The sequence below is a fragment of the Rhinolophus sinicus genome, linkage group LG06, assembly GCF_036562045.2.
Source record: "Rhinolophus sinicus isolate RSC01 linkage group LG06, ASM3656204v1, whole genome shotgun sequence".
NCBI lineage: Eukaryota > Metazoa > Chordata > Mammalia > Chiroptera > Rhinolophidae > Rhinolophus > Rhinolophus sinicus.
The window spans coordinates 15880234-16981513 of NC_133756.1; the positions used below are offsets into that span (position 1 = coordinate 15880234).

General features: G+C 43.7%; 23 protein-coding genes, 5 long non-coding RNA genes, 9 other non-coding genes and 10 pseudogenes across 78 annotated transcripts; 24 read left to right on the top strand and 23 right to left on the bottom strand.

The window, feature by feature from the left end:
* Window positions 1-9021: 9021 nt before the first annotated feature.
* LOC109457855 (metaxin-3) lies at window positions 9022-17209 on the bottom strand (annotated as a pseudogene).
* Window positions 17210-18849: 1640 nt separating this feature from the next.
* Window positions 18850-20824, bottom strand: LOC109457858 (transcription initiation factor TFIID subunit 9; annotated as a pseudogene).
* A 3857-nt stretch (window positions 20825-24681) lies between these two features.
* On the top strand, window positions 24682-33767 carry DMAP1 (DNA methyltransferase 1 associated protein 1). The gene is made up of 11 exons (XM_019751170.2): window positions 24682-24768; window positions 24947-25092; window positions 25617-25708; window positions 25968-26163; window positions 31468-31626; window positions 31767-31934; window positions 32232-32417; window positions 32573-32644; window positions 32939-33011; window positions 33143-33438; window positions 33653-33767. The coding sequence occupies exons 2-11, from the start codon at window positions 24988-24990 to the stop codon at window positions 33710-33712; spliced, it is 1407 nt and encodes a 468-aa protein (XP_019606729.1). The 5' UTR covers window positions 24682-24768; window positions 24947-24987; the 3' UTR covers window positions 33713-33767.
* Window positions 33768-34190: 423 nt separating this feature from the next.
* On the bottom strand, window positions 34191-156746 carry ERI3 (ERI1 exoribonuclease family member 3). 8 transcript variants are annotated; one of them, XM_019751163.2, is made up of 9 exons: window positions 156726-156744; window positions 154306-154381; window positions 143437-143714; window positions 125561-125677; window positions 119146-119205; window positions 114564-114655; window positions 91648-91720; window positions 58923-59022; window positions 34191-34721 (listed from the first exon to the last, which is right to left on the bottom strand). In XM_019751163.2, the coding sequence occupies exons 3-9, from the start codon at window positions 143689-143691 to the stop codon at window positions 34639-34641; spliced, it is 780 nt and encodes a 259-aa protein (XP_019606722.1). In that variant the 5' UTR covers window positions 143692-143714; window positions 154306-154381; window positions 156726-156744; the 3' UTR covers window positions 34191-34638. The 8 variants fall into 8 exon arrangements, with proteins under 8 accessions (XP_019606722.1, XP_074190705.1, XP_019606715.1 ...); XM_074334604.1 differs by lacking the exon at window positions 156726-156744 and adding an exon at window positions 156358-156719 and having other exon boundaries at window positions 143437-143708; XM_019751156.2 differs by lacking the exon at window positions 156726-156744 and adding an exon at window positions 156358-156719.
* Window positions 156747-156896: 150 nt separating this feature from the next.
* LOC109457897 (uncharacterized) lies at window positions 156897-173833 on the top strand. Its single transcript, XR_012497202.1, has 4 exons — window positions 156897-157074; window positions 157730-157748; window positions 159232-159344; window positions 171036-173833. It is a non-coding gene; the product is annotated as an uncharacterized LOC109457897 (long non-coding RNA).
* Window positions 173834-198648: 24815 nt separating this feature from the next.
* Window positions 198649-412066, top strand: RNF220 (ring finger protein 220). Of its 3 annotated transcripts, none has more exons than XM_074334607.1 (15): window positions 198649-198873; window positions 205233-205974; window positions 376685-376817; window positions 384616-384661; window positions 388073-388174; window positions 393547-393589; window positions 396707-396828; window positions 397189-397321; window positions 405184-405280; window positions 405468-405554; window positions 405688-405743; window positions 405869-405947; window positions 410010-410118; window positions 410261-410335; window positions 411067-412066. In XM_074334607.1, the coding sequence occupies exons 2-15, from the start codon at window positions 205350-205352 to the stop codon at window positions 411136-411138; spliced, it is 1779 nt and encodes a 592-aa protein (XP_074190708.1). In that variant the 5' UTR covers window positions 198649-198873; window positions 205233-205349; the 3' UTR covers window positions 411139-412066. The 3 variants fall into 3 exon arrangements, with proteins under 3 accessions (XP_074190708.1, XP_074190709.1, XP_074190710.1); XM_074334608.1 differs by having other exon boundaries at window positions 198727-198873; window positions 396707-396750; XM_074334609.1 differs by lacking the exons at window positions 198649-198873; window positions 205233-205974; window positions 376685-376817; window positions 384616-384661; window positions 388073-388174 and adding an exon at window positions 393161-393414.
* Window positions 378110-379720, bottom strand: LOC141572365 (uncharacterized). Its single transcript, XR_012497723.1, has 3 exons — window positions 379595-379720; window positions 379110-379200; window positions 378110-378555 (listed from the first exon to the last, which is right to left on the bottom strand). It is a non-coding gene; the product is annotated as an uncharacterized LOC141572365 (long non-coding RNA).
* LOC141572088 (uncharacterized) lies at window positions 397320-405907 on the bottom strand. Its single transcript, XR_012497203.1, has 3 exons — window positions 405821-405907; window positions 404861-404944; window positions 397320-397611 (listed from the first exon to the last, which is right to left on the bottom strand). It is a non-coding gene; the product is annotated as an uncharacterized LOC141572088 (long non-coding RNA).
* Window positions 412067-414397: 2331 nt separating the features above from the next.
* On the bottom strand, window positions 414398-431429 carry TMEM53 (transmembrane protein 53). The gene is made up of 3 exons (XM_019751139.2): window positions 431295-431429; window positions 419207-419322; window positions 414398-415114 (listed from the first exon to the last, which is right to left on the bottom strand). The coding sequence occupies exons 1-3, from the start codon at window positions 431353-431355 to the stop codon at window positions 414461-414463; spliced, it is 831 nt and encodes a 276-aa protein (XP_019606698.1). The 5' UTR covers window positions 431356-431429; the 3' UTR covers window positions 414398-414460.
* A 97-nt stretch (window positions 431430-431526) lies between these two features.
* ARMH1 (armadillo like helical domain containing 1) lies at window positions 431527-488878 on the top strand. 4 transcript variants are annotated; one of them, XM_074334611.1, is made up of 15 exons: window positions 431527-431661; window positions 444182-444305; window positions 445364-445591; window positions 450721-450789; window positions 451655-451821; window positions 452811-453007; window positions 455522-455606; window positions 476802-476924; window positions 477004-477076; window positions 477185-477314; window positions 477392-477469; window positions 477741-477822; window positions 477901-481728; window positions 482186-482305; window positions 482868-488878. In XM_074334611.1, the coding sequence occupies exons 3-13, from the start codon at window positions 445386-445388 to the stop codon at window positions 478014-478016; spliced, it is 1326 nt and encodes a 441-aa protein (XP_074190712.1). In that variant the 5' UTR covers window positions 431527-431661; window positions 444182-444305; window positions 445364-445385; the 3' UTR covers window positions 478017-481728; window positions 482186-482305; window positions 482868-488878. The 4 variants fall into 4 exon arrangements, with proteins under 4 accessions (XP_074190712.1, XP_019606697.2, XP_074190713.1 ...); XM_019751138.2 differs by having other exon boundaries at window positions 482186-488878; XM_074334610.1 differs by lacking the exon at window positions 431527-431661 and adding an exon at window positions 431676-432341 and having other exon boundaries at window positions 482186-488878.
* LOC141572481 (large ribosomal subunit protein uL11-like) lies at window positions 459185-460854 on the bottom strand (annotated as a pseudogene).
* Window positions 481007-481125, bottom strand: LOC141572626 (U5 spliceosomal RNA). Its single transcript, XR_012497934.1, has one exon. It is a non-coding gene; the product is annotated as a U5 spliceosomal RNA (small nuclear RNA).
* Window positions 482833-488878, top strand: LOC141572316 (large ribosomal subunit protein eL33 pseudogene; annotated as a pseudogene).
* LOC141572614 (small nucleolar RNA U3) lies at window positions 484821-485038 on the top strand. The gene has a single exon (XR_012497927.1). It is a non-coding gene; the product is annotated as a small nucleolar RNA U3 (small nucleolar RNA).
* Window positions 488879-496216: 7338 nt separating the features above from the next.
* Window positions 496217-513895, top strand: KIF2C (kinesin family member 2C). 4 transcript variants are annotated; one of them, XM_074334613.1, is made up of 21 exons: window positions 496217-496411; window positions 497276-497370; window positions 500079-500180; window positions 500346-500394; window positions 502594-502716; window positions 503780-503902; window positions 504453-504553; window positions 505177-505272; window positions 505746-505800; window positions 505887-506049; window positions 507261-507351; window positions 507617-507680; window positions 507759-507850; window positions 508663-508805; window positions 509597-509801; window positions 509883-509993; window positions 510787-510854; window positions 511185-511290; window positions 511383-511496; window positions 512983-513106; window positions 513236-513895. In XM_074334613.1, exons 1-21 carry the CDS (start codon window positions 496348-496350, stop codon window positions 513313-513315), a joined length of 2169 nt encoding a protein of 722 aa, XP_074190714.1. In that variant the 5' UTR covers window positions 496217-496347; the 3' UTR covers window positions 513316-513895. The 4 variants fall into 4 exon arrangements, with proteins under 4 accessions (XP_074190714.1, XP_074190715.1, XP_074190716.1 ...); XM_074334614.1 differs by lacking the exon at window positions 503780-503902; XM_074334615.1 differs by lacking the exon at window positions 497276-497370 and having other exon boundaries at window positions 496280-496411; window positions 513236-513355.
* A 9902-nt stretch (window positions 513896-523797) lies between these two features.
* On the top strand, window positions 523798-526453 carry RPS8 (ribosomal protein S8). The gene is made up of 6 exons (XM_019716565.2): window positions 523798-523892; window positions 524284-524390; window positions 524848-524947; window positions 525306-525481; window positions 525721-525850; window positions 526290-526453. Exons 1-6 carry the CDS (start codon window positions 523889-523891, stop codon window positions 526397-526399), a joined length of 627 nt encoding a protein of 208 aa, XP_019572124.1. The 5' UTR covers window positions 523798-523888; the 3' UTR covers window positions 526400-526453.
* LOC141572545 (small nucleolar RNA SNORD55/SNORD39) lies at window positions 524117-524196 on the top strand. Its single transcript, XR_012497870.1, has one exon. It is a non-coding gene; the product is annotated as a small nucleolar RNA SNORD55/SNORD39 (small nucleolar RNA).
* LOC141572552 (small nucleolar RNA SNORD46) lies at window positions 524666-524768 on the top strand. The gene has a single exon (XR_012497877.1). It is a non-coding gene; the product is annotated as a small nucleolar RNA SNORD46 (small nucleolar RNA).
* LOC141572551 (small nucleolar RNA SNORD38) lies at window positions 525544-525613 on the top strand. Its single transcript, XR_012497876.1, has one exon. It is a non-coding gene; the product is annotated as a small nucleolar RNA SNORD38 (small nucleolar RNA).
* Window positions 526108-526176, top strand: LOC141572550 (small nucleolar RNA SNORD38). The gene has a single exon (XR_012497875.1). It is a non-coding gene; the product is annotated as a small nucleolar RNA SNORD38 (small nucleolar RNA).
* Window positions 526454-529573: 3120 nt separating the features above from the next.
* On the bottom strand, window positions 529574-533186 carry BEST4 (bestrophin 4). The gene is given in 9 exon segments (XM_074337052.1): window positions 529574-530438; window positions 530441-530480; window positions 530640-530794; window positions 531231-531308; window positions 531784-531938; window positions 532056-532150; window positions 532152-532288; window positions 532861-532948; window positions 533035-533186. Coding segments are annotated over 9 exon segments (1131 nt in total). The 3' UTR covers window positions 529574-530207.
* A 7606-nt stretch (window positions 533187-540792) lies between these two features.
* On the top strand, window positions 540793-545617 carry PLK3 (polo like kinase 3). Its single transcript, XM_019716556.2, has 15 exons — window positions 540793-541163; window positions 541324-541431; window positions 541525-541641; window positions 541770-541899; window positions 541981-542068; window positions 542696-542791; window positions 542881-543079; window positions 543187-543313; window positions 543524-543615; window positions 543854-543947; window positions 544085-544168; window positions 544262-544424; window positions 544574-544703; window positions 544865-544978; window positions 545085-545617. The coding sequence occupies exons 1-15, from the start codon at window positions 540954-540956 to the stop codon at window positions 545274-545276; spliced, it is 1944 nt and encodes a 647-aa protein (XP_019572115.1). The 5' UTR covers window positions 540793-540953; the 3' UTR covers window positions 545277-545617.
* Window positions 545530-546891, bottom strand: DYNLT4 (dynein light chain Tctex-type 4). Its single transcript, XM_019716563.2, has 3 exons — window positions 546755-546891; window positions 546407-546478; window positions 545530-546301 (listed from the first exon to the last, which is right to left on the bottom strand). The coding sequence occupies exon 3, from the start codon at window positions 546288-546290 to the stop codon at window positions 545631-545633; it is 660 nt and encodes a 219-aa protein (XP_019572122.2). The 5' UTR covers window positions 546291-546301; window positions 546407-546478; window positions 546755-546891; the 3' UTR covers window positions 545530-545630.
* Window positions 546892-548307: 1416 nt separating this feature from the next.
* Window positions 548308-554107, top strand: BTBD19 (BTB domain containing 19). 2 transcript variants are annotated; one of them, XM_019716562.2, is made up of 8 exons: window positions 548308-548442; window positions 549692-549905; window positions 549990-550043; window positions 551457-551516; window positions 551593-551661; window positions 551737-551868; window positions 551992-552117; window positions 552248-554107. In XM_019716562.2, the coding sequence occupies exons 1-8, from the start codon at window positions 548357-548359 to the stop codon at window positions 552380-552382; spliced, it is 876 nt and encodes a 291-aa protein (XP_019572121.2). In that variant the 5' UTR covers window positions 548308-548356; the 3' UTR covers window positions 552383-554107. The 2 variants fall into 2 exon arrangements, with proteins under 2 accessions (XP_019572121.2, XP_074190719.1); XM_074334618.1 differs by having other exon boundaries at window positions 551593-551868; window positions 552248-552516.
* A 2152-nt stretch (window positions 554108-556259) lies between these two features.
* Window positions 556260-556377, bottom strand: LOC141572625 (U5 spliceosomal RNA). The gene has a single exon (XR_012497933.1). It is a non-coding gene; the product is annotated as a U5 spliceosomal RNA (small nuclear RNA).
* A 2305-nt stretch (window positions 556378-558682) lies between these two features.
* On the bottom strand, window positions 558683-574407 carry PTCH2 (patched 2). 8 transcript variants are annotated; one of them, XM_074334620.1, is made up of 22 exons: window positions 573823-574399; window positions 573167-573308; window positions 567080-567269; window positions 566905-566974; window positions 566628-566719; window positions 565787-565982; window positions 564875-564996; window positions 564619-564766; window positions 564406-564537; window positions 564154-564309; window positions 563977-564069; window positions 563527-563652; window positions 563315-563433; window positions 562848-563196; window positions 562395-562707; window positions 562156-562298; window positions 561890-562070; window positions 561480-561760; window positions 561235-561372; window positions 560056-560198; window positions 559872-559971; window positions 558683-559464 (listed from the first exon to the last, which is right to left on the bottom strand). In XM_074334620.1, the coding sequence occupies exons 1-22, from the start codon at window positions 573892-573894 to the stop codon at window positions 559198-559200; spliced, it is 3573 nt and encodes a 1190-aa protein (XP_074190721.1). In that variant the 5' UTR covers window positions 573895-574399; the 3' UTR covers window positions 558683-559197. The 8 variants fall into 8 exon arrangements, 6 of the variants coding, with proteins under 6 accessions (XP_074190721.1, XP_074190720.1, XP_019572106.2 ...); XM_074334619.1 differs by having other exon boundaries at window positions 564445-564537; window positions 573167-573359; XM_019716547.2 differs by having other exon boundaries at window positions 573167-573359.
* Window positions 574408-579848: 5441 nt separating this feature from the next.
* On the bottom strand, window positions 579849-690996 carry EIF2B3 (eukaryotic translation initiation factor 2B subunit gamma). Of its 2 annotated transcripts, XM_019716550.2 has the most exons (12): window positions 690881-690996; window positions 688043-688199; window positions 683921-684066; window positions 649771-649930; window positions 640633-640744; window positions 614347-614436; window positions 604783-604910; window positions 603500-603690; window positions 601385-601462; window positions 600726-600874; window positions 587185-587288; window positions 579849-580008 (listed from the first exon to the last, which is right to left on the bottom strand). In XM_019716550.2, the coding sequence occupies exons 2-12, from the start codon at window positions 688188-688190 to the stop codon at window positions 579956-579958; spliced, it is 1359 nt and encodes a 452-aa protein (XP_019572109.1). In that variant the 5' UTR covers window positions 688191-688199; window positions 690881-690996; the 3' UTR covers window positions 579849-579955. The 2 variants fall into 2 exon arrangements, with proteins under 2 accessions (XP_019572109.1, XP_019572110.1); XM_019716551.2 differs by lacking the exon at window positions 614347-614436.
* Window positions 625166-625918, bottom strand: LOC109437360 (PEST proteolytic signal-containing nuclear protein; annotated as a pseudogene).
* An 8323-nt stretch (window positions 690997-699319) lies between the features above and the next one.
* HECTD3 (HECT domain E3 ubiquitin protein ligase 3) lies at window positions 699320-707817 on the bottom strand. Its single transcript, XM_019716564.2, has 21 exons — window positions 707372-707817; window positions 707022-707182; window positions 706644-706736; window positions 706429-706564; window positions 706028-706143; window positions 705830-705943; window positions 705630-705712; window positions 705022-705187; window positions 704716-704797; window positions 703892-704074; window positions 703694-703746; window positions 703474-703538; window positions 703212-703315; window positions 702828-702947; window positions 702622-702711; window positions 701498-701704; window positions 701097-701226; window positions 700925-700999; window positions 700718-700799; window positions 700519-700590; window positions 699320-700350 (listed from the first exon to the last, which is right to left on the bottom strand). The coding sequence occupies exons 1-21, from the start codon at window positions 707738-707740 to the stop codon at window positions 700266-700268; spliced, it is 2586 nt and encodes an 861-aa protein (XP_019572123.1). The 5' UTR covers window positions 707741-707817; the 3' UTR covers window positions 699320-700265.
* Window positions 707818-709874: 2057 nt separating this feature from the next.
* On the top strand, window positions 709875-713335 carry UROD (uroporphyrinogen decarboxylase). 3 transcript variants are annotated; one of them, XM_019716555.2, is made up of 10 exons: window positions 709875-710030; window positions 710680-710792; window positions 710913-710992; window positions 711069-711131; window positions 711346-711543; window positions 711669-711830; window positions 712217-712354; window positions 712484-712610; window positions 712691-712757; window positions 713102-713335. In XM_019716555.2, exons 1-9 carry the CDS (start codon window positions 710011-710013, stop codon window positions 712711-712713), a joined length of 924 nt encoding a protein of 307 aa, XP_019572114.2. In that variant the 5' UTR covers window positions 709875-710010; the 3' UTR covers window positions 712714-712757; window positions 713102-713335. The 3 variants fall into 3 exon arrangements, with proteins under 3 accessions (XP_019572114.2, XP_019572112.2, XP_019572113.2); XM_019716553.2 differs by having other exon boundaries at window positions 712510-712610; XM_019716554.2 differs by lacking the exon at window positions 711069-711131 and having other exon boundaries at window positions 712510-712610.
* Window positions 713336-714139: 804 nt separating this feature from the next.
* ZSWIM5 (zinc finger SWIM-type containing 5) lies at window positions 714140-851508 on the bottom strand. Of its 4 annotated transcripts, XM_074334627.1 has the most exons (15): window positions 845806-845823; window positions 845337-845398; window positions 771088-771444; window positions 761107-761255; window positions 758991-759141; window positions 752175-752354; window positions 747106-747282; window positions 743458-743604; window positions 742812-742949; window positions 741125-741382; window positions 740777-740912; window positions 739771-739928; window positions 718281-718444; window positions 717723-717804; window positions 714140-716989 (listed from the first exon to the last, which is right to left on the bottom strand). In XM_074334627.1, exons 3-15 carry the CDS (start codon window positions 771389-771391, stop codon window positions 716127-716129), a joined length of 2907 nt encoding a protein of 968 aa, XP_074190728.1. In that variant the 5' UTR covers window positions 771392-771444; window positions 845337-845398; window positions 845806-845823; the 3' UTR covers window positions 714140-716126. The 4 variants fall into 4 exon arrangements, with proteins under 4 accessions (XP_074190728.1, XP_019572111.2, XP_074190726.1 ...); XM_019716552.2 differs by lacking the exons at window positions 845337-845398; window positions 845806-845823 and adding an exon at window positions 850781-851508; XM_074334625.1 differs by lacking the exons at window positions 747106-747282; window positions 845337-845398; window positions 845806-845823 and adding an exon at window positions 850781-851508.
* LOC109437364 (large ribosomal subunit protein eL33) lies at window positions 788959-789378 on the bottom strand (annotated as a pseudogene).
* LOC109437363 (small ribosomal subunit protein uS13) lies at window positions 825123-825571 on the top strand (annotated as a pseudogene).
* Window positions 851509-856394: 4886 nt separating the features above from the next.
* LOC109437355 (dimethyladenosine transferase) lies at window positions 856395-861571 on the top strand (annotated as a pseudogene).
* On the top strand, window positions 856564-856670 carry LOC141572503 (U6 spliceosomal RNA). The gene has a single exon (XR_012497833.1). It is a non-coding gene; the product is annotated as a U6 spliceosomal RNA (small nuclear RNA).
* Window positions 861572-891745: 30174 nt separating the features above from the next.
* Window positions 891746-892118, top strand: LOC109456859 (small ribosomal subunit protein uS8; annotated as a pseudogene).
* A 21774-nt stretch (window positions 892119-913892) lies between these two features.
* HPDL (4-hydroxyphenylpyruvate dioxygenase like) lies at window positions 913893-915698 on the top strand. The gene has a single exon (XM_019749344.2). The coding sequence runs from the start codon at window positions 914290-914292 to the stop codon at window positions 915508-915510; it is 1221 nt and encodes a 406-aa protein (XP_019604903.2). The 5' UTR covers window positions 913893-914289; the 3' UTR covers window positions 915511-915698.
* Window positions 915699-916232: 534 nt separating this feature from the next.
* On the bottom strand, window positions 916233-923795 carry MUTYH (mutY DNA glycosylase). 8 transcript variants are annotated; one of them, XM_074334633.1, is made up of 17 exons: window positions 923523-923651; window positions 920726-920844; window positions 920556-920633; window positions 920283-920403; window positions 919575-919723; window positions 919446-919485; window positions 919251-919324; window positions 919071-919112; window positions 918728-918988; window positions 918550-918647; window positions 918323-918467; window positions 918179-918242; window positions 917834-918025; window positions 917593-917729; window positions 917359-917508; window positions 917135-917176; window positions 916233-916425 (listed from the first exon to the last, which is right to left on the bottom strand). In XM_074334633.1, exons 3-17 carry the CDS (start codon window positions 920556-920558, stop codon window positions 916294-916296), a joined length of 1650 nt encoding a protein of 549 aa, XP_074190734.1. In that variant the 5' UTR covers window positions 920559-920633; window positions 920726-920844; window positions 923523-923651; the 3' UTR covers window positions 916233-916293. The 8 variants fall into 8 exon arrangements, with proteins under 8 accessions (XP_074190734.1, XP_019604933.2, XP_074190735.1 ...); XM_019749374.2 differs by lacking the exons at window positions 920556-920633; window positions 920726-920844 and having other exon boundaries at window positions 918728-918841; window positions 918917-918988; window positions 923523-923795; XM_074334634.1 differs by lacking the exons at window positions 920556-920633; window positions 920726-920844 and adding an exon at window positions 922600-922749 and having other exon boundaries at window positions 923523-923653.
* TOE1 (target of EGR1, exonuclease) lies at window positions 923712-927295 on the top strand. 2 transcript variants are annotated; one of them, XM_019749379.2, is made up of 8 exons: window positions 923712-923845; window positions 924600-924748; window positions 924836-924876; window positions 925024-925120; window positions 925250-925408; window positions 925675-925934; window positions 926132-926291; window positions 926373-927295. In XM_019749379.2, the coding sequence occupies exons 1-8, from the start codon at window positions 923794-923796 to the stop codon at window positions 926988-926990; spliced, it is 1536 nt and encodes a 511-aa protein (XP_019604938.2). In that variant the 5' UTR covers window positions 923712-923793; the 3' UTR covers window positions 926991-927295. The 2 variants fall into 2 exon arrangements, with proteins under 2 accessions (XP_019604938.2, XP_019604940.2); XM_019749381.2 differs by lacking the exons at window positions 924600-924748; window positions 925024-925120 and having other exon boundaries at window positions 923720-923845.
* On the bottom strand, window positions 927200-1053604 carry TESK2 (testis associated actin remodelling kinase 2). Of its 5 annotated transcripts, XM_074334636.1 has the most exons (16): window positions 1053072-1053604; window positions 1052953-1052986; window positions 1052559-1052743; window positions 1052367-1052448; window positions 1052018-1052205; window positions 1051778-1051914; window positions 1026038-1026348; window positions 997120-997241; window positions 973981-974029; window positions 940133-940279; window positions 930945-931027; window positions 930640-930724; window positions 930306-930389; window positions 930005-930091; window positions 929175-929292; window positions 927200-928877 (listed from the first exon to the last, which is right to left on the bottom strand). In XM_074334636.1, the coding sequence occupies exons 7-16, from the start codon at window positions 1026257-1026259 to the stop codon at window positions 928156-928158; spliced, it is 1719 nt and encodes a 572-aa protein (XP_074190737.1). In that variant the 5' UTR covers window positions 1026260-1026348; window positions 1051778-1051914; window positions 1052018-1052205; window positions 1052367-1052448; window positions 1052559-1052743; window positions 1052953-1052986; window positions 1053072-1053604; the 3' UTR covers window positions 927200-928155. The 5 variants fall into 5 exon arrangements, with proteins under 5 accessions (XP_074190737.1, XP_019604936.2, XP_074190736.1 ...); XM_019749377.2 differs by lacking the exons at window positions 1051778-1051914; window positions 1052018-1052205; window positions 1052367-1052448; ... (1 more) ...; window positions 1052953-1052986; window positions 1053072-1053604 and adding an exon at window positions 1046100-1046444; XM_074334635.1 differs by lacking the exons at window positions 1051778-1051914; window positions 1052018-1052205; window positions 1052367-1052448; ... (1 more) ...; window positions 1052953-1052986; window positions 1053072-1053604 and adding an exon at window positions 1045510-1046444.
* On the bottom strand, window positions 988877-992185 carry LOC109456875 (putative elongation factor 1-alpha-like 3; annotated as a pseudogene).
* LOC141572594 (U6atac minor spliceosomal RNA) lies at window positions 1009030-1009153 on the bottom strand. The gene has a single exon (XR_012497916.1). It is a non-coding gene; the product is annotated as a U6atac minor spliceosomal RNA (small nuclear RNA).
* LOC109456876 (large ribosomal subunit protein eL43) lies at window positions 1018528-1018909 on the top strand. The gene is made up of 2 exons (XM_019749384.2): window positions 1018528-1018662; window positions 1018799-1018909. Exons 1-2 carry the CDS (start codon window positions 1018528-1018530, stop codon window positions 1018907-1018909), a joined length of 246 nt encoding a protein of 81 aa, XP_019604943.1.
* Window positions 1053605-1053772: 168 nt separating the features above from the next.
* On the top strand, window positions 1053773-1060382 carry MMACHC (metabolism of cobalamin associated C). Its single transcript, XM_019749397.2, has 4 exons — window positions 1053773-1053930; window positions 1055948-1056142; window positions 1057000-1057152; window positions 1057616-1060382. Exons 1-4 carry the CDS (start codon window positions 1053850-1053852, stop codon window positions 1058033-1058035), a joined length of 849 nt encoding a protein of 282 aa, XP_019604956.2. The 5' UTR covers window positions 1053773-1053849; the 3' UTR covers window positions 1058036-1060382.
* Window positions 1059208-1071117, bottom strand: PRDX1 (peroxiredoxin 1). The gene is made up of 6 exons (XM_019749398.2): window positions 1071036-1071117; window positions 1068802-1068918; window positions 1066391-1066544; window positions 1065901-1066023; window positions 1065426-1065556; window positions 1059208-1059527 (listed from the first exon to the last, which is right to left on the bottom strand). Exons 2-6 carry the CDS (start codon window positions 1068905-1068907, stop codon window positions 1059442-1059444), a joined length of 600 nt encoding a protein of 199 aa, XP_019604957.1. The 5' UTR covers window positions 1068908-1068918; window positions 1071036-1071117; the 3' UTR covers window positions 1059208-1059441.
* Window positions 1071118-1073396: 2279 nt separating this feature from the next.
* On the bottom strand, window positions 1073397-1079529 carry LOC141572089 (uncharacterized). Its single transcript, XR_012497206.1, has 3 exons — window positions 1079276-1079529; window positions 1078438-1078644; window positions 1073397-1074150 (listed from the first exon to the last, which is right to left on the bottom strand). It is a non-coding gene; the product is annotated as an uncharacterized LOC141572089 (long non-coding RNA).
* On the top strand, window positions 1073564-1078445 carry LOC141572090 (uncharacterized). Its single transcript, XR_012497207.1, has 3 exons — window positions 1073564-1073623; window positions 1075086-1075272; window positions 1077987-1078445. It is a non-coding gene; the product is annotated as an uncharacterized LOC141572090 (long non-coding RNA).
* Window positions 1079530-1101280: the final 21751 nt, after the last annotated feature.

Here is a 1101280-nt window from a genome sequence, read left to right on the forward strand (position 1 = left end):
TCTTTTGCTTGCTGTAAATTTAATCAAATTACTTCTAGGCTGAAATCCTAAGGATTTGATCCGGTCATCTAGAAATGGTAATGGTATTTTTTAATGCCCATCTCCCCTTCCCCAACCACAAAGACTGTTTCAACCCAGCAGGGTGACACACGCCTGGGGGCCTGTGAGTGACATCTGACACCCTTCCAACTTTGCTCTGGGTTTCGGTTGGATTCCCATCACCTATGGCCCATCCATCACCAACAAGCCTTGGAATTTTAGCGATTCATAAAAAGAACCAGTCCCCTTCAGGGCCATCTGCCAGCCTTTGGTCTCTAAAATTTTGAACGCTAGCCACCCACGTCCCTTTGCTTCTGGCCCAGGGTGGGATGAGAGGTGAGGCGAGTGGGTTCTAGGAGCCTGATGGCCCCGGGCGTCCCAGACCCTGGCTTCTGCTCTCGACTCCTGGAAGGCCTGTCCTTGTCGGATCTCCAGTTGCCTCCTTCTCCCCTCACTCAGAGGCAGCTGCTATCATGGGGAGAATATATAATCCAGACTGTTTTCTCACTCCCAGCCCTCCATCCCCAAGCAACTACTGATCTATTTTCTTTCACTATTGCATTTGTGTAAATGACAAAGTAAAGTGTTTTTATGTGATTTAAAATTCATGTAAATGGCATTATTCTGAAATTTGCCTTTTTTAACTGGATCTGTTCATGTGGATAGAGAATTAGTATACTCCTTTAACTGCTGTTTTTTCCCTTTATGTGAGTAGAGAGAGGGGCCATCCAAGAGGACTCTGGGTCCCAGGAGAGACTGGCTTTTCAGATTATAAAACAGGGCAAATACAGAAACATTTGATGTGAGCACACCAGCAGGGCAAAGGAAAGCTGGTTCTTTTTCTGGTTACCTTTGATTAACTTAAGAAATTACCTTTGAATAAGGCAGACCTGTGCACTTTCTTGCAGGTGTAGAAAATAAAGGGTGTAAAGTAAGCCTCTCAAATTCAATGTTGCTGACTTAATTTACATTGATCCGTTAAACAAATGCAGTAAATCTATTGAAGAAGTTAGTATTTAGTAGTCTGAATCTTATGGTAGTTTTCTATTTGAAAAGAAGTGCCCACCAAGTGAAAAAAAAATTAAATTGGACTAGAATGAGTTCTAAAACTTTAGTTAAAAGGCAAACATTACACTCTAATAAAAATTTAGAACTTCGTATAAATAACTATATAAACAACTAAGTTACTGGCAAAATTTTAAATAGTATTCCTCTAATACAATTCCTTTGCCTAAAGAGTTTGGTAAGAAAGAGAAGCTACCTTTGTCTGTTGGCTCTAGTAGTATCCCCACTGAGTCGAAGGTAAAGAATGAAAACATGCAAGTTGACATCAAGTCAACAATTAATGCTCATAAAAAAGGTTTTAAGAAATTACTTTGTACTAAGACTTTTAACGGAGATTTAGAAAGTAAACTAAATCAAAAATTAAAATGTCATCAAAATTAATTTAATACACCTAATCAAGGTAAACCTTTTAATAAATTAAATTGTTGGGGGAGTCTGGGGCTTAATGATTTCTTGATTTTACCATTGTGAGAAACAAACATGGAAATATTTCACTTTAATTTATGTAAGGCTCTGGATTTGGTTTAAATGAAAAAACTAAATTGAAAGAATCACCTAAGTTCCTTAAAATGGCTTTGTGAGTCATACCGTTTATTATTATTTACATTAATATTTAAGAATTCTAAGTGTAAATATGGGTAAGTCATTAAGTTGAACCAGAATTTAAATAACTGATATCTTTACATTGTCCCTGTAAGTCTCAAAAAAAAAAAAAAAAATTATGTGAGCCTATGCTAACTGGGTAAAGTTTTAAGAGGTCATATTTTTCTGTCAAATTCTTCTTATTAACAGTGATTATATTATTCTTTCATGATAATTTAATTATGTTACCTAAAATTGCTAGCTTACTTTAGGATCTTGGACTAATATGATATTGAGATAATTAGTAGCCATCGTTTACCTGGAAGCCTCCAAAAAAATTAAAATTCAGAGATGGAGAGAAAATAAAGTTCTTAATTGCCATTCAATCTTCAAATGAATTTTTAACCAATGTATTCTTGATTATACATTTGTTCTTCAGAATGTTCAAATTAAGATGTAAAGTCAACCCATGTCTTAAAAATCATTGTCCTAACATAGTGCATCTTTGCATTAGCTTTAGTGTTTGTAACAATCACATTATTAAAATACAGATTTCTGGGCCCCACCTCTGGGGATTCTGATTCTGCAGGTCTGGAGTAGGACGGGAGTATTTGAACCTAACAAGCTCTGAGGTGATGCAGCTCCTGCAGACCAATAGATTATTCTGTGTAACTGGCCCAGAACGAGACTGGTTAGATTAATTTTGTTTTAAAAACATTTTAAAGCTTTACATGATATTATCATTTAAACATATTGTTTGATGTGACTTTATAAATATGTATTGCTGTATATACTTAACTATCAATGTATGATAAAGTTAGTAAATAAAAGACATGTATAAAAAAGACTGGTAGGTCAGAGGGAAAAAAACAAAAACAAACCTGGGCTCTGGGTACATAATCTGCGCTCAACACTAGGTAGAAAAATGTGGGTTTTTTTTCCCTTTTGTCTCTTCTGCCTAGGTGGCCTCACCCAAGCATGAATCCTGTCCTCAAGAGTCTGTTAACATTTGGACTGACTTGCATTACATTTTTGGATAGTTCAACTTGAGACATTTGTGAAACAATAGGGCTTCTCACTCTTGAAGGAGTAGAAATTTCTAATGATCCTATGTTACTTTCTGTCAGGATGGAATAAAATATTGTTAGCGATTAATAACATAGTCAAGGGTGTAGCCCTTTCTCATTCTCAGTCACCTTCGCTCTTACCTTTGTGAACAGACCAGTTTTTTTTTTTTTTCTGGTGACTTTTTCTGATCTTGACTTTCTTTATGATCAAGAGCGCTCTTGCACCCATGTTATTTTTGCCTGTTCCCCTGCCCAGATAGTCACTGACTGTCAGCAAAGATTTGCTCCCCATCTTGCTTGGGTATCCTAAGACAGTGCACCCTCAAAGGAATTTTAGAAAAAAAGTTGCTATGCTCCTAATTTTTCCAGAGTTGTTCAACAGTGTAGTAAAAACCGCCTTGTCATGCCCACGATGTGGGGGAAAACTGTCAAGGCAAAGAGAAACACTTCAAGGGTGCCATAAGGTTGTTTCTAGAAGAGGAGTAAGTCATATTCATATCATGTATCCCTAATAGGGCACTTCACCTTTGTAGTATTTCCTCCCAAAATACGTAATTCCAATTTAATCATGAGAAAACTTTAGAAAAACCTTAACTGAGGAACATTCTACAAAATGCCTGACCAGTACTCTTCAAAAATGTCCAGATCATGAAAAACAAGGCAATACAGAAGAAACTATCATAGATTGGAGGAGACTAAGGAAACATGACAATTAAGGAAATGTGGTGTCCTGGACTGGATTCTAAAAAAGAAAAAGAAAAAAAAGAAAAAGAAAAGAAAGGGATAGTGGTGGAAAAACTGTTGAAGTTCAAATGTCTTCTTAATCAATCCAGCTAAAAGTTTGTTCATTTTGTTAATCTTTTAGAAGAACCAACTCTTGGTTGCTTTGATTTTCTCTCTTCCTTTTCTCTATTGCATTTATCTCTGGTCTAATCTTTATTATTACCTCCCTCCTGCTAGTTTTGGGTTTAATTTGTTCTTCTTTTCTAACTCCTTAATGTGTAAAGTTAGTTAGGTTGTTGATTTAAGATCTTTCTTCTTTACTTACATAAACATTTGCTGCTTTAAATTTTCCCCTTAGCGCTGCTTTTACTGCACAAGTTTTGATATTTTCATTGTGCGTTTATATTACTGTGCATATGAAAACAGTGCATTTTCCTTTTCAGTCACCTCTAAGTATTTTCTACTTTCCCTTATGATTTTCTTTTTGACCCATTGATTGTTTAAGCATGTTGTCTACTTTCCACAAATTTCAGAATTTTCCAATTTCCCTCCTGTTATTGGTTTCTAACTTCACCCTGTGTGGTCAAAGAAAACACTTTGCATGCTATCGATTTTTAAAAAAAATATCTGTTGAGAATTGATTTGTGGTCTAATATATGGCCTAAATTGGAAAATGTCCCATGTTCACTTGAGAAGAATGTGTATTCTGTTGTTGGGTAGAATGTCCTATAGTTAGAACTAGTTGGGTTTTTTCTGTTGTTCAAGTCCTCTGTCTATTACTGAGAGTGGAATATTGAAGTCTCCAACTATTTTTATTGTAGAACTGTCTATTTCTCCCTTCAATTCTGTCAGGTTTTGCTTTATATATTTTGATGGTTTGTTATTACACTTGTAAATGTTTGTAACTGTTATATTTTCTTGTTTTGAAACTTTTAAAAATATAGAATATCCTGCTCTGTCTCTTGTAACCATTTTTTTTAAAATTTAAAGTCTGTTTTGTCTGGTATCACTATAGCAAGCAATTTCCACTCTATTGGCTACTATTTGCATGGAATATCTTTTTCCATTCTTTAACTTTCAACCTACTGTGTCTTTGGATCTAAAGTGAGTCTCTGTAAACAGCATATAAATGGATCGTGGTTTTTAATGCATTCTACCAATATCTGCCTTTGATTGGAGAGTTTAATCATTTGCATTTAAAATAATTACTGACGAGGAGGGATTTAATTCTACCATTTTGCTATTTGTTTTCTTGTTTTCTATATGGCTTATAGCATTGTTTTGGTCCTTCATTTCCTGTATTACTGTCTTCGTTAGTACTTCATTGATTTTTTTTTTGGTAAGTTTAACTTCTTTCTTGTTTCCTTTCATATAAATTCTATAGCTATTTTCTTTGTGGTTACCATGGGGACTATGTTAACGTCTTAAAGTTTTAACACTCTAGTTTGAAGTTATGCCAGCTTAACTTCAATAGCATACAAAAACTGCTTCTATGCAGCTCCATCCCCACCGCCTTTCAGGAAGAACTAATGGAAACAATATTCCCTGACTTCTGGCATGTCTAAAGTTGCTTTCCTACAGACTTGATATTACAGGTTAACTGTCCCACAATTTTTTTCCCCCTGTGTAGATGTTATCCCACTGTTTTCTTGTTTTGAGTGTTTATGTCAGTAACATAATACCAAACTGATTTTCCCCTTGTTAAATGACTTAGTTTTTCTGCTTGGAGTACCTATGAATGTTTTTATCTTTAAAGTCTAATAATTCCATCAGGATATGTCTCAGAGTTGATTTTACTGAATCAATTTATCCAGGTAAATGTGGTGCCTTTTAAATATCCTATTTAATTTCAAAATGTTTGCTTGAGTTAGAATTTAAAAAATTAGTTCCTTTCCACTGCTTTGATTTTCTTTTTCAGAGATTCCAATTATACATCTGTTGAATCTTCCTTGCCTGTTTTCTATAGCTATCACTTTCTTTTTGATCTATTTCAAAACTTTATTGACTTTCAGTCATTTTCTTGGTCCTTTTCATTTCTATTGTCTGTGTCCTTTACTGTATTTTCAGTTTAACTGTGGGTAAGGCACCTAACCAGGCTTGGTTCTTTTCCTTTCTATTGACTATATATATCCTTTATTGTATTTGCACCATAACTGAGCATAAGGCACCTAACCAGGCTTGGGCAGTGGTACTACCAAAGACAGGGTGAGCAGTAGAAACAAATCCAAATTAGAAAATGAGTGTCTATTCCAGTGGGAATCAAATCACTATCACTTTATGATGTGATCATGTTACAAGTGATCCTTAGCTCCTAGTGCAAGGGGCTAAGGATTAGTTACTGTTGCTAGCAAATTGGGCATCAGTAATAGCAATAAGCATGTCAACCTTGATAAAGGGAAGTTCATACCATTGAGTCCATTTAACTTATGAATCCATTGAGGAAGTACTGGAATGCCTAGGGAGGGAAGCTGACTGACACCCACGGAACAGGTCATCTTGTCTACCAGATTATGGAGAGTCTCTTCTATTTTGAGCATTCACAAGGTGCATAAATATTCTCATAGTTGGGACCCATTTTAAGAGTGTCTTAAATCCATGTATATACCTCTTCTCCAATCTTCCTTGTCATCAATTTTCTTATCTTGACCCTTCCAACTCCCTGAGCAGACAGCCTAACAATGTACCATGTTTTACGTATCTCCATAGGACCTTACCTCAGGACATCTTCCTTACTAGGGAACGTGGACTACAAGCTGTGCTACTTGAAGTTCAACGCACTAGAAGGATTTCCTTTCTCTGCTGTTCTTTGGGGACACTTGGAACATAAGATAAAACACTCTGTTGTGTGTTCTGTAAAAAGGCTAACAGTTGTCCCTCTTTGCTCACTTATCATAGGAAACTCTCTGTGAAGTCATAGTTATAGCTGAGGGATGGATGACATATGATAGGAGTAGACTACTCTGAATGTAAGCAGCCAGCTCATGCAACTTACTTGTATATGCAGACTTAGGCCTGGACTTGTAGGTACCACTCCCAGTTGATGAGCGGAGTGCTTTCTATTTTATGGTTTGGGATCAGTTTGGTTTGCATAGTTACCAAGTATTTCATGGTTAAGGGTTTTTATACTCTCCTGGAGTTCAGGAGAAAGCCAGGTGCTAATTCTTAAAAGACAGCCATTTGCTGAAGAGGACATTCTTTCTATATGATACTCTATTTATTAGGGTAAAGTTAGCTGCACTTAGCAATTTCAAATGATTGTCCTTATAGCCTTAATGTTCTTATGTTTCTATCAAACCAAAGTATCACAAACCAAAGGCTATCAGCCCTCATCTATATTTTGCTCTAGTCAAATAAGAGGTTACTTCATGCCTCAATTTTCCCCCATTTGCCCCATTGATTAAAAACAACAACAACAAAAGAAAAAAGAAAGGAAGAAGGAAGGGTGGAATGTTAGAGAGCCTTTTGAGAAATTTTCCTGTTTTGGGCTCATAAAACTGCCATATAACTGTTTATCCTTCTCATGGGAAACATGGGATTAACAGACTATGACAGTGGTCTTTTCTTTTTCCTTAATATTTTAACTTCCATCTGCTAAAAAGCTTTCAAGACCAAAGAAAGCAACTTAAAGAAAGTAATTTACATTATACAATTTTTATTCGATCTAACACTTGATCTTTCTCTCTTTTTTCTTTTTTTTTCTAAAGTGGGGAAAGAGTAGTTTATTAGAAGAGATAGTACACTTCAAAGAAATCCAGGGTCTTGGCATCTCGAGCAAAGAATTGAATGAGACACAGAAATGAAGTGGTGAAGGAGTAGTTTATTAGAAGACAAAGTACACTTCAAAGAAATAGAAGCGGACCCGAGCAGTAGAGAATGGCTCAAGGGCCCAACGTGACATTATTAGGAGAAAAAGTATACTCCTAAGAGTTTGGAGTGGGCCCAGCAAAAGAAGAGGCTCAAAAGGCCAATCTTTCTCTTTTGAGTTCAATGGCTTTACCTGGGGAGACATGTGAGTGAGGGAATTTATACCTTTTTTATTATGGAAAATTCCAGACATACATAAAATAGAGAGAGTGCTACAATAAGCCTCCATTCAGCTTCAACAATTACTAACATTATGTTGCCCTTATGTATACTCTATCTTCCCCACCACTACTTTTTTTTTTGCTAAAGTATTTTAAAACAATCCAAGACATCGTATCATTCACTGGTAAATTCTTCAGTAAAAAAACATACAGACTAATATTATAATCATACAACAGTTTCATTATCATGCCCAGCAAAATTGATAATATAATAATTTCTTAATATCATCTAATAATCAGTTCATGTGCAGTTTTCCCCAATTGTCTCAAAATGTCTTTTTATGGTTGGTTTATTTAAATCAGGATCTACATATTTTATTTTGTTGGTAGGTTTCTTAAGTCTCTCTCTCTCTCCTTCCCTCTCTCTTCTCTCTCTCCCCAAAGTTAAATACAGGCTTTTCTATTGAAGTAACTTATATTTTTCCTAGCTGCTAAAATAGGCATCAGGTTTATAAACAGAAGAAAAAAGCCTTAACCAAAGAGCCATGTAGTAGATTTTCATACTGGTCTACGAAAACCAATAAATTGAATAAATTAACTTGAATAAATTAAGAGTGCATCTTCAGTACAGAATTGTAGCTTTTGGTCAGAAATGTGTGAACCAAAGGCAAAAATCTGCTAAGATTGAGGCAGGTTTTTTTTCTTTTCAAAAAATATATACAGCACAATGTGTTTTCTTTTTTCCTCTCTCCAAGTTCACTTAGCATTCATCTCAATATTAACCACACTGCCAAGCTAGAATACAAGCTTCCTAATTAAAAAAGAAAACAAAACAAAAGATGGCATAAAAAGTTTCTTTTGTTTTAGAGTCTTCCTTATACCTATCAATGGTATTTTATTTTTGCCTTTACTTAGTGTAAGAGATTATTGCAACAATCATATGACTCAAAGGCAAAAGCTTGGGCACAAAGCATGACAACTGTCAGGGTGATGAGCCCTGTAAGGAATTACTTTCTCCCTTTGTCAGAGTCAACTTGAGTGTTGGCAGTTTCCAAGTATTGGTTCAAAACCTGGGGAATTCCTTGGAAGAAATTTGAAAGCCCCACCCCTTACCTCCCACAGAGTGCTAGGAGAGATGGAAGAGAGAGGCATACAATCCAGATCGGTAGGTAACAGTTTTAATAAGCAAGGGAACTTACATACTAAGCTTGTCTTGGGTGGCTGAAAGACAAGTAAATCTCTGCATTTGCCTGCCAGAATTTACAGTTTATATAGAACCCTTAATGGGGTTCAGTCACAAATCCAGTCCAGATGGTTTCAACACATAACTCTCTCAAGGCTGCGTCTTTGAAAAGGCTTCTAGTGTGAGAATAGAGGGCAGAGCGTATATTCCAAGGACAGGGGAGGGGTTGAGGAGCCTACGATCGCTGGGGTCCAGCTCACAGGTCAACCCGCAGTCATGTCCTCTCAATGAACTCCTCCAAAACTGAGGAAGATGTTGAGGGCTTTGGGGAAGATTGTCATCCATTTCTAAGACTAAGCCTCAAGTAAGTGTTTACATCATCACAAAACACACAGGTTAGAGAGCTGTTTCAAATGTTCATGTAATTGAACTTTAGGAAAGTGTAATTTATAAAGAGGTGCAAGAAAACCAAACACATAGGCAGCCAAGGTAAAAGATGTATCTCCAAGGCAAAATGGAGCTGTTCTGAATGAGTCTGACAGAAGCTTTCGGCACTCCTTGGCATGTCTGTATATCTGTGCTTCCACTTTTCAGAGGTAGTAGAGGGGAGGCTCCCTTTTGGTCAGGAGAATCTTATTTAGTGCTCCCTTAGACATTCTTCCAGGAAGGATCAAACCCAAGAAAAAAGGAATTCATGAAGCAAACCAAAACCATGGCTTTGTCACGGTAAAGAATTGTCACTCAATCGAGAATGTGGAAGCACTACAGGAAGCAGCTTTGTTTCAAGGAGGAGGATGTAAGCCAGCGTATCTGCCCCTTGTCTTGCTGAGCGTTCATAATCAGCATTACATTTCTGTTTTCTTTAAAAAATTTAGTATTTTTGCTGGCTGAGAAACAATGTTGTCCGTTGTCCAAATTGGTACATCTCCTCTTGAACCTCTCCATGTGTTATCAGTGACATTGAGCTGACATCTTGCTGGGGCCACACTTTGCTACTCTTTTAATCAGTAGAATGACCCCTCTTTTTTGATACTGGTTTCATTTTGGGTTAGTTTTATGTCATTTATTGGTTGAAGAAACTGGGTAATTTGTCATGTAGGATTTCCCACATTCTGGATTTGGATTTGTAACCTTGTGATGTCATTTAACTTATTTTTTTATGCTCCATATTCTCTATAAACCGATACCTACATCTAGAGGCTTGATGATTTTTTCTTTTTGTCAAGAATACTTCTGAAGTAATGCTCTACATGTCCTATTACATCACATCAGGAGGCACATGATGTTGTCCACCTTTTAGTGATGTTGAGATTGATCAGTGGGTTCATGCCTTTCCAGTCTGGTTTAAAGTTTGCCACCAACTTTTCACCCAATCTTTTTAGTAGTGATTGATGGCTGTTGTGTAGGTTCATAAGGGATTACAAAATAGTGAATTTTCTATTCCCATTATTTCTTTTGCATTATTAGATGTAGTTTTTATTACTATATAAACAACTTTTTCTCATCATTGATTTGGATAGCATACAAAACCTGCAGAAAAGGCAGCTGGATCAGTCACTTTTTTTTAAAATTAAAGTTTATTGGGTTGACATGGATCAGTCATTTTAAGAAAAACAATCATCTTTTAGAGTAATGAGATGAATATCCCTTATTTTCGGTTTTGAAATAAATATCCAGAGGTGACCAATGAGTTTTATGAGAGTTTTTAAAAATTAGTTTTAGGTGTTTTTTGTTTTTGAGGTTTTTGTTTTTTCAAAACCAGTCTTTTGGGATAGCTTCTTATGGCATGAGTCACAAAAGATCAGCATGTAGCAATGAGGGTTGAGAAAACTGTTATCATCATGAACTCATGGATGTTTATAGATTCCATGTGTTATCATTCATTGTAGTCATAATTTTTCTTGATGCCGAAATTGTTACATATTTGGCCAATGAGAGCCTCTTCCAGTTGACGCCTGTCATTTTAACATGGGCCAGTGTCTTTGATAGCTGTTTTACTTTCAGGTACAAGATATCCTAGACTCTTCTGTATATTTCCCACTCCAGCATTGGAATTGTCTATTTCTTCAAGGAGCACTGGCTCCTTTTAGAAGAAAATGGCATTTTAGAGACCACAATCTGACCATTAGAGGTACTTACCACTACTAGATTGCCATTGCTTCTAGGGCTTTTCAGTTAACATAGAAAGGAAATATTTGTTTTTTAGAGAGAATAAACAATCAAGAGTTCATACTGATATTTTCATTTCACAGTTTTATTCAAGATATATAGTTTTAAATTCAAGATTATATAGTTTTTACTTAACTTCTTTGATTTTATACATACATACATTTTTTTTCTCATACTGAAAATCTTGGTTTCTAATGAGATTTGCTTTATATTAAATACAGTAGCTTTGAAATACAATACTAATATTATATTAACAGTAAGTCTATTGAGTACTGTTTAAGATTTCTTTGTATTTGTTTCAGATCTAACTCACTATACACTGTACAGATAACATACTGTGTTACAAAGTCACTTGAGATTTCTTTTTTGTAGGATTATGACAAAACTTGATAGACAGGTTTATTTTTATTTAGTTTGTTTGAATAATGATTGCTTTTTTCTCTTGCAGTTAAATTTGCTTTTAAAATTGTGTGTCTTTTATTATATCAAAATTATAAAACAAGGTATATAGGCAGAGAGATACTGCTTCCATTCCTATTCTTTTTCTGATAAATGATTATTTTTATTAGTTTTTGTTTTACACACTTTTAAATTTTGAAAATAATAGAAGCAAATATGTATACTTTAATTTTCATTTTATTCTTACACAAAAGGTATACTATACACGCTTTCCTGCATATTGCTTCTTTTTCACCTTTATTCTGGAGATTAACCTTTAGCGATATATAGAGATACTCTTCATTCTTTTTACAGCTGAATAACTTTCCAGTGAATGTATGGACCATTGTTTATTCACCTGTCCTGTGTAGATAGCTACGTAGGCTGTTTACAGTTTTTTATTATTACAAAATGTGCTGCCATAAGTAGCTTTGAGCATTCATCAATTCAAGTTTGTGCCCTTTTATTTTGGTATATGTACCTAGGAGGGAGGTTGCTTGGGCAAAGGGCAAATGCACATGTAATTTTGCCAAATACTTTAAATTCTCCTCCATGGTTGTATCATTTTTCATCCCCGTCAGCAATATATGAAAGTACCTATCTCTCCAAAGTCTCACCAACTCAGTGTGTTGTCAAGGTTGGATTTTTTGCAAATCTGATAGACGAGTAATGACATCTCAGTTTAGTTTAATATGCATTCTCTTATTATGAACAAGGTTGAGCATCTTTTCATATAGCTAAGAGCTATTTGCATTTAGTTTTCTATAATTCCCCCCCCCCTTTTTTTTTACAGAGTTGTTAGACTAGGATTTGAATTCTTTTAACTATTTAGAAAAATTTTAAATATTAAGGGTATTGGCCCTTTGTGATATTAGTTGCAATTTTGTCTCAGTTATTTATTTAACTTTTGACATTGCTTATGGTATTTTGAGCATGCAATGTTTTAAAATTATAGGTAGACAAATTTATCCAGTTTTTTCTTTATTGAATCTAGATATGGAATTATATTCAAGACAATCCTCATTTCCTCTAGTATTAGTATGACTTTATTTTTTTACGTTTAGATAGTTGCCCTATTTGGAATTTATCCTAGTATAAGGTGTGAGAAATGGATCCAATTTTATTTTTATCCACATGGCTATTTATCACTTGTTCTAGCACCATTTATTTATCAAACACTAAATTTCCACATACTTTTGTATCTATCTTTGGATTTAATATCCTATTCCATTAGCCATCTGTCTATTTGTGCAGCAATACTATAATATTTTAATTAGATGGGCTTTATAAATGTTTTAATGTGGGGTAATCCCCCTTTGCTCTTCTTTTTTAGGACATTCCTGGCTAGTCTTGTATTTATTTTCCAAAATAACTTTATAATCAACTTGTCTGGCTCCAGGAAAAAAAAAATAACCTGAAGATATCTGTATCGGGATCACATTAAGTTTACAAATTTCAACTTGGAAAGAATTGATATCTTTCTGATATTGATTCTTCTGATTAATAATATGGTACGTTTTTCCATTTGTTCAAGAATAGTTTTTGTCCTGTAAGAACGTTTTATAATTTTCCTCATGCAGATTTTATACAGTTCTCATCAAGTTTGTGCCTGTATTTTGTTTTGTTTTACTTTTGCTATTATAAATGGAATCTAGGATCTCTTCTATTATTTCTTCCAAGTGGTTACTGTTTTTCCCAGTGGTTATGAAGACTTCATTATTTCTGTGTGTTAATTTTACATCTTGCTATTTTATAAAATACTTTTACTGTAGGAGGTTTTCCATTTATTGTAAGTTTCCTAGAAATATATCATCTGCACATGGATGTAATTTTATCCCTTCTTTTTTAATTCTTATGCCTCTAATTGCTTTCTCTTATATTAAAATAGTGGGCATCCTGTCTTGTTTCTGATCTTTGCAGTGAGTTCCAACACCAATTGTCTGATACCAACTGGGTGTCCTACAATTCAGTTCAATTCTGATGCGAACTACCTCCGCAGTTAGCAAAGACCCAACAAATTAAGGCTCTGGATCCACACACTGGCCCCACGTCAGACATTGTCGAAAGTCCTGTATGTTCCCAAGCCACCAGTACTTCTGCCTGTCTGGCTACAAATTTGGGGCTTCCCACAGCTCCATTTGGTTGATAATTCACTAGAACCAGTCACAGAACTCAGTAAAGTACTATATTTACAATTACCATTTTATTATAAAGGGTACAAATGATCAGCCAGATGAAGAGATTCATAGGGCAAGGTCTTGCGGGGAAGAAGTTGGGCCACAGAGTTTCCATGCCCTCCCCTTGTAAATCTGAGCCTCTACACTCCCAGCTTATTAGGTGTTCACCAAACAGGGACTCTCCCGTAACCTCATGGCCCAGGGTTATTAAATCATTGGCTTCATCATTGAGCTCAATCTCCAGTCCCTCTCCCAGTTCCCCAAGGTTTGGGGTGGAAGTGGGGGAGAGAGTTACAACCCTCTAATCACGCAGTTGGTTCCTCTGGCCCCAGCCCCCATCCTGAAGCTACCAACCCCCTCGCCCCATGAATCATGGCTGTGAATCACCTCATTAACAAACTCAAGTAATGAGTTTATAAAGTATTGAGTTTATAAGTTCTACTGTCAAGGGGCTCGTTGTGAATAACAAGACATTCTTATCACTCAGTAAATTTCAAGGGTTTTTAAAGCTCTGTGCCAGGAGCCTGGGACAAAACCAAAAAAAAACAACAAAAAAACCCCCCAATTTATTATATCACAAGCAGGAAAGCCCCTACTGTTTGCCCATTAATTAAGATGCTAAATTTGGGATTAAGATACGTAAGGGAAATATCCTTCAATTCCTGTTTTTTTTAAGTCTTTAACATGAATGAGCTTTGAATTTTGTCAAATGCCTTTTCAGGATCTATGGAGATTATCAGTTCATTTTCTCCTTAGGTATGTAAATTTGGTACGTTATAGTAAGAGATTTCCTAATATTAATTATCTTTGTATTCCTGAAATAAACCCCATTTAGTTATGTGTATTTGTTTAGCGTGTCATTTAGTTATATTTGCTAATATTTTACCTCTTTTATTAATTTACTATCAATGTTACACTTACTTCACAAAAAGAAATTGGAAGTGTTTCTTCATCTTCTATGCTATAGTAATGTTTAAGTAACCTTCAGATTATCTTTTCTTTAAAGATTTAGTATAAATCCCCTGTGAAGCCATCTGGGTCTGATACTTTTTTTGTTGGGTTTCTGTTGTACAAATTTGTATTTCTACAGAATTCTCCCTCTTTGGTCTTCATATCTCTACTGGGGTCAATTTTGGTAAATTATATTTTCCTAGATAATTGTCTGTTTCATCAAAAGTTTTAATGCATAAGGTTGTACAAATTAGGCGGCTCTGTTTTGATGGCTATATCTTTCTTGTCATTTACTTTATATATTTGTACTTTCTCTCTTTAAAAAAAAAAGTCATCTAATATTATAGTTTGTGTACATTGTTAATGTTTTCAAATAATAATAAGTCTTTTTATTGTATTATTTTTACTGTTGCTGGTTTTTAAATTCACTAATTTTCCCTCTTATATTATTCTTTCCTTAAGCTTTCCTTTGGTTTTCTTTGAACTTTTTCAGTCTTTGTGACATCAATATTTTCTTTATTTACTTTCATTTTCATTGATATAAGTATTTAACAGTATGAAATTTTCTCTCATAACTTTTTTGTTGTAGATAATTTATTCAGGTGTGATGTTTTCATGATTAGAAGTATTATTTACAAGAATTCTAAATTTTTTCCCTTTCATTGCAGGAATCATTAAAAAGTATGTGCATTTAAAAAAATTTCCAAGTGTAAGAAACTTTATTATTATTATTATCTACTTCTAGCATTGTAGTCAGAGAGGACTGTTTTGTTATTTGCATTCTGTTGCAGTTTTTCTTTATGGCATAAGGTACCCATTTTTTTTTTTTTTTAGAAGTTAGAAAGTTTATTTAAGAAGAAAGGCTCTGGCAGAGAAGCTGGGAGCCAAGATACCCATTTTTATGAACATTCCATCTACACATCAAAAGGAAGTATATTTTCTAATATTAGGATTCAGAATTTGATATATATTTGTAAGTTACCGTATTGATTATGTTATTTAGGTCAGTGCTACTAAAAGTAGCCAGTCCACCAAGGAGACTATTTAGTTCAGCTGATTTTTCTGGGGGTAGACTTTCCATTGAAAGAATTGGTACATTGATTTATATTCTGAGCAAGCTTCTTATCTCATTGCATCTGGTAACCACAGTCCATGAACTGGCACCAGTCTGTAATGACATTTTCAGTAGCACTGGATTAGGTTTCCTAAATCTGTATTCATTTTTTGCCCACTTGATTTATCTTGGAGTGAGAGTAATGTGTGAAACTTTTCTTTTGTTAATGTGTTGTTGTTTTTTATTTTTTTAAAAAAATTTATTGGGGTGACAATTGTTAGTAAAATCACATAGATTTCAGGTGTACAATTCTGTATTACATCATCTATAAATCCCATTGTGTGTTCACCACCCAGAGTCAGTTCGTTTCTTTTTTTTTTAAATTAAAGTTTATTGGGGTGACAATTGTTAGTAAAGTTACATAGATTTCAGGTGTACAATTCTGTATCACATCACCTATAAATCCCTTTGTGTGTTCACCACCCAGTCAGTTCTCCTTCCATCACCATATATTGTTAATGTGTTTCTATTACGTCCTTATTTCCTGTAGTTTTTATTTTATGAAAGTTGATTGCTGTGTTGAGTATATATATATATATATATATATATATATATATATATATATATATATATATATATATATATCCACTGTTAATTTAGCTATTAACATTATAAAAAGTTCTCCTTTTTCTTTTTAATGCTTTTTGGTCAGAATTCTACCTTGACAGATATCAACATCATAACCCTTGCTTTTTTGTGTGTTTCATATTCTGTCCAGTGTATATTTGTCTATTCTTTTACTTTTAAACTTTCTTAATTTCTCTGTTTTAGGCATGTCTTATATGTAACATAGGGTTAAACTTTGCTTTGCTTGACGGTTTGAAAATACTTTCATTTAATATGTGAGTTAGCCTCACTTATTGATAAAATAAATTATCAATAGTTTATTAATAAAAACCTTTTTTAATTATAAAATATTTTACTACATGGTTATCTGTTTTCTTGTCTCTCTCTTATTCTCTAGCTCTTTAAAAAACATTTCTCTTGTAATTTAGGAAGTTTCATATTTGTTCTAATTGTTACCTTTATAATATATTTGCAAAATACCATTATTTATTTATCTAGTGCTCTCTGTCTCTCTCTCTCTCTCTCTCTCTCTCTCTCTCTCATAGTCCAAATTCTTCTTTTGACTAATAGAATAATGTTAATAATAGAAAGGCCCAGACCTGCTTTTCCCTTTCCCTCCACAGGTGTTGGCACCAAAAGTACTTTCTAAACAGATCCGAGTATCTGTTTCAAAGTATGCTTCCCAAAGACCTCACCACAGTACTCTGTTTTCATGAGGTGGTATGGGGAGATTCAAAACAACCCCCATCTCAGCTCCAACTTACTCTGGGCTTTTGCTGTAAAGGAATGTACGTGGGCATCTTCCTAGAGATGGGACTCAAACATGTACCGTCAGTAACTCCCTGCTTAAAAGCCCTCCCCACCTCAACTTGTTTAGAACCCATCTTGGTGGGTTTTTTTCCTTACAAAAAAAAATAAAAAAGGAATAAACCTAGCTCTCAGTATCCAAAACAAGGTAAGAATTGTGATAGGATATCAAATGTCCCTACAATTTGAGAGCATGAGGAAAGTGATAAAAGGTATTAGAACCCCATTTCCGTTGGTGTGACAACCATTTGCACCCTTAGATGCTTAGCTGTATTTCAGGCACTTCTGTCCTCAGCCCCCATTGCCCCATGGCCAAAACCAGCTCAAGGTCTCAGGACTGTTAGGCTAATTAAAAAGTCTTTCCTTCAAGCACAGGACAAAACAATATGAATAGTATCTGGATAGTGTTTGGCAATGGCTTTGATAGAGTGAAAAGAAATTAAGACCCTTTTGATAAATCTCTGTCTCTGGCTGAGATTTAAATTACCATCTTATTGTATAATATAAAATTGAAGTCATCTTGTCTACTATTTTGGCGGACTCTGGAATGGGTTCTGCTAAAGAAGTTGTCACTCCCATTTTCAAATGCTCCATTTCATTTTTACACAAAACAATTTTGAGGGATAGTGATGGTCCCTGCCTTGCTCCTGACTTCAATGGCAGTGCGTTTAATATTTAGCCATTTGATATGATGTTTGCTCTTAGTTTCTCTGAAAAAGAAAACAAACCAACTCTTTATCATAGTTAGAAAATGTCCTTTGCTTCTTGTTTTACTTAAAGTTGTTACTTAAAGATTCTTGAATTTTCTCAGCTGCTACATAATTGTATAGTTTTCAGTTTGATTTTATCGTTGTGATTAATTAGATTGATGGATTTCCTAATTTTGAACTATCCGTAAAAGCCCAAAATAAATTCTGTTTTTAGGTTTATTCTTAGGTGGTTAATACTTTTGGTTCCTATTGTGAATTGAATCTTATTTTCTATTACATTTTCTAATTGGTTATTGCTGGTATATAGGGAAGCTATTGATTTTTGTAGATTGATCTTGTATGTGGTCACCTTGCTGAATTCCCTTATTAGTTCTAATAGTTTGTCAATTGATTTTCTTTGGTTTTCCTATGTAAGCAATAGTGTCATCTGCAAATAACCACAATTTGCCTTTTCTTTTCTAATGTTTATACATTTTATTGCTTTCTTTCTCTTCTTGAATTAGAAAAGAACATCTGATACCAGTTTGAATAGTAGTGATGATAAAGGTCATTTTCGTCTTGTTTCTGACTTCAGTGGGAATGTGTGTATTGTTTCACCATGAAGTATGGCTTCTGCTGTAGTTTGTATTATTGTTTTATTAAAAACGAACTGTATCAAATTAAAGCTGTTCTTTTCCTACTTTGCTAGGGGATTTTTGTCTTTTATATCATTAATGGATGTTGAATTTTAGACAATAATACTTTTTATCTTTAATTTATTAATGTAATAAGTTAAATTGATATATAGTCCAACACTGAACCATCTTAGCAATGTTGAGATAAATCCTCTTTGGACTTGATGAATTATTCTTTAAATACACTGTTGGATTTAATTTGTTAACATTTTACTTAGAATTTTTGCTTCATTGTTTATATGTGGGATCATGTTTTCTCTTATTGGTCTCATCTGGCTTTGGTTTCAGGATATGTTGGGTGACTTTCCATCTTTTCTTTTTTTTCATGAAAGAAAACTTTATTTTTTTACACTTAAAGTCTAATGAAAAATTACTAATCCTATTAAAGAAAATCCAACATCTGAATTGAAAAGTATGGTAACAATATTTATTCATTAAATACCATTTACATTTTCTAAAACAACATAAAAACATCCAATATGCATGTTTAATGTCAGTACAGCGGACTCAAGACCAAGTATACGTGTTACATACATCAAGGCTAGATTACAAATAATCTTAGTTATCATCATCGTCATCACCATCTTTATGTTTTCTTTTAATGTGTTTGATGATTCACTGGCAGTATTTTGTGATGACACTATGTTAATGGTTATGAGAATGTTTTTGGACCCCATTAACGATGGATTAATCAGAACATTCTGAACTGCTGATGTTGCAGGAATTGATGTTTTTACAGCTCGGGACTATGAAGTGGGCATCTGTACTGTAAACCATTGCCCTGTGAGGGACATTGAAGTCCCTGCCTTAGTTGAAACAAACATGGTTTGTGGGGTTGGTATGCCTAGAGTGGGAGTATTTGGCCTGCTAGTAACTGAACCAACACTTAACCATGGAACTGTTATTCTTCCTGCAGAACTACATGCCTTTTTTATTTTTTATTTTAATAAAGACTTAAGTCTATAGTTTGGAGCAGTCAAGCAATATCCATCAAATGGCAATCTATGGACTGAATATAGCACAATCAATGGCAGAGTGGTTTGATTTCTTTGCCTTGCAAAATCTAATTTTAAAAATCTCTTGGAGGAGGAGAGGTACAAAGCTGGTCAGCGCAGCACTGGATTGCCAATTGCACATGACCTGCACCAACAGTAGCTTTCATAGCATGGTTTGAAAAAATTCTTGTATCATTTAGAATTGTGGTCACAAATCGGGAGGCAAACTCCAACATCTGATTTATAACTCTTGCCTCATACCCTGTAATCTCCATATTCTTCTGAATTTGTGTCACCATCTGTGCACCTTTCACATGCTCTTGGGAGAAGCCATCTTGACAGACTCCATGATATCCGGTGATCAGACTTCTGGAGCTAAATCACCCACACGAATGTATTTCTGTTCTGGTATTGATGCAAGTTCTTTGCCTGGAGTGGCTTTCCCAACCCCTGATGCACCTTGCCTGTCTGGCCCCCTAGGCCCATCCCGCCATGCACCCTGACCCATGAGCAGGTTCCAGTCTTCTCTTATTTTCCTTAGTTTGTATAAGACGAAAATTATGTATTCTTCAAAGGCATTTCTCTCTTTATTAGGCTCTAATATTGTGCTACTTTCATGAGTTGAATTTAGAAGATTTTCAACGTCTTATATGCTCGATAGTCAACTGGAATAAATGAGGAATGATCTGTTTCTTGAAGGTCAACTACAACTCACCTATTTATAATTTTCAGCCTGTTACCTTTTAAAATTGTAGCTCAATAACAGCAATTTTAGTTTTTTCTATGGTTATAGGTCAATTTGGTTTTCGTATTCTTCTTGGAACAATTTTCACTACTTGTTTTTATGAGAAAACGTAACTAAGAAATATGCGCTTTAACTGATAAAGAAATTGGCATCAGAACAGGCATTAATTTATTTTTGGGCTCTGAAAATCCAGCTAATATCAAAGGCAGCCCTTGGCCTTCTGCTAATAGATTATCACCTGAAATCAGTTATTGCCTGAATGAAAGATGCATTGAAGGCAAAGCTTTGGGGAACCAAATGGCCTTTGCCCCAGAACAGTATGGAGGGCAGAAGGAATTTACAAACTGCAATGAAGAGGGATTTCTTCCTGGACAGAGTAAAGAAAAAGAATGTCAAATTCAAACCCCTAAAATGTTGGCTCAAGATAAGTCCTAAACAATCAACTTTCTATGTCTATGACAAAAACAATTTATCTCTTGCAGTCATGGGGCTGATTGTAACTGAAAATCAAATCCATAGTGTGATACTGAGATACTATAGTACAATATCAGTTACAGTCACAGCCTTGCCAGGTCTCTTATGTGAATGTTGGAGCACTGACCAGAAAAGAAAGCACTCAGATGACTCAGAGCACCCAAAATCCTAGCCCCTGTGAACATCCCTTGCCTGCAGAAGGGGCACCTCCTCCTCTGCTGAAGCTAATGAGTGGCTTCTGACAATCCTTGTCAACAGGCGGAAATAGTGACAGAGATCTGCGAAAGCCTTCTGTTGACACCTTTTGGTAAATCAACAATGTTCCAGGATCAAAGCATCTTAGATTCCATCAAATAAGGTAAACCCCATGAAAATATATCTCAGTGATGTTTCTGAAAATCCAGTGTCCTAGGGAGTGTCACAATGTCCTCTCCTAAGTACAAGTTGCTTTACCTTATACTCTCCTATCATATAAAGAGGCAGAATACCCTATTTTATTGATTCACATTTAAAAAAATAATTTGAGGTAAAATTCGCACAACAAAATTAACCATCATAAAGTGAACAATTCAGTGGCATTTAGTATGTTTTTCCCCACTTCATTTTAAAATCTCTGAAATGGGAAGTCATCTTATAATCAATGGTATGTTACATTTATGTTGATATTGCTTTATAAAATTCTTCATAGTAGAATATAAATGAAGGTGAATCTTTCATTTGATGATAAGATTAGTTGAAATATGGTACTTGGTGGTCTTTTGGATTGCCTATTTCATCCATATTCTTGTCAAGAATAGATATCACAATTATTTTAAAGTTTTATCTATCTGATAGGCAAAAAATGGTATCTCATTATAGTTTTCCATTTCTTTGAATACCAGTGAAGCTGAATGCTTACCTATAGATTTCTCAGTTGTTGCTCTTCTTCTAACTTTCCCAATCATGTTCTTTGCCCATTTTAAAAAGTGAGAAATCTGTCCTTATTAGTTGGAAAATGTTCTTTATAATTAACCTGAGCAAGACCAGGTCAGATTGAGATGTCTGGATTGCAATCACACCATGTACAGACTGACTCCCCTTTCCCACAGTTTGTAATGAGCCACTGACAATAGGGCACATCACAAGCTGGGAGAGCTCAGAGGGTGAGGATACCCACTGCCCCTCTGAAGGAGTGCATAGTCTTGGTGAGGAGAAGGGAGGAGGCTGAGAAGGCAGAGGGATGGGAGAGAAGGGAGAGGAGGAAAGGAAGGAGAGAAGCCAGGCCAGGCACTTGGGAGTTCCAGTCTACTAATTTTGGGTCCAGCTGTGAACAGCCATACTGAGGAGAAATGGGCTTCTGGGACTCTTATTCTGCTGTCTACAGCCACATCCAATCGGTTCCTAGTTCCAGTGGACTCAATCACTGCCACTTACCTGGTTCTGCTGCTTCCGGCTCCACCTTCCCCCCTGGCAGGCCACCAACGATCTTTCTAAAAGATGAATCTGACTGTTTTCAGCCTTCTTCCCAACTCTCCTGCCATCCCCAGCCCCATATGCCCTTCAGTGGCTTCATATTGTTCTCAAGTAAAAACTCCTTTAAAGTTGGCTCTGGAAGCCCAGAGTGCTCCAGCATGAAGTCCCTTTCCCAGGCCTCTTAATAGGACGCTGCAGTGTAAGAGTCTCTTCAGAAGTGACTGCTGGGTTCCCAGAGTGGACCAGCTGGGTGAGCACTGCAAAGCAAGCTCCACCTGGGATTGGCTGTGGTACCTGGTGCCACCTGCAGTCTGGTAGAGGAAGTACAGGCAGTGGTTCCCCAGGGAGGTCAAGACAGGGGCATCCTTCTTTCACCCTCTTTTTCTCAATCCCTGGACTCAGTTTCTCCAAGGGATGAGAAGCTCTCGATGAGTCATTCTGTGGGATTTCCAATGATAGCAGCTAAGGTGGTACTCCAAGGGTAGGGATAGAATCCAGACCACGGCCAAGACAGGATGACATACAATTGCCCTTAGGGTAAAAACAAACTCCTGACCATGGCCCCAAATGCTTACCCCAGATCTCAAGTCTTCCTATTCTGCCCCCCTCACCCAACACACACCACACTGCCCTTTTCGTTTTTTGTCCCTTCAACATATAGAGTTCTTTCCATTTTAGGTACTTTGCCGTTTTTCCTCCTGTATGAAAATTCCTTCTCCAGGTATTCTGTGGCTGTTTCCATCATTTAAACCTAAGCTCAGATTTCAGCTCCTCTGAGAAAGCTTCCCTGACCACACTACATAAAGTAGTCCCCCATCCTGTTACCTTATTTTATTTTTCATAGCTCTTGTCACCACCAAAAGTTACATTATCTATTTTATTGTTTATATACAGTGTTTCTCTTCCTCCACTAGATATAAGCCCTACCAGGAGATGTTTGTTTCTCATTCACCCACTGCATCCTCAGAGCCTAGAACAATTCCTGGCAATACATACATTTATGTACCATGATCCCTATCCTCATAAAAATGAATGTATTAAGGGAGATATATATTAAACAAATAATTACACAATGAATTATCAATAAGTAGAGTCGAGTGTTTGAGGCAGAAATGGAGGACCCTCTCCCACTGCTCTGTCCACTCTGGCTCCAAGGACCATTTCCATCCCCTGTGTGCAATTTCTGCTGCAAGGCCCTGGCTTCCCCAGGACACTGTTTAGAGATCAGAGGATTCATCCAGGAATCAGGCCTCAGAAATAGGGCAAGGTTTATACCTCCAGGCCCAGTTCTCCAATGTTTTGGGGTCTAGCTAGGTTTTGTGGCTGCAGCTGCTGTATCTCTGCCCCCCCACCCCACCCCTCCCCAAGCCAGAACAGTTTACAACATTGATAGCCCACTTGCGAGGGCTGCCTGCTCCTCCAGTCCTGCTTGGATCTTCAGCAGGCCTTGGCTTGGGGGCTAATCTCCTTAATGCCTTAACAAGCCCCAATCTATCCCCCTTGCTCAATGCCCATGTGTCCTCCATGTTCACAGGCTGGTTTGCAGAAGATGAAGTTGGGAGCTGCTTCCACTGTCCCTTCTGCCGTTCTTCAGGACCTCCTGTTGTCGTGCGGGGGAACCTGCTTGCTGCGCCATTTATCGTGCGGGGCAGCCTGTGGGGTGGCCTGCAGGGTCTCTGCTCCCGCTCCCCACATAAGAACGCAGGACACAGTGAGGCCAAAAAGGAACACCCACGGAGCCATAAGTAGGGGAGTCATATCACTATATTCTCTCTGGCGTCATCCGCCTCTCTGCAATCCGCTCCTGCTCGCTCAGCCACCATCTTCTTGCTAGCCCCCATTTTTTGCTCACGTAGTCACAGCAGTTATATTAGTGGCCAATGGCTCACTGGTTACAGCTGACGGCCAACTAGCCATAGCTGATGGCCATCCAATCACAGTTGATGGCCATTTACTACCTGAGCCAGCACCTGTCTATGTGAGGCCGAGAGCCTGGAAACTACTTTCTGGGGCTCTGTCCCCACACCTGTTCTAGAAATTTCCCTCTCCAGGGAGATCAGCAAATTTCTTCCCTCTAGACATACTTTTCCAGCCGCTCCCTGCTTGAGACTGTGTTCTTGGTCCTCTTTGTAATGCACACTAGTGCAGTTAGCTCCTGGAATAGTGAAGGTTCAGGCAGCTGGGGTCCAGGAAAGACCCATGAGGCCCCGGCCCACAGACTTCTCCATCAAATGTGCTGCAACTGAGAGTCCAGACCTCATTCTATCTTGGCAGCCACGTGGGTAGCTCTGCCTTGTGTAGTTTGTCTCTTCATCTCCAATGCTTAGCACAATGCCTAACACATACATAATGAACAGGGGAAACTAATACCACTAAATCATGTGAGAAAAAAATTAAATGTACCGGCTACTGTGAATGTGTTACGTGCATTATCGTACTTCATTTAAGCAGGTACCAATACAATTTCCATTTTACAAATGAAGAAACGGGTTCAGAGAAATTAAGCAACTTCCAAAGTCACAAAGCTCTGAGCCCTCTTTTCACCGCCCAAAATACAAGGGAGAAACGTAGAGAGAAAACACCAGAAAGCAGGTAGCACACGAAGACCGACGGGCTCGTCGGAGTCAAGAAATGTGACAGGTTCCGCGCGGTCGGTAGCTGTCACACTAGTTTGTCCAACAGCTCAATTTCCGCTAAGCACAGAGCGGAAGTGCTCTTGTCGGACGCGTTTCTGATGCGCACAACCGGAAGTTTCTGTCCGCGGCTTTGCTGGGATGGGGGAGCGGCGGTAGCCGCTGCAGAGGATTCCAGGTGCGGAGGCTCTGGGGCTTAGAGGCAGATGGGGCCGTTAGGGAGACCCAAGCGGCGGGACACAGGCAGAACCCTGACCTGACCTGGGCCACTCTCCTCCTCGCGGCCCGCCTCTTCATCCCGCCCCACTTGGGCTGAAGTGGCTCTGCCTCTTGATCTGAGCCTGGTCCCTCCTCAGGCACTGACCCTTGACCTCGGGGCGCACCCCCATCAGGCGCGATGGCTACGGGCGCGGATGTGCGGGACATTCTAGAACTTGGGGGTCCAGAGGGGGATGCAGCCTCCGGGACCATCAGCAAGAAGGACATTATCAACCCGGACAAGGTAGCAGGGCCGCCGGAGAGCGTTGGGTAGCGGGAGTGAAGTGGTGGGGACGAGTGACCGCGGGAGAGAGATGATGGGGTGCTCCATGTCTAGGGAGATGGGCGGTAGAAGGTGTGACATAACGGGACAGAATATGTGTCAACCTATTCTGGGATAACCATGGGAAATGATGAGAGATGAGAGGACCAAGATAGTGTGACACTTGTGGAGTGTTGGGGTGGGGTTACCAAGTCGGTGTGATATTCTGAGAGACGGTGGGAAAGTATCTTCCACTCTTGACAGGTCAGGGCTCTACCCAGCTGAGGTGGGAGTAGGGAGGAGAATGACCGGCTCAGACTAGGGGTGCCCCTGTGAGTGGGTTTCTGCACCTTCATACTGTCGTTCTGTGTCTTTGTTCTTTGTCATAGTGTGTATGTGTTACTGTACCTGTAAGTATTGGTTTGTTCAGGGATTGAGCTGGGATAAAGAATTTTCAGGGAAGGGAGCCTAGCCTGTGGTTGCTCTCCTGTGGTTTCCCTCCTCAGAAAAAGTCCAAGAAGTCCTCCGAGACACTGACATTCAAGAGGCCTGAGGGCATGCACCGGGAGGTCTATGCACTGCTTTACTCAGACAAGAAGCAAGTATTAGAATCCCAAGTCCCCTGGCTCTGGTCTCTGACCCACCTGCAGTCCCAAACTTCTTGTTTTCTTTGCCAATTCTCTCCTGCCTCCCCTTCCCAGCTGGTGCTCCTGCTTGCTTTGTAGGAGGCGGGAGGAGCTCAGATCTCCCACCAGAACCAGACTTCCTTGCTCTGGGGTAGATCAGCAGCAACCTGGGCTCAAAGGCTCTCTCGCCTTCTGACTCTAACCTCTCACCTCCCTAAACCTTGCTGCCAGGGATGCGCCCCCACTGCTACCCAGTGACACTGGTCAAGGCTACCGCACAGTGAAGGCCAAGTTGGGTTCCAAGAAGGTGCGGCCCTGGAAATGGATGCCATTCACCAACCCAGCCCGCAAGGATGGTGCTATGTTCTTCCACTGGCGACGGGCAGCTGAGGAGGGCAAAGACTACCCTTTTGCCAGATTCAATAAGGTGAGCCACCATCATTTGGACATAGGCCAAGGTTGCTCACTCACTCTGAGCCACTCTGAGCTCTGCAGTCTCCTGTGGTTGGCTCGAGAGGCACGCTCAAGCCTTTGTTTCAACCATGGTTACCTACTCAGTCCTCGAGGCAAATACCTGTAGGGTGGGACTCTCTAGGTCTTTTCTGCCCATGGGATCCTGTCCTTTTCCTGGACCTGCTCTAGTGTTTAGTGGCTTCTCTTGGCCCTTCAAAGGCCGTTATTCCTTACAGCTGTGTCCTAGGTGCTCTACTCTTCTCACTCTACTTTCTCCTTAGTGTGTCTCATTTATCTTGTGGCTTCACTTCCCTTCTGTATGTCATTGGCTCCAACTTAGTATCTCCAGTCCAAAGCAACAGTTCCCACATATCCAATCATTGACTTAATGTCCCTTCCTGAACGCCTCACAAGTGCTTCAGACCGAGCAGGTTCCCTCTGTTCCCTACCCCCAAACCTGTTCCTCATATCAGTGAGTGGTACCACTATCCATGCAGTTGCCTAAACCAGAAACCTGGGAGTCATCCTTGACTTAGCCTCTTTTTTAGTTCTCACATTATTTCAATCCACGATGAGACAAAGAAGGCAAGGGAAGACAGATCAGAAACATGGAAGCAAATAAACTGGATTCTTTCAGATAAGAAGCATCAGTGAAACCAGGATATTAATGGGATATGACATGAGATAAAGCGTGAACTTGCAGGTGGAGGGGTGGCCTCGTTTAGACAGGGTGGTTAGGAAGGGCCTCTCTGAGATGACATTTGCGTTACACCTCAGTGATAATCAGAGTCCTACTGATTTGACTTCCATAATAAATCACGTCTTCCTGTTTTTCATCTTCTATGCCAGTTCCCTAGTCCCAGCTGAATTCTCTCTGGTCTAGATTACTGAGGCTCAGACGGAGCAGAGCCTTATCCAGACTCACCCTGCCAGTGAAAGGCAGAGCTGGGCTGGGCTAGGATTTCCTAGGCCACTGTTTAAGCCACTATACAATATGGTTTCACATTCCCTGCAGCCTGGAGCAGCCTAGACTTTGAGCCTGAAAGCACTAGGGCCTTGAACCCAGGACTCCCAAGTCCTGACTTCTTTCCCCTCAGCCGTATATCCCACAGCACCTGGAAGACCTCCCACTGAGGGCTCATAGGCTTCTCACACTCAGCACATTCAGGTGTGACCCAACATTCTCCCCCGTTCCCCAAACCAAACCTGGTTTTCTACACCTCACCACCATCCTTAGGCCACTCAGGTCCAGTGGAGGGAGAGGCTGGAGGTGTCAGATTGAGAAGCGACAACCACGAGGTGAGGCATTTGAGGCAATGGGAGGGAAGGTTGAATGAGACAATTTGAGGTGAAGACAAAAGAATATTCATTTTGCATTTAGTAAATGCCGTTCCATGCCAAGCCAAAGCCTACGCATCAAGGACACAAAAATGAATCAGACACAATAGCTGCCCTTGAGAAACTTTCCATACTGTTGGTGAGGAAGGAGTGGGAGGCACAGGCAATTACAGTTTGTGAGGATACATGCTATACTGGGAGGACCTGAAGGTCATGGAAGCTTCCTGGAGGTTAGAGCTTGAGTTGAGTCTTGGAGGATGTCACCAGATGTTATCAGGAAAGGAGTATAATGATGTTTTTCAGGCAGAGGGGACAGCATGAGCAAAGGCACAAATTGAAAAGCAGTCACAGGTATGGGATGCTGTTGATGAAGCCTAAAGCCCAGGGCAGAATGTGGTGGGAGGTGAGGCCTGAGGTCAGCAGGGGCCAAGTCAGGCAGCGCTTCCACCTAGGCTCAGCGATTTGGGCTTTGCCCTGATGTCTCGGTAGCCGCTGACTGCCTGAGTAGTGTCAGGATCACGTGTCAGTTTTAGGGGACTGTGGGGACTGTGGGTGGAGAATGAAGTTGCAGTTAAGTGAACTCATGGTCTTCTCTCCAATACTTCTCATTCCTGGGGTCCCAACCTGAATCCATGGCTCCCCAGCTGCTCTCTTGCTCAAATCAGAAACACGGGAGTCACCTTCCCTCACCCCTCACATTCAGTCGCCAAGTCCTATGGTTTTTAATCTAAAGCACTCAAATCTGTACCCTTTCTCTACCTTCCACTCGTGCTCCTTTAGTTCAGGCCTCTTCACTTCTCACCTGTATCATTTCTAAAACCTGCCAGCTGGTCTCCCAGTCTGTCACCCATGTGTCCTCACTGCTGCCGGGGTGGTCTTTGCAAAAGAGAGTCATGACCAATTTCTCCTCTCTTTAACCGTTGGCTCCAGTCACCCTCCAGACTCCTCAGTGGGGCACACAAGACACCTGTCTCGCCCTTTACTTGTTTCCCTCACGTGTCCCTAACTGCCAAGCCCGCACACATTAGGCTGCTTCTCTCTCACTCTTTGTGTTGCTCCCTCTGCCTAGGATTCTCTCCACCATCTTCCCTCATCAGTTTATTTCTGCCTGACCTTAAGACTGAACCAGGCCTTCTTTATCTCTACCCTGATCAACCCTGTCCCCAGGCTGGATTAGGTGTCACTCATTGTATCCTAGGCATATCGGTCATGGAACTCGCCACACTGTACTAAATTGTTTTTTTAGCTCTGGGAAGGTAAGGCTCCTGTCCATCTTATACCTCACCATGTCTCCAGCATACCGTTTCCCCAAAAATAAGACCAAACTAGGCAATCAGCTGTAATGCGTCTTTTGGAGCAAAAATTAATATAAGACCCGGTCTTATATTATTATATATTACATCATATTAATTATATTATACTATACTATAGTGTAACATAATATAGTATAATATATATACTATACATATATTATATATCTATAATTATATATAATAATTATATACATTATACCCTGTCTTATATTAAAATAAGACTGGGTCTTATGTTAATTTTTGCTCCAAAAGACGCATTAGAGCTGATTGTCCAGCGAGGTCTTATTTTTGGGGAAACGGTATGTCTGGCAGGCCCGTGATAAATATTTGTTGAATGAATGAATGGCTCCCTCACTTGACTGTGAGCTCCTTGAGAACAGGACTGGTTCCACAGTTCCTGAGTTTTTTAAAAATTAAATGGATTTGAAATGCATAGGAGGGATACTTAACCAAGCCTGGGCAACCGGAGACTTCCCAGAGGAGATGATACCTGAATGATAACAAGAGGATGAGAAGTTATCTAGGTAGGAGGAATGTGGAAGCGGGACGGCGTTTCAGGCAAGAAGAAAATGAGGGGGAGAGTCTGGTATGTTCCAGAAACTGCTAGTTATTTGGCTAGAACTTAAAAGTCCATGAGGGAAAATGGCTGCAGAGAGAGAGGTCTTTCACCTGTGTTCATTGATTGATTCAGTAAATATATATTGATACCTATAGAGTTCCTTACCCGTGTTGAACCTTGAAGGTAGGAAATGAACCAGACAACCCTTGCTCTTGAGGACCATGCAAATTATCTAGAAGGCACTGTTACAGTAGTGGGGAGCCTTTGAGCTTAAAAGAGGCCTGGCTGGCTGACATGATTGGATATACTTTCTAGAACAGTGCTTCTCAAATATCTGTGGTGAAGGACATTTTTAAAAAAAATTTACGATCCATCAGATTGATAAAGAGTAAAATTACAAGACAAAATACAAGTCTGTGTTTCTTCGTATTAGATTCAGCAGTGTGAGTGCTGTAAAATTGTCATAAAGGCTATTCTAAATTTCCATACTTACCATACACCATAACAGTTTGCAAACAGCACTGGTTTGTAGGCTGTCCTTTAAGTAGCCTGTTCAGAGAGATCCCATCTTAGCTGCAGAGAATTGCTTGGGGGGTGGTGGTGGTGTTAAATGGAGGCAGAGATACCCTGGGAAGCTGTTTCTCTGATCCAGGCAAACGGTGGTGTGATCTGGACTGGGATGTGGAAGTGGAGAGAGAGGTTCCAGAGGTAAAAACCACAGATTTGTGGAAGGGGAGGGGTCAAGGGTAAAGGTGGGAATTAATGATGCCTGCCTTCTGGCTTGGGCACCTGTGTTGGGTGATGGAGACACTGACTGAGATCTGGACTGGAGGAGACGTAACTCTCAGGAAGGGTGATAAGCTCAGTACTGAACATACTAAGTTTGTTTTTTAATTGAGGTATAATTGACATAACATTATTAATTTAAGGTGTATAACATGATTCAATATTTGTACATATTGCAAAATGACCACAATAAGTCTAATTAACACCTGTCACCTGAATATATTCAGTTTGAGGTGTATGTTGGATCTCCAGCAGGAGATGTCCAAGAGGCGGCTGGAATTCAGGGTCTTGAGAGCAGGCTCAGCCGCTGTGGGCTTTGATAGAGGAAACTTCCCTGGTCCAGCCTAGCACTGACTCTTCTGGGGTCTCTGACTGACAGGCCTAGCTGGTAGTGGTGCTGTCTGTCCCTGAGGGAGGTCTGGGGGACAGAGTGTGGGAGAGGGGAGGCAGGGGCATGGGCAGGGGAGCATATGTTGGGAGAAGGATTCAGGCTCCTTTTCTGTATCTCTGTATATGTACCGTGTTTCCCCGAAAAGACCTGGTCGGACAATCAGCTCTAATGCGTCTTTTGGAGCAAAAAAAACCCGGGTCTTATAGTAAAATAAGACCAGGTCTTAGATCATTAATATAATATAATATAATATAATATAATATAATATAATATAATATAATATAAATAATATATAATATATATAATATATATAATAAATATAAGATATAAAACTGGGTCTTACATTAATTTTTGCTCCAAAAGACGCACGAGAGCTGATTGTCCTGCCAGGTCTTTTTGGGGAAACACGGTGTGTGATCTTGGCCAGCTCTGTGGATGCTGCGAGTCTCACTGTCACCACAAGGTGGCAGAAGTGCTTCAGACAAGTGTTCCATAGACCTGGGGAGCCTGGGCCTTTCTCCGGAATTTAGCCATCTGCCCCACTCCAGAGCTGACCTTTGGACCCCACAGAAGCACTTACATGTGGGCCCCTCACCTTAAGTGTGGGGGCAGAAACACGTGTGCGGGTACCTGGGCTCGCAGGGGAAGTATTCCTGGAGTGCATGCAGAGGCGGGCTGCAGTCCTAGAGCCTGCCGGGGCCTCTGGTCAAGCAGTTTCTTTCCTCACTCTGGAAACACCATGTCCTCGCTGCCCTGTGCAGGGCCTCAGGCAAAAGATTTGCTTTTGTCCAGCCCAGGGATTAGCATTAAACAGGAGGGGCTGTGGTCACAGGGCGCTGGAGCCCACTGGACATGACATCACATGCCCCCACTGTCCCTCTGTGCCAGTAGACTGTGCAGGTGCCCGTGTATTCAGAGCAGGAGTACCAGCTCTATCTTCACGATGATGCTTGGACTAAGGCAGAAACTGACCACCTCTTTGACCTCAGCCGCCGCTTTGACCTTCGTTTTGTGGTTATCCATGACCGGTATGACCACCAGCAGTTCAAGGTGAGCTGGTGTTGTGCATATGCCTGACCCCCGGGCCTGACAGGCCCACTACCTTCATGCCATCCCTTCCACATGCCTGAGTGTTCATCCCCCTCCTTCCCCGCCCCCCACATACACACTCCCTGTGTCCTTATCCTCAGAAGCGTTCTGTGGAGGATTTGAAGGAACGGTACTACCACATCTGTGCCAAGCTTGCCAATGTGCGGGCCGTGCCAGGCACAGACCTCAAGATACCAGTATTCGATGCTGGGCATGAGCGACGGCGGAAGGAACAGCTGGAGCGTCTCTACAACCGGACCCCAGAGCAGGTCAGCCCCGACTCGCAAACTCCTCCGTACCGCCAAGCCCAGTGCCTCCATTTTCCATGCCTTCAACTGTCTTACCCTCGGGACGCCGTATTTCCCACTGGTTGGTACCTGTGTGCCTCCCTTCTCCCCCCGCCCATCTTACCTTTCACTGGCCACCTTCCCTGCTCTTCATAATCCTTCATCTCCCTCCTGATCTTACTTCTCAGATTCCCGCACAGACAACCCAGTGTCCCTTCAGCTCCCTGTCTAACCTCACTCCTGTGTGTCTACATACTTCCTAGCCTCTCTCTCGCCCAGGTGGCCGAGGAGGAGTACCTGCTACAGGAGCTGCGCAAGATTGAGGCCCGGAAGAAGGAGCGGGAGAAGCGCAGTCAGGACCTGCAGAAGCTGATAACAGCGGCAGACACCACTGCAGAGCAGCGGCGCACCGAACGCAAGGCCCCTAAGAAGAAGCTTCCCCAGAAAAAGGAGGCTGAGAAGCCGGTGTGGAGACTAAGTCAGCCCAGCTCAGGGTGGAGGGGCTGCCTGGCACAGCGGACCCCTGGTGGAGGGCTCTGAGAGCACCCAGAGCTGGCAGGGTGCCGGGACTAATACTGGGCCCTCTCTGTGACACCTCAGTTTCCATAATTCCTCCCCAGGCCGTTCCTGAGACTGCAGGCATCAAGTTTCCAGACTTCAAGTCTGCAGGTGTCACGCTGCGAAGCCAACGGGTATGTTTGTCACCTCCTTCAACGTTTTTGGGCCCTGGGTGCTCTGCGGCCTGAATGTAGGCCACAGGCCTGGAGCTGTAGGAGAGGTTGTGTCATGTGCCTCAGCTAGAGGTGGCCTCGGGGAGGGGGCCAGGTTGAGGTCACAACTTGACTATGTTCCACTTGCTGGCTATTTCCTTTTCTGACTCAGAGATGTCTCCAGGGGTTAACTTCTCTTCCAGTCCCCCACTGCCTTTAGTCCCCTTCATCCTAAGTTGTTGTGGGGGATAGGTCTTAGCTGCTGGGTCATTGCAGATGAAGCTGCCAAGCTCTGTGGGACAGAAGAAGATCAAGGCCCTGGAACAGATGCTGCTGGAGCTGGGTGTGGGTGAGTGTGGAGGCTGGGCCCCACAGGATGTACCCCCCCCCGACCCCCGCCGAGGCTGTGGATAAAGGCTGGGGGAGGGCAATTCTTCCATCACACCTCTGCTGTCCCTGCCTTCTGCCGACCCACCTTAGAGCTGAGCCCCACGCCCACGGAGGAACTGGTGCACATGTTCAACGAGCTGCGGAGTGACCTGGTGCTGCTCTATGAGCTCAAGCAGGCCTGTGCCAACTGCGAGTACGAGCTACAGATGCTGCGGCACCGTCACGAGGCCCTGGCCCGGGCTGGCGTGCTGGGAGGCCCGGCCACGCCCGCTTCCGGCCCGGCCCCGGCCTCTGCTGAGTCAGCAGTACCTGAACCCGGTCTCGGCCCTGATTCCACTAAGGACACCATCATTGACGTGGTGGGCGCACCTCTCACGCCCAACTCGGTAAGAGCCTGGACAGCCTGGGAGAGTGCGAACTGGCCCTGCGTGTGAGCAGCGCACATGCGTGTACAGGCATCCCTCTATTGTCTGCAGTGGAAATTGTCACTCTGACAGGTTCCGAGACAGGGTGGGATTGGGTGGCCCGTGGGTATCATATCACCTTCCCTGAACCAGGGCTCAGGGGCCATTGACCGCAATACCTTCTGTGTCTCCTCAGAGGAAGCGACGGGAATCGGCCTCCAGCTCCTCTTCTGTGAAGAAAGCCAAGAAGCCGTGAGGGGCCACATGGGGCATGGGTGCTGCTGCTGTGTAAATAGAGCTGCTTAGTTGCACTGGGTTGCTTCCTTTTCCTTCCTACCACTTCTGATGCCCCTGGCTGGGGTGGGTGGGGGTGGGTGTCACCACACCCACTGCTACGGGAGCCCATAGCAGCCCTCTGACCACTAACCACTGCCAGTGCTGCCCAAGCACCCGTGCCTAGGAACACCCGTGGTTCTACACTCCAGATGGTTCTCACACAGCAGTGGCCTCAGATACCAGCAGCTTCAAACAGCCTCGTGCTCAGTTAGTTCCGCAGGCCCTGTGCATATTCATGGAGGCTATAGCACAGGTGCTCCACTGCCCACCAGCTGCACTGGTGGACTTGCGCAGAGAGCAGCCTGGAACATACTCTAAGCCCTACACTTCCGGACGGCGTCAGGCACAGCATACCTGGTTCACGTGCATGCGCCCGTGTGCACACACACACACAGGGCCTCATTTCCCCGACTTTATTCAGTGGCACGTTCACAGCGGGGATGGGATAGACACAGGGTGGGGCCTGATCTGTCCTGGAGCCCTGGGGGCACCGCACACCATGCACTACGGATGGGAGGGGGCACAGGGGGGCTTAGTGGCCCCAGCAGAAGCCTGTGTACCAGGGAAGAGGTGGTGAGAACCTGGGTCCCCCTAGCCCAGGCCCACAGTGGGAGGGGCTAATAACTGGGCTGAGGTTGAGGGGTAGGGGTGGGGGGCACAAAGTGTCTGCTCCAGAGAGGCCAAGTGGCCAAGCCCTTAGCTAGGGCACAAGCCCACAGGGCAGGCTGGGGGACACTCTGGACTCAGAGCTGTGCCACTCTCCCTTTTCCTCTCTGGTGAGGGAGAGGAGGGTTCTGGGCTGGGCCAAGCAGCTACCCTGTCCTGTCCCATCCCGTCCTCGGCCAATCAGAATGGCTTTGATGTCTGCTTGAAGATGAAGCCTCGATACGCAAGTGTCTTCATGATGTTGGCAATGTTCTTGCAGTCATCTAAAAAGAGGAAGAGAAAACATTTAGATGGGCCTAGGTCCTTCCCCTCCATGCCCATGGGTGCTCTTACATGGGAGGGGGTGGGAAGGAGGGTCAGATTCGGGGGCCATAGACTAAACCAAGGGGTCCCATCCCCTGGTGGCAGCATCTCCAGTTTTAGGTTGGGCTGGGTGATGCTGGCCCGGCAGGAAGCCTGGTCTCAATGCTTCCCAGTCCCATAATTCATGCTGGAAATTGGCCGGCGTGTCCCGCCCCGGCCCCAGTGGTGATATATGGGCGCCGTCGCAGTAAGAAAAAGGCAGAGTAAATGTGTAATTTCTCCCTTGACGGCCCCCGGCCGCTGGGCGATCCTTCTTGTTGCTGCCGCATGGGGACGGCCCGTCCGCCACACTCCGTCTTCCCGCCACCCGCCTTGATGTCTCCATTTCATTACTGTGCAGCCATTCATCATGCCCATGGCCAGGGTGACTTTGCCGGCACTTGTGTGTGTGTGTGAGATGTGGCCCAGGCCATAATCACTGGTGATGAGGCACAAACCTTGGCACTTTTGGGCCAGGGCCCTGGGAAACACCTGCCCTGTATCCCAGGCTTACGTGCTCAAACCACCACCTGCCTGGGTACCTGCTCCTGTGCAGCCCCAGACCAGTAGAGAGGGTCCAAGTTTGTGGTCCCTGAATGTCCTGGCCAGCAGCCTTCTGCTGGATACGCCTCAGCCCAAGCCCTGCCTCTCCCATCTGAGTAGTCTCAAAGCTAGTGCTGGTCAGGCTTTAGCCCTGTCTGGCCAAATCTCAGGTTAAATATGTCTGTCTGCCAGACCCTGTCATAGCAGGTTCACTGGTACTGGCCCCCATGAGAAACTCCATGCTCAAAACTGTCCTAGAACCCTGGTGGCCGCAGAAACAGGTACTCGGGTCTCAGAATCATGCATGTGGGCCAGAACTTGTTCTGTCACCACCAGCAGGAGGGACAGCTGCTCAGAGCTTGTCCCACTATCAAGCCTAGGACAGAAATGGCCCAAGTACTGGGTTTTTCTGTTCCACCATCTAAAGCAGCCACAACTCCCCATCCCTTCACCTGCCTCTCCTCCCATACCTCTCCCACCTCCCATAGATGGCCCTCAGCCACCACCAGCCCTCATGGGATCGATGCTGGGATGGCAAAAGTATTGTACATCGATGTCATAATCAGGTGTGTGTGGGGGAGTGGTAAGGTCAAGGTGGGGTCAGGAGGCCTCTGCCGTTGTCAAGGACCAACCCCTCTCACTGAGTTCCCCAGCTCGCCCTTGCCAGGACCTTAGACTAGGAAAGGGGACCCACCAGAGCTAGAACAGGGCTGCAGGAGCAGCCATCGTCTGGTCAGTCCAGGGCCTGTATCATTAGCCAGACACTAGCTCTGCAGCCGCTGCTTAGGCCAGACCAGTCATCCAGGGTCATCTCACAGAGCTCAACATGAACGTACTCAACATGAACGTACCCACAATGGATGTGGGCATGGAGGTGACCCAGGACACCTTGTTCCTCCAGGGACTCAGGAAGTCATGAGGTCTGGTCTGAGGCAGAACAGAGGGAAGACAGATGGGTGGGCAGTGGCGGCCATGGCAACTCCAGACGTGACCCATCCCCGTGGTTTATGGGCCGGACACGCGCCCCGCTCAGCTGAGGCCCCATCATTTGTCTCCCTTAGTGTGTATGCCTGTGCCGTGGGGGTAGAGGGTGGAGGGAGGAGGCTGCGACAGGAGGAGCAAGGCAGCTGACAGGGAAGGGAATGGGGCAGGAAGAGGTGTGCAGGAGGGGTGGGTGTGGGAATCGGGCAGGAAGGGCCCCGGAATGCGGAGGGTTTGACAGGGCCCAGGTGCTATGATGGCACGGTCAGAGGGACTCTCACAGGGTGATTTTCTTCCCAAGTGTCTGGCCTTGTCAGGGTACCTCCAATTCTTCCTGTCTTTTGCACTCTGGGGACCATGGCCGCTCTGCATATTAAGAATAAGTCCCCTCGTTATCTGCAATTACCCAGCAGCCACACACCTCATTTCTTCCAGCAGAAAAGAAAATTAGTTTTCTATTGACTTCATCTGGCTCCTCCCTCATTGCTGGATAAATCGCTCAATCTGCCTCCCCTGGCCCTAGTGGAAGTGCCCAGCCCCTCCCCCTAGGCCACCAGCCGTCCAGTGGGCGAGCACTGGCCTCCCCCCTGTGCCTGGCCCTGAGCTGGGAGAAGGTCCATGTGCCCTAGTCTCTCCTTGACCTCTCCCCACTCTACACACGATATGGCTTCATCCACCTCTGGAGCTGCGGCTACCCCTGAAGTTCACCGACTCCAGCATGGACCTCTCCTGAGCTCCAGACCACAGATCCTCTGGAACCAAATCTCTTTCTAGATAGCCATACAAACTCAAAATGTCCAGTAATGAACTAATTTTCTTCCCCAAGCTTCTTTACTCCCCTGTGTTCTCCATCCCAATGAATGGTATCCCCAAATGCACAAACAAGAAACCTGAGAGTCAGGGCTTTTCTCCCTCACTCCCCAAATCTAATCAAGCGTTAAGTACAGATTTTATCTTATCTCCTGTCTAAGCATCTACATCCTTTCATCTAGCAGCCACCCCCTGGCCAGACCCCACCATCTCTTGCTTTTATAGTAATATCCCCTTTCTTTCCCCTCTAATCCATTCTCTTGCAGCCAAAGTGAGCTTTCTTATACAAATCTGATCGCATCCTTTCCTCTTTAAAGTCCCTTAAGTAGTTCCCCTTGCCCTCAGTTTCAAATCTACACTCTTTAATATGACTTAAAGGCCCTGCAACAACGGATCCCTGCTGTGTCGTCTCACCTCTGCCACTCTCTGCTCTCAACCCCTCATCTCTCAGAACCACTTACTATTTTCCAAAAATGACAAAGTGGGTTTTGGAGTCAGGCCGGTTTCTAGTCTTAACTTCGCCCCCGGGTTGTGTGTCTGGTAGCAAGTGCTTAGTTTCTCGGAACTGCAGGTGCCTCACTCGCGGTGCTACTGGATGCTGCCTCTGTTACTGTGAGGGCTGGACAGGTGATGCACCCACACCACTGGCTACATGCTCTCTGTTTGGAATGCCTCCTCTCTTCTTGAAGGGAAAGCAAGGGTGCTAGTTTCCTGGAGGATCAGCCATGAGAAAGTGTATACTGTATAATCTACGGCAAAGACCACACAGGGGCCGGCACACTTGATAAAACCAATTGTCCTTCACTCCACCAATTCTGACTGACTATGGGGCCTGTTTACTGGGGCTTATGGAGTCTAACTTGTTGCAGCTGGTCCACTGCAATGAAGAAAAGAGAGACCCAGATTGGGGGAGACACTTGCTCTAGTTCAGCCAGCAAGTCAGTGGGATAGCAGCTATGGGTTTTCAGCACAGGCTCTTTTTCCAGCTCTTGAAGTCTTCCAATAGTCAGTGCAACCTACTGATCAGGTTAAACAGTCAATGGCAGTTACAAAAGGAGAAAACTGGGCAGAGGCACAGCGACAGACCTGGGTCTTTCCTTTTCTCTCCTAAGTACATTCCTAATCTTGATTAGTTGTTTTCCCAGATCTATAAACTCCTTTCTCAAGGGTCCTATGATGGGTTATGATGGAACCATTTAAAAGTTCTCTATATTACTTCCTTTTTTAAAAAAATTAAAGTTTATTGGGTGGGTGACAACTGTTAGTAAAGTTACATAGATTTCAGGTGTACAATTCTGTAATACATTATCTGTATCTCACATTGTGTGTTGATCTGGGTCTTTCAATAGGCCATAAGTTCAGAGAGAGACAGCAGCAAGGTGAGCGTGGTGACATGGCCTCTCAGAGTCCTCTGCTTGAAGCCCTGGGGCCACCTGGGTCAGCAGCCCTAACTTCTGGCACCTCTCACTGAGCTAATGAGACGAGCCTGAAGCTGTTATGGGGTGCGGGATGGGAGGGGGTGGGCCACAGCCTTGTGCTCACATTGGAGGTTTCCAAGAGTGCAACCACCTGAGGCTGCCACGTCCAGTTAGCTGCACTTGTTTGGAAATTGAATGGTAGAAGACAGAAGCAGAGCTTGAGCCGGGGCCACCCTCAGGAGGGAAGGAGCCCATGGAAACTTGGAGGGCCATTCATTCATGTGCTCATTCATTCAGCAAACACACACTGACCCCTTCTGTGTGCCGGCACCTCGTTCAGTCCGAGGATCAGGAAACTGTCCCTGGGAGGACGAAGTTAAGCAGTGTCTGAGGGGCATGTGGGAGGGGGCTAGCCAGCGAGTTAGGGTTGGAGTGGGGGTGATATCCTCAGCACAGTGAACAGCACAGACACATTCTGGAGGAGAAATGTGGAGTGTCCAAAAATAATGAAGTTCACCAGGTGGTGGTGGTGATGAAGCCTCAGATGCAGGGGAATGGCAAGAGATGAAGCTGGTGAGGAAACCCTGAAAAGCCCTGAATACTAAGGTAAGGAGACTAAGATTTTATTATTCTGGGAATGATGGGGAGACAATCACATGTTTAAGGAGGGGCATGACAGGACCAAATCTGTGTTTCAAAATGATCATTTGAGGATCAGAGGGGTGAACCCTAAGGCAGAGACACCAATTAGCAGAGGGTACTATTGTCCAGGCCAGAAATGGTGGCCCAGAAAGAGGCCAGTGGTAGTGGAGGGGGAGACACTGGTGGTGTGCAGAGTGGATGGAGGAAAGAGAGTTTTTAGGAAAGAGAATGAGCAAGCCGTACCAGGGGATCGGGAGGACGAGAAGAGGGAGGAGTCTAGGAGCTTAGTGCCGCTCACTGATATAAGGCAAACCAAGAGGAGGTGCAGGTTTCGGGCAGTGATGAACTTGGCTCTGCAGGGGTTAAGTATGAGCTTCCTATGGGACATCTAACTGCATCAGGCATTTCCTTTATGGCTTTGTGTCTTGCTTAAAAAGGCTTTCCCTACCCCAGTGTTACTAGAAAACTATCATATATTATTCTAATACTTTCAGTTTTTATATTTAACTTTTTAAACTATCTGGAATTTATTTTTGTATATGGTAAGAAATAGAGGATCTAACTATTTTTTCCCTAGTGGATAACCAGGTGCCCTATCACCACTGATTGAACTGTCCACACTTTCCCCACCTTTTTGAAATGGCGCCTCTATCATATTTGTACTTACCATACACGGGTCTGTTGGAGCCAGGAAAGAGAATGAATGTGAAATGATCAAAGAGGCAAACTGGATTGGGGGGACATCAGGGGCAGTAGGGTGACAAGCTGCTGACCTTATGAGGCTATGAGGCAGTGTGGCCCAAAGAAAGATTCGGACACAACCGGAGGCCTCCTGCCTAAGAAGCTCAGCCTGGTAACACACCTGCTTAGTGATCTCCAGGAGCTGGGAAGGAATGAGGCCAGGACCCATGGAGCACGGATGCAAAGATGGGTTGGAGAGAACAGTGCAAGGAGCGGGAACCATGGGAAGGATGAGAGAGAGCAAGAAGCCTGGGTGTGTCGACACTCTAGAAGCTTGTTTTGTCGCCACATTTTTCTGTTTGTCTTTTGGACATCTTGGCAGCAGCACGCCTCCGAGCAGAGGGCCAGTAAGTCAATCCTAGTCTGCTTAACATAGGATTACCAGATTAAATGTCTCCAGCCCCCCATGGGACACACTTATACTAAAAAATTATTTGTTGTTTATCTCAAATTTGAATTTAACTGGTGTCTTATATTTTTATTTGCTAAATCAGCAACTCTGTGCTGGGGTAAAGCATCTCAAGCTACAGCGGGGTGCAGTTCAGGATATAATAGCACATGGTAGCCCAGAGGGAAAATGGAAGGGGTCAAGGCAGTGAATTCAGGACTGAACCAGCAGAGGGCCCCTGTATATCCTTACATTCTGGGTTCGAATCCAAACTCTACCATTTAATTGAACTTGAGCAAGTTACTGTACTTTATTTAACCTTAACCTTTCTGTGTTTTGATTTCTTCTCTAAAATGGGAATAAAAATGATAATCAGCAATTACTTCCCTCAAAAGGTTGTTAAAAAGATGAAGTGAGTTTTTATTTGTAAAATGCTTAAAACAATGGCTGGGTTAGTCATTACTATTACTGTTATCCCAATAACACCCAATAATACTAGTTATTCCAGTAGTAACACCCTGATATTCCCCAACCCCTTGTTTCTTGTCCCAGACCTGGCCCACAGTCCCCTGGGCCGCCGGACAGCGCCATCCACCCGACACGACCCCCTCAGACATAGACTACATCTCTCCACAGACACCACTCCCATAGCTCTCTTCCCCTCCCCCAAGACAGGGCCCTTATAGCCTCAACTCCAAAGTGACCCCTTCTTCAGAGCCCCCCCTCACTCCCCTCCATCCCACCGAGGTGCCTGGAGGTGCCACAGGGCTGATGGTGAAGGATGACGGTGGTTCTACAATAAGGGGAAAAGGCAATTTCATCTTGATTAGCAGGCGATTTCTCTCTCCATAATAAGCGCGCTCCAAATAATTAGCGTGTTTTACGTAATAATGAAATTACAGAAATGCAGTCCACTTATTCAAACAACTCACCATTACCATATTTTTAAATATTAGACTTAATTAGAGTTTATCACTTCAGAGAAGTATGCGGACCGAAGATGTTTTTAAAAAAATCCTCATAAAGTGTTTATTAAGCGCTGGTAAAGCTGGGATAATGATGTGTTTGGAAATTAAGGCAATCAAACACTTACCGCTGCTCCTGGAGGCCGGGCATGGAAATGAGGCCATTACACGCCCATTACCCGCCAGCTCACAGCCACTTGGGGGGCGGGGAAAGGATGCTCCTGGCCGAGAGGGCAGGGTGCCAGGAACTGCCTGTGCCAACATCCCACAACAGCCTGACCAGTGAGTGCAGCATCAAAGCCCTCAGGTCACTTGTATCACATTTGGCCACCAGGAGCCCAACTCAGACTTGGCCTGACAAATGACTAGATTGGTCCCAAACGCCAAAGAAGACACCCAAGATCAAGCCTGATCCAGACTCCCAGGCCTGGCAGGATATGCCAACTCCATTCAAACCCCAGTACAGAGTGGGACAGAAGCTACGTTGGGCAGCCAGACGTCAGTGAGAAGAGGTGGAGGCTGAGCAAGCTGTAGACCCGGAGCAGGTGACCACTCCTCACTCTGGGCCACACAGCAAGGGCGGCTGGAGTGGCAGGGAAGGGGCCAGGAGGAAGCTGGGGAACTGAGCCGGGGGCCAAAGATGCCACGGAGATAGGGGCCAAGCTCAGAACACACCTGGGGACAGACGTGGATCGGGAAAGCAGGCAAGAGGGTGGCAGGAGAGGGGCTGGTGGCTCCAGGCCCCATTTATCCCAGTGAATAACTAATTCCAGAATTTATAGTGCCGGGTTTTTGTTCTGTGGCCATTTATATCTGCAAGGGGAGGAAATGAAGAGGCAGCGCGGACGCCACATCTTTCTGTGTTATTGCTTGTCTGCCATTTGCAAATCATTATTAATTGTGGGCCCTGGTGGCGGCCCGGGCGGGGGCCGGGCTGGGTACATCCACATAGCTCTTCATCAAGGACCCCAGCCGCTGCCCCAGAGAGCCAATTACCCCGCCCTGATTGGGATCAGATAAAGAGGGAATTTTTACAAATTAGGGAATAAATAGAATTTCCACACAGGGCGCGGGCAGGACCTGAGAGGCTGTAATGAAAAACCATCCGTCACCATCAGCGGCCTGGGCACGAAGCCCCGGTGGCTCCCTCCCCTTGTGGGCCCGCCCTAATGCTCAGGGGCCTGGGCGGACAGGTCTGAGGATACCCTCAACCTCACCAAGGCCCAGAAGCAGGGAGAAGAGTTCCCTGGTGGGGGGCATGTACCCTTTGGGCTGAAGAGGCCTAGGCCCCTGCTTGGCACTCTCCTGAGTGCTGTCTCTCCCTGTCCCTGTCTGCCTCTCCCTCAGGGTCTTGACAAGGAAGAGAATGAGGCAGTCCTGAGAAAGGCCAGAGTTGGGGACCACAGGGCCAAGACTACATCCCTGCCCCTCCAGCTATGGCAGCCCTAGGGCAGAGCCCCAGCCCCGTGGACCACTCACTCTGGGCTCCCATTAGCGCTCCTCCCCTTGGATCATTAAATATGTATATCTTATTACACGCCTTGTTAGAGTATCGAGCTCTATTGACTGATGATAAATCCTGAGCCTCGTCCTGGCCATAAATTTATCTGGAGATGATGAAGACTCAATAATCTAGTCAGGCAGATAATATCATCGGGCCTTAAAAAAGATCATTACATTATATGTCAGAATTAAAAGTGAAATACGCCGTAGTAACAGGGCGGCTGCTCTGGCTATTACAACGGGTGCCATCTCTCCTACTCGTTCCTCCTAGCTAAAGCCCTATTCAGGTAGAGGGGCCAAGAAGCCTCCTCCTCCTCCTGGCTCTGGGGATACCACAGCTGGAAGTGCCAGAGGAGAGCCAGATAACGTAAGGCCACCAGAAGGAGCGGGGTGCGGGGGGAAGGTGGCTACTGAGACCAGCTGGTCTCATTTCCTCATCTGCCATACCTGGTAGCCACCTCTGCCCCAACCAAACTTCTACCTTAACCTGTCCCTAAGGAATCTCCTGAGGGACTGTCTTCTGGAGGTCCTGGAGTGGCTCCAACAGGAAGGTGACAGGGCCTTACCTGCTCCTGAATGGCCTGACCGACCAGAGCATATTCTTTCCAAAACGGGGACACTGGGGTACAGAGCTTAGGCTCCTTGCCTGTGCTGCCCCAGGCACCTGTGACCCATGTGCCAGCAGCCTAGCTGGAGCCTCTCTCGTGAGCATGTGCTATCAGTCTAGGGCCTTTCCTTCCCGGGAGACCTGCCTGTCACGGCCTCTGCATCCCGTCCTTTGAGAACCTTGCTGCCAGTCCCTTGGGTCTTTGACCTCGGCACTAATGACCTTGCCCGTTGTTCCTTATTTCCACCATTTCTACAGTCATACCCTCAACCTTTTTAATACCCTCCACTTCTCTTCCTTTGAAATGTTCAATTCAAATATTCCTAGTTTCTGACGATAATATACTTTCATCTCACTTCCCCTTTTTCCCTGTCCCCTTTGGACTGCTTACCCAGCAGCCCTTCCCCTGCTGCCAAGCTCATGTGACCAGGGTGAATGCTCCGTGGTCTGAGCCATTCCTGGTGACCCTATCCTCTTGTGAGTCATTGAGTTAGGGGTAGCCACGTGCTCTAGTTACTGGATAGGAGGGTAAGTTGGCTAAAAGACCTTTAGGGAAAATTTCTTCACCCTTAAGAAGAGAAGCACAAGGGGAAACAGCCCTTTATATTCTGCTAGATATTTTCATATCTGCACATAAAAGAACAACAACAACAACAACAAAAGGAAAAATTCTGAGTCCTTGATGTCACTGCAGAGATTCTGAATCAACTGTAGGATGAACTTACCTCCCAACTTTTGTGAGGTAATAAATCCTCTCACTATTTAAGATATTTTAAATTGGGTGTTCTTTTTCTGGTAGCCAAAAGCACACTAACTGATACTGAATGTAGAGGCAGAAAAGAGGAGGACATAACAAATGAACCCTACAAGTAAACCTGGCTGAATGGAGGAGGTCGGGCAAAGGCCAATGAGGACACTGCTATTTCTGGCTGGGAAAATGGTAATCCTTACTATGTTCTCTGTACATTTGACCAAATTGTTTCCTGCTATATCTCAGGATACATGCCATGTTACTAAAAAGGCTAAAAGAATGGAGTTTAGATGGGAACCCATGTGAAAGCAGAGAAGGGAGAAAATACAACTTCCCTAAGAAAGGCTTTCTATGTCCGTGGCTTGCAATCCAAGCCCCACAGCTCCACAAAGTCATGAGAGATGTGGGCTGCTTCTTTCTGCCCTGCCCTTCTCAGCATGTTGTTTTTAATTTGCAAGTTATCTCATGGTCTAAACTGGCTGCTGGAGCTCCAACCATCACATCCACATTTTACAAGAGCAAAATGGAAAAAGCAAGAATAATGTACTGTCCGGCTGAGTCACTTCAAGTATTGTTCCTGGAGGTCCCACATGACACTTCCTGTCATCTCACTGGACAGAACTCAGAGACATAACCATATCTAACTAGATGAGAAACTACAAAAAACCAGTCTTTGAACTGGGTACACGCTGTTGTCCCTAATTACACAGGGGCTCCCATTTAGTGAGGAAGAAGGACAATGGACATTGGGTGTGGACCACGCAGTTTCTGTCCTAGCAACGTAACTGATCCACCTTACTTCAAAGCTTGGATTCCATGGTCCATCGTTTCAACTCTTTCTTGCCAATATTCTCAACTCTCTTGCTCCCATTTCCTTCTATCACCCTTGCCTGGAAAAGCCCAAACTCTGCCTTCTCTATGCCTGCATCTGGGTTGAGTGTGATTAGAGAAAAATCACAACCATACAGATTCATGCCATTCACAAAACCATAGTCATCAACCTCAACTAGGGGTGTACAACTACCCAATCGGTCAGTACGCACGCTCTCTCTCCCCCCAGTGACAATCTCAGATTTTCTTCATCTCCCACGATCTCAGATCCCCAACCCTGAACGTCACCCTGACCTCGTCACCCACACACTCGTCTCCTACTTCACAGGAAATACAGAAGCCACCCTCCTGCATCTGCTCTAGTTCTCTCTTAGCCTGTTACAAGAGAGGACCCATCTTGATGTCACTTCTAAGACTCATTCCTCTACTCCATCTGGGTTCTGGAGTCCAACCCTACTGCCTTTTCAGGGGGCCTTACATTGTAAGTAACCCCTTTCAGTCTGATGCAGCTTCAATTGTTCCTTCTGCACTGGTTCCTTCACATTAGCATGTAAACATATTAGATCTCTCCCATCTTGAAAAACAACTTCCCTTTAACTCCCCTTTCCATGTGGCTGGTACCCAATCTCTCTCCCTTTCACAGCCAAATTTCAGAGCTGTTAACACTCATGGTCTCATTTCATCACCCACCCTGCAGTCTGAATTCCCTTGCCATCGCTTTACCAAACTGCTTTATCTAATGATCCCTATGACCTCACAGGGGTGAAGACCAGTGGAAGCTTCTCAGGTTCAGGTGGACCCAGTGGACTTACACCTTGAAACAGTCTTCCACTGGCCTCAGGTACACCCCGTTTGCTGTCCATCCAATCCTCCTCCAGCTCCTCTGCATGTGCCTTTGCTTCTGACCACCCCTAAGATGTGGGTGTTGCTCACAGCTGTCATTGGCCTTCTTCCCTTCTCACTTTCTACTCTTTCCATGGACAAACTTATCCACCCCTGAAGTTTTAACTACTATATATTTCCCAATCATTTCGAAACGTGTATTCCCACTATTACCCTCACAGTCCAGGGTACCATCCTCTTTCATATAGGTGACAGCAGTGCCCCCACAATCTCCTCCATGGTATCTGTCTAATCCACACATCTGGTCATTTTATTTCCTGTCTTAAAACCCTTCAGTGACCCTGGAAGGACATTAGTAGAAGCACTGGTGAAATTCAATAAGGCCTTTAGTTTAGTTACTAGTATAGCATCCACGTTCATTTCCTGGTGCTGATAATTGCAATGTGATATGTAAGACGTTAACACTAAGGAAAGCTGGGTAACAGATATAGAATCTTTTCTGTAAGTGTAAAATTAGTTCAAAGTAAAAAGAGTTAATAATTCAAACAACACACAACCACCACTACCTCTAACAGTGCTTCACTGCTCTCAGGACAGTGTCCAGCTGCCTTTGGGAAGTCCCGGGGACCTGTCCAGGTTCCCCTCTGGGGCCCCATCTGCCCCATTCTCCTGTTGGATGGGGTTGGTTCTGGTTCTCTAGCCTCTAAGCTTTTTCACGTGTTCCTCCTTCTGCCTGGAAATTCTCCCCTACTTCTCAGCTGGCACGCCCCTTCATCCCTCAGGACCTGGGCTTGCCACTGTTTCCTGGGGTGCCTTATCTGGGCCCCCATGTTTGTGTTAGGAACCCCTTCTATGTGTACCCCACTGTGATTGTCTCTGTCACCCTGCTAGACCACAAATCCCTCGAGGACACTAGTGTCAGAGGCCCTCAGTCAATATGTATTAAGTGGAAGAAAGGAAGACGGAGGGAAGGGTGGAGGCACATGATCACAGGTGAACCTACTCCAGCCCTGACATTTGCCACCCGAAGCCTAGATATGCCCAGACCCTGAAAAATCAGTCATGGTCCTAATCCCCACCTTCCAAAGTGCTGGGAGCTCCAGACCCTTCCCCACCACCATTCACTCTTCCTTAGTTCCTTGGTTTCCCTAAAACCTGCCGTGCCAGGAGGCTGGCAGGTACCTGAGCTTTCAGCAGTCTGAGCAGCCTGTCCTGCAAACCAAGGCAGCTGAGGGTGGCAGCAATGGTGCTGGGCTCCAGTCCTGCCAATGCTGCGCTGGTGAAGGACCTGGCTACGCCTGCGGACGTGAGGGAGGCTGCCCTCCCTAAGCCCAGTCCTACCTGGTAAATATTTCATCCTCAAGCTGCTCAGCTAATCCCTATTAATTTCAATACCGCCGCCTTGCCTGGCTCAGCTCCCAATGCATTATTTATCCCCTTTGTTTGTTTGTCGCTAACAGGTGGGCCCCAGCGGAGGCGCCGACTGGGGACAAGCCCACTCCATCACAGTGTGGCTGTGAATTAATCATGAGGACTAATGGGAACCACCTCAGCTCCAGGCACTTCCCTCTCCGCCTCCCCCTGCCCTGGCACCCAGGGGTGGGCCAGGGCCATCTCAACTCAATTTAACTCAATTCAAAACAATACATTTTATTTACTATCTGCCTACACGAGTCAGATGCTATGTTATGCTTTGGAGATACAAGCTGAACAAAACAGATACAAGTTCCTGCCCTCAGGGAACTTACAATCTATTGGGGGAGAGAAGCATTAAACACCTCATTTCCTAATTACGACTGTGACAGTGTATAAAGGGCGTGCAGAGTGCTATGGAGGAGTGCACCGGAGTCAGGGGAGGCGCCCCTGGGGAAGCAAAATCTGAGCTGTGCTCTGAAGGATGAGTGGGTATTAATTAGGCCGAGGGGTGGGAATGGGGGCTCCCAAAGGAAAAAAGCCACATGGGAAGGCCCTAAGGTGAGAGAAGGCATGGCAGGCTCTGGCGGGCATTGTGTTGGAGTGCAGGCAGCACGAGCAGAGTGGCTTGAGAAGGGGCAGGAAGGAGACTGCCCCTCCGCCAACAAGGCCTCGCTGGGGCCACTCTTCTCCCTAAGCAACCAGCATCTGTCCCAGTGGATTACCACGGAATCATCCTGAACACCTCGATACACACACACACTCACGCCACCCCTGATGACTTGAGCAACATCCTATTTCTTGACCTTGTGGCTCCTGAGAGACGGTCAAGAGCATTACCCTCAACTGCACAGACAGGAAACTCGGGGGCATTTGGCCTGGGGGCTTGTGAGGGGCCTGTGTGGGCCTCTCAGCACCCTGAGGCTCAGCTGTGCCCATCGCAGGACAGCGCAGAATCTGGCCCAATGACCCCACGGGGAGACCAGGCACGGGCTGGGAACACTGACTTGCTTCAGCCACAGGTGCTCACACCATCCCAGGAAGGGACTTCCCTCATCTCTGAAAACCCAGTACTGGACTGGGCACCCAGAAGACCTCGGCAAACATGCATCTTCTGAATGAATGACTGCACAAGAGCGAAAGCCCCAGGAGAGTCTTTTTCCAGACACTCCCCTCAAAACTCTCAGAGATTTAAGTAGACAACCAAGCTAACTCATACTCAGGGTTTTACAGCACTTCCAAATCCTCAGAGCAAGCCTGGAGAGGTTGGAGCGCTCATCAGCCCTACTTCAAAAGGGAAGAACCAGCGGCCCAGCATGATGTGACGTACCCAGGGCCCCACTTGGAAGTGACGAGCCTTCACCAGGAGGTCAGCCCACCCTGGGCCCCTGCATATCCAGCATAGTCACAGACCCGACCCCTCTGGGGCTTTCCCCAGGGATCACCCTCGGTGACTCCAGGGACCTCAGCTCCCAAGAATTGTCTAAAAAGCACCTGGCTTACGAACCAAGTGCAGCTCTGCCAGGGCAGAGGCCTCACTGTGCACATGGTCAGGGTTTGTACTTCTATTCAAAGTGGCCACTTTGAAAATCTATATGTCTGCAGGCTCCCCGTCCATCATGGTGTCAAGTCCTGGAGCAGAGGCATCCATCAGTGGCCCCCAACCCCATGGTCTATGTGCCCACATGCCTGATCCCAGCCACGTGCCTTCCTTGGCTCCCGGCTCTCGCTCTCGGGCGGCACTCCCCAGCCGGCACGAAGGCTCCCGCGGGCCACCCACTCGCCCAGCCTTAGCCCTGCCTCCACACTGGTGGAGCTGCTGAGGCCCCAGCGCTGCCCCAAATGCCGCCCCTGCCCCACTGGGCCTCTGCTCTCTTGGAGCTAGGCAGCCAGCACGGAGGCAGCCTCGATAACTCGCTAACGTGCTGCCCATGCTGTTCTTAAAAATTTATGACTGTGCAACATGAAAAATCCGGCTGAGGAGCCGTCATTAGCGGCGCTGCACCCTCCCCCACCAGAGCCACCCTCGTAAATTGAGATTTATGGCTGCGGCAGGCGGGTCGGGGTGTGTGCAGGCCGTGAGGATGCTGTCGGGGAGACAGGGAGACCAATGAGGCAGCGGCGGGGCCAGGGGCTCCCCCCTGCGGCAGCTCCCGTTCATCACAGCCTGCTGTGATACCTGCTGAGACAAGGCCTGGTCTGGGTGTCAGCATGGCACGGATGCTGGATTCTGCTAGTGAGGCTGCAGGGGAGGGGCCCATCCTGTGCCAATCATGGGTTCCTTTAGGTGTAGGACCAGATCCTGCGGTCCAGGTGCTAAGCATGTCCTCTTAGAAGGATGATTTGGGGAGGGGGAAGGCTGGACCTGGGGAGGAAGCATCCTCCTTGCTGGGGTCACAGGCCTGGGCCCCCAGAGGCAGCTTCTCCAACCAGAAGCATCTAAATTGGGCTGTGATTGTGGTATCCCAACCAGAGAGTTAAGGGTAGATAAGGATGCCAGGAACCTTCCCTTCCCTGTCCTTTCTCTCGGAAGAAGGGCCAGTGGAGAGGCTAGTACAGGCTGAGTGCAAGTACTGGACCCAGTCACACGGCCTCCCCTACAGAGGCCAGGCTGGGGCTAAAGAGAAGAGGAGGTGATCCCACAAGCCTGCCCTCCCCCTCTGGAGGCCCTTCCTATTACCTCCCCTCCCCTCCTCCCCTGCTCACTTAGCCCTGTCAGCCAGGCCATTATGAAATTGGGGTTTCATTTACAGACTAATTAAACATTACAGCTTGTTCACAATTACAACGCGGGGATGAGGGAGTAACTAATTACGGAAGAAATGAGCTAACATTTATCTCTGCTCCCACCCTCCCTCTCCCCACTGCCCCCCCAGTCTGGCTTCCTCCCACTCTCTGGTCAGTACCAGATTGCTAGGCTTATTTCCTAGGATGGGGGACTGGCAGGGACAGGTCCCCACCCACCGTGGACACAAGATCTGACTGCAGTTCCCAGCTACTGGAGGGGAGGGGCTTAGCTCCCAGGGGACAGACTGCCTAAGGGACAGTCAGGGCTTTTGCACAAGCCCGTGTGAGTGTGACCAGAGTAGGAAGGACCCTGTGACAGTAGTTGGGCTATGCCATCTGGGTGGGGATGGGGGGGACACTGCTTTGGTGAGTACGACAGCACTGCTGGGTTCTATGTACCTACCTTGTGGGGTGAAGTTTTGGTGTGACTGCTACAGACAACTCTGTGTGCGATGGGTTATGAGCATGAATGAACCATGCTCTACCCCCCCACCCCGCCCCCGGTCCCCGACCCCGGGACAGAATGGAAAAGGACTAGGTGGCTGCAGGAAGTGCTAGTCAAAGCAGGCCTGGGATGTGGCCCTGGCAGCCCTGGGCCCAAATCCGCAGCCCCATTCACTCCTGCCTCAGAAGCAAGAGAGGCAGCAGGGTTAACCTGCCCTGGGTCTCTGCCTGTCCCTGCCCTCGGGCTGGCCTTGGCTTTTGGCCAGGTGTCTCCCGGGGTCCAAGGAGCCTGGTGGGGGGGCCTGGAGTGCCTCCTGTGGGCAGGAGTCCTGGGGTCTGGCTGGCCTGCCACAGTTTAATAATAGTAACAGTGAGAGTAAGCGTTTCCATCCTTCCTGCCTTTGGGCAGAAGAAGAAAGGAAAGAGGAGGGAGAGGAGGGAGTGGAGGGAGCGGGCTGAAGGGAGGCTTTGAGGCCTCAGAACTCACATCAAACAGCCGGATCTGGGCCTAATTGTCTGACCCCTGCCCCTGCCTTCAATCAGCTCTGTGGCTCCCCGCCCGCCCCTCGCCTAACTAGCAGCCATGTTCTCCTCATTAGGACCAGCTCCCCTTGCACACGTGTCCCCGGACATGTCCCCAACACTCCAAGCTCCCACCCTTGCCTGGTGGGTGGGTACAGCTGGGACCCAGTTTTGGAGGAGCCCCTGGGACAGCTGTACCCTCAGCCATCCCAGCTGGCTGGCCCGAGCTGCTTAGCCCCTCTTCCTGGATGCCACTTGCTGTGACATAGCCCTGGGCAGGTTCAGCTGCTGGGTGCAGTCTGTCCTCTGTGTGTCCTTCTTGCTATAGCCCAATTGTCTGAGACACACAGCTCCTGAGGGCGGGATGTGTTTGAATCCTGTCCCCTTTGGTCTGGTTCCGCCTGGTGGGGGATCTGGCCTGGCTCAGGGTTTGTGTTCAGAGGCTACAAGCTGAAGGAAGTTGTCTGCCTACTGTACGAGGATGGTCCCTGTAAATGGATCCCAGTGCTGATGTGTGAGTGTCTGGGGCTGGCGGCACGGCAGTGAGGCGGTAGAGCTTGCTGATTACGAGCTCCGACCCTAGAGAGACGTTGTGTCAATTCTGACTCTCCCACTTCCTTGCTTTGCAACCTTGAGCGAATGACAACCTTCCTGAGCCTCAGTGTCCTCACATACACTAGAGGTGACAGCCCCGACTTCAGAGGATTTGGGAATTCAAGGAGACAACTGTACTGTATCTGACACTCAGCAAACATACTGGAACGATACTGGTGTAGGCGGGGATTCAGACCAGACCCAACAAACTCCCCTCCATAGGCCACAGGCCCCACGTTGCCCAGCGGGGGGGGGGGGGGTGTCAGCTCTGGTCCATAGTGTCAAGGACGGGAGGAGCTGTTGAGGAAGGGTCTAGAGTCTTGTAGAAGAGGGAGGCCAGCTCCCAGGGGCACAGTTAATACTAGGGGCAGAAGCACCTATGCTGGAGCCTCAACTTGGAGGCAGAGATGGCACCCAGCAGCGACAGGTGGGAGGGGCAGGGCCCAGCTTAAGGGCTGCCAGGGGGCATTAGGTTAGATGAGGTAGGTCAGTCGGGTTGGTCCATGAGGTATGGACCATCTGTGAGTACTGTGGGCAAGGCGGGAGGGGTGCTGTGAACACCATTGGAGTGCAGGCTGTCTGGGTTGCGCTAGGAATTTATTCTCAGAGTACCAGGCCTGTAAGGGATTGGGGGAAGGGCTGGCCTGGTCTGGGCGCTGACATTGTCTCTCACCTTAAACCAGTGGTAATGACTTGCAAATATTGATGAAAACGCAAACTAGAGAGATTGTGTTTTTCGGGGAGTGAAGGTGGGGAGAGGGGATAAGAAGGAAAATAAACTGAAATGAAGTCCGGTTATCTCCCATCTGTGGCTGTTCCTAATCCCCCAGCCCAAAGGAATCCAATGCAGCCCCTTATCTGCCCTGTCAATCACTCCATCACCGCCCATTGCTTGGTGGACACCGCACGCCCTCACATACACTCAAGCACATGCTCACACATGCACACACACGCACACACTCACTCCACCGACTCTTGCTCCAATACTCCCGCCCACCCCCAGCCCATTACTCCTCTGAGTAGGAGCAGCAAGCACGCAGGTCCTGCCAGATGGATGCAATTTGCATAATATCAGCAGCGGAGGCTGCAAGATCACCAGGGGTCAGGGCGCTGACATCCCCGCACAGTCTATCTGCAAGTGCTAATTTGGCCGGCATTGATCTGTCTTTCTGATTTCTTTGTCATTTACGTCTGCGATGGTTTGACAGGAGATACAGAGAGAGACAAGGGGAGGCCGGGCTGGGGCTTGGGGCTAGGAAGGTAGGGAAACAAAGATTGTACTTCCCAGTGTATCACACACACAGAACACATACATGCATACACCAGAACCTTCCTCCATCCGTCCGTCAGTCCACTCATCCGTGGGTCTATCCATTTTCTATTTGTGTTTGCTACAAATGTCCCTGGGGGCTCTAAGGGTGCCAGGGGAGGAAGGTGCACGTCCCGCTGCCTGAGCACTCTCCAAGCAGGATGCCTGGAGAGTTTTCTCTTCTCATGGTTATCCATCCTCCTCACTTTGTATGGGCTACACCACTAAGAAGGACAGGAGTGAGGGCAGCGCTGGGGAAGCATGCACTGGGGCTGTCTCTGTCCCCTCTCCCAAGGCAGCTTTGCTGACTCCTCCCCTTAGCCCTGAAGATGGCTGAGGCAACGGGGAGGTGGGGAGGCACCTCTCTGCCCCTCTAGGACAGCCAAAGAGAGGACTCTCAGGTCTGCAGGGGCCTCACGAATACTTCACCACCTTCAGGTCATCTGAAGCCGACAATGGGCTCTGGCTAATTCTGAAGTCCTAGCTGAGCCAGAACGTCCTCTACCAGACCATATCTAAATGCCACACCCTGTGGAACCCGGGCCAGAGTCCTCACATTCTTCCCTGCCCTGGGAGGAGGGTTCATCATAGGGATGCAGACCCTGCTGGGATGGGAGATGTCACAGGGAAAGGGGAGGGGCAGAGAAGATGGAAACTGGGAAGTGAGAGCCCAAGGCAGAGAAGTGGACTCGGTCATGCTGTCAAGGGAGGCAGAGGGCTTGAGCCTTGCAAGGTGGAAAGGCCCCTCCCCCTGGCCACAGTGGCTGTCTTGGCCCCACCTCCTTTCCCTTGCCTCGCCGTGGTAGCAGAAGCAGGGTGATCAGAAGGAACTCCCTGCTGGGCAAGAGGGGGGCTGGTGTTTGGTGTGTGCTAATCCTGGGCCTGAGGTCTTCAGAGGGACCTGGGGAACTTCAAGGAGGGGAAAGCAAAGCTGCACTGTAGACGAGCTCATTAGCCAGCACCCCCACACCCCCATGAGGAGGAGGAGGGCGGGCAGCCCAGGGAGCTGGCGGCAGAGGCAGCAGAGAAAAGGCTGTCACTGTCCTTTCTTCCTTTTGGTACAAGCATCTCCCTGAGCCGACGATTCTCCCGCAGTGACACCTCTCACGGGCGCTAATGAGATCCATGTCACAGAGCTAATGCGCTCTGACTGGACTCTTGATAGACACCCCATTCCTTCAGGGGAGACCACAGGCCAGTACTGCCCTCCTGGGGCCAGACCCCCGCCCTGCCACCTGCTAGCCCGGCTCTCCTGCCAAACTGTGCTGGGCAACAAGCTCTGAGACTCCACCTGGTGTCTGGCCCTCTTCTCCATGAGCCCTAGAGGGACCTTCCCCCCTGAGCAGAGGGCATGAGCGACCAGGGTGGGACCACCCAGCTGGGTTATTCTCCGAGCCAGCTGAAACCAGTGGCCGATGGGGCCTCCATGTCCCAACAACAGGTGAGAACCCTTTTAACTGACATTTCTGTGCAGATTTCCATAAAAAGCAGCAACAAAGGAGGCCTGGGTCTTGTCCTTAGAGAGGTCAAGTATGTGGGGCCTGACCATTACCAAATTACAATCGGGGCCCAAGGGTGTATTCTGTACAGCCAAACTGGGAAGGCCAGGCAAGATTCCCAGAGGCGGCGGCCCTGGGAAGATGGGCAGGTTTTCCTGAGCCGAGAGGTGCAGAGTAAACCCACCTTACAGAGTAAGAACTGGTGGGGTCAGGAGGCGGTCAGAAGCCAGTGGTTGCAGGGTCCTGGCTCTGAGCACAACTGCAGCAGGAGTAGAGGCCTAGCAATGCCTCCTTTCCTTTCTTCCTCAGTTGTTGCTATTGAAGCTTTGTCCAGGCCTGTATGTTTTACATGCCACTGAAGGAAATGAGGGAAGTAAGCTTGTTTTCTCCCTCATCGTCTTGGTTGGTAGCACGAAGCCTGACATCAAAAAGGTACTTCCAGTTCAGCACAGTGGTAAGAACACAGGCTTTGCATTCAGATGGACCTGGGTTTGAATCCAGACTCCTCAATTCAAGTGTCTGTGTGACCTGAGGCAAGTCACTTAGTAATTAAGCCTCGGTTTCCTAACCTATAAAATGGAAACACTGATGCCTACCTTCCTAAGACTGCTGTGAAAATTACATTAGTCAACATAAAGTGTCCCCAAATAATGTGTCTTGCTCACCCTTGGCTGAAATGAAGGAGGGACCACGCAGCTCCACAGGACTCAGCAGTCCCGGGTGGAGGCTGCCCCGCCGAGAGGCTTTGGCCCGAGCCAAGGAAGCTAACAGAGCCCACAAAACAGACAGCCATGGACGTCGGCAGCTCTGCACACAGCCAGTCCTTCCTCACCTACAACCCGCCCCGCTCACCAGGCGCACAAGGCCCGATCCACTCCCCCAGGAGGAGGTGCCCTCCCTGGACTGAGAGGCCATGCTGACAGCCCCACAAGCACACCGTTTCCTCCCAGAGCTTCACTGCCTCCATCCTTGAGCCTCACTTCTCTCTCCCTTCGCCCCCAGGGCCAAGCCATCATGCCACCCTGAAGACTGGACAGCCACTGTGTCTGTCATCTCACCAATACTTTCCTAGCACCTACCACAGTTCCTGACACACAGCAGTTGTAGGGTGAACGTTCACTGACCTGGTCCCGACTCCATTCCCATAGCCACTACCGGCTCTGAATTAACCATCACCTCTACGTGCCTTACTGCAACTTCCCTTCTGCAGTTTCTCCTTACTCGTCCGCCTGTACACACTCTCAGCCTGCTTTGACTGAAGCCCAAATCTGACCAGGTCACTCTTCTGCCCGAACATTCCCTCACTGCCCCTCAAACAGCTCAGCCACCCACATCCATCCCAGTGGCCCTTTCCCTTCTACAGCTGGCTCTCCCTGCCCTCCCCCCATCAGCCTACCCCCTAGTCTGCCTGCTCCCTTGCTCTCTCAGCACCTCCACCACCCCGTGATCAGCAGGAGTCTCCGCCAAGGAGGCCCCACAGCCTCCTCCTGCCACACATACCTTATACAGAGGCCGGAGATCCCTCAAGGACCTAGGGTCATCGGTGATTGTGCACACTGAGCCACAGCCACATGGCACTGTGGGAGAAGCAAGCAGGCCCTGGAGCTGGCTAAGCTGTGGGGTCTGCAGAACCCTTGCCCAGCATCACCAACGCCGCCTCATCTCACCTCCCCCGCCCCCAACCAATATACATACCACTCCCCACTTGAGGCTGGCAGCTCCTCACACAGTTAATTAGCACCATGTCACTGAGGACCAGCCTGAGTGGCCAGTGACAGGAGCTGACCCATGACCCCAGGGCTAGGAAATAGTCCACATCAAACTCTTACAGCGCGACCCTTTTAGCACGCACAGTAACTCGGGGCACCGCCAGCTGAAGCTCATTAAAGCTGTCTCTTTGGTGCGAGGACCATTAACCTCACTGCTCAAAACCCACACCTCCCCTCCCTGCCTCTCCCAGCCCAATTAATGCCCTGCATCCTCCCTCCCTTCCAAGCACCCTCACCCACACCTCAGAGCCAGCCAGGAGCTGGCAGTGCAGCCCCCTTCAAAGATACAAAGACCAAGCGCCAGGAACCACCAGTGCCCTGGAAAGCCTCCTTGAGCACCCACTGTGTGCCAAGCACTGCACCAGCTCTTCACACCGCTGACTTTCCTGAACCTTCCCAAGAGGGGCAGTAGCACTGTCCCTTGTCTAAGGTCACAGGGCTCTGGGTGGCAGAGCTAGAGCTTCGTCTGGCTCCAAAGCCCTCACTGTTGTCACTCCTAGCCTTGGGCTGTCCCCTGGAGCCCACCCAGGTAGGAAGGAACACCTCAGGGTTCCTCACCTAGAATCAACATGGGTGGACAGACAAGAGGGCATCACTGAGTCCCAAGAGGCAGTGAAGAGTGGGCACAAGGAAGCCCTTCCCCACACAAACACACCCTGGGCAGATGCACAGAACCCAGCCCGAGGCCGCGCAGGGAGAGTTAACCCAGTCAGTCCCACTGGCCCCGCCTCCACAGGCCAGACTCCATTACTGGCGGTTCCTCCTCCCCTGAGCCAGGGCAAGTGCTCTCATGTCCTCATTCTCTGGTCCCCTCCCTTTCCCACCGCTCTTTCATTGATTCATCGACTCATTCACTCCTTCATTCATCCACCCATCCGACAGCATTTAGAGCACCAACTAAGAACTAGTTTGTGCAGCACAAACTGCCTCAGTGATTCTGAATCAGAGCTCTGATCGCGTCGTTCTCTCACTCACAAACTCCCTCTGTCTCATCAAAACCTCAAGCGATATCCAACCCCTTTAACCTGGCATTCAAGGCCCACTTATTCCCCATTGATTTTTCTAGCCATTCCCTAACCGGAAATAGTTTCCACTCCAGTCACTGGAAACTACTGGTAGATGTGTGACCGTGTCCTCTCAGTATGCCACAATTCCTCATGCCCTCGGGCTTTGCAACCCACACTTCCCCCTAAGTAGAAAGCCCTTCCCTCATTTTTCTGCCTAACAAACTCCTACTCATCCTTCAAAGATTCCCTGACTTAAGTGTCTTCTTCTCTAGAAAACTTACTGCTGAGCTCCCAGGCTTATCACCTGGCTAGGTTTGTGGTCCCTGATTGTCTGGAATAGCTACTATGGGAGGGAACAGCAGTTGCTGTGAGGTACCCCCAATTCCCCAGGTCCAGCGACGGCTTCCTCTTTCCAGCCAACAAGAATGATAAAAGGCATCCCAGAAGTCAGTGAGATGGAAACGGAGTCGAAGCCACCTTGGCAGCTGAGGACAGGGGAAACCGCCCTTAGGCCAGCCCAGGTGTTTCCATCATAGCCCTCAGTGTCCTGGATGGCGCCTGCCCAGGTCAGTCTGTCTCCTCCCAGGATGTGAGCTCCCTGAGGACAGGAACTTCCACTCAGCATGCCTAGCACCCACGTGGCACCAGTGATGTTTGTGGAAGAGAGGAAGGGCTTATCTGTAGCAGGCAACTGGGTCCTTTTGGTGTATCTTGCCAGTCCCCTCCCCCCACACCCAATACCTCCGTAAAGGTACACAGGGTACGATAACGTCGTAGTACCACCCAGGAATACCACCGTTTCTCCCTAGTTGGAACAAAGCCTATGCCTGTCAAGTACTCTGCTTGAAAGCATTTGTATGCACATGTGTGAGCAAGCACACACAATAAGATACACAGAAACGAACAGACATACTTTCTGATGGATACATACACGGGCTGATGGTTGCTTCCATACACAGACACACGCACACAGAAAAATATACACAGATATACTGTTACACACACACATCCCTCAGATATATGTATACTTGGACACATACATACTCTTAGATGGACAGAGAGACCCGCAGCTGAAGGTGTCAGAAACACACACACACACACTCACAGAAAGACATGTATCCATGATAGATCGGAGGCTAGCAAAGTCTCCACTGCCTAGAACCAAAGCCATTCCAGCCCCCTCCCAAGCAGGAATCCCCAAGGGTGTCCCCCCACCTGGAACCCCAAGTGGCCCCTCCCAACGCAGGCACCGCTCAATGGAGGCTGCTGCTCCTGCGGGGAGTCAATACCCTGTGGATGGAGCCATCGGTCAGAAGGACCCTGACTAATTAAAAGCTGGTGAGGTTTAAATAATTCATCTCCTTAACTCCCATTGATCGCCCAGTTTAGTGGCCACAGACTTGAAACAATATTAAACAGCCTCCCCCAGCTCCACGGGGGGTGGGTAAGCTGACATGTGTCCACTCCTCTGAGGACATCACCCACCAGAGATGCAGCCAGGGGCAGGGGTACCTCGGCTTGAATCCAAGGCCACCTGTGACCCACCCAAAGCTCAGACCCCAGCCTCCTCCTAAACATTGTTTTGCGAGACCATTTGCAATGGTCTGGTTCCACTTTCCCCTCACTCTGCTTCCCTTTCCCGCTCCACCCAGCCATGGAGAGTACCCTGTAGGAGCAATGAACTGTGTGCCAGGGGACTGGGGCATGTGGGCAGGGGACTGACCGAGCTGCCAGGGGGACAGTGGAGGGACTGACCAATGCCGCTGTGGGGCCGGCCTATGTGCTGCAGGCTGAGGCCCTTGTTCATGTCTAGAAGTCCATTCTTGGGCCAGCAGCCCATGGCGAAGCTGTAAGCCTGGAAGACAGGAGGCAAGAATGGTTACCAGAGGTCCTGACCCCTGAACCAACCCCATCACTCACCTTCCACCCACCAAATCTTCCCCGCGAGGGTTTCCTCTCATCATCGTGCCACTTCCTCAGGGTGCCCTCACTGGGTCCTCTTTCCACCGGAAAACCCCTTCCTCCTCCAGAGCTCCCTTTCTCTTGGGCATCTCCCCAACGAAGGTCCCCAGTCCTCACTGGATGCCCCCTCCCCAGCTCCACTGGAGAGCTCCCATTGACTAAGACCCCCCTTGTCAGGACCTGTCCTCTCATTAGGGCACCCCCTTCACCAAGCACCCCTCCTTCGATTCCCGCCGCTCCAGAGTCCCTAGCACTCTGCTGGGTCCCCCTCCCCACAGTATTACTGGTTACAGAGACGTGACGAGAAGGACTTGGAGACAAATACATTCAAACCTCATTCCACAGATAGGAAAACCAAAGCAAGAGGGGGCCAGCCACCTGCCAGGTGGTCAAGCTGCCTTTAACCCAGAGATAGGTGAGGCTAGAGAAGGCTGAGTGCTCCAAGGAAGCTCAACTGAGGGCGAGGAAGGTCCTGCCTGAAGCAAGCAGCTGTGAGGGGAGCACATGAAGGGTGTATGACTCTGTGTGTGTGTGTGTGTGTGTGTGTTAGGGGAAGCAGATCTCTGCTGAAGGTCAAGTGCTCACTTATGCATATTCAAAGCGGCCACCCATCGATCTATACTTAATTGTTTTCCTGGGGTTGGGGAAGGAAGTGCTGGGGGCATCGATCTGCACGGCCCCCAGCACTTCATTGCCCCCCTCCACCCCCTACTCAGGCCACCTGGCCACCACCAACCTCCATGGGTGGGGGCACATGGCAGGACCTTCTCTTACAGTCCCTTACAGGCATGAAGACCTGATGTCACAGATGAGGAAACTGAGGCCCAGAAAGAAGGGACATGCAAGGGTCAGAACACTATTAAGTGGCCCAACAGGGATTTAATTCCTGCTTAGCCTGCTAGCAAAGTCCTGAGCTTCTAGCAGTGGGCTTGTGTAGCTGGCTGACCCTTCAAACACGACCCACCCCGTTGCCGTGAAGTCCCCAAACACCAGGCTGCCCTTCTCCTCATGGCGGGAAGCATGTGGGACAGTGGTCAGTAGGAATGAAGCTTGGGTGAAGTCCTCAGAAACCAGATGGTGAGTCCACTGACGAAACTACAGCGAATGCAGCCATGGTGGCTTTGGCACCCACTGCAGTGCCCAGCCCCGCTCATCGCTGGGCCCAGGACGTCCCCATCCCACTTCACACTCCTTCCCAGGGGAGTGCATCTAGCACAGGTTCAGAAACAAAAGGCATACAGAGTCTGTGCCAGGGCCAAGGAGCCGAGCAGAGGGCTGGTACCCTTCGTTCCCAGTTGTAAGAACTAAGCCTCAGCCCCTCGGGCACTGAAAGGCTCGGACCCAGTGTGCTCCAACCTCAGCACCTCCAAAGCCATTTTCCTTGACCACAGCGGTACCAGCTACAGCTCAACTTGCCAGCCAACCCTCCCACCCTTCCCTGAGTCACAGCTGTACCCACAAATCAGGGGCCGGGTGTAAGGCTCAAGGACAGGGGAGAGCACGCGGGCTTTGAGCCAGGACAGAGCTGGGGAACGCAGGCAGCGAGGGGAAGCAGCCAGTGGGTGGTGCACAGCTGGAGAAGCTGCTGAGCGTGGTCAGGGCCACGGCTGGAGCACAGTGGGCCAGAGAGCAGTGGCGGGCCGGCTTTCAAGTACTTTAAAATCACTTACAAAGGCCGGATTAAACGATCAGAAATTCCATTTAATAGGACAAATAAAGAAATAACAATCTACTCTATCAGCCTGGAGAAGGCGAGCTGGATGGGTTTTTTTCCCCTCTAAAAAGGAAAAAGGGAAGGAAGGGGAAAAAAGAAGGATAATGTGTGTTTACTCAAGCAAAGAAAAAAATATTTAAGTGATGTCGGGGAGAAGATTGCAGTAACTAGTGAAGAATAACATCGTCTACTTTGCTGTCAAATCACACCCGAATTTCAGTAATAGATTCTCGGCTGACACTCAATTCAATTCGAAGGTGATCCTGCTTTATCCCAGCCCATCAAATATTAAACACTTGCATTAGCAGGTGCTGCCGCTTCCCGGCTTAAAGCGACGGGCGGGCGGGCGGGCGGGCGCAGGGCTGCTGAGGCCCCTCTGCTCTGCTCTGCTCATGGCTCGGGGGACAGGGCAGCACAGTGTTATCTGCACGTCATCCTGAGTCTTATCGCCGCTAAGCGGGAAGACCACTTCAGATAACATGAGACGCTTGCTCCAACGCATCACCATGATTAGATTATTATTATAATTATGACTCCCCAAGATCTTCCCCAGATTGGGACATGTGGTGGTGGTGGTGGGGAGGGCAGCAGAGCCCCGGAAGGCCAGGCTGGACCAGGGCAAGCCAGAATCAATGGCAGGAAAGCAGGGTAACAGGCAAGCGGCCACCCCCGTCCCGCCTGACGGATGCCTTTCAGGAAGGGCAGCCTAGCTTGTCAGAGTGAGGGTGAGATGAATTGGCGTCTCCACCGCGGCCGCGGGTGTCATGCCGCACAGTTTCATATTCCCAGATAAGGCGTGATAACCAATTGCTGCCATGACATGGCCTCATCCAGCACTTCCTCAGGGGGGCATGGGTGGGGGCAGGTGGAGGGGGATGGCACGTGCACATGGGTCTGCCAAGCTCCTAATAAGAGGGATTTAATTTTTACAAATGCTGCTTCCAGCGGGGCCTTCACATACCAGCCAAAGTCCAAAATGATATTAAAAACTGTTAATTAAAACTGCTCTCCTTCAGCCTGGGCTCTTCCCCTGCTGCCTCTGCTAAGAACCCTGGCATGTCTCCCTCGGTACTGCCACACACCCCTGCAGACCTGAACCTTCACATGTGACCACCAGCCTTACAGAAACACCCTTGGCACAGCACCAGGGCTCAGCACCTCAAGCTCCCCTCAATTCCTGCCACCGTGGGTACGCTGGGCACAGCAGTGGATACAGAGAGCCACACAGAGAACACAGAGTCCATAGCAACCTGTGCTCCTACCAATGTGTCCTCTGGATCCTTACACCTGCTGCCTCTGCACCTGTACCACATGCGCACCACCCCCAGCACTCACTTCTAAAGCCCCTCTTCTCCCCCTGATATATACACACCCACACAGGCATGGCCTTCCTTCCATTCTGCACTCCCTCCAGACGTCCTCCCTAAGAGATTACACCCATCCGTGATTCCCAGCACAGACTTCCCAGGAGTCCAGCTCAGGGCAAGAAGATGCAGACTGTCTCAGATGCTGGCTGAGCAGTCAAGGCTGGGACCCAGGGAACCATCTGAGCAGGAGGATTCAAGGAGGCTGTCCCCTGTGGGTTGTTCACAGGAGCAGCGGAAACAAATAGTCCCACATAGTGTTGGAAGTAGCTAGCAATGCTTCCTGGAGGGAGTGGTACTGGAGGGCACCAGGCAGAAGACACAGCAAGGGCGAAGGAGAGTGGCAGGAGTGAGCGTGGCGAGTGTACAGGCAAGGGCTGGGGCAGCCAACATGGACAGAAAGAAAGAGCCGTATCTTGAGGTGCTGCTGCCTCTCTGGGCAATCGAGGGGCACTCATTATCCTCTTCCCCCTTTTCCAGCCTGCTTCCTATCCCCTCTCCCTCTCCTGCCAGCCTGTGGGGCGTGGGGGTAAGGGACCCAGAAGCTTTCTGACCTTGATCAGTGTAGGGCAGGAATCTGTTAGAAGGGCTCTTGCCAAGAGCCTGTGCCTGAGCCCCTTTCCCACGCTGGTTCTAAATTCTCTGGGTGCCACTTTTCCAGCCGTACTTCTCCCAGCCATCAGGGCCCACCTGATGGGCTCCTGACAGAGGCTGGGGCAGATGGAAGGATGACTGAGGAGCCCGGGTCCTATCCAGGGCAGGTGGAGTTGGGGTGAGAGATGCCGGTCTACCAAACTGTGCCATCCCGGCGCTGTGCCAGGCAGGCACGCACACTTCCCTTCCCCTGGGCTGCCGTAATTTCCATGCGCGGGGAAGCAGGTGCCGAGCTGCTCCCGGCTGGCTCTCCCCTCTCGCGCCTCTGCCCGCCTTGGCTGCTGCCCCATTAGCTTAGTGGCCAGCCATCTGCGACGGGCCTCCGCACAGCCCTGCTGTAGGCGCGGCGGGTGGCCCCCTGTGTAACAGGGAGCTTTGCCATTAGTGCCTTTAATATTCTGACACCTCAGCACAGCCTGCTATTACATGCAAACGCTGATCGCCCTGTGAAATTACATTGCTGGGCCCGCGAAATGGAATCGTGTATAATCAGCCTCCTCCATGCACTGTCAGTCCCATCACAAACACGGCGCCCGGCGGCTTACGGGGGCTTAGCAGCTGCGACAAGTGTATTGGGTTTAATAGATGAAGTAGCCCTCATCGGCAGCAGCAGCAGATCCTTCAAAGAGGAAAGAAGAGGCATCGACAGCTGCTCGATGTCTCTGCCCACCCATTCACTACCTACCATGGCTTTGAGAGTGGGGTGGACAGAATGGGCAGGGCAGTGGCTGAGGCTAGAACCCAGCCCAGACTGCAGACAGAAGCACAAACTGCCCTGCAACTTCCAGAAAACCCAGAGCTTCTAAACCAGCACATCTGACATCCAGCCTCCCCATGAGGTGGGGAGAAGCAGGCCTTTCACCAGACCTGTGGGTGACTGTCACCCTGTGGGCCTAAGGCTGATAGGCCATTTCACAAGACAAGGAACCAGATTCAAACCAACCTCCATTCCCATAATCACCCAACAGAGGAAGCTGTAAAGGCGGTACCCTGGAGTAGGGGGGCGATAACGTGTGAGAGACACAACTGCGGCCTAACCTGTTATCTAACTGGCCAACACTTCTATAGCTGGTGAACCAAGTACTGAGGCCACAGGTAAACATGAGGATGGCATGCCCAACAGCCCAGTCTCACAGAAGGGCGCGTCTGCAGACTCAGGAGTCAGACAAAGCGGGATGTGGTGCCCAGCTCTGCCAGTTATTGGCACTATGATTTTGGATGAGTTATTCAACTCCGGTGAGCCTCAGTTTCCAGTACTACAAAATGGGATGGTAGTTCTTTCCTCCAGATATACCTGAGATCACTCAGGAACACCTGTCCCACTGCCATCTCCAAATATTCTTGGAGCCATCACCCAAAATGCACACTACCTTTGAGAATGTTGTTCCCTGACCCTTTTCCGGGTTCAGTCTAACCCACCAACAGTGGCAAACTGCATTTTTCCAGTGATGGCTGTCACGTTATTTCCCATCTCACATTCTTACAATGTGACTGACATGCCGGCCATCAAGAGGGGGCGTCTATGTCCCTCCCTTTGAAACAGGGCAGGCTTTTTGTTACTATTTCAACCAACAGAGTAACGTGGAAGTAATGTAAGTTCAAGGCTATTTCAGAAACGCTAAGGCAGCTTCCTCCTCATTTGCTGGAACACTTGCTCTGGAGCCCTGAGCTGCCCTGAAGTAGTGAGACTGCTCTGAGGCAGCCATGTTGTGAGGAAGCCCAAATAAGCCCATGTGGAGAGACCACCTAGAGAAGCATGAGACTAGATGAAGAGAGTGAGACGCCTAGCCGGCCTCCAGCTGCTTCCACCACACAGTGTGCCAGCTCTCGTCCCTGACGACAAACGTGTGAGAGCACCTGAGCCAAACCACCTCCCTGAGCCCCTGACTGACAGAAACCGCCAGAGAGAAAACAGCTGATGTCTTAAGTCACGAAGTTTGGGGTGATGAGCTACGCAGCGATACTAAACTGGAGAACCGACATAAATCCCAAAGAGTTGGTGTGAAGATTGAATTATTGTATGGAAAGTGCTTAGACAATGCCTGGCTCTGAAAGCGAGGGTTCGATTACTGTTGTGTAAGTCCTCCATTTACTCTACATCCCCATCCAGCTGCTGCCTGCTCTGTTCGCAACCAAACTTCTCAGGTTGTCTCCACTCACCCCCACGTACGCCCCCGTCACTCCTTAACCCCTGACACTGGTTTCCAGCCCGCCCTAACAGGCCACTTAGCTCCTGCTAAAGCCAACAGCCCTCACCATGCTGCCCAAGCTATGGACAGTTTCAGGTTCTTGCTGCCTTCACCACTGAGCAGCCCGCTTCATCTTTAAAACCCATCTCCTTCGGTTTTCTATAGTCTTTGAGTTTTCTTATGTCTTTGACATTTTCCTGTCAATCTCCTGTATGGTTTCCTCTGCACCTGGGCACCCTACCCGTGCGCTCATGAGCTCTCTCCTCCTGTTTCTGTCCCACTCTCCCCCCTCCCTGCGTGATTTCTTCAACCTCCTTGTCATCGGCCTCTCCAACCTCCAAATCAGTATTTCCTTCCTCTACTTGAGTGTCAAACATATATATTCTGTTCCCTACCTGGCATTTCCACCTGGATTTCATTTAGACACTTCATTCTCAATATGTTTAAAGACCCATTTCAACATCTCCTCTCCAAAGAGCCCCTTCTGGGTTCCCCAATCCCGGGCAAAGCCATGACCACCTACCTGGTCTATCAGAAAAGTGGGGGCCAACCTTGCTTCCTTCTTCCTGACCATCCACTAAGTCCTGGGATTGTTGTTTCACGCCTCCAAGACTTGATTCAACCCACCGAGAATGCCCTCTGCCTTCTCCCACTTTTTGTCCTAATTAAACACATATTCCTCTTTGAACACTCAACTCAAAAGGACCTTCCTTTACCAAGACTTTCCAGACTCATCCCTTCTTTAAACCCACCCATACTCTGAACAGTACCTGTAACATTAGATTTGCTTACAAATCCGCTCCCTCATGATGCTGGGAGATTCTTAGGGCAGGGGCTGTAACTGCTGTCTGTGTAAATGGTCTCCACTGAGAGAAAGGAGAGAAAGACAGCTCTCTGGGCATAATCCTGCCAAGCAGGAAGCCCTGGTTTTCAGAGCTGCTACTGCTGCCAGCCCTCCCCAGTCTCCTTCAGGAGCCACAGTTGTTCCTCTACAGCACAACAGCAATCCCGACAGCCGTCTTTAGAACTGGGGGCTCAGCGGCCTGTGTCAGGAAAGAGACTTCCTGATGCCTTCTCCTATCCGAACTCCATGGCCTTATGGGTCGCCCCCATTCCACGGCTTAGGCCCAGCAAAGGCCTGGCCAGCACAGCCAGAGCAGCACAAGAATGGACACTTGATCAGCTGACACAAACCCATCCTCTCTACTCCCAGCTGGTAGTTCCCAGGCTGCCCCAGAGCTGCTGCTGCCTCTGTCCAACTGCAGAACCCGAGTAGGCTAATTACTATCTCTGTATACTTGACCTTCCTGCTCACTGCCCTTCATGGACTGGACCACCACCACAGACAGGCAGGGGCCGCACCACAGGCCCAGGCTCCACAGCATTTGGAGGACAGCTGCCAGCTCAGTTTGATCTCATGAGGGTCCTGAATCTATTTTCAGGTGGAGTGATCTCCCTCATGTTTCCAAGCTTTGTTACCGAGTCAGAGGGGACTTGGGGACACTGAGGTTTGTGGGGTGAGAACCAGCTAAGGAGCTCCTCAGCCATGCTGCCTCAGCCCCTAGAGAAGAGGCTGGCCGGTCTGGGGCTCCATAAGCACTGTCACAGAGGTGAAGGGGGCAGGTCAGTCTGAGCCAACTGCCCAGGGTGAGAGTTACATTGTGAGTTTTCTTTGTTTTCATTACAATTTTCTCTCCCATTGCTTTTTTTTAGCCAGCCCTTTCCTCCCCAGGGTGCTGGGGATTGAATGAAACACCACCCCCGGCTCCAATAAGTGTATTTCAATTACATCTGTCACTGCATAACGATATAATGATATATCATGTGATATTAAATCCATGGTAATCATATCAGGGATTTTTTTTAATCGTGCACTAATCGCATTATTACATCTCTATAATTAACAACAGGAGGTATGGAAATCCAGTTAAGGCAGAAGGCTCAATGTACTCCCCCCACCCCACCCCTGCCCTAGCTCCCCCAGATTAGGGCCCGATTAGGAGATGGGGACTGCAGGGCACTAGCAAGATGGGCCAAATTTCCCACCTCCCAGTGCCTCAGCCATGGGCAGAGCTTTTAGCATCCAGGGCTAGCAGAGACAGGCCAGACCAAGACCGAGGTGCTGCCTGTCTTGTGGCTGCTCAGGAAAGAGCCTGGGCAGAGGCCACACAGAGAGGCCCAATGATGAGGCTCAGCTGGGCCTTCCAGACCTTCTACCATTGCAGCACCAAATCTGCTCGATGGGGAGGGGTGTTACCTTTCCTCCAAACCAGCAAGGCCCTCAAAGGTACAAGGCACGTTCCTGCCTCCTGGCCTCCTGGATGAGGATTCCTCCTGCTACTGCCCTACACAGCCCCTCCCGCTGATCTAGCCCTCTGTGGTGGCAGCTCTTAACATCACCAGATCCAGCAGTTGTGATCTCTGCCGCTTGGTCCTAGCCCCTCTGAACGGTAGAAACCCAATTCTTCCTGGGGCCAATCCTCCCCAATTCTCTCTCTGAAGTCTGGCCCTTCGTACTGCATGACAAGTGGGTTTTGATAATCACTGGGGTGATTCCCCTACCCCCCAAATGGTCCACATTCTTATGTCCTCCTACCCAGGCCTGTATGGAGAGGGGACGGGCTTGGGACTGGAGCTTGAACTATGTCAAATGATCCTGCCTCTCCCACCCCCTTCCTGACACTGAGCTATTGGGCTAATCCCCTGAGGGGTGTCAGAACCAGTCTGCAAAGCAAAATTCTGTGTTTCAAGTCCAAAGCTTTGAACTTGGCATGTAACTAGTCCTCAGTAAGGGGCAGGCATTTTGCTAAGTTTGACTCTCAGAAGTTGGACAGGCCTGAAGATAAAAGAGAAAAACCATGTCCTTTTTCCTAATAAAAAGGAGACACTAATAGCAGTCAGCACTTAGGCAAAGCACTTTAAGTTTCTAAAGTGCTTCCCAAATTAAAATATAATCCTTTACTGACCATGTGGCACCACCACTGCTGCCCACCGCTCAAACACGAAGGCATGTGCGTGCTTGTACATAACACATACACCGTCACCTTCTTTCTCCCTGGAAAAAGGAAAAGGATGTTCAAAACCTTCATCCCAGACCCCTCTCCCTCTTCCTTGGCTTGCTCATATAACACACTTACTGAGCACCTACCATGCACCAAGCTCTGTGTTAGGTGCTAGAGACACACAGAACAAGCAGACTAGGCCACTGCCTCTAGGGGGCTTCCAAGCTAGAAGAAACACGTAAACACGCATGTAAACTCACATGAAGTGAGGGGCCGAGGTCCTGCAAGAGCCGAAACCCTAACCAGGCGGGGAGGAAAGTCACCAAGAAGGACCACGATGGCCTTCAGTGTCACATCCAAGGGGGGCCGCCTATGGAAGGCCAGGCGCTCAGGTCAGTGGTCGGAGCTGAGACGAGAGTTCTAAGAAAGTATATGGGTGATGCATGGAACTGTGAGAGTGGATAAGATCACCCAGGAAGGGAATAAAAGCCTTTAAGGTCAGACAAGGCCCTTCTCTTCGTTGATGTTTGGAGGGAAAAAAGGAAGGTTGAGAGATGGAAAGACTGAACACTAGCGCCTTCAGAGCTAAGGCACAAAGAACCCAATATCCCGGCCCTCGGACGTCCCTTTGTTACCTCTACTTTCACTCCACCCTGGTATGATATGATGGAAGAGTGCAGACTTTGGAATCACGCTGACTCATTCATGGCAGACATTTACTGAGCGCCTGTTATACAGCAGGCCTAGCATTCACAGAAGGCTCGCCAGACCTTGGCAACTCAGCTCAACCACATGCAGACCCTGCCCTCAAAGAACCTACCGTCCTTTGAGGAGAAACAGACAGACACCAACAAGTGCCCAATCACTGCAATAGAGAGTGATCAGAGAGAACTGCAGAGGAATAGAGGAGGAAAGCGGTCAGGTCCAGAGGCATCTGAAGCCCAGAATGAGGTGGGCTGCTTCCTGGTCGTCCCCTCACAACACAAGCAGCAGACAGCTGGCTGGGACAGCACTTGCCACACAGAGTGTGAGAAGGACCCTAAGCCAAGGCTCCTGGGAAAGGGCTGGAGACCAAGCAGCAGTGAACCTAAACCAGGATAGGAGCTTCTGGTTACAAAGATTAAGGTTGAGAGGCTGTGAGCAAAACAACAGAGGACAGAAGAGGGAAAGGCTCACTGTATTGTTCTAGGATGATAGAAGGGGCACCTTTAGAACAAGCAGCAAGACTTGAATAGAGAATCATTTTAGGAAATGGCAATTCTAGTCCACAGGCCTGTTTCCTCATTAGAAAGTGAGGGGCTTAATTACTTGATTCCTTAGGTCCCTTCTTGATCTGAAATTCACCAGATCTGAGGCTCTTCAACCTCCCACAAGAGTCAGGCTTATTTCTGTCCTCACATCTTCACATTCCCACCTGGAACACTTGCCTTCTTCTACCCTCTCTAAATGACTACCTATCTGCCAGGACACCACCTTCAGGAAGCCCTTCCTGATTTCACTTCTTATCCCTCTTCCATGTCCCTTCCTGACCTCCACAGTTCACACGACAGTTCTCCCAACAGCACTTGGCTTAATTGCATATTACTTATGGTCTAGTACTCTAACGTGACTGGTGTAGGGACTGTCTTATCACTCCCTGACCTGACCTCCATGTCAGGGGCAGGAGGGAAGCTCTACTCTCCCAGGCCCTAGAAGCAGGCAGAAGTCTGGGTCTCTGCTCCCTCTGCCCACAACCCTTTGAGAACTCAACAGGCCTCCACTTGAAAGGGGTGCTGAAAGCAATGATGTCTCCAAGTACGATGGGAGATATTTGTGTCTGCTTTACCCTTGGCTTTTTGCTCCGGTTCAGGTAGGAGCGGGGTGGGCCGGCTGGCAGATCTGAGAGCGCGGCACGCCCCAGCGGGCAGGGCGCACAGCGCGGAGGAAGGCGCGAGTCAGTCTGGAGTGCTCCCCATTTATCAAGCTCACGCAGGCCGCCAGCCGAGCGAGTCTTTCTATCATTACACCTCTCAAAATCCGATTCATACCACTAATCCTGCCTTCATTCTCCCAGATTAATAACATCTCTTTCAACCTTCACAGTGTGATAAATAGACAAAGAGAGAACAAAAGGAGAGACAGAAGAGAGAGAAAGAGCTGGAGCAAGTCCCCATAATAGAGAGAGCTGAGAAAGAGGAGAGGGAAAAAAGGAGAGAGAGCAAGAGCAGGCAGCGGCCAGAGACTACAGCTACCTTAGAGAGCCACTGAGGAGAGCAGGCGCTGCGCCCCGCTATGCGCTCCGCTCTGTCCCTGAAGAGAAAGAAAGGCTCATTAACAGCTCCTTCCTGCCTGCACTTTTGTTCAAATTCTTTTCTTCCCTTCCAATCCTGCTTTAGGTCAAATTCCAGTGAAAATGAGTCTTCTGGCTTCCCGGTCTCTTCCTAGGCTCCCCGCCAGGCGCAGGGAACCAACCTGGCCCTGGCAGCAGGGCTGGGAATGGGTTTAGTAAGGGTGGAGCAAGCTGGCCTAAAGCTCCGCCAGAGCTGTTTCCTTAGACTGATCCTCTGCCCCCTTTCCTGCTCTTTAGGCAGAATGGGAGAAGGAACAGAACTGAGGGAGGGCTTGGGGTTCACTCCCCAAGGCTCTGTTCTGCACACCTTTCCAACCTAAGGCTCCAGCTCGTCCAATCCAAGGCACGTAGCCCTAGCATCCTAGGTAGATAGCAGACGTAGGCACCCGTCAGCCTTGCTAAAGCAGAGGGGTGGCCCACACCTCTGAATGGTGATGAAGGGCGCTGGAGAACGTAAGCCCCAGCAGGCCCCAGCCCAGCCCGACTCATCTGTGACACTTCTTGCTCTCTTTGCCCAGACGCACCCCCCCATACTTGTCTCCACAGCACACTCGCATCCTTCTCACAGACTCAGTTTAGCGGCCTCCCCTTCTGGATGCCTGTCTGAGCTCTTCCAGGGGAATTCAGGCACTCCCTTCTTCTGGGCTCTGGAAGGCAACCCCAATGATATCATCCTGTAGTGAGTGTCTCCCTCACGCCACTGGAAGTCTGTCTTCTGAGTTCTCTACTTCCAGTCCCCGCCGCCTGTGGCACTTCCGTTCCTTCTTGACTTTGCCCAAACTAGCCCTCGCAGAACATTAAGCCACACATGGCTCGACCCTCCCTCTGGCCTGCCAAGTGTTCTTCAGCAGCTGGCAAGCCTACGTCAGGGGCAGAGGCAAAAGCACGCCACACTGGGAAGCGGAGTTGGCCCTGTGCACCCAGCTCCCTTCAGGGCAGCAGTGGGTGGCACATGTGCCTGCCTTGCCCAATCCAGCCTAGTAGGAGGAGCTTTCCAGGAAAGTCAAGGCTTCTCCAAGGACAGTCTGATGGACAGGAAAGACCTGAAGCAGCCCCTCAGTAGAAAGCTGGGGGCTTGGTGGTCTGTTTAGAGGCATGTCGTATCTAGGGCATATCTTGCAGACACTTGAGATCCCTTCCTCCAGAAAGCCTCCCTCCACCCTGCCACAAAACACGGCCCTCCTTTTGGGTCAAAACAGCTGTTGCCGACTCCGACTCCCACCATTTATTCCTGGCGATGCCACACTTGCAGCCCCAACTCTCAGCTTAGCCTAGTTACATCTCTACTTGGGGAAATAACTTGAAAGTTTGGAGAAAAGGAGGCTTCCCAGAGCCAAGTAAAAGACCAAAGTGGGTTGAAGGTGATCCTTGGGATCATATCCCTTTCACAAAAGATCCAGAAGTCCCACGAACCTTCCCTCAGCCCCATATCAGGCCTCTCCATACTTTGACCTGCTCTACCAGGCCTCCAGGATCAGACACCTGCCATAGGGAGGGTAGAAGGATGACAGTGGCTGCTGTCGGTCCATGGGTCCAAGTGACCCAACGAGGTGGGGGGCTATGGCAGGAGGGCAAGAAGGAGAGAAAGTTATAGTCTCAGGAAGGAGAATGGTCTTCCCTGCAGCCAGCCCAGCTCACTGGTGTCCTGGCGTCCAGGGCAGGCTAGGTCCACCTGGCCACACAGGCCCACACTGCCTCCGAGTCCAAGGCCACAGGAGAGTCCCAAAAGCATGGCTCCCAGGCCCTTGCTTCCATAAGAGCCTGTATTGCTGACAGATCAGACAGCCTCAGCCAGTCAACCTGCAGCCCTCTAGTCACAGGCAGCCAGCAGGCCCCAGATAACCCTAAACGTATTCTAATTGTCTTTCACAGTCTAAACTCCCAGGCAACTTCCTGGCCAGCTTCCCAGGGGCTCAGACAGATGCTCCAGCCCTTGCACCCCTGGCCCTGACAGGAGGACAGTCCCAGGCTCTGAGAGGAGAAGTCATGGTGGCCTCTCTATCCCCTGCTTCTATCGGCAATCCTTACCCACTACATGTCTCAGCACCTCCCTGGAGGTGAGTCTCCACCAGGTCATCCAACTGAGGGATACACCCTGTCCCCTCTGGGGACCTGGAGAGACATCCTAGACTCCAGTAAGGGACCTGTCTGGGGATCATACAGAAGAGTGTCAGCCAGACACATCAGGGTTTCTGGCAGGTCAAGAAGCCACACCCGAGTGATGCTTGCCCCCACAACCAGACTTTGAAAGCTCACTCCCTGAGCACCTGTTCTAGAGCCCACTCCTCCAGGCATCCAGCGGCATAGAACAGGGAAGAAGTTGGGTCCTAATGTGTAAAAAGCTCCAGCAATGCAAAATCATTTACTCTTCGGTGCAACTGCTCAGCAGAGCTAATAAATCTTGCATGAGCAGGGCCAATTCTAATTTCCTAATATGAAAAGGCATTTGGATTGAGAGAGAGGGGGAGATAAAAGTGATTGAATCTCCAATAGCCCAGGTTACTGACAAGAAACATCCTGCTCAGCCCTGAGAGAAGGATGGCAGCGCCTGCCCGCCCGCACACACCCATCCGTTCTGCCCGCCTCTTGGCGCGATACATCTCAGTCTCTTCTATTGACAGGACGTGGCTTTAAACACAGTTACACAAGTTATCATTTCTGCCTTCTGATCAATCTGAATTTTCAGGACAATTACCCTCTTAATCAATGATTGCTATCAGCAGCCCCGCGCCTGGACGGATTTCTCAGCAAGGTAATCATGCCGCAGGCTGGACGGCACGTGCATAGGCAATGAAGCTCCGGGTGGGGCCTCCTCCCTCCCTCCCGAGTCCCCATACCCCAGCGCTGCTGCCAGTATCGAGGACAAGGACGGCAAAGTGTGAAGGCCACTTCAAGGAGTGATGGGAGTAGAAGGAAGGGAGGGGAGGGGGCCCAGCCTTCCAGACCTGATTATGGAACAAACCTATTAAAACCCTAGATTTACTGCCCACAACCCTGATGCATCTCCACATGCCCTCGTGCCATCATTCCTACCTCCTAATTAGCCTAAGAAAGCCCAATTCTAATTATGGGCTCAAACTATTAGGGTGACTAAGTACAAAAGAAAGAGAAATATTGGTTTTACTAATCTCTCAGAGGCTACTGGTTCTAGAAATTCCTTTTCTTCTAGAGACCCGGTTCATATAGGCTACTGACTGGAATGGCAGGGGCAGCCTCTTCTCCTCCCCCAAATGCCCAGGTATCTGGAACTGTCAAAAAGCCGGACTGTGACAGCCTTTTGGCTGGAGGCCACCCAGCCCAACACTCCTTCCAGGGTTCTCCCACAGGTTTACCCCTCCTTGTATAAAATAAACCAGGCTCCTCAGGAGAAGAGGGAAGGAGAGGGGAGGACAGAGTCAGTTTCTTCCTCAGTGTCCAGTTAGCTAGACAGAGGCTGTATCTGTCATCGTGGGAACAACTAAGGAAAATTTCTCCGATCAGCTGTTGTTGGGCAATGAGTTACACCAGAGAGGCCAACAGTGGAACGAAAAGGACATGGCCCAGGACACAGAGACATGAACTTATGCTTCAGCATGGATGGTGGATATATATATATATATATCTGCAGTTATACCCAGGGCAGAGGGGGTTATGGGATTAAAACAGGTCCCCACAAGTTGCTATTACATCCGAGGGGGAAAGAGAATTGGAAAACATGCATGTATTCATTCGCTGACATTTACTGAGTGTTAACCATGGACTAAGTGGTGGGGATACAGCACTAAACAATACAGAAGTGACCCCTACTCTCAGGAACTCACAATCTACTAGGAAAGACAGTCATGTGTTAAAAAAAAAAATGAAGTGAACTTGTATGGTCATAATAACAGCCAAAAAAGTGGAAACAATCCAAATGTCCATCAACTGATGAGTGGATAAATGTGGTATATCCATATAATGGAATATTATTCAATAATAAACAGAAGTGAAGTAATGTTCCATGGTACAGCATGGGTGAATCTTGAAAATTATGCTAAGTGAAAGAAGCTAGTTACAAAACACCACATATAAGAAATTCCCAGAATTGCAAGAATAGGCAAATTTATAAAGACAGAAATTAGATGGTTGCTTAGGGCTCAGGTGTTTAGGGGGAAATGGAAAGTGATTGCTAATGGAGTTTCGTTTAGGGAGGACAAAAATGTTCTAAACTTAGATGGTGATGATGCTTGCACAACCCTGAAAATATACTAAGAAACACTGAATTGTACACTTTAAATAGGCAAATTGTGTGGTATGTGAATTATATCTCAATACAACTTTTTAAGTACACTTCAACAGAAGAAGTTCAAGGAGCCTATAGCAGCCTCACCAACAGTGAGCAAAGCCAGGGAAGGTCCCTAGGCATGCCACAGGCACTCAACATAGATGTCTGAAGAGGGAAGACGTTCCCAGTGGAAACTGGAAAAGTCTTCCCAGAGGACATAAAGGAGTTAGGTCTTGAAGGATAAGTAGTTTAGTAGGAAGAAATACAGCAAAGGGCATTTCAGGCAAATGGAACAAATATAAATAAGGCCTGGAAGTGGACCATCCAGGCAACGGTCCTGTTGGAAAGGTACTCTGGGATAGGATAGGCTAAAGAGCTTATACTGCATTCAGTAGACATCAAGATTTTTCAGGTAGGGAGGTGAGACAGATGATTGGTACAGGATAGCTTGGGGTTTGATGGGTGAGGAATGGGAAACAACATGTCATAGTTGAAAGGGCATGGTTTTGGGAGTTAGATATCCAGGATTTAAATCTTCTAATCCTTCTCGAATGACCAGCAAGGGCTGGGATGTTTTGTCTCTTTGGTTAACTATTTTACCTCCAGTGCTTTGACAAAGTGTCTGACACAGTAGGTGCTCAATAGCCATTTACTGCATGGGAATGAATGAATGAATGAATGAATGAATATGTTGAATTCGCTCCCATTTGACAAACATTTATTCAACACTTACTGTGAAGCTGGCACTCTGATTACAAAGTGTGAGCTCGTCAGGGGTAGGGCCTCTGTCTGACCTCTGATCTCTGCCTCAGCGCCTTACATAGGTTCTGTTTGGCACAGGGCAGGTGCTCCCATTGTATTCATTCCCGTCCCTCTCCTGGTCAAAGAGGTTTCCTTAAGACTCAGTGAATTCCTGGACAGGTGTGGCCTGAACACATCTCTGGCTGACAAGATGACGGAAGCTGAAGCTGTAAGGGTGGAAGGCTTCAGGAGCAGGGGGTGGTGCCCACAGTATTTGTCCCAAAGCAAGCCATAGAGCTCTAGGAGGCCAGTAGGCCACCTGAGTCTTTAAAGCCAGTAAAGAACTAAGTAGCAATGAAAGACCATCCCCACAGCCCATTCTCAGAACCCTCTGCAGACTACCTACCCTGTACCCAAGGCAGCAAGCCTACATGTAGGGCGGAGGCTAATGAGCTCTAGGACTCGCAGGTGGATGAGGAGGGGAAGACCTGGGCCTTATTTTCTGAGCACCCTGTCCTGACCCCCGAGATCCGCCATTTCCGTGTCTCCCCCCTGGTCAGGCGAGCCCTTCAGCTCATGGCTGACCACAGTATGAAGGGGGCTCCTTCAATTCCTGTAGGGCCTCCCCACCCCTCCTTCTCCTTCCCTCCCTCTCCTTCCTGCAGAGCTTCCCTCGAGCCATAAAAATAAAATAAAACACAAACACCCACAGTCCAGGAGGAGGGCGTCAGACAGATAATGGGCATTTTATATCTTTTTATGACACTCCCCATAGGCAGCTCGGCAATCACAGTGCAATAAAGGCAGGCATGCAGCTTGCATAGTTAAACAACTGCCGGGTAATTAGGCACAGCAAACACACCACTGGGGAGGCCTCATGGCTGCCCTGGGATGTGCCTACAGCCTGCCCTCCTGCTTGCGGATAAGTAGGTGCCAGGCCCAGGCCAGCACCTAGGACCTGGTCCTGGTGCTGAGGACAGACCACTGGCTGCTGCCATACGCACACTTGGGCTCATGCACACCTTCCCACAGCCACACACAAGCAGTTCCTAAGTAGCTAGCCGGTCCCTCATCTCCCCAGGAGGGCCACTCCTCTTTTCCAAGGAGGGTGGCCTTGGGTCTCGAGGCCCCTCCTTTAAGGCGCTTGCAGAAGTCACAGGCCTGGCTGCAGCAAGGGCTAGCTCATCCAGGTAACTCTGAGCTTATCAAATCGCACAGGCAGAGGACATATGAGCACAGGGACATGCTTACATGGACTCTCTCTCTCTTGTAAATTCCAGCTCAGTATAGAGCTGAATTTAAAATAAATTATTTGTAAAAACCACAGCCACCCCATACACATACGTATTCCCATCACTGCATGTACTCCCTCTATTGTATTTTCCCCCAGCTGCCTTGACCCACCCCTCTTCCCTGCTAGACTGGGAGCTCTGTACACATGGAAACCAGACCTGATTCATCTCTAACTGCCCTGACACACAGGGCTTCGGTGAGTGACTGGTGGCTGGATGTTAATTCAGATGTCCTGGCCCCGGCACAGCACAGGTCACTTGCTACCTGAGGCTTAGGTCCAGGCTGATCTAAGCCCAACCAACAGAGAAAGGCCCTCATCAGCACTGAGGGCGCTGCGCTACTCCTTCTCTAGCGACCTAGTCAGATACAGAACTTTCAGGGAACTGATGGCTAATTAATGGGATACAATAGACAAAACCCTACTACTTGTCTTTCTCAGTTCCACTTGAAGACGGAGAGAGACAAAGGTTCCCTCTCTAGGAACCATCCAGATCAGTCCTGAGGAGTCAGCCAGAGAAAATTAAGGCACCTAACCCTACACCACACTTCCCCCAATAGAGCTGAGCGCAGGCCAGCTGAGCTCACACAGAAACCCTAGGCTGAGCTCACACAGTCCCCAGTGAATGTGAACACACGTCCAGCTGCTTTTTCCGTCTACCTGGCCACCATGTGCATCTGCCAAGACAACCAACAAAGGGGATCAAAGGCCAGAGGAAGGGCCTGGCTGCACCCTGTCTTAAGAAACTTCCTTCTACCTCCCAAAGAAGCAGGGAGACAATAAGCTTCTCCTCACCCCATTTGTTCATGGGGAAGCCCAAAGCCTTACGGCATTCCGCTCCAGTCCTGGCCACCCCAAACGATGACAGACGCCAGCTGTCCAAATGTCTCCCCAACACCTGAGCCCCCAGTTCACCTAACCTGACGCCAGGAATGCCCTGCCTTCCCAGGACCCTCAACTTTCCGCAGTGGGAGAGGAGAGTAGTCCCAAGGCTAGAGATCAAAGTAGGCAGGGTAAGAGGGATTTCTCTCACCTTCCTTGCATCTGTCTCATTTTTTGCTGGGAATAAAAAGAGGAAACCTAAGGTACCACGAATGATCTCAGAATGTCAAAGGTAAAAGAGATCAGAAGAAGAGATCACTTCATCCAGCTGCCTTATGTATTAGATGAGGAAACTGAGGCCTCAGAAAGGGCAAGTGACCCAGCACTAGAGCCCATGTCTCGATCTTCCAGCTTCAAGTTCTCCAGGTTCTTTGGATTGCCGTCCTCTGGAGACTTCCAGAGGACATCTGCTCACCTCCAGGGGCCTGGAGTCAGACCACAGATCCCACACCTACACCCTCACCCATATTCCCATGTGTGGGCATGTGCACACACCAGCGTATACACAGACATAAACATCCCCACATGGAGATACACTTCTTTAAACACGTATGTGCACACAGGTACTTCCTCTTCCCCACATAGACAGATCCTCATAAACTAGGTGTCACTCCCAAGAGACCTGGAGTATGAGGCCAATTCCCAACCCTCCCCAGTCACTGACTTACTGACCACACAACTAGCAATGGCTAGTGTTTGCCCAGGCCTCCAGCTTAAACCAGGCCAGACAGAGGAACTGCCTTCAGCTGGTATCTGCTATGGAACAAGTGGCAAGAAAGAAGCCATGGAAGGAGAGAACTTGGATTTACATCTTGGTCATGCGGCCTTGGGACAGCTTTTTAATCGCTCCATGTCTATTTTAGCGCCCGTAAAACAGGGACAACAGCCCCTTCGTTGCTGAGTAGCTGTGAGACTTAACTGTAGCAACGTGTGTAAAGCACCTAGCAGAGGCGAGCCCTCATAGCTGCTGCTCTGTTATTGCTCCCGACAGATGTGATCAAACCTGCCTTTCCAGAGCGGTCCACAGGGCAACGTGGAAGAGGGGAGGCAGGGCTGTGCCTCTTGCCTTCAAGGAAGTCTCCTTGCCCTTTTCTCTCCTGTGTAACTCCTCCCAGTTTCCAGGGTCCAGAGTAGCAACAACAACAAAAATAATAACAACAACAAAAACAGAAAACGTGGGAGAAGGTTTTTAAGGGTTTCCTTAGCTCTCTCAGACGTAATTCTGAGCACCGATGAGTCCACCTCTCTCCCGTGCCGCCTCGCCCTGCCTCACCTCTGCCAAAATGCCTCAGCTCTTTCACAGCATCTGCCTCTACGAGCCTCCTGAGGTCCTCTGCTTGCCTAGCTCTGTGGATTCAGAGAAGCCGCAGACCTAGGCCCTTTCCTTGAGTGGCTCACGGTGCTGCACAGGGACATCAGGCCATATGCAATCACCAAGAGGCATGGACCTGGGGTGCTGGGGGCCCCAGCAACTGTCCCGAGGGTTAAGAGTATGGGCTCTGTAGGCAGGAGGCCTAGGTTTAAATCCAGGCCACAAACAGATCCAAGAGAGCTCCCCTGTCTCCATTGCTCCAGAGCGAGCTCAGAATTCACTTCCTCAAGGACACAAGAGAAGGATGGAGGAGACTCACAGTAAGACCAGGATGAAGAGGTTGACAGGGCATCTGACAGGGCACAGACTCTGAGCAGCAACCAGTGAGAGGCAGCCATACCACAGGAGGGCCTTGTTGTTGAGACCTGCCACAGAGGGCGCCGCGAGCAACTCCAGGGTAAAGGTCCATTTGTAGCAGCTGCAGGGAACCTCAGGAAGGAAGGAAGGAATCCCAGCTGCCTCGAGCTGATTCCCTCCCCTGCTCCTTCCCCCTTGTGATCACACTCACCTGGGTGCAGAACAAAGCAGGCCAGCTCAGCTCCCTACCAACACACCAAGCACCAGCACTTGAAGAGTTTTACAATCATCATCTGTTGAATTCCTCACACTGTAATTTCCCACATTTTGCCATAAGGATATCGAGGTCTTCTGGCATGGTCGTCTCAGTCTACCGACAGCCAGCAATGCTATAAGACACGGTGACCTCTTTTCCTTCCTGCTACCCCGGGCCCATTGGCTTTTTCCCCTCATATGAGCATAAACAAGGATGTTTTCTGGAGCTACTGCCCCATTCTTAGAAGGCCCCTTAGGCTGGCTCTACTCCGGGCACTGGGCAATGGGTCCTTATTGCTCTTGCTTGCTCTGCTTTTCTTCTGGTGAAAGGCATACATACGGCTGGCCACATCTGTCAATAGCCTAAAAAACCTGAAAACTACTGTTTGTATTAATAGTTCCCCAATCCAGCAAGCTGTTTCACCACTCCAGGTTGTTGTTCACTGCTCCCTGTCTGGGACCTTGTCTCCTAAAAATTTCCTCATCTTTCAAGGCTTAACTCAAGTGTTTCCTCAATGAAACCTTTGTAGATATTCTCTCCCGTACCCCAGGTGAAAACGACTCCTTCCTCCTTTGCACTGGAGCCAAGAGAGCAAACAAGTTCAGAGCCATGGTCTCTGGAGTCTACTGCCTAGATTCATGTACCTCCTCCGCCACTCACTAGCTGTGGAAACTTGTGGAAAGTACTTAACCTCCTATGCCTGCTCCTCATCTGTAAGATGGCTGGTAAGAGTACTTATAGAGTTGTTTGAGGATTAAGTGAGTTCATTCATGTAAGGCATTTAGAGCAGCATCTTAAATAGATATTATTACTCTCTATTAGGATTATTTACCGCACATACAAATGAGGAAACCAAGGTTCTGAGAAGGAAAGTAACGTGTCCAACGTCATAACACAGGCAGGTGACAGAGCCAGGAAGTGTCCAAAGCTGAATGTGACTATACGCCATTGGACAGACAGGCGTGCTGATGGCAGCTGGAATCAAGGACAATGAGATGGTCAACTCTTCCTCAGGGTGAGCTGAGGCTCAGTTAGTTCAAGGATGGAATTAGGCTCCTCCTCCCTGGTGCTCCCCTGAATTCTGCTGGGGAGCCTTTTTCCTAGCTCCTGCCCACAAAGGCTTATCTATCTCCCTGGAGCTCCTGTCTCCTTCACCCCTGTAGCCCAGTCACCTCATCTACAGAGCTCAGTGTGAGGACCAGGGAGGCGCAGAAGCAGTGCTGTGGTTTCAGGGCCAGGACAACTCTAGGAGCGGGTATTGTTTTTCCTGTTTTACAGAAGACGATACCAAGGCTGACAGAAGTGAAAGCCACAACTAGTAAGTCCAGAATTAAGATTCTAAATCAAGCCTCCTGGACTCCAGAGCTTAAGTTCTGTGTGTCAGATAATGTCATCTTTTATAGGTCCAGAGAGGTTAAGGAACTGGCTCCAGAGCACACAGCTAATTGGCAGCGATATTAGAAGTTTAAGCCAGATTCATCTGGCTCCAAAGCTCTTTCTCTTGCACCAATGGTCTCGGCCTGTGAGCCATACCCCCAGGGGCCAGTGTACACACCAAGTGTCACCTGAGGACTAAGTGAAGGTAAGTGTCACATAGCCACACTATCTGTCCAGGCTTATGGACAAATAGTATTGTAATTAACAAAATACAAATCCACTTAAAAGCCAACTAAATTCACTGTAGTTTTTTTCATTATGTACTTCCTTAATCACTATATACCCAAAATATAAGTTCCACCGAGTGCTCAAGGGGAGAAGGGGCAGCTGTGAAGTTTTCGGACATCTCTAAGAGCGCCATGTACTCTGCTGCCTACTTCCCTAAAAGCTCTCCAAAACCACACTTAGGTACCTTTCTCAAGGTACTTTCCTGATCCTTGGTTGCAAACTCCTGATGGAGAAGCGTCTTTTGTGTGCAGTAACTGTCCAACGGTCCTTAGCAGCCACAGGAGGCACCATCCCTCCCAGGGCTTGAATCCCATGACTCTTAGGAGCCAGTGCAGCCTCCAGCCAAGAGGACTCAAGTTCTGAGCTATGGAAGGAAGGAGTCAGGCGACTGAGTTTCTCTCTTTCCTATCCTGTCCTCCAACTCCTTGCCTGCTCGCCTGCCTAAGATAGGTGGTCTGGGGAAAAGAACACACCTATCTGGGTTCAAATCCTAGCTTTACCTCTTCCTGGCTATACGCCCTTAGGCAAGTTATTTAACTTCTCTATCTGTCTGAGAAATCTGGCAGGGGAATAGGCACCTGGACCCTGGATCTCATTAGCCCAACCCTATATTCAGTGTGGGTCAAATTAATGCTTGTTGATCTCTTGAGCGTCCCAGACCTATTGCTGAGAACTGGAAATATAGAAATAGGTGGTACGTAGACCTCAAGTGGCTCACAGTCTCGTAGGAAACATAAACATGTAAGCAGACAATTACAAGAGCATGTGAGACACTCATTACAAAGTTCTCAAGTCGTATAAAGAAGGAGGTGATTAACTATGTCTACCAGAGGTGGGAGAACTTTAGAGAAGGAGGCTTCACAGAAGAGGTTTTGAAGGATGAATAGGAGTTTTTCCAGCACACTAAAAGGAGAAAGGCAATGTAAGCAAAGGGAATAGAATGAGCAAAGGGAAGTAAAACAGCCATGTGTATTGGAAGAGGAGCAGGAAGTTTCATACGGCTGGAGTGTTAGAGGTACAGGAGATATGACGACAGGGACGCTGCAGGGCATCCAGGGCCTGCGGCATCTCGCTCCAGGGAAAGGATGGGCCACTGCCTGTCATACCTGCCCTCTTGGCTCTGGTGTTCTTCCTGTCAAAACCTGCACACCACAATCACACCCTTCCCCGGGCCTTTGATTTAAGAGTTCCTCTCGTGGCCCTGACAGTAAGGCATTTCTGTCCCACAGATTATAACTCACTCTGGGCTATTATTCAGCTCCCCAGCCCTGGCCCTGCTGCAGTTAGTCCAAACATAATATCCTTCATGCATATATTATCTGTCTCCCTATTATCTGGAATCATTTCGGAATTAAATTTCAGTCCTGCAATATTGGCTTCAGGAGCGGCGCGCTTTATGGGCTAGTCAAAGGTTAGAATACCAATCAAAATAACAGTGCCGATGCAGCGAGACATTTTAATATTCCAAAACCCGGTAATTGTAAAAGGACATAATATTTTTTCCCTGATTACCCCAAAGGCAACACATGTTAACAAGGCGAGGGAAGGAGTGAAAGAAATTTCAGAGTTCAGACAGCTGTAAGACATATTTAAAGGAAAAGCCTAGGCAGGGCACCACACCATGGGGGCAGGGAGATGAGAAGAAAGGAGACGTTCTCTCTAGCTCCATCTGTCCCTGACTCCAAACACAGCACGGTTCCCTCTGCTACCTCTGGACTACATCCCAAGAGCTCTTCCCCAAGGGCAGATGTTGCAGAGGGTGGGATGAAAAGAGAAGGAGCTCAGGATGTGCAGTCCTGAGGCCTGGGTTCTACTTTCAGCTCTACAATCCAGTAGCCCCCAGTCCCCCAGACCGATCCCTGCCAAGGCTTCAGCATCAAGCCCAGCAGCAAGCTCCGGCCTGGCCGCCTACTCACCCTCTCCTTGTGCTGCGCCTGTGCCCCTTCTCCCCCCACGTATACCTGGGGCCTATGTCTTGTCCTCTGTGCACATATTTCTGCCCAAAGGCAGCTACAGTCCCTAATCCACTCGGCCTCAGAGCTGGCTCCCACCAGGACAGCGGCCTACAATTGCCTACTGCCCCACAGACAGCACTCTGTACTTCAGATACTGCCAAAGACCTGGCCCACTGCCCCAGTCTGGTTCCCACCACCGAATGGTCCCCCCCCAAAATAAAACAAACACCTTGCAGGGACCCTAGATCTTCATGCCTCTTTTGGTTTTGTTCGTTTTTTTCTAAATTAGTTTCTGAATAGCTCCATGAGGGGCTCTGCAGCTCATGCCACCGCCATTCTATAAAGCGTTCCAGCCTCGGTCAGGCTGCTTTATCCCCACAGCACAAAAAAAGTGACCGAAACAACAGAGTTTCAGCTCCTTCCACTTCTGGTGGCTTCCCAGCTAGCTTAGCCCACTCGCTGGAGCCTCCAATCTGCATCATCCCGACCTGCTGACCTGCCTATGGCCCCCAGCAAAGAACTTCATTAAGGCCTAGAATTTATTCCTCCATAAGCCCTTAATTTATTACTGCGCTGATTGGGACTCTGAATGCTCCAAGGTCAGGAAAAGTCGTGCTCAATTGTAGACACCAACCTTCCCTTTAGCAGTTTCTCCTGCTGTCTACTCCCAGGGGAGGGGGAGGCAGAAATGCTTCTTAGAGGGGCCCCAAGAAGGCCTCATCCTCTTTACTCTGTCACAGCTGGTCCCAACCCCACTCCCTTCAGAGCACCCGGAAATTGCAGCAGGGCACATAGCACAGATGGTCAGGGGAAAGTGGAAGAGCAATCTTCACACCCTGGTACAGCAAGGTCTGTTAAATTCCACGTGACCCCCATCTCTACGTCTAAGCATGACTGGCTGAGCCCCGTCGGCCAGGATAGACTCAGAAGCCTAACGCTGCATGCCTGCTTCCCCAAAAGCCTCTCTACACAGGCCCAGGCATCACAGGGAAGGCCAGACCATCCACAGGGAAGACACGTGCATGGCTTAGACTGAATGTACACGGATTGTATATTGCAGGCATACATTTATACATACAGTTAGACCTCTGCATCTGTGCATATGCAGGGTGTATATATCCACATATTCACATCCTTACGGAAGTCTCACTTGACCTATCCATTTCTTGACCTCTGATTTACAATAACCCTCTCCTCCACCCAACCTGAGCTACCATGGGCACACCTTGGAACCTGCCAACACCTAGAACGGCCCCTGCTCTGAAATCACTAATTCAGGTATCCTACTGTTTAACCATAATTTCTTATCTTTCCATCTGGCATGCTCATCTATAGGCGTATACCTGTTCCTTACCATACGAGGATCTGTCTATAATACTTTCCCCACATCCATCAGGCCCCCTGCTGTCTTCCCTTCCCTCAATATCCAGCTTGGGTCTCATAGTCAGTCCATCTTGGCAACCACTCTCTTGACAATATCTTCAAGCCCTTTGTTCTTTTCATCTCACTTCTTGGCAAAAGCCCCACCCTGGATGAATCTAAATGTCTGCCTTCCACATGCCCACAGCCAGGCAGCTGAGCTCTGTTGAATAAAAGTCATGCAAGTAAACAGAGTGCTTCACTAGGAATCAGTTATCAGCCTCAGCTGGACCCTCAAGAGGGCCTAGAAATCTTACTATACTTCTCAAGTCAGCTCCCACTTCTATTCTTTACTAAAACACTAGCAATCCTTTTCCACTTTCTGCAAACCTTCCCAGCCCTCCCCTATTAGTTATCAGCAAATGACTCATCTCCTACTTCACAGAGAAAAATGAAAGCCATCCGATGGGAACTACTTTAACTTGCCATCACCAAATCCACAAGCCTACCTGCCTCTGCATACATCCATCTTCTCCTTCCCCCACCACAATGGAAGAGGGACCTTCCCCCTGAAGAGAGCCACTTTCAAGAACCTGGGTTTCCATCCCGTCTCCTCTTACTTTCTCAGAGACCTCTCTCACGCCTATATTTTCAACCTCTCCTTCTCTAATAGGGCCTACAAACAAGCACATTATGTTTAAAACACAAAACCTGCCTCAACCCAAAACTTGCCCCACCACTGATCTCGTCCTTTCTCCTTCAAAGACACATTTCTGAAAAAGCTAACATTTCTCTATCTCCTCATTTACTCCCCAATTCACTCGTGTGGCCCCTGTCCCTATCATGCCATCAAGAGTTTTGACCAAGGCCACTGAAGTCCTTGTGCCTAGGTCTGCTGCCCCTATTTCAGTTTTTACATCACGTGGCTCTCTCTGAGCTGACCAGTCCTCTCCGTCTGAAGACTCTTTCTTTCCTTGGTTCCTGTGACACCACACTCTCAATCTGCCGACCTCTTCGTCTACCACTCCTTACTCGCCTCCTCTTTTTTATTCTGCTTTGCTCTTTGGCATGAAGAGTCAAGCAAAACTAAACTTAAGTTCTAGCTCTGCCATGTACCAGTGTGAGACACTGAGCAAGTTCCATCATCACTCTGTGCCTGTTTTCTCAACCTGAGAATGCGAAACATCACAGTAACTACAGTCCAGGGTTGTTGTGAGGATTTGGTAACGTAGGTACATGAGCCGAGTGGCTAGGTTACCACAGTGCTGTCCAATACAAACCTAATGTCAGCCACATGAGTCATTTATGAATTGAATGTCCAGTTCAAGGAAAAAGAAACAGATAAAATTAATTTTAATAATATATTTTATTTAATTTAGCATAGCCAAATATTTTTTCAGTATGATATAAAAATTATTGATGAAGCATTCTGTATTTTTTCATACTAAGTGTGTAATTTTCACTTACAACACAGCTCAACTCAGATGCTAAACCTTCATCAGAAATACTTAGATTTTATACAGTTAACAGTTGAAAATGTAGATCCACCAACCTAGGTTGTTCTAAAAATACTGAAAAGTTCTGCAAGAAGAGTTTTTATTTACATTTAAATTAATTAAAATTAAATAAAATTAAAATTTTGTTCCTCAGTCATACCTGCTACATTTCAAGTCCTTTACTGCCACAAGTGGTTAGCGGTATCTACCCCAGGTATGTACCCCAATTTTTTTAATGTTCACTTTACTCCACCTTTCTGAAAGACCTACAGGAGTACCTGTTTTCGCTAACTGAAAGAAATCCAAAGAGGATTTTCGCTTTTACAAAAATAATGAAAAGCAAAACTAGTGTCCAGCATTTGTTTTGCGGCATGCTTTTACTACATGTTAGTGCTGTTTTAGGTTTTACGTGTTATTTGGTATGATTTAGTAGGTTATTTTTTGGGTCTGGAAACGCTCAAAAAATTTTCCATATAAATTAATGGTAACTGCTTCTTTGCTTTATGCCATTTTGGCTTATGAAAGGAATCACAGGCATGCTCTACTTTCAGATAGTGGGGGAAACGTGTATACTGGGCAACACAGGTCTAGCACACAACGTACAATCAATCAATAAAAACTATTTATTATTACTACTATCAGTGACCACTCCTTCTTCTCCATTTCTGGCAAATGTTGGTATTTCTCAATGTTCTGTCCCAGGTTCGATTTTCTTCTCACCCTATACATTCCACTCCTATGGCTTCGATTATCATTCATACACCAATAACTCCCCCAAATCTGTATCTCTTATCCAGAGCCTACCCCTGAGCCACAGATCTGTAAGTTCAACTACCTCAATAGCTTCATAAAAATGCTTCAAAGGCATGCAGACCCAAAATGTTCTACACTGAGTTCCTCTTCTCTTCCAACCCCAACACTTCTCCTTCATCCATTATCTCAGTAAATTCATTCCAATTTCTCCAGTTGCTCAAATCATAAACCTTGGAGACATCATGGTCTCCTCCTTCAACCCTCACAGCCAATCAATCGCCATCTCCTGTCTACTGCACTGTCAGTTCTGTTATACACTCGTTTGAAAAGAGCAAATTTGTTCCAATGCAATTGATGTATTAGGGAACAATTTTGCATTTGTTTATATGTGATTTTGTCTATAAGCAATACTAGATATACACAGGAAACTATACCCCACTGAACAGAGCTGTGTAAGAATATACAAAATGCACACATGCACACACCTCAAACATATACCAGCTACCCAGATCACCCCATGTGTCACAAGCCACACCCATCTGGTTACAACTTTCCATCCAATTTCAGAGAACTCTCCTTCCACCACTTCACAAAAACTCAAGCTGCAATCCTTCTCATGCCCATTTCCATAAGCAAACTTCAGGCAGAGTACCATATTTATTGTATTACATATGTGTTTCTTAACCATTTAACATGTAAAATTATGCTACAATTTTTATTAGATTCCTATCTTTTTTAATGTGTCACTGATGAAGTTTGAGTATTGTGCTCCTAACCCCATTTTTATTACAACTTTCCATAGCATGGTGACTTTTAGAAACATATATATTACATTACAGCAGAACTGACTGTACCGTTTAACATCCTAGAATCAGTTCATTTCTGTGCATTTCTAATGTTATCAGTTGAATCCCAGTAACTCATCTTTCACCAGGATTACAGCAATGGTCTAATTCCGTGGTTCTCAATCAGGGACAGTACCTTTCCACTCCCACTCATCTAGGCCCTTGGAAAGGTATGGGTGTATGGGGGGGGACATTTTTGGTTGTCACAATGACTTGGAGAGGAACACTATAGGCATTCAATGAACAGGAGCCAGGGATGCCAAGTTCAGCAATGTTTCCCACGCGATTTTTGTCCCACCCCAACATGCCAACTGCAGCACAATTAAGAAAAACCAGTACTGGTCCCCTACATCTATTCTTGGCTCTCTCTACCTTGCCAGAGAAAGCTTTTTCAAAATGTAAATCAGATGATGCCGCTCTTATGTTTAGTACCTTTCAACAGCTTCCCCTTCCCCTAAGGATAAAGATCAAAATCTAAAGTGTGGCCTATACGCTCCTGCCTCCCCCTCCAGTTTCCATCCCATGCCCCTCTCCTCTCTTCCCCACAACCACTATGTTTCAGGCAGTCATCCATTCAACAAATAATGATTAAACATGTACTGTGTGCTAGGAACTATTCAAAGATGGGGATAGAACAATGAACAAAAGAGACAAAAACTCTCTGCTCTCATGGAACTTACATTCTAGTTCCACGAAGCTGCCAGGCTTCTCCTCACCTCAGGGTCTTGCCACATGCTTAGCCAATTCCTACTCATTCTTTAGATCTCAGCTTAGCCACCCTTCCTCAGGGAACCATTCTTCGACCCCACCCCACTAGGTCGGGTCCCCCCATGAAACAATCCTAAGACTCTGAACTTTTTAGTGCTACAACACAACTGAAATTATTTAATATCCATCTTTTTGTTATATCTCCAGGGCCTACCATCGACCTGGAACACAGAAGGCACTCATGAAGATGTGTGTTTATATGCATGAATGTGTCTTTACATTTTATGACTGTTATGTTGTCTGTGTGTATTTCCATATATTTCTGCAGATGATTATGTGAATATGCATGTATACACATATGCATGTATAGATACCTACATACAATTTTAGGTATGCCCACTTAGGTTTATTCACTCATATGACTACACATGTGCATATTTATGTGTGTGTGTGAGAGTGTGCACACACGTGCATATGTGTATTCTTCTGGCCCCTCAGTGACAGCTCTGACCTCCTGGAGGGAACTGGGAGCAGGGCCCCAAGTCCTCTCTAAGCTGACAGTTCAATAAGAGTATAAGATCATTCAATGACACTCCAAATGTCAGCAAACATTGGCTTGCTCCACTCTGCTACAGGGGAAGTAGGTGGAGGCGGGAGATGTGGAACCCTGGTCACTGAAAAGCTGCTCTTCGCTGATGTAACCACACCATTACTGGACAGGAGAGGGCAGCTGAAAGACAACATTTAGCCTCTTCTCAGATTAGAGGCCTTAGGAAATGAAGATGGTGAATTGAGTCCCAGTTGCTCACTTACTAGGCAGGTCTCGGTGGCCAAACAGACCAGGACCCTCCCCACTTTTCTTCATGGGGCAAAGCTCTGTAGAAGAGTTGAGGAGGAGAGGAGAAGGAAGGGAAGGAGGAGGACTAAGTAAGATCAAGGACAGGAGAGGGCCCTGTAGATAACCAAGGGGTGGGTCACACACGGGCAAAGAAGGCAAGGAGTAAGACTTTTGCATAATACTCCCACAACCTTGGCAATGACCTCTCTCGCTTTGCTTTCCTTGTTACTCTTTTTAAGGGAGCAGGAATCGTTGTGCAGCCTGCACTAAGTCATGCAGTATAAAGGTCAAAAGATCACCATGCCCCTAGACCTCCAGGGCCCTGCAGCCTCCCTGATTTGAATGGTTGCTGGCAAGGACTGGACCAAAGTCTGGAATTAAGACATCTCTCCTGCTGGGCGCTCAAACACAGCTGGAACATGATGTGGCTGGAGAGCAGAAAGGAAGGGCTGGACCCCTTATTATTCTTAGACCTGCTCAGTTTCCCTCCAGGAGGCAATCACAAGGCCAACTGGGTAGAGAATCCTCAGTTTACTCTGGTGCCTGTTCCCCCTCTATGGCTCAGCAGGCTGGCAGAGAACCAAACTGAACAGGCTCAGGACAACGCCTGTACCCCCAGCAGCACCAAGGTAGCCCTGAGTGGCAATGTTACCACATGGGTCGGCTGCTTTCCTGCCTTTCTGCCAAGGAACCTAGAGGCAGGGAGCTATCCATACACCAAAAACTCTAGTGAACTTCACAGAGCAATTGTTCATGGTCAGTGCCTGCCTCGCCTGGCCGGGCCTTCACATTGCATTTGCCAAGGCCAGTAAGCAGCCTCAGATGCACTCTGACAGCTGGCATGCCGTCTTCCAGGAGCGCAGGACTAGCCACACCCGCACACGCAGCTCTGCCAAGTCCCGCATGAGAGGGCCTCTATGGAGCCAGCTCTCAAACACCAGCCAGCCAGCCAGCAGTCATGCACTGAGTACATAGGCTGGACCTCGCCCTGCTCTGGCCACCGGGGACACGAAAGGAACCGGACTCAGTCTCTGTGGTCCAGATGGACATGGCTGTAAGGAAACACCCAGGGACTCAGTTTCAACACTAAGATCCAAAGTGCCAAGGAGCCTCAAGGCAAGAGACTGACTGCTAAGCTTCTCAGCAGAAGTGATACCTGAGCTGAATTTTTAAGGAGAGGGAATATGCCCGATGGAAATGACCAGGAGGCACTTCTGAGAGAGGTGAGGCCACAGGCCAAGGCCCGAACGTAGGGCAGAGCCTGGCCTCCTAAGCATGGCAGGGCGTAAGCAGCTGCTGTTCAGGGGCACAGGCGATGGCGAGGAGAGGGAGGTCGGAGTCAGGACAAACACGCCGGAGCGCAGAGGGCCTGCAGACCCGGGGAAAGCAGAGGAGTTCCCAAACGCTGCCACAAAGAATGGCTGCCCCGAGACACAGTCCCAGGTCCTTCTCTCCCACTGTTCCTCCGCATGCTCGCGGACTCCGGCCCCCCACGCACCAAAAGCACACTGCTCCTCCTGTCTAGAAAGCCTCCTCTCCTCCTCACATCCGTACCTTGCCTCCCCTGAATATGCCCAGTTCAAGATGCAAATCCTTACAGTCCTAGCCTGACCCTCAATAACTTCTCTCCGCTCTGTGCCCCTGGGAGCCACGACTCTGACCGCTGGTGTGCTCTCCCTTTCCTGAGCTCCCTGGGAGTCACTGCTGACTGGTGCTATGGAGTTCCTGAAGCTGCCTGCCCAGAGCTGCTGCTCTTACGTCAGAAGGATTTATGGGGATGAGCCTCCCTAGGGGCCTGGGCCTCCTGGAGCAAGGATCCCGCCAGAGCAGAGATTTGGGGAGTCTATTTCTACATCTCCTTTCTTCTGCTTATGTAGAAAGTGCAGCACACACTAGGAAAGGACAGTTTTCTGGGTGATTCCTTCTCTGCCAGAGTCCCTTCCAGCCCACAGCCTCAGCCCGCTCCCCAGGTGCTTGGGGCTGCAGCAGTGCTAGTGTCCTCCCTTACGCTCAGAGGGAACTGGACTCTAGTTTCCATGGCCCTTCTCACGCGAGCAAAGCTCTGCTGTGGCTGGGCAGGACCAAAGCCAGCCTGAACCAACTCTGCCTCCCAAGCAGAGGGCGATACTAGAGCCAGTCAGGAGGGTCAGAGGCCACACTCATGATCACATCAAAGAAGGAAACTTTCCCAGAGGCTCAGGGAGCAAACATCTCTCCTGGGGGTAATGCAGCTCAGCCCAGAGATCCAGGAAGAACCTGGAAAATCCCCTTAATTGGGACCTCTCTGCACATCTGGGCGACGCAAAATAGGGAAATGTCCTACTCCACCCAGCAGCCTAGTCCCCAAGCAGCTCCCCACTCCCAGAAATCTCCACAACCTTCCAGTGCATATTCACTAGGGAAGAGGGAAAGAGGGATGTTGAGAAAAGAGCAGAACAAAAAGAAAAGGAAAGAGATGAGAATAACAAAAAGAAAAGACAGAAATGAGAAAAGAAAGCAAAGGAGGAGAGAGCTGAGGCACAGGAGAACCAGAGGAAGTACCCACGGGGGGCTCAGACACAGTACCTTTTTCAGATTAATCCACTGCTTGAAGTAATCTGCCACTGGCAGGCCCAAGTACTGGCACTGGCCTGGGAGCCTACAAGAAAGGGAAGAGAGAACAAGTTGGCCACACCCATGTCCCAGGTATGGAGCCTTAAGCTAGGAAATCCAGCAGTCTATAGGGCAAATAGACCTCAAAAGGCCAACCCATCAGCTGTGGGTCCCACTCCACCCAAGAAAGGCACCCCACCTCCAGCATCCTGGACACTGGGCTCCATCCAGCCCTCAGATCCGAATGTGAGAACCTGGAGACTCTATTCAAAACAATATCAGCAGCTACTATTTTCTGATTGCCTACAACATGTTACATACCTTACTTACATGTTCATATTGTTCTTCAGAACGATACTGTGAGGCAGGTACCGTGGCCTACATTTTACAGATGAGAAAATAAGACTCAGAGGGGTTACCTAAGGTCCCACAGCTAAAATATGATAGTGCCACGAACTGAACTCCTGTCTGTCTCACTCCAGAGCCTACGTTCTTTCCAATGCACTAGTTTGTTGTTTTGTTATAGCAGAGAGGCAGAGATACAGACAGGAGGAGAGCGAGAGCACGTGAGTTAGAGATAGCTGGGCAGGGGCTTCAGTTCACATTTAAGTCTCTAGCAATTGGCTTTCTGCAAATAGAGAAGAGACCATGCAGAAGAATAACAAGAGGTCAGAATTTAAACCAAGAGTCTGTTCTTATTTTTTCTTTAAATTAGAATTTATAAACTATCTCTCCTTCTAGCTGATGATGCCATTTTATCCACACAAATCCATTCACCCAAATATGTACTGATGTTTATTTAATAAGAGTAAGGCACTTAGAACTCAAAAGGCTAAGACTTAACTCCTGCCCATAAAGGGCTTCCAGTTTGTTCACTAGAATGGACTATAAAAGAAATAGACAGAATAGCCTTAACTTAGAGCATTGGGGTACATGGAAGGACGGAGGAAGATACCAGAAATATCATCTGGGGCAGAACATCGAGTTTTCTTGCTAGGAGAACAGCCTGGCCACAGGCAATAGAGAGCCTCTGAAGAGTTGTGAACAATTTACAGATTGCTCCGAGGCAACAAAACCAAAGCACTGAAAAACGCTGGTAGTAGCCAGGAGACTATAGACAGTAGCTGTAGTGACAGTGAGCACGTAAAGGAGATGTAAAGGAGAGCTTGGTGACTGAAGGGGATGTGGAGCCCAAAGGTTTGTGGCTTGGCTTAGTTTGGCTTCACGCTGCTCACTAAGACAGGTACAAAGAAGGAGGCAGGGGCAGAGGCAGGGCACATGTGACATCCAGAGCAGACCGACTTTCAGTCAATTTTATTATTGTTTTTAAATTCTCTGCATACAGTATATCCTGTTTCTGCCCAAACCACTACCTGGCCCCTGGAAGGAGGCACGAGTCTGGGAATACAGTTTTAGAGAGATGCCTGCCACATGGTAAGCACTCAATATCTGTTGAGTGTGAGGTGCTTAGGAGATATTTGGCAGCGGGATAGTTATCTCAGAGGCAGCTGGATGTCCAGTTTTGAAGCAAGGTCTGGACTGGAGATATAAAATGCTGAATCATTCATGCAATTTTAGTAAAGTTAAAGCCTTGATAATGGATAAGATCACCTGAGAAGAGCATGGAATGAGAGGAGCAGAGGACCCACGTCTCCTAAGTTTTACTGAGCTAAAATGAATCCAGGCCACCTCTTCCAGACCATTGCCACACACAGGGAAGTCACTTCTTCACGCAGCAGCCAAATCTAATTTTGGACTCCTTCAATTCTTAGAACATCCTTCCTTAATACTAAACTATAACCTGTCTCCTTGTAACTTCCACCCACGAGTCTGAAGTATGTCTTTAGAAACTATAGAGAATGAGACCCCTTGCAGAACCCTCCCAAGATCTGAAAGCCCAGGAAACTTCCCCCCCGAGTTCCCTTCTCTAGGTCATATACCCTCAACTCCTTCAAGAATTCCACAGGAGATAATGCATGAGTCAGGACTCACCCGACTCCCTCCCATTCCCAGAGGGAAGGACTCCAGGACCTTTTTCAGGGTATCGGTAACCCAAGGTCACACATGCTCTTTTGACCCCATTTCACATCACAAACTATGGTGAAAGCAAACTTCCCCTTTGTGGACCCCTATATATAAAAGTGATTTTTTTAGCTTAAAATGCAGGTCATTAGTCAAATGCCATACAGTGGTCAAGCAAGATGAGAGCTGTGAAAAACCCAATAAATCTGGTGTCAGTAGGCTGGTGGGAGCAAAGGCAGCCTGCAACGTGTTTAAGAGTGAGAAGAGATAAGAAAGTGGAGACCACAGTGAAACTCCTGTTTTACAAAGCGTGGCAATGAGAATCCAGCTGAGATGACTGACTCCACCCCAGAAAGTTCCAGTTTTCCCTCCATTACTCTTCAGTTATTTGACAGACACTAAAAGGAAGTTGATCCCCTTGTTTCAAGCACTATAGTAAGGATTCCCTTTTCTAAGACCTGAGATATCTTACCTGAAGGGAAGGTTCCTCTCAAACATCTAAGTGGCACAGTGACATTAACTACAACCAGTCAATACCCTGGAAGGGAAATGCTGGCTGAGGCCAAGGTGGTGAAGGGGTATCCAGGTAGGATGTGCCCATGTGGGAACCAAGGACGAAGACTAAGAAAATCAGGCAAGGTTTTGAAGGACGAAAGGCAGCCTTAGCAGCTAGCACGTGGCTGCCTAAGCAGCAGAACTATAATGTCTGGATAATTTTACTATTTCCTTCAATTTTTCTTTCATGGTCCTTATCCTTGGTATTTGTGAAGATGCTTATTGAGCTCACCTATTGTTGAAAAATCACATTAAGACCTGTGAGTGAAGGGGGCACTAGAAGCAGCAGACTCTACAAAGGAACAGGTCAGGGGGACTGGCCCACAAAAGGCAGGGGAGGGGTCCTGGGGCACCTGTTATATTCTCCCTTAGCCAACCCCAGTGCCCCAATTCTTTCAGGTGATACAGGCCAGGAGTCCTGTTGGCTGTGGCTAGCCCTGGGGGAGAGGGAGGCTCCCTCTTCAGCAAGATTTCCAAGGTAGCCATCGGCTGTAGACATTTCTACCCAGGTAGGAAGGGTCTAGTTCAGTAGAATCCCGCTTTTTCTTCTTGGAGGTTGACCTATACCAGAGGGGCCACATCGAGAACAGACTAGACAGACAGATAGTCAGGTTGGACACTAAGCCTCAGATGACTCAGCAGCAATCGTGAGTGCAGTCGGTACCTAGTGAGTGGCTGCCTGAAGCAGAGGAGAATGGGACTACCATTCTCACCCGGGGCTCCAGTCACCTACAGGTACACATATAGTTTGCAGACTCACAGGCCTTCTGGTTGCTGAGTCCTCTAGCCTGTGGGTGGTCCTAGCCTGTGACTCCAAGACACAAGTAGTACAGATGCAGCAGGGCCCAGGCCCATCTTCACAAGACACAGAGCAAATGCTAGAACTTGAACTCCCAGGTGCCTCAGGGGAGGACAGCTACACATTTCTACCAAACAACCCGTCCCAGCTTAGAGAGCACCAAGAGAATAACCCTGCGAGGAAGGTGGGTTAGAGCCGTCATCATCCCTTACACAGAAGAGGAAACAGGCCCACAGAAGAAAATGGATTGGCTTGAACATAAAACAAGCCAAGGACAGAACCAGAAACGGAATCTTCATCTTCTGATTGCATAAGGCACCAGTCATGCAGATGCACTCAGAGATCTTTACAGTCTCCAGGACGGCAAGGTCAAGGGCTTTAGAGAAATAGGTAGCACGGTGCACTCAGAGATCTTTACAGTCTCCAGGACGGCAAGGTCAAGGGCTTTAGAGAAATAGGTAGCACGGTGCACTGCTCAAGGTCACAGTGGGTCCAAGGTTCTTAGGGTCCTACGGCTAGGGTCAGCAGGTACCAGTGGGTACATGGTTCTACCAATTTGGAAAGGAAAAGGGCCCAAAGGGTGTGAATGCTGTGAGTTCCTACCAGATACTGATCCCAAGAAAAGAGCCACTGGCAGTGGGCCCTGGACTAGCCTGCGGGCATGAACGTGCACGCAGGTTTATGGTGCCCAGGTCTCTGTGCAGCTGGAATCACCGGGCACAAAGCTCCTCAACTGCCCAAACATCATCTGGCCATACTTATTACTGTTGCCCAATGAAATTTTATGCACCGAGTCCACAGGTGTGATTTCCCCTTCTTTATGAGGGTCGGAATGACATCACTGATAGCCAATAGAAAAGAGCCAATTATGTCCAGGCCATAAAAAGGAATGGGTTTTTTTCAACCAAATCAAAACTTCCTTCAGCTTCATGAATGCAAGGGGCCCCCTTTAAGGAAGGGCCCCCCATTCCTGCCTGTGGGCTCTAAACTGAGTGATATGATCGCTTTCCAAATACTGTGGGGCCTACAGCCAGGAAGGGGCTCCACTTTTGGCACTTACCATATGGCCCCCTGCTCTTATCACACTGGCCCCCTGGGGTCATCAGAATAGAACATCAAACCCTACTCTCGGACACCTGACTGGCTCCTCGCTACTCCATCCAGGGGGAAGTCAGAAAAGATGGGGTGCCCCTCAAGTTCCCTTATTACTTCTTTTAAATATAAAAAAGAAAGCAGAGCCCTCCCTGCCTAGAAAAAAAAAGAGAATAGTATGGAAGGAACAGGGGTGTGAGAAACTGCCCCTCACCATAGGCATAGAGCACAAAGCAAAAGGAGCCCAGCCTTCCCCACCCACCCCTCATCCAGCCCCACCACCTGCAGCCCAGCACTCGGGCTGGGCCCAGACAGCCCTGATGGCAAACAGGTGTGACTAGCTGGGCGCCAGCCAAGGCAGGGGACCAGCTCATTAAGGGAACGCCACCCTGGCTAATGGGTATGGGCAGGATGAAGCCATTGTGAGCAGGAGCTCAGCTTTGAAGATTAGGTGAAGCAGAGCTGGGGGGCTCTGCTAGAACTGCTAGTCATGAGTCAAGGAGGCCGGCAGCATCCATGGAGGTCTGACAGACAGACTGGCGGACACCGGAGATAGCCAGGACCAGCAGGAACGAGTAGGCGCCATGCTAGGAAAGGTCACGGACAACACTATTCCTTCTGTGCTTTGCTCTCTGCAAGTCTTAGGGGCAACCCCAAATCAGGAAGATGCATGCCACTCTCACTTTTAGCAGACTCGAGCCCTTAAAGAGAAGATCAGCTGAGTATGGAGCCGTATTTGACCCCTTTCTGCCTCTTGGAAAGGCTGTGGGACAAGGACCCTGGAGTGACGTAGGCTGTCAGTTCTGGTGTCCAAAAGCTCCAGGATATGCATATACTCATCCCACCTGATATGCAGAAAAAGAGGAGTGTTGAGGAGCAACGGTGAAGAGCAGAGAGGCAGGCTCTGTCTCCTTCAGCGTCAGAGCTGGACCATGGAGGCACGGAACACCTAGCCTGGGGAAGGAGTTGGCCGGCAGACCCAGCCAACCAGCCAGATGGAAGCTCCTGACAAGGGGACCCCTATGAGGGGTAGGTGGGGCTTGTTTCCATGCAGGGTCTCTCCACTTGCTCATTCCAATACAAACATTGCCACAGAATGTTGTTGCTGGCTGTCCTGCACCGCAGCACGGCCACACTTCCTAGGCTTCTCCCCAAGAGCTGAGGCTGAGCACCAGGCAGGGCTCCATGCCCACTGGGTCGCAGGCCGGGAGTCCTACCTAGTCAGGGCCTCCACAGCGGCAGGATACGAGTCTGCAGCCAGCATGGGCAGGCTACCCCAGCCGAGGCCGCACTGAGCTGGGGGACACAGCTCTTTGTCTCTCCTGTTTCCGTTCCCCGACCCAGAGGAGATAAACAGACCCGGGTGATAAACGGCCCGCCTTTCACGATCACTTTTCCTCAAGTTGAGGAGAGTAGCTGGTGATGGATGGGCTGGAATTTGGTTATCAGGAAGGGCTGTCAGCCAGAGGTGCCTATCTCCTCCCCCACAACGCAGGGCATCATTACACTGTGGCATCGAGGTAAAATATGAGCAAGGGGAGGGAAGGGAGAAAGAGCGCAGGCTGGGCTTCCACACGGAGCAAATTGAGCAACAATGAGAGCAGGCACGAGGCTGGGACGTTAGTTATCTGTCCGTGACACCTTTTATCTCTGCACAAATTGGTCCTTCCTCCCCCACTGAAGCCTCTTATACAAACAGGCAGGCACAATGTGTCACCACTGCAATAGCGTAGCAATTTAACCCGAATTAGTGAGGGGGTCAAGCCAGGAAATAGGGGTTTCTCATTTCAACAGGTTCCTTAGTCTCTGCTCTGAACCAGCACATTGGGGGGAGGAGGGTAGAGAGAAAGCAGACTCATAATTGAATTCACTCACTTGGCCGCTGCTGATGTATAAAAAATTAATGCTTGAGCTTCCTACTTATCAAAGACAGTTAGTTTCCATCTCACCTGTGAGATGCACCAATGCAGAAGACAGACCCTCAGCAGGCTGGGCACCCAGTGCTTTCAGCCATTGGAGGATCGGCAAAAACAGGAAAGGAGAGAAAGGCACTGCCCAGAGACAGCAGCCCCAGGCCAGCAACCCCGTTCTAGAAGCCTATAGGACAGAGATCATGGCAGGGGATAGGAGAGGGGCAAAGGGTGGTATAGGAAGCGATCACTAATATTAAAGACAATCCTAAACAGTTCAAGAATACACTTGAGTCTACAGGCAGAAAAGGCATCCTGGCTCCACCCTCCACTGGAGATGTCCAGGGTGTTTTTACCAGTGACCCCTTTCTGCCCTCAGACACACGCACACCCCCCCGCCCACACACACTACTACGCAGAAACTGAGGAAGCCAATGGCAGCACTGATGGTACTGACAAGGCTGAAAGAGCAGGGAGTGGAAGAGCCTGGTCTACTCCCCAGTGACGTCCCCCACTGCAGAGCCATGATGGGGGGCAGGGTGGGGGAGGGAGAGTGCAGTACAACCCCCACCTAGCACATGGCTCTGCCACACTCAGGCAACTTAGTCAAGTGACCATGTGTCCTTAGGCAGGTTATGTCACCTCCATGCCCTGCTCTGTGCAGGTTAAGGGGGCCAGCCAAGGGAAACATACTGTAAAAGAAAGTGCTCATAGAGGGATTCTGGCTTTCGGCAGGTCAGCTGAGACTAAACCTGCAACAGTCTTTGCAGATGCTTCCAGGACATCTGCCTTGGGAAGACAGTGCCTTAATCAGAGGAAGGACACTGGAGAAACTTTTCTGAGGATGACAGCCAAAGGGCAAGTTCCAAAACCACTCAACAGTTGCAAAAATGAATTCCAAGAAGCTTGGGGTTGAGGGGAAGCGTTGTGGATGAAGGAGGCACCTTGGGACTCATTCTCCAAATCCAAAGAATCAGCAGGCAAATGCCAGGGAACAAAAGCCAAGGCCCCAGTCTAGACACAAAATGGGAGAACTTTCTACCTCAATTGCCACCACATATCTACAGGTATCACTGAGACCCAGGACCCTCAAGGGCAGAGGCCAATCAAGCCTGATTCCCACACTCAGGTAGCTTCCAGGCCCACCCAGAAGATAACCACAGCACGAAACATAATGATCACTCCAGGAGAGACGACTGAGAAAGGCCATCTCATTTCTGGTGGTGGAAGGGCAAAGTTGGGGCACTTACAAGACTCAATCCTCTTTGCCTGAACTAACACTCCCCACCCTCCCCCACCATTCTTCTCGGCCTGCCCACAGCCCTAGGAGAATGGACTGCCGACTTCTCAGCCCACTTTGCCCCACATTTGCTCCCATCCTCTGGGATGGCTGCAGGTTACAATTCCAACCACAGGCTTCAGAAAGATGATACACTTGCTGGAGCCTGCAAAGGGTCAGGAGAGAGTACTGTTTGAAATACCAGCGTGACAGCTGGCTCCTTGTCTGTCTCTTCCTCCCCCACCCCCTCCCCAAACTTGTCATGGTACAAGAAGTCTATAAGCAGCCCATCAGCTTTAAATATCAGTGTGCGTGAAGCAGGAGCACGAGAGCGAGGGAGCGGGAAGCAGACAGCGAGCGCCTCTGTCGCCACTGCCTGTCAGGGAACACTAATGAATTTCACCACCAGCAACCACGCTTCAGATGGGGGGGGGGCGGTGAGGTGGGGGGTAGTTTTCTAGGGAGAACTCGCGCAGTATTAAAACATCTCTTCCCAAAGCCCTGTTAATAAATGTCACTGCAGAGGACCCACCACTAGGACTTCAAGGAAAGCAAGGGGTTGGGATGAGCCCTGAGGTCCTGCCAAACAGGAAGAGCAGTGCAAGTGTGAGGCTGGAGGGAACCAGATGAGGCCCACAGGAGGGTGACCACCATCACCCATACTCCTTCCTAACGGTCTGTGATGCCTGGCTGAGAGGATTAGGACAAGAAGGAAAGGCCTCAGGCAGGGAGCGATTACCAGCTGTGCCGACCTGGCCAGACTTGCTTCCCATCCATTTCAGCCAAGTCACTTCACAGACAGGCAGGGGACTCCAGACCATCCTTCCAGACCTAGGCGAGGTGGGGTGAGGAAACTCTGGCACCAATCCCAACAGGAAGCTACTTCCTGACAGATGTCAGGGGCCAGAGCTTATTATAATCTCCATTTTACAGATGAGGACATTGAGGTTGAGAGTAGTAATGTGACTTTCCCAAGATCATACAACTAGTAAGTAGCAGAGCCAGGACTCAAACCCAGATCTCTTAATTTTTAATAAAGGCCCTGCTCTTTCCACAATATCATGTAGCTTCTCTGAAGAAGGGCTGTTCACCTCACTGTCTCCTGTATGTCCTCTACAGCCAGGCCCTGTCCTTCCCTTCCACTCTCTCCCACTGGTACACATGCACCTCTGGCCTGGCATGGGCCACAGCTGCCATGTAGCCCGGAGCTGGGCTCCAGGCCAGGGTGAACCCAGACTGGCAGAAAAAGGCCTGGGAGCGAGCCAGGCCATCACCTGGGAGTCTCCACAGCTCAGAGGGCATGGCTGCAGGCATAAGCCTTCCCTTGGGTGCCCTCTGTGCAGCTCTGATCAGCAGCGTCTGATCTGGCAGCGACCTGCTATGCAGGGGGCAAATGACATTTAATTTCCTCTTGGTTTCCCTATGGTATAGACGAAAGGCCGTCACCTGCGTCTGGGTCTGGCAGCACAGCTGGAAGTGTTCCCAGACATGCTGCTCTGGAGAGTTCCCAAACAGAAACCAGAACACAGGCGGGTGCAGAGGGACACCCCATAGGCCAGGCTGCCAATCCTCCCAGAGAAAATCAACCTCAAATCTGCATTGCCCAGCAGTTGCTCGAAGCCTCCAAAGGCACTGTGTGTATATACAGAGGGTGCCAAAAAAACGTATACACATTTTAAGGGAAAAACTATTAAAATTGTAATACTCTATGTATACCGATAACAAAAGATGAATACAAGTCATGTGTATACATTTTTTGGGCACCACCAGTGCACAGAGCCATTTTGCGCCACTGCTTTCTGGCCCATTGCCAACTATCTCTACTCCCATCCCCCCACATGGAGCCCATGTAAACGACTACATGAAGCACACAGTGCCACAAACACCCCGTGGAACAGTAAAACATGCACCTTCCCAGTGCCACAGACCCCCCATGAAACCAAGTAACCTGTATCTCCCCCAGCTCCTCTCATAAAATAAGACAAGCGCCTCTCTAGGGTCCCTCCCAGGGCAATTCTTGCAGCGAAAGGGCACAGTGCCCCACCTGTTGTGACTGTGGGACGTGCTGGAGCTGCCTCCAGGACCTGGACAGAGCTCTTTCCCAGACAGAAGGGCAGAGGCCCCCAGCAGGCAGCAGGGAGTGGGACGGGGGAGGAGCAGTAGACGGAAGGTTTCCAGGGCACTTAGGTTATCTCAGCGGATGAGCTGCTCTCTTCCTGGCCAGGAAAACTGGAAGCTCCTTAGCACTCTGAGACCTCACTCATCCCCTCCTACAGTCTCCACCTGGCCTGTGGCCATCTTGACCCTTCGCCTGGGCTGCCTTTGTGTGGCCTACAATGCCCTCTGGAGGCTCCGTGGAGACGCATCCTGCAAGCGGTCAGGATCGGATGCAGTCTGACCTCTGCTCCAATACACTCAAGGGCACACCTGTTCCCCTTGCCCGCTGGCAGGTCTCCTGTGCCCTGATCCAAGCTCCCTTCAATCCTTTAAGACGTGTGGGCACTTGGCCTACACTTCTGGGTGGGGATTAGAACAAGGTAGTGGTTTCTAAACTGTGCTCCATGAAGCTTGAGGCTTCTCGTAGGGACTCCAGGCTACTTTGTAGACTGGGGGAGAAGGAAGAGCAGGCTGGGCCTGCTCCCAGCTTCGGCCAGAACAGCTCAACTGTTGTATATTTTGTAATACTGGGCTTTAATTTTTTTTTTAAGTTTACTGTTAAAAAAATACTATCCATTCAGTCTCTCTACTATGCTCCTGTGGGTTCTCACAGCTTTTGTTTTGTATCTTCTTTGTAGCATTCTCATATTCTACCTCACTTAGCTTACGCTAAGCTCTTAGAATTATACGCATGTGCTCTTTCTGTCCTGATCACCTGGCAGTCAGTAGTTACTGGGCCCAGAGCAGCTCCCAACAGGGGCTAACTTTAGGTTACTGCTGGAATGCCAGTGCTTCCAAGACGTGCACCTTCAATGGCAATTTCCAACAGCATTCCTTGGAAGGGAAGAGCTATAGTGGAGGGTCACTGACATTTACAAGAAGGTCCTAGTGAAGACATGTGGCACCATGCACTCTTAAATCAACAAATGGGACACACCCACTACCATCATCCATCACCTAAATCAACCTCCAGGGGACGAAAGAGAATTTTGCATCTGGTCCGTCTTTGGGCAAAATTCGTCATATTCCAATAGGAAATATCACTCATTAGAAGTTTCTAAACCCTAAATGTGGGACCATGGGAACATAGGATGATGCTCCTCAGCTGAGTACTCGAGGGTCTGTCCCGTTAGAGGGGTCATGAGGACTGGAAGTGGACGAAGCCCCTTGGCCCCATCAACCAAACCTACTGTCGACCTCCTCCGGCCAGCTTTGGGGCGAGGGGTGGGGGGGCAGGGGACTGTGCTCCTCCTAGCTAAGCCACTTGTTAATAGGCCCTAGATTCCCTTATCCCTGGGGAAAGGAAGGCAGCCAGGAGCCCTCCCCCTTCCCCCCATACACACATGCCTCCCAGCAGGGCCAGCGAGGACAGCCATTAGTGTGTGCCTCAGCAGACAATGGGGAGGAGAAGTCTCCAGAGCAAAGGACAACTGCAGCAATTAGAATGCAGGGAGGTTCAGAAGCTATTTAACTGGGTGACCCCTGAGGTCGCTGCATCTGACTCCCATCCCTGGATAAATATTGTATGAGAGGGGAGGGGGGCGAGCGAGGGAGCCATCCGAGTGCTGCTCCTCCTTCCACTCCCTTCCCCATCCCACACGGCTGCCTCCAGCCACACACGCCAGGAACATTATTTACAGCCCTGACAGTCAGAGCAATCACTCTGCTAACCAAGAGGGAATGGACAAAGTCGACTTACCAAAAATTGACTATGGCAATTGAAGAAGAAACCAGTGCTGGTGGGGGAAGGGAGCTCAGCCAACACAGATGCGAGGCTTCTCTCACATTCTGGAACACACACTCTGCCACCCCAAAAACATTCACTGGCAGGTGAAGCTGGTCCCAACTGGCAGACAGTAAATCAGAAATGGAGCATGCTTCCACCTTTGGGGGGCCTATAATGGAAAAACTCCTGGATCTTATCACTACCCAGGTGTTCCTTAGTAAAGATGGGAGTCCTAGCTACCTTCCCAGAGGAAGCGAGACTAGCCACATACAACACTTATCCAGCTGGTCTCTTAGCTGACCTAGTGGGGAAAAGCAGGCAAATCAGACACAGCAGAAAGGGGTCAGGGTGGGGGATGAAGTGGAGAGTGTCTGAGTGCGGACTGCGCCTCAGCCCCCCCACTGCCGCTCCTCCAGTCCTGCTCTAATGCACCCTGACATGCCTCTGAAGACAGAGAGCTGTTTGCAGTCAGCACCGTGATTTGTTAGTAATTATTTCCATGGTGTCACATTGCTGTCACTCTGTTAACAAAGAGACAGGCTGCCTCGGGCTGCCTGCAAGAAAGAATCGCAGAGAAAAAGGCCTGTCAGGCTCCCGGGATTCTCTGGGCTGGCTGGCTTTCTTCCCCAAACCAACATCCTTGCAGGCTTTGGAAGAAACAGTTTTACAGAACTAACAAGTCTGAGTCGTGTCACCCTTTAGCCAGGGACACTGAGAATCGATCCCACCCACTCATAGGCACCCTCCCCAAAGCCCTACAACTGAGCCCCAGAGTCCACAGATCACTGAGCCCAGGGCCACTAGGCAGCCAAGCATTGAGTTCCCTGGCCTTCATCTCGCGAGACCCCTGCTCCCTGACTTCTTCCTCACGGGGCTGATCGCAGCCTCTCATGGGCTCTTAGGAGTCTGACAAAAGAAACCTATTGCAGACCACACTGAAGTAGCCGCCCCACTGGCACAGACGGTGGTTAGGGAGAATATGATGGCAGGGCACCCTCCTTCCTTGAATCTGCCAACCACAGTTCAGGACCAAAGCTGCTCAGGTGCCAACACCTCTGTAGCCCCCAGCTGCCTGCACACCTGCGAGGAGATCCCCACAGAGCCGCCCTGTCGTTCCCAGTGCAGCACCCATACTCGGAGAACTGCTGCTTTGCTTTAGTGCAAAGTAATGTCTCCATTACCCTGGCTGGGAATTAGAGGACGGATCGGCAAGCGCTGACAAAACAGAGGTCACTCACCTTACAGGCATGGAAAGTTGGAGATTAATTCTCTCCCCTCTCAGAGGGAATCAGACTCTGGGATAGTGGAAGGGAAGTACTGATATTGAGAAACCCTTTCATTGCCAAGCAGCAGCAGCAGCAGCAGAAAAGGGAGACCAATGCCCACAAGCCCTAGAGAGGCCCTGTCAAGGTGGCAAGGGCCACTGCCACCTAGCTCCTGTAGAATCCCACAGGACAGAGGAGCCTGAACAAGACTAAGATGCTTCTGGCGTCGGGGTCCAAAAGGCAGAGGGCAGTGCTAGCTGCATGCACCGGAATGGAAGCTCCATGAAGGGAGGCTGTTTTGGAAGTTTTAGCTCTTTGATCACTGCTATATCCTCAATACCCAGAACAGTGCAAGGTGTAGAATGGATGTTCAATGAACATCTGCTGAAAGAGTAAATAACGAGTCAGTATGGCTCAAAGGCTACTTCCACAGGCCTGGGGCCAGCCTCTCCTTATCACAGCAGTTCAGAGAAGAGGGAGGCAGTGCAGATTCTGGAAGACACAGGGACAAACATGTGTCCAAGGGACTGGAATTAGGTTTTAACAGATGAGCGGGATCGGGAACGCTGACGGGCCTAGGGAGACTCTCACATCAGATTGAACATTCACATACTCATTCAGCAAATACGTACTGAAAGGCTAAAGAAGGTAGGAGAATAAACTGCAGTACAGTGACACAATGAAATACTACACAGCAATAAAAAGGCTGCACTGATACATAAAACAACATGGATGAATCTCTTGTATGTTATTTTGAGCAAAAAACGCCAGACACAAAAGAGTACATCTTATATGATTCCATTTTTATGAATGTCAAGAACAAGCAAAACGAAGCAGAAGTAGTGGAAGTCGGAACAGCGGTTACCGGGCGGGGAGAGGGTCTTACCCACCAGGAAGAAGCACAAGGGAGCTTTCTGTGATGATGGAAAAGGTTCTTTAAAATGATCTGAATGGTGGTTACACGTGTGTACACCTCTATGAAAATATAACGAGCTGCACACTTCATTTGTATCCTTTATGCACCTTACTATTTCATACTTTGATTTCTAAAAGATTTTAAAAAAAGTTGGGTCTTGAGAGTCATACAAAGGGTTTCTAAAAAACAAAAAACTATCTCACACAAAGGAAAAAAATTTCCAGGAGCAACAGGCTCAAGAAGGAGCCTTCTTGAGTTCAGGGCACAAGCCCTTCAACCTTTACTCTCTATCTACCAGAGTACAGGGGCCCAAGCAAGTGGCTAAGGCCTCGGAAGATCCCAAAATGGTCAAAACACAAGGGAGTGTCTGTCACCCGAGTCCTAGGTGGCATGCCATGGAGGGAGGCCCCATGCAGCCTCCATTCCAGACCAGACAAGCTCTAGGGAAGCAGAGATGGATCAGATGGTCAACCCATACCCCCAGCTGTTCTGAGGCTCTCTGAAGGAGCCTGTCTGTCAAATTCTGCCACAGAACATAGACCCAGATTTCCACAGACTGAAGACCAACCTGTCTTCCTGACAAGCTGGGCAAGGACTGGCTGAGCTGCCCCGACTCTGGTAGCTACGGCGAAGGTGTCAGTGCCTACAGCCCCTCCTGCCAGCAAGGTGGAGGCGATAAGAACCTCACAGGTGGTGCAGGGGAGCTCCATATGTAAGTCCAGGGACCAGAATCTCGGCAGCAACACTTGCCTCGGGACCAGTTAAGCAGTAAAGAGCCAGCCAGCCAGCAGCTCTGTGGCAGACCAAAGCATGAGTCTCCTACTGCCAAAACATCTCAAAGCCTGATTAGTTACTACGCAAAGATTTTTATCTTTTATCAGCATTTTTACTGACCGAAACTGCCATTCCAGGGGTTCCTCTCATCACTAGAGTGATTTAGACCCTATGACACCTTCCCAGGGGGTGTGATGAGGCTGCCACTGGAGGCCCACCCTTCAGCCTAGAAGTGCCCAGGCAGTGAAACACTAGAGGCTCTGTCTGCCAGGAGACAGCGAGTATTTCTCCCAGTGTCCCTCTAGGCCCAAAGTCCTTCCAGAGCAGACCAACTTCTGCAAACTCAGGCTCAGAGGGAAAGATGCAGAGTGAGCTGCCTGTTGACCTGCAGCTCCAAGACCACATGGAGAAGAGTGGGAAGGGAGCACAGGCGAGGAACAAGGAGCCTGCTCAGTCTCCAGAGAAACCTGCTCTTGCCCTAGGGCCTGCCTATGGGAAATGAACAGTCCTCAACGAGGCTCACAATCAGGAGCCCTTTTCCCCAGTTCTAGGCCCCAGGACAGTGCAGGAAGAGTCTCTCCTGTGCTTGTTAGGATGCTGGCCCCAGAGACACGGTGAGCTCTCAGGTGGAGGCGGGGCGCCCCTCGCTCCACCAAGCCCTAGAACTCTCGGCCCAAGGAGCTGTCAGGCTAACGAGGCTACCCCACCACCACTCCATCTGAGCGCGACAGGCTGCACCGCACGACTGGCTTCAGGTGGCTCTTCTTTAATTAATGGCATTCCAGGCTCTGCAGGGAGCTTCACCCTACAATGAATGGCCCTCTCTCATTAGAAGCAGGCCTGCCATGATGTATTCAGGGCGAGGGCCAGGATTCATTTCCCTGTCTGTGGGTTGGGGTTGGGAGGGAGGGGAGAGGCAGCAGGGACAGATTTATATCGAGTGACTTGGATTAGCTGCAGCTGAAACATGACCCCATCAACTCAAGCTGCCTTCTTGGGGCTAACCTGATGTACCTCTGCTGACGAGAGGGCTCTAGGGAAGCTGTAGGGAGGGCAGAAGGTCTGGTTCTTCTTCTCTCTGGGCTTCGGCTGCAGCTTGAAAGCCCAGAATTCCCATACAACCTCCAGAACCCCCTCCCCACCCCGACATACACTTTGTGTGCACTGGGAGCCTGGCCTGCCTGAGCCTCTTCATGGCCAGGAAGCTGACCCACTAGCCTCAGAGCTATTGGTCTAAGGTCTTTACCATGGCTCTGAGCTGGCTCTCCTGCTTTCTGTAGAAAATACCCTCGGGCAGGCTGGTGGCCCAGGTGGTTGGAGCGCTGCGCTCCTAACACCGAGGTCGCCGGTTCGATTCCCACATGGGCCAGTGAACTGCGCCCTCTACAGCTAAGATCGTGAACAATGGCTCTCCCTGGAGCTGGGCTGGAGCAGCCGTGGGTTGGTGTGCTTCCATGAGCGGCCGATGGACAGCGTGAGTGGCCAGCAGCCGGCAAAAGCTTCTGGGAGCTCTGCTGTGACGACCGGCGACCGACTACCTCAGCCTGGGGGAGCGCAAGGCTCATAATACCAGCATGGGCCAGGGAGCTGTGTCCTACACAACTAGACTGAGAAACAACAGCTTGAACCGGAGTGTGTGTGGGGGGGGCAGGGGGTGACTTAAGGGGAAAAAAGAAAATACCCTCACTCCCTACCTCAGAGAAGGAGTACACAATGTGGTGATGCCCCCATAGCTGCTGTCTGGACAGGACCCAAGCATGTTTTGCCATGGGGCATCTCAGACCTCAGGCCACCCTGCCCTAGGGCAAAGGCAGGCATCATCAGTCTGACATGAAAACATGCTGTCAGCCATCACCTCACTATGGTGATCCATTAGGCTGAACCGCACCTCCGGGGTGGGGAGATTCTAGGCAATACTACTCTCCTTCTCTCCATCTCCCCCTGGCAACACCTCATAGAGATCACGAGACAGCAGAGTTGCTGGAGTCTTCTAGGAAAAAAGGAAAACTTGCGCCTTCAGCTGCCTACGTTTCCAATGTACTTCTCAGAGCCTTAGAAAGAAGACCAGACCACCTGTACTCTGCTAGCTTTAGGCCTAGGTAGGTTCAGGCTGGTAGCAAACCGCACACAGCCCTACTAACTCCCCCTGCAAACCCCCCTAAATATTTGATATTCAGTTTTGCTTGTGCTCGGGAGAAAAATCATACTTCAGAGCCTGCCGTCTATACCTCCTCAGCCCTTTTCGAATGCCCAATTCACTAAGAGAGCCGGAGGGTAGGCCCCACCTGCCCCTGCCAGCCAATCAGAAGCTTGCTTTGCAGGCCTGCTGTGTCCCTAGGAGGGCCAGGGCAGAATGACTATCATCTGTACACACACCTATTCCATGCCATCCACTCTCCTCCCGGGCCCTCGTGGGGGAGCATTCATATACCCTTCCTTCCCTACTCAGAAAGAGATGTAGCTCAGTTCCGCTTTGCTAAGCCCTATTTGGCAATGTGTCTAAACACATGCAAACTTAATTAGTTCAAGAGGAAAGCCCAAGCGCTTGCAGTGACAGATAAAAGTATCGGGAAATGAGACAAGTCAAGACTGCCAGGGAGTTCTTACTCAAGCCCCTTCCCCCAGCAAGCTGCTAATCAAAGGTGACGCAGCTCAGTGCTGGGACCCACTGGCATACCCATAGGTCCGAGGCAAGGTTCTCATGTGACATGGTGAGATGCCTCACATGCTTTCAAACATACTACGGGACAGAGGTGCCCAAAGTAATACTGGCAGTGGTTTCCTTAAGACAGATCTGAGGATTCATTCCCTTGAAGGTCTTCAAGGAGGCTCTCAGGCAGCCCCCAATCACCCTGGCCCCCACACACACCTCCTGGCCAACCATGCCCCCACACCAAGAGGAACATAATAGTCCAGACTTCCACCAACACCAGACCAGGCAGCAGCAGCCAAGATGTCAGAGAACTTCCCAAGGCTCTGCCTCCCCGTGCAAACTGAGGAGAGGAAGAAGGGCATCACAAAGCCATGGGCTGCAAAGGAAGACAGAAGCAGATGGTCGGATGGCACAGTGGTTCAACACATGGTTCTAGAATCAGAATGCCGAGGTTAATATCCCTGTCTTGCCACAACCTAGTTGTGTGCTCTTGACAAATTACTGACCTTTCTGGGCCCCCGTTTCCTCATTTGTTTAAAAAAAGTTAATAAAAAAAACTTATGTTACAGGATTGTGGTAAGGATTAAATGAGATAATGTGTAACTAGCACAGGAGGACTCCTGGTATGTAAGAAGCAATAAATGCTGGCTATCTTTACTATCTGATGTAAACTTCTCCAGTGCAGTCCCAGAGGCACAACTATCTCAGAGAAAGCCCTTCACACTGCTCTTCAGACCAAACTCTTCCTCCATGGCCCAGGCCTACGGGCCATCTCATCAAATACTTACCACGGAGGTGACAACATGCAATGCTGACAGTGAGAAAATCCAAGCACTTCCTGGTATTAGCAGCATGGTTCTCTAACCCCTCACACTCCAGCTGGTGCAGGAAAGCCCGAGATTTCTTCTTCTGTTCCACTCTCCCTGAATCTACCCACTATCTACCCTTTGCCAGGGATTCCAGAGGCCCACTCCATTACTCACTTGTCATTTATTCAAGAAATATTTACTGAACAACTACTACATGTCCAGCATTGTCCTAGGGTTACAATGACGCTCACAAGCTAGTGAAAGAGACAGACGAGTAGAAGCAGCTACAATACAATTTCCTGTGTGAATGAGTACCTGTGCTCCACGTGCCTTCTCCAGGAAGATCCTGAGAGAATAATGTTACAGGGGTCCCTAGGAATTTGGCCAGCTAGAGCATCTAACTGGGGGGTGCGGGGGTACATAGACAGTACTGAGATGAGGCTAGAGAAGTAAGCAAGAGCCTTGAAAGCCTCAATAGACAGTGTGACTTTGCCTTGCGGGGTGTTACGCAGGAGTATGACATAATCTGCTGCAATTATAAGAATGGAGCACAATACACGAGACTAGAGTCAAAGAGACTAGTTAAAAGACTTTTGTAATAATCCATGAAAAATATGGTGACCTTAACTAGGGCAGTGAAAATAGGGATGGAAAGAAGGCAATGACTTTGAGAAACCTCTGGGAGGAAGAATTGACAGTATTTGGCAATTAATTGGTTGTGGCTAGAGAAAGGAACCAAGGACAATTCTCAGGTTTCTGACAGAACTACTGAGTAAATGGTCCCAGTCATTATCTGAGGGAATGGTAGAGGTCTAGTGTTAGGAGAAAGACAACCCCTGAGCTTTAAGCGGCCTGCGGACATCTAGGCGGGGACAGATAATAGTTAGCTGGATAGGAACTTCAAGTTCAGACGGCAGATGGAGCAGTGTCTTTTCTCCAGTGGGATCTCTGCTGCCATGTCAGTTTCCATTTTCAGTTGCAGAGAAAGATTAGACGACATCAGCATACAGAGAGAGGATAGCTGAAGCTAGGGCAAAAGATGAGATCACTCTGGGAAGTGTGAGTATGCCGAATAAAAAGAACAGCTAGGACAGAGATCAAAGAAATGCCAATATTTAAGAAACACAAAATTTAAGAACCAAGGAAAGAAGCGTCTGTAAGACAGTGTGAAGGAAAAGCCAGAGAAAAAGGAGACATAAAAACGGTATAGAGCCTTTCCGGAAGGATGAAGTAGTCTCCTCTGATGAATGATGCCAAGAGGGCCCAGCCTTCCAGCCATCGTCTATTTCCTACACACACAGGGCAGTCACCACCCCACAGTTCTCTCCCAGGTGTGTGGTTCCATCACTGTGGGACTTCACTCCAGGTGACTGCACTCTCTGCCTTCAACTGTCTTGGCCATGTGACTGCAGCCCCGAGGGCACCCTCAGTAGTCCCCATTGAATGCAGGCTCCTGATAAAACTGTAATCTTACCCTTAATCTGAGTGAGCATCTTTTCATCTCCAGACTTTTCAAACGTGAAGTGCGCCAGGCCCACATGTGCGGAGCACCAGCACAGGGTGTAGGGCGCACACCTCACGAGGAAGGCACCCGGCATTCACACATTCCACCTCCAGTGCGAGGAAAACCCTATTCCCGAACTGAGGCTGAGCTAGCGGAGGGTCCTCTCAATAGACTCTGAGAAGGCCCTGGACCCTGCTTTCCCCGAGCAGAATCCGATTATCCTGAACTGATCCTCTCCAAAGGGCCACTTCCCAGACTGCACAGAGGGCCAGGTCTTCCCTCAGCTCAGCTCTTCCTTACCCTCCTCGATTTCCACCTCCAGCCCCTATCTTTCTGTCTTCCTGATCTGCCCCTCTTCTCAGACCCACAGGCCACTGGGAAAGACTCTGGTCTAGCTTCTCAGCCACTGTGCTGTTCAGCTGGGGAACCCGTATGTTCAAGCTACAGGTTAAAATCTGAGTTCTTCAAGGGCGGTGCCCGTGCAGGTCACTCGTCACTCTGCACCAGCGCCACCCTCCCACCACGCTAAAAGATGGAACCCCTTTACAGAGACGTTCCTGCCTGGGTACGCAGAGAAGAGAGAAAATTGGTGAAAGAACAGTAAACCCCATGAGGGGCGTCAAGAAACAGCTGGTGAGGCAAAGCAAAGGTAGGTCAGGTAGGGAAGGCAAGGTGACCGAGGGCCAAAGTCAGAACAAGTATCTTTAGCAAGTTTAGAAAGACAATTAAACCCACACTTCGTAAATTAAAACCCACCTAAGCAGGATCTGTGACTATAGCATCAAAGACCATGTAAACCTAGAGTATCAACTCATCCAGCTTTGATAAAAGATGGACACAAAATGATTTTGTCAGGACGGAAGCAGATTTCTTTTCTCCCACGGGATTTCTGCTGCCACTTCAGTTCCCATTTCTCAGTGTCTCGCTCACTAATCAGGCCCTTTCCAACAAAAGTGATGTGAAGCTGGTTAGGGAGTGAGGGGGGTTGGGAGAGAGGGAGAGGACAGCAACGAGGAGCCATGGCTCTGGGAATCCAGAGTGGGAAATGGAAATATTTGCTGAATTCCTTAGACTGAGTTAAATCGGAAAATGGATATCAAAATAAGAAGTAAGCCACATACTAACATGTTGTGTTTAACGCCACCCTTGTCAGCCTTTACCAGGCGCAGAAAAAGGTGATAGCTCTGACGAGAGCCATCTGACGAGAGGTTCCAGGAACAGTGATAAGCTGTGCGCTGTCACGCAGCGCTACTTAGGTTTCCTCTCTGGCTGTTTTTATTTTGTTACACATTTAATTAAGAGCCTTCCCAGCAGTTATGCGCAGTCCTGCTTCTAAAAGGCAGCCACAGAGCTATCCTCCCCCCGGCTCCTGCCACCTGACATCTGCTTCCTCCTGCACACTCTTTCAGGGCTTCACTGGTTTTCCCAGTCCAAATCCAAACCGGCATCCAAAGTCTGCCCAACCCATTTTCGTTTTTTGAAGCGACGTCATCTTAGCATTCACTTCTGTCTAGCTAAGAGTCTACCAATTTGGGCCTCAGTTTTTAATTTTGTTTTGTTTTTTTCATCTATCAAAGGGAGATACCACCTCCTACCGGAGAAGATAGGAGGACTAAATGAGATGTGGTATGAGCTCATGAAAATTTGGTTTCCTTTCATACATACTCGGATTCTGCAACCCAAACCCTCCTCTTTATTACATCTCTTCTTGATTCCATCATTTCTTGTGAAGATGCAGAGAAGCCTTCTGGGTCACCTGAATCTGCTGGGCCCACCATGCCGAGGAACAAACCAGTGCCGCAGACTGGAATAGGCCCGACTCCGCGCTTAGGAGGCCCAGCCTGGGAGCCCCCAACCTCACGCACAGGATTATCTACTCATACGGGAAAGTGCCAGGCACAGTTAACACAGAAGATTCTAAAATGCAGGTGCTTGGGACATGAACACACCAAAGAGAGAAAACCACTGGGACAGTGGGCATCCTGGGCGGCTACCTGAGGCACCGGGCCTCTGGACTGGACCACACGAGCGCTGGAACCTGCCCTACCCCAAAGAACATCTATGCTGCCCAACTCCACACAAGTCCCTTCTCTGTTCCAAGTGCTCAAAGCTGCCCAGGACACCATAAACAAGGACAACAGCCATCCTCCTCCTCACCTTCCCACGGGGAACCCTCCTCTGACTCATGTCTGCCCAGCTTGTGTAATTTCATCTGGGAGCACAGAGCTCCTCTGGAGCTGCGTGTGCAAACCTAGAGGTGTGCAGCTAATGTGTGTACACGACCCAAGGGCCGTCGATGAGGGGTGTGCACGCTATGTGAGCGGGACTTGTTCTTCCTGTCTTACCTAGAGAGTTGGTGTCCAATTGCAGGCTTGACACCTAGCTGGCTGCATAACTTCACCTCAATGCCCAGCATCCAAAAGGCATAGAAAGGACCATGAGGAGAACATAACGCCTGATTTGGTAGGAAATGTCACTCTAGAACCACTACTCCTCACCCTCCACCAACACCCCACCCTATGCTCAAAAGCACATGCACGCACGCACGCACGCACGCACACACACGCACACTGCTTGCTGTCGCCTTCAGGCACAAAGAACACAGAGGTATCGATTCTATCCATCCTCAGCAAACAGTGCCCCCACCACCTCCACCCCCCTTTAGTTCCCTGGGGGCTTTCTGAAGCCAGGTATCCATGAGGATAGACAAGAGGCAGAAGTGTCAACCCAGCCAAGGAACCAGTTCTATCTTCCATAACCGGGGCGGGATCAGGAGACAAAGAAGAAAAAGCAGTGCGGACAAAGGAGGAAAGAGGAGGCTGGTGACTGGGGCAGCTTCTTAGAAGCAGCCCTTTCTCATCCCACCGCTGGGCTCTCAGTTGTATCCCAGATAAGAGGGCAACACAGTATAATGGTTAAGAGAAAGGACCCTGAGCCAGGCTGCCTGGGTTTGAATCCTAGATCTGTGTGTTCTTGGGCCAATTACTTAACCTCCCTGTCCCCTAACTGCCTCATCTAAAATAGAAATAATAAAAGTACCTAGGGTTACAAAATGAGTTACTATTTCTAGAGCACTTAGAATAATAAACACTGTACATTTGGTTAAAAAATAAAGACCCTTTTAACTCCTTCCTTCCAGAGCAATGACATGTAGTCCTGCAAATGAAGGGCTATCCTGAGCAGTGAGACCTGGCAAAGGCGGGAAGGCCCAACAACAGCAGTCCCAGTAGGGTCTCTGACCTGTCCACTCCCTGCTCCAGGGGCAGAAGGCAGGGCTCCCAACCCTCTTCTTATCCTGGCGGCCCGGAAGGTCCAGGGACTCCCTGACCTAGCTGCCTCGTAGGTTTGGACATTTAAACCTGTAAAAGGCACGAGCTGGTCCCACAGATCCCAAGCCCCGCCAGCAAAGCAGCCCTTCTCATACTCACATGACTTTTAAGTCCCAGTCTCCACAGGTGACAAAAATTGACTTGACGTTTGGATCTAAGAGGCCTTCTTTCGCCATCCACTCATCGACCCTCTGCAAAGTACACAACAAGAACAGATGAGATTTTCCTTTTATTTTCCCTGAGTCTGTGAAGAGCCACAACAGTGAAACGCAGATAAGCTGCTTGTAATCAGAGCAGGAGAAAATTGTAATCTTATCCAGCCCTGGCTCCACTCCGGGCTCTCAGCCTTGGCTCTGAACTATGGAGGCACTTGCAGGAAGATCCTACAAGCCCAAGTGTTGCGGGGAGGGAGCCCCTCCACACCCCTGTTAACTGGCAGCCCACCCCACAGGATAAGGATAGATCCCAGTAGGTCAGTCCAAACACCTTTGGTTCTCAAACAAAGCTACAGCCTAGCACAGGCATGGGCTGTCCTGAGCCACGAGACTACGTTGGAAGGAGGCCCCATGAATGGACTCTGATCCACAAGTTCATTCACTCACTTACTCATTTCACCCTCCCACCAAATGTTTATTAACCAAACTTATGAATTTGGTTGTCACCCAAATGCAAGTGAAGTTATTTCCACCATAAGTCTAGAAAAAGAAGTCCCTTTGCTGAGCGGGAGCCGTATCCTGACAACTGGAATAGCACGGCCTGCTCCAGTCACTAAAAGCTCACAACGGGCCCCAGACTTTGTATTTCTCCTCTCCTGGTTGAGGATTCAAATCCAGGAGATTCTTTTGAAGGCTGAACTCAATTCCTAGACAGGGAAAGAGATCGCTCCAGATACACTTTAAGTCTATCTTGCCTTCATCCCTTTGGGTTTTATTATTAGCACTCACACTGGCAGTACAAATACTAAAACCAGTGTATAACAAGAGAACTATCACGAAGCATTCATGGAGCATCGCCTATATTTCAGGCGATCCCAGGAGTGGGGCAGGAGAGCACAGCTCACACCACCACTCCACTCACGCAAGAGGACTGTTTCTAAAGGCTGTATCGCACCGTAATTAGAAACACAGGATTCAAAGTCAGACACATCTAGGTTCTAACCTTGGCTGTTCCATATCCTGGCTGTGTCACTGACGGGAAGTCATTTAAAAGTGACTTAACTCCTCTAGACTTCAGTTTTCTTCATCTATAAAATGAGGTAGGACAACTAACCTTATAGGGTTGTTTTGAGAATTAAAGGTAATAATGTATTTAAGTGCCTACCACAAAACAGACAGTAGAATGAGAAGGGGAGAGAGGCAGAGCATCCTAACACAACATAATCGATGCAGCGATGGAGAAGTGACCAGACTGCTTTGGGACCAAGAGGAGGAAGTGGCAGCGCTACCATTTACAGGGAAAGGAGTCATAAAGAAGGTCGTGTGATTAGGGCCTTGGTGGCTGGGTTGGCTTGACAGGGTGGGACACAGGGAAGGGTACTCCAGGCAGAGGCACAGGTCACTCACTGCGCACGTGAGAATTAGCCGTGTAATGTCTGCCTTCCCCACCAGACGGGAAGCACAGCGAAGGCAGGGAGTCTTCTTCACTGTGTTAACCCCTAACCCAGCACAGTGTCTTCTCAATAGATATTTGCAGATTGATTCAAATACGAGTAGGGACTAATGTGACCACAGTCCACAGTGTATGGAAAGGAGGGACAGGAGCGGAGGCCGGCCCGTGACAGGCCCTGTGTGCCTGGCAGGTGAGGTGTACACGTGAAGTAAGGTTACTTCCGCAGGGGTAGGCCAGCTCCCCGGGCCTCAGAGATCCTGGGAGCCTGGCCTGCGTAGGCCCAAGGATCCTCTCTAGTTCTGTGGCTACAGCTGTCCACCCCCCGGAACATCAGAGCTGCTCCCCAATGCCAGACTCTTCACAGTCGGTATACGAGAGAATTCTCCTCAGCCTGAAGGTCTCCCCAGCAGCTAAATTCCGTACCTTCTGCTGAGTGGTTTGTCTCCCCAGCCACTTTGGCCTAACCCCTTGCACAGGCACAGACACACACACACACACACGAATGCACGTACACGCACACATCCTTTCCCCAGGGTCACCTAAAGAAAATAAGGCAGACTTTACATAAAGAGGTAAGGCAAACCTGGAACTCCCTAAGTCACCGAGCGTTCTGAGTAACTGGCCTTAAATCCCCAAGTGAGTGCCCCACGTGCAAGAGGGGCTCCCCCATGTCCCGGTGCCGGCACAGTGGTCCCAGAAAAGACTGCAGGACAGGACAGTACTGTCAGGAGGACGACCAGCAAGACCGGGCCGCCACCATGAGCAGCACTTAACACCCACTGGGGTCCCTGGAAGCTTAGGGCCTAGGCACCCACTCATGCCGTAGACACTTAGTGAGCACCTCCACTCTGAGCCTCTTCAGGAAGTGATACCACATTTGGAAGCAGGCCTGCCCTTTTCCTCCCACCTTTCCTACCCACTTGAATGGATAAAGGGTTGGAAGAACCATCAAGACAACCCCAATCAGCGGGGCCAGCCCACCCTCAGCTACGGGAGGTCTAGAGGAGCCCAACTTAACCTACTTAGAACAGATGAGTCCGGTGGCTAGATGGGTGGTTGATAGGTGGTTACGGATGGATAGATGAGTGGATGGGTGAGGGACGAATGTGGGGATGGATGTGTGAGTGGATAGATGGATGGGTTTTCAGGAGCCTAGAAAGTCCATCCAGTGAGCTTGTTCTGGGATGAGGGAATGACCATCATTCAGTCATGTATCCTCTTTCCCTACAGGCTCCAATGGCTCCAGGCTGGACAAGGGTGGTGGGAAGGGATGGCCAGGCCAATGAGCCAAATTAAGGAGGGAAAAAAGAAAAAAACAAAAACAAATGAGTCAGGTAAACATCTAGGGCCACCTGCTCAGGGCCTTGGTTAGGACGAAAAGTTAGTTCTTTAGCTCTACAACCAATTCAGGGCTTATGGGACAAAGCAGAGCCCGGTCTAGTCTCCTTGCCTTGCCAGAGACTCCCTATGCAGGCTGAGGCCAGGAATCTCCCCTTCCCCACAAACTATGCTAAAGTAGCAGAAAGAGCTTTGGGGGCAAGACGCAGAATCCTCTGAGCATCCCTCTCCAGGGCTGGCTTGGGGTCCGCAGGAGCACATCTCCCCCTCAACTGGCCCTGGTTTGCTGCTGGCCCAGAACACGCCTCTTCCTCCCAAGGCCCCAGCCAGAGACATTCCAGGGACAAGCTGCCCATCCTATGCCTTCCCTCAGGAGCCAGGCCCTTGCTGGGGACACTGGCTGGGACAGAGGGAAGGATAGATAGGTCGCCTCTTCCTCCTTCAGTCTGCTCTAATAGGGATCAGTCCATGCTCAGGAGAGCTCTCAGTCATAGCAGTGAATATTCTGTCAAGAAAAAGAGGGTCAGTGGGGTTGGGAGACACCTCAGAGCTCATCTTATCTTCTCCCAATCCATTGCAGGTACGCTAACCCTGACCTAAGCCAGAGCCTGACTGGTCACAGAGCCTGGGCTTGTACATTCTCAGGGGCAGCGAGGACAGTCTGCCACTGGGTGAGCCTAAGCCTGTCTCTCTGACCCAGGCTCCATCCTGAGGAGCCCCAGGAAATTCAATCTGCATTTCTCTCTTCAATGGGACAAGCCCTCTCGGCTAAATACAGAGCTCTCCCTCCCTCTCCCTGCGACCACCCTCCTTCCTCTAGGCTAAGTACCTCTGAGGCAGATGTGCCTGCTCTCCCCCACATACTGTGCTTTCTCCTGTGCTTTCATAGGCGCCGAGCTGTGGGTGTATTGGTCTTGAAGATAAATAAACCACCTAAGGACATCCACAGGCTTTTTCTCTTCTCCCTTCCCCCTAGAGAGAAGGGAGTGGTAGGGGATCTTCTCCTTCTCTGAAAACCCCACGCAGAGGGGGCTGGGAGACTAGCTGAGGCCGAGCACTGCCCTTCCTGGTTCCCTTAGGCTGGAGCACAAGCAGCATCTTAACCTTTTCCCGCTCCCCGAGGAGAACATCCTAGAAGTATGGTCTCTGCCAAGGGTTCTAAAGCCTTTAATTTGATTTCCCTCACATAGGCAATTGTTGTAATTATTCTGATTAGGAATCATTACCCAGTGCAGCCTCTGTACCCCTGACAGGCACGATGCATCCCGCGGCAAGCTGTAGTGGGGCCGACGGGCCCAGCCGCTCCTCCTGGAGGAGCTGACAGCAAACAAAAGCCATCGATGGGGAGTTCTGGCTGAGTTAATGAAGTGCTCACATGCCACAGGAAGCCAACACTAAAGCTAAACAAAAACACCTCCAGTCCCCGGGGCCAGTCCCACAGTGCCACAAACGGATCCCCTACTCTCCAACCCGCCCAGCACAGGAAGGGGTGGGGGCCCTCCACCAGCCTCCTGGCAGCACTCGGACACCTTGTCAGTAACCCTGACGGGAACAGCTGGAGATGACAGATCAATGGTTCAATACTCTCAACAGCATGTCACTGATGTGACAGCAAATGTTATTCTAATCAAGCCATAATCATAGTCAGATTACACGGCTACATTCTCAGGAGGGGAGGGAGGGAAAGGCGGCAGGAAGGGGTCAGAGGTCAAGAATTAGAGGTCACTTCACCTACCTCCAGCACTTGCTGCAGGCTTGGCTGACCATCCACCATGGCTTGAATGATCCCGGTGAGCTGAAAGGAAAAAGAAAGAGCCCAAAGGGTGGCAAACTCACAGCTAGACTGGATCCTTTCCTTTCTGTTTTGCTCCTTCTACTGTGAAGGGCTCTGACCTGCACTACTTTAGGCCGAGAACCCGACAGAAGCTTTGGGAATAAAGTCTCAGGACATACTGTGAACTTCCCGACAGCATCCTGCCCTGAAATGGGGATATACAAGGTATGTCTCATACTTGTTTCCGCTTTCACTTGCCAAAATAAAAAAAGATTTTATGTATCTTCTGTATTCAATAGGCTCAATAACTCCCCACAAATTATGATCTGAAGTAAATTCACCTCGAGCCTTCAGAGAGACTCCTTTGGAACTTGGGGAATGACCACACAGGACAGGCACACTTGGTTTTACTCAAGTCCACCCCTTCTCTGGTTCTCAATGTCCAGTATTTCACCCTTTAACATCAGTGAAATGCTGAGGGACTCCCACACGCATCCACCCTTTACCCTGCCAAGTTACCTCAATACCAACTAGCCAAGCAGGAAACAGACACCTTTAACTGATGGGGAAAACTCAGGTAAAAAGGCCGAAGGTACCAACCTGGCCTACAGAATTTCCGACTTATGGGACTACGCTCCACCTGGTCAGGCCTGGGTTGAAACAAGCTTATTGCTTTATTTTATTTTGAAGTGCAAACATCCCTCAAGCACCGACTAGGATGGACCGCCTGGAGGCTCTGAGGCAGGAGGTCCCCATCCACAGACCTGGACCAGCTGGAAATCACCATGCCTGCCATGCCCCTGGCTACTTCCAGAGAGTAGCACTAAAGGCTTGCTTGGAAACTTCTTGTTTTTTTTTTTAAGTGTTGGGGGGGTGGATTAAACTCCAATTAAACTTTAATTACATTTAATGAATACCAAATACCCAACTCACAGAAACCTCTGGCTCTAAGAGGGAAGGTTATTTTCTCATAGCAACTTACATGGAATGGTAATACACACCTTTTAGGAAAGAAATTTTCATTTTAAGAACGCTGAGTTCCTCTAGGTGGGTTTCTGTAGTTCATCAAGTCATTATTAGGTGGTATTTTAAGGAAGTGTAAGGACACAGCCACTCTATTTTACATTCCAGAAACTGTTTTTATATTAATCTGTATTTTAATTGGGTAACAGCTGCTGCCTACAGACTTCCCATGGTCTAAAAGGAAAATAAATTAGAAAGATTAACTACACTGTTGTTTCGCACGGCTTTAACCCACAGCATGCCCACCCGGCTGGCACCTCCACACCCTTTCCTTGCTTGGGAGACCAAAGAACTGCCCAGCAGAGGGAGGGCCTGAGCCAAAGAAAAGCAAAGGTGGTCCACTGAGGGCCGGGGGTGGGGGTGGGGGTGGGGATGAGCTCTGGGTCAGCAGCTCTGATCTTGAAGTGTTAAGACTCCTTTTATTTAGTCAACATCTCTTCATGGAGAGTAGACAATGTGCTGGGCCCCATTCAAGGAACTAGGGGTCCAGCAGTGAAGAAAAACATGAAAACCCTTGTGTGCTTCTTGGCAGCCCTGTTCCTACGCCCAGCCCAGCCACACCCAGAGCCTGCACACCTTCCAGAGCCACACACTGAGCAGGCAGTTGCCCTGTGTTTTGTCTCAGGCACGCAGGGGCCAGAGGCCAGAGTAGACTTGTCACCAACTCCGGGTCCCATATCCAGATGACTGACAACTGCCCATGTACCCACTGCTGCCCTTTCTGGCCCAGCTTCTCTCCGTCTTAGTTCTTCCAGGGCTGAACCACATCCCCAAGCTTGGAACTATGGCTTAGGGTCAGGACTATCTTGCAAAAGAGGGCCCACAGCCACTCTTACTTCTTGTAAACCTCCAGGGTCTGCGTGCCAGTCTTATGTCTGGTCTGACTTTTTGGGGCAAGGGTAGGGCTACTCCTTTTGGCTCCCAAGAGTCACCCAGATGAGCTGAACACCAAAGGGCTTCCAGATACACAAGGCAGCCTTGCCAAGAACACTCCCTCCTTGGAGATGGGACTTAGGTTCGCACCTGTGTACCCCAGAAGCACCTGCTCTGAGCCTCAGGAACATCACTGATGTAGAGAAAGGAAAACCTCTATGCCAGAAAGGAAAAGCAGGAGTGCTGCTCTGTAGAAGCTCTCATTACAGATCCCGCCAAACTCCTCCCACTGTGGGGGCTCCGGGGTCCTGGGGCTTTCTCAAACTCCTCTCCACTGGTCAGCAATCCTAGCATCACCAGCCTAGGGGGAGACTAGTGAGCTCAGCTCCCTCTCTCTCCATGCTTCCCACACCACCTGGTCCAGCAAGATGTGGCTTACAGCTCACTTCCTCAAGGACTTGAACTCACCCCCCAGACACAGGGGCTTGAGCTATTGGTTCGACTAGAGGCAGCCTTCCAGGGAGGGAGTGGCCTCATTCCCCTGTATTAATCCCTCCAACGATGGACTCCTACATCTTATCAGGTCTGTCAAGGCACTGGATGAAGAGGGGGTAAAATTAAGAAAGTCAGGCCCTATACCTAATACTGACAACCTGTTAGACACCTCTAAGACTTATACCAGAAGCTGTGAGAAAAACAATTTAAGAAAATAAAAACTGGGAAGTTCTACCTTACGCATAACTTAAATCTTTCATGCTGCACTTTAAGCTCATTCCCACTTGGGTTAATATATATTTGTAAAAAGCTTTCACATCCTCACAATGAAAGGTACTAGAGCAAAGCCAAGTATTATTAAGCTGAGAACCAGGGCTCACAGGCTAAACAGAGCTCAGAGACCTTAACCACTTAAAGCAGGAGAGGTGAGAGGAAGAATTAATGTGTGCTCTGTGGCTCCTTTCACCAAGGGATTACAGATTAACTCCCACTTCTCCAGACTCGGAAACCACAGGCGAGGGGCTTTTGACCCTGACTGATAACATGGTTGGTTACTGAGACCCCCACCCACACAAGGGCTTTGTCCAGAAACAAGCTGGCTTCATCATAAACACTAGCAACTACAGCAAGCAGCCCAGGATACTCGATGCCAACAGCGTGTCAGCATCCAGCGCTTTCTCCTTTCACAGTTTATCTCCAACACAATCGTATTCTGACACCAAAGACAGTTTGTTGATTACATAAGCACTTGTCTCTGGTGTGCAATCTGATAATCAGACCCACTCTTTTTCCTCAGACAAAGAGACCAATAAATCTCACCCTTTATAAGTACAGGTGCAAGACAAAGTCCTTTACTGGCATTTAGCAAAATGGGTATTTTTCTAGTTTTTTCACGACAATGACAACAAAAAAAGAATGCACATGGTCAGGGGCAGTGTGGCAGTCCAGCTGCTGGAGACAGCGAGCTGCTGAGCTGGAGCTGATTCTCGTGGTGGTAAGGAAAGGACTGGGGAAGAAATGACACACATCCCATCCTATCTCTGTCAGTACCGTGTCTGCAGGCAGACTATCAACTGGAACTAAGACAGGACCTCAGGAAGGCCAACGACATGTTCATTACACAGAGCAGTAAGAGAGTCTGTATGTGGGCTACAGACTCACCCAATGCAGAATCCCTCTTCCTGCTGCCAGCACTGAGCCTGTCTCTGTCCCCCACACAAGCATGTATGTACTCACGTGTCGTGTGTGTGTACACATGTGCATGCGCACACACACACGCCAGGGTTCTTCAAAACTTCTTGTGCGAGAGAAAATCCTGCCAGAGGAGCTGCTTAGGCACAATCAGGAGCTTTGGGGCTGTTCCTCATATTTACTAATGAAAGATTCCCCCAGCTGGAATAACCTCCATCCCTACCCCCAAGGGCAGCTACTGGAAGCTTGGATGAGGTCTGAGAAAAATGGCCCCCATCCTGTGTCCCTGCCTCTGTCTGCATAGCGTTCCATCTGGTATGCAGAGAGGCAATATTTAGATTACCCGAGGTTTTCCAAAGAAGACTTTACTTATTCAAAAGAGTAAGTCAGCAGTTACGCTGGGGAAGGCAAGGTGTGGTTGAATAATTCCTTGACAATATTCATTCATTTAAGGAACATGTACTAAGTGTTTGCTTGGTTCCAGGCCCTAATGATGAGCCACAGATGGATCAGACCTAGTTTCTGTCCTCAAGGAACTCACAGCCTAGTGGGGAGACAGAGAATTACAGTATAATGTATACGATCAGTGTTATGTTGGGGTGAGCACAACTCAGCCTGGAGCTCAGAGGAGGCTTCCCAGAGAAGGTGGCCCTGAGCAGAGTCCTGGGGGACAAGTGGGGCTGGGGGAGGACAGTGGGGATATCACCCAGGCAGAAGGACCATCATATGCAGAGGCAGGTTGTGAGGGACGCGAAGGGCAGATGAAGCAGGGGAATACGAGGCTGGACAGAAAGGCAGGACCCGGTCAGGGGGTTGTGAGCTGCGCAAGTCGAGAAGCCTGAGACAAAAATGTTGACTCAGTGCCGGCAGCACAGCCACGTCTTTACTTTCTTAACAAGGATTTTCCAACACCCCCATGCCTACTACCATCCAAATTATGTCTGTAGGGATGTCCTTGGGTGAAAACTTTCTAGAAAAAAGAAACAGCTTTCATCATGGTCTCTGAGTCCCTCTGCCCCTCGCCCTGCAAAAAAAAGCAGCAGTAGCCCTGCTTTAAAAAAGATCCCTCTTCCCAATACTACCGAGCATCGCTCCTGCCCAAGCCGAGCTTCCACAGCACTCCGTTCCATCCCTAAACAGGTAGCAACCTTGCCAAGAGTTGGGCCTGCCTATCTATGCCAGACAGCCTAGCTGGAAGTGGCTCCCCCAAGGGGAGGTTATACACAGAAAGGAGTGTATAACCTCCTCCCGCTTTCACTTGCCGAAATACAAAAAGATTTTATGTATCTTCTGTATTCAATAGGCTCAATAACTCCCCACAAATTATGATCTGAAGTAAATTCACCTCCAGCCTTCAGAGAGACTCCTTTGGAACTTGGGGAATGACCACACAGGACAGGCAGACTGCAGGCCAGTGGAGGGCTCAGGTAACTGGTTTACGGAAAGTCTTCCCTTCCCCTTCCATAAGGGAGGGAATTGTCATCATCATTAATTTGGAGAGTTTGCAAAAGGGCCAAAAGGACAGATTAGCATCCCCTGCTTGTACAGGTAATTCCCAGGGGAAAGCAGGAAAAAACAGTACACCTCAAAGGAAGCAAGAAGCTCAACAACGTTAGCTGGCACAACAAAAGGCTTGAGGGACTGGCCACGTTGGCAGATGGAGGCCTGTGTAACCAAAGGCCCACCTGGGTCAGGTGGCAAACACTGGCACTGAGCCCAGGAGCGACCTCAGGATTGCGTATCTGGGCAAAATCAGCCTCAGAGCCCACTGAGCCCTCCCCCCATTGGCAGGCAGGCCCCCTCCCCAGCCTCCTTCACACCAAGGAGATTGTTTTGGGATTATTCAAAAACGTCTTTTCTCCTTGTGCATCTATAGAAAGCAGATTTCTAAATGAAGGCACAAAGTCTCTAATGTACCCCAGCCCCAAATTCTTCAAAGATTCCAGAAACACTCACATTCTCCCATCATCTGTGTTAGTACATACTTGTGACCATTCTGTGTGACTTCACCACAGCCTGTGGCCACCACAGAGAGCCCAGCATGACTCATCACAAGGGACAGCAGCCACACAGCAGGCTCTCTATATGGTCCCAGGCGTCAGAACCCTTAGGGGCGCCTCCTCTTTGCCAGCGGCTCTTTTGGCTCCAACCAGCATCAAGATCTCAGTTAGTCCCAGTTTCAGTCTGTAAAATGGAGCCAACCCTACCCTGCTGACAAGGTGCCCAAGCACAGTACCAGCCTAGCATAAGGACAAGGACATTTCAGCTTTGGCCAGGCTGTGCTCATACCCCACTTGGATCGCCCTTCTCTTTCCTTGGTGATGGAATATGCTTTCGACAAACTCAACCAATATTTCCCACTTTGCTCAAGGACAGAGAAACATTGCCAGAAAGCTAAGAAAACCTGAACATAACCTCTCGTTCCAAGAAGCTGCCATCTTCACCTCTGGCCAAGGGGCCATACGGGAAATGGAACTAAAAAGAATCTGAGCCCCAGAAGCACCATCCTGCTCCTAGACTCCAAATGCCCAGTCCAGGAAGGGTAGGGCTTACAAGGAAGGGAAAATGCTGGGGAAGCTGGAACAGATTGTGCCACTGCTCTCCTTGGGTCTCCAATGACCGGAGTAGCCCAAGTAGAATGGCAGACTTTGTAAAAAGCCAACTGCTGGGTCCAATGTGCACCTGCCTTCACTGCTGGTAAAACCTAAGCTTTCCCTAAGTGGCCTGTATAGACACGAATGATCCAAAAGCTCCTGTCCCAGCATCCCTTGCTGCCCACCTCCAGGGCCCTTACCTCTGTGCAGAAGGGAGTAAGCTGTGGATGGACTACGGGCTGGACATACATGTGAAAGGTAGACTCGATCTCCATGGTCCGGCCATTTAGCTTCAGGATAGGGAACTCAATGATTTCCTGGAATGGCAAAGACACAGAAGAGGAAGAACACATATTTTTTTTAAACCAACCATTTCAAATAATAACTCAAGAGTCAAGAAGGAGGGAGTGTTTTGGACTCATTACCTTCTACCAGGCCAAAGCCAAGACTGAGTGAGATGGTGTCAGCTCAGTCCTAACCCTCCCGCTGTGAATGTCCTCACAGGTTCCAGGGACTGGACACCTGCCCCATCCCCACAGTCTCTGGAAAGGGGAAGGAAGATAGTAGGACAACTTGCCCCAGTTTGCACAGCTGGTTCTCTAGGAGAGGCTTGCTTACTCAAGCCCCTAAAAGCAGGTCCCCCTTTCTCTAGCCTAGGTCTCTGCCCTGGGATGGGCCTGGATCTCCAGCCATAGACAACTAGTCATCAGACTAATGCCCGGACTTGTGTATATGAAGTTTAAACAGAGCTGATGAGTTTCTTCATTAACTTTTACAAAAAAAAGAAAAAGATAAATAATAAATAAAGCCAAAGGGGATACTAAAGAGGAGAAACTGAATAAGAGTAATAGGAGCTAGTGCCTCCCACCTTTCTTTCAGGCAGTAAGCCCTCCCCCAGCCCGCTCCCTACCCCCCTCAAATCGCTTAGCCAGCCCTTCCCAGTCCACTGGAACGTAATGGAAGAGAAGGAGGAGGAGTGACAATTTGTTTGGTGTCTCTAAGATTAATTTGTCTCCGTTATTTAATAGAGATGCACAGCACCAAGGTCCTGGTATGCAAACAGGCTTGCAGAACGCTGGCTGTGCAGCACGCCTCATACATCGCTCCTGGGAAGGGAGGAACACACCAGAGTGGGGAGAGGGCAGGAGAGAGCACGAGCGCACCAGAGAGAAGAGGGAAAGCGAGGAGAGAGAATAAAAAAAATTATTGCTTTTTAATATTCAAAAACAGTTTGCAAAATTTAATCAAAGCAGAGGAAAAGCTAACATTTTTACCACTTTGACATTTTTATTAGAGCTTTCATAAATTTTTAAAACATGAATGGAATTAGTTTACAACACAAAAAAGCTGCCCTGAAAACATCTGGAAGAGACAAATAGGAAATAATAAAAAAAATAAATAAAAGCAAAATCCTCTGAGTAAAATTAGCATGTGGAAAAGGCCTCCATTGCAGGCAGAAGGCGGGCTCTGCTCACTCACTGGTCCCAGCAGCTAGCGCCAGTGGCATCCCTACCCCAGGTCCCCCATTCTGGAGAGGACCTTTCCAATATCACTAAAATCAAGGTAAACTGGTTCTCTCCAGGGACAGCCAGCCTGGAAAAGCAACAGTGAAGCTGTTTGATACCTGACTGCACTCAGGAAATGGACAAGTGGGAAGACAGAAGGAGGAATGGCCAATCCTGATGGCCCAGAGCTGCCAGGTGTCCTCCTCCTGCCCCACACCCACTACTAGTGGGCTTGTTTTTAAAGCACCTATTTTCTTTACCCAACACATTACAGCAGGATGAAGACCAAATCGAGGCAGTCAAATTCATGATAGAAATTCAAAGGTTCTGGTTGCCTGGTCTCCTTGGGATGGTCCCCAAAATGGGGGAGCTGAAAGGAGCCCCTGAGATAGGAAGAGCACAGAGGCTGCAAAGCACAGGCAGAGGGGGGATGGGGAGGAGGTCCAGGCTGCTGTTCGGACTAGGTGATGCCTCTTCTCCCAACACGAAGAACGTGGGTACTTACTCCAATTCCTGGGGCTATCATTCCCCACAACACACCACAAATCACGCCAGGTGGAGGAGAGTGTTGTGTTGAAAAACAAAATTTGAGGCACATACACACACAAAGTACATATTGGTCCTCCTGGAAAACTAAATGTCCAAGATCTCTAAGAGCTAACGCTGAGGTGGGGCTCGTCTGAATCCGGGTCACCTGACTCCTAAATTTCTGATGTATCCTTCCTCTCCCACTAAGCAGAAGAAACACCTCCCCAACAAAACGCTCCATGGCCTGGTGAGTTTGGCTGCCCTGGTGTCTAAGGAAACAAATATAGCCAGCTCCTCACTAACAATGTTAGCTAGGCTCACAATGAAATTTAACCTGTGACACAACTGTACTTTTCATTTAAACTTTCATTTGGAGAGAAGCAGTGTTTGGAGACCTGCAGTTTGTCGTGCTAATAAAGACAAGTGTTGGGACCTTTAAGGATGCCATTCATCTCTGGCTTTTATTAAATTCAATTTTCTTAAGCCCATGATACATTATGAAATTAGGAGTTGACATTCCTCTGGAAACAAAAATATCTATCAAACACAAACAGGAAAAAAACCAACAACAACCCTCTATTACCAAAAATTTATGGCTTAAAGTTGATCTCTTTCCACTTTTTGACAAGCACATGGTTTGTTTTAGATATCTGAAATGTTATTAGAGACCTAGAATTTCATTAGGATTTATTATAAAACAGTAAGCGCTTCAGCTCCTGCTCCGACCAGCACCACGTCGGCGTCCCCAGTAGATTCTCTGAAAACTTGGCCTGTGGGTTTCCCCATGGCAGCTCACTCTTCAAACTTGCCTGCTGCGAGCTTCCTCACCCCTGGGGAAATGGAGCCAACCTCAGTGCTCACGCTCATTACCACCGTCCCAGAGAGGAGGCACAAGCCAGCATGAACGAGAGGCAGATCCCTGAAATGCCTGGGGGCCAGCGATACAGCAGACTGGACCTCTCATAAACATACCGCTCCGATGTTGCTAGATCAGCAGCCAAGCCAGGCTTTCTCCCCAAGACCAAGAAGAGGGACTATCGAGGGCCAGTCTGAGGACATGACTCTGCAGGGGCCCTTCCTTGGTACCCTCAGCCGCTGTTCTTAACCATGCACACTGGCATGAGCTGCTGAGAAGCAAAAGAGGAGCTTCTGACAGAAGACCCTCTGGGGAGTCAGAGCAGAAAGGACTTCCCTTAGGTACTTCTTACCTTCCCATATTGCCCAGCCAAGCCTAGAACCTCAAAACACTGGCCCCAACAGCCCATTCGTGGGAGAGGAGCTCCAATCTGCACCGAGTTGGCACAGCTCTACAGCCAGTGCACCTGCGGCATGCCAAACACTTCAACTGTTTTCAGCTGATATTGAGATAACTCAGAGAGTTACCGCAAAGTTCTAAGGTGATCAGATTAATCTCAAGAGCTTATGAAGATGTGCCTAAGTGCCAGCTTCCAGGGGCAGTTGCTCAGATAATGAAACTCTTATTTCTGTTCCTTCTCTTTTTTCCCTTTATTTCATCATTCCCCTGGGAAGTTTTCTTTAGTAGTTGAGTGTCTGCTTGCACATAAAGGTAGCACCAGGAAGGAAAGAAGAACCAGTTTGTATTTCCCTCTTCTCTTCCCCTAACCATAGCTTCATGGTCCCTGACATTTGCATGTCATTTGCATTAAACTACCTGAGCATCTAGCGTGTGCAGGACACCACACGGGCAGAGCAGGACTTAGAGATAAGATGTAGTCCACTTTGGAGAAGGCCACAGACTAGTGAGCAGAAAGATCCATGAACAAATAATGGACAATGCACTATGTTAAATATCTTAGTGGGGGAACAAACTGAATAGTGAGGCTTTTCAATTTACAGTGTGCTTGCTTATCTTACCCTTATTAATCCTGGAAGACAGGTCACATCATCATCATCAGCTCATAAACCAATACTATCAAGCACCTGCTACTTACCAGGTAGGGGCTGGGTGTGGACACAGACAAATGAAATGAGCTGTGTCTCCTCTCTCTGAGGTGCTTGCAGTCTGGGCAAGGGGTAGAGAGGAGCTGACCCCAAAGCCCTTGGAAACATGTGGAACACGGAGTCTTTTCATTCCTTCCATCTACTGTTTACTATGCGGCAGACGGTCTGCCTAACGCTTAACAGGAATGATCTCATTGAATCCGCCTAACAACTCATGAGGTGAGAAATCATTATCCCTATTTTACAAATAAACTAAGGCCCAAAAAGAAGTTGTCACTTGCTCAAGGTTATACTGCTAGTACGGGACAGAGCTGGGATTCCAAATAGGGAAAATGAGACTAAAAGAGAGTTGGATTAGCAGCTTTCAAAATGTAAAGGGTCAAGGAATATCTGATTCTTTTAGTCTGAAAGGCCGTCTTCAGGGAGCTCAATCTACTATTGCCTAGGAAGAGGGGCTGCTCTCAAGTTACCAGAACAATAAATGTGGACAATCCAGGCAGAAAGTCCTGGAGGATTGCTACTGAAAAGCGTCTACTATCATGGCCATAGTGACACAGTACAGATGGTGCTATATGCTGAGCTCGGGAGGGCAGGAACCACGAGCCATTAGTACGCATTTCCAGTGCCCAGCTCCATTTTATCACGCAGACCTCACTCTCTCAACTTTTGGTGAGTAAACATATGAAGGGGCTGATAAAGGGCAAGACAGAAGCCAAGCACATGGCTCTCACAGAAAACACTGCTCTCACAGAGCTCTCCACAGGACCAGAGAGGTGAAGTGATGTACCTAAGGTGACAAAAATGATAGACGATAGGGCCAGAGTCCAAACCCAGACCGGTATCACGCCAAAGCACTGTCTACCAGATCCCCAGCCTCTCATCTCTAAGTGGTTTGTCATCCTCCCTCAACTGCTACAAACCACCACCAGTTTTCTCTTTGCCCAGACCAAGGGTTTCCTGGAACACAGGACTTTTAGGGCTAAAATTGGGACAGTTGGCCACCCTACAACGTCTGCAAGCTGCCTGCACGGCTAGGTTGTCCAAGGGTAGAACATCATAAACCTAAAAAGCTGGTCTGCTGATGGTGGATGGGAATTGGCCACAACTTGACAACTAAGGACAAAGCCTTAGAACTTGGGTTTTTCAAAGCATCAGTGGTTCCAAATCTATTTATCTGCTGTCTCCCTCAATAAAATGCCAGCTGCAAAACCTTTTTTTTTTTTTTTTAGGGGAGGGAAGACAGAGACATAAAAAAGGAAGCACCAAGTAAATATTCTTTTACCTTTTTAAGTGAGCAGAGGTTTAAGTTGGAGCAAAGGTTCTCAATGCAGTTGCTCAACTAGGAACTCCAGAGATTCTCTTGATAAACTGAGGACAAAACTACAACAGCATGTCAGACGCAATTTCACACCCGCATTCAGTAGATCACAAGAAATAAATGTGCACGTGGCTTACAGGGTATTCACACTCCCTTCAATTAAAGTGTCCACAGTGATAAGATTGTATTTGAAGACAGAACAACAACAAAAGGATTTTAAGCAGGAGGGACGTAGGTTAGACTGCTGGAATTTCTTGACAATAGGACAGAGGGTGTAATAGTGTGGCACTCTTACAGAACTTTTTTCCAAATCACAGCTTTTCCTTTACCTGAGCTGATGGTTCTATGGTCCTGTCTGAAATAAGGGAACGAGTGGGTCATTTTTCATGGCTTTCCCCTCTCAACCTAGGAACTGACATTCCCCCAATTTAGAGATGGTAACAACTAATTTACCCCTTCCTTCCACCCTCTGAAAAAAATTCCAAAAAGTGTGTGTCCCTGCATAGAAAGGTTTGATAAAATCCAAACACAACACCACATCACAAGGTAGAAAAGGAAATACCTGGCAGAAACATGGGTTTTATCCAAAGACTTGCTTTTTGGATAGAAGTTCCATGCAAAGGTGACCCTTTCTCCCAGGGATCAAGGAGCCTCCTGGTCCCAGGGAAGAGGGGAAGTTGAGAGGGAGAAAGAAGGGCTGCAATGGGCAACGAATGGGGCATGGTTTGCTTAACAGTTTCTCCCTTGAAAAAAAAAAAAAGACATTTTATGCACAAGGAGCTTATTTCTTAAACAAACACTCGTGGTTTTGATTTACACCACAGCCCGCTCCTAAATAATTTATGGCGGGTTAAATTTATTGCCGAGCCCTGGCTGGCTGCAAATTCGAATTGCCAAATAATTAGATTTTAGGGCAAAGCTTATAAATTACCCGTCGATTTGTCCGGACTTGTTTGTCAGTTGCTTTGTGCTTCGGGTCATCTTTGGCATTTGGCTGTTTGGGTTTTAATTGCTGATTTACACTTTGACAGATGAGAGCTGATGCTCAAAGTTTCAGGACAAGGAAGGGTAAAAAATCGGAGCTTTAAAAGGCTGATTTTTCACCTACATGTCCCTTTTCACCCATCTCCATAGACTCCAAAGCAATTAAAATGTAGAAAACAGGGTGAAAATGGACACCACTATTCTTTCTTTATCGGGGATGGGAGGCGGTGCACAGTGAATTATAATTTACTTAACTGAAATCTGAATTTGAAAAAATATATAATACCAGTAATTACAGAAGCCCACAAGTCTTAGAAACTGCACCCTCACCCAGGGGTGCACGTGCCATGTCTCCCTCTCTGTGCCCATGACTCTGGATCAGCCTCAAACAGTTTCAGATATTCAACTGTAATAATTTCATATATTAACGACCTCTGTGAAGCCGAACCTTCAGGGTTGCAAACAACCACATGATTTCTTTGTGGCTACCTAGATACATATATTTGTCATGGAATTAATTTAAACAAATCTCAGGTGGTGTGCACAAGAGGTGCCCTGGAGGCAGCACTAAGGGAGGGCACGAAAGTGGAAGGGTACCAAGTCCACTTTACCATTCCACTGGAGGAGAAAAATTGCTCTGGGTAGTACCTGGCTCTGTCCACTAGGTTGATAGAGGGCTTGCAGGTTCTGTTCTCTCTGAGCTCCCCGGAGAAGCAGGACCTGCCTCCCAGCCACCTGCTGTATCCCAATAGCTTACTGTGAGGCCATGAGTCTGAATAACACTCGGAGTAATTCTACTAATAAGAGCTGACACATACAGCTATTAGATGCTACGCACTGTTCTACGCACTCATGTGTATCCTCCCAACAGTCCTAAAGACTGGTACTAACCCCATTTTGCCAATAAGACAACTAAGGCATGATGAGTCCAAGTAACTTGCAAGGCAAGTCATACTGCTATTACGGTGGAGACTAGGCTCAAACGCAGAGTCCAGTACAGGAGTCCATGCTCTGAACCACTATTCTCTATTGCTCCTCATCTGAGCAGCCTCTCCCCAAGCTCCCCTCACTTTGGGCCCAGAGATCACAATCTGGGACTTGGGCACGTGCAGCCACAGCCTGTTCAGTTAATCACCCAACAGGGTGGGCAAAAGTCATGCACCCTGCTTGGGATCACAAGGTGACCCAGAGGCTTGGTTAGACAAAGCCCACTTTTCCAATCAATGCAAATACTGCAGTAAAGCTCCACCAGCTGGTGGTGGAGAGGTCGGGTGAGTAACAGGTGATCAAGACAGAGCCAGGCCCACTCTGGCAGAGAGAGGGTTCTGATGAGACGATTTGGATAGGAGCCCAGAGAGGCTGGCTGGGCTTCAGGAGGCCTTGCTCAGTAACCCTATCCACAGCCCCCGGGGGCTGCTGGCCTTGTCACAGAAGACTGAATTCCCAGGGGCTGCTTCACAGATTCCCTGTTCTCCGTCCACATCTAACAGCCGAGGCAGGACAGGGAAACAGCTGTACTGGCGTGACAGATTTTGAACAGCCACTGACCCGTAAGCAAGCAGCACGTAGACTGACACCCTGCCCACATGTGCTGCTCGCTTTACTCTCCACTGGCTCATTGGATCCCACATGTCAGTAAGGCAGGCAGCAATCGTCCTCCTACTGTACAGATGAGAAAGCGGAGGCAGGCAGTGCTTCTCCATGCTGCTTCCTCACAGGCCGCAGCTCATCACCAGGGAACATATCAGAAACGCAAGTTCCTGGCCTCCACCCCAGACTTTCTGAATCAGAAACCTGGAGGGTGGAGCCAGCAATCTATGTTTTAACAATCCCTCCAGGTGAGTCTGATGCTTGCTCAAGTTTGAGAACCGTTAGCCTAGACTAGAACAGTATTTCTCAGTCTTCAAATTACCTGAAGATTTTGTTAAATTACAGATTCTATTTAATGCTGGGCTGGAGTAGGGCCTGATCGTCTGCATTTCGAACAAGCTCCCAGGTGACGGGGATGCCACCACTGGTTCTCAGACCACCCTCTCGAGAGCAAAGGTGTAGTCTGGGACATCTAGGTGACTACCTCCTTCTCAGAGAGATTCCGACCAAGTGAGCATCAGAGCCGGACTTCTCAGCTCCTCTCAGAACAAACCTGGCCTGACCCACTTTCAAGCACCTGGGTCAACCCTTTGGATCGGCTGATTAACTGCTGGCTCTTGCCATCAGACATTTCATTCTTGCTGCCAATAGCCAGGGGAGAAAATCTGTCATGTCACATCTCGGAACTTTATAGAGCAGTTAGTACAGCTCTTTTAGGGAGCAGGCAAGAGGTCTTCCTGTCCTAGCAATGCCTGCTCCCTTTAAGAATACTGTCAAGATCAGGGCATCGGCTACCCACACAGCACCTGTCACACTATTCTCTCCAGGAAAACACCTTCTTTCTGTCCAAATAAACCAAAGAGCAAGACCAGAGACCTCTCCTATGAAGACCTCTTGTTACAGACACAAGCCAAGAGCTTATCTGGTCTATCTCACTGCCCCTAGTCCTGAGAAAGGCCTACTACTGGACACAAATCTGGAAGAGAATCACGGCAATTACTACAACAACCTGAGGCACCCAGCTGGGGACTTCTCCCCAACATCGCTAACCACCACGTTCTACACCATCACTCCGAACTTCTTGGAAGGCCTGACCCTGGCATTGTAAAGTAGACCCTATAAAATGGCACATTTCATCCCCTTCATCAGCAGCTGCTGACCCCTCCTCCATCCCCAACTGTCAACCAACCCCTTCATTTGACCATTTGGCCTTTCATTCAAATGCTGTTGTGGTGAGAGAAAAAAACCCGTGAACAATGCAGACATAGTCCCTAGACTCAACTTCCAACACCGCGATCTCAAGCCATGGCTCTCAGCTTGCACAGCACTGTTGGGGAGCAAGAGTACAAGCTTTGAAGCAAGTTCTCCCATCTACCTAAACGTCATTACCTACCTCCCACAGGCCAACGGCCAAACAAAGTTCATCAAACGGATCCTAGAGGAATAACCTCCTACTCACCACTAACTGATAGAACTCACCTCTATCAGTTCTCCCCGATACAGAGCTTCAGCTCAGAGCACCCCCTTCATAACAACCACAGCTTCCACACTCCACTCCTTACCACATACCGTAGCACCGCTGACTCCCAGGGGCCCACTAATAGCCACAGGAGCAATGAACTACTTGAAAGCACGGTTCAAGCTCATTTCTTTCCCAGCACATCGAAGGGCTGCAACACGTAACTTCTCTCCGTTCCCATCATCGTCACCGGAGTCCACCCCACTAACATCTCTTTCAAACAATGCCTCCTAACCAGTTTCCATATGTCTATTTTTAAGCCCTTGGAACACCTTCCCCTCTTTCCCATGAACTCTGGCTTCCAATGGCTATTTCTGCTTCTTCTCTCCCACTCAACACATTCACACTTCCTGTTCTAACTCACCAACATGGCCCCCAGCATCACTGTGGACTCTGCATGCTCCCCTCCTTTCAGCAACTCCGGCGTCTCCACGTAAGCGCCTCTGCCAGCATTCAGCTTTCAGACCAGCCTGTGGCTGGAAGGGCTTCCCCCGGACTGACACTGACCACAGCACGGGAACAGAAGTGGAGTGAGCGCTCATGTAACAGATCTGTTTTGCTGCCCGCAGACCAAGATCCCCCAGTGGCCAACTACATACAGGGCCAGGACCCAAACAGCAGCCATTCCAAGGTCCCTCTACTTCACACTGAAAGCTTCCCTATTGCCTGTCTTGCCCTCCAGAGTCTACTTAACTCCTTTCTGAGTCTCCTAACACCTAACAGGGCTTTGTCTGTGGCAGCACTCAGTACACACAAACCCTTCTCTGCTTTACCCGGCCTGCTCCCCTTCTGCTGCAGACCTGCCAGCCTGGGGGCTTGTGTCAATCTGGGAACACTCTTATTTCAGGGTTTTAGACAATGACTCAATTTTCACAGCTAGAGCTCAAAACTCATCACATAAATGTATGACTGTGGGGGGCTTTTTAAGTATTGTGAACACCCAGGAAAAGAGAAAAAAATAATCATCTGAGTGACATCTTAATCAAAATGATGCAGGATCCTTTTTCCCAACAAGACACAGAGATGGAGAAAGCATCTCCTAACATCAGTTTCCTCATGTCAAACAACTGAGATCAGTCTAACAAAGTAAGAAAAGTAATCAATATTGGGGAGAGAAAAAACAAGACAGGCTGGGAGCAGGGGAAAATGAAGCCGTGGGCTTACCCTAACCAACTCCTTTGGATTTCACTTCCCCACTTCCCCCTTCCCAACCTACAGGCTTTCTCTCTATGGCGATGTACCTGTCGCTGCTGCTCTGGGGCGAGCTCAAGCCCCATCCCCACGCCTTCCAGTCATCTCTGCTGTAGCAAGTCTTCTCTTGTTACCCTGGCCTCCAGTCTTCATTACTCCTTCCTCCCCTACAGTTTACCTGTTTGCAGGGCACGAAGCTCCCTGGTCTATGGAAGGCGGGTCTTCTCAAGGGATGCAGAGCAGATCCAGATCCCAACTGCCGGCCTTTTGGGGGTGGGGTGGGGAGTCATGTCATTCCCCAGCCCCTGCCTCTCTCTAGAGCCCTCAGCAGCCCAACTCAGTGCTACCTTCAATGGCAGCTGAGGTATCTGCTTAGCCCTCCTGGACGATGCCTCACGGCCTCAGCTCACATATTTCTACGCTGACCCTCACCCTTTTTGCCCGCACTTTATTGACTAAAATTGTCTTCAACTCTTCTAGTCTTCATACCCTCATCCACAGCATCCCAGGAAGCCCGTCTAGCTTGGATGGAAGGAACAGCATATAACTGATACAGATAAACCTACAGACCAAACGGTGAAATACCTGCAGGTTTAAAGTATTCTTCCTCCCTCTCCCTCATCTGCAGTGTTCCCACAAACAATCCCGCAATCCAGGCCAGTTTTCTCAGACTTAGGTCAGTTCTGCCTGGCTAACTCCGTCAGCACCTTCTTTCATCCCTGCTACAACAGTCTGACAAGCCTCAGGCCTACTTGGCCCTCTCTGGTCCCCTAACTTTCTTACCAGGAAGCCTAGGAGACACCTCCCCCACATTGCAGGGTTATCAATCCCCTCCTCTGTGCCCCAGTGTACCGAGTACTTACTTACCTATGTGACGACATTTATCAGACTGCTAAACAGTGTCTACCCTCCTCAACTATGAGCTACTTGAGGGTAGGGGCCATTTCCTACTTGTCTTTATATCCCCAGCATCTAACGCAGAGCTTGAAGTTGCTATCCAAAGAGTAAAAAGAGGCCTTTTCATTGCCTCTAAGGTGGTTACAATGAGGTCCTCCCCATTCCTTTGCTGACTTGGTTGGTTTTGTCATGTCCAACAAAAACCTGAAAAGGCAGCTAAGTGTCACTGTTAGTTTATAGTCCCTGATTTCATTCACCATTTATCAATGGCCCTATTCTTTAGAGCTCTACCCCACTACCAACCTTAGCACAGTGTCTAACAATCTGCATTCCAACAGCTGGCTCAGCCCTGGGGAAGCCACCAGGATAATAAGAGGCTGAGGGCGGGAGGCGGGGGATGCTTCCTGGTTTGCACTAAATTATGTGGGGATTTTGTTACCAGTGACCCAGTGCTCCCCAAGGAAAGTTCGTGGTCCCACCGCCAGGCAACTCCACTGCCTAACTACACACCACGGCAGCTTAAAGGTATAAACCCTGGGAAAGGTTGAGAAGCAGTTTGAATAGAGCAAATAAACCCACTTCAATCATGTAACACCACCATGCATCAGTACTCCACTCAAGATGTATATTTTGCTTCTATATTGCTGTGTCTGCTCCAAATAAAGAAGTGCCCGTCGGCTTTCACGTGAAGTCACAACAGGGCCAAGACCTGGACACAGCAAATGCTTGTTCCCATTGGCAGAGGAGTAGTGAGGAGCCACAGTGCGAGTCAGGGGGGGCCCATCCCTACGAGGGACCACCAGGAAAGGGCAGCCTGTGGAGGAGGGGGGCTGTGGGAGGGGAGGAGGCAGCCCCTCATTTATGGAGGCAGACACAAGAAGACAAAAGGGCCTCGTGGGCTGCCCCATTCCCACCACTGTCACTGGCCACCGAGAGAGGAATTCATTTATAGTGACCCTGGAAGAAGAGATGTGTTAAAGCAAAGATATAACTAAAAAGAAAGGCAATAATTGGTCTGATGGGCAGGAGACAAATTATTCCAGGAGTCGAGAGCCTGTGCAAGAACACTTAAGGCTCACACAGTCGTCATAACTCAGTCCCCTCAAGCATTTTGTGCTCTGCTTATGGTGTTAACTTTAATGTCTTAACATATAACACCATCCGCACTAACACAAAATACTACACACGCCAGATGAAGCTGAGTTATAGTTGCTATGGGAAGCGTAACTTTGAATTTCCTGATTTGGGTGCATTTAATCTCAACCATAATGTTACATTAACGTCGGTTTTGCATTTCATTTCCCAGTTTAGAAGAATAGCGTCAGTGCCTTTGCCTGTCCGTACAGCAAGAAAGTGCAGGCTGACTAGGGCCACAGGCGGACAGACCACAACCCATCCACTGGCCTTTTCTGCTAAAAAGCCAGGCCCAACCCCTCCCACTTTGAAAAGCTGTGACCAGGACAAGAGAATGGGGAGGGAAGGATGGGTTCTATTTCTAGGGATGTGCCTTTTTCTAGGGAACTTGGAGTGCGCAGGACCCAAGAGCAGAGAGAAAGAGAGGAGGGAAGCTAAATACAGAGCAAGAGCAAGAGCAATATGTGTGTACTGGGTGGAGGGGCGGGGGGGCGGGGGGGGTGGCAGAATCCTGCCTTTTAGCCTTGAATGGAGGAGAAGGAAATCAATATAGTTTCACATTTGTAGGGATCTTAACCAATTTCCTATAAAGTTTTCCAAAATATCTCTCACAAAAGACCAAGAATGATGCGCCAGATTTAAATCATACTGAAAGTCTCTAAATGCCTCTTTTCTCATATTATTCCTTCTCACGTCACCATCAAATCTCCTCCACTCCCTCCCAAAATAACCCAGCATCTGGACAATTTTCTATAAAAAAGAAACTCCTTTACTCATAGTTCTAACTCAAAATGCAGATTGAGTCTCTTTAAGGTTTCCTTCAAAAAAAGAAAAAAAAAAAAAAGCCCCTGTGGACAAAGACCAAACATTGGAAAAACCCCACCACCAAAGGTCATCTTTCTCCAAAGTTATAGGCACTTGAATACAGACGAGAAGGACAACAGCTAGCAAGCAGGGCTGCTACAGAGCAGTGAGAAAGACTACCCCAGAGCCTGATGGATGGCCAGAGGGAACTCGGGGAGGGAGGGCAGGCAGCAACCGGGCCATCCGCTCCCCAGAGGAGAACTGGGCTGCCCCCTCCCCAGCCGTCAGGACAGCTGAGGTTACTTTCTCCTCCCCACATGCCGTAGCCTATACCTCATTTTCCTCACTTACATTTGCTTTGGTCTTTTCTGAACACTGAGGTGGTGAGAGAACTTGCCCCCAGGTTAAAGATGCACAATTAAAGATCCCACCAAAGCTTTCAGGCTGTGCTCCCTAGGCCTTAGGGTCACAACCACCCTCATTCGATGCACAGCCGCACCAAAATGAGCAACACGAACCTCTGCTAGCAGGACAAAGGAGCTACGGTTCTCCCAAACCGGATAAAAACCTACTTCCATATCGGGAAACAATTTCTGAAGCAAGAAAGGAATTGTATTCCTGAATTTAGAGTCTAAAGCATTTTAAAACACCTAAATTAACATTTAAGTGAAAAATGTTTTCAAATGAAAAATAGTTTCATATTCAACCAATATCTATTATGTTAATCTGAATCAAAACACATAAAACACAATGAGTACAAAAACCAGAAAGTGAAATCCTATTACTGACAAACCGACCACTCTGGTTTTACCTAGCTGAACAAAGTACAAAAATAAAAAGCAAAAATGGTGACATGTAGAAAATGCCACACGTTTTACCACATTTATAACGAATACTGCTACTCACTCAAGTACAAAGGAGCTTACACCTGTTAGTTTTTCCTAGTGGCATTCCTTTAGGATAGTCCCAATAAGGTGACTCAGGGACTTCTGAAAACCAGAGACAGATGAGAGAAATGAACCCTATGCCAAGCCTCCCGATAGGCCCTGGCCCAAAACTACTACACAGCTGAGGGGTTGTGTAGGAGGCAGAAACTATACACACTCCCATAAGAATCAGAAGTGTACTATGCAGAGGCCTCAAGTACTGAAAGCTCCTGGGAGCCAGGGAGGAAGGGAGCGGGGATGGTTGGGATTCACAGTCCCAAGCCCGTCCCAGGAGGCAGCCAGACCTTGCCCACAAAGTCTCTCTGTCACGTGGACACTGTCAAGCCATTCAGAGAGCACTACCGTGTTTCCCTGAAAATAAGACCTAACTGGAAAATAAGCCCTAGCAAGATTTTTCAGGATGACATCCCTTGAACATAAGCCCTAATGCGTCTTTTGGAGCAAAAATTAATATAAGACTCAGTCTTATTTTCGGGGAAACATGGTAGGAAAGGCTGATCGAACTGGCACATCACATTCTAGCCCTTTTAATATCTCTTCTAGAAGTTCATTCTCATCCCAAATCTCAGTATTTCCTGCTTCCATTTCAATTCTTTTCTTTTGTTGTCCTTATTAAAATGAAGAGCAAGTTACTATCATACTCCTTGGAACAATTATTTCCCACAAAATGAATTTATTTAGTCTGGACTAGAAATCAGTCACTAAAATCATATTCAATTTCTTTTCTTCCCAAGTCTTATTTTTGTGCCTCTAATGATTTTTGTTCCTCTTATCCCAAGCTTTTCCAATTTCTCTACTGCCCTTGTTGACAAGAAGACCAAACTCGCACAGAACCTGACCTATGATGACCTCAGGGGAAGGCTGCTGTCTTATCTGGGACTGACAACTCCTCCAATCCATCTTTCAAATTTTCTCTGAATCCTATCAGGATGTTGCTACCTGCAAACTTTAGGGAAGATTTCTTTTCAGAAGAGAAGGGGGCTTTAAGCTGCCACTAACAATAAGTCTCAAGTCTCTCCTGAGCTGCCCATCCCTTTCCCGAGACTGGTCCAATGGGTAATCTAGCAGAGCTGCCTGGCCCCAAACTCACCTTCCTACCTGTTGATCACAGCATTGTAGAGGCTTAATGAAGTAGAGATGCATTACATTTATCACTTGCCCTAGATCCACTCAAATCCATCACTATGTCACAGCAAGAAGTTAGATTGATCTGACGGATTTGCTCTTCTTCACAAACCCATGTAAGTTATTACTCAGTACCCTATGCTCTTCTAGCTGTTTGCTGATTGATTATCTGACGATCAGGTCAAGTATCTTCTCTGGAATCACAGTAAACTAACAGGTCTATAATTTCCAAGATCATTCGTATTTCCCTTTTAAAGATAAGCAAGACAGCAAATGCTTCTTCCTGAGTTCTCTAAAGCAACAGCTAATGCTTTGCTAATAATGAACCAGGGCAGCCAATTCCTTAAGTGCCCTTGGAATCCCATCATCAGGGTTCATTGATTCTGGAGCTAATCTTTAATCAGGCACAGATCCTGGAAAACCGTATGAAGCCCGACCTCAGCCTAGGTCTGAAAGGCCTTGATGCCCAAGTCTGGGAAGGGAGTTGGTGAGACAAGTGATTTAAATCTGTACTACATTATGTCTTCAGCACTGTAATAAATAAATAAAAAGAACAAAAAATAAAAAGAACGACGCCCTTAAAAAACAGATGGAAGGTGATACTGACAGACCAAATTGAGACACGAATCAGGCTTCACCTTTAGCAGCATTGGCAGGACTCTCTGTAGGACAAGAGAACAGAGCTACACAATTATCTGAGCTTATAATTTAACTGAAAAGTTCAGACACAAACATACATAGGCTTGAGTAGAAAGCAGGAAATGCCGTAAGGGAGGTGCCAAGCAATCCTGGGGGTTCAGAAGAGGGATGAATCATATGCAAGAGGGGTGGGTTAGATTTTAGACTCAGGTCCCACAAGGGCCTACTTGGCGATGAAGCCTGCATCAGTAAGGGAAATAATATGGTGTATTAGGGTATGGATCCCTGCTTCCCAGCCTGAGACCATCTATGTAACCAAAATTCCCACACACCACCCAGGTACATCCACCAGAATCTCCACTAGGTTGGGGAGGCAGAGAAGACTCTACAGCACGGGCTGAGAAAGTAAGTGTGGCTCAGGTGGCTCCCAAGCCACATTCCCTTTCATCCAAAGTTCTTTCCCTCAGGGCATTCTCCTCACTCTGCTCCTGTCATCCCAAGCCTCAGTGGGCCTGATTCCAATGCAGACCACTACTTTAAGGGAGAATAAGAAAGAGGAGAGGAGAAAGGTAAAGGTAAAGGGGTTGTGGTATCTGCTTTATGGAAAACAATCTATTATGCTAAAGAAAGCACACCTTCCTGAAAAAAAAAAAAAATCAACCATGAGAAAATGAACCCAGCTCGTCTCCGAATAGACCCCATTCCTCCCTGTCTCCCAAGTGCCTAATGGCACCATCCTCTCCCCCCCCCCCCCACTATTTCAAGACCAACTTATCTATGTTTCCCAAAATTCCACACCTGATAACCCAGGCCCAGAGGGAAGAGTTACAGTCCTAGAGAAGGGCATACCCAAAGCCCCCACATTACAACAACTGCCATATCAGCCGTCATTCCCCCAAAGCAAACACCAAACACCCCGAGATCACCTAGCACAGGTGTCTCTCTACCGCTAATCCAAGCTTCCTATAGCACTACCTTAAAAGATCTCTGAACACAGTGGTGACTAAAAAAAAAAAAAGAAAGAAAGAAAACAAGCAAAGAAATGTTCCTGTCCAAAAGACCAACAATGGTACTTGTTCATGTTACCTAATGTTGTTTAACAAATCATCGCAAAACTTAGTGGCTTAAAACACCAATAATCATTTCTTCTCTCTCACTATTTCTGTAAGCCAGGAATTCAGGAGAGGCTCAGCTGGCCAGTGTGGCTCAGGGTCTCTCCTGAGGTTGCAGTCAGATGTCCACTGTGACTGGAGTTATCTGAAGGCTTGACTGGGGCTGGTGGATTCACTTCCAAGACAGCGCTGGCAAGAAACATCCCTGGCAAGTTGGTACTGGCTTTTAGCTCAGAGCCTCAGTTCCTGTACACAGGCGTCTCTCCACAGGGCTGCTTCAGTGTCCTCATAGCACGGTGGCTGGCTTCCCCAGAACAAGTGATCCAAAAGAGCAAGCAGACTGCAGTGCTTTCAGAAGTCACACAGTGTCTGCTTCACTACGTTCTACTGGTTATACAAGGCTAGCTCTGATTCAGTGTGGGAGGGCAACTACCACGGGTATAAACATCAGGAAACAAGGATTGCTGGGGCCAACCTGGAGGCTGACCTCCACAGTATTCCTTCAAAGAACATGCAGCAGGAGAAGGAGAAGGAAGGAGGGAAGGGAAAGGAAAGAGGAAGAATGGGACAGAAGGAAATATTTTGATTCCCAAAGGCTGAGGCTAGAGAAAAACAACGTCCCCAGTTCTCTCCAGAGGCTTCTCAGGTCTACCTCACCCCAGCAGGCCTGAACCAAGTCCTGCTTCGTAGGCAGAAGCTCCAGGGGAACAGCTAAAAGCCAGGAAGACATGAGAAAGTTCCGCTGGGTCCCAGAAAGCAAGACTATCCTCCCTCCCTCCTTGCTCACCCCACCATTTCTGAAACAATGATGCAACAGTTACCTGAGGATGAATCTGTGGCTTGTCGCACGTGGCCTCAAAGTCCAGCACTAAAAAGTAGTGATACCTCTGGGGAGGGAAGGACACCATTGCCGCCATGGAAGCGCCAAAGCCGTGGGCCGCCAGCTTTCTGGTGGATGTGGAGCAGAACTCCGGAACAGCACCAGGAGAAAACAAGTGGGAGCCCAGCACTTTTCTTGCTCTTGAAAGTAAATATGAAGAAAATCGAGCTGCTCCAGTCTGTAAAGGTGCTAGCATTGAACATCCAGAAGCATCTAAAACTTAGGGGAGGAAAGTTAAAAAAAAAAAAAAAAAAAAAAAGAACAGAGAGCCTGGGTTACTCCCCTCCCACGGTGGCCCTGCTCCATCTAGGCTTCAGGGATCATCACACAACATGACCACTCACTCCCCAGCTGTTTCTGGGCCCCTGTTCCAAATCAAAGTATTCAGTGCTGAAGTTCAAGACCCTAACACTGGTCCCTGCAGCACGATGACAATTCGGAGTCTCCCAGAGCATTCTCAAAACAACATGTAGCACTGACCTTCATCTTTAAATGGAACTCTAAAAGTTCAAAAGGTAGAAAAATCCTGTCCTCACTGCTCAGATGGAACACTTAACATGAAAGCTAAGGTTCCCAAAGTAACATGAGGTGAGCCGGTTACACAATCAGCCCTAGGAGCTACGTAGACTCAGACCGCGGAAAATGCCCAAGACTCTCTCCTCAGCTCCATGACGAGCCCTTTGCCCCCAGCTTTCCTGTTTGTATCTTGACATCTCCACACACCCTTCTTCCTTCTTCACCGTGAAAGCGCACAAGGCCCATCACAGGGGAGCTTGCTCATGATATTCTGCTGATTCCCCAGCCCCCAGACCGGTAGGTGGCACCTTGGGAGAATGAGCAGTGCCTGCAAAGCACAGCTGGCGACAGCCTTAGGCGTCGTCCCCATTTGCTGCCTTCAGACTCACTCTCCACGAGAGGCCTTGAAGGACTGCAGGACTTTTTTAAATAGGGAAGAAAAAGAGAAAACCCAGATGTGGCAGTAATGGGAGCATTGCTAAAGGTCTAGTAAAGTTTTCAGAGTGAACATGTGCAAAAAAAATCCAAATGACTTTTCAAGTTTTCCCTTTAAATTTGCAGAATGTCTGCTCCTTGGAGGGCTAAATAAAAAATCAAAGCCTCAGTTCTACTCACAAATAACTTAAGCTTCCTTAAAAACACACTCACATACACAGAACAAAGCAGAAATTTTGTTTTCCCCCCTTTTATACCAATACTCAAAGTCCTTCAAGTTTACTTCAAATAAGAAATCTCACTGCTCAATACAGAAATGGCCAGAGTTTATGCTTCTGAAGCCCCATTCCTAAAGAGCCAAAAGCTTGCCTCTGAAAGGCTGCAAATCGGCACGCGCTCCCTCACGTAGGGTGGCAGGGGGGAGCAGTCTGTGAGGTCCAGAGCACACTCAAGGGCATTGAGGTCACTACTACTTGAGTGGACTCGGACAACACCAAGTGTCACTTCTGGCTGTCCCCTGACTCACTGAATGAGCGGCAATGACTTGCCTGCATAGGATGTACGCTCGTGTGGGTTCTCAGTTTCTCTATCCCTTTAGTGAGAGTCCATGTGGATGCAGTGGAACTAAGACTAAAAAGTATTTTAAATTCTTCATGGATCTTGCATCAGCACAGTGCTTGTTTTCACCATAGCTCCACAGCCTCTCCAAAAATGTGGCCCAAATTCCTCAGGCTTGGGTAGACAAAAACTGGCTTGGGTTTCACTAGGGTATCCCTTGGAAAGGCAAACAGGCCAGTAGGCCCTTGAAAGCCGGAATCCAAAATAAGTCCTCCTATCACCCACTCCCAAACAGCATTAACGGCCTTGCTGAGATGGGAGACCCCACTGCTCAGAGTACGTCTTCTAGTGTGGATCCAAAGTCCCTCAGGGCCCTCGGACGCTTCTCTAATCCCTCAGTCAGGCGATGCATGAGGACTTCTGAAAGGCTTATTTAATATTCTCCAATGTGTACATGTAGTACATAAAGTGTATATATAGTCAACCGGACCCCATCTTCCGAATGGCAATTAACAGGCAATTAAGCGTCCTGATTAAGGAGGGCTTCCAGGTTTGAATCCTAGCTTGACCACTTATTTGCCAGGCACCATGGGCAAGCTCTGTTACTCCATTCCTCACCTATAAAATGACAATAATAGTAGCTCCTAATCCTTTAGCGCAAATGAAATCAGAGGACACACGTGAAGCACTAAGATCAGTGTCTGGCACATAAGGGCTCAATAAATATTATCTTACCATTATTATTACTACTACCGGCCTATTGGGCTATGCCCACCTGGTCAAACCTGGATCCCCATGGGCCTATAAATCCAATTAATGCATAAGACAACCTCAGAGAGTAACGCCAATGTCTCCTGCATCCCTAGAATGGTCTAGACCTCTCATGTAGCATACTATACATGCCCCATCCCCTCCCAAGGACAACATATTGATGGCCAGAGGTACTCTTACCTACAAGCCTTGCTTTCTCACCTGATTTCACCCAGATCAAAAAACTTCTCTTGGAGGAAGTCTTGAGAGCAGACATTAGGAGACCAGGCCCCCACTTGTCAGCAGTCACTGGGTTCTGTACTTCCCTCACTTCCAAATACTAAGTTCAACTCAAGACAAGAAAAAGAGGGCACCTCTTCCTCTTCCCTTCCTAAAAAAATTCTCTAAAGCCATTAGTTGTGGCAGAGGAAGGTAGGTGTCAACACCATTTGGGGGGGGGCGGGGGTGCAGAAAGGGCTTGGGGTTAGTATCAGAGCCTAAGTAGGTGAGAAGGGCATCCGTACAGAGGCAGGAAGGTGTGATGTAGTGTGTCAGAGCCCATGTCGGTTGTGGAGGGCATCCACGGGGGAGGGGTAGAGGAATGTGACGTGGGGAGTCACTGGCAGGGTAAAAACGGCACCCAAGAAGGGGAAAGGGCAGTGGCAACAATGGGAGATTAGTTACATACAGAGGGATTAATCAAAGAAGGGTAATGATATTAACGGATTATCATGCACTGAATAAAAAGGAACCCATGAGTCCATACAGATATTAATTAATTAATTAATTAAAGTTTGATAAGGGATATTCACATAGTTTGAAAGTGTCTCCCCACAGAACGCTTCTTACTGCAGGGAGTAAGTTTACACTGGGGAGGTCTGGCAGACAATGCCTTCATCAAGTGAGCAAAATGAACATCATCAACAATGGAATAAATCAAAACCATGCACCATACGATAGGATGCAATGAGAACAAAACATCATTTCTGTGATATTCTTGTCAAAGATGCATAAGCTAAATCTAATCATGAGAAAGTATCAGACAAACCCTAATTGAGGGACAGTCTACACAATAACCAGCCTGTCATCTTCAAAAGTATCAAGGTCATGAAGATCAAGGTACAGTTATTAAGGTAAGTCTAGAGGAGGTTAAAGAACTTTGACAACTAAACGGAATGCATGATTCTGAACTGGATCATTTTGCTACAAAGAACATCACTGGGACAACTGGCAAAACTTGAATGGGGTTTGAGGATTAGATCAATGTTAATTTCCTGGTTTTGACAGTTGCATTGTGGTTTTGACAGTAGGTAGGAAAATGTGGTTGCATGTAGGAAGTACATGCAAAGTATTCAGGGTGAAGAGGCATTAGGTTGGCAACTTAACTCTCGAATCGTTCAGGAAAAAATTCTTTCTACCGTACTTCCAACTTTTATGTCAATTTGGTCTATTTCAAACTTTTTAAAAGTTATTTTTTTAATACATAAAGAAACCAAAAAGGCAGTATATGAGGGTGCGATCTCCTCATACTGCCCACAGAGGGAGGCTGCATGCTCTCCTCTCGCAAGAAGGCCAGCAAAAGCCAGCCCTCAAAGCATGGAGTCTGTATCCTAAGAGACCCCACTCAATGTCTCCTTACTGGGCACTCCTGCCACCACTAGAGCCTTCTCAGGAAACATCCCTGCCCTCCCTACAGTGGCACTCCACCTGCCCTTGTTCCCTCTGGCTTCTTGGGGATTTCTCTTTTCTATGGTTGTCTTTAGACTTTTGCCACAAGTTTGCAGAATATAAGTAAGTCTAGAACTTGTAGCGTCAGCTGGGACTTGAAGTGTCTAGTTGGGGGGCAAAACCCCAAAGGAATGAACATCACAGATATGATGCTGTGTATTTCTGTACACGATCTCCCATCGGAGACCAAGATGATAAGCATCTACTCTCAGATACCCTTTTCCTCCTCCTAGCAAATTCATGGTATAAGTAGCTTATGGCAAGGAGGAAAATGGGTGATTCTCTCCTCGAAATGAAGTGACCAACCCCCCAGTGGGGCAGGGGAGGGGTAAACAGGGACTGTCACTGGGCCAGCCCGATCTGGAGAAACAGGCCTGCGCCACAGCCCCTGGAGGATGGGCTCTGTGCAGAGTATTTACACAACAGACACCAATGGCTCCTCTGCAGCCATTACTGTCGGGCAGGTAAATAACGCATGTGCCAAAACACACATTTAATGAGGGAAATAATATGCCTTTATAAAAAGCCTCAATCTGTATTTACCTGAGAGACTAGAGAAGCACCAAATCACCAGATTAGTGGAACCACAGAGGAGTCATTCTGGTGTCTTGGGTAAATAGACATTTTATAGCCTTCCATTACTGGAGGGGGGGGCGAGGGTGAAGGGAGGGGGCCATCCTTTAATATCCACATACACAGGTCTGGGGAGCCTGGGGGATGGAAAAGAAGAGAAGCCCATCATGAAATATGGGGTCTACTCCCACCCCATCTCCCCAACCACATAACTTGGAATCTCAGGGTGGGGGTGGGGTATGGGTTTGTAACATCCGTGGGTTCAAGCCATTCCATTAAAAGCCAGCCTGGGAAGCAGGGGATATCAGAGAAACTCCCAGGCCCCAGAGGCAGGTTCTGAGTCCGGCTGACTGACAGCACCTGAGTCAGCCGCAGCGGCCCCAGTTCCCACTCCTGGGGCAAGTCTCTGGCCCAATCTGACCTGTGGTGCAAGTGCCCGAGCACCGGAGTCACAGAGGCAGCAACAAATACAACAACACCTGTCTGGAGCACACTGGCTCACAAGCTCTACCTCAGGCAGCTGAAAATAGCCTGGGGAAATGTAAATAAAACACATGCCACCAATAGGCATAACCTTCAATCTAACGAATGCACCCTTACTGCCAGTGCACTTTCTATGCAAATCAGACTATCTGAGGAGAAAGAAAACCTGAGGTGCCACAGTCCAGCCAGCCAGTGACAATGAGCCCCAGAAAGAGAAAGGACTGTGTAAGGTTCACAGAGCAAGTCGGAGTCAGACTAGAACCCAGGACTCCCAGCTCCCAGTTCAGGGCCTCAGGACGCTGCCCCAACACACGGAGCAGGCCTCACCTCCCGTCCAGGCTTCTGTGCATCTCACAGTGGAGGCCAGGGCCTGAGAGCAAGGTCTAGTCTGCTGAAGGGTAGGGGTCGAGACAACAAAGTTTGACATGCCCAGGAACCTCTACGCAACTTCCTGATGGCCCCCAAGTGGAATGGAAGCAGGAACTCTAACTCCGGGTCCTCACCTCAACAATACATTCTCCTCTCTACAACGTGTCACTCCCTTGGCCTGTAGCTACAGCTGCTTCTGCTGCAAGGCAGGGCTAGGGAAAGCTCACCAACATCAGAAGCAGCCGCTAGTCTCAAACTATCAGCAGAGCTAAGGTCACCAGACATTCAGGAACACCAAATTCTGGCGGCAACATCTCAGGCCGCAGGAGCTCACTGTCCCCCTGCCTGTCTCAGCAGGTCAAGGCAGCACACAAAAAGAAGTGACAGTGACTTGCCTGCACTTTGCTATCCCATCAGCCACACCCAGCAGCTTGGGCAAACTCCATCGTGGGGCCAAAGCTGGGAAACATCTCTTTGCAAAGTCCTGCAAATCTGTTTGACTGCATCGTATGCGAGATCGGGCAAAGGCTTGTTTTCTAACACACTATGAGTAGGATAAGAATGGAGGGAGGGCAGGATATGGTATTCTCATCCCTTTAAGCACCTCCCATACTCTTAGATAGCATCTGACCCCAGAGGAGAGGCACCCAGAACCTCCTAAAGCCCGTTTCCGAGATGGAGAACTGGTATAGAAACAAGGAGTCAAGTAGCTGGTTATTAAAATGCTGGTTTTAGCCAACCCTAGGTTCAAATCCTGACTCCACCACATATTCTTTGTCATAATAGCTGTAATACGTATTTCTTAGGGGTTCAATTCAATCACACAGTGTATATAAACTGCTTTGCACAATAATAATGCTCAGTAAAAGGAAGCTATCGCTGTGAATACATGATAAAGAGGAACCGAAAACACCATTTTCCAAAAATCTACTATAAGCCAGGCGCTACAGTGATGTACATATTTCATCTCATTTAATCCTCCCAACTATCAAGCAAAATGAGTAACAGTATTCCCATTTTACATATGACAAAACTAAGGCTCAGAGGCACCGGCTCTCTGGGGCCCTGTTCTCCTCTCCCATGTTTGAGGGACCACATTTCCCTACTGGACTGATACCCCCACGAGCCATAAGGCTAACAATGCATATCAACTTCAGTTTTTCTTTTGAGGTAAGGTGTGACCTTAAAAGTAACTCAACCACAAGCAATAACTAAGTTTGTTCAAATCATCCAAATTTGTTTTCATGATAATTTGTATTTTAGAGAAAAACAAATTGCAGCCCTGGGTACAAAAAGCAGAAACAGGAAGGGGTACCTTGGATTAAAACAACTGCAGCACAAGGAACTCAAAGCCTCTCCTCAAACACAATTCCAGAGGAGCAAATCCTCCCATCTCACAGTGGCGAGACTGGCAGGAGGCAGGGTGACAACCAGCTCTTGCTCAGCTCCCCAAAACGTGGTGTTTCCTTTTACAAATCTGTGCCTTGGCAAATGCCCCTCCTTCTCTTTTGGAATTTTCACCAAATTATTGTTCCTCCTTCAAAATCCAGCTCAAATCTGCCCCTTTTAGGAGCTTTCTCTGATACCCCATCATAAAGTTAATTGCTTACGTGGGACCCAGTGACATAGTTTATCCCGATTTCCTAACTTGTATCTCACTATATTTTAAGATTTTAGTTATCTGTTTCTCCTCTTACCAGTAATTTTCAGGGAGAAGGTGAGAAGAATGAAAGATAGCAGGTATAGCTATGTGTAAGTGCACATGTGTTTAAAAATCATATTTGACATAATTTCTCTGACTTGTTTTTTGTCAGATCCTTTAGTGCATTTTAAAATTTCAAGTAGCATTAAAGAAAACCATAAGATTAGTTTTTTCAGTTTTTGTTTTGTTTTGTTTTTTAAATCTAAACAGTGTCTGAGCTTAAAAATCTAAGAAACACTGAGCTAGACATAGATCCGTAAGAGCAAGGACCATGTTTTATTCATGTCTATATTCCCAGCTCCCAGCACAGGGCCAGTCACAAAGTATGAGCCAATGTTTGCTGAATGAATATGCCCAAAGCCATGATGTCAACTGCTCTGGAATCTGAACATGCTGGAGCAGAGCAGGACCTGAGCACCAAGCAAAGCTTCTCTTTTCTTTTCTTTCCGTTTTTCTTTTCTTCCTCCGTCTCTCTGTCTCTCTTTTCTTTCTTTCTCTTTCCTTCTTCCTAGCCCACTGCATTGGGTCCTCCCAGTTAGAGAGAAAAAGAGAGAGAAACACTGCCTTGGTGCCAGAATACTATTAAAAGGATTAATTTAGGGACCAGTGTTTGGACTGTCACATCCAATCACTACCCAGAGATCTACAGCTTCCCAAATCAAGCTCATGCAAAGAGGAATCAATTGCAAGGACACAGAGGGTCTGAACAGGCATACTAATGGCCTCCTGAGGTGCCAGCGGCCAGCTCTGACACTCCCATAAATTATCCGCCTTTTGATTTTACCTGTAGCTGTGGGGCACAAGGCACAATTTTGAGCATATCAAAGCAATCTCTCGTAACCCAAGGCTCCCCCAAGAATGTCCCCAAAGGAGGACGGGCTAAAAACAATGACCCAAAGGGAACCTGCTTCCCAACAGGCCTGTTCCTAGCAGCCATCAATTAAAACCCAACAGGACCAAGTGGATAAAGTGGGGCCCAAATCAAGCCTAGCAGATCTGGACAAGGCATGCATCAGACTGCAGTTCTGCAGTGACTACACATCTCTCACTCAAAGGAAGAGAAATCACAGCAATAAACTAGCACAATTTCATCTGGAGGCAGATCTGCACTAACTCTGACGATACCTTACAACATGACCTCAGGCGCACACTTACCCTTCCTGGGCCTCAGTTTCCTCAATGGGTAGCAGGGACAACAACGCTGACCATCTGACCCACTTCTCAGAGTGGTGGTGAAAAGTAATAAAAAGACATTTGAGAGGCACTTTAAAGATGTGGGGCCACAAGGGTGGCAACACTAATAAATGACCCCAACAGACTGGGAGAAATGATTGGTCACATTTTAGTCAATTTCTTTCGGGTAGCTGCTAACTCAGTTCGCTTTACTGATGGTGTTGGAGCTAAGGTCCACCCTGAAGAAAGTTCTGGGGTTCTGAGTGGGACTCCTGCTATCTGCAAACTGTCCATGATGAAGAGCCGTGCCTTGCTTTAGTTGTAACTCCTTCCTGTCTGCTGACTGACTCCAGCAGGGGCTATGTTTCTATCAGATGGCCATAGTCACAGTGGTGAGGACCCAAAACCTGCTAAGCCAGATGCCAACTCACCCAATTGCTGGCTTTTTGAAAAAGTATTAATTGTGTAAAATACTATCAGTAACAAAAGTTAAAGACGCTGTGCTAAGAGCTTTACATCCATTATCTCATTAAATCCTTTAACCAACCCTATTAAGTTCCATTATCTCCATTTTATAGATAGAAAAGCTAAACTCAGAGAGGTAAGTCACTTGCCCAAAGTCACATAACACTGTCATCAGAAACCCACAGGCTTCCCTCTGGCAATGCAAGTACACTGGGGCTTGTAGAAGGAAGACAATTTATGGGACACTCCACTTTATTTGGTCCCTGTGCCTGACATATATTAGTACCATCATACCTGAAAAAGATACATTCCCCAAACCAAAAAAAGGTCATCGGTTTGCCATATGCAAGGAAAGGAAAGACTGAGCAGGACATACACAGAACGAGGACAATTCCTGGAAAGCTTAGGAAAATTGGTCCTCCTCTGTGTGTATAGTTCAAGAAGTTCAAAGCAACTGACATTAAACTATGAGCCTGAAGACCAAGAGCCCTGCCAGAGCTCTATTTATTCCCTACTTCTTTAAATAGAAGAGTTCCCAGAGCATTTTCATTCACTTCACACCAACGTTTCTTCCTACATCTTTTCTAGTCTGTGAAACAGGAGCTGCCAACAAATTCTTTGGTAGACAACTCTTAAGCTCCAGTAGAAGGCCTGGAAATTAGTAAAGAGAACCAGTATATACATATATGCAAAGATTCAGTTATCCTCAATTTTTAAGTGTGGAAATACTGCCTCAAAAGGGAAAATAAAAAATGCTATCCATGTAACTGCCACAGACTCCTTATTGGTCTCTCTACCTCCAGTATTGTCTCCTTCAATCCAGTCTTAACACTGAAAGCGGAGCAAACTTTATCTAAAACACAAATTATCACTCCACTGCTTAAAACCTTTTAATGGCTTCTTACTGCTCTTATAATAGTCTGATCCAGGGGTGGGCAAACTATGGTCCATGGGCCAAATCCAGCTGCCACCTGTTTTCATAAAGCTGACTGGAACACAGCTGTGCTCATTCATTTTTGTATTATGGCTGCTTTCATGCTGTAATAGCAGAGTTGAGTAGAGTTGAATAGTTGTGACAGAGAACCGCCAAGCCTAAATATTTACTGGTCCTTTACAGAAAACGTTTGCTGACCTAGTCTAACTTTTTTCCCACCACCTAACCCTAAGAACTTATAAGGCCCTGGCCTCTGCTTACCTTTCCTGCTTCATTTCCCATATTTTCCTAACCACAGAGTACTGTTTCAACCACACTGTACTTCAGTTTCTCAAATTCAACAAAGCCCTGACCTTCACATTTGGTCCCTCATGTTCTCATCTAATTCTCGATGAGGAGGTTACTTCCTCTGAGAAGCCTTCCCTGAGCCCGCCCGTCTGGGTAAGGGACCCTTCTGAGTACTCCCACAGCACCTATACTTACCTTATTATAGCACTCTCAGAGTGTACTGTAATTGCTTCTTTACCGTCTGCCCAAGAATTTGTAAGGTCTTTGGAGTCGGGGACAGTAGCTATCTTATTCACCACAATTCCAGGACCTAGTCAAGTGCCTAGCCCTTAGTTATTCAACAAAGAGCCTCTGAGATCCTGGCTATCAATCATCAGAGTCCACCTTTCTAGCCAGCCCCGAACCTTGTAAAATGGAGATCGGCTGGGATTAACCATCCATCCAAAGGTGACCCACAACCCAAATTAAACCAAGATCCCAAAAGCCTTGGTCAAATGTATTATCAAAAGCCAAATAATGTGTTCCTTCCTACTATCTAAAGATGTGTATTTCTCAGGATCAAGAACTATTCCAGCTCTATTCCACCTTTCGGAACCTAAAGCAGGTGTTCAGGCAAACCCACAAAGAAAACATGACAGAACTTGAAAGTCTAGGTATCCTACCTCCAACTCTGACTCTTTATAGACTGGGTAAGTTTCAGTAGTCTTTGAGCACATGCCATCTTATCAGAAAAATCTACAGAAAAATACAATCTGCACCAGGCCCCACCCCACACCCTCCAAGCCCGAATACTCATAAGGAAGAAGTCAAACTTGACCATGCAACAGGATTCTCACCTCTCCTTACTTCAAAGACACCAAGGCTGGTAGCTGGGGATGCTGAAGGTTCTGTGAGAGCTGGAAAGCCCCAATGCTGTGGATAAATACACATCTCTGCAACAAGTCTATTTCAGTACAAAGGATCAAACCCCCAGGGGGCTGCTGTTTGAAACAATTTAAGGACCACACTATACTTCAAACTCCTAAACTCAAACTACTTTGGGATAACAGCTATCTATGTGGAAGGACAGTGCCCATACAGAGATTTCAGAAGCTACTAGTACTGCATATTTTTGGAATGATGCATTTCATGTTCTCTAGTAGCATACTTTTCTTCCTAAGGAAACTTATCTCCTAGAAACACTAAACATTCACAACATCTAAGCTTGGACTGAGAAAGATGGCCATGAAGTGGTGGCTTTCTGGATAATTCAGGAATCCTAGTCTAGTCAGAGGGGACACTGACAAGGCTCACAACATTCAGAACTCAGGAACTGAGACCGGGATTGGAGGAGGGGTTGGTTGCCACAAACCTGTAAGCCATATTGCAAACGGCCACAGAGACCAAGAAACACTTGTAGGATACTTCCAGGTCTGTCTCAAGTTCTAAGAAAGTCAAGGTAACCAAGTGCCAAGTCAAATCATCAATGAACACCTATTAATCACCTAATTCAGATCCTCCAAAAGACTAGAAGATGCAGAGGTGCCCTTCTAAGCTTTGCACAAAGAAACACCTAGGTTTGGAAGCAATCTATTCCTGTCTACCACTCTACACATTCAAAACTTTATTCTACTCAGATCCTGTGGGAGAATGCCACTCACCACCTTACCCTACCCAAAAGAAAACACTTTTCAAAATGTAAGGGAATAAAAGCACTTTTATTTGGAAATTTCAAGTTGGAAGGAGAGCTCTCAGCCAATCTCTATGACCTAGCTAGCTGATTATTTACAGTATCTTAGGGCAGGAATTGTTAATGAGCTTTTAATTTGGAGTGCTTAAGTTGCCAAAGTGCTATGAGCTCCAGTGAAGCACCACAGAATCCATAAAAGAAACCTTATCAATCACTTCCCGGCAGCTCCCTTCCCCCACCCCCATCTCTTTGATGAAAGGCAGCCAAGTGGGTTTCTAACCAAGATCACACACACATTAGTGGAGTCACACTCCAAGTCCCTGTTTATAAATTGACTTTTAAATGGTAGGGGATTCAGGTATAATATACTTAAGCTGCAGGCATGAACCCACTAAAACAAGGCATGCTGTGTATGATAAAGTCAGAATAAAGCAGAATTTGATGAAGCCAATTTCTGGTAGAAACTCTACAATCAAAAATCATTCAGCCAATCACAACCTACTATAGTACAAATAGTGTACAGTCTTTAGCCAATGGGATTCGTATTTTTTTGCCCTTCAGCCAGGAGACTGATAACATGTCTGACAAGAGCTAATGTCCTGGAAGTAGCCAGAGACCTATACTAGACACAACGATAGGCACTATCAGTTTGGAAAATCCAGCCCTAAGGACAGAATCCAAACCCCCAATGAGGGGCCACAGTCAGCATCTTCCAAGTCAACAAGAAGCAGTTATATTTTACAAGAACTCGCCGTCAAGCCCTAATCCAACTGCATGGAAAGAAAGCACCTGTTGCTGCGCCATTTGCAGGAAAAGCAACCAGAATACTAGCCCGGTTAGGCCCCTTATTCACTCCTTCCATCATCACTACTACCACCGCTACTAACCTTGTGTGTATGTGTGGGTGTTGGGGAGAGGGAAAGAGGATGTTCTATCCTTCTATCTCCTTGCTGGATTTCGATATATTCTTTCTGGTCAAACCTCTCTTCCTCTTCCCTGGTAATCCCATGTAATAAATCAGTACCCTTAAGCACTTCACCCAGCCTGTCTTGCAAAGCCCTGCCTGTTCCCTCTCTGCCTGAACGTTATTCAGTAGATCATGCATCCAGGGTGAGCACATGAGCTAGCACCCCAGGCTGCACAAACTGTGCGCGCCGCGACCCTCACCCCGCATGCATCAACCAGGGCCCTATTTGGGGGCCTTCTCCGCATCACCCACCCCGGGGTGTTGCCCCCAACTCGGGCCCATCCAAGTCCAGGGGAGAGTAAGGGGAGGGGCAGGGGGCCAGGAGACCAGCCCTCCTTCCCAGGGCCGCCCCCGCCCCCCATCAGCAGCGGGAGAGGCTGTCGCCATGGCAACGCCCCCTCCTTGGGGCCAGCGCGGCAGGCTCCCTCCAGGTGCAGGCCCCGACGTCTCCCTCGGCCTCAGCAGGCGCTCAGGGCAGTTTACGGCGGCGGGCGCGGCCCGCGCCGACTGCGGTGCTGGCCAGGCAGAGGCAGGGCCAGCTCCGCCCGCTCCCCACCGCCCGTTCCCGGCCGCCTCAACAGCGGCAGCCAGCACCACGAGTCCACAACACACCGACTCACCTCCGCGCACTCTGACCCCGGCCGACGCAGCAGACGGGCGGAAGCGGTGGCCAACCACCGAGCCCGCTACCAGCTCCTTCAACCAATAGGCTGCAGGAGGGCGGGGCTTCTTCTCCCCAAAGGCTCGCTCTCCCGCCGACATGCGCGCTATGGTGTGTCAAGATGGTGACTCCCCGCAGCCGGCCTTATGGGACTTGTAGTTTTCAGGGTGCGTGTACTCCGAAGAGAGTGAAGGGGGTGCTCACTTCCGAAACGTGAGAGAATTTTTTTTTTTTTAAACGAAAACTTTCCAAGGCCTAACGTGACCCAGGTCCACTTCCGTTTTTCCACTTTATCATATACTCATGAGGTGAGTATAGACTCATAAGGTGACGTTATATTTAGATGACACCTTCTCATGATTCGTTCATTCAACAAGTCATTACTATACACTCTCTATGGTGGGCCTGGGGGAGAACTGAGAGGATGGGTATTTTAGGCTAAGAAGGAAACGCTTACATTTTTCCTAAGGTTTTCTAAAATTTCTCAAGGGCCTTCCTAAGGAAAAGGGAAGTGACTTGTTCAGGTTGGCTCCAAAGGTAACTTCGGGGTTAAAAGGACTCTGGCCTCAGCTGTGGGGAGCTTCCACAGTCTCTATCAGCTGGAGAGAATTCTGGCCAAAGCCAGAGATGTGTTTCTTCATCTAGGTTATGGCTCTCTGGAAAGTCATGGGTACCAGGTTCTGAGCTGGGAAACCCCAGCCTCCCAGTCAGTCAGGAACCATCTCCTGGGCCTAGCTTCAGTCAACAAGCTCTGTGTCTGCTGTCTGCATATCTTCCCTTAAGTAAAATGATGTCATTTCTGGGCCCTACCACCTCTGTGAGATCTGAATTTAACACAGTGGTTCCCACTTGAGCTGGGAATACCTTTATCCCACATTGTGGGTTAGGTGATTCTGCTCTGCACCTACAGAATTTATCGCATTGTTTTATAATTGTCTATTTCCTTTTTTGTCTCTCCCCCAGGGCTGTAAACTCCTTTAAGGTAAGCATTATTTCCATATTGTTCATGCTGTATCAGTAATACCCAGCACAGTGCCAGGCATAATGCAGGCACGTAATAAATGTTTGCGGACAAAAGAGGGAATAAACATCAGTAGGGACAGATGTTACTTAAACCAAGGTCAGTAAAGTACAGGCACACCTACCTATCCCCTGATTCTTGGAGCTGGACCTGGGTCATCCTTCAACCTTTAATGTCATCTAAATATTAATCCTAGTTGATCAATCAGTCAACATATATTTAGTGCTTCTGCTAAGCATCTGGCACTATTTCTGTTGCTGAGGATTCATTCATGGGTGAATAAGACACACAAAACCTGTATCCTTAAGGAGCTTTTATATTAGGGAGGGGAAGAGGGAGAAGAACAGATAATGAACAAGTAAGTAAATCGATAAATAAAATTAGACAAATCAGAAGCCCTGGCATGGCATCTCCCAGCTCTGGCTTTGTTATATCCTGAGACTAGCCTGAGAAAAGGGCACAACCAACCTTCTTGGCTGTAAGAATGAAGTAAATCTACACTGCTGGATAGGAGGCTTTCTTTAAGGCCCAGCCCCAATAACTTCTGTGGAGCCTCCCATGGCCCCCTCTTGATTGTGCTTTTTCTTCCTTGGTTCTCAACAGCTCAACTATACAGCTTCCAGGACCTCACCTGACTAAGCTTTCTTTAAACAAAGACCAGGCAAAATACATTCAAATAATAGAACAGTTTAAGAACTTAGTATACATTTGGTGCCTTACATTGCTGCTAACCCAGCATTTGGCTCCCTCAAGCCTTTGGCTCTGTTGTGATTTCTTCTGTTTTTTTATTCAAACAGAGCCTGAGGCAAAACTTATGTTGTAAGACTTCATTGGGAAGTATAATCCCAGGACAGCAAGAGTGAAGTGGAGAAGGGAAGTGGAGCAGGAAAGGAGGGAAATAAAATACAAGATAGTATAAAATTGACCAGAGCTTCAAAGAAAACACAGCTAGTTGTTTGGTCATATAGGCTATCCAGAACCATTGCTTCTCAGACGGAGAGGATTGTGTCACCCCACCACTCAGGTAGCTACAGGGGGCACCAGATCTCACACTCTAAAGCACCGTGGTTCATCTGAGACCTGAAATGGTGAGAGGAGTCATATCGTCTGGTTTGGCAAAATTAGGCCCACTGCAGTCCTACCCCAGTGGGCACATTGGAGGCTCTGTGAAAATCTAACCCTCCTCCCGGAGGAGGCTAAGACAGCCAGACATGTTAGTAAACGAGTGATAGTAACAGCTGCTGTGCTGTCCAAAAACAAGTGGCCAAGGCCCAAGGTGGGGGGTAGAGATGAGGCAAGTGAATTTTTGGAGGCAGATGAACTGAATCCAATACACAGACACAGATATATCCTGGGCAGTCTCCTAGCTGCTGGATTAAGTGACTGAGCTAAAGTGAACACTGAGAAGGGGGACAAAAATTGGTTCTTCTACTGCCCTATCCAGCCACCAGGAAAAACAGCACGATGGATGCAAAAGCTGCAACCTTAACAAGCAATCAAAAGGCAGAGAACCCAGGACCCAAGAACAATAGATGGCAGCCTCCAAACTTGGCACAGGTGAGAGAACCCAGACTGGGTCTGAAACGTTTTTATCTGAGAATTGAAAAAACTGCTTCTGCCATTCGTAGCCCCTGTAAGCTACATAAGATAGCATAGTGGAGGAGTGTGAGCTCAGAGAGAGCCTGTTCTGGCTCCATCTGTGACCTTAGGCAAGTCACATGCCTCTTTGAGGCTCAGTTTCTTCATTTCTGCAGTGGAGATAATACCAGTACCTACTTGTTATTACAATGAAACACAAACATGCTTAGCCCAATATCTGACATAAGGAGTTCCGTAAATATTGGCTATTTCCATTATTCTTGCCCTCTCCCACCCCTCTCACCAACTCTTCTTCCCACCATGACCACCACCACCCCACCTCCTTACCCTCCACCCTAACCCCCACAGATTTCCCTGTTTCAGGAGCAGCGGGAGCTGGACCTGGTCATGCTTTCTTCGCCCTGCTCTCCCCAGGGCTGTTCCCCAGGAGCCTGAGCCATTCATTTCCCTGGTGACCTGAATCTGAACTAAGAGACGGATGTGGGGTGGCGAAGGCCAGGGTGGTAATGTGCTCCCTTATCTCGGTGCCCCTCACTGGGGCCTACTTAATTTTCCCTTTGATTTTAATATAGATTTATTGAAAGTTTCAGTTATCAAAACAAACTGCAGCAGCAAATTGGTGTTCTTTGCAGGCCTACAAGTGCCTATAAAGCTGCCATGCTCGGGAACGAATGGCGCTCTCTGGGAGGTCAGTCATGGCAACAGGAAGTCCCTGGGGACACACACACTGCAGTTTAATATTTTTCTTATTAGCCTTTTTCTTCTTGGCTATCTAAGCCTCCCTTTTAAATCGGAAATCAAATGGAGCCACCTGCCCAGGGAGGTTCTCTTCCTTAAGCTGCTCCACTCCCTGCCTTCTCCGTCCCCTCTCTAGTCCTAGCCTTCCCTCCTCTGATCCTCTGACTTCACCCTCCCTTGCCCAGTGTTCCAGAGACATTTGTGAGTCACATACCCCAGAGGTGTGGCTCAGCCCCGCCCCAAATGTGGCACGTTAGCTTGGGCTGTCCGGCTACTAGTCAGAGGAAAGCATCCCTAGAAAAGATTGGGGCCCTATGCCTCTTCTAGATCTGGTGCTTAAAGGCAGGGAAAGAAGCAAAGTTTTTAAGCAAAAGAGTTGTTTTTTAAAAGGTAGACAGTCCTGTCAGGATCTATTGAACTCAACAGACGCAAAAAGGAGATGATAATTCTAGGGATTGTCTAGATTGTCTGGTTTCATTCTCATGTCCCCACTGGCACTCCCAGTATGGCCTCTCCTCTCAATCCCAGCTTGATTTTGAGACTTGCCATTCTCTGTTCCCAGTCTGCCTCTCTAAGAACCAGCCTGGTTCCTACCTTCAGTGGCTTCCATAAGTAAAATCAGTCACTGCCACCTCCTCTGGAAGCAGTCCTGTCCCAGGGGAGGGTCTCCATGACCTGGTAACCATGAGGGCACCATTGTCTCCTCTTCTGGGCCTGAGGTGCTGCTGGGTCCCCTGCACATGCTGCATCCCAATTCCCAGTGTCCTCTCCTTGTTCTTAAAAATTCCCTGCCAGCAACAAGGGCTACTGCCCTTCCTCAGAACTCAGAGTATGACTTGACAAAGGTCCTGACAACTATAGCGGTACAGCTAGAGTGGTGGAAGGTGCTGAGGTGTGGATTTAAACAGTCCAGGATTTGAATCCTGACTCTGACACTTACTGACCCTGTGACCTGGGGAAGCTCTTTGTGGTTTCATTGCACCTTGGGCTTACATCTACTCTTGTCCAAGGACTTCTCTGTAACAGATCGATTTTCCTCTGTATCTCTCACCTAAAATAATCTGAGATCCTTAAGGAAGATGAGTCTTAATCATTTTTATATTCCAAGTGCATATATTTGATGAATAAGTAAAGTCACCTTCTCTGGGCCTGTTTTCTCCAGTATAAAATGGAGATAATACCTGCATAACCAATAAAGTGAAGAAAGCATCTACCATACTGCCCCCCCACCCCACCCACCCCCACACACACATAAGGTAGGTGCTCAGTGGGTGAAATTTCCTTCATCAATTTTCCCTCGAGGTTGGTCATCAGCCCCCGGAACTCCCACCTTTTACGTGTTCCCCTCTCAGCTTCAAGTTCAGCTCTCTCCTGTTGTCTGCTGGAGCTTTTGCATCACTGATCAGATGCCAGCATTCACCTTGGCCCCTTTGGAGTGGGGCCAACTTCTCTCCTCAAAGCCAAGGTCCCTCAATTTTTCCAAATCCACTCACAAACTTGTGCCTTCTGATGGCTCTGTTTCTATTCCCTGGACTGCCCTGTAGTTCATCTGTAGCAATGCAGACGTTCTCTACCAGCTATACCAGCTGGTGGTACCAATGAGTTTACGTTAACATTAATACACCAGTCTTGCTAATTCCAAGTCCCCACCTGCTCCTGTAGAAATAGTCCCTAGCAATGTTCCTGAAAGAAAGAAGAAAAAAAAAAGCCTCGGTCATGTCCATGGATCAATCCAAGCTATTGTGTTCCACTGGCTTCTGTCACTCGATGCACGGTGGATGCTGGCTTTGGATGCCTTTGCTTGCTGGGCTCAGTTTTCATGGTGCCATGACAGTGTGAGAACACGGCACTCGCTCAGAAAGTAAGAAGAAGACTTCCTACATATTGAATTCAGTTACGGGGGTGTGGAGCCCCTCAGCAGGGTTGTTTGAGCTCTTAAGTGTTCTAGAGACAGCTCTTTCCACTTACTCAACCAGTCCTTTTTTTTTCCTTCTAGTACACACCTACTAGCAGCACAGTAGCCAAGATAGGGTGAGTTTGGGTAAGAGCCATTATACTGAACCAGAGCTGCAATCCCTCTTTAACCCTTAGTCCTATTGTGGAAACTGGCTCATCTGTCAGACTCCCCGCTGCTGTATCATTAGGTCTCTCTCTGGAGTTCTGCTGGCCCTTCCCGCAATAATGGTGTCCATTGGGTTGCCCATACACCCCTACTCTAGTCATGCTGGTATATACCGATCCAGTTGTGGGCTTGGTTCAAATGTATTTGTTTTTCTCTGTGTAAAACAGTGGATTGAATAGACATTTGGATCAGGGGATGTTGCCTAACCCCCGACACTGGATATTGGCAAGTATCAGCTCCAAACCCACCAGGACCTCCATTACGCTACCTTCTTTTCCCATCAGGATGTAGTAAATAGACTTTTGCTGCCAGCCACCATCCTCTGCCTTCCCACATTAGTTGCACTTTGTCCTTGCACTGGACCCCTCGTGGTTTCATAGCGCCTCCTTCCCGGTTTTCACTTGGCGTCCAAGTCCTCTACACTTGGGCTCCAACCTATACTTCCAGACCTATTTCCTAGCAGTTCTGTAACTACCTGTGTCTTCCAGGCCAAAGGGACTAATTATTACCCATCACAGTGCTTTGCACTTCTCTGCCTCCAAGCCTTGGCTGGTGGTGTTCTCTCAACTGAGGGTGCCTTTCCCTGTCTCCACCTGGGGAACTCCTGGAGCAATGTGCCCTGCTCCCAGAGGCATTTCCTCACCCCCAGGTGGCCTTTCCTTACCTCCTCTGAGCCCCCCAGCCCTGCACGGCGCTCACTAGTCCACAGGGCAGGGGCTTGCCAGGCATTCTTCATCTCTAGGCAGTGCCTGCCCACAGCCCCGAGGACCTGGGGATGCTGTGGAGCTGTCAGGAGGGCGTCCAAAGCCTTCAGGGGGCCTCTTCCGGCAACTCCAGCACTCACTTCTCCTGGGTCATCACTAAGAGCTTGAATCCATCCTTCTCTAAGGATATGCTTTTTAAAGAGTCAAAAACATTCTTTGAATACCTATGCTGTGCTAGGCTCCTTGACGGCACAGAGAGGGACATGTACAACAGACGTCCCTGCCCTCACAGAGCTTACACACTAATGAGGGGGACACACTGGTAAAGAACTAAGTGTCACTCAGAGTGATAACTGTGATCATAGAGATCACTTGACATGAAGGTTTGAAGATCACAGCTGGAAAGTTTTCCCAGAACAGGTGACATTTAAGTCAAGTCTTAAAGGTCGAGTAGGAATTTCCCAGGCCAAAGGAGGGGAAGAAAAAATTAAGAGGAGAGGGCATTCGGGCAAAGGGAATAGCATGAGCAACAGCACTGGGCAAAAGATGGCCCACGTGTGGGTGGGAAGCAACTCAGTACTATTGGAGCAGAAAGTGTGGCAAAGCAAATGGTGAAAGAGGAGTCTGAAGAAGTAGGCAAGAGTAGTTCACTCGCGCAGTCTTATAAGCAAGGCTTCGTAGTGTATTCGGACTTGACCTAAAGAGCAATAGAGAACCACGGAAGGGATTAAGCAGCGCAGTGACTAGGTCAGTTCTATGTTACAGCGCTGCTGCTCACTCTCTTGTGCATTTCAATCACATGGGGACCTGGTTAAAATGCAAATTGCGATTATGTGGGTCTGGGAAAGGCCTCATCCTGCATTTCTAGTAAGTTCCCTGGTGATGTTGATGCTGTTGGTCCTCAGACTACCCCTGAAGTAGCAAGGTTTCAGGCAGTGCGATCACTCCGGCCCATCTTCCCACCTTCCCCAAATGTGTCCACTCACTTCCACAGGCACAGAGCATTCTGCTTTCCACTGAAAATGGTTCAAGGCTGCTGTGGCTCCTGACATGTATTTAGCATCTATGTTTTAGAAACTGTTTATTGAATATTTGCTCCATGGGGTTTGGGGGGAAGTCAAAAAGCAATATATTTTTCTGCCCAAAGTGTTCGGCATCATCTCTGAAGGGGCAGCTTTCCCTGAGCTGCCCTCTGCCAGAACTGTCATAAACATGGTAAATGAGACCTGTCTCAGCGGTGCTCCCTGGGGCCCCCCCGCTTCTGCAGCCCCATCTAGAGATGAGCCTGTTTATCCCTAACGGTTGTCTCCGACCTCTAAATCAATTCCCATTCTGATACAAAACCCTAGTCCTCCCAATTCCAGGCTGTGTCAATTTGTAAAACTGGAGGCAGCACATGATGACAGGGGTTACGAGCACGGGCTCCGAAGTCCGACTGCCTAGGTTCATAGCCCAACTCCACTACTTACTAGCTGGGTGACCTTGGGCAAGTGGCTTAACTTCTCTAAGCTTCAGTTTTCTCATCTGTAAACTGGGATTAATAATTCTTCCTGTATCGTGAGGCTGTTGTGAGAATCGGATGTCACAATGCATATAAAGCACAGCATCTGAAACACGCAGAGAACACCCAGTAACTGTTAGCTATTATTTTATAAATATGAAAACCTCTGTGTATAGAAACATATCAAAGCCCGTATAAAGTCCCTGTCACCCTTATGCACCTGTGATGGCTTTTCCTGCTTGCATCAATCCCTCCCTAATGCTAGGGAGGCAGAATGCAGCCCTGGACAGTGAGCATAGACAAGCCCTGCTGGATGAGGCAGCCTTTGGGGCAGGAGGTTTCAGCTTTCCAAAGCTGAGGCTCTGTGTTGGAGGGGGATGCTTTGTGGGTCCCCTGCTACCTCAACCCATCCCCACAGTGTCCCTTCTATCCAGGGTCACCCAGGCTACCCCTCCTTCCGGCTGCAGGGAAAGAGGCAGTTTCAATCATTCATCTTAATGTCTCTATTAAGCAGGGTTATGACCAGGACGAGACAAGAAACAAGGTCTTTTAGTGTGAAAACACAGCTCCCAGGGCTTGGCCCCAGGGGACTCCTTCCACACTGCCGCTCCCAGCTACTACTTACGCTCCAGATCAGGCAGGATTCTGCCCTGAGTTCTTTCTCCTCTCTTCCCTCCACCCTCCTAAGGGCCTGCCCAGAGCTTTCATTTCCAAAGAGAAAAGCAATGAGTTGGCCTTTGATGGCAGCCACTGGGGCTTCAAGGCAGTCTGTGTTAGGCCGGCACCCTGACCGGGGATCCCTCTCCTCATCACCATCTCATCACTCACAAGCAAAGTAGAGGCAGTCAGAGCTGTAGCCAGTGGGCCCAGCATGCAATAGGCCTGACCTGGCGTCTGGGCTCGGAGCCTAGGGGATAACAGTGCTCCTCACTATGGAAACGTTAAGGAGGATCCCGACAAGGCCACACCGCAAGTCGCCATCACTCAGAGAAGCCTCAGGGGCCGTCAGTGGAGTCAGCATATGCTCAGTCCCAGGCCAGGGCTGCAGGGTGGGAGCTGTCAGCCCAAGGAGCCCAGGGCTTACTGACTCTTACCTATACCCATGCGTGGGTAGGCATTTGTGGGCAGCAGCAGAGCCCACCCCTCCTCTGGAGAGAAAGGCTGAGGCTCCTGGAGAACCAGAATCAAAAGGCTTCAAGCCAGAACACACTCAGAAGGCCTCAAAGGGAGCCATGTGCACAGAGTCATGCTTCCGAGGGGTGGAAAGAGTCCCCAGATAACTAACTGTCCCACATGGTAGGAAGGTCGCCGTTAGAACACAAGTCCTTTAGCTGACGGACATGGGAGGATAAGAATAGGGAACATAAAGGTTCAGAAGGGAGAGACAGGTAACCCAACACAGTTTGCTGATCAGAGCTCTGCTAACTCTCAGGCCACTGACTTCTGTTACCACCGTGTGTCCTGCTGCCTTCTCACTGGTCCTGGTTTTTCCCTCTATATCAAGACTTACCCTAAACATGGCCTTTCCACACAGGCTTCCCTAAGGCAGGCTGGCATAGAGGAAAAACTCAAGCTGTGCAGCCGGTAAAACTGGGGTCACGTCCTGGCTCTGCCACTTTTAAACAAAGTGACCCTGGGCAAGTCATTGCTGCTCCCTAAGCTTGTTTCTGCTGTTGTTCCTAAAGGTCTTCCTGAGGAGTCAATGAGATAGTATCTGCTCAGCTTAGCATAGGACATGGAACACAGCAGAAGGCAAGATGAGTTGGAGTAGAGACCTGGGGGTCCTCTTCGTGGGTAGAAAGGAAGCCTCTATGCCTAGGATGCAGGAGGCGTGCCCTACTCTCCTCCCTGCAGGCCTTGGGTGCAGGGGCCTTGACCACAGAGGGCTGTGAGCGCAGGTGGGGGCTGTGGAGCGAATGCCAGAGCAGCTGAGGGCAGCACAAAGTCAGAGTGAGTTAGCACTGGTCCCAGGGGCTGCATGAGCCAGGCAGGCTTTTACAGAGATATCCAGGGAACAAGAAATACCAGCAAGGAAGTTGCCCCATTAATAAATAAGAAGGCGGGAAATTAATGATGGTCTGAAAATGGCTGAGCTACTGAACTCGTTCTTTAAATCTGTCTTTAACAAGAAAAATAAAGAAAAGAGATTTGGCCAATTAGGAGGTAATGAAGACATTGTAGAAATAGCACCTGACAAAAACACACATTGGTGGTGGGGGAAGGCGCTGAGTAAATACCCAGTGGCCTTTACATTCCCCCCACCCCCACCTCATAAGGGTGCCAATGGAGAGGAGAACAGGGAATCATTACAGGGCCTGGGAAGGGGCAGGGAAAGAACTAAGATGGGGAGACTCCGATTTTGGCTTCGTTGATGTTTTTCAAAAGCCAGGCAGGATGCTTCACACTCTCCAGCATTGTCTCCTGTGAAGGCTGGAATGAAGGTGAGAATGGGGGTGGGGGGTGGGGAAAGGAAACCGAATGAGGGTAGACGAAGGTGATAGAAGGGGGCCCCAGGGGAGAGAGATTGCTAAGGGCAGGGTAAAGGCAGAAGGACCCTGATTAGAGCTACAGAAAGGCTAGTTCCCTGACATATTTGGGGTGGTCCCTTTTAGGGCGTCTATGCTTACAAATCAAGGAAGGGAACAGGAGAGAGGCATGGGAGGGAAGGACAAAGAAGTCAAGAAGAGAGACCTGGGGCCTAAAGGAGAGAGGGTAAGGTACTTACATGGAGGAGGGAAAAGTAGAGATAGTATTTGGGCAGGGCTTAGGGAAGGAGCCGACAGCAATAGAGTGGGAGGGAAAGGGCCATTCCGCTAAGCTAGGCCAGAACCCTCTGCTTGCCAGCTCTAGCACTGCACTGAGGCCTAGGTGACCCACCCTGTGAGCAGAATGGCAGCTCAGTGACAGGTGGCAATAGGGTCGAGGGATCACAGGTTGAGTGTAAGCAGGGAAGCTTCGAGAAATAACAGAAAGGTGGCTAGAATAATGGGGGGGCGGGGATGAAGTCCCAGAGAAGCAGCAACCTTGGAAAGCTGCGGGGGGGTGGGGGATGCCGTTCTGCACACCTCCCACCCAGGGTCACTGGGACAGCAATACTCATTCTACTCACTCTCTCTGAGGAGCTGCGGTCATGGTGGGTGCCTGTGAGACTATCAGGGTCACAGAGATTTAAAGGAGGGCTCTTGGGAAGATCTAGTTAGGGAGCAAGGGGAGGGTCCTGAGGAAGAAAGTAAGGGAGTAAGAATATAGGCCCACTCCTGCTCCCACCCACACCTCCTTTTTTTTTTTTGTTTAAGGAGGGCGCAGCTCACAGTGGCCCATGCAGGAATTGAACCAGCAACCTTGGTGCTACCAGCACCGTGCTCTAACCAACTGAGCTATCCGGCCACCCCCAGACCTCCTCTTGAACACGGTCTTATGTGTAGGAAGGTCCCCGTCCTTACCCCCGTCCCCATCCTTTCCCAGGCCAAGATCCACCCTCCCCTGCAGCCCCTGGGTGCTGCCTTTGGCCTAACCCCACTGCCCAGGGAAGCCAAGACCCACAGTCTCCCAGGGGCAGAGATGGTCTGGCTCAGGAAGCCCACCAGCTCCGGGGTCTGTCCTGAAATCAGGTTCCCGGATTCAGTCCAAATTGTCTGGGCTGTAACAACACTGACACTGTCCGTGTAGGGGCTTGAGGGGTACTGGCAATGAAAGTGCAGGAGAAAGAGGGCAGCCAGTGATGAATAGGGGCAGCCAGAGCCTAGTTAGAGGGGGTATGGAGAGGACAGTGCTGCAGGGATGAGCCCCAGGCCTGATTTATCATCTTCAGAGCTGATCTGAGCGAGAGGGGTTAAGTAGCAAGTTAATGAAATCCGCAGATGCTGCTAAATGGGGAAAGCTGGGAGCACCAGGCTAGAGAGGATTCCAGGAGGGAAGCAGGCTGGCCACTGAAGAGGGGATTCATCTGGAGGGGAGAGAAGATGGACATATTCCAGCTGAGGGGGATCCTGTCATAGTCCCTGAAATCCTGTTTTGGCTGGCCAGGGAGGACGAGGTTAGACAGACAGTAGGGATGCAGGGTGAACCCAGGTCCCCCCAGGGACGTCCCCAGTCAGGCTTCACAGCCCCCTTCCCCAGTCCCATCAGGCTTTAGCAACTGCTTACTGGGCGGCCCCTGAGCTCCCAGACCAGGAGGTGAATCAGAGGGGGCTCTTTCCCGGGGCTGAGTGGAGAAACAAGTAACTACAGTTCACAGCGATAAGTGCTGTTGAGCAGCACAAAGGAGGGAGCAATTAATTCTGACAGGGGAGGGCACAGGGGTCAGGATGACATTAAAGCAAGGCTTGAAAAATAAGGAGTTTACCAGGCAGAAAAGAGAAAGGAGAGGTTCTGGGCAGAAGGAACAGCATGAGCCAAGGCCAGGAAAAGCACAAGGGAAGCCGAGGGAAAGGGCGCTGACCTGGCAGAGATACCTGTTCAGGGAAGGGAATGGGGCGAAAGCCCTGTGGGCTACAACACTGGGCTCAGTGGGGGTGTTTGGTGCCATGTGAGGCCACAGCGGCAGGACCAGGCTCTGCCGTGATCTGAATGTGCAGGAGGCTGGGGCTGAGAGGCCGGCCAGGAGAGCGGCCTCTGTATGCTGACTGTATGCTCCACCTCTAACAGGAGACCGGGACCTCCATTATAAGGTTGAGACAGGCTTAAATACAAGCATCTGTAGAGCTTCCGGCTCAAGGCCTGGCACACACTTACTTACTAACTGAAAGTTATTATTATTTTGGTTGTTCATATTTCCAGGCTGAACTAAAACACAAAACAAAACAATACTGGGCCACGGGTAGTCCTGCAGTTCCAAAATGCACCCAGGGAACCAGCAGAGAAATGGCTACTTAGTAAGTAGAACTTGGGCCCATGAGGCAGACAGTAATCCATTGTTCTAATGATGAAGTGGGACAGGGCGCTGCTGAGACATCGGGGACCAGAGAGCCCTGAGAAGGGGAAGACTGACATGTAGACTGTATCAGAAGGAACTCTGTAGACCAGACTGTCAACACCTCTAACCAGATCCCTCAGGGGCAGGTCTTGAAAACAGAGAAGGAGAGCAGTCTGCATCTTAGGGCCGAATAGCCAAGCCATGTCATCCTTCTTCCAGCCCTCAGAGCTGTCCTGGCCGATGAGAACAGCCTTTCCTACAGAGGCCCCGTCTTCTTCTCTACTGTCCTGAGCAGCAACCCTCCCCTTACAGGAGAAACTTCCCTAAGGGAAGTGGCAAGGGTATAGTGACAAGACATCTGTTTCACTCCTTTTTATTTACATTAACTGGGTATTCAGTGAACGTTTGTTGGACAAAGGACTGAATGAAGTAGCAGAAATCTTGAAGCTCTTCGGGATAGCACAGCACAGCACAGCCATAGCTGGAAAAGTCTCATCCTACCACCACACACACACAGACACACACACACACACACACACACACACCCTCTTTCCTCATTCTGTCTCATGGCTGCTAACATGAAGAAAATGGCTAATAGTGTGGCTATTTAAAGAACAGGGCTTGGAGTAAGACAGTCCTGGGATTCAGACTTTGCTGCAGTACTCACCAACTCTCTGCCCCCTAGGAAGTTACTTAGTCTCCCTAAGTCTCAGTTTCCTCTTTTGTAAAATGGGAATTTTACCTACTGCATAGGTTGTATGGATTAAATTAATAATTCATAGTAGTTCATGTGAAAAACTTAGTACAGTGCCTTAGTAAACAGAAAGTAACTATCATACAGATGGAGTAGGATCCAATAACATTAAAGGAGTAGAGAAAAAACAGTGGTCGAGAAAGCATCTTCATTCTCCCACACCTCCACTTTATATCCTTTCAAGCCTTCTCTGTGGGCCTATACTCCCCCTGCTGCTGTGGCGTGCTCTTTTTAGGCAGGTCCTATAACTTTATTCTTTAATAAACATTGGGTTCTAAGACTCAAGTCATAAGGTTAGGCAGGCTCAGTAACAATCCATCCTAAGATGGCAGAGATGCATGTGGGGTTGAGCCTGAGCAGGACAGAAGGGCACAAGCAAGCTGCCAAGCAGGTATGCCAGCCTCCCACATCATGTAGCACTGGTGTACCAGTGCCTCGCTGCTCACACCTAGCTTGCATGGAGGAATTCCTTATGACCAGGGAACAGGAGGGAATAGCTCTTCTTTGGTTCATGGGTGGGTTGACTCAGTATGTGGGTACAAGCTGAAAATGGACAGTGGCTACACTGAGAGACAGTGGTGAGAGAAAATCCTTGCAATGGGCAGAGCACTAGTCATCATCCATTTTGTGTAGAAAGAAAAGGGATTCAAGGATAGACTATACCAGGGGTGCCAAAAAAATGTGTACAAGTGGACACTTTGGTCAACATTGCTCAAGTAGTAGATCGCCGTAATCAGAAGTGTCTGGACGCTGATGGTAACCATTTTGAGCACCTCTTGTAATTGCAGAAGTCAAACGTGACTTGTATTCATCTTTTATCAGTATATATTGAGTATTACAATTTTAATACCCTTTTCCTTTCTTAAAATGTCTATACATTTTTTTGACACCTTCTGCATGTGGACTCATGGGCAGTGGTTAATGACTGAGCCAGCAGGTCAGGGGCCTGGAAGGAGAAAGATCGCGAGAAACACAAACAAGGAGGCCAGCGAATGGACACATGAGAATGGGCACAAAGTGTGAAGATCTTTGTATCACGTGTTAATGCCCACCAGAGAGTACCACCATGGAAGAGGCACTAAACCATCAAGGAAACAAAATGACTCAGCCCATTGACATCAGCCAGCTGTCACTGGCTCCCCCAGCACCAGCACAATGAATGCGTAGATGAAGTAGCTATGATGGCAGCGACAGAAGGAAGTTATGTACAGGCTCAACAGTATGGGTTCCTACTTACCAAGGCTGATCTATCTACTGCCACTACTGGATGTCCAACCTGCCAATAACAGAAATCAATGCTAAGTCTCCAGTATGGCACCATCCATCAAGGACATCAGATGGCCAGTTGGTGGCAAGTTGACTATTTGGGGCCTCTTTCAGTCTGGAAGGAGCAGAAATTCACTTTTACAGCAATAGACACATATTCTTTTTATGAGTTTGCCTTTCCTGCGTGCATGGCTTCAGCCAGCACCACCAAATGAAGGCTTACAGAGTGTTTGATCTACCAGCATAGGATCCCATGTAACATCCACCAAGGGACCCACTTCACAGCAAAGGAGGTGCACCAGTGAGCCCCTAACGTGGAATCTGTTGGTTGTATCCCATTCTACGGCACCCAGAAACTGCCAGCCACATTGAGCAATGGAATGGTCTTTGGAAGGCACAGCTGAAACACCAGCTAAGAGGTGATATTTTATAAGAATGGGGCACATTTCTTGGATACTGGCTCTCAACTGGAGGCATTTTTGTCCCCTATGGGACATTTGGTAATGCGTAGAGACATTTCTCATTTTCACAGCTGGTGGGGGTGGGGGAAGAAGAGGTAGTGCTACCAGCATCTAGTAGGTAGAAGCTGGGTGTGCGTCTGCAATGCACAGGACAGCACCCACACACATAGATAGAGAGTTGTTCAATACAAAACATCAATAGCACCAAGGGTAGGAAACTCTGTTCTAGGACACAGTATACGGGGGGTTTTTTTGTTTTGTTTTGTTTTTGTTTTTTGTTTTTTTATTGGGGAAGGGGAACAGGACTTTATTGGGGAACAGTGTGTACTTCCAGGCCTTTTTTCCAAGTCAAGTTGTTGAACTTTCAATCTTAGTTGTGGAGGGTGCCGTTCAGCTTCAAGTTGTTGTCCTTTCAGTCTTAGTTGTAGAGGGCACAGGTCAGCTCCAGGTCCAGTTGCCGTTGTTAGTTGCAGGGGGCACAGCCCACCATCCCTTGCGGGAGTTGAACTGGCAACCTTGAGGTTGAGAGGACTCGCTCCAACCAATTGAGCCATCTGGGAGCTCAGCGGCAGCTCAGCTCAAGGTGTCATGTTCAATCTTTCCGGCAACCTTATGGTTGAGAGCCTGTGCTCCAAACAACTGAGCCATCCAGGAGCTCAGTGGCAGCTCAGCTCAAGGTGCCGTGTTCAATCTTATTTGCAGGGGATGGAGCCCACCATCCCTTGCGGGAGTGGAGGAGTCAACCTAGCAACCTTATGGTTGAGAGCCCACTGGCCCATGTGGGAATCGAACCGGCAGCCTTCGGCATTAGGAGCACGGAGCTCCAACCACTCGAGCCACCAGGCAGGCCCCACAGTATACATTTTAAATCAAAGACCTTTGTATGGAGATGTGTCCCCAGCTGGTCCAGAAACTAAGCCCCCACTTAGGATCACTCCCAATGAGATCCACTTGTGGAATATGTGCAACTCTGGGCTTTACAAATTTATTAAAGGAGCTGATATTCAAAGGGAAACATGTCTGCAAGGAGACACAGCAAGAGTCCCACTAAACTATATGATATGGCTGCTGCCTGGGTTCTTCAGGTTCTTCATGCCGAGGGACCAACAAGCAAGGAGAAAAGTCCCCGTATCTTGGCAGAGGTAATTGACTCTGCTCATCAGGAGGCAGTAGGGCTGCTGTTAGTACTGCCTTCCCCTAATTTGATGGTACAAGGACAAAGGCAACAATCCCAGCCTGAGAAAGGCATGGTGGCCAGTCTGAGGTCCCTCTGGGATAAGAGTCTGGCTCACGCCAGGAGGTCAGCTATGAAGACCAACAGCTTTGCTAGTTGAGGGTAAAAGGAATTTAGAATTGTGAGTAAAGGAGGAATATAATGGCCATGAGTAGTGACCCTGAGACCAGCTGCAACAGTGGAGTCTATAGTTCATTCTACAAACCTTCTTCTTCTAAGTTTCCCCTAGGAAGAGAGGCCCACTGAAATCCTGGAGAGGATGCTCTCAGAATCTGTATGACAAGTGAATCCAAGTGATACCAGGGTAGATCGAGTAGATGCTGTGATCTCCTGCCTAGATCCTGCGTCAGGAATGAAAGACTTATTCCTCCGGTTGCTGGAGTGCTGCTAGCAGATAGCGCTCAACTGTTAGCCTTGTTGGGGGATTTCTACAGCTGAAGAAAACTTCTTTGCCCAAGGTCCCCCCTCCTTCCAGGGGCAATTCGAATCAATGACCGATCAACACTGGGACATAAAGATCCAGCCCACTTGTTCCAACTCTGGATAATTTTGAAAGACCATCTGTAGGACAAGAGAACAGAGCTACATAATTATCTGAGCTTATCATCTAACTGAAAAGACCATCCGAACTCCAAAGCTCCCTACAGGACTGGCTGAGGCCTCTGTTGGGACTTCATCACAACTCAACTTCTGCCTCTGCCTAATCCTGTTTCCCTCTATTGGTGTTGATCCCAAGAGCACCCTCTAATAGACACCACGCATGCTCATCTTTGTCTCAGTTCTGCTTTCTGTGAGAGTCAATAGACAAAATAAAATCTCTGTCCATGTTGAGATTACATTCTAATGGGGAAGCAGACAAAAAAAATTCCAATAAATGTAATAAATAAGTAAATCATTAAGTATGTTGGAAGATGATAAGTATGGTAAATTCTAAGGAATGAAGAAAAAGTAGAGCAGACTAAGGAGACCAGTAGGTCCTGGATGTAGGAGTTAGAAGACAGGGTGCAGTGTTAAGTCAGGTATCCAAGTAGGCCTCATGGAGAAGATGAGAATTGAGAAAAATTTCAAGAAGGTGAGAGAGTTGAATAATTGGTTATCTGGAGATATTACAGAGTAGCAAGAGCAACGACCCTAAGGCAGGAGCCAGTGTGTTTCAGGAGCACCCAGGTAGCCAGTGAGGGTAAAATAGGTTGTGCCAAAAAGAGAATACAGTGATAGGAATAGAAATTAGAGAGGTGGTAACATGGGGAGAGTGGGTCAGATTATGTGGGGCCATTTTAAGGATGATGGCTTTTGCTTTGAGTGAAATGGGGACTCTATCTTACTCATCTTCCTCTGGGAAGCCCTCCCTGATTCTCTCTGGTACCTCCTCTGTGCTCTCACAGCCTCCTGGGCTCCCGCCATGGTTGCATTTATTACCCTCTATTATAATTGTCTCATTGTCTGTCTTGTATTACCCAGTTAGTCGTGAACTAAACGAAGACACACTCAAATCACATTGGTAACAGCAGATCATTGTGAGGATTTAGATAAAAATAAGGAAGTCAAGACATATAGCCAGCCACACAGTGACACTTTGAGGACTGGAAGGTTTTTCAGGGCACAGCATAGTTTTATAAATGAGGTGTTTTCATTGCTGTCTGTGAATGAGTAGTCATTGATCTCCACTCTTGTATTTTGCAGTCACTTAGTATTCTGTCCTTGCTTCTATAGCGCCTAACCCTTCCAACCAACATGAGTTTATATTTTCCAAGAAAATGATCTAATTGGTTTGACCACACCCCAGTGAATAACTTTGTTAAACAGAGCTTTCTTATAGGTCTACCTCATGGACTCCTGGTCAGCCAATAGATTGGCTGCCTTTGGGTCAAGTGTCCGTCCCTGATCTAGTTAGCTGTGGTCAGAATAGTAAAGTCACTTGATTCAAAGCATGGTCATCTCTGCATAAGGAAACACCCAGAGCCCCTTCTCCTGGCAAGGAGCTGTCGATATGGCCATTATTCACTCTCCAGTACAGATTCCTTCCCAGCTTAGCACAGTGACTAGCAAATGGGAAATAATCAATCAATCAATCTTGTATAAAGTCTGCCCCTCCCAAGGGCCCAGCACAGTGGCTGGCACAAGTAGACAACAATAATTGTTCTGAAATGGAACGCCAGTATATCCAGACAGCACAAAAGAAAGCAGTATCGAGTAGTAGTTTTGCATGTGAATTCTTGCCATAGACTGCCTGAGTTCAAATCCCAGTTCTGCCATCCAGCAACAATATGTCCTTAAGCAAGCTACTGGCTCTCTCTGAGACTTAGTTCTTGCGTCTGTAAAATGAGGCCACAGAAGGCCCCAATGTCAAGGTGGGTTGGGTGAGTTAAATGAGACAATATACATAAAGTACTTTCCTGCAGTCCCTGACACATGGTGATGCCTCAGTAGAGAGTAGTGTTCTTATTTTCCTTTGTGAGACTCAGGCTAGTGGGCCTGGAGCTCTATGTGAAGCCCTGGTCTAGAAGGCAGTAGTCATGTTTTACCCTCTACTGAGTGAGGCAGGGTCCTTCCATGCAGAGAGCTTCCTAAGCGCACACTGACTCGGAGGCTGGCAGGACCATAGCCAACGGGCTGGACCCACTGTCTTCCCACAAGATTACAAGTAACCTGGGGTTATGGGTCATCCGCAGCTGTTGCTGATGTTAGCAAAGAAAGCCACTAGGAAAGGTGTACCCCCAAAACCTTTCTGGGTCAGTAATAAATATATTAGTTACTGGGCCTGACCTGAGGGGTGTCCAGCAGAAAATGTGGGGGAGGGGAGGAAGAAAGAGAGCAAAAGCACATTGACCATAATCAAGGATTCTCTTAAGTTGTAAGTCAGTATCTAGCCGAGCTAATCTTAATATATCCAGCATGGACCAGCCTTCTGGGCAGCACCTCAGGCACTCAGGGATCAATAAGAAGGTCTAGATGGAGACAGCTGTGTGTGTTTTTATGTGAACGTGGCTGTGTTTGAGATTGGGGAACTCATTCAGGGCAGAGCAAGGCGTAGCCTTACACCCTCTTGGGCCCTGCTCCAGGCTGGCATACAGGCTAGGCCTGAGAGCAGACAGAAGGGGAGCTTCTTCTCTAGGACCTACTTAATCAGGAAGCGCTCCCATAGAAGAGATTCCAGGAAGGTTTTGGGAAAGGGATGAAAGTAGTTGCCTTGGCTCTGGGTATGTTGAGGAGGCAGAGGGGTGATGGGCAAGAAGGAATCGAGAGAGCAGAGGGAAGATGGACACTCCCTGCCGCAAGCCGGCCCCTCAGTAGACTGGGCAGGGAACAAGGCGCGCTCCTCTCTCTGTGACAACACCATAGCGACTTGCGCTGTGGCCAGGAGCCTGAACGGCCTCCCTGCAGGGCTTTGTGGGGTGGTATGGCTGGGCCTTTCCCTGCTGTAGCCTTCTGCTCTGCTGCTCCCCCAAAGAGCACCACACAGCAATGCCAATTGCCCCTTTACTGTGCAAGCACGTGGTGGCTTTGAGGGACGCTTGTCAAGAGAGAAGTTCCTATTAAGGAGACCAAGTTTCTCTTATCCCCCCTCATTCATCTATGAATTTCCTTTGAGGAAATGGTGGTGCCCCAGGCACCACCAGGGGGCACTAGGTCCTCTAGGCTCCGGGGGGCCAAGGGAAATGAAATCTCTGAAGCGTGGAGGCCTGGGGTCCAGGTGCTGAGTCCGCTGCCGCTGCCGCAGGAGCTTGGCGCAGCCGGCCAGGGAGACCGCTGCTGGCTTATCTAATGAGAAATGAGAGGACTGGGCCAAAGAGGCCTATTTCTGTCCAGCCTTACACTACCTGCCATAAAATTAAATGATCACAATGAGTACATTAATTACCTGACACGAATACTTTAACATAACAAAATTATTAGCCGTTCTAGATTTAGTGTTTGTACAGCACTTTATATTTGCAAGGGCGTTTCAATAACTTACCTTACTAAGGGTGCATTTCAGGCCCTGAACGCCATCCTAAAGGGTTTCTTCTGGCCAGCCAGCTGTCAGGCCTTTGCCACAGTTGGTCCCTTGCCCTTCTTGCCTTCACTGACTGATTTTCTTCTCCAGCTGCCACCTGGCATCTCTTTCCTGTAGCCCCTTCCTCGATTCACCAAGTCCCTTTTACTTCTGGGAGCCATAAGACAGCTTCTTTAGTTGTGCCCAGGTTACCTACTGATCCTGCATCAGAGTTAAAGGGCAGTAGCCCTGGACAGGCCTAGCCTTGGTGTCCAGCAAGTTTCTCTCCCATTCTGCTGGCTGTGGCTGCAAGTATGGACACACAATGGGCTCTACACATAGTAGAAACTCTGATTTCGGGCCTCATGTTGCTCAAACTCTGCAGAAATTGACTGCATAGCCTGTCATATCACCTGCAATGTTGACTGCACCCATGTAAGAGCAAGCCCCGGGCCCTCAGGGGGCCTGGCATTGAGGGGACTCACCACGGTGCAGGTTCAGTTCCAGACTGGATGGGGTATCGCAAGAAACTTCACGAGTGAAATTTGTTGCAGTTGGTGTGAGTGTGAAATCTGCTTCCCAGGCAGAGAGATCAAAAGCCCAGTTGATGGATGTCTGTGTACCCAGCTCTCCTTGCTTGCTTTCATCTTCCTTCCAGAAAGAGGAGTAAACATTCAACTAGTGAGCGCTGCAGGTGTTCCCTTGAGGAGTGGAAATGATATCACTGAGAGCAGACGAGACCACCAATGAAGGTCTCCACAAGGATAGCAAGGGTCTCCAGGCGGAGCAAAATGAAGGGCACTTGCAGGAGCAGGTCCAGAATTTCTGTGTAGGAAGGTCTTTGGGGCGGCAGCAATTTGGCTGGAAGGCAGCTGGGGGACTTACCTTAAAGCCACACTTGTGTAGCGTGTATGCTACAGATCGATAACATGTCTTAACACGCTTTTAGCCAGACTTTACGAAAGTTGAGAAAACATCAATTTTCTATATAAATCTTAGTGCATAGTACAGGGGGTTACAAGCGGAACTCTGGAGCTAGATTGCTTGGGTTCAAATTCCAGTTTCACCATTAATCAGCGAGGTGACCTCAGGCAAGGGCCTTAGCTTCTCTGTGATTCAGTCTCCTCATCTATAAAATGTGGATAACTGTAGTCTCTGCATCACAGACTTGCTGTGAGGATTAAATGAGTTAATCCATATAATGTGCTTAGCAGAGAGTAAGTGCTCTGCTCACTAAGTGTTAGCTCCTGTTACTGAGAGGAGACTTGGGAGGGCCTGGGGGTGCCTGGAGGGCCCACACCAGGCATTTGGAAGTAAATTTCTAAGTCATTCAAAGTGAAAGGGAGGTGAGCAGAGGGATTCAAGATTTAGGCTAGGAGTGGTGTATATGGTGGGGTGCTAAGGAAACTCCTAGTAAAGTCCAGAGAACTCCACTTCCTAAGGGGTGATGGAAGGGAGAGGGCTGGGTTCCACATGATCAAAGACTAAGTGCATTAAGTGGTGGGGGCTTCCCGACACCTCCTTGCATGGAACTGGATGTTACCCCTGAGAGTAGCAGGGAGAAGGTGTGTTCTCTTGCCTTTCAGAGCACAGCTGGGTCGTCTGTGAAAGGGGGTGTGGAGTGGTGGAGTGGGGTGGAGGAAGGTGCAGGAGAGCCTGGGGGGGAGGACACATCTGTGGGGTGAACACACGACCCTGCTCTGCCACCCTGTCCCCCTCTCCACGCTGCCCTGGGGCTAATCAGCCAGCCTCTGTCTCCCAGGCTGTAGCCTCCTAGATGGGGGAAGCACTGACTGCTCCAGGGGAGGAGGCCCTGACCCAAAGTTGTAATTTGGTGGAGAGGAGCCCAGCAGGTAAGTAAACCTGGCCCTGGCTGGGTCCTGGAAAGCCCCAGGCCACAGGCTTGGGGGCCTTGCTCACTGTGCCCCATATCTCCTTCAGTGAAACAAGGGGTTTTGACAAGTTTCCCCTAAAGCCTCTTCCATCAACAAGCCCATCTGAGATTCTGTCTCTTCTTGTGGTTGTCACCAGGGATATGAAAGAGCAGAGCTGAATTCTAGAGTTTTACTCTGACTCTTCTAGGCCCTGGAACCTTAAAATTGAGACGATCAGGCCAAGCCCTGACAGCTCCCCAATGCTCCAGGGGCAGAGTAGCCTCACCCACAATGCTAGTGAGCAAAAAGACCCGGATGTGTGTGTTTCTTCCTGGGAACAGTGTTTTTAGGATGACGGGATTAATCATTAGAAAGCCAACTAAAAAACATCTGACCTTGTTACTCGAGGCAATCCTCTAGTAGAGATATTCAGGTCAGGAAGAAAATACTTGAACTACAATCATATGTATTTTTAATGTAAAAAAGAAAAAAATATTAGGTTTTACTGATATTTGACATATACATTGAGACAGGCACCCTCGCTTGGTCACTTGATTACCTGTCATATAGGGGACATGATATACCCTGAGGGGAGACCCGAATTCAGCAACCTGAGGGGTTGCTAGTGGTGCAGATAACGTACTGCAATTAACATGTGCCCAGTGAACGGATTTACCAATTATACTAACTAGTTTTAGCTTCATGGAATGGACAGATTGTTTAAAAACATTCCTGCAAAGAAAACATGACTTTTAAATAATACACAAAAAATGCAAGCACAAGCAATCGCTTCTACTCCTAGTAGGAGCTCTTAGTCAGATTATCAGATAAAAACAGTTACAAGCTAATCAGATCTGACAAGAAGTCAGCAAAAATTTTTTGAAATTGTTAAGAATGTTTGACATATGGAGTTAGGTACATTATGAGTTTTGCCCTATTGTACCTTGAGATATTAACCGATGGTAGTAATTTAGAAATTACTATAAATATGCATAAATTGGGGGAGTGTGTACTTTTTTGCTGGTAAGCATGCATGGTCAAGAAATTTGGAGACCACTATTTTAGCTTATCTGGGGCCCAAGTTTTGTCAAAAATAATGATGGCATTCTAGAAAAGTGGTAAGATAAGACTTTACTTCTCTTAATCTGTGGTAAATTACTAAGTGTCTAGACTGTCATTTTCTATCTATGAAACCTTGTACGCGTGTCATAAAATTCTCTGAACTTTGCTTTGCTTATCTGTGAATCATTAGGGGGTTTTTATAAAGATTATATAAAAATGTTTAAATGCCTGCCACATTGTGGGCCCTTCATAAATGGTTGTTGTCATTACAAAGAAAGGTATTGCTAAGCTAAATTCAGAATATTAATAAATGAACAGGATAAACAATATTTTGTCACAACATTTTCTAAAATACCCGAATGTTCCAGTTCACTGGGGGCTAAGGGCTCAGGATGCAGAGAGGAATTTGGTCTAGACCACAGTCTAGAATTGGCGCTGGCCTTGCCTAGGTTACTGCCACAGCCTCCTGACTAGTCTCCCTGCCATCATTGTCCCCCACTGTTTCCTGCCTCCAACCTCCACCTTTATGTGACTGATAAACCAGCCTTCCTCATCACTGTCATCTCTCGTTTCCATGCCTAAAAACCTTCAGTACCTCTCTTGTGCTATACAATTCTCTGTCTGTTATACCGGGGGTGCCAAAAAAATGTATACAACTGGACACTTGGTCAACGTTGCTCAAGCAGTAGTTCGCCATAATCAGAAGTGTCTGGACGCTGATAGTAACAACTTTGAGCACCTCTTGTCATTGCAGAAGTCAAACGTGACTTGTATTCATCTTTTGTTATCGGTATATATTGAGTATTACAATTTTAATTACAGTTTTCCTTTCTTAAAATGTGTACACATTTTTTTTGGCACTCTGTATATAGTCTTGCATTTTTCTTCAATTTTTCTTCAATTTAGACTTCTCTTCCCAGATAAAGCTGTTGTAGTTAGTACTTAGAACTTACAAATAAGGAAAATAAGGTTGCCCTTGAGAGAATTTAACGTAATCAGCAGGTGATGAAAGGAACCCAGTGTCTCCCAAGCCCTTGGGACCAGTTATTTGACTACTAATCAGTGGTATTAACACATCTAAGGAAAGAATGCTTTAGTGTGGTCTGCCGTCCAGCTAGAAATAGAGGAAAGCCAGAGAGATAAACGTTAGCTGAATGCATTCAGCACTGTCCATGGGAGAAAGATACTGGAAACAGGAGAACCTGAGCATTTCAATCATTAGTCTTCAGGGCCATTTATTTCCTCTGGCCAGAAGAGGTCCTGCTCCTTTGTATATTACAAATCTGTAGTTAAGATACCCATAATTCTTCTCATCTTTGATCTCCTGCATGAAATACTCCCCTCTTTTAATTACTAGCACTGGGAATACCGTCAGGGTACCAGTTTACTAATTCTGCTTCCCAGGTACCTCAGACTGAGGTGACGGTGCCTCTGATAAGAGTCCAAACATCTGGTCGATGGAAAATTATATCTCCTTTGTTCGTGTGAGTGTGATAGTCAAAGTCAGATAATATTAGTTTATGTGAATCTGATAGGTAAAGATCTAAATGAAAAAGATGAAACTAATAAACCAGAAGATATAGCAGAATATTTTTAAAATCTTGTGGTTGAAATGCTTCTTTTAAGCAAGATGTAAAGTCTAGAAGCCAAAGGAAAAAATGTAACTAAGTAAAATATTTCAACTTCTATACAATGAAAATCACTATAAACATGATAGACTGAGATCACATATTTGAAACATATATAACAATTAAAGGTTTACTGTCTACATTATGTTAAGAGAACCTAATAATGAATAAGGAAAAGACAACCCATTAGAAAAGTGGGCAAAAGATGTGAATTAGGAAAATCACAGAAAATATGTCCAATATTAATCTGTCTAATAAACATTTGAAACATGGTTCAAGTTGACTTTTAACTAAGCAAATGAAATTAAAATAACAATGATACACCGCTTGTTATATTACCCCTTGCCAAATTATTTATCGAAAAGTTGTTCAAATTTATACTCTTACCAAAAGTGCAGGTGAGTGCCCATTTTCCTTACCTTCAGTGAGTTTAGTCAATCTTCCTAACCTTTGCCAATGTATAGGTAAACTACAATAGCTCGTTGTTTTATTTACATTGTCTTTAGCCTATTAACCATTTGTATTTTTACTTTGTGAATTGTCTAGTTATGTGGTTTGAACTTTTTCTACTGGGTTGTTAATATTGTTGGTTTATAAGAGACAGTTAGATACTTGTTATTAGCTCTTTTAAGTGAAATATTATAAGTTTTTCCTATTGTTATTTGTCTTTCGGTCTTGTTGATAGCTTTTTTTGCTATGCAGAATGTTTATATTTGTAGTTGGTTAATATTTGCCCTTTATGGCTTCTGGCTTTTGGAACATATTTTAAAAGGCTTTCTTCACCTTCAAGATTATACGAATATTTACCCATGTTTTCTTCAAGTTGTTTTTTTTTTTTATGGTTTCATTTTTTCCCCTGTGAATCTAAGGAGTGAGGTAGGGCTAGAACTTCATTTTTTCCAAATGGCTAGACAGTTATTCCAAAATCATTTATTGAGTTATTCAACATACCTGTACTGATTACCATTTATTGACTATTTATCATGTGCCAGACACTTAATAAATCCTTTACATACATAATCTAGTTTAATCCTTACATCAAGAGGTGACAAAATCAGATTTGCATTAAAAAACACACAAAACACAGAGACACAGTCTGTCTTCAATGCGGAAAATAGATGGGGGCAGGGAGGTAGGTAATGATGCAAGAAGACCAGTTATTTAAGTGCCCCAGGCCAGAGGCTCTTTTGTAGTTCTATATTCTGCTACTTACAGGGTATGGCACATGGTAGATAGTGAGTAAAACCTGTTGAAGGAAAAACGATAGTGACTTGGACCAGAGAGGTGGCCGTAGAGGTGGAGAAAAGTGGACACATTTTGAGAAACAATTTGGAGATAGAATGAACAGATCCTAGAAATTATTTCAATATGGGAAGATGGGCGAGAGGGAGATGCCAAAGATGACTCAGATTTCTGTAAGAAATAGATTTAATGGGAAAGTGATGAGTTTACTTTTAAACATGCTGAGTTGGAGGTACCTTGGAGATATCCATCTGAAGAGGTAAGGGAAGCAGTTAGATACATCCTTCTGGAGCCCAAAGAACAATTCTAACTCAAGGTATGAATGTGAACAGCAAATGCATACTGTGAGTAATTAAAGCTATGGGAGGAGTTGAGCCTCCTTAAGAAAGAATATTGAATGAAAAGAGAAGAGCTCCTAGGACAGACCCTTGAAACATTCTGATGGTTAAAGGTTTAGTAGCAGAGGAGGAAGGATCCAGTAAAAATGTCTGCGAAAGGACTGCTGGAGAAGTAAGAGAAACTGGGATACTGTGGTGCCTTAGACGAGAAGGAAAGAATGTATTCAAAAAGAGAGTTCAGGGTTATTCTAAGAGTGAATGAAATGACGGATCATGACGCTAAGCTAGATAAACAGAGAAGTGAAGACAGGAAGGGACAATCTGATACTCAAATGAAAAGGAACAATTGCAGTCAGACTAGTTTAATAAGCAAGCTGGAAGGACAGGTGATTGTGGTCAGAAAGTGGACTGTTAGAAGTAGAGAAAGTGGAAGGGTTTTTCAGGGGATGATGACAAGGTCCAGGGAGTGACTGTGGGGGGGGGGTGTCCAGTAGCATTAGGAGGACATTGGAGATTAAGTTGGTCTTTCGCGAGGACTCTGATGTTACTTAGGATGATGGCTGGACTCGTGGTATAAAACAAGAGAGGAAGCCACGTGCCAGGGTCTTCTGCAAATGATGAGCACGCAGGAGGTAGATCAATTACAATGACCAATTAGGGAGAGGGTAGCAGGGGCTCTTATAAAAGGACAGAGAAACAGTGGACTCTGAGGAGCCCCGGGAAGTAGCCTCATCCCCTGACACTACATAGGTGTGAGAATTTGAGCAGACTTCACTGGAGGGAGTTGCAGGGAAAGAGGGAGAGAGCCAGGTTTGGGTAAGTCAAGAAGTGGAGGGAACATTCAGAGTACTGAATTTAGGGCATCGAGGAGGTCGAATTCCAGAGGGCAAGTGGAAGGTTTTGGCAGGGAGAGAAGGGGATTAAATTAGGTCTAAGGAAGTTTAGGGCACATTAAGAATGGCAGTTCCATAGGGGACAAATATGGGAAGGGAGCAGGTACTTATATTTGGGGCTTTGACCTATGAAAATAGGAATGAATTCGGCAGGTTTAGTCCCAACTCACCCTTGGAGAACAGTGGACACAAAGGCTTAATAAAAGTCAACTGTGGTCTGGAAGGTCCTACAAGTATTTCTTTTCATGCGGAGGTTTGATTAGTCACAGTAGATGCAGCAGAGGACAGCAGTGGGAGCAAAGAAGCTTGAAGTTGAGGTTCTTTGAGGGGAGGGATGAACAGTGGTCCTAAAAAGATTAGATTCTTAGGCTCAGCATCCACTGGTGTCCTGTTTAATCAGGGGTTGGAGGTCTTGGTCCTTGTAGCTTGGGATGGCGTGTAGGTAGAGGAGGAATTTCATGGTGACCCAGGAATTAAGCCTAGATGTGGAGGTGCAAATGTAATTTAGAACTTCCATTTTTATTTTCATTCCCCAAGTATAGAAATAATGTGTAAACTATTATTTCAAAATATTTTCACTTGTTTTTGCAGCCTGAAATTTTAAATGATTTGGGCCATTTCTTCCAAATTTCATCCTTATTTGAGCATTTTTGTATTTGCTTAATTTTTCTTGTTAAGTTAAATCCCAACACAAGAGAAATCAGGGCTTCAGATTGGTATAATGATAGAATGCAGAAGTCCTAACAAAACTTAAAGTTGTCACATTTAAGGAGGAAAAATATAAAGCTTAGTTTTTAATTTGTTCTTTTCTTGCCAGTGCCTTACAGAATCAATAGAAAATACATTAGCAGAACGAGGCCAGTGTCATACGCAGTGCGCTTCCCTCACCACCCTCGGCTCCTTATTACTTCGTGCTCTACTGAACTTCTGAGCTCCTTTTTGTCTCTAACACTCACTTGGTACTTTTTATGGATATATTCCATTATTTTTCTCACTGTGGAAGCTCTTTGTTTTCTACCCACATATGATCACTACTTACATGCATATTTTCTACATTTTAACAGCTCAAAAAATGGGATGCATTTTATGATCCAAACTGTCTTTGATTTGATGAAACACAGTATTTTGTATCACTCCCCCACACAGCCTGCCATAATTCTAGACACCCAGTAAGCACTGAACAAATGTTTGTTTATTGATTGACTGATATGTAAATTAAGAAGAGGCCATATAATTTGAATGATGTCTTAAATACAAACTTTAACTTGACTTCCAGCATTTCTTCAAACTCTTAAGGTTCATAAGTCTTTATTAAACAAAATGTTAGATTGTTACAAACAAGAGGAAAAGAATAAGGAAAGTGTAATTATTTACTTGCTTTTACAATGATTCAAAAATGGATTTAACATTTAAAAGGCATTCCTTAATAATACCTACCTTGCCTTTGTATAGAATTTGTCACAAAATAACAAAACATAACAAAAACCCCTGCAACAGAGATAGAAAAAAAATGGCTCTGAGAATAATAGAGTTTATGATTTACCAAAGTTCCACAACTACTAGTCACTGTCTTGGTTTCTTGGCTTACAGTACTTGTTCTTCTCACTGGGCTGCTGGCCCATGAAAAAACAGATGTGCCAAAGGCATTCTTAAATGCAGCCCATTTTTGCAATGGGCTTCTTAAAACTGATCGCCTCGAAGTGAAATTCTAACTGCATATGTGCAGTCGCATTCATCTCTTTCTAGTCTTCAAAAGAAAGGGAGGGAAAAGATGCAGCAGAACTGAAGTATAATTGCTTATTAGGCATTGTTCAATGAGGGAGGCAGTAAAAAGTGACCCTACTATTTTTGCATAGTAAAGACTACCTTATTTAGCTCTTGGGAAAGATTGAAGGATATTTACTGCTAAAATGCAATTTTCACTCACTTTGAAGGAAGCCATTACAAGAGTCAACTCATTTTCTAACCTGGAACCTGTAAGTCATTCTCATGAAATGTTTATATTCCTTTGTCTTGCGTGGCTCCTTCTCTGCACTTTCCTCCATTGTATCACTCCACTGTGTGGCTTCTATTTGACTTTTCACTTCTACACATAAATTTCAGGGCTCTGCTTAGATTATCCCTTTCCTGCTTTTGCTTTCATTGCAGTGATATCTTATTTGACATGCATTTTAGCCAAGATTAACTTCCTTTTGCCCCTGAGTATTTGATTTGTCTCTGTCTACAAGCTCGTTTGGAAGCTAGGTGTGTCCCAATATGGGTGTCTATTTTCCATTTCGCTGGAGTTATGCCCTGGAATTACTTCTCTCTTGGGAGAAGAAGGGTGGCTTACAATGAAGCTCAGTACTCAAGAAAACGGTGGGCCTGATTTTACAAGTTACAATGATGGATCTTGATAGCAGTGATTGCCCTCCGTTATGGGGAAGGTATTGTATTGATGCCTTATTTCTCCCTTCCTACTCACCTCTAGTGACTTCCAGATATTTCCCCATTCGACTTCTTTTTTCAATTATTCATTTATATTTAGTTAGTTATTTTTACTTTCTAGCTATGTTTTACTTTTTAACTATGTTTCAGCTAACTTTTTGAGCATGTTATTTAATCTGAGCTTCGATGGTTATATCTGTAAAATATGAGTGAAAATGCCTATCTATCAGGGTTTTGGTGAGAATTAAGTAGCTTCACTTATTTAAAAGTAGCTAGGTGTTTCATTTCATAGTAGGCTCTTCATAAAATGTCATTCAGTTCAGTACATCCCTTTACTATTAGCAATTTGAAATCACTCTAATTCCTTGCCATGCTCTTTTTTTTTTTTAATTTATTGGGGTGACAATTGTTAGTAAACTTACATAGATTTCAGGTGTACAATTCTGTATTACATCATCTATAAATCCCATTGTGTGTTCATCACCCAGAGTCAGTTCTTCCATCACCATATATTTGATCCCCCTTACCCTCATCTCCCACCCCCTACCCTCCTTACCCTCTGGTAACCACAAAACTATTGTCTCTGTCTATGAGTTTTTGTTTCTCATTTGTTTGTCTTGTTCTTTTGTTGTTTTTGGTTTATATACCACATATCAGTGAAATCATATGGTTCTCTGCTTTTTCTGTCCGACTTATTTCGCTTAGTATTATACACTCAAGATCTATCCATGTTGTCACAAATGTTCCTATATCATCTTTTCTTACTGCCGAATAGTATTCCATTGTGTATATATACCACAACTTCTTTATCCATTCATCTATTGAATGACATTTTGGTTGTTTCCATGTCTTGGCCACCGTAAACAAAGCTGCAATGAACATTGGAGCACAAGTGTCTTTATGTATAAATGTTTTCAGATTTTTTTGGGTAGATACCCAGGAGAGGGATGGCTAGGTCATATGGTAATTCTATTCGTAATTTTTTGAGGAACCTCCACACTGCCTTCCATAACAGCTACACCAGTCTGCATTCCCACCGTGTATGAGGGTTCCTTTTTCTCCACAGCCTCTCCAACACTTGTTACTATTTGTCTTGTTGATGATAGCCATTCTGACTGGGGTGAGGTGATATCTCATTGTGGTTTTTATTTGCATTTCTCTGATGATTAGCGATGTTGAGCATTTTTTCATGTCTATTTGCCATTTATATGTCCTCTTTGGAGAAATGTCTCTTCAGGTCATCTGCCCATTTTTCAATTGGGTTGTTTGTTTTTTTGTTGTTGAGTTTCATGAGTTCCTTGTATATTTTGGATATTAGCCCCTTATCGGAGGCACTGTTTGCAAAAATCTTCTCCCATTCAGTTGGTTGCCTCTTTATTTTGTCAATGGTTCTTGCCATGCTCTTGACCTAAATGTACTTGCCCTTAACTCACTCAACTTTTCCAAACTCATGTGGTCTTCTAGTAGGCTGGCCATATAATTCATTCGGATACTTTTGTGAGTGTAAGGGGGTAGGTATCGTCAATTATTGTGCTAGGACAACAGGTGTAAGCTGGGACTGTCCTAGGCAGATTAGAGTGTTTCCTATCCACTAGCCCTCTCCTGGCGACAGCAGACTGCTTCCTGCCCTGGGAATTAGCTTCACGTTCCCTGTCAGGACTCCATTACTTTACTGACCTTCTCACTCAGTATAAATTCTGCCATCTAGCACCAGCATTATCAATATCTATACCCAGAACTGCATATATTTATCTTCTAAACCACCCTCCTTTATCAACTTCTCCATTTTTGGTAAAGACTCGAACACACTTCAGAGTTTATCTTTGACTTTCCACATTCCTTCAGATCTTACATCCAGCCGGTTGGCAGAGTTTGTCAATTCAATTCTGTAAACATTGATCGAGCATTTTCTTTGTTTCAGACACCAAGTGAAGTGTTAGGGATAAAAAGATAAATAAGATAACAATCCTGATATACAAGAAGCTCACATTTTAAAAGGGGAGTGAAATGTATAAAGAAATGAATATTAAATAAATAATTGCAATACAGTGTGTTAAGTGCAATAATAGAAGTAGTGTCTTTGATATAGTAGTGATATTAACATGGAAGTTATCAACTCTGCTTGGGTGGTTCAAGGAGGGTTTTGCAGAAATAAAAATGAAGTTAATCTGAAGCTTATTGGATGAGTTCATTAATTAATATTTTATTCCCTGTTCCCTATTGTTTCATTTGCTAGACACTGTGCTGTGCACTAGGAATAAGTGCATTGATAAGCAGGACAGGCACGGCTCCTGTCCTCTTGGAGCTTACAGACTATCAGGGGAGGCAGACAATATAAAAGTGAGGAGTGTTAGAAAGGAGAAGAATGGGGCACCACGTGACTCCATAAAGGGAGAACTAACCAACTCTGCCTCTACGTCCAGAACAGTTAAGCTGAAACCTGAAAAGATGAATAGGAGTAGTTAGGTGAAGGGCAGAGATTGAAAGAAGAGGGAAAGAGAGCAAAGTCTTGAAGTTGAGAGTGTGTGATGTATTAAAGCACCGAGAGGAGACCAATATGGCTGGAGATGACAGGGAAGAGGGAAAGGGAAATGAAATGAAGCTGGAAATGTAGGCAGGGGGTCAGAACATCTAAGACCTTGTAGACCATATTAAGGATTTTCGACTTTATCCCAAGGTCAATGGGCAGCCATACTATAAGCATTGAAAGTGATATAAACGGATTAGCCCTTTTTAAAAGGAGGCTGTTGCTGTACCTTAGACAAGAGATGGTGGTGGTGAAATGGAGGAAAGTATGTTTTTAGAACTAAGCAGTATAATGACGAAATCAGTTACCGATTTATAATAAATGGTGAAGAAGGAGTGGTTGAGGATGACATGCAAAGCAGCTGGCACTGTTGTTTACTGAGTTAAGAAACACCACAGGAGGACCGGGTTTGAGAATGAAGGTGATGAGTCTGGATTTGGATATGCTGAGTGTGAGGTGTCAGTGAATTATTCAGCTGGAGAGCTTATGTAGGCAGGTGGATATGTAGCTCTGGAACTATAGATTTGAGAGGTTTAGGTCTATCAATGCTAATAACGCCATGAGAGTGAATGCATTTCCCTTCAGAAAAAGCCAAAGTGGGAAGAGGTGTGTTTGCATTTAGAACACAATGTGAAACACGTTTGATGGTCACATAAAAGAGATCTGTCAAAGATGGTCAGGAAAACCAGCTAGGGAGGAAAATAAAATCAGAAACTTGTGATGTCACAGAAGTCAAAGGAAGAAAGCATTTCAAAAAGGGAATGGTTAAGTAAAATGAGAAATTAAAATTGATGATCTTACTGAGAGAAGTTTTTGAGGAATGTCAAACACAAAATTCAGATTGATGGGGTTGGGGAGTAAATGGGAGGTGAGAAAAGAGAGGCAGAGTATGTAGGCAACGCTTTCCACAAATTTGGGAAAGAGACGGGGAGGGAGAGAGTGAAAGCTGGAGAAGGATGTGGATGAAAAGCTAAGTAAGACCTCTCTTTCTTTCTCCCTTTCTCTCTCTCTCTCCCCTTCCCCCCCCAATGACAGCTACCTGAGTATGTTTAAATGTTGAATAGAAAGGAATCATTAAAGACGAAGAGGTTGGAAAAAGAAAGAGATGGCCCTAGTGCAAAGGCCCCCAAGGAAGGCCAGGGCTCCAGAGCACAGATGGAGGGTCCAGCCTGTAACGGGAGGGCCTCTTCTTCCCTCTGCAACAAGAGAGAAAAGGAAAGAGCGGTACGGGTGCAAGTAGGTGGTGGGAAGTTGGGGGAATTTCCACTTGATGGCTTCTCATCTTTCCAAAATAGGTGTTCAATAAATACTTATTAAATCAATGAATGAATAAATAAGTAACGAACCTAAAATCTGCATGGTTCCTTATTTTCCTCCACAAGCATTCTATTTCTAGAAAAACACGGGGATGATAGTGGAGGTGAGCGAGCTTCAGAGTACTTTTAGGAAGAGGACCTTCAGAAAGAGTACTTTTAGGAAGGAATGTTTCAAAATCAAACAATAAGGATGCTCAAGTCTTGCTCCAAATGGAAATCAGTAGGGAAAATGCAGCTACATTGGGGGAGTGAAAGCAAAAGGGCTAGCTACCTGTTCTATACAGGTCTGCTTTGTTCTGTACTTTTTTTAATTAAAAAAAAAATCCTCTTTAATCCCTAGAAATTTCAGGCCACAAACTTAGACGTTAAGAGGAGAACATGGAACTGTCACCTACTGAGCACTTACTACTTGCCAAGAACTGTGGTGAGTACCTTTCATGTAATCTTCATATCAGCTTTATGAGGTAGGTGTAATTCAAACTCTCTCCATTTAAGGTTGTGGAAACTGAGCTTCAGAGGGGATAAATGTGACAAGGTCACTCAACCAGTAAGTGGTAGAAACAGGATTCAAACCCAGATCTGCTTCTAGTCATTTTTAACTGCAATGCTATCTCTCCATCTCAAATTTTAATAATTCCTACTATTGCAAATACTCTTCATGGTGCATCATGAGTAAATTGTTCCCTGACATGCCATGGACATATTCTTGTGATATGTTCCATTCTTCAATATTCAGCTCTTATCTTCTTCAGTGCCCTATTTGTATCCCATCTTCTCCCAAATCACTTTGGAACATCTCAAACCCCGAGGGTCTCTCTGGCCTTTAAAATGCTGCAACAGTTTGCCTATGTTACTCATTTGATAATTTTTATCTGCATTATAATTTTATTGGCTATTATTTACTTTTGATTATGACTTAACACCACAAATCCACAAGCTTCTTAGAGGATAGAAAGTGCATCTTATGTGTTGCTTTTTTCTTTAACATCTTTTAAAACTTCTTCCTAATACCTCGTCCATAGTATGTAGGGAGTAAATATTTGTTGGTAAATTTCTGGGTCGTTCTCATCATCCATATTGGTTGAATGTCTCTGAGAGCAGTCTGCAGCTACTTCAGAAAGTTTCTTGTTGATGTCAATTTGAGAAATGCAGACTTTATTATTTCTATCGTGGATTTATTTTTTTTATTTTTTGGTTGTAAAACTGGGACTCTCAAAAAGACTATTGGTTTTATCTGTGTGCAGGGGGATTTCTTTTGGAAGGGAGTATGGAATAGCAGACTTTTTATTTTGCAAAGGTTTTTGAAGCATACAAGTTCTCATAAAAAAAAAAAAGAAAGTCCAAATTGGTTGAACTTGAAGTTCCCCTCCTCTTTTCTCCCCCTTCAGCGCCTTTTTCTAAACCTACTTCCCTTAAAATGACTTTTATTGATTTTCACTCAATGAGAGTTATTCTTCAGAATGAGGATGGAGGGGTCAGAGAGAGAAATTTACCCTGTGTTACCTGTGGAATAGGTGTATCTCCCTATCCAGTCTTGCTTTATTTGTTCTGTTTCCTGTATCCAGAAACCTGCACACTGGGGATCATTAGGTCCTCTGTGTTTTGGTCGGAGCTTGAGTACAGTATACTAATAGATCAATTTATGTGTTCATTCATTCAGCAAACATTTATTGAGCAGGCATGTCCTAGGCATTGGAGATACTAAGATGAATAAGATGCAGTCGCTGCCCTCAATGACCTCCAGATGTACACGAAGGTACCAGCTTGGTGACGGTTGGGGTCAAAGAAGGCTTCCTGAACGAGGTAACTGAATATCCTCTGTTAGGGAACCCTAAGAGAATAAAGAGATCAGCCTTGTAAAATAAATATAAACATCTAATCAAATTCACCAATTAGAAAGACATTTATTAAGACAAGACCATCTTTTACCAGTATATCCTGTGTTTCTTTTGTAATTTTTTCCCCTAATTTCTTTGTCTCCAGTCTTATCCCTCTCCAGTCTATATTTAAAATTGACTCCAAAGTTATTTCTTTGGTTTTTTTAAATAATTTTTTTATTAGGAATGTTGGGGGAACAGTGTGTTTTTCCAGGGCCCATCAGCTCCAACTCAAGTTGTTGTCCTTCAGTCTAGTTGTGGAGGGCGCAGCTCAGCTCCAAGTCCAGTTGCTGTCTTCAATCTTTAGTTGCAGGGGGCGCAGCCCACCATCCCATATTGGAATTGAACCTGCAACCTTGTTGTTAAGAGCTTGTGCTCTAACCAACTGAGCGATCCGGCTGCATCTCCAAAGTTATTTCTAAACCCTTATCTGATCCATCATTCCTGCCTTGAGAATTTTTAATGGCTACTCATTCATTCATTCTACATATATATTTATTCATCAGTCACCTGATGTGCTGTTTTGTTAAGTGTACGAATGCCATGGTGAGCCCTCCCTTCAAGAAACCTATAGTCTAGACCCAGAGACAGACAAGTAAGCAGACCGTTTCAGTCTAGTTTATTTAATACTAGCTTTGACTGGTAAGCACACGATTCTGTGGGAGTATAGAGAAGAGCACCTGTCCTGTTTGAGGAAGTCAGGTAATGCTTCCTGAATCCTATCCTCAAATTTAAATCAATTCAGTCCAACAGGTACCAGTATCTATTATGCTAGATGCTATACTATCCCAAACAACTGTTAAGCAGATCAAAGTCTAGTGGAGGATCCAGAAAACTTCATCAGTAATTCCAGCACAATGTGGTAAGTGGAAACATGTATGGGATGCAACGATAACAGGGGTTGAGGGACACAGAGCTTGGGCAGCACAACTTTCTGGATGACAGGATGCTGAAGCCGAGTCTTGAAGTATGAATGGAAGATAACTAGACACTGGAATTTCCAGTTCCTTAACGTGACAAACAAGACCCTTCACAATCCCTTGATCTACTTTTCCAATGAACCCTTATACGCGGTCTGACAAGTTCTCAAACTTGTTGCAACGATGTTGCTAACCTTTTTTTGATATCAGAGGGATTATTCGTTATGAATTTGTACCAACTGGACAAACAGTTTACTGTGTTTACTATTTGGAAGTGCTGAAAAGGCTGTGTGAAAAAATTAGACAACCTGAACTTTTCACCAACAATTCATGGCTCTTGCATCACGACAATGCACCAGCTCACAAGGCACTGTCTGTGTGGAGTTTTTAGCCAATAAACAAATAACTGTATTGAAACACCCCCACACACACACACTCACCTGATCTATCCCCCAATGACTTCTTTCTTTACCTGAAGAAAAAGGAAATATTGAAAGGAAGACATTTTGATGACATTCAGGATATCAAGGGTAATACGACGACAGTTCTGATGGCCATTCCAGAAAAAGAGTTCCGAAATTGCTTTGAAGGGTGGACTAGGAGCTGGCATCGGTGCATAGCTTCCTAAGGGGAGTACTTTGAAGGTGACCATAGTGATATTCAACAATGAGGTATGGGGCACTTTTTCTAGGATGAGTTCGCAAACTTAATTGTCAAGCCTCGTATCTTATTCCTTTGATTTTCAAATTACAAACAAGAACCCCTGGATTACTTAGCGTTACACATGGGATATAAGAAAGTGCTGGATAAATGTGGTGTGTCTTTCTACAGCATCAGTTTTACCAAATGATAAATAATTTAAAACATTGTTTTAGGTTTAAGCATAGTATGTTTGTGGAGTTGAAGGCAAAGTTTCCATTGATTTTTTTTTTTTTAATTGGGGAATATTGTGGAACAGTATGTTTTTCCAGGGCCTATCAGCTCCAAGTCAAGTCGTTGTTCTTTCAATCTAGTTGTGGAGGGCACAGCTCAGCTCCAAGTCCAGTCGCCATTTTCAATCTTAGTTGCAGGGGGCGCAGCCCACCATCCCATGAGGGAATTGAACCGGCAACCATGTTGAAAGCTTGTGCTCTAACCTACTGAGCCATCCAGCTACCCAACCATTGATTTTTTTCAAGACAAAAATTCCAAGCTAGTGGCAAATCATTTCAGGCTTGCCCTTAGACACCACCATCCATCACCACCTCTTTCTTGTGGAAAAGTTTAAAGTGCACCATCTGAAAGTGACCAAAGCTTTCATATTTCCTTGCCTTCGCATATACTGTTCCCTCATCCTGGAGTGCTATTCTCACTTTTTTCCCCAGGTAAACTCTACTTATTTTTCAAAGCCCAACTTAAGTATCATCTCATAATAGTCATTTTTAACACAGGTTAAATGTCATCCCATATAACAGTTATTTTTTAAACACCCACTTATGTCTCTGCCTCCCTTCCTAATGGCTTCAGGCAAAGTTAGCACCTGCCCCTTTTGTGTTTCCACCACCCTTTACGCAGAATTTCCATCCAGCACTGCTCACTATCTGTTTCGTTATGCGTCTCTGCTGCTGCTGCTGGACTGTAAGCTTCTCTAGGGCAGGGACTATTTTTAAATTTATCTTTGTGTCCTTAATGACTAGCACTTGATGGATACTCAATAGATGTTTGTTGAATATTGAATTTATGGGCCATTCCTTACTCTGCATCACCTCTGCTCTTACATAGAGTAATATCTCCTTCAGTTCTCATCTTCAGGGAATGATGTGTTACACAAAAGTATACTTTCCAGACAACTGAAATTTACTTCCTAAAGTATCAAAATCTGCTTTTGGTGAGAATTTATCTTTCTAAGTTTTTACACACTTGCTTGCTCTCGTAAGTAAAATATACTAAACATAATGTGTTCCTTAATGACTTCTCTCTGGAAGCTGGTTTGGAATTTGTGACATCCTCTGGGGCCACTGATGGAATTGTGCTTTTTAACTCCGTACCAAATAACTCCATTATCTGGTTCTGAGTTCTTGTGCTCCCTTGTATTTTGGTCCCCACTTCTTGCTGTCAGTGTGCTTGCTCTAAAACGCTGCACTTTGCTCTTTTTTATATGCTTTTAAATGGATATCAAAATTACAAAACTAATATATGTTCACTGAAACTCAAACAAGCAGAAGCATTTGAAGTGAAAAGTCAAAGTCCTCCCTTCATGCCTGGCTCCCTACCCCAACACTCACCCACATCCACACTCTGAGTCTTTAGGCATAGCCATTGTTAGCATTTAATATATATTCCTACGGGCCATTTTCTGTCACTGTGTGTGTCTACTCGTGTATATACAAATAGCAAATCATACCATGCATACCGTTATATGACTTGCTTTTCTTCCCACTTGACAATATACAATAGGTATCCTTGCATGTCAGTACATCCAAGTCTATCTCATTCTTTTTAATGGCTGCCCCCTTTTAATTTGACAATCTTAATCAGCTGTGAATGGGAAAGCCAAATAATCAAGCTTATTAGAATTGTACCTAAGAAAGAGTAAATCAGCTCTGAGTGATGGCTTGAGGAATTCTCCTAGGAGTAAAATGTGTTAACTTTAGTTCATGGACTTTGTAATGTTTATTTTGGCTATTCTGGGACCCTTTTTGCCTATTTCCTGGTTCATTGTGTTTTGGATAGTTGAGGTTGCTGAACACGTGACCTGTGAATTAGTGAGGTATTTCATATTCAATTTTGCATTGTATGATTTTGCTATAGTTTTGTGGGGGCGGTTTTGCATTTAATTTTTCACTTAGATTGTCTTTATAGACAATGATTATTTTTCTAATTCCTAAGTGCTTGCATCATAGTGCAGACCCTTGCGTATGGGAGCAGTTAGAAGTGTTTGGCTTCATGATTGACATAGGGCTTCTTATCTATATCATCTACCCGTGAGAATGTGCACTGGATTTATGGGAACTCTATAAGCTGATCTGAGGAAGCCTTTTACTACTGATGAACATTAAAATATTGACAGCATCTTGTTCTATAAATAATAAAATCCTATTTAGGATTTATATAGGGCCTTCTGCCTTCATCTACCATAGTAAGTGGCTAAATCCTATTGATTCCACCTTTGGGATCTCACTGTAATCTGTCCCCTCTTCTCCATTTTCCTGCTCCAGTACCTTGGTTTATGCTTTACTACCGTGTTTCCCCGAAAATAAGACCTAGCCGGACAATCATCTCTAATGTGTCTTTTGAAGTAAAAATTAATATAAGACCCGGTCTTGTTTTACTATAATATAAGACCTGGTCTTATATAATATAATATAATTGAATGACCTGTAATAGACTTCTTAACTGCTCTCCCTGCCTCCTGTCTAAGCTCCAGACTGCTCACCCAGTAAACTAGTCCTCTTTTTAAAACAGAAATCCAACAAATAAAAAAAATAAAACAGAAATCCTACCATGTCTCACCCCTGAAAAACGCTCAAAGTTTTTCTCATCATCTGTAAGATAGATCCACTTTCCTTAGCTTAGTATATGTAGCCTTTTGTGATTTGCCCTACGTCTATGTCTTGCTACTAAATGCCTCATACTTGAATTTCTAGGGAAATCAAGTGGCTTGTAGGTCCTTCAACACACCACACAAGAGAGCTCTGAATAAATGCTTGTTAAATGAGTGAATGAAACACCTTATGTAGCTAGAGTGACCCTTCGACCTGCTTTGCTCAGAATGCTCCCTGTTCACATCTGCCATCCCAGGTAATTATTAATATTGCTCTTTTTCCCTATCAAACGTCTCAGGCCAATAAATTACATGGTTACCCTAAATTATAGCAGTCATCAAGTTGTTTTCTAACTCTGGTCTTCTTTTCTGCTCTTGGGAACAGAAATTTTGTTTGTTCATTTTACTTTTATATCCTCATTTATTCTTTCACTTAAGAGATCAACGCTGTTGGATGTTGAGGTATAATGCTGAATAAAACAAACATGGTTCTTGCCTTCATGAAGCTTACAGTCCAGCAGAAAAGAGTAGTCTAGTGGGAAGAAGAGTGCCTCATACAATAAATGCTGCTGTGTGAACAAACGACTAGTAGGTAAAGACTTAGAAGTTCTGGAACAACCTTAATCCCATGAATTACAGATATAGAAATAGTCATAAATAAAGAACTCTAGATTGAGCAAGTTAACCATTTACCTAAAGAGTTGCAAACTAAAAGATTGATCAAATTAACCATTTACCTAAAGAGTTGCAAACTAAAAATTTTAAGTACAAACCATACATGTACACCTAAATAAATATACATAATATTTAGATGCTATCTTAATGTTAAACATATTTTTAAAAAAGACCAAAATAATAGCAAGAATGAGACTTTGAGTGCTCTTTGTTTTTAGATGTGTAGTTCTTTGCAGGGTGGATTATCAGTTATACTATTTCCCTCCTGCCTCCCATTTTTTTCCAGATGAGGAATCTGTGGTTTCAGAAACAGAGCCACAAAAGAAAGGAATGATTTTTAAAACCAGGGTTAGATTTTGGTTGGGCTTTGCTCTCAGAGCTAGGACTACCTGCTATCCTACACTTTTTGACCATTTTCCCATGAGCTATCAACTTGAGTTTCCTCTCCTATATGTAAAATAGTGATAATATTATCTTCAGAATTAATCTAAGAATTAAATGAGATTATGTAGTCTTGAAACCCAGCTCCTAGAAGGCACTCAGGGAATGTTAGTTCTTCATCCACTTCCCCTATTTATCTTTTAGTACATGATGAATTAAAGGATGATATAAAATGATTTGAAAAGAAAGAACTATAAATATAAACACCAATTAAATTTTTTATTCTCAAATCTGGGTGCTGGACTAGGCCCTCTCCACCCCCCTCTAAAAGTTACAGTTTTATTTATATTCGTTTATTATCTTGTTATTATAGGCAAAGACCCAGAAAAGCATTCCAGGAGCAAAGCAGTAGGTAGGATTTTTCTGCAAAAAGGCAGAGTTTATGAAGGAGCCAGGATTGGGGGGTTATTTAGCTGCAGTGGGTGTCAGTCTTAAAGATTGACCCATTTACTCTTGGTTCCTTTCGGTTCAAGAAAGCAAGAAGCCAAACCATTCATTGAGATCTGTGGGGGTGGGGTGGGGGATGGGGAGTGAACAAAAGCTAGAGCTCTCGGCAATTTCCACAGTGTCTCACGACCCCAAGACTTTGGAGCGCTTTGGTGAGGGCCAGCAGGTCTGTTCGCCTGGAGTGCCCTGGGTCTGGACTCCATTTCCCAGAGTCCCTTAGTGCCCTAATGTATTCAGTGCTCATAGTGCCTGTATGTGTGTGAGTGTGAGAGAATGTGTGCGTGTGTGTGTGTGTGTGTGTGTGTGTGTGCGTGCGCGCGTGAGTGTGTGTGCGTCTCCGAGTCCCTGGTAGAGTGGAGGCTCATTCACTGATTAGAGCTAGCGCTGAGAGGCAGCACTGCTCCTTCTCTCACACCAACCGAGTCTCTTGATCTGTACATGCAATCCCAGGCAGCTCGCGAACACAAACCCGGGGCCAGCCGCCTACCGCTGCTGCTGCCGCTGCCGCCGCCGCCGCCGCCGCCGCCGCCGGCCCTGTGCACCCGGGACTTTTCATGCACCACACTCACCGCCTTTTCCCCTCCGTGTCCTGAAAAGTGCGACCATTCTCCCAAAGAATTTCCACGGCAAGTATGGAGACCAGAGAGGGGTGTGGGTGTATGGGTGCTCACCAGAGGGGTGGGTGCGAGCGCGGCCCGGCTGCTCAGGAACCTGGCTAACTTTCCGGGTCCGTTTCCTAGAGATTCGGGCGGCTCCCCCCACTCATGGGCAGGGGCTGAGACCTGGACTGGCGCGTCTCAGATCTTCCCGACGGAGCCGCCCGGCGTCGGTGCCCTGCGCGCTCCGTGCGCTGCCTCACTCAAACTTTCCGTCTTGAGTTTTCCTTAATGTGTTTTATTTGGGGGGTGCGAGGGGGAGGGACCAGACGCGGGAATTGGACAAGTAGGGAGGGTGAGGGGACAGCAAGGGAAGGGAGCAGGACTTCTTTTCTCCATCTTTTAATAAGCCCATCCGCACTTTGTTTGGGTCGGTCCGGAGAATGCCCTCTCACCGGGCTCCCGGGTGTATCCTGCGGTGATTTCCGGCGAGGCCGGGACCGGGTGGTACTGAGTGAGGAGCCCGAGGCGGCAGGCGGGTTGGGGAAGGGGCAATCGGAATGAGAAGGGACCCCAGCCGCCCGCACACAACGCACTACCGGCCCGGTGGGGTACCCGGGAGAGCCCGGGCGCCTTGGGCCTCCGGGTGCTCCACTTACTTTCCTGGCAGGGGCGGGTGTGAAAGGCGTGGAGGGAGGTGAGGTGGGTGGGGGGAGCAGCGGCAGGCAGGAAGGAGGCAGGTGCTGGCACAGAGGTGGACCCTTATAATGCCACGGGTAAACTCCGGGCTCCGCACGGCTGGACCTGCCGGCCTGAGAGCAGCCCGACCCGTGGGGGGTCTCCCGGGATTTTCTGCGCCGGGACTCTCATCTCCCCGCGGTTTTACAGAACGGGGAGGGAGGACCACCGAATAGACAGCGGCACGTTGCTCTTTTCGTAGTTTTATTTTTATCTTAGACCTGCCTTAAACTGAGTAACAATTTCTCTTCCTCCGACTTGAAAACAAAACTTTTCAGTGAGCACGCGGGTCGCTGCGGTCCTGTGGCCACTGGCGCCGCGCTCGTTAGCCCGGCCGAGCGACCTTCTCCGTCCGGAGCCCGGCGCCGCCACCGTGCTCCCGAGCCTCCGGCCACCCCCTCCCCAACCCCGGGCTTTTCAGGGCTCGGCCTGGGCGTTTCGCCTTTGTGCTTTGTAAGGGAAAGCCTTTTCTTACAGGGCACACAAACTTGGGCGGAGAGCTTCCGTGTGGCCCCCCGGGCGAGGCCGCCCACAGTGGTGAGGCCATCCGAGGGGATGCCCTCTCGGTCCTCCGCTCCCAGAGCTCGAGGACCGGGTGGACCCCGGCCGCCGAGGGTGCGCAGGGCCCCGAAGTAGCGGGGGCTCGGACTGCCGGGAGGTGGAGGACGAGCTCTCGCTTCCCGTTAGGAACGCGGGGCTCTCTCCCGCCCTGGCCGCCGCTCCAGCGGAGCGCCAAGGCCGGGCCCGGGCCCGGAGCCCGGTGCGCGTCGCACGGGACGGAGGCGTGGGGTGGGAGCACTGGGTGTGGGGCTGCGTCCTGCCTGGCCTGGCCCCGCGGGGTCTCTGGCTTGCACCATCTCCCTGCCCCGGGAGCCAGAGAGGGAAGACTCGGTTGCTCTCTGCCCACGATGCCCACCAGACACGTCTTGTCTCCGCTCCGGACTCGGTTTGAGGGGTAAAGAGGAAAGGGAAAATAAAGAGAAAACAAGGCGGGCAGTGAGGAAGCGGTGGGTCAGACCGCAGAGAGCGGGCATGGGTGCCCGGCCGCCTCCTCTGCCCGTCACGGGGGTTCTTCTCGCGAATGGAAAATGAGCTCAGGGGGGAAAGACAGAGCGTCGAGGAAAAGCGATATGGGCGTTTTCCGTTCCCATCCCTCCTGGCCCGCCGGAACCCTGCAAGAGCGGCGTGAGTTCGATCGCTGAGCTCCGGGTCGAGGTGGGGGAAGGCCGAGGGCAGGGCTGCACCGCGCCGCTCGTGACCGACGGGGCCGGGGCCGGGCGAGCGGTGACACACACCTGTTTTGCGAGCGGCGTTGCGATCCGCTGCCTGAGACCGCGGCGCGAGAGGCAGAGCCCTCCCTTCTGCAACTCTGGTCTACAGTCGCGCAACGGGGAGGGCCGGGCTCCCCGGAACCGGTCGGCATTTGCAGGAGAGCGGGAATCCAGGAGTCTGCTGGCTGCCCGGCGAAGCGGTGGCGCGCGGCGACCGGACCCGGGTGACTCGTGGGGCGGGGCTGTTCAGGGGCAAGAGGTGCTTGGACTTTGATCCAAGGCAGCTTCCTCCGTGCCCCTGCCCCACGGGCCTTGCCCGGCTGCAGACCAGGGCCGCTCGCACTTGTCGGTTCTTCGCCGGCCGGCGCCCTCTTTCCCCAAAGTTACAAGCAGACTGTTTCGGGAGGAGATTGTTGGGACCTAAAGTATTCTTTGTGCAAAGGCAACCGAGAACTGGAGGGAGAGGTGAAGCCAAAGAGTGGCGGCCTCGTTTCTGCCGTTGGCCCTAAGTTGATAGAGGTTTCGCCTTCACCTCTTCTTCCTCCGTTTTTCCTAAAAGAGTTGCTTTTTCCCAGTTAAGAATCTTACCGGCTGAATTCTGCACCCGCTCGCTGAGTGGGCAAACCCGGAGCTCCGCACTCTCGGACAGGCCCGGCTGTCTCAGATTCGCATCCGTTAGCTAAGCCGGGCCTGGGTCGGGGTCCAAACCTGGGACCGACACCTGGCCACGTCTGATTCGCGGGCGTTGGCCCCAGCCCTGGAACTGTGTTAGCCTTATGCTTCCTGAGCTTTTGCATATGGTGGTAAAATTTCTGTTAGAGCGGTGTTTCCAGATACCCCCTGGGCATTTGGTGTGCGGGAATTCTCTTCAAGCGAAGAAGTCTGTGAACTTAAAAAAAAAGAAAGAAAGAAATTCTTTCCTGAGTTCTTCAAAACTCCCCACTACCCTGGCCCCATTTCCCATTGTTCTTTGCTTTTTAAGTTGCCTGTTAATTTTTTAAAAGTTTATTTATGCAAAGGAAAAATATCGTTTAATTTGTTCTATTATTTTCATTCCTGGCTTTTGGAAACGGTTCAGAGACCACAAAAATGTCACCTGTTGTAATAAGCAGAGGAGTGTTGTGTGTGCGTTGTAATTGCCAGCAGAATCGTAGTTTGGTGGGCGTTCAGAGCTCGGGCTCCGGGAAAGAGGTTTTGCAGCTTTCTTTGTGGCGGTCATTTGCAAGTGGGTTTGGCTCCCAGAAGCAGCAGCGCGGCTTCCTTCTACACTGATCCCCGGAGACAGTCCGGGAGCCCAGACCCTAGACAGGGATGGTCAGAGGCCGGGGTGGGCAATTGCCCACTCTCTGAGACTTTCTCTCTGGCTTTCAGTTTTTCAGTGTGAGAGTGGCTAGTTCGCGCTGGAAAGCCGGGAGCGCTGCGCATCAACTCAGACTCAGATATTTTCACGTTCCAAACGCCAGCTTCTTCGTTTCATTTGTCTTGGTTTTGGCATGTTTAACCATGCAATTAGTGATCTCACTAATTATTCAGTCGGCGTTTTGTAATCACTTTAAATAGGGGTCGAGTGTGTGATTTAACAAACAAACTCCCACACACGTACAGACCTGAACCAAACCCATCACGTCAAGGATTTGAAAATTTTAAAACTCAATATTTGTTGGTCTCTCCGTCCAACCTCACTGCCTGCCAGACAATTTATTTAGCTTGGTGGATTGATCCCTCCTCCTTGTTTAGTTAATTCAACAAAGACTTTTTGCAATCTGTTTGGAGTTTGTCTGATGCCGTGGAAAAGTAGCTGATGATTTATTTGGTTGCTTTTCGATTTCTGTCTTCAGCCCTTCTTTCTCCTCCTTTCAGCGGGGATGTCAGCTGTTATTACTTCCTATTGATCCCTTTGCAAAGTGAGAAGTGAACTAAAATTAATGTCAATTCCACTGCTCGGATCAATAGCTGGAGTTATTTTAATCTGGATTTGCACGAAGTGCTAAATTAAAAAAAATCAGCATAGAGGCAGAAAAGTAACAGTTACTTACTTTCCCTTTGCCCCGTTCTTTACAGTCACCCAAATGCTCCATCAAGCTGATTATCTCACAATCCATATTTTTTTAATTAAGAGGGTCAGTTAGTTTTCTTATTTTGGGTTCTGTGTTTAAACTCATGACATTTTGACATTGGGAGTGTATTAACTATAGATTTTCATAATGACTGTGGTCTGCTGAAGCCTCATCTATACAAGTTGTTAATGTGAGGAGGGGGTAAGAAAGAAAAAGGAAATGGAAAAAAGCACTCCTCCTCCCCCCACAGAGACCAACGCCCATACAGTGGAGTAAAAGAGATGTGGGCTGGAAAAATATTGTTGATTTATTTTCAGTATAATGAAGTTTCAAATGAATAACCAGGTTTGAGTGATTCACCGCGTTCTGTTGGAGTGTCCGGTGCTGTCGCCAGATTACTAATTTATGAAACTCATTTAACGTAATGAGGTGATCCAGGAAGTAAAAATAGAAAGCCAATCCTCTGGGTGATTGGTTATTTTGGGGGGAGAAACATTCCTCCCCTCAACCCCAGTGTATTACGTTTGCCCCTTTTCCCAGCTTGCCTCATATAATATTGCTTGTTGATGGACAAGTAGTTAGTTATTTCTGTTGTGAAGAGATGCTTAGAACCCTTGGAACAGCCCTAGACCCACTTTTAGAGCATCCATGTTGTGTGGCCATTAATCTGACTTGAAAACAGCCAAGAACAGGATTCCCAGACTTGTCAGGCTAACTGGCTGTCCTTGGCAGATCATTCCCTGCACTGCTATAACTTGACAGGAAAGTTATTTAAAATTTGGAAGAGAGAAAAATCCGTTAATGTGAGATACATAATCTGGTAATTTAGCAATGATGTCTATAAGGAAAGATGCCAAATGAGGAAGCAGTCTGATGGTGTGCACTCATCTTCCCAATTAATAACAGTCATTGACACGTCTGCTACAGGATGGGAGAAGGAAATACTCTCTTTGCACTGCATTAAGCCAGGAGGATTCATCTACAGTTTAACTGAGGTTTCTCTCTTTAAGGGAATACCAAAGCTACTCCATTATCTCAGCGGGCTTTTTTAAGGGAGGGGGTAAATTTTATTCGAGACATGACACTCAATTTAAAGGTTATAATTTGTAGCAGATAGTGAGTTTTGGTTACACTTTGAGTTTCATTTAAGTTTCTATTTAGTGTATATTTTTGAAGCTAAAGAGTCTTAGTATTCTTCTTATGTTATCTGGACTTTTGATATATAGCTCTTCTCTCATTCCCCATTCAAAATAAATCTGGAAACAGAATCAGTGGCTGCGAAAATGTAAATTCAACCTAAATTTTAAAAGGAAATTGAAAGAAGTCTCTCCGAACTCCAGTTTGTTCCAGGGGCCTTCATCAGACGTCAACTCTGACTATGCCAAAAAGCAGAACAAAATAAGTCAGAAATTTTGTTAACATTTTGCTCTAAATGTTAATGGCAAATTCAAGACAGTTTACAGATCTACTTAAGAGTGAGTGCATTAGTAACTGAAATTACCGATCTGTTCTTAGCTGCCCCTGGAAGGCAGGCACTTCTAGAGAACATATGCCAAAGGCACCCATTATGTTTTTAAATATTGTCAGGGATGCCTGGCATCTTATTGATGAAGGTTTTGTTACTTCTTAGAAAAGAGAAAGCCTGTGTGATTAGAGAGGGTGTGCAGGAAAAATAACATTGCCGTTGTTTGTTCACGCAGCACTTCTTTCTGGAAACAGTGTTAGATGATACATAAAGATGTGTTTATGTATGTGCCAAAGTGTGTGATTTATCCACATGTACAATTAGTACCAGCTAACATGTACCGATGTTCATGGTCCCGATGTGCTTGATTCAGGGGTTTTTTAGTTATTGGGGCTGTTGTTAGGGAGACAAAGAGAGGACGCATATGTGGGGGTCATGGAGGTAGGTCTGGTCTGTGAGCATCAGGCCTGCCATGAGTGGTGTATGCAGGTGGAAACCTTTTAAAATATAGACCCCACCTAATCTACTGGGTGACTTGGCCTTCCAAAGCTCATTTGCTCAGGGAATATTGTATTTGGAGGTTTTATGATTTTTTTTCCCTTTGCTGGGCTCAGGCACATTTCACCCGGAACGTGTAGGGACCAAAGTCAGCTATGCGTACATCACAGTAAGTTGTCTATTGATTTTCCTGAATGAAAATGGTCTGGTGCTGCTGCCCACTAGCTCCTAAAGCCTGTGGTGTCTCTTGCCCGAGCATCTATAAGCCAGAAGGATGGTGTTTCGATCACTTGGGGTTTCCCATTTTTTTCCACCCCCTGACCTTCCTCCCCCCTGTTTTTCCCTTTGCTGTTTCCACAGGTCTCAGAAGGGGATGATTCCCCAGTAATATTCCCTGCCCTGATCCAAGGTGCCACTGGGCCTCCCTCCCAGGGAAGACTGCTTCTTGTGTGACGCGGGCCATAGAAAGAAACTCCAATGGACTTACACCGGGCAGCCTTCAAGATGGAGAACTCATCCTACCTCCCCAACCCGCTGGCATCCCCAGCACTGATGGTCCTGGCGTCCACGGCTGAGGCCAGCCGCGATGCTTCCATCCCTTGTCAGCAGCCACGACCCTTTGGTGTACCTGTCTCAGTAGACAAGGACGTGCATATTCCATTCACCAATGGTTCCTACACCTTTGCCTCCATGTACCATCGGCAGGGTGGGGTGCCAGGCACTTTTGCCAATCGTGATTTCCCCCCTTCTTTACTACACCTCCACCCTCAGTTTGCTCCCCCAAATCTAGATTGTACCCCAATCAGTATGCTGAATCACAGTGGTGTGGGGGCTTTCCGTCCTTTTGCTTCTACTGAGGACCGGGAGAGTTATCAGTCTGCCTTTACACCAGCCAAGCGACTGAAGAACTGCCATGACACAGAGTCTCCCCACTTGCGCTTCTCAGATGCAGATGGCAAGGAGTATGACTTTGGGACACAGCTGCCATCTAGCTCCCCCGGTTCACTTAAGGTTGATGACACTGGGAAGAAGATTTTTGCTGTCTCTGGCCTCATTTCGGATCGAGAAGCCTCATCTAGCCCAGAGGATCGGAATGACAGATGTAAGTACTTTGGTGTGAGCCCGCCCTCCCCCGCAGTGAGCCCTGCCTTACAGTAGTGTTCAACAGGTCGGTGGCCTTTTTCCTGCTCCTGGTAATGGGAAGGGCCAACTCCTTCCCATTCCATAGCAGTAGAGTGCTAACGTTTATTTGTCTCTGTCAGTAACCATCGAGAGTTCTGTAGGAAATGCTTTTCTGAAGGTAGCCAGAGGCAAGCTGGCCTCAGCTCTGCCTCTCTTTCTAGGGCATGATTGGCTTATTCCCTGGGGACTCTGGAGTGAAGAGGGGTGCCTGATAGGTAGTGGAGTGAATGTCATTTCCTTGGAAAGTGTAGATTTCTAGGGAATTTGGGGGGCCCGAAGAAACTCGTCCATCCCTCCTCTCTTTGCTATCCTCATTATGTTTCTCTGATCTCGGTATTATGTTTTTTAGCTTTTCCATTGTATCACATCCAGCAGACTCCACGTGATTTTATTTTCATAACTCTCAGCCCTTGTCCACATCAGGCTGTTTTTCAGAGCAGGACAAAGGTGTCGTCAATCACCAGAAAGCATTTCAAACAGCTGTATTTTCCTCGCAATCGCAAGGCTAGAAAGCCACCTTCTCTTGGGATTTGACAGGTTTGCTGGATGCTTATCCTGGGGCTCAGTTTTAGGACTAGACACGGTTGACCTGTGTGACGGCTCCATATTTGATGTTCACAACTATTATTAATTTCTGCTTATGGAACAGCTTTCTCATGTTCTTCAAGTGCCTTGTTGGGCTCTGGCTACCCTCACTAACAGTTGGAACTAAAGCCTGATTTGGAACTTGTAGACTAGCACTGCTGAACCCTGCAATCTTTTCCTTTAATATAATCAGAAAATAATTGTGTTTTGAAGCTTTTGGGCTGTGGGGAGACAGAGCAGTTTTCTTCGAGCCTGGTGAAAATTTATGAACTGAGGGTGTTTTTCCACCCAACCCTTTGTTCTAAGATTTGCTTCATTTTATTTTCTTAAGAAAACTACATCTGAGGTTTGCTTTTCCCCTCTTCTGTATTTTGTGTGCTCCCGACCTCTTTATACCCACCAACACGAATACCATTTTTTTCTCTTCTCTTTATGATGCCGAGGAGAGTAATAGAGACATTGCAGCTCTCTCCCCTGTCGGCACTGCTTCCTCAGGCTGTCTCCTTGAATTAGGCACTGTGTTAACTTTCCTGCGCTAAAAGGCATCTGCCTAAACCCAGCGTACCTTTTCAATAAAAGTCATCATAAAATCAACCTACCTTGTAAATCCATCGCTCTTTGGTTTTGAAATATGTTGCGAGTGTGTCTTTTATGTCAGCGTCTGTAAGCCCAAGACCTCCCCACTTAAGGGAGAACACTGCTGTATGACAGCACAACTGCCCGTGTGCTGCTCTCTCACTTTTGCTTTAGTTCCTCTTCAACCTTCTCCCTTTCTGTACAACTGATGTGTGTGTTATGATCTTGCTTTCTAGATATACCTGCTGAACAAGGATTGGCTTTGTGTTGGTCTGTTTTATTTTATTTTATTTTTCATGTGTCAGTGTGCAAGTGATCAAGGCTAGCTGTAATCTGACCTCTGGCTAAAACTGCCCTGGGTTAGGGGGTGACAAATTCTGCCCCTTTTTTTCTCCAAATACAAGTTGAAAATGAAATCCTCTCCCAACTGGTACGCCACAATGTAACATCTAGAGATCAAGATTCCTTTCTTCTCTGCTAACAAATCCAGCTTGTCTTCATTTTTCTATCTTTTTTAGCCCAAACCTGTATCAGACCCCCAGAGCAAGAGGAAGCTTGTTAGTCAAGTCAGAACTCATGGATGTGGGTATCCATTCCCCTCTGAGTGTCAAAGCCATAACTCTTCTGTTTGCCTGGTTTGCATTGTGTGGTGGTGCCATCCCCCGTGGAGATGGATCCCTCACATAGGAATACGCCTGGGTGGAGAAAAATTAAATGAGACTGTCTCCCAAAGTGAAATGGAATTCTGACCTTGAAATTAATGATATGCTGATCAGAAGGGTGGGGAAACTTCCTTATTTCAAATTGTACTATTATATGAAATTGCAGCCCTTTTCCCCTCTATTTGTTTAAAATATTCTTTCTTTAGAGAGTACTTTGTGTTCTCTTTTTTCTCTTACACAAATATTCAACCTGTGGGCATATCTGTGAGTATAGGATGTTTGTGCACTCACATTATTAGCTAGAGTTGCATTTGTGACCAATCTTTAACAAGAAACGAAGGTGCAAAGTGAGGAGGAGACTGTTGCCCTATGGTAACCCTGGATCTGTGCTCCTTTCTCCTTTCCTTTCCTTGGGCAGTGTAGCAGCCATCACAGGGCTGTACTGCATGGCATCTGTGCTTTTGATTTTGAGTTTTTGGATGGCAGGAGAAACATTTTTCTGTCGGGAAGGGTTGAAGAGGCACTGTGACAAAGTCTGCAGCAGCTTTCTTGGCTCCTGTCATATGCTGATGTGTGTCAGAATATTTATGATCTGTTTTATGTAAATACATATTTAAGGGCCGTTAGAAGGCCTGATTATTCCCACTAGATGCCTTTCAGGTCCTCCCTACAGAACCGTTTTTAAATAAGTAATATTTCTCAGATAATCGAGTGACAGTATACAAGACTGCTTCCAAAGGGAGAGCTTGAGGGGCACATGGGGCAGGGAGGGGGGTGGGGAGACGAGAGGAGAGGATATAAAGTGTTCAAAAGAGCAAAGTTATAGGTTACAGTGGCTTTTGCTCAATTTTGCTCAGATTGCCAATATAATATAAACCATGTATATTTTAGTTTTTTAGTTTTTTAATTTAGAGTTAATTTCTGATATGGTTGGCCCATTTTTCAGTTCTCTTCATATGAATGAATTTTTTTTCATAATGTGTACAAAATTGTTTTCATTAAATACAACAGTAAAACTCCTAAATAAACATTTAGCTTAGGGTTTTTTGTTTTGTTTTTGAGGGAGGGGGGTTATGGGGTGGGGTATCCTTTACATAGAGTAAAAGTTTTATGACTGAGTTTTAGGTCAATGAAAAATCAGATTTACAATGGAAATGCTGACAGTTTTTACTGTCGCAGCCACCCTTGCTCACATACTGCATCCATATACAGATATATCCACATGTGAGAGCATTTGAAAGAGGGGCCTGCAGACGTAGATCGTTCTTTCCTTCAATCTATGTGGAAACTGATAGGCAGGATTTCTTTTGTGATTAAGTATGCATTTTTATAGAAATAAATGTAGCTGTTTGGGTAAAGTATTGTCTCTCCTAGTAGACGATCCTGGTTTGCTTGCCTGTTCATCTACCTGGCATCACAGGTGATTCCCGAGGTAGGTGTTGGGCTCTATGGAAAAAAGAAGCCTTTACTCTACAGGACTGACTTATTTACTCTGGAAAAAAGGAGAAGTATTTTGTGAGAAGCCGGTCATGGAGGATGCATAATTCCCCAGGAAGGGGGCTGAGGTAACTCCTGTTTATTGTCACTCCCTGAGCCAGTCTCCCAAGGCTCCTTGTCCAGGGAAATGATGCTAAAATTTATGGACCAATTACAAATAGTCCACGAGTGTCTTCCGTATGAAGTGTCTACAGATATGTTTCCCAGGGCTTTTAAAATAAACATTTCCTCATTAAGGAAACTTTACAACAAAAGAGAAGATAAGTATTGTCTGCTGCCTTGTGCTAGAATCTATACATTTATTATCCCCTTAGCACTCTGGCTCTTATCATGTGCATCTCCTGATTATTCTCTGTGGGCCACCCCTGTGCCCAGATTCCTGCCTGGTGACACGGTCTTTGGCTAGCCTGCCAGTCTATCCACTCAGCCCCGACTGGAGTTGGCGAGTATGCATACTCACCAGAGGGCTGAGAGGGACCAGAGCTGCCTGCATGGAGAGATGACTGGCCCTGCCTCTGGTTCACCTGAGGGACAGGCACTGGGCAGTGACCGTCAGTGGCCCTCTGTCCTGTGGCCAGGCCCACTCACAGGTAGGCAGGAACCAGTGGTTCACAGAAGCTCCTGGATGTTCTGCTTTCATTTTCAGGTCCCAAAAGCCCTGAGTAGAAGATGCAGTTTTGTACTTTGAAATGTCTTTTTATAAAGGCACGTGCCATTGAAAACTCTATGTCCTAAGAATCAAATCAACTGAGTATACGCAGGGCTAGGGCAGCCCAGAATGAGGAGGGCCAGCTACATCGTGGGGGTGCTGTTAGAGGGGATACTTCCCAAGGACTCTGGGACTGGGGTGGGCATGGACCCAAATCTGGGCTTTTAGGAGAATTACTCTTGCTGGAGAGAATGTTTGGGGCAGTTCTCAGCTCGCCAGACTGAACTTCTGGATTGTAGTGGAGCAGATGACCACTGTGAAACAGTCAGCAAATCACCAGACCTATATGGGTCAGATGGTTTCCTATGTACTCACTGCCCGGGGATAGCCTGATTGTCGCTCAGCTGCCCCCAGGGTTCTCCCTGAGTCCCTTTAAGAACTCCTGTGATGTGTGTGGTTGTTTCTGGTTGTTCATTCCCAACACAGTCATGGAGACTCCTTTTCATGCTGCTGGGTTTAATTGTCTTGTTGGGATAAAGAAATGTTTGCACAGTTAAAGTGGGGCCGGGCTGGACGGGAGCAGTCCCTGATGGCTGCAGAGCCATCTGGCCTGGCTTGGCTTGGCTCGGCCCGCCGTTCTCCTGCCCGCCCCGCGCGGCTGGGCTCGCTCCCGCTCCCGCTCTTGTTCTCTTCCTGGTCCTCTCTCCACGCCGCGCGGCTCTGGTCGGCGGCTGCCTCCTCGCACGGCCGGAATGCCTAATCACCATGGTGAGAAAACGGACACCGCAGCCGTCCTCCCTCCTTGCTTCGCGCCCTCCCTCCCATCAATTGTCATGCAGAAGTGATCCGGGCTGCTGTTTCCTCGCGGCAGCCAGCCAGCCCCTCGCCGCTCCCGGCGGTAGGGTGGCTGGTAATTGATCGTTTGGGGGAGGGGGCGCGGAGAGGCGCGAGGCCGGGCCCCGGGAGGAAGGACCATAGAGTGGGCCCCGTTGGCTCACTTGAAAAAGACCCCCCCAGCCTCCGCCACTGAGATGGCTTTCAAGTGGTTCCAGAAATGTTGGTGACTTTGCCGTCGCGCGGCCGGACTTAGAGGCTGCGGGAGAGCTCCTGGCACTGCCCCGGGCCGGGCGAGCCCCACGCCGGTTCGGATGGAGGGCCGGCCTTTTCTCCCACCCCCGCCCCGCCCTCCACGACCCCGCTCCCCCAGGTCGCACTCGGAGCCGAGCCCTCGATTGGTTTCCTGTACGTCGTCTGAGCCACAGAGAGTGTGGGGACAGGGTGAAGGGGGAGTGAGGGGGCACGCCCACGCGGATGTCGGGGTGATGGGGGACCGGGTAGGAGGTGCAGGTGGGCGAGTGGCGGAGTGAGGAGGAGAGGAGGAAACTGCGCGGGCCTCTGCGCAGGGAGAGGGTGTGGGGGGCGATGGGCAGCGGGAGTGGGAGGAGGGAGTGGGAAGGGCCTAGGGCGCGCTGATGAGGGAGGATGGACGTATACACGCGCATCTGGAGTGAGCTGTTCCCTCGGCACCCGAGGACTTTGAGGTTTCTCCTGTAGATTCGAAATGTTTTCCCCGTCCTGCAATTCAAATCTGTAAACCGTTCCGGGTAATGTTTCCCAATCCAGGCCTTCGTGAATCGGGAGGATGGCTGGTATTCGGGCGAGGCGAGTCGCGGTCGCCTCTGTCTGTCTGAGGCTTGCAGCCAGCACAGCGGGGCTTGTTGAAGTCCAGGCAATTTCTGGAACTCTTCCCGCGGGAAGTTTTCCGGGGCTGCCTTCCGGTCAGCGGCCCCAGGTTGATTATTTGGTGGTCCTTTTTTGTTTGAAAACAAAAAACACACATTGTATCCAAATAACAAAAGTTGCTCTCACTCCCCACCCCCTTTCCTCATTAGGCAGGGAAAAGGAAACTGAAAAATAGAATTATATTTTTATATTGGTTTTCCTTATTTTTAACCCTTATTAACTACACCCATCTGGTTAATAAATATTAGCACACGTTGAAATATATTCTTTGTAAATACTCAGGATTTGGAGTGACATTTAATAGAGTTATATTTTTATAGTGTTTTTTCATATTTTTAGCTCTTATTTACCATATCTGCCAGGTCAATAAATGTCAGAGCACATGTTGGAATGTGCTCTTTAGGATCACTTGGGATTTGGAGTGATGATACATTTTATTGTAAAATCCACATGATTTTAACATCAAAATAACAATAATTTTTGAATTTGAATATTCTCTTCCAACAGTTAAACAGCGTTTCCCAGTGCTATTGTACCCTCTTAAAAAGTGAAGAACTGCAGACTTAAGATTAACTTACTGCTATATGTCAGCTGAAATGCCTTAAAAAGTTGATTAAAATACCATTTAAACTGTGGCATTTGTGGTTGAACAGAATGTATTTTTATCCTTTGTAACCTCAAAGTCTGTGCTACAGGGTGGGAATTTGTAAATATCTTTATCTTTGGGGCAAGGAGGAGAATTTTCTGCAAAACAACTTTCACCCACTTGCTGTGCCTCTTGGTCTTTTCCAGGAATTGGGACTATGGAGTGAGGCCTAGAGCAATGATAGGCTGTATTAAGAATCAGGAAACCTGGTAGATGCTAAATAAACAAGTAATTTATTCCCTTCCAGCCTTACCTGATGGATCAGACTTTCTATTATCTTAATACATTTTAGTTTCAGTGTAAAAAAATTTTTTTTTGGCATTCGTGTCAGTCACATTGAAGAGTTCAGTAAGTGCTAGTTGGGCATTGACTAAATTGATGGTGGTGATTATAATCTAAGTTTTACTCTAACTTTAAATCAGTTTGCCACTCCACTTCGCACTGGATAGTGTCTATAAGACTGTGCTATCCCAAAGGTGTAATAGAGCTTTGTGGAAAGGAAGGAAGAATTAATTTATGCCTTGAAGTTTGATAATGACAAGAGTAGATAGGGAGTTTTTTAAGAGATAAGTGAAATTACCTTTTTCAAATATAGACTTATTTTGTTGATTATTTTGGGGACTAAAAAATCTTTCATAACTTAATCTAAAATTTGCTTTTCTCTCCTAACTCTCTAGACACCTAATACTGGAGTCTATTTCCTTCCCAAATGTTTTCCCACAGCATTACATCCCCTGTCATGGAGGCCACAAATATGGATTTGCTTTTGGTGTGTGTTTTAGGGAAAAAAAGGAAAAATTCCTACCTACGTCTTGGTTGAAGGTGGAAACAGACAAGTGATGTGAGGTTTTGTAGACACATATAACCGTCTGGCAATTCAGGCATTTGACCATCAATTTTCTCTGTAGAATGTGTTCTGATTGAAGATGACCTAGAGGAAATGAAAGTTGTATTTTTTGGGCGAAGACATGGTGCTGCACCCAGTACATTCTGTTCAGCAGACATGAGCTCTAGGAAAGTCTAGAGCTGCGTGTTGTGAAGAAGGAACCTTTTGGTACAGTCTCATGAGAAATCAAGCCCAGTAAGCCTGAGTGTGACTCACCAGACAAGGGTCTTTTTCCACTGAAATTCATTTGCAGGCTGAGACTTACGGCTTTACATCCATCTTAGAGCAGCAGACAGTCAGAAAGACATAGGGAGGGGGAAAGGGCCAGCCCTGGAAAGACCTTTGCTTTATCTTTAGGTATATGATTCCCATTTAGGTGCCAGCTAATCCTATGTTGCTCTCATTTGACCTTGCTTTTCGGGGTTTGATTTAAACCAAGTCAGAGTGGACTAGCATAATGAATGCCTGTTAGAAGAATAAATGCTATATTTGCTCCTTTGAGCTGCAACTTGAAGGTGTTTTAGATCAAAGGTGGGTAGGCAATATAACATAGTAGTTATGAGTTCAGCCTCTGGAATAAAATCCTGATCCCTTAGCTTACTTGCTCTGTGACCCTGGGCAAATTACTTAACCTTTCTGGGCCTCAGTAGTCTCACCTGTAAAGTGGGAATTATACAACCTTAAAGGGCTGAATGAGATTAAATACACAGATAATGCTTAGAACAGTTCCTCACACATACTAATACATAATGACTATTATTATTTCAAGGATCATCTAGGGGTATAATCTTCATTGTAGAAGCACTGATGTAGCCAAACACAGGGTCATTAACAATTAGCATGGATGTAGGATCCTTTCACACACTCATACCTTATGGCAATGTGGAAAGAGGGCGGGAGAAAGGCTCCGAGCCTTTCTCCCTTCATTTTATTTGGAAGCAACGTAACATTAGAGTTAAAGAAACTGAATCTCTGAGTCAAGAAGGGACTTGACTAAGGGTGGATATCTAGGCAGTGGCCCAGGTTAGAAAATCTGAATCTCATTATATTTTCTAATTCTGGAATTCTGTATTATCAGATATTGTTTGAAATAAATGGGCCATTAGAATTTGTGTGATAGAGATTTGAGCTGTATATAATCAGATTTTCTGTAATGGTGTTTGACTACTATTAGAATTCAAAGTCCCAGAGTTTCAAGTATGTCCTTAGATTTTAAGTTATACAGGCACTTTTACCCTCTCGCCTATGTGAGAGAAATCTGTGAACCTTCCCCCATCTGTGCGTGTCACAGTCCCACAGCATGATGGATTGTCTCTGCTTGGGGGAGGCTTAGGACGGGGCTTGAAGAGGCCTTGTAGGTCAGGAGAGAAATACAGCAGCACGACTGAGCTGGGGGGACCGCTGGGGAGGGATTAGCAGGGGAAGGGAGGGCAGGGTTGGGCGGGGTGGGCCTCTTCCATAGTGTCTGTGTGCATTCTCCTAGGAGTAAAAGAGGGCTGGCTGTCCACTACCCTGAGCACACAAATAAACTCAGTGTTTTTCTCTTTGTAGAAGGAAAGCCCCATGGGGCTTGGGAATATTAGAGAATGAGTCTGCATGTCAGTGGGAGAGGTGGGGAGTAGGAGGATGGGAGTGGGAAAGACCGACCCTCTTCCTAAGGACCTTGAATATGAGTCTATTTAAATATAGTGGTTCATATTTGAAAAGTCTACTGTTCACAAACGTGTGAAACAGGAATAGCCATTGGAGTCCCATCATCCAATACCTCAATTCCTATAATTTTCTTCATGGCTCTGTTTAAGAGAAAGGGTTCAGGTTACTGTTGGGGGCAAAATGTCTCTGGATCATAGAGCACCCACTTCTCCTCTCTTCCTATCCCAAGTCCTTGCCACATACAGACACAAAAGTGTATGGAAGGTAGGAAGGCAAAAGCTGTCTTAATTTTCAGTTTTTAAAGAAGAGGGGAAACTCTGGGATTTAGGCCCAATTGCCAAAATCATATTATAGTTATGAAGGGATTCTAGAAAAGGAAAGAGTTGGGTGTAAGAGGCAGATAGAGGTGAGGCAGCAGCACATGCGAGGGTGAGTAATCAGCAAGACTGCAGTTAGGGCCTAGGCTTCGGCTTCCTTCCTGAGCAGTAAAATTAAAAAAAAAAAAAAAAATCCTTAGAACAACAAAAGTCTGGACGCATGGGCTTCCTTCCTGACAGGCCAACCTGGTGGGGCTTCATTCACTCTGAGCAGCAGTCAAGGCTGATTTACGATAAGAGATCCCAGACAGACGGGTGGGCTTAACTCTTTCCTGACCATACAGATTCCTAACTACAAACGCTGTCCTCTTCCAACCTCCCATCATGGTGTGGGTAGCTTTTAATTGTCATTTGTTCTTTATTGAAAGAGCGTACCTGCTGCTGAAGGGCCCAATGCCCTCTTCATAAAAAAGCTGGGTCTAGGAGAAGTTGAGTGACTTGTAAGAGATCTTACCATCAGGTCTGTGATAGAGGTGGTATTGTGGCTGATGGCTGATATAACTCTTGGGCTCTTGGTGGCATTATATTAACTTTGGAGCATGTGTCTATCTTTGATTATGAGAAGTGCCTCCTGGACTCTGTATTGGGGCGATTCTGTGAGCCTCAGTTCTACCTCTATACAATTCTGGTACTGCAGAAGGAATAGTACCATTCCATCTTAGGTGTGTATTGGTGGCATGTGGATAAGACTGTGGCAGAATACATGAGGCATGATTCATTTTCCCTCTTGATAGAGAGTGTGATGTACTCATTAATCCATTTAATCATTTAACCACTATTTACCGATTACCTGCATTGTTCCAGGCACTGTGCTAGGTGCTGAGGATATGATAAGCAAGGCAGATTACTGTTTAGTAAGCAACTGCAGGATGTTGTGAAAAGTACTATAATAGGGGAAGTATAAAATGCCATGGTAGAAGCAGGAGCGCCTTAATTTGTCGAGGAATCAGGGATAGCTTTAAGATATCTGAAAATCAAGGAGTTACTTATTCAGAGGGCCTAGGTGTGGCCGTTTGCTTTTCTGGACAAAGTATAGGATCTGAGAGTGGAAGAAAGAACTGCAGAGCTGCCAAGGATTGCTCACAATAAAAAAAAGTATAGTTTCTCTCCACCAGAGCTTGAGGCCTGACCTCAGCTCTCTATAGCACTTCCATCCTATGGCCGAGCATCCTTGAGAACGTCCATTTGGTGCTTAGGTGGTTCGGAGGCCCAGCATCATATAGGGTCTTGCCTTTAAAGTAACTTTCTAAAGATAAGTCACTATCAAACACCTTCTGACAACATAGGGTATCTTAAGCCCCGTGAGCATCCAAAACCATGCTTGCTACAAAGTAGACACACGGGAAGTGTTTGTTGAAATGAAGGAGGGCCATTACCCTGTGGATGTTTAATGAGGTAGATCAAGGGCCCTGGTCTCTTTACTGAAGTTCACACTCAACTATGCACTTTGCCCTGCACAGAGACCGAGTAAGTCTCAGGACCTAGACTCTTCCCTTAGCCGTTAAACGAAGCCACATAGCACCCGGGATTCTTGGCAGGATTTCTTGGCAAAGTTTCCGATGGGAGGTACATTGCTCAGGCTTGACTTTCATGAGGGAACGTAGGCGTGTGGTGCCAATACTATTGAAGAAGGAAAAAAAGGAGAAGCAAACTGTTGTTCCAGCCTGGCACACGTAGGCATACTGAAAACAGTTCCTTCCAGGCAGGGCCTCAGTACTCTGCCATCCCTCTTGTGGTTTTCCTTCCCCTGGCCTCTTATCGTCGTCATCTCTCTACATCCACAGCATTTCCTGAGCTCCTGTGTGTACAGCGCTGTGCTCAGTGCTGTTTGCAGGGGCGTCAAAGAAGTAGGAGATGAGACTTCCTCTTCTTGAGGGTCTTATAGTTAAGATGAATAGTTAGGAGATATATATATATATATATATATATATATATATATATATATATATATATCTGATACAGACACACACACACATATACCTGTATATATACATATATACAGAGGGTGCCAAAAAATGTATACACATTTTAAGAAAGGAAAAAACTATATTAAAATTGTAATACTCAATATATACCAACAACAAAAGATGAATACAAGTCACGTTTGACTTCTGCAATTACAAGAGGTGCTCAAAGCGGTTCCCATCAGCGTCCGGACACTTCTGATGATGGCGAACTACTGCTTGACTTGTTGCTGTGCGAGGCCTCCCAGCTCTTCCCTTGTGCACATCACACACAGCACCATGTGTTGCAAACTTATCACAAATGCGTGCAATTGGTAGGCGTGTTGGAGGTGCTGGTGCATACTCACGCCTCCATGGTCCTTGTACTTCCCACAACATTCTCAAATTTCAAATACCACTTCAAAATGGCCTTGCGCTCCTTGAACGACCACCGTGCTTCCGCCATTTTCTTTGTCCTGCCTATCGCATGGTGCATTCATTTGATTAACGCCATCTTTTGAGCGAATGTCATACTACACATTGGTACCATAATTCAATTCAACTTCGAAAAGTAATACATAGATACCGTCTCTTAAAATGTATGTACATTTATTTGGCACCCCCAGTATATATAAAATAAATGATAATATAAAATAATGGACAGTGAGTGCTCTAGGATTTCAGCAGGAGTAATTCCCAAGGCTGGGGTTCTCAAATGCGATCAAACCTGCTTTTGGATCACTTGTGGTAGTGGTGGAGCAGGGACCGGGGTGGAGAATTCTATGTGTAATGCACATTCCCAGGGCCCACACCACACCTCCTAGTCAGGATCACAGGGAATGTGGCCTGGAAATCTGCAGAGTTAGTTAAGTAGGTACTGCTTACGCTCCTTAAAGTTTTAGAATCGCTCATCTCCAGGGAGAGTCTCAGAGGGAAGGTTTCACAGAGAAGTATGGCGTTGGACGAATGGGAGTTAGGACTTGGCAAGTAGAGAGGAACAGGCTGGGAGCCCATCGAGGAGCCCAGGAATGGTCCAAGTAAGGACACAGGGTCTGCTCACGACAATGCCTTTCTTCTCCAGTCTCTTGTCGGGGGCTGGATCTGTCCAGCTGCCTCTAGTTCCCCCTTTTGCCTTAGCTCCTCCTCTGGTCCTTTCTGTTTTCCTCCCTGATTGCTGATCAGCTGACTGTATATGCTCAGACCGCCCCTTTCCTGGTGCAATATTGTAATTACGAGGCAGCCCAGTGGAGGGGTTCGCAGTGCTTAGCCAGATGTGAGGGAGGCCTGCTGCGCTTTGGTGCTCCTTGGGCTCCAGCCAGCTTGTCTTCTCACAGTTGTTATACTGCCCAGAAGGGGCTGCAGTGGGTTTTTTGCCAGCCTCCTCTCTCCTCTTCCCCAACCCTTCAGCTTTCTTCTTACGCTAAAATGTTCATGTGTAAAGAAATAAGAGTTGGCGGGTTAGAGGAATCTCAGTGGCAGTTACTCCCCAGCACCTGCAGACTGTCGGTCTGCTTTAAGCTTTAACCCTTCTGGGGACAGCTCCCATTGGGTGCAAGTGACCCTGGTCCTAGGTCAGGTGACTTCAGACACCTGTACACACGTGGATGCTCTCATCAGCCGTGCTCATGGACTTGGGAATGGTATCCTTTCCCCAACGTACTTCCCCCTTTTTAAACACTCATCACATTGTATTGTATGATTTGCTTAATTGTCCCCCCTTCATGGGCCCATATGTGTCTCCTTGTGCCATCATCCACTGTTTCTCCTCATGTAGCACCTCGCTCAAAAATACTGGTTGTGAGTCTAAGTGAACCCAGGACCACTGTTTTCTTGGCAGAGCTATGCTGAGCATTGCCAGCTGGCTCTACCCACCTTGACATAGCCTGAGGGACCACCCAGGGCTGGGCACCTCCTGGCACATTTACAAGTGGGTAGTGATGACTAGAAACAGAGGCCTTGGGAGCAGCTCAGTGATAGGACAGGAGCACAGAGCAAGAAGCTCTGGCTTGTCCTTTACGAGCTGTGTAACTTGGGTAAGTCACTTTGTTTCTCTGAGTCCCAGCAACTTATATCTAAAATGGGAGATGGCGAATAAGCCTTGCTCTACCTTACAGGGTTGTTGAATCAGAAAAGATAGCACAGACGTGTTATCTAACGTAAAAGTAACCATATAAATGCCCCCCACCCCGTACCACACAGATGTCTCTCCCCCCTCTCTCTCCACAATACAATATATCTATCCCCTTCCAAGAACTTCTGTCTAAGCAGAATGGTCTTAGGAAACTAAAGTAGTTTATGAAATACCTGAATGTTCAACCTAGAGGGAGCCCTCTTACATGCTGTTTCATCCTTGAAGTTGAGCTCTAGAAGAGTCTGCATTCCCTGACACTGGTTGCAGTATTTTCCTAGGTGGTCTGGGACAAAAGTTTTTTTGTAAACTTTTTATGAGTGTAAGTTGGTAGGCCACTTTCTATACATATCTGTGGCATCTCAGCTGAAATTTTATTTTACCAGATTCCCGCTGAAAGGAATTTGCCTTCTGCCTTTCTTTTCAACAGAGTTCAGAGTACCTTTCCAGGGCCATTGACTATTCCTGCTTTGTGGAGGGAAGTGTTTTGGCTCCAATGCGGAATGCCTCGGTCTAAGAAATGATAGGCAGAATCAAGACGAGGGCTTTCTGCCTCAGAGACCTTGCATAGGCTGCAAGAATAGCCATGCTTTCCCAGTGAGTATGTCAGGATGAAGAGGGCCGTATCACGTTTGGAAGGGTTTGGAAGAACTTGCCCTTAGGAGAGAGCTTTCGAAGTCAGAGCTGGGCCAGAAGGATTGGAAAGAGCAAGCATCCGAAGAAGGCTTTACTTGTGCGGTAAACTTCACTGTGTGATTATTTAATAGACCATTAACAAGCAGATTCATTAACAAGATCTTAATTAACAAGTTCCAGGGTTATTCCTCCAACTTCCCAGGGGAACTGTTCTCCTCCTATTTAGTCCCAGAGACTTCCAATCCTTAAACTAACCATAGCAGACACATTTAAATTCAGTCTTTTTATTGCAAGTGAAATGACTGCGGGCAAAGGCAGGCGTATAGCACTCCTCCTAATAAGAAGAGCTAACACTTTCTGAGTGCTTTCTATGGTCAGGCGCTATTCTGAGTACTTTACAGGTCATTATTTATTTAATCCTCATAAAGCACTTATGAGATAGGTATTATTATCATCTCCAGTTTACAGGTGAGGAAACTGAGGCACAGAGTGTTCAAGCAACGTACCCATTGCCACAAAAGCAAGAAATAGCAGAGATATGATTCAAACACAGGCAATCTGGCTGCAGAATCAATGGGAAGGAGGAAAACCCCAAAGAGGGAGGCCTCTGGGGCAGATTTGCGAGGTGTTAAGAATCAGAATAATACTTGTATCTGCTCACTGTTGTCAGCACTTCATGTGTGTATTTCAGGCTGTGTCCGTACTCTCATTGTAGGGGTCTTTTGTAGTGTGGCAGCCCGTAGGCACGACCTCTTCTGGCCCACTCTCAGCCTCCATCACCCCACCTACACCGTGAGTTCCTTGAGGGAGAGACTGCATCTTATTCATGTTTTTTCCCAGTGCCTAATGCGTTGCCTGGAATGTACTAATTATAGTCTGAAAAAACCAACTTTGTCAAACGTACCCTTTGCTGGAAAGGGGAAGGTGGTTTAGCATCTGCTACTTCCTGATGCTCCAGGTGGTTCGGTACCTGTCTGGAGACACCCAGCACTTGACGGATATGGCAGTTCAAGAAGAGCTAACTCTGTGACACAGGACAGGTGCAGCTGGTCTTTCTGTGCCTCCGTTTCCTCAGGGTCACGTGGGACTAGTACCACTACGAATCTCCTAGGGTTGTTATAAAGATGAAATGAGTTAATATAAAATACAAGTAAAGTCCTGAGAACAGTGCCTGGCATAAAGTCAGCTTTTAATAAACGTTAGCTGGGATCACTATCACGAGGGCTTGGACACAGATTTGAAGTCTCCAGAACCAGGCTCTGACCCCATCTCTACTCTCCATTCCAAGGACAGCGACTCTGGTGAGCCCTGATCTCTGACGGGATTTGTGCGTGTGTGACAGGGCTTTCTATAGACCCCCCACCCAGTTCCCAGCTGTCGTTAAGGAGCTGGTACCTATAATGTTGTCTTTCCTTCTTGGCCTTGTTGTCTCTCCTTCTTGGGGGCTGGAGCAAGGCTGATTAGAGCTCACCTGATGATTCCTCTGTTTAACTACCCCAAAAGGCATAGGGTGGAAATAATTAGAATTCTACACTCACCTCCTACCTGGGGAAGGACAGTGAGCCATCAGGACTTTATTTTGGGATAAAGGGCTTGGTTAGTCTTGTTCTTGCCCTCGGCCTTGCCAGCCACTCAGATAGCAAGCCTGTGGACCACTTACTTTGCCAACTTTATTAGGGAGAGGAGAAGGAAGTGTCAGAAAGCCTAGAATCATTGGGACATTTGAACTAGGAAGGAACTGCTGCAGGTTGCTTTATTTTGCTTATTTTCAAATTACTTACAGGAAGCTTAAGACTGTTTTCCCTTTTATCCTAAGGAAAAAATTTTTTTTTCCTATCCAGATTCTTGTCCCGTTTATACATTCTACAAATATCCTTCTCTTTAATCCCAGCTTGAAGACTTACTAAAGCACCCGTTCTCACTTTTGCTCCCACTCCAGTATCCACGCCCAGCTCCATCTCTTTAGTTAATGACAGATGCTCATAAACCCCCAAACTGGCCTCCCTTTTCCCAACTTAACATCCTGTGTTTTTTCTAAGTAGCTTGGCCATAATATCACTTTCTTTAGCAGCATTCTAACTTCTAAGAAGCTTAATAGGCAAGGAGATTGCGGGGTCTTTGACTTTCTCTGAGCCTCAGACCTAAGTGGTTTATTCTATTAAGTTGATTCTTGGTGGTGGATAGAGCTTTGCTGGATAAGAAGTTGGAGGTGGGAGGAGGTTGCCTTTAGAGGAACAGGATACTTTCACTCTCTCTTCCACGCTGCCCCACCCTCCAACCCATTCCTGCTTCGGATTCTGTTTTTAGAACTCAGGAATGAAAGGAGTGGGGATGGAGCTAAAGTAAAGAAGATGGAGCTAACGCTAAAGAACTTTCCTTAGAGGACTTAAGAAGTTGGCTTTTTTCCTGAGCTGCGATTTGCCTCCTCACCGTTACCCTTCGTGCGTATTTGTTCCTGCTCTTCAGTCAGCAACTTAAGGATTTTTCCTTTCTTTTCTTCCACCCCTACTTTTGCCTCCACTCCAATTCTAGCTACAAAACAAAAATAAATAAATAGAAGAAAATGTAATGAATAAAAATTACGAACTATTGATTCAAAGAGAGGAAATCTAGGTGTGGAATGTAAAATAATAGATTCAGTTCTAACAAAGGAAACAATGCAGATTTCTTCTCAGTGTTTTTTTCTCAGAGTTACACCGAGATGAATTTATTCTTTCTAATATTTTGACCCAGATTAAAGATTTTCAGATTTCCTTATTAATGTTCTTTCTGGTGAGGAGGGCCAGCAGGTTGGGAGAGCAGGGGAAGAGTGTCTATTTTTCATTAAATCATGTTGAGCAGCCAAGAAACTGCAAGGGAAATTTGTGAGCAGGAAAAGTGAGGTGATTGGAGAAGTGAGGGAAAAGAATCAAGAGTATAGTGTAGGAAAAAAGTACAGGACAATCTCTGCAGAGAAGGCAGGAAGAAAACTAAAAGGGACCAGAAAGCTAAAAGAGAAGAAAACTTGAAAATGGAGGTAGGCAAATAACAGAAAATTTGAAGCATTTCAAGGAATAATGAATAATTTGTTTGGTAACATATTCACTGTTAATAAAGGTATGAGGAAATGAGACCCTGGACACATAGTTGGTTGGAGTATAAAGTGGTACAGTCTCTTTGGAGGGCAATTTGGCAATATCTGGCCATGAAAATTTTAAATACAACTACAGGAATGTATCCTATACATATTTGGTCAAGAACATAAAGATATATATATACTTTATAGCACTGTTTTTACAGTAATTTGAAAAAAAACAGAAGCAACTTAAATGTACATTGGTAGGGAATTGGTCAAATAAATTATGATACATCTATATAATAGAATACTATGTAATGGTTTTAAAAAACAAGTTAGGGCCATATTACTAATTGGTTCAGTTTCTTCTAAATAGTCAAGTGGGATAGGATATATATACAGTCACAATTGCTGGGAAAATATCTGTTTTTTGTTGTTGTTTACAAAATTAATTTTCTTTTCCGAATTACTTTATAAAAAGGTTAACTGATGGTTGTTTTCAGTTTTACTATCCAAACAATACAAATGGGTAGTGGTCTAGGAGCTATAATAGCAAAAGGAGTTTAAAAGTGAAAAGAGACCTAAAGGTGGTCAAATGCTTGCTCTTTTCTTCAAGTGAGCAAGATGGGGTGGAGAGAGCAGATGTGAAGTGTAAGTGGAATCCCGTTTAACGAGCTGTTTGTGGCCATTTCTAGATTTTCCCCTCAGGTTGGCACTACAGCTAAGTAGGAGCAGGCCAGAGGACTCCAGTCCTGCCATCTTGTAAGTGGGGTCTCTTCCCTCCTCGTACACTGTCAGGGCTGGTGGTGACCACTGGCTGAGGGCTTTGTAGGATTAGGCTCTAGAGAACACACACCGCCATTGGCTCAGTAGGATATGTGCTCCTCTGTCTTTCTGCCTCTGATACCGTGTTTCCCCGAAAATAAGACCTAGCCGGACCATCAGCTCTAATGCGTCTTTTGGAGCAAAAATTAATATAAGACCTGGTTTTATTTTAATACAAGATCGGGTCTTATATAATATAATGTAGTATAATATAATGTAATATAACCAGGTATAATATTATATAGTGTAATATAATATAATGTAATATAATACCGAGTCTTATATTAATTTTTGCTCCAAAAGGCTCATTAGAGCTAATGGTCCGGCTAGGTCTTATTTTCGGGAAAACATGGTAATAAGAAATGGTTAAGTGAAAGTAATTTTCCCCTTGCATTAACTTACATGCCAGCCAGAGAAAAGCAAACTTGGTTTTATCTTCCCATGTACTAGTAGAGGGAGAAGGTCTCGAGGCCCTGCTCCCAGTTGGCCTTGGCACCCAGTTCAGAGAAGGGATCCTCTGTCGTATTAGATACAGCTGACAGCTTTATCCTTGTTGGAATTCCCCTCCCTTGGCTTCTGGGACGTTAAACTCCCATTCTTCTGCTCCTACTTCTTCGACCCTGTTTTTGTTCAAATCATACCCTGTGTTTCCCCAAATCACAGCACTTACAGTTTTTTTTTATTGTGATACAGAATGAAGTGTGCACTGGTGAGGGGAGCAGGGTGCTATGTTAGTCTGTCGAGGAATTTTAAAACAACACTCAACTAAAAGTTGGTCTGCTTTTTAATACCATCATGTGCTGGCAATTTTAAACAACGTCTGTTATAAAATACTTCTCTCCCCCAAAATATCTTCTGTTGGTCTAAGTTCTAAAAATTGCTGTGGTTTCTTTTGAGTTTTAATAATACATATGTAAGTTTCAAATTAGCACATTTTAAAAAATTATTTATTCTTTAACAAACCCTGTATTCTTTGAGGAAGAATTGGGAGAACTTCCAGTTATACTGTGGGCCCTGACATCTGCAAACTCGGTTCTCTTTGCGAGTAAGTGCCAAGCAGTTCAGCAGCTGTTGAGCTCACGTAGGGAACAGTTTCTGTCTCCAAGTCCTGTAATACTGTATAGTCCTGCATGTGGACAGTAGATTCAAAATTAGCAATGAGTGAATAATAATTATAAAGATGAAGAAACATTGAGTTATTTCAATTTGGCCATTCTTTGTGACCACCTGGAGTTCCTATTTGTGTTTCAATTTTGAAACACTGAAACACACTGTGAACTGCAGGGTGTGACATTTTTGTTTAGTATGTGCAAGTTTTAGGTGGCGTGGTAAATAGTTTCTAAATTAGAGTATCTTTAAAAATAAAACATTCTTTTTAAATTGTTAATTGCTTGTGTTAAAACTAAAGAATTAATCAGGAAAACACTTATTATGATTGATTATGACATGATTATTTATTTGCCATAAAAAATTCATCTGTTGTGTCAGATATGCCTGGTGTGCCCCTAGAGGTGATGTTTGAATTGAATTATGAATGAAGAGCAGGTGCTAACCATGTAAGGGCGAGGGAGAAGGGCGGCTTGGCATATTTAAATTGCAGAGGGAAGGTCTGAGGGCTGGGGTGTAGTGAACCAGCGGAACGTGGCCGCCGTGGGTACACTCGAGAGGCCAGCCCTCTGTGAATCTTTTAGGTCACAGAGAGTTTGGATTTTATTGTAGGTGCAACAGGAAGCCATAAAGTTTTTTAAACAGGGAGCAGTACCATGTTGTGATTTATCATTTAAAAAGATTACTCAGGTTGCTGTGTGAATAACGGTGTTAGTAAAAGAAGACCAGTATAAAAAGGCCACTGCCGTCATCTCAGTGAGAGTGGGGAGAGTAATAGTGTCTTAGACTTTTTGAAATATCCACAATGCCTTTCCCATAGTGGGTACTCCATAAATACTAAATAAGTAAATTTATAAAACACTAAGTGCCTAAAAAAAGAAAAAGACTGCAACAGAGCAGCAGGTGTTCTACCACATGGTGTTAAGTCAAGAGTGTCTTTGGACTTCCGCAGGTTGGGCTTTCGTTGAAGCTCCGGCACTTAGAAGTTGTGCTGCTTGGAGACAGGTCATTTAAACTCTTTGAGACCCCGTTTCCTTGTCTGCAAAATGGGAATGAGCTGGCTCACCTTTTTGTTTTATTGAACAAATTAAATGAGGTCATGTACTTACAGTAAGGTGCCTGATCCTCAGTAGCCGTGCGATAAATGGGGGCTGTTATGGTTAGCGGGACATGAGCTAGAGGTCAGTGGAGTCCTGATGTGGTTATAGCCGGGGGAGCAGGGCATCTGGTGTTCCTTAAGATATCAGGAATTTTGGACCTTGTCACAATCGAGATTCTGTCTCTTGAATCTAAACTTTTGCTGGCCTTGGAGTAACTGGATTTTCAAGTCTAAAGAGGAAAAACTGTAAGTAGAGGGGTTGGGAGAGAGGAAGTTAGGGTCAGAGTATTCTCTCAGCTTCGTTCTTCCCCCTGATTTTAGGAGAAGTTAAATCTCCTGTCCCTTCATTTCCAAGTTGAACAGTGATGTCCTAAGGTATATGCTTCCTTGAGTCATGAAGTAGCTACTTCTTGAAGCAACTTTCCAGTTTCCCCTGCAAAAGCTTCCTGGGGCATAGGAAGCTCTCATTTTTGTACCTACTTAAATGCCTCGGTTACGGATGCATCATTACTGTTTGGCTCTGTAAATCATTTGACCCTCTGGGGCCCCAACAATGACCATTCTGAATCCAGAAGAGTGGAGCTAGAGACAGCGTTTATCCTTAGTGGGGATAGAGCTGCTTCTTTGGGGGTGATGTATTTTTCTTAAAATTTTCATACCAAGATTGTGTGTGGTGTGTGTGTGTGTGTGTGTGTGTGTGTGTGTGAAAGAGAGAAGAAAAAGGGAAGGAAAGGCCCAACGGTGTACAGAAACTGTTAGCACAAAGGCCTGGGGAGGGACTTGCCGGGGAAGACAGGGAAGTGATTTTGCCCCATTTAAATCCCACTTGAACTGTGTGGTTTCTGAGTCCTGAACCTTTTGAGGTTCAAGTTGAGTGCACTCTTGACAAAACGTGATTTTCTGGTTCACATCAAAAAGGCTTTAAAAAACTTCGAAGTCTTTTCCTTAGGACATCAAACAGTCCTCAACAAAGCAGGGTGCTGATGAGATGCGTGCAAATGAACAGATTAAATTCTCCTGTGAGGATTAGATTGTCCTTCAGAAGCATGTGAAGTTGGAAACACGGGCGACGCAGCTATGCCAGAACATGCTCACACGCGGGGACCCCAGAGTGCCCTCGCGCCTGTTTACCCGAGCCCCTCCTGGGCCTGGAGACTGACCTTATTTGTTATAAGGTTCACATAGGAGTACCCAGGGAATTAGAAACTGAAAACAAACTCTTCTGTATTCTCTATCTTGCCTAAGGCAACACTTATGTCCCCCAATAAAAGGTGTAAATTAACTTAGAAAAGATAGGTCATTCCTTTGAAAAATTGTCAGTTGTCTTGGTGGCTTAGAGCAGAATTTTCCTTATTGAACCAGCCTCAGTCTTTAGAGAAATAAGGACGAAAATACCTGCTGCCCTATGGTAAATGGACTGGCAGACTTTGGGATTGGTGTAGCAAACCAACAAATGCTGTAGAATTTGTTACCAAGAGAGCAGCTAAAGCTTAAGTCCACTGCATAGACACAGCTGTCTATGAAACAGTTTTTGACCCGAGCAGCTAAAATATTAATGATTAGCTTTAAGGAGGAGCAATTCTCCTGAAGAAACCATAATTAGCAATTAAAATATATTTTAAAAAACTGTTCCAACCAGCAGCTTCTAAATAAATAATTGTCACTGCTGATTGAACTTGTTTTATTTCCCTGTGTTTTTTTCTCTTCCCCCCTCCCACCCCGCATAACTTACAACCCTGTAAATGCTCAGTAGCTGTTAATATGATTCTGTCAATACGTTTACCATGGTGACTTGGGCTGTATTTGGCGAGCATTTGAAGAAATCAGTCACTGGCTGGAGGGAGGAAAGACAAGCTGTCGATATCCGGGAGAAATGCTAATAACCCTGGTGACAAATCATCCTCTGGATTCTCCAAGGGTTAAGAAAAAGCATCTCTTAGACATGGGAGCTCAGGGCTAAGTGGTAGTGACTTGTTAGGAAGCGCAGACATTAGCTGTCACAAACCTGCAATGTCCTTTTTATTGTCTCACTTTGCACCCTCTCAAAACCACAGATGAGTTTGGGAGAAAACGGGCCTGGATTTGGATTTGGATTCCCCTGCTTTTTAACTGTGTGACCTTGAGCAATCGTGAGCCTTCATTTTCTCATCTGTGAGTTAGAGATGGTAACACCGAGCCTTATAAGGGGATGGGAAAGGCCTTGCACAAAGACATTACTCACTGCTTCTCAAACGCTTCTGGAAAAGTACACAAATGACAGAAGAAAATAAACTTCTGGCCCCAACACTGATGTACTACAATGATGTATAGAAAGTGTAACATATTTGGAAGTCTTGTATTATCTTTTGTGTGTGTGAATTTTGCAATTCTGGGTTTAATTTAGCATAATAACATTTTAATATGCTTATTATTAAGTAAAGTTGATGCTCTGATACAATTCATTAATTCAGCACATATTTATTGAATGCCTATTATGTGCCAAACAATTCAAGATAACAGAGATACAGCAGTGGAATAGGTAGGGTTCGGGCTTCTAGTGAGTTTACAGCTGCGCCAACCAGGAAAACCTAGTACTGGATATTTCTCAGATTTCCTGTGACCCCTTTGAGGGGACACCAAACCCCACACCAGAGAATCCTGGGGAAGACCTTTCACTGGCTCTGTGTAATGATTTTAAGTGGGGAGAGTGAAACATGTATGTAGAGAGAACCATTAATATTTTGGTATATATCCTTCCAGATTCCTTTTTATGAGTAGATAGATAAGTTGACAAATATTTTTTTATAAGTAGGATCATGTTAACATGTTAGTTTATGAGTTTCTTTTTCACTTTTTCATTTATTATAAATAATGTTCCATGTCAATAAATATATATCTAGATCACTCTTAATAGCTACTTAGTTTTCCATTGCAGGATGTATCACATTTTATTTAAACAATCTCTGCTTGTCTAATTAGGTGTTTTCACCTTTTCAGTATTATAAACAACACTACAGAGAACATCTTTGTAAGTTCACCTTTGTCAAGTGTCTGATCATTTTCTTAGGGTATATTCCCAAAAAAGAGAATTGTTGAATAAAAAGTATGCATATTTAAATTTTTATGCTTATTGCCAGATTACCTATTTCTTTATGCTCTTATCAACACATTATGATAAAACCTGTTAATCTTTGTCAATTTCATAGAAAAAAATGGTATTTTGTTTATTTAATCTGCATTTCTTTAGTTACTAGTGACATTGAACATTTTTTAAATGTTTATTGAGATTAGTTTATCTTCTGTTTTTGAATTGCCTGTTCTTTTCCTTTATCCATGGGGTGTCCATCTTTCTCTTGTTAATTTTAAGAGCTCTTTTTATAAAAAGGATACTCGTCCTTTGTTATCTATAATATATATTGTACATTGCCCCCCCCTCCCCCCCAGTTTATCATTTGTCTTGACAGAGAACCAGTGATATGATGGTGGAGTTTTGTTGTTTATTTTACATATAGAAATTTTTCATTTTTAATGAGGCATTTTATCATTCCTTTCCTTTTTAGTTTCTGACTTTTAGCTTATCCTTAGAAAGGTGTAAAGCCACTCCTAATCAATCCTTAGGGCTATTTAAATATGCAGAGGTTATCTCGAAGATAACAGTCCCCAACCTGGAAAAAGTCTAAATCTTAAGCTCCTATGGGTCACCACTCAAAGGGAAGGGAAGATAAGAGATATCCAGACCTGAGAGAGGAAGTCCATAGGGCCGCAAAATGAAGTTTATGATCTAATGGATAACACAGACTGTAATTAAAATAAAATGTGACGAGAGATATAATAGGAGAAGTGTAGAGGATGCTATGGAAAACAACAAAGGGTCTACCTGAGTCCAGGGTCTCAGGATATGTATCCTAGAAGAATGGATATTCAAGTTGAGATTTTTAAAACTGAGTAGAAGTTAGGTAAAGAGTGGGGAAATGCATTTCATGCAGGACAGTGGCAAATGCAAAGATCTACAGTCTAAAACTGTAAGTTATGGGAGCCATTAACCACATGGGGGCTATTTAAATGTAAGTTAATTAAAATAAATAAGATTAAAATTTTATTTCCTTAGTCCCGCTAGCTACACTTCAAATGTGAACTGCTCACATGTGATTTCGTGGTTATTATAGTGAACAGCTCAGGTACAGAACTTTTTCAACAGAAGTTCTGTTGGACAGCACTGTGGAGAAAGAGCTTGATGTATCCAGGGAACTGGAAAGGTCCGTCACATGCAGGAGAGGGGAGTGGGAAAAGATGAAAAGGGTAGCAAAGAATGGAGGGACTTAGTCAAAGCTGACCCTGTTATTGGGGTTCATGTTCCTAGCCTATTATAGAGGAAGTGGAGGGGAAGCAGGGCAATAAATTAAAGCTACTACACTACAACCCTACAGGGAAATGTTATCTCCATTTTAGAAACAATGAAGCTGAGACTCTAAGAACTTAAGACATTTGACCAACACACAGCTAGTTAGTGACAGAGCTGGGGTTCGAAGTCAGACCTGTCTGATGCCAAAAACCTGTGCTCTTTCCCTGTATTATTTCAATAAACCAAAGAAAGGTCTACTGAGTGATCTCTTAGATCAGGAAGGAAAGGATTCTAACTGAGACTCCTTCTCAACTGGCTACTTCTTCTGTTGAGGGAATATTAATCATGGGTGAGCTTGGGACCCAGCCTGGAAGTACAAGAGAGCTCAGAGGCAGAACTTTGGAGCCTTAGACTTCTTGCGTTCTGAGTCTGAAAGAGAAACTCCTTCACCCCCTATAGTACCTATTTTGATTTATCACACTAGCAGTTATTCAAACTAGAAATTTAGGTTCCCTCCATTACCTCACTCCTCATAGCTAACCAATTTCCATGGCCTAACAATTCTACTTATTAAATACCTTCATCTGTCCCTTCTTCCTTCTCCCTAGCTCGTGCTCTCATGATATCTTACCAAACTATACCAACAGACTCTCAGCATTCTCTGGCTTTAGTGTTACCTTTTCCAGTGTATTCCACACACTGCTGATAAAGATCTCTCTAACAAGCAAACCTGTTCATGTCATTCTCCTACCTAATACTCCTCATTCCTGTCACAAAATACCCAAGACCCTTCAGCCTTCCTTTCCGGGCTCTTTTCTCACATTCTCCGTCTCTTAACTTTCATCTTAGTCATACTAAATTAACTGCCATTCCCTGATTAGGCATCGTTCTCTCATACTTCTGTGAATTTTGAACATACTATTTTCTTCCCTATATTGGCTGGGCAGATTCCAACCAGTGTAGAGCTTTCTCTGATTTCTTTTTTTATTTTCAACAATAATAGCTTTTCATTTATAAACACATCTAGCAGTACACAACTGTTAATGTGTTTTTTGTGTTTTCCCGAATTACATTTTTTCTGTTATATTGTGAAATATAACACATAAAGAAAGGTGCGCAAAACATATTGTTAATATTTATATGGTGAACACTCATGATACCACACCCAGCTCAAGAAACTGAGCATTTCCAGGAGCTTAGAAGCCCCTTGTATGTTTCTCCTTGATCTCAGTCCTTCCTTCCCTTACTTGGATAATCACCATTTTGACTTTTATGATGATTATTTTCCTGCTTTTCTTTATAATTTTATTACTTACGTGTACATCCCTAAAGACTATAGTTTAGTTTAGCATTTTTTGATACTTTTGTGGGTGTAATTGCTTTTTGTACTGTTTGTGTTGTTTCTTCTGTTCATCACTAAGTTTGTAGGATTCATCCATGTTATAGCATTAGCTAGAGTTCATTCATTTTTATTGCTGTGTAATAGTCCATTGTATGAATATACCCTGATTCATATATCCATTCTAGTGGTGATAACACATTTGAGTTATTTCCAATTTGCGGTTCTTATGAAAAAATGCTACTATAAACATTTTTATATGTATCCTGCTGTACAGGACACACGTTTCTTTAAGGTAGAAATCCAAGAGTAGAATTGTTTTCCAAAGAGCTTCTACCAATTTGTTCTACTGCCAGCAGTGCATGAGAACTTTTGTTGCTCCATGTTCTCACCAGTACTTGGTATTGTGAGACCTTTTAATTTTTGCCAGCCTTGTGAATATAGGATTTCTTAGTATGGTTCTTATTTACATTTCCCTGGTTACTGATAAGGGAGAGCACATTTTCATATGTTTATTGGCCATTAAAATTTTCTCTTTTGTGAAGTCCCTGTTTTAGAGTTTTGCTCATTTTTCTACTGGGTTGTCTCTTCCCTGATTTCTTCACATAAGCTAAGTATTTCTCCTTCTATTCAACCACTGTTCTTTATGACTATCTCCTATAAATGTACCCTATATAGTCTTCCTGACCTCCTTATTTCTAAACTCAAGACACTTTTGTTCCATTCTCTTCATAGCTACCAGAATTCCGTTTATAGGACAAACCCTGTTCTTGTAATTCCCACGCCCAGAACCCTTCCGTGACTCCCCGCTGCCCCCTGGACAACACCACCTGGAAGGGCGTCCATCATCTCCCCTCTGCCTCACAAGCTTCCACTCCTGCTGGATCCTCTCAACCCCCTCCTCCTCCTTTGTTTACTGTAACTTCCATCTCTACTAAACCACTTGCAGTTTTCTTGAACACCCAAAACTCTTTTACACCTACCTTTGCCAGAGTTATTCTTTTTCTTCCTTTTGCCTTTAAGTAGGAGAATACCTACTCATCTTTTTTAAAGCTCAATTCAAAGGTCACTTCCTTGGTGAAACCTTTCCAACTCTCTTTCTCATCCCTCATTAACCTCGCCCTCTTTTGTCCTTCTCCTCAGTACACTCGGTGTTACTGTTTCCAGTAGGGCACCTGTTTTTTGCACTTACAGGTTACTATACCTGCCTCTCCCATCAGACTTTACATTAGCCCTCAAAGGCATCCGAAGGCTCTTGAAGGCAGGGAAATGTCTTATTCCCCTTTGTATTCTCAGGGCCTAGCGCAGTGTTTGGCACAGAGCAGGCAGTGATAAAGAATAGAAATTTTTATTAATGTTATTACCATTATTGTGATAGATGTGTTTTCCTTATTAGATTGTGAATTCCTTGAGGGCCTGGTGCTTGGGTGGCCTGCAGTGATATTTGTCTAATGAATGAGTAACTTCTGAAAACAACAATTGCTTTAAAGTGATATTTGGAGTAGAAATGTAGAAGCCATGAGTATTACATTTGCAGAGAAAAGATGCTGATTTATATCCGTCTCATAAGGATGAGATTTTAAGTTCAAACTAATTCACAGCAACATTTTATAAGAAGAAATGTAAAATTTTATGCCTGGGTTAAAAAATTAAGCTGTAAAAGTCAAAATGGGAAAAGCTTAACTTGTCAGTTCACATGGAAAAGGGGCTCAAATCTGTTCTTTGATATTGTCCTTCGTCTAAAAAAGTTAAGTTTTTGCAGTGGAGTAAAATGTATGTGTGAGTGTGACTGGAAAGATGAAAATCGAAGAAGCACAGTGCTTGGAGATTATCCATGGTTAGCACTGATGTCTGCTGTCTGAAGAGCTTGTCCCTGTTACAGGAAAATTTTGTAGATGGCCCAGCTAAGACTTCCCTTGCTCAGAAAGAGTGTCCGTCTGTTCCTTGGAGTAACCATTTTATAACTGATTTCAGCACAACACAATGGCTGCAGTTCATGTGCGTGGCCCTCTGTCCTAGACAAACCTACAGTGACGTCATTTCTGGTGCGGTAGCTCTGCCTCCTCCTTTTCTCTCCCCCTCAGGAAAGCACGTCTTAAGGAAAGTGAGCAACGGTGATGGTAATTGTAGTGCTGACCTGGATCCACTCCTAGTTGTGTTTTCTAAAAAGGCCATCAATTCTCGAAACTTCAAAACTTTAATTATTAGTGGTAAGAAATTACTATATTCCTCACAACTGACATCTTGGTGAAAAACCAATGTGTACAGTGGTGTGTTTTATTTGTAGAAAGAGATTTTGGAGCAGCACGAGTTGTGATTTATGTGCAGTTCAGTCACTGCCATGTGATCCTGAGCTAGTTGCTTAATTTCTCTGACTTGCATCTGAAAATTGGTCTCCTTTACATGTCAGATCTATAAATGATTGTGTAAAGCACCCAGCACAGTGCCTACTTCTTAAATATCTCAAACCTGTGTACGTATCTCTCCCTGCCCCCCACCCACCCCTCCCTGTTTTAAGCCGCTGGTATCTATGTTCTGAATTACAGCAGCTGACTTCTAACTGATTTTTTGCCCGCAGTCTTGCTTGCCCTGTTTTTTTTTAGAGCAACAGATATTCTGAAAGGCTGACTTGAACCCTTAACAGGTGTGTCCCTGGCATGGAGACAGGTATGTAGCTGCCATTTCTGAGTGCCTGTCATAAGGGCTGGTCTAGCATTTGATGCATTATCTCATTTCATCCTCACAGTAAGTAGCCTGTTGAGCAGGTATCGTCATTTACCTTTTACAAACTGGAGGTTGGAGAGGTTGAGTGGCCATGGCCGCTCTGCTAGGCAGTGAGGAGCTGTGTGTGTGTCCAGGAGGGTCTGGTTCCAAAGACGCTGCTCTGTCCCATTTCTGGCTGCCTCTACATGGGGCAGTCAGAGGCTGGGGCTGCTGCAACCCTAATCCTGGTAGTCCCTGTGAGCTGATACTGGGCGTTCCGTTCCGTCGCCTAGGAATTGGGTTGTGCATGCAGGGAGATGATGGTGGATGCAGATATTTGGTCATATGTTAACAAACTGACACCAGTTTTATGCTTCAGTATTTATGATATAGTGGACATGCGTGAGCCTCCCTGCGTTCCCTCAATTCTGAGAGGGTGGAATTTCTGGACCAGCAAGGGTGAGGGCCAGACTGTGGACTTTGATAAAATTGCCAAGGGAAATACCACCTGGTTTGAGTCTTCTGGCAGCCAGCTTGCTGCTCCAAGCTACAACTTTCTGATGCCTACAGTTAACCTTGACGAACAATCTTTTATTTGGTTTGAAACTTGACTGCTTTGCTAGACATTTAGATAATAACAAAGATGAAGACTGTCTACAGTTGGTTTCCTGAGACTTAGGCTAACCTCTGTGAATGGCTGCTTGTTTCTTAATGTTTTCTCAAGCATTCAATCAACAAACACGTTTTGAGCTTTATAACAACAGGCAGATACAAAGAAATTTAGTATTTTATGACACTTACATTGTAACGGGAGCATTAGACATGCAAAAAAGAAATGACCAACAATAAAAAATACCAGATGACAGTACTTTCACATAATAAGCATTCTGTGGCTCAAATGGGTTTGAAGTGACTGATATAATGTGTGCCTGGAACTTACGTGAGAGCTCAATAAATACTTGTTGAATGATTATTGAATGTTGACCTCCCAGCTACCACTCTCTAAATAGACAGTTTCCACTCCTTACCTCTAGCTCTGACCTCCTTAAGAAGCTGCAGACTTGTGAAATCCAACTGCTCACTAGACAGCTCCATCTCAATGAATACCCCATCAGCATCTCGATCACAGCATATCAAACTTGATTTTATTAGCTTTCCATTTTTGGAGAGACAGTATAACCTTGGGGTTAAGAGCATGGAGTCTGGGATATTCGTTTGAATCACAGCTCCCACTTAATGGCCCAATGACCTTGGGAAAGTCTCTAACTTCTTTCCTTGTGGGGGGGAATGTAGGGTTGTTCTTAGGATTCGATGAAATAATGGATACAAAGCATTTAACACAGTTCCTGCTCATAGTCAGTAATCATTAAATGTTAGCTATTGTCATAATTTCCCCCAAACTTCCCATTTTCCTGATTTGGTAATGATGCCATCATCCTTCCCAATCTTTTCCTTTACCTCATCTCATCTAATTAGTTACCAAAAACTGCGTGTTCTACCTTTTGTTATCTTTCGTATTATGATTCATTCAACATATACTTATTCAACTTCTGCTGAATACCAAACACATTGCTAGGCACCAAAGACACAGTGATGAATACTTCCCAGTCTCCGTGTTTGTGGAGGCAGATACATAGTTGTAGCCTGCAGATGTCCTACATAAACAGTGTTTCCGGAAAATAAGACCAACCCTGATAATCAGCTCTAATGTGTCTTTTGGAGCAAAAATTAATGTAAGACCTGGTATTATATTGTAATATATTGTATTATATTATGTTATATAAGACCCGGTATTATATTATATTATATTATGTTATGTTATATTATATTATATTATATTACATTATATTATAAGATCCTGTCTTATATTATAGTAAAATAAGACTGGATCTTATATTAATTTTTGCTCCAAAAGACACATTAGAGCTGATTGTCCGGCTAGGACTTATTTTTGGGGAAACACAGTAGATATGCGCAAAGTGTTTTCAAAAGAGCCTGAAAGGAATATCTCTTCCTCCTTTCAAAACCAATACTCTCACTTAAGCCTGCATCATCTCTTACTGTAGCTATTGTAGGAGTTTTTCTTTTTTCATTTATTTTGAAAATGTGCAGGTAAAACAGAAATACATGTCCTTTGCAAAAAAAAAAATTACAGAATAGTTACAAAGTGAAAGTCTCTTTTACTCCATTTCTTTAATCCTACTCCCCTCCACAAAGGTAAGTGCTGTTTACAGTTTAGTATATACCCTTCCAGACCTTTTCCTGTTTATACATGTGTACATTTATATAGATAAAAGTACAGTTTTTTACATGAATGGAATCATACCATAAACATACTTCTTGCTTTTTTCACTTAACAGTGTATCTTTAAAATATTTCCATATTAACACATAATAGAATTACCTTATTCTTTTAACCCCTAAACACTATTCCATATTTTGTAACTACCATGATTTATGTAGTTATTTCCCTATTGAAAACCTTTCACTTGCTTCCAGTTTTTCACTATTACAAGCCATGCTGCAGTGAACTTTTTGCACATAGGTATTTATGGACATAGGCAATTATTTCTGCAAGTAAGTTTCTAGGTGTGGAAGTGCTGGGTTAAAAGATGTGAGAATTTAAATTTTTGTTAGAGTGTGCTCAGTTACCCTCCAAAAAGACTGTATCCATTTACACTTCCATCCAACAGTGAATGAGAATACTCATTTCCCCACATCTCACCAACACTGGATATTATCAGTCTTCAATTTTTGCCAATCTAATGAGTAAAAAAAAGCTATATTACTCTTTTATAGATTTGTATTTCTGTGGTTACTAGTGAATTTGAGCATGCTTTCATATATTTATTGATCATTTGTATTTCTTCAGTGAATTGCCTGTCTACATTATTTGCCTATTTCTCTACTAGATTGTTGTCTTCTTCCTATTGATTTGAAGGTTTACATTATCACATTATGATATTAATTCTTTCTCGGTTATATATGTCACAAATATTTTCCCAAGTATATTGTTTGTCTTTATTTACATCGTCATACATCATACAAAAGGTTTTTTTATGTAGTAAAATATGTCAGTCTTTTTTAGCATGGCCTCTGATGGTTGTGTTTCTCTTAGAATGGTATTCCTATTCCCAGAAGATTTTATATATGTAATCTTTTTCCTTTCAATACTTTCATAGTTTTATTCTCTAAGTTAGACCTTTAATAAAATTTAAATTAATTTTTATCAATAATGTGAATTAGGATGATAACTTTAGTGTTTTTCTAAGAGCGTTTCCAGTTGTCCCAACACAATTAAACAGCCTGCCTTTTCCTACTGATTTGAAATGCCAGGTTGTATGTAGGTCTGCTTCTGAATTCTAACCTGCTCTCTTGATTTTTTTCGTCCATTTTTGTGCCAACACCATGCTGTTTCAATTATTGTAGCATTATAGGATGATTTTATACCATATGGAACCCAAAACGGCATATTCTACTTTTTTATGATCTTTCTTTTTCTTTGTCACATTGTTTTTTTTTCTCATAATTTTCTTGACAGCTTTTGTACATTTCCTCTTCCAGGTGAACTTTAGAATAAATGTGCCCAGTTCCATAAAAGATCCTATAAGTATTTTGATTGGAATTTCATTAAATTTATAGTTTAATGTGAGTCTCATCCAAGAACATAATGTATTTTTCATTTATTTTTGTCTTCTCTTCATATCTTTCAATAAATTTTACAGTTTCTTTATATGAATCTTGGATACATTAGTGAGTTTAGTCACATATATTTTGCAATTTGCTTGATATTATAAATACTTTCCATTCCTTTTTTCTATTTGGCTGTAGTTGGTGTGTAGAAAAAGGAGTGATTGCTGTTGTTGATCTTTTATCAAACTTCTAAAATCTAATGCGTTTTGAATTTTTACAGTTAATTCTTAGATTTTTCTAAGTTGAAAATTAAGTCACATAAATAATGACTGTTTCATGCTTGCCTTCGAAATATTTCTTTCTTTATTTCTTCCTTCCTTTCTTGCTTGCTGTTTTTTTTCTTATTGCACTGCTAGAACCTCCAGTGCCGTGTTTTATAGTTGCAGTAATAGCAATGAAAGCAGTTATTTTTGTCTTGTTCCTGATTTTAATGGGAATAATGAATGTCCTTTCTCAAATCAAAGAAGTTTTCTTCTATTACTGGCTTGCTAAGAGTTTTTATATTTTTATTTTGTTTTCTGTTTACTTTCTTCTTAAAATCAGAAATGGACATTAAAATATATTACTTTTTCAAGTATCTTTTTGTGTGGTGATTACAAGTTTTTCTCCTTTATTAATGTAATGAGTTATATTATTACATTTCCTAATATAGAGTCATCCCATACATTTCTGGATAAATCTTATCTTGTCATGAAAATTGTCCTTTTAAGAACAATTAAGTTTAAGAAATTTGCATTGATCCTCTTAAGTAAGCTGGTAGTTTTCTTCTTTGTCTATTTTCCGTGTTGGAGTAATATTAGTTTAGGACAATGATTCCCAAACGTTTTGGTCTCAGGACTGATTTGTACTCATAAAAATTATTGAAGATTTTCCAAAGAATTTTTGTTTATGTAAGTTTCCTGTCAATATTAGAATTTAAAATGGAGAAAAATTTAAAACACAAAAGTGTACAAGCATACATTTCATTAATTGCCAGAGAATTACATCATCATATGGCATTTCAATAGTCTCTGGACAACTCCACTGTACACTGTGTGAAAGAATGAGAATAAAAAAGCCAAAACATTTTAGTATTATTATCAAAATAGTTTTGACTTTATAGACTCCCAGAAAGAGCCTTAGGGATCTTCAGGGATCCCTAGATCAGACTTTGAGAACTTTTGTTGTAAGTTTACCATTTTTTCTCTGTACTAATATAAATAATATAGAAATTATTTATGGTTTGAAGGTAGAACTCATCTGTAAATTATTTGAAACTGGTAGTCTTGGGAATGGTATAGCTGTGCCTACTATTTTAATTCCCCTGTGGTTATTGGCCTCCTCAGGTTTTATATTTCTTCTTGAGTCAATTTGTACATTTATATTTACCTAAAAAACATCATACAGTTTTATGTAGTTTCTATTTTTTAAGTATAAAGCTATATTTACATTATACTTTTTAGATTTTCTTTGTATCAGGATTAAATCCCCTTTTTATTTCCAATATTGTTTGCCAATTTGTTTTCTCTTTCATTCTCTTTTGGGTTTGCTAAAGGTTTATCTATGTTATTGCTGTGTATTAGTGTGTTTTAAAGAATCAGTTTTTTGTATGATTAATCAAGTTTATTGTTTTTGTTTCTGCATCTGTCTTTATTAATTTCATTATTTTGGTGGGTTTATTTATTTTATTATTTTTTATTCTTTTAAGATTTTAAAATATAGCTAACATGGAACATTATATTAGTTTCAGGTGTACACTATAGTTATTCAGCATTTACATACCTAAAGAAGTGATCACCATGATAAGTCCAGCAACCATCTGACACTGTACTATGCTATCACAATATTATTGACTATATTCCCCATGCTGTACATTACATCCCCATGACTTATTTGTTTTATACCTGGAGATTTGAACCTCTTATTCCCCTTCACCTTCCCCCCCCTTTTAAATTTTTCATTTAAAATTAACATTCAGTATTATTTTATATCAATTTCAAGTGAACAGTACAGTGTGTAGTCGTTTGTATAATTTAAGAAGTGATCCCTCTGACTAGTCTAGTACCCACTTGGCACTATGCATATTTATTACCATATTATTGACTATATTCCCTATGCTTTACTTTACATTCCCATGACTATTTTGTAACTACCAGTTTGTACTTCTTAATCCCTTCACCTTTTCACCCTGCTCCCCAATCCCCTCCCATGTACCACTCCAACAAATCTAGTAACCATCTGACACCATACATAATTATTATAATACTATTGACTATATTCCTTATGCTATACCCTACATCCCCATGACTACTGTGTAACAACCAGTTTGTACTACTTAATCCTTTCCCCTTTTTCACTCATCCCAAACCCCCCTCCCATCTGGCAACAATCAAAATGTTTTCTGTATCTATGAGTTTGTTTCCATTTTGTTTGTTTATTTTGTTCTTTAGATTCCACATATAAGCAAAACCTCATTGCATTTTTCTTTCTCTGTCTGACACTCCACATAGCACAATTCCCTCCAGGTCTATCCGTGCTGTTGCAGAAGGCAAGAACCCATTCCCTTCCATGGCCAAGCAATATTCCATTGTATATATGTACCACCTCCTCTTTATCCATTCTTCCATCAGTAGACACCCGGGCTGCCTCCACATCTTGGCCATTGTGAACAATGCTGCAATGGACATATGGATGCACATGTCCCCTCAAAGTAGTGCTTGGGTTTCTTCAGATAAAAACCCAGAAGTGGGATTACTGGGCCCTTCTTTGTCTCTTGTTATAGCCTTTGTTTTAAAGTCTGTTTTGTCTGGTATACGTATTGCTACCCCAGCTTTTTTATTTATTTTTTTATCATTTCCATTTTCATGAAATATCTTTTTCCATCCCTTTACTTTCAGTGTGTGTGTATCTTTCAATCTGAAGTGAGTCTTGTAGGCAGCATATGTAAGGGTTTTGTTTTCTTATTCATTCAGCCCTCCTATGTCTTTTGATTGGAGCATTTAATCCGTTTACATTGAAAGTAAGAAAGTAATTGTTCATAGATTTGTAGCTATTGCCATTTTATTATTCATAATTTTAATCTTTTTTTTTCCATCTTAAAGAAATCCCTCTAACATTACTTGTAATACTGGTTTGGTGATAATAAACTCCTTTAGCTTTTTCTTGTCTGGGAAGCTCTTATCTGTCCTTTGATTCAAATGATAGCTTTGCTGGGTAATCTTAGTTGTAGGTCCTTGTTTTTATCTCATTGAATCTATTGTGCCAATCCCTCCTGGCCTGCAAAGTTTCTGTTGAGAAATCAGCCGACAGTTTTGTGGTAGTGTCGTGCGGGGAATCCAGCGGGGTCTCTACTCCCGCTCCCCACATAAGAACGCAGGACACAGTAAGGCCAAAAAGGAACACCCACGGAGCCATAGGTAGGGGAGTCATACCACTACACTCTCGCTGGCAGCTGGGTTGGAGACACAGGAAACAGGAGCCACACAATCCTCAACCCTCACTGCGCCGCTTGCAGGCTCAGCCACCATCTTCTTGCTAGCCCCCATCTTTGGCTCCGTGGGTGTTCTTTTTGGCCTCACCATGTACTGTGTTCTTATGTGGGGAGCAGGACCAGAGACCCCGCATGATGCCCTGCATGACAGGTAGCTTCCTTATAAGTTACTAGTTCCCTTTCTCTTGCTGCTTTTAGGATTCTCTCTTTGTCTTTAACCTTTGCAATCCTAGTTATAATGTGTCTTGGTGTGGGCCTGTGTGGGTTCATCTTGTTTGGGACTCTCTGCACTTCCTGGACTTATATGTCTATTTCCTTCACATGTTAGGAAAGTTTTCAGTCATTTCTTCAAATAGGCCCACAATCCCTTGCTTTCTCTCTTCTCCATCTTATACCGCTATCATGTGAATGTTGTTACACTTGATGGGGGTGGGGTGGGGTCCCAGTGACTCTGCAGGGCGGAGCTGCGTATCTTACCAGACCAATCAGATTCAGATTTGGCCGTAGTGTAAGGGGAGGGCTCAATACAGGAAAGATGGCACCAGCTTACCGGCTGCTCGGGAAGAGGACTTCCTCACAGGGAAAATGCCAACTGTCCTCCAGCCCTTGACCTGAATCCACGCAACTCAATCTGTATGTCTCCTACACCCCCTGAGTTACTGTCCCTACGCTGGAGCCCAAGGTGAGTGCCTGGGAGTGAGCAAGTCTGTGCGCAGGCCCTTTAAGAGGACACCTGGGTTTCCTGCCGCCTTCCATCCCATCCGAGTGGTCAGAATCCCCATTGTTTTCCACAGCCAGATGTTGTGGGGGCTCCTCTTCCCGGCACCAGTACTCTGGGCTGGGGAGGCTGATGTGGGGCTGGGGTCCCTTGCTCCTCTGAGGGGAACCTCCATGGCTGAGAAAGTTCTCCCAATTCTAAACCACCACACGGAGGTTTGGGGTTAGCCAGTTCCGCGTCTCCTCCCGTCCTACCAGACTCATCGTGGCTTCTTTTTTATAACCTTAGTTATAAAACTTCTGTTCAGCCAGACTTCAGATGGTTGTCCAGGTTGATTGTTCTATAAATTAGTTGTAATTTTAATCTGTTCACAGAAGGAAGCAGACATAGCGTTTATCTACTCCACCATCTTGGATCTCCCTCCAAGTCTCTTTTCTTTTAGCTTCAGATGCATAATGGTCTATAAACAGTAGTTTTGATGTGGCCTCTTCTTTGTATCCTTAGTTATAGGGGTTCTGTTCAGCTAGTCTTCAAATGATTCTTGAGGTTGATTGTTCTATACTTTATTTGTAATTTTTGTGTGATCCTTGGATGCAGTAGGCATAGCATTTACCTAATTCACCATCTTGGACTTATCCCAAAATAGTGGTGGGTTGATTTTTTTAAAGTTGTATTTATTGAGGTATAATTTATATATATATATATATATATATATATATATATATATAGTAAAATTCATCCTTTATAGTGTACAGTTCTATGAGTTTTGACAAATACATACAATTGTATAACTCCCAGCATGCTCAGGATATAGAAGAGGTCTACCATCCTCAGAAAAAATGGCACATGCAAAGATACAGAAGTATGAATGGGCATGAAGTAAATGGTAAATGACTAGAAATATGAGTAAGTTGACTGACTGAAGATAAGATTGTAGGGGTAAGCAGGATACTGTTTGTAACTTTGGATTCTTTCCTAATTGGGAGTGGGGGTAGGTGGTGGAAATCAAAGGTTTTCAAGCGAGTGTTATATTTTGATCTGTGTTTTAGACAGATACCGTGTTTCCCTGAAAATAAGACCTAGCCAGACAATCAGCTCTAAAGCGTCTTTTGGAGCAAAAATTAATATAAGACCCGGTATTATAATATAATGTAATGTAATGTTATGTTATGTTATATTACATTATAAAGACCCGGTCCTATATTATAGTAAGATAAGACCAGGTCTTATATTAATTTTTGCTCCAAAAGACTCATTAGAGCTGATTGTCCAGCTTCGTCTTATTTTCGGGGAAACACAGTAGCTTACTCTTCATCTATTGCTATTCCATCTCTGAAATTTTAAATTCTAAAGCAGATAAAGTCCTCATTCAGCATTGCTGCTAGGTTGGTTAATCAAAGTCAGTTAAAGTGGGAAATCGTAGAAAGTATTACATATATATTTTCAATATTTTATTCTAACCTACAGCATATAAATATACAGCCACTTGCTAATCTTCAGGTAAAGGGCCAAGTTCTTTTCTTTAGTGTGGAGTCCTTGTTTCTTGAATGACCCCATTGAGATATCCATGGATTTCAGCTTCTGCTTCTTTAAAGTATAATAAGAAACTGAAATATTTCTTGTTAAATAAACTCAGCACAGACCCCATTATTATGATTTCTTTTCAGGTTTTTTTGTTTGTTTGTTTGTTTGTTTGTTTGTTTTTATGTACTAGCATAATGTTTAAGAGCACAATCTCTCAGCTGACTGCCTGAGTTCAAATCCTGGATGCACCACTTCCTAACCTGGGCAAGTCGCTTAGCTTCTTTATGCCTCAGTTTCCTCAGTATTCACTTCAGAGAGTTATTGTGAGGATCAAATAGGCATATTATAGCGCCTGACACATAATAAACATTCAGTAGCTGTTGACTATTTTTCAGTTGTCTCACCCACACCCAATTCAACAGCATTTTGTAAAGAAATTTACCTTTATTGAGACCTTCCAAAGCATTTGGTTTAGTGTTCTGAGAAACAACAATTTTCTTTCTTTTCACACCCTGGGTTTACATAATGTTTAAACTATGTAAATACAGTAACTACTACTATTGGCATAAACAGATTTGGGGATAATCACAATTTACACTCAACTGGTGGAAGCAGATGTGAATGTGCCTGAGAGCAGCCTACGAGCCAGGCACGTTCACGGTGTTGTGGCCATTAACTGGTGTGTGTGACAGTAGGAATGGAAAGTTTTAGTGAACCCAGTAGGTCAGTAAAGAGATCAGTTAAGAGTGTCTACTCTTGGATGACAACCTTTATCCTTCCAGTGTTCTACCTCCCTTGTTCCTATTATAGCTACCGTGTTTCCCCGAAAATAAGACCGGGTCTTATATTAGTTTTGCTCCAAAAGACACATTAGGGCTTATGTTCAGGGGATGTCATCCTGAAAAATCATACTAGGGCTTATTTTCCGGTTAGATCTTATTTTCGGGGAAACACAGTATATTTTCATCTCATCAACTTCCTAGACGCAGGACAGAACTTGAGTCATCCAAAACACCAAAACAGAGAATGCTCCCCTGTGGAATTTAACATAAAAACAATACTAACTTGTAAAATAAGTGTAAGGAAGTCCAATAAACTTCTGACTTTTCCCATGGTGATTATTTCATTGCTTTCTTTTTTTTTTAATTTCAAATTCTTTCCCCAAAAATGTTATAGGGGTTCCCTTTGCTTTGCTGGTGCCCTGAGAATGCGTTTATCTATTAGGTAATCCAGTATTGCCTCCAACTCTTCCATGCACTTCCCAGTTTCTCAGCCTTTTCCCAGAATCATTTCCCTCCTTATAGAGCCTACATCCCATGATCCATCACTTTTAACTGCTCTTTTGCCAACATCTTGTACCCTATTTCCTTACATACTTGTCCTTACACAGAACCCATCCAATAACTCCCCCCAACACTGGAAATATTGAATTTGAGGTGACTTTGCAGCTGCCAGGTAGAAATGCCCAATAGGCAGTTGGACGTAAAAGTCTGGAACCCAGGAGAGAGAGTAAAAGTAGGTGAAGATATTTGGAAATCTTCAACAAATAAGTGTGATTTGACTCTATGCGAGTAGGTCACATCACTGAAAAAAAGGGCATATCAAGTGGGAAGAGCAGTGGCTGAGTTCGGAACTCTGGGGAGCCTCGTCGTGCCAGGGGTAGATAGAGCAGGCACTGCCGATCTCCACATGCAGGGAGCCTGATTCCAAGGAAAGAGGGCTTCAGGAAGGAGTGGTTACCAGTATCAGGCATAACCAAGAATTGAGGTAACATCAGACAGTGCCTGGCCCCTAGTAGGTACTCAGTGCACACTTGTTAACTGATTAGGCCCGAAATCATTAGGATGCCATTGGTGATCTTGCTGCGAGGTTTGCGTTTCCCTAGAAGTAGACTCTGAGACAAGGATTAATATATTTGAAAGATGAAGGAACACTGAGGGGTAGAAGAGAGTGAAATAGTGCCGGGAAATAGCCAATAGAGGATGAGTTATCAACCCAGCAACCACTGTGGGCAATTAGAGCTTAATTCCATTGGGAAAGCTCTGGAAGTCAGTGCAGAACACTCAGCTCATAGCTACCCCTCTCGGGGTGAGGGAGCTGGGATATTTATATACCAACTCCTGCAGGTCATTGGCTGCTCTTAGGGGGCATTAATTCACTGACATCTCCAGCCTGCTACTTGGGCAGCAAAGCAGACTCTGTACGAGAAAGCAAATGAATGCAGGTACTGGTGGTTGGAAGTTTGCTGTGCACTCAAGTAGAAAAGGCAGAGGTATGCACAGGGCAGTAACAGCACCTATAACTCTTGGGATCTGCAGTTTCAGTGGCAGAATCTAGACTTTGTGGCCCGGCAGTAAATTGTAGGTGAGAAGTAGAGATAATGAGTGTAAATATTTCAAGACGCATGGCTGAAAAAGAAGATAAAAGGTATGTTGATAGGTTGACTCGGTGGAGAGGAGGAAAGAAAGGCAGGATGTAATGGGAGAGCAGAACCTCCTGGTGATGTTCACTGAGGAGATTGACAACATTTTCCCATTTTTAGTCAGGGTGAGAAGTCCCACTTCAGAGTCTTTCTTCAGCTCTTTTGGACCAGCATCCAGTGTTTCCTTTGCTGGGCTTTGGGACCTGGTTCCTCCGCTGAAGAAGCTCTGCTGAGCTAGCTGGCCTTTTCCAGCCTCAAGGTCCCAGCGATTCTAAGTCTGAAGAGCCAGAGGACTAGACTAATTAGAGGTGCTCCACTGATTGGGGCAGGTGTGGAGCCCAGTGGCCAGACTCTGAGCCCACGGAGAACCACCAAGACAGAGGAGAGCTGCTCTGGAAGACCCTTCCATTAAGTGTCTCCTTGCTTTCCTGGACTTCCCCTCTCATGTCAGCAAATTGCAAGAATCAATTTGTTTGGGGCATACAGACATAACCTCAAAAGATACGTTCCTGTGACATTCATTTAAATGAATGTATGGCTCTTTATTTGATTGCTGTCTGTTTCTTAGCTAAAGCATAAGCTCATGAGGGCAGGGACTGTATTCATTTTTGCACGATCGTCTACCTAGCGCCTGGCACATAGTCAATGTTCAATAAATAGTTTGCTTAATGGGGGAAAAAACAAGTAATGCTGTCTATAGATAGTGCCTACACCAAGAAAAAGTTGAGTTTTTATCCCCTTAGAAGTGGATTTTCTAGGAAGCTAACGAAATTTAAACTTAAGGGCCCCTTACTTGCATGGGCTCCTTCCAAAAACCTGGGAGAGACCTTGGCAATATTTTTACATGGTCACATTTTTTAAATTTACAAAATTAAAATGCCTTAATCACAGTTGAATAAGACCACGGTTTCCACTCTGACTTCGTACTTCTCTTCCCGGGGAATGGCTTTGGAGTGGCTGTGGGTGTTTAGGGGACCTGGGTAAGGGGAAGTGGAGTTGGGGATATATTTAGTTTGTTTGGGTTTAATGGGATCTATTTATGTGTTTCACAGCCTCTTCTGTGCAGAGATAACTCACTACTGGCTGTCCTGGTGTAGAAATGGCTCATAGGAATACCGCCCACTATGCTAACTCCCTGGGTCTCAGGACCAAGGTGAGTGGCCAGAGCTTGTAGGGGGACATGAGTGTGCCCTGTGGCACCCTGCAATGAAGAGAAACAAGGCTTAATTTAAACTGTGTGGCTCTAGAAACTAGTCACATATGTAAAATTGTAAGTGGAAATTTGAGTTCTTATTAATGCCTGGTCAAAACAGAACCTCTCACCGATCAGGAACATACTTCTTAATGCAGTATATACCATGATAAATGTATATATGTTTTCTTTTTTAAATGAGAATCACGTGAAATAGAGTTTATTAACATTTCTGTAGCAATGCTGCTAGTAATGAGTGCGTTCTTACGTGAAGTTACACGAGTATATTCTACACATCACCAAAATATTGATATTGCCCAAGATAACATAAAATTCCTAATGTGCCACCTTAACTAGGACATCAATAGTAAACTGGTGAATGAGTGGCAATAAAATCCAAGAGTATTCAGGGAAATCTGAAATGCCCTGAACTCTCGCAACTGCTAGTATGTGAAAGAAACCTGATGGATGTTTCCCCAGATTTCACAATAATCCTCAAAATTTTACGTAACAATACTAATAGGGATTTTTGAAGCTGAAAGAAACTTCTCTAAATTATCAGTAATAAAGTTTGATCAACAATGGTAGAAGAAAGACTGAATTATATTTCTATTTTCGTCATAGAAAATACTTTAAAATTGTTGTTCATATAAAGAGTCAATCAAAGAGTCTGCAGCTCAAAAATTACAGAAAATAAGTACTTATTGGGGGGTATATCACACAATTTTCTAATTATATTATTTAAAAATTTTGTAATGTTTGTGGTTTTCCTCAACTTTTAGAATTCTGTTATTTGTTGTGCTATCATTTGTCATTCTAAATACTCACTTTTGAACCTAAGTGTATATTTGTAATTTTTGTTTTTTTAAGAGAGCCCTCAAAGTTGCATGTGCCAGATGCCCCAAAACATGGATCTGCCCCTATTATCCTTTTTTCTTCCTGGCTTTAGGTGGTTTGGGATGTAAAGTGCTGTCATCTTTAAAGTCCCAACTGTAGATAATTGGTGTATGACTAGTTTCTATGTAGACATTTTAGATGGTTCCTGGCCTTCTTTTTTGGTTTATAGAAGAAGTTGAGTGTCTAGAATTAACCAGGAGCTGAGGACCACTTCCTCCAGATTCACTCATTGAGCTTGAGTTTTAATCTTACTGAGCCTCTTAATGCTAGAGTGTCTCTGAGCTCAGGCCCCAGGGACAGGCTTCTTCCCTGGCCGTTTGGCCAGCTCTGGGATGGGGGCAGAGTTTAAGCCAAGAGTGTGAAGAGGGCCGCATGCGTGCAGAACTCTAATTTGTTGACTTTTTTGGGGAGTGCCTCCTAATTGACCTCAGTTGGTGTATCTTGCTATGAAATCCGGCAGAAATGAGAAAGGAGAAGGCATGCGATGACCAGCTGAAGGGTGTGGGGGTGTTTAGCCTAAAGAAGAGACAGCTCTGTTGGAGACCTGTATTCGCGGCTCTTGCCACAACATTACCTAACAAGCCTACTCAAAACTCAGTGTTGTAAGGTTGGAGGGTCTTTATTTCTTGAATGCATAGATATGTGGGTCAGCCAACGTCCAGCTGACCTAGGCTTCAAGCTGTGGGTTAGGTCCAGGACTGCCCCACGTGTCCTTTGTCCTCCTTGGACCAGCAGTGACGAGAGAGGCATGGTCTTCTCATGGCGAAAGGCGGAGCCCAGGAAACCAAGGACAATTTTGTGCAAACACATCTCAAGCCTCTGTTTGCATTATGTCTGCTAACATTCCATTGGCTGAAGCACATCGACAGCCAAGCCCCAAATTCAGGGGTGGAGAAATCACTACCTTGCTTTGAAGACAAAGCAGTCATATGGGCAAGGCAACATCAGTGGAGCGAGGAAGATAGAGGTGGAGGAATGGAGGGAGTGACCGTTTTATGGACAGTCATCTAATATGCCACAAGAGCTGTCGGATCAGAGGAAGAGATTTGCTCACCTCTCAGTCCTCAACCCACTACAGTTTCTCCTCATTCCTTGCTTTTGCCAAAATCACAGTCTTATTTATTTTGCCTCATTATATCTAGAATCTGATTCTTCTTCATTCTCAGTGAATTGCTTGCCCAGATTGCTGCTACCGCCTGCTGACTGCTCTCCTTGTTTCTGGCCTGGTCCTTTCCCAATTCATTATCCACAGAGCTGCCGGCTATTATCAGTATCTCATCAGCATCAGCATTACTATTATCTATTTTGCATTACACTGGTTTACGAGCCTCTCTCCTTCATTATACCGAGAGCTTCTGGGTGGCAAGAACTGTGTTTTATTTAACTTTGAATCTCTAGCCTTCTGCGCTGGGCCTGACACAGAGTAAAACTTCAATAAACAAAGATGGAAAGAAGGAAGATGGGATTCCAGTTTAAGTCCGTATGACCTTAAAGCCTAAACTCTTTCTACTCTGCTATAATTTAGCCTTAGTCACAAATGTGTTGCTGATAAAAAAAAAAAAAAAGGATAAAGCTCAAACCCTCCTACTGCTACACCAGCGGAAAAGCAGGCTACTAGATCTAGATTAAAGATCTTTCTCTCAAAATCACAATAATCCTTCCTAATGCTAATTCTTCAAAAATGGAGAGGTCTGAAAGCCATAAGAAATTTTAAATGGCCATAAGCCCTTTAAATATAGGAAAAAAGATGTTCAACTTCACTCTTAGAGCAATGCATATACCATTTTTTCCTATCAGGTTGGCAGAGATCAAAAAAGGTTTTACTATTGTACTGGTGAAAGATGTGGAAAGAGATATTCACACATATTGCTGATGGGAGTGTAATTTGGTTCACCCTCAATGGAAGGCAATTTTGGCAATATCCATCAGTTTTTTATGTACTAATATGGGGAGGTCTCCAATATATCCTATGTTGTAAGTGAAAAGGCAAGATGCAGTATGCTGTTACATTTTGTGTGTGCCAGGGGGAAGAAAAGCAGAGATACATAGTATATGTTGTTACTGCGCAGGCAGGTTCCGGAAAGATATCTAAGAAACTGTTAATAGCAGTTGCCTTTCAAAGGGGAATTGAACTGGAGAAGGAGGGTGAGAGGAAGCTTTCTTTTTCTTTGCATATTCTTTTGTATCTTTTAAATTTTGTTCCATATATAATATAATTGTTTATATGACAGAAGAGCAACAAACTGAAAAACATATTTAAAACATAATATGGCAAAGGATTAATTTCTTTCATCAATAGAGTTTACAAATTAGTTAAATTAAGAGCGAGGGAGAAGTTAGTAAGAGCTATGAGTTTTAGAAGGAAATACAAATGGCCAATAAAGTATATGAAAAAGATGCTTAACTCATACATTACTAAAGAAAAAAAAAGAAAAACCAGGACTCCTTCAGAGAAGAATTGAGCCCTATTATTAGATGTGTTTAAGTAGAGACAAAGTGACCATCTGACAAAGGAAAGATTTCTAGCATCTGAAGAAACTAATTCTTGCTAATCCTTAGGGTCTTTAATTCCTTATGATACCCAATGGAGGAGTGTTGACAAGGCCTAGGGAAAGAAGGGGAAAGAAAATAATGAAAGTTTCACCTAGAAAGCACAAAACCTCAGAAATGGCAGGGATTTGGGAGCTCATCTTTCAAACCTCCCACCTACTATCCTCTCTCGGTACACAGTTCCAGATTTGCTACTTAACTTAATAACACTGAGCAAGTTCATCACTATATCATTCATTCATTTAGTAAATATTTACCCAGTTCCTTCTATGTATAGGCACAGCCCCTGTCCTCATGGAGACAGACATTAATCAAATATGTATTCAAACAAGTGCAACTGTGGCAGGCTATGAAAGCCTAAGGATATGCTATGAGCCAGACAGGGATTTTAGGAAAGCTGAGCTGGTTAGGATGAATAGGAGTTGAGCTAGACAACAAGGAGAGAGGAACATACTAGGCAGCGGCAACAGCATGTGCAAAGGCCCTTTCAGGAGGGCTCGCGAGAAGGCCTAGGAGGGAAAAGACTGGAGATGGGACGAATGTGTGATATGAGGCCAGGCTGAGAAGACAGGAGTCTGACCTTATGGAGTTCAGTCATAGCCCTAAGAGCAATGGAAAGCCTTCAGAGGATTGGAGGATGGAGAGGAAGAGGACCAGTACTTTAATCAGATTCGTGTTTTAAAACGATTACTCTGGCTACAGAGTGGAGAATGGATCGGAGGGAGGTAAGAGCAGATGTGCACAGGTTAGGACGCAGGTACAATAGAGGAGAGAGGATGGTTGTTTAAATGAGAGTGTTGGCCAAATGTGACAGAGGTTTCAGGAAGTAACACTGACAAGACCCGACGATGGATTAGATCTGAAAAGTCACAGAGAGGAAGGAATATGGCCATCACATTTCCTACCTGGATAGATGATGGCACCATTCACTGAGACAGAAAACAATGGAAGAGAACTAGTTTAGGAGGAGATACCAGAGGTCAGTTTAGAACATGCCAAACAGGAGATGCTTTTGAGAGGACACATCAGTCAGCAAAGTTTATTTATGGAGTGTCTACCGTGCAGCTGGCAGTGGAATGTACAGGTTTGCTTATTTGTAATAAAGGGGAGAAAAAGGATAAACACAATTCCCCCTTCCTTGAGGCCTGTGCTGTTCCACGATTCTATTATCTTTTCCTTCTGACTTCTGTCATTTGTCTGACTCACCACCCCTCATCTGTTGGATGGAATGTTCCAATACCTTACATTTATAGTTTCTTGGCCTGTTAATTTCTAAAGACCTGTATCACCACCGCACTTCACTAATCCCATGACCACACCATGAACCTTATCACTCAGAAGTTGTCCACCTTAACTTCTCTTACTAACTGTACGAGTACTCTTCTATCCTCCCCGCTTTCCCATCTCTTCCTGTGCCCATGTTCTCCTTCGTTTACTGTCCTATTTCTTTCCTTCCCAATATTTCCAAGCCTCCCAGAAGTATTTCCTCCCTATTGTGGCCCAACACAAAGCAGACATTCAATAAATATTTGTTGAGAGAATGATCGTCTCCACTTCCTCATCTCTCATTCATTTCCAACCCTTCTAGTCCAGTGTTGCCCTTTGTTACTGCACCTTGAGGCCAGTAAGGCTTCCCAATAACCAGATCCAACGGGTACTTTTCAGCCTTTATTTTACTCGACCTCACGTCAGTGTTACTGACATTGTTGCTTTCCTTTTCACACTCTATTTCCTTAAGTTCTGCATTTTCTTCCTCTCTGACTACTTTTTCTTTGTCTCTTTTAAGGAATCCTAACCCTCGAGATTGTCTTCAGCCTTCTTCACGTCTCATCTACACATGTTTCCTAAACAATCCCATCCACTCTTTATGTTATTAGTCCCAAAATATCTATGTCCAGTTTAGAACTCTATTGAGCTTCAGAAACGTGTCTGCTGCTGCCTACTGGATAGTCCCAATAGGCACCTCGCAGTATTCATTGAATATTGTTGCATGATTATGGATATTATATTATATCATATACTATATGATACTATATCATATTATAGACATGGTAACCTCATGGTTATTATGTCTAAAAAAGAAATCATCTTTTCTCCCAACACACTCCTCCTCTTTTTATGTTCCCTGGTCTGGTGATGGTCGTATTACCCATCGAGTCATCCAAACTCCTCATATTAAACACCAAGATCTGATTGTTTTTACCCCTAAGTACGTTTAAATCTGTAACCTCCTCTCTGTCCTCACTACTACTATTCCTAGTTCAAACCCTTGTCAGATCCCTGCTGGTTTTTCCCTTTTCACTCTTATCATAACTCAGCTAGGTTATTCTAACAGGTTTCTAAACTAGTGTCTCTCGCCTTTATTTTGCTCCTCTCCAGTCTTTTTTTTCCATTAAGATAAAATTCACGTAACATAAAATTCATCATTTTAATCATCTTGAAGTGTACGACTCTGTGGTTTTTAGTATATTCACAATGGTATATAACCATCACCACTATCTAATTTCAGAACTTTTCCGTCACCCCAAAAAGAAGCCCTGTACTTTCTACCTCCCCTCTACCCTCATTTCTTGCCAGCCATGAATCTACTTTCTGTCTTTATGGATTTTCCTATTCTGGACATTGTACATAAATGGAGTCATACAACATGTGGCCTTTTGTGTGTGGTTTTTTTTCCCACTTATCATAATGTTTTCGAGGTTCACCCATGTTGTAGCACATAGCAGTACTTCATTCCTTTCTATGGCTAAATAATATTCCACTACATGACTATATCGCATTTTGTTTATCCAGTCATCACTTGATGGACATTTGGGTTGTTTCCACTCTCTGGCTACTATGAATAATGCTGCTCTGAACATTACAGATGTTTGTGTGAACATATGTTTTCACATCTCCTGGATAGATACCTAGGAGTGGAATTGCTGGGTCATATGGTAACTCTCTGTTTAACATTTTGAGAAATTGCCACACAGTTTTCCATAGTGGCTGCACAATTTACAGCCACCATTTCCATCAGCAGTGTATGAGGATTCCAGTTTCTCCACATCCTGGCCAACACTTGCTATTTTCTGGTTTGTTGGTTTTTAATAGCCATCCTAGTGGGTGTAAAGTGATAGCTCACTGTGGTTTTGATTTGCATTTCTCTAATGACTAATGATGTTGATCATTTTTTCATTCCATTTGTGCATCTGCTTTGGATGCAAAGGCTTTTTAAAAAGTAATCTCATCGTGGCACTTCAGTACTGAAAATTTGTCATCGCTCCCTACCGCTTAAATAATACAATTAAAATTCCTTAGTGTGGCGTGCAAGGCCCTTTGGGATCTGGCCTCAGCCTGTCTGTTTGACTCTCCTCCTCACACTTGATGTCTTAGCCATATTGAACTGAAGAGAGGTGGCAGCGGCCGGTGGGGGGTCTGTACTTCCACCTCCTTCTTTGTCACCAGTCTCCAACAATACAGGACGCTCAACCAAAGGTAAGGAAAAGTGTCAATGGACCAGTGGAGTGAGGAGCTGGGATTAGGACACCTACAAACCTCCCGGCGTTGTCTTTCTTGCTCTTAATCCTTCTTGGCAGCACTTACTTTGCCCTGATTAGGCAGGACTGTACTCGTGTCTCTAGACCATGCAGAAAGGTTCTAGCTTTTGGGTTGTCCTGGGCTGTGAGGTCTGTGTTTTCTCATGTGCCTCCACTTGCCCCGCACTCTGCAACCCGGGAGGAGGCAGGTGGGCAGAGGAATGGCAGGCAATTTGTTCTGTAGGCCCCTTCCCTCTCTTGTCTTGACTGCAAAGGGCTGGAAAGTCAGCTTCTATTGTGATTAAGTTATAATTTAAGGCAGTGAACATGTGCTCTGCTGGCGGCTATAAAGATTCAAATCATAAAGTTTTACAGTGGAACGGTTTCTGTAAAAGCATCGTTAGGAAGTGGGAACCATGCCTTTAATTCTTATGACATATGGGACTGCCTGGTTTGTTTGGGTTTCAGTGGAGTTTAGTAGGGTGATGGTCTGACTAATTAAAGTCAGACCTTCTTCGCCGCAGTGCTGCGCCTGTCAGACGACTATGGAGAAAGGTGGGACTTTGCTTCCCATCTCTGTTCCCATCTCACTTTATCGGAGACAAGGAAATCTTAGACATCAAGAGTAACCTTTCAATAACTGAGTATTTTTTAAATCTCCTCCAGCCTGTCAAGCTTCATTCCCCGGTGAGTCCATGTGTTTCTGTGTCCCCTACTGGCCAAGGGGCAAACCTAAACAATGAACCAAACCTAACTGGAAGGTGAGTTCCTTGGGGGGATCCGCTAAGGAGCTAGGTGGGCCCTGTCACTAGGTCAGTGGTATAAATAAAGAGAATAATAATATAGCAGCTCTCTTGACCAACTTCCACTTAACTTGCCAGGTTAGCTGACACATCTGTGTCCTGTATAAAGCACACTGGTGCCTACAACGCGTACTCGTCTGAGGATGATTCTTGAGTTTGCCATTACACGGGATGGTCCCCCACTGCTGTTCCCACCAGCCCACCCGCACGCTTACCAAGACGTGGCTGGACTTGTTCCTAAGCCTGTTTATGCCAGTGGTAGTTTTTATTGTAATTGCTTAATTTTAGCAAATATTTTGTAAACTCAGCAATGTAATATTGCAAAGAGAGGTGGGTTTAGTTGTCGTTGTTGTTGTTGTATTATGAAAACCAAGTTGAAAACTAAGGTCAGGTTTTTATATAATTGCTGTTAAAAGAGGTGTGGGTAAGACTGAATGAAGGAAAACATCACAACAATCTAGGAATCTGCACTCTAATCTTTTAAAGTTCTTGTTCCACTATAAAAAAAAAAAAAAACCAAACCAAGAATTGTAGACAATGTATTATGAGTGTGATTTATGCAGGAAAGATCTGGAAAGCCAGTCAGCAGACACATTCCTTGGCCTTACATCAAAATATTGGAGAATGAATCTACATTTATATATTTCAAGTAAAAATAAAATGTTCGAGGTACATTTATATCTTTACCAAATGATGTTCTGCTTTACAGGGCTTCTGGGATAATCAACCAATGCATTGGATAAGAGGGCTTTTCTGTAATAGGATTTATCATTTATTGGTGCCATGATTGAGTGTGTTAAGTCTTTACAGAAGAAAGCATTGCTATCTGCATTTTACAAGTGAGGAAACTGAGGCTTTGAGTAAACTTCTCCTAGTTCACACAGAGACAGTGACCATTCCAGGTCTGTTAGCTATAGAACCAAGAAGACGAAAATGAGAAGTCTGATGTGGAATACATGAGTAAATGAGACAGGGGAAGAAGCGTTTGTGTTTGATTAAAAAAGTAATAAATCAGTAGGACCTGATTGGCTGCTGGGAATATACGTTGGTATCATTGCTTTGGAAAAACATAGCATTATCTTCGTTTACTCAATCAGTAGCTATCAACTAACCTACCTGGTGCCAAGCAGTGTTCTAGATTTTGGGGCTATGGCAGTGAACAAAATAGACAAAAATCTCTGACATCATGTCCTGTAGCTTACAATCTTGTAGAACCGAACATGTAGATATCCTACGTCTTAGCAGTTCCATCCCTTGGTATACGAGTATATACAAGGTCTTGTATATACAAGAATGCTCACAGAAGAATTTTTCATAATAGCAACAAAACAAAGCCTGTAAATAACCCATATGCCCATTAACAGGAGACTAGATTAGCAGAGTATGGTATAGTCATATAATTGAACACTGTAAAGTGGTGAAAATGAAAACACTATAACCACATGAATCAACAGACAACTCTTAGAAATATAAGGTTGAGTAAAAAAAAAAAAAAACAGTTGCAAAAGAATACATACAGTGTGATATGCACTTATGAGATTTTAAAACAAGAAATATATTGCTTAAGGACAAACATATTTGGTAAACTATAGAGAAAAGTAGGGATTGGGTGCGGGAGTCTGGGAGGTAGTTAGTTACATGGGTGGGACGGGGGAGGTAGGAAGATGGGATTCAGAGCTCATAACTGTTAGTGGTTCTGTTCTGCTTCTTAAGTTGGATGGTGATTTATAAATGTTAATTTTATATCTTCATATCTTCATATATCTTCATATCATATATGATATCTTCATATCATATACCTTATATAATATTTAATAAAATTTTAATGCCTGGAAGAAGAAAAAGAAAAGTAGAAAAGCATAAAGATTAAAGTCAAAGATCCTGACTCAGAAAAGCTTGGGGTTAGAAACGCCAGAAAGCCAGACCTCCAGAAACAATTCTCTTAGCTTGGTAGCTTGTCCCAGGAGCCAGGCCTTGGTTTTTCTTTCCACCCCTCCCTTATGGGAGGGTCTCTGTGCTCTGGAACCACTCTTTTTTTCACAGTGTGTGGTCTGTGGCTTCAGAAACATTTGCAGAGACTGACATTGCGATGTTGCAGCAGGAGCAGCAAATGCTATCGGGAAGATGCTAGAGGTAGCTTGAGGAAGGTTTATGTTAGAGTATCCAGGCTGTACAGGCTTGGAGCCAGTAAGAGGAAGATATCCTTGAGTTTTCAGCTTTCTTCCATAGCCTTGAACTAAGCTCTGTGTGTCTACGTATGTTCTTGTGGGTATGCTTGTTTTTGGACTGGATAGAATACACCAACCAAACTTTGTGAAAAAAATTTTGCTCTGGCCTTAGCAGAAACAGATGGTCTGACCTGCATCTCTGACCCTGAATCATAATATTTGTCTAGAAGCAATCAGATATAGTGGTAAGCAAGGAGCCCATCAGTTACCTATTTTGGCCAGTTGGTTGGTTTGGTAACCAAAAAGACAACTTGATTCCTTGGGAAGCACAGCTCATTAGGAAGGGAACAAAACAGTTATTATTAAAAATAATAAGAAGAATGGAAATAAATTGAATTACATTTTCTAAAGCTGATTTCTTTTTTTTAATTAAAATTTATTGGGGTGACAATGGTTAGTAAAATTACATAGGTTTCAAGTGTACAATTCTGTAATTCATTATCTATATATCACATTGTGTGTTCACCACCCAGCGTCAGTTCTCCTTCCGTCACCATCTATTTGACCCCTAAAGCTGATTCCTGAGTAGCCCAAAGAGTATTCCAAGTGTTTCCCAACATATCTAGGTTCATTCACTTACTTTAACAATTCTTTTATTCAACAAATATTTACTGATAACCTACTATACACTAGTCTTAATCCTAGACTTTTGCATTAGTGAATAAATGGATATGGTCCCTTCCCTTATAAGGCTTATAGTCCAGTGTGGAAAACAAATAAATAAACATAAACATTTATTGTCACAAATGGGGATGAGGGCTATGAAGTAAAACGCACAATGATATAGAATAACCAGGTGACTGACTAAGGGTGGTCTCTGAAGAAATCCATTTAAATAAAGATCTGATGTTAAAACCTGCAATGAGCAAGGGCATGTTCAAAAAGAAGGAATAGATTCTTTTAACAGTTCTGAGCCAGGACAGCGCTTGTTACACTTGAAGAATGAGAAAGAACCAGTCAGCTCTCGTTACACAACAACAAAAATCTCAGTTGGCATACAACAGTCGCACTTATCCCTCATGTATCTGTAGGTCGGCTGATCTAGGCTCAGCCTGGCCAGGCATCTCTGCTCCTTGCAGTAGGTTCCATGGATGTTCATTTTGCAGCTTGCGCTGAAGAGATAGAAGCTACCTGGGGAGAGCTCTTCTCAGGAGGGCCAACTCACGTGAGCATATTTCAAGCCCATGCTTGGGTCATATCTGACCAAATTACCATTGGCCAAAACGACCATATAAATGAGCCAAAAGTCAAGGAGCAGAGAAGTAAACTCCCTCATGCACGTAGCAGGGTAGTAATTATTTTGGGACAATAATCTATCACAGTCTACCTCTTGTTTATGAATATTCACTTTCACCCATAAAATACATTCACCCACAATTCGAAGATTCCCCCAAATTTTATCCAAATCATATCACCTGGCTTAAAGTCCAGGATTTTGTAATATGTATCAGGCTTAAATATGGTTTCTCTTCATCTGAAGACCTATGAATGAATGAACGAATGAATGAATGAACAAATAAACAAACCAGCAACCCCCCCATATAATAACAGCAATAAATTAGTCCATTCAAAAAGGGGAAGAACTAGATGCACATAGAAATCAGCAGTTTTGAAATTCTACTGGGTGCATGTTGACAGGTGCCACCATCCTAGGAGTTGGGAATGTTCTCTGGAAGCCCTGGTTTGGCTTCTTGGGAGTGGGTATCCAACCCATTGTTCTCCTTGGCTTGTTGTTCTGTTCTCTGGGAGTCATTCCTTTTCCATCATCCTTAGACACTTCTGAAGATGGCATTAAATAATATTTCCTTTTGCTGGCTGAGCAGCCTTATCAACTGACTCCCTGCTTAGAGAAATTTGGGGACTCAGATCTATTTACACCTTGAACAGCTTCAGTCTCTTTTAGTTCGAGCTGGCAGTGCTTTTGCCAATACAACTCTCTCACAAACGTTGTGAGTTTTCTGTGTATTTAACACTAGTCAACTCCATGTGCCACAAGCCATAGCCATAATTTTTAAAAGACGTGATCTATCTAGACTTAATTACTGGTGCTCTGGTCATGTCAGGCTGCTATAGAACCATGTTCATGAGCTTTCTAAGAGCCTCTTTTCCCACTGAAAGAGCCTACTAGATGCCACATTTTTTCCTTCAGAGTTTAATGAAGACCCTTTATTTTGACTTTACCTTGAAACTGTATCTTCTGACAGCATTTGATCTTTAGGCCCAGGATGGATCTTAATTTGAAAACTTACTGGAGAGGCTGGAGATGAGAAAGTTTTATTTTTTAATCCAGTACGCTCTAGATTCTCTATAGTCCCACTGAATTCTGTGTGCAAACTAGCTGGTTCTTTTCTGAGTTTATATTTTTCTTGTTAGTGCCTCATCAGATGTAGCTAAAAGCAACCAGCTTATGCTTTCAATATTTTCCCATAAGTCTCCTCTCCCAGCTCTACTAGTTCATTAGATACATTTTCTACCTCCTGTATTATTCTTGTTTAGCCAAATGTTTACTATGACATAATACAAGTTGCTGGTATTTCAGTCTTTTATATCAGCTTCCTTGCTGTCCACTATCTAGTTCCAAAACCGATGTCACATATTCTAGATGTTTTGTTGTTTTTGTTATAACAGCACTTCCCTATTTAAAGTGATTGGAAAAAGTGAAATCACCAAGACAAATCATGTTAAAAAGGAGAAAATAAAAGGACACAGACCCAACCTCTGGAGAACTCTAGCATTTAAAGAGCTAGTAAAATAAAAGAAGAAAGGAGTCTGAGAAGGAGCCAACAGAGAGATGGGATAACAAAGGAACCAAAGGGGGAGTGGGTTAAGAAAGAGCAAATGATGAGTTATGTCAAATGCCACCAAGAGACCAAGGAAAGAGATGTTGTCTGCAGGATTTGGGCAATATGGAGGGTGACTGGTGACCCTGCGAGCCATTTTAGTGCAGTGACAGGGCAAATTCACATTGAAATGAATGGAAAAGTTAATAGCAAGTGAGAAATGGTAGATAGCAGACATAGAAAACACTTGGGAGATGTTTGGCTCTAATGAAGAGTATAAAAATATGATGGCAGGTAGAGAGGATGTGGGGTTAAGTGAGGGATTTTTCTTTTTTTGATAGAAGGTACTAGTATATACGTGTATGCTGATGGAAATGAAGAAAATGTCTGATAGTGTCAGAAAGAGAGATGATGATTAATGAAGCAGGTTTTAAAAGGCAAGAAGGGACGGGATCCAGAGCACATGTGGAGGACCGGACTTTAATAGGAAGAGGCTCATTTGTCTCAGTTGTAACAGGAGGGAACAAGGAGAAGATGGGTGTTAATTCAGGTAGGAAACCAAAATAATGACAGCTAACATTTTCTGGGTGCCTGTTATTTGTCAGACATTGTGCCACATGTTTTGCATGCAATACTCCAGTCCTGTGAACCTGGATTTATTTCCTCCTCATGTTGTAGGTAAGAAAACAGAGGCTTAAAGAGGTTAAGTAGTTTTCCCAAGATTTCTTAACTTACAAGTACCAGAGCTAGGATTTGAACCCAGTCAGTCTGACCCTGAACCCACACTATTAACTTCCGTTTCAGATGGACTTGATTGTTGTTCCATAGAGCAATAATATTTTTTTAATGCAATAAAACCAAAGATGCACTACAAGCCACACCAGCACTGATCTAGTCTGGCTCTCTGTGGGCTCCCTTCTCAAGTGGGCAGGGGCCTGGGAAGAGAGCACTGCAATCAAGGAGGGGGGTCAGACTAATACTAATACCAATCTTTCCCCTTTCGTATACCGCATATTTTATGTTCCTTCTCTCAGCGAGTAATGGATAGCTTAAATGGGGCTAGAAGTCTTTCTGTAGGAAGAAAAGGAGCTATTTTCAAGTATACATGAGGTACTTGAGGACTAGGGGATCTGAAATGGGGTTCTTCACACTTGACATTGCTAGCCATTGGCACAGCCTATGGCTAATTCAAGTATGGCGTTAACGTATACCTTTCAAGGGAATGAATTCCAATTCCTTGTGGGCCAGTTGTCTCTGTGCTGCCCTGCTCAATGCCAGGAGCCCAGCTTTTAAATACCTGCTCTTGAACAGAAAGAAAACTGAATGGAAGTCTGTGGAGGACGTATGTCCCGTTTCACAGCACTGCATTAGGAAGCATCCCAACGTGTAGCGTACCGAGAGGGGGGAGTGCCATGCCTGTGTCCGAAAACACACTCCTCACATGAACTTGGGCAATGCCTCGTGCCCATCCATTAAGCAGATACTGCGCTAGTCATGGGTTCCAGGCCCGGAGCTGGCTGAAGGGGAATAGAGGTGAATGAGCTTCTTCTCTCTCCTGACCTTGAAGAACTCCCAAGCTAGTGGGTAAGCAGGTTACCCTGAAAAGGTGTTCAATGAAGATATGTCCAAGGATCTGTCAGAACAAGCAGTTCCAGGGGTAGACAAGGAACCAAATCAGGGAGGGCCAAAGTTCAAGCAGTGGTGTGACGTGACCTGATTGGAGAGATTGTGATTTATTGTTTGCTTTCATATACATGTTTGTTATTCTGTTTGCATCAGATTTTCATAGACTGCCCCCTGATTACCTTTTCTCCCTTGAGCCTTCCGAAGAAGCCTCTCAGAATGAAACTTGTCAAGTGTGTGAGGGACCCTAAGCTGTGAATCCCATTTCCAGGTCAAGTGTCTGGACCCACCGCTGGCCTCAGCTGTTCTAAGCCACTTATTCTATTCACACACTGAAATGCCTCCCAAATCTACTTTCCTAGCCTTGGACTCCAGGTTCTCCTTCCTTCCCTGTTCTTCACAAGCTGTAGAGCCTCCTGAATAAGAGGTTGGGTCATCTCATTTTCAAGGTGTATTAGTCAGGGTAGGTAATTATTGCATAAGCAAACCCTGTTTGGAAGGCAGCTGCATAGTGATTTTGGAATTCAGATTCGTCAACCCCTCGGGTTCAGAATCCTCTGCTGGGTGTTCCAGCCAGCATATGAGACAAGAAAGACGCCATGAAAGATCAAGTAGGAGATTTTTATTGGCCCAGGGGAAATGGCATACTTCACCTCCACCTACCATCCAGTGACCAGAATGCAGTCATCTCTAACTGCAAGGGAAGCTGGGAAAGGCAGCCTAGCTGTGTTCCTAGGAAGAAGAGGAAAGTTTTCAGTGAGCACAGTAGACGCTGCTGTATAGTGGGAGGGCTGACAGAGAGTAGACTGCTGGGCTCTGGTCACGATGACGGCAACAGGCTCCCCCAACTTCCAGGTCTACAGAACTAGCATATTCTACTTCAGGTTTTAGGTGGGACGGCCGAGAGAGGCACTACCCACCCCATTAATGAAACGAGCCCACGCATAGTGGGGGAAGAGTGAAAACTGCTTTGAATAGGCTGGAAGCTGACTCATGTGGTTTGGAAAAGGGTTCTGTATGCATCTAGAATGTACCATCTAGATGTACTAGTTGTACCATCCTTGGGAGGACTAAGAAAATAGTTACTCAAGTAATTTTTCTGTCTGTGTAGTTTGGTTGAGGAACCCTAGTTGAGAAATACTGCCTGAGGAGATACAAACAGCATTTTTTATGTTTGAGGCATATGCTCTGGGTTCTTTTCCCCCTCCCCCCAGTCTCCTGCCCCCTGAAAGGAAACAAACTGATGTCATGAGAAATTCCTTTCTAATAACAAAAACAACTGTGAGGTCTCAGGGGATTGTTCCCATGGAGGGACAGTGGTCCTTTAAGGATGAGAAAATGGTGACTCCTGCTCAGACTTCTGGTTACGTATCAGGTAGAATTTTTCCAACATCATTTTGAATTGAGAGAGGCAGTGAAATCACTTTAGTTAAATCTTTGAGTGGGAAAAATGTAAAGAAAACAAAATCCAGCTAAGGCTGTTTTTCCCCAGGAAAGGCATTAGTCAGGCAGCCGCTGGAGCCAGCCGCCTCTCAAGAGCATGTTTTTCAGTGTCACTACGGTGACTCTCCATGCTCTGGGTTTTAATTCTAGCCTCTAATCTCAGTTGCTTCTGTGATAAATTAATTGTAATGATAGAGGCCCCAGTTACGAGGTCTGTACCGTTCGCTTGTAATGTGAGCGACAGGTTTAGGACCTGCTTTATTTAAGATGCTGGGGTAATTACATGGGAGTTAGCATATGCAGGCAGAGATATGATTCATTCTTCCAGCCACAAGCATGACACAGCTGTTTGCAGGATAAAATAGGGGAACCGTGTTGTTACAAAATGTTCCCCTTATTATACCTCATTAAAAACAAGGCTGTGATAAGTCAGGACTGGCAATGAAGAAAATGTATTGCCCCTCTGTAAAACATGATAGGAGAAGGGCTCAGAGCTGTGCTGTGTCATTTTATTTTTTATTTAATCTTTTTGTCCTTTCCCTCCTGTTATTCAGCAACTCACTGAATACTTGGGGAAGCAGCAGACTCCCAGACCTTCTTCCTTTCTTCTTATAAAATAGAGTCTGCCCTTTTCCCCTTCTTGGATAGAGAATTTTCAGAAAGAGACAGCATTCACTCAGAACAAAGGAAGGAGGGTCTTTTTGGTGACCTGTCCCAATTTTGTCCTCATCACCTTCAACAGGAGCACATGGTCCAAGAGAGTGTCCGAAGCAGACAGCTCAGAGGCTCCAGGAGGGAGCAGAGCTTCAAAGTCAGAGAAAATCATAGGCAAGAGATAAAGGCTCTTTCCTTTCAAGAGACAGACATATGCTGTCTTCCCCCGTCATCTTGTTTTTTAAAAATAACCTTAAAAATTGAAATGCATTTTGGCCTCATTTTTCCTCCTTCTTTTCTCTCTCTCTCCAAGGGAACTAGTGAGAGTGTAAAGTAACCTATAGATTAACATTGAACTACAGATCCTGGGCCAATAAATTATGCTGTTCTTTACCAAAATGGATGGTTAAGAAATGTAGAAAATATTCTTTAGACAGTGGCTACTCAGCGCCATTTCAGAAGAGCTGTTCCATGAAATATACACCTGTCCGTTCAACAGCAAAGCCCACTTGGGAAGCCATAGACCTTAGTGGTCAAGATCACGGGCTGGGAAGCTAGACTGCATGGGTCCAACTCTTAGCTCCACCACCTCTTATCTCTGTGGCCTTGGTAAAGTTGAGTCAATATCTCCATGCCTCAATCTCTTCAATCTATAAAATGAAATTGGCAATAATGTTACCTACCTCTAAGGTTTTTGTAAGAAATAAATAAGATAATCTATATAAAGAGCTTAGAATAGTGCCTGGCAAACAGCAAGTGCTCAATAAGTGCTAACTATTATTATAAGAACAGAGTTAACATCAGCACACTGCTAAGAGCCAGGCTGTGTGTTAGATCTGAAAGGACAGTTTTTTTTTAAATTGTGGTTGTTGCAACAGAAGTAAGGACTATCCCCTAATTTGTGACCCTTCTGCAGAGTTTGGGCTTGGGAAGAAAGTGTCAAATTTTTGGTTGCAGATACAGGGAGGGAAGCCCATGGGCATTCTTAGTCATTTCGGTTATAAACCGAGGACCTACTCACCTTGGTAAGAGGGGTGTCTTAGAGTAGTGGCCTTCAAACTTTTTTTCACTATGATCTGCAGTAAGAAATATGTTTTACAATGTAACTCAGCACACACCCACCAACTAAAAAGTTTCACAAAAACAGTACTTTGTGCAACGCGCTCTGCCATTTTCTGTGTGACCCTAATGTGTTTCTTTAACAAGTGCTGATCATCATGCTTAAGTTCATGTCACCCACCACTATGCGTCTTACTTTGCAAGTGACAGGCACTTGTTCAGTTCTCAGTAAGTGCTTGTTGAATTGAGTTGAAGTTTTCTAGAGGAAAGGGTAGACGGTGGAAAGGACAGAGACGAGTACGCATGGCATGCTTAGGGTACAGCAAGATTTAAAATACTGCTGGAGTAATGAAGCTGATGCTGTAGAGGTAGGCAAGGAGCCAAATAATATAAAATCTTCCATGTAATATAAGTAAGTGGGGACAGAAAAGCATTAGATCCTAAGAGAAGAGGTAATGTAGATTTATAGATAACTGTACTGTGAAACAGAAGGTGATAAACACCATAAGAACAATTCTGAGAAGTTGTTATGGGAGTTAGGAGGAAGATAAGTGGCTTTCAACTGGCAATTCCTGATGTTCCTCAGGATTCTGTTCTACACATTATTCATTCATTCACTTATTCAGTGAATATTTGTTGAGTTCCCACTATGTGCCAGGCACTCTCCCTTGGCTTTCATCCATCTCCTTGGTCTCAACTACATTAGGATGACTTGGATTTTCAACTGCCTATTAAACATTTTCCGACATGAAAAAGCAAATTTGTCAAAATCCCACTTAAAATCCGAGTGCATCCTTTTGGCTTTGATCTGTGCCCATTCCTGAACCTATCACTGTGGCCAAGGCAACATAATTGTTTGAATTCTTTTATGCCTGGGTCACATTCATTACCCTGGAGTGAAGGGTAGAATCTGCTTCACCAGAATCTCATAGACAGAGGATGGAGTAAAGGGTGGTCTTGAATACCCCATTTTGTTTCACAACTCTGTCTTTATATATACTGTTTCCACTGCCTGGGAAATGGTCTTTCATCATTTTTGCCTGACTAATGAGTTACTATTTATCCTTTGAAACCCTGCTCAGTAATTATCTCCATTGTGAAATTTACTTTTCTTAATAGAGCTAATTACTTTCTTTTCTATACTCTTTCGTACAAAGTCTGTCATTGAATGTATCGACTTATATTATAATTGTCTGTTTCAGGGTCATCTCTCCCCACTGTGTTGTAAATTACTTCAGTGCAGAACTGTCTTAAACATTTTTGCTTTGTATTCCCAACACTCAGCTTGAACATAGTAGGTACTCAGCATATATTTATTAAACTAAACTGTTCTTCATTAGACTAGTTGCATCAAAATGTAATGTCAACTAGAAATGGACATGGTTTTTAGAAACAGTTAAAAGATTTTAAAAAATGAGGGATCAAAAAAGAAATCAAAATGGAAATGAGAAATTGAGATGAATGAAAATGATGACACAACGTACCAGAACTTACAAGATCCAGCTAAAGCAGTGCTCAGAGGTAAATTTATAGCTACAAACATCTATATTTTAAAAAGAAGAAATAGCTCAAATCAATAACCTAACCTTCCAACTTAAGAAATTAGAAAAAGAATAGCAAACTAAACTCAAAACAAGCAAAGGAAGGACATAATAAAGGTTAGAGAATAAATAAATGAAATATAAAAGAGAAAAAATAAAAGAGAAAATCAAGCAAACCAAATGTTGGGTTTTTTTAAAGATCAACAAATGTACAAATCTTTAGCTAGACTGAACAAAAAAAAAAAAAAAGAAAGAAGACTCAAATTATCAAAATCAGGAATGAAAGAAGAGACAGCACTGCCAGCCTTACTGAAATAAAAAAAGCATTGTAAGGGAATGCTATAAAAAACTGTATGCCGAAAAAAAAAATTAGATAGCTTAGATAAAAATGGAAAGATTTGTAGAAAAATTCAAACTAACAAAACTAACTCAAGAAGAAAGGAAATTTGAATAGATCTATGACAAGTAATGAAACTGAATTAGTAATTTTAAAACTTCCCACAAAGAAAAGCCCAAGTCCTCATGGCTTCACTGGTGAATTCTACCAAACTTTTAAAGAACAATTAATGCCAATCTTTCACAAACTCTTCCAAAATAGAGAAGAGGGAGGAACCCTTCCCAAATCATTCTGTGAGGACAGTATTACTCTGATACCAAAATCAGGCAAATATATCACAAGAAAAGAAAACTACAGATCTCTTATGAATATATATGCAACAATCCTCAATAAAATTCGAGCAAACCTAATCCACCAATATCTAAAAAGGATTATGCACCATGACCAAATGGGATTTAACCCAGGAATGTGAACTTGGTTTAATATATGAAACAAATTAATATAATATACCATATCAATAGACTAGAGGACAAAAACCACATCATCATCTCAACAGATCAAAAAAAACAAAAAATTGACAAAATTCAGCAGCCCTTCATGATATATATATGTATATGTATGTATGTATATGTATATAAAAAGACTCAACAAACTAGGAATAGAATGGAACTTCCTCAGGGGTGAAAGACTGGATACTTTCCCCCTAAGATCAGGAACAAGACAAGATGTACACTTTCTCCACTTCACCATTGTACTGGAGGTTCTAGCCAGAGCCATCAGGCAAGAAAATGAAATAAAAAGCATCCAGATGGGGAAAAAAGAATTAAATTCAATAATAGAAAGAATAACCTAATTTTAAAATGGGCAAAGTATTTAAATAGATATTTCCCTAAGGAAGGTATACGAATGCTTGGTAAACACATGAAAAGATGCCCAATATCATTAGTCATCAAGGAAATGCAAATCAAAAACACAATGAGGTTCTACTCATACCCACTAGGATGGCTATAATAAAAAATATCAGATAATAGTAAGTGTTGGTGAGGATATGGAGAAATTGGAACATTTATACACTTCTGGAATGTAAATGTAAAATATAAATTGGAATATAAAATGGTGCAACCACTTTGGAAAACAGTTCAACAAACTTTTTCAGAAAAAAGTTAAACACAAAATTACCGTTTGACTGAGCAATTCCACTCCTAGATGTATACTCAGGAAAACTGTAAAGCATATGTGTATTTCCACACAAAAGCTCATGTTCATAGAAGCATTATTCATAATAGCCAAAAGGTGGAAATGCCCCAAATATCCATCAACTGATGAATAGATAAATAAATTGTGATTTATCCATACAATGGAATATTATTCAGCCATAAAAAGAAATCAAATATCAAACATTAAAGAAGAATTTACACCAATCCTTCCCAAACTCCACCAATAAATTAAACATTGCCTTCAAACCAAAAAAATGAAGAGAGAACACTTCCAAACTCATTTTATGAGGCCAGCATTGCCCTGTTACCAAAGTCAGATGAGGACACTAAAAGAAAAGAAAACTGCAGGCCAATAACCCTGAGGAATATAGATGCAAAAATCTAAACAAAACATTAGCAAACTGAATTCAACAGCACATTAAAAGGATAATACACCAGTACCAAGTGGGATATATCCCTGGGATTCAAGGATGGTTCAACATACACAAATCAATAAATGTGATACACTACATTAATAGAATGAAAGATAAAAATTATATGATCATCTCAATAGATGCAGAAAAAGCATTTGACAAACATCCTTTCACAATAAAAACTCTCAACAAATTGGGTATAGAAGGATCGTACCTCAACATAATAAAAACCATATGTGACAAACCCACAACTAGATCATACTGAATGGTGAAAGGTTGAAACCTTTTCCTCTAACATCAGGAACAAGACAAGGGTGCCTGCTGTCGTCATTCCTATTCTTCATAATACTGGAAGTTCTAGCCACAGCAATCAGGCAAGGAAAAGAAATAAAAGGCACCCAAATCAGAAAGGAAGAAGTAAAGTCATCTTTATGCAGATGATATGATCTTATTCATAGAAAATTCTAAACGCAAATCAAAACCACGGTAATATATCACCTCACACCCATTAGAATGACTATTATCAAAAAGATAAGAGATAACAAGTATTGGCAAGGATTTGGAGAAAAGGGGATTCTTGTACGCTGTTAATGGGAATGTAAATTGGTACAACCACTATAGAAAACAGTATGGAGGTGCCTCAAAACATTAAAAGTAGAACTGCCACATGATCCAGCATTTCCACTCCTGGGTGTTTATCCAAAGGAAATGAACTCAGGATATTGAAGAGATATCTGCTCCCATTTTCATCGTAGCATTATTCACAGTAGCCAAGACATGGGAACAACTTAAGTCTTCATCAATGGATGAATGGATAAAGAAAATGTGGTGCATTCCAGCCATAAAAGAAGGAAATCCTGCCATTTGCGACAACATGGATAGACCTTGAGAGCATTATGCTGAGTGAAATAAGCCAGATAGAGGGGTGGCCGGTTAGCTGAGTTGGTTAGAGCACGATGCTCATAACACCAGGGTTGCCGGTTCGATCCCCACATGGGCCAGTGTGAGCTGTACCCTCCACAACTATATTGAAACAGCTATTTGACTTGGAGCTGATGGATCCTAGAAAAACACACTTAAAATAAATTACAGTTAAAAAAAAATCCAGATAGAGAAAGACAAATACTGTATGATCTCACTTATTTGTGGAATCTAAAAGAAGCTGAACTCATAGAAACAGAAAGCAGAATGGTGGTTGCCAGAGGCTGGCAGGTTGGGCAAGTGAAGAGATGTTGGTCAAAAGGTACAAACTTCCAGTTATAAGATGAACAAGGGATCTAATGTACCGCATGGAGATTACAGTTAACAATACTGCATTATACACTTGAGGGCCGCTAAGAGAGTAGATCTTAAGTGCTTTCGGCACAAAAAAATGGTTATTATGTGAGGTGATGGAGGTGTTAACTAACTCCATCTACTGTGATAAACATTTTGTCATATGTGCATATCAGGTCAACACATTGTACACCTTAAACCTACACAGTTATATGTCAATTACAGCTCAATAAAGCTGGAAAAAAGGGGAATGAATTACTGATACATACTATAACATGGATGAACTTTGACTACATCATGTTAAGTAAAAGAAGCCAGATGCAAAAGGCCATATGTTCTTTCATTCCATTTATATGAAATGTCCAAACACATCTATAGAGACAGAACGTGGGTTAGCAGTTGCCTGGCGCTGAGAGGGCTAGGAAGATTGGGGGTGACAGCTTAGAGGTAGAGACCTGGGTTGGGGCGATGAAAATGTTCTAAAGTTTTGTGTGGTGATGGCTGCACAACTCTCTGAATATACCAACACCATTTATTTTTACGCTTTAAACGGGTCTATTGTGTGGTGTGTGAATTATGTCTCAATAAAGATGTCTTTAAAAAAGAAAAGAAATCATGAGAAGTTGAACTGGAATGGTAACAGTGAGGATGGAGAAGGAGATAAACTAAAGAGAGATTACAGAGGGAGACTTAGTTAAAAGTGAGAAGAAGAAATCAATTCATGATAAAATTTCTAAGTTAGTTTTGTGGGAGTAATGGGTAACACCATTAACAGAAACGGGAGATACAAAAATTTTAAAGTAAGTTTGGGTGGCAAGATAATTATTTTCAGACTTCCACAGTGCTTGGCACAGAGCAGGTGATAATTAAATATCTAATTAATTCAACAGCACTAGGCACTAAGGATACAACGAGACGATGTCAGATTGCCTTCAAAGAATGTACAGTCTAATAGGAAGTCGGGCAACTTAAAAAATAGTTACATAAAATGTGGCAAGGATTTCAATGGGACTGGTACAAGTGGCTTTAGAAGCATATAGTTAGTAGGGGAACCTAACCTAGTCTGGAGAGCGAGGGAGACCTAAATAATGACTAGAACTTAGCGAGGCAAAGGAGTACTGGGGGAGGGAGAGATCTTGGTAGAAGGGGACAATGAGCTTTCTAAGCAGAATACACTTTGTACGTATTGGCCCAGAGGTGAAGGGGAAGAGAACGTAGATCAGGACAGCTCGAGCTCCAGGAAGGTAGAGATCTATTTTGGTCACGGCTATAGCCCAGCATTTACAATAGTGTCTGGCACGTAATAAGCACTCAGAACTTGTTCACCGAATGAATGAATAAATTAAACAGTGGCAAGAGGAGATGCTGGATGCCGGAGAGGTAGGCATGGGCCAGTCCTGTGGGGCTTTTAGGAGCCTTGCTAAGGAGCTTGGACAGAATCCTAAAGACAATGGGAAGCCATTGAAGAGTTTTAAGTGGAGCAGAAACATGACAGATCTGTATTTTAGAAGCGTTGTGGCTGGAGAGTGGATAACAAAGAGTAGCTCTGGGATATATTAGGTGACAGGGTGAACAGAGGGACCATCCACTAAGATGGAAGGACAAGTCAATGGGAAGGGGAGAGAGGACAAGTGCAGCTTCTAACAAACTGAACTTTAGGTGCCTGTGGGAAGTTGGGGATACAGGCAGTTTTACCAGAGTGGAACTCAGGAGTGTGGGCTGATGATACGATAACTAAAGCTGTGGGAGTAAATGAGATGGCCTTGGAAGAGGGAGGTATAGACATGAGAATGAATGAGTGAGTGAATGAATGAATGAATGAAATGCAAAAATCTGTGCTGAATAGATTTGGCTAAAAACTTGCAGGGTAAGGAATGCTGTTGGAAGTAGGGAAGGCTTAAATGAATGAACCAGTGCTGCCTCCCAACCCCACACTGACAGCTGGGTGTAAGGAAAGAAAGCTATGTGCCCTGCAGTAGGCAAGGGTCACCTGCCACATCAGCAGTTCCTACTTTTCACCCTTGCCCTTTGCCACCTCCCCGGTGTCATGGTTTCCAGTCCAGTGTGGTGCTGCTGTGTAATAGATTTGTGTGATGTGAGCCGATGGTCCAGAGCACAGATCTTGTTCTAGCTCTTCCCTTCCCCCCAGTAATGAAACAGCCACCCTTGTTCACCTAGCAACTTGCTAAAATTAAAACGTAATCAAGCGTGTTCACTTGGGGATGCTGAGTAATTCTGCAGCCTGCCCCAGAGAGCAGGGAACTGCTAGGTCAGACAATTACAGTGTGAGAGCTGCAAGAGGTGCCTCCATTTTCTAGTGGTCCCACTCCAAACTCCTGATGGACAGAGACCCGGAGGTGCCCACCTCCTCTACCCACCTGTTGCTTCGAAGGTGGAGAGCACTGGACAGTAACATGTCTTCCATGACCCTGGCCTGAGGAGGGGAGCAGGACATTCTGGACTGTTGGGTCTCTGGCCAGTTCTTCCCTTTCCCTGGATACAGAGGGAGAGTTACACTAGTGTCACCTTTCAAATCAATTCTGGGTCTTAGAGCCAGAGGCCTCTCTGGAGGTTCCTTTAAAATAGTACTGTTATGACAGACATATTTGATGTGTGTGTCTCATTGCGTCCTGTTGTGCCCACCTTATCCACAGACCAGATACTTTCTTAAAGTTGTTGTTGGTTCTTGGCATGTAGGTATATAGTAAGGCCCCCCATCACCAGCACCAGCATTCCACTCTGTGCTTAGAGACAAAGGTCCTCCTGTATAAAATCGCCTGCCTTTTGTGCCCTTGGACCCTTAGCCACCTGTGTGGGAGAGTCTCCTAGAATCTTGACTGAACACCAGGTCTCATCAGAGTGTGATCAAACTCTTCTCATCTACCTGTCAGTGACAATCCCTTATTGCCCATCACCACCATGTGGTGATTACCCTTCTCTTTGGCCTTAGTATTGTTTTATTGTATCAGATAATATCCCCCAATCAGGTCTTTTTGCGTAAAGGCCAAACCTCATGCACATATGATCTTCCCTACTCTCTTTCTCTAGTACATTCCCCCAAGTCCAATAGGTCCCATCATTCTAGGTTCATTTACTATCTACACTTATCGAGCACATATTATACTGGTCCCAAGACTCCCTTTCTCATGTCTTCCTTTCTTCTAGAAGTTGCCTTCTAAATTCTTAGGATAAATCTTTCTCCAAAGCTAATGATGTCCCTTCTCTGATCTGAACTCCCAAGGCATCTGGACTAGACCTGGTCAGGATGCCTGATACATGAAAAGCTGTTTGTGCTTCCGTGACAACAGAAACCACTGAGGAAAAGCCTGGCCTGGCCAAGGAGCTTGCTGGCTGGAGGCAATGGATCAGCAGTGGCCTGGCCCTAACTTGGCTCTGACAGTGGTTGCTTCCCTAGACCCAGGCATGGCAGAAGGAAGCCAACATTTACTATGGCATGTACGTGGTGGGTGGTAGACATCCGTATATAGATCTGTCCTCCCAAACTACATTTCCTCTGGGTTCCCAGAAGAGAAAGACTCATTGGCAGGTGTGAAATGGCAGCCCCAGGGGTCCACACACTCCTGATAATCCTGTCACACCTTCGCTCTAGCATACATAGCCTCACCACCAAATTCTGCCCCCGAGTCCTCCAGGACCAGTGTCATCATGCTCTCTGTTTACCTCACTTACCAAAACAGCCTTCGGCTCCCAGGAAGCCTCCATCACCTGGACTGTCATTCCTTAGGGCCTTGGGTACCCCATAATTTAGCGGTTCTCAGCCTTGCCTGCATATTGGAATTGCCAGGCAAACTTTGAAAAATACTGATATTCTTAAGGCCCCCTCATCCCTGCCAGAGTATGAGTTCACTGATGCTGGAGTGCAGCCTCAGCGCTGGGATTTTTAAAGCTCTCCTGTGATGCTAATGATGTGCAGCCATGGATGAGAACTACTGCCCTAATCTGACCCCACTCTCACCCCTCCTCAACTCCCACAATCCATCAAAGTCCCCTGTACCAATAATCCTCAAACTTGAACGCCGTCAAATCACCCAGAAGGGCTTGTTAAAACACAGATTGCTGGGCCCTACCCCCAGAGTTTCTGAGTCTGCAGGTCTGGAGCACAGCCCAAAGATTTGCGTTTCCAAGAAGCATTGCAGTGCTGCTGGGCCAAGGGCCCCACTTTGACAACCATTTTCAACATCCTGCTCCCTTGGGTCCTTGACCTTCTCTCCTCCAGTGATTTTGTCCTCCACCTTATCTCAGTCAGGGACTTGTGTTCATCCTCAAAACCTTGTCAATTACCAATAACTATACCCCCTCATAATGTCCGTTTTTAAGCATCCTGCCCTCCAGCCACCAATTCACTCCTCGTAGTGCCCAAATTCCAACCCCAATGGGACTGTACCCACTGATCCTACCAGCTTTTCACTGTACCTCACCCCATCATGCCCTAACTTCTCTCCTAACCCAGTTTAGATTCCATGGGCCACTATTATTTTTGTTCTCTTGCATACACCCTCAACCAATTCCCTTAGCCATCTTTCTTTCATTATACTCTCCTAGCAAAACTCCCACTCTAGTTAAGTCCACTCTGGCCTTCTCTCTGCTTGATTCTGGCTTCTCATTTACTGAGAAAATGGAGCAATCAGAAGGTAACTTCTACCAGCTCCTCCCATCTCATGCACCAACCAATTTGTACTATTATTCACCTTTCTCCTATTACTATGGGTGGCTTGTCATGATTCCTCTAGAAGGAGAACCCCTCCACTTATGCTTTGGATCAAAGTCTCTTTCACTTCTTGAAGGACACTGTCCCAGCAATTGTATCCCCCAGCCCCATCTCATCATCAAGTTTTCTGTCTATTGGATCATTCCTGTCAGCATACAAACGTGTGATGATTTTTCATTGGTCCCTTTTTCTCCTACAGCTACTTGTCCATTTCTTCATTCCCCTTTGTATCTATACTTGCTGTCACCCTCCTCTCTTTTCATCCTCACTTAAACCCTCTCTAGTTAGATTTTTTTCCCATCCTTCCTCTGAAATGGCTTTTGTCAAGGCCACTAGTGACTTCCCCGATTGTCAAATCCAGTGGCCAATCCTCAGTCCACATCGTACTTGACCTGTCATTCCCTTCTCCTGGACTCTCTTCACCTGGCTTCTGGGACACCACTCTCTTGGTTCTCTTGCTCCACTTTTGCTGATATCTCGTCCCTCTCTGACCTCTCAACTTTGGAGTACCTTTGGGCTTGGTCCACCGATGTCTTCTCTTTTCTATCTACATTCCCATCCTAGGTAATCTCATCCAGCCTCGTGGCTTTAAAGCCAGGTATATACTGGTGGCTCCCAGGTTTATATCTCTTGCCCAGACCTCTCCCCTGACCTTGAAACTCATGTACCCAATTGCTTACTGGACATCTCCAGTTGGATGTCTAACAGGCAGCTCAGATTTATAAGCCAGAACGGAATTCCTGATTCTTCTAACTGCACTTGTAATTATCCCCCTTATCTCTGCTGTATCAGTAAGTGGCTACTTCAGTCTTCCATTTGGATCAGACCCTAACCTTGAAGTCATACTTGATCCCTTTCTCTCCCACCTTCCATACAACTTTTCAGCAAATTCTGTTGGCTCTACCATCAGGATATACTGAAAATCTGACCACTTCTCTCCATTTCTACCATATTACCATGGTCCAAGCCACCATCTGGTCTCACCCAGATAATTGCAACAGTTTCCTAAGGTCTCCCCATTTCTGCCCCTGCTCTGGTCCTTTTATAATATAAGTCAAATTATGTGCCCGCTCTGGCTTCCCCCTCATTCCAAACTCCTTATCAAGGTAAGAGACCCTCACGATCTGGCCTACCTGCTCCTTTTGATCTGGTGTTCTGCGGCCTTCCCTTCCAGCTTTCTGATTCGGCCTTTCTATTTCTTAATCAACAACTGAGGGCTTTGCTCTTATGTTCCTCCAGGCTGGAATTCTCTTTTCCCAGACACTCTCACTTTACGTCTCTAAATGCTGAGTGTATCAGGCCTTCATAACATGCCCATCAACTCCACCCCCATAACATAACCCCCACTGGTCACTCTCTAGTTCCTTTCCTTGTTCTTTTTCTATATATGAGTAGATTTATGCTTGAAATGTTATATATTGATTCATCAATTTGTTGTTTGTCTGTCTTGCCTCTAGAATGTAAGTTCCGTCTGGAGGGACTTGATTTTGTTCATTGCCGTCTCCCCAATGAGCATATGGTAGATGCTCAATAAATACTTGTCGAAATAATTAATTAATTAATTAATTGAAAATTGTCTAGGTCTTTCCTCCCCGGTAGCTGCAGCCTTGTTCAGGGAGGTGTCCCCAGGCTGCCTGCCTCCATTCTCTAATAGCCTCCCGGCCACCACCTGGGCCCCCTCTCCTCCCCAGAGCCTGCCAGACCGTCCTAATTGATTGTGCTGCGGAGGGAGGAAGGAGGGAGGAGCTCCATCTGGTGTCCAGGAAAATAAGGGAGCGAGCTTGGGTCCCCTGTTCTAGGTCCACCCTCGAGTCCTCTATGTAGGGCCCTGAGCTCTTTAGGCCTAGGCTTGCTCTTGGCTCTTTTCCTTTCCTGTCAAAGGGTGGGACTTGAGCCCCCAGAGAGGCCCTAACTTCTCTTGGTTGGGCCACCTAAGCTGGGCCCAGCATTAGGCTTCCAAGCTGCAGGAGGCAGTGGGGGTGGCGGTGGCAGGGAGACAATGGAGAGCCCAGAGCCAGCTCTCCTTTTCCACCAGCCTGAAGTGACACAATGATACAAAGGGAGAGTCTTGTGTTTGGGGGAAGGGAGGTAGGAGAGCCCTTTGTCTCTCTATTTTATGCATTGCTGGGGGGGTGGGTAGGGGTGGTGAGGGGTTGGAAGGTTGTGGGGCGGTGAGCTGCTGTCAATATGGGAGGAGTAGAGAGTGGTGCAGAGGCCCTGGAAAGTTTCTGAATTTCAATCAGATTGGCTTTGAAAGAGTTTGGCTTTTGTTGAAAGAGAAAGGTTAATGCTAAAGTTGAGGGGGAGGGGATGAGTTCTGAAGATAGAGTCCTGTTTGCAGGCCAGTCAGCTGTGGGACACCCAGGCTGGCAGAAAGGCTGGGATGGGGGACAGAGAAGGAGCCCAAGTCCCATCTCCCTTCACTGGGACAGGATTGAGGCCTGTCAGAGAAGCATCAGGCCTATTGGGAGTGAGCAGAGGACCGAGGTCAGGAAAGGGAAGCCCCACAGGCAGAGCAGGGCCATATCTTTCCTCCCTTTGCCAGCCTTATAGAGCCTTTGACGTTTTAAGCCATCAAAGAATGAAGTACCCTCCCTCTGTCCCCTCCTTCCCACCCCACCCAATCACAGTGGCAGCCCCTCTGCCAGGACTGACTTGTGACAAGCACAGGCCTAGATTTGGAGGGGAGAGGAGGAGAGGTGAGAGTGACGTAGGACTTCCTGGTGGTCAGGAATCAGCTGTTTTCCCAGCTCTTGGCCTCTGCTGACCCTCTTCTGCACCCTAACTCCTCTAAAACTAAAACAAAAATGTGCTATTATTGTAGTCTTTGGAACAGGAGAAAAGAGAAAGGATGAGGGAGGTAGAGCCATGAAACCAGCTAAGATCTGCAATTCCAAGCTGTGGTGTGGGGAAGGGGTATTGCCCAGCTCTGTCCCACTGACTTCACTTATCAAAAGCCCTCAGGTCCTTCTCTTCCCTGAATTTGTGATGCACACCCCACCCCACCCCACCCCCAACACACACACATGTATAATGCTAAGGCTGAAGCGTGATCCAGTTTTCTGGGAATCCTTGTGGAGAAATCTGCTCGGGTGGTCAGTTCTGCACATGAAGCCACCATGTGCTCTTAGGGCCATGGGTTACAGACCTGCCAAGGATCCCCCTGAACTAATCCCTGAACTCCAGCCTGGAAATTAATTAGAGAGGAAAGGGGTGTGAGGAAGAGAGAAGAGTTGGGGAATGGGGTGATTCTTATTTTACATTTAATAAACATCTGTATACAATGTTAGGCCTCTTCCTCAAGGAGCAATATTCATTTATTAAATACTTGTTAAGTATAACAAGGGTGTTAGATATGGTGCCAGGCCTTTGGAGACACAGAGGGAATAAGAACTATCCTTGCCCTCAAGGAGCTCACAGTCTAGACGAGAAAAACAAACGATACACAAATAATTATAATCCAATGAGGTAATATGATCATGCCGCATAATACACTGTACTATAAATCACATCTATCTTCATTTGACAAGAGAATTCTATGGAAGAACGTGTGAATTATTTTTTAAGATTATATTCACACTTTTGCCTTTAATTTCGATGCATCTGGAAAAGCATTGCAGAGGTGAAAACTTGCCCTGGCAAGCAAGAAGAGGCTTGGACTCCAAATCATAGACAAGGGAAAAAGAGGAGTGCATCCATTTTTGTGTGCACACAAATTAATGTTCTAAAAGATCTCCATAACTATACTGCCCTTCATCCCATGCCACACTGAAAATATTTTTCTGATTTTGTTCTCCATTCGGGTTGCAGACAGAAAATAATCCCAGCGCCCCTCCACACCCCACCCTACCCCGCCCCACCACCACCACCACCTTTCAGGGCCAGATCTGATGTGAAGAGAGGGCACTGGGGAAGTGAACCAGAGGACGATTTCTAGGCCAGTGTTCTCAGAGCCCGGCCCCTGGACCAATAGTAGCATTGGCAGCACCTAGGAATTTACAAATGCAAATCCTCAGGCCCCACCCCAGACCAACTAACCAGAAACCCTGGGCATGGGCCCAGCGATTTGTTTTAACAAGCCCTCCAGCTGATTCTGCTGGTCCCGAAGTTCTAGGCGTGCTGATCACATTGCTGCTCTTGGTGAGATAATCCTGATGTTTCTCAAAAATGACTTGCTCTGGGTAGAAGCCAAGCCAGTGGGCCGATCCAGCCCAGCACCTGTCGTGGTTAGTTCTCGAACTCATCTGTCCAAGGGTGTGGACATGAAAGTCTGACATACAGAAGCTCTAAGGACCACATGTTCTTGGATACCTGGGGCTCAGACCCTTCTGATCCCCACTGGTCTCTAGTGCTGAGAGAATAGGGCCTGGCAGAAGGAGAGACTGGTGGACGTGCAAAAGGACAATCCAGTAGGGCTCGTCCCTTTGAGATCCCACTCAGGAATCCAGGCTTATTGATAACACATAACACAATTTGATTATCTCGAGGTTCTGGATGGCCATGGATTATGAAGGGTTGGTTAGAGTTAGGAAGGGGAAAGAGGGAGAGAGCAAAGTCCCCTCTTCCATGTTTGATTTTTCAGATAGTATCTCATACCTCAAGAAAGCCCAGCACCTCTGTTTCGTTAGTATCCGTATCTTTCTTGGCATAGATTGACTGCTTCTTTTTGGAAAAGCCCATTTGCCAAAGCCATGTGACCATTTCTGTCTTAAGAAGTTGGTATCTATCCTTTTCTCAAACTTGGCACTCCAGCCTCTGTACTCCCTCCCAGTTTTCCCTTTCACCTTGAACTATTAATAGAAACTTGGTGTCCTCAGGACCATTTCTAATTACTATAATCAAACGACTCATTTTGATTTACAAAAGTGAGGCTAAAAATTCCTTTCAGAAAGAAAGAAAAACGAACATTAAGTAGATATTAAGTGCCAAGCACTAGACTCCCTGCTTTACATAACTCATTTCCTTTATCCTCATAGCCACCCCATAAACTGTGTTATTTTCCCCATTTTATTAATAAAGAAACTGGAGTTTTGAAGAGTTTGTCACTTGTGTGAAGTCACATAGCTTTTAAGTAACAGCAGGATTTGAACCCCAAGCTGACTCTCCTCAGAATGCATGCTCATTCCGCTTTACCACACCTTCTCCGGAGAGTTCCTCTAGGTCTTGGCTCCCTCCCAGCAAACCACGGAAACAGGACTCTGGCCAAGTCCATGGGCTGTGTCAGTGCTGGCTGGATTCCCTCTTGGTTAGGCTCAGGGTAAGGCCTCACCTAATTTCCGTCCTTCCCTTCTCCTGCCAGCTGGGCTCTGTGCCCTCTTGGCTCTGCATGGTCTCCCGGGGGAGAGTGCAGAGTGAAGCCTAGACAGGTTGCTGTGAGCGTCCCTTCCATCCAGTGTTAACCCCTGTGGCCGGCCCAGAGCAGGGAAGCCCTCTTGCCTAGCTCTGCACAGACTGCTCGCCTGCCTGAGTTTGCATTATTTATTTAATGTCTTGTACCGTAAATAATGGTAACTTTATGGTTATTAGGAACGGGTTAAGGTACATGCGGGTAGCACCAGGCTGCCTTCAAAAGGAACAGTCCTGGCATAAAATGTTGCGATAATTGCTTTACTGCTGAGTGTTGGTCTTTATTTTGTGTCTGATTTGTCCCTTAAGCCAGCGTAACATTCTCCCCACGGCAGGAGAATGCAGAGAGCAAATTGAAGGGCTGAGCATGAACAATGCGACATGGCGCACTGCTGGGTTTTTCTTTTTTCCTCTTTCTTCGTTTCTCCCTTGACCTCCCTCCAATCCTCTCCGCTCCCCTCCCCCCCAGGCCCTGCCCAGTCTCCGCCTTATGTCGGTTGGTGGAATCATTCTCCCCCACCCTTGACACCTCAGGAAGGTATCCTCTCTAACAACCTGATTTTGAAAATTAAGTTAATAGAGCGCTCCTACTCCTTTCCTCTTCTCTGGGCAGCAAACAAGACAAAACAAAAAATACATAAATAAGCCAAACAAGCAGCCTTCCTTTGCCTGGACCCAGTCCCAAGCAATGCCCAGGCATCTCAGCCCAGAGATGGTTGTCCCTCCGCTTTGCAGGATTGCTGGCATCCGCAAGGACACGAATCTCCTAGTCTTCTCACCGATTTGACAGTCCCGCGCCTACTACAGTGTCAGAGCGGGCTGAGTGTGCGGGAGGACGGGGTCTGCCAGCACTTCCTGGTACCGGGACCGGGACACGCTCTCCAGTGGCCACTGGGGCTCTCTTTCTCCTCTGTGCCATCACACCACAGCAGGAAGACCGCTGGCACTGCCTGCCCTGTGTCCCACCTGTATTTCCCAGGTCCGTGGAGGAGGCTGTTACCACAGAACATGGAGTGGAGCCGAGCACAGTGCTGTTGGGTGCTCAGGGCAGCCGTTCGTTTTCCCAGCCTTGGGCACTCGCAGTCTCCATCTGTTTGCACCCAGTGTCAGCTCCCAGCCTCTGGCAATGCCCTGCAGGCTGGGATGGTCCAAGAAAAGTAAAACTCCTGCCCGTTCTATCCGACAGCAGGCCCAGAATCACGTGGAAAGGGCACTGTGGCTTGCTCTGGGCCCCTCTAAGGTCAGGGAGTTTGGCAGAGAGGAGAACACTGAAGTAGCAGGCAGGAGGCCTGGGTTCTTAGTTTTCCTACCGACTTGCCGAGGGGTGGTAAACTTGTGGAAATGGACGTTCCTTGGAATTTTTCCATCTCGGCTTCATCTGTAAAGTGAAGGCACAGATACCTGCATTGTGGGACGATTGTGAAGATCTGAAGGAGATGGTGGGTGAACACAAACTCCAGAACCAAGTGTAGAAAGTTTCTCACAGAGGCTCAGATGGCCCCTCATGCTCATGAGCCAAAGGCAAGTGGCTAATTCTGGGTGAGGAGAGAAGGAGGTGGGAGTGGGGAGAGCTGGGCAGTACGAAGAGGCTGAGCCCCCATAGCTCCTTGGAGAAGGAATGACTGTTGTTCTTCTCAGTCTAGACGGTTGGTCATCAGGGCACCACAGGCTGTGCCCCAACTTAGCGGGACCCCATTCAGCTGGCAGCTGGGATGTCCTCTCATCCTCCAGCCCTTCTCCTAACCTGGCTCTCTTGCCTCCCACTCTTTTTCTCCCTCCTCTAGGATTTCTCCCTCTTGGCTACAATAGAGGGGACAACAGAGTCCAAGCATGTTGACAGGCAGTGGCTTTAAGCTACAGGAGGCTGAGGGGATTTGTACTTCTCTCCACTTACCCCACCTCTCCAGAGCCTAGTAACTCATCAATAGCGGAAATTTGAACAAAGTGGAGAACCTGGGATGAAAGGAGAAATACTGTGGTGATTGGGGTGGGGGGAAGGGGGCAGGGGGATGGCTTTAATTAGGGCTTCTTGGCCTCTTTAGTCCTGGGGCTGGTCGGGGTAATCCAGTTAGAGTCCTAGCCTTTCATCTCAGCTGGCTGGCCTCTCTGGGGCCCTGTCAGAGCCTTTAAGGGGCAACAAGTAGCGGGCAGCCTTGGAGTGGGGTGGGGGTTGGTACCACACTCATTTCCAGCTGGACGCAGCGGGGGGTGCGGAATGAAGCCCAGCCAGCACAGCAGTTGGTGGTGGGCAGTGAAGTGGCCGGTGTGGGCGGCTTGGGCGCTGGGCGGCTGTCTCCTGACACCAGAAACTCTCTTTATGAAAGGATCAAGTCGGGAGCATTGTTCTCTGGGCCAGGGAACCAAGGGCTCAGAATGCTCTTTTGTGTGAAGGTGGCCCCCCCACACCCTCCCCCTTCTTTTTGCTCCCTTTGAGCCACTGCTAGCTGTGCCTCTGTCCCCATGTTTGGGGGGGGAGCAATGGAGTGGTGGAGATGGGCTCGGGACAGAGTCCTGGGGGAGCCATCTGTGCTGGGGTAGGATCCACTGGAGCTGAAAAATTAAACAGCATTTTCAATTAACTTTTCCTCTCTTGTTTGGGGGTGGGTGTGGGGGGGGCGTGGAACAGGCTGGTTGAATTTAACCTTTGAAAAGCTGCTGTGGAGACAAGGAGGAGGGAATGACCTTTCTTCCTGAGGCAGGGTTGGGTGGGGGTGGGGAGGGTGGGATTGTTTCCTCAGACCAGGCAGGGGACCCTCTCTGGGGAATATTCCGAGAAGTTTCTGGTGTCCTTGGCACAGGTCCCACCTGTGTAAATTGGGTTTGTGCATGCATCCCCAGAATGCACACCCTAAGGAGAAAAGGGGGCGGGCTGCATGGGGTCAGCAGGTGGAATGGAGACTGCTGAGCAATGAGAACCTTATTTACACCTTAATTACCCCTTAAGGACTATCCCTGTTTCCCTACACATCTTCCCTTCTTTTCCTCAAGAATTCTTGCTCTTTTAGTTTAGTTTAGGCTGCCCCAGAACACAAAAGGACACTTGTGGAAAGGATTCTGCTTCAGGTCATATTCGACCTAAATGTGCCCAAAGGCCTTTCCAGCCCTGTTCCATTGGCAATGCAGAATATAACTAGAATATCACACGGCCAGAAATCAGAATCCAAGAGTCCAAGCGGTACCCTTCTCCTGTCTTCAAAGCTGCATCCCGTGGTGGCATTCTCCATTGTCCCTGGGATTTTGGAGCAGATCTTCCTCAGGCTTCTCTGGTCTCTTCCTCTCTCCAGGCCATGTAGCAACTACAAGACCTTCACCTCTTCCTAGGTCCCCAGTGGTGAAGGCTTCTCTCACCATAATGACTATTAATACCGGAAGAACATTCTGTAGTTTTCAAAGGATTCAAGTGAATCTTCTCGTAATCTGTGAGGATAGATAGACAGGTAGGATTAATCCCTTTTTTGTGATGAGGAAACTGAGACCCATGAGAAGTTAATTTTAAACACTGGGCATCCGTTGGATGGCACATTAGCATCACCTAGGGGCCTCTGTCACATTGCCCATCCCTACCCAAGATTCCAAAACTCTCACCCCTCCAACCTGGCCTTCACTCCAGAGCAGAACTGTTTAATGAAATTGTGCATTTTCCTTTAGCTAAGTACAGAGTCCCGGTTATAGGTGAAAAAATCAGGAAGGCCACGCAGGTCAACTAAGGCAATAGAGGGAATAAATCCACTGGTTTCGTTTGATTTTTCACCAGTCCTTGTTTTCATCAAAGCAACAGGGGAGGATGATACTGGAAAATAGACGTGGAATTGAGTCGTCCCTCAACTCTTCTGGGCACAGTGGAGTATGATCTTCCTTCCTCAGCCTGTGCCTGGTCTTGTATTCCCTGCTCAGTTAAGGACACTGCTCTCCAGCCTCATCTGGGGCACTCGCCCCTTCCCTACCTATGTTCAGTCAAACTGCTTTTCCTTTGGTTCATCAAATGCATAAGCTTTCCTTTTTGTCACCTTAGTGTACACTTCACCCAACTCTTACCCATCTTTCTTGTATCCATGAATTTTACTGCTCAAAGAATCCTTCCTGGCCTCCTAATATAAATTTTGTCCTTCAGTTATGCTTTCTCATAGCACCCTCGTACTTCCTTGATATAACATATTGTAGTTTGTAGTTATACATTGAGTCGGAAAGTGTTTAATGTCTCTTCTCCATTAGACCTTAAACACTGGTACGCTGACACTTTGTTCACTGCTCTATTCCCAGTGCTTCTCAGTCTAGACGGGGTAGGCGCTCAAGGACTTAATACATGTTGAATGAATAAAGAATAAATGAATGAATGAATGAATGACTAAAAAGGTAGCAATTCACAAAGAAAATGAGAAAAATGAAAAGTTTTCCCAGAGGTAAAGGTGAGGACTGACTATTGCTTTGAGATCTAGAAAATTTCTTTAGAACCCTGTAATGGAAGCCAGTAGGCCTTCATGGTGCAGAGAACACTTTCAGGTGGGGGCGGGGGAGGAGAGGATGGGGATGAGGGTTGAGGTCTTTTAGGTGAGGCAAGGAAAACAGGCAGCCAACTTCAGTGTGCCCCCGTATTTCAAAGATGCCAGTCCATTTTTCGGAGCCCTGAGAAGGAGAAGGCTAGAAGAACACTAAGAGCTGTAGCCAGTTCTGATGACGAATAAGAGAAAAGAAACAGTTTTGCCTGCTAACATAGCTTTGCGTGAGGTCACCCTAGTTTTCTGCAAAATAAAGGGATCGTCTTCAGGAGGCAGCAGAGATAGATCCTGGGACCTGTGGGTGACAAGATGAACCAGAAGAAATTGAGAGAAACTTCAAATAGTGAAGGGTTAAAGGGAATAAACATGTTTAGCAATATATTGAGGGTGAGGTGAAGGGAAAGGTGGGGGAAAGACCAGTGAGCCTATAGACTACTAATAAATGAAGAGAAGTGGGACATTCATCTTACCTCCTACAGAGCAGGGATACTCAGCTCATTTTTTAGATCCGTCTTTAAGAAGAAAAATGACAAAAAGGAATTTGGATAATTAGGAAGTAAATGCAGACTGTGCAAAAATCGTTACTGATAGAAAGCAGGTAGGAGAATACTCAGAAAATGTAAAGGTTTCACAAATCAGCAAGCCAGGATGACATCCATCACGAGGTATTAAGGCTAGTGTTCTGGGAACATGCTAAGCGGGGAGCTGATTGAAGCACTTATAATTATGTCTGGAAAATCATAGGAAGTAAAAGGGCTCTCAGGAGCCTGGGGAAGTAAAACGGAAGCACCTCCTGTTTTCTAAAACATGGTACGACCATCTTGACAGTGCTCATCCAGTGAGTTTAGAGCTAGATGCAATGAAAGGAGGGGGGAAATCTGTCATCTTCAGGAGGAAAATAGAAGTGAAGGGTGTGTATGTGTGTGTACCCACACCTAAGGGCCAAACCACACCAAACAGAATAGCACTGACTGATCAAATTGGAAACAGAAAAACAGATGTGTTGTAATGGGTGTGCCACAAGTGGCTGTCGTTAAACAGGTTCAGGTTTTCACCAATGGTGTAGGTATGTAAATGAAAACTGTACGGAAAGGAAAAATCAATGGCGGGGAATCCATTCAGGGAGAGGGAGACCCTCCCAGTGGAGGAGCTGAGCCTATTGAACAAGATCTCCTGGGAGAAAACTGGGGGACGAAAGAAGCCGATAGGTAGGTGTGGCTGAGGAATGAGACAGGGACGTGAAAAAGGCACTGACGTGAGCACCTGACGTGTGTGTGGTGGGGGCGGGTTGGCACACATGAAGACGTTTGGAGGGGAAACTCCCCCTGCTCTTCCAACAGAGCATGAGGAAGGCTGTGGAAGCTGCCTTGCTTTGGGGGTTGCGTGCACAAGATTTGGGTGTGGAGCTCTTGGGCCTAGAAGAGAGGTGACACCCTGGAGTTGGTTCAAAAAGAGTGGGGAAGGCCCCTACAGGGGACTCGCTTAGAGGGAGTGGCCTCTCATGGTAATGATCCTAACTGACTCGCAGTGCCAGCGCCCTGCACACTTTTACAAGGTTAAAGCAACAGCTTGAACCTGTATGGGGTGCGCATTTGTTTCCTTTCCAGATTGCCAGCTAATGAGGAAAGATTAAAGGAGCTAAATCTGTTTAGCTTGGCTAAGTGAGGACTGAGGCGGCGGGAGTGGAGAGGCATGCTGGGCCTGCCTGGCCACGCAGAGGGGTGTGATAACTGTCTGCAGATTTCAGAAAGGTGTAACTCCAGTGCAGGAAGAGCACTGTCTCAGGTGGTGGAAGGGGCCTCAGCCTCCATCAGTGGGAGGAAACCAAGACAGAGTGTCCCAACAGGGAGCTCATCCTCTGGTGGGCAGTCAGTTGACCCAGGGAGAAGAGTGCAGCGTGGGGAACAGCCTGGCTGAGCTGAGGGAGGGACCAAGCCAACTCACCTTCTGGGCAGGTGCTGTCCCAACAAACCAGCTTTCGTTTTGCCTTCTCCTAACAGCATTTTTAGCATTCCTGAGGGTCTTCTCTAGCCCACTACACCCACCACAGCCAGTGCCTTATGGGATTTGGAGTCCAAAAAGGTTACCCCACTTTTCAGCCTGTGCCATTCTTATGTAGCTTTGATGGAGAAGACACCATCAAAGGCAAACAGCCAGGTTGTTCTTTAATTGTGTCTTCAGATAGAGTCTTCCAAAGCTGTGAGTCCAGAAGCTGTGAGAAGAGCTCTTTTAGGAGCAGAAAGAACTTCTCTAAAAAGGGGGGGGGGGCAAGTAGCAAGACCCAGGGTGTGGTGTCTCAGGGGTCCCTGAGCCTGTACCTTGGGGAGAGAGCTGGGCTGCCCCTTGTCATGCTTCCTGTTGGCAATCTCACAGTTAAGCGCTTAAACAATCTTGCTTTCTCCTCTTTTCTCTCTCCCCCCCTCTCTCTTTCTCTCTCTTCTTTTCAGAGTTGACAGGGGCCAAATAAAGGCCCTTTTAGAAAAACACACACAAAACAATTTTGTTCCTTCTGAAAGTGATGGAGCGAAAGTGAGCGCAGATTATAGGCCTGTAAGGGCGACGGCCTTTCTGACGGGGGGAGAAGCGGTGACATGATGGGAACCTAATGGCAGTAATTGGCCCTGGTTTTGACAGGGCCCATATCACAGCTCAGGAAAAGAGAGATGTTTAAAGTAAAAATTTACACAAAATTATATGTTTTCGGGGTGAAAAAGACTGTTTGGATTTCATTTTTTTTCTTCTTCTTCTTTCCCCCGGGGCATGTTTCCTGGGTCATCCTCTGCTGGATGTGTGGTGTATGTGTGTGTGTGTGTACATGTGTGTGTACACATGGCCTTATACACAGGTATATGGTCATTTTATACCTGCATTGGCAATGCCTTCTATTTTCTCCCGACTCAAATGGAAGCATTGGTTAGCTTTGGAAGTTTCTCTTTCAGAGGTAGAAAGAGTCTAAGAGAAAGAAGAAAAAGAGAACAATTCAAGTAGTATATTAGGCCACCCTTCGTCATTTCGCCATAGCCGTCCTTGTTCGGATTCAATATATAGTCAGCTAGCATCTTGTATTTATCCTTGTAGCACTTAGTCCTAAATATAACCAAGTAATAGGTTGGGTAATTATATTTGTTTAGTGTCTGACTCCCACTCCAGACTGTGTACTCTTTGAGTGCACGACTCTGTTTGTCTTGTTCAGCGCCATAATCCCGGCACTGAGTGCAGTGCCCAGCACAGAGCAGGCTTTTTTAAAGTCTGTAAAGCTGTGTTTGTGAAATCGGTGGCCCAGAACCCCAGAATTAAGTTTAGACAGTAACTGTGTTGGAAGACCATACCTTCCTGAATATAAAATGCTGATAAATCCAACTTTTGTCTTGGGTACTAGAATATTCAGGTAATTGTTCCTTCATTGCTTATCGGAAATGTGGCCTGACAGGAAGACTTAAGAGACGGCGGTGAAACTAGAATATTAGATGGTCATCGCTTGTTCAGAGCAATTAAGTTTCTCCATTGTGAACTATCCTAGAAGCTCTACAGTCAAACTCCAATCCACTCTTGAATGCGTATGACCATCTCCGGTGTAGACCTGTCCACTTGGGCCTTCCAAGGTGTCGTGCAGCTCCCTGTCTTACCTGGGATTTAGACCTAATGTGTGGGGCAAGCTGAGAGCTAGTCAGCTATCCATCTACTTTCTAGATATTTTAAGAAGATATACCCTTTGGCTAACATAATAACAAGACACATGAATGAAACTACATTGAATGTTTTGTTCCCGTGAGCTCAAGGTGCAGTACCGGAATCACAGCATCTCAGATTGGAGAGTAGTTTTAGAGGTTCTGAAGTCCATCTTTCACTATAATAGTTACATATATAACCTCTACTGTAAACTCTCAAGCTCCAGTTACAAAGATTGGCATTTCCAGTAAGAGTCAAGTAATGAAGGGGCTAGGAAGTGGGCTAGGCAAGCGCCTGTCCCTGGGAATGGGCCAATTGTGGGGAACAAACAGAGTCAGAAAGGGAAGACCTAGCAAGGACTGTGCCAAGCAGTTGCCGTGAAGGTGGGAATCAATTCTGAGCGTCCAGGAGATCGGTGCAGAATGGGGCTGTGGAGGTGCCACCAGTAGGGACCAGGCGGCATTCTATGTCCTTTCCAGTTTCCCTCAATGTTTGAAGAAAATTTCAGCCCAGGAAAACCAGGAGGTTCCAAGGGGAATCCTGAACACTGGCTGGATGTTTCTGGGCATAGGAGAAGGGTGGCAGTGTCTAGAATCAAATAGAAATAATGCTCCAATGCTCCTAGAGCTGTGGCAGTCACTGAGACCACTGATGGCAAGTCTCTACAATTCAGCGGCTGATTGTTGAATAATACAGGGTGTGGCCTGTGTGCTCAGTACTGAGTTAGGTACCAGTAATACCAGGTGGTTTGTAAATGATCACAGGATTGACCTGCTCGAGGAGTAGAGAAGACAGAACGATCACTTATGGTCAGAATATAGGTTTTTAAAGAAAAACTTCGGCATTTGGGATTTTAGAACTGTTTATTTGTACCAACATTTATGGCATGTCTGTTCTATTCCAGGCATCATGTTTGGTCAAAGCCCTTTTTAATTTAATTTGTATCATTTCCCTATTATTTTCCTTTTATATGCTGAATTGAGATTGTGAGTAAAGAAAAAAATGGCTGGCATTCCATCCATGAAAATCATAAAGTACGAGAAGCCTCTCTTGGCAAACTCAGGGTTCTCTAAGCTCTGTAGATGCTCCAAGAGTCCGGGAGAACGGCTGCAGCGTACAGAATTTTCCTCCTTTGGCACTGAGCACAAAGATGACAACTTTGTCCTCCTATACTACCTCTACGTATGAATATTAAAGTTGCAAATTACACGCGTCTCCTAAAATACAGTCCTTCCACTGGGATCTGAAATAACCACTTGGCTGCAGGCGCCTCTGGGTACCACTCAGCTTGCCAGTCAATGCAGTGCGTTGATCTGAAGATGAGATGCTAAAGCCTTCCAGTCTCTTGGACTGATTCTCTTGGAAGTGATCTTAGCTATTACAGCACAGCCTCCTGAAAGGAGAGCAAAGGAGCTGTAGGTGGTGTTTGCTTTCTCCCGCATCTGAACTTTTTGCTTAAAATTTTGGAATCTCAGAGCCTTGGAAGTCGTGCAACATCTTTTTAAATAGACTGCCTAGTTTAAGTTAAATGCTGGAGATACAGAGGTTTAAAAACAATTCCTGCTTAAAAGGAATTCATAGCCCACTGAGGAGGCAGTCCCGCCAAAGAGATCATGTCAATAGACTCTTACAAGTGTGAAGACAGATGTTATGAGCAAGTTGCAGCACCTCCTGAGAGAAGCAAGCACCTAAATCAGCTAGCAACCTCAGGTGGGGGCTTCACAGAGTTGCGAAGCTTGAAATGATTCTTCAGGGAGGAACAGAAGTTTGCTAAGTAGAGAAAGGGCAAAGGGAAGGGTGTTCCAAGCAGAAAACATAGCGTAATTATTGAAAGGATGAATTTTAAGTCAACTCATCCTTGCCTTGAGTCCCTTAGCAGTTTCTAAGTCACTCGCCTCCTTTTTATGACAATTGTGTGCAATGTGTAGGAATAGTGAGAAAGGGAAAGGGCTTGATGAGCCACCAAGAGAAAGGAAGGTGGGAATAAAATGGAGGGAAGGAGGAAGAGAAAGGAAAGGACACCAGTATTTATTGAGTGCCTATTGTGTGCCAGGTGGTTTTACATTCTCTTTTCATATTATTGTTCCCATTTTATAAATTAAGAAAATGTGGTTCCAAGAGAGGAGTAAATTCCTTCACTTTCACGTCACTTTTTATTCCTCTCCCATCTTCCATTCCCGCTCTAACTCTACTTCATGACCTGTCTCTGCAGCTCCTGACTTCTGTTTACTACCACCACTTGGCTCTCTAACAGATACTGCAACTTAACTGTCCGAAACGCTACTAACAGTGTCCGCCATCACACCTGCTCCTTCTCCGCTCTTCACGTGCCAGCTCCCCATGCACTTGCTGAAGCTGGAAACCCAGAATCACCCTTGGACTTTTTCCTCTTCCTTAGCCCCACATTTTATGCATCACTCAGTCCCAATCATTCCTCCTCTAAAACATATCTCCAATGCATTCACTCTTCCCAGCTCCTCTGGCACCAGCCTCAATCAGGCCATTATCGCCTGTCATCTGTCACTGCCAGAATAGTCTTCTTATTTGATTTCTCTCTTCCATTCTTGCCACTTCCCAATCCAGCCTCCCCACCTGGCAACCCAGGAATCTTTAAGATGCATGGCCACTAGAGGCAAGCCCATAATCCTTAACCCCCAGGATTTGCTCCCTGTCTGCCCTCACCCTCCCTGTGCTTGGCATCTGCATCCTGTCCAGCTCACTGTCCACCACCTCTTCACAAGGCTGGGTCTTTCTTCTTCTTTTTTTTTTAAGGAGGCCGCAGCTCACAGTGGCCCATGTGGGGATCGAACTGGTAACCTTGGTGTTATCAGCACCACGCTCCACCAACGGAGCTAAGCGGCCCCCCCAAGGCTGGGTCCTTCTTGTCTTCTCACCCTTCAGATCTTAGCTTCTTTTCCTCGGAGAGCTCTTCCCAGTCTAACATTCCCTTCCCAGTCTAAAGATTTCCCTATTTCATATCTTTGTCCTTAAGTGTTTATGACAAATTGTAGTGATATGTTTATTTGCATGTGTTTGTTTAATGTCTGTCTCCTCCTCTGAGCATAGCTCTGGGAGGCTTCACGCCATGTGTCTCCTGCTCACCACTGAATCAACACCTTGCACAGCACCGAGCAGAGGCGTAGACATTCACTATGTTATATTTTAAAATATTATTTTTTTGTTGTTGTTAAAAAGGAATAGTAAATGAAATTCATTTGGGATAAACAAAGAAAAAGAGCTTGGATTTAAACTCATCCCTTCCTGACGCCAAACCCACCCAGTTCTCCCTCCATCACACTGCCTTCCTGCGGGTGAGACCAGCTGCGCAGTCCGGCGGCGCGCTTTCTTCCTGGAGTTTGTCTCAGGGATGGGGTTGAGAGCCTTCAGAAACTTACTCCCGACGAGACAGTGAACTCTGTGAAGCTAGGGGCCATGTCCTCACTGTTGGTAACGTCCCTGACATGGGGTAGGTGCTCAATAAGTGATGAAGGAATGAATAACTGAACCATGAGAAACTCTTGGATTTTTCATATGAGCCAATGGGCAGAGGTACCATTTACTGAGGTGGAAAAGGGAGATTTATTGGCGAGTGGGGAGGGATGGGGAAAAGTGAAGAGATTAGTTTTGCAATGACATGCAGAGAAAGGCATGGTCGTCAATAAGCATGTGTTTCAGCAACAATGAGAAGTTTACTCATTCAGTCATTTATTCTCTTATTTCATCATTAATTTAATCAACAAACGTCTGTTAAAAGCTTAGTGTATGTTAACCACTATCCTAAGTTTTGAACATATGACAATACATCAGACAAAGTCAAGGAAGGGATAAGGGTAAGAAAACAGATATTAAAATGCAGAGTGGTTAGTGCCGTTCGTTATACAAGGCAGCATATAGTGCTGTGGGCTGCAGCAGTAGAGGCAGACAGACTTCCTGGAGAAAGTAACACCTCCGTCGCATCCTGAAGAAGGGAGGAAGTAGGTGCCAGCCTGACTGAAAGCCTGAGAAAGGGTGTTCCAAGCAGAGGAAGCAACATGTGCAAAAACTCAGTGGTAAAAGAAAGAAAAGCATTCAGGGAGCTATAATTAGTTCTGTAGGTATTGGGAGCAGGGTGCTCCATGGAGAGTAGTAAGAGACCCAAGTTGTGGATCTTCTCGACATCCCTCCTCTCTGGCTCTCCATTTAGTGAGAATAGAACTGAAAATCAAGCGCAGATGTTAGTAAGTCACATGGCTCATAGTAATGTGGTGGGTGGGGCGGAGTGAGAGAAAGTGAGGTACGAATCATAACCTTGGACCAACTTGGTAAGAGCCCTGTTTGCCATAATAAAGAGTATGATCTCTAGAGGCAATTGGTAGCCATTGAAAGTTTTTAATTGGGAAAGGTGGTGGTGGTGGTGGTGATCTGATCAGGTACATAGATTAGAAAGATAACTCATGGCTAGTGTGAAAAATGGATTAGCAGGGATATGACCAGAAGCTACCACAATTTTCTGTCAAGAAGGCTTTCTTCATATTGAAAAAAATAGAATGGTGAGAAAATACTGATGTTCAAGACTGTGTGTGTGTGTGTGTGTGTCTGTGTGAGTGTGTGTGTGTGTGTGTGTGTGTCTACGTGTCTACATGAGCCCCGATCCTGACCTTCATGAGCCAACTGAACTACTTGGCCATTTGCCCCCATGTCCTGTGTTTGCCTCTGTGCCTGGGCACATTTTTATCTCCTCTTCTTGAAAGGTCGTCGCTGCCTCTTGTCCATCTTAAACTAAAACTATAAGTCTCCACAGATTTAACAGTTCCATTCTCCGAGCTTTTGTATCACTCTGGACTTAACTACTACTGTTTTTCTCATCTGTCTCCCCAACTAGACTATAAGTGCCTCAAGGACTAACTAAGACTGTGAGAGTTTCTTTGTATCCCCAACATCAGGTATGGCTTATGGTAAACAGTAGATACTCAATAAACATTGGCTAGATTGAAGTTAATTGTAATACTACTAAACTTAGATGATCTAATAATGTGAAATTTACTCAATATAAACTCCTGCACTTGGATCCGAAACTTGAGCTGCACCAGTACAGGATGGGGAAGCAAGGTATCAAGTACATGCCAGGTTACTGTGCTTGACCCTAGACATGAAGCAGGCAACCAGGGAGACGCATTCTTTGCCCTCATGGAGTTTACAGTTTACTGGGATACAGATTTTAAACAAGTAATAAGTGTAAGTGAAATGCTGCAGAGAAGAAGAGAGAGAGCAGTGGAGATTTAACCTAGCGTGGTTGGTCAAGGAAGACTTCTAGGACGAAGTAATAAGCTGACCAGGAAGACTGCCAGAGTTTTCCAGGCAAAGTTAAAGGTTGGTGGGGCCCAGGGGTGGGGGTTGGGGTGGGAGATGTTCTCCGCAGGTCTCAGCTCTATTATTACTCCCTTAGGTAAGCCTTCCCTGACTCTCCTGACAAGGTCACATCTCCTATAGCAACATGGCTCGCTCTTGCAGAACTTACCTCTGTTGCAGATTCACGTTTATTTCTGTCATTACTTGGTGAATGCCAGTCACCCTACTAGACTGTTTTTCCTCACCAGTGTAATCCCAGTGCCTGGTACAGGACCTGGCATACAATAGGCTCTCAATTGATTTTTATTGAATGAATGAAAGAATAAATGAATGATTTAGCAAGTGAATGAATGAGAAGGTGCGCATTCCACGCAGAGGGAACAAGCACTCAAGATCAACGTGTCTGGGAACACAGTGAAGGGGAGACTGAGTGTTTGAGAAAATCTGAGGGTTTGGTTGACTGTCAATGGCAGGAAACAACAAAGTAAGATGGCTGCAAACTTAGACTTCATTAAGAAAAATCTTCTCTCTACCCTGGCTAGACTAAACCTCGGTGTTGTTTTCTTTCCTGGGGTCCACACTTTAGAAAGGACTGTGACAAATATTTGTAAAACATTTCCATGTGGGAAGTTTCATCACATTATGGAAAGATCATGGGATTTCTGACTCAGACAGACCTGAGTTTGAATTCCAGCTCTACCACTTGCTAGCTGAATTGGACAAATCACTTACCTTCTCAGAGCCTGTTTTCCTTTCTACAAAATGAAATCATAATATCAAGAGTTCTGAAAGCTAACTGAAGTAACATGTAAAATGCCTAACATGCCTGGCACACATTAGGCACCCAGTAAATGTGAGCCCCCACATCTAAATGAAGAAAAAGAATTCTGGGCTATATGAGTTAAGGAAGTCTTTTTAAAGAGGGCAAAATTTGAGCTGGTCACTTAAGGTCCAGGGATCTTGAGTGTTTGTTCCCTCAAGAAAAGAGAGAGACCCTAGTTGAAGCGGGTGGACAATAACTGAATATAGCATGTGCTGGGTTCTATGCATGGACAGAAAACCAAGCAGAGCCCAGTCCAAGCTCCAGACCAAGAATTTCCCTCCTGGGCAGGGACCTTCTATTCCTGATCTCACCTTCCCAACAGGAAGGCCCAGGAATCATCTCTGACTAGCATACCCATTTTGGAAAGTAGGGAACCTATAGCCTGGCTTAGGAAATGCTCATAAACTTAGACAACCTCTGAGAGCCGGCACTCGTTGAGCTTGTGTAGTACATGCACTCCACCAATGGAGGTTTGAGCAAAGTGTGTGTGTGTGTGCACACACGTGTGTTAGCACGCAGCAAAGCCAAAACAAAGCATGTTCCCCACACTGGCCTTGGAGCTTGGCAGTAACAACCAGCAGCCCCCACCCGGAAGTTAGATCTGGGTGTATGGAAGGACGAGGAAGGGAAAGGAAGGCGAGAGATGGGAAAGAACATATGTTCAAAAATAAACACTGCCTCCTGCTAAATGGTCTAGAAAGCATCTGTAAGAGGGACTCTGGGCTGTGGGGTTTCCGAGGATGGTTAGTATGGGAATGTTTTGTCTGTAGAGTTGGGGTTGGGGGCTTCCACATCCTGCCCCACTGCCACATCTGGGGAAGTCATCTGTGCTGGGCTGATGGCTCCCTGAGCTCTCCTGTTTTAATGGCTCGTGGTGCCGCAAGAAGTGGCCCTGTAATGGCCATTCCAGGCCGCCCTGGGGAAGGGTCTAGGGCAGGCCCCAGGCAGCCTGTTTACTTTTCTCCCACCCCACACTATCCACTACCTTTCAGCCCCTCTTTGCCTAGGTAAGCTGGCCTGCACCCTTGCTGGGAGCCTCGGACTGCCTGTGGGGTGACCATGGGACTAGAAGACGTTGGCATTCTGAGCGGGGAAAAGGCTTGGTCCTACTCTTCCAGACTGCTGTCCCATGATAAGGCACTGACCCCTACATCCATCATGGTTTTCTTCTTTTGATGCAGCTCTGTCTTGCTCTTTGCGATAAAGGGAGACTCAGGGTTATGGGGTCACTTCCAAGACCAAGTGGTACAGAAAGGGCAGACACAGCACATTTTGAAAGAACCGCTTTTCCCTGTGAAGCATGGTTTTAGGGAGAGATATGAAAGGAGCAAAGCAGAGAGATGTACCGAGGTGGAGGACTCTAAGGTCATCTACCTTTCCTGTCCCCCAGGGTCTAAGAGGACCCACTAGTGCTTTCTGCCCTCAGGCTCCAAGGCAGCCCCATCCTAGAAACAGCCCCTCAGCCTGAGACACGTAAGTGCAGGTGCAGACAAACCTGCTCACCAGTGAACTCTGGGAAGGGGTATTTTCATGGCGTGGTGCCCTTGCCTTGCTGACAGCCCTGGAGGACCCAAGAGAAGAAGCACCCGATGTAGATACCTGCAGGTTGCAAGTATTGAGTAATGGGCCATGGCTTCAGCCAGGGTGAGACCCCCCCTCACTTTGGTGTCCCCACAGCAGCCTGGCTTAAGTGGGGGCCCACAAGTGCATGGGGAGAACATAGCGGCCAAAGGAGAGGGGAGGGCTTGCGCTCCTCTCGGCAAGGGCTCGTAAAGCTGCAGGTGTGAGATGTTGTTATTTAGTCTAGAGCCTGGTATGTGACAGCCCGGGCCCTCTCTCCTGCGACTGCTGCCGCCACCTCCTCTGCTGGCCAGATAATTAGTCCATTACGACTCTCCCACCTCGGGTGGGTGGGGGCAGGGTGAGAGCCCACCCTCAGACTCCTTGTAATTCAACTTCCTGTGTTTTATGGAAGCAGGCTGTTGGGGGCAGAGAGTGAAAGGCCCTCCCTAGGCTCGGCCAACCCCTTGCTCAGCTCCCAGCCCCCACCTCCCTCCTTCCCCTAAACCCGGTTGCTGTGGTGACCAAATGTTATTTCCCAGCTTCGTATTCAAACTAATTTGTAAAAGTTTTTTACATCTCTTACCTGCCTAAAAAGATGAATACAAGACGTGTATCTCTTGCTCTGCCAGTTTCTCTTCCTCTGCATCTCTCCTCTGTCTCTATTTTTATTACACGCTTATCGCCTTTTTCCCTCCTGCTTTTGAAATTGATTTCCTTTCCTTTCTCCCCCTATTCAGGACCTAAACGCTGAATGTTCGATATTTCATTTGAGACCGCTAATCGCATTACTGCCCTTGACGTTTTACAGATATCATATTATGGGCGCAAATTTGGCAAATTATTAGCACTGTAATGTATAGCTTGTCAGAGGTATTTAAGACGCTAAGAGCCCAAGGCTTATCGGGGTTAGCAGAGAGCTCTCGTTGAGCTTTTGAAATGCAGAGAGCCAGTTATAAAACACACTGTGACTCTCTCTTCAGCTAGTGAAAAAAGGAAAAGAGAAAAAGAGAAAGAAAAAGAAAAAAAATGTCACCCGTCTATCAGAGGCTTCCAGGGCTGATAACAAGCAAAATTCTTCTCTGTGGGTTCCACTGGAAATGTGAGAAGCTTTTAAAACATTTCTCAAGCTGTCTGGAAAAGAAAAAAAATCTTTATTGAAAGGATGTAGCAATCTTTTTTACTGTGGCCTATTTATCTCTGGGGAAAAAGCTATAACAAGAAGATCCCCTACTGGCCATCAGCCATGTCAGGGCCTGCCTGGCTTTGGTGGCAGGACTTTGGTGTGGGGGGCTTGCTGAGAGAGAGTGGGGCCACCTTTGGCAAAAAGGGGAAGGGGCTGCAGGCTCTGGTACATTGCGCTGGAAGAGGCAGCCTTAGCACAACACCAGGCCAGTGCTTGGGGCTCATCGGACGCATCTCATCAAATCCTTTTTGAATGAACGATGATTGAACCAACCAACAAACAAAATAAACTGAGCCTTAAAGCTCCTGCCTCTCTTCAGCTGGTCTGACTGTACCTCTTGATGCCCTAATATTATAAGCAGTGACACCTCTGTGACCACGCACATGTTCTTTCACCCTCCCACCATCATCCCTGCTCTCTGAGACTGTGCTGTCCTCTCTACTTTCTTGTCACTGTCATCGGCTAATGGCATCTCTCCTCTATTCAGCATGAACTTTGGCACTTGGCTCAATATCTCCCTGTTCACCCCATTCCTACCTTCATCCTGGGACTTTCCACACCCATCTGGACCATCCAAATCCTGGGATTCTCTACTCCCATCTTCACTCCTACAGCGGAAGTCCATAGTAACATGGCCCCACCTTCTGTCTGATCATCTCCTAGAATTTCTTCACCTTAGAAATCATGAGAGCCGGCCTGGTGGCTCAGGCGGTTGGAGCTATGTGCTCCTAACCCCGAAGGCTGCTGGTTCGAGTCCCACATGGGCCAGTGCCAGATGGCTCAGTTGGTTGGAGGGCAGGCTCTCAACCACAAGGTTGCCAGTTCGACTCCTCGACTGCTGCAAGGGATGATGGGCTCCGCCCCCTGCAACTAAGATTGAACACAGCATCTTGAGCTGAGCTGCTGCTGAGCTCCCAGATGGCTCAGTTGGTTGGAGCGCATCCTCTCAACCACAAGGTTGCTGGTTTGACTCCCACAAGGGATGGTGGGCTGTGCCCCCTGCAACTAACAACAGTAACTGGACCTGAGCTGAGCTGCGCCCTCCACAACAAATATTGAAAGAACAACTTGACTTGGAAAAGTCCTGGAAGTACACACTGTTCCCCAATAAAGCCCTGTAAAAAAATAAAATAAAATAAAATAAAAAATCATGAACTCTGAAATCCTACTTTCTAACCATTACATTTAAAGATACTCTACTTTGGGATGTTCTACTTCCTCACTCCCCCTGAATCTGTTGACCTTATTGAGACCTGTGCTTGGACCATTCCTACGTTAACAAGCCCATCATTTCCTCCTGGCCTCACTTCTTACCCAGCCTTGATCCTTTGATCAGTCTCTCTCTCAAGAATTTCTGGGCTCAGTTTTCTGACTCCTTTGCCTTTCTGTCCCATCTATCTGCCTATCTCAGATTGAAACCCATATAAGCATTTACTTTCCCCTCTACTTCTAGCCTGTCACGCTTGACTGAGAAAATCGCACAACCATTCCACCTGGTATGAACTTCAGCCAGGCCCTGAATGCTTCTCACCAGTCCTTGGGCTTGTCCCATAGTCAATTCTCTTTTCCATTTCCCACAACAGTTGTTTTGATCCTTTCCCTTGCTCAAAAAAAAAAAAACACCAAATTGTCTTTCTTGCCTCTGTTTACCTCTTTCTCCGTAGATGACTTCATATCCTGCGCTACAGAGAGAACAGAGGCCAACAGATTCAACATGTCTCCCCTCCTACCCATGCCCTTGGCCCTGGCTGGCATCTTCACTGCATTACATCCTCACTCGGTGCTAATCCTTCACCTCTTATGCCCATCACTCCTGCACCACCAGCTCTTCCTTTGTATTTTAAATGTCGCTCTTCCTACCAGTGCCTTTCCTGCCACCTTCAAACACCCACAAATCTCCCTTTAAACCTTCTTTTAATGTTATCTTCCAAGCACTGCTGCCCCATCTTCCTCTTTCTCTTTACTGATAAACTTGTTCAAAAGCAGTCTTACTCTTATCACCTCCACTTCCCCGTCTGTAATTCACTCAGCCCGTTAGAGACTGTCTCTTTACGGATACATGTTCTATCTCTGCTTTACTGATGTTTTGATCACCTCTTCCTTCTCCAGATTCTCTTTTTCCTTAGCTTCTCATTTCCTTGGATCTTATCTGCTCCTCATTCTCATTCCCTAGCTTCTCCTCCTTTGTGCGCCCTTTGACATGGTTGCTGCCCAGAGCACATGCTTCACTGCTTCTCTTCTGCCTTTACGCATCTGCCTTGGGTGAGCTCCTCCCTGCCCATGGCGTCACCTGCCATCTGAACACTGAGGGGCTCCCATGTCTACAACTCCAACCTCAACCTCCCTCCTTAGTTTCATGCCCACATCCCAACTGCCAACTCTTAGCTCCCCTGGAATCCTTGCAGAGCACCTCAGACTCAATATATTCAAAACTGACATTGTATTTTTTCAAGTCTGCAACTTAAATGATCCTTAAGCACCATCCAACCAAACAAAGAAGCAGAAACCTGATTCAATATAGATTCTCCCCTCTTTCTCTCCTTTTGTCTGGCCTCTTTTACCTAAAAAGAAAAGAAATCTGGGGAGGTGAGAGGGGATTAAGTCCCTTGCCTTGTATTTCATATCAAAATTAGTTCCAGATGAATTGAAAAGTGAAATGCAAAAGATAGGCCATAGCTAGATCTGTATCAGATACGAGTACAGTAGTCCCTCCTCATCCGCCAGGGAATATGTTCCAAGATCCCCAGTGGATGCCTGAAACTGCAGAGAGTACCGAACCCGATATATATTATGTATTTTTATATATACATACCTATGGTAAGGTTTAAATTGTAAATTAGGCACAGTAAGATTAACAATAATAAAATAGAACAATTATAACAATATACTATAATAAAAGTTATATAAATGTGGTCTTTCTCTCTCCAGTAATTTTATATTTTTCAGTTTAAACCTATTCCTGAATCTGTGTAACCATCCCTTACTTGCAGTAAATGCCTTAGTGTTACTGGTTTCAGTGGACCCTTTGCTGAAGTCATCATACAGGCTCAATGCTTTCTGGCACAACGTGTTGTCAATTGGAACGTGTTTTCTGTTCATGTCTCCACTCACAAATTTGATGCCTTTTCCATCTTAACTAAGCAGTTGTTTTAAACCTTTCCCTCCTTAAGCCTTTATCACACACTGGGCTTGTAATTTTTGCAGCTTGAGGTGCGACAGCAAAACCAGCATGAATTTATTTTTCTCTTTTTCCTTTTTCACAATTTTATGGATAGAAGATTCATTCTTACTGTAGATCTTAGCAACCTTAACATATGATTTTTGTCTTTCCTTATTAAGTCAAGAACGTTCACCTTTTCACTTAAAGGAAGCACTTTCCAGCTTCTTGTTGGCATGTCTGAATTGTCAGCATCACTGCTTCTGCACTTTGGGGCCATTATTAAGTAAAATCAGGGTTAGTTGAACACAAGCACTGCGCTACCAGGACAGTCAATCCGATAACCTAGATGGCTACTACGTGACTAACGGACGGGTAGCGTACTCGTATACAACATGGAGACACCAGACAAAAGGATGATTCCCGTCCTGGGAGTGACAGAGCAGGATGGAACGAGATTTCATCACACTACTCAGAATGGCACAAAATTTAAAACGTATAAATTATTTATTTCTGGAGATTTCCATTCAATATTTTCAGACCACAGTTGACCACGGGTAACTGAAATTAGAGAAAGCTAAACCATTGATAAGGAGGAACTACTATATGTACATGGATAGGAAAGGACCTTCTTAGCATAAACACAATGAAAGAAGTCACCAAAAAGTTTAAATTTCTATACAACAACAATAACAAAAGCCCCACATAACAAAAATAAAGGGCAAATGCCAAAATACACCTGAGAAACAAAGATTTGCAATAACATAGCAGAACATTTGATATCCTTAATATGTAAAGAGCTCTTACAAACCAATAAAAAACCCTAATAGCTCAATATAAAATGAACTAAAGCACAAAAAAGCAGTTCACAAAAGAAATATGAAAATCTTCTAAGTATTATAGCTAATATAAATTAATTAAATGAGCTAACATTTTGCCTATACAAACTGGAACGTTTTAAAATTATAAAGTTCAGTGCTAATAAGGGTGGCATTAGACAGGCATTCTTATATACTATTAGTAAAAGCATACTCGTATATCTGTATAACCTTTCTCGAAGCAATTTTGTAATACGTAGCAAAAGCCTTAAGATATTTATGTCCTTTATTTTAGTAATTCCCTTTTTGGAGTCTATTCTAAGAAAATAATTAAAAATATGGTCCAAGATTTATGCATAAGGATAATTATTTCAGTATTATTTATAGCAGAGAAAGTCTGAAAACAACCTAAATGTTCAACAAGAAAATGGTTACATAAATTATAGTACAATCGTATCATGGACTATTGTGCAGTCATTAAAAAATCATGTTTTTTCATGACATTTCAGCGGAGATCCTAAAATAGTGCTAAGTAAAAACTATGCATAGAAAAAAGAATAAAAGGAATCACACCAACATATTATAGTGGGTGGTGGGATTGTAGGTCACTTACTTTCTTTTTTCAGAGTTCTCTTGATTTTCTAAATTATCTACAATGGGTATATATTATTTTTACAATCAGAAAAACACATATTACTTTTTAAAAATTCTGATCATCTAGTTACCCATCATCCTTCAATGCTTGTGCTTCTACTTTCTATAGGCTTCCTTCCATTTCAGTCCTTTCTTACCTGCCAGTGATCTTTTTTTTTTCTTTTTTTTTGCATATGTCAGAATTTCAATTTTAAAAAAAAAAATTATTGGGGAATATTGGGGAACAGTATGTTTCTCCAGGGCCCATCAGCTCCAAGTCATTGTCCTTCAATCTAGTCGTGGAGGGCTCAGCTCAGCTCCAAGTCCAGTCGCCGTTTTCAATCTTCAGTTGCAGGGGGCACAGCCCACCATCCCATGCAGGAATTGAACCGACAGCCTTGTTGTTGAGAGCTCGTGCTCTAACCAACTAAGCCATCTGGCCGCCCCTCCAGAAGCTCAGCAGCAAGTTCGTTGTTCACAATCTAGTTGTGGAGGGCACAGCTCACTGGTCCATGTGGGAATCGAACCAGCAACGCTGTTTGTTCAGAGTTCGTGCTCTAACCGACTGAGCCACCCGGCTGCCTACAGTGATCTTTTAAATACACAGGTGTGACTGTGTCACTCTTCTTAGATTCCTACCATGCTCCCCGGAGTCCTCAAGGTAAGCTCAGCATCCTCAATAAGTTGCACTAAGTGTTTCACAATCCAACCCCAACCTGTTTCTTCAGTCCCATTTCCCATATGCCCCATCTTTCCCTAAACATACTCTGCCTTGGCATGAGTCCATGGCTTTTGCACATTTTGTCCCATCTACCTGTTGTACTCTTACGTCCTTTTTCCATTTAGTAAGAGTATTTCTGCAAAACTCAGCTCAAGGACTCTCCCTGTTCCAAGCACTTAGTTCTTCCCTCTGATGTGTACCCAAAGCATTCTGCCAGACCTCATCATGGCACTTAACCCCATTAGACTGTAAGAGCTCAGAGGCCAAAGTCTTTTCCTTAGTTTGCTTATTTTCTCAGCACCTAGCACAATGCCTGGCATGTAGTGGATATTTAATGAATGTCAGACAAGTGATTAAATGAGGATTTGACGCTTCTCTGCCCTTTGATGACAGAGAACAGGAGGGAGAGAGCGCTGTAAGCTGCGACATTTCAGAATCAGAAGAGTTCTGATACCAGCCTCCATGTTTGAATTCCCTCTATTAGGACCAATTACCATCATCCTAAATTAGCTTTAACTTTCTCCCACGGTTCTTGGTTTTCCTCATGGGAGACACACAGGACTCAGCTCCCTCTGCCTTTATCAGCCCTTTATAAGTCTCCTTTTTACACGCTGGTGATTCCCTTTCTTTCTATGGTGCTGAGTCTCCACCTTCCCTTGCAGTTCTGTTTATTCCCCTCTAAGTCAGTACAGGTTATCTCGATCTCAGTTATTATTGTGCTGAGGATGAGTCATAATAGTGTTTAACATGTGTAAAAGCTCTATAGTTTACAATGGGCCTTCACATATATTGTTATGTGCCCAGGCCTGCCCTGCCCGAGGTGACTGAACCAGAGCAGAGCAGGACCAGCCTGTCCGTGCTTTGTGAATGCAGCTGAGTATCACATTAGCTGCTGACTCATATTGAGCTTGTTGTCCACTAAGACCCCAAACTCTTTTCACTGTTCACTCATATCTCTTTCATCTTGTTCTTATGCTGTTGGGTTTTTAGGTCTAAATTCAGACCGTTATATTTATTATTATTATTGTCTGCTACTACTTATTGAGTCCCTACTATATACAAGGGGTAGATACTTCAGATATGCATATATTGACATTTTATCAAATATTTTATTTCTTATTAAAATTATGGTGGGTATTATTATTTCCATTTTACAGGTAGAAAAACTGAAGCTAAGAAAGATAAACAATTTTCCCAAGGTTTTCATAGCTTATAAGAGGCAGAATTTTGTTGACTTCAAAGCCCCTCTCCGTCTTCTTCTCCGTCTTTTAATTATAACAGTGTACCTTTCAACGGGGAAGAAGGAATAGAAGGAATAGGACAGTCTGACTTGTCGTGTGATTGACACAGTGTTAGAAGCACTGCATCCGTTGTCTCAGTTAATCCCCACAACAATCCTGTGAAACATAGCGTAGCCTACTTGCCACCCACCTAAGCCGCCGTCAAATGAGAACAGCTCAAAGCAGAGGAGGCTACTGGGGCTTCCTGTGGAACAGCCCCTCGAGACGCACCAGCCACTGCGTGGAAGGAAGAGGAGGGCTTCCAGCGTCCCAGGAGGAATGAGGGTGGCAGCTGTCTGGCTTGACAGGACTAAGCTACAGTGGAGCTATCCCTGGACCTGCACCTTTAAGGACTAGATTCAAAGGAAAGAAAGTAGAGGGCTCTCAGTATCGCAGAAATGGGGGTTTGCCCTTCTCTCTGGTTTTGAAGGGGGCTGCCTGGCTTTGAGTGCCTACTGCACACTGAATTCATGGTTTTTGCCTGGAGAGTAAATGAAAATTCGCTGAAGGCTCTGGTTTGGTGTATTGGTGTGAGTTTAAAGGTTCAGTCCAAGTTGATTCAAACTGTACAACAAATAAAAACATATAGTAAGTGCTTGGCCTGGGACAGGCTGTATAGTAGGTGCTGGGACTGCAAAGAGTGACACGTCTGCCCTGAAGAGGTTCAAAAGTTACTAGCTGACACTGTGGTCTAGGTAAGTACATGCATAGTAAGGGTCACCTAGATCACACTGGGGTGGAGGGTCAGAAAAGGCTTCTGCAGAGATAAGGCCAAGTTATAAGGAGTCGTCAGTGGAAAAAAGTAGATGGGCGTTCCAGGCAGAGGGATCAGAGTGAGCAAAAGCAGAGAGGTACAGGAAAGCATCCTCTGTTGGGGAGAACTAGGTCCAGTTCGGCATTACAGGAGCATTGGGTGAGGGACAGAGAGCAAAAGATAAGGCTGAAGAGGGCGGTGGGCCCCAGTGCACGGGAGATCTTGCAGCCTCTGCTGAAGGGCTTGACCTTGATTCTTTAGTCACTTCACATACAATTGCACCGAAATCCCAAAGGCCATTTATTCACTGTTGGAGTCTGCCAGAGCACTGGTATTATCTAGTTTAGAGAACTGGATCTCTCTTTGGCCCACTATTCCCTCCTTAGATTTGGGGATTATCAAGTATCAGGGTGAGGTGGTCGTTCCTTATCCTCACAGCCGTTATCATCATCATGGTTGTCGTCACGATAACCAAATAGAGAATTGAGATCCTCCATTTCATCAGCCAACCGTCTGTGATACATCAAAGCACTCTTCTGGCATCAGACAATAGTAAAACAGTCACTTCTCTGGCCATTTGTAGTCTGATTCAGACAGATATTTAAAGGGTGTCGAGAGTTAAGACAATAAAGAACATCTAGAACAGAAAGTTGTGGCATATTTTAAGCTTTTCAAGTGCAGATGTCATTCAAAGGGGAGAAAGGTGAGCTATTGAGTTGTCCAGATCCTACGAGACTGGGGGCAGCCGCAGCGTCTCTCCTCTTGGAAGAGGACTAAAGCTTTCTGGCTTCATGAGGGTGGCGGTGGGGGAGAGGGAACAGCTTCATGACAAGTCCTTCCTTCTGGGTGGGAAGGGGCTTCTGATATACCCTCCCTTCAGGAGTCTCCCCCGCACCCCACTTCTGAGAGGTGTGTGGAACTCCTACTGGGGTTGCCTTGCCTTGTTTACCATTAGGGATTTTTGGAAGGAGCCCCAAGCCTTGGATAGATGTGTTCAACGTTTGAATTTAATTTGTGAATGAGCAGATCCACTATGCAGTACTAAAGGGAGTATAGCTGTTTGGGTACGTCCGCAGCCTCTAAAGTTAATCCATTTCCTGATACCCACACGCATCCTCTGGTTTACCAAGGCGGCACAGATTTCCTTATGTATTCACCATCCTGCCACAGCTCCTAGGGAAGTGCTGACGTTGATGTTCCCTTCCAGGTCTGAGGCTTAGTTAAGGCTTCTGGTCAGAGCGTTCCCTTCTAAGAATCAGCTTCTTGTGGCCCATGCCTGACAGGGAGGCTGTCGCCAGTTGACCATATGCTGTGGGTACAGGCAGTCCGAAAGAGACTTTGTCAGGAGAATTTCGTGAGAACTCTGCAAATTCTCCTTCAGCCTGGGGAGGAGGGAGAAGAGATGAAGAAGTGTGACAGGGCCCTGACTTCTCTTCCTGCTTCATTACTAAATAAGGAGGCTCTTAAAATCAAACCTAGAAAAACTGAGAAGGGGGCCTCCTCTGTCTCCCAGTCCCAGCACTACTATGACGGGTCTTTCCCACGTTGGCAGGTGATGAGGGAGTAGAGTGGCCTTAAGTGACATGGCTTGGGCCCAATAGACCCACTGGAGAAGTGGGGGCTTCCCTCACTTACTCTTAGCTTCTCCCAGAGCACTGAGTTGGGTGCTGGGTTATGAGAGTCCCTTGAGGACACAGAAGCAGAAAGGAAGTCTTTGCACGAATCACTGATCTCCAGAACACCTTCCCAGAACAAGGCTGCCCTCACTAGACCTCGTTCCCTATGCGCTTTGGGGATAAGGTGGTGAAGGTGCAGTGTTGCTTTGACCTGGGTTACTTGAGCGGTCGCTTTGGAAGGTTGGAGAGCAAGTGGTGCAGATTTACAAGAGCTCACTAAACAGAGCCATGGGACGGACAGAGACCTCTGTGCTTGAGGTGCTGGGCTGTCCAAAGGGCTGTGGGCCTGCGGCCTCCCTCAGCACTCACCCTCCTTGCTTTCCTCCTGAGCTGTGGAGATGGGGAAGGATGGGATCTCGTTGCTTCACTCTCATGAAATGGCGCATCAGTAAGTGCTACTTAAGAAAACACATGGTCTGCCCCTCGAAAAGGCCCCCCTCTGCTGCTGCCGCCACCAACACCTTTCTTTATTCCGCCCAAACCTCACCAAGGGGAATTCGAAACAACTGTGGTGATAAATCCGCCTGCAGATAATTGGCAAGAAAACAACACTTGTGCAGTATATAACGTTTTATGGTTGTTTCATGTACTTTATTATAATACTAATGAGCAGTTATATATCAGGAGCTAACTGCACGCCGGATTAGCTTGTTAGCATGATATGAAATGGCAGAGCAAACAGTCCAGGCCCCTCGCTCCCTGCATGCCTCCCCCACCCTCCCTCCCTACCCCTCGGTCCCATTTGCACTCAGTAATTAGTATGCAAATTAGGCCCCGGGACCACACAAGTTCTAGTATATTACAAGGGCTTTATTATGCTCTTGTGAGTACATGATGGAAACGGCCCATGACAGTGTTTATCTCACTACCTCTGTCTTGCCTTCTCCTTTATCTATCTATGTCCCCCCTTCCCCCTCTGCATAGACACACACACACACACACACACACACACACACACACATACACACACACCTTTCTTTGCATGGTCTAAAACCAACCTCTTCTTGGATCAGACCTTCAAACTTGATAAAGGCTTAACTAGGTCTTTCTGCCTCTATTTGAACTTATCTAGTAATGGGAAGCCTGCTCCTTGTGGAAGCCATAGTTCCATTCAAATTGCCATAATTGAAAGAAAATTCTCCCTTTTTCTGTGTGTGTGTGTGTGTGTGTGTGTGTGTGTGTCACAGACCCCTTTAACCATTTGTTGACAGTCGTGGACCCCATACATATCCACAGGTACACAACATTGGTATTTAGTGTTAGGAATCCTAAAACCCATGCAAGAGGGAGATCCATAGACTTTTTACCTCATATTGAGACCAAAGTTGCCTTTTAATTTTCACCCTGGGATTAAAGCTCTACCCTTTGAATCTCTTCAGAGGAACTCTAGTCTCTTTATTATATGATAAACTGGCAAGTACTTAGGAATTCCTATCACATTTCTCAAATAATTCTTTCTTCAACTTCCTCAACCAACGATCGCAAGTCATGATTTCAAGACGTCTTTCTATCCTGACCAAATCTGCCCTAGTTGCCAACGTCCCCCAAACAGCATGAAGCCCAAATCAGAGCAGATTTGGCTTGTGGTCTGTACGTGTGGAGGGTCTGAGCCCTCCTTTGTTCTGTACATTGTACTTCTGCTAATGTGGCCGAAGTCTTCGTAAGTCTTCTGGCAAAGTACATCTCACCCAGCACTCCCACGCCTTCTTCCCATGAATTCTTCTCAAGGCATACCTCCTCCAACCCATAGAGTCCCAATTTATATTTGTTTCGCCTACATGTGGAACATTTATCTATTTATTTATTTTTAATTAAATTTCACTTGCATTCCAACTGTGGAAGTGATTTTTGAATCCTGATTCTGTATTCCATCTTGTTGGCTGTCCCTGGCCTTGTCTCGCTGCAAACTTGTTAGCCATCTTGTTTATGGCTTCAAGATGATAAAAATGCTGAACAGGGGAAAGGACAAAATCCTGTCACACGTCACTGGAGACCTCTTTTTCAAATACTGATCAGTATTCTTTGGGTATGTTTACCCAGCCAGCTCTGGATCTACCTAACTTTCTCTCTCCTGTGTCTTCTCTCTCATCCTTTCTTTTCTGTCTGGTTTACCCTGTAAAATTTTTTAAGCCCCTCTTCTTCCTGAAAACATCTCTCCTTGATCCTGCATTTTCCCCTGAAGCTGCCCCTATTTTTCTCATTCCCTTCTAACCTACTTTCCTTAAAAGACTAGACTATACTTTCTGACTTCCTATCCAGAAATGACCTGGCCGGTCTGACTTCTGCCCTCACCACTCCAATTAAACACCTTCTCACAGAGATCAGTAACAACCTCTGAACTGCCAAATCCTATGGACACCTTTCTGTCTTTGTCTTGTTTAATTTCGCTTTTGCATTTGGCACCAAAAATCATTGCCTTCTTCTTAAAAAGTTCTATTCCCATGACTTGTCATGAGTCCATCACATGACTCTCCTAGATCTTTCCTGACTCGGAGCATTCCTTCTCAGTCTCCTTGGGTGGCTCCTGTTCTTTCACCTGCCCCTAAATCCCTCAGCTTTCTACCTATAGGTCTGTCTTTTCTTTTTATTCATTCATTCGTTTGCATGCTTGTTTAAGATAAGTACCTCTGAGCAACATGGGCCATGCACAGTCTTAGATGGTAAGATACAAAGATTCATGTAGCAGTGAATCCCTGTCTTCAAGGAGCTCAGGCCAGTAGTTGTCATACTATGTGATGAGTGCTTGAAGGGAGGAGAGAGAGGACAAAGGTATCATAGGAGCCAAGAGGAATGCATGAGCCAACCTGGAAAGGGCGGAAGTGATTTCACAGAAAAGGTATCACGAAAATAAGACTTAAAGGATGAGTAGGGCTTTACTAAGCTCTCCTAAAAATCCCTCATTTCTGAATCCACTACCTTGTCATTTTTCATCCTTATCATGGCAACACGCTTCCAAAATGTTCTGATTCCCGTCTCACTCATTGTTCCCTCTAACCTGCTCCCCTCCTTCATCTGTTCTCCACTGATCGTGCAGAAGAGTCTAAAATGCAGATCTGATTCTTTGTAAAATACTTTATTGACTTCTTTTGCTATAGGATAAACTCCAAAGTCTTCGGCACGGTATGCACAATCTTTCTTACACATCTGGCCTCTGTTTAACCTGCCACCTCTTTTGGGGGACTTTTTGCTTGGCAGGTGGTCTTGTCCACTGTGCTAGGGTCCGTCACAGTTGGCCATGAGAAATCCAGCCTATGAAAGACATTCTCCCACGCTGGCTTCTGTTGAACTTTGGAGAAGTCTTCCCCTACCACCCAAGTTCAAAGTCTACCCCTAATGGCCTCCCAAGGATCCCTCTGAGCCACCTTCCTGTCCCACTGCCACATCTCTCTCCCAGGCCTCAGCCAAGCCCTGCAAGTATAGGCAGACAGCAGAGAGAGCAGGACAGTTGCTGCCCAACGGAGAAAGATCAGAAAGGAGAATCTGTAAAGCATGAGCACAGAATAATGGGCTTCATGAATACTTAGCATAAGGAAGAAAGGGGAAAAAAATCTGTGTAGCAGGCAGTTTTTGTAAAGCGTTGAACTGTACCACACATCACCCCCTGACAGGCCCTGATGTTAGCTCCTGGAATGGATCACAAGAGACTCATTAGAAAAAACAAATATTATCGCACGCTGAAATGATTTATGGAGAAAAATGAAAAATTTTGTGTTGTTGCGTTCCCTCTCACTCACTCCCCCTTGCCTCTGCCTTCTTATGGGGAAGTTATTTATGGCTCCAGACCCTTAACAAGAGAACAGCAAAGCTCTGAGCTGATCACTCCTGCAAACTGCCTACATTTGATTTTTATTAGTGACTTAAAGCTTCCTTTTTTTCCTTTATTGTCATGGGTGAACCAAAATGCATTTTAATGCCTGCTATTCAGGCCAGATAAGAAATGTGTATATATGCCTCCCACACAAACCAGCCCCTGCAGTGTCTCTGTCCAGAACCGAGGGTGATATAGAAGTGAGGAGGCAGCTGGCAAGCCGGATGCTATGAACAGGGGCGCTTAGCACATCTCCCCCTTGGGTGGTGGCCACTAGATAAAACAAATTGGGGTTCCTTGTTGAGACAGAGACTGAACCAAGTCAGTTTCAGACAAGGAAAGGAGACAGTAATTAACATTTACTATATGCCAGGCAGCATTATAGGTGTTTTCACTTAGATTATTTCACTTAATCTTCCTAACAACTGGGAATTAGGTACCCTTATGCTCATTTTGTGGAAGGAGAAACTGAACCTCAGAAAGTCAAGTAACTTATCCAAAGTCACACAGCTAGGAATTGACTGAGCTGGGATTAAAATCCAGGTCCATCTAGTGCCGTTGTCTGTATTTTTTTCCTGTGTACACATCGTCTCCTCGGTTGAATTGTGAAATCTCTAGCATCATAACTTCTGAGCACTAATTGGAAGGTAGAGACCTGTTTCATAGTCCCATCTTCTGCTCACCATAGAAGCTTCCCGTTTTCTGTCCTGGACAGGTCACCCCCAAACCCCTGCTGTCAGGTGTTCTTTATCATGGGAACCCCAGGGCACTGTGAACAACAGTTCTAGCTGGTCCCACGCACTTCTCACACTGAACAGTGATCTGAGCATTTCCAACTTGGTCAGGTGCTTTCCCATTCTAGTCACCTCACTCTGCATCATTGCAACTGTTAGCATCCTTCTTACCATGTGTCTCCTGGATACAGGTAATTTTACAAAATGAAATCTTGAGAAATTCCTCTTTAAAAAAGTTTTAGCTACTGAAGTCCCCAGGTGAGGCATGGTCCTTGCTTCCCTCACTGTGGCAACCAAGACCCGTGCTATAAGAGTCTGGGCTTGACCGAACTTACCCTGATCACCAGCTCTGCCTGGCCTCTGTGGCCTTTGCCTTCTGTCTGCAGTCTGGCCCTGCAGGCCTAGAGTCTCTCTAGCTGCTCATCGTACAAATGATGGCAGCCCTGGGCCAAGAACAGAGTGGGTACCAGCACAGGCCCATGGACCCTCAGGGCACTGTTACAATACCATCATTTTTCCTTTTTTTTTTTTTTTTTTTAAGTTATTTCCATTCTGATTCAGCAAACAGCTCCTACAGTGGAGCAGAAAGTTAACACAGATGCACAAAAAATCTCGGTGGGCAGGAGCTGAGCAGGTCTTTCATCTGTATCTGGGTGCCCCTAGTCCAAGGTCATCCTTGGAGGACACAGTCAGTGGTGGATTCCAAACAGCCTGAGTGACTAGCCTTGGAAAGCACCCTGCTAATGCCTCTACTTTAGGTTGTCCTGTGGGATAGGGTGGATGTGGGAGAAGAGGAGTGGTCACCAGCAGGCAGGGGACACAGTCCTGGCTAATCTTAATCCGTACTCTCCCCTCCAGTTTGTCCAGGGGAAGCTAGGCTCGCTCTGGGGAAGAGAGGATGGGGTTACTGACAACACAGGGTGGGCAGCCCCAGATGAAAGGCCAGGGGGGCTGCACTTCAGTGGGCTCCTTAACTCACTCTGACATCTGAACAGAAGGAAGGGCTGATGACTAAAGAGCAGCTCATCCCCCAGCCCCCACCTCTCATTTAATCCCCAGGAGAGCAGGGAGCCTAGGGCATTGCTAACAGTTTCTCCTGAGTGCTGGTTCTCCTTTGGCAAATTGGGCTGGGCCAAGGGAGCTTGTAGAGGGGAGCCATGGAGTGCTAGAGAAAGTAGGAGCTCCCTGAGGTGCCGGGAGTTGGGAGGGTCCGAGCCACTGCACCCTGCCCCAGCCCCTCCCAGGCCTGCTCCCGGCCAGCCACGCTGGGCCTCATTCCTGGAGGCCCCGTCTCTCAGCAGTGTTGCTAGGTGCGGTGAGCCGGGCGCCTGCCACCGGCTGGCCAAGGCTCTGCCTGGAGACCAGTGGGGAGGCTGGGAAGAAGGGGCTGCATTATTTGGTTGATCCCTCCCTCCCTCCCCCAGCCTCAGCACAGTGAGCTTTCCGGAGGGATGGTTATGAGCCAGCCCATCCCCAGGCTTTCCCCTTTGTGCAGAGACCTCCCCATCAGACCCCCCACCTTCGCTCACTACCCCCTCCCCCTTCCCTCTGGTTCAGCAGAGCCAGAGTTAAGCCCGGGGTTAATGCCCAGTGACACCTGCAGGTTGGCTAGTGTTGTTGACATGGGGGTGGGGGGAGGGGAGGGGTGATGGGGGAGATCGTTGGTGGCTTTATTATGGAGAACTCAGCAGGCCTGGGGCCTTCTATTGTCCAAGTGGCAAATAAATAAATAGGAGAAAGTAAGTCTTCCCCATGGCTTACCGACGGGAGGTTAACAGCTGGACATGACATGACAAATTGGGCATTTTTCTTTGGGGACTGATCCTTACAGCAGCTAGCCGGGAGAATGAGAGAAAGAGGGAGGGGGGAGTTGAGAGAGAGAGAGAGAGAGAGAGAGAGAGAGAAAGCTGGAGCACAGACTGAGCTAGTCACCGAAGTGGATGCCACCGCGTGTGCTTGTGCGTGGACGTGGGTACGTGACTGGAGTGGACGGGGGCACAGCATCATGTTTTGGATATTTGAAAAAAGCGAAAGGATTTTGCGTGACTGCCTCAGAAGTAAATCCTAGAACCCCGGAAGCTGGGTATCTGGCTGAGGGAAGACACCCCTGGGATCTGTCTCCTTGGACCCCCTCCCCGCTCCTGCCAAATGGAACACCAAAAGGTCAACTTTGGCTCCCATCCTAAAGGATCTCCTCCCTCCAGATGGGTGGGATTACTGGGCAGTTGAAATTAGTGAAGCAAGCAGCATATCTCAAGCCTGAGACTACAGAGAGGGCTCTTGTAAGTATGCCCAGTTTTCTGGAACTGGTCCCAGCTGGGCAGCTGAGTGTCTGGTTTGTATCTGCAGCTGGGGTCAGGGAGCTCTCCCCTGGCCCCGTCCCACCGTTCTCTTCCCCAGGGAGGACCCAGCAGGTGATCTGGAGGCCCACAGGAGATAACCTCTCTCAAACAATCTCAGTTGCCCCCTGTAAATTGGAGGGGGGAGGGGCAGAACGGAGCAGGAGCAGATGGAGAATGCTTGGTCTCTGCCAGAGCCCCAGAAACATTCGAGCCAAGGACCACTCTCTAGCATCTTATTTTCTGAGGCAGCAGAGTGTAGTGGTTAATAGTTCACGCTCCTGAGTTGGACAGACATGGGCTCCTGTCCTGTTCCTCTTCTTGGCCCTGGAGTCTTGGCATGTTATTTAACCTCTCTATGCCTCGGTTTCCTTCTAGGTACGATGGGGATAATACTAGTACCTTCCACATAGGCCGATGTGAGATTTAAACGAGTTAATGGCGAAGTGCTGAGCACAGAGTCTGGCATGTGATAAATCCTTTATAAATGCTACTTAGTATTGCTCTGGGGCTAGCCAACTTTTCCTCCCGTTTGCCCTGTGTTTTAAGATTGACCAGGCGGGGGTTCTGTGGAACTATACTCTGGAGAGGGTAGAAGTACATATCCAGTTCACATTCACAGACCCATGTATCTCCAAAGGCTGGGCATGGATTAGCCTAGCGCTTTTGTAAAACCTTGCCTGCAAGCATCACCCCCGTGGCCTCATCCCTACAAAACTCCTGTTGCTAGCAGTGGGTTGCAAGGAGGGTCTTTGCTGGCAGTGATTCTATTCTTTGTTCTTCATGCCCTCCTTGGGGGGAGCCTGGCCAAAGTTCCAAGGACATTTAGAGGGAAGAGAAGATTCCTGACTTTCTCGAGAATTTGTGGTTTGTTTTTCTGGAAGAAAAACCGCAGGAAAATGGTGAGAGACGCTGAAGTAATTAAGTGATTCAAGAAATACTTGCTGTACACTTACCAAGAGTCACATGCACTGCTCTAGATACTGGCGATAGACCCCTAAACAAAGCTGGTGAAAATCCCTGCCCTCCAGGAAGCTTACATTCCAGGTCTCTAAGAAAGGTACCTCAGGGTTGGGACACCTCAGAGCTGCCTGCACCCCTTGCACGCCCTTGTCAGTATGGGCATGGCCTGTCGTGATTGCTGATGCTTTTCCTATTGGATCCAAAGCAGGCCTGCACGGGGGACCCATCACAAAAGGAGCCTGGGAGATGTGTGGGACACAAGAGAGAAGCTGAGAAAACATCTGGCACCTTTGGTGGGAGGAGGGCAGTTTCTGATGATTAACAGGAGCTTCACTGATGGGAGGTTCGAGAGGAGGAGGAGAAACGTGGAGAAGGAAGCAAGCACGTAGTGCGTGCTTATTCGATGCCAGAACACCAGGCACTTTACACATACTGTCCAATGTCATCCTCCCGGCAACTCAGCAAGGCAGTTAGTTTTATTCTCCCTGTACAGGTAAGGATGCTGAGATTCAGAGGAGTCTGTGACTTATCCCAGATCCATAGTTGGTAGACGACAAGATCTGGATTTGAATTCAGAGCCTTTGTTCTTTCCTCTGCCCCATCATACCCCATGTTGGTTTGCTGGAGGAAGCCTGCCAGGGGTTCTCAAAGGCAACAGCTATGGAGGAAGCAGAGGCTGGGAGAGCTGACCAGAGTGTCGGGTGATAAGAGGGCAAAGGAGAGAGAAATGTGGGGGGGGGGGGGGCAAAAGAATGAGCGAGACCTGTGAGCTCCCTAACAGAGCATGTTGCAACCTCGTCCTCAGAAATCCTTTCAAAGTTATAGTCGCTGTCCTTGCCCCTAGCTCATTGCAAATCTTTCTGGACCAGGTGGGGACAATCTCAAGCTGAGAGACAGGGGAACTAGTTCTCTGAGGGTCATTGCCAGACTCTAGATCCAGAGGGGTGGAAGGTTTATAGAAAGGCGGTCTGAAAGCTTCACATGTGACGAAGACAGTAAGCACACCATTGCCGGCTCACGGGCATCTCACGATGGGTGTGGGAGGAGCTGGGGAGCCCTCACCCTCATCACAGCCAGCACCAGCGCCGAATCCCTGTCCTCTTCCCGAAGCCCAGAGCCTTGGCTCAGTGGCCCCATGGCCAGGACTTCTACCTGGAGAATCATCCCACTGTAAGGACCTAAGAGCAGGAGCCACACAGAAGCGTTCATCTTCCAGGAAGTCCCTTCCCCCAGCCCCTGCTGCTCACTCCCCTATATAATATTCCACGTTAGAGCTCATAAATGCTGCGGCGGGTCCCCAGCCTGATTGAATTTGGAAGCCATTGTTTACAGACGTCTGGCTGTACAGGGGGATTTATTGAATTTTCCATGAAATGTTGCTCCCCTAATGCTGTAAAAGGCAAGCAGCCCACATCAGAGGAGCCCTGCGTTACCGGATCATGTTACCCCGAGATGGAGTGCTTGCTTCAGAATCTTTGACACACCCAGCTCCGCCTGTGAGTAGGCAAGAGAGGCCTCGGGGATCACTTCTGACCCTTCCCTGGCACCTCAAAGCTGGAACTTCTAAAGCAGTCTCTGCGCCTTCGTTCCCTCCAGTCCCCTTCCAGTCAGTCTCAAAGCCCTGGAGTCTGTATCTCAGACAGATCTCTCACATCCACCCTCCTCTCCATCCCACCTGCTCCTGCCCACTTCAAACTACTGTATTGCTACAGAAGCCTCGCCACTCTCCCTCGTCCCCTAATCCCTGTATTGTACCACCTGATGCAGATGGTACCTAATAGGTGGTCAATAAACGTTTGGGAAAAGAAGAGAAGGAGTCAGGGCTAAAAGGAGGCAGGAAAGAATCAGTGTTCATGAGTGTCACAGGTGGAGGGTACCCCTCCTCCAGGTCCCTGGCGCACTGGTCCTGGGGATCTCTGAGCGCAAGAGGCCCCGGACAGGGGAAGGGCAGGCCCGCGCCTGGGAGGCAGCTGAAATGGAGATATGTCCTGTGTGTGTCACAAACATACAACCAGACCAAGTTTTCCCCAGTTTAAAAATCACATAAACCTTCATCATTCCTTGAGCTTCTGTTCCTTTCACTGCCTCGCTGCTCAAAGGTTTATTTATATTTAACCACCTCCACTTCTCACCACTGCCTCATTTCTGCCACCATCCCTACCTCTTTATTGAATCTCTTCTCTTAAAGGTCATTAATCCAAATCCCCAAGCTTGCCTGAGTCCCCGCCCTTCTCAGCATCTGCAGCTAACCTGCTGGTCACCTTTTGGAAACCCTCTTCTCTCTCTGGTACCCACTCCTAGTTCTCCTTGCAGACAGCTCTTTCTCTGCCTCTTTGCCCTCCTCCCACCCTAAATAAAAGTAGGTGTTTTCCAGCGTTCTGTCTTTGACCCTCTTCTCTCAGTGCACACTTTAATCTGATGAGCTCATCTGTTCCTGGAGCTATAGCTATCATCTTTATTTAGAAGACGCCTGAGTATAAAGCTCCAAATCTGACCTCTTACTGCTCTGATCCCATTTTTCCAACTGCCTGGTGAACATCTTCAGTGCTGTGTCCCATGGACATCGCAACAGTGAATCCATCACCTAGCCCCCGCCCCCTTCATAATTCACCTTCAGTGGTCCTTATTTCTGTTGATGACATTATCATCCTCAGTTACCCAGTCATGAAATCCTGAAGTGATCTTTGCTATAGATGCTCTAGGCGCATATACCCACTGCATACTGACTATCTCCACGTGGGCCAAAGTCGATCCCATCACAGCCATTGTTACACCTCCACACACATGGACATACACACAGCATTTACTCTCTTTCCTTTATTTCTCTCTCAGCATGAACAGCGCCGCTCTCCTCCTAGGTACCTAAGCCAGAAATCTAGGCATCCTCGCTCTCTTCTATTTTGGTCTCAGATCCCCCATGACCCACCAATTACTAAATCCAAGAGATTATTTATCATCTCTTATGTAGGCCCCTTTTCTCCAGCCTCTGCTACTGACTTACTTTAGGTCCTCAATATATCTCACTTATATTATCTAAAAATCCTCCCAAATGGTGTTCACCATCCAGTCTTTCTTTTTACCACCCCCCTCCCCTGCAGCCTGCTGCCAGCGTGGTCTTGCTAAAGTGCCACTCTCATGCTGCCCAAACCCTCCAACAGCTCCGCGTCGCTCCCAGGATAATACCTGAGCCCTCTAATGCCTCCAAACATTTGCACACGCCGTTCCCTTTACCCGGCACGTTGTCCTTCACCCGTGCTCCCCCTACTCCTTCATTCAGCCTGTTTGATACACATTCATTTAAGACTCAGCTCAGGGGTCGTCTCCTCTGTGAAGTTTTCCCCAACCGCTTTGGGCAAAAATGAGCCCTTCTTTCCACGAAGCACTTTGTTCACGCCACTATCAGATCAGATATGATGTAGCCTTGTAAGATTTTGTATCCATGGGCATCTGCCCCAACGAGGCAGTATCTTATTTGTTTCACTTGCCCCAGCACATAGCACAATGCCTTAGATTTAGAAGGTTGTCTATGAATGGTTGCTAAACACAGGTCAATTTTAAGTAAAGGAGGGACAGCATATCCAAGGAAACTTCATCTGTAAGTGGGATTTTTCTCTCTTCACTTTTTCCATAATTTTCAAAAAGGGCAGATTCCAAGAGTGATAATCTTTCTCTTGCGTCCCATTGTTCCTAAGTGCATCCCCTGTGTGTCCAGTATGAGGTATTCACCGGCCTTTGGTTCCTGACTCTGGGAACTCCCTTTCTCTCCCCCAGCCTTGACCAGCCTGCTCTGTCATCCTCCCTGTTCTGCTTCCCTTCCCTTTCCTCTCCTGCCTCTTAGCTGGGGGGACTCCTGGCCTCTCCTACTCCCCCATTCCAGTGTGACCGAAGGGCCTCCGAGGGAAAACAGTGATCCTCCAGAGAGAGCATGTGTTCACCACGTTAGAAAAACACACCGAGCTGCAGGAGCCAGCCTGAAGTAGGGGGTCTCCAGCCAGGGAGAGTCCCCACACCAGCCTCTTAGGTCGCAGACAGACCCACCCTCACCCTGAGTGGGGGGTGGGCAGCAACTGTAAAGAGAAGTAGCAGGACGTTGTTTTTTCAGATTCAATTGGTTTATTTATCCTGTGCCTGGGCTCCATCTGTCCAACCTCCAGAGAGAGAAGCTGCAAGGGCTCCAAGCCACCGTTGGAGCACTAGCCTCTTCCTTCAGCTCTAAAGGGACCTGGAGTCAAGCTGAGAAGAAGTCTGCAGTTTGTCCCCTGCAGGACGAAAGCCTGGGAGGCCCTCAGGCCCTAAGGCGCAGTTGCTCAGAGAGATAGAAAGAGGGCAAAGGATCAAGAAGAGAGCATGATTCAGGCCTGAACCCTCCTGACTACTGACTGGCATCCCTCCACAGCCCCCTCGGCAAGGCCAGGAAGTCCAGGAGGTTTGGAGAGGTGGCCCAAGGCTCTTCCAGAGAAGAAGCGCAGAGGACCCCGGGCTGACCTCTCTGACTGCAGACGTGTGAGTTAGGGAGACATCCCCGAGGGGAGCCAGCTGTGTGCCCGTCTCAGGGTACATTAGCTGGGAAGGCCATCCAGGGCCAGGTAGCTGCCCTTGGTTTCACAGCATTCTGGCAGCATGCGGTCCTCTGAACTCAGGGACGACAAGGCAAAGATCTTTCCTTGGGTACACAGGGAGAATCCGAGGCTTTGTCGTCAGTGATGAGCTGATGGGAGGAAGAGGAAATGCGGGAATCAGGAGATGCTAAAGGGATTCTAAAGAGATGCAGAAAGGCTGCTTTTCCGCCCTTAAGAGTAGGAACCTCTGCAGATAGCAAAATCGCGCCTGCAAAGGACTTGCTCCAGATTCACTCTCTACCTTGTCCCAAGTCTGACGTAGCTAAGCTCTGCATGAGCACTCCGGCCACCCCTTCTAGTCCTGAGCCTGTGAGTGGCCAGCGGCAACTCAGTGGAGAAGCTCAGAGAGTTCTTGGGCCTGTCCTGTGATGCTTCCCCTTGTCAGGTTTCCCCTTAGTCATTTCATCCCCACCCCCACCCCTAAATGTGTGCATTCTCCTAGTCACATGGCATAGTTGAGCCATGATTCCCAGAATCACAGGGACTCTGAGGCAGGACCAGCCCCATCACTCAGGCTGTTCAAAGAACAGTGCGTATCCCCAGGCGCCTCCACTCAGCAAAGCACAGGCTGTCTTCCCAGTGACTGTCTTCCCCTAACCCCCACCAAAATCGGCTCCCTCTCCTATCCTCTGTGTTTCTGGAAATAGCACCAAAATTTACCATTATCTTCAATTCTTGACTTTATTTATCATCCATACTGAATCAGACAGCAATTCCTATCCATTTTTCCTTATCTTTTCTCTTCCCACAACTACCCCCAAAGGAGTGGAAGGGGAACATGATTTATCTCCCAGAGATAACCACTATTAACCATTTGATACTGTCTTTTTTCAATACAGAATTGAAAAACGACAGACCTTAGAATTAGGACTATTTGAATTTGAATTCTGGCTCTACCACTTAAATACTGCGTGACTTTGAGCCTTTATTCCTTCCTCTGTAAAGTGGGCTATAATAGTATCTACTTCATAGAATAGCAGAGAGGAGTAAATGAAATATTGTAAGGAAGGTGCTTAACTCAGTGTCTGATGTATAGTAATGCTCAAGAAATGTTAGCTACAGATTTACAGAAAAATTACAAAGATAGTATGCAGTTCCTGTATACTTGTCACCCAGCCTCCCCTAATGTTAACATCTTACATCACTATAGTCCATCTAGCAAAACTAAGAAATTAACATTGGTCCATTGTTATTATTTAACTAACCTTAAACTTCCATTAAGTGAATTACAGACCTGTGTTTGGATTTCCCCACTTTTTCTACTGATGCCCTTTTTCTGTTCCAGATTCAATCCAGGAAACTATATTCCATTTGTATCATGATTTTTCCACTTATCATTGTATCATAAGTATTTTCTAATTCCATTAGATATGCTTCCAAAACGCTTTTTCTAATGATGTTAAAGTATTTCATTGTTTTAGCGCATTTTAATATATTTAACCATTCTCTCTTTGATGATTACTTAGATGGTTTCTTCCTCTTTTTTTTCTATTTTAATTAATAACACACTGATGAACATTTTTGAACATATGTATTTTTGAGAATTTCTGATAATTATCTTTGGTTAGATTTCCTAGAAAATAAATGATTGGGTCAAAAGGTATGAACTTTTTAAAAGTTGCTGATACATATTGATAGCTTTCCAGAAAGGTTATACCAAATCACAATTTCATCAGCAGTGAATGATTATACCCATTTTCTTAAACCATCATCTACATTATCAATTTTTAAATCTCTACTAATTTGATAGCCAAAGAAAACAAAACAAAAACACAAAAAGCCACTTTCTGCATTGCTGTAGCAACCTCCCGGTTGGTCCATTGTTTCCCTGCTTCCAATTCACTTTGCATCTCACCACCAGGTTATACATCCTAAGGCTACAGTTTCACCATGTTCCTTCCCTGCTCAGAATCCTCTGTCCCGCCCCCTGACTTGCCTGCTGCTTAATAAGCTAGAGCTCCTTGAGCTGACATTCCACAAGCCAAGCCTTCTGTTTTGTCTCCTCCCGGGCACGCACCTCCATTTTACCTCCTTAAGGGAAGTGTATAGGAGCCACCCCCTCCAAGGGCCTGACCCAGAGTTGGAACCAGTTTGATATGTGCTAGTGGCTCCAGTGGCTCCATTGCTCCTCCAGTGCCTGGAAGATGCCACCAAAGGACAGACTGCAGGCTACTGAAATAGGAAGTATGAAAGCTGCTTGGCAGCTCTAGTAAACCTCATCCAAGACCAGCCTAGGCGGCTCAGAGAAAGGAGCTCAATGTCAGGCTCAGCACTTGTGCATGTGGAAGCTCCAGTTCCCTATACTGCTTCCTTCAGGCTGTCCTCAGACATGTCCATCTCAACATTTCCTCAAGAATGGAAATGAAACTCCTCGTCTTCGACCTCTTGCCAGACCTGCTCCCCGTGTTCCTTTGCTGCCCATCTCCCCGGTCACTTAAGTCAGAAATGGGAGCGACCCGTGACTGCTCACTGTCTTCCTCACTCTATCCTATCACTCACCAATCCACGTCCTTTCCAGTCTCACTGTCCCTGTCCCTGCCCAGGCTACTGTGACAGCCTCTGAGACGCCGCCCTATTTCTCTCTTAACCTCTTGCAATCCATGCACCACACTGCAGCCCGTTACTTCAATACAAATCTGATTGTATCCCTTCCCTACTTAAAACCACCAATGGCTCTCCACTGCTCTCAGAACAAAGTCTAAACCCCTTAATCCCCTCTGGAAGGCCATATAGGATCTGGTTTCTACCACACCTTTCCAGCCTAATCTCTCGCCACTCTCCCCATTGACCTCCAAACTCCAGCCATCCTGAGTTCACTTCCGTTTTCCAAGGCACTGGGTTCCAACTCCTTGGCTTTGCACATGCTGTTCCTTCCTCCTTCTCCTTATCTCTCCCTCCCCTTCTCTCCCACCTCCCCACTCCTGTCAACGCTATAAGATGTCCTTCAGACCTTAGTTTAGACTCACTTCTAGGAAGCATTCTCTGCCCACCCCCAAGATTAGGATAGGTACCACTTTTGTGTATTTCCACATCACCCCATGCTCACAACTCTAATAAGGTTATCTTACGATGTGTTGTAATTGCCTGATTACTTGTCTGACTCGCCAACAAAACTGTGTGCTCAGTGAGACCAGGATTATGTTTTGTTTACTGTTTGTTGTATCCACGGTGCCTAGCATAGTATCTAGAACGTGGTAAGTGCTCTACAACTGTTTGCTGAATGTAAGAATGTGTGAATGAATGCTCCAAGCCATACAGCAGCTACCGGTCGTGACAATCTCTGCGTCTCAGTTTAACTTCTTTTTAGTCATTGTACTCTCTGCCAAGCTGTAGGAATGGACACCTAAGTAAAGCTAATGAGACACTGCCCAGGCCAAGGGCACGGGATTACATTTCTGTTTGGTTTCTCTACAGTCTGCCCATCAATCGAGCAGGGAGAAGCGCTTCTTAACACAATCCCGAAAGGCCCATGGTAGACACAGTAGGACGGGACTGAAGAGACTTGCCAGAACAAGTTTATGTCCAGCTAGTATCTTATCTCTGAGGATACCTGATGTACTAGTCAGGGTTCTGGCAGGAAACAGAGGTCCACAGATGGAGTAACAAAGGAAAGTTTAATGAAAGGACTATTTGCAAAGAGAAGGTGAAGTATAGCAGGGGAGCTGTTACCACCCCTAGGCCCGAGGGAACACGTACGAGATCCCAGAAAGCGCTGTGGCTAGAACTATGCTGTGTTTAGGAGCTGTGACCTTCATTAGAGGAAGAAGCCAAGATATTGTTTATCCAATCTGCTTCTGTCCTCCTGTCCTCCAGCGTCCTCCACGTGTCAAACCCAACAGGAGCCCTGAAGGTGAGGGAGCGTGGTTAAGGTAGTCCATAGACGCTCGGCACAGACAGGGTGGAGCAGGGCAATGTGTGCAAACAGACATCCAGCCAGCCCCTGCCCCTGATAACGGAGGCAGGATGGAGACAGGGAAGGCTGGGTCTCCTTGTCCACTCAAGCTTTGTCCAGGACAAAGGACAAGAGCCTCTGAAGAGACCAGGCCCAGCATTTGGAGCACTGGCAGCCTGGTGGGCAGTGAGGAGAGACTTGGGCCAAAAATTGAGGAACTTTTATCACTGTGTTGGGAGTGTCCTTCTCACCTGCCCTTACTCCTCTGCTGTCTCACTCCCCTAGCATAGTACCAGGCCCCAAACTAAGACAGAGTAGGAATCCTGGCTCATATCTCAAGATTACATTTCCCAATCTATTCATATTCAACAAAGCTCTCTGCCCCGAGGAGCTGAGAACCTGCCAAGAGTTTCTTTAGTGTGTATAGGGCGAAGAGCTCCAATATTAGACCCAAGGACCGGAAACAGTTGGGCTGAGGCGTGGGGGCCAGCACGGGGGTGGGTGGGGGGAGATAATGATCTGGGGCTTGGAATCAGCTAAGAAGAGAATGGGGAGACAGAAAGATCTACCTTTTCCATAGAGATCATCTGAGGCCAACCTGTGGGGCCAGAGGACCGTGTCCCATAACAGAGCAGTTCTTGCATGCGCCAGGCGGGGAGCCAGTCTAGGCGCTGGCTGGCACTTCATAGCCAGCAGGGAGGAGGCAAAGGCCTCCCCCACCCTCCTCTTCCCTCTGTGTTGGGCTCTTCTTCTTTATCCCCATTGCTTCCGTTGTTCTAGCTCAGACCTGTCCTCATCCTTCCTTCTAGATTTCTGCAGTAGCTTCTTAGCTAGTCTCCTTGCCAACAATTCGGATTCCTTAATTCCTCCTCTCCATTGCATCGACAGTAATATTCCTGAACTCCCTTCAGTGGCTTCCTTTGCCTATAGGATCAAGTCCACGCTCCTCGGTGTAGTGTGCAAAGCCCTGTATGACCTGCCACACCTACCTATCCAGCCTCAGCCTCTGTGGTGCCTCTAAGCATACCCTCAATTCCAGCCATATTGAAGTACTTGTTGTGAAAGTACCAGTTTATTTTTACCTCCGTGACTTTGTACACACCCTTCCCGCTGCCTAGAATGCCCTCTGTCCCTTCCTCCACCTGTTGAACTCCTACTCGTCTTCCAAGACCCAGCTCAGGCGACACATCCTCCTGGAAGCCTTCCTTGATGTTGCTGATCATTCCCTCTTTTGTGCCTCTACCCAGAACTTACTTCTGTCACCACACCATTTTCTAATCGTCTGTTCTTATGTTTTTCTCCCCTACCAGACTATGAGCTTCTTAAAGACAGGTACTGTATCTCCTTAGATCTAGCACAGTGTGTGGCACATAAAACAGGCTCCATCGTAGCCAGATAATGACGACCTGAATGAACAAGTCACTCCCTTTGCTTTCTCAAGACTTGGCTGCTGTCCTCTGATAAACCCGCCTTCTTTTTAATGCAACTCCCACAGACACAGCCGGACTTATTTAGGATACCCCCTTCCCTCTCTTGTCTCTTCCTGGCTGCTCCTAATGTTCATTTTTGACCAAAGTTCCCCTCTGTACAAGTGTTGCCGGACAGGGAAGGATGACCCAGGGAGCTCACAGCATGGCTTAGCTGAATGTCCATGCCCACTGAGAACCCCAGGAGGCCAGAAATGGCAAAGACAGCCCTTGTGCTAATGGGTGCTGTGGGGCCTCGTTCTGCATCTCAGCAGGGGCTGAGCTGAAGGAGCTTCTTTCTGCTTAGCTCTGAAATCTCCCAATCATTTTGAGTCTTAAATTTCAGAGCTACTAGAATTCTGCCCATTTCTGTCTCAGGGTCTGACTGTCATAGGATTTTGAGGGATTTGCCTTGGGAATTCTCACCCCGTTTTTGTTCTCCATAGGATAGCCCAGATTTTCCTTTGCTGTTCTGTCTGACACGACTCTGTTCTCTTCCAAGTACTCTTCTCTCTCTGCCTCACCTTCTCCCTCTCCCCCCACCCCACCTTCTCACTGTGTTATTATCTGTACCTACACATGTCCTTTAGTTTTCCACCCTCAAATCTTGGGACGTGCCATTCCTTCTTTCAGAGATACATTATTTCCTTTTCCACTTACTAAAAACCAACTTGTTCTTCAAGGCCCATTTCAAATATCACCTTCTCCATAAAATCTTTTTTGATCCCTATGCCAAACCTCACAGAATCTCTCCCTTCTTTGAGTGCCCGCAGTCTCCTGCATTTTTCTTACAGCACTCGCTATGTCCACCCCGTGTTGAGTGTTCTCTCTAATCCTCTTATAAAAGTGTAAGCTTCTGGATAGAAACTGTTCAGGTTCACATCTTGCACAATGCTTTGTCATAGTAGGTACGCCATGAATATTTATTGTATTGAATTGAAATACCTTGAAAACCAGGCTCATCCATATTCATTCGTTCATTCACCGAGCAAACCCTGATTAAGGGACATATATGACTTTGTCTTTCATAAATTTGTCCAGATACTTTTTAATTCATTTCTTTTTATGGTGAACCTATACTTGGGATGATGAATTTCTCAAGTTTACTGGCCACTGTGTAAAACAGCAGTCTTCTTTGTTTATCCCAGATGTGCTCTTTTCTAGGCAACCCACTTTGCCCGGAGTTTCAGGATTCTGTGAGTAAGTCTCTAGTCTCCATCTCCCCACCATTTGTGATTTCTTGCACGTCCCCTAGCAGCCTTCACGTTTGCAGACTTGAGGGTGAGTCATTTAGCCTTTCCTACTGAGGTGGTTTTGCACCCCCTGGATCTTCAGGAAAAGACAGCAGGACACAGTGGAGCCCTGGAGGTAGGACACCTCGAGGAGTATGTTGTCCTTTTTTAAGATCTTATTCACAGTTCTCTTAGTCTTTTGGCCAACAGCCTCGAGGAGCTGTCTAAGTGAAGAAGGATTCCCAGATCCTTTGCCAGCACTGTGGCTGACCATGCAGAGTTGAGCACTGGAGAGCAGGTTTTGATGTGTTTATCACAAAAGGCACAGCCTAGCACTTGCCCATTTAATTGAGTCTGTACCCTTTTGCCCTGAAGTCTTCCTGCCAACTAGATCCAGAAGGATCCAGGAAAACAGCTTCCCTTGGCCCATCCCCCACCATAAATACGGATACACACCAAAGGTCATACCTTTCTTGGCTGGATGCCTGGGGCTCTTTTCTGGGAGAGTCCTGGTGCCATGTGAAATAGCAGTCTCTTCCATTTCTCCCTGTGTGTCGAATCAGACGTGAAACATATGAGACTTTAAGCCTTCGAGGACCTCCTAGGAGCCTTGGGGGATAAAAATAGACACATACGATAGACACTATTAGTAGTAGCACCTACTGCTTATGGAGCATGTCCTACATGTCAAGGACTTTATATACATTCTTTAGTATCAAGTTTAATATAACAGCCACGTGAGGTATTTTAACCCCATTTTACAGATGAAGAGACCAAGGCACAGAGCGGTTAAATGACTTCCCCCAAGACCACACAGCTAGTAAGTTCACAGAGCTGAAGTTCAGACCCAGGTATATCTTACTCCAACGTCTGTGTCCTTGACCACTACATTCATGGTCTCAACACCTGACAGTTACACAGCATGTAGTAGTCCTGCTACAAGTTCATGGACTCCTCTGGTCTCTTCCAGATTATCTGTCACCTGTGTCAAGCTCATCTTTTCAGACCTTAGCTTAAACCTCATTTCCTCCGGGAAGCTCTCCCCAACCCCCATTATTCATTCCCTTAACACCTGTCCTCGTCCCTCACAGCTATATTTAGGCAGTTATTTAATATTTTCCTTTGCTACTGGAAAGCAAGTCCATGAGGGCAGGGCCAGTGACAGTTTTGTGCACCATTTTGTCCCTAGCGCCTAGCACAGTGCCTGGCACCTAATAGACGTTCATTAAACTTACCTTTGTCAGAATGTCTCCCTCATGGAACGTCACTGAATTTCCAACCCTACCCTCCTCCCCAGTTTGGAGCAGGACACCCAGGCCCCCCTCCTCTGCCATCTCCACCTTGCTTCTAGAACTTCTTTCAGTGATGACAGCACCAACATTCCCCAACCTCAGTCTTCGGCCTTCTCTTCTCTTGGCTCTCCAGGATTTCTGTTTTGCACTTCCGTGCTATTCTGTGGAGGCAGGGCATCCCCTCAGCCCAGCAGGGCAGGGTGCTGACAGGAGCAGCCAACAGCCAGGATACCAGGTTTCCCTTTGCTAAGCTTTTTCCTGGGAATGATTTAAGGCCCTGAACAGATAAGTGAAGAGCAAACCCGCAATGAAGTCAGCACTCTGCTTATTAAGTGGAAAAAGCTGTGCTTGGCTTATTGAAATGTTCATTAGACAGATATATAGAGGCGAGAAGGAGGAAGGGAGGGCAGGCAGCACCACAGTATCGGACAAGGCAGGGGGCATCTGTGGGGAGACCTCGGTCTAGCCCAGAAGGAAAAGGAGTGGGGGCAGGAGCAGGTGGGTGGTGTGGGGCCCGTGAGAAAGAGGGGCCACAGCTCTGAGTCATGGAAAGGAGAGCAGAAGGAGGGTGCTGTGCCAGCTGAAGCTGCTCTCTCTGTGGGGCAGTGGATGAGGGGACTTGGTTCTGGGGGAGGGGCGGTGGGGAGGCATCTTGGCCCACTTTAGAAAATGCCCACTTCTCTGCATCACATGTTGCCCTCTTTGTCCCAGGCACCTAATTTCTGAAGAACTCTGACCCTGTTCATTTGCCTACTACGAAGGCAAGAGGGTGGCCTGTGCTTTGTCAGGAAGAATGGGCCTGTACAGGGAAGCATGGTGAAGCTACCCATCACGGCCCCCTCTGCAGGAGCCGTCTCTCTGTCAGAGCCCGAGCCGCCCACTCCCCTGCCTGCAGCTCCATCAGCCCTAAGCTCCCTCCAGGAGGGGCTGTTCCTGGGAGTGGGGAAAGCTGAGGCTTGCTGGGCCCCCTCCGACCGGGCAGAGTCATGTTTCCTTCAGCATCCTCAGGCTCCCTGGCTTCCATCCTTTTCAGTGTCCATCCAGGTGGCCCCAGCAGAGCTCAGAGCTCCAGAGTCGGGTGGCCTTAAAAAGGCTATAGGCACTTGCTGACTGTCACCTCCTAAGACATGGCAACAACACATTGTGAGCAGAAGCTTGTCTGATCTTTCTATGTCCCCAACACTAGTCCAGAGCCTCGCCCAAAAAGGGCTTCTTATGTATAAGGTTGAGTTGGTGGCTGATTGAATGAGTGAAAATTCATCCCCCCCTTTCAGATATGGGAAGGGGGGAAATCATGATGTGACTCTAGGAGCAGGTATTGTTTCCAAACAGGAACAGCAGCCTCAAGATTTTCCACTATCTTCAGGTTCCTTTCTTGCCTTCATCAGTTTGGTTCCTAGAGAACAGAGGTGATGGTGACCAAATAGATAAGAGAAAGGACACTGGCAGAAAATGCATGGGAACAGAACAAAAAAAGTTTCAGAGTGGTTTCACACTCATGATCGCATTTAATCCTCATTCACGTGTTCAACAAATAGTTGCTGGGTTTCTGTTACCTGCCAGACACAGCCCAAGCACCAGGCCACCACCACGCCCTGAATGAGACCCTTGCCGTCCCTAGCTTGTGTAGCTACAGCCTTGGGGCATGCAAATGTCATAACAATTCTGCATTAATTCTTTCGTTCAGCAAACAATGATGCCAGTTCAGACTCTGGGGGTGGAGAAGAGATGGATCCTGTCCTAGAAAAGTTTACAGTCTATAAGCACATGTACAAAGAAACAGACAGTTAGCAACCAGCATGATGACGCAGAGAGCTTAGGGAAGCCTTCCTGAGGATGTTTGCACCAAGTCCTTAAGAAAGAACCTATGTTGACCATCCGTTCACGAAGAAGCAATTGCTAGGCAGATAGAACATGGATTTGGGGGGAAACTCAAATAGTTCAGCTGTGGAAGAAAGTAGTGGAAAATGGTGTTAAAGAGTGAGACGGGACCCAAATCCCAAAGGCATTTCCATGCTCTGTTAAGAAGTTAGACCCATTCTGAAGACAATTGGAGGTTACTGAAGAGAAAAGACAGCCTCAGCAGCAGTGGAAGAGATTGTCTGGAGGGGCTGACCAAATGCAGGAGCCATTTGGGGGTTGTCTCAATGGGCTAAGTGAGAGATGGTACCGGCTGACTAGGACAGTGACACTGAGAAAGAGGGGCAGGAATGGACCAGATGGCTCAGAGACCTGCTAGAGGTAGAGGATGAAGGAGGCGATTTCCATTTCACAAGCTGGGAGAGCACACAGGCAGTGGGGAGTCCAGGGCGCTGCAGGGAGCTGTGGCTGTGTCAACCCACATGGCAGCCCCTGCCTCCAGGCTGAGGCAGCTGACACCTGCTCCCAGGCCTTCATGACTCCATTTCCCAGCTCCCTCCCTTTGCCTTGCTGACTTTGGAGGTGATTAGTAATAAAACTTTAACAAGCATCCATAGGTGCGTCTCCCTGTCACTTTTATGAGGCCATTTCCTGAGCAAAGATATAGGAGCGCCTTCAGCTTCTCCTGGCCACGTCGTTGCTGCCACTGTTTCAGTCTGCCTCAGCCTGAGCAGGCCCCAGACAACTGCAGGCGCTAAGTGGGGTTGTGTGGGGCAGACTAGTACGTGCTTAGCTTGAGGAAGCCCAAAAAGGCAGGCACAAGTTCCCTTTCTGCCCCCAACAGTTCTTCTAAGGACAGGAAATTGTTGCTGTGAAGCCTGAAGTCATTCCACTGCCCAGGCCATTGTAAATATAAAGAGACTCCTTTTCCCTGTCTTTCCCTCTTCTACCCCACACATTCCCTTCCAGCATGTTCTAGAGTTTCACTTTCTTGATTCATTCGCTCAGTATGTATTTATCCAGTGCCACCACAGAAAGGTGCCAGGGATCCAGTCAAGAATTGTGCTTGCTCCCTGGGAGCTGGTGGTCTGATGGGGGCTGGGAATGATGGACACCGACCAAGTAACCAAAATGCATTGTGATCAAGTTCTCGTAGGCACGAATGAAGTGCTGTGGTGGGAAGTCAGAGAAGATAGCACATCACGAGGCCAGGAGAGTGGAGAATAGCTAGGGAATATTTCACCACGAAGGGGTCGATGGACCAGGGCCATGATACATCAGAAGGATTTTGTGAGCTGGGACAGAGGGAGGCAGCCCCTTCTTTCCTGGCAAGTTCTAGGTTTACAGGGACAAGGCCAGGCTGGGCTTTTCCAAGCTGAGCATGTTCTAACTGAGCTGAGCTGAGGCTGAACAGGGCCATCCAGACTGTTGGGCCCCCTGCTTTAGGAGGTGGCTGAGGTGGCACAAACTGTGGAGAAGGGGGTTCTATCCGAAACTACTGAGGACTTGAGGGGTGCAGGGCTCTCCTCCCTGGCCCTGGTGGTGCCTGTTCCAGGCCATCCAGGGAAGTGGGGCCAGGTGAATAAGCCTGGAAGCTGCTACATTTGACACTCCTGACTCCCCTCATGCTGGAAATTCCCTGTCACTGGGTTCTGCGACTACCGTTTCCTGTAGTATGACATAGTAGAAAGGTGTCTGGGATTGGACAGACATGGTTTCAAATCTTAGCTCCAGAATTTGAATCCCCTAATAACACCTGAGGCAAGTTACACTCTCTGAACCTGTTTCTCCACCGATAAAACATAGAGCACCTACTTCAAAGGTTGTTAGAAGTTCAAATGAGATGATAGCTATTAGGCACCCAGGGCAGCGTTGCCAGAAAGCTGATTGCTCGGTTTGTTTTCCTCCCCCACCACCAACTTTCCCCACCTCTCTTGTCTCTTCAGTCTGTTTCTGCGCCCCTTTTCTTCCACAGACTGATAGTCCCCCGTCTGTATCTTCTGCCCATATCTGTTTCCTAAGTTGGAGACCCCCATTTCTAGATGCGCACTAGATTCAGTTAACCTGAACATTTATTACATATTTATCCTGTGAGAACTCTACTGGCCCCTGTGGACTCCGCGCTGTGCCTGCCCTCCGGGACGTATAACCCCAGAGTTTTACCCAATGGCCTCATTTTCTTCTGTGAAGTTATAAGTAAGGTCACCTGCTAGGAGTGGTGGGAGCAGAGAATGAATGGGGGACCAGAGAGTGTTAACGGTTAAAAGTAGCTACCAGAGAAATAGGTCTCCAGTTTCTTCTCCCCTCCGTCCTTGTTACTGCTGCCCGTGTTCAGAGTGCTGTCGTCTCTCGCCTGGACTGTTGCAGTAGGCTTCTAACTCAGTAATTTCCAACCTGGGCTCCAGGACATTAGAATTTCCTAATGGCATAGGGTTTTTTAAAATCTGATATGTCGGGGTGGCCGGTTAGCTCAGTTGGTTAGAGCGTGGTGCTGGTAACACCAAGGTTGCCAGTTCAATCCCTGTATGGGCCACTGAGAGCTGCACCTTCCTTAAAAAAAAAAAAAAAAAAAAAAAAAATCTGATGCGTGGATCTCTCCCCAGAGACTCAAATTTAATTGATCTCGGTGTGACCTGGGCATCAGCATTTTTAAAAGCTCCCCAGTTAATTCTATTGTGCAGCCAAGGCTGAGAACCACTATTCTGCTCTGCTGCCTCTGTTTTCATCCCCACTAACCCGCTCTCCAGCCCATGTGTGGTCGGGGTGATCCTTATAAAACACAAGTCTGGTCATGTCATTCCCTTGCTTACCTGCCCTAGTTGCTCCGGAGCAGGGACCATACCTGAATCAGCTGTGTATCTCCAGTACTTAGGATAGAGCCCCCTCTAGAGAGTACTCAGTCAGCACTCAATGACTGAGTGAAGGAATGAGTGAATGAACTAATGAATTAGTAACCAGCAAACTGACAAGTAGCTTTTGGTTCTGTTCCTAGGAACATGCTGGTGATTACAGCAGTTTACCACCGAGCCACGAGAATAAGGCCAGTGGGGTACAGATCTGGAAGCAGGGCAGGAGGGCGGGCAGAGGGGGAGGGGGAAAGCAATGAGAGGTCAGAAAGGCAGAGTTTCCTGCGAGGTGAATTATCAGAGGGAGCAGCATGGGTCGGGCAAGCACCTCAGCCAGGGAGTAATGGAGTTAGGGAGGAAGGCCCAGCAGAGCCAGAGAGAGCGATGGAGCAGCTTAACCTGCCCCCAGGAAGTGCAGGCTGGGGACAAGTAGGCAGGAGGCAGCGGGCCATTCCTCAGCGCTAATGCCCCCAGCCTAACGCAATTACCCCTTCCTTTCCCCTCCGCCCAGGCAAGGGGGAGGTTGCATGGAGGGCAAGCGTGCCCCGCAGCTGGGGAGCGTGGGGGGCATGGCGAGAAATCCAATCAGGAGTCCTGCTTCAGTATTCGCCTGAGCTACCCGTTTTAGCTGCAGGGGCTGGCAGAGTCTGGGCTAGGACTGGGACAGAGACGTTGCTGGGAGATAGATGTGTGAAGTCCCCACTTCCTGCCCCTCCGTAAGGGCCAGTGGGACTTGATCTGGAGACCCCTGTCCTCACTGTGTGACCCAGTCCTCCTGGCCAGCAGCCTTATTTCTTCTCTGAAACCAATATGCCACCTCCGGGCTGGCCCCCGTTGCTGCTCTTCACTCCCCACCTTGCAGCCCTTCACCCTCCCTCTCTGTTCCACATTGATATAAATGGAGGCTTCGCCTGCCTTTAAATAGTCCGATCTATCAGAGGGGCACACGCTGCCCATAAATCTGCCGGAGCTGATGGCTCCCTAAGTGGACTGATAGGAGCTATTTCCGGCAAGGTGTTCAGTTACTGTGCCCCTCCCGTCCCTCCCCCCAGCTTGCCCTTCCCCAGGGGCAGGGACCCTTTTTGTCATCTGGTAATTGGCATTTTTTCACTTGCACTTGGTCCTACAGAGGGAGTGCAGCGCCCAGCCTGGCCTCTAACCAGATTAGCATTGGCTTTCAGAGAAGGCCCCTCTGGAGTCGACCTTCCCGTTCAAGAGATCAAGATCGAGCTGTTGGCTCAACAAGGAAGGGGGCCCGAGGTGGGAGGAGGGTGCCCAGGGGAGTTGAGACTAAATGTGTGTATGTGTGTGTGTGTGTGGGGGGGGTGAAGTCCCAGCCCCTCTTGGCTAAGCCTGCCTGTTTCTAAGGCCTCTTCTGGAAGGGGCCAGAAGATAGACTCCGGAGTTGGGGAATCTCCATCCCAACTGTCAGATCCATCTCTCCCTCCCCATCAAGGCTGCTTGGGGCTAGCCTTGAGCTTTCCTTGTCTAGAAATGACTTCGTATTGCATAGGAGACAGGGTCTCTCCAGACAAATGTATGGATCTGAGGCAGAAGCTGGGGAGGCCTCAGAGCCAGCTGTTGTACAGGAGGGGGTCTGTGCAGGAGCACACACATTACCCTAATTTGGAGGGCAACTGCTAATGGATAGATATCCCTGAGGGAGGAGAAAAGACCTCTGGAGCTCTGCCGGGCCTCTTGGCCCCAGGGCCCTGCTCGGGGAGACATAGAGATGCCCTTGGAGGTCACCCCAGTGACCTCTGGCCAAGAGGTCAGTCACTATGGCCACTCAGAGAGCATCACTGACATAGCTCTGTTCCTGTCCATCCTCCTACTACTTTTCAGAGGGCAGAAGGCTGAGCCAGCCTGGCTCTCTAGGCCCAGACCTTTGCCCCCTGCCAAGGACACCTAGACTATTCCTGCTAAGGTTCTGTGTCTACAGAGGAGGAAACACCAGAGATGGTGAGGGGCAGGGGAGAGCTGGTGGAGGATTATCCTGGAATGTGCCAGAAGCACTCAGGTTTCTCTCCTGAAATCTGGGTTCTTGGGAATGGGATCAAGTGGGGGGGTCAGTGTTCCTTACCTGGAGATGGGGTGTTCCTGCCATGGAGTCTGGTTAGGGAACCAGGAAGAACTCAAATAGAAGACTTGTACGAGTGTTATTTTGCACAAGATAAGATTTGCATATTCCAGTGAACCCCTGCCCCCACCTCTGACCAACTGTTGGGCATGAGGGCATAGCAAGAAGGTGAAGGGGAGGGCATGTGGTGAGATTCCCGGTGGGATCCTGGGGCAGGGGCATGAGTCAGCCATATAAACCCCAGCCGGAGTCCTGGACCTGAAGAAGCCTTTCACCCTGCTCTAAGGAAGGGCCAAGCACTCACCACAGGGACAGACTGAGCCCTACCAAGGACACCAAGAATGCCCAATATCATGGCAGCTGTCAAGGTCATCAACAGCACTTCTCACCTGATCTTTCCGAAGACTCGGAGAGAGCCTGCCCTTTCTGGATTGGGGCTGGGGTGGGAGGAGTAGCCTTTGTTTAGGAACAATCCAGACAGATTCGGAGGTCGCCCCAGAGATCCCAGGGGGAACCTCACAGAATATAAGAAGGCTCTACCTCCCTGCCTCCCTTTATTCATTCATTTGCTCATTCAGTGTGCTCACACTGTCATCAACTATGTAACCTTGTGCTGGTGACTGAAGGCGGGGAAATTAACCAGGCCCAGTTTCTGGCCCCGTGGAGCGCAAATCTAGTAGAAAACAACAGACTTGCAAACACAGACAATGAAATCTAGTGCAGGAGCCCAGAAGTCCCTGGTCAAACCCTGCCTGGAGGGCCCGACCTCCACCTGCAATGCCAGACCCCACCTGGACGCCTGGTCATTCCTACTTGTTGGACCCTCACATTTCTCAGATTCAGCTTATCCGAAAATGAACTTGTCATCTTGCCCCAAGCCTGCTGCCCCTTCAGTGTCCCTAACTACCTAAGTGATGGCACCACAGTGAATTGACACTAAGTTACCACAGCCAAAATTCCAGCTCATCCTACTTTCCGCCTTCACCCTCAACCTCCACATCCAACTAAAAATTCACCCGAGTGTTCCTTTTAACAATGGAGGGTTCTCCTCTGCCGAGGATCCTCCAGGGCCGTTCCTCTCACTCAGGATAATGTCCTTGCTGTGGCCATAGGGTCTGCAGGGTCTGCCTCCGCGTCCTTCACTCTCCTCCAACCAAAGTTCCTCAAACATTCAATGATAACAATAAACCCCTGCTATGAAAACAGTATGTATTATTTATATGCATTATTTCACATAGGCATTTGTGCCCCTGTTCTTGTCTTTCCCAGCCATGGTCTTGAGAACACTGAAATAAATTTTCTTTTTTTAAGATTTTATTGGGGAAGGGAAACAGGACTTTATTGGAGAACAGTGTGTACTTCCAGGACTTTTTTCCAAGTCAAGTTGTTGTCCTTTCAGTCTTAGTTGTGGAGGGCGCAGCTCAGCTCCAGGTCCAGTTGCTGTTACTAGTTGCAGGGGGCGCAGCCCACCATCCCTTGAGGGAGTCGAACTGGCAACCTTGTGGTTGAGAGGACACGCTCCAACCAACTGAGCCATCCGGGAGGCAGCTTAGCTCAAGGTGCCGTGTTCAATCTTAGTTGCAGGGGACTCGAGGAATTGAACTGACAACCTTGTGGTTGAGAGCCCACTGGCCCATGTGGGAATCGAACCGGCAGCCTTAGGAGTTAGGAGCATGGAGCTCTAACCGCCTGAGCCACCGGGCCGGCCCCACTGAAATAATTTTAATTCTTGTTGGATAAATTCATCTTTGTAACCCTGGTGCCTGGCACATAGTAGATTGTTTCATGTCTGCTGAAGAAATGAACGGGCAAATGCCAAATGGGATATCCCTCAATGTAAAAAGGCCCCAGAGAAATACACTAGTCTACCATTCTGCAGAATCTGGAAGGTGTTTCCCTACAGACCTGGCTGTCCTGGAGCTCTGCCCAGACCTGTGACAATCCTAGACAGAGAGAAGTCGAGACCATGTGACTAAGACTGGTGCTCAACGTGCCCACAGCTCCTAGGTGCCCCAACATCATGAGCTGGGTCTTGACAGATGAGGAGGGTGACCAGGCTGGGAACCAGCGAGGATGGAGTCTGGAGTTGTAGAGGGAGGAGAGGAAAGGCTGGGAGGCTGCCCACCCTCAGAGGCATGAAGAAGGTCGCTTGGGCTGCGTCCTGATTCTGCTGCAGACACACTGTGTGGCTTAGAATAACTCAGCCCCCCTCCTCTCTGCCCTTTTCTTCTCTCATTTATGGAATGGGATAGGGGGATTAAATGGAAAGATTTCTGAGGGCTCTTCCTTCTTGAATATTCTAGGATGCTGCAAAAACAGTTTGGGTCCAGACTGACTGGGTTTGGAAGCTCAGCAGAGGGGCCTGGCTTTGATCTCGTTGGCAGAACAGTTTTCTAGGCAGAAAAGTTTGGCTTCAGAACTTGGTCCGTTTCAGGCCTAGAGGCCAAAACTTCCTTTCTGCCCTCCCAACAGACCTTGAGGTTTTTGGAAAACTATGAAGAACAAAGACTTCACTTGCAGGCAGGCTGGGGTGTGTGAAACTAAAGAGAGGTGGCTGTGGCAAAGGCATCGTCTTCCCAACGGAGACTTCGGGAAGGGGCTTTTGTCTGTTTTTAGACTAGCCTGTCTCCCCGCCCCACTCTCCCCAAAAATTATTATAAAGAATTATTGCCATTAGTACGTCTTTCCTACTGAAAGGAGAAAATCGCCTCATTCATAATTTATACCCTCAATTACTATTAATAAAGAAATATTTCAGCAGAAAATCGCCTGGGAAAATTACACGTAACATTGCATTAACATTCTATTTGAACATTTTCATCACATTTGTTATAGAGTTAATAAGAGGGATACGGTCCCCTGACTTCTTCATGAAATTATGGGCTGACGATGATAGTTTAATCTTTTAGACTTTATATAATATATTCACTTTACTAATTGAGCTATCCAAGGAGCAGTTAGAAACGTTCTTCAATGTGGAGGCAGAGGAATCAGGGCCATGACTTTGCTGCCAGAGGCACTGCCTTTCGGGGTGGGGCTGCAGGGACGGCTGCTGACGTAGGCACCGGCCAGCCCAGACCGCGCGCTGGCGGAGCCCAGGGTCTTTGCACTACCCAGAGGCAGCGGCTGCCCAGGACCAGAGGGAAGGTGTGGGGCTGTGAGGGAGATGAGAGGAGAGGAGAACAGGAGACAGAAAGGACATTCCTTTCCATACCGTTCTTTCAATACAAATGTACGAAATGCCTTCTGCCTTCCTGTCCTGGGCCCCAGCAAGAGCTCAGACCTGTGACGGTTTGTGCATTGACACTAGGTGGTGGTTCTAGATACCGAGAGCTCCTAGATGTGTCATTCTTGGGATCATCCTATGAAAGCCCCGAGAGACAGGTACAGGAGAAAGTGGTGTCCCTAAGGGCCATCCTAGCACAAAGAAAGAACGTGTGTGTGTGTGTGTGTGTGTGTGTGTGTATGTTTGTGTTTTAGGTCTTAACAGAAATGATGGATATATTTTGGATAAAGGGGAGAAAGCTGAGCCAAGTTAAGACAATCATTTGTAACTGCTTTAGCCAATGTGCCTTTCCGTCCATTGTCTCAGTGAACACCCAGCAAAGCTAGGAGGCAGGCCCACCGAGGGTGCCGAGCCCTCTCCTGACTCAGCGCAAATGGTGCCTCCACAGGAGCTTTCCTTACATCTCCTCTCCTTCCCATGGTAGTACCCTGATTAATTTTAGAAACATTTATCACTTCTTAAAATTGCTTGTTTTCTCCCCTGCTAGAATGTAAGCTCTCTGTCAGTCCCATTCAATGTTGGATACCCAGCACCTAGAACAGGGCCTGTATACAGTAGGTACTTCATACATATTTGTTGGATTCATGGAAGTGAAGTATGGAGTAGTCAGATAATGTACCTGAGACCACATAGCTATATCAGAACAGACACTAAAACTGAAGTCTCGTCCTTTCTAACTCACCTGTGGTTCTTGGCACCGCTTTTTATCTTACTTATCCAATACATCACCAATGGGAAGGTGTTCAGACTACTTCTGACCACCTGCATTGCTTATATCATAATACAGGCCACCAGCATCTCTTACCTGTACTAAAGGCACCAGTCTTCCTGCTTCCTTTCTTGCCCTCCTACAATCTGTTTTCCACATACGGTAGCAGCCAGAGTGATCCTTTAAAACATAAATCAGATTATATTAATCCCCCGTTCCAGCTTTTCCAGGCCTTCCTATAACCATAGAATAAATGTCCTTATCCTGGCCTATAGGACCGCATGGTCTGGCCACTGGCTTTCTCTCCACCCCCATTTCCTGTGACTTTCCCACATACTCTCTCCACGCCAGCCGAATCCATCTTTCTGCTCCTTAATACACCAAGTACATTCCCCATCAGGGCCTTTGAATTTGTTGCCTCTGCCTGAAACACTCTTCCCACAGATTCCCATGATTTTCTTGCTCATTTCATCGAGACATTTGCTCAAATGTCACCTCTTCCGAGAGCTCCTTCCTGACCACCTACCATCACTCTCAGCATCTCCTTACTCTGCTTTATGTTTCTTCATTGCACTTGTCCCTTTCTGACCTCCTATTGTATTTTTACTTGTTGGCTGTCTACCTTCACCAATAGAAGGTAAGTCCCATGTTCACTGTTATATTTCTAGCCCCTGGAACAGTACTTGGAACATGGTAAGTGCTCAATAAATTTATAGAATAAATGAATTTTTGCTCTGCTTTTCTCTGTCCACGCTCTATCTGGGTGATCTCATCCACTCCCATGTAATGCTACTCTAATATGCCAATGGCTTCCAGATCTTAACTTCAATCCAAATCAATCTCCTGAGCTTCCAACCACCTCCTGGACATTTCCCCATAAAGATATCTGAAGTATGATGAATCCAAAATTGAGCATATCATTTTTCTCCCTCCTTTAGTTCCCATTTCACTAAATGGCACCATAGTCTTAGATGTCCAATCCAGAAACCTGGGATCATTTTTGACCCCTTCTTCCTTCTCACTCGTACATCCATTTGGTCTCCAAATTCTATTAATCTTACTCTTAAATCGCTCTCCGATCTACTCCCCTCTCTCCATCTTTAAGGCTCCTACCTAATCCAGGCCACCACCATCATCTCTCCCCTGAATTACGGCATCAGCCTCCAGCTGGTCTCCCTGCCTCCAGTCTCCTTTCCTTCTGATCCATCCTCTACAGGATGTTTTATGTTTTATGTAAAACATAAATCTTGGAGTCAGAGATAATGTCCAGGCTTCTAGCTTGAGGAATTAGATGATAATGACTCTTATCACATTAAATGGAAGAGGAGGCAGTCTGGGGACATGTGACATTTGACTGCCTTTGTGGCATTTTTTTTCAACGTGGCTGTCTCCTCCCACCAGGTGGCAGAGATCATCTCATTCATCTTCGCGTTGTCTGTGTCCTCGGCACCTGCACGGTACCTGGCACAGAGCAGGGGCTCAGGAATGTTTGTTTCATGGGATTGTCAGCCTGAAATTCATTAGGGAAGCGACTCTCCTTGAAATCCACACCTCGATGGCACCCCACCACTGTGATTGTAATGCTGATCCTATTGCACTGTAATTCCTGTTGACTTGTCCGATTCCTCACTAGACGATGAGCCCTTCTTTCCCAGCTAGATTGGCAGCACAAAATGGGCACACGATGATGTTAACCAGCAGCATGCCATTTCCCTGGTACACTGCAACGTCCTACTGACTGGTCCTTCCACTCCTGACCAGCCAGCCTCCGCAGCAGCCAGGCCAGCCATTCTGCCAGGCTGGTCCCTGGCCCCGCCACTTCTCAGCTCTCTTCCTGTCTGTGACTCACTGCCTCCTACCATCAGTACCCACCGCCCGCTGCCACTAAGGAGTCAGGTTGATCTCACCCCTCTTCTCTACAATACCAAGTAACCCTTGCTGTCTGTTTGTCTGTAGAATTTTGCTGTTACTCTGCTTGGGGAGAAATGCTCCTGAGGGAGGATGATGGGGAGTTCACTAAGTAAACAATGAAGGGAAGCATCTTCCAGGCAGAAATGACATCAGATGAAATGGGCAAGGACATGGAGGCTCGAAAGAGGAGTTCTCTAAGACCTCACAGAAGAAAGCACGCAGGAGAATGGCGTGAAAGGAGACTGAAGAGAAAGACAGGCACCAGGACCAGGTTGTGGGGGAGCTTACAATATAATTATAATATGATATAATCTAAGTTATATAATTATTAAATTAGTGTAATAGTAATAATAGCTATTGTTAATTGAATGCCCCAAATGTCCCAGGTGGTGTGCCAAGTGTTTTACATGCATTACCTCATGTATCCTTCACTAGAACTCTGTGAGTTAAGTGCTAAGGAGTTTGAATTTCATCTGCTTAATCTTGAGGGCATGGGGATCCACGAAGGGTTTGAAGGAGGAGAGCTTCATGGTCAGATTTGTCTAGAACCTGCGTGGAATGCTGCATACAAAAAAGGGAGATGTCTTGATCAGGAAAACCATGGGGTCATTTCGGAGCTTTCGGTCCATAGAGACACCAGGCCAGAGAGAAGAAAGGGGACTAGAATCCACAGAAGAAGCTAAAGGTGGGCATCGTGGAAAGCAGACCTGAATCAGGGCAGAGGCCGGAACTAGGATGAGGGACAAATTCAGAAGGAGATCAGGAGGAGTTCTGTGGATAGTTAGAGTTTAGGAAGTTGCACAAGGGTAGAGATAAAAGTTTAGAACATACCGCCCACTCCAGACAAAGAACTGGGCTTACTGGGCCCTTCATCATCTAACCCTTGCTTACCTGTTGAGAACCATCCTTCGCTGTCCCCTCTCTCAGTATAGCCTCTCTCCCCTTGGGCTCTACTGTAATTCTTGCATTTCCCCAGCTAGGCCGTTCACTTTCACCTCCAGGCCATTTCCTGGGCTTTCTCCTTTGGAGCTACCTCTTCCCTTCTCCCAGTAGGAGTTGGCTAACGCCTACTTGTCCTTCAGTTCATACTTAAAAATCAAGCTTGCCATTGCTTGCCATTGAAAGGTTGACGTTCTAAGTCTAGGAGAGCACATATTTATTCTGTGCTTCCTGCAGCCCATAAGCGTACCATCTCACTCTCCGTCATGCTCCTCTGTAAGACAATGGGGTTGCACAGACAAAACCTCCCCAGGCTTCATGTGATTCCTTAATACATTTACTTAGGATGCCAGATGCAGACGGAGCGCTGGCCTCAGTGACCACGATCCCAAGACCTGGCCCTTCAGTACTATTTTGGGAGGACAAGGGACTATGAGATCACCCAGGTCAGCCTGCCCCTGCACTGCCGTTAGGAATTCTGTAGGTTCACTTCCTTCATTGAATAAGCACATTGGCTGACTGTGTCTTAGATGCTGTTGCCTCAGAGAAGCCTTCCTGCCCTCCAGGCCCAGGGAGGTGCCTCCTCTGTGCTTGCTCAGCCTCCCCACGCTCGCCTCCCGCCTCCCATTGTGTTGTCGTTGCTTTTGTTACTACCTGTCTCTCCCACTAGGCTGAGAGCTTCTTGAGAGGTATTTGTTAATAAATGAAATGAGTGTGCCCCCCCTGTGTGTCATGCTCCACGTTGGTCCCTAGGGCATCGAATTGACTAGGACAGGGGCCCTGCCCAACTTGGGGCTCCATCCTCATCCTTGGCGATCAGCTGTTTCACTTCAGGGAGTTACCTTGGATCACTTCATCATAGTAACGCATGCTTCTCAAGTCTTTGTAGACACATAGTTTCCTTTGATCCTCACAGCAGCTTTGGGGTGGAGGATGGTAGATAAGACAGAAATTAGTTCCCAGACATTAGCTACCAGGAAGAACGGGGGAGGGGGACTGCCATCTTTGTTGTCATAAGTTCACCACTTGAAAGAACAGGAATGGAGACCACGGGATTCCTGCAGTTCTCCTTTCTCAGGAACTCCTAAGGGCAAAAGTCTGGTTCTGGGGCCAGGTCTTAGCCATTTCACTCCGTCTTGAAGCCAGTGCCTTCCATGGCCCTTGGGCCTATAGGATCGATTCCCCCCAACCCATTGCTCCTCCACCTGAAATTGAGGAGCTCTGGGTGAGAGGAGGCCACCGCTGGGCTCTGCCTCGAGCTCCCGACCCAGCCAGGACAGGATGGGCCCCAGTGTAAACCGGATTCTCCTTGTAAACAGCTAAGCAGCTGGGCTCCATCTTGGCAGGGGAGCCCCAGCAACAACCCAGCAGGACATTGTCCAAAGAAAAAGGGGGGGAAAAGCTGAGTAAACAAGGAGGGCTGACCAGGTTTTTAGTCTCGGACTTGTTATTTCAGCCGGACAGTTGCTGTGCTGACTGCTGGGCTGGGCCAGGCTAGTGGGTTGCACTGGGCCCAGCTAAAGTTTCAGTAATCTTCCTTACTGCATCTCTTCTCTTCTGCCCTCACCAACTCACTTTGCCTTCTCTACCCTAGGCTCACTTCTGGGAAAGGGGACAAAGACGGGGCCTGTAAACAAGAGAGGACAGGCTCCAGGAGCTGATGGGAGGGTAAGAAATGGGGCATCTGCCAAGTTTCTGTGCATACATAGAGGTGTATCCAAGGTGCTGTGAGAACATAAAGCAGAGATCCAGCTAGTCAGGATAGCTTGAACAACATTGTCTCAGACACCCCCACGCTGGCTCTGCAAAGCGAGGCCACTTAACCTTGCAATGACCTTGATCCCCAAGTTCCATGTGGAACCTGGGCCTGTCATTCCTACGTGCTTTCATAGCCCAGCCATCCTTGGTCAGTGCCCAGGTACAAGCCCCTGTAGTCTTCTCTGCAGTATTTTCATCTCCAAACTATTGTGCCCTCCTTCCCCGTATCCACTGTCACCTCCCTCCCAGCTTTTCACTTCTGCCATCTGAAGCCTCAAACAAATTTCCCTACAACCTCAGCTTCTCTACTTACTATTCCCTCTACTTCCCAACTTACTGAAATCCAACTCTCTGCAAGGCCTCTGCTTCCTCTACAGCTCTCATCAGCAGAGGCCGCTCATTCTCCCGAGACCCCGGCTTTGTTCGCCTCGACATCATTTCCAGGCTGTCACTAGTCTACCTGCGTGTAAAAAGAAAATCCCTTTTCCCTTCAGGCTCTTGACTTTGGCTAGACCATTTATCACTTGCTGTCTTGGTCATCTCCTGGCTTCTTTGTTGTTCCCCAACACATGTACCTGTATTGGTCTACTCCATCTCCTTCCCTCATCTTAGGGGATCTCAGGGCCCACAAAATGATGAGCCATCCAGTACCCTCAATTCTCGGGTCTTTATTTTGTCCATTCATGACTTGATGTCATTTATTTAGTTAACACAATGTTATTAAGCACCTACTGTGTGTTCTCAGCACTGGAGATAGAGTGGTGAACAAAACCCTATTATCAAAGAGCTTTCGCGTTAGATGTAGGAAACAACGAAAAACTACAAGATCATTAAAAGAGTGGTCAGTACTGTGAAGGAAATCAACAACATGATAACATAGAGAATATGCTGGGAGGCACTACATTATATAGGACGATCACAGAAAGGACTCGCCCACGTGATGTTTGAGCTGAGAGCTGATAGATGAAATAGTCAGACATGCAAAGAAGGATGTAAGACAGGAAAGAGTTGGGAGTGGTCACGTTGGGAGGATAAGGAGGCCAGAGTAACTAGAATGTATTAGGGGAAAGTCATATAAGTCAGAGAAGCAGGAAAGAGCCAGAATGCGTATGGCCTTATAGGGGATAGTAAGAAGCTTGGATATACTCTATAAGGGAAGCTACTTAAAGGTTTTTAAGGCGTTAGTTAGAACTGCATTGCCTCTGAAAATGTTCACTCCAGCCACCTGTGCTTTTCTCTCCCTCACACCCACACTCCCACTGCATTTCATACCCCGCTACCACCAAAAGGGCAAAGACTGCATCCAGCAGGTTTCACCCCTGGCACATGCTTGGTTTCCAATACATGTTGTTTGCTTGAAGAAAAGAATAATCCAATAAATTAATTGACAGGAGAACACCTCCCCTTTGACCTCATCAAGACTTCCAGTACCCGATGGTACCATTTTCTCCCAGTGTATCACCACACTCTGCTCACTTGTTTGTCTGCCCAGACTCAACCCCTGACGATTCTCTCACCAATAATCCTCATGTCCTTGGCACCTGTCCTATAGTCCTATTATCAAAGCGCTGCGTCTGTATCATTGCCACGATCTGTCTCTATGCCCATAGCTAAGAGTTGTTGAACAAAATTACCCAACTCTGCAGACCTATCCTCCAAAGCACCTGTGTCTTAGTGGTGACCCTCCCCTATTGCCGTATTACGCTCGCTTCCTTCTTTAGAAAACCAGGATACATGACAGCCCTCAATTTTGAGCCTCTCCCTTCAACTCCACGTAAACCCTTTCTGGTCCCCTTCTCTCGTTCCCAGAGGCCTCCCTCCTCTTACTCAGGCCCAGCCTTCTCTGCCTGCGTACATGTCCCCCTATGATCTGATTTCTATCTTTCCCATATCACCTCCCTTCATTCTGTGTCTTATCCTTCAAAACCAAACCATGCTGTACCCCATAGCTAACATAGCTAATGTTTTTAAGGCCTTATTATGTACCTGTCTCTGTTCTAAGCACTTTGTAGATGTTAACTCATTAGATCATCACCATGCCCATATTACACCACGTTGCTCTATACTCCCATCTACTGCACTGTACATGCTATGCTATATTATTCCCATTTTACAGATGAACAAACTGAGGCACAGAGACTAAATATCTTATCAAGGTCACACAGCTAGTGAGTGGTAGAGTTAGGATTCAAATCTTGGCAGTCTGACTACCTTGGAACTCTGACTACCAGAGTTCGTGCTTTTTGCTCTACTGTTTCTCTCCTAAGAGCAACCCTTGCCTCTACTTCTTTGCTTAATTTCTACTCATCCATAAAGATTGAGCTCAAGAATCATTCACTCCAGGGAACAGTCCCTCAGCACCCTTCCCCAATCTCTCTCCCAGCCCCCTAGCCTGGGAAATAATTCACACACCATACAATTTAAAGTGTACAATTTAATGTTTTTTATTAGTGTATTCACAGGGCTGTGCAACCATCACCACAATCTAATTTTAGAACTTTTTTTTCCCCCTCCTAGAAGAAACCCCATTAGCAGTCAATCCCCCTCCCCAGCCCAAAGCGACCACTGAACTACAATCTGTGTAGATTTGCCTATTCATATCAGCAGAATCCTACAATAGGGATGTGTGTGTGTATGTGTCTGGTTTCTTTCATTTAGCATATTTTCAAGGTTTATCCATGCTGTAGCATGTGTCAGTACTTCATTCCTTTTCATGACCAAATAATGTCCCATTATATGGATAGACCACGATTTATTCTTTCATCAGTTGAAGGGCATTTGGGTTATTCCCACTTCTTAGCTGTGATAAATAACACTGCTCTGAATAGTCACATACACGTTTTTGTGTGGAAATATGTTTTCTATTTTCTTGGATATATACCTAGGAGTGGAATTGCTGAGTCATATGGTAATTCTATGTTTAATATTTTTAGGAACTACAAAACTGTTTCCCAAAGCGGCTGTACCATTTTACATTCCCACCAGTAAATAATGAGAGTTCCAGTTTACCCCTCACCAACACTTATTATTGTCTTTTTATTATAGCTTCCGAGTGTATATGAAGTGTTCTGAAAACTGTCTTTTAAACTAAATAGTAACCCATGGGTTTTCAAGGAAGGTTGGCATTGGAGTTATGTCTTAAAGGGGGAGAGAATGAATTTACCAGGTGAACAAGGAATATATGAGACAGCTGGCTGCCAGCCAGAGGAAATGTTTTCTCTCTACTGGCTCTGAACTAGGGAATTTCGCAAAAGACCTAGAACTGTGTTGATGAGACCTGCAGAAGACACAATTCTAGGAAGAGAAATGATTTTATCAGAATAGCAAATTGTCTTAATTAGATTAAATAATGGGTGGACTCTTCCAGACATATGAAATGCAACTGGGATAAATATTGGAATTTCAGTACCTGCAGAGGGAAGGGGAGACAAAGCTTGAGAAGCTCTGGGAAGTTTTTATAGTAAATTTAGAAGAACCCAGCAAGTACTATGTCTACCACCAAGCATTTGGTATTATTTGGATTCCAGAACAATTGAGGGGACAAGTAGTTCTGCTCCACTCTGCACTGGTCAGACCAAGCTGGAAGCCGATGCCCAGTGTGGGACAATAGGCACCAATCAATAACTCTAATTGCCAAGAATGACATGTTTCTATTATCAAGCACCCGTGACCTTCACGACGTTCCTGGGAGTGGGATAATAAAAATAGCTAATATCTACTGAGTGTTTACCATGTTCCTGACAGTCTTTGTTCTAAGTGTTTCACACATATAAAACCACATAACCTTTGTAACAACACCAAGGTAGGTAAATTACCTGCATATTTCCAATGAAGAAGCAAGCACACAGGATTAAGTAACTTGGCGGAGATCACAGTTAGTGAGCAGTTGGGCCAAGCCGCAAACCCAGCCTGCTGCAGTCCGAGCAAACCAAAGATAGGGACGCTTTGTGGGAATCCGCACTAGTTGCTTCTACAGGAAGCGCAAGGCTGAACCTTAATCCCTCCCTACGCTTGGGGAGCCCCCATCTGAGCCCAGACACTTGAGTTCTGGTGCTGTGGGGCCTACAAAGGGAGGGGTTCTATCCCTGAGACAAGCAGCCTCTTATGTGTGGGCTTGTTTGTCCATGCACGAAGGGCAAGAATGGGGACCAACTGCATGCTTGAAGGTATTTACAAGGATTTGGGGGCAGTTAGATCCGGGCACTTGTCTGAAACAAGCAGCTATTTGTGGGTATTATTTACTCTTTCTGCCTCTCTCCTCATCTGGGTATACAACTGGGATAATACAACTATGACCTCTGCTGACTTCCTCTGATTGAGAAGGTCTCCACTGAGGTCTAGCCTGTCCTTGGACCGTCACCTGAAGACGTTGTTCCAATGAGGAAGCTGTCCCTTCATCTAGTGTTATGATAAGGAAAAAAAACAAAACTGAATGTCAAAAAGAAGAAGTATCTCACTCAAATTCATACTGCCATAAAATAATGAGGCTGGGATTTTGAGCCACGGGCTCTGACTCTGGACACTTGCTGTTTCCCCTTTATTATACAGACTTCCTTTTCCCACCATGACAATAGAAAATGAGCATCACATTCTCAGTGAAACAGAACTACAGTGACTATGAGTCATGATACTTGAAGTGGGGTCATATTGGAAACCATCGAACGGACTAGAAATGCTCCACCTAGACCAAAGTACTCTAGGGAACATTATTAGTGCTTTCAGATTCCCAAAAGGTATTGTGTGAGACAGAGATAAAACCTTTTCTGTCTGGGCCCAAGAAGTTAAACACAGACCTGTGGGCAGAACTTCGAGGGAAATAGATTTTTAGCTCGAGCTCTGTGTGAACTTTCTAAACAGCCAAAGATCTCCCGAGCAGAAATGCTGCCTGGGGATATCTGGAGTCTGCTGGCCTTGAAGGTATTTAGGTAGGCCACCTGTCAGGAACATAGGAGATAGAGAACACTGAGGCTTTAAACAGAATAGTCTGGATTTCTTGGCTCCAAGTCCAGCCTCTCCCGGCCTTCAGAGCTGGAAGCCTTGGAGTACCACACTCGCCACCAGCCTGCTCTCTTTGGTTGAATATCCTTCCTTCCCAAAGTGTCCTACAGCTTCTCCAGGAAACGGAGAGGAGAGGAAAAGAGAAAGAGACCAGGAGAGGAGAGGAGAGGAAACAGAGGAGAGGAGGGGAGGGGAGGGGAGGGAGGGGAGGGAGGGGAGGGGAGGGAGGAGGGAGGGAGGGAGAGGAGGAGGAGGAGAGGAGGAGGAGAGGAGAGGAGAGGGAGGAGAGGAGGGAAAGGAGAGGGGAGGGGAGGGGAAGAGAGGAAGGAGGGGAGGGAGGGGAGGGGAGGGGGGAGGGGAGGGGAGGGGAGGGGAGAGGAGAGGAGAGGAGAATACCTGGGACCCGTATCTACTAGCAGGGCCCTAATGTGCTGTGTGACTGCCTCCTCCAGGTCTTGCGTTTCCTCTGATGTTGGGTAGACTTTCCTAGACCAGGAAGTGGAGCTAAGGCCAGGCCCAGAGCCAGGGGAACTTCATGGGGAAAAAAGCTTATCTGTGCTCAAAAGCTAAGGTCTAAGGCCAAATCCTGGCTGAGCGAGGGAGTGTCCTCAAAGTCTGCCTGTCTGGTGCTGAGAAGGGAAGTCATTTGATGACATCTTCATTAGGATTTTCCTCTCGTCATACAGACTCTGTACCACACTCACACACATATATAACTATTGGAAAAACGATTTTAATACCCGTGGCACATTGTCCTTGTGTGATATAAAATCCAATGACATGTGGCATTTGGAAAAGGTCATTTCGCCCATCAGGATTCATTAGCCTGTTTCAGCCTCTACGCCTGCAGGACTGGTCCCAGCTGCCTGTCCCCTGCAGTGGGGCCAGCTGGACAGGTGGAGCCCACAGGGACCCTCCCTGGAGAGCAAAAGCACTCCCCAGGGAGCTAGTCATAGAATCCTTGCTTTAGCCAAGCTCTTTCCCCCGCGTATCTGAGAAGTAGAGGTGTAGTAGCCAGAGAAACGGAAGCCTCTGGCCATACAAGTATGGCTCCTCGGTCTGGAGTGCGTGGGAAGGGAAAGACAAAACCAAAGCCTCAGTATTTTCCTAAGATTATCTTCTCTGGGCAGGGGGAAGGAGATTTGAGGGACTCTGGAGAGAGAGCGGAGGGTGCAGAGTGGATGCCATGAGGAGGTGAGGGATGGGGAAGAAGGAGGCCTGGGAGGCCACAGTGGGCAGGACCCTGGCCCTTCCTGTGGGGGACGTGGATAGAACCTGGGATCTCCTGGTATTTTATTCAGGCCTCTTTGGCAAAACTGGGGCCTAGGCCTGGTCTTCTTATTCCGCTCTTGTGTTCTTTATGCTCTTAGATTTCATCTCTATGTGTGAAGCAGCTCTGCTCACTAGCCAGGTCCACGGGAACAGGCAGTATCTGTCAATATTGAGGTGGGTGGGGCCCACGGATGAGCCAGCCAGCAGCGCCAGTTCCTTCCCCCCTGCGCTTCCTGTGTGTGACCTGTGCTGGTGTTGGGTCCGCATGAAACACGCACCACTCACCTTAGGAGGTAATTCCTTACCGGCTAAATGGGAGCTGCCTGATTCTGGCTCTTGGTTTATTTGTTAAGAGTTACCAATAGATCACAGAAGCACTGTAGTTTCAGAGTAGACGAATAAGGACCGTCAAAGTAAGAGAAACAACTTTGAAAACACTAGAACTGGGGGCCAGTCAGCTAGGAAAAGGGGAACAGGAAAAGGATACTACTCCCTGAGGGAAAGCCTGAGAACCTAGCACCCCAGCATGAGCAGAGGGGGCCCTGGATCCCGACCTGTGGTGTTGGTCCACTCACACACTCACGCACTCCTGCTTATAGACTATTCTTGCACTCGTGTTTAGAGGATGGGCCTCCAGCAAGAAGACTAAGAAGGAGTTTCCAGTGAGGCAAGGAGAAAGCAGGAGCACGCGTTGTGCTGCAAACCAAGTGACGTAAGTGTTCAAGAGGGAGGGAGTGGTTACTGTGCTAACACTGCTGCTGTAGAATAGGCGAGGATTCCTGAGATGTAACCATCGGAACTGGCAAGGTGGCCCTCATCGGCAGCCCTGTCAAGAGCACTTTCAAGAGCGGATGCGAGAGAAGGAAGAGAAAATGCTGAATGCTGATGTCTCTTTTGAGGTGTTTTGCTCCCAGGAGCAGATATAGACATTTACACAAAGATCCATTTGTCCATTGGAGAAACCTGTATCAGGGCCCTAATCTCTGTGAGGTTCTGTACTAGGTACAATGTACCCAGAAGGAAGCAGCGCAGCCCTTGACCTTGGCAGCCTCATCAAGTAACCGGTGAAGGACTGAGATGGAGCCTCAGATCTCCCACTGACGATTTTAGCTTCTTTTTATTTTAATTCAAGTTTATTGGGGTGACGATTGTTAGTAAAGTTCATAGATTGCAGGTGCACAATTCTATAGATTTTAGCTTCTTTTTCCTACCTGTCAAATGAAGACACTGTATATCCCTTCCCTCTCTGTCTGTGGAACTTGGCATGTCCCAGACTTTCTAAACTGCCCCAATTCCAAATGTTTTGACCTTATTGTCATGCCAGGTGGTCACACTGCATTCTAATTTTTCATTTAGAAAATGTGGTTATTACAGGATTGTTGTGAGAATCAAAAGAATTAATCACATGGAAGTATTCTGTGACCTGCCAAGTCACAGTACAAGGCATTATTCAAACTGGCTTAGACTAGAGAGGCGGCTTAGCCACTCCTTTCTTTGTGTTTTCAGAATAATTTGTACATCCCTCCTTCCCAGCACTGACATTCCTTTATTTTTAATATGTTTTAAGGTATGCACCAAATTGTGTCTGACACAGGGCCTGGCACACAGTGTCGCTTCCCAAAGATTTATTGGAGTTCTGAATGAATGGGTGAATGATGAGGGACATAGACAAGTAAACAGCAAATCACGATGCAGAACAGGATGAAAATGGTCGTCACTGTCGCTAACGTTTATTGAGGACTGATGCTAATTTCTTCCCATGTGTTACCTCACCTCATGTTCCCAGCTACACTGTGAGGTAGATGGTACCATCCCTCTGACAGATGAGGCTCAGAGATGTTAAGTGACTTACCCAAGATGCACAGGTCCTGCGGGCCTGGGGCTCCAGCTCACTCTGGCCTACCAGAGGGTTACAGAAAGGATCCTTCAGCCCTTGGATGGTCCCTCCTTTGGTTCACTCAATTCAGAGCCCAGACAATTGGCCATAAATACACCACTTAAATCTTCTCCCCTCCTTCACCAGGCCAGGCCAGGCCAGGCTAACCTAACCCTAAGCAGTCGCTACGGAAGGAGCTGCCCAGAGCTTTCATTCCCTTTTACAGCCCATGTCAAATTCCAAAGCAAATCGTAAATTCATTAACCTCGAACGGATTAAGCTGTAGAGCTTACTTAGCACCATAAACAAGATCATTGGGATGTTGATTTTCCCCTTTTATTGCTTCACTGGAAGAAAGTCTATCTGGCTCCAGCTCTGGAAATAGGGGTTGGCTCCCCTGCAGGATGTAGGATGCTAAGGAAATCCTAGCTGGCTGTCCCTTAGTAGGTGCTAGTCCTGGTCTGGGGCCTGGGTATGTGTAGCCCACGAGTAGTCACACGCCCACCCTGTCCCCAACTTGCCTTGGCACAGCCAGATGTAGCCATTTCTAATCCAGCCACCTGAGCCCATCTCTCTGGGGCTGACACTAGGCATCCTGGGGAAAAGCAGAAGAAAGAAGCTCAAACACCTACCCTCCAAGTCGCCGGGCTCTCCCAGTAAAGATGATATTGAGGTGGCATTTCCCCCCTGCCTCCCGAGTCCCTGGGGGTTCCCCCAGCTCAGCTCTTCCCTAGTAAGGCGGTCACTGTCTGTTTAACCAATCCCCCTCCAACAGACTAGTGTCCCTCGTGGGCAGTAATTGTTCCCTCTCCTGGTGCTTGGGATCCCACTTCGTCATGTCATCTCTGAGGGCCTGGCTCCAGCAATGAGCCTCTCTCCTGGAGCTCCAACCCTCGTCCATACACTGAGAAGAAAGAAGCACCATTGCTCATTATCCAGACCACTGACCCTCTCGCTCCTCCCTTCAAGTTCTCAAACAGGTTGTCCATTTGACACCTCTCTCCCTTCCCTCTATTCCCTCCTCAAACCACTGCAACCTCCTGTATGTCCCCACCGCTCCCTTGACCAGCTCTTGCCAAGATCAGTAACTATTCAAACTATCGAGTCCTGTATGTGCGTTTTAGTCATCGATTGCACTTTTACTCAACAAATATTTAATGGGTTATTAGGCGCTGGTGACACATTAGTAAACAAAATGGAGACCCTGAGAGGTTAAACATAGCCAAGTGGTCCTAAGTACAGACTGCCAGCCCACCTGGGTTCATACCTTGGCTCTGCCAATTACTAAGCTGTGTGACCTTGGGCAAGTTCCTTAACCTCTCTGTTTGTTTTTTTTCCTGATTTCTAAAATGGAATGATCATAGTATTATGAAGATGGTTATGAGGATGAAGTGACTTATAAAGCTAGGGCCTTGATACCAGTGCGTGGCACATAGCAAGTGCTCTGTCTATGTTCACATTAAGTAGCTCACCTGGTATCACACAGTTGGCAAGTGCTGGGGCCAGGCTTTGGCCCCAAATCTACCCAATTCCAGAACCTTCACTTTTGGTGGTATCATGCTACCTCCCTGTCCTTCCTGTCTCCCACACCCACCCCCACCACCCTGGGCTATTTGGGCTTTGCACATAATAGTTACCTGGAAAGTATTTGCTCCGTGTGTGAATTTAATCAGTGGCTCTGTGTTTGGGGAGGCTAGGCGACCAGAACACTAATTATTCGATGATAAAAATGAGGTGGAGGAAAGAGCCATTTGGAAGAGAAGATCATTATTTCCAATTTCAGCATGTTTCATCTGCGGTGAGAGGAGGGCGTCCTCAAGGATATGTCCTTTGGGCCGCTGACAGTTTAGCATGGGAGTTCAGGAGAGACATCAAATTGGAGGCAGGTTTGGGAGTCAAGCAGAGAGGGTAAGTTGAAGTCCACAAAGGTAAGAAGAGAAATTCTCCAAGAGCAAAGAGCACAGGAGTGAGCCTTGGTCAGAGCAACTGGGAAGAGGCGACAAGGTACTGGCATCGGGTACCATGAAGAGGAAGGAGGGACAGGGAGAGGCTAGACAGCGCTGTGAGATGGCAGAGCAGGAGCCCCGAGGAAAAGCCACACACACCATGAGAAGGAGGCCACGAACGACCTACAAGCCACGGCTTCCATGGGGCTCCGGTGAGCAGCTGAGGGTGAGGCCATGACAGTGACGTCAGTGACAGAAGCTCCATCCTAGAGGATGAAGGTGATGAGACCACAGGCACAGGCCTCTTGGAAGGCAGATTAGAAAACAGAAGAAAATTAGGAAGCGGGCATAGGAAGCAGCAAGGTCAAGGGGAGGTGGGCCATTGCGAAAGTTCAGATGTTACACACAATTTAAAAACAGAAGAGAAAGAATTAATCTAGAGGCCAAAACGCAAGAGCAAGAGGTGAAGGGTGAAGTCCCTGCTGAGGACTGAAGGAACTGGCTTTAAAGGATAGTAGAAAATAGTTTTGAAGAAAAGGCAGAAATTCTAAGAACTGGTAAAATGGAAGGAGCCAAGTAGAAGTATTGGAACTAAAGAGAGGAGTGGTGAGCTCCTTTTACACGGTCTTCTCAGGGACAGAATAATAATAACAGTTCACTGAGTAATTCAACGTGGGAAATACAAAATGAAATTTTTCCCTCTCTCATCTCTAACAACTATAGCTTGTCAAATACCCTTTCCTGGATGAGTAGCTGATCCCTTAGCAAATGGGCAAATTACCCTCTAATTCCCAATTCCTTTGGGTTTTTAGAAGTTTGTGCAGTTTGAAATTCCAATCTCATATCTGGTTTAAGGCACTCTTCTCCTGGTTTTATTTCCCTCCCCCTCTGAACCAGCCTCCTGTAATTCTGATGGGGAAGAGGGAGAGTAGATGGGATGGCTTCTCTTACCCCCCAGGCTGCTGCAGCTCTGTTTCCCTGGGAAACAGCTGGGCATCAGGATTCTCTGTAGAGCTGGTTCCCTTGCAGGGCACATGTGTCCAAATAACTTAACCTGCCTGAGCCTTCGTTTGCTTCCTCTTCTATACAATGGGTAACACTGACTTCGACCTTTCAGACTCAGCATTAAGGACTAGACAAATGCTTGTACAGCACCTTATACACGGTACTTGCTCCACAAATGGAACTCCCATTACTGGAAGCGTGAGTAGGATAGCTCCTAGCACGAATGTGCATTTGTGTCTCTGTCAAGATATGTGTGTATGTGCAGTGTGTGTGTGTGTGTGTGTGTGTGTGTGTGTACACCTGTGTGTATAAGAGAGAGTTATGTGTGGGCTGGGAATAGGACACCCTTGTGAGTCAGCTATTGTGTGTGTCGTTGCCTACAGCTGACCCCAGGGCTGTAAATCCTGCCTCTATGCCCGCTGGAGTGTATACTTTATAGCCCAAGGTCAGGCCCATGAATCATAAGTGGGGCTGGCAGGAAGGATCGGGTGGGCGGGCTGGGTGGGGTGGGGCCAGGCCAGGGTGGGGAGCTGGGCTGGAGGAGTTCGCAGTGTGGGGACCACTTGGAAAGGAGCCCTGCCTGGGCATCTCCTGCAGTCCCAGATCTCAGGGAGGCCAGCTGTTCTCAGCAGGGTTGCAGTTTCCCTGGGAGCCTCCACTGGCAGGGGGGTGGGGGGTGGGGCCCTTGTCTCCTGACAGCACCACTCACACTGGGGCTGCGAGCCATGGCCCTGCCCTCCCAGGACAGGCCTCTCCTGTATTCCGGGCAGCAGAACTGCCAGTGGCTGAGCTGCACTTCAGGCCTTGGAGGAGGCAGGTCCTGAGCGCCAGCCTGTCAGCCTGGTGGCTGTGCAGCGCCCAGCCCTTTGAGCCAGATGCTTTTATTTCTTCTTTTCCTTCCCAATCTGTCTTGGGGAAAGTGGCCCCAATAAGGCAGCCCTTTCACTCTGAAACCTTTTTATGACTCCAGCCATAATTAACTCGAGTAATAAAATTTTTCAAATCCAAATAGATATAATTAACATTTAATGCCCCTGGTTGGTGCTGGTGGCTGGGCCCATTAAGAGCGCAGTATTGATTGAGAAGGTGAGCCAGCTGGGCCTGCCGCTGGGCCAGCGGGCAGAGGTGGCGAGAGCCGAGGGCTGCCTATGGGCCGGGCCCAGCCCAGGTGTGAGGAGGGTGGCAGGTGGCCCTGGGGACCCGGGCTGTGTGGACTCGCCTCCGCCTTCCATCTCCTGTGATCTCAGGCTCCCTCACCATCATGCATTTCTACACCAGCCCATATGCTGCCTTTCCTGTGCCGGAGGCCTGCCCCTTCTCCTAGAATTCATCAGGCTGCCAGAAGACAGGGCCGTCTTCTCCCTGAGGAGCCCTCCTGGCTTCCGGCATGCCTCTTCCTTTCTGACTTACCCTGCCCAGCTGTGTGCTTCAGGTTGAACTCTAAACCCAGTTGGTCAGATAAGAAGCCTTCCCTGACTCCCCGACGTGACTTCTCCATCCCAGCTTCCAACCGAACTTCACATCTCCCAGGAAGGTGGGGAGTGGAACAGTGCAGGGAGCATTCATTTGAATCCTAGACCCTCCACTTCCCTGCTGTTTGATCTTGGGCAAGTCACCAAGCCTCTCTGAGCCCCAGTGTACTTATCTGTGAAACAGAGATAGAATATCCAAAGGTGGAGTAAATGTCAATCTTACAAGAGTCTCAGGTGATGGGAATGACTGTCTCTGTTTTACGTGTAACAGAATAGGCTTAAGGAAGGTAAAAACCCTCATCTCTGTGTCTTATACTTCTCTGTCTCTCCCACTAGTTTAATTTAACTCCTGTTCATAAACAACACCAAGGCCGGGAACTACCAAGAACAGGATGATTCTAACACCAGGCCCCTGCACTGAGGGAGCGCCTGGTCTGGTGGGGGTGCAGTGCAGGGGAAAGGGGTGCACACAATCAGCTCGTTTAAGTTAAGGCTTCGTGGAGGGATGGGCCGGCTCTGGGCCTGGTATAAGTGAAGATGCAAAGTGCTATAGAAGAAGCGGGTCCAAGGGAAAGCCAGATATGAGTCCTGCCAGGGATGGGCAGGGCGCTGTGGCTGATGTGTGTGGCTCTGTGACCGTGGGGGTGCTGGCCCAGGTACGCTCCTCAGAGAAGGCGTTTTCTGTTGTGAGCCCTGCGCTGGGAAGCAGGCACCTGCTGCCAGGCTCCGGGGTGCTTTCTGATATCCCAGCGCATCTGCTCAGCATGTGAGAAGGACCCGTCTCTTGGGCAATCACCCGCATGGGGCCCTTTGGTGGGGTAGGCAGACTGGGCCCTGCTGGGCAAGGAGAGTTGAGGTAGGGGGCTGAGTTCCTTCCTCCGTCCTCCTACTCCCAGGTTTAGTCCTCTGCGCTCCGTGAAGCTTGGTACTCCCTGTCCCTCAAGGGCCCTCCTCTCTGTGCCACCTTCCCAGCCTTTAGCCGCCCCCTTCTTCATTGGAGCCCCCCAGCCCCGTGTGGCCTTCCCCTAGGGCCCTGAGTACTTCCTGCTTTAGGCCAGGTCTTACACTGAGTGTAACATGAGTCTCTGCCTTCTCCACTGCCCCCCCCAGGGCTGCTCACCCAAAACCACGCTGCGGATACCAGAGCTAGCGAATCGGGAGGCCGGGATGGGCGTTGGCTCACGCCTCTCCCCATTCAGTCATCTGACATCACTCACTGTACCAGTCCTTGATGAGAAAGGAGACACATAAAGTGTAACTAAAATGTGACAGGTGAGGCTTGGAGACGACGGGGTCACATAGTTTAGCCTGAAGGTTCAGGCAGTACCACTTCCTAGAAGAGTTCACTCAGAAGCTGCGCTCCCAAAGGAGGTTTTCCAGGCAGAGGGAACAACGTGTGTAAAGGCCCAAAGGTGAGAGAAAACAGCCCATTTGAGAAACAGAATTCGGTGTGACCAGAGCAACAGTGTGCACGAGGAAAAACGGGCTGAGACGAGGCTGCTCAGGCAACCAGGGTCTACACATAAATGCCCTCGCAGGCCTTGCTAAGGAGCCCCGGCCCTTTCAAGTCCCAGCTCCATTGCCTGCTGCTCTAGGGACTTCGGGTACCTTGCCTGATCCCCCCTAGTCTCAGTTCCCTGTCAGTGAAATGGGGATGATAATCCCAGCCCCCCCGCTGGACCAGTGCCTAGCTCATTAGGGGGCGGTTGTAGACGTGACCCAAACATGTGCTCCTGCAAAGCACCATTCTAGTCACAAGCTCCAGTTCCCTGTCTAAAGATTGGGTGGGGAGTGGGGTTCACAACGTTAGGGGAGGGGGTCCTATAAATCCTCGCAGCTCTGAAATACCAAGGCAGTGTTATTCCCAGGCTCACAACACACCCGTGGCCCCTATCCCCACAGAATGAAGGCCCAGGGGTGTCCCCACCAACCTTTACTGCCCAGACCCCATTACTCTCTCCATCTTCCTTCTACTCCAGCCACATTCCTGGCCCCGCTGGGCGGTCTCTGCCTTTGCCTCGATCATCGCTCCCCCCTTCCTTCTCCTGCCATCCTATACTGCAGACTTCTGGGGCTCCCTCCTCCAGGAAGCCCTCTCTTCCTTCCCACTTCAGCCTTGTGACAGTACGTTCTGTGCCCAGCTCATAAGCTTCTGAGCCTGAGCTGCCCTTCTTCCACACCCCAGAGCACTGGCCCCCAAACTTTGAGGCTGTTTCAGGACTACACTGGAGCAGCTCATGATAAAAAGGAAAGGAAAAAGAGCGGAGTGACCAGTGGACATGGGGAGAGAGGACAGAGGGCAGGCTGTCCCTTGAGCAGACCCAGCCTGAGCCATGGTAGGCTTCACCCAGATTCCTTCGCTCAGCACCGTTCTGCAGTTCAAGCTGAGAACTAGGACCTTGGCGCCTGGGGCTGGTGACTTTTAGTGAGGCGGTGGCAGGGCTTAGAGGCCTAATGGCGCAGCTGGTAACAGGCTGTGCCTGGCCATGCCTCCCAGCTGCCGCTGTCTCAGGATCTCTTTGCACATAACCTCCAGCCCAACCCCCATGCAGCTGCCTTCCTCATGACACTGGCCTGTGTTGTCCTGATGACCACTGTCCACCACGCCTGGGGGAGGGCCAGGCCTGCGTGGAAGGAGCAACTCTAGAGCCTGTGGTCCCTCCTAAGGCTCCCTTGTAGTCAGCCTGGTCTCCCTGCACTCCCAGGCCCACAGCTCCTCCCCAATTTCCTCAACAGGCAGGAAGACACGATCAAGTCTCTGTGCAAGTCTCTGTGCTTCGGACTATATATGTTCTTTACATTCATTTGTTAAAGCAGTCTGGGAGGCCAGTTATTATCCTCAGCCTCTAGGTTTGAGGAAATGCAGACTCTGACAGACTGAGGCACTTGGCCCAGAGGATACATGGCTAGTAATGCTAACGTGGGTTTCAAAATCAGGTCTGTGGCTCCAAAACTCATGTTCCACCCTCTCTGGCTCTCTCCTGACCCCACCCCCTACCTTCAGCCCAGCCCTGGCCCGTGGTTCTGCCTGTGACTGGGCCAGCAGCAGAGAATGCAGGGAGTGCAGGTGGAGGGATACCACTGTGCAAAGAAACAAGAAGTTCATCACAAGCTTGAGGGGAGAGGGAAATGTTTCTGGTCAAGGGATTGGGTGTCCTCTAGCTGTCTCTGTGGGTCGTGGAAGCCCGGTAGGTGGCCACAGAACAGACCAGGAACGAAGCCTACCCAGCCTCCACCCCCCCACGCAGATGCCCCATCAGTTCCCACGACTCGTCCAGGGGAGGGGAGGCCACTTCCCCGGTCCCTCCCACGCCCTAGGCCCAGCAGAGGGCAGGGGACCACTGGGCCTCCCGTCCTACCCAGTCAGTCTCGCTGCTGATGTGGATCACCCCAGCCAGATGTTTGCCTTGTAGTAGACAGAACGCAGCAGTGGACTATAGGAGCCAACATTTCATTTTCAGCCTTGCTAGCAATGGACTTTGGACAAGTACTTTTACGTTTTTATATCTAAAGAAATTTTCCCTAAGGTGCTACATATCCCAGGATGATGAGGAGGAGGATGATGATAAAGGACTTGCATATACCAGAAACTATTCAAAAGCTTTATGTGTCTGTAACGTAGGTACTTATATTCTTTCCATTTTACAGATGAGAAAAATGAGGCACAGAGAAGTTAAGTAACTTTTCCAAAGGGATCAAAAGGAGCCCTTTATTTAAATGGTTGATGAGAAAGTGATTTCTAAAACTATAGATATTTTGTAAAGGTGGAGGTGCTTTGTAAATGCAGAGGTAGTTTTCCTAAATAGAGATATAGTATTCATAAATGGGGGTGGATGCTTTTTTTTTAACAATACTTATTCTGTAACTGTCATCTCTTTATTATAAAAATCATTTCCAAAGCATATTTATTCCTTTTTCTTTTAAACTTTTATTTATTTAAGTGTGTTTTTTCAGGACCCATCAGCTCCAAGCCAAGTAATTGTTTTAATCTAGTTGTGGAGGGCGCAGCTCACCGCGGCCCATGCGGGGATCAAACCGTCAAACCTTGTTGTTAAGAGCACTTCACTCTAACCAAGGGTGGGTGCTTTTTAAAAGGCAGAAGTGCATGGCACCTGCAGGAGTATGTTTTATTACACGATGCCTCAGTGTGAGAGGTGGTTCTTTGATTGGACCCATCTCCTGGACTGCAGACTTGGAGGGTAGATCACAGTAGATAGCCCATCAGGGCAAGGCCAAATTGCTCCTATTTCAATAGCATTCCTACTTAAAAATCACAAAATGTCACACTTGGAAGGGATAAGCTCTTATAGCCCAGCTCATATAACCCACCAGTCCTGGAGGAATAGGCCTCTGTAGTACCAAGGAGGGTCGGACAGTAGATGGGCATGGGAAGGAAGGCTCCTCAGAGAAAAGCCCTGGAGGGTGCTTTGCCTGTCCCCATGCCCGGCCCCACTACACACACACACTCCCTTTTCATCTGCAATCAGGGCTGGACTAATGCACATACTTCCTTTCTGCCTTTCCCACATCCCAGGAAATGGAGCTCTTAGGACAGGAGAAATGGAGCAAGAATAAGACTCCCCCCTTTCCCTGATAGAAAGGGACCTCCCAGGAAGAGTTTGGGAATGCCTAGTAGCAACTAGACTGCCACACTGCTTTTCCCTCTGCCTGGGGCAACAGGCCAAGAGGAGCTCCACAACCCTCCTGCTCCACATGCCCCAGACCCTCCTGCCCCGCTCTCCTGGCTCAAGCTGATTCCAAGAAGAAAGTGTGGCAGAGGACAGGAAGGTTCTCAGACAGGCAAAGGGGGCGTTTGGTCTTGGGACGGAACTGAAGCAAGGGATAGCCTGAGTGTTGGACTTAAGGAGAAACAAGAGCCAGGCTGAGGCTGGCGTTGGGAAACAGCTCCTCGGGTGGGAACTGGCACTATTTTGGGGAACTAGCATTGGATTTGGGTTTCGATTGAAGTTTAGAATGTGAGCTAAGGAGGTAGAGCTGGGTTGGCTCAGAGGACTGGGGTTGGTTTTGCTTCAGAGCTTCCCTAGACACTGCCTGCTTTGTGCTGGTCCCGCTGAGCCCATCTCCAAAAAGAGGGGATCCCTAACAGTGACTCTGGTCTGGGAACTTTATTGAGGAAAATAGCAGTGAGGGTGAGGACTGGCTTTGGAGGGGAGCAGTCAGTGTCCCCCACTAGGAAGCTGGCTAGGTGAGGACCTCACTACTCAAAGGGTGGCCCACCGGAGCATCAGCTTTCCCTAGGAGCTCTGTAGAAATGCAGAATCTTGGGACAACCCCCGCCCCCTTCCCCAGCTCCCGAGCTACCCAATCAGAATCTGCATTTTAACATGAACCCTTAAGAGTTCCACGCGTACACTTGAGTTTGAAAAGCACTGGGGAAGTTTTTTTGGCTGGAAGGCCTGAGCCGGGGACGGGGCAAATTGGGGGGGACAACAGGGGAGGCCAAGAGGCACCCCGCACCTGGGCCTGCTCCAGGGCCTCCTGCCTAACACCCCCTCCTAGTGCTGGAGCCACAGCGACACCTACTGACCGTGAGCACCTAGGCCACCCCCTCCAGGACCTCTAGACCCTATGGTCTGCACTTGCGTGGCCTCTCCCCTGAAGCCGGCTTTGCTGAGCTGCAGGGATCTGGCTTTCCCAGCGAGGCTGGAGCAGGTATAGGATGGGCAGGGCCTCAGGGTGGAGCAGGGCTGCGTGCAGACTGCGGCTCTGGGGCCTCAATGTGAAGAAGGTAGGACGAGTCAGCAGGTGTCCTCTCAGGTGCAGAGCTCAGGTCACCTCCCTAGCCCCGGCGTTCTCTCTGTAGTCAGCAGCACACAGCACATGTCTCTCTGCTCTCTTCACTGAAGCCCTCAGCCAGATGAACACCATGCACCTTCCGCTCCCAACCAGCATCCAGCCAACGCCCCATGACGAGGTGGGATTTGAACCTATTTCTAAACAACTCTTCCTAGAAGAGGGCTTTTAGGAACTACAGTAATTAAAAAGCAATTCAGGGAAAGGGAGCAGCTAGGATATTTCTGGTCCAGGGTGGTGGTTGCCAGATTCCTATGACAGAATTCTAAGTCAAAAGGGTTGAGAATGAGGCCAAAGGGCAGAGAAGAGGCTAAGGAAGGAAGCCAACCCACCTCCAACGCAGGGCTCAGCTAACTCTCTCCAGGGGACCTGGCTGGTCCAGAGGGTCCCTGGGGCTCTAGGTTGCTGGCCCAGGGCCACCGGGGAGGAGAGAGGGGCCTCTCTCTGGCAGCAGTAGCCCCTCTTATCATTCCCAGGTCCTAGTTATTTCTGCCCCCCCGCTCTAGTCTGCTCTCCGCTATGAGAGGGGTTTGCCTGAGAGCTAAATGATTGTGATTGCCCACCAGTGTCTGCCATTAGTGGTGATTAGTTAAAACATCAGAGTCTAAACAGTCAATTGGTTCTAATAATTAATACTATGGCTCAGCTGTGATTGAGAGGGGTAAGGGAGATGGAAAAGGAAGGGAGAAAATGAGACAGGATTGATAGACGAGCCCCTAGCTCCATAACTACCATTTCTTGACCCACATGCCACGTGCCGTGCCAGGGTGTGTCTGGCGCCTAATTCCAATTCTCTGTACTCACAAGACATCCTGATAAATTACATCACTGAGCTCTAACCACCGTTTGTCTCCGTTTTATAGGTAAGAAAAATGAGATACAGGAAGGTAAAAGCTAGTAGATGCTCAGTACTGTTTGGTGAACGAGTGGATAAATAAATGAATCAAGTACCCAAAACTGAAATTCAAACCCAGGTTAGCCTGACTCCGAAGATTTGGGGGGCAGACGAGGTATGGAGGGGAGCATTTACAGAGAATACAGCCAGCTTTTTCTCTCACCGTCTTTCTCCTTATATACATACTCCGTCTCATACATATGCCATTCTGTCTCTGTCACATAACTCTCTCACACACACACACCCCTCCGTCATACACCCTCTGTCTCCCCCATACTTCCCTCTCTCACTATGTCACTATGTTCCCTTTCTCCCATCCACATCCCTCACGCTCTTACGCTCTTCACTCACCGTACATCTGTGTCATACACCCCTTCTCTCGGTCCCCACCTACACACCCACTGTCTCTCACACACACCCCCTGTTTCACACAAACATCCCTCAGACAGCTCCTTTCCACGTGCCTTTCTCTTCCTCTCACAGACAGCCTCACTCTCATGCAAGACTGTCACATACATATATTCACACAGCTCTCTGTCAACCATACTCTTTTTATTTCTCTTTCACACATTTCTTTCTCTTTCTCCCATGCTTACTCATACCTCTTTCTCTCACATACACACCTTCTCTTTTTCAGGGCCCTTGTCTAGCTTCTTCAGTGTTATATCGTCGGCTCTTAGAATACGAGTATCACTTGGTTCATAGTAAAGCCTCAGAGGGCGTTTGGGAAATGAAATAAACATACCCACACCTCTCTACATCCTTCACACACACACACACACACGCACACGCACACGCACCACTCCCTCTCTTCCTCCCACTCCACCCCACCCCATGCACACATCTCTCTTATACACTCAGGCATATACTTTGGGCCTTATCCTAGTACCAACTCCCATCACACACTCCTGTTTTCCTGCCCCCTCAAGGATTCAGGCCTCAGAGGCCTCCTGCTGGGCTGTCTCTGGCTAGGCTTGCTTACCTTTGAACTGTCCCCAGATCTGGAAGGGCCGCAGGGACTTCCCTGCCTGGCAATGGGTCAAAGGCTCTGGGCCAGACTCCTTAGTTATCCTAGAATGGGCTCAGCCACCCCTCCCTCCCCAGGTCACAAGCAGCAGCACGGCCAGCCAGCAGGATGGCTGTGTGTGCATTGCTATTAATCACCCCTCCTGGTCCGCTAACGAGGCTAATGTGGTAAGTGACAATAGCCCATCTTGGTTCCTGATTTAGGGGCTCAGGACGGAAGCTGGGCTCCTGGGAGTGAAGATGTGAATTCTCCACGACACTAAACCTTCAAATAAATCTCCTCCAGTCAGAGAAGCCCAGGGCACTAAATCCCACGTGCCGGTAATTGAAACCCTTAGAGCTTTCTTGGGTAGGAAAATTGCAGAGAGAGAAAGAGAAAGAGAGAGAGAGAGAGCCGCCCAGGGGTTCTGGGTGGGGTGGTGGGCCAGCATAGAGGCCTGCAGAGGGCTCTGTGATGGGGGGGGCTGCTGGGGACCCTCTGTGAGCACATGGGTGTCCTGGTGGGTATGTCTGTTGGTCAATGTTTCTGGGCTTTTATTGTCTGGTTGTGTTCACGTGGTCACAATCCACCCTCTTCCCACCAGGTCTATGAACACTTGGGATTTTTCTAGGACAGCAGTAATAGAGCCTCTGTCTTTTTAGAGCCCCTACCTTTTGATATCCTTGGGGCCTCTGCCTCTCACTGACCGTGAAGCCAGGTTTTTTAAGCCAAAGGAATTTTCAACATTACCTCAATTGCATTCCTTCCCCTATTCCCACCTCTCTCACCCCCATAGCTCTACTACCCACCCACCGTCATCTTTCATTGTCTTTCTGGACATTCTCCTACCGTCCCCTTCGAGTCCTCTTCCCATTAATTTGGCCACCAAATTATGCAACAATCACTACTACTCACTCTGTGCCAGACCCTATGTCAGGTCCTGAATGTACCAGGATGACTCAGATAACCTCCCTGTCCTCAAGGAGCTCAGAGTCTAAGAGGGGAGACTGATGGATAAACAATTATTGCAATGTTATGTGATGTGTGCAATAATAGAGGTATAGACATATAAGAAACACAGCATGGAGAAGAGGAATTCACTCTCGGGGAAAGCTTCAGAGAGGAAGTATTGCCTGAGTATGGTCTCAGGAGTTCCCAGCTGCCCGCGGGGGAGGGACGCCAGTGTTAGCAGTGAGAATACTAGATCCTGCATGCTCGTCCAGCCATAACACACAGCATTGCTGGAGGGGATGTGAGGTTGCAGAGGGGCTTCTATGGTAAGGAGTTCAGAATTTATGCTGTGGGTTTGGGGAGCCAAGGAATGGCCTTTAGTGGCTAAATGATAGGATCCGATTTGTGTTTTAGGAAGATCCTTCTAGCCGTGGAGATAGAAATGGATTAGAAGGGAGAGAGATGCAGTACAAGATTTAATAGTAAAGACTGGAGATGATGATGAGGGCGAGGGAGAAGAGACGATGATTCTGAGAGTACTTAGGAGGTAAAAACAGCTAAGATGTTCGTTTACTGGGTGTAGGGGCCCACGTAAGAGTAAGAGTCTACACATGGCCGATTTAGGGAAATCTGTGAATGGTGGTGCCATTGATTGAAAGAGACAAAGCAAGAGGAGGGTCATATCTAGAGATAGATAAGTCCCATGTCACACAGCTTGCGCTTAAAGAGCCTGTGTGACATCCAAGCAGAGAATCCGGTCCACGGTGACACAGATGGCTCAGAACCATAGGTACACATTGAGGAAATGAAACTGGAGTGGAGATCACGCCTAGAGTGTTCAAAGAGAGGAGTGGATTATGGCAAGGCTAATAGCTAACATCAGAGTTTAGTTGGGCGAAGTGGTTAAGAGCATGGGCTCTGCTTTGCACTGCCTGGGTTGAAAGTCCAGCACCACCCGTTACCGGGTAACCATGGGCAAGTTGCACAACTTCTCTATGCCTCTGTTTCCTCATTTATAAAAGGGGGGTTAAACAGTGCTTGGCACAGAATAAGCTGTAATCAGTGTTATCACTTCCCTTCCTCCTCATGTACTCAGCTCCTCCTTATCCATCACATCTCAGCTGGTTCCTCAGGGAAGCCTTTCTGGATTCCTCTGAGGAGGGCAACTCTCCCTCTCCTAGTCTCCCGTAGCACTGTTCATCTCTCTTTGGCACCACTGCAATTTTACGATTTTTATATAATTATTTTATTGCATCTGTTTCCTCACTACTTTATAAGCTCCAGAAAGAAATAGATTTCATTGTATCCTTAGACCTTGGTGTAGTGCCTAGTAAGTGGAAGACATTCAATTAATAAATAAATGATTATAGCTGGAGTAGCCATTATATTTGGCAAATGATGACTACCGTGTTTCCCCGAAAATAAGACCTAGCTGGACCATCAGCTCTAATGCGTCTTTTGGAGGAAAAATTAATGTAAGACCCAGTATTATATTATATTACATTATATTATATTAATTATATTATAAGACCGGGTCTTATATTATAGTAAAATAGCATCAGGTCCTATATTAATACTCGCTCCAAGAGAGATATTAGAGCTGGTTGTCCAGCTAGGTCTTATTTTCAGGGAAACACGGTATCAAGGAGCTGACTGAGAACAGTTTGATTGAGAGTAGAGTGGTAGGGATGAAAACTAGGCTGCAATGAGTCAAGAAGTGCTTAGGAGATAATGGAGCATGGATAACAACAAGGAAGACGCTTTGGAGCATCTTAGGTGAAAAGGGAGGAGAAGGAAAGGGCATTAGCTACATTCATACAAAGCGCCCTATGAAAGAGAGGGATGAGTTGTCGACGTCGCAATATGGGACACTAGCGTGTATATACTGATGGAGGGAAGCATGAGGAGGGAGACGAGGGACACAGGAGAGAGGGAGACCATGACAGCTTCCCCAGGGAACATAGGCAGGCATGGGGTTCAAAGTCCAGCAGAAGCAATTAAGCTAAAACAGGAGGGTGAATACCTCTCCCAGTGAAACCAGAGGAGAAGAGAAGGAGGTGAGTATGGATGTGGAAATTTGGGGAATTCGTGCCCAAGGACTTCAAATTTCTGTGAAGTGGGAAACAAGGCTACCTAGTAATGAGAGGGACAGAAGATGGGGTGGGGGACTCAAGATAGTAAAATGTTATTGGATTGTCTCTGTTGGGAAAGGGGAAACAGAGCTGACCAAGGGCATGTACAAGGATTGCTTCATAATGCTGAGATTGGACACTGCAAATTTGTATTGGCACATGTCTGCATGGTTTTGTGATTTTCCCCAGCTGCGTTTAGCCGCCTGTGTGTCTGAGACAAAAAGGAAAATAGTCAGATTGTGGAGAAGGCAAAGGAAGTAACGAGGTTGAATATGTTGGCAAGAGGGTGCTGAAGTGTGTGCCCTGGGGTCCAGGCTAGAATCCATGGGAGATGAGAAAAGAATAGAGTGAGGAGCAAGTATGGTGGGTACAAGGCCATGAGAGGGCTTGGGGCAGAGGGAGTTCTATCACAGAGCTACTTGGGTTTTTGACAGGGTCCTCCAGGAGGAAGTAGAGTACAGGAAAAGAAATAAGCAGGAGGAGGCTGAGGAGGTCAGGGCAGCGACAGGGTGTAGGGTAGGCCGGTGAGTATCAAAGTCACAAGTGCATGTGAAGAACGGAGGAGAACAGAGCTGGGGACGCAGGTGGTGCTTGACCTCAGAACCCAGAGGGTGGAGAAGCAGTGGCCTGGAAGCAGCAATGAGCACTAAGAAAGACAGTGAGCCCACCTCCTGGCCTGAGGAACCTGGAGCTGGGAGAATAAACAGCCTGCCCTGGAGAGGACTCCAGGGAGTGGTGTCTCCAGAAGATACGCAGGTTTCTGGGAAAGTGAAGAGAGGAAGTATAAAGGGCGTATCTAGGGAGAGGATGGAGCGGAGTTTATTGGCATGGTACTCAGTCCCAGAAGGCATGATGGGAAGATGGCAGAGACCTCCGTGGAGCCCCCTGTGCCCCCCTCTTTCCCCAACATCTCTTCTAGACTCTCTGCATCTCTAGCCCACCTCCCCCAACTTGACATCTCATCTCTGCAACATCCACTCCCACACGAGTGTTCCCCATCCCATCCACACGTCCCTCCCTCCTCTTCCCACACCTCCTCCCAGTTCTCCCCTCCTTGGACCCTCCTCCTGCCCTGCCCCACCCCAGCCGGCCTGAGTGAGCAGGAACCCCTGCACCTTCATTTCTCAGGTCACTGCTTGGCTAATGGGCTATTAATTTGCTCAATCGTCCCCTGTGAGGCAAACTCAATTTCTGCCAGCCAGTCGTCCCTCCCTGTCGACAGCGTGATTGATTGGAGGAACAGCTGTCACCGCCCGGCTGCCTGCTCCCTGCCTCCTTCCCTACCAGTCCACCCCACCCCTCCTCACCCCTCCTCCTCGGGCCGCCGCCCCGCGCCCACAGCGGCAGTGCACCCCTGCCACCTGCCCAAGGATCTGTCGCCAGCAATGAAAAATGACAGAAATATTTAAGGACAAATAAGGTTTCCCAACGCAATTGAAAATGATTACAGGCAGCTACAGATGGGGCCAATCTGATGCGCAGCAGCAAATCAAATCGAATTTCCTTATCGGCGTATTATTTTAGGCGTTATCTGGCACGTTGATGCAGTTATCAATTCAATTTCAGCCGCCGGTCCGCTGTTTACTGTCTCGCCTTTGCTGGGAAAAAGTAAACATGCTCAGCCCAGCAAATTAATTTCTGGCTGAAGCCAGAGGCTGCAAAGGACTGCTACACAGGACCCACGGCCCCCGCCTTGGTCCTGGGCTCCAGTGGGCCAGGCTGGCCCGGCCTGGAGCAGGCCAGAGCATGCCCAGGGAGCAGCAGCCCCACTAGCTGCCAGCCTGCCCCTGCCTGGCCTCAGCCCCAAGCAGGATTCAGGGCTCCTCGGAGGCTGAGGTGACCGCTGTTGGCTCCGCGTCTGCTGCCAGGGAGAGGTGAAGGTCTCCCATTAATTCCCAGCTAAAAATGACAAATTCATCTTGGACGACAATTAAATGAAGTCAGTAATTGATGCTAATTGATCTCCAGATGCGAGGGCTCCCCTCAGCCTTAGCCGCACGTGGCTGTCTTGCTCACTCTGCCCACCCCAGCCCTTCTCTTCCTCGACTTCTCTCTGCTCCTCTCTTGCTCCTGGCTCACCCCCTAGGGTTCTGGGCTGTTGACCTCACAGTCTGTGGGAGACAGCTGGCATGGGCTGGGCTAGCAGGCAGTGCCTGAAGCCAAGCATCTGGCCTGCTGCCCATGTTGCCCGCAGGCACTGGTAATCAGTGGCCTGAGTTCCACCCACCAGCCTAGAAAGCAGGTAACACTGCCCTCCTTAGCGGTTCAGGATTTATTGCCCACAGCTGCGGAGGTTCCCACTTCATTTTTATCAGCCCATAGTCAGAGCCAGCAGGGGGTAAAGCACACTTGGATTTACTTTAAACAGTACAGTCCTAGCATTTTGGCTCCATGGCAAGGAAGGTACTAGAGGAGAGTGAAGTGTGTGGGCATGCTGGCAAAAGAATACAGGGGATACAGGTATACTCAGTCTATGCTTGCATGCATGCATAGGTGCTCAGGTGTGTTTATCTAGATGTGAAAAAAGACCCACACTTGTCTGAGCACCTGTGTGCACCCATGCCCATACGTGCATATGTATTGACACTTGAAAGAACATGTGTGCATGTCCATATATGGATATTTTCCTGAATTGGGCCCTTTTCTGCAGTTTGTAAAGCCTACTCCCAGGGATCTCTGGGAGGCCCCACCTGCCCCACCCAACACTGGCCTAGCCCAACACAGGGCACTGTCTGGAAGTTATTAGCTACAGGAGGAGGGGAACTGAACTGTAGCTCCAGAAGAGGAGAGAGGCTGCAGTTGTATTTAGAATAGCCAAGATCAGCAGTGTGCAATAGCTATGACCCATGAAGCCCCATCAGCTTCTAAACAGGTTGGTTGGTACATTTGGTGGGAGAAAAATGTCAGGGGCCAAGGGTCCAGATTCCATGCCCAAGACTCCAGTTCGAGCCAAAGTCAGCCTAAACCTACAGGCTGGCCTCCACCTGGCTGTCTTGTAGATGTTTGCCACTGGCCACCCAGAAGCTATGTCTGGCTCAATCCAGGTCCCCTCTGTTGCTAGAGACAGTAAATAGTATCCATCACAATAAGGGTCAGGCCACCTGCCAGGCTCTTGTTTCACAGGGACCTGGAGCCGGCAGGAGGCCAAGTGGAGTGGGCAGTGCCAATCTGAGCTTCTCCCAGCAGAGTAGAGGGAGAAGGCAAGATGGCAAAGACATGTGAGCATGAACATTTCACCCCTGTGTATTATATCTCAGTATATACGGTACATGTAAGGAACCTGGTGCTATGCAACAGGGTCTGCACACGTCTTATAGAAGGAAGAGAAGCAAGTGAAGAAAAGCATATATAGTAGGATAGATGACCAGACCAGACCAGGGTCAGAATGGGGGCAAGACATCAGAGAAAACCCCACGACATCTCCCAGTTAACATCTGCATCTTTCGGGGGTTTAGCAGGTCAATGATCATTATTCATTCATTCAAGGAATGTTTATGATTTCTACATTTACTACTATTCTCTTACTTTGTATGCCCTCTAGTATATGCGAAGCTATAGCAGTAAAAATGTTATTCCTTGCCCTCAAGAAATGTATCATTTACAAAGGGTAACAGACACATAATAGGCAATTGTAACACTGTGTGACTAGAGGTAGCACAAGAGACTGGGGAATACTGAGGAGGCAGCTGGTGCAGTCTGGGGGAGTCAGGGAAGGCTCCCTGGAAGAAGAAATTCTGAGCACTAAAGGATGAGTAAGAGTTAGCCAACTTGTGCAAATGAATCCTGCCATATTCTTTTTGGTTGCTTGGCAAGCCCAGAGCAGAGACAAATAGGTCTATGTGGTTCCAAATGACTCTGGAACTACTAAAAATGTCACCTCTACCCCTTGAGCACCAGCCACTACCCTGGGATCTGGGCAGAAAGGTGCATAGCTGTTTTCAGGGCATCCCTGGGCACTGGCAGCTAAGTGTGGGCCACAGCTAAATACACGTCTCTCCCCGCCCCACCCCCACCTCCTCGACCAGGGATGCCTATTAATCCTGACAAATGATGACTTACGAACATGTAATGCAAACTGATTCATCATACATTCAAATCCGCCGCCCCGCCCCAGCGGGAGGCCCCAGCCAGACAAGTGTATTACACGGATAATGTATTTGACGTATTAATAAAACCAGCCGCATTGCTCTGGCGCAGGGACTTGGGAATGCCAATATACGATGACAGATCACATATTGATGAAATCCAGATGTTTGGAATCATAGTCTTGGGGCCTTGTTCATATTGACTGAAGGTAAAAAATGCCGTCTGTCAGCATGTTAACTCTTCCTGTTCCACGCTCAGCGGAGACGCCAATCATGGTTTTCTGGAGAGAAGAGAAGGAGGAAGGGGATGAATGAGAGGGGAGAGGGGATGAATAATGAGGTTGGACGGATGAAGGATGGATGAAGTGGGGGGGTAGATGGTTGTGCTGTGGATACGATGGGTAGATGGGACACTTTTCATGCCTTATGTTCTTGACCTTTCACCAGCATGTGACTCTATCCATGATACTCCCTCCACTCCTTGAAACTCTTCCCTTCTTGGCATCAATGACATCACACCTGTTTCATCTTCCGCTTGGCTATTCCTTCTTAGTCTTTGATGACTTAAACTTCCTCCACCTCTTGGAGTTACTCTGGGTCCAGCCTCTTCTTACTGTACATTCTCTACCTAAGTGATCTCACCTACTCTTAACATCATTCTTTTATTCATTCATTTACTAAGTATTTACTGAGTCTTTACCATGTGCCAGACACTGTACTAGGCATAGGGGATGCAGTGAACTTCAGTTCTTGCCTGTATGTCAGTGGCTGCAGTTCTGTCATTCTAGCTCTGGTCCACATTTGGCGCCTGTTCAGCATTTTCACATGGATGTCTTAACATGTCTTAGTTCCTCAAACCAAGTACATCCAAAACTGAACTCACTCTCTTCCTTACCAAGCCTGTTGCTTGTCCTGTTCCACGGGTCAGTTGCACGAGCCGGAAAACTTGGAGTCACCCTTGGTTACTCCTGTCTGTCCTTTAACCCCATGTCCAAGCCATCTGCTGCTGTGGTCTCTCCCATCGTCATCCTCCTCCTCCTAGGACATGTCACCATTATGCCTCATCTGATTTAGTAAGACAACCTCCTACACAGCCTTCCTGCATTTGCTCTTGATCCTTTAGACCATTCTCTGCTTTGCGGTTAGAATGATCTTTTTAAAATACAAATCTGATATGTCACTCCCCTGCGTAAAACCTTTCTCACTGGTATGTTTTAAAAAATAACCAAACCGTTAATCTAATTGTAAAAGTCCTCCAGGATCTGGCCTCTCTATCATATCTCAACATTCTGCCGCTCACTCTGTCTGTTCCAGCTGCACTGGACTCTTTTCAATTATTCACTTAGGCTTTCTCCCCTCCGTACCTGCAAGCATGCTGTCTTCTATCTAGAGCACCACTTCACAATCATTGCCTGACTGGTTCCCACTGACCTTTCAAGCCTGTGCTTAAACATCACTTCTTTCACCTCCCAGACCGGATGGCATACAAGTTCCATGTACTTCCCTTTTTCTAAGACCTCTCTCGGATGTTTGTTTAATATATCTGTCCAGTAGGTCCTAAGCTTCCTGAGGGCAGACGCTGTGTCTGTCTTGTTCGTTATTGCATGGCCTCCGTTCTAGCAGACCCATCATCAGTATCCAACTGACATTTGTCAAATATTATTGAACCATTACCTGGGTGAGTGGATGGGTAGGTAGGTAACTGGGTACCGTGCAGTGGTTAAGAGCACTAGCTCTAGGGTCAGCAACACCTGGATTTAAATCCCTGATCTGAACCTTTTAGCTCTGTCATTTCATTGTTCTGAGCTCTAGTTTCCTCATCAGTGTGATAGAGATAATAGTACCTAACCTCACAGGACTATTGTAAGGGTTAAATGAGATAAAATGTGTGCAGCATTAAACCTGTAGCCTAACATATAATAACTCTCAACAAACATATTATTATTAATGGATAAACAGATGGATGGATGGATGGATGGATGGATGGATGGATGGATGGATATATTGGCATACAAACCAATAAATAGATAGATGGGTATGGATGGATAGGAAGAAGGGACTCCATGGAGGCCAAAATGGCCAGGGTACCTACTGAGTGGTTCACAATCTTGACCATAGCAGGGAAGAAGGCCAGATATAGGACAAGGCCAGGCTGGTGTCAGGATGGGGTAAAGACAGGCACAAACAACAAACTGTGCTAATGTCCTTCTAACAATAATAACGACTTATCACTTGTACACAGCCCTGATTTAAATGGGTCCTCACAAGGGTCCTAGAAGTTGGTAGTTATTATCCCTGTTTCACACAAGACGAAATTAAAGCTCAGACGTGTTAAGTGATTTGCCCAAGGCCTCACAGCTAGTAAGAAGCAACACTATTGAATGTTGCTTGAAGGCTCTTCTGTGTCTTGGTCACTAGGAAATGGATGCCCTTCTGTTGGGAGTGCAGAGAGAGGAAGGGAAGGTCATACACATGTGTACACACAAGCACATGCATAGACACACATACATACGCTTTAAAAAGTCCCAGCCTCATTTGCCGTCTATCATTACAGTTACCCCCACCCTCACTGTCACCCTCCCCCTTCTTAAGTCAGACACCAGCCAGTCAAGCCCCCTGCCTTTTGTGGTTTGTAGAGAAAAGATCATGGAGATAGGATTTGCTGCTTGAACAAGCAGAGGTAAGAATGGAACCACAGGCAACAGAGCTGGGACAAAACGAAAAAGGCCAAGCCAGAGAGGCCATCACATGGTGGCGAGTTGCTGGTCCAGACATGGGTTAGTAACCTAGGAAAGGAGGGCTTTCCTTTGAATGAGACCCTCATCCCCCAGTGTCCACTTCTGCACCAGGCCTCACCGTGGAAGATGGCCGAGAAGGAGCCGTGATGCCAGCCCTAGAGATGCCTGCTCCCAGTGGTCAGCGGTTCCCAACAGAGGGGGGCAGCAGAGGGCTGATCTGGGACCCCAGGTACCTCAGGCCTGTTCCAACGCTTGAGGGCTGGACTCAAAGAAAGGAAAAGGCTAGGAAAAGGCTGCATGGCATGACCCCTCCTCGCTCCTCAGCACGCCTGTAGCCTCCCTCACAGCCCAGTCGTTCACTTCCTGTTAGAGCCTCCTGTTTTCTGATGGAGAAGGTATTCCAGCAGTTCAGAAAGGGAAAGAGACCCTCTGAAGGCCACACAGCGAGGGAGACTCCAGTCAGGGCTGAGCTACAGTCGCATTCTAGGCTCTTTGAGCTTGAGGTGCCCTACCTCAGCCTGAGCATAGGTCAGGGCCCCTCCACTCCCCGCTCTCCTCCGGCTTCAGGGTATACCTGAGGCAGTCAGAGAAGTGGAGGTGGCAGGCGCTGCAGGGCCTGGGTGGCGGGCGGGAGGTGCAGTAATGAATGTGGACGGGAGGCGGAATGAGCGATCCATCTTTGCATGGGAGGGGAGGGGGCTGCGGGCGTTCCCCCCACACACTCACACACTCAATCAGGCGCTGTCAGACCTCCGGCCGCCTGGCATTTTGGTGAAGAATCTCTCAGCTAAAAATTGTTGTCAGTCCCATTTCCTCGTTATCAGTGCAAGGGCTGAGGCAGCGCCCGGGGATTAGCAGGAGCTGCGAGCGCCGGCACCCGCCATCCACTGCCGATAACACTGGGCCTCCCGCCTCACCTCCCCCATTCATCATCTTTAGCACTGACAGCCCGTCCCAGTCCCTGTCCCCATCCCCTCATGCCGCCCACGTCTCATGCTGTCCTCATGCTGTCGCCATCCCCACCATGCTGCTCAGCCTGGCACCTGACCTCCCTGGGGAGCTAGGCCTCCAGAAGACGGACAGGATTTAACCTAGGCCGGAATGACCTAGACCCCCCTGTGGCAAAGTGCGTGGCCAGCTAAGGAGTGGGAAGGCAGGGGCAGGACTAAGGAATGTTCAAGAAGAAGATGCTTGCCCCCCGTAGGCTCAGCCTGCCTACCTGTGATGCTGGCAGCAATACTGGGGCAGCGATTCCTGCCTCAGATGGGCAGCTGGGCTAAGGATTTCTGGAAGCTTCTCCTGCCTGAGATGGACTCCCAGATTCTAGGAACTGTGGAAGTGAAGAGCCAGAGAATGCCTCCCCCCAGGCCTACGAAGACTAGGGGGCTGAAGACTTCATTCCCACCCCCGCAAGTCCACAGCCCCCTCCTCTTGGCCATCCCCAGCGGTTTTATGGCCCTTTTTATGGCCACTGTAATGGCCCAGGTCAAAAGCTTCAGGGAGCTGTATTCTGGGAATTATGCAAACGAGGAGCAGGCCCAGGGCCAGAGTATGGATTTTGTCATTAAACCTGGGCAGGCCATGTCGTTAGTGCAGTAAAACCCACGTCATGACCACAGGTCTCAATATAAAATTATAGGGAACACAGCGGGGGAGGGGAAGCAGGAGGCCCATGGCCATGCTGACACCTGCCACTCTCACCCCTGAGAAAATGGGGGTGGGATGGAGGGCATAGGCTGCAAGGCCCCTCTGCTGATCCCTGCCAGCGCTATTCCTGAGCTGAGAACTGGGAAGAGGGCCCATTGACCCAACAAGGTAACTGAGGCCAAGCTCAGGAAGGTAGATCTCTGTGGCAGCAAGGCAGATGAACCGAGAACAGGCTGTGGGAAGGCTGATGCCTGCTCCCAGGCTTGGAGGGAGGAATCTGGGCTCTAGGAGCCCCAAGAGCCAGAGTTGGTGTCCCCTCTAAAAGGGCTAAAACCCTCATTTCCCCCCTTGGCTCAGACTCCATGCCCTGGACCCGCTTCAGTCTCCTGCAAACAGCCCTGTCAGCTCTCCCTTATTCATCCTTCATGCATGCCTTCCATCAAGCATTGCCTCCCCCTGCAGCTCTCCTCTGGCCCCTTTTTGCCCCCCACCCAAAGCACCCATTCATGCCTCCCTCAGCCCTGACCAGGGCTGCTCTGACCAGAATCCCCAACTTTCCTTTCTGGCTTTCCTACTAGTTTGTGATCTCCTTGAGGCCAAGAATATGTTTTACTTATCTCTGAACTCGTTTCTCCTAGAATAATACCTGAAGTAGAATCATTGTTTAATAAACGTTTGCTGAATGAATAAATGAAGCAATGAGATCAAAAGCCAAGCACAGGGATCCCTGTCCAGTTCTGAGTCTCAGTTTTCTTATCTGTAAAACGGAGAATGTCTAGGGTGTCACTCACCTCTGAGATTCTCAGGCTGCGTGAAGTTAGAGGCAGAGCTGAGACTAGAATCCTCATCTCCCCACTCCCAGACCGTCTGCTTCTTGTACTCAGAGCTGACTTCCAGCTGTCCCCAGCATCTGAGGCACAGCCACCAAGGCTTTCCCTCCTCAGAGACCTTCCAAAAGGGCTAGCACCTTACCTGTCCCACCCCGACACACACAGCTGACATCCCCGCTCTGCGGAAGTCATCTGCCTTCTAGGACAACCTGTTCTCTGTTGTTACTTTGCCGCCCTCCCTTCCTCTTCTCCTCTCCCTTGCTTCATCATTGAGCTCCGTCATAGTCTATACTGGGTCTGTTTTCAATTATCTATAGATACAAAGATGGATAAGAATGGCCCCTGCCCACAAGGAACTCATAACTCATTCATTCATTCATTTACTCCCATTCTCTACCTGGAACACTTCTAAGGCACAACTTAAATTTCATTTCTTTGGTTAAGCCTTCTCTTTTCTCCACTCCTCAAGACACACGCCCCAAATGCATCACTCCTTTGAGCTCTCAGGTTGCTCAGGTGGGGCATCCAGGAGAGCCGCGGTCATCTTCAGGCTTGTGTCAAAGGGAGGTGGGTCCTTGTGCTCAACCTGAACTGGGAGCTCCCTCGGACATCGGGCGCTCGACTTAGCAAATAAAAATACAGGGTATTCAGGTACATTTGAATTTAGAAAACCAAGGAATAGCTTTCAGTCTAAGTATGTCCCGTGCAACATTTGGGACATACTTATACTATAAATTACTCATATTTATCTGAAATTCAAATTTGCCTTAATCTGGCAACCTGACTCAAGAACTCATCTTGGTCATCAAGATGGCATTGCCATCAGCTCTCTGAAAGCTGATTTTGACCCTCTCTGGGCACCAGTGGGAAGAAGAGGCAGGGAGAGAGAGCGGGGCTTCAGCTAAAGACGTCCTTTCTACAGTCAGAATTTACATGGATAGGCAGGGATGTTTCTAGATGAAGAGGGCACCTCAGCCACACGCCTGTCAGCAGAGGCCAGAGGAGCACCGAGTGGGGAGAGTGACAGGGAAGGGCTTTAGGCATCCTACAGAAGGTGCACTAGGCAGCCTTCAGGCTCCTTCCGAGCATGGTGTGTTCTGGTCAGAGCACAGAGTGGGGACAAAATTCAAGCTCCCAGCCGGCCCACCAGCTAGCATAGCCAGCACTCTAGCCACATGTATCCCACATAAGTTGAAGGGCATTTTGGAGGGGAGAACCCAGAATCTCTTAGACTCACCAGAAGCCTATGAGGTTATCCAAGTGACAGGTGGCCAGACCTGAACAGGGGGACTATAGATTCCAGAAATATTGAAGATGAGAACAAACCAGATTTGGTGGTTAAGTGAATGTGGAGGGTGAGGCGAAGGTTACCGGCTTGGGTGACTAGGTGAATGTGGGTGTCTAACTGACATGGGCACTGCTGAGGGGGGCGCAGGTTTGGGAGGCGTGAGGAAGCTGAAGAACTCGTTTTGGGATTGAGTTTCAGATGCTCATGCACATCCAGACATTGATGTCCCATAGGCATGGGGATACAGGGGTCTGGATGACGCAGGAGGGGTCTGGGGTAGAGATGCAGATTCAACAGGGCGCAAGTGGGAGTCAGGACCATAAGAAGGAAAAAGGTCGTCTAGCATGCAGAATGAGGAGAGAAGCGGCTGTGGGAAGAACCCTGTGGAGAAGCGAGGAACTGGGAGGTAACGCTACCCTGAAAGCCTGGGTCCTTTTCAGTCTTTTCTATTCAACTGTGAGGGCCTCAAGGGTGGGGACTAGAGCTGTTTATAGTCTGTGTCCCACTTCTCTGCACTGGGCCTGGCTCAGGGTAGAGAGCACACAGTGTTTGCTGGCTGACGGTAGGAATGGATGCCCTTTCTTCCTCTTCCTGCTCCAGATTTGGGGAGTGTGAAAGCAGTAAGGAAAGGAGAAACAGAGGGGGCACTGGGTATTTCAGGTGATGGTATGATTAAACCAAGACCTTCACTAACCTGTGTGAAATGAAGTGATCAAGGTTTGATTGCACAGAGCATCGATTGTGTCCCAATAGATTTCCGAGAGGGGAGCTGGCTGAGGAGGTACCGGTCATGGCCACAGCCTCAGAAGCTGCAAAGAGGAGTGATGGTCGTGGGCTCTGAGACCCTAGGGCTCGCCCCTCCTCTAGGCCACGAAGCCCTAGGAGGCCACAGCAGGCTTGGGTCGAAGGATTGGGACACTGGGTTTCCCTCCACAGACCAGCCCAGCTTATATTTCTGTCTGTTCTTCTTCCTTCACCAGGTAAGAAAAAGGCAGCAGCATTGTTTGACAGCCAGGCCCCTATTTGCCCCATCTGCCAGGTCCTGCTGAGGCCCAGCGAGTTGCAGGAACATATGGAGCAAGAACTGGAACAGCTGGCCCAGCTGCCCACCAGGTAAGACACCTACCAGGGGAACCTGCCTGCCAGCGTATTCCACTCAGGGTTCTAGACCCAGGTCCCAGGAATAGCCACCTGGTCCACACCCCAACCTCTAGGAAAAAGACAAGGCCATGCTGCCATTCTCCTCCACTCCGCTTTCAATCATCACACGCTCTAGCTGATGGTGCTGTCTTTCTCTTCTCACCCTATTTTTGGAGATGGGAGGAGAGTGACCTCTCTTCAGGCCTCAGCCTCCAAAGGGCACAAGAGGAGCTAGAACGGCATGAGCCACTGCCACAGGCCCTGCACTGCCATGCTGAGCCTCATGGCAGGGTGACAGAAGCAGGAACTGGGCCCGATAGACCCACCAGAAGGCAGCTGGTGCTGCGATCCAGGAGAGTAAGCACTGCCTTCACTGTGAATCTCCAGGTCTGCAAGGTGACAGTCTTGAGAATGTGCATGTCCCCTACTGCTCCAGCCCCCCTTCCTTGTCCCTGCCTGAAAGACTGGGCAGAGCCTCCTGGACAGCCTTGTAAAGGAGCCAGATTATCAAAGGGAGCAGAGGAGGGATGTAACGAATCGCCCCAAGGAGTCAGGAATTCACAGAACACAGAGGTGATGGCTTGTGTCTACTCCAGGATGTCCAGGGCCTCAGCTGAGAAGACTCGATGGCTGGGAACTGAGTCATCTGGAGGCTCTGTCATTCACATGACTGGTGGTTGATATTGGCGGTCGTCTGGGCCTTCAGCTGGGGCTGTGACCAAAGCACCTACACATGGCTTCTCCATGTGGCCTGGGCTTTCTCATAGCATGGCAGCTCAGAGGTAGTCGGACTTCCTACGTGGAAGCTTAGGGCTCTAAAACAAATCTTCTAACTAATGATATGGAAGCTGGGTCACCTTTATAACCTAGCTTGAGAAATCACTTAATGTCATTTCTGCTGTACTCTCTTGGTTAAGGCAGTATAAGCCCACACAGATTCTAGGGGAAAGGACATCACCCCACCTTTTGAGGGGAGAAAGGCAAGCTTATATTATAGAAGAGCATGTGGGATGGGAGGTCGGGCTACAGCCATCTTTAGAAAATGCCACCTGCCGCAGAGGAGCAGGCTGCCCCACCAGCTCGGCTCAAGTCCTCAAACCTGACTGATGCTCCTTCCTGCTACTCACTCCCCTCACCCCTCATGCAGGGTGCAGGGCATGCCAAGATGAATCAGAAAGGGCCCTGCCCCCAGAAGTTCATTTTGTGGGAGTGAGGAGAGCCGAGCAATAGAAGCCCTGAGAGGTAGAGACTGCTCTGTGGGAAGGACTGGAGCTGCGGGGCAGCCTCAATGAGGCACCAACAGCAGCACAGAGCAGAGAAGGCCGCCTGAGGGATGTGAGGCCCCAGCTGAATTTTGAAGGAACAAGTATTATTTATCTATTACCCCAAAACTGAGCGGCTTGAAACAGCATTTATTATCTCACAGTTGCTGTGGGCCATCCATTCAGGAACAGCTTAGCTGGGTGGCTGTGGGTAGTTGCAACTTCTGGCTCAGAGTCTCTCGTAAGGCTGCAGTCAAGATGTCCGCCAAGGCTGCCGTCATCTGAAGGTCTGACTGGGACCGCAGGCTCCGTTCCCAAGATGGCTCATGCACCTGGCTGTTGGCAGGAAGCCTCAGGTCCTCCACACGAGGGGCTCTCCCTAGGGCCGCTGAGTTTCCCTATGGCGGTGGCAGCTGACTTCCCACAGAGGAAATGATCCAAGAGAGAGACTAAGGAGGAAGCCACGCTGCCTTTTATGATCGAGTCTCAGAAGTCAGACACCATTGCTTCCAATATATTTTACTCTATTCACTAGAAGGAAGTCACCAATCCAGCCCATACTCAAGAGAGAATAAAACTGTAAATTCCACTTCTTAAAGGGAAAAATATCAAAGAATTTGTGGGAAAACTTAAAACGACCCCAGAAGACTATACTAATGATAAAAATGCTAATCCTGTTGAACACTCACTGTGTGTCGGCACATGTAGTAGCAGTATTACATTGCATTAATGTATTTAATCTTTACAACAACCCTCTGGGGTAGGTAATATTAACTCCATTTTACAGATGAGGAAACTGAGGTACAGAGGGGTTAAGTGACTTCTCTAAGGTTGCACAGCTAATAAAGGGGTAAAGATAAGATTCACACTCAAGCTCTCTGACTCTATACCCATGCTCTTAATCGCCGCACCCCCCACCCACATACTCACAAGCCCAGGCCTGGGACTAGCCTGGAAGGGGCAGACGGTGAAAGAAACATCCTTCTGTAGTTGAGATCCATACCTTGGCTGCTCAGGAGGGTTTCGGGGTAATTTGCTCCCAATAGAAGACTCCCCCTCAACAGGAACAGAGAATAGAGGCGAGATGGAGGGACCTGCAGAGCCTTGCAAAAACAGTGCACTCCTAAGGGTCTGGAGAATAGGGGACCAAGCTCTCTTTCTGCCTCCTCAGTGGCCACCAGCCTGCAGCCCAGTCCCAGTGGCTCCACCCACCCCTCCACTGCCCAGGACATCACTTCTGTCCACAGATTTTTTGTTCCACCCCCACCCGTGACCCTGCACCCATCCCTCCTCCCGCAGATCCGCTCAGAGCATCCCCTACTTCCACACCCTTCCTCCTAAGTCCGTTTCCCCACCCAGAGCTCCCACATCTGCACCACTGCTCACTTCTGTGTGCTGCCGCCCCCACTTCTGTGTCCCTCACGCCAGGCCCAGCCCAGCACCCCCTAACCCCTTGCACGCCCCCCCACCCCCAACCCAGTGTCTGACAGCCGGACAGCGGGATCTGCACAGCAAGTGAAATTCCCGTCGGATCGATAAAGCCGAAGCGCTGGCGGCGACGGGTCGATGGTTTTATCTGTCTCGGCCCCGCCGCGCCCGGCGCGCTGACAGTCGGACCGGCCGGCAAAGGCGTTCAAGGGCAGCCGCGCCCGCCGCCCCCTCCCCTCCTCTCTCCGCCCTCCCCTCCCTGCGGCCGCTGCGCCCACTGGACTGCAGGGTGGACCGGCCTGCCGCCGCCCTTGTGATTTATCTGGATTTTTAATTGGAAAAAATTTGCGAATTAATTGATTTCAGGAACTTGCCAATTAACATTGTAATTGGGTGCGTGATAAATTCCCTAGGAGCGTGTCAGCTCCCTGCGGGCTAGCGTGGGGAGGGCCCCAGCCTTGGCTGCCCTTGCCCCGCCCCTGCCCGCTCTCTGGGAGGCAGGGGGAGAACAGAGGAGGTTGAAAAAAGATGTGGCACCTGGCTCTTGAGACCCCCGCCCTCCTCCTCTTCCTGTCCTCAGCTCCCTGAGCTGAAAGGGGCCTTCCACCAACCATTTCCCAGATGGGGAAACTGAGCCCTGCAGGAGGGCAGAGCCCAAATGAGGGCCTCCCCTGTTCATGGCACCCGGAGTCTTCCCCCCTTTACCTTCTGCTCCATCGCCCTTCTCCTCCCTGCCTGCCCCTTCTTTTCTCTCCTCTCCAACTGTCCCCTTCCCTCTCTTACCCTGCCTTTGCCTCCTTTGCCCTCGCCACCCTCCCTCAGCCTATCTCTGTATCACCCAGGACTGGCACTCTGTCCAAGGATCTCTTCAGGCTGAGCCCAGGGTTGTGCCTTCTGCCTCGGTCTGCCCCTAGGAGCAGACTGCTATTTCAGACACCCCCAAGAGCTCACACAGAGAAGCAGGGGCCTTCCAGCTCCCACACTAGGGCTGGCCGCTTTTCACAGACACAGGTGCAAACATACGCACATGACATACAGGCACACGCATGCACCCCCATTCCAACACCCATTGATGTGCGAGAACTGCTTCCCACAGGCACATGGGCACACAGACAGCTACAGGAAGAGTCAGAACTCTGGTTGGCAAAGGCTTATACTTTCCAAAGCACTTTTACATTCAAGGTCAGAGGCTCTGCCCACACACCCTCCCTCATTCCATCCTCTCTTTCTCCTCTCAGTCCTGCACAAGGTTCCATTAGACCCCAGGACTTCGCTAGTTAGAACCAGAAGGGCAAAGTTAGACTGAGGGCCAATGGTGGAGGGCCTGCAATGCTGGAGGATTGTCCTAGAGGTAGTAGGGAGTTAGGACATTGGTGAGGCAGAAGGAGCTTATCAGGGAGCTGAGCGGTAGGAGAATCGCTCTGGAGGCCAGTGTGGGGCATGAGTTGGGGATAGAAGCAGGGAGGCAAGTGAGGAGGTTGGGGACAGATGCTGAGGCTGACCTAGCATGATGGCTGTGGCAGTGGGAAAAGGAAATGACGAGATTGGTGGAGGAGGAAGCAGGAGAAATTATCTAGCAACTTGTGGCATACTTACTACTAGGAAGAGTTTTCTGACTTGGGAGACCGGAAGGGTGATGATGGCAGAAAAGCAAGTATCTGAGGGAAGGAGATGATGGACAGGGTTGTGGGGATGCTGAGCTAAGATATCTCTAGGATGGTGAAGGGGTGGAGACTGGATGTGTACTGATAGACAGGCAGGAACATAGATGGGGGCTGAAGGTAGAAGAGCAGGTGGCGGGGGCGGGGGCGGGGGGAGTTTGCCCCAGACTTCTCCATGGCCCTCAGACAAGAGTTTCCACTCAGAGGAAAGGGCTTTGGACATGGAGAGATTGCACAAAGCTGAAAGTGGGGCTTGGCTTGGCAGGGCCTGAGCTCAAACACCTTTTCTGGGAGGCTTCCAGAGCCACTTCGAGATCTGGCCTCTACACTGGGAAGCCAGCTCTCTCTGGTCAGTGCTTTAAAAGGGCTAGAAGGAGCCAGAGGGAGGCTGGGTGATTCTGGAGGAGAGGCGGGGTGTGGAAATGGCAATGCCCCCACCCTCACTTAAGCCTTATTTAAGGCCGGCCTCGGTGTTTGGTTGGGTAATGAACTAGATAAACAATTCCCCAAATAGATTAAAACGAAGTGTAACTTACAAAGGCGGCTGGTGATGATGGTTTATTCCCGGGCAGCGCACCATTTCTTTATTTCCAAGGATAATTCAGTGTAAATCACCTTAATTAAAAGTGTCAGCCCAGCCCATGAATATTGTACTTAGGAACGCGTTTCCTGGGTCCCAGTTATAATTTAAAACCCATGGATCACTAGGCAGCGAGTGACTGAGCAAGGAAGGGAATTGTTGGGGGCGGGCTGTGGAAACAGGGAGGGACGAAGGCCGGCAGAGCAGAGCGGATGGGCTGGGTGGGAGGCAGGCTGCCTGCGGCTCCGGGCTCAGACCCCTCCTCTCTAAGGGGCCTTCAACAGACTCCTGTCTCTGGGGGACCAAGCACACTTGGAGGTGATCAGGTAGCTAGAGGAAAGGTAGGGTTGGGGGGTGCTTGCTCAGAGAGAAGGAAGGAGTCTGGGATAGTACCAGTCCAAACAAGGAAAGGGGAGAGAAATGCCAGGAAAAGATCCAGTGGATCGACAAAGGGAGACACTGGACATTCTGACCCTCGGTGTCCCCGTTTCCACTCATCCGCAGAGTAAACTAAAGCCCAGAGTCAGCAGGACCCTCCCCGAAGCAGAGAGAGAAAAAGATCTCAGAGCTCTGCCCTCCATCCTAACCCCTGACTGTCATTAGGAAAGCAAGGTGGGTGGTGGAAAAGCAGCACTTAGGACTCGGTCAGACATGAACTCAAATCCCAAACCCTGCACACACTGTGTGAGCAGAGAGGTGTCACTTAATCTGTTAGTCAACTTTGCAAAGTTTCTGTAAAGATAAGAAAGAGCACATACAAAGTACCTAGCCCCTGCCTGCCACGTGTGATGGGTGCACAATAATTGTTCATTCTTTCCTTTGCTGTTCCAACCTGACCCTGCTCAGACAATACTCAGACCTCAGTCCCAGGGCCCGGTGAGCACAGTGTGATGCAGTCGACGCCTCGTTTCTGTACCTGTAGGTCTGGGCCTGACACACGGCACCATGGGGATGACAGGGCTTGTCGACTGAGTGAATGAAGGAGCGAAGGAATGATCAAAGTGGTGACCACACGAGCTAGTGGCTCCTCAGGAGCAGTCCGGTGTCCTCTCTGATCCCAGTGCCTAGGTCAGGGCCAGGCATGGAGCAGGAATACAAGCACCATGTGTGAACATGGTGTGATCGCATGGAAGCTGGTCTGGCCGTCCTTCCCCATGTGATCAGACAGGCAGACAGCTCTGTTTTTACACTCAGACATTAGCCTCACCCTGCTACCGAGCCTGGGGACCCCTGCACTGTGACGTACGTGTCTGTGCTGGTGTGTGTCCATGTGTCTGCCTTCGTGGGTGCATGAGTGCCTGGGTATGTGTCGGTGCACGTGGGTGTCTGTATCTAAGCGTGCGTTTATGGGTTGGGGAGCAGCTCTTCATCCAGCTCTGGGGGACTGTTGTGAATGTGTCTGTATGGACATGTCTCTGGGAACAGGACTCTGGGCTTGTGCATCTGTTTGCTTGTGTGAGCCACTGGGTGTGACCACATGTGTCTGCGTGGCTGTTGACAGAATAATAGAGAGACAATGGATATGTGTGTAGCTGCCCTTATACCAGCGTTTCTCACCCTCGACACTATTGACATTTTGGGATAATTCTTAGGTATTGTGAGAGGCCACCCAGTACACTGTAGGATGGTTAATATCCTCTACCCACTAGATGCCAGTGTCAAACTCCCCATCCCACGTTGTGACAATCAAAAATATCTGCAGACATTGCCAATATCCCCTGGGGGTGAAGGGAGAGACAAAATATGGCCCCGGTTGAGAACTACTACTTGTTCTGCACCTGCCTCTGCTTTTGCTTGTGTACTGGGTGTGTGTGTGTCTGACTGTGTGCGTGTTCCCTGTGTACACATCTGGGGAATCCATGTGTGCCTCCATGAGCTCTGCCTTGGGGGGGTGTCTTTTGTGCCTTCTGGCTGTCTGTGGGCCTGATTTACCTGGACAGCTTGCACCTGTGTCTGTGCCGGGCCCCTACGTGCGTGGGCAGTGTCTGCCTCTGTGTGCATGTATTTGTGTGTGTGGAGTTGGGTGGGTGAGTACACGTGTGTGAATGTGTGAGCACAGATGTGGTGAGCATAGTGAGGGCAGCAGGGAGGGGGGACAGGAACAGGGATATTAATGTTTCTGAAGTGGATCTGATTTGATATGTCTTGTTCCATTGTCAGCATCTGTTTAGCGGGGATTTGTAATACTTTGTGGCTCTGGATCACTCATGCTTAGCGCGGGATGTGGCCTTGCATACCAATTTTGTTATTAAACACAGTCCTTGCCTCCCCCACAGCCCATCCATCAACTCCCGCACCCACCCCCGCCTGCTCCAAGCCGCCCACCATATTTCAGGGCCCAGCTCCCGCCCGCCTACCGCGCCCGATGCCGGAGGGCTTGGGGCTGACAAATTGAATCAGGGGGAGATCATTCCTGGCCTAACGCAGTTTGCAGCATGTTGGAGGGAGAATTGACAAGAGCCATGTCAGCTCCATCACCCCAATCCCATAGGAGTTTAGAGCAAGCTAGGGACAGGGGGTGGAGGGAAGGGGGCATCCAGGACAGACAGAATCCTCAGGGCTGATACCAGGAGTCAAGTAAAGCCTCTTTCCTCAGATTCACAAGGGAGCCAACCATGCCTAGTGTCTGTATCCCCTTCCCAGGAGCCAGCTCTGGTCTTTAGCCCCTGGTGGTGCTGAGCTAGGCAGGGCCAGCTGGGGTTGGACTGGGTGGAGCTTGGCTATGCAGGGCTGGGCTAGGCTGGCTATGCCTTCTCTCTTTGGGGCCTTCTTGCTATTCTACTCTTGCATGCCCTGGGCAGCAAGTGGAATGGTCACCCTGTTCTCTTCTTTCTTGGCAGCAAGAATTCCCTTCTGAAGGAGGCCATGGCTCCAGGCACCCCAAAGGTAGGTTGCAATTGTGTGTTCTCCTCCTGTCCGTCCTAACCTAGGCCCACCCAGAACTGGTTCCTCTGGAGGATAAAAGGAGCCCTTCCTAGATCCCCAGCTGTCTCTAGGGTTTGAATGTCGGCCTGGGGCCTGGGGCTGCCCTGTACGATTGAGGCATGTGTGTGTGTGTGTGTGTGTGTGTGTGTGTGTGTGTGTAGTCTGAGTGTGAACCAGAGTATGCTCATCTGGCTTCCTCCTCTTCTAATCAGGACAGGGGTCAAAGCCAAGAAGGACCTGGGGGTTTGCGGGACCCAGACTCTAAGGCTGGAGAGAGTCAAAGGAGGAAGGTGAGCTGTAGCAAGTAAAGGAAAATATAGAAGTATAGTCAAGACAGACATCCTTAGAGGCCAGCCTGTGGTGTGGTGTGTGTGTGTGTGTGTGTGTGTGTGTGTGTGTGTGTGTGTGTACTTTGTCCTGAAGGCAACAGGGAGTCAGGGAGGATGCTGGACTCATTTGGGGAGACAGTCTGCCCCTCTGAACAGACACTATGGGAAAGAGGCTTGAAAGCATCCTATGGAGAAAGGAAAAGTGAAGGGCCAGTGGATGGCCCAGACAGTCCTCAGCACAATGACATGATTTGTACCAAGAAGTCCCGTAGGTGGCTACAGACTCAGGTGGTGCTGCTTCCCCAAAGGGGATGGTTTTGAGGGAGTGGGGACCTGGGGAAGAAGACTAAACCCTGACTCACTGAGTGTCCCCTCCCCACCCCTCGGTGTGTGGCCACATCCTTTCTCCTAAGTTCTCACAATGACTGGGAAAGGCAGGAATGCCTAGACCTTTTTATAGGGACTGAGTGAGTGTCGAAGCTTCGGAAATGGATGAAATCAGTCAGGGAGAGTGTATGGAGAGATTAGAGCAAAAGCCAAGAAGACAATCTGGGAACTCCTGCATTGGGGGAGTCAAGATAAGGCACAGGAGCCAGGAGAGGGGCAACAGAGGAACCGTCATGAGTTAAGAGAGGCACAGAAGAGCATGGTATCCCAGACTCCTAAGGAAAAAAGTTCCAAAATGTGTGGGGTGGTCAGCAGTCAAACAGAGAAAGTCTGGAGAAGGAGGCCATTGGTGACCTCTGGGAGGGCAGTTTTGGGAAAAGGGACCAGAGTGACAATATTAGCTCCAGGGATTGGCCCAACTCCCCTGCAGTCCTTTAAAAAGAGTAGGAGTGGACTTTGTACCTTCATTCAGGGTTTCACCCAACACACAGCAAGCTGTACAGAGGAGAGACAGGGAACCTAGGCCAGGCTTGGCTCGGTGCAGGCTCTCGCCAAGGAAGCAAAGCTCTCCCAGCCCTGAAGAGAAAAGGTGGGGGTGCCAGGCAGCTGTGGGTCGTAGCGGTGGGCAGCCACACTCCAGCGTGGCCCAGTCCACAGCATTCAGTGGTTGTGGTTACAGAAGGTGGCTCATGGACAAGCTACCAGGTCAGCCACCACCACCACTGACCCCTGACACTTGAGCATGGCTGGAGGCTGGTGTTCTAAGGACAAACAGACGCAATTCCTGTCCATACCTAGGGCCCGTGTTCACAAATGCACACACACACACCCAGCTTGGAGGACATACCCAGAATGTGAAACATGCACATTCCTGCAACGACCCACACAGCCATATTGATAGCCAGACCCAGGGGCAAGGGGCACTGCCCAGCACTTCCAGGTACGTGCTCACACCCCAAAGCTGACCATCTTAGAGTCTGTCCTCTGCCTTGACCAAGGCTTTAGGGAAGCATGTCATGGGTGGAACAGGCACGAAGGAGAAGGTTCAAGCAAGAGACTGAGAGGATGGGGAGAAGGAGGGAGGGAGGAGGAGGAGAGGGTGAGGGGGCCTTAGACAAGATTGATGGCCTCGTTGCCATTAAGAAAAAAATTAGCCGGTGGCGGCTATCATATTAAAGGGTGAAGAAGCCGTGAATTATTTTCTTAAAGATCTTATCGCTTACAATGATAATTTTACCTTCCAAAAGGCCACTTTTAATGAGGCGAAGAGCCAGGCAAAAAGTCATGATTTAATGCCGGGATTTTTTTTTTCAAAACACATTTTACTGCTTTTTGGTCCATGTTTAAAAAGCGCCAGTGACCTTTTTTTATTCCGCTTGCCCTAGGTGTAATGCTGAGGCCTCTCAGGGCTTCTAACCTAGAGAGAGAGAGAGAGAGAACGCATGGAGGGGCAGGGCCACATTGTTTCCCCCTCCACGGTATCCTCCTTGGGACCAGAGAAGGGGAAGGACATTGCCTGAAAGCCCACCTGTTTTCTGAGCTGGGGGCCGAGTCACCCACTAGGCCTCCCACTGGGCCTGGGTGAGTGAAGAGGGGCTCCTCCCCCAGGCCCTTCCCAGCCTTTCCCTCCTCCAGCCCTGGGGCAAGGCCCACGCAGTCAAGGAGCTGTGCCAGGCGAGCCGCTGCCCCTCCCGTCCCAGGCCCTGCCTGAGGATGTGCAACACGGCCACGCATGCGGGTCACATCCTGCGGCTCAGTCGGAGATGAAGGATAAATGGCTGCTCCATCTTTCCCAAATTGCTTTCTTTAGGCTGTCACTGGCGATTTGGCATGGTTTTCTAGGCTGGGGAGGCCTCCTAGGGAATTGTATGCTTCCGGCTCAGAGCTGCGCAGGCTGGAGAAGGTGGGGGGAGGAAGTATGGATTGCTTTCAGTCCTCCAGGCCCCCAGTTTGCAGCTGAACAGGCCTTGGCAAGAGCCAGCAAGAGCAGACTCAATGTGCCATGTGGTATTTAGAATTGTGGTGCTTGCACACAATTTAAAGCAGACAGTTTATTAATCTAAACTGCAGGCGTATGTAGAAGAGGCCGTGTAGGATTGACGTGGGGGGATTAGTTTTGCTAGGGTTTTTGCTGGGGTCATCGCCACAGCACAGGGATAAATGGGCCCAGCGTACATCCCTAGCTGCACACAGGAAACTCATACATACTATTTAATTTACTGTCTCTATGGCAGGGGCTGCCATCAGCCTGTGTTAGGGACAGGCAGGGTAGGGTGTCCGGTATGTGGCTTTACCCCCAACCCTTCAAGGGTTTCCCTGAGTCTCTGCTCCCAAAGGAAGAACACAGCATGTATCATCTCTGCCCACTGGGTGTGGGCTGGGAGTCCGCCCCACTGGGGCAGAGATTATCTGGGGTCTAGGAGATGTGAGCCCTCTCAGGGGGTCACTACCCATCCCAAGAATCAAACGATCCTCTCCCACAACCACACTCCCAGGACCTGACCGTGTGCCCTTAGAATCTCAAGAGCGGTCCCTCTGTCCATCCTCCCTCCTTCTCTCTGTCTCTCTCCCAAATGCTCCATAGGACTGGAAACTCTAGGGGACTGACTATAGGACTCATTCAGCCTGAGGCCACATGTCCTTTTTCTTCTTCCAGTCACTCCTGTTGTCTGCTTCCATCAAGAGGGAAGGAGAGTCTCCGACCGCATCTCCACACTCATCTGCCACTGATGACCTGCACCACTCAGACAGATACCAGGTGAGGAGGCGGTGGGCTGGGCCTGAGAAGTGAGCTCACCTGAGTGGTGCTGATGCCTCCCTCCTCGGGAGGCAAGAGCGGAGGCCTGAACTGTTTGGTTCCCTCTGTGTCTAGTGCCCCTAACTGAACCCAGAAGGCACAGGTGTCAGAGAACAGGCCTTAAATAGATGGATTTTGGGGAGCGATGCCAAGATCACTGGGGCTCTGGTGGGCTCTAAGCACCTCTGAAGCATCCCATCCCATCAGGAGGTGTCCTATAAGGTTTGGTTTCATGAGGGACCCAGAGACATAGACCCAGATCACCTGAAGATTTCATACTTCAAAACCACGATCCCCTGAGCAAAGAACCATTCAATCTGCCAAACCTTGGTATCAGGCAAAGAGAGAGAGAGAGAGAGAGAGGCACACATTGGCTGCGAGTGCCTTGGGCAAATGTGGAAGGGAATAATCACACAATCCTAAAACATCATAGCAGGAAGGGGGCCTAAGGGTAATATCTTAGCTCTATGTGGCCTTCTTTGTGGTAAGCAGGAGAAAGAACTTCCCTCAGAAGCATCTCTCTCTGAGGAGAGACAGAGCCCTGCCTTTGAAAACCCCAGTCAGATGGAGGAAAACAGGGCCCTGCTCCAAGGAACATTTGTCTAAATGGCAACAGGCCTTCTCAGGGAGCCCCAGTGTGAAAAGGGAAAAACAGCCCTGACTCAGAAGCCCTGATCTGATGCAGAAAGACAAGGTGACAGGGACTTATAATCTGGGGTAGAGAAGCAGCGTCACTGCTGGCACACATGAAACCTTTGTAGGAATTAGTCATGTTCCCTCTGGGCACACTTTCCTCCCAGCTGACACAGCCTGGAGTCAGGGTGCAGAGCTTGGAGAGTGGAGTGCCGAGGATGGGCACCAGCCTCCACTGGCACCTCCTCCACTGGATGCCTTTGTATGAGACTCAAAGTGCCAGCCCTGGGGAGGGATCCCAGCTCTCATGAACCCTGTTTTGAGAGAGGTAGTCAGCCAGCACTGGGGAGACATGCCCTCACCCAAACAACCCTGGTTTGAGATGGAGAAATAACCCAACCCTAGGGAATTCTGATCTCACAGGGAGGGAGACAAGGCTCTGTCCCAAAAGGTTTCCTTCAAAGGCAGAGACAGAGCCCTGCCTTCAGGGGCCCATGTTTTGTATCTACTTCAGTCACAGCATTCACCATCTGATGAACTAGGGAAAGAGTAACTGTCAGGCATAGGCATGGCACTGGCATACCGAGGCACGGCACCAAGGCCTTCTGTGATTTACCTTCAACCTGTATTCCCAGCTTCCATTCCTAATACTGCCCTCCATCAATCCTATGGGCTATGTCACTGAATTAATGCCAACCTCTCCCTGGCTGTGCCATTCCTTTCTTGCTTCTGCATTTATACATGTTGTTTCTTCTAACAGGACTATTTTACCCCATCTCATCAAATTTCTATTTTTCCTTCAATAATCTGCCCAGATCCCATCACCTCCAAGAAAACTTTCTGGATTAGCTATCTCTTCTCATGACCCCTGTGTGTCTCTATTATTGCCCTTATGATCTTATATTGTGATCACCCCTTTAAGTATATTTCCGTTATCTATTGGTGTATAACAAACCATCCCAAAACTTAATGGCTTAACACAATTTATTATTTCTCATAGTTCATTTGGTTGACTAGGCTTTTCCTCACTTATGCAGCTCATTCAGCTAGAGGATTGGTTGGGCTGGAAAATCCAAAATGGCCTCACCACACGTCTGGGAGATTGGGAGGCCTTGGTTCTCTTCCACGTAGCTCTCATCCTCCAGTAGATTGGCTTCCTTACTTGGCAATCTCAGGGTGGTTTCCCACCAAGAGGACGAAAGACAAAGCTGCAAGGCATCTTGAGGCTTAGACTCTGGAAATCACACATCACTTGGCAAAGCAAGTCACAAAGCTAACTCAAAATCAAGGGATGAGATGTAGCTCTTGATAGGAGAAGCTGCAAAGAATTGTGGCCCCATTTAATGTATCACAATGGGCCTGACTCTTCCACTAGACTTAGAGCCCCTCGAAGGCAAGGACCTTGTCTTATCCTTCTTTAGTCCCTTCCTTTACTCAAACATTTAATATCTAGTACTCACTCATGCTCAGCCCAGTGTCCTTGCCTTCAAAGGCTTAGATTTGCAAATAGATAACTATAGCCTAGTGTTTTAAGTGCTATGACGAGGGTATAAATAAGTTTCTGGGATAGCACAGTGGAAGGAGGAAAAAATCAGAGCAAGTTTCACCGAACAGGGTTTCAGACGATGAGTAGGAGTTCACTTTGGTGGACAAGGAATAAAGGGTATTCTAGATCAAGGCAAAACTGTGTGCGAAGGGCATAAAGGTATAACCCAGAATGATGGATTTGGTTTTGTTAGCAGTTCAGTTTTGTTAGACTATAAAACACAAGGAGAATTGGTAGGAGGTGAAGCTGGAGAATACCCCAGGGACTAGATGGGTATCCCACCCCCTGATCGTTACATAATGCCAGGCGTGTTGTCGTTCCTCAATTATGTTGGATATTTTTCTTTTTTCTTTTTTTTTAAAGATTTTATTGGGGAATAGGAACAGGACTTTATTGGGGAACAGTGTGTACTTCCAGGACTTTTTCCCAAGTCAAGTTGTTGTCCTTTCAGTCTTAGTTGTGGGAGGGCGCAGCTCAGCTCCAGGTCCAGTTGCCGTTGCTAGTTGCAGGGGGCATAGTCCACCATCCCTTGCGGGAGTTGAAACTGGCAACCTTGTGGTTGAGAGGACGCGCTCCAACCAACTGAGCCATCCAGGAGCTCAGCGGCAGCTCAGCGGCAGCTCAGTGGCAGCTGAGCTCAAGGTGCCCTGTTCAATTTTAGTTGCAGGGGGCGCTGCCCACCATCCTTTAAGGGAGTTGAGGAATTGAACTGGCAACCTTGTGGTTGAGAGCCCACTGGCCCATGTGGGAATCGAACCCGCAGCCTTCGAAGTTAGGAGCATGGAGCTCTAACCGCCTGAGCCACCGTGCCGTCCCCTGGATTTTTTTTTTTTTAATCATTGAATTAGGCATTGAAATTTGGGGGTATTGGTTTCTGGTTTGGAGTCCCACTTATTTAGCCCCTGCTGGAGTACCTAACTTCTTAACCATTACTTCACTTTACCTTCATAGCAACTGTGCAAGTTAGGATTCATTGCCCCAATTATTGCTAAAGAAACAGGCCTAGAGAGAGGAAGTGACTTTTCTAAGAACACAGGTATGCTGAGTAACAGAGTCAGGATTTGAACTTGAGTCTGCCTGGCCTTGAATCCTGGAATGTTTCTCAGCCCTGCACTGGGCTCATGGGCTTCCCTTATATATATCCCCCTCCCCTTCCCACTGATATCTCCTGCATGCTAAACCCTGTGCTGGGTGACTAGATAGAGATGACCTCCCAAGAAGAAGGGGCAGATACGTAAACAATCAAAATATACAAGATCAGAGGGAAGCCTGGGTCTGTGAAAACTCAGAGGAGGCAACTAACCCAATCTTGAGGGAAAGTGAAGCCTTCCTGGAGCCCTGAAGGATGAACAACAGTCAACCAAGCAGGGGGCATGGGGACATGGAGGATAACGTAGTCCAGAGTCCAGAGCATGAAGTGCTCAGAGAACTAGAGGTAGCTCTGCAGTATCAGGAGGGCAAAGGGAGACAGCGGGGCGCTGGAAGAAGAGACTGCAAAAGTAGACAGAGCAGGTCAGAGAAGGCCTGTATGCCGTGTTGCAGATCATCTAGGTGGAAAACCACTGAAGAATGTAAAGAAGGTGGGGAGACAGGGTCAGTTTTGAACAATACAAAGATAAAACACTGTGTGTAGTGTGGAGGTTGGGTTGCAGGAAAAGAAACTGGACACCAGAAGGCCAGATGGGAGACAGCTGCAAATTTAGAGCACTCATAAGATTGTTGACTGGAGAAGTTACATCCAAGATACCGTGTTTCCCCGAAAAATTAATATAAGACCCGGTATTATATATTACATTGTATTGTATTATAATGTTATATTAAGACCTGGTCTTATAGTAAAATAAAACCAGGTCTTAATTTTTGTTCCAAAAGACGCATTAGAGCTGATGGTCCAGCTAGGTCTTATTTTCAGGGAAACAGGGTAGGTGTAGCCACTGCAGAAACACTCAAGGATGACTTGCCTATGCCAAGCTCTGTGCTGGGCTTCAGTTCACCCACATGACTCACACATGGCCCCACCCCTGGAGTAGTCTGTGCACTGGTAAGAATTTCTATGAGCTATAATGAAAGTAGAGATGGAAGTACCCTAACAGGAGGGCAAGATATTTTTCGGTTAGGCTTGGAAGGTTGAGTAGGAGATACACAGAGATGGAGATGAGAAGATTTAAGAGCCCTTTAAAGGTAGACTCTCTGAGATCTAGAGAAGGATTGAGTGTGAGGAATGAAGAAGGATGGGGTCAAGCACCACTCTCAAGTTTCCAGTGTAAGCACACCTGAGTGGACAGTGGTATCGTCTTATGAACTAGAACCCAGGAAGGAGGCACCTGTTTGGGGGATGTCGAGTTCCACGTTTGCCGCATGGGAGCTCCAAGCAATGTCCAGCACACAGCTGAAATGCTGGGACTCCTCTAATAACGAGACTGCTGAAAGGCTAGGCGGCGGGACAGTTGAGAGCACAGTGCGGAGGATTCCACCATCGGGAATTCCCACTCCTCCTCCGCAAAGGACCAGCAACCTGGCTGCCCTATGACTGTCACACGATAGGCGGGAGAACGGGCCGCGGCTCTGGGCGGAAGGAGCCCCGCGGTGGGAGGGGGCGTGGAACGGGATGGGAGGATCTTGCAGCCGTTAACTGGGGCGCGTAGGTTTTGCGGGCGGTGGGAGGGACCCCAGGGCCGCCCCAGCCTGTTGCCACCGGAGTGCGAGTAGCTGTTTCCCGATCTCGGTCCATCCCCCCATCTTGAACTTTCACCCCGTCGCGCGACGGCGGGTCACGTGATCAGGGCCAACATGGCCGCCGCCGCCGCTGGGAGCTGAAGTGCCGCCGCCGCCGGGCAGCCGGGGGGAATCCGCCCGCATCGCCGCCCTCGCCGGCCGGGCGGCCGCGGGGCCCGGAGCGCCGGAAGCCGGGGCTGGGGCGGCACCGCGCGGCGGCCACGGGGTCCCGTTAGAGGAGCCCCCGGCGGCTATGCCGAGGGCCCGGAGCGGCCGGCGGAGCAGGGGGGCCGGCGGGAGGGAGGAAGTAGGTTTGTTTACGGGCTGTTTGGGGCGGGGCAGGCCTGGACCAGGGTCGGTGCTGGGGCGGGGGCCAGGACTCAGGCCGTGGCTGACGCTATCTTCTCTTTTTTTGCATCTGCCCGGGATCTTCCCCCAGACCTTCCTGCGAGTGCGAGCCAACCGGCAGACCCGACTGAATGGTGAGTCTTGCCCGGCCCCTCCCTCCGCCCCACCCCCGGCCTCCTCCCTCCCTCGCTGCCTGCAGCTCCTGGCTTGCCTGGGTCTCTTCGACATTAGGGCCCATTGGCTTCTCACAGTCACAGCGCCTGAGTATGTGCTAAGCAAGGAGGCCGCCCTCAGTTTCCCCGACTGTCTAGTGGAGGTTATGGTTCCCAGCTCTTGCCCAAGCCTCTCTAAAGGCCTTGAACCCTGGGGGGCAATAAGTGCCAGAGAATGAGGAATAAGCTGCACAATTTCACTCGGGAGCTCAGCTTTGAATTTGCAAACTGCTGGGACCTCACTGTACAAGCCGGCAAGGCGCTGAGAATGTTTTTCTTCCAGTTTTTAATCAGTGCCCAGTAGTGTGAATACAGCCTCTCTGCTGAGACTTGACAATGCAGTGAGATCTGGAGTTCCCACGGCAACAGGAACTAACTCATCCCAGGGTTCTTTGAGTTATCAGTCGGCCCACATTTCACAAAGGTGATCAGCGTGGGCTCGACAGCTCTTAGAGGCCTTCTCTGAAAGGGACTGTGTATGCCCTACTTGGCAGCCCCACCCCCACCCCCTCCTTTGGATTCAAACCTCTGGAGCATTCCTGTTTGCTGAACACAATTGAATGATCCTAGCTTTTTGTGCTGCCTGGGGTGTGGTATGTGTGGGGGTTGACTGTATGGGGCTTAGGGTCTTCAGGCCAGCTGGTAAATGAATGAGGCCATGGATATTCAAGATCCACAACTCCTGCCACTTGGTTTCTCCTGCCAGGCTGAGCCCCATTCTGGGAAAGGGAGAGCATTCATTATGGGCCAGCACCATGTTAAGCGTTATTTTCGTAACACCTCTGAGAAGAAAGTGTTAACACACATTTTGTAGATAAGGAAACTGAGGCTGGGAGAGGTGACAGTGATTTGTTTAAAATTACACATGTAACTGAGCCATGATTTAAACTGAAGTTTGTTTACCTCCGAGGCCTGGACTTCTCCAACCATGCCATGCTACCTCCATGGCAAATCCTTTGACTTTACCTACTCAGGGGTAGCCTCTCAACAGGGAGTAAAACTTTCCCTACCACACTTTTGTTATTTTGGCGAGAAAATAACCAAACTTGCCTTGTTTATCTGAGAATTTCCAGGTGATGCTTAATCCATCGGGGTGCTTTCCTGGGACTACAAAGGATCTTGTGGCCTGGGTGGCCTGGGCAAGGAGAGCATCCAGTATTGTGCCCTCTTTGGCAATCCTGAGAGATTTATTCCTTTATTCCGTCCTCGGTGTCTGTCATAGTCCCCTTCTTATGAGGGAGGCACTCCCTTGGGCTCTCGGCAGGGTAGATCAGGTATCTTTGTATTTGCACACTGCTCATACAGGTTTCTGGCACTCTCAGGGTCCCTGCTCAATGCCTTTCTGATACCTAGCATTCCCTCTCCAGCCCAGCCCTGGCTCTAGAGTGTCAAGGTGGCAGAGGCCTGAGATTCCAAGGGTTAATTAGGGCAGTCAAGGTGAAGGAATCTAGATTTGTCCACCAAAGCAAGTGGGGCACCAGAACATAATCACATCTCCAACAGCGAGAGCACAGGAAATTAAAGAGATGGGCCAGGTTACAGACCAAGGTTTCTCAAACTTCATGCTCAGTCCTGATGGGATAGTAGCTTTCCTGTTGATTTGGGTCTTTTTAGGACTACTCTTGTTTTAGAGTAGCTCCCTGCCTCAGACCCGCAACAGGGAGAAGCTGGGGCCCTCAGTGCATATTCTTGCTGCCTTAGCACAGTCACGGGATCAGTCTTTGTTGATGTTAATCAGTCAGGGAGATTCTTGGGACAGGAGAGCATTCTAGGTTGGGGAGTCAGGCCTGGTTTCCTATCCTGCCTTTGCCACTTTTTCGCTGCTTGAACACATGCCTTGATGTCTCTGAGCCTTGAGTTTCTTCATCTGTTAAAACAAATAATGCAACGTAGCTTCAGTACATAGAATTAAATGAGCTACCTTGTGTAAGGTATTTGGCTCTGAGCCTAACACTGTTGAAGCTCAAAACTGCAGTGTATCTACTCTTACCAGTGTCACCTCTCACCTGTGTTCCCCCACACACACGCAGCATTCCCACCAAGGTCAGTGTCCATGAAAAAGTTCTTCCAAGCCCTGCAATGGGAAACCATTCCCTCCTTGGCCGCCTCCCCTCTCCACCCCCATCCATCTGATCTCAGAGTAGCTATCTCTACTTATGCTATTGCATCCAGGGAGGGGCCGCAGGGAAGAGTCCCTTGTTTTGACCCCTTCCTGCTTCAGTGACAGGAGGGCTGCAGAGAGGGATTAGTGAACTAATTAGAAATGATTGCATCTCTCAGCATTAATTAGCAGTTTTGTGGGCTTGCAGTGTGCACTTTGGAATTGAGCCCCCTGCGGGACAGCATGGCAGGCAGCCCTCTGCCTCAGGGGCCTGACAGCCAGCCCCTCTGCATTGATTAGAACTGATGGAACAGGTTTGGGTAGGCACAATAAGGGCTGCCCTCGCAAGGTACTGTCTGACTCAGACCCTCTGTATCTTTGGGCCTCGGTCTCCTCTTCTGTAAAGTGGGACCAGTGGACATGAGTAAAATTCTTCCTGTGATGATTCTGGATAGGACACTAAGTAAGGGCTCTTGGCCCAGGAACAAAAGGGATATTAACTGATGAGTGAATAACAGGTCACATCAGGCCCCTGGAGGGACCTTGGGTTCTAGCCAAGAAATGTTCTCTAAAGTTGTATTTCTTGATACCAAAAGAGCCCATGGTCTTGGCCTTCTAGGGAGATAACCTAGCAATATGGAGTGTCTGCTCATTGGACTCCTTGAGTCCTGCAGGTCGGGAGGTATGGGTTAAGCTTGAACCCACTGGCCAAAGAGTAGGCACTTGGCTGGCCTAGCGCCAGTCTCCTCCCCAGGTGCTCCTGGCAAGGCCCAGTCCCCAAAGGAGCAGGAGGTGCTGCCTAATGAGGGCAAGATCAGGCCCTGAACAAAAGGGCTAATGGCTCGCAGGAGGGCAGGTTGTGTCAGCTCCACTGGGACCCTGGGAGCTGCAGTGACCGTCTGCCTGTTCTGTGCTTTGTTTTCGGTTTCTCCATGCAGCTCGGATTGGGAAAATGAAACGGAGGAAGCAAGATGAAGGGCAGGTATGTCCCCTGTGCAGCCGCCCCCTGGCAGGATCGGAGCAGGAGATGAGTAGGCATGTGGAGCATTGCCTTTCTAAGGTAGAGGGGCCGTCACCACCTACCTCCCCTCCCCTCTCCCCTTCCCCTGTCACTAGTAGCTCCTGACTGCCCCCAGATCTGTGGGCTCTTGGGGTCTTCATGTGGTCTCAGCAGCTTCTTCCTTTCTGTTCTTTGCCCTCTGCTGTCACTCTCCCACTCCTTCCGTGGGGCTCCATTGGAAAATCATTGGGAAGAGGCCCAGGTCTTTGACCTCTAGAATGGTTTACTTCCCAGGAGCCCTAGAGCTGGGGGACCATCTGGCACACCACAGCCGGGGGCCAGGGCTGAGCCTTCCTTGCAGGCCCTGTGGGCAGGTAGGGACGGCCTGGGACCCGCATGATCCTGCTCTGCTCTTCACAGAGGGAAGGCTCCTGCATGGCTGAGGACGAGGCCGTGGACATCGAGCATGAGAACAGCACCCGCTTCGAGGAGTATGAGTGGTGCGGGCAGAAGCGGATACGGGCCACCACTCTCCTGGAAGGTGGCTTCCGAGGTATATGCAGCTGACACACAGGCAGTGGCACTCTGGTGGCCAGGCCTCTGCTGGGTGTCCATCTGTTGGGAGCCAAGAGGCCAGGGCTGGTGGCCTGTCATCCATCCCACCACGTGGGAGCTGCTGCTGGCGGGGCTCCTTTGTGACCATGCTGCCTGCCTGTGCTGTGCATATTAAAAGGGATGTATTTGGGTGGGGAAATGGAATTGTGCGACTGCAAGCTAGGAGTGACGAGGGGGCTCTCAGCCTCGGGTGATGCATTGAAGGTGACAGCCAAGCCGCGTTAGCACCTGCATAAAATATTAAAGGGACGGTTATGCATTTATCACTCCATCCCTCTTAAGGCTGATAAATGAGAATCCAGCAACCTGCTGTACACCTCCAGCACTGAGGGCCCCGAGGGCTTCCAGGCAAACACACTGGCTTTTCTTCCTCCTCCTCCTCAGCCCCATGTCAGAGAAATCAGTTACAGAGGAAAGAGTGAGTTATGGCAAAATTTGACCTCCCATGAGCTTCACTGGTGAATCTAATTTTAGCTCTGATCCCATCCCTTCTCCCTGGGTGCCCTCTGGCCTGAAGCAAGAGGGACCTGGGCCCAGCTGCTCCCTGCTTCCTTTGGGCTGTCCCCAGTTGCTGCAGACAGGTCTGCAGGGTCCTGCTCAGCTCCACTGTCCTCCCAACTCCTTGGAGGGCTATGGCTTGGCCCAGTAGAAGTCCCCCGCCCACACCAGGTCAGATAGCCCAGGGCCAGTGTCCTCCTGTTCACCTCCCCTGCCTTGGGCAGGGGAAGGTGGAGCTATCTGCCTCCTGGCCTCTAGCTCTTCTCTCTCTCTGCACAGGCACAGCTGGCACTGCAGCTTGTGGTCATTAAGTGAGCCAATCTGCTTCCCATCTGCCTCCAGTTCTCTGGGCATTACCCTTGGGAGTACTGCTGTGTCTGGTCCCTGGGGAATCGCACAGCAGCTGGGAAGAGGATCTCTGCCTCTTTGGGGCCCTGCTACTTGGGCTGGTACTGAGGGGTGGTCTCCACAGTGCTGTCCAATTCAGACTGGCTACACGAACGGGCTTCTCTTATGTTACCCAAGTGTTTGGGGACAAGCCAAGTATAAACCAGGAAGGTTAATCAGACCAAACTGGTTTCCAAGCCTAAGCACTGAGCTGGGGGAACGTTCTTTGGCCATTTCACTCTGCTCCTGTCCTAGAGTTTGAGAGTGTCTGAGGCCCCGGGAGGACGAGCAGCAAAACCCAGGATCCCATGAATGGGACACGGTGGCAGCCTGTGCAGGGTCAGCTCCAGGACGCTGCTCTGGGTCCACTGTCGGCTACTGCAGATACTCAGATCTTCCATTGCTGTGGCAACTTCTTAGTCAGGTTTCTTGGCACAGAACTGGACGTGATGGCTTTGGGGCTTAAGGGGGATAAAGCTGCATAGGGCCTGCTGATTTGACAAAGTATTTTCCCTGTGCTGGGATGCTCTTGCAGAGCCGGGGTGAGGGGCTCTTAGGCCCCGGGCGGGTGTCAGTTTTCCCTGAGTGTTTACACTGTGAGGTTGTTCCTTTCAAGAATTCCTGATGGGAGTTCAAAGGGGCCTTTTCTTTGAGCGATTTGGAGAGCGAGAATGAGAGTGAGACTTGAAGAGGGAACGGGGCCGGAGGTGCCTTTATCTGCAGAGAATTGCTCCAGCTTTCCTGATAGAAGCTGCTGCCGCCTCTTAAACAGCTTAGTGCAGTCAAAAGACAGGCAGACTTGAAAGGCTGTTTTACAGCGAGATCAGCGGGGGCCACGAGGCAGAGCGCGGGCACAGTGGAGCGGAGGAGGCTGAGGCTCCTCAATGGAGGAGGGACTATCAAAGGAAGCCCTGGCGATGCTGACTGCCTCTGCCCCCAGAACCGTCTGCAGCAGCGGGCCATCTGTCAGTCTGCCTCCCTGGCCAGGACTGATAGGCCCCAACTCGGGGGGCTGGGTGTGGCCCCACCAGGCTGGCTGGTGTCAGTGCAGTGCATTGATCGCCCGCCGGGCGGGCCGGGCCGCAAGCCGGGCAGCGCGTGCTTAATGTGATTGAAAGGCAGTTAAAATGGCGGTGACCTTTTCAGGAGGAATTAGATTGCCTGCCAAGACCGGTTAGAGGGAGTGATAACGCCAGCTGAAGAAGCTGCCCAGCCGACTTCAGAGAGAGGGAGCAGAGGCAGGATGAGCAGGCGAGCGGTGCGGCCCATTTAAGCTGCACTGTGCACGTTGACAGAACAGATTGCGGTCCTTGTTAGATATGGAAGAATTGGAGAATTGCAGATAAGCTCCTGTATCCGATCATCCCCTACCCCACCTCCCAGACCAGGGCCCCTTCGTCATCCTCATCCTGGGCCCACTGGGAGCTGGTCTGATGGAGCACAGTGGTCACCTGGAATGTAATCGGCTATGGAGCCAGTGGACAAGCAAGAGTTGTGGTGGAGACGCTTGGCTGAGGGAAGCAAGCCTTGGAGATGGGACGTGTGGGTACTGAGGGCAAGGCCCAAATAGCTCAGGTCCAGAAGTGCTGGGAATTGGTATTTTAGGACAAAGTGAAGGACCAGACAGAACAGATAAGCACCAAGGTCCAGCTGGAACTACATCTTTAAGAAACTGAAGGAAATAGAAATTTCAAGAGAGTAAGTTGGAAGAAACTTTCGGTGTCTAGGAAACACTGGCGCCCCCCCCCCCCCAATTCTAGGAGAAATTGTGGGCTGTGTGCCTCAGCTGTTGATTATCTTCTCAGAACCTTAGGTTTGCTAACCTGCTACTGCTGTTTCTCCCCACCCAGAGTTACAGGTGCATCAAGGGCAGCGCACATTGCCTAGTGCTCCACCAACACCCTCCTAAGAGAGCTCAGCAGTTAAGAGAAAAAGACGCTCCTCTGGGGCACCATGCCAGCCCTGGGCAGAGCACCAGGCCACAGGGAAAACCTAAGTGTACAGACCTGGCGACAAACCTACTGCTACTTATAGTCAAAGGGCGTATGTGGTGAATGAGCCACAGCTTTCCTTATTTCCTGTCTCCATCTCCTGGGTCCTGGAGAAGAGACTTAAGGTGGAGAGCTTTGATCCCTCCCCTGTACTGGTTGCCACTGAACGTTCATCCCGCTGGTTTGAGGAGCCTGGAGCTCTTCTGAAATGGACAGGATGGAGAGCAGACATGGCAATGGTGGTTTCAGATAAGGTGACAGTGATGTGGTAGTCACATGAGTGATGAGATGGAGCAATTTCCCAGGAGGCTGCACGGAAATGGAAGGTGCTGCCACTGTATCTTTGAACCCTGAAGGGAAATGCATTGCTAGAATCAGGATTGAGCCCCTATGAATCAAATAGTTGGAGAAGAGGGAGAGGGAGGGTAGTAAGAGAACCAGCTGTGCAGGGCCTGTCCCCTACCCAGACCCTGGCCTAGAGACTGCATCTTAAGTTCCTGTCTTCAGTTTAGGCTGGTTCAAGTAGCCTGGATGAGGCTCATGGAGAGGACAGGCAGGGCAGCTTACGCACAGGTCTTTGAATTGGCTGTAGCGAGAGGAAACTTCAGTGCCAGATCATGGGTCACGGGGGTCAGAGGTATCGTGAATCCAAGGGCACAGAGAAATAGGCCCTGCCCTAGCTGCTGCCCCTTTGGCATGTTGGTTCCCAAAAGATGGGAGCCCGGGTGCTAAAATTGTCCCCCAAAGCAGCCCTGCTGCCTGGTCTAGTCAGTAACAGGTGCTGGCACAGCCAACTGCTGGAGGCCGTCTTGGAATGGAGAGGGCTAGGGCTGCTGCCTTCGAACTAACCACATTCAGTCACAACTGTTGCCTGGTGGGAGGGGTTGGAGAGGTGGCAAGGAGCAGGGCACCTTCTGTCCCCTGTAGCAACTGACGGGATTTAATCGCCTTTTGGAACACAATTGTTAAGCGGGGACAGAGGGAGTGCAGGCAGAAGGAGCAAGTATCAATGGTTTTAAACGGCGTCTGTCTCTCCGTGTCTCTCCTGACGTGAGGCAGTGAAACGCGTTATCGAGGAGGCCCGGAAAGTGGCTAAGTGCGTTTGACACACGCCAACTCCCTGCCTCCACACTGGATAATTGCATTGTCAACTGTTCAGCGAGGTGGCAGGTGACACTGCAGGCCGATTGATTGTCCCGCATCGCAGCTCCCCAGACTGTCAGCTCCCCAATCGATGGCGTTTACACAAGACACCGTAACTGCATCTGTAACTAATTCCAGTGTAAAACTCTCCGGAAGCTGCTACCCCTACACCCCGCTGTGCCCCCACCCCTACCCCCCTTGGAACGCAGACTTCTGGAGGGCCCCAAGACTCCTTTCTCCCTAGGCTCTGGTTTTGTTGGGAGCAGTAGGTGAAGAAATCAATGGCTCCTTTTTTGTGGTTTCAGGTTCCAGGACGTTACAGCCCCCAGTAAACGGGCATCTCCAGTTTCTCAATCGATTATCTGATCAATTGATTAAATTAACACTGATTTTTTCTTCTTCTTCTTCTTCTCAATGACCCAGGAAGAAATGCGTTTATGGGAGAGGGGTCATTTTTTATAAAATTTAGACTTGCTTTTCATTTCTGCACTTAACCCTCTCCCCCCATTGCTAAGTGTTCACTTGGAGGGAAGGGATTTTTCGCACTGCCCACCCTCCCAGGACTGGGACCCACTCTGCTGAGCATCGCTGACCACCAGGCTTATTTTGCCCCATGGGCAGCAGCCCAGCCCTTTGTGCCACATTAAGGTGGGGCTGAGTCACAGCAAGGGGGCCTCCTTGATGACAAAAGGGTGCTCTGGGTCATCTTGGAGGTCCTGGGCTGAGTCCCTTCCCTGGATAGCAGCAGCAGCAGGCGTGGCAGCTTGCCTATTATCCCTGGAGCTATATGGAACAGGAGCCAGAGGCTTGGAAAGGAGCTCTCTGTGCCATCTTGCCTCTGAGTACTGGCTTGGGATGTTCCAGCAGCTGAGAACATAAAATGACTGTGGAGCCCTCCTCTCAAAGCTGGAGGGGGGGTAAGCAGGCGGGGGCGCTGTCTGCATAAAACGGCTTTATGGCCGTTTCTTTTTATTATGATTCTGCCAGAAGTCAGCAAGTGACATTTCATTAAGAAAATAAAGTTTAATGTGCTGGGAAGGAGGGTGGAGCAGGCTGGGGCAGCACAAGAGTGAAATTGGCAGCGGCAGCCTGTTCTCAACACCTGGGGGGTAGAGAGGTTCCCAACATCTGTCCACTGGGGGATGGGGCCAGGGTCAGAGTCATCTGCTCAGACCAAAGAGGCTTTTCCTTGGTAAACAAGGTGTTTCGTGCTCTCTGTCTTGCCTGACTGGTCGGAGGAGCAGAAGACCGGCTGGGGCTGGTAGGGAAGATTGTGCCTTGAGCGGTTTCTCCAGGCCACCAGCTAATCAGGCCTTGGCCTGCCTTCTAGCACGGCTAAGAGAACGGTATTTAGCCATTAGTGCTTGGGTGTATTGTACGGTACCTGTTTGCGGGCCTGGCCCACTCTGCTGGAAGGGGCACCTATGTAGAAATACCTGGGGAAGTCTTACGTGTACTCAGCACCTCGAGGGCAGGGATCAGATCTGGAAACTCTATGTCCTCGATGTCAAGCCAGGCAGAGGATGAGCTCAGGAAAGGTTGAAAGAATGTTGCTGAGGTGGGAGTTCATTCAGGAAGAACTTTTAGAGCACCTACTATGTGTAGGCACTGTGGTTAGTAGTAGAAGGCATGGTTGAGCCGGCCAGACTTGGCAGAATGAGCAGGTATTTGGTGTGTAGACCAAGAGGGACAAGGTTCCAGACAGAGAACAGGAGGTACAGAGACATGGGGACGAGAAAACACGTAGGATTGAGGAAACCTCAGTAGCAGTGGTCCACGAGTACGAGTCCTGCTGCAGGCCTCGCAGGCAGTGCGGCTACAGAAAAAAGAACGTGAGGCTGCACAGTTGCTTTCAGTGTTGAGAAGCTGGGGCTTTGGAGTGCCCCGTTTTCTGTTTTGCCATGGGTTCTTTGATTCCCACAAGCAGGGCTGGGCAGGGCCAGGCTGAGCTGAGGATGTGAGGCTGACTGCTGAGCTGCACAGACTTGGGGGGAGAGGGGCGGGGTTGGCAGGGCTCGGGGGGCACATGCTGTAAGTGAACCTGATAGCTACATTCTGATTGATGGCGGAGTTTGTCTCCCAAACTGTCAGAGGGTTTATAGAGGTGCCACTCACCCACAAGGCGGGAATTGCTTGTCAGGACACCTGGCCGTGACTAGGAGACAGAGCTGTTACTCGGGGTTTTCTCAGCTTAATGGCCCTGCTGCTGACCTGCCTGCTGCCTCGAGTTTGTTGTGCCTCCGTATGGAGGGCAAATGAGGACTGGCAGGGAGCGGGGAGCTTAGCAGCGCCTAGTCCCTCTGTCTCTGATGCTGCTTACCTCTGGGATGAGTGGGACCTTTGTGAGACGAGGGACCCGAGGCATAGAAGGGAGAGAGAAGAAGGGTCAGGAAGGAAATAACTTGAAATGGGCTTGAAAGATGGGGACATTCCAGATGGACTGAATAGCAAGAGCAAAGGTCTTAAGAGCAGGACATCCAGTTATGTTTGAGGTGAAGTAGTTTGTCCATATGCATAGGGCTTATGGAGTGAAGTGAGGAATAAAAGTGAAGGTAGAGAAGTAGATAAATCCAGATCCTAATGGGTCTGGCTGAGGAGCTGGGCTGGATTGTATACACACTGGGAAGCCATAATCAGTTTGGGGGCAGGGAAAAGAAGGGTCAGAACTATATGGTAAGCAAGAGGCTTGAGGACCCATTACAAGACTGTTATCCTGATGAGAGTGTAAGAACCTGAGAGTGGAAAGAAATTTCTGAGGTCATCAGGCAGAATTCTAAACTTCTTCCTGACCTCTTGAAGGATTTCCTTGCTGGTCCCACTCACCACAGATGCCATCACTTTCATCTCTTTCTGTCTTGGCAGGGCTGCTGTGCTGGCTCGTGAGAAGTGGTCTGAGACAACTGGGAGCAGGCCGGGGTGGGGAGGGAGGGTCAGCTTTGTGGCCCTTGACCCTGGGCTATCAGAAAGGGTGGTCCTGGGGGTCAGACCACATGGCAAGCAGCTGGGCCTAGTGTAGCTTCAGTAGCTCTCCCTCCCCATTGGCCCAGAGTCTGCCTATAGTGGGGCCAGATGCACCTTGGTGGGGTCACCGCCTGCCTGGCCCTGCCTCCTTCTAGCCTGCTTGCCATCACTGACTGCTTTGAGAAGCAGGTGTGTGTGCCTGTCCTCTCGTCTGTCCCTTCCTAATCCCTTTAGAACCGCATTTGTCCAGGAATCTGGGCTGAGTGAGGTAGACATGAATAATTAATGTCAGGCGCTTCAGACACCAAATATTTGAACAGCTGCCTGGTGTTTTTGCTGGCAAAGACCTGGCAGCCAAAACCAGGACGTTGGCTGGGGGTCCCACTGTATGGCTCTGACTGGCCTTAGCCGGTCTGCTCTTCCCTCTGATGGACTTGTCGGGCTGGGGCATGGAACAGAGAGAATGCGGAGGTCCTGGGTCGGGTGATCTTACAGACCTGGATTTCTCAGTCCTCTTCCTGCTCTTCCTAGACCGGGAAGACAGGTGCATAGCAGGCCTCGACTGGGTGTCTCCTGAGGACCTGAATGGGGTTTGAATGGGCTAGTTCATGACACCACTTGGAGCAGCACGCAGTGACAGAGAAGGGTGAGGTGTGCAGAGCGAAAAGGATGGAAATGTCAGCGTCAAGTGCACCGCAGTGTTCAAGTTTCTGTCTGGGCCTGTCTGGCCCAAAACTTGACCCCTACCTAGAGGCAACAGAAGGCCCCCTTGGCCTAGTCTTGTTGGCCCCCAGTCCGCCTTACATCCCGCTTCCCACAGGCTCTGGCTTCGTCATGTGCAGCGGCAAAGAGAATCCGGATAGTGATGCTGACTTGGATGTGGACGGGGATGACACTCTGGAGTATGGGAAGCCACAGTATCCTTGGGGCACTGTGGGACCAGGTGGGGCTGGTGGGACAAGCCAGGGGGAATGAGCAAAGTAGTTAGCACCTCCAGTACTCACCCACATCACCATCCCGGGGTCAGTGTCTCAGTTTTGGCCAAGCTTCACCCCTCAGGACCTACTGCAAACTAGGATCCATTGTCCTTGACTACCATGCCAGATACACAGAGGCTGACGTCATCCCCTGCACAGGCGAGGAGCCTGGAGAAGCCAAGGAGAGAGAGGCACTCCGGGGCGCAGTCCTAAAGCAAGTGTGGGCACCGGCTGGGAGGGGGGCACAGAGGGCTAGGAAGCCCTGAGGCAGAGGTCAGCCTGGTACCCACTCTCAGTCCCGCCTGCCTGCAGGACTCACTTTGTCATTTCTCCTTCCTTTCCTCTAGTGGTGGCCCTCCCAGCACACGCATCACTCCTGAGTTCTCTAAATGGGCCAGTGACGGTAAGTCCTGACCGCAGTTAGGAGTAATGGGACAGAGGGGACATTCGAGTGGTGGTGACTCGGGCCCAACCCCTCACCTCTGCTGCCCAGACAGACCAGAGTCTGAGTTGCCTCTATCCCAACAGAGATGCCATCTACCAGCAACGGGGAGAGCAGCAAGCAAGATGCCATACAGAAGACCTGCAAGAACAGTGACATTGAGAAGTGAGTGGCCAGGAGGGGGCCCCTGGGATAGCAGTTCAGTGGGAAGGGGTGGGCTACCAGGGCTCCTGCCTCCCTTAGTCCTGCCTGCAGCCCTGGGCACAGAGCCGGCAGTGGGGCCCCGCTGATGCTACACTTGCCTGTGAATTGATCACTGGGCCACGGCCCTGGGAGCCTTGGTGAGGGAGGAGCAGTCCGCCTGCCCGCCCGCCTGCCTGCCTGCCGCCCGCCACGGCGGCCTCCGCCCGGGGAATGTGATGTATGGCCGCCCAGCCCAGCCGGCACACTTGATTCATCTCTAGTTTCTGTTTCTTAATCGGGAGCTAAATTGGTTTCATTTTTCTTGTCCCGGGTGGCGCTTGCAGTGGGTTTTAGGCAGCATTGGGTCTCATCACTTCTGGTTGGAATTTTGGCCTGGGTTCTCTGGAAGGGGGAACGGGAATCCCTTAGCACTTCACCAGGGCTGGGCAGCCCCTCTCCTGGATCCCCAGGAGCCGCAAGGACTTGAAATCAGCTGGGCACCTTACTGCCTTTCCAGAAGCCCAAGCAAGGCCACTTCTAGCCCTAGGAGGTGGCATTGTCCAGTTCGGGTGCCTGGAGCTGCTGCCGTTGGCCACTGCTTAACTCTCCACACCCACCCCTCCCTCCACTGGAGGCTAGGTTGCCTAGGGTTAAAAGGCAGCCTCTTCATTCCAAGACCAGTGTTCCATCTTGCCTCCTGCCAGGAGAGTGGATTGCAGGCCGGTGCAGGGCCGGGTCGGTGGCCCAGGGTCACCTCCCATTTGTTTCCCTCCATTTTGTGTTGTCATAAATTCATTCCAGCCCGTTGTGGTTGATCAGTTTATCTCGGCCGGGGCTGCGAGTGCTGCTGGCATGATGTATGGGCCGAGGCGCGGGGCCCGGCTGCCCATGAATCACCGCAGCTGCTCCGTGTCAGCGCCGGAGCGGCCGCACGGGTTTGGCGCAACCAGCTTGTGTGTGTGGGGGGGGAGGAATGACGTATGGATGTTTATTTAATAATTCTCTCCAACTCCAGCTGAGCGGGGCAGGCGGGGCCGTAAGGGGCACCCACCCTCGTCTGCAGGGGCTGCTCATAAATCAGAAAGACAAGATCATTAATCAGGGATGGCGCCTGAGGGTGGGGTGGGGGCCGGAGCCAGTGGCCGTCCGTGAGGGTACTGCCCACCCAAGGCTGGGGGAAGTCGAGATCTGTCCCACCTGTGTGAGCACAGGCGCCAGTAGACGGGATGCTGGCACAGCCACATGCGGAGAGCTCCACTGGGTCTGAGTCCACCGAGTCCCCATGACTTCTCTCTTCCTTGTGCACAATATGGTTTCCCGCCTTAGATCTGTTTCACAACCCAGGGAAGGGGGAAAGCATGCCTTCCAGGAATTTCTCTACCCTGTGCTCTAGGGGCACTCAGGAATAGCTCACAACCAAACTGGGTCAGTGACCAGAGACTGAAGAGGTCACCAGAGTGATGAGTAGAGGCCAGGTATGTGCTGAGCAAATCCAGGATAGGGTGGACTCTGGAGTGTTAGAGGTGGCCTTCGAGCTTTTGGAGATGGAGTGAGAAGTGGCTTCATTCTTGCCTGGCCCCATCCTTTTTGCCTTTTCACCTCTAGCTCATTCGTTTTCTGCTGTGGGATAGGCTGCCTCCGGCTCCAGGCCTTAAGTTTCCCCCTCTTTGAAATAACAACATAGGACCAGGGAGAGGCCCAGTCTGGTCTTTGGAGAGGAAGGGAGCACAGCTACCCATTCTTGTCTCCTTGTCAGGAATTACTAGCAACCCAGACGGGGATGGCACACACAGCATTGGGCAAAATGCCGAAGGAAGAGCCAGCTGTGCAGATGCCTGTGAGGAGGGCAGGTGGGGAAGGCTTCCAGAGCTGGGAAGGGGAATGGATGCTCCCAGGGAATTAGCCAGAGCCTTTCTCAGCTTCCCTGGACAGAGGCAGGGCAGAAAGAATCATGGACCCATCGAGTGATGCATCTGGAGCATCCCTGAGAGAGGGACACAGCCATCAGGAAGTCACATGTTGCTGCTAGTACCCTAAGAGAAAGGTCAGAGACTGCAGTTTGTTGCTACTCATGGGAATGGTACCCACCATCCTGCCCTCACCGCCCAATACCACTTAACACGCCCAGCAGGGACAGACCACCTATAAGCTTTCAAGCTTTCTGAGCCAGTGGGCTACCCCAGGCTGGCAGAGCAGGACCCTTAGATCTCCCTGCCCACAACACGCCACACTTGTGATTCCACCTCAGACCACTCTGCTGCCTCATTATCTTTAAAAGTTCAGCTCCTATCCTTTCACAGCCCTCTTCCAACATCCCCAGCAACTTCCTGTAAGATAAACTCTGCTTGTGGCATCTGAGGTCTTCCTGGATACAGTCTCCTTTCCCACTTTAGCACCTTCTCCTTACCCACAGGTGAGCCTTCCAGACAGACGAGGCTCTTGGGCCTCTTGGCCTTTGTCCCTATGTTCCCTCGGCCTTGAGACCCGTCTCCTCCTGGGTCTCGTCAATGTAGAGTAACGGTCAGTCACACAGTTACTGGTTGATCGCCGGGTCAGTCTGCCAGGGTTTGAATCTCATCTCCCCCACTCTGTGTGGACTTTGGGCAAGCTACTTAATGTTTGTTCTGCTTAAGTTTCTTTGTATATAAAATGGGAATATTGTAACCTCCTCATGGGGTTTTTGTGGGTTGTAAATAAGATAATTTTCCATCCCTCACTACAATCCCTGGCCTTTAGTAAGTACTTAATAAATTTTAGCTCTTTTATTTGTATTATCATTATTATTCCCTAAGGCCCTTCTCCAGTGCCATCTTTTCTACTCCTCCAGGAAGCATTCCTCTCCCTCTGTGAGCACCTCTGGATTCCGTTCTGTTTTAGGAGATAGTCTTAGCTATTCTGTTCAGTATTGCAACCCAAAGTCTTCAGGAGGTTGTAGGGACCTCCCTGCTCAGTGCTTGGACAACAGGTGAAGACTGCCAGGGCACCTGATGTGCTTTGGAGGACACAAGGAGCCCTGGGACCTAGATTTGTAGGACTCATCCAGTCCCCACCTCTCTCTCTCCCCCTGGGGTTTGGACTCTTTATTCAGCAAATGTTTACTCATCCTCAGTGCCTAGTGTGTAGCTAAGGCCCACAGTATTAGCGGAGTGAGCAGCTTGCCCTCAGGGAACTGAGTCCAGCAGAGGAGACAGGCATTTGCATTTACTGCTGTGGTGGAGTCCATTATGGGGTGCTGGAGAGCACAGAAGGGGCAGCCACCAGTGGTGGCGCCGGCTGGAGGGTTGGAAAATGCTTCTGGGAAAAGGTGAGAACTAGGCCTGAATGATGAGGTGGAACTAGTGAGTTAGGAGGTGGGGGATCAGGAGGAAGCAGAAAGTGCTGAGAAGCCCAGGGAATGAAAACCAGTGGTATGTGTGGGGAAACTTCGTATTTCGGTGTGGACAGAGCTTACAGTATGTGGCGGGATGCTGAGGGATGTAGCCAGCTAGGGATGGCCCCAGGAGGTCCTTGTAACCTTGTGAGGAACTGGGTAGAGCATTACTCTGAGGGAGACATTGAAATGGTGGAAGTAGAAATGGTCAAATTTGCAAAATTCTGGCTGCTGGGAGAATGGAATGGAGTGAGGGGACTGGAGGCAGAGAGGCCATTCAGGGTAGTGAGTAATCCATAGAGGAAACCGTAAGAACCCAGACGAGTGATGGATGAGAGGGGTGGAAAGCAGGGAAGGTTCCAGAGGTGTGAGGAGCTCGATGACAGATTTAGATGTCAGGAGTCATAGGGATCATTTCAGGAAGGAAAGGTTTCAGAATGGTTCCCAGGTATCTGATTTAGAAATTCACCAGGGTGCAGGTGGAGGAACAAGGAGGGAGAGGAGCTGAGTTCTGGAATGTGGAGTCTGCAGATATAGGACATGGGCAGTGCAGGGGCGGGACGTCTGGGAGATATTTGCATACGTGGTTCTGGAATTCAAGGGAGGTGTGGGCTGGAGGTTCCGATTAGGGATGCCAGCCTGCTGCCTGCCCAACTGTGCTGTCCTTTTTACAGAATAACAGAAGAATCAGCTGTGACCACGTTTGAGGCCCTGAAGGCTCGGGTCAGGGAACTTGAACGGCAGCTGTCCCGGGGGGACCGTTACAAATGCCTCATCTGCATGGTGAGAGGAAGGGAACCTAGGAGTGCCCTTGGGCAGGCTTCAGCCCCCTCGGGGTTGGAGAGGGTCTCTGCACTGTGATCTGAGCTCTTCAGAGGGTGGCTCAGTCTCGGTGTGACCCCTTCTCTGCCCACCTCCTCCCTAGGACTCGTACTCGATGCCCCTCACGTCCATCCAGTGTTGGCATGTGCACTGCGAGGAGTGCTGGCTGCGGACCCTGGTGAGACAGCATGGGGGTTGGGGGTGGATAGCCGTTGTGGGTATTGCCCAGATGTCCATGCTTATGCTTGAGCCTGCTTTGGGGGGAGAGACGAGGAGGGGCAGGGGGAGCAGGAGCATAGCACACAGCCAGAAGCCAGGATAGTGTCCCCCCTGAGCTCACTACATTCTCGCCTCCCCACCCCAGGGTGATTAAATTCTGCCCCTCTATGGGTTCACTGTGAGCCTGCCCCACCCCTGAGGCCCACTGAGTCGCACGTAGTGGTGCGATCCCGGGTCAGGAGGAGGCTGGCTGTGGGTAAGCAGGACCAGGGCCTCGGCCCCTCCCCCTCCCATTCCTAAAGCTCCCTCTGCTCCTGCCCCTGTTCTTCGCTCGGGAGCAGCCATTAAAATGTCGCCCGGAGACAGCAATAAAAGGCCCGGACGTGGGCTCTGTGTCCTGATCAAAGGCCGCGTGTAATCTCGTTAGGGCTGCGGCAGCCACAGCTGGACCCAGCCTTGTTCTCATTACTGGGGCTCCTGCTGCGGGGCTGGCCAGGCGGTTTGATCCTGGCATCCCCCCAACACAGGAGCGTGCCTGCCTGTTCACAGACTCTATCGTTCGTCCCTAGCCTGGGCTGACAGCACCAAGGTCCCAGCACACACTGGTGCAGGGAGCCAGGCTGCAGGCCCAGGTACTCACATGAGCAAACGTGCGCAGTGTACAGAAAGCCCTCTCTGTTCTCCCTGCAGGGTGCCAAGAAGCTCTGCCCGCAGTGCAACACCATCACAGCGCCCGGAGACTTGCGGAGAATCTACTTGTGAGCTACACCGAGGAGGCCTGGCCTCCAGCAGCCCCACCTGCCGCCTCTGTGACGTGACCCTCCCCCTTGTACATACATGCACACAGGTTCCCATGTACATACATGCACCTACACACACATGCACGTGCACGTGCGTGCGGCTCTGGAGCCAGAGTGGAGGCCCAGGCCCAGCCCTGCCTGCTGGCTCCCACCAAGATTGGGGACCATACCTGCTCCAGGTTCTGTTCCCAGGGTTGGGCAGGGAGGTGTAGGTGGGGTGAGTAGCTGGGCGAGGCTCCTGAGATCCAGCTCTCAGACTGACAGACGGACAGATAGACATGCAGACACCAGACTGAAGCACATGTAATATAGACCATGTATGTTTACAATGTTGTGTATAAATGGGACAATTCCTCGCCCTCCACTCCTCCCTCCCCTTTGGTTGGTTGTATGATTTTCTTTTTTTAAGAACACCTGGAAGCAGTGCCCCCTTCAGGGCTGGCTGGGGGCTCGGCCCATCCGCCTGTTGGGGTACCTGCCTCTCCCGCTCCCATGGTGTCCCTTCCCTCTCCCATGTGCTCAGTGTTCAGTGGTGTATATTTCTTCTCCCAGACGTGGGGCACATGCCCCAAGGGACATGATCCTCTCCTTAGTCTTAGCTCCTGGGGCTCTTTATAAGGAGTTGGGGGAGAGGGAGGCACAGGAAATGGAAATGAAGCTGAAGCAGGGGCTGAGATGGGGGCTGGAGGAGGGTGCTCCTGGCTGCCCAGCCTTCTGCCAAGAACCACTTCTGGGATTGGAGCTGCTGTTCCCAGGGAAAAGTGTTGTCTCCCCCACCCCTCCTGTGGGCCCCACGGTGTGATGCTGTGTCTGTATATTCTATACAAAGGTACTTGTCTTTTCCCTTTGTAAACTACATTTGACATGGATTAAACCAATATAAACAGCTATTGCCCGTGTGTGTGTGGTGAGGGCGGGGTGACGGGTAGCATGGACAGAGGCAGTTAGGGGTTAATTCCTGGCAGCAGTGTGGCGGAGAGGACTTGGGGCTCGGTGTGTAAAGCAGCAGCGCAGAGTTGGTCTGCTCAGACCCTGGAGCACTACGTCGGGTGGGGGTGAGGCCGGGGACCTCGACTCCTGACTATTGATGGGTAGGGGCTCCAGGTTAATTCCTTATTGATGCAGAATCGTCAGCTCATTAATCACAGGAGAGGTCAGAGCTTGGGGGTACAGAGGGGATACAAACTCTGTCCCCCAATCTAGGGCAGGAGCAGCTATAAGCTGGGGTGAAAACACCAGCCCCAAGACACTAGCCCTTTCTAATCCCCTGAAATGGGCCAGGGGCCAAAAATAGAACCATCTTGCACCCCCATGGCTTTTTTCCTACTCTCCAACCTAGTGACCAATAGCCCAGTATTAGCTACTGCCTGGACCTAATGGAAACAGTAGAAACCCCTATTATCCAAGAGGGACCCTCAAGTCGGGGAACAGGCTGGGCAGCTGGCACGAGGTGGTGCTTTGTCAGTCGTCCTCACCGCTGTCCACAGTGGCACCTGGGCACCCGTCAGGCAGGTGCTCACAGCTGCAGGTGCCTCACCCACCAGGGAAATCTTGTTTTGAGAAAAGACTAAAATTCAAGCCCTGAGTATCTCCATAACTCCAGACTCCTTTCCTTTACACATTCTCACATGCCAGACCTACCCTCCCATCTTCCCAAACCCCCTGCTTTAGACACATCAAACTCTGGGGTGCCCGTGATGGTTGCATAATACAGAATCCGGTCCAGTTCGCAGTTCCTGCTGCCTTCTGCACCCAATGACAAATCACCCTGGTTGGAGCCCACCTTCACAGCCCAGGCCCAGCTTGACGGCTCCAAATTTCCTGAACACAAGACCCTGAGGCCTAAGATTCTAGGGAATATATGTGGCCTGTGGAGTTGGAGCAGCCATAGTGACAGCTTGAGGGTTTGCAAGAGAAGTGGGTCATGCCCCGTTCCCATCAGGCTTGCTCCTTTCATGTCTCAAGTCTCCTCTCTCCCTGCCTTGGACTCAGTAGGTCCTTGATGGCTGGTTACTTCCACCTGCGGGCCATATGCTCTCTAATAGGGGACATTAACCCAGAGTGAGGGCATGAAGCCCACCCTGCTGTGGGATTCTTGAGCTCCATCTCATGGCACAGGCAGCACTGCCACCTATTGGCCATGGCTAAGAATACAGACACACAGCCTAGGACTCAGCTGTACTGTCCCCAGTGGTCCCAGAGGACTGACTGGATGCAGACAGAGCTCAGGTCAGGAGACAGAGGGTCCATCAGCTCTAAGAATATCAGGACGCAGCTCCCACCCAGAGCTTTTCCAGCCATCTCCTCCACTGCCTGTCAAACTCGCAAAGCCCATCCCTGCTCCCTAAGTCCCTCGATCACCATAATAAGCTCCTTCAAACAAACAGTTATTGAATACCTACTATGTGCCAGCATGGTACAGCCATGACTTGTAGAATGATAGATGATACAGAACTCCAAAGCTAAAGCCACCACTCCTTCCTTGAGAGGACCAAGTGTGTCTCCCTCAAGGAGAAGAGGGAATTTGTTTCAGCCCAATGGCCCCTTTCCCTGGAGTTGGTCTTCAGGGCTCCCGACTGCACTTGTCCCAGCTCCCGTGTGGTGCTGCTGTCTTCCTGCTTCCCACTCCATCTGCCCATTACACACACACACCTTACAACTCGCCTGGCTCCAGTGGCTTCCTGGCAAAGTGCGGTGGACCCGGGTAGGCCTGTCCTTAGCTTCTTACCTGGCTCCTCCCTCACACTCCCTGGCAATGAGGTCAGAAAAATCTCTGCGTGAACTGCCAAATGGGATCCATGGGGATGGTGCTTCATGCTGTGAGGCTCTGCCCTTCCAGGGCCTTGGAGCAGAGATCACAGCCCCTGCCCCAGCCTGGCCCTACCCTCTGGCACCTCCCCACAAGGCTCACCTTCCATTCAAGGAATCAGAGATCAACCCTGGGGCTCATCAACCCTCTCACCCCCCCGATTGGTTAACCCTAACAGCCTAAATGCCACAGGAATCAGCAGCCTGACTGCTCCCTTGTCCAAACACAACCACTGCGAGGCTTCCGCAGACATGCCTCGGCACTCCCGTCCCCTAAGATCCTAAGATCCTGAGATAAGCAGGCCACCACAGCCCCCCAGGATGGAGACCCAAGGGAGTTCTCTACTTGGGGGACCACAAAGTCCTAAGTGGCCATAGGGAGTTGAACCAGAAGAGGAGCCCACCCATGGGCATAGGTTGTAGAGATGTCAGGTATTTATTTCTGGAGCAGAGGTGAGGTGGGTGGGGCAAGGACCCTAGCACTGGACACAGCTACGCATAAAGTTGACACACAGGCTCGTATAGTAAGTAGGGTAGTCGCGGAAGTGGCTGACATGTGCAGAGGACACAAAGTCCACAGAACGCACCAGGACCTGGTGTGCCAGGCGTGCCTCCACCATGCGTTCCACGTCCCTGGCCATGACCACCTCATCCGCCCTCGAGTAGAGATAGAGCTCGGGCCAGCGAGAGGCTGCATCAAGTAGCCTGTCATAGAAGTGGGTGTGGAAGAGGGCGGTGAGTGGAGCGAGTAGGACGTGGAACAGGAGCGCCACCAGGGCGAACGCCAGCAGGAGCATCAGGCGCAGCACGGCAGGCCGGGGCTCCAGGATGGCTGCCAGGGCCCGCAGAGCCCCCACCAGGTTGTTATCACCAGGACCGCTGTCAAAGATGGTGCCCACCACACGCAGGTGGCAGAAGCGCCGATGGGTCTGCAGGAGCTCCAGCACGTATCGGTACAGCATGACACCAGCGTTGCTGAAGACATGGAAGAGCAGGGGCTCCTTCTCAATCTCGTAATCAAAGAGTAGCTCAAGTAGCTTCTGGGCCAAAACACGAAGTGAAGGGATGCCCAGGGACTCGGAGAAGAAGACCATGTGCCACGGGGCTGTGTATCGGATCACGATGCAGCCCTGGGGAGAGGAGAGAGGCCTGGTCGGTCCCCAGGGATGGGGTGGCAGGTGGGTACAAGCTAATGTCAGAAGGGTCCAGCGGCTCCAACTTGCACAGACCTAGCAGTGTTCCAGGCCCGGCTGCAGCCTGGGCACCAGCTCACCATTCATAGACATGGTGCCTTCCAGAGTGGAAGGTTGTAGAGTAATCATTTCCCACTGGACAAGCCGCCTCAGCCTAGCCTGGAGCCCAGAGCATGCTTTGGAGACCTCTGGGCTGACCAGAGGGCAATCTCCTCACTGGTCTGCTCCCTGTCTTTCTCCAAACCTGACATTGTTCCCTCATCTGCTCAACTCTGGCACATTTTAAGGCCTCGCTGCGTGGCTATATGCTGCTGCAGCGACTCCACTCTGCACTGTCTCTACCTCCCAGTCACAGAAGGTATCCCCGTAAGACCTGACACCCGAGACATAGCCTGCAGGCCCCAGCCTTGACCACCAGAGGCCACTTGTGAGCCATACCCAGCTCACGGCGGTCTCTGTCCACTGCCACCTTCCCACAGGGTCCTGAGAGCAGTCCGCATTTCTGGCATCAGGGGCAGGGCACCCAAATCTGTCTAGTTGCAAGGCCTGGGATCACTCTTCTACTCACCCTGAAATTCCAAATATAGTAAACGCTGTTGTTCCTCAAATTCTGAAATCTGAGCCAAATTCTAGGTTTCTGTACCCCTCAATGCCTGGGCTGAGTATGCCTCAAAGTAAGTCTCCAGACAGATCCCCTTCTAGGCCAGTGAGAAAAGGCGGTCAAAGCCACCGAGGCTGTGTCCTAATCGCTTCTCATCAGCCTGTTCTAGAGACAGAGGGCCCTTTGTCAGGGGACACGGAGTTAGGCAGGCTCTGCGGTCAGACAGGGCTGGGTTCAATTCCTGGCACTACTTATTAACAGTATGGACAAAGAATAATTTACTTCGTATCTCTGAGTCTTTGTCTCCATCTGTAAATTGGGATAACATCCATCTTATAGAGTTATGGTGAAAAGTAAATGAAAAAATGTATTTCAAGTGCCCAAAACAGCACCTGGCACAAAGGAAACTCTTGAGTAACAGTAGCAGTAATTAGTGGTGGTAGTAGTAATAACATGGGCCCAGTACTTGAATGACCCACAGCCAAACAGGGATGGTCAGCTGAGGTAACCCAGCCGGCAGCCCTGACTTCGTCCCTTAATCTGACATGTGCCCCAACTGCTCCTGGCACTGCTCTTACCAACACCCTGTCGCACCTAAGCACTCCTCCCAAGACGGCGGAGGGGGTCACTCATGCCACCTGGCCCCTTCGCTCTGGGAAACTTCACAAAGTGCTCTGTTCTCACTCCCAGAGGGATGTAAAAATGTCTTCCCACCCACCCTCAAACCACACAGAGCACTGCCCACAAATGCAAACACACTCCCACATCACCATCACATATACGACTCCCGAACTAAACAAAGCCCGTCCACCTCACATCCCACAGCTGCAGACACCCACGGCACCCACCACTCACTAGGGTATATCCACCACACCACCTGTGAGTACACAAAAAGCACAGCCACCGACACACCCACAGCACACATACCACTGGTGGGTACATACATGCGGGTTGCACTACCTTCACATGTGTGCACACGTGCACACGCACGCACACACACACACACTCCTCCTCAGGAGTATTCACAGCAGAACTACATCTGTTGGTACAGACATAACCTCAGCAATTCCTGTGAATGTGCCATGAGGTGCCCCCCCCTGCAAGTGCACACACAGAGCTCACCCTCTGAATGCCCAGCTCTCCCTGGGCCTCACTTTGAGGTTTCCGAGGTGCCTGTCATCTTTGCCGCCACCTCCCCAGTCAGATGCTCCCAGAAGTCCCTATGCCAAGGACCCGGATCTTGCTGCATATCAGATCCCAGGCTCTTCTCTCTCCCCTGAAGCCAACCATCTCTCCCTCTCTGCACATGCTCAGCCCCAGGACAAGGCCCTGCTCCATCAGTCCTCACCCCTCTCTCCTGCATTTTCAGTCTCTTCTTCTCTCTAGATTCCTGCTCAAACCAATCTCATTTTTAAAAAGCTTCTGCTTTACATGATGTTCTCCTCTAACTCTATCTCATCCTCTCTCCACCTTCCACACAGACTTGGACACCCACACTTTTCTCCACCTTGCCCCTCCCACCAGCTCCAGTCTGACGACTGCTCTGCTCTTATGCAAGTCTCCATATTGTCCCAAGGGGTCAAATCTCATGATGCTTTTCAGTCCCCGTCGTACTTCCCTTCCAGCAGCATTCGGGATCACACACTCCTAGATATATTCTCCGATAGCCCAGAGAATACAGGGACTGTTCTAGATTTAAAAGAGGGTTAAGGAACAAAACAACTACATGCAATGGGTGATCCGGGACTGGATCCTGGTTTTGGACAAATCAGCTACAAAGGACACACTGAAGACTAATATTAGAGAATCTGAATCTGGGCTGGAAACTACATGAGATGAAAATGTATTAACACGGGAAAGTGGAGATCATGATCTGAAAAAAGGCAATGTACAAAACAGGTGTCCTTTAGGTAAAGAGAAGATACACACAGATAAAAGCTGAAAGGATATACACCAACGTGTAAATAGAGGTAATCTCTGGGTAGTAGAATATGGTGTTTTTATTTTCTTTTAAATAATCAAGTATTAGGATTTTGGGTTTTGGAAAAGTTTTCTCTACACCCATCCTGTCGTCCCAACCACAGGGTAAAGACACCCCCCCTTTTCCCAGACGACCCTCCACCAGCCCTGCCACCTCAACCCCTCTGCTCTCCCTGGGCTTGTCCCTCCCTTCCCCTCCTTGAACCATCCACTTCCCTCCACCAGCACCACCAGCCCCAAGGTCCTGACAACTGCAACATACTGCTTCCCAGCTTCCAGTCCTTCCCCTGCTCTGCAGTGACTTTCAGGAGCACAAATCTAACCTCACAGTACTGCTTAAATCCCGAGGACCCTCCCCAACTTCATCTCATGACACATGCCCTTTCTTTCATTCTGTTCTAGCCACACTCACTTAGTCCTATTCCTCCACCTGCCCTCACAGATCTTAGTCTAATGGAGAAGCCAGACAAACAAGCCCAGCCCAGTAACAGGAATTCAGAAGTAGCTGAAACTACTTGCAGAGTAAAAGCAATCTGCAAAAGTTAATACCAGAGGACGGGCCTTGTTGGTTGCAGGGAGCCTCAAGCTCAGAATTACCTTTTCCCCCAACCCTGCTCCCATTCCAGGGTCACCACACACCTCAGGCACAGTGCAGACATGGGTCAGTGGAGGGAGGACGGGAGGGGGGCACTGGCTGGCCTTTCTCCCAGGAGAATTCCACTCCTCAGCCCAAGGCTCGCAGTTGGCAGCTGGGGCTGTCTGTGCTGGGGTCTCTCTGCTTTGGGAGGTTGGGGCTGAGGAGGGCAGGGCTGGGCCAGAGGCCAGAGATGTGAAACGGGGCTTTTGAAATATAACCAGGCCCTCCTAAGGCTCTCTGCAGTTACCACAACCTCTACATCCAACTCTGGGTGCGGCCTGAGAAGAAGCAAGGAAACCTCAAGCATGACTCTCTTTTCCAAGAGGCCACTCTACTCTGGGAATATGAAGGCACCATGGTCAAAGCTAAGACAGAACCTCACCTGGTCAGAAAAAGAAAAAGCCCTGGGAATTCGCACTATGCCCAGCATAGCCAGCCAGGCTCCTGCTGCCCAGATAGGCAACATCCAGCCAACAGAAACGTGAGGGCTGGGCCACAGCTGGGAGCAGAGCAGAGCTGGGATGCCCACTGCAGGGTCTGGGGACGAAGGAAGGAGAAGCAGGTCAAGGGGATGAAGGGGACAGACCAGGCCACAAAGCTGGCAGCAGAGACGATAATCCTGCCAAAGTCCCCATGCCTCGTGTCTTCCTCCCAGGTCATTCCTGGTTCCGTTCTCAGGCCGGCCACACTGGTGGTCAGCCTTTATTGCAGCCCAGAGATGAGGGCAGCCAAGGCTTAGAGCCCCCCCCAAGAGCAGCCACAGGTGGCAGAGACCCAGCGCACTGGGGGTCCACATGCCTGCAGTACTCACCCTTTTGTGGTAGATGGCGCTGTACTTGGCAAGGTTCTTGTCAGAGCAGCCACCCCAGCCCAAAAGAATCACCAGAGGCTGCCGAGTCCCAGCCTCCTTCCCGCCTTCGCTGTTCTCTGAAACACAGACACAGTGAGACTGTCAGCACTGGAGCTGGGGTGCAGGTTGGGAGTGACTGGCCAATCCAGAGCCAGCATGACTCTGGCTACAGGCAGGGAACCCACAGGTGCCGGGCCCGGGCAGCCTGCCAGCCCCCGTACCTCAGGGTCCCACGGGAATCTTTCCTCTGTCCTGCTTCAGGTGGCTTTTGGGCCTCTCAGGAGCCACTGCAGGGTCACTGGAAAAACCCACATGAGGGCACTTTCGTGACTCAAAGACAGCCCAGGTGAGGAAAGTGAGTACTTTCTCCAGGCAATTTCACCTTTTAATCCAGGGGTCAGCAAACTACAAGCCATGGGCCAACTCCAGCCCTTGCTCAGTTTTTGGATGAGCTGGGAGCTGAAAATAACAATGGTTTTTACATTTTTAAATGGTTAAAAAAGTCAAAAGAAGAAGACTATTTTGTGACCCATGAAAAGCATACGAAATTTAAATTGGAGTGTCCACAAATAAAGTTTTATTAGGACAGAGCCACATTCATTTACTCCTTGTGTATGGCTGCGTTTATGCTAAAAGAGCAGAGTAGTTGCAACAGAGACTGCATGGTTCACAAAGCATAAAATGCTTAGTGGCCCTTTACAGAAAAAGTTCTAATGGAAGAAGAAGGTCTTACAAAGAGAAACGGAGCAGACCGACGCTAAGGCTCACACCAAACCACCCACCCTGTCCTGCCAGAGAATAACATCCACCGTATTTATTTAACAACAGTCTGAGTCATATTATTACAGATGAGGAAACTGAGGCACAGAGTGGCTAAGTTACTTGCCTAAGGTCACACCGGCCCATGCTCTCCATCCTAACTAAGTCACTTGAGACCTTCTGTGCCATCTGCCCTGTCCACAACTAGAAGTATGTCTCCTTTGGTGACACGCTGAGGCACACGCCAGCTGCCTGCTCCATGGCTGCTACTGAAAAGGCTTCCCTGCAACCCTGCTGGTCAGACCTCATCTCATTTCCTCTGCCAAGTGAGTACCCACCCCTCGGGGGGACTTCTGTGCAGAGACAGAAGTTGCTAGTTATCTGTCTTCCCAAAATGGCCGGGATGTACCCTTGTAAGGATCAAGCCACTTGGCTATGCTCAGCTGCCACCCTGAGATTTATGGAGGTCGGTGGTGACCTGGCAACAGTAAATTTCAAGGCTAGTTAAGAGGATGGTAAATATAAATCACTAACCTTTGGACAAAAGGAAGACAACAATTTCCTGTGGAAATTAATGTGATTGAAAAGTTCAATGTTCCTGCTCTCCAGCAGTGGCGACTCCGGCCTTCAGAGATTAACTGCCTGCACCCACGGGGATCCCAGGCTGGGCTGCGACTCAGCTATAGCAGGAGCTGCCAGCACCTCAGTCCCTCGCTGACGCCTGCCAGCCCTCCCAGCTCCCCTGATGCTGGCCTCAGCTTCTGATGAGGGAGAAAGTCCCACAGCTCTAACTCAGGCTGCTCCAAATATTCTCCTCCCCTTTCTCGGCCCAGTGTCCCCCTATCTTCTGTCAGGGCAGCTCTTCACCTGCACTGGCCTTTCTAGTGGACAGACCATGTATGGGCCTCCTTGGGGCCCCGCCCAACCTTGCTGGGGATGACTGCCCCGAAAGCTCAGTCTGCAGCAGCTTCAATGTGTGGTCATCAATAGCTACCGTTTGGATCTGCCTTTGGACTTCCTGCCTCAGGGAGGCTCCCTTACCTCTGAGCACAGGCTCCTCTCCCCCCACCTGTAAGGATCCCCCTCCAGGTGCCACCACCAGGACACCAGCAAAGGGCTTTGGGATTTATCTCAAATACAGAGAAGGCAGCCAAGGGAAGTCACATCCCCTGATGCCCACTGAAGTTAAGGGCACCCCCCCTAACAGTGATGGTGCATTCCCAGTCGGGGAAGGTTCAGACAGCTTCTGCTAGGCCTCTGACCCACCCTTCCTTCCGAAGCTGGGATTTCTAACTCCACTTTGCTCTCCTACAGGTTTTACTGGCACACTGGGCTTTGCCAACTCAGGTAGAATGACTCTTCCCCAGATATGCATCTCCATAAAGTAACTTTCAGCACACGGACACCCTGAACACACCGCCTACTCCCAGAGCCAAGCTTTCCATCATGTTCCTAAAGGAAGGGAACTGGTCCCTCCACTCCAGCCAGGCCTCGAGGCTGACCCCGAAGCCACAGGTGCTCTGCCTACCCCTGGGCACTTCCCACTCCCCTGACACCTTCTCCTCCTAGCATCCTACTTTCCGTGCCTACTCCTAACTCACAGCCTTTGTCATGACCTCCTCCCACTGGAGCCACAGTGCCTCTTCTGATTCTATACGGGAAGTGCTATAATCCAGAAAAATCCAAGGTACTCTGGGAACATGGTTGAGAGAGTAATGGTGACTGGGAAAGGCCTCCCAAAGGAAAACACATTTGCTATGCCAGCCTTGAAGGTCCAGCCAGAACATGCCAGGTGCAGAGAGGGCATGAGTAGGGGGCTATGGAAACGTTATAGTCAGTGAAGGGCACAGCAAGCAGTCCTGGGGGGCCAGACGCCTGGGTGAAGGGGCAGCAGTGGTAGGGAGAACCGTCAAGAGTGGAACTGGGACCAATCCTGCAGGCCCTTCAAGCCATGCTTAGGAGTTGGGGTTTTATTCCATAGCAGTGGAGAGTGAGTGAAGATTCTGGAACTGGGGGAATGGCATGATCCAATCGGTACTGATTAATGACTTACACAATTATTTGTTTAATGTCTGTCTCCCCTCTTAGCCAGCAGGCTCTGTAAACGCAGGACATGGGACTGTCATGTTCATCACCACATCCCCAGCGCCCAGCACTGAAGCTGGCCCGTTCAGGCACTCAGGACAAATGTCCTGAATGAATGAACACATGGCTGCAAAGTGAAGAATGGATCCAAGGAGAAAGAGCTGGCATTCTTCTCATTACCCACTGCCCTTTCCAGAGTCATAAAAGTAATTGCGATAGCTATTGTTATTTATGGCCACATCCAGATCATGGTTCCTCCACCCTCTTGTAAAGGCCCCTGCCCCTTTTATGCTCATTCCACTGGCCACATCACCCTCTCCCCTCCCGCTGCTGCTGACAACATCCAGCCCCGGCCACCGCCCCTCGGGCACCGAAGACAGGCACTAGCTCCATCTCCCACTTACACTCCAAAACTACCGTGACCTCACTTAGGCAATCCAATCCACCTTGTTCCTAAACCATCATAAACCTCCCTGAATCCCACGTCTCCTTCCAGCTCCTACCCTCGCCCTCTTTCCCATCACAAAGAAAAACTATAACAGCAAAAACAGCACATGTGTCAGGCACTACTCTAAGCACTTTGCATATCATCTCATTTAATCTTCACAACAATCCTGTGAACAAGGTACTGTTACCATTCTCACTTTACAGATGAAAAACTAAGCCACAGAGATACGTAGTAAAGAACTTGCTCAAAGTTGCACAACTAGTAAGTAGTAAAGTGGACCTACTTTAGTAAAGTAAACCTAAGTGGTCTAGAGACTAGCTTATAGCCACTATCCCAGGCAGCCCCCTGGGTAACAAAACCCAAGGCCCAAGTCTTAACCAAATTATCTACCACCTCAGCCTCAAACCTGTACACACAGCTGCCTCTGTACATCAGCAGATCCATCACTGACCTCACCACCTGTCCCTCCTCAGGGACTGACCAACCCAGCCAGAACCTCAACATTTGCGGCCTCGTTTGGTCCTGCCACCATCCCAGGAGTTAGCCACTACTCTTAGCTATTGTCCCCATGTTACAGATGAGAAAACTAAAACACAGAGAGGGTAAGTCCCTTTCCCTAAGTATATGCAGCCAGGAAGTGGCAGAGCCAGCGTCCACCTCCAGGGCCTCACACACGCTCCCTACTCCCAGGCCCATGTTTATGCTTTGCTAATGCCCACTCCACCTGCTGAGTCAGCTCGCTGTTCACTTCCAGGAAGGCCCCCTTGATGTCCTCCCCAAGCCACTCTTACGCCCACCACCCCAAAGCACCAGGTGGGGTTATGTGCACCTCCTCTGCACTGTCACAGCACCGTCACGGAGCCACTGCGCCTATCACACTGCACTGAGATTATTCATCAGGAACAGACAGGGGGCTGCTGAACACACAGGGCAAGAGACGGCAAAGGCCTGAACCAGGACACGGGGAGACAGGTGGAAGGGGGAGGCAAATGGCCAGGAGAAGACAGTCACCATAATTTTGGAACATATTTCTAAAGTCTAAAACACATGCAATCTTTGACTTAGTAATTCCACTTCTAAGAAAGAAAAGTACTTAATCACATGGAAATATTCAATAATATGTTAGACAGATCATAGGCATAAGCGATAAAACTCTTCAAATAAAACATAGGAGTTGGGAGGCGGCCGGATTCCCACATCGGCCAGTGAGCTGCGCCCTCCACAACTAGATTGAGACGAGCTGCCGCTGAGCTGCAAGAGGGGCGGCCAGATGGCTCAGGTTGGATACGGAACAACAAGGTTGCCGGTTCAATTCCCACATGGGATGGGGGGGCTGCACCCCCTGCAACTAAAGACTGAAAACGGCGACTGGACCTGGAGCTGAGCTGCACCCTCCACAACTAGATTGAAGGACAACGACTGGGAGCTGATGGGCCCTGGAGAGACACACTGTTCCTCAATATTCCTCAATAAAATTTAAAAACACAATTTAAAAAAATAATAAAAAACATAGGAGTTGGGGCAGCCAGTTGGTGGCCGGTTAGCTCACTTGGTTAGAGTGCGATGCTCTTACAACAAGGTTTGATCCCGACATGCAGCCTCCACAACGAGACTGAAACAACTACTTGAGTTGGAGCTGATGGGTCCTGGAAAAACACACTTAAAATAAATAAAAATTAAAAAAAAAAATAGGAATAAATCTTTGTGACCTTGGATGAGGCAATGGTTTCTTAGACATGACCAAAAGTATAAGAAATAAAAGAAAAAGTAGATAAATTGGGACTTCATCAAAATATAAAACTTCTATACTTCAAAGGACACCATCAAAAAGTGGGGAGGAAAAAAATCCCCAACGAATGGGAGAAAATATTTGCAAATCATATATCTGATAAGGAGCTTGCATCTGGGATATAGTAAAAACTCTCACAATTCAACAATAAAAAGACAACCCAATTTTAAATGGGCAAAGGATTTGAAGAGACATTGCTCCAAGAAGATATACGAAAGGCCAATAAGCACATGAAAAGAAGCTCAACATTATAGGCATTAGAGAAATGCAAATCAAAGCCACAATGAGGCCAGCCCGGTGGCACAGGTGGTTGGAGCGCCATCCTCCTAACACCAAGGTCGCCAGTTTGATTCCCACGTGGGCCAGTGAGCTGCGCCCTCTACAGCTAAGATTGTGAACAACAGCTCTCCCTGGAGCTGGGCTGCCCTGAGCAGCCGGAGGTTGCCATGAGCTGCTGCGTGCCGCCGTGGGCTACCGTGTGCTGCCGTGAGTGGCCAGCAGCCAGCGTGAGCGGCCGATCAACGACGGATGACCGATGACCGGTGACTGACTGCCTCATGGGGAGAAGCGCAAAGCTCATAATACCAGCATGGGCCAGGGAGTTGTGTCTCCTACACAACTAGACTGAGAAACAATGGCTTGAACCATAATGGGGGGGGGGGGAGACGGAAGAAGGGGGAAAATAAAACACAATGAAATACCACCTTATATCTGCTAGGATGGTTATAATAAAAAAGTCAGAAAATAACAGCGTTGATATGAATGTGGAGAGATCAGAATCATCATACACTGCTGGTGAGAATGTAAAAAGATGCAGCCACTTTGAAAAAAAGTTTGGCATTTCCTCAGAAAAACTAAACACAGAGTTACCCTATGACCCAGCACTTTCACACCAAGAGAACACCAAGAGAAGTGAAAACATGTCCACACAAAAACCTGTACACAAATGTTCATAACAGCATTATTCATAAGAGCCAAAAAGGGGAAACAATTCAAATGTCTATCACCTATAAACAGATAAACAAATTGTGGTATATCCATATAATGAAATACTATTTGGTCATAAAAGGAATGAAGTATTGCTAACATGCTACAACATGGACGAACCTTGAAAACATATGCTAAGTAAAAGAAGCCAGCCACAAAAGACCATATATTGTATGATTCTATTTACATGAAATGTCCAGAATAGGCAAATCCATAGACAGAAAGTAGATCAACGGTTGCCAGGAGCTGAAGGGAGGGAGAAATGGGGAGTACTAATGCGTACAGGGTTTCATACTGAGGTGATGAAAATGTTCTGGAATTACAGTGGTAATGGTTGCATAATTCTGTGAATACACTAAAAACCAGTAAATTGTACATTTTAAAAGGGTGAATTTTATGGTATGTGAATTATCTCAATAATGCTATTATTTTAAAAAATTAACAGTAATACATTAAGTGGAAAAGCAGTATGTACAACAGAATACATGTATGTGTATACATGCATATATACACACACAAATATGCATAGAAAAAATACATCAAGTATTAATAGCAATTATTTCTGGGATTAGAGGCAACTGTTTTTTCATGATTTTTTTTCACCGGTTTTCTAAAATCAATATGTATCACTTTTGCAGTAAGAGTTAAAGTGTTATTTTTTAAAAGGGAGAGAGGGGTGTTCCCTGAAGCAGCTGAGAAATCAAAGCAGTCATGGATGCTCAGAAGCCCCTTGGCAAGGCAGAAAGAAGTCTTCCTTCCAACCCTGGCACTTCCTGAGCACCCTACAAAACAATGTCACCTCACAGGCTCCCTGCCCTCTAGAATTTCTCAACAAAACAACACTGACATCAATAATACAAGAATTACAGATACATATATTGATCAACAGTTCAAGTCATAAAACTAAAGCGTAAATTAGATTGTGCCTATCCCAGGGGCATACAGACACAACAGAGGAAAGGGCTAAGCAGGCACAGGGTCTGTGGTACCATATATTCTGTTTATCTGTAAGCCAGGCTCAAAATACAAAAAAACTATGTTTTCTTCTTAAAATGTGAAGAATACAAGAATCCTCAATTTCCTCCACTCCCCAGAAATATTTTCTAGGGTCTCACAGTTACTATATTTAAACCAAATTACTTTATTTTAAATTTATTTTTTTTTACTTTTTGAAATCACAGCATTGGAAAGTAGCACCGTATCTAAGAGTACATACTGTATAAAACTATATATCTGGGTTCAAATCTCTGGTTCTGCCACTAATAACTATGAAACAGACCTTGAGCAAGTTCTCTAAGCTTTAATTTCCTTATCTGTGAAATGGGGATAATAATACAAAGGATTGGATAAGATACTGACTATAGAGGGCTTAGCATGGTACCCGGTACAAAGAAAAGAGTTCAATAAATCAAAGTTATTATTATTTCACGAGGAATGCATGCTCACTGTAGAAAAGGAGAAAATGAATATCTAATAAAATTGGAATCTTACCGTTTTGTAATCTGCTTTCTTCGATTTAGCAACATATTGTGAACATCTCTCCCTGTCAGTTTATATATTTCTACACCATTCTTTTTAGTGGCTGCAGAGCAGCTACAGAATATTTCACAATTTATGGTGACCAATCTCCCATTATTGGACATGATATTGTTTCCAATTTTTTGCTGTTATAAAAATACTTTAATGGGCACCTCTTTCTTTGTCATGTCCTTAACTGTTTTCCAGAAATGGAACTGTATTCAAAAGCAACACTTCCTAATGGCAACTGAAATCTGCATACAGAAGTTGGAGTGAGGCTCCTCAGCTGAAATCTGGGACAACCTGGGGCAAGATACTTCACTTCCCAGGAGCTTTCGTTCCTCATCTGTAAAATGAGATAAGAATACTCCCTACTTCACAAGGAGGTCGTGAGGATTAATAAAATCATGAGAGGCCCAGCACACGAGCAAGACATGGTCAACAGAAACCCAGAGACCTCAGAGAAAGGTCTGTGAAGGGTCCATCGGGTCTGGCATAGAGCAGACAAATTGAAAAGGTTTTTATTAATATGTGAAATAAGAAATCATGATTTAAACAATAAATGAAATGCCGCTGTTTAGAAAAAGAGAAAGGCGCTTTTCGGGTCCCCATGACCAAGAAGAGAATCAAGGCCCAACTCACACTTCACCTGGCCTTTGAGGCCTCTCTGATGTGACAGCTCTTGAGGGTTTCCTCTCATTCCTTCTCCTGAAAACACACCACAGCCTCCTGCCAGGGCCTTGCTCCATCCGGCCACTCTCAGTCCTCCCCAGCACCCTTACTCCTGCACTTTCTGTTCCCTGTCCACCTGTCAGCCCTCCCAAAGCCGCTGGTCCAGCTTGGGCCACTCTTCCCCAGGGAGCTGCCCCAAACACCGGGGCCCACCATGGTGGTCCAGACCACTCCAGCCTGTTTCCTGGGTGCCAGTGAAAGTTTCCTGAGGGTTAAGGCGATGTCTACATTTCTTTGACCCAGGCCAGTGCTTAGCAGAAGAGCAGGTTCATAAAGCCTGGGCTCTCCAAATAAGTCTGATCTTTAAAGTTCAAACAAACAAACAAACAAACAAACAAACAAATAAAACCTGGGCTCACAATAAATCCATCACTTCCCCTCTCTGTGATCCCTGAAAAGCCTTATGTGTGCTCTAAGAGTAAGCAAAATTAATTGTCCCAGCCTTGTTAATTCTGTGAATCATTTCTGAAAATGTTTACTGAACAGGAGAGCAACATGGTGCCTTTAAGAAGGCCTGCTGGCCTGCCAGCAAACCACAGAGGAGCCCTGGGCGGGACTTGGCTGACCATTCTCTGGCTGGGAGGAGGGGCAGGGCAGCCTCCGCATGAGATGTCAGAGCAGCTCAGTCTCCCACAGTACTGCCAACTGACTCTACTCAGCTCACTTGGCACCTCATCCTTACCAGGCCCCGCCAACAGTGAGCAAAACCATCAAAAGAACAACTCCCTGCAGTGGGAGTCCCCGAGAACAGAACCTTCCCCAAGGAAATGCAATGGAAGCAGGGTCTTAGAAGGGAAAGGGGATCACTGGTCAGAAGAGTGGGTGGGTTAGGAGGAGATTCCAGGTCAAGGGCTCAGCTTCAGCAAAGGACCAGACAGACTCCCCTCAGCATGGGCAGCCATGGATACTGGTGGTGGGCTTCCCAGCAGACGGCTCCGGAGCTGCCTAGCCTGGGCTCTGAGTGACCCTGGATCTGCACCTGCCTTCCAGCTAACTGATATGCCAGCAGCAGCTGCTCACCTCTCTGTCAACTTACAGCAGTGCTGGGTTTCTATGGTTTCGATGGAAGGAAAATACGGGAGGAAAGCAATTCCAGAAACCAAGTATGACTGTCCTATACACTTCTCCACCATTAAACAGCAAATGCAAAAGAGGGACATTCTCTGGGGTCCCCAAAGACTATCACTCTGTGAAGCCATGTCAGCCTGAAGGGGAGCTCTCTGCAGATGGGAAGCAAATGGATTCAGGGAATCACAGTGCTGTTACCTCCTTCTGAGGGGTCCTACACCCTCCAGCTCAGCTCTGGGATATGCATTTTGAGGGAAAAGTACGGTGAACTAAAGCCAGTACAGAGAGCAATCAGGAGGATTATTAGAACTGCATCAGAGGAGGGACAGCTGAAGGCCCTGGAGGTATTTCTCTTGGAGAAAAGAGACTGAGGAAGGCATGAAGCTGTCCTCTTGAAGAGAAAGGAAGAGAGATTACCTTGCTCTCTGTTGCACCTACCACGACCCTCTGGCCCTGCAGTTACCACATCATTGTGAAACCTGCTGCTTATAAACCTTGCCCTTCCCCAAAACCGCAACACCCTGGAGGGAGCCTGTCCGTGAGTCACTTCTGAGGCACCAGCACCTAACCCATGGCCAAGACACAGCAAATGCTGAACTGAAAGAGGAAAAGACAGGAAGGCCTATTGTGGCTCAAAAAAAGGGAAGTGCTTTCTAACAATCCCAGTTACCTCCAACAGGCCAGGATGTTTGGGAGAAAGCATCCTGTCAGTGAAAGGTCTGGTAGCAATGGAACACCCTCATGCTAGTTGAAGGATGCAGGACAAAATGGCCCCCCGAAACTTCTTCCAATTCTAGGACCTAGCCTCCTCAAGCAGTGAAGAGGAGCCACAAGCAAAAGAAACACACCAACAACATGCCAGGCACACACATCCAGTCACTATCTTGGTAACCTTCACAATCCTTGAAGTAGGGAAGCACCAGTATAATTCTAATTTTACAATGGAGAAATCTGAGGCTCAAGGAGGTTCAATAACTTGTCAAAGCCATAGAACCAGTAAGAGGAAGCTATGAAATGCAAACCAAGGCTACCCGGCTGCCCACATGAGCTGAGATAGAACTGGCCATGCAGAAGGCAGTTCCAGCCCTTTGCAGCTGAAGGCTCTCTAAGGACAAGACTGTTAACTGGCTTCATCTCTCGCTGATGCCAAAACTTTTCAAAAGCACTTTTACATCTACAAGCCCAAGAACCCTAAGCCAATAGGTAAGATTTCCCTGAGCCCAGCTCTAGGGAAATATAGCTGGTCTAGAGCCATCTGTTCTGTGGGAGCCTAAGGGCTGCCCTCCCCTCTTAGACCCCAACGAAGGAACACAAGATGTGATGGGAGGGGTCTAGGAAGGCCCTTCTGAAGGAGGCAGCATCTGAGCTAAGCCTTAAATTGATGAGCTGGACAAGAAAGGGGCAGTGTGGGGCAGCAGAGGGGAAAGGGCATTCCAGACAAAGGAAACAGCAGGAGCAAAGGCAGAGAAGCAAGAAGTGTGTGGAGAATCACAAGCAGTTGGGTTGCCAGAACATAAAACTCAAATTGAATAGTGGAAGGACATAGTGATCAAAAAGGTAAGCAGGGGCTGATAAATTATGAAGGACTCTAAATGCCATGTTAAGGAATATGGACTTGATTTATCCTGAAGGCAATAAGGAGCCACTGAAGGGTTTTACACAGAGCAGTGATAAGAGCAAATTTTTGCATTAGCAAGATCACTGTGGTAGTAACATGAGGCTGGCAGTGAGACCACAGGCATGAAAGCCATGTGGGATGTGGAGTAACGTAGGGGAGAGACATGCTGCACTGGAGCTGACATGAACTTCGAGGCTTCCCCACCATAATTCCCAGTTGGAGCCAAACTTTCCATTCTCTGGGCCCCAATCCTACTCACACTGCCAGGCCTGCTCTACAGGCTGATTTTATGGAGCCTCCCACACACCTTTCTTTAATGATATGACTACTGCAGGAAAGAAAAGAATACTAATCACTAAACTCACTCCATGCCAGGCAGTATGCTGGATTCTTAACACAATCTCAGTGGTGCAACCAACAGCCCTGTGAGGGAGGTTACTATCCGTACCCCCGTTTTGCAGGTGAGAAAACTTAAATTCAGAGAGGGTAGCCTGCCAAAGGTCATCAAGCTACTAAAGGGAGGAGCCAGGATGTGAACCGACTTCTACCTGACGACAGAGACTGCTCTGTTAACCACTGCCAGGGAGAACAGAGAGGAGGGAGGGTTGAGTTCTGTGTCCTGGGCTTCTTCTGCGAGGACCCCGGGAAAATAGTGGGACCCCTAGCCACGACCGCCAACAGAGGCTAGAAATGGGAAGCCCGACCTCAAACAAAGGAATCAGGAGGGCCCCTGCCCTCCGCAGTCTTCAGCTACAAGGAGAGAAACGAGGGCATGGACCTGGAAACTCCGACTGTAGACAGAAGGAAGGGCCCCAACAGCGGAGGACACAGGGAAGGGGCGGGGCTCGGACAGGTTGAGCACTCCGGAGGCGGGGCTGACAAGAGGGAGGGTCTCACCAGGCCCGAGAAGTCCAGGACCTGCGCGACCCTGTGAGAAGGCGGGCCGCGAGAGGGCGGGGCCGCAGGGGCGGAGCCACAGCTGCGCTTGCTACCCACAGACTCATTAAGTCACCTCCCACGACTGGACCCAATCCTCGTTCCATACCCTGGATCCCGCAGGCCTGATCCGGGATCTCGATGGTGTAGTCCAGCTCAGCCGAGAGCATGGTGAAGGTGCCGGCCCTCAACACGGCCCTCCCGCCGGAACTCCCGTTAACACGCCAGCGCCTTACTCGATCACCACCCCCTCCCACGACGCTGCCCAATCCCTGAGCGCGCTCTGTGACCTCGCGCCTTAGCAACCACCGAGTCTCTCTCGGAGCCTCTCGCCGCACCCCACTAGCTCAGCCCTAGCAACCATTCCCCGCCCTGCCCTATCCCTGGCCCGCAGCCATTGGCTGACTCCCTTAATGTGGATCAGCTATTGGTCAGCCGGGACGCCGGTCAGGAAGAGTCCCCACCCTCTTGTGTAGGTAAGAGGGTCTGCGGGAGAGTTGCGGTATTTTGGGAATGGGGTGGTCTCCCTTCCCAACTGCGTGTTATCCTACGAGGGTGGATGGCAGTGCCCTTTGACTTACATCACCTAGCTACCTCTGACATCCTATATCAGCCGCAGCTCCGAAGGCTGGAGGTTGAAAACCGTACAAAACGACCTAATGGGCGCGTGCCGGCCCATCCTCCGCCGAGTGGGAAAAACATGTTCTGACTGGTGGGGTTGGGGGGAGGAGGGTCGCGAGGGGAGGAGTGTCTTCAGGGAAAGACTAGAGAAAGCCCTGTTCGTGGGGGACACAAAGGAGCTAGGGAGTGCCGTTTTCTTGCATTTATCCATGCATTTAACGTGTTTACTGAGCACCTATTATGTAGGTGGGCTCTAGTTAGGGTTAAGCTTTCGGCCCTGACTTCCATAAGTCTTAAAAGGAGACGGAGAGAAACCATTTATGAACCAACTCTAACTCTGCGCGAGCTCAGAAAGTGTCAAGGAGCATTATGGCAGTGGAGACGGCCCTAGAGGTTGGCCGTCAAAGACTTGTGGCGATATGGAGGGAAAGGACTGCAGGAGCTCAAAAGGGGAAACTGAAGGGTGAGTTCCAGAACTTATGAGCGTCTTCTGGCCTGAGGAGATACTAATGAGAGAGAAACTTTGGAAGAACAGGTAGGCTCAGATCCTGGAGGGTCTTTGATGCCAAGGGCAGCTTTGATTTTTAGGTTGATCTTACTGTTAAGACAGAGGGATTGTAATGGTGACACTAAATCTTCCATTTTGAGGTTTGAATCTCTGGTATAATTTGATGTAACAAGTGTAATTTAGCTTGGGACTTTTTGAAAGCTTTTTTTCCTTTCCTTTGCTTCCTTTCCTCGACTTCCCTTCCACCAACTGTTAATGGTTTTCCTTCCTATACATTTACTATGCCAGTTTTAACGTTTCTGTTTACGTCAGCCCAGTGCTGGCCCTGTGACTTGCGAAAGGCTTTGCATCTGTGTGGGATCCACTCCTGACTCCAACTTTAAATTTACATAACATATACAAAGGTGGTGATAACCGGCTTAACTGCACCTTCCCCCACCCCAACTGACAAAGCCGAACTCTAGAAAATTCCACTACAGGCTTAAGAAATTTACATTCTGACTAGAAAATATAAGACTAAAGATGAAACAAAGACTCGGGGCAGTAGTTTCCAGCAGACTCTGCCCAGCTGACTCTCCTCTTACTTTAATAAATCTTCTATATTTCTATCTGACTCGTGAATTATTTCACGGCCCGTGAGCAAAACAGCCAGGACACTTACTGGTGGTAAAAATTTGCCAGTGTGTTTCCTATGAATGCAAGAGCTTAGACTTTATCCTGAGGACAGTGAGGAGTCATTGCAGGGCTTTAGCAAAGGAGTAACAATCAGATTTGTGTTCTAGAAAGATGAATGCAGAGAATAGAGTGGGGATTGAGAGAAGGAGGGAGACCAATTAGTAAGTTGTTTGAGTAATGTGGAAGGACTCTGGTGGCCAAAAACTTGGAGAGGTAGCAGGAGCGAAGAGGATGGATTCCTTAGACTCTTAAGAGTTAAAAAGAACTAGACTTGGTGCCTGCTGGGGCAAGTAGGAGACCAGAAGGATAAATACTGGCTTGGGCAAAAAGAAAGCAGAGGAAGCATGGTTTTTAGGAGAAAGTAAGTTCTGGGCCTGGTGAATTTGAGGTGCCAGTGGGACATCCAAGTGGAGGTGTCCAGGAGACAGCTGAGTATGCCTGATGGGAGTTTGCAAGATAAGTCTAAACTGAAAATAGAAATGTGTAGTGCCTTAGACATAGCAGCCACACCAGTGGATTGATTTGTTGGGCTTCCCCAGGGAGTATGTGTAGAGTAAGAAAAGAAGAGGGCCGAGGACAGAGCTCTGAAAAGCTCTCAAGTCTGAGGGTCTGGCAAAGGGAGAATGAACCTGCAAGGGTAATTGAGATGACGTGACCAGAATGGTAAGATAATCAGTAGTAGACCATGGTGTTTCAGTGGCTGGTGGAGGAAAGTGTTGGAGGCTGATGATTAATCAAATAAGGTCTGAGGAAAAACCCACTGGATTTAGAAACAAGGAAATTGTTGGTGACCTTTGCAAATGCAGTTTCAGATCAGTGCTGGAAGCAGAGGTCAAATTACAGTGAATTGAGAAGTGGGTGGGAAAGTGAGGAAGTAAAGATTGCACGTACAATGCACTTTTGAGATGTTTGGTTTTTTAGGACAAAAAAGAAATATGGCAATAGCTGGAAGGAAACACTGGTTTTTATTCAGATGGGAGAAATGCTGTTGGCCTGGATCCAGCAAAAGGAAAAAGATAAAATTATAGAAAAAAAGAAGTAACTGAGAAAGTGGCAACCCCAGAAAAAGAGTAATGTAGGGGATCCAAGGCACTGATGGAGAAATTCACTTAGAAAGATGGAGGGACATTTGCATTGTGACAAAAACGAAGCATGTGAGATTATTAGTACGTTAGTAGCTTTGGTGGCAAGAAGTTGAGGGAATTCTTGTTTGATGGTTTAATTTCTCTCTGAAATAGGGACCTGATGTCAGCCAGTGAGAAAAGGGTTGGAGATGATATGAAAGGCTTGAGAAGAGCAGAGAGAGATTGAAATAGCTGCAGTGCAGAATGGGAACAAGATGACCAAGGCAGCATTCAGATTTCTGGGCAGTTAATGAAGCTTATGAGTTGATGACCATTAATTTGTAGCAGCAGACAGCATAGTTGTGTAATATGTATCTTTCCCCCAACAGTATTCAGCCACCTAGTGGTGGGTGTGAGAGGTTAATTGAACAGGTTTGGATTTTATCAGGTGGATAAAATGGAAGGACAAAGGGCAAGGAAGTTGAGGATCCTGGCAAAAGGTTGAGATGATGGATCTTAGAACCTAAACTGCACAGGAGAGTGTAAAAGTGTCATGGACTGGGGGGTCCCAAAGAAGTCAGAGAACCCGTATCTTGGAAATACTTGGGTGAAAGAGTTGTATGTAATCAGGACATGGAGTAATGACTGAGTAGTTCCAGGTGATGACAAGGTCCAGGGTGTGGCCATGGGAATGCGAGGCCGACGTGGAATACAGAAGACATTCAGGATGTTGACATGGCCATTGAAATCTCCCTGGATGATGGCAGGACTTGAGGAGGGAAAAGGGAAGAGGACGCTTGTGAGCTGGGTCCCGTATTGCTTGATGAATAAAGTAGGATGTTCTGGAATCTGTCTATGACAGCCTGAGGAAGAGGGATAAAAGTCAATACAGGTGAATGGCGTGACCCTCAAAAATAGCAAAGGTTTTTACAAGAAGGTGGTGGGAGAAGGAACTGAGTTGGGCTTTGGTGAGGAGACACTAACCCCACTCCCAACCCTGAGATCCTCGGAGTGTAAGAGTATAAGCAGCTTCCGCCAGGGAGGGTTATGCAGAAGTGGCCCCTGGGGGAGAAGCAGCTTTCGGGGCAAGCTGCAGGTAGACTGTGGAGAAGCTAAGCGTGGAGGAGACGTTCCTGATCAGAAACAAATGCTTTCGAGGGCAGAGTTGGAAGGTTAGGAAGAAAAGGAAGGGTAGGAAATCAGGTCAAGAAAGATGAAGTGTAGAGCATAGAGTAATGAAGGGGTGAGGAGAATGTGGGTAGAGAGGTTATTGTTGACCTAGAGAGTTACATTTTGTGGAGGAGGGCACGAGGGCGGATCTGTGGAGAGGAGTTGGGGCAGAAGTGAGTCTACGGAGAGGAAAAGTGAGGTCTGTGGGTAGAAAATGAGGGTACGTCTGGGAACAGAATGAAGGCAGAGGGTTTTTGCAGGAAGGAGATGGAGGAAAGGCGACTATCCGTAGGGAAGTAATGGGTGGCAGGAGGGGTCTATGAAGAGGGTATGAGTGGGGAGCAGAAGGAGGGAGTCTGCGAAGGAAGTGACATTGCAGCACATGTACCCTTTGGCAGGGCCTGAAGTTAGGAAGGAGAATCTCAATCTCTCTCTCTCCTCCCTCTCTCCCTCCCTCACCCCTGAGAGTGAGGAGGTTTTTTGGGAGCCCAAGGAGGAGGCCTCTGTTCCATTCTGCAGGTGGAACCTGCAGAAACAGCACATAGTGACTGCCTTGTTGTCTCCGGGGCCATCTGGGGACAGTGAGCCAGGCTGACAGCCCATGCCCTGGAGGCTTCTTGCTTTTAGAAACATGCCTTTTGATTTACCCTACTGAGAAATTTTATTTAGAAACAAGACCTAGTGCCCTTTTGATTTTATAATACCTCTTCTCGCTTGTTGCTGAGGACCTTTGGCTTAGTGCAAGAGCTGGGGTTTTTTAAATTTTGTGATTTTAGTTTCCCTGCATGAGGAAGAACCATTTGGCTGCTATAGAAATGATTTATAGATGAGTCCAGATTTATTAATCACCTCTGAAGATGGAGAGGAAATTAAAAACAGAGGGTCCACTCTGGGCTGAAGACAAAGTAGGTTTGTCATCCTTGCAGAAGACCTTGCCAAGGTTAGAAGGCCACAAACAAACCAATTTGGACTGAGGTTCCTAATCTGGATTTTAATTTCATGTGCTTTGATTTTTCAGACCATTTTCTCTCCAAGGTAAAATAATGACTATTTTAATTGGCTGCCACTTACAGTGAGGTTCCAATAAGCATGATGGCATACATATATTTTTCTCTGGCGTTCCGTGTGTGCTCCAGTTCTTATGATCGAGCTGGGGAAGCTGACTTTTACTGCATGCTGCATGCCACGACCAGTTGACTATAAATTAAATCCTCTTTTCCAAAAGCCATTTTCCATTAGTGCTAATTTGTTTGCTTCTCATTTCCACTGATCATTAGAGTTTCTGGTTGTGAGCACCAAATTGGAAATAATTTCTTTGACATTTCAAAAAATTTTCTCCCCTTCTTGAACGCTATTTGGCTACAGCTAAAGAACATTATGGTTTGCAGAGGAACAGTTCACTCCAATTACAATTTAACTGACCGTTCATGGCACTGAATCCCTGTCCTTAGTGTCCAAAGATGACACCACTGCTGACATTGCTATTTCCTGTCATAGCTGTAAAATGCCTCATAGACTTTGCACTGGCCTTCTTGGATGGAGATTCTGCCACTCTGCACATGGCAGCTTTGGGAAGTTGGTCGTTTTATGGACCTCCATATCACAGACATTCAGATATAACCACCTAAACAGGAGCTGGCTGATTTCTTCTCTCATTCACCTAGGAGCATTTGTTAAACATCTATGTTGTGCCAGGCATTATGCCAGGCCCTGGAGACACAGATGGGGAAGACCAACCCCTGCCCTTGAGGAGCTCACACTCTAGTGAGAGGGATGGTTAAGTTTTACAGCATAGTAGGGGAAGAGGTGGCGTAGGTGGAGCCATAGAACCAAGAGCCCCTAGTTGATTTGCAGAATTAGCCAAAGGACAAAAAGGAGGCTGGCCATTCCTGATGGCAGAGTAGCTTTGAAATGTGGAGGCCGCTGGAAGGGTCTAGGGAGTTGAGAAGTCAAGGTCTGTTGTAATGTGGAAATGACAGGATGAGATTAGCCTGGGGTCAAGTTTTGAAGGGCCTTGTATGCCACATGGAGTTTAGACTTTATCCTGTAGGCCAGAAGGAGAAATTTGGGGGTGAAGAAAGGAGGAAATGTAGAAGCTTGAGGGAAAGGCTTTGTTTGTATATTTATTTGGGTTGGTGAAGATTGAGCAAGTGTTTAAAAGGAGTCAGAGGAGATGGAACGATGGAAGCTACGTGGGAAGGCTGGGTGCTGATATGGTAAGGTTAAGAATGGAGGGGAGAAAAGGGAATTGCACTTGATGAGGCCCTATTTTCTCTGTGAAGTGTAGGAAGCAAGGTTATCTGGGCATCCTCCCGGATTCCTCCCCCTCTTTCATCCTCTACAACCAGTCACCAGGTCCTGTTGCTTCTGTCTATGTGACATTTCTACTTCTCTTCAACCCTCGTGTCATCAGCACCTTTTGCCAGGATTACAGGAGCAGCCCCCTAACTGGTGCCCCACCTCTAGTCTTGCCCCCTTTCAGTCATCTTTCTGCACTGCAGTCAAGATGATATTTCTAGAACAAAATCTTTTCTGGTCACTTTGACTTAAAACTCTTCAGTGCCCTTGCATTGCCCTCAGGATAGAGTGCAAACCTTGCAGCAGAGTATATAAGGCCCTTCATTCTCTGTCCTCTACCTATTTTCCCAGCCTCATCTCTTGCCACTTCCATCCTCATATTGTGTTCCAGCCATTCTGAACAATCTCAGCAATGAAAATAAGAGCTAAGCTTTATTGAGGGTTTTGTATGTGTTAGGTAGTTTATTGACCCTTATGAGGTATTGTCACCTCTTCTCAGGTAAGAGAACTGAAGCCTAGAGAGGTTAAGGAATTTACATAAGGTCACACAGCAGAGAGGTGGTAGACCATCCACGTCCAGTGTATGTTCCTGACCACTACGTGGTACTGCCTCCCACTTGCAATTCTTTAAATACTCCGTATACTCTCTCACCTCTGAGCCTCTGCATATTTTATTCCCTCTACCTGGAATACAGTTTCCTCACCTCTTCACCTGACTAGTTGCAGATGCCTTTCAGCCTGCATGGCATCTCCTCGGGAAATATTTTGTAACAGCCACCACCCCAGGAACTAAGGCTGAGTTAGATGTCCCTTGCTCACATTCCCAAAGTATCCTGTGCTTACGCCATCATAGCACTTACCACTACACGACTAGAATTGAAATTGCTTCATTACAGGACTCTATGCCACCCCCACCTTGTGTACCCCTTGAGAGAAGGAGCTGTGTCTTTTTCACATTCATCCCCCGAGGCCTAGCGCAAAGATGAGGAACACGCGCTCTGCCAATTTGTTGAATGTCATGTTTAATGGAATTGCTGATAGTGAGGTTGGGGATAGGGCAGAGGGACTCCTGCTCATGTTTGAGACAACTTACTGAGGACTGACATCAAATGTGACAGGCCCTGGAGACTCAAAGATGGGGCGGAGGGAGGCAGCAGCCAAGGGTGCAGGCAGTCCAAGAGAAGAAGACGTGGTTCCGAGGCATCAGGGAGGAAAGCATTTTGAGTAAGAGGAATGGTCAGTGATGTTAGTTGCAGCAACAGGACAAGTGAGCAACGGACGAAAATGTCCTCATTGAACTGGGCAATTAGGAGGTTGTCAGAGACACGGGCTAAAGTGATGGAAGTGAAGCGTAGGGGACCAGGCAGGGGTGGGGGGAGAGAGAAGCCAAATTGCAGTGTGTTGAGGAGAGAATGGTTAGTGGGAGAACAGAAAAGAGTGTAGACTGTTTTTAAGAAGCTTTGCTATGAAGTGAGAAAACCAGAGAGGTGACTGGAAGGGGACGTGGGGTTGAGATAAGTGGTTTTTGTTTCATGTTTGCTTATTTTGTTCTAGGATAGGCAAGAATCAAGTAAGTTAACAAAAAGAATGCCTAAATAAAGGGAGTGATTGAAGCTACAGGGGAGGAGGGAATAAAGGATGGAGTGAGGGGCTTAAGGATGCACAGTGCCTGGATGGAGAGCTCTGGCAAAGGGGTGGAAAGAAAAGAAAGAGAAGGATGGGTGTGGATACTGATTCCGTGGAAAGAATGAAGAGGACATTCTTGCCTAATTGCCTATAACATTTCTGTTAAACCCAAGAGTAGACCTCCTGAGAACAGATGGAGGATGTGGTAGAGTGAGGAGCTGGGACTTGTAGACTTGATAGGCAATTCACAAGTTTAGGGTGTGAATCATAAGTGTGAATGCTGCGTTAGTTAGAGGTGAAGGTTGGAGATCATTGGAGTCCAGACTTTGTGCCTCTCCACGTGCTTCAGCAGAGCCTGGGATTTGCCCCCATCGGGCACTTTTCACTCTTCATTAAAATCACCTGGTTGCCTTTCTCTGCCCCACCAGGCTGTAAGCACCTTGAGGGCAGAGACTATGTTTGTCATGTTAACCAATCCGAATCTCCACGCTTGGCTCAGAGTGGACTACTGGCACCCAGGACATCTGCTTAATTAATTACTGTGTGGAGTTAGGAAATCAAAGTGCTCCTTCTGAGCATAGTGTGTTGGATGTCAGTTTAACGCTTCTTGTGCACCTGTTATGTGTCAGGAAGGGTGCTAGCCACCCAAATTATGGAAAAGGAACATGTTGATGTTAAAATTGCCTCTCAGGTGTTGGGTAAACAGGAAGACTTCTGGGCCCAAATCATCAATGAGCTTGGGGGTGTGGCCAATAAATCAGTCATGAGACAAGGTAGGAGGGAAGGGTAGGAAGCCTGACCTCAGAGGAAAAGAAATGATTTAGAAACAGTATGGGGAATTTAGAGGATGGTTTGTAAAGTGTAGGAAAACTGACAGCCTCCTCTTAACTCCCACTACAAGCAGTGACAAGGGGGGAAGGAACAAGGGGAGTCAGATTTCAGTTGTGGCAGGATTTAGATGAAAGTTCTTTGGGCTGAGATGTTTGAAACTTTATCTTGAAGATAACATGGGGAACAACTGAAGAGTTTTAAACAGGGAAGTCAGTCAGATTTGCATTTTTAGCCCTCTCATCACTGGAGATTAGGATGGGGCTAAACCTGAAGATCTGTTAGGAGGCTGTTGAAGTAACTCATGTGAGGGCGGAGGGAGTAAATGAAAATAGTGGCAGTGGACATGAAGATAAATAGACTGATCTGGGAGAGACTCAGGAGGTATAATTGGCAGAACCTGGCAACAGTTCACATAAGGAGGGCAAGGGAGAGGGAATACACGTCAAAGACAGGTCTTGGGTGACCAGGAGAGGTGGTATGTAACCCAGTCACTGAAATAGGACCAACACAGGGGAAGGAGCGGCTGTGAGGGCTTGATGAGTTCAGCTTGGGACTCATTGATTTGAAGAGTGTGTGAAACATACCAAGGAAGACATCCACTCGTCGTCTAGATATAAGGATCTGGACCTCAGTCCCAGGCAGAGATTGTAGGTTTGGGAGTCATAAAGCCTACAGGTGTAACCTGAAGTGATAGAAGTGAAGGACGTCACCCAGGAGATTACAAAGCATGAGGAGAGACCTGAGAACAGGAAAAGGACCTGCTGAGGGGTAGAACCGGGAGAGACTTAGGGTAAGGAAGTGAGTTTTGAGAAGAGGGTCATCCACAATCTATCAGAGGTCAAGCAAGATGGGACGGCAAACTAGCCATCCACTTTGATAATAAGAAGTTATTGGTACCTTTGGAGCACAGGGGAGAGCAGAATTAGTGCTTTTGATTAAACAGAGAGAAACTGGACTCTGGAATTATACAAATCTGAGTTCAGTTTCCATTTCCACCCCTTTTTAGCTGTGAGACCTTCAATAAATGAGCAAACCTTTGTAAACCTTAGTTTTTTCATGTAAAAATTGTGAATAATAATAACTACCTCTTTGCGTTCCTAAGAGGGTTAAACAAATAATGTATATAATACATATCATATGTGACTAGTTCTTGAGAAAACTGAAAAAAATGTTTGTTTCTTCTCCTTGCCATCATTCCTTCTCTCCTCCCTTAACCATAAAAGACACATAATATTTCTCCTTTTATTTTGGTAGTCAAGAAGAACCTCAGATACACTGTTTATCCCAGCAGCTGACTCCTGAAATTGGCATACTTCTCTCCTTTTCCCACTGTTTTCTTGTTTGTTTGTTTTTTTTAAATTGTGTTTAATGGGTCTTTTTTCCAGTTCTCATCAAATCTTACTTTGAAGAAAAATTGAGATGAAAATGAATAATAAGGGGCTGAACTCTCTTGATTAAACATGACTGCCGCCCCTTATCTCTCCCTACCTCTCAAAACCTCACTGACCTAACACTAAAGGAACATAAAAAGGTGCTAAGTCACAAAAGTTCAGAGAAGGAGGCAAGGCAACAGTAAGTGAAAGTTCAACAAATATTTGGACGGTAGAAATCAGGTGGAGGAATGTTACCTGGCTTGAAGCATCCTAAGAAATGACAGACTAAGTGCCAAGAAGAGGAGATTACCAATAAAAAGCAAGTCAATTCACCCAGTTTAACTTCCAAGAGACTTAACACTTGGAAGCACCAGCGTTGTTACCCCAGGTCAGAAATGAGGTGTGGGGCCAAAATGGGGATTGGCTGAAGTCTATAAGCAGAGCACTTGGCCCCCACCCCAGAGCTCCTCTCTCAATAGTCCAACAACTACTCTAAACTCTGCTTCTGCCTAAGGAGAAAGGAAACCGAACTCTGGAGGCCTCCACACTCAGGGACCTCCGGCATAGTTTGAAGGGCAGGGATGAGACATAGGGGGGACACTGAGTGATGGAAGGGCTACACGCTGCATTGTGACAGCCTCAGCCCCTCCCCCACTCTCCACCCCCAGGATGCCAATAGTCAGACATTTATCACTCCCACCCTCTCATCCTCCTTGGGGAAACAGTAAAGTCTTCTCCAGAGGCCCTGAGGACTCCAAGAGGGAAAAAAAAAAACAGAAAAACAACACTGACTGACATTTAAGAGTTCCTCAAGTGAAAAGATGAGTTGGCCTGATGAAATTTCTAAAAACTGAAGGCCACAGCACTTGATTAAAAACCCCCACCAGGGGCCTAGTATAATAAATGGAAAAGACCTGCACCAACGCCTATCATCATACAATTTCAGAAAAGGTTTAAAAGCATCAAGTAAAAAAAGCACAGACAAAAGCACGGGAATCAGAATGACGTCAGACTTCTCAGCAGCAACACTGGGGAGGCTTAATACCCGGCCAGTTTATTTCTAATGTGGAATTATGTACCCAACCAATTCAACATGAGGTCAGAAATATCTTCAGACTTCCAAAGACACACACACAAAAATAATTGTCATGTCTTAGGAAGCTACTGGAGAATGTGCTTCAAAAAAATGGATGAAGTGGATCCAGGAAATAGTGCAATCAGCAGAGAAGATTGGCAAAAGGAAATCCCAGGACAATGTCTGTGTATGAGGCTTAGTGAGTACCCAGGACAAATGAGCAGAAAGACAGTGGGGCAGAGGTTTCCAGGGAAAAGATGGAACTGGTCAGTTAGGGGTTGAACATTTGGGAAAACCATTGCTACATGTTTGGAACATTTGGGAGAAAATAGCTCTATGTACTTAGAAAACTAAACAATTGAAAAATTAACTCCAGGTAAAACCAATTTATAAAAGAAAATGGAATAAGCTACAACTTAAGTGAACAATGTTTATTAACTTGACCAATAATATAAACACTAACTATTGATTTAACTATAAACTGGAAAACTATATTGTAAAAATGGGGGTTAGAGTGGTGCAAGAGAGCTAATTCCTCAACTGCTAGAATAAGAAACACATCTTATCTAAATCAAGTAATAGTAATACGTTAGTTTGCTGGGGCTGCCATAACAAAGTAACACAGAAGGTGTGACTCAAACAACAGAAATTTATTATCTTACAGTTCAGAGGCTCTGATCAAGGTGTCCAAGATCCAGGTGTTAGAGGGTTGGTTTCTTCTGGGCCTCTCTCTTTGGCTTGTAGATGGCTGACTTCTGTTGTCTTCATATGGTCTTTCCTCTGTATGTGTTTGTGCCCTAATCTCTTGTAAAGACACAAGTTATATTGGATTAGGGCCCACCCTAATGACCTCATTTTAACTTAATTACCTCTTTAAAGACCCTGTCTCTAAATACAGTCACACTCTGAGGTACAGGGGTGGGGGGTGGAGGGGTTAGGGCTTCAACATATGAATTTAGGGGACAAAGGGAACACAATTCAGTCCATAGCAAGTAGTATAAACTCATTATTTGGAAATATGTATAGAGGTAAACACCAGAAGAAAGAGCCAAAAGATTTGAAAGTGCCTGCCTCTAGAGTAAGACTGGAGGACGGCAAGGGATAAGTCAGAAACTATTTCATAGCTTGATGTTTTACTAAATAGCAAGTGGGAAGCTGACCCTTGAACCCAGTCTGACTCCGAGTCTCATACTCTTCCATTCTGCCACAAGCTTTGGAGCTCCTCAAGGGCCCGGCATCACCATATTCATCTCCGCATCTCCCACAGCACCTTGCAACGTGACACGTAATGGGCCTTCACTAGTATTCACTGATTTAGAGCTACATCACTTGACCTTTAAAGCTGCCATTTGTTGGTTTTCTTTACCCGTTTAAAAAGTGATACGGAAAGACTAAGATCCAAGGGAACTTCGAGTGGCCATAATGTAGAGTGTCCAGCTGAAATTTGCCTACCTTGGTGTCCCAGAATTGCTGGGTGCCTCTCTGGTAACACTTTGAGTTTTGATACTAGAATGGGTCGGTCCACAGCAGGGCAGGGGCACGAGGTGCTTTCCTGCCTGATAAAGCTAACGGTGGTGTTTCAACCCCTCCTCCCTGGGGTGCAGAACAGCTACTCATCCCCATTTTCTTGAGACCAATTTGGCTGTCGTAGGTGGCCATGGCCTCTGAGAGTTATTCTCAGACTTAGGACTGTAATATCATTCACAGTGATTGATGCATGATCCCATGACAGGTTTTGGTCATTTTTGTGTTTAGGTTGACCCACAGTTATTCACCTGGCTGTTCTGGCTGAGAGGATTTCGTGTTTGTCTCCATCCCGGAGGTGACGTGACGCCCTTCCTGGGAGCACATATCCAGTGTCCTCTGGGGAGTAGAGGAGGTTGGTGTGTGTGTATGTATGTCTGTCTCAGCATGCCTCAGATTATTGCTTCCTAATAAAATTCTGATAGCTGGGCGCCATCAGTATCTCAAATACATGTGAGGAAATGTTAATTTAGAATCAATTTTAGGATGTTTCAGACTGTAAAGTCCTTTTAACTAGATCTCTAGCAAAGATGTAGGAGCACTTTATGGCACTGTAAATTTCATGTTGAACCATCTTCGTGAAATACACATCTCCCCTACACACAAGCTGTTCTCTCCATATCAATCATGGCCGCTGCAAGTAATGTTTCACAAATATTCTGTAAATCACAGAAAACCCCATGATAATGTGAAATATGACTTTCACTTGTCTGTTAGACAAAAGAATCACACGTGCCTCTCTCCCATCAGCACTAACATTTGTTATGGATAATAACACTTTCAATCACAACTATTTTTGGAAAACGGGTTTATTTTAAACCTTCCCTCCCCCACTGAAAACACTCTCTCCCAAGGACACAGACTCCTACAAACCACAGCCCATTAATCCAACTATGGAATGGGAACTTTTTCTTCCACTAACTTTTTTTTAAAGTTGTTTTTAAGAGAGTTAGTATAAAAGCCCAAAGTACAATGTTAAGGAACGTGTTACCTTGGCTGATTGGCATAAGAGGGGGCCGGGTCTCTAAAGACCCCAAATATCTGATTCTGTGTGAAGTGAGGGGTGAGAGAGCCAGGGTTTTAGCGACGCCTTTATCTCAGTTGGAGCCTGTGGTCCTTTTAGTTGCTGGTATCAACGAAGAAGCCAGAAAGCTAAATTTTTAGCCCTGAATCCTGAAGCAGCTGTTGACTACCTTGATATTCTTAATTCCATTGCGACACAGCTAGATCCTCCCTGTTCAAGTAGCAGGTGACGGGTCCTAGAGGTGTGTTTTGAATGTCACTACAACCATTGCATGAGAGAGGCTCAGTAGCCTCCAAGTGACTGCTGGAAAAGCAAAAGCTAGAGTTACCTACAGGACTTACGTGGTTCTAACCATTTTGGTGACCTGCCTGTTTTCTCTCCCTCTGTAGCTGACTTCAGGACTGACTGATCATGGCTTCTATGAAGGAACAGGCAGCAATTAGCCGCCTTTTGAGTTTTTTACAGGATTGGGACAATGCTGGCAAAGTCACACGGAGTCACATCCTCAAAAATTTTATTGAATCCAACCGAGGCAAGACGGCCCCTGAACTGGAGCAGGAGTTTTCCCAGGGAGCCAGCCTGTTCCTGGTACGCTTGACCACCTGGCTTAGACTCACGTATCCTTTGCTGAACAGAAAAGATTAGGCCATCTTCAAGAGAGAAAAGGAGAGACAATTATTGAGGGAGCTCGTCCCTCGATTCTAAGATTTTAGAACAGGACATCTGGTGATCAAAATATCATCCCAAAAGTCAAGAACTCCCTCAACTTCTTGTCTTCCAAACCTAACCTCTTTTGTTCCCATCAGAGTTGAAGTGGCTATTCCTTCTGTCTAGGGCTCATCCTCTCTTGACATTGCGCTTGAATTCCCTCCCATCTTTTTAGGGACTTCATTCTGTCTCTCCTAGAGCTTCCACCTTTGCCTCATTACCAGCTTTTTTCATCAGCATTTATATCTGCTCAAATCTCTTCTTCCTTAAAAAATTCAGTGCCTGTTTCAAGTCTATATTGCACTCAGCTCTGCCCTTCATAGTGAAGCTTCTCGAAAAGATTATTGGCCTTCTCTGTCTCCACTTCCTCACCTCTTTTTCTCCTCCACCCACTTCTGTGTCCTCCATTCCACTATACAGGACTTGCCAAGGTTACCAATCATTTTCTGATTGCAAACCCAGTAATTACATCTTTGGACCTTATACAGGATCTCTCAGGAGCGTCTGTCAATCAGCCATTCCCACTTCTCAGATCACCCTTCCCTTGGTTTCTGTGCTACCAATTCTCTTGGTTTTCTCCTTCTTTTCTGTGCATTCCTTCTCTTCTTCAGCCATCTGTTAAATGTTGGTATTTCTTGGGCCTCCATCTACCTCCCTCTTCTCTGCTCACTCTCAGATTCTCCCTGAGTGACCTAATCCATTGTCATGATGTCAACACAACTCCACTTTAAGGACTCTCAAGTGTGTACCCCCTGCCCAAATTTCTCTCTGGAATCTGAGTTCCATACCCATTTATCAAAGTACCATCTCCACTTATATCCCCCAGAATGACTCTCACATTTCTGGCTTGGGGAAAACTAAGTGAATGGGGTGTCATTCTGTGAGAAGAGACTATAAGAGGAGAAGTGAGCTTTGGGGTAGATAAGTTCGGTTTGGACATGCTGACTTTGAGGTGCCTGTGCTCAGGAGCCCCAGAGGCAGATGGGCTAAAGATAGATTTGGTCACCATCAAGGTGACAGTTTGAATTATGGGTGGATTTGAGCATATTCCTGCTCTGTGCGGCCATGACACTCAGTGGATTCATCTCAGACCCTTTTGTTACACATTTTTCTCCTTCCCTGAACCCTCCCCCTTCTTCAAACCCCCTTCTTTTTTGACTAATTCCTATTCCATTATTTAGGTCTCAATTTAAACATCACTTTCTCAGGAAGCCTTTTCTGAGCCCCAGACTAGCTTAGGTTCCCTGTTATATTCCTCATGGCACTTCTTCTATCTAATAGTCATCACATTTTATTTTTATTATGTGCTTAATATCTCTCTTCTCCCACTGGACTGTAAACCCTACAAGGGCAGGAATTGCATCTGTTCTACTCACCTCTGTATTTCTAACACCAAGCACAATGTCTAGCACATAATGGGTCCTTATAACATGTTTGCTAATCAGAGAGTCTACAGCTACACAGAACTAAAGGCTTAAGTAAGCACAGCTCTTCTTTTTTCTTTTTTCAATGACAGTTAAGTCATTGATAAAATTATTAATCAGACTCAGGCCTAGAACACAAGCCAAAGAGAATACCACTGAATGCATCACTAGATTGGCCCAATGTTCTCAGGTATTAGTGTGCTAACAGGGGTTTAAAAGGCATGTTGACAGTCTACCTCCCCACTCTCACCTTAAAGTCCTGATTCAATGGAATGAGAGAGGGTCCCTGGGCTCTTTATTTCTCACAAGCACCCTGGGAGACTCTCATGCTTGTGATTCACAGATGAGAAACATCAGCACCTATAACCTGGCTTTGTCGCCACAACTCATGACACTAACCTCACCAAAGTTATCAGCAACCTCTTTATCACCAAATCTAGAGTCCCCACCGCAGGATGAGGTGAGTGAGGCAGTCGTACGTGTGCAGGGTCAGATGCTATCTTTATTTCAAACTTTGATATTTTATTTAGCATGGATTTTTTTGTATTAATTTTTATTTTTTTAAATAGTGGATTAAAATTGAAATATTATTTAATTTCTGAGGTTTTCGGTGCCCCCTTAAATTTTGCATCGAAACAGATTCTTCCCTCGCTTCACCCTCACCCCAGCCCTGCTTGACCTCTGCCCCTTCTTAAGTTTGACCTCTGCCCGTTCTTAAGTTCTTCTCTACCTTCTTCCATTGGTGTTTCTCACTGTTGCGGTATCTTTCCTACCCATCCCTTTTTTTTTAATTATATATATATACATATATATATTTTTTTAATTGGGGAATATTGGGGAACAGTGTGTTTCTCCAGGGCCCATCAGCTCCAAGTCATTGTCCTTCAAACTAGTTGTGGAGGGCACAGCTCAGTTCCAAGTCTAGTCACCGTTTTCAATCTTAGTTGCAGGGGGCACAACCCACCATCCCATGCGGGAATTGAACTGGCAACCTTGTTGTTGAGAGCTTGTGCTCTCACCAACTGAGCCATTCGGCCACTCCACCAGGCAGCTCAGCGGCAGCTCGTTGCCTTCCGTCTAATAGTTGTGGAGGGCGCAGCTCACTAGCCCGTGTGGGAATGTGGGAATCGAACTGGCAGCCCTGTTGTTCAGAGCTCGAGCTCTAACCAACTAAGCCATCCAGGCGCTCCCCTACCTATCCCTTAAATGTCAGTGTTTCCAAGAATTCTGTGTTCAGCCCGCTTCTTTTGCTTCTTTTCTTAATCATCTCACTTATTACCAGTAATCTTCTCCATATCCTAAGTGCCAGTCAGAGCACCTAACATTTAGTGGACACTCAGTCAATGCTTAGTGAATGACTGAATGAACCACACTTTTAATATATAGTTGTATATTGAGTTTCTACACCTGAAATTACTCACAATTTCTTAACTTTTTGTGATCTTGTCATACAACAGAGAAAATAGACTGGCTGAAGTGACACAGTGTTTTGAATCTGTGACCCCACTTCTCCTTCCCAGCCCTCCAGTTACAGTGGATTTTGAAAAAAAAAACAAATCAATATAACATTATTATGTTTTGCACAATTGACTGCCACATAATCCCACATAAGTTTCAAACCCCTTTCTAACCTTGAACTTCCAGAACATATGAATAAAACTAAGGATTTATATATTATAGTGACAAAATTATTAATTATCGTTTATTGAGTCTTTTTATGTTCTAGGCACTGAGCTATGTATGGACTGTACAAATATTAGCTCATTTGAGCCTAACACCAAGCCTTATAGGTGACCGGCATTATCCCATTATATAGATAAGAAAGATGAGTCTTGAAAAGGTTGAGTGCTTTACTAGTAAATGACAGAGATGAGGTTTGAAATGGGTCTCTCTGGCCTGAAGCTCATACGCCATCTACTCCACTTCAGTGCCTTTCACTCAGTGGACATTGCAGACCCACAGTGCCACGTCCAACGCCAGACAATGAGATACTCTACATACATAACCCCATTCCCTCTATCTATCTACAGGCAGGAAGGCCTGACAGTAAACACTCAGACTCAGATAGTAAGAAGCTGGCTACAGAGGGAGGAAAAACAGACAGGTTACTAAAACGTTTAAGAAGCACGCAAGTCCTGTAGGTTATTCTAGGGCTTTTGCTTTTCCAGCAGTCACTAGGAGGCTAGTGAGCCTCTGTCATATCCTGGTCCCATCAGTTAACATTGGGACCTTAGACAGGCCATTAACCTGTCTGAGATTGTTTGCTCATGAAGTGAGTGGAAATACTAATAGCACCCACTGCAGGGTGTGGTAAGCATGAAATGAGACAATGCAAGCAAAGCAGTTAGCACAATGCCTGGCACACAATAAGTGCTTGGTATACTTGTTAGCTACCACTGACATTGTGGCCAACTTCTGGAACTAACTGCTCAAATAATGGACCAGAAATATGTATAGTGAGTGGCTATGAAAATAGGACTAGCCTGGGACAGAGGAAAAAAGGTGATGAAAGTTGGTCAGCCTAGATGGTAACTGAAGAAAAAAGAGGGGGTAATGCACTGAGGCAGGAATGGGGGCTGAGGTTTGGGGGAGCAGGCTGGAGGACAATGTAGGAATAGAGAGACGACCGTGTGGGCAGATAGCCTGGCCCCCAACTATAACAGCAACAGGCAGGGGAGCCTGACTCCAGAACAAACACTGTTTTTGCAGTCAAGAGCCTTTCCTAATGAGCCAATCTGTCTCTACTTCTATTGGCATCCTGGGAACCAGGGTACAGCAGAGATAATTTGCCTCACGCATCCTCCCCCCCAGCAAAGCACCATTATCTCCAAGCCGTTACATTAGCCTTTATCAGTCTTGGAAGCTCTCAGTCATCCTCCATGAGCTGCAATAATTTCAGCTAATTTCTTAAGTGTTCTAAGAGCCTGTGATGTGTTATGAGCCTAGTAATTGTTGACTGGTTCCTTTTCTGTTGTGGCTTGATTTCGTACCTTGTATCAGAGCTGATGCGTGCTCTGGGTGCTTTATTACAATGAAGCTTTTTGCAAAGGCTCACATTAAAAATAACATTAAATAGTGAGGTTGTTTTAAATCAGAGTTTAATTTTTCTGCCGCCTCCTGTTGTTCTTATTAGGGAGACGTGCAATTCTTCATAAAGATAGTGGCCTCCAGTATAAAACTTGGAGCAAGTACAAAACTGAGAATTAATGATGAAGCTGATTATTTTTAGAGAAGTCTAAGAATGAGGCACAAAGTAATGAACTATGCTGAGACTTCAGGGTGCGATGGAGAGGTTTGGAAAATTGACCCCCAGCTTTCTCCATGCACCTTTTATTCATCAGAGTCTCCTTGCTCTCTAGAAAGCCTGTTAGAGCCAAGGTGGCTGAACTACCCGAGAAGAGCCTCCTGGAGAACCATGAACGTGCTGCCAGCACCCCATACCCCTACCCCATGTGTGTTGCCTCTTCTCTTTCAACATAGTGGCCCCTCTCAGATAAAGGGCACAATTCAGCTGTTGGTCATTGTGGGCCATTGGTGGTGCCAGGGATCAGAAACAGGATCTGGTTTCGGTGTGGAAAACCACCCTGAAATTCACTCTTTAACTTGTCATACAGCTATATGACTGGCTTGTGTTTAGAGAAGATTCTGAAGTCCATTGGCATCTTCCTATCAGCTGTAAGCAGGTGAGTTCTGTTCTGGAGAGATTCTGGGTTCTCAGTTGCATATCAGGCTCATGGTGTCCTTGGCGTTCACACCACATGGTACCAGGCCTTCTAGTTATCCATGGGTACCTGGTAGCCCTCAGAAAGGGCCCAGAGGTAGTGTCAGCTGTGGTCCTGCTCTAGTTTCTTCTCCATCCCATGTTCTCCATTGACCCTTTACTAGTCAGTATCATGTTGGTTGTGAACTACAGAAAACCGACCAACTTGTACTGGACCAGAAAATATGGGGAGTTCATTAGCTCACTTAACTGAAAAGCCCAGAGGGTGGAAATCCACATTTCAGGCCTGACTCCACAGGGGCTCCAAATATGTCATCAGTACTTGGTCTCTCCCTCTCTTTTTCTCTGTTTCTCAGCTCTGTTCCCCTCTGTGCTCATAGGCCTCATTGGGCTGTGGTCCTCAGAAGCTTCAGACAGTCATCCTTCTAGCTCAGCCATACCGAAAAGAGAGCATCTCTTTCCCAATGGCTCCCAAGAAAGTCGCGGGTTTTGAGCCTCATTGGACCAACTTAGGTCACATGCCTGTCCTCAAACCAGTGATTGCAATCAGAAGGATGACATACCCTGTCACCTGGTCACCGTACCAAAACCACACGGCTCATGAGTGGTAGAGGGGCGATTCCCCAAGGGACAGTTGAGGTGCTAGTACAGTAAGAGGAACAGATGCTAGAAAGCCAAACACAAGAAATGTCCACGGTATTGAACTTTTGCATTTCCTGGATAGGAGGGCAAAGTAGGTGAAGAAAGGACCTTGAGAGCCTTTAAAAAGGTTAGTGCCAAGAAACTTGACATGTGTCTTATTTCTACTCTTCTATCTCTCTGGACAGCAATCGGTACCTTATAGAATTTCTTGAGGTTGGAGGTGTCCTAACACTCTTGGAAATACTTGGGCTGGAGAAGATCAAGGAAGAAGACAAGAAGGAATCCATCAAGCTACTTCAGGTCATTGCAAACTGTGGCAGGAAGTACAAGGAGCTCATCTGTGAAAGTTATGGTGGGTACTGTGTATGACAAGGGTGATTTCCCACGTCTGCCTCAGGGCCTGCGTACAATGGTGGCAGCACCCAGCACTGCGTTAGCAAAGTGTACCAGGGAATTGGTTGGACTTTGTCCAGTGGACTCAATTAGCTCCCATCCATATTACCACCAGAAGACCCCGATTTATATTTTTCCTGAGTCATCATTTGCTCAAATCTTTCCATGGTGGTTTTGGAAATACTGTTCCATTTTAAATATACCTTTTTTTCATGCACTTTTTCAACAAAGATTAATTGAGCCATTGCCAATTAGAGTTCTGAGTAACTCTAGAAATAAAATGGAAATAAAATCATTGAATATGTGTGCTAGGTGCATGCTAAGGTGCTGGGAATACAAAGATAAAGTACAGTCCCTGCCCTCAAATAGCTTACAGTGTGGTGAGGATAATTCAGGCTTTTCAGTACGATCTATCAAGTGCTCTGACTGAAGCATGTAAAGGAGATGCCATCCCCATACATCCCTTTTTCAAAGCCCTTCCCTCACTGCACTTTCATCATGGTTCTGTGTGTCCCCCCTGGCCTTTCTGAGCCTCAGTGTATTTATCCATAAAATGGAACTAATCTCCCTCTCAGTATAGTTTCTGGGATTAAACGAGGTACTGTTTGTCACTTAATTGCTGAGTGCTATGCATATGTTAGTTATCACATAGCAATCAAAAATGAATGTTTTGTTTGTTTGTTTGCTTGTGCATTTTGCAGAGCCATTTTAAATTTTTAAACAGATTTTGGTAAGCGGACATGCCTATGCTGAAACCAAATCCTCCAGCCACACAGACAAAGGAAAACAAGACAATGACGCAACATGAGACTGAGCCTCGGTTTTGCTTTGATTAAACGGGCTTGGTTAACTACACCTTAATCCTATTACCTCATATTATGTAATCTTGAGTGAGGATTGTTTTCCTACATCCCTTCCATTTTAGCAGTTCCTCTCTTCTTTGCTCAGGTGTACGATCCATAGCAGAATTTTTGGCAAAGTCTAAATCAGAAGAGACCCAGGAGGAAGTGCAGGTTCTGTTGGATTCTTTGGTCCACGGGAATCCCAAGTACCAGAATCAAGTGTACAAAGGTCTAATAGCTTTGCTGCCCTCTGCGTCGCCAAAAGCTCAGCAGCTGTCCCTGCAGACGCTCAGGACTGCCCAGGTGAGCCCAGGCTGCGCGCTCCTGTGGTTCTCATTCAAACAGTAATCTTACAATTACCTTCCACAGTTGCACTCCACCCAGGCATGAGAAACAGAGTTCAGCCTCCCTCTGCATGTCTGCTGTTCAATCAGCGTTACTTCCAGAAGGCCAAGGCAGGGCAGAGAGTTCATGTCTCCCAGCAGAGTGATTTGTCCTGTTTACTTAAGGATCAGAAAGATGTTGGCAGACTTAAAAGTGGCTGAGACAAGCAACAAGAATGATGAAAGGACTGTAGAAAAGATTAAAGGAGTCGATTTGATAGGGAAAGAATCATGGCGCCTTTATAGACAGCATGTAAGTGAAGGGACCAGATCTCCAGTGCTTGGGAAAGCTCCTTTTTTTCTTTTGGCTTCTGTTTTCCTCTCAGTGCTCTGGAATGCCAGCGAATTCTGATTTGGGGCATGGTGACTACAATGAAGACACCATGCCTAGTAAGGAGAGAATTAGAGATTCAAAGAATGGTTTTGAGATGAGTCATCAAAAGCTCTCAAAGCTGCTCCCGGATGGGCTGCAGGCAGGCGAACAAGGAAGAGATCAGAGATGATCAGGCCTGAACTGTGGCAATGGGAATAGAAGTGACCAGGTTAGACAGACATTTCGGAGGCAGAATGCTTGGGACTAGGGGCAATAAAAGGAGTCAAAAATGACACCCAGCTTTGGACTTAAGACAGCAGGGTGAGTTGTGTGCCACCAAGAAAAAGCAGGTAAAACCAATTCAATATGGAAAGAAGTTTTAACTTGATAAACTTGATGAGACTTGGTGGCTTCCAAGTGCCCATCTGAGGAACAGGCCAAGCTAGTTACAGAAGAAATAGCCAGGTCACTTATTTAAAAATACTGACTCCTGAGCCTCACTCACATAGAATCTGACATCTCTCAGCAGGAGGCCTTTGGTAATTCCTGTCCTTTTCTTTCTTTCTTTTTTTTTTTTCTTATAAATTTTATTGGGCAATATTGGGGAACAGTGTGTTTCTCCAGGACCCATCAGCTCCAAGTCGTTGTCCTTCAATCGAGTTGTAGAGGGCGCAGCTCAGCTCCAAGTCCAGTTGCTGTTTTCAATCTTTAGTTGCAGGGGGTGCAGCCCACCATCCCATGCGGGAATTGAACCGGCAACCTTGATGTTGAGAGCTCACACTCTAACCAACTGAGCCATCTGGCTATCCCAATTCCTTTTCTTTTTAAGCTCCCCAAATAATTTTGCTTCCTAGTTTGACTGAGGAATCATTGCTCAGGACAGCTAGTGGAGATGCCCACCGGACAGTAGAAAATAAAAGGCTGAAGCTCCAGGCAGAAACCTGAGGTGAGGGTGGCAGTTTGGGTTTCATGAGCAGAGAAGCGATAACTGAAACAGTGGAAGTAAATAAGATGGCCAGGTAAATGTAAGAAGTAATAAAACAAGGAACACTGCCAACATTTACTAGAGGAGCTGAGGAAGAAGGTCCAGCAAAACAGATCTGATTATCATTATTATTTCTTGTTCCCATTGTTAAGTGCCTCCTACATGCCAGGCACCACGTTAGGGGCTTACTTATACTATCTGTCTTAGTCTTCATAATAACTGACGGAAGCAGGTATTATTATCCTCATTTTAAAAATGATGGAACTGAGCCTTTGGAGGGTATTGAGTGACTTACTTATTCAAAGCCACACACTAAGTAAGAAGTACTTACTAAGTGGGCATTTAAATCCAACTCTCTCCAACTCCAGAGTCCTTACTCTTTTGACATCCACTCTGCCTCTTTGAAAAAGAATGATGAAAGCCATAAGAGAAAAAAACAGGAAAAAACAGGGCTGGGAAAATCAAGGGGAAAGAGCTTCAATAAGGAAGACATGATCCGCTGGGTCACATACAAAGTAGAGATTAAGTACGGGTTGAAAAATTGTCCCAGCAGGTAAAGTTTTGGTGAATTAAGGGATTGTCCTGCGGCAGGAGCAGTTAAATTACAGCCGCCTGTCAGAGGATGAAGAAGTGGCTTCCTCTGGGAAGCTTGGGAGTGAAGGGGAAGAAGAGCAATAGCAAGAGAAGACAGAGTTAAAGGACAATTTTGTTCGGTCTAGGTGAGCTTGAGGACGGTTAAGGCTAAGGGACAGGAACCAATCACAGCTAATCACTGAAGAGGAGCTCCCTGATTGGGTGAGCTTCCTCAGGGAGAGAAGATTTAGGATCTTGGATGAGTTCCACTCTCCCTGGCCTGTGCCTTCCCTCCCCCCAGCCCAGGTGGTGGACTTGTCCCTGCACCTCTAACAGGTACAGGCCAGCTAGCCTTGACTGTATGCCTCCTAAGCTAGAGGGTTCAGTGGCAACCTCAGCAGACTCTCAGTTGATTCTTGGCTGCCCCTCTCTGCCCCTCCTCTCAAGGGCCAAGGCCCAGGGACTCCCCCCTCACTGCCCTCCCGTTCCCCATGGCGCCAGGCTGTGTTTCCCAGGTGGACAAGATCTAAAGCGTCCCCACCTTGTCCTGTTTGTCTTGTCAGTCGATCATGGGAGCCACACACCCCAGCATCGTGGCCTGCGTGCTGAACGTGCTGCGTACGATGCACCTGGAAGTCCAGTATGAAGGTAGGGGAGGCGGCGGGTCTGCGGCGGGGGCGGACGGCCGCAGGGATAGCCGGGCAGACTCACTCTTCAAGGTTCTCTCCTATCCCGAAGAGCCTTGCCGACTGTCCCGGTAGCCGTGGCAGATGCAGGCTGCTGGTTCAGTGTTGATCAGCGAGTGATTCAGAAAATGACAGTCATGTTCTGTAGTTCAAATCAGCCACATGGTGCTTTAACAGGTGTTACATCTGCCTGGGTCCCGAGCTGGCCCTGCTTCCCAGTCTTGTGTGGTGTTTCCCCTCTAAACAGAAATCACCCTGAGGACTGTCCTCCTTGTAAGAAATGAAATTGGATAATGGTAGTATTGATAAGTTTTCATCTATTGAGTACCCCTATGTGCCAGCCACTTTCAGTGAATCATTTCATTTCCTTCTCAAAATAACCACAAGAGTACAGGGCCTAGCACGTATTAAGGCATTTGAACGTTCAAATGAATGAATGGTGGGTTAGGTATTGTTATGTTTTTCAAGCTTTTAAAGTATTGAAGCACAGAGAGATTAAGTATGCTTCCCAAGGTTACCCAGCTAACTAATTTCGAACCAGATCTATCTGACCCCAGAGTATATGCTTTGAACACGTAGCACATGGCAGGTGTTTACAAGATGTTATTTCCTTCCCTGTTCCTACAGTGGTTCAGAGAAGGGAAATTCTGTTTTCAACAGGAGGGCTCAAGGAAGGGTTTGCTGAGAAGGTGGTGTTTGAGCTGAGCCTTGGAGCATGGGAAGGATTTGGGAAGGTAGAAAGGAGCAGAGGAGGGCGTTCTGGAAAGGGGAATGGTTAGAAATGAAGGCCTAGACATAGGGAGTAGAGGTTTCAGAGGTCTCAGTCCAGGGAGACGTAGAAAGGAAGGCTAGGGCCTGAGTGCGGAGCACCTTGAATGCCAGCTGGAGAAGTGGGCACTCTGTCCAGTAGGCAGTGCAGAGCCATTGAAAAGTGAACCATAAACAGGTGAGTGGCAAGGAGAGCACTGCCTCAGGAAGACCGCCTGGGTCGCGGCAGGGGAGGTATGTCAGAGCGACACGAGGCTGGAGGCCAGGTGCGGGGCCTTTCGGGTTGTTCAGACAACAAAATGGGAGTGTGCTGATCTGTCTGGATACAGAGGCCCTGGAAAGAGAGAGAAGGGAAAGACTGGGGACTGCCTGGGTGTAGAGAATGGGATGGCACATGGAAGAGGGAATGGGCAGGGCCAAAGAGGCCAGGATGGAGAGGAAAGATCTGGGCGTCCGTACATACCGGGACTCCTGTGTCCAGGGTGACAGGCTGAGCCCCAGCTCCACGAAGTCCAAAGGGGCAGAAGGAGCAGGCAGGTACTGGGGTTCAGTATGCAAGTGAGATCCTGGGGAAGATCCACGTGGGTCTGGAGGTTCACTTCCAACATCAGTTCTGTTTTTGAATATCAGTCGTATTTTTCTTTCAGCAGCATTGTCAGTTTGTGTTTGTTTGCCCCGGGCAGATATGCATGGGTATATGGACCTTGTATGTTGAGAAGTAATGTTATGTTGAAATCTGTTACCAACTGGAGCAGGGTTTCCTAGTGGGGACGAGCTGCCAGTGAGGGGGTGGAGTGGTGGAGGCACGTAAGTAAAGGTCCGGCCAGGGGCAGAGGGTTGTCGCTGGCATTGGAGCAAGGGGGTGGCCTGGCAGTGGACTCCTGTTAGGAAGCTTAATCAAACAACCCCGAGAAGACTAGGTTGGGTGGCCATGAGACCTCCCTTCCCCCCCCCACCCACCCCCACGTGGCAGCCGTGACCACTCCCACTCATCCATCACTTCTCAGCTTAAGCATTTCTGCTCTAAGGCTTTCCCTGCCCTGCCTTCAACCCCTGCCCAAATGTCAGTCCTCCTTCCTCTGTACCACCCTGTGGCCTCCTCCCCTCCTGTACCTCCCTCCATTGGTGCGGTTATCTCCAGAACTGTAACTGCCCTTTAATAGAAAGTGCACAATTTCAGAGCAACTCATAGTTTTTGTCTTCATGTTCTCAGCACAGTCCCTAGCATATGTTAGGCCCTCGGTACATGTTGAATGGATGAGTGAGGGAGGGAGTGAGTACTGCACATACACCCCATTAGTGACACTTTACCTATGTGCCTTTCTCCTCCAGACCTGAGCAACCTGAGGGCAGGGACTGGGTCTGACTCATCTCTTACTCCAGCTCAAGGCCTAGAACATAATGGGTGCTCAGTAGAAGTTTGTTGAATAAATTTATGAAAAATGGCTTAGCTTCATGTATGCTGATGAACCCCTCCTGAGTTGGAACTGGCCGGGCTTCTTTACATATTGGGCCCAACTTAGAGGCCTTCTGTGTTTATCACATGACAACTACCACTGCGGCAAAGGCAGCAGGAGCATGAAGCTTTGTCACTGCCTTTTTGGTCTGAGGTCTGCTCATGTGATCACAGTGAAACTCTGCACCTCAGAATAATTTCAGATATGTTGGACTCATAACAGGTGCTCAAGAAATGTCTGTCGAATGAATGAATTATTATTTTTTTACCATGCACTTCAAACCAGTCTTGGTATAACTTGGAATATAGAGAATGCAGGTGGAATGAGTGTCCACTAGGGGGAGCTATTTCACATGGTTGGGGGCGTGAACGCTGAGGGCTAGAATACAGTATTCAGCTTCAACTCACAGTCCTCCAAAGGCAGGGGAGGGAAGCTCTGACAGGTCTTAGATGTGGTCCTAGTGGTGGTGATGGAAGAGGATCAGAGATGAATTTTTCAGACTTTGAGGACGCCAAACTGCAAGACCAAGGTGAAGCACTGCCAAGCACACACCTGGCAACAGTCAGAATAGAGAAGCCGTGACCAAGAGGACTGGTGATACAGCTGCGTGGACTAACCTGGAAAGGGCAGGGTTGGTTTGTTTTTTAAAAACAAATACTGATTGGACAACTCTGATATGCCAACTACTATGCCAGCTACTGGGGTTCTGTTTGTATTTGTTTGTATTGAAGAGAAAAATGAATGGTTTGGAAGGAGGAAGGTAAGAAAGACGTGCACTCTACCTCCCAGGCTCTGTGTGTGTGTGTGTGTGTGTGTGTGTGTGTGTGTGTGTGTGTGTGTGTGTGTGTGTGTGTGTGTGTATGTGTGTGTTGGCATGTGGGTGGTGACATCCTTCCCCTGAGAAGGCTGCAGGGAAAGTGGAAATCTCAGGCAGTGTCCCATGAAGACAGGAGATGGAGAAACATAGGGGGCCCGGTGACTCTGTCCCTGGCAGTGGGTGTCGGTGGTGGAGGAGCCAGGTGATGGCCTCACCTCCTTTTCCGTTGAGAACTGCACCTTCCCACCTCCAAATCCCGCCACCTGCTGGGCCCATGTTCTCTTCTGCTCTTCCCCATTACAACAGAACATCCCTGCTCCTTCCCAGGCCACCTCTTCTACTTCTGCTTATTCTCTGAAGCACATTCCCTCAGACTTCTCTTCTGCAGTTACCCTGTGCCTTCTCTGGTGGATCATCTCCGCTGACTTGAAAATGGGCTCTGTATCTCCCATCTTTTTTTTTTTTTTTTTTTTGGGGGGGGGGGTTGTCAAATGATCTTTAATTGAAATATTTTCCTTTGTAGTTCTTAACTCGCGGGCATTCCACTCCACCACTGTTGATGTTATGAGGGTGGCCGCCATCCACATTACAGCCCACAGACTGGGCAGTCCCCAAGGTCTCTTTAATGGTTCCAGAGAGTTCTCTAGCTAAAGATCAGTGCCGCATCTGTCAGGCAATGTTGACAATCTCATCAAAAGTGATTTTTCCACTGTGCTTAATGTTTCTGTTTGTTTGTTTCGGGATTTTTGTTTTGTGGGGGTTTTTTTTCTTTCTGTCTCTTGGAGGTTCTCTGAGGGCTTTGATGATCAGGGCAGAGACAGAAGGTACCACCTCAGTCTGGGCCTGTCTGTTCTGAATGGTCAGTTTCACTGTCATCCTCAGACCCTTTAATCACTGCTTGCTTTGGCAATGTCATCACCAGGCCTTTTTTGGAGACAGACCCAGGGGGATCTGCTGATCTTGGGGGCCAGGGCAGATGTGGCACCAACTTCCCCACCAGGGCACTTCAGGCATATGACTTTGATCTCACTGAGGTCAGACTTCAGTGGCCTGGTGGAGACAGCTGGTGTCAGATGAACCCGGATACGGGATGATGAGAAAACATTGCACCTAGGCCTCCTCTGAGCCAAAACCCAAAAGCTGTGACTCCCATCTTTAAAAAGAGCCCCTCCTTGGGCCTCTGTGGGTTAAAAGAGATTTAAAAGACATATCCCAAAAGAAAGGTAACATTTAATTATAGTGTTTAAGGATACATACGCCTCCTTCACCCCAAGTTCCTCTCCAGCTTCTCATTTTTTTCATTTTCTTCCATCTTGATCTCTCACTTGCTTTTGACCCAGTTGGTCAAAAGCAACTTGCTCTCTTCTTTTGGCTCCTGTGATACCACTTCCAGTTTTCCTCCTGCCCACTGGTTTTACCATAGTCTCCTTTGCTAGTTTCTCCTATTTCTCTACCAGACTGTTGGGTCAGCATATTTCTCATCTCTTTATCAACACTTTCTCCTATGGGATTTTTCTAGTCCCATGGCTTTAAATATCATATATATGCTACATAGTCAGACACCAAATCTCTGGCCCTGATCTCTCCCCTGAAATCTCCATGTTGATATCTAATAGACATTTGAAACTTACAGTCAAGATAGAACCCTTGATTTTCTTTTCAAAACCTGTTCTTCCTCCTAATTTCAGTAAAAGGTACCACCACCAACCTAATTGCTCAAGTAAAAGGTATAGAGCTAATACCAGATGACCTTCTTTCTCTCACCGCCCACCCCATCCTATCCTTGCCAAGTCCTCTAGGTTCTATCTCCACTTACCTTCTCTGTCCCCACTGTGATCGCCCTAGACTAACCCACCATCCTCTCTCCTCACTTATCTTTCTGCTTCTACTCTGGCTCCCGGTAATCCATTCCCCTACTGACCATCAGCCGGATGGTTTAAAATATAAACTAGACAGTGTCACTCCTTGGCTTCCTGTTGCACCTGCACTAAAACCCAAACACTTGCCATGGCCTGAAAAGCATGAGAGACTCTTCCCCAGACCTTGGGTTGATGAACAACTCAAACTTCAAGTGTCGGCTCAGATGCCACCTCTGAGAGAGACCTTCCCAGCCACTCTCTCTAAAACTTCCCCATTCCCTCCCACAACCCACCAAGGTCTCTCTCCATCATACCACATCACTTATCTCCTTTAGCAATGACCTTGTTTGTTTCTTTGTTTACTTGTTTATTATCTGTCCTCTGTTTTGGTAAGTCGATTCCAGAAGAGCTGAGACTATCACTAGCATCTAAACATTACTAGCAAAAGTAGGATTTTAGATATTTGTTGACTGAATGAATTGGGATGTCTGAATTGAGTATACTCTGATTTGTTCCGGCCATCATCATATCGGGAATAGAATTTGAAATACCTAGTTTTTCAGCCCAGATGGCTAAGTGGAGGCTGTGTGTACTAAGTGACCCTTTATTTCCTGAGAGTGCTTAGGGCCAGGGAAGAAGGTTTGGAGAAGGAACAAAAAGAGATGGTTCCTGGGGGAAAGTAGGAGATGGTAAGGCCTCTAGAGCACAGGGTGATCATTCTGGTTACCTATTGCTTAAAACAACCCCATTCCCAAATTTAGTGTTGATTTTTTTAAAAGATTGCACTGATTATTTTATTTTAAAGATTACTGAGTTTCTTGGCCTCTCCCTTAAATTTTGCATCAGAGGCAAATGCCTCACTTGCCTCACCCCAGCCTTGGGTAGCACAAGGAAGCTGGAATCATTTGGGGGCTTGAAGATGTGACTTAGAACTGGGATTGTCCACTGCAGCACCTTCATGTGGCCTCTGTGTAGTTTAGGCTTCTCAGCTTGGTGGCTGGATCCCAGGAGAGGGTAGCCGAGAGCAAGCTTCTAAGACATTCCAGACCCAAACTGCATGGCTTTTTTGACCTAGCCTTGTAAATCACACATGGTCGCTTCCTGCCCAGATTCACAGGAAGCACATAGACCCTACATCTAGGTGGGAGGAGGGTCGTCATTTTGTGGCCAAGTTTTGCAGCAGTAGCATGAGGGAAAACCGGGGTCGTATGTGGTGGTGGCTTGATGTCTGTCCAAGGAGGATAAGCTTCTCTTTCTTCCTGTTTCTCCCTTTCTCAATATTTTAATGCAGTTTCCTGAAATATGTTTGTCTGCCAGAGCTGGGTTTCATAAAATTACACCTCCTTCACACCTGTGCCGGCCCCCTGGAGGAGGGGTGGGTCAGGGAGCATTGTGTGAAAGGTCCTGGGAAGGCCCTGCCCTTCCAGGTTCTTAAAAAAAAGTGGAGGAGGAAACCAGTGCACCAAGTAGCAGCTTTCTAGTCCCACGCAAGAGATTCTGCTTGTCCATTTTTTTCTGTTTTTCACTTTGAAATAGAAATAACCAGGGAAAGGGTACTGACGCCTACATCTGCTAATATCTGAGGAGCTTTTTGTTTTCATAGAATTTCTTTTAATGATGATCCCATTTAACCTAAGAGAGCCAAAGTTAAAATTAAGGGAGGACTTCTCCAAAGTGGGCCTGCCTGGAATTTATCTCCATTTATTATTGCTGTGAAGTGAAAAATGGCAGTTTCCTCCCAGGGAAGCATGCTATTCCAGGAATTAGTGGCACACGGGGACTTAATCATGATGAGGTGTCTAAAGCCACAGAAGTATTGTGGCTCACTGTCTCCCTCCCTAGAAAAGAGAAATTTCAAAGTCATAGAAAGTTTTTTGGAAGGACAAATTAATGCATTCTGTTGGGAATTTGAAATATAGACGTGTGTAAATATATTAGTATCTTTTACAAATAAATTATTACCTTAGGAACATAAAAATTATTGTTTAACTTAATCAGAAGCAGACCTATCACAGTAAATTAATTTGCCAAAGGCATGCCTGCCAAAAATCAATTGGCCAAATGACCAATTTGCTGAGTGTCCAATTCACCCAATTGCCAATTTACTAAAAACACGTTTCCTTTAAATATTTGTAAAGTTTATAGCAGTTCCTGTTGGTTGTATTGGTAGGGCCTAAGAGAGTTGGGAGAAGCCAAAACGTGAGAGTTCTCAGGGCTTTCAGACTCTCTGTGCTCCTCACACCCCGTTTCTGCCCTTTGTTGGCCCTCTTCTCTGGCCCTTGGTCCCCCTTTCTGTGCCTCACCCCCCCACCCCCTCTTCTCCAGGATGAGCAGTCTAGGTCATGCAGTATGGTGACCTCCAGCAGGGTCCCACACAGCCTTCCCCTCCCTGCCCCCGCCCCCTGCCCCTACACCTACACAGAGCGTGGGCAAAGACAGACGAAGATTCCTTAAAATGCTGTTACGTGGAGAAAATGAAAGCGATTATATTCCAATTTTGCAGCAATCTACGAAGTTTGTTAAATCTGTCCTATATTTGTTACCTATTGGTATATGGCAAATTACGATTACCCGAGGACTGGCTTCCGGTGTGGCTCACGCCTACGCCTAGCAAGTTAGTGCTGGTTGTTGAGGACACCTCAGTTCTTCAGCACGTGGACCTCTCTATAGGGCTGCTCGAGTGTCCTCACAACAGGGCAGCTGGTTTCTCTCAGAGGGAGTGATTCTAGAGCAAGCAGAGGAAGCCCCAATATCTTTTATAATCTAACCTCAGAAGTCGCACACTGTTCATTAGATGCAAGTCACTAAGTCCAGCCTACACTCAAGGGAAGGAGAATCGGGCTCCTCCACCTCTTGAAAGAAAAGTTAACTGAAAACTCTGTGGACATATTTTAAAACCAACATACTATCTAATCCAAATGGCTGAAAAATTAACAAATTAGGTAGAAGAAATAAGTTTATGGTAACATGGAACTGTTTGTGAATTTAGAAAAATGGTCATTTGGAGAATAAAATGTTTGTGTAATTGACCTAGAACCTAGGAGTAACTAGACTTACTAATAAAACGATCAAGTTTGATATAGTGAAGTTGAAAATGTGGCTTATCAGCTGCGAGTACAACAGCAGCGGTCATGGCTGAGCATACTCCATTGCACTGACATAGTGGAATCATCTAGAGCTTTAGTGAAGGCGAACAGTGGCCCTGAGTAACCAAACAGGACAGACATGGACAGGTCTTGAATGTGTGACATCTCTTCCCCGGACCCCCAAGGAGCTGGAGAGACTGGTGGCAGGCAACAACATCATTGTTCATGTTCCTTGGGTTCTTGGTTTCAAAGGTTACACAGATTCCTAATACTAAGAAGTATGATTTATTTAGAAATGAATTACAGATTTGGTTTACTTTTTTCTTCATAAAAGCTTTTGTTAAGTTGAGGTAAAATTCACATAACATGACATTAACCATTTTAAAATGAAGAATTCAGTGGCACTTAGTATACATTCACAATGTTATATAACTACTACCTCTATCTAGCTCTATAACATTCTCATTACCCTAAAAGCAATCTCTTACCAGCAAGCATTTGTTCCCCATCACCTCCCCGAGCCCCTGGAAACCACCAATCTGCATTCTGTCTCTGTGAGTTTACTTATATCTGGATATTTCATACAAATGGAATCATGTATGTGACCTTTTGTATCTGGCTTCTTTCATTTAGCATAATATTTTCGAGGTTCATCTATGTGGTAGTGTGTATCAGTACTTCATTCTTTTATGGCTGAATAATATCCCACTGTATATCACAATTTGTCTGTCCATTCTATCCACTGATGGATATTTGAGCTGTTTCCACCTTTTGGTTATTGTGAACAGTGCTGCTGGGAACATACATATACATGTATTTGTTTGAGTGACTGTCTTCAGTTCTTTGGGGTATATACCTAGGAGTAGAATTGTCGGGTCATATGGTAATTCAGTTTAACCTGAAGAATCATCAAACTGTTTTCAACAGCAGCTGAACCATTTTACATTCCCACCTGCAATGTATGAGGGTTCCAATATCTCCACATCCTTACCAACACTTGTTATGGTCCTTTTTTAAATATATATGTAACCATCGCAGTACATGTGGAGTGGTGGTACTTCATTGTGGTTTTGATTTGCATTTCCCTAGTGACTAAAGATATGGAACATCTTTTCATGTGCTTGTTGGCTATTTATATTTCTTCATTGGAGAAATATATATTTAAGTCCCATGTCCATTTTTAAAATCGGGTTGTTTGTCTTTTTGTTCTTGAGTTGTAAGAGTTCTTTATATATTCTGGACACTAAAATGGTTTCTCCCATTCTATAGGTTGTCTTTTCACTGTCTTGATAATATCTTTTGTTGATGTACTTTTTAATTATTTGTGTTTTTCATTAATTTGTTTACTTATTCGACAAGAGTCGGCACTGGGCTGGGCACTGAGTATATAGTGACCAATGAAACGAAGTCCTTGCCCTCCTCGACCTTTGTTACAGCAGCAATAATAGTAATAATAGTAATCGCTACAAGTGACTGATGGTATGGGCCAGGCACTGTGCTAAGTTCTTTAATCATCTCATGTAATCCTCAGAACAACTCTGCAAAGTAGGTACTATTATCCCCCCAGTTTACAGATGAGGAAACTGAGGCACAGAGCAATTAAATAACTTATCAAAGATGGTAAGTGGGAAAGTTGCGGGTCACACCCAGGCAGTCTGACTCTTGCACCTATCTCCTCACCACCACATTATCCTGTCTCTCCAGTGTTACGAGAATAAGACGTTTTTTGTTGTTTTTACCAGTTTTGAGAAGCAGACAAAACCTGAGGCTAGACAACATCATTATTATTACAATAAAACATATATCTTTAAATTATCTTTTCTCAGCTCCCTTCCCTTCACGGGATCAAGCACACACTACAAGGTCTGTTTTAAGAACTACTGCTTTTGCACCATAGCACCTCGTGCATTTGCTTTTCTCTTCTGAACCCACATGGGCAGTCGTTTCAGCCTTTCCTGCTGGGTAAAAGGCCACCTGTCCTGTGTCACTTCATTGAACAACAGTCACAAGGCTCTGACACTAAACGATAGTTCCACATAAAGATCTGCTGAGTATATTTAAAAGATATGTCATTTCCCCAAAATTATATAAGCACTTCAACTGTGACACTTCAGCATTTAGAAAGTTCATTATACAGTCTTCCAGAGCCCTAGCTTTCAGAAAGCCCTCAGAAAAAAACCTTGTTTCTATTTTCCCCATTTTCCTGGCCCTCAAAACCTCTGTGTCTGCCCGGGCCTGGTACTGTCTCCCCTTATCCCCCTGGCACAGTGGTACTCCACTCCGGTGTCAGGAGCAGGGCAAAGTGCCAGTGAGCAGGCTGGTCAGACTTAGTGAGACCTGCCCAGAAGAGCAGAGGAAGATACACCATAGTAACTGAAGTCATAATAAATGATTCAGCAATTCATATACCACCAGAGCACATAACATTAATTACTTTATTGCCTGGCTTTTTTACATGAAATAGTGCATAAAATATATTTTTAATGTTTCAACATTGGGCTTTGAAAAGGATGTGGTGAAAGAAGTGACGAAATATACAGGAATCAGAAACAGAATGTAATTGGTCGGGAAGATGCCTGACACCGGTTTCTTCCTTACAACAGAACAACTTGCCAAAGGTATACTCTTAACCCTGCTGGAAAAGGAAGCAAACCTGTGCATGAACATGCACTGAAGCGCACTTCTCACCTGTGGCCAGCAGGTGGCAGTCTTGACTGGAAGTGAAGAGAAAGAAACGGGACACTGGTTTTCCAAGGCTCTATCTAGGAGGAAAGAATTGTAAAGCAAACCTCATCAGTGCTGAGTGCCTTGGAAGTAGTTGCATGGCACAGCCACAATTCGCAGGTGCAATCCCATTTCTATGACTCCTTTTGCCAAAAGAATACCAAGCCTGCTGCTGCAGCTCGGTCTCCTTTTCACTGATTCCCCGGGCAAATCATTTTTTCTGGGTTTCTTCATCTATCAGTTGATCACTTCAACCAGCTTTCTTCCGGGGCTGATATGCTGTGGGTTCTATGGTTCCTCTTAGAACTGGAGGAATCTTTCCTCTTACGCTACTGTTTTGAGTGCCCGTGACCCGCTCCTTGCATCTGTTCTGTTTACTATTACTTCAGTCAGCGCTGGCACTGTAGCTGACACGTATTCAATCGGTTGTCAAATGAATGATCATGGACCCAGCGGAGCTGCTTCTCCGCCTCCCTGCGTATGAACGCACAACTGCTCAAACCTTCCTGATTGATCACACCCCCCTCCCTGAAGACTCTGGTCTCTTCCTTTCCAGACCCCACCTCTCCTGGCTGCCTCCCATCTCTCTGAAAACTGCTTCTCCGGGCTTTGTATCTTCCTATTCCTCCACCACTCCTCGAAGTGCTGGTTTCTTTTTCTCTCAGGATTCAATTCCAGATCCTCTTCTATTTCTTTTCTTTCTGTGGTACCTCATCCAGTCCCGTGGTTTTAATTTCCACCTATAATGATAGAAACAATAATGGATAACATAAAGTATTTACTATATGCTAAATACTGCTCTAGCTCTTTATTTGTTTAACCCTCACAACAAGCTGATGAGATGAGTACTACCTTGTTTCCCGAAAATAAGACCTAGCCAGACCATCAGTTCTAATGAGTCTTTTGGAGCAAAAATTAATATAAGACCTGGTCTTATTTTATTATAATATAAGACCAGGTCTAATAATATAATATAATATAATATAATATAATATAATATAATATAATATAATATAATACCGGGTCTTATATTAATATTTGCTCCAAAAGACGCATTAGAGCTGATGGTCCAGCTAGGTCTGATTTTCGGGGAAACGGTATTATTATTCCCGTTTTGTAGATGGTGGGCACAGTGGTTGAGTGACCTCTCTACAGCTCAGACCTGTCTCCTGACCCTTGTTTCCATTTGCCTTCTCAACATTTCCCCTTGGATGTCACTGACCATGTTCAGAATTGGACTCCTGATATTCCAGCTCCAAACCTTTCATTCTCCAACGTTCCAACCTCAGTGAAAAGCACCCAATCATCCAGGCTATAAATGTGGGCAATTGTCATCTCTTCCTGCTTCAACGAACTTCTAATAAGACCAGTCATAACTCAGTATCATTCAAACCTGTTCCCTCTTCGCCATTCTGTCTCCACTGCTATAATTCATGACTTTGTATTTCTCACCTTGAAACTGATCGCCGTCTCTCCAGTAGAGTGCCCACAAACAGTCTATTTTCCTAGTCCTCCACCAGTGTGGAGGCAGTGGAGCTTAGGGGTGACAATACAAGCTTTGGGGTCTGACAGAGTCATTCCACTACTTATTAGCTGTTTGACTTTGGGCAAGCTACTCAACTTTCTTGAGTCTTAGTTTTCTCTGAAATGAAAGATGAGAAAACACCTGCTCTATAGGATGGTTGGCACACGCGAAGCCCTCAGAATCTGGGACTGGCCTACCTCCACAGGCTTAGCTCTCACCAAAACCCATGTCCCAGCCAGACCTCCCTGCCTGCCTGGGGGTGGCATGCACTGTCCAATATGGCACTCACCACATTCTTCATTCCAGTCCCTCCCTTTTCCCCATGGCTTTGTCAGTTCACATGTTTCCTTCTCCAAGGAAACCTTCTGATTCTCTATCCCCCACCCCTCAACACACCCTCACACCAGCCTGATTTCCTCTGTGTTCTCATGATTCTTGTAACACAGCATCATAAATGCTAGTTTCCTTACTGGTATCCCCCATTAGACTGGGTATCCCTGAGGGCACGGATTGTATTTTAGTTCTCCTTTAGCCGTAGCACAGGGGTCTGGCATGGAGAAGATGCTCAGTAATTATTTTGTTAGATAAATGAATGCATCAAAGAATAAATCAGTGGCTGCTTCAATTTAGGACAGTTGGGTATTGTCAACAACACAAGCTTCAGGCAAAGCTGCCAAAGATGGTCGTCTCCTGTTGTCCTTTGCTTTCCTAAGAGTCTGCTATGCTTAGTAACTAGCACAGTGTATAAAGAGTTGTGATTGGCTGTGGTTCTTGTGGAGGCATTTGGGCAAGGATTTGCACTTTCACTTTCAGTGTAAACATTGACAGCTGTGAATTTTAAAACTCAATCAAAAATGATTCAGTGACTAAATCTTCGTTTTTCCAAGGAGCTCCAAGTGTTGCAGATACATAATCAATGAAGGATCAAGCATTTAGTGTAAAGTGAGTAGGTAGAAGAACTAGATATTTGTCTCCTGGAGTATTTGGTCCTATGTGGGCAGAGAATGCCATCTGTGGTCAGGAAAATTTCGTAAAAATATCTTCATTCGTTTCTACCCTAAATGTTCACCGAGTCATTTCTTGCTGCAGGAAGAGCTCTCTGAGGCACAGGCAGGTATTTGTCCCACAGTGTCCTGGCAATAAGGTGTTGCTACCAGCTTGTGCCTGGAAAGAGCCCAGCCACTACGAGAGAGGCGCTGCAGCTGACAAGGCCCAGTATAGTCGGGTATGAGGAGGAGCCAACCACTCAGATCTAAAAACCATGCTGCATTAATTCAAGAGGAATGGAGAAAAGGTTTCATAACTAAATAAGAGAACAAGTGAGAAAGACCAGGGGATCTCAGGTACCAGCCAGAGGCAGCCCAGGCTGCATTTTTGTGCACGTGGGAGTGTGGAGGGTGTTTGGGGGAAGCCAGGGAGGCTTGTGTCTAGTCCCTTTCCCTCTACAATGTTGCCGGCTCTGTGGTTCCAAATTAGAACCACATCTGAGCAACCAGAGGCTGGTATGGGGGGTGGCGGCGGGGCGGACAGCTGGGATTGCAAGGGCTACCCTGGAGGACCTGGACAAAAGGGGAAGCCCAGAAGCAGTGGTGGGACAGTCACAGGAAGTGTTCCTGAATGAAGCAGCTGTTTCTGAATCACGTTGATCCACAGAGGAAAGGGGCTGCCCCAGAAAGCCTGTCTCCAAATGCCAAGCATTGGAAGGGGTAGCACAGGATTTCCTTGAGGATCTTCAGCCTGGGAGTGAATCTTTGATTCTGAGATTGGGGAAAACTCGGCTAAGACAAGCCTGGCTTTGTGTGGGACTTCAGGACTGAGCCCTGTGGGGTGCCCCATGGCTCTGGAGCTGGGATGGAGGGGAGGATCCCCTGGATCTGGCAGAAGGGTGATTTCAGGGAGATGGGTGTCTCTCCCTGTGGTAGCCTATGGGTGCCTTTCCTTTGAGCTATACACCAGCCAAAACTGGTTGTCTCCTTCCTGCTGGAGGGCACGGTGAGGCCTGGAGTGGAAAAGCCAGCTCTCCCTCCCTCTGGCGCTGTTTGCAGCTGGTGATGTTCAGCAGCGGGCAGGAGGGTGCAGTGGGCAGACTGTGAGACACAGGATGGGGCAGCGGGCTGCCTCCCAGCCTCTGCCTCTGGGTAAAAGGTCATTGTCAATGACAGACAAGGTGATAAATCACCAGCACATGGTCGTTATTAGGCAGCACATGTTTATTTGGAGTTAAGCAAGTAAAGTTTCCAAGAGCTGAGAGCAATCTCCTGTAGAGACCCGTCCTGTGTGCTCTGTAGATCCATGGAGTCCCTTTCACTAGCCACTTCACCAGATGCCCCTTGTCTCCCACCATGGAGAAAGGGCCACAATCCCTTCCCCTTTCCATATGCCTGGTTCTTATGAAGTGAGCATTCGTAGTATGTGGCTCACGTCTGGGCTGACCAAGAAGTATAAGGTCCTGGCTTCAGAGAGCTCTCAGAATTGGCCGTAGGGGGCTGGGGGCGGGGGAGGGAGCGGTGGTGGTGCTGTCTCTCCAGTCTGTGGAACAATCAGAGCCAGGCATAGTTCTGTAGCTCAGTGTGGATGAGGGCCACAGTGGCCAGTGCAGAGCCTCCTCTGGGGCCACCTACCACCAGGCTGGCAGTTTCCAAGCACAGTCCTCAGTGACCCAAGTGGTCTTTAGCCTACAGGAGTGCAGGATCCAGTCAATTCTTTTTAACAACATTTATGGAGCACGCATTGTGTGCCTGGAATGGTTTGAGGCTGTGGACAGAGATGCCTTAGATATATTCACTGGAGTTCACACACTAGTGGAAAGACAGTTACCAGTACTCCATGGTGAGAAAAATGGTGCTATAGGGCCAGAGACACAGGACATATACTCCTGAGTCCAGAGAGGAGCAGGGAGAGAACAGGCCAGAGAAAGATTCCTGAAAGTTAATTTCTGAGCTGAGTCTAGACAAATGAGTACCAATAGCCAGGTGAAGAAGACTCCTTTTTCTGATAATGCTAGGCTAGGCATTTTGGATCATTTAGCTCCCGGAGTCTAAAATATTGAGCTGTCTTTATTCACAATACTTCTGACACGAAATGTGTAGGGAGTTTTCCACACTAAGCAATTCTCCAATTCTCTGCAGACAACAACTGGGTGTCCCACAATTCAGTTCAATTCTGACACTAAGTACCCAGAGTTTAACTTCAGACCCCACAGGTTTCAAGACTCAGTCCCACAAGACTGCCCTCACTTCAGCTGCTAGTTGCAAGTATCAGGTCCCCAGGTTACCCACTCTTCTGTCTAACGTGGCTACGAATTCCAGGGGTTCCCATAACTTTCCCTTTCAGGTTCTATAATTTGCTAAAACAACTCAGAATTCAGGAAAGCACTTTGCTTACTATTACCACTTTATTATAAAGGACACAACTCAGGCACAGCCAAATGGAAGAGATGCAGAGGGCAAGGAATGGGTTGGGGGGCTAGTCAGAGCACACACCCTCCCACCCCTGAATGTGTTCATCAGTCCAGAAGCTCTCCAAACCCCATTGCCTAAGGGTTTTTATGGAGGTTTCATTACATAGACATGATTGCCCATTGGTAACTAACTCACTCTTTAGTTCCTCTCCACTTCCCAGAGGTCAGGGAGGAGAGCTGAAAGTTCCAACTCTGTAATCATGCCTTAGTCTTTTCGGTGACCAGCCCCCATGCTAATGCAGTCTAGGGGCTCCTAGCTACCAGTTATCACATTTAACATACAAAAGACCGTCATCACTCTGGAGAGTCCAAGGGTTTTAGAAACTGTGTTCTAAGAACCTGAGACAAAAATCAAATATTTATTTCCCACTGTACCACAAATATCTAGAAGGAAAAAAATTGTAATCTTTTTAATGACATTGGAGAGCAGTACAGTGAGGAATTACCAGATCAAAATCTAGGCGGAGGGGAGAATCCAAAAAGATAAGCCCAGCACTCAAAGCTGAGTCCCTTTGCCATCCTGAAGAAAGTAAGTAGCATCAAAAGGAAAGGGAGAGGGATAGCCGGTTAGCTCAGTTGGTTGGAGCGTGGTGCTAATAACAGCAAGGTTGCCAGTTCGATCCCCACATGGGCCGCTGTGACATGTGCCCTCCTTAAAAAAAAATAAAAAAGGTAAGGGAGAGAGAAGGCAGGCTGGAGGTCTGAGACCTCTAGCATAAATACCTTAAGCTAGGACTCCAGACATCAATGCTCTCAAGGCAGGGTGAACAAGTAAGCCAGCCCTCGAGTAGTCTTGCATGGATTGTACAACCTCCTAGGTAGTCCAGGGAACCTCAAGTCTTGAACTTCGGCAAAAGTGGTCCAGAATTGTTAGTGCCCAGATGGCTGATAGAAACAAAGGGAACTGTTCTCTGGAAGAAATTATCTTCATCCTAGCTCTCAAGTTTTTCATATAATTAATTTTGCAAATACAAGACCAACCCAAAGTATAAGATAACCACGCACACAAAGAAGTCAGTATAGGTGACTAGTAGACTAGAAAATAACTCACAAAGATTTCAGCCAAAGTAATTATTAGATATAGACTATCAAAAACTAAGGTTAAAAAATTGAGTAAAAAAATAATAATAAACTTTTAAAATCTGGTTTACAAAAATTTAGGGAACAGGAAGCTATAAAAAGTGACATAATAGATTTGAGAAACAACCAGATGGAAGTTCTCAAACGTAAATATATAATAGCCAGTAAAAGTAATTACTCAATGGACCATGTTTAACAGTACAGTAGACACAGGTGAAGAGAAAATTAGTACCCTGAAACAAAGGGAAGAAGAAAGTATTCAGAATTCACCACAGTCAAAAAGATGAAAAATAGAAAAAATGAGGATAAGAGACTGAGGATAGAGTGAGAATATCTAATAAAGAGAAAGAGAAATGAGGAGGAATAGAGTAGCAACACCATTAAAGAGACAATGACTGAAAATTGTCAAAAACTGAAAGACCCAATCTACAATAAAACCTAAACAGGATAAATAAAAATAAATGCACACATGACTCAACTATATACTGTCTCCAAGACACTCACTTCAAATTAAACAATGTAGGCAGGTTGAAAGTAAAAAGATGGGGAAAATATATCATGAAAATACTGATCAAAGGAAGCAGGAGTGGATATATTAATATTAGACAAAGTAGACTTCAGAGCAAAGAAATTTACCAGAGACAGAGAGGGACATTATATAATGATGAAAGGGTAAATCCACCAAGAAGACATAGCAATCCTAAATGTATATGCACTGACCAAGAGAGCTACAAAATATATGAAGTAAAAATGATAGAGTTGAAAAGAGAGCTCTACAATCATAGTTGGAGACCTCAACACCCTTCTCTCAACAATTTATAGAACAACTAGAAAAATCAGCAAGGATATAGAATTCAACGACACCATCATCCAACAGGGTCTAATTAACATTTATAGAATACATTTCTGTATAATCTTTTCTAGAAAATAGAAGGGGAGAGAGTACTTTCTAATTAATTTCATGAAGCTAGTATTACCCTCATACCAAAACCAGACAACAGCAGTACAATAAAAGAAAACTATAGACCAATACCCATCATCAACATAGATACAAAAATCCTTTACAAAACATTAGTGAGTAGAATTCAGCAATATATAAACAATAATTACACACCATAACCAAGTGGGGCTCATTCCAAGAATACAAGGCTGGTTCCATATCCAAAAATCAATCAACTTAATTCAACAAATTAACAGGCTAAAGAAGAAAAATTACGTTATTATATCAATCAGTGCCAAACATGCATTTGACAAAATTCAACACCCATTCATGATTTAAAAAAAAAAAAAAACATTCTCCAAGAAAATAGGACTAGAGAAGAACTTCCCCTACTTCATAATAAGCATCTACAAAAAACAACTACAGCTAACATACTTAATAATGAAAGACTGAATGCTTTCCCCCTTGTTTAGGAACGAGGCAAGGATGTCTGCTAAAGGATTACTTCTAGCAAAAGAAAAATGATCCTAGGAGACAATTCTCTACAGGTCTCACGTTTCTGCACACCTTGTAAGTGAAGTGCTAACTGCTCTTTGTTCCAAACTATCTTTTCAAGGATGTTTGTTTAACAAACAGCTTTGGAGAATAAAGACAGTTTCCCCCTTTAGAGCAAAGGGCAGCTATGCTTACTGACTACTACAATGTTTTCCTGAAAATAAGATCTAGCCGGACAGTCAGCTCTAATGCATCTTTTGGAGCAAAAATTAATATAAGACGAGGTCTTATTTTACTATAATATAAGACCAGGTCTTTATAATATAATATAATACCCGGTCTTATATTAATTTTTGTTCAATGTTGAAAATTTAGATGAAAACTGCTAGAAAATACAACTTAATCAAAATGGACTCAAGAAGAAATAGAAAATGCAAACAGTCCTCTAACCATTAAAGAAAATGAATCAGTAATTAATTTGTTTTCCATAAGTTCAGATAGCTTCATTGAATCGATAGCAAATTGAATCGATCAGTATATAAAAAGGATATGTCATCTAGGAATGCATACTGTGTATATATCATTTGATAGAAAAAAGTTTCAAAAAATTTAATCTCAACTTGATAAGAGCTATCTACAAAAAAAACACTATAGTATACGTCATTCTTAATAGATGAAAACCCAGAGAACCTACAACAGTTAAAACATCAAAACATCCCACTCCTTGAGAAATAAATGAAAATTTATTCTTTCATTATCCCTAAGATAATAGAACTTCCTGTCGTCATCTTAATTATTATATTCCCAAGTATTTTATTCCTCTCAACTAACCGACTAATTAGTAATGGTCTAACTACTAACATTAAAAATTTTCCCATTGAGATCAGAAATAAGGTAAGCTCCCAAACATTCTTTTCCACGGAACTCTTTAAAAACGAGATCTGAAGAGGAACCAGAGTACACTTACTAATGTCATCAGGCACTCTTACCTTGACTGACTGCAGCTCTCCAAGACTAATCTCTTACGGTGCTGCACCACTCTGCCAGGAAACTGTGACATGGATTTTTGGAAAAGATGTACGTTGACCCAAGGAAACAGAAAAACATGCGGTTTTAAACTGGAGTCCTGAATGCAGCGCCCCATAGGTGATGAGCTTTCTCGGGGTACATTTGGGAAGGTTAGCTAGCATTTGTCCTGCGGTCGGCCCTGTGCTCTCTCCCCAGAGTCTGGATAGGAATGGATCCAAAACCTTTTTTAAAAATATCGTCCAACCCAGAGGGTGCGCTGCGGCATAGGGTAGCGATAGAGTCTCCCACCACAGTGAAAAAACTAGAAGTTCATAGTTAAACTTATAGTACACACATCACAAGCCTTCCACAAAAATGTGGAAAACTCGGAAGCAAAATACCACTCACCCTAATACTCTCAAAACCAATAAAATGGTTGCATTTTCTACTTAAAATATTGCTCCCATTGCTGCAGATCAAATATCTATTCTTAGTACACCGAATACTGAGCCTTGCTCAAGCAAGGCCTCAAAAAATTTCACCACCAATCCTTTAGTGTTCCTCCCTAGGAAAAAAATCTACTTAAAGACAGAAGATGTTCTTTTTCTCTCCAAAGAGAGACGAGACTATACGGCTTTTACTCATGCCCACCTTCCCGGATATCCGCCGGTCCCCCAACACTTGCGGTGCCTTTGCATCTGCGTACAAAAGCTTTTCTCCCATTGTAGAGAATTATCCCAAATATGTTCTTACTGGGTTAAATCTCCTGACAAGGAAATAAAAGGTTAATTTTCGTACACAAACAGGTAATACTGTTAATACAGTGATTCTGTGTCTACATTGCATTCTGGTATGCAAATGAGCTAGTCAGGGAACCAAGAACTTAGTCCCTAAATCCTGTTCCCCCACGAGTAAGTGGAGAAATAGGGCCTACTTGGCTCCTGTACTGGGGATAGCATGTTTCTAAGTGCTGTCCACCATGTAGCCAACACGTATGTTTAGAGTCACATTTACCCCGGTGTACCATGGTATACCATTGCATTACCATCTCACCCTTCTCCCTTCTAGTTCTGTCTCTCTAGAGTTCCTCTGTCTTTACAAAAATATGCAGTGCTCCCCATCTTTCCGGGCATTCTGACCCCTTTTACAGCACCTGTCAGCACACCTGTCCCCATACTGTGTACGTGGCACAATAGGCATTCTATGCAGATTTGACAATGGGCTGAGTGAATGCTGGAAGGAAGGAATGACTGGAAAATATCTACAGAAAATCCCCTTCAATAAGTTCTAATTCCCTCCTCTTTTCTAACCAAATCTTCCCTTCCCTTTGCTTCCAGCTCTTCCTAGCTGTGATGCCTTAAACAAAGTGCTTTAACTCTCTGAGCCTCATTCCCTCAAATGTAAAATTGAGCTTCAGTGGGATACTGTATGGGAAGCCCTTGAGCCGAGGCAAAGAAGGGTTCAATAATGGTTCATCAGAAACAAGTTTCTCTAAACGGCTGTCTACCTTGCTTCCACCCCTTTCTCATTTTTTATCACACATTCCCCCACCCTCTTGCTCCGTCTCCCTCTCACCCCTTGTTTTTCCCCATCCTTGTCTTCTCTTGAAACCCCAGCCCTTTCCTCCTCCATGAATCCTTCTGGATTCCTCCAAGCTGAAGGTGGCCCCACAGCTGTGGGACCTCCAGCCCTAAAAGCTATTAAGCCTTCGCGATGCGTGGGATCGGCGACTTCCCCCCCCCCCCATAACCACAAGCTCCAGGAGACCAGGACTGAGGTGTCCCCTGCCCAGCTACCACCACACCTTGCGCAGTGCTGGCCAATTAAAGGTCAGGAAAGGTCAATGAAGATGGGAGTAAAGGGAAGCGACTTGGTTCAAGCGGCTCTTTGATACTTGGGTGGGGGTGGGACTTCTCCATCGCCTCTACCTTTCCCCAGCCATCGAGCTGATCAAGGACCTGGTCAACTATGACGTGTGCACAGCGCTGCTCAAGGGCCTTGTGGCCCTGCTGATACCGCCTGTCAAGGAGACCAGCAAACTGCAGCCCAAGATCCTCAGCGGTAGGGATCGGCTGGAAGGGGGGCGGAGGGCATCCGGCAGGTGGAGGGTCCTCTTGCCTCACGGCCACCGCTCCACCAGACTCCACGGTCCTCCAGCTCACAGCCCACCTGCCAGTGTTTTTACAGCAGGCCGCGGCCGCTAAGGCTATCGGGTAAGCGGGCAGGGGGCGGTGGATGGATGCAGCTAGGAGGCCCCGGGAGTGCTCGGGCGGGCGCCAGAGAGTCCCCAGGGGTTGCCGCAACCCAAGTCCCGGTCCCAGGGTGCTGGTGCGCGGCAACAATAGCCTCGCAGAGGAGATGCTGCACCTGCGTGTGGTGCACAGCCTGATGGCCGCCATGGGCAACACAGACCACAGCAACAGCCAGCGGCAAGCCAGCCTCACACTGGAGGTGAGCGGGTAGTGGGCAGCGGTGGGGAGGCAGGCAGCAGACGTGGGCACCACAGTCACACCGCCCGCCTGCCGCAGTACTTCGTGCAGATGTTCCCAGTGGTGGAGGAGCATGTTCGCAAGTCCATGGGAGAGGAACTCTACAAGCTCTTCCGCGTAAGTGCTCCCTACCCTCCCCGCCACAAAGAGCAGCTGGCCCCGACAGAATGGTGGCTCCTCCACACCGTCCGTCCCTCCGCTGGGACACCCCCAACCCAGATGGCCTGGGGGCCAGCTGCAGGAGGAGCTGTCCTGGCTTGGGCTCCTCCACCCAGCATCTTTTGGTTCCCTTTCCTGCTCCCGCCTACAACATCCGTCTGCTCAAGCCCAACTCCAAGTCCAGACTGCCCCGGCACCTCAGCCGGCTTCCCCTTGCTCCTGTCCTCAGAGCAACGCCGAGGACTTATACATGAAAATAGACAGCATTCAGGCGGACATCCTGGCAGCCAACGAAGTCAACGTCACCAGAGGTACGAGTGGGGAGTGAGGGGATCTGGAGCAGCAGTGCAGCCAGCGCCCCAGACTCAAGCTCACCTCCCTGTCTCCAGCATTAAACCTCGGTGGCCTCTCTAACAGCAACATGGGCTTTTACCTTGGCCCTCGTGATCAGGAGAAGCGGGCCTACATCACACACTTCCAGGAGGATGTGAAAGGAAAGGAGTGACAGAGCCTCCGAGGCAGGCCAGGAAGGCCAAGGCTGTGTGGCAGAAAGCCCAGCAGCAGCCTGGAGTCCATCTCAGGGCGATTCCTCTTGGTCCTAGGTGGGAGGCTGGGAGTTAGGCTTGCCAGTGGGGTAGAGGGAGAGCTGTCCGCTGGGAGGAGTTCAATAAACAGTCTTGCTGTTTATCTGTTCTCTATGTGTGGAGAGGGGAGGGAGATCAAATGAGAGCAGAGCCCTAGAAGATCTAGTCTCCCATTACCTCTGAACGCATCTGCTACTTGTCTCTCTCTCCCTCACTGGCTCCAGACACACTTGCTGTGTGTTTCCTAAAATTGACAAACAAGCTCTCACCTTAGGACTTTGTGCTGTCTTTTCTGTTGAACAGTGAGAGAGGTTCTGTTATTAGAACCTCTTACCCCAGATAACTAGCTGTATGACTAACTCCCTCACCTCATTTCAACTCTACACAAAGTCACCTTCTCAATGAGGGCTACTCCTTTTAAGTTGCAACCCTCACTACCGCTCCCTACACAATGGCCCCCGGTCCCGCTTATGCTATTTTTTCCATAGCACTTATTTGTTTATTTATAGCTATATAGGTACAGATATATAGCTATATAGAGATTTTTTTTTTCTTTACTGATATATCCCAAACACTGAGAACAATGCCTAGCATGCATAAATGAATGACGGAGGTATTGTGAAGGAATTGTCCCTCAAATCCGAGGAAATCAAGTCAAATGGCGGTAATTCTCCAAAATACCACAAGAGGGCACCACCGGCCCTGATGTCGGTCTAAGGCGATCCAGCCTTCCCCCAAATTAATTTTTACCTTCAGCTTTCCTCTATTTGGTCTGAGGGCTTAGAGTGGAGAGAAAAATTAACCAAATATAGTTATGTTTCCATAAAGCTAAATGAATTTTCTATTTTAAAGAAGTGTCCTGTCCTTTGGGGTCAAGTCATTCTACTGTTTTCAGTCTTGAAATGGCCCTTCTTTTGTAGAACAATGTTAAAAAAACAATCAGTACTCCAGAAATTTTTTTGAAATCTTACTAATTGGAAAATCCAAAATCTGGAAACCAGTGGTCTAAGGTAATCATAGTTTAATAAAAACCATGGAACTTTAAAAAATGAAATCAAGTATAATACAAAAATCTAAAACAACTATTTCTAACTTGCTCTGTGTTTACTGAGCTATTTGAAAGTTTTAGCTATCATGACATTTCACCACTAAATACTTCATATTGTTTCTACTAAGAATAAGGACATTCTCCTACATAATTACAATATCCTTATTGTGGTAGTCTGAGTAATGACCTCTAAATATGTCCACATCCTTATCAATGGGATATGTGAATATGTTACCTTACATAGTAAAAGGGACTTTGCAGGTGTAATTAAATTAAGGGTCTTGAGATGGGGAGATTATCCTAGATCATCCTGGTGAGCCCAAGGTAATCACAAGGGTCTTTAAAAGAGGAAGGCCAGAGGGGTCTAGAGTTAGTATTAGGTGATGACACCACAGAAGAGCTTGGAGTGATGCGCGGAAGGGGTCAGGAGCAAAGGAATGCAGAAAGCTTCTAGAAGCTGAAAAAAGGCAAGGTAACAGTCTCTCCCCTGATGCCTCTAGAAAGAATGCAGCCCTAACAACACCTCAATTTTGGACTTCTGACCTCCAACTGTAAGAGAATAAATTTATGTTGTTTTAAGTCACTAAGTTTGTGGTTGTTACAGCATCAAGAAAACTAAGACAATTATCAATTCAGTATCATCTAAAATATTGTGCATACTGAAGCTTCCACAATTACTCCAAAATGTACCTTCTGTTTTCTTCCTTCATTTCATTTTTATTTTTTTTGTTTGGAATCCAGTTAAGGTTTGTATATTGCATTTGATTGTCATGTAGTATAAGCTTATTTTTAATGTTTGAATTTATTACAATTACTTGCTGTCTTGATCCACTTTAAAATGTGAAATTACAGATAAACCTGAGAATTTTCTATTTGTAACAAATGATCCAATTCTAGTTTTAAGGCTAAATTATCTCTTCAGAAAAAAACATTTATAAATATGTTCTATAAACAGCAACCGATTATATTTCAAGTTTTCTTAAAAGCAAAGTTACACAAGTGCAACACTTGGAGCTAGAACCTCAGAGAGGTGGGCCTTGAAAAATGTGAATAGATATGCCTGAATTTGAACTTTAAACGTTTTAATCAAGGCCTCGACAAAAACAGGTTAACCAGATATTCTATAGGTAGCAAACATCTATTGGGCGACCGTTCGGTGCCAGGCCCACTGCCAGGCCCAGGACAGTTCAAGTGAATGCCTGGTGGTCTCTAACGTGTGAATGTAACAAATTCAAAGCCTTAGGGATGAAGTGTATCCGCCATCTCTGTGAACGTACTTGAATTTTTTATAACTGTGGCTGCTAGGGGGTAAGGCTGCGGTTGGCAGCCCTCCCTGAGCTGGCCCCTTCCTCCCCGGTCCTCCCGAATGACAGCGCTTGTCTTTTTCTCTATTGGGGTCAACATTTGCGTCTCCAACAAGAACACACAGTTCCGCGAGAACAAGATGCACAACCCAAAGCATGACAGAGACATTTTCCTAAAGATCATCTAGTAGGCAGGGATATAACGCTGCCCACGATGAGCAACCTTCAAGCGGAGTAGTCGAGTCAGCCCTCTGAAACACTAGGGAAAACCACCCTCATCCGTCTACCCAGTCGATAAATTAGCTTTGTTCCCTGCGGGCCAACTCGTTGCGGTTTTCAGATGCACGCGTGGGGAACAGTGGTCAGACGCAGCAGCTACCTGCAAAAACTACTCCAAAAAACGTAGTGGGTGTCGCAGATAACACCTACATAAAACTGCACGTAAAACCTCCGAGCTTCTCATACCGCTAAACACGCAAATTCCATTTGAGACGTAAAATCGTTACGTCACAAACATCCTGCATACTCAACTGTGGTCTGCTATTGGTAAACACTTATAAGCCCTGCAAAATACGCAAGGCCTCAAAAAATTAGGTATAAACTCAGAGTTGTTCCTCTCCACGGAAATCTTTAGTAAAAGGCGAAAGATTTATACGATCTGAAGAGAAACCAGAGTATGAGTTCTGAATCCTCCCACACAGTCCTCGAGTAACTGTAACTCCTAGTTCAGCAACGGTAACTATTTTCTCAGAAGAGTTAGTGGCTTATGCCTTTAGCTCAGACAATTCTGTGACAGTAACCTCATTTTTAGGGGGAAAAAATGTCGAAAGAAAAAGAAAAATAAAGCCGTTCTAAAAGATAGGAAAGAGCCTATGTGCAATGCATTGTGGGTATGTAGATGAAGCGTCACCAATCTGGTTTCCGGAAATATCTTAAATAGCTCATTAGTTTTTCCCGGTAAACCTAGGGCCACCACCCAGGGGCAGAACAGAAATCGTTTGCAGGAATAAAGAAGACTGCTTCAACCATAAAGTCTGACATGTATGGCCCTCCAAGTTAAAATTTCTCTTGAATTAAAAAAACAAAGTTGAGTTTTTTAAAAAGTCTTGAAAATAATTGTCTTCATAGATTCATTCAACAAAAATGTATTGTGCACTGTGTCAAAACCTGCGCTAGGCCTAGGAGACAGGGATATGTAATGAGCACTGATAATGTGGAGATTTTTGAGTGCCGGGATGGTGTCTTGTGAGATGGAAGAATGGAAGCACAGACCAAGCAGAGGTGAGTTTTAAAACAAGAGGATAGTTTATTGAAAGCAAAGGGTCAGAGCTCCCAGGGGGGAGGGGGTCCTGAATGAGGTGCCCAGCGTGGAGCAAAAGCTCTTATTCATGTATCTTCTTTTGCCTGTTTAAAGAAGGGAACTGATACCTTCTAAAGAAATTGGTCTAATAGGTTTCTTCTGTTTGCCCATCCTAAGGGTATTAACAAAATAACCCGCATCTATCTTATCAGATCTGTTCCATTTGTCCAGCCAAAAGAAATTTTATGATTAACTTCAAGGCGCTATTACATTTTGTCCTGGATTGAAGGAGTCATTTCAAAACCTGGAGTTTCAGGATATGGCTGCCTTTGTTTATTCCACCAGGAACCTCCCTGTCTACCTAACAACAAGCTAACTAACCTACCTAACAACATGCTAACTAACCTGTCTCTTCTCTCTACGGGTTCTTTCCTGTAGGTCTATTATCTCCCAACTGAAAAAGAAATGGAAAAGTAAGGAAGGAGAGAGGGGAACGGAGAGCGAAGGAACTCACTAGACTTATAGTACCCTCCAACCAAGTTCTCCTTATGGAATATGGTAATCAACAAAGAAAAATGCTTCACTTTATTTTTAATAGATTTCTGTCAGAATTTTTTTCTGAAACAAAAACACAAACTTTCCTGTAGCCACAAGAGAACAAATGGAACTTTTCATTCTAAACCGTTTCTACTGAGCTTCACTTTAAGAAAGAAACTTAGTAATCTTTACTGTGCATGCATTTATGTCAACTGGTACAATTTTGAATTAATTTTTTTCTTAGACTTTTGAAAGTGACTTTTGTAATTTTCTAAACAATGCTTCACAAATCTTGAAATTGATTCAAAGATCAGAGACTTCAATATGTATTTTTAAATAGGTGAAATAACATCTGTAGTAAAACAGAGTTCTTAGTTTTTTCCTTGTCTCTACTTCCTCACTGCTCTTTCATTATAATTGTAAAAATTCATCCTGAACTATTTCTAACTCCGCAGAAAAGTATTGAGGACAAAAACATACCTGATACTCTGATTTAATTGATATGAACATTTCTTCAAATGTGTTTAGATCTGTTTGAAAGGTAACTAAAACCTCATGTAGCTCTCTTTCCTCAATTTTGGAGCCTGTGGAGGCCTGCTGGGAAGAGGACTTCTAAAACAACAAACGTGTCTGGAAGGCTGTGGTCCAAGGCCATTTTTGCTGACTGTAAGCAGGGTCTCTGGAACCAGAGGGTACGCACAGCTCTTCTGAAAATTGAAGGTGTTTATGCCCAAGACAAAGCTGAATTCTTTCTAGACAAGAGATGTGCTTATGTGGACAAAGCAAAAAACAACACAGTGACTCCTGGTGTCATATCAAACACACACAATGATCTGGGAAAGGTAATTTGTGCCGTGGAAACAGTGCCGGGGTTTGTGCCAAATCTTGAAGCAACCTTCCTTCTAAGGCTATTGGACACACAATTCGCATGATGTTGTACCCATCGAGGATTTAAACTCATTGGAAAGTAAATAAATAAAAGTGTGGGTTTGTCCTCTTATAAACAAAACAAAACGTTTTATATACAGTTGAAGCCTGCATTTGTATACCCACAATCCCATTTGTTCCCCGTCTCCAGGGATACCCACTATTCAGAAGTTGGTATGTCCATCCACCCTTGGTCACGTGTTTTTAAAATTTCTATAAATGTCATATCTTATCCATCCTTCCGTAGCTTGCTTTTTAAATTCATCATTATGTTTTCAAGATTTATTTGTACTGGTATCTATAAAGCATTCCAATTCATCCATTTTACTTTCTGCATAACATTCCATTGTTTGAGTACACCACAGTGCCTGGGATGTAAAAACCACCTGGGACATTAAACAAAGGGACATATATAGTGACATTACTATGAAAAACTCTCCAATTCCTGTCTACTTATTTTAAGGTTTTCTCAGGTCTTCAATTTTTGAAAACAATAGGAATAAAATTGATAAACTCTCACTCCATGTGAACCAAGAACTAGTTTGTTCATCTTATTAGGAGATGCATTTCCAATAAGTTATTATTACTATTATTAGTTATTATTATTATATGTTAAATCTAGCAACTAGTTTTTTTAATATTATATATTATTGTGTCATACTCGTGTGTGTGTGTGTGTGTCATACTCTTTAATATATTTCTATTTTTTTTAAAGATTTTATTGGGGAAGGGGAACAGGACTTTATTGGGGAACAGTGTGTACTTCTAGGCCTTTTTTTTTTTTTTCCAAGTCAAGTTGTCCTTTCAATCTTAGTTGTGGAGGGCGCAGCTCAGCTCCAGGTCCAGTTGCCATTTCTAGTTGCAGGGGGCACAGCCCACCATCCCTTGCGGGACTCAAGGAGTTGAACCCAGGAGTTGAACCGGCAACCTTGTGGTTTGAGAGTCCACTGGCCCATGTGGGAATGCAACCGGCAGCCTTGGAGTTATGCATGGAGCATGGAGCATGGAGATCTAACCGCCTGAGCATCAGGCTGGCTGACAACTAGCTTTTTTTTTAAGAACTCAGAAAGCATAAACAGATAGTGCAACCATAGGGTACCAAAACCAAAAAGTTGTTCTCCAGCGCTAGTTCTCAGTTACCCAGTTCCCCTCCCTGCCACAGTCACGGAGACCTGTCTATATACGTAAGTTCACTAGTTTGAAAGTCAAATTATTAGGACAGCCTTTGTGTGGCACTTCTAAGATTTTACTAATTACTGGAAATAGCTTGACTCTCACTAGGAAAGGAAAAAGCCCGCTATTTCCTTTAGCTAGCACAGGAGAGGCTGCTTTACCAGAACTGTGGAGTGAATGCCACCTCGGCTTTAAAGATGCAGATTGTGATTGGCAGTCATTGAGTATTATGTTAATGAAGGATGGCGGTTTTAAAAAGTTTAAAATTTTCATTTCCATTTGAAATGTTAAAATACATTGTTAAATGATAACATTTGAAAGACTGTACATATTGGAAAGCCTCTCTTTTTCCAATGGAACCAGAGAGAAACTATCTTACCATGAGTAAAAAGTGATTGGTTGCCATGGACCTAGCAGGGGCTGGCAACGTGACTTTAAGACTATGCTTTTAGGAATCATTTTGACAGTATGTTATTAGGATAGTTTTTCTCTACGTCTGGACCGTCTAAACCCACAAAAAGGAAGTACAACGTTTCCTTTCTGAGCGTGAAGCCGGTATTTTGGTGTTACTTTATGTGGTTTCTACTTGCTCTTGTTGATCGTTGTTGTGTACTACTTTGAGGAACAAGAGTGGAGAGGTGCCGTGTGAGTGGTTTCTTTCTATTTGCGGCTGAGCTTGTTTGAAGAAGATATTTTCAGCTCTTTTATTTTACTGATTTTTTTTCTAATTAGTACTTCTTCAGTAATCGTGCAAAGATTTTTCTTTTGTCATTGTAGGGTATTTAAGTCCCTAATGAACGTGTATTTGTGGCTGCATTTTACGTTGCTAGTTCGGTTGGACTATGTCTGCGGGTTTGGAATGTGTTGCTGGGGTACAGGTCTGAGGACGGCTGTAAAGATGTTTAACTGCGTTTTTATCTGTAGAAAAATAGTCTGACTAGCTTTAAGAGTTACACAAAAAAAATTTTAATGTACTTTTTTCCGTACTTTTTAAAAGGTGGTTTGTTGTTTTTTCTTCCTCGATGCTATTTTAAAAAAATATTTCTTTAGCTAAATGCATTTTTTAAGTGTTATTAAAGATGTATGTATACTCTATGGTGTGCTCACCACCCGTATTTGACCCCGTTCATCACCCCCCCCACCCCCGCCAAAGGTTTACTTTTTAGGTTGAAAGTTTTTATCTTGTTTTGATCATTTATGTACTTAGAATAATAATAATTCAACCCAGAAAGTGTTTTAACACTGAGACTTTATGTAAAGAAATCTTTTAAAAGATATAGAGATATACGTGAGTTACTGGCAATTCCAGTTTCCTATTCCAGTACCTGCCTGTTCTGGTCTTTTCTCCATTCTTAAGATTTTGTCTTCTGCTTATTGACTTGTAGGAGTTCTTTTTATATTCAGGAAACTAAACCTTTGACAGTTTCTATGTGTTGCAAGTTATTTCCTGTAGTCCTCAGTTGTTTTTTCATTTATTATCATGCAGAATGGAGCTGAATTTCTTCTAAGGAGTCCTAAACAGTAACACCTTGACTTATCATCAGAAGCAGCCACCAACTCTCAGCTGTTCCTTCTGTTTTTCAAAATAAGAGACACACAGTTCCCTCATGAGTCACTAATTTTAGACATTACTGCTTGACATATTAAAAAACAAAATTCAACTGAATAAATTTTGAAGATCTTATTGATTTTACTCAACGATTCATGAATTGGGTATTATCCAATCTAGCAGAGAGAAAAGAGCTCCAAAGAGCTGTACAAAATAAAAGACTTTTATAGGCAGAAGGGAGCAGTAACAAAGAAGTTTATTAAGCAAAAAAGTGGATTGATTATTGCAAGATCATGTCCCTTTAGGGCAGAGGTGTCCAAACTTTTTTCAACGGTTTTCACCAAGGGCCATATGCGGTAAAATACACAAACAGCTGGGCCACTCACTCAAGGTGAAGTATGTATTGCCTCACCTGGTTTATTTAAGTAAACTAAATATATTTTTGGAATTTGCTGCAGGCCAATTAACAATGGATTGCAAGCTGCAGTTGGCCCATAGGCCGTAGTTTGGACACCCCTGCTTTAGGGGATGCTAAGGGTCTATCAGGCAGATTATATAAGTAATGCAGATCAGGCAATTCCTGATTGGTTTAAAATTCCATTTCTGGGAGTGCTAAACTATAATTAAGTCTCAGTTTGGTGTTGTGGGGCTTAGTATAAAGGACTCTTTGGTGTGCTGTCCTGTTGTCTTTAACTCTTACAAGCATGATAAAGGAGGATGCTCTCTGCTTTACATTCCTTCTTCCTCATGCTCATCTTCCCAATGTGATTGTATCACAATATTGTTCTCAGCCAAACCAAGTAGAATTCTATGATTACATTTCCTACCATGTAAAACTTTTTATTTTCCTGAAGTTACAAAGTGCCTCATATGGGAGTCGGTCGGGTGGCTCAGGTGGTCAGAGCGCCATGCTCCTAACTGGAGGTCGCCAGTTCAATTCCCACATGGGCCAGTGAGCTGCGCCCTCTACAGCTAAAATTATGAACAAGGGCTCTCCCTGGAGCTGTGCTGCTGTGAGCAGCCGGAGGTGGACATGAGCTGCTGTGAGTGGCCGACCAATGACCGGCGACCGGCTGCCTCAGCCAGGGGGGAGCGCAAGCCTCATAATACCAGTATTAGCCAGGGAGCTGTCCCACACAACTCGACTGAGAAACAACGGCTTGAACAGGAGTGGGGGGAGGCAGAGGAAAGGTGGGGAAAGTGCCTCATTTTAAAAACATTTTTATTTTTTCTATTTTTAAATTTATGAAGTATTTAATACATAAAAGAGTATATAGAACATATGTGCTTGAAGCATCATAATAATTTAAAAAAAACAAATAGCTATATATCCCCTACACAACTTAGGAAACAGAACTTGACTTGTTCTGCTAATTTTATTCCCTTAGAGAACCTTTCCGATCCCATCCCCTGCCTCCCTGACGCCAGAAGTAACCACTATCCTGAGGTTGGGTTTTCCTGACCAGTATCACCCTTAATCTCATATGGGATGTCCTCTCTATTCTTTTTTCTCCAATTTACTCAGATATTCATGGATCTTATTTCTCCATGTAAATATTAAAATATGAAGTTCCTTAAATGATTCTGCTGGAATTTTTGTGGAAATTGCATTAAATTGTTGGATATATTTAGAGAGAAATAACATCTTTACCATGTTACTATGAATCATTATGTATTTCATTTCATTTGCTCAATCATTTTAAAGTCCTTAAAAGACTAAATTCTTTTCTCTGTAAAGGTCATTTTTCAGGTTGGTCCCTAGGTACTCTATAGTTTTGTTGCAATTAAATGGTATCTCACTTTTACTCTTAGATTTTCTATTTGGTTATTGCTGGTGGAGAGGAATACTAGTTTGTAAATTGATTTTATTTAGAGCAACCTCTCAGAACTCTTTTAGTTCTAATTATTTATATATTGGAGTTGATTCCCTTGGGTTTTTCTATATAGGAAACCATGCCATCAGCAAATACTGAGGTTTTTTCATCACTTTTGTGTTAGTTTTCAATTTCTCAGAGACTAACATACACTTCCAAAAGAGTACCTTGAACAAGCAAGAAGTTAATTTTCCCCTCACATGAACGAATCCAGGAGAGAGGAAATTCAGAGTTATTATGGAGGTTCCATGGTGTCAAAGACCCAGACTGCTATTGTGGCTGCACATGGCCACCAGCGCATAGCTGGAGCCAGCTACTTCATGTGTGCAGCTCTTCTCAATTCCATCTTCAGTGACTTCTAGTTGGTCGCTTGAAATCAGCCATGGTAGGAATATCTACACCATGGAATGATCAGATGATACAAATCCGAGCTCCCCTCAACCCCAAGAACTTGTTAAACACTAAGAACACACCTCTGCTTCCATCCTCACATGAGGATGGTTGCTGGAGCTACAGCTATCATCCCCACACTCTGGTAACAGGAAGAGAAAGGGGAATAGTGAAAGCTGCTCTATCTTTTTTAAAGAGAAGTCTCAGAAGTACACTTTCATTTGCATGTGCTTATAATAGTTCCACCTCTACTTCAACTTGAACTTAGTCACATGGCCATGCCAGCATCAGGAAGGGTGGGAAATGTAGTCTTTTAGTTGGTAGCCATGTTGCCATATGCTCAGCTGAAAAATGAGGGAAACACTACAGGTAGGCAATTAACAGTCTCTATCACATCTTCCAATTCTTTTTTTTTTTTTTTTTACACCTTCCAATTTTTTTTCTTAATCATATTGGGGAATATTGGGGAGCAGTGTGTTTCTCCAGGGCCCATCAGTTCCAAGTCGTTGTCCTTCAATCTAGTTGTGGAGGGTGCAGCTCACTAGCCCAGGAATCAAACCGGCAATGCTGTTGTTCAGAGCTCGCGCTCCAACCACCTGGATGCCTGGCTGCCCCACCTTCCAATTCTTGAACACTGATGTCAGTTCCAGGTAGAACAGTAGTGGAGAAAGCAATAATCTTTTTCTCTGATCTTAAAAAGTATGTGTCTTTTAAAAAAAAAAAACACTTTTATTTATTTCAAGTGTGTTTTTCCAGGACCCATCAGCTCCAAATCACATAGTTGTTTCAATCTAGTTGTGGAGGGCGCAGCTCACAGTGGCCCATGCAGGGATCGAACCCACAACCTCAGTGTTATGAGCACCACTCTTTAACCAACTGAGCTAACCGGCCACTCTAAATTCTTTTTTAACTGTCTTTTTCACTGGTTTTTGCCTCCCCCGCCTACCCTTCTTTCTTTGAATCCCAACTTTATAGCTCGTTTCCAAATTATTGAACAAGGTTATCAGTTTGGAATATTTTCAGTTAGGAATGTTTTCAGCTTCAAGTTAAAGAAAACATGAATAAAGGTGGCTTAAACAAATAGGTGAGTTTTTGTTTTGCTTTGTTTCGTTTTGTGTCACACAACAGAGTCTGGATGTAGGTGGTGGCTGGCATTGGTTCAACTGTTTAGCCAAGAACAATCTTGGGCTCTTCCTCCCTTCCTACTTGATGTCCTGAGTGTGTTGGGTTTTTTGATCTGATGACTATCAACCTATCTTGTGATCACAACACAGCTGTCACAACTTCAGACAGAACATCTGTCGTGTGGGGCGGCCTGCGCGGCCTCTGGTCCTGCTTCCCGCATAAGAATGCAGGATATGGCAAGGCCAAAAAGGAACACCCATGGAGCCATAGATAGGGGAGTCATACCACTATAGTCTCACTGGCGGCTGGGTTGGAGACACAGGAAGCAGGAGCCACAGAATCCGCAATCCACACTCCGCCGCTTGCAGGCTCAGCCACCATCTTCTTACTAGCTCCCATTTTCTGTTAGCGTAGCCACAGCAGTTATATTAGTGGCCAATGGCTCACTGGTTACAGCTGATGGCCAACTAGCCACAGCTGATGGCCATCCAATCACAGTTGATGGCCATTTACTACCTGAGCCAGCACCTTTCTATGTGAGGCTGAGAGCCTAGAAACTGCTCTCTGGGGCTCTGTCCCCACAAAATCCATGTTCAAGGCAAGAAAAAACAAGAATGAGATTTATCAGCAAAGCATCCTCATGCCATTCCCTTGTATTAGAAAACAGCATATCCTGCCCAGAAGCCCTCCAGAACACTCCTGGCTATATCTCATTGGCCAGAACTGTGTCACATGGCCTGTTCTAATTGCCTGGGAATCTGGGAAAGCAAGTACGTAGCTTTTTCAGTCTCCAATATGGAGATGAATAAGGAAGAAGGGGGCTGGGAATCGCTGTTGGATTATCCACCAACAGTGTGTGTCACAAACAACTGGCTCATTTGTTTTCAATCTTCCTTGTTTTCTTTCTCCCTTCCTGATGCCTTTTGGATGAATCTTCACCCTGACCTTGTTGCTCATCATTTCATTGTGGCTGTAACCATTCTGCTATTTAACCCATATATGGACTTCAACTATTAAATTTTTCATACCAGCATTTCCAGCTGATTCTTCTTGTTTGTTCCTGGCTTGTATAAACAATATATTTCCTTATCTTTTTAGGGATTTATTATACTTACTTTAAATTCAATCAAGTATATTGTTGGCTTCATATCATATTATTTTCTCAGTTTGTTGTTTTTCTTTTATTGCAAATGTATTCCCCTTTGAGTGCCTATTACTTTGGGGTGAACTTGACAGAGGAAGGCTAAATCCAGACCCTAGGATATGGGCAGGGGACAGCTAATGTTTAAGATTCACTAGTCTATCCCTGCCTAGTCAGGCTGGAGTGCTGGGATGGTTTTCTGCCTCATGAGGCAATGGGGCAGGTAATGACCCACCCAGGACTCAGTGGTGAGCACAACTGAAAAAATCTCTTTCTCAGCCTCACCCCCATCTCAAGGCACCTGACCGTCTTCCACTCTGGCTGCAGTCAGTCTCCCTACAACTGGCCCCCAACCACCTTCTGTCTCCTCATGGATTTCTCAGTTTTTACTTTAGTTTCTCAAATCCTCAAGCCATTTTGTTCTTCTTTTTCCTCTTCCTCCCCCTCCTCTTTCTTCTTCCTTGTTGTTAAACAGAAAATTTCAAGCAAACAAAGTTGAGTGAAGGATGCCTTTTCAATTCATGGCCACCATTTTTCCTGCATCCCCACCCCTCTCCTCTTGCCCACTGGATTATTTTAAAACAAATCTCAATTCTAGTAACTTTCCTCACTCTAAAGTCTGCTGTCTGAAATTAATATAGCTACTCCCGCTTTCTTTTGATTAATGGTATCATGGTATATCCATCTCCATCCACTTATTTTTAATCTAAATATGTCTTTACATATAAACTGGGTTTCTTGAAGACAACATATAGTTGGGTTTTGTTTTTGTTTTTTTTTCGCCATCTTCCCATCCCCTCCTCTTTGGCAACTGACAGCTTGTTCTCTGTATTTATGCATCTGTTTCTGTTTTGTTTTGTTTCTCCATTTGTTTTGTTTTGTTAGATTTCACATACAAGTGAAATCATATGGTATATTTCTTTCTCTGTCTGACTTATTTCACTTAGCATAATACCCTCTAAGTCCATAGAAAATTATTTCTAATTTACTGAAGTATAATATTATTGTGATTATATGGGAGAATGTTCTTGTTCTTGTGAGATGCATGCTGAAATACTTGGAGCTGAAGAGTCATGATGTTTTCAACTTTCAAGTAGTTCAGAAAAAAATAATGAAGGAAACCTAAGTCTAGAGGCTGCACTGGATCTCGGTTCCACATTTTTGGCAAATCTCATTTCTGAGGCATCTCCAGGGTCTGGGGGAGGGAGCTTCCATTATCAGTCTGGATTAGTTCACCTTCTTATCTGCTCTATTTAGTAAAATTTTCCCCCAAAACAATAAAGTTGAAGGATTAGTACAACCATCTGTATACTCACCATCCAGATTCAAAATCTCTTAACATTGTGGCATCTTTGAGCGGTATTTGTGTGTATGTTATTGTAGGGGAGGAAAGATTTTTTTTCCTTCTACCCTTCTAGGTTCTCGAGGGGCTCTGTAGCAAAACACAGATTAACAAGAGAAAAACAGACAGAAATTCATTAACATATCTATACCTCCTGTGTACATGGGACAAACTCAAGGATGCGTAACTCAGAAGGTGGCTAAAACTGGGGCTTATATAGCATCTTCAACAAAGAACGATAAATTTGTAGAGAAATGTTAGAACAAAGGAAAATGGTTTTAGGCTTCCAAGAACTGGGAACTGGGTAGGTGAATATATGAGGGGAGACTAATGGAGTGCAGTTTGTTTGCAGATTCTCTGGCGCTATCTCTGGCGGATAAGAGTATATAGTCCTTTCCAGTAAAGGAAAATTTACATTCTGCCTTTAGACAGAAAGGGGAAGAGTAGAGAGAGCTTTTCCTATGTTTGCTGCTAATTGCCTTCAACTCAAATTAATTCTTATGGCAAAGAGGCATATGTTGGGGTGACATATTCTGGTTTCCTTCATTATTTTTTTCTGAACTAACTGAAAGTTGCAAATATCAAGACTCATTAGTTCTAAGTATTGCAGCATGCATCTCCCAAGAATAAGAACATTCTCCCACATAATCACAGTATCATTATTATACTTAAATGAATTGGAAATAACTCCCTAAAATCTTTCACATCTAGTCCACATTCAAATTTCCTCAATTACTCCCAAGATTTTAAAACCATGATCCAATCACGATTCATGCTTTTCATTTGGTTGTTTGTATTCTTTTTTAATCCAGAACAGTCTTTCTACTTTTTTTGTTCCTTGAGAGGGACTTTGTGGAGACCAGGCCAGATGTTTTGTAAAACATCCTGCATCCTAAATTTGCCTGATTATTCATCATGGTGTTGGTGTTGTTCAATGTGTTCCTCCATCCCTTGTATTTGTTAGACACAGGAAGTCAAGTCTAGAGGCTGCACTGGATTTAGGTTATACATTTTTGGCATTATTATCTCCTGAATGATTCTGTGCACTTCATATTGTATCCTGTCAGGAGACACTTAATGTCAGGTTGCCCCACTACTAGTGATGCTAAGTTTGATCACTTGGTTACAGTGGGACTGCCACATTTTTCCACATACAGGTATGCTTTCCCCTTACAAATTATTAATGCAAATAATCTGTGGAGCAATTCTCTTGCACCATGCATCATCCTCTATTCAGTAACCTTTCACCTAGCATCCAATGAGTCATTTTTTCATGGGAACTTCAGTATAGTTCCACTGAATTTTTTAATTTTAGTGGCTGTATTTTAAAATGTTTTTCTAGTTTTTTTTCCAAATACATCTGATCTTTTTTTAGATATCACTCTATCTTTTCACAATTATGTATTTTTTGATACTTGCTATCCTTTTGATATTAAGCGTACCAATTGTGTAGACTCTGATTGTTTGAGGAGGAGAGGACATTTTTTTTCTCTATCATGGTGATATGTCTACAGCAATATGTTGGAGTCCCTGGCATATGTAAATGTCCCTAATCAATGGCTTTGTGTTTGCTAAGGTTTAGGGAGTTCGTTTATTCTCAGACCATGGGCCTCTCCAGGGTCAACTCCCCTTGCTGCTCTGATTTCTCCCTTTATTTTTAGCACAACGGAATTCTCGACTTTGGGAACTTTGTTTCCTGTGGGCTTTACTATTTTTTGAACCACTCAATATTAATTTCTTGACTTCAGATTCCTGTAACAGGAAGCTTTTTGAATCAGAAACAAGTTAGGAGGGCTGGAGATTTATCACCCATGCATGGCCAGGAGAAATTCACTGGGTCTTCTCAAGGATGAGGAACTGGAAATAAGGCACCCACGTGCCCCAAGGGTTCCACATTGGCCTTGAGAAGCAGCAAGGAACTACCTGGACTCACACAAGGAAAAAGCAAAAAAGGTGGGGATGAATCTGAATTTACATCACTCTCCTAAATCAGGAAGTACAGAAACTAAGACAATGAACACCCATGATTCATGTAACAAATAATTATTTCTATATTGTTGAAGTACCCCTCTTCAATCACATTACTCTTTCTGCCAGGGGCAACTGCTCTCCTGAATCTTAGTGTTTATTTATTCCCAAGCATCTTTATTCTTTTATTACACAGGTATGTACCCCTAAACAATATGCCACATCTCTCTAGTCTGGCTCTCATCCTCAATACTTCACCAAAACTGCTCAAGGTCACCAATGACTTAGGTGCTAGCAAATTTAAATATTTCTATCTCCTCATCTTAGCTGCCCTCTCTGCAGCTCTCCAGTTGCTTTCTCCTTCACTATTTCCAAGGCTTCTACGCCCTGGTTTTCCTTATCCCTTCAAACCACCCTAATCTCATCTCCTTGTTCCTCCTCCTCTGCCCTGCCTCAAAATGTTGGCATGCCCCATGGCTCAGTTAAGGTTCCTCTTATCTCCATCTATACTCTCTCTCTAGGATATCTCCTTCAGTTCTAATTCTAAATACATCTACATTAAATGACTGCCAAACCCTCTATCTCTGGCTGATCTTTCCCTGAGCTCCTAGCTTGTATATCCAACTACTCACTTGATAACCTCCACACTAAAATCTTGTGAACATCTAACTTAACGTGACCAAAATGAAACCCTTGACCTATACCCCAACAACCTGTTTCCTTCACAACCCCACTCCCCTATTTCAGGAAATGGTCCATTGTCCACCCCATGTCTCTAAGCCAGAAACCAGGAGTCATCTATGATTACCCCTTCTCCTTCACCCCCACATCAAACCTATCAACCTAAATAAAGAAGTCAACTGAAGCAGGCTTGGATTACCAGAAATTGAGTTTATTCGGGAATAGCAGAAGAATTGCAATTCAGAAACACATACTATAGCAAGCGACAGGCTAGTCTATTGAGGGTTTGGGACAGGCTGTATGTATGGGCAAGGAGCACAGAGGGAAATTCAGCCCGAGTCCAAGAAGTAATTTTACTGGCTAAAGGATGAGAAAAGATTCTTAGTGGATGTTCATTGACCAGCAGATAAGTCTCTGTCTTCTGTAAATTGGGCATTTATGGAAAATCAGTCTCTCGTTCTTAAATTCCATTCTTCTGAGGGCACATGTGTGAGATTGTCCATTTTATATCCTCCAGTTTTATTTTAGATTGAAATCCTTTCACACACCCATAAGCAAGACGCATTCACTCCACTTCCCAGAGAAGGTACACCTTCAGTCCATTCTCTTAGCTACATTTCCACTGTAACTACCCCAGGCTAAGATGGCATAATCTCTTGCCTGCTAAATTGTCTCATTTCCAGTCTTGTCCCTTTCAAACCAATTCTCCACACAGCAGCAAGCCTGATATACATAAAATCAAATGTAACTCAGCTCTTGTCACTGCTCTGCTTAAACTTCTTTAATGACTTCTCATTAGAATAAAAGCCAAAATTATTACCTATAAGCTACAAGATGCTAAATGATCTCACTCGTCTCCCCTTTACCTACTGCCTTCCAGCCACACTAGCTGCTTTCATTTCTTCCAGACAAAATTCTTTCCTGCCTCAGAGCCTTTGCACACACCATTTTCACATCTTAGTCTGGAAGGCTCTTCATCTCTTTCTTGCCCCCCATTTTGATATGTCCTGTTCCTCCTCATTCTCTACACTCCGGTTAAACATCACTTCAAAGATTTCTTTCCTGGCCACTTTATCTAAAGTAGGTTCCTCCATTATTCTCTATCCCAGCTTTCAGTTTCCCTCGGAGTAGTTACCTCAGTTCTACTTGTTATTTACTTCTTTTTGTCCCCTATTCATATTAGAAATGTTAGGTGAAGGAGGGCAAGAACTGCTATCTCCAGCACCTAGCACCATGGCCTAGCACGTGACAAACATAACAGATCTAGTGAATCTGTGTCTTCCAGGCACGTTAAAAATAGTCCCTCCCTGGTCCCTAAATAAAAATGTTAAATAAATAAAAAAGCGAAAACAAAAACAACATAGTCCCTCCTTTAAACTTCGCAACATCTCCGAGAGAAAGGAAACACGCTCCCCATTGTGCAAAGAAGGAAACCCAGAGTATCTAATTTGTCCGCGGTCACCGAGCTACTGAGTCCAGATTCGAACCGATGTCTGCAGGACCCCAGAGCCCTCACGCAGACACCATACTGAAGTTTCTCAGTTTGGGGGCACACACCAGTACAGAGGAGTTTTGGTATCGCGTCGGGACCGAGAACACTTCGGTCCCGCGGGCTGGAGAAGTTCCCAGCAGACCCCGCGCTCGGAGTCGCCGCCAGCCGAGTGGGCGGTCCCCGGCGCCGGAAGACTGACAGCCGACTACGTGTCCCAAAAGGCTTCGCGGGACGACGCTAACTGGTGGAAGTACGGCCGGCCACCGCGTGATGACGTTTCAGAAACGCTAGCGCGCGGGATTTAAATTGCGGCGGTTTACTCGGCGTTAAGACCGTAGGATTAGCAGAGTTGTAGCTTCTTTCCGTTTTGAGTTTTTCACCGGTGCATCTGCGGACGGCTCATGGACTCGTCGCTTCAGGCCCGCTTGTTTCCTGGTCTCGCCATCAACATTCAACGCAGTAATGGTGAGGGGCGGGGTCGTGAGGCCAGGGGAACCCGTGGGCTGTGTGGCGACTGAAATTGCTGCCCCTCTCCGAACGTCAGAACCCTAAGACACTTTGGGGGATTTCCCCCACACTCCAGGTCTGGGTCTCTGCTGTGGCAATCGGTCTTCCCTATGCAAGGCCAGGGGTCTGCACTGGCGGTGGGTCCCTTCTCTGTCCTCCGGGAGTAGGCGGGGCTCCTCCACGTCATGGACCTTCCGGGGAAGTTACGGTTGCTAAATTCGCATAACCCCCAAAAAGTTCTCCCTTGAAACTGCCCTGCTCTTGTAGGAACCTCGGCTTCCTGGCCCCTCTACTCTCATATAAAGATTGTGCACCTGCAGTATTTTAGGCACCGGGATTCAGAGTAATGGAACAGACCAGATCCCTGCTCTTCAGAAGCTTACAATGTCTCTTTTATGGTTAATAGCCACCGCAGCTCTCTCAGGTCTAATACCTGTGTCATGAGGAGAATGGTCAGACATAACCATAAAGAGTGAAGTAGGGAAAGCCCAGGGCGCTATAGCCTCAGTGCTGCATTGAAGGACAGTTCACCTGAAGACTAGAGTGACTCCCCTTCCCAAATATACCTTCACTCCACTGTAGACTCTCTTTTGAGTGGGGCTGAATTCTTGTCCCCTGCAACTCAGTTTTAAGACTTGTTCCCTGCCTACCTCACTATGGGATGTCCGAAGGGTGAAGTACCAGGAGGTTGTTTATCTCCTAGTGTTAAAAAGAAGAAAAAAAAAAGGCAGCTGTCCATTTTTCAGGTCAACTCCACCTTGAGAGTATGTGGGAATCCTAAAAGTGAAAAAGAAGGGTAATTCTGGACTTTTCATGCTATAGGCTTAGTTCACAGTGCCTGTGTAAGGACTGTGAATTTGGACAAAGCCTGTGTTTCGGTGGAATGGACAGAAGGAGGTGCCACAAAGGGCAAAGAGGTAGGTTCTATGAGTATGCCTCCACCACATGTAACACCTTCCTCCCTAAAAGATCTGTGTGAAAATGGAACTTGTGAGAACCTTGTTTTTGATGCTGTGTTCTTCTCCCTAATCTTAAACTCAGTCCTCTTTGGATGCATTGGGATTTTATTTAGTCAGGCCTGTTCTACATTGAAGTAATCAACAGTTTCTGGTGTGTTTGTAGAAAGCAAACTGCACAGAATCCTAAAACTTTGCTCATCCATACGAGCTTCTGAGTGTGTATGATACTTGTTTGGGGAACAAAATTGATAACCTCGTTGAGAAGACAAAAGTATGTTTCTGAAATGCTAAATAACAAAGCAACTTGTGATGAATGGCACAGATAAACAGCAGCTCAGAGGTAGAACTCACTGGGGATGAGCTGGCTTGTGGGGCTGGGGCAGGAAGGTTTAGCAGATGACCCTCATGGGGACTAATGAAGAAGTTGGCTCCAGGCAGCAGGAGACTCAGGGTGCTGGGTCTTCATCTCCCGCACTAAGGTGTTTCAGATTTTATTCTGCAGGCAGTCGGGGACCTTGGAAGGATTTTCAGAAGAGGAGAGATGAGAGAAATGACTACGACATTTATGTTTTAAAGGCATTGTGATGTGGTGAAGAGGTCACCGGTCTAGGAGTATGAAAATCTGGATTCTAGTCTGGCTCTGCCACTTCTTTATATGTTCCTCAGGCATATTTCTGTCCCTCTCAGAAATTTAGTTTGCTCATCTATAAAATGAGGATGATAATATCCATCTCATTGGGTTGTTGTGAGGATTTATTCAACAAATCCTTTTGTACTGGTTCCAAAATGCCAGACAGTGTGTTTGGTTCTGGGGATACAGGAGTGAGTAAGACCTGGTGTGGGGACAGAGCCCCAAAGAGCAGTTTCCAGGCTCTCGGCCTCACATAGAAAGGTGCTGGCTCAGGTAGTGAATGGCCATCAACTGTGATTGGATGGCCATCAGCTGTGGCTAGTTGGCCGTAAGCTGTAACCAGTGAGCCATTGGCCACTAATATAACTGCTGTGGCTACGCTAGCAGAAAATGGGGGCTAACAAGAAGATGGTGGCTGAGCTAGCAAGCCGGATTGCAGATAGCACGGCGGATTGCAGCTAGCGAGGGGAGTCGATCAGTTGGCAGAAAAGCGGACAGCAGGTTGCACGTCGTGTGAATCCAGCCTCCAGTGAGACTATAGTGATGTGACTCCCCTACCTATGGCTCCGTGGGTGTTCCTTTTTGGCCTCACCATATCCTGCGTGGGGAGCGGGAGCTGAGACCCCACAGGCTGCCCTGCGTGATACCTGGACCCTCTTTCGTGGAGCTTAATGAGATAACACATGTAAAAGGCTTGCTTAGCATGGTGAGTTATGATAGGTATGCAGATATTTAGATGGTATACTTGAGAAATGAAAGGATTGAGTACATTATCTGCCCTTGAATCAAGAGGTTCCTAAAATTTCTTTCAACCAGCTGTTAGCAGTTCCTTGTGATTTGTTTTTGTTTTGTTTTGTTGTTTACAAATACAGTTCTTATTGGGTCTCACTCCAGCTGAGACATTACCTGTGGAATAAGGTCCAAACTTCTTAGTGGGGTATTCAAAGCCTTTTTAAGATCTGATCCCAATCTACCTTTTTCTGTGTACCACACACATCATATCCTGTGCCGGGGCAAATGGGGCAGGTCCCCACTCTGACCATGCCTAGTACCTTGCTGCCTTCACACTTTCTTGTTCCTTCTCCCTGGGATGTTCACTCTGAATCATCAATGTGAGAATCAGTTAATGTCAGAACTGATTGCATGTGACTTCTGATTAGCCCTTTGTGCATGTGACTTCTCTGCCCCATTAGAATGTGAGCTCATTGAAGGCAAGAGCGATAGATTTCTTAATTTATCTTTTAATACCTTCTTCTGCCTTATTTAAGTCTAATAAATGTTTGCATAAGCCAGTTAATAAACATAAATATAAGTAGAAGGTAAAGCTCTTACCCTGGTGAGAGCTCTCATCATTGCTTCAGTTCTGTCACATTTCAAAATACAAATAACCAAGTTGATGCTATTTTCGTGTGTTTGAACCTGCTGTGAAGTGTGCTGATAAACTAAAGTTTGAGTTGTTCTTAGAGGGTTTCAGGACTCTGGTGATGTAAACCCAGAATTGTGACCTCATTGCAGGCATGAGCAAGACACTATGACTGCGGAAGAAGTTTCTGGGCCCATTAGAAAATGTAGGTAGACTTAGGGTAAGGTAGCAGCTCTCGGGAACTTGTCCCTGCTTATAAGATCCTGAAGGGCCGTCCATTTTGACTATCACCAGTTAGAACTTGATTCCTCTTCCGTGTCAGCCAGCAAAGTGTTCGGGGTGCTGTTCCCAGCAGGACCCCACTGCCCAGCAGAACAGTTGGGAAGGCAAGTGGCCTAGACCTACTGAGGACTACTTGACTGTTTGCCTGCCTGTCTTCCTCCTCACCTCGTTCTCATCACTGACATCTACCATCAGCTTGGAAATCAGAAATCAATATCCATCTAGATGGTAAACCATGACTAAGGAATAAGTATTTGCTTATAGCTGTTAGTACTTAAGTGGAGCTTAAAATTGGTAAAGTCTGAATCTAGGGGTAGCCTTGGTTGCAGAGATGCAATTAGATTGATCAAGCTATGTTGTTTCACTGAAACTTTTGCTTGCTCCTTGCAGATTGATTTTGATGATGTGGCGGCAATAAACCCAGAACTTTTACAGCCTCTTCCCTTACACCCGAAGGACAATCTGCCCCTGCAGGAGAATGTAACGGTTCAGGTTGGTGCCTTCATCTGGCTGCATCCAGTGCTCCGGAGGATTCACTTGGCTTGTTGGCTCTTTGCTGGGTTGATTTCTGGGACTGCTTAGGACTTCAGCACAGCACATGGTTCCCTTGAGAATCGATAAGAGCCATATATTGTGGTGGTTTGCTTTGTTTTTCAGAAACAAAAACGCCGATCAGTCAACTCCAAAATTCCCGCTCCAAAGGAAGGTAAATGGCTTTCTACTGGCTTATTGTCTTGGGGTTGTGCCAGCAATGGTGTTCCCGGGGCTCATTGCTCCAATATAGCAGGTGGCTTCTCTGTGGGTTGAGTCCCGCTTTGTCTTCCAAGTGTCTTTCTCAGTGAGGAAGCATCCCACCTACAAGAAGGAGGAAATGGGAGTATTGGTACAAAGATTCAGTTATGTAAGATAAATAGGTTCTGGAGATGAATGTACAGCATAAGGCCTATGATTAATAATACTGCATTGTGTACTTAAAATTTTACTGAGTGTAAATTTTGAGTTGTTCTTAGAGGGTTTCAGGACTCTGGTGATGTAAACCAGATATTATTTTAGTGCTCTTACCACAAAAGGAAAAAAAAAAGCATAAAAAGGGAGCGGGCAGAAACTTTTGGGGTGATGGGTAATTTTATAGCATTGATTGTAATAATGGTTTCATGGGTGTATACTTATCTCTAAATCTATCAAATTGTATACATTAAATATCTACAGCTTTTTGTATGTCAATCATACCTCAAAGCAGTTAACAAAAAAAAAAAGAATCCAGCCCTCCAACCTACAGTTCTTAGGCCAACCTCTCAGGGACCTGATGCATTTGGGAAATTTGCTGACTGGTCTAGAAGTTTTTGCTGTAGAATCCAGAGCAGTCATCAGCCATTGGCATGCTTGTTTTCTTTCCTTGAGAACAATGTGCCTAGGAGTGAAGTGGTGAGTAGGCTATGAGAAAAGCTAGGTCTGGGCTGTTTAGAAGTATAGTCGGGGGTGGGATGGACATCTGGGGGTGGGATGGCATGGGTGGGATTTGAGCAGTGCCTCAAAGTCTAGGAGACTTGGGCTTTCTCAGCAGTAGTCAGCATAAACCTACTTTGACTACAATAGTCTGTGACCATAGGGTGTGGCTGTAGGCACAAACTGCCCAAGAAATCCAGCTTATTGTTCAGAGCCAACTAGACCTGCATGGCCTATCCCAGTCCAGAGGTTATCACTGTCCTAACATGATCCAGCCACCTCAGGGGCCAAGATAACTACTTGGCCGGAACCTCAGGTTCCTGGGGGCCCAGGGGGAGAGGTGGTGCAGTTGCGAGCTTGGGTTGGACACGAGTGATGTGGTGCTGACCCTCGCGCTGGCAGTACCGTCTGGGCCTATAGGAGAGATGGGAGTGGCAGCAGTCTCACTCCACATGCATGAACCCAAAAGATAATTGCCACAGCTCCTTTTAATGGAAAAAAATCTTAATAAAGGTGCGTGCTATTAAACAGTAGCAATGAAACACAAAATTACCAGTCTTTTGGGAAATAGGAAATTGTAATAATTTATGCTCTTACGAAAGACATGGATTATACAGAGCCATCAAATCAGCCTAAATGTAGGAGACTTATAATTTCAGTATAAGTTGATCTTTGCCTATATGATACCTAGTTTTCTATTTCCAAATTTGTGACTTCTTTCATTTTATAGGTTAATTGTTTCTCTCTTACGGAGGGAAACTATATAGATTGATAGAAATTGACAAGCATTCAAATATAACTCAATTGTTTCTCTCAGTTAAGCATTCTTTTAAGATTCCAGAAAATCAATGTAGTTGATCCCATGGGTTTCTGATGATGTGGGCCAGGCTTGGCTTTGGAAAGCATCCTGGAGCAGTGGGAAAAGCCCCGACTGTGGAATCTGACAGTCCTGGGTTTGCATCCTGGCTCTGACACTTACAATTGAGTGATATTGGGCAAGCTGCTTAATTTATCTGAGCCTTAACGTCACCTTCCACGAGATGAGAGTACTGATATTTACCTTCTAATGTTGTTTTGAGATATGAGAAGGTTGTTTGTAGAATGGTAGGTGCTGCTGCTAAGATTAATAATGCTTTTTTTCCGGGATTAGGTCTGCCTCTCCAAAAATGATTTCAGATTGGCTGTGGGTCCCTCCATTTACTCAAGACAGATGCTCTTGTGGGAGATATACCTGTCCTCAGGAGCGCTCAGATTTGCAGAATGTGAACAAATTCATTTTGGGGTCACTAGTACTTAGCCTTTCTAGTTTTTCCTTTCCTCGTGCGGAAGGAATGGGAAGTTGGTGGGCTCCTTTCCTGGTGGTCAGGACCCATCTCACCGGCATAGAATCTTGGAGGGTTGCCCCCATCGGCCCTCCTGATCATGCTGCCCTGATTGGCTGCTGCCCCCGGTTCTCCAGGTCTCCGAAGCCGCTCCACTCGCATGTCCACTGTCCCAGAGGTTCGCATCACCACTCAGGAGAATGATATGGAGGTGGAGCTGCCTGCGCCTGCAAATTCCCGCAAGCAGTTTTCAGTTCCCAGTGAGTAATGGATCTGTTCTCCCTGTTTGAGGCCCTGGAGCAGCAGCTCACACCTGTTGCCCTGAACCTGTTGGTAATGTCCTAATTCCTGTACTCCCCTGGCTTCAGTACTGTCCTCCCGCTGCCCCAGTGCTCCCTTATCTGGAAATTAATCTCATTTTACTTTTTTAACGTTATTGAAACATAATGTACAGTATATACAGAAAAGTAAACATATCATTGAGTAAACATATCACAAACTGAACACACTCATGTAACCAACACCTAGATCACACAGAGCATTACCAGCACCCAAAAGTCCCCCTTAGGCTCCCTTCCAGTTCCTAAGCCCCCAAGGGTACCTATAATCCTGATTTCTGAAAGCATAAATTAGCTTTTACTCTTTTTGGACTTTATATATATGGAATTTTTAAAATATCTTTAATTGTCAGCTTTTATTAGGTACATAAAGTAGATGCAAATTTTATAAGATACACAATCATTACATCGTACGTATATCAAATTCAGCTCTAATAAAATGAAGGGAAACAAGAGTCACGACCAAGTATGGGAGGTAAAGAGTCATGGGTTGTACCTTTCTGGGTTGAATCAGTGTGGTTAGTTGTTGCTCAGGTTCCCATTATTGCTGGCTTTTCTGTCTTTGCTCCCGTTAAGGTTCCAAGGCACAGCTGGTCCCCCTAGGTTCCAAGGCTTTTGAGAAATCAGAAAGGCCTAGCTTTTCTCCCAAATGAGTAGAAAGGGCTGGCGAAGAACCCACACTTGGGTCAAGTCTAAAGAGTTCAGGCCTTTAAAGGCTTTTCCCTTCGTGTGTGGAGCCCACACTGAGCTACTCAGCACCCTTGTAAGGTTTTTTTTGTCCCCAGGATCCTGCCCCTGCAGGGATCCTGGTCAAGTTCAGGCTGTGGGCTGAGGTGAAGAGAAAAGCCCAAGCTCTGCTCATGCTGTAGGAGCCTACGCCCTTGCTGAGCTGGGGGTCAGCAGCCCTCCTCTTGGCCCATTTAGGGCTCAGCTGAGCACAGCTGCAGTATGCCTGCCTGCTCCCCTGACTCTTGTTCCCCCACAGCTGGTCCCCCTAGGCCCTCCTGCCCTGCAGTAGCTGAAATACCATTGGCGATAGTCAGCGCAGAAGTGGAAGAACAAGTCCATTCCATCCGAGGCAGCTCTTCTGCAAACCCTGGGAATTCAGGTAGACACTCTGAGCTGTCTGCTGCCCTGTTCCCTGTGTAGGAAATATAGTTACATCCTGTCTCAAACCCGGCCTGCCTTGGCACCTGTGTTCAAACTGTGTTTGTCACATGAGGGCAGGTTTCCCTATGGCCATGGAAACAATCTTTCATAAGAGGTGACCCTGTCACCAGAAGCTGGCAGGAGCCTTCTAATGTAATTGAGGTGTCGTCACAGCCATAGTCTTGGCTGATACCTGAAGAACAGTCCAGAATGACCATCAAGACAAAGCAGGGATGGTTTCACCTCTTCTGGTTGTTGAGAAAATGCCACAGAAGTGTGGAGAGAGCTTGGTTAGACCTGGAGTGCTCACGTTAGCTAATCTTTACTTTGTGGGTTTGGCCATCCCAAGAATCACATGTACTGCTGCTTCTCCTTGCATATGGTGATTTAAGAGCAAGGGTCTAGAGAAGGCCTAGTCCTAGGAACAGTCCAGGACTCAGTACAACAGCCAGGGAAGATCAGGCTGGCTGGCCTAGACAAGTAAAAGCATGGTTTTTTCCCCCCTCTAGTTCGGAGGAAATCATGTATTGTGAAGGAAATGGAAAAAATGAAGAGCAAGCGAGAAGAGAAGCGGGCCCAGAACTCTGAAATGAGAGTAAAGCGAGCTCAGGTACCTTTCTTGGGCAAGGGTTTTTGCACAGGTACCTTTAACTTCAACATTAACGGCAACATGGATATGGTTGGACCCCAGCGTTACTAAGACTCCAATTCTGGTATCCAAGAAGCTTAAGTGGTGTCTCCTCAGGATTCTGAGAACAAATAAGTCAGGTGTTTTTCTGAAGGCCCTCAGAGGAGGACGACTTCGTGCTGATGTCCAGGGGGCGTGCTTATCCCATAGGGCCTTGGCCAGCAAGGCTGCCGGGCCCTTGCCTGCTTCCCCCACCTAGTTGTGTGTATGTGGCGGACGTGCTGCAATGGAGTGCCACTTTGGAGCATTTCCCCTTAGTTGGATTAATTGCCCCGGGGAATCCCAGCCTTCTGATCTCCTAAGATGTGGGACAGTGGCCCTCGCCCTTGTTCCTAGGGTGGTTTGGAGCATGCCTAGGGCCCCCACCAATCTCTATTCCCAGGGCCTTGTTCCTGAGTTCTCAGCCTAGAGCCAGGGTGAGATTGTGTGGGGCTTAGTCAACTCGGATGGGCCATGTACGCATAGTTGTTGCTTCTGCTTAGCACTGAGGCCTGAAAGCACTTACCTCTAAGCAGTCATTTCCATTTTGCTCTTGTCCCAAACAGGAGTATGACAACACCTTTCCAAACTGGGAATTTGCCCGGATGATAAAAGAATTTCGGGCTACTTTGGATTGTCATCCTCTTACTCTGACTGATCCTGTAAGTCAAGCCAAAGGGCTTCTCCCTCTCCTTCCTGAGTAGGTGTACAATTAAGAGACAGAACACTTGTCTTGAAGGGTGTAAGAGCATTCAGGAATCGTCACTCACCCTTGGGGGTTTTTTAAATATCCTGTGGTGGGCTGGAGCTAGTGAGGCCTGGATGGGAGAGTCTGATTTTAATCAACTGCCTTCCACCCCGATCCTCCCGTTTCCATAGGGTAGCCAGATTCTTATTAATAATCATGAAAGTGGGCTGAAATTTCCTGTAGGCAGTGAGAAAACTGGGAAGAAAATTCAGAGCTACCCTCTCGTGCTCAAGAGTAACTAATGGGGGAGGCAGGGTCCTAGTGTTAGATCTTGTCTCCTGACTGGGCCAGATATGGGATTAGGAGGGGCGGGGGTTCTGGTTAAACTTTCCTTTAATACTGTCCTAACCTTTTGTTGGTTTGTTGTCTTCTCTCATCCCCTTGAAGACTGAAGAGCACAGGATATGTGTTTGTGTTAGGAAACGCCCGCTGAATAAACAAGGTAAACTCCATTCAGTCAAAAAGAGGCTTTGGACTGAGTGTTCCCGTGTCTAGGGAGCATCCCCTGAAAATGCTTTCCTTCTGCAGAATTGACCAAGAAAGAAATTGATGTCATTTCCATTCCTAGCAAGTGTCTCCTCTTTGTACATGAGCCCAAGTTAAAAGTGGACTTAACAAAGTATCTGGAGAACCAGGCATTCTGCTTTGACTTTGCATTTGATGAAATGGCTTCAAATGAAGTTGTCTATAGGTTAGTCTCTTGCCTCTTTTTTCCCTCCTTCCTCTCCCCACCCTGCTCCCCTTTTGTCTTTTCGATGCAAGACATTGTGGTAACACTGCTCACAGACATGCTGAACTCTGAAGCCTTTCCTGGCCTCCTCTCCAGTTTTCTTTGGATCAGCTATCACATAGAGGGGGCTCTGGCTCCTGGTTCCAGGAAGGTCCCGTTTCGGCTGCCATGTGCCATTTTGCAGCTTCAGTGCCCCATCCTTTAATGGATCAGAAGTGAGGTACCGTGTTTCCCCGAAAATAAAACCAGGTCTCACATTAATTTTTGCTCCAAAAGACGCATTAGGGCTTATGTTCAGGGGACGTCATCCTGAAAAATCATGCTAGTGCTTATTTTCTGGTTAGGTCATATATTCCGGGAAATACGGTATAATCCATTGCACTGGGCTGGGCTGCACAGGCTCTAGGGGTTCTTCCAAGGTCTTAAGAAGCCACCCCATTACCCACTAGACTTTGCTTAACAGACTCAGCAAATTCTAGGACTGCTCTGTCCAATATAGTGCCCACTAGCTTCATGTGGCAGTTTAAATGGAAGTTAAAATACAATTAAAAATTCAGTTCTTCAGTCACACCAGCCACATTCCAAGTGCTCAGTAGCCACATGTGGCTGAGAAGTGGCTACTCTTGAACAGCACAGATATAGAACATTTCCATCATCACAGAAAGTTCTATTGGACAACATTACACCAGAAGTTGACAAACTCCTGGGCCAAATTTAGCTCAGAATTCCTTTTTATGTGGCTTTCAGACTAAGAATTGTTTTATATTTAGAAAAGTGTGACAAATCTATGTGGACCACAAAGCCTAAAATACTTTAGGCTCCTGCTGTAGAGGGGTTCCTCTGATCTTTGTAGTGTATCTTATGCTAGAAGTTGGCTGCTAAGCTCAGGCTTTCCTTTTGTGTCTCCAGAGTGAGAGGACGGGCTGGTGGCTCAGAGTGTGGGCCAGCAGCATGCTCTTGGCAGGCCAATCCAGCCCTCTCCAGTCGGGTAGGGAAAATTTCAGATTTGTAAGGGGCTGGGATCGGGTGGGACCACTTTGCAGCAGAGGCGTGCTGGTGCTTGGAAGGAGGCATTAAGGCCCAGGAGTCCTGCAGCGGAAGGGCGCAGCAGGACTGTGTGCCACGGCGCACATTTTGGGGAGAGAGAAACACTTCCCTGTCCTTTCTCCTAGATTCACAGCAAGGCCACTGGTACACACAATTTTTCAAGGCGGAAAAGCAACCTGTTTTGCATATGGCCAGACGGGAAGTGGCAAGACACATGTGAGTATTCGGGCATGGCAGGGAGCGAGCCTGCCCTTAGTGCAACACTAGGTCCCTGAAAATGAAGGCAGTGAGTTTCTTGCAGAAAGTCCCCTCAGTGTAGATGCCCCATCACCAGATACGCTTGCTGTGTCATGTGCAGGGAGAGGCCTTACCAGATCCAGCCTCCTGGCTTTGGTGTGGGCCACTGTGGTGATGGAGCCAGTAGTGCTCTAGCCTCGGCCAAGGGCCCTTTACCAAGGTCTTCTATCACTTCCCTTTGCAGACTATGGGCGGTGACCTCTCTGGGAAAGCCCAGAATGCATCCAAAGGAATCTACGCGATGGCCTGTGAGTATTGTGTTCTGCCACAGTGGGGTCGGGCACAGAAAGGCAGGTTGCTTCCTTAATCCAGGCTCTCGCCTACAGCCCGCGATGTCTTCCTCCTGAAGAATCAGCCCCGCTACCGGAACATGGGTCTGGAAGTCTATGTGACATTCTTCGAGATTTACAACGGGAAGGTAGTTGGCAGGGAGTCCATTCATGCTGTCGGGGCCCCTGAACTTTCTAAAACCTTGAGGTTGGCTAGACATTGTAGAAGCCAAACAACCTGTGGGCTGTGAAACCTTTGGGCCACTCTGCCCTGACATGTGGGTGGGTAGGGGGTCATCTGATGGTGGGATGGAACCCCAGCTCAACCAGTATGGCAGGAATCCTCAGGGCTCCCTCTCAGAGGTGAGGTTCTCATTGTGTGTGCCCTGTGCTCCCTCGACCCACCTCCTTCATGACTTTCTCTTCTGATTACACACATTCATTCTCATGTTCATATCGATCGTCCCTTCCTTCCCCTGTGTGTGTATAAATATATATATGTGGTATATAATACACACATACGTACACACACCTATACTTCTCTATACTCTGTTTTTGCAGAATTGCTTTCCTCAGGGCAGGATCTAAATAATAATGCCTAACGTTGATTAGTAATATGACATTATGTGCTATGCACTATTCTAAGCCCTTGTTTCAATCCATTTATTCATCACAACAACCCGACAAGGAAGTATTACTGTCACTATTCTGCAGATGAGAACTAAGCCTAGAGTGGTTAAGTACTTGCCCAGGCTCACACAGCTAGTAAAGCAGCAAGCATTGCATCAAGCTGAGGCAGCCCGGTTCAGAACCCGCGTGCACTGCCGTGCTGGCCTGTCCAGCCCCGCCCCGCCGTTCCTGCTGCCAGCCCTTGTCTAAGCTGGGTCAGGCCCTGAAGGAGGGAGGAGTCGGGGGTGCCCGGCACCTGACGGCCTTGGCCTTGTTTCCCTTCCTGGCACAGCTGTTCGACCTGCTCAACAAGAAGGCCAAGCTGCGCGTGCTGGAGGACGGCAGGCAGCAGGTGCAGGTGGTGGGGCTGCAGGAACACCTGGTGAGCTGCGCGGACGACGTCATCAAGATGATCGACGTAGGCAGTGCCTGCAGGTCAGAGTGCTGGCAGGGGCCGGGGCCGCCTTCACATGCCCAGGTCAGGGGACAGACTGGCTGCAAGTCCATTGTGTGTGCTCAGCGTGGTCAGGGCTGTGAATGCCTCTGCGCTAAGGGTCTCAATGGGGCAGATGACCCAGGCCCATCAGGAGCAAGTCAAAGTGTCTTAAGTCTAAGCACAGCAGGCTTTATTCCCAGACTCTTAGCCCGAAGGCAGGCTTCCTGACTTCTCTGCGTCTCTCTTTGCTGTTCCCCCTCTCTGTGGTGGGACCCAGGAGCTCTGCGTCTGTTCTAGGCTGGAGGTGATGAGGTATCAGCCCGTCACTTGAAGTAGGGAGGCGCCCTTCCTCCAGGGCCCTCCCTAGGCGTGGTGCCGTGGAGTGCTGGGCAGCTAGTGGAGGCCCAGGGAGCAAGCTGCCCTCTGCAGTGCCATCAAGTTCTGTCAAGTTCATGACAACCCCTCGTTCCCTGGGTCCCCTGCAACTGAGGCAATTCACCTTTCCCCATGTCTTGATGGGCCCCCAAGTCTGGCCAAGTCCCTAGCACAGAATCCAGTACTTTGACTGCCAGGAAAACTTACTAGGTCCAGAGCTGGAGGGAGAACTGCTGCCGAGGGAGGACAGAACAGAAGTCTGGGACAAAAAGACACAGGACTTTTAGAGTCCTGACGTGTGTCCCTCTCTTCCCAGAAAACTCATTGCTGTGGACTGGGGTGGCTTAGACTGGGGTGCCATGGTGGCTGGTGACTTCAGAAACTCATAGCCTTCCTTTGCCCTCCTTTGCCACAGGACCTCTGGGCAGACATTTGCCAACTCCACCTCTTCCCGCTCCCACGCCTGCTTCCAGATTCTTCTTCGAACCAAAGGGAGACTGCATGGCAAGTTCTCTTTGGTGGATCTGGCAGGGAATGAGCGAGGTGCGGACACTTCCAGTGCTGACCGGCAGACCCGCATGGAGGGGGCAGAAATCAACAAAAGTCTCCTGGCTCTGAAGGTATCAGACAAGCCCATGGAGGGAGGAAGTGGGCAGCGTGGGAGGAAGGCAGGGACCTCACGTGCACCTGCTGCCCCACAGGAGTGCATCAGGGCCCTAGGACAGAACAAGGCTCACACCCCGTTCCGCGAGAGCAAGCTGACACAGGTGCTACGGGACTCCTTTATCGGGGAGAACTCAAGGACCTGCATGGTGAGTGGGGGATGCTTAGTCCTATCCTGGGCAGGAGGCCTGGTGCCCTTGGTTGTCTGGGTTTCTAGGCTCTAACTTGTCTGGGCCTCACCCCCTGCCTTTCAGCACCAGGCTCACCTTTGCCTACCCAAGAGGGGAGGAAAGGATGTACTCCCTTTACTGTATGTCCATGCAGCTCTGGGTTTGGGGGGGTTGTTCCTTCCTTAACTGGTGGAAAGGAGGCGCCAGAATTCAGAAGGCCCTTTGGGGAAGCAGAAGAGGGAAGTCCTAGCTTCTGTAGCTTTCCTCAGGTTCCTTGGCTCCCACCCTAGGAGATAGGAAAGGGCTGTCATCTTGAGTGGCTTTTGCTCCCTTCTTTATCCACAAGCCCTTCTAGCTAGGGTCTGCCTCCTTTCCCTCCAGGGAATATCCTCTCCCCTGCCTCCTGGGGAAGATGGGGAGTTCTGACTAAGCTCTACATACACCCTTTTCCCTGAGGCATTATCCCTGAGCCTGGGCAAGCTGAGGGTCTAGCAGTAGCCACAGAGCCTTAAGGTGTGACCTTGGAGGGAGGAATGGGTCAATAAAGAGATAAAGAAGCAGGGGGTAATCAGATGCGCCTTTAAAAGCAGGGAACCAATTTTTAAGGCATCTTAATTTGCAGTGCCCATGGAGCAAGTTGCCTGGCACAGAGTGGGGGCTTAATGAGCTCTTCCCCCCAATACCATGTGGGTATCAATGTCTTGGAGAGACTCCTCCTGGCAGCCTGTCCCCACGATCCTCCACCTTTAACCACCCATTCCCTCTTTTGCAGATTGCCATGATCTCACCGGGCATAAGCTCCTGTGAATATACCTTAAACACACTAAGATATGCAGACAGGTACCACCCTATGGCCAGGTGGGGTGCGGAGGAGGGTGTGGGAGCAGGGAAAGGAAGGGCAGTGATGAGAGGGGCGGAGGCTGTGGGGCCTCAGCCCTGCTGTCTACTCTTCTGCGCTTCCGGGAATCTGAGGCTTGGCGCTTCAAACATGATGCTACAAGGTCTGTCCTAATCCCCTTGAGGCCGTGGTGGAGAGTCAGTGTACACGAGGGGCTTCGAGGCCAAAGGCAAAGCTGCTACCCCATCCCCTTGAAGCCTCAAACCTCGCAGTCTAAGGGGTGCAGTACTCTTGTGAGTGCCATGGGATCTGAGACCTTCTTGTTTCCTCAGGGTCAAGGAGCTGAGCCCCCACAGTGGGCCCAGTGGGGAGCGGCTAACTCAGATGGAAACAGAAGAGATGGAAGCCAGCTCTAGTGGAGCCCTGATTGCAGGCGATGTAAGGGGTAGGGTGGGCTCAGGCAGGACAGAAACATGGCCTGCTGAGGGAACTGGGCCATATCATTGTGTCACTCCTTTTGGCCCCCTTAGTTCTCTGAGGAAGAGGAGGAACTGTCTTCTCAGATGTCCAGCTTTAATGAAGCCATGACTCAGATCAGAGAGTTGGAAGAGAGGGCCATGGAAGAGCTCAAGGAGATCATACAGGTGGGGAGCTGGCGCGGCCCAGGGGGGCACTGGATACCCACTTAGCTCAGGCCCTCAGCTGTGCTCAGCACCATTCCTTGAACATGACCTGGACTTTGCTCCCATAGGTCTTCGGGTTGGCATGATAAGAGGCAGCTCTATACACTAGCTTTCCTTAATTCTCTACATATTCATCCAGCTATTCTTTTCCGGCGGCTAATTACCACACCCCCTTCTTCAGCCTGGCACACACAGGCTTTCCTCCATCCTCCTAGCCTGAGCTGGTCTCTCTCCTCCATGCTCCCGATTGAGGGTTTTGGAGGGTCATTTATATGCAGGAACCTTGCCTTGTTATTCAGTGAATGTTTGGTGAGTACTTCCTATATGCCAGCTCCTATGCCAAGACCAAGGACAAAAACATGAAATATGGATAGTAGGCCCTAAAGTAAAAATCCTAATTTTCTATTTACAAGCCAATTTCCTTTGAAACTCATTTAGCCTCACTGGGCCTCAGTTTCTTCATCCATAAAATGGGAAAGCCAGGATGCTTTTGTCTGAGGATTAGGTGATACGCTATTCAAACCCTCAGCAGCACCCAGCCTATGGGCAGCATTTAGTAAATGGTAGATGCTAGCACTGCCACCAGCCCTACTACGGAAGAACAGGTTGGGGCGGGGGGAGGCCCGAAAGTTCGTCCTAACAATAAGGTCCTCAGTGCAAAGCAGAAAGGAAGAGCATGGGGCGCTTAGAACTGAGGAGGGAATGCTCCCTCCCTGAAATGCTCAGGGGTACAGGGGTACAGATGTTTAAAAGGACATGGCACTTTCAGGAAGAATGAGTTTAGTCGGAGTAAAAGGTGTGAGCAGATGATGGAGGGAGATTAAGGCCGTGGCCAGGTCAGCAGGGACCTGATGCTGAAGGGCCTTAGGGTTCATCCCAGAGGCCTGGGCTTCATTATGAGGACAGTGGATGCCTTTGAGGAGAGTTCAGCGGAGCGGTGCCGGGGTCACATCAGAGCTTTGGGCATCACTGTGACCATAGTGTGGAGCCTGGTTTGCACACGAAGGCAGTGCGTGAGTAGAGGCAGTTAGGAGTAAAGAGCAGTTAGGAGATGGTTAGAAAGAGTTCAAGAGAGATGTTGGTGTTCAGACTGAGTGTGGCAATGGCCGTGGGATTGGAGTGAGGGCATGAGGTTCAAGAACCACTTGAAGGGGGGAGTTGGTAGGATTTGGGGACAAACAAGATGAAAGAAAGGTGTTGTCAGATTTGGGGCATTAGGACAGATGACATTCATTTGATGTAGAGACAGACAAGTTTGGGGTAAGGCAGAGGATGAATTCAACTAGGGACGTCTGCAGGAGAGGCTCAGGAGGCAGGGTGTGGCCAGGCCTGGAGGGGAGCGCTTCCTGCGTGGCAGCAGTATTGCAGGTGGTAGGGCCCCAGGAACGATTTGCTAAATTGGTTTAGTCACTGTTGAACTGACAAGGCCCTCTCTGTGTCATTACAGCAAGGGCCAGGCTGGCTTGAGCTCTCTGAGATGACGGAGCAGCCGGACTATGACCTGGAGACCTTTGTGAACAAGGCAGAGGCCGGCCTGGCCCAGCAAGCCAAGCATTTCTCTGCTCTGCAAGGTGGGTACAGCTGCACAGGGTGCAGCTGGACGGCGGTGCCTGTGCAGGAGGTGGCAGCTGCCCTGAGGGTTGGTGTCTCCAAGACCCCCACTAACCCCGAGTGCACCACCTCCCTCGCCTTCCTTCCAGATATCATCAAGGCCTTGCGCCTGGCCATGCAACTGGAAGAGCAGGCCAGCAAACAACTCAGCCACAAGAAACGGCCCTAGTGACAACTACAAATAAAGATGTTTGGTTTCACCCCCAGCCTTTTCACCACCTCATCCCTCCCCAGTGAACTCTGGGCACCTGGTGGGTCTAGTTAGGGCCTCAGCGGGGACAGGGTCTCAGCGGGGAAAGACCAGGTATGGATGCACTGGGGCCAGGAAAGCAGGGCAAGGGGGTCAGAGTGACATGAGACACTCCTTTTCCTCAATTGTAGCCCTGAGGGGAGCAAGCAAGGATGGGAGGAGGGAGCTCTTGGTTACCCTGTGTGTTGCCCTTCTCTCCGAGTGCGGAAGGCTCGCTGGCAGCTTTCCCTTGGTTGGCATTCTGCCCGTGTGGACTGGCTGCTGGTGGAGAGGTCGCTGGGGTTGTCCTGCTCTGGGGAGAGGGAGGTGCCTTTAGTCCACTCCCTGCTGGCTCTGGCCTGCCTTCCATACCCTTGGTCTGGGCACTGATATCTTGTATTTTAAAAGACATTTCTGGAACCTCTTCCTTCCCTGCTATTTTTATGAAGCCCAAGAGGATCCGTGCTGTTTTGTGTTTTATGTTTATATGTTGTCTAATAATAAAGAAAGAGGAAACAAATCAGCATTTTAGTGGTGTGTGGAAAGGTCCTGGGATGTGTCTGAGCCTTCTGGAACTGAAGACACAACTGCAGCTCTGTGGTGCTGATTCTGTATTCCACCCAGGAGACCAAATCCACGCCTGCAGTTAAGTGACGTGCTGAAGACTCCAGTCTCTGTCTTGTTCAGTGATGCTTACTAGGTCCCAGGCCCTCTCCTGGGGACAGGAGGTATAAGAAGAAAGGAGATAGTGCTCTGTTAGTCTGCTCGAGGCAGCTTAAAAGATTCTGTGGGAACACTGACATGAAAGCACTCGGCTTGCTAGGCAGAAAAGGATCTGATGGGCAGCTCCAGTTCTGTCTTCAGAAATGAATAGAAGTTTGCCAAGTAGACTGAGGGACCGAGCATAGCGCATGGGCAGTTTGGGACCTGGAAGACTCCAGCCAGATTCAGTGTCACGGAGCATGAATGATCTAAACGGTAATGTACCACTAAAAGGTTTTTGGCCTAGGAGCCACATAATCAAATGCGTGTTTTAGGGGCGGCCGGTTAGCTCAGTTGGTTAGAATGCAGGACTCTTAACAACAAGGTTGCCGGTTCGATCCCCACATGGGCCACTGTGAGCTGCGCCCTCCACAACTAGATTGAAACAACTATGTGACTTGGAGCTGATGGGTCCTGGAAAAACACAAATAACAGTTAAAAAAAAAAATTGTGTGTGTGTGTGTGTGTTTTAGAAAGGCCTTAGTCAGGGAGATGGGTGGGGTTGAAGAGACCAGGTTCTGGCCCTCTAAGCCTTGGTTACTTCATTTGTAAAGTAGAACATTCTCTAATTCATGGAGAGAGAATACATGAATTTGAGGTACCATTAAATAACCAAATACAGGACCTAGATTCAGAAATTTAGCTGAATCAGATGTTTGACAAACAGCACTGGCTCTGAGGCCTTAAAATCTTCCAGATACCTAACTTTTCCCCTCATCTGTAAAATGAGTCCACCAATACCCACGTCACAGAACTGAAAAGATGAAATGAAAGAATGCCACCACCCCAGGCCTGAGCACCTCACCTAGAATACCATGAGTCCCTAACGGGTCTCCTGCTTGAATTCTTGACTCCCAGTGACCCATTCTCCCCAACCAGCCAGAGGAATCTCTATAAGTTATTCCCTGCTTGGAACCCTTTAATAACATCCCTTTGCACAAAAGGTAAATTCTGAATGCCCTACCATGGCCTGTTAGGCCCTGCCTACTCAGCTCCTCCCTACCGGCCTAGTGGGAATGTAATTTGGACAGAATATTTTTGAGGCTAATAACCCAGCAGTGGAAGCCAGACTAGGATGGGATCCCTGACTGCCGAACCTGAAGTGAGTTGTTTAACCTCTGTACTGTCTGTACCTGTGAAACGGGAGTAATACTGGTATAGAGTTTTTATGAAGATTGAGTAAATATACACAGAGCGGTAAGTACAGTGTGTCCCATTTAGTAAGGGCTATATAAGCACATAAGGCCAAAGATTTTTGCTGTGTTTAATAACTACCACAATGTCTAGAATATAGGGTAAGCACACAATATATATATTTTTAATGAATGAATAAACTGCATCCTACCACTCACTGTTCTCCAACCATACTGGCCTCTATTTCTTGACTGTTTGAGGGCTTTTTTTAAATTTAAAAAAAAAAGATATAATTCACATACTATAAAATTCACACTTTTAAAGTACACAATCTAGTGGGTTTTAGTACACTTGTTTATTGGGCAACCATCGCCACTAATTTCAGAATATTTTCATCCCCCAAAAAGAAACCCCACACCCATTAGCAGTCACTCCCATGCTCCTTTCCCCCCAGTCCTATGAAACCACTAATCTCTACATTTCTTTCTCTATGGATTCGCCTATTCTGGACGATTCATATAAATGCAATCATACAGAATGTGGTCTTTCATATCTGGCTTCTTTCACTTAGGATGTGTTTTAAAGGATCACGTTATAGCATGTATCAGTACTGCATTCCTTTTGATGGCCAAGTAATATTCCGTTGTATGGCTAGACCACGTTTTAGCTATCAGTTGATGAGCATTGGGGTTGTTACTACTTTTGGGCATTATGAATAAACCTTTCAGTCCATGAACATTCACGTGCAAGTTTTAGTCTGAGCAGGTTTCAGTTCTCTTGGGTATATCCAAGTCCTTTGCCCATTTTTAAGTTGAATGTCTTGACTTTTAAGAACCCTATATTCTGAGCACTGGACCCTTATCAAATATATGATTTGCAAATATTTTCCCTCATTCTGTGGGTTGTCTTTCACTTTCTTGATAGTGTCCTTTGAAACACAAACGCTTTTAATTTTGACGAAGTTCAACTTACCTTTTTTCTATTGCCTGTGCCTTTAGTGTCAGATCTAAGAATCCATTGCCAAATCCAAAGTTGGGAAAATTTACTCTTATAGTTTCTTCTAAGAGTTTTACATGTAGGTCCTTGATCCATTTGTAGTTAATTTTTGTAGGTGATGTGAATTAGGGGTGTGAATTCATTTTTTTCATGTGGATATCCAGTTTTTCCAGCACCATTTGTTGAAAGGACTATTCTTTCCCCTATTAAATTGTCTTGGCACCCTTGTTGAAAATCAATTGACCATAGATGTATGGGCTAAATTCTGGACTTTGAATGCTATTCCATTAATCTATATGTCTGTCTTTATGCCAGTACTACACTGTTTGGTTACTATAATTTGTAATAAATTTTGAAATCAGAAAGTGTGACTCCTCCAGATTTGTTCTTTTTCAATACTGTTGAGGCTATTCAGGGCCCCATGCAATTCCATATGAATTTAAGGATAAGCTTTTCCATTTCTGCAAAAAATGGCTGACGGGATTTTGATAGGGATTGTATTGAATCTGTAGATCGCGTTGGGTAGTATTGCCATCTTAACAATATTAAGTCTTCTAATGCCTGAACACAAAATGTCTTTCCATTTTTTAGTTCATCTTTAATTTCAACAATATAATTTTCAGTGTACAAGTCTTTCACCTCCTTGTTAAATTTATTTCTTAGATATTTTATTCTTTTGGATGATATTGTAAAAAAGAATTATTTTTCTTAGGTTCCTTTTCAGATTGTTCATTGCTGGTGTGTAGAAACACAACTGATTTTTGTGTATTGACCTTGTACCTTGCAACTTTGCTAAATTTGTTTATTACCTCTAATAGTATTTGTTTTTTGTGGATTATTTGAAATTTTCTGTATATAAGATCATGTCATCTATGAGCAGAGATAGTTTGACTTCTTCCTTTCCAGTCCTTTTATTTCTTGCCTAATTGCCCTGGGCAGAATACCCAGTACAGTTTTGAATAGAAGTGGTGAGAGTGGACACCCTACTCTTGTTTCTGATCATTAAGGATGATGTTAGCTGTGGGGTTTTTGTAGATGGCCGTTATCAGTCGGAGGAAGTTCACTTCTGTTTCTAGTTCGTTGAGTGTTTTTATCATGAAAGTATTAGATTTTGTCAAATGCTTTTTCTATGTTTTGATCACGTGTTTTCCCCCTTTATTCCATCCATAAGGTATATCCTGCTCATTGATTTTCAGGTGTTAAACCAACCTTGCAAACGAGGATAAATCCCACTTGCTCATGGTGTATATAACATTTAATTCCGACTTGTGCAGAGCTTCAAGTTGAGCCGTATCTCACTGATACCAGAGCCTTTTCAGGTCTTTCCTGGCTGGTCATATCTCCACCCTGCATATGTATGTGGTCCTCTGGATTCCCAGGTAGATGTGGGAGTTTTTCAAATCTTCCTATTGCCCTGTTTTTCCTTTTAAGTGGTGTGTTTTGTTGTTGTTGTTTGTCAGCCTATTTAGCCCCAACTAGTAATGCTGCCTCAGGCATCTGTGTTGCCCCTTTTTTTTTAAACAAACACCCTAGGGATAGGGTTGGTCACAGAGTGAGCTCTGAGTGAGGTCAAATAAAGACAAGTTCTAAGAATGGAGCTTTTCAGCCAGACAGCTCAAATGGTGGCAATTCTTTGGGGATGGGGCTTTTGGGGGAACTCCAGGCCCATTCTGCCCCCTCCAATTGCTGTTTTCAAAGCCCCTGTGGAGCTGGGAAAAGGGGGTGGCATGAGGGCAAATTTAAAAGCAACAAAGATCACTGCTCCCAGATTCAGCTGTTTTTCTTGAATAAATGTTCCTTGGATTGTTGCAAGCCTTTGGTTAATTTCAGAGTTCTGGAAAAGTTGATTTTGACAATTTTGGCCAGTGTTCTCTTTACTTTTATGGAGGAGCGTTTTTTTGAAGGTCCTTACTCCACCATTCCAGAAGTGCTTACCCTTCTCAGGGCTTTTTACACTTGATGTTCCTTCTGCCTGGAACCATTAGCTCTTCAGAAGCCTCTTTTTTTCCTTTCAGGTCTCAGTTTACCCCAGGTCTCTGTTACCCGAGAAGCCATCTCAGAGTGTCCTATCTCAAGTTCACACCCCGCCCCATGATAGCATAGCATCGATTACAATCTAATCATCTTTTTCTTGTCCAGTAGAGTTTATACTTCAAGTAAGTTTTTGTAAAGATTCCCCAGGGCCTAATACCAATTATTGTTCTTAATTTCTAGTGGCACTAGTCTGCACAACTACGTGACCTTATCCAGCAGCATTCTGTAACCCAGGTGTCAGGAACAAGAGGTTGGATTGATCCCAGGTTTAAAGACTTACAGGGTGAGGAACTGGAGAAAGTAAGGTTGAGGGAGGTAAAGATGCTCATGTAGGCACCCAAAATATGATAGGAATAGTATTAGAGAGTGATAGTGAGTCAGGATTTAAAATCTAGGCACAAGTTGGTGAGAACCAGAACTGATTGATAACTGCAGTAAAGAGAAGTAGTGAGTGTTATGGTCTTAGTGCATAAGATTTAAAGTTTGGGTTTTAGGGAGGATAGAGTGAGAATGGCCTGAAATTGGCAATGAAGACCATGGAGCACACCTGTCTCCCTTCTAGAGAATAAGAGTGTAGTCATCCTCCGCTTGAGAAGGTTGACAAGGAAAAGTCCTCTGAGAGAACCAGGTTTCTGTTAGAAGGCAAAAGAAAAGGAAACATTCAGAGAAGTGGCTGACAATACAGAGGATTTTTCTGATGAATGACACAGGACATGGAAGATTTTAGGAAATGGATAGTGGCAAATTGGTTTTAGAAAAAATATAATAACCTGTGTCAGGATTAGAATGTAGGTGACAGATACAATTTAGGGGATGATTTTTTTAAGGTGACTAATGAAAATAGGGACGAGGGGCCCCTGAGCCATTCTCTACTGCTCGGGTCCGCTCCTATTTCTTTGGAGTGTACTATTTCTTCTAATAAACTACTCTTTCACCACTTTAAAAAAAAAAAAAAAAAAGAAAATAGGGACGAGGGCATAATATGATTAATGTTAGTGGTCTCAAAGCAAATGAAATGGTGGCCAGGCTAGAGTATTGGAGGGGAACAGGAGAGAGGATCTCTCCAATGGAATTACAAGGCCCCTATGACTTCTGTGAAAGCAGGAGTAGAGACTTGGAGGGCATGGTGTGGGACATGAAGAACTATCTTACTCTGATTTCAAGAGCTCCAGGGATCTCTTTTGAATATTACCCAATGGAGATTCTGATGTAGTTATAATTAGTCTATTACTCAAGTACACACACACATAATGCTCATGTGATGCAGACTGGCCCATGGGGTGAACCACTGGATTAGGTGGATAGTGGAATGAGGCCATGAGAGGTGGGGTGGGAAATACCAGTCTCATTCTCTTCCAAGCTTCAGACTCATCTTTCCAACTACTTGTAATACCAAGAATATATGTCCTAGTACAAGCAATTCAAACTCATCCTAAATTTAACTTTCTAGAATACTGCCTCTCTTTTGTTCTTTATTAGTTGGTATCACCCCACCATTCAAGTGGCTTCCCAGGGAAGAAACCTCTGTATCAGTTACTCTTCTCTCATCCTCATAATTCAGTCTATCACAAAATCCCATCACCTAACAAGTGCCCCTTGAGTCCACCTTTTCCTTTTTGTGCCAAAAGGGATTGCCTCTTCCCTTTCTTGTGGCAAGGGGCTGGGATGGAGAGATGAATGAAATACCTGCATTGTACTCTAAGATCTCTCAGTCTACTGGGAAAATCCATTGTGGGGGACAGAGCCAGGAGTGCAGTTTCCAGGCTCTCGGCCTCACATAGAAAGGTGCTGGCTCAGGTAGTAAATGGCCATCAACTGTGATTGGATGGCCATCAGCTGTGGCTAGTTGGCCGTCAGCTGTAACCAGTGAGCCATTGGCCACTAATATAACTGCTGTGGCTACGCTGGCAGCAAATGGGAGTTGGCAAGAAGATGGTGGCTGAGCTGGCAAGCACGGATTAAAGTTAGGATGGCGGGTTGCGGACAGTGTGGATTCAGCCTCCAGTGAGGCTATAGTGCCGCCAGCAAGAATATAGTAGTATGACTCCCCTATCTATGGCTCCGTGGGTGTTCCTTTTTGGCCTCACCATCTCCTGCGTTCTTACGTGGGGAGCGGGACCAGAGAATCCGCATGCCGCCCTGCATGACAAATGGCGCAGCGAGCAGGGTCTCCTGCATGACTGGGGACAGAGACCCAAAGTGCAGTTTCCAGGCTCTCAGTCTCTCAGAATGTGGAAAGGTGCTGGCTCAGGTAGTAAATGGCCATCAGCTGTGGCTAGTTGGCCATCAGAGGTAACCAGTGAGCCATTGGCCACTAATATAACTGCTGTGGCTACGCTAGCAGAAAATGGGGGCTAGCAAGAAGATGGTCGCTGAGCTAACAAGAGCGGATTGCAGAGCGGTGGATGCCGCCAGAGAGAATATAGTGATATGACTCCCCTATTTATGGCTCCGTGGGTGTTCCTTTTTGGCCTCACCATATCCTGCGTTCTTATGTGGGGAGCAGGAGCAGAGACCCCGCCTGACACCCTGCATGACAAATGGTGCAGCGAGCAGGGTCTCCCACACGACAATGACACCCATTGAATACAATAATTTGCTCAAATTGAACAATAATTTGCTCGAATATTTGAGCAGGCCGATTGAATATTTATTGAGTGCGTACTAAATGCCAGGCATTATTCTAGGTGTTGGAAAATAATAGTGAATAACATAAAGTTTCTACTCTCATGCTTATTACATTTTAATGGGAGAGACAGATAATGCGCATGTAAGAGCAATGTTAGTATCGATTGAGTAGAGAAGATGAGTGTAGCTACTTTAGAAAGCAAGCTCAGAAAAGGCCTCTCAGTGTGTGTATGTGTATTGGGGTGGGGGTGGAGTGTGTAAGATTTTGAGCAGACCTGAAGTGAGGAAGGAAGCCATGTTAAGACCTAGGAGAAGAGCATCTTCTTTCAGAGCATGAAGGCCTGAGGCAGAAACAGCAAGGTCAGAATGCCTGTAGTTGAGTGAGGGGGACAGATAGGAATAAGCAAACTGATAAGTCAAAGATATGCAGAGGTCCAATATTTCTGGGTCTCCAGGCCATGGTAAGAAATTTAGATTTTATTCTGAATGTGCTGGGAAGCCAGTGGAAGGTTGAAGATACAGAAGAAAGATGAGATGTCGAGAGAATCCAGTCCAAAGGATGGGATAGGATCTGGAGCCAAGTGTAAAAGGGCGTATCCACCATCAGGCATTTATTCCTTTGAAAAACTGCCCTCTGCTCTGCGTTCCTCCCCAGGCCCAGCCAATTCTCTCATTCTCTTTAAAAATCATACTTCTCAAAAGAATCACCTACATATACTGTATGTTTTTATAACTTCCCCTTCTGTTTCAAGTTTTTGAGAAAACTAATCAAGTTTTTGTCCACTCCATTGCACAAAAACTGCTTCAGCCAATGCCACTCAATAACCCAATAATCACTTTTTAGTTCTATTTACAAGACATCACAATAGTATGAGACCATGACATCACCCTCACCCTGTGCTGGCTTTCCTCCTGTCACTCTCATTGCTCCTTCTGGCTCCTTGACCAGCTTTTCTCTACCTGACCTTAAGTGTTGCCATTCTGCAAGCCTTGGACCTAGATCCTCTTATATTTCTTTATGCCAGGGGTTGGCACACTACTGTGCACTGCGAGGGCCCATGAGCTAAGAATGGTTTTTATGTTTATTAATTGTTTGAAAAAAATGCAAAAGCGTATTTCATGACAAATGAATCCCAGTATCCATAAAGTTATATTGGAACACAGCCACATCCATTTGTTTATTATTGTCTATGGCGGCTTTCACACTGCAACAGCAAAGCTGAGTAGTTGTGACACAGACCCTATAGCCCACAAAACCTGAAGTATTTATTTACCCTTTACAAGAAAAGCTTGCCTGGAGTTACTCAGTTTTCCTGGGCCTCTCCCAGGTATAATAATTCATTTTTCTCCTGCTTTAAAAAAAGTTTGCCAAATATATGGTGATGAATGGAGAACTGACTCGGGGTGAACACACAATGTGATATATAGATGACGTGTTACAGATTTGTACACCTGAAATCTATGTAACTTTATTAACAATTGTCACCCCAATAAACTTTAATTTAAAAAAAAGTTTGCTTTATGCTGTCTCCCTAGGTTCCATTCATTCTGGTGGCTTTAAATACCATTTATATACCAAAGGTGCCCAAAGTAACACCTTGTGTCTAGATCTCTTTTATAAACATGACCTGACATGAACATTCAGCTGCCCATTGTCAGGGAGAGGGAAAATCCCCATTACCTTTTAGTTCTTACAGCTGTACTAGTAGTAAAATAAAATTGACAGAAGCCTAGATCAACAGAAGAAAAAGCGATTTACCACGTGCACATGGGAGAATCACAATATGATGTTCAGATAATAAAATGAGGCTCCAAGAAATGATCAAGGCATCTTTTTAAATTTTTTAGACAAAGAAACAATAAACTTGTGAGAAACTGACAGGACAAAGAAAGTTAGTGCTGGGGGAGGGGGGGCAATTAATCCGGTTGGTTGGAGCGCAATGATGCTCGTAACACCAGCATGGGTCAGCGTGAGCCGCAGCCTCCACAACTAGATTGAAACAACTACTTGACTTGGAGCTGATGGGTCCTGGAAAAACACACTTAAAATAAATAAAAGTTAAAAAAAAAAAGTTAGTGCTCATTAGAAAGTTATCTAAGCAAGGTTTGGGCTTGGGCAGTTAAGTTAGTAAGGGCCAAGGTTTGTTTATACAGACTGTTCGACTCTGAACTCTAGCAAGAAGGGTGACTTCCAGGTGCCGGGAGGACACCGTTCATATGGGAGATTTATTTTCTTCATTCAAGGAGACAAGGACAAGTCAAATTGGCCTTCTGGCACCAGCTGCTTGTCAAGCAACTAATTCAAAGCAATCAATACGCCATTGTGGGATATTTGGGGCGGCCTGTCTTGGGCGGGTACAGTTATTCCCACTTACAGGATTCACCAAGATCTCAAAATGAACATGTCCAGAACAGCTCCTACCCCACCCCAGTAAATGACACCAACATTCATCCAATTGATCAAGTGAGTTATTGGCAGTCCTTGACACACCTCCCTCTCTCTAAACCCTCACGTCCAATCTATCACTGAACCCCTCAAAACAAAACCCAAATCCACCACTCCCTTCCATTTCTACTGCCTTCCACCCTTTTCCAACGCACCCGCATCCACATCTTTCATCCTGGACCACTGCAAAAGTTCCTTAAAATGAGTCTTTTTTAAAAAGGTAAAAAATGCCTGGCTACTCCCCTTCGGTTGTGCCCTAGAGCCCTCAACCTCCATCAAAGCTTGCACAGCTGTGGATGCCCCAAGACGCTGCCTCCCAGCCTTGCCCCACGGTTTGAGAGCTCAGAATCCACTCATAAGACCCAGAAGCGCTCCGCGGTCGCAGAAACGTAGTTAACTGCAGGCTCATTCTACGGCACAGTCGCAAAACAACGCCGTAAGTGCTGGGCGGGGCAGCGTTTTACAAACCGGACCGTCAGTCTTTGCGTTTCTCTTTCCAGTCGGCGCTGAGCCATGGGTGAGTGTCGCTCTGCTGGGGCTGGGTAGAGAAGTGATCTCAATCCGGCACCATCCTGCCTTGCAGCCAAGTTTGGAGAATGGGCACCCCGACCCCGGGCAATAAGCAGCCATGAGGAGGGTGGTGCTGGGGTTTGAGCCACCGAGGCCGTCGCCGGGGCCGGTGCTAGGGCTGCAAGTGGCACCAACATGGCTACCGCGGGAAAGGGTGCGGGCTGGGCCGCACGTGTATGATGACACCTTAGTACTGCTGTAAACTCCTGAATGCTCAGTGTGGAGGCCAACCTTGGAGAGCTGAGCGTGCGGCCCGCCCGGTGCGGGGGTCTGGCGCTGGCGAGGGCCGGCCCCGCGGTCCAGTGGCTCAAGCCTCCGTTCCCTGCTCCCATATACAGGCATCTCTCGGGACAACTGGCACAAGCGCCGCAAGACCGGGGGCAAGAGGAAGCCCTACCACAAGAAGCGAAAATATGAGCTGGGACGCCCTGCCGCCAACACTAAGGTGCGTGTGGGGTCCTCACCACCCGGAAGGTAGCCTCCCGCCCCTCCCGTTCTCCGTGGTCTGGTCTCTACCTGTGGCTGTTGAATCATGGTAGGGCTCCGGAACGTGTATTAGGGACTGGGCGGCCTCCTGGATGAAATTGCATGGAGACGAACTGTGTGTTAGGATTAAAGGATGCCTGGAGGGAGTGGGCTCGCACGATAGTCAGAAATCTTGTATTTTTGTTGCATGGACACTTGATTTTCAGTGTTTGGAATCATGTTTTTCTTGGAGGTAACCAGAGTGATGAAAAAGTAACCTTAGGCGTGGTGTGGCCGTCTTGGTCACCTGTGTGCCACTTGCCAATGCTAGGACTTGTCATAGTTACACTGACTGTTACCTCCATCCAGCCCAGGTTCCTTTTTCCTCTCTTACCTTGCTTTCCTTGATAACAGTCCCGTTACCTTGTGTTTTCTAGATTGGTCCCCGCCGCATACACACAGTCCGTGTGCGTGGAGGCAACAAGAAGTACCGTGCATTGAGGCTGGATGTGGGGAACTTCTCCTGGGGCTCAGAGTGTGAGTGAGGCCCTTCAGGGGTGGGTGGGAACTCGACACCTAATCCTTTCTAAGCTTCATTAAGGGTGCTCAGCAGGAAATCCATGGTCTCCACCCAGATACCGAAGTTTCTTCTTGAACGATTCTGAGGTGGTGGTAACCAGAGAGTTCTCACCAGCCTGTCCTAGCTCTTAACTCCTGTCGTCCCAGGGAGTGGGAGTGGGTCTGAATCTAGAGACTGTACGTGATGCCCCATGGTTGGGTAAAGACTTAGAGTTCCCTTGCTTCTCCTTAGGCCCTATTAGGGCAGGGATGGGAGGGGTAAGGCCAGTTGGCCTCTGGTTTGTATGTCTTGATTCTGAATTTCTCCTGTGCACAGGTTGTACGCGCAAAACAAGGATTATTGATGTGGTCTACAATGCCTCCAACAACGAACTGGTCCGCACCAAGACGCTAGTGAAGAACTGCATTGTGCTCGTCGACAGCACGCCGTATCGACAGTGGTACGAGTCCCACTACGCACTGCCCCTGGGCCGCAAGAAGGGGGCCAAGCTGGTGCGTGTTTGGGGTGCCAACTTCCCTGTAGGGGAGGGAGGAGGCCTACCTGATTCCAGCCTTCTTGTGATGAAAATTCTGTCCAGTTCTGCTACTGAAGGGAGAGAGATGAAAGCCTTTAGTGCTGAGGAAGGCAGTAGGAGTTGGGATGTGTAGAGTTAAAGGCTATGATGACATTTCTTCCCTGAGCTAGGGTTTGGGGGGCTCCCATCTCACCCATCTGTATCTCTTTTATTCAGACTCCCGAGGAGGAAGAGATTTTAAACAAAAAACGATCAAAGAAAATTCAGAAGAAATATGATGAAAGGAAAAAGAATGCCAAAATCAGCAGTCTTCTAGAGGAGCAGTTCCAGCAGGGCAAGCTTCTTGGTGAGATGTCTGTTGCATTGGGGGGTGGGGGGTGGGGTCACAAGATAACGGTGTGCCCTCTGCATTTTAAACCCTTGCCTCAGTTCTTTTGACTGTCTGCTATTTGGTATAGTGGGTTCACTAGGACAGTTTAATCAACCCATTAGTGTGAAACTAAAATGGGAAATAGTAGGCAAGAGTTCACAGGCCTGAGCTTGGCCTTCGCGTCTGAGTTTCAGTAGTATTTTGAGAAGTCTGTGTCCAGGCTAAGGGGGCTGTCTCAGTGATGAAAACTTTGTCCAGTTCTGCTACTGAGTTTAAGTGACGATAAAATATATCTGAGGAGACTGGGTTTCATGCCTGCCCCCAGGATACCTAAAGCAACGTTGACTTTTAAAGGCACATAGGTTTGGGGAGGGCCACAGTATTATTTTGCTAAGGACCACATACTTTCTTGCAGCGTGCATCGCTTCCAGACCAGGCCAGTGTGGCCGAGCAGATGGCTATATACTAGAAGGCAAGGAGCTGGAGTTCTACCTGAGGAAAATCAAGGCCCGGAAAGGCAAATAAATCAGCCCTCCTAGCTAAGTCCGTGTAATAAAGGCTTTTCGTGTTCTGTGTCCAGATTGTATTGAATACTCGATTGGCAAACTGTAGAGTGCCCCCACTTCCCTCTCCCTGAAGGCTGGCGTATTATCTAGGCTGTGCCATTCTCAAATGGGGACATTTCTCGCCCTAAAGGTTGTTCTTCAGTGGGGCCAAGGATGTGGAATTCAGGTCAAGCAGAGACCATATAAGGGAAGTATCCCATCACTGGGGCCGTCAACAATATTGGGGTGTTGACCGGACCATGATTGGAACCTGAAGCAATGTTATCTATGTAAAGTTGATTCTTTTAGACATCCTATGGTCCTCGGACCTTGGTTTTAATGTTTTAATTCAAAGTTTACAACCTGGGTTCATAAGTGATCTAGAAATCTTGAAATTGTGTTCCAGGTGTCTGCATTGTTGAAGACCTGCTCTTATATTAGTTTTTGCTCCAAAAGACACCTTACAGCTAATTGTCAGGCTAGGCCTTTTGGGGAAACATGGTACTTATATATGTGTATCCTATCAGATTTTAGATGTCTATAATTTTATAATTTTTTTCTGGAGCCCTAATTCCTTTTCACTGCTCAAAAGTATGTTAGATTACCAGTGGTTTCTGCATTGCTGTCTAAAGGTCAGCTTTTTGTCTTCTGTTTGACTACGTCATCTATCTCCAGCATTTAAATGTAGGTTCCAACTCTCTGACTTTAGTCCAGACCTACTTGACACTTGTACTTGGATGTGAGCGTGTTCCAAACTGATCACATTCCTCCAGCTCTCCCTTTTCAAGTAGTTTCTCAACTATTTGCAGCAAATACTTGTTTTTATACGACTGCTTAAATCTAAATCTTGGGTCATTCTGCCACTTAACACTCCTACAACTAATGTCACCGTCTTGTTCAACCTTTGACACCACCTCTACTATTCTGGTAACTTTTGGATCCTACTTGTCTCATTGCTGCTTCTGTTGTCCCCAGTGCAATCCCAGCAATCGGTGATTATTTTAAAAGATCTTTGACACAGCTTCCCATCTCAAAATCTTTACTATATATCATGGAACTAAATGTGACCTGATCCCTTTTTTCTTCAGTGACTTCCATCCTGGCCTTAACTGAATTTATGTTCATTTGCTACATTCCTTTTGTTGGGAACACTTCCAGTACTTATATGGCTTACTCCCTCCAAGTCTTTGTCACCCTAGTAAGTTCTTTCCCAACCACAGAATTTTAAATTGCAGTCGCCTCCACTGTGTTCTTTGCCCATTTTTCTTATTCCTTAACATGGTGTAAACTTTGCCCCTTTTGCTTGTCTTTTTTTTGCCTTCTCTCAGAATGTAACTCCAGGGGTGGCTGGTTTGCTCAGTTAAAGCGTGGTGCTAATAACACCAAGGTTGCGGGTTCGATCCCTGCATGGGCTACTGGGAGGTGCGCCCTCCTTAAAAAATTAAGTAAATAAATTTCTCTTTAAAAAAAGAATGTAACTCCAGGGAAACGGATATTTGTTTTCAGCAGTGTATCCAGTATCTGGAAAAGTACATGGCAATATGCCAGGCACTCAAATACGATAACTTAAAGAATTAATGAAGATTTTCTCCAATTTAAAGTTGAAAGTGCAAGTATATATCTTAAGAGCCAAAGTGCAAAATCCAATTGGCTAAATTTCATCAACTTGGCTAAGTTTCAGACCTCTGAATAGTCAACTGGGAAAGGTAAAATAGGAGATGACCCCTCCATTTTGAGTACAAAAACTTAAGGATAAAAGAAAAACTACCCTCAAAACCTTAACATTGGCTCTGGGGAGACCTGGTCCCTGCCTTCCCACCCAGTGGGTCTTCGTGCACCATCTTAATAGTAGTTCATGTTTACTGAGAGCTCTGCACCAGGCAGGCAGTTGTAGCAACACAGCACTTTGCGTTTGCTTTCTAGTTTGAACCCGATGGGGCATTGATCTTTACTCCTTCACTTCTGCTTCTAACCCTTCACGGCCAGTGGGTTCTCTCTAAAGAGGAATCCAACCACTTCTATCTCTACTGCTTTCACAGATGACCATTCTTGCCCTGCAGCGAGGCTACCTACCCCTGTAAACCCAGCAGAAAACCTCAAATACCTTGGGGCGGCTGGATGGCTCAGCATGCGTGAGCTCTTAACTCTGGTTGGCTTCCCACATGGGCCAGTGAGCTGCGCCCTCCACAACTAGATTGACAACAATGAGCTGCCACTGAGCTTCGGGAGGGGCAGCCAGATGGCTCGGTTAGAGCGCAAGCTCTCAACAAGGCTGCCAGTTCAATTCCCACATGGGATGGTGGGCTGCGCCCCCTGCAACTAAAGATTGAAAACGGCAGCTGGACTTGGAACTGAGCTGCACCCTCCACAACTAGATTGAAGGACAGACTTGGAGCTGATGGACCCTGAAAAAGACTACCTCAATATTACCCAGTAAAAAAAATGAAAACCTCAAATACCTTCTCAGTGAATGGCTATCAGATGCTATTATCTCCACATTACATTTGGCCACTGCGAGGCTTAGAAATGTTCAATAATCCAGCAGGAAAGTAGCAAAATCAGCATTTTAATCTTGGCAGTCGACTGCCAGAGGCTACATGCTGAAAACCTCTCTACCTACACACTCCTGCCTCCCCTCGGAGTTCTGGCATTTATCATCCTTTGGCCTTAAAGTTCAGTCTTGACATTGACCAACTTTTTTTTAAGGAGGGCGCAGCTCACAGTGGCCCATGCGGGGATCGAGCCCGCAACCTTGGTGTTAGCACCATGCTCTAACCAGCCACCCCTGACCAATTTCTTTAGTGGGGGCTAAGTAAGCTTAGGAGGCAGGAACCTTAGAGGAGCTCAGTTTAAAAGCTTAAGTGACTCCAATCTACTGCTCTGGGGCTGTTTTCCATAAGGCCCTTAGCATCAACTGAATGCTCCCAACCATCGAGATGGACAGCAGCTTTCACCCCTTAAATTATTCATTGCCCCCGCCCCCATCCTCCCCTGCTATTTAGTTGGTGGTACCCAAGAAAGGCTTGGCACTATAAGCTGAAAGTCTAGGCTTGGTGGTGTATGGCTGCTTTCACATCTGAGTTTAATCAGTCTCCAGGGCCGATTCTGAAACCCTTTATCCCACTGCACAGCGTGCTAGCTCAATTTTGAACAATTGGAATTGCACAAGTAATATATTCTCGTTTTAAACAAAAAAATTCAACATTACAGAAAAAGCAAAAGTCCCCCCACCCCCGCACACACAGACCCCTCTTCAGAGTAAGGTTATCAGAGTAAAGTATATCCTAATTTACATATGGCTCAAATTGTGATCCCAGGACCATTACCTTGAAACATTAGAAATGCTAATTGTTGAGCTCCATTCCAAATCTAATGAATAGGAAACGTGGGGAGTGGTACCTAGAACTTTTTAATAAGCCCTTTAGTAATGCTGCTGCCCCCTCAAATTTGAGAGGTGGCCCAGCCCCCATTGCTAAGGAAATTAACAGTGCACCGGGCCTTTAGTCGTCTATGCCTCGCCCCATGTATCTTTCCAGCTTCATCTCTCCCAAGCAATCCATCCTACCTTCTCTCGCCAAAATGGACACATTCCCAGCCCTGGCTCAGGCCCTTCCCGCCATCTTCTTTCAAGGTTCGTCCCTAAATGTTCCCGCTTAGGTCGCACAGGGAAGTGCTTCTCTAATCGCCGAGGGCAGGACACCACACAGAAAGTGGGCAGTGAGGGGCAGGAAGTGAGTGGGGTCGGACCTGGGGAGGCAGGCAGGGTGGCCCAGCCCCGCTGCCTCTGCTCAAGGCTCCTGGCCCTGGTCCCCTGACCCCGTCGTCTCCTCCTCATTGCAGTCCCCGGCCTCCGGGTCGCCACCCTCCTCGATTCGGAAGCGCAGCAGATGAGGGTTCCGGAGGTCTCCTGCGCCGCCGAAGTTCTCGAGGCTGACAGCAGTGAAGGGCTCTCCTGCGCTCACGAAGCTGCTGAGCAGCTGGGTCTGCGCGGCGGGCAACAGCTGAGCCGACCCAGGGGGCCCGCCTCCATCTGCAAGCTCTGCTCGGGGTCGTCGCTCATGCTGCGAGCAGGAGGGCGGCATGAACTGGCCTTTGCTCTGTGGACCGGCTCTCCAGAGGGGAGCGGGAGGGACTGAGTCACTGGTGCCTCAGAAGGTGGGCGGGGACCTGGGGACCGCGTGCTGGGTCAAGTCCTGCCTCTGCCAGCGCGGGCCACTCACCGCAGCTTGAAAGTGGAGCCCAGGAAAGAAGGCCGCAGTGACTCCACCACAGTGGCCGCAGTGTAGGGCAGCTGCACGGAGCCTTCCTCCCAGAATGGGTCCTTCTCGGCAGGAGGCAGATTCTAGTACATGTCATCCACCGATAGCAGGGATACCTATGCTGGGCAGCAGAGGTCACAAAGATCCCCCTCTTTGTGGGGGGGACGACCCGGAGCAGAGCCTGCAGATGGAGGCGGAGCCCCCTGGGTCGGCTCAGCTGTTGCCCGCCCGCAGACCCAGCTGCTCAGCAGCTTCGTGAGCGCAGGAGAGCCCTGAAAGCTGGCAGGGAGGAAAAGCCCAAAGAGCTGCTCCAGACCTCTGCTTACCTGCAAGTTGCCGTGAAACATGAAAACATAGCAAGGTGTGGCAGCACCAGAGGGGATGAAGTTATCTTAGTGGGGGTCCACGGAGGCTTTGAGGCTGAGCCTTTAGCTGTTCAGTGTCTCACTAGACTGAACTGCCCCAGGGCAGGTGCCATCTCTAATTCTTCTCAGTGTGTCACACACAGGACATACTGTAGGTGCTGAGACTGGGTTGCTGAGAGGCAGTTACTCGGTTATAGACAAGAGGGATGCTGATCCAGTCATAGAGGCACAGCATGCTGCCCTTGGCCCAGTACTTGTTCAGCTCCTGGTGGAAGAGCAGGAAGAAGTCAGTGAAGGTGAGGAAGGATGAGGAGACAACAGGGGAACCCGGCACAAACTAGGCCTGGACCAGGTCTGGAGGCTCAGTCTGCTCTCAGAGGTGCTGTCAGGCTGGGGTGCCTCTGACAGGGAGCAATTTAGCAAAGTAACTGTAAACACAGAACCTGGAGGCAGAGTGTCTGAGTATGAATCCCAGCTTCCCTAACTAGCTGTGTGAATTGGGCAAATTTATTTTCTACTCTGTGCTTCAGTTTCCTCATCTGTGAAAGGGGTTGATACTAATAGCACCTATTTCAAGGGTTGTTGTGAGGGTTAAATGAGTTAATATAAGTTCAATGCTTCCAACAATATACGGTACATAGTTGGCACCACATAAATATTAAATACTAAAAGTATTTATTATTCCGGTTTGCAAATTGAGGGGAAAGAGGGCAGATGGGCCTGATCCTAACCTGACCCACTTCCAGGAGCAGGCAGAGAGCCATGTCATCATGGATTCGCCCATCCTTCCGGGCCTGAGCCGCCAGGTTGGTGTACCAGACGCAGGGGACCCAGTATTTGTTGAAGTTGGATTTCAGGCTCTCAAACTTTTTCCTCTCTTCCTGGGACATAAAACCTGCGGGGATAAAGTGGGTGGGGCGCAGACTCATCCTGTGCCTCTAGGACTCAGGCCCTAGGGCCCTGGAGTTCCCCTGGGGTCAGACCTGCTATCCCAGGAGGCACAGTAAGGCACCTGCACCCACCACATGCTCCACAGTGGGGAATCGCTTGAGTACGCGTGCGCTGACTGAGCGCAGCACCGGCACCGGTGCCACGTTGGCGTAGCGCACGACGCAGCAGGCGTCTGTGCGGATCCACGCTATGCATACTGGCCGAGATGACACACATCAACTGGTCTGGCAGCAGGATGCTTGTGTACTGGGCCCACCAGCGGTTCACCACCAAGGTCACGTAGAAACCTGGTTGCTGCCATGGGTAAGGGGGATGGGAAGGGAAGATGGAGGGCCTAGGAGTCAGCGTGCCCTGTCCCTCAGCCAGAGTGTCTGGTCCAGACCAGGTTAAATCAAGGCAGAGGGAAGGACACATTTGACTCCAGCTCGCTGCCTCGCTGTCAGGAGGATAGCCTTTTCCTCTGGTCCCACCCTGATGTACTGGACCAAGCTGGGAGGGAGGCATGCAACCCTAAGGCAAAGAAGTGGTGGTTCAAGGTCAGGTAATGGTTAACTCAAAGCCATGCTGCCCATGAAGGTGGGGATGGGTTGTCTCCTCTCTCCAGCTCCCCTCCAGTATCCAGAAAGTGGTGAGGCCAGCAGGCGTCTTGGGCCTTGTGTGGCATAAGGGTCCAGCAAGTGATGGTGGGGCCTAGCCCTCTGGTAATCCTGGACCCGGCACACAGCTCCCATGCCTTCTGAGACTGCTCTGGTTGACTTCCAGGCTGTGCCACTGGGGGCAATTCTGATCCTCAGAGTTATCAACCCAACCTAAAGGTCCGGGAAGATGGTAAGGACGATACCAGGGAGATCTAGAGGGAGCCTTACCCAGGACAAAGGACAAAGGTCCGCAGAGCGGTTGCAGTATTGGGCCACCTGAGCGTACACATGCCTCTGCTCCTGGGTCAGCAGCAGCCTGAGGGAGGTCAGGTGTAGGCCTGGGTTACAGGGGGTGGGCAGCCTAGTCCCCTACGGGCCAGCCCTGAGACCTCACCCTCGCACCAGTACGTGATGCTGAGCAGAGCACGCAGGATGATGAAGAGCAGGAACTCCTTGTAGAGAAGCTTGTAGCTACTTGCCCTCCAACAGAGAAGCAGCCCAGAGAAGCCTCCAAAGCAGGCCTCTGCCACTTTGAGGGTGTATGAAACTGTCATGGCGCTGGGGTAGGAGATCACAAGAACTGCCCCCAGAGCTGGCCCTCTCCCCAGCAAGCCTTCTCCTTAGCTTGCCTTCTCATCACCAAACTGTTTCCCAGACAACTCTGGGGAAGTTTCTCCCTTCAACTCTGGTCACATACACCCTAGCCTTCACCCTGTGTCAGTAAACAAGAGGGGAGGAAGCGTCAGAGCAGACAAAGAACACCCCCATTCTCTCCAGAACTCAGTGGTGCAGGGGTCAAGCCAGGATGGGGTGGGGCAAGGCGGAGCTGAGATCTAGGCCCTCTCATGCATGAGGCTTCCCCGAGCTCCTCTTAGCTTCTGTAAGGCTAGGAATAACCAGATCCTGAACCCCTGGGGACAGATTCAACTCTAGCCTAAACCCACCTCTATCCCTTGGGATCTTGCTCTTGAAGCTGATAGCTGGTCTCCCAAGGTCCAGGGCACTCTCACCTCCACCCTACAACTGCCTACCTGCTCTAGGAAGCAGCCTGAGTTGAGGAAGGAGCCTTCATATCCCACACATTTAAGTACCTCCTGGGTCTGTAAAGTTTGGCTGGACTCAGGTTATCATTGATGGATTGAGGCTGTCACCCAGCTTCCCCTGGTCCTGGGAATTGGATGTGTCTCCTTACCCCTGCAGGACTGCGCTAGCCACTGAGTGGCAGAAGTGCCATTTGCACTCACCCCACAGGTGCCACAGATGACCCTATGTCCTTGAAGTTGGGATGACAGGGATTACTAACCCATGCTCCAGGTGAGAAGACAGATGCATGATAAATTGTTACAATCATAAGAGCTGCTGATCACAGAGCACTGAGTAAGTGACACGCATTGTGCCAAAGGCACTACTATATGACCCTCACTGCGACCCCATGAGGTAGAATCATCCCCATTTCACAGATGAAGGGCATACAGCTGGCACGTGTTGGAGGCAGGACTCAAAGCTGGAGTTGGTGGACTTCAAGGCTGGAATTGGCTCCTCTGGGCTTAAACAAGGGCTCATACCGTGGGACCAGAGTCCTATCAGCAGCCACACTGCCAGACTTCCAGTCCAGGCTCTGGGGGGCCTGGCCCAGCCTTTCCCCATTCCCATTCCACAGGGCTGATGAGGCCACAGAGATCTGGGACTCAGGCCTAGAGATTCAGAACCCCTCAGCTCTGTGTCCAGTATCCTGGCTCCTAGGGGTAAAGATCGTTGTTGTTTTTTTTTTTTTTAAGATTTTATTGGGGGAGGGGAATAGGACTTTATTGGGGAACAGTGTGTACTTCCAGGCCTTTTTTCAAGTCAAGTTGTTGTCCTTTCAATCCCAGCCGTGGAGGGTGCCGTTCAGCTTCAAGTTGTTGTCCTTTCAGTCTTAGTTGTGGAGGGCGCAGCTCATCTCCAGGTCCAGTTCGTGTTTCTAGTTGCAGGGGGCACAGCCCACCATCCCTTGCGGGACTCGAACCGGCAACCTTGTCGTTGAGATGATGCATTCCAACCAACTGAACCATCCCTGAGCTCAGTGGCAACTCACCTCAAGGTGCCGTGTTCAATCTTAGTTGCAGGGGGCAGAGCCCACCATCCCTTGTGGGACTCGAGGAGTTGAACCGGCAACCTTGTGGTTGAGAGCCCACTGGCCCATGTGGGAATTGAACCGGCAGCCTTCGGAGTTAGGAGCATGGAGCTCTAACCGCCTGAGCCACCAGGCCGGCCCCAGGGGTAAAGATCTTGAGTGGCCATTTCTACTTCTGTGCCTCAATTTCTTTGTCTGTCAAACCGAGGAAATGATACCTGAGGCACCAACTCAATTGTCCACCCAGTGCCAAGGTCATCTACAAAAACCCAGGAGTGGTGGTCCTGCTTCTGACCTGTCTTGGGGAGCTCCTTCCCCCACACTGTGAGCTGGTTCCCACCCAGAGGTGTTTCCTAAAGAGAAGAAGCATGGAAGGGTGGTGGTTAGGAGCTCAAGCTCGGGAGTCAGACAAACCTGGGTTTGAATTCTAGCTCTCTGTAACCTTGTACGAGTTACCAAATCTCCCTGAATCTATTTCTTCCTCTGCAAAACAGGATCAATAACACCTTCCTTGCAGGGCAATTGGGAGTATTCAAAGAAACAAAGCCCAGTGCCTGGAGCATTGTAGGCATTTAGTGCTGGCTGCTATTACCATGAAAAGCCAAATCTATTCCCTTTGGTTTCCATGTACCGGTCCACTGTTGCATCCCAGAACCAGGCAATCCTTCAGAGATGAAAAGGCAGAGAACTTTCTCCTGAGGCTTTGCCAGCCTGTCCCCAAGCCAAACAGTGCGGGCCTGGCTTTTAAGCTGAGTACACAAGGCCCTCTGAGATGTCCCCACGTTACCCCCCCCCCACCCCCCATCCTCTGGCCCAGGTCCTTTTCACTCCTCCTTCATGGTCCAGCTTAGAGCATCCTCTGGGAAGCCTGCCATGATCTTCCCCAGATCGCTCCTAAAGCCCCCTAGGTTTCCTCTCTGGCAGCCATTAAGTATCCTTGTCTCTGATCTGTTTACAGGGAGATCTCCCCTTGAGCCCATGAGACCCTTGATGGTAGGATTCATCTTGGCCCTGATTCATCTTGGTAAAGCTGGGAAGGGATTGAACCCGGGCAGGCTTTTCCTTCCTTTTATATTTTTTGTCCCTTTTAGCCTGAAAGACATCTAGTCCCCCTCCCTCTTTTTCATAAAGGATTTCTTGGATGAGCTGGTCTGGAAACCTACTCACGGCCTAACAAGTTATGTTTTCCTTCTAGAGCCCAGGTGAGATGTCAATATGAGGAGAGAACAGGGTGTGTGTGTGTGTGTGTGTGTGTGTGTGTGCGCGCGCGCATCCATCCCAAAGTTCTGGAAAACCAGGAACTGACTTGGGGAGGGTGGGAAAGCAGCTCAGGGGCCTCAGCCATCATGGCCGTGCAGCACTTTCCCAAGCTCTGATCTGTGGCTCTCCTAGAGCATCCTGGGCTGTTTATCACTTAAAGAGTTTCTTGTACCTGGAAAGCCAGGCTCTGGGACTGGAAGAGCTCAGGCCCTGAGGTCCAGGGGACTTCTCTCTGACTGGGTTCCTTAATGGCAACACAGCTAGCTGCCTGCATTTCCGTCCTCTGCACCCATCCCCATCTGTGACCCTCAAACTTCTGCCTGTGACCAACAGTCTGGATTGCTGGGCTGTGAATTTCCCACAGAGCCAGTCAGGGGTACAGGACCTGAAGCCTCTGCCAGAGGAAGGGGATGGTCCCCAGGCCCCACCCAACCCTTCCCTCCTGACTCAGTTTATCTCTCTTCCCAGATGCTGACAGGTCCCTTTGGCTTATGGTCCAGGAGAGGGAACCACTCCAGCCGTAAATCATCTGGCCCACCCTTCTTTATCATCCTCTAGCTCTTTCCTCTCCTCTTGCCTGGCTCCCTCTCTTCTAGTGCTAGCCACCAGTGCCCCTCTCCCCTCCTCAAAGCCGAGAACTGAATATAAGGCTTGGCAGTTAACAATACAGAGCCAGACTCCACCGTGAACTACCTTTGTGACTTTGGGCAAGTCATTTAATCTCTTTGTGCGTAATTTTCCTATGGGGAAATGAGAATGATAATATCTATCTCACAGAGTTATTGTGAATATTAAATGAATTAATATTTATAAGGTGCTCAGAATAGCACATTGTAAGTATGAAATGCTACTATAGCTATTAGCATTTCTCTTCTCTCTGTTCCGGCTTTAACACTTCCACCTCTGAACCCACCTGAGGTCAGGACACCTGAGATTTCCTTATTGCTAAATCCAATCAATAGCCCTTCCTGAGTCCTAGCCTTTGCATCTCTCATTCTTGAAAGACTCCCTTAACCTCTGTGACCTGGCACTGTCAAGAAATTCTTGACTGAGCTGTCAAAGGGGCAAGGAGTATGAGACGTGTTCAACAAGGGGCAGCGGGCCTGACCGCATCTTCCAGGAGATGGAGATCCAGAGAGCTCAGAAAAACCTCAGGGTGGCCAGAGGTTGTGAGAGTCTTCGGGGGGAGGAGAAAGGGCACTAGTAAGAGGGACATGGAGACACATAGCAGTGTAGGAGGACAGATTCAAGGACAGAGAACTAGTGACCCCCAGAAAAAGCAGGCAAAGGTAAATAGTGGAGTCAGACATTTTGGGTTCAGATCTTGGCTCTGCCCCTTGGTAACTATATGTGACCTCAGGCCAGAAGCTTAACCCTTGAGCCTCAGGTTCCTCATCTGTGAAATGGGGATAATAATCACATTTACATCAAAAGGTTACTGTGAGCAGGCAATAGGACAAATGCTTAGCCCAGTGCCTGGCACATGGCAAGTGGATAAGTTCCAGTGTAGCATATGTTATGCTGAAAGAGGAAGCAGAGCAGACTGCCAGGCCCTTGATTTACAGCATCCAAGAGGATCTCCTCCTGGTGTCCTGGCTCCCAGAGGAGGCCTCAAGAACCTTTTTAACCTCCCAAGGGGAAAAGACATTGAAGGGTAATGATATGCCCAAATAACAGAATGTGCCCAAGTATGCTACTTTGGCATATTATTTTGAGCTGCAGGCACTTCAAAAACAGTAAATGGAGGGAGAGGCTGTCTCTGAACTGCCCTTATCTGCCTAAAGACAGGTCCTCCAAAAGGAACTCAATGGTCGTAAATTTCCTTCCTGGGAGTTTCATCTCATATCACAGGAGAGGAGACTATCGTCACATCCAGACAAACTTTGGCACAAGTTATCATATCTCCCATCCATTCTTGTGAGGGCTCATTCATCTTTACCCTAAGAGTATTACATTCCCCTTCCCCTTTCCCTATTAAGAGGATATTTAAGCCTGAATGCTCAATCATATGGGAGAGTTACTCATTTTTCCCTGGGTATCTCCCATGTATATATAAATTATACATGTTAAACTTCTGTTTGTTTTTCTTTTGTTAATCTGTCTTTCTGTTTATGAGTCCCATCTGAAAACCTAAGGTGGGTGGAGGTAATGTTTTGGCTCCTCTATAAAATCCTAACCCCCAGTACTTTAGAATGTGACTATATTTGGAGACAGGACCTTTAAAGAGGTCTGTCATTAAATTAAAATGAGGCCTTTGGCGGGCTCTAATCTGATCTGGCTGGTTTTTTATCAGAAGAAGAGATTTGGACACAGAGAAAAAGATCATGTGACGTCAGAGGGAGAAGACTGCCATCTACAAACCAAGAGCGAGGCCTTAGAAGAAATTAATTTTGTCAATGTCTTGATCTTGGACTGCCAGCCTCCAGAACTGTGAGAGAATAAACTTCTGTTGTTTAAGCCATCTATCCTGTGGTATTTTGATACGGCAAACCTAGCAAACTAATACAAATACATTTTGCTTTATTTTCCAAAATAAAATTACAATGTCAGATACGCATTTTCAAATCATATATGCCTCAGCCCCACTTCCCCAGTGGATTTGTCCTTTCTGGCCCCACCACTACAATCCCCCTCCTGGAAAATTGTTGACCTGTAGGATAAAACCCAAACTCCTGAGTATGGCACTGAAGGCCTTCCCGCCCACCCCCATCTCTCACTTCCTCTTACTCATCTGAGCTACTAGTATTTCTCCTTATCTCGAGCTGTTTGGGTTCTCCCTTCAGTGGCTGTGAAGGGCAAGGTTAGAGAAGCAGGCCCTTGTGGGCCTGATGAGGGATTTGGTGGGATGGACATATGGAGGAAGGATGAAATGGAGATGAGACTAAAGGCAGTGAGACCAGCAAGGTGCTGTAGTAATAATCCCAACCAGAGACTGACCCAGATTAGGGCATGAAGGGAAGATGGAGCCACGTGGATAGATTTCAGAAATATTTGGGAGATAAAAATGACAGGAATTGGTACTCAACAAATACTTGTTGACTTTCCTGACTACTCTTTCTAAAGTAAGCTCTCTCGTTACTCTTCTGTTTACTTCCTTCATAGCATTTTTCACAGCCTACAATTAACTTGTTTATGTATTTGCCTATTTTATGTTTCCATCAAGCAGATTGTAAATTAAAGAAGGACTACAACCTTGACCTGTCTTATTTATACAGTGCTAGGCACTTAGCAGGAGCTCTCAATAAATCTCTGAGGACTAAATGGCTTAATAAATGTTTGGATCATATAGAGGGCAGAGAGGTAAGGACAAGGCCAGGAGGAGACCTGTGGTCCTGGGACAAACACTCCAGAGTGGTTAAGACCCCCACCTCTCTAGGGTGGCCGGTTGGCTCAGCTGGTTAGAGTGCAGTGCTCATAATCCCAACATTGCCAGTTGGATTCCCACATGGGCTAGTGAGCTGCGCCCTCCACAACTAGATTGAAAATGACTTGGAGCTGATGGGTCCTGGAAAAACACAGTTCCCCAATATTCCTCCACAAAAAAAGAAAAAAAAGAAAAGACCCCCACTTCTCCGTGGCCCTGGGAAGGGTGGGCAGGGAGCAGGGTTCTAGGGGTCCAGATGGCCTCCAGACTGATGGCTTCCGATTGTCCTTCCTTAGATTTGGATTAAATCCAATTCCCATTTTTCACTTTCTGGCCTCTGGCTTTTGACTCAGGACAGCGGGTGTTTTCAAGGATAGGGTACAGGGGACCCACCAGAACCTGAGTTACGCCCCCTGAGTGTGAAAGGGGATAGCAAAATGTGTGGCACTTGGGAAAAGCCTTGCTTGCCAGCCTGTTTGAGCCCCAAACTCAGCATGGAAGCCCCCGCGCCACCCCGCTTCCTCCCGCCCCCACAAGCCAGGATTGTTTGAGAATATGCAATCCTCCCAGGCCCTAAAGGGGGCAGCACTGGGCTGAGACTGGGGTGGGGGTGGGGGTGGTGTCTGGCCTAGGAGCCGGGACTAGCCCGTGGTTTCTCGCACTAAAGGGCAGTGTTGGTGACTCGCCCGGGTGAAGTGCTGCCCCTCTCGACTGGGACGCTGGTTCACCTAGTTGCTGGGGACTCCCCAGATGCCCAGCACGCTGTGGGGACAGAGCCAGGAGAGCAGTTTCCAGGCTCTCGGCCTCACATAGAAAGGTGCTGGCTCAGGTAGTGAATGGCCAACTGTGATTGGATGGCCATCAGCTGTGGCTAGTTGGCCTTCAGCTGTAACCAGTGAGCCATTGGCCACTAATCTAACTGCTGTGGCTAAGCTAGCAGAAAATGGGGGGGGCTAGCAAGAAGATGGTGACTGGCAAGCGCGGATTGTAGTTAGGCCAGCGGGTTACGGACAGTGTGGTTCCTGCTTCCTGTGTCTCCAACCCAGCAGCCAGCGAGAATATAGTGGTATGACTCCCCTCTCTATGGCTTCGTGGGTGTTCCTTTTTGGCCTCACCATGTCCTGCGTTCTTATGTGGGGAGCCATACCAGAGACCCTGCATGACAACCCACTAGGACTTCAGCATAACCCCAGATTGGGAAAGAAGTGGGCACCCAGTCACGGGGGTGGGGGACGGAGGAACGTCTGGGCCACCACATCCTGGAGGAATCCTTCTGGTGACTGGCAGTATGACTGCGTCTTTAAGGCGTGAGTAGGAGGCTGGGCCTCGTCGTGAGTTGGGTGACAGGAGGAGCTTCTTGATGACGTAAGGCTTGAAGGAGGAGCGGTGCTTCTCCGTGACTCGCCGCCAGGAAGGGGGCGGGCTCTTAATGACGAGACACCGGGAGGGGGCAGGAGTTCATTGATAAAAACGCCGGTCTCCCTCGGGCGCGAGCGCAGAGTAGCAAATCCGGGCAGCGCCACGCCCGGCCTCCGCCGGGCGGAACCTAGAAAACCCCGGCCCGCGCTGCGACGCATCAGCCGCATGGAGCCGGCCGCCGGCACTCTGTCCCCGCGCCCCTTCCCGCGGGCGGCCGCTCCGCCTGCGCCCCATGCCGGGCCCGGGCCGCCTCTGAGTGCCACGCCGGGACCTGAGCTAGAGACGATGGCTGGGCCGCCGGCGCGGGACCCCGGACGTCTCATCACGGACCCGTGCAGCGGCCGCACCTACTTCAAAGGACGCCTGTTGGGCAAGGTGAGCTGGGGTGTTGCTGGCGAGGGTGCAGAGGGGCCCTTGCTAGCCTTTTAGCCCGCGCGGGGCAGAGAGGGGCCCTTGTCCTCGGCGAGGGGACGTATGGGGGCCAGATCCTGCCGCCCTTGGAGCACCCTACCTGATGCCTCCTCCCTTCCCTTAGGGGGGCTTCGCCCGTTGCTATGAGGCCACTGACACAGAGACCGGCAACGCCTACGCGGTCAAAGTCATCTCTCAGAGCCGCATCACCAAGCCGCATCAACGCGAGAAGGTGGGCCCGGGCCCAGTCCCAGAGGACGAGGGGTAGGGTGGGGACGGTGGCATGGAAGCCCTTGAAGGATGACAAGCCCGCTCCCCATTGCAGATACTAAATGAGATTGAGCTGCACCGCGGCCTGCAGCACCGCCACATCGTGCGTTTCTCGCACCACTTTGAGGATGCTGACAACATATACATTTTCCTGGAGCTTTGCAGCCGAAAGGTGAAGGATGGTGATGGGGAAAGGGGGCCTTAAGACCCAAAGCTGGAGTCCTGTCTCCTCCTCATAGAGCACAGATGGAGGGAGGGTCAGGGTGGTTGATCAGGGGCTGAGGCAGTCGCTCTTTGCAGTCCCTGGCCCACATCTGGAAGGCCCGGCACACCTTGTTGGAGCCAGAAGTACGCTACTACCTGCGACAGATCCTTTCCGGACTCAAATATTTGCACCAGCGAGGCATCTTGCACCGAGACCTCAAGCTGGGTGAGACTCCTGGGCCAACAGGATGGAGGTGGGGGTGGGGAGGCAGAAAAGAGTCTGACACATCTCTCTGCCCCCGTCCAGGAAATTTTTTTATCACTGAGGACATGGAACTGAAGATGGGGGATTTTGGTCTTGCTACCCGGTTGGAGCCCCCGGAACATAGGAAGAAGTGAGTGTTTAAGGAAGGGGTGGCACAGTCTGTGTGACAGACAGTATATATGTGGGAAGCATGATGACTTCCGTGTGTGTGTGTGTGTGTGTGTGTGTGTGTGTGTGTGATAGGTGGGGAAGAGATGATGGGCTGCTTGTATCTGAAGGTGGAGGTGGCAGCCTGGGTTACTGGGACTTGTGGAGAGGAGACCCTACTGTGGCCATTACTGGGTGTGAGTCACACAGATAATGTGTGGCAGATGAATGTTTATGGGGGATGTGACAGCTGGTATTGGTGTGTGTGGCACAGACCATAGGAGGTGACAGCCTGTATGGGTGTCTGACAGACAGGAGTGGGGAAGGAGGAAGGGATCAATGATGGACCCTCTGTTGACCCTGGAGGAGAAAGTTGGGTTGGGGGTTAGGCCCTGCCCCTGTTCTACAGAGCAGCTGAGCAGCTGGGACAGGCGGGTGGGCGGGGACTCAGCTGCCATCCCCAGCATCCATTGTCCCAGGACAAGCAGGAGTTCTCTGGCCTTTGGTGACAGGCAGCTGCTTTGTCTGGACTCACAGTGGGGGCAGGGATGAGGGGGCCAGCTGGGCTAGGTCTGAACCTTCCCCTCTCTTCCTCCCTACCTCTTTTTAGGACCATCTGTGGTACCCCTAACTATGTGGCTCCAGAAGTGCTACAGAGACAGGGCCACGGTCCTGAGGCAGATGTGTGGTCCCTGGGCTGTGTCATGTGAGTCCCAGGGTCATCTGCACACAGATGCGTGTATGGGTGGGGCATACTTTCCACTTTACTCCTGACTTCTTATCTCTGCCCCACAGGTACACACTGTTATGTGGGAGCCCCCCTTTTGAGACAGTCGACCTGAAGGAGACGTACCGCTGTATCAAACAAGTTCACTACACGCTGCCTGCCAGCCTCTCACTGCCTGCCCGACAGCTGCTGGCCACCATCCTGCGAGCCTCACCCCAGGACCGCCCCTCAATTGACCAGATTCTGCGCCATGACTTTTTTACCAAGGTCTGTATCTCACTAGACACCTAAGTACATTCCCAGGGGATTGAATGGGGGCAGGTGACAGGACCCCTGGGGCCTCTCTTTCCTGCTCACATGGCTCCACTCCTCAGGGCTACACCCCCGACCGGCTCCCTGTCAGCAGCTGCGTGACAGTCCCAGACCTGATACCCCTTCACCCAGCTAGGATTCTGTTTGTCAAAGTTACCAAGAGCCTCTTTGGCAGGAAGAAGAACAAGAGTGAGTCTGGGATGCCAGGTTTTGAGGGTACAGAGCGGCAGGGGGGCTTGTTACATACATTGTGGGGACATGAGTGTGAGTGCCTGTGAGCCCCTGGGGAGAGTGTGTGTTATACAGGCACTTGGGTGTACCCATCTGTATTATCCCTTTGGGAAGTGGGAAGGGGTGGGGCTGGGTAGGATACTGAGGGCTATATCTGTCCCTACCCAGGTAAGAACCACCCCGAGGAGCAGGACGATGTCTCCTGTTTGGTGAGCGGTCTTACCCGGACATCCATTGGCCATCAGGATGCCAGGCCCAAGGTGAGGTGCTCACGTGGGAAGTGTGCCCCTGACTCACCCTAGCAGCTGTGGGAAGCTCAGGATAAAAGAGACTGGTGAAGCATCTAACTCGTGGTGGCATAATTGGCTGTGTCTCATTAACCAGATGGGGCTGACCTGGGGTGCCCTGGGAGGCAGGGCAGGGCTGGGCCACAGACTCACGAATTTGAATTTAGGGACCTCCCCTAATTTTACTCACTTCCCCTACCCAACCCTCCAGGCTCCAGCAGCTTCTGGTCCAGCCCCCCTCAGCCTGGTAGAGACAGCACCTGAAGACAGCTCACCCCGTGGGACACTGGCGAGTAGTGGAGATGGTGAGCAGCCAGGAGTATGAGAGATGCTAGAGGTTGCTGGGTCTGAGACCGCAGTCCAGAGGGAAGGAGTGGACAGAGGGACATGGCCTGGGTCTTGGGGTACTAGTGCCTAATTCTGAGTACCCCGTTCCCTTCAGGGTTTGAAGAAGGTCTGACTGTGGCCACAGTGGTGGAGTCAGCCCTCTGTGCTCTGAGAAACTGCCTGGCCTTCATGCCCCCAGGTAAAGTTGGAGTCTGGTACATATGAATGGTGGTAGGAGTTCTTTGCCTGGAAGGCCAGGAACATGTTCTTATTCCTTCCTCTCCCATGACAGCGGAACAGAACCCAGCTCCCCTGGCACAGCCAGAGCCTCTGGTCTGGGTCAGCAAGTGGGTTGACTACTCAAACAAGTTCGGCTTTGGGTATCAGCTGTCCAGCCGCCGTGTGGCTGTGCTCTTCAATAATGGCACACACATGGCCCTGTCGGCCAATAGAAAGTAAGTGTTGTTATGGGATGTTTTGTAGCCACTCCATTGTACCTGGAAGGGCTGCACCTTGGTGTGTGCTCCTGGGCTTGGAGGCCTGGGGCCTCAGGGGAGAGGCAACAGTGCAGGGCTCCCTCTGACCTCTGTCTCCTCTCCTCCAGGACTGTGCACTACAACCCAACCAGCACAAAACACTTCTCCTTCTCTGTGGGTGCTGTACCACAGGCCCTGCAGCCTCAGTTGGGTGTCTTGCGGTATTTTGCCTCCTACATGGAGCAGCGCCTCATGAAGGTGTGTGGACTGGGGTGGGGCACATTGAAGACTTAACACAATCTGGTCCCTTCCTATTCCCCTTTGTGGGGGGATCAAAGCTAAAGACTGAACCTCTAAGGGAGATATCAATGGGGAGGGGCCTAAATTATGTCAGACAAATGACCTGTCCCTGCTCCCAGGGTGGAGATCTGCCCAGTGTGGAAGAAGTAGAAGTGCCTGTCCCCCCACTCCTGCTACAGTGGGTGAAGACTGATCAGGCCCTACTCATGCTGTTTAGTGATGGCACTGTCCAGGTAAGAGCTGCTCTGGAGTTGGGGGAAGGTCTGGGAGGCCTGGGGTGCTGGGAGGAAATTGGACTTGGGTCTTCGGCCCTGATCAGTGCCACCCTCCTGTGCACAGGTGAACTTCTATGGAGACCACACCAAGCTGATCCTCAGTGGCTGGGAGCCCCTCCTTGTGACTTTTGTGGCCCGCAATCGTAGCGCTTGTACTTACCTCGCTTCCCACCTTCGGCAGCTGGGCTGCTCCCCAGACCTACGACAGCGGCTCCGTGATACTCTGCGCCTGCTCCGGGACCAGTGTACTGCTTAGGCCCCAGCTTGCAGAGCAGGCTATGACCCAAGCCCTCAGGCCTGATGCCTGTGCCTGTTAGGCTCAAGCCCTTGCCTCTGTGGCCCTCCCTGTCCCTTTGGTGCCTCACTGGGGGCTCTGGGCCTAATCCCCCAGGGAATCAGGGACCAGCTTTACTGAGGTTGGAGGCGGCCTTGTCCTAGCTGCCCTCCTACCCCTTCTCCAAGAAAAGCCTGAGCCTTACCCCCAGCTAGGGGGCGTTATTTATGGACCACTTTTATTTATTGACAGACATTTATTTATTGGGATGTGCGCCCCAGGGAGAGCCTCCTCTTCCTGGGATAATAAACCGTTTTGCAGAACTTGGAGGCCTCATCACTCGCAGTAGAGCCCATGGACTGTAGCCACTGCGAAAAGCGAGGCGTTGGTGAAGGTGGCGGAGGCCAGGCCGTCGCACGCTGCGTCCCAGAGCGCGCGGCTGACGACGTGCACACCCTGGCCGATGCGGGGCCCCAGCACCACACTGCACACCAGCTTGTATCGTGGCGGGCTGAGTTCACGCAGGCGTACGTGCACCAACTCGCACAGCTGCAGCGCCAGTGGCCCCGCCTCGGTGTCAGAGTAGCATATGTCCTGCAGCTCTGCGGCCAGGGTCTCTTCCAAGGCACGTTGTGCTCTCTCGACCTCCCAGCGCTCCCCAGGCGCCGGCTCCGTGCGATATGAGGGCGCCATTCGCCGGCTGGGCGCCAGGGGCAACCCGGAGAAGCTGACCCGCGAGACTAATGGGGGCAGTGGGCACAGGGATGGTCGCCGACCCCCAGGAGCCGGGCCTGGCCCAGCCAGCGAGTTGCGGCGGGAAAAGGATGAGGCCAAGCCCAGCACGGAGCCACGGCGGGAAGCTGGGCCCAGACCTGCTGGTCCGGCCTCATCAATGCTGGGCAGGCGGCCTGGAGGCCGCACTGGCGATAGTCTCATCCCAGGGTCTTTGGCAGTCTCTTCCTCCTGACGTCTGGGGGGCACAGGCCTACCAGCCATGGACCTGCCAGCTGGAAGACCCGCTTTTGGACAGGGTGGCCCTCACTGCCCATCTTTGTACACCACCCAGTTTCTTACTTGGTGATAAGGGTTTTTGCCCCTTAACCCCTTCTTACCTGTGTTTTTGAGACAGGTGAATCAAGTAGCCCAGGGCTGTGTGGATTCCTAGGTGCTTAGAGGGTTAAGGGCTATGTGGGACATAAGGGAAGAGATGCAGCTCAGACTATCATTTTGGGCTAGTCCCTACCCTCTGAGCTCCTTTCTTCTAAGTACTGTAGAGGTTAGCTAAATGAGCTTTTCTGCCTTCCACCCGACTGCCCGCAGAAGGGGTGATGTATCTGCCCTTTGCTTCAGCCTAGACAGTGGTGCCTCCAAACCATAAGCAGGAGGGACAGACAGACCTGACTCCAACCCCATAGGTCCTAGCCCTGTGGGTATTGAATCCAATTATCCTCCACCTGTACCTGCTCCTAGAATGGCTGGCACAAAATCCCACGACTGGCTGAGGCTAGGCGCAGGTGACTTGGGAAGCTCCTTCCACCTTCTGCTTTTGGACTGTGGCCCTACTTCTAGAATCGGTTCTACGATGGCAGCGCTCTTCTCCCGAAACTCCCGCAGGCACGCTGAATCACATGCAGCCTTTGGCCTCCGAGCTCTCACAGTCTTTTCGTGGCCGGCCTGACCTGCAGGTGTGTTGTGGAGTTGCCATGGATTGCTGGGCAAGCACTCCTCCTTTCCTGATTCCCTCCATTCAATCCTGGCTCTGGCTTAACCTAGGAGTGTTACTACTGTGAGCATGTACTGAGTGCAGAGTGACTGAGTCATCAGGGAAGAGGGAACAGCAGGGGCTTAGAGCCCAAGGGCCTGCTGCCATTATAAGAATGACTGAGGGAGCAGTTGTAGAGAGGTGTTCCTATCCCAGGGCTCTTAAGCCACTGTCCATTTTTCCCCCTTGTGAAGAATGGCTCTTTACTCTTCACTTGTGAGCAAGTTGCAGAGGCCTGGGATATGGGGAGACCTTGAGGCTGCGTGGGTGGCTACTCAGGAATCAGGATCCCAGCCCACAGGAAGGAGCATGTCATGACTGTATGACTATCGTCTCCCCGTCAGTCTAAACAAGGACAAACATTTCCGCTCCCTGAGCAGAACTAGGGTGGGGCTTGGCTGACTTCCTCAGCTCAGGGCTGCCTTAGGGAAGGGGAGGGAGGGGTGAGAGGCCGTGGGCTCCACTCTGGACTGGACATCCAGTCTCCTGACTCCTGCTGACCCAAGTACTCGGGGGTTTGTCCCCAGCTAGCCACACCTCTTGTGTTGCATTTCAGGGATGCCAGAGGCCATGACTCCTTTGTCAGAGCTGACATCTCCTCACCTGACCCCTCTGGGAGGAATAGGACTGCTTTCTCCCAAACAAGCCTTGTCTGGGTTCTGAAAACTGTTCATGGGGGTGAGGGCTTTCCCTGATGAGTGGGGTTCCCCAGGCTTGGCTAACTTGATCCTGACCCTGTGTGCATGTGAGTGAGGGGTTGGGAGGGGCAGAGAAAGAAGGGCAGGGCCAGGGTGCTAAGACACTCAAACTCTGCTTAGGGCCCCTCTGAGGTCTGAAGTTTTCCCTGGGCCTGTGGGAGGTGGGCGGGGCCTCCTCAGGCCTAACTCCAGTTTCTGTGGAAACCCACAGGCTTCCCACCCCAGCGCTGCCTGGGCAGGCTCCCAGCTGGGGCCTCATCTGCAGCCAGCCTCTCCTCTCCCTGTCTGGTTAGCTCCACCTTGGCCTCTCTTGGTCACCTCCCTGTGTCCCCATCTCCAAGCCCAGCCTCTGGCCTCTTCTACCAGCTTCTGATGCCTTCTTCAGGGAACTGGGCGTCTCCTGCCCCATTCCTAATCTTCAACTTCTCAGTAAACAGGCCTCCCAAGCTCCTGCCCCTCCCTCTCAGGCCTTTCTAGTCTCCTCACCAGCTGTAGGGCCTGGCTAGGCCTCCTGCTTCTTCCCACCTACTGCCTCCCACATACCAACAGACAACAGGCCTACTAGGCTATTACATCTGCCTACTCCCCTGCCCCACCCCACCATGGAGACCCCAGGACTGGTTGTGCACGGGGAGGCTGAACCCTTTTCCACAGCACTCCGAAGCCTCGTCAACAATCGCCTATACAGGTGAGGGGTAGGCACTGTCTGTGGGTTTTGATAGCTGGCTTTGCTGAGGAAGCCCTGGGTACAGAAGAGGCGGGGAATTAGGTCTTCACCCTTTTGCTGAACTCAGTCTGGGGAAGTCTAAGTTCCCAAGTGTAGAGCATGGCTGCTGATCACTCAGGGTCCATGATATCTTGAGAGCCAGAGGTGGAGGGCAGCGGAGGCTAGAGCCTAGAGTGGCTGTGTGACCTCAGGCCAAGGCCTTCCTTTTTTGGAGCTTGTGCTACGGGCAGAGAAGAGCCTTTAGCCCCCTGGATTCTGAGAGGTGGGATGTAACTTGAATCCCCCTCTGGGGAGGCAGAGGAGCAGATAACCTTGTTCTGGAAACTGTAGATTCACAAGAGGAACACAGCTAAAAGGATTGAGCCAGTCTCAGACAGGAAGTGGTTTCAGGGTGCTGCCTGGGGCTCTCTGTCTGCCAGGATACAAGTGGTGTCTGAAACCAGGGACAGAGTATGGGGGGAGGGCTGGTTGGGAGAACTAGAAAGCAGCTTTTCTCACTGCCTCAGAGCTGGGTTCCTCCCCAAGGGTTGGTGACTCTCATAACCCTACTGCTTTGAGGATCACAGTCTGGTCAGAATAGTGGAACTCAGGCCTTGGACTGGGAACTAGGAGCATCCAGGAAGCTCGAGCTTCATTTCATGCCTCCTACCCCGTGTTGTTAGAGGCCCAGAGGCTGGGGCCGGAAGTGATCATGAAGATGGAAAATGTGGTCTGGCCTTTTGGTGCATCACTGCCGTGTCTATTTGCAGCCAGTGCACGCTGCACCCACCACCTCCTGCCTAGAGGAGGCTGAAAAAAGCTGAGTTTGCAGTCTATGGAGGAGGAGCCAAGAAGAGCTTCCCTTCCCCCAAGACTCAGGCTGGGGAGGAGAGGGGTATTTGGGATCAATCTTGAGTCAGCCCTAGTGCCCCCTCAGTGATTAAGCATAGCCACCTCCTCCAAGACCCGAAGTTTGAGATTACCGTCCCATTTCATATGGGAGAAACCTGAGATTCAAAGGTAGAAAGTCACTTGCCTGAAGTATCATAGGGTGGAGCTGGGACTAGAACCCAAGCCTGTGTGTCCCAGACCTTCAGCTAGAAGGACTAAGCCCTGTCTCTTATATGACAGATAAGGAAACAAAGGCTCAGAGTGGGCCAAGGCAAAGCCTAGAGTTGCCCTCTATACTCTGGCCTTTTCTCCCCTGGCTCTCTGCCCCTCTCTCCCACAGTGATGTTCGCTTTGTGGTCGGTCAAGAACAGCAGGAGGTGTTTGCCCACCGGTGCTTGTTGGCCTGTAGATGCAACTTTTTCCAGCGACTTCTGGGCCAGGAGCCAGGCCCTGGGGTGCCTAGTCCTGTGGTGCTAAGCACTGTGCCAGCTGAGGCCTTCCTGGCAGTGCTGGAGTTCTTGTATACCAACAGTGTCAAGCTGCAACGCCACTCTGTAAGCCCAGTGGGCAGGGGTCTGGGTGGGAGAGGGACAGGGGCAGAGGAAATAGCCCTTCGATTCCAACCACCCACTTTGCAGGTGCTGGAGGTGCTGACAGCAGCGGTGGAGTACGGGCTGGAGGAATTGAGAGAGGTGGGTTTATGTGGTAGGGCCCGGTCTTGTTTCCTTTGCCTCTATGAGCTTGGTGCATACCCTGCTTCACATACACTCTGTCTTGGAGAGGATCATGTGCCAATACAGAAGTATGGCTATCTCTGTATAATAGGCATTTATGCACCCTTATGTGCAAAACAATATGTCCATGGCCTGTGTGCTGTGGGGGCGCATGGAGTGTGTACGGCTGGTGCTGTAGATACCAAGATACGACAGCTCTGATCCCTGTTCTTCAAAGACAGATAGACACATACAAAATCCGCTGTATGGAGGGCTGCGTTACGTTGTCTCTCCAGTCTCCAACTTGACCTCCTTTAACCATGTGGCATAAGAAGTGTGATAGATGAGGGTAAATGGTGCAGAGACTTTATGGATGATCTCTAGACTCATCACCAGAGCGAGACGAAGGGAAGAGTTCCTGGAGGAGGAAATATTTATGTTGGTCAGGTAGAACGGGTAGGAGTTTGTTCAGAGGGGGAGTGGAAAGATGGCATTCTACTCACAGAGGCACAGATGGAGCTGGTGAGACACTTAGTGTGGCTGGACTGAGTGTGAGAGGAGGTGAGGGAGAGATGAGATTGGAAAGGTGCCAGGGCTGGTTCATGCAGGACCTTCAAGAATTTGGACTTTTTTTACCTAGAGGGTAGTGGAGATTCATTGGAGGTTTTGGGTAAGGGAATGAGGATTTGGAAGCTAAAGGGAGAAGGGATTAGGAGAAATGAGAAGGGCTCACCAGTCCTATAGGGACGAGGGTGGCAGTGTAAGCCCAAGGGAGCACTTTATGGCTTTGAGAGAAGTGGAACTGCATGATCCAGTGCTTTCCTGGATGCGAGGATGAGAGGGAGCTGTCATGGATGAAATTCAACTTTCTGGTTAAAACACGTCTTTGTTTTTTAGTGTCTTTGAGTCAAAAGGGGGACAAGTAAAGGCAGATAAGTGTCCTAAGTGAAAGGGAGAGTGGAATTTTTGCATGGCTCTTATCAAGTCTGATTAGTGGGTAATGTGCTAGAAGGTAGACTGCTGGGCTTGGCTTTGCTAGTCCCTATTCCCTCCAGGTTTGCCAAGTCTCAGGCCCTGGTGATTCCCTGCCTGATGGGCCTGGGGCTGCTTGGAGCCTGGTTCATGCAGGACCTTCAAGAATTTGGACTTCTTTTACCTAGAGGGTAGTGGAGATTCATTGGAGGTTTTGGGTAAGGGAGTGAGGATTTGGAAGCTAAAGGGAGAAGGGATTGGGAGAAATGAGAAGGGCTCACCAGTCCTATAGGGACAAGGGTGGCAGTGTAAGCCCAAGGGAGCTGGACTGCTCCAAGTATACTCACTGCTTCCAGGTTGAGGTGGTGGTGGGGGAAACGAGGGCACCTCAGCACAACCCACATTCATTTCTGTTCCCAGCTATGCCTGGAGTTTGTGGTGAAGATGCTGGATGTGGAGCTGGTTTGTGAGACCCTGCAGGTGGGTAGTTCCCCATGTGCAGGGCCGGGCTACATGGCCTCTCCAGTCTCCAACTTGATCTCCCTCTTGCTCTCAGGTGGCCGTAACCTTTGGCCTGGGACCATTGCAGGAGCATTGCATAGCCTTCATAGAGGCCCATAGCCAGGTACAGCTCCCCATTTTCATACTCCCAACCCCACACCTCATTCTGCTCCTCCCTGACCCATTTTCGGGCCCTCAGGAGGTGCTCCGGACCCGCGGCTTCCTGGAACTGTCGGCGCCTGCGTTGCTGTCCCTGTTGCGCAGTGACAACCTCTGCGTAGACGAGGCTGAACTTGTCCTGGCGGCCCGCAGCTGGGCGCGCGTGGGCGCTGTGAGCCGGGCTAAAGGGAGCGCGGGGTTGGGGTGCTGAAGGAGTCTTGGGCCGCAGGAACCTGGCGAGTGGGCGGCGGGCCAGGTGCCCCAGCCCGCTGGGGCTCAGGGCTGGCGTTTGCAGGCGGTGCTGGAGCGGCCTGTGGCCGAGGTAGCGGCACCGGTGGTGCGGGAGCTGAGACTGGCTTTGCTGGCCCCGGCGGAGCTGAGCGCCCTGGAAGAGCAGAACCGGCGGGAGCCGCTCATCCCGGTGCGGACGCGAGGAACTAGGCTGAGATCCACTCAACAGCATGGGGGAAAGGCGTGGGGAGGGGAGGGGCACAGGCTCTGATGGTGAGGGCGGCACACGGGACTCTGTGGTGACCGGCCTTCCCCTTCAGGTGGAGCAGATTGTGGAGGCGTGGAAGTGCCATGCTCTGCGGAGAGGAGATGCGGCTCGGGATGCCCCGTGCCGGCGCCGGAGAGGCACCGTGCCCCGGGAACATCATCGCTTTCTGGACCTGCCCTTTAAGTGACCAAAGGCCACGTCTTGCGAGGAATTCTGGGCTGTCTCAAACTACACCTCCCGACATTCTCGGCGCTCAGAGCGGGCTTCCGCTCCCAGCATGCTGGGCGAGCAGGGGCGCGCGGGGAGAACAGCTGTGGGCAGAACGCCTCTCCCTATGGGTGGGGCCTAGGAGGAGAGGAAGGCGGGGAGGAGGAGAGGAAAGGGCGTGAGCTTGGGCTGTGTCTAGCTGCCTGGTCCCGGCGGAAACCAAAAGCGATATCCCTGGCACTATACCCTATCTCTACACCCTGGTACCTGGGCACTCTTACCAGTCTCCTTTACTCCTTTCCCTCCCCCTTCTTTCGTTTCCCCCCCACACTCTGGTTCAAGCTTTGTTTCTCAGTCTAGTTGTGTAGGACACAGCTCCCTGGCCCATGCTGGTATTATGAGCCTTGCGCTCCACCTGGCTGAGGCAGCCGGTCCCCAGTCTCCGGTTGGCCAGTCACAGCAGCTCATGGCAGCTCCTGGGGATGGCAGCACAGGGTAGCCCAGAGCACACGGTATCCCACCGTAGCACACTCCGCAGCCCACGCCAACCTGGGGCTGCTCACTGCAGCCCAGCTCCAGGGAGAGCTGTTGTTCACAATCTTAGCTGTAGAGGGCGCAGCGCACTGGCCCATGTGGGAATCAAACGGAGACCTTGGCGTTGGGGGCACAGTTCTCTAACCACCTGAGCCACGTGGCTGGTCCTGGTTTACTCTTATAACAATCAAATAACTTTTTAGCTCAGCCCCCTCTTTAATTCAGACATGCCGCCTGGAGATTGCTCTCTACGTGCCCCACAGATCCCTCAGACTCCGTCTGAAATTGAGCTTCCTCATCTTTCCCCACAATTTTTTTTTAATAGTATTCTTTTTCTGTTTTTTTTGTTTGTTTGTTTTTTTTTTTTTTTTTTTAGCTTTATTTATTTAAGTGTGTTTTTCTAGGACCCATCAGCCCCAAGTCAAGTAGTTGTTTCAATCTAGTTGTGGAGGACGCAGCTCACAGTGGCCCATGTGGGATCCAGCCGGCAACCTTGTTTAGAGCGGCTGCACTCTAACCGGCTGCCCCTCCCCAGTTCTTTTGTATGTTTGTTTCGTTTTCTGTAATTTAATTTAAATTTTTTTTTATGTTAGTTTCAGGATCTTTCCCCGGTTCTGACACCATCGTGTTTCTCATCGTGGGTGCCAAGCCAGAAACCTGAATCTCATCCTGGCCTCATTCCTCTTCCTCACAGCTGCCTTCTGTGGCTTCTATCTTCTAAGAGACTGAAGGGTAGCAGAATATGCCATGTCAAAATATGTCTTTTGGGCATAAAGATTATTTTAAGCTGATTATTTTGAGAAGCAGGAGAAGCTCTGAAAACATTACAAGTTACCTTTTTGTAAGTGTAATTTATATTTATAAAGGAAATCTCCATTTGTAAGGGTGCTTCGCTCTGTACCAGGAAAAGGATGACTAACTCAAGAGAATCTTATCAGTGGAGAAGGCACCCACTGAAATCTACCTGAGAAAACTCACCCTTGTTTACCATGCTTTTTCTGGTGGCCTCCTGGTAACTGGCCTTCCCTTACTTTCTTTTGTCTTTAGCTGAAGACGGTATTTAAGTGGGTATTTAAGGTCAACTTTGGAATTACTCATTTTTTCCTGGTATCTCCCATGTATACATGAGTTATACATGTTAATAAACTTCTGTTTGTTTTTCTCTTGTTAATCTTTTTCTTTCTTTTCTTTCTTTTTTTTTTTTTAAAGGGGTCTCAGCCCAGAGCTCAGAGTAGAGGAAAAACTATTTTTTCTCCCCTGCAAGATCTTTACAATTAATTCAGCTCTCTCAGCCCCAGTTCTGCCAATCCTATATATGGCAGGACTTACTGCTACAGACTCTAATTAGTCTTCCTGCCTTCACTCGAGCACCCCTCATCATCCCCCCCACCCCAATCCACTTCCCACACTGCAGCTACCATAGATTTATCTAAGATTGTCAGAACTACTCCCCTTATTAAGCCCCTCAACATCCCCATTGCACTGAAAGTGAAATATAATCTATTTCACTTTCAGGGCCTTAAAATTACTCCAAATATTAGCAGCTCTTCTCTCAACAACTGTCTTTGCAGGAATTCACTGGTCCTGCGGGCTCTAGTCCTCCAGGTCTGGTTTCACTCTCTTGGTTATTGAAGACTCTCTATGCTACCTCTTTCATTCATTACACATTTTGTCTTCCTGAGGCTCTGAATCTCCCTGGAGAAAGATCCCTGGGGCCTTATTCATTTCTGCTTCCTCAGTCCCTGTCACATAATCAGTGCTCTGTAAGTGTTCAGTGATGACTTTATTTCCTTATTTAAATGCTGTTTTATTCCATAGAGTTTTAAAAAGCTGTAAAACAAAATACTGTCAATCTAAAACAAGGGACAATCGACTATTTGGAAGAAAATAAAATCAGACTTCTGTCTCAGGGATTTTATGCAAAAATACGTTGCACATGGTTCAAAATAATTATTTGGTATTATCTCTCAAGACTGAAAATGTGGTTACCTGTAGTACCACTTCCTGACAGCATCATTTGGATAATGAAAATTGAAAATAAGGTACATGTCCTAGAAGATTGGTTTAACCTAGAAGACTGGTTAAATTAACTATGGTGTCGTGCAGGGTGTCACGTGGGGTCTCTAGTCCTGCTCCCCACATAAGAACGCAGTATATGGTGAGGCCAAAAAGGAACACCCACGGAGCCATAGATAGGGGAGTCATACCACTATAGTCTCGCTGGCAGCTGGGCTGGAGACACAGGAAGCAGGAGCCACACTATCCGCAACCTGCCGTCCGCTTCTCTGCCAACTATGCCTCTTCGGGAGCCAAGCTGCCTAGGTTTGAATCCCAGCTCCACCTCTTTCTGGTTTTGTGACTTGAGTGAGACTAGCCTTTCTGTGCCTCACTTTCCTTGTTTATAAAATGGATATAATAATAGAACCCGTTCAGTAGGGTTCTGAGGAAGATTAATTTTGTAAAGTGCTTAGAACTGTAGTGGGACAGATTAAATACTGTAGATGTGTTTAGACAATAAATCCATTCAATTGTTTTACAAATATTCATTGAGTGCTCATTTCCCAGACATTGACTTTGGGTCATGGACTCCATCAGAGAACAAGTCAGGTAAAGTCCCTGCTTCATGGAACTTACATTCTAGGAGGAAAAACATACAGCAGACAAGTAAAGAAATTAATGCATGCTATAATCAGAGTAGCTTGTGCTCTGAAAAAAATAAAGCCAGTTAAAAGGATAAATGGTGATGTGGTGGGAGCAGGGCTGTTTTCATACAATGTCATAACATTGGATTCCAGAGACCTGAAGAAGTTCTCTGAGCCATGAGTCCTGGTGATGAGATTTACATTAAAAAGCAACAAAACAATTTGGCTGTTTTGTTGACAAAGGTGTGGGGAGGGTGTGATAGAGGTGAGGGGAAGGAAATCTAAAAACAGTTAGTGAGGGTGATATTGCATGAATCCATCAAGAGCTCTTGGACCAGGGCGGTAGCAGTGAAGGAGGTAAAATATGATTGCATGAAACAATGCTTTGAATGTGGAAGTCAATGGAACCTACTGATGGCTCCTGCACGGAACTCTTCACTGAGCTTGTATACTTAGGGTACACTATTTATCCTGGGTTGTATACTACTAACCCAAAAAACCAGATACTTTTGTTACGATAAAAGCTTGCACAGAGTGATAGTACAACAACATGCAATCTCAAACAATGTTAGGCTAAACTACCCAGTTTCTAGTACAACAACAAAGAACTACTCACGTGATTTACACACAATCACAACAAATTACACACCATCACAATCTATTCTTTAACCTCATAAAGACAGCCTCGTAAAAATACGAGGCCTCAAAAAATTGGGTATAAACTCATAACTGTTCCTCTCCACGGAAATCTTTAGTAAAAGGCGAAAGATTTATACGATCTGAAGAGAAACCAGAGTATGTCTACCAGCTTCCGCTTGGAAGCTCGCAGAACGAGCTAATCCTCAGCACAGTTATGGTTGTTCAGTGCGTGCGTGATTTGCGCTCCCGGCCTGGTGTTTGTATAGACCATACATTTCTAACAGGCAGTGCGCCCTGCAACAGTGGAGAAATCCCGGTGGGACTGGAACTCAAGCCTCGTGAACTGGTTTTCGTGGTGCACCATGGGTATGCAAATCGCAGCCAGTGCCGGGCTGGTGGGTGATAAACGAGCTGCACAGGCGGGGCGGCCGCAGCTCTCTCTTGTCTTCTCTGCGGGTCCGCCGGGAAACCGGCCCCGGGTTTGCCCAGAGAGGTAAGGGCATGTCCCGCCGGTGCCCGATGCCACGTTCATTACCGGGCCTGGGATTAAGCATTAGTCGCAATTGTTGAAGTTCAGTCCTACCATTCCATACCCGCAGGTACACTCCCCCCCCCCCCCCCCCCGTTTTAGGGACAGAAGCGGAGACAGTTGAGCACAGACACTCCGGGGACCGTGGGACCACGTAGGAGTCACGACACCCCTCCTGGAGGAGACGGCATCCAGTTTATCTTAAAGGATGGTTTGGTCAAGGGAAGGTTGGATCAGTGTTCTAGGAAAAAGGAATGGAATTTGCGAATTTATGGGAGGTGAACATCCAAAGTAATTCAGCCTGTGTAGAGTGTGGTGTATCTGAATGAGGGTGTATCTGGCCGTGTGCTGTCTCTGAGAACTGGGGAGGTGACTAAGGCTAAATGGAGTTAGGCCTGGAGAGGGCTTGGATTTTATCTTGTCAGTGCTGGGGAGCTGTGAAAGTATGCTGAAGTCAGAAGGCTGACTAGTGTGAGGTGTCACACAGGGTACGCTGCCCTGGAAGCACTGGGCATACATACAATGTCTTATCCCTGAGATTGGATGTGGTCAGTGCCCCAGGACTGACCATTCATTACTGGGGTGGTCCAACTCCAACAACTGGCTGGAATCCCTTCAGCTACTGCCATACCAGGACACCGTTCTGTTTTTTCTTAAGCATGCAATCAGAGCAAACACTTGCAGCAAAGCTAAAATCTGTACAAACTACAATAATAGAGAGCATTTATGAAATGCCAGGTCATTTCTTACATAAATGATTTCATTTAAAATCCTGAAAGAAAAAGGTAACACTCTACAAGATAGGCTCTAACCTTCCCGTATCACAGAGGAAGATGCTGAGGCTCAGTAAGGTTAGCTAACTTTCCCAGGTCACTAAGCTGGTAAGTGGCACAGTGGACTGATAACTTTTGCACTGTTCCAGCCTGGTGAGCTCTCCTGCTCCACCCAAAAGTTCCTCCTAGTGACCCAAACACTACTGGACACAAATCCAGCTTCCATCCCTTGAACGTGTTGGATGTATCCCCTACTGTAGGTTCCCAGCCAACTACCTACTTCTCTTAAGTCTTTTTAGGCATTTTAGTGTTCATTCAGCTGCGTTAGGCTTATTTTTTATTTTTGGTCACAACATGATTATCTGCCCTTTGGCGTGGTGGGTGATGTGCGAGAAAGCAGTGCTCTCAGGGTGACATTGTTCCAGGTGAGTGCGTGGCTGGAATCCAGGGTGTGGATGTGTGTTGCTTAAGACTGAGCCCTGGGATAGTTGGGGAAGGGCAATAAAAGACATCCCCTTCCCATTCGGTGAGGTGCTGTACTCTAGCCCAGGGATGTGGCCAGTCTTCAAGGCCTCTGTGCAATGGGGCTGTACAACCTTCACAGAACAGCTTAAATACAGCGCCTCACAGGTTGCTAGCACAATCTTAATGTCTGGATCGTTTCCCCACTGATCCCCAGGCTGTCTAGCCAAAGTTGCCTCTGGGGAGGTTGAACTGGGCACAAAACTCCTAAAATAGCTCCCAAGACCCTCCTGTCCCCATTCTTTCTTCAAATGGTCGCTTTCCCAATCTGCTTCCACTTCACCTGCCACCTCCCCTTTGTCCATGCCCCGACCCCCCCGCATGCTGCTGAAACAGGAAGGTGGGCAGAGTCTGGTGAGGGGCACAGGACTGGATCATGATGGCTCTGAAACCCAGAGTAGGGTTTGACACGAAAAACATTTGTATCATTTTGTCTATTAAGCACTTAACCCAGATCGTTACCAAGTATACAACCAACATGTTTGCTGAACATCATCTTCACTTCCAGGTGAATAAACAGATCCAAGTTCTGTGCAAAAATTTAGAACCTGGGATCTTCCCCACCCAGGACCTTCAGCCCTGACACCTCTATTGGCCAACTCCCAACTCTGTTAGAAAGAAAAGCACCAAAGTCATTTGAGATGAGTTCATATAGAATATATTTCACTCTTTAAAAATAAAACTTTCAGCATAGCTAACATCTATACAAACTACAAAAATAAACATCTTCATATAAATAATTTATGTGGTAGGAGGTGGGAACAAAGAGCCTACCGAGGAGTCACCAAGCAGAGGGGGGCCAGGACTGGCGAAGGGTGCTAGGGGATCCCTCGGCTTGGTCTGCTAGGGGCAGCAGTGGTGGGGTGGTGAGAACAGGTCTGCACTGCAGCCTGAAGTGCTGGCTTTTCCCCCCACCCAGACCCAGGCACAGGCAGAGGACCGGGGTGTGCAAGGCTGCTCACACTCTAGAGGGTGGCAGCTTTGTATAGACATCAGGGAGGTCTGTGATGGCCGAGTCATGGGAGGGGAGACAGACAGACAGACAGACAGCAGCAGCAGAGCTCTCCAGGAGTCCATCCTGCATTCAATAACCCACCCTTTGCTTCCCAGTGACTTCATGTGGCCCAAGCAGGGTTTTCATGCTTCAGCTGCTCTTTCACTCCATGGTTGGACACGGTCCCCTAGAAGTGAGGTTGCGGCAGCCGCTGGCAGCTGGTGTGGCAGCAGGAGACCAAGTGGGCTCATCTGAGGCTGGGTGGTTGTAGGCACCAGGCAGTGGGGGTGGGTGGAGGGCCACGGTCATGGAGGTAGTCACTCTAGCAAAGCTCTGGGGCAGGGTGGGGGACACCCCCCACCTGAGTTCTCCTGCCAGTGGAGCGGGGGGACTCAAGACCTCAGGGCTCTCCTTGTACAGCTGTATCACCTGTGGGGAGACACCAGCCCCAGTGAGCACAGGGGCTACTGGGGCCTCCCTTCAGCATCAACCTGGTGCATCACTGTGACATTAGGTAGTTGAGGCCCTTGCTGGCTTCCAGCAGATATGAGAGCTGACAAGGGACAGGATGCCTGGGGCAAACCCTGTCCCTTGCTCTGGACCCTAAAAGCTGAGGTGGGTTCTAGAATGAAGCCAGGAGAGCTAAGGGGCAGGGTCATGGAGTCTGGGCAAATGGGGGGGGGCTGCCACCTTCAGTTGGTGACACCTCATGGATTGGGTGCTTGTGAGTTAAGCCCTGTCTGTTGGCCTCTGCAGGGATACTGTCCTGGTTCTGTCCCTTCCCTTGCCTGTCCCACCATGTCCCCTGGGCTAGAGCCGAGGGAGGGTATGGTCACCTCTGGTGGGGGGCCCAGGATGGACAGCAGCACAGGCAGCAGCGCCAGGCCATGGAGGAGGCCCAGGAGTGTGAGCACGGTCAGCACCATGAAGAAGTACCTGGATGGGGGCGGGGGGTCAGCTTGGACGGCCATGAAGTCAGCAGAGGCAGACCCTGCCTCCTTGCCCCAAGCCCTCCCTTACCTTACGATGAAGTCAAAGTTGGAACCAGCAAGCATGAGCAGACCCAGCAATGTGGAGACGGCTCCGTCAGTGACTGGGGCAAATGTGTGTTCTAGGGCCCGCGCAGCCCGCAGGTTCCGGCTACCCGGGGTGGTCAGGAAGCCCTGGGGAACAAAGCGGTCCTAGTACTGCTTCTCGGCCAACCATGGCCAGCTCTTCAATGTCCCCAACTTCCACTTATCTGTCTCCAGGGCTCCCCCATGCCTTGGCCCACAGAAGGGCAGGTGAGCTGAGTTCCTGGGAACTGTCCAGGAAGCACGCATGAGTTCATTTACATAACCCTGTCTAGATATGTCTGGTGAGACACAGAGTGATGTCTAGAATAGTTTGGCAAACTACAGACTGTCACCTATTTTTGTAAATAAGGTTTTATTGAAACATAGCCACACTCATTCATTTCTGTATTGTCTGTGGCTGTTTTAGTGCTACAGTGGCAGAGTTGCAAAGAGAATTTACGACCCACCAAGCCTAAAATATTTACTATCTGGCCTTTTATAGAAAAACTTTGCTTCCCCTGGTCTAGGAGGATGGCCACTGAAGTGGTAATAGTCACTAATCAGGATGGCATTTCAGAGGATTTCTATTCTTTCTTGGTACTTTTCTGCATGCGGACTTTTTTCCCCTCAAGGAGTATATATTGTTCTTATAACCAGAATAATAATAGGACGATTATGGGAGAAAAAAGAAGGGAGCTGTTTGTGGGGGCTGGCCAGGTTTGTGCTGGTGCTACCATGCCCCCCTCCCCAAGACAGGCTTTCCGAGGTGGGCCTGGCTGCCTCAGTTCCACTACCTCTGTCTTAGGAAAAGCCCTCCTTTACCCACATTGCCATCCAGCTGCCATCCTGTTTCTCTGATCCCTTTCACAGTAAGAGTCATTGGTTCCCATTTTCTGTCCTTCCATTCTATCCTTACCCCATTCTAGTCAAGGCTTTGTCCCTTCCTCTCTACTGAAATGGCTGCTAATTTATTTACTTGCTTATTGTTTATCTCTGTACTCTGGAGTATAAGCTCCTTGAAGGGACAAGCCCGTCTGCATTGCTATTATACACTAATTATTAAACAGTCCCCAGCACACTGGGTGCTTGATACTTTTTGCAAACTGACTCAGCTGTCCCGCCCGCCCTCAGTGCCTGTGCTCACCAGAGCCACATGGACCGTGAACTCGACACCTATGCCCACAGAGGCCACCAGGATCACCACGGGGATGGCGCTCAGCTTGATGCCCAGGAAACCCATGATGCCAAAGAGCTCCACAGTCATCATTGCCAGGACCAGCACCTGGGGAGAGCAGGGCTCACCCAGGGCTCCTGGGAGGAGGGATGGCGGGATGGGCAGGGCAGGGTGAGGGAGCAGTGGGTCTCTCTGGCCCCACCCTGCAGACTCACTATGAGGCCAGCCGTCCAGGGGTTGAGCAGCAGCAGGGCGCAGACGAGGAAAGTGCACACCAGCAGGATGCAGACGGCCAGCAGGAAGCAGCGCCGCAGGCCCAGATACTGCTCCCAGAAGAGGAAGGGGGAGCCGCTGGGGTACGCACGCACCCCAGCCCGGCCTGCCTCAGCGCACGCTGCCCGGGCCCCCTCGATGGCTTCCACGAAGTCTGCAGTCTTCTGGAGGCCACGCAGTAGGAAAGGGAACTGGGCAAACTCCAGGGGCTGGGCTGCTGGGACTGTGGAGGGGAAGGGGTGGCAGGGGGAGGGAGGGGTAGCCAGTGAGCACAGGGAGCTGTGGGCAGGGCCTTAGGGTAGGGCCTGTGTGGGCCCAGGCCGAGGCTCTTGCTGGCTCCCCTGGGACTCACTGCGAAGGTTCTCCCCGGTGGTGTCATACTTGTCGTGCAGCCACTCGGGAGGTGGGGGGTAGAAGTTGGCCTGTGAAGCTGCCAGACCCAGGGGGTCACTGCTCACCCACACGGTCAGCCCCACGTAGAAGAGCTCGGGTGGAATCAGCCCCTCCTCGTCCACGAGCTTTCTCGTGGTCAGCTGCAGAGGCAGAGAGAGCTGAAGGCCTGCGCCTATGAGGCTGGGACCCCTCCGTGCTCCCTGACCCTTCCAGCCCTCTCCCAACCTGGCTGAAATCCAGAGGCTCCTGGGCATCGCCGGTCTGGATGAGCAGCTTGTAGGCCAGGGCTCCATCCTCAGAGCCATTGCGGTACGAGTGGCGGGTAATGCGCCCGGAAACCCAGTCCTGGTCAAATGCAGCCTGGATTCCTGGAGAAGAACAGTGTACAGTGCACTTAACCCGTGGCCCCGGGTTGTTTGTTTTTTCCTGCAGCAGCCCTCCCTGCCGCTCTCCTTGCCTCTCACCCTGTAGCCAGTTTCGGTAATAGTGCAGCCAGGTGCGGGGTGCCTGGGTGGCAGGTGGAGGCAGCACGGCCTTGAGGGAACTGAAGCGCTGGTGCAGATCAAAGAGGGCTCGTTGGGAGTGGGCGTAGTCAAAGCCACCCTGTGTCACCAGGGCCACCTCGTACAGGGAGAAGTACCTGAGCTGGACGCTCAGGAAGTCATGTTCCTTGGTGCCCTGAGGCACTACATCTGTCAGGGCCAGCCCGTCCTGCACCAAGGTCGCTCCATAGAGGCTCAGGCCCAGAAGAGACCCAAAGAGCACCAGCACGAAGACCTATGGGAAATGGCACTCAGATGGAGGCCCAGGGGTGCCCCTCAGCTGGCAGGTGGTAGGCAAGGGCCCCTGCCCTTTATTGGGAACCAGAGACACCTAAGCCCTGGCCCACCCTGACTCTTCTGGGCCTGGAGTCTTACCTTGGCATGTGACTGGAGCAGCAAGGGTGCAAACTGATGGCGGGCGAAATGGGCAAGATTCCAGCGGGCACAGGACAGAGACTTGCAGGCTGCCTTCTGCCTTGTCACCTCCTCCTGTCCCAGAAGGTCCCGTGTGGACCCTCCTGGGCTGAAGAGCTCAGAGCCCAGTGGGTCAGAAGGTGGGGGCACCAGGTGGGTTTGGGGAGGCAGGATGGTGACCACATGCTGGCTGCTGGCTTCACAGTGGGCAAAAGCTTGAACTGTGGCAGTCAGGTGGGCAATGCCCATTGGTACTGCCCTGTCTGCCAGCTCCTGGGGCAGAATCTGAATCACCCGAGCAGAACAGGGGCTGAAAGAGGCAGAGAGAGGGGGTGGCAGATTTGTGCCTAGAAATACTGGTGAGGGGATGGCATGGGGCCAATGGAGGAAGGCCCGGTGGGGTGGGGGTGGGGATTCAGGGACAGTACCTAGAGAAGCAGCAGAGTACATCAAGGCGCTGGCAGTGGCGCCGGTGCAGGTCCAGGCTGAGGATCGCTGGGAAGACAAGCATCACGGCTGCAAAGTTACAGCCAACCACTATGGCCGCCTGGGGGATGGACAGGAGGGCACAAAGGCTGGATGAAGCGTGCCCCTAGCTCCACGCCCACCCTGAGCCTGGGCCCTGTTTGTGAGGCCTCACCTGTAAGGAGAAGGCCCGCAATGCAGGGATGGGAACTAGAGCGGCCATGAAGAAGGCGACCATGTTGTTGATGGACGTGAGTGTGACGCTGGTGCCCGTGCGCTGCAGACACTCGCCCATGCGCTCCTGCCAGGATTGGGTGGGGGTGGGGGGGCTGTGGGTCTTCAAGGTAGAGTGAAGGGGAGGCTCGGCAGAGGAGGGACAATGACCACACAGCAGCTAATGTTTACTGAGAACCACGTACGTGTCATGCACACTGTTCTAAGCACTTGACTTAGCTCACCGATCCTCACACCAACCCTCATGACACAAACCATATTATTACCCCTTTTACGGATGAGGAAGTTGAGGCACAGATTGGTTATTACCAGCCCGAGGTCACCCAAACCCAGAGCCTCTTAACTTCTGTGCTGAACTCAGGTGAGCCCAAGGTGGAGGGTGAGGCCGCACCTGGAGAGGGGTGCCAGGTGGAGCCTCTGTGAAGGCATGTGCCAGCAGGAATACATCATCCACACCGATGCCCAGGGCCAAGAAAGGCAGCACCTGGAGAAGCACAGGGGAGGGCAGCTGGAGGAACCGAGCAGCATGAGCTGTAGGTACCCAAACCTGCCCTGCAGTCTGGTGTACCTGGGTAGTGGCAGCATTGAAGGCAATACCGAACAAAGCGCAGAGCCCAAGGCCTGAGGCCACTGCCAGGGCCACCAGCAGCACCCCAGCAAGGCCCACGGCACCCTGAGACTGGGCACAGTCCCACCGCAGCATTGTCACACAGGCATAGGCCAGCTGTGGGGAGAGATGGCGCTGTCTTGGACAGGGGTCCCTGGGGGGGGGGGGCACCAGGTGGAGAGATGGAGGTAAGTCGACAGGAGTGGGACCCACCATGAGCAGATAGCCTCCCACCACACGGGCAGCACTGACTTCTGAGAAAGCGTGCAGAATGTCATCCAGGGTGGTAGAGGAGAAGGCATGGACCTGCTGGGACGTGTTCTGAGGCAGGGCCTCCTGGGCCAGCTGGAGAGACAGGGTGGGTCTGAGGGGCAGGGGGAGGGAGCAGCCTCAGGGCTCCGCCTGCCCTTCCTGCCCCACACTGACCTGCACAAAGCGCCGCTGCCAGGCCTGCAGCACTGTGCCGGCCTGCTCCTCGCTCCAGCTGATGTCATGAGTCTGGTAGTCACCCCGGAAGTGCTCATACAACTGGCGGGGGCTCATCAGCAGGAAGGTGCTCTGTAGGGCCTCTGCCCTGGTGAGGGGTGCAGGAGAATTAGGGGTCTTACCCAGTACTGCCTAGAAATGGAGTGTGGATTCCCATCCCTGGGGTCCCCTTGCCAACTGCCAGAGGAGGCCCTACCTCAGCAGCTGTCCTTGGGGGTCTCTGGCCATGCCTCCCAGCAGCAGTTCCTCCTGCCAGTGCATGAACTTGTGGGAGAAGCCATGGCAGCCTCCGCTCAATTCCTGAGCCACATTGGGAGCCTGGAGGGAAACAGAGGAGGGATTTACGACTCAAAACCTGGCTGGGGGTAAGTGGTGTCCCTAGACTGAACCATGGAGCCCTGTAGGCCTGCTGAGTACCCTGTTTCCCTGAAAATAAGACCTAGCCGGACAATCAGCTCTACTGTGTCTTTTGGAGCAAAAATTAATATAAGACCTGGTGTTATGTTATATTAATTATATTACATTATATTGTATTAGTAAAATAAGATCGGGTCTTATATTATTAATTTTTGTTCCAAAAGGCGCAATAGAACTGATTGTCTGGCTAGGTCTTATTTTCGGGGAAACACGGTAGGTATGTAACTATCTTGAGCCTCTTGCCCACACTGAAAGTGAACAGCTAGCGTCCTGCAGAGAGGAGGCCACGAGAGGGAGCTGAGGCCTGGAAATAGGCTGCTGGGAGGAGCTGCCTTAACTTTGGTGGGTTTTGGTAAAAGCTCCACATTCACAGGGCCACACACTCAGGAAACTAGGTACAATACTCGTGCTTAGCTAATTTATCCTGTTTCCCTGTACAAGTCTATTTTGATAAAGTCCAGCCTTTCTGGGCTTAGAAAAGGACTCATATGCCACTTGAGGGTTCCTTAGGATAACTGAATGAGAATGGAACACTCCAGGTGTCTAGCACAGTGGGGACAGGGTAACAATGTCCAGGAAATGGGGGGCTGAGCACAGAGCACCATCTGCTCTCTACCAGAACGGAGGAACACATGAGAAGGGGAAAGGGAAGGAAAATAGGCTTTCCTTGGCAGACCCGGTTGGAACCCACCTGCCTGCTGTGATGGTTAGGGGCACTAGGCGGGCAGTGAAGGTCGTCAGGGTTCAGACAGGGCCGCCCAACATAGGCCTGGCCCACCTGTGCCTTGTCTAGCAGCTCCCGGAAGCCCTCAAGGGAGGCAAAGGGGCCCAGCTCCTCCAGCAGCTGCTTGGGATCCAGGTTGGTCCATTGGATATCGGGACGGCCACTGAGGGAAGAGCCCATGGCTGGTGAGGATCAGGAATCAATTCCCACCGTCTAAACTGCTGCTAGGGAACCCAGGCTGCACCCCATCTCCTCCTAGCTGCTCATTTGTCCCTCCATATGGAGAGTATGCAAGGCTCAGTTTCCCAGAGGTCCCAGGCTACACCAGCCCACCAGGCTGCGGCAGTGAGCTGAGGGCGGATTCAAGGGGCTGAGATGGACATCAGGACAGAAAATACTTAATACATGGAAAAGTCCCTTCCCAAACCATCTATGCTTGGTTCTAATACATAATACAGGCATCTGCCTGTAACAGGTTTTCTGTCTCCCCTGGGCAAGAGCTTAGCTGACACCTAGCTGAATCTCCCTGGCAAAATCTCTTTCTGGGGATCTTTTTTCTTCTTTGCTCTGGTCTTACAGATCTTTGTGTTTTGTTCTGTCTGAATAAGATAGGTTTGCCTTTCCTTTGGAGGTGACGAGACGGACATGGAGAGAGCTCTGGGGCAGCCGGTGCTCTGACCCTGGTGTGGGAGGTCCTTAGGCCCTTAGTAAGATTTTGATCCATCTTTACTCCCACCCCTCTTTTCTGTTGGGGAAGTCCCGACACGAGACAAGGCAGGGCTCTGGGAGCAGATATGGTGGCACTCACGGCAAGTAGGCAGAGCCCCCTTGGAGTTTGGCTCCCTCCCAGAAGCAGTCGAGGGGGGTGAGGATCACGCACGGAAACAGCTTCTCAATCATCTGCCGGGGACACCCCAGGCTACATCAGTCCTGTCCCTGGGCTCCTTTCTCCATGACCTTTATAGGATGCCCTCTGCAACCGCCCACCTCCCGACTTTTAGCCTCCAGGAGTCTTTCCGAGCCCTCCTCCACTGCAGAAAAGGTTCCACCCGACCCAGTCGCAGAGAACAGCTCAGGATACTCACCCGCTCAATCATTCCATTTTCAATTAGGGGAACTCCTGACTTGTAGCAGATTTTGTTCAAATCCCAGGACCTACAGTGGCCAGGGGACAGGAGATCAGAAGGAGAGGGGGATCCCGCTCCAGCCTTGCCATAGCATGCCTCACCCCCACTTGCTCAGGGGCTCAGCCAGACTCACTTTCCATAGAGTGATACTTGCACTTTACTGGCGGCAAGAGCTGCCTGGAGGTGGAGGCCAAGTGCCTCAGGTGTAAGGATGTTCTCCCCCTCCTGGCGTGGGGTCTGGATCAACATCTGGGAGGTGTATGCAGCCTCCTCTCCCAGCTTCTCCTTGGTGTAATGCAGCTCCTGGCTCACCCGGCTGCCCACTGCCAGAGCAGAGAGAGAAAGCTGGGGAAAAGAGCCTCGGTGGATCAGAGCCCTGGGGAATGGAAGACGCTCAGACAGGTGGGAGGAGAGCAGCTTGGAGGAGCCCCTGCCTTCTCTGTGACAGCCAAAACGGCCCCCCAGGCTCCTGTCCCTCCGCTGGGAACCTGCAGTTCATCAGGGCAGCGAGAGGCCTCAGGTGTGTGGATCTATGGAATTCTTGAGTGATCTAACATTTCAGCATGAACCAGGTTGGCTAGGTTTGGGGCAAATAACTTAAAAATGAGAAATCAGTATGAGCTGGGCCAAGGCTGGGGTTTTGGGGGCCTCCTGGTAAGGGAACCCTCACTCACTTCCTCTCTGCTCTGGTGAAGAAGACAAAAGGGACAAAAGAGGCCAATAGGGAGGCTGCCACTGGGGGGTCTCCTCACAGAACAGTTCTAGGCCGGGCAGGTTCCCAGTTCAGATTGCCCCAGATAGTGATTTATATCCATACACCCTTTTGGAAACTGTTCTGCTGAGAGGGAAGGGATGGCAGTGCCTGGTAATAATGGACCCTGCGGTGGCACAGGAAAGGGGGAGGACCAGAGAGGCTTTCAGTGTGATGCTGTCAACATACTGCTTCCACTCCTGCAAGAAGGACCTGGTATCAGCTCATGTGCCCTGGGACAGCTGACAGCAGAGTGGGCCCAGGGGAAGAAAGGGTCCGGATCCCTTTCACCACCAGTCTCACTGTCCAGACAACAGGCAGTGCCAGCGCCTTAGTGTCCTTGAGCTCAGTGCCCCTCAGGTCCTGCATTATGCTGGCCTTGGAGACATGCTGTCACTTGGGCCTAGGGGAGGTGGCGACGCTGAGAGGGGATATGACCTGACTGGTTTGGTGGAGGGCGAGGGCCAGAGCCAAACCAGCCTGGAGGCACTTGAGGTCTTAGACCCACTTCTGCTTCCACCTGTTGGGGCGCCTTCCTGTTGGTCACTGCCCTTCCTGGGGCCAACATGCACTGCTTCTCTGAGACTCCAGCCCTGGGGAGTGTCATGCTCCCTAATCTCTTTCTCAAACCCCCATCTCCTTACTCATGAGAGCCCCAAACCCTTGGTAACTCCCCAACACAGATTTACCCATATGCTCACATCCCCTCACCCAAATCACATTCCTGGCCCTCCCCTCATGAATCCAGTTTCACACAGCCATCCTGCCCCCTTCTACTTACTTTTTCTTCTTCCCTCACTCCCCTCTTCTTCCCCTGGACTGTACTACAGTGCTTATTTCACCAGGCTCAGGCCAGAGCTGCCACAAAGGATCGGAGGGGAGGACAGACGTGAGCTCCCCATAGTAAGTGAGTTTGCTGAGGGGAAGGACACATGGAAGAAGCAAGGAACCCACACAGAGCTAATAAGAAAGCAAGAGAAAAACTTAAAATACAACATCAAATAGAATAAAGAATCCTCAGAAAAAAATGAGGAAGAGAAAAAGATAAAACCTGGCTGACCACGATGATGACATATCAGGACAGATGAGCTGGGGTGTATTGTGCGGGCAAGAAGACAGCAGGTGTTAGGGGAGAGCACGAAGGCTCTGCACAGACCTGGCTTTGAGCCTCAGCTCTGACACTTAGTCTGTGCTTGGGGCAAATTACTTACTCTCTCAGACCCTAAATTTCCTAATCTGTAAAATGGGGACTATGGCTACCTTGGTAGAATCAGAATCAATGCAGGCAAAGTACTTAAGAAATTGCTCAGCACATAGTAGGCACAGATACGGAGTTATTATTCAATAGTTGCTGGGAGATAAATGATGTGACAGAAAAATGAAAAAGAACTGGAGGAAAAAAACGACTGTGAGTGGGGAGGAAGTAGGAGAACAGGAGAAGGAGATATCAAAATCAATATTTGTTAAAAACTTTTGTGCTTACAAAAAGGACGCTGTACCTGGTTAGCCACCAAGGCAAATGAGCCCACCTTATAGGTAGTCCTATAAATGCAACTTAAAACAGCAATAAATTACCATCTATCAAATTAGCAAACATTAAAAAATTGATAGCACTCATGCTGACTGACAAGAGTGTACTCTAACCTACCATGGGAGTGTAATTTGGTACAATATTTGGGGGAAGAAGCAATATTGCCAATATGTATCAAGTCCCTCAGAAATGTTCATAATCTTTGGTCTAGAGATGTCACCTGTAAGGGCCTGCAAGCTATTGTAGGGACTCAGGCTGTCTCTGAGTGAAATGAGAATCATGGAAAGTTTTGAGCAGAAACGTCAGAGGATCTCTTTCATCACTTACCAATATATTCTGGAGCTGAGTTGTGAATGACGAACAGTAGGAGTTGGCCAGGGGAAGAAGGCAGGAAAAGGTGTTCTAGACTAAATATGTGCTGGACTGCTAAGAGTGAGGCAGAGACAATGCTGAGAAGCAATCAAGAGTTAGTTTATGGAGGGCCTAGAATGTGTGCTAAGGAGCCTGGAACCTAGTAGAAAGCAGTGGAAGGGCTCTAAGTGGCGACTGACTTGGCCAGATTTAGATACACCACAGGAGGGCAGTGTGGAGGCAGGTTTGAAGGTGAGGTGGACAGGAAGCCTTCCTTTGCCATCCTCTGAAAGGCCTAATGATTCAGGGCAGCTGGGCCCCTCCCCAGCCTCGGGGTGAAATTTGATTGGTCTAAGAGTCAATCACAGCACAGTAGTACCTCGGTTTTCGAACATAATCCATTCTGGAAGACTGTTCGAATTCTGAAATGTTTGAAAACCGAGGCACGGTTTCCCCATAGAAAATAATGCAAAATGGATTAATCTGTTCCAGACCTTTAAAATCAACCCCTAAAACTGCAAATTTAGCATGAATTTTACTATTTAATGATACCATAGACCCATAACATTTATGGCGTCCATAAACTGAAATGTTGATCAACGGAGACGTTCGAAAACGGATGTACTACTGTAATTCCATTGCCTTTGTCAAGTGAAGGATTTAGGCACAGGGTGCTATACAGTTCTTGCTAAAGTGACCAAATGGGAAGTCAGGTGGGAGTCTTTTGGTAAATTTTTCCTCACTTTCAAAAATAGAGGCAAGAGAGGGATGACTTTCCTTTTCTGACACTGCAGTAGCCACCTTGGGACAAGGAGGTGATAAGCTTGAGGACAAAAGCCCAACATGCTGTAGAAGGCAGAGAAAGATCGCAAGAACCTGGGTCCTTGCTTATGTTCTCAGGTTGCTGAATTAACTATTCTGGAACTTCTCTACTGTCTACTGCCAGATTTCTTGTTACAGGGGATAATACACCAATCTCCTTCCTTCTTCCCTCCCTCCTTTCCTTTCTTTCTCTTTCACATGGCTAAAAGTATTCTAAATAGTACGATCAGGAGTGTACTGCCAGAGACTGAAAACGGCTTCGACCAGAGCAATGGCCGCAAGGGTGGGAAGGAGGGGACTGTTATGAAAGAGGTTAAGAAGGAAGAATTTGCTGGTGTAGTAACCAATTAGGTGAGCAAGAACTGAGGCTGACTCCCAAGGTTTCAAGGAAAGCAAACTCTGGTCATCCTCTGCCTTCTAGGTAGAATGGCTGCATTTCTTATCTTCAGGGATAGCTCCAATTTCAAACCATTTCTATCACTGTTTTTATACGTACTATTTGGGCTATATGTTGTGATTTTTATTTTAGACAACAATCTATCTCCGAGCCCTTTAGCTTTAAAATTCATCAGGAAAGACAAGTCATATTCCAGGTCTCACCATGGCAAAGCTGGAATCTGAACTCTGGTCCAGATCTCTGATAGCCAATATCCTGCTTCTTTCTTTGCTTTCTCTATTAGCAAAATGGAAAGGAATAGAGAATACCCTTCAGTCCTCACCATGATCAGCTCCTCATTGCCTAGGGCATTGCTGGGAGAAGCCTTCAACTACAGATGTAGAGAAAAGATCAGGTCAAAAATCACTGCTTTTACCTCACCCTCAGCCCTAGCCAATACAAGACAGAGTGATATTCTGAAACAAAAGAAAAAGTCTCAGGAATTGGGTACCACCCTTTCATATTACTCTCCCACAAACAGCAGCAAAACTCTGGTGGGATTTAGCCTGTCCTGTGCTGGAGTGTAGGAGAGAGGATGAGGAAACGTGAAGGTTCAAGCAATGTTGAGATGGGGGAAGATCTGGGGAATGAAGGAGGAGGAAGGGAGGGGGAGACAGCCTCTATTGTGGCAGGAAATCCAAGAGTAATTTGGGACCACCCAGGCAGCAGGGGTGTGTGTATGTGCGTGTATGCACATGTGTGTCCCGGGGCTGGGGGCAGGCAGGCAGGCACAGAGAAACATCTGCTCTGGACCCCAGGGCTGGCCTAGAGTGTGTAAGTATGCGAGTCTGCAGAGGGCTGGGGTAGGGTGGGGATGGGGTGTGGGAGCCCAACAGGCAAGCAGGCAGGCTCCAAAGAACATCTGCTCTGGATCCTAGAGATTGCCAGTATTTGAAATAACTCAAGGGTGTGAGACTCTAACCTGGGCCCCACCTTTGGGTGTGGGCCAATGCTGGGGGAGCCCATAAATGCAAATTTCCAGGCAAGAACACAGGGGAGTTTGAATCTGTTAAAGGGCTGCCATATGAAATCAGACCCCAGGAAAGGAGTTATGCTGAAATTATTAATAAGAAATCATTTTAGTCTAATGCTTCCAATAGGAAGAAAGGATTTGGCCCCATTGGACACTGTTGCCTCAAAGTAGAGATTCTGTGCTGCACAAAGTGGCTACAGGGGCCTGGATGCATGGGACCTCTCCTTGGAGATTTGCCAGGTGATTTTCTCAGTTTCCCCAGCCCTCCAGTTCTAACTTTCCTGATTTTCCTGGTCAGATGTGATCTCTCCCTGCCTTCTCTTATACAAAAATATAACCATATTCTGCTTTGTATTATATTGTATTCTATATCCCAGTACATACCCTGTTTCCCCGAAGATAAGACTTAACCAGATAATCAGCCTTAATGTGACTTTTGGAACAAAAATTAATATAAGACGTGGTATTGTATTGTATTATATATTATGTTATGTTATGTTATATTATATTATATAAGACCCGGTCTTATAGTATAGTAAAATAAGACCAGGTCTTACATAATTTTTTCTCCAAAAGATGCATTGCAGCAGATTGTCCAGCTAGGTCTTATTTTCAGGGAAACAGGGTATTTTACTTTCCTTGCTACTGAAGGATGGGTCTTTTTTAGTTGCCTTTGCAAACCCTGCCATTGGCAGTCAAAAACACTCATAAAGGCCCCGCTGGCTCAGGTGGTTGGAGTGCTGTGCTCCTAACGCCAAGGTCTACGGTTCAATTCTCACATGGGCCAGTGAGCTGCGCCCTCTACAGTTAAGGTTGTGAACAATGGCTCTCTCTCCCTGGAGCTGGGCTGCCACGAGCAGCCGACTCCGGCGTGGGCTACCATGTGCAGCTGGTGGCCAGTGTGAGTGGCCGGCAGCCATCATGAGCGGCCGGCAGCTGGCGAGAGCTGCTGTGAGTGGCCTGCCAACTGCCCTGAACAGCCGACCGACTGCCTCAGCCGGGAGGAGCGCAAGGCTCATAATACCAGCATGGGCCTGGGAGCTGTGTCCTACACAACTAGACTGAGAAACAACGGCTTGAAGGGGGATGAGGGGAAGAAGGGGGAAAAAAGAAAAAAAACAACACAAAAGTTTGGGAATAAATGCGAATCTCTCTCTCTCTCTGGCCCCCCCCCCATAACTATTCTATACACCGAGTCATAGGACTCCATCATCTCCCAGATACCCAGGCTCTGGTGGGCAGGTGCGCCTTCCAGATCCAGAGCCAAGCTACCTAGAACTCAGTAGCCAGCACCTCACCCTGTTCTTGCCTTGGGTTCACAATACCCAAGCAGCTATGGTCAGTGTCCACACTCACCTTCCACCCAGAGCTGTTCTAGGTCTGTCTCAATGATGGCCACGCGGAGACCCAGTGCCAGAGCCCCAAGGGCCAACAGTCCCAGGAAGAGCACTTTGCCACAGTGTCTCTGGATCCCGCAGCCCAGAGTGAAGAGCAGGCCCTGGAAGTAAGCACGAAGCCAGAGCGGAGCCTTCAGGCTCCCAGTTAGGATCTGGGATGGAAAGAGAAGGGTCAGCCAGGCATTACTGAAACAGTGCATGAAATCCTTCCCTTTCTATGTATACACCCTCCGCCAAGCTCTAGTTTCTTGGTTTCTGGATACAGGACAGGGAGGACCTACACAGGCAGAGGCCCAAACTTGGGAAAAGATTTAACTCTATTCTCTGCCCCCACCCACTACGCACCTGAGGAAGGCATAGGCCTGTTTTCTTAGAGTAGGATACATATATACACACCTGTTCTCAGGTGGACACAGAGATGAACCCACAGACACACTCACTCTCACCCGCCAGATGCCGAGGAGACACAGTACACACACACCTTTCCGGGCAGGCAAGAACACACGGCACCTAGAGACTTCACACCTTGCAGAGGCCCAAGTGACAAACCTGGGGTCTCTCTAGACCCGGTCCCAATCTTCCTCCCCCATCCCTCCCGTGCTTCCCTCTACTCACCTGGGGTGCTGCGGATCGAGCTGGGGGTGTGTAGTCCGGGGGCAGCTCCCCGAGGGGCGGCGGCCGAGCCATGCTGGCGGGAATGGGGGGCGTGGGCGCCCCCAACCCGCGTTATCTGGGAGCCCCCATAGGCTGGCCTGGATCCCCTGTACCGCTGGGCCCCGCGTCAGGGTTCAGCGGGGCTGCTTAGGCTCGGGCGTGGGTGAGGGTGAGGGTCGCGTGCTGGAGTGCCGCGGTGGCTGTGACCCGGAGGAGTGCACGGCGTACTGGCCCGGGCGCGGCAACCGACCGGCGTGAGAGCTGCGCGCCCACAGTTACTGGTCCGCAACACGCAACGCGGCTCGAGGTGGCGACCGCAATGCCGAGGAGGCGTCTGTAGCCCCAGAAAAAGGGAGCAGGCGGGTGGACGCCCTCTCATTGGCTGAGGGGCCCACAAATTACCCAGAGCCGCGCGGCCGGATCCGCTGCTAGGCAACAGCGCCGCAGGGGGCAAGGCAGAAGACCACCCAGGCAGGGCCACCCTTGCCTAGCTTCCCCGCCCGCTAGCGGGGCCCTCGGGGGAGGAGGAGGGAGGGAGATCCCAGAGAGGCGCGGCGCTGGCCAAGTATAGGTCAGGAAAGGCCGGCCAATGCTGAGAAAGGGTATCTGCTGGCTTACCCAGCCAAGACCCAAACTTGTTTCCAAATCTTCTCTGCCTTCATTCTCGCCCTGTTCAGTCCACTCTCTCCACTGAGGCTAGAGTCATCTCTCTAAAATGCAAATCTAATAACTCCAAAAACACAAAGCCCACTTGGAGCACAGTGCCCAGCATGATCTAACTACAGCCTTATCTCTCAGAGTTTCTTCACACCCACCCAATGTTCCAGCCTGCAGAGCCACACGTAAGTTCCTAAAAGCTTGCGTTTCCACCTTTGTACATGCTGTGGCCCTTTTTGTTTTAGCAGACAACCTTCAAAACTGAACTTGAATCAATCACCCCTTTTGAAACCTGCCTTGAGTCACAAACCTCCCTCCTGACAGAGCTGTTTTGCGCCCCTTATAACACCCAACTTATATATTCATTATTGCACTTATGATACAATTTATGTACTTGAAAGTCTGCCTCCCTCACTAGACAATAAGTAGGTGCTCCATAATTGTTGAGTGAATCATTGAGAGTTGCAGAAACCAGGGTGGAAAGGACTGGAAACGGAACAGTCCCTTTATTAAATATTCATCAACTATCCCATCTGAGGGTGCTGTTTCTGCCAGGTTCCTGACAGATTAACCCTGAATGGCCGAAGAGGGTAAAATCAATACTCTAACACGTAAAGTTTGGGAAAGAGAAAAAGAATCTCCAATAAATTCACAACTATTATCTCTGGCCAACTTCTTGGTCAGTTCTTCTAGATTTGCTTATCATTACATCAGAAACATTTCATGTTACTACATAGTCTTTACATCAATCATTTGGAGACTGTCCTTAGGACAGATTCCCAGAAGAGGGGGTGTTGGGTCAAAAAATATGAACATTCTTATGGCTCCTGCTACCCATTTTCATACTGCTTTTCGAAAACTCGTGTCAATTACCAACATCTCCAGACCCTCAGTCCTGGGGAAAGGGAACCTTTAGGCTGAGGAGGTGAACACCTAATAGGTTTGTTCTTCCATTGGTCCATTCACGCAGAAAATGCCTGTGGAGCAACTAATACATGCATGATGCTGTTGGCCGAGTAGTAACTACACATTAAAAGCAGCTTGTGTGCAAGCCCTTTTTTCCTCCCTGACATAGAGCACTGGGTCCTGCTGTGGATAAAAAGTGTACCCACAGCAATTCTCTAGGAATAGAAATAGCCTCTAAACTAGGCTGTATGGGCCCCTAGATTGCTCTTGGGGCTACAACCAAAGATGTGTATGGCTGGCTGTCATCAGGATGGCAAGTGGAGAGTCTTTGCTGTAAGTAGCTCTTGAAAGACCTCCTTCTTTCTTACCAGACTCTGCAAGGCATAAGTTCCGTGGACAAATAGATTTGTAATTGCCTGGGGCCTTGGGACTCTGCTTCCACCGCAGGCCCACCATTGCTAACAACTGTGGTGAGGTCCAGCGTGTCTATGGATGCTTCCAGGGTAGGGCCTGCCTGCTGAGAAAACTTCTTGCCTTGTAGTTCCAAGACCAGAGTGGGAGAAATTGGTCTGCAGTTCCAACATTCCAACCCAGGGCCTAGTACTCTCTGGCTGTCCAAGCTCCGAAATGACCTTTCTTCTCCCTAACAAAGTGATTTCCTGAGTGCAGCTGAGCTCAGCCAGTCTGAACTAAAAGCCACAGAACCCAGGGAATAGAAGGGGAAGTAGAAGCTCCTCTTTTTTCTCTCTGAGCAGTCTGCTTCACTGTGGAACAACCTGGTTCACTGTCGTTTCCACTGGACCTGGTTATGTGTTTTGGACCAAACCGGGTAAGTTCTCTAAAGAATGACAAAAGAGAAAAGCAATCTAATTAAATTCATTATCACCAAGGAGTAAATCTAATTACTGATTAATAAGACAAACATCCTTTAGGGTTTCTTATGTGTCCACCCCTTCGCTAAACTCTGGGGTTGCAGAGCACCTGGTTTTCAGAAGTTCATAGAATAAGGGGGAACACAGAGACCACAGGGGAAACCACTGTGAGCTGGAATACTCAGGGAAAATTTCCAGAAGTGAGAGGAATTGGATGGGAGAGGTGGGAAGACGACAGAATCTAAAAGAAGATATAGTTCAAGGTCTGAATTATACACTGACTGTGAGATCTTGGGTAAGTCACATAATTTTGACATTGACATAAGGATTAAATAATATGTATGGCTGAGGAAGGGCCAGGAAGAGGAAGGCCTCTCTCTCTTTTTCTCACACACAACTGTTGGGTAAAGTGACCAACCTGGCTTCAGGATAGGGTCCATGTGGGAGGAGCCAGGGCAGGCCTTCTTTCCCTGGTACTCTCCCAAACTTCTCACTCACCACACTTTGGGCTGGCTTATTATCTGGGCCAGGCAGAGTCAATGATCCTGAGATGTGGAGGAGGGAAGCAGGGGACCTGGCAGTCTCCACTGCCGACCAAACATTATGTTAGGGGCCAATAGTACCTGTCAAGTCTCTAGTGCCAGAAGCTGCAACCAGAGATCAGAGAATGCCTTTCGCCTTGAGGGTGGGGGAAAGAGACGAGCTAAGAATCAAAGCAGAATCTCCCCATTCATCCATGGCAGAAAAGCCCATGATGCAATCCTTCTGGGTGGTGGCAGACAGCTCAGGTCGAGGACAGGTCATCCCGGCTTCCAGTAGAATGTGTTCTACCCAGCCTCTTTCCCTCAGTGTTAGCTCCATTAGAGCTGAGCTTTCTAGACCTTCCGTCTGGGTGGTCCTTCCCACACCCCTCTTCCCCTTCCTCAGACACATTTAACTATTTAGAAAGCAGCATACAGAGGCCTGGCTTATATACCTCCTTAGGGGTAGGGATGGCTGTGGATAAAAAAGTATACTCTCTGCAATTCTCTGGAAATAGAAACAGTTTCTAAACTAGGCCGAACAGGGCCCTGGATTACTCGAGTTTCCAGCTAAAGACAATTCCCCCCCCCCCCCCATTGCACATGGGAGTGGGACAGGAAGAATAATGTGAAGGAGTGGGAAGACTTTTAGCCTCGGAAAAAGCTTGGAGGGCAACCTTTGCAGTGAGTCTCCTTATAGGCTCAGGGAGCTCTTGCCAGCAGGAGGGGTGAGGTGTTAGTGGGGGAGGGGTTCCTGGAGTAGTCGTCAAATTTTGTCTGACCTCCCAGACAAGCTCCCAGAACTCTGTTCCTCAACACCTCCCCAGAGTGCTCCCTGATTTGGTATTGAAGGTCCCCTTCCTCCTCTCTCCCACTTCCCTCATGGAGCATCACTGGGAGAGGCAGGGCAGATCCTATCAACTCTTTTGCCTGCCTGGCTCTTCTGGCTTTTGTCCCCTAGAGAGGTGGCTGGCCAGTGGACATTCAGTTGCACACTGTATTGCAGGCATACTCAAACCCTCTGTAGCTGCTGCCAAAAGGAAACAAAAACTGTCCCTGCTTTCTGGCAGACAAATAGAGCAACGAGAAGATAAATCAGAGCATCTTGGGCACTCAGCCAGTCCTGGAATTGTTGGAGACAATAGCAGCAGTGTCCTGAGCTGGGGGCTGCTCCCAGCTGGGACTCAAGCTCAGCAAGGCCTTCCCCCAGGGAACCCTTGCCTTGTCTTGTTTTCTCCAGCTGTCTGTTTCCTCGGAGTAGGGGCTGCCCGGGGGCTTGAGCAAGGGAAGGCAAAGAAGAGGTTTTTCCTCTACTTACTGTCAGGGATTCCAAAGGCTTAGTGGGGAAGATCAGGAAGAGGTATATGGGAGGGCTCTGGGACAGTTTAATGAACCCCTGCTCCGCCCCCACCTCACCCTCCCTCCAAACCTACCCAGCTTCATCCCCTTTCTGTGGTCAAGCAGCAGTCTTCTGGCTGCTGGGCCACCCAGACCCCAAGAGTCAGAAAGCTCTGAGAGAGGGAACAAAACCTAAGAATAGGAAGGGCCAGTTTGCAGATGGGGAAACTCAGGGACGGAGGACAGGCAGTGATTTGGCTGAAGCCAAACAACATTACAGAGGGCAGGTCCTCTTCCTTCTAGGCCAGGACTGTCTCCATCTGGACCACACAAATTTAATTTCAGTTCCAAAGAAGACCATCTTGGGCACCACCACAGCTCTTTATTCCCACTTCTGCTGTAGTTCTATTGGTTTCAACGACTTCTGCTGGGCCATTGCAGCTCTTGTCTGATTAGGGCAAATGTTCAGGCACCTTGTCCCGACCAGTGGGAAGACTGTGGAGCTCTAGAGCTCCCACGGAGGCTGGTGGAGCAGGTGATCCCCCAGGGTAGGGATGCTTATCCAGTCAGTCTCTCACAAGTTCAAGGTTCAATGAAAAAAACACTAAGGCTCAGGCACGATTACTCAAATGAACTTGAGAGACTTCAGATTTTTGAAGCAATGTAGAAACCAGTATTTCAAATTATTTTTTATAATTACTGCCACCCACAGAGAGCACATCAAGAGAAACCTTTACTTACTTAATTCTAGGAGGTGAAATCTCACCCCAGGAACCACTTTTATCTTCCCCCAAACACCTGCAGGTTGTAAAAGTAGAGTGAAGGGAGAGGCAAGAGTAGAGCTGACCTGTGTTTGGGAATGGGGGTGGTGAAGGCAAGGTGGCTAGGACTCCAGAACACTTGTGAGTATGGAAATTTCATTTCTCAATTATCTGAAGCAGGAGAGTCTGTATAATTAGGACACAGAGGAGTCCTGGAGAAGAGTCAGAAAGAATTTCAAACCATGATATAGTGTCCTGATTCTTCCTTACCAGGTTGGATAGACCTCATTAAGGGGAGGGGGGAAGAGGTCTGGCTTCTCAGACCATGGCTTTTATTGCTTTTGCCTCCATGAAAACTGGTAGGGACAGGCTTGCTGGCTAGGCAGGGGCTACCTCTGCTTGCTTTAAGAGTCTCCAAGGGACAATAGTTGAGCTGGAGAAACTGGCTAGAGACTGGAAGGATAGGGAGTGAATGGCAGGAGTTAGGGGGTGAGGCTAGGGGTAGGTGGTGGCAAGGGCTGGGAATCTGTGTGGTAGGTATGGGAGCAGAGTAGTAAGTCCTGGGCTGAGGCTCAGGGGCCAGGCCCAAATCGGCAGCTGTAGAGGAAGCATCATGTGCAGAGGTGGTACTGGCAGCAGCTAGACCCACCAGATTGTTAGTGTCAGGGACTGAAGTACTTCCAGACCTTTGCAGGTGGGAGATGCTTTTATGGACCAGGCTGGGCCAGCCAGTTGTAAAGCAGGCCACCTAGGAGCTTTACCACTGGAGAGCTGCTGCCCCTGCCTAGTCACCTCGGTACACGAGAGCTAGGCCTCTGTGTCCTGTCTCGTTCTACAGACTGGCTCTGGATGGTCTTTACCACATAACTCATGAACACACACCGAGCCCCTGATGTGGAGCCTGGCACTACTCCATAAATCTCCAGCATGCCTTCGGGAGCCCTTTTTTATTGGGAAATAAATACAGAGTCAAACAGGTGGGCCAGACAACATCTGTAGTTCTGGGGGCCAGGAGGAAGGTGTATGACTTGCTCAGAACTCAGATCTCCATGAGCTGGTCATTCCCCACGATCACCTCGTTCACTCGTTTGGCTACAAAAGAAAAGGGAAAGGTTGTTTGAGAACTATCAGCAAAAGATGCCATTTCAAACCCAATTATCTCTAATTCTGTGTTCACAAACATTTATTCCTTTCCTATGTGGCTCTGCTCTTGAGAATACAACTTGCCAAAGGGACTCTAGGAAAGACAGCATCTTCCCACACAACAGGAGAGGACTGGCTCTACACACCTGGCTTTCAGGGAGACTTCACATAGCAGGGGAACTGGAACTAGGCCTTAAAGGATGAATAGAGTTTTTAAAGGCAGTGTATCAAAGGGAAGGCATTCTAGGCTTTTAGAATAACATGAACAAAAACATAAAGATGTATGAAAGGAGAACATGAAATACTGTGGTGTGGGCAGAGGATAGGGAATGGAAGAATGAGAAAAAACGAGACTAACTGGTTACATGGAGATATCCAAAGGAAAAAGGGAGATGCCTCATATGTAATATGGAAATAATACCACCAACTGTATAGAGTTATTGTGAGGATTCAATGAGCTAAAGAATTACTGAGTGCTTGATAAATAGTGGCCTTTATTATTTTCATGAAGTCCAAACCCATAAGACCCTCCACGACCTGACCCTTGCCTACCTCTTCAGCTTCAGCTTCCACCATTCACCATTTGTACCTATAAGTCGTACTATTTTATGGCTCTAGACCTCAGCACACGCTATTCCCACATGCCTTTCTCCCCCATCACACTCTTACCCTAAATGTCCTGATTAAGCAGCTCCACTATGTGATGCCTTCCCCTCTGAACTGTCCATTGTCTGCTTTGTGAAAACACTCTACCTAATACATATCTCTGTCTTTACCTCATTAATCATTCTCCTCTACTTCACTGTACGACTCTTGAAGGCAGGGGAAGTGTATTTATGATCATAGCCCAGTGTCTAGCATAGCTATTGGCACATGAAAGATTTCAGAGATTTTGGGTAATGACAAGGGTAGGGAATGGTTATGTAAGCGGAGAACTCAAGTTGAAAGGAGGTGAAGGTTGGTAGAACAGGGACGTTCAGGAAATTATGAAGCGGACGGGTTGGATGGTTCACTGATGAATATGATTAGGTTGTCCAAGATGTTTGGAAAAAAGAGGGAAGAAAGAGGAATACTGTGAACCCTCAGTATATTCAGGGAGTGACCTGGAAGCTGATCAATAATGTGGTGAAAACTAAGAAGAGGGTTAGCTTTCAAGGAATAAGAGCTATAGAAAGGAGGCAGGGAACCTGTGGTGTGGGCTAGGGGGAACCAGGGGCATTCTGTCTACTTCTTGCTTAGCGACATGGGGCAGATATAGGAGATAGAAGAGTTAGTCTTCTACCGTGTTTCCCCGAAAATAAGACCTAACCGGAAAATAAGCCCTAGCATGATTTTTCAGGATGACATCCCCTGAGCATAAGTCCTAATGTGTTTTATGGAGCAAAAATGAATATAAGACCCGGTCTTATTTCCGGGGAAACACTTATTTTCTTTACTTGTTTGTCTCTTTATAATAGACTGTGAGCAGCTGGACAGCAAGAGGCAAGTTTTATTCATCCTTACACACCTACCACACTGGAGCCTAGAATATAGTAGGCTGTACCTACTGAACGTGTGTGTGTTTTGAGGGTTACGTGCGAGTACAACGTAGGAAGCACAGATAGAAGAGATGGCCTCCAATCTTTTTGTCAAAGAGAACAAAACTGACACATCTGCTGCATAAGAACAAAGAGGCTTGGGGATCCAGGGCATCCTCAGGCCTATTTCTCTAACGTTCTCCAGTGGAAAGTGAAACCGAGGTGTAGGCCTTTCACAAAACTTCTGTTATGGCACTGCATTGGACAGAGGCAATCTCATGAGAAGAAAAGGATAGGAAAGAAGAGTGACAATGCAGGAAAAGAAAGAGCATCTGAGTCATAAAGACTTAAATTCTAATTTGACTTTGAGAAAATTGTTTCACGTCTTTGGGCTTTTATTTCCTCACAACGGTTCAGTAAGATAAGTGATGTAAAGAGCTCAGCATAGTGCTCTGATAAGTATTAAACAGAAGTTACTGAATGGGGCTGCGCCTACACTCCTGCCCCAGGAGATGCTCCTTTTTATACTTCATCGCCATCTGCTTCCTTCAGGGAGAGGAATGGGGAGGAAGCCCAGATAGTGCTTAGGCTGCCAAATTCCCTAGGGCTGGCGCTGGTCCTGGACTGTGACTGTCAATCAGGCTCCACCTGTGAGATAACATTGACCAGAAAAGAACAAAGGAGATGCTTCCCTGGCTAGCTTCCCAGGTCACCTCCAAAAGCTCTTAACTCTATTCCTCTACAGCCTGGAATCAGCCTCAACACTCTTATCTAGATAGACTCTGACACTTGCTCTCCTTCAGCCAGTCTCTTCCTAGTTTCCAGGGTCACTGGGCTGAAGACAGTCCCAGTTCCAACTAACATTCTTCTTGGCCCTCAGTGCTCCAGACCAGAGGGGCTAATGAGGAGTCTGGCTGGGGCAGACAATGCTTTTTTCTGCTCTGCCAGATTCCAAATAAACAACCTGAGGCTTCTCTAGCCTGCCCTCCCTACTGTCCTCTCTGCCTTCTGATCTGCTCTTGGCCTAGGGGTGGGAGAAGACTCACTGGGATTAAGGGGAGAGAGACGATATGTGGCATTTTGGGAGGTAGATGTATTTTCAGGGAAATTCAGTAAGGTAGTGGAAACCTACAGGAGAACAAGCAGTACTATTTCTGTTTGGCCAGGGTTGGAAGCAGATTCCAATAAACATGCTGGAAAAGTTCTGGGCTGGAGTCAGGTTGGGAAAGATCTTAAAGGGAAGAGTACAAGGGAGGATGGTACGTGGGGGAAAAACCAATGGGACAGAGGGAATGACAAGTCACATATGAAAAGCTGCACTGATGGGAAGCTGGGAAGGAGTCCTGCTGGCCAGGACTTGACCTATGCAGCCATCAGGTCTACTTTCATGGCCAAAGGACTGATCACTGTGGTCACAGGGAAGAGATCCAAGTTCTCTCACTGACAGTCATAAGAGACCCAGAAGTATCCAATTGATACAGGTTAGCTAGCATGTCCCTAGGTAGACAGGGAGGTCCTTGGTGGAATAAACAAAGAGAGCCATATCCTAAAACTCCAGGTTTTGAAATCACTCCTTCGTTCCAGGACATAATGTAACAAGGCATTGAGGTGAATCATAAAATTATTTTTGGCCTGACAGACGGAGCAGATCTGATAGATAAGAGAGGATTACTTTGCTAATTCCTTTAGGATGGGCAAGCAGAACAAACCTGGTAAATGAATTTCATTAGAAGGCTCCAGTTCCCTTCTTCAAACAGCTCTGCTTCCCCAAATAGGCAAGGGAAGGTATAAAAGTAAGAGCTTTTGCCTCAGTCACGGGGCCACCCCCATTCGGGACCCTTTCCCGCTTGGGAGCTCTGACTCTTTGCTTTCAATAAACTATCCTCTTTTTAAAACTCTTTGCCTCTCCTGGGTCCGTGTTTCCATTCTTCAGTCTCACGAGACACAATTCCGGCCTACACCCAGAAACTGCTGGCAGATCCAACATCATCTACATCATTTGGGGAATCACAGGAAAATATTCCTCCATCATAATGAGAGTCTCTCAGGTTTTGAGTCTGTTGGCTACGGCTTTTCTACTGGCTTGAGCAGGAGGTCAAACTTGGCTACAGGGATTTTTGCCAGAGATACTCTCATTAACTGAGCTTGCTGGGGTGCTGCGAGAAAAGCCAGAATTGTTAGAAAATGGCTTGTTCTCCTGGTAGTGCTAGAAAAGGGCAGCGAGGCCTACACTGGGTTTTACGTGTCACATTTTTGGGGTAAAAGACTCTGTGGTATGCAAATGATTGGAATTTGGAGAGGGGACAGCGTTTGAGGATGAATGTTTTCCCCTGGAATCCCTCCATGTGAGGAAGACTAGGGACTTAGCCATCTGCTGAGCTCTTTGCTTGTGAGGACCTGGAGGTGTTGATGTTTGTCTGGATCCTCCACAGTAACAGGTCTTGACTGCTGCACCAATGGCTAGGAATTTGCTTTCTCCATATGGCTCAGCCTCAAAGAAAGTGACAGTGGGAACAGGTGACTGGGCAGGTGTACCTGTGTCAGGAAGGCACTGCTACTGTCTTGGATGCACTGGTCCCTCAGCATAGAGGACAGAGCAGGAAGTGTTGGGGTTCTCCTTGCGAAGAAGTGGGCACATAGTGTTAGAGCCAGAAAGTCCAGGAGACAATGAAGCCCACGACATCCTAGGGGTTTGGCTAGCCCAGCCCTGTGTTCCCTGATGGGAGGTGCCATGCCTCAAACTCTCAGTATGTGGCATGCAGTTGCCATTCATGCATTCTGCACATAGAATGAAAAGGCGTCCTTGCAAAGTAAAAGGAAGGAGCAGCATTACTTTGTTGGAAATGGGGAGGAGAAGCAGCAGAAACCATGAAGTTCCAGGTTCCAGCACACAAGAAATGAGGGACCTCTAGGGTGGTGGCAAACGGAGTTCACGCATTCAAATATGCCTAGACTCTAAACTCTTTTAAAAACAACAAAAGGAAGCAGCTCCTGGTTCCAAGAGGGACTGAAAGAAGAAAGCACTGGGGGATGTTTTTACTTTTTGTTGAGCAGGAGATAATTTACAGAGACAAAGAGACAGGAAGGAGGTGGAAGAAACATTGTGTGGGGCCACAAACCCAAACAGAAGAGAACAAAGGACAGAGAAATACAATGAGACAGGGGAGGGGACAGGATAAGAAAGCAGCTCTACAGACCAGCTGAACAGCTGCTTTTGAAACTGGGGAATCCTTCCAAGGCCTTCCATGGAGTCAGAGAAAAGGCTGGGGATTCTGAATCCTATTTTTAAGAAAATACCAACCGGCTCCAGCTGCTCAAGAAATAAGTTTCTCTGCAACCCATGGGGAGGCCTGGGTGAGCTGGTATGTTGAACAAGAGGAAAGAGCTCAGACCTGAGGTTCCTGAGGATCAGTAAGAGCTGGGATACAGAGGCCTATTGGTCTGGGAAAGATGAACTAAACGGACAAAAGGGGTATCACCGATCAAATTCTGCTGGGCAACCCAGAGTGACTTCTTCCTTTGGTCTTTTTAAAGGCTGTTTGGCAATAATCCTGGCTGCAAACTCAGTTTTGTCATCTACTAGCTATGTACCTTGAGTAAATTTCAACTTTTCAAAGTCTCAGTTTCTACTTCACCAAATGGGTCAATAATGAATCCCTGTGTTGGAGGGCTTTTATGAAAATCCAGTAAGACAGTGTATGTGAGAACATTTTAAAGCTGTAAATAACAGTTGTAAGCTAATGGCATTCCGGGAGGGCCGTACCATCCATGCCTCCTGTGCTGGTATTTCGGCTGGTGTCTCAGCCCTCTCACCTCGGCGCATACCCTCAGTTTGCATGTGATCACAGCAGAAAGTACCAATAGTTAGGGTGCTGCTGCCAGGCTTCCCAGAAATGACAATTCTCACATGTAGAGAAAGAAAGTGCTTGGAATGGGAGAAGGCAGGCAGTGAGGAGGAGAGCTGCATCTAGACTCAAGTGGAGAAATGAGGGGGAAGAACTGGCCACATCTCCCAGTTCAGTTATCAGTGTTGCATGTGGTTCTTTTATTAGCATAAGTTTAGAAAAAAAGCAAGGAGAGATCTCATGATAATTGTGACCATCTCACACATGCCTTTCTTGGAACCCTAACTTTCTGCCATAAAATCCCTAAAAATCCCTAAAAATATGCTTTATGGGTCCAAAATTCATTCACCTGTCTCCTACCCCCACCCTGCTCCCCAGCATCTACTATAAACCAGGACCTGCTCTGAGAGCTAGGGGTACATATTGGAATAAGCAGTCCTTCCCCTTGAGGATCTCAGTCTAGCAGAGAAGGCACATTTACAGATAACTGCCTTAACTTGTGAATGGACTTTAATAAAGGTGTTGACAAAGTTCAGGGGTGCCGAGGAGGGGAGGAATGCTCAGTTTGGCTGTAGGGAGTCATGGGAAGAGTCAGGGAAGGGTGTACAGAAAAGAAACCATCTGGGCAGTCTTCGTGAAAGGGATCCCTGAGAGAGAGGGGGCATGTGCAAAGGCGGGGAGAGGTACAACGGCGCGGTGTGTGAGTGGAGCTCGAAGTCCCTCGGTATGTGTGTACTCCTCACATTTAGTTGTATTTAATTCTCATGACAATCCTCCAAGATACGTACTATTGTCTCCGTTTTTCTAGTTTTAAAAATCTGAGGACTAGAAATTAACAACTGAACCTGGTGCACATCCAGTGAGTTGCACATCTGAGATCTGAACCCAGGTCTGTTTGAGTCTAAAGCTCAAAAGGGAGGTATTCAACTTAAAAAAGGGGAAGGAGAAAAACACTGAAGAAGGCCTTTGGGGAGAAGGAAAATAATATGGCTTCTATTAGTTCAGAATTGGTAGGGCTCTTTCCTTCAGTAACTCCCCTACCGCACCCTATTTTAGGTTTAGGAATATGCTTAAAAGGAATTAGCCGTTCTTATTAATCCTGAGCTTTACCTATTTTTTGGCTAAAACCATCCAGCCAAATTAAGGACCATTCAAATTTGCCCAGCCTAACAGGGAAACTGGTATTTGTGTGTCTCTCAAGCACTATATAGTCTTTCTGCACCTACAGAGCAGAGTGAGCTAACAGCATAGCTAATAGCATCATCTCTAGGTGGTCGAAAATGACCACCTCTGAGTGAATGGCTTCTGAAGAAGCCACTAACTTTCTTCCAGGCCAGGACTCTATGGGACGACCTCCCTTAAACAGGTCAGGGGAGGTGCTCAAGGACTTCAGGAAGCCAGAGCTAATTGCAGAGCCTTTGTTGGTTTAATGGCCCTTCTCTCTCATGTCCAAGAGTCCTTGAAAAATACTGGTGCCAATCAGGGCCATAAGATCTTTTTGGTGTGTTTCACATTTTTTGATAGTAAGGCTGCATACATCTATGAGCTTATCTGTAAGATAAATTCCTAAAAATGGAACTGTTAAGTCAAAGTTTAAAAATTTGTCAATGATGTCAATCCCCCTACAAGGACAGCTTTATTAGTTTATGGTCTTGCTTGCAGTGTATACATGTGCTTGTTTTCCAGTCCTCACCAGCACTGAGCATGTTCTGTGCTAGTGCGATAGGTAAAAAAATGGCATCTGTGATTGGATTTTGGTTTACCTTTGGCTTCAATCCTCTGGCCATTTCCAATTAGGCAGTCCTTGATGTCTGCTCCCTTCTCGATCACAGCATTGTTGCAGATGACGCTGCCCTGGATGTTGCTTCTGTAACACAATAGCTTAAGTTAGGGAGTGCCCACAGCTCTCGTTTCTGTCCTCAGCACTGTGGGCTGGGGGTTTGGGCTCTTCCATAGGCTGGGAATAGCCGGTCAGCCCAGTTAATGGCTATACGCCTGAAGTTATCATCAGCTGGGCCACGGCAGGACCTGGCTTTAGAGAAGTCCAGAGTTTGGATATGCTCACAATGATCTTCCCCCGAAGCCTGAAAAGAGCAGACACTTTGATTTGAGTTCTTTAGGCACCCCTGACCTAAACTCCATCCAATCTCTCCTCCTTTGGTCTGGGGATGGAAGCTGGAGCTGGTCCCTGGGCTGACCCATCCCTCCTGACTCTCATCTGGGACTATTTACCAAATTTCATTTCAGGTTCAGATCTCACGAATCTTCCTAGGAGATCAGCTGTGGAAATAATGGGTGCCCCACAGTTCGCACTACAGACTCAGGTTAATCAAAACCATATTCATTCAGGAAAAAAAGGAAACTTTTTAAACTAGCTCCACACCACATGAAAGACTACTCTAGATTCTAAAGCCACACTCTTAAGAGTATCAGTGCTGGTTCTTAGCATTTAAATGTGTTTAAAGAGCATCTTTATAGCTCCTGAAGGCTGGTGGGTGGGAGAAAAGGTTATTTGAAAATCTTCACTAGCATTTATTGTAGCATTTATTACATACCTACTCTATGCCAGGTACTGTGCCAAATACTCTATGTACATTATAGGAGTGACTTACAAATCTAGCTATTTCATCAGAAAAATCACCTGGGCAGTGTGAAAAACAACTCTCTCAATGTACTGGCCCCCACCAATCCTTTTGGTAGATCTGGGGTGGGGGGCCTTATGTATTTAAATTAGAAAAAGAAGCTTCCTAGATGATTGTGGGAGTATCATTTTTACCTCTGATGCAGTAAAAATAACGAGGTAACAGATTTAGAGAAGTTAAACCATTTACCCCAAACCACACAACTGCCAAATAGCAGATTCAGATCTTGGTCTGCCTACCTCCAGAATCCATACATTTGACCATAAAGCCATACAAAGAAATTAAGGGGAGGAAAGACCGGAGGAAGCCTGGAACTGCCAAATTGCTTTTCTCAGCTGAGATGGCCTGTGGAAGGAGCACTATCCTAACAAGGGAATATTCAGTACTTTTAAATTACAGTGAGGGGCAGCTGGAAGGGAGGTGGTGAGTCGGAAGGGTGTGAGCAGCCATTTAAACAAAACAAAACAAAACAAAACAAAACAAAACAAAACAAAACACCAACAAGGAAAAATGCTCAAGCAACGCAGGAAGCATAGGGGATGGAGGACATTCCAAGGACTGAAATTATCAATGCCCAGGCCATTAAAAAATGATTCTTCCAAATGCCAAAACTTTAGTAAAATGCAAAAAAATTAAAATAAAAAAATCTAGCATTTTATGGCATTCTAGTGTCTTATCTCTATTCTTCTAGAAGGTTAAAGCCTGTCAGAAAGCAGCAAAAGGCCAAAACCACAGCACCTCTGTGGTGTGGAGTAGACATGGGTAGACAGTATTAGTTTGTTTTTTTGGCTCAAACTCAGGATACACTCAGTGGGTGGGTATTAAGGGAATTTCCAGAACTTTCTAACTTGCCCTCTGCCTTAGGCAAAGCAGTCCAGTCAGATGGGGAAAATTCTCCCAAAAAGAATAGTAAGGAAGTATAGAAAGCCTCAGATACACAGGCTCCTGGGACAGAGCAGGCTTACAATTGGCTACTAGTTTGTCACTGAAAAATCTCGTTTCTTTTTCCAAGGGGGGATTAGGAGGATGCTTCCTGCTCAAGGTTTTAAGAGCCAGAGAATGCAGGCACTGGAGCTAGGCAAGGGGTAAACATAGTTAGCAGACAAAAAAGAGCCAACAGAAACTCAAGCAGCCATAATTAGAGACTTCTAACTGGCTATTTTGGAATCTGGAATGTAAGTGGGAATCATTTCTGCATTTCCGGAAGGAAGCAGCTGGAATGACTGAGGCCAGATTTCCACAGCAATGGACAGCCTGGGTTCTCCTTATGTTTAGCAGGTCTGATTGAGGTCTTCAGAACCTCCCATATTGTTTGTCTTATCTAGTTTGTGTGTAACACCCTCTGAGACACATAAACCACCACTGTAGAGTCTGAAGATGTGATAAGGAAAAAAGTGGGTTGATTGACGGGAAGCTGGGTGCTCTCCTGAGGCTCTGGTCAGTGGATCTGTGGAAAGCTTTGAGATGAACACCTCATAAAATGCTCGGTGAATGTGAAGCTCTTTTCTGCTACTTGTTTCTTCAGTTCCCCATTATCACTGCTGCAGTCACAAGTCACCTCCATTAGCAAGCTGAGGTACTTCGGAAAAATTTCAAGTCAATATAAGCTTTCCCTTTGTCCAGAAAGAAACTCCAAGATTAAGGATTTTACTGGAAGTGTGTGTGTTTGCTCATAACAGGGAAAGGACAGATACGACTGTATCAATAAACCCTCTCCAGGTTGCCAATCCACAGTAATAACTTTGCCTTTTTTTGCTAAGTCCTATAACTCAAGAAAAGAACTGGCCCCAGCGCCAGAACTATAGTTTTTGCTTCCTAGTTTTAACTCTCAGCCTGGTACTAAGGACTCTGCTGTGCTAATGCCTGGCTGTGTTCTCTAAGAAGCTGCTCAGAGATGGTTAAGATTAATGGGGTTTTGGTCCTCATGTCTCCTTGGTGGGGTTACATTTTAGGCAAAGTTGCAGGTCTTGGGAAGTTACCCTGGAAACATTAATGCTTCAGTAGAGAGAAGTCCGTGAGAAAACACAGAAGTCTACAATAAGATCACTGCTTGGCCAGGCACATCACATCACACCGACACCACGTCGTGGCACATGACATGAGGAAGAAGCCTTGACCTGGGAAGCAATAATGCCTCCAAATTCTCGTTCCTCTTCTGCCTTCAGTTAGGACTTTCTCCAGTTTAGTCCAGAAAGAAAGGGAACTCATGCGTCATTACACAAAACACTTTACATTCATTATGTAACTTAATCCTTTTGGCAAGCCTGTAGGGATGGTGGTATTTATTCTAATTTTTACAGAGAAAATTGAGGTTCTCAGAGGTTAAGCAATGTGCCTAAGCCTACACAGCAGGGACTCTTTTCTGTCTGGGCTTCTGCCTCAGCTGTTGACTGGGTAGTATTGGGCAAAGAACCATGAAACTTCTTAGTAACTCTGAGGACAGGCAGGTTCTTCTCTGGGGATTAGTTGGCAGGCTTTCTAAACTTACTCCAAACTTTGGGGGAGAAAAGGGTATGGACCTGGAGATCCATGTAGCTTTTCTAGGCATGTGACTAAAGGTCTGCTTTAGGCAAACTCACTACACTTCAGCGCAAAGATTATGGCTGAGTCATCCATATCTGCCCAGGGGCCAGAGACTCCTGGGTCCTCATCCAGTTGTCACTCTAGATGAAGAACCATGTATTAATTTTAATGAAATATTTCAGGCATAGAAAAAAGTCTAGAGACTATAAAGAACTGTGTACCCACCAAAAAGATCAAGAAACAAACAATACGGCCTGTTGTGCATCTTTCTTTGATCACATTTCCCTCCTTCCACCCATCAGAAGTCTAACCACTATTTGACTCTGGTGCTTATTGTTCTTAAGCATTTTTACTACATATGTTAATAGACAATATATAGATATTGTTTTGCATGTTTTAAAATTTTATATAAATGCTATCATTCTCTATGGTCCTTCTGCAACTTGCTTTTTTCCCCTTCAACATCATATCTGTGAGATTTATCCATATTAATTCAATGTAATGAGATAGAATAGTTGAAGAAATATCTCACTTCCTTCCTGTCTCTGGTCACTCTTGCTCTTAGGTTCTCTAATTAAAATGTACTAGCTCCAATGCGCAGGCTGAAAATTCCCTCCTTTTAGTTCTATGTGCCTCCCTTCACTATATAAAGGTTTAGTGATGGGAAATGTTTCCCTTCTAAGAAATCTAAGTCTTTATATTGCCTAAGCAGAGGCTAAGGAAAAGAAGCGTTTGGGGGGGGGGAATCAAAGTAAAGATGTAATGACCTTAAAGAATTAAGCTATTCTCCATCTAAGATGGGTTTAGTTCAGATGGTACAAAGGTAGGGAATGAACCAAAAGTCCTAAGGAGCTCCTTAGGTCCAGGGGATCTTTCCAAAGTTTCATAATTTGGTGTTTTCAAGCGTGTGACTGAATTCTTTTAACACATGGACAGAATTCTTTTAACAGTTATGCTCTTTTGCAACTCTAATTACCACAGACTAATTTATATTTAAGGAAGCTCACTTTTACACTTAACTTACCCAGTTGTCAGTATTTTGTTTTAGTTCTTACTTGGCTATATAATGTATTCAAGTAGAGTTTTCCAGAAGATTCATGAGTGACACATCTCCTGAGCCCTGGAGTATTTTTAATTATTTTATATTTCAACCATAACTTGACTAGCTATAGGATTCTTAGGTCACAATCTTTTTCCCTCCAAAATTTATAAATGTTTTACTGGCTTTCAATGTCATCATAGAAATGTCTGAGGCCAACCTAACTTTCTCTCTACTATGTGCCTCAATGGTTTTATCCTTTCAGTTCTATGCGACTTGAGATTTTGCAAAAGGGGTGTTTGCCATTTCTGCTTTGATTTACCCATGCCCCTATTCCTAATGCTGGTTGAATCTTTGTGTTCTCTTTGGATCTGATCTAAATTTCACTGCTTTTGGCAGATATTCTTTCGTCTGTGTATGGGTATGTGAGTTATTTAGTTTTTTAATATGTGGAGCTTCCATTTTTTGGTTGTTTGTTTTCATTTGGGTGAGTTTTAAGAAGTGAAGTATTCACTCCATGTTTTTTTCTAGAAGTAGACAGGGCTATCTTGACAGATACTCAGCTAATTACAGTAGGGGCGTTTAAATCAGGCATCTCAATTTTTCCGGCGGACGGGTGGCTCAGTTGGTTAGAGCACGAGCTCTGGGCAACGGGGCTGCCGGTTCGATTCCCACATGGGCCAGTGAGCTGCGCCCTCCACAACTAGGATGAAGTCAATGAGCTGCCGCTCAGCTCCCGGGTGGCCAGATGGCTCAGTTGGTTGGAGTGCATCCTCTCAACCACAAGGCTGCCGGTTCGACTCCTCAACTCCTGCAAGGGATGGTGGGCTCTGCCCCCCACAACTAAGACTGAACACGGCACCTTAAGCTGAGCTGTCGCTGAGCTCCGGGATGGCTCAGTTGGTTGGAGCGCGGGCTCTCAACCACAAGGTTGTCAGTTGGACTCCCGCAAGGGATGGTGGGCTGTGCCCCCTGCAACTAATGACAGCAACTGAACCTGGAACTGAGCTGCACCCTTCACAACTAAGACTGAAAGGACAACAACTTGACTTGGAAAAGTCCCGGAAGTACACACTGTTCCCCAATAAAGTCCTGTTTCCTTTCTCTAATAAAATCTTAAGAAAAAAAAAAAAAAAGAGGAATCTCTATTTTTCATTCAGTAAATACTTATAAGGTATCTAGTATACAAAAAGTATTCGGAGTTAAAAAGCACAAATGCATATGAAAACTATTTCTGTATTCAAGGAATTTATAGTCTAGTTGAAGAAAAAAAGAAAGATGGAGTAAGTGTCACGTGAGCATAAGTCAAGTGTTACGGGTACACAGGGAACACAGAAGTGGGGGAAATAATTTCTGGCTAGGACAATTCAAGAAGGCTGCATATAGGAGTTGGAAAATGAATTGGACCTTGAAAGGTGGGTAAGATTTCTACAGGTAAAGATCTCTAGAGAGAGGCAATTCAGGCAGAGTGAATATCAGGTATAAAGCGTAGTGGAAAAGTAAGGGACCCAGTAGGCAGGGCAGTCAGTTGAGTGTAGGTAAAGAGGACACGCAGGGTAATAATGAGAAGCAGTATTACCTTGTTTGGCTCTGAGAGCTGCACTTGCTGCCTCCAGAAAGCATGGAAAATCTAGGAGAAAACCTGGTTCCCTGGCCTGCCTGTATGTGAGGGTGGCCTGCCTGTATGTGAGGCTTGGGTTATTCACCTTGGACTAGGAGGAAATGCAGGAGATGTTGCTCGGGCCAGAGGCCAAGGATGCACAACACAGGACTGACACTGAAGTCTTGACAAGGAAGTTTCCACTAGACTTTGGATGGCTGAGCATCAGCTGTCATATCAACTGGAAGAGGTAGAAAATGAGAAAGACAAGCAGGAGGCTTCTCTGCAGTCTCGCCTACACCTTCCCCAAGGTGGTCCTGTTAGCATCTCTCAAGCCCTGAGGACTTTGGGCAGAGGTCCAGAAAGCTCCAGCCGCTCACCACTGCTGGCAGAGACAAGCAAACCAAGTATATGAGAAACTCCCTCTGGACAAATTCATGCTCCTATTCTATCACTCAGTCCAGATGTAATCAAGTCTCACATGACTGCAATTTAATTACCTTTTCCAAATTTACCGTAAGTAATTAAAACTAAATGACCTGAAAATAAGGGAAAAAGTTCATATGGGATTCTGGATGTCTGATCTTATCACTAGGAGCTCATTTGCGGGGTTGGGTAATCCCTAACGGCCTTTCTGGTCATTAACCCTATGTGGGCTATAGCTTTACCTCAATTTTTAAGTTGGAAAATAGCAGTAGCTGCCATCTAAACCTTTATTGTTTCCCCAGCTAGAAACGTTATTAGGCCATCCAAGATTATACCTCCTCCGAAACAGCAATTGACTTTGGGGTATCATGCTAGGCCTTTTCTATGACCTTCTCTCATATAAGCAAGCTGGAGTTTCTTAGGGAGCCTTGGTTTCCTCACCAAGTCTCTTCATGTCAATTCAGGACACTAACACTTTGGAGAGGTGCTAGAGAGCCACTCCTTTGTCTGCTCACCCACAGGAAGGGAGGGAGGGAGAGGCTGCTAATTAGAGCAAATGGGAAAGTTATGGCACTGTCTTTCCTGGAAGGTCTAAGACAAGATGACATAGTGGAAGTTACAAAGCCTCATAAGCTACTGTGGAATTACTGTGTTTCCCCGAAAATAAAAACTAGCCGGACAATCAGTTCTAATGCGTCTTTTGGAGCAAAAATTAATATAAGACCTGGTATTATATTATATTATATTATATTATATTATATTATATTAGACCCAGTATTATATTATATGATATTATATTATATTGTATTATATCCAGTCTTATATTATATTAAAATAAGACCAGGTCTTATATTAATTTTTGCTCCAAAAGATGCATTAGAGTAGATGGTCCGGCTAGGTCTTATTTTCGGGGAAACATGGTAGGTGATCAAATGGACAAAGACAATCATAGTTCTTGTTTGCAAGAGAATGCTGAGACCTGTCAGTCTCACACAGGAACCTGGAATGGGGCATGGAGTAGCAGGAATGCAAGGAGAAAAAAAGTCTGGAACGCCACAATTTATTCATCTGTAAAAATGCAGGAGTTGAGCTGGATGACTTCTCAGGCCCCATCTCACTCTAACATTCCAGGACTCAGTGTTGGAGCTAGATCAGGAGAAACCCTGAAGTTCAAACTTTATTCTAAAGGTAATGGGGAGTTTTCAAAAGTTTTTGAATAGAACTGGGACATGATCAGAGATATCTTTTAGGAAGACAATGCTGGCAACATGCTACCTCTGTGAAATGAGATAAAGTAATGATGATGATGATAAAATAACAACTAACACTCTACGTGCCAAGCACTGTTCTAAGTGCTTTATGTCTATGAACTCATTTAGTACTCCCAATAATCCTGTGAGGTAACTCAGTTTTTACCCCATTTTATAGTGAGAAAATCAGGCACAAAGTGGTAAAGTCGCTAAATGACTAATAAGGGACAGACCCAGGATTCATTCTGGCAGTCTGACTCTAAAGCTCATGCTCTAATGCATAGGGATTAGATAGTGGAAGGGTGGATTTGGAAGAGAAAGAAAAATGGAGATAGGAAAATAAGTTAGAAAAGGCCACAGTGATTCAGAAAGAGGTCTCTGGGTCTGACCTCTCCTAACCTCTAATCAAATTGGCTGCTAGCTACTCTTACACACCCGGATGTCCTATAGGTTACTTCCAACCTCATGTGCCCTACACAGGGCTTGTCTCCTCACAGATTTGCTCCTCCCTCACCCTTCCTCATCTCATTGAGTACACCACCACCTACCCTGTTTCCCCAACCAGATCTGGGCTTCACCTACCAACTGGCCTCTTCCTTACCCTATATATATTCCTTTCTTGATCATTCTAGTCAGTCTCCTTAGATTCCTTTTCTTATGTCTAAAATTACTAATGTTCCCCAAGGTTTTGTCTTGGTTTTTTTTCTGTTAATGCCACACTCTCCCTGGTGATCTTATCTACTCCCTCGGCTTCAGTTACCACCTCTATGCCGACCATTCCCAAATCTGTACTTCAAGTACAGGCTTCTTGCCTGAGCTCCAGTCCTGCACATCAAGGCTGCCTGCCATGAATTCAACTTGTCCCAAATGGAACTCATCATTTCCCTGCCTTCCTCTTTGGTCGGCTGCTCACAGCAGCTGGCCACCGGCCAGCTCACTCTGGCCACTCACGCTGGCCACCGGCCGCTTATGGCAGCACACGGCAGCCTGCGGCAACTCATGATAGTTGCTGGCCACTCACCACTCATGCTGGCTGCCAGCCACTCATGCCAACCTCCAGCTGCTCTAGGCAGCCCAACTCCAGAGAGAGCTGTTGTTCACAATTTCAGCTGTAGAAGGCGCAGCTCCCTGGCGCATGTGGGAATCGAACCAGCGATCTCTGCATTAGGTACGGTGCTCCAACCACCTGAGCCACTGAGTTAGCCCTCTTTTTGTATATTTTAACTAGGATTATTTCTGTAGTCTTCCTGCCTCCATGTTTACCCTCTTCAGAGCATCCTCCACACTGGAGCTAAAATGATCTTCGTAAAATGTGGAATTTAATCACGTTATTCCTTTGCTTTAAGCTCTTAAATTATTGTTACCTATTAAACTCCTTAGGGGACACTCAATGACTTGGCCTTTGTCCATCTATTACAGCCTTGTCTCTTCTTTGAATTCTATATTGTGGTCATTATGAATTGTTTACCATTCTTTCATATAATACATATTGAGTTCCTGTAGGCCCTCAGGATATAACAGTGAAACAGAAAGATAAAGTACTTACATTCTCAAACTAACATTTCACTTGGAAAAGACAGGTACATAGGTAAGACCAGACAGTGATAATGTTACAAAGGAAATAAAACAGGTTGATGCAACCAAGTTTTGGGATGGATTATTTCTGATAGGGTAGTCAGCAAAGGCTCTTCTTAAGTGGTGAATCTAAGCTAAGATCAAAATGAGGAGATGTTTCTGAAATAAGATAATGCTCTCTCACACTTCATACTCTTGATATATCTAGAAGATTCCTTCTGCCAGCCTGTGTGATTCTACTCATTTTTCTAGATTCAGTTCAAGAGTCATTTCCTTAATTAATTCTTTCCTGACTCTTTCTTTCTTTGTGACCTTACAGATTTCTACCACAGCACTTATAACTTCTTATTGCATATAGCCTATGAGTTCCTTGAGGGGAAAGATTAAACCTTATGCATTTTATGTCTTCAGTTGCCCAGTGGTCTTCAGCACAGAGTGGGTCCTTAAGTGTTTGATGAAAGAGTGAAATACTCGAGACAGGTTTCTATCATCAGTAGGTGTGCTAGAGCCAGGGTGTTCTGCTTGGGAGAGCCGATTGTTAGCGTCTAGTCACAACTCAGTGTTCCCTGATACCATTGGTGATAGTGTGAGAATTTACACCATGAAGACTGGCAAATGTTACAAATCAGGCCACTTATTCTTTCCTTCGGAGAGCTGGTTGTTAACAATTTATCAGCACTCCACCAACAGCAGCGCACTACAGAATTTACTTTTTTTGGCATCTAAAGTTATATATGTATGCAATTTAAAGCAAATTGTTCTGAAGGTTTTATTATAAAAAATAGCACTTCCCTGTTCCCGCTATTCATTTCCCTCTTCAATTTCTTTTTGCTGAATATTTCAGTATTTACTTCCATGTCTCTAGGTAATAACATGCTGATATTACTACTTGATTTTTCAGTTTTAGGCATATATATTCCTTTCTTGATCATTCTAGTGATCAAGACTTCCCATAATGGAATATGAGGATTTAGCTCCCTTTCTTCTCCTCCTCCCTCTTTCCCTTCCTGTCTCTCATACTTTTAATATAGTTATAAGCATAATTTTGGTCAGTAGTCAGTGTTTATTATGACTATGTAAATTCTATTTCATAAGCCACACAGCGAACTATGGTGCCTTTTCCTTTCTTTTTTTTTAAATTAAAGTTTACTGGGGTGACAATTGTTAGTAAGTTACATAGATTTTAGGTGTACAATTCTGTAATATATCATTTATAGCTCACATTATGTATTAACCACCCCGGGTCAGTTCTCCTTCCAACACTATATATTTAACCCTGTTTACCCTCTTCTAGAACCTCCCCCTGCCTTTTTCTTTCTTGTACAACTTTTTAAATAGAGTTAATAACTGTTTTGTTTTTGTTGGTGTTCTATATTGTTATTAATTCAACCCCAATTTTTAGCTAGTTGTCTAAATCTTTCAAGAGGTTTATATGTATCTGGTATCTTATCAGTTTCATCTTCCTGAATAAGTCTTTCTTGGATTCCATTCTGGGTTAACTGCTCCCTTTATGCTTCATGCATAGCTGTCATCCTTGAATCTGCCTTCACTATCATCTTATGGATTTTTTTGTGTGTGCATTTTTTTGATTTGCATCTGTTGTTTCTTATCTATCTCTTTTTGGTTTAGTCATTTTGGTGGAACATATCTTCTAGAAAAGTTTTGGAGACTTTTCCTGTCTGAAAATGTCTTTATTTTATTGTTACACTTTGCTTGGGTGTAGAATTCTAGGTTCAAATTAATTTTCTCTTTAGAATATGGAAGGCATTGTTCTATTATCTTCTGGTTTCCATTGTTGCTACTGATAAGTCCAAAGCCATTCTGGTTCCTGATGAGTTGTACACGACCTATTATATTTTTCTTTGTAAGTTTGTAGCATGCTTTGTTGTGAATGTTCTGAGATTTCTAAATGATATGGGTGTATATTTACCCATTGTAATAGGCACTTAGTAGATCCTTTCATTAAGTAAATTTGTATCTTACAGTTCTGGGATATTTTCTTATATTATTTCTCAAATAATTTCCTCCTCTAACTTCTCAACTTTCTCTCTTTTTTTTCTTTTCCAATTCTCTTTTTACAGAACTCCTATTCAGATGTTGGGCATCATGGACTGGTCCTGTCATTTTCTTATCTTTTCTATGTTCCATATTTTTCCCTTTTTGCTTTACTTTCTGGGAAATTTCAAATGGATCTTCCAATTCTTTTATTGAAGTTTTTCTTTTTGTTATCATATTTTTAATTTCCTAGAGTTTTTTCTGTTCTTTGAAATGACAGATTATTTGAAAGTATTTTTCTCTCCATGTAGAGTCTCTGTTTCTTCTAAGTTGCTTTTTACTTTCTTCCTTCCTTCCTTCTTTTCTTTTCTTTTTTTTTAAGATTTTACTGGGGAAAGGAAACAGGACTTTATTGGGAACAGTGTGTTTTTTCCCAGGATCAACATGAGCTCCAAGTCAAGTTGTTGTCCTTTCAATCTTAGTTGTGGAGGGCGCAGCTCAGCTCCAAGTCTCCAGTTGCCATTTTCAATCTAGTTGGGGGGGGGGGGGGGGCGGCGCAGCCCACCATGCCATGCGGGAGTCAAACCGGCAACCTTGTTGTTGAGAGTACACACTCTTAACCAACTGAGCCATCCCGCCACCCAGGAGCTCAGCAGCAGCTTGTTGTCTTTACTCTAGTTGTGGAGGGCATAGCTCACTGGCCCATATGGGAATCAAACCGGCAATTCTGTTGCTCAGAGCTTGCACTCTAACCAACTGAGCTATCCGACTGCTCCTCTAAGTTGCTTTTTTCTATTTGTTTGATTTGGTCTCTATCTTTCATGATAGAGGTTTCTTTAGATCTCTCGTAATCTTTGATTATCTCTTCATATTTAGGAGAGAATTTGAAAACACTGATTGGAAGCTCTAAGCACAAGAAAATAATTTGTCATCCATTATTTTTACTATAGAGTGATTTGACTGGGCTGTTAGAAATCTCTGATGTAAATAAATTCATGTTTTTCTACTTGGGCTGGTTAGATTTACCAGAGAAGATTCATCCATACACTTGACTAAAGGCTTTAGGCCTGGTTGTCAGGGTTCTAGAAGTCAGTCACATAGTTTGGGGAAGGACAAATCTTAGTGGTCAATATCCCTATGATCTCCAACTTTTCTGGTTTTTTAATATGGTACTTCCTCCCTCAGTCCTGTCTATTGTCTTCCATTAGTCACTCTTCCTAAAGAGCAAAGGCTTAACCTTTAGCTCTATCCCTATGGAGCTCCTCTTCCCTAAAATGCTTCTCCCCCACCCTCACGGGCAGCTGTGAGAGGTAGTTCAGCTTTCACTGGCCTTGCAGTCTTCTCCTATCCTTCTCTCCTATCAGTTCCTGGACATAGAAATCAACAGGTGTCAGAGCTAGAACCAATGTCAGGCTGATCTAGCATAGCGGTTTTTCAAAATTTGTTTTATAGATCTGCTTCACATCCTATAGGAAGGACAAGTGCCCTTTCCTCACTATATTCCAAACCACTGTGCTTTTATCAGTTTTAAATATTGAGTTTATTCATAAAATTTATCTTAAGAAAAAGTCTGCAAACTTTTCTAAAAAGTCTGAAAAACACTGATTTGGTAATATCCTTCCTTTTTTCCATCACTTATGCTTGCTTTTTTTAAAAAAATTTTTTTGGCTTGTTTTTTACATAAGAAAAAACCTAAGGTCTATGCAGAGAAAGAATCCTACTAAATATCATTCAAGTTTTCTTACTCCAAGTTCAGGCTGTCATAAACCAAGATTTTAGGACACTATGAGATCTCAAAATGGTGGAAGATTCTCCGTAACTTGTAACAGAGAGGCTCTCTCTCAGAAACTGTGGCTTATACGTTCACTCCTCTTAGGCCTCTGCCTTCTTCAGGGCTGCTCTGGATACTGAGATAAGGGAAGGTGACCCTTAGATATTGATACAGTGTCTTTCCAGCACTGCCAGTGGCTCATTACTATGACCATCCCATCAAGTAGGATACCAAAGCAAGAGAAGGCAGTTTCTGCCAGGACCACAATTTTCACACGTGTGAGGAGGGCACTGGAAATGCTTTCAGAGACCATTTCATTATGGAGCCAAAACCAAGACCTCAAAGGGCCAAGGCACTATTCTTTTCATCCTTCTCCCTTTCTACCCCTCCCCAAGCTGAACCCATTCCTAGACTGTGATGGCCCCCAAAGCCTCCCAGGGGTACCAAAGGCATTGCCTTAAGTAGGCATAAGGGGAAACATACCCTTCCTCCACGGTGACTGAGTTCATAAGAAGGCAATTGGTGATAGTCACTCTATCTCTTACAACACAGGATGAACCAATGACCGAGTGCTTAATGGATGACTTCTCTCCAACCTGTGTATCTGGCCCGATGAGGCAGTCAACTCCAACCTGCAAAAGGCAAATATAAAGTCTTGTCCATTCATCTCAACCAACTGCAAACCAACCCCCCAAATCCTTTGAGCTGGGGTCTAATAGTATCTTTCCGCAGAGACACTTCAACAAGAGGGACCATCACCAGTATTTTTCAGGGCTACAAGGTCACATAATACCTGAGACCAACTCAAACTTACACACTCATGTACTTATGTGTTTAGATGTGCTCTCTTGAAGAAGAGTGCTCAAATCAGGGTAAGAAGAGGGAGAGAGATGGAAGCTCCTGTGCCTGAGTGCCAAGACTATAATGGCTCTTCCTTCCAGGGTTTGTGTAGCTGGGACCAGCACCTTCCGGTCAGTCTCTGGAGTACCTGGGCTAGGTGAGACTTTATAACCAAAACCCAGTTGGGGTTTCCCTGGGGCTAATGAGGTTCAGGGCTTCAGAGCCCAATCCAGCTTCACAAGAACAAGCCTCAATGCACCCAGAGATTGTCCCATACCTGCCCTGCCCAAGTTAGCACTTACCAAGTGTTTGTTGACAATCTGGGCTGATGAATGCACCAGTGATTCTTCTGGACAGAGATCAGGTAGCAATTTGAGTACCTTGAGAAAAGAGGTTTGGTCACTAAAGTAAAATCAGAAAACACCTGAAAGCACCTTAGGTAGAACCTAATGGTCAGTCAGAGATATGGGTAGTTTTCAGGCACAGCTTCCTGTCTGGATGAGCGGAGCAGCAGGCTGCTGCCTTTCCCTTAGGACAAGAATTGTTTATGCAGCAGCTTCCAGTAGTGTTATCCTGTTTCCTAGCTGAGAGTATCCTCCCTGAAAGTGATGCCATGGCCCCCAGCCGGGAGGTGGTGAGACAAGCCTTTGAGATACCCAGGCAGCACTTGGGAGAGGAGGACTAATGAGGGCGAGGAGCATCCTGAGTCCTGACCATAGTCATCCTAGGTTCCTGCTCACCTGCTGGACCACTGTGGTCACGTGTGAGTGAGGATGGGAGCAATGTCAGAGAAATTCTATAGTCAGGACAGACCCTGAGAAGGCATCCATGTTCTTCACCAGCCAAAATAAAATCCTGAAGGGAAACTTCCCACATTCTCTCTCCAGTATGAGAAAATTGAAAAGGTTATGGGTATATAGAGTTTTAGCTCCGGACCCGCTGGGAAGGCACAGTGTGCCTGTGATTCTCCAGCATGAGCAGAATGCTGGCCAGCGTACTGTGTGTGGTGACCACACTGGCTGAGGGAGGCCTTGCCAGGACTGGCTACAATGGTAATGTAAATGCTAATCCCCCAGTCCCCAACCCCGAGATCTCCTCTATTACACTTCAACCAAGGCCCTTCAGGCCTGTCTGCTGTACAGCCCCTTCTGGCACTTCAGAGGATACTTCTCTAGTCTCAGGCTGTCCATGTAGTTGCTTTCCAACTAGCCTACGAGACTCTAGTCATAGAATTGAAGAAAGAGAACAAAAAGTCAAATTAAGGGAGCCTCCTTATAGCTCTGACCCTAAGTTGGGGCTAACTTTACCCAGGACTGCACTGGGTAAATATAGGATCCATGATTTCTCATAGACTCTTTGGCTTGGATTCCCTTGGATCTATAACCAATCCAGGTTGAGGCCACCTTGAGGTCTGGGGCTGGGGCTATATCTACCATACGGTGTGGGTCCTGAAGTTTCCTGAGCCAGGTTTTCTTCAGGGACTCAATCCCAACCCCAATTTTCAACAATTATCTTTTATCACTCTATCTGACCTCTCTAACCCCAGCCCCCAGTTTATACCTGCACTGACAGTTTTCACAGGATTCTCCCAGGAACCATGTCAACAGCTATTCTTTTTAGCATCTCATCCTCGTTGTTCTTGAATGCCACCCCAATGTAGTTTCTCCTTTTAATCCTATACTGCTCTGTATTTCCTTTCCATGGTCTCATCATCCCTCCCTCCTAAAACCTTCCTCCTGTGCCTGCTACACAGTAAAGAGCTCCCCTACATCCTCAGCCTCTTCACTGTCCCCCTCTCCATCTCTTAACTAAACTAAAACCTGGCTTGTTTTTCACGGCACTGTTTCCGCTTTAACAGAAGCTACTCATTCTCCGTATCTCATAAATCTCAGGGTTAAGAGAAGGGGTTAGAAAGACTCTTTACTCTCTAATGATGTTTCCAGATACTTCTCTCTCAAAGACATTCTTTCCTTGAGGTTTTGCCATCTGGCTACTCTATACTCTGTTCCTTCACCTTCTTATGAAAGCCTTTCCTGTGTGCTTACGTTTGCTTCATCACAGCAATGATTATGCAGTATTTATCTGCTTGTTTATGAAGTACTGTAGATATCCGCATGCTGAGCAGAATCAGAGAAAGCTACTGAACCCAGAGACTATGAATTAGACTTCCTGGAGAGCTTAGCTTTTCCCTGGAGTCACAGAGGCTCTGCCTTGATGGACCAGGCCCTCTGTTTTCACTTTTGCTGGACCTGGGCACCACAATGGTCTCCCTTGACATGCCAGGTCTTGATCAACCTTGGGAATGAGAGGGAATCTGAGCAAGTCACTGTGTACCTAATGAAGAAATAAGACAAAAGACTCAGTCTGTTTCTGGGGTAGGAGTTCCCACGATTTCTCTTGTAAACTCATCATCTCACCTGTTTGTTTGCTTCTATGTAGTGTCCCAGGGTGCTTACTCGAAAGCAGAGCCCTTCTTTCATGATGTGGACATAGCAGCGCACCTGTGATCTAGACAAATCTTCCCATTTGTCTCCTCGACAGACATTCCAGCAGGCATCATAGGGAGCAAAGGTCCGTGTACTGGCTTCTTTTATAAAACTGTAAATATCTGTAGAATAAACACCCAAACAGAGCAAGTGAGTGAGAGAGACTGACATAGGGGATATAGACTTAGACAAGTTTTGAAAGAGGGTACAACTCACACCTCTCTCCTTTGAACTCACCCATGCAGCGTGGACCCTGGGGAAATCCCACTAAAACCTGAAAGACTAAGTCAAATTAAAAGAGGTAATGTGCCTCCTTGTACTTTTGAAATATTGTATGATACAAAAATGCTTAAAAAGAGGTCCTACAAGCAAGTTTGACCAACATCAAGTACTACTAGGCAAAATAAAATAGATGACTCTTGTAAATCATGAAGTAACCCAAGCAAGTGTCCAGGCTTTAGTGACCAGCCATATTGTGAGGCTTGCCTCTATTTTCATATGTGGTAGTTGTGCTATGACAGAAATAGCAACAGGACTTGATGCCTGGGCCCGTTTTTTAACTCTTATAATAATCATTTGAGATCTTTTATTTTGTAAGAAAACTGGGGCTTAGAAGACTGAGTACACCAAAAAGCAATCTAAATCAATCTACATATCACAAATTGGGGAGTATGTTGTCTAATGTCAAATAAAATGTACTGTTTTTGGGAAAAAAAAGACTGAGTAACCTGCCTCAGGTGACAGGGCTAATAATTTATTTGATAAATATATTTTTTCTAGGCAGGGATATGAGAGCAAATAAGGCAGACTTCACCCCTACATCCTGGAAAGGAGACAGTCTGGTTGGCCTCTGGTTGGACTATAGTTATACACTCCTTCACATTTCTTTCCTTGACAGAACAAACTGAGTTAGTCAGAAGTGAGGCTGCCCAGAGCCTGGAGAACAGGGGAACTGAAAAGTAGGCAGAGTTAAAGTCAAAATAGTCCAGTGAGGAACACAACCAAACCAGAGCTCTGAACCAGAGGTATGATTAGCTTGTCCCTGAAGAGCACAGTGATAGGATCTGCTTGCATAAGATTACCCAGATCTCAGAGAGTGGCATCAGCTAGCCTGTCTTGCTTGTTGGCTAGACAAGGATATGCTGCCTTGAGGTAGGCTTCTTTTTCCAAGGTGCTGCTACCCTTACCCATATTGCACCAACCCAAGCACTGACCTAAGGACTTCAGCTCCTTTTTCTTTAGATCCTCCTCTTTTTCTTCTTGTCCTTGTTGTGACGAAACCGAGGAGAACTGTTTTCTTACTAGATATGGAATCAATTCACTTCGGATGGAAGTGATCGACCTAGGAAGAAAGAGTGGTCAAATAGGAGAAATCTGACTATTTGGATCTTCTGTGCATCCAAGAAAAAGCCAACTTCCTTCTGGTCATGCCACCTTGTGACTGACAGAGATCAAAAGTGGCATGGATTTGGCAGTTCTGGAGAAACAGCAGATCTAAGTTCTCCATCTGCTTCAGGCCGGAGGTAGGAGGGTAGTGTATTGAATATAGGAATCCCTTCCTCTGATCTATGCAGAAAACAGTGTTTCACAAAGTTCCATCTACATGGTATGTGTGAGTGAGCATGTGTGTATGTATTTTAACATGGTGCCTTGATTCTTTTTTATTTTCTTTTATTTTTTAAATTTATTGGGGTGACAATTGTTAGTAAAATTACATAGATTTTAGGTGTACAATTCTGTATTACATCATCTATAAATCCCATTGTGTGTTCACCCAGAGTCAGTTCTCCTTCCATCACCATATATTTGATGGTGCCTTGATTCTTAATTGGCAATAATTCATGAGAAGTTAGAGTGCTCTGGTCTTTTGAAAAAAGTTGTTTAAAAAACATTACAAATTTTTCTCCATAAAGGCCTTGCGTATCTTCTGTTAGATTAATCCTAAGTATATTTTTTGTTGGTATTATAAATGGCATCTTTTAAACAATTGTTTTCTTCTTGTTGGTTTATAGAAATTCAATTTATTCTGCATTTTGATCTTATAGCCAATTTCCTTGTTAAAAAGTCCTGTTAATTTTAATAATTTATTTGTAGATTCTGACATTCATACCAACTATGAAAACAACAATTATCTTTCTTCCTTTCTAATCCCTATATCTTTTATTTTTCACTGTCTTACCATATTGGCTAAAATCACCAATATAATGCTGAATAGAAGCACTGATAGCAGTCATCCATATTTGTTCTTGATTTTAAAAAGAATGTTTAAAATATTTTATCATTTAGACTGATGATTGTTGCAGTTTTTTTCCATCATCAAAGTATCATTTATTGACTGTCTTCTATGTGTAGATATTGGGGTTCATGCTTTGTAGCTAATAGTCAGCATATGCTATAGGCTTTTTTTTTGGTGTAGATATCCTTTATCAGATCAAGGAAGTTCTCTTTTATTCCTAACTTGTTAAGAGCTTTTATCAATGAATGGTCATTGAATTTTATTAAAATTTTTTTTTTGCATCTATGGACTCACATTTTTTCCCTTTAATCTGTTGTGGTGATGACTTTTTTTTCTAATACTAACACTTGTGTTATTCAAAGACTGCACACATGGGTCCTGCTCTATACTCCCTCATAGTAAAGGGACTATAGGCAATTCTTTTATTCTTTATGCAAATTATCAAATTTTACAATTATAGGCCATTCTTAAGTTTCTTCCCTCTCATTTTTTCTTAGCTTTTATGGTACTACTCTCCTTATTTGATTTAGATTCTGCCAATTTAAAATCCATTCTAATGATTAAGAACTTAAGAACTTCTCATGCAGATTTCATCCTCCCATCTACTTAAGTAAGAGTGGGCTTCCTCACATTATAACAGTTATACTCATTTACCAATGGCTAGCAAAGAATTTCCACAACAAAATTAACTTCAGTTTACTTTTATGTAATCAGGTTAGTTTAGGATAGCACTTACGGAAAATAAGATCAAAGATCAATGCCTAAAAGAACTTTCAGAGGCAAAAAAAATTCCTGCACTATTTTTACATCATTCAGATACTAGCAGTAAGTAACCTTGGCCAAGAGCTTTGGAGCTTTCCTTCATTTTGCCTTTTTTGGTGTCAGGGAGTGTGGTGTTTTCTGGTGGGTATTGAGACAGGATTTTTGGTCTAAATGACCAGGAATCTGTAATGGGGAAGAAGTGACCTGATCCTTAGTACAACGAATATGTTTTTGATTTATACTGAGCAAAGGAAATGAAAGCACAAAGGGGTGAGAGACTAGCAAATAATTTTTAGTTTTCTCTCTTACACTTTGACCTTTTAGAATTTTAAACCACTAATTAATTTACTTGGCATTTAACAAGCACCTATTAATATGCCAGTAACTGTGCTAGGTCTTGGAAATACACTGTTTCTGACTTCAAAGAATTTGTAATCCAGTGGACAGTAGCCAAATTATTAATTTAAGGAGGAGGGTAGAAGATGAGGCTGATTAAGTGGGTAATGGAGTCAGATCATGGAAGCCTTCTGTGGCAGTCTGGAAAGCCTGAACTGAGAAGCCAATGGTAATTTTTAAGCAGGAAAGTGACATGATCAATTTTATTTCTTAGTAAGATCATTCTTGTAGCAGTGGAAATAGGCCTGGAATAGAGAGAATGAAGATGGTGGCCAGGAATGAGAAGACTGAAGTCAGGGAGACCAATTGTAAGACTCTAAAAACAGCCCTATAAACCTGATTGCTGCTGTATATACTTCTGACCCCCTCCCCCAGCCCCCATTCAAAGAAGCTCTGCAGGCTGACACAGGACCACACAGATGGAGAGTAGGTAGGAAGGCAAGACAGAGGCGGGGGCTGAGGAGGATAAGCAAAATTATGAACCCTGGAGCTACACAGTTCATGGTTTTTATCATTTTTAAAGGATCAAGTCAAACATCTTTGAAACATTCTGTGTAAACTGGAAGCTCTTGTATTGAATTTCAATGTGATTTTTCTCCTGATCCTTTGATAGAGATTAAAAATTTCCATATGAATACAAAGAACGAAATAACATTTACTCTTAGCTCTTTTTCTCCTCTTTTAATGTGCCAAAGCAGTGTGGGCAGCAAATGTTCCTTGGCCCCCTCTGGTGGAAAACAAGTCAGTTCCCTTTGAAGAAATGACAAAGCATGGGCAGCTGGGGGATCTCAGAGCCATGATATTTACATTATGAGCCAAACAGAACTGTCACTGCAAGAAGCAAGCAAACAAACCTTGGCACACAGCTCCTTTAGGCACAGCCCTTTAAAGGCGATTAGACAGTGATTTGAAGAGAGGACATGAAGCAGTCCTGCCAGGTCCCACCTGCCTCTGCTGGCACTCAGCGGCAGGTCAGTTCCCATAATGCAGCTGGCTTAGAGCATAATGGAGGACAAAAAGTATTCTTCCTGTTTCCTACTCAAAGTAGAGGCAACTCAAGGCTGTGCCAAGAAGTGGGACAGGCCACCGTGAACCATTGTGAACATCCTGACCTTGGGACTTAAGACCAGCAGCTGGATCCACTGCCCTGGGACTGGGCAACTCTACTTTCTCCCTTCCCTCTTAAACATAGCCTTCCCAGAAACACCTGCCTCATGAAATTTTAAGCTCCTAAGAAATAAGAAATCACAAAGGAGAACAACAGACTTGACTACTAGCTGTAAATAAAAAAACTCCACCAAATTAAAAAGACAAAATAATTTCTACAAATAGGACAAAAAGATTACTATCCTTAACAAAGAAATAGATATAAATGTTCAAAAATATTGTTAAAGAAATAAAAATTAAAACGCGATGCAATTTCTTTCCCAAATTGCCAGATTTACAATAGTTCTCATTACTATTAAGGGTGATTTGAGACAGTTACTCTCAAAGAAAGGTAGTCAGCATATAAGCTGGTAAAATCTCTTCTTAAAAATAATTGTTTGATATTTGGTTCTTCTCTAGTTTTATAAATAACATTAAGATATTTTGAATTGAAATGTTCAAGAGAATCTTTAGAACATCCATCTGTATTCAGATTGTATTCAGAAATGGATTAAAAAAAATCTTAGAAAACATACGGATATCCTTTTATTTTTTAAAGCAAAAAATAGAATCATATTACACTGAAAATATACACTAATACTACAACTTGCCTTTTCTTAAGTAAACATATCCGGAAATCTTTCCATATCACCATATACTTCATTCTTTTTAATAGCTGCACAATATGAACACACCATAATGTACTGTATTTAAATTGTTATAATTTTCCCATTATGAACAATGCTGCAAAGAACATTTTGCAATGAATGTTTCCATACTTTTGAGTAAATATTTCTGTGGGGCAGATTCTTGGAAGAGGAACTGCTGAGTCAAAAAATACAATTTTAAGTTTTGACAGATTATCAACTGTCTGCCCCTCAGAAAGTTTATACAGAACACTATAAGGGAATTTCCCTACAGCTTTGCTAGCCTTATCACAAAATTTGAAAATCTATGTCATACGACAGATGAAGATCATATTCTAAAACTGTTTAATATAGAGCAGCCAGTTAGCTCAGTTGATTAGAGCACGATGCTAGTAACACCAGGGTTGCTGGTTCGATCCCTGCATGGGCCACTGTGAGCTGCGTCCTCCACTAGATTGAAACAACTACTTGACTTGGAGCTGATGGGTCCTAGAAAAACACACTTAAAAATAAATAAATAAATAAAAGTTTAAAAAAAACAACAGCTGTTTAATATGCATTTTGTATTTATGAGTGATAGCAGGCATCTTTCATAGGTGTGCTAGCTTTTTCTATAACTTTTGCCCATTTTTCTATTGTCATTTGTCTTTTCATTATTAATTTTAAAGTGCTCTTTTTAATTTAGTATTTGGGGCTACCCTGGTATTGCAAATATCCTCCCCTTCCTTTGTTGTTATTTTTAGACTGTTTATTTCTTCCCCCCACCATGCAGAACTTTAAAAATTGTTATTAGTGGGGAGGGGTGTAAATGTCTATTATGTTGCTTTGTACACCTGAAACTAAAAAAAAAAAATTGTTATTAGTCAAACTTATCAATCCTGTTTTTATTTTTTTTTAATGGCTTTTAAGATTTATGTGATACTTAGAAAGCTTGGGTTAGGCCTAAAATCACCTACTAATAGAAGCAAAGTGCCTTAGTGCACAGGTAGACAAGCAGGTCTTCATCAAAAGATATTAGCATCCAAGTCAAACTGCAGCATCCCTCAGCAACTTTCGTCATAGTCTTGTTGCCCCATGCACTACTTCCTGGGCCCATGTATCACTTTAGCTGGTAAATGCTTGGGACAAGGCAAATCTGGTCAAATAGGTAATGATATGGTCAGATTTGCAATTTAGAAAGCCCTCTGGTTTTGTGGAAGGATGGATTAGAAGGGAAGAGTCTGGAGGCAAGTGACTAGAAAGTTGAGAGATGGTTTGAATGTTAGCTAAAAATCAATATTGAAACAGTAAGTAAATATATTAGGCTATTAAATTCTGCCCAGTTTTAGGGGTGGGTTTTGCCACTAAAGTTAATCTGAATCACTGATATAAACTCAGTCCAATAATCCTTCAATCCCTTCCTTCAACCCACTGCTGCTGGAGTCTTTCTAAAGCAGAGCTGTCATGATACTGCCTGAAGTGTCCTTTCCCCATTTATTAAGACTGGGATCTCTGACTCATTTTTTTTCTCTTGTTTCATAGTACAATTTTCTCAAGCTTATAGAAGACAATGGCATATGATATTTTGTATTCATCTTGGCATCCTCAACCTCCAAGACAGCAATTAGAATATATTGGGGGGGGGCGGCTGCCAGTTAGTTCAGTTGGTTAGAGTGCGGTGCTCTTAACAACAAGGTTGTCGGTTCGATCCCCACATGGGCCACTGTGATTGAAACAGCTACTTGACTTGGAGCTGATGGGTCCTGGAAAAATACTTAAAATAAATAAAAAAGGGGCTGGCTGGTGGCTCAGGTGGTTGGAGTGCCATGCTCCTAACACCAAAGTCGCCGGTTCGATTTCCACATGAGCCAGTGAGCTGTGCCTCTACAGCTAAGATTGTGAACAGCTCTCCCTGGAGCTGGGCTGCTGTGAGCAGCCAGAGATTGGCATGAGCTGCCGCCGGCTACTGTGTGCTGCAGTGAGTGGCCAGCAGCCATTGTGAGCGGCCAGCAGCCGTAAGCCGATAACCGGTGACCAACTGCCTCAGCTGGGGAGACGCACAAGGCTCATAATACCAGCATGGGCCAGGGAGCTGTGTCCTACACAACTAGACTGAGAAACAACAGCTTGAACTGGAGTGTGGGGGCTGGGGGGGAGGCGGAAGAAGGGGGGAAAAATAAATAAAAAAGTTAAAAAAAAAAAGAATATATTTGGGTATAATTAAATGTCTGTTGCTTTGAGTTTTTAAAAAATTGTGGCAAGTCCAACTCATTTTTTAAAACTTAAAATCAATTTAAAAATGTAATTTACATATAATAAAATACACCCAGTTTAAACATACAGTTCAATGAGTTTTGTCAAATTATACTACTGTAATCACTACCCCAAATCAAGATATAGAGTATTTCCATTATCCCCCGCCAAATTCTCTTGTGCTTCCATTGTACTATTCTACTATATTCCAATACTACTTACCACATTTTACTGTAACAATGTTTAACCTGTCCCTCTCTCCCTAACCTATGAGCAATTTGAAGGCAGAAATGCCACCTTTTTATATTTACCACTTAGCAACACAGTACCTGACACCAGTAGGTGACCAACTAAAAGTTAATTCAAGTTCTTACTTTGCATCAACTACTGCTCTAAGCTCTTTACAAGTATTTTCCACAACAACCATATGGGTCAGGTACTATTATTTCCAATTTTCAGATGAGGAATGTGAGGTACAGAAGGGTGGACACCTGTCCAGTTACTAAACTTTTCCTGTTAAAGATAGTGCAGGTTTTCTTTTCACAGCTTTCCTACTTAGTAAACTGCAGAAATCCTCATCTCATTTTTCACTGCTGATGTACCAAATTACTTCAGCTATGACTATATTTCCTTTCCTCTCATTGACCAAGCACATATTGAATGCCTTACCAATGCAGGTGGGTATCTAATCTCAAAGAATTCGGGTGGAAGAATTAACATGTAAACAACTGAAAAAGACACAGGGCAGAATATGTTAACTTCCATAAGTGAAAGATAACACTTCTAAAATAGTCTTTTCTTGAAGTGGTGTCTCATACGTTTACTTTTTCCTTTCCATCCCTAACAGAGTTAACATTTCATAACCAGATTATAATAAATGACTCCTACTTACCTTGAAGGAGTCTCTTTCCCACTCAGAATCATCTATATTCTCCTGCTAGGTTGCATCATTGCTCATTCCATATGGGATTATTCTGTTTAAAGATCTGTAACTCCCTGCTTAGCTTTCAAGATCTCCTGCGTGCTGCTCCCGCCAACCCATTCAACCCCATCTCCCACAACTTTGAGACACAACTTCCACTATTTCAGACAGGAAGAAAAAGTCTCCCTCGAGCACTATTCTAATTTGTCCTGCAATGTCTTTATATTGTTCCTCGTATGTTGAAATTTACCAGTTTTAATCCTTTAATCCCAACAACTCTGAGAAGTGAAGGATAGATGGGGGAAGAAAGAGATAAGAGTCTCTCTAGTAGATCTTGAGATGGGGAAGTAGTTTGAGGTGAGTCTCTGTATCATTCTCCATTGTAGCAGGCTCTGAGAAAGTCCCATTTGGCAGAGTTTCTGGCCAGAGGCCACAGAATCACCAAATTCAGGCTTGTCCTCAAGGGACATAACACTATATTACACTTGCCAGGTGTGGGAGCAGATAACTGGTGGTGGTAAAATGAGCTAAAAAGGAGCTACGGCAGCCAGGATGCTGGTATTCTGGTACGCAGACACCAAAAGCTACAATCCCATTTGGTAGTACTAAGGAAGCATTGTTAGTTTTTTTTGGGTCTTTTTCTTATTTATTTATTTATTTTTAGGAATTATAATGGTATTGAGGTATTTGTTTAAAAGATAAAAACATTGTTTATGCTTTAGAGATACATACTGAAATATTTCCCGATAATTACAATGGAAATAATTACAGATGAAATTATATCAGAATGATTTGCTTTAAAATAATCTGGTGTGACAGTGAGGAGACGGGTACTGGCATATATAAACAAGAGTGGCCATGAATTGATAATTGTTGACATTGTGTGACAGATTCATGGGAGTTTATTATATTACTTTCTCTACTTTTGTACTTGTGTGAAATTTTCCATAGTAAATGGTTTAAAAACAAACAAACAATGATCTCTACTATTGCATTCCCTCCCAGCACATCAAAGCCAGAGCCTATTTCACAGGGCTCCATATCCATTTGGGAATAAAAACTAAACCCTTTAAGGGCCAAGAGTTAACTTCATTTTTGAAATATGAATAGCCCAGACTGGTAACTGGAAAACAGGTCCTGGATCATTCTCTAAGGTAAGTTTTCTTGCTGTTTAAAAAGCAAAGTCTCTACAGTCCACTGTGGAGTTTAGCTGTCAGTTCCATGAGAAGACCTATGTCTGCTTATTCACCATTGATCCCACAGCTCATCTAGTGCAATGCCTGCCTCATAATGGGTGCTTAATAAGTATTTATTGATTGAATGAAAAAAAACGAATAGTAAATCAGAGGAGAGCAGGGGAACAGTGTCCTGGGAGGGAAAACAGAGAAATTACAATCCCTGGGGAAGCTTTTCAGGAGTGCGAATGATTTGTTTTACCATTGGCTCTACATGGACCTTCCTGTAGGCGTTTAGCAGGTATTGTGGGGGATGAGGGTTAGGATTCTGCAAGAAATATCATACTGGGCACAGAAGAATAATTCCCTTTCCCCTTAACATTCCTCTATATATTCAAGTCCATCAGCCAAGGGCATGCTGGCATTTAAACTCAGGTTCTCCAACTCCCTTCCTCAGCCGGTCTGAGGGAACTGGCTGCTGTGGTATCAGCCTGCTTGCTCTCCCATCCGCCAGTGTTATTCAAGGCAGAAACTTACTCAGCAGCCATCAAAGGAGACTAGCCGCAATTCTTCTTTACCATGCAGTTATTAAATCTTTTCCTGGCTGTTCCTCTGAGGACTCTAGTTACATTTACTACCAAAAATCCTTGAGATCAACCTCAAAAGGAGGTTTTCTCTCTGGAAACCCAAGTTCTGCAATCTGCCAGACATAGGATGTGTTTAAAGCCCACAGTTCTGTTCTCAAAGCAAAATCAGACAAGTACCAAATTTTGTTTCTCTGCATTCATGAAAGTTCACTCAGTAGGGTGGACTTCTTTCCTAAAATTGCACAGAAACTTGCTTTTCTTTATTCCCTCCTCTTGGGTAAGTCTGGCCCTTTGCTAAAAGGGCTCATCTATAGGATAATTGTCTAGAGGAAGGACATATGCTTGGAGACAAATAGCACTCGAGCTGGGGAGCTCACCCTTACAGAAGGAAGTCAGAAGAGACTGGTACTGTGCAGACAGGCATCACAGGTTACTATTAGTTTTATAAAAATATTCTTCTGGTTTGTTACAACACAGATCCCAAAAATACCAGCGGGGGACTCTGTGATACAGATAAAATAATGGTATGCTGATAACATAATTTCATTTATAAAACAAAGGTGAAAATCAATTGTTGGTTATATAAACTGGTTATCTAACATTATCAAGGTTTAAAACTGTTAATACAGGGTAGCCTAAACACTGTGGCCTTGACTCTATCTCCCTCTTTCTTACTCATTTTCCATTAGGAAGTCCACAACGTATTTTTTCATGCAGTAGAGATGGGCGTCCACAAGACCTGTGTGGAAACGTATTCTAGGGTACCTGCAAATACAAAAGAGAGAAGGGGTTCACAATCAGATAACAAGGGTTCTATCCTATTATTAGGTAGTAGGCATTAGTAAATTTGTAAGGGTCAGAGCCACGCTGCCTACATCCCACTCTGGGGAGACCAAGATAGTGGATCCTACCCCAGAAAAGGTCGTCTCTTTATTGAAATCCTATCTCATTCTTTATGAAGCTTTTAGGCATCTAAAGACATTAAACCAAAATCGATGAGACATCAAATCACTGACAAGCCACCTTCTTCTATCAAATTCTTGTAACTAACATTTTCCTGTTTCCCACAACACTTATGTCTGCCTCTATCAGGTAACTTATCACATAGTAAGGTGACAGACGATTTCCTTGTCTTTTTCCCACTAGACTAAAAGTTCTCCTAGGGTAGAGATTTACCTTTATAGCAAGCACTTAGCATTGTACCTCACAGAGTAAATGTTTAATAAATAGTTGTTGAATAAACAAACAAATGAATAAATTAGGTCAAATTAGGGCATCTGCCTAGTTGTCTATTTTAGTTCGCCATTTTGGTTTCAGCCTTAAGAAATATCATGTTTATAATGTCCAAGGTTATTTTATTTAATAAAAAAAAACCAGACAGCTGAGGAAGAGGAGAAAAGAAGAGGGTGGAAAAGTGAAGATTCTAATCATAGCTTCCTGGTTGTCATCTTTCTTCTACTCGGTGTTACTTTGCTTTGACTGGCTTATAGATTTAAGGAAAATTATTCTCATGGGATCTAGATACCCTAGAAGTAATTTATCAAATAAGTTAAGGTGCACCACCCTGGGCTTCCACTCTTGGGAGAAGGGGGAACAAAATGCTTCCAAAAGAGCAACAGAGGAATCAGACTTGGAATCCCACACCCATAACACACACCCAACACACAAGCCAATTGCTGTATACAATGAGGATGAAGAAGAAAGTAGAAATTCTATTTCCTGTGGAAATAGAATTTTGCAAATGTGAATGTGGTTTCCTTGTACCAGGGTTTCATCTGAAGTTCACACCCTAATAATTCTCTACTTTGATCTAACCAATTTGGAAAATTGCACTTTTCTGTTAAGTCCCTTGGTTTACAAATTCCTTGAATCATTCAACACACTCTCCCTGTATTTACTGAATCTTCAAAACTACCTCATGAAGTAGATACATTATTCTCTATAGCAGTGGTCAATTTGTATTATACAGCCAGGAAAGGAATACCTTTAAAATTTGACTAATAAAAATATTAAAAGGAGAAAAAAAAAGTTAGAATAACCATATTCTAAACTGTTATCAATCTCTACCAAAAATGGCACTAACATTCATATAGCATTTTATAATTTATAAATTTTTCCAACTTTTTATTCCCATTCCATAGAGTAGGTAAAACAAAAAAATTCTCCCATTTTTTAAGAAAAAAAATTACCCAAAATTTAGCTGGCTACTACAGATTTAGCTACAAATCAGAATACAATGAAGAAATAGAGATGGCAATTTAGAGATTTATTTTTCTTTCAGATTAAAGTTGTAGTGAATCTTGGGATGGGGAGGTTAGTGGCATTTAAGTTGCCAAAATAGGTGGTTTCCTTATTTCAGTTTATTATTTTTGAATGATATGAAAAATAAGAATTGATATTTTAAAACAAAACAAAATAAAAAGACAAAACCCAAAAAAACTTCAAAGAAGCACCAGTAAAATCTGAGTAACTGGCTGATTGTTCTGAGCCAGAGATGCTTTGGGTTTTTACAACAAAAAGTAAGAAATCAGAAAATGGAAATGAATAAGACAATTAGAAAGAGTTTTAGTCGTATGCTTTAAAATAATTTAAAACATAATTTGCCAACTACAGAAAAAGTCCACTACAATAAAAAATAAAATATCCTTTCAATAATAAAAATAAAAGTTCAGAGAAATGGTATAAAAAATTTAATCTTCAGAGTCTATAAGATTATTGTAAAGCTCCCACATGTTTTTTTCTTCTCTTCATCTAACATAAAATAAATTTTAAAATGGTCAACACACTCTCCCTGTATTTACTGAGAAAAGGAAAAGGGAATGAAGAAGAAAAGAGAAAGATCTTAGAAAAGTAGAACAGAAATGGACAAAGATACAAAAGACTAGGAAACCTAGGACAATATACGCCATCAGGAACATAAAGAATATCTTTGTGTTATTTTTATAGACCTGTTTTTAAGAGAGTAAGTTGTAAATTTTAATTTGTAATGTTTAAAAATTTTAGGGCTGGGAGGCCCGGTGGCTCAGGTGGATGGAGCTCCGTGCTCCTAACTCCGAAGGCTGCTCGTTCGATTCCCACATGGGCCAGTGGGCTCTCAACCACAGGTTGCTGGTTCAACTCCTTGACTCCCGCAAGGGATGGTGGGCTCTGCCCCCTGCAACTAAGATAGAACACAGCACCTTGAGCTGAGCTGCCTCCCGGATGGCTCAGTTGGTTGGAGCTCGGGCTCTCAACCACAAGGTCTTCGGTTCAACTCCCGCAAGGGATGGTGGGCTATGCCCCCTGCAACTAGCAAGGGCAACTGGACCTGGAGCTGAGCTGCTCCCTCCACAACTAAGACTGAAAGGACAACAACTTGACTTGGAAAAAAGTCCTGGAAGTACACACTGTTCCCCAATAAAAAGTCCTATTCCCCTTCCCTAATTTTAAAAAAAAAAAAATCTTTAAAATAATTTTTTTAGGGCAATAAAGTATTTTTTATGATCTTAACAGGGATACCTATTTTTAAAGCAAATAACAAAACCAATAGGCGAAATAATTATAACAATTATTAATAATTCTTATTAGTAATGTTTTAGAACAAGAAATGTATATATGAAGTAAGTACTGGAAAAGATCCAAGGATAAGCATTTACTGTTTAAACACAAAGATCAATGGCTTTAAAGCATGTCCATGAAAGTTATTAGCCTGTCTGCATAATAGACCTGTCTACACCTGTCCTCAAACCCCAGACAGAGCTCTGGCTTTGACAGTTCGCATAACCAATGGCACATGAGCACTCATGTCTGCATACTGCATTCCCTGAGTGAAGACTTCATTCTGAGCTCAGCAGGGGCAGACTTCTCAGGTGGCATGATATTTTTCTGTCAGCCATTAGCTCCATAACCTCAGCTCCCTCTTTAATATTTCTGTTGTCCATTTCACCTTATCCAAAGTTCTCTCCAAATTCTTTAATACACGTCTTCTCTGGAATATCTATTTGACTGCCAAGGTTCCTCCAACTTCTAACACCCTTGCAGTCTGACTATGGGTGAAGTGAGAAGGTGCAGGGCAATGGCTCCACTGAGTCCCACACTGCTCTAGAGAGGCAACTATCTACGTATCATAATTCCCACTTTTACCCGCCCCTCTCATTTTGGCCTCTAGGTCTTTTGTTCACTTTCATCCTGCCTTTCCATATTTTGGGCATTCTTTTCCAGGATCAGTGTGAGTCTACTTCTCCAGGAATCCTTCCTTTTCCACCCATTTAAAATCATACTAAATCATATGTCTCCTAAAATACTACTGGAAAAGATGGTAGAAATTATGTACTCATCTTATTCACTTTGTTCTTTTCCAAATGCAGATAATGCAATCTAATCAGGAAGAGAAAATTCCTTCTGAAAAAATGATTTCTGCAAGTCAATACACTGAGGAATTTACCACTGCAAACATTCATTCTACATCATTTACTAATGGTCTAGTGATGACAACTGGCATTGTGCTACATAAAGAAATGAACAAAACAGATCTGATCTCTACCACCACGTAGCTTACAGTCTATCAAGGAAAGCAATTTTCTCTCAAAGTTCCTCAAAGAAATTTCCTGCTCAAATTACTTTCTTTTTCTATTTTTTTTATTATGGTAAAATATGCATAACATAAAATTCATTATTTTAACCATTTTCAAGTATACAGTTCTGTGGCATTAGGTACATTTACATTGTGGTGCAACCATGACCATCATCCATCTCCAGAACTTACAATCTTCCCCAATTGAAACTCTGTACCTATTAAACAGTAAGTTCCCATTCCCCTTCCCCCCCAGCCCCCCAGCCACTTGCAACAACCATTTTATTTTATGTATTTATGAATCTGACAACAATAGTCCCCCCTTATCTGCAGGGGGTACATTCTAAGGCCCCGAGTGGATGCTTGAAACTGGGGATAGTACTGAGCCCCATATACACACACACACACACACACACACACACACACACATATATAATATTTCCCCTATACATACGTACATACATACATACATACCTATGACAAAGTTTAACTTATAAATTAGGCATAGAGAAATGAAAAACTAACAAAAAAATAGAACAATTATAACAACATACTGTAATGAAAGTTCTGTGAATGTGGTTTCTGTCTCTCTTAGCAAACTAGCATGATTGTCTTTTTTCTTCTTCACAATTTCACAGACAGAAGACTCATTGTTACTGTAAATCTTAGCAACCTCAGCATGATTTATTTTCTTTCCTTATTAAATTGAGAACTTCCACCTTTTCACTTAAAGGAAGCAATTTACGGCTTTTCTTTGGCATAGCCGAAAGGTCAGCATCGTTACTTTTGTGTTTTGGGGTCATTATTAAATAAAATCAGGGTTACTTGAACACAAGCACGGCAATACTGTGACAGTCCAGCTGATAGCCGAGACAGGCAGCATATACAACGTGGATACGCTGGACAAAGGGATGATTCACGTCCCAGGCAGGATGGAGCTGGACGGCATGAGAGTTCATCACGCTCATACTCAGAACAGCGCACAATTCAAAACTTACGAAATATTTATTTGTGGAATTTAACATTTTCCCATCTCTGTTGACCGTGGGTAAATGAAACCACAGATAAGGAGGGCTACTATACCATATTTTGTTTATCCATTCTTCTGTCTATAGACACTTGGGTTGCTTTCACATATTGGCTATTGTGAATAATGCTCCTATGAACATGAGTATACAAATATCAATTTAAATCTCTTTCACACAGACATTTCTTAAAATTTTTTTATTATGGAAAATTTCAATCATACACAAAATCAGAGAAGAACATAAATTATCATGCACCCATCAGACAGCTTCAGCAACTATAAACATTTTCCAAACTTTTAAAATTTTTTGTTGTATTTATTATGGGTTGAATTGTATCCCCCAGTGGACCTTGAATTCCTAACCCCCAGTACCTGTGATTGTAACTTTATTTGGAAATAGGATCTTTGCAGATGATCAAGTTCAAATGAGGTCATTGGGGGGACCCTAATCCAATGCCTTGTGTCCTTATAAAAGGGGAAATTTGAATAGAGACAGCTGTGCATAGAGGGAAGACAATATGAAGACACAGGGAGAATGCTATCTACAAGCCAAGGATGCCTGAAGCTACCAGAAGCTATGAGAGAGGCATTGAACAGATTCTCCCTCACAGAGCTCAGAAGAAACCAACCCTGCCAACACCTTGATTTCATACTTCTAGCCTCCAGAACTGTGAGACAATAAATTTCTGTTATTATAAGCCACCCATACTTTATTATGGCAACCCTAGCAAACTAATATAGTACTTTAAAGCACACTCCAAACCTTAATGTTGTTTTACCTATAAATACTTCAGAATGTGTAATATGCATTTCTAACTGATAAGGACTTTAAAATATAATCACTATGTCACTACAACACTTAATAAAATTATCGATTTCATAATGTCGTCTACTATCCAATCCATAGTCAGATTTGTCTTTTTACAGTTAGTTTGTCCAAATCAGGATCCAATCAAAGTCTCACATTGCATTTGGTTATTTCATTACAAAATAATTCTATAAAGTTCCCCTTCTTTATTCCCCTGCCAAGCCATTATTATTAGAGTGGGTCACCTGTTTTGTAGAACACTCCATGTCCTAAATTTGGCTGATTGTTTTGTAGGTGTATCTTTTTAAAAACAGCTTTATCAAAGTATTATCTACCATAAAACTCATCTGTTTTAAGTGTAGAATTAAACGATTTTTAGAAAATATACAGAGCTGTATAACTATCACTACAATCCAGTTATAGAACATTTCTATCACCTGAATAGAATCTCACATGACGGTTTGCAACCAATCCCCTTTCTCACCCTCAGTTTCAGGCAATCACTAATCTGCCTCCTGTCTCTACAGATTTGCCTTTTCTGGGTTTTTTTATTAATTACAGCCATTTTAGTGAATGTGAAGTGTTATGTCACTGTGGTTTAAATGTGCATTTCCTTAGTGACTAATGATGTTGACGATCTTTTTTTTTTTTTTTAAAATAAATTTTATTGGGGAACAGTGTGTTTCTCCAGGGCCCATCAGCTCCAAGTCATTGTCCTTCAATCTAGTTGTGGAGGGTGCAGCTGAGCTCCAAGTCCAGTTGTCATTTTCAATCTTTAGTTGAAGGGGGTGCAGCCCACTATTCCATGCGGGGAATCGAACTGGCAACCTTGTTGTTGAGAGCTGGTGCTCTAACCAACTGAGCCATCTGGCCGCCCCTCTGGAAGCTCAGCAGCAGTTTGCTGTCTTCAATCTAGTTGTGGAGGGCACAGCTCACCGGCCCATAAGGGAATCGAACCAGCAACCCTGTTGTTCAAGAGCTCCTGCTCTAACTGAGCCATCTGGCCGCCCCTGTCGACAATCTTTTCATGTGCTTATTAGCCATTTGTATATCTTCTTTGGTGAAATGCCCCTTCAAAATTTTAGTCCCTTTTGAAATTGGGTTGTTTGTCATCTTATTAAGTTGTTAAGTGTTCTTATCTTTTCCTTTTTTTGGGTTTCATTTTGTTAGGCAGTAGTTTTAATAAGAGTAGAATGTTTAAAATTATTATTTAAAACATTCCATTACCTATATTAAACTTTAGTTAATACTCAAAAAGTAAAGGATGTAAAACTAATAAAGCTGATTTTGTGGAGCTCAGGTTCCTACTATGAATTAAATTTAGCAGAGAAGTGATATTCAAATCCCACTGACACTGTGAAAATAAACCATTTGGTTTTAAATAAACAATATTTAAATAAGTCTTCCAGAAACTTTCATAAATAATGAGAAATATATACATGCATATGTTAACAATAGTATAGTTTTCTATACTATTGTTTTTATAGATTAAGTGGCTAAACATAATTATTTAACTACTACTGTGTTTCCCCGAAAATAAGACCGGGTCTTATATTAATTTATTTTTTTTAACAGGACTTTATTGGGCAACAGTGTGTACTTCCAGGACTTTTTTTCAAGTCAAGTTGTTGTCCTTTCAGTCTTAGTTGTGGAGGGCGCAGCTCAGCTCCAGGTCCAGTTGCCAGTTGCTAGTTGCTAGTTGCAGGGGGCGCAGCCCACCATCCCTTGCGGGACTCAAGGAATTGAACTGGCAACCTTGAGGTTGAGAGCCCACTGGTCCATGTGGGAATTGAACCGGCAGCCTTCGGAGTTAGGAGCACGGAGCGCTAACCACCTGAGCCACTGGGGCTGGCCCTTAATTTTTGTTCCAAAAGACGCATTAGGGCTTATGTTTAGGGGATGTCATCCTTAAAATTCATGCTAGGGTTTATTTTCCAGGTAGGTCTTATTTTTGGGGAAACAGTATGTTTTGAAATGGAAATATTTTACTTTAATTTCTAATTCTGTCATTGATTGCTGTTAAAAAATTCTGGTTTTCACAATCATGCTTTTATATATACCTTAAATAGCATTATGATAATTATATTGTCTATTCCGCCACTTTGGACCTTCTGCCGTCTTTATTTTCTTAATGGTGTCTTTTGAGATTTAATGTCTTTAATTTTGAAGAAAAAAATTTATCAATTTTTTTTTTCTTTTATGGAGTATGTTTTTGGTGGTGTATCTAAGAACTCTTTGCCTAACCCCAGTTCATGAAGATTGTCTGCTATGTTTTCTTCTAAAATTTTTATAGTTTTAGTTCTTACATTAGGTCTATAGTCTTCTTACATTAGGTCTATTTCATTTTTGTGTATGAAGTGAGATAAGAGTCTAAATTAGTCTTTTTGCATGTGAATATCAAATTTTTCCAGCACTATTTGTGTAAAAGACTATCCTTTGCTCACTGAGTTGCACTGACATATTTGGTAAAACTCAACTGGACATCCTTGCCTTGTTCCCATCTTAGGGGAAAACATTCAATCTTTTACTATTAAATAAAATGTTATCTATAAGTCTTTTTGTAGATGCCCTTTATCATGCATAGGAGATTCCCTTCTATTCCTAGTTTGTTGACAGTTTTTATCATGAATGGGTGCTAGATTTTGTCAAATATTTTTTCTTTGTCTATTGAGATTATCATGTGGTTTTTATCTTTTATTCTATTAATGTGGTGTATTACATTAATTGATTTTCAGATGTTAAACGAGCCTTGCATCCCTGGGATAAATCTCACTCATGGTGTGTATATTGCTGGATTCAGTTTGCTAATATTTTGTTGAGTATTTTTTCACTTATATTCATGAAGAATTACTGGTCTTGTACATTCTTTGTCTAGCTTTAGTATCAGAGTTATACTGGCCTCACAGAATAAATTGGGAAGTGTCCCCTCGTCTTTCAGTCTGGAAAACTTTGTGAAGAATTGGTACTATTTCTTCTTTAAATATTTGATAGAATTAACTAAGGACACCATCTTGGCCTTGCCTTTTCTTTGTTGGAAGAGTTTTAACTACTAATTTGATTTCATTATTTGTTCCAGGTCTACTCAGATTTTCTATTTCTTCTTGAGTCAGTTGAGTCGGTCACAATGTAGCACATGATCTTTGTGGCTCAGACTCTACCACGCTGATTAGCCCAGGGCTCTCTTCCGCTCTGAACACTCATCTGTTTTCAGTATAACGCTATGTGTGCACTTTAACCCAACACTTTAAATGATTCTAGTTACTTAAGGGAGGGAAGGAAGGAAGGAAGAGAGAAAGGAAGGAAGGAAGGACGGAAGGAAGGAAGGAAGGGAGGAAAGAAGGGAGGAAGGAAGGAAGGAATCCAACATTTGTTGAATAGTTTTTATGTGGCAAGCATTTTGCAACGTGCTTTCACATATATTAATCTTCATAACATCTCTGTCTTCATTTTAGTGTATGTGCTGCCAAAGCGAGCACATCTGTCTTTATTTTAACAGATGAAGAAAACAGACTCAGGTTAAGTAACTTTTCTAGGACACAAAGGGAGATAGTAGTAGTACTGGGGTTAAAACCTAGGTTTTAACCTAAAACTTTTCTTTTCTTTTTTTTTTTGAGTTTGACAAATTTATTGGTTATTTTAGTAAAGACATTCATCTCAGTCGCTTCTCTCTCCCATCTTGACCTTATGTTAATATTTCATTTGAGTCAAGAAAAGAATATGTAGGAGAGGGATGTTATTTCAACATAAACAGTAAAATGGACAAAAATGAAAAGTCTGCCTATATTAAAGCAAGTTCATGTATCTTGATATAATTAAATCATGTAAGTAAGAACTAATAGTTCGATGCACATTTCCATTGTTTTACTTGGGGCTTACTCTAACTGTAAGTGCCTGTGAACAAATATTAAGAATATATATAGGCTGCTTCTCTGGAGTTATTACTCATTAAAAGAGCTGAGTTATTACCTAGTAACCACCATTAAGAGAGTCTGAAGCTGCCCACAAATATAACATAGTAGTTTTCAAGGAAATGATTATACTGCATTTTTCTTTTATCTATGTCTGTGCCTTTAAAGATGTGTTTAACTGTCACATTAAAAAAGAATTCATATACAATACAAAAATACAAAACAAACATAAAAACCCTACAGCACACAGCTCTAACAAAGTGGTCGAAGATTCCATAAAATGTTTAAAGATGCATTTTCTTTCCTTCTATTTTCAGTACCTAAAATGTGCTTTTGAGAGGCCACTGTTAGTACGTATACACCGAAACCATATTATTGTACTAAATAAGAATTCCTACAGTAAGTTCAAATCAAATTGGATTTCACAAGTTAGTAACTTAAAAGTTTTGACAAAGTTACAGAAAGTGCATCTTTCTCATTTCCATCTTCACACGACGCTGACTTTTTTGGTGTTTATCTTTTAAAAATAAAACAGCCCAATATTTAAGCACTATGTACATTTAAAATTTTTGGTGGTGGTTTGTATTTTAAAAGAAACAGCTTCCTTATGACTTGCCTCAAGATCTGGTGGAAATGCTTAAGGAACTAGCTATAACAAAAACCAAGAGAAGCACATCCAAAATATTGATTTACTTTGGTAGCAAATAGTTGTTCTTTGAAGACTAATGAAGGTAGACAAGACCCGTTAAGGTGAAGTGGCCTATTTCAAATACTCAACAGTTTACATAAAATTTTTAAGTTTTTTTTAAAGAACTAAGCATCTGTATCCACTGATAGCAATGCAATATCTAATTTATGACTTGACACAAAACAAATGCCCAGTAGGAAAAAAAGCAATATTGTAACTTTATCTAATTTACTTTCAGTCAATAGTTCAGTAACATTTTCTTCCCAATATAATACTCCCTTCTCTATAAGGCTGTTCCTGAGAGCCAGAAAGTTTAGGTTAATGAGGAAGTTAAGTTAGAGAGTAATTGCTTGCAGTTTAAACAGACAATAACTTTTTGCTTCCTTCTTAATGTGCTAATAGTTGTCTAAAAAAGCATGCAATTCCTAAAAAGGTTCCATTTCTGATTTTTTAAAAATTATCTCTAACCTTTGGAAACTAATCACACGAAACTACAAAATTAGCAAATGTCTTGAAATCTGTATATAAAACATAAATTACCTCTAATTTCAAACTCTCATTTATTAGTGTACCACTCAATCTTAAAAAAAAAAAAAAAAAAAAAAAAAAAAAAAAGGCGGCTCCAAAGATAGTCTTATATCATTCTTTAAAAAGGAAACTGTTCCTTTTAACTTTACACCCACTCCACACCCCAATTTCAAAACACATCATTTAATTGTCTTAGTCATGGACATTTCCAAGACGAGATTTTATATTCCGCTCCCATAGCTTCTGGTTATCAGAAAACCCATGCTTTCCTTTACTGAAGGAGTTTGGTCCTGCTGATGTTGGTGTATCCCTTCCAATATTCTTCATTCTCATCTTTGCTTCTGGAGGCATTTCCTCTGGTTCACTATCTTCATCTTCATTAAAAGCTGCTGCTACTGAAAGGGTTTTTGGAGCAAGAGTTGGAACAGTTTCTTTAGGCTTACTTGATCCAAGTTTGATGGATATGGCTGAGGTTTTCTTTGTCGTCTGACTATTTATGGCAAATCCAAACTTGGGAGATCTTTGCAAGTTTTGTTGGGAAGTCTGCAGCAGCTTCTTCAGCTGATCGCTTCTCAGCGCTGCTCCTGGAACTTTCCCCTCCATTACTGGAAGAAACAGTCTTAGTTTTCACAGGTTTTTCTGCTTCTTCTTCAGGTCCTCCGGCGGCTCCAACTCGGGGTGACTTCTCAGGCTTCTCCTCTCCCACCCTTCCGTCCGCCATTTTCCCCACTGCGGCCTTCCTGCAGCCCTAAAACTTTTCTACTACCTCGTAAGATCTCTCAAGCAACTTCTTTCTTTTCTCCACAGATAACCCTAGGAGCTACATATAGATGAGGCCCTGCTCCAAATAGTCTCACATTTAAACTCAGAGCAAGGAAGGTAGAACGCTTGGTTGGGATAAAAAATCCCTGCTTTCATACTTGCTCCCTTATGGAACATCCTACTTAGGAGTTTATTAGCCTCTAGTACCATTCAAAAAGGAATCTGCTAAGGAATGGGTATCTGTACTTAGGTTTGACCTAAGACAAACCTAGAGGAATTACCTCTTTATCATCCTGCTTCCAGGTTTCCTCATTCTTGGAGAGCAGGAAAGCAGATATTAAGAAATGCTTCCAAAGAAGCAGCTGCCTGCTTTAGACAGATTATTTTTAAATGTCAAGGAGTTTAAGGACCAAGCTGTGTTTCAATAGTTACTTACCCAAATTTTCTCCTAATATTAACAACTTGAAGTACTGTGTGTCAGGGACAAAGCTTTAAGATCCGTAGGGAAACCAGGAGAAAGGCTACCACATGGACACTGGTCTTCAGGATTATGCAGGACTGCAAACAAGATTTTTCTGAGCTTTGCTTTAATTCAAAGAAAACAGAACATAGAGCTATGTGTGCCACCAGCACTGAACAAAACATCTGCAGAACTATAGAGCTAGGGAATAAAAAGCAGTTCAGAAAGGCAGCCCAGAAAAAAGGAAATATGTCCACGAAAGATGAACTACTTAAAAACAAGTAAATTACTATCGTTAAAATCATACCAGTTTGCTCCTAATAGAATAAACTTCTTAAGATTTTAAATATCCAAAGCTCTTAATGAGTCTAAAAAATATATCTGAGTCTTTTTAGTTAATAATAAGATCTGTAATCTGCCCCTCCCCCCCACCAAGATCTCAGAGGATTTCAGCCTCTCATTTCCTTTAAAGCTACAGAATGAGGACAAAGGTCTGTAGGCTCAGGGTAATGCCAAATGTTTTGGGGGATGTGCTCCCTTCATCTCCACCTCCTAAATCAAAACGTGTACAGGAGGAAATGAGTTGTTTTTATTCTGCTCATTTCAAAGGCAAACTGGGAATTCTATTCCTTGACATGCTCATAGTACAACGCTCATTTCCTGGAAGAGTGAGTAGAAAAAGACTGACAGACAGGTAAAGAAGCAGTTTATGGTAGCTGCATGTTTAAAAACTGAAATTCATCTAGACACCCCATGTGAACACACTATTAGACTTCCAGCACTGCTGTGAATGGGACCTGAAAGATTTCTAGCCTGGTGGGAGAACTGGTGTGTATGCTGAGCCTTTACACAGTGACCAGTGAAGAAGGAAAGAAAGCCTCCACAAACCGAGTATGTCCTAACAGTTTATATGGCTGCACAGAATAACTTTTCCAAACTAAACTGAGTTGAAAGCTTGTAGACAAGAGAATAGCAAGGAATGGGAACAGAATGAAGAAAACTTGAACAAAAACTCAAAATACAAGAGAAACTTAACTGTAACAGAAGCTTCTCTTTGCATAAATATGAATGAATGTTAACAGGTAAAGGGAATGTCATGGATAGCTCCTGAATTCAGGTGCCAGGGGAACTGGAGCTTGAAACAATGAGTGATAAGAACCAGAAACAACAATCCCACTGAAGATAAAACCTTCTGTGATAACTTAGTTATCTTGAAGTGTTCAAAGTAGCAACATAAACAACCTCCCTCAGACAATCACCTCCTACTTTATTTGGCAATCTTAAACATGTTCCAGTAAAGAAGCATTTTCCCTCCTACTAGAAGAGTCGGAGCTAATTCCCTACTGCCTAATCATTACAACTTAAAAGAAACTAGAGACCAAGGTATGCTTGAAATAACCAAGGTTGCTCAGACGTAGAGGAAAGAATATGATCTATAAAGCATAGTTGCTTACTAGCTATCTATAATTCTAACGAGACAGATTTGGGGGCAAGTACTTGTTGGATAACTACCTGGTAGCTGTTTTATAAAAAGGCACCTTCCATACCACCCCAAATGCCTGATCTTGGTGTCACTGTACGTGCCAGGAATGACAGGGTGTTGAAAGTTAGGAGTGCATACGGAGTTACCAAACCAAAGGTCTGCCTATGCAGCAGAATGGGTTAAGGCACCATTGGTACTCAGGGCATCTCCAAGAAAAGCAGCAAACAGACTTCCAGAGTTGGAAGAGTTCTTAAAGAGTTCTAAGTGCAGCTCCTTATTGTACTGACAGAAAAACAAGCACAGAATGCTATGGAAGCATATAACGGAGGACCTCACTCAGCCTGGAAGATGATGGGAAGGAGCAAGGTTCCAGGGGAAGTAGAGGAGACTGGGGTAAAAGACATAAGTGACGGGACTGGTTCTAAATAGGAGGAAGGAAACTTCTTCCTCTAAGGCTAGAGAAAAGGAACTGAAGATGGAGCCGAGTAAAGATAAACCATGGGTAGGGGTAATATGCTGTGGAAATCAGTATCTGTTAGCTAGGATTTTCTTGCAGACGGAGGCAGGGTCATTTTTCTGAAACAGGAAAGTGGTGATAGTTGAGAATTGCTGCTGAGGGAAGTGGAAAGGTGGTCTAGGATAGGTGTAAGAAAGCGGAATGGGGGGTGGCCCGTTAGCTCAGTTGGTTAGAGTGTGGTGCTGGTAGCACCAAGGTTACTGGTTCGATCCCCACGTGGGCCACTGAGCTGTGCTCTCCTTAAAAAAAAGAAAAAGAAAAAAAACAAAGAAAGCGGAATGGTCTGAGGGCTTGGCTAAGATGGGAATAATGAATTTAGTGGTGCCAACTTACAACATGACATAATATTTCTCCTGGAACTTTAACAGAACAGATGTAGGAGTAGACAAAGTAGATGTCAGAGGAATCCAAAGTTGAAGGTTGTGAGGGCAGATATAGCAAAAGGACAATGAGTGAGAATATGGAGGGAAATACCTTAAGTAATAATGTACCAAAAGGTCTAGATTGGATGAGGAAAAAATGACAGAAAGAGGAAACGGGGGAGGAAGGGGAGAGGGGGAGGGGGGGAGAGAGAGAGGGAGAGAGGGGGAGAGAGAGAGAGAGAGAGAGAGAGAGAGAGAGAGAGAGAGAGAGGAAGTGGAGGAAGAAGGAGTGGTGAGGGACTGAAAGATATAATGAGATGGAAATGAAGAAAACAGGATTCTAGGTAAAGATGGCAGATTAAACACAGGCATTAAGCCCTATTCCTTTTGAAAGCTCACTAAAGTGACAGGAAAGGGTTTTTGTTGTTGTTGTTTTTAAAGGCATATTCCCCCCCAAAAAGGCATAACCCCCACGGAAGAATATTAGGAAAAGAGAGGACAGTAACAAAATTTTGAAAGCTGGAAAGCAGAAGGATGGTGGTAACAGATTTAGCATATCTAAGAAAGCTGAAATCTAAACCAGCTATAAGCAAAGCTGAATAGCAACCTGATTTATACTGCAAAAGCCCTGAAATGATCAGGAATTGGCTAAAGGACACTGATATGGGGGTTCTTTTATAAATAACCTATTTACATGACTTTATAGAAGGGAGCGTTAAAAGTATAGAAGAGTAAGAATAACAGTTGCACTGCCTACGCTGGACATGATACCTTGGGAAACGTTCTTGACCCTAACTTCCACAAGTCCCTCTGCATCCCTCCCCCAAAACTGTAAAATTAGAGAAGTACTTTAGGAATTTATGGCTGGTTTGCAGCAGTGGGGATACTAATTTAGATAAACAGTATTTCAGGACTTTCCACACCATTGGGGCAAATAATCAAGAGTGTGAACCCACTTATCATCTGTGGTCCCAGAAATACAGATCTGGCCATGAACTTCGAGGTCTGATTTAAGTCCTTGTCTTCCCAGATACAAACGCCTACAGTTTCCAAGATGAATGTGTTCACATTTTATTCCATTTAAAAGATATCCTTTAGAAGCTTGTTTTAATATTTTCATTATCCTTACCGTGAAAAGCCTTGACTGGTATTCAAAAGAAAACAACATAACATTGGAGAAAAGCTACATGATTTTCTTATTAAATATTTGGCACAAATACCTTTTGCTTAGAATGATTAAAAACACATGTCTTTCAGAAATAAAACAGGAATTTTAGTGCTGGGGGGTCTTTAAAGAACTAAGCCAACTGTAGCTGGGAAAACTGAGGCTTAGAGAAGCAAAGTGATTTGCCTAAGGTCATACAGCTGGTTGTCTCAAGACTAAATTCCAAATTCTCTGGACTTGAAATATCCAGTACCATGCTCTTTGTACCAGCAACATTTTTTCCCACTACATATAATGCCTCTCCAAGTCAGTAATGCATCAATTCAACATGTGGGAAAGGCATTGCGCTTTCTCTAAATGCACTGAAGTAATAAGAATCTGGGCTGATGACTACATAGCTTGCCTCTGTGCCTGACTATGGGTTTAGCAGGACTCCCACTCCAACAAGCGTCATATACTGTCTTACTTTCCAGCACAAAATATGCCTCACTCCCAAAAAAAGCAGAACTTTCTCTCGCAGTCAACCAAACACTTCATCCTCCCTCAGAAAGGGAGAAAACAAATGGATGTACATTCCATCATCATTGCCCTTTTCTCCTACAACCTGTACAAAAGTAAGAAAACTTTGAAACACGAGGTTTCTGGCTCTCCCAGATATATACGCCAACGACAACTTTGGTGTTTTGTATGCCTGTTAGGAACTAGCCCCTGCCTTTGGAAATACAATTAGAAAAAGATAGGAAGTATTGCATTCTCATATTCAAAGGTGCTTGAAAATCTGAATCTAATTAGCTTTTACTCACCCTTTCACTGAGGCCAGGAAGAGCTTAATGCCTCAGAGGGTTACAGAAATGGAGGAAGGACATTTTGCTGCTCATTTATCTAGCCAGCTGCCCTATTACAACTATACTCCAAAGATCCTGAATCACTGGGGTGTAGATTACAAGTTAGAAGAATGAAGGGAAAAAACTGCCAACAACCAAAAATGTAACCTAGGCTTAGGAAACATGTAGAAGATCTGCTCTTAATGGCCCTAGGGCTCACACAAAGCCCCCAGCTCAACAGCTCTGAGGGAGAAATATACTCTTCATTTGTACCTTACCTCTGCTTATGTCCATTTTCTTTGCTCCCATCATGCCCTAACTTTGTTCTTTTTGGAATTTAGCTTATGGCTCCATGTGGTGGACTGTTGGGACCACTGGGACTAAGGCATTTATTAACAGTCTACCACATGGAACCATACGCTAGATTCCAGGGAGGTTAAAAAGAAAGCAGGAGACAGTCTCCACCCTCTAGTTGTAACTGTAGAAACAAATGGCTAGCTTCTAAGAACTCAATGTTTAAGCCTGCAAACTCTAATACAGAGCAAAGCATAAACATCAGTACTTGCTTGATGGATGCATAAATGAATAAGGTCCCTTGTTTCACATAATAATAGATAAGGACAATTAGTTCTGCTTTTTGCATTTCAAAGGACACAATCCCTTTACCCTTTTTTTTTTTAAAGATTTTTTTTTTTTTAAAAGATTTTGTTTTTATTGGGGAACAGTGTGCACTTCCAGGACTTTTCTCTAAGTCAAGTTGTCCTTTCAATCTTAGTTGTGGAGGGTGCCGTTCAGCTTCAAGTTGTTGTCCTTTCAGTCTTAGTTGTGGAGGGCACAGCTCAGCTCCAGGTCCAGTTGCCATTGCTAGTTGCAGGGGGCGCAGCCCACCATCCCTTGCGGGAGTCGAACCGGCAATCTTGTGGTTGAGAGGATGCGCTCCAACCAACTGAGCCATTCGGGAGCTCAACAGCAGTTCAGCTCAAGGTGCCGTGTTCAATCTTAGTTGCAGGGGGCAGAGTCCACCATCCCTTGCGGGATTTGAGGAATCGAACTGGCAACCTTGTGGTTGAGAGCCTGCGCTCCAACCAACTGAGCCATTCGGGAGCTCAACAGCAGTTCAGCTCAAGGTGACTCTGGGTGGTGAACACACAATGGGATTTATAGATGATGTAATACAGAATTGTACACCTGAAATCTATGTAATTTTACTAACAATTGTCACCCCAATAAATTAAAAAAAAAAAAAAATCAAAAAAAAAATAAATCTCTGGTTAAAAAGAAAAAAAAAGAGGCCTAAACTATACCTTTCAAGATCCCAGTTCTAATAGAACATGTTCACCTAAACCATAAACTCATAAAATGTAATAAATATTTGCTGTATTTCAAAAAAAAAAAAAAAAAAAAAGTCTAACAATTCCCAAGTATTCAAGGTCCTCTATTTTTGTACTAACTTAATTTTCCAACCTTGTCTCCTAGTGCAGAGGCCTTCCATTTGGGCCAAACTGTTCCTAAACAAGTCTTGCACACTCTGTTTCCACACCTTTGTTCATAGCATTCTCCCCACACAGTTTCAGGTCCCCATGTCCCTTTCCATAACGAATCCCAATCCATCCTTCAAGTCCAAATTATCCTATTATGTTCTCCTGACTAGGGTTTCCAGGTGGGAATTCCCACCCATTCTCAGGAATTTTTTTCGCTTTCCTGTTCCCGAATCCCAAGAAAAGTTGGTCGGGTAATCGGGAAAACCAGCTCCTTGAACCGAGTAATACCCACAATGGGAAATAAATGTACTACTCACAATGTCACAATGTATCTCTAAGACATTTTTCCTATTTATCGTCAGGGTTTCCGGGTGGGAATTCCCGGCCGTTCTTGGGAATTTTTTTTTGCTTTTCCGTTCCCGAATCCCGAGAAAAGTTGGTCAGGAAATCAAAAAAATCAGCTCCTTGAACCCAGGTGGTTGGTAGTATCAGCCGTCACTTTGTGGAAACGATTCATCGTGGAGAACAGAAAACAGCTTATATCTCGGGATTCCAGAACGGGAAAGTGAAAAAAATTCCTGAGAACGGGCGGGAATTCCCACCTGGAAACCCTACTCCTGACCACCTCAGCCCCTAAGGATTGATAACTCCTCTGAATTCTTAGAACACTGTTAGCCATAACTGTTCAGTATCTGATATTGTTTGTTAATTTTTTATATGCATAATGTTATCTTCCACCAAGGCTAATAAACTCTTTGAGATATTCTCCTGCCTCAATGATCCCCTTAAATACTAAAACAGTGGTTTGACCAAAGGAGGAAACTTGATAAACATTTGCTAGTTGAACAATGTCTCCCCTGAAAAGTAGAAAGCATGAATTAATGGAAAAGACCTAACTCTGTCCCTAATTAGATAAATTAATATGTAACAAACCCTTTTTACTCTGACTTTCAGTCTCATTATCTGAAATATAGGGGACTGGACTAAATGACCCTCTAGCTGTGGCAGTCTATGATTCTAAAATAGCTATTATGTTTCCCCGAAAATAAGACCTAGCCAGACAATCATCTCTAATGCGTCTTTTGGAGCAAAAATTAATATAAGACCTGGTATTATATTATATTATACCTGGTCTTATATTATAGTAAAATAAGACCGGGTATTATATTAATTTTTGTTCCAAAAGACACAGTAGAGCTGATTGTCCATCTGGCTAGGCCTTACTTTCGGGGAAACACAGTACAAACAAGATCATATTTTCAATACATTAGGAGATATTATTTAATTCCGTCGTATGGTGAGTCTTCTAAAACACAAAGAAATTCCCTTCATTTCCTAAAATTTGATTTGATAGATTAAGAAAAAAATTCGTAACAAACCCCTTACTTTTTTCTTCATAGAAAGAATTCCAGATCTAGTCAACTAGAGCCTGACTGCTGTAAGAAACAAGCTGTGTTAACAAGGTCCTATCATAACTACTCTTTACCGAGAAAAAAGAAAAAAGAAAAAAAGAATTCCAGTTGGCTGGCAAACTACAGCCTGCCAGTTGGATGGCCTTGCTGCCTGTTTTTGTAGATAAAGTTTTACTGGAACATAGTCATACTCATTTGATACATATCTATGGATACTTTTGTTTTATAACAGCAGAGTTGAATAAATGCAACAAGGATCATATGGTCTGTACAGTCTAAAATATTTACTATTTATCCATTATAGAAAAAGTTTGGTGATCCTTGTTCTATACCCCAATATTCACTGCAAAGTGCCAAAGCCCTAGATTACAGACTCGTTTTTTTAAGGAGGGCACAGCTCACAGTGGCCCATGTGGGGATCGAACTGGCAACCTTGGTGCTATCAGCACCACGCTCTAACCAACTGAGCTAACAGGCCACCCCGTATATATTTTTTTTTTCAGACTCTTAATCACGGCGGGTCCCTAGGTGATTTCCCACTCATTCATTCAACAAATATTTACTGATATTTCTTATTTCTAACTAAATCTTCATTCACTTTCCTCATTTGTAAAATGGAATATATAATAGTATCTATTTCATAGGATTATTGTTAAGGATTATATAAAACCTTTAACACAATGCCTGACACAAAATTTGAAAAACAATAGCTGTTATCATCATCACCATCATCATCACCAATCATCATCATCCTTTCCTGATGTCCTAGGAAAAGCAGGCTCTCTCTGATGGCCATGGCCACCTAAACAAAAGGAGAGAACTCTAGCATCCCTGATGCTTGACTTCATACTTAGGAAAGAGCTTTATTATGACAGCACTAAGACTGCAAACCAAAGAATATAGGGAATGTTCTTTTGATACGTAACGGCAGTTGAGCCCAGTCCTCTGACATCAGACATATCAAGAACTCAATAACTTTTCCAGAGTTATCAGGAAGACAAATATGATTGGAGTTTATAAAGACCTCTCTTGAGAACTTAGAGCTTGCTTGCAACCCCAAACTCAAGCAACAACACTAAAAGACAATGTGAAATTAAATTATTTAACTGACATAATCTCCACCTCCCAAATCAACTATCTGCCCAAATTTGGTAACAAACAAATTTTCTCACTTACTGTGAGAGCTACAATTTTTAAAAAGCCTAACAGCCTGAAATAGTTATGTATGTTTTTCTAATTAAATCCAGTAAGTAAATGATGGGAGTCTACTTTTATCTTTTATAGTGTTGGTGATGTCTCTCTAATATGCATAGAAGTTGTCTAAAAAAATAAGTATGCTTTATGCTCTTTGGGGGATCTTTCAAAATTCTGGATAATGAAATCCTAAATGATTCATTGGTGAAAAGAAGACAATTTGAAATCAAGTGCCAACAACTGATAAATAATGGACAACTTAAATGTAATATAGCCATACAATGGAATACTATTGAACAATAAAAAGGAACAGAGCACTGACATAACATAGAACAACATAGATGAACCTTCAAAACATGCTAAGTGAAAGAAGCCAGTCACAGAACCCATATATTATATAATTACATTTATATAAAATGTCCAGAATAGACAAATATATATAGACATAAAGTAGACTTCTGGTTGTCTAAGGTGGGAGGGGAGGACAGGGAGAAAGAGGGAGTGATTTAGTGGGTATCAAGTTTCTTTTTGAGGTAGTAAAAATACTTTAAAAAATGACTGTGGTGATGGTTACACAATCCTGTGAATATATTTTTGAAAAACCCATTGAATTGTACACTTTGAATGAGTAAACTGTATTTTATATGAATTATACCTCAATAAAGCTATTGTATAAAAAAAGAAAATCTCACCCTAAACTTAGATAATGTTATGTGCTAAATTTATTCAAGTAAACAAACAAACAAATAAACAAACAGGGGAAAATCAAATGCTAGGATTTCTGTTTTCTATCTAGATATATAAAGCTAAAAAGAGAGTTGCTCTCATTCCAACAAGAAAAAAACTGAATCTACAAAATCATAACTTTTCTTGAACTCACCACAGAGCAACCAAATAGCCAGAACTCTAAGAAAAGACAGCAGCCTCTAAGGAGAGACAAGACGTCAACACTAGCTCACCTACAGCACAACATGGATGGGAGGGCTGCCATACAAGTAGGTAAGAATTAACTGTATACTACAAAGAATAAATTTTACTATATGTAAATGATGTCTCAGTAAACCCAACTTAAAAAAAAAATCAAGTGTCAGGTAATTAGAAACAATCTAAATTCCCAACAATATTAGATAAGTTAAATAAGTGAGGGTATATATTCATACGATAATTATATAGCTATTGAAAACCATGTTAAAAAAAAAACTAAGAGGACAGTGGTGTCAGGATAATGGCCCTTCAAAGATGTCACATCCTAATCCCTGGAACTGTGACTACGTTACCTTGTATAGTAAAAGGGACTTTGCAGATGTGATGATGTGATTAAGTTAAGGATTTTGAGAAGGGTAGATTATCCTAGATTACCCCAGTGGGGCCAGTGCAATTACAAAGGTCCTTATAAGAGGAAGACAAATAGCTAAGTACTTTTTAACGATATGTTGTTTAATTCTCCAGAATCACGCAGCCCTGAATGCTCAATCGTGTTATTAGGCTTAACTGCAACACCACAAATCTAGTGGGCTGCCGTTTGAGTACTCTCAGGTTTATTTGGTCCTGCAAATATGTCTATGGTGTTAGATGTTGCCTACACTAGCTGGAGCCCTCTCTTCCCCTATGGACATGGACTCCAGCCGCTGGAGAGTGAGAATCAGAGCTCAAGCAGCAGTTTCAGGTGCTGGATCCACTTTTATTACTGCTTCCATTTACTCCTGGGGAACTGGAAAATTCCTTTAGACTCTGAGAGACCAAATGACTATTCCTTTATCAAATATTTATAGAATAGTACTAATGGGCCACAAATTCTGCTAAGTTGAACAGGAGTATGTAGTACAGTGTTTTTCAACCTTGGTACATTAGAAACACTCAAGGAGCTTTTTAAAAATGTCTGTCCTATGCCAGAATTAAATAAGAATCTCTAGGGCTCGGGTTCATGCATTAGCATTTTAAAAAAATGCTCCCCAGGGTTGAGAACTATTGGTCTTGAGAAGAGCAGGCAAGAAATCAATGCTATAGTATGGTGAGGCTGGAAAGATTGATTGGATATACATTTTTTGATACATGCTCAGTCACCAGTTGCAAGAGGCAACAAATGTTATTAGATAACATTCATCACAGTTTTTATACACGCAGAGGCCAATGCAACAGGTTTGCTGTCAGAGAAAGGAAACAGTCTAATCATCCAGGCAGTTTAATTCTATAATTGAAAGAATGATCCCTCGGAATTCGAGAAAACACAGAAAAACCATGTTACTATGTGTTGAAGGTTGGATTGTCCAGAAATGATACTGAGACAGAATTTGGGGTGTAAGATGTTTATTAGGGAATAACATCTGTGAAAAGAAGGGGAGGAAGCAAGAATGGGCAGAGGAAAAACTGCATTGAGATGCAGGTTCTACAAAGCCTTGACCAACATAGCAGGGAGTCGGGAGCAAGTACAGACTGTCAGAGAGGCCAGGCCTTATACCCCTCCCTCATTCAGAGACGGGATGCAGGCTGCCCCAGCAATAGCATGGCCTCAGGCAATGTGGCTCTTTACAGATGAGGTCATCCCGAAGTTGGCTGACTACACTCCCTATAGCTGTAGCAAGTCCTTCCTTGAAGGGGGACCTAGGCAGTGTATCTCTATGTCTATCATACAGCACTATAGCAATGAACACCATGGGTCAAGATGGGTCAATAGGTAGTTCTTGTTTTTTTTTTTGTTTGTTTGTTTGTTTTTAAAAATTTTATTGGGGAACAGTGTGTTTCTCCAGGGCCCATCAGCTCCAAGTCATTGTCCTTCAATCTAGTTGTGGAGGGCACAGCTCAGCTCCAAGTTCAGTCATTGTTTTCAATCTTAGTTGCAGGGGGCACAGCCCACCATCCCATGCGGGAATTGAACCGTCAACCTTGTTGTTGAGAGCTGGCGCTCTAACCAACTGAGCCATCTGGCTGCCCCAGTAGTTCCTTTTCTCAGGAATTCATTCTAATCCAGGATTCTCATATTCTCTCTCTCTCTCTCTCTTTCTCTCTCTCTCTCTCTCTCTCTCTCTGTCTCACCAATGTCTTAATATTTGGGATTGAGTTGCTGGTTGTCCAGGATCTCGGCAAAGGCATCCAGCTAAGGCAGGATGTATCCCACATATAGCCACATGACTTGCCCTACTTCTAGGATATGTGGGGAGCAAACTGAGGTTGAAAGGAAAGGAACTGTGCTATGTGACCATATTTTCCCCCCAAGATGTCTTTCAACTTCATTGTTTCTAAGAAACTCTTGATTCAAAGCCTTTTGAATCTAAAGAATTTTACTGGTCATCTATAGTTGTATAAAAAATTACCTCAAACTCAGAGGCTTAAAATAACAAACACTTATCTCTCAGTTTCTGGAAGCAGTGAGTGGTTTAGTTTGGTGGTTCAGACTCAGATTCTCTCATGAGGTTGTAGTCCTGAGGGTGGCCAGGGGCTGCAGTCCAGTTACCTCAGGGTTGACTGGAGGAAGATCTGCTTTCAACATGGCTGTTGCCAGGTCTCAAAATATCTGCTAAACTCACTCACATGATTGTTGGTGGGCCTTCGTTCCTCACCACATGGGCATCTCCATAGCCTGCTTGAAAATCCGCATGACATGGCAGCTGACTTCCACAGAGTAAGTGATTCAAGAAAGGATGAGAGAGCACAAGTGGGCACCAAAGACAGAGGCTACAGTCTTTTTATAACCTAATTTTGGAAGTGACATTCCATCACTTCTGACATAGTCTATTCACTAGAAGGAAGTCACTAGGTCCAGCTCATAGTCAAGGCGAGTGGAATGACATTCCACTGCTTCAGGAGAGATTTATCAAAGAATTTATTAATATATCTTTAAAACTACCACAGAATTAAACAGAATAGAAAGGTTCAGAGTTCAGTTAGGTTTGTTTTTGCCATTGGGTAAGGAAGAAATGAATAATCCAAAGAAAGCCATTAGCTATGTCCATTGCAGAAAGTGTTCTGAGTAACCTGGCTTCCTTCAGCCAGCAAGAGCAAAGACTCATACCAGCCGGCATTCTATGCCATGACTACTAAACCAGGAAAGGCCGCTTCCCAAAAGCAACACCAAAGTCAAATGCAGAAATGTCTTCATCCACTAGACTGTGTCCTTAGAAATAATACCACCTTGAATCCTGCTCTCTTTAGGTCTTTAGGCTTCTTAAATAGTACATGTGGGGTTTTTCTTGTTTTTAAAATTTTTTAAATTGGGGGAAATTTTAAAAGACAGAAAAGTACAAGGAAAAACATCATAATCATCCATGACCAACCCAGCAGGGAGTCCAGAATTAATTGTTACTATCACAGCATAAATGTTTTAGCTGGTTTTTTCTTAAGAAATATCACATTTGTTTTATGACTACCTTGGCCTCTCTATCACTGAATTCTTTATTTTTATTCAGTTCTACCTTCACTGTCAAGATTTTTTTCCCCCCCAGAAGGGTTCATAGATGCCATATTTTTGAGTCTTGTCATGTTTGCGAATGTCTTCCTGTTGTTTTTATATCTGAATGATATCTTCATTATTTATACTATTCTTGAGTTCCACTTTCTTTCTCTGAGAACTCTGCGATATTGTTCCTCTGGTATTGAATATTGTGAAGACCTTGGAGGTAAGCTTAATTTTTCCTCTCATGTAAGTGATTAGCTTTTTGCCTCTGGGTGCTTGAATAATTCTTTCTTTATCCATAAAGTTTAATAAGTTTACTAGGATACATCTGACCAAATTTTCTTAGAATACACTATACTCTTAAAATTTCCAGATTTTTACTTGATTCAGGAAATTTTATTTTATTATATCTTGTTTAATTTTAAAAATTAAAATTGAAGTTATATATATGCACTCGTAAATAGCTTCTCAAGGCTTACAATGAAAAATTTCATGTATAAAGGAATTATACATTCCCTCCCTTCCTCATTTTCTGTTATCCAGAAGCACCCACTTTCAATTCTTTTAGAGGATCCACTTAGTATTTATATCTATCTTTCTAATAACATTCTTTCCCCCCCCTCCTTTTTTCCTCTTCCCTCCGAGCTCCGGTTCAAGCCGCTGTTTCTCAGTCTAGTTGTGTAGGACACAGCTCCCTGGCCCATGCTGGTATTATGAGCCTTGCGCTTCCCGGCTGAGGCAGTCGGTCGCCAGTTGTCGGTCAGCTGCTCACAGCAGCTCTCACCGGCTGCCGGCCACTCACGCTGGCCACCGGCCACTCACGCTGGCCACCGCCGCTCACAAATACTGTATGATTTCACTTACATGAGGTATCTAAAGCAGTCAAATTCATAGAAACATAAAGTCAAATAGTAGTTATCAGGGACTGGCAAGAAGAGAAGAGGGAGAGTTGTTTAATGGATATAGAACTTCAGATTTGTAAGATGAAAAAGTTCTGGAGATCTGTTTCACAACAACAGGAATATATTTAGCACTACCGAACTGTACACTTAAAAATGGTTAAGATGGTAAATTTTACGTTGTGTGTTTACCACAATTTTAAAAGCGAATAAGTTCTGTAACATTGTCAGAAAGACAGTCTTGTTCTCTGTTCTCCCCCGGCTGCTTTGCCCCACTCCTATGCAGGATTTGACTACCTTGGCAAGAAAAGACACAGGGAAAAAGCTAAGCTTGTGTGGTGAAGAAAAGCCTTCATCCTACCTCATGGGAAAACATTCACATGCTTTTGTCAATTTCACACAGTATAATCTAGTTTTCATTCCCTTTTTCCCATCCACTGGGTGGTTTTATTTTGTTTTAAGACAAGAAGAATTGCCAAAAAGAAAAACCCCAGGGCTTACTTCTGCAGGATGGATCCCTTAATGACCAGCTCGTCATACAAGTCTGCTTCATTAGCCATGAAGAGCAGCCTCTTTCCTGTGCTGTCCACTCCAATGAAGTCACGCTGCTCCACTGAATCATACAAAAGAAGGAAAATCAAACAAAGACATTGGCCCTGCCTATATGACTGAGTCAGGGGACAGGGCACCTACTCACATTTCTCTTGGAACCAAATACAGCATTGTGTTATGTAGCACATACTCACCACAGTGTTTAAAACACAGGCAGTCAAAAATTATTTTGAAATTGCTCCCCTAAAGGATATTATTAGGGTAACTGATCAAGTTTGAATAAGGTCTATAGATTCAAGTATCGTGTCAATATAATTTCCTGTTTTAAGAGACTGTCCTTTCATGGTGGGGGTGGGGGATGGGGAGAAGGATACACATTGATGTATTTAAAGGGAAAAGGAATGATGCCTGTAACTTATTCTCAAATAGCTCAGAAAGATGATAATTATATTTCTAATATATTGTGATACATATGATATATAATGAATATATATTGTAAGAGAGAAAGAGAATGATAGAGCAAATGTTAACATTGGGGAATGTGGGTAAAGGATATATAAGTTCTTTATACTATTCTTGTAACCATTCTGTAAATGTGAAATTACTTCAAAAATAAAAGTTAAGGAGGTGACGGATATGTTCATTAGTTTGATTGTTGTGATCACTTTACAATGTCTACATATATCAAAATATCACCTTGTACATCTTAAATTACATCTTAAAGAGGCAACATTCCAGGATGATTAATGATTTTTATTTGTAAAAAATAAATAAAAAGTTAAATAAAGAGGGGCAGTCAAGATACTGCTTAATCAACTAAATGGATGAGCCACAAGACTACTTCATGGCACAGAAAGAAAGTACAAGAAATTCTTAACTTAGGTCTACTCACTGTGAAAATGGGAATAATATTATTTAAGCACATCCACATTCAACCAACATTACATATATGTCTACTATGCACGAGAGTTCATGCTGTGTATGGGAGCATTCAAAGAAAATAAGGTACATATTTACTAAATGCACAGAGTTCTCTGAGGGACAGTGATTTTACAAGCTACCCTACTATTGCTCTTTTCTGTGTTGTATTTCTTCCCCCCAACCAGATTATAAGCTCTTCAAAGGTAGGCTTATGATTCCTATATATCTCCTGTAAAATCTAGTCGTGTTGGATACTTAATAAAATCTTCTCAGATCTGTACAGTATCTATCTATAGCTTACAAAAGCATTTTCGCAGAGAGGCAACATTCCAGGATGATTAAGAGTGAGACTCTGAAGCCAGACCACCTGTGTATGAATACCACTTACTAGTTGTTCGTCTTTGAGCAAGATACTAAACCTCTCTGTTCCTCGGTTGCATCTGTAAATAGGGATAATAATAGTGCCTATATCTCACAGGCTTGTTATAAAGACTAAATAAGTTAATAAAGCTCTCGTTTGATCCTCACAACAATCAAATAAAGCAATGATTTAATTAATCTAATACCTCTTTAAAAAAGAGAAATTGAAAGTTGAACTTGAGGAAAAATGTTATTGCTAAAAATGAATTTGGCTGCCTGTGACAGGCAATGGCTACTATATAATTGAATATGCTTCCATGTTGGCTGCAGCTGCCTATACACCTAGAACCAAATGTATTACTCAAGTGTATAATATGTTTGGCTCAGGTGCTTAAGGCATTCATTCCTTCGGATGGTTTCTGGTCATCTTATCATATGTAGTGTCTGAATCTGAATAGGGAGAAACTATCATAAAAAGTTATATATATATTTTTTCAATATCTAAGATTAGTGAAGTCTAAAGAAGGAAGGGTAAATAATGCCAATTTGAAGGTAAGTAAGTTTTATAAAGAATTTTTATAAAGTTTTATAAAGAATTTAAATCAAAGCAAAAAATTGAAGAGAATTTCAAATGCCACACAATAGCTTTGACGTGTATCAATTCATTCATTCATCCATTATGTGGAAACTTGAGAATACAACATAGTCTGCAAAGGTCTGATTATGAGCCAATATTTTAAAAAGAAACACAGAGATGTTATTTTTGGATATAATTTGCAGTGCTTATCCTATCCAAGTCCTTAGACCCACAAAAACCTTGAATTACTAAATGTTGGAGCAATAATTTCCAACAAGTCAATGTTTCACTGATGGTGCACTTCAGTCACATTCTCCTCACTCTTAGGCCCCCCTCCTTGTACGTGCTTCTTTGTAGCTACCATAGTAACGAACGGGGACCTCAGAATATGATACAAATTTTAGGAACTTGGAAAGGTTTCTAGTCTGCTTTAACAAAGTGAATTTCACTTTGGGAGCAGAGCAGGTAACATTAGATGTTCATCCTAAGAAGAAGACCACCCAAATAACATTAAGAAAGCATTAAAACTATGAAGTTCCATTTAAAAAAAGTCTGTCATATGAAGCTATTCACATTTTTTTCTAGTTTTTTTTTTTTTTTTTTAACTTCTTTGGCCCTTCTGTCTCTTTACTTAACCATTGATTCACTCAAAAAAAAATTCCATTTGTGCAATACCTGTGACAGGCATTATGTTTGGAGTGGGGAATTCCAACTCATGACCCTGATGCTAAAACTAGATAAAGATATTATGAGAAAGGAAAATTACAGGCATATTTACTCATTATATAAATACAAAGATTTTAAACAAAATATTAGCAAATCAAAACTAATAGTGTATATAGTAGATTTAAAAGGCTTACACATTTGTTGCAGCTCTACCCCTTCAAGTAAGTTCTAGAATGTAAAATGGTATAGCCACTAAGGAAAACAGTATGGCAGTTCCTCAAAAAATTAAAAATAGAATTACCATATGATTCAGCAATTCCACTTTTGGGTACGCACCCAAAAGAATTGAAAGAAGGGTCTTTAAGAGATATTTGTACACCCATGTTCATAGCAGCATTATTCACAATAGCTAATATGTGGAAGCAACCCAAGTGCCCATTGATGGATTGATGGATAAGTAAAATGTGGTACATACATACAAGAGAATATTATTCAGCCTTAAAAAGGAAGGAAATTCTGCAATATGCTACAACATGGATGGAATTTGAGGGCATTATACTAAGTAAAATGAGCCAGTCACAAAAAGACAAATGCTGTATGATTTCACTTATACATGGTACTTAAAGTAATCAAAATCACAGAGACAGAAAGTAGAATGCTGGTTGCCAGTGGCTGGGGGAGGGTGGATGGAAAGTTATTGTTTAATGGCTATAGAGAGTGTCAGTTTTACAAGATAAAAAGAGTTACGGAGATGGACAGTGGTGATGGTTACACAACATTATAAATGCTTTTAATACCACTGAATTGTATACTTAAAAAAGATGGTAAATTTTATGTTATGTGTATTTCACCATATAAATTTTTTTTAAGAAAAAAGTACTCACAGGAAAAAAAAAGGTTAGCTTTAGTTCACCATCCTTTATATACAGGCTGGTCTAGAGACCAGCTTTGACTAACACAGAACAGAAGAAGTAACACAGTGCAAGTTCTGAGTTTAGGCTTCAGGAGACCTTGTAGCTTCTCTTACTCTCAGAACCTGCTGCTGCTGCTGCATGTGAACCAGTCTGGGCCAGCTTCCCATAGGATAAGGGACTGGATGGAAAGAGAAACTTAGCTGTCACAGCTGAGGTCCCATACATATTAGAGAGTCCAGCTTTGGTAGGCAGGCTCTAAGAATAATTGCCTCTTGGTATTCACACTGTTCTGTATCCTCTCTCTTGGAGTATGGGATGGCCTAAAGACATGCAGAATGTGGCAAAAGTGATGAAATGCTACTTTTGTGATTAGGTTACATAAGTTTGTAACTTCTGTCTTGCTATAAGGTTCTCTCCCTTGCTGGCTTTGATGAAGCAAGTTGCTATGTTTGAGAGGCCTAAGTGACAAAACAAAAAAGAAAAAAAAAAGAAAAAATGAGGGCAGCTTCTGGCTAACAGCCAGGTAGAAACTGAGGTTCTCAGTCCAATAGTCCTTTGGGAACTGAAATTCTGCCAACAAACAAGTGAGTTTAGAAGAAATCCTTTCCTAGTTGAGCCTTCAGATGAGACCTCAGCCCTGGATGACATCTTGATTTCAGCCTTGTAAAAGACACTTGGATAATTATAACTCTGTAAATTTTGGACATATGAAACCTTGATAAAAATAAAATGAAATTCATAAAGAAGCCCAGGCTATGGAGACAGAAGGCATGGATTCAAGTTCTGATTCTACCACTTAACCACTGATGTGATCTTGAACAATCCACAAAATGCTATCAGGTCATAAATGGATATAAAAACTTGGTAAATAACAAAACTACCTCGCTCCATTCATTGGATTTTAGCTTGGAAGTAAATCTTGATTATCTTTGTTTTCCATATAAGGCTTAGCATAGATTTTATATAAAATATGTCCTAAAATTCAGTGACTACATCAGAATTTAATACATTCGTAAGTCTGATTTCATACCCACTACCCTGTCTGCACAGAAGTAAATTACTCACCTCCTTCTTTTCAAGTATCATGTTTTAAAATATATTTCTTTGTAACTGAGACGTTAAATTGCTCCCTGTATTTTGCACATGCTCCTATTATTGTACTCATCACACTCTGACTTACGAAGTCTAACATATTTGAACTTACTTCTATATACTGTTTCCTCAATCACAATAATTTCAGTTTTTAGTATGCAGGGATTTCAAGTCACATTTGTTGGACATAATTAGACAAAAAAGGCAGGACGGGGGGGAGAATGGGAATTGCGAAAATAGATCAAGCAGAAGCCCAAGTAGGAGTAGAAGTTTTTTTTGGCAGTACAGCTTTGAGAAAAATAAAAAAGCTGATGCAAAAGAAATACGGGCTCAGAACTGCCTACCAACATTTGTTAGTACAGAGGGAAATAAGCTGATTGAGAGGTGACAGCCAACTGACAGCTTTCACTGTGTGATTCTGAAGCGCACTGATATACTATACTGATTCTAGTCTGGGTCAGGCTATATAACTCTGAGAACTGGAGAGGAATTTGAGAAATGCTACTACAGTGAATTGGATGGGTTAAATAAAAGTTTCCTAGGATTTTTCCATTTCAAATATCCCAAGAGACACAGTGGAACTGCAGAGATAACAGTAAATATTATAATTTGTGTCATAAAATCATAATAGCATTAAACATTTGCACAGAAGAATATACAGAAAAGAAAAGCCCCTTTATTTTATCTGCAATAAAGCAAAATAAATATACTATGTTCTCATTGAAACTGAGAGAAAAAGGAAATCCTGAAGTTTCTAACAAGCAAGGGATGGTAAATGGAAATTAATGATATTTACAAATTATTGAAAATTTAAGATATATATATATATATATATATATATATATATATATATATATATATACACTTGTATGTGCATATAGTATTTTGCTTATATAATGCGTTATCTTTACTGTTTGGTTTTTGTGAATGCAAAAATTACATATATGAGGCTTTCATAAGTTCCCTCAAGATCAGTTTCTAATCAAATTTTCCCCATCAGGTTTCAAGTTTCTCAAAATGCCCTACATTTAAAGCAGGGCAGAATGAATAGTCTGTCTACCTTTTAGGGTAAGGATATTATGTGGGTGCGTGTGTGTTTGTCTTTTTTCATTTATATAGGCCTTGGTAACTAGTTCTGTGCTTGACATAAAAAAGGCTAGAAAGCACAGCCTGTTTGAATCACCAGAAAAAGTTATATGTAGTCCTTCCAAAGAGGCTCTTCCAGACATTTATGCTGCCACTGTTAGTTTCCCTTTAGACTCACAAGCTATTATGCAAACAAAAACAGTTTGATATTTTGTGGTCTTTAAAGCATTGCCATTTTACATAAATTCTCCTTAAATATGTAATTTAGAATGCTTCCAAAGTTATTAAATGTGATTTTTTAGGCTACAGGACCAAATTACTTCCCATAGGAGTATTTCTAAAAATGCATATGAAAGCGATGATGATATTAATAGCAATTACAATTTATTAAGCAACTACTATGTTTCAAGGAGTAGATCGAATGCTTTACAAACATATTATTTCTCCAAAAAAAAAAAAAAAATCCTGAAAGGATTCAGTTGCATTTTATAGCTAAAGAAAATGAAGTTCAGGACGGTTAGATAATTTGCCCAATATCATACAGTTTTTGGGCATTGAAACCTATACAGCCTGAGCTCTAGAGCCTATGCTCTCAACAGCCATGCTACAGCAGTAGTTATTTATTTAAAAATCTTGAGAACATTTCTAAACATAAATTAACAGACAATGTAGTGTCAGTCTGAAAAATCATTATAAACTCAGACTCTTACAATACCCACTCATGAATCAGCTCAGACTTACAGCTTTAGGATTTAAACTGCTAGGGCTTGAATCTACTTTCTTTTACCTGGGGGCCAGTAAGAGAACTGCCTTTAGAGGGCAGGTCGCCCAACCATTCAATAATAGCTACTGACTGCTCGCTGTGGGCCATTATTGGGGCAGATGCTGGGGATAGAATGAACAAAACAGATATGATCCCTGCTCTCACGGAGCTTACAGTTGAACAGAAGAGACAGTAAATATGAGACCAGGAGTACCATATGTAGGCAAACAAGGGGATAGAATTTCATGCTAGAGGGTCAAGGAAGGCCTCTCTCAGAAAAATAACTGAGAAGGCTAAGCTGGATTTAGAGTGCATGTGTTGTGCGAAGAGAGGGGGTGGAAAACATTTCAGGCAGAAAACATGTGTAAAGGCCTGCAGCAGGAAAAAACAGTCTAAAAAATCCAAATATGAATTTGAGCCTGCCTTCCTCAGTATGTACAGCTCCTACAAACCTGCTGAGAAGGAAGTGGTAAGGGTGAGAAAGATGGCTCCTGAAACATCTACCATAGCCATTCTCCTATAGGTAAGAACACCATTTGGGAAACTTGGACCTAGGGGATACAGACTATTAAACAGTATCTGGGAAAGAGGGGCCTGCTGGCTGTTCTGGTACATAACAGCAGCCAAGAGGCAGACCAAATATACAGTCTGAGAGGGTTAGAATTGTTTTAAAAAGTGATTATCACTGAAATGCATAGCATTCCATGGGAGGAATTCAAAACTCGGGTATTTAGGCGAAACTTATAGCCTTCAAATATAACAAAATAGAGAAAATAAGGAGTTCAAAATTTCAAGTTAATGAAAAATCTTTCTAAAACATCTAAAATCTTTCTAAAATCTAATTATGACAGCCTCTTGTTTAAAATTCCTCAACAACTCCCCACTGTTTTGGGGATAAAGTTCAAACTCTTTAGTCTGATCCCTGTATCTTCTCCACTCCCATTTCCTGCTTCCCTGCCCTCCACGCTCACTCTCCAGCTAAACAGCAAGTTACCAGTGTACATCATACTTTTTCAGAGGATAGAAGAGTCAGCTTAAAGGAACTTCCACTAGCCATGTTGTGACAATTTAAGCATCAAAATTTTTTAAATGGATGGGTAGATAGATAATAGTTAGTTAATTTAAAATAAAATTGTAAAAAGCTATACATTTACAATGATACTTAAAGAGATAAAAGCTAACATGAAATATACTAAAAAGTTCTAAAATTAAAGAATAATAACTATAATAGGGTATTTGATTTTTAAAATTGATTCAAGTAGAGAAGTATGAAAAACAGAAACAAAAATATTCATATTTATAAAATATACATCTGTTTATAAAGTCTGGATATATACAGCGGGTGACAAAAGTATACACATTTTAAGAAAGGAAAAAACTGTACTAAAATTGTAATACTCAATATATACCAATAACAAAAGATGAATACAAGTCACGTGTATACTTTTTTTTTGGCACCGCCGGTAGTTGTTTGTACCTGTGTAAGTTGAAAAGGCTGAATACGAGAATTATGAATAAGCAAACCAGATCTTGCAAAAGTAGAAACTATACCAAGAACAAAAGGATTGATTGATATGAGGATTATACATAACAAGGTAGAAAGAGGATCCAATTAATCTGCACCAGTATTCAATTGAACATAAAAGCAACTAAAAAGAAGTTTCAATGCTATAATTCAAAATTATCAATTAACCAAATGCCCTAAAGAAGAGTGCTAAAAATACAGACTAGATTACTCAAATCCTAGGCATGAAAGCTCTAGGTGACTCTATTAATAGCATAATACTAATAAGCCATACATAGCATCTAATAATTGTAACAGACTATGTCAATATATGATAATGACAAGACAATAGGTTACATAATGCTTGATTAGCAAAATCTAAAGAACTCATCATTCCAGGGGAAAACTCCAGGGAAAAAAACACATCATTCCGGGAAAAACTAAAACCTATATAAAAAGTGTGATTTTTACAAAGCATTTTGGTCAAAAGTTCAGTTATTAAAAGTAGCCCAGTTACAGAATCAATGGCTCAGGTTTGAAATACTCTGGGAAAAGCAATCAGGAACATGCCTTAACCCAAAATCAACCACTGTGTCAATAACCCAAATTCTATAACCTTGGCTGGACTAGAGTATTATTTCTTTTCTTTTTGCTCTGGTAAGATTACTCTCTCTCTGAAGATTAAAAAACTAATAACCTACTACTAGAATCTTAGGAAGAGTAAAGATAAGTATGTTGTAATCCTAAAAAGACAAAGCACGGTTAAATGATTATCTTGTTTACTTAGGGTGATTGGACCATTCAAAAGAATCAACCATACTACATTTGTAATAGTAATTTTAATTGCTTAAAGGTATCTAATTAAATTTGTAATCAAACTTTAAATACTTTTTAAAATTTGATTTTAAATTGAATTTTTTGTTTCTTAGATACATGCATTCGATTATTTGAGCCTTAAACACAATGCAAACAGTTCTGAGTGCTGTGCCCTGCATACAAAAATCTCCTGGACCTACAGAATCTAATCAATAGTTATAAACCTCTTCAAGTCAGGGACTGTGTGTTATCGAACTTTATGTCATCAATCCGTAACACAGCACCTGCAGTGCAGTTGGTTTTCAAGAAATGTTTCTTAAGAGAAAGCATGAATGATGATAATTATAAAAAACCAACAAACAAATAAATCAAACTCCAGTCTCCTTACCTGCTTTTTTTTTCCCCTTTTGACCTGGAACTGGTTCTAAGCCGTCTTGGCCTTTTCTCATTAACATGGCAAGTGATGCATCATGAGCTCTGAACAGGTCCACAACCTCATGTAAGGCAACATCTGTTATCAGATCACAGCTCAAGACTAGTACATCTGTCTGTCAAATGGAGAAGGGGAAAGTCAGTATCACAAAGGACAATAGATCACATAAATCATCACAGGATAAATTATACTGGCTCAGAAATATACACAATCCGAACACCTGTTTTCAAACATTTTTTATAAGCAGAAAAATAAGTAAAATAAATGGGGTTGTTCTAATTGAACTGTACTGGGGGAGGGTCAGGAATACCTCCCTCCCCTTTGTGTGTGCCTTACTGCTCCCTGAGGCACATTGTTTCAGTGTACAGCATAGTGGTTAGACATTTATATAATTTAGGAAGTGATCCCTCCGATAAGTCCAGTAACCACTTGACACCATACATAGTTATTACATTATTGACTATATTCCCCTATGCTGTACTTTATACCCCCATGACTATTTTGTAACTGCCAATTTATTGAAGTATCATATTTTAAGAGTAACCTGGATAAACCAAAAAAGTGTCAGTAAGATGATCAAGATGGTGAAAGAGGTAGAAACCATGACAGCTGAAAGAACGGAAGTTGTTTAGTAGGGAGAAGATTGTGTGTGGGGGGGGAGGAGAGGGGACGACAGTGGGCAGGACAAGGGAAGAGGGTGGGGTTAAGAAAGAAAGAAAGATAATAGCACGCTTCAAATACTTGACAGTCTTAAGGAAGAACCAAATTTTGGCTGAATAGCCCAAGACCAAAGTTAAGAACGAATAGGTAAAACAGGAAAAGAAGTATTTTTGGTTTCCATATTAACTCATTTCTGCGAATCAAAGCTAGTCAAAAAGAACAATTTTATAAGGTAATTAATGAGTTTCCATCATTAGAAATGCTCAGGCAGAAACTGGATTATCGCTTGTAATGATTCATTTATCTAACATTTATTGAGAACTTACTCGATGCTCAGCCAGACCCTATTCTGGAACTTAGAGGAAACTTGGACTGTGTATGTTATGTGCCATTGTTTTGGTTCAGACTCCTGGTGACGCTATGAATGAGTGACATCCGCAATGTCCTGTCCTCAACAGCTCTGCTCAGCTCCTGTGGACTCACCCTATAGCTTCTTTAATGGAGTCTATCCATCTCATATTTCAGTCTTTCTCTTTTCCTGATGCCTTCTATTTTCCCCAACCTTTTCCTAAGAACCCTGCCTTCTCATAATGAACCCAAAGTAGGACAGCTTTGCCATTTTTGCTTCCAGTGATGTTTCAGGGTTACTTTGCTCTACAGCCCACTTTGTTTGTCTTTCTGGTAATCTAGGATATCCCTAGAGCTCTCCTCCAATCCATATTTCAAATGAATCAATTTCTTTTCCTATCAGTCTTCTTTACTGTCCAACTTTCACATCTGTATATAGTAATTGGGAAAATGAGGGTGTGGATGATCTTAGCCTTGGTTTCTAATGACAGACATATCTTTACTTCCGGTGATTTTTCTGGGACTAGAAAATACTCGTATTAAATGTGAGTGGCTAAAAAGGGCTACTCAATATGTTTTAAACAAATTTCTAACAATACATTCTACCATTATGTTTTATCATTAATGCAGTAAACAAAAGTCCACAAATAATCAATTGGAGAACAAATTCCTTAAATTGTCATTTAAATCGACTATACCAATGTTTCTCAAAAGCACACTGTACAGTTTCCCAGAGATGCCTCAGAAAAAATTTGGTTCCTACTGCCCTTCCTGAGTCAACCAAGGTAGCTCCTCTTTTATTAATTTTATTTTCTAGGCTTCTGTATAAGCTTTGGTTTGGAAAACAGGTTCTGAGACTTTAAAAGCCTGAAAAACATTGGATTAAATTATACCAGATTTAAGAATAAAGTGAATATTTGTATACATGGAAATTTTTGTAAGTGGCTCTAATTTTTCTAAGAGTTTAATTTGAAATCAAGATTCCTGCTTTGGGTGGGAAAATGGATTATTTCAACTCACATTCTACTACAGCAAAGGGTCATGTTTGCTCAGAAAGTGAGGCTCAACCATCAGAATGCTTTGTCTTATTGCCTGAAATTTCTTATTCTGCATACAGATGCTCCTGATTTACAATGGTGTTATGTCCTAATAAACCCATTATAAGTTGAAAACATTGTAAGTCGAATGTGCATTTAATACACCTAACTTACTGAATGGCACAGTTTAGCCTAGCCTACCTTAAATGTGCTCGGCACACAGTATCTAAAAAGTGCTGACAACACAGTACACTGCTGGGTATCAGTTATTTACTCTTGTGATTATGTGCCTGCCTGGGAGCTGTGGCTCACTGCCACTGCTTGGCTTCATGAGAGTATCTTACTGCATATTGCTGGCCCAGGAAAAGATCAAAATTAAAAATTCGAAGTACAGTTTTTACTGAATGCATATTGCTTTAGCACCATTGCAAAGTCAAAAAATCGTGAGTGAAACCATTGTAAGTTTGGGACCATCAGTATAGAATCTGTACCAGAACCATCATTTCTTTTCCTATGTATAACTAATTTTGCATAGCCTAAACAATTCCTTTTAAAGGCATTATCTTAAGGTTAAGAAGTTCAAATTTGGATTTTTTTCTACCCTTCTGTTTTCTTTTAATTCTTTTCGGATTTTAACTCTGCACAAAAAAAAAAAAAAAAAATCCTTATAAACATCTTTTTAGTGAAAAAAATCCCTACACTCACCATGCAGGAACCACCAAACATTAACAAATCAGCCCACATACATGCAAGCTCAGGAAAAAATAGTCTGCAGAATCCTACTACTTACAGCAATGCTTAAAAAGATAGGAGGCTGGGCCATTACTAATGACATGTCACTACAGAAGTTGCCCTATTTCATTATAATGAAAATGACAGTTTGCTGAGGGGGAAAAAAAAATCTCCTTTCTATTTTTCTAAATTTCTCTAATAAGATGACTGATTTTTGCAAGCTGACTGCTCTTCAATAAATTCAATTATTAAGTATACTCCAAGGTAAAGAAAATGACCCCAATGCAGATGCCTCTGAAGAGGTGACACCTTCGCTTAGAAAATAAATGCTGTTATCATTCAATACCTGCAAAAAATAAATCTGCCAGTATAGTGAATGCCAAAGAAGTCCTGCATAATTGTGAACAGTCCACAGCCTCATTTTTCTCTTTGCTTCTAGATGACTCTTTGCTAAGCTGAATGCAAAATCCCCAAGGAGCACAAGGAACAGAACCCCTCCCCCCAATGTCTGGTTGCCATCTGTTCTCAGTGTGAAAAGAAAAGCATCAGTCTGAAAGGGCATGTATGGGATGCAGATGGAGGTGCTGTCAGGCCCGCTCTGGCCTCTGTTCCCAAAGAATATACCCCGTGAGACTCACTGAGACCAAACACATTCCTATCCTCTTTGCAACTCTACCACTTCCAAAGGAAAGCCTTTGCTATCTGATCAATGTAGTTTGCTTTCAAAAGCTAGAAATTCTGGAAGAAGAAACAAAATTCTAAAAGGAAAACTAAAGCATCTTCACATCTTCATAATACTACCTATTTTTCTGTACCTTTTTATAAAAGCTATAATAGGAAAAAAATAAATGACTCTTGTTTTGATTTTTATTCTAAAAATGTAAAGCTCGTTCTGGAAATACAAATGTTCTACTACTAACTGGAGCCTAGAAAGGAAAAGTTTAAAAACTATTATGAGCCAGAAGTGTTTCTGATCATGTGTGACCACAAGCAATGAATAAACATAACTGTTTGGACTGTAAAGCAACTGTACAGTATATCTAAAATGCAACTAACTTGAAAGTTTCTGGGACACAGCAACGCTCAGCTGCCTTGTTTTGGAGGACAACTTCCTTTCTAACACCAGCAATACAGTACACCTCCTTCTGCAGAGGCCAGCTGGAATCCCCACAGACCTTCCTACTCACCATTCTAACAGCCCTCAGTATATGCCTTATTCCAAGCCTGCTTCTCAGAGAAGCCACGGCAATGTCAAGGGCAAAAAACAGCTCTAAAGGATAACAAATGTGTATTTTTGACAAAGTAGAAACATACAAGGTCTTCAACACAAGGTGGAAGACAGCACTTTAGTGTTTGGGGAGAAATTAAGATACCCAGGAATTCAAAACCCAAACTGCTGCCAGTTAGTTAATCTTAGCTAAAGCAAACAAATTAAGCTCAGAAAACCCAATTACCAAGCCATGGCAAAGCCCAGAAATCTCTCATTATAAGAACATTTTCAATCAAGCCAAACCACTGAGTAAAACTAGAAGAAAAAAACAAAAGTTAAATCAGAAAACCGGATGTATTGTGTGTGGTGGTAATGGTGGGGTGGGAGGTGGGGAAGGCTACTGGGAATTGCCTCTTTTCTTTTCCTGGCAGCTGCTCCATGACAGATTGTTATAAATAACACAATCTGGCAAATAATTTCCTACGGCAAGGGGAAAGAAAAACATACTTACTCCCCTGGAAAAAAACTGTCAGGGAAAGGTAACTAACATGCTTTTACCCACCCAGCACTTCTACAAACAATGGCTGTGATCCAATCACCATCCCGTACTCCACCCCTGTCCATATGGAACTAATGAATTCAGTTACTTGGTGTGACTATGAATGGTCACAATTTACTAATTCCTATGTGGTCCAATCCCAATCCAATACCCAAGAGTAATTTGGTGCTTTAATAAACACCAAAGGCTAATTGCAATGGAGATCTCACCGTGCCCAATTTTGGTTGAAAATGCCTGGAAAAGAGTCCCAGTCTGCAGTCCCCAGAGTGCACAGCAAAGGGCCAACTGCATATTGTTTGTGCTGCGGTCGGGGCATTAGGTGCAGGAAGGAATGACCAGCTCAGTTTGTAAGTAAGAACTGTGGTAATCCTTAGGCTGAGAGCTAAATATCCCTCCTGTGATCCTTAGCTTCATCAGTGCGTCACCGCCATCCAGGATCTGGAGTCAGAAATCTGGCCATGTTCTAGGATTGATGTTTCCCTTCTCCTGCCCAGTTCCCTCCCCAATGTCTCACTGGTCCCCAAGTCCTCCTCTTTTATCTCCACTGCACCACCTTAGTTCAGCCCTCAAAATATTTTCCCAATCTCTTAACTGGTCTCTTTCTCACACCAGTTTTCCCCTATTCTAATCCATACTCAAATTCCACTTATTTCATTTCCCTGCTTAAAGACAGTCTAGGGCCGGCGCGGTGGCTCAGGCAGTTGGAGCTCCGTGCTCCTAACTCCGAAGTCTGCTGGTTCAATTCCCACATGGGCCAGGGGGCTCTCAACCACAAGGTTGCTGGTTTAACTCCTCGAGTCCCGTAAGGAATGGTGGGCTGCGCCCCCTCCCCTGCAACTAAGATTAAATACAGCACCTTGAGCTGAGCTGCCGCTGAGCTCCCAGATGGCTCAGTTGGTTAGAGCGCGTCCTCTCAACCACAAGGTTGCTGGTTCAACTCCCGCAAGGGATGGTCGGCTGCGCCCCCTGCAACTAGCAATGGCAACTGGACCTGGAGCTGAGTGGGGCCCTCCACAACTAAGACTGAAAAGGACAACAACTTGAAGCTGAACGGCACCCTCCACAACTAAGAGTGAAAGGACAACAACTTGACTTGGAAAAAAGGCCTGGAAGTACACACTGTTCCCCAATAAAGTCCTGTTCCCCTTCCCCAATAAAATCTAAAAAAAAAAGACAGTCTAAAATAGAGTTCTCCAAATGTTAAAAAAAAAAATTCAACACTTATCCACTTATTCCTACTTACTTTTAAAATTAATTTAAAAATACACAAATCACTATAAATAATAAAAGCTGCTCTTGATATAACATACACAAAAATAGACATTTTAAAAAGAGACAAAATTAAAAGAACTAAAGATTCTAATATTTTCCTCTGGTACTCCATCCCACACACCCCCCCCCCCGGCTCTGAGAACACACCATTTTGGAGATCACTGCTTTACAAGACTGAATTCAAATTCCTTAGCATGACATTAAGGGTCTTCAAAATATGACTCCACCTACCAAGAGGTGACTCAGAAAAAGCTTGGTTCCTACTGCCCTTCCTAAGTCAACAAAGGTAGCTCCTAATTCAGCCTTCTCTCCCACAATTCCCCCTCCACACAGCTAATGTTAACTTGCTAGAGTAAACTGACAAGAATGGATTCCCTATTCTCTTTCCCCACCCCACTACACATTCATCCATCAAGATTCAGGTTTTGCCAGTTAAAAGGGCAGAGCCAATATATTATCTCCTCTAGAGATCAAGTCTTTTCTGATCCATTACAAACTGCAAATCACTAAATTGGATTACATGGTTTCTTTTCCATCTAGACTTTGAGGTTCATAAGGAGCCCTTTTATCTTTTTTTTTTTTTTTTTTAATTTTTTTTTGGAATATTGGGGAACAGTGTGTTTCCCCAGGGCCCATCAGCTCCAAGTCGTTGTCCTTCAATCGAGTTGTAGAGGGCGCAGCTCAGCTCCAAGTCCAGCAGCCGTTTTCAATCTTAGTTGCAGGGGGCGCAGCCCACCATCCCATGCGGGAATTGAACCGGCAACCTTGCTGTTCAGAGCTTGCGTTCTAACCCATTGAGCCATCCGGCCGCCCCAGGAGCTCTTTTATCTTTGTATTCCCAGAGTTCAATATAGTGCTGGCAAATGAGAATCAGTAAATGTTAGCACCCTTCCTGTTACCTCCTTCTCCTTGTTTAAATTGACTCAAAGATGAAAACACTCCATTTCAGGTGTTTAGAAATAAGCATACTTTCTGACAGAGCTGAGTGCCCCCTTTGTAAAGACTGTCACTGTTCAGAATTAGGACATGGGCCATAAAGGTAATTTTGCAGCTCCCTAAAGCAATGAGGTAGGGAACAAACCTGCTGACTCCAAAGAAGAAAAAGGCAGAGCTGTCTGGAAGGAAAGAAATCAGATGTACCTGTCCTGGAGGGCATGGCTGGAGAGTGACAGGCTAGATTTATAATTTTAAAATGGAGGTTCATCATTTATGGTTCTAATATTTATAGTTCATTCACTTTCCTACAGGAAGTTTTCCTCTTCAGGTTAAGAACAAATAGAGGAATTCTACTCATCTTTCCTGTGTGAAGCTAAGAAGTAACAGAGAGTGTGCTACTTCCTACCTCTGCTAAATGAGTTCTCTACAAAAATGCTAGTCACTTCTCTTCCAGGATTTAGATATCTGCAATGAATTTTAATTTCCAAATGCACTGATATTAATAGAGAAATAACAAGGGTTTTTTTGTTCTCTCAAATCAAAGCTTTACTTTGAAATAATTTATTATTGTAAATTTATATTAAATAATTTCATTCTTTTTTCTTTTCAGACACAAATATGCCACAGGACAAAAGTATCATTGTCCCATTTCAAGACCATGAAACATGCTCTTACAATTACATTATATATTTTCTGTCTGTAACTTGAATTTTACTTTAATCCTGAAGTATGTATGGCATGGAAATATTGTCCAGTTTACTTGGAAACCAGAAAACTTGGGAGAAGATCAGCAGAGTGCATGGTAGTTAAGCGTTTGTGACAAAAAGAAGTTTATAACAACATGAGAAAAAGATAACAAGTTAAAAAAAAACAAAACTAAACTAAAATCAGGGTTTTTATCACCCCAAAAAAGCAATTTCTAAGATTAGATATGTTTTCTTTTTCTATTAATTCCACATGTGACTTTGGATAAGTTACTTCCTCTTTGGGCTTCAGTTTCCTCATCTATAAGATGAAAGGGCTGTACTATCTCTGAAGTCACTTAAGACATAAAATTGTATGATTACAAAGATCAAGCTATTCTCAGTTCTTTATCTAGAGCTGTACTCTGGGTTCAGTGGCATTAATAATGGTGGTGACCTTAAAATCCTGAGTTTCTCATCCACTTTGGGAATCATCGTGAAAAATCAAATCATGTTAAGTATAATTTTGATGTTCAGTACACTTAATTAAACTTGAATTCCTTCAAAAATAATAGTCCATGTATGGCATATATGGTAATTCTCAGTTACAGTAATCAGAGGAGTGAGGCACAAACATCCACAACCAGCTAATCATCTTGTTACTATACAAGTTCATTCATTAAAGGATGTGTCTCTGAACACCTTTACAGCAACAGCCTGAGTAATCACATACTTTTAATGTTCCAATCCATAAAGATTCCAGTTTGGAACCAAGGGTTATACTGTATCTGCTATAATCAAATCAACTGGTTCTCTAAGGCTAATGCTATCTTTAAATTGATGGCAAAAACAACTAAAATTGGACAGCATTTTACTGTTTACAAAGCTCTTACACATGTTTTATTTCATTTAATTTTCACATAATTCCATAATATTAATATAGTTAAATCCATTTTATAGACAAGAAAACAGGCTCAGAAAGAGTATGTAATCTGCCCCTTTGCCATCACATTGGCTTTCAAAACACACACACACACACGCACACACACATACACACACAAAACAATGGTGGTGTTAAATGAATCTAGACATTCTTTAAATGTACTCATGTCACATTTAAATTTGGTCAGGCATCTTACTATTTAAAATCAAATCAAAGTTGATGAAAAATTAGAAGATAGTTTGTATTTAAAAATAACTTATATATCATACTTGAAAATTACATAAAGTACTATTTGATTATGAGACTTTGCTTTTATTGAAATTAATAAATTTCTTGTGATAATAGCTTCCAGATCATAGAATGTAATACCTCTGTGACTTGTACTGTTCAAACCACATGTGTGAACAACACATTTGAGAAAAGACAAAGACAAATCAGAGAAGTCAGAGGAAGTTACAAAGATGCTGAAGGATCTGAAAAATCATGCGAATGAGGAATCCTTAGACAGCAGAGAAGAATTTGGGGACCCAATAAGAAAGGCTGCCATAGGAAGAGGAAGATACGAGGTATGATCAAACAATACAGTGAATGTTTAAATTAAAAAAAAAAATTGTTACAGTGAAAGACACATTGCCATTAATCCCACTCAAAATACTCTCCCTCTCTTTGAACACACTTATCCCATCGCTCTTGCCACTTTCTGAAGCAGTTCTGGAAGTCCTTTTTGTGAGTGTCTTTAGTTGCGCTGTCCTGGCTGCCTCAACGTCCTGAATCGATTCAAAATATTTACTTTCATGGTCATTTTTGACTTTGGGGAAGAGCCAGAAGCTGCACAGTGTCAGATCCTGTGAATAAGGTGGATGAGGACACACCATGTTTTTATTTGACAGAAATTGCCGTTTACCAGAAACGATGTGTGACATGGAGCCTTTCTGTTGTGATCAAAACATAAGGTGAATGTTGCTGCCGAGGGCCATCCAACAGAAAGGCAGGGATTTTCAGTATGGGAAGCGGCACATGGAACCTTAGTAACAGTGTGTGACAAGTTTCAACTTGTTCGGTGTAGTCAGTCAGGTGTGCGCTATGGTTGAGAGAAGGTGTTCAAATAAAAACATTACAGTTTTCCATCCACCTTTTCATTGGATCTGGTACCATGCGACTTCTGGCTCTTCCCCAAAGTCAAATGACTATGAAAGGTAAACGTTTTGAATCGATTCGGACATTGAGGCAGCCACGACTGCACAACTAAAGACACTCACAAAAGAGGACTTCCAAAACTGCTTCAGAAGTGGCAAGAACAATGGGATAAATGTGTTCGAAGCAAGGGGGAGTATTTTGAGGGGGATTAATGACAATGTGTCTTTTACTGTAATAATTTTTTTATTTAAACATTCACCGTATTGTTTGATCACACCTCGAAATGTGTTTTGATTGCTCAAGGACAGAATATGGTCAAAAAGTAGAAATTTAAGAGTAGCACTGATGAGTACAACATTACAGAAAGCTTTCTAATATCTAGAACCTCATGAGAAATCCCCACTGGAGGTTTTCAAACACAGTCTAGCATAAGCTTCATGGGAGATACTCAGAAACAGATTTTTGTAGAGGGTGAAAGATTAGATTAGATGTCTTTATAAATCTTTTCTAATTCTAAGGTCCTAAGAGTCTATCACTCGATTTTAACAGCATCCAAGAAACTGTTTAGGACATTTTCTCTGTCCTTCCTACTATTCTCCAACTAAAGGGCCCAGAGGTGGAGTAGGTGAACTCCTTACTTCTTATTATTATTTACAGGCCATTTCTCTTGCTCCATGACCTCAGCTCATTTGAAATGCATGACAACAGACAAAATCACCTACTCTTCCTTGTTGCAGTCAGCTACTAAACTCCCTGTCACCCCTTTTCCTTCTTTAGAGATTGTAAAAGTTTTAAGTAAAGACAGTAGATTGAAGATGCGCAACTATTATTACCCATTCTCAAAACATCACTTAAATAATAGTAAATGCATTTTTAAATGGATATAAACCCACAACAATAGGAAGAATGGGAGAGGAAACAACATTGAAAAAATGACTCCTAAGTTGGTCATAGGAAAACTGAGAACCAACTCAAGTTACACTAGATTCCCCAAATGGCTCAGAAACTGATACGGATGGAAAGCAGGGGAGGGAAGAGTCAAAAATAAAGAAGGCTGGTTGAAAGATCTCTCTTTTCCACCCAACTACTGCACAGGTCCTACCCTGCCAGAGGGTTGAAGAGAGTGAAATAGAGGATATATAGACTGGGGAAGCATAATCACAGTTGGGAATGTGAGAGGGGTTGCACTTTACTGAAAAAGGGGGGCTTCCAGGAATCTGAGACACCTCCTGACTCTGACCCCTATTCATTTCCTAGAACGTCAGCAGCCAGGTCCTTACCTTTAAGGCAGGATAATTTAATAGTTTCCTTTGGGAAATCTGAGTAATCCAAGAGAAAAAACCTAAAGATGCAGATATAAGAGATTTGCCAAAAAAGAGCCCAACCACATCACCATATCACCCTACAGAGAAACTCACAGTCGCCATGCCCCATCCATATACAAAATTTGAGCAAAAAAGATAAAGAAGTGGAAAATGTGAGAGAAAAATATAAGAAAATTAGAGAACCAGTCTAAGAAATCCATTATTTGAATAAGTTCCCAGGAAAAAAGAACAGGTAAGAACAATCAACAATAAAATGATTTTTAAAAATTTCCCTAAACTGAAGGACTTGAATATCCAAACTGAAACAGTTCATTGAGTGTATAAAACAGATTAACATGAAAGCACATCATTATGAAATTTCACAACACTTGGGACAAGGAGAAGATACTACAAATTTCCAAGAAAAAGTTGGTCACATTAAAAAAATTAGTAATTACAAAAGCTTAGGACTTCTCAGTAACACTGGAAGCTACAACGGAGCAATGCCTTCAAAATTCTTAGGAATCAGCTTTCCAGCTGAGAATTCTGTACCTAGTCAAACTATCCACCAACTATGTAGATAGAATAAAGAGGTATTTTCAGGTATGCAAGGTCTCAAAAAATTTAGCTCCCATACAAATTTTGTCAGGAAGCTTTAGTGTGTTTTCCATAAAAACAAGGGGAATAAACCAAGAAAAAGGAAAATGTGGATTCGAGGAAACAGGACATCAAACTAGAGAAAAGAGGCAAAATGAATCCTCATAAAAGTTAAGGGAGATGACAAAATGACAGCTCTGTACCAGGCATGGAAGGCAATCACTACAGACTGACCGAAGTACATCAGAGGCTCTGGGAGAGACTTCAGGAAGATGAACTTGGTAGAATAACTAATGAGTTCAAATGTTTTGAGAAGAGATTATATAACTAGCAAAAAGGTGGGGGTTGAATTAATAAATTCATAGAAAACTAAGCATAGGAAAAGACAAGCTAATTATTGCTTTGCAGGGAGAAAAATGGTATGAGAAAGGATAAAAAACTGTAGTTGACCACATGGCTCAACAGTTTACATGGTCAAACTACATAGTCAAATAAACACTAAATAATGATCTTCCAAAATTATAATATGATTATATAGGAGGAGCAAAATCTTCATCTTTCATACTAGGGAATCAATAGGTAGTGTCTAAAATAGAAAATTCAAGAAGTAACAATTTAAGCATGCTATTTAGAGACATAGAAGAAATTAGCTGAAAGAAGAGACTATCACTACCTTTATGGAGAAATCTATGAGAAGATGGGGTAGGGGACTAATATTTTTAGGAACAAACTCTTAACTATTTAATTGATATGCACTCATAACTTTGGTATGTATAAGATATTTTGAAAAATACTTTAGAATTATCTCCCTCTTTCTCGCTCCTTCTTTTATTACTTCAGTGATTTCAACATCCTTATTGTTAAGGTTCCTTGACCGTCTCAGTTCTGATAATTTTTCTCCACCTTATTTTAGTCACTTAACCACTGTCATACCCTATTCCTTGGCATTACCAATAACTGCACCACCTCCAAAATCTCATTTTAAAATATCCTACTAATTCATGCAGCACACATCTATTGAACCCTTAACACGACCATACACTATTTAGGTGCTAGAGATACAGCAGTGGACAAAACAGACAAAAATACCTGTCTTCGTGGAGCTTACATCCTATTCTCTGACCATTACCTTCTCTTGTTTTTCCAATCACTCTGATACTCTGATTCTAGCAATTCTGATTCTAACAGGATTCTCAATTCACTTACTACAATGATTTTTCACAACCTTATTCCCCTGGTGACCTCATTTACACGGTGTATGGTGGGCCATCACTATAATTACTCTCTTACTACACTTTGGCCACTTTCTTTATCCTTTGTACGCATCTGGAAAAGCTCCAGTGTTGGTTAAATCCCAACTGTCTGCCTACTTTACACCTGAATCCAAGAAGCTGAACATAAATGCAAAAAAACTCCTAATAGTATTGGCTAGTCTTATTTGAAATAGATAATTCAAATCTCAAAAGGATTCTTAGCACTGTCCAGCAATACATTTCCATAGTCAATTCACTCTCACATTCTTTGAGGTGATTTCCTACCTTTGCATCCTTCCTTAAAATTTCAACCCCCCTCTCCCTTCCTCACTCTTAGCTGTGGCTTCACTTCTTATTTCAATGAGTAAATAGAAGCAATCAGAAGCAGCAAACACCTTTGTGATACAAAATTAAACATACATACATTATGTTACATATTCAGACTGTAAAATGGATTAACTATCCGTATTCTAATCTAAGGCAAACCTATCCACTTGTACACTGGATCACATTCCCTGTACTCAATACACTCTTTAAGGGAAAGGACTTTGTTTTACTCACTGTTCATCACAACTACCCAACACAGTCACATTGTAATAGGTAGTAAAATATGGTTGTTGAATTGAATAATTGAATGCTTTCTTTTCCCTATCATTAATTTCCCCCTGTTCTAGATCATTCCCATCAGCATACACATATGCTAAAATATAGCCCATGTTAAAAAAAGGATACCTTATTTTTATAAGCTGGCAAGGGAGCATTTATTTATATCACATATATTCTTTTGTAGGTATGAAATATTTCATTGTCCTATTTTTCTTCTCCCTGCAGATCAAAATTTCTTATAACAGCTGCCTCACTATCTCCATTTTCTTACCACTCTCCCCTTCTTTCTATGGTTTTTGTCCTTATCACTCCATCACGAGTTTAAGTCATGAATGAACCTATCTTGCCAAGTCCAATGATAAATTCTCAGTTCTCATCTTATTCAACTTCTTAGTAGCAATTGGCACAACTCATTACTCTTTTCTTCCTGATTCGCTCTCCTCATTCAGTTTCCATGACACTTTAATTTCCTGATTTTTCTTTCTGCTTCAGTGGCTACACCTTAGGGGGCCCTACCGAGTTCCCCCAAATCTAAGCCATGTGGTTGCTTGTCACTCAAAGATAGTTTGTGATGACAGCCTGGGCTTTCTACTATAATTCCTACCTATCACATGTCCCCCCTACCCTACAGCCGTCATTCCATAAAAGTGTCCCTATAGAAGGAAAGTGACCCAAAAGAACCAGGCTCACACAGAGCTTACAAGTTTTCTGGCTACCAAATGCAGTATAGGGCTGCCGAAATCCCATCCCACAGACCAGAGTTCTAACAAGTTGCAGTCTGTGAGAGGGTAAGATGAAAACACTTCAAGGTTGTAGATACATACTCGTATACTTGGTTAGTACAGTCAAGAGAAAAGCTCCACTGAAATTTCCTGGGGTGGGAGGATGCTCAAAAATTCCCCCATTCAACTTGTTAACTGGTTTCTGCCATAACTGCTGGGCTTTTCACTATGCCACCAGCAGACTCAAAGAAAGCATCATTCGGGATATACTGAGGCCCTCCTAGGCAACCACAGCCCACCAAAGCAGTCATAAGAAGGAAAGCTGCCACTTCAAAAAGTTCTCAAGCATGTTGGAACCAAGTTCTCAGATCTTCCCTTGACCAAATTGTACTCATTCTTTTCAAGCAGATAGAGATCTGCCAAAAACAAGTCCTTGGGCAAAATGAAACGTTCCAGAAAAGAATGACAGATTAAAGACATCAAACACTCAACTGAAAATAACTTGCACTTAGCTTTTTGAACATCTAAAAATAGCATGTATGTTCAATCTTTCTAATAAACTGTCTCTAGGATGGGGATTTCATCGGCATAGTTTGTTCTCTGTTGTAGCACGTCAGCTGTTTTTTAAGACAGATAACAATAGTCCTTTTTCTACATCAAAGGACTGAAATAACTAAACCTCTAACTAGTGTGTTGGTATCATTATCCCCATTTTCTTGGTTGTAAAACTGAGGCAAAGGATAAATGAAGCTTGCCTGAGGCCAAAGAAAGATTCCTGACTAGATTAAATAGAAAATTATCAGCTCTGTAATCTCTAAATTAAGAGAAGTCACGAGACCTGCAATATAAGTGCTTTAAACATAGGCCACAGAACTCTATTATAAACTTAGTCTGCTGAGGCCTCTTTTTTTTTTTTTTAAGATTTTATTGGGGAAGGGGAACAGGACTTTATTGGGGAACAGTGTGTACTTCTAGGACTTTTTCTTAGCTGCGGAGGGAGCTCTTAAATATACCTCACAAACCTGTTCTCAAAACACTTACCTAAGGAACAATCACATTCTTTCTAAAGCACAAAAATGGTACCAATGGCCGATTACCTCAGATAATCACAGGAGCATCAAATGTGGGTCAGGCTCAATGTCCAAGGAGTCAGATACCTTTGTTTTATATGCTGATCACAAACTGCATCCTTCTTGCCCAAGAAGAGCCAGGCTTCCTGCTCATACGGCTCTAGACAGGAAAGAAAGTCTTCCTACAATACTGGATCTCCTTCCACTTAGAGAAAGAGATCAGTAAGCAAAAGCTGCACACTTGCAAGACAAGGGTACTAGTACATAGTTGAGTCTTGTTAAGACATTTGAAAACTTTTAAATGTTTCACACAAAATATTTGATTAAGAGTTCTGTATTTATTAAGAACTACAGAATTGAATACTTTAAAAGAGTTCTAATTTGTATTAATACATACAACTATTTAATGTAAACAAAAAATTCTACATATATGAACCCCACAGACTCTCAAAGAGAATAAAAAGCAATTTCCAAATATCAGACCAACTATACCTGTTCTAAAGCAAAGGGTCTAGAATCAGAGTAGATTACAAGGACTGCTGACGCTTGTTTTTTGGAGGCAACATGATAGAGTGAAAAAAGCATGGGAATTTGAGATGCACAAATGCATCTCATAACCCAGGGCTGGGTCCTAGCTGTGGCACAACACCTAACCAAGTATGGGATTTTGGGCAGGTTATTTAAACTCTCTGAATATCAGGTTTCTCAACTGCAAAATCTACCTTTCAAGATAGCTGGGAGGATTAGCAATCCACAAGGCCAGACACACAGTAAATATGAAAGACTTCCCTTGTGATCTTCAGAGCAAACATTCTGGTAACTCCAAGGAAAATAAAAGTTATATCCTCATAATCAACTAATAAATTAACTCCCTACTTTAGGGTAGTCTCTAAGAACAGAAACTAATGTTCTAAAGTAAATTAATTTCTCAATGTAATAATTTATGAAGCTTTTGCAAGTTTAAGTACCGTCAGAAGTGCTCAACTGGCTACAGATAGAGATCTTGTGTGAATAATCAGCTATTATTGCAAAGAAGGTCTTTGATACTTTTCAAAGCATTTTTCATCAGCCTTTCTGTTCTCCCCAAATTGTTCAACTTCTAAAAAAAGATCAAATTACACCTTAAATGTATATAATTCAGGCTGCCAACCAGACAGAAAAAAGACTACTAATGAAGTTATTTAATTGATATGTTTTCTTTTTTAGTATATCTCAAAGAAATATATATCTGGATAAAAGTTTTTTTTTGTGTGTTTTTTTTTAACTTTTATTTATTTTAAGTGTGTTTTTCCAGGATCCATCAGCTCCAAGTCAAGTAGTTGTTTCAATCTAGTTGTGGAGGGCGCAGCTCACAGTGGCCCATGCGGGAATCGAACCAGCAACCTTGGTGTTATGAGCATCGTGCTCTAACCAACTGAGCTAACTGGCCACCCCTGGATAAAAGTTTTAAAGGCATATGCTTACACTGACTGCGACCTTGAGGTGACACAATTTAGTGCTAAAAATATCCCTTCATTATCTCAGCTTTGTAGTAATTCTTCAGCTGTTCTAGTACAGGATCTATCAATGCTATTATTCTTTTCTACCCTTTTCACACTAGGAATATTCATCCCTACACATCACTCCACCATCACAAATTCCAATTCTTCCTAGATTCGATTATTATAGAAAGTGACATTCATGAAGCAAGCAGTCCTTTTTCAATAAGCAGAGCCAAGCCGGGTTTCCTGACACTCCTCTAGAGGGCGCATAGTATTCTTCTAACTCCTCTTTACCATGCCCCTAATCCACTCCACTATTGCACTCTCAAATAAAAATTCAATTTCCACTCAGACATGTGCCATCTGGCTGTACCTAGCAGACACTATCCTACTAATCCCTCGACTACTCAATGCATTTACTGAGACTTTCGCACCTAATGCATAAGTTCCACCTGAACTTCAGGCCACCTACTCAAACTCTCTGAGCCCTACCCATCTCATCTGTAAAATGCAAAGATAGTATCTATCTCAGAGTGTAGTTGGAGGATTAAATGAAATAATGTACATTAAGTGTCCACCATGTAGGCCTCTGGTATTGGAAAACTGGTGGACTAAGAACCCCCAAATTTTGTTACAAACACCTAAAAATTTTGTACAAGACATTAAAAATTATTGCAAATACTTATATATTTGCACTTACAAGAAAGAATGGGAAAATACCAAGTGCCAGAATTGAAGAGGAAGTGAAAACTGAGCTGAAACCTTGACTACCCTAATTGGGGTTTTTAAAGCCTATGTTGGACCAAAAGATGTGGCTTGAAGCTAGTATGAAGCAGGGAATTTGAACTGAGATGTTACATAAATAAATGGGACCTCAGTGAAGGGTAAACTTTAGAGGAAAAAAAAATCTACCTACCACACAGGGAGTCATCAAGGAAGTGCTACTGTCTCTGAGCTTGAGACAAAAAATTCTAAGAGAATATTATTTCTAATCTAGAATTCCATACAAAGGTAAGTTATTGTTCAAGAAAAGGATGAAATAAAACATTTCCAAATATTCAAGTTCTCAAAAGTTACCTCTGTGTTCTTTCTTTAAGAAGCCAATAAGGGTTGGGTTGCTTTGAAATGAGGGAGTAAACTAAAAAAGAGCAAAACACCGGGATCTAGGAACCTGGGCATACAACTAGGAGAGAGAAGGGAATTCCCAGAATGATAGTGAAGAGAAGTCACACAACGACAGCTCTGCAACAGCCAAGAGAGCAACCAGTAGAGAGATTTGAAGAGAGAATGGATGGCTCCTAGGAGGGTTTTCTCAGAGGAGAAAATAAGTAACTGATAGAATACCTGATGTATTTAAACATATTGATACATTATGTTCCTTTCAGAAAGTCTGAGGATGAATTAGTGACAGAAAAGTAAGCAACTTTAAAAGTGAGGCAATGAGTAACTCTAAGAAAAACACATCATATAAAAAAGGAAGTAGGAACTTGTAGGGGATGATGAAACTATTCTGTATGTTAACTGAGGTGGTAGTTATACCACGACAATTCATTTGTCAAAACTCAGTGCACTAAAAAGGGTGAATTTTACTGTCTGTAACTTACAGCTCAATAAACCTGATTAAACAAAACTTAACAAATTGCACATTTAACATGGGTGCATTTTCTTAATGTCATTTATCATCACAGAAATGCAAATAAAAACCAAAAATGAGATACCACCTCACTCCTGTGAGAATGGCTATCATTAATAAATCAATAAACAACAGGTGCTGGCAAGGATGTGGAGAAAAGGGAACCCTCATGCACTGTTGGTGGGATGGCAGATTGGTGCAGCCACTATAAAAAACAGTATGAAGGTACATCAAAAAAATTGAAAATGGAACCACCTATGACCCAGGAATTCCACTCCTGGGTATCTATCCAAAGATATCCAAAACACTAATTCGAAGAAACATATGCACCCCTATGTTTATCGCAGCGCTGTGCACAATAGCCAAGGTATGGAAACAACCGAAATGCCCACCCATAAACGCCTGGATAAAGAAACTGTGATACGGTTATACAATGGAGTATTACTCAGCCATAAAGGAGAATGAAATCTTACCATTTGCAACAACATGGATAGGCCTAGAGAATATTAAGCTAAGTGAAATAAGTCAGATGGAGAAAGACAAATACCATATGATCTCACTTATATGTGGAATCTAAAGAACAGAATAAATGAACAAACAAAATAGAAATAGACTCAGAGATATAGGGGGAAAAAAACACCCTTATGATTGCTAGACAGGAGGGTGGGTAAGAAGTTGAAGGGATTAGAAAGTACAAAGTAGTAGTCACACTATAATCATGGGGATATGAAATACAGTTTGAAGAATCAATAATTTTGTGAAGATTACACAGGGTGGCAGATGGGCACTGGACTTATTAGGGAGACCACTTAATAGACTGTGTAGATGCCTGACCACATTGTGCTATACACCTGAAGCTGAAGCTGAATAATATTGAATGTCACCTAGTCACCTATAATTAAATATATATATGTACATATATATATATATATATATATATATATATATATATATATATATACACACATCGTGTTTCCCCAAAAATAAGACCAAGCCAGACAATCAGTTCTAATGCTCCTTTTGGAGCAAAAATTAACATAAGGTCCAGTCTTACTTTACTATAATATAAGATGGGGTCTTATGCTAATTTTTGCTCCAAAAGATGAGCTGATTGTCTGGCTAGGTCTCACTTTCGGGGAAACACGGTATATATATACATACATACATATATATATATATATATATATATGTATACCCACACACGGATGTGGAGTACAACATAGGGAATACAATCAGTAGAATTGTAACAGCTATATCGATGCTAGAAGGGTAATAGATTGGGGAGTTATCACTTTTTGAGAGGTGTAAATGTCTAACTATAACATTGTTTTGTATACCTGAAACTAAAATAATAATAAATAAAATTAGTATCCATTTAAACATTAACAAAAAAATAAAACGGGTGTATTTTATTGTATATAAGTTATAACTCAATAAAGTTGAGTTTTAAAAAAGGAAGTACAATACTAGTATACTATATGGTTCAACTACAATAAATAAGCCCTCATAATTGGTTTAATAAAAATTTATGCTGTAATTATATTTGGGAGATTAGGAAAAGGGGAGTTTGCATATATAAATGAGGGGGGCAAGTAGGATGGTGAGTGAGTCAAATCCTTATCCTCCACGGCAGAAATAGATATTATTTAAAACTAAGAATTAAAAAAATAATGGTATAAATATGTTACTTAGAAATATTGAGGACATTACCAGAAGAAAAAAAAAAAGTTGAAAGCAGTTGCGCCGGAAGAGTAGAAATCATGAAAGAGGAAGGATAGTACAGGAGACCCTCGTCCTTCACTCTCTTGTAGAACTATTTGATTCGTTAAGTTATAGACATTATTTACATACACAATATATATACCAATAAAAAGAGAGCTTGAAAACACAGTCTAGGAATAAATCTAACAAAAGATAAATAAGATTTTTATGAAGAAAATTATAAAACTTTATTGAGATCTATTTTAAAAGACTAAAATAAATGGAGAAATTCTAAGGGAAGGACAGCCTGAAATGTGAAGAGCAAAACTAAAACTTTCAGAAGATATTATAAGAAAATATCTTTAAGACCTCAGAATAGGGAAGAATTGCTAAAGCAAGGCACAGAAATCACAAACCATAAAGGAAAAGATTGAAAAATCAATTACATTAAAATGTAAAGGTTCTATTTCTCCTAGAGCCCAGATTGTAGTCTATAAACATCATACTTCACACACAAAAAGAACAACCCAGAGTCTTTTTTAAAGAACTACTTTATTGAGGTATGATTGACATGTAAAAAGCTGTATATAGGAAAATCAGAGCTTTTTAAAGAAATGTCTGATTTCAGATCTGGAAACAATGCAATATGAAGTACATATATGAAATATTATTGCCAAAAAAGTTGAAACCAAATCTAATCAACATTTGGATCCAAATTCCAGTTTACAAGAAAACATTGGAAAAGAGAAACAAGTTAAATGACATCAGTAGAAAGCAATCAGACATATGTGGGAGATTCTACAGGACAGATAACCTGTTTTCTTAGATAAGTCAATGCCATAAGGAAAAAAAGTGGGTGGCGGGGAGAGTGTTCTAGAGTAAAAGAGACTAAAAAGACATAATTAAATACAATGTGTGGACCTTTAAAAAACTATTTGCAATAACAACAAAGCTAGATTTTTAATAAATTCAACACAAGACGTGTAAGATATTTTTACAGAAAATTATTGAACTTTACTTTAAAACATAAAAATAGCCTTAATAAAGAGAGCTATGTTATGATCAAGGAACAGAAAATTATAAAATGCCAACTCTCCTGAATTAATCTGAGAATCACTGTCATTCCAATCAAACACCAAGAAAGATTTTTCATGGCTGATACTAAAATTCATGTCAAAGGTGAAGAACAGCCAAGGCAACTTGAAAGAAAAAATAATAATAAGGTGAGGTAGAGGGGAGTCATTCTATTAGACAGAATTTCTATAAAGCTATGGTAATTAAAACAATAGGGTGCTGGTGAAGGAAGAGAACAACTAGACCAGTGGAATAGAGTAATGGAAAGCTTAAAATTAGTCCCACGTATATGTGGAGGTTAGTATAAATCAGGGAAAAAAAGAAATTATTCAATAAATAGTGGTGGGATAACCAACTACAAGTATTCATTTGGATAAAAAGATAAAATTAGCATATATTTCATATCATATACAAATATAAATACTGGTTTAAAGATCCAAATATGAAAAGCAAAATTCTAGGCAGGAGTCTGTCATTTTTAGTAAGACACAAAAAGCACCAAGGAGCCCAGAGGGATGACATGTGAGGACACAGGGAGCAGACGCTGTCTACACCTCAGGAGGAAGCAGCCCTGCCGACACCTCTGGGACATCCAGCCTCCAGAAGTAGATAAGACAAGACTAAAGTTGTGGGGAAGGGGATTCACAGATTTACGGTGTGTGCACAGACCTGGAGACCAATCTGGAAATGTGATACCAGAGCGCCGTCTTCCACCTAGGGAGCCACCCTGCAGATGTACTGAGTAAAAATAACCTTTATAGGAGCACTGCTTGTAACAAACACAGAACTGGAAACAACCTAAATTTCCAACCACGGAACACTTAAAGAATTATATGGGCTCATTTAAATTGGTCATCACTAAGGTAACATAAAGATATGGCAACATGTTTGTGCAAAAATGTGAAGTGTGGAAAATGAGAAAACGGTTTTGTTTTCAATATACTATATATAACTACACACTGTGATTACAACGTACAAATAGATACGTGGGACGATAGAAACCAGAAGGGAAGTAGAGAAATGAAAACGAGGGAAATAGGTACAGGGGCAGTAGGATTATGTGTAAAATTTTTTCATTTAAAATTTTTAAAAATATTTTAGTAAGGTTTTAATAAACGATACTTTAAAGATTAAAAAATTAAAATAGAAGCACAAACCATAAAGGAAAAGATTGGTCTAATTAACCACAAAATAAGTTAAAACTTCTGTATGACAAGATACTATAAACAAAGAGAAAATAGGGGTGACAGACTGGGGGAAAAAACTGTAACATATATAACTGGCAAGGCATTAGTATACAGAATATATAGACTACATACAAATTAGTAAGAAAAAGAAATGACCCAACCAAAAAAATGGGAAAAGGATATATACAGGAAATTCCCTGAAAAGAAAAATGGCTAATATACCTAGCAAAAAAATCCTTCAATTCACAAGAAATCAAGGAAATACAAAATTAAACCAACAGTTAGGTATCATTTCATACCCATCATACGCGTATTAATGAAAATTAATATGAGGAAGTCTGAGAACTCCAATTGTTCGCGAGGACAGGGAGAACCAGAACTCTAATTCATATTAATGGTGGGAATGTAGACTAGTCTGACTACCTTGGAGAGCAATTGCCAATAACTAGTAAAACTGGAGATGCACATACCTTACAACCCACACATTACTTCTAGGTGTCTAAATTTACAACAAGAAAACAAGGAAAGTGGTGCAGGATGTTCACTGTAGCACGATACACAGTGAAAGAAATGAAAGCAAACTCTCACAGAAGAGAAATGAATAAACTCTCACCCAGAACCCAGATCCAGAAGAAAAGTTTCTGCCAAGCTCATGCCAGGGAGAAGAGAATGCAGGACTTTGTCCACTGAGCCTTTAGACAATTTCCATTCTTCCTAGCTTGTTTCCCCCACTCTCCAGTGGGTACAAATGCTCACTTTGCCCATATCCCTGATCAATGCAAACACTTCTTCTCTACACCTAGACACGTGAGTAACGGTGAGAGGGAAAGAAAAAAGAAAAACACAACAACCCACAATTGTACTAACTACAGTAAGTATAAATTGATATTATTCAAGTCCAGCTATACCCGCCATGCTACCTAGATCTCCTTCTCAGTGTCTGTAGTCAGCTTTCTTTCATTTTCAGTGGCAATTCTAAAGCTTCATTACTCTATGCTTCCCAATCCCATCACTGTCATCTTTCCACATTCTCAGCAGACAATGCTGCCTCCTACTTCATCAAGAATATAGAGGCCTGGCATAAAAACAGACACATAGATCAATGGAACAGAATAGAGAGCCCAGAAATAAATCCATGCCTATATGGCCATTTAATCTACGACAATGGAAGCAAGAATGTACAGTGGGGTAAAAACAGTCTGTTCAATAAATGGTGCTGGGAAACCTGGACAGACACATGCAAAAAAATGAAGCTGGACCACCTCCTTACACCATATACAAAAATAAATTCAAAATGGCTTAAAGACTTAAATGTAAGATCTGAAACCATAAAATTCCTAGAAGAAAATATAGGAAGAAACTTCACAGACATTACCCAGAGTAAGATTTTTACTGATATATCCCCTCGCATGAGGGAAGAGAAAAAATAAACATGTGGGATTACATCAAACTAAAAAGCTTTTTCACAGCAAAGGAAACCATAGATAAAACAAAAAGGGATCCTACTGAATGGGAAAAGATATTTGCCAATGATATATCTGATAAGGGATTAATATCACAAATTTATAAAAACACTCACTCAACTCAACTCCAAAAAAACAAACAACCCAATTAAAAAATGGGCAGAGGACATGAAGAGACATTTCTCTAAAAAGGACATACAGATGGCAAACAGACATATGAAGAAATGCTCAACCTCACTACCACCAGAGAAATGCAAATAAAAACCACAATGAGATACCACCTCACCCCAGTCAAAATGGCTATCGTCAATAAATCAACAAATGACAAGTGCTGGGACAGATGTGGAGAAAAGGGAACGCTTGTGCACTATTGGTAGGATTGCAGATTGGTGCAGCCACTATGGAAAACAGTATGGAGGTATATCAAAAATCTGAAAATGGAACTACCTTATGATCCAGCAATTCCACTCCTAGGTATCTATCCGGAGAAATCCAAAACTCCAATTCAAAAATCTTTATGCACTCCTATGTTTCTTGCAGCACTATACACAATAGCCAAGAAATGGAAACAACCGAAATGCCCATCGGTAGATGACTGGATTAAGAAACTGTGGTACATTTATACAATGGAGTATTACACAGCCATAAAGAAGAAAGAAATCTTACCATTTGCAACAACATGGATGGACCTAGAGAACATTATGGTAAGTGAAATAAGTCAGACAGAGAAAGACAAATATCATATTATCTCACTTATATGCGGAATCTAAAGAAAAGAATAAGTGAATGAACTAATCAGAAACAGTTTTGGAGACATAGAGGAAAAATTGAGGGTTGCTAGATGGGCGGGGGCGGGGGGTGGGAATAAGGAGGAGGGTGAGGGGATTAGAAAACAGTCGGTAACCACAAGATGGCCATGGGGTTTTGAAAATTAATTTGGGGAATGTAATCAATAATGTTGTAAAGATTTTGTAGGGTATCCGATGGAAACGTGTCCCATTTGGGAGACCACCTCAGGGATGATGTAGATGCCTGATCACTGCACTGTACACGTGAAGCTGAACAATAATGAATGCCAACTATAATTATATATATATGTGTGTGTGTATATATATACACACACCTATATATATATATACATATATATGTCTGTATATATATGTATGTATATACTTACAAGAAGTGGAGCACAGCATTAGGAATAGAGACAGTGGAAATGTAATGGCTCTGTGCGATGTCAAAGGGATAGTGGATGGGGGGAGGGGGGTTTAGACTTAGTAAAACGTCTAAGTATTACTTTGTCTTATGCACCTGAAACTAATTAAAAAAAAAAAAAAAGAATGTAGAGGCCTCAGGAGTGAACTATTTTAATTTCTGTCTTTCCTTCCTGATCTGCATCTGAGCTTTTCCTTCCCACCTGTCATTTCAGTGGAAGATGTAGCCTTCCTCCTGCCCAAAGCTGTTCCCACATTCCTTCTTGTCTCCTTGGGGATCTCATCCATCATTTTCCTTTCTTCTGTACTTCTTTACTGGTCCTCTTGCTCTCTTATAAAAATATGCAAGTTGCTTCCATCTTAGAAATTGCCTCCAAGTATAAGAAATTAACAATGGTGGCTAATAGAATTGGGTGGCTGGTGGACAGGGAAGGAAGGAAACATTTCACCATAAACCTTTTTATAGTTTTTGATTGTTGAACCACATGTATGTATCAATTATTATTTACCTATTGTTTTAAATTATCTATAATCATGGGTATCTCTCTTAACTCTTTCAGAAGGTCCTCTTTTTCTACTTGTCAATTATGTTTTGGTGTTTCCTCAGGCCCTTTATACTTTGTCCTTTTCTTTAGTTACTCATTCTTCTGGGGCAAATGTTTCACACTCACAGCTTCAGCTATCACTTATAAGCTGATGACTCTTAGACCTATACATATATCTCTAGCTCAGATCTTCTTCGTGAATTCTACATAAGTTTAGTAACTACTTGCTAGATATCCCACTTAACAGGTCTAAAACCCAACTCATTTTTTGTTTATCCATCAATTTATTCATACAGTCAGACAGTCATCATTCATTCAATCATTCATTCAAAAAATATTTAAACAGTATTTTGACCATTAATAAATGCCAAACTCTGTGCTGGGCACTGTGGATGTTGTAATGAATAAGATAAAATATCAACCCTTTAGGTCCTTACAGCCTTTAGTATTTGGCTGTTCTAATCCTTTACTCTCCTTTGGCTTCTCTCATTTGAAATAAGAAATTGTTCCTTCAGACTCTTAATTCTATCCCAATCTATCAAGAGATAGGAAGCGAGGAAAACAGATAAATAACAAATTATAATACCGTTATTATATAAAAATGCTATATAGTAAGGATAAGCACAGGGGTGCTTAGGGAGCAATTAGGAGGGAATATTAATCCAACCTTGGAGGCTAAAGAAGGCTTCCAGAGGCAAAGCAACCAAATCCAGAAAGATGACGAATAAGCCATCTCTTGTGACCCATCTCTCATTCTATGGGCCCGTCTTTTGATTCCACCCATTTCTCTAGCAATCGGCTATGTAACCTGATAGAATTTCACTCTGTTCACCCATCATCTCTCATTTTCTGCTCTCAGACTTCTAGCAACCACTATGTGGGATTTCTGTGGGAATCTACTCAGCCATTCTGGCACACTTGAAGTGTGAAGAAATTTATACCCATGGGACAACCTTTGATCAATGGGGAAAGGAAGCCAGTGAATAAATACAGTGGTACCTTGGTTTTCGAACGTAATCCACGAACTATGAAACATTCGAAAACAGCTGACAGCTAGGCCTCAGGATCTTGCACTCAGGGGAAGCCGTGTGACATATTCGACTTCTGAGTCATGTTCGAAAACTGAAGCATTTACTTTCAGTTTACGGCATTCACAAACCAAAATATTCGTCAACAGAGATATTCGAAAACTGAGGTACTACTGTACTCCTCTTTTCTGAGTCTTGGACAATTACTCTGAAGTACATTCCACCTGGCCCCTTTGAAGGTCCCCAGTGGAACTGAGCCTCAGCTACCCAGAGTGGTAACCAAGTCTATAACACACAAATTGGCTTTCCCTTTTTCCTTATATCACTCTTTCCAAATCCCATTCCTCTTCCTTGGGATCACTTGTCAAAATAAACTACCCATACATATACATTTATCTCAGGCTCTGCTTTTTGGGCATAATTCAGGCTAAGATGAACCATCAGGAAATAGATATTTAGGTAGAAAAGAGGGAACTGAATGTGTTCCAGACAGATGTGCAAGCATCCAAATTTATGGAATAGCAAAGGAATAGTATAGTGAGCTACGTATAGTTACACATCTTATTACTCCTAGAAACCTGTTCCTTGACCTGCGGCCTCTAAATTTGTAAATGCCACCACCACCCATCCAGTTGCTCTTGCTAGAAACCTGGGACTCATGCTTGACTCCCCCTCCCTTTACCCTCCCATATCCAATTGATAAGCCATAAAATTCTCCTAAATATTCTCCAATTTGTCCTCATCTTTCCATTACCACTGCCATTGCTTTGGTTTGGTCCTTCATCATTTCTTACCAGGATTACTTGCAACAGCTTCCCAGTGATCTCTCTGGTTCTCCTCATTTATTCAGTGATATTTCTCAAATATTAACCTGTCAATGATCTTTCAAAGTACCCCTACAGGATAAAGTATATATTCTTTCCTTACATCTATCCCAGACTGTATAGCATAGTATGATAGTTAAGAGCTTAGGCTTTGAAGTAGGAGACCCAAGTTCAATCACTAACTCTTCCATTAACTCTTCTAAGACTCAGTCCCCTTGTCTAGTGTCAGTGAGTTCTGAAGGGGTTGGAACAGTCTTGGTCCTAAAACCTCTTGAAACTAACAAACCAATACTCACTTCCAAAAGGAAGCCCTGCACTGAGGAGAAATTGCTGGGAATAGAATGAAAATTGAGGAGGACAGGGACAGTCAGTGCAAAGGAAAGAGAAAGACCAGATAAAATGGAAATACTGGAGCAAAGGAGGAAGATCTCAAAAGAGGGAGCTGTAGAGCCATGAAGCTACAAAAGCTATACTCTCACTTCCCTTCTAGAAATTTAGGAAAATTAATTTCAGGTAAAAATTAGCCATAGAAAAGATTACACTCAAATGATAATAATAACAGTAATAAGAGTTAGAATTAACGTCTCTGCAATGATGAAGCACATGTCATAAAGACATATTTACAAAACAGATTAAATCCATAGCCTAATATTTCAAAATAACCTAAAATAAGAAAATGATAGATGTGAAAGAACAACATAAATCTGAATTAGAAAACTTAGAAATGAGATGTCAGAAATTAAGAAAGAATTAGAAATAAAAAAAATGTTTCAGAAATAATAGCTAAACTGGAAAGAACACAAGAGTGAATAAAACACAACTCATAATGCCTTAAGGGAAACAGAATGTAAAAAAGGAAAATATTCTAAAATTAAAAAATAAATAGATGAAAGGATTTGAGGCAAAGTAATAGAAAGAGAAGAAAAGCAACAAAGATCAGCATATGTATAAGAGTCCCCAAAACTAAAACCAAATAATGGAACAGAACAAATATGTAAAACTGTAATTCTAGAAAAGTTCTCTGAAATAATAAAAGAGATTGAAACTTCACATGGAAAGGACAGATCTACAAAACATGACTCAGAACAATCAATGGATATATTATATAGTAAAATCACAGATTTTAAAGAAAAATAAAAACTCCTTTGGGAATCCAGACAAAAGGACCAAGTCACTCATAGGGAAAGAAAGATTTTCACTTGGCCTCTGACAGCAACACTTTATGATAAAAGATATTCAAGGGAAAAATGTGAGTCAAGGATTTTATATCCATATAAATTGGCTTTGAAATAAAGGCTGCAGATAATCTGTTGAGCACTGATATCATGAGCACTTCTTAATCAACTAGAAATAAGTTTCAGATCGCCAAATGGCTGGAAGACAAGGTCTAGGGGCTGGTGGCAATAATTAAGAGCTACTAACATCACAAAAAGAAAGACAATCAGAAAATTATGTGCCTCCAGAGAGGACACACCGCCACCTATGAAACAGTCTTGCCAAAAACATTCAAACCTGAATTTAACTGAGCCTCTTGGTCCAACTACCAATTTACAGAAAATACAGAGGAGAGGAGCACTTATTAAACAACACCACAGGGTCACAATCAACAATGTACAGAATGTGGAAAACTCTGCAAGTAAAAGGCCCAGTTTCTTCAACAAATAAATTATAAGGAAAGAAAAAGAAATGGAAGGAAAACCTATATTAAAAGACAATTATAATGTCTAGTCCTTATCTGCTTCCTGATTTAAATAAACATACTAACAACATTTAAAAACTATATTTATGAGGCAATTGGAAACTCATACACTTATTGGATATTTGATGATACTAAAAATTATTAGTTACTTGGTTTTTTAAGGTGTTATAATGGTATTATAGTTTTATTTTTTAAAACATTTTCATCTAAGCGATATATTCTGAAATATTTACAGATGAAATAATGTGATGTCTGAGATTTACTTCCTTTTGTACATGTTTGAAATTTTCCATAACAAAAAGTTTTAAGACATAACTATGGTCCACAATTGGTGTTTAATAAATAGCAACTATAATCATTATTATTAGTTGACTCTCAATAAATATTTGCTAAATGAATGAGTTCAGACATGGGTAAGACTGAATCATGCAGTCTTATCAACAAATATGAAACACCATTATGGAGCAAATATTAAATCTAAGAACTTCCATGTTATCGATACCAGTTACAAGAATGGAGCTCACTCACCCAGGGCCTGGGAGAATGAATGAAGCAATAAATAATCTCTGTCGATAAGTCAGGGAAAGAGGTTTGGGCAGCTGAAATAAAAAGGAAGAAGCCAGTAAATCAGCACAATTGTGAGATGAGATAAAGCAAAATGAAGTAGAAAACAGTGCCAGAAGAATAAAACCAAATAAAATGTGTCCATTAGTTGAAAAATGTAACAAATATGGTATTCAGCTTCAATATGTTATAAGCACACATGATGGAAGTTTCCACAGCTATGTAGGACTGCAATACATTTAGCAAATGCAATGTAAATTTTAAAAAATTATAAATTAAGGGGCCAGCCCGGTGGCTCAGGCAATTAGAGCTCCATGCTCTTAACTCCGAAGGCCACCGGTTCAATTCCCACATGGGCCAGTGGGCTCTCAACCACAAGGTTGCAGGTTGGACTCCTGTAAGGGATGGTGGGCTGTGCCCCCTGCAACTAGCAATGGCAACTGGACCTGGAGCTGAACTGCGCCCTCCATGACTAACATTGAAAGGACAACAACTTGAAGCTGAACGGCACCCTCTACAACTAAGATTGAAAGGACAACAACTTGACTTGGAAAAAAGGCCTGGAAGTACACACTGTTCCCCAATAAAGTCCTGTTCCCCTTTCCCAATAAAATATGTATATATATATATATATAAAATTGTAAATTAAAATGGTGAAATATATTTTTAACAAAAATGCCAAATGAAGTTAATAACTACCGTGGTACTTCTCTGAGAAAGGCAGAAGCCACGTGGTATAACCTCACAGTAATATTTGGGGAACTCAATCTGGAGGAAGTGGGTAAAGATAAATAAAGCTAATAAACCCAAAACTCTCAAAGGGAATATTCTTTTTTTTTTTTTTTGAGTTTTAAAAAGAGGATAGTTTATTGAAAGCAAAGGGTCAGAGCTCCCGAGCGGGATGGTGTTCCAAATGGGGGGTGCCCCGGAATATTCTTATCTTACCTAAAATCTTACTGAAAACAGACCAAAAGAATCTCCAAATGTTTAGGAAGCTGCTTTGTGGGCACAAGGAAGAGAAATAAATTGGCTCAAGGGGGCATTGCTTTTAACAGCCCAGGGATACAACTTTCTCCTTTAGAAAGGTGCCTGACACCCGTTAGCAAACACTGACTGACAGCCTTCTCAGGCTATCTCACTTTCTTCAACTATTATATGTATTTCCACTACCCTTCCTACAAGTTTATGTTGATCCCAACCAGATAGTTCTGAATTTTGTCTTAGCTCAGGTTTTACTTTGTTCTTAATGGCTATTTAGGAGTCTATTTATATTCCTCCACAGGTTAGCTTTGTTGCCTTCTACTCTTAGGTTTGAATGCAGGTTGATATGAAGCCAGGATTTCAGGGAGCCACTGGTATAGGAGAAACAAAGGAGAGACAGCAAAGATAGTAGAGACTTGCTATTCAAAGTCACAGCTTGAGAAGAAGGCACAGAGGGAGGGTTATATGTAAAGGATGCTGTGTAAATGATGTGAAAACAAAGGGATAAGGGAGAAAAAGAAGAGACTGTGCCAAATGACTTAATGATAATTCTGATCTTAGGTGTGAAGGGAAGCCCTAAAATAAGGAGTAAACAATCAAAACCATAAGAGGCGGGGCCGGCCCAGTAGCTCAGGTGGTTGGAGCTCCGTGCTCCTAATGCCGAAGGCTGCCAGTTCGATTCCCACTGGTTGGAGCGCGTCCTCTCAACCACATGGTTGCCAGTTCGACTCCCTCAAGGGATGGTGGGCTGCGTCCCCTGCAACTAACAACGGCAACTGGACCTGGAGCTGAGCTGCGCCCTCCACAACTACGATTGAAAGGACAACAACTTGACTTGGAAAAAAGTCCTGGAAGTACACATTGTCTCCCAATAAAGTCCTGTTCCCCTTCCCCAATAAAATCTTTAAAAACAAACAAAAAAAAATCCATAAGAGGCAATAAGTTGGGAGTAAAATGTCCTTTTGGCAGTCACTTTTCTCTCCTCATGCCCTCTCCTATTAGTAGTTGCCAGTCTTATTTTACTATAATACAGTATAAGACCGGGTGTAATATAATATAATACCGGGTCTTATATTAATCTTTGCTCCAAAAGACGCCTTAGAGCTGATTGTCCGTCTAGGTCTTATTTTCGGGGAAGCACGGTAGTTTAACAATGTCACAGGGTACAAAGTAAATATACAAAAAACTCACAACAATTGTATGTCTATATACAACAATAAACAATTGAAAAACAGAATTAAAAATACCAGTTATAATATCATTAAAAACATTTACCTAGGAATAATTTACTAAGAGATGTTTAAAACCTCTAAACTGAAAATTATAAAGCACTGTTGAAAGAAATTAAAGGAAACCTAAATAAATAGATGTTCAAGAATTGGAAGAAAATATTAAAATGTCAAGTCTCCCCATATTGATCTATAGAGTCAATGAAATTCCAATAAAAAGCCCAAAAAGCTTTTTCTTGTAGAAACTGATAAACTGATTCTAAAATTTATATGAAAATCAAAAGGACATACAATAGCCAAGACAATCTTAAAAAAAAAAGGAACAAAGTTGCCAGATTTACATTACCTGATTTCAAGACCTGCTATAAAGTTAAAATAACCAAGACATTATTCAGTGTGGTACTGAAGTAAAGGCAGACAAAGAGACCAACAGAACAAAAGGGAAAGGACAGAAATAGATTACACATACTTGTATACGATCAACTGATTTTCAACTAAGGCACCAGTGTAATTCAATGGGGAAAGGAAAGTCTTTTTAACAAATGGTGCTGGAACAACCAAATATCCATATAGAGAAAAGTTAACCTCTATCCCTACCTCACACCACATACAAAATTAAATCAAGATGGGTTATAGATATAAATATAAAAGCCAAACCTGTAACATTTTTAGAAGTAAACATAAAAGAATATCTTTATAAGCTTGGGATAGGCAAAGATTTCTTAGACAAGGCACAAAAAGAACTAATGATACAAGAAAAAATCAGTAATCTGGATTTCATCAACATTTAAAACTTCTGGTCACCAAAAGACACCATAAAGAAAGTGAAACGGCAAGCCACAGACTGGCAGAAAATGTTCACAACACTTATCTGACAAAAGACTGCATCTAAAATATATAAAGAATTTCTATAATCAATAATAAAAAGACAAACAACTCAATTAAAAAATAGGCAAATGCCTTGAACAGAAACTCCATGAAGATAAACAAATAGGCAATAAACACATAAAATGGTGGTGAGCATAATTACTATTGGGAAAATGTAAACTGAAACGACAATGAGCTACTACTACTACATGTACACCCCCTCGAATGGTTAAAATTAAGAAGATTGACAATATCAAGTATTGATAAAGATGTGAAGCAAATGCAACTCATATATTGTTGATGGAAGTGTAAAATGGTACAACCACTTGGAAAACAATTTGGCAGTTTATAATAAATAAACCCTATAACCTAGAATATTTTCACTGAGACTTGTAGAACAACGTTTCCAACAGCTTTATTCATAATGTCCAAAAATTAGAAACAACTCAAAAGACCATCAACAGGAAAATGGGTAAATAGTGGTATATTTATTCAATGGAATACTATTCAACAATAAAAAAAGAATGAACTGCAATATGAATGAATCTGAAAAATATTATGTTGAACAAAAGAAACCAGAATAAAATCGTATGATTCCATTTATATCTAGTTCATGAACAAGCAAAATTAATGTACGGTGATAGAAATCAGAACAGCAGTTGACTCTAGAGGTGTGGGACTGACTAAAAAGAAGCACAAAGAATATTTCAGAGGTGATGGAAATGTTCTAGATTTGGGTAACCTGGATGTATTTGTCAAAACTCATTACTTTGTATACTACTCAATCTCTGTGTATTTCACTATGCGTAAATTATTCCCCAATAAAGGGTGGGAAGGGGATAGGCCATGTACATTGCTGCATTAATTTATTCGTTCTTTAGTGTACAGGTAGATGGAACATGTTATTACATCTGTTCGCAGTCACCAGAAATAGCAGAAGAAAGTCTGCCTCCCAATTCAAACAAGATGGCAACATTATCACACAAACTGAATTTTTTCCAAAGGACATTAATTTTAGAATAATTTATGATGGCTCTTTCTCAATTTATAGGCCACCGGCCACTTGGGGAGACTGTGTCCTCATATCCACATGCCCTTGTTAGTTTCTTAATCATGGGAGACGAAAAGCTCAAATATTATCATGTAAGGGGATCTGGAATTTTTAAAAGTTCCTTTGTACTTCTTTCCAGTTAATCTGTCATCAGCAGAATCCACTGCTACCCTAATTTTTATCACTATATAACAATTTTGCTTATTCATGAACTTCATACAAATGGACTCTTTCAAAGTAAATTTGAAGTATATCTTTTTTTTATAAAGATGTATTATTACTCAAAAATATTGGAAACCAGTGACTGACTGAGACAACTAAATGTCTAAATCTTCACCAGTAATCAAACTAGAAACAGTTGAAGAGTACATGGGCAACAAAGTATGTGATGCAAGAATGTATTTTTAAAAAAGCATTGTAAACTATAATGCACTGGAAAAACATAAGACGACATTTATCTTCAATAAACAATAAAAATCAAGAAATGGTTTTCACCTTAAGTTTTGGATATATATGGCGCAGAGAATCTGCAGTTCCTTTGTCTGCTTCATCAGGAATACACACAATATCTAGCTTCATTTTCATCTTGAATTCTGCAGGTAGAGCCTTTTGGACATCCCTGGTTGTAACGACAATGACTTCTACAGTACAAAAGGAAAAATACAAAAACTCTCATTCATTTAGACAATGGTTTCACTATTTCAATTAGAAATGGTGTTTCTAGATTTAATAATAACAGCTAATATTATTATGGAGACTTTTCAATGTACTTTACATGTGTTCTCTCAATTCTTACAACAATCTCATTTTACAAATGAGAAAGCTTGGACTAAAAGTTGTAAATTTATTCAGGGCCGCACAACTACGTAGTAAGCAATGGATTCAAGATAAAATTCAGGTCTGTCTGAATTAAAGTCCACACTTTAATATATGACATGCTACTTCTTAGCGTGAAGAATTCAGAAGAGCGTTCATCAAAGCATATACAAATGGGAACACTTTTAAATCCTCATTCACTACAAAGAAAGAGCTATCACCACTTCCCACCAGATAACCATTACTGCTTCACTGAGGATCACAATAAACCTTAGTAAGAGGCAATTTCCCATAACAGAAGACTTTACCTTATCCATACAGCTATTGACTAATGATACAAAACTTGGGGTTTTGTCATGGATCTTTGGTAGGCTAATGTAATCCACTGCAAAATAACATGTATTGCTAACGTCTGAAGACCAGATTTTAGCATCTCTAAAGTGAAACAATTTCCACTTGTTCCATGATAGTTCCAGGTCACAATTATCTCTTCCTTTCACTGTAATCATTCTTTTCTATTTTCTTCCCTTCTCTTCTTTCTTCCTCTTTCTTTTTCAACTATTTAAACTTCCTTCCTCCTTTCTTCTTTCTTCCTTTCCCCACTCTGCTTTTTTGTCACTAACTCACTCATCCATCCAATAAATACAAATGCATGTAATATGTACAGGACAAATAGGCACTGAGAATTCAGAAATGAACTCAACATGGTTCCTATTCTTAAGAAACTTAACATGGAGAAATGAGACATGGAAGTGATTAACTGAGAAACATTTCATGGAAGGGATGCCTTTTGAGGTAGGCCGTGATGAATTTAAGTCCAACAAAAATTTCTTCAATACATACTGCATGTAAAGTGCTGATGTTAAAAGATGAATTAGACACAGTACCGACTCTCAGAGAGCTCAGTCTCCCATGCCATTAACTACAGCATAAAACAGGTCTTGAGAGGTATGAAGATAGAAAAACAAAGTGTGATGGAAGCATAGAGGACAGGGTGATTGATGCTGTTGGGGATTTCAAAAAGAAGGTGACATTTCCATAAGTTGGAGAGGACATTTTAGGTAGAGTGGATAGAGTAAAGGGAGTAACTGCAAATATGGGATAGCCAATCTAATAATTTGACCAAGACTTTTCTGTATGGAGAGAGACAAATGCTAAGCAGGGCTACGTTAACGTCTCTAAAATCATGAACAATATGAACAAAGTGAATGCTGACTTGGTTATTAAACTCCAGAATCCTATGTTTAAAAGGCATTCTCTAATTTCTGAGTGAGCCTCAGGGAGAAGGAATTTTTCTATTTAGTGGGTAGTAAATATACCACAAAAGGCCACCCCCAAGCATAACTACAGATATAGCAAAAGTAAAACAACAACAAAATGTTACAGATGACAAATCCATAGTTATTTTTAAAAATTAGGATATTTTAAAGTGTACTAAGGTGTGTCCTTCACCTGTAAGACTGAGCTCTAAAAAGAAAATCTCTTCTATAACATGTCTCTTAACATGAGTGTCATACAGACTACTGCATAGAAATATCCCTGGGTCTGTCTCAGGAAGGCAATTCTCACAGTGGAATGAACACTGGGTCACAAGACTGGGCCCTAGGATCTGGCAGCATCTGGTACTATATTAACTATAGACCACCTCAAACTCATTGTGCCAAAGCTGAACTCATTATCTTCATTCAAACCTGTTCCTGTCTCTTATTGCCTTTCCTAGTTACCAGCATCCCCATCTACCTAGTCACCCAAGCAAAAAGTAGAGGGAATTCTTCCCTCTTTTTCCATTTCCCTTCCTCTGACTCATCAACTTTCTCAAATGTTCCCTCTTCTCCCTCCTTAATGCTACTTCTTTAGTTCAGGCCCTCTTCATTACTGGTGTGGACTTTTGTATCAATTTTTTAATTTGTCTGTTTATAGTCTTGACTCCCTCAAATCCATTCTTTATACAGATTCCAAAACAATTTTTTAAAATGCAAATCTAAGTTGTCATATTTATTACCATAAAGTTGTTCATAATATTCCCTTATTATTTTTTAATGTCTGTAGGATCTGCAGTGATGTCCCTTTACTCGTTCCTGTTATTAGTAATTTGTGTCTTCTCTTTTTTTTCTGATCTGATTAGAGATTTAACAATTTTATTGATTTTTTTTTCAAATAATCACCTTCTGGTTTTATTGATTTTCTCTAATGCTTTTGTTTTCTATTCCATTTATTTCTGCTCTTAGCTTTTTTTTTAAAATTTCCTTCTTTGTACTTATTTGTGTTTCATTTGTTCCTCCTCTTTTTCTAGCTTCTCAAAGTAGAAGCTTAGATGATAATTTGAGCTTCATTTCTTCTTTTCTAACATAGTGCTTAATGCTATAGATTTTCCTCTAAACACTGCTTTAGCTATATTCCTCTATATTCCTACAGTATATTTCATTTTCACTAAGTTCAAAATATTTTCTAATTTCCCATGTGATTTCTTCTTTAACTTATGGTTTATGTAGAAGTATGTGGTTTAATCTCCAAATACTTAGGGATTCTCTTGGTATCTTTCTGTTTTTGATTTCTAATTTAACTCTGTGGTCAGAGACTATCCTTTGTATGACTTTAATCCTTATAAATTTATTGAGACCTGCTTTATTTAAAAAAATATGGTCTATCTTGGTAAAAGTTCTGAATACTTGAAAAGAATGTATATTCTGCTTTACTGGGTGGAATGTTTTATAAATGTCAATTAGGTCAAGTTGTAGAAAATCCTAAGGAATCTATAAAAAGCTATAAGAATTTAAGTGTATTAATAAGCAAAGTTGCAGGATAAAAGGTCAGTATAAGAAAAACTGTTATTTTTATGTACTAGCAACAACAAGTGGAAATTAGAATATAACAATTACCATTTACAATAGCATAAAAAATATAGAGAAAAATTTAGTAAAGTATCTATAAGTCCTGTAACTGAAAACTATAAAACATTACTGAAATTACAGAAGACCTAAATAAATGAAGACATACACCACACTCATGGATCGAAAGACTGAATATTGTTAAGATGTGAATTCTCTTCATATTGATACATGGATTCAATTCAATCCCAATCAAAATCCCAGCAACCCTTTTTATATAAATTGATAAGCTGATTCTAAAATTTATATAAAGACACAAAGGGCTTAGAATAGCTAATATACAAATTTAACCACATTATACCTTTGTTTAAACCTTTCACTGGTTTCCCACTGCTTTCAGGAAAAAAATCTAAATTCCTCAACATGGAATACAAGGCCCTTTATAGCATGACCCCTGCTTATCTCTTTCACTACATCTACTCTTTCCCCTTACACTTTATATTACAGCCATGTAAAATGAATAGCACTTTACACAGTGCCACACAATTGTCACATTACACAATGATAATTTATTTATATGTGTATCTCTTCATTAGTGGAGATCAGGACCTGAGTGTCTTTTCAATTCTGTACCCCAGTGCTTAATATATTACTTGGCACATATAGATTCACAGTAAGTACTGACTATGAGGCACTTGGATTCCCATTCTGCTCTTTCTGATATCCTTACAGGGTTCATTTTAGATCATTGTGGACACCAGCTCTAAAATATTAACACTTAGTGCTATCTTCTCAACCTTTTTCACACAGCAATAGAGTACTTCTATGTTCCTCATTTCAAGAGGCCAGTCTCCAGCCAACGTTGAGTCCTAGTTTTCTCTCATTCATCCTCTCTCACCCTCATAAAACAGATAAACCATTGGGATCAAACAGCCTAAAAGTTTTACGAGTGCATCTCATTGCCATAGCTCACCTTCAAATCCAACACGCTCCAGCAAGTTCAATGGGTACCAAATTAAAGGTTTGTTCCCAACTGGAAGCAGAGGTTTGGGAATGCTGGAAGTCAGGTCTGTCATCCGAGATCCCCCTCCAACTGCCATTACTACTGCTTGAAACTCCATTTTTACAAACTGCCATCACAGAGAAAAACAATTAACAGGGGAAAAAAGTAACAAAAATCAAAGCATACACAGTACTAACACTATTTCTATTTATGTTATTGATACCCATTTATGTCAAATACATCACTTCCAATTCCAGTAACCAGAATCATAAAGCTCCTCAGCTGCAGTATAAACATTACTTTTATCATATTTTCTTACTTACCAGTATATACTCGCAGCTCCAGCCTGGGAAGATGGGTTGGAGGAGGGATAAGAATTTTAAAACTCTGGCCCTTGCCCTTGAATTGCTCACAATTAAGTGGAAAAGACAAATTCAGTAAATTGCAATACACTATCACTAGTGTCATGGGAGAAATATACTCAAGATGCAGTAGGCAAATAGTGAAGGTAATACCTAAGTCTATAAGAAGGTAATGCTTGAGCAAACTCTGGAAGGAGTAAAAGTTTACCAAGTGGGCTTCTGATTCAGTTCTTATTCCTTGAAAAAATTCTTAAAACTTCTGGCTAAAGGTCTCCGAAAAGTATGAAATGAGTTAAGAGTCCTCCAATAATTCAGCAATCTGCTCCCATCTTCTCATTACTCCCAACTATGAAAGATATTACTATAAACACAAATGCAGGCTTGTATCTTAACCTAGATTTGCAGAGCCCAATTGCACAAACAAACCAAGTAATTCCTTTTTTCAAACTCGAGGTAATAAATGAAACTGTTTGACCTTCAAAAGAATCTCTCTACAGCAGCTACCACAGAGGCACAGTAAAAGGTCATAAATCCTTACTGATTTAAAATAAAAATGCCCTTTGACTTACAACGAACGATGTAACCTTTTAAATACAAGAGTGAATGCAATGTTCAGAAAAAGAATTTATTTAACACCAAACTGGCGAATAATGTTGCACCTTTATCGCAATTATGATTAGTTCTGGGCCCCTCACATCAATATTTAAACTGCAGCACTTACACTCAGTACACCTAAGGCACAAAGTGAAGGCTCTTGTACAAAATCCACCCTGAAAGATAATAGTAATTATGATTAAAGCAAGCATTGCCTCAGATTGGAATTCAACTTCAATTTGGCACTATATAAATCCCATCACATCTGATGTTTTTAAGAAAAACACCACTGGATCCTTCAGGATCAAAAGACCTGAGTTTGAGTTCTGCTTCTACCACTTATAGGTGATGTGACCAGGGGCTCGACATTTAATATTCTCAGCGCCCTCAGTTCCTAGAAGGGAGCCTGGTGGTTAAGTTCACAGACCCTTGAGCTAGACTGACTCGGTCTGAATTCCAGCCCTACCATGTATTAACCGTGTGAACTAGAACAAGCTACATAACTTTTCTATGGCTCAGTTTTCATTTTCTAAGTGAGGAAAATTACAGTTTCTACTTCACAGAACTGAGGTGAAGAGTAACTTAGTTAATCTATGTAAAGCGCACAAAATAGTGTCAATCTCACAGCAAGCACTATAAAAGTGTTTGGTATTATTAGACAGAGGCTAGATCATGGAAAGCCTTCTGTGCCATCTGAACCGTGCTGTTCCATAATTCTGGTTTCTGTCCTGCTATTTTTGCTTCCTAGGTGCCTTTCTCCTGTGCCTAATAATCACCTATGAAACAAATTTTAAGACTCAGTTCAAGAATCATCTTGCCTAAAAAGCCATTCCCACCCTTCCCATCCTACTGGTAAAAGCGACTCCTTTTCCCTTAGGGGCTTCCACTCTACCATGTACAGATTACCTGTCTTTACAGGGTTTAACGTGTATGTATTTAAGTGTCTATTTCCTGTGAGTTCCTTGAAGGGAGGGGCTGTATTTGTCATCACTGCATTCCCAGTACCTAACACAATTCCCATCAAATACCAGACACTCAGTGTTTGTAGAATGAGCATCTGTGAACTTCACAACAACCTGTATTAAGACGCAAGCTCAAACATGTGCAGAAGGAGCATTAGAACACAGGTCACTAGTATCTAAGGTTCTTGCCCTCAGTGAGGCACTAGGTGATAATCATGAATGTAACTAACCATGATACTAGGCAGACTGTCAAATGCCTCAATGTCACTGCCACGACACTGGGTGACAGGATTCAAGGAAACGAATCTCCTCAGCCTCTCAAGCTTTAGAGGAGGTGGTCAGGACATCTCAGGCATGCTTCCATCATAGCATCCATTGCCTGCTCTGTTTGTAAGTTGGTAAGCTAAAACACTGTATCATAATTGGTTTCTCATCCAGACTTTATTGCATTCCTTTTTATACTTCATTGCCTTGCACCTAAACCACTAAAAATAGGCATAATAATGAATGACGGGCTGACGCGGAAAGAATTCAGGCACTGTGCTAAGGGCGTCTGGTCCGGAGTCTGATGCTCGCTCACTCGCTGTCACTTCGAGGAGAGCCTCCCCTCCCTGAAACTCAGTTTCTCCATCTGTTGCACAGGTGGTTGGGTCCGATTCTCCCCAAGTTCCCTTCTAGTTCGGACACCTGGTCCCATGGCCGGGTCGGGCAGGGACTCGAGCTGGTAACTCTAGGGCTCCGCACCCCTGCTCACCCCCTCAGGCCCTCCTCCGCCGGGCTCGAAGAGACGCCTCGCGCAGATACCCCACCACCACCACCACCACCACCACGCTGCTCACCCCACCAGCCAGCTCGAAGGCGACCTGGCAGCGCAGAAGCCATAGCTTTACCTCAGCTCCTGGTGCGCCACAACCGCTCCCGGTGCTCTCCCCACGCCGCCTCCGACTGGCAGCCCACAGGCGCAGGCGCGCGATGGCCGAGCTGATCGATGCGACGCGCGGAGCAGGCCTGCGGAGAAGGACGAGCGCCGAGCCGTAGATTGGGCACCAGAAGCGCGCGCGCCTCCAGGAGGAGAGGAGGCGGGGCCGTCATTGCTTTTTCGTTCATTCACAAATCACCAACACCCATGGAGTGTTCTTCCAAGTGCAGGGCTCCTGGAACCAGATTGGAATAAGTCACTGCCTTCCTTCAGAGAGTTCTCTTTCTAGGACCTGGTTCCGACTACCACTCGCTGAAAAGAGAGCTCACAGGGAGATGCAGTTCTGGGTTAGCCAGTGGAGAAATCACCAAATACCTTTGCAGCCCAGAGATTGCCAGGGCTTTCTATGTCCATGATGTGCAACGTGGAGACTCACGACGACTTTCAGAACCAGACTATTATGGTATGGAAAACATCCACGTTTAGCTATCGAAACAGTGGGTGATGGGTGGAGGGGGGTCAGCAAAGAACTCACTTGAGGCGGTGGCACTGAACAATGGCTTGAAGCGAGTCAGGTGGATATCCTGGGTGAGAGCTTTCCAAGCAGACTAGCCAGCAAGTGCAAAAGCCCCGAAGAGAGAGACTGCATGTTCAAAGAACACCAAATAGGCGAATATGACTGAAGGGAAGTAAGCCAGGGGGAGAATGAAAGATGGCAGAGGAGGTCAGAGAGGAACGAGGGAGAAGGTAGAGAATTCAGATTATGTGAGTCTTGTAGGTCATTGTGAGGACCTTGAGTTAAACAGAGCAGGAACATGATTTGACAGGTTTTTGAGGGATCACTCAGGTTGCTGTATTAATAAGCTTTCTGGAAGCAGGGAAACCACTTAAGAGGCTGCAACTGTATGAGAGACCACAAACGCCTGAGTCCAGACAACTCCAACAATTGTGAGAGGTAATAATAAAATAATTGTTGTTTTAAGCAGTAAGTTTTGAGGTGTTTTGTTAAGTTGCAGTAGATAAAAAGAACAGTGGTCATTCTCTTTCCCACGCATCCCTGCAATTTCCTAACCTTTTGAAAGCTTCCTCTTTTTCTATCCATCTCTTAAACATTGAGTTGCTTTAGGTCCTTGCCAGTTGGGAGACAGTTGAATTTTTGCAATAAAAATAAAGGAGTTTGACTTTATTCAACAGTATTTATTGAGTGCCTAATATGTGTCAAGCAATGTCTTAGATGCTATATGCTGGGGATACAGCACTCAACGAGAAAAACAGGGCCTGTAATTTCCCCCAGATTTTCAGCCTGAAGAATAGGAGCTCAGCTTAGATCGTGCTAAAAAAAAACACACCCAAAAACCAAACAAAAAAACCTGAGGGTCATATCCATAAAACCAGCCTATCCCTGCATTGCCTCTGCTTCACTTTAGGATGCTGGTGATCAGTTATTAAATAATTATTTATTTTAACTCAAATATAACATCAAGTGTTTCGGTAAAAGCCAGCCATGGAGTGATTGATTTGGCCACCGGAAACCTGAAACTTGCCTACTCTTTCCTTCTGCAGCAAGATTCTTTCTCTCCTTGGTATTATATTAGCTCAAGCAAGCAGAAGCCTTGGGAATTACAGCATGGTTTTGAGGTGAGAACTAGTCATGAAGTAAGAAGAGCATTCAAACCCATATCTAGCATCCATTTTAAATGCTCATGTTTAAACTAGCAAATGTTTTCGGGGAACTATAGGACTTTCTCCTCCAGTTGAGGGACATAGTCAAGGGATTGCTTCATTAAACTCATTTTAAATTATTCCCTTAGGGCAGTGGTTCTCAAACTTTTTGGTCTCTGGACACTAAAAATTATTGGGACCCCAAAGAATTTATGTTTATATGGATTATATTTACTGATACTTGCAATGTTAATAATTCAAACTGAGCAATTAAAAAAATTCATTTAAAAAATAAAAATAATAAAACCACTATAATGATAACATAATATTTTTATGAAAACATATAACTGTTTTCAGAACAAAACATTTAGTGAGAAGAATGCCATGGTTTCACCTTATATAGGTCTAATGTTTGGCTAAGAAAACAATTGAATTCTCCCATCAGCTGAGATACATTGTTTTGGGTGAATTATATGATGAAAACCTGACCTCATACAGATTTGTAATTAGAAAAGAGAGATATCTTAATAGCTTGCAGGTACTGTAGGTAATTGTAGGTATTATTCTTTGATACTACACCAAAACTCAATAATTTGTAACAGATTAGTTGTAACATAGAATCATATCAATGAGCATTTTATACTCTGTTATAATACTTGCACTTTGAATGGACATTTTATCCATGCTTGATCTTGCATCTTGATGCATTGATCATTGTAAAATACTGGTTTGCTGAGGTATGCAGATCTTCTCAAGGTTGACTCATACAATATTTTCAAAATCACATTTGCTAATATTATATTACCACCAATCTCATCAGAAAAGTTCTTAAATTTTGGAAAGCTGGCAAGCTTATGTTGACAGAAGTTTTCCAAACTTCTGATTTTTCTCTTGAAAGCTCAAATATTATCATTGGCAACAAATACTGTTGTGGTTTTCCTTGAAGTGATTGGCTTACTTCATTTATTTTGATAAATTGTTGGCCATGGTTTTTCAGTTGTTCATTCAAGTAAATATAGTGTTCTATGAAAAAAGCAGTAGTTGACAAATCAAACAATCACCCAAGTACTTTTTTTAGAGACAACCATCATACATCATTAGTATGCACAGAAGTGTTACATGTGTAGTTTCCATTTCACCACATAGAATATTAAAAAGGTGAGTGACCAAGGACCAAGATTTAATAAAATTATTGCTTCATCAAAGACATTCTTAAGTGAAACTTACTTTGCTTTATTATTATTTTTATTGCAAGTGTGTGGCAGTGAAGAATACAATGACTATTAGCACAGTTTGGTATCACTGCATTTGCACCAGCAGTGCCAATATTGATATAATGAAAGGGCAAATAATGTTTTAGTATTATGAAAATAGTTTTGATCTGACAGACCCCCTGAAAGTTTCTTCAGGACTCCCAGAGGTCCATGAAGCACTTTAAAAACTGCTGCTTTATGGATTCCTTCTTTCTGGCTCCCATTGCTTCTAGTACTTACATTATGGCACTCACCACAAAGGATTGTCATTTCCTTTTTCATGTCTTCTCAATCACCCTGGGAGCCCTTTGAGAATGAAGGCTATACCTTTTTGGCTTCTTTGTCCCCAGGTCCTAGTACAGGACCTGGGACATGCTCAGTAAATAATAATGAATGAATTAAAAATTTCTCATGAATTTTCCCTTGCCCTCTCATTTGGTGGTGGGAAAACTGGGCTGAAGGCCTGGGTCATTGATGGTCTCTTCTGAAAATTGCTTCTTACCAAGTCAATCCATATTATTATCCCTCATGCCTAACCTCATGCTTATTATTTATTTTTTATTTATTAATTACACAGGAAGTACTTAATAAATGCTTATTGAACACAGGCTGTTTCCTATGTTTGTTTCATGCTCATATTTCTTCCCGAAGGGACATTTGTGTGTATGTGTATGTGGTGGGGGAATAGTTTAAGAAGGTCAAGCTCTAAAGGTTTCTTTGAACTGTGGGAGACAAAAGAAACCTTTTAAAGTTGGACTGGGGCTCAGAAACACTCTTCCCACGGTCTGCAAGAGAGCTCTCTTTGGGAATTTGCTGGCCATGACACAATATTCATCTATTCCATTTGGCTGTGGACTTGTTAGTGAGGCAGGGAATTATTATTTTTAGAGGGCTGAGTGAAAGATGAAAATGAAATGAGAAACTCTACTTTGGCAACCAATTGCAGGTCCTAAAATATTTGTGTTTTATTTTTGTACATAAGCCCAGCAGTTGCCCAATAGATTCATAATAAGTTAGAGAGCAAATGATGCTACAGTGTTTATATAGAGAGCTTGGAAAGAACCTTCATTAATTAGGACTTCAATATTTCCTTTCAAGAACACAGCATTTTCATCATTGGTGGTTTTAAAGGTCAGCATCTGGACATTTTTGCTCTAAACTGATGGGTCAATTTTTAAAATAAATGATTCAATCAGTTTGGTGATATTTCCTCCTTTATTGAAAACAAAATTTTTCAGATGGCTGATTTTCCTTGTTTTTAAATTGGAAAGTATGGTTTATGGGTCACAGTTCATTTATTTGTTGAACAACTATTTACTGAGTGACTACTATGTGCCAAGAATAGTTTTAGGCTCTTAAAATATATTAGTGAACAAAAAAGCATCCAGGCCTAATCCTAACAGGGAGAGGAAGTCTAAATAATAAATGAGTAAACTGTACAGTACATTAAAAAGTGATAAGAAAAAGGGAATAAGAAGTTAGGCAGGAAAGAAAGACAGGAGGAAAACATGTTGACAGCTATAAAGTCTTAGTTTTATACAGGTTATTAAAATTTGGGACTTATATCTCATTTAAATCTTTCTATAACTTTCTATCTAATAAATTTAGAAGCAAATACAAAAGTAACAGGTGATAAAATGGTGTTCCTTCAGAAACTCTCCTCCCTAAAAGCAATGAGAATACTGTCAAAAATGTCAGAATTAAGTTTTTTGATGTTCATTGTGAGCAGTGAATTATGTCACTTCTTTCAGTGTGTTCGTGATTAGTCACTGCACATATACAGACAGCAAAGAATGGAGCAGTTTTGCTTCCTTGCCTCGCTGTGATAAACCCATGTGACATTTTAAAAAAAAAAGAATAATTGAGAATTGGCCAACAAAGTGAAAGTGCAGCAAAGAAGTTAAAGATGATAATGCTGGAAGTGAAATTCAAATTAAACATAAATGGAGTTAGAGAAGAAATAGCTGATCATGGGAATGTGGACACTGCCGTCATGAGAGAGTATAGCTATGCAGCCAGAGGAACTTAGTGAAGGCAACTGTATCTACATAAATGAGAAAAGGGATTATGACAAAAAGGATGAAGATGTCCCATAGGAAGTGAAGCCAGCAAAACACTTCACATTAAAGTAATTCTTAGAGATATTTCATGAGTTTCAAAGTACATAGAATAAAATGTTGGAAGCTGATCCAAACTTAAAAAGGAGTATGACAATTCATCAAGACACAGTGAAGATACTTGTTCCATATTATAAGACAAAAGAGGCAAGCACTGTTCAAATTACTCTTGGTAAGTTTTTTACAAAGAAAAAAATTGATTCTCAAATTTTCTAATGCTTCAGGTTACAATATATTAAATATACAATATACAAATATACAATATACAAATATAGTTTTACTATTTTTCCTGTTTTCCTGTACGTAAGCTACAGTAGAGAGTTTTTGATGTTTGACAAAAATTTTAAAGATCATAGAACAATGGTAATTTCTTCCATTGATTATTAAGATCTCTTTGATTGGTTACAACTTGCAGGGTCACTTTTATAGTTTGGCACTACTGTACTGTGTAAAAGGAGGATTTCTTATATGTAAAAAATTTAGCATAAAATGATGTATGTGAAAAGGTAGCATTTCAAATTAATAGTAAAAGGATAGATACTTCAAAAAAGGAAGCTGAGGACACTGGTCAACAGCTAGTATGTGATAAAGCTAGGATATGAATACAGGCAAGCTGACTCTAGAGAATGTGCTCTTACCTAGTACATTATATTGCCTTCCCATGATATATATCCAATAAGTGTTTTCTTCCATAAAGATTTTGACTTGAAATTAAGTGGCAAAGTACAAATCAGGAAATCATTTGCAACACCTGACACAACAGACAAAGGGGTTAATATAGAAGTTATAGCACCCTAGTTACTATGTCAGCAGGCTTTGGAACGGGCAGACCACCAAGCTAAATCCTAGCTTTATCAGTTAGTACTTATATGACCATGGCAAGTTATTTAATTCATCTTTACTCTGGGTTTCTCATCTGGAAATGGGCATAACAATAGTACTTACTTCACAGAGTTGTTCAGAAGATAAAACTAGATAACAGATGTGCGGCACCTAACACAGTGCTTTGCTGTGCTTATTAGTTTAGTACTGTGCAAAGATTGTTATAAATCAATAAGGAAAGTATAATCAAACCAATTGAAAAATGGACAAAAACACAAAAATGCAGTCCATAAAGAAGAAAAACAATTGCTCGATTTGGTAAATAGTCAAAGCAATGAAAATTAAAATAACAATCATAGCATTTTTTCAAACACATTAAATTGTCAACGATTTTTTAAGTGCTAATGCCCAAGGTTGGTAAAAGTTTAGGAAATAGACACTAAAGAGAGTGAAAATTGATAAACTGGCAATTTGGCAGTTTGATGAAGCGAGCTTAGGGTTATTCTAAGGAAATAATCAAATAGGTATGCAAGGATATATGCAAGAGGATGTTTATTGTAACATTTGTAGTTTTCAATATCGAAAATTTGTTAGCAACCTTAATGTCCATCTGTAGTGTTTTAAATGAATAAACATGAAAATTCCTTACAACATAATACAATGCAGCTAATAAAAATAATGGTTAAGGGGGCCGGCCTGGTGGCTCAGGCGGTTGGAGCTCCATGCTCTTAATGCCAAAGGCTGCCGGTTTGATTCCCACATGGGCCAGTGGGCTCTCAACCACAAGCTTGACAGTTCAACTCCTGGAATCCCCTAAGGGATGGTGGGCTCTGCCCTCTGCCCCCTGCAATTAACAACTGCAACTGGAACTGGAGCTGAACTGCGCCCTCCACAACTACAATTGAAAGGACAACTTGAATTGGAAAAAATCCTGGAAGTACACACACTCCCCAATAAAATCTTAAAAACAAAAAACAAAAAAAACTTCCAACAAAGAAAAAAAAAAAAGCTTGAACTTAGGTTAAAAAAAAAAAAAAAAAAGGTTAAAATGAGTAGCCCACTTGTCCCAATGGCTACCTTGGATTACTCCCTGCCTCCAGTGTCTCCCTCTCAACTGATTCTCTACAAAGCCACCAAAGGTAAATCTAACCTCACTGTCTTGCTTGACACCCTCATGACTGCTCACTGCAAAATTCTAAAACGGTCCTCTAAGGCTGGAGTCTCTTCTCTTTTCCCTCCACACTCTAGGGGGACTCAATATGCTTCTCAGTTGGCCTTTGTGCCCAGTTATTCTCCCTAAGGATTTAGCATTTCACTGAGCCCCATTGGTTAGAATCATTTCTGCCTTCTAACGATATCCTTTACTGCTCTTTTGGAGTTCTTAGATTGTTGAATGTTGTTTATGTGGTTATTTGTTTAATATATGTCTCTCCCATTGGAATTTAAATCCCAAGAGGGCAAAAATGATCTGTTCAGCCACGATTTTATCCGCTAAATGTAGTATGGTGCCTGACATTGGTGTTCTAGGCACTCACTGAATGAGGAAATGAAAAACAAGCTACAAATTATACAGTGTGAGTCCAATTTGTTAAAAGAGGGACCGAAGACTCATGTGGCAGGTACCAAACACAGAAACGGACTACCACCTGCAGGCTGGCGCTGACCAGGTCCTTCCCAGAAAACAGGAAGGCGGCCTTGGATGGGACGGACAAGGGGGCGGGAGCTTGCTCGGAAGAGCGGAGTTGGGTGGGAGGGGCGCCGTCTGGGATTCCAGCCCCTTAAACTCCCTAGTTTGGAAGAGGCTGCAGGAAGAATAAGGGATGGTTGTCTCCTGTGGACCACCCAAGGCGCAGGGATTGGGGAGCCGCAAGACGAGGGTTGCCAGGGAGGCTCAGCTGGGGTGTCAGACATGAGTTATGGGGAGATAGGCCTCTGGGTGCTCACAGCCTGGGGACAGGGGTGGTGATGGGGAAGGGCCACGGCCCGGAGTTTCCAGGCAGGGCAGAGCCAGGGCGTACCCTAGAGGACGGCATGGGGAAGTGATGGGTGAGTGACCCCGCGCAGGCCACTTCACTTGGGACCGTGCTTGAGAATGACTGCCCACTGTGAGGGTGAGGGGTCTATATCCGCATGAGATCTTCCATGGGGTACTTGTTCTTAAAGACTGCATTTAGTTGTGTGGCAACTGGAGACAGCATGCGGGTAACAACACTGCTGCCTCTTCAGTAAAAATCCTGACTTGACAGGTCTAGCTGCCATCTCAGTGCTTTGTCCTCTACAATGCCAAATTTGTCTGCCCATTTGGTTCCTCAAGGTGGATTCCCACCTTCCAAATCACCACACTCATCCTAGAAGATGCCAGACCAGCCTTCCCCCCCCCCCCACTTCTGGGTAGTGGGGTCCTTAATTTCCCTGCTCAGCTCCGAATTTGTTTGCCACAAAGAAATCCACCACTCCCACTTGACACACATCTCCTTGGCTCCTGGCAGGATCCTGAAGTCCTGAAAAGCTTTCTCTAACATCTCCCAGGAGCCCAATAAACACATTCTGAAGGAATGAATTCATCCATTTATTCAACTTTCCCACGTGCAAGACATTCTCTGATGGAGTGTCATGGAGGCTCTTGAGGGAGAGAGGGGTGAGGCAGGGACGTGCATAAGGCCTAGAAGCAGGTTTAAAGTCTAGGCTTTATTTTAGAGTTGGGTAAAGAGGAGCTGTTGAAGATTCCAGAGAGGATATAACTGGCCTTAACTTGTGCAAAATCTTAGGAGACAGCAGATAGGGAGTCAGGCTGGAGGTGATGACGAAGTGATTAACATGGGGTGCTAATGGCAGTGAAGATTTAATGCTGAGTGCAGGTTCTGAGCCAGGGCAGGTAGTGGCACTTCATCAGTTGAGACTGGGTTGGAGGAAGCAGGACAGAACTCACACTTTGAGTATGGAAGGAGAGGAGCAAAAGACCAGTATGTGAGGGAGAGGGTGCCCAGTTGTTGCTTCATTCTTGGGGCAGGTGACCAAGAAGGATGATAATCACTTCCTACCCATCCCTGGTGCCTTGTTTGGGGAGGAGCCTCCAAAGTTTTTAGTTTTGAGTCCAGGCAGAAGCCAGAGAAAAACAAGGAGGAAAAAAAAGGAGGAGCTAAAAATTGAAGCAAAGTCCATGGGGTGGGGAGCTAGAAGCCCCCCTTCAAGTAGCTCAGGCCTGGCAGCTTGTGCTGGGCTTGTGGAAGATTCCCTCTTACAGAGGCTAAAAAATTCAGGAAGCAAGCCCCAGCACGCATAGGTAGGGCTTGTGGGTATGCGGGACTGGACCACTAGTGTCAACTCACAGCCCGCCCCCACTCCAACCACACACAGGGGCGGTGTGTGATGGCTTTTTCTGAGTGCATTAGCTTCCTTCCAGAGCGGGAAGCGCAGACCCCAGGTGGTCCAGAGAGGGCGTCTTGCCTTGGGCTAGGCCGAATGGGACTCTGCTGGCCCACGGCTGCCCCCTGGCGCCGACTCACTCCTCCCAAGGGCTCATGTCGGTGTCGATGGCCACACAGTTGTATGCCGCATAGCGGAGCTTCTCCTCGCACACCTTGGCGCTGCGGGGGGTGGGGGGTGGGGTGGGGGGTGAGGCAGCAGGGAGTTGGTCAGTGCGCCAGGTGTGGAGGCCCTTCCATCACTACCAGGGGCGACGAGGCTACAATTTGTGCACTGCAGCACTTCATCCACCCTCCGATGCCACCCCCTCACCTGTTCCTGAAACCCACCTGGCATAGTGAGGCAGGAAGAGGGTGCTGGAGCAGGTGGAAGACTCAGGGAGTGCATCTGTGGTCTCGTAGCTGGAGGCATGGAGGAGCCACAGATCAGGAAGAATCGTAGGGGCACAGGGTAGGGGTCTGACGGGTATGTGTGTGTGGGGAGAGCAGAAGACAGGCCACAGCCCCTTCGGACCTCCTCCGCACTCACCCCAGCTTGTCCGGGTAGATGTAGATTCGTGCAGGCAGACGGCTGCGGCCTGTGACAAAGCGTAGGAAGCGGCTCCGGTCCTCTGGATGGAGGAGAAGGAAATCAATGCCCCCACTGGTGGTGGGGGAGGTCCGACAACTTCCAGGCTGCCTCTGTATCCCACAAGTGAAGTCAAACCCAGGCATTACTCTGCCCTCTTCCACTGACCATTGGTGAAGTTATTCAGCGCCTCCCAGAAATACTGAACCCGTGTGTCAGATGGCTCGAAGTCCTCAAACCGGGCTGGTGGGGATAGGGACAAGGCCAGAATTCATTCTCGCATCCTGATAGACACACCCTTGAGCCACCCCGGTGCCCCGCTGCCCTGCCCCACACTCACTGAGCTTGCGCAGAGCATCAACAGTGACCTCAGGGTCCCCGCACACCTTCTTTTCTAACTCTTGCCAAGTCAGCAAGTCCAGTACAGCCTGTGGCACCACCTTCAGCAGACCTGCCTGCATGGCTGCCACCTGGGGAGGAAGGAAAAGGCCTGGCTGAGGAAGAGGGCACAACTCCCAGTGTGTGGTGGGGCCATTTGGCCTCTACTCATGGAGATAATGGGGGACATGGTCTTTGCTCAGCACTGGGGGTATCTGTGTACCCCACTGATAGGCAGGAATGTGGGGCAAGGGATGGTGGGGACCAGAGTTCTTGGGATTGGGCACTGGTAGCCTATCAGGCTGGGCTCTGGCTACGAGGAGCTGGCCAAAGCTCTCTGTCCTTCTGGCCTCTGGGCAGTACCTGCTCTCTGCTCTCCTCTAGCCGTGCCTTCTGCACCAGTTGGATGAAACGGGAACGGTCTTCATAGCCCACCACAATGCCTGTACCCCCGGGGATCAGCTCTACCACCTGCTGGTCACTCAGTACAGTGGTGAATGTTAGCTCCTTCCCAAATTTGAACTCAAATGTCTCCTTGTCCATTCCTTCCATCACTTCCAGGAGCTTCACCTAGGGGTTGGTGAGAGGCAGGAAGGTCAGCTTTTCATAGTGGAAACAGTCCTTGTTTTTCCTCAAGATGCTCACAGGGAAGCAGGAGAGACAGCCAGGCACGGCAGTTCCCACGCAGGCCATGAGGGAAGTGAGGGGGTCAGTACAACGGCTGTGAATGCATCAAAGCAACCTGGAACCGAGCTTGGAGGCCAGGGAAGGCGTCCTGGAGGAAATGGCATCTATGCTGAGATCCAAATGATGGCTGGGGGTTGGCTGGGCCACAAGGAAGCCAGGAGAGAGAACATCTTGGAAAAAGGTGGGAACCGTAAAAGGCCTGAGGAATCTGTTTGGCTTGAACCTGAACGTGAACTAAGTGGCCATGGGTCATGTATGGACTTTTTGGATTCTGCATTTTATCCTAATCCCAGGGCAGAGCCATCGAAGGGTTTAAACGAGGAGAGTAAAATGAATTACTCTGGTTGCTGGAGATCAGATGGGTAAGAATAGAGACAGGGATACTAACATTTGTAGTTAGTGGTTGGGTCAGAAAGGAAGGTGGCCTGAACCAGTAGTGAGATGGGAGTTGTGACAGAATGTGGGAGGTGAGGGAGGAGTGAGGGATGAACCTGAGGGCCTTGGCAGGGGGAGGGTGGGTAATGGGGCCATTCTGAGACAGGGCAGTAGAATAGGGAGATGAAGTGTATGCTGAGCTTCAGGGGCCACCATGTGGCGCTGGTCCAGCAGGCAGATGCATATATGGCTGGGGCCGGAGGTAAGGATTTAGGGGTCACCAGAATAGAGACAATAGTTGAAACCATGGGAGTAGATGGGACTGGAGAGGGATCATGTGTGTGGGAAGAGAAGGTTCAGGACAGACTTGGGGAACAGCAACCTTCAGGGACCGAGCAGAGGCCACGGATCCACGCCCGACTCACCAGCACAGAATCCACAGCTGGGAAGTCCTTGCTCCAGCTCACTTCCTCACCAGAGAGCTGCTTCCACACAAAACCAGGCAGAGCCAGCACCTGGGGGACAAATACTCACTACTGTCTGCTGACCCGGAGCTGCCCAGGTTTGGCTGGCTCTTCTTCCTTCCAGGGGCCAGGGCTGATCTGATGGGGTGTAGATTTAGGCTACTCACCAGGAACTCCTTACCCCGAAGGGCAGCCCCCATCAGCTGTCCAATCCACTCGTATTTGGCAAAGTCTCGGCAGGAGGGGTTGGGCACATACATGTCTCGGGCCTCCCCTGTGCCATTGCCCTGCCCCGGAGACAGAGCTGTCAGCACGGCATGGGATGGACCAACTTTGTTGCCTGAGATTCCCCAAAACTTCCCTGAACACCTTCCACTGGGAACCCCGAATGATCCCTCTGAATGTATAATGGCTCCTCTCTCCCTGTCTGCCCAGAAGCTGCCCCAAGCAACTCGGTCCCTGTTCTGCCCCCTCTAGCTCAGCCTGGTACCTGGGAGGTTTGCAGAGACAGAACAGTAGAAATAACTTGGGAGGTAGAGGTGGGAGGTTACCTGGTTGGCCGTGCGCACAAAGAAGGGCAGAGGCACAGGGGTGTCTGCCGAGCTAGGGCACAGCTCTTCTGACATGTCTGCCAGGCTATCCCGGAAACCACCCCCTGAAATGACAGATTGAAGCCCTCAGCTGGGGCACTTAAGAGTCCCAGCTCCCATAATGGAGGAATAAGCAGGTCCCCTATCTTGGTTAGCTGGTGACCCCAGAAAGCTCCACCACTCTATTTAAGGCAGGACACTTATTATCCCCCCATGGCCTTACCTTGGTCAATGATGCCTTCTGCAATGAATTTACACTCCCACCACTGATCATAGCGCATGGGCCACCTGTAAGTAGGGACGGACCTGTAATCATACTGGGCCAGGTCTTGGGACGTTTCACCAGCCCAGACACCAGCCAGGAGTAGGGGCTACAGAGGGTAATGAAGGATGTGTATGTGTACATATCTGCTCTGAGCAAGTCCCTCACCCTCATGCCATACCTGTAGTCCAGAGGCTTTTCATACTTGTCAGAGGGCTTGAGGCCTTCATAAACCTGGGGGCAGGAGACAGGGCAGGGAGATGTAGAAAAGTCAAGACCTGGCCCCACTCTTGCCCAAAGACCTTGCTCAGGACCCTCTTGGCCCAGCCCCCTAGGCCCCTTACTGCCCTCCCTCAGACCAAACCCAGGTAGTCCAGACCTGGGTGAAGACCGCATTCTTGCAGGCAGGGTCCCTTAAGGGGCAGGCACGGTGTTCCATGGCAAGGCGCCGGTTGATGTACAAGCGTGGCATGAAGCTGGGCTTGCTGCTCTCTGAGTCACGCAGGCACTGGGCCACCAGGCCTGGCCGCTGCCGTGACAGCAGCAGGAACTGCTTCACTTGCTGGTGAGAAGAGGAGGCCAGACCAGGGCCAGCAGACAGTCAGCCTCTGTCCAGGCCCTGGGACCTTCTTTTGTGCCTAGACTGAATTCCACCATTCCAGTCCAAGCCTAGTCCATCCCTGTCCTTGCTTCCAGTCCCCTAGTCCAGCCACCAGGGGGAGCTTTCTAAAACAAAAACGTCCAACTTTGTCTTTACCTTACTTAAAATCTTTCCTATGTCTCCACTCACCTGAGACAAAGTCCGTTTCACAGCCTGGCCCACAGGGCTCTCTGCTACCAGGGACTGCTTCCTTCCCACCCTCTTCCAGCCTCATCCCCATCCACACATATCTGCCTGTATGCTTCTCTCACATCTTCTATTGCTGCCTACTAACTCCCAGTATGGACCTTTTATGCAACCTCTTCCTATCCATGCTGTCACCTCTCCTCCCCTAACTCTTGTGTATTTCACACACTATCTGGGGAACAGCACCCCAGCAACTAAATTTTGACTGTTTGTGCCTGGCTTTCTTCTTATGTACCTAGAGCCCAGCAAAGGTCCAGGACTTTAGGTTTTAAGAATTCCCTGCTGAAGAGTTAACAACTACATGAGCACAGAGAGGAAAGCTACTGCCAAGTCCAGCACTGGATGGGACAGCTCACCTTAATCTCACTGAAGGTGCCCAGCGTGTGGTCCCAGGCAGGTACCAGGTGGTGCAGGACGCTGTCTAGGATCTTTATGAATCTGGTGTAGGTGGTAAAGTAACTGTAGCTAAAGAGTTTAGCATGGATGCAAGACCCCCTCAATCCCAACACACAGGGACAGGAGAAGCCAGGACCAAGGGGCTGCTCTGACTCTTCAAATGGAACAGCTTACAGTATAAGACCTTGGGGACCTCTTCCACATAGACACACAAGGCTCAGGATGGGGGAAAGGGAAGGGTCCGGCAGGCCCAGGACCACAGCTACCTCTGCAGGAGAACAGCTCTGCGGTATAGTACTTCAGGGTCAGTGCCTTCCAGGCGAGGATATCGCACCAAACTGGTTGGCTGGAACAGGTCTGCATTCAGCCCTAGTTCCCGCTGTCTAGATGACTTGATCTTGACCCCTCGAAGACGCACATCAATCCCATCATCTGGGGGAAGGAGTCGGAGTGAGGTCAATTACTGTGCCTGCTGCCTTCTTGGCCCCCCTTAGATCTGAGAATATCTCCTAAATGCTCAGCCTTTTGTCTCCTTTTGCCCCTAGACACTTGGGACCTTTGGGATCCCCTTCTACTTACCTGATTCTGATTATTATATCCTTTACCGTCTACCACTGTAATGTTGGAATGTCTGAGGGTCCCAACTCAGTTCCTCTTCCAGCTGAGCCTAACCAACCACCTCTGTGGCTTTAAGGCCAGTCTATACCTAGTACGTTTCACCCAGCTCAGGCCCCACAGCTTCAAATCCTGGAGTTAGTTCAGCTATCACTTTCACCTCAACTCCAAGCCCATCTGCTTCTCTCCACACTCACGGCCAGCTAGTCCCCATCTACAAACGGGGCTCCCTTTACCTCCTGATAGCCTTAAGCCCCACCTCGGCACTCGACGATTCGGATCTCAATGATTGGGAGGTGGACAGTCATGTCCTCCAGGACACAGACGTCCCCGATCAGGGTCCTGAAGGAGACAGATGTGTGGCACTTTGGGTATCCTATGCCTTCAGGGATTGCTGGGGTTTCACCCAACCTTCCAAGCCAGGCAAGCCCCACCTCCCACCCAGGCCAGCTTGCTCACTCGTCAATGCTCACGTCACTCAGCTTCTTCAGGTTGTCCCCTTCGCCCCCATAGACCACCACCCGCTTAGGCATAAAGTTGTCATCTGTGGTATCGACTGTGAGTAGCAGCTTCCTGGGGGTCAGAGTATGCACATGGGTCTCTGTACACTCACAGACAGGTGGCTCACCTACCCTGTCCTACTCAGAGCCCACTCACTTGACAATGGTGCCCTTTTTCATGGTAAGCCGCACCCAGTGCTGGCACTGCGACCCGTCACTCTCCCAATAGGTGTCTGCATTGCTGTCTGTCAGGCAGGACACGTTGAATTCCTCCTGGGGAGGGGCAGAAAGGTGGAATCAGTGTTTACCTCCACTCCCTGCACTGGAGGTGTACTTTGGGTCAGGAAGCACAAGAGAGAAAACACCAGAGCTGGGTAAAAAGCGCAGCTGGTATAGGTGGAATTGTCTAGGGGTTCCTATAGGATTTCCAAGATGGGGGGCTGGACTGAGTCTGGCCTATGGGGATTCAGATTTAGCCGTTGGTCTAGAGGTGAGGGTTCTGGATCTAGCAAGATGTGACTACATCTTCCTTGGGGTGGGAGGAGTCCCAGCACCCACCGTGTAGGAGGAAACGTCTATGCTCTCCACATACTGCTTCACGCTACCCAGGTTCTCATCCTCCTTGCCCAGGTGGTCGTACAAGAAGTGGATCAGGTCCTCGTCGCATTCGTAGGTCCACGTCGGGGGTACATAGCTAAGCAACCCCAAGTCCCTAATTAGGTCGGGCCCAGACCTGGAGCTCCTTCCTCCCCATCCCATCCCAGCTCACTCACAGTAGCCTTTGTACAGCTTCCGTGTATGCCTCAGCTGGCTGAGGCCTCGATCCGAGGCGATGTGAGTATGTCAGATCTACCACCTGTTCCCATCTGTAGGCAGAGAGTGGGGGTGGGATGGGGAGAAATCAGTGGGCAGCAAGACAATCCCAAGCTCTGGAACCTTACCCAGAGCTCTATCTCCTCCAAACTGCGCCTCCAGAAGCACCCCCTCACCCCGCCCCCTCACCACCGTTCCCTTCAGGCCCCGCCTCTTCCTGCTCTAAACCCGGCCTTCGCTCCATATCCCACCTCCCGGGCAGTGCCAGACTACTTTCCAACCTCTGGGGGCGAGGCCCAGACAACTGGTAGCAAGCCCTGCCCCTTCAAGTGCAGGACCTGAGCAGTGGCCGGTAATCCACACCGAAGAGCTGCTGTTGCCGCTGGAGGTGATCGGGAGTGTCGATGGGTACAAGGCGGGCCCCGCCCTCCGCCGGGCGGCATACCAGCAGCCAACCTTCGTCCAGCCCGCAGTCGCCCAGGTGCTCTGCGAGCTGCTCCTGCCGGGACGCGCCGGATGGGGACAGCGGTCAGGAAACTGCCCAGCGGCCCGCCCTGCCCAACCCAACCCAAGTCAAAGGGCACTGAACGCAATGCCAACTCAATATGGGAAGGAGGGGAGAGGAACAGCTAGGGGCTTCCCTGGTACCGGGGGTCTTTTGCAGGGCCCAGGGCAGGCCTGGGCGCACCTTGGTCAGCTTCACCCAGAGCCCATGGCCGTTGCACAGCTCCTCGCCCGTGGTGCGTACGCAGGCGCCGCGCCGGAGCTCGATGCTGTCGCGGGCAGCGCGGAGGGGTCCGGAGCCAGTGGCCGGGGCCGGGCCCGCGGCTCCCACACGCAGCCCCAGGCCCTCTGCCTCCCACACCGGCAGCAGCACTCGCGACGGGCCCGCCGGATCCTTGTAAAGCTTGTAAAGCACCTCGCGCGGCACGAAAGCCAGCGCCGCCGGCAGCGGCCGTCCGGCGCGGAGGTTCTGCGCTGCCTCCGCCAGGAAGCGTATTCGGCCCAGCAGCTGCCGCGGGGACTCTAGGGCCGCGCCGGGGCCCGGGCCGGCCATATCGAAGTGTCAGAGGGAAGCCTACTGACGACCCGGCTCCAGGAGAAGCAGCCGTGAAGGCTGGTCGAGCTTCCCACCACGCTATGCCCCGCCTTCGGCCAGCCTTTACCGTAAGTTCTGGGCTAAGTGCACCCTACGCTCCCGCCGTATTGCTCTGTGTACTCGGATACTCCTCTATATTACCTACCCCTGTGCCTCCCACTCAGCCAACCAGATCCAAGTCCAGTAGTTTCTACCTGATCAACTTACTCCTCCTTGTCTATTCCCATTTCTACTACCATTTTATTCCCACTGTTACTACCCTCATTCAAGCCGCCATCCGTTCCAGCCTGGTTCACTAGAACCTCCATTTTTCTGGTCCTGGCCTCTTGTTTTGCTTCCCCGCCAACAAGTCATACTACAACCAGAAAAATCTTTGAAGTTTTCTAGACATCCTCTTGGGCTCCCCGTCCTAGGGACCATGTGACTAAAATGTTTGGGAGACTAACCTTCTCCCCAGCCCTGCCACTGATAGAGGAGTTATTAGTCATTAAGGCTTGATCAGGTAGTTACTCCTGATCCCAGAACACCAGTGATCATTATCCAGTTTCTCCCAGTAATTCTGAACCAAATGAGAGTAAAAGCTAAGGAGGGAAGGGAGGAGGCAAAAAAGGTGGACAGGTGCTGTTGGTGAAGTACAATCATGGAGGAAAAGGAAACCCCCTCCCCCCGTTTGAAAAGTTTTATTGATATATATTCATATACCATTCAATTCACCCACTTAAAGTGGACAATTTAATGGTTTTTGATATATTAATTTTAAAAAGTGAGGTAAAATGCATACAACAAAATTTGCCATTTTAACTTTTTTTTTTTTTTTTTTTTTTTTTAATTTTTAAAGAGGGCGCAGCTCACAGTGGCCCATGTGGGGATCTAACCGGCAACCTTGGTGTTATCAGTACCACGCTCTAACCAACTGAGCTAAGCAGCCACCCCCTATTTTAACCATTTTTAAATGTACAATTATCTATTTTCAAAACTTCTTTTTTATCACCCAAACAGCAGCTCTGTATCCTTTAAGCAGTAACTCCTCATTGCCTCCTTCCCGCTGACCCCAGTAAACGCTAATCTACTTTCTGCCTCTCTGTATAATTTCCCTACTCTAGGTATTTCATGTAAGCAGAACCACACAATATTTGTCCTTTTGTGTTTGTCTTATTTCACTCAGCATAAGTTGTAGCATGTATCAGAACTTCTTCTTATGGCTGAACAATATTCCATTGTATGTACATAGAACATTTTGTTTAGTCATCTGTTGATGGACACTTGGATGGAAACTGTGTTTTGATATAGTTTTCAAATAATTGAAGTTATCAAGAAAGAAAGAATAAATGATCCCATGTAATTTTGACAGCGTTCCATTTTTTTCTCTCAAGAAAACTGGGGACCCAGTGCTTCTCTTCCCTTCTCTCCACGCTATTTCTATGCTATCACACTGTTACAGGATAAAGTGAACACATGTACTTCACAAGGGCCTGCATGACCTGAACTCCGTACACATACATCTCCAGTCTCTTTAATTCCACCAGATTGCTCTCCTGGTTCCCATAGTAACCATTTGCTCTTTTGCCTCTTTGTTTTGCGCATACTGTTTCCTCTGCTTGGAACACCTCCACCGCTTTCCCCAATTAAGTGGGGAGCCCTTGCTAGTTACTTCTAGCTTTTTCCTGTTAAAACATTTATTGTTGTGATTGCTGATTTCTGTTTCTTCATCAGTCTGTAGCTCCTTAGAGGAAGGGGCTGCCTTGCTCACCATTGTAATTTCCACAACTATTATAGGCTCTTCTATGTCATATAAATATTTAATGACTTCAGTTCCTTGTTCAGCTTGGTTCTATACTCCACTGTATGCCTGGCTGGCCAGGCATGAGATTGGATTGTTAGAATCATGGACAGTGGTAGTGAAAGTAAGACTCAGACCGAGACTTCGGGATTGTTAGGTCATCAGAGAAGGGCAAATTCCTCATGCCATGGTCATGCTTAGTTAGAGCTAAGTTATTTTTAGGGATGTTTGTTTCTGCGTCGCTACACGGGTCTTTACGGTGAAGTGAGGTAGGGGGTCCTAACGGCAGCAGCTAGGGCAGCCCGGTAGCTGTTGCTGGAGTCTGATCATGTGACTTTCAACATGGCCACCGCCTGGCTCAGTCCAGGAAGGGGCGGAGCCTGGGGAGGGGGGTAGGCTAAGATTCAGGTTAAAGTAGGAATTGGTTCGCAGTTACAGACGTCTTATCATGGAGGCGAACGGGTTTGGGTGAGTTCTGCGCACTACGCGATGTGGCCAGCGGGGCTTCTGATCTGAGTCTTCCAGCTCAGGGATCTGTCCCTATAGCCCCCTTCCCGGTGGAGAGCCCCCAACCTGAACCCCAGAGGCTGGAATCCCGAAAATCCTCTAATCATGGATTCCAGAGACCTTCATCCCAGGGTTCACCTAGCTGGACTGCGTTCCTCAGATCTTCATTTAGGAGATGCCCCCAGGACTTTCAAATTCTCTACTAGGACCGCTGTTTCGGAACCGTCAATTCTGATCCCTCCTTGACTAACTCCCAGACCCGGAATCAGCCCACTTATATCCCCCCGTTCCTGTGATTTTCTGGTCCAGAGACCTTCGATCTATCCTTTCTGGGCTTTCATTCCCCCAGCCCCCAGTCCTTCCAGTGGCTTTGAGCTGGGGGAAGCTGGGACTGAATGTAGAGTAGAGGCCCCTGTTGGGGCCCTTCTATCCTTGTGCACCACCTGATAGGCAGAGAGGAGGCGGAACCGGGTGTGGAGCCACAGCGTGGGAGCTGGTCTGGAGAAAGCAGATAACGGCACTGGACTGAATCTGCCTTAAGAACCCGAGCCTTCCATAGTTTACTGACACCTACCCACCCTTCACCCCCATCCCAACCCCCCATCTCCAGACCCCAGCCTTTTCCGGAGCTGAAGAATGACACATTCCTGCGAGCAGCCTGGGGAGAAGATACAGACTACACTCCAGTTTGGTGCATGCGGCAGGCAGGCCGCTACTTACCAGGTCAGGGTCAGGGCCTGGGAGTCGAGGTAAAACTCTGGAAGGTGATAAGTTTTTGAGGGGCATTGGAGGGCTCTAGAGGTTCCTCAAGGTTGAGCTTTGCCTTCCTTCTCCTGTCTACAGAGTTTAGGGAAACTCGGGCTGCCCAGGACTTTTTCAGCACCTGTCGCTCTCCAGAGGCCTGCTGTGAACTGACTCTGCAGGTGAGGGGTCCACAAAAGAGGGAGGGATTTATGCCCCCAGCTCACTACCTAGCAACCTGTCTTCTATTCCTTATAGCCACTGCGTCGCTTCCCTCTGGATGCTGCCATCATCTTCTCCGACATCCTTGTTGTACCTCAGGTACCCACTCAAACTTGATTCTGGAATGGGTGAAAAAGGGAAAAGACAGTCATGGTTCAAGATGAGCACTTACCCTCACTGGACAGAGGGAAAAACAGGCTGGAAGAGATGGAGTTTGGCTGAGCTTTATTTTTCTCTTTCCTCGCATGGGCTGAACAGAACCTTTCCTCCGGAAATTACAGGTTGGGAACACAGATGTTTTCTCCCCTTCCAGGCACTGGGCATGGAGGTGACCATGGTGCCTGGCAAAGGGCCCAGCTTCCCAGAGCCATTAAGAGAAGAGCAGGATTTAGAGCGCCTCCGGGATCCAGCCATAGTGGCCTCTCAGCTGGCCTATGTGTTCCAGGCCATCACCCTCACTCGTCAAAGGCTGGCTGGGCGTGTGCCACTGATTGGCTTTGCTGGAGCCCCGGTAATGTGAAACAGGGCAGGGATTTGGACATGGGGAAAACACTCTGGCAGGTCTGGTGTAGACAAGGAAGGCAGTGTCAGTCTGGCTTCTACACCTGTGACATTTCTCTTTGTATTCTTTTGTAGTGGACTCTGATGACATACATGGTTGAGGGTGGCAGCTCAAGCACCATGGCTCATGCCAAGCGCTGGCTTTACCAGAGACCAAAGGCCAGTCACCAGCTGCTTCGCATCCTCACTGATGCTCTGGTACCATATCTGGTGGGACAAGTGGCTGCTGGTGCCCAAGTGAGTCCTGAAGGAGAGACAAATGGGCTGGGGTTTAGTGTATAAAGAGGACCAGAAGCAACAGAGTTCTCTATACCTGAGAAGGTATGTGTCTTAATGGCAGGCATGAAAGAAGCTTGGCCTGCGGTGATCTGGCTGGAGCAGTTAAATCCACCCTGACTCTGGCGGGTGGCAGGGGCTTAATGCTTTGTGTGTTCAAAGACCAAAGCTAGCACTGGGATCTGTAGGAAAAGGCAAAACTCTTTGACTGGAACTGGGTTTACAGGCTTAGGTAGTATGAGGGGTTGAAGTCACTTGGGGAAAATTGAGGCACATTCTGGGTGTGGGGCCTGAGATACTTCCTTTTTGTGTGTCATATATTTCTCTTCACCACCCCCTAACTGTAGGCATTGCAGCTCTTTGAGTCCCACGCAGGGCATCTAGGCCCACAGCTCTTCAGTAAGTTTGCACTGCCCTACATCCGTGATATTGCCAAGCGAGTGAAGGCCAAGCTGCAGGAGGCAGGCCTGGCACCTGTGCCCATGGTAAGAATGGGGATGGGGTGAGTGAAGGTGTGACTGGAACTTTCAGGATAAGTCCTGTCTGGACTGAAATGACCACTGGAGGGCAGCAGAGGTAGGTTAATGGGCATACTGTAGCAAGGCCCTCTGTAGCCTCCGGGATCTGCCCTTTCCCCCAGATCATCTTTGCTAAGGATGGACATTTTGCCCTGGAGGAGCTGGCCCAGGCTGGCTACGAGGTGGTTGGGCTTGACTGGACAGTGGCCCCAGAGAAAGCCCGGTAAGTAATGGAGGGTGAGGTGGAGCAGGTGCAGCTGCTGTTACATGCAGTTACCAGAATGGCATTGACTCTGCTTCCAGGGAGCGTGTGGGGAAGACAGTGACCTTGCAGGGCAACCTGGACCCCTGTGCCCTGTATGCACCTAAGGTAACAACCAGGGTCCCTATATGTGTCTGTGAGTTTGTGTCTGTGCACTCCCATGGTTGTGGGTATGATTGTGTTATATTGTGTGTTTTTACGATGTCTGTTTGTCCCTCCCCTGTACCCCATACACCATATGAACTCTAGGAATGCAGGAATTTCTTTTTATTGTTGTTGTTCATTTGTGTTAGTGCTTGGCCCATCCTAGGCATCCAATAAATTTTTTTGAATTAATGACTGAATGAGTAACAGAGTAGAAGCATGCCTACATGTATGTGTGCCACTATTATGTACAGGGAGGACAGAGGCTTGCTGGTCCCCCTGTAGCCAGTGCCCTGTTGGTCCCCCAGGAGGAGATCAGGTGTCTGGTGCAGCAGATGCTGGATGACTTTGGGCCACAGCGCTACATTGCCAACCTGGGCCATGGACTTTACCCTGATATGGATCCAGAACATGTGGGGGCCTTTGTGGATGCCGTGCACACATACTCACGTCTGCTTCGAAAGAACTGAGCGTACACCTTCTTCCTCAAGTACCACTAACACAGATGATTGTTTTCAGGGGAATAAAAGTTCCACAGTCTAGTATGTGGTTTTGTTTGTGAAAGATATGTGCCCTTATCCACAGTGCCTTCTTAGCCTCTGCTCCTTCCTTGGGGCCTCTTTCTGCATCCTCTCCCACAAGTCATGGAAACTCAGATCGTAATACATACTATAGAACTTAATGTCAGGGCCCTTACCACCATCTTTCCCTTAGACCTCCAAGCCCCAGAGCTACATGGGCTTGGGTAGAGCTTCCTAACAGCTGGAGCTGTGACATTTGCAGAGAAATGGGGTCCCCACAGCTTATGAGGCCAAATCAACAGGGTTTGTGTCTGGGGAGGGGAGAATAGATCAGAGAGGGGCACAGAAATGGCTATAATACTTCATAGAGGCCTGTCAAGGAAAATGGAATCTAGATAAGCAGGGAGAAGCTGAGACGCCTTCAGCTTTGATAACAAAAAGATGGCAAGACATAAAGACTCACAGCTAGGTTGCTTAGGATTAGAACCTGAGACTTGCATTATTGAGGCAAGACGGCCTCTGAAGCCACAAGGCCTGTGGTGCCTGCTCAAGGTTGTTCTGCCTTCTTTTTTGAGCACGTCCTCTCATTTTCTCAGGATCTTGCTGTTTCTGCCCATCATCATGGTACCTACTTCCTGGGACAAGGCTCTGAGCTGCCTGTGAGCTCTGGAGAAGGGTCTGGTGTGGCAGGACATTCTTCATTTGTCATTCCACATCTCCTTAGACCACTAGAAACCCATTGTGCTACAGGCCTAACCAGCCAGGGCAATGGAGAAGAGAGAAGGGTCCCATTTATTCAGAACACAATTTCTGATGTTAGAAAAATCTTTTCTGTGATCCATGATTTATTCATAGAAAAGCACTATGAGTTCACTTGCTAAAAAATGGCAATCGTGATACAGAAATGGGAGTGGCTTCTTTTTTTCTAACCAACCTGTTGGGCTAAGAGGTTGTAAGGGCCCATGGCTGAACAGTAAGACTTCAGTAGCCACAAACAGCAGATACAACTTACTGGTTAGTGTGAAAGAGAGGAAAAAAAGGTGACAAACAGTTTGTCAAAGAAATGAAAATAAAGCAGAGAGGTCTTTCGTTCACACTCTAGCTATACCACCCTTTCCCTATCACACCCACCCCCTACTTGGGAACTAAAACATGAAACAGTAAACACCAAGACACTGGCATCCAAATGACTTCTGAATGCCCTTGCTACCTCCTATGACAATTCCAGGCTGAGCACAGGGTCAGGAAGATAGCAGGAACATCATACACTAGAGGTCAGCCAGGGCTAAGACAGGTTGCCCACTAGGGCTAGAAACTAGTCAGAAAGGGAAAGGCCAAATGCATCCCAGCCCTAGCCTCCAAATCAGCAACCAATGGAACCGTGACAAAGCAGGCAGAGGAAGCTTGAGGTAGAGAGGCAGGGGAGGAAAACAAGTTCAAGGTGAGAAGAAAACGAGCTGAAGGAGCCACTCAAGGTAGAAGGGGACTAGTGCTTACAAGCTTGTTAGGTGAGAGAATGGTGAATAAAGGAGGCACAGAGATGGGGAATATGTTTAGCTGGTGAGAGAGACTAAGGAATGGGGAAGAGAGATGGGCCATAAAGAGAAGGGACACATTCATGCAGATCCTCAAACATGAATTCACAGACATACCTACATGTTGAAATACACAGTTACACATATAAAGACAGATCAATGGAGAGCAGGCATACACACAGACACAAACCTGTTTATACATATGTCCTCATGTGTACCCAGATACAATGAACACATATGTATTCTTACATGTTCACAAATGTGTATACCCTCGCACAGAAACCCACAGTACAGCACACAGACGTGTATTCACACAGACACAGATACACATAAATATATGCACACATACAGGCATGCACAGATGTATTTATGCATACAGGCATGTACTTAGCCATACAGATAGATACACACGCACATACATGATTAGAGATAAAACCAGTCACTCTAAGACAGGTGACCAGAGTAGATGAATATTATGAGCTCAGTGGCCTCCCAGAACTTGACTTTCTCCCTGCACTTGTTCCTCAGGAGCTCAGCAGGCTCCTAGAGGCTGTGAGGCTGGAGCAAGAGCTTCAGCATCCTTGTGGCTTTGGGTGGCAAAAGTCTTAAATCCAGTCCTGGCTCTGCCTTCACCCACCTCTGGGCTATAGGTGCCCGTCTGTAGGCTGGGGTTTCTGCATAGACTAGACTTGGGATTTATTCTAACTGGCCATTTTTCTCCCTGCCACCTCCACTCTTCCACTGCCAACATCTTATACTCTGTAAGGGAAACCTGAGAAATGGTTGTGAGTCTCGTCAGAAAACAAGCCTATCTTCCCACCCACAGCTATTTCAAGTACCCATCAAATTAAAACCAGGATTATAAATAGTTACAACTTTACAATGTAATTGGCAACAGATATACTATAATATTTACAGTACCATAAACGCTTCTGTTTCTCTGGTTAAGCAATCCCTGAGACGGAACAGTGTTCTGTATTTGCCAAGGGAGAGATGCCCAGGACACGCAGGATATAGGGGCGTGAGGTGGCATGTTGTAGGGTTTCTGATCGATCTGCAGGGCCCAGCTCCTCCAGGAACAGTGGGCGATAGTGAGAAGCTTGCCAAGGCAGGCATATTGGCTAAGTTGGACTCTCCCCATGCTTAGCCTGGTGGTCCTTTGGCTTCAGCCACAGGTGCTTAGAGTCCTCTCAGGGTGGACAAATATTTCAGTGTCCTTGGCCTGACCTGATGGTACCTGGGAGCCCAGGCTACCCAGCAGTGAGCTGTCTGCTTTCTCAGCCAAAGCGCTCTCGCACCAGCAGCATCAGCTTCTTCTTGCCTTTGTAGATTTGTTTGAGGTTGTCGATGAACTGGGCAAACTGCAGGTGGCCATCCTGGGGCAGCAGGAAGGTCTCCCGAGCCTTGCTCAGAAACTCAATGAACTCTCCGTAGTGGCGAGGGCTGATGTGTGTCAGGCGTGAGTGTGTGGTGTTGATATAGGCATTGATGGTGGCATCCAACAGCTGGCGCAGTGGAGCTTTGTCAGTGGACATGAGCTTTCCAGAGCTGCGGCGGCCTGGGATGCCAGCCAGGCCAGGTGCGGTCACTGTGCAGCGCCGCAGGATGTCGGAAAGCACTGTGGCACAGTGCACACTCTTCACCACCAGGGGGATGAGGGCTGCCAGCTCATTCTTGCCCAGAGAGTGGCTGAGAGCACAGGCCCAGAGCACATCATTGATGGCCGGGTGGGTGTCCTGGTTGTAGGCCAGGTTGAGATGGCTCATGGCCAGTGAGGCCAGCTTGAAGGCACGGAGCGGGTAGCCACGGAGCTCCATGTAGCGGGCGATGGTGAACAGCTGCGAATGTGTCATGCCACCAGCGGCGGCATCAATGGCGATCTGGTAGGCTGCCTCAAAGGCGATGTGGTCTTTCTCACAGAGTGTAAGGGCTGAGAGGGCACAGCTCTGTGGATCCTTCATAGCACACTGCAGGGCCAGCGTGCGAGCACAGCTCGCCAGCTCCTCCCGCTGTGGATAGTCAAGACTGAGGCGCAGGAGAGTGGTGTGGGACACGGCTGTGGCGGCCACAATGCTGGTGGCCTCGGTGGGGGTGAAGAGTGTGTACCAGCTCTGCAGGATGCTCACCAGGGCCCGCACACCTGTTGGGGACAGCCTGCGCTCAGCCGTGGCCATCCGGGTCCCGAGCCGGGTCTGCCCACATTACCACTGGGGGTCAGAACTTGGCCTGCAGAGACGAGTTCTCCCTCCTCCTCAGCAGCCTGGAGATGAGCTGAGGCACACCAGGGCGAGGGGAGCATCCCGGATGGCCAAACCCTATTTGGGGTCTCTTCCCATCCCTTTCTTCCCCAGGTCAGAGGATTGACGGTTTCAGCAGGTGCTCTTATCCCCTCACAAGGATGGAGCAGCAGACCCTGTGGCTTGCTTGCTCCAAGGCAGGGGTTGCAGACCTGCCTGGGGGTTCTAGCTGAAGTGGGGCCTCTCGGGGTAGTCTTGTGCTGAGGCTTTGGGCTCTAGGTGGGGTCCTGAGTCTCCAAGTTGTTTGGGGTTTCTCAGAAGTACGGACAGGGACTGGGACCAAACCACCAGGCCAACTACCTCCCGAGGGTGGACTCGAGTACTGGTGGTTGGAAATTCCTTCTCAGATATCTTTCTGATCAGAGGGTCAAAATGCTGCTGACATCAGGGTATAGTCCAAGCAGAGAGGGCAGAGCTTAGGCTGGCTGAACAGAGGCCATCTTCTACCAGTAGCCCCATCCTTTCTTAGGCCATCAATAATAGGAATGCCAGAGCCCTAATGATTTGCTGTCCTGTCCCAAAAGTAGGGCTTAGGAACTTCTTTACCTTGGGGGTAGAGGGAGGTGGGAGACTCACCCACTTCTGTAGCACAAGTCACCAACCACCGCACCATCTCCCGGCGCCTCCAGTTAAGGGTTGATAAGGTCATCCTCATTACCTGGGCAAAAAAGAGGCATTCCCCTGGGTTAAGCATAATGGTTATGAACCCCTCCTGCCTACTTCCCCTTGCCATTCATTTACGCAACAAGAATTTATTGTGTGCTTTAAACAGCCATCTCTCCCGATAATCACAGACAGGTTTGCTTAATTTCTGCAAATCCCTCCCTCCTACAAATCAGATAGAAAGCTTCACTGATGACCGGTAATGAATAAAGTCCTATTACCACACCTTGACTGACTTGGAAAAATGGGGGTGAGGAAGGGAGAAGATATGGATCCCATGAAACCTAAAGCTACATTGCTTCTGGCCTTAACTTCAAAATGGAGCCCAATTTAGAGAGTTCGTACCTTGTGCCTAGCGTAGAAGTTGTGTTCTGGGGACACAGAAAGAACCAGATTTGGCCTATGCCCAGTGCCCCTGGCATCTTATCTTCTACCAGAAGCCTAAAGCTGGAATGGCCCACTCGTCCATACCTGTAACCCCAGCTCCAGCGCCACGTTGAGCAGGGTGCTATCAGTACTACTGTCCGTGGGAGTAGCAATCTTGAACGCATCTTGGGCCAGTTTAAAGATGAGGGAGGAAGAATGGATGTGCTTCTGTATTGCTTCCAGGATTGTTCGGAGCCTCACAGTGTCCCCTATCGGTGCAGAAAGAAGAGGCAGGGACAGGGTCTTCTTTAAAGCTTCCCTGAACAGTCCGCCAATCACAAGAGGTACTGGTTGAACTGGCTGCTGTCAATTCACTGAATACTTCCGGATACTACCATCCTTTCTGGATGATCAAGCTCTGTCTCCAATGAACCCACTGGAGGCTGCTTCCTTCCCCAGGCACCACATGAATTCACTTCTCTTCACCTTTTCATCTGCCTCTACCTCTCAGCCTCCTTTCCCTCAGGCTCTTTAGGTCCCAGAAATAATTTTCACGAACACCTGAATTCTGACAGCTGCTTATACAGGAGACAGGAAGCCATATTATTGCCCCCAAAGTATGTCAGTCCCATTGTTTGCCTCTCTAAAGCAAACAGGAGCTGGGCCACCAGTTTCTACTCAGTAGGCAATGATTCTAAACAAAGTACTAGAGCACAAAGTTAAGGAACATGTCACAGGAAGGGCATGTATACCATTAGAAGTGAAGTTCACTATATGAAAGCAGTATGGTGTATGAAAGACTGTATGTCTTACGAAGGGGTAAAACACGAAATATCAATAGAATAAAAAGGAGATCTTATGTTTTACAAAGAGGTATAGTGGTAAGAATATATAGGCTTTGGAATAAAATACATTGGAAATTGAACCTAGTTCAGAATTTACCAGCTTAGTTACTTCATCTATAAATTGGAAACAATCTTTTAGGGTTGTCGTGGGAATTATAAACAATTTGTGTATAGTTAATATTCTATGTGTCTACTTTTATTAAAAAGATAAGCAGCAGTGTGTGTATAGTGTATGTAAGTGCATACATATGAATAGAAAGTCTCCAGGAATATTTATACCAATGTCTTAGTAGTAGTTATCTTTGGGTGTCAGGATTATGGGAGAGATTACCTTTTTTTCCTGTCATCTGTAAAAACAACTTTAAATCAACAGACTTGATGTTTCAAAAGCAGTTTTAGGTTTACAGAAAACTGAGCAGATAGTATAGAGTTCCCATATGCCCCCTCTCCCCACTTCCGGTTTCCCCTCTTATTAATGTCTTACATTGGTGTGGCACATTTGATGAACCAACATTCATACATTATTAAATAAAGTCCATAGTTTACATTGGGGTCCACTGTGATTATACAGGTCTATGGTTTTTGACAAATGCAGAGTATGATGGATCCACAATTACTGTATCATACACAATAGACTCATTGCTCTACAACTCTCCTGTGGTCCACCTATTCATTCCTCTCCTCATTCTTCCGGCAACTACTGATCTTTTCACTGTCCCTATAGTTTTGCTTTTACCACAATGTAATGTACTTGGAATTATAATATGTACCTTTTCAGACCGGCTTCCTATACTAAGCAATATACATTTAAGGTTCCTCCATGTCTTTTTGTGGCTTGATAGCTCATTTCTTTTTATTGGTAAACTACTCCATTGTATGGATATACCACACAGTTTGTTTATCCATTCACCTTTAGAAGGACACCCTCGTTGCTTCCAGTTTTTGGCAATTACAAATAAAGCTGCTATGAATATTTGTGTGCAAGTTTCTGTGTGGACATAGGTTTTCAACTTATTTGGGTAAATACCTAGGAGCACAATTGCTGGATCATATGATAAGACTTTATTTAGCTTTATAAAAAACTGTCAAACTGTCTTCCAAACTGGCTGCACGTTTTTGCATTCCCAGCTACAATGAGAGTTCCTGTTGCTCACATCCTCATCAATGTTTGGTGTCGTCAGTGTTTTGAATTTTAGCCATTCTAATAGGTATATAGTGGTATCTCGCTTTTGTTTTAATGTGCTTTAATGTGCTAATGACATATGATGCTGAACACCTTTTCACATGCTTATCTGCCATCTGTATATCTTCTTTGGTAAAGCATTTGTTCAGGTCGTTTTCCCATTTTAAAATTCAGTTGTTTTCTTACTGTTAAGTTTTAAGCGTTATTTGTCTATTTGGGATACAAGTCCTTTGTCAGATAAGTGTTTTACAAATATTTTCTCCCAGTCTGTGAGTTGTCTTTTCAGTTTCTTAGTGTTTTTCACTGAGCAAGAAGTTTTTCATTTTAATGAAGTCCGACTTATTTTTTTCTTTCATGGATTGTTTTTGGTATTGTATCTAAAAAGTCACTGCCAAACCTAGTCACATAGATTTTCTCCTATAGTTTTATAGTTTTGCATTTTACTTTATGTCTATGGTCTGTTCTGAGTTAATTTTTATGAAAGATGTAAGGTCAGTGTTTATATTCACTTTTTTATATGTAAATGTCCAGTTTGTCTAATACCATTTGTTAAAAAGACTATTCTTTCTCCTTTGTCAGAGAACAGTTGACTATATTTGTGTAGGTCTATTTCTGAGCTCTCTATTCTCTTCCACTGATCTATTTATCTAGTCTTTTGCCAACACTACATTGTCTTGATTACTGCAGTTTTATAGAAAGTCTTCAAGTTGGATAGTATTAGTTCTCCAAATTTTTTGTTCTTTAATACTGTGTTAGCTATTCTAGGTCTTTTGCTTTTCCATATAAACTTTGGAAAGAGTTTGTCAATATCCACAAAATAAATTGCTGGAATTTTGGTTGAGATTGTATTGACTCTATAGATCAAGTTGGGAAGAACTGACAAAAATAATATTGAGTCTTCCTATCTATGGACATGGAGTTATCTATTTATTTAGATCTTTTTTGATTTATTTTATCAAAGTTTTATAGTTTTCCTCATGGAGATCTCACATGTATTTTGTTAGATTTATTTCTAAGTCCTTTCTTTGGGGATGCTAATATAAATGGGATTGTGTTTTTAATTTCAAATTTCAATTGTTAATTACTAGTATACAGGGAAGTAATAGACTTTTGTATCTTAAGCTTGTATCCTTGGTATAATTACGGCTTAAAGTTTGTTTTCTGTTGTTGATTCTTTGGGATTTTCTACATAGACAATCATGTCATTTACAAACAAAGACAATTTTATTTCTTCCTTCCTAATCTGTATACCTTTTATTTCCTTTCTTGTCTTATTGCATTAGCTAGAACTTCCAGTATGATGTTGAATGGGAGTGGTAAGAGGGGACATTCTTGTCTCATACATAATTTTCAGGGGAAAGCATCTAGTTTCTCTCCATTAAGTATGACAGTAGCTGTAGATAGATATTCTTTATAAAGTTGAGTCAGTTCTCCTCTACTCCTACTTTGCTGAGGTTCTTTTCTTTTCTTTAAATCATGAATAGGTGTTGGATTTGGTCAAATGAATTTTTTGTATCTACTGATATAATCATATGATTTTTCTTCTTCAGACTGTGGATGTGATGGATTACATTAATTTTCAAGTGACTGAACCAGCCTTGCATACCTGAAATAAATCCCACTTGGTTATGGTGTAAATTCTTTTTTATACTTTGTTGGATCCAACTTGCTAATACCTTGAAGATTTTTGCATTTCTCTTCATGAGTGATATTGGTCTTTCTTGTATTGTCTTTATCTGGTTTTGGTATTATGGTAATGCTGGCCTCACAGGAAGAGTTAGGAGGTGTTCTCTCTGCTTCTATTTTCTGGAAGAGATTGTAGAAAATTGGTATCATTTTTTCCTTATTTCACTGAACTCATTTGGGCCAAGTACTTTCTGTTTGAAAGATAAGTGAATCAATTTCTTTAACATATATAGGCCTATTCAGATCATTTATTTCTCTGTGTGAGAGTTTCAGTAGACTGTGTCCTTCAAGGAATTGGTCCATTTCATCATTTAAGATATCAAATTTGTGGGAGTACAGTTATTCACTATTTTGCTTTATTATCGTTTTAATGCCCATGGGATCAGTAACGATGGCCTCTCTTTCATTTATGATACTAGTAATCTATTTCTTCTCTCTTTTTTTCTTGGTTAGCCTAGGTAGAGGTTTATCAAATTTAATGATCTTTTCAAAGCCATAGCTTTTGCTTTCATTGTTTTTTCTCTATTTTTTCCAATTTAAATTTCACTGATTTCTACTCGAATTTTTATCACTTTTCCTACTAGCTTTAGGTTTATATTGCTCTTCTTTGTCTAGTTTTCTAAGGTGGAAGCTTAGATTATTTACTTTATATTCCCCCCAGCTTTACCCCTATAAGGTTAGTTAACACATCTATCACCTCACAGTTACCTTTATTTTTGGGTGTGGTAAGAACATTTAAGATTTACACTATTAGAAAATTCCAAGTATACAATACAGTGTTGTTCACTATAGTCATCATGCTGTCCATTGGCTCCCTAGAAGTTATTCATCTTATAACTAGAAATTTGTACCCTTTGACTAACATCTCTCCATTTCCCCTACCCCTCTGTCCCTGCCAACCACCAATCTACTGTGTCTCCGAGTTCAGTGTTTTTAGATTCCACATGTAAAGTGAGATCATATAGTATTTCTTTTTCTAGAAAGTCTGAATTATTTCACTTAGCACAATGTCTTTAAGGTTTATCCATGTTGTCACAAGTGACTGCATTTTTATTTTTTAATTTTTTTTAAGGAGGGCGCATCTCACAGTGGCCCATGCAGGGATCGAACTGGCAACCTTGGTGTTATTAGCACCATGCTCTAACCAGCTGAGCTAATTGGCCACCCCACTGCATTTCTTTTCTAATTGCTGAATAATATTCCTGTGTGTGTGTGTACCACACTTTCTTGATCCATTTATCCATCAGTGCACTCTTAGGTTGTTTCCAAATCTTGGCTATTGTGAATAATGCTGCAATGCAATAAACATGGAGATACAGATACCTCTTTGAGAGTGATTTAATTTTCTCTCAACATATACCCAGAAGTAGGATTGCTGGACTCTATATGATAGTTTTGATTTTTTTAGGAACTTCTATACTGTTTTCCATAGTGGCTGTACCAACTTATATTCCTACCAACAGTGTAAAAGGGTTCCTTTTTCTCCACATCCTTGCCAGCATTTGTTATCTCGTCTTTTTGATACTAGTCATTCTAACATGTGTGAGGTGACAGATTATTGATTTATATCTTTCTTCTTTCCTAATATACACATTTAATGCTATACATTTCCCCCCAAGCACTGCTTTTGCTGTATCCCACACATTTTGATCAGTTGTATTTTAATTCTCATTTACTTCAAAATATTTAAAAATTTCTCAAGACTTCTTTGACCTATATGTTACTTAGAAGTGTGTTGTTTGATCTCCATGTATTTGGGGATTTTCCAGTTATCTTTCTCTTATTGATTTCTAGTATAATTCCACTGTGGTCTAAGAGCATACTTTGTATGATTTCTATTCTTGTAAATTTATTAAGGTGTGTTTTATGGTCCCAAGTGTGGTCTATCTTGGTGAACACTGTGAGCTTGAGAAGAATGTGTATTCTGTTGTTGTTAGATGAAGTATTTTATAAATATTAATTAGATCCAGTTAATTGATAGTGCTGTGCAGTTCAAGTATATACTTAGTGATTTTCTGTCTGCTGGATCTGTCAATTACTATAGAGGTGTGTTGAATTCTCCAGCTTATAAAAGATTTGTCCATTTCTCCTTGCAGTTCTATCAGTTTTTACCTCATGTTATGATGCCATGTTATTAGATGCAAACACATTAAGAATTACTATGTCTTCTTGGAAAATTGACCGCTTTATCATTATATAATGCCCCTCTTTAGCCCTGACAATTTTCCATGTTTTGAAGTCTGCTTTGTCTGAAATTAATATAAGTACTCCAGCTTTCTTTTGATTTGTTACCATGGTATACCTTTCTCCATACTTTATTTTGTTGTTGAAGAAATCTGACTGTGATTAAGATATAATCTTAAAGATGAAAATAATAAACTAGCCAAACTACTGTGCATGCTTTCCTGGAAGAGTATCTTTTCCAGAAACTTCCTACTTTCAATGCAGCTAGTCTGGTAGTGAGTCTATAGGGTACGGAAAGTGAGGGCCAGAGTGTTGACATCACCTACTCCCCTTTTTTTAAAGCCCTGGGTTCTGTTTTTAGTAGAAAATATTTTGAAAGGAAAATCATATAAGCTAGTCATAGAGAAGTTAAATATCTGCTTAAAGGTACTGGATAAAAATGAAGCCCATGCTGTTCAGTGTTTGTACTTGGGACTTATTGGGTTGTTCTAACACTCTTTATTGGTTCATTTATTTATCTATTTAATTATCTGTGGTAAAACATATATATATCTTGCTATTTTAACCATTTTTAAGTGTACAATTGAGTGGCACTAATCACATTCACTATATTGTGTAAATATCGCCGGTATCTATTGCCAAAACTTTTTCATCACTCCATACAGAGGCTCTGTATCCATTAAGCAATAACTCCATTGCCTCTCCCTTCATCCCCTGGTAACCTCTAATCTACTTTCTGCCTTTATTAATTTGCCCATTTTAGGTATTTCATGTAAGTGGATCATAGAATATTTATCCTTATGTGTGTGGATTATTTAGCATGTTTTCAAGGTTGCACCATGTTGTAGCATGTATCAGAACATTATTTATTTTTATGACTTAATACTATTCCACTTTATGTAAATACCACATTTTGTTTACCTATTCATATGTTGATGGACACTTGGGTTGTTTACAACTTTCAGCTATTGTGAATAATGCTTCAATGAACACTGATGTATAAGTGTCTGTTTGAGTTTCTGTTTTCAATTCTTTTTGGTATATATCTAGGAGTAGAATTGCTGGGTCTATGATAATTCTATTTAAAAATTTCAGGAACCATTACACTATTTTCCACAACAGCTGCACCACTTTATATTCCCACCAGCAATGTATAAGGTTCCGATTTCTCCACATCCTCACCAACACTTGGCATTATTTGTAATAATAGCCATCTCACTGGGTGTGAAGGGGTATCTTATTGTGGTTTTGACTTGCATTCCCTAATGACTAATGACGTTGAACATCTATGTGCTTATTAGTCATTTATATAGCTTCACTGGAGAAATGTCTCTTCAAGGCTTTTGTCCATTTTAAAATTGGGTTGTTTGTCTTTTTGTTGTTGATTTGTAATTCTTTATATATTCTGTATATTAAACCATTATCAGACACGATTTACAAATATTTCCTCCCATCCTGTAGGCTAGCTTTATTTTCTTGATAAAGTCCTTTGATGAACAAAAGCTTTTAATTTTGATGAGGTCCTATTTATTTATTTATTTATTTATTTATTTATTGTTGTTGTTGCTCATGTTTTTGGTATCATATCTAAGAATCCACTGACAAATAGAAGGCCATGAAGATTTACTCCTATGTTTCCTTCTATGAAGTTTATGGTTTTAGCTTTTATATTTAAGTAATTGATTCCCTCCTTTTACTTTTAATCTATCTGTGTCTCTATATTTAAAGTGGGCTTCTTGTAGACAACATAGTTGGGCTTTTTTTTAAAATCTGTTCTGTCAGTCTGTCTTTTAATTGGTATATTTAGACCATTCACATTTAAAGTGATTATTGATATAGTTGAATTAATATTTACCAAATTTGTAACTGTTTCTATTCATTGCACTTGTTCTTTGTTTCTTTAAAGAAAAGCTTCCCTCTTTTCTGCTTCTTCTGGCTTAAATTGAGCATTTTATATGATTCAGTTTTCTCTTCTTTCATATTAATTATACTTCTTTTAAAAATTAAATATTAAAATGAACTATATTCTTCTAAAAATATTATTCTTTTAAAATTTAAAAAATAGTTAAATTGTGTTTGTCCTATAATTGCAGTATACATTTACAACTAATAGAAGTCCATTTTCAAGTAAATGTATCACTTCATAAATGAACTTATAATAGTATTCTTAGTCCTTCCTTTCCATATCTTATTGTTGCTGCCATTCATTTCACTTATATTTAAGCTATAATCAATCAATACATTGCTATTATTATTTTAAACAAGAAGTTATCTTGGCCAGCCCAGTAGCTCAGGCGGTTGGAGCTCCATGCTCCTAATGCTGAAGGCTGCCAGTTTGATTCCCACATGGGCCAGTGAGCTCTCAACCACAAGGTTGCTAGTTCAATTCCTCGAGTCCCACAAGGGATGGTGGGCTCTGCCCCCTGGAACTAGCAATGGCAACTGGACCTGCAGCTGAGCTGCGCCCTCCACAACTAAGACTGAAAAGACAACAACTTGAAGCTGAACGGCACCCTCCACAACTAAGATGGAAAGGACAACAACTTGACTTAGAAAAAAGTCCTGGAAGTACACACTGTTCCCCAATAAAGTCCTGTTTCCCTTCCCCAATAAAAAAAAAAAAAAACAAAAAAAAAAAAGTTATCTATTAGTTCAATTAAGAATTTAAAAAAACCCCAAAGGTTTTATTTTACCTTCATTTATTCCACCTCTAATACTCTACCTTTCTTTATGTAGATCTGAGTTTCAAATCTATATCATTTTTCCTTTTCTCCGAAGGACTTCTTGCAAAGTGTAGGTCCACTGGCAATAAATTCCCTCATTTTTTATGAGAAAGTCTTTATTTTTCCTCTACTTTTGAAGGATGATTTGGATACCAAATTCTAGGTTGGTGGTTTTTCTTTCAACACTTTAAATATTTCACTTCACTCTCTCTTGCTTGCATGGTCTGTGAAGTGAAGTTGATGTAATTCTTATCCTTGTTTCTCTATAGGTTAAGGTGGTTTTGTTCTCTGGTTTCTTTCAAGATTTTTTGTCTTCCGTTTTCTGCAGTTTGAATGTGATATGTCTAGGAGAAAATTTTTTGGTATTCGTATTGTTTGGTATGCTCTGAGCTTCCTGGATCTGTGTTTTGATGTCTGTCACTAATTTTGGAAAATTCTCAGCTATTATTACTTCAAATATTTTTTCTGCTCCTTTCGTCTCCTTCTGGTGTTCCTGTTATGCATATGTTATATACCTTTTCTAATTGTCCCATAGTTTTCAGATATTCTGTTCTGGGTCTCTTCCATTCTTTTTTTCTCTTTGTATTTCAATTTGAGAAGTTTCTATTGATGTTTATAATTTAAAATTTTGGAAATACACATGGTTCAATATTGAAAAGATACAAAAGGTAAATAATGAAAAGTTCTTTTTCCCTGCTCACTTGTCCCTCATTCACCCACTTCTAACCCCATAGACAACCAATATTATCAGTTTTTGTATTACTGTCTAGGATAGCCTATGCACAATAAGAAAATATATTATCTATTTCCTCTCCTTGACCCCCCCAAATGGTAGCACAATATACACAGATTTGCATGTTATTTTATATATTGGTATTTATCCCATATCAGTACATAAAGTGCTTCTTGTTCTTTTAAATGGCTGTATATTATTCCATTTATGTATGTACAGGTCCACAACTACTTATTTTGGTATTCAGAATTTTTCTAAGTTACAGAAAGATAATTTATACATATATATATTTGCAGAAAGATACTCTGTACATATATATAATATTTGCAATGAGCCTAAGGCAGCATCCCATAATTAAGCACATTATTATTTGTACAGTGACTATAATATTCACACTAGGTGAGATGAAGAGCAACATTAGTATGATAGTTTATCAATACAATAGTAAACTGATAAATGAAATAGTATGATATATACATAAATACTTGGTACTCTTTATTTCTAAGGAAAACATTCAATAAAACCTAAACCAAACTAAATATCTGTATATATACATGGGACAAATGTGTTACATTTGGTTTCTTTATGATTTCGAACAACAGGCTTAATCAGCATTGCTATTATTGTCATCAAAGATTGGAGTTGCATATTTAATTATGGGCCAGGAATTTTCTTGTGGCATCCTTGTCTGTTTTTGATATCATGGTAATGCTGGCCTTGTCAAATGACTTTGAAAGAGTTCCTTCCTTTTTTATTTTTTGGAAGAGTTTGGGAGGATCGGTATTAATCTTCTTTGAAAGTTTCGTTAGAATTCACCAGTGGAGCCATCTGGTCTTGGACTTTTGTTTATTGGGAGGTTTTTGATTACTGATTTAATCTCCTTACTAATAATTGGTCTGTTCAGTTTTTGTTTTTAATAACCCAAAATTGGAAACAATCCAAATATCCATCAATAGGTAAATGGATAAACAAACTGTGATATAACCATATAATGGATTACTGCTCAGTATAATGAAAAGGAATGAACTTTTGATACACAGTACAACATAGATGAATCTCAAAATAATTTTGCCAAGTGAAAGGAGTCAGATCAAATGAAAAACAATATATACTGTATTATTCCATTTACATAAAATTTTAGAAAATGCACACTATAGTGACAGAAGGAAGATCAATGGTTTCCCGGGGATGAGAGCTGGAGCAAGCTAGGATGCAAGAGAAGAAGAAATAACCAATGGTCACAAGGAAACTTGGAGGTGACAGATATGTTCATTATCTTGATTGTGGTGATGGTTTCTTGGGTGTATAGATTTGTCAAAATTTATCAACTTGCACATTTTAAGTATGTGTTGATTACTGTATGGTAATCACCCTTAATAAAGCTGTACATAAATATATAGATAAGTAATGATAGCAACTGATTATAATCCATTGAATAAAATAGGTATCCATGAGTTTTGTACTGATATGACTACATGAGTAGGGTGGGGTGCCAACTGATGATTGTGGAAGGAATGATGAAATGAGAATATACCATTGGGCATCCATAATACTTCACTCAGCCTAGAAACATCGATGGATACTAAAACTAATGGGTGAAGATTTGATGAGGGATATTTACATAGTCTCAAAGTATCTCCCCACAAAATACTTGTCAATCATAAAGGAAAGCTGTGTACTTTTACAGTAGAGAAACCTGACAGACATTACTTTAATCAAGTAATTCAGTTAATACCACCAGTAATGGATCCAATCAAAATCATACATCACCTGTTAGGAAGCAATGAGAACTCAGCATCACTTTTGTGATACTATAACCAAAAATGTAAGTCTGCATCTACTCATGAGGAAAAATCAGGCATACCCAGATTGAGGGACATACTACAAAATAACTAGTCTAATCTGCAAGTGTCAAGGTCATGAATGTCAAGGGAAGACTGAGAAATTTTTCCAAATTGACAAAGACTAAAGAGACATGGCAGACTAAATGCAACACACAATCTACTGTAAAATCCTTTTGCTATAAGGTACATTATTGGGAAATTAGTGAAACTTGAATCGGGTCTGTGTAGATGGTAGTATGTATCAATATTAATTTCCTGATTTTGATTATTGTGTTTTGGGTATGTAGAAGAGTGTCCTTGTTTGCCAGAAATACAGACTACAGTATTCAGGAGCGATGGGGTTCAAGTCAGTTACTTACTTTTAAATGGTTCAGGGGGAAGAAAAGATCTCTCTGTACTATTTTTGAAACTTTTTTGTAAGTTTGAAACTCAAAATAAAACAATTTGATAAAGCATTGTGTTTGCAAAGGTATGGAGTGGGAGTATAGGTTGGTAATCCTTGGTGGAGAGCAATTTGTCATATCTATCAAAATTACAATTCATATATCCTTTTAGCAAGCAATTTCCTTTCCAGGATTTTATCTTACACATATTTTGTACAAACGTGATGTTTGTACAAGGTTATTCACTCCAATATTGTAGTTGCAAAATATTTGAGACATTCTAAATATCCATCAACAGAAGACTGATTAAATATATTACTTTAGGTCCAAAATCTCTTATGTGGTATTCCAAAATCTGAAAAGCTTCAAACAGCCAAACTTTTTTTGTAAGTTTCACAGCAAAACCTGCCTCAGATGACATGAGGCATTAATCAGTTTTTTCTCAACACTCTTACCAGTTACATACATCTCTGCTGTTCACTAATACTGTGTTGCCTTCTTTGTTTATTTTGTTGGAATTTTGTCAATTTGAGTTTAATTGCCCTGTATAAATGTTAATAAAATTGAAGATACCCCTGGGGGTCAGAATAAGAAGAAAAGGAAGCATCTGTCATTATCAGTAGCACAGAAAATAGTTAATGCAGAATCTTGATCATGTGTGTCTATGAGGCATCTTACTAAAGAATAAAGTGTAGGAATTAACACCACATGACTTGAAATAATGGAAAGACAAAGTGTTGAAGTTTTAAAGAGACAGATATGACCAGAACTAATGAAAAACAGAAATTTTTTCAGAGGGCAAAAAATGAAGATGTTGATATGACCATGACTGAATGAATACAACAATGAAGCAGTGTGAATATACCACTGACTGGTTTGTTGAAACAAGCTAGAATATGCCATGAATGACTCAACATTTAAGGTGAGTATAGAATATCAGAAGATTGGCTGCAGAAATTTAAGAAGCATCATGGTATATAATATCTGAACATCTATGATGAAGAATCTTCTGCTTATCATGAAGTAGACAAAAATTATATTGACAAATTTTTAAAGATAATTTTTAATGAAAATCTTAATCCCAAACATGTGTAGAGTGCTGATGAAATAGCTCTGTTTAGCCTGTATTCTTTAAGTTAAAAAATTAACAATGATTGATGAGCAAATGAGGTTTTAAGGACTCTAAGCACAGGTTGAAAGTTCTGGGATGTGCCCGTGCATCAGACAGGTAAAGTTAGAAAAGCCAACATCCAAGATGTTTCAAAAGTTGTTCATAATTTATTTGTAAGTGTATAAACAAAAGACATGGATAGGGGCCGGCCCGGTGGCTCAGGCGGTTGGAGCTCCGTGCTCCTAACTCCGAAGGCTGCCGGTTCGATTCCCACATGGGCCAGTGGGCTCTCAACCACAAGGTGGTCGGTTCAACTCCTCAAGTCCCGCAAGGGATGGTGAGCTGGGCCCCACCCCCTGCAACTAGCAACGGCAACGGCAACTGGACTGGAGCTGAGCTGCACCCTCCACAACTAAGACTGAAAGGACAACAACTTGAAGCTGAACAGCACCCCCCACAACTAAGATTGAAAGGACAACAACTTGACTTGGAAAAAACTTCTGGAAGTACACACTGTTCCCCAATAAAGTCCTGCTCCCCTTCCCCCCCCCAAAAAAAAAAAAGAAATTAGAAAAAAAGACATGGATAATCAAAGAGATATTTTCTAACTGGCTTGATAATCTGTACCAATGATATGACACATGGCACACAAGCTAGAATGGAAGAAAACTATAATTATATTATTCTTGGACCACTATTCCACACACAGTCCTCCTGAACTTCTTCTGACCAAGAAATTTTACTCCCAATGAAAAGAAAATAGAAATACTTATTTTTTGTTTTCATATTCTATAGTTGCAGCAATTAACTTCCAAGGCTTCCTAAAAGAGTTATTGCAAAAGCTTGATCAGGCATACCTTAATGATGCCATTTAGACAATTGCTGATGCAGGCAAATATCCCTGATAGACATAGATGCAAAAATTCTCAACAAAATATTAGCAAATTGAATTCAACAATACATTAAACGGATCATATATTATGATCAAGTGGGAAATATTCCAGTAATGCAAGGGTGATTCAACATCTGCAAATCAGTCAATGTAACACACCACGTCAGCAAAATGCAGGCTGAAAATTATATGATCATCTCTACAGATGCAGAAAAAACACTTGACAAAACTCAACATCCATTTATAATAAACTCTCACCGAAGTGGGTATAGGGGAACATACCTCAACATAATAAAGGCCATATATGACAAGCCTATAGCTAATATCATACTCAATGGTGAAAAGTTGAAAGCTTTTCCTCTAAGATCAGGAACAAGACAAGGATGCCCACTCTCACCACTTTTATTAAACATAGTGTTGGAAGTTCTAGCCAGAGCAATTAGGCAAGGAAAAGAAATAAGAGGCTTCCAAATTGGAAAGGAAGAACTAAAGCTGTCACTATTTGAAGATGACACTCATAATATTATATATAGAAAACCCTAAAGACGCCATCAAAAACTGTTAGAACTAAAAATTAATTCAGTAATGATGCAGGATACAAAATCAACACACAAAAATTTGCTGTGTTTATATACATTAATAACAAATTATCAGAAAGAAAAATTAAGAAAACAATTCCATTTACAATTATATATATATATATATATATCTCCATCCATCCATGCCTAGGAATAAATTTAGCCAAGAAAGTGAAAGACCTGTATACTGAAAACTGTGAGACATTAAAGAAAGAAATTGAAGATACAAATAAATGAAAAGATATTCCATGGTCATGGATTAGAAGAATTCAAATTGTTAAAATGTCCATACTACCCAAAGCAATCTACACACTCAGTGCAATCCCTATCAAAAGTCCAAAATCACTTTTCACAGAAATAGAGCAAAAAACCCTAAAATTTGTATGGAACCTACAAAGACCCTGAATAGCCAATGCAATCTTGAAAGAACAAAGCTAGAGGCATCATGCTCCCTGATTTCAAGCTATATTACACAAAGCTGTAGTAACTAAAACAGTATGGTATTGACATAAAAACAACGAGACCAATGAAACAAAATAGATAGCCCAGTAATAAACCCAAGCATATATGGTCAATTAATTTATGACAGAAGAGTCAAGAACATATAATGGGGTGATGACAGTCTCTTCAATAAATGGGGTTGGGAAAACTAGAAGCCACATGCAAAAGAATGAACCTGAATCACTATCTTACACCATACACAAAAATTAACTCAAAATGTAAGATCTGAACATAAAATCTGAAACCATAAAACTCCTAGAAGAAAACATAGGGTAAGCTCCTTGATATCGGTCTTGGCGATGATTTTTTAATTTGACACCAAATGTAAAAACAACAACAGCAAAAATAAACACATGGGACTACATCAAACTAAAAGTTTTGCATAGCAAAGGAACCATCAACAAAATGAAAGGTAACTTACCAAATGGGAAAACATATTTGCAAGTCACATATCTGATAAAGGGTTACTATCCAAAATATATAAATAACTCATACAACTCAACAGCAAAAAAATAAACAATCCAATTAAAAAATGGGCAAAAGATCCGAATAGATATTTTTCCAAAGAAGACATACAGATGGCCAATAGGTACATGAAAAGGTGCTCAGCATCATTAATCATCAGAAAAAAAGAACTCAATGATCTAACAATTCCACTTCTGGGTATTTATCCTAAGAAAATGAAAGCACTAACTTGAAAAGATATATGTACCCCTATGTTCACTGCAGTATTATTCACAATAGTCAAGACATGAAAACAACCTAGGAGTCCATCAACAGATGGATAAAGAAGGTGTAGTACACAGAAGGTCCCTGACTTACGATGGTTCAACTTAACGACTGTTTGACTTTATGATGGTGCATAAGTTACATGCGTTTAGTAGAAACTGTTCTTTGAACTTTGATCTTGGGCTAGTGGTATGCAGTATGATACTCTCAAAATGCTGGGCAGAGGCAATGAGCCTCAACTCCCAGTCAGGCCTGCGACCATAAGGATAAACAACTGATACTCTACAGTGTACTGTGTTGTCAGCATTGTTTGGATATTGTTTTCTGAGCATGTTTAAGGTAGTCTAGACTAACTATGATGTTTGGTAGGTTAGGTGAATTAAATGTATTTTCGACTTACGATGAATTTATCGGTACATAACCTTATCGTAAGTTGAGGATCATCTGTACATAAACAATTAAGTATTCTTCAGTCATAAAAAAGAAGGAAGTCCTGCTATTTGGAGCAACATGGATGAACCTTGATGGCATTATGCTAACTGAAATGTCAGATAGAGAAAGACAAATACTGTATGATCTCACTTATATGTGGAATCTAAAACCAAACAAAACTGAGTTCATAGATTGAGAACAGATTAGTGGTTGCCAGATGTGGGAGTGGGGGACTGGGAGAAATGGGTGAAGGGAACCAAAAGATAAAATAAACAAATAAAAAAATAAAAAATACTAAGTAATAAAAACACCAAAGCTGCTATGAACATTCATGTTTAAGTTTGTATGGATACATGCTTTCATTTCTTTTGGGTAATACCTAGGAGTGGAATGGCTGGGTCATATATATAGGGGTCTATTTAACTTTTTAAGAAATTGCCAAACAGAGTCCCAAAGAAGTTGTACCACTTACATTCCTACCTGCAGTGTATGAGAGCTCCAGTTGCTCCACATGCATGCAAGTCTTTGCTACGGTCAGCTTTTTTATTTTATTTTACCCATTCTTATTGTAGTTTTAATTTCCATTTCCCTAGAGACTAACAATATTGAGTATCCTTTCATGTGCTTATTTTTCATCAGAATATCTTTGGTGAAGTGTCTCTTCTATCTTTGCTCATTTGAAAAAATGAGTTGTTCATTTTCTTATCTTTGAGTTTTGAGAGCTCTTTATATATTCTGGATGCAAGTCCTTCATGAGATGTAATTTGTAAATATTTCTCCCAGTCTGTGGCTTGTCTTTTCATTCTCAATAGCGACTGTCATAGAGCAGAAGTTCTTAATTTTGATAAGTCCTATTTATTATTATTTTTCTTTTATGGATTGTGCTTTCAGTGTTATATCTAAGAAATCTTTGTCTAACTAAAAATGAAAATAATTTTGTCCTATGTTTTTCTTAAAAGTTTTATACTTCTAGCTGTTACATTTAGGTCCTCAATCCATCATAAATTAATTTTTGTATATGTTGTACCATTTGCTGGAAAGACTATCCTTTTTCTCAAGTGAATTGGCTTTGCCTTTTTATTGAAATAAATTACCCACGTATGTGTGGGTCTACTTTGGAACTCTATTTTTTTCACTGATCTATTTGTCTATCTTTACACCAATGACCCTGTATTGATTACTATAGCTTTATAAAAGTCTTGAAATCAGATAGGTTAATTCTACCATTTTATTTTTCTTTTGCAAAGTTGTTTTTGGCTACTCTAGGTCTTTTGCATTTCCATATGAATTTTAGAATCAGATGATAAATTTCTATCCAAAAAAGCCTGTTGGGATTTTAAATGGGATTGCATTGAATCTGTACATCAATTTGTAGAGAAAGAACATCTTAACAATACTGAATTTTCCAATCCATGAGCGCAGCACATCTTTCTATTTATTTAGGTCTTCTTTAATTCTCTCAGCAATATAATTTTCACTGTATAGGTCTTGCACATCTTTTGTCACATTTATTCTCAAGTACTTATTTTCTTAGTGCTATTATAATAGTAATTTAAAAATTTCAACAGGGATGTAATGTATAGCATAAAGAATATAATCAATAATATTGTAATATCTGTGCAAAGTTGGGTACTAGATTTAGCGGGGTGATCACTTTGTAAGTTATATAAATGTCTAATCACCTGAAACTAATATAATATGTCAACTGTAATTGAAAAAAAACACAATTTTTAAAATTTTAGTATCTGATTGTTCACTGCTGATATATTGATTTTGTATATTGGTCTTGTATCCTGTAACCCTGTTAAACTCATTAATTCAATAGCTTGTTGGACATTCTGTAGGATTTACATAAACGATCATGTCATCAGAAAGTAAATATGGTTTTACTTCTTCCCTTTTAATCTGGCTATCTTTTATTTCTTTTTGTTGTCTTATTGCACTGGCTTAGAACCACCATTATAATGTTGAATAGAAGTGGCGAAAGTAAACATTTTTATCTTGTTCCTGATATTAAGAAGAAAAGATTCAATCTTTTACCATTAAGTATAAGGGTAGGTCTATCATAGATGCCCTTAATTTTGTTGAGGATGTTCCCTTCTAGTCTTAGTTTGTTGACAGTTTTATTGTTTTTATTAGGAATAAATGTTAGATTTTATCAAATGCTTTTTCTGTATTATTGACATGATTATATGTGTTTTCTTTTTCACTCTATTAGTATTGTGAATTATTGTGATTGAGTTTTGAATGTTAAACCAACCTTACATTCCTGGGGCAAACCCTACTTGGTCATGATGTATTATTCTTTTAAATATATTATTGGATTCAATCTGCTAAAATTTTTATTAAAAATTTTTACATCTATGCTCATGATGGTATTAGTCTATAGTTTTCTTATGATGATTTTTATGTAGTTTTGGTATTAGGGTAATGCTGGCTTCATAGATTGAGTTGGGAAATATTTCCTTCTCTCCCATTTTCTGGAGAAGTTTGTATAGAATTGTTTTCCTTAAACGTTTGGTAGAATTTACCACTGAAGCCATCTAGGCCTGGATGGCTGTGGAAAGGTTTTTAGCTACAAATTCAATTTCTTTGAAATTCATTTCCATTTATTCTTTTTTATTGTGGTAAAATATACATATGTAATAATTTACCATTTTAATCATTTAAGAGTACAATTCAGTGACATTAAGTATATTCACAATGTCGTGCAACCATCACCACTATCCAATTGCAGAACTTTCTGATCATCCCAAATAGAAACTTTATACTCATTAAATAACTAATTTCCCCAGCCTCTGTATTCTTTGTTTCTATGAATTTCTCCTCTACACTTTCTGCTTCTATGAATTTATGATATCAATGATGGCCACGTTATTAAAGTGATATCTGCCAGGTTTCTCCACTCTATAGTAGTAGAGTTATACTTTTTTCCTTTATGACTGATAAGTGTGTTGTAGAGAGATACTTTGAGACTATGAAAACATCCTGTTCCTCACCAAATGTTCTCCCACTTGTTTAGTATCTATTGATGTTTCTTCACTGTGGCTATTCTAGTATCTCTTATAAGTGGAGTCATACAATAGTTGTTTTAGCATCTGGCTTATTTCACTTAACATAATGTAACTCAGGTTCATCAATGTTGCAGCATATATCAGAATTTCATTCTTTTTATGCCTAAATAATATTCCATTGAATGTATATATCACATTTTATTTATCCACTCATCTGTTGATGGATACGAGTTATTTCCAACTTTTGTGAATAATACTGCTGTGAACATTGGTACACAAATAGCTGTTTGAGTCTATGTTTTCAATTCTTTTGGTGATATACTTAGCTCTTTTTAATTTATTCTTGAGTGAGCTTTGGTAGGTTGTGTCTTTCAAGGAATTAATCCATTTAATTTATGTTATTGAACTTATTGGCATAAAATTGTTCACAATATTATCTTGTTATCATTTTAATGTCTTTAGAATTTGTTGTGATGTCACCTTTCTCATTCTTGATATTGTTAATTTTTGGCTTCTTTCTTTATTTCTTGATCATGTGGACAGAGATTTCAATTTTATTTTTCTTTTCAAAGAAGCTGCTTTTGGTTTCATTGATTTTCTCTCCTGTTTTTCTATATTCTATTACATTGATATATGCTCTGATCTTTATTATTTCCTTTCTTCTGCTTACTTTCGGTTGCATTTGCTCTCTCTCTCTCTCTCTGTTGCTCTCTCTTTCTTTTTTTGGTTTCTTAAAGTGGAAGCTGGGATCACTGATTTGAAACCTTACTTCTTTTCAAATAAAGGCATTTAGTGCTAAAATTTTCCTTCTATGTAAGTTTTAGCTGCATTCCACAAATTTTGTTATGTTGTGCTTTCATTTTCATTCAGTTTAAAACATTTTCTAATTTTCTTGTGGTATTGTACCCTTTGTTTGGTAAGTTATATGGAAGTGTGTGATTTAATTTCCAAAATTTTGGTGAATTTTCCATATAACTTTTCATTATTGATTTCTAATTCAATTGTGGTTTTCTGAAAAAATTTTCATTTCACCTTTGTTTCTGAAAGATATTTTTTTTAAAATTAGTTTATTGGGGTGACAATGGTTAGTAAAGTTACATAGGTTTCGAGTGTACAATTCTGTAATACATCATCTATATATCACATTGTACGTTCACCACCCAGGGTCAGTTTTCCTTCCATCACCATATATTTGATCCCGTTTACCCTCATCTACCAACCACCCTAACTCTCTGTTAACCACTAACCTACTGTCTATGTCAATTAGTTTTTATTTGTTTGTCTTGATCCTTTGTTGCTTTCAGTTCTATATCCCACTTATCAGTGAAATCATATGGTTCTCTACTTTTTCTGTCTGACTCATTTCGCTTAGCATAATAACCTCAAGATCCATCCATGTTGTCACAAATAGCATTATTTAATCTTTTCTTATGGCAGAATATTATTCCACTGTGTTTATTGGTATAGGATTCTAGGTTGACAGTTTTGTTTTTTTGTTGTTGTTTTTTTTTTGACAGTTTTTAAAAAAGTACTTTAAAGTGCTTTTTCTCCACTGTCCTCTGGCCTACGCTGCTTTTAATGAAAAACCTTCATCCTTATCTTTTGTCCTGTGTATGTAATGTATCTTTTTTTCCTACAGTTGCTTTTAAATAAGAGTTTCTCTTTTATCACTAGTTTTAAGCAATTTGATTATGATGCACCTTGGTATGGTTTTTTCCACATTTCTTGTGCTTGAGGTTCATTGAGCATCTTGGATCTGCAGTCATCCTTATCCTGCTTGGAATCTGACATTTCATGCCAGGCCACTGCCACCAGCACTACTCACATGAATGCCTATTATCAAATTTATTGATTTTTTACCAATAAGATTGGTGAGAAATGTTACTTCAGGGTAATTTCAATTTGTATTTCTCAAGTGAAGCCAGGCATTTTAATTGTTTAAAAGTCATTGGTATCTTTTTTATTTTTCTGTGAACTGCCTGATTATATATTTTGTTCAATCTTTCTATTGGTTTATTGATCATTTTTAATCAATTTATCTGTATCTTTTACCTTTTCTACAATGAAAATGCATTTTCTGGGCAATAAAAAGATACAACATAAAGTTATTTTTAATTAAAAAAATGCTTTAAAAAAATCCATGTAGTGTCCGGTATCAGAAAAATACTCACAGTTCCTGGGAGCTACTAATTTATTATAGCTTCTCAGGGGCTTATTTTCATTACTTTTTGTGGTGAAACCTCCATAGCTAACAGGGAGTATGTGAGCTTGAAAGGCTGACAGTCACTCTGGGCTGCCTATATTTTGACCAGGGCCCTGGAAAAATCACAAATTCTCGTATCTGTAAAGGGATTTGTACCTGTATCTTAGTCATCACCTCACTGGATCTTCCAATGGCCCTGGGAGGCTGACAGGTCATTGACAATGATCCTCATTTTATAGATTTTGAACCTGAGGCTTGGAAAGGTGAAGTGACTTTATCATGTGGAAGGGTAGATTTAGAAGTCACCTTAAAGATGATCTCATTCTATGTACTCAGGATCCTATAATTAGTAACTAGGGCATAACTCTGGACTGGACTCAGTTGCTCATTCTCATGGCAGCAATCAAAGTGAGGATTCCTATCAGTCTAAGAGGTCAACGGAGGATGGACGAACAGCTTCTCTTGTTCGGGAGACTGCAGGCCAAGCCCTTGACAGGGTCATGACTGGGCCGGCACAGTGCGGGTGCTGGAGCCTACGGTCTATCTATGCTCACCTTTGGCAGCAGTCAGCATGGTGGAGGCCAGTTCACACTGCTGTGATTCCAAGTGTCCAAGCGTGAACCAGCGAGGATAACGGCTGGGCACCACAGACACCATATGGTGAGGGTGGGAAGTGTCGCCTGCAGAAGTTGAGTTTTCTAGAACAGGTAACCTAGAAGACCCAGGGAGAGTCATCAGCTACTATCCAGACCCTTGCCATTCTGAGCCATCTTAGAGAAGCTTATTTGTAGGGGAGTAAATGGGCAGGCAAGGGTTAACTAACAACTTTGAGAATTTTAAAATGTAGGGTGCTGTACTCTATATTAGATGAATGCCTGGGTACTTGTAGAACTCAAGCTGAATAGTCCTTACTACAAATGGATTTGAAAGGCAGTTCAAGAGTCACAAGATTATTTGTAAAAGTACACGGAATCTATGCAAAGGAATCCTCAGCAGTTCTTTTCTGGTTGAGGTGAGGAGTTCTCTTAGCCCCTAGTCTAACCAAAATCTTTCTGTTGGTCTGCTGCATCCTTGAGGTCCATCTGCCTGAACCAAGGATCCTATTCTAGTTAGGAAAAACATGCCCATAGCTCACTGTTCTCAAGTCTTGGTATAGAAAGACTTATTTTTCTACCTCCCCCAATGCATCTGGTTACGTGTTCCTGGGACCCATGACTCAGCTGAGCTATGGAAGGGCTCAAATCCCTTCTCAGGCTGCCTTACTGGCCCCAGAAGAGGGAGACTCAGGTCTTGGGTGCTCCACATCTGTTAAAAATTCAGAGGCTTCCTCAGATGACCCACCAAGAGTATAACCAGGGAGCCAAGTCAGTCACCAGCAAAGCATTCCAGATAGGAATTCTGGATCATATGAAAATGTCTGAGCTACTTTAGGGAGGCTTGGTGGCAGGTCCAATAGAAGAGACAAAGAGGGAAAGTGATGAAAGTGAGATAAACAAAGAAAAAGAGCATCGAAGACTTCTGCTTTGGTGGAAACAACTGGGCTGGGAAAGAGCTACCCACCTCATGGCACGTAAAGCTAATTTATAGGACAGGTCTGGATCATGAGGCAGTAGAGCTGAGAACAAATACTTGGCAAAGGTATGCATGGGAACACTCTCTCGGTGAATGACTTCTCCCAGACCACTGAAGGGGCCTCCTGCAGGAAGAAGGTAAGCCAGCCAGTTATTTATTTGTATGTTTCTATTTGCCAGCCTAGACTTGAGCCCGAGGATCCCACATGTTTGCTAGCCATGGGAACCTTCAGGACACTTTAATGTCAAAAATGTTTCTGTACCTGTGCTCTATTATAGAGAGGAACCCAGAGTCATAGGCCAAAGATAATGTAACAATAGACCCTTTTCTACTTACCTTCCAGTAGTAAGATGCACTGTTTCTGCAGTGTTTGCACTAATTCATCGTCCAGCTGCAGCTCCTGGAGTTGACTCAGGAGCTGCTCCTCATTACGGCACACCTTGTCCTGTGCATAGAGACCTTCAGGCATCACCCTCTGTTGACCCATCCCCATCAGAGCAACTTCCAGGGCTAATGACAGGTAGGACTCACTGCTGTTTGGGCAGCCTGCAGCCACGGGTACATGCTGGTACACAGGTCTGCTTTCATTCATATCTGAGGGCAACAAGTCACCAAATTCCTTAGGTCAGGCCCCATGGATTCATCTGCTCCTCTCTCCCTCCCACTCTGGGATACAGCTTGGTCAACAGCTATCACAGGGAAACTGAGTCAGAAGCCCAGAATAATAAAGAAAATACACTGAAAAAAGGTTACACAGAGCCACAAAGATTCCTAGCTCCTTAATACATGAACTGGCTGCACCAGTTGGGGAAGTATAAAATCTTACACTAATCTTTTGCTAGCACATTATATAATACCATGATTATCTGTTTTTGTGTCTGTCTCTTTCACTAGAGTTTAAGCACCTTAAAGGGAAGAGACCTTATCTTACTGCCCTAGGTATATTTCCAGGGCCTGGTGTATGGAAGGAGCTAAGTGTATGGAAGGAGCTAAGTGTATGTCAGTGGTGAATATACCCCAAATGCAACCTCAGGCTTTCCAGATGCAAGTGTCACTGTTCAGATAAAACAGACCAAAGATGGTGATTCCCTTTCAGGGGATCAGATGGAAGATAAGGGCAGCCCTAGCTTGGATTCACCCCTTGTATCTCTACCCAGAGAAATCCAAATCCACCCAGTTAATCTATTACTTTGATAACACTTACAACTTCTATGGTATTATTACTTTACATGCTCCACCTTTGGGTTCAAAGTTTCAGAAGAAGAGCACAGATTTAAAGGTCAGAGTTTTGTTTTCTTTCTTTTTCCCTCTCATCCATCTGGTAAGTATTTATGGAAAAACTATTAAATGGGAGGTATTGCACTAAGTGCTAGGATCACAAAGATGAATCAGTCATAATTTCCGCTTTCAAGGAGCTGACAGCCTAGTAAGACATACTCACTTGTAAACAAGTTGTAATGCAATGTGCTAAATACTATAATAAATGTATGTATACAATATAGTGATGGCATAAAGGAGAGAAGAATCAATTCTGTCTCTAGTCCTTGGTACTTTGAAACTCTACTAAATTACTTCCCTTTTATTTCTCATTTATAAAATTGGTACAAAACCATCTTGAGAAAGAAAGTTCAAAGGAAACATGAGAGTATTATACAACTGCAAGGGATAACACACTCTTCATGGAAGTTCTTTTCCACTTCTAGACTACTCTGAGGACTTGGCCTCTGACCCCTGAAATCCCTCTACCCCTTCTTATTTCCCTTGGATCAAACTCTTGAAGCATTCATGAGAAGTGAGAGGAGCAAAGGAAAGTGGCAAGGTAAAATGTGAGAGTAGGACAGGGCTAGTCCACAGGACAAGAAAGGAAGGTGGGAAAGAAAGGAAGCCTAAGGAAGCCTCTCAGGGGAGGTCCAGTTTGGATAAGAGAAGAAAAAAAAGGTTGCAGAGGAGGCGTAGAACAGATCTTGCAGAAAGGAGAGGGCTACCAGGCCAGTTCTGGCTTGCCTCAGGCTGTCCCCTATACCTGACACTTCCAGATAGCTGTCATCATTCAGGCGGCAGGCCTCAGTCAAAGTAAGAAACAGGCAGCCAATGGGATCCAGGGGGTGGCCCACCCAGCCTTCCAGGTTTGTGATGGTTGTGGTTCCTCTATGCAACAGTTCTGGAAACAAGCAGGTCAAAGTTTTAGAGAGTGATAAAGACATATTGCTCTCTGTCCCCGCCTGAGTCTCCTCGTCAGTCTCTTTCAGGACTTGGCCCTGAGACAAAGAAAATTTCCCTCATTGTCTTGCCTCAGGTTGATAGGACTGGTCACAAGTTTATCAGCCAGCTGTAAGGACTGTGGTCTGCATTTAGGCTCCCTGCTGGCCACGCACATATGGAGATAGATACAGCTTTACAATTTAAAAGGGTTTTCTCATATCAGATCTTAGTGGGCCTTCCAATCACCCTCTGAGGGAGACATGCTGGCTTTATCATTTCCATTTTACAGGCAAAAAACCCCCCCAGAGGTAAAGGGAAGCATTCCACACAGCAGGTAGAATGACCTGGAATCCCCTAGCCCCATCATATCATGAAACATAATGAACATTAAGGACTACAACTTGTGGCCCCTGAGGTTCCTCATCAGCCTCGACCTAAGGAGTTAAGATGGTCCCTAATCACTGTACCTTTCTTCTGATGCTTGTAGATTTCCAGCTGTCGTTGCTGCTGCAACCTCAGAGTATTGATAATGGCCACCGTGAGTCTAAGGGCCTCTTTTGGATAACCATGGGAACGTAGGGCATCAACCCGAGCACAGGCTGTAGGCACATGCTCTGCCACATGAGAAGAAAATATTTTGGTTGAGTTAAATTTTTAAATCAGGAAAATTCATGCTTCAGAAAGGTAGTTTGTGTGTTGTTCAGTTCCTGAAATTCAACCTGACATCTACTGTGTACCAGTAACTGTACTTTATCCTTCAAGGATTATAAAGTTGAATAAGTCACAGGCTTTACCTTCAAAGAGCTACTCTGAAGCCTCAGCATAGTGGTATGGTATAGAAAGGGATACACAACAAGGATAATAAAATGTGAACATATACTATGGTAACCCAGTGGAGGTAGCAACTAACTGCCTAAACGGAGAGGCCTCATTCGTTTATTAATCATACATTTCCTGAGAACCTATTAATTATGTGCCAGGTACTATGCAGGCAAGCAAATGCACAAAGATGAATAAGAAATGGTCACTTCCCTCAAAGAGCTCAGAAATGATACATAAACAGATCATTATAAAACAAGAATGACACAATAGAAATATATACAGAGAGAAAATAATATTTGAGCTGTACTTTGCAGAACAAGTACGATTTAAAAACAGAGGAAGGCATTCCTGGCAAAGGGACCATATAAGCAAAGACATTAAGTAAAAGCACAAAAAGTATTCTATACAGCATCTTCAGAGTATGACAGATAGTTCTGTGTGGAGCTAGGTTATGTGGCTACAAATAGCCTGGAAAGGTAGAATCTAGACTGTAAAGAGCTTCAAATGCCATACTAAGGAGTTTGAATTTAACTTAGGAATAATAGAGGACTACCAAAGGCTTATAAATGGGCAAGTGATTATAATGAGATTTATGGTTTATTTTGTGATTTCTTTTACAGACAAGATTAAAAATTATAGAATTGCAAAAAATTTCAAAATACAGAAAAGCAAAATATAAAATAAAAATCAGAGATAACCATTATTTCCACTTTCATGTATATATATTCAGGCTTTTCTATTCAATTTTAATTACAGTAGGATGACATAATTATTGTTTTGCAACTAGGTTTTTCCACTTCACACAATGTAAATATTTTTTCATGTCATTAAATGTACTTCTATAACATTAAAAATGATTACACATTATTCCACCGAAAGTGTGTACTATCCACTGAGTCAATCAATCCCCTATTGTTGGACATTAGATTGTTTCCAATTTTCCTCACCTGCACATTATTTATAACCAACCTCTAATAGACCCTCTAGTTTTATGCATATTTTTAGTTAATTATAGCTCAGGATCAATTCACAGATGAAGAATTCCTGGATTAAAGGGTATGAATGTATTTTAAAGGTTTTAAAACAAATTTATTTTCAATTACACATGACATTCAATATTATTTTATATTAGTTTCAGGTGCACAGCATAGTGGTCAGACATTTATATAATTTACAAAGTGATCCCCCCAATAAGTACTCACCTGGCACCATATATAGTTATTACAATATTATTGACTATATTCCGTATGCTGTACTTTACATCCTGTGACTATTTTGTAACTACCAATTGTATTTCTCCCTTCCTTCACCCTTTTCATCCAGTCCCCCAACCCCCTCCCATCTGGCAATCATCAGTTTGCTCTCTGTATCTATGAATCTGTTTCTGTTTTGCTTGTTCATTTATTATATATTGTTCTTTAGATTCCACATATAAATGAAATCAAAGGGTTATGTCTTTCTGACTTATTTCACTCAGCATAATACCTTCTAGGTCCATCCATGTTGTTGCAAATGGTAAGATTTCTAGGTCCATCCATGTTGTTGCAAATGGTAAGATTTCATTTTTTTTTATGGCTGAGTAATATTCCATTGTATATGTGTACCTTAACTTCTTTATCCAATCGTCTCTTGATGGGCATTTTGGTTGTTTCCATATCTTGGCTATTGTAAATAGTGCCGCAATGCACAGAGGGGTGCATATATCTTTTTGAATTCGTGTTTTGGATTTCTTCAGATAAATGTCCAGAAGTGGAATTGCTGGGTCATAAGGTAGTTCTATTTTTTATTTTTTGAGGAACCTCCATACTGGTTTTCATAGTGGTTTTACGAATTTACAGTCCCATCAATGTATTTTAAAGGCTTTTGATAAGTATTGCTGAAATACCTTCAAAAAGGCTGTAAGCATTTACACTCCTACCACTAGTATATGAGATTATTTATCTCCATGAAACCTCTCCCACACCAAAAACTCTTTATTTTTAAAATCCATGACCACTTGACAAAAATGGGAATTCAGTGTTGTTTTGATTTTCATTTGTTATTTATGCAGTGTATGTTTTTTCATAAGCTTGCTAAATTTACATTTTAGAAGTGTCGGACCAGAGAAGAGGAAAGATGATCAAAGGGAACTTCAGGTAGTGACCCAGAGTGAGTTTGGCCAAGGCTTTTAAGAGAATGACAGGGACATATCCAGAATCAGCACGATCTTGAGAAAGACAAATATATGGGGTGAAAGACGGAGGTAGAGAGTTGGAAGCAGATAATAAAAATGTATATTATTATTGTAAGACTCAGAAAATGAATACTTTAAAAAAGAATGTCTATTTTGTAATGTCTATTTTGAAAATCTATTCCTGTAATAAAGGCAAGAGTAAAATGACAGAAGGCCAGAGGATGGTTTAAATTGACAATGGACCAGCTTTATTCTATTATGATGAAGGAAGAAAGGAAGCGTGGGAAGAAGACAGTTTGGTGACAAATGCAGATTGTGCCCTAGCTACTAGCACAGGGTAATTTAAGTTTCAAATGTAGTGTCTTTTTATTTTATTTTTGTTATTATTTTTTAAATGGCTGTCCGTAGGTTTACAATACACATTTTTTTTAAACATAAATTTTATTGGGGTATATTGGGGAACAGTGTGTTTCTCCAGGGCCCATCAGCTCCAAGTCCAGTCACCATTTTCAATCTTTGGTTGCAGGCGGCGCAGCCCATGTGGGAATTGAACCAGCAACCTTGTTGTTGAGAGCTCATGCTCTAACCAACTGAGCCATCCAGCCACCCCTCTGGAAGCTCAGTGGCAACTTGTTGTCTTCAATCTAGTTGTGGAGGGCGCAGCTCACTGGCCCATGTGGGAATCGAACCGGCAATCCTATTGTTCAGAGCTCACGCTCTAACCAACTGAGTCATCTAGCTGCCCCTCAAATGTAGTATCTTTATAGCAAAATATAATTTCAGAGTAAATTATAAGGTTGCTCAGTAACTGTTGACTAAGCTTGTGAACTGATGTCTAACAGTTTTGTTAGTACTCTTGGAAATTTGTTAACTCCTTTCCCTTCCCCAAATTGAAGAAACAGAATATAAATTCCTCTATTTGAGGTCACTGCACCTGAGCTGAGTACAAACACAAAGGGCTCAGGCTTCACATAAATACTCAGGCCTGAGTCAAGGCCCCAAAAGATCTGTAAGAAGACTATTCAAATTGTTGTACTGCTGTTACCTATGTAGATGGCTCATCCCTGCCAGGAGGCGAGATTGGGTTCTGGAAGTCTTAGAGTAGAGGGAAGGAACTTACCAAGCCACAGTGGCTGGCCTTGGGAATTAAAGAGTAGTCTCTCACTTTCCCGCTGACAGGCAGGAGCTACATATTTATCGCTGCTAATTATTCGCTGTAGGTGGCTGTCTTGCCAATGCAATTCACGGCCCTCAATGGCTCTAGTAAACACTGTTCGTCTTGGTCTGGATAAGGTATCTGGGAAAACAAAGAAATGCAGCAGTTCAATGATGGGTAATCTGAACCTATAACTCCTGTCTTCTTCAGGATGGGAGGGTGGGCAGAAGAATAGTATGTGGTTAGTGACAGCAGTCACTCCGCCATCTGTCTGGGTGTTTGTTGTGTTACCTGCTTATTGGATAAGTTTCAGTGTGTGTGTGCCTCTAAGGAAAGAACTTTTTACAGAGATCTATAGCTGCTTTCTTACTTCTTACAGAAGAACAATTTCTCCTAGGATCCACAGTCACATGAAGAGAGGAGGAACAGTGGTGTCCCACTGCTCAATTATGAGGATATAAACTGCTTCTATAGAAGTCAGAGGAAGAGAGAAGTAGCTAGATAATTTCCCTGGTCAATCTATAACCTGTCTCATTTATAGCATGACCCTTATCAGAGTGAGGAGTTCCATGAAATTCATATTAAAAGCTGAAAAAGAGCTGAAGCTCTCTGTATTCTGGTATCTTTATCACACTGATATTTGCAGGCTTATACAGTCTTGTTCATCAATAAGAAAAATGATGCTGACAAAAGACTAATTAACTTGCCATGCCACCTCTCTTCAGGAAAAAGGCTGCAGGGAAACCAAAATTGCAGACAAAATAGGCTCAATTCTTAAGAGCAGTGTGTAGGGAGACTGTAGTGTAAGATACACTGTCTAAACTGTAGATGTAGTTTAGACTATAATTTCCTTAAACGTCATGGAAATGACGTTTAAGGAAATATAAAAAAACATAAAATGTTATTTAACTGACTCCCTGGCAAATAAAGGACAGTTAAAACTATTTGGGATCAAGAACTGAAGTACTATACAGATGTTTCCAGAAATGCCCAAATGAGATGTGCATCTACTGAGCCTATGCAAAAAAACTGGGAGGGAAAGTCAGAAGATTCAGACTGAACATGAAAGAAATGAACATAGTCATCCACTACACAAAAGTCATTGGAATCTGGTCGTCTCTTCAGAATATGAAACACAGTGACCCTTCTACTGATTGCAGGCTAAGCTCCTCTCCTATTGAACTGAGAGTCCAGTGTGGGTTGGCTCAGCCCACAGTGGGGATTAGGCTCCCAATATGTTTTGTAATTCATTAAGTTAGCAAACAATGAGAGCCTGCTACATGGCAGGTGCTGAAAATATATAAAGTGTCTGCCTTCAGGAACCTTTATATTCAAATGGGGAGCGATAGTTAAATACATATATAATGTATCAGATATATCAGATAGTTATGAGTGCTATAGAAAAGACTAGAGCAGAAATAGGGAGAAAGGCAAACTGTTGTTGAGTGGGGATAAATGTTGGATTTGGAATGGTCTCTAATAAGGTAACATTTGAACAGAGACCTGGAGGAACTGAAGGACAAGACTTAGACATAACTAAGGGAAGACCATTCCAGAAAAAAGGAAGCCCAACTGCTAAGATCCTGAAGTGGGAACATATCTGGAGTGTTTGAGGGCAGCAACGAGGCCAGTGTACTTGGAATGGAATGAGCAAGCAGGGTAATCATGGGAGATGAGGTCAGAGAGCTACTAGGGAGCCAGATCATAAGGGCCTTGTAGGCCATGAGTGAAAGATGACTTTGGCTTTCTGAGTAAGATGAAAAGCCACTGGAGGACTTTGAGCTGTTGAAGGTATATGGTGTGACTTGCATTTTACAAGGATAAGTGGCAGCAGTTTTGAGAATAGACTATGAGGTGAAAGGGCAGAAGCAGGAGGAGCAGTTAGGAGGCCACTGCAATAATTTGTGCAAGATGATAGTAACTTGGACAGAGTAATATGCAGTGAAGCTGATTAGAGTCGATGGATTCTGGATCTTTCTGAAAGTAAAGGCAATAGGATTTGCTCATGGATTAAATCTGGGGTGAGAGAGAAAGGGAAAAAGCAAAAATGGCTCCACAGTTTTTAAGACTTGCCATATATCGAAGGGAAGACTGAAGGAAGAGCAGGTTTGGCTGGGGCTTGAGGGGTAAGAAATCCTACTGAGATGCCTATTAATATCTAAGTGGAGATATTGAAAGGCAGTTGAACATACAAGTTTGGAATTGAGAGGAAAACTCCAGGCAGGAAGTATAAACTTGGGAGTTGTTAGTATATAGATGATTATTAAACAATGCAATCACCAATGGCATAAGTATATAAAGAGAAGTGGTTTGATGAATGAGCCCTGGGCACGCTAGCATTTTAGGTTGGGAAGTGGGGAGGAGACAGTAAAAAAGAATGAGAAGAAGGACTAACGAAATAAGAGGAGAACTGAGAGAGTAGTGTCTTGGAAATAAGATAAAAAAAGAAGTTTCAAGGAGTGATCAACTGTGAAAAATACCACTTATAGGTCAAATAAGATTATGACTGACTCAACCAGTAGATTTAGCAATGGTTAGCATGAGTGACCAGTACAAGAGCTGTTTTAGTGGGCAGGGGGGAAACTTAACTGGAGTGAGTTCAAGGGAGAATTAGAGCAGAAGTAGGGATGGTAAATATATACTATTTTTTGAATTACTTTCCTTAAATCTATCACTTATTTTCACTACCTCAGCAAAACAAGGTGGTAGCCAGAGAGGCATGTGAGGCCACAAGGTTTTTTTCATTTTGTTTTGGGATGAGAGATAAAACAATGGCTTATATACTCACAGAAATAATCCATAAAAAATTGTGAGGCTCGAGAGAGAGAAGAGAATTCCTGGAGTGATACCCTGATAAAAGAGAAGGAATAGGATCTTGAGAATAAATGGAAGGCTTGAACTTAGATAGAAGAACAAACAAAAACAGTGGAAGCAGCACAGTAGGTGGGCAGAGATAGGCAGATGGTGTGATATAATTTTGGAAGTTCTCTTCTGATTACTTCTATTAATATACTCTCAGTGAATAGGAAGCAAGGCTATCAGCTGAAAGTGAGGAAGGAGAGGAATATATTAGTAGAAAGTTTTAGGGAAAAGATGGCGGGAAATAGTAATTTAGAAGAAAGAAACAAGGCATAGACACAGTGGGGACTAGGGATAGACTAGGGAAATGCGGTGGATCCACTTGAGATTAGAGGTCATAAACTTAAAATAAGACCAGTTATCATGGTTGTGTTTCTGTTCATCATTTCTGCTGTGCAGTTGTGGCACCAAGTAATCTGAGAATTAGACTCAACTACCTACATTAAGGATTTGCTACATGAGAGTAACAAAGGCAAAGAAGGAGTTGAGTGTGTATGCAAGGGAATGATTACAATGACGCACTAAGGAATCTCACCTGGATAAGGAGGAAAATGGGCTATCAAGAGAATGAAAATACAGGATCAAAATTCCTAGTGGGTCAAAGAATTACTGGAATTGGGATACTAAAGAAAATAAGCTCGTAAAGACAGGTGGTGGTAATTAGAGCTGCTTTAAATTGAGATTACGAAGAAAGTCATTGGTAATGACAAGGTTTAGGGTAGGACGTTGGGATTATATGGCTAAGTTATGTTGGAAGATGAGACTATTAAAAAAGAGGAGGTCAAAGAACTGATAGGCTAGAATACTGGAAGGATCATCGATGTGACTACTGAAATCATCAAGAATTATGACAGAAGTAGTGACAAAGAGTAGTGTTGTAAGCTAACAGCCAAAAATCCTTCAAGGAATTTGGGGGATTGACCCAGAGGTCTACAAATGACCCAAACTAGGAGGATAGTAGACAGGATATTTTGATGGTGTAAACTTTAAAGCTGAGGGATATTTTAGGAAGGGTTGAAGGATAATGATGTAGAAATGGCAATGAAGAATAAGCAGGATGCCGACTTCTCCATCAGGTCCAATGGTAAGAGATGTGAGAGAGAAATCAGCCACAACTTGAGAAGACTGCAGAGGAAGTAACATACTCAAATGAGAACGAGTAACAATGAATAACTAATATATTATGACAAGGAAGATACTGTCAGACTGGAGGCATGTGTTTATATGCATTTGACTCTCTCTATGCCAATCCAAAGCCAATACAAAAAGATAGTTTCCTGTATTTTGGAGGTTAGATGAATGCCAGTATAGGGTAAGTTAAAGAAGTGGCAAAATTGCAGGCTTTTTATCTTTCATTACCTTAGTTGCCATAAATACACTGATAATCAATAATGGTACAGTAGGTGAATACCGAGCAAGAACAATGATTTAAAGGATTTCCTTTTTGAGATTAAATATATCAACAGATTTATCACCTAAAATAAAGGGACCACATTTAAAATCAATGTCTGAAAAAATTCCCTACCAATAAAGATTCCCAGTGGGCCAAAGAACAATCAGTCGCCAACATCAAATAGCCTGAGTTAATGAACTAAAACTGATGTGAATGCTGATGCCCAGTGATATCAGTAGGCCAGTGGGCTCAAAGTACAGAGGATACAGTATTACTGTACTGTATTTGTCTTAAAATGAGGCAAGAGTCCTGACCGTACGTGGGAGCATGACCCCTTCTAGTTATATGCTTTATGAGCATTTGAGGAAAACAGGAAAGTAAGAAAGGCAATTTTCAGGACACTTTTTAAAGTTGTTTTCTGCAGGCCTTCAATCCTTCCCTTGAGATAGGTCTTCTAAGCTAAAACCAACTTCAAATGAGGCCAAAATCCATTAATCAGGAAGAACTTGAAGGGTAAAGAAGATTCATGCAGAGGGCTCAGGAATTTATGCTGGGCACTATCAGGACACTAGATGTGGAAAAGGACAGCATCCCCAATGTCAAAGAAAAACTTACCCTTATTTAAAGTTTGGTATTTCAACACAAGCAAGAAAACTGGCTTTTCTTACTTAGGATGACAATTCTGATAGCTAAAAGGTTGTCCAGCCACCTGTATTCCAGGGCTTTACCCTGAACATTTTGGAGTTATAGGCATAAAGACCCTAAAAGGTTATCTGCTCACCTGGGCTGTGATTGGTACTCTGAGGAAGTGCGTTGGTGATGTTGGGCAGCTCATGCCCATAGTTCCCATCCTCCAGAGGACAGACATCCAGGTCGCTCCACTTCTGCAGTTGCTGCAGCCAAGAGGATTTTTCTTCCAGTTTGCAATGAGGATTTAGAATGATGCATACCCATAAGGCCCCTGAAAAATAAAACAACCCATATACTTCATAACTGTTCTTTGATGTATATGTGAGCCTTAATGTTTCAGCTTACTCTTTTCTTCCATTTTTAATTGGTAGGAAAGGTTCCCAAAACATCAGTGTTCCTCAGTATAAAAAACCAACTCTGCTAAAGTTTTCAGAACTGGCTTATTTTTCCTTCCCAAAGCTTCCTTAAAGCAGAGTAACTATCTTGATATCTGGATATGTGCCTATGATGATGAACAAGACAGATTAGGGCTTGAATTTGGAGCTTGAATCTAAAGTACAACAAACACTTATTGAGAGCTTTCCATGTTCAAGGCACTGTACTGGAGAATAAGACACTATTCCTACCCTTGAGGGGCTGTCTAGTGGGGGGAGACAGATAAATAAACAGAATGCCATTTGAATATAAGCGTCAAGATAAAGATATGTTCAGGGTATGAGAGCAGCATAGAGGAAGTGCAAGGACAGGGGTCAGAAGGGAGTTGTTCCAAAAGGGTTTCAATTTGGGGGTAGCTGGCTTTTCTAAGCTTGGATTTTCTAAGATTCAAATCCCTCAACTGTAAAACTGAGGTAATAGAAACACCTATGTTGTAGGAATATTGTGAAGATTAAATGAGATGACATTTGTAAAGGACCTAACATACTACTTGGCACATAGTAGAATTTTAGTATTTCGGTTTTCCAGAGAAAATGGTTTATTTGGACTCGGATTTTGATACTGCTGATCAACTGTGATGCCTTAAAACTATCACATTCTTGCATCTTTTCTGTCACTGCAGCAAAGTATCACATATTCCACATATATATTCCCAGTATCCAAAAACATATTTTCCAGCAACTTAAAAAAAAGTGTCAAAAACTCTAACCAAAAGTAGCTACTATGGAAGTTAAAAATTTACATAATTAGGGATCCAGACAAGATGGCAGAGCAGGTAAATGCTGTGCTTACCTCCCCTCGGGACCATGTCAAAATTACAACTAAACTAAGAACAACCATCATTGAGAATCACTTGAAGTCTAGCTGAATAGAAGTCCTACAACTAAAGACATACAGAAGAAGCCACCTCGAGACTGGTAGGAGGGGTGGAGACGTGGAACAGGCTGGTCCCACACCTGTGTGTGACCATTCAAAATCGGGAGAAATATCTCAGCTGCAGAAGTCCTCCAGGGAGGAGAGAGGGGTTCCATCCTCACACTAGGCTACCCAGCCCAGGGTTTCAGTGCTGAGGAGAGAAGTCCCGATAACTTCTGGCTATGAAAACCAGCAGACATTGTGGCTGAGTGAGAATACGGAAGCTGCACTCCCAGACACTTCTCTTAAAGAGCTTTTGCATGGCTTTACTCACTGATGAACTCACTCACTCTGAGCTCTAGTGCTGGTGCAGCAGCTCGAAAAGCGCCAGGGACATATGGAGAGGAACTGAATTATCTGGCTGCAGGATGAGGGCTGGGGGGGGGGGGTAGCTTTCCCCTGGACAGAGGAGCTGTCAGAAGCCTTTGTTTCTTTGTTGAGCCCTCCACCCACCTGGCATGCAGACACAAGCGGCCGCCATATCTGAATCTCCATCAACCTGGCTAACTCTGTTTGCCCTGATTTCCTGAGACCCTGTCCCACCCAACTTTTGGGCTCATCTAAGCCACTTCCAGTGGCTTTTTTGTATAAACAGCCTACCTTGGTTCATGTTGCAGACTTCCCTAAAATCTCTCAAAGGTTCACAAAACCCAAGCAAGCAGCATCTGGCTTCAGCATGTCCTGTACCTCTGGCTGAGCAGCCCTGAGCCTGGCACTAGCGAAAGCAGGTCTCGGTTCTCAGCTTGGCCTCTCGAGGCACCACCAAGCACAGTGTTAGTGGTGGCCATCTGCAGATTGCTTTGTGGCTCATGTCAGGTGGCCCTGGGAAGGGCACAGGGTGTGGCTGAATTTGGCCTACAGCAGGTCCCCTCCCAAGAGGCACGCCCAATGGCCAGCTTTGGACCAAGCCACAGCATCACCCAGCTGCCTCCAAGGATGACACACCAAAGGGCAGACTGAGCAGGCACCAAAGCCCTGCTAAAGCAAATCCTGCTCTGTAGGGTCAGCCCCTGCACAACAGCTCCTTCACTGTAGTCCTCACAACCAATCAGCCTGAGGCTCAATCCCTCTTACTGTTGTGTAAACAACCAAGACTCAACTACAATAGGAGAGCACACGCAACCCACACAAGGGACACACCTGGAATACCCAGCTCAGGTGACCAGGATGACTGTGCCATTGAGCCCCACAACTCACCTACTACATCAGGCCACTCTATCAAGACCAGAAGACATAGCAGCCCTACCTAATACATAGAAACAAACATAGGGAGGCAGCCAAAATGGGGAGACAAAAAAAAAAAGTCTCAAATAAAAGAGTAGAACAAAGCTCCCGAAAAAGAACTAAACAAAATGGAGATAAGCAGTTCCAAACACTGGTTATAAGGATGCTCAATGATGTTAGGGGGAACGTCAACAAAGAGATAGGAAGCATAAAAATGGAGATAGAAAACAGAAAAAAGAACCAGTTAAAAATAAACAATAAAATAACTGAAATTAAATATACATTAGAATCAACAGTAGATTAGATGAAGCAGAAGATTAAATCAGCGACTTAGAAGATAAGGTAGCAAAAAACACCCAATCAGAACAGCAAAAAAAAAAAAGAAATCCCCCTCCTCCAAAATGAGGATAGGTTAAGGGGCCTCTGGGCAACATCAAGTGTAACAACATTCACATAATAGGGATACCACAAGGAGAAGAGGAGAGCAAGGAATTGAACACTTATTTGAGGAAATAATAACGGAAAACTTCCCTAACCTGGCAAAGGAAATAAACATACAAGCCCAGGAAGCGCAGAGTCTCAAATGAGATGAACCCAAAGAGGCCCACACCAAGACACATTATAATTAAAATGCCAAAAGTTAAAAACAAAGAGAAAAGTAGTTAGATATCTACAAGGGAGCTCCCATAAGACTCTCAACTGATTTCTCAACAGAAATTTTCCAGGCTAGGAGTGGCAGGAAATATTCAAAGTGATGAAAAGCATGGACTTACAACCAAGATTACCCTACCCAGCAAAGGTATCATTTAAAATAGAAGGATAGATAAAGAGCTTCCCAGACAAGAAAAAGCTAAAGGAGTTCATCAACACCAAACCAGAATTACAAGGAATCTTAGAGGGACTTCTTTAAGCCAAAAAAAATTTAAAAATAAAAAACAAAAAATATGAATAATAAAATGGCAATAACTATGTATCTATCAACAATTACTTTCAATGTAAATGGATTAAATGCTCCAATCAAAAGATAGGGTAGCTGAATGGATAAGAAAACAAAACCCTTACATATACTGCATACAAGAGACTCATCTCAGATCGAAAGACACAAACAGACTGAGAGTAAAAGGATTAGAACAAGATATTTCATGAAAACGGAAATGAGAAAAAGAAAAAAAGCTGGGGTAGCAACACTTATACTAGACAAAATAGACTTTAAAAGAAACACTATAACAAGAGACAAAGAAGGACCCAGTAATCCCACTTCTGAGTATTTATCTGAAGGAACCCAAAATGTTACTTCAAGGGGACATGTGCATCCATACGTTCATGGCAGCATTGTTTATAATGGCCAAGATGTGGAGGCAACCTGGGTGTCCTTCAATGGATGAGTGGCTAAAGACTACGTGGTGTATATATATACAATGGAATATTGCTTGGCCATGGAAGGGAATGGGTTCTTGCCATCTGCAGTGGCATGGATGAACCTGGATGGTATTGTGCTATGTGGAGTATGCCAGACAAAGACAGATGCAATGTGATTTCACTTATATGTGGTGTCTAAAGAACAAAACAAACAAATAAAACAGAAAAAACTCATAGATACAAAGAACATTTTGATGGTTGCCAGATGGAAGGGGGTTTCGGGGTGGGTGAAAAAGGGGAAGGGATTAAGAAGTACAAATTGGTTGTTATACATAGTATAACAAATTGGTTGTTATACATATACATAGTATGCAGCATTAGAGATAGTCAATAATATTGTAATAACTATGTAGTGTCAGATGGGTACTAGATTTATCGGGGTGATAGATGGGAGGAGAGTTGGGGGACAGGGTTAAAAAGGTTCTTACAAATCCTGCCTAGGCCCTCCCTAGGTAAGCAGGCCTTGTGACCAGCAAGGAACCCTCAGAGTACTTGGGAGAAGCATGAATGCACTGTGCTGTGGTGTCTAACCCCGTAAGACTTCCCTTAGTGCAGTGGTTTTCAAAATGTGGTCTCTGGAACAGCGACATCAACATCCCCTGGGAATTTGTTAGAAATGCAACAGATCAGGCCCCACTCCAACTTGCTGAATTGGAAATTTTGGGGATAGGACCCATTAATTTGTTTTAACAAGTACTCCAGGTGCTTTAGAGAAGTTTGAGAAACAATGTCTTTGCAGAACGCTGAGAATTTCTCGGAAGATTGATAAAGGAATTTCTCAGATATGAACGTAAGTATATGTTGAGTTTTAAAAGCACTGAGAGCCAGCTCTGCTTACTTTCCTCTCACCCACCTCTGCCCCAGAGACCAAGCCCAAGTCCACAGCACAATCCCATGATTGTCATAGAAATTACTTCAAGAGGTTCAGGCCTCACATGAAATAGACTCTGAAGAAGGCTAATTGCAAATTCTTCGGAAACATGCACTTTGGAAAACAAAGTGTGTAACAAGATAGAATTGAGGGAGATGTTGCAGAAGGATATTTGATTTGAAGTCAGACAGATTGGGGTTCCAGCATTAGAGCCACCATTTATTAGTGTCTGACTATGAACGAAATACTTAACTTTTGTGAGCTCAGTTTTCTATACTAAAAATATGGAGATGCCAGTGTCTTAACCTGGAAGGGAGTCGATGCTTATAATCCCTTCTGAGGAAAAAGTCTAGAAGCAGTTTCCAAGTTTCCATACATTGTGTCATGTGACCCTGGTCACAACTGGTTGTACCAGTAGCTATAGACTAATAGTGCCACATTCTTGTACTTCAGAAAGTGTGATTGTGTCAAGGCGGAGAAAGTTTTCTATAACTCTTTATTTTATTCTGTATCCAGAAGTAACCAGAGCTATCTGTTTCTTTGCAATAAACACACAATGACCTCATAGGGTTGTTGTGAGAATTAAATGAACAATGTGAGTACAATCTTTAACAGGGAGACTAGCACATAATAATAATGTAGCTATTCATTATTAATGTAAGTTCTAAAGCCATTAGTGCTCCAGGTGGTATCAAAAAGCCTCAGCAACCAAACCAAAACCGCACACTTACCACCCCCAAAGTAACCAAGTGCAGTCCCAGAGTCATTAAACCTTACCTCCCAAGGCTTTCTGCACTATAAAAGACTATAAAATATGTGCTTCAGGGGCTTAGGTCCAGAAGAACTCACTAAAATCCTAAGCTGCAGTTTTTTTCTTGTGCTATCTTGTATGAGTGGAAGGTTTGTTGTTGCTTTCTGGGATGGGGGAAGTACCAAGGAGAGCTGCATTAGAACTTTTAGAATACACCATATAGAACTTTTTCAGTATAACCCAAAAGTGAGGCCATGATTGGATGGTGAGTTTGGGGGAAGATTTGGACAACATGGAGAGGAACTGAGTGTTAGCACTACAAAACTGGCCTTGGAGCAGGGGAATGATAAAGAGAAATGATGACCAAAGAATGTGGCCTTGATAAGAAGAATGTACAACAGCGAGGCCATTTGGGAGGCCACAGTTCTAATTTAATCTCAAAGTCCCAAGGCTCTCAACAAGACCAGTGGTGATGGGAAATAAAAGTGAGAATGGGTACTAACTTGCATTTTGAAGATTGGGGAATCAAATGAAGTTGATGACTAGATGTAGGGCATAAAAGAAAAATGAGTGCTTGACAATCAGTTTTGTAGAGTAAGGAATGGTGGTGCCAATACCAGAGTCAGGGGAACTCTCACCCCACCTTTTATTTATTTATTTATTTATTTGTAGGAGGCCTGAGTTATCTTTAGATTTCTCAAGCTTAGTGTGACCAGGGGATTTTCAGTGAAATGGCCAAAGGGTAGCTGCTAATATGGGACTGGAAGTCAGATAAATGGAAAGAAGATGAGGCTGAGATCACCACAGAGGTAAGCTCTGAAACCATATTTAAAAAAAAGAAGTTCTCAAGGGAGTATAGAGAAAGAAGAAAAGAAGTCCAAGGCCCAAGTCTTGGAATCTGTCCTATGTCTAAGAGGTCTGCTTAGGAGTGAAAAAGAATAACCGTCCCAGGGAAAGCGAGGAAAAATAAGGCTGATAAGTATTTGGAGAGCCAGGCTAGTGCCATGCAACAGAAGCCATGGGAAGAGGTTTCTCTCAGTAAAGGCTTCTATGTGGTATCATCTGGAACAGAATGCTGATGTCAGTAACAAAGCACACTGCTGTGGAAGCAACACAGGTGAGTTCAGAATTACTCTGGGTGACCTCTGTAGAGTCGAAACCTTCCACCAGCTGCGCTAAAGTTCACTCAGCAAGATCTATGTAATGACTGATGGCAAGTGTTCACTAACACTGTTGCCAGGGAACAAGATGGTAGGACAGACATAGCACTTCTCTGAGATATGGGGACTTACCTAGCTCATCCCAGAGCTGCCTGCACTTATCTGTCATGCTTGTTCCTTGTTGCCTCCAGAGTGTGAGTCGTGGGTCGGCCATAAACTGCTCAGTTATTAGCGTCAGCATCCTGGCTCCATTGGAATCTCTCATCCGCAGCATCTCTCGAACCTGACACATAGGAGGGGCAAGGGATTGGTGACTGCACATCATAAAAAAGTAGGAGAAAGGAAAGGAAGAGGAGGAGAAAATGAAGTATCTAAACACAGCACTTCCAAAGAGCCAAAAAGAAGCAACTTGTCCTGTAAGCAACTGCTCTGCATGTACCAAGAAAGCTTGCTGTACACAATGAGATACTTCACACTCACTAGAATGGCTAGGATCAAAAAACCAGATAACAGCAAGTGTTGGCAAGGACACAGAGAAATCAGAACCTTCATACACCACTGGTGGGAATGTAAAATCATGCAACCATTTTGAAAATCAGTCTGGCAGTTCCTAAAACAACTAAACATCAAGTTATCATTGTAGTACATATATACAATGGAGTATTACTCTGCCATAAAAAAGAATGAAATCTTACCATTTGCAACAACATGTATGGACCTAGAGGATATTATGCTAAGTGAAATAAGTCAGACTGAGAAAGACAAATACCATATGATTTCACTATATGTGGAATCTAAAGAACAGAATAAATTAACAAACAAAACAGAAAAAGACTCATAGATACAGAGAACAAACTGATAGTTGCTAGATCAGAGGGGGTTTGGGGGATGGGTGAGAAAGATGAAGAGATTAGGAAGTACAAATTGGTAGTTAAAAAATAGTCATGAGGATGTAAAATACAGTATGGAGAATATAGTCAATAATGTAAAAACTATGTATGGTGTCAGATGGATACTAGACTTATCGGGGGAACCACTTCATATATTATATAAATGCCTAACCACTGTGCTGCATGCTTGAAATTAATATAATATTGAATGTCAACTATAATTAAATATATATATATATATATATATATATATATATATATATATAGTCATTGGATGTAAAGTACAGCATAGGGAATATATATAGTCAATGGTATTGGAATAGCTATGTACGGTGTCAGATAGGTAGTAGACTTGGTAAGGTTATTACTTCGTAAAGGGTGTAAATGTCTAATCATTATGTTGTTTTGTACACCTGAAACTAATAAAAAAATAGAGCTATCACATGACCCATCAATCTCCTACAGAAAAATGAAAACATATTCCACATAGAAACTTGTATAAGGAAGTTTATAGCAGCATTATTTATAATAGCCGAAAGGTGGAAACAATCCAAATGTCCATCAACAGACAAATGGATAAACAAAGTGTGGGATATCCATACAATGGACTATTATGTATGGATACCCCATAAAAAGGAATGAAGTACTGGTACATACTAAAACACGATGACCCTTGAAAATATTATGCTAAGTAAAAGAGGCCAGTCACAAAAGACTACATACTATTATGTATGATTCCATTCTTATGAAAGTCCAGAATAGGGAAATCTATAGAGACAGAAAGTAGATTAGTGGTTGCTTAGGGCTGGCAGAGGGGGAAAGTGAGGGAATGGGAATGACAGCTAAAGGATATGGGGTTTCTTTTTAAGGTGAGGAAAATGTTCTCAAGTTGACTGTGGTGATGGCTGTACATATGTGAATATACTAAAAACCACTGAATTGTACATTTTAAAACGGGTGAATTATGGTATGTGAATTATATTTTACTAAATATGTTGAGGAAAAAAAAAAGAAGAAGAAGAAGCAGCAAGCCTGTTGTGAGAGCCCCCAGTACCAAAAATCTCTTCAAGACCTCACCGGGCAGCCTTGGATTCAAATCTTCATTACTAAAACTTCTCAGCGACGCTAACTCATTTAGACAATGGAGCAGAAGGAAGATAACTACCAAGGTGAGTTAGTACAGCTGCCTGGATGCAACCTGCTCAGGTCTGCTCTGATCAGCCTCTTCCATTAGTTTTCAAGTATTTAGTACATCTAGGTCAAGTGAGCTGGCTAGAACGCATGAAGCCAAAAGCGTGGTGAGCCCAGGTTACTTAAAAAAGTAAAACAAAACAAAATACAACCTTTTCCTATCTCACCTTGGCAAACATTGAATTGAGTTGCTTTCCAGATCCATAGTATCCACCCTGGGAGAGAAAGAGCTTCACTTGTTCTTTCACCTGTTCTTCATCCAAATGCCAACAGTTCTCATCATCAATGCTGGCCCCAGCTGTGGGGTCAGGGGCACCTGTGAGGAATGGGCACAGTGAAATGAATCCCTTGAGTTCGTATGGTACACATTCTGCAGGAGGGCACTTTGTGAGTATATTCAAAAACATTTGCAGATGACATGATACTATATATACAGAAAACACTAAAGAATCCACCAAAATATTAATAGAATTAATAAAAGAATTCAGTAAAGTAGCAGGATACAAAATTAATATACAGAAATCTGTTACGTTCCTATACACTAATAATGATCAGAGGAGAAATGAAGAAAACAATCCCATTTACAATTGCATCAAAAATAATAAAATATCTAGGAATAAATTTAACCAAGTTATAAAATACCTGTACTCTGACAACTGTTAGACAATAAAGAAAGAAACTGAAGAGGACACAAATAAATGGAAGGATATACTGTGGTCATGGATTGGAAGGATTAATATAATTAAAATGACCATACTACCCAAAGCAATCTCCAGATTCAATGCAATTCCATCAAAATACCAATGACATTCTTCTCAGAATTAGAACAAATAATCCTAAAATTTATATGGAACAACAAAAGATCACAAATCTCCAAAGCAATCTTGAGAAAGAAGTATAAAGTTGGAGGTATCATGCTCCCTGATTTCCAACTATACTACAAAGCTGTAATAATCAAAACAGTTTAGTACAGGCACTAAAACAGACACATAGTTCAGTGGAACAGAATAGAGAGCCCGGAAATAAACCCTTGCTTCTAGGGTCAACTAATCTACGACCAAGGAGGTAAGAATATACAATGGAGTAATGACCATCTCTTCAACAAGGGGTGTTGGGAAAACTGGATAGATACATGCAAAATAATGAAACTGGACCACTCTCTTACACCATATACAAAAATAAACTCAAAATGGACTAAAGACTTAAATTTAAGGCCTGAAACCATAAAACTGCTACAAGAAAATATAGGTAGTAAACTATGTGACATCAGTCTGAGTAATATCTTTTGGATAAGTCCCCTTGAGCAAGGGAAACAAAAGCAAAAATAAACAAATGGGACTTCATCAAACTAAAAAGCTTCTGCATAGTGAAGGAAACAATCAACAAAACAAAAAGACGACCTACTAAATGGGAAAATATATCCACAAATGATAATAACATAAGGGGTTGGTATCCAAAATATATAAGAAACTCATACAACTCAATAACTAAAACATAAACTATCTGATCAAAAAATGGGCAGAGGACATGAAAAGACATTTCTCCAAAGAGACATACAGATGGCCAACAGACATATGAAAAGATGCTCAACATCACTAATCATCAGGGAAATGCAAAGCAAAACCACAATGAGATACCATCTCACACTAGTCAGAATGGCTATTATCAGGAAGTCAACAAATAATGTGTTGGCGAGGCTGTGGAGAAAAGGGAACCCTCATGCACTGTTGGTGGGACTGCAAATTAATATAACCACTATGGAAAACAGTATGGAGATTCCTTAAAAAACTAAAACTAGATCTACCGTATGACCAAGCAATTCTATCACTGGGTGTTTATCCGAAGAAAATTAAAATACTAATTTGAAAAGATATATGCACTCCTATGTATATCGTAGCATTATTTACAATAGCCAAGATATGAAAGCAACCTAGAAATCCATCAGTTGATGAATGGATAAGATGGGGTGTACACACACACACACACACACACACACACACACACTGGAATACGCATATTACACAGCAGTAAAAAAAGAATGAAATCTTGCGATTTGAGACAACATGGATGTACCTAGAGGGTATTATGCTAAGTGAAATAAGTCAGACAGGACAAATACTGCATGGTTTCACTTACATGTGAAATCTAAAAACAAACAAAACAAAATAAAAAACAGACTCATAGAGACGAGAGGGATGGCTGCCAGAGTGGAGGGGGTGGGTAGATGGGTCCAAAAGGTGAAGAGGAATATAGTTAATAATATTGTGATAAGTTTGCACAGTGACAGATGATTACTGGAATTAGTGGGGTGATCAAATTGTAAGGTATAAAAAATGTCAAACCACTATATTGTACACCTGAAACTAACATAACTAATATAATATTATATATCAACTATACCTAAATTTAAAAAATTGAAAAACAGACAGCATTTGAATTTTTGCTCCCTAGCATATGTCATCAGTTGGGCTCAAATAAACTCATAAAAATTCTCAAAAAAATTAACAAAACAAAACAAAACCCAAAAAGGTATTCTGCCTTAATCCGGGCTTTGTCAACTGTGTAGTCCAAAATAAATGTAAAAGATCTAATACTAGTTTCATATTCACTTAAATTTCAGTTGTATCCTCTTCCAAGATCAACATATACCATCCTAGTGGGGAAAAAGCCTGGAAGGAAATACACAAACATGAAAATAGTGATTTTTTTCCTTAGGAAGGTGATATTAATGCTTTTCTTCTTTCTACCTTTCAATGAAGTTCAAATAAGCCTTAAGGTACACATATTATTTTAAAATAAAAAGTACTTTCTCAGAAAATAAAAATTCTGTTCTGAAAGTTCACTATAAAATTGTAGCTTCTCAAGTGAAGTCAACACTTATAAATTCTAGAAACTTGCCCCCCAAAGCACAGACAGAGATGCATACAGGGTGATATAATTTTATAAATTTATACTCAAAATATCTTTCATTATCTCGGTTCACCTCAATGTCACCATTTAAAACACAGTTTTAGTTATTCACACATCCCTTTTTCCTAGCAGCCTGTCAGCTCCTTGCTCACAGTTGAATTCCAAGTTGAATCCATGGTTAAAATCACCTATAGCCCAGGGCTGGTAATGTGACAGACACCCAGCAAATGTTTGTAGAATGAAAACTGAATCTTCTCTCACTTTCTCAAAGACAGGGCTTCTCTTTGGCATATCCGAATTGCCAGCATCACTACTCTTGCGCATTGGGGCCACTATCTAGTAAAATCAGGGTTACTTGAACACAAGCTCTGTGATACCAGGACAGTTGCTCTGATAACCGAGACAGCTACTAAGTGACTAATGGGTGGGTAGTGGGTACACTAGACAATGGGATGATTCGTGCCCTGGGCGGGATGGAGCAGGACGGAGCGGGACAGAGTGCAATTTCAGAATGGTATGCAATTTAAAACTTGTAAATGGTTCATTTCTGGAATTTTCAAATTAGTGTTTTCAGACTGCGGTTGACCATGGATGACTGCAATCGCAGAAGGTGGAACTGTTGATGAGGACTACTGTATCTACTATATGCTACTTTTCTTCAAATGTATTATTCTAAACATAGTAGTTCTGATCATATCACTCTCCTGCTCAAAAGTCATCCGTGATGATTCAGATTCTTACTAAATGAAGTCCAAATGCCGTAGCTTGGTATTCAGGGCCCTCCGTGCTCAGGCCCGATCTTTCATTTCTAGCCCTGTCTTCCCTATACTCACGCTACGCTCCGGTTAGAAACTTAGTGTTCCCAGAAGTCGACATCATTTCCTTACGACTTTAGTTATGCTTTTCTCTTTACTTCCCTCCCTCTCTCCACAGCTGGTTCCTTGGCCAAAAACCCTTCTCATTGCCAATATTGTCTCAGCTCTTGAGTCAGGGCTACAGTGAGAAATGGAAACCATAAAATAAGTATACAGAGAGGCTAATGCTGCTAAGGGTCGTGTACTGCTTAGTTCATTTTGCAGGAGGGGGCCTCTTTTTTACTTCCCCACTGAATTAGCCATATACTCCATTGCCACCTGTCAAAGTATGTCTATCTTATGCTCCTATGCATATAAAGAGAGTAACACACTTCTGAGCACTTTATTATTACTTCTCTTAAACCTGTCGCATTTTGTTTTACATTGAAATTTGCATTTCTAATATATTTCCAACTAAATTGAAATTTTTTAAGAGTGGGGATTAATTTTTGTACCTCACAGTGCCTTGCTCATTATACCAGAGTTAATATTTATAGAATGAACAAATATATGTCTCATTACCATCTAGATTTAAGCTCCAGGTGGGCAAATAATATATCGTATGCTTCTTTTGTATCCTGACAGTGGCAAAGCAAAACAAATATACTCCTCCTTATCCTTAAATATTTGTTAATAACAACCATTCATAGAGTGCTTTCTACATGCCAGAGTCTAAGCACTTTTTATGTGTATACATATCCCCACTTGAATGTATGCTCCTTGAGGACTAAACTGTTTTGTTTGCTCGTATATTTGCAATGTGTAGAACTGTGCTTGGCACATAGTAGGTACTCAATGAATATCTGTTGAGTACATTTCAGTGAACTCTTGTAAAAACTCTATGAGGTGGTATTATTATTCTCATTTTAAAATGAAAAAAACGAAAGCTTCTACAGGTAAGTAATGTAACAGATGGAAAATATATGAGCCAGGATCTACATGTGGGTTTTTCTCGAAAGTCTGTGTTCTTTACTACAAGGCTATACTTTGGCCTCTAGCCTCCTATTTCTGTGATCCACCAGCTGGTTTCAGGCCCTTGAATGTAAGCTGGGTGGTGTGTGTGAAGACAGCCAAATCATTTTTTGGGGCCTATGCTACTACACAGAACACAGGCACACCTCGCTTTATTGCACTTTGCTTTATTGTGCTTCACAGATATAGTGCTTTTTACAAATTGAAGGTTCGTGGCAACCCTGTGCCAAGCAAGTCTATCAGAGCCATCTTTCCAACATGCTCAGATGATGGTTAGCATTTCTTAGCAAAAAAGTATTTTTTTTTAAATTAAGGTATGTACATTGGTTTTCTTAAGACATAATGCTATTATACACTTAATAGACTATAGTACAGTGTAAACATAACTTTTATATGCACTGGGAAACCAAAAGCTTCATGTGACTTTCTCTGTTGTGATGGTCTCTTTATTGCCGTGGTATGGACCTGAACCTGAAATATCTCCAAGGTATACCTGTATCGGATTGGTCAGAATAATGCATCACTTGGAGAATAATAGAGTTCTCTCACTAGTGAGTGATTCTCAAATGTTAATACACTGAATTATCACTTGGGATTAATGTTAAAAATGCAGAAGACAGTCTCACCTCTAATGATTCTAGTTTTTAGTAGTGCTAGAGAGAGAGATAAAATGAGATAAACTAGCTATAAACCAAGGACGAGTCCTCTGAGAACCCTGTTGTTAAGCATAAGGACGAGGAAATAGCAGAACTGCTGTTCCAAAAGCAAGGAGCAGAGATTGTCTGAACACCAATTCTGACCCTTGGGTAGTTCAATTAGGAGATTCAACAGTAGGCGCAGGGCAAAGTCTACCAGGAGATCTGGCTCTAAGCAACTGGCTGGAAGTGTGCAATGACATCCCCTCTAAGGATGTGAAAAGGTATGGAGAAAACTGGAGAATTTTCTGGGCCTCAGTGGTGGTAGTGGCAGCAGCTGTAAGAAAAATAAGGCAGTTTATAAATACCTAGTGTGCAGACTAGAAAACTGCTGGGATAGGGCAAGGGTAAGGCAAAACCTGGAGCGTTACTAAGAGTAAAATTTCACCTAAAACTTCAAAAGGGTTCATTTATTTTATAGGAAAGAAAGGAAGGTAAACTGTGTAAATGTTTGCTGGTATACAATGAGGTCAGGAAATGAGAAACTGAGCTGCCAAAATGGGTTGTTGTAGCAAGAAAGGGAGTAAGTCAATATTTGAGGCATCCAGGCAGCAAAGTACAAGGTATTGGTGTAACTGTTTAAGGAATCAAAGGCATCTGAGAGAGCATGAACTGGCAAAAGGCCCCAAGAAGGATTTTCTAAGACATTTTCACTTATTCAACCAATATTTATTGAGAGACTGCTATGTGCCAGGGCCTGTGACAAAGACTGGACATATATAGCGATAAACAAAGCAGATAAAGTCCTTTGTCCTTGTGGAGCTGATAAACTAGCCGGGGAAAGGGATGTTAACCAAAAAAATCACACATGTACTTATTTGTGTGGAAAGAAAGACAGGTCAATGAAGTTTTCTCTGAGAAAGTGACATTTAAGCGGACACCTGAGGAATGAACAGAAGCTAGCATGGCAGAGAGTAGAGGAAACACTGTGTGTATTTTTTGTTGAAAAAGACATGGAGTCATAAATTATTGTGGTAATTAAGTATCTCTGTATTAAGGGGGAGAGGATAGGAAGAGCATTCCAAGGAGAGGGAATATCATGTGAAAACATAGGCAAAAGCCAGATCATGCAAGGTTTTGTAGGCAATATGAAATTCGGATTTTAGCCTAAGAGCAACAGGAGACCAACTGGAAGATTTTAAACAAAAAGCAATATGTAAAAATTCTGTAGTTACAGATAAGTTACTTTGGATGGCTGCATGGAGAGTGGAATAGAAGGGAGCAATAGTGGAGATGGAAACAGATCAGTTAAAAGGCTGCAGTAGCAATCTAGGTGGGAGATTACAGTGGTTTGATTTAGGGTGATGGCAGTATCACCCTAAATATATAAAGAGGTGGAAAATGATGAAATACACTTAGGAGGTAAAATTAACAGGTCTTGCAAAGGAATGCATGTGGATTATAAGAATGAAAAAGGTGTTAGGGATGACAATAAGGTTTCTTATCATGATGGTGGAGCTATTTATTGAGCAAGTTTGGGAAAGAAGAAATTCACTTTTGGGTATATTGATCTTGGGATGTCTCTATGATATGGAATAGTCAGTTGAATACAGAGTCTAAAGCTCAGAAAATCTGGGCTGGAGCAAGACTGAATCAGGAAGAAACAGAAAATCTGAACAGACTGATTACTACTAACAAAATCGAATCAGTAAGCAAAAACTCCCCACAAACAAAAGTCCTGAACCAGATGGCTTCACAGGTGAATTTTACCAAACATCCAAAAAATAATTCACACCTATCCTTCTCAAGCTATTCCAAAAAAAATCAAGAAAATGGAAGGCTTCCAACCTCATTTTACAAGGCCATCATTACTCTGATCCCCAAACCAAAGACATTGTAAAAAAAAGAAAATTATAGATCGATATCCCTAAAGAACATAGATCCAAAAATCCTCAACAAAATATTAGCAAACCAAATCGAGCAATACACTAAAAAGATCACACAACATAATCAACTAGGATTTATTCCTGGGAAGCAAAGTTGGTTCAATATCTGCAAATCAATTAATGTGATATACCACATAAACTAAATGAAGGATAAAATCTTATGATCATATCAATAGATGCAGAAAAAGCAATTGACAAAATCCAGGATCTATTTATGATAAGAACTCTCAGCAAAGTGGGAATAGAGAGAACACACCTCAACATAATAAAGGCCATAGTTGTATATGACAAACCCACAGCTAACATCACATTCAATGGTGAAAAGCTAAACGCATTTTCCTTACGATCAGGAACAAGGCAAGGATGTCTACTTTCATCACTTTTATTCAACCTAGTATTAGAAACCCTAGCCACAGCAATCAGACAAGAAAAAGAAATAAAAGGCATTCAAATTGAAAAGGAAGAAAAAACTGTCATAAAAAACTATTAGAATTGATAAATGAATTCAGTAAAATAGCAGGATACAAAATTAGTATTCAGAAATCGGTTTCATTTCTATATACCAAATATGAATGACCAGAAAGAGAAATTAAGAAAACAATCCAACTTATAATTGCATCAAAAAAAATGCCTAAGAATAAATTTAACCAAAGAGATAAAAGACTTGTACTCAGAAAATTATAAGACACTGAGGAAAGAAACTGAAGAAGACGCAAATAAATAAAAGCATATACCATGCTCATGGACAGGAAGAGTTAACATCATTAAAATGTCCATACTACTCAAAGCAATCTATAGATTCAATGCAATCCATATCAAAATACCACCAACATTTTTCACACAACTCAAACAATAATCCTAAAATTTATATGGAACCATAAAAGACCCCAAATAGCCACACCAGTCTTGAGAAAGAAGAACAAAGTTGGAGGTATCACAATACCTGATATCAAACTATAAGACTATAATAATCAAAACATCATGGTACTTGCATAAAAACATACACATAGATCAATGGAACAGAATAGAGAGCCCAGAAATAAACCCACGCCTATATGATAATTTAATCTATGATGAAGGAGGCAAGAATATACAGTGGGGTAAAGACAGTCTATTCAATAAATGGTGTTGGGAAAACTGGACAGATACATGCAAAAAAAAAAAAAAAAAGAAGAAGAAACTAGATCACCTTCTTACACCATATACAAGAATAAACTCAAAATGGATTAAAGACTGGGGCAGCTGGATGGCTCAGTTGGTTAGAGCGCAAGCTCTAAACAATAGGGTTGCCGGTTGGATTCCCACATGGGCCAGTGAGTTGCGCCCTCCACAACTAGATTGAAAACAATGAGCTTCCGGAGGGGCAGCCTGATGGCTCCGTTGGTTAGAGCGGGAGCTCTCAACAGCAAGGTTGCTGGTTCAATTCCCGCATGGGATGGTGGGCTGTGCCCCTTGCAACTAAAGATTGAAAACAGCAACTGACTTGGAGCTGAGCTGCGCTCTCTACAACTAGATTGAAGGACAATGATTTGGACCTGATGAGCCCTGGAGAAACACACTGTTCCCCAATAAAATTTTTTTTTTAAAAATGGATTAGTCTTAAATGTAAGACCCAAAACCATAAAACTCCTAGTAGAAAACATAGGCAGTAAACTCTCTGACATTGCTCTTAGTAATATTTTTTCTGATATGTTGTCTTGGGCAAGGGAAACAAAAGAAAAAAATAAACAAATGGGACTACATCAAACTAAAAAATTTTTGCACATTAAAGGAAACCAACAAAAAGGAAAAACAACCTACTGAATGGGAGAAGATATTTGCCAATGATATATCTGATAAGGTGTTAATATCTAAAATTTATAAAGAAATCACACAAGTCAACACTAAAAAACTAACAATCTGATTTAAAAATGGGCAGAGGACCTAAATAGACATTTCTCCAAAGAGGACATACAGATGGCCAGTAGACATATGAAAAGATGCTCAACTGTCACTAATCATCAGAGAAATGCAAATAAAAACCACAATGAGATATCACCTCACACCTGTCAGAATGGCCATCATCAATAAATCAACAAACAACAAGAGCTGGCAATGGCGTAGAGAAAAGGGAATACTCGTGCACTGTTGATGGGATTGCAAATTGGTGCCATCACTATAGAAAATGGTTTGGAGGTTCCTCAAAAAATTAAATAGAACTACATTATGACCCAGCAATTCCACTTCTGGGTATTTATCCAAAAAAATCCAAAATACAAGTTTGAGAAGATACATGTACCCCTCGTATGTTCATTGCAGACTATTTATAATAGCCAATATATGGTAGCAACCTAAGTGTCCATCAACAGATGATTGATAAAGAAGTTGTGGTACATATATAAAATGGAATATTACTCAGCCATAAAAAAGAATGAAATGTTACTATTTATGACAACATGGATGGAGCTGGAAAGTTTATGCTAAGGGAAATAAGTCAGACAGAGAAGAACTGAATAACAAAATTTATTTCATGCTTTCTCACAGTCTAAAATATTCCAGGCTCCTGGGATTAGGGGTTGCATGGACAAATAAAGTCCATAAACTAGATCAGTATAACTCTAACTTTCTCAGTCCTTTTTTGCCAAAACCTTTCTCAGGTAGACAACTGGACTGCTTTAATGAACTAAGAGCTTAAATACATAACTGTTTGGATAGAATGAATTAAGGTTAAGCGATTATAATTGCAAACCTCTAAACAAACCTCTAAACAAACCTCTAAACATATAATTGCAAACCTCTAAACAATAAAGCAACACAGTAGATTTTTAGCAACAAAAATGTTGTACAATTACCGTTCACTTGGTTGATTTCTGAGTTGGAGGAAAGAATCTCATCTGCTAGTTTCTGTGCAGTAGGAAGGACTTCAGTGTGGTGTGCTGTGATTAAATATTGAATAAACTTCTGTAGCTGGTCCCTATTCATCTGGAAAAGGGTTTCTGAGATAGGAAGACGCAATTTGACTTGGTCTGGTTTACGGATCCTGTAGAGTGAGAGCGCTACCACATGAGCACAGTAGAATATGTCCTTGTTCCCACAGCCACAAGTCACTGAAGTGATTTTGCATCGATCAAAACTGATTGCAACTTTGTAAGTCATTGCTGGTTCAGAAGTAGTGGCTGGCTCAGTTACTGTGCCACTGAGATGGAAGCCTAAGGAAACAAAGAAAGTGTGTTTAGAGAGTCTAGTAAGAAACTTGAAAATTTTCATTTTGCATTTCAGTCAATCAATTCAGAAACTATTTGCTGGGTGTATCCTATATACATGGTAAGCTCTGCCAAAGACACAAGGGTCATAGCAACTCAGGTATTGCTCTTAAGGAACACACAATCTAGAAAAAGTCTTTACCCTGGAGTAAAAGTGTGCAGAAATGGCTTCACAGCCCTAACAACCAACTTCTTCGCAGGTGGTTCTTGATAGAGCTTACCATGCTTAAATGTGCAGCAAAAGCTCTAAGAACGTCAAGATTAGCAAGAAATTGTTAAAAACCTACAAGTAGCTTATGGCTTAAAAGAGTTCTGATTCTCCTGCCTTCTAAACTGAATGGTGGCACAAAAGGAAATGGGAAGTGGTAATGATTAAAACTGTTTACTAAACAATTTTCTTTTCCAGGATCAAGGCTGGGGAATCCACGGCATGGACCCAGAAAGTACCAAGGACCAGTTTTCCACTTGCGGAAAATATAAATAAAATTTCTCTTCTCCAAATAAGAAAATCCTATGTTTTTCATGGCTTAGCCAAACATCATCTCCATATTTTCTACCTGGTGCCCCAGTTGCTGAACTAAATCATATTAAATGAAGAAGCTTTAACATGTATGCTTATGGAGCTTATAGTCTAGTTCACAAGAGAGAGATTTTACCCACAATCAAACAACAAACGACCTAAGAGACAATAATTTCACAGATGAGGAACAGGTGCAGAGAAATTATGCAATATGCCCCAACTTTATTGCATGATTATAATCATGATAATGGAAATTAAAATGACCATAAGTTCACATTCTGGAACATGTTAGGCTTTAAAAACTAGGAAAAATAAATCTGTAAAAAGTTTCCTTCAAATTAATATATTTTCTGAATACAGTTAATTGCTTCTTTTGATAAAAAATAATTTTTAATTACTAACATTTTTTTGAGCACTTAATATGTGCTAGACAATAAGTCCTATGACAAGCATTATATCCTCCCCATGACGTTCTGTGTTTACTACCATTATTGTCCCCATTTTTTTTGTAGGTAAAGAAATTGAGGCTTAGAAAAATTAACTTGCCTAAGTTTACAGAGCCATTAAGTGGCAGAGCTAGGATTGGAACCTAGGCAGTCTGACTTCAGAGTCTAAGCTCCTAACAATCACATTTTATTTCCATTATAATGTTTCTAAGACACCAACCTCATTTTCTTAGGAAAATGAGTCATGTTTGGTATTGCTTCTTAAAAATATGTATTTTTAATTAGGACATTGCTAAATCATACCAACTCAATTTTAATCCTTTTTTACATACAGTCAGCTACAAAGATACTCAATTACCAAATTAATAGAAAAATGGAATCCTAATAGGGACAAATCGCAGAGAATATGCAACATGTGGTCTCCCTGGTCAGATTCAATTTGGTAACCAAAACGTTATAGCACATGTCTTTCCCTTAGGGACTATAACAAATTCAAAGAGCCCAAACACATACAGATGTTACTCTCTCTATCTCTTTTTTCTTTTAAACCTTAAATCAAGGTTAAATCATTCATTCAACTAATTAACATCTACTACCGTGCTTCCCTAAAAATAAGACCTAGCCGGACAATCAGCTCTAATGTGTCTTTTGGAGGAAAAATTAATGTAAGACCCGATCTTATATTACTATAAGACCTGGTATAATAATATAATATAATATAATATAATATAATATAATATAATATAATATAATATAATATAATATAATATAATATAATATAATATAAATATACCAGGTCTTATATTAATTTTTGCTCCAAAAGACACATTAGAGCTGATTGTCTGGCTAGGTCTTATTTTGGGAGAAACACGGTGTATGTTAGGTCCCAAGGATACATCTGTGAAAAGACCAAATAAACCCCAACTTTATGGCACTTATATTCTAACTAGGGAAACAATTAAGTCCACAGGTAATGATTTAATTCTAATTGTGCGAAGTCCTATGAAGGAGCACAGAATGATAGGAAAGCATATAATAGGGAAGACCTGACCTAGTTTAGGGACTGGTGGTTAAGAGATGAGTTCCTTGAGGAAATAACATTTTGAGAATTTTATAGACTAAATAAGAATTCATGGGCCAGCCCGGTGGCTTAGGCGGTTGGAGCTCCACGCTCCTAACTCCGAAGGCTGCCAGTTCGATTCCCACATGGGCCAGTGGGCTCTCAACCACAAGGATGCCAGTTCAATTCCTCGAGTCCCGCAAGGTATGGTGGACTCCGTCCCCTGCAACTAAAATTGAACATGGCACCTTGAGCTGAGCTGCCTCCCGGATGGCTCAGTTGGTTGGAGCACAACCACAAGGTTGCCGGTTCGACTCCCACAAGGGATGGTGGGCTGTGCCCCCTGCAACTAGCAACAGCAACTGGACCTGGAGCTGAGCTGCGCCCCCCACAACTAAGACTGAAAGGACAACAACTTGACTTGGAAAGAAGTCCTGGAAATACACACTGTTCCCCAATAAAGTCCTGTTCCCCTTCCCCAATAAAATCTTAAAAAAAGAAAAGAAAAAAAGAATTCATTAGGTGAAATGGCAGAGTAGTGAATAAACAGGGCTCCTGGTAGGGAAAAAAAACCCCACATGTGCAGAGGTGCTGAGGTGCCTTGCAGAGGTACTAAGGCTGAGAGGAACATAGACTGTTCATAGAACAGAAAGAAGAGCAGCAATTAGAAAGCCAACAGAAAGGATTAAAGTAGCATGCAATAAGGCTGGAGAGGCAGGCAGGAGCCATGACTCTGGTATCCATCCTGTTTTCTCCTTCTGCTCCATTATCCAAAAGGGTCACTAAATCCAGTGGATTCTGCCTCCTAAGTATCTCTCCATTCTAGCTCCTCCCCTTCAACTCCCGTCATACTGCCTCAGATTAAGATCATAATAATCTTCTGCCTGGATTAACGAATCTTCCTGCCTCCAACTCTTATCCCATCTACTCATCTTCCATAACACAAACAGAATGATCTTTCTAAAAGAGAAATAAAATCATGTCATTCCTACTAAACTGTGACCTATTCATTTTATATTCTTGGTAACTCACAGAGTCTGGCCTGGAATCAACATTTATAAAAATGTTTGCTGAACTGAATTGCTTAAAATCTTTCAAATGGTTCCTTACTGACTACAGGATAAAGATCAAACTTCTTATGATGTGGCCTCTCTCCACTTGCTTCCCACTTCTCAACACACTGAACTACCTGCAGATATTTGACTATGCTGTTTGCTTAGCCTCTATGCCTATATGAAGTTTCCATACCAGGTGTGACCCTTCTCATCTCCTCATCCTTAATTCTAGACTCAAATGAAACCTACTCTGGAACATCTTCCCTAATCTCTGGAGAATTAAATGCTTCTTTCTGAGTTTTTTTTTTTTTTTTTTTTTTTTTGTCAGTCATATCTCTCTTATAGCACTTGACATCAGGGTAATAATAGGTTTTATGTTTCTTTTCCCTTTAGATAATGAACTCCTTAAAAGCAGGGGCTATGTCTTTTTCATCTCAGGCACATGTAAAGGCTTAATAAGTGTTTGTTTAAGGATGAATGAATAAATGAACACTAAACTGAATTTTTAATTTATATATTCATATCCATGATTCACAGAGAATTAAGCATGTTTATAAAATTCCTGATTTTGTGATTAAAATGAAATCAGCCAATAATTAAATAATTTTCCTGTGATGGTGAGCACAGTTAACAATAATTTATACACAAGCTAATAATAGTGAAGCACCAAGATTATTTTCCATAATTCATATTTATACCTCAAATGGACAGCTGTTATGCTTCTGCCAATTTTCAACCCATATTTTAAAAGATAAAATATGAGCTGTTTTATTAGCTAACAATTACTGGATACTTACTATGTGCTAAGTGTTCTAAGTACTTTCCATGTATTAACTAATTAAATCCTCACTACAAGATGGGTTCATTTATTATCCCCCGTTTTCAGATGAGGAAACTGAGGCTCAGAGGTAAAAGAACTTGTCGAAAAATCCCACAGCCTGTAAAAAGTTAGAGTTGGAATTTAAACACAGGTAGACTAGCTCCAGAGCCTGTACTCGTAACTACTATGACATATTGAATATGACTATACAGTTTAAGTTATGTACACAAAACTTTATAAAAGTAATTAGCAAATACAATTCTACAAAAACGCACCAATGACAAGTCAGTGAACTCTGATGCTTGCCTGGTTTCCTGGGCAATTGTTCAAGACAACTGAAACTGACAAGTGCTCTGTGGTGCTCTCACTGTTGGATTGAAGACGGGCTCATGAACTCATCTGTACAAAACAACGTCTCAGCACAGTGAGGGAATCATCTGCTGAGAGTTCTAAAGGAAAGCACTTCTCACTCTGTATAGCCCTCTGACATCACTCAAAGTCTTTTGTGTGTCTGAGTGCAAGAAAGGCTCTAGTAAAGCTTGGGCAATTAAAACCATTTTGCTCTTTGCTCTTTTGATTCACCAGACCCCTGAGCAGGTGCTAATGCATGAAAATGAATGTAGTTTCAGCCAATGACAAGGAAAGGAGCTGTGGTTTACAAAAAGAATCATTTTTCTTATAGTCAGTTTAAGGGTGTAGGTTGTGTGTGTGTGTGTGTACACACGGAAATATATAAACTAGGTTAACTTCTTAGAATGAGAATGCTTTCTCTCGAATAAACTTGGTTTTGATGATACTGCATCACGTAATTAGATCTTCACACTTAATTCCTGTCTCCTGGAAGGCCACCAGCAGTATACCAGCAGTCACTCCTCCTTTCTGTCACCTAGCAAAACAGTAGCCACACAAAAAACTTAAAACAGTGAGAGTGACATCCTCAAAATAACTATTAATAATTTCCTTTCCAGAAAGGCTTATTCAAGAGCTGGGTAACTACGTATTGCCTAAACAAGAGCATTGGAATGTCTCTATGGACTCATACTATGATACAAAGAGCTCAGGAGGCAGGATGCTTGAGTTGTAAGTCCAGTATCCTTCAATTCCTCTTTGCCTCAGTTTCTTAATTATGCAAATAGACATAATAATACTTATATGCCTATCAGACTCATGTGAAAGCAAGTTATAAAGAACACATTTCCCAGATATCATTCAATAGTAATCCCAACTGGCCAGGACCAGCACCTATATAAGTTCACAAGAAGCAGATGGTGCCCATACACTGGGTGAGGGTGCGAGAGATTGCAAAGTGAGGAGCAGTATTGTTATTTGGGAATACAAATGCTGCTGCTCCATTACCCTGAGAGCTACTCAGTTTGTTTGTGTTAGAGAAGGCGCTTCTTGTGGCCATCTGCTCCCCTCCCAGCCTCCTCTGGCAAATCAAGAGGTTTTCCTCGTGTTAACCTCTGAAGAGCAGCCACAGGCCCTTCTCAGCACTAGCTTCTGCAGGCAATGGTCTCTGCTCTCCATCTGTGCCAGCAACCAGTTAAAGGACAATGAGGCTTCCCAAAACCAGGCATTCACTTACAAAGATGCCCTTGCATTATCTAGTTTTCCAGTACTCTTTTACTTGGATCTCTATAAGGGGATTAGGTGTATATTTTAAAAGACTGAGTTATTTTTCTTTTGCTATTTTAGAAACATTTTATATAGAAAAAAATAAAATGGGAAGGATCTGTCTGGAAAATTCATTTAAAAATCTAACATGCATAAAACAATCACTTTAAAAATAGTAATTTCATTTCCTCCCCTTCTACTCTGTGGAGCATAAAACTTAGAGAACAAGTTGTCTTGTATGCTGATGGATAACCAATCTATTCGGAACCATAGATCAGATGCCTGCCTGCTCTTTGGTTCACAGATTTAAACACAGACTGGAAAAAAAAGAAAATACCACACTCCTTAGGCAGTTCTCTGCAGAAACAATGTGAAATGCACATCACATATACAAGGTACACATGTTGCAAAAATGGATGTTACAGGCTAGTAACTATCACCTGGGTTACAGATTTGAACAGAGAAAGGGCAACATATAATTGTAAAATGATTTCAGAAATTACCCTATTCCATTCAGTAACCTACATCAATGGGGAAAAACTGAACAATAAGCTGCTTTTCAAAAGGAAAAGGATATACACAGCTATTTTTTATCAACCACAATACTGAGTGATCAAATATTTATTTTTGAGTCTTCAAAATAGTATTCATATTTATGTTAAAGCATTAAAAAAATTTCACAGATATCCTTTCCCAGAGGAAAAGATTTCCTTGCTACTTCTCTGACACTGTGTGCAGTGAATCAAATCATCAGAATATACTAAAATTATATTTGAGATAATATATATATAGCACTTAGAATAGTGTGCCACACCTAAGTACTCAAAAATGTTATGTTAATGTTCCGACTATAACTATAGCTAGTTCCCTTATTGCAATATCTAAACATCTCCTAATTTTAAGTAGAGCCTAGCCTCGGATGATCTAAAGAAAAATGTCTATGCATAAATATCATATGAAATGTAATCAAATTCTTATAATAATCAAAACACTAATTTTCAGGCAATCTTAATCCACATCTTTTCTAAACTCCATGACATTTTATTTCCTACATGCCCTTTTTAATATGGAGATGAATGCATATCCCAGACAACATTCTTTATTTAAAGGTTTCATACGCTAGTAAGAATGCCATTCCTAACATTTACAGCATTTTGGTCAAGGCCTCATATTACCCTCTAGCTTTATTTTTTTGTTCCATCTTGTAACTTGACCTGTGTGGGGCAGCAAGAATGGCAAAACAAATTCAATTAGGACAATGCTTTTCATTTTGTTTAGAAACTGGAGCAAAACCATTTTTCTACGTTCTACAGTAACCTGATTCCATACAAACACCAATCAAATAGAAGACATTCTCATTAAGTCTTCACTCAGGATTCTAAATGCATTCACATCATCCATTGGATCCTAGGAGCAGTTCTTCATAGGAAAAAGCTCTAGTGTCAGCAACTCTTCTGAATCAAAATTACATTCTTACTCCACAATTCCATCAATTGGCCAGCATCTCCTTGTGCCCACTGTTCTTACAGGGCTTTCAACTCCTTTGCTGCTCTAACCCCAAAGGCAGGGAACAAAATGGAATATTGTTGAACAGACATTTGTACAAAGAAGATACACAAATGGCTAATAAACACATGAAAAGATGCTCAACATCATTAGTCATTAGGTAAATGCAAATGAAAATCACATTGAGATAACAGTGCACACACGCTAGAATGGTAATAATATTAATAATAATAATAATAGGAATATAAGTGTTGGTGAGGAAGTGGAGAAATTAGAACCCTAATACATCGCTGGTGGGATTATAAAATCTTACAGCCACTATGCATTTGAGGTTAGGTTCTGCTTAAAATTAAAGATATTGGAATATTCCTCTTCATTTATACTTCTTTATAAAAACTCCTTGAGTGTCTTTAAAATATCTAAATCATGAATTATGCATGTATGGATTCTCATGCTCTGTATAATCTAATTTTTGTCTTCTTTAAGCTGAGTTTAAATTTGTTCATAAAAAAGTCATTCCTAGTTTAGTGAGTGTGTGTGTGTGTGTGTTTAATGAAGAATAGATGGTGAGTTTTGTCAAATGCTGTTTCTTAAGCTAGTAAGAAGAACACATGATTTTCCTTTTTTGGAATGTTAAATGTGGTGAATTACCTTGATTAAGTTTTTTACATATATTTTAATTGGCTTATGCTTTGCATTCTTGTAAAAAATGTTTTATTAAGATATAATTCACATTATATAAAATTTACCATTTTAAAATATACAATTCAGTGGTTTTTAGTATACTCACTGTTATATAATCATCGCTATTAACTTATTCCAGAATATTTCCATCACCCCCCAAAAGAGATCCTGTACCTATCAGCAGGCAGTCCCAATTCTCGCCTGTCCCCCTCTTCCCATTTTCTGGCAACCACTAATCTATTTTGTCTATGGATTTGCATATTCTTGACACTTAATATAAACGGAATCATACAATACGTGGCTTTTTGTGCATTTCACTTAACGTTTTCAAGGTTCATCCTTGTTTTAACATTGAATACTTCATTCCTTTTTCTTCCTTTTAAAAATATTTTTAAAAACTGAAGTAGAATTCATATAACACAAAATTAGCCATTTTAAAGGAAACAAATTAGCCATTTTAAAGGAAACAATTAAATCCATTCACAATGTTGTGCTACCACCTCCATTATCTGTGCCCAGAACTTTTCATCATCCCAAACAGAAACTCTACCCATTAACCAGTAACTCACCATTCTTCACTCCCACACCGACGGGTATTCTTTATTCACTTTCTATCTCTATGAAATTGCCTGCTCTACGTAGATACTTCAAATAAGTGGAATCATATATTAACTGCCCTTTTGTGTTTGTCTTATTTCACTTAGCATAATGTTTTTAATGTTCACCCATATTGTAGCATGTATCAATACTTCATTCCTTTTTATGTCTGAATAATATTAGATTGCATGAATATACTATATTTTGTTTATCCATTCAACAGGTGATGGACATTTGAGTTGTTTCCACCTTTTGGTTATTGTGAATTATGGCACCAAGAACACTAATGTACAAGTATATGAGTCCTTGTTTTGAATTCTTTTGGATAAATAATTAGCAGTGGAATTGCTGCTCATAGGGTAATTCTACTATTAATGTGTCGAGAAACTGCCAAGCTGTTTTCCATAGTGGCTGTAATATTTTATAATCCCTGCAGTGATGTATTAGGGTTCTAATTTCTCCACTTCCTTACCAATACTCATATTCCTATTATTATTATTATTATTATTATTATTATTATTGCCATTCTAGTGGGTGTGCAGTCTTATCTCAATGTGGTTTTCAATTGCATTTACCTAATGATTAATGACGTTGAGCATCTTTTCATGTGCTTACTGCCATTTGTATATCTTCTTTGTACAAATGTCTCTTCAAACCCTTTGCCCATTTTAAAATAAGGGCTTTTGTTGTTGTTGTTGAGTTGTACGAGTTCTTTATATATTTTAAATACTAAGCCTTTTTCAGATTTGTGATTTGTAAATAGTCCTTCCCCTTCTGCGGGCTGTGTTTTCACTCTCTTGATAGTGCCCACTTCATTCCTTTTACTGTTAAATAATATTCCATTGTATAGGTATGCCAGATTTTATTTATTTGTTCATCAGCTGATAGATGTTAGGGTTTTCCCACTTTTTGGTTATTATGAATAATGCTGCTATGAATATCTATGTACACGTTTTTGTGTCAACATGTGTTTTCAATTCTCTTGGCTATTGCTATAGGCTGAATGTTTCTGTCCACCCAAAATTCATATATTTAATATCTAATACCCAAGGTTATGGTAGTAGGAGGTGGGGCTCTTGGGAAGCAATTAGGTCATGGGGCAGGGCTCCACCTTCATAAATGGGATTAGTGCCCTTATAAAAGAGGATCCAGAGAGATCCCTTGCCCCTACCACCATGTGAGAATACAATGAAAAGTTGGCAGTCTGCAACTTGGAAGAGAGCCCTCACTAGAACCCACAGTGCTGGCACCTTGATCTTAAACTTTCCAGCCTCCAGAACTGTGAGAAATAAATTTCTGTTGTTTATAAGCCACCCACTCTATGGTATTCTGTTATAGAAGTCCAAACAGACTAAGATAGGTACATACCTAGGAGTGGAACTGCAGGTCACTTATTGATATCTGAGTATTAAACCAACCCTACATCTCGGGAAGAAACCTCACTTAGTCATAATATATTTTCCTTTTAATATATTGTTCAATTTAATTTGCTAAAATTGCTTAGAATTTTTGCATCTACGTTTGTGACAGATGGTGGTCCATAGTTTCCTTTCCTTGTAATATCTTTGTCTAATTTTGGTATCAGGATAATGCTGGCTTCACAGAATGAGTTGGAAAGTAGTCTCTCCTTTTCACTATTTTTTTTTAAATTTTATTGGGGAATATTGGGGAACAGTGTGTTTCTCCAGGGCCCATCAGCTCCAAATCGTTGTCCTTCAATCTAGTTGTAGAGGGCGCAGCTCAGCTCCAAGTCCAGCTGCCGTTTTCAATCTTAGTTGCAGGGGGCGCAACCCACCATCCCATGCAGAAATTGAACTGGCAACCTTGTTGTTAAGAGCTCCCACTCTAACCAACTGAGCCATCCAGCTGTCCCTCCGGCAGCTCAGCTCGTTGTCTTCAATCTAGTTGTGGAGGGCACAGCTCACCGGCTTATGTGGGAATCGAACCAGCAATGCTGTCGTTCAGAGCTCGCGCTCTAACCAACTGAGCCATCTGGCCGCCCCTCCTTTTCACTATTTTTGTATTTTATCAAGAAAAAATGTTGAATTCCATCAAATGCTTTATCTGTATCGTGAATTATGTTAATAATGTGAATTACATTTATTGATGTTTCAGTGTTAAACTTGCAATCCTAAGAAAAATTCCACTTGGTTGTGTTGCATACCCTCATATACTGTTGGGTTTAATTTGCTAAAATATTGTTCATAGTTTTTGTGTCTTTGGTCATGAGGGATATTGATCTGTAATTTTCTTGTAATGTCTTTGTCTGTTTCTGACAGCAGGGTAATGCTGGCCTCAAATTTTTGGAAGTGTTTGAGGAGAATTGGTATTATTTCTTCCTTAAGTATTCTCTAGAACTCACCAGTGAAGCCATCTGGGCCTGGAATTTTTTTAGTGAGATAATTTTTAACTACAAATTCAATGTCTTTATTAGGGCTCTCAGGCTATCGATTTCTTCTCTTTAGCAATTACTTCCTCCTATATTCTTGATTATTATCTATCTCCCTCAAGTAGAATGTGTGCTCCATGAGTATAAGCTTTTTTTTTTTAATCTGTTTTTTCCTTTGCTATCTATTTTCTTAGCACTTAGTGCTTGGCACATAGTAAGTGCTCAATAAACTTGATGGATTAAATTATAAAATAGCTACAAGCATGTGAACACTTTATCATGTTTTATAGTACCTTTCAAAAGCTCAAGCATTTATATATTGAAATATATTATCTCATTATAAATTATCCTTTTTGTTTCATATATTATTAGGATATATTTATTTTTTAGAAATTATGTGATAAGTAGGTTAGATTATCTATGAATTTCATTTCAGGAGAGTAAAGTGAGCCTTATAAAATATTTGTCATAAAGGAGCATACCAGATCTGACAGGTTGAGAATAACTGATTTCAGTCACATCAATTAGTGAGAGGAGTATGCAAGGGGTAGCAAGCCATTGCTCCGGAAATTCTTTGAAAGAACTGATTTCCCTATATTTCTAAAAATATCCAGCTACAAAATATCTTCAGGTATTCTGTAACAGGGTAAGTTAAGGATGGGAAGAAGTGATAAGGACGATCAGTACCTTGAATAAAGATAAATAAATAAATAAATAAATAAATAAATAAATAAATAAATAAAGTTATAGATGGGATCCAAGGGAATTCACACCTTATTTTCAGGAGGTCAGTCAAGGGTGGTGTTAATTATAGAGAAATTTCACATAAACAGTGGAGAAATATTCAAAAGCCACTATACATTCTTGGAAGTAAAGATACAAGTAGACTGCTGGTACTCCAGAACTGGGGCTTCCCTTGATTGGCAACATCTGTACTGCCTTGGGACAGAGGAAAAGACTCAAGCATTCAAAAGACCTGTTTCTCTTGGCTATCTTGGATGTGGTAGTGACCGAATCCAGAGTCATGAAAGTTCAGAGGATCATATGATGCCAGCTTCACTGAAGAAATCAACCTAAATAATTATCCTTCTGCATAGAAGGTTGGGGAGAAGATCATTTATGGGGAAGAAGAATTATGCAGTAAAAGCATTATAAGAAGAGTAACCCGTTTGCCTGGTAGAAGTTGGGTATATATCTATTGTCCCAGTATAATTATACAGAAGCGGGAATGGTTATATTAATATAAAACAAAACAGGCTTTAAGACAAAAATTATTAGTAGAGATAAAGAGGGACATTTTATAATAAAAAGGATCAATACAAGAGGAAGATACAAAAATCATATATATATATATATATATATATATATATATATATATATATATATATACCTAATAACAGCATTCCAAAGTATATGAAGCAAAAGCTAACAGAATTGAAAGAAGATTTGGCAAATTAACAATTTTAGTTACAGAATTCAATACTTTGATAACTGATGGAACAATAATACATAATTCTGTTCTTTCAACTGATGGCTGGTCAAATTCCTCAGATTTTTCTCCAAGAGATCACAGAAAATTTTAATCAGCACCTGGCACTTGGGCTATCAGTCTGGTAATTAGTTTTTACCCAGAGAAACACCTCAGGAGCTATCTCCTCTCTCCTCCTTCTTATTAATGAGGTAAGTGCTTCATTAACACAGGTACAGAGTCTTAAGCTGGAAGTATAGACAGCAGACTCTAATGCAGGGGTGTTCAAACTGCGGCCCGCAATCCATTTTTAATTGGCCCGCAGCAAATTCCAAAAATATATTTAGTTTACTTAAATAAACCAGGTGAGGCAATACGTACTTCACCTCGAGTGAGTGGCCCGGCTGTTTGTGTATTTTACCGCATATGGCCCTTGGTGAAAAACGTTGAAAACAGTTTGGACACCCCTGCTCTAATGAAAAAAAGCAAACAAAACAAACCCACTTACAGCTCTACTGACAAAGCTTCTCTTTAGTAATGTTAAACTGCAGAAGAAACATCTCCTATGAGGCTAGAGAATAACTCAAAGCACTGAGGTATGGTAGAAAAACCACTGGACAAATAGTCTAACCTCTGAAAATGATAAGCCATGTCCTTGGGCAAATTAAATAAATATACACACATACCTGATTATCTTCCAGCTATGACTGTTTAGGACAATATACCAAAAGACTGGAAGGGGGGTGGAATGACACTATTCATTGTGATGAACAAGCTTGGCAACATAAAGACTTCCAAGAGACAAATTCGAAATTGAGGGCACTATGCTACTTGCTCCCTATCCATGTCCACACTCCCCTTAGATAGGTGAGTTCAAAGAACGTGCACAAAACACCAAAAAAATCTTTATTTTGAGGAACTATATTTAGACTGTTTACAATTAAATAAACCAAAGAGAACATATTTAATGAAAGCATTTTAATCACTGAAAAAATTTAAATCATTTTATTATGTAGTAGTTGGAGGGGTCTATGTAGAAAGCAGCCTGTGTTTTATTTGCATGAGGCCACAGGAAGCTCAAAAGACAGAAAAATGACTGAATTTTCATAAATTTGATAACTAATCCTTATGACTAAGAAGGAGCATGATACAAAAGAATGTGCCTGGGGTGGGAGCATGAAGTTAGGACAATAACTGAAGTGAGAAATGTAACCAGTGCAGCCAATCACTGGTTGAGAAATTCTTTTTCAACTGCTAGATAGGATCCTTAGCAGAAAATTCAGAATATGGTAGAGGAATAAAATCCTATAAAACTTTCTGGTATAAGACCCGGTGTTATGTTAGGTTATATTATGTCATGTCATGTTATATAAGACCGGGTCTTATATTAAAATAAGACCGGGTCTTATATTAATTTTTGCTCCAAAAGACACATTAAAGCTGATGTTCTAGCTAGGTCTTATTTTCGGGGGAAAACAGTATACAGAGAGAACCCTAAAGATTCTACCAAAAAATACTATTAGAACTCATAAGTGAATTTATTAAAGTAGCAGGATACAAAATTAACATTCAGAAATTGGTTGCATTTTTATATACCAGTAACAAACTATCGGAAAGAGAAATTAAGAAAACAATCCCATTTACACTTGCATCAAAAAAACATACAAGGAATAAATTTAACTAAGGAAGTAAAAGACCTGTACTCAGAAAATTATAAGACATTGAACAGAGAAATTAAAGAAGATACAAATAAATGGAAACATATACCATGCTCATGGATAGGAAGAACTAATATAGTTAAAATGTTCGTACTACCCAAAATAATCCATAGATTCAAAGCTATCCCTATCAAAATACCAATATTTTTTTCCAGAACTAGAATAAATAATCTTAAAGTTTATATGGAACCATGTAAGACCCCACATAGCCATGGCAACTCTGAAAAAGAAGAACAAAGTTGGAGCTATCACACTACCTGATATCAAATTATGCTACAAGGCCATAGTAATCAAAACAGCATGGTATTGGCATAAAAATAGACACACAGATCAATGAAACAGACTAGAGAGCCCAGAAATAAATCCATGTCTATATGGTCATTTAACCAATGACAAAGGAAGAAAGAATATACATTGTGGTAAAGACAATCTAGTCAATAAATGGTATTGGAAAAACTGGACAGATACATGCAAACAGAGAGAGAGAGAGAGAGAGAGAGAGAGAGAGAGAGAGAGAGAGAAAGAAAAGAAACAGGACCACCTTCTTACACCATATACAAGAATAAACTCAAAATGGATTAAAGACTTAAATGTAAGACCTGAAACCATAAAACTCCTAAAAGAAAAACATAGTAAGTAAATTCTCAGACATTACCCTTAGCAATATTTTTACTGATATATCTCCTTGGGCAAGGGAAACAAAAGAAAAAATAAACAAACTGGACTACATCAAACTAAAAAGTTTTTGCACAGCAAAGGAAACCTACAACACAACGAAAAGACTTCTTACCGAATGGGAGAAGATACTTATGAATGATACATCTGATAAGGGGGTTAATATCCAAAATTTATTTTTAAAAAACCTCACACAACTCAACATCAAAAAACCAAAACAATCCAATTAAAAAATGAACATTGGACCTGAACAAACATTTCTCCAAAGAGGACATACAGATGGCCAGTAGACATATGAAAAGATGCTCAACGTCACTAATCATCAGAGAAATGCAAATAAAAACCACAATGAGATATCACCTCACACTTGTCAGATGGCCATCATCAATAAATTAACAAACTACAAACGCTGGAGAGGATGTGGAGAAAAGGGAACCCTCATGTACTGTTGGTGGGATTGCAAATTGGTGTAGCCACTATGGAAAACAATATGGAGGATCCTCAAAAAATTAAAAACAGAACTACCTTACGACCCAGAAATTCCACTCCTGGGTATTTACCCAAATACATCCAAAACACTACTTTGAAAAGATATATGCCCACCTATGTTTACTGCACTACTATTCACAATAGCCAACATATGGAAACAACTGAAATAAATGCCCATCAACATACAATTGAATCAAGATGTGGTACATATATATAGTGGAGTGTTACTCTGCCATAAAAAAGAATGAAATCTTACCATTTGCAACAACATGGAAAAACCTAGAGGATATTATGCTAAGTGAAATAAGTCAGACTGACAAAGACAAATACCATATGATCTCACTTATATGTGGAATGTAAAGAACACAATAAATGAACAAACAAAACAGAAATAGACTCATAGATACAGAGAACAAACTGATGGTTGCTAGATGGGAGGGGAGTTGAGGAGATGGGTGAAAAAAGGGAAGGAATTAAGATGTGCAAATTACCAGTTATAAAAATAGTCATGGGGTCAATTATGTTATACATCACTACTCAATAAAATGACAAGACAAACTGAAAAAAAAAAAAAGAAATAAGACTAATAATAATGGTTTAAATGATTTAACTTGCTGCAATATTATCTGGAAATAAGAGAATCAAATAAAATTTTCGTTATATTTTAAAATCAGCAAAAAAACAAAAGAAAACAAAAAAACCAGTCATGGGGGGGCCGGCCCGTTAGCTCAGGTGGCTGGAGCTCCATGCTCCTAACGCCAAAGGCTACCGGTTCGATTCCCACATGGGCCAGTGGGCTCTCAACCACAAGGGTTACGGTTCGACTCCTTGACTCCCACAAGGGATGATGGGCAGCGACCCCTGCAACTGGCAACGGCAACTGGACCTGGAGCTGAGCTGTGCCCTCCACAACTAAGATTGAAAGGACAACAACCTGACTTGGAAAAAATCCTGGAAGTACACACTGTTCCCCAATAATGTCCTGTTCCCCTTCCCCAATAAAATCTTTGGGAAAAAGAAAAGTCATGGGGATGTAAAGTACAGCACAGGGAATATAGTCAATAATATTATAATAACTATGTAGGGTATCGGATGGGTATTAGACTTATCAGGGTGATCACTTTGTAAGTTATATAAATGTCCAATCATTGTGTTGTACACCTGAAACTATAATAATATAATACTGTATGACAACTGTAATTGAAAAATTAAAAAATATGTTTTATAAATATTCATATAGGTTGAGGATTAAACAAGGTAAGGAAGGAAACTAGTGCATAGCAGGCTCTCAACAAACGCCAGCCTCCATGTTGTTTTTCAATCTGTGACCCAGAAATGCCTCAGGGAGGTCTAGACCAATGCTCTGCATGATGCCAGGAGACAGGAAATAGGGAGGATGGCTGGGGGGACAGTCTGATTGCTCTCCAACAGGCAGCTGAGCCTCCAGATGTACTTCCAGGGTGGGTGTCCAAACCTCAAAGCTGAGGGTCCTTTCTGGCTCCTTTTGATATGTGTGAGGGCTTGGTGATACCCAGCTCCCTGCTCACCAGAAGGGCTTGCATGTCCCCACACCATGAAGTCATGTGGCAATGCCAATTTTTCTCTTGTCCAAACCTGCAGCCTTCACTGGAGGCAGCTCTTCTCTCAGTCCCTGCCCACCCATGCCTGGATGTGCTTGGGACAAGCCTGGCTCCTACACCTCATCTGTCCCCACTGTTGGTTCTTATACCCCTAGAGAAATCTGGTTTTCTGCTGTCTGTCCCCCTCCCGCAGCACACATGATAGATATGGAAATGGTGAAGCAGACCCCACATGCTGGGGCCCATTGAGATATCTGTGCCCCAATCCCAGTGGCATTGCTGCTCTGGGAAGAGACATAATTTGCAAGACTCCTTGTTGAAATAGCAAGGAAAAAACATCATTAAAGCACTAAGATATAAAGCTTCCTTTCTTTTATGGTCTCCCTCTTTCTTGACTTGTCATGGTATTTTTATTTGTTATTTGATGTCATTTTAAGTAAAGAAAACTATAAATTTCAGAAAAAAATCCATAGTACATATGGTTATTTGAGGATGACATAAACAAATATATGCAAAACACTTAGACTAGTGCTTAACATATAGTACATCCAATGACAAATTATCATAGTTAAAACTTATATAATAGCCATTTACAACTTCTGATTCTGGGAAGATAGAATATGCACAGATGTACTTTTTCCTATTTTTTATACAAAGTACAACAAGAAAAACCCTAGATTTTATATACTAAACAAACATAACAAGACTCTGACAGGTGGAAAGCAAGAGGCTAGAGACATTGGGACCCAAGTAATGACACAATGGTGAGTTCCCTGGGTTTTCTTTTTCTTTTTCTTTTTTCAAGAGAACAAATCCATTTTATTTATTTTTCAGTAGATTTAAATCCTTAAGGGGTACAGCATTACATGAATTCTGTGTCCTATGGCCTTAGCAGGAAGGTTGCTTTGGAATTTGGCACAAACCATGCCACTGTTTCCATGAGCGCGAGTTCCCTTTCCCCAGATTACTCTGGTTTTGTTCGGTTTGCCACCAGGAGTCACGGTGTTGTCCTTTGCCTTGTAGACATAAGTACATCTCTTGCCTAGATGGAATTCAGTTTCATCTCAAGCATAAACACCTTCAATTTTCAGAAGAGCTGTGTGCTCTCTCTGGTTCCGGAGACCCCACTTGTAGTCAGCAAAAATGGCCTTGGACCACAGCCTTCCAGACATATTTGTTGTTTTAGAAGTCCTGTTCCCAGCAGGCCCCCAAAGTTCAGCAGCAAGAGTTCCACTCAGCTCTACAGGCCCCAAGATGGCGGAAAAAGCCCTGGGTTTTCTTTTTGCTTCATATCTCCTATAGTTGGAGCTGAAGAAGACGGCAACCCAAAAGTGCCAATGGATAGACAAAACAACAACAACAAAAAAAAGCCCCAGCAAAGCCTGCTCTCTCTAGCCAAAAGATCAGGAAAAGGGCCACCTCGTAAGACAAAACACTTTAAGGCAATAACTGCTCTAATTCAAACAAACACCACAGAGAAAACTGACCCAACCCCTACCAATGCCAGAAAATACCAATGCTGACTGGGGAGTCTTCTAAATCCATCAGGCTGTAATAAGGTGTCCCTGCCCGGAGGCTTCCTCTCCCTCCTGGGGTGCTACCAGATGAAGCATAGTGGAGGATCAGGACTTTCACCATAGCCACACGTAACGGGACCACCACCCCTCCATCGCGGGTGTCAGTAGAGGCCATGTAGGGAACAGCAATGAGGCAATCCTCTAAGCCAGCATGGTGGAGGCCAAGTGGGGAACCTGGACTTCTATTCCCATTTGTCAGTAATGAGGCAGATCCTTTCCTACCACTGCTACAGCCATGTCAGAAGGAGCAAGCTAAAACAAAAGGCTGAAATAAAATCCAGAGTCTTACAACATAACACTGCAAATGTCCAAGTTTCAACTGAAAATTACTCATCTGCCAAGAACCAGGAAAATCTCAACTTGAATGAAAACTCAATAGACACCAACACCAAAATAATGGGAACATTAAAATTAGTTGACAGTCTTAAAGGGGCCAACATAAAAATGCTTCAATGAGCAATTATAAAAACCTTTGAAGCAAATTTTTTAAAAATAGAAACTCTCAGCCAAGAAATAAAAGATGTAAAGAACTGAGTGGAAATTTTAGAACTGGAAAATACAACAATGGAAATAAAAACTCAATTGATGGGCTCAATAGTAGAATGGAGGGGACACAGAAAATACCAAGTGAACTTGAAGATAGAATAATAATAGAAGTTACCTAACCGAAAAGCAGAGAAAACATAAAACAAGACAAGTCCCAACACACCAAACAGTCTCAGGGAACTGATAGACTATAACAAAAGATCTCACATCACTGGAGCCCCATAAGGAGAGAAAAGAGGACAGGTCTTAAAGAAAAAATATCTGAAAATTTCCCAAATTTGACAAAAGATATAAACCTACAGATTCAAGAAGCTGAGTAAATAATTGTATGTGCTATACTTTTAGGTTTGTTTACACCAGTATTGCCACAAACACACGAGTAATGAGTTGCACTATGATATTACAATGGCTACCTCACTAGACAATAGGAATTTTTTAGCTCCATTATAATCTTATGGAACCACCATTGTATATGCAGTGGGTCACTGACCAACACATTGTCATGTGGTGCATGACTGTATTACTATTATTATTATTATCATTATCATTTTTATGGATGAACAAACTGAAGTACAAAGATGTTTGGTGACTTGCACAAGGCCAGTCAACTTGCAGCTAATTAGTGCTACAAAAGTTATATACAATGTTTGGAGAGAATACAGAGATTTGAGTGACCAACTATATCCGAGGGGACACGGGTTGACACAGAAAGTTTCACAGAACTGAATCTCGATGGATATTAAAGTTTCTCTGGAATTCTAAACAGATGGATCAAATTCCAGCGGGCTGAGGTAAGACGAGGTAAGGAAAAGTCATTTAGGTTCCCTGGCTCTCAGTTTTCTCCCTTACAAAATAAGTAATTTTGTTATCTCTAAAATCCCTTCTAGCTCATACAGTCCATGATTCTATGCTGTTGGTGCTGAAAATTAAATAAATTCCTGGGGCTCTGTAGGTACAGTCCTTGCCTCTATGCAATACCAGAATAACTTATGGGAAATGTGTCACTGTGTCCAAGAAACGGTGTAGCTATTGTCAATTATAAATGAAATACCACTGTGACACAAGTTTAAAAGGCTTTGGAGTTATTTGGAAAAACCAAACCACCATTTTAATATTGTTTCTATGGGAAAATAACTTTCCAACTAAACATGGCATATAAAGCAATGGTTTAAAAATTGTACATGCTCTGTTCAAATGTATTCTAAAATGTCTGTTCAGAAGAAAAGAAAGAGAGGGGTCCTTTAAAAAAAATTAGAATCAGGCTTGGAAGGAGCTGTGGGTCTTAGAGAAAAGTTAATGAATAATGTTTTGTATCTAAAGCCAATTAGCTTTTTATAACAGTTCCAGTCTTCAAAGGACAGGAAGCAGAGGAGAAGAATTCAAGAAAGAATTTCCATCTAGGCTGGAAAAAAGCAACAGAGGGTAGTCCTAGGAAAACAGTGCATATGTAAGCAGAATCATTTGCTTTCTTTTTGGTTTAGATTGGGATAAAACAGGATGCTGAAAGATGCTAGGAGGTAAGCAAAACCTGAACTAGGGTAGCAGAATAGAAATAACCTCCAGTGGGACAACATGGTAGAAGAGCAACTAAGAACAGTACTATCTCTTAACTTTTCATTCTGACAAGTGAGAAGAAAAGTTAGAATTCTTGTTAAACCGGAGTAAAGCCAAGGTTAAATCACAACAGTGGAAGTTTTCTTATGATGAAGTATACAAGTGTGCTAGGTGTTTTATTCAATTATGCTCTAAATTGTGTGTTTTATACTGAAGGCCCAGGTTGTATGCCTCACAGGTACCTTATACTTAATGTATCTGTACTACTGATCTCAGCCTGTGCCTTCTCCCTCTACTCCTGGCACAGCTTCCCTCCAATCGTCTCCATCTCAAGAAATAACATTACCATTCACCAAAGTATTCAACCCAGAAATCCAGGAGTCATTTTTAACTTTTCCTTCTCTCTGATCTTTCACATACAATCTATCATCACATCATGTTGGTTCTACTTAGAAACTATTATTCTAATCTTTCTATTGTTCTCCACTGGCACCAGCAGGCCCTGATCATTGATTGTTTAGTTTACTGCAAGAGCCTGCTGACTGATTTTGCTACTCCCACTCTTGCTGATCCATTTTCCACTCAGCAATCAGACTGATCTTAAAATGTAAATTAAATTAGATCATGTTGGCAACCTATGGAATGGGAAAACATATTTGCAAATCATATATTTGATAAGGGGTTAATACCCATAATATATAAGGAACTTCTACAACTGATCAATAACGACAACAAAAAAAGACCCAATTAAAATATGAGCAAAGTACTTGAATAGACAGTTCTTCAAAGAAGATATACAATAAGCATATGAAAAGATGCTCAACATCATTAGTCATATGAGAAATGCAAATCAAAACCACGAGATATTACCTCACTCCCATTAGAATAGCTATTATCCGAATAGAAAATAACAAGTGTTAATGAGGATACAGAGAAATTGGAAGCCTTGTGCGCTGTTGTTGACAACATAAAGTGGTACAACCATTATGGAAAAAAGGTGACGATTCATCAAAAAATAAAAAAATATAATTACCATATTACCCAGCCATCCCACGTCTGAGTACACATATCTAAAAGAATTCAAAGCAGGATCTTGAAGGGATATTTGCACACCCATGTTCACAGCAGCATTTTTCACAATAGCCAAGAGGCAGAAGCAACCCAAATGTTCATCGACAGATGAATGGATAAAGAAAATGTGGTATGTACATACAGTGGATTATGCCGCCTACAAAGGAAGGAAATTCTGACATAAGCTACAACATGCATGAATCTCAAGGACATTATGCTAAGTAAAATAAGCCAGTCACAAAAGGACAAATACTGTACACCACCACTCATACAAAACATCTAAAGTAGTCAAAATCATAGAAACAGAAAGTAGAAAGGTGTTCATCAAAGGAGGGGGGAAGGGGAAAGAGGAATTAATGTTTAATGGGTATAGTTTCTGTTTTGCAAGATGAAAAATTCTAGAGATCTGTTGCACAACAATGTCAATATATTTAACACTGCACACTTAAAAATGATTAATATGGTAAATTTAATGTTATTTTTTTTACCAGAATAAAAAAGTTAAACCATGTCACTGATATTTTCTAAGGGTTTAGTTTTATAGGAAGAATTGACTGAAATTACTTGTCAAATATTACAATTTAGTTATCTACTCATATGCTTATGGGATGCCTACACAGACTGAATAGTGTGACTTATGGTCTCCATTTATAATCTGACATGACTCACTTTTGGAAAACTGTCTTTTGTCTCCAAAGAGATACATGTCTACAAAAAGTTAAGATCAATTAATTTAATAATCTTGATAAGCAAACTGAAAAGAAAAACTATAAACCACTTTTCCCTTTAACTTTTCATCTTTTATCATCAGAACAACCAATTTTCACTGTCCCTTGGACACATGTTCTCCTCCCATTCACCTACCTTCATCATTTTTCATGATTTTTAGTTGCCCCAATGTCCAACCTGGAAGGTTTTCCCACTGTGTGAAGTCTTTAGGACTTTCTTATTAAATAGGACAAAAAATGTACATAATTCATTATTTAGGAAACTTTGAAACACTACAGTTCACAAAGGGTTATGAAAAGCTAACACTTCCTTCTAGCAATCTTCATTAATCTTAATGATTTATTTCATATATTAAATGATACATTGAATTCATAATACAAGCAATCTAATTGATCATGGTTGCCAATTTTATAGAGAAAATAAAAGCAATAGGAAAATATTTTTTAAGTGAAATCCAAATGCAAAGGGTCAACATGCAAAAAGAAAGGTCTATTGCACCAGAGTAACACAGTAGAAGTGCTCAAAGAAACCTGCAATGATGAATTATGTCAAAGGGACACAGGAGCCAACTGAAAAAGCTCCCAATGGCCAAAGCTAGTATAATATAAGCAAGAAAATCAAGTAGTATTAAATAATAAGCCAAAGTATAAAACAAATATCCATGAGTCCATACTGACATAAATGATTGGATAAGTGGGGGAGAACAGATATTCTTCTTTGCAGAAGAATTTCAAATAATTTATACACTCAGCCCACAAGGAGGCAGAACATAAATCCCTATTCCTTAAGTATGGACTGCACATAGTGACTTCCTTCCAAAGACTTCAGTATGGAAAGTTTCTTTATAGTGGAGAAACCTGACAAGTACTACCTCAGTGATCAGGGTTTTAACATCATGTGGACAGTATGTACTCTTGATATGATGTGATGACAGTGGCACTTTACTTCTACGGTCTTCCTCCCCAAATCCATAAACCCAGTCTAATCATAAGAAAAACATCAGACAAAATCCAACTGAAAGATATTTTACAAATTATCTGATGAATACTCATCAAAATTGTCAAGGTCATCAGAAACAGGGAAAATCTGAGAAACTGTCACATTTTGAGGCGCCTAAGGACACATGATAACTAAATGTAATGTGGTATCCTGAGTAGGATTCTGGAACAGAAAAAGGAAATTACGTAAGAATTAAGGAAATCTGAATAAAGTATACATGTTACTTAATAATAATGTATCAACATTGGTTCATTAATTATGACAAGTGTATCATATGAGTATGTAACATGTTAGTAATCATGGAAACTGAACGTGGGGTACTTGAGAACTCTCTGTACTAGTTTTGTAATTTTTCTCCAAATCTAAAACTATTCTAAAATAAAGGTTTATTTTTTAAAGTAGCCTACTTTCTGGTTCTAACTGTTTCTGGAAAAAAGAAATGAATTTACTTGCAATAGGAAAATACAGCAGCATACTAAATTATGTCTGAGTATTTTCCAATAATTTAATAAATCACATTCAGTCTATATGTCTCAGCAACCCTTCATTATACCAACATTCAGGACACAAAAGCATACTTCACAAGAAGGAGGTATTATGGGCCTACACAGCCATGCCTTACATGAATAATACAGAGAGGGAAGTTTAGACTACTACTTTAAGTGCTCTATGGGGATCTTACATCTAAAGTAAAGTTGAAACACTCTATAGCAGAAATTCATAAGTAAATGTTTTAGTGCCTTTAAAAATCTACTTTCAATGAGTTTGACACTAGCCATGTTTTCAGGGGAGAACATTTTAAGAGATGAAAGTATTAGCAAAGGCAAAATAATCTGGGTAATATAAATTGTGGTATTGAGGTAGAGGAATCTTCATTATGACATTAGTGCTATTCTGAGTTCTCTCTGGACAGTAAGATAATGTCAAATGAAACAATCTGTCAAGTAGGTTTATGTGAAACTCCTAGGAAGATACAAGGTGAATAAGAGAAACCTTTTTAATACTTCAGCTAAAGCAGTACGGAGATGGGGTGGAAAAAAAAGATAAATGAAAATTCCACTTATTGGCAATATATAAAAACAGAACTACCACATTATTTATGACTGCCTGAGTCCACCTTATTCTTATTTCAGAATAAGGCATTGATATTTTTTAACTAGAAAAATGAAGGATATATAATAAATATTGTTGATGTCTTCCTTCACTAAAATTCCAATATCCTCCTTTTATAATAAGAAAACAATAAGCCTTGGCAATGAATATTAAAGAAGCAAATACCAAAAACCACTGGTAATTTTTAAAATTTAATTTTAGCCATTAGTTTCAATATTCTTACTAATAAAATTTCAGAACACAGCTGCTAACCATAAAAACTGCTATCTAATTTGATTTTATCTGATCTCTTTTCCTGCCCAACCTCTGCTGGGGTTGTGAAATAAGCAAAGAGTAAACAACAAAAGGGAGGTGAAAGGAAATTAGAAACAAGTTACCTGAGTAATCCATACATTGAATGATCACTCCATGGATGCATAATTAAGAATTGATTGTGGTATATGTGATCTTTATAATAAAACAATGTCTCCTCACTACTCTCATTTTTTAATGGATATCATTTAAGCCAATAATTATTCATCTCTGGTATACTGACTTATTTGCTAATTTGTGTTCATTTAGCGTACTACATTTGCTTAAAATTAAAAGATAAAAGTTTGCCTCAGTAGCTTACCAAATTCCCAGGTGGAAACAACTGACTGGCCAAGACTATGTCATATCATACCCTTTGATCCAGCTGCCAGGATAGGAAGAAGAATCTGGTTCCTTTAGCTGCTGAAGTGAGTTCTGAGGTGCTCCATCCAACTAAGACTTTACATATTGGGATTTCTCTCTAAAGTGAACAGCTGGGCAGCTAAAACAATTCTGAAAAATGTCCACCACAAGGAAGCATGTGTTTGGGGGTGGGGGAGAGTAGATGTATTCAAAGATCAGTAAGATTTATTTCACTGGATACTTGCTGGGGAGTAATATGATGCTTCTTGAAAAGGGTGGAATTGAGAGACTTATGATTTGGATAGACAGAAAATAAAGGTGAGGGGATTTCTAGCAAGAGACTATTGAGAGACTAAGGTAGGAATGAAGATAGTGCATTTTCAGAAAAAAAGGGAAACAAACCTTTTGTAGTACCATGTTTCCCCGAAAATAAGACCGGGTCTTATATTAATTTTTGCTCCAAAAGACGCATTAGGGCTTATATTCAGGGGATGTCACCCTGAAAAATCATGCTAAGGCTTATTTTCCAGTTAGGTCTTATTTTCGGGGAAACATAGTAATTATAATAATTCCTTCTGCTCTAACTCCAAAATACATCCCAAATCTGACTTCTTGATCAAGATTATTATAATCTCAAAGTCATGTAAATCATAAAATAGTCCCATTTTAATATGCCTTTTACTTTAGCCTACACAACCTTGTATGATCATAGAATACTAGTATATTTTTGGTTTACCCTTATTCCTAGGGTGTAGTAGCTCTTCAGGTCAAAAATCTGGGGTGTTTACCAGGACCTCTTCTCCTTAACATCCCTCTATGTTTTGTCCTTCTAGTCCATCCAATTATTGTCTTTCTACCATGTTTCCCTGAAAATAAGACCTAGCCGGACCATCAGTTCTAACACATCTTTTGGAGCAAAAATTACTTTAAGACCCAGTTTTATTTTAATATAATATAAGACCGGGTAAAATATAGTATAATATAAAATATAATATGACATGACATGACATGACATGACATAACATAATATGACTGGGTCTTATATTAAGTTTTGCTCCAAAAGACGCATTAGAGCTAATGGTCCGGCTAGGTCTTATTTTTGGTGAAACATGGTAGATGTATGGATACCTGAGACAAAAACATTACAAGGAGAGGGAACCAACAATATGAAGATCCAAAGACAGGAAGATGCATGGCATGTTCAAAGAAAACCCAAAGCTAGCAGAAGGAAGGAAATAATAAAGATTAGAACAGATAAACAAAATAGAGAAGAGAAAAACAATAGAAAAAAAATCAATGAAAACAAAAGATGATTCCTTGAAAAGACCAACAAAATTGACAAACTTTTAGCAAGATGGACTAAGGGGGAAAAAAGACTCAAATTACTAAAATCAGAAATAAGTGGGAACATTACTACTAATTCTACAGAAAGAGAAAGCATTATAACAGAGTATCAGGAATAATTGTATGCCCACAAATACACTAGATGAAATGAACAAATTCCTAGAAACACAAGGCCTACTACAATTAAATCTCACACACACACACACACACACACACACACACACACACACAAAATAGAATATCTGAACAGACCTATGACTAATAAGGAGATTGAATCAGTAATCAAAACTCTTCTGACAAATGAAAGCCCTGCAGCTGGTGGCTTCACTGAGAGATTCTAAAATACATTTAAAGGAGAATTAATATCATATCTTCTCAAACTTTTCCCAAAAAAACCTGAAGAGGAGGGAACACTTCCTACCTCATTCTATGAGGCCAGCATTACCCTGATACCAAAGCCAGACAAAAAAACTACAAGAAAAAAAAACTACAGGCCAATAAGCTCCTATGACCACTGATATAAAATCCTCAACAAAATACTACCGAACCCAAATTCAGCTGTATTATTAAAAAGATTATACACCAGAACCAACTGGGATTTATTCCTGGAAAGCAAGGATGGTTCAACATACAAAAATCAATCAACATACTAAACTAAATTAACAGAATAAAGGGGAAAAACATCAGTGGGATCATCTCACTGATGCAGAAAAGACATGTGACAAAAATTCAACACTCTTTCATGATAAAAATACTAAACAAACCGGGAATTGAAGGAAATCACCTCAACATAACAAGTCAGAATATTATAGGCCAGTATTTCTGATGAACATAGATATAAAAATCTTCAAAAAAATATTAGCTAACAGAATATAACAATACATTAAAAGGATCATCCACCATAATCAAGTAGAATTTATTCCAGAGATGCAAGGATGGTTTAACATCTGCAAATCAATCAATGATACACCACAGTAATGAAATGAGGAATAAAAATCATATGATCATTTCAATAGATGTAAAATAAGCATGTGACAAAATTCAATATCCATTCATTATAAAAACTTTCAACAAAATGAGTATATAGGAACATACCTCAATATAATAAAGGCCATATATGATAAGCCCACAGCTAACATCAGACTCAACAAGGAAAAATTGAAAGCGTTTCCTTTAAAATCAGGAACAAGGCAAGTAGGCCCATTCTTATCACTCTTATTCAACATAGTACTGGAAGTCTAAGCCAGAGCAATTAGGCAATAAAAAGAAATAAAAGGCATTCAAATAGGAAAGGAAAAATTAAAACTGTCTCAATTTACAGATAATATGATATTATATATAGAAAACCTTGAAGACTCCACCAAAAACTCTTAAAACTAATAAACCAATTAAGTGAATTTGCAGGATACAAAATAAAAATACATAAATCAGTTTAATTTCTATACTCTAATACAGAACTATCAGAAAAAGAATTAATAAAAACAATTCCATTTACAATTACATCAAAAGGAAAAAAAATACCTAGGAATAAATTTAACTAAGGATATGAAATACTTGTACAATGAAAACTATAAGATACTGACAAAGAAATTGAAGATGACACAGATAAAGGGAAAAATACTCCATACTCATGGGTTAGAAAGATTAATACTATTAAAATGTCCATACTACCCGAAGTGGTCTATAGATTCAATACAATCCCTATCAAAATTCCAGTGGTATTTTTCACAGAAACAGAACAAACAATCCTTAAACTTGTATGGAACCACAAAAGACCCTGAATAGCCAAAGTAATTTTGAGAAAGAACAAAACTGGAGGCATCACAGGTCCTAATTACAAACTATATTATAAAGCTATAATAATTAAAACAGTATGGTATTAGCATAAAAACAGCCACATCAATCAATGGAAGAGAAAAAGAGAGCCCAGAAATAAGCACATGCATATATGGTCTATTAATTTATAACAGAGAATATACAATGGAGAAAGGACAGTCTTTTCAATAAATGGTGCTGGAAAAACTGGACAGCCACCTGTAAAAGAATAAAACTGGACCTATCTTACACCATACACAAAAACTAACTCAAAATGGATTGAATGCATGAATGTAACATCTGAAGCCATAAAACTCCTAGAAGAAAACAAAGGGGGTAAACCCTTTCACATCAGTTTTAGCAATATCTTTTTGGGTATGTCTCCTCAGGCAAGGGCAACAAAAGCAAAAATAAACCCAGAAAGATATTCAGAAGAGGGATCAGATCACAGGGTCATATGGTAATTCTATCCTTAATTTTTTGAGGAATCTCCATACCATTTTCCATAGTGGCTGTACCAATTTACATTCCCACCAGCAGTGTATGAGGGTTCCTTTTTCTCCATAGCCTCTCCAATACTTGTTATTACTTGTCTTGTTGATGATAGCCATTCTAACAGGTGTAAGGTAATATCTCATTGTGGTTTTGATTTGCATTTCCCTAATAGCTAGTGAAGTTGAGCATTTTTTCATGTATCTATTGGCTGTTTGTATGTCTTCTTGGGAGAAGTGTCTGTTCAGGTCCTCTACCCATTTTTTAATTGGATTGTGTTTTTTTGTTGTTGAGTTGTATGAGTTCTTTATATATTTTGGATATTAGCCCCTTATCAGAGGTGTTGTTTGCAAATATCTTCTCCCATTCGGTTAGCTGCCTTTTTGTTTTGTTGATCTCTTCTCTTTGTTTGGTCTCTTTTGGGTATCTACCCAAATAATCTGAAAACATTATCCATAAAGATATATGCACCCCTATGTTCATTGCAGCATTATTCACGGTAGCCAAGACTTGGAAATAATCAAAGTGTCCTTCAATAGATTATTGGATAAAGAAGATGTGGTAATACATACCATGGAATATTACTCGGCCATAAGAAAAGATGAAACTGCCATTTGCGACAACATGGATGGATCTTGAGATTATCATGCTAAGCGAAATAAGCCAGACAGAAAAAGTTGAGAACCATATGACTTCACTCATATGTGGGATATAAAACTGAAAGCAACAAACAAGATAAATAAACAAATAAACAAAAAACTCATAGACTTAGACAACAGTTTGGTGGTTACCACAGGGTAAGAGTGAGGATGGTAGAAAAGGAAAAAAGAGATCAAACATAAAAGGAGAAAGGGGTCAAACATAAAAAGAAAAAGGGGGTCAAACATAAAAAGGGGGTGATGGAAAGAGAACTGACTCTGGGTGGTGAACACACAATGCAACATATAGATAATGTATTATAGAAATGTACACTTGAAACCTATATAATTCTACTAACCAATGGTACCCCAATAAATTTAAATTTAAAAATGGGACTATATTCAACCAAAAAGGTTCTGCCCAGCAAAAGAAACCATCAACAAAATGAAAAAACAACATACTAAATGGGAGAAGATATTTGCAAATGACATATACAATAAGGGGTTAATATTCAAAATATATAAGGAACTCATACAACTCAACATGAAAAAAACAAACAATCCAATTAAAAAATGGGCAAAGGACCTGAATAGACATTTCTCCAAAGAGGACATATAGATGGCCAACAGACATATGAAAAGATGCTCAACATCACTAATCATCAGGAAAATGAAAATCAAAACCACAATGAGATACCAGCTCACACCTGTTAGAATGGCTATTATCAAAAAGTCAACAAATAATAAATGTTGGTGAGGATGTGGAGAAAAATGGAACCCTGGTGCACTATTGGTGGGACTGTACACTGGTGCAGACACTATGGAAAACAGTATGGAGATTCCTCAAAAAAATTAAAAATAGAACTACCTTACGACCCAGCAATTCCACTTCTGTGTATTTATTAAGAAACCCAAAACACTAATTTGAAAAGGTATATGCACCCCTGCATTCACTGCAGGAAGATCTATGATTGCCAAGATATGGAAGCAACTTAGGTACCTACCAACAGACAAACGAATAACAATGTGGTACGTGTGTGTATACATATATATGCAGCAGAATATTTCTCATCAATAAAAAAGAATGAAATATTGACATGTGTGACAATACAATGGGCCAAGAGGATATTATGCTAAGTGAAGTAAGTCAAAGTGAGAAAGACAAATGCCATATGATCTCACTTATATGTGGATTCTAAAAACAAAACAAAACAACGCATAAATACAGAGAACAAATTGATGGTTGCCAGAGAGGTGGAGGGTGGGAGATGGGTGAAAAAGGTGAAGAGGAATAAAAGGTACAAACTTCCAGTTATAAAGTAAATAAGCCATGGGAATGTAGTGTACAGCACAGGGAACATAGCCAATAATAATAGCACAGTGACAGATGATTACTAGAGTTATTGTGGTGACCGCACTGTAAGGTATATAAATGTTGAATCACTATGTTGTAAATCTGAAACTAATATAATATTGTATGGCAACTATAATTTAAAACATTTAAAAATAATTAACATTAAATTATGGAAGTCATTAAAAATACTCTAAATTTTTAAAAGTGGGAAATCCTAATTCAAACATGGCTAAATGTCTACGAGTATGTAGATACTAGTTTAGATGAAATGTCATATTAATTTAAAAAACAATTTTCCTATATGAACCCCCTCCAATTACCATTAAAAAAGGAAAAAGAAAAAAATTATATATATATGTTGCAACTTGCCATGTTCACTGGTAAATGTACAATTACCATCACAGGAAAGGTTTCTGATTTGCAGAACTCTACTGTGCATTCAAAAACAGTTCTAAGAAAGCCTTCTAATCTGTTCCATTGTTAGTCTAGTGGTTTATAAATTGCACGAAAAAAGAAAAGAAAAATCGGATGTGTATAATATGGAAAGAAAAATATGGGGACAGAAGAAATCACCCCAACAATTCTTACTTTTCTACTTTCCAAAAATTCCTTATCACCCCCTTTTCTCATTCCTCCCTCCCAAAAGAGAAAAAAAAAAAAAAGCCAGGATCCTTGCCAATCCCCACAAAAACCCTTAGGCTTCTCTCAAGCATGCAAATGTAATTTTCTACCCAGACAACACACTCCCTTTTTAATGAACTCCAAAAACAATCTGTGAATGCCCACAGAAGAGAAAAGAGGAAAATTACAATGAAAGAAAATACAAACAGAGATGTGGGGGAGGGTCAAGATGGATATGGCAAGTCCAGAGTTTAAACAGACATAAAAGATAATTAAGGTGAAGGGACTGTAATCAAACAAAATGGTCTGCAGGCTGTCATTTCATACAAATTAGAGTCAGAGAAATATATGAATATTCACTTGAATAAAAATCACTCATTACAGGAGTGGTCCTTCAAGTAAAAGGATCCTGTCAAGGCCCAATGTGGTTATCATTCTTTGTTCCATTTTGTAATTAAAAAACAAACCAAAAAAACAACAACAACAAAAAACTGTATAAATGAAAAAGATAAAAAATAATTTTACATATGCACCCACCTCTTAAACAGTCAAGAGCAAGTTTCTTTATGATATAACCAAATACTATGTCAAAATTAGATATTCAAAGAATGTAAATAAATGACAAGAGATACTTCAGTCAGTCACATGATTCAGAATCCCTCCAGATGCACATTATGATTCAGATTTGAACAGTAAACAGACTGGCCACAGGGTAGGGTAGGAGGACTTGAAGAAAAATATAATACAGGAAGGTCGTCAAAATGAAAACTGTCTTCTAGCCTCACAATTTGAAGAAAAATTTTATTGGAAAAAATAATAGCTTTAAACCAATTTAGGCTGGAATAATTACAACATTTTTCAATCTAACTTCTTAATGATGAATAGAATTCTTCTCCCTGCTTAAGGGTCAAATTGGTTGGGCTCTACACTTGTCTGGCACCATGCTGTGGGCTATTTCCTTTAATATATAACCAATCAAAGATGTATTCAGGCTTTTGTGAGATCCAAAGCTTTGCTAACTGCATATCCTAGAGCATCATTAAGTTTTTCTAAAAGGAGCAGACAAAGCTACATACAGTGATAGCCTCCCTTGGATAGCTAATGTTCAGTGGCCCCTAGTTTCTCAAAGGTAGACATTGAACCCTTTTAAAATTCACCAAATAGATACTTTTTCTTACTAATATTTTTCTGCCTTCAATTTGTATCAACACACCACAAAATCATAGGTGCTTAGGGGAATGACAAAAGAAAATAAATTATTCAAAATATGTAATTGTTTCAAACAGACTAATCTGTAAGTACTAACTGAAAACTAATATTACTTTATCAGGCTTAATGATAAATGTCATCAACTGAATATACAATTTAGCATAAATCCTTATGGAGTGACTATGCTCACATAAGGCATACATAAACACTATACCACTGTTAAATTTATGATTTATAGCTGACAGTAATTTACATATTGGCACACATTACAAAGCAACATTTATATAAATAAGAGACTGAATATACAGCCTTTTAAAGACTTCCTAACAAGATGTATTAAGGTAACCAAGTTAAATCAAGAATTTAAGGATACAGAATATACATAACCATATTATATGAGTTAAATCTTGCTTTCATTTACTTATAACAGGTATAATAGTCAGGACACCCACATGGAAGTACAGAATACAAACATGGCTAATTATTTGTTTATATTGAAAAAATCACATGTATCTTTCTAATAAATAAATTTCAAGTTTATCACATTTTTTACAAAACAATATTTTGTTTACCACATTTTTTACCAAACCATATTTTGTTCATTTTTCCCTATAAATCATGTTGAAACATAAATTAACGATATAATAACTTTTAGACTACCAAAGAAAGGCTGCTATAAAGGTATACAAATGGCCAACAAGTTCACGAAAAGATGTTTAAATTAACATCGATCATTGAGAAAATGTAAACTGGGGTGGCTGGTTAGCTCAGTTGGTTAGAGCATGGTGCTAATAACACCAAGGTTGCCGGTTCGATCCCTTCATGGGCCACTGCGAGCAGCGCCCTCCTTAAAAAAAAAAAAAAAAAAGAATGTAAAAACCCCACTTCACACCCTCTATGATGTCTACAATCAAAACAACAGAATATAACAAGTTTTAAAGAGGATGTGGAGAAATATAATAGGAACCCTTATACATTGCTGGTGGAAATGTGGAAACCTAAAATGGTGCAGCCGCTGTAAGGAAACAATTTGGCAGTTCCTTAAAAAGTTGACCTTAAAAAGTTAAACACAGAATTACCATATGACCCAGCAATTCCACTCCTAGATATATACCTAAGATAAATGAAAAGATATGTCCACCCAGAAACTTGTACACAAATGTGTATAGCAGCGTTATTCATAATAGCCACAAGGTGGAAACAACCCAATGTCCATCAACTGATGAAATCCATACCACATTTTTCAGCCACAAAAAGGTACAATGCTACAACTTGAATGAACCTTGAAAACATTAAGAGAAAGAAGCCAGACACAAAAGGTCACATATTGTATGATACCATTTATATGAAATACCCAGAATAAGCAAATATATAGACAGAAAGCAGATCAGAGGTTTCCATTAGAGTTTTAGACAACTTAATGGGTGCAGGGTATATTCTTCTGGATGATGAAAAAGTTTTGAAATGAGAGAAAGGTGGTGGTTGCACAACACTGTGAATGCATCAAATGCCACTAAATTGTACACTTTAAAATAGTTAATTGTGTTGTGTGAATTTCATCTCAATAAAAAAAAGGAAAAGCTTCTATATTTTTAAAAATTAGGACTTAAAATAGTATACAAATGTTGTATGTTCTGGGAGGGAAAAGAGGGAAAGTGTAAAGTAAAATAATATCATTAACTATGGTAAAGGTAATAATGAGTTTCAAGTGATACCATTTAAAACTGACAAACCACAAAGTAAAAGGTTTAGTTTTAAAAAGATGATTGTGGGCATGATAAAAGATGTAAACATAAAAATAACCACTAGAATAAAAAGCAGACCTTTCCATATGCCAAAAGGAACCTTAAAAGAATAAAAAAGGCAAAGAAAAAAACTCCCAGGAAATTTACTATAGCAATAAAAACATAAAATAATAATACAACAGCATTGAAACCACATGTCAGTCACATCAATAAGTGGAAACAGGCTTAATTCAGTTACTGATAGAGAAAGATTTTCAATTGCCTCATAAGGAAATCTAAATCTATACTGTATACATGTACAAGAGACACACCTAAAACACAGAGATTTAGAAATACCAAAAATAAAGAAATAAGCAAATGGAAACAACAAAGAAGCAATCCTGATATCAAACAAAGTAGAACTAAGCCAAAATTATTAAATGAAACATAGAAGAATATTTTATAATGCTAAAAGCCAAAATTAAAAATGAAGACATTACAGTTCTCTATATCTATGCACCAAAAAAGACAAAAATCACTCATATAAAGTAGAAACACCAGGAGATAAAGTAAGAAATTGACAGAAACCACTACTAGTAGAAAGCTTTGACATACCACTCATAGGAAAAGATAAGTGAAGTGGACAAAAAATAAGAATGGACACAGAAAAATCTAACAATATAATTAATAAGACCTTACTGAGATATATAGATATACGATGTGTGATCAAACAATATGGTGAATGAAAAAATTTACTATAGTAAAAGACACATTGCCGTTAATCTCCCTCAAAATAGTTCCCTGCACTTCAAACACACTTATCCCATCATTCTTGCCACTTTCTGAAGCAGTTCTGGAAGTCCTCTTCCGTGATTGTCTTTAGTTGCAGTGTCGTGGCTGCCTCAATGTACTGAATCATTTTGACTTTGGGGGAGAGCTAGAAGTCACATGGTGCTAGATCTAGTGCATAAGGTGGATGAAGACACACCGTAATGTTTTTATAACAGAAATTGCCGTACCAAAAGCGATGTGTGACACAGAACATTGTCATGATGGAAGATGATTTACGGCACACTTTAAAACACAGCTTCTCTCAACCGTAGCTCACACCCGACTGACTGCACCAAACAAGTTGAAACTTGTCACACACTGTTACTAAGGTTCCACGCACCACTTCCTGTATTGAAGATCCCTGTCTTTCCATTGGGTGGCACTCGGCAGCAGCATTCACCGTATTTTGTTATCACAACAGAAAGGCTCCATGTCACACATCGCTTCTGCAGGCAATGTCTGTCAAATAAAAACATTATGGTGTGTCCTCATCCACCTTATTCACCAGATCTGGTTCTTCCCTGAAGTCAAAATGACCATGAAAGTAAATGTTTTGAATCAATTCAGGACATCAAGGCAGCCATGACAGCATAACTAAAGACACTCATGAAAGAGGAATTCCAGACCTGCTTCAGAAAGTGGCAAGAACAATGGGATAAGTGTGTTTGAAGTAAGGGTGAGTGTTTTGAGGGGGATTAATGGCAATGTGTCCTTTCCCATAAGAAATTTTTTTATTTAATCATTCACCATATTTTTTGATCACACCTCATAAATAAAATATTACACTCAGGTAATAGAGAATATACCTTCTTCTCAAGTACACATAGAATGTTCACAAAAACTGATCAGAAAACATCAGTAAATTCCATAAAGTAGTAATATTAAAAACGTTGATTATAAAGCTACAAAATTAAAGAAGCAAAAAGACCCTTTGAGCTAAAAAATGAAAAAAGTCTTCTGTTACATAACTCTTGAGTGAAAGGGGAAATATAAACAAATTGTAGGGTTTCCGAAAAATAATAAAAACACTACATACCTGAATCTATGGGATCCATTTAAAGCAATGATCAATAGAAAAAAATTCATAGCATTAAACACCTATATCAATAAAAATAAAATAAAAAATTACATTTCAATCACAAAAATCTAGAAAAAAACAAAAAGAAATTACAGCAGGTAAGTAATAAAGATAAAAGCAGAAATTAATGAGGTAGAGAACAGAAATTAGTTGATGAAATTAACAAATTAAAATCCTGGCTCTTTGAAAACAAGACAACAAAATAGACAACGTAAGAGAAAACTCCATTTACATCAGCAACAAAAAAGACAAAATACTCAGAATAAACTTAAGAAATGTCCAAGTCTGTATAAAGAAATTCATTAAATACTCTGGAAAGAACAAAAGTGCTTGTTCAAAGATGTAACATGTTCTTAGGATGTCTCGTCATCAAGACTTTGGTGCTCCCTAAAGTTAACATAATTTAATATAGCCCAAATAAAAATACCAACAAGCTTTTTTTTCTAGAGCTAGTCAAGTTGATATTGACGTTCATAAGGAAAAATAGACACAAAAGAATAGCTAAGAAAAAACGAAAAAGGGAAAGCTATGAGAAAGAATTATTAGCAGATATAAAACATGTAAAGCCTTTAACAGCATAGTACATGAGTACACAGAAAGCCCGACAGAATAAAACATCAAGTCCAGAAACTTGACTCAATTCGGAAGTATAGGATAAAGGTGGTATTTCAAATCACAAGCCAAAGACGGACTTTTTAATAAATGATGTTGGGACAACTGGAAGAAGATAAAATTATATCCACTCTTCTCTACCATAATTCAAGAATAAACTTCAAATGGATCAGAGATTTAAATGTAAAAAAGTGGTATATAAGTACTAGAAGAAACCATGGGTAGGTTTCTCTACAACCTGGATGTAGAGAGAAGCTTTTAACTATAATTCAAAATCCAGAAAATAAAATTGTTGAATTTGACTATATTAAAATGAAAAAAAAATTTTGCATGGCTCAAGCCACCGTAAAGTAAAAAGACAAATGACAACTTGCTAAAGGACTTCTAAAAATCAAGAGAAGACAATACAACCTGGAGGTCCTTTTAAAAATTGAGGGGTGCGGCTGGATGGCTCAGTTGGTTAGAGAGCAAGCTTGTAACAACAAGGTTGCTGGTTCAATTCCTGCATGGGAGGGTGGGCTGCGCCCCCTGCAACTAAAGACTGAAAACAGCCACTGGGGGGGGGGGGGGGGGGGCGCCGGCCCTGTGGCTCAGGCGGTTGGAGCTCTGTGCTCCTAACTCCGAAGGCTGCCGGTTCGATTCCCACATGGGCCAGGGGGCTCTCAACCACAAGATTGCGGGTTCAACTCCTCGAGTCCCACAAGGGATGGTGAGCTCTGCCCCCTGCAACTAAGATTGAACACAGCACCTTGAGCTGAGCTGCCTCCTGGATGGCTCAGTTGGTTGGAGGGCATCCTCTCAATCACAAGGTTGCCGGTTAGACTCCCACAAGGAATGGTGGCTGCGTCCCTGCAACTAACAACAGCAACTGGATGTGGAGCTGAGTTGCGCCCTCCACAACTAAGACTGAAAGGACAACAACTTGACTTGGAAAAAAGTCCTGGAAGTACACACTGTTCCCCAATAAAGTCTTGTTCCCCTTCCCCAATAAAATCTTTAAAAAGAAAAAAAAAGAAAGAAAAAGAAAACGGCGACTGAACTTGGAGCTGATGGGCCTTGGAAAAACACACTGTTCCCCAACATTCCCCAATTAAAAAAAATTTTTTTGAGGAAAAAAAAATCCAAAATCCCTTCTAAAATTTGAAGCAAAAAACCCTCACAAGTCCTCTTAAATGTTGAGGAAAAAACTGGGGAAAAGACATGAACAGACAATTTACAAAGAAAGATATTAAAATGAATTCAATTTTTAAATGGTCCTTAAACATGTGAAACAATGCTCAACTTCACTCATAAGAAAACTGCAAATTAAAAATATTCTGAGTACCATTTCTCACCAGTGAGACTGGCAAAACTAAAAGATATGACAACTCATTCTCTTGGTGAGTCCATGTGGAAACAGGCACGCATAAATTGCTATTGGGAATGTAAACTGGTACACCTTTTGGAGAATTTGGCTGTATCTAACAAAGCTATATAGCAGTTGACCTAGCAATACCACTTAGTAGAATTTATTCTACAACAATACCTACGTAATCATCCACAGGACTATTTATATTTATTGCAGCAAAATACTAGAAACTACCTAAATACCCAAACACAGGAAGTTGACTGAATAAACTATAGTATTATAATACATACATTAAGGTATTATGCAGCTGTTTTTTTTTTAAATCTGTATTAACTGATACGGAGTGATTTCCAGGATATATTAAGTGGCAGGGGGGCGGGAAGCAAATTTTAAAATAGTACATAAAGCATGGTATTTTTGTGTAAGGAAGAGTTGGGAAATGAACACATATAAATGCATCTACTTATTTTTGCAAAAAGAAACAGAGGAAGACTAAACCAGAGACCAGTGAAACTGATTACTGGCAATGGTAGAGGGATGGGATGGAAGGGATGGAGGAGGGAGTGACACCTCTCTGAGTATATTATTTTGCATAGTTTTGATTACACAAATGTGCTAATAATGTTCTACCTACTAGAAAAATAAAATTAAATCAACAAAGATGGTGGGTGGGAACTGAACCATTGAATGCAAACAGGAACAAATGACCCCAAGAGTATTTCAAAGTGATAACATAACCACATCTTGGAAAGTTCCCTCTTGCCACTTCCCAGTTGCTTCAGTGACAGCCACTATTCTTTTTTTTTTTTTTTTGCCATAGGTTAGCTTTGCCCATTCTAGAACTTCATATGAATGGGAACAAATTGTATATATTCTTTTGAGTAAGGCTTCTTTTACTTAGCATGTTTTTGAGATCCATCCATGCACTGTTGTATGTATCAATAGTTCCTTTTATTGCTAAGCAGTAGTCCATTGTATGAATATATCATAGTTTCAGTTATTCTCCTATTGATAATTCATCCTTCTGATATTTCCAGTTTTGTGCTATTATGGACAAAGTTGCTATTAACATTCAAAAATGTTTTCATTTTTATTGGTAAATATCTAGGAGTGAAAGGGTCATACGAAGGTAGAAATGTAGTTTTATAAGAAACCATCAGACTTTTTTTCCAAAGTTGTTTATACCATTTCCAACAACAGTGTATGAGAGGAGAGGCCTAGTTGCTCCACCTCCTCACATTTGGTTCATCTCTGTACTATTCTTACAATTTTGCTATATGTTTGAAATTATTTCAAAATAAATACAGTAGCATTTATTTTTATTTACTTTCTGGTAGTTCTATCCTGATATGAAATAGGTACTGCAGTTACTCTCATTTTATAGGAATTTACCCAAAGTCACACAGAAAACTGTCAGTATTATCCACTGATTGGTCTCCACTTCATCCATTGAAAAATTTGCTAATAACCCACAACCTTCCCTTCTACCACAACTCAGTGCCACTATGTCATTGTCTTCAGCATCCATGTGGTTAAGCAGATTGAAACCCTGTCTCTGAATTTAACTTTCGTATTTCCAGTGGTCTTACCCTACACTTCATTTTAAGCTACACACTCTCTTGACCACATTTTAGATCTTATCGTTCCAAACTGCTCCACCTCTGAAATCACTGTCATACGTCCTACTCTCTTCTAACTCCTTTCCTTCTTAGGTGTTCACTCAATTATCCCATTATAGTTGTTCTTCCACCTCACTTGGATTTCCAGTCCATTTAACTACTCCATTAATTTTCTCTACCTATTCTTCACTTATCTCCTAGGTGCCTGGTACACATTAATCCCTTAACAAATTATGATAAATGAAATTATCACCCAGCTTAGATTCTTGGCCCATTATTTTAATTACTCTCTTGTTAATATCCTAAAACCTGTCACTCAATTATATTTATTTGACAACTACCTGACAAAACTTTAATGCTAAAACTATCCACCTTCTCTGTAACTGCACCCAAACTGCCATACTATTGATAAAAATCACACAAATAGGTTGATTGGTGCTATGAAAAATTGAGGTTCACCAATTTTATTTGGGCTCATAACATTGTCAGGCATTCTTATGTTTTCTTCATCAGCTTGCTCTCCCATTCTCAACATCAAAGCTCTTCCTCTTTCTTCAAAACTCCACTTGTTATCTACACTTGGATGCCCCATGACATTTCAAATTCAGCATGTTGAAGACTGAACTCAACATCTTTCCCACTCAACCATCCAAATACATTCCTCCCCTTCTCTAGCCACCTTACCTTGGTGATGGTACCACCAGAAGGCCAGAAACCTGGCAGACATCTTTGTCTCCAACTGTTCCTTTAACAGCAATCCTCCCAATACCTAACCAATCACCAAGTCATGTTGACTACTTTCTATATATGTCTAGAATCCAACCACTTTTTTCATGGATTCCACTAGCCCAAGACAACATATTATATTTTCTAACAGTTATGGTTTTTTAAAACCCATTCTCCCTGCTTCCACCCTTAGCTTAATTCTAATTCTTTCTCCAAACTGCAGTTAGCTTTCTAATTGACTTGATACTCTTACAAGGCCCTGTCCAATCTGACCCTAGCCAAACTCTCTAACCTTATTAAATCTCTTTCAGTCTCAAACCTGTCACTCTCTCACCTCTAGGACTTTACATCCACTATTCTCTCTACTTGAGACACTCTCCTTAAACCTTTTCATGTGGCTAACTCTTACTCAAACTTCACATCACTTACTCTAGGCTCTATCTTAGTTCCCAGAATAGTAAGAGCCTCCTGTCATTTGTCTCCTCCCCTATACAATCCCTGCTCTCAAGGAATTTATAATCTAATGTAAATAAACACAACATACAGTGGTACTTACAATGCATAATACAAGAAAAGAGTCTTTAATTTTCCTACCTGGCTGACTCACAGGGAAGGTGATATCTGAATACAGTTTTAAAAAATGAAGAGAAGCTTGACAAAATGAGGATATTATTCTCTCCTACCACAAACACATACACACAGGGAGAGGAAGGTGTGAGAGGATAGTGTCCAAACAGATATACAAACATGTACATGTGCAAGGCAGGAAGAAGACTTGAAGGAAGGAAGGGGAGAAGGAGAGAGGTCAAAGACAAGTGATTCTGCATTACAGTGGCAGAAAGTACAAGAGTGTGAGAGAGTCTATTCAGTATTCAAATCACCAGGCATTTATTAAAATATGCCGATTTCTAGGCCTCATATCAGATCTAATCAATCAGAATCTGTGGAGTTGGGGACCAAGTAATTTTAGCAATAGCCCAAGAGATCTTATAAAATTCAAAGTTGGAGAACTATAGGAAATAATTTTTTTTTAGGAAATAATTTTTTTAATAGAGAGAAAGCATGAAAATTTGTTTAGTGATTAGAATTTAGCAAAATACTTTGAAACTCAAGAATAGATACTACACTATAGATCCCTCCATCTTCGGTTACCAGGGAAGAATAATTGGCTTAAACAAACCAAGATTTTCTAGGAGGGACACAACATGAGGCCTTTTGCATTTGGATGGTAGAAAAAAAATTGCTTAATTCTTGGGGGATTCTCGTAAAGAGACATTGATTGTGGGCTCTGCAATGAGATGATACCCAAACTCAGTAGGCGCAACTCCTCTGTGGTAGCAGGGCCTTAGAAAAGACTGGATTGTGTTATATGCCTGAAGGGATTGGGAACTAAAAGTGTACAAAGAGGGATACCTTGGGTCAATTACAGCACTGAGAGAGTAAACTTGTCCATGCAATCAGCCTCATTTGAAAGCACCTTACCAGCCTTAGCCAAAAACTGGGCCAGTGAAATTTTGCTGTGTGGGGACCAGCAGTACCAGGCAATGGAGGAGAGTATTTGACATCTGTACCACCTGGCAGCAGAGAACAACAGTAACAGCAGACAGAGTCACCAAAATTCTTCCTTGCTCAGAAACAGAAATCAGATACACCTTCTGTTTGTAATGAACAAACCCTTTGAAGCTTTCAGACAATACAGGGGAAACGGAAATGCCTGAATTTCAGACATTACATGGGAAAGGGTGATATTGATCTTTCTGCTAAATATAGCATATAGAAACTTGGGTTGGTTTTAATTTAAACTGGAGAAATAAGAGATGGACTGAATTTTCACTTTTGAGTTTTGTGAAGCAGATCATACCAGTTGCATAATGTATGTAAAACAGAGTCTGGGTCACTGCAATTAATAAATGGTAATCATTGTGGTTGTTAGTATTTTAGAGGGAGAGAGAAGCAAAGGTAGTTTCAAGGTTTGTAGTCTGAATATTGGGTAAAATGATCACAAACTAAGAAATCAGAAGAAAGATCTGAGTTTGTGGGAAATATGTGGCTTTACACATGCTAAGTTTGGGGCAGAAAATAAGGCATCCAAAGAGAGATGTTCATTTGCTTAAAATGCACTTCCTACCATGTCTGTTGGTTGAAATCTTACCCTTCCTCTAGGGACCTTCCAGCTCCCTTTCTGCCACCACACCCTCTGCAACTATTCTCACCTTCTTTGATCCTTTAGCACATTTACATTTCTATTATTACTCTTATTGTGTCCTGTGTTATGTCCTAATTATTATTCTACATGTATGTCTTGTCAACTAGATTGTGAGTCTCTTGAGAGCTGGGACAGATTAGATTAAGCCAGGTAGTTTGCTTCTGTTTGTCCTACAGGATCTTGCCGGTGGTTGGTACTTTATAAATCTATTAGCAGCATCCAGTGCTCTAGATAAAGTCACCTAAAGTTCCACATCACTATTTGTAGGATGAGCAGAAGAAACCCAGGATTTTGTGTGATCCTAGCAAGACTCCTGATCCTCCCCTTGCTCAACACTCACTAACTGCCAGGAGATCTTCAGGACTAATCTCATAATGCCCTGTACACCCTGCCGCTCCAAGGACTCCAGAGCTCCTAGGTCATCCTTCAATGCCCAGATTCTAACCCATATATGTTTCTACGGGCAGTGAGACAAATTTTCCATATGCCTCAATACTATTTATTCCCCTTCCCTGCTTTACTTCTCTTCAAAGTATTTACCACCATCTGACTATTTAATTGTCTGTGTCCCAACTCTTAAATATAAGTTCCATGAGTACAGAGATTTTTTTTGTCTGTTTTGTTTACTGGTGTAACTCCAAAACCTAGAACAGTACCTCGTTCATAGTAGGGCTCAATGGATATTTGTAGACTAAACGGACACGTACTTTATTTGTTAACTCAGTCAATAAATATTTGAATGCCTATAATATACCCCTACGATATATCAGTGAACAAGAAAGGCATGGTCCCTATCCACATGAAGCATATAGTCCAGGGGAAAAGATGACATTAAACAGATATTACGTAATTATGCCTAATTATGAGAAACGTTTTGAAGGAAAATATAAGACACATAATAGGGAGACCTAATCTAGTGGGATAGGAAGGGGGATTCCAAGCCAGATCCTAAGGAAATATATTTCAACAAAGACTGAAGAATCAATAGGAATTGGGTGATCCAAGAACAGCAAAAGAAGACTCTAGAAAAAAAACAATGTGTCAAGATCCTAAGAAAAAACATAGTTGTTTGTTTAGCAGCTTTATAGAGAAAAAACAGACATGCAATAAACTGTACCTATTTAAAGTATACAATTGGTTACACTTTGACATGTTAAATTTGACTTAAGTTTTGTTATACATAGTATGTGAAACCATCATCATAATCAAGATAATGAACATATCCATCTTCACCTTGGCACATAATCTACATTTACGCAACTAATATTTATTGGTACTACCATGTATCAGGCCCTGAGTATACATTGGTGTATGATCCCTGCCCTTTTGGTACTTAAAATTCAACAGGTGTCTAGTTCAAGGAATCAAAATAAAGCCAGTGTAACAATGTCTGGGAGGGTAGGCAGGGGCCATTTCTTGCAGGGCCTTGCAGACCGTATTTTGATCTTTATAAAAGAGCAATGGGAAGTATGCAGGCAGGAACTCAAGCCATACTATACTTGAATAGGAAGCCATTAAAAGGTTTTAAGTAGGGCAGTGGCATGATCACATTTGTCTTTTCAGAAGATCACACTGATGAAAAGGTGAAGAATAGATGAGAAAGTCAAGAGTAGCTTCTGGGGGAACCAGGACTTGTTGCTGGATTAGATACGATGGGTAAGGACAATGAAGACATCAAGGATGATTCTCAGTTTTCTGGCTGAACAATTAGTCGGATGTGATGTCATACTAGGATAGGAGACTCTGGAAAAGGTAGAAAAGATGATTTGTTGTCTTGGACATAGTGAGTATGATGCTCTAAAGAGATATGTAAGTGGACAATACCTAGAAGGCAGTTAATTATACCAAGATTGGGTAGAGTAGGAACAGACTGCAACGGTAACTGAGAAGCAAAGAAAGGAAATAAAAGGAATCCAGGGGAGAGGGGTTGTCACTTTGTGAGGGGGGTAAATGTCTAATTATTACATTGTTTTGTACACCTGAAACTAATAAAAAAATAAAAAGAAATAAAAGGCATACAAATTGGGAGAGAAGTAAAACTACTAACTCTCTTCACAGATGGTATGATCTTACACACAGGAAATCCTAAGGAATCTTCACAAAAACTATTAGAGATAATAAACAAGTTCAGCAAGGTTACAAGATCAATATATAAAAATCAACTGTACTTACACGCACTTGTAATGAACAATCCAAAAATGAAATTTTAAACACTCAAGATATAGAACCTTATCATTACTCCAGAAAATTTTCTCATGCTCCTTACCAGTCAATCCTCTCCAGAGATAACCACTGTTCTGATTTTTTTTTTTTAATTTATTGGGGTGACAATTGTTAGTAAAATTACATAGATTTCAGGTGTACAATTCTGTATTACATCATCTATAAATCCCATTGTGTGTGTTCTGATATTTTTAAACCATTGATTAGTTTTACCTATTTCAGAACTTATAATGAAATCAAACAATATGTACTCTTTTGAGTGAAGACTTTTCCCACTCAGCATAGTATTTTTTGAGCTGCATTCATGTTGTTGCCTGTATCCGTAGTTTGCTCCTTTTTATTGCTGAATAGTACCTAGCAGTCCATTGTATGGATGCAAGTTTATTTAGCCATTCTTCGGTTCATCTACAATTAGGCTATTTCCAGTTTGGGGCTATTATTACTAAAGCTGCTATGAACATTCTTGTACAAGGTTTTTTGTTGACATTGTTGAAACGTGCTTTCATTTATCTTGAGCAAAATACTTGAGCGTTCTTTCTGGATCATAGGGTAGGTGTACGTGTAGACCTTTTCCCAAAGTGGTTATAACATTTTGTATTCCCAACAACCATGTATATAAGACTTCTGATTGCTCCACATCCTTGCCAGTACTTGGCCTTTGAATGTTAGCAATTCTGGTGGAAATGTAGTAATATCTCACTGTAGTTTTAATTTACATTTCCCTAATGACTAATGATGTTGGGTGCTTTTTAATGTGTTCATTAGCCATTTGTATATAATCTTTTGTGTGTATTTGTTTACATCCTTTGCCCATATCATCTTGGGTTACTTGTCTTATTGAGTTGCAAAAGTACTTTACATATCTTGGATACCAATCTTTTGTCAAACATGTTTGGCAAATATTGTCTCCCATGGGACAAGTATTTATTGACTGAACTGCTTACAGCTTACTTACCTCTTTGAAATCAAATACACTTGGATTTAAATCCTGTCTTTATCTGTAATTAGCTGTAGGAATTTGAGTAAGGTATTTAACTTTTTGGGCATTTTTTCCCATCAGTAAAATAGAGATAATATTTACCTTTATATGGTTGTTGTAATGATTAGACAATGGATTTCGATATATCTGACATGTAAAAGGTTTTCAATAAATGTTAATTCTGTTCTTTTCTATCTATTTTACGATAAGATGACAGTTGCTACCTGAACAGTTCTTACACTGCAAAACTCTGTAAAAATCTGAATTTTTACAATGATAAAAATAATTACAATAGTGGAGCCCATAAAGAATTAAGGTACCTGGGAAGAGAATAATGTAGCTTTCTTTTTTTCTAGTTCAGTAACATATTCAAAATAAGGCTGAATCCAAAACTAGTCAAATCAAATGAATTTCATTTGGAGGTGAAATTGAAAAGAAAAAGGTGAAAAATTCAAATTATGTTGTGTTAACAGTCATCTGCTATAGCATCTGGAAAATTTAAATGACATGCTATTGCAAATACAACTACTGAATCCTCTCTATACCAGTTAAATTTATATAGAAATTCACATCAAAAATAAGTTTAATCCAAAAGCATTTTTAGGGAATAACTTCAACATGTTAATAATACTTTTAAGTGCAAGTTATACTAATAGTCACTATAAATAAGTTGGTGTAAGTTATAGTAATTACGACAAAGAGTTATTATATTATGGTATTTTGCCATGCATAATGTGCTCCCATGTATAATGTGCACCCATGTTTTTGGCCCAAACTTTCAGGGGGAAAAAAATCTTTCATTTTAATTCAAAATTTTATTTGTTTAATTTAGGTACTTGTTTTTATATTATAAAGGAATTTTAGCATTTTTTTTTAAGGGGAACAGGACTTTATTGGGGAACAGTGCGTACTTCTGGACTTTTTTTCCAAGTCAAGTTGTTGTCCTTTCAGTCTTAGTTGTGGAGGGCGCAGCTCAGCTCCAGGTCCAGTTGCCATTTTCTAATTGCAGGGGGCGCAGCCGACAATCTCTTGTGGGAGTCGAACTGGCAACCTTTTGGTTAAGAGGATGCGCTCCAATCAACTGAGCCATCTGGGAGCTCAGCGGCAGCTCAGCTCAAGGTGCCATGTTCAATCTTAGTTGCAGGGGGCGCTGCCCACCATCCCTTGCAGGAGTCGAGGAATCGAACTAGCAACCTTGTGGTTGAGAGTCTACGCTCCAACCAACTAAGCCATTCGGGAGGCAACTCAGCTCAAGGTGCCGTGTTCAATCTTAGTTGCAGGAGGCGGAGCCCACCATCCCTTGCGGGAGTCAAGGAGTTGAACTGGCAACCTTGTGGTTGAGAGCCCACTGGCCCATGTGGGAATCGAACCAGCAGCCTTAGGAGTCAGGAGCATGAAGCTCCAATCGCCTGAGCCACCGGGCCAGCCCAGCATTTATTTTTTAACATATTATGATACAAGAAATTTTATGTACCAAATTATTACAAAACACAAGAACAGATGCAAGGTACAAAAATTTTACATACCGGTAACAAAATACGATAATTACATATCATAGAAGGCCAAGAACTCTTCGTTGTTGCCAAGTTTGTCATAAGCTCAACAAAACCTATTATAGTGTTCCAGGGTATTCTTTTGCATATGGATATAGTTATTGATTTCTAGAGTTACACTTTTAACTCATAAGCATAAATAAAAGAATTAAAAACATTTACACAGATACGGAATTAGTACTACCCATGTATAACGTGCATCCTTATTTCCCAATCACAAATTTGGGCAAAAACACGCACATTATACATGGCAAAATATGGGACACAGTAAAGAACTTGCTTTATTGTTTTTATTTCTATTCTTATTTCTTGCTATAAAAAATTTTCATGTTCCGGATCCAAATTCTGTCCCCTTAATTTACTAGTCAAGTTAGTTAACTCCTTTAAATCTCATTTCTTTCACTTGTAAAATGGGTGTAATAATATTATCTATCATATCATTCCAATGAGGATTAAATCAAATAAACTTATAAAGCCCTTAGCACAGAATACTTTCAGCACATAGCAACTGATCAGTAAATATTAGTTATTTATAATTGCTGTTGCTAAATATGTTAGTCAAGTTTTTTTTCAGTTTCTGTGACTAGTCTGAACTTCATCTTTTCCAATTTGAAGAGGTAATTGAGATATGAATATGATTCGTTTGTCAAACTGACTGGAAAATACTGACAAATTATATTTTGCATTCTTCAGATCTCAGCTTAAATGTCACTTTCTTTGAGAGATCTCTCCAAAGCAGGTCCTTCATTTAAATTTTAATTTATAGTAAGATAAATATTGACAGATATGACCCACATAAACAAATACTCTCTGGGAGTCCTCAGTAATTTTTAACAATGTCAAGGGGTCCTGAGACCAAAATATTTGAGACTGATATAATGAATTGATTAGAAAATGTATATTCTCCTGATTTAAAAGTATATTATGGTCTGTCAAATCTCTGAGTTTCTCAGATTTGTTTTCTCTTTTTAAGCTACATTTAATTTGAGTAGTAATTAAGACTTGTACACATTCACTTTTTCCTGTTGTAGTTATACTTACGGAAAGGTTGTAAAAGATAATTACAACCTCAGGGTTTGGTTTTCTTTTTGCTTTGTTTTATTTTTTACTATGAACTAGAATTGCATGAACTCAATGCATTACGCACTAGTTATCTCATGCAATTGATAATTAAATTTTTATGGTAATATGATTACTCATAAATATAGCTGGCTTACAAGACATAAATCTTTCCAGTGATCTATGAAAGTGAAAATATTGGAAAGTACTGCACTGAAATTATCTTCCTCTCCCACTCCTACTTCTTGCCTTAGGTTAGCCACTCTTCTCTCACTTTTTCTGCCTATTACAATAGACATTCTACATTCATTCTTTATTCTCACCAATCCAGTCCCCACATTGAGACGAGAATAATCTATCTCAAAATCAAATCTGGCCATATTTCTAATCTTGTTATTAAAAAGCTTGCATGGCTTTCCAGATATCTACACTAGAGGCCATAAACTGATAGCCAATGGGATGATTAAAGAATAAAGATGGAGGTTCCCCTCACCCTACACACACACACACACACACACACACACACACACACACACAAGGTCAGACAATTAAGTTAGTGAACTTGTTGCAATGATGTTGTTAACCTTTTTTGATATAAGAGGGATTATTCATTATGAATTTATACCAACTGGACAGTTAACCAAGTTTACTATTTGGAGGTGCTGAAAAATCTGCCTGAAAAAGTTAGACAAAAATGACCTGAACTTTTCACCATGGCTCTTGCATCACGACAACGTACCAGCTCACAAGGCACTGTCTGTGAGGGAGTTTTTGCCAGTAAACAAATGACTGTATTGGAACACCCTCCCTACTCACCTGATCTAGCCCCTAATGACTTCTTTCTTTATCCAAAGATAAAGGAAATATTGAAAAGAAGATATTTTGATAACATTCAGGACATCAAGGGTAATACAACGACAGCTCTGATGGCCACTCCAGAAGGAGAGTTCCAAAATTGCTTTGAATGGTGGACTAGGCGCTGGCACTGGTGCATAGTTTCCCAAGGAGCGTACTTCAAAGGTGACCACAGCGATATTCAGCAATGAGGTATGTAGCACTTTTTCTAGGATGAGTTCACAAACTTCATTGTCAGAACTCATATATAGAGAACCCCAAAGATTCCACCAAAAAACTATTAGAACTGATAAGTGAATTTAGTAGAGTAGCAGGATACAAAATTAATATTCAGAACTCAGTTGCATTTGTATACACCAATAACAAACTATCAGAAGGAGAAATTAAGAAAACAATCCCATTTACAATTGCATCAAAAACAATAAAATACTTAGGAATAAATTTAACCAAGGAAGTAAAAGACCTGTACTCAGAAAGGCACTGAAGAGAGAAATTAAAGAAGACACAAATAAATGGAAATATACACCATGTTCGTGGATACGAAGAATTAATATAGTTAAAATGTCCATACTACCTAAGGCTGTATACAGACTCAACGCAATCCCTATCAAATTACCAATGCCATTTTTCACAAGACTAGTACAAATAATCCTAAAATTTATATAGAACCATAAAAGACTCCGAATCTTGAGAAATAAGAACAAAGTGAGAGGTATCACGCTACCTGACATCAAATCATACTGCAAGGCTATAGTAATCAAAATAGCATGGTATTGGCATAAAAGCAGACACATAGATCAATGGGACAGAATAGAGAGCCCAGAAATAAGTCCATGCCTATATGGTCATTTAAGCTATGACAATGGAAGCAAGAATTTACATTGCGGTAAAGACAGTCTATTTAATAAAGGGTGCTGGGGAAACTGGACAGATACATGCAAAAAAATGAAACTGAACCACCTTCTTACACTATATACAAGAATAAATTCAAAATGGATTAAAGACTTAAATGTAAGACCTGAAACAATAAAACTCCTAGAAAGAAATATAGGAAGTAAATTCACAGACATTACCCTTAGTAATATTTTTACTGATATATCTCCTCAGGAAAGGGAAGCAAAACAAAAAATAAACATGTGGGACTGCATCAAACTAAAAAGTTTTTTCACAGCAAAGAAAACCATCAGTAAAACAAAAAGGTATCTTGCCGAGTGGGAGAAGATATTTGCCAGTGATATATCTGATAAGGGGTTAATATCCAAAATTTATAAAAAACTCATACAACTTAATACCAAAAAAACAAACAACCCTATTAAAAAATGGGCAGAGGACATGAGGAGGAATTTCTCTAAAGAGGACATACAAGTGGCCAACAGACATATGAAAAAATGCTCAACGCCACTAATCATTAGAGAAATGCAAATAAAAACCACAATGAGATACCACTTCATTCCTGTCAGAATGGCTATCATCAATAAATCCACAAACAAGTGCTGGCAAGTGCTTGTGTACTGTTGGTGGGATTGCAGATTGGTGCAGCCACCATGGAAAACCGTATGGAAGTACCTCAAAAAATTGAAAATGGAACTAACTACCTTATGACCCAGCAATTCCACTTCTGTGTATCTATCCAAAGAAATCCAAAACACTAATTCGAAAAAATATATGCACCCCTATGTTTATTGCAGCACTTGTACAATAGTCAAGATATGAAAACAACCAAAATGCCCATCGACAGACAATTGGATAAAGAAACTGTGGTACATTTATACAATGAGTATCATTCGGCCATAAAAAAGAATGAAATCTTACCTTTTGCAACAACATGGATGGACTTTGAGAATATTATGCTATGTGAAATAAGTCAGACTGAGAAAGACAAATACTGTATGATCTCACTTATATGTATGTGGAATCTAAAGAACAGAATAAATGAGCGAACAAAACAGAAATAGACACAGAGATACAGGGGGGAAAAAACTGTTGGTTGCTAGATGGGAGGGTGAGGGGATGGGGAAAGGTGAAGGAATTAGAAAGTGAAAATTAGTAGACACAATATAGTCATGGGGATATAAAATACAGTATAAGGAATATAATCAACAATGTTGTAAAGATTATGTAAGGTGCCAGATGGGCACTGGACTTATCAGGGGCATCAATCACTTCATAGACTGTGTAGATGCCTGACCAATGTGCTGTACACCTGAAGCTGAAGTAGAATAATATTGTATGTCAACTATAATGTAATATATATATATATATATATATATATATATATATATATATATATATATATATGTGTAGCCATGGAATGTGGAGTATAGCATAAGAAAGATAGTCAACGGTATTATAACAGCTATATAAGATGTCAGAGGGACAACAGCTTGGGGGAGGTGGGTTATCACTTTGTAAGGGGTGTAAATGTCTAACTAGTATGTTGCTTTGTACACCTGAAACTAATTTTTTTTAAAAAGAGAGAAAATACATCCTATCAAAATTACTGGGATGCAGCAAAAGCAGTAAATAAGAGGGAAATTTATATCATTTCAGGCCTATCTTAAGAAAGAAGAAAAAACCCAGATAAACAAACTCACATTATAGCTTAAAGAACTAGAAAAAGAAGAATAAATGAAACACCAAAGTCAGTAGAAGGAAGAAAATAATAAAAATCAGAACAGAACTAAATGAAATAGAGAACAAAAAGACAACAGAAAAATTAATGCAACAAAGAAATTTCAACACAAGGATTTATTCAAACAATTAACTCTTATATCAATTACTAAAAAATCATGCCAATGGGACAACTACTACATATTGGCTTCCAGAATGGTCTGTGGTGCTCCATATATATTTTCAATTCCCTAAAATCAAGATGTGGAGATTATCTGAATGGGCCCAATGTAATCGAAGGGTCCTGATCAGAGGGAGGCAACAGGCTTAAAGTCAGAGAGAGGAAATGTGACAATGGAAGCAGTGAAGTGATATGTTATGAAAATGGAGGAAAGAACCATGAGCCAAGAATGTTAGTGGCTTCTAGAAGCTGGAAAAAGGCATGGAAAGAGATCTTCTAGAACTCTGGATTGCACAAAGCTCTGCCAACAACTTGATTTTTACACAGAAAGACCCTTTTCAGACTTATCTCCAGAACTGTATTAAGTCGTATTAAGTCTTATTTTAAGCCACTAAAGTTGTGGTATTTGTTACAGCAGCAATAGAAGATTAATACAAATGGCAATACTCATTTGTACAGTTTGATCTACAGATTCAATGCAAACCCTATCAAAATCCCAGCTGGCTTTTTTGTAAAAACTGACAAGCTGATTGTAAAATTCATATGCAAACTCAGAATAGCCAAAATAACCTTGAAAAAGAACAGTATTCAAAACTGCTTATGGTAATAGCATAAAAACAGACACACAGACCAGCAAAACTAAATCAAGAGCCCAGAAATAAACCCACACATACATGGTCAATTAATAATTGACAAGAGATATATTTTTCCTAATAGGGGAAAGAATAATCTCTTCAGTAAATGGTGTTGGGAAAACTAAATATCCACATGCAAAAGAAAAATTAGACCCTATGTTACCACTCACAAAAATTAACTCAAAGTGGATTGAAGACTTAAATGTGAGACCTGAAACTGTAAAATTCCTGAAAGAAAATATAGTAAAAAAGCTTTTTGACATGGTTCTTGGCAATGACTTTTTAGATATAACACCAAAAGCACAAGAACAAAAACAAAAATGAGCAAGTGAGATTACATCAAATTAAAAAGCTCCTGCACAGCAAAAAAAAAACAACGAATGAAAAGGCAACCTATGGAATAAGAGAAAATATTTGCAAACCATATATTAAATAATGGATTAATATTCAAAATACATAAGGAACTCGGGGCCGGCCCAGTGGCTCAGGCAGTTAGAGCTCCATGCTCCTAACTCCGAAGGCTGCTGGTTCGATTCCCACATGGGCCAGTGGGCTCTCAACCACAAGGTTGCCAGTTCAATTCCTCGAGTCCCGCAAGGGATGGTGGGCTCCGCCCCCTGCAACTAAGATTGAACATGGCACCTTGAGCTGAGCTGCCTCCCGGATGGCTCAGTTGGTTGGAGCACAACCTCTCAACCACAAGGTTGCCGGTTCGACTCCCGCAAGGGATGGTGGGTTGTGCCCCCTGCAACTAGCAACGGCAACTGGACCTGGAGCTGAGCTGCGCCCTCCACAACTAAGACTGAAAGGACAACAACTTGAAGCTGAATGGCACCCTCCACAACTAAGATTGAAAGGGCAACAACTTGACTTGGAAAAAAGTCCTGGAAGTACACACTGTTCCCCAATAAAAAGTCCTGTTCCCCTTCCCCAATAAAAAAAAAAAAAATACATAAGGAACACAAACAACCCACACAGAACAATCCAATTTTAAAATGGACAGAGGGCTTCCACATGAGGCCTACATACCACCACTGGGGCTGCTGCCATGTCTCTAGTGATCTTTGAGAAGTTCCAGCACATTTTGCGAGTATTCAACACAAGTATTGATGGGTGGTGGAAAACAGCCTTTGCCATCACTGTAATTAAGGGTGTGGGGCGAAGATATGCTCATGTGGTGTTGAGGAGAGCAGACATCGACCTTACAGAGAGGGCAGGAGAGCTCACTGAGGATGAGGTGGAACATATGATCACATTATGCAGAATCCACGCCAGTACAAGATCCCAGACTGGTTCTTGAACAGACAGAAAGATGTGAAGGATGGAAAATACAGCCAGGTCCTAGCTAATGGTCTGAACAACAAGCTCAGGGAAGACCTGGAGGGACTAAAGATAATTCGGGCCCACAGAGGGCTGTGCCACTTCTGAGGACTTTGTGTTTGAGGCCAGCACGCCAAGATCACAGACCACACTGTGGGTGTGTCTAAGAAGAAATAAATCTGCAGGCCTTGTCTGTTAATAGTTTATACACCAAAAATAAAAATAAATAAAAATGGGCAGAGGACTTGAATAGGCATTTTCCCAAAGAAGACATACAAATGGCCAACAAGTACATGAAAAGGTATTCAATGTCATCAGAGAAATGCAAATCAAAACTACATGAGATATCACTCACTACTGTTAGAATGGCTATTATAAAAACACACACACAATAACAACAACAAAAGAAAATAAGAGCTAAATGCTATCAAGGATGTGGAGAAAAGGGAACCCTGGTGCACTGTTGACAAAGACTTTACCTACTCTGCCATCTTGATCAGAAGTCAACAATGCAGTATTCAACAATACAGTCATCATGGCACCACTGTTCCTTTGGTGAGCTCTCCTCCCACCCAGTTGGTCCAGTACAGGCAAGAGCCAAATCTGTACTCTTGATTCACCTAATGCCACTTGTCCAGCCCTGGTGATTCCCTGAGATCCCGCCTTGGTAATCCCCTAAGACCTCACTCTACCCAACTCACTTACCCAGCCTGAGCCTCTTCCAGTGTCTCCTCCACATAAGCAGCCTGCCTTGGCTCACCCTGCACACTTTCCCAAAATCTCTCAAAGGTTCACAAATCTTAAACAACAGCAGCCAGCCTTGGTGTGCCTTGTAGCTCTCGCAAAGGGGCCCCAAACCCAGCACACGCAGCTACTAGTCTCAACCTGCATTGAAAATCCCATCAGGTGGCCCCAGGTGGCATAAATGGATGCAAGTCTTGGCCTGGAATGTATCTTCAAATAAGTGGCCACATCCTGGCACCAGTAGCAACAGGCCTCAACTCGCACTGTGGTGTCCACCAAAAGATCCCAAGCCTGGCACAAGTGGCAGCTGGCCTCTGTTCACAGCATAGCCTCTCCCACAACTCCAAGGCCAGCACAAGTGGCAACCAACTGCAGATTATTTTGTAGCTCCTACCAAGTGACCCAAAGCCTGGCATAAGTGGTGGCTGAACTTGGCCTGCACTGAAGCCCCTCCCAAAAGGCTCCAGACCCAACACACCCAGTGGCCAGCTTCAGGCAACACCAGAGCACCACCCAACCAGCTCCACAAATGACACACCCAAAAGGCAGACGTGGTTGGCACCAGAGCTCCACTAAAGCAACTCCTGCTCCATAAGACAGCTCCTGCATTACACTTCGAACACTGTAGTCATGGCCAACCCTCACAAACAGTCAGCATGAGGGTCAACCCCACCCACTGACATGACAACAACAATTGAGGGTTAGGATTATAATAGGAGGGTACATATAAGCCACGCAAGGACACACCTGGAGCCCCCATATCAGGTGACCAGAGAAACTGTACTACTGAGCCCCACAGGGCACCTTCAACATAGGCCACTCAGTCAAGACCAGGAGACTTAGCAAATCTACCTAATACATAGAAACAAACACAGGGAGTCAGCCAAAATAAGAAGACAGAGAAACATGTCCCAAATAAAAAATAGGACAAACTCCCAAAAAAAAGAGCTAAAACGGAGACAAGCAATCTACCAGATATAGAGTTCAAAATAATGGTTATAAAGATGCTATGAGAACTTCAACAAAGAGACAGGAAACATAAAAAGGGAGATAGAAACATAAAAAAGAACCAGTCAGAAATAAAGAATACAGTAACTGAAATGAAAAATGCACTACAGAGCATCAACAGCAGATCAGATGAAGCAGAGGACTGAATCAGGAATCTAGAAGACAAGGTAGTGGAAAATACCCAATTGGAAAAGAAAAAAGAATCTAAAAAAAAAAAAATGAGGACAGTTTAATGGACCTCTGGAACAATATCCAGTGTACCAACATTTGCATCATAGGGGTAGTAGAAGGGAAAAAAAAACAAAGGAATTGAAAAATCTATTTGAAGAAATAATGATGGAAAACTTCCCTAATCAGGCAAAGGAAATAAATATATAAGTCCAGGAAGCGCAAAGACTCTCCAACAAGATGAACGCAAAGAGGCCCACACTAAGACATATCATAATTAAAATGCCAAAAGTTAAAAACAAAGAGAGAATCTCAAAAGTAGCAAGAGAAAGGCAGTTAGTTACCTACAAGGGAACTCCCATAAGACTGTCAGCTGATTTCTCAACAGAAACTTCACAGGCCAGAAAGGAATGGCATGAAATATTCAAAGTTGTGAAAAGGTAGGACCTACAACCAAGACTACTCTACCCAGCAAGGTTATCATTTAGAATCGAAGGAGAGATAAAGTTTCCCAGACAGCAAAAAGCTAAAGGAGTTCATCACCACTAAACCAGTATTACAAGAAATATTAACCTGATAAGTAGTTAATATCCAAAATATATAAGGAACTCATGCAACTTAATACCCCCCCCCAAAAAAGATCTGATTTAAAAAAGGGCAGAGAATCTCAGTAAACATTTCTCCAAAGAAGAAAGACAGATGGCCAATAGACATACGAAAAGACAGATGGTCAACATCACTAATCATCAGGGAAATGCAAATCAAAACCACAATGAGCTATCACCTCATACCTGTCAGAATGGTTATCGCCAATAAATCAACAAACAATAAGCATTGGCAAGGATCTGGATGTACATTGTTGATGACATTGTAAATTGGTGTAGCCGTTATGCACAACAGTATGGAGGTTCCTCAAAAAATTAAAATTAGAACTATAATATGACGCAGCAATTTCACATTTGGGTATTTATCCAAAGAAATATAAAATACTAATTCAAAAAGACATACGCATCCCTATGTTCACTGCAGCATTATTTATAATAGCCAACATATGGAAGCAGCCTAAGTGTCCACTGATAGAAAAATGGGTAAAGAAGATGTAGTACATATATACAATGGAATATCACTCACCCATAAAAAAGAATGAAATCTTACCATTTGCAGCAACATGGATGGACCTAAAGAGTATTATGCTAAGTGAAATAAGTCAGACAGAGAAAGACAAATACATGATTTCACTTTCATGTGGAATTTAAAAAACAAAATAAATGAACAAACAAAACAGAAACAAACTCATAGATACAGAGAACAAATTCATGGATGCCAGATGAGAGGGAGGTTGGGGGACTGGTAAAAAAAGTGAAAGGGATTAAGAAGTACAAATTGCTAGTTATAAAAATAGTCACAGGGATGTAAAATAGGGAACATAGTCAATAATATTGTAATACCTATGTATGGTATCAGACGGGTACTCAACTTATTGGCGTGATCACTTCATAAGCTACATAAACGTCTAATCACTATGTTGTACACCTGAAACTAAAACATATTGTATGTCAACTATAACTGAAAAATAAATTTTAAAAAATACTGTATGGTATACTTGAAAATTGCTGAGAATGGAGCTTTAATGTTCTCACTATAACAACAAAATGGTAATTATGTGAGGTGAAGGATATATTAACTAATCTCACAATATAATATACTTCACGATATATAAATGTATCAAATCATCACATTATACACCTTAAACTTGTACAATGTTATACGAGTATGTCAATTATCTGAATAAAGCTGGAAAAAGAAAAAGAAGAAAAAAGTTGGAAACTCACACTTCTCAATTTTAAAACTGACTACAGAGTAACAGTAATCAAGACAGTGTGGTGCCAGCATAAGGACAAACATAGATCAATGGAACAGAATCCTGAAATGAACCCATCTATGGTCAATTAATTTTCAACAACAAACCATTCAATGGGAAAAGAATAGTCATTTAAACAAATAATACTGGGACTACTGGATAGCCACATGCAAAAGAATGAAGTTGGAGGCTTTTCTAATGCCATACACAAAAATAAACTCAAAATGTACCTTAGACATAAATATAAGAGCTGCAACTATAAAACTCTTAGAAGAAAACATACAAGTAAATTTTCATGACCTTGCGTTAGGCAATGGCTTTTTAGACATGCTATCAAACAAACAAGCAACAAAAGAAAAAATAGGTAAACCATACTTCATCAAAATTAAAAACTTTTGTTCTTTGAAGGATACTATCAATAAAGTGAAAAGACAACCTACAAAAATGGAAGAATATGTTTGCAAATCATATCTGATACAGGACTAGTATCTCTTATAACTCAACAACAAAAAGACAAGTAACTGAATTTAAAAAATCGGCAAAGAATCTGAATAGTCGTTTCTCAAAAAAAGATATACAAATGAACAACAATAAACACATGAAAAGTGGCTCAACATCATTAGCCATCAGGGAAAGGCAAATATTACTTTGCCTTCACTAGGATGGTAATAATAATAATAACAATAATAATAAAAGATTGATGGCAATAATAAAAAAGATTGATGGTAACAAGTGTTGAAAAGGATGTAGAGAAATTGGAACCCTCATATATTGCTGGTTGGATTGTAAAATGGTACAGCTACTTTGGAAAATAATTTGGCAGTTCCTCAAAAAGTTAAACATAGAGTTACTGAATGACCAAACAATTCTATTACCAAAAGAAATGAAAACATATGTTAATACAAAATCTTGTACATGATAGTATTATTCATAACCAAAAGGGAACTCAAAAGTCCAACAACTAACGAAATAAACAAAATATAGTATATCCATACAATGGAATATTATTCAGCCATAAAAAGGAATGAAATACTGATACATGCTACTACATGATGAACCTTGAAAACACAACACGCTAAGTGAAAGAAGCCAGTCTCAAAAGATTACACATGTTATGATTCCTTTTATATAAAATGTCCAGAATAGGCACAAAGACAGAAAGTAGTGGTTGCTTAAGGGCTAGTGGGGATGGGAGGATTGGGGGAGATGACATTAAAGGGCACAGGGTTTCTTCTGAAATGATGAAAATGTTCTAAAATTGACTGTGGTGATGGCTGCCCATACCTGTGAATATACTAAAAACCATTTAATTGTACACTTTGAATGGGTGAGTTGTCTTGTATGTGAATTATATCTTACTAAAAGTGTTAAGAAAAAGAAAGTCTGCAGTGAGAGGCCCCAGTTCCAAACTACTAAGTCTCTTCAGGGACACTGTTGACACTCTTGTCTTCAAGGCCCCATCAAGCAGTCTTGGGCTCAAAGCAGAGGGAAGGTAGTTTCCTTACTAAAACCTCCCAGCAATGCTAACTTGTCTTAATAATTTGCTAAATGACATATTTATCACGTGGCTATATAACTGCAGTAAGTTAAAATCCAACTCAATTTTTCAATTCTAATCTCTAAGTGAATAGGTAATGGGGAGTAGGTACTAGAAAACCACTCAGTACTAAAGTTCTAAATAAAACTACACTAAAATACTAGAAATAAAAACATAACATTTTGGTTGAGTGACTTCTTTTGTTGCTAATTATCCTGATAATATATTAATAGTATTTGCAGGGACAACACAAGAGGTGACAATCTACAAACCTCTACAATTAACACCCTGATAAGGTATCAAACAAACATTAATAAAGCAGATTCAACAATGTTTCATTTGATCTTTGAAGACTACATAATAGACCTGATTTTTTTTAAAGACTTTTTATTGGGGAAGGGGTACAGGACTTTATTGGGGAACAGTGTGTACTTCCAGGACTTTTTTCCAAGTCAAGGTGTTGTCCTTTCAATCTTAGTTGTGGAGGGTGCCATTCAGCTTCAAGTTGTTGTCCTTTCAGTCTTAGTTGTGGAGGGCACAGCTCAGCTCCAGGTCCAGTTGCCATTGCTAGTTGCAGGGGGTGCAGCCCACCATCCCTTGCGGGAGTCGAACCAGCAACCTTGTGGTTGAGAGGATGCGCTCCAACCAACTGAGCCATCCGGGAGCTCAGCTGCAGCTCAGCTCAAGGTGCCATGTTCAATCTTAGTTGCAGGGGGCGCTGCCCACCATCCCTTGTGGGACTCGAGGAATTGAACTGGCAACCTTGTGGTTGAGAGCCCACTGGCCCATGTGGGAATTGAACTGGCAGCCTTCGGACTTAGGAGCATGGAGCTGTAACCACCTGAGCCACCGGGCTGGCCCTAATAGACCTGATTTTAATGTCACATAATGTGCTACCTTTAGCAACATATGGTGTTTATGAAATAAAGTAGATTAGCCAACACAAACAAAAGTAACATCAGGGAGTAGATGACATTTAGCAACCAGGTTAGCACGGGGCATGTCTTAGTACTCCCCTGCCCAATGTCGACAGTAAATGAACAAGTACAGTGGCCAAGGCCTAAAAAGGGCATGGTAACTAGGCTCAGACTCCTCAGTCATGACAGTCACCCCATCTGTCCAAGTACAGATTATGGCCAAGAATCTACAACAGAGATTAGAGGAGGAAGACAATGAGTATCAGTTGTGATCTAAAGACTAGCTGTAGTGAGAGAGGTTGGAATTCACCTACTAATCTTACTCTTATAAATTCCCCCACAAAAATAGACCAAACAGAATGCTGGAGGATTTGCTCCCACATGGGGTGAATTTACTATATGAAATGAATCCAAGAGGCACAAGGAGTGCAGTGACCAGATACTCCATTCAGGAACAATCCATTCATTCCTCTAACTGCCAGGAGAGCTGTCTGCTAGCAGCTCACAACTAAGTCTTCCTCCACAAACTGCCCTCAACGAAAACATCATGGGTTCAGTTCTCTGAAAGCAGACACTGAGATGGAGATTGGGATGCAAGATACTTATTCAGAAATCAACACCTGTGAAGGAAAGGCAGAAGAAGACTGAGAAGAGAAAGAAGTCAAACTGCAATGCAGGCCTGATGACCAGATACAGCTCTTTGGAGCAAGTATCGCTGGTCAAAGAATTCCATGTTAGGCCAAAATAGTTGGATCTTTATACTCCCACTTTGCTCAGCCATTTGCAAGCTGTTTCTGGAAGACTGTGAGGTCAGGTGAAGCAGCTCTCTGTAGCTGTGGCAGACACTGAACCAGCTGACAGTTGGAAGCTGTCTGCTGAAAGCACTTCCTGTAGCTGAGAAGGGGAAATGTGAGTTTATCTCCATCTCTACCACAGAAAGAAACTGCCTCACCCAAGGTCATGCATCCTCCCCCTCAGGTCAGCCCACATCTAATTCCGGACAACTCTGAAGTATCATCCTAGCTCCAGAGTTCCCAAAAGGATTGACTAAAGTCTTTGTTGGAACTGCATCAGTTCAATCTCTCTGCCCTCCTAAACTTCCTTCCTTCATTCCATTACAAGTGTTGTTCCTCAATAAACCTTCTGCAAGCAAATCTCCATCTCAGTGTCTATTTCCCAGGGAACATAACCTAAAAAACCTGATTCCATAGGAAGATTCAATAAAAAGATAGCTATGACCTACTCTGTTCAGTAACCTCATAGGATATTATTTCATTTCAGCTAGGGCAAATCATTAAAACTCAGCTGTCTAGGACACAAAGTCAAGCCATCATTCTGTTGAAACAAACAAAAAAAAGCAACTTATACAGCAGCATTAGGTTAAGTAGCAGAAGAGGTCAGCTAGGGCAAATCATTAAAACTCAGCTGTCTAGGACACAAAGTCAAGCCATCATTCTGTTGAAACAAACAAAAAAAAGCAACTTATACAGCAGCATTAGGTTAAGTAGCAGAAGAGGATGAATACATAGAGATGCTAAGTGAAATATTTAACTAGTAGAAGAAGCAAATAGAACTGTGTTAACCTTTAAGAAAATAAAGTGGGCCAGCCCGGTGGCTCAGGTGGTTGGAGCGCCGTGTTCCTAACACTGAGGTCGCCATTTGGATTCCCACGTGGGCCAGTGAACTGCGCCCTCTACAGCTCAGATTGTGAACAAGAGCTCTCCCTGGAGCTGGGCTGCCCTGAGCTGCCGCAGACTGAGTGCTGCCGCAGGTGCTGGCAACCATCATGACCACGTGCTGCTGTAGGCTACCGTGTGCTGCCATGAGTGGCCGGCAGCTTGGCTGGCAACCAGCGTGAGCTGCCGTGGGCTGCTGTGTGCTGCCGTGGGTTACCCTGTGCTGCCATGAGTGGCCAGTGGCCATCGTGAGCGGCCAGCAGACGAAGAGAGCTGCCGTGAGCTGCTGTGAGTGACCAACCGACTGCCTCAGCTCGGGGGAGCACAAGGCTCATAATACCAGCATGGGCCAGGGAGCTGTGTCCTACACAAATAGACTGTGAAACAACGGCTTGAACCAGAGTGGGGGGTGGGGGGACAGAAGAAAGGGGGAAAAAAATAAAGTAACTATTCAATTCATAACCTGAAAATGTGTAGACTAAGAAAGGTTAATTGGGGCCAACCCGGTGGCTCAGGCGGTTAGAGCTCCGTGCTCTAATTCCGAAGGCTGCCGGTTTGATTCCCACATGGGCCAGTGGGCTCTCAACCACAAGGCTGCTGATTCAACTCTCACAAGGGATGGTGGGCTGCGCCCCCTGCAACTAGCAATGGCAAATGGACCTGGAGCTGAACGGCACCCTCCACAACTAAGATTGAAAGGACAAATGACTTGGAAAAAAGTCCTGGAAGTACACACTATTCCCCAATAAAGTCCTGTTCCCCTTCCCCAATAAAAAAATCTTTTTTTTAAAAAAAGAAAGGTTAATTGAATCACATTCAGTCATATTATCTACATCAAGGTTCAAAGGCAACAGAGGAATTGCAGAATTTTTAAAAAGTAAAGGAGATTCTTTTGCATAAATTAGTGCTTCCTGAACTTATTTAAGTCATGGGTCCCTTGAATATTAAATGAAAGTTATGGACTGTCCTCTCTCAAAAATGTCCATATTTGTAAAACACATTTGTAAAATTTGAAAATAATTTCAGGAGTTCATGGATCCCTGAAAGCCATTTACTAATGGCAAGTTAAGAACCCTTGACCAAAATGAGGTTTATAAAGGTAAGATCACATCTCTCTAACCCACATTAACTTACAAGGCAAAAGATGATGACCAAAAACTGCAGGTGAATAAACCACAGTCTTTAGCTTAACTACATTATTATACAAGAAATACATAAACAGGTTCCCATAATAAAATAATTCAAAAAGATTAAATAGATTAAACTAAATTTCCTTGTGGTCACCTCCCATTCCCCTTTCTCTTCACAGAAATTATTTATCAGTTTGATGTAAATCCTTTCAGAGTCTCCCAATGTTTTTACAAAAACTTATGTACCTATTAAAAGGTAGAGAATTATTTTGAATAAACTATGTTAAGAACTAGCATTTAAAAAAACAAAGGATATTAGTGATTTCCCTAATATCAGCAAATTGTAGGGTTGCTGAGCATAATGACTTTTTCATATAACTTTTTCCTGAATACCATCTATCTATTTAATTCAATTCGACCCACAAGTTCCAAATCTGGTTTGGAACAAACTAGTGTATAGATCAATCAATAAATCAATTCAAGCAACATTTAATAAGCATACTAGTTGAATCACTGTGCTAAGTGCTATGGAGCAGTAGTTCCCAAACATTTAAACCTGGAGAGCTTGCCAAAAATATATTTCTGAGTCCCATTCCAATCTTAGTTAACTAAAATTTCCAAAAGTAGAGCCCCAGAATCTGTATTTTACCAAAGCTTTTCAAGTTTTTTGAGTAAAGTGTAAAACAGCCAGTGCTGGGAATCACTATTAGGAAAATTATAGAAATGAAGAAGATAATGTTCTCAATTCACTTTCTTAGACTTCTTAAAAGTCCATCATGAAACCTACTAGGTATTATGCTGGATGCTGAATATATTGTAGGATACAATCCTTGCCCTGGAAGTGCTTGCAGACTGAAAGGGAAGCTAATATGTGTAACAAAAAATTATAACACAAACTGAAAGTGTAAAGTGCTGTCTCCTTACTAAAATGTAAGCTCCATGAAAGCAGGAACTTTGCTTTAGTCACAGCCAGATCTACGGTGGCTAAACCAGAGCCTAGCACGCAACCAGTACTCAATAAACAAGTGCAGAATAATGCATAGGACTAAAGTGAAAAGAAAGTTTAATTTCAACTAAGTCGATAAGAAAATGGTATTTTTAATAGATGGATAGACTATTCAGAGGCAGAGAAGGGGAAAAGGAAGAGAATATTCATAGTACCTCTACAATGCGTAAAAAATTCCAAGCTGACTTTGAATACATTATCTCATTTAACTATGATATAAACATTCTGAGATGGTATTATGTCTCCATTTTATAGTTAAGAAACTGAGGCATAGATTTGTTAAGTAATATGTCATCCCAGGTTACACAGCTACAAAGTGGCAACCCTGAAAAGTGAATCCAGGTCTCAAAAAATAAGGCTTAGGAATTTATACCTCATTCGCTAAGGAGAATGTCTTTGAAGATTTTTTCTTTTAGTTTTTCATTTGGACTATTTGCTTTTTTAATAACAGCTTTTATTGTGATATAATTCTTATATCATAAAATTCACCCTTTAAGAGTGTACAATCAGTGGTATTTAATATATTCACCCATTTGAGCAATCATCACTATCTAATTTTAGAACATTTCATCAACCCAAAAGGAAACCCATACCCATTAGCAATTATTATATAATACTTCCCCTACCCCAGACCATGGAAACCACTAATCTACTTTCCGTCTCTAGGATTTGCCTATTGTGGATATTTTATATAAATGCAATTATATCACATGTGGCCTTTAAAAAAAAACTTTTTATTAGGATACAATATACATAAGATTTACTACTTAACCATTTTTAAGTGTACAGTTCAGTAGTATTAAGTGAATTCACAATGTTGTACAACTAGCCATATCCAGAACTTTTTCATCATCCTATAAGAAAATGCTGTGTGCCCATGAAATAATAACTCTCCATTCTCCTCTCTCCCAAGCCCCTGGGTAACCTCTATTCTACTTTCTCTATGAATTTGCCTATTCTAGGTAGTTCATATAAATGGGATCATATAATTTTTGCCCTTTTATATCTTACTTATTTCACTTAATAGCTTCAAGTTTCATCCACATTGTAGCATATATCAGGATCTCCCTCTTTTTTAAGGCTGTATTCCACAGTAAGTATATACCAAATTTTGTTTATCCATTTATCTGTCCATGGAGATGGGGTTGCTTCCACCTTTTGACTATTGTAACTATGCTGCTATAAACATAGATGTACAAATATCTGTTTGAGTTCCTGCTTTCAGTTCTTTTAGTTATATATCTAGAAATGGAACTGCTCAATCAAGTAATTTTTTGAGGAACTGCCATACCATTTTCCACAGCAGCAGAACCATTTTATAATATATTCCCACTAGCGAAGCACAATGGTTCCAATTTCTCCATATCCTCACTAACAGTTGTTATTTATTTATTTTTATTATTACAGCCATTCTAATGGGTATACAGTGGTGTCCCATTGTGTTTTGGTTTTTTTTAAGATTTTTATTGAAACATAGCTAACATACAATATTAGTTTCAGGTATACACAATTACTCAAGATTAATATACTTAAAGAAGTGATCATGAGAAGTCCAGTAACCACCTGACCCTGTATCACACTATCACCATATTATTGATTATATTCCCTATGCTGTGCATTACATCCCCATGACTTATTTGTTTTATACCTGGCAATTTGAACCTTTTATTCCCCGTCACCTATCCCCCCCCTTTTTAAATTTTTCAATTACAGTTGACAATCAATATTATTTTATATTAATTTCAGGTATACAGCATAGTGGTTAGATTTACGTAATTTAAGAAGTGATCCCCCTGACTAGTCTAGTACCCACCCACCTGGCAATATACATAATTATTACCATATTATTGACTATATTCCCTATGCTTTACTTTACATCCCCATGACTATTTTGTAACTGACAACTTGTACTTCTTACTCCCTTCCTCTTTCTCACCTACCCCCAAACCCCTTCCATCTGGCAACCATCAAAATGTTTTCTGTATGTATGAGTTTGTTTCTGTTTTGTTTGTTTTGTTCTTTAGATGCCACATATAAGCAAAATCACATTGCATCTGTCTTTCTCTGACTTATTCCACTCAGCACTATTATACTCCAGGTGCATTCATGCCGCCGCAGATGGCAAGTACCCATTCCCTACCATGGCCAAGCAATATTCCATTGTATGTATATACCACCTACTCTTTATTCATTCATCCATCGACGGACACCCAGGCTGCCTCCACATCTTGGCCACTATAAACAGTGTTGCAATGAACATATGGATGCACACACACTCTCGAAGTAGCATTTTGGTTTTCTTCAAATAAATACCCAGAATTGGGATTACTGGGTCCTTCTTTGCCTCTTTTTATAGCTTTTGTTTTAAAGTCTATTTTGTCTGATACAAGTATTGCTACCCCAGCATTTTTTTTCTTTTCATTTCCATTTTCATGAAATATCTTCCTCCATCCCTTTACTTTCAGTCTGTGTGTATCTTTCAATCTGAAGTAGGCAGCATATGTAAAGGTCTTGTTTTCTTATCCATTCAGCCACCCTATCTTTTATTTGCAGCATTTAATCCATTTACATTTAAAGTAATTGTTGGTATGTAGTTATTGCAATTGTATTATTCATATATTTTTTTTCATCTCTAAGATTCCTTGTAATTCTGGTTTGGTAATGATGAACTCCTTTAGCTTTTTCTTGTCTGGGAATCTCTTTATCTGTCCTTCGATTCTAACTGATACCTTTGCAGAATAGAGTAATCTTGGTTGTATGTAGGTCCTGGCTTTTCACAACTTTGAATATTTTGTGCCGATTCCGTTTGACCTGCAAATTTTCAGTCTTACGGGAGGTCCCTTGTAGATATCTAACTGTTTTTCTCTTGCCGCTTTTAAGATTCTTTGTCTTTAACTTCTGGCATTTTAATTATGATGTGTGTTGGTGTGGGCCTCCTTGGGTTCGTCTTGTTTGGGACTCTCTGCGCTTCTTGGGCTTGAATATTCATTTCCTTCGCCAGGTTAGGGAAGTTCTCCGTCACTATTTCTTCAGATAGGTTTTCAACTCCATGCTCTCTCTTTTTTCCTTCTGGTACACCTATGAGGCCAATGTTGGTATGCTTGATGTTGTCCCAGAGGCCCCTTAAACTGTCCTCATTTTTTTGGACTCTTTTTGCTGTTCTGATGGGGTCTTTTCTGCTACCTTATCTTCTAAATTGCTGATTCGATCCTCTGCTTCATCTAATGTACTACTGATTCCCTCTAATGTATTTTTCTTTTTTTTAAGATTTTATTGGAAAGGGGAACAGGATTTTATCGGGGAACAGTGTGTACTTCCAGGATTTTTTCCAAGGCAAGTTGCTGTCCTTTCAGTAGTGGTTGTGGAGGGCACAGCTCAGCTCCAGGTCCAATTGTTGTTGTTAGTCACAGGGGGCACAGCCCATGATCCCTTGCTGGAGTCGAACCGGCAACCTTGTGGTTGAGAGCCCACTGGCCCATGTGGGAATCAACCCTGCAGCCTTTGGCATTAGGAGCATGGAGCTCCAACAGCCTGAGCCACCAGGACGGCCCCTCTAATGTATTCTTTGTTTCAGTTGTTGTATTCTTTATTTCTGTCTGGTTCTTTTTTATGTTTTCTATCTCCATTTTTTATGTTTCCTATCTTTTTGTTGAAGTTCTTCCTGAGTTCATTGAGCATCCTTGAAGCCAGTTTTTTGAACTCTGCGTCTAGTAGATTGTTTCTCTCCATTTTGTTTAGCTCTTTTTCTGGAGCTTTGTTTTGTTCTTGCATTTGGGACAGTTTTTTTTGTCTCCCCATTTTGGCTGCCTCTCTGTGTTTGTTTCTATGTATTAGGTGGGGCTGCTCTCTCTCCTAGTCTTAGTAGAGTGGCCTTATGCAGTAGGTGTTCTGTGGGGCCCAGTGGCACAGTCTCCCTTGACTCCAGAGCTGGGTGCTCAGGTGTGTCCCTTGGGTGGGTTGTGTCTGCCTTCCTGTTGTAGCTGAGCCTTGGCTGCTATACGCACATCAATAGGAGGGATTGACTCTCAGGGCTGATTCGTTGTGAGAACTGACCATGAGTACAATGGAGGCACTGTTGTGCAGGGGCTGACTCCACAGAGGAGGATTCACTTTAGCAGGGCTCTAGTGCCTGCCCAGTGTGTCTTTTGGGTATGTCATCCCCGGAAGCGGCTAGGTGATGTCCAGCTGAGTCCGAAGCTGGCAACTGAGCCCTGGGGCCTCCTGGTAGGGACCCCACCACAATCCCAAGTTCAGCCGCAGTCTGTGACCTGCCCGGGGCCACCTGGCATGAGCCACAAAGCAATCCACAGATGGCAGCCATCGACGCTGGGTTTGGAAGTACCTCAAAAGGCCAAGCCATGAACCGAGGTTGGCTGTCGCTACTGCTGGGCACAGGGATGCTCAGCCAGAGGTAGGGGACACAAAGCCAGAAGCTGCTTGTTTGGGCTTTGTGAACCTTTGAGAGATTTTAAGAAAGTCTGCAGCATGAGCCAAGGTAGGGCCTTTATACAGAAAATTCACTGGGAGCAGCTTAGTAGGGCCTGAAAGTTGGGTGGGGTGGGGTCTCAGGGAATCACCAGGACAGAGCAAACGAATGGGGTTAGCCAGGTCAATGGAGACTCAGATATGGCAGCCACCTGGGCACACCAGGAGGGGGGAGGGCTCAACAAAGAAACAATGGCTTCCAGCAGCTCCTCTGTCCAGGAGAAAGCTGCTCCTCCAGCCCTCACCCTGCAGCCAGAAAATTCAGTTCCTCCCCATATGTCCCTGATGCCTTTCGAGCTGCTGCCCCAGTGCTGGAGCTCAGAGCCAGTGAGTCCATTAACAAGTAAGGCCATGCACACAGGCCTTTTAAGAGGCGCACCTAAGACTGCAGCTGCCCTCATCTCACTCAGCCACAATCTCTTCTTGTTTTCACAGCCAGAAGTTGTGGGGACTTCTTTCTCCAGCACTGGAACCCTGGGCTGGGGAACCTGTTGTGGCACTTGGACCCCTCACTCCTCTGGGGGTGACCTCCGCATCTACCTGTCCCAATTTCTAATGGTCACATGCAGGTGTAGGACCGGACATCCGTTCTGCAACTTTGCCCCTCTTACCATTCTGGAGGTGACTTTTTCTGTATGTCCTTATTGTAGGGCTTCAGTTCAGATAGACTGCAGGCAATTCTCAATGATGGTTGTTCTGTAGTTTAGTTGTAATTTTGATGAGATCGTGAAAGGAAGTAAGCACAGTGTTTACCTATTCTGCCATCTTGACTGGAAATCTCCCATTGTAATTTTGACTTGCACTTCCCTGATGATTAGTGATGTCGAGCATCTTCACATCTGCTTATTGTCCATTTGCATATCTTCTTTGTAGAAGTGTTTATTCAAGTCCTTTGCCCATTTTTTAAATTAGGTATTTGTTGTTGAGTTGTAGGAGTTCTTTATATATTCTGGACATTTTTTCCCCCTTCTTCCGCCTCTCCCCTCTCCCCACTCTGGTTCAAGCCATTGTTTCTTAGTCCAGTTGTGTAGGACACAGCTCCCTGGCCCATGCTGGTATTACAAGCCTTGCACTCCCCTTGGCTGAGGCAGTCAGTCGCCAGTCGTCAGTCGACTGCTCACAGCAACTTATGGCAGCTCTCACCAGCTGCCGGCCGCTCACGCTGGCCCCTCACGATGGCTGCGGGCCATTCACGCCCACCCCCGGCTGCTCACAGCAGCCCAGCTCCAGGGAGAGCTGTGGTTCACAATCTTAGCTATAGAGGGCACAGCTCTGGCCCATGTGGGAATTGAACAAGCAACCTCGGCGTTAGGAGCACGGTCCTCCAAACACCTGAGCCACAGGGCCAGCCCTATATTTTGGACATTAATCCCTTATCAGACATGTTGATTTTGAGTGGATAGTAGGGTATCCATTTAGAAATATCCAGCAGGCAAAGAAATACACATGCTGATCTTGAATTCCAGAAGTAGAAACAACAATGCAGTCTTAACCGTCATATTATTTGCACAATGACACTTATAAAGAACTTTCCTATATATTAATTTAGAATCTCACAAAAATACTGACACTTTTACAGATGAGAAATTAAGGCATATCTCCTGACTCCAAATTCTAAGATAAGATTATCTGGAAGTATGATATATCAGGGATTGAAAGGGAAAAAGGTGGCAAAGCTGGTAAGAGTCCTGGACGCCACCCCAATCCCCAATGCAGCTCAAATTTTCCTGCTACAAAAACTGGAATACCATCTAAGATTTCACTTGAAAATGAGTAGAGTTGCTTTAAACAAAATTTAAAGGATGCATCATTAGATGATACATCCTTATGTTTATAAAACAGTAATTGAAGCTATATGATTACTAAATTAGAAAGCTTGGGGCAAGAAGGTATATCCTACTTTTGTGGAGTAAGAGACTAAAGAAGGAAGTTAGAAAGAGAACCAGTATGGTGAAGTAAAACAAAAATCTAGGAAGAAGCATTTCAAGAGGAAGATGCAGTAGTAGACTACAGAAAATTCTATGCAGAGGTCATGAAGGATGAGGATGGAAAAAGGATATTGTGTTTGGCAATCATGAGGTCACTGTTGACCTTTAAGAGATCAATTTTAATATAATGAGTGAAAGCACAAGTCAAATTGAAAAGGCTTCAGAGGTAGGGAGAAGGTTGAAGAAGGAAAGGTAATACATACAGAATACTCCCAACAATTTTGGTATAATAATGATAGCGAATATTTACATAGCACCTAATAAGGGCTTGGCTCTGTTCTAAATACTTTAAATATTAATTCATTTATCCTCAAAATTACCATTGGTACCATCATTCTGTTCATTTACAGTTGAGGAAACTGAAATCCAGAAGTCTGAAGCTACCTGCTGCATAGTCACTACATATATGTGATAATATATTATATTATATATTACATGTGATAATATATACGGTAGATATATGCATATGTATATGACAGTGGAGTACTATAATATAATATTGAGTAAGAGAAAAAATTAGGAAGATTATTTTTTCACCGTATGTAACTATTACACGGGGAAGGATTTTATATTGCTAACATCAATGTATGTTGGTGATGCTTGCCAGTCATGTGACAATTATCAGGTGTTGATATATTTAAGCAAAATAAAAACAGGCTGGCTTTTCCTGAATGTATTAATGCTGCAGGCTTCCATTCAATAAAACCACGAATGAATAGGAGAAAAATGTAATTATCTCCAAGGCTTTCAAAGACATAATACATCTTCCTGTTGCTTACAGACCGCAAAGATAATGATTGGATAGACCAAAATCTATTTTGCTGATTAGCTCTATCATATATTTGTATCTAAAAGAAGCAACAATATTTTTAACAAAGAAAAAAGAATTATAAAAGATAACAAAGCTATCCTAAAAATAGAAATCTATAAAATTTATTCTGAGGAAAAAAGATTAATATCTGGTAATATTTTTGTCATCTCCCTGCCTGCCAATGTTATTCCTTTGAATCATTATGGACTAGAGTATTACAGGACATAGAAATGTCAATACAAAAGGGATTTCACGAAGGGTTAATCTAACTTGTAAGCAATAAAGTAGTGTTTTCAATCTTTTTGTAATATTAGGCATAATTTTAATATTTCTTATCATTGCAATTATATTAAAATAGAGCAATATATTCAGCTGTCCCCATTTCTCCAGTTAATCACTTCCTATTCTTTGTCTCCACAGTAACTATCTGTATTATTACAAAATATGGTGTTAAATGCTATTTTATATGTGTATTCTATACTAAACTGTGTACTCTTTAAATATAGAAATTATGTTCTATTTTGCACAGAGCATTAAAAAATATTAAATATAATTTTATAAATGAATGAGTGAACAAACATGAATAAAATATGCTGGCATCACATCTATACAAGTGTCTTTTGATGGTAACAATGACAAAGAATTTGTATACTCTTGCATAAGACCTTTCCAAAACAGACATTCTTTAAATGGTAAAAGAATAATTTTCCTGAGATCCGTTAATAAGTCTAAAGATAGGTAAAAGAGAATAGATTGAAGTAGAAAAGAAACTTGACATGGTCCACAGCATTTGTGTAATAAATATTACATAATGTTTTGATTGCCTACAAGTTTTAAAACATTGATAACACTAACAAAGATGATCATTTTTCTAGAGCAGTGTTTTTTTCAAACTTGGCCACATATAAAACTACTTAGGAGCTTTTTTAAAATTCTGAAATTCAGTCCTCATTCTCAACAGATCCTGATTTGATTAATTTGGGATGAGTCCTGGGCATTCTGTTTTTAAAAAAAAAATCTCCCCAGGTGATTTTAATGTAAAACCAAGATTGGAACCCACTATTCTTTCCTTTAAAATCAAATTTTTGAAGTACAATTATATTCAATCAAATTTACCAATTTTAAGTGTACAATAAGTTTTGACAAATGAATAGTCACGTAACCACTACCATAATCATGATATAGAACATTTCCATCACCCAAAAAAGTTTCCTTATGCCCCACTTCCCTCTCCCCTAGCAACCACTGATCTACTTTCTGTCACTATAGCTTTGGGCTTTCTAAAATTTCATACATGGAACTGTTTTGTATGTACTCTTTTGGGTCTGGCTTCTTTTATTTAGCACAATGCTTTTGCTTTTGAGATTCATCCATGTCCCTTAACTATCAGTAATTTGTTCTTTTTTATTGTGTTGTATGGATGTACAACAATTTGTTTATCTATTCACCCATTTGATAGGCATTTGCGTTGTTTCCAGTTTAGGTCTATTCTGAATAAAACTGCTCTGAACATTTAAGTACACGTCTTTATATGAATATATGTTTTCATTTCTCTAAAGTGATAGGAATAGGGTTGCTGCATCTTATGATTAAGTATACAATTAACCTTATAAACAACTGTTTTCCAAAGTGTCTTATCATTTTGCATTCCCAACAACAATGTAAGAGAGTTCTAGTTGCTCTACATCATTGCTGCCACTTGGTATTGTAAGTCTTTTATTTGTAGCCATTCTACTTATTGGGTTTTAATTTACATTTCCCTAAGGACTAAAAGTATAGAAACAACTGTTCTTAATGTGTTAATGTAAGAAAACTACTAAGGAGAAGGGTACTTCATCTTTTGATTCAATAATCTGTTTTTAAAGGTAACAACTTTATACTACCCTATGTAACACATTCATCACTCCATTATAATGAGAAACAAGCAAATGACCAAAAAACATGTTATCATACATAAAACCTTCCAAAAACAGGTTTCAGAGAATCTCTTAAGAGTCAAGTACCCACTCAGTTTCTAGCCTCCCATCAACATAAAATGACAACATAATGTAGTCCTTAGAGGTTTAGATTTAAGTCTCCAACCTGGGTTTGTATTCTATGGTAGGAAAACACCAAGTATTTTGGATATCAAATACCAAAACAAGTAAACAATTACTACTGAGCCTTGCACTAAACAAGTGACTAAATGTTCAATGAAGGAATCAAGAACTCATTAATAATAAGCTTCAAGGGTTTGGTTTTTTTTAAAATCTATGTAATGTTTTAAAAAGCAGAAACATCCAGAAATTACAAAATGCCAGTATATCTCCTAGGCTCAAGTTATATATAAATCAATGATGTAAATCAATAAAATAATATGTGCATACTACATAAATATAAAAATGTTATGTAACAATTTACTCATTCATTCAATAAACATTTACTGAGCACCAACTTAGGGTATTTCACATTATACATCCTAAGGGGAGAACAATTTTTCTAAATACTGAGAACCATAAATTAATCAGTTGGCTATATACAAGTATGATCATGAAAAGTATCAAAGAATTTTAGTATATGATAATATAATGATAATGTTAATATTATAATGAGTGTGATTTCTTTGACATACCAGCACGATGATAGGTGAAAAGTAGCCAAGAGCCATGCTGTCTATATCAGGAAAAAAATAACCTATAAATAAACCACAAGGTAGAAAATTCACATGAAAGTAATCTGGAATGGATGTATAATAGTCTATTTATTATATCAAACTCTAATTCTAAAACATGTAATTTAGGATTTGAAAACAGAGTAAGACATGGTTCATATGCTTTCAGGGTTACCTATTTCTAAAGATGATTTATAAATGGTATGCATGAAAAAAAAATCCCACAGTAATCTGTTCATCCATGCATGTATACCCTGAGTGGTGAGTTGCATAGTCATCATTTTTAATAAAGAATAATGACAGGTTTAACATTTAAATAACTACTTATCTGTCAAAAAAATTCAATGTACTAAATGTAAATGGAAATGTATTTTAAAATACTAATAATTAATCATGCAAATTGAATCAATTAAGTTAAAATAATGCTTACCTAATTAAATGAATATGGTGGTTTCCAAATTTAAGCCACATCCAATTTAAAAAGTTTAAAATTCACATGAAACTCTGCTATGTAACAAGAAACAAGTATGAAAAACTGTTATGAGTTTTGTCCCCCCAAAAATGGTATGTTGAAGTCCTAATCCCCAGTACCTCAGACCGTGACCTTATCTGGAAATAGGGTCGTTGCACATGTAGTTAGTTAAAATGAGGTCATACTGGAGTAGGGTGGGCCCCTACTCCAATATGACTGCTGTCCTTATAAAATGACCATGTGAAGACGGAGACACACAGGAAGAATGCCATATGACAAGGAAGGCAAATATTGGAGTTATGCAGTTGTATGCCAAGGAATGCCAAAGACTGCAGCAAACCACCAGATGCCAGGAAGAAGCAAGAAAGGATTCCCTATAGGTTTCAGAGGGAACACTGTCCTGCAGATACCTTGATTTCAAATTTTCAGCCTCCAGAACTGAGAGACAATAAACTTCTGTTGTTTAAAGCTACTCAGTTTGTGGCACTTGGTTATAGCAACCATAGAAAACTAATACAGCATTTTCAGTATCTCTTTTGTACATTACTTTACCAACATATTAATGTCTTGATTTTTAAAAATTATTTCCTAAAATATAGTACAGTAAATTTGACTTTTGGGGGTATATTGCTATACATTGTAACACATGTATTCAAATTCATATAACCATCACTCTAATAGGATACTGACAGTTAATGTCTTGATTTTTAATAGCCATTGTTGAAACAAGAAAAATGAAATTGTTTCACATAGGCATAAATTTTCATTCCTTTCACTTCAAAATTTAGACTTCATACTCACACATCCCTTTCACCTCCAAGTATAGACTTTGCAATATATCTTTAAATTCCTGAAGTAGAGATAACCTCTAAAATAAAATCCACTATCTTTAGTTTATTCATTATCTTTAAAATCTAAAGCTCTATCCTGAGAAAGTCACCTTCAATAAGTATTCATCTAAAGCTTTCATTTGAAGAAATCGCTAAATCATCATTCTTCCCATAAAACAGTTAGTCAACATAGAAGATACACATTTTGTAACACTCACACTGCTTAATGCTATCACTTTATTACATGCACAAGATTAGTTTTCCCCATAACTTCCAATACCACACTCATACTGAAAATTCAGGTTTATCTTTTTTTTTCTTTTTTAGTTTTATAACACTGAGATGTCCGTTTTTAAGAGTCACCATTCAACATTTGTTGAATATTAAGATTGTATGTGATGTGTTGGCAGGGACGGGGAGGGAGAGAACTCATTGCTTTAAGAAAAAAGAAAAGCACTGTGATTTTAAAACTTGGTAAGTTTCTACTCTAAGAAATGCTACCACTTATCCCTTAAAGGTATCCTTGCCTCTGTGCTTGAATATCTTACATATAAATTAAGTAATTTTTCCCCACATGAAGTTTTATTATGATTTTGCATCTATTCTAACTTATATACAGTGCTATAAAGCCTTTTAGCTAAGGATATCTTCTGTTCCCCCAAATAATACAGTTCAAAATAAATTACATATAAAAATCAACAGCTGTAATACTTGTTACTGCTGCATCTCACAAGTTGTACCACAGAAAAATTTCAGACATTTATTGATAATATACAATGCCCATAATGATAAACTTACTACTTGATGTTTAAGCTATGGATAACTTCCTGAAATGGACCTTTTTATTATTATTGACTTTGTAATTACACTTGTTCCACATAAGGTAGTACTTAGCATAGTGACTCTAGTCTTGAAGACTCTCCAAGGACAAATTATGTGCTTATTAGAAAATGTGTAGACTGAAAATATAGGGTTTTGTTGAAATCAACTGTCAGAATCTATAAACATTTCTGGATAAATATTATATAATTAGGATGTACCAGCACAGAAGGCCCTGCATGCCTTTACCCAATTTTTAAAAATCTAAATATCCAAATATATATAATATTTATTCATTTAAGAGAGAAAAACTGTTAATGCTTCTTTTCCCTCAATCAATTCAGATTTCCCTGAGAAGGTGCAAACTTTTAAGTTTTATCAAACAAAGAAATTGATTTAAAATATGATGGATAGCAAAAAAGGGTCCACATCTCAAAATGATTATAGTTGTCCCATTCTTATACCATCTGCAGACGCCTGAATAAGTATTTTACCAAGATTTATACTACTGCTATTTCCACTGGCTTCTTAAACAGGTTAAAAATTCAGATGCTTAAAACATCTCACTCTATTACCTTCATAATACTGACAGCCCAGACTTCACATAGCTTCAAACTTACAGATGTCCACAAAAAGACTAAATTACAATTTTCCCCTTTTAAAAGGAACAATATTTCTAATTCAGTACTGTTATGTAAAAGAAATGTAACCTTTGAACTTAACAACCTGTAGTTCTCCCATTTGTTCACATCAAGCTGGGAAAGTTTTAGTTGATTCAAAATCTAATGTTTTCTACAGAGTACTTTTCAGCCAGTCCATGATTTCCCATTACCAGATTCCACATGGAAAGTAATCAGAAGTTACTGAATTTAATATATCTACTTTTTCTACAAGTTTTTTGTTGGTGTTATCTAATTTATTTTCCTTCAAAATCTTTATTTTGTGTTATGCAGTTTTTATTTTTTAAATGTATTTATTTATTTTAAAGTCTTTTTGTTTTCCTCATTTAAAACCCCTTATGAATCTTTTCTTTAAAATCATCAGGTTTCACTAACTTCCCAATTCTGAGGTTATAACTATAGCTTAGAAACAGGAAGGAAATATGTAGAATTTTTAATTAGCATCTCTTAGTAATTAAATTGAGTCTGAAGTGATGAATATAAACTGAAGAACTTGATTACTATCTTGCTATATTCAAATTACTTTCCCACTCATCTTTTGGCAATACTTTTATAAAACCTATCTTCTAGATTAAGTCACATACTCACATTTTAAGTTTAAATGATGAGGGATGAGTCTCTAATTTTACATATTATAAGGTGGTTCATGCCAAGATACAGAACTAATAATGATATGAAATAGAATATATTTCTCTTCACACTCATTAGCATAAATTAAGGTTAGAAAAATTAAGATTACACAGCTCATGGTTCCCAAATAGCATGATATATCTAAAAGTGATTAATTCATTCTCCTACTTTCATCTATGAAATCCAAAGTGAGAAACTGGTGTGTCTTTTCTCCAGTCCCTGAAAGTATCATACAAGAAAGAGCTCATCACCCCCAATAAGCACGTCGACTATCATATTATGAAAGAAAAATATCTAATTTAAACATGACCTGGATCCCCACAAAATCTGACTTCATTTGGAACTTGATGTTATAATCACTTTTAAAATATATACTTCTATAAAACTCTTCCTGTCCCTCATTTTCCCTCTCAAGTTTGCAGTCTTGCAAATCCATCTTACTATAAAATAACAACTTAAATTGACACTTTTTAAACTATTTTAAATAAGAAGCTTAAGTTAACTGAGCTAAACTCATACAAAGAATAAAGTTTACAGACTAATAAATGCCTATATTTATTTTCATGTTTTCAGTATTTCAGTGTTAAAACTGTAGATCTTAATTAATAATTCAATTTATTCTTTGAAATATACACACAAAGGATTAGCTTTTTTCAAATAAACAAAACTTTCTCAATTCACTGTCACTGTGATAAATTTACATTTCATATTTGCAAATTGCGGTACACTGTTGTGTTAAACAGAAACACAGGATTCAGTGATTCTCAATAAACAGATTACTTTATGTGAAAAACCCCAATGTACTACTCTTCAGAAGAAAAAAATTTCAAATAGGTTAGTTTTACCTGGGGATAAGAGAGCTAGATGTTTGGAGTGCGGGTGTATGTGTGTTCCTATGCTTGTTTAATTCTAAAAACCTCTCTCCAACTCCTTTCAAAAATCAGTATTTTTTCAATAAATATGAGCATATACTGTACAATAAAATGCATAAAGATAATGTGCACTTCCAGAATGCTATAATAATTCAAAAAGAAAAAAAAAGAGTCTTTAATTTTCCACGTAGCAAGTGAATGTTAAACTGTTATTTTTTTCCTTCTCTCTAACCATTCCACAAATCAGGACTGCTGTATTTGCATATTTAATAAGATTAACAAACTGACTAAAAGCTCCAAGGAGTAAAAGCAAAAAAAATCGTTTTTCATTTTCCAATAAATACGAAACAAAAGCAAATACAAAGACTTGTTAAATGAGAAGCATTTGAAAAACCCAACATGACCAGCTTTTGATTTACCCTGTGTGACAAGGAAGACAGACCCCACCCCCACTCCAGATTGTGTGTGGTGTTTTTTTTTCTTTGGGTGGGGGTGTGGAGAAGAGAAGCTGTCACATTTCCATCTCCGGTTATTGTTAAGTCCGCAGCCTAGATTCCCAAGTATCACTGGTCCAGGGGGAAAAACACTAAAGCAGAAAATTTAAATTGCCTGAAATGTACTGTATTTTGTTGATTTTCTCCAATTTTAAACTTAATTATATCCAGCTTCAATTTGCTAAGACTATAGATTGTCATTGACAGCCTGTCCCTCAATCATTCCCTGTAAGACTGCTTGCTCCAGATTCACTAACAAATCTCTCTTCTCTAAATTTAAATTAGAAAACGCATTCCCGAAATTATGACATCCAAAAAGGCATTCCTCCCCATCCTTTTTGCTTTTGATGTGGTGTATAGAATTGAAGAGTAAAAAATAGACCTATTCTCTCTTCAAACAAAAAGAAATGGGGGTAGAGGGCCACTGGGGTAAAGAGCAGCAGTAGACCTGAATGAAATGTTGAGAAAAGTTTTTAAGTGACTAGTTTGTCCTTCGGCAGGGGAACGGGAGTTGGGCAGAAAGCCGGGGTCTCGGCCCAGGGCTCGTGCAGAGAGAAGGCACCTGCGGAAGAGGCCGAAGACCAGACAGGGACCGGGCGAGCACCTACCGACTTGCAGCACGTTCTCCACGGAGCCGCTGTCCAGCAGACGGATGCCCCGGCGGAACGGCAGCCCCTCGCCGGCGGCTCCGGCCGCTGCGCCCTGCCCGGGGGACGCCCCCGCCGCGGCAGCCCCGGGGGCGGAGCCGGCCGGAGCGGCGGCCCCGGGGAGTGGCGGCGGCCCCTCCTCGGCCGGCGAAGCCCCCGCGGCGCTGCCAGCCGCGCCGGCGCTGGGGCCGCCCCGGTACTGGAAGCTGGAGTACATGCAGATCTCCCGCTCATTCCGCGGGAAGGACCAGTAGACGATGCGGCGCTGCACGGGCTCCGGGATCCGCTCGAAGCGCTCCTCCACCCGCTCGTACGCCCACTTTTCCGCCACTGTCTTGGCGGCGCAGTCCAGCAATGACTCGGGCTGCAGGTGAGGGCGGGCCCCGGGGGTCAGGGAGCTGCCGCCGACGCCCCCCACCCCGCCGCTGGCCACCCCGGGCGAACCGCGAGGGTGGTGAGCCCGCGGGCTGGGCCACGAGCACAGGCGCTTGGCCGGAGAGACTGGCGGCGGCGAGAGCAGCTCCTCTCGCTCACCTCCTTCCGCCATTGCTGGGAACTGACTGACTGACTGAGGCGGAGGCAGCGGCGGCCGCGGCGGCACCGGCTGCGGCGGAGAACCCGACCACGGCCACGCGCCCCGCGCAAGCGCCCAGCTGTGGCGCCAGGGGGCGGGGCGAGGAAACTCGCCAGCCAGCCGGCCCGAGTGGGGTGCCTGGGCCGGTCTGGTGCGCGCGCCGCGAAGGCGACGGGGGCGGCCTAAGGTCTACCGTGAGGCGGCGCGCGCTGTCCGGGCCGCCGGGAGCGCGAGAAGAGGCGGGAGCGAGCGCGGGCCAGTGGCGCGCGCTAGGCGCAGACAGCCCAGAACGCGCACCGAGCGCTCGCGCAGGGCCAACGGCCACCTAGGGGCGAGGAGCGCGGTGCACCCTTGCCATCCCGCACACCTCCAACCCACCTGCCGCCCGGCCAGAGAGGGGAGGACTGTGTGGCCAAGTGAAATGGCCGGGCTGCGAGCCATCCTTGGATCCACCTCCGTGAAGTTGTAGGCTCGTAGGGCACAAGGAGAGAGAAAACTCAAAATCAGGCTCCTGCGGTTGATTGACGGGACAGGAGATTGGCACAGCCACGCGGAGGGTCTGCCAGAAAGATGCTAGGAAGACACTAGGAAAAAATCAGAAAGTTCAAGCGATGAAAACTCTTCTCACGCCACAATGATGTAGAATACAGTCGTCGGTCCCCTCCAGGGCCGGGCAAAGTCGCACCAGCCCCTGACTGGACAGTGGGAGGCCAAGATCTCACCTCCACGGTGGTTGTGCCCTCCTAGGATTCTGGAGGTTTTAGCAGCTTGCATCCTAGGAAACAAAACACTTTGTGTGGTTTGGGGTAGAATTCCCTGATGCCATGCCCCTAGTCTAAATTGGGTCTTCCGTGTTTTCCTCACTTGGCTCAGTCTTTACTGTCAACTCCATGAGAGCAAGGATCATGTCTAGTTTATTCACTATAATTTACCCTCCATCCTGCAGGGATTTTTCTTGGAATTACATTGAATTTATAGATTAATTTGGGGGTGACTAATATCTTTATAATTGAGTCTTCATAAATATAGTATACGTCTTTATATGTATGGGTCTTCTTTACCAATCATTTTAAAAGATCTAAATATTTTGTTATTTATTTTGTGACCCTAGTGATTGCTAGATCTTTTCCAAAATACCATTAAACGAGAAACAATCTCACCTCTGGTAACTTACCATCTAGTTAGTGAGATAAGATGAAATATATGAAAAGTTAAATAACAGTAAAATACTAGCATAATACAAAAAAGTGATAGCTTCAGAGGATTGTCAGGTGACTTGAAGAAGCAGTAATTATTTTGGGAATCAGAGGAAAGATCACTTTAAGTAGAAATTGTAAGAGGAAGTTCTATTGAATAGTCTTATTTCATCTAGAGCATGGAGAATGAGTAGGATTCAAATAGGCCAAAGGCTTAGGGAGGCAATTTTAATCATGTTGAACAACTTCAGCAAAAACCCAAAAGCTGAAAAGGACAAAACATTTTCATGTAACTTAAAAATAAATCTGTTTGTTATAAAAGTGGTAAATAAAGATTAGAAAGGTCTTTTAAAGCCAAATTATAAATAATCTTAAATGCCAAGTTAAGGAAGTTGAAATTGAATATACAATATGAACAATGAGGAACTGAAACAGTGAAGGTTATTAGACATCTATATAGCACTGTAACACTGAATATAACCTATTTTTTTCACATCTTTGCCCAAATTAGTCTGTGGTTTGCACTTAGCATATAATAAATCCTCAATACATATTCATGAATGCATGAATGAATGATCTGGCTATGATGTGAAGTATCTATCTGAAGGGGAGAAATGGGAGACACAGAAACCTCTTAGGTAGCTATTCCAATAATGTGGTCATGAATTTTTAGTGGCCTCGATTCAGATGACAGTAGGAAAAGAAAATTTTCCCTGAATAAAGTGCTTCTGCCCTATTGTTCCTAAAAGCTGATACAATGAATATTTATTAACATCTTACCTTAGAGTAGCAGGTTGATATTTGTTTCCTTTTTTTTTTTTTTTTTTTATAGCTCATGGGGATACATTTTGTGTTTTCTGGTATATTTGCCATTTAAAAAAATAAATAAACTATTTGTGATGCATTATAAGTTAAATATAGTGAAGGATACTAGATTGTTTAAGATAGTCTCGGCATTAAGAATAGAAAAAAATCCACATATGGGACTGGAAATTGATAGAGGAAGTTGTGGGAAGATAAGGAAACCAAGGTGTATAATAATAAGGATACTTAAAATTGATACAGTGCTTTACAGTTTTCAGCTAGGAAGTAAAGCATTGCTGAAGAAAATTCACAGAATTGTGCTGACCAAGAATACCAATTTCATTTGGGCCCTAAATGTTGCTTAGTAACTCTTATTCATCCCTAATTGACCAGCACTGTTATCCCCATTTTACCTATGAAGAAGGGTTCAGAAAAGTTGTGTCTTAATCAAGGTCACTAGCAAGTGAGTGACAGAACCAGAATTCACATCCTTTAGGATCTTACTGCCACAATTATCCCCTATTTTTCAGGTATTCTCAATTTCTCTTTCTCCACTGGGTCTTTTCACTCTGCCTTCCAATATGTATAAAATCTCTCATTCTGAGGGGAAAGGAGCCTCCATTTGACTCCTCAGTTACCCCTAACTTCTGTTGTATTTCGCACTCTTTTCACTGTCACACTTTTTTAGTAAATGCAATATACACTTAAAGGTCTCTATCTCCTCACCTTTATCTCCTGAATGCCCTGGAGTCCAGGCATTGAGGAAAACTGGCAGCACCAAGTACCTCTGAAACTGGGGATAAAGGAGAGTGGCTAAAACGAAAAGGACTGGGTAAAAGCTGTTTCAGAAGTGACTACTCCCCTAGATCTCCTCCCAGATTCCATGTGGCTGAATAACTGTCCCTCCCTTGCCACAGCAGAAGTCTGGAGGCTGATTTTCTGGAGAGGATATGAGGACCTGTGGATTGGGGGATGCCAGGCATAGTTAAGGGCTTGGGTACCTGCGAAAATAGGGAGTTCAAATGAACATATGTATACTAAATGCTGAGAATCCCCTAGCCCATCTCCCTCACTGCGCCCAGACAATTGGCAGGCGCTGGGCCTCTACTCCTCAGGCAGGAAGTGCAAGACTCTTCTCTGGGGAATCTGACTGTCCCAAGAGAAAGACCTAAAGACTCTAACATCAGGGGTTTCCCCACCAAGTCATCTGAGAATAATGAGAATAGTCCCAGAGCTATTTAAAATGGTTAGGAAAAGAATGTTGAAGCAGATTTAAGAGCTATTTAAGAGATAAACTAGGCAGACTTGGAACAATAAAGAAAATTTGATGGAAATAAAATAGAAAATGATTCCCAGGCTTCTAATTTGGATTATATAGTAAAAGTTAAAGTCAATAACCAAAATAGAAAATTCAGCAGTAGGAAATTTAAAGGAAAGGATAACAAGTTTACTTTGGAACATTAGCCTTGAGGTACATTTGCGATATCCAGGTGTGAATGGACTGAAACTCAGGAAAATACCTTAGGACATGGGAGAATTTGGTTAGGGTTAGGGTAAGAGTTGGGGTCTTATGGAAGAAATGGGATCACCCAGAGCAAGTATATAGAGTGGGGAGTGGGCACACAGGGAGGAACTAAAATGAAACCAAGTGATCACCAACCATTAAGTGATGGACAAAAAGGGAAAAGCAAGCAGAGGAAAATGGAGTCATACGAGAAACAGAATAGGATCATACAAGCCAAATGAAGGTTAAGAAGGGAAGGCAAAACAAAAAACATTGAAGAAGCGAGACAGTATAAAGACAGAAAAAAAATTGGATTTTACCATTAAGAGATTCAGTTTTAATATTGTGGTGGTCATATACGAGATTTTAGTTTCTTAAGGATTGAGTGGGAGAGGAAGAAGTGAGGACATGTAGACATAAATAACAGTAATACAAGGCACTATGTGTATAGTATTAGAAGATAAACATATATTCTTCAACTCTGCTATTGGTCTGCTGCTCACAGTCTGTTGTCTGCATGGTAGCTGAGTTGCTTCAGACTGTTGGCTTCCTCCAAGCTACCCAGACAACACTGCCCAAGTCCCAACCTCCAGTAGTTGACCCCCACCTCTTGTCCATTCAATAGGAGAGCACATTCTGCTTCCTAGGACCAGCAACTCAGCGGAGCTGACAGGTCCCCAGTATGTAGGATTTTCTTCCATTCAGCTCTCTCCTTTCCAGAACACACAGACATTCCAGAAGGGGTTGGAAAGGACTGTATGAAACTGTGGTCAGCACAGACTTTCCCCACACCTGCAACTACTACTGCCACCACTGTCCAGGACTTGTCATTTAGTCTAGCCCCCTGTGCCAGACTTCTTCACTCAGAAAGTTTTTCTGTTAGAAGTTCTATGAACTCTCCTTCCAATCCTGTCCTGCAGACAGATGTGTGTATGCCAGAACTCAAAAATGAACCAAGTTCAAATTCTTTTCCAGAAGATTTCTGGAGTTAAAGCAAACCACAGAATTTGGCTGGAAATATTTTTCAGTGTCCTCAAATGTCCCATGGCAGATAAGTGGCTGGAGATGAGTGGGTCATAGGGAGAAAAATAACTAACATAAATTGAGTACTTACTAGGCATCAGGCACTGTGCTAAATTTTTTATATGTATTTTACAGTGAGGAAACTGATTTAGAAGTTAAATAACTTACCCAAAGTTACACTTTTGGTAAATGGCTGAAGTGTTATTTGAACCTATGCAGTGTTAATCCTGAGTTCTCGATAGATTAAGGACAAAGAATTAAGCACTGAATAAAAACAACGACAATACAAGTAACTTGTCCCTGCCCCTAATTATCCTTTTTGAATTGGAAGTTCAATTTAATAAAAGGCCTAAAAAGTAAATAAAGGAAAGGTCAAGGAAACATGAGTCAAATACATAAAACAAGGTATCAAAAATAGAAACAAACATCAGTTATGATGAGAGGTTCAAGCAATTTGAAATCTTACATTAAAGGATGAAGACTGAGGAATTCCATTTCAAGCTGCTAATTGGGGCACAAGAATTCAACTTCCTCTCAAAGTCTGGTAAGAAAACAGAAACCACACCAGTATTTAGAACAGGGAAAATTTAATATATAGAATTGTTAACTAGTAAAAGGTTAACTACTGAAAGGGTAAAAGAGGATGCTCACTTAGGCAGCACATATACTAACATTGGAATGGTACAGAAAAGATTAGCATGGCCCTTATGCAAGGATGATAAGCAAATTTGTGAAGTGTTCCATACTTTTATATTTCAGATGACATGCATCTTTTTTTAAAAACTTTCATTTATTTTAAATGTGTTTTTCCAGGACCGATCAGCTCCAACTCAAGTAGTTATTTCAATCTAGTTGTGGAGGGTGCAGCTCACACTGGCCCATGTGGGGATCGAACCAGCAACCCTGGTGTTACGAGCATTGTGCTCTAACAACTGAGCTAACCGGCTGCCCCCAAAATGCATCTTTAAGCTTTATCATTGCCAATATGTGCAGAAAGAGAATAAACATATAATTTTATGAATGTAAAAAAATTTAAAAATAATAAAAGGGTAAAAGAGGACTTAAGGGGTACACAAGTCACAGGTACAAAAAGTAATTACTATCTCTAAGGCTGAGGAAGAATGAACAAGGAAAGAACAAAGACTTAAGAAGAGTCCCACTTCTAAGCTAAGACTCAGACCTTCCTGGAGAGGGTGTGGCTGCCACAGGAACATGAAGCCTGCAGGTGGAGAAAGAATTTGCTGAAGGTGGCTGACCAGAGCTGGTTCATAGGATTGGCTCAGTAGATGGCAGAGAAACCTGCCAAACTATGGAAGCAGGCTGGATCTGATCTGCAGGAGTGTCCTGCTGGGAGATGGAAGAACTTGCTCTAGGGTACAGGTTGGTTGTAGCTGGCCAGTAGGAGCAGCTGGGGTGGAAAAGAAATATGCTGAGGGATATAGGTCACAGCTGGTCCACGAGAACTGCTTACGTGAGCACTACCAGGCCTCCTTCATGTTGTCTAAAAACAACTCACTGGAACTAGGAAATGAAGTATCTTTCTCTGACAGCCTTGCAATGTTGTTCCAGAACTCTCTACTGATAAAGGTTAATATTAAGCCAAATGACAAAGTAAAAATATTTACAGGGTCCGATATCAAAAACAGGACAAAGAAGAGTACATTTAGATCTGAGAAGTAAGAAATTAATAATTGGCATAGGCTCATCCCTCTGGCTCCCATATGCACACTTACACACACAAACTTCCATACAACAATAAAACAACTCTATGTTTCCACCTAACAAGATATAGTTATTCTTCGTAAAAGTGAAATTCTCACCGTAGCCTCCAAAATAGGAGACACATTAGTCTAAACAGTCTTTACATCCATCATTGGCTATATTAATTATTCCTCAAATTCACTCACAGTCTCACTGAATATTCTGCTCTCTAAAGACACAATTGTAAGGAAACAAGGAAAGGAAAGAACAAAGCAATTTGTATAAAAAAATAAAGAGAAGCAGAGAGGAGAATATATTAGTTAAGTATACAAATAAATATATACACAGTAAATGAAGAGGAAATAGGCAAAGCTATTACAGTCCTTATTTTTGGTAACTGGTCATGAGGCTATAGTTGATATCTATGACTTCTTCCACTAACCACACTAATCATTCTGGTCTTTTATGTAGCAGGGTGATCTGAATCTTCATTATGCAGGATCCTCAATAGTCCTGCCCTTTTCTGATTGCTGTAGTTTTTCAAAACCTTTACTTTGGTTGTGGAAGTATTAACAGGAGCCCAGGGAATCCCCTGGTTCCAGAATCATTCTTTTTGTTCCATTGTGTAGCAACAACTTGATGTGCCCATGGTAATCAGTGAGTAATCATCCAGTAGAGTAATTCTTTTATCTGCCTGCTGGTTCAGTGACATAAGAAGCCCAAATAGCCAAATGGAGTTTCATCTTCTAATTCAATGGAGCCATTATTATATTCCTCATTAGAAACAAAGATCTCCAGACCAGCACAGCTCAAAGTAGCTGACAGAAGCAAAAATCCTGTGAGTGGGTTATTAGGTATTCATTGTGAGAGGATCCACTCCCACTTCCACCCCTTGATTTCCAGATTCTGGTTATGGAGAAGACAGCATCACAGAATGGTCTCTGATTCAAAGTAAATACTGTACGTTGTACGACAGAATCCCAGCCTTTCCTGGTGTTGTCTCCTAACCTGATAATTCAGTCATTCTCCAAGATCCACCCAACTTCTACAATAGCCAAACAGGTATGTTAAACGCAGATGTGATTGGTATCAGCACCCCACCATGTTTCAGGTCTTTGACGGTGGCACGAATATCTGCAATTCCTACAGGGATGCAGTATTCCTTCTGGTTTGCTATTTTGGTAGAAAGAATTAGCCTTTCTACCACAATGGCTCTCATGGACATGTTTATTCCAATTACACATTTACAAACTGGGGAAATAAGCATAGGATATGTCTGTGGACCAACTGGTCCCTCCTTAACTTAGGCTAACACTCCTTCTATATCATCTACCAACAATAGCCCCTACTGTGAGACACAGTGTCATTTTGGATCCCCAGTAATTAGCATCAATTCAAAGGCAGTGTCTATTAATACCTAAAAGGTCTGGATGCTCCTTTTTTTCCCAGTGCACAGCCACTTTAGCAAATGGGCGAAGGTCTCTTTGAACAAGGCCTGGAGAAAGATTTATGATGTGCTCACACAGCCATACTGCAGGATCATTCCTCAAGAGAAAGAAGCCTACCATTCAATCAAGGAAGTCTACGATTGTGAACTGGCTTAAGTCTGGAAACTGGGCAAGAGACATGACTCTTTATTGTGGTAACTCAAGTCAGGTTTTTGGCCACCAGACACAGACCACGCTGTTCACTTATTTTACTCCAAGGAAATCATGATCAATTAGCCACAACCAAAGGTCCCTATAGGCCAAAGCATTCTTCTTACTGATAACATCCCTGCTGCCTTTTACAGTAAACACACCCACTTTGTCTTTTATAGTTAAGTGCTGCCACTTGAACTCTGCTACTTGGGATCCTGTCATTTCTAGTGAAATCAGGGAGTTCATCTCAATGGCAACATCTTGCATTGTCATACCTTTTCCACAAAGGAAAGCAGCCACAGACCTCTCTAATGTATTTATCAATGTCTTAGTATTTCTTTCTCACTAATGTATTTCTCAGTGCCTTAGTGACAGGAGTGAGGAGTTATAGTGAGGGGATGAGTGTGCACATGATAAATCCACTCCAACCTTCCTAGCTCCTTAAGTCTTTGGGTTCCCTTCTTTACTTCATGCCAGTGAAGCTCTGGTATCTTATACTCATTAAACACAGGCCACCAATGAGTCAAAATTTTAGTCAACCAACCCATTAAGCTGTTAGAGACACCTCCATTTGCACAAATTAACACATTAAGTCTGGAATCTTTAGCAAGCAACTCCACATCAATGAGCTCTTCCTGATCTAGTTATATTTTGCCTTAGAATCTACTCCTACACATTTCTGCTGACACTATATATTAGCTAAACCTTGTAATAATTCATTTAATGTATTAGCTACTCCTTTCTGGGTCATATTGTATACCAGACTCCCTAGAGCAGACTGAGATTTGACACTACTTATGGTTTTAGTAGCAATATGATTGTGGTAGTTCTTATAGAGGATGAACATCCCCTTGCAATGCAGCTGTCCCTAGCCAGGTTATTGCCAGGTTTTCAAGCAAAACCCAGCTAGTTTCCCCAGAGTCCTGCCTTTGGAGATTATGGATATGTTTATAGCATAAATTGTGATGATGGTTTCATGAATGCATACTTAACTCCAAACTCATCAGGTTACATACATTAACTGTTAGGTTGGCGCAAAAATAATTGCGATTTTTGCAATTATGTTTCACCTTTTAAACTGCAGTTACTTTTGCACCAACCTAATATAATATGTACAGCTTTTTGTATGTCAATCACTTTTTAAACTCAATTAAGTGGCTTAAAAAAAAGAAAGAAATTTAAAATGAAAAAAAGAGAAAAAGTCATAGCCTTGGGCTTTGCCCACCCCTCTATCAGAGGAAGAAGCGAACAGTAGTAGTAGGTTTACCACACTACTCAGGAAGTTCTCCCCTCTGCTCCTTCCTTCCAGGCTGCTGCCACCACCAGGAGCAGGTAGGCAGCAAAGCAATCTCTCATTGTCACTAATACATGTTACCCACTCTTGCCAGCTGTCCCCATGAGTGTTAGGTCACACATTCCCAAGTCATTATAACTTTCTAAAATGCTGAAAACTTATGGGGACATGGGGTTTTGGGGGGAAGAGGGAACATAATAGGTTTTAATTTGTCTCAGTTGCCCCATTTAGGAAGAGCACTCTGATTTTGAACTATGGCTAAAATTTTGGGGAAAAGAGTTTAAAGAAAAGACAACTATTAAGATGCACTGGCGGCCCCCACACTCACATGGCCCTCAGTGGGGCAGTTGGTACTGGCAGTGATTCCCACGTGGTGCAGTGACTCAGAGTAGCCGGCTTTGGTCCACACTGACTTCCTTGGCCTATGGGTCCGCTGCCTGTGGAAAGACAGAGCCGCAAGTACAGCGCCGGGAGCTAAAGAGAGCCAGAGGACTTGTGTTCAGCAGGGAAACTGGCAGCACATTTTGTAAAATCCTCTCATTGTTAACAGAATTACCCACAAGGCTGCCTGTAGACCAGCTGATGTGGTGCTGAAATTTGGACATGGAGGTGACAATATGATTATTAAATGGCTCTGAAAGGCAAAAAAGGGAATTGCCTGTGAACTTGAACCAAGGCTAGTAGCTGAACTTCATGAAAGTTCAGGGCACACCTCTGGCCAGCAACCTTCAAGTAATGGTAGGTGATGTGTTGCAAACAGATTTGCCATTCTTTGATGCTTGTATAGCAAATTTGCCCTATCAGACCTCCTTTTGTCTTCAAACTGTACCTGCACCAACTGTTTTTCAGAGGTGCTGTACCTATGTTTCAAAGAGAATTTGCTATCCGACTGGTTGCAAAATCTGGAGATAGGTTATACTGCAGAGTCAATTCACACACAACTGTTAGCAAGCATGGACAATCTAATAAAAATAGCAAAGAAGAAAAAACTGGATCATAATGGCGGCGTGAGGTGAGCCTCTGTAAATCTCCCCTGGAATTTACAACTAATCGAACAACTATTAACTCCACAAAGGACTCCCTGCACAGCAGACAGGCAAGACGTAGAGGCCCACTACTGAATTCACCTAAAGGTGGGCGAATCGCACCAGCGGGGGAGGAGGGAAGGGAGAAGTGTGGAGACGGAGCCACGTGGGAGCTGGACGCAGACCTAGCTCAGTGCTCTGAGCTCGCTGCATCCCGGAACTACCGCAGCTGCAGGAGAGGGAGGAACTTGGACTGCTAGGGCTCCATTTATGGCCCACAGGGCTAAGAGGAAGCATATAACACAGCTGAACCCAACATTCACAGCAGAGACCTCAGAGAAAAGAATGAGGGAAGAGGCTGAAAACGGTAGTTTAAGCCCTCACTGCCGAGCTGAGAATGGAAGCCTTAGGCACGGAGATTAGCCGCCACCTCCCTACCCTCCCAGAGCTCTCCCAGCCCCCACCTGCCCGGTGCTAGAAGCAGAACAGTAGCAGTGTCAGATCAAAAGAACAGAATATTTGCTGTTCTGAGAACTGTGGACCGCAGACACAGATTCGCAGCCCAACTAGTTCCAGCAAAGGGGAGGGAGATATGGAAGCCGCCATTGCTCTGGGCCACCTCTCACAACTCACCCTGCCCCTGGCCCCACCTACCTGGGAAGATCCCTGCAGGAGTACACAGAACTGCTGAAACATACTGCTCTGAATCTGGTGCAGGAAATGCTTTGGAACTTCAAAAGCTCTCCTCATACCCACATGGACACTGTGCCCTGTGACCCAGGAGAACTATTAACAAAGGAGAAGCCCGTCTCCCAAGGAATCCCCCCATTGTGTGAGAAGCTGGAATAGTGCAGAGAAAACATAGCACTACCATGTGAGAGACAAAAAAAGGCTGCAGTCGGAGAGAAAATAAAACATTCTACCAACAAGTACTGGAAAACAAAAGAAAGACCTCTTTCTATGAACCTGTTGCAGAAGTCACTCCTGTAGATGTCTAGAAAGAGAAATAATAAATCAGTAATTGCCATGAATAACCAAGGCAACAAGACAGCTCAGAAAGAAAGTGAAAAGTCTCCAGAAAAGGAACTTAAAGATATGGAAACATGTGACTCAAATGACAGAGAATTCAAGATTGCAGTTCTGAAAAAACTCAACGAGATGCAACAAAACACAGAAAGGCAGTTTAATGAACTCAGAAACACAATCAAAGAACAACATGAGCATTTTACAAAAGAAATTGAAATTTTAAAAAAGAACCAAATAGAATTTCTGGAGATTAAGAACTCTATAGAAGAAATTAAGAATGAAATAACCAGCTTAGGTAGTAGAGTTGACCAGATGGAGGAAAGAATCAGTGACATCGAAAATAGAAACCTGGAAATGACACGGATGGAAGAAGAAAGAGACTTGAGACTTAAAAGAAATGAAAGAACACTACAAGAACTTTCTGAATCCATCAGAAAGAGCAATATAAGAATAATGGGCATACCAGAAGGAGAAGAAAGAAAGAAGGGAACAGAGAATGTATTCAAACAAATTGTTGATGAGAACTTCCCAAACTTGTGGACAGAACTGGATCCTCGAATCCAAGAAGCAAATAGAACACCTAATTACCTCAATCCCAACAGGCCTTCTCCAAGGCACATTGCATTGAAGCTGTCTAAAATCAACGACAAAGAAAGAATCCTCAAGGCAGCCAGGGAAAAGAAGACGGTAGCCTACAAAGGAAAGCCTATTAGATTATCATCAGATTTTTCAGCAGAAACTCTACAAGCCAGGAGGCAGTGTAACCAAATCTTCAAACTATTGAAAGAGAGAAATTATGAGCCAAGAATAATATATCCAGCAAAGATATCCTTTAGATATGAAGGAGGAATAAAGACCTTTCCAGACATACAGAAGCTGAGGGAAATTTCTAATACACGACCTGCACTACAAGAAATACTAAAGGAGGCTATTCGACCACCATCAACAGGGACAGTTTGTGGCAACCAAAACATAAAAATGGGGAGAGTAAAGGCATGAACCGGAATATGGGAATGGAGAAAGTAAGCATGCTGAGGAAAATGGAATACTCTAAATATCAAACTTTCTTTTACATAAACTTAAGGGTAACCACTCAAAAAAAATCCAGAACTGAAATATATACTGTAATAAAAGAAGAAACAGAGGGAAACATCATAGAATACCACCACACAGAAATAATAGACAACAACAAAAAGGCAAAGAAACAATGGAGACACAGCCTTACCAGAAAACTAAAGATAGAATGACAGGAAATCCTCACATATCAATAATCACCCTAAATGTAAATGGACTGAACTCACCAATAAAAAGGCACAGAGTAGCAGATTGGATCAAAAAATTAAACCCAACCATATGCTGTCTCCAAGAGACACATCTCAGCTACAAGGACAAGCATAGACTCAAAGTGAAAGGGTGGAAATTGACACTTCAAGCAAATGGTATCCAGAGAAAATCAGGTGTAGCCATAATGATATCAGATGAAACAGACTTCAGGGTGAAAAAGATAACAAGAGACAAAGATGGACATTTCATAATGGTAAAGGGGACTATACAACAAGAAGACATAACAGTCATCAATATTTATGCCCCCAATCAGGGAGCACCGAAATATACCAAGCAACTACTAACAGAACTAAAGGGAGAAGTTGACCAAAACACAATCATACTAGGGGACTTAAATACATCATTGACAGCTATGGATAGATCATCCAAACAGAACATAAATAACGAAATAGCAGCCCTAAATGACACATTAGATGAAATGGACATAATTGACATATATAGAGCACTTCATCCTAAAACATCAGACTATACATTTTTTTCATGGAACAGACTATACATTTATACATTTATACATTCTCAAGGATAGACCATATATTGGGACATAAAATCAGCCTCAGCAAATTTAAGAAGATTGAAATCATACCAACCATATTCTCTGATCACAAGGCTTTGAAACTGGATATCAACTGCAAAAAGAAAGCAGGAAAAAACACAAATACATGGAGATTAAACAACATACTTTTAAAGAACGACCGGGTCAAAGAAGAAATTAGAGGAGAGATCAAAAGATACGTAGAAACAAATGACAATGCAAAGACATCCTACCAAAATTTTGGGGATGCAGCAAAAGCAGTCTTAAGAGGGAAATTTATATCATTACAGGCCTATCTCAAGAAACAAGAAAAATCCCAAATAAGCAACCTCATGTTATACCTTAAAGAACTAGAAAAAGAAGAAAAAATGAAACCCAAGGTCAGCAGAAGAAAGGAAATAATAAAAGTCGGAGGAGAACTAAATGAAATAGAGAACAAAAAGACAATAGAAAAAATTAATGTGACAAAGAGCTGGTACTTTGAAAAGATTAACAAAATTGACAAACCCTTGGCTAGACTCACTAAGATAAAAAGAGAGAAGACACTAATTAACAAAATCAAAAATGAAAAAGGGGAAGTTATCACGGAAGCCACAGAAATACAAAGGATCATCCAAGAATACTATGAAGAACTATATGCCACCAAATTCAATAACCTAGAAGAAATGGACAAGTTCTTAGAAACATATAGCCTTCCTAGGTTGAACAATGAAGAACTGGAAAATCTAAACAGACTGATCACCAGTACAAAATTGAATCAGTCATCCAAAGCCTTCCCAAAAGCAAAAGTCCGGGACCACATGGCTTCACTAGTGAATTCTACCAAACTTTCAAAGAGGATCTAATACCAATCCTGCTCAAACTCTTCCAAAAAATTGAAGAAGAGACAGTACTCCCTAACTCATTTTATGAGGCCAACATTACCCTGATACCAAAACCTGATAAGGACAACACAAAAAAAGAAAACTACAGACCAATGTCTCTGATGAATACAGATGCAAAAATCCTAAACAAAATTCTAACAAATCGAATACAACAATGCATTAAAAAGATTATTCATCACGACCAAGTGGGGTTCATCCCTGGGGCACAAGGATGGTTCAACATCCGCAAATCCATCAATGTGATACATCACATAAACAAAATAAAGGACAAAAATCATATGATTATATCAATTGATGCAGAAAAAGCATTTGACAAGATACAACATCCATTTATGATTAAAACACTTAATAAAATAGGTATAGAAGGAAAATACCTTAACATAAAAAAGGCCATATATGACAAACCCTCAGCTAATCTCATAATTAATGGTGAAAAACTGAAGCCCTTTGCTCTACGTTCAGGAACACGACAGGGCTGTCCCCTATCACCTCTGCTTTTCAACATAGTGTTGGAAGTCCTTGCCAGAGCAATCAGGCAAGAGAAAGAAATAAAAGGCCTCCAAATCGGGAATGAAGAAGTTAAATTGTCACTCTTTGCAGATGACATGATGCTATATATAGAAAACCCTAAAGACTCCACCAAAAAGCTATTAGAAACAATCAACGAATACAGTAAAGTTGCTGGCTACAAAATCAACGTACAAAAGTCCATTGCATTCCTATATACTAACAATGAAATCTCAGAAAAAGAAATACAAATAACAATTTATTTTGCAGTTGCAGCAAAAAAGAATAAAATACCTAGGATTAAACTTAACCAAGGATGTGAAAGACCTGTATGCTGAAAACTATTGAGACATTTTTTAAAGAAATTGAAGAAGACACAAAGAAATGGAAAGACATTCAATGCTCATGGATTGGAAGAATCAACATAGTTAAAATGGCCATATTACCCAAAGCAATATACAAATTTAATGCAATCTCTATCAAAATCCCAATGGCATTTTTTAAAGAAATAGAACAAAAAATCATCAGATTTGTTTGGAACCACAAAAGACCCCGAATAGCCAAAGCAATCCTAAGAAAAAAGAACAATACTGGAGGTATCACACTCCCTGACTTTAGCTTGTACTACAGGGCTACAATAATCAAAACAGCATGGTACTGGCAGAAAAACAGACACATAGACCAATGGAATATAATTGAGAATCCAGAAATAAAACCACATAAATATGGACAGATAAGTTTTGACAAAGAAGCCAAAAACATACAATGGAGGAAAGACAGCCTCTTCAATAAATAGTGCTGGGAGAATTGGATAGACACATGCAAAAGAATGAAACTGGACTGCTATCTGTCACCATGTACCAAAATTAATTCAAAATGGATCAAAGACTTCTGCATAAGACCTGACACAATAAACTGCATAAAAGAAAACATAGGTACTAAACTTATGGACCTTGGGTTCAAAGAGCATTTTATGAATTTGACTCCAAAGGCAATGGAAGTAAATGCTAAAATAAACACATGGGACTATATGAAACTTAAAAGCCTCTGCACAGCAAAAAAAACCATCGATAAAAATAAAGAGGCAACCAACTGAATGGGAGAAGATTTTTGCAAACAGTGCCTCCAATAAGGGGCTAATATCCAAAATATACAAGGAACTCACACAACTCAACAACAAAACAAACCCAATTGAAAAATGGGCAGAGGACCTGAAGAGACATTTCTCCAAAGAGGACATACAAATGGCAAATAGACATATGAAAAAATGCTCAACATCACTAATCATCAGAGAAATACAAATAAAAACCACAATGAGATATCACCTCACCCCAGTCAGAATGGCTATCATCAACAAGACAAATAGTAACAAATGTTGGAGAGGCTGTGGAGAAAGAGGAACCCCATACACTGCTGGTGGGAATGCAGACAGGTGCAGCTGTTATGGAAGGCAGTGTGGAGGTTCCTCAAAAAATTATGAATAGAATTACCATATGACCCAGTAATCCCTCTCCTGAGTATCTACCCAAAAAATCTGAAAACATTTATACATAAAGACACGTGTGCTCCAATGTTCATTGCAGCTTTGTTTACGGTGGCCAAGACATGGAAACAACCAAAATGTCCTTCGATAGATGAATGGATAAAGAAGTTGTGGTATATATACACAATGGAATACTATTCAGCGGTAAGAAAAGATGATATAGGAACATTTGTGACAACATGGATGGATCTTGAGAGTATAATGCTAAGCGAAATAAGTTAGACAGAAAAAGCAGAGAACCATATGATTTCACTGATATGTGGTATATAAATCAAAAACAACAAAAGAACAAGACAAACAAATGAGAAACAAAAACTCACAGACACAGACAATAGTTTAGTGGTTACCAGAGGGTAAGGGGCGGGCGTGGGGGGTGGGAGGCGAGGGTAAGGGGGATCAAATATATGGTGATGGAAGGAGAACTGACTCTGGGTGGTGAACACACAGTGGGATTTGTAGATGATGTAATGCAGAATTGTACACCTGAAATCTATGTAAGTTTACTAACAATTGTCACCCCAATAAATTAAAAAAAAGAAAGAAAGAAAGAAAACGCCCTTGGGCGGGCCCGGTGGCTCAGGCAGTTGGAGCTCCATGCTCCTAACTCCGAAGGCTGCTGGTTCGATTCCCACATGGGCCAGTGGGCTCTCAACCACAAGGTTGCCAGTTCAATGCCTCGAGTCCCACAAGGGATGAACGGCTCCGCCTCCTGCAACTAAGATTGAACATGGCACCTTGAGCTGAACTGCTGCTGAGCTCCCAAATGGCTCAGTTGGTTGGAGTGCATCCTCTCAACCACAAAGTTGCCGGTTGGACTCCCGCAAGGGATGGTGGGCTGCGCCCCCTGCAACTAGCAACGGCAACTGGACCTGGAGCTGAGCTGCGCCCTCCATAACTAAGACTGAAAGGACAACAACTTGAAGCTGAACAGATCCCCCACAACTAAGATTGAAAGGACAACAACTTGACTTGGAAAAAAGTCCTGGAAATGCACACTGTTCCCCAGTAAAGTCCTGTTCCCCTTCCCCAATAAAATCTTTTAAAAAAAAAGAAAAAGAAAACGCCCTCAGTTAATAGTGCTTAGTAGTGATGATGAAGAAAACATTATTTAATACATATGAATATGTTATACTTTTGGTGAAAGTTACTTTAATAAAGATATTTCTCTTAATTATAAAAATATAATAGTGTGTTTTTTTATTTTTGGAAAGTAACCCCCTTTTTTGTACTAGTTCTTTATTTCGTATAACAGAGATTTGCATAACACGGCATTTTTAAGGAACCTAACAACCATGTTATACGGGGGATACCTGTACCAACATGGATAAATCTCACGAATATAACGCTAAGCAAAAGAAGCTATATACCGAAGAGTACATACTGTATGATTCCATCTATAAGAAGTTCTAGAACAAGTAAAACTAATCTAAAGTGAAAATAATCAGAACAATGGTTCCTTTTGGGGGGCAGAGGGAGGGATTTATGGAGAAAATATAGGATGGAGCTTTCTGGGGTGATTGAAACATTCTATATCATGATAGGGATGCGGGTTATACAGGAATATCCATTTGTCAAAATTATGTAATTAACATTTTTTGCATTGCAGTATATGTAAATCTTAAAAATAATTGCAAATGATAATAACAACAAGAACAACAACAATGGGAAGTGAGTGGTGAAAGCATAGATGAAACAGGAATGGCAGAATGGTGATAATTATTGAAGCTGGATGACAGGTACATTGAGTTCATTATACTATTCTGTTTACTTTCTATGTGCTTGAAATTTTTCATAATAAAAGGTTTTAAAAATTAGCTGGGCCCATCACATTTCCCGGTGAAACCCCTGGGGTCCACCAAACTGCTCCTTTTCCCACTGTCTAGGGACTATTTCAAACCTCCTCCTCCACTGTCCTCCAACTTTTCACCTCCTCTGTTTTCTAGTTACAAAGACTTTTACCTCCCACCACTAAACCTACAGCTCTACCAGCAGCTGCATCCACACCTTTCTCCTTCCCCCTGTTCCAAAGAAAGGGGCAGCATTTTTTCTCTCTAAGGTCTGTCCCTCTCCCTGGGGCCTAGAGCCCTGTCCCTACAACTATCCCACTGTCTCCGAGCTCTTGTGCCTTTGATTTATCACTTTCTCCTCTATCTTCTCATTAACACTCAACCACACTGAAGCCTCTCTTACACTAAAAACAAAACAAAACATAAAACGTTGACTTCACATTTTCCCCGTACTATTGCCTTGTTGCCCTCTTTCCCCCAGAACCAAATTTCTTAAAAGAGTTCTATTACACTTACTGTCTCAACTTCTTCCACTTCCCTCACTCTTTGGTTCACTTTAGTCTGACTTCCACCACTAATACTTCATTCAAATGGCTCTTAGTGACTTCCGTGTCACTAAAACAAAAGAATATTTTTCAGTCCTTATCTTGCTTAGACACTTGGCAGCAGTTGATATCTACTCTTCATGAAAAACCCTCTGAGTTTCTGTGACTCCATATTCCATGGCCTAAGTCTCATTTGCTACGTCTTATCCTCTACCAGAACCTTATATGGTCCTAGGTCAGTATCTTAGACCTCTCTCAACAAATCATACCTCTCCAGGGTGATCTCATGTGCTTCCCTCTATGCTGAGGAAACCCAAATGGGTATCTCCAGCCTTTATCTCCCTGCATACTCCAGAATCACATATTCAACTCTCTACTTTATAGTGCTCTTTGGATATATCACAGGCATCTCAAACTTTTCATGTCCAAAGTTGAACTCTTGATTTTCCTCCCACATTCCTTCCCTCAGGACTCTCTGCATCAGTATCTAGCACACTTTCAACACAATACCTCAATCAGATATCTGGGCATCCTTGACTTTTACATTTCCCTCACCACCCACACCCAATAAATCACTAAATTTTGGAATTTCTACCTTTTAAATATCTCTCAAAGAAGAGCACAACCTCCTCTCAAAAACTGAGGTGGAAATGAAGGAGTCAACAGCTGGAGGCTGTCAGTTGACCTTATTCCCAACAGTCCTTTTTCTTTGGGGGGGCGGGGGGCAGCCATTGCAATGTCTGCCACAAGGGACCATATAACAAAAGCCCCTACTGAAGCCTAGGGGACTAGGGAAAACTTCCTAAGAAAGTGACATTTAAACTGAGGCCTGTTAGATACATTACAATTGGCCAAGGAGGAGTGAGAGTAATCCAGACCAGGGAATACTACATGGGATGGTCCTAAGTAGCAAGGGTGTTGGATCCCTGAAGGAAGTGAAAAAAGGCCCGTGTGGATGAGAACAATGTGTTGAACACATGTTGTCTTCCAGCATGCACTCAAAAAATGAATCTTGAAATTTATATAACGTTATTAACCAATGTTGCCCCCAATAAATTTAACTTAAAAAAATCAACAAATAAATTAATTGTTTCAAACTGAATGTAAGACTTTTTCTGAGGATCTCTAATTAAAAATGCAGATCCCAGGCACCACCCAGAGATTCTGATTCACTAGATCTGGTGCACAACCCATTCATTACCTGTGTTTTAATAAGCATTTCTTTCCCTCCAGGGATTCCAAAGTAGGTGGTTCACAAACATACTTTGAGGATTGTGATAAACAGTAGCTGTTATTGTTCTCTTTACTTGTCTGTCTTCCATAGACTGTAAATTCCTTTCAAGGAATTTCCTATCACTGGGCATAAAATATGCACTTGGTAAATATTTGAGGAATTAGTAAATGACAAATGAAAAATGGAGGCAGGGCCATGTAATAAAAATGGGATACCTAAAAGCTATTCAACTTGTAAACTATAAATAAAATGTTCTATACTGTAAACAGCGACTTTCAAACTTTTTGGACCATGTCTGACAGTAAGAAATACATTCACATTATGACCCAGTATACACACATACACATATATGTAAAACTATAAAACAACAAAGTCACATACCAATACTTACTCTAGAGTGCCGGTTTTGTCTGTGTGGTTTTTCGTACAGAGCCTAAATATTTAAGAGTTTTAAACATAAATATTAATAGAAATACTGATTCACTGAGAAATGATTAAGGCTTGGGTGCTGGAATCAAACCGATTGGGCCAAACTCAAAGATGTAACCTCAAAATGCTCAATATGATAGCCATAAATGAGATGGACACATAACCCTTAGAGGGGATAGAATGGCTCTGCATATCAGCACTCCCAAAAGGCATGTCGACTAATGTCCACATACAAAGTGAGGAATTGAAATGACAAGGTCTTGTCTTTTCTTCACTCCTAAGGTTACTTCTGTTAGTTGAATTTATTTATACTATATTTTTGGGACAGTGTTAACAAAATCTAATAACATTTCAAAGATGTTTGTGTTGCCTTTATAAGCTCCTTAGTCTTTGTGAAGAAAGACTTCAAGTATTTTTGTTATTTTTTAGTCCCCTTCACTTTAAGCATTTCTATTTAAACAGGCTCTTGACACCTTTCACTCTTCTTTCTGTCCCTGGAGTCTTTCTTCTGTCTGGTATTCTCCCTCTTCTCCTGAGTAATCGGAAACCAAAAGGATCTTTGAAATGCAGCTCTCTGACTGCTGAAGGAGGTAAGCGACTACCTTGCATCGTGGAGGATGCCAGAGAATGAGGCTCAGCCCTTGACTCCTGAGAGCTGGGGGTGCTGTTCAGCGGAGGTGGCAATGATGTAAGGATCTGAGAGGCAAATGAAGAGGCATGGTTACTTATGAAATGTTTGTTGTGCAGTCTCCTTCTGTTCTTCTAGTGTACTGACACTAGGTAAAATCAATTAACCCAGATTTAATTCTTATAGTTTTCATTTTCTCTATTAAGATTTGAAAAGTGCTTTGTAGTAGACCACTGGTAAGCTTGTGAAATGTCCTCGCCTCCATTCTGACAGCATGTGGTCTACCACTGAGCTCCCTACTTGTTCATGCTGAATAGAGAAGAGAATTAAGAGAACTGTCGTAATATTTACAGTGAATGTTATTCTGTAAATATGCAACATTTACACTACTATGCCTATTGAGACCTTTAGTCTTTTGAAATTATTTTTCAATATCCAGAAACCTTTGTCAGTTATAAGTTATATAAACATCAGCAGAAATCAAAGAAATAAAAAATTACTCTCAGGCTCACCACTGTAAAAAATCAAACCCCTTTTCATTTTCCCCTGTTCCCTTCAAGTCCTTGCCTGTATATCTATTATTTCACCTGCAAATAACTAAAATAAAGGGACTGCTAAAAAGTCTAGCTTCAGATGAGCTTGACTCAGCAGCTCAAACTAGATCACCAAGTAAGTACAAAGCTTCTTTCATCTACTCTCTTCTGCTCACTCTCGTGTGGCTTTATCCTCAGGCTCCACAAGGTGGTGACTTAAGGAGTTCCAGGTCCTGCCAGTGTGGTAGCAAAATGGCTACAGAAGCTCTAGATTCCACATCCTCACACCTTATCAAGCCCTAGCAAAATGGGCTCTGATTAGGTTACCTGCCCATTCCTGAAACAACCACCATGGCAAGTTCAGATTGACCTGAATGATCAGGACCCACCCACATGGCTGAGAACCGGTGATAAGCGGTTTCCTTCCTGTGAGCGGACGTCATAGGAATGGAGGCAGCAGGGCGCACTTTTTGAGTTCTCCTCTGGATCTTATCACAAACAGGACATCTATAACCCATCAAAGGACTCTCTGCTCATCACGCAGAACAGCTAAGAGACTCGTGCAAGGATTACTTGAAGGTGGGCAACTTGGGCGAGCAGGGGAAGAGGGAAGGGAGCGGAGTGGAGACACGGCCCGCATCTGCGGCTTTGGGGATGCGGTCCGCATCTGCGGTGGTGGAAACGCGGCTGGCATCCACAGCTGCAGAGACACAGGGGATCCCAGGACTGAACAGAGAACACAAAAGCCCAGAGGTGGGCTCTTTCCCTGCATCCCACAGCTGATCTCTCCCGCCAAGGGGGCAGCATATCCAGCATTTGAGGCAATAAACTCAGCTGATACCTCCAGTTGGGCCCTAGGCTGGACAGAGGACACAAACTCCATACCTGGGACCCTTCCCCCGCCCAATCTTGCCGCCGCCCTTCCAGAGATTTAAACTGGCCCCTGAACTGAGGAGTAGTGTCAGATTACAGAGGAGCCTTAGTGCTCAGGCTCTGGGAAGACTGGCGTGCAGCTCTGACCCAGGGAAGAGGCTAGGAAGAGTGTGATTTTTGCTGGGCTAGGAGAGAAGAGACTCCTCCACCCCCAGCCACCACCTTTTCTGACCTGCTGGAAGAGTGTGACACGGCTGGGCTGGGAGAGAGAAGACCCCTCCATCCCCAGCCCCCACCCTTTCTGGCCTGCCTAGGGCAGGGCAATTACAACTGCGGAGGCACTCCCAGGGATCAGCAGTAATCGGCAGACGCAGCTCCGGGCTTTCAGCAGCTCAGAAATCTCCCGCCTGTCACACACACACACACACACACACACACACACACGGAAGAAGTGCCCTAAGACTCAGGAGAACTGGACACAGGGCTGGTGGTGCTACTCTCAGTGTGCATATATGCAGACAAGGGCAGAAACTGCACTGACTTTGTAGAAACTACCATCCAGACCCCTCAGCCCCACACATCTAAGTCTGCCGTACCAACGTCACTCTGGGCACCAGGTGACCGACTCTGCCTGCACAATATGCAGGGACTCCTTGGTATAGCAGAGGACAACCTGGAGATTACTTGGTGGGCTTAAGCCAAGACTGGCACTAGTTTTTGTTTTGTTTTGTTTTGTTTTTATATCTTTGATATCTTTGCCTGTGTTGAGTGGGGGTTGTCAGTTGTTTTTACATGTAAATGTATTTGATTTTTTCTTTGTTGTTGTTGTTGTTGTTGTGCTTGGTGATTTGCTTTGTTCTGAAATTGCCCTACCAGGGCCCAGCTTAAGAGGCACAAAATTCAACATACCCAGAGGCCAACTCCAGACTAAACCAGAGTATTACCAGTTTGACCTACAAGTGACACACCCAGAGGGAATTCTCTACAGGCACAAGAGCCCATAGAGGCCAAACCACATTTAAGTGGTCAACCCTCACGCAGCAGAACACCCTGCGGTGGGCAGAGCCAAGTCTCACAACTAGTCAGCCTAGGAGTTAACCCCACCTACTCACAAGCAAAAATCAATTAAAGATCTTCTTTAACAGGACAATATACACAACACAAGAGTCACCTTTGGAGCACATGCAGAGGAGAAAAACGAAGTAGTGCAAGTCAAATATAAAGGACACATACTACATAAGATAACCCAGCAAGAACTAAGAACTCTAGGGGATCTACCTAATACATCGAAGCAAACACAGAGAGTCAGCCAGAATGGGGAAACAAAGAAACATGTCCCAAATAAAAGAACAGAAGAAACCTCCAGAAATGGAACCAAATGAAACAGAGGTAACCAACCTATCAGAGACAGAGTTCAGAACACTGATGATAAGAATGTTTAAGGAGCTTAGAGACGACATAAAGAAGGATGTAGAAATCATAATGAACAACCAGTTAGAACTAAAAAATACAATTACTGAAATAAAGAACTCACTTGAAGGAATTAACAGCAGGTTAGATGAAGCAGAGGATCGAATCAGAGACTTAGAAGACAAGTTAGCAGAGATCACCCAAACAGAACAACAGAAAGAAAAAAGAATAAAGAACAATGAGGATGGTTTAAGAGACCTATGGTATAACATCAAGTGCAACAACATGCGCATCATAGGAATACCAGAAGGTGAAGAGAGGAAGCAAGGGATTGAGAACATATTTGAAGTAATAATGTCCAAAAACTTCCCTAACCTGATAAAGGAAACCAACATACAAGTCCAGGAAGTGCAGAGAGTTCCAACCAGGATAAACCCAAATAGGTCCACACCAAGATACATTATAGTTAAAATGGCAAAGGTTAAAGACAAAGAGAGAATCCTAAAAGCAGCAAGAGAAAGACAGAGGGTTACATACAAGGGAACTCCCATAAGACTATCAAATGACTTTTCTACAGAAACATTGAAGGCCAGGAGGGAGTGGCAGAAGATACTCAAAGTGATGGAAAACAAAGGCCTACAACCTAGATTGCTTTACCCAACAGCAAGGCTATCATTTAAAGTTGATGGAGAGATAAAGAGCTTCCCAGAAAAGAATAAGCTAAAGGAATTTATTACCACCAAACCTGCATTGCAAGAAATACTAAAAGGACGTCTGTAAATAGAAGAAAGATGAAAACAATCTGACTACAAATTTAAAAATGGCAATAACTATGTACCTATCAATAATCACTTTAAATGTAAATGGATTAAATGCTCCAATCAAGAGACATACGGTGGCTGAGTGGATAAGAAAGCAAGACCCTTGTATATGCTGTATACAAGAGACTTACCTCAGATCAAAAGACACACACAGGCTGAAAGTGAAGGGTTGGAGTAAGATATTTCATGCAAATGGAAATGAGAAAAAAGCTGGAGTTGCAATACTAATATCTGACAAAATAGACTTTAAAATGAAGAACTCATTAAAAGACAAAGATGGACACTATATAATAATAAAGGGATCGATCCAACAAGCGGACATAACCCTAGTAAACATCGATGCACCCAACATAGGAGCACCTAAATATATAAAAAAGATATTGACTGACATAAAGACAGAGATCAACAGTAACACTATCATAGTAGGGGACTTCAACACACCTCTGACAACAAGGGACAGGTCTTCCAGACAGAAAATCAATATGGAAACAACAGCCTTAAATGATACATTGGACCACTTGGATTTAATCGATATTTTCAGAGCATTTCGCCCCAATGCTGCAGAATACACGTTCTTCTCAAGCGCACATGGAACATTTTCCAAGATAGACCACATGTTAGGCCACAAAACAAGTCTTGATAAATTTAAGAAAATTGAAATCATACCAATCGTCTTCTCTGACCACAGTGCTATGAAATTAGAAATGAACTACAGGAAAAAAACTGGAAGACACACCAATTCATGGAGGCTGAATAACATGTTACTAAATAATGAATGGGTCAACCAGGAGATCAAGGAAGAAATCAAAAGATATCTTGAAACAAACGAAAATGAAAACACGACGACCCAAAATCTATGGGATGCACGAAAGCAGTCCTAAAAGGGAAATTCATAGCATTGCGGGCCTACCTAAAGAAACAAGAAACATCACTAATCAACAGTTTATCTTCACACTTAAGGGATCTGGAAAAAGAACAGCAAAATAAGCCCAAAGGGAGTACAAGGAAGGAGATAATAAAGATCAGAGAGGAAATAAATGAAATAGAAACCAGGAAAACAATACAAAAGATCAATGAATCCAAGAGTTGGTTCTTAGAGAAGATAAACAAAATTGACAAACCTTTAGCCAGACTCATTTTAAAAAAGAGAGAGAGGACCCAAATTAATAAAATCAGAAATGAAAGAGGAGAAGTGACAACAGACTCCGCAGAAATACAAAAAATTTTAAGAAATTACTGTGAGCAACTATATGCCAACAAATTTGACAATCTGGAAGAAATGGACAATTTTCTACAGGCGTACAACCTTCCAAAGCTAACTCAAGAAGAAACAGAAAACCTGAATAGACTGATTACCACCAGGGAAATTGAATCAGTAATCAACAATCTCCCAACAAACAAAAGCCCTGGAACAGATGGTTTTACAAGTGAATTTTACAAAACGTTCAAAAAAGAATTATCACCTATTCTCCTCAAGCTCTTCCAAAAAATCCAGAAGGAGGGAAGACTCCCAAACACTTTTTATGAAGCCACTATCACCCTGATCCCAAAATCAGACAAAGACACCACAAAAAAAGAAAATTACAGGCCGATATCGCTAATGAACATAGATGCAAAAATCCTCAACAAAATTCTATTGCGAATAGAATTCAGCAATACATTAAAAAGATCATACACCATGATCACGTGGGATTCATCCCTGATATGCAAGAGTGGTTCAACATCCGCAAATCAATTAATGTGATACACCACATTAACAAAATGAAAAATAAAAATCACATGATCATATCAATAGATGCAGAAAAAGCATTTGATAAAATCCAGCAGCCATTTATTATAAAAACCCTTAAGAAAGTGGGAATAGAGGGATCATATCTCAACATAATAAAGGCCATATATGATAAACCCACAGCTAACATCATACTCAATGGGGAAAAGCTAAAACCATTCCCCTTAAGATCAGGAACAAGGCAAGGTTGTCCACTTTCTCCACTTCTATTCAACATAGTGCTGGAAGTTCTAGCCACAGCAATCAGACAAGAAAAAGAAATAAAAGGCATCCAAATCGGTAAGGAGGAAGTAAAATTGTCATTATATGCAGATGATATGATACTATATATAGAGAACCCTAAAGACTCCACCAAGAAACTATTAGAGCTGATAGATGAATTTAGTAAAGTAGCAGGATACAAAATTAATATTCAGAAATCAGTTGCATTTGTATATACCAATAATAAAACATCAGAAGGAGAAATTAGAAAAACAATCCCATTTACAATTTCTCCAAAGACTGTAAAATACCTGGGAATAAATTTAACCAAAGAAGTAAAAGATCTGTACTCAGAAAATTATAAGACACTGAAGAAAGAAATGAAAGAAGATACAAATAGATGGAAACACATACCATGTTCATCGATAGGAAGAATATAGTTAAAATGTCTATACTGCCTAAGGCAATATACATATTCAACGCAAGTCCTATCAAACTACCAACCATGTTTTTCACAGAAATAGAACATATAACCCTAAAATTTATTTGGGATCATAAAAGACCCCGGATAGCCTCATCAATCTTGAGAAATAAGAACAAAGTGGGATGTAGAACAATACCTGACATCAAATTATACTACAAGGCTACCGTAATCAAAACAGCATGGTACTGACATAAAAACAGACACATAGATCAATAGAACAGAATAGAGAGTCCAGAAATAAATCCATGCCCATATGGCCATTTAATCTACAAAGCAAGAATGTACGGTGGGGTAAAGACAGTCTATTCAATAGATGGTGCTGGGAAACCTGGACAGACACATGCAAAAAAATAAAGCTGGACCACCTCCTTACACCATATACAAAAATAAATTTAAAAATGGCTTAAAGACTTAAATGTAAGATCTGAAACCATAAAATTCCTAGAAGAAAATATAGGAAGAAACTTCACAGACATTACCCAGAGTAAGATTTTTACTGATATATCCCCTCGCATGCGAGGGAAGTAAGAGAAAAAATAAACATGTGGGATTACATCAAACTAAAAAGTTTTTTCACAGCAAAGGAAACCATCGATAAAACAAAAAGGGATCCTACTGAATGGGAAAAGATATTTGCCAATGATATATCTGATAAGGGGTTAATATCACAAATTTATAAAAAACTCACTCAACTCAACTCCAAAAAAACAAACAACCCAATTAAAAAATGGGCAGAGGACATGAAGAGACATTTTTCTAAAAAGGACATACAGATGGCAAACAGACATATGAAGAAATGCTCAACCTCACTAACCATCAGAGAAATGCAAATAAAAACCACAATGAGATACCACCTCACCCCAGTCAAAATGGCTATCGTCAATAAATCAACAAACGACAAGTGCTGGCATGGATGTGGAGAAAAGGGAACGCTTGTGCACTGTTGGTGGGATTGCAGATTGGTGCAGCCACTATGGAAAACAGTATGGAGGTATCTCAAAAATCTGAAAATGGAACTACCTTATGATCCAGCAATTCCACTCCTAGGTATCTATCTGGAGAAATCCAAAACTCCAATTCAAAAATCTTTATGCACTCCTATGTTTATTGCAGCACTATACACAATAGCCAAGACATGGAAACAACCGAAATGCCCATCAGTAGATGACTGGATTAAGAAACTGTGGTACATTTATACAATGGAGTATTACGCAGCCATAAAGAAGAAAGAAATCTTACCATTTGCAACAACATGGATGGACCTAGAGAACATTATGTTAAGTGAAATAAGTCAGACAGAGAAAGACAAATACCATATGATCTCACTTATATGTGGAATCTAAAGAAAAGAATAAGTGAATGAACTAATCAGAAACAGTTTTGGAGACATAGAGGAAAAACTGAGGGTTGCTAGATGGGCAGGGGGGTGGGGATAAGGGGAAAGGTGAGGGGATTAGAAAACAGTCAGTAACCACAAGATGGCCATGGGGTTTTGAAAATCAATTTGGGGAATGTAATCAATAATGTTATAAAGATTTTGTAGGGTATCCAATGGACACTTGTCCCATTTGGGAGACCACCTCAGGGATGATGTAGATGCCTGATCACTGCACTGTACACGTGAAGCTGAAACTGAACAATAATGAATGCCAACTATAATTTTATATATATATATATATGACAAGAAGCGGAGTACAGCTTTAGGAATAGAGACAGTGGAAATGTAATGGCTCTGTGCGATGTCAGAGGGATAGTGGATGGGGGGAGGGGAGTTCACACAGTGTGAGGGATACAAATGATAAACATCTAAGTATTTGTCTTGTGCACCTGAAACTAATAATAATAAAAAAAACATATGTGCTCTCAGAAAAATAAGAGAATCGATGCTAAGCAGCATAAGCAATATACGCCTGTTACTGCATGAAAATTTGATTTGTTTTGTTATTTTAATCACAGCCTGGATGTTACTTTATGTTCTGCTTTTTAAACATAATATTCTATACAATTATGTTTCATTGTATGTCTAATAGTAAACATATTTTCATTGCTGTTATATTTATGTCACTTTTAGTGATTCTGTCATTTAATCTTGAATATGAAATACTGTTGACTGATGAAAAATCTAGTGACAAGTCATTCAAATAATATGAGCATGTAAAATGAATCATCCATGGATGCTGGTGAATTATAACAATGATCAAAACACATCTTTGTGGAAATGTAGTGGCTCTGTGAGAGGTCAGAGGGATAGTGGATAGGGGGAGGGGGGTTCACACAGTGTGAGGGATATAAATGATAAACGTCTAAGTTTTGCTTTGTCTTGTGCACCTGAAACTAATAAAATAAAATAAAAAACACATCTTTGGTGTGGTCAAGAGTTTAAGGACAAGACTTTCAATTAATATTTATTCACTGATTCTTAGTTTATCCCACAGACATTTAACAAGTGCTCATGTGTGCCAGTAATGTGCTACCAGCGGGGAATGCAAAGGTGAATCAAACCTCGTCCCTGACCTGAAGGAATGCAAGATTATGGTCAGACTTTTCCCAAAACTTCATTCTGGGTTTCATAATCTTGTTTTCTATATATTTTACTGTGATGTAGCAAAATTCAGTAACAACCTCAAGCTTATCTCTGATAAGTTCCTTTCCTGGGGCAGCCTGGACATTATTTCAATGTTTTTCAGAGTACCTGTCAAGCCACAGAACTGCAGTGTGTGACTACAAAACAGATCCTTGCATATCTATTTATGTGTTTCCAGACCTTAGATATCAGTACGCAAGAATTCCTAGAGATATAAAGGAAAGTTTTATTACATGGAGACAGGCACCATACATCTAAATAGCAGTTCTTCCCCAATTAATGTACAGTTAAGTGAAATTCTAATCAATCATCCACTCAATTTTTTAATTGTAACATGATTTTTCAAGTGTAACATGTACAAGGAACTGACAAAGGTCATTTAAATATCTTCTGAAAGAATATAAAATAAAAAATGAGGGGCCAGCCCGGTGGCTCAGGCGGTTGGAGCTCCGTGCTCCTAACTCCGAAGGCTGCTGGTTCGATTCCCACAGGGGCCAGTGGGCTCTCAACCACAAGGTTGCCAGTTCAACTCCTCGAGTCCCACAAGGGATGGTGGGCTCCACCCCCTGCAACTAAGATTGAACATGGCACCTTGAGCTGAGCTGCCACTGAGCTCCCAGATGGCTCAGTTGGTTGGAGGGTGTCCTCTCAACCAGAAGTTTGCCAGTTCGACTCCCACAAGGGATGGTGGGCTGTGCTCCCTGCAACTAGCAACGGCAACTGGACCTGGAGCTGAGCTGCACCCTCCACAACTAAGACTGAAAGGACAACAACTTGAAGCTGAATGGCACCCCCCACAACTAAGATTGAAAGAACAACAACTTGACTTGGAAAAAAGGCCTGGAAGTACACACTGTTCCCCAATAAAAAGTCCTATTCCCCTTCCCCAATAAAAAAATTTAAAAAAAAAGTGAAAATTAGCCATTCACAGAAACTTTAAATGTGTTAAAAACTATAATTAAAATAGTGGTAAATTGCCCCTTCAGAAGAACGTATGTAGATACACATCCCACCTTTAGGACGTGTAGCTTAATTCCTGCCCTCTCCCCTCTAAGGGTGGAGTATATTAACACCCTATGAAAGACAGAGCAGGGAAAGGGAAAAATAGTAACTTACAGTGGAGAAATCTGGCAAACATGACCTTAACCAAGTGATAAAAGTTAACATCATCAGTGATGTCACATTTACCCCTGATGGGATGTCATGAGAAGAGCACTTCACTTCTGATATGTTTTCCAACAACCCATAAGCCCAGTCTAATCATAAGAAAAACATCAGACAAATCAAGATTGGGGGACATTCTACAGAATATTTAGTCAGTACTTTTCAAGACCATCAAGGTCATTGGAAACAAGGAAATACCAAGAAACTATCACAGACCAGAGAGACTAAAAAGACATAGTAACTAAATACAATGTGGTGCCCTGGATTGGGTCTTAGAACCAAAAAAAGGACGTTAATGGAAAAACTGGTGAAATTCAAATAAAGTCTTGCATTTAGTCAGTTATAATGTGCCAATGTTAGCTTCTTAGTCTTGACTAATGTACCACAGTAATTTAAGATGTTAACAATAGAAGAAACTGGGTGAGTGGTATACAGGAACTCTCTGTACTCTGTTTGTAACTTTTCTATAAATCTAAAATTATTCCAAAATAAAAGTTTATTTAAAAAAAAACAGCACGGTGACGGCCCAGTGGCTCAGGTGGTTGGAGCGCCGTGCTCCTAAAGCCAAGGTCACAGGTTCGATTCCCACATGTGCCAGTGAGCTGCGCCCTCTACAGTTAAGACTGTGAACAATGGCTCTCCCTGGAGCTGTGCTGCCCTGAGCAGCCAGAGGTCAGTGTGTGCTGCCATGGACTGTTGTGAGCTGCTGTGGGCTGCTGTGTGCTTTCATGAGTCGCCAGTGGCCAACGTGAGCGGCCGCCAGCCAGTGGGAGCTTCCGTGAGCTTCTATGAGTGGCCGACCCATGACGGGCAACCCACTGCCTGGGGCGAGGGGTGGGGGAATCGCAAGGCTGATAATACCAACATGGGGCAGGGAGCTGCGTCCTACACAACCAGACTGAGAAACAACGGCTTGAACTGGAGAGTGTGGGGCGGGGTGGGGGGTATGGGGGGAGGACAGGGGGGAGGCAAAACAAGGGGGGAAAAAATTAAGAGACTGTTACATTGATGTATTTTCCAGAGGTCTAGTGGTCTGAGGCATGTAAAGATATGTTCTCCAAGATGAAATGGAGAGTAGCCCCTGCTCAAATTATTGTAAATTCCAAATCAACTTATTAAATGGAATTTTAATCTATTTAGAGGTATGTAAATGAAGGACAATAACTGTATGCAAAGGTGTATAAAGATTGGACAACAATGTACATAAAAAGACCAACAATTAAATCTCTTCTTTTGTTTAGAGAAAATGCTTGTCAATTGTATCTGAATTAATAACAGGGAATCTGGGAGGAAACAGCAGAATGAAAGTTAGCACTTTAACCTCCCTTCCCACCTACCCCAGCCTTTTAGAAATTTGGAAGGAAGGCCTACAGGGTCATTAAGTTTTCTGTGATAGAAGGATGAATGTATTAGTCTCAAACCATCCATAATAAATGCATGTCTAGTCCAGACTTGGAAATCTACTCATATGATGATCATTGCACAGCCTCCCTTGGCAGTTCTTAAGTGTTCTTAGAATTTTAATATTTATTAAATACAAACCTCAACAACTTATTTCCAAAGCCCAGACAACAGCAGGCAAGCTGTTGTAATTGATTCATCACCTGTCCTTCCCTTTCCAGGTTCTCATCTCCCTTGCCAGGAACGTTCCAATGTCAAACTACTTCCTTTCTCTCCTAATTGCCAGACTTTCTTCACTTAGTCTTACATCACCCCTACCCTCCTCTCTTCCCATTCACGTCCCACCTCTCCTTTACTGGGTGCTTGATTCTCAGTCTCCTTTCGACCCAATTCTTGGAGGGTTCCTGATTCCAGTTGCTGGATTTTGTAACTTTTCAGTAACCTGTCATACTGTTTCTGAGCAGAAATGCTTTAGGCACAGGATTAATACTATCTAAATGTGTATTACTGTCACTGGCTAAGGGAAACTGATGCCTGTTTTGTAATGTTACTCTTATGAGAAATAATTTAGTTTTCAAATTTTCATCCACTGATGCTCATATTACCTATTTAGCCATTTTTACATCTTTTTCAGCCATGTATTTTTTTCTGTACTTAAAAAGATTGGGTAACACCTTCCTGACAAAGAGGACCAAACTTCCATTAGAATGGTTTGGCTGATGTTTTGTTAGAAGAGTCATGAAAAAAGAAATTCAGTTTTAAATGTTTCTGCTCTAAACATTCATCCAACAAGGACTTATTAAGCACCTATTCTATTTCAAACACTGGGACTTTAGAATGAATTACCTCTTTAGTGGTATGCCAGGCATTTTCACTAATAATTATTGTAAAATGTAATGACTGCTTTAAGTGTCATGGGAGCAAAACCAAAATACGGTTTGGTCACAAACATTTTCTCAGCAACTTCAGTCTGACTGAGAAGCACTACGCTGGGGGAGAGGGTGGATACAAAGATGAATCATATATGGTTTCTACCCTTGGGATCTCACAATCTAGTAGGGAACAGTATAATGTTTAGGAGAGGGTCAGCAGGATCCAGTGCTAAGAAGTCTAGTATGATAAGGACTTAAATGTCTACAAGGAAATAGAATAAAAAGCCCAGAAGCAGACCTACATTTAAATGGAAACTTGTTGTATAGCAAGATAGCCTTCATATCAGTGGGGGAAATGATAAATCATTCAATATATAATTTGGGGCCAACTAGTTATCCATATGGGGGGAAAACAGATTCCTATCTCACACCATTCATAAAAATCAACCCCAGGTAGATCAAAGACTTGATATGCAAAAAGTATATAAATCTTTTGGAAGATGATATGGGAGAAAATTTTTGACCTCAGGATAGTGTAGGAGTTCTTAAACAAGACTTAAAAAAAGAAAAAGGTCTAACCACAAAATAAAAGATTAATAAATCTGAAAATTAAAATGCAAATTAAAACAACAGTGAAATTATGTTAATATACCATCCAATTAGCTAAAATCTAAAAGTCTAGCAATAGCAAATTTTGGAGAAGATGTGGAGAAATTGAACTCTCATACATTGCTGCAGAGAATAAAATCTCACAAAACCATCAAGAAGAGCAATTTGACAATATCTAGTAAAAATGAAGAAACACATATTGTCTGATCAAACAATTATACTCATATGTATGTATGTATGTATGTATGCAAAATAAAATTGCATATTTATGTATATGTGTACAAGGAGGTATGAATAAAAGAAGACAAGACTATTCCTTAGAGCATTAGTCATGACAGTAGAAAGTTGGAAACAAGCTAAATGTCCATCACGAAGAGACTGGATAAATAAATTAGAGTATCAAATGTACGACAGATGGTAAAATTGAACTACTATACTCTAGTCTCATTCCAAAGCAAGAAGTAAAATCACCATAACGGGCGGCCAGATGGCTCCGTTGGTTTGAGCATGAGCGCTAAACAACAAGGTTGCTGGTTCAATACCTGCATGGGATGGTGGGCTGCGCCCCCTGCAACTAAGATTGAAAACAGAAACTGGACTTGGAGCTGAGCTGCGCTCTCCACAACTAGATTAAAGGACAACGACTTGACTTGGAGCTGATGGGTCCTGGAAAAACACACTGTTCCCAATATTCCCCAATTAAAAAAAATTTTTTTAAATCACCATACTTGCAAATGAGATTTTTGAAAACCGGGGTGCAATTCTTTATTTCATACCACACTGAAGGTAACTAAAGGATTAGGAGTTGTGTCACGTCCAGTGCAACATGGGCTGTGAGAGAACAAGAAGGGGCGGCAAAGAGTTAAGAAAGAAACAGAAATCAAGAAAGTTTTGAAACGGGCCAAAAGTCTCACAGCCTCAAAGGACTGAGAGCCCCGAATCGGGCCACCTTGTGGCTTTTATTGATGCACATACAAGGAAGTAGCATTGATTTTTCTATGGCGTGTGAGTCTCATACACCATACCAGAAAACTGGTTCAAACCAATCACCCTTGCCTGCCGAAAGTCCCATGATGTATTAGTAATTGTTGTCTGTACCTCCCCAAGGGACAAAACCTTTATGCTGAAACTTGCTGAGATGGAACACTGATGTTATCTAGAATCACTTCCCAAGCAGGTTGTGGGAAGGAATATAGCCACATAGGCAGAAGCTCTCTTTAGACGGGGGAAGGTGGGGGTCTGTGCCCACCTCTATCAACCCCGTGAGTTCTCCTGGTGGTCCCCATGTGACTGTGCCTATCTTAGGTTGTTCCTTTCTTGAAGAATCGTACCCATCCTTGGCTAGCCAGCCATCCTTTGGGGCCAAGCAAGGAGACATAAGGTGCAAGCACAAAGGTGAAGCAAAGTCCCTGAAAGGATTAGTCTCACAGACTCTTCTTTCTTTTTAGGGGAAGGCACAAGGGAACAGACAGGCAGGCAGCTGCGTGACAACAGAGTTGGAGATGGAAAGAGGAGAGTAGAAGTCTTGTTAGAATGGGCCTCTCAGAGTTGGTCAGGGCCAAGGATACACAAGTGAGCCGCATGCACGAGAGCATTGCTGTGGGATCACTGAAGATCCTATCCAAGATGGACCCCTTGGAGGAGAGAAAGAATGGCAGTGCCCAGGGGCTGAAGAAGGCAGGAGTCATTAGACACCAACTGGAAAAGATGTTTACACCCACATGAGATAAATGCCAGTGAGATATCTCCATTACAACAGGGGAGTCTCTGAAGAACTCCCAAAACACCCTGAGACACAGAGAATCAGATTCAAATGCCTGTGTAGACTGTATTTTGTAACCAAAGAGAACAGAAGACTTTTTACTACCTAAGAGTAATCAGGAAAGTTACGAGCCTACCCTAGATTTTATCCAAGAGCAAGAGAAGAACTAACTCTGCAGAATAAATTTAAAGAATCAGTGGGAAACAAAAATAAAGCTGCTTTAAAATAACGTCCCAAATGTTGTGTTTGTCCAAAGTATTGGTTACATTTGGAATGCTACATAGCAGGTAAAATGGCCAAACTAGAGGAATGTACATCAACACAGATAAATCTTAAAACAAGAATGTTGAATGAAAAAAGCAAGTTGCAGAAGGATAAATATAGTATGGTAATATTCACATAAAGTTTGAATACATGTAAAAAAACACTATATATTATTTTGGTATACAGTAGTCCCTCCTTATCCACGGGAGATACAGTCCAAGACCCCCAGTGAATGCCTGAAACCATGGATAGTACTGAACCCTATATATGTACTATCTTTTTCCTATACCTACCGTGTTTCCCCGAAAATAAGACCTAGCTGGAAATCAGCTCTAATGCGTCTTTTGGAGCCAAAATTAATATAAGACCCAGTCTTATTATACTATATTATAACCAGTCTTATATCACAGTAAAATAATACCAGGTCTTATATTAATTTTTGCTCCAAAAGACGCATTAGAGCTGATTGTCCAGCTAGGTCTTATTTTCAGGGAAACCCGGTACATACCTTTGATAAAGTTTAATGTATAAATTAGGCAAAGAGATTAACAACAATAATAATGAAATAAAACAATTATAAGAATATACTGTAATAAAAGTTATATGAATAGTTTCTCTTTCTCAAAATATCTTATTGTACTGTGCTCACCTTTCTTCTTCTTGATAGTGTGAGATAATGAAATGACTACACAATGAGATGCATTTACAGTCTGAGGTGCAACAGCATAACTAGCACCAATTTCTTTTTCCTTCTTCATAATTTCATAGATAGAAGATTCATTCTTACTGTAGAGCTTAGAAACCTCAGCATATGATATTTTTCTTTCCTTATTAAGTTGAGAACATTCACCTTTTCAATTAAAGGAAGCACTTTATGGCTTCTCTTTGGCATATCCGAATTGCCAGCATCACTACTCTTGCACTTTGGGGCCAGTAAGTAAACCAGGGTTACTTGAACACAAGCACTGCAATACCAGGAGAGTTGATCTGATAACAAAGACGGCTACTAACTGGCGGGTAGCATATACACTGGACAGGGGATGACTCGTGTCCTGGGCGGGATGGAGCTGAACACTGCAAGATTTCACCACACTCAGAACAGCGTGCAATTTAAAACTTATGAATTGTTTATTCCTGGAATTTTCCATTTAATATTTTCAGACCGAGGCTGACCACAAGTAACTGAAACCATGTAAAGTGAAACTGTGAATAAGAGGGGACTACTGTATTTATGCAGTAAGATTATAAAAACATATATAGGAATATTAACTACTAAATTCACACTGGGGGTTAACTCTGAAAAATGAGCAATTAGATTGGGAGAAGAAAGAGATACAAAAAGACTTCATGTATTGTAATAATTCATTTCTTTAGCTGGGTACTTGGGAATTCATTATTTTATTTTCCATTCACTTTTACATGTAGCAATATTTTATAACGTGGTGTTTTTTTAAGTTAGGGAGAAAGGGCTGTTTGAAACAGATGGTTCAATTATGGTAGGTGTCCTTGGTAAGAGCAAAGTCGGTAGGTGGTGGGAGCAAAGATGAAAGGCAGTGGTGAGAAGTGAAGGAGAGGGTACCATCTGAAATGAGTCTTAAAGACTTGCAAGGCCTCAACCCATATTCCAGCCTCTAGGCAAGCTAAACATGTCACTGTGCCCTAGACACAGCCCCAAAACTAAACATTTGCTTACGCCAGTTCTGCTCCCAGGGATTAACAGTTGTAGCTGCCATTTTGTGACAGCTTGCTGCAATCCTGGTCACTATGTATAGAACACCTACCATGTGTCAGGAACTCTACAGATACTATTCTATTTAACCCTGACAACAGACTTATAAAGTAGATATTGTGATTCTCATTTTACAAATGAGGAAACTGAACTTAAATGTTATGTTCAAGGTCACTCAGCAAATGATAGAGTTAATATTTGAATCTATGTTCATCTGACCCTAAAATGGCTTTCCATTACATCAGCCTGTCCTACCTGTGCCACCCTGGCCCCACCACACTCAGCTTCAGGTCCCTGACCCAGCTGAAATGTCTACTTCTTCATCTTCTGATTCATAGTTATTCATTCATTCAAACATTTATTGAGGGGATAACAAATGATATCGGTGACCCATATCCCCTTGGTCCAACCCAGAGACACCTGCAGCTTCTGAAAAGTGTGGACAGCTTATGCCTCAAAAACCAGCATCTGTGACCTGAAGGCTTTATCTGGCTGCAGGACTCGTAGCCCACGTGTGAGGCAGGCTGATGTACCAGGGAATTAGCACCCTAAAGTAATCCTCAGCCAATGTGGGATGGCAGGTGGTGGAAAATAGCTCAGCTCCTCATCCTCTTGTGGGACAATTCTGAGGTACATTCTACACCTCCCCTCAGAGGGTATCCAGCATGATGGAGCCCCAGTTGCCCAGAGCTGTAACCCTCTTGTTAATGTACATTTTATTGGCTTTCTTCCCTTTTCTGTCTCACTTTCCTACTTCCTCACCAAACTTCTTGGGTTCGCCTTCAAATAAGCTACTTGTGTTTATCTCAGAGTCTACTTAGGGGAACCCAAACTAAGACAGAGGGCTTTCCTTATGCAGCTTCACAAAGACCTCCCTTAAGCCCCAAGCACAATTCAAGCTCCTTCCTCTCTACTCCCTTTGCTCCAGCTCTTTCTTAGCTCTGTGATACTATCCTGGAGCCTTTCTAATTGTAAGTCTGACTAGCCCACTTTGGACAGCGCAAAATCGATGCCGTGTTATTCGTCCTCCTTGCCCCAACACACCAGAACTGCTCATTGAATGTCTGAGAATGGGCTGAATTGTTGAAAGTCCTACTTACATTTTAATTGATTAATCTTCACCACCTCCCAGGAAATCTTGTACAGGCATGCCTTGGAGATATTGACAGTTCGTTCCAGATCACCTTATTAAAGCAAGTCTTCCAATAAAGCTAGTCATTATCTTTTTGCTGGTGGAGGGTCTTGCCTTCAATTTATAAAAAATGCAACATCTGTGAAGCTCAGTAAAATGAGGTGTGCCTGTATTACCCTTAGGCTGAGAACTATTTACAGGTGCTAAAGTCAAGGCTCATAGATGTTATAAGAAAGGCAGAATAAATTCTTCCTCATTTCAAACCAGAAATCTGCTGGAAAAAGAAAATCCAACAATTTATTAGATTTAGATATTACTTCTGACAGCTTTTCTTTTAAGAAAAAACCCTGTTTATGTTGAATGCTTTGATTTAGGTTGTGCAGATGAGCTGAAGTAATTGTTTATTAATTTCTGCATATTAATAAAATGGAAATGCTGTGTTTGAAATGAACAAAGGCAGGCTAGTCCAGGACCAGAGCTACCTAAGGAGAAATATTTCTTATTTTTTTTGGTGAGGTGCCCTTATGAGGCAGCATGAATTTTAAAGCCAGTCTCCTTGTTTCAATCTTAGCTCCACCCCTCACAACCATGTGACCTGGAACAATTTACCTAACCCCTCTGTTTCTTAGTTGTCTTAATTATAAACTGGAGATAATAATAGTACCTATTTCACAAGGTTGCTGTTATTGAGATAGGGATGGGGGTGATAGCATTTCTGTTGTTTTGGGCTCATCCTTGCAGGCTTCTCACTACCGTCTTCTTCCTCCTGCTCCATCAGAGAGCATCTTACTCTATGCCTTTCATTCCTGCACTTCCCTCCTGCTTTCCCTAACTAGCCACATCTTCAGCCTCATCCCTTTTCCCTCACTTCTGGCACATTATCTTTCTCCATCGAGCACTTGTGTCCTAGACCCCCCACCTCTCATACACACCTCATCTCTTTCCTCCAGTTGAGGATATAGGTATATAGAAGAGGCATATTTGTAGGTGGCAGAATTGAAGTTCAAGAGAGTACAGTGGAATGAGGAGTAAGGCAAAGAAGGAAGGCTGGGTCCGTAGAGGGTATGTATAGAACAGTTGGGAAAGAAGGTCAGAAAGATAGGATGACCCCAGTAAATGGGATTCATCCTGAGAGTTCTGCGGTGGAAGAAGCATTAACCCTGACCCCTTTTCTCCCCAGGGCAGTGCTTTTCTTGTCCTATCCTAGGACTTCAGGTGAATTCCTCATTCCAATGTCTGGAAGAAGTAATAGAATCACAATCATCTGTCTCTCTCACAGGTAAAAGTACAGGTGTGTCGCTTCTGAAGAGAAGGTCTGAGAAGAGGAGCTGGACTCCTCTAGTTTCCAGCCTGCCCCTATCTTGCAATATCATCTTGGCTGTATCTGGGAAGTGGGAGATAAGATTACTCTATTTTTTATCTATAAAACACTGGCTCTCTGGCTATAGACCTAATTTAGATTATTATCTCCTAGAATCATGTCTAGCAATGTTGCATAGAAAAAAGCATAAACTGTGGTGTCAGATAGATATAAATTCGATTTTCAGCTCTGCCACTCACCAGCCATGTGACTTAGAGCAAGTCATTTAGCCTCTCTGAGCCTCAGTTTCCTCATGGGGATTAAATTATCCACCTCATAGGTTATAGGAAGAATTAAATGAGATGATGTGTGAAAGCTCCATAACACTGAGAGGTGAGACTGTGCCAATTCGTTCACCATTTGTAGTCCAATGCCTGACACAGAGTATGCCCTCAACAAATATTTGTTGTAATAGAATGAATGAGTAGGCATTTAACAAACTGTAGTTGGTATCGCTTTGTGTGGGCTGATTCTGGCTGATGGTAATGATACGGTCCAAAAAAAACCCACTACAAATCCAGGGACAGTGGCACTCTAGTCTAATGTCACACAGACTAAATGGGGCTTTGTGAAATGAAAGTTTCAATAATATTGATTGTCCCCATTGAGGAATTGAATACAGTGCTTCTCAAACCTTAATGTGCCTCCAAATCACCTCGGGACCTTGTTAAAATGCAGTTCTGTCTGCCATCTTTCCGTGCCATCATGATGGTAGCACATGAATGTTTTGGCTGATGCTCTCAAGAGCATCACCAATGTCAATAAGAGAGGCGAACACTAGGTTCTTTTCATGCTTGGAAATCATCGTCCAGTATCTAGCTGTGATGTTGAAGCATGGTTACACTGGAGAATTTGAAATAATTGATGATCACAGAGTTGGAGAAATTGTTGAGAACCTCATGGGCAGGTTAGTGAGGAGCAATCAGGCCCAGATTTGATGTGTAACCTGAAGATCTAGAAAAGTGGCAGAATAATCTGCCCCTGTCTGATCAGCTTGATTTCATTATAATACTGACAACGTAAGCTAGCATCATGGACAAAGAAGCAAGACAAAAGCACACAGGAGGGAAATCTTAGGATTCTTTTTCTAGAAATGCAATACATACATGCAAATAAAATGCTTCCATGGGGAAAAAAAGAAGGTTCTGATTCAGTAGTTCCAAGTGGAGGCCTGAGAAGCTCCCAGGTGATGCTGACTGCTAGCTTGTGGACCTCATTGTAAATAGCAGGGGTCTAATAGAGGGGTCAAAAAACTTCTTCTGTAAAGGGCCAGATGGTAAATATTGCAGACTATATGAACTCTATGATCTCTGTTGCAACTGCTCAACTCTGCCAGTGTAGAACAAGAACAGCCACTGACAACACAAGTAAATGCGTGTGGCTGTGTTGCAATAAACCTGTATTTATATAAACCAGGGACAGCTAGATTTGACCTGTGGGCTGTAGTTGACCTACCCCTGGTCTAATATATTTAAAATCAGTATGTTGTTCTCATAATGGACATCAGTTAGCTTGTATCCTGAGCTCCCAATAATTCCCTCAGATATGGTTATTTTCCCTTCCTGCATATCCACCTCCCCCTACCCACGATGGTTCCAGGAACAGAGCACTCACTGCCAGGTTCCCACAGCGGGACTCTGACTCCAGACTCCAGCTGATTGGTTCAGGGTGGTGGTACAACTCCAGTGGGCATCATTCACAGTCTATTCTACAGAATGCTGTGCTCTGGGGGTGCCCTCTGCATAAAAAAATAAGGTGAATGGCATCGTTTGAGCTGTAACACTTAGCTGAACTGGGCACGTGACTGAAGCTGGCTACTCATACTCTTTCCTTGACATTCTTGAGTTGAGTCTAGGAAATTACTGATTCAGTCTGTTTGTCCTCATAACTTGAGGATAGATAAGTGGAGCTAAAGCCCTTTTTTTCACCCTGTCAAATGGGATGCAGAGAAAGTTAGTAGTAAGAAAGAATGAAGCCGATATTCAGAGAGAAACAATGGTGGGAAGTGGAGAGAGGGTTTCCTGGGTTCTCTATAGCACTACAACCCTTGGCTCCAGGCCATTCCTGAGGTCCAGCTGCATCCTTGCTCTTGGGTTCTATATACAGAGGATCTGTATCCTTATATAAACTCATTTATCTTTTCATTAAATCCTGTAGAATTCTGTTTTGTGCAAACCACAGTCCTAATAGCATTCGCAAACAGCAAGTGTACTTCAATAGAATTCAAATTTGGTAGGATTTTTTTTTTTTTAAACCAATGTACAGATTGCTGTAGGAGCACATATATTTGTTTGAAACTGGATCTCCCAGACAATAGAGTATGTGATATTTCATAAATATTAAAGTACCTCTGTAGTCTAATGATCTACATAGTAAATCATTTGTCCATTATATAGTAATTTTCAGCCCCTTGCTTTGGTTAGGGTCAGTGGCAGAGAAAAAAACTATGCCTTTGGACAGAAAGGGATTTATTGCAAGGTATTAAATGGCTTACTATATTGTTAGATGGGCTGAAGAAACAGACTGTAGGCTGATCTTTCAGGAACAACTCTCCAATCCACACTGCAGAACTGGGCTGTGAAGGCGGCTGCTCCTCCTGCCAAGAACAGGAGTCTACCTGCTGAATCAGGCAGTAACCACTAATAGCCACGAACTCTGGAATCATGCCACCTCCAGGTCCAGACCAAACTGCTTCCCTCTAAACCATCAGGACCAGCAAGATAGATGCCTCAAACTCTCCCTCTTTCCCCTTTTAACTCAGTTCATTTTCAGGTACCAGGCGAATGCATTTGATTGATAGAACCTAAGTCTCATTCAGAACCATAGCAGCAAAGGAGTCTGGAAAAAGTAGTTTTAAACTTTATAGCCTCGGCATTCCAGGAAGACACACTATAATGAGACTGGAACAGATATTGACTGAATCCATAGAATCAGTCACACCCCTAATTGATCACACAGCTGTAAAACAAAAATTGTATTTTTGTGAAGAAAATGTAAACATGAGTACACAAACAATACAGTAGTTCACTGCATTTGTCAGATTAATGCTACATAATTTAGACTTCCCTTTTTTTCTTTTTGCCAGATAGTGTTAGTTATGTATTTATTCCTACTTAGGCAACTGGAACAGCTTTTAACAACTGGATGATTACGATGAGTAAAAAGATTTATTCACTCATTTGTTTACTCAAGAAATACTTTTTTGGGGGCATCCCAGTTTCGAGTACCCCCTTTCGTAAGAGAGCTGTATTTTCACTTTAATAAAAATCTTTGCTCCTCTGAAAAAAAACTAAACAAAAAAATACTTTTTGAACACTTGCCTGTGTCAGGCATTGCTTCTGTTCTGCAGCTACAACAGGGAACAATGGTGTCATGCAGGTTCTCAGCTCCTGCTCCTCGTACAAGAACGCAGGATATGGTGAGGCCAAAAGGGAACACCAATGGAGCCATAGATAGGGGGTTCATAGGACTGTATTCTCGCTGGCGGCTGGGTTGGAGATACAGGAAGCAAGAGCCACATGATCCATAATCCGCCATCCACTTCTCTGCCAACCAACCCCACTTGCTAGCCACAATTCGCCCTCTGCTTCTCTGCCAACCAACCAACCTCCCTACTGTAGCCATGGCAGTTATATTAGTGGCTAATGGCTAACTGGTTACAGCTGACGGCCAACTAGCACAGCCGACAGCCATCTACTACCCGAGCCGGCACATTTCCATGTGAGGTCGAGAGCCTGGAAACTGCTCTCGTTGCTTGCTCTGTCCCCACAGAGCTGCTGTGAGTGGTGGAGGCCCACCTGACGCCACCCAACGACCAGCAACCCAACTGCCTCAGCACGCGTGGGGGCGGGGGAACGCAAGGCTCATAATACCAGCATGGGCCAGGAGCTGTGTCCCTACACAACTAGACTGAGAAGCAATGGCTTGAACCAGAGTAGGGGGTTCGCGGGAGACAGGAGAAGAACGGGGGAAGTAAAGCAGACAAGGCAGAAAGTCTTAAAGATCATCAAATCATGGTGAAATTTTGTTCGAGAGGTTGTTTTGGTTTTGGTTTTGGTTTTTTAATCTTATATGTAGATTTTTGCCCAGCTTTTAAGTCAATAAAGTTTACTTTCATGTCATTATATGTAATGACTATGGGGACAGAGTCCCAGAGAGCGGTTTCTGGGCTCTCGGCCTCACGTGGAGGGATGCTGACTCGGGTAGTAGATGGCTGTCGTCAGCTGTGGCTAGTTGGCCGTCAGCTGTAGCCAGTGAGCCAATTGGCCACTGATGTAACTGCCGCGGCTGAGCTGGGGAGTCGGGAGTCGGTTCAGTAGAGTGAATTGGTCGGTTGGCAGAAAAGCGGACAGCAGGTTGCAGGTTGTGTGACTCCAGCCTCCAGTGAGACTATAGTGGTGTGACTCCCCTACCTATGGCTCCGTGGGTGTTCCTTTTTGGCCTAGCCACATCCTGTGTTCTTATGTGGGGAGTGGGACCTGAGACCCTGCAGGCCGCCCCACAGGACAAATGGCACAGTGAGCAGGGTCCCCCGCACGACAATGACTTACATGTCATTAAACATTTGACCAAATGTTTGCCCTTAGGTATTAAAAAGGCCAAATATTTAAACATCATCAACCACTATAACAGAGGCTCCCAAATCCTTTCAGCCTCACAGAGAACAGAGAGAATTTTCATAGCAAATCTCTTTCCATTATCCACTTCTCTCACCCCCACCCCATCTCCTGTATCTCTGACTTCTCCCTTTGTAGCAGAGACTGCTAGCTGCTCACCAAACCCATTTCCTCTTCCTCCTGGGCACACTGCTAGACTAAATTTCCTAGCCTCCCTGGAAATTAAGTATAACCATGTGACTGATGTCTGTGCCAGTGTTATCTGCACTAAAAATACATGCTACTTCTAGGCCAGACCCATAAAAACATGCCATGAATATCATCCATGCTCTTTCCCTTTCATAGTTTGAAGCAGACAAGCTTGGAATCATAAAAGCCAATGTTGAAGATGGGTGAGCCAGAAGATGGAGGAAGTCTAGGCCTTGAATCACCATTTGGAGGACTGCTTCAGATTTTATGTTATCAAGACATAAACTTCTATTATGTTTGAACCTTTATGCATAATAGGGAGGATTTATATAGCAACTGGTGTTATCTTAACTAATAAATCCTTTTCTGAATTGTTTCCATCAACACTTGAACATAGGTTAGGCTCCTCCACATAAAATATGAAATCTCTCCCTTGATCCAATATCCCCTTCGAGGTACTACCCTATCTCTCTGCTCCCCATAACAGCCAAGTGTTACCAGGATTTGTCTTCTATTCCTTTCTCTATTTTCTCCATTCCACTCACCCTTTGATCCTCTCCAACCTGGCTTCTACTCCCATCACCTAACCAAACTTTCTCTCACCAAGGTCGCTAATAACCTCCACATTGCTAAATCAAATGGAAACTTTTCAGTGCTCATCTCATTAGATCTCTTAGCAATATCTGACTCAGATGACTTAGCAATATCATTCCCTCCTTCTTGAAAATCTTTGTAATACAGAATTGTACACCTGAAATCTATGTAATTTTACTAACAATTGTCACCCCAATAAATTTAATAAAATAAAATTTAAAAAATAAATAAATAAATAAATAAATTAAATAAATAAATAAAATAAAAAAAGAAAATCTTTTGGTAGCAACACACTGTTCTGGTTGATCTCCCATCTCTGCATCTACTTCTCTTTTTCCATTGCTAATTCATTTTCTTTGACTTGAATTCTAAATATTTTTATTGCACTTCTCTTCTCACTCAACCTTCTCTCCCTATGCAATTCCATCCATACCCATACTTTTAATAACTAGCTATATGTCAATAACTCAAATTTATGTCTCAAATCTAGCCCTCCATTCTGAGCTCTGAACACTGTCTACTTGATGTATTCTGCTTACTCATTTCATGACATGGAAGACAGAACCAAGAGTCCAGGACCAGAGACGTGAGAATGAATGCTAGTGTGTCAAATTAAAGAGGAGGGACAGGTTGGACTGGGAATGCAGGGGATAAAGAATCTGAAGAACACACTGTTTTCTAGCTCCTGGAGCATGCGGCCTGGATGGAACAGTCTACTTTAAAGGACTAATGAAGCAGAGACAGTAACAGGTATTTTGTTTCATCTATTGCCTATAACACCCTTCCTCTAGATCAGAAAATTGATTCAACCCACAGGTCAGACTTGCAAATGTCCAAGAAATATTTATATAATAGAGAATGTGTTTTTTAAGTAGACATTTGGGGAAATTTTTAAACATATGAAATTCTTTTTTATTGGGTCAGGAACATAAACTTGTATTGTGTATAATTTTATTTGTTCAAGATTATTATATTTTGTACATTATGTTTTAAAACATTTTTCATTCAGACTGTAAATTACAAAATCACTAATTTAAGTCATTTTTAAATATAAAAAATGGAACCCACAAGCTGCTGAAATTTAAGAACAAAGTATTGTTTGCTAGTTAGTAAAAGCAGGCAAAACTTGCAAATACAAGAATATGATGCCAATGTAGCAAAATAGATGTAATTCAATTGTTACCCTGAATCCTCCAGCCTGTTGAGGTTGGTTACTTTTTAATATCCAAATAAAAATTACTCAAGCCACTGTCCCACAGAATGCAGAAGTCTGTGCCGTCTGGATGTTTCGTATATTCCTTGGAAAGGACTCACGTTCTTCTTATCACGGATTCTCCCGTTCTCTAGCTCACAATGACTCTTTTGCTCAAGGTTCTTCCTTGGACCTGGTCTTCCCATTTTTTCATTTCTTCTCCTCACTGTTCCACTCTCTGCAAGTTGCCCAGGCCTATTTCCCCAGGCTGCCCCAAAACTCCAAATTCCTCTCACTTCTTAATTTCTTTGGTAGAGCAGTTCTGTTCATCTCCTAGTTTCCTCTCCCTCTGCCCATTTCTCATCCTTCCCAAAAATTACGCATTGTTTTCATCAACAAAAAGAACCATCTATCTGTGCTGTCCTTCTCCTGAAAGTGAAAATGAACCATGATTATCTGTTGAAGAGCATTTTTCCCCCCACTACACAGAGAAAATCATTCCTTTATCATCAACATGTGCCTCAGCAAACACTGTTCTCTCTGACAGGAACAATTCACACACTCCCCTTACCCCATCATGGCCCAGGTAGCCGCCACAACTTCACGTCTCACTCTTCACTATCCCCAGCACCTGGTACGGGTTTGCTGACTGATTAAACACATTATGTCTTCTCAACTCTTAAATACAAACGGTGTTCATTTCTGGAAAAGATCTTCAGGAAATATACAGCAAAATTGACTCAGACTTAATCTAATGAATCTCATTTTCTGAGCTACCATTATCATCAGTTTCTGCTTCTGCTGTTTTATTTCTAGAATTTTTATTGGCTTCTCCAAGTGAAGGCTAGCCAAGACTGGAACATATTTCTAGGATGGAGCATGCTGTTTGTCAGAAACCCGGCTGCCTCCCTGTGGTCTGTGAACAATATTTTAGAACCTTTCTGGCATGATGTCATTTGGTCAACATTTGTGGGTTTGCATTTCTGCCTCTGCAAGTGGAATAGCTGCAACAGTGGCTATTAGCTCACAACACAATTCTTTCGGTTTTTAAAAAATTCTTCTCTGGATTGTTAGGAAAAGGGCTGCTTCATTTCTATTATAATGACTGCCAAATCTGTATCACCACACCAGACCAGTCTCTGGAGCTTCACAGATGTCCATTCAACTGACCACTGGAAAGCTCCACTTGGATGTCCCACGGGCACATCCAGTTCTGTCTGATCCTTCCTGTTGCTCACATCAGAGGCTACTTTCTATTGTCTTCCTGAGAGGAGCTAAAGTACCAATTAAAGCCTCTGGGTCCTGAGGCAGAGACTGTGTCCGGGATTTCTTTGTGTCTTCCACAGCATCTGGCACAAAAACTCACACTTGGTTAATACTGATTAGTCAGTAGGCTGAATTTGGGCTGCCTTACTCAGATCAATTATAGGTCCATTTCAGCAAAGTCTGCAAACAGATATTCTCAGGGTTGAGTTGCTTTGGTGATTGGCAGGGTAATGTTTTGAATTTTTTAAGCTAAGTTAATAAAAATAAAATTAACTCCTAGAGTTCCCAATTGCTCTCAGACATGGTGTGATTTATTACAATTCCCACCTCAAGGAGCAGAGAGGAAGAGCGGAAGTCCTTGCCCAAGTGCTTAGGAAAATCAGAGGTGCCAAAAGGCTTCTGGCTGTATTTATCTGTAGAGTTCTGGGGCTGAGTGCACTGATATTGTCTGCTCTTCCCACATTGGGGGGAAAAGTAATTAGCATTACTAAGCCCTTGTTGTATGCTGGTTACTTGACAAGAGTCTATGTCTCTGTTATGGGCTGAATTGTATGCCCCCAAAATTCATATGTTTAAGTCCTAACTCCCGGTACCTCAGAATGTGACTGTATTTGGAGGCAGGGACTTGAAAGAATTAAGGTGAAATTAAGTCATATGGGTGGGCCCCAATCCAATATTACTGGAGTCCTTATAAGATGAGGAGATTAGGATACAGACACAGAGGAAAGACCAGGTGAAGCCACTGGAGGAAGATGGCCATCAACAAGCCAAGGAGAGAGGCCTTTAAAGAAACCAACCCTGCAGAAACCTTGATCTCAGACTTCTAGCCTCCAGGATTGTGAGGGGAAAAAAAATTTTTCCCCCAGTACTTTATTGGGGAACAGTGTATTTTTCCCAGGACCCATCAGCTCCAAGTCAAGTTGTTGTCCTTTCAATCTTAGTAGTGGAGAGCGCAGCTCCAAGTCCAGTTGCTGTTCAATCTTAGTTGCAGGGGGCGCAGCCCAGCATCCCTTGTGGGAGTTGAACCCGCAACCTTATTGTTGAGAGCTCACGCTCTAACCAACTGAGCCATCCAGCGCCCAAGAGCTCACTGGCAGCTCAGCAGCAGGTCGTTGTCTTCACTCTAGTTGCAGAGGGCGCAGCTCACTGGTCCATGTGGGAATCCAACGGCAACCCTGTTGCTCAGAGCTTGCGCTCTAACCAACTGAGCTCTCCGGCCACCCCAGAAAATAAATTTTTGCTGTTTAAGCCACCTAGTCTGTGGTGCTTTGTTATGGCAGCCTGAATAAACTAGTATCATTGCATTTAATTTTCCCACCAACCCTGCAAAACAAGTTCATTAGCTCCATTTTATAGATAAGGAAGCAGGCATAAAGAAGTGAAGTGACTTTCCCAATCCTCCAACCCATAAATGACAGGGTGGGGATGGGATCCCCAGAGTGGCTGACATACAGCCACTCCATTGCAAACACTGTCCTTCATTCTAGGGGCTCCAGGCTATTAGGAGATTTGACAGAAATGTGGTGTGCTCCTGCTGACCTCCCCTCTCCTTGACCTTTGAGGGTTCTCTTGATCTCTCCCTGTGTCATGCAAGGTCTCAGCTCCCGCTCCCCACACAAGAACACAGGACATAGTGAGGCCAAAAAGGAACACCAACGGAGCCCCTTTTGGTTGGTTGGATTCCCACATGGACCAACGGAGCCGTAGATAGGGGAGTCATACCACTATATTCTTGCTGGCGGCTGGGTTGGAGACACAGAAGCAAACATCCACCAGTACCCCAACAAGGGGTCCTCCTGCACCCTAGTCTCGCTGGTGGCCAGGCGAGACATAGGAATCAACACGATTAGCAATCCACAATCTGCTTGCTAACCACACTTGCTAACCGCAATCCGCCCTCTGCTTGTCTGCCAACCAACCAACTCCCTAGCACAGCCACGGCAGTTATATCAGTGGCCAATGGCTAACCGGTAACAGCTAAGGGCCACCCAGCCACAGTGGATGGCCATCTGATTATAGCTGATGGCCATCTAATAACCGAGCCAGCACCTTTCCACGTGAGGCCGAGAGCCTGGAAACTGCTCTCTGGGACTCTGTTCCCACACCTTCTCTCTGAGCCCCCCCACCCACCCCAGCCAGGCATTGTCAATTATTCCCCAGCACAATTGGTTCCTTGGTTTCCTTTGACTCACTTAGAAATCTTTGAGGGCCGGCCCGGTGGCTCAGGCGGTTACAGCTCCGTGCTCCTAACTCCGAAGGCTGCTGGTTCGATTCCCACATGGGCCAGTGGGGCTCTCAGCCACAAGGTTGCCAGTTCAACTCTTCGAGTCCCACAAGGGATGGTGGGCTCTGCCCCCTGCAACTAAGGTTGAATATGGCACCTTGAGCTGAGCTGCCTCCCGGATGGCTCGGTTGGAGCGTGGGCTCTCACCACAAGGTTGCCAGTTCAATTCCTCGACTCCCGCAAGGGATGGTGGGCAGTGCCCCCTGCAACTAAAATTGAACATGGCACCTTGAGCTGAGCTGCCACTGAGCTCCCCGGATTACTCAGTTGGTTGGAGCGCATCCTCACAACCACAAGGTTGCCGGTTTGACTCCCACAAGGGATGGTGGGCTGTGCCCCCTGCAACTAGCAACGGTAACTGGACCTGGAGCTGAGTTGTGCCCTCCACAACTAAGACTGAAAGAACAACAACTTGAAGCTGAACAGTACCCTCCACAACTGAGATTGAAAGGACAACAACTTAACTTGGAAAAAAAAAAAAGCCTGGAAGTACACAGTGTTCCCCAATAAAGTCCTGTTCCCCTTCCCCAATAAAATCTTAAAAAAAAAAAAGAAAGAAAGAAATCTTTGAGTGTCCTTGTAGGTGCTCGACCTTGAAACCCTCACACTCTAGGACCTATCTCACCCCAACATCCCATCTAGAGTTAGTGGGGGGAGGGGTGTCTCTCCACTACTTCCCCCATTCAGAAAGCTAGGCAGAGGGCGGGACAACTGCCCAAGCCGAGCACTGTACAGTCTTACCCCACAGTGCTTCCCATGCATCATTTTATTTAATTCTCACAGCAAACCTATGAGTTAGGCATTATTTTCATCTTCCTTTTACAGATGAGAAAACAGAAGCACCAAGCAGTTAAGAATCTTGCCCTGCCCCATATGGTTAGTGATACTTGACCTAGACTGGGAGTCAAGGGTGGCTTCCTTGAGAAAGTACATTTGAGCTGAAGGAGGATTAGAAAATGGGAGATTAGCATGCGCAAAGGTCCTATGGCAGGAGGGAACCTTGGCATTTGAGGAGCTAAGGGAAGAACACGTGGCTGAAGCACAGAGTAAGAGGAAAGAAGAGCAAGATGAGGCAGGGGGCAGGCTAGGCCGGGCCTCGGAGGCCTCGCTGAAGGTTTGAGTCTCTGTCATAAGAGCAACAGAAGCCATCAGCGGGTTTTAACCAGGGAGCTATGAGACCAGGTTTGCTGTTTGAAAAGATCTTTCTGAGGACAGTGTAGATGAAAGATTACAGGGAGAGTGAGATGCAGGGAGACCATTAGGGTCCATGGCAGTAATCCAGGCAAGAGATGCTGGTAACATGGATTAGGACAATAGCAGTGGAGATAGGAGTGGAGATGGAAACAATAAGTAAATGCTTTTAAGAGCCATTTAAGAGGGTAAATTGACAACGTTTGTGATGGATTGGGCATAAAGTAAGGGAGAGGTTGAGGTCCCAGGTCTCTGGCTGGTGTAACTAGCTGGGCGGTACATAGTTCACTCAGATAGGGGACATTGGACAAAGAAAATTGTGTGTTCAGCTTTAGGTATATAAATTTGAGGTAAGACACCCAAGTGGAAACTATCCATTAAGCAGCTGGATGTGAGGGTTTGAAGGTCAAAAGGGAGGTATGGACAGCAGATGGACACTTGGGAGTCGTATCCAGGGCCAATCTATCTACTAGGCACAGTAGGCACATTCGTGCCCCAATACTTTTAGGGATCCACAAAAAAAGCTTTAATCTCCTTTAAATCAAGAGAAAATTATTTTTAAGTCAAAGAAAATGTTTCAATATATAATATTAATATATTTATCTTTATGCCAACGTGGTCATAAAATATAATTTAAGAAGAAATTGTTCTGTAGGAAGGGGCCCACAAAAGTCATAAGGCTGCCTGGTGGTATCAGTAAGGATACTTTCTGTTACAAATATCAGAACTCCCATTCTCAATGGCTTCAGCTGTGGCATTGTTTCATTTCCCTGGTTCAGCATTAGGGTGGCCTCTAGGGTTGGCACACTGAATGCCATCAAAGGCAGACTCCTTCCAGCTCTCCACTCCACCATCCCTGTTGTTGGCTCCATCTTCAGCTGTTAGCACAACAGCTGTGACAGTTCCAGGACATATCCAGACTTGACAACATTCCCAGGAAGAAGAGATACGGTCGCTTCCAGTGGCTCTCTCTTAGGAGTGAGGAAACCTTTCCCAGAAACTCTCCCAGCAAATATCCCCTTAGTCTCATTGGGCAGGACCAGAGCATGTCCCCATTCCTAAACCACTTACTGGAAAGAAGGATGGAATTAATACGATGGGGTCAGACTAATCATTTGGGGTGGAAAAGAGGTTAGGAAGTCAACCACAATGCTTCTCTAGAAGTCTTCCTCCAGGAGGTAGGACTTGAAGCCAAAAGCATGGATGAGCTCACCCAGGGAGAGTGTTCAGAGGGAAAAGCTTCAACATCGCCAACATCTACTGAGGGCTAAAGGAGAAGAGATTGAATCAGTTATGATTCCTGCTACAGAGGGGCTTCCTGTCTGGTGGAAAAGACGCACCATTAAACAGTTACAAATGGATTGGAAGTATAGTTGGGTCAGCACAGGGCCTGTGAGAGCAGACGGGGGTGGAGTTCCAGTTGTATGTTAATAATTGTGTGAATGGGCAGGTTACTTAAGCTTTCTACGTCAGTTTCCTCTCTGGGAAGTACCCTATACACAGTAAGTATCAAATAAATGCAGCATTATTGTTTTAATATCATCCACATTATTATCATATTTAGGTGGTGGGAAGACACTGGACGAGAACTAACAGGCCAGTCTCCTGGTCAGAGTTGTGTCTTGGTTAGATGGCTTAGGCAGGTTGGGCTTTGTCCCTGCTCGGGGTTTCCTCTTCACTAGGTCACCATGAGTAATACCCTGAGTTTCCTTCTGGCTGCCCCCAAGGCTGAGCCTCATCAGACCCCTCCAGACCCCAGCAGCATCTCCACAAAATCTCTATGTTGGTTTTAGCTGCACTCCTGTGCCTTGGAATCAGAATGAATTACTGTCCCTCCTTTCACCCGTCTGCTTGCATTGTTGCCACTCAAAGAAATTAATCAGGTTTATTAAGCATGACCTCTCTTTTGTGAGCCCTGCTCCTGGTCTGCTGATCTGTACCTGTCTGCTGCTTTCCTAGCTCTGTCTACTCGGAGAGTCCTCAACCGCCCTTGGTGCTTTGGTGGGGGCAGGGATAGGCAGCTGGGTGGCCACATCTTTTGTTGTTTACAGAGACCAGGCTTGATCGGACAAAGGCAGGACACTCTGCTGTAGCGAGTACAAGGCCCTTTGTTGCCATGGCTGTGGAAAAAATAGAAACAAAAAGGATAAACGTTGCATCCAAATATGCTAATAATTAACACTTAGCACCATGGATATAAAAAGCACTTAATACTAAATTACTATGATCATAGTAGCTGTTCTTTATTCAGCCTTACTCCATATGGCATCATGGGTTGGTAGTTAAGTACGTGTGAGCCAGAGCCTGATTGCTTGGGTCCAAATCCTGGCTCTGCTATTTACCAGCTCTGTGACTTTGGGCAAGTCACTCAAGTTACTCAAGCTCTTCAAGTCTGTTTTGCATCTAAAGCAAAATGAAAGTACACAATTCATAGGGTGATATGAGTTCATACTATACTTATAAAGCATTCCTACGTGGCCTGCCACATAATAAGCATTCAATAAATATATTTTTATATACCAGATTTAGGGCTTTATATACGTTGATCAACAAATTTAGACCTCAAAAGAAACCTGTGACATAGACATTATTATTATACTTATCAGTTGAGGCAATCAAGACCCAGAGAGGTTGAATAATTTTCCCAAGGTCACCCAGCAAGAAAGTAGCAGAACCCAATTCTGTCTGACTCTAAAGTCATGTGCTTCCCACTGCACCAGGTCACTGTCTTCCATGAGCTCTTGGCAAGAGGTCCCACATCAGTTGTGATGGTACACGGTTTGTGACTGTTTCACAAATTCCTCCTCCCTTTAGTACCAATTGGAACACACTAGGTATTTTCAGCATGAAGGACAGAGGAGTCCAGTGTATAAGGCAGCTTAATCAGTGGTTTCTCTCCTCTCCAGCTTAGATTTAACCTGCCATAGAATGTACAAGGCCCAGTTCTCAAGGTGGAAAGACAGATAGGGAAGAGCATAAACATGGTCGAGCCCTGGTGGGGACTCACTCAAGTTCCACCTGATGACTTAGCTGGCAGAGTGGAGCCACAGAGCAGAATGTGGCCACAGGGCACCAGGCCACACCAGATTCAGGGGGTGGGCTGGTATGGGGCCAAGATGGCCCAGGATAGATCTTGTACTATAAAGTCTTTGTATATCACCGAATAAATAAAGTGAAACTGAACGGCCCAGAGCATCTCCCTGCCAGAGAGGAATGTCTGCATTTTGTGTTTTAACGTAAAAGATCCCAGAGTCTGGCTTATTATACCTCCTGCGGAGCAAACATCTGGCTGCCAAACCAATGAAAGCCCATTAAGGCTCTGATCACTGCCCTGTCCATCAGACTTCTGCCCATATCACTACACAACCAAAGTCAGTCCTCTGCTCATACTTTTACACAACCAACTTTTGTTTAATACTGAAAAGCAGCTGAGTTCTTAAACATCCATCTGGGCAAAAATAAAACTCAGCCTCACAATATCTCTAGGTACGAGAGGCGGCTGGCTATATTTTTAATTGCAACCATTCTCTGAGACTGAACTTTGGGCAAGGCATTGTGCTGAGCTTGACCCTTGGCACAGCCCCCACCCATCCCCCCACCCTTCACTTGTCCCTCTAGGTTATGGCTAGCTCCTGATGGCTCCTCCCCTGTGCCTCTCCCATGTCCAGATGTCCATTTGCAATCAGATAAGAGCTGGCTGGATTCACTCTGGACTCTGGGAATCACAGCCCTGGCTGCTCAATGAGGACACAGCTTGGTGTCAGGATGACAGCCTGTGAAGGGGCCTCCCCAGAGGTCCCCAGGCTATGTCCACACCTTGTTCCAGGTGGCAGAGCCCACTCACGTGTGGACACTCATGTGTCAGTGCTATGTGGACCGCCCCCTCCAGGCCTGATCACAGGCCCTCTTCCTCAGTCCTCCTACTCACACCTCTGGGACTCCCAAATGAAGACCAAAGCGGGAGGGAAATGGCCAGGCTGTGGATTCAGTGAAAATAAAAAGAGCTCTGTAGTTGAATTTCACCATGTTACTTAACAGCTGTGTGACTTGGGCTGGTCACTTAACCTCTCCAAGTCTCATTTTTCTTATCTCTGAAAGGGGAATAATCTGTACTCTTAGAGTTTCTGGGAGAATTAAAAACAATATAAATAATATAAACACCCAGTGGCACTCATTAAATAGTAGCTAGTGTCAGACATAGGTAGGTCTTTTTTTTTTTAAGGATAATCCCCCCCCTTTCTTCTGCCTCCTCCCCCCACGCTGGTTCAAGCCGTTGTTTCTCAGTTTAGTTGTGTAGGACACAGCTCCCTGGTATTATAAGCCTTGTGTTCCCCTGGTCATGGGTCCCCCACGCAGGGCAGCCCAGCTCCAGGGAGAGCTGTTGTTCACAATCTTAGCTGTAGAGGGCGCAGCTCACTGGCCCATGTAGGAATCGCATGGGGAACCCCCGACCTCGACCTCGGCGTTAGGAGCGTGGCGCTGCAACCACTTGAGCCACTGTGCCTGGCCCGGTACGTCTCTTTATATTCATTTAAAGTATATATACTTTCTCTCCCTAAATTCTTACAACCACCAGGCTACCTGGTCAGCCCACCAGTGGTGTTGCTGTTAGGGGCTTGGCTGGGTTGAAGATAAGCTCTTCTGCTGGGTCTAGACCTTAGCCTGGTGCAGACATGGGGTATTTTGGCCACTCTGTCCATGGCTGGGTAACCAACCCTCTCAATTAGGCTGGGATTGTCCCAGTTTTAGGATTGAGAGTTCCACATCCTGGGAGCATTGAAAGTTCAGTCTAGGGAAAACAGGGAAGGTTCGTCACTCTATCAAGGCAGCTGGCCAGCGTAGATGGAGAAGGCATGGTAGAACAAGCTGGGTTTCCATAACTCTTCCCAGCTTATAGGATGGGTGGGCCAGGTCAGGCACCCACATCACCCCTCCTTGTAGGTCCCCAGCCAAGACCTGGTTAAACTGAGGCCAAGGGTGACACCTAGAGGTCATGTGAAAAACTGCGCAGTCTGATAATCACCCACCTGGCCCTTGATGCTTTAGTGGGTTCATTAATATTGAGCTCTCAACCTGTGCTAACCCTTGTGTTAGGCACTGAGACTAAGTCTTGGGGGTGGGAGGGTCTTGGAAGGCATCGTCATGCAAGTTAAAGTTATGCTGAGACCTACTGATTAAGAAGGTGTTAGCCAGATCAAGGCAGGAGGGAAAGAGTATTCCAAGCAGGAGGAAACAGCAAAGACAAAAGCTTGGACTGGGAAGGAGCATGAAACGTTTAAGAAACTAATTATAGGGGGCTGGCCCGGTGGCTCAGGCGGTTAGAGATCCATGTTACTAACTCCGAAGGCTGCTGGTTCAATTCCCACATGGGCCAGTGGGCTCTCAACCACAAGGTTGCCTGTTCAATTCCTTGAGTCCCGCAAGGGATGGTGGGCAGCACCCCCTGCAACTGACAACTGGCAACTGGACCTGGAGCTGAGCTGCGCCCTCCACAACTAAGATTGAAAGGACAACAACTTGACTTGGAAAAAAGGCCTGGAAATACACTCTGTTCCCCAATAAAGTCCTGTTCCCCTTGCCCAATAGAATCTTTAAAAAAAAAAAAAAGAAAGAAAGAAAGAAAGAAAGAAAGAAAGAAAGAAAGAAAGAAAGAAAGAAAGAAAGAAAGAACCTAATTATAGTATGGAGGAGTGAGGTAGTGGTGACAAAAAAAGAGAAAAAAGCTGGAAATGTTGTCAGGGCCTAACCAGCTACAAGATTTTTTTTTGTCTTTAAGTGCAATCAAAACTTAGGAAAGGGTTTTCAGCAGAACAGTAACATAATCAGATCTGCATTTCTCAAAGCTAACTCTGGCTGCAGGGTGGAGACAGATTTGGAGACTAGTAAACCTTAAGCCAAGGAGGCAATTAGAAGGTCACTGCAGTGTCCAGGTGGTGCAAAGACAGTGGGGACCTGCACTTGAGTGGTGCAGGGGGGTGAAGAGCAATGTGATGGTTTAAGAGATATTATGGACATAGAATGGGCAAGGATATGGTGTTTGACTGGAGGTGAGGGTTGAGGGACAGCAAGGTTCAAAAAGCACTTCTGGGTTTCTGGCTACAACCACTGGAGAGCAGAGGGACAGCTGCAGAGATGGCAGCATGAGAAGGAGGACAATGTTGTGGGTATTGAATTTAAGATTCCTGTGGGGCATCTAAGTCAAGACGGCAGATAAGCAGTTGAATAAAGATTGGGAAGAGAGATATAAATGTGGGGATTGACTGCATGTAAATGGCAACCAAAGCCCTGGGCAGTACCAACATTTAAAAGTGGGAAAAGGAGACAGAATGTGGCCAGAGGAAAACCAGGCAAGTATGGTGTTATGAAAGCCAAGGCAAGATTGTTTTAGGAAGGGGAGAGTGATTGGCTGTGGGGACAGAGCCAGGAGTGCAGTTTCTAGGCTCTCGGCCTCATGTGGAAAGTTGCTCACTCGGGTAGTAAATGACCATCAACTGTGATTGGATGGCCATCAGCTGTGGCTAGTTGGCCGTCAGCTGTAACCAGTGAGCCACTGGCCACTAATATAACTGCCGTGGCTACACTAGCAGAAAATGGTGACTAGCAAGAAGATGGTGGCTCAGCTAGCAAGAGCGGTTGCAGTTCGCACAGCGGATTGCAGTTAGCAAGTGAGATTGGTTGGCAGAGAAGTGGGTAGCAGGTTGCAGATTGTGTGGATCCTGCTTCCTGTGTCTCCAATCCAGCCACCAGCGAGAATATAGTGGTATGACTCCCCTATCTATGGCTCCGTGGGTGTTCCTTTTTGGACTTACAGTGTCCTGCGTTCTTATGTGGGGAGCGGGACCAGAGACCCTGCATAACACCCTGCATGACAGGCCCCCAGAGTGTCAGTAGGGGGCCCTGCCCTAGGGCTATGAAAGTGAAAATTCACTTCTTCTCCAAGAAGCTCCCAATCTAGGGAGCCTTTGGGTAAGTTTGCCCTCCATCTGGAACACATCACTCCCATCCTCCAACACAGAAAAGTGTCCCTCACCTAGTCAATTCTTACTCTACCTTCTTGATAAGATAGGTATGTGTAAACAAGAACCAGCCCTTTGACTCCAGGGAGGGGAGTGGCTCCAATTTAGATTTACATAACATATGCAAAGGTTGTGGTAACAAGTTTAACTGCACCTTCCCCCACCCCAACGGACAAAGCCAAACACTATAGAAGAAGATTCCATTACAGGCGAAGCAAATTACATCCTGGTTAGAGAATACTATAAAACCCCAGGTAAACAGAAACCCTTGGCAGCTGTCCACTCTAGACCCTGCCCCCTGCAACTCTTCTGCCCGGGTTTCTCTTAAGTAAACTTTCTGACTTCTATTCCCTTATGCCTCAGACTTCTGAGCGGGCAACCATGACACTTCTGGTCTCAATTTAAAAGTCACTTCCCCTCCCCCCAAAAAAAGTCCCTCCCCCACAGAATCTTGCCTTGATCCTTCAGCCAATGTTAGAAGCAACATCCTCCTCAACGGCTTCCCTAATCTGTCCTTGTTCCCCGTCAGCCTATTATCAACACAGCAGCCAGAAAGGTAGAAATGTAGTCCAATCATCTCACCCCTCAGCTCAAAGCCCTCCAATGGCTTCCTAGCTCAATCAGAGTTGTTAAAAAGAAAACCATAGGCCCAAAATGGCGTCACTCATGCTAAAAGCCCATGACACCAAACCTAGATTTAATTCCTGATCTAATAGCAGTTGCAAACTCTCCCAGTAACATAATCAACTGGTCTGGTATTTTCTGGTCAAGCACTAGTAAAGCAATGGGTCAAAGGTCCTCTCCATCCCCTCCCCACTCCCATCTTCCACCCCCACACAGAAAGAAGAGGCAATCTGCGTGATAAAAACCCTTCCCTTTCTCTTCACCCAAAGAAAAGATGTCTGGGTCCAAAAATAATCCTTTCTTTTCTCTTGTTAATAACACCCTTGCCCCACTCTTCCTCCTATAAAAACCTTCCATTTTGTACAAACCCTCCGAGTGACCTTAGAGTTGCCAGATGAGATGGTGCCCAATTCATGAATCCTTTAATAAAGCCAATTAGATCTTCAAATTGACTCTTGAATTTTGTTTAACAAAGCCAAAATAATTTTGCCTTATTGATACTACTCCCCGCCCCCACCCCCATCTTCTTCCTGTTGCACTGGCCTTTTAAATCTAACACCTGCCCCATTCCTGCCTCAAGGCCTTTTCACTCATTCCTTTAGTTCCTTCACTTCCTTCAGGAATTAACTCAGAAGTCACTGTCTTGAAATTTGACATATGTTACAACATGGATGAAACTTGAAGGCATTATGCTAAGTGAAATAAGGCAATCACAAATACTGCATGATTTCAATTACATGAGGTGCCCAGAACAGTCAACATCATAGAAACAGAAAGTAGAATAGTGGTTGCCAGGGGCTGGGGGATGGGGGAGGGTAGTAGGAGATTATTTAATGGGTGCAGAGTTTCAATTGGAGAAGCTGAAAAGTTCTGTAGATGAATGATGGTGCTGGTTACACTATACTGAGTGTACTTAATACTGCAGAACTGCACACTTAACAATGGCTAACATGGTAAATATTATATGTATTGCACCACAATATAAAAAATAAGTCACCTTTTGTCTTTTGAGCCACTCTTTGTAAAATGTCAAGCCTTGGGCAAGCTGGGAGACCAATAACCTTGGGGAAGTGGAGCAGGGCCAGACCAGCTAGAAGGTGGATGCTTCCAGTGGTCAGTGGTCCTGAGGGGAAGGGGACGGAGTTTGGGAGAGGCGGGGTCTGGGAGGGGCGGAGCCAGGTGGCTGCAAGTTCCCTGGGCGTTGTTGCCTACTGGGAGAGGAGAGGTTGGCAGGGCTGGGGGTCAGGATTTCACTGGAGGGGCAGTGCACCTGGCTAGCCTCAGGGTCTAGGCTGAGGGATGTGGGAAGGATGAAGCTCCACAAATTGGGCTCCTTCACCCAACACAGTCCCCGCCTCCACCTCCAGTGACCTGGCCACTGCAGAAAGGGGCCTCAGTGGTGTCGCCCAGTTCACTTCTGTCTCAACCTGAGCGCCCACCCTCAGCATCCATAGTCCCAGCAGGAGGGCAGTCGGGGCCAGGAGGACCCATCTTTCTAAAGTTCCCCATGGTCCTGACCCGAAGGAGACAGGGGTCCTATGTTGGTCATGGCCCAGATGCCAGCAGGTCTGCAGGACGTGGAGTCTAGCCCAGAGGGAGACCAACATCCACAACCACCTGTACCCACAATTGACCTCTTTAGAGCCCAGTCTGTACCCTGGGTCAAGGTCAATTACAGTGCTCTTGAGGGACACAATGTCCTTGCATCCCGACCAAGGTCCTGTATCTGCTCCCTCTGTCCATACCTAGGTCCCTTAGTGGAAACCCCTTTGGCAGGAGCAAAGGCCTGGAGTCACTAGAGCTGCTCACTTGGGACCCTGACCATGATAGCCTATTCTATCTCCAGGCCCTGATCATGGCCTATTCTGCCCCAGACCTCACAGAGCCCTAGTCCCAGGGCCTCATCCACCAGAATCCACCAGCAAATCCTGGTTCCTCCCCCTGCCCCAGTGTTCAGGCCTAGGGAGGAGTAGCATTACTGTGCCAGTTATTCTGGGTCCTACTATAGCCCTTCACCTTGTGACATGCTCCCCACACCTGCTTTGTATGCCCTGACCCCACACAGCCAGGCCCAAGTTCACAGCCTAAAATCTGAACCTCTTGCCAGGCTATAGCTTATACTATCTCATTTAGTCACCACAACCCCATGAAGTACTATTATTATTCCTATTTTTACAGATGAGGAAACTAAGGCTTAGAGAGGTTAAGCAAATTGGCCCAAGTCAATTCAGCTAGTGAGTGCTGAAGGTAGATTTAAAAACCCAGGGCTGTCCGGCTTTTGGAACCCATGTTCTCAAATTCACTGGTCTGCAGAGTAGCACCAACTGCCTTTTGCCTTTCACCACAACTGACCAGCTTCTGGTATCGAAACTGGAGGCCAAAGGAGTCCCGGGCTCATGCTTGCTGCACCACTCAGCCAAGAGACTGACACAGGAGTGGGGTCGTAGAATAAGCATTTATTATCAGAGCACCGGTGGTATGAGAAGGCAGGGGGTTAACACCTCCAAAAACTGCCTTCACATTCTCAGTCTGGCTGGAGGTAAAGGAAAATCTGGGCATTCCTCCAGAAGATACATGATAGTTTTGGGGGTCTGCATGGAACCTTCCCTCTGGCCATGTGATTCTCTGGGGGAGTCAGCAACCCAAGAACGATGATGGGATTAGCCTGGAAAGAATGCTAGATCATAGAGATTGTGATCAATGAGCCCAAGTGTATTAATGATAAGTTTCAGGGTAATTTTCTAAAACAGGGAACTGGGTGGGACAGGGGATGGTCAGAGTTCAAGCCGCAGGGGGTGATCTATTAAGCTATAAGCAAGTCAAAGAAAGGTGAGGCCAGGGACATGGAGAAGCCTCTACTATGGAGGTGCCAACTGGGCTCTGTGTCAGTACTGCCCTCCTGGCTGCAGGCCTGAATACCCAGCCACATGTTTTTTTCGTTTGTTTTGTTTTTCTTAAGCCCCATCTCCTGATCACATCCTTCTCCCTCTTGCCAATGAAACGCAACTGTAAGTCATCACGTCAGACTGCCTGACAAATGAGTCTCTTTTTCAATGCCTGGAACCATGGCATCCATCCAGAATGCCTCCCAAGCCTTATGGTCCATTGCTCCTCTGAGAATTTGGCTCACATTCCTCACTGACCTTTTGCTTATGCCATTTGGCCTTCTTGGAATGCCCTTCCCAAGCCATTCAAGAGCACCAGCTGAAGTCCCAGAAAACTAATTTCCTCAATTCAGTGATCTCACACAATCCTGGGTCTCAAAGCCAGAAACACCCCAATACTCAGTCATGAAGCTGCAATACTGTTATGAAACTGCAAACAGCAAGGAGGGCTTGAGTTCTAGTCCTAATAGGGTTAGAAGGGGGAGATAGGACACCAATGCAGCTGTTTCTTTCAGGTCCTGAGCCACCAGCTTTTTTCCTCCAAATCTTGCTTGGGACAAAGCAGTAAAAGATGCTGAGAGAGAAGCAGGGTTGAAGAAATAGGTGCAGCTGAGAGATTGCCCAAGAGAAAAAGAGACGTGTGTAGAAGCCAGATGGTTTATCTTCCTATAATATCAATATGTATCTCTGGACCATTTTGGAGAGAGAGAATGAAAATCTGTAACTTAAAATATTTTTAAGTTAAATGTTTTAAGTTAAATATCTTAAAATATTTTTTTAAGTTTTAAAGGAACATTCAGACTTCAAAGCAAAATTCTCCAGAATTTTTAAGTTAAAACATAAAATTGCTAAGAAATTCTTTGCTGGTACGAGACAATTCTGGCTCCTCCCAGAAACTGGGGCTGATCCCCTTTGCTTTTAGGTTGGGGGGATAAGACCTCAACGCCTGGCACCGAGTGAAGGCAGCTATTGTGATCTCCGGAGGCCTGGGAAGGGAGGCTCAGTGCCCAAGGGTATGACTCAGCCAGAGGCACAGGGAAGAGCAGCCTGGGGTCCCCGCGGTAATCTCGGCGACAAAGTCAAGCACTATCAGCCCCAAAGTCACCGGCTCCGCCTCCTCTCTCCCGCTCCGCCCAGCACTGGCTCCTCGTGGTTTTCACCACTGGTAGCGCAGACCGGGTGGTCCCGAGGCATGTCCAGGGTGGGGTGGCGCGGCAGAGAGACTCGCGAGCCCCCAAGGGGTCGGTCTGTGACCACTTTCCGGAAAAGAGCGAGGAACGCGTTCTGCGGGCAAAACTGGACTCCATCGGCTTCCGACGACCAGCTTGGGACGCAGAGCCCTAGAGTCCCGAACAAGTGAGCGGCCCCAAAGGAAGGGCACTCCAGGGTCACCAACCCGACCGCCATGGCTGCGCCCGTCCGCCGTCTGTGCCACGTTGCCTTCCACGTGCCCGTGGGGCAGCCCCTTGCCCAGGATCTGCAGCGCATCTTCGGCTTCCAGTCCTTGGCGGCGCGGGAGGCAGACGGCTGGCGGCAGCTGGCCCTGCGCAGCGGCGACGCGGTCTTTTTGGTGAACGAGGGCTCGGGGACCCGGGAGCCGCTCTATGGCCTGGACCCGCGTCACGCCGTGCCCAGCGCCACCAACCTGTGCTTCGACGTGCCTGATGCCGGCGCAGCCGCCCAGGCGCTGGCGGTGCGGGGCTGCAGCGTGCTGGTGCCCCCCGTTAGCGTGCGGGACGCGCACGGTGCTGTCACCTACACTGTTGTCAGCTCCCCAGCCGGCAACCTCAGTCTGACGCTGCTGGAGCGCGCCGACTACCGCGGACCCTTCCTGCCCGGCTTCTGGCCCCTGCCCTCTGCAACCGGCCGGGACTGGATCAGCCACGTGGACCACCTGACCCTGGCCTGCACTCCCGGCAGCTCCCCCACGCTGATGCACTGGTTCCGCGATTGTCTAGGCTTTCACCACCTGCCACTGAGCCCAGGTGAGGATCCGGAGCTGGGCCTCGAGGTGGCAGCAGAGTCCGGGCAAGGGGGGCTGAGGCTCACTGCCCTGCAGACCCCTGCAGGCAGTACTGGCCCCACCCTCGTGCTGGCTGAGTCACTGCAAAGGACAGCCAGTGAACAGGACCAGGTGAAGCAGTTCCTGGCCCGGCACAGGGGGCCAGGCCTGCAGCACGTGGGGCTGTACACGCCGGACATCTTGAAAGCCACTGAAGGGGTGGCGATGGCTGGGGGCCAGTTCCTGACTCCTCCTGACGCCTACTACCGGCAGCCAGGCAAGAAAAATCAGATCCTAGCTGCAGGGCATGAGCCTACCCGGCTGGCTGGACAGGGAGTCCTGCTAGATGGCGATAAAGGCAAGTTTTTGCTTCAGGTCTTCACCAAGTCCCTCTTCGCAGAGGACACCTTCTTCCTAGAGCTGATTCAGAGGCAGGGGGCCACAGGCTTTGGCCAGGGCAACATCCGGGCCCTGTGGCAGTCTGTGGAGGAGCAACACGCCAGGGGCCAGAAAGCCCGAGGAGAGCCAGAGTTGGGTGCAGCCACCTGTCCTGGAGAGTCCAGTACAGGGCCTGCTGGAAGTGAGAAACACCTAGAGGCCCAGAGTGAAAGGCTTTGTTCCTAGGGGCAGGTGTGGCCTCCATCTCATCAGTACCTGCCAGAAGTTCAGTCTCTGACTGGGGTCCAAAGAGGTGGGTTTGTGGTGCTGTTTTTTTTTTAAAAAGAATGAAAGGTTTCTTACATAGTCTATATCTAATACACATGGAAGATATAAAGAATAAAGGAATTACACCATTAGGAAGTAGAACATAACCAATACTTTTGAAGCCTCCTTTTGTGTCCTTCTCTGATCCCATTTCCCTCTATCCTGCCCCCAATTTTATGATTATTAACCCCTTGCTTCTCTGTATTGTTTCACTACATATGTAATGTAACCCAAAATAAATGATTTTGTATTTGAGGTAGAAATTTAAGACAGAACAAATCCTCCCCTCTGCTTTCCTTCTTAGGGGGAAAGCAGACAGAGGAGAAGGAAATGGGTCAGGGCTGATCCCAACCGCCTGCTCAAGAGCGATACCACTACGCCAATCAGAGCTGAGCAGAGACCTGGAATAAGGGTGTAAAGTGTCGACCACTGGCAGAGACTCCCAGCAGCTGCCTCCTCCCTCTCTCCTAGGGGTTGAGGGAGATCACTCTGGACAGAACACCCTCCTCCATCTGCCCAGGGCAGGCTGGGAGTTCAGCCAGTGGAAGACAAGACCAAGCAGGACTTCATACCACTTTCTGGGTCTCTCGGAGGTGAGGAGGAAGGGGGCTAGGGAGAGGGTGGAAAGTCTCCAAAACAACTACAAAAATAAGCACTTTATTAAAAAACAGCATTCTCAAGGATTGGGGGCTTCCAGAGGCATCACTGGGTTGCACTGTTGAGTCTGGATGCATCAGTGGGAATATGGGGCCGAAAGAAACTATCCAGGGTTTGCTGGCCTGGGCTGGGTCTTTTCCGGCTGGCTGGAATAGACACCTGGGATCTTCTGGAACTCTGTGCAGAAGCCGAATAAGGCACTGAGCGGGCAGCAAAGAATCCTCTCCTTCTACCCCTCCCCTCACTCCGCAGATCTAGCTCATGCTCTAGCCTGAATGTTATAATAAGGCTTCCAACCTATTTCCAGGATCTGCCTCTTCAACTCTCTAAAAGGCTAATCTTCCTCAAATGTAAATCTGACTGTCTCCATCTAAAAATGCTTCAGTGGCCTGGTGTTCACAGCCGACTCGCTGGATAGGCCCTGCTGACAGCTCCACCTAAAAAGAAACGCTCACGGCTCCTCACCCTGTGGACTGCATTGTGCCCACCTTTACTCCCACTTCTGCTGGGCCTGGAAGAACAGCCTTATTGCTGATTCCCCTCCCAAACCTGGAGAAAATTATTTATTTCTAGGACCCAGATTACCATCTGCTTCTTCCAAGCAGCCTTTCTGAATCCTGGCCTCCCTGATAGAACTAAAGCCCTCTATCTTATATCCCACAAAATCTAGTACAAACATTTCACACACCTGTGACACTATTATTTCCATCATTTGCTCTTGTCCCTTTTCCACCTAGATCCCAGTCTCCAGGTCAAGAACTATTCCTCTCATCCCAGTAAAACCTGGAATGGACAATGTTCACCCAAACGTGTGTCACTTAACTTACTGAAAACCTGTGGATTCAGGCCTAGGGAGAGATGGCTGGGTGAGGGCCAGGGAACTCACCTTGCAGGTCCCTGGCTGTTGGCCCTCATACACACGGAACACCTAGCCAAGAGAGAGGGAGAGTGCAAGGCTGGCATCTTCCCCCAAAGAGCCAGAGCCCTGTGTTCTAGCCTCAACTTCATACCCCAGCACCTTTGGGTTTTTTTTCTGTTTACATAGTAATAGGTTCATGCAGAACATGTAGGAAATACAAAAAAGTGCAACAAAGACAACAAAGGTAATGCCTTTTTCATGGCCGTGGAGACAGCTGCAGTGTGAAACTCCTCCCGGGTCAGCCAGCGAGCTCCAGATGGTGTGGTCACTGGGGTTTGCCCTTCCAGGGCCAGACCGTATACTTGATATGTCAGCTTGATATGAGAGAAGGTGTGGACCACCTGGGGGGAGGGCCAAGGGGCTGAAACAGGCCTGTGCATGTGGCCACAAAAGCATCATCCCTGGCCCCTCCACTGCTCACTCACCTGCCCAAGGTGCTGGAGGCGGGAGGCTGGGAGGGGCCCGGCCCAACTCCGTAGTTCCTGCAGCAGGGCCTTGCGCTGACACTGCCCTGACGGTGCCGCAGTCACAGATGGGAACTCCCACAGTCCTGCCAGCAGACCTGAGGTGGAGGGCAGCCAGGTATGGGTTGGGCCTTAGCTTCTGACTCCTCCATCTCTCCACTTTTGCTTATGACACTGCCCTGCACTCCCAAGATCCAGATACCTGAGTTGGGTCTCTGCACCAGCAAAATTCGGGCATCCCCAAGGGCCCTGAGCTGCTCCAGAACACAGATGGCAGAGCACTCCTCCCTGGGGGGCCTCCGGCTAGCCTTTCTGGGAAAGTTGGCAACTCCCAGGGTCTGGTCCCAGGGCTCTGTAGGAGGCGCACACAGCTGGCACTGCCCAGTGTTGGGAGCTGGGAACAGAGATCCCCAAGTGGGCTTAGGTACCAAGTCCAGAGAGCAGGCCTTGGTCAGCTCTGCAGAATATTACTCAGGTTGTAGGATGAATTGGAATGAGGCTTCCACAGGCAATGCAGCAAAGCGCTGGGGCTAAGGCTGGCACTTACCACATTCCTCCACATCAAGACTGCCTGGCAGGCTCTGTGACGTTAGGAGCTGCTCCCGCTCCACCTGAGAGGCATAGAGCAGGATATCATGGTGCAGAGGTCATGCCTTAGGACCCCTGACTGCCGCTTCCCCAGATGGCTCACCCTCTGGTGTGCCCGGCACAGGCTCTGCACAGGGCACTGGCTGCAGAGTGGGCGCTGCGGGGTACACACTGTGGCTCCCAGCTCCATGGCTGCTTGGTTAAAGTCCCCTGGCCGGGCTGGGTCTACCAGCTGCTGGGCTAGGCTCCTAAAAGAAGGGAACATCGCTGTGATCCAAAGACTGTTTGGAGGCACCCTTCCTGAAATCCCTCATTATCCCAATATCCTACCAGAGCTGCTGGGAGACAAGGGTGCTGCTGGCATCAGCACCAATGGCTCGGACACGGCAAAGCACTCGTACTACGTTTCCATCCACCACACCGGTTGCCTGGCATAGAGGAGGCCAGGAGTCAGCCTAGTCTGGAGGAAGGTGGGCATGCCCAAGTGGGGGTGGGCTCATGGGCTCACCTGGCCGAAGGCAATGGAAGCAATGGCTCCAGCTGTGTACCGTCCTACACCAGGCAGGAGCCGCTGCAAAGTCTCTGCTGTACGTGGCACATGGCCCCCTAGCTCCTCTACCACCTGATTGGGGTGGGAAGGCTCAAGGTTAGGAGACACCCGAGGCCCTGGGGCTCCCAGCCTGCCCCACTGCCTTACCTTCCGGGCTCCTTCTTGCAGCCGCCGGCCTCGAGAGTAGTAGCCCAGGCCAGCCCAGAGCTGGTTCACCTCCTATGGGTGGGGTCAGAGGTCAGAGAGCTCAGCAGTCAGTCCTCTATTATTCCCATTTCCTCTACCCTAGGGTGGCTCTCACCTCCAGGGAAGCACTGGCCAGATCCTGCAGTGTTGGCCACTTCTACAGCCAGAAGGCAGCCAAAAAGAGATGAGGTCAAGGGTGAGAGAGGTAGAGGAAGCATTTTTTATCCCCATCTCAAAGGACAGGCTCTCATCTGGGGTCTGGCCCATGACCCTCCCTTTCTTTCCCTGAAGTCACCTGCATCCATCGGGTATAATAGTTGATCACCGTGGCAACCTGCGTCTGCTGCAGCATGACCTCTGAGACCCACACTGGGGGAAAGGGGTTGGCATGAGGGCACTGCTGACCTGCCCTGCTCCTAGCCCACAGCCTCTGACCCCGGACCTGAGGGCATCCCATCAAAGTGGCTCTGCTCTCAGGGTATGTACTCACCAGCATACGCCCGCCTGTCCAGGTCCACCTCGCCCTTTGCCTGCCAATGCAACCCCAGATGGGGAGTTAGTGTGGAAGGGGCTGGGAAGCAGCTTCCCGCCCTGCAATTCTTGTGCCTTGTCTGCCTACCCGCCTTCTCCAGGGTAAGTCCCGCTTCTCTTGGTCGTACCAGCTCAGCAGGCTCTCCCGGAAGACTGTGACCTCAGCTGCATCTCTGAATTGGTGGTATGGGGAGACAGAGGCCTGCAATACCACCTCCTCCTGCGGCTCAGCCAGGCCTGTGGGGGCCTCCGGAAACTCAGGAATTGTCCCTGCACAGGCTGTGAACCCGGGACCACGGGCACTGCAGCCTGGCTGAAGTCTGCTCCCACTTAGGGTTTCCCCCACCCCCAAGTCCTTGCTTAAGCTTTGGACCTGGAGTAAGACCAGAATTCTTTAGCTGTGTATAGCCTTAGCTAAGTTTCTAGCCTTAATTTTCCCAAGTGGTATGCTGACTCCTTTGTCTCTAGGTCATAATGAAAATTCAACAATTTCAGCCAAGTATAACGTATGCTTGTGCAGGACTTTCCCATTACAAAATATTTTCAGGCTAATAAACTCATTTGATCCCATACAAGCCACAAGAGGAAGGAAATGCATGTATTGCTCCATGTAACTTATAAGAAAGCAACCATTCAGAGCAATTATCTCCAAGTCACACAGCAAAGTCAGAATTAGATCTTTAATTAGTTCCTTAATGCCTTGATATATACCATGCTCCCTTCCTAGCTTGAATCTGCACTCTTTCATGGCCAATGAAGCCAGCCCAGAGTCCCTGGCTAGGACCGAGCTCCTCACCATCAGGGGCAGAGGGCTTGGCCTGGCTGCAAGTGAGGGCATGTTTTTTCCTTCCCGCCTTGCTGGATGCCTGCTTCCTGCAACGCCTTTCCACAGCTGCTCGTGGCTTCTTCATGATGGTCTAGAACACAAAGGCCAGGCCAAAGTCGTCAGTCATGATGGGGCTGAATCTTTCGGCCCTGCAGGGGTGGAGCTACCTTGCTCTCTACACCATTCGCATGAAGTCTAGCTTTTCTCAAGAACTCTCCAGATGCTCATGGGTTTGCTACTGACCATCTGTGACACTGAGGTATGACCAGTAGGGGCTGAGCTTCTCCAAGTGGCTTCAGAGGGACTGGCGTTAGTATAGTCCTGGAGACATACACAAAATAAGAGGCGAGGCTGGGCTAGGTCAAGGATCAAAGCTTCCTGTGTGGGAGCACCTGTGTATCCCTGATGCTTACTGTGACACGTGTGTGGACAGGGGTTCTTGAGCAGTGTCTAGAAGCATGGGGGTGGGTAGGAGATATAGGACATTTGTACTGAAATGGCCTTTAGCAGTCATCTAATCCAAAACTTCATTCTATAGAAAGGAGAAAACAAGGATCAGAGAGGGGAAAAGATTTGCCTGAGAGTAAATGGCAAGTTGGGGAGGAGAGATGAACTGTCTTTATTCCTAGTCTTTACCTGATCTAGAAAACCATAGCTGGCTGGCCATTAGCATCAGGTTGCTCTTCACTGCTCCTTTACTTTACTTCTGGATACCTCTCCTCTAATAGCTAAATGTAGCTACCATGTTTCCCCGAAAATAAGACCTAGCTGGACAATCAGCTCTAATGCGTCTTTTGGAGCAAAAATTAATATAAGACCTGGTCTCATATTATATTATGTAAGACCGGGTCTTATAGTATAGTAAAATAAGACCCAGTCTTATATTAATTTTTGCTCCAAACGACACACGATTGTCCGGCTAGGTCTTATTTTCGGGGAAACACGGTAACAGTGAGTGCATGCTTACTACATGGCAGACCCTATGCTAAGTGCTTTACCAGACTTCTCACTCAATGTACTGATGACTCCATTAGGTATATTCTAGTATTGCTTCCATTTTAGTTATGAGGAAACTGAGGCTTGTAGAGATTAAGCATTCTGTCTGTTCCAACCCAGACCTGCCTCCAGAGCCTTTACTCTTGCACTCTGCTGTACTGCAGTCCCTGCTAAGCCTCTGGTTCAAACTCTCTCCTCAAACTTTTGACTTCATCAACTCATTTTCATCAGAAGAGCTTGCTTCCTCCTTCAGAGAAACAAAATAAATGTACAACAAACTTACTCCATCTGTACTCTCCTTCTCCTCTCCCCCATTATATGAAAGAGTGGTCCCTTCTCCTAAATTGTCCAAGCTCAGGATCCTGCTCCTTCAATCCCAACCCCCAAAAGATCCCCTTTCTCCCCTTCATAGTCAAACTTCCTTTACCAAATGCACTCACTTCCATAATTCATTCTACAATCCATTCTCCATAGAGTAAAACATCATCACGTTATTTTCTTACTTCAATAGCTTCCCATTAACACTGAACAAACATTTATGGAATGCCTACTATGTGTCAAGCAGTTTTAGGTACTTGGAATACTTCACTAAATAAAACAGCTAAGGTTCCTGCCCTCGTGGAACTATATTCTAATGGGAGCAGACAATAAATAATACACAAAAGTAAATTATATAGGATATTTGGCGATAAATACTAGTATAAAGAGGAATAGTAAAGCAGGGGAAGGGGATAAGAAATGGGGGGGGGAAGGTTGTAATTTTAAGGAATGTAGTCAAGGTGGGGCTTAAAGTGATATTTGACCAATAACTTGAAGCAGAAGTTAGCCACGTGGATACCTGTGGGAAAGACATCCTATGAAGGAGCTAGTGCAAAGGCCCTAAGGAGGGAACCTGGTGTGTTTGTAAAATAAGGAGGCAAGTGTGGTTAGAATGTAATTTGGAAGGGGTGAGTAGTAGGAAATAAGGTCAGACAGGTAAAGAGTGTGGGGGGCACAGATCACAAAGTTCCTTGTAGGCTATTGGAGGACTTTGGCTGTCACACTCATTGCTCTTGGAATTGAAGCCAATCCTCTTAATACAGCTCCAGGGTCCCATCTGCTTCATCCCCTCCATCCCTATGCTCAGCCATGTTTGCCTGAAATAGATGCTGCAATCCCCCAAGGGTCTGTCCACCCTGAAGCCTCACCCAATCCATTTCCTCTACTTGGACACTCTTCTCCTATGCTTTAGCTAAGATCTACTTCTTCACGTTTTGACTTAAATGCCCAAATCAGATCCCTCCGGTCTTACCCTCTTCTGAACTTCTCCATTGTAGCTCTTATACCAATTGCAATTTCACATTTATTTGTGATTCTTTGATCAGTGTCCACTTCCCCTTGACTGTAAAACTCCATGAGAGCAAGGACTGAGTCTCTTTCGTTGACTGTTGTGTCCCCTGAGCTGAGCACAGTGCCAGATAAGTTGCATACAATAAACATTTGTTAAATTAATGGGATGAGGGGTAGTAAAAGGTTGAAAATGAACTATAAAGTGAATAACCAAGAAGAAGGGATTGAGCGTCCTCAGTGGGCCAAGAGGATGGTAACAGGAGCTCTTGGGAAAGGAATGGTCTCTAGTAGAGACAATTCCCTCACCGTAGCATGAGTCATGTTCAATTACTCCAAGTCAACCATACCTCCTACCGTGTTTCCCCAAAAATAAGACTGAGTCTTATATTGTTTTGCTCCAAAAGACGCACTATGGCTCATGTTTAGGGGATGTCCTCCTGAAAAATCACGCTAGGGCTTATTTTCTGGTTAGGTCTTATTTTCAGGGAAACATGGTACTTGCTTACAACTTATCCCTTCCTTGTTGTCCCTACAGCCAGAGCCTTAATTCAAGTCCTCATTATCACCTGCCTGAATTATTCAAAAGCTTCTCTGCTAGAAGCCGCTCTAACCCCTCTGTGGCCTCCTCTCAAGTCCTCCTCCTGCCTCTTTCACTTCCTGGAACGCCGCGAGCTCAATCCTCCCAAGGAACTTGCCCACTTCCAGAATATCCTTCTTCCTCCCACATTTCCCTATGTTTGCCTAACTTGTATGCGTGCTTTAAGCTTAGCTCCGGCATCGCCACCTTCTCGGGGACCCTCACCCACACCCCAGAGCTGTGTGGATGAGGACAGCACAAACCCACAACCCACGACCCGGGCGGGTTGTAAGCGAAGAAATAATTACCTCCCACGTTGCGTCCCGCGCCCAACGTTTGCTAGGGGGCGTGGTTCTGGCCACGCCGGGCGACGAGTCGGCCAGCAATAGCCAATGGGCTCCAACGCGCTCGGAACCGACTCCTCCGCGCCAGAGCCGGGAGGTCTGAACGGAAGTCCGACCCGTCAGCGACTCGCGAGGCGAGGGCCGGCCCCCATCCTCGACTACAGGAGTCGCGCCAGAAGACGAAGCGGAAGTTCTGCGTACCCACAGTATACTCAGGCGAGGGACGCGCGGTGTCATGGCCGCCGACAGTGACGATGGCGCAACCTCAGCGCCAGCAATCTCTGACGGTGAGTGGCTTTTCAGGGGCCGCCTTAAAAGCTTGTGCGCTCCGGGGGAGAGGAAGGCCTCGGGCCTTCTAGAAATCGACTTCACGTTTCAAAGGACGAGCCTCTTCCTTCTGAGCCAGCCACGAGGAGACTACAAGTCCCGGTGTGCTCTGCGGCTCGGGCTGCAAAAGCCTGGAGCGTTGGGAGCATAGTCAGGGTGGATGGGGGCATGTCGGGAGATGTAGTGTGGAGCTCATGACTCTTTTTAAGTGGGGGCAGGTTAGGAGTTGTGGTCCAAAGAAAGTGGAATATACTGGAAGCTCTGGTGTGAAGCATTATTTATCATACTTACAGGCCTACATGCTACTGCTGCTTGTAGCTGCTAGGGCACCATGGAAACAGTAGTATGGAGCCTAATGGGATATTAAAACTGAAATTCTCAACCCCTGCCAAATAGTTCTGCAGGACGTGGGAAAAAGAACCTCACAGATCATCTAGTCCAACCTTCCACTTCTACGGATTGTGATGCTGAGGGAGAAATGATTTTCCAAAAGTCTCACATAAGTCACCGGAAAACCCGGCTCTCTCCCAAAATTCAGGGTACTGTTCGCTAAGCAAGGCCTGTGTGTAGAGCATGGTTGATACAAGGGCTTGAGGGGAAAGCTGCCGTTTCTTGCCCTCATTGAAAATGACCCCCACCCGCAAGTCATGGTCTAGCTTGGGATCTGTTCCCCCAGCCTTTGACTGAGCGTTATTACCTAATCTTCCTCCTTAGCCCCAGGTGGTGTCAGCAAAAGCACAAAACCTGGGGAGGAGCTAGTGGTCCTGGTTCCCGTGGTGGATGTGCAAAGTGACAACTTCAAGGAGATGTGGCCATCCCTTTTGCTGGCTATAAAGACAGCTAGCTTCGTGGCTGTGGACACGGTGAGGGTTGGGGAACAGGGAGGGCAGGTGGCTGTGAAAGCGCTGGTGCTGGGCACCTAACTCAACTCTCCCTTTACCCACCCATAGGAACTGAGTGGGCTTGGGGACAGGAAGAGTTTGCTGAACCAGTAAGTATCAGCTGAGATCTCTTTAGTTCCAGCCTTGGGGTGGGGGGTCAAGACCTTAACCTTGGAGTGGAGGTTGCAGTTCTGGGTGGTTTGGGTCCTTCATGAGGCTTACTCGCAGCCACAGTCACCCCCAAACCCAACCCCAAGGTGCATCGAGGATCGTTACAAGGCCGTGTGTCATGCTGCCAGGACCCGGTCTATCCTCTCCCTGGGCCTCGCCTGCTTCAAGCAGCAGCCAGACAAGGTATGGGCTGATCTCACCCCCAGCCCAGGTCTGTGGCTGGGTGGGGAGCAGGGTTGAGATCCTGGGGAACATCAGGTGTGAGGTTTTTTCTTACAAGTCTTGATGTAGCAGACCCTCCTTCTCTCCTAGGGTGAACACTCATACCTGGTCCAGGTGTTCAATCTGACCCTGCTGTGCATGGAGGAGTATGTCATAGAACCAAAGTCTGTGCAGTTCCTGGTACAGCATGGCTTTGACTTCAACCGGCAGTATGCCCAGGGTATCCCATACCACAAGGGCAATGACAAGGTAGGCCTCCAGCCTTGAGACTGCCCCTCTGTGACTTAATTTCTCCACATCCTGGGCTGAGTGCCTGGGGAAAACCTGCTTCTTCGGGAGTGTAGGGCATCACTAGAGACAGGGCTGGGGAAACAAGACTGAAACATGGGTCAATAGCATTGGGTTGGGCAGGGAGGGAGAGCTTTCCAGGTGGGGGAGCTTGGGTTAAGTATCCTGTAAAGGAAGCTCCCTAGGGCATGCCGTCCTTCCCGATGACCCCTTCTTTCCCCCCCCAGGGTGATGAGAGCCAGAGCCAGTCAGTGAGGACACTGTTCTTGGAGCTAATCCGGGCCCGCCGGCCCTTGATCCTGCACAACGGTCTCATAGACTTGGTGTTCCTATACCAGAATTTCTATGCACACCTGCCGGAGAGCTTGGGAACCTTCACCGCTGACCTATGTGAAATGTTCCCAGCTGGCATTTATGACACCAAATATGCTGCTGAATTTCATGCCCGCTTTGTGGCCTCCTATCTAGAATATGCCTTCCGGAAATGGTGAGAGACTGGTTAAGTGAAAGGGGTGGGACCTGGTGTAAACCTGTTTCATTCACTTAAGATATTTATTGGGCGCCTACTATGTGCCAGGCACTGTTTTAGGTGCTGAGGATTCAGCAGTGAACAAAACAGACAAAACCCCCTGTTCTCATGGAGCTTATATGCTACTGGACCAATACCTTCTTGCACTATTGCAGTGAGCGGGAAAATGGGAAGCAGCGGGCAGCTGGCAGCCCACACCTTCTCCTGGAGTTCTGCAGCTATCCTTCTAGCATGAGGGCCCATATTGACTACCGCTGCTGTATGCCCCCTGCAATCCACCGTCCTCATTCTACCAGTGTCTGTGACAACTTCTCGGTGAGAGCACCTGTCCATTTCGTGGGAGAGGGGAGGTCCTGACGTGTTGAACCCCTCTCTAAGCCTCTTTCCTACCTCTAGGCCTATGGCTGGTGCCCCCTGGGATCACAGTGTCCTCGGTCCCATGATATTGACCTTATCATTGACACTGATGAGGCTGCCATGGAGGACAAGCGGCGACGGCGACGGCGGAGGGAGAAACGGCGGAGGGCTTTGCTGCGCCTGCCTGGGAAACAGACGTCTGGGGAAGCTGAGGATGGTCCTCCCATGAAGCAGGTCTGTGGGGATGGCCTCAAGCCAACGGATGAGCAGGAGGTGGCTGAGGATGAGACTAGCAAACAACCTAGCTCGGAGCAAGGTCACAAAAATGACTTGGAGATGGGACTTAAAGCAACAAGGCCTGAAACAGCTGACATGGCTACCTTAGAAGTGCCAGGGAGTCAGGCCAGCCCTAACCCAGTGCCTGGGGATGGATTGCATCGGGCTGGCTTCGATGCCTTTATGACAGGCTATGTGATGGCTTATGTGGGAGTGAACCAAGGACCCCAGCCCTGTAGCTCTGGACCCTGGCTACCTGAATGCCACAACAAGGTGTACCTGAGTGGCAAAGCTGTACCCCTCACAGTGGCCAAGAGCCAGTTCTCCCGTTCCTCCAAAGCCCACAACCAGAAGATGAAGCTGGCTTGGGGCAGCAGCTGACCCAACTTCCACCTAGCACCCAGAGCCCAGGAAGAGAAGCCCAGGGTGGAACTGAGGGGGTCTTGGTTCCTCTGGCCTGTGAATGTCCTACTCCCAACTACTACAGAGTTGGGGAGGTGGGGCTCCCGACAAATACTGCTGCATCGCTCCTGGACCTTCTCCTTTACCCCAGAGACTGAGGAATAAGGGCGCAAGTAAGAAAGCGGACCACCTGTAACACCGACTTTATTTATTTTTAAATCTGAAAAGTATCTTGGGAAAGTTTTACCAAAAAAAAATCAGCAGAAACAAGTTATGAAAATATCTGACCAGCTTCATCTTTGGTTATTTCTTATTGCAGCTCTGTAAAGACAGACTGTTCCGGTAGCTCCAACCATAGCAGGGAGAGAAGAAAATCAGTCCATGTATAAAACCATTTAACCAAATGGGTGTATCACATGTTGACAAATACATAGAGCAGGCCCTAGGGCCTACAAAACCAGCCCCACTCCCAACCACAAGGTTGAAAGTCTTATAGGGCAGAACATTAAGACTCCTTCATAAATATGAAAATAGATTAATCAACTGGAAAAGATCCTTGAATAGGTTAGCTTAGAGCCATGACCACCACGCTGCCTTGCCTTCCCGTTGCATAGAAATGTAGTGACATGGTCTGACCGTGCAGTAAGTGCAAACAGCAATTATTCAAGTGTCTTAGACATAACTGGCAAGAAGCACCCCAGTCTTCAGGTCTGAGATATAGTCATGCCCTTTACGGCCTCCTGGTCAGTTCCAGGTTCCATCTAGTAGCTTATATGCCCCAGGAAAGGGCAAAAGACAGACCTGGGGTGGGAGAAGAACCTGGGGTAATAGCTGCCTGCCAGCTCACACCAGAACTAGGAGTCATCTGGTCCTGTCTGCGGAAGTGCATTGGGGAGTCAGGTGGGAGCCAGAGCTCCTTGCTGGATTTCCAAGGCTTTTTATCAGCTGTTGGCCCTAACTAGGAAGGCCTCTCACTGCTGTCTCCCCCTCATACACACCAGTGGGCACTGGGAAGCCCACAGTTGAGCCTGGCTTGGCCTAGCCTGCCTGCTCTGTGGACCCCAGGGAAGAGTCAAGGCTATGCACCAAGGGGGGCCCTGTGGCTGAAGGTCCATCCCCAAGGTGAGGCAGGGATTAACCCCTCTCACCCATCCTGCTCTCCCTGGGTTTTCAGGCCTATGCCTGAGATAGAGAAGGGGACTGGAGCCAAGCCTCTTGGCTTTTCTTCTTCTACTTCCATCTCCTCAGAGGTACCTGCAAGGCATGGACTGGCACCTTCAGGCCTGGGCCCAAAACCGTTTTCTTCCTGGGGACTGGAGCAGTCCATGGCCTCATGAGCTGGAGCAGCTGGTAGGGCGGGTGGTCGGAATGGTGGGATCTCTTTTACTCTATACTTGAGACTACTGAGGCGCGGTGGGGGCCCATCAGATAGTGATTCTTCTCGGCCCACAAATGGACAGGCCTCTTGATGCAAGAACTCTGGTGAACCTGGCAAAGAACGCCACCGGCGGGCAGGTGGGGCCTGGGGTTCCTGCCAATCAGCCACAGGCAAAGTTCCAGGCCCTGGTGCATCCAGGTCAAATACCAGGGAGATGACAGACTTGCTGGGCAGGTCAAAGAACTTGATCTTGCCACCCTTGAGGTCCTGGCGAGCACTGAAAGGATTGATTTTGGGGGTGCGGGCAGCACCACCTCGTGGCTGGTAGTAGGGGTCCAAGACGTTCACTGTATGTGAGGGCTTACGGGAGAAGATGTCTGACTGGCTTCGAGACAGCCAGATAGTACGTCTTGGGCGTGGGGACTTGGGAGGGATCTTGTCATCTAGTGAGCTCAGTCGCTTCACCCCAGGTCCTTTCTCCAAGACTCCTGAAGAACAGTGCATCAAGTCAGGGTTACTTTCACTAGTCATAACAAATGTGATTTCACTTGGGAAAGCAAAATAGATACTGTTGTCTTAATTTCACCAATGAGAAAACAGACTCAACAAAAAGGAGGCAATATTCCAAGTCACAATTCTTTAAGAGTCCAATATTTTCCCCATCCCCTGCCCTTCCACCTTTCTTCTGGATTTGGGATCCTGCAATCACTGCCCCGGAGGGTAAGATCCTGCATCCCAATTTCCTCCCTTGGGGTCAGATTAGATACGATGGTCTAATCTCTTACCCTTGAATGTGGGCTGCAGCTTCCCGTCTGTCTCCAGCTCTTCCTCGTGTAGGCGGCTCAGAATTTCCTCCAGGGTCTTCCCAATCTCCACAAAGGATGGGCGCAGTTTGGGGTCCATCTGTAGTCATCCACACCAGCCATTAGACCTGCCCCCCTACCTTCTACCCCAAAGATGGAATTTGAGTCTTCCTGGCATCTTTCAAGACTCAGATGTGCAGCTAAGAGATCTTTTCTGAAGGCTGCAGATCATGAGGGTGATTCCCGGAGCTAAAGTCAGGAAAGGTGCTATTGTCTAATACTTTCCCCTAACTCAGCACCCTTTCTGTGTGTCTTAAACCCTTGTTTGGCAAAGAATCCTTCACAAGGGTATGCTCACATTGGTTTGTTCTTTCTTGAGTTCTGCTGCTAATGTGTTTTTGGGAGCTACCTAGACAAGGCCCAGCTACCCCTTGGTCATAACAGGTAGGTCCAGCCTGAGCTGTACGAAATGAAGGCTAACGAGCCTTTCCCATGCACTTTTAGGACCAACGACCCACAGTCCAACTAAAACCTGACCAAAGCTTCATCAACATCCAAGGCAAGGGGTGGTGTGTCTACCCTGCCAGACGAGCACTGGATATTACAAAACAATTTTCCTTTCTTTGGTCCAGGGCTCTGGAGAGTCTGGCAGGCCCTCCAGTCTGGCAGAGGAGAAGAAGTAGGCACTGTTATTCATCAGTAAAAATAAAGTCCCTCACAAGGCTAATTAGCAGCCTCTCCCTACAGTCATAACCAGGTGAAAAGGGTTCGGTGAACCCCTGACCAGAGCCAGGGGGAGGAAAGACACTCACATTACAGCAGTTGAAGGTGAGCTGCAAGAAGTCTGGGGGACAGTCTCCCACCATGTGCTGGAAAGCGTCATAGTCCAGCCCGAAGTTCTGTGGAGGGATATGGTGGGGAGGGGACAGGGGACATGGGTAGAGAGGTCATTGATCCCTCCATCCCTCCTGGCCTGCTCAGAAAGGCTGGGAACTGCCCCTGAGAAGTAGCCACACTGACTGAGTTCCAGCAACTCCACCCCAAGGACAAAACAGTTCCACAGCCTCAAAAGCAGCCCCACCCCGTGGTACCGACCCCATGCCTACAGCTCACCTCAGTGCGGGGAAGATAGTCCGGATCAGCTTGGATGCGCGCGATAATCTCACAGAGGATGATACCATAAGAGAACACGTCCGCCTGGTAGGTAGTGAAACCTCAGTTTCCCTCTCAATGGAGTGAGAAGTGGGCTTTCTGCCCCTCATGTCCACCAGCCCAAGCCTGGGCCCTCCTGCCCATATTTCACTTCATTGACTGGGTAGCTGCCAACTACCAGCCCTGCACTTTGCAAGAAGGATGTAGATCTCCACCCTGAATAAAGGGTGATCCTGACACCCTCTGCTAAGAGTGGATTCTAAGGAGAACCAGACCTTGGGGTGCCCAGACTCACCTTCTCATTGTAGGGCTCATCTCGGAGTACCTCAGGTGCCATCCAGAAGGGTGAGCCCACCACAGCCAGCTTCTCACTCCCCATGCTGTGGGGTGAGATTATACGGAAAATGAGATTGCCGCTGGCTGGTGCAATGGGATATCTGAATATTGGGAATTCTCCCCCAGGGATGGGCACAGACTAGGACTGACCAAATTTAGGGAGCTAAGGAGCTGTGACCAAGTCCTGGCCTCTAGGGAAGAAGCTGGCGTTTTCCTTTTACCTCAGTCCCTTCTGTAACCCCAGCACCCCTCAGGGCTACCCACCTCACATCGGGGATCTTCTCAGCCAGGCCAAAGTCAGCTACCACAGCAGAGTAACCATTCTCATCCCTCTTTATCAGGCAGTTCTAGGGTTCCCAAAGAAGAAGTGTGGCTTAGAAGTAGGGACCAGCCAACCATTAAATTACCACCATCCCTCCCTGCCACGGGTACCTTGCTCCGTGATGAAACTGTACTCTTAGGCTGACCCCAGTGGTCAGATGACTTGGGGGCTCTGACAGCCATGTGAGATGAGTTAGGCCTGGGTCTTGGGTGGCTGCCCTGGGATTCTCATGCTCCAAACACAAACATTTATCTTTGCTTTCTATGTGCTAGGCATGGTTCTAAGTTCCAGAGATACCTCAATGAACAGAAACCCTTGTCCTCTTGGAGCTAACAATCTAGTGGAGGAAGACAGACTATCAGCCCCCTGGCCTCCCTTTCTCTTTTCCTCAGAATAAAGAAACCAAAGGCCAGACCTGACCTTTTGCCAAGTAATGCAAGCACAGGACAAGCACCCAAGCCTACACTACCTCTCACTGCCAACAGGATCATAACCAACCTCCTCTCTGGTATTAAAAGTCTGTGATTTGGCTCTAACCAGCCAGCCTACCTCCCTACTCGCTCCCCTCTGCCACTGGTACCCCTATGCTCACATCTTCATCCAAACTTCTCACAGACATGTTTGACTTGTGAATCCTTTGTTTATACTGTTCCCTTCCATTTGGAATGCTCTTCCAATTCTTTCACCTCAGAAAATTTCATGTGTTTTAAGACGAGCTACCTTTCCAGCCCTGTCCTCTCCAGCTCTCACCTTTATTTCTCTCTCATCTCAGCTCCTTTAACTCCTCCTCTGTGCCACTTCCTCTTACAGTCTAGCAGGCTATCAGCTCTTCAGGAGCAAGTTCTGGTTCCTCACAGTATTCAATTCATGAAAGAGGTTCAGGTCATGCTCACTGAACAAATGCTACTGTCTCCAGAGAAACGATGAACCCAAACAACTTATAAAGAAACACAAAGCAGCAACCAGCTATCTCCAAATAGCTGCATTCAAAATAGCCCTAAAGCACTCTGGCTCAGGAGGCACCTTACTCTACCCCTCTTCCTCCAGAGGCAGCAGAGTAGGGATCCTTGGCTCACAGGGACATTTCTGGAGCCAGCAAGGCCCTATGTGACCCAAATTAGCCCTCCCTCCCCCTCACCAGCCTTGGCATCCAGTTGCCGAGCCATTGCCAAGTCACCTCCAGCTTACTCCACATTAGGTACAAATCAGTCCCTTACTCTGGCCTTGACATGATCAACACTATTCTCTCTTCCTGACCTGGAAGAAGCCTGTGATTTCATCACATCCTCTCCTACCCTGGATCCCAGGTAGACGTGCACCAGCTCCGGCTTTCAAGCAGGACCGTCCTTGTGCTCGTCCTGGCGATAGTTCTCCCATCAGTCCTGCTGTCTCAGCATCCCTCAGCTCCTTGACTTTGAATGTCTTTGAGACTATGGGCCCTAAGCCAGCTTGACTATTAGCTGAAGGCCAGGCTACAGGGCACTGGTCTATGAGGCAGCGGCAGCTCAGACCTGTCACCTGTTTTTCTCCCCTCCTCTTTCACTAACAACTTAGGCTCCTTTCTCCAAGGCTCAGTCCAAAGTCCTATTTACTATTTGCTTTATAGCCCTCAGAAACAACCTTGTTAAATTCAGCTTGTAAATTCAGCAAGTAAGGAATAGATCATGGCCGCAGTGCCCTGCCTTGTCAAAGCTGTTCAGTTTCTGCCCCACCTTCACCGTTCACTCAATGCAAACCACCCATTCAGAAGTAAGTGCCTTCAGAGTAGCTTCTCTGAGCGGCTGAGAAATGGCTACGGCACGGGTGGATCAGGGCTCTACAACATGGGACAAGGTTGCATGTCTCTGGTCTGGAGTAAGACCACTTCCCCTCTTAAAGCTCCTCCACAGCCAATAGATGGGTATTGGAGCCAAAGACAAAGATAAGATACTGAAAACCAAAAGTGCCCAACTTTAGGAGTCTGTATGTGAGGTGATAAGGAAAATGGGGAGGGGCCCTGACCAGGATTAGCCCCTGTGGGGTTTTCCAACAAACTCCTGAGCCTGCCCTTAACAGGGCCTCACTCAGCCAGTGAGGTTTGTCTGGCAGCACTTGCTGTTTTTACTTCCTTATCTCCCACTCATTCCTCCCTGGCTTCTGCTGGAAGAATTCTCAGCGGACCCCAATGAGTTCTATGGCATTAAGCTCAATAGACAAAATTAGTTCTTACATCACTTGATCTTTCTGCTGTTGACTGCTGATTACTTCTGTCCGTGTTTTTACATATCATTCAGGAATCGTATTAGTACTGGGCGTGCAGAGGATAATTTGTCGTGGTCCTGGAGCTAACAGACTCTATTAGAGGCTATTCCTGTTCCTTTCTGATTCTTCTCTCCAGACTAATATGCCACACAGTTCTGGATTTCCTTTTCTACCTTTAGCTACTCTGCAGACTCCAGTGCAAGCTCTTCTTCCCATTCCACGAGAATGATGCTCTCAGGGTTCTAGCTCAGGCCGGCAGCTCCTGTGCTCTTTTGTGGGGAATAGTCCACATTTCTTCTCTAATTACCACTGCAGTGCTGGTGACTCCCAAGTGTATATCCTCAGCCCTGACCTTTATCCTCAAGCTGCAGATTTGCACAGACTGCCTATTTCTGGACATCGCCTCCTGGATTGCTCCTCTTCTCCATACATGCAAACCTGGACTCATTTGTCCAAAAGCTAAAACTCTAGCTGTATTTTTATGTCATCTGGCACTGTCAATTTCCACCCAGTTTGTTAAGCTAGAAGCCTGGGATGCATCCTAGATTTTTTACTCTTACTCCAACTAATTTTAGCTTCTAAATGTTTTTCAAATCAGTCTCTCCCTCTTCATCCCCACTCCTATTGCCCGGTTCAGGTCCTCATCATTCCTCCATTGAATATTGCAATTCCTTTCTCACTGGTCTCTCTGGCTTGGCCAGGGCTTGATCTCCCTGATGCACCTTCTCATTCCTGCCAACATGATCTTCTTAAAATGCAAATCTAACTGTGTCACTCCCCCATTTTAAAAGCAACAGTGACATAGTGTATGATTCCACTTATATCAAATGTCCAGAATAAGCAAATCCATAGAAACTGAGAAGGACTGATGGGAGAGAATAGGATATGGGGTTTTCATTTTGGAGTGATGGAAATTAAATAGTGGTGGTTGAATATATAAAAAAACACTGAAATGTATACTTTGAAAGGGTGAATTTTATGTGAAAATATATTTCAAAAAAGCTATTACTTTATAAAAGTCGACAATAGCTCTTCATTTCCTATCTAAAAGATAACATCAGAGTTAGAGAGTATAATATGATCACACTCCTCTGTTTTCAAGTCGTAGCTCTTACCACTCTAACCTCAAAGTCTGCACATCATACTGTTTATGCCTCTATGCCGTTGTTTATGCAATTCCCTTTATCTGGTCTCATCCGGAATATTAATGCACCCCCACCACCACCACCCCACACACAATACTTACTTAGTAGAATTCAATTTGCAAGATTCAAGTTAGGCATCATTTCTTCCAAGAAGCCTTCTCTATACCCTCAGGTTGGGTTAAATATCCTTTTTTCAAAGCATCCTAATACACTCTCCTCTCTCTAACCTTAGCAACTGCCATATTATAATGAATGTGTCTGTTTCTACAGTCCCTTCCTATAGCTATAGATTGTAAGCTGTAGACTACCAGCTTTAGAAAGCAGAAATGTCTTCAGAGGGAGGTGGCCTAAAGAATATTCCCTAGCCCTGTGGGTAAGGGAAAGATTGCCTACTTCTGTTTGTGCAGTACCCTAGAAATTATAAAACGTTTTTGTTTTTTTTTAAGGAAGACACAGCTCACAGTGGCCCATGTGGGGATCGAACCGACTATCTTGGTGTTATCAGCACCATGCTCTAACCAACTGAGCTAACCGGCCACCCCCTATAAAACATTTTTTAAAAATACAATCCTAGTATTTCTTCAAAACAACATTGTGAGGTGGGCAGATCTGAGATTTTTACAATTTAAGATGAGAAAAGTGAAGCTTACAACTATAAGTGGTAAAAACCCAGATTTCCCAATTCTAAAGAGTCCCTACTTGATGATTTTGTCTTCTCCAGAGGAATAGGCTGAAAAGCTTTCCACTGGAGACGGCATAGCAGGAACAATGTAATCCTAAAATAGCAGCAATAGCTGGGGCCCATGGAGAAGGCAGCACTCTTTGTGTAGGCACTACAATAAAACCCCTTCATTTGTGATGCAAGCCCCTACCTCCAATGTGGGTTAATCCAAGGGTACCTAGTGTAATGATTGCATTTCTCACCCAACTTGGACATAGCCCCAGTACAGATTACAAAATATGAAGCTCAGATCATGGAGGGGTTCTGAAGAAGCCAGACCAATTTTCAGGCTGTGCGGGCTGCAAGGTCCATTACACAGAGGATGAAAAATGCTTTATTCAAAGGTATCCTTGCCTAGAGTAAGCAGCAGACATCAGAGAGGCCCAGTCAGATTTCCTGAGGCGAGAGGTGACCTTTTCAGGTTCAAAAAGGAGCCCAGACACTATTGCTGCCTGGCTCTTAGTCCTCTTAATCCTCACACTGCTACATGTTTACCTCCTCAATGGAGGGAAGGTTCCCATTCATCTCTATCTCTATGTAACCTAGCACAGACACACAGAAAGAGCTGAGCAAAAGTTTGTTACATGAAAGTTTGGATAAAATGAAAATAAGAGAAAGTTTGGATAGATGGCTGAAGCAAAGGGGCTCCTTTCAAAAGTATATGTCAAAAGCATACACTAACCATACATTCGATTCTCCAGTGTGGGGACTGAGCTAAGAGACTCAAAGGGGTGGCCACGAATGCATTTCTGGAAGCCAACACAAATCCTTCAGAACTGGGTCAGAGCAGACACTTGAGAGCACTTCCTAAGGTCTCCTAGAACAACTGCACAGTGAATATTGGCACTGAATAAAACCACCACAGCACAGGGAGATCAGAGACTGAACTGCCTTCCGAAATGCCCAGAGACTGTCTCTTATAAGATGATCTGGTTTGCTGTCTCAGCCCTTGCCCTCCATCCCACCATGTGGTCCCATATCTTTACTGTATCTCTTGTGTAATAATCTGCTCTATATAATATCTGTCTCCCCAACTAGACTAAAAGCCCACAGATGGTACAGATTGGGTTCCAGTAACTTCTAGGTCCCCGATACTATGTCCTCTAATAATATAGTATAAATGGTTCCCCAAAACTACTGATGATTCTCATTATAAAAAATAACTATTAAAAAAAAAAAAACCCTACAGGGTGCCCTAAAAAACACTCTCTACATCGCTCCAGCATTCGACTTTGTTCCTAATTCATGCTCTCTTCAGTCTCTGAAAATTGGCATTTTCTGTTCCTAGTTGTATGGTATAGCCTAAGACCACAGTTGGATAAGCTTTACACTCTGATGGATTCACCGGAGTAGCTTCTATGGAGTACACACACACACACACACACACACACACACACACACACCTCAACAACTAAGAATAAAAGTATAATTCATAACTCGTACTCCTAGGGGTAACCAAATACAGTGGTGCCTGCCTGATCCTGGGCAGTAATGGTATTAAGCAGAAACAAACTGCTCTCTCAGCTGCCCCTAAGAGACAAGCCTCATGTACAGCTGTACTAGTTACTCCTAGAGCTAGAGCTAAAAGCCTGTATGTGGTTATTGCCACTTCTTGATGGAGCTCATGAACTGAATATTCTTAAAGCCACACTATCTCCCACTTCCTTTGAAGTAAACTATTAGCACTGCCACTGCACAATTCAATTTCTTTTTTTTCTTTTTAAGTTGTTTTTTTTTTTTTAATTTTATTGGGGAATATTGAGGAACAGTGTGTTTCTCCAGGGCCCATCAGCTCCAAGTCGTTGTCCTTCAATCTAGTTGTGGAGGGCACAGCTCAGCTCCAAGTCCAGTTGCCGTTTTCAATTTTTAGTTACAGGGGGTGCAGCCCACCATCCCATGCAGGAATTGAACCAGCAACCTTGTTGAGAGCTCACACTCTAACCAACTGAGCTATCTGGCTGCCACTCTGGAAGCTCAGTGGCAGCTCGTTGTCTTCAATCTAGTTGTGGAGGGCACAGCTCACTGGCCCATGTGGGAATCGAACCAGCAACCCTGTTGTTCAGAGCTCGTGCTATAGCCAACTGAGCCATCCGGCCGCCCCTCAATTTCTTAGAAGTAATTACAAAATTAGACTGAACAGCTATATCTGACAGACTTTTCACTCTTGAAAGCAGTATTGCTGTAACTACTGACATGTGAATCCTGCAACAGCAATACTCTTTTCAGGAGGCACTCTGATGATAGGAAACTAGGGATCTTTTTTGCCTCTACCACAGGCTCAGGATTATTTGGAAAAAGGCATCCCACCTGGAATGTGTTCCCACTACTTTAAATCCCTCCTGTGAGCTCTGGTCTGAGAAGCCCAAGACTGATGGCTTCTGTGAGGTCAAGGACAGAATCTATTTCATGGACTGGGAACACTAAGTCCCAAGGTACTGAAGTCATTTGGAGGGGTGGGACAAAACTGGGTCTGGGACTCAAAATCTCAGCTCTTGAGCAGATGTTTTGGCCTCTGTGCTATCAAGGGCATTCTCTGAAAGAGGACCAGGAAGCCACTTCTCTAACAGGCTCTATGCGAGGTGTGAGACACAACACGATAGTACAAACAAATAATATGAAGTGAACGCTACTAAAGCATATGTAAGCCTTTTATTGTCCTTAAAGAAAGCAAACTCAGACCCAAGGTTGACAACGAGGCGATCATTTGGAAACCTCAAAGGCCTACTCTGTCCCTTTAGCCTTATTTCTCCCTTGGGGTTTCTCATTCTTATGGTCACTGTCACCATCATACAGGTCTCCTGGATGAGGCTGCTCTGGCCTAGGTGTAGACATGCAACTTTCTCCCTAATTGTTGCAACAGAGTTACAGTGAGACTGAAACATTCAGACAAAAGCTCAGAGATGATAAGAGGGCAATGAACACAGACAGTCTCTCCTATTGGATGGTCTGGCTTGTAAAGTTCACTTGTTTGTCTTCAGTTTGAGATTTGCTACAGTGTATTCCAGTTTGCAAACTCATTTGTTCTCACCACCTGGAAGTACAAGTATCTTCAGTACCTCCTTAAAGTTTAGACCCAAGAAAGCACAGCCAAAGACACAGTTCTTTCTCCTAAGTTCCTAGTTTCTCATCTCAAGCCACTGACACTGGGCATACCTACTCCCTGTTAGGAAAACCAAAGGATAATAGTCTTACTTTATGGGTCCAAAAAGGTTACAGTCATTTTTTAAAACATGACAAGCCCAGACAAAACCACACTCAAACGCTATCACAATGAGATAAAGTGCTGTGGGAGCACAGAAGAGAATATGATGAGGTCTTAGGCACTCGCTGGGGAAGCTTTCCGCCAGAAAGCCTAGCGATATTTCTTTTCTCTGAAAACCTATCGTCTATGGCTGAACACTCAATTGTGAAATGCTGTAGGCTGTTTTTCAATTAATTCCTAACAAGACTCTAAGTACCTCTAGGTCAGAAATTGTCCTTTTCTAATATTCCTTCATCCATGGTGCCAGGCACAGGAGACACTCATATAAGTGTGGGGTAAATATCTGTATGACTGATAAATAACTTGTCATGATCTCCTTCCACCTTGGAGGAAATGATGCTCTCTGAGTAGGAAGCAAAAATTTGACTTTGGCTGCATGCCTGAGGCGAGAATAGCCTATCAACTTAAGGCAGTGTCTAAGTTGAGACAACTCCACCCATTTGCCTGGAGGAAGTGCAGTTTTCTTAGTCCTGACTTTCTATAACCTTCCAGGGTATGAGAAAAAGCTGATAGAGGGAAAAGATACCACCTTCCATGTCCCAGCTGTCCAAGTATATAGTCCTCGCTGATGAAAATGAAGGACTCCTCACAACTAGGCCTCAGATGGTCACCAGATTCCACTTGCCACTCTTAGGGCTCCTTCACTAACAGTGCAGTTGACTACAAATGGCCCTGCCACAACCAGGGGGCCCTATGCTCACCTCCCAAAGCTATTTTCTGTGTAGTAGTTTATAAACCAATGACCAGGGTCCCTCAGGGACAGTACTGCTGTTTGAAACACCAGAATCATTCTAGGGTCAGATAGCCAGAGATTGACTGCTCTAGGCCTTATTGGCTCTGAATGCACAGCCTGCTTTTGTTTCCTTTGCAAACGTTTTCTTATAACGGGCTCCATTACCCCTCATCCATGACAGAAGGGGTGTGTGTGTATGTGTATGTGTATGTGTTGAGGGTGGGGAATGAAATGACAGCTATTCGTGAGCAGGTACAAAACTCCCATGTACCTCCCTAGAAGACCTTAAATCAGCTCTTGGACTGAAGTCGTGTTAGATGATTTATACCTCTCACATCAGTGATCAAACACTATTATGTATATAAGCCTTGTCCCAGTGGTGTCCTGGGCCACTTGGCCCTGAGGTGTCTGCCCTGTAGCATGGCCAGCTTCCTCTAAAAGCAACTCTTTTCTAACCTGGTCACACAGCAATTTGGACAGCAAGAGAATACTACAGAGACCAGCTGACGCCAGAGAGGAACTGGCAGGATGGCAGAAACTCAATCGCACAAGCAGAAAATGGGTCAGTACATTATGGCCCTCAAAACCTGCACTCAAGTAACTAAAAAATCACTGAACTCCTGCTCTCAGTGAAGAGCTACTTCCTGGAGGTCATGAGAGAGAACATTAAGAGACAGGCTCCCACATTGTCTGGACTGCTGTCACTCCTATGGAGCAAAAAAACTCTTAACCCTCCTCATGCCATCTGCTCCTGCAACACCCGTATCTAGGAGGCTGAAGTCAAGAGTGAAGGTTTTCAAGATGTATGTGTTGCCTGGCTCAACACTGAAAGGTACCTACTGTGAGCCAAGATTGGCTTTCGAAGGACTAAGCTATACAGAGTAATAAGTTAGATCGTCTATAATTCAATGTTAAATCTATAAGTGATCTCCATCATTCTGAATCTCATTAATGACTGGTTTCTTAACAAGCTTTCTCAGTAATGGAGGCGTGTGTCTCAAAGAGTGGTGCAAGTAAAGCCTTCGTACCTTAGATGTGAGGTCCCGATGGAAAATGCCTTTGAAGTGAAGGTAGCTGAGGCCCACTGCTATGTCACAGGCCAGTTTCACCCTCACAGTCCAGGGCAAATGCAGGTTACTGTCTAGCAACTGTTCCAGGTTTCCAGAGTTGATATACTGCAAAACAGAAGGAAAACCCAGCTACCATTTGTCTGGCTATGAAACCACTAGAGAATAAACACCAACAAGATAGAGACTGTATGTTTTTGTTTGTTTGTTTGTTTGTTTGTTTTTAAGTTACTGAGGGCTTATTCTGCATCTGGGCACAGTGGTAGGTGCTACACACAAAGATACCTTTCTTTAAGGAGATCACAATCTATTAAGGGACATAGACAAACAATATCATGTCGTAAACACTAATATATAGCCGTGTACGTGTACAACAGCACTGGGCAGGGCAGAGAAAAAAGTTACTCACTCAATCTGAACATGTTAGAGAAAGCTGCATAGAGGAAACAGGGAGTCAAAGGATAACCGAGGGAGCAGGAAAGACAGACCACACAGAGGGAGCAGCATATGCAAAGATATAGGTTAAATGCATGGTCGTATAGGAAACTAATTTACTCGATATGGCGATAGTTCATGAACAGGAGAGGCAGGTGAGGCTGATGTGCTTTGCTATTTTATCCTGCGTATACGGAACAAAAGAAAGCCTTTTAAGCAGAAGAGCAACATGTTCATGTTTGCTTTTTAAAGAACAGATTATTTTAGCAACGGTATGATAGATGGATTAGAGTGGAGAATAAGCAGAGGGCAAAATAGGCTAGGAAATCTCCTATTACAATAATCCTGGTGAAAGAAGGGTGCCTGAGTTACGGCAATAGTGGAGGCACTGGAACAGAGCAAGATTCAAGATGTATTTAGATAGCAGAGTTTAAAAAACAACAACACTTGATGGCTGCCTGGATGGGGGCCGAAGGGCAATGAAAAGCTATCGGTTGATCCCAAGCTATTGGTCCCTGGATGCCATTATCAAATATCCAGAACACAGGGACAGAAGCAGGTTTCCAAAGAAGAGGCAATGTTAAAAGATAGCAAGTTCAGCCAGGATGTGTTGAATTTAAAGGCTTGTAGGGCAACCAAGGTGGAGAGTCAGTTTAAAGGTCAGGAACAAAGGCTGGGCTAAAGACTTTGGAGGCAATCACATTGAGCGGAAGTAGTCACTGAGGCCAAGTGAAATTGCCCAGGGGCTAACCTGTAAGGTGGGAAAGTAACATTTAAAGGAGCAGCCAGAAGAAGAATCAAGCAAGCATGTCATCACAGAAATCAAAGGAGAACATTCCAAAGAGGAAAAGACCCAAAGTATCAAATACTATAAATCAAGTAAGATGAGCATTAAAAGTGTCTCCTGAATGTGTAACTAGGAAGTCACTGGCAACCATGGCCAGAACAGTTTCAGTAAAATTGTCAAGATCAGAGTAAGACCAAAGTGGACTGAGGAGTGAGTAGGAGAAAAGCTATGGAGAAACTATGTGAAAATGCACTCTTTCAAGAAATTTAGCTGTTCATCATTCCTACTTACCCGTGAAGAGCTGTGGGGCTTTTTTTTTAAGAGCAAATAAGCATATTTATATAGAGATGATAATAAAAACAACAACAGGTAATATTTATTTATATAGTACTTTGTGCCAAGCACTATTCTAAGAACTTTACATTAATTATCTCATTTAATCTGCATATAAATATAAGCCTATAAGGTAAGTGTACTAATATCTTCATTAGAGGCTAAGAAACTTGCTCAAGGTTATCCAGCTATTAAGGAGCAGGGCCAGGGTTCAAACCCAGGCAGTCTGGCTCGAGTTCATGCTCTTTAGCACTGCGTTACACTCAAGAGTCAGAGGACACAGCACCTGAGTCAGAGAGTCTTATGTAGAACACAAGCTCAAAGTCTTTTTCCCAATTAGGTTATTGAATTTAGTCAAACCATACATGATGTATTATTAGCTCCCTCCTCCTCCCAAGGAAGAAAAGGGGGCAAATTCCTCTAAGCCTAAAATTAAGCTTTTAATACCTATTATGGGGGGGGTATTATTGAATTTACAAAAGACTAGGGAACCTAATGTAACAGGAGGTAAGAGATCTGAATTTTAGTCCACTTTTGCCTCTTAATAAACTAATAAGGCTGTCCTTCAGTTTTCTCACCTATAAAATAGGTATGATAATCCCTGATCTATATAACAATGTTATAATGAGAATCTAATATAAATATACGAAAGTGCTTACAAAAATTGAAGTGCCAGATAATCAGATTTTCTGACATGGTAATATAAGCATCAAAAAGAACCAGCTGGGGGCAGCACGATGCTGCATTTCAGTTCCTTGGATGCAGCAGACAAGCTTGGGCAAGGCAGAGAGAATGACTAAAAATACACCTATCTTCTCAAAAGGGAAACCTGTCCATCGGCTTCATCCTGCTTGATAATCCATCTTTGGAAATCTCAAAATGAGATATAATGACGGCATTAGCATAGTGCCTTCGTCTCTTTACACAAGTTGGATTATTCATGGTTCACATTTGAGGTGCTCATTTGCTAAAAAGAAACTGAACCTGCAAACTCCAAGCTATGTGGGAGCAACAAAGCTGATGCCTAATCATGCAGATAAATTTCTTTAGTTCTGAGAGTCAGAAAGGTCTGAGAGGTGGTTCTTTCCTTTGGCATGGTGACAATGTGACATGGAAGGCCTGACTTCAGGAGCCACTCAAGTTTCCCAACTGAAGGCCAGGCAGAAAAGACCATGATGAAAAGGCTGTATATGCACTGTCTGTAGGCCAGGCTAAGCCAGGACTTTTGATTCTAGTTCAGAGAAACACATGTTTATTCTGTTCAGCTATGTCTCTGAAGGCCTGAGAAATCCACGGACCAAGCCCAAGGGTGGAAAGCAGAGGAGAAAGGTGAGACAAAGTGAGGAATCACAGACTGGTAGTGGCTGGATTTTCCAGGTAAGGTGGGAAAAGCACAAACCAAGACCAGAGAGGGAAACCAAATGGAGTTTATTGTTACAATCAATTTCAATGCTGGCCTTTGGTGAATACTTTGGTAGGGCTGATAAACCTCTGGGCCTTCAGAAACCACAACTTCTCAATATCTCAAGATCTTTTGCATCTATGAGGACAGGAAGTTTGAGATCTGCCAACAAGGAAAATTTCTAAGTTGCTACACACTCTGTGTGCCCATTAGTTGGAACATTCACTTCCCCATAAGCAACTCCCCGTGCAGAGTCAGCTGCTGTGTACTCTGAACAACTCCCTCTACGAGAAGTAGAGGCAACAACAACTGTACTAGCACACTCAGCTTGAGGATAACAGCTGTTTGCTTTCATTTTCTTCCAGACCACTTCGTTGGGCAGCCCTACGAAACAACTTAAGGCACTGGCTATACGTTAAAACTGGCTATATGTTAAAACTAGAGAGAAGTTTTACATTTTACATTTCTTATTATTGTTCTTTTAAACTTTCAAGTTCATAAAACTATAATATCAGCCACTCATATGTGTTATAGGTTCTTCGATACCTCTTAGGAACTATTCCCCAACTTCACCTACACCAAAACCTGCCTCTCCTCCTCATGATCTAATAAAATTTTATAACAGAGTTTCTGCCATTTCACTTGTGCTTTATGCTTGGCTTCATTAAAAATTCTTTTCCTAGAACAATAATGGAGGTATCACACTTCCTGACTTTGGCTTGTACTACAGGGCTACGATAATCAAAACAGCATGGTATTGGCAGAAAAACAGACACATAGACCAATGGAATAGATTGAGAACCCAGAAATAAAACCACATAAATATGGACAGATAATTTTTGACAAAGAAGCTAAAAACATACAATGGAGCAAAGACAGCCTCTTCAATAAAGGGTGCTGGGAGAATTGGATAGCCATGTGCAAAAGAATGAAACTGGACTGCTATCTGTCACCATGTACCAAAGTTAATTCAAAATGGATCAAAGACTTAAGCATAAGACCTGACACAATAAACTGCATAGAAGAAAACATAGGTACTAAACTCATGGACCTTGGGTTCAAAGAGCATTTTATGAACTTGACTCCAAAGGCAATGGAAGTAAAAGCTAAAATAAACGAATGGGACTATATGAAACTTAAAAGCTTCTGCACAGCAAAAGAAACCATTGACAAAATAAAGAGGCCACCAACTGAATGGGAGAAGATTTTTGCAAACAGTGCCTCCGATAAGGGGCTAGTATGCAGAATATACAAGGAACTCATGCAACTCAACAACAAGAAAACAAACAACCCAATTGAAAAATGGGCAGAGGACTTGAAGAGACATTTCTCCAAAGAGGACGTACAAATGGCAAATAGACATATGAAAAAATGCTCAACATCACTAATCATCAGAGAAATGCAAATCAAAACCACAATGAGATATCACCCCACCCCAGTCAGAATGGCTATCATCAACAAGACAAATAGTAACAAGTGCTGGAGAGGCTGTGGAGAAAAAGGAACCCTCATACACTGTTGGTGGGAATGCAGACTGGTGCAGCCATTATGGAAGGCAGTGTGGAGGTTCCTCAAAAAATTACGAATAGAATTGCCATATGACCCAGCAATCCCTCTCCTGGGTATCTACCCAAAAAATCTGAAAACATTTAGAGATAAAGACACATGTGCTCCAATGTTCATTGCAGCTTTGTTTACAGTGGCCAAGACATGGAAACAACCAAAATGTCCTTCGATAGACAAATGGATAAAGAAGTTGTGGTATATATACACAATGGAATACTATTCGGCGGTAAGAAAAGATGATATAGGAACATTCGTGACAACATGGATGGATCTTGAGAGAGTAATGCTCAGCGAAATAAGTCAGACAGAAAAAGCAGAGAACCATGTGATTTCAATGATATGTGGTATATAAACCAAAAACAACAAAAGAACACGACAAACAAATGAGAAACAGAAACTCATAGACACAGACAATAGTTTAGTGGTTGCCAGAGGGTAAGGGGTGTGGGGTGTGGGGTGGGAGATGAGGGTAAGGGGTATCAAATATATGGTGATGGAAGGAGAACTGACTCTGGGTGGTGAACACACAAGGGGATTTATAGATGATGTAATACAGAATTGTACACCTGAAATCTATGTAATTTTACTAACAATTGTCACCCCAATAAATTTAATAAAATAAAATTTAAAAAAATATATTCTTTTCCTAGAAGGCACTCAATAAATAAATGTATGTTCATAACTAACCAATATTATATATGCAAGAAATCATATGCCAAAAGTCACCCTAAAAAGTCACCAAAGGGACAGAGAAGTGGACACTCAGCTCTCCACTCGGCAATATCAATTCAGGTTATTTCTACAAACATTTATTGAGCACTCCTCCCCTTCCTGCCACACCCATATGAGAGTAAGAACCTGTCTGTTTACATCAACATTATAGCCCCCAGTGATTAGAAGAAAGCCTAGCACACAGTAAATGTGGATATATAAAGGTGAATAACATTCAATTTATATATATATATATATATATATTTTTTTTATTGGGAATATTGGGGAACAGTGTGTTTTTCCAGGACCCATCAGTCATTGTCCTTCAGTCTAGTTATGGAGGGCACAGTTCAGCTCCAAGCCCAGTCGCCGTTTTCAATCTTTAGTTGCAGAGGGTGCAGCCCATCATCCCATGCGGGAATTGAACTGGCAACCTTGATGTTAAGAGCTCGCGCTCTAATCAGCTGAGCCATCCAGTGGCCCCTCAGTTTATATTTTAAAGAAGTACAGTGAAAGACATACAGGTAAGTAAATAATACCAATACCCCTTTAACAGAGGTAAATACCTGGGGTATAAAAGTAGAAACTGACTCTGCCTGAGGAGTTTAGAAAGTTTCAGAGAGGAAGTAACATCTGAGTTGGATCCTAAAAAATAGTTAAGAGTGACCTAGGCTGAGAATATGGTTCTTTCCATGTATTCCCTGTAGCCTCTGATGGTTCCAACTCAGGCACAGACACATAAACATGCCCACACAGAGAATATTCTGGAGCAGCACGAGGCAATACCTACCACGCACTACACCCCAGGGCTCCTGTGCCAATTCTTGCTGACTCTACTCAGCTACAGTGGCCTCACCCTTGATCACCTTGATCATAATCAACCAGTAAGAAGGGTAAGACAAAATGGTTAGTTTTGTGTGTTTTTTTACTTTGAATTATCAATGTACTGATATCTGCAACCAAACAAGCTTATCTCTAAACAGTGGTTCAAACCCACATTCAGAAAAGCTCTGAAGAAAAGATCAACTGCAAGAATTACTCCTTTTTGAAAAAATCTACCTAACTGGCCTGGAGCTAGAGCGCTTACCCAAAGCAGATAAATATGCTGCCATCCAACTAACAGAGATCATTTTCGGCCACCTAATTAGCAGGGTTGTCCTGAAGAAGATCCATCCACCTACACAAACACTGAAAACCTACTATGTGAAAATATAAAGGTAAATGGGGCCAGTCTCTGCCCTTAGTTCACAGTCTAGGAGAGATGACATACAATCAACTAAGAGCTTTTTTTCCACATAGGACAATAACATAATTAGACATGCTACATAGAAATATCATTCAAACAATAGTATAAAAACTATGGAAAGATCAGGAATTGAGGCTTAGAGAATAGTTAGGAAGCTTCTGGAATCATCCAAAGCCCCGAATAAGACAATGAATGGCAGCAAGAATGGAAAAGAGGTTAATATCTAGAGACATCTCAGAGGTAGAATCAACAGGATTTTCTGTTTAATCAAAGGCAGTGACTAATTAAAAGAGATAAGGCATACAAAGCATGTCCAGCACAGTGCTCAGCTCAGAGTACACAACTCGTTCTCCCCTATCAACATCTTATCATCATTCCTTCTGTGGGTTACTCCAGTAGCTTTCTAACTAGTCTTCTGGTTCCCTTCTTACATCTTGAACACACTTAGCCCTCATTCCAATCCATTTTACATAATACAGCCAAGCTAATCCTTCTGAAATGCCAACCTGAAGCCACTCCCCTGTTAAAATTATTCAATGATGCCCTACTTAGGATAAAACCCACAATCTTTAGCATGGCATACAAAGCCTTTCACTCCTGCTTATAAAGGTTTTTCTCCCTGCTTACCTGCACATTTGTACACACTGCTGATCCATTTAGCTGGATTATCCTCCTCCCACCTAGGCCTGGCTAGTCACTCATTGTTGAGGATTTATTTCCATTTCATGGATACCCAAATGTAGGGTTGGGAGTAACAAAGACATTCTATGCAAAAGGAACACACATATAAAGTGCAGAGATTAGTAGTTATTCCTTTTTTTTCTGCATCAAGTAGGGGAGAAGGGATGAGGGGAAGGTACTGCAACAGTCCAGATGAGAGATGGCCAAATGCCTGCTTTAGAGAGCTATTTTAGGCTTGAAAAAGTGGGCTAGAGTTAGGATATGCAGAAGTAGAATTTAAAATATTTAGCAACTGAGTGATACATATGAGAACTGAGGGAAAAAACTCACAGGCAACTCAGAGATTCCAAATTGAGGTGCTCAGAGAAACAGTGGGAAAAGATGCTGTAATCTTATGTGTCTTCAGTGAGTCAGAAACCAGCATCAATGTCAAATAGCCAAATCAGTGGCTTGTTGAACCTCTGTTCTTTGGATGGGCCCTCTACAGAGGAGGGCCTGGGCCCCGACCTAGTTTTCACTGAAGCCCAACAATACCATTGTGTTGGCCACTGTATGTTTGCTGGTCGGCTCTAAACACAAAGGCTAGCAGACACCCCATCCTGCTGGCTTGCTTTAAAGAAGAAAAGAAAGCTTTGTTACTGCCCTGGGTAATTCCAGGACAGGCATCCCAAGAGCACCCTGTGGGAGGCTTGTGCTCCAAAGGAGCCTCCTGTTCTCAGCTCGAGGTTCCACAGCCACTGCAAGCGTACATCGTATATCTGCCAAGGCCCAAGTTTGCCATGGTTCAGCCTCCATTCCAGGAGGTCCACCAGGGCCTGCTGGACTGAAATAGTCAGTAGTAATTAACTAACTCAAAGAGAAAGGGAATTCAACATGTGTTTCAGAATATTTAAATGTTTCACTCTCTCTGTTTTCAAATATGCCTATCTACTTCCTAGAATACTCTTCTTCCCCTTCATAGCTTTGCTAATTCTTATTCATCCTTCTAAACCCAGCCCGAGTCTCTTATTTTGGAAAGCATTTCCTGATACCCCATCCCATATTTTGTGTCACTTTAGCTTCCTGTATGTATATTTTTGTTTATCACATTGTAGTATATATAATCTTGATGGCAGAGACCAGCTGTTTCTCAGCTTTGTAAGCCCAGTATCCATCCAGTAAAGTGAACAATAAATTGTTGAATAAACAAATGATAGAGTACATTTAAATAAATGGAGGCAGGTTTTAAGTTCCCTCTTTTATTAGAAACCTTCCCAATTCAGTCATTAATGTAATTTAAGATCAAAAAGAGAAATATGTTTTTAGAGGAATTTTCTGATAAATACCATGTAAAACAAATATTTAATAATGCCTACTGTACGGCAGGTACTATGGTAGCATTGGATAAAGTGAAATATAAAACATAGTGTGTTTGACCAGTCAGTGATATGAAATTCTGAGAATCACTTTACCACCCTTATCAGCAGACTCCTTAAAGTGGTCAGAATCACATGGACTTAAAAAAATATAACTGAGATCTCCTTTTGGAAATTACAGAAGATATTTATTTTATCAGTATCTAAAAGCCGAGTAGCGGAGGCTATAAAGATATCTCCCCTACTTCCCTCACATTTCCCACAGATAGACACTATGAACCTATTCACCACTTTAAAGAACGTAAGTTTGTTTAAGGTACCTGAAGTAGTACGAGTGTTTTTCTATGCATGTAAGCTGCTATAAACGTCAACACGATTGCTTATCTACAGATTCAAAAGAGTACGATTAAGTTTTCCCCATTGATTTTTAACTCTAACATCAATCATCTCATAATTAAAATCAAATTTGTTAAATAAAGTAAATGTTAAAAGATAAATCTGTAGAACAAATCTTCTCAAAGAAACAAACTAAGGTAATAAGAAAACTGTTCCCTTTATCCCATGAAGCTCTACTATAATCGCAATCAATGGTCTCAGACATAATTTAAGATTGGGCCAGGGCTCCTGACACTCCATCCTGTCTACTTTCCTACCCCCAAATCCATAACTCTACCAGCGACATGGCTATTGGAGCCATGTTTAAAAGCATTCTTCCCTCCGGCTTGCTACCCCACGCACATCTACAGCAACCCTGCACTGTCCAGATCCAGACAGGAATGTCTGACATTCACCTGGTGATTTGAGCTCGGAGCAAATGGAGCTCAAAGCAATCCCTTAGGAAGACAAAGCACCTTGCCTGCCCACCAGATCTGAGGAGCCAGGGCTTGACAATGGACAAAATGAAAATGGAAACCAAAACAGGTTAACTTTCTAATTAAGGTGATTTATATTGAAGGAAACTCTGTTCTTAAATGAACCAATCATTTCTTCTACCTCCTCTGCCTATAACAGAACACTGTTTGGCCTCTGGATAAGGAAGAAATCAAGCAAAAGTTAAAGGAGACAAACTACAAGCTCAAATGTTATCTTGTAGCGGCAAATGTTAGGCAGAAGGATAGGAAGGGAGGAAAGGTTTCAAAGGTTTCCAGTTTCCTATGTGGAAGACAGCTTCCCAGCCCAGTAGTCAGTCACTCCAAGAGCAGGATAAGGGTCAGATAGGTAAGTAAACACCCTTAAGTTCACAGAAATGCACAACGATTACTTGGAGCCATCAAAGGAAGGGGTGGGGACAGAGGAACCAGCCAGTTCTGGTTCTACTGCAGAGAAAACAGATTTGAGGTCTGGTGTACATATTAAGTATCTATATCCTCAAGGAAAAAGGGAGAGCCTTTTTTTAAACTTGGTTTCAGACCATCTCAAGTATCAGGATGATTTACCCTCCTTAATGAGAGAGTAATGAGGAAAATCGGATGGTTAATCCTGAGTGAAGTAAGTCTAGATTTATTTTACCAACTTGTTAAAAATTATCATTCATTTGTCAGCTGCTGGGACTCTTTGGGAAGCAGCTGATGCTGGTCTAAGGCCAACTCTCAGAGCAAAGAAGCAGATCTGGGTAGAATGTCTCTCAGAATGGTTTTAGCAATTCTAAATTGTAAAATTTTTTTCTAAGTAACTAGAAGCAGAGAACGACCATAACACTGAATTCTGAAATCCTTTCCAAATAAACTCAGAAGGTCCTGACACACAACTTCATTGCATGAGTTCATTGAGAACAGGTTCAATGCCATGTTTAGATCAGTGTCTGGCAGACTAGGCCCCAATAAATACTTGTTGAATGAATTAAGTCAAGTGTCCCTAACCATTACGTGTCCCTAACCTACATATAGGGATCCCTTCTCCACTCTCCATGAATCAGTGATCACCAGCTAACTCAGCCTTTAAGCTTAAGGTCTTGTCCAAGGAAGGATACAACGGTGTGCTATCCTTGAAAGGCTCAAAGATTGAGTCTGGTGTTTCTTCTATAGTGAAGAGACTACAGACAATCCCTGATTTACAATGGTTCTATTTAATGATTTTTCAATTGTATGATAGTGTAAAAGCACTATGCATTCGGTAGAAATTAGACTTCAAATTTTGATTTTTGATCTTTTCCCAGGCTAACGATATGTGGTATGCTACTCTCTCATGATGCTGGGCAGCAGCAGCAGCAATCCACAGGTCCCAGTCAGCCAGGGGGGCGTGAGGGTACACAATCAATACTCTACAGTGTACTGTGTTGCCAGCATTTATGTTTAAGGTAGGCTAGGCTAAACTATGCTGTTCAGTTATTTAGATGTACTAAATGCATTTTCAACTTACAATATTTTCAACTTATGATGGGTTTATGGGGACATGACCCCATCGTAAGTCAAGGAGCATCTGTATACTGATTACAGTGTTATGTTCAAAAAACCTCCCAGGCAACACAGCTGAGGGAGGCAAAGTATTCCAGCTGCACGCTCCAAGTTGTTCGCATCTCAGTAAATGGCACTACCATTTACCTAGAAACTGGGCATCACTTGATTACTCACTCTTCTTACCAAAGTCACAACCAAGGCCTTATGCTTCTATTTCCAAAACAGGCCTTTAAACATCTTCACAGATAACACCCCAGTTCAAGCTACCCACATCTCTTATATAATCTCTAACATAAGTTTCTGCTTACTGGTCTCCTTGCTTCCACTTTGTCCCTCTACAATCTATTCTCCACAGAGCAGCCAAAGTGCTATTTTTAAAATGCAAAATGTATCATATTACTCTCCTGTTTAAAATCCTTTAATGGCTTCCTTCTGTATTTAAAATAAAATTCAAAATCCTTACCAAGGCCTATTAGGTCCCGCATAACCTAGCCTCTCTCTCTCAAAATTTTAATCATCTATCTGATCTTCATGAATATCTCCTTGGCTTTTAGGTATTCTCAGAAAAGTGTTTCTATGACTTTATGTACAGGATAAATTAGTTGGTGTCAACATATATACATTACATTGCCCTTATTTATTTCATTTGTCATGGGTGGATAAAAATTTTTTTCAAAGGTACATGTTCATAGGGAAAACAATGCCCAAAGGCATGGAATAACAATATGATAGAATAGACCTGAAAGGCAAGCCATTCTAAGCCCCATTGCATACTTTCCTTCTATAACACCCTTTCCAAGTGGCCAAAGCTACTCATATTTTAGCTTTATCAAGAGAAACAAGTTAGTGAAGAGAATAAGAACCACAATAAATACAACTATCCTGAACTGGTGCCCTCGTAGCCAACACTCCAGCCTCCCGACATCTAAGAATTTGGTCTTTAGCTTCCCTGGCTTGATGGAAAGGCAGCGCCTGAAGAAGCCTGACTATTTCCTTCACCCAACCACTACATTTTCAATGACTTGCTACCTATTTGTTGCTGGTGGTAAACAAAACAGAAAATGGTCCCAGTCCTCATGGAACTGACATATGGAAGAGGCAATAAACAAACATTCAAATAAATGAAGAATTATATGTTATGAGATGTGCTACAATGAAAAAGGAAAGAATGCTATCCAAGAGAATGAGTCAAGTCACGATCTAGATGGGAGAAGGTCATTAGGAAAAAACACTACAACTAAGTAAAAATTTAAACGAAGACTTGAAAATTGAGGAGTTAAGTAGGTAAGAAGTGGGAGAACAGCTTTTTTTTTTAAGAGAGTTTATTTAATCTCTCTAATTCTCAGTTTCTTCTTACATAAAATAGCAATAATAATGGCTATATCTCAGGGTTATCAGAAGGATGAAAATGGAAACTACATGTAAATATTCCAGAAATACGAGCTATTTCTTTGATGAGTATGTATGATTTTATAATCAGAAAATAAGGAATTTAAAGAAAAAGTGTCCCTGATACTGCTAAGTACAATAAACCATTGGTTAAAACAAAAACAAAAAATTTTTTTCATCCAAACACCTTAGTTGACTTATAGACTTATCAGGTAAGTAACACATCTGTTGTTTTATTTCCCAAAGTTCAGTGCTCAGTTCTATTTCTTTTGGGTGTACCAGAAATACATAACTGATTAGCTGGATAGAAAACAAATTGTTGAGCAAATTAGTTACAGAGTCAAAGGATGACTATGCAAGAGGTCTTACAATTGAACAATGCAAAAGGCCATTTAGAAATTATTCCATTCATGAAGCAAGAGTTCCAGCCATTCATACAGGTGCTAAAATGTGATATAAAATTTACCTCAACTGCACTTTTTAGATGGCTTAAAATGTTTGCTTCCCTTTCCCCCCTTTTAAATCCAGCCAATATCCATGAAGTGTTTTCTAAACACAGGGTACTGCTGGAAGATGAGGAGTATTCAGAAGAGTAAGACACTATCCGTGCTGTCATATAGAATAACCAGCAACACAGCACTTACAAAGCACTTTCACAGTAACCTCATTTGATCCTTACAGCATCCTGACATTCTTGTCATCCTTTTTCTTTCTTCTTTTTTTATTTAATTGGGGGAATATTTGGGAACAGTGTGTTTTTCCAGGACCTCAGCTCCAAGCCAAGTCGTTGTTTTCAATCTAGTTGTATAGGGTGCAGCTCACCAGCTTATGTGGGAATCGAACCAGCGACCTGGGTGTTATGAGCGCTGCGCTCTAACCAACTGAGCCAACCAGCCACCCTCATGTCATCCTTTTTTAACAAATAAGGAAATGAAGCCCAGAGAATTTAAATAATTCGCCTATGGTTATTCAACTAGTAATGGTGGAGCCTGGATTTGCATCCAAGCCTTTTGAACCTGAAGCCTGGGTTCCTTCTTCTCTAGGAGCTTACACTTGTATAGGGAAATTAAAGCAAAAATAACTTAAATATATGGCAAAATATGTAATAAGAGACGTACAAAAACATTATCTAAGAGAAGAAGGTCAATGGAGGGAAACATTTTAACCAAGTAAGACGTGGTAGGGCACAGCAGTTGCAAAGAAAAAAATCAGAAAAGGTTTTATGGAGAAATAAGTGGACTTGAGCCGAGTCTTGAAGTGAGGGAAGATTTCTATAGGATAAAGAAAAGAGTACATCTCAGGCTGAAGATATAATATGAATAAGGAGGCAGGAAAACACCGATCATGTTTAGTAAACACATAAAAACCAGTTTGCCTGTGGAGAAAAGGGAACCCTGGTGCACTGTTGGTGGGACTGCAGATTGGTGCAGCCGCTATGGAAATCAGTATGGAGGTTTCTCAAGAAACTGGAAATGGAACTACCTTATGACCCAGCAATTCCACTCTTAGGTATCTATCCAGAAAAATCCAAGACATTAATTCGAAAAAATATATGCACCCCTATGTTTATTGCAGTGCTATTTACAATAGCCAAGACTTGGAAACAACCAAAATGCCAATCAGTAGATGACTGGATTAAGAAACTGTGGAGCAGGGCCGGCCCGGTGGCTCAGGCTGTTAGAGCTCCATGCTCCTAACTCCAAAGGCTGCCAGTTCGATTCCCACATGGGCCAGTGGGCTCTCAACCACAAGGTTGCCAGCTCAATTCCTCGAGTCCCGCAAGGGATGGTGGGCAGCACCCCCTGCAACTAAGATTGAACACGGCACCTTGAGCTGAGCTGCCGCTGAGCTCCCAAGATGGCTCAGTTGGTTGGAGTGTGTCCTCTCAACCACAAGGTTGCCAGTTTGACTCAAGGTTGCCGGTTTGACTCCCACAAGGGATAGTGGGCTGCGCCCCCTGCAACTAGCAACAGCAACTGGACCTGGAGCTGAGCTGCGCCCTCCACAACTAAGACTGAAAGGACAAACTTGAAGCTGAACGACAGCCTCCACAACTAAGATTGAAAGGACGACAACTTGACTTGGAAAAAAGTCCTGGAAGTACACACTGTTCCCCCAATAAAGTCCTGTTCCCCTCCCCCAATGAAATCTTTAAAAAAAAAAGAAACTGTGGAACATTTTATACAATGAAGTATTACTCGGGTATAAAGAAGAATGAAATCTTGTAACGATATGGATGGACCTATAGAACATTATGCTAAGTGAAATAAGTCAGTCGGAGAAAGACAAATACCATATGCTCTCACTTATATGTGGAATCTAAAGAATGGATAAATGAGCAAAGTAAACAGAAATAGACTCAGAGATATAGAGGAAAAACTGATGGTTGCTAGATGGGAGGTGGGGTAGGGATGAGGGAGAAGGGGAAGGGATTAGCATAAATTGGTAACTACAATATTGCCAAGGGGATACGAAGGACAGTTTAGGGAATACAATCAATAATGTTGTAAAGATTTTGTAGGGTGTCAGATGGGCACCTGTCTTATTAGGGAGACAACTTCATGGACTGTGTAGATGCTTGACCACTGCACTGCACACCTGAAGCTGAAGATGAATAATATTGTATGTCAACTATAATTTAATATATATATAGTTATGGGATATGGAGTACAGCATAAGGAATAGAATCAATGGAATTGTAATAGATATACACGATGACAGAGGGGCAATAGATTGGGGGAAGGGGGTTATCACTTTGTGAGGGGTGAAATGTCTAACTATTACATTGTTTTGTACACCTGAAACTAACAATAAAAAAAAGAAGAAAAAAACAGTTTGCCTGAATTATAGAGTACTTGTTAAAGAAGAAGAGAACTAGAAGCAAAAAAAAACAGAATGATGTAGAACACAGAGGACTAGGATACCAGGCCAAAACAAGAATTTATTCTGAATTCCATGTTTTAACCCTAGCTACACATCAGAATAACCCATGGAGCTTTTTGAACTTATTTTTAAATATTACAGATGCCTGGGCCTCACCCAAGACTTTAATTCAATAGGTCTTGTGTAAGAACCTGGCATCTATATTTTCTAAAAAGCTCCTAAGCAATTCTGGTGAACCACTAAAGTTATACACTGTAATCAACAAGAAAACCACTGGAGGTTTTGAGCCAGAAAATGCCACTGATTTATTCAATCAACAAATATGATAACCAGCTATCATTTGTCGGGCACTGTGCTAGGAACCAATGGATATAAATGTAAACAAAACAGTCAAGAAATTTATAATCTACATATACACGCAAACTGTGAATTAAAATCAATGATAAATACTATTGTATTATGGGAGCATTTAAGAGTGTTACCTAACTCATCTTGGGAGACCATAAGCTTCACAGAGAAAGTGATTATCTAAGCTGGGTCCTGAAGGCTAAGCCAACGGGAGATGGAGAGGTTGTGTTCTAGGCAGAGAGAAGAGCTGGTGTAGAAGCCAAACATGAAAGGGTCATGTCCTATTTGTGGAACCGAAAGAGGTTCAGTACAGCTATAGTGCCCAGTTGAGATAGGAGCAAAGAGGTCAGAGAAGAAGTGAGCAGAGATAAACAGCATGATGAGATGTTTTGAGACTTTACCCTGAGGGCAATAAGAAGCCACAAAAGGGTTTTTATGCAGGGAGAAACAAAATTAGATTTGTATTAAACTCTGTGGTGTTGGCCTAAAGACAAATAGACCAATGGAATAGAATAGAAAGCCCAGAAATAAACCCTCATGTATCAATGGGAAAGGACAGTCTATGTAACAAATGAGAAATGCAAATCAAAACCACAATGAGCTATCACCTCACACTCATTAGGATGACTACTATAAACAAATAAGATTTAAAAAAACAAACACCACAGATAACAACAAGTGTTGACAAGGATGTGGAGAAATTGGAACCCTTGTGCATTATTAGTGGGATTGTAAAATGGTACAACTATTACAGACAACAGTATGGTGGTTCTTCAAAAAACTAAAACTAGAACTATCATCCAGCAATCCTACTTCTGGGTATATGTCCAAAAGAATTGAAAAGAGGGTCTTGAAGAGACATATGCACACCCATATTCACAGCAGCATTATTCACAATAGCCAAAAGGTGGAAGCCACCCAAATGTCCATTGACAGATGAATGAATAAGTGGAGTGTGGTATATACTTACAATGGAATATCATTCTGCCGTAAAAAGAAAGAAAATCTTGTCACATGTTACAACATGGATGAACCTTTAGAACATTAATGGTAAGTGAAATAAGCCAGTCACAAAAAGACAAATGCTATATGATTCCACTTTTCTGAGGTACCTAAAGTAGTCAAAACCATAGAATTAGAAAGAATAGTGGTCACTGGGGCTGGAGGGAGGGGGAAATGGGGAGCTATTTAATAAGTACAGAGTTTCAATTTTGCAAGATGGAAAAGATCTGGAGACCTGTTACACAACAACATAAACACATTTAATACTATTATACTACGCTTAAAAATAACTAAGATGGTTTAAAAAATAGACATGTATTTTAAAAGGACCACTCTGGCTGGCAATATGAATAATATGGATTTAAGGTGAGGAACAAGACTGATAGGGAGACTAGTTAGAAGTTTGTGGCAAGAGATGATGATGACAGAAGGAACTGGAGAAAGATGAATAGATTCAAGATAGTTAGAAGGTAAAATGGATAGGACAAGGTGATTGATAAGAAGTAGAAAATGGGAGAGGTCAGGGATGAAGGAAAAGAGAACAATCGTTTATAAAAAAGCTAAGCACTATACTAATATTTCTCTAAGTTATTAATTACTCCCTTGACACAAAGTGCTTTATTAATTTGCTAAATAGGAAATAGGTACAAGCAATTACTATAGGAAGGTGAAATATGCTAAAATGAGCATGTTAAGGAGAGAAATGCTTGTGATTCATTTTGGAAATCATTGATCTAAAAATTTACTATCTAAGTAAACAATGGTGACCATGATAACAAGAAAAAATCAACATAAAGTGCAAGTAAACATAGAAAATACAGATAGTTGATTATATTATCAGATATGGGAATGTTGAAATGCCCTTGAGTAGCAGGAAATATGTGACAGGTATATGGAGAGACCACCCTCCTTTCATTGTCCTACTTGCTATGGAATCCAAAGTAAAAACAGCTCTCAACAACCAACACAGACCCAATTCCTATGAACGATACTACTTTTCAAGTTAAGAAAAATATACTTGTCAAAACTCCTATTAGAAACAGGATTATCTTAAACTCAAAAGGAGCTCTATGAATTCAACTGGTACTCTAGTTTCACCAATCATGGAGAGGATTAGGAGATATATTAGCTAGAAATCCCCTAAAGCATTTTCTAAATCCTTCTGCAGTCTTATCACTACCAACACTATGAAAAGAGTCATTAAATGAATGGTCAAAACAACTGATAACCCAAAAATAAACAGCCTTTCAAAGTGAGAGGCAACAAGCATTTATTTGAGATCCAAAAAAAGAATACCTATTTGGGAAGCATTGATTTAGGCAGAAGCCCCAATAATGTTCCAATTAGGAGGCAAAGGCAAGGGTATTTATGAGAAAGAGAAGGGGAACAATTACATCAATAGAAGGAAGGCATTTCTATTGGTGCACATAAGCTAATATAGTGATGTTATTATAATTCTAAACAGTGTTAATTTTCAGTCCAGGAGCTATCAATCCGATTATCATATCATCTGCTTTCTTGTTATCTTTGCAAATGGTTCTTCCGGACACAAGGTTGCTTTAGGCCCAGTCCAAAGATTATTTTGCTGTTTTAACATTTCAAAGGTTTGAGGCATAAGACATGCAAACCAGCTCCTCTGGGATGGCAGCTCCGGCTCCATTTTAAAGTGGCTCCATTTATATCTTTTTTTTTTTTTTTTTTTAACACAACTTTCGAAAAGGCAGATAGATGTCTTGTGACTAACAGTTTAACTGCTGGAAGCTCAAGTGTTGGGAAGCAGTATTCATTCATTCATCCATCCATTTATCTATTCACCCAACTAATATTTGTTATATGCCTTTATGTGCCAGTTACTGAAGACTCAGCAATAACAAAATAGCTAAGCCCCAATCTCATAGTCTAGTAAACACAGGATTATAGTCAGCCAGAACTTGATGTAAAATCCCAGCTCCACTACTTAGCTAAGAGACCTTAGATAAATTAATTTTTTTCTGAGCCCTCAGATTTCTCATGTAAAACAGGAAAAATATCACCTATATTGTAGGATTGTGTGATAACTAAACATACACGGGGCGGGAGGGAAGCTTAGCAAGCCCTGGCCCACAGTCCTCCCTGGAAGGCCGATGCTCTATGAAGTTACCTCCACTTGATGTCCGATAAATATTTCAAACTCAACCTGTTCAAAACTGACCTCTTGATCATCTCCCATCTTGTACCTCCTACAGTCTTCCCCATCTCCGTTAACAGCAACTCTATCCTTCAGGTGTTCAGGCCAAAACCTCAGAGTTATCCTTGACTTCTTTCATCTTCTTACACCCCACAGCGAATGCATCAGTCAAGTCTGTTTTCTCTACTTTTAAAATAGATCGAGAACCACCAGCTCCACTGCTACTACTCTGGTCCAAGTTACTTTTGTACATCTCTCACTTCTTTTGCACAGCCTTTATTTACTGTGCAGACTCTATTGTAATAGTCTCCTAACTAGTCTTCCTGCTTTCACTCTGGCCTCCCTTTCATTCTAATTCACTGTACAGAAGCCAGGGTGATACTGTTCAAAGATAAGTCACATCATGTTGATTCTGGTGTCTGGTACCCGGAGATCATGGTCTCATGTACCCGAAGAATGAAAACGTGGACTCGGAAGGAGAGGTAGAGGAGCAAAGAGTTTTATTAAAGTAAAAGTACAGCTCTCTTACGAGAGGGGGTACCCGAAACTGGGATGCCCCCTCATAAGAGAGCTGTACTTTCTCCTCTACCTCTCTTTCCGAGTCTGCATTCTCATTCTTCGGGTATGTGAGACCATGATCTCTGGGCACCAGACACCAGAATCCTATATCATTTGGGGGCTCATCCAGGATATAAGGAGAGGTAAACACACTTCATGTTTCTGCTGCTGCTTGCGGGGCTTCAGGCTTCCATGTTAAGATTTTCTCTCTCTCTCTCAAAAAATCAGGCTTCCGTCAGCCATTTAAAAGGACTAGCGCAGCTGCCGACCTACAAGACTCAGAGGACCGGTCTTCCGGGACCAGAGGCAGCTGATCCCTGGATCTGCATCAGGAATGTTGGCTGCCTGCCGCCTGGCTATTTTCCTAATGAAGGGAGACATCGTTGGCGTGCGACTAGCAGCATAGATCCCAAATGACAATTGAAGGGCCACGGCCATGGTGACACTAACGTGGGTCCCAAAGGTCTCCCAGGTCCCGCGCTAGTCCGACAGCCCCAAGTGGGTGCCTTAGATCAACCCTTCCAACACTGTCGCTCTTTCCAGTCTTTCCTATCCTCAACACCTGTGAGACATTGGTCGAGGTCTTTCCTGTTTAACCTCCTCACCTGCCTGACATCTTCTCCCCTGCAACACCTAAGGTAAGACAATGGAACTAACACAGTATAAAACTGATCCATCCATAAAAGGTCTATGCTTAGCTCACCTTGCCAGGGCAATTAGGGGCCCACATCCAGCTCTCTTTGAAGCCTTGGGCCACCAATGGTCCTGCAGTCAATGTAAGGAAGAAGAAGCATGTTGTTTTTATGTACAATACAACATACTCAGTGTCAATTTTCTGGTGATTGTACCGTCTACCATATACACCTAGGACTACATCCCTAGAAGCCAGAATATCTCAGCCAGTTACTAGTCCACCTCTCCCATTGCCGGAATAATAGTAAGGCCTTCACTGACCTTACACATCTTGGCCATGTAGCATTTCTCTGTAAGTCTATTATAGGATTTCTGAATCTCTTCTCCTCTAGTTATCAAAGTTTATTCCCTCTTATAATAAAAAAGGGCCCCTGCAAGTTCTGAGTATCATCTCAATAATCCGCTTCTTGTTAGATGAGGAAAAAGATACGGACAACGGGCAGCAGGCCTACAAGATGCCAGAGGTCGTGGTATACACACTTCCACTACTGGGTGTTTAATCATTGGCCATCATCTCTATCGCCCAGGGCCAGGTCAAAAACAGACAACCACAAAGAAATACCCCTCCCATGGGTACAACAAGGCAAGGTTTGGGAGTACGGGTGCACAGTCCAGGCAAGCACAACTACTCCCAGTGGCCCATGCCTCCTCAGTTGCTGGCATCTGGTCATGCAGAGCGTCGGAACACACAAGTAGCACCAAGTATAGAGGTGCATCACGGCGAGGTTCAGAAACATGGGTGGCATGGCCCAGGTAAGTGTAACTACTCCTGGAGGCCCATGTCTCCTCGGTTGCTGGCGTTTGGTCATGCAGAGCGTCGGAATCCACAGGTCCAGGGGACGCCTTGGAATTAGGGGACGGCTGGGAAGAGACAGCAAAGGGATGTCTTTCTTTTCTCCTTCCGCTTTTTCAGATGGGCAACAAGCCCTCAAGCGCCTATACCTCTTTGGGCTGTTCCAAAATATTGGGACCCCTATTCTAAAACATTGGGACAAGTTTGACCCCAAGCCCTGAAGAAGCGGTGTTTGAGTTTCTTTTGTTCAGAAGCCTGACCCCAATGCAAACTAGGTGACCAAGAAAGTTAGCCAACTAATGGAAGTTCAAACTATAATACTATCTTACAGTTAGATTTATTCTGTAGAAGGGAAGGCAAATGGTCAGAAATTCCATATGTTCAGGCCTTTATGGCCCTCTACCAGAACCCCTCTTTATGCCATGGAACAAAGGAATCAATAACAACAAAGATCAAAAACAAAGCCCAGATCATCTAGACCTTATAGATGCCCCCCTACTTAAGCCTCCCTCTGCTCCTCCAAGGCAACAGGCTCCCCTAGCCTAGCCTCCCAAGGAGAACCACTCCCTCCACCATATCTATCTCCCCAGCCAATGCTACTTCTAAGGACCCTGAGATTATCCTTAACCCTCCTCACACCAGGAGTGGGACACTATCCTACAATCCCACCATCCACCTCTGCTCTCTTTCTTCTTAGGGAAGCGCCTGGAGCGGAGGGTACGGTGAGGGTTCAAGTCCCTTTTTCTTTTTTTTTTTCTTTTTTTTAAATTTTATTTTATTAAATTTATTGGGGTGACAATTGTTAGTAAAATTACATAGATTTCAGATGCACAATTCTGTATTACATCATCTATAAATCCCATTGTGTGTTCATCACCCAGAGTCAGTTCTCCTTCCATCACCATATATTCGATCCCCCTTACCCTCATCTCCCACCCCCCACCCCCCACCCCCCTTACCCTCTGGCAACCACTAAACTATTGTCTGTGTCTATGAGTTTCTGTTTCTCATTTGTTTGTCTTGTTCTTTTGTTGTTTTTGGTTTATATACCACATATCAGTGAAATCACATGGTTCTCTGCTTTTTCTGTCTGACTTATTTCGCTCAGCATTACTCTCTCAAGATCCATCCATGTTGTCACAAATGTTCCTATATCATCTTTTCTTACCGCCGAATAGTATTCCATTGTGTATATATACCACAACTTCTTTATCCATTCATCTATCGAAGGACATTTTGGTTGTTTCCATGTCTTGGCCACTGTAAACAAAGCTGCAATGAACATTGGAGCACACGTGTCTTTATCTCTAAACAAGTCCCTTTTTCGATAACAGATATCCAGCAATGTAAAGAAAAATTAAGAAAATAATCTGAGAACCCTGACAGATTTACAGATGGATTTCAAACTTTAACTTTGGCCTTTGACCTCTCATGGAGAGATGTTCAGTTTATCTTGGCCACCTGTAGTACTGCTATTGAAAGAGATCACATTTTAGAAGCGGCCCACTGAGAGGCAGATGAAGTATTTGCCAGAAACCCACAAGGCAATGCCCCAGGACCAGACGTAGTACCTTTTGCTGATCCTAACTGGAACTATAACACTGCAGAAGGGCTGGCCAGATGTGACAGGTTTCTAAAAGCCCCCATCATGAGCATAGGAAAAAACAACAACTAAACTAATAGTTCAGAACAAAGGGAACTCTACCCATCTCCTAATCCACTTATAACCAGAATGCCTGAAGCTGAGGTAACTGAAGGAAAAAGAGACACTTTTTAAACCAAGCGGCTAATTCTCAAGCCAGACCTCCCACCCCTTGTTCCAGCCTCTTTGCAATTATAGGGGTAATTATAAAATCTCAGGACCTGTCTGTAATTGTTAATAATTCTGTTTATATATATCTGATCTCTAATATCTGTGCTTGTCTGTGTTTTATATATAATAGTGTTTTTGCCTCTGGATGGTATTGAGATAGAAAAATCATAGGCAGTCAGGGACATGGCCATAGTGGAGGGGATTAAGGCCGAAACCATAACAAAAGCCAAAGGAAATGACTTTAAAATAGCTAACAATTTCAAACTGCAGGGCCCATCAGAATAATCAGCCCAGGTGCAGGGGACCAATCAGCTTGTAGTTAACAATTTTAAACTGCAGAGCCCACCAAAGTTAACTGCCCAAGTACAGGAGACCAATCAGCTCTGACTCAGGGACATTATAATTCCTAGCATAGCCCTGTTGGGGTGGGGTGGGGGGCATTCCACTTTCGGACCCACCCTCTCTCCGGAGAGCTTTTCTCTTGCGCTTTACAATAAAACTGTACTGCTTAAACCTTGCCTCTCCGATCTGTGTTTCCCATTCTTCGGCGACTGGGAGATCACGATCCCGGGAACACACCGGATACCTATATCATTGTCATACCTCTACTCAAAAACCTCCGAAGACTCCACAATTCATCCTGAGTAAAAGCTGAAGTTCTTACAATGGTCTATAAGACTCGATGTGATCTGGCTTGTGTTTCCTCTATGACCCCCATCGACTACTATTTTTCTTACTTTCACTGCTGCAGCCACATCACACTCCTTGGAGTTCCTCAACCACACCAGGCACATTGCTGCCTCCATGTCTTTGTAGTTGCTGTTCCCACTGCCTAGAATACTCTTTCCCTAGATATTCACCCAGCTAGTTCCCTTATCTCCTTAATTTTTGCCTTTTCTGTAAGATCCTTCCTGTCCACATATTTGAAATTGCAAACCCCACAGCACTTAACACTATATATATCATTTGTTTTCTTACTTAGTCTAACTCTTCTGCCCACCCCCTGCTGATTACAATGTAAACTCCAAGAGGGCAGAGATTATTATTTGTTCATTATTATATTCCCAGTACCTGAAATAGTGCTAGACACATAGCAGGAGCCCAGTAAATATTTTTTGAATTAATAAATAAGCCAGAAGCAAGTTAGCAAGTTAGGGAAAAACTGCTTTTAAGAATAAAGTAAACTAAAGGAACTCCTGCATTATTCGTGAGTTAGACTGCCAACTTCAAATGTCATAAGGAAAACATGCATAATTTATTTAGAGATTTTTTACTAGTAAATGACCAAACCAAAAAATTAAATAAAAGCTACTTTTTCAAAAGTAAAGAAGATGCCAACATGTATTTATAGGAATATTTTTAGCTTTTTAACAAGTATAAATTAAATAAGCAAACTTCTAATTGTGAAAGGACTTGAGATGTGACATTTCACACTATGTTTTACTTCTGGCTCTTTCCACTGGGACTAATTCAGCTTTCTTTGAGCTGGGTCTACAGTAAACAATCATCTATAACCACAACCTAAACATATACAGTTTAGTTGACCACGGAACAATGTGGGGGGGATGGTTAGGGAAGTCAACCCCCATGCAATCGAAAATCTATATATAACTTTTGACTCTCCCAAAACTTAACTACTAATAACCTACTGCTGATTGGAAGCCTTACGAATAACATAGTTGATTAACACATATTTTGTTTGTTATATGTATTATATACTGTATTCTCACAATAAAGTAAGCTAGAGAAAAGAATGTTATTAAGAAAAGCATAAGGAAGAGAAAATACATTTACAGTAGTTATTTAAAATACTTTACAGCGTTTATTGGATGTATATTGAATACACATCCATTTATCTGTGTATAAAAGGACTCTCACAGTTCAAACCCATGTTGTTGAAGGGTCAACTCTACTATGGGCCCAGCCACACAGGGCATTATTATACGCCCCATTCAGGAGACTGAGCTCTATTAGAGAACCTGGGATTTGACATAACCTAAGAATGTGAAAGGGAGAAGAGAAGTAAAGGCATTCCAGGTCCTGAAAGGCACATGTAAGGCCAGCATGTGTAGAAGATAGCAAGACCCACTTAATTAAAGGGAGGGATTCATATTCTGAAATCAGATTAGAGAGAGCCTAGAATGTTAAACAGAAGTTTTTAAACAGGAGCATCACATTATCAAAGTATGCCTAACGAAGAATATTTAAGTAGTAGCATATCAAATTGAAACAAAGAAAGACTAGAGACAGGAAAAAGAGCCACAAAGTATTTGTAGGAATCCAGCCACGGAATAAGATTGTGGCAGGAATAGAAAGAAAGAAGAAGCAGAAAGACAGTAGAATATATTAGGATAGGATTGGGAAGTTATTAAATTCAAGAGATGAGAAAAAGTCAAAACTAACTCCAATTTTTTTATTCTTTTATTTGGCTGAACAAGGATTCTAACAATAGAAAATGGTAAGATTTAAAATGGTGACCTAACCAAGCTAAGTTTTATTTGAAATAGTGGAAAACAGGAGATGATAGGGGAAAAAAGAACTGTAATGAATAATAACCATTAATATATATGGAGATCTGAGAGTTAGCAGCATGAAGCAACAGCTGGATATTAAAAAAAAAAAAAAAGTTTCTAAGAAAGGGCACTGTACGAAATTTCTCAATATCCTAGTCATTAAACACTGAATTCATGAAAGACACTATAGTGGAATAAAAATGGTCTTTGAGATGTAGCATCGAATAATTCACCTTCCCTTGAATCAAAGCTGACCAATAGGGGTGGCCAGATGGCTCAGTTGGTTAGAGTGTGAGCTCTTAACAACAAGGTTGCCGGTTCAAGTCTCACATGGGCCAGTGAGCTGCACCCTCCACAACTAGATTGAAAACAATGGCTTGAGCTTGGGTGGGGGGCCGGCTGGCTCAGTGGTTGGAGCGCAGTGCTCATAACACCAACATTGCTGGTTCAAGTCCCACAGGGGCCAGTGAGCTGCCCCCTCCACAACTAGATTGAAAACGACTTGACTTGGAGCTGAGCTGTGTCTCCCACAACTAGATTGAAAAACAATGACTTGACATCCCAGAAAAACACACTGTTCCTCCAAATTAAAAAAACAACAACAAACAAACAAAAAAACTGACCAATAAAATGCAGCTTAAGTCACTTTTTGGAATTTCCAACGCTAGATCATAGGAAGTCTTGAGGTTCCCATTTGGGTGGCTTGTTCCTCTCACCAGTCACTATGTAAAAAGTCTGACACTATCCTGAGATCACCAAGCTGTGGGAAACTCAAGTCATATGGAGATGACCTAAACAATGAGACACCGTGTAGTGAAAGAGAGGGAGCCAGGAGTAGTACCACGGCACCAGGCACATGAATGAAGAAGCCATATTGGAAGTGGGTCCTTCAGCTCAGCTGCCCCAGCTGACATGTGTGGATCAGAGACTCAGCAAAACCTTTCCAAATACCTGACCTACAAAATTGCAAGCAAAATACAAAGTGATTTTTTTAAGCTACTAAGTTTTAGGGTAGTTTGTTATGCAGCAGTAGATTTGCTTATCCTGATAAGCCCAGAGCCTAGCAGAGTGCCTAGATTACAGCAGATTCACTTAAAGTGGTATGTATAAAGTAAATCTCTCTTTCCTCATAGACGCTAATTCATATCTTTGTCATTTTCCCTACTCTCACCATTCCTTTAGGAAGTCCTGAGTCACAGAGGCAATCATTGTTGGTACCTTTGGTGAGTCCTCTTAATTACCTAATTACCATGTGGTAGTAGTAGCCTCCCCCCCAAACAACCCCACGCTTGAAAGATTGGTATGGCTAAGCTGTCAAAGTTAACCCAAGGCAGGCACCAGATAATTTCACATGTGGCTCAAGGTAAATAAGGCCAGGAGAATACTTTGTACTGAGCCACACAAAAACAAAACAAGAAGTAGGCACAACTAATGGCAATATCGCAGCACACCAAGAAACTGGAATCGGGGTCTGGCTGCTCATTTCTATAAATAATACATGAGTTTGGTTACTGAACCCACAGAGTTTCCTTTCATTGTAAGCTCTCTGATTATATAAGGCATCTTATAAGTCTGACAGAAAACAACTCAGAAACAACACATTTCAACCCACATAAACAAGGTATTTCCAAAGTAACTATTTTTTAATAAAGAAAGAAGGTATATAGCAGGGGTGGACATGGTGAGTGAGAAGAGGATGAGGGCTATGTGAATAAAAAATTCTCTTCTGTTGTCTGCTGGACTGATCCATTCCCTCATCAGCTAAAAGCATTTCCTTAAGCACCCAGTATCTGCCTGACTGAGGTAAAGAGACTGCATCACGTGACTAGGCCAAGTAATTGCTGTATTTATAGCTAAGTAGTTCTCATTGCCACCGTGGGAAAAAACAAGTCTCTCCATGGCAGAAAAGGCAAGACAGACCCCCAAATATCCTACCTGCCAAGCAATTCTTTTGCTGACTCCTTTGACCGGAGACAATTATCACCTGAGAGCCCTGCCCCACAACCTTATGCCCTACTCCTTCCTCAATTCCCAATCTTCTAGGCACTAAGAGGTTCTACACAAACAGCTTCTCTAAACTGTTTGATTACAAAGATGTTTCCCTCTTTGTGCCTTTCTTAACAAGCTCAAAAAGAACAGCATAATGAGATGATCGACCATGTCATTCTCTCCCCTCTCTTTCTTTGACCCCCCCCATCTTGCATATGGAAGAGAAAACATACAGCGTGTAAGTTGGTGGCAGCTACTTTTCAATTACAAATGACAGTCAACCTTAGGATGAAGTTGACAATGTAAAGACAGAGAAAAGAAATGGAAAGAAATGGGGTCTCTGGACCCCATCAAACCAACCCTTCACCTAATAAACTGCTGGAATTCCAGTTATATGAGTCTTGTTGTTTAACACCATTTAAATATTTTCTGTTACTTGTACCCACACATTCTAATATACACTATAACCAGGAAATATCATTTGCCAAATAATCCGAAATATATATAAAGTTAGTCAGACTCAAATTCTACACATACAACACATGCTACATGTACAGGAACCTGTGCTTAGCACTGTGTGGAATACATAAGTGAATTAAGGACAGCATGTTGTAATGGAACGAGAATAGGCTTTGAAGTCAGATGAACCTGGATCCAAACCCTACTTTGGAGAAGTCAATTAACTTCTCTAAGCCTTAGTTTTCTCACCTATAACATAAGAAATAGGATTACAGAACTGTGAGAATTATGCTAATATATAATGCACCAAGCAGAGCACGCGTAGTGGATGCTTAGTAACTGGTAATTGTAATTTAAAAAAATGAAAGTCTTTACCCTCAAGTAGAGTAGAAAAGGCAAATAATTATGATCTGGTAGTTGGGAGTATTGATAGGGTATGAAAGATTGCAACAATGGTTGCAGTTCTTCACACCTTACTGAATGCATGCCCTTTGACACTTAACTTTGCAGTATGCTCCCAATATGGACTCAGGCATGTGACTTGCTTCGTTCAATGGGCTGTTGACCAAGCAAATTTGAACATAAGCAGAATCATGAAAAGCACTTGTGCAAATGGGCTGGCATATTCTTGCTATTCTGGTATCATCTTAAAAAGGATATGTCCAGGCTAGCCCACTGGTCCCACAAGGAACGATGAGAAAGAGCTGGAGCAAAGCTGCTCCAAGAAAGCCCAGCCTAGAGCAGACCACCAGCTGACCTACAGGTGCATGCGTGAGTCCAAGTGAGACCAGCAGACTGCCCAACTGGACGCAGCTCAGCTCAGCTAAACCCTGACGACTTATAAGAAATAAATGTTTATTGCTGTAGTCTTTTGAGGTTTCTGTGGTTGGATATTATATACCAATAACTAACTGACATATGGGTTATACTTTCTGTATTTAAAAACAGAAGATTTCCACTTCCTTGATATTTGTGACTAAATGAAAGACAAGGTTAATTCTTCTGAATCAAAGACCATACTTAAGGAGCATTCCTACTCAATACAATATGGATTCTTATTCAACTAATTAAACTTAAAAGAAGGTTCTGATCTTTTATCAAACTGTTTAACAAACACTTATTTGCTTAAAAACTTAGAAGTCTATTCTTACTTCACGCAGTTTAAGAACACACACACACACACACACACACACACACCCTAAGTGTTTGACTTTTCCAAGTTTAATTAATGTCTACAATTCCAATCGAGACTTGTGGAAATAGTTCAAGCCCAGAAAAGTCCAGATCACCCCTGTATATGAAAAACATTCCTCCTAATAATATCAATACTTTACAGCATTAACAAAGGCTGTGCTTATCTACTGTAATTACTGATAAACAAGGAATTTTTTAGAGAAATAAGGAATGGTGCTTACATTACTGTAGAGAGCAGGCATACCACCAGTCAAGAAATATTTACTAAATATCATCCAAGTTCCAAGTGCTGTTGTAGATGTTATTAGTAATTTATTTTTGTGATTCTTCTTGAAATAAATAGCTGTGCTGCACAGCCAACATTGAAAGGCAATTACAACAAGTGTTGTGAGGATTTGGAGAAAAGGGAACCCTCGTGCATTGTTGGTAGGACTGTGAATTGGTGTAGCTACTGTGGAAAACAGTATGGAGGTAACTCAAAAAATTAAAAATAGAACTACCTTATGACCCAGCAACTCCACTCCTGGGTATTTAACCAAAGAAATCCAAAACACTAGTTCAAAAAAATACAAGGTCTGACAATTAAGTTAGCAAACTCATCCTAGAAAAAGTACTACATACCTCATTGCTGAATATCACTACAGTCACCTTCAAAGTACTCCCCTTGGGAAGCTATGCACCGATGCCAGCACCTAGTCCACCCTTCAAAGCAATTTGGAAATCTTTTTCTGGAATGGCCATCAGAGATGTTGTTGAATTACCCGTGATGTCCTGAATGTCATCAAAATGTCTTCCTTTTAATATTTCCTTTATCTTCAGGTAAAGAAAGAAGTCATTGGGGGCTAGATCAAGTGAGTAGGGAGGGTGTTCCAATACAGTCGTTTGTTTACTGGCTGAAAACTCCCTCACAGAAGTGCTATGTGAATGGTGCTTTGGCATGATGCAAGAGTCATGAATCGTTGGCAAAAAGTCCAGACATTTTCCCGCAGCCTTTTCAGCATTTCCATACAGTAAACTTGGTTAACTGTTTGCCTAGTTGGTACAAATTCATAATGAATAATCCCTTGATAGCAAAAAAGATTAGGAACAGCATTGCAACAAGTTTGCTAACTTAATTGTTAGACCTCATATATGCACCCCTATATTTACTGCAACACTATTCATAATAGCCAAGATATGGAAACAACCAAAATGCCCATCAATAGACAATTGGATAAAGAAATTGTGGTACATTTATACAATGGAGTATTACTCTGCCATAAAAAAGAATGAAATCTTGCCATTTGCAACAACATGGATGGCTTAGAGGATATTATGCTAAGTGAAATAAGTCAGACAGAGAAAGACAAATACCATATGATCTCACTTAAATGTAGAATTTAATGAACAGAATAAATGAACAAACAGAACAGACTCATAGATACAGAGAACAAACTGATGGTTGCTAGATGAGAGGGGTGTTGGGGGGTATGGGTGAGAAAGATGAGAATGGGTGAGGAAGTAAAAATTGGTAGTCATAAAACAGTCACGGGAATGTGAAATATATTAACAGTATGGGGGATATAGTCAATAATGTAAAAACTAAGTATGGTGAGAGATGGCTACTAGACTTAAGGGGAGATCACTTCATAAATTATATAAATGCCTAACCACTGCATTGTATACCTGAAACTAATATAAAATTATATTGAATGTCAACTATTATATATGTACACATACATATACATATATGGACTGTGATCAAAATATATGGTGAATGTTTAAATTTAAAAAAAATTATTACAGTAAAAGACACATTGCTATGAATCCCCCTCAAAATACTCTCCCTCACTTCGACCACAATTATCCCATCGTTCTTGCCACTTCCTGAAGCAGTTCTGGAAGTCCTCTTTTGTGAGTATCTTTAGTTATGCTGTCGTGGCTGCCTCAATGTCCTGAATTGATTCAGAACGTTTACCTTACATGGTCATTTTGACTTTGGGGAAGAGCCGGAAGTTGCACTGTGCCAGACCTGGTGAATAAGGTAGATGAGGATACACCGTAATGTTTTTAATTGACAGACATTGCCATACCAGAAGGGATGTGTGACAGAGCCTTTCTATTGTGATCACAAACTATGGTGAATGCTGCTACCGAGTGCCGTCCAACGGAAAGGCAGGGATCTTCAATATGGGAATCTGCACGTTGAACCTTAGTAACAGTGTGTGACAAGTTTCAACTTGTGTGGTGCCATCAGTCAGGTGTGAACTAAAGTTGAGAGAAGGTGTGTTTTAAAGTATGTTGTAAATCATCCTCTGTCATGACAATGTTCCATGTCACACATTGCTTCTGGTACAGCAATTTCTGTCAAATACAAACATTACGGTGTGTTCTCATCCACCTTATTCACCAGATCTGGCACCCTGCGACTCTGGCTCTTCCCCAAAGTCAAAATGATTCAGGACATCAAGGCAGCCACAACAGCACAACTAAAGACATGAAAGAGGACTTCCAGAACTGCTTCAGAAGGTGGCAAGAACGATGGGATATGTGTGTTTGAAGTGAGGGGGAGTATTTTGAGGGAGATTAATGGCAATGTGTCTTTTACTGTAATTTTTTTTATTTAAACATTCACCGTATTGTTTGATCACACCATATATATATATATATATATATATATATATATATATATATATATACATATATATATGTATGTGTGTGTGTGTGTATATATATATATGTATATATATATATATATATATATATATATATATATATATATATATATATAAAATACAGTCACAGGATATAAAGTACAGCATAGGGAGTATAGTCAATGGTATTAGAATACCTATGTACGGTGTCAGATGGGTAGTAGACTTGTTGGGGTTATCAGTTTGTGAGGTGTATAAATGTCTAATCATTACTGCATTTTGTACACCTGAAACTAATAAAAAAATACAAAAGTGAAAAACAACTGTAAGGCAATTAAACGTAGGAGTACCCAGAGATCTATGTCATGATGGCCTTTGCCATCTGAAAATAACCAAGACCATTTGGATATTTGGACTTCACATCAGCCTAGTAACATAATAAAAATTATTAATGTCATAGGCAATGTCAATATCTCATTAATAATACTGGAAATACATACTCCTTCACAAAACATGCACTGTATATTGTATATGACTATACACAAGCTATAAAGCAACAGAAAATATTATTTAAGTGTAACATGGCCAAGAGTATGTTGTATTAAGATCATTCATTTCTGCCATTTCCATTATACTCCACTTCTAAATTTGTGACGTGATCCCAAACATTAAAGTATGTTGTTCTTTGTCAGAAAAACCAATACGCGAGCCCTTCCAATGAACCCACATTTCAGAGAATAATGATATAAGCTGGGAGTACAACAAATATGTTTTACAATTAGTATTGTCAGAGCTTTAGCAGGTAGAAGGCTTGAGAGAAGGAGACAATTGTCTTTGAAGAATTTTTAGACTCACTTCTGAGAAAAGAAATACACAGAAAATGTTTCTTGATCTGGGATGCTGGTTTATGGGTGTGTTCATTTGCAAAAATATAGTGAGCTGTATACTTGTCATTTATGTGCTTTTTCTGTTATGCTTTACTTGAATAAAAGATTTTTAAAACATTTAATGACACTAATAACAGTATAGAACTAAGTACCAAATGAAACAATGTTGACAATTCAAAGAGTTCAGGAGGGACTAGTCACTGTTAATAATAAAAGCTATAATAGTTAAAATGTATTTAACAATTACTATATGCCAGGCACTGTGCTAAATAAGCATTTTACATTCATCCTCAAAATATCCCTCTGAGGTGGTCATCTTATCAGCAACATTTGCCACAATTAATTACTCCCTTCTTGAAACTCCTTCTTCCTTTCTATTCCAGGTCAATATGCTTTCCTTCCTATCTCATTAGCTACTCCTTCTATATCTGCCCTTCTCCCCAGACTTTTAAAATTGAAATACTCTAGGGCTTAGCTACTAGTCCTCTTCTCTATTTAGACTCCCTGGGGCAGATACTATTATCATTATTCCCATTTTACAGATTAAAACATTGAGGCAAAGAGGGATTCAAATCTAGGCAATCAAGACTTCAGAGTCCATGCTCTTAACCACTTCACTATTTCACCTTCTTTGGTATTCCATATAAGAGGCAGGACATAGCTACACACATTCCACATTCTGGTGCTCTCCATAACTGAGAAAAGACATATACTCAAAGAGTGAGGCACGTGAGCTGCACCTTCATAAGATATTAAGGACTAATAACAGACACCAAGCCAGTAGGAAACCAATACTCTTGCAAATTCTGTTAAACAATTTTCCTTCCTAAGTTTCTTCACTTTGTATTTTGGCACGCACTTCTCAAGGAGGAATGTGAAAACATTCTAGAACACAGATTCTAAAATCTAGATGCTCATGAGACTAATCTAGGGAGCTTTAAAGAATACACATGGGCCCTATGCAGACCTACGAAATCTAGAAGATTCCAGGAATCTGTGTTTCTAAGAAGCACCCAAGCAAATTCTGAAACTGGTAACTCAGTACCTGAATTTAGGAAATCTTTGTTCTAGAGAGGATTCTCTGTTCCTCAGAGCCTCAGTAATGACTATCTCATATTTATCTGCCCAGAAGAGGCAGAAAATGAAATGAGAATGGAGAAGTAAACTGATTCCAAGGAGTAATGAGACCAATCAGGAAACTAGAGCAGTGACAGTGGAATTCTAGATCAGGACACCGATCATTTCTGGGTAATCATTGTTTTCATGATAGAGTCTGAAGCCAAGTGATGCCATCCCGTAGTTTAGGAGGGGGTCATCCAAGCAGCAAGAACCAATTTCATATTTGAGCACTCGTATTCTCAGAATATTCACCAAATATAATGAGAGAATCCAAGAGCATTAAGAGATATGGTCATTGTTTCCAGGCAACAGAAGAAAACATTGTTAACACTGCCATTTTTGCATAAACATAAATACACACAAATTTTCCTTATATATGCATGTAACAATCACTATGGAACCATAAAAGCTGAAACTAAGGCAACAAAGTCACTTCAACACGCTATTGAAGTCTTACCTCTGTAAGTGCATGCAATTGTCCTTGATGTACACACACACCCATGAACCTACAAAACAAAACAGGTTGGTTTTTTTTTTTAATAAATGAAAAGAACATGAACATAACTGCCTACAGAGAAACCAGTTTAATTATCATATTAGAAACAATCCAATACCTGTGAAGTCTCCTGGGTTCCTGTACAACCCTATAGCTCTCAATCTTTGACACTAGGCTAGTAAGTTTCTAAGTTTACCATGAAACGTGTAGTTGTGGTGGAAAGACTTAGTGGTAAAAAGTAATGGTGGAAGAGGGAGAGGAGTAAGCCTTAAAAATAGCATAGTATAATGAAAAAAGCACCAAAGTGGAAGTAAAACAACTTCATGCTCATTTCAGCTCTGTAACTATCTGACTACATGCTCACCCCCACCCTGCCAAAAAAAGTCACCAACCTTAACACTATTTGGGGCTAGGTTTCCTCATCTATAACGTAAGCAAGTTGGACTACCCAATCTGAAGGCCTGTAATTTATAGATAACAAACAGGGGAGATGGGGGAGCCCACATTTGCTGGATGACAAAGGACAAACTCCTTAACATTAAAAAAAAAAACAACACAAAAAACCTCTTCCAAATACGTAAGAAAAAACACACAACAGAATTCACAGAAAAATAAGTATAAATGACTAATAAAAATATCAATATGTGCTCGAATTCACTCATAATTAAAGAAATGTACATTAAAAGAAGAAGATAATTGCTTTTTAAATCTATCAAGAGAAAAAAGATTAAGATTGATAATGCTCAGTGTTGTCCAGAAGGTGAGAAAACAAGAATGAGAAACACTGTTGAATTCTTTTTTCTTTTTTTAACACTGTTGAATTCTTGGCACAACTTTTTCAAAGGGTAATTGATCATATTTAGCAAAAATTTTAATTGCTCTGATTTCACTTCTACGAATTTATCTTACAAATATACTCAATTTGGATGAGCGAAAATACATGTAAAAGGACATCTACTTCACCAGTATATATGAATCTAAATACCCACCAATAAAAGACTGGTTAAATATTTATAATATATTCCTAGACTGGAATACTATATAGCCATTAAAAAGAATGAAGTAGATCTTTATGCACTGATATGGGAAGGAAGATATCCAAAATATATTGTTAAATGAAAACATTTAGCTACAAATACCATTTGTGTGAAAAATGTTTGTATATTAATAAAAAAAAGTCCAGAAACATTAATAATAAGTGGTACTGAGGGGGTAAAGTGGTACTGTATACATTTTTTAGTCTATACACTTACGTTATTTTTAAGTTTTTTTAAACCAACAGGTTATATTTATATATAAATATAATTTTAAATTAAAAATCACAGATCAATGATTATGACTGATAATCATAAAGTGGGTGGAGACAAATGTCATAAAGTCAGTGACAACTGGGGTTTGCAGTGCCAGGAAGGAAGTCTCACTAATAATTCCCACAATTAAGTTCTAGTTTAGAAGAACTAAGAAAAGGGAAGAGACTGACTACAAGTGAGAGTGTAGCACAGCAGCAACTACGCTGGAAAGGACTGTGAAGTTCCATGAAGACAGAATTCAGGTCATACTTTTTCCTGTGATCACAGCACCTAAACAGTGCCTAGCAAATAGTATGCACATGTGTTGATGAATGAAAAGAAACTGAGTGAGGGAGAATGCCTGGTGGGCTGTGATATTAAAGCAGTTTTAAAGACATGCTGCTTCCACCAAAATTACTAATGTGGAAATTTCAGAGTTTCTCCAAGAGGTGGTTTCTGGATCACTGTTTTTCTTCTAAGTGCATCCAGAGACTTGGGAACCTGAGAAAGGAAGGCAAGATCTAGGCAGTACTGAAAACAGGATGCAGGCTCCAATGACTAGTTGAAACTTACCTCTGGATTGGGAAGAAATGGAAAGCAAAACAGAGTTGGTTAAAAGGGCACTGAAGTTGGCGGGTTTGGGTTCAAATCCTACCTCCACCTTTTATTTGGCAAGCATTAGTTTCCCTCTCTGTAAAATAGGATAATAACCCCCATCACTCTTTTGTAACTTTCCTTACTGCAGAAGATTCAGAGTTTTATTTAGCTCTGCATTTCTAGTACTTAGTATAGCATCTGGCGCGTAGTAAGCAAGCTCAAGTAATGACTGCTCATTTGCATAAGTGAAGTGGTCCGGGGTCTGGAGTCAAAACTGCTTGGATTTGAATCCTGCTTCTGCTACTTACTGATGACCTCTCTGTATTTCAGTTTCTTCACTCACAAAATGGGACATTAATATTACCTAACCTAGATAGTTACTGTGAAGATGAAATGAGATAACTTGGGCTCCTGGAATACAAGCACTAGAAAATGTTAGCCCTTCTTCTTCGTTTAACATTTCTGACTCCTTCTCCAGACTAGAATATAAGAAAAGTTTTTAAGAGTACAGATCTCACCTCATTTGTTTCTATATACAGTGCCCGAAACACAATGCTTTGCACATAAGATGCTAAACAAGCATTTCTTGAATGAAAAAAACAATCATCAAATTAGCTTCACACTGTAAACTCATTTTATAAGAAAGAACACTCCCAGCCAAGAGGTATTTATTTTATTTAGTCAAATATTTATATAGAAGCTAGGCAGGATGATTCTACTAGTAAAATGATGGCTACATTCTAAAGTCATGGGTCTCCTAGAAGCTGGAGAGACCTGGTTTGGGGGTGATACACCCTTGCTTCCCTTCCCCCCAGGAACACCATCATGTGACCACGACACCCACGGAGGTGTCACAGACAGCACATTCAGACAGCCGCTGGCTTCGTGTTAGTTTTCTGTCTGCCTTCTTCCCCACCCCCTACTCACATCACCACATCACAGTGGTGTCGCACAACTCTACTTCTACGTGACCTCCTTAACCTCATTTCCTTTCCACCACCATCACGTCCACAACAGTGTCACAGAGCTGGCAAGCTGAGACAGGCATTAGCTTATATTGGAAGATGAGCCTGAGTGGAGTTAATCATTCCAGTTGCTATAAACAGAATATACTTTAAAAGGGAAATATTACTCATCCTTCACAGGGAAGTGATATATATCTAGAAAAGCATTTAATATTAACAGTAAGTTTTCACTAAAATTTTTATTGCTAATTATATCAAAATCTAAGTTGTGGATAAAACCTCAAATCTTTTTTTGGTATGAGACAGGACCTAAAAAAGTTACATTTTGAATGATTCTTATTCCGCACTACCACCACCCAAAATCATGCCAGCTAGAATTACTTAGCTCAAGAAGGGAGTACTTTCTTAATGCATATGCATGAAAGGAAGTGATTACTCAACTTGTTATTTTTAGTTTCATATTACATATATGTACATGTTGAGAAGTAGGGAGACTTGTTTTCTCGTTTGTTTTTTTTTAGATCAGTGCTTCCTAAATTTTAATGTAGAAACAAATCATGTAAATCATGTAAATTGCAGACTCTGATTCTATGGGGGCACTAAGAGTCTGAATTTCTAATAAGCTCCCAGGTGATGTTGTTTGGTCCATGGACCATACATTGAGTAGCAAGGCTCAATCTACACAAAAGACAGCTAATCTCTAAGGTTAGTAAGACTACAACAGGAAACTCCCACCTGACTCTGATACCGCTAGTAAATTAGACTTTGACCAGAGACTTAACTTATATTGCCTCTCAGTCTTTCCTGTAGCATGACTTAACCATTCCCCATAAAGTATCATTACCATGCTTTCCCACACCTTGGCCTTTTTTCAGGCTATGCCCACTGGCTAGAATGCCCTGCCCCCCTCATTTCCACAGTCTACCCATCCTCAAAGCCCAGTTCAAATACTTCCTTTCCCACAAAACAAGTTTGGCTCCCCTCTGAACTAACATGCTCCAGAACTACCAAGGCACTCCATCTACACCTCTCTCCTATAGCATCATCATTTCCTACCTTTATGTCTTATAACATGCCTTATATTAATATCTCCTCTACTAGACCATAAACGCCTTAACAGCATTCTCTTGCCTGGTATATAACAGTATATAAACACTTGCTGAGTAAATTTAAAACACAACTCTGACCACTCAAAAGTTATTGAGTACCTACCATACTCATATGCCAGATATTGGCAATGATTATAATGCTTATGACTAACTCTTAAAGAGTAGTTTACTATACAAGCTTTATTCTAAACACTTTACATTATATTCATTTAATCCTCACAACCCAGTGAAGTAGTAGTTTCATTACCTCAATCATATTGACAAAGAAACTGAGGCTCAGAGAAATTAAGTAACTTGCCCAAAGTCATACAGCTACGGTAGTAAGTGACAGAGCGAGCAGTCAAACTGAAACAGTGGGTTCCATTATAATTACAGTGTTATATTACCTCTTCATATAGTTATAAAAATGAACAAGACACAATCCCTTCCCTTAAGAAGCTACTGGCTACTCAGAAAGGTTTTGTGGCAGCTCACAGCTCCTGATCAAAGTTCAAATTCCTTGGTATGTTATTCAAGAGTCTGAATGAACTGACTCAAACCTCCCTAACCTTATCTCCAATTACATCCACCTGCATTCTCCATGTTTTAGTTATACAACCTGCCACTCCTAAATATGGAGTGGGATTCTCCCACTTCCATATGTTGCTAGAATGAGTCCATCTGGAATTCATATTTCAAAGCTCTACCAAACCTTAAAAACTCAGTTCAAGAATATCTCCAAATAACAACATCAATAGCACCAAACATTTATATACCATTTAGTATGCCAGGCACTGCCACATATTGTCATTTAATTCTTAAAGTAGCCTTTTGAGGATGGTTATAATAATCCCTATCTTGGAGACATAATTTCAAATATTTCCCTAATCTTTCTAATCAAAATTAATCTTTCTCTTCCCTTTACACTCATATCACTCCTTATAAACCTCTGTTGTAACACTTATCAGGCCTGCCCTTCTACATAAAGTTTTATCTATGTCTGTTTCGTCCACTAAATTAAAGGGTCCTTGAGGGCAGGGATATTATGTGTGCAAGGGAATGGCTACTTGTTCACTAAATGGCTTCCCTTTTCCTCCTGAAGTAGACTACATGTCTATAACAATTGATTAAGATTATAAGAGTTCTGGCCAGTGGCGGAGCTCTAGGGGCGGAAGTGATGATGTCATTATAGGCCTGTCCCATAAAAACCTCAACACTATCTCCCACACTTTATTTCTTAATTTGCCTGCAGATGAAGAAGTGGAGGAAACTAGGGCCCTGTCCTTGGTAAAAATTGCTCCCCTTCCACCTCCACCCAACATACATTGGACTGGGACATGAATGAGAAACAAGCTTTTAAGCCAACAAGAGTTTAAGTTGTTTACTGCAGTAGTTAGCTGACCTGGATTAAATACACCATGTAGTTTGTGTTTCTATAGATACTAAAACACTGCCTTGTGCATAGTGCTCAGTAAATATTTACTGAATTCAATTAAAAGTTAAAATTCTTATTCCAGGGCAGGACCTTTCCTAGGCCCTACTATTATCAGCCAACAGTTTCCAAAATGGGAAATGAGCAAGATTATCCACTGAAGTATGGGAAGAAAATGAGAATTTTTACTTACATTATTTTTATATAAAAGAGAGAAATTGAGTTTTATTAATATTTAATACGGGTTAATAATAGCACCTGGGGATGTTTTCCTGGGCCGGCCTGGTGGCCCAGGCAGTTAGAGCTCCGTGCTCCTAACTCCGAAGGCTGCCGGTTCGATTCCCACATGGGCCAGTGGGCTCTCAACCACAAGGTTGCCAGTTCAATTCCTCGACTCCCGCAAGGGATGGTGGACTCCGCCCCCTGCAACTAAAATTGAACACGGCACCTTGAGCTGAGCTGCCGCTGAGCTTCCAGATGGCTCAGTTGGTTGGAGTGCGTCCTCTCAACCACAAGGTTGCCGGTTCGACTCCTACAAGGAATGGTGGGCTGTGCCCCCTGCAACTAGCAACGGCAACTGGACCTGGAGCTGAGCTGCGCCCTCCACAACTAAGACTGAAAGGACAACAACTTGAAGCTGAAAAGTGCCTCCACAACTAAGAATGAAAGGACAAAAACTTGACTTGGAAAAAAGTCCTGGAAGTACACACTGTTCCCCAGTAAAGTCCTGTTCCCCTTTCCCAATAAAATCTTTTTTTAAAAAAATGTTTTCCTAATGGAATACCATGGTAGGCAGAAGCTGTCCAAAGATGTCCAAGTCCTAATCCCTACAACCCATGAATATGTTGTTATATGGCAAGGGGAATGAATTAAAATTGCAGATGGAATTAAGGTTGCTAATCATCTGACTTTAAAATAGGGAGACGATCCTAGATTATCAAGGTGGGTCCAATGTAATCACAACGGTCCTCAAAGGTGGAAGACAAAGGTAGAAGAATCAGTGTCAACATGAAAAAGACTGAATCAGTCACGTCAGCTGTGGAGATGGAAGAGGGCTGCAAGCCAAGGAATGCAAGCAGCCACTAAAAGCTGAAATAAGTAAGGAAACAGATTCTTCCCTAGAATCTCCAGAAAGGAATACAACTCTCCCAATACCTTGATTTTAGTTCAGTAAGACCTACGTCAGACTTCTGACCTATGGAACAATAAAATAATAATTTTGTTTTAAGCCAGTAGGTGTGTGGTAATTTGTTATGGCAGCTATAGAAAACTAATAATCAATACATAATCAAAAATAATGTATGGGTCACTATCCTATGTCATCATGGTCACAGATCTAGAATAGACTTTGGGCTCTGACTCTTTCTAAACAAGCATAAGAAAAATAATATTATTATGTTCCTTGGTGACATTTATATCCAGTAAAATATTTCTTGACCTCACAGTTCTATATAAAACTCAGAGCTAAACACTAAGTTTAAATGTCATCCCTCCTCAAAAGTTTATTACCTATACAGAAGAGCAAGGGAGATGCATGACAAGAGTCTAAAACGCATCTAGCTGTCCTCATTCTGGAACAAACAAACAAAACACTGACCCTACTGTTAGACTTGGACCTCTCAATACTGCATAAAAGGACCTAGTAAGAGTTCTGTGGCCATTACGTCAAAGCTGTCAAGAAAATTACTACTTATTGCTCACCTACATTATACCTGGAAATTGTGCTAGGTCTTTTATATGTACGTATTACCTGAGATGGAATTACCTCCATTTTATCATCTAGGAAAATGAGGTTCAGAGCATTTACGTGACAAAGGTCGGAGAAGGTACTAGAATCTGCATCTGTTTGGCTCCAAAGCCCATGTTTTGTTCTGTGACAATGGGTATGGAAGAAAAAAGTCAAGTGTTTCAATAATAACTTCATTTTTGATTTATAAATGCCTATCTGTAAAACAATGAAAATCTAACTGGTTTGCTTTAACAAGCCTTTCTATTGCCAACTTTGAGCAATTAGCACCACGTGCATTGAAGGAGTTTTTCTGACCTGTACTGGTCTTTCCAGAAAAATGTCTGACTCCAAAGTTATGGTAAAAAAAAAAAAAACAACTAAGAGGCCTGAAGGGGTGGCTGGATGGCTCAGTTGGTTGGAGCGCAAGCTCTTAACAAATAAGGTTGCCGATTCAAATCCCGCATGGGATGGTGGGCTGTGCCCCCTGCGACTAAAGATTGAAAACGGTGGCTGGACTTGGAGCTGAGCTGCGCCCTCCACAACTAGATTGAAGGACAACGACTTGGAACTGATGGGCCCTGGAGAAACACACTGTTCCCCAATATTTCCCAATTTAAAAAAAAAAAAGACAAAAAAAAAAAGCGGCCTGAAATAAACCTACAATAGAATATTAAAATGTGGGCATGATTTTTATATTAATACACTTTCTAAAAGGCCTACATCTGAGACCTACTTAGAATGGTTAACTTTAAAAATGTTTTTCCAGAAGTTTTGATATATTTTTATCTGATTTCCTCCCATGATTTTGAAAGGAAAGGTCCTGTAACATACTCCACCAGATTCCACTAAGCTTTAACATGTGGCACTGAAAGGAACTGCTTTGCATTTTACTCCCAAATAAAGCAAAGATATCATTACACTCTTGCACTAGAAAAAATTACCAATAAGTAAAAAGGAAAAGAAAGGGTGATAGCTTAGGTTTCAAGTTCCCAAAAGAGCTATGAATCTAAACCAATGAAAAAAGCAATAACATCCTTGGGTAAGGCTTGCTGCAGTTCAAAAGTCTGTTAGAGATATTACATCATGGAAAACTGGTTGTGCTAGGTCCTGGATATAAGGACTCACAAGGAAAATTCAGCTGAACAGACATTAATCACCAAAGCCTCACATCAGGTGACACTAAACAGCTGGTTCAGTCTGGCTTTTTCTTTTCTATCTCTGGTTTTTACAGCCCAATTTTAAAATAGCTAAAGGCAAAAGAAACATAGCTCAGCAATCACTAGAGCACTACATATAATAACAAGAGGACCAATCAAGTTCATGCTCTAATTTTACACTTTTTTAATGAAACAATATAAAATTCTAACAAGGTAAAATTAGATATGCTTGCTTATAAATATTAAGCTAGTTTAATAAATGCAAAAACATCCTAGATTTCTGAGAGAAAAATATCTTCTATCTTGAATAACAACTGAAAGTAAACTGAGACCAAGAACGAGTTCATTCTGTAAGTATTTTCTTTATTTCACACAAAAAATTTTAAACCACATTGCTTAAAACTGCCATGCAAGGAGCAAAATAGCAAGTCTCCGGACAAAGGCAGAACTATTAATGCATTTATGCAGTGACTTTAAATGTTCCCAAAATGCTTTTTCTTTAAATCTAGGAAGTTTACAAGAGAACTAGTAATATCCAGAAATCCAACTATCCACACTGTCTCCCCAAGCACAGAAAAAGCTTCCTCCTCCTTCCAAATTTATCCTTTATTCTAAGATTACTCATAAACTCACACCAAAATAGTAAAATATAAACGCAAACTTCAATTTATGTGAGCATACTTTTAAAAAAAAATTGATAAGAGTTTATTTGAGCCAAAGTGATGACACATGCTGGGGAGCAAAATCTCAAACGCTCTGATGTGAGCATACTTCTGAAACAACACTGTCAAATGTTTATTTCTTCCCCCCTCTCCCAAAGTGGAAGAAAAGTATAGAGAAAAAAGAACAATTCAATCTAACAAACATGTATCAAGAAATTACTATATGCAAGGTTTGTGCTCTCCATAGATATACAGAACATTTAATTTTTTTTTTTCTGTCACATATATTCTAAGCATAGTGCCAGGCAAAGGATTAAGTAGAGGCTATAGAAAATAAACATGATGGTCCCTTCTTCAAGGAGTTCACAGACAAATAATGAAGATGATGATGATGATGGGGAATATTTATTCCGCACTTAATGTGTCAGATGCTGTTCTAAGTACTTTACAGGGATTACTTCATTTAACGCTTATGAAAACATTATGTGGTAGGTACCATTATTATCTCCATTTTTCATTTTTAGAAAAACTGAAGAGAGATTAAGTGGCTTGCCCAACATCACACAACTAGCAAATGGCAGAGTCAAGACTGGATCCTTAAGTTTTGTGCTATTCAGCCTCAATCTCAGCTTCAGATGATTATGATATTAGTAATAACAATAATAAAAATAATAACAGGCAAGGTTTCATGCCTTGCACTGTGATAAGTTCTTTATGTACATTAGCTCATTTAATTCTCCCATCAACCTGGTATGGAAGTACTATTACCTTCTACACAGATGAGAAAACTCAAATTATAGAGGTTACTCGCATAATTTGCGTAAACTCCCCCAACTAGTAAGACACAACCATCCTGAACTTCTCCTCTGAATTTCAGACTTGTTTATCCAACTGCCAACTTGTTATCTCCCAATCTCGGATCCCCAAAATCTGTCTCCCACACAGACTTTTCCAGTGTAGTTAACCGCAACTCAATTCTCCCAGTTGTTCAAGTCAAAAACCTAAGAGTCATCCTTGACTCCTCCTTCACTTGTGCTATATCCCACACCCAATCCATTAGGAAATCCCCTTGCCTCTACTTGCAAAAACATCCAGGGTCCAACCACTTCTTCTCCACCTTCACTGTTACCACACAGTCCAAGCCACCATTGGCTCTCTAGATTACTGCAATAGCTTCCTAACTTAATTTTCATGAATTATAAACACTTACATAGATTCAAATAGGTATATAATGAAAAATAACAGTCCCCTAGCCTGCCTATACCACCATTGAATCCTACTCCCAGAGGGAACCTCTTTCAACTCTAAGCTGTTTCTTCTATTTACCATCATAGCTCTAATACACTTACACTGTTATTTCTTACCTTCTACTGACTTACCAACATGGAGGCTGAAGATTCAGCCTTCTTAAATTACTTCCCTTCCAATACTGTTATAAGATGATTTTGGGTAAAAATCAATATTCCAGAGAAACAAATCAAGACTCAGCATTTACATTATTATGACTGATTATAATTATTACTTGTGTATTATATTTTCTTTTTTTCCCCCTCCCTTTCTTCCACCCCCCCCCCACTCCGGTTCAAGCCGTTGTTTCTCAGTCTAGTTGTGTAGGACACAGCTCCCTGGCCCATGCCGGTATTATGAGCCTTGCACTCCCCCGGCTGAGGCAGTCGGTTGCCGGCTGCTCACAGCAGCTCTCTCTGGCTGCCGGCTGCTCACGATGGATGCTGGCCACTCATGCTGGCCGTCAGCCACTCATGCTGGCCACTGGCTACTCAGGCTGGCCACTGGCCGCTCATGGCAGCACACAGCAGCCCCTGGCAGCACACAGCAGCCCGTGGCTGCCCGTGGCTGCCTGCGGCAGCCCACGGCAGCCCATGGCAGCCCACAGCAGCTCATGCCAACCTCAGGCTGCTCACGGCAGCCCAGCCCCAGGGAGAGCTGTTGTTCATAATCTTAGCTGCAGAGGGTGCAGCTCACTGGCCCACGTGGGAACCGCATGGGGAACCCCCGACCTCCGCGTTAGGAGCATGGTGCTCCAACCACCTGAGCCACCGGGGTGGGCCCCTATATTTTATTCTTTGTACAATTTTTTTTCTTTTGCCTAATTTTTCATTTGCTTAGTTATTATATGCCTATGATTAATTTTTCCCAATGCCTCCAACAGACTTGTAAAATTTCTACCCTGTCAAACACATCTAGAAATCCCTAAATTCTTTCTTCAGACCCTCCTCCCCAACATCTCTCCCGGAGCTCTTAATCCTTCTGCTCCAGCCTGAACTGCTTATTCTCTAGACTGTTGCCCAGCAGTCACCTTGGACTTGCTACCATCTTTCTACCCGCTTCTTTCTAGAGCTTATGGATTTCCTTTTTATTTTGTTGTTTTGTTCAGTCCCTTGTTTTGACAGGACACATCTTCCAGTAGCTTCATAAGAAAAGGCACATGAAAGGCAAAATTTTCAAAACCTCGCATGTCTGAAAATGTCTTTATTCTACCCTCATGCTTGGCCAGATAGCTTGGCTGGATATAGAATTCTTAGTAGGAAATAATTTTTTCTTAGAGAACACTATTCCATTGGTCTAGTTTTCAGAGCTGGTATTGAGAAGTTTTATGCCATTTTCAATCCTTTGTATGGGATATGTTTTGACTTGTTTTCCTCTGTGGACATGCTTAGGATCTTATTTTTATTACTCATATTCTAAAATTTCATAATGATGTGCTCATTCACTGTGCTGGTCACTTAGTAGGTCCTTTCAATCTGGAAGTTCATGTCTGTCAGTTCTAGAAAATGGTCTTGTATTAATTAAAAATAGACTTCCTGAATTGATTGTTTAATTTTCTTATCTTTTCTCTCAATTTTCCATTTTTGACTTTTCCCTATGATGATTTCCTCAACTTTATCTCCTTTACCTCCTCCTATTCAAATGGTTTTATCATGTTTTTTAATTTCTAAGAAGTCTTTGAGCATCTTTGTGGTTCTCTAATTATTCCTATTTTATAGTATACTACTCTTGCTTCACAGATGCAGTATCTTCTCTTTATCTCCTAGAAGTAAACAATTATAAGGTTTTTTGGTGGTTACTTTTTAAAGTTTTCTTCTTTTACTCGGGAGTATTCACTTTCTCCAAATCCACCAATTTCCTGGCAAGTGGTGGGGCTGAGGGTGGGAGAAGGATGAGTCCTGCCTGCCTGACAGCCAAGTGATAGAAGAGGACTAGAAGTATCAAGAGCCTCACTACTGTGTTTCCCCGAAAATAAGACCTAGCCGGACATTCAGCTCTAATGCGTCTTTTGGAGAAAAAATTAACGTTAAGACTTGGTCTTATTTTACTATAATATAAGACCCAGTCTTATTTTACTATAAGAGCCGGTATAATATAATATAATTAATATAATATAATATAATATAATATAATATAATATATAATATAATATAATACCGGGTATTATATTAATTTTTGCTCCAAAAGACACATTAGGGATGATTTTCCGGCTAGGTCTTATTTTCAGGGAAACATGGTATTCAGCACACAGACAATCCTTTACTCTCCCTCTTCTCAGTATGGTATTCGTTCCCTATCTTCTGTCATGTTAGATGCTTACCTAGTATAAAGGACTTCTGTTTCAATTTTTCTCCAAAAATTAAACTCTTCTCTTGTCAGGATAGATTAAACTTATTAGATTCAATGGATAGGGATGGTGACTTGCAGGCCCAGTTTCCCCCTTAAAAGACTTTCAATCGGTCTCTTGTTTTCAGCCCAAGCCTCACACCCACCTTTAGTTCCTAAGCTTTTGTAGGTTTCTGTGATGCAAACCGGCTTGCTTCTAATTGGTATCCATTTCTATAGACACTACTCTATAAGGCTGGAAACATAATAGTGAACAAGAGAAAGTTTTACCCTCAAGGAGCTCACCCTAGACTGGAGGCTACAAACAATAAGTAAACAAATAAACAAGATATTTTCGGAACTGATATGAGCTATGAAGACAAAGAAGAGGAAAGAGATAACTAGTGATATGGATGGCTATTTTAGACAGGCTAGTCAACAAAAATCTCTTTAAAGAGGGGATATCCCAGCAGAAGCATGCCATATGATTCTGGGATAAAGACATCATAGGAAAAGAGAAAAGTAAGTACAAAGACCCTACAGTGAGAAAGAGGTTGGTGTATCTGAGAAACGAAAAGGCCAGCAAGGGAGGCTAGAATGGTGTAATTTAAAGGAAGAGTAATCAGAAATAAGGTCCAAGAGGCAGGTAGGTCAAGTCATGTCAGGCCTTGTACATCTAAGCCCAGAGTTTGGATTTTATTTAAAGGGTAACAAAATGTCATAGAAGAAAATTCATCGGTGGGGATGGTATGATCTGATTTACCTTTTTAAAGTTCAGTTTGGCTAGGACGGAGGGGGTTGCAGGGCTGAGTGAAAAAGGTGAAGGAGTTAAGAAGTACAGATTGGTAGTTACAAAATAGTCAAGGGAATGTAAAGTACAGCACAGAGCATATAGTCAATAATATTGTAATAATTATGTATAGTGCCGGGTGGATACTAGATTAATTGGGGGGATCACTTTGTAAATTATATAAATATCTAACCACTATACTATATACCTGAAACTAACATAAAAGAATATTGAATGCCAACTGTAACTGAAAATTTTTAAAAAGTTCAATCTGGCTAGTGGAGATTAATTCGGAAAATGGAAGTAGGATGGTGGCTACAGAGGTGATATAAAGTAGTCAGACTCGGGACATATTTTAAAGATAATGCTGAACCACTTGATGGTTTGAAATGGGGTGGAAAGGAAAGATATTAGGATGACTCCTACAGCGTTTCCCCGAAAATAAGACCTACCCCGAAAATAAGCCCTAGTTAAGATCGTCAGCCAGACGGATGCATTTAATATGTATGACAATGTTCCAGAAGATGATGACATGACTGTATTTGAATAAATGTAGATTGTTGTACATGAAAAAAATAAGACATTCCCTGAAAATAACCCCCAATGTGTCTTTTGGAGCAAAAATGAATATATGACCTGGAATTATTTTTTGGGAAATATGGTATAAGACCCGGTCTTATCTTTGAGGAAACACGGTAGTTTTTTGGTTAAGTAATAGATGAATGATGGTTTCAATTGCTGAGATGGGAGTGGTCTAGAAAGGAAAAATTGGGGGTGGAGTAGGAAAATGATCAGTAGTGGTCCATAATAGGTACTGAATAAATTAAATGGTGGCCATTGTACGCATTAAAAATCATCTGTCAATTATATCTCAATAAAAATAAAATTTAAAAAAATCATCTGCTTTCTAGGGTTGTACAACTTCACTACCCACAGACAATTATATAAATATTACCAAAGCTTATTCCATATTTTATTTTACAAAATTTTTCTAGTTATATGAAATTAGAACTTAGACTCAAGTCCTAAGTCCTTATACCTTCTACTTTGGCACAGGAAAGAGAAAAAAAATGTTAAGACTCCCTTACCAATATGCTAGTGTTATAAAAGTTGCATTGAGGACTATATTGAGACTCTTTCATCTAGTTACTCACTAGGCTTACAATGATAAAATAAGAAAGATTCACTTTAATCCATCTTTTTTTTTTCAGTTTCCAGTATCATTCATTTTTCCTAGACTCTGGATACAATTAACTGTAACAAGACAGTGTTCAATACTATTCAGGCTTCATTTTAGGTTCTTTAAACTACCTCAGTATCTGTAAATGTGAATATTCACATTCCAATAACTGGAAAACTAAAATTTGACATAACAAATTTACTCAGTATTGATGTAACTACACACAATTTTATATGCAACACGTGGACTTTAATATTATAGAATTTGGCCTTTATAAACTAGCTTACACATAAACAAAGTCCCTCTTTGCTTATCTATCCTAACCTATGAAGTGCTACATCAACAGATCTCCTCCCACAACTTTTTACTAGGTAAACAGATGATTCCTCCCCTTAAGACAAATTGAAAAACCCAAAGTTCCCACTCAGGAAAAATCATTAACCCAGAATTATCAAATTCTAAAGCTTCAGCAGATGTAACACCAGAAATACATTATGGGTAACTCTTACTTATGTCTTTTACCTAAGTAGTACCATAGGAAATTATAATGTTGACCAAAAGAACACACCAGTTTCTCATTAAACTTTGTTTTAATGGATCTCAAAATTCTGTAATAGATTTTGGTCAAGTTGTTTACATTAAAAAGTACTGATTTTAAAAACTAGTAACTTAAAAACTGCCACACAAGAAAAAGCCCAAATGGTCCACAAAAATGTTCTCGCCTTTCCTTCTGAAGGTTTTACGATGCATTGTAATCATTAATCAGTCTTTTACTATTAAACTTAAATGACCAATTGAGACAAAGAATTCTGAGACCATTCTTCCACCCCTGATTTAGATTGAGGTGGCTGTTATTGTGGTTATTATTCATTTAGCCTTCTGAACTTTCTGGGCAGACTTGGTGACTGTGCCAGCTCCAGCTGCCTTCTTGCCCACTGCTTTGATGACACCCACAGCAAATGTCTGTCTCATGTCATGAACAGCAAAATGGCCCAGAGGAGGAGAGTCAGAAGCTCTCCACACACATGGGCTTGCCAGGAACCATATCAACGATGGCAGTATAACCAGATTTCAGAAACTTGGGGCCATCTTCCAGTTTCTTCCCAGAATGACAATCCATCTTCTCCTTCAGCTCAGCAAATTTGCAAGCAATATGAGCTATGTGACAATCCAGCACAGGTGCATATCAAGCACTGATTTAGCCTGGATGGTTCATTTTAATCACCTGAGCCATGAAGCCAGCTGCTTCCATTGGTGGGTCATTTTTTCTGTCACCAGCCACATTACCATGTCAAACATCTTTGACAGACAAATTCTTGACACTGAAGCCCGCATTGTCCCCAGGAAGACAGTGAAATGCTTCACAGTGCATTTCAACAGACTTCACTTCAGATGTTAACACTGATGAACAAAGGAGACCACCATGCCGGGTTTGAGAACACCAGTCTCCACTCGGCCCACAGGGATGGTACCAATACCACCAATTTTGTAGACATCCTGGAGGGGCAGACACAAGGGCTTGCCAGTTGGATGCTTTGGTGGCAGGATGCAATCCAGATCTTCAAGAAGCATGGTTCCACTGGCCTTGCTATCTTTACAGGCAAATTTCTATCCTTTGAACCAAGGCATGTTAGCACTTGGCTCCAACATGTTGTCACCATTCCAACCAGAAATTGGCACAAATACCACTGTATCAGGGTCGTAACCAATAATATAGGTGCTGACTTCCTTAAAGATTTCCTTGTATCTCTTCTGGCTGTAGAGTGGCTCAGTGGAATCCATTTTGTTAACAACAATAATTACTGTGTTTCCCCGAAAATAAGATCTAGTTGGTCAATCAGCTCTAATGTTGTCTTTTGGAGCAAAAATTAATATAAGACCCGGTCTTATTTTACTATAAGACTGGGTTATAATATAATATAATATAATATAATATAATAATGTAATATATAATATAATATAATACTGGGTCTTATATTAATTCTTGCTCCAAAAGACACATTAGAGTTGGTCCAGCAAGGTCTTATTTTCGGGGAAACACGCTAGTTGTTTCACACCCAGTGTGCAAACCAGAATGGCATGCTCACCAGTCTGCCCATTCTTGGAGATACCTGCTTCAAATTCACCACCAACAATCAGGACAGCACAGTCAGCCTGAGATGTGCCTGCAATCATGTTTTTGATAATGTCTCTGTGTCTTGGGGGTTCAGTGATGGTCACATAATACTTGATGGTCTCAAATTTCCCCAGGGAGATAGCAATGGTGATACCACGCTCATGTTTAGCTTTCCATTTATCCAAGACTCAGGCATACTTAAAGGAGCCCTTTCCCATCTCAGCAGCCTGCTTCTCAAATTTTTCGATGGTTCTTTTGTTGATCCCACCACATTTGTTGATCAGATTACCAGTAGTGGTAGACTTGCCCGAATGTATATGTCCAATGACAACAATGTCGATGTGAGTCTCTTCCTTTCCCATTTTGGCTTAGATTTAGTGGTGGTTTTCATGATATCTGTGTTCCGGAAGCAAACCCACTGCGAAAAAGCTAAGCCATCATTTTTAAACACTTTCCATTTATTTTGGAACACACACTCACACATACACACACCATACACACTTCTGAGATAATGTATTTTTTATACCTGAACACTTACAAATTATTCAATATTAATTAAATGTGATTTCTAACCACTGATCTGGTTCATTCCCTAGTTAAAAAGGAAAAACCAAAGCCCAGAGATCAAATAACTTTTCCAAGAGAACACAATTAGGAAACCATGGAGTTGTATTAAGTGAATAAGAGGAATAATGGAATACAGGGCTGGAAAAACATATCAGACCTTAACTATCAGTCTAAAGAATTTTTGACTCAATTCTGAAATCAATGGAAGCCACAAAAAGTTTTTAAAGAAATAAGCTATACAATTAGAGCTATGGGTCAGGAAAAGTGAGAAGAGGGGCAGGGGGCTAAGGGATAGGGAAAATAATTCACTCCAGGCAAAAGAGAAGAGGGCGGAACTGACAGATGTGTGAGGGAAGGAACAGATATAAACGGCTTTGAAGATTTAGAATCAAGAGCTTAGCTGCTGGGTCAGCCCAGTGTCTCAGGTGGTTGGAGCACCATGCTCCTAACGCCGAGGTCACTGGTTCGATTCCCACATGGGCCAGTGAGCTGTGCCCTCTACAGCTAAGATTGTGAACAACAGCTCTCCCTGCAGCTGGCCTGCCAAGAGCAGCCAGAGGTTGGCGTGAGCTGCCTGAGCTGCCAGAGTGGCCGGCTGCCGCCAGCGAGAGCTGCCGTGAGCTGCCACAAGGCTCCTAATACCAGCATGGGCCAGGGAGCTGTGTCCCACACAACTAGACTGAGAAACAATGGCTTGAACCAGAGGGTGGGGGGAACGTGGAAGAAGGAGGGGAAAAGAGCTTAGCTGCTGATTAGAAGCAAAAAATAAAAGGAAAAAACTAAAGATGATTTGGGGATTTTCAGAATGAGGGTAACTTAATAACTGAGATTAGGAAAATACCCTGCCATATCTTTATAGCATTAGCTGATACTAGTCTGTTTCTTAAATGTATGGTTTACTTCCTAAGGAGACTTTCTGGGAGACAGCCCTCTACTTCTCTTGTATTCACTATGATATGACCTTGCACACGGTTGGACTGAATATGAGTAGTTCCAAGTAAATATTTGTAGAATTGAAAGCATATTCTCCATTTTAACAAAATGGCAATCATATTATTGCAAATGGATTTTGAAGGAGAGCTAAAACAATTCTGAACAAAAATTAGTAAATAGGAAAATAAGTTCAGAATGTGGCCTAAAATATAAGTTAGCATAAGAATGTGAATGAAGAGTCTAAAAGAAATATTAAATTTCTCATGGAGAATAACAAAGACGTATGAGAACAAATCTTGGTACAGGTCTTCAGAAAGGCCATTGGGGAGTGGAAGTGAGCAGGGCATGAAATTGGGTTACAGATCTTGAGCACAAGACTTCTTGGCATAAACAACCTTATTCACAAGAGGCCCAAACAATCAGTCCCTGCACTCAACAAAGTACTTTATTGTTCCTTTTTATAACTGATAACTTAGAGCAACTGATGATAAAACAACCAATCTTAACTGTATCCCTGTATTAAAAAAATGAATACACACAAACAAAATATATATACCTACTGTCTCTATGACTTACCAAGCCTATTCTTTTCCTTCCAACTAGAAATCTTAGGAGAGAGAAAGATAAAAGGAAAAGAGGAAGTAAGGAGGTTGGGGTCAAAAAAAGGAGAGAATAAAACTGTAAAAGTTCAGCTCATTCACTCCTGCTGGGCATAGAACAGCTGTGCCAGCAGAGAACCAAGGTATGCCTGGAGGATTCGATGCCTAGCACCTTGGCAAGTTACAGATAAGCCCTAAATAGACTTTCTAAATCACGAATACAATGATTTTCAACTTTTCCTTTTTTTTTAGGCAGGAGACCCTTTCTTCAAATCTCTTATGCAGAAGTTCAATATAAAACAGATAAAAAGTAGAGCTGCTCTGGGTGGAAAAAGAGAAGGCATGCGAAAGCTTCATCTGCTCAGCAACCTCCTTCCTGGGGTCAGCCCCAGGGAGGCATGGCTGTGAAAATCCTAGGGTTCCCAGAGACGGATTCCTGACAATTTGAACCTTACGATCTCAATTTGAAGGAAAACTTTGGTTCATGCTTCTTACTCAGCTTCTGCACCTATAAAAAAGAGCTTATACCTATAGCTTAAAAGCAAACTATAAGCCATACTAACAGTCATAAAATTTTTTAATTACAAAAAAAAAAATAAAGTATTAGTAAATTTCTAAGACAACTAGAAAAGCATTTAGGAAACAAAAATTCTAAGAATTTTGAGAATAGAACAGAGTCATGCTTAGTTTAATATTTAAGACATGCTAGGGAAGTATAATAAATGTTTCTACTGCTATAGTTAGTACTTCCCTAGGTTAACAAAAGCCAAGAGTACTCTGCTTGCCCTAGGCCACTAGTAGGGTAATTTCCTTTTGTTGTATTCAAAATAAACAATGAAAGTGAAGACACAAAAAACATAAAGGATACAAACAATTAGAAGCTTCTTTTCAAAGTAAACTATTTCCAGCCTTTTAACTGCAGTATATTTGAGACAGATTGCTTATGCAGAACAAAGAGTCACCAGCAGAGTGCAAACCCACCATGGGTAACAATAATTACAATTTTCATGTATTATATACTTATTGTGGATTATAACAGATCCACAGGCTTAATATTATTATCTCATTTGTTGGCTTATTGTGAAGATCAAGATAGAGTTAACACTACCTTTAAGGGCAATTTTTATTTTCTAGTTTTTGCTAACTCTATTTTCTAAATGTTCCATAGTGATGATGTATCACTTCTATAATAGTAACAAAAATAAAAATATTATTTTTTAAGGAAAATAAAAATATGATCAGCTTAAAACTTCTTAAGCAGAATATCAAATCAAGACTCCTTCCATCTCACTCTCAAATATTAGAGGCCACCTAACTGATCTCTTGGCCTCCAGTCTCCCCAACACTAAACCATCCTGTATTTGCCATCAATTATCCTCTATCATACTAGTCTCTGCTCAGAATCCAATTCACCGAGCATAAAACACAATCTTCTTGGCTTTATGCAAAGCATTTCTGAATTATTTGGCTTAACTCTACCTTTCTACCTTTATCTACCAATACTATCCTATCAAATCCTCAGTTCTTCTAGGAGAAGCATGGTAGAAGAGTCCAGGCCTCAAAGTCACAGACCTTAGCCAACACAATCTCTTGGCCTCAGTTCCTTCAATGGAGAATAGTTGCAAAGATTAACTCTTTAAATAGGCACAAAGCATTCATCATACAACAAGCCTCCAATAAATGGTTTCTCATTATTGGTATTAATAGCCAAATTGGTTTTTATTCACTGACTCCTCAAAAAGCTTTACATTTTTAACTTATGTGCTTTATTTGTTACTATTTTGCTCCTTTCTGAGTTCCTTCCCTGTCTTCTAAAATCTATTAAAATTCAAATTCCAGTTCAAGTCAACCTCCTCCAAGAAAGCTTCCCTGGTTCTGCCAAGTCAATATGATCTCTCACTCCTTTGTACTTCTATAGCACTTAGAGTTTACTCTACCCAAGTGGTGGTGTCTTAGCTGATTTTTATTAGTTCTCTTCTCTTGTATGTATGCATAAGTCCTAGATCCCCAATTAGAGTGTAAATTCTGCTAGCAGACATTCCATTTTATATATCTAGATGCCTGACACATCACCAAGCATATATTAGATGCTCGAAAAATGTGTTAATCTGATTTGTGGATTGGGAAGAAAGTCATCATAATAAAAATACCGGCTGAACATTTTTGTAGTGGACTAGGAAGCCAATAATTCTATATAAAGATAGAAGTTTTAACTAAGCAGTATAACCTAATTCCATAATTTACTACCTTGTGTCCCTGAAAATAAGACCTAGTGGGACAATCAGCTCTAATGTGTCTTTTGGAGCAAAAATTAATATAAGACTTGGTATTATATTATATTATATTATATTATATTATATTATATTATATTATATTATAGACCCGATCATATATTATAATAAAATAAGACCGGGTCTTAGATTAATTTTTGCTCCAAAAGACCTAGCCAGACATTAGAGCTGATTGGCTAGGTCTTATTTTCAGGGAAACAGGGTACCACTGACCAAACATGTAAATCACACTTAAGCTGTATGATTTCTCTCTAGTCCAATATAAATATTAGCAATAAATGACCCTAGGTAAATAGCACTTTTAACTTTTCAAAGCGTCTTACACATAAGCCCTACTTAAATATATATTGACTTAAATTGTCTTACTTGGTTTTGTAGGGGCTCAGAACAAGTCACCACACGATGTGTCTCTGTGGTATGCAGATTATTTTGAGCTAAAGGCAACCTAGATCCTGCAAGCTCAAGAGAAACTTCTGTCCCCCACCCCTTTAACTACCTAGAAGAATCTGAATTAGGGGCCTTGCTCATGATAAGAGATTATCAGAGATAACTTTTTTGACCTATCTATATGACAGGGCAAACTATGAATTACTGAACATCTGCTCTTCTTATCACCCCCGCAATGACCCTCTGAAGTCCCAAGGTGCCTTACCTCATCCATAGCTCAGAATATCATACATACCTCATTTTGCCTCTCTGTCACTGAACCTCTCATGTATGTGGGGGTATTTGACTCTTTCATGTATGTGGGGTTCTCACGTGTATGTATGTAATTAAATTTGGTTATTTTCTCTTGTTAATCTGTCTCATGTAGATTTAATTATTAGACCAGCCGAAAAAACCTAGGAGGGTAAAGTTTCTTCCTCCCCCATAGTTTCATTTGGAAATATACTCAACTCATTAAAAACAAAACAACAAAAGAACAAGACAAACAAATGAGAAACAAAAACTCATAGATACAGACAATAGTTTAGTGGTTACCAGAGGGTAAGGGGGAGGGAGGTGGGAGATGAGGGTAAGGGGGATCAAATATATGGTGATGGAAGGAGAGCTGTCTCTGGGTGGTGAACACACAATGGGATTTATAGACGATGTAATACAGAATTGTACACCTGAAATCTATGTAATTTCACTAACAATTGTCACCCCAATAAATTTTAAAAAACAAAAAAAACCACACACAAGATAGAGTGAATTATATATAAAACTAATTCTTTAAAAAAGAAAACTATGAAATAAGTCAGAAAAAGTTAAGAACCATATGACTTCACTGATATGTGGGATATAAGACTGAAAGCAACAAAGGAACAAGACAAACAAATAAAGAAACAAAAACTCATAGACACAGGGCCAGCCCAGTGATTCAGGTGGTTGGAGCACAGTGCTCCTAACACTGAGGTCACCAGTTCGATTCCCACATGGGCCAGTGAGCGGTTTAAACCGGAGTGGAGGGGGGGGGAAGGCTAGTGGTTACCAGAGGGTTAGTGGGGAGGAGGGTGGTAGAAGAGAATAAACGGGGTCAAACATATAATGATAGAAGGAGAACTGACCCAGGGTGGTGAACACTCATGATGTATTATAGAATTGTACACTTGAAAGCTATGTAATTTTACTAATCATTTTTACCCCAATAAATTTTAATTAAAAAAAAAGTAAACTATATCACCTCAAGTGAGTGCTGAAAGTTAAGGGTAGGTAATCTAGGATATAATTTAATTTTTATTTTCATTTACTGATTTAATTACAATTCCTTATAAAGCAATTGAAAAATTAAATAACTGTATAAAGATTAATGTCTTTTCTCTTTGATAAATTATTAATTCAGCAATAGGAAACAACTGGTCTAATGAGCTGCTACTAAGAGTGAAGCAATTTGAGAGACATAAGAAGTTACTTTATTAAATTGTAGTTAATTATCAGAAAATTATGTCTCAATAGGCAGAAAAAGATCTACAGCATGCTTAAACCCCCAACTAGATAGATTCAGCAGGAAATCACGAATCCTTCTTTTTAGCTGTTAATGCTGTTCTAACAAGCCTCCAATAATGTTTTAGCTTTCTCACTGATCCCCAGAAGGAAAGAAAAGCCATTACCTAAGGATGTTGGGATGGGAGAGTCTATTCATGAGCTGCACTTCCTTCAGCATGTTTGCCCGGTTACTGCTCAATGTGTTCATCTTAAGAGCCATCACCTGACCAGAAGCTCGGTGACGTACCTGGAAAATAAAACAGAACAGGAGGCTAAGGGCAGCAGCTACAGATGAGGTCAAAGTCTCCACATATAGAACATGCCATGGTGTTTTAGTGCCAGTTTAGATAAAACAGACATGATAGGAGATGTTTTTCTGTAAACTATGATTACACTAGGGTTTCACTTCCATTAACGAAGATGAATTTATTCAAAAGCAAAATTGTTTCACATTAAGCTGGCCAGAAAAACACTGTTACTGTGTTTCCTCGAAAATAAGACCTAGCCGGACAATCAGCTCTAATGCGTCTTTTGGAGCTAAAATTAATATAAGACCTGGTCTTATTTTATTATAAGACCAGGTCATAATATAATATAATATAATATAATATAATATAATATAATATAATATAATATAATATAATATAATACCGGGTCTTATATTAATTTTTGCTCCAAAGGACACATTAGAGCTGATAGTCTGGCTAGGTCTTATTTTCAGGGAAACAGGATAATAACACCTCAAGAAACCACGTCTTTTTTTTGTAGTACCCTAGAAAAAAATTGGGCACATTTGTTAGGCTGGTTGTTCATGGCCAACATTGCTGAATCTTAGGACACTAAAAGGAAAAAGTCCCTTTTGTGGAATTTCAAGTGTGTATGGGAAAGATATACACATAAGCCTCATATAACACCTAATGGATAATAAAACCGTCTTTACAGGACACTAAAGACACCTCCACAAAATGTTCTTGAAGCACCATAAAATACATATCTATAAGGAAAGAAAAAGCATTGCATGTTAAATATAGAAAAAAGTTGGTGAACCTTTCAAAGTCAATGTTGTAGTAACCCAGCCTAAAGTACCTTATAATCATTTAAACACACTCAAGTCAGATACAAAAAATATGAGCCACACCACACACACTATTACCCATATGTACGGAGGAAAGTCCCCTTCTAAAACATTCATCCTCTACAGAATTCAATCTATTTTACATGTAAAAAATTATTTTATATCTTTAATCCATACTCCACAAGTTTCAAAAATCACAATACTTTACTTGCAAGAAAATTAACTGTGTTGTCACCTTCTAAATGTGGTCTCAGTAGAAGCAAACGAAGACCACCAGAGAAAACAGTTTTTCTTACCCAAAAGAAACTCAGTTATTCACTGAGATGTGTATTTCCTACTGAGATTTTATGAATGAGGCAATAGAAAAATGAAGTGCCAAGGACCTTATTACTTTCTGGTTTAAAAAATTCATGTCAGATCTTGTACAACAGGGACTTACTATGCAAAAATGTCATCATCCTATGGACTTTAAGAGTATTATTTCAGTATGTTGTACTTGAACAAGTGTACATTCCAGTACAAAACATGCCAATCTACTTAATTCTTCAATCTCCAGAAATTTCTTGAAAGGACAATAACCTCAGAAGCTTAACACATCTATTAATACAGCACAGATATCACAGCTTATCTCAGAATTCAAAGACACAAGGTTCAGAGTGGCAGACAGAAGAAGAGGGAGGAGGAAGGAAAACACTCAGAGCCACAGGAACTCTGATCAGAAAAACTGAGGCAGAACACTGGCTGTCTCTCCCCCTCTTCTAGATCACTTAGTGAGATTTGGAACCCAACTCTCTTCTTAGTGCATCAATGCTGCTGTTGTCATGTACCTCGTGATTGATAAAAGAGAAGTGGCTTTCCTTTTCAGATCCTGCATGGATAACTTAAAAGAGACATTTATATACAAAGACCACATTGACAGTATTTTTCCAACTCTATTTACAGAAGACATCTGTGTTTTCATAAGAACTCTCCATTCTGAAAGTCACTCTTCATTTTTTTCCCATCATCTGAAACCTATCACTCTGACTTTTTAACAAAACGTCTGCTTTTAAGAAAGTTTGATATTAAAGCAATGTGAAATTCAGGGATAAACAATCCGTGTTTCAAATTAATCAGAAGAAAAAACAAACCCTACTTCCTTAAACACCAGGACAAGAGGATGCATGTGTTCATAACTCATTGTATTTTGGCTTTCATCTGCATAAAATATTCTTCTCCTTTCTCCTAGCCTCTCAAATTCCACTTATCTTTCAAGCCACACTCAAATATCCCCTCCTCACTGAAGTTTTCCTTGACTCTTTCTGGAAACTATTTGTGGTTTCCTTCTTTATACTACTTCAGAACAACCTTCATAACACCAGTATACCACTTATCACATAGTTCTATACATAAATATTTCCTCACTAGGCTATAAAGCATCTTGAGACCAGGAAGTATATTGTGTTTATTTTTGTCTTACAGCACCTAGGAGGTCTGTCTGGCACATGGTAGGGGAACAGTGAGAACAATAGCAACAACAATTAAACGATACTTCTAATATAATTTCTAAGGGCCAGTGAATCATTTTATTTATCCAGGTGATTTCTTTGGGGGTGGGGGGAATGGGGAAAAGAGTGCTTTTCTTTCTTTTTTTCCCCCCACCAGTGGCAGAGGTTGAGGGGAAGATGTAAACAGAAAGTATCAGGTTGGTGCAAAGTAATTGCGGTTTTGGCAATTATTTTTAAGCTTTTAAAGAGCAATTACTTTTGCACCAACCTAATAGTATAAAATTTGGTCAAAATTTTCTGGAGTTTACCATCTAGAAAAGGACAAACAATAAGCTATATGGCCAGTCACATTAGAAAGAGAATTAAACACAGCATAAGAGTTATTTATATAGATATTGATGGAATGAGCACTTAGGGAAAAACTTCATGGGACTTCAGTGAAATCTCAAAGAACTAATAGATTTGGATAGATTTTTTTTAAAAGTACAGAATAGACTACAGGTGATAAAGAAATGAAAAAGTATCATCAAATATAGAGGTCCACAAAATATGGGTAATCTGCCTAAATGTAAGTTATCAAAACCACAAAAATAATCAGCCCTCAAATCTACTTTGATTTTCAGAGTAAAGAGGTTTATTTCTACTTAAGTTTGTCCTCTAAACATAGATCATTGTTACTGAGAGGATTCCCAAGAGATCAATATCTTTAAATACCTTTAAAAATAAAGGTAAGACCTCAAAAAATTAAAAATAGAATTGCCATATGACCCAGCAATTCTACTTCTGGGTATATACCCAAAAGAATCGAAAGCAGGTGTCAAAAATATACTTGTACACGGCAGCATTATTCACAACAGCCAAAAGGTAGAAGCAACCTCAGCGTTTATCCACAGATAAATAGATAAACAAAATGTGGTATATACATACAATGGAATATTATTCAGCCTTAAAAATGAAGGAAATTTGATACACACTACAATATGGATGAACTTTATAGACATGCTAAGTGAAATAACCAGTCACAAAAGAAAAATAATGTATGATTCCACTTATATAAGGTACGTAGGATACTCAAATTCATACAGCCAGAATATAAAATGGTTATTGCCAGGGGCTGTGGGAAGGGGAGAAATTTGGAGTTTAATGGGTACAGAGTTTCAGCTTTGCAAGGTGAAAGGGTTCTGGAGATTGGTGTCACAACACTGTGACTGAATTGTACACTTAAAAATGGTTAAGATAGTAAATTTTATGTTCTGTGTATTTTACCACAAAAAAGAAGGGAGGGAAGGAAGGAAGATGGAGGAAGGGAAGGGTGGAAGGAGAGAAGGAAAAGAGAAGAAAAGAGAAAAAAGAAAGAAAAGACAAAAAATGAAAGAAAACAAATCACCAAGAAAATTACTACCTCTCCTTGACTTTTAAACTCATCTGATGCTATATCACAGGATCTCCAAATCTACTTTCTAAAGAACACAGCAGAGTGGTAAAGTGCAAGAGCTTTGGAGATGAGCAAACTGAGTACAAGTTTTAACACTTAAATGATTAGCGTGACTTCTCTTTGAACTCTTCTGTTGTAAAATGAAGAGAATGACAGTCTCTACCTCACAGAACTGTATGGAGTATAAAATAATGCTATTTATTAGATAAATGAGATAGATAAATAATAGATAGCTAGAGATAATGTATATAAATTACTTAACATGGTGCGTGACATAATAAGCATTCAATAAATAGGTATTGTTTTTAATAAAATTAGAAAACTATATGCTCATAAGAATTTAGAATATCAGGTGAGTTTGAGATGACATAGAAAATGCATGTAGTAATTTTAAGTAAAAATACCAATATTCAAATCTGTATATACTACCAAGATTACTCATGTATCACAATGGGGAAAACCCCCCTTTACAATGGCGAGATCTGGTGGTTAGCACCTTAATCAAGGGGTCATATTTAACATTACCCAAAGTGAAACACCCAACATTATCAACCTTCTGATGATAACTTGTTGAAATGTTTAACGTGAGTCTAATCATAAGAAAACAATCAAACATGTCCAGAACATCTAAAAGACAACTATACTCTTCAAACAAACAAAATGTGTGGGAATGTTCTAGATTAAAAGAGGTTAACAGACATAATCACTGAAATGAAATCAAGGTATAAGACCCTGATTGGAATCTGGGTCAAAAAAACTATTAAAAAACATTTTGGAAGCAAATAGGGAAATTTTAATAGGGACTGGATATGAAATGATTTTACTGAGTTAAGGTTAATTGTCTAAGGTATAAATAATGATACTATGGCTTTGTAGGAGAATGTATTCTTAAAAGATACATACAAGTTGAGAATCTCTTCTCTCGCACAGTGCCTAGCATTTAGTAGTTGACTGTTCAAAAAATGTTTGCTGAACTTAAATGGTTAACTTGAGTCAGGAAGCTTATTTTCTAGAGGTGAAGAAAAGCATAAACCTCTGACCAGAGAAATAGTAAGGAGAAAAATAACAATAAGTACAATAACACAAACTGTCACAAAAAAATTAATCATAAAGTTAACTATTTAATGAGTGCCTCAGGACTTCCAGTCAAGAAATCACAGTGAGTATACAAAAAGTATACAGTAAGCTGGTATAGCAATATTAATATTAAGTAAATAGAGTTTAAGGCAGTAGCTTTTCAACAGAGGTTATACCACCTCAATATGGAGGTGTTTCTGAAGTTTTCAGGTGAAATATTTTGGGTAAAACAATGATGGCAGAGGGAGTGTTGCCAGCCCGATATGCTAAACATCCTGCAAGGTACAGGACAGAACTATACAAGGAAGCATTGTTCCATGTTCTGCATGAAATTCAGAAGTCTTGTGAGACATTCAGGTAAATGAAGAATATATTTATTATTACCTCAGCTTGGATTCTGACTCCATTTTACATAAAAACAAAGTCATCGTGCATGGTTTTAATATATACTGAATTTTCTAGGAATGCAACTACCTTCTAAATTGAAAAATTGCTTTTTTGTTTTGTTCAGATCATTAAGAATTGGTCAACATTTCAGAAAATCAGACAACCAATGACAATGCTGCTCCTGGTATCTGAATACCACTTCAACACATATGTATCAGAATCCATTTGTAGTTTTTATATTCATGGGGATTTATTTAGCCTTTATTTCAAAACATCAAATGTAAATAAAAAATGTATTTTTGCTCTGCCCACAAATAAAGTTATTAATGTGCCTACTCTAACTTTTTCCCCAATGAAACATTCAAGATTAAATGAACATTTTACAAAGAAACACTCAGATAAAGTTGGCAATGATATATCACACCTCCTTGTTTTCTCTCTCTCTATCAATCTGTAATTTGTCTTGGCATGCTACCCCTGTTTCAACTGAGGTTACTTCCCTTTTTTCCTTATCACATACAAATAAGTCTGATCTGTTATGTTGTTTTTATTCTAATATCCACTGGTATCTCTACTCTAATTTTTCTTCTTGCATGGAATGGCTTCTGATTGTCTTCTCTTATATCTAAAACTAGTCATTTATAAGAGAATAAAAGCATTTGACTATTCATTATGTCTCCTAGAATAGTCAGGCCCCAAAATTTGCATACTGAAATCTTTATTTTTACTAATTTAATCTTTTACTTTCATTTGTCATAGAGTTAGGATAGCATGGTGATATTTTATAATTATGAGCAATAGTAACCTAAATTGCCTATCAATTTCATTTCAGTGTAGTTAAGTTACATTTTTTTTTAAAAATTGTTACAGCTTTTCACAAAGATGGTGCCAAAAGCAAAGGAGGCCCCTGCCCTTCCTAAAGCTGAAGTCAAAGCAAAGGCTTTCAAGGCCAAGAAAGCAGTGCTGAAGGGCATCCACAGGCGCAACAAAAAAGATCTGTACATCACCTCCCTTTCGATGGCCCAAGACGCGGCGGTTCTGAAGGTAGCTCAAATATCCTCAGAAGAGCACCCCCAGGAGAAAGAAGCTTGACCACTATGCTATCAGCAAGTTCCTCCTGACTACTCTGTCAGCCATGAAGAGATAGAAGACAACAACACGTTTGTGTTCAATGTGGATGTCAAGGCCAACAAGCAAACAGGCTGTGAAGAAGCTCTATGAAACTGATGTGGCCAAGGTCAAATCCTGATCAGGCCTGATGCAAAGAAGAAGGCATATGTTCAACTAGCTCCTGATTATGATGCTTTGGATGTTGCCAACAAAACTGGAATCACCTAAACTGAGTTCAGCTGGTTAATTTTAAATATAAAATATTTCTCATCATAAAAAATTATTATATCAATAACATAGGTCACATTTTTAGCACTTGCTACATACTAGGTTCTGCTGTGTAACTGCTTTACATATATTAACTCATTTAATCCTCAAACTAATTCTGTGAGGTAGGTATTATTACTATCCCCCATTTTATAGCTACGGAAAATGAGGCACGGAGAGATTAAATGAATTTCTCAAGATCATACATCTAGTAAATGGCAGAACCAGAATTTGAACCCAGGTAATGCAAAGAACATTGGGCCAGACAGGTTGAGAATAACCAACCTAAGGAAAAAAGCATTCTCTGCACACTACATAATAATTATTCTGTCAAGATAATAACAATCATGGTCTTATATGAATCTAACAACATAGCCTTATACTATATCAAGCAAAAACTGACAAAATGCAAGATATATTTGACAAATCCACAGTCTTCATGGGATATTCTAGCCTACCCTGCAGGGAATAAAAGTTCAAGCAGATAAGAAATGAGTATGGATATAGCACATTTTAATAAAATTGACACGCTTGATCTAATCCTGTCCTAACAAAGATGAGTTTGGTGTGTTTCCTTCCAAGTATACATGAAAAAATTGCCAAAATGCATGGGTACTACATCATAAAGGAATTATCAAAAAATTTCAAAAAATCAATGTGGTTCAAAACCACCTTCTTAGACCACTATGAAATACAATCAGAAATCAACAAAAGATCACTAAAAACAAGCATAATGGACAATACTAATTGTTTACCCATTATCTATTTTTTTCCCTTTGAATGACTGACAGAACCCCAATTAGATGGCAATGTTCTCAGTTAAAACATTCCACCTGACAATCATCTTTGCCGCTAGGGTGTCCGGGTGACATAGTCCTAGTAAGGAGATGAAGCAGGAATTAAAAGGTGGGAATTCTGAGAATGCTACTGTTTTCCTGGTGAAGTTGTCCTTTTCCTTCCTCCTCTTTATAGACTTGGAGCAAAGATGTAGTACTTGCATCAAAAGCAGCTATCTTGTAACCAAAAGGACAAAAGCCACACGTTGCAGACAGAGGACAGTAGAAAAAGATTGGATTGTTGACGACTTCCTCAAGCAGCTGCACAGCATAAGAATTTCTCAAAATTTCTTGAGAAAAATTAATCTCTTATTTGAATAAGCCCCTGTATTCTGGTTTCTGTAACATACAGCCAAAGATAATCCTAACTAATTTGCAAAAGATGAAAAATAAATGAGTTAGAGTTCAACTAAAAATGCTAGAAAACAAGAAAATAAAATAATAAAGATAAAAGCAAAAATTTATGAAACAGAAAACAAAGAAATAATAGAGAGGTTCAAGAAACCAAAAGCTGATTTAAGGGAGGGGGGAAAAAACTAATAAAATGAAGAAACAAAGCTCCAGTAACTCTGGATCAAAAAAAAAATCTTTACTTTTCTGGTCCCTGCCTACCCTCCCAGACTCATCATAGGCTTGCCATTCCTTTACATGTACCCACCAGACTTGAAACAAACCCAATTTCTCCCCATTCCTAGAATATTTATTCCATGCTCACATTCCTCTGTGCCTCCACACATGCTTTTCCTCCTGCTTGAAATGCCTTTTCGCTGCTTGTCACCAGACAAGCTCTCTTCCTCAAGAAAACTCAATGGTGACCCCCTCTGGGAAGCCTTCTCTGACTCTTTCAAGTAAGGTTTGTACTGGTGCCCAGCATTATATTCCTTAGCACTTTATGAATATTTTCACACACTTAACAACTATGTATTGAGCAATTTTAGGCTCTTGCTAAAGGCTCTACTTAGCAAATACTGTGTTTTAAATACATTTCCTGTCTTCCACTCTAAGCAAAGAGCTCTTTTACAACAGGAATTCATTTATTTTTCTATTCCTAGCATCTAGCTCAACGCCCTACACCTAATGAGCATTAATTAAATATCTAATAAATAGTAAATAAATAAATGATTAAGATAGCAAACAATTCTAATGTTTATTACATGCTGGGATAGAAGTATCAGCAGAGTGCTATGAGATCACAAAAGGGAAGTAATTAACTCATCTCCTCACTGCAAAATAATATACTCTAGTATCTTTCACATGCCTTCGCATATATCATATTATTTACAGAAATACTTCCATGTATTGAGTGAATTCAAGTTGTACATACAACTCGTGTGCTTCCAGTTTTTGTTTTTCCAGCTGGATTAAGAATTAAGGTAAAGGATCTTGGGAGATATTTCTGCATAGCAATACGCACACAGTAAAATTTGCTACCTGATAAATTATCCCTTTATGTCACCTAGTGCTGAGCTCAGCCCACAGAGACATCTGCAAAATTCTTTACTAATTAGTAGCCCAACTTCCCACATCAGCGCTGGAGGAAATATTAAAATATGTACTGAATATGGCCAAAAGCTACAATCATACACTTCTGTGTGTGAGAACCTTAAGCATATATGTGATACAAATACAGAGTCTCCTTAAAAACACATCATTTCACACAACCCCAAAACACTGAACCCCTGGTACCTCCAAGAGGATGCCAAACCAGATAAACGCAACAAGAAAAACAATAGGAAATTTAGCAAGAAGTAGTTTTGACAGACAATAAGCCTATGCAACAAAGGCCATTTCCAAGGGGCAGAGCTCTAAGAAGCATTGGACTGCAATTACCCTCTTTCTGCCAGGCTTTTCAACGCTCAACTCTTTTAAAAGGGGGTGGGAGGTGGAGAGGGAAGTTCCTTTTCCTCTTCATTCCTTCTTTTGTAAACCTCTGTAATATGGTGTCAGCCCCTTGGAATTTGTCTGTGGTAGATTTGGCAGCTTCCCTGATCTTTAGGAACCTATCGCTGACTGCTGTTTGTCTCTTTTTCTTCTCCACACTCCCTCCAAATAAAGATACTTCTCAAGGTTCAATCCTTGATGCTCTAGACTTCTCTGTCTATACTCTTTTCCCTGACTGTTTTTGACATCGAAACTTAAGCGTCTATCTTATATAACTAGTTTTATATTTGCCACACAAACTGAATCACATTGAACTCTGTAAGAAAGTGTGTGTGTGTTCCAAAAATATAGCACAAATATGTAAAAATTAATAAAATAATCTACTTCTTGTATATTAGATCAAAATTACATGTACTACTCCATTCATCTATCAATTAGGTACATAGGAATTCAAGTCCTAGTTGTACCATTTACTTGCTGTGATATATTTGGCAAGATACTAAACATTTTTGAACCTCAGTTTCCTCATTTATATAATGGAAGTATAACTACTTATAGGACTGTTGTGGTAATATAAAAAGATAATATATACAAGTTCTTAACACAGTACTTAGCACAAAGACCTCAACAGATCTTAACTGCACACATAGCAGAAATAATAATAACTAGCCCTCATGTAGGCTGTATTTTGTGCTAGATATTATTCTGAGTACTTTACATATACTAGCTCATTACATTCTTCTCAATAACCCCATAAGGTAGGTACTGTTAAAATTTATGACAGAGACCTTAACCTGGACAAAAATCAAGAGGGCCTGTGGGAAGTAGGGCCTATGAGAGATCTATCACACTCTGTGTCACTGCAAGAGCCCTACAGGATAACTATGCTTCCACCATAGCTCTCTGATTGTAACAGCTCCTCCCCTTAACTTCCTCTTCCCGTCTATAAAGTACACTCTCCATCTGTGGTTCAGTTCATGCATATGGCTCACCATATCTTCATGTACCAGATTGCAATCCTTTCTTTGTCCCAAATAAATCCTTTTTTGGTGACAAAATATCTAGGTAACATTTTTTTTGGGGGGGAGGGAATTTTTAAATTAATTAATTTATTTATTTTATTTTTTTTTTAAGGAGGGCGCAGCTCACAGTGGCCCATGCGGTGATCCAACCAGCAACCTTAGTTTACCGGCACCATGCTTTAACCAACTGAGTTAACTGGCCACCCCAATTAATTAATTTTTATTATTAGTTTTAGGTGTACAAAACAACATAATGATTAGACATTTATACACCTTACAAAGTGATAAGCCCAACAAGTCTACTACCCATCTGACATTGTACATAGCTATTCCAATACCATTGACTATATTCCCTATGCTATACTTTACATCCCATGACATATATATATATATATATATATAAAATTGTAGTTGACATTCAATATTTTATATTAGTTTCAGGTGTACAGTGCAGTGGTTAGGTATTTATATAATTTATGAAGTGATCCCCTCGGTAAGTCTAGTACCCATCTGACACCATATATAGTTTTTACATTATTGATTATACTCCCCATACTGTATTTCACATCCTCATGACTATTTTTTAACTATTAATTTGTACTTCCTAATCCCTTCACCTTTCTCACCCATCCCTGCAGCTCCCCTCCAATCTAGCAACCATCAGTTTGTTCTCTGTATCTATAAGTCTATTTCTGTTTTGTCAGTTCATTTATTCTGTTCTTTAGATTCCACATATAAGTGAAATCATATGGTATTTGTCTTTCTCTGTCTGACTTATTTCGTTTAGCATAATATCCTCTACGACCATCCCTGTTGTTGCAAATGGCAAGATTTCATTCTTTTTTATGGCAGAGTAATACTCCATTGTATAAATGTACCACAATTTCTTTATTGATGGCCATTTCTGTTATTGATAGGCATTTATTTCTATTGATGGGCATTTCAGTTATTTCCATATCTTGGCTGTTGTGAATAGCACTGCAGTAAACATAGGGGTGCAAATATTTTTTCAAATTACTGTTTTGGATTTCTTTAGATAAAGACCCAGGAGTGAAATTGCTGGGTCATAAGGTAATTCTATTAATTTTTTGAGGAACCACCATACTGTTTTCCATGGTGGCTGCACCAATTAACATTCCCACCAACACTTGTTGTTTGTTGATTTATTGATGATGGCCATTCTGACAGAAGTGAGGTGATATCTCATTGTGGGTTTTATTTGCATATCTCTGATGATTAGTGATGTTAAACATCTTTTCATATGTCTACTGGCCATCTGTATGTCCTCTTTGGAGAAATGTCTATTCAGGTCCTTTGCCCATTTTTTAATTGGATTATTTGGGGTTTTTTGGTATTGAGCTATATGAGTTTTTTAAATAAATTTTGGATATTAACCCCTTATGAGAATATCATCTCCTATTCAGTAAGATGTCTATTCATTTTGTTGATGGCTTCCTTTAAAAATGATGGTTAGATGCCATGAAGTAAGTGGCAATGCCTTAACCATGTGCATATAGGCCTGAGGGCCTAGCTCCGTCCATCCTTGTCAAGGGGAGTGCTAACCTCCCTATTCATATAACACCCTAGTCAATTTTGTTTTATGGTTGACAGTACTATTATTATATCCATTTTGCAGATGAGGAAACCAAGACACAGAAGTTAAGTAACTTACCCAAGATCAGAAAGTTTGTAAGTGGTAGAGCCAGGATTCAAAGGGAGATAGTCTAGCTCCAGAGTCTTGCTCTGCTATGTTGCCTGTCAATGTACTCTTATAACATACACATATGGGTGTTTTTTTTCCTCACATAACAAATATTTAGTTAGTGCCTTCTATGTGGCAGAGTCTGTGCTAGATACTAAAGCTATAGAGATGAAAAACACAGGGAGTTGTGCTATAACAGAAAAAGGCAAACATGTAAACAAGTGCCATAAAATGTATAATTGTTCTGATAAAAGTCTGTATGTGATATACAGGAGGCATAAAGGAGGGAATAGTCAATCATGTTATGAAAAATATGATAATGGTAAGAAAGAAGGCATCTGATTTCACATAACCATCAAAAATGAAATCACATCTAAAAAAACAGTGGGCTGACGAAAGACTAAATTTAAACTGCTGTGTAAAACTGAAACAGAAAATAATGACATCAAAAATAACAAAAGCTACTATTTGCTTATTGAACTAGGCATTTACAAGGTGCTCTCTATATTTCAGCTGATCCTTCTAACACTACAAGGTAGGCATTGTTATTATACAGGGTACAATGAAAAGAACACAAACTTTGCGCTCATCTTAGGTTAAAATTTCTTCGTAAGTCTCTCTCTTCCACTGACTAACACAGACACACAGACACACAGACACACACACACACACACACACACACACACACACAGGTTGCTACTCCTATTCAGGCTCCTTTGCCAGCTCTTCCTCCCTCTACTCAACCCTTAAACATTAGCGTTCCTGAATGCTTGGTCCCAGGCCTCCTTTTATTCTATTTGGCCATATATAAACTCATTCATACCCATGGTTTCCAATATTCTATGTTAATGGCTCTTAATCTATATTTCCAAGCCATACCTGTCCTCTGAGCTCCGTATCTTTATAAGCAAGCAACTGCTTACTGATCATTTCCACGTATAGGTCTTATAAGCACCTCAAACTCTGAGTTAATCCAAATCTGAAATAATCAAATCTGAAATAATCCAAATCTGAAATAATCAAACATGCCCCTCCTTCAGGGTTCATAGATCCAGCTGCTAATATTTGAAATCATCTTTGATTCCTTCTTCTTCTCCCCATCAAATCCAACCATCCACCAAATGCTATAGATAATACCTTCTAAATATCTCCTTTTTTTTTACAAGCATACTTACTTGTTATACTAAAAAGTATGTCTAGTATTTCAAATTATTTTACTCTTCTCCAACCCCACTGCCACCACACAAGTCACACATTACATCTTTTACCTGGACCATTGTCAAACTTAATCTGTTCTTACCCTCTCCAATTCATTTGATAAATTGTAGTCAGAGTGATCTTTTTATTATAATCCATATCAGAACATATTACACCCTTGCTTAAAAGCAATCTAAGATGAAGTCCAAAATCCTCATCCTTGAGGACCTCTACCTGATGAGGTCCTGAACAACAAATCCCTGCTTACCTTTGCAGCAGCATCTCATCTCTTACCGATCTCCCCTTGACCCTCTCTGCTCTAGCCATTCTAGACTTCTTTCAGAAGTTCAACTGCACCTCACACTTCACTCATCTAGGCTTGCAAGTAGACTGTTCCTTCCCCTTGGAATGTTCATGTCCAACCTACTCCTTCACTTAGCTAGTTACTACTAACCTTTCATGTCTCAGCTTAAATTTCACTCTCAAGAAGACCATCCTCCCTTTCCAAATTAGATTTTGGCTTTTTCGTACTCCCCTTGCAATCTGTTTGTGGCAACAGACTCTAGGTTGGTCCTCATGACCCCTGCCACCAGGCGTTCATGCCATTGTGTGACCCTTTCCCCTTGAGCTTGGGCAGGACTTGTGACTCACTTCTAACCAATGCAATATTGCAAAGGTGGCTTTAATCTAAATTTAAAACATTAAAAAGAATTAACTTCAATCTAAATGTTATGATGTTATACAAGATTGTAACCCATCTTACTAGGAGACTCTCTCACTTGCTGGCTTTGAAGAAACAAGCTGCCATATGGAGAAGGAGAGACACATGGCAAGGAAGTGAAGGCAGCCTCCAGCAAGAATGTGAAGCCCTCAGTTCAGCAGTCTACAAAGAACTGAAAGCTGCCAACAATCATATTAGTAGCAGATCCTTTCCCAGGTGAGCCTCAGATAAGATGGCAGCCCCAGCTGACACCTTGATGGCAGCTTTGTGAAACCCTGAAGCAGAAGATCCAGGTTAGTAATACGTGGACTCTTGCTTGAACCACAGAAACAGATACAATAAATATGTTCTCTTAAACCAATGCATTTGTGATAACATTATTATGTAGCAGTAGATAACTAATATACCATGTTTCCCTTTGTGTTGCATTACCCTTGTAAGTATTTATCATTAGATTATAAATTCCACAACAGCAGGAATAACAAGTCTTAATTAATCCCCATTGTATCTCAGAAGTTAGCATAGTGGCTGGCATATAGAAGGACAACAATATATCGGATGGATGGATGGATGGATGGATGGATGGGTGGGTGGATGGATGCCTACTCTGTGCCAGGCACAATACTATACCCTGGAGAAACAAAAGTAAATAAGACATGATCACTGTTCTAATGGAGCTTAATGCTCGGTAGGATGATAGATACTTTAAACAGACAATTTCAACAGAATATGATAAAGGTAACATAGGGTTTCTGTGAAGACACAGAATATGGGCATTTAACTCAGACTGCAAGGGTCCAGGTGTGGAAGAAAAGAAAATCACCTCCCCAAGAGCAGTAAGATAAACAAGGCTTATTTTGGTGATCAAATCAGTACTAACAGTACCACTCTTTCAGGATTGATTTCATTACCAGTAATGCCTTTAGAATATAACCTGCTTCTAACATGACAAAGTATTTTGATGTGGTGGGCTTAAAAACAAGCAGCCATACTTCTTGTGATGTGGGAAGACACATTTGAAGTACAATATTGGTTAACAAGAAAATTTGTGATTCCAAAGAAATTCAATTAATCTTCTCAAGGAGTGTTTGGAGATTGCTTCGCAAGAGATCATCTACCGTGTTTCCCTGAAAATAAGACTTAGCCGGACCATCAGCTCTAACGCAGCTTTTGGAGCCAAAATTCATATAAGACCCAGACTTATTTTTATATAATATAAGACTGGGTATAATATAATATAATATAATATAATATAATATAATATAATATAATATAATACTGGGTCTTATATTAATTTTTGCTCCAAAAGACGCATTAGAGCTGATGGTCCAGCTAGGCCTTATTTTCAGGGAAACACGGTATGTAATCAAGATTTATACTGGTCAGGTGACATGATCTTGAATATAGAAAATTCTGAAGAAAAAAAAATCCACACCACAGAAACTATTAGAACTAATAAGACTTCATTCAGCAAGGCTACTGGATACAAGAGACACATATAAAAATCAATTGTATTTTTCTACACTGGCATAACCAATCTGAAAATGAGATTAAGAAACCAATTTCCCCTGCAACAAAACTGCTAGAAACAAATTCCTATCCCTACAACTGAAGGTAGCTGGGGCATTCTCATTGTAGCACATAAAGTTCTCGAAGAATCAAAAAGGCTGCGGTTCTGCCTGCGCTTTCCCAAGCAGTATGTCCTGCTGTCACTTTGGAGGACACCAACTGGCTTTGGCCTGATGTTGGCATTCTTTTCCTAGCTTGACCTTAGCCACTTCATCCTTCCAGCACTCCCACTGCTAAACTTAAAGGAAGGGTCCTCATTGCATGAGTATAAGAATCTTCCCAAACCAAAGATTATTCGCTTAGTTTTTTTGTACAACCCCTTTCATTGTAGTCACTTTTGTTCTAATAAAAATTTCCTTTTTTAATACCTAAAAAAAAGAATGAAACAATTCTTACAATAGCATCAAAACTTACAAGCTTAAACTACAGAACTCTTAAAACATTGGAGAACATTCGTGACATTGAATTTGGCAACAATTTCATAGATATGACACCAAAACAGCAAGAATACAAAAAATAGATAAATTGGACTTCATCAAAAATAGAGACAAATTGGACTTCATCAAAATTAAGAACTTTTGTGCATCAAAGAACACTATATAAAGAACTACAACTACACAAAAACAACCCAATTCAAAAATGGGCAAAGAACCTGAATAAACATATCTCAAAATAAGATATACAAATGGCCAATAAGCAACTGAAAAAATGCTCAACATCACTAGTCATTAGGGAAATGTAAATCAAAACCACAATGAGCTAATACTTCACCACTAGAATAGTTATAATAATTTTCAAAAGAGAGAAAAAGATAACAAGTGTTGGTGAGGGTATAGAGAAATTGAAACCCTTGTACATTGCTGGTAGGAATGTAAAATGATGCAGCCACTGTGGAAAAATTTGGTAGCACCTCAAAAAGTAAAACACAGAATTACTATATGACCCAGTAATTCCACTTCTAGATATATACTCAAAATAATTTAAAACAGGTACTCAAACAAATACCTGTGCATAAATGTTCATAGCTGCACTATTAACAATAGCCAAAAGATGGAAACAATCCAAGTGTCTATCAACAGATGACTATATAAACAAAATGTGGTATTATCGATATATTGGAATATTATTGGGCCATAAAAAGTAATGAAACATTGATACATGATATAAAATGGATCAATGATGAAAACATTATGTAAGTAAAATAAGTCAATCATAAAGGCCACATATTATATGATTCCATTTATATGAAATGTCCAGAATAGGCAAATCCATAGAAATAGGAAGTACAATAGTGGTTACTATTAGTGATGGAGCTGGGGAAAGGGAGGAATGCGTTTCTTTTTAGGACGATAAAAATATTTTAAAATTCAAGGGTGATGTATGCACTACCTTGTAAATATACTAAAAATCATGAATTGTATATTTTTAAAAGAATTTTACGGTATGTGAATTATTTTTCAGTAAAGTTGTTACTACCGTGTTTCCCCAAAAATAAGACCTAACCAGACCATCAGCTCTAATGCGTCTTTTGGAGCAAAAATTAACATAAGACCCGGTCTTATATTATATTACATAAGACCCAGTATTATATTATTATATTATATTATATTATACCCAGTATTATTATATTATATTATATTATATTATATTATATTATATTATATTATATTATTATTATATTATACCAGATCTTATATTAAAATAAGACTGGGTCTTATATTAATTTTTGCTCCAAAAGACGCATTAGAGCTGATGGTGTGGCTAGGTCTTATTTTCAGGGAAACACGGGATAAAGAAGAACATAATATTGATACTTTGTTCTGAAATGGGATTCCAGTTTTATAGTTTTTACAATACATGCTAAAATACAGAGTTATCTCATGGGGTAATAAAAGGTTGAGATATCTCAAGAGACTGAAACAATCATATTCCTAGAAAGTCTCCTTCCAGTTATATTCCTAAACAAAACAAGCACCAGTATTAAAAAGTAAGAGCCTTCTACTGTATCCCATATTAAGAAGCACTCTTAATTTGAAACAGTAAACAGGTTGACAACCAGTGCTACACTGGCACTGAATAAATTTTCCACTTTCCAGAGGGTGAAAGGCTGGGGCCATTGTACCATTTGGTTTTACGGTTTTTTCTTACTCTACAAATGTACACACAATCATGCCACCTCCACTTACACGTACTGCAGTTCTTCCCTAAATAGATTTCACTAACATCCAAAATATTCTAAATCATTTTCCTAGAAACAATAAAATTACCTTAGTTTCTGTTTTATGGTTTTAAAAAAATGAAAAAGATTAGCAATCAAAATAAATTATTTGAAGCTCACAAACAGTTTTAAATATAAATCCAACCCATTTGTTTCTAAAAGTATGTTTTCTTCCTAATTCAGTAATAGAGGTTATAAAATACTTTCAACTTTTTTAATGCTTTTAGGCCAGGAATTTATAGTAATACTGACATTTGGGGCCAGACAATTCTTAGTTGTGTGGGGCTGTCACGTGCATTGCAGGATGTTTAGCAGCATCCCTGGCCTTTACCCACTAGATGCCAGTAACACCCTCCTACCTGGTTGTAATAACCAAAAATATCTCCAGACATTACCAAATAGCTCTTCGGGGGAAAAACTGCCCCTGGTTGAGAACCATTGCCCTACTCCATCAGTCTTAATTATTTCTTAACAGAGAAAATTCGCTAATCTCATCATTAACCTTAAAAACAAACATATTTTTGTGAAATACAGTAGCTGACTACACCTAAAAGAGAAGGTCTCTTTGTTGGTTTGTTTTTTTGTGTGTGTGTGTTTTTAATTTTATTGGGGAATATTGTGGAACAGTGTGTTTCTCCAGGGCCCATCAGCTCCAAGTCGTTATCCTTCAACCTAGTTGTGGAGGGCGCAGCTCACTGGCCCATGTGGGAATCGAGCCTGCAACCCTGTTGTTCAGAGCTCACGCTCTAACCAACTGAGCCATCCGGCTGCCCCTGTTTTTGTTTTTTAATAAATCAGTTTCTAAGCATTCATATATATTCCCAAATACTCAGTATGGAAAAATAGAACTATGCTTCACAACTAACAAATTTAGATTTTCTTCTACACATAACTGCCCCAGAATACAAAAGTGCCAGCTTCTCTGTCTCTCTCTCTTTCTTTCCTTATGATCAATAATTAATAATCTATCCTCATAATCAATAATTATGTAGGCATTGAAATGGAATTTTATGTTCAAAACTTTCTACTTATACCATGCTAATCTGTAGAATAAATTAATTGCAACCTAAAATATACCATACCCAATAACAATTTAGTATTTTTGGGGGTGTCCTAAAAAATTTACAATCCATAAACATAGCCCAACTTTAACCAATAAAATTACCAGGTAGGTTAATTTAAGAGATGGGCTGCACAATCTAAAGGAGTCCAAGTTCCTTCCAAACCAACTAATCAAAAAGATATTTTTACAGCTATACAACTAAAAAAGATTGCTTAAGACAAGATAATTTTTTAAAATAAATTTTGGTAAAGAAAAGGACAAATTATTCTAATTGTAATTCATGGGACTATTGACCCACACAATGTAAAATAAAGATCATGAGGACTTTGCTAGTCGTGGTTTTTTATCCTTCATAAAATATAGCCTATTTTTGTTACTTATCTAAAGCCAGGCTTCAGAACTAAATGAAGAATAGTGTAAATTGAACAGATCACATAACTAAGGTCCATTTTAAGGATGAATGACCAGAGGGTCCTAAATTCTAAAACTGAATTATTTTAAAGGAATACAAATAAGCCACATAAATCCACATTCCTCAATGTGAAGTCATCCATCAACCAGTCTTCCTTTTGCTATCTAAGGCAACTAAAAGTTCTTAAGTTACCTGCCTAATTTATCTCTCCCACAGCAGAAGTCAAATATTTCCTTTTATTGACATGGGTATACTTTTTATTTAACACGACCTTTAAAGCTCTATAATCATTTGTACTTTGTAACCAAAGATAAAAACTAACCATTACCTAGCTGTGCAGTATAGTTATTATTGGCAAACTTATTCTATAAAGGGGTTAGATAGCAAGTATCTTAGGCTTTGAGGGCCATATGGTCACTGTTGCAACTACTCAACTCTCTCATTGTAGCACAAAAGCAGCCATAGAACATACATTAACAAATGGGTGTGGATATGTTCCAATAAAATTTTATTTACGAAAACAAGTGGCAAGCTGGATTTGGTCCAAGGGCTATAAATTGCCAAACCTTGTATCAAACTATTACATGTAAGAAGAAATAAATAGACCTATTCCTCTCTTTCCCAACCGATAATGTTCTCACCACAATATGAACTAATTACTTCCTAAAATACCATAAAATACAATTAACTAGCTTTCTCCTATTTTGTAATAGGCATTCATAATCAGATGTTAGACCCTATTGCCTTAAATGAGGAATAAGAACCAACTATGAGAATCAGGTTCAGAATTGAGATTTGTACTATATACACTGTACAGAAAGCCTGAGCCAAAAATAAAAATAAAGCCTTTAGGTTCAGATCTAGAACCTATATGACCCCAGCAAAGGTAGATGTGAGATCACTGCACTGGGACACATCCATAACCTAGAACACAAGAACTCCAAGGAAAAACATTTCCCCTGAAGATAGGCTTTAAATAAAATATAAATCACAGGAAAAATGAAAAACCATGAAAAAGAACCAGCAGACCAAATAGCAGCAGCATCCACACTCAAAAATTGCAACTAATCTGAAAGAGACTTAAAACAAACAAAAAATTTTAATGGTCAAAATTTACTCATCTCTGTGCAAATATATTAGAAAATCTATAAGGAATAATAATTTTCTAGTAAAATTAATTAAGCAAAATTGACTCAGAAGTAACAAAAATCTAAATTACTTAAAAGAATAGGAAGAGTTTTCAAAGTAATTGGCCAAGCATTTCACAAGGGAATTCTACCAAATATTTAAGGAATAAATTATTCCAGTATCATTTCAATTGTCCCACAGCATAGGGAGGAAAAAACTTCCATATTATTTTTATGGGACAAGCATAACATTGCTACCAAAACCTACAAACAAAAGCATGAAAGAGAAAACCACACACCATTCTCACAAATATCAAGGCAAAAACATCCCAGCAAAAGAAGTTAGCTTCACATTAAAGAATAATACACCAGGAATGCAAGGATGGCTCACTATTAGAATAGCTACTAACATAAATTTACTAAGAGATCAAAAGAGAAAAATACTTTTATCACCGTAAGTATTAAGAGTTCCCCCAGAGAATCAGAATCAAAAGGATATACAGATAGAAAGAGATGACAGGAAATTGGCTCAACGATTACAGAGGCTGAGAAGTCCCAAGATCTGCAGTCAGCAAGCTGGAGACCCAGGAGAATCAATGGTATAGTTCCAGTCTGAGTCCAAAGGGTGAGAACCAGGATAGTCAATGGTATAAATTCCAGTCCAAAAGCTGTCAGGCTCAAGGCCGAGGAAGAGCAAATATTTCAATTCCAGTCCAAAAGCAGGAAAAGACCAACGTCCCAGCTCAAGCAATCATGCAGGAGGAATTCCCACTTAATCATAAGAGTGAGGTCAGCCTTTTTGCTCTATTCAGACCTTCAAATGATTGGATGAGGATCATCCACATTAAGTATCTGCTTTATTCAGTCTACTGATTCAAATGTTATTCTCATCCAAAAACACTCTCTCTCCTCTCTGGGTTCAGATCTGTTTGTAGCAACATGGCTAAATGCACCAGGAAGGTTGGAATATTAGTAAATACAGGACCCGTTATGGCACCTCCCTCAGGAAAATGGTGAAGAAAATTGAAATCTGCCAGCACCCCAAGTACACTTGCTCCCTCTGTGGCAAAACCAAGATGAAAACACAAGCTATGGGGTGGCCAGTTAGCTCAGTTGGTTAGAGCATGGTGCTAATAACACCACAGTTGCCGGATCGATCCCTGCATGGACCACTGTGAGCTGTGCCCTTCTCTTTAAAAAAAAAATTTTTTTTTAAATAGACAAGCTATGGGGATCTGGCACTGTGGTTCCTGCATGAAAACAGTAGCTGGTGGTGCCTGCACATACCACTCCACTTCTGCAGTCACGATAAAGTCATCAGAAGACTGAAGGAATTGAAAGACCAGTAAGTAGAAGCTCCACAATTCAAAACATTGCAAGCCTATAAACAACGGGTTAATTTGTATAAAAACAGACAAACAAAAATCTCTCTTAAAGACACACCCAGAATAATGTTTGACCAAATATCTGGACGCTCCATGCCCCAGTCAAGTTGACACATAAAATTAACCATCACACCATAGATTCTGAAAAGACATTTGGTAAAATTCAACATTCATTCTTCATAAAAATAATTCTTAACAAATAGATGATATTTTGTTAAGATTTTCAAGATCCAATAGAATAAAAGATATCTATTTCAGCCCCCAAATCAAGAAATACAACAAGTTTTCCCATCAAAGTCAGGAAGAAGATAAAGATATTAAATATCATTATTATTTAACATTTTAGTAAGCATTAGTCAAGCAGTTTGCTGAAAAAAACAGGTGAGGTATAAAAAATGAGAGATAAGTTTATCATCATTCACAGCTGATATGATTATATACCATGAAAACCAAAGCAAATCAACTGAAAATCTGTTGCAAACATTTAAAAAATTTAGAATGCCAGTTGCATCAAATATCAATATGCAAAAATTAATACCCCTCATATGCAAGCAACAAACAGAAGATAAAATGGAAGGCGAGTTCCCAATTACAACTTCAAGAGAAAAGAGAAAAAACTAAGAATAAACACTACAAGAAATGTGCAAGATATATATATATATATTTTAATTTTTTAATGTCTACTTAGGGACACAAATATTTGAACAGATGTAAAAGAATGCTATGTGCTTATATAAAAAGACTCACTATCATCAAGTTATCAATTCTCCCTAAATTAATCTAAAAATGTATTTTAATCTCAATAAACATGGCAATTGTATGTTTTTGGGAACAGGCAAACTGATTCTAAAACTCACATAAAAAATAAGGAAGAAACACCAAGAAAAACTTGAAAAGAAAGAATAATGATGAGGAACTAGACTAAAGAGATATTAAAATAAAGCCACAATTAAGTTATTATAGCAGTGTGTACTGGTATATGAATAGACAGGTGAATGCAATAGAATAAAGTCTAGAAACAGACCAAAATACTTAGGAAAATTCAGAATAAAAGTGACATTTCCAATTGGTGAGAAAAATATTAACAATATAATAAATGCTGCTGGTACAACTGTGTAGCCATCTTAAAACTGAATTCCAGATGGATTATTTAAATATAAGTAGTAAAATCATAAAAGTGATTATAAAAAATGATAATTTTATTTATAATATAAGAGTGCAGAGGGCCTTTCTAAATAATAAAAGAAATGGGACTCAAAAATGAAAAAATTAAAATAGTAAACAACAAAATGAACTATTTGTAAAAATTGTTACAAGCTAGTTTAAAAAACACTGCAAACTTGGAAAATATCTATAATTAATAGAACAGATATAAAGAAATCCTACAAATCATTAAGATGTAAGAAAAATGACCTTGTAAAAAAATGGGTAGTAAGTGCCACGTAGAATTCTAGGCAATGAGGATACAGCAGTGCATAAACTGATAAAAAGAGATAAAATCCCTCCCTTCACTGAACTTACACTCTTATAGTCTTCTATCTTGCAGTAGGTAAGTAAGAAAATAAATATACATAACTGATATATAAATATACACATACACCAACACACTCTCAGAAACACACATACATATATTTGCTTATCTATGCACAGAATATCTCTAGAAGGATACATAAGGAACTATTAAATATTGGTTGCATCCAGGGAGGAAAACTAGGAGTCTGAAGAAGGTAAATGATTGTTCATTGAATAACATTTATACCTTCTGAGTTTGTACCATGTGATTTTAAAAATAAGTTCAATTAAAATTAAGCAAAATTAGATGTTCAAAGAAAAGGATATCTGAAAAGAGAAACACATTTAAGAAAAACAAATAGAAAGTCCAGAAAAGAAAAATACAGCAAATGAAATAAAAAATCTCAATGGATGTTTCAACAATAGAGTAGAACACAAATGAAAAGTAAGTAAATAGGAAAATAAACTGAGAATCACCACCCTTCCAAAAAACAAACAAAAAAAGGTAAGGAAATTAAAAATATGAAATAGAAATTAAGAAACATGAAAGATAGCATGACACAATCCAATATGCATATAATGGGGCCTTAAGAGACCAAAGAAAAGAGCAGAATTTAAAAAGATAATGCCCAAGAACTTTCTAGAATTAAAGACAGACATGATTTCTTAAACTGAAGTATATCACATCCTGGGAAGAATAAATATAAATAAATCCATTCCTAAACCAGCATAGTGAATCTATAGAACAAAGAAAAAGATAATTCTAACTACCAGAACAAAAAGACTGATTACCTAAACAGGAGAAACAACCAGACTAAGAATTAACTTACCAGCAACAATAGAGGTCAATAAAAAAAAAAGGGAAGAGTATTTGCGAAATGCTGAGGAAAATAACTATTGTCCTTAATTTTACAATCATTACATTATCATTTAAGAGTTTATTCAATATAAAGGCAGAAGTAATCACAATAAATATAAACACATTACAATCTCTGTCTCTTTATAGGCAAATTCAATTTCACATCAAAAAATTTAAATATAAAACTGTTTCATAGAGCACACAAAAATGTACTATCACAGACGAAATAAAAATAGAGATGAAAAAAGATATACTGGGAAAATAACCAAAGCAGTAGGCAAATGCATATGACGAGAAAGAACATTTGTAACAGTGTGGTATGACAGAGGAATAGACAAATTTAAGCAGTGGAACAGAACAGTGTTCAGAAAAACAGATTTGTGTTTAAAAGTTTATTTTCGTTTCTCTTTTGATTTAATTAATTATATAAAATTTCATACAGGTTTAATTAAATGAATCACACACACACACACTAAAAAGTTCTAAAGAACCTTGTACCACCCCTCTCCATAAGTAACTACTATTCTTAGTTTCTTATTTATTCTCAGAGTTTCTTTATGACTACAGAATCAAATACAATTTCTTACTTTTCTGTCTCTCTTTGAACAAAATACAGCACAGCATACAAAATACTCCGAACTTGCTTTTTAAACTTATATCTGGGAGATCTTTCTGCCTCAGAACTTCAGAGCTTCCTCAATACTTTATATACTTGCAAAGTATTAAATTACATGGATGCTTAATAATTTATTTAATTAGTCCTCTATGAATATTTGGGCTATTTACAAGCATGCCATTACAAACAATAATCTTATAAACATGCTATTTAGCATGCTTGCAAGTATATCTGGATGATAATCCCCAAAAGTGGAATTTCTAGCTAAATCAAAGAGAATCTATCTTTGTAATTTTGATAGCTATTTTCCATTTGCACCCTCCTCCCACTATAGAAGTTATATACCACTTTACTTTCCCCCCATTAATATATGAGAATGCCTGTTTTCCCACAGACTCACCAAAATAATGGCATTATCAAACTTTAAAATTTTTTATATGGGATGATTAAAATGGTATACTCGTATATTGCATTTTAATTTGCATTGCTCATTATTTGGGAAGTCGAGCAACTTTTCATATATTTAATAATAACTTACATTTCCTTTCCTGAAAACATTCTGCTCATAACCTAACTCAGCTTTCTACTGAGCTACTGGTTTTTCTATTGATTTCTAGGCACTGTATATTAGATTAACACTTTGTCCATGAAATAGCACATACTCTTCCCCAAGTTAGTTTTTGTCTTTTGACTTTTCTTAATGCTTTTTTGTCATGCAAAAATTATTTTGTAATTTTTGGGTAGTTGAATTTATCAAAATAATTTCTACAGCTTTTGAATTCTGAGTCATAGTTAAAAAGACCTTTCCTACTCCCACATTTTTCACAGGTGGAACAAACCATTCTTAAAAATTTTGACTCCATCTTCTAGTTCCACATGTAAGGAGCTTGGAAGTAAAAAGCTGAGCAAACTGAAAAATCAAGAAGTCTTAGCTCTATCAGGGAAGTGAGGTCACAAGTCAAACCACTGCCCCCAAAACTGAAGAGACAGGCAGGCAGATCCAGAGAATCAAAACTCACCAGAGCAGAAACTCACAAACAGAAACCCCTGGATGAAACAGTGCTGGGGTAGGAATACCTCAACTGTAATTGACTTAATTGCCAGAGGCACAGTATGGACAATTTTGAGAGTTAAAAACTCCAGGGGGATCCACCCATAGAGGTACCTCCACAATTTTGTTTTACCTCCAGGGACTCTACCAGGTTCTCAAAGTGAAGGCTGGAAATAAATTCCCTCTGACTTCCAGTCAGGGGAGGGGAAAAGGAATCATTTTTGAAATACACCAGAGGCTTCTTAACAAAGCCTGCCTTCAGGAGAAATTATTTATCAGAGCCTAACTTCTTCGAGGGAAGGGAAAGAACCAATTCCAACACTTGTGTGCATCAAAGGACACTATCAAGAGAGTGAAAAGACAACCTTTGGGAGAAAATAATTTCAAATTATATATCTGATAAGGGATAGATCCCTTATATACAAATACAACCTAATTCAAACATGGGCAAAGGACTTGAATAGACATTTCTCCAAAGAAAATACAACAAAGTTGGCTCAACATCACTAATCATTAGAGAAACGCAAATCAAAGCTACAATTTGATATCAGTTCATACTCACTAGGATTGCTAATATTAAGAAAGAAAGAAAATAAAAATAGCAAGTGTTGGTGAGAAGGTGGAGAAATTGGAACCCTTGTGCACTGTTAGTGGGAATGTAAAATGGTCAGCCACTGTGGAAAATAGTATGGTAGTACCTTAAAAAGTTATACATAGGCTAAGTGAAATAAAACAGTCACATAAAACAAATACTACATGATTCATTTATATAAGGTATCTAGAGTAGTCAAACTCATAGAAACAGAAAGTAGAATGGTTGTTGCCAGGAGCTGGGGAGAGAGAAAGGGGGAGTTGTTGTTTAATGGGTATAGAGTTTCAGTTTTGCAAGATGAAAAAGTCCTGGAGGTTGGTTACACAATACGAATAAGCTTAACACTATTTAACTACAGATTTAAAAGTGATTAAGATAGTAAATTTTATGTTATGTGTATTTAAGTTTTTTAAGAAGTTAAACAGAGAATCATTAATACTATATGACCCAACAATTCCACTTAGAGGTAAATACCCAAAAGAATTGAAAGCAAGATCTCAAACAGATACTGTACACCAAAGTTCACAGCAGTATTATTCACAATAACCGAAAGGTGGAAACAACCCAAATATCCATCAACAAATGAATGGATAACCACAATGTGGTATATATACACAATGGGATATTCAGCCATAAACAGGAATGAAATTCTGATATATGCTGCAACATAGATAAAACTTGAGTACATTCTGATAAGTGAAATAAGCCAGACACAAAAGCACAAATATTGTATGATTCCATTAATACAAGGTACCTAGAACAGGCAAATTTATAGAGACAGAAAGTAGAATACAGTTCACAGGGGCTGAGGGGAGGGGGCAATAGGGAGTTATTGTTTAATACATACAAAGTTTCTGTAGGAGGATGAAAAAGTTCTGGAAACAGATAATGCACAACATAGTAAATGTATTTAATACCACTGAACTGTGCACTTAAATATGGTTAAAACGGTAAATTTATGTTACGTGTATTTTATCACATTAAAGAGAGAGGGAAAGAGAATAGAAGGAAAGGAATAGGAAGTGGTAAGTTGAGATAACTTTATGGAGGTGTTTTGGTCCCAAAGAGAACAAGCAACAAGGGATCATAAGGTCAAAATAAGTCACACACCACCCTTAAAAGAAGATTTTTTTGAAGTGAGAGAAATAACAGAATGTTTACATGCAAATGAAAATAATTTAATAGAGAGTGAAGTATGACATAGAAAAGAAAGGGGAGAATTTCTTAGGTAATGTCTTTGAGTAGGCCAATGGACATAGGATATACCATAGAAATAGAAATACGGCTTAGATAGTTCATCCATAGAGACAGGTCTAAAAGCCAAGTAAGTGGGTAGAGGTGTGAGTTAGAAGCCATAACTGGTGATGGGAGGCTATGGAAGTTCTCAGCTTGATGCAGTACTCTCAGTGAATTAGGAAGTAAGCACATCACTGAGAAAGAGGACTAGAGAAGAAGTCCTGGGATTTTGGTGAGAGAAAAAAAAGGCATGTGTGGGGCCAGAGCCCCAGAGAGTAGTTTACAGGCTCTCGGCCTCACGTGGAGGGGTGCTGGCTCGGGTGGTGGATGGCTGTAGGCTGTGGCCAGTTAGCCGATTGGCCGCTGGTATAACTGCTGCGGCTACGGAGGAGAGCCAAGGACTGCCGAGGAGAGCCGAGGACTGCCGAGGACTGCAGAGGATTGCCGAGGAGCCGAGCAGAGCCAAGGAAAGCGGAAGAGGAGAGCAGAGGAAAACGGAAGAGAGGAGAGGAACAGAGTCAAGGAGAGTGGAGGAGAGTTGTCGGTCGGTCGGTTGGCGGAAAGGCGGAGGGCAGGTCGGCGTCCGGTGGGCCCAGCCTCCAGTGAGACCATTGTGGTATGACTCCCCTACCTATGGCTCCGTGGGTGTTCCTTTTAGGCCTAGCCACATCCTGCTTTCTTATGTGTGGAGCGGGAGCAGAGACCCTGCAGGCCGCCCCGCCTGAAAGATGGCGCGGCGAGAAGGCCTCCGCGCACGACAAATGGCGCAGCGAGCAGGGTCTCCCGCACGACAGTATGTGTATATATGTATATATATCTTCTAATATGTATATATAAATTTTCATATATGTATATAAGATGTGTGTATAATACATATATGCATAAGCACAGGAAAGGGTCCAGAGTATACATACCAAATTGTTAATAGTGCTTATTACTGGAGTTACAGATATAGATGGGAGAGGGGGAAGTGGAATAGACTCCTAGATTATTTAGATTTGTGATCAGCATGCATTATTTTATAATGAAAATGATAAAATATCTCACAAGTTCATAAATAGCTTGAAGGGACAGTTTAGAATACTGCTCGAGATACACAGTGCCCTGACTAGGCAAAGCCTATGTCCTAATTAAACACAACAATCAATTCTGCAGTGAAGCTGACCATCAACAAGACCATATGAGAAAAGCTGAGGCATCACTCACCTTGAACACTTCAGAGAAGAAGCCAGACCCTATTTTTTCACAGGTGAAGTCATCTAACCGTGTCAGTCTGGAAAAGGCACTTATAAGAGCCCGATAGGAAGATGGCCAAACTCTTCCCACCTGGGTTATGTTCCCATCCCCTCCACCACCTCCTTCAAAATCTTCAAGACGCTCCACACGTGGAGGAAATCCTGCAATGGAATTCCGTTTGCTTCGATCCATAGTCACAATAATCACTTTTTTCTTCTTTTAAGAAGGAACTCCACACATAATAACTTTTTGCTGAGTTTTACTTCTCTTCCGGTTTGACACTAAACAAGAGATCAAAAAGATACAACATTAAAACCATTAATAAATAAAAACATACAAATCAATGAACTATCAATGTAAAAATATTTCCTCTTTCACATTCAAGTTCCTGATTTTCAGATCTCAAATACACTTTATTCCTTTATCTTCAAAAAACAATGATATATTTAAAACTGAAGATGTAGTCAGTCTTTAACATGAGTAGAATACAATGAAGATCACCTACTACATTCTAAAAAACAAAACAACAATGATAATCTCTCTCATTCATTGAGCACCCACTACCTAGGAAACATAGTATAAAAGCCAAAAATATGTCATGAAATTTGATTCTCAAAAAATCCATAATATGTGGTCAAGTAATCATACAGTCACTAAATGGCAGAGATAAAATTAAAATGCACAACTGTCTGATTCAAAAGCCTGTGCTCCTACCAATGCCCTTCATAGCCTCACATAATTTTCTCTTCATTTGAAAAATTATTAACTCCAAATACCAGGGATGCCAAAAAAAAATCTATACATTTTAAGAGATGTTATCTATGTATTACTTTTCGAAGTTGAATTACGGTAACAATGTGTAGTATGATGTTCACTCAAAAGATGGCATTAATCAAATGAATATTAGCATCATATACAACTTTAATACAGTTTTTCCTTTCTTAAAATGTGTATAGATTTTTTTGGCACCCTCTGTATACAAAACACAGGTGATCAAGATTTTATACTTAAAATTATATAATTTTAGAAAAAGAAAACTACATCCAAAAGCAACTTAAAAATTCACTATTGATTAAACAGCACAGTCCAGCAGAAGTGACTGTAGAAGGATCCACCCTATCTGATACATAACAAAGAATAAAAACACAAGCCCACTTTTTTCTTTAAGCCTGTCTCTCCCTACTTCTACTTCTTTCCATGCGAATCAATTTTAAGGGTCTTATGCAAAATACAACCATGTGACTGACTCTTCAATTAGTGAAATGCTTTCATAAATGTGGTGAATACATAACCCAGACTGGTGGCAGGGCTCCCAGAGCCATCTATACAATATGACCCTGCTTCCTAAGCAATAGCCAGAAGTCAGTGGCACTCTACCCAATATGAACCAATCACAGTTCCTTTTTTAGCAATTTGGAATTGAGACATTCCAGCCTCAGTTTGGCTGCTTTCTAAAAAGGAAGCCATATAAACTCAGGAGTGTTGACCATGGCCATTTTCTATCATTTCCTCTAGGAGAGTTGTTCAGCCTGGAAAGTAGAAAAAGCCAAGTGACTACCATAAGGCCAATTTACAAAGAAAAGAAAAAAAGACAAAGAAAGAACTTCTTAATTTTCCTAATGTCCTCTATCTAGTCCCCAATTCCTGAGGCCCAACTGCATCCAAGTTTAAGGTTCCATGATATATCCCTGTATCTTCAAAAAGAAATTATTTTTGCTTAAGCTAATTTCACCAGAGTCCACAGAAGGAAGAATAATCCAAGTTCTCAAAGAATAAAACAATTAAGTACCACTATTGAACCCCTGCCAAAAAGTAGCAACAGATCACTAGATCAAAAATTTAGGATTATAAGACCAAAATTTTTTTTAGGTTTACAGCCAGTAGAGACCATAAAGTTTCAGTCATTCATTTTATATCTGAGGAAACATAGGCCCTGAAAGTAGAAATGATTTGCCCACAGCTATAAGCTAGTTACCAGCAAAGCTAGACTTGAAACCAAGAGTAGTTAGTGCACTTCTAAAAGTGTGTCTGTTAATTATCTGTTTAAAAATTACCCAAGGAGCTTGTTTAAAACCCAGATTCTTGGGTCTCAACCTCGACCTCCTAAATCAGAATCTCTTGGAGTGGGACCTGGAAATTTTACCAAGTTCCCCAGTGATTCTTTTTTTTTTTTTTTTAAAGTTTATTGGGGTGACAACTGTTAGTAAAGTTACATAGATTTCAGGTGTACAATTCTGTATTACATCATCTATATATCACATTGTGTGTTCACCACCGAGTCAGTTCTTTCCATCACCATATATTTGCTCCCCTTTACCCTCATCTACCACCCCCCTCCCCCCTCATCCTCTGGTAACTCCCCAGTGATTCTTATGTACACTAAGAGTTGGAGACACTTTACAGCAGGGAAGGGGAATATTAATAGCTTAACAAACACACACACACACACACACACAATTTTATAAGTATTTTCTCATTTAATCCTCAAAATATACCATCAAGGTAAGTGTGATCCCCATTTTACAGAAAAAGAAATGAAGCTCAGGAAGTAACTTGCCTAAGGACATACAGCTGGTAGAACCAGAATTGGAACCAAGGTCTATTCAGCACCGAAGTTCAAGCTTTTCCCGTTTCATTATTAGTGATTTCTCGCTACAAGAGTTGTAAGAAGTTAAGCTAGTTCTATCTGGGTAGAAAAGAGGACCAGGATTTGAGTGCCAAGAAAGGCCAAGTTAATCGTAATTTGGACAGAGATAGAAAAGAAGGAAAAAGAAACTTTACTTTAGAAAAATAAAATACAAGCTACTGAAGTTAAAATTGAATATATAAAACATAGTTGCCTGCAAAATTAACTGAACAACTTGATAGGTGTGCCATCTACTGACCTTTTCATTTTTTAGATATATTTCATTTTGAATGAAATACATTGTTAACCTCCACAGAGCCCTCAAGAATAGAATCTGCCCTGGGGCTGGCTTTGGAAGACAGAATTGTTTGTTGCAGCTCAACAGGTAGGGTTTTACATTCTCAGCTGGGTGAGAGGAGGTAAGAAATTGCTAATTCCAACTGAGCTGGTTTGGGTGGAGTCTGTTACAAGCTCACAATAGCACAAAAGACTGACATTTTTTATATTTTTATTTTGAAAAATAAATAGCTTTGTATTTTGCCTCACAGAACTTTTCAAGAGGGGGAAAGTATTTTTTAAAAGGTATATGCTTACAGAAACTCTTGACACATAAGCACAGGAGACCTGAACAAGGCTATTCATTTCATTTCAGCATTTTGTATAATAAGAAGGGAAACAAAAAAAACAATCCAAAGTTAGTCAGTAGGCAAAACAGGTAAGTTGTAGCATATTTTTCAATGAAATATACAGCACTTACAATGAATTAACTATATCTAGCAACATGGATGTATTTCAAAAGCATACTGAGTAGGGAAAAGAAGCAAATTGTTAGCAGTATCAAAATTCAAAAAAACTGCAGGGATATCACATCCCTACAATATGATATCATTTTAATAAAAATTGTATTTTTAAAAACATATAAAATATATATATTATAGGCAGGATAGCATATTGATTAAAGGTATAGCCTGTAGAGCCAATGTGGGTTCAAATCCTTGCTCTATAACTTGTAGCTATATGAACCTGGTCAAATTATTTTCAAACCTCTCTACATCTCCAGTTCCCCATCTATAAAATGGAAATAAAAATAGACCTACATTATAACATTGTATATGTATTAAGTCATTTAATCTTTACAACTATAGGGTTATTGATTAAAATGTACAGTCCCTCGCAGACAGTAAGCATTCAACTCTTGTTGGTTATTATAATTATTTAAAGATACATTTTTATAGTAAATGTCTAAAACCATGAACTGGAAAGACAGACACTAAATTCATAGTAGAAGTTGCCTTGGTGGGAAAGAAATGAGATAAGGGAAACAAAGGAGACTTCATCTATAACACTAATATTTTGGTTCCTTCTACTAAAAAAAACAAAAAACCTGTAACAACACAAAGTGACAAATTTGCTAATTCTTTTGTTAACTAATATTTGTTAATTCTGGGTAGTATATTGTATTCTTTTCTATATTTAATAATTTAATATTTTTAAATTATAAAAAAGGAATTTAACGTGTTTTCTTTGTTTTTTTTTCTTTAAGTCTACTGCCAATACAACAGCCATGCAGTATGCTTAGGCCAAGAAAACTGAAAACAATTTGGCAAATAAATAGCATCCCAATATGCAAGCCAAGTCTTTAGATTCTCAAACTTTCATTCTGCAACAGTTCCATTATAGTTTTTAGTCCAAGAAGTATTTACATCTTATGCTAAAAACTCAAAAGTATTGAGAGAATTTTTGGATAACCTAACTTATTTAAGTCCACAAACTTAAAATATGAAAGCATTCATCACAAAGAGATTGATATTTAGTTGTAGAGCCTCTATCATATGCTAAAGTAATACTAATTACTAAACAGTTGAAATCATTAGTAAAAAGTACAGACCCCTCAAGGGAGTAAGAACTTTATTAATCCATTTTGGAGAAATGCTGAGCATGCGAAATCTGCAAACCATGTCCTCTGCTCCTTTGGCCAGCATACTAGATGACCACATTTTAAATGAAATCAACAAAGCTATGAACAGCTTTCAATTCAATCTGACAAATTTTAATTAGCCATAAACAGCAGCAATGGTGTGTATAAACAGACTCTAAAACCACGCCCTATTTTTAAATTCTGAGAATGATTAATTTTAAAATCAGAAAATAAAAATAAATAAAATCAGAAAATACATTCATTGAAATATGTGACATTTTATGATGTTTTCAGTCTCTGGATTACCTCTCTTGGTCTTATTTATGGAATATTACCTTTTGATACTAATAGTGCTCCTTAAAGTATGCATTTTGGGGGAAACAGAGACAACTACAATTACTCTCACATTTACTAGAAAGATACGATTTTTTTAAATGCACGTTTTGCTCTAAAGAGGCTACTTAATTGAAGAGACTACACTTTGTTGATCAACAATAATTTTAGTGATGTTGAACATTTTTCCATATGTCTGCTGGCCATTTGTATGTCCTCTTAGGAGAAATGTCTATTCAGGTCCTCTGCCCATTTTTTAATTGGATTGTTCGTTTTTTTGTTGTTGAGTTGTATGAGTTCCTTATATATTTTGGATACTGGTTTGCAACAATCTGGATGGATCTTGAGATTATTATGCTAAGCGAATAAGTCAGACAGAAAAAGCCGAGAACCATATGATTTCAGTGAGATGTGGTATATAAAACTGAAAACAACAAAAGACCAAGACAAACAAATGAAGAAACAAAAACTCGAAGATACAGACAATAGTTTAGTGGTTACAAGACAGTTAGGGGTAGAAGGGTGGTAGATGAGGGTAAAGGAGATCAAATATGTGGTGATGGAAAGAGAACTGACTCTGGGTGGTAAACACACACTGTGATATACAGATAATGTAATACAGAATTGTACACCTGAAATCTATGTAACTTTACTAACAATCGTCACCCCAATGACCTTTAATTTAAAAAATAATAATTTTAAGTTTGTAAAAACTTGTAATTCTTAATTGAAAACTAATGATATTGTGATCTGCTTTACTAAAATATTTCAGCTAGGACTGAAGAAATAACTCTCTAAATGTGACTATGAAAGAGTTAATGTACTATACCAAGTGTCAAATTTTCTGCTAGTACTGAGGCACTCAAGAAAATCAGACTTAATGTATTTTAAACTATCTTGATAACATGCTGTGTTTAATAAATGTTTCCAATATAAAAAAAAAAAGTTTTTCAGCTAGAGTCCCAGTGGTTCTCATGTGAAAATTTAGGGGGAGGGAGGTCCCTGTCAGGGAGGATTTATTGTCACAATGGTGGAGGTGTGGGGTGGGTACTATGGACATTTTAGTGGATGGAGCCAGAGAAGCTAAATGTCCTACAATGCACAAAACAGTCCTGCACAACAAAGAATCGCCCTGCCCTAAATGCCAATAGTGCCCCAGTTGAGAAACACTGGTTAGAAACGTTTAATCAGTTTTGTTCTTAAACTAGGAAACAGCCTTTCAAAAATGCCAAAATTATGGTGCTTACCAGGACACAAATAATTTTTTAGTAACTGTGTTCTCAATTTCAATATTTATAAACTTGGAAGTTCAAAAATGTTTTTCTTTTCTACGTAGGTGGGTTTCTTTTCAAAGGCTAATTTCCACTTATATTGGGATTGATTTATTTTTCACACAGAAAGATACAATTAACAGCTCTGATTGGGGAAAGAAATTTAAAAAGCTATCCATAAAAGTTAGTGAACTAAATATCCTATACGCAATATTTCATATTTTATCTTTCCAAAGTAGGAATTCCACAAATCATTTTCCAGACAGTCAAGGAAATCTTTTTAGGACTCCCAGTTAGACCACAGTCCCATCAGAAATGCTTCTTGAAATAATAACAACTGCAGTCACCACTGACCATGCACCATGCATTCTACCAAGTGTTTTGCGCATGCTTTCTCTAATCTTTATGACAATCCTTCAAGGTAAGTATTGTCTCCAGTTTAGAGGAAGAAATTAAGACACTGAGAGATTAAAAGACTTGCCCAAATTCAAACAATCTATGACAGACTCAGGATTCAAAGCCAGTAGTTTTAAATCCAAACAGTTCCCATCATGACATGTCTCCTCCAGAAACACAGCTAAATTTCTGTCAAAAAAGATTTGCATATTAGCTACATAGAAAAGCTACTATTCTCTACCCTACCTTAACATCGGAGACCAAAGAGTATATAGATGATAGCTCCACCAGCCTCAGTCATTCAGTAACATTTTAGTCCTAAAAATTAATATTAGTTTAGACAGACTGTTTAAAGAATGGTTACCAAGCTGACAGGGAAGATATGCCAATTCCCAATCATTCCTTCTTTTCCATTCTAATGTACAGTACTTGTTGTTTTTTACTCTTACTCTTTCATTTCACAGGAACAAAGTAGATGAAACTTCACAATAGTGTAGATGCAAATAAAATCCTGCAATGCACTGAACCAACAGGTAGCAGGATATTGCAAAGTATTAGCCAACAACCAAAACTCTTCTATATCCATCCAAATATGGAATCATGAGTACACAAAGTTGGTTATGAAGTCCTACAAAGTGAGCGAAAGAATTTCTGAGAATTCAGTGGACTTACACCCTAATATAAAGAGTAGAAAAAGAATACAAACATAATACTTTATTATATTTTGTTTTCTTTTTATAATCATAAAAAGTCCTTAACTAATTCAAAATAAAACAAGGATGTTATGGGTAAAATGTAGCCCAGAAAACTGGCCATTTTCCAGAATAGGAATACTGACAAGTACATTAACTGTGTTTATCAAGACCAACCACATGGAAAATCTACATGACAGGTCTGCTCAGCAGCTTCTAAACTTTCTATGGACCAACATAGCAAATACAGATGCATTTCAGGATGACCGCCTAATTAAAAATAAAAGCAATACTGCTGAACTCGCCATCCTACTGTGAAATAATGCGTTGCAGTTTCCATTCAAACCAAAAGCAATCTAACATAAAAACTGGCATCCCTATTTAATTTGCCACGAATATATACAAGGGCTTATATTAGTGACAGATCAAAAGCCAGTTCTTAAAACTATCTCTCTTTTGGATAAGCACATTATTTGCTGTTATAACTACAATCCACCAGGCCCTAGGTCACGACATAACACAGAAATTTAGGTTGAAAATTGTAAAGGCATTTAGAGGTTAACTATTCAAATCTTTTGCCCAATTCAGAAATTCCCTCTATTAACTGACTCAAATGTTAACTGGTTCCCACTAGGTACAAGACATTATGGTAGGTGCCATATGATATTTACTGAGCATTCACTATAATCCACTTTTCCAAGTGTTTTATATTTAACATTCATAACAGCTTTATAAAAGATACTATTATTTGTTTCACAAATGTGGAAACAAGTACGAAGGAATTAGTTAACTTGTCCAAGCTCTTACAGCCAAGAAATGGTAGAGCCAGAATTCAAATCCAAAGCCTGTACTCTTAATCACTATACTAATACAGTACTACCTCTCTGAGAGAAGGATATAGAAAACCGAGTAAAACATGACTCCACCCCTCCAGAGATTTAGTCTCCCAGGAAAAATACATGTAAATCTATGAGTACAATTCAGTATGTTAATTGCTAATGACAGATTAGAAGTAAGGAGGACTTAATTAAGGCACTGGCAGGCAGGACAGAGAAGAAAGGAGACAAGCAACTAAAAAGGTAAGCACATGGGCCGGCCCGGTGGCTCACGTGGTTGGAGCTCAATGCTCCTAATTCCAAAGGTTCGACTCCCAAATGGGCCAGTGGGCTCTCAACCACAAGTTTGCTGGTGCCCTCCACAACTAAGACTGAAAGGACAACAACTTGAAGCTGAACGGCACCCTCCACAGCTAAGATTGAAAGGACAACAACTTGACTTGGAAAAAAGTCCTGGAAGTACACACTGTTCCCCAATAAAGTCCTGTTCCCCTTCCCCCAATAAAATCTTTAAATAAATAAATAAAAAGGTAAGCACATGCATGTAGGAAGTACAAGAAGTACCTAGGATGACTCCAAGTTTAACTAGAATCCTTCCCATGTTTCTGGTTTGGGTGATTGGGGTAACGACGAAGGAAAAGATCTGTGAAGAGATGCAAATCCTTTTCTGATCTGGGTTTGAGGTGCCTGAAGGGAAACCAAGTGGCAACATCTAGGAAGCAGTGGGAGACACCACACTGAAGCTCAGGGGACAGGACTAGACTGGAGATGCAGAATTGAAAGCCAAGAGTGGGCCGGCCCAGATGCCCAAGTGGTTGGAGCGCCATGCTCCTAACACCTAGGTCACCAGTTCCATTCCCAAATGGGCCAGTGAGCTGCGCCCTCTACAGCTAAGATTGTGAACAACAGCCCTCCCTGGAGCTGGGCTGCCGTGAGCAGCCGGAGGTTGGCGTGTGCTGCTGCGGGCTGCCATGTGCGGCTGGTAGCCATCATGAGTGGCCAGCAGCCGGCAAGAGCTGCCATGAGCTGCTATGAGCAGTGAGTAGCTGACTGGCAACCGACCGGGAGAGCACAAGGCTCATAATACCAGCATGGGCCAGGTTGCTGTGTCCTACACAGCTAGACTGAGAAACAATGGCTTGAACCAGAGTGTGGGGGGAGAAGGAAGGGAGGGGAAAGTCATGAGCACTTACACATATTCTACAGAGTTTTCCAGAGTAGAGAATATGAGTAATAGCTAATATTTACTGAGTTGCTACTATGTGTCAAAATCCCAGTCTCCTTCATTATGTCTGTCCTTAGATGAGATCAGATAAGAGGCCAAGAAAACATCAACACACATAGGACAAAAAAGAAGCAAAAGAGGTTAAGGAAAAAACAAGAGGGGCCGGCCCGGTGGCTCAGGTGGTTAGAGCTCCGTGCTCCCAACTCCGAAGGCTGCCGGTTCGATTCCCACATGGGCCAGTGGGCTCTCAACCACAAGGTTGCCAGTTCAATTCCTCGAGTCCCGCAAGGGATGGTGGGCTCTGCCCCCTGCAACTAAGATTGAACACAGCACCTTGAGCTGAGCTGTCTCCCGGATGGCTCAGTTGTTGGTTGGAGCACGGGCTCTCAACCACAGGGTTGCCAGTTCAATTCCTCGAGTCCCGCAAGGGATGGTGGGCAGCGCCCCCTGCAACTAAAATTGAACATGGCACCTTGAACTGAGCTACCGCTCCCGGATGGCTGTTGGTTGGAGCGTGTCCTCTGAACCACAAGGTTGCCGGTTCGACTCCCGCAAGGGATGGTGGGCTGTGCCCCCTGCAACTAGCAACGGCAACTGGGAGCTGAGCTGCGCCCTCCACAACTAAGACTGAAAGGACAACAACTTGAAGCTGAACAGCACCCTCCACAACTAAGATTGAAAGGACAACAACTTGACTTAAATAAATTAATTAATTAAAAAAACAAACAAAAAAACAAGAGAAAGTATGTCACACAAAAGTGGAAACAATGAACATATCAAATAATGTGAAGTAATCACAAAGCAGCCAAATAATGTGAAGAAAAGTGTCCACTGGATTGGACACTACAGACGCCAGTGGCAGTTCAGCGTACATACTTCATTACTCCCCTTGGGAAGCTATGAACCTATGCCAGTGCCTAGTCCACCCTTCAAAGCAATTTTGGAACTCTTTTTCTGGAATCATCGTATTACCCTTGATATCCTGAATGTCATCAAAATGTCTTCCTTTCAATAATTCCTGTATCTTCGGGTAAAGAAAGAAGTCATTGGGGGCTAGATCAGGTGAGTAGGGAGGGTGTTCCAATACAGTTACTTATTTACTGGCTAAAAACTCCCTTGCAGACAGTGCTGTGTGAGCTTGGTGCATTGTTGTGATGCAAGAGCCATGAACTGTTGGTGAAAAGTTCAGGTCATCTAACTTTTTCACGCAGACTTTTAAGCACTTTCAAATAGTAAACTTGATTAACTGTTTGCCCAACTGGTACAAATTCATAATGAATAATCCCTCTGATATCAAAAAAAGTTAGCAAGATCGTTGCAACAAGTTCGCGAACTTGTCAGACCTCGTATATGATGCACTAGGTAAGGGTGCCTGACACAGTGACCATTTAATAAATGAGTCCCCTTTCTTCTCCCTCCCCACCCCAACCTTAATCTTAGTTTTGGATACTGCAAGTATATAACAAATTAAGTCTGGGTTTTTTCTTCTTTATGACAGCTTTTCAGTTACCAAGTCTTCCCCAGGGCAAATATACACAAATCTTTCAGGCTTCCCATGGAACATGGATGGCATCAAGACCTTCCTGGTTACCTTCTTTAAAGTTTAGTCTTAACTGCCCTCCAAACTGTCAAAGCCCCTTTAACACACAATAGCAAAATATGTACAAAATACACTTATATGATCTAACTAGGGCAAAACTGAGTAGGGCTATTATTTACCATAATCTGGATATTAAAAAAATCATAGTTTCTGATCTACTAAGTACACTAAATGTATCTGTAACTTTGTATAGTGGAACACGAAACTTGACACTAGATAAACTGATATTAGACCCCTTCAAATAAGCTTAAAGATACTAAAGTATCCGGGGAATGTATGAATTTTCTGGATATCTTTTTTGATAAATTTTCCTATTTGATTTTAAGAAGACCTGAACATGACCACTGAGGTCAGAAAGGCAACTCACCTTTTTTTCTGATATAGTTAAAAGACTATTTCAAAGACTGGGGGAAAGAAAGCAATCAAAGGGAAAGAGGAGACTAGGTTCCTAAGGTTAGGGTAGGTTGTTCTATAGTTTACATGACAAAGATCAAAGAAGGAATCTGATAAAAGGGAAAACAAAAATTCATAACATGAAGTATTATAAAAAAATTCAACAAAAAATATTTTTTATTCAACCTTGTATCTCAAATATGTTATTTCCACTAAAGGGAATATTTAAAGCTACGTATTAAAAAATGATAGTTACCATAAGCACACAAAGATATACTAATATACACAAGAATATTAACTTACATGTTGTCAGTAACAGAAAAAAACTGGAGACAATCCAAACATCCATCAGTAGGAATAGGTTAAATAAATTGTAGTATATCCATATAATTTAATATTATATAATCATTAAAAGAAGGTGGTAAATTGTATACATGCTAACATGGAAAAATGTCCAAATTTCACTGTTAAATGACAATAGCAAGTTGCATAATAGAATGTATAATGTGATCTTGTGGTGTTTTGTTTTTTTAATATAATAGTAAACATTAGTATATGCCCAGAAAATAATTTAAAGGAATACAAATAATACACTAAAATTATCTTGGTGGAGTGATTGTAAGAGACACTCATTTTTTATGGAATACATTTCTGTACAGTTTTCTACAATGATCATGTATTACTTTTGTTTAAAAATGAAGACAAAGTTACAACTAAAAACCATTCTTTCATTCCTTCCACAATAGTAGCTTAGACTACCACAGATAAAATTTATGACACAGAAGAGGGACAAAGAATGTAAAAACTGAATAATTATTATAATTATATACTTTATGCACTGGAAAAAATAAAGGAATTATACAAAGTGACAATGTTATTTTGGGGTGGAAGGATTATGACTTTACTTATTGTAAACTTTCTGTAATGCTACATTGCTTCTAAAATTTTATAAAACACAGTATCAATTTATTGACAACAAATGTAGCAAAGCACACATAATTTAACAAGCAATGTATAATGAACCTGAGTCTCTTAAGACATTCAATTATGAAAATACAGAAATACAAATACAAAAGATATAGTTATTAAACTGAATTCATATTAACTGCAGGGTATTACCTGGCATTTCTTTAACCTTCTGGTGAGGGTTTGCTGCCTTAAAATACTTTCTTTCTCCCCCCAGCCTGCTCAGCTAGTCTTCCTAACTGCCTTTCCTCACAGCTCCTGCCGTTATTTTCCTAGTCCCCAATCTTTGCCTGGCTTCAGTTTGCCCTTCCTCAAAACTCACCTTCAAGAAAATTTCCCTCTCTCCCAAGTCCCATTTGCACTTACTAACTGCGGTCTTCTTTGCTGTTCACTGTCTGAAAAAAAAAACGAAAAAAAAAAACTTTCTTTCTGATTTAAGTTCAGGAAAAAATTCCGGTTCCAGTGAAAATTGTATTCACTATGTAATTATGGAGCTTTAACATGGCTTTTAATGTGATTTCCTTAAACCTATGAAACCTCAACAAGACTAGAGCTTTACCATGCCAGAATCCAGAGACAGCAAGTAACTATTATAAAAGGTTGATTTTCACACAATGCCTATTTTCATGTGTCTTTACTACATAAATATATTTCTTTTCAAATAAAGGATAATTTTTCAGTCCAAAATTTTACTCCAGTTTAAATACAACTGTCTTTGATAATATTTCTACTATTTCATGGGCATAACAGATGTCACCATCATTTCAGACTAGTCAGGGGAATGGAAATATTAACCTGTAACAGTTCACATAAAACACATGACAATTAAAAATCTTCGATGCGACCGGCCCAGTGGCTCAGGCGGTTAGAGCTCCATGCTCGTAACTCCGAAGGCTGCTGGTTCAATTCCCACATAGGTCAGTAGGCTCTCAACCACAAGGTTGCCAGTTCAATTCCTTGAGTCCCGCAAGGGATGGTGGGCTGCGCCCCCTGCAACTAGCAATGGCAACTGGACCGGGAACTGAGCTGCGCCCCCACAACTAAGATTTTAAGGACAACAACTTGACTTGGAAAAAAGGCCTGGAAGTACACACTGTTCCCCAATAAAGTCCTGTTCCCCTTCCCCAATAAAATCTTTTAAAAAAAACATCTTCGATGACATTTGTTGCATATAAAATTCCTTAGCTTGGCATTCAAAGACTTTGCTCTACTAAAACTGGCCTAATCATTATCCCCCAGACTTAACCCACCTCTCAAGTGTAGCCTTCCCTTCCTCTCTCAGCTTAAGTGATGTTCATCATTCCAGCTATTGTACTCAACTAATGTCTTCTTGGTCTTCCTATCTCACTCTCACATCTTTTCCAACCTATTCTCCAAGGTGAGTAAACTTTTGAGAACTCTTCATGTGTGATATAAAGGCTCGTTCTCATCTGACCCCTACCCACATCTCCAGCCTCATCCATTTGTATTCCTCTACCCACAGACACAATCTACTGCAAACATAGAGAACTTCATGTAGAGTCCTGCTTACACGTCAGTGCCTATGCATGTAATATTTTTTCTCCATGGTATGCTTTTTTAAATGTATTTGTCAGTTGACAGTTGACATACAATATTATATTAGTTTTAGGGGTACAACATAGTGATCAGACATTTATATATCTTACAAAGCGATCGCCCTGGTAAGTCTAGTACCCATCTGGCACCATACTGGTATGTTCTTCCTGACCTCTTCTACATGACTCTCTCAGTAATCATCTCATGTAGGAAGTGTTCTCTGACCCCTCAATCTCCGTTTTCTGTGCTTTGGTAATGCCTTGTACAAATCTGTTATTACAGTTATCACACACTATTTTAATGGTTGCTTATCGGTCTCTTTCACTGAACTATGAGCTCTATGAGCGCTTAGACTTAAACTTAAAACAAATGAAATATGGCATACCAATTCTAATACTATTACACGAATTAAAATTTACAATGGAGAAAAGAATAAATAAGACACTGAGATTCCATAATTCCCATGTAAAAACATTAATTATTTCATTCACTCAGTCAAAAAATATTTATTTAGTACCTACTAAGGGCCAGGCACTATGCCAAGTCCTAGAGAGCTGGTGATAACAATACAGACACATATACAAAAAGAATTCTGAGAGGATATAATCCAGAATGTTAGCATTGGCTATTAACACTTTGAATCTTGGGAAGATCTGAATAATTATATCTTCTCCTTTAAAACCACCTCTACTTCCAAATCCTTCCTTAATAAACATACATTAATTTTATAATCACACAAAAAAATGTGAGGGGTCCTCCCAAATTACAGATTTCTACCAATCAGTTGGAATACAATATCCAAAGTAAGTAATGTGCAAATTTGTGAACCATAGCTAATGTGAAAACAAAACAATTTTTGAGAACTTTTAGTCGGATTCTAATTATACTAATACAAAGAACAAGACTACAGTATGCAAAAATACTGGAGGATTTCCACAGTGCCTACTTTTGAAAAAGATCCTATGCAAATTGTCCAAGGAAAATACTGACCACAGTTGCAGAAAGGAAATATTTCCCACATTGCAGAAAGAAAATTATATCATTCTATTACATTTAATGCAGAAGAGCTGACAGCCTCTATACAACTTGTTCAGAAGACAAATTAATAAATAACACCATATTTCATTTGTATAATGATTTACAGCTTATAATTTACAGTTGACAAAGCACTTTGACCTTCACAATAATTCTGTTTTCTTGCTCCCACTGGATAGTTTAAAAAACTAAGGACTGAAATGGAGAAGGCCTTTCTATGACTCAAAATCCAAAAGCCATAAAGGAAAAGATTAAGAACTTTATCTATCTAAAAATCTAAAATTGCTGCATGAGAATAAAATAATACATAGAAGTCAGAAGACAAATATCAAAATGGGAAAGCATTTGTAATACATACCACAGACCAAAAAAATGTACCTTATATGTTATATTTATATATCATATATAGAGACCTAGAAATCAATAGGAAAGAGATCTAAGACTCAACAGAAAAATAAGTAAAGAATTTAAACAGAAAAAAAAAAAAGAATTTAAACAGGTAGTTTACAGAAAAGGAAATATGAGCGACTCAAACAATATAAAGAGATGCTTAACCTTAACATAATGTTTTAAAACTACTCTAATATATCATTTTTCTCTATCAGATTGTCAAAAATTCAAGTTTGATAACAGCAAAGCACAATATATTAACAACACTGATCCTGGAGCCATGGTGCTTAGTTTGAATTTCTGTCACAGTAGCTGTGTGATTTGAGCAAGTCACTTAAATTCTCTATTCCTCAATTATTCATCTGAAAAATGGAGATAATAATAGTACCTACCTCAAAGGGATGTTATTAAGATTAAATGAGATAATGTATATAAAACACTTAGAATAGTATCTGGCACATAGTAAACACCATAGCTAATTTGGTGAGTGAACAAGCAGTGTATATTGGAACAATCCCTAAGGAAAGCAATTTGGCAATATATTTCAGTTATTAATGCATATATTTTTTGACCTAGAAATCCCTTTCTGTAAATTTATCCCACAAATTCCCTTGCATACATGTAAAATAACATATGTTCAAAGGTCTTCATTACATTATTGCTTATAATATCAAAAGACTGGCAGCAACACAAATGTCCAACGAAAACGAAAGTTAAATTATGGTACATCGATTCAATGGAGTACTATGCATGCAGGTGTTTAAAAAAAAAAAAAAGGAAAGAAAGATAGCAAAAGCTCTATATATACTGATCCGGAAATGTTTCCAAGATATATTAAGTGAAAAAGCAGCATGAGGGTGATGGAGAAGGGTGCATAACAGTGGGGAACCATGAGCTAACTTTTGCATGAAAAGTAAGAAAAATAAGATTATATATTCATATTTGTAAGCATTTGCCTGAAAAATGTCTAAAAGAATATAAAGAGGAGCAGCCGGTTAGCTCAGTAGGTTAGAGCACGATGCTTGTAAAACCAGGGTTGCCGGTTCGATCCCTGCATGGGCCAGCATGAGCTGCGCCCTCCACAACTAGATTGAAACAACTATGTGACTTGGAGCTGATGGGTCCTGGAAAAAAAACACTTAAAATAAATTAAAAAGTTAAAAAAAAAAAAAGAATATAAAGAGACTAGTAAAAGTGGTTGGGAGGGGGCACAGAACTACGTGGATGCAGGTAGGCATAGGAATGAGACTTTCATTGTTTATATAAAACATAAACATGTAAATATTTATTTAACCATTTGAATGTATTACCTATTCAAAGATTAAATTTTTAAAAAACTGAAGCTCACAGAGGATAAGAAATTTGCCTACAATCATATAGCTAACAATAACAGGGTTGATTGCAGTTAGGACTTCCATTGCTTTTCCTTATATCACACTGCCATTCTGAAATTTTCAGGCATGAAAGACTTAAAATTTATCACAAGTAGGCTTTACTCTGAAACAACCACTGCCTCTGAATGCTCAGCAAATATAACACTAGTGAGACCACACTGAAGTCATCTCCATAAGAGGACTTAGGAAATAGTATAATATTCTGTTGATTCAAAACATTCACCACCACCCACACTATACAATGTAATGATTGGGCTTCATGTACCGGAAGGGGAGGAAATTCTCATAAAAACCCTTATCATAGGTTTCAAATTCCAATACAACTTTCATTTTGCAGAACAATAAAGTGTACAATACTAGGAATATGTCTATAAACACTTTTATGAAGTGTACGACACTAAGAACATATCTATAAACACTTTCACATAGGAAAAAAAGCATTAAAGCAAGTAATCTTCTACTCATTTAAGACAGGGAATGAGTACATGTAAATATATAATTTTCTATTTACAATGAACATAAGTACAAAATGTTATTGGGGATCCTTGGGTGGAGAGTCCCTAACTTAGCCTCCCAACACATTCACTTTTAAACAGAATTAAACAGGCTCATCATATGTCAAATTGCAAAGGAGTTGTGTTTGAAACCATCCCAAATACACATCTGTATGAGAGAATACATCATACATCCAAGGCACCAAGTATCTGAGGATCTAGACATTAATTTCACACACAAACATCTGTACCACCTAGTACTACTTTCTAACAAGTGCCATAGAAGCTTCAAATCAATCCTGAGTCCCTCAAATCTGAGCAGCCCTACCTATTGGACCCAATATCTCCTCTGTTCCATTTCCTGCTATCATACTGGGTAATTACGACAACCATATTGATGACATAGTCAACATATTTCATAGCCTTTTAACCTCCCACAACGTCAATAACCTATACCTTCATTCCCCTTCAACAGCACTGAGACAGTTACACCCTGTTGTTGTGTTTTTACCTTGAAATATTGAACTCTCAGTGATCCCATTCTGTATTTTTTAGAAAATCTGAATTCTACCACATTTCTGTTTATCTCCTTATTCTCTAAGGATACCAGCCCCTCTGAAGATTTTACTTCTCATAACTCCAGCTTGGACCCTCAGGGTCCATCATATTACCCAAACTATCACTAGCACTGTATAGTTACTCTCCATTTTATCTTTTTTTCTTGTAAAATTACAAGTCTGGATCAACCCAACCATCCTTCTTGCCCTCCTGTTCTTAGGCTGCTGCAGAAAGTGTAAAATCCATGCTACTGGGCCATATTACAAATATACTATTTCTAATTTTAACTGCGCCTTCAATGTGGTCAGCAATGTTTTTTAAAAACTCCTTAATCCATTCCTGTTTCATTTTCCATTGAAGATTTCCATGGCCATAACCATAATACTCAAATCGGAAACGCACTATAGTTCCTTAGGTCTCCAGAGATCACTTGACTTCACAGATAACTACTGATCACATCAAGAAAATAAGGCCGTCAAACTTTCTCACTGTCTTTCTCTTCTATCACATCATTATCCATCTTGACTTCTATCCTTTTAGTGTTAAAGAATGAAATGCCCAAAGTATTTCCTAGGTAAAATTTCCCCTCAACTTACAAAACTGTTTCACCCATACTAAAAAGAAAAATACATATGCACTGTCAAGAACACAGGTTTCAAAGCTGAACAGACCTTGTTCAAATTCTTGTCTAAAGTTTTCCCAACTAGAAAAGAGGGATACTGATAACTAAATCACAAGGCTGTTGTGATCTATAAAGTATCTTTATAGCACCTGGCATATTATATATTCTAAGTAAAGATACTTCACTACTTACTATCAGCTCTCCTTCACAACCACACATGTTGAAAGAGTAATTTTACTGCCTCCCATTTACTCCTCAATCTACCATGATCTGACTGTTGCCATTATTGTCACCATTATACCACCTAAAATGTTTTTCAAAGGAAACAAGTGATCTCCTAATTGCTAAATTCAGTGGTTTCTTCCTAATCCTCATTCTACCTGACCGCTGGAGCACCTGACACTGATGGCTACCCCCTCCCTTCTTGAAACTCTTTCTTCCTTTGGCTTCTATTATAATGCCATTCTGTTCTAGTTCTTGTCCCATTCCTTTAAGCTCTCTTTCTTAGTGTCTATTACCCTTCAAACAATGATGTTCCTTCTGGTCCACAGCCCTTCTCTCCTTTCAGTATTACCATCCATACTAAGGCTTCAGATATCCCCCATATATTCTTTGCTGATCCCTCAAATTTACGTATTCAGTTCTAAATTTTCTCCCAATTTTCAGACCCAAATTTCCATCTACCCACAGTAACCTCTGAAAAACACCTCAAACTGAACTTGTCCAAAACCAACTTCATTCCTTTCCTTCAAAATTGCTTCTTTATGTTTGCTACTCCAATTAACACTACCAACCCATCGCAACAGCCAAGTCAGAAGCCTCCCACGAATTCTCTCAACTCTATTTTGAAACTTCATGGAATTGCATGACATTCCCTGCATTTTCCCACAGCCATTCCAGTTCATTCCCTCTGATCTGGATTAGCACACTAGTTTCCTGCCTACCTAGGCTTTCTGCCTCCACACTGTCTTCACTTTCGATTCTTCCTCCACATTTTCGCCAGAGAGAAGCAATCATACCAAACTACTGCTTACAAAACCTGCAGTGGCTCCCCATACCTACAGAATAAAGTCCAAATTATTCAGAAAGGTTTTCTTAAAGGTATAAATTGAAAGGTTTTTAAAAATCAGACAAACCTGACTTTCATTTATCGCCAAATCTGATTACTGGCTTAGTCCAGAGTCTTCAAAGTAAAAGACAGAGGAGGGAAAAGGAGGGATGCGGAGGATGATGACCGGAGAAAAGAGAGGGAGACAGCAGTGTCTGAGGGGAAGGAAGTATCTTTCCAGGGAAGAGTACGTTTGAGGGAAGTAAAGTGAGGGAGTCCAGATCTCTGACGGAGGAGGGTGTACTGAGACGAAGGAGGCTCAGTGTGGAACTGGAGGTCTCAGGAACAGTTCTCCGAGGGAATGAAGGTTTCCTGCCCAGGTCCCTGATATGAAGGAACTTCTAATGGGTTCCCGGACTCTGAGGCGCGCGCGGGGTGGGGGTTTGGGGTAGGGGAAAGAAGGGGGATGTCCCGGGACCCTGAAGGAAGTGAAAAGGGAAGAGGAAAGGGTCAAGCAGTGTCCCCGGCCACTGCGAGGTGCACCTCTGGGAAGCGAAGGGGTCCTATAGGTGTGAAGAGACCCGAGCGCCACTGCTCCGGAGCCGAGGCGGGTGTAGCAGCCGCGCGCGCGGGCCGAGGTGCCCCGGATTTGTGCCCTACGCGCTCTCTTGGCGTTACCTGAGGCGGGACTGAGCAGCCAGAGGGGTGCCTGCGCGAGCGGGAGGGGGAGGCGTCGGCAAAGAGGGAGCATAGTAGCCCTCACAGCTCGAAGGCGGCAGAGGCTCTTAGCCTGCGGAGGCGGTGGGGGTCCCTCGCGTAGAAGCCGATGATTCCGTTAAGCTAGCGACGGCGGAGGACGAGGAGGTTACTGCCATGGCCCCGCAGTCGGGGCGGTTTCCCCCGCCTACTTGGCGGGGCCAGGAGGATGATCCAGCCAGCGAGTCAGAGACGGCAGCTGAAAGATCCGCTGGGCTCCCTGGCCCCTAGCGACTGAAACGCCTGCCCAGCCGGTCAGAGGAGCTGAGGGCGGGGCTCTGGTGAGCCACGCCCCCTCCTCAAGCCTATCTCATAACAGCCAATCAATAGTCAATCCTTGATAAACGAACTAGTGGATTTGCCCAATTAGCATCAGGAATGACACGTGGTATGAGGATGGGCACAATGGGCGTCCAGAAAAGCCAATCAACAGCCGTAGGCGCCAACTCTAGAGGACGAAGGGAACCAATAGGAAGGAAGTGGGGGTAAAAACAGAAGAGGCAGTGTATTTGTAAGGCGGAACCAACGCAGAGGGAATACACCTGGGGGAAACCTAAATCCAGGAGCCTCGCAGAGGGCGGGACAGTAAACACAAAACGGACCAATCAAAATTCCAAACGTATGGTAATTGACAAAGACAACAGAAAATGGATTAAATTGGCGCGGCTTTTGGGTTGGTAAAGGTGTATTTGAGTAAGGACTATCTGTTTACGGAAAAGTCCTCTGAACGCCGTGTCCTGCAGGATCTGAGTATAGTGGAGGGGGGGGGGGAACTGATGTTACATAAATAATTACTGTATTAACGACTTGAGACAGTAGTAACAGCAGTGGGCCGGGTCAAACAAAATGCTGTGGAAGCAATTCATCTAGACTGAGATTAATTTCTGTGAAGGCTTATTGGAAGACGTAACACTTGAGCTGGCTTGAAAACAAAGGATTTTGAAAGAGTGGGGTAGGGATTAAAAATTCTGTTCAACTGTTCAACAGGCACATATTTCCTTATGTTTTCCATATGCCTGGACCTCAGGTGCTCATAATCTCATGCGTCAGTAGGGCTTTTAGGGCAAGTGCAGGCAAAGAAATGGTGGAGTAGGCCTTCTTGCACCAGCATTCTCTGGGATTATAGATCACCTTTCCTAAAGACTTGTCTTCCACACCTGCTGTCAAAGGTCTTTGACAGATGAGTGGGATTTGAATATAGTAGTCTACCCTTATCCTCAGTTTCACTTTCCATAGTTTCACTTTCCACAGGGTCAAATATAGTTCAAAAATAGTAAATGGAAAATTCCAGAAATAAAAAATTTTTAATTGCAGCCATTCTGAGCAGCGTGATAAAACCTCACGTAATACGGCTCCATCCCGCCTGAGTCATATATCATCCCTTTGTCTAAAGTATCTATGCTTATATGCTACCCACCTGTTGGTTACTTAGTAGCCATCTTGGTTATCAACTGTTCTGGTATCACAGTGTTTGCTTCAAGTAACACCCTTAATAAATGTCTCATTCACCTCACTTCATCTCTTCACATAGACATTTTATCATTTTACATGGCAAGAAGGGGGAGTATAGTACAATAAGATACTTTGAGAGACCACATTCACATATTTTACAGTATGTTGTCATAATTGTTTTATTTTATTATTAGTTGTTAATCTCTTACTTTGCCTAATTTATAAGTTAAACTTTATTATGCATATGTATATATAGGAAAAAAACATAGTAAATATAGGGTTCAGTACTATCTGCGGTTTCAGGCATCCACTAGGGATATTGGGACATATTCCCCTTGGCTAAGGGGGACTACTGTGGTTAGAGTATAGGTGGTGTGCATTCCTGGTGACAATAAAGTTTAAAACGTGTGACAGGAGATAAAATGTGAAGAAGTTATATGGGGGTTGGGCTTCAATGCCAAATTTGTCCTTTCTTTTTTATGCTGTGAGAGCTATCAAAGGTTCTTGAACAGGAGAGTAGCCTTAACAGGACACTGTTTTAGGAAGATTAATTAATTGGTAGCTTACAGGATCTCTGAAGGGAGAAAAGACATCACTCTAGCCCAGAAGCCTTTTCTGTATCATTCTTCTGGCAATAAGTCATGTGCTGCCACCTGGTGACAGTTCAAATACCATTGTTCCACATAGCTATTTAATGTTTCTACCTAACAGTAGTTCTAGCGCCCTTGCAATCCTGCCTCCCACAGAGCCTGATGCAAAGTACTTGATAAATAAGTACCGTGTTTCCCCGAAAACAAGACCGGGTCTTATATTACGTTTTGCTCCAAAAGACGCATTAGGGCTTATGCTCAGGGGATATCATCCTGAAAAATCATGCTAGGGCTTATTTTCCAGTTAGGTCATATTTTCAGGGAAACACGGTACAGCACTGGTAGCCAGTAGAATTGAGTAATGCCACCATGCCAGATGTATCACCCGCCCAGTAAAAAATGTAAAAGACAGAGGTTCCTTTCACCTGGTTCAGCAGGAAGACGAACTTTGATGGAGTTTTTTGTTTTGTTTTTTTGTTTCTGTTTGACCCAGGTCTAATCTCTACCATTCTACTCTGAGCAATCTCCCTAATGCTGAGGGTAAAGAAACAGGGATTGCCTTATAGCTATTCAGGTCTCAAAGGCCCACTCTTCATGACCTGTCTGCTAGTTAGGCCAGGACCTTGAATGCACCCTGTAAAAGAAGTAGTTCTTGCCCTCAGCCTTTTATGATGCTTTTATTTCAGATTACTGTCTCCTCTTCCCAGCTAGACTGAGCTAAGAGCTGGGACCTTTACATGAGCCCACTGTACATCTTAGCTCAGGGCAAATACATACGACGACCGGTATGTATCATGCTCAATAAATATCCACTTGGTAGATGAAAAGCATCATATTTTGGCTGTATTTAGCAGTGGAAGAGACCTCATGAAAACTCAGTGACATACTGTTGCTACTAAGGAAATCCTGCACTGCACTATCTAGAATGCAAAGCCAGGCAAAGAGAAAGTAAAGCTTCCCTTAGTCTACCTAGGAAGATACAGGTACTTTCCAGAGAGAAACCAAATGGTCAAAGGATCAAAACCAAAAGCCACAGAGTGGCCACATGGCTCAGTTAGTTAGAGTGTGAGCTCTTAACAACAAGGTTGCCGGTTCAATTCCCGCATGGGATGGTGGGCTGCGCCCCCTGCAACTAAGATTGATAATGGCAACTGGACTTGGAGCTGAGCTGCGCCTTCCACAACTAGACTGAAGGACAACAACTTGACTTGGAGCAAATGGGTCCTGGAAAAACACACTGTTCCCCAATGTTCCCCAATAAAATTTTTTTTTATTAAAAACCCAATAGCCACAAGGCATTTTTAAAAATATAATAGGAAATATCAGAGTATATCACTCCTAATAGAAATAAGTATTGAATCATAAAATTTGTTTCATGATTAATATATACATGTATGTTTTCTGGGCTATAAGGTAAACTATTTCTTACTGGAGGTCACAGTCAAAAAATTCTAAAAGCCACTTGATTAGAGGCAGAGAGACTGAAACAAGAGAGACCAAGGAGGAGACTTCTACAGAAATGCAGGCTGGGCAACTAAGGATGAGGAGGTGTGGAAGGCTGCAGTGAGCCTCAAAAGCACAAGCTGGAGATGAGGAGAGGAAGCTCCCTATTGCCTAGGTCCAGGGCCCACCAGAATGTCTCACCCTCCCTGCATGGCCACAGCAGTCAGCTCGAGCACTGTCTTACCTCATTCTACCCACCAGAATGGGAGCTCCCACCGCCTTCCAAGTCCCACTGAGCACAGGGCTTGAACTCAGAAGGTACAGCTATAAATGTCTAAGAACACGGAATTCAGAGAGGAAGGTGGCAGGAAGCAGTCATGTTACAGGAGGAAGAAAAGGTATGATGAGTCTATCCCATGTGGTCACTGATTCACAGAAAACACGTCAGGGAGGGTTAAATCATTTTACTACAGTTGGTGGGCAAGGATGGGGAAGCAGTGACAAGCTGCAGTAGGAGGGCAGATACCAGCTAGATCAAGAGGGAAGGGGCAGGAGGACCAGAAACAGGGCCTTGGAGAGGCAAGTGAGCAAAGAAGACTTCATCCTATTACTCTTATAAGTCCTTACAGGTCAGTCAGGAGCATCTTGGGGCCCTTAAAGGACAGGTCCTCCTGTTCAAGGTTCTGGGCCTACAGCTGAAAGTTGCTGTGTTCCAGGTTAGAAAGGGTGCTCTTCTGGAGATCTAAGAGGATAGAAAAGGAACAGAAAACCAACCATCAGCAAGCACTGTGATACACACATAATTAGGCCTTGAGCCTGTCTGATGGAGAGGGACATACAGACCTCGTTTGGGATAAGTAGCAACAGAGGTCAATGGATTCACACACAGAAAAAAAAAAGAGAGGCTGAGACTCCATTCTACCCAGGGCCAAACAATCACGCAGCTGGCATTTGGGCACCATTCAGATTCAGCTTCGCCCCGAGCTGGGATCACGGTCCTTACCCCTACCTAGCTTCCTTAAAAGTTCCCAGGTATTGTTATTATATGGAAGAGTGTCTTCAGAGATACATGAAGAAAGAGACATGGCAAGGGTGGCAGCCTGGGACAGCTTAGATTGGAGAACATGAACAGAGGTACTGAAAAGGGAAACAGAATCAGAGGCAAAAATGGTGATGGTGGGTCAAGGAGGCCCTTTTAGCAAAGAACTGTCCTCCTTCCTGAGGCCAGAAGTCCCCCTTTATCCTCCAAACATATAAAGATACCTCAGTGATTCTGTATCAAGTAAAGAATACCCAACACTGCCCTTATGGGCTATAACCCAGATACTCATACTACCCCTACTGGTCCATGTCAAATCTAGGATAGCTGAACTTTGGTCCCCAATGCCTGGCCTCTATGAGACAATTCCCTTCCACTGCCACAGGCACCCACAACCCCTGACCTGGGGAGGTCATGCTCCTGCTGGGCATCCTGGGCCTCTGTCCTGGCAGCCTCTTTGCTCTCCTGGCAACTCTGCAGCTGGTCCAACATCTGCCAGACCATGATCGCAGGTTGAATCAAACCTCTCCCTCTCCAGGAGGAACCCCCTTCCCTATGACTGTCCTCTTCAGCACACTTGGAATGCTCAAGTGGACAAGGACAGTTTCTCCTGGCCTGGAGCAGAGGGCTTGGGAAGAAGAACTTTGGATGGAGGTAAAATCATCACAGGGAAAAGAGATACGGGTAGGAGAGGGTATCCAGGCCTGCCTGCAGAACAGGACAGATAGAGAAAGGGGACTCCACAGGGAGATATGAAGAGATAGGACCAATCCTGGTCCTACCTTCCAGCTGCGGGCCTGAGGTTGCGATCCCTCAGCCATCTATTTCAGCAACAGCTCCTGGTGCTGGCCTGCAAATGAGAGAAAATGTAAGAAGGCTCTTCTCCAACTTCTTTCCTTCTCCCTCTCTGCCTTGTGCCCAGTCTGGTGCTGAAAACTGAGACAGAAGCATTCTGGTCCAGCTGATAGGTAGCTTCCAAGCTGACCCGGGAGAGTAGACTCACACCTCTAGAGATAAGACAAAATACTTGGCCAGATTTCTGAGTATCTTAAGCAGTTAGAGCTATGGCCACTTACTGGGAAAACAAGAAGGCTTTCCAGAAAAGTGGACCGGTGAATTCATACTCTCCCCCAATCTTTTATTCAGTCAGCTGGTCACACAGCAACTTCAGTTCCTCCCTCAGAATCCTTGACTCCTCCCAAAACAGTTGCGCCTGCAGGGATGACAACAGTGTCATTCTAAAGCCAATCAACAAGCCCAGAGGAAGTTACCAGAGTACCAGGAGGACTGAAGGAGAGGTCTTGCCCATCACTTACTTACTCATGTTGTAGCTCCTGGTGAAGGCCACTGGTAGCACTGCACTTTCACGGTCCTGTTTGTATTTGGGCTTGGACCTGTTCCTACACCTGGCTCTGAAGGCCTTGCAGTTCCCTTCTCAGCCCCTCCAGGTGTTGCTCCAGAAGAGCCCTCCACTCTGGGACCCCCTGCAGCAACCTTAGTGATGCTATAATAGGAGAAGTTGAGTGTCAGCTCCTCTAAGAGCTTCACACATGAGCCCAGACTCCACTCGCAAATCAATACACAAGCACACTCACAACACTCACATGTCATAAAATTATGTGCATACATGAATGAGGCTATGTGTATGAAGAACTGGCCAGATACCTTCCAGGATACAGATCTGGTACTTCTGCTGCTCTCGTTCTTCCAGCAGGCCCTGCACAGCTTGCCTTACTGCCTCAGTCACCTACTCAGGCAGAAAACCACATGAGCTATTGGGTAAGGGGCTTCCCCAATCCCTGGTATCCTCAGCTCACACAAACACCACATATACACACATAGGATCCCAGGCCTCACCTGAGCCTGGGATCTAAACTGGGATCTGAGAATAGTAACTTCATCCCAGCGAGAAGATGCCATATGGGCCTCAGCCCAGCTCAGCCTCTCTGGAACAATAGGAGTCTCTAGAGCCCAAGACTGTTGAGCTTCGACTCCTGGCTGGGGAGGCAAGTGATGAGGGGAAATCCAGGTCCCAGTCAGGTCTGCTGAGGGAATAAGGAAAGGACAAGTGCAAGACTTCTCTGCTTCTGTGTGTGTGTGTGCGCGCGGGGAGAGGGGCAAAGGACAGATGTTTGTTCAGGAAAGGAAATAGCTGGACACTTGAAGGAATAGTGGATGGTACATGCACTGGAAAAGGAAGATCTTGGAAAGAGAAAAGACTGGGCATTAAAAAAAAAGAAACAATACTTACTTGCAGCAGAGATGCCAAGGGGAAACAACCGCTGCTGCAAAAGAAACAAGTGCTTGTCCAATGAGATCTGAGTCCTGTAATCCACACCCCAAAATCGGGGGCCTCAGGCGTCCCCTTACCTTAATCCTGGCCACATTTCTGTCAGTAGCATTCAGAAGCGCGTGCAGCTGCTCAGACCAGCTCAGGTTCTTACTCATAACCTGCGGCAGGGGTCTGGCTCCATGGCGTATTGTGCCCTTGCGCTCCCGGCCCGGGACAACCTATGCACTGCCCATGAAAGGCCACAACGTCAGATCAAAAGAGGGTAATACCAAGGGTGAGGATACAATATCAGACCAAAACTGAGCCTCTGGCTAGTCAGGGGTGACGCGTTCTTGGGGAACTGGGGTAAAAGCGGGAAACCCTGATATGCACCTATCAGGTGGGAGTTGAAGGTGCCAAACCTTGGTCGAGACCTCCCCAGATACAAAACACTAGCGCCATCACGCCGAACGTGTGCTAGCTACTACTGCCGCCGCCGGGTTCAAAACACTCCAGTAAGCCAGGAAATTCCGACTTTAGACTGGCTGCCGGGGAGCCGCTTGAAAAACAAGAGCTCGCTTCTCACCGAGACAACGGGCGACGGAGGATACCGAACTACGTTTCCCCGGAGGCGATAGGCGCATTCACACCCTACCGTGAAGCTTGCCGGGAAACCGAGTCTTTCTGACTCTGTGGTGGTTGTTTCTAAGGACCAAATGAACTACGTATCCCAGCATGCACCGCTCAGAGTCAACGCAATTCTGCTGCTGGTTCCAGAAGTTCTTGGGAAATGGAGTCCGAGCTTTCTCGGAACTTAACGGTTCAGGTTCTCCTTGAGACTCCATTCCCCAGCAAGCTCAGCGTGCAGCGTGCAGCATGGAGCCGCAAGTCGCAGAGCTGAAGCAGAAGATTGAGGACACGTTGTGCCCTTTTGGCTTCGAGGTTTACCCCTTCCAGGTTGGTTTATCTTGTGTTGCTAGAGTGAGGTGTATGATTAGCCTCGGTGCTACCGGCATGAGGCCGGGAAGCCTTCTGATCCTTTCCAAGCTCCTCTGGCCCCGAGTCCATCTGACCTACCGAACAGTGTCAACGGGGACTTGGGTTAGGTAGAGGAGCTGTCGCACGTTTACCCTTTTACCCCATATAATGCCGGGTTGATGAGTGGGAGACACCATATGATCCAGTAACCTTGTGGCTCTATCATCTACATAATTTACAGGCAGAAAGGGACCTGTGGGGCCAGAGTCACTTTGAAGGACAAGGCCTGGAAGGTTTGCATGGCTAGGATTTAGGACATCTGAGGAGGGAAGGGGATTCCTGGTGTTGAACAAGCAAACAATTGGCTGGTTTGTTCCATCCACCAACAGAAGGCTAATTCATGATGTTGCCAATCACCAGCGCTGGGCTGGGTATAGAAACTCTGCACCCGACTGGCACCACCACCTACCTTTGTTTACATAAGTCGATTTCCTCCTTGCCCAGTGTGTCCCCTGCACTGAGCCGTTAGTAGCATTGAGAAGTGTGTCGAGTTGCTCAGACCAGCCCAGGGTCCTATTCATAGCCTGCAGCAGGGGTTTAGCTCCCTGGCATCTTGTGCCCTTGCTCTCCCAGCCCAGGACAACCGATGCACAGCCCAGGAAGGCCACAACGTCAGATCGAAAGGGGAATACTTCACTGTACACTTGGACACAAAGCTAAATTAGCTCAGCTTGAGCCCTTTGCCTGATGCTTAAGACACTGCTCATTCCCACTCCTTCCACTGGCCCATGGCCGTGCTAGGAGAGGATATAGAGGAAGAAATAGGTTGGATCTAGTTTGAGAGAGAAGACTTCCCAGAATAAATTGATTTGAGCTTTATATGAAAAGACAGATTGGAAGGAAGGAGGGTTATTTACATGCCAAATATCAGAAACAGCTTGAGTAAAGGTGTGGAGGTGGTGGATGGCAGGTATGGGGGAGAGTAAGGATGCCTATCTGGTGGGTCAGGTAGACTTGGGTAGTTATTGTACTGAACAGAGCTATCTGCAGCCCTGCCAGTCATTCTAGGCTCCTACTTCTCTCACTTCCTACCCCCACATCCAGTCAGCTACCAAGACCTTCAGGAATCTGTCTCCTGAATCTCCCAAATGCATTCCCTTCCATCCAACCTATCTATGCTCTGGTCCAGGCCACTATTTCTCTTTTGGATTACTGCAATAGCATCCTTGCTGCCATTTTGCTTCCAATCCATCCTCCACACTGCAGCCAGATTGATCTTTCTAAAACTGATTATGTTAGTGTACTCCCTAAATTTTCAACGGCCCTGCATTATCACCAAATTAGACCCATATTCCTTAAATTGGTATTCAAGGCCAGTTATAGCCTCACTCCTACCGATCTCTCCAGCTTCTCTCCCTCTGCTCCCCTCTACAGACCCTTCATTTCTATCAAACTAGACAATTTGCCGTTCTCCATATATGCCCTCTACTTTTTGCCTATCTTTGTTTATGCTGTCACCTCTATTTAGAATACAGACCAAACTCTCCCTCCCCACATCAGCCTGTCAGCTTCTTTCCCAGCCTTAAAGACTCAGCTTCTAAGAAGCCTTTTCTAATTTCAGAGGACCCTCATCTGGCCCTGTCATTGCACTAATCACAGTACAATTTTTGCTCCTACCGTGTTTCCCTGAAAATAAGACCTAGCTGGAAAAACTGCTCTAATGCGTCTTGGAGCAAAAATTAATATAATATAACATTAATTTTGCTCCAAAAGACGCATTAGAGCGGATTGTCCGGCTAGGTCTTATTTTCAGGGAACGGTAGTTGTTCATAAATTCTCTGCCTCTATTCTAAACTCCATGTCAAATTCAGACAAGTCCCCCATAAACACACATCACACAGCATCAGTAGAAATCCAACAATTGAATGAGATGGAGGCTGGGGCAAAATACAAGGTCTTGAATGCCAGGCTAAATTATGAATTTTCTCTGTTCCAGGTGGCATGGTACAATGCACTCCTGCCTCGAGCCTTCCACCTGCCCCTGCCAGGACCTACCCTGGCCTTCCTGGTACTCAGCACACCTGCCATGTTCGACCGGGCCCTCAAGCCCTTCCTGCAGAGCTGCCATCTCCAATCACTGACTGACCCTGTGGACCAGTGTGTGGCCTACCACCTGGGCCGTGTTAGAGAGGTAAGCAAGGCTCATATTCTCCCCAACCTTCCAAATCTGCAACTGCTTCCAGCTCCTCCAAGCTCAATGCAGGATCTAGACCTACCTAGGGCTACAAACCACATCCCAGGTTGGGTGACATCCTAGTCAGCCTTGACATTGTGATCTCTCCCCATTCTGCCTGCTAACCCCAGGATGGGACACCTTCCTCTAGTAGCCCCCCCAGGTCTCACTCACCCTACACTGATGGACAACTACCATGTTTCCCTGAAAGTAAGACCTAACTGGAAAATAAGCCTTAGCATGATTTTTCAGGATGACATCCCCTGAACACAAGCCGTAATGCGTCTTTTGGAGCAAAACGTAATATAAGACCCGGTTTTATTTTTGGGGAAACACGGTACATGAACCTCAGACCAAACTTCCCTTGGCCTCCAAGTGAAATAGGAGTAAGCCCAATATCCCCCATGCCATCTGTCACCTGTCTTTGCCATACACGTGGAAGCTTTATGCTGCCTTTGGAGACTTTTGAGGACAAAATATTCCCCCAACACACACATACACACTTAGACTGAGTCTCCCCAAAGCTGGGCCATGTCTTCCTCCACACTGGGACTCTAGAAGGCAGAGCCAAGTCACCCCTCATAATAGAGGTTTCTGATCAAGACCTTGTGTATTTCCTTTCAAATATAGGCCCTCCTGGATAGACTATCATTTTCTTCACACTGGAACCCCCCACACACACACACAAGTCTGAAGGTTGTGTTCCCTTCAAATATGACTCCTGAGGACAGGCCCATGTTAACACAAATTAGGGTTCTCTAGGACAAGGTCACGATTCCCCTCATGCTGAGTCTCTATCCTGTCCTCTATTCCAGAGCCTCCCAGAGCTGCAGGTAGAAGTCATTGCTGACTATGAGGTACACCCCAACCGGCGCCCCAAGATTCTGGCACAGACGGCAGCGCACGTGGCAGGGGCTGCTTACTACTACCAACGACAGGATGTGGAAGCTGACCCCTGGGGGACCCAGGTCAGAGGGCAAGTGTGAATGTCTGAAGACTAAGGCCCCTCAAGGTTATCAGGTCCCACATTTCTCCACTTCCCATGGGTAAAGGAGTTTGTAGACACAATCCAAGACAAAGGTGTGCCCTACCCAGGAGCCCAGCCCCATGTACTTTCTGGAGTCTACCTGGGGACACAACAGGTCAGAGAACCTTGTCTGCTTATAAAACCCTTACAGGATGGAGAGGGCAGAGCATTGATTAGATGAGTAGTGAGACAGAGTTGAGGCTCAGCCTAAGAAACCCTTCCTCTTGGCCAGTGAGCTCATAAAGTTGCCTAGATGGAATGGGAAAGCCCAGCCACAAGAGGCTCACAGGTAGAATCAGTTTCCATTGACTAAGAAATACGTGAATAAACCTAGTTTGCAGTGATGGTAGTTGAACTTGGTGCCAAAGAGACGTCCTGACTTTGCTTTTCTTTACCCTCCCTAGCACATAGCAGGTGTGTGCATGCATCCCCAATTTGGGGGCTGGTTCGCCATCCGAGGGGTGGTGCTGCTGCCAGGAATAGAGGTGCCAGATCTACCACCCGCTAAACCCCTCGACTGTGTACCAACAAGAACAGACCGAATCACCCTTCTTGAAGGCTTCAATTTCCACTGGCGTGACTGGACTTACCGAGATGCTGTGACACCCAAAGAGCGATACTCAGAAGAGCAGAAGGCCTATTTTTCCGCTCCACCTGCACAACGCTTGGCCTTGTTAGGGTTGGCCCAACCCTCAGAGGAGCCTAGCTCTGTATCCGCTCAGTTTCTCTTCACCACACTCATACCCAAGAAGCCTCAGAATCCCAGAAGAGCCAGCGACTGGCTCAATCCCAGGGTCTCACCTCCTGCATCCCCAGGCCCTTGATGCCTTCCTCGTTGGTGGGATCCCTATTTACAGTGGTACTTGCTAGGACTTACTTGGCTTTGGCAAGGCAAGAAGTTTTATTATGGATACGATTCTTTTTTATAAGTTATAGTAGAGATCTTCAACGAAGATAAGGCTCAGAGAAGTTTGGTCAAGACAACAGAAAATCAAAGACCAAGGTAACCAATATATGTCAACTATACTTCAATAGGGGGAAAAAAAAAACACAAAAAACCCCAAGGCAGATCCAGAATTCCCACCTGCCTTGGAATACGGGATTTATTGCCTGTTAATATTCCTCTGCAGTGCTCCAAGAGGCTACTTGTTAACAGGGCCTAAGGGGCAACCATCCCCTAGTAATGGTATAAATAATGCTTCAGGGTTGTTGTGGGGACTGAATACTAAATACATGTAAAGCATTTCTGAAATTCTGCCGAGCATATAGTAAGCCATGTGTCAGCTGTTATTGAAGGCCCTGGGGAATCCTGCATTGCTCACAGGTCTTGCTCTGAACACTGGAGGGGATAGGTAGGCTGGGAAGCTGATAAAGACAAGTGTCTGGAAGGGCACCATATAATACACTGAAAGATCCTGTTCTGAATCTGTCCTAGCCTTAAGGGTCCAGGAGGAACCCACCTCCCCCTGCCCACACACTTATCTCCCTCAGGACAATGATATGAATGAGGGCCAAAAATGGACTACCTTCAAGGAAGCCAAGAAGTGTTCAGCTCTGTTATTTTGATACCAAAAGCCCTACCGTACAAACACCAACCCTGTGTTGTCTCCTCCTCCCGTTTTTAAGTTAGAAAAGTACAGAGCCTCTAAGTCTGATCTTTTACCAAGGCAGTACCAGGCTTTTATCAGAAGCCAAGCTTCAGGATCTCATGCAGCCCTCCCAATAGTATAAAGGGTAAATGCCCAGGCAATCAGTCATGGGACCCTAATCTACAATGCAGCCTGTAACAAACTGAAGTGCCTTAGCCAACACTATAACAGGTCTTGTACTTCTTCCCAGATATAGTCAAACAAAATGGTTAACACCTTGGTTCAGTTCCATTTCCTGTGTCTACTTGCATTTCCCCTCTATAATTTCCTGATTGATACAGCTCTTGCTCCTCATTTTTCCCTAAAGAAGGAAAGCAGAGTAAATCAAAGGCAAATGCCACCTAAAATGAAGAAACAAGGTCTCAGTTCCAGTTTAATAGAAACTACAAAAGATCAAAAGTGATGCCTCACTACTGTACACATCAATTGGTCTGCCTCATAGCAAAGTTCAGGCCATTTCCTCCACAGGAATAAAGGCCTGTCTATCCCATACCACATCTGGGCTAAATCTAAGGACTTGTGTTTTAAGCATGACAGTAGTACAAGAGGTTTTGTCTCATGGCTATCCACTAGCCCAGCACTTATTTCTGCTTAGAGAAATATTCTTTGCTCTTCTGGACATCAGGCTTGATGGTATCACTGCCAGGCTTCCAACCAGCTGGGCACACTGCAAAAGAAAGGTACCACTAATTAATAACCGGCTCAGTGGTGAGCTCCACCCTCCTCCCAAGGACAAATGGATGCCTCAAAACCAAATCTGAGCCCTCTATAGCCTGAACACTTAAGCACCAGGAAGCCTAACCTACAGTACGTCTAAGATCATTCAGCCTTTTAGTGCAGGATAATAAACATGTAATTTAATCCTCACCACAGCCCTAATATATCTAATTTATTCATGCAGCACCTGAAATGTAAAGAAGTTAAGCAACAGCACTTTTCTAAAAACAACCTTTCTAAAGCATGTATGACAAGATTCGTTAATAGTAGATAGGCAAATGAGTTTTCATATTCTCGCTAATTTTATGTATGCTTCAAATACATTTTTTTAAAAATAAGCCTAAATGTCCTTCAAAAAAATGGTGCTGGGTTAGCTGGATTTCCACCTGCAAAAGAATGAAATTGGACCCCTCCTTATAGTAAATAACTCAAAAATAGGATCAATAACCTAAGTATAAGAGCTAAAACCATAAACTGAAGAAAACATAGGGAGGTAAAACTTAATGACCTTGGATTTGTAAATGTATTCTTAGATATGATAATGAAAGCACAAACAAAAAACAGAAAAATTGAACTTGATCAAAATTAAGAACTTTTATAAAGGACACTATCAAGAGTTAAGGGGGCTTGGCCAGTTAGCTCAGTTGGTTAGAGCGCAGTGCTCTGAACAACAAGGCTGCCACCATTCCATCCCCTCATGGGCCACTGAACTGTGCCCTCCACAACTAGACTGAAGTAACTACTTGACTTGGAGCTGATGGGTCCTGGAAAAAAACATTTAAATAAAAGTTAAAAAAAAAAAAAAGACAACCCACAGAATGGGAGAAAATATTTACGAGTCATATCTGATAAGGGATTAATATCCAAAACGTATAAAGAATTCCCACAACTCAACAAAAAGACAACCCAATTCAAAAATGGGCAAAAGACTTAACAGACATTTCTCCAAAGATACACAAGTGGTAAATAAGCACATCAAAATATGCTTAGCATCGTTAGTCATTAGGAAATGCAACTTAAAACTAGGGTTTCCGGGCGGGAACTCTCCCCCCCATTCTCAGGAATTTTTCCCACTTTCCCCATTCCCAAATCCCACAATATAAACTGTTTTCTGTTCTCCACGATGAATCATTTCCACAAAGTGATGGCCGATACTACCAACCACCTGGGTTCAAGGAGATGATTTTCTGATTTCCCGACCAACTTTTCTTGGGATTCGGGAACGGGAAAGCAAAAAAGTTCACGAGAACGGGCAGGAATTCATTCCCACCTGAAAACCCTCCTCAAAACCATGAGATACCATATCCACAAGGATGGCTACAGCATAAAAAAATTTTAAAAGGCAGTATTGGTAAGGATAGAGAACCCCTGGTATTGCTGAAGGGAATGCAAAATGGTGCAGCTGCTGTATGGGAGTTTGGCAGTTCCTCAAGAAACTAAACATGGAATTACATGACCCAGCAATTCTAATCCTATGCATATACACGAAATAATTCGAAATAATTCGAAACAAAGACTCAGACATCTGTTCACCAGTATTCTAGCAGCATCAGTCACAATAGCCAAAAAGTATAGAAACAACCCTGTATCCAACAGATAGATACACAAAATGTGGTGTATAATTAATCCGCCTTAAAAAGAGATTCTTGGGGTGGCTGGATGGTTCAGTTGGTTAGAGCACAAGCTCTGCACAGGGTTGCCGGTTCGATTCCCACATGGGCCAGTGAGCTGCGCCCTCCACAACTAGATTGAAGACAACAAGCTGCTGCTGAGCTTCCAGAGGGGCGGCCAAATAGCTCAGTAGATCAGAGCGCCAGCTCTAAACGACAAGGTTGCCGGTTCAATTCCCACATGGGATGGTGGGCTGCATCCCTTGCAACTAAAGATTGAAAACGGCAACAGGACTTGGAGCTGAGCTGTGCCCTCCACAACTAAATTGAAGGACAATGATTTGGAGCTGATGGGTCCTGGAGAAACACACTGTTCCCCAATATTCCCCAATAAAAATAAATAAATAAAAATGAGTTCTAATACATGCTGCGACACCAATGAACCTTGAAAACAATATGCTAAAAAAAGACACAGATGGACAAATATTCTTATAATTTCACTTACATGAAATATCTAGGGTAGGCAAATTCATAGACACAGAAAGTAGAAGTGACCAAGGACTGAGACAGGGGAATGGGGAGTTATTATTGTTTAAATGGTTAACAGCCTGTTTGGGGAGATGAAAAAGTTCAGGAAATAGTGGTGATGGATGCACAACATTGTGAATGTAATTAATGCCCCTGAATTGTACACTTAAAATGGCAAATTATGTTATACATTACAAAAACATAAAAATTGATTTAAAAAAACTTAAAATGACTTGTTCCCATACCCAAGAAAAAAATAAGCTAGATAAATGACAAAGCCTGAACTTTATAAACCCATAACACGAAACTATTTCCTCTTGCTCAGTGTTATTTTAACTCTGCCAAACTGGATAGTGTGAAATACAAAGGGACAGGAACTGCACAGAAGGCCCTGCACATTTCACTTAGTCTGCCTTGTACCCTCCTTCATAAGCAAAAGATCTGAGTTTGAATCTTTCACACACATGCAGAAAAGCACAGCCTTCAACGTTTTCCTACAATCCTGAGCTAGCAATGCTCCTTGAGCTAACCTGACGGAAGTGAGGCAAGGGGACCAATTGCTGAGTTTCCACTTCCGTTAATATTTATTATTTGTTTAAGAGACATGTAGTCACCAAAGTCCAGTAATAGAGCAGCAAAAATCTCACTTGCTCAAGGGAAAGGGGGGTAAGACCCTTTCAGTCCATCGATGCCATAGCCTCAAACCTGTTATCTGGGAACAACGTATGGATGGCACAAGTGCCAAATGGCAGACCCAGCTACCATTACTTTCCTGAAATTCCCATTTGATTGTTACATAGTTGTCTTTAGTGGCACCAAAGGGTTAAAACACAGGTCCTAAGTACAAACAACAAAGAGCAGCATAAAAGCAAAGATCAGGCCAGAGGCAGTCAAAAGTTTGGCAGTAGGTGCGAACAGTACACCAAAAAGATTGTTTTGTGTAGGAAGAAAACAAGGCTCTAGAACAACAGCCCAATTGTGACACAAAAATAGGAGGAATGTATTTTTAAAACGTACACTTGAAACCTACATAATTTTACTAACCAATGTCACCCCAATCAATTTAATTTAGAAAAAAAAAAAAGGAAGGAATAATGAACCAGAAAGAAAGAGCTTGTCTGGGCACTAAAGCCTCATGGCATTTAAGACCACACCAATTGTGACAGGACAGAAAGATCCACACTTGGATGTTTCATATCCAACAGTGTTGGTTTTTCAAAATCAACGGAGTCCAGCAGAACTGGTTGAGTTCTACATAAACCAGCCCTCAAGTGCCAGGTACTATGACTCTCCAAGGAAAAAAATTACACCAGTCATGATAATCTCAGTAATCTCAGAGAACTTCCCCAACACAAAAGGCCCTAAACATGACTTTTTCAACATTTCAATTACCTAAAAAAAAAGGACTTTGAATTTGGAGTCTAACATTTACTATGAATAAGTGCTATGTTTAAGTATTGGTTTTATTGGTCCTTAACAACAGGAATGTAGAATATAGAAATACAAATCATGTTGTACACCTGAAACTAGTATGTCAATTACATCTCAAAAAAAAAAAATACAGGAATGTAGGGTTATTTGTCAAATAAAAAACACATGTAATATATCTCATACAGACTGCTTGGTATTCATAGGCTCTTAAATGGTAACTATCATAAGCCATAAAGGCTGCACAAAGAAAGGCTGTTGCCTTTTCTAGTGGGATGGAAAGCGGCAGAGAACAACAGTCTGAAGAAGCAAGCATCACAATCATGAAAGCTTGGGTTCAAGAGACTAGCCTATATGCAAGGTCCTTTACTGGAAAATCCAGTAAAGGGCAAATTTTGCCACTCCTCTGTGCTGAACCTCACACCTCACCAGGGGGATGCAGTCTCAACAGCTATCTGCTCCTTCGATCTACTCCCACACAAGCTTCTGCAAATGGTGCCTTCTGACATCAGTACTCAGTGATCCCTACTAGCCTACAACTCTAGCCAAGCTACTGCGTTTCCCTGAAAATAAGACCTAGCCGGACCATCGGCACTAATGCGTCTGTTGGAGCAAAAATGAGTGTTAAGACTGGGTCTCATATTATAGTAAAACAAGACTGGATCTTATATTCATTTTTGCTCCAAAAGACGCATTAGAGCCGATGGTCCGGCTAGGTCTTATTTTCGGGGAAACACAGTAGCACTTTTGAGTCCCCCCAGAGAGACACCACTAATCCAGACTAACAACTTCCGTCTTCCTTAAATCACAAGATCGGGGTGAATGAGCCTTAGAAAGCTAGTTATGAACGACTTCTAAAGAAAATGAGATATAGTAAGAAATGCATCCAAGTCTCCCTGTGCACTCAATCTGATATCAATAGCACTTAATCACAACTATCTTGTCCTCAATTACATTAAGCTTGGGGGTTCAGGGGTTCAAGATTCTCCTTCCTCACATACCCTGAACCTATAGCCTCAGTAGCTGAGTCCTTAAAACCAAACTCTTAGTTGGGATAAGGCTGTCTCATTTCAGCAACAACTACACTGAGAGGTAGAGTAAAAAAGCTACAGCCTTACAAACTCAAAAGCTGGGATCAAGTAGTTCAGTACTTTATCACAACACTGCAATGAGAATATTTAAGGACAGACGTATTAGTGCTAGAGCAATAGGAAAAGGGCTTATATTCTAGCAAACGCTAAATAAAAACCTTAAACCAAATCTGCTTAGTCATGTTTAGATTTTAGAAGGGCAGACTCACAAAAACATGTGATCCTAAAACTTCTAAATGAAGAACATAGGTATTTCATCTGAAACCCTCTTGCCCTAAACTTTCCTCCTTAAAAAGTTCTACACTGGGGCAGGCCCGGAGGCTCAGGCGGTAGGAGCTCCGTGCTCCTAAACTCCGAAGGCTGCCGGTTCAATTCCCACATGGGCCAGTGGGCTCTCAAACACAAGGTTGCCTGTTCGATTCCTCGAGTCCCGCAAGGAATGGTGGGCTGCGTCCCCTGCAACTAACAACGGTAACTGGACCTGGAGCTGAGCTGCGCCCTCCACAACTAAGATTGAAAGGACAACAACTTGACTTGGAAAAAAAGTCCTGGAAGTACACACTGTTCCCCAATAAAGTCCTGTTCTCCTTCCCCAATAAAATCTTTAAAAAAAAAAAAAGTTCTACATTAAATATTTATAATATTTGGCATTTCGTGACTAATTCTTACAACTACAACCATTACATTGTACATATTTTTAAAATATAAAACTGTATTAGCTGTATCTGCCTATTGTCTGTCTTTGAGTAAGCTTAGTCCTCTTTTCCAAATTTCAAAACTGGTCATATATTACGTATTTTTAAAACCCAACAAAATAAATATGGACTACAGGGATTAACTCTTCCAATAAACATTTGTCAAGAATGGCATGCTTTATCTCTAGACATGATTCTCAACCTTTTGTTTCACCCTTATATATCTGAGATCCTCCTACACTCCTTTAATAAGTTAAATCTGCAGCAGTGAAGGATTCTAAATGAGCAGGGCAGAAGCTGGGAATATGAAGTTGGGACAAAAAGCCTTCATATTCTCTTCCCCAAACTTTGCCATTACCCCACCCCCACAACCCACTATAATCCAGACTTCAACTTCTTGAAGAGACACAATCACTTCTTCTTGTTCGACTTTGTTCCTACCTCCTTTCCTCCTTACCACCATTCTGTTGTCCCATCACCAGGCAGACTGGCTTACCTTCTCCATGTTTGTCAGTGAACTGGAAGGCCTGAACTAATCTCAGAGTCTCATCCACAGAGCGGCCGACAGGGAGGTCATTTACAGTGATCTGCCGAAGGATACCTTTATCATCAATGATAAAGAGGCCCCTAGGAAAAAGAGATTGAAGAATAAGGAAGAGGCAATATTGGTTTAAAAACTGTTTTGTTAGAATAGAGAAGTAATGGAAATGGGTTGGTCTCCCAAACTTGCACAGGCGTTGTTGCCCTTAGTGAGGAGGCCACTACATAAAGAATGAAATGAGACCATCATGCTATACACCTTAAACTTAACACAGTGATGTATGTCAATTATTTCTTGATAAAACTGGTTTAAAAAAAAAGAGGGAGAAGAGTCTCTGCAGATCAGGGCTCTCCCTTTCTCCAAACGAAAGGCCCTCAGAGCCAATCAGATAACTCTGTTGATGAATGTCAGCCCCCCTGTAGGTATATACCTGAACGAGATGCCTTCATCAGCCTTTAAGACCCCATAGTCCTGAGCAATGGTGCGCTTGGGGTCTGACACCAAGGGAATGTTCATGGGTCCCAGTCCTCCTTGTTTCTTGGGTGTATTGATCCTACAGCAAAAGGCACACAACAAATCACATTCATTCAAACTCCTGTGTAGCAAATACATTAACTGTATCTGTATTTTCCCCCTTTCCAGCATTTCTAATCTCACGTCCCCAAAAAACTTCAAACGTTTTCCAGCAGTAAAGTGAATAGCTGAGGACAGTTAGTCACCAGGATATACTCAACTGCAACCCAAGCAGTTTATCCTTCGCTGCTAGGTAATAAAAAAGCAACAAGAAGTCAGAGCCTTTGCACTCCCTCTCCACAAAGGGCCAGAAGCCAATACTTGAGAAAGTCTATTGCCAAAGCCTCCCAGTCCCAGTTGCTGCTTAGTTTAAAAAGTCCATATGCCAAATGGACCAAGAGATTTACCATGCCAGGTGACAGAAGTGAGAATCCACAGAAGCACCAATCACTTGGCAGTTGAGTTTCTTAAATTCTTCTGCCCTATCACTGAAAGCAATGATCTCCGTCGGGCACACAAAGGTAAAGTCAAGAGGGTAAAAGAAGAACACAACATATTTTCCTGGGGGGAAAAAAAGAACTTAAAGTTAGCCTTTGAACACTTGTCTCATTAAGGAGACCACCTCAGGGATTATGTAGATGCCTGATCACTGCAGTGTACACCTGAAGCTGAAGCTGAACAATAATGAATGTCAACTATAAATATGTGTGTGTGTGTGTGTGTGTGTGTGTGTATTACAAGTGGAGTACAGCATTAGGAATAGAGACAGTGGAAATGTAATGGCTGTATGCGATGTCAGAGGGGTAGTAGATTGGGGGTGGGGGGGTTATCACTGTGTGAGGAATACAAATGATAAATGTCTAACTATTACATTGTTTTGTACACCTGAAATAAAATTTTTAAAAATTTAAATAAAAAATTAAAAAAATAAAGTTAGCATTTGAAACAGACATCCTTGCTTCATAGAGAATGGAAAACTAAAGACATTTTCCTATGGAAAAAGAGGCCTTTTTAAGTTGGTAGCAGGCGTAACAGCTAAATGCCAAGATGTTCACACACAGATGTCTCCTAGCAGCTACTTTCAGAACCTCTTACAGGAGGGCCTGCATGAAAAAAAAAGTTCCTTCCAGTTCCATGCTTTATTTTTCTGCCTTCCTTATTAGCTGCCAACTACATAACAAACACTGTTCAGTCTAATTTTGATCTTCTGTGGGTAGTTAAAATTAGTGTAAGCACCAAGTTCTCCAAAGAAAAGCAAGGATGCAGTTATCTAGTGGATAGTGTAATGTCAATGCTTACAATCAGTGCCCAGAAAAGGCAGAACTGCAGGATTCTCTGCTGCAAGGCAATTAAGAGATCAACAAGAGGAAGTCAGAGCCTTTGCACTTCTTTCACAATGAACCACCGTAATAGGACGGGTAAGGTTTAAGTGATCACCTTAATCACCACAAACATGTTCCTAACAAGGCTGATAAGAAAAAAATTACCAGGCAAATGTTCCAGGTAGGAAACAAGACTTCTAGTTGGCATTTTACTGAAGTTACTCAGATTACCAACTAAAGTAGATCTTCAACAGGCCAGGTAGCCTCTCACACCTAATGGGCTGAGATATTGGAACAATTCCAAATATTCACTTATTTCCTGGAAGCAACAATGTTTAAAACTCAAAACAAGTTGCTGTTGATATTCACTTTGAAAACAAAAATTGCGACAAACTCCTCTAAACAACCTATACAGGCAGGGCTTTGCCTAACAAGCACATTGAAGTCTCAACAAGTCAAGCCCCGGGGGGCAGAGGAGCGCTTCCTAAATCTGTCTTTAAACCCTTGGGCCAGCGTCACCACCCTTTGGTGCCAAGCTTCCCTCCATAGGGCCCCACTAACCTGCTCTCATTCCAACCAAGTGTGATGTGTCAGGAAACCTAGTCACATGTTCTACCCAAAAGTTGACTCCAGGAACTGATTACTACATCAATAAGAAAGGTATACTTGACAGCTGAGTTTCAGGTTTGCTTACTAAGGAATCTATATTCTCAATTTGTCCCAAAAGACCCAGCTGCCCTCACCTGCAAGGTAAAGGGGAGCCTTACTAGAACTTGTCAAGTGTCTGCATGAAGCTATAATAGAAAACAGCTATTTCAAATGTGATTATCTCCTCTTCTCTAGGGGCAAAACATCAAGGGAATGTACCTAAACCCTCTGCTTAATAACACAGTAGCTTTGACACACATATTTCATAAACTAAGCAAGCAGCGTCACAGCTTCAAATACAAGCTGAGACTTTAAATTGTTGAAGGCCTCTTACAATGAGATGAGACTATCTCCAATAATACAACTGACAAGTACTGAGAAGATAACTGAGCTAATACCGTGTTTCCCCGAAAATAAGATCTAGCCAGACAATCAGCTCTAATGTGTCTTTTGGAGCAAAAATTATTAAGACCTGGTCTTATTTTACTATTAAGACCAGGTCTAATTAATATAATTATAATACTGGGTCTCATATTAATTTTTGCTCCAAAAGACGCATTAGAACTGATTGTCTGGCTAGATCTTATTTTCGGGGAAACACGGTATATCCAGGCATAGCGAAGTATGTGCTTTCTCCAGAAGCAGTCTGGACCTAGGATAACTGCCTTGTGGTAACTGTTGACAATCACCTCACTCCAACACAAAGGCAATATAGCCTCCCAACCTAAAGACCTTGACCTAGGAGATATAAATCATTTTACAATCAAATGTAAGAGAATTCAACCAGCCATCCATCCCTAGCTTGCAAAATAATTCCATTTTAATGAACTTAATATAATTACTCTTACCTTTGTATTCAGATAGACTGATATCTTTGAACTGTCCATCTGGCATAACAGCTGTAGCTTTGAAGTTGGGGGCAGGGTGCCCAATTTTAGCATTTCCTGAAGACATCTTGTTATCAGCTGGTCAAGATAAAAAGAGGAAATGAATTAGAAACAAGCCTTCTTTTTCTTGATAACTAGTACCCTTCATCTACTTAGACTTAGCTGGAGAACAAAAAATTAATCCAGTGGCCCTGAATATATACATTAACATTTATATTATTAAGAAGCATAAGCTGATGGGGCTGGCCTGGTGGCTCAAGCGGTTGGAGCTCCATGCTCCTAACTCAGAAGGCCGGTTCGATTCCCACATGGGCCAGTGGGCTTTCAACCGCAAGTCTGCCTTTCAACTCCTGAGTCCCTCAAAGGATGGTGGCTCTGCCCCCTGCAACTAACACTGAACACAGCACCTTGAGCTGAGCTGCCTCCAGGATGGCTCAATTGGTTGGAGCATGGGGGGCTCTCAACCACAAGGTTGTGGGTTGGACTCCCACCTGGGATGGTGGGCTGCGCCCCCTGCAACTAAGACTGAAAGGACAACTTGAAGCTGAACAGCACCCTCCACAACTAAGATTGAAAGGACAACTTGACTTGGAAAAAAGTCCTGGAAGTGCACACTGTTCCCCAATAAAGTCCTGTTCCCCTTCCCCAATAAAAATCTTAAAAAAAAAAAAAGCATAAGCTGAGCTTTCCAACTTTTGAAACAAAACCAGATATTACATATCTCTGAATATCAGCTTTTGCTTTCATTTAAAAACAGCAATTTCTTTATACATTTAAGTAATCTCTATTAATGTTTCTTAATCATTTGTGCGATGGCACTTTCCTCTGTATTTTCATTATGCAGAAGCAGAGAAGGGAAGGTGGTTGGAGGCTCAAACCTGAACCCAAATGCACAATGCAACATAGTTATGCCTGACTCCCTAAGGTGGGTCCTGTTGCCCTCCCTTTCCCTGGACTCTGCCTCCATCTGTCTTTATAATGTGAGAAGCACACTTGATATTCTCCAGGTATACTTGCCTGAGAGCAGATCCTATAGCCAGTACAACTGTTTGAGAGGCAAGACCAGGATTCTGGCATCTGCTCAATTTCAAAACTTTAGATGTTGTGTTTAAGCTCTAGAAATCCTTTCAAAAATGGGTTTCTAACGGGTGTGGGGTGTGTGGGGGGAGGGTCAAGATCCTGGGGCAATAAGTAGAACCAGATTCGTTTTTATCGCTAAGAAGCAATGTTACAATGGATTCACCGAGGTCAACGTCAAGGATTTAAGATTTAATCCAGTAAGACATCGGTTTGAAAGTCCCAAGAAGCTAATTTTCAAGTACCAAAGTTTTGGATTCATACGATCACAACCAAAAGAAACGTTGTGAGCATTGATCATTGCAATCTTCTAACTCCTTAAAACACTAATATCAACAAAACCAGTAAAGCACATTGCAACTTGGCAACCAAATATAGGGTGTAACTTTAATATAAATGGCTATCTCGTCCAAGCCTACTTTTTCAGGTGGCCCCCACGTCCATTAAAGCCCGACCTATCTGGGAAAAGGCTGTAGCCCGTCTGCGCCTCCTCAAAGGATCTGCCCAGGAACTTCCCCGGCGAAAACCACGCCCCCACACGCCACTTCAGGTACCCTCCTGCCACTCCCATCATCACCCCACCCTAGAACTTAAGAAAGCACCAACAGAAATGGGTGTGAGCAGTCTTCACCGAGGACATTTGTAATTACCACAAACCCCATTCTGCACCGAAGCTCCACAGCTAGTCACGGCCAAGAAACGGGCACAGCCTTTACTCCTACCAGAGGACTTAAAGGTTGCCTCGGGTCAGTTTCCGGGTCCATTCTAGAATCTCCTCGAACGGTCCAGTGGACCCCCACCCCCACCCCCAGCTCTACCCGCCAAGCCAATCTGCGCCCTGTGCCCGGGTTGCCAGGGGAAGAAGAGACTCGAGCCGACGTTAGCCTCGAGGCTCACTCCAGATCCCCGCACCCACGGGGTGAAAGGCGGGAGATACGCAAAGTGAGGGTGCACAAACCGCTTGACCACTCTCGGGCGTTAGGCCTCGCCCGGCCGCCTCCCTGGTCACAGCACCTTCAGTGGAGCCAGAAAGGCCCCGGGAGGAGGAGGAGGAAAAGGCGACGAGCGGGGTATGGAGTGCTTCCCTTCGCCAAGGCCGCCCAGGCCACATAACTCACCAGTTCCAAGGCACCAAAACCAGTCAGGAAGAGGACGCCCTAAACGTGCCCCAGACGCTATCTTTATAGCCTGTAGAGATCTCGCGAGAGTCAGAGAGGATCAGGGGTACTCGAGGTGGAGAGAGAGGAGGGGGATCTGGCCCGAGCCCCGCCCCAACCCAACGCAGCCGGAATGACTCAGCTCTTTTCCTTTCTGGGGGCGGGTTTGGGTGCCGAAAGTACCAATCCCCCTCCCTGCAGCCGAAGGTTGGGGTCGGAGAGTGAGGCACAACCTCTTGACCTATTGCAAACCCAAACGCTGCGGTCAATCCGGGATCTCTGCGGGGGCGGGGGTGGGAGTGGGGGATGGCTTGCGTACCTTGCCCTCAAAGCCCAAACCAGGGTAACGGTCCACTGCTGTCCACGTAGGATCACATCCAACCACACCAAGCCCTGCGAGCTATCTATCCAAATATTTCTCAGATATTCCGGTCGGGTCCCAACCGTCTCTGCCCTAGTGCTGATCCTCAGTACTCCTCAGTGCTTAGACAGCCTCATTCATTGTTCTAATTACTGGATTGCTTGCCGCTTTCTGCCTCCCATCCATTCCTTCCACTGCTGCTGGAGGGACTCTTTCTGAAATCTGATCGTGTCACTCCTCTGATTTGTGGTTTAGAAAAACTGGGGCTCTGTAGTCAATTTCCTGAATTAAAACTCCTCACTATCATTTTACGTATGGCCTTCAGACAAGAGTCTTAATCCATTAGTTTTACTTTTCTTACCTGTAAAATGGAAATACTGTTAATTCTTTGTTGAGATCATCTCTGTAGTTTTATTTAGCACAGTACCCAGTTCTTATATGTTAGAAATTTTAGCTATTATTATTATTACTATAACTCTTGTTTCTTGACTGTAACACTCAGAACAGAGGAGCTATTTCAAACCTTTAAGCTTTTGTTCAAGCAGGAAGAATCTTGTTCCCTCCCAATTGGCCTAAAGAAAATGTTTTTAAAGACTCAGCTAAAGTATTATTTATTCTGAAGCTGTTTCTGACCTAAGCTCAATGCCGCAATTCTTCTGAAGTTGTTCTGACTTTCACTCACCCGGAGTGTTGAGCATTCCCTACTTTGTGTCCAAACAATAGCCTTTAAAAAAAAAAAAAAAAAAAAGCCACACACACACACACACAAAACAAAGCAACTTTTAAACTATTTTACTTGTTTATATTTCTGCCTGTCCTTGCTAGACTGACTTTCTGGAGGATAGGATTTGGGTCATGTCCATCTCTATGCCCCCAGGTCACAACAGAGCACTGATATAAAATAGGAGCATTTAATAAATAGTATTACGTCCCCCTTTCTGTCCCCACCGCCCACTATCCTACTAACCCCCTTGGACCTCATAGCAGGATAAGAAATGGGAAGTGCTGTGTCATGCTGGCTGAGCTCTCAAATTTTTTTGGTATTTATCATCCTTCCTTGCAATTGTAGTGATTTTTTTCCCCTCCTTCCCTGCCTAAAGCTGAGGAGTTACTTGGCTATTATTCATTTCTTCTGGAGAAGGCAGGGGAGATACAGATTTCAGAGCTTAATAGTAAGTAGATTGTTATTGCTAAGGGCAGATTAAACCAAGAACACACCGTCCTACTTCAGCCAAAAGACAATTACCATTTATTGTATCTACCATGTGCCAGGCCCTGGGCTTGGCACTTGGGTCTATTTGTCTCATTTAAAAATCAAAAGAGTTATCCTGGCCCAGGGAAATAGTAACAACCTGTCCTCATGGGAATATAAAAAATGAAACAGCAGGACAGAATTCTGAAAAGAGAAATCTGTTGAACACTTGTCTAGTTAAGTGATTGTGGAGTCTGCTTCCTCGGAGAACAGTAAGATTTCAGAAATGGGGGCAAAAGGGACTTTTCCATTATCCTCTACAGGACTTGGTATATACCTCTAGCTCCATTTTTACGAATTTCCAATTGTTTTATCCTCACTTGTTCAGCAGTAGGACTAGTTGGATTTAGGGTGAGGGGAAAGATGAAGTTCAGTCTGATTCCTTGATTTCTTATCTTGGTGACATAAAAGTGATGTCATTTACCAGTGACATAGGAAACACTGGAGGAGAAGCAGTTTTGAGGTTAAAAATGACAAGCATTTATTGAACACTATGTGTTTTATAGATGAGGTGCCTGATGCCCAAAGAATTTAAGTAAATTGTCCAAGGGCACAGCAAATAGTTGTTGGAGTCAGTTGCCATCCCAGGTAGCAGAGCCATCATGTTGCACAATATACTAATGTGATACTTATATAGACTATAATGTGAATGGTGCCCCTGGACTTGTGCTTTACGGTGGTCTGGCCAGGCTGTATGACCCTACCCCTGACCCCTCTTTTAAAGGAAAAGATAATCAATTTGGGTTGAAGCAAACAACCTTGAGATATTCACAAAACATCCAGGTGGAGGTGTCCAGAAGTCACCGTTGGAGATGTACATTTGAGAATCAGCAGCACAGAGGTTTAATTACGTATTTATTATTCTTCTATTTACAGGAGGCCTATATTCTGCTAGGTACCAGACATGCAAAGATGAATAAGACACCATCTACTGAGGTATTTTCAAGAATCACTAAATTGGATGAAGAGTGGGGTAATTCACAGAAATGTAGTGAAACCAGTTTTAGAGAAGATGAGAAAGAGCCTACTTTGGGGCATGTTGAATTAGGAATTCCAGGAGGAAGTTAGAAATGTGTAAATTTGAGGATAAGCCTATGAGACGGCAGAGACCCTGCCTGTCTTGTTCATCATGTTATAACCCTAGTACTTAGCAGCATGTTTCCTGGCACATGATAGGTACAATAGATATTTGTTAAATCAATTAATTATATTTTTTTAAATCATTCACAATATCAAGGATACTTGAAACTGAGGGAGTAAATGCAATTCCTGAGAAAGTGGAAAGAGGTAAACTAAGACTAGAACCTCAGAGAATTTCTATGAAGATAGGAGGAGGTAAAAAAGCAATGAAAGCCAACTCAAAAATAACATTTTGTGGGTGAAGGGTGACTCATGAAGATGGACTGTTTCTACCAAGAATAATTTCCTTTGGTCACTGCCCTCAGCACTGAAGTTTGTTGCACCTAGGAAAGGGTAACAAAAAAAACAAAAAAGAAATAAGTTAAGAAATCAGTTAGTGGATATACAATCTTCCACCTGTGAATTTTACTTAGTAAATTTTCTCTAAAATCCTTTAAAAAAAAAAAAAAAAATCTAAGTTGCTGGTTGCCCAGGGCTTTATGTGGGACTTTGTTAGGAAGAATTGCTTGCAATCAGGGCAGCTATTGAGAAAATGCATTAATTGCATTTTACTCTATTTCTTAGAAGTGAGGTCCTTAAATATTTTCTCTATTTTCTCTGTACAATTAAAATAAGTAAGACTCTTCTTTGGTGGCAAGGCACTGATTCCCAGTCCAGTTTTTCAGAGGATTTAGCTCCCTCCATCTATTAAAGTAATATTCTCAAACATGTCAGTAACAAGAGGTCCCTTGTGAAAGAAAAAATATTCTTGAGGACCCCCCCCATGTTGGTTTAATTTTTTTTTAATTAAAGTTTATTGGGGTGACAATTGTTAGTAAAATTACATAGATTTCAGGTGTACAATTCTGTAATACATTATCTATATCTCACATTGTGTGTTTACCACCCTGAGTCAGTTCTCTTTCCATCACCATATATTAGACTGGTTTAATTTATTAACTTTAATTTTATTTCATTTTTTAATTCAGACTATTTAGTATTTTAATAGGTTGCTCCAGGATGCAGTGTTGAAAATAAGTTAAAATACTGTTTCTTGAAAATATTTTCTTTGTTAATTACTACTACCCTTGCTGCTGATGAACTATTGCAAGTTGAAACATACAAGATGAGTTTCCTGAAAGCAGTACCCTCCAGGAATATGAATATGGTCTTAATGCTACAGTGCATTTTCTTCTGGGTTCCACATACCTAAGAGGTCTGACAATTAAGTTCGCGAACTTGTTGCAACCATGTTACTAACTGTTTTTTTTTATATCAGAGGGGTTATTCATTACGAATTTGTACCAACTGGACAAGCAGTTAACCAAGTTTACTATTTGGAAGTGCTGAAAAGGCTGAGTGAAAAAGTTGGACGACCTGAACTTTTCTCCAACAATTCATATGGCTCTTGCGTCACGACAATGCACCAGCTCACACAGCACAGTCTGTGAGGGAGTATCTAGGAAGTAAGCAAATAACTGTCTTGGAATACGCTCCCTGCTCACCTGATATGATCCCCAATGACTTCTTTCTTTACCCAAAGATAAAGGAAATATTAAAAGGAAGACATTTTTATGATATTGTGGACATCAAGGGTAATACCCTGTGCGGGGACAGAGTCCCAGAGAGCAGTTTCCAGGCTCTCAGCCTCATGTGGAAAGGTGCTGGCTCGGTTTTTAAATGGTCACCAGCTGTAATCAGATGGCCATTCGCTGTGGCTGGGTGGCCATCAGCTGTTAGCTAATATAACTGCCATGGCTACGGTATAGGGTGGGTGGATTGGTTGGCAGAGAAGCGGACGACGAATTGTGGCTAGCAAGTGGGGTTAGCAAGCGTGGATGGTGGATTACAGATTGCGTGGATCCTACTTCCTGTGTCTCGCCCGGCTGCAGGTGAGACTGGAGTGCAGGAAGACCCCGCGTTGGGGTACTGCCGGATGTTTGCTTTTGTGTCTCGACCAGCCGCCATCTAGAATATAGTGGTATGACTCCCCTATCTATGGCTCTTTTGTTCCTTTTTGGCCTCACCATATCCTGCATTCTTATGTGAGGAGTGGGACCAGAGGCCCTGCATTACACCCTATTTCCCTGAAAATAAGACCTTTCCGGACAATCAGCTCTAAAGCATATTTTTAAGCAAAAAATTAATATAAAACCCAGTATTTATTACATTATATTATATTATATTATATTATATTATATTATATTATACCAGGTCTTATAGTAAAATAAGACCAGGTCTTATATTAATTTTTGCTCCAAAAGATGCAGTAGAGCTGATTGTCTGGCTAGGTCCTATTTTCGGGAAACATGATACAATGACAGCTCTGATGGCTATTCCAGAAAAAGAGTTCCAAAATTCATTTGAAGAGTGGACAAGGCACCAGTGTTGGTGCATAGCTTCCCAAGGGAAGTACTTCGAAGGTGACCATAGTGATATTCAGCAATGAGGTATGTAGCACTTTTTCTAGGATGAGTTCACAAACTTAATTGCCTGACCTCATATACTGCCTATGCGTGTGATGGTGACTCAATACTCCCACTACTTTTCTCCGTTCAAGCTAGCAAGAAACCTTTGTTCATACAGTGTTCTTGGACACAATCTGGCCTTCACTTAACAAAGCAGTATTTACATCATTGCACTGATTTGCTGTGGTAGTTAACTAACTCATCAACAGCCATTTCCCCTTCTTCATAGCTATATACAAGTAAGGCAATTCAATGTGAGTATAAAGCAGATGTCCTAAAACAGTGATCATTTTAACATTAATACTTGCTAACCTAACAGCAGCCTGCCATATACTCAAACCATTAAAGTTAAGCCTGTAAACCATTAAAGCTAAATGCTTTCATGTAATTGTAACAACAAATGCAATCATATAAATCAAAATCACAGGGCAGCACTCAGTTATAAGGACATCCAGATGATTCAAAATATTTTTATGGTAAGTTTTTAATTATCACTGACAAAAACATTACATTTAACAGTTCTCAGAGAACACTTGAATCCTTAAATTTATAAGAATTCAATTTATAAAATTATATTTGGGACATGACAGACACCAATTTGAGAAACACTGTTATCAAGGATATGTTTGTTAGAATTGAATACAGCTGCAAATAACAGACTAAACTCAAACAACGAGCTGACCAAATAGTGGATTAATTTTTCTCATTTAATAAGTAGGCAGTCCAAGGCTGGTATGGTTATTCCATGCTACTATCTGGGATCCAGACTTCTTTTAACTTTCTGTTCCCAAATCCCTAGCATGCAGCTTTTATTCTTATGATTACCTTACAATCATAAAATGTCTGCTCTACTTCCAACATTATACTTATATTCCAGACAGGAAGAAAGAAAAAGGCAACCAGAGGGGGTAGGGACTATAATGGAGAAGCAAAGCATTCCCAGAAACCCTCAGTTTACATATCATTTGCCAGAACCATAGCATATGGCTTCTACTAACTGTATAAGGGAGGCTGGAAACTGTCTATTAGTTGGTCATGTTACCATTCCTAACAAAATTGAAATTCTGTTAGGAAGGAAGGAAAGAAGGAGGACATTGTGAATAGGCAACTAGAGTGATTGAACTTGATGGAATTTGAAAGGAGAAACTTAGGATTTTGGCTGTGTCCATGTAAGAAAGTTGAAATGCTTGATAAAGAGACTCTTGTTTTGTTTTTCTATCCTTGCTAGAGGTGGCAATTTGTTTTATTAAAACTGCCTCATATTTATAATAAAGGCCTCTGTGTTGTACAACTTCAGGGGTTGATATACACATTGTATTCTATGACAATAGTGCCCTTGGAATTGGGTAACACAGCAACCTTATTTGTAGTAATATTTTTGGTATTGTAGACCTTTTGTGAAGTGATGTATAACTCTTGGTTACTTACATAACTAAATATTTACTTATGAACTGTTACCTCCTCAAAAAATATAGAGTCCTATACCTTCAGAGTTGGAAGGAACCATAGTTAACTAAGTTAACTAATTTAACTATTAAGTTCCCACTATGTGCCATGTATTATCCTAGCCCTGCACTGAACATGGAGCTTAAATTAACATCCAACCTTCTACCTGTTACAAGAATCTCTTCTTAAATAGACCTAACAGCCCCTGGGCCTTGGCTTGAACACTTCACTGATTACCCCTTTCTGTCTGGATTACCTTACTCCAGGTGTTCATATTGGGCTGTCTGTTACCCCTAGAAGAATGGAGCAATTCGGCTGCACAGAACTGTGGTACTACCATGTAGAATACAGTGCAACTGTCTCCTTGCCCTGGCCTGCCCACCAAGTTCTGGAGTAGTTTGTTACACAAACATAGGTAACTGAGATCCCATGTAACTTCTCTCAGTCTCAGCTCTCATTAAAATGGTATGACAGAGATCTCTGACACAGAGTAAATGCTTAGCACATGCTCATTCCTATCATCATCATCATTATCATTACTACTGTGTTAAAATTGGTTGGTTTGGCTTCAACCCATCATTTGAGTTCACCGAAAAATAAATGTATCTAAAGTAGCTTTTAATCTAAGTTTATTTGAACTTGTTTCCACTCATATTTATGGTTTTTATTTTTACAAATCTAACATCCCAATTGCCACATTTTAAATCAGACTCCTACCTTTAGGTCAAGTGTGATTAGGTATTTGTCATTCTTCTGCCATTGTCCAGCCAGCTGCTGTTCACAATTCAATGAGGCATGTAGTTAGGATATTGAACTCTTGATTTTAGGCTCAAGTTTACATCCTCCCATACCTAACTAGAAACCATCAAAGTGTTGATTTTTCATCTTTTCCTCCATCTTCCTTCCCCTCCAATTTTAGGAGAGCTGGAATGAAAACATAGATACAGTCCAAACCTGAGCAGTAAAGTGGAAGTGCCTAAACAGAATCAACCATGGCATAGTTGCAAGCTAGACTAGCAGGAGACTTGCAACCTACATTTTAGAATTAAAGTTGGTTTTTACCTGCAGCCACCTGATCCCTAAGGGACTATTGCTCAAGCCCCACCCCCCTCCCCAACCAAATCCTTATAAACATAAGCATTTATTAGTTATTTCTCAACCTCAGTGTTACCAACATTTTGTGTCTGATAATTCTTTGTTGGGGGAGGGGCTATAATAGGATGATTAATAATATCCTGCCCTCTAGATGCCAGTAGCACCCCACACATACATTGCCAAGTGTTGGGGGGGGGGCAAAATTTCCCTAGGTCAAGAACCTCTGAGCTAGAGAAAGGCAAATAAATGACTTAAGGACTCCTAGTGTATCTAATCTTCTGTCCCATTTGTCTGGCTGGAAGTGTCTTCTCTTTCCCCTGAAAGCAGGGAAAAAATATCTCTTTCATGCATTCATACTTTACTTCTAGACATCTCGGCCAAATCTTCCAGAAAAGAGTGCCTTGCTTGTCAGAAGCACTGAAATTAGAAGAGTGATAATGTTGGAACTAGAAAGACTCACCCATTGTAATGACACTCTGGCTTGGTCTTCTGAGGGCCACTCTGCCACTGACAGATGGGAGAAGAAGGGAGACAAAGGACTGTTGCGAGCGCCTGTAAGGGCAATTGCTACATTTCAGTCTCTTCCTGAAAGTCAAGGGGACATTAACCCTGCGGCAGGGCCCTACGTCCCTGCGTGGTACTCATGACGCGAGTGGGGAACAAAGGCCTGGCACACAGGTTCAGATACAGTGAGTAACACAGCTCTATTTGGGAACCAATGTCCCTCCAGAGGCCAATGCTCTGGTAAGCACAAAAGGTTATACAGAATAGAATAGAATTTTTTTGTTTTCCCCTTCTTCCGCCTCCCCCCACCCCGCTCCGGTTCAAGCTGTTGCTTCTCAGTCTAGTTGTGTAGAACACAGCTCCCTGGCCCATGCTGGTATTATGAGCCTTGCGCTCCCCCCAGCTGCCGGCCACTCATGCTGGTCACTGGCCAATTCTTGCAGCCCACAGCAACTCATGCCAACCTCGGTTGCTCATGACACTCCAGCTCCAAGGGCAGACATTGTTCACAATCTTAGCTGTAGAGGGCGCAGCTCACTGGCCCATGTGGGAATCGAACCAGCGACCTCAGCATTAAGAGCACGATTCTGAGCCACAGCACTGAGGCCACCTGAGCCACTGGGCTGGCCCAGAATAGAATTTAATAATGAACTAAGTCCCAGAGTCAATTGAGGTGGTGAAGGTCCCTGGTCTAGGAGAGGCGACTGGGCCCATGATGGGTCTGAGGCAAGCTGGTCTTGCAAGGAAGAACTTTGGAGAATCCCGGAATATGGTGGCTTGTACCTTGCAGAGGGTCTTAGTTGGAGTGCCCGTTCAGACTTCTCACAGCATTGCTCTGGAGTTCTTCTTTTATCCTCTTTTCCTTGGATTTGTTTACCTCTTAGGTAATAACCAGAAGTTGTTTGCCAGGAGTTTTTTACCTCTTAGGTGATAACCAGAAGTTGTTTTGGTGAATGTGTTTACCACTCAATTTTGTTATGCTCTGTTTCACACAAAAACATAAACATGTTTACTTTCATGTACATGCTCTAAACATAAAAATGTTTACCCTCACTTCACTCTTATCAGTCTCACACATGTGCGGCCATAGTTCTGTCCCTACTAGTAAACAACTTGTTCTGCAAACCTCAATCCACATGTATTATATATTCTATATGCTCTACACAAGGACAAACAGCTCTGGGAAAACAGACAGGTAGAAAAAGAGAGCTTTACCTCTGGGCAAAAAGGCTTAACTGATTCATTCCTAGCCTCAACCACACCTCTAACCACAAGCTGGGGATCCGCCTTTCATGGCGCCCTTAGTCATGTTCCCTTGACCTTCTGCAAGCTGTAATTCTGCAACTAGAGGCTTATCCACATTCTCTCCTTCCACCTTCCCCAGAGGAACATCAGGGCTGACAAGTGGAGCCTAACCTGAGAACTCTAGGACCAGAGTGGGATAGGAGGCAGTACTACTCCATGTGGTTGAACAGTTTAGGCACCTGACCAAAGAGGCTAATGGAGATCTAGTAACCTGCCCCTAATCTGCTCATCATGTATGGTTCACCAAGCCAGGATAAAAGTTGGCCCTTTCTAATTCTGAAGTAACACAGAATAAAAAACTCTGCAGATGTTATAAACCAGAAGATTTTTCTCCCCTAAGTCTTCTCTTCTTTAGCTTTAACAGCTCCATTTCCACAACTGCTCCTTATGTGACATAATTTACAAATCTCTTGCTAGTATCTCGCTAGAGTATTTCGCTTAGCATAATGTTGAGCATAACCTTCCTTATCCTGACATATAGGCCATCCACGATTTGACGCCTTGTGTTTCTTCTCTCACATACACTCTACGCTCCTCTAACCATAAAGCATCTGTGTAATTCCTGAGTGTATCATGATGTTACAGGTCTTCCACATTCTGTTGGCTTATTCTTCTTTGCCTAACTCCTACTTGTCTCTCAAAACTGGGTCAAGTGTCACCATCCAGGATAACTTTCCTGACAACCTCTCCATTCTCAATCTGAGTTTTGATATTCATTCTGTATTTCTACCATAGCCTGTGCTTATTTCTATCATTGATAGCACTTATCATATTCTGTTGTTACTAATTATTTCTTTATTTCTCCCCCCCCCCCAACAGACCATGATCTTAGTGAGTCAAGGTTATGGTTGTAGTACCTCATAGCACTGAAGAGAAAACAGATTGAGAACGGTTGCACTGGACTGCATTCCTTGAGGGCAGGGCCATATCTTCACCTCTGCATCTCCAGTGTCCAACACTTAACCTGTAAGCAGTGCTCAGAGTATGTGCAATAAATGCATACATGCCTCAGACAGACGGGCATTGCTCTCAGGGGGCTAGCCACACATTTGATTTATTGTTGAGTGTCATAAGGATGCAAAAGGCACCAAGTTGGAGCCTGGAGGCTGATGGGATCCTGCCCTCACCTCGTACACCTGTATTTATCATAGGTGTATAAATCTTTTATTCATATCAGGAGCAAAGAAAGTGCTGTATTAATCAATGTCTCAATTTCCCTCCTTTCAAGAACTGGGGGTCCTGTTGTCTTTCACCATAGGCTAGCAAGAACATTACATATAAAATTAAAAATAGCCCTCCCAGGTATTTAGTATTACTTTCTGAGTTCCCTGGGGGCAAAAAACATTATGGTCAGCGCCACTAAAACTGAACCAACCACAGACGCTCTAGTCTGAATGGGGCCCAGAATTGCTGACAGGAGGGAGCTTTAATTATATAATTAACCTATGCCTGAAAATCACCCTGTGACTTCTGTCCTTTCTGGACAAAAAAAAAGAGAACTGCAGGCATTTTTTAAGTGTGTACAAATTGGGACCCTAGTACCTTAGGTGGGAAAAACCAACGTGGTGATTTTTACTGGAGAATGTTTTTGACCAGTAAGAGTTATAAACTGGATTTATTACTTCAGCTCCAAGAGGATTTTCAGACAGGGCCTGGCCAGGGAGTTCCAAAGCTCTAATTAGCTACTAATTTGGCCAGTTAAGTATTAATAGCTTGTTCAGATCCCAAAATATTTCATATAATGAAGGCACTATTTTGCTTTTTAGGATCTTACTGGAAGCCCAGGCCCTATGTGAAGCTTAATCAGTGTTAAGTGCCTGCTATTTTATTTCTGGGGACTCTGAAATTTTATGATCCTCTTGCCCCTCAGAAATGGACTCAACTCAGCCATAAAAATGAACGAAATCTGGCCATCTGCCACAACATGGATGGATCTAGAAGGTATTATGCTGAATGGAGTAAGTCAGAGAAAGACAAACAACATATGATCTCACTTATATGTGGAATCTAAAGAATAAAATGAACAAACAAACAAAACAGAAACAAACTCATAGATAAGAGAATATTTCATGGTTGCCAGCTAGGAGGGGGGTTGGGGGGGGGTGAAAAGGGGGAAGAGATTAAGAAGTACAAATTAGTAGTTACAAAATAGTCATGGGCATGTACAGTATAGCATAAGGAATATAGTTAATATTGTAATAACTGCATATGGTATCAGATGGGTACTAGGTTTATTGGGGTGATCGCTTCATAAGTTATATAAATGTCTAATCACTATGTTGTGCACCTGAAATTAATATAATGTATGTCAACTGCAATTGAAAAATAAAAAAATATTAAACAAAAAAAGACATGGACTCAAATATCTCTCCTTTAATAGAATATGACCAAGACAAGTGGTTTGCCTATAGTTGGTCCAGGGCTAAAAGGCAGCAGCCTTATGGCAAAGACTTTTCTGCTAGATTCCCTAGTAAAAGGAAATCAGATTCCCAAAGCCCAGCACTAGCAGAACTCAGAGAAGTCACCTTCTTACCCTGATGAAGTAGAAGGGCACCAGCACATACCCAGGACTTTAACCTCACCCACATTCTGCCCAGAGAAGGAAGTCAGATTCCATTGCAGGGATCTGACTCCTGGGCTCTGTCAGGGCTGTGGCAGTTGGAAAAGAAATCCCCACCCCCACCGCAGGCTCATGGCCAACCTCCTCCCTCATCTTGCACAACTTTGATTCTGGGTTAGGAACTGGCACTCTGGCCTTCTGAAGTCCTAGGACTCTGATCTTTGAAGCTGAATCAACTGAATACAGCTAATGCCAAACCTACTTTTGGTCATCTTTTTTATTTTTTCCCACTTAAAACATGGGCATTTTTCCACTACAACACTTATTGATCTATTTTATCCTTCTGGCTGTATCGTTTTTATTGTACAGCTGTACAATAATTTCTTTTGCCAATTCCTTACTTATGAACATTTGGGTAATTTTTCTCTACTCTAAACAACACAATTTTTAAAATAAGTAAATAACACCATAAATATCCTTGTCACAGTTTCATTGTTTTCTTTGGCTAAATTCCTTAAAATTGCTGGATCAGAAAGAATGCACATTTAAAATTTTAATATAACCAAATTACCTTTAGAAAGATTATACTGTTTGCAGTCCCATCAGCAGTGTATAAGTAGATCCCTTTTTCATTCTGTCCCCAACACTGGGGCTTGATCTTTTTAATGTTATCAATCTGTTACCAGACAGCAGACCCTTTTCGGTGCGGTTCTTGGCATCTTGAGCAAAGAATTGAATGAGACATAGAAATATAGTGGTGAAAAAGCAGTTTATTAGAAGCAAAAGTGATATGGGAGAGTCACTTCACTATAGGAATTTTAAGTCTCCTCAATATAAAAATTTTAAGTCTCCTTTTCCCTAGTTTCTTAGCTCCTTAGTCCCTGGTTTCAATCATTCTTCTAATCAGTTTCTAAATCCTAAACCAAAGATTGCTCCTAACCTAAATCACAGAATGTCTCTCACCCCTGCTTAATAACTATGTGAAAGTGTGTGAGCTATAATCATTGTAGCCCAACATTCCCCCGACCCATTCCAGACCTAACTCTTGGATAAATAAATACCACCCCAGACACCAAATGTGTTTTAACACTCCTCCAGGCCAGTCCATACCTAACCCCTGGATAAAGTTAAGATAATTGGGCTTCGAGTCCTATTTTTGGAGCCAGTGCTTTAATTTATTAACTAACATCTGTCTCTCCTCATTAGGGACTGTCAGGATATGAATTATGTCCCAGCAAGGTTTCCAGTTCACCTCGACCAAGGCAGATATGAGACCTCTCTTTTTAGGTAAGATCAGGTAGAGTGAGAGTTTTGTGAATCCCCATTAGGTAGAGACAGCTCTACCCCCTTTTCAGCTTGAAGCAGATACAGAAAAAAGAGACCTCCTGTCCCTCAATTCCCCACGGAGATTTATGGGGATCATGTCTCTCAGGAGAAACAAGGCAGGCAGTTAGAAACAGGTAATTGGGTCTCTGCTTTCCTGCATGTCCAACACAATCTATGCGGAGCATTTGCCTGGAGACCTCTCAAATTCTTCTTGTATTTGCCCTAACCGTTAGCCACTGTGTGAAGACTAAAAGACAATAAATTAGACCCGTCCTGTGCAGTAGAGGGCTACAACGACCTCCATCTCACCCTAGCCTCATTATACCATCATTGTAATGTCGTACATATGCCCAGAAGTTCATTAATATTATTATAACAGACTGAACTCTGGGAAGGAACATGCACAGTCTAAGAGGGTGAGGTAATAGCCCCTTATCTATCATAGGTGTCAATCAAGTGGTCCCATGCCTGGAGAGGAACAGCGCATCCCAGAGAAAAAAGACAAAACCCCTAGACTCCTGTGAGCCACTGTCCCTCTTGAGCCTTGCCTTTGCTCAGGTCCGCTCCAAACTCTTTGGAGTGTACTTTTTCTCCTGATAATGCCACCTTAAGCCGTTGAGCTTTGAGCCCTTTTGAGTCTTGCTTTTGCTAAGCTCACTCCGAATCCTTTGGAGTGTATTTTCCCTTCTGATAATGAACTTTGAGCCCCTTGAGCCTTGCCTTTGCTCAGGGCCACTCCAAACCCTTTGGAGTGTACTTTCTCTCCTAATGGTAATGTCACCTTGAACCCTGAGCCTTGAGCTGCTTTTCTTAGTGCTCGGCCTGCTCTTAATTCTTTGGAGTGTACTATCTCGTCTAATAAACTCCTCTCTTACCACTTACCTCTATGTCTCGTTCAATTCTTTGCTCTAGATACCAAGAACCTGGACACCATGCCAAGGAGGGCCCAACCTCCAGGAACGTAGTGGCTAAAATTCCCAATTCTCCTCCCCAAGGCCCATGTTCAACCCCCAGTGTGGGAAGCTAGCCAGGGCACTGCTGGGTTTGACCCCCCAGTGCAGAAGCCAAGCCCAGCCCCTCTCTCCGGTAACAAAAATACACTCCAAAGAGATAGGAGCAGGCCTGAGCAACAGAGTGGCTCAAAAGGCGCTGACTGGCGAGGACTTGGAATTTTTATTTCCTTCTCTATAATTGTGGGGCTGCTTGATTGATAACCTGTGATTGATAATGGCTAATAGTTATGGTAAACAAGGGCAAGATTGGGCAGAGAGGGGAGGTCTTTTTGGCGGTTATTTCCCATAGACTGTGTTAGACTTGCAGGAATGTTACCTGACGTATCCAGGCATCTCGGAGACCCAATTCCTGTCTCTAACTGCCTGCCTCATGTCCCCCTTGAGAGACATGATCCCCATAAATCTCTATGGGAAGTTGAAGGACAAGAGATTTCTTCTGTGTCTGCTTCCTGCTGAATGTGGCCGTTGTCCCTACCTATTGGGAACTTATGGGACTCTCACCCTATCTGATCTTAGATGAGGGGAAGGGGTCTTGAGATCCGCCTAGAGGACCATGTTGACCTCTTTGGTGGGGAGGTACTGGAAGTGTTGTTGGGGTATCCTTGGGGGCCCCTAGATGAGGAGAGACATATTGTAGTTAATAGAGTTAAAAGTGTTGGCCCAAAAAGCAGGACTCAGAGCCATTGATGCAGGGTGACTGTGTGATGAAATATTTGTTCAGCTTCATGGAGCCTGTGGTCTTTCTTCTGGTTTAACTGATCATTTATTCATTGTTCACCCGGGAGTTAGGCCTGGAGAGAACGCTGTGCTACAATGACCATAGTCAATAGACAAGCTTTAGGTAATTATCTAAAGCAGGAGGTAGGAGATTTCTATGATAAGGGTTAAAAACAATTTATTGTTTACGATTAAAGAAACTGATTTGAAAAATGATTATAACCAGGGGCTACAAAGCTATAACACTACGGAAAAGGAGAGTTTTTATAGTGAGAAGCCCTTTTCGTTTGGCCTGGATCAAATCAAATGCGAAAGTGATTTGTGTTCTTTCATTAGTGTGTTTGAATAACCTTTTTATAGCTATTTTTCTTTCTTCTCTTGAGAACTGACCTGTTAAGAACTTTGTCTATTTTTTTTTATTGAAGTACATCTTTGTCTTACTAATTTTATAGCAGTTCTTTACAAAGTAATATTTGAATCCTTCGACCATTAATTATTATAAACTTTTTTCTACTTTGTCATATCTTTTAATCTTGCTTATGCTGACTTTTGCTGCATAATTTTCACTTTTATGTAGTGAAAACTGTCAATATTTTCCTTTATACCTTATAACTTTGGTTGTAAAATTAAGACAGGCCTTCTCCACCCCAAGATTACACAAATAGTTTCATTTCTTTTAGTACTTTGTGTGTTTATTTACTTATTTAATATTCAAATCTTTTAATCTTCTGAAATCTACTTTTGTGTCTAATTTTACTTCCCCCAAATGGTTACTCAATTATCCAGACATTTTAAAGTGAAATCTAAGGCTCTTTATGAACTAGCCTCATCCTACCTTTCCAGTTTCATCTCCCAATTTTCTCCCAGGAATTCTATGTTCCCTTCTTATCAAACCACATGTAATTCCTGGAACATATGTCTTTCTTCATTCGTCCACAGCTTTGTTGTAGCCACAAGGACTGTGTGCTCAGTACATTAAATATTTAATATTCAATAGATCAGAGATTGAAATAAGGACAGGTTTTATTTATCGAAATTGCATGAAAACAAGATGAGGGGAGATTTCCAGTTTTCTCAAATCCATCTTAAGAAAGCCCAGAATTCAGGAAGGGAGAATGGGTAGGGCAAGAGGTGGAATCCAAGGAAGAGCAGAGAAATCTCCAAATCTCTTTGTCTCCAGTTGGTCGAGACCAAAATTTAATTCAAGTCTCAGGCAGAACTCCTCTGGTCAATTAGCATATCTATAAAAACTGCAGGCGAGAATTAACGTGAACTCAGGAAGAGAAGCATTTCATCCTGTTACAGATTTGCTAGACCGTTCCTCTGTCCAGACTGCCCTTCCCAGCTACTTTTAACTGTCTGATCATCAACTGTTTATCCTTCCAGAAAATTCCTGGCACACAGTAGGTATCATTAAATGTTTGTCAATTGAATGAATAAATCAATCACTTCTACCCACTTTTAGCACAGAGTGGGTGATGTGCAATGGAAGGATGCAAAATTGGGAAGTGAATTTCACAGGGGAAATCCACACTGCCATATGACTTAGGCTGTCTGCTTCCTGCTGTGGTTCTGCCTTGCCAGCCCTGCCCACATCACTCCATCCTCTTCCCCTCCTCTTTCCAGACCCAGACCAATGGCTTCAGTTGACTGCAGACTCCTTACCACCATTTTGCTGCAGCGTCGATCTTTGTGAGTGTGATTTTGGCCCTGACATAATTATATCCTGTTTCCCTGAAAATAAGACCTAGCCGGACTGTCAACTCTAATGTCTCTTGGAGCAAAAATTAATATAAGACTGGGTCTTATATAATATATTATATATTATAATATATATAATATATTAATAATATAATAATATATATTAATATATATTATGTTACTATAATGTAATATAGTAAAATAAGACTGGATATTATATTATATTATATTATACCTGGTCTTATATTAAAGTAAAATAAGACTGGGTCTTATATTAATTTTTGCTCCAAAAGACGCATTAGAGCTGATTGCCTGTTTAGGTCTTATTTTTGGGGAAACATGGTAGTTTCTATACCAACACCTGGAGCTCTACATAAATATGTGTGTGTACACACTTGTGTGAGTGTGAGAGAGAGAGACAGAGAGAGAGAAGAGAGTGCAGTCCTTCTGCAGAATACTCCTCTATTCAAAAGTCCTGCTGTCTCTCAGGTCTGAGGAGCAGTTTCAGCAGCTTCACCGGGTGGAAAAGGGATAATTCTCCTGTCGTGCGGGAGACCCTGCTCGCCGCGCCATTTTTCAGGTGGGGCGGCCTGCGGGGTCTCTGCTCCCGCTCCCCACACAAGAATGCAGGATATGGTGAGGCCAAAAAGGAACACCCACAGAGCCATAGGTAGGGGAGTCATACCACTATGGTCTCACTGGAGGCTGGGCCCACTGGACGCGCGACCTGCTGTCCGCCTTTCCGCCAACCAACCGACCGACGACTCTCCTCCACTCTCTCGACTCTGTTCCTCTCTCTCTGCTCTCCTGTTCCGCTCTCCTCTGCTCTCCTCTTCCGCTCTCTTCGGCTCTGCTTGGCTCTGCTCGGCTCCTCGGCAATCCTTCGTAGCCACAGCAGTTATACCAGCGGCCAATCGGCTAACCGGCCACAGCCGACGGCCAATCAGCCACAGCCGACAGCCATCCACCACCCGAGCCAGCACCCTTCCACGTGAGGCCGAGAGCCTGTAAACTACTCTTTGGGGCTCTGTCCCCACATCTCCCCCAGCCAAGCTTGCAGCAGTTTATTCTGAATACAAGTAACAACCACTACCATTCACAAAGTCCCTACTATGTATTTCCAGGCACTTTAAATCTATTGTTTCATTTAATCTGTTGACATTTAAAAAAAGACAAAGAGCCAGTTATTTTACCAGCAAAATGGATTTATTCTGAAATAGCAGAGGAGTTTCAATTTGGGACAAGCAAACTATGGCAAAACCTAGGCAAGTCCAAAGAACAGAGGAAAGGGATTTGCTGTTATAGAGGGAAGGAGGAAGCTGGGAGTGGCTGTTTCGAAAGAGCTAAGGCTTCTCTTTGGATGAATGTGGCAATTTACTGTGCTATAACCAAGAGCCCAAATCTGAAGGCAACTAGCTAAAGAGGTTTAGGTGATGACTAACAAAGGTGGAGGAGTTTTGCTGGGAGAGAAATTCTTCCTCCTGCTGTGGTATGTCCTCCTGTTTGGGTTATGAGTGGCAGTGCATAAGGACGCCCCCTTCAGGATTTACCGACTCCATTTTAAATGAGGTTTCCTTTATTTTTAACAAATCCAAAAACATCTCAGCAAGGCAGGTATTAAAATCTCTGTTTCACAGATGAGGACATTTGCCAAAGGTTACACAGCTACTAAGGGACACAGCAAGGATTTAAACACAATTGTATCCAAACAACTATCCTGGTTAATTCACAATCAATCTAGGTGGGTAGATTGGAGAACCCAGGTTGGAGGTTCAGGGCTGTGAGATTCCCAGTTCCCCAGCCTGACATTCTAGACACTGTATAACTACTATCTAACTTCTTGAGTAGTACATTTCTGTGTATATCCTCCTTCATTGATTCAATAGCCTTTGTTGATTTCAGTGAAATATACACTCTTTGAAATTAGCCAAAAACGTGAATCCCACCTTCACTACTATGTCATCTTAAGCAAGTCACTAAACCTCTAAAAACACAATTTACCCCACTTTGAAATAAGGATGATAATACCAATGTGCTGGATTACTGTGAGGATTAAATGATAGATCATGAGGCATCAATTACTTTAAAAGGTATTTATTACCGTGTTTCCCCGAAAATAAGACCTAACTGGAAAATAAGCCCTACCATGATTTTTCAGGACGACATCCCCTGAACATAAGCCCTAATGCACCTTTTGGAGCAAAACTTAACGTAAGACCCAGTCTTATTTTCGGAGAAACATGGTAATCTCTCCTATCTAAGGCCTAGAATGCATGAGCTCTTTCCTACTCAAGGATATTGGTCCTGCAATTATTTTCTCTTTCTACTGAATTGCTAATTTTTCTCACTCTGATGCATTAGCACATGACCTACTATAATAACGTATCTTCCAATTCAAGGGGAAAAGGCAATGAAATGGTTCTAAGGACTTATTCACTCTGGTTTAAGGAAAGCCAGATGGACTCTAAAGAACTTCCTTGTCCCCCTCGTCAGAAGGGCCCTGCCCAGTGACTCTCTCCCTTCCTTAGCAATTTATAGCATCTCAATTCCTTTGGTTAATGCTAATTAAGTTGGCTCCTGAGGTATGCTCTGACAGATTACAGTTTTGTTAAAAAAGAGACAATAGGCCCAATATGGAGTCAATTGTGTTAGGCGCCACAGCAGCAAACCAAGACTTAATAAATAACCTAATTACAGTTTCAACCTTCTCCAAAAACGTGACTTTTAACCAGCCAACTTGGAATTTCCTGGTCAGCGATAGAAAGTAATCTGCTGATAGACACTTTCTGTTCCCTTTAGGGAGGTGACCTTGCCTGAAATAATTCCCTTTTATCCTGCTCCCTCTCTGCTTTTAAAAACCTTTCTTTTTCTGCAGCTCGATAGAGCTCTTTTCTACTTGGTAGGTGGGCTGCTGCCCAATTCATAAATCCTTCAATAAAGCCAATTAGATTTTTAATTTTTACTTGGTTGAATTTTTGTTATTTAACAGTTTGTATAGTTTTATTAATAACAGGAATTTGCTATCCTGGTGGACTCAGAGAAGGAGTGCCTCCTCCCTTTGACTTTGGGAGTAGACAGGGATCGTCTGCCCAGATGAACAATTTTTCACCATCTAGAACGTATTACTCCTTATTGCAGTAATGAAGTACCTTCCTAAATCACACTATTACTACACAGGCTTTTGCCTGCTGCTGCCTCCTGATTTCATGACTGCATCTATTTTGTATATTTTACCCAATTAATCTTCCCAATGTACTCTATTGTTTTATTTTCCTTTTTCTTTTTCCAGTTTAGAAACCTTTATTTTCTCTGCCAAGTTCAAACTTCTTGGCTAAGCAATCAATATCCTACATTAACTTACTCTCCAGATGAAGTGACCCAGGGCTAAGCAAGTATATCTTGGTTTTTCTTGTTAGCATGCCTTTATTAATTAATGTTCTGGCAATGTTCCCTGCCTTCATTTCTGCCTGTTAAAATGACACAAACTTCATGGGAAAATGCCATCTCTAAAGTAATAGTTTTCGCTCACTCTGAGTGAGCACAGAGGAAAGGCCATGTAAGAACACAGCAAGAAGACAGCTGTCTGCACCCCAAGGAGAGAGGTCTCATCAGACATCATCCCTCCTGGCACCTTGATCTTGGATGTCCAGCCTCCAGAACTATGAAAACATAAATGTCAGTTGTTTAAGTCACAAAAAAATAAATAAATAAACAAATAATAAAGTAATAGTTTTCAACATTTTCTAGTTTATGTCCTATGAATCACTTTCCAAACACCCATGTTCCCACTATTTACAGACATTTTTTAAAAATCTATTTTTCCCATATTCACAGGCATCATTGAGAATAAGCTGAATTTCTATGATTAAATCACAAACTAATAGAATAATTATTTTAGTAGTTTAGATTACAATAACACAGTTAAAACCATAAACACAAAAGTAAGAAATAATTTATTGTATACTAACATATAATAATGGTGTCTTTCGGTAGTGGGAATATTTACATCTTTTTATATTTTCAAAAGTTGCAATGATGAACATGTACTAACTAGTTTTATAAAGGAAACATACCAGTATTTTTTTAAGAAAAGAAATACCTAGATGGCAAGTATATTAGTTGGGGTCCCTCTAAAGTCAGACCCTGAGACAAGGACTTGGATACGGTCCACTTATTTGGAAGATGATTGCAGGCATCAGAAGGAAAGGAGTGAGGAAATGATATAAAAAAGGGGAGGATGCCAATATATTAGTTGGTTAATACGATGGGCAACTGGGGCTAATCCACTTAGGGAATCCTCTGAAAAACTATGAAAGCCGCACTTCAGAATTGTCCTAGCAGATGCTGCGGAGACTGGGGCATTTACCCACAGATCCCTGTCCCTCGATTTTTTTTGAGGGTTTCCCCTGAAGACCTTAACTCCATCACCCTTGCAGATTGCAGCTGCACACAGCCAAGCAGCTTGCTGAGGAGTGCACAAAGTCCTGGGACAGCAAAACTGAGAGCCACTGTAGAACATGACTAATACTGTGGGTTAGTGATTTCTATAGCTGTGTTAGATCTGGCAGGTTGATGCATCATACAAATCTACAGCAAGAAAGACAGAATAATAATTGTTGGGAAATTCTGTGCCCAACCTAGCTCACTTTTATCTCCAGCAGATGGTACCTGTACCAGTGCCTCGGGGTGTATGCTTTCCATAGGTGGTACTCATGAGAATTACTGACCTACTAAAGTTTGGCTGTATTCACGTCTTCCCTACTAGTTTGTTCCTCCTTTGAGTGCTTGGACCATATGTAAACACAATTTTCAGACATTTACTCATTGAGCCCTTTGTATGAGCCAAATATCATTCTTGGTACCAGGGTTACAGAGATCAACTACCCACTAGGAGAGGCAGTGTTATCCAGGAAAAGTATGGACTTTGGAGTCAGAGATGTAGGTTGTAGTTTCATTTACTGTGTGACCCTGCACACGTCATTTAGGCTCTTTTCTCAACTGCAAAAGGGGGATAATAATGGTCCCTACTCCTATGGTTGTTATAAAGATTAAATAAGGTAATTTCTATGAAATATTCAGTACAGTGCCTGATGCATTTAGTAAGAGTCCAATAAACATTAACTATTGTTTTCCTATTAAAAATGGTAGCTAAATCATGTTTCCTAATTCAGTCTCTGGCCTTGAAGAGGGGTCCCAACCCTATAGGAAAGACAGAATAAAGCACACAATCATAATCCACAGTGAACTATGGTACAGTGCAATCACGTACAGGTGCTGATTGAACGAAAGGAGAGGAACCAAAAGGATGAGGAAGTCGATCGCACAGGACAGCAGGCTCTTGAATTGGACTACAGTATTCAAACGGCTGAGAAGGAGAGTAATGCCTCTGTGCATAAGGCCAGGTCCACTCCAAGTATCTACCCAGGTGGGTTTCTCACTCTTTTTGGGACAATTAGTCCCCTTTATTGCTCAGATTTGCATATGGGTCCCCTGGGTACCTGAACTTTGTTTCTTTGTTCTTGGTTTCCAGCTCAGATAGCCCAACCTAGAGTAATCAGGAAGTACCACCAAGTAAAACACTGGGATAGCCCAGAGATAGACTCAGAGACTTGAGAAGGGGGCATTTCCTCATCCCTCCGACCTGATCACATTCCTCTCTGATTCTAGAAACTTCTGCCAAATGCTGAAATGCTCAGTGAGGCAGGGCTGAGAAATTATCCCTCCCATGCCCTCTTCCTTCCTAGAAGGACCTTCTCACTTTCCACTTTTTCATCTGTTTTAGCCTCTTCCACTTGTACCCCATAAGGCTGCCTCTGTGTATATAATTCTGGGTCTGCATTCCACCTGTTCTACATTAGCCCCTCGGAACTGTGAACCTTGAAGCCAGAGGACAAGGCTGGTCCATTTTGTGCCCAGCAAAAGGACTAGGTGCTATGATCTTGACACAGGCCAAGTAAGTAGCCCCTCACTGAAAAACTTCAAGTTTTCTTTCCTATAGGGGTTTTAAGTTTCCTTTTCATTAAGTTTCCTTTTCCCCAGTTTCTTAGCTTCTATCCCTGTGCTTCTTAGTTATTTTGTAAATCAATTTCTTTTTTCTTTTCTTTCTTTTCTTTTTTTTTGGAATCTTAGGCAACAGATTGTTTTTAGCCTGAATCATAAGAAGTGTTTTTACTCCCTGCTTTAGATAATTATCCTGAAAGTTGTGATTTATACTTGTTGATTGTAATCATTGAAGCCTAATGTTCTTTTTTTTTTTTTAACTGGGGAATATTGGAGAACAGTATGTATTTTTCCAGGGCCCATCAGCTCCATGTCAAGTCGTTGTTTTTTTTTTCAGTCTAGTTGTGGGGGGTGGGGGGGATTGCAGTTCAGCTCCAAGTCAAATCATTGTTTTCAATCTAGTTGTGGAGGGCTCAGCTCACTGGCCCATGTGGTAATTGAACCAGCAACCTGGTGCAATGAGCATTGTGCTGTAACCACTGAGCCAACTGGCCAACCCCTGCCCCCCAATGTTTTTTCCAACCTATTCTGGGCCCAGCTCCTGGACAATGAATGACTGGTTGAATGGCCACAGGCTCCATAGAGGTGATGGATTTTCCACCACGTAGCCACCCCGCATCAATATCTTTGAGCTCTGCTCTTTATGCCAACACTTTAAAATTTATTAATTAAAATCTATTTTTCCTTATTCAGGGACCTTGGGGATACAAGGTCCCCAATGATACCCCAGCAAGATGACCAGTCCCAACCAAAGAAGCCAACACAGTCTTCCAGGCTGACCTCAAGACCCCTTCCTCTCATCTAAGATCACATAGGGCAAGACTTCCGTGCGTCCCCAATAGGTAGAGACAGCTCTACGCCCCTACCCAGCAGGAAGCAGATACAGAAGAAAAGATTTCCTGTCTCTCATCTTCCCATAGAGATTTTATGGGGATCACATCTCTCAAGAGGAAAACAAGGCAGGCAGTTAGAGACAGACATTGGGCTCTGCATTCCGGTACATCCAACCCAACACACAGAATGTAACCACTCAAAAGACTCCCCTCTCCGCCCAAAACTTCTCCTTTTCACTATAATTATCTACCCCCATAAGGAAAAAAATGGGTAAAAAAAAAAAACCCAACTAGATTAGACCAGTCACTCACACCTCTGCTGTTGTGGCCATAGCGACCTTCATTTCATCTGGGCTTCATTATACCATCATTATAATATCATACATAGGCCCGGAAGTTCATTAATATCATTATAAAGACTGAATTCTGGGAAGGAACATGCACAGTGTAAAAAGATGAGGTAATAGCCCCTTATTAATCACAGGTGTCAATCAAGTGGTCCCATGCCCCGAGAGGAACAGCTCATCCTAGAAAAGAGAATAAAACCAAGTCCTCGCCAGCCTGCACCTTTGGAGCCACACTTTTGCTCAGACCCACTCCTATCCCTTTGGAGTGTATTTTCTCTTCTAATAATGGGCCTTTGAGCCACTGCCTTCTGCTCAAGCCCATTTCAACTCTTTGGAGTGTACTTTTTCTTCTAATAAACTGCTCTTTCACCACTTTATTTCTGTGTCTCGTCCAATTCTTTGCTTGAGATGCCAAGAACCTGGACACGGCGCCAAGGAGGGCCCACTCCGCAGACAATATAGCAGCTAGGATTCCCGGTGGTAGGAATGAAGCCCGGGCCCACTCTCCAGTAACAGTCTGAATGTTTGTGTACCCCCCAAAATCATGTTGAAATCCTAATGCCCAATATGATGGTATTAGTACATAGGGCTTTTGGGAGGTGCTTAAATCATGAGGGCGGAACTGTCATAAACAGGATTAGTGCCTTATAATAGAGGGTCCAGAGAGATCCCTTGCTCCTGCCATGCTGTACCGGTGACCATATACCTTCTATTTTGAGATTTAAACTTCTGATGTAATTTGATATGACAGTGTGGGTTGGCTTGGGACTTTTTGAAAGCTTTTTTTTTCTTTTCTTTCCTCCAGCCAAACCTTAATTATGCTGTTTACTGTACATTTACTATGCACACCCACCAGTTTCAATGGCTTTGTTTGCTTGGGGCTGGCCAAGTGCATGCCTGGCATGGTGACTTGGGAGAGGTTTTAGCATCTCTATGGGATCTGCACATCAGCCTCTGGGAGCAGCTTTTTCCTGGCCAACTTCTCTTTTTTTGTTTTGGCCCTTCTCGCATGCCTACAAAATCTTTCTGTGGTAGTAAGAGCTGGAAGGCAGTCTTTGTGACAGGGAGTGTACTGTCTTCCCTTAATGCTGGCATTTTGGAATAAACCTGCTTTTCTTTCCACCAACCTCACCTCTCGAGTTTTGGCTTTCATGTGGCAAGCAGCAGGACCTTTTGCACAGTAACAATGTGAGGATATAATAAGTCTGTAACCTGGAAGAGGGCCCTTACCCCATCATAATGGCATCCTAAGTTTGGACTTCCAGCCTCCAGAACTATGAGCAATAAATTTTTGCTATTTGTAAACCACCTGGTTTACAGTATTTTGTTATAGCAGCCCAAATAGATGAAGGTAGTAGGGCTTAGTAAACACTCAATAAATGTTAGCCAACAGCATGACTACCTCCATTATTCTCTCTCCTTTCATATCTCCAGTCTCTTCCAGTGGACCCTTCCTCTTAGGCACATATATTGTTATGCTTAAAAATTTCAATCATTATCCTTTTCTGCAATTAGTATATAAATGAATTTATACAATTAAAAAGTTTCTGTAATCATGTTTCAAAAGTTTTGACTATTATTATTACACAATTGGTCAAAATAACATACAGTGCAAATTGTTGGGGCTTCTTTATCTTTTTGCTGTTGTGTCATTGGAATTAACCCCTGGTCATTCGCAAAAGGTGAAGAAATTCACACACTCAGCCTGAAATGAGGAGAGCAAGGAAATAAGTTTATTCAAGAAGAAAGATGCCAACATAGAAGTTGTGGGGCAGACAACTGCACCTAACTTTAGGTTAGCTTTTTCTTATATAGGAAAGGGTAGGTAAATTTCTTTACAGCAGGAGATGTGACATATACACTGAGGTCATTGGATTGACATATGTTGGTTGTATAGTTAGTTTCTTTCTGTGCATGCTCTCACCCAGAATGCACACAGAAAAACCCATGGGATGGGGGGGGGAGCCTTAATGTTAATTTTATTTTAATTGTATTGTAATGAGGCTAGAGTTCAGAATTCAAGTAACAGACAGGTTTTAACAGTTTGCGCATGTGTGAGGAATCAGTTAACAACAGTTGGGTCTTATCTCCTCTTTTTAGGAAGGAGTGTTTGTACATTTTTTATTTACTTCTACGGGATGAGCCTGGATAGTTCCTGAGGAGGGGATGCAGGCCTGGGCTCGCTTTTATTAACCCCGCCCCTTTTTTTTTAAGGAGGGCACAGCTCACAGTGTCCCATGCGGGGATCAAAACGACAACCATGATGCTATTAGCACCATGCTCTAACCAACTGAAGTAACTGGCCACCCTCTTTATTAACCATCTTTTGCCTCAGCATTTGCCACCTAATTCTTTTACCTATGGATGAATATTACTTATTTTTTAAATGGACAGTGTAACATCAATTCTATACTTATTTTTCATTTTTATAGATACAAGCACTGAGATAACTTGTGCACATTGTCAACATAAGAAACCTATAGAGAATTTCTTTGAGTTTATTTGGGCCAAACTGACAGTCATGGTTATTTGCAGGTTGTGAAAATTCACAGACAAAGTAGGAAGAGAAGAGGAGCAGATTTATTAAGTATGCTCTAAGTAGAGCAGGCAGAGTCTAACAGAGACAACTGCGCTGTTAAGAAGGTGTATTGGGTGCCGGCCCAGTGGCTCAAGCGGTTAGAGCTCCGTCCTCCTAACTCCGAAAGGCTGCCGGTTCGATTCCCACATGGGCCAGTGGGCTCTCAACCACAAGGTTGCCGGTTCAATTCCTCAACTCCCACAACGGATGGTGGGCTGTGCCCCCTGCAACTAGCAAGGGCAACTGGACCTGGAGCCGAGCTGTACCCTTCCACAACCAAGACTGAAAGGACAACAACTTGAAGCTGAACTAAGATTGAAAGGACAACAACTTGACTTGGGAAAAAAAAAAAAGTCCTGGAAGTGCACACTCTTCCCCAATAAAGTCCTTTAAAAAAAAAAAATAATTAATTTTAAAAAAAAGAAGGTGTATTGGGGTTTTTAAAGCTATGTTTTTAAATGCATCTAGCAGGGAGCTTTTTGGGGTGTGGTTTTCTGAGAATTCAGTTGTTTGTTGTCCAGCAACCACAGACAGACTCAGGACACAATGCTCCCAGAATGCAGCTATTCACTGGACTACAACTACTGATGCTACTTATGTTAATCCTTGCCTGATCACTGACAAGAATTGCCCGGAAGCAAAATCTTAATGGATTGAGAAAATGCTTCAAAGATAGCAGTTTTGCAACTTTTATTATACGTTAGAATCAAAGGAGGAGACAGAAGGAGGGTTACATGAAATCCATTGGTGGTAGATTAAAGGGGCGGGAGAAAGGAAAGCAGGAAAATCTATGGGACTGGATAAAGAGTAAAACAGAGAGACACATACTTCTTTTACATTAGTGGGTATGGGATAGTTAATAATATTTACAACACATAGATATAGTGTTTGAGAAACAAGATAACAATGAGGTGTTCTGTGTTCTTGAGCTCTGGTGTGGTGGGTGTGCCCTGAGAGGTCTGGAAAAGGAGGTTACTTTGACATTTCAAAATGATGTTATCTTAGATGCAAAAAGACAATAGACAGGCTCACTTAAGGTAAAGATTGACCTTTGTCAAGGAAGCTACAGACCTAGGATATGATTACCCACCACGATCCACTTTTAGTTAGGAATTTTTATGTTCAGACCATCCAAAATAGTTAATTTCAGTCTCTGAGTTTGTCATGCTGGCCTCTCCTGAGCTTGTCAGGTTTAATATGTGACCCCTTTTTTGATGAGACAAGAGTTAACAGGAACAGCTTGTAAGCTGGCAAGAGTGAGCTTAAACATTTACCTCTTGGCTCTGAATCCCCTGGCTAGCACTCCACCTGTCTGCAGGCTGACAAACACCTTATATCCATCATAGGTGGGAACAGAACAGTTCCCAATCGCAACAGCAGCCCCCTGCAAGCTGACATCTATCATAGATGGGAACAGGACATTTCCCAGGAAAAGATAACTGTTATGGCAGCCCCCCTGCAAGCTGACAGGCATCCTACATCCTGCATAGAAAAATATAAAACCCCAGCACTCCTTCTTATCAGGGCAACTGTCTCCATAAGACTCTGTCCTGGCAAACGTCTGCCAGTGTCTCTTTTATCCCCGTCTCAACAGCTCTTTCTCTCAGACTGCCCTGGCAAAACTTCTGCCAGTTCCAAACAGAACTCTCTCTCTCTCTTTCAGTAAATCTTTTCTTACTCTTGTAGAATCTTATAAATCCTTTTACATTCTGCAAACGACCAGGGGTTAATTCTTTGCCAAGACATTTTTCATCCACAACATAAATAGATGGAAATAGAAATCTTATTAAAGTAATGTCACTTGTTTTAACTCTGTTATATGCCAAAAATCACAAAATCTATCTTCCAAAATTACTTTTAATGGTCTACTGGTAGTTTTCAAACTTGGCCAATAATTTTCAAAACAAAGAATTGGAAATGACCTGCATAAGGGTTTATATGATGCAGTCATCAGAGTCATCAGTATTTTCAAGAGTCCCTTTGTTTAGTGGCCTCAAGGTTTTTACATTGGGGCAATGCATCCCAGAAGCTGTCTGAGAAGTTAGTCTTTTGTAAAATAGGAGGATGGGGCCAGCCCAGTGGCTCAGTTGGGTGCAGTGCCGTGCTTCTACGCCAAGGTTGCTAGTTTGAAAACCGGCTCTCCCGGAGCTGGGCTGCTGCGGGCTACCATGTGCTGCCAGGAGCGGCCAGTGGCCAGCATGAGTGTTGCTGTGAGTGGCCGGCAGCCATCGGGAGCAGCCGGCAGCCTGTGAGAGCTGCAGTGAGCTGCTGTGAGCGGCCCACCAATGACACGACCGACTACCTGGTGCAGGGAGCGCAAGAACCATAATACCAGCATGGCCCTCGGAGGTGTGTCCTGTACAACTAGACTGAGAAACAACAGCTTGAACTGGAGTAGGGGTGAGGGGGAGGCAGAAGAAGGGAAAAAAATAATAAAAATAAAAAAATAAAATAGGAGGATGATTGTGAAAGGGGTGGTGTGCTCTCAAGCCGATGGATCTGTTTGAAACAATACACCATCAATTTGACCTATTGCTCTGAAAATTAGGGTTGTGCCTTGCTTATAATAATCCCTGTAATCACAACTAAGAGCAAAAGCTCCAGAGCTGGGGAAGGAGGGAGCTGGGTTACCACAATGACTCAGCAATTCATAAGTTGGCAAGGTCACCACTTACTTTATTGTGAAGACTTCAGACTTTTAAGAAGTCAGACGAAGCAGAAAATAAGATGGAAGAAATCCATCAGACCCTGTAGAAGATGGTGGGAGGGATGGGATACATACTACATATGTCTCCTGATGTTAAGTCTTTGCTAGGCTAAGATGAGTTTGAGGCATCCTAAATTCTGATCACGTAAGCTGGAATCTAAGTGACTTTATTAGTATAGATGGTGTGAAAAGGGTATTTGGTCCATCAGGACATCACTTTTATTGAAAAGACAATGGGGAGTAACCCAGGGGGTGAAAAAAAGGTGGGGCATTGTGTCATCAGTGGAGTAGAGCTGGGTGAGGGAGACGGGGGTTTGGGGAGATAAAAGCAGAGCTACTCTGGGACAACCCTGCTTCTTGCCCACTCCTGCCAAGGAAAATACATAAATACAAGACACCTCTCAGCCAAAAAGACAAGGGCTATTTTAAATTTCAAAGCTGTGTGACGTTGGAGAAGCTATTTTACCCTGCTGAGTCTCTCCAATCTGTAAAATGGAACATGGATACTTCTCTCACAGGCTTCCAGTGTGCTAATAATGTCTGCCATCTTTACCTGGATGACAGTCATATTGAAAAAATACCCCAATGAAAACAAAAATCAAAACCACAGGGCTGTTTAATATTTGTGCATTTTTAATGTATGCTATACTATATACTTCAATAAAGACAAGAAATAAAAATATTCCTCTTCCAGGGTTGTTTTTAAGATTCAATAAAATCAGAGTCTAACACAGTGCCTGGCACATAAATGCATGGCCAGGGTCCACAGTCCATATACAGAAACCACGAACTTTCTATCTCTTGGAGTCTAGAGACCTGCTGTCTTCCTTGTTATGGTTGATCTTTATGTTGCGGCTGCTCTCTGGGCCTCATT

What these genes read in the sequence shown, in the direction of transcription:
- DMAP1 (XM_019751170.2), top strand. Translation starts at nt 24,988, where the DNA reads ATGGCTACGGGCGCGGATGTGCGGGACATTCTAGAACTTGGGGGTCCA. An exon ending in CTGCTTTACTCAGACAAGAA is followed by an intron (nt 25,709 to 25,967) that starts GCAAGTATTAGA and finishes CCTTGCTGCCAG; the next exon opens with GGATGCGCCCCCACTGCTAC. An exon ending in AAAAGGAGGCTGAGAAGCCG is followed by an intron (nt 32,418 to 32,572) that starts GTGTGGAGACTA and finishes ATTCCTCCCCAG; the next exon opens with GCCGTTCCTGAGACTGCAGG.
- ERI3 (XM_019751156.2), bottom strand. Translation starts at nt 156,492, where the DNA reads ATGGCGACAGCCTCTCCCGCTGCTGATGGGGGGCGGGGGCGGCCCTGG. An exon ending in GTTGGGGGCAACACCCCGGG is followed by an intron (nt 154,382 to 156,357) that starts GTGGGTGATGCG and finishes ATTTATCCACAG; the next exon opens with CATTGGGGCTTTCCAGCTCT. An exon ending in GCCTGCAGCAAGTGCTGGAG is followed by an intron (nt 114,656 to 119,145) that starts GTAGGTGAAGTG and finishes TGTACTTTGCAG; the next exon opens with AGGGTCGATGAGTGGATGGC.
- RNF220 (XM_074334607.1), top strand. Translation starts at nt 205,350, where the DNA reads ATGGACTTACACCGGGCAGCCTTCAAGATGGAGAACTCATCCTACCTC. An exon ending in CTCTAAATGGGCCAGTGACG is followed by an intron (nt 405,744 to 405,868) that starts GTAAGTCCTGAC and finishes CTATCCCAACAG; the next exon opens with AGATGCCATCTACCAGCAAC. An exon ending in ACAAATGCCTCATCTGCATG is followed by an intron (nt 410,119 to 410,260) that starts GTGAGAGGAAGG and finishes CCTCCTCCCTAG; the next exon opens with GACTCGTACTCGATGCCCCT.
- TMEM53 (XM_019751139.2), bottom strand. Translation starts at nt 431,355, where the DNA reads ATGCTCTCGGCTGAGCTGGACTACACCATCGAGATCCCGGATCAGGCC. An exon ending in TCAGGCCTGCGGGATCCAGG is followed by an intron (nt 419,323 to 431,294) that starts GTATGGAACGAG and finishes TCTGTGTTTCAG; the next exon opens with AGAACAGCGAAGGCGGGAAG. An exon ending in GCGCCATCTACCACAAAAGG is followed by an intron (nt 415,115 to 419,206) that starts GTGAGTACTGCA and finishes TCCTCTCCCCAG; the next exon opens with GGCTGCATCGTGATCCGATA.
- ARMH1 (XM_019751138.2), top strand. Translation starts at nt 445,386, where the DNA reads ATGGCTTCTATGAAGGAACAGGCAGCAATTAGCCGCCTTTTGAGTTTT. An exon ending in GCTCATCTGTGAAAGTTATG is followed by an intron (nt 451,822 to 452,810) that starts GTGGGTACTGTG and finishes TTCTTTGCTCAG; the next exon opens with GTGTACGATCCATAGCAGAA. An exon ending in AAGCCAGCCTCACACTGGAG is followed by an intron (nt 477,315 to 477,391) that starts GTGAGCGGGTAG and finishes CGCCTGCCGCAG; the next exon opens with TACTTCGTGCAGATGTTCCC.
- KIF2C (XM_074334613.1), top strand. Translation starts at nt 496,348, where the DNA reads ATGGACTCGTCGCTTCAGGCCCGCTTGTTTCCTGGTCTCGCCATCAAC. An exon ending in AGGAATCTACGCGATGGCCT is followed by an intron (nt 507,681 to 507,758) that starts GTGAGTATTGTG and finishes TCTCGCCTACAG; the next exon opens with CCCGCGATGTCTTCCTCCTG. An exon ending in AAAGTCTCCTGGCTCTGAAG is followed by an intron (nt 509,802 to 509,882) that starts GTATCAGACAAG and finishes GCTGCCCCACAG; the next exon opens with GAGTGCATCAGGGCCCTAGG.
- RPS8 (XM_019716565.2), top strand. An exon ending in CTTCTCCTGGGGCTCAGAGT is followed by an intron (nt 524,948 to 525,305) that starts GTGAGTGAGGCC and finishes TCCTGTGCACAG; the next exon opens with GTTGTACGCGCAAAACAAGG. An exon ending in GCAAGAAGGGGGCCAAGCTG is followed by an intron (nt 525,482 to 525,720) that starts GTGCGTGTTTGG and finishes TCTTTTATTCAG; the next exon opens with ACTCCCGAGGAGGAAGAGAT.
- PLK3 (XM_019716556.2), top strand. Translation starts at nt 540,954, where the DNA reads ATGGAGCCGGCCGCCGGCACTCTGTCCCCGCGCCCCTTCCCGCGGGCG. An exon ending in AGCCGCATCAACGCGAGAAG is followed by an intron (nt 541,432 to 541,524) that starts GTGGGCCCGGGC and finishes TCCCCATTGCAG; the next exon opens with ATACTAAATGAGATTGAGCT. An exon ending in GCACCGAGACCTCAAGCTGG is followed by an intron (nt 541,900 to 541,980) that starts GTGAGACTCCTG and finishes GCCCCCGTCCAG; the next exon opens with GAAATTTTTTTATCACTGAG.
- DYNLT4 (XM_019716563.2), bottom strand. Translation starts at nt 546,290, where the DNA reads ATGGCTGGTAGGCCTGTGCCCCCCAGACGTCAGGAGGAAGAGACTGCC.
- BTBD19 (XM_074334618.1), top strand. Translation starts at nt 548,357, where the DNA reads ATGGAGACCCCAGGACTGGTTGTGCACGGGGAGGCTGAACCCTTTTCC. An exon ending in TCAAGCTGCAACGCCACTCT is followed by an intron (nt 549,906 to 549,989) that starts GTAAGCCCAGTG and finishes CCCACTTTGCAG; the next exon opens with GTGCTGGAGGTGCTGACAGC. An exon ending in GCTGGGCGCGCGTGGGCGCT is followed by an intron (nt 551,869 to 551,991) that starts GTGAGCCGGGCT and finishes TGGCGTTTGCAG; the next exon opens with GCGGTGCTGGAGCGGCCTGT.
- PTCH2 (XM_019716547.2), bottom strand. Translation starts at nt 573,894, where the DNA reads ATGGCTCGGCCGCCGCCCCTCGGGGAGCTGCCCCCGGACTACACACCC. An exon ending in TGGGAGGCTATCTGCTCATG is followed by an intron (nt 564,310 to 564,405) that starts GTGGGTCCCACT and finishes CTCTCCCCACAG; the next exon opens with CTGGCCTATGCCTGTGTGAC. An exon ending in TCAATGCTGCCACTACCCAG is followed by an intron (nt 564,070 to 564,153) that starts GTACACCAGACT and finishes GTGCTTCTCCAG; the next exon opens with GTGCTGCCTTTCTTGGCCCT.
- EIF2B3 (XM_019716550.2), bottom strand. Translation starts at nt 688,190, where the DNA reads ATGGAGTTTCAAGCAGTAGTAATGGCAGTTGGAGGGGGATCTCGGATG. An exon ending in AGATTGTCAACAAACACTTG is followed by an intron (nt 600,875 to 601,384) that starts GTAAGTGCTAAC and finishes TGCCTTTTGCAG; the next exon opens with GTTGGAGTTGACTGCCTCAT. An exon ending in TCAGTCACCGTGGAGGAAGG is followed by an intron (nt 587,289 to 600,725) that starts GTATGTTTCCCC and finishes ATTGTGTTACAG; the next exon opens with AAGCAACATCCAGGGCAGCG.
- HECTD3 (XM_019716564.2), bottom strand. Translation starts at nt 707,740, where the DNA reads ATGGCCGGCCCGGGCCCCGGCGCGGCCCTAGAGTCCCCGCGGCAGCTG. An exon ending in TCTGGGTGAAGCTGACCAAG is followed by an intron (nt 707,183 to 707,371) that starts GTGCGCCCAGGC and finishes GCGTCCCGGCAG; the next exon opens with GAGCAGCTCGCAGAGCACCT. An exon ending in TTCCTGCCTCACTATGCCAG is followed by an intron (nt 700,351 to 700,518) that starts GTGGGTTTCAGG and finishes CACCCCCCGCAG; the next exon opens with CGCCAAGGTGTGCGAGGAGA.
- UROD (XM_019716553.2), top strand. Translation starts at nt 710,011, where the DNA reads ATGGAGGCGAACGGGTTTGG. An exon ending in GGCAGGCCGCTACTTACCAG is followed by an intron (nt 710,793 to 710,912) that starts GTCAGGGTCAGG and finishes TCCTGTCTACAG; the next exon opens with AGTTTAGGGAAACTCGGGCT. An exon ending in GCTGTGAACTGACTCTGCAG is followed by an intron (nt 710,993 to 711,068) that starts GTGAGGGGTCCA and finishes TATTCCTTATAG; the next exon opens with CCACTGCGTCGCTTCCCTCT.
- ZSWIM5 (XM_019716552.2), bottom strand. Translation starts at nt 851,366, where the DNA reads ATGGCGGAAGGAGGTGAGCGAGAGGAGCTGCTCTCGCCGCCGCCAGTC. An exon ending in GCAGCTCTGGGATGAGCTAG is followed by an intron (nt 752,355 to 758,990) that starts GTAAGTCCCCAT and finishes TTTATTTTTCAG; the next exon opens with GGGCCTTATGGGTATGCATC. An exon ending in TTAGCTTTACGTGCCATGAG is followed by an intron (nt 739,929 to 740,776) that starts GTGGGTAGCTCT and finishes TGGGTCTTCTAG; the next exon opens with GTTACCTGTTCTAGAAAACT.
- HPDL (XM_019749344.2), top strand. Translation starts at nt 914,290, where the DNA reads ATGGCTGCGCCCGTCCGCCGTCTGTGCCACGTTGCCTTCCACGTGCCC.
- TOE1 (XM_019749379.2), top strand. Translation starts at nt 923,794, where the DNA reads ATGGCCGCCGACAGTGACGATGGCGCAACCTCAGCGCCAGCAATCTCT. An exon ending in AGGAAGAGTTTGCTGAACCA is followed by an intron (nt 924,877 to 925,023) that starts GTAAGTATCAGC and finishes CCCAACCCCAAG; the next exon opens with GTGCATCGAGGATCGTTACA. An exon ending in GTGTCTGTGACAACTTCTCG is followed by an intron (nt 926,292 to 926,372) that starts GTGAGAGCACCT and finishes TCCTACCTCTAG; the next exon opens with GCCTATGGCTGGTGCCCCCT.
- MUTYH (XM_074334628.1), bottom strand. Translation starts at nt 923,795, where the DNA reads ATGACACCGCGCGTCCCTCGCCTGAGTATACTGTGGGTACGCAGAACT. An exon ending in GGTGCAGAGACCCAACTCAG is followed by an intron (nt 917,730 to 917,833) that starts GTATCTGGATCT and finishes CCTCCACCTCAG; the next exon opens with GTCTGCTGGCAGGACTGTGG. An exon ending in TCTCCACGGCCATGAAAAAG is followed by an intron (nt 917,177 to 917,358) that starts GCATTACCTTTG and finishes TCTCTTGGCTAG; the next exon opens with GTGTTCCGTGTGTATGAGGG.
- LOC109456876 (XM_019749384.2), top strand. Translation starts at nt 1,018,528, where the DNA reads ATGCACCAGGAAGGTTGGAATATTAGTAAATACAGGACCCGTTATGGC. An exon ending in GTGGCAAAACCAAGATGAAA is followed by an intron (nt 1,018,663 to 1,018,798) that starts ACACAAGCTATG and finishes TTTTTTTTAAAT; the next exon opens with AGACAAGCTATGGGGATCTG.
- TESK2 (XM_074334636.1), bottom strand. Translation starts at nt 1,026,259, where the DNA reads ATGGATCGAAGCAAACGGAATTCCATTGCAGGATTTCCTCCACGTGTG. An exon ending in TCTTCTCTGAAGTGTTCAAG is followed by an intron (nt 997,242 to 1,026,037) that starts GTGAGTGATGCC and finishes TTTATTTTCCAG; the next exon opens with GTACGTCACCGAGCTTCTGG. An exon ending in ATGAGCCCTACAATGAGAAG is followed by an intron (nt 930,390 to 930,639) that starts GTGAGTCTGGGC and finishes ACTACCTACCAG; the next exon opens with GCGGACGTGTTCTCTTATGG.
- MMACHC (XM_019749397.2), top strand. Translation starts at nt 1,053,850, where the DNA reads ATGGAGCCGCAAGTCGCAGAGCTGAAGCAGAAGATTGAGGACACGTTG. An exon ending in TCGAGGTTTACCCCTTCCAG is followed by an intron (nt 1,053,931 to 1,055,947) that starts GTTGGTTTATCT and finishes TCTCTGTTCCAG; the next exon opens with GTGGCATGGTACAATGCACT. An exon ending in CTGACCCCTGGGGGACCCAG is followed by an intron (nt 1,057,153 to 1,057,615) that starts GTCAGAGGGCAA and finishes TACCCTCCCTAG; the next exon opens with CACATAGCAGGTGTGTGCAT.
- PRDX1 (XM_019749398.2), bottom strand. Translation starts at nt 1,068,907, where the DNA reads ATGTCTTCAGGAAATGCTAAAATTGGGCACCCTGCCCCCAACTTCAAA. An exon ending in CAGTCTATCTGAATACAAAG is followed by an intron (nt 1,066,545 to 1,068,801) that starts GTAAGAGTAATT and finishes TTTTCCCCCCAG; the next exon opens with GAAAATATGTTGTGTTCTTC. An exon ending in GATGAAGGCATCTCGTTCAG is followed by an intron (nt 1,065,557 to 1,065,900) that starts GTATATACCTAC and finishes TCTTTTTCCTAG; the next exon opens with GGGCCTCTTTATCATTGATG.